Source organism: Staurois parvus, unplaced genomic scaffold, assembly GCF_062004578.1.
Source record: "Staurois parvus isolate SC_StPar_1 unplaced genomic scaffold, SC_StPar_1.0 ptg000137l, whole genome shotgun sequence".
In the NCBI taxonomy this organism is placed as follows: domain Eukaryota; kingdom Metazoa; phylum Chordata; class Amphibia; order Anura; family Ranidae; genus Staurois; species Staurois parvus.
In genome coordinates, this window is record NW_028317933.1 from 8,939,003 (window position 1) to 10,092,435 (window position 1,153,433).

Sequence of the window (1,153,433 nt, forward strand, 5' to 3'; positions counted from 1 at the left end):
CTTCTTCCATTTGAGAATTATGGAGGCCACTGTGCTCTTGGGAATCTTCAGTGCAGCAGACATTTTTGTAGTGTTCCCCAGATTTGTGCTTTGCAATAATCCTGTCTCTGAGCTCTGCAGGCAGTTCCTTTGACATCATGGGTTTTGCTCTGATTCAGTACGCATTGTCAGCTGTGAGGCCTTTTATAGAAAGGTGTATGCCTTTCCAAATCATGTCCAATCAATTTAATTTACCACAGGTGGACTCCAAAGTGTAGACACGTCTCAGCAATAATCAAGAGAAACTAGAGACACCTGAGCTAAATTTCAAGCGTTGCTGCAAAGGGTCTCAATACTTATGCCAATGTGATACTTCAGGTTTTTCTTTTTTTCATAAATTTGCAAACATTTCTAAATTCTGTTGTCATAATGTGTACTGAGTGTAGAATAATGAGAAAAAAAGAATTTAAACAACTGTAGTATCAGGCTGCAATGGAACAAAATTGAAAAACGTAAAGGGGTCTGAATACTTTATGAATGCACTATATATAGATCTATAGATAGATTGATAAATATAGATGGATATTATATATATCATTAAAAATTCATAATATTATCGAACACATGTCTATATACTGTATACACTTAAACAACTATTAGTAGTTACCACATCATAGAAATAAATAAAAGTACATGCGTTTTATTATGCACAAATATTAAAAAAAAAAATAATACAAGTCTATAGGAGCCCTGCCATATTCTATAATCTTACTCCCATGATCATGACAAATTGTCCAAATCAAACTCTGACAGTCCACCCACATGCAATATCATATATGAACACGCTATGAACAATAACATTTATACATTGCAACTACTGGATCTTAGTTCATAATATATATTCTACCACCATCTCAGTAGGAAGAATACCCTAAGGGGTTTCTATAATTACAGCTCACTGTATAAATTTCCTGAAAAACTTGATTCTTAACATTGTAGTAAACCTACACATGAACTACAGGCAGATGAAAGTATTTGCCATGAAGCCGCGCAAATAATGTGTAATTACCACCAGTGAGAGAATCCACAATCATATAGCGCAATCATGAGTAGGATGATCGTTGATATATCAATAAATATGGAAGTCTGTATCATAGCCTTTTTCAGATAATAAAAACATAGACCTTATTGCAGCTTTAGTGGAGTGTCTGTAATGGGCTTGAGCCTGTAATTTAGTTCAACTTGATTTAGCTGTGAAATTGCCAATTTCACGTTTACCGAAATTGCCCTTTAATTTTGCCTTTCGGCACTGGAAGGCAGATTTTAAAAAATGTGCGCAATTTAAAGCTACATGCAATAAGTGGGTAGCTTTAAAAAAATATGATTGCAACTCTGTTAGTCTGTAAAAAAAATCCTAAATGACAGCTTCCCACAAATAAAGAGAAATATATCCACTTCTCCGATGGCCCATGTTTTTTTTTTTTTACCTTCCAGTGCTGCAGCCCCATTCGGGTTGGTTAGCAACACTTCTGGGCATGTCAGATGCTTGTGTCCAATGTCACATGTTGTGGTTCCATCTTCTGATCCCTAAATCGCTACAGGACACAGTAATAATGTAGAAGTCAGAGGATGGGAACACAACATGGGGCATGGGAAATGGTCCCCACACTCTTGGAAGTGTTGAATGTTAAAGAGTCTGCAATGAACATAGAAGAGTAAGAAAATGTGGGCCACTGGAGAGGTAAGTATGATGTCTCTTCTATTGTAGACAATTGCCATTTACACCCCGGTTATATCAAGCCCAACTTTGAAATTGTGCGACTTACAGTGAAGTTGCACGATTTCAGGTGCAATTTGCAAGACATCTGACACAGATGTCTATGCAAATCGCACCAAAAGTAATGCATGTACTACTTTAGAAATCAGAGCGGTTCCGAACGCATCGATATGGCCGCTGTAATTGCGGACAATAGAATGCAACTTGGCATGCGATTTGCAAGTCACATGGCATGCAAATTGCATGCCAAGTCATCCCCCAGTGCAACCGGGGTCTTAGAGTTTATTTTATACATATTGACTTGGCCACTTTAAGACAACTGTGTTGTATACACAGAATCATTGTCTCTCATTGCTGTGTGTCCTGTAAGTCCCTGTTAATGTACTAGATTGGGTTTTCCTGACCAGAGTTCCTCCAGAGGTTGTTAGGGGAAAATACGTAAAATACTAAGGGGTATTCTAAAAGTAAATGTGACTTTCACTAAACATTCACTGGTGGTGAATTAATCACTTCCATTTAAAACAAATATGCCAACAAGATTCACCTGTAGTGAAGGTTTAGTGAATGTCAAATCCACTGCTTTATAAATTTACCCTTAAATTAAATGAATAAATTACCCTTTAATTACCCCCCCCCCCCAAAAAAAAAAGAAAACCCTATTATTAAAGGTAAAAAAAGAGATTTTTGTTTTATTTCAAGCACATTTTACTATAAGGGATACACTTTCTTCATTGGTCTTTTTCATACATTTTCCCCAGAATTATTTCAGTCACATTATATTCATAATGCTCGAAAAGCACATAGGGTCAGACTTGGGGGCACATAGTACAAGAAGCACATGTCTTCATAGCACTCTGATTGCAGCAACAAGATCCTGCATTCTGAGAGTGCTGGATGTATAGCTAAGGAATGATTGCTCTATTATTAAGCATGCCTGACTCCACTTGCACCTAATTAGATACATGATGAGCTGGGATGTCACCTTGCTCATTGACACTGAGCTTCTGTTGGTATGTATTTGGGGAGATAACAAACATAGCTTAAAACGTTGGAGCATGTCAACAGCTATCATTTCTCTCTATCCGATGACAGTAGCCAGTACAGGGCTTCCAGGTATGTAGAGAATTTTTGAATGCTTCTAGTACATCTGTAGTCTATAAATTTCACATTCTATTAGCAATATTAGACAGATAATTTTTCAGTGACTGCTGAATCTGTTTTTTTAAAACTAAGAAATAAAATTGTAAATTGTATGCATAATAATAAAAATGTGGTGGTCTTTTCTGGGTTGCCCAAGCAAGAGCATAAAATCAGAATGGTACTACCAGAAAGTTATCTTTTGTTACCATAATCATGCAATTTGTAGACCATTTCAATCACTGTCAGGAAACGTTTATTTGCAAAAACAGGCAAATAGGTCAATAAAACCCACCATAAACACTTTAGATTACCCTTTCTCAGCAAGGGTTCCTCCCAAGGTTCAAAAATCTGGAAACTCAAGGAATTTCCCATTGCAAAATCTTTATTGGCTACTGATCAACATGTACAGTATCTATAAATGCTAACACGTTTCAGCTCCTAGATTGTAAGCTTGAAAGAGCAGGGCCCTCGATCCCCTCATGTTTTGCATTGTATTGGTATTGTTCTGTCACATGTTCTGTCCCCCTTTGTAATGTACAGCGCTGAGCAAACTATTGGCGCTTTATAAATACTGTATAATAATAATAATAATAATAATACTAAACCCTTCCTAATTGTGGCTGAAATGTGTTAACATCTATAGACATCAGATTGGATGTCGCTCCACTTCCTTAAACTGAATCTCTCCAAAACCGAGCTCCTTGTCTTCCCCCCAGCCCGAACCCCACCCCCCATTGACTTCTACATCACATCCAACAACGCCAATATCAAACCCTGCAGGCCAGAGTACTTGGTGTCATTCTGGACTCCAACCTATCCTTCCAGCCCCAAGTCCAATCTTTAACAAACTCGTGCAGACTCCACCTCCGCAACATCGCCAAAATCCGCACGTTCCTAACCCCAGAAACCACTAAACAGCTCATCCACTCCCTCATCATATCACGACTCGACTACTGCAACTCCCTCCTCACTGGCCTGCCTCGCCGCTGGCTATCCCCGCTTCAGTCGATCCTGAATACGGCTGCCAGACTCATTCACCTTTCCAACCGCTCCATTTCCGCCACCCCCCTCTGCCAATCCCTCCACTGGCTTCCGATTGCGCAACGGATCAAATTTAAAATCCTAACACTGACGTACAAAGCTGTCCACCATACTGCCCCGAACTACATCACTGACCTAATATCCAAGTACCGCCCAACACGCACACTCCGCTCCTCACAAGACCTCCTTCTCTCTAGTTCCCTGGTCTCCTCCTCCCATGCCCGCCTCCAGGACTTCTCCAGGGTGTCACCCATCCTCTGGAACTCCCTTCCCCAACCCATCAGATTATCACCTACTCTCCTCTCCTTTAAGCGTACCCTGAAAACCCATCTCTTCAGGGAAGCCTACCTCACCCCCTGCTAACTTGCCGACCTCCTCCACTCTTCCTACCACTTCATCCCCCACAGCTATCTCCTCCTGTACCACTATCCCGTCCCTTCTAGATTGTAAGCTCGAAAGAGCAGGGCCCTCGATCCCCTCATGTTTTGCATTGTATTGGTATTGTTCTGTCACATGTTCTGTCCCCCTTTGTAATGTACAGCGCTGAGTGAACTATTGGCGCTTTATAAATACTGTATAATAATAATAATAATAATAATAGACACTGTACATGCTGATCCGTAGCCAATAAAGATTTTGCACCGAGAAGTCCACCGTCTTTTTGACTTTGAATCTGCTATGCTGTGGGATAGAACGTCCTGCCTGAGCACCGGTCTCCAGCCTTAGAAGCTTGATTAAGCATTTGAACTTGGATATGTCATTTTCTTTCCATTGTTCCTCCAGAAGTTGCCAGGGGTTCCTTGAGTTGGCACTAGTGCAGGCTGGCATTGCTACAATGACCACCAATGTTAGGGGACACCATCATTTTTATACCTCATACACACAGGCAGGGGCGGACTGACCACTTGGAAAATTAGGCACTGCCTGAGGGCCTGGGGTCAGTAGGGGGCCCCATGAGATGCCCCTGGTACCTTTTTCATAGGCTTTTTTGAGTTTGGGCAAGGTCACAGGGGCCCCATGATCCCCTATTGCCAGGGGGCCCCATGAGTTGTCAGTCCGCCCCTGCACACAGGGCATCTGTAAAATTTTATGAACACCTAAACTCCTGCCAGGAAAATGCTGCTTTAACAACTGCTGAAAACCATGCATTGCACGCTAGTTTAGGAGCATTTCTAGACACTGTACATGCTGATCCGTAGCCAATAAAGATTTTGCACCGAGAAGTCCACCGAATTGCCATCTTTTTGGCTGTGAATCTGCTATATGGGAGATAGAACTTAAGCACCGGTCTCCAGCCTTTGAAGCTTGATTAAGCATTAGAAATTGGGTATGTAATTTTCATTCCATTGGTCCTCCAGAGGTTGCCAGGGGTTCCTTGATTTGGCTGCACTCAAGAAGTGCAGGCTGGCATTTCTACAAAGACCACCAATGTTAGGGGACACCATCATTTTTATACCTCATACAAACGTGGCATCTGCAAAAACCTTCTGAACACCTAAAGTCCTGTCAGGAAACTTCTGCTTTAAAAATTGCTAAAAGCCACACATTGCACGCTAGTTTAGGAACACTTAGGCATGTGTAGCGTTTGAACGTTAACACATTCTATTGACCAGAATATTCTATATATATTCTTTTTATGCATTAATGCTCAAATGCTAGATGCGTCTCTATGAACTTTTAGACATAGTTAGGCACACTCTGCGTAGTTTCTGCTCTTCAGCTCCTCTCCTGAATGTGCCTTTTGAGGGTTTTTTTTTCAGCCTGCATGCACTCCTCTTCTAAAACACCTATGCAGCTCACTCCCTTACGAGCCACTAGTGAATTTGGTCTTATTCCTCCATTAGGGAACACACAGCCAGGCACACAGTATTTTCTTTACTCATTCACTGGCTCCAAAGAACAGTCTAGGAGTTTCTTTTTTGGGTTTTATTGGGAATGATGAACTTGGGTAGGGTGAGGGAGTACGGGATACCCAGATAAACTGTAAAACTAAATAACTTGAGGAGTTCTTCACTTTCTGTCTGCACCAGGGGCGGACTGACAACTCATGGGGCCCCCGGGCAATAGGGGATCATGGGGCCCCTGTGTCCTTGCCCAAACTCAAAAAAGCCTATGAAAAAGGTACCAGGGGCATCTCATGGGGCCCCCTACTGACCCCGGGCCCTCGGGCAGTGCTGACTTTCCAAATGGTCAGTCCGCCCCTGGTCTGCACTGTACAACAAGGAATGTCCCACAGGATCTCTGCTGACGGTGACCTGTACTCCTTCCAGAGATTAAAAGCTACACACAGTCATTTATTTGCATAGCCACAGGATCCTCACTCCAACAGATATCCACCAGACTCTTCCTAGTGAGCCTCTTGCTAGATACCTGGAAATCTACCACCTACATGTTCGATCAATAACCAGAATTCAGTCAAAACTAACCAATAAAGTATATCGAAAGAAGTTATTAAAAATTGAAAAAACCTTGGCATTTTTGTTGAAAGCTATGCAATTTTTGTGCTGATTTTGAACATGGCAATTTTGATTTCATCTCCTAGTGGTCAGTTGAAACCAAATTTTATGTTTTCGATTAATTTAGAATTTTAACTTTCAAAAAAGTTTTTAACTAGAAGTCTGATTGCTCTATCAAATCATCATGAGTGTGGCTAACTATAATAAGATTGTATGGTACAGGGGCGGACTGACCATTTGGAAACTCAGGCACTGCCTAAGGGCCCGGGGTCAGTAGGGGCAAGGACACAGGGGCCCCATGATCCCCTATTACCCGGGGGCCCCATGAGTTGTCAGTCCGCCCCTGGTATGGTATATGACCTTGATGGCCAGAATTTGAGTTCCAGAGCATCATATATTATCTGGTATGTTGACCTTCACAGCCAACTGGGTTATAGTTTTTTTTTCTTCATTTGATTTGTATAGTGAAGTAATGAAAGCTAATCTCTGATTGGCTGCTATGGCTAATGAAACCCATTTCCTTTTCAACAATTTTCATAACATTCACTTTCCATGTACTGTAGAATCGCTGACCTGCTGTCGCTAAATTCACTAATACGACTAAAATCTTCTTTAGAGAAAAACATAATTACAAGGTGAGCTGCTGGCAATTTAATGTGTGTTTTCCATAGAAAGGAAATCATATTAGCAGCCAGCATTAATTCTGACCTGTAATACACATAAAACTGCAATGTGGTCACTCTGGGTTTATGGGCACTTTGCTGTGCAGCAGAGATAAGCAAGGTATTGCTCTATCATAATGTGCAGGTAAGGCTCTGTGCAGTATACAGCCATACAGGAGTTGTGCTGGGTGCTGCTGATAAAGGATTTTATGCAGATTGTCTCGTATACAGTCAAACAGCATCTGTTGTAAAACAGAGAAACTTACAGTATGCCAGTGAATAGACACTACCTTTAAATTCTGATCATCCTAGTTTACATTTCTATACTTATTTAACCTAGTTCAGCAAAGCAGTGCTAAGTTTCCATAAACAATAAAGAATTCAATTTTGTACTGCTGAAGTAAGATTGTTAAAAAGACAAGTTTGCATTGGTAGCTATGTATATTTATTCAGAATCTTTCAAAATCTTTAAAGCTGAATTTCGAGTATTTACATTTTTACAAAGTTACATTAGTCCAGCTTGGACCAATGCAATTATGTGTGTGCCATACCTGTGGGAACCCCATGGAACATGAAAATCACTGTAGTAGGCACCACTGCTACAGTGATCTCTACTAGCTTGTGGGTCCAGTGCTAAGCAGCTACCCTGCTGCATAGCAAACACAGGAGGTCGACCTCCTAGCACAGGTGCCACAAGCGCCCCTGATGAAGCCACGTGACCCGGTGGCGCAATGCGTAGGGGAGGGGCTCTGACGTCATGAGTGAATGTCACATTTTTACATTTTTTAATTTCCCGCCGGTTCCGTCCCCTGTACGTCCCGTACGTCCCGACGCTTGCAGGGAATGGATCCCGGAAGACGGATGCTGACATCGGCAAGAGGAAATGTCCAGGGATGCTGCAGGGGGACATCACGGGAGCAAGGACAAGGTAAGTGCTGGAGGGATCCCAGAGCAATACTGCAGTGCATTCCCGAGTGTAGCTCAAGGTTACCGCTTCTGGTACCGCCAGGGGGGTTAAATAAATGTTTTAAAAGAAGATAAGGCACTATTTTTTTATTACTCTTTATGGCATATATACCTATGGAGGAAGAGGCTTAAGGAAGTAAGGGGAACCCCACCTTTAAAGAGTGACAATCCAAACCAGTCCTAAGTCCAATTTAAAGGGACAAAAGCCATATATGACCTCACTTAATGGTTTGGTCATATTTACCAGGTGAGAGCACAGCCAGTGAAGGTGCACATATGGTTGTTTCAACCACGTAATAGTGGTGAATTGAACACAAATAGTTTTGTCGGCATCACCAGAAAGAGTGTGAAGTCACAGATTGAATATGGACACTTAGGGGTTTATTTACAAAAGCTGGAGAGTCCAAAATCAGACTCACTTCTGCATAGGAACCAATCAGCTTCCAGGTTTCATTGCCAAAGCTTCATTGAACAAGCTGAGGTTAGAAGCTGATTGGTTTCTATGCAGAAGGGAGTCTGATTTTGGACTCTCCAGCTTTAGTAAATAAACCCCTTAGTCTTGGAAAAGTGATACTGTATTTGGATACAAAATAATTTTTTTGAATAATAATATTGTTTTTGGAGCTATTTATTCACTTGTCAGTGGAGCGCGACACTATCATTTTATTTCGAATTTAGGTTTTGTGCTACCCTAGGTAACACAAAAATTGGACGTCCCCTCTCCCCGGTGAAGAGAGCATGACACCGACCAACATCAGCCCCCCCACCCCTGCGGAGAGAGCCTGACAGTGACCAACAACACCCCTGCCCCATAGCCCCACTTGAGAGAGCCTTCCATTAACACACACCCCCCCCGACGAAAGACACCTTCACAGCTCTGGACATCCCCGCCAATCGGGGATGCATACATCAACAAGCAGCTCGTAGCCTCTCTCGGATCCCACCTAGTCCCCATGCTGCATATGTCCCTTCTTCCAGGGGGCAGTGCTGCCCCCCTAAAAAATGCCACCCTAGGCAAATGCCTTGTTTGCCCTGTGGTAGATACGCTCCTGGATAATAGTACACTATATCGATCCCCACTGATCGACAAGCCTTGCTTGAGGATCAGTGGGAGTAGCGCTACACCTTATCGGTACGACAGGCAACTTACCCAATCATGGGTCAGATGTGTATAAACACTTCCAAATATTGCTCTCAAACCTTTCCTCATATTAACAGTAATTAATGGTTAAATTCTGATAGCAAATAATGGATAACAGTACACTCTATTGATCCCCACTGATCGACAAACCTTGCTCAATATAGATGGAAATTTGCTAATACACCCCCTGAGGGTTAGGGACTGATGTGAATGTTCAATACATATGTAAAGCGTTGCGTAATTTGATGGCGCTATAAAAGTACCTGAAATAAATAAATAAATAATATGATAGATTCCACCTCTGCATCAATACTACCCTTGCAGCAAGTCTATAACATGCAAAATCTGTTTGAATCAAGTCAAAAGCAGCTCGGAAGGAAGTTAACTGCAAGTCAAATGTACTGTCAAGAAGGGAAGGGAAGGGAAGGGAAGGGAAGACAAGAGAAGAGAAGAGAAGAGAAGAGAAGAGAAGAGAAGAGAAGGGAAGGGAAAGGAAATCTCCCTGGTAGTATAAAGATGGCAAAAAACTAACAGGGGTTTTAACCAACCCTTACTCTCTCAAACAATTAAAAGCACTGGGGATGATTTACTAAATGCAAATAAACTGCAGTTGCTCCTAGCACTTAGCGCACTTTACAAGAGCTTAGCAAATGAGGCAAAGCTTCACTTTGCAAAGAATACTCAATCAAATGCAAGGAAAAAAACCCAGCATTTTTGCTTGCACATAATTCGATGATACAAGTCAACAGAGCTTCATCAACCCCAAAGTAATGATTTTTATATTCCTGAAAATTCTATTTTTTTTATAATTAAGTCAATGCAAAACACAAACCACAACCAAAGATCTCGTGATGATTTCTGATTGGTTGCTGTGTGCTGCACCTTGCAAATCATAAGAGCTCTTTTGCAGTGCTTTACTAGCCAAGCCAAATATATTTTATACTGACCTATATTTTAGCCAACCTAAAATACTTGTGAACCCCTTGCTAAAAGTTCCTTTTCAGTTATTCAGATATATCAGCAGGTTCTCAGTGGGTCATTGGGGTTGGCATCCTATGCAGCATTTCAATTTCAGACTTCATAGAAGTAGGTTGCATGGAGTCAGGAGGTCATGACATTGCTCTGTGCCTGCAGGCACTGAGGATTGTTGTTCAAATGGATATACACAGAGTTTAGTATTAAATTATCTATATGCTGAGGATCTTGACAATGGGATGGTTTTTTTGATGACTGATTTTCTTTAAGAAGACCTTACAGTATCAGTAACTCTACATGTCTGCATGAATAGATTCTTGACATGTCACAATATACAGCAACTATTTTTTTTAAAAAGTGCCTTTTATGTAAATAAACATCTAGTGAATGTGCTTGGAACAGTCATTCAGTGTCTGCCTGAGAAGATGAACACAGGAGAATGATAAGATTCTTCTGCTGCAGGCAATAGAAATATTTTCTCAGGATACCCTTCATTTTGAATAAACTGCTAGTGCACACCAATGCAGCAAACACTGGACCTGAAGCAAATATTTAATATGACGTATGGTACTGTATGTGTATTTTGGTGCTCTGCAACGCCTACTGGACTTGGGGTTCCATTTGGTGCCAGAGAGGAGTGTGTCACTATGCAGTACAATGTGAAATGTGTAGGTATGTAGCTGTCGCAGGAAAGTACATTGTAGGTTACAAGATGAAGCGCTAATCTATGTTTTGGCAAAGAATATGAAGCCTGCCGCAACGCACAGGAGAGCTTCTTAATCCAGGAAGTAGATACTGACCTTAGATGATGTCTGCACAAAGATGGCTCTGTACTTCTAGAGAGGAAAGCTGATAAATGCATTGTCATAGGGAGTACTGTGATTTTTAGGAATGCATACTAATAAATATTAAGCATAGATGAATCGAATCTCGACCGATTCAGCAGGGACCGGCCGAGATTCGATCCATCTATGGGCAGGTTGGTTATACCCAAGTCGATCCATCAATCAACTTGGGTACAACCAGCCTGTTCAGTTTTTTACATGCAATTACTGCCGGCGGCTATAGCCATTGTACAGGGAAGGTTTCTTGCAGAACACAATAGCTCTCTGTGAGAAATTCCCCCATCAATACTGACTGTGTTGATGGGGAAATCGAATCATCTATGGCAGTGGTTCTCAACCTTCCTAATGCCGCGACCCCTAATACAGTTCCTCATGTTGTGGTGACCCCCAACCATAAAATTATTTACCCAGTAATTATAATTCATGAAGTGTCGTTTGACCTCCAATACTGCTGCTTTCTACACAGTAGCTGATCTTTACACATTGGGAATGTGTTGTCCGATGGTCTTAGGTGACCCCTGTGAAAGGGTCGCTCGACCCCCAAAGGGGTCGCGATCCACAGGTTGAGAACCACTGATCTATGGGTTGCTTTTTATGCGCATTACTAAGCATGCATACTTTTAGCATGAAAAGTTATAACTTAGGATAGTTCCACGTTAGGATGTTCATCAGATATTTAAAGGGAATTTGCCATGAAATAAGTAAAGGGGCCATCATTACTAGTCTCCTTATGAAAGTGCTAGTTGCTTGACTATATCTGTGTCAATACTCTTTTAGGAATAATTCCTGGCATGGGTATTTTATACATAGTTACATTGGTCCAGCTTAGAACACTTGCTTCCAGGCCCCGTTCTTAGCTGCTGGTCTGCTGCCTTCTGAACATAGGGGGTCGGATACTTGGCATGGGCAACATTCAGAGAATGCTTTGCATTGCAGGTGGAAATTGTGATGTCACTTCCCCATCTCTCTATTTCATCCAATCAGAGAACATTTTGCATGGAGAAAATGACAGGTATTCCCTAAATGGCACCTTTGCTGGACCAGGAAGCCAGTGGAGGTCAATACGTGTATCTCATCAGCACTGGGTCTACCCAATATATTGCATCTTGAGAACTGCTTACTAGGTATATTTGGTGATATGCATTTTTTTAAATATGGTAAACATTTGTTGTGGATCCTTTATTTCTATGCAAAAAAAAAACATTCTATGTTGTACTAACATGGAAGGGTCCCCCCTCCTCTTCAATTAATACTTGGCTGCAAATAGCAATGCTAGACTATCACTTTTTAACCTCACGTTTGAACTCTGGAAAAGGAAATGATGTTTGACAAGGTAAGGATTGCTAGATCTCTAGCTCACTAAAGCTGGGTACACACTGGCTGAAAATATTCCGGTTCAGCAGGAACTGGACAACGTTTGGTCAACATGTACAGCTTTCTGTCCAATAGAAGCCATCAACAAGCACTGATCAGTTTATTCTGGGGTGAGGAAGCCCCCCTGTCAAAATGCAAAGACACAGCAGGGGTGATCACCGGGAGACCACCGTACCAACATTGCTTGTCGTGATCTGGCAAGTTTTGTCGTTCAGAACGTGTGTACTGGGATTGCAGAATGTACCTAGTATTACTCTATTTTCTCTAGATCTGGGATGTTAAGATTTCAATGCTGCTTGTCTATTTTGCTGACTTCTCACTTGATTTGGTTTATGGTACGCAATATAAGCTATGACTTTTTATTACTGTTATGTAATGATGAGACATGAGAGACCATTGTTAGTTTATGTGTTTTTTTCCTTTTATTTTACTGTTTTTATCTGAAAATCAATAAATATACGAATATCTTAAAAAAGAGGTTCTCTAAAACTCAATAAAGAATTTCTGTCATTTGCTCCCTTTTGTAAATATCTGTTTGACAAGTTAAAAAAAAAACCTGTTGATCCTGTCAGAAAGAGCTGGAAACTTCCTGTGTTCCCTGCCTCTGCTGACTGATATCATTTAGCATTGTTCCCAGCTATCTGTGGACTAAGGAACACTTGCCACCCATATAATGGAGATGAAGAAAGAGGGATAGTGATATTATGTAGTCCTAACACATTTGTGGTCCTAGGGTGTCAATATTCTTCAATAAATACAGTACGGTAAGTGACCGTGGCAGGGGCGGACTGACCATTTGGAAACTCGGGCACTGCCCGAGGGCCTGGGGTCAGTAGGGGGCCCCATGAGATGCCCCTGGTACCTTTTTCATAGGCTTTTTTGAGTTTGGGCAAGGACACAGGGACCCCATGATCCCCTATTGCCCGGGGGCCCCATGAGTTGTCAGTCCACCCCTGGACCATGGTCACCATGGGGAAGAAAGCGTGTTACTGGCAGAATCACCAAGTTTAAAAGTAGTAGTATAAAAGCCTAAAAACTTCAAAAGTTGGCTTGACATTGATGTTTCACTACCCAATGCTTGGCCACCCTTCCTGTAACATGTATGACTCATCTTGGGCATTTGTCATTGTCTATTGTATTATTATTATTATTATTATTATTATACAGTATTTATAAAGCGCCAATAGTTCGCTCAGCGCTGTACATTACAAAGGGGGACAGAACATGTGACAGAACAATACCAATACAATGCAAAACATGAGGGGATCGAGGGCCCTGCTCTTTCAAGCTTACAATCTAGGAGGGAGGGGATGGTGGCACAGGAGGAGATAGCTGTGGGGGATGGAGTGGTAGGAAGAGTGGAGGAGGTCGGCAAGTTAGCAGGGGGCGGGGTAAGCTTCCCTGAAGAGATGGGTTGTACTGGCACCTTTGTGAACATCAATAAAAGTCAGTTAAAAAAACAAGAAAACTAATGTTCTTCGGTCTAGAAATGCATTAATGTTCCAAATGCAAATAAATTTAATTGCCGTATCAACTGTGAAATCTAAAGGTCACTCAAGTCATCCCTAGCACAATGGGTATTTACTGCATCTTGCCAACAATGGGTTATCCCTTGTTTATAGCAGACCAAAATAAAATAACTGAAGCCATGGATTATATTAAAATGAGGAGCTTTCGGGTATCAGAAACAACAGAGCTGTCAGGAGCCTAGACATATGTCAACATTATATCTTCATTACAGTTTCTTGCAGGAGAGACCGAAGCGTCCTGAGACACAAAGAATAGTCCTTTATTCCTTCACTGCTTGGGTTTACTGCAAATGTAGGCCTTATATCATGACGCAAGCAAGTTGTATGATACACTAGGCCTTCTGAAGAGCATATCTATACACAGCAGGCTGGCAGATCTGTATATTGGCCCGCAGCACGCCTCCTGAAGAATGCATGCAGTTTTACTTCCATACAGTGTTCATATGTAAGAATGTTAAATCAGTAAATAACATAACAGCATAACAATGACAATATCCAGGCACCCTTTTTAATGGAAAGCCTTATTTTTAGTGGAGATTATCATGATCTTCCCGGGGATTCATTTACAGCTTTTGACGCCCGCAATATTCACGTAGTAAACTTTGTAATTGTGTGCAGTCCATCATCCCGCCTTTCAAGATAACCTCCTCTACTGCATAGTATTAATAGAATTATCGGGCGCTTAAAGGAAACCTGTCATAAGAAGAGCTTATGGGCTTCCAAAACTGAACTCCTGAATATGTTTGTTGCCAATGCTTGGTTGTCATACCAATCTTTTGGAGTCAATGCTTTTGTCTCCCAAAATAAATATTGCACTAGTGGAGTACAGTCACAACTTCTCAGGAAAGCATTGAAGCAAGAGGTTAAGCATGACAGCCAAGCAGCTAGTTTTTTCGTCCTTGCAGATTCCTTTTGGACATTTGCTGGGTGTCTAGACTGCCAAGGGTTTTGGCTCTGCTACTGGTATGATGATAGTAGTAGTGACAGCAACCAGGGTGGTAAGTTGACACTAGAGAAGAAAGAGCCAAAAAAAGTGCAAGGTGTGTTCTCCTCTATAATTATTCCCTCCTGTATGGAGCTGGACAAGTGGCTTGAGGTTAGTGCAAATGAAATGTGGAGGCTGACTTTTTCTTAATGTCACTACCATTGTAACTATTGTTATTAAGTGTATTGTCATGATAGCTTGTTTGTTGCCTGTGTATTGTCACTACTGCCCATTTTTTTACTGCGTATTTTTGCCTGTTTGTATTGTATTGTAATGAATGCCCATTTCTGGCCAATTATTGGGTAAAAGCATGGAGGGAGGCTGACTGAGCTCCAGTTATTGTTCCTAATGTTACTGGTATTGTAACCATTGTCATTGCCGTGTATTGGGACTGATTATCCATTTTGTTGTTGCTTGAAGAACTGTGATAGGGAATAGGGTGAGCCTTGGGATACTCCAAATCCAGTGAAAATTAATTTTGTAATAGAAGGTAGGGAACATTCAGCTTAGGGGACTATCTTTTAGGAAGCAGCCTCAAGTCAGCAACTCTGGAAAAGTCTCTCTAAAATTAGACAGCAGCAATCTCTCTAGGATGTATGTGGATGCCTCTTTCTAGTACCAGCCAATTTTCCTCAGCAGCTTTTGCAATAGGCCAACCCAGCTCTCCCTGAGGTGGAACCTTGATGAACCTACTGTAGTCTCCAGCTTAGTAGCCTAGGAGGGCAGACAGCCCCTCCAGGCTGGGACTCTCTTCACTGGGACAAGGACCCTGCTGTTCCAGGCCCCAGACTATTTATACACACCTCAGCCTCTTACTGGTCATCCCTTTGACCAGGGATTGGCTGAGGTTGTATAAATATTTTTCCCAGGGTCTCCTTCTTTCAACCCCCTATATTCTAGAATCTACTAGATACAAGACCAGTTGAGCCTCCAGCCAGCAGAACCCAGAACAGCCAAAAGCAATCAATTCCTGCTCCCCACAAAAACCCCCAAATTTACCTAATCCTATTGGCATCCCAACTAGTTGGGTGCAACAAAAGAAAAAATACTTTTAGGCAGACCATACAACTAGACTGTAACATGTATGGCCAGCTTCATGCATTCTTGAAGCTTAGAATGACCAAGTACCATCATGTTTAAAGGAATAAAACTGGTCGTACACACTTCAATACATTTGTACCATCTCTTTCTGATTTGCTATGTTTTTTATATTAATGAGCATGTGACATTATATACTGTAAACGGAAATACAATTCGGGTACAGAAATAAAAGTATATCTTCAGAAAATGCTTGTAAACATTATTATTATTATTATACAGTATTTATAAAGCGCCAATAGTTCGCTCAGCGCTGTACATTACAAAGGGGGCAGAACATGTGACAGAACAATACCAATACAATGCAAAACATGAGGGGATTGAAGGCCCTGCTCTTTCGAGCTTACAATCTAGGAGGGAGGGGATGGTGGTACAGGAGGAGATAGCTGTGGGGGATGGAGTGGTAGGAAGAGTGGAGGAGGTCGGCAAGTTAGCAGGGGGTGGGGTAGGCTTCCCTAAAGAGATGGGTTTTCAGGGTGCGCCTAAAGGAGAGGAGAGTAGGTGATAATCTGATGGGTTGGGGCAGGGAGTTCCAGAGGATGGGTGACACCCTGGAGAAGTCCTGGAGGCGGGCATGGGAGGAGGAGACCAGGGAACTAGAGAGAAGGAGGTCTCGTGAGGAGCGGAGTGTGCGTGCTGGGTGGTACTTGGATATTAGGTCAGTGATGTCGTTCGGGGCAGTATGGTGGACGGCTTTGTACGCCAGTGTTAGGATTTTGAATTTGATCCGTTGTGCAATCGGAAGCCAGTGGAGGGATTGGCAGAGGGGGGTGGCGGAGATGGAGCGGTTGGAAAGGTGAATGAGTCTGGCAGCTGTATTCAGGATCGACTGAAGCGGGGATAGCCAGCGGCGAGGCAGGCCAGTGAGGAGGGAGTTGCAGTAGTCGAGTTGTGATATGTAAACATGAAAAATTTGGTACTGACAATGAACCTATTTATATAACCTTTGTGGCTGGGTTCATGACATAAGATAATGGGTTGTCTGGGACCACAGAAGCAAAATAAAATCAGCTAATAGTAGTACCAGTTACAGGTCAGGGAAAACCAGGGACAAATGATTGCTGTGAATTTTTATGTTAACAATGGGCATTGGCATTGGGGAACACTTTAAGGGGGATTGGGGTAATGCTCCATGGGGAGAAGGGAGGGGTGGGTACTGGAGATGCAAGGGGGAAGAAGAACAAGAAATAGGGAAGAGTAGAGAGGGAAAAGAAGAAAAAAAAGAGGGGGGTTGGTAAAAATTTCTCAAGTTGGGTTTGTTCTGTTTCCATGCCTTTTTTATACCATGTTCCAGGGAACTGACTAAGGTGGAGAAGGTAGGCCTTAGAGACATCACCTAGGTTGATCCATGTAACTGTGGTGATTTGGTTCTGTATTTCTTTCCAGCAGTGTAGCTTCACTATATGTAATACATGGCAAAGGATTCCTAGAGCTCTATAGGTTAATGTAGGAGAAAGAGCACAGCACAACTGTTTCCCTTTCAGGCAGGCTGTCGTTAATGAAAACGACAATGTCTGATAAGTGATATCACTGATAAGTGAAAATTCACTCTATTTTCTGAATTGAAACTCAGTGCAGCACCCAAGGAATATTAAAAAAACAGGTTTAAGCTCTCCATCATCTACCAAGAACTGAAATATCAGTTTTAGTTGGACTTGTTCTTTAAGACTTTATGAAATTCTTATGGTTATCTCTGTGTATTTAATAGTAACAAATAGGCTTTTCTGGATGAGGAGAACTTTGCACAATGAGAGAAAAGATGACAATCCGTCTGAATTCGCATTTCCTTTTTAAACTATGTTAAAAATTAAATCCGATAATCCATCGGCAGGCCCCATAACAAAGAATGCAATTCATTTTTTTTCTTTAATGGTTGCCGTGCTTTTCTGCCCCTCTCAGTCTTCACACCAGAAATTCTTCTGTTTGCTAAACAGACAAAGAAATATTGGAAATCATTAAACTGATAGCAAAAGGCACAGATGACAATATTGCATTGCTCTAAACTGCTAACAGGGAAAAAACCTTCTATTGCTTTTAAGATGATGCTTGATGTTGTATGCCACCATTTAGATAAAAGTGGACCTGAGCAAAAAAATGAAAATATGCTATTTTATAGGAAACATCTAGAAATTAGTTTGCACCTTAGCAGTACCCTGAGAAATCTGCCTTTTGTCTGTAATTCTTCCTAAAAAAATGCAGTGCACTTCTTCATATGTGAACATGCCTAGGCACTCCTGTACCTATATCCTAATAGCTGTATATCTGCAGTGTGAAATCTCAGACACTGCTGCCTCTGACTGTTAGTCTCATGAGATGCGGAGTGCAATTTGTGCTGTAACTACAGTGCTATTCACTGTTCTTACTGGAGGCTCACACTTGAGGAAGCAAAGCCCTGCACTACCAAGATGGCCACTTTAACACAGAGACACTACGCAGAGCAAGGCATGGTAAATCAGTAATGGGGAAAGGTCAGTTGTAGGGGGAACAGAGGCAATGTCAGGAAAATCGAGCCAACCTGCATAGCTGGATTCCAATGTGTTCATGTACAGTCCTGCCGAAAACTCATGCTACTCTTTCACCCCTGCAACATTCTCCTTATCCTACCCAGGGGTGCTTGGACTGGAACAATAAGAAAGACTTCCTTCATCGTCTTAGGCTTCCCACCAAAGAAACAAGGCAAGCAGTACTGTTACAAGTTCTTTGCCCTCTGTCTGCCTTTTTTGGGGCCTGGCACAGGCTGGCTGGTAAGAGAGCTTTATTGTTTTTCAAAGGTGTTGCTTTTTTGTTTCTAGCTCTCCATCACTGCACAGTAAAAAGATTGCCCAGAGCAGGGTGGCTCCTGCATAGTTCTCAATTATCTCTCATTGAGTGGCAGAAGAGTGACCAAAGGGCCCCTGTTCAAGATCAACTACTGGCCAAGTAAAAACACTTTTTCCTGTGTATTGATTGAGAGCTAGATAGAAGACCTCCACTAGAGCTTTCAACACTTTTCTGCAATTTGAACTCATGGGGAAGTGATCGAGTTTTTTTTGAGGAGCGGAGCTGCAAGAAAGAATCTGTTTAAAAGTGGTTTTGCCAATCAGTAGAATGAGAGGAAATAGTTTCTGGTGAGTGTGGTGCGGTATGGGAGTGGTCTATCACTTTTATCACCAAGGTAGAGAATTGGACAAGTACACAAATATTGGATTAATCAAATTTATGAAGATATCATTGACTGTTTCTGCATGCATTGGATGGACTTCATCATTATAGACCTTTCTTTCTTGTTTCTTTTGCACGTTCACTAATTTTGGTTACGCTACCAGAGAGTATACCTATTGGTCAATTTCTCTCTTTATTGCGTTTGTTTGAACTGATGGTTAATTGGTGCGAGGACACACTGCATACCTTCTCTTCCATTGTGCTATTGCTGGGTGTCCAGTGCATCCCTATACCTTTAAGGAGGGGTGGGCTCCCTACAGACATAACTGCCCTTAATCTGTCTATTATTATATATGTGCTCCAACTTTCGAGACTCTCAAAATTTAGAGAGTTAGGACTGCAGCACACTAGGGTGCCGTTAAGTGGCCCCTCAGCTTATGCATGTAATTGCAAATTTTTTGCAAACTAAGGTGTCCGTTTATCAAGCAGCAGTAAATGACCACTGCTGAGCTCTCTGGGCTGGGAGAGCTCTCCTCTGAGTGCCTATTTTATGAGGGGTGTAGATCGCTTCTCCTAATGAGGAGAGATCTACAAATGCTTTGAACTCTGGAAAAAGGCTGCTATTGATGTAATCTCACGAGATATAGCGAGATTACAGTAACAAGCGATCAGTAAAACACACAGCCATCAGTTTATTAAGCAGCGGTGAATTGCCTCTGCTGAGTTGGCAGCTCTCCGCAGTACATACACAATAATAAATATATATACAGTGGGGAAAATAATTATTTGATCCCCTGCAGATTTTGTATTTTTGCCCACTTACAAAGAAATTAATGGTCTATAATTTTTATCATAGGTGTATTTTAAATGATAGAGAAAGAATATCAACCAAAAAACCAGAAAGAATACATGATACAAATGTTATAAATTAAGTTTCAGTTCAGTGAGTAAAATAAGTATTTGATCCCCTACGAACCAACAATAATTCTGGCTCCCACAGACTGGCTATGTGCTCATGTGGTGCACAGATTAGTCCTGGCAATTTAAGAAGGTGCTCCAAAGGACAACTCATTGGGGTTTATTTACTAAAGCTGGAGAGTTCAAAATCAGACTCCCTTCTGCATAGAAACCAATCAGCTTCCAGGTTTCATTGCCAAAGCTTCATTGAACAAGCTGAGGTTAGAAGTTGATTGGTTTCTATGCAGAAGGGAGTCTGATTCTGCACTCTCCAGCTTTAGTAAATAAACCCCATTGTGTCTATAAAAGACACTAGTCCACAGAATCTCTTTCTTCTATTCAAACCTCACCTTGCCATAGGCAAGACCAAAAAGCTGTCAAAGGATGTCAGGGACAAGATTGTAGACTTGCACAAGGAATGGGCTACAAGACCATCAGCAAAAGGCTTGGTGAGAAGGAGACAACTGTTGGATTGATTATTCACAAATGCAAGAAATACAAAATAGCCATCAATCGCCCTTGGTCTGGAGCTCCATGCAAGTTTTCACCTCATGGGGTAAGGATGATCATGAGAAAAGTGAGGGATTAGCCCAGAACTACATGGGAGGAGATTGTGAATGATCTCAAGGCAGTTTGAACCACAGTCACCAAACAAAACATTAGTAACACAATACGCCACTATGGACTCCTGCAGTGCCCGCAAGGTTCCCTCCTCAAGAAGGAACATGTACAGGCCCGTCTGAAGTTTTCCAATGAACATCTAAATGATTCAGAGCAGGATATGGAGAAAATGATGTGGTCAGATGAGACCAAAATTGAGCTCTTTGGCATTAACTTGACTTGCCGTGTTTGGAGGAAGGAAAATGCTGACTATGACCCTAAGAACACCATCCCTACAGTCACGCATGGAGGTGGAAACATTATGCTTTAGGGATGTTTATCTGATAACAGTACAGGCTGCTTTGCTACATTGAGGGGCCAATGGACGGGGCCTTGTATTTTTGTAAATCTTGGATGAGAAACTTCTTCCCCCAACCAGAACACTGAAGATGGATCATAGATGGGTCTTCCAGCATTACAATGACCAAAACATACCGGCAAGGAGTGGCTCAAAAAGAAGCACATTAAGGTCATGGAGTGATCTAGCCAGTCTCTAGACCTTAATCCTATAGAAAATGTATGAGGGAGCTGAAACCTCGAGTTGCCAAGCAACAGCCAAGAAACCTTAAGGATTTAGAGAAGATCTGTAAAGAAAAGTGAACCAAAATCCCTCCTGAGATGTGTGCAAACCTGGTAACCAACTACAAGAAACATCTTACCTCTGTGCTTGCCAACAGGGTTTTCCCTACCAAGTACTAAGTCATGTTTTGCTTGAGGATCAAATACTTATTTTACTCACTGAACTGCAACTCAATTTATAACATTTGTATCATGTGCTTTTTCTGGATTTTTGGTTGATATTCTGTCTCTATCATTTACAATACACCTATGAGAAAATTATAGACTCTTCATTTCTTTGTAAGCGGGCAAACTTATACAATCTGCAGGGGATCAAATAATTATATATATATTTATACAGTGCCTTGAAAAAGCATTCATATCCCTTGAAATTTTCCACATTTTGTTATGTTGCAACCAAAAACGTAAGTGTGAAAGGAAAATGGTAAATGGTTTTAAAATTGTTTACAAATAAATATCTTAAAAGTTGCATTTGTATTCAGCCCCCTTTACTCTGATACCCCTAACTAAAATCTAGGGGAACTACTTGCCTAATTTAATCTCATTATAAATACATCTGTTCTGTGAAGTCCTCCAAGGTTTGTTAGAGAACATTAGTGATCAAACAGCATTGTGAAGGTCATGGAACACACTAGACAGGTCAGGGATAAAGTTGTGGAGAAGTTTAAAGCAGGGTGAGGTTAAAAAAATATCCCAAGCTTTGAACATCTCACGGAGCACTGTTCAATCCATCATCTGAAAATGGAAAGAGTATGGCACAACTGCAAACCTACCAAGGCATGGCTGTCCACCTAAACTAAACTGACAGGACGGTCAAGGAGAGCATTAATCAGAGAAGCAGCCAAGAGGCCCATGGTAACTCTGGAGGAGCTGCAGAGATCCACAGCTCAGCTGGGAGAATCTGTCCACAGGACAACTATTAGTTGTGCACTCCACAAATCTGGCCTTTATTGGAGAGTCGCAAGAAGAAAGCCATTGCTGAAAGAAAGCCATAAGATGTCCTGTTTGCAGTTTGTGAGAAGCCATGTGGGGAACACAGCAAATGTGGAAGAAGGTGCTCTGATCAGGTGAGACCAAAATTGAACTTTTTGGCCTAGAAGCAAAATGTTATGTGTGGCAGAAAACTAACACTGCACATCACCCTGAACACACAATCCCCACTGTGAAACATGGTGGTGGCAGCATCATGTTGTAGGGATGCTTTTCTTCAGCAAGGACAGGGAAGCTGGTCAGAGTTGATGGGAAGATGGATGGAGCCAAATACAGGGCAATCTTAGAATAAAACCTGTTAGAGTCTGCAAAAGACTTGAGACTGGAGCAAAGGTTCACCTTGCAGCAGGACAACGACCCTAAACATACAGCCAGAGCTACAATGGAATAGTTTCGATAAAAGCATATTCATGTGTTAGAATGGCCCAGTCAAAGTCCAGACCTAAATCCAATTGAGAATCTGTGGCAAGACTTGAAAATTGCTGTTCACAGACGCTCCCCATACAATCTGACAGAGCTTGAGCTATTTTGCAAGAATGGGCAGAAATGTCCCTCTGTAGATGTGCAGAGCTGGTAGAGACATCCCCAAAAAGACTTGCAGCTGGAATTGCAGTGAAAGGTGGCTCTACAAAGAATTGACTCAGGGGGGGCTGAATACAAATACACACAACACTTTTCAGATATTTATTTGTAAAACCTTTTTTGAAAACCATTTATCATTTTCCTTCCACTTCACAATTATGTGCCACTCCATGTTCCCCATTTCATATCCTGATAGAACAGAGCCTCGGGGACAGTCCACATGCTCAGTTTGGTGTGTACTGATCAGCACTGGGCACAACAGCACTGTCCGGACAGAGGGTCAGGGATTATGCAATCTCATAGGGCAGTGAGAGGAGAATGAAAACTCCTCCTACAAGCTTTACCCAGTGCTCAGCTGGACACTGATAGAAGTCACAAGATTGCTCTAACTGCTGATGAGAAAAGGTATTTAGCAGTTTATATTTACTAAAATAATTGCATTTCCATGTTCTGAGTACTGTGGGAGACCAGATATAGTGGATACAGGGTCCTGGGTTTGGTAACACTTTAAGACTTCAGCACACTAGGGTGCTGTGAAGTGGCCCCACAGCCTACGCATATATTTGCAAATGTGTGCAAACTAAACCCTTGGTTTTAATGCGTGCTGTTAGATAGGACAATTTGGTTTGTTGCAGACTGGCTGGTAAGTGAGCTGAAAATTTTTCTTTGTTGTTTTTTGACACATGCATCGCCTTTCCATGTGCTACGTTGGGGTGGTTGCCATTTTTTTGTACTTTGACCTCTGTCTGCCTTTTTTGGGCACGGCTTCCAGAGTTTAGTTATTCTTTCATCACTAATATAATTGCTACATAAACTATTTTGTAATGTAATTTTTTTAGAAATGACTGTTCCATTTCATTCTGCAACAAAAGTAATTTTCTGAAACTGTTAAATGTCTCTTCCTTCTTATATGGCAACCTATTTGCTCCCAGAAATGTAATTTCCTCCATGATGGATAGGTGAATGTATGGATCTGACTGGTGAATAGGTATGTTATTTTTAATTTTGATTGTTTTTACTTTGGCACATTTGCACTCGTATGGAGTAACTTCTCTATATAAAGGTGTTTATACTTTTTGATATCATACTGTGGTGCAATTTTTTAACATAGACTACATAGTAGGGTATCTCTTGTTCTGGTTGTTTGCCTTGTGTGGCTTGCACACACAGTGGTGTGAATTTACTGTACAGAAATTATGAACATGCTGTTTTGTTAAGACCTAAGACCCAAATAGAAGACAGGCCATTTTGGAGAAACAGTATCCATGTGGTTGATTTGACAACACTTAATATAAAAATATACATATACAAATGTAAAAAAAATCCCAAAAAACAAAAACAGTAAAATAAAGGTGATCCAAAGCCAATATTATTTTAACCATAATACTATAAAAAAAATCGAAGGTCTGAAAGTAGAGGTAATGAAGAAAAATAATGGAGACTATATTTGAACTGTAATTGGTAAACCCCAAGCACTACACACCCATGCCCCATCCTCCATGAAGATTGAAGATGAATATAGACAGTAGATGGTGGTAAGAGGACTGGGCTCCAGCATACATCAACTGACGTAATGGAAAATGAAGATAAATAAGTCAACTTTGGACTGGAGAAGTATGGGAAATTGAAATGGGAAAACTACCAAGAGAGTGCATTTTACAGAAGATGAGGAAATAATGCTAACAAGATAATAAATGGGAGCAAAGGTCACGATATAAGAGAAATAGTTGATAGTAGCAACACACCGAACATGAGAGAACAGAATAATACAATCTCTGTGGAATTGTACATCGCAAGTGTTTACATCTGCCCTGACAGCACTGCTGTTTGCTCAAAGTTTCAGTAAATCCTGCATTGATTTTATTCCTCTTCATGAATTTCATTTCAGGGTTTTGCACATTGGCTATGGGGCTGTGTGGTCCCCTTCACCCAAATGCAGCTGTGTCAAAGATAACCTGTCATGATAGCCACTGACACAACAGTGGAAAGCCACTATTGGACAGCCAATGATGAATGCTAGTCACCTGACTGCCATGCTTCTATCCTCACTGATTTACTGAACCAAAGCCATTACGTAAATCAGTTTGCTCTGACGTTCCCGCTGTACATCCAGGTTATAGATTATTGACTTGGAAAGTTGGACTACAGAAGCCTCATTACATAAGGAAGGGGGGGGGGCTGTTCTATAGTCCAACGAGGTAGATCTGCCAGAACAGTGCAGCAGAGGCAGTGTTATCATAGGAATTTAGAAGCTAGTTGTTTTCTTTGTAAAATTTCTTCTTCATATCATCATACTTCTTAGTAGATACAATTGAACAAAAAAAAAAACCATCCAGGTCAGCTAATACTAAAAAAATATGATAAATAAATATTCTGACTACATAATAAACCTTCATACACAGAACCCTCAGTTGATCCAGAGGAAGGCATGGTCCCATTTGCTCCACCAGAGGAAAAAAAAATATTTCTTAATCCCCTAAAGCATATGTCCTTGATCAACAATCTTTGGTGTAATTACCTGTAATAGGTTAAGGCAGGGGCGGGCTGACCATTTGGAAACTCAGGCACTGCCCGAGGGCCCGGGTCAGTAGGGGGCCCCATGAGATGCCCCTGGTACCTTTTTCATAGGCTTTTTTGAGTTTGGGCAAGGACATAGGGGCCCCATGATCCCCTATTGCCCGGGGGCCCCATGAGTTGTCAGTCTGCCCCTGGGTTAAGGTTCATGTTCCACATATCTATTAAAATATGTACTTGTATAATGAAGACCATTGTTTACTGAGTACCTGGTACACAAGTTATTTCTAAACCCATCTGAAAGTTGGCTTCTTATTATGACTCCTTATTTTTCTGATATTCATGAAGTGTATGCACTTGATAACCGCTTCCTGACCGCCCTATAGCAGAAGTACTGCTACAGGGCGGCAGGGATGCGCAAAATCACGTATATTTACATGATTTTGTATCTCCGGGTAGGGGGCTCCCTACCCGTGCCACTATTGGCTCTTCGGCATGTCAATCACCGGGTCACAGCCATAGATTCTCAGCCAGAACTTGGTGATAGTCAGCGTAGCTGACAGGGGAGAGGTCTGTATGTAAACAATACAGATCTCTCCCCTGTCAGCATGAACATGCTGCTTTGTATTGTTCTGCACAGCACAGCAATACAAAGCAGCTTGTCTACACAGTAAAACACACACAGCACACTGTTAACCATTTGATCGCCCCAGATGTTAACCCCTTCCTGCCCATTAGTACAGTGTCAGTGTTTTTTTATTAGCAATGATGACCAGGGGCGTACTTACCACAAGGCCAACAAGGTATTTGTCTATGGAGGCATTTTTTAGGGGGCAGCACCGTCCCCCAGAAGAAGGGACACATGCGGCACAGAGCCCGACTCTTGTTCCCAGGGATGTCCAGAGCTGTGAAGGTGAATGCCTTTCTCTCTCTCTCTCCGGGAAGGGGGGGCTTGTATGTTAGTGGAATGCTCTCCAGGGTGTGGGGGGGCAGGGGTGTTGTTGGTCAATGTCAGGCTCTCTCCATGGGGGGAAGGGGGGTAGTGTTGGTCGATGTCAGGTTCTCTTGGGGTCCCTCCTGATTTTTTTTGTTGCCTAGGGCAGCACAAAACCAAAATACACCACTGCTGATGACTGTATTAGTGTCACTGGAGATGTCAGTGGCAGTTAGTCAGTTCTCCCCCAGTATCAGAATGCCTGCTGCAGTCCAATAAGTTGCTGATTGCTGCCATTACTAGTAAAAAAAAATAAAATCCAGTATACACACCGCCATTTGTAAATGCTATAACTGTCATGTAAACCAATTAATTTACACGTATTGTGATTTTTTTGTTTAGCAAAGACATGTCGCAGAATACATTTTCGCCTAATGATGAAATTTGATTTTTTTCGTTTTTTTTACTGGACATGTTTAACCACTTGCCTATTGGGCACTTATACCCCCTTTCTGCCCAGGCCAATTTTCATCTTTCTGCACTGTAGCACTTTGAATGACAATTACGCAGTCATGCAACACTGTACTCATATGGAATTTCTATCACTTTTTCACACAAATAGAGCTTTCTTTTGGTGGTATTTACTTGCCGCTGGGTGTTTTATTTTTGCGCTATAAACAAAAAAGAGCAAAAAAATTTGGAAAAAAAAAGTTTTTCATTGTTTCTATTATAAAATTTTGCAAACAGCAAATTTTTCTCCTTCACTGATGTGCGTTAATGAGGCAGCACTGATGGGCATTGATAGGCAGCACTGATAGGCGGCACTGATGAGGTGGCACTGATGGGCGGCACTGATAGGCGGCACTGATAGGCGGCACTGATGGGGTGCACTGCTGGGCACTGGTGAGTGGCGCTACAAGGCACTGCTGGGCACAGGTGGGTGGCACTGCTGGGCACTGGTGGGTGGCACTGCTGGGCACTTGTGGGTGGCACTGCTGGGCACTGGTGGGTGGTACTGCTGAGCACTGATCATTAGGGCACTGATCATCAGTACCCTGATGATCAGTGTCGATCCGTCTTCTGACAATTGCTGGTTATCGGTAGTACTTTCCTGACGCTGTGACAGTGTGAGGAATGTGCAGCCGATAACCTGCAGTTGCATTTACCCGATGATCTGATGTGTCATTGGACACAGCTGATCATGTGGTAATAGGCCGCTGTGATTGACCTTTTACCAAATCACGTGATCAGCTGTTTCTGTAGGACACAGCGATCACGGAGATTGCCAGATGCGTACCCAGAGCTGGACAGCCGCGCTCTAGCCGTCATTCGGCTATAGCGCGGTTGGCAAGTGGTTAATGGCAAAAAGTAAAAAACATTGTTTTTTTTAAAAAAAATTGATCTTTCTTTGTTTATAGCGCAGAAAATAGAAAACCGCAAAGGTGATCAAATTCCACCGAAAGAAAGCTCCATTTGTGGGGAAAAAAAAGGACGTAAATTTAAATTAGGTACTACGTTACATGACCGCACAATTTTCAGTTAAAGTAACGCAGCGTCGTATCGCAAAAAATGGCCCGGTCAGGAAAGTGGGTAAATCCTCTGGAGGGCAAGTGGTTAAGTAACGTGTATGTGTAACACATACAGGTATTTATAACCTCTCATAGAGTTCACAATACTCCCATGACAATGTCTTCATTTGCTTTCCTTATCCAAAGGACGATACCACCTTCGTTCAGATTTTGTCCAAAATCGAAATCTACTTCCTGGACTGGATTCTGGCTCAGTCATATGAATCCTGGTTCATGTATATTGTTGTCAGTTGCCCGCCTCCGTTGGTAGAGTTTGCACCACATGATATTCTCAGTGATTGCAAAGAAGATCATTACATTACTTCATTAAAAACACTCATGTTGCAATTCTATGCTGGCCATATTCCTGGCTGTTAGTCGATGTACACTGCCTCTGGCAGAGGGGAGCCATTAATTTTTCATAAAAGCAAGGACTCGCTGGAACTGCCTTTATCTCATGTTACAACATTAAGGTTAAATGTTTTATTACCCTAAATACTCTTACACTACAAGCTGTTATTGAAACTAAATAAGAGCTGGCTACTATCCCAAAGGCAATAGATGTTAGTAAATAGAAAATTGCTAGTCTCTTTGGTACAAGTAGAAAAAGTGTTGGTGGAGCACTGGATCCCAGTACAGATGACCCAGGACATTCTTTCCACCAAGACTATCCTTGATACTACTCAATCCCAATACTCTGTGCTTATCTCTGTACATATATTAAAGGGGGGACTCTGTTTAGAACTGTTCATAGTATAGTTCATGCATTCAATATACAGAGTGTGTTATTCCAGGACCTGTGGTATCAGGATTCTGAGGGAGCAGGCTGACACCATAAAGTCTTCCTTTTTTCAACCTAAAGTGAGAGGCTCCCTACTGAGCATATTTGAAATCCTCCTTGATTTATTGTATTAATCTCTGCCAAGTTCACCTGTGTTCAGAGTTTGATTTCCATAAAGTTGGCTATTACCAGAAGTATTCGCATAAACGTTACTTACTGTTTGCTGACTAGATATTTCTCAGTAAATACTCAATTGCATTGCTGCATTCAGGTGTCCATGCAATTGTTTCCTGTGGGCATTATGTCAGAATCAGAACCCAGGGTGTCAGAGGCGTCGGCCTCTGACACCCTGGAGGGTTCGACCAGAGGGTTCAATATCGACTTGGCCCCGCCCTTTGCAGCTATAACAGCTTCAACTCTTCTGGGAAGGCTGTCCACAAGGTTTAGGAGTGTGTCTATGGGAAGGTTTGACCATTCTTCCAGAAGCGCATTTGTGAGGTCAGGCACTGATGTCGGAAGAGAAGGCCTGGCTCACAGTCTCTGTTCTAATTCATCCCAAAGGTGTTCTATCAGGTGCAGACCAGTCAAGTTCCTCCACCCCAAACTCATCCATGACTTTATGGACCTTGCTGTGAGCACTGGTGTGCAGTCATGTTGGAACAGGAAGGGGCCATCTACAAACTGTTCCCACAAAGTTGGGAGCATGAAATTGTCCAAAATGTCTTGTTATTCTGATGCCTTAAGAGTTCCCTTCACTGAAACTAAGGGGCCAAGCCCCACCCCTGAAAAACGACCCCACACCATAGTCCCTCCTCCACTAAACTTTACACTTGGTACAATGCAGTAAGGCATTTACTAAGAACACTTGAGAGAACACATCTCCACTGCTGTCCAATGGCGGCATGCTTTACACCATTGCATCCAATGCTTTATATTGCACTTGGTGGTCTAAGGCTTGGATGCAGCTGCTTGGCCATGGAAACCCATTCCATGAAGCTCACTACACACTGTTGTTGTGCTAATCTGAAGGCCACGCAAAGTTTGGTGGTTTTTAGCTATTGACTCTGCAGACAGTTTGTGACTTCTGCGCTTCAGCATGCACTGACCCCACTCTGTCATTTTACGTGGCCTAACACTTTGTGGCCAAGTAGCTGTTGTTCCCAGCTACTTCCTCTTTCTTATAATTCCACTAACAGTTGACTGTGGAATATTTAGTAGCAAGGAAATGTCACGGATGGACTTATTACACAGCTGGAAACCTATCACAATACCATGCTTGAATTCACTGAGCTCCTGAGAGCGACCCATTCTTTCACAAATGTTTGTAGAAGCAGTCTGCATGCCTAGGTGCTTGATTTTATACAACTGTGGCCATGGAGGTGAATCTTGAATCCAATGATTTGAAGGGGTGTCCCAATACTTTTGGCAATATAGGATGTATATATATATATATATATATATATATATATATATATATATATAATTTTTTTTTTTTTACTTGTATATATAAAACAAGAAGGCACAGGTTTGCCTAACATTTCCTCCAGTGCTGTTCAGTATGTGTATCTATGCTTTTTATGTGACTAAGGTTATATTCACATTCACAGTCTCCATTTTGTGCATTTAAAAACTTTTTCTTTCTGCATCTGTAATGAATATTCCAGCAAAACACACTCATTCCATGGTTAGGAGTGGCAGCACATATATTGTATAGTACTTGTAAAGTGCACCTAAAACACACTACACTGAAACTACACCACATGCAATATAGAGTGCGAATGTACTCAAAATGTACAGTGGGACCCTGATATTTACTGTGCTCATTTTATAGTACAGTATTAGCACATGAATTACTGTGGATTAAGAACCCATGCTAGAATAGTCTCTGTACTGTATCTTAGTTGACATTATCCGATAGTGTGTTTGTTCTGCTGCAAAAGGTTAGCTACAAGATTTGTCTGATTTGTGTACTAGTCTATACTTCGCACACCAACCAACTACCGTATAAAAAGGAGTCATTTTTCATACACAGGCTGGTCAAGACGGCAGCAGATTTTATAATGAAGTTTTGTGGCAGGTTTATTTAATGGTCAATCAAAGACTGTGATTCCTCAGCAATGTATTGTCTGAATATGTACAGAATTTTTGCATCCTTCTGTTATTTTTCAGTATTTCAATTTAAAAACCTCACACCTTTTAGGCGAGCAATGCTTTCCAGTGTAAAAAATAATACGCGGCATTACAATCTTGTTTATTTCAAGGCACTGCACGATTTTCTAGAGGCCCGTCACTCTAATGAAAAAATAAATCAATAAAAATGTAACACTGTAAAGATCACCTGAGATAAACTGAATTCTTGTGTCCTATGTATATATATTTACAAAGCATGAAAGTAGGGGCTTACGAGAGAAATAAGGCTTACAGGAAAATTTCAAGGAAAAAAATGGAAATCCATTGCTTGATTGACAATCCCCAGTCTAGTAATGTGGAGTCCTAACATTGCAACCCCTTGTAAACAAAAAGTGAATTATGTCACGTTAGTCAGATTAATTAATGTTTGGTTCACATTAAATTTCTATTATAATACAAAAATATTTCAAGTTTATCCTCCCCGTGACACCCTTAAACTATAAACCCTAACTGTGCACCATGTGTCATAAACAACCACTTGGTTTTCTAATTCTTATAAAATACTGCTTTTTTCTTTTTGTCCTTTTATCATCTCCATGCTACATAGTTACATAGTTAGTCTGGCTGAAAAAAGGAGGAAGGCAAAAAAAACCCAGCAAAGCATGATTCAATTTGCTCCTGAAGGGAGGAAAACATTCCTTCCTGATCCCCCCGAGAGGCAATCAGATATTCTCTGGATCAACTTTACCTATAAATGTTAGCATCCAGTTATATTCTGTGTATCTAAGAAACAATCCAGCCCTTTTTTAAAGCAATCCACGGAGCTGGCCAACTCTTGAGGGAGTCTATTCCACATTTTCACAGCTCTCACTGTGAAGAAACCTTTCCGTGTTTGGATATTGAATTTATTTTCCTCCAGACCTAAAGAGTGCCCCCTTGTCCTCTGTGATGACCTTGGGGTGAATAGCTCTACACCGAGTTCACTATATGAACCACTGATGTATTTATACATGTTGATCATATCCCCCCTTATGTATTATACATGGAGATCATATCCCCCCTTATGTATTATACATGTTGATCATATCCCCCCTTATGTATTATACATGGAGATCATATCCCCCCTTATGTATTATACATGGAGATCATATCCCCCCTTATGTATTATACATGTTGATCATAGCCTCCCTTAATCTCCTCTTCTCAAGAGAGAATAGATTCAGTTCATCTAATCTTTCCTCATAGCTGATCTCTGTGCCTCATATCAGTTTGGTTGCCCTTCTCTGTACTTTCTCCAGTTCCCCAATGTTCTTTTTGTGAATTGGTGCCCAAAATTGAACTGCATATTCCAGATGAGGTCTTATTAATGATAATCTCTTTTAGCCTCCTTCAGCCACTTCCTGTCTGCATGCATTCTCTCCAGCCTAACCTGCAAATCATTCCTTTGGACTTGCTTCCTGACATTGGTGGCTTCTGAAGGAGTAAGGGTAAAGTGGCAACTGGCATGCAAGCAACTAGCACAGGTGGATGCTTGTTTCTGGTTTCCAAATTGTGAAATTTTAAGAATATTATTGGCTGGTGAACAACATCCAGCAACCTAGCAACCAACGGACCTTGCCTTGTACTGGAGACTGCAGGGACGGCAGAGGTGTACCTAGAACTTTCAGGACCCTGGTGCAAGAAACCATGAAGGGACCCCTGACCACTGATCCCAGGGCTCTTTACTCTTATCGCAGGACCCTATCAAATGTTCTGCAGTGGGCCCCCTTCCTGTCTTCTTAGCCCCCCACGGTGGTGTAACACCAGGACTGGATTGCTAGTGCGACCTTTGCAACCCTGGTAGTTCTGCCACTGGTGTCAGTAGTTTATTTTAGTTTTTTTAAAACCATTTTGTTTTATTTATTTTTTACTATTTTATTTTTTATTATTTTTTTTACATTTGTTTAGGACCCCCAGTTTTGAGATATTGGGAGTCTAAACTGACCTCTGATGTTCCACCTTTGAGACAGAGAAAGGAGATTGAGGATTCAATCCCCATGTCTGCAGCCTCAGCTGTACAGAATGAATGGACAGTAATAGCTCTGTACAGAGCTTCCTATTCATTCACAAACTAAAGCATAGTAAACACAGTTTACTATACTTCAGTTATGTATGAACAATGATCTGTACTGATCACTCATTGTGTCGATTCAGAAAAGGAAGGGGCCGGTAAATGGAATATTTACTGGCCCCTTACCCACTCTCCATCCTAAAAGGAGGAGGAGGGGGGCCAAGGGAGCACACAGGTTTCCGGGGGCATCAGGACCTGGATAGGAGGGGCTGCAGGGGAGACATGTAGAGGAACCAATCCCTTCCATTTCCTGCTGCCGTTGAAAGGCTGCAGGAGAAAAATAGAGGGCATTGTTTCCTCTGTATGTCAATCACACCGTCCCTCCTATTCAGATGCACGGGGGAGCCACATGGGTCTGGGTTGCAAATACGAACTCTGTAGGTATGCCCCTGAGGGGTGGGGAGATGCAGAGACTACAATCAGTCCCAAAACCCAAATCCAAAACCCCAATGTATAAATTAAAACTTTAATAAACCTCTGCACTGCTATATCCCAGGATCAACTATTATTAGTGAAAAGAACCCTCCCAATTCCAATAGCTGATGTGCACTAGATGCTATTCATGTATGCAAAATTCAGTTACAATACGATTAACTTAATGTTAGTGAGCAAATATCAACCAAATTAACCACACATCAAATCTATTATACATTGGACAAATAATAATTTCCTAACCTTCCCACAACCAGAATTTAATCTCTTTAGATTTCACATCTGGCTTATTGACTTCAGTTTATGCTTTGTGCATCCATCATCATAGTTGTGCCACATTCCACCTTCTTCTCTCTGCTCAACACCAGTTGTGCGCTCACCTTCTGTTTATGACCTATATATTGTATTAGGTTCTATATAGCATTTTTACCTTTGAATCGGGTCCCCAGGTCTTTTACTCTTGCTTGTATTTTTCCTCCACTTCCAATTCTCAGGGCCAACAGCAAAAACAAAAAAAAAGCTTCAATAGTGCTTTACCATTTAAAATCTGTATTGCAAACCAAGCCTAGTAAAAACACTTACATTATATAGTGCACTTCATATCCATGCAGTCAGATGACTAAGCACAGTATAAAATATATTGGGACATCAGCGGCTAGTGTACATGCATATGAGTCACATCCGGGTACGCGACATACGTGATGACGTCACCCAAAGCTACTTGATCTATGCATGTTAATACAGCTCAATGGACATGATGTGAATGAGCCCTAAATACTTCCAATTGTTTTTTTTTTACTTTATTTTTTTTTTATTTGCTCCTCATAGTTTGGCGTGGGCAGAACAAAACCAGTAAATCTTGTTAATGTGGATTGTAACTGCTTGAAATAAGCACAATACTGTATCATCCCTTTACTTTCTATAATCTACTCCATTGTATGGGGGATTATATGTACTGAGCTCACAGTCTGTGTTAGGGGATATCCAGTGTAAAGCTGTTTTCTCTTTAAAACCATAGAGGCAAGGAATGTATTGTAAAGTCAAACCATTTGAGATATACCATGTCCATTTTGGAAGCAGATCTTTTAAAAATGTTTTTGTATTTTATGAACATAAAACTAGAATATTTTTGAGTAAGTATTTATTTTAAGTGAGCCTAGCATGCCTTAAAGTGGCTCTAAAGGAAGAAGTTTTTTTATTTTCTTGCAATCTATGCATGAAGGTAAAAAACCTTTCAGTGTGTAGATCCCCTGCTATACTTACCTGAGCCCGATCTCAATCCAGCAAAGTGCATGAGAGCAGAAGCTCTCCAGGGGTTCTCCCTCCTCATTGGTCAAGACACATTAGTGTGGGAGCCATTGGCTCCTACTGCTGTCAATCATAGCCAGTGAAGAGGCAGTATGGGGTGGGGCTGAGCCGTGCTCTGTTTGTCTTATAGAGTTGGCTTGGGAGCAAGAACACATGAGTGCCCCCAGAGTAAGCTGCTTGCTCTGGGGGCACTCAGCAGGAGAGACGATCCAGTTGCGCCTGCGGGGGACATGAGAAGAGGAGGATTGGGGCTGCTTTGTGCACACAACAGGTAAAAATGACACGTTTGTAATTTTTTTTTATTCTAAACCTTTAGTATCACTTTAAAAACAATACTGCTAAAATGCACAGGTCAGTTTATGTTCCTTGCAAGGTGACTGTGTGCTTGGAAGAATGCACAGAAGTCATGTCTTCCTTCAAAATGGTCAAAGACCAACACCCAAAAGAAGCTGCAGAGAAGATGCCAGCATCAGTGTTGTACCTCATAGCCATGTAGCACCCTCCTGAATAGGTGCTGGGATTAGGTAAATGTAATTAATTAGCTGTCCTGTAATCCATGGAGCTGTTTGATTACTCTGTGAAACTCAGAGCAGATCAGTCTGTGGGTTTGGCTGCTTCCCCTTGCCTTTAGGATGGTTCTGTAGAGTAGTGGGCTGGGAGAGTCAGATTTACAGTCTGGATATTTATGTGGTGCCACACAATCCCTGGAGAAGGGTGCCCAGTTGGTGGCTGGGAGGGAGCATGAAGTTTGGGGTGTGGAACAGAGGGGTTACATCCATAGTTACATAGTTAGTCTGGCTGAAAAAAGACAAAAGTCCATCCAGTTCAACCATTAAAAAAAAAAAAAAAAAAAGTTATCCTATACCCACAGTTGATCCAGAGGAAGGCAAAAAAACCTAGCAAAGCACGACCCAATTTGCTCCTGAAGGGAAAAAAATTCCTTCCTGATCCCCCAAGAGGCAATCGGATATTCCCTGGATCCACTTTACCTATAAATGTTATATCCAGTTATATTCTGTGTATCTAGGAAAGAATCCAGGCGTTTTTTAAAACAATCCACGGAGCTGGCCAGAACCAACTCTTAAGGGAGTCTATTCCACATTTTCACAGCTCTCACTGTGAAGAAACCTTTCCATGTTTGGAGATTTCATTTCTTTTCCTCCAGATGTAAAGAGTGCCCCCTTGTCCTCTGTGATGACCTCAGGGTGAATAGCTCTACACCGAGTTCACTATATGAACCACTGATGTATTTATCTCTTTGAGGACCAAGGGACGTATTTGTCCCATGTTTTTAATTGCCTGTATAATCTGATTAAGAACTTAAAATACTTTTTTTTTTGGTTTGAGTCAAAATATTAGTTCTTATCAACAAATGGATCTAGCTTTTTGCCAATTATTTCATGAAATGGCTTAGTTACAGCAACTGAAGTGTACGAACTTTAAAAACAAAAAATTGATTCTTTTGGCGTTCCGTAATCTTATGGTCCTCAAAGGGTTATACATGTTGATCATATCTCCCCTTAATCTCCTCTTCTCAAGAGAGAATAAATTCAGTTCCTCCAATCTTTCCTCATAGCTGAGCTCCTCCATGCCTCTTATCCAGGAGACCATCCCAGCCTGCAGGCCTGCTGCCCTTTTGGGAAGTCCAGCTGTGCCTCCTCATTTGCTCACCGGGATCCCAGCTACCCTAGCTGGGAGGGGGAGCTATTTTACTGAACTTTGTTGGAGCTGACTGAGGGACTTCCTTTTGGGGATCTGGTCTGAAAAGTTCACAGACGAAATGTCTGGCTGATATTGGAAAGAGGCATTTGTGAGTACAGACCGGTGTGTGAGATCCCAGTGACTGTGTGCTGCTGCTACCCATTTTGCAGAGTCAGCTTGTACTAAAAGTGGACATTGCTCATGCTGTCCCTATGCAGCTCAGCCCATCATTTGCTGTTGCAGCAAGGATCGTGCTAGGAATCTTTCAACATTTCAACATTTGTTGCTAGGAAGAAATAGCTGTTTGTTTTACCAGACTGAACGCATGCTCCTTAGGAATGGGAGGGACAGGTTCATTATAATGACCTGGTGCACTTTCTATGTTCAAATGAGGTATGCTGTATTGTCTGCACCCCTTTAAAAGTAATTAACCATTAGCGAGTATCTCACCAAAATCTGACTTGTATCATAATGCATACTTCTAGGAAAATCAGGGAGCCGATCACACAAACAAGAAATGACATATTTGGAGCCGTTCTGTACACCTGGACGCCTCCAGGATGCCATATTGCATTGAATGTTACAGAAAATTGCAGTGCTGCAGGTAGCAATGGAATGGCGATAAAAAAAAACTATTAAATTAAAAATATGCATATTTAGCAATTGTGTAAGCTATATTGATTGTTTTTTATTTGCTATATTTTTTCCATAAAAGTGAAGTTACCCTTTTTGTTCCTGCAGAGTCTCTCCTGATATGTTTTATCCTTCAGATGTCTCACCATTTTTGTTGCCCACTTTGTGAGGTCTCCAGAACTGGACACACTGGACAATGAGGTCCAACTAAAGATAGGTTAATCAAGATCTACTTTTTCTGGTGACCCATCTAGTGTTTCACTCCAGAAATCTAATCATTTTTTCTGATTGCAAGGCCTCACTATTTGCTCATTTTACAATCATCTGACATAATACCTCCAAATCTTGACTAGGGTAATAAAGATGGCTTGTGTCCTATCTGCTTGACCATCACACCACCCTTTTTTCCTCCTCATTGACAACACATGACAACAACAGGGAGTTTAATGGCCACACAAGTCCTTTATTAACAAACCTGTATAAATAACGTAAAAACATGTCAACAATACCCCAGAATGAATGCAGCCCCCAAATTCCTAGTAGGTCCTAGTACCTGGGATACTTATTGGTAGACCTCCAGCTGCAAACCCACCAACTTTTAGACAATGACAAATCACAGGTACCATACCAAGTACTGGGAGACGTACCTCAGACAATTCCCACAACTGTACATATTTTCCACCCCATAATAACCTAAAAGCACCTTGTACCCCACCTGCTGCCATGACACAATCAGCCGCTCAAAAACAACAACAACCAAAACAAACCGTACAGAATAGCAAAGGGGAGGGAGGGCAGGAAGTTATCCCCAAATAGGCTCCCTTCCAACTAAAGGATCTCTTGAACCTTTCTGCCTACCAGTCCTTTGAGATTGCACCTGCTCCCAACTCAACAACCAATCTGCTAAGTCCCACGCCACTTATTATTCTTTAAAACTGCCAACCTTATTTCTGGACCTAAACCCCTTTAACCCCTCCGTCTATGTTTTTTCTTTTGTACTCTGGGACGATATTTTTGCTCAATTGCAAGTCAGAATCCTTCGGGAGCACTTGAAATCATACTTCTTTTAACCTGCTTCTGAATCTAATGGCAATGTACATGAGTTATAAGTCTACAGATCAATCGCTGTGCCCCCAGAGCCCCACATTTTCTCAAAATTGAGATTAACCCCTATCCTCTCTGTCAAATTCCAGAACCTCGTGAGCAGTAGAGAATTCAGCATTAGACAATTGAATGTCAAGGTTGGGGTTTAGTGAAAGAAAGAGTGCAATGATTGATCTCAACATGGAGAGACATTGAGGTTCTTTGTAAAACCTAGGTTGAGGATTCAAGGGACCAAGCTTGTTTAAACGGTTTATTATCTTTAGTGACTGACTAATTAGTGGTTACAGGTTGTAAACCTTGTTGGAGCTATTATTGCTCTTTGTCACTATCACTATTCATGTTGTTGGCCATCCGTTCAATATAATCCCATCCCTGACTTAATTATTTTCCTGAGTGCCACTGTGAATCTCTGCACAGCACTCCGTAGCCTTGCTTTTCTAAGGTATAGCTCTGAATGGGAGTATATATATATATATATATATATATATATATATATATATATATACACAGTTGTGCTCAAAAGTTTACATACCCTGGCAGAAATTGTGAAATTTTGGCATTGATATTGAAAATATGACTGATCATGCCAATAAATGCTCTTTTATTTGAGGATGATGATCATATGAAGCCATTTATTATCAAATAGTTGTTTGGCTCCTTTTTAAATCATAATGATAACAGAAATCACCCAAATGGCCATGATCAAATGTTTACATACCCTGGAATGTTTGGCCTTGGTACAGACACAGAAGGTGACACACACATGGGTTAAAATGCCAATTTGAGGGTAATGTCCCACATCTGTGGCTTTTTAAATTGCAATTAGTGTCAGTGTATAAATAGTCAATGAGTTTGTTAGCTCTTACGTGGATGCACTGACTAGGCTAGATACTGAGACTTGGGGATCAGAAAAGAACTGTCAAAACTCCTGCGTAACAAGGTAATGGAACTTTATAAAGATGGAAAATGACATAAAAAGATGTCCAAAGCCTTGAATATTCCAATCAGTACTGTTAAATCACCTATTAAGAAGTGGAAAGTTCGGGGATCTCTTGATACCAAGCCAAGGTCAGGTAGATGAAGAAAGATTGCAGCCATAACTGACAGAAGAATTGTCTGGGATTCAAAGAAAAACCCACAGGCAACCTCAAAAGATATACAGGCTGCTCTGGAAAAAGATGGTGTGGTTGTTTTTAAGGAGTACAATACGGTTACACTTGAACAAAAATTAGCTGTTTGGTCGAGGTGCCAGAAAGAAGCTTTTACTGCACCAATGCCACAAAAAAAGCCCAGTTACAATATGCTTGACAACACCTTGACATGCCTAACCAGGCCTTCTTGTGTCATTGATGCAGTGATGAAATGAATGGGGTATGCATGCAATACATGTGCATCCCCATGCCAGGAAAACACAGACCTGAACAGGGCCCATAGTACAGCTCCTTGTGTGAACAAGCCCTTAGGGTTTCCATGTGTTGTACCCACATGGAAGAAAAATATATTTGATATTCCCAAATATATTGACATATATATACTACAATTTGGCCATATTCAACTTATTTCAAAATATATTTCAAAATATATATATATATATATATATATATACTGTATATATATATATATATATATATATATATATATATATATATATATATATTGCACATTGAAATGCTTTTTTTATATATTACAAAATATATGACAAATATTTTTAAAAATACATTTTCAAATATACTGCATGTCTTTAAAAATACAAATCTACACTACATTTTTGGAATGCATTTACAAATATATGTTAAAATGTCTTTTTTGTATGTTGAAAACATCTGATGAATATATTTTAAAAAATATATTTTTAAATATATTTTTCATATATTTTGTAATATATAAAAAACACATTTCAACATGCAATATATATATATATATATATATATATATATATTTTGAACTATATTTTGAAATATGTTGAATATGGCCAAAATTGTAGTATTTGTCAATATATTTGGGAAGAATATTTTTAAAATATATTTCAAATATATTTTTCTTCCATATGAGTAGTCAAGCTGCAATACCAAGTTTCACCATTTTACCAAATGGAGGAGTTTCAACTAAGTGGGATTTTCAAGTCAATTACCAATGTTTACCATGATGTATTTCAGTGTAGAGAATGATTCACGTTAATACAAACAACTATCTAATGGTTGTTGCCATGCACCCTTTCCCCTTGTGTTGTGCAAGAATAAAAGACACAATCTTAATAAAGATAATGTAAAAAGAGCACAATGGGACTAATTGGAACTAATTTATGATAACTGAAAAGATGAAGATCTTGCCAATTAGATTTTATTGTTCAGTTGGAACAATGAATCTGAAAGGCGGCTTTAGTTATTAGCTTCCTTTTAACCTGAGGTTTCACAAATCAGTACCAGTGTATAAAATATAAGGGATAAAATCGTACCCCAGGCTATGCCAAGGTTCAATGCTGTGTGCTATCATTATAATTTAACTGATTTACAGCTTCACCCAATCTGATCACTCAGTGGCTTCTTCACTGCTGTATTGCCTGTCCTCCATGGTGTGGCTGCCAACACACAAGGCTGTGTAATTGCCATTTACTAACCTCTGTACTGGTAGTAAGTAGTGAATCATTCTTACTAGAAAAGAAAAGGTGCATGGCATGGGCTACTACTGGAAGTCAAATTATTCTGATAACTACAGTTTGGTTATGGCAAGGAAGCATAGTCAATCATAGTCACTACAGAGCTCAAAAAGACATGGAGCAGAAAAGAACTGTCAAAAGACTTGCATAACAAGGTAATGGAACTTTATAAAGATGGAAAAGGATATATAAAGCCTTGAATATGCCAGTCATTACTGTTCAATCACCTATTAAGAAGTGTAAGAAGTGGAAAATTCAGAGATCTCTTGATACCAAGTCAAGGTCAGGTAGACCAAGAAAGAATGCATCCACAACTGCCAGATGTTGTTTGGGATACAAAGAATAACCCACAGGTATACTCAGGAGAAATGCAGGCTGCTCTGGAAAAAGACAGTGTGAATGTTTCAAGAAGCACAATATGTTGATACTTGAACAAAAATGAACTGCATGGTCGAATTACCAGAAGGAAACCTTTACTGCGCCAATGCCATAAAAAGGCCCGGTTACAATATGCCCAAAAACACCTTGACTTGCCTCACAGCTTCTGGCACACTGTAATCTGGAGTGACAAGACCAAAATAGGGCTTTATGGTCACAACCATAAGCACTATATTTGGAAAAGGGTCAAAGATACCTATAGTGACAAGAATACCCCACTGTGAAGCATGGTGGTGGCTCACTGCTGTTTTGGGGGGTGTAAACTCTAAAGGCACAGGGATGGGGAGCAGATTAAAAAAAAAAAACAAAGTAGAGAGGTTTTAATTATTCCCTGCGCTATTAAAAATAAAAAAAATTTGGGCTTTATATTTACATAAAGGGCTAGTCCACACCATAGCATCCGTAATTAACATACCTTATACATAAAAAGCCATCATTGTAATTCATATTAGAGGTAATGAATGTTACAGTAAAAAACAGCAACTCACAGTATATGTATGCCTTGGTGTATTTTAATTTATTACTAATCGCACCACAACACACATAGACAGAGTAGGACAGTGCACCACAATTCACAGATGCAGTTGGTTTCGCATTGCACTGCAATGCATTTTGAAAGATAAATCAGGACCTCACTTCCTGCAACTTCCTATTGGACACTAAGGCTTCTCAAAATGAGCCCCCATTTAGAAGTTGACAGAGAAGGGCTGGTCTCCTGTATTAACACACACTTCTTTTACAGTTTAATCCAAGGATCCATTTTAGGTAGAAACATTTCTTTAAAACAGTGGTAGAGATTTCCAGCATTAAAGATCTCCACTTGCAATAATGAGCACTTTCATTGTTTGCCCATTATCGCCCACTTCTTAATCCCTACACGGTTCAATTATCCCTAACAATGCCCAGAACACATCATTTGTAAAAAATCAGGCCATTTATGGCCAGCCTTAGAGAGAATTAGAGAGAATTTCCAGCAATGATGTAATTGGTTATATATTCTACATGCTGCCTGACCCAATTGAGGCTTCACGGCTTTGTCTATCCATAGACATGCCAAATTAAAGTCATCTGGGCATTTGGAGGCTTTAATTTAAACCGTATGTCAAGGCAAAAAAAAACATGTTTACTACATTCCTGCAATACATGTACAGTTCCCATGTTTTATCCCTTTAAACACGCTGCAAGTACAGAAATATCTGCTGATATGCCAAAATATAGTAGGCTCCTACCTTCTTCTTTGACATGACAACACAGCTCAGAATTTCTTAGCATGTGTTGTCAGCCCTGCCTACTTCCTTTCTAAAAAATTGAGGAAGATGCCAGGCCTCTCCTCATCTCCTCATCTCTTCCCCATCTCCTCCTCATCTCCATAACTGGACAGCGTATGGCCACAATTAAAAGTGAACTTGAGGCAATAAGGTAAGTGCGTGTAAATGCAAACCGTTTCACATGCCAAAAGATATAATTGTAATTCTCTCCAGCCAGTAGCAAGTAAAAAGATTGTCAAACTTGACATTTGGCACTCAGAAATGGATACCATCACTCTAGGTGTGATCCCATGGACTTTTTACAACCAGGACTGGAAATAAATGGCACTGCAGCCCTTTTCAGACCGGGGAAATCCAACATTGCACAAAAACGTGAAAACAAAGATGGCGCAAACACCTAGCGCATTACCTTAAAACAATTTATTGAAAATAAAAGACAAAGGTTTTACTCACAAACCAAGTAGGTAATTGACATGTGGTTGCATAAACACACAATGTGGCCAACTCTTCACCTCCAACTGAAGACAAGATGGTGTGAGCTGCTGACGCATTTTGGGAACCCTGTCCCCTTCCTCAGAGCAAAGGCTTTCCATCCAGTCTCCTAATACAGGCACTCCTGCTTGACAGCACAACTAGACCCTTTACTGCAGGTAAGCAATAAAGCTAAAGACCAACCCATAGTCTGTAATACAATGAAAATGGCTACTCGGTAGCATCCATTGCAACAATTATTTATTGGCTACTTGGCAGGATACAGCAGTAATATCCTAACACGTTTTGAATATAGGCTTTACTAATAGCAATGCTATAAGGCCTCGGCCGAAATGCGTTAGCGTGTTACTGCTATATCCTGCCATACAACCAATAAAGAATTGTTGCAATGCATGTTACTGAGTAGGCGGCTTCATTGTATTAGAGGATTATTGCTACAATTTAAAGGCATCTTGGCCAGAGCACCACTTTCCAGTCTCCTAGGTAATTTGCGTAGAGCATGTTCTCTTTGTTCTAGGCCACCCACAGTCTGGCCATTGGATAATAAAAGAGCAACAGAACACTAATGAGGTCGCTCACCTTGTTAGATTGACACTGCTCTGAGCACTGATGCAGAGTGTGATTGGTTCCTGTTACTGGCACACCTTCCTAGAGTCTAAGACCGCTCATAGATGGGGTTTTTTTTCGTTCAACGAGCAGATTGAATGAAGAAAACTGACCTGATTCCCTCAACCATATTTGAGATGGATGGAGGATTCCTTCCTGCTCAGTCGTATTCTGATAGTGGGTAGACTTCCCAACCATTCACAATGAACTGATCAGGTTATAGCCTGCAGCACTGATCGAGCGGGGAAAATTCATCAGGAAGGTTGTACAGATGTCGATCGATCCCTGCTGAACCAGCCAAATTTCAATCCATGCATGGACAGTCTAAGTCCTGATGTGCAGGGTATTACAGGTGCTATACAGCCAAATCCATGTACTTGTATTGGCTGTATAGAAAATACATTCAATTTCTATTTTAAAGGAACTCTGGGGGGGGGGGGCAATGTGGCCCCTTGGAACCTGTGCAGTCCTTAGGACCAGTGCAGAAAATAGTCTGAATTTATCCTGACCCAGGGGCGAACTGACCATTTGGAAACTCTGGCACTGCCCGAGGGCTCAGGGTCAGTAGGGGGCCCCATGAGATGCCCCTGGTACCTTTTTCATAGGCTTTTTTGAGTTTGGGCAAGGACAGAGGGGCCCCATGATCCTCTATTGCCTGGGGGCCCCATGAGTTGTCCGTCCACCACTGTCCTGACCCATGTGCTTACTTAGGCCAGTGATAGTAGATATTCTTTCAACTGTTTTTTAACAGCAAAATTATTTGGTTTACTTCTTTCGCATCTTATGTTTTTCCCTTAATGTGTTCCTTTTCTCTTAATGTGTTTGTTCCTTCTGTTCTCTTATAATGGATCGTTCTGAAATATCAGATGTGACACAAGTAGTTATTAATGGAGAGCTATAGGGAGCACAGATGTTGGAGCATTGATTTGTAAAGGGGCTGTAATAGCCATGATCTCTAGCAGTCTCATGGGATGTGGCTCCAGTCTACTTGTCTCCTAAATTATTTCTCCAGTCTCCAAAAAATCCTATAGCATGCCTGAAGTCTCTGACCATCTCTTGTAGAATTCTGGCAGTCTCTTACCATCCCATTGCCTGTCTGCAATCTCTCATGGCAGAGGTATAACTAGAACTTCCAGGGGCCCGGTACAGGAAACCATGAAGGGCCCCCCGACAATGGCCAAGGCCCTTCCTTTTGAGCTTGGGGGCATCTCCCACTGATCCTGGGCCCCTTATTCCCATTGCAGGGCCCTTTTTACTGTCCAGCAGTGGATCCCTTTCACATGTTCTGCAGCGAATCTGGTAGATCTGCCACTAGTGTCAGTAAGACTGTGAATAGTGTCAATCAGTAGAGCAGTGGACGGTGTCAATATGGCAGTGGACTTTGTCAGTAATGCAGTGGACATGGTCAGTAGGGCAGTGGACGGGGTTAGTAGTTTTTAATTGTTGTTACTTTAATTTTGTAATATTTTTTACCATAGTAATTTATTATTATTTGTTTTTTACAATTTTATATTTTTATTATTTTTTTACAATTATTTAGGAGCCCTGTTGACGGGGCTTTGGTGAGATATCAGATGTCTGAACAGACCTCTGATGTTTCACCTTTAAGACAGAAAAACGAGATTGAGGACTCAGGCTTTAACCTCCTTTTCTGCAGCTTCAGCTGTCCAGAATGAATGGACAGGAACAGCTCTGTACAAAGCTTCCCACTCATTCACAAACTAAAGCATAGTAAACACAGTTTTATGAATGGACATAGTGAGTGATGAGTCCCGATCAGGGGCGGACTGACAACTCATGGGGCCCCCGGGCAATAGGGGATCATGGGGCCCCTGTGTCCTTGCTCAAACTCAAAAAAGCCTATGAAAAAGGTACCAGGGGCATCTCATTGGGCCCCCTACTGACCCCGGCCCTCGGGCAGCGCCCAAGTTTCCAAATGGTCAGTCCGCCCCTGGTCCCGGTCACTCACTGTGTCCATTTAGAAAAGGAACGGGCCAGTAAATTACATGTTTACAGGCCCTTCTACTACTCTCCATCCTAAAAGCATCCCCCACAGAAGCCAATGGGAGGGGAAAAGCTGGCAGCACTTCAGAGGGAAAGGGGGACCAGGGAGCACACAGGGGCCCAGGGACAGCAGGAAACAAGTAACCTGGATACAGTGCTGGTTCAAGGATTTTTGTGCACACAGGCAAAGGTGCATTTTGCTGCTCCCTCCCACCATCACCACCATCCTCCCGTCAACCCGCCACACAGAGTATACACCTCTTTTATTAGAGTGCCCTCACTCTGAATGAAGGAGCACAGGGGGCACCTTCAGTCTGGGGGTAGGGGAGTGTTAGATGTAGAAGCATATTTAAATACACTGACAAAATGAATCCAAACTCCATGTAACACTTTATAATCAGTTACAGAAAACAGAGTTCTTTATGTTTGGGATAAAGATTTTACATAAATAAATAATTAAAAGCTGATCATTTTTAGTATCCCTGTCAGTGGGAGATTTTTTGTCATATCCCTCTAACTTCTATATCTGCAGTATAGCTTGTTCTGTTGAAAAATAGCAGACTTACTGGCCAAATCACCAGATGTAAATAAAAGAAAGTCTAAAACACAAAACTAATGCAATCATACAATCTAAGAAAGATACCTGGGCAGTGTGACAGAAGAGGGGGGCATTGTGACAGGAGGGAGGCAGTGTGATGAGGAGGGGCAGTATGAAAGGAGGGGGACAATATGATAGGAAGGGGCATAGGAACAGGAGAGGATCAGTCTGACAGTTGAAGGGTACCTGGCCAGTATGACGGGAGGGGGGCAGTATGACATGAGGGGGGGAAGTGTGACAGGAGGAGGAGGGGGCAGTATGACAGGAGGGGGGCAGTATGACATGAGGGGGGCAGTGTGACATGGGGGGGGTGTGACAGGAGGAGGAGGAGGCAGTATGACAGGAGGGGTGCAGTATGACATGAGGGGGGCAGTGTGACAGGAGGGGGGAAGTGTGACAGGGGTGGAGCTGAGAGATGGACTGACAGAACATTTTGTAAAAAAAGAAACAATATTTTTTTACTTTCTGCTATAAAACATATCCAATAAAAAAAAGTAAAAAAAAAATGAAAAGCAAATTTCTTCATAATTGCTGGCCCACATGTATTCTGCTACACTTCTTTGGTACAAAAAAAAAATCCTCATAAGTGTATATTGAGTGGTTTGTGTGAAAGTTATAGCATCTACAAACAATGGTCTATATACTGGATTTTTTTTATACTACTAGTGGCGATGATTAGCGACTTATAGTGGGACTGTGATAGTGTGGCGGGCAATCTGACAGACACTTTGTGGTAACTGACTAACTGACACTGACATCTCCAGTGACCTTAATATAGTGATCAGTGATAATATTATACACTGTTACTGTGCTAATGACACTGGCTGGGAAGGGGTTAACATCTCGGGGCAATCAAAGGGTTAACAAGTGTTAAGTGAGTAATAGTGTGTTGCTTTTGCTAAGAGATGTGACTGTTTTACCTCTTGCTTTCTAGGGAGAAAAAAAAACAGCCACATCAATTTACTCTGTAGAGAGCCTCTGTTCTGTCATTCTCTCAACCAATCAGCGGGTTCCGCCCATAAATCATTGACTGGGATTGGCAAATGACAGCACAGCTAGGGTGGCGCATGTACGCATGCACCCCCTACCCAAAGATACTGGATCTTGTATTTATTATTATTATACAGTATTTATATAGCGCCAATAGTTCGCTCAGCGCTGTAATATTTATACATATATAAATATCATGTATTTATACATCATCCAGCGCAGTGAGGCTGCACTATAGCAGTAAAAGTGGTTAAATAAGAACTTTCTTGGTACTGATAGACACAACAATTTGTTCCAAAATCTAAATTTTATTACAAAAATTAAGTTAAAAAGTCACAAATCCGTTATTAACAGATCAGCCTCTACAATCATGGAGAGTGTTTGCATTGGCAACTATATACAGTTGCAAGAAAAAGTATGTGAACCCCTTGGGATTACGTGGAGTTTTGCATGAATTGGGCATAAAATGTGCTCTGAACGGCATCTAAGTCACAACAATAGAAGAACACAGTCTGCTGAACATAATACTACACAAACATTAGATGTTGCCATGGTTTAATTGCACATAACATGTAAACATTCATAGTGCAGGGAGGAAAAAGTATGTGAAGCCCTAGCTTAATGACTTCTCCCAGAGATAATTGGAGCCGGGAGTGAGCCAACTTTGACTCCAATCAGTGTGATGATATTGGATGTGTTGCTGACAGCTGTCCTCCCCTTAAAAAACACACACCTGTTTTGGGTTTACTGGTTTCAAGAAGCACTGTCTGATGTGAACCATGCCTCGCAGAAAAGAGCTATCAGAAGACCTACGATCAAGAATTGCTGACTTGCATGAAGCTGGAAAGGGTTACAAAAGTATCTCCAAAAGCCTTGATGTTCATGTGTCCACGGTAAGACAGACTGTCTACAAATGGAGAAAGTTTAGCACTGTTGCTACTCTCCCTAGGCGTGGTCGTCCTGTAAAAATGACTGCAAGAGCACAGCGCAGAATGCTGCATAAGGTAAAGAAGAATCCCAGAGTGTCAGCTAAAGACCTACAGAAATCTCTGGCACATGCAAACATTTTTGTTGACACATCTACAATAAGGAAAACATTAAACAAGAATGGAGTACATGGGAGGACACCACGGAGGAAGCCATTGCTGTCCAAAAAGAATATTGCAGTACGTTTGAAGTATGCAAAAGAGCACCTGGATGTTCCACAGCACTACTGGCAAAATATACTGTGGACAGATGAAACCAAGATTGAGTTGTTTGGGAAGAACACACAACACTATGTGTGGAGAAAAAAGGCACAGCACACCAACATCAAAACCTCATCCCCACTGTGAAACATGGCGGAGGGAGCATCATGGTTTGGGGCTGCTTTGCTGCCTCAGGGCCTGGATGGATTGTTGTCATTGATGGGAAAATGAATTCCAGAGTTTATCAAGACATTTTGCAGGAAAACGTACGACCATCTGTCCGCCAACTGAAGCTCCGCAGAGGATGGGTGATGCAACAGGACAATGACCCAAAGCATACAAGTCATTCAACAAAACAATGGCTGCAACAGCACAGAATACGCCTTCTGGAGTGGCCCAGTCAGAGTCCTGACCTCAACCCGATTGAAATGCTGTGGCATGACCTTAAGAGAGCGATTCACACCAGACATCCCAAGAATATTGCTACACTGAAACAGTTTTGTGAAGAGGAGTGGTCCAAAATTACTCCAGATCGTTGTGCAGGTCTGATCTGCAACTACAGGAAACGTTTGGTTGAGGTTATTGCTGCCAAAGGAGGGTCAACCAGTTATTAAGTCCAAAGGTTCACATACTTTTTCCTCCCTGCACTGTGAATGTTTACATGTTATGTGCAATTAAACCATGGCAACATCTAATGTTTGTGTAGTATTATGTTCAGCAGACTGTGTTCTTCTATTGTTGTGACTTAGATGACGTTCAGAGCACATTTTATGCCCAATTCATGCAAAACTCCACGTAATCCCAAGGGGTTCACATACTTTTTCTTGCAACTGTAGGTATAGATCTAACACCCCAATCCCGGTAGTGGGGTATTACATTGACACCTGTAGAGCTGCCAAGGGAAACGCTCTCCATGATTGTAGAGGCTGATCTTTTAATAATGTATTTATGATTTTTAGCTCCATTTGTGTAATAAAATGTATATTTTATAATAAATAATTGTATGTGTCTATGCAGTACCAAGAAAGTCCATGTCTGTTTTTTCTTCAATCAGATCTCTAGTGACAGGACATGGTATTCCCTATACCTTTGTTTTTTTGATTTGGCCCTAGCCCAAGGTCTGCATATATATTTAACTAAGAAATTGCATTAATATAATACAGAAATCGGCTTCCTGATATTAGCAGGGAAAAAAATCCAAAAGAAACTGATACAGAAGTCTTACAGGAAAATAGCAATCAGGAGGGAATACTTTGGGAAAAAAAGCCAAACAGCATGAAAAGAGATTAATGAAGAAAGGAGAATGTGACACGAGAGTAAGCCGGCAGAGGATATGTGTGATTATTCTGCATGGGTTAAATGCAAGACATTTGAGCATTAGGGCTTCTAAGGAAGGACGTGTCCCATGGCTCTAATTGCCTGCCTCTCCTCGCGTGGTCTGCAAGAGGTAATGAACTTGGGGCTGTAGAAATGAGCCAGGGCCCCTCGCTGTCTACTGTTTAGAGGGAATAAATGCTAATTAGACCAGGATTGAAGAGACTCAGGCGGGGGAGGGAGTTGAGAGATTTGTTTTCCTGCGTCTTTGGGAAATACCAGATCATTAATTTGCTTTATGATTAGTGTAAAGGGAATGACACACTAACCTCTTTTTATAGGATCCCAGAGGGATACGTGGGTGAGAGGCAGCATTCCATCCTCATTTGAACGGTGACAGTATCGTTTACCCCCTTTAACATAGCATTGCAGGTAATGTTGCATGTGTAATGGAACCTATAAATGCACAATGTACAGAAAGATTATTAAAGAGGACCTTTCACTAAAATGCAAATTCTGCTTAATATATATAGCCTCCCCTAACTCAATTTGCCACACGATACCTAAAAAAAGTTGGAAAACATTTTGAAAATATGTACGCAGCGCCTAGAAGGTGACGTTAGATTTCTTTCAAGAAGATTCTGAGTACACAGGATCCCAAATGTTATAAGAAGACCTTCCCGCCCTGTGCTGTAGATTTTCTTGCTAGTTTTAGGATCGTCGGCATTCCCAGGATCTTGACGGAAGAACTGCAAAAAAAAAATATTTTTAATCCCCCTTTTATTTTACAGAAAAATGGTTCAATTTAAGTTGGGAAGGAGGGGACCTAATATAATAAGCAGACAGCTGTCCACCAATATATGGATGCTTCAGGATGATTTATTAAATTTAGACTGCCACAGTGAACCTGCCTTTGGTTAAAACACTGAGGCATATTAACCTGGATGACCTGGGATGATGCCAGGACAAAGATTGGGCTGTCTTTATGAAGAGAAAAGCAGATGAAGGCATTGTCGGAGAGAGTGATACCTTTCTGAGAGGTAATAAATAAATGTACAAGTTACACATTATGTAGCATGCATGCATCTTAAAAAAAAAATAATGATATATATATATATCTCCTCCACCAGATCATCCCCCGCAGCTATAACCTTTTGTATCACCTTCCCCTTCCTTTAGATTGTAAGCTCCATGAACCGGGCCCTCATATTCCTTCTGTACTGAAATGTATTGTAATTATACTGTCTTCCTTATATTGTAAAGCGCTGCGCAAACTGTTGGCGCTATATAAATCCTGTATAATAATAATAATTATATATATATATATATACTGTGTATATATATATATATATATAGTTCTACTGTAAGATAAATTACTTTTCCCAACTATTTAGACTGACTATCCCTCTGAATATTATGCTCTGATCTGACCTTTGTGCTCATATGCCAATACAGGATCAGTCAAACATAATGGTCGAAATGTCCTGGAGCTAACAATGATTCATGCCCATGTATGCATTACAATACAGTGTATAGTGTGGTAGTGGTAGTTAATCTCATTTAACTGCACTTTTTCTATGATGTTGAAGATGTTTCATTGCTTATCCAAGAAGCTTCTTTAGTTCAATAAGTGTCCAATAACACACCCCAACATTTATAGGAGCTTGGGTTGATGTCTTTCTATGCCTTAAAGCAGAGTTCCACCTAAAAGGGGAAGCACCGCTTGTCTGCCTGCTCCCCACCTCCTTGCCATATTTGTCACCTTTTAGGGGTGAGCGGGTACCTGGCTTTGATAGGTACCTTCTCCCTCCTCCGGCTCAGTTCACTGCGGCAAACTGACATGGAAGTTCGCCCCTTCCCCTGCAGCTTTCAGGGTCACTTCACAGCAGGGGCAGACTGACAACTCATGGGGCCCCCCAGGCAATAGGGGATCATGGGGCCCCTGTGTCCTTGCCCAAACTCTAAAAAAGCCTATGAAAAAGGTACCAGGGGCATCTCATGGGGCCCCCTACTGACCCCGGGCCCTCGGGCAGTGCCCAAGTTTCCAAATGGTCAGTCCGCCCCTGCTTCACAGGTCACAGAAAGACTGCGGCCCATTCACAAAGCAAAGCGCTCTTCACGCACGTGCAGTTGTAAACCGGCTGTGAAACCGTAAGGGGGTCCAGAACTCCTCTTTAAAGAATAGGAAGAGTCTTTCAAGGGCAATTAGGTGCACATTTTGTTCAGAGGACAACTGATTTTCAAGAAGGATGAATCAGGCTCTCTATGTCAGACTGAAAGAACCAACCTTGAACATGGGGTTTATTTACTAAAGCTGGAGAGTCCAAAATCAGACTCCCTTCTGCATAGAAACCAATCAGCTTCCAGGTTTCATTGCCAAAGCTTCATTGAACAAGCTGAGGTTAGAAGCTGATTGGTTTCTATGCAGAAGGGAGTCTGATTTTGGACTCTCCAGCTTTAGTAAATAAACCCCCAGATGTCAACCCTATATAATGCTGTTTCAACATTTCTTCGTTTTTACAACAATTCACACCTTCAGCTGTGCAACATGAACTATTAAGACCTGTCCTAGACTTTCTGGTATCATAGGATGGTATGTATGTGTATGTAATTAGAACAAGGTGGATTCACAAACTTTCACATCTCCCATCATTTTTTGGACAATCAACATCTGCACTGACACATTCCATTGTGGTTGGATTGAGGTGACTGTATATACTGTAAATGATAGCAGACCAAAAACCAAATAATACTGATGCAGCTCAAATGCCCCAATCTGTTGTCCTAGCCAGAATGTTCTGCAGGTGCTGGTGGGGTTGAATACTGGCTTGTCACATCGAGGACTATGACACCCGTCTGCACACTGCTTTGGCAAAAGTGACCTTCTCTTGGACTCTATGATTAAGCCCCTATTGGACAAAACATGTTAGTGGGGATTCTCCCAAGGGTAAGAGACCAAGCTGAAGCCATTTTTTACTAAGAGGACTTCACAATATGTGAAGGTAGTTTTAAGGATGGGCACCATTTTGTTATAGCCTTATATAAATGATAGTGTATTTTCCCAAAACTCATTATAACTGAAAAAAATACTTAGATAAGAAGTAAAGCATGTTCAGAATTACAAAACAAGTCCAGTTGAATGTGTTTTACTACTACTAGCTATAAAGGTATGTAGGCTGAAAATGAAAAAAAAAAAATCAGGTTCAACCTCTCACAAACTCCAGAGGTTTTGATCAGAAGACAAAATGAACACAAAAAACCCCCAAAGAATTTTCTCTTGGTGCCATAAGACAGTCTGACCAGTTGCACAGATCAAAATTTTGGTTTGCTATCCTTAGTAATTATAAACACAGATTTCATTACATGTAGAAAAGCCATCCAATTAAGCGGTGGTGTTTAGCCTTATTTACAAAGGTCCTTTTGACATTTTAGAAGGCCAGTAAAATCCATATTACTAGATTGGAGACAAAATGATAATAATTGCTCACACGTAGCATGCAACAAAACAATTCCTTTATGAACAGATTGATTAGTGAAATTTGTATTCAGGGAGATAGAGACTGGGCCATGTACCAAAATGTTTATCAGGTCCTTCTTCTTTATCTTGTGACAAGTGAGATTTCAGTCACTCTACAACAGTATATAGATTAGATTTGAAAGACCTCTGCTGAGCCTTGTTTACACATAAACTGATCATATTACAGAAACCAAATGCAATTTTTAGAAAATAATTCTCTCAGAAAGAAAAAAGTAAATACTCATAGAGTCACCAAGTGACTGCAGCAGGGGCGGACTGACTATTTGGAAACTCTGGCACTACCCGAGGGCCCGGGGTCAGTAGGGAGCCCCATGAGATGCCCCTAGTACCTTTTTCATAGGCTTTTTTGAGTTTGGGCAAGGACACGGGGGCCCCATGATCCCCTATTGCCCGGGGGCCCCATGAGTTGTCAGTCCACCCCTGGACTACAGACATCGGAGTATATTCTCTCAAACCAACAAAGTGACCCTGCTACCACATAGTAATTTACAAAGAAAATGACCTTCTCAGCAGTCCATGTTCAAAACACCCCTTCTTCACTTCTCTTCAGCTGTTGCAGGTATTTGATTGGTTGGATGGGTCCAAGACTTGCTCTTTGCCACAAAAATGGCGTCTCCTGCTGGCTTGTATGCCCTGTAGTGACATAGGATGGTGGCAGAGTTACTTATGATGTGGCAGAGGAAACGACTGCATCTGGTGGTAGAAACAAATATTTATACACTCACAAGAGTGAAATGCCTGCAGTGGCCAGGTAGCACTGAAATGGCGGCCATTCTACACACCGGCTGCCTGAATAGGTACATCATTAGTGGCCATCCAGTGGCCAAAGAGGAGTGATGAGGGACCTGGAAAAAAAACAGGGAAAATTACAGAGGATGGGCTTGACCTGAGGGAGGACACCCTGTTGGAAAGTGTACCATACTGTTTGCATGCTTGAACATTATGGAAAAAGCCCACCCAGAAGACTTTATTTCTGATTTAATGGTAATCGCTGTTTATAGGACCAATTATGACACATCTGCTGGGGTGTAGGGGGGATGTAAGAGCCAATTATCTGACATCGGACTTTTCTGCTGCTTTTGTCTGTTATAATGGCAGTTATGTTTCTAGATGTTACATGATCCAACAGCCAAATTGTGCTGTGTAAATTGAAGTATAAATAAAGGCATTTTTTTTTTGTTTTAGATCAAGTGGGGATGGATTAGAACAACTGTCAGACCCTTATTGCTGTCTGTGCCCCTGTTAGAGAGATTCACCCTCTCTATTCATCCCATTATCACTGAGAGGGAAAGTAAAAGATAATCCACATTTTGGGTTGTCACAAGAACAGGAATAGAGGGGAAAATGATCTAATGGAGACACAAATTCTGATGATCCTGGTGACAACCAGGGATTCTCTTACCTTGGAGGAATTTCCTCTTATTTCCTGTTGTGGCTATGGGACAGGAAGTGAAGGGAAATCCCGCCAATGGGACACCAATGGCAAAAATTGACAGGAGTTATAACCATTCCTTATCCCATAAAAAATGTTTGCCTTTAGTTCTACTTGAAGGTGATATCAGAGGTTATTTTTTTAATAAAATTAAAAAAGAGGTTATAGTTACTTTTTCTGTGCAACAATATTTCACAAAGCAGTCCCTTACTTCCTCTTTGGCAGTTCCCCACTGGTGCTGTCCATTCTTATTTCCTACGGGTGTCTCCCTAGCAAGTCATGTGGCAAGGAGGCACCCACGCACGTGCTCCCAAACTGGGCTGTGTGCGTCTCTAGACACACACATCACCAGTAAGTCATGCTCCCGCTCCCTCCTCACAAGACATTGACAACAGCAGGAGCCTATTGTTCCTACTGCTCTCAGTGTCTCCTGGGAGACCAGGAAGTGAGAGGAGCGATGCTGCAACCTGGACAGGGCTTGAACGGTGAAAGGAGCCAGGTAAGTGTTTAGGGATGGGGAGGCTGGGGTTGTAAGAAGCATTTTATGGAGGTTTTTACATTAATGCAGAGAAAGTTAGACTTTAGAACCACTTTACAGCAAATTCATGCTTTGACCATTGAGTAGAACTACATCCAGATGTAAAAGAGTACCAATTTACCAGTTATGTATACACAACAAATGTATTTTACATAGTACTAGCTTAAGTTCTTAAACCTGTGCGAAGCAAGAGGTTCTGTAACCATTCTGTGCTGTGCAGAAAGGGTGCCATGGCCCTGAGACTGGCTGAACAGAATCTGAAATTCTTTGGCATATGAAATCGTTCACATGTATGTACGTAACAATTCTGAAAGGGCTTCAAGAATACAGGGCTGGCTAGACAGGGCTGCCTGGATAAAAAGACTGGCTGAGCTGAATATTGAATCTTATGGTAGATAAAACGGTTCTCATATATTTTTTGAACTGGACATACACTGAGTAGCAGTATCAGCACTCAGCACTCAAGCTAATGCTAATACCCTGGTGGCCACACAGAAGAGTTCATATCAACTATGATCAAGTAAGATATAGTAGGCACTTATAAGACTCCCATAGGAAAATAAGAATAGAGTGATGGTTATGGTATTTTCCTTTAGCACAACATACTGCCTTTCCACAGTATCCTGCCTTTAGATATCTTTATACTTTGCAGTTATTTTAATTCTGTCCTAATTATTTCATAACTGCTGTTGACATTCTGCAGTCCATTGACAGAAAACGGAGCAATGATTTCCCCATAGTAGTTATGATTGTTCAGACTATAATTATCCAGTGGTTAAACTGTGGCTGTGGGTAGGTCTATAATATTTTTACATGTAATGATTATATTAAGATAGTATGCTAGGTCTTATTAGGCTAATGTGAAGGATTTGTATCTGCCACTCTTCACTCCCACACAGGGAAAATGCAAGGTTTGCCATGGAACATTCATGGCAAGCTTCACTGCATACCGTGCCAGCCTCCCGAGGATGTTGGTATGCCAGCCTCTTTATTTGTACACACAGCAATGCACAGTGACAGCTGCCACACAACCGTGCCATGCCACCCATTCACACGGGCACAGCGTGTTTGCCACATTAAAATAAAAAAAGCATGCCATGCTACCTTGTTAAACTAGGAGTTAACACAAACACTAATAAATAAAATGGCCAGTCTCTCTTTTAAACTCGCATTTTTGTTATCCATTTATCGATGCAATGAGAAAAATGCTGTCAGAAATATTGATGTTGAAACGACAGTTATTGTGTCAGTGAAGAGAGCGAGAGGAAACTGATTAGCAGTAAATTAGTTTGCAGAGAGGCAAGGAGCACTGAAGGGAGAAGATAGGGAAAAAAAGCTTTTAGGAGCTAAAAATACATGCATGATTATCTGGTTTATTTATTAAGGCGGCACAAAGAACAACGAAGAGGCGCAATGTGCAATAACTAAGAACAGCCAATCAGGTTTCAGTTTACTGCTTGGCTCAGGGAAAGATTAACTCCGATGGTTTTTAATTTGCCCATTGTTCTTTAAATAAACCTTATTTATTGTTTAATTTATTTAGGGCTGATGTAGAGCATATTGGCTTTGTGTTCTTGATACAAGACTTCTCAGCGTAGGGATACCAGTGTCAAGGACGGATGATAACTCTGCATCTCTCCTAAAATGAAAAAGTATCATCTTTTTACTCTATACCTTTATTAAAGCACTCCTTAAAATGGACCTTTCACCGCAAATATAACATTTGTCTATAAACTTTAAACTTATGCACAAATTAAAACTATCTAGACTCAAACTAAACCTCTACATTTAGGTCTTTGAAGGTGCTCATAGTATCTTCCTGAGATTCATTAGAACTAAAGAAGTGGCTTGGCAAAGCTACTAAATGTCTTCAAGATTACAGAACAAGTCAAGTTGAATGCGACTAACTTTTAAAAGCTTTGCATTTTGGAGAAAAACATACTTGCCTTTCCTTAACTTCCACCCACCAACTTATCTGGATAGGCACAGGAGATGTAGCCAGTGCTTCCAAGTTGTCTTCTTGGAAGGCTGCGCCCGGAGACTTAAGACTTCTTTTGGACCATAATTGTAAAACCTCAGAAAATGGGGGAAATAACATGAGATTGATTTAGAAGAGGACTAAAAATGTCCGTTGATTATCTGCTCCTGTCCTAATTAATCTTTGCTAGGTAGCTTTGGAATGTGCGCACACTGGAAGAGACTCACGCTGACACACAAGTTCAGTCTATGAACACTTCTAGTTTATTATAATGAGAAAGTGAGCTTATATATGCAAAATGATGCAAGAGTCATGTGAGAACAGCATAAGCATTATATTAATCTTTGATTGGTCATTTCCACACGAAAACAATCTCCGTCATGGTATAGGTATGATCTTCTTCCAAGTCTTATCTATAGAAAGAAAAACATTCCTTTGCCTCAAGTTGGCACGATCGGAGGGGTCGGTGCGTGTGAGCAAACATTTCTTAAGCAAGGATTTCTTAAGTACTACAAAGCCCAGCAGGCAGAAAATATTCACACAACATATGTATTCATACTAAACATTTATAAATATGAAGAAAGAAATAGTATTAAAGTATAAAAGTAAATATGTAGAAAAATGTGTAGAAAAACGTATATATATATATTCAATAGGAAACCAAATAGGCATTTTACCATATCCATCACAAGATTATGGTAATTCTTTCTAAATTTGTTTTTGCCCCTTGCACATCATGCAAGATCATGCAAGATCTTGCACATGCATATTATTAAATCTGGCGTGGTATGCAAAACATTATCGGCGGGACAACACAGAAATCCAAGGATAAAATGTCACCCACTGATATTGTAAGACAGAAAGATTATTATTATTATTATTATACAGTATTTATATAGCACCAGAAAGGTTTGCTCAGCGCTGTACATTATAGTGGGGGACAGAACATGAGACAATACAGTAACAAAACAATACACAAGGGGTTCGAGGGCCCTGCTCTTTCGAGCTTACAATCTAGTGGTTCGGACTCCTGGGGCACTCTATGACCGAAGTTCCGGTCTAAAGAAGAAAGAACAAGGAAGGTTAGTGGGGTAGGGCCTCTTTAACACTAAACCCTCCCCTGCCTGGACAACCTAACAAGCTTGTCACACTAAACCATACCCCAACACTCAGAAGATCCAAACTCAATCACTAAAATTGCATCTAAGCTTTAGCATGTTGATATTAATTTGTGTTCAATATTTTTAAATATGTAGGTTTTATTAAAATAATATCTGGTGAACCTGCCATGAGGGTTTTTGTTATAGGGTGTTATAGGGTGATAACTGTTTCCCAATTGTGCTCTTGTATTGACACCCTATCACATTGGGAGGTTCTCCACAAAAAGAAAGTATGTGAGTGGCCCAAAGAATGAAAGTTGGGACTGGTGAGGTTAAAATACAGACAATTATCCCCATATCCAAACAAAGTAAGCCTGAGCTAAAGGCATTATTGGAGCACCCTGAATCCACATGCGCTCATGAACAATAGCCCCCACCTCTGTGTTACAGTGGTATTGCACTGACAATTTGATTCATTAGTCTCCATTTGGTTAAATATCAAAGTGTGTCCCTGACATAAGTTATATTACGTACAGACTATTTATTAATTTTTTCGTCTTTCTTAACACTTCCATGCATTCACATAACATAAATACATAAAATGTATTCTGTCTTCTAAATGCTTTTCCAGCAATTGTTGAGAGAACCAGCAGAAGATTACAAGTCAGCAGCACGACAATCAGAAAATTCACAGAAAACGTTTCTATGATTAAAACTTGTGCACCACTAACAGGTTAAAAGTGGAGCTGGCAGTGTGGGACGACCCATATATTGTGCCTGGCAGTGAAGGGCACAGGGATATAAATTAGCGTCTCGGCCAGGGGCAGAGGAACATTTTATGTGTGTGCACGTGTTCAATCAATAGGGCTGAAATGTGTCATAAATCACAACCTGCAACTATCCTCCAGTTCCTCCGCTTGTGGAGAAAACTGATGGGGTTTGGCAAGAGTTATAGGGAACAATTTTATGGGGTAATATGAGGACTGAGATGCACAATTATGCTTACGAAATGGGCACATATTAGGGACAATGTCTTTGAAGGCAAGTATTATAACTAAAATAAAAGTTACAAGCTTTGTATACATAATAATGGTAATATGTTCTTTCTAGATATATGTTATCATCCAATAGGATTACATGCTACAGGCAATATAGGAGAGAACCAAATGGTGGGTGCTTAGCTGTTGGCGTTGTAGTACATTCTATGACTCTCAGTTTTATAAGGAATGTGCTTAGTTCTACTCTGTGACACATCTCATGTAAGAGTTTCCCTCAGGCTCTTGGTAAATGTGCCATGAAGGGGCCAAAAGCTGAAGAAGTCAACATGTTGTCATTTGAAGTACGCCCTGGTCAGACAAAAACTTTGGCAATGGCTAGGATATAGAGGGCAAGGATGTTCTCTATGCCATAATTACATTGTAATTAAAAACTGTAAAGAATGGGTTTTACTATTAAATTACAGGTGCTCCTTTATCTGAATAGTAGGAATAGGGGTAGCAGAGGTTGCTTTGTACAGGTTACATAATTGTTACAGTGGACGTGATATAGTTTTTAATCTAACTTGCATCTAGTTCTCTGATCATATGAAGCAGTAGACAAGACTGGAGGATTTAACTAGTATTGTTGGTTAATATGAAATATATTTACAATGTTGAGGCGGGGTATGCCTTTAAAGTAAACCTGTTCTTTAAGCATGCCACACCTGCTCACCTTTCCCTCGATCTCCGGCCACTCCATTCACTGAAAGTGAAAAACTGAAGTCCTGTGCAAGTTTCAGTTCACGTCAGAGCTTATTTAGGGTCAAGGATTCTCTCCCAGCCCCCATGCAATCATCAGCCCCCTCATCAAACACCAGCTTTATAAAATGAGAGAAAAGTTAGTGGGTCATAAGCAGGGGCGGACTGACAACTCATGGGGCCCCCGGGCAATAGGGGATCATGGGGCCCCTGTGTCCTGAGCCTAGTTCCTTTACCCTAATCCTCACTTCCCTATATAAACTTTTATGCAGCTGCTAGGGGAGCAAAGGTGAATATTCTGGAGCAGCCTTTCGCAACCCTTTTAACATGGAAGAAACCTTATGTAATGTACCTGGTGGTGGAGCCCTGGTAAAGAGACAGGAGCGCCTGAGCACAGAGTGGGCACAAGTGCCTGACTAGTCTTCCATTGCAGGATGCTGAAAAGTAGGCTGTGCATTGCTGAAAGGCCGAAACAGGAGACAGGCACATGTCAGCAGGCTCAAATACAGGAAAGCAGGGTCAGGTAGTCCAGGACGGAAACTGACAGGCAGATCAAAGTACAAATGGCAGGCAGAAGAATAGTCAAAGTCAGGCCAGAGTCGGTAACATGGTAGAAAGAAAAAAGCAACTGAATGCCTGAGCTCCTGCGCTGGACAATGGACTCCACAATGTCAATATCCCCACATGTGTATGAAAGGAATGCAAGCCTTGCTGCCCTCAACGGAACAGGGAAATCCAAAGAGAACTGTATATGAAAAGACAAAAAGAGGGCACAGGGGCCTAGTGCATTACCTTTAAAGATTAGATTTATTGATAAAAAGTAAAATACTCACAAGAGAAATAAAATCAAATGGAAAGCATGTCACAAGAGATGCAGTGTGGTCCAAGACCCCTGAAGGTAGTCTGGTGGGGGACTGTAGACCTCTGGATAGCTGAATACTGACGCGTTTCGAGGTTGTACCTCTTCCTCAGAACCAATATCTACACAACCTGTGTCCCCTCTTAAATGGGCTGTCGAACATGTGGTGTGTGATGGTAGGTCCCGCTCGTTGGGTTGGTAACAGCAGGCAGATGGATGGATAGGCAGAAGGAGCAGGCAAAGACAAAATCCAAAGACAAACCAGGGGTCAGAAAAGGCAGCATTCAGGCAGAGTTTGGAGCAGACCAAGTCGGTAACAGGCAGTCAACACAGAAACAAGTAGCAGATACTCAGGAAATGTAACAGACGAAACGGCAAAGATCCAAGGCCCTAGTGCAGCCTAAATAGCTCGCCTGGTGTTTATGCGGGCTCGTGCACTCATTCTCTCCCAAGCACCCATTCATGTGCACGCTCCCACACATCTGTTTGTGCACGTGCATGAGCACTTGCAAACTGGCCACGATCCAATCTTCTGCGTACAAGAATGCGCTTTTCCTGACACCTTGACTCAGGGAAACCCTACGAAAGATTGCTATATCTACAGCTCACAGTACATTATCAGCGAGCTGTGTTATGATCGCTCGGAAGAATGTGTCTTACCTTTGTAATCATTAGCAAGAATCCCCCCAAGGTCATTGTTGTCAGAGGGTACTCATCTGCGAGGCAGAATTTGTTCATTACTCAAGGGACATTAAGAAACCTGTAGAGGAACCATGGTTGAGAAACGCTGCTCTAGAGCTACCTAACTCGCCTCAGTCCATGAAAATGAATTGCTATTGTATGGCCCTCTGGAAGTGTCAAGGGCTGCAATTGAGTTCCTCTATAATTTTCAAGTGGACCACCACTGCTGTGAAGTGTGGCTTGAGTGACAGCTCTGAGTGTGCTTGGACCGCTGACATCACATCCAAGATGGCAGTGCCCAGTAGAAGGCTCAGTGCTTTGGATGTACACACAAGGGAGGCTTTTACAACTAGACATTTGCAGTTCATTTTGTTCCAAATTGAAATTTGTTCGGAGAATTGGATGTATATGAATTCTGAATTACAATAGTAACACATTTAAACACATATGAAAACAAATTTGAAAAACAATTTGAATTTGAAAACAAGAATAGAATAAAATAGAACAGAAAATAAAGAAATAGAAAATAATAGAATATAAAACAATACGGGAAAAAAAGAACAGAATAAAGCAGAAAATAATAGAGTAAAACAGGACAAAATAGAATAGAAAGTAAAGGAATAGAAAAGAATAGAATCCATTGGAATAGAATAGAAAATATTAGAATAGAAAATAAAAGAATAGAACAGAAATTAATAGTGTAAAGCAGAGCAAAATAGAACAGAGAATAAAGGAATAGAATCAATTAGAATAGAATATATTAGAATGGAATATAAAAACAAAGAATAGAATAGAACAGATTAGAATAGAGAATCAATGAATAGAATATTATAGAAAAACAATAGAATAGAATAAAATAGAATATAACTGCCTTCCGAAATTTGAATTTTGAATTGAATGAATTTGAACAGAATACATTAGAATAGAATATAAAATAATAGAAAAAAATAGAATAGATTAGAAAAGACTAAAATTCCTTAAAAAAATTGTGAGCTGAGCTAAGGTGACGTGATTTGGGATTAAGAAAGGCACTATGAAAATTCAGATGAAATAGAAATTTCCAATATGGTCACGCAACTCTTCATATAGCCCATATGCCATCAAAAACACATATGGATTGTGGGTAGAGATGAGCGAAGAAATGAAAAATTTGATTCGACTAATTCGGCGAATTCGTGGACAATATTCGATTCGAGTCGAATAAATTCGCTGTGAATTTAACTTAAAAAAGGGTGTTTCTAGGCTTCAGAGAGACTTAATATTAGTGCAGAACACTGTACCTTTAATTTAAATGCCCTTGGAGTCTGCTGGGGAAGAGAAATAATACTGTCAGTCAGTATGACATGCAGATGAGTGCCGTCGATCTTAGAATCACCGCAAACTTCACTCATTTGGGCAGTCACGGGGCCAAAACCAGAGTGTGGAGCCACAGTGTGGCGGTGGAGGCAGCAGCAATGGGAGGCCATACAGCACCCTATGACAAAAATGGAAACCACCAGCAGTGTGAAGAGACCTGAAAGTGGCACATGGCAGAGTGTGGCGATAGAGACAGCAGCAATGGGAGGCCGTACAGGGACCCATGACACACTCTGGACCTGGCAGCAGCATGAGGAGGCGGTACAGGGGCCCATGACAGATTACGGGCCTGGCAGCAGCAATGGGAGGCCGTACAGGGACCCATGACACACTCTGGACCTGGCAGCAGCATGGGGAGGCGGTAAAGGGGCCCATGACAGATTACGGGCCTGGCAGCAGCATGAGGAGTCGGTACGGGGGCCCATGACACACTCTGGACCTGGCAGCAGCATGAGGAGGCGGTACAGGGGCGCATGACAGATTACGAGCCTGGCAGCAGCAACTTGGACAGGAGGACGTTCAGCTTCTGCACCGTCGGGTGCGTGCTCGCAAACTGTTGTCTCTTGGAAACGGATTCCAAGAAAGACTGCTGACGGAATCCGTGAAGAGGAGTAGCAGGAGAAGGAGCATCTGAACGAGCGGAATATGCCAACAAGCGACAACAGGGGCCCATGTCAGATTACGGGCCTGGCAGCAGCATGAGGAGTCGGTACGGGGGCCCATGGCAGATTAGGGGCCTGGCAGCAGCTATGGGAGGCCCGTAATCTGCCAGCACCCTATGACAAAAAATGGAACCCACCAGCAGTGTGAGGAGACCTGAAAGTGGCACATGGCAGAGTGTGGCGATGGAGACAGCAGCAATGGGAGGCCGTATAGGGACCCATGAGAGACTCTGGACTTGGCAGCAGCATGAGGAGGCGGTATATAGGGGCCCATGGCAGATTAGGGGCCTGGCAGCAGCTATGGGAGGCCCGTAATCTGCCAGCACCCTATGACAAAAAATGGAACACACCAGCAGTGTGAGGAGACCTGAAAGTGGCACATGTTTGGGGCATGATTCATGGCGGATTTAGTCAGTTGTGTCAGGAACTGGTGGTTTGAAATCCAGACTAATCCACGCCTGATTCATTTTCACAAACGTGAGTCTCTCCACACTTTGGGTGGACAGTCGTGTCCTCCGCAGAGTTGCAATACCTCCTGCCGCACTAAACACGCGCTCCGATGCCACGCTACTGGCCGGGCATGACAGCCTTTCAAGGGCAAATTCAGCTAGTTGGGGCAAAAGGTCAAGTTTCGTTGCCCAGTAGTCAAGGGGATTGTCTACCTCGGTTGGCAGGGTGCTGTCCAAGTAGGCCTAAGCCTGTTGTTTGAGGTCCTGCTCCAGGTCCACCTGATGCTGCTGCTGCTGCTGCTGCGGCTGGTTAGTAGTTTCCTCACTGCGCTGGTGAAGAAAGCTACTCATCATCGACTGCAGACTGAGGCAGCCGCTGCTGGTGGAGCTGCCACTGCTCCTACCACCCCACCCCTCCCCTGCTGCCATGGCAGCGGAACGCGAGCGCACAGGGCCCACAGTGTCTGAGGATGGACGTTGGCGCAGACAGGCAGAGACCAGCTGACTACATAGGTGGTTTTTATAGTACGTTATTTTGGCCTCCCTCTCAGCAGGTGTGAAAAAGGCCACCATTTTTGAACGGTAGCGAGGGTCCAACAAGGTGGACAGCCAAAAGTCATCCCTCTGTCTGATGGTTATTATTCGGCTGTCGCTACGCAAGCAAGCGAGCATGCTATGGGCCATTTGTGCCAAGGAATGCGAGGGACTCCCTGCCTCCATCTCCACAGCATACTGCCACGGTGCGTCTGGGTCCTCTGTCTCCTCCTCCTCCTCCTCTACCAGATGCTCCTGCTCCTCCACTCCTGTCCGCTGAGTGGAAAAACCACCCATTTCACTCAATAATTCCTGAGCACCAATGTCCTCCTCTACCTCCTCCTCTTCTTCCTGTCCTGCCCCCACAGGGGTCATGTGGCGTTGAGATCTGTGCGCCACGTCTACCGCACCCTGACCAGCCATTGTTAACAGCATTTGTTCCAGGACGTGCAACAGAGGAATGACGTCGTTCATCCCATAGTCCTGCCGACTCACGAATAGCGTGGCCTCCTCAAAGGGACTGAGCAAGCGCAGGTGTCACGCATGAGCTGCCAATGGCTGACATCTAAGTTACACAGGGAGTACCTTTATCCGCTTTTAACATCAGGAAATCTGTGATGGCCTTTTGCTGTTCGTAAAGGCGGTCTAACATATGTAGGGTTGAATTCCACCTTGTTGCAACGTCACAGCATGAGGAGTCGGTATAGGGGCCCATGGCAGATTAGGGGCCTGGCAGCAGCTATGGGAGGCCCGTAATCTGCCAGCACCCTATGTCAAAAAATTCAACACACCAGCAGTGTGAGGAGACCTGAAAGTGGCACATGGCATGAGAGACTGTGGACCTGGCAGCAGCATGAGGAGGCGGTATAGGGGCCCATGACAGACTCTGGACTTGGCAGCAGCATGAGGAGGCGGTATATAGAGGCCTATGGCAGATTAGGGGCCTGGCAGCAGCTATGGGAGGCCCGTAATCTGCCAGCACCCTATGTCAAAAAATTCAACACACCAGCAGTGTGTGAGGAGACCTGAAAGTGGCACATGGCAGAGTGTGGCGATGGAGACAGCAGCAATGGGAGGCCGTACAGGGACCCATGACAGACTCTGGACTTGGCAGCAGCATGAGGAGGCGGTATATAGGGGCCCATGGCAGATTAGGGGCCTGGCAGCAGCTATAGGAGGCCCGTAATCTGCCAGCACCCTATGTCAAAAAATTCAACACACCAGCAGTGTGAGGAGACCTGAAAGTGGCACATGGCAGAGTGTGGCGATGGAGACAGCAGCAATGGGAGGCCGTACAGGGACCCATGAGAGACTCTGGACCTGGCAGCAGCATGAGGAGGCGGTATATAGGGGCCCATGGCAGATTAGGGGCCTGGCAGCAGCTATAGGAGGCCCGTAATCTGCCAGCACCCTATGTCAAAAAATTCTACACACCAGCAGTGTGTGAGGAGACCTGAAAGTGGCACATGGCAGAGTGTGGCGATGGAGACAGCAGCAATGGGAGGCCGTATAGGGACCCATGAGAGACTCTGGACTTGGCAGCAGCATGAGGAGGCGGTATATAGGGGCCCATGGCAGATTAGGGGCCTGGCAGCAGCTATGGGAGGCCCGTAATCTGCCAGCACCCTATGTCAAAAAATTCTACACACCAGCAGTATGTGAGGAGACCTGAAAGTGGCACATGGCAGAGTGTGGCGATGGAGACAGCAGCAATGGGAGGCCGTATAGGGACCCATGAGAGACTCTGGACTTGGCAGCAGCATGAGGAGGCGGTATATAGGGGCCCATGGCAGATTAGGGGCCTGGCAGCAGCTATGGGAGGCCCGTAATCTGCCAGCACCCTATGTCAAAAAATTGAAAACACAAGCAGTGTGAAGAGACCTGAATGTGGCACATGGCAGAGTGTGGCGATGGAGACAGCAGCAATGGGAGGCCGTACAGGGACCCATGAGAGACTCTGGACCTGGCAGCAGCATGAGGAGGCGGTATATAGGGGCCCATGGCAGATTAGGGGCCTGGCAGCAGCTATAGGAGGCCCGTAATCTGCCAGCACCCTATGTCAAAAAATTCTACACACCAGCAGTGTGTGAGGAGACCTGAATGTGGCACATGGCAGAGTGTGGCGATGGAGACAGCAGCAATGGGAGGCCGTACAGGGACCCATGAGAGACTCTGGACCTGGCAGCAGCATGAGGAGGCGGTATATAGGGGCCCATGGCAGATTAGGGGCCTGGCAGCAGCTATAGGAGGCCCGTAATCTGCCAGCACCCTATGTCAAAAAATTCTACACACCAGCAGTGTGTGAGGAGACCTGAAAGTGGCACATGGCAGAGTGTGGCGATGGAGACAGCAGCAATGGGAGGCCGTACAGGGACCCATGAGAGACTCTGGACCTGGCAGCAGCATGAGGAGGCGGTATATAGGGGCCCATGGCAGATTAGGGGCCTGGCAGCAGCTATAGGAGGCCCGTAATCTGCCAGCACCCTATGTCAAAAAATTCTACACACCAGCAGTGTGTGAGGAGACCTGAAAGTGGCACATGGCAGAGTGTGGCGATGGAGACAGCAGCCATGGGAGGCCGTACAGGGACCCATGAGAGACTCTGGACCTGGCAGCAGCATGAGGAGGCGGTATATAGGGGCCCATGGCAGATTAGGGGCCTGGCAGCAGCTATAGGAGGCCCGTAATCTGCCAGCACCCTATGTCAAAAAATTCTACACACCAGCAGTGTGTGAGGAGACCTGAAAGTGGCACATGGCAGAGTGTGGCGATGGAGACAGCAGCAATGGGAGGCCGTATAGGGACCCATGAGAGACTCTGGACTTGGCAGCAGCATGAGGAGGCGGTATATAGGGGCCCATGGCAGATTAGGGGCCTGGCAGAAGCTATGGGAGGCCCGTAATCTGCCAGCACCCTATGTCAAAAAATTGAAAACACAAGCAGTGTGAAGAGACCTGAATGTGGCACATGGCAGAGTGTGGCGATGGAGACAGCAGCAATGGGAGGCCGTATAGGGACCCATGAGAGACTCTGGACTTGGCAGCAGCATGAGGAGGCAGTATATAGGGGCCTATGGCAGATTAGGGGCCTGGCAGCAGCTATAGGAGGCCCGTAATCTGCCAGCACCCTATGTCAAAAAATTTTACACACCAGCAGTGTGAGGAGACCTGAAAGTGGCACATGGCAGAGTGTGGCGATGGAGACAGCAGCAATGGGAGGCCGTACAGGGACCCATGAGAGACTCTGGACCTGGCAGCAGCATGAGGAGGCGGTATATAGGGGCCCATGGCAGATTAGGGGCCTGGCAGCAGCTATAGGAGGCCCGTAATCTGCCAGCACCCTATGTCAAAAAATTCTACACACAAGCAGTGTGTGAGAAGACCTGAAAGTGGCACATGGCAGAGTGTGGCGATGGAGACAGCAGCAATGGGAGGCCGTATAGGGACCCATGAGAGACTCTGGACTTGGCAGCAGCATGAGGAGGCGGTATATAGGGGCCCATGGCAGATTAGGGGCCTGGCAGCAGCTATGGGAGGCCCGTAATCTGCCAGCACCCTATGTCAAAAAATTGAAAACACAAGCAGTGTGAAGAGACCTGAATGTGGCACATGGCAGAGTGTGGCGATGGAGACAGCAGCAATGGGAGGCCGTATAGGGACCCATGAGAGACTCTGGACTTGGCAGCAGCATGAGGAGGCGGTATATAGGGGCCTATGGCAGATTAGGGGCCTGGCAGCAGCTATAGGAGGCCCGTAATCTGCCAGCACCCTATGTCAAAAAATTCTACACACCAGCAGTGTGTGAGGAGACCTGAAAGTGGCACATGGCAGAGTGTGGCGATGGAGACAGCAGCAATGGGAGGCCGTATAGGGACCCATGAGAGACTCTGGACTTGGCAGCAGCATGTGGAGGCGGTATATAGGGGCCCATGGCAGATTAGGGGCCTGGCAGCAGCTATGGGAGGCCCGTAATCTGCCAGCACCCTATGTCAAAAAATTGAAAACACAAGCAGTGTGAAGAGACCTGAATGTGGCACATGGCAGAGTGTGGCGATGGAGACAGCAGCAATGGGAGGCCGTATAGGGACCCATGAGAGACTCTGGACTTGGCAGCAGCATGAGGAGGCAGTATATAGGGGCCTATGGCAGATTAGGGGCCTGGCAGCAGCTATAGGAGGCCCGTAATCTGCCAGCACCCTATGTCAAAAAATTCTACACACCAGCAGTGTGTGAGGAGACCTGAAAGTGGCACATGGCAGAGTGTGGCGATGGAGACAGCAGCAATGGGAGGCCGTACAGGGACCCATGAGAGACTCTGGACCTGGCAGCAGCATGAGGAGGCGGTATATAGGGGCCCATGGCAGATTAGGGGCCTGGCAGCAGCTATAGGAGGCCCGTAATCTGCCAGCACCCTATGTCAAAAAATTCTACACACCAGCAGTGTGTGAGGAGACCTGAAAGTGGCACATGGCAGAGTGTGGCGATGGAGACAGCAGCAATGGGAGGCCGTATAGGGACCCATGAGAGACTCTGGACTTGGCAGCAGCATGAGGAGGCGGTATATAGGGGCCCATGGCAGATTAGGGGCCTGGCAGCAGCTATGGGAGGCCCGTAATCTGCCAGCACCCTATGTCAAAAAATTGAAAACACAAGCAGTGTGAAGAGACCTGAATGTGGCACATGGCAGAGTGTGGCGATGGAGACAGCAGCAATGGGAGGACGTACAGGGACCCATGAGAGACTCTGGACCTGGCAGCAGCATGAGGAGGCGGTATATAGGGGCCCATGGCAGATTAGGGGCCTGGCAGCAGCTATAGGAGGCCCGTAATCTGCCAGCACCCTATGTCAAAAAATTCTACACACCAGCAGTGTGTGAGGAGACCTGAAAGTGGCACATGGCAGAGTGTGGCGATGGAGACAGCAGCAATGGGAGGCCGTACAGGGACCCATGACAGACTCTGGACTTGGCAGCAGCATGAGGAGGCGGTATATAGGGGCCCATGGCAGATTAGGGGCCTGGCAGCAGCTATAGGAGGCCCGTAATCTGCCAGCACCCTATGTCAAAAAATTCAACACACCAGCAGTGTGAGGAGACCTGAAAGTGGCACATGGCAGAGTGTGGCGATGGAGACAGCAGCAATGGGAGGCCATACAGGGACCCATGAGAGACTCTGGACCTGGCAGCAGCATGAGGAGGCGGTATATAGGGGCCCATGGCAGATTAGGGGCCTGGCAGCAGCTATAGGAGGCCCGTAATCTGCCAGCACCCTATGTCAAAAAATTCTACACACCAGCAGTGTGTGAGGAGACCTGAAAGTGGCACATGGCAGAGTGTGGCGATGGAGACAGCAGCAATGGGAGGCCGTATAGGGACCCATGAGAGACTCTGGACTTGGCAGCAGCATGAGGAGGCGGTATATAGGGGCCCATGGCAGATTAGGGGCCTGGCAGCAGCTATGGGAGGCCCGTAATCTGCCAGCACCCTATGTCAAAAAATTCTACACACCAGCAGTGTGTGAGGAGACCTGAAAGTGGCACATGGCAGAGTGTGGCGATGGAGACAGCAGCAATGGGAGGCCGTACAGGGACCCATGAGAGACTCTGGACCTGGCAGCAGCATGAGGAGGCGGTATATAGGGGCCCATGGCAGATTAGGGGCCTGGCAGCAGCTATAGGAGGCCCGTAATCTGCCAGCACCCTATGTCAAAAAATTCTACACACCAGCAGTATGTGAGGAGACCTGAAAGTGGCACATGGCAGAGTGTGGCGATGGAGACAGCAGCAATGGGAGGCCGTATAGGGACCCATGAGAGACTCTGGACTTGGCCGCAGCATGAGGAGGCGGTATATAGGGGCCCATGGCAGATTAGGGGCCTGGCAGCAGCTATGGGAGGCCCGTAATCTGCCAGCACCCTATGTCAAAAAATTGAAAACACAAGCAGTGTGAAGAAACCTGAATGTGGCAAATGGCAGAGTGTTGCGATGGAGACAGCAGCAATGGGAGGCCGTACAGGGACCCATGAGAGACTCTGGACCTGGCAGCAGCATGAGGAGGCGGTATATTGGGGCCCATGGCAGATTAGGAGCCTGGCAGCAGCTATAGGAGGCCCGTAATCTGCCAGCACCCTATGTCAAAAAATTCTACACACCAGCAGTGTGTGAGGAGACCTGAAAGTGGCACATGGCAGAGTGTGGCGATGGAGACAGCAGCAATGGGAGGCCGTATAGGGACCCATGAGAGACTCTGGACTTGGCAGCAGCATGAGGAGGCGGTATATAGGGGCCCATGGCAGATTAGGGGCCTGGCAGCAGCTATGGGAGGCCCGTAATCTGCCAGCACCCTATGTCAAAAAATTGAAAACACAAGCAGTGTGAAGAGACCTGAATGTGGCACATGGCAGAGTGTGGCGATGGAGACAGCAGCAATGGGAGGCCGTACAGGGACCCATGAGAGACTCTGGACCTGGCAGCAGCATGAGGAGGCGGTATATAGGGACCCATGGCAGATTAGGGGCCTGGCAGCAGCTATAGGAGGCCCGTAATCTGCCAGCACCCTATGTCAAAAAATTCTACACACCAGCAGTGTGTGAGGAGACCTGAAAGTGGCACATGGCAGAGTGTGGCGATGGAGACAGCAGCAATGGGAGGCCGTACAGGGACCCATGAGAGACTCTGGACCTGGCAGCAGCATGAGGAGGCGGTATATAGGGGCCCATGGCAGATTAGGGGCCTGGCAGCAGCTATAGGAGGCCCGTAATCTGCCAGCACCCTATGTCAAAAAATTCTACACACCAGCAGTGTGTGAGGAGACCTGAATGTGGCACATGGCAGAGTGTGGCGATGGAGACAGCAGCAATGGGAGGCCGTACAGGGACCCATGAGAGACTCTGGACCTGGCAGCAGCATGAGGAGGCGGTATATAGGGGCCCATGGCAGATTAGGGGCCTGGCAGCAGCTATAGGAGGCCCGTAATCTGCCAGCACCCTATGTCAAAAAATTCTACACACCAGCAGTGTGTGAGGAGACCTGAAAGTGGCACATGGCAGAGTGTGGCGATGGAGACAGCAGCAATGGGAGGCCGTACAGGGACCCATGAGAGACTCTGGACCTGGCAGCAGCATGAGGAGGCGGTATATAGGGGCCCATGGCAGATTAGGGGCCTGGCAGCAGCTATAGGAGGCCCGTAATCTGCCAGCACCCTATGTCAAAAAATTCTACACACCAGCAGTGTGTGAGGAGACCTGAAAGTGGCACATGGCAGAGTGTGGCGATGGAGACAGCAGCAATGGGAGGCCGTACAGGGACCCATGAGAGACTCTGGACCTGGCAGCAGCATGAGGAGGCGGTATATAGGGGCCCATGGCAGATTAGGGGCCTGGCAGCAGCTATAGGAGGCCCGTAATCTGCCAGCACCCTATGTCAAAAAATTCTACACACCAGCAGTGTGTGAGGAGACCTGAAAGTGGCACATGGCAGAGTGTGGCGATGGAGACAGCAGCAATGGGAGGCCGTATAGGGACCCATGAGAGACTCTGGACTTGGCAGCAGCATGAGGAGGCGGTATATAGGGGCCCATGGCAGATTAGGGGCCTGGCAGAAGCTATGGGAGGCCCGTAATCTGCCAGCACCCTATGTCAAAAAATTGAAAACACAAGCAGTGTGAAGAGACCTGAATGTGGCACATGGCAGAGTGTGGCGATGGAGACAGCAGCAATGGGAGGCCATACAGGGACCCATGAGAGACTCTGGACCTGGCAGCAGCATGAGGAGGCGGTATATAGGGGCCTATGGCAGATTAGGGGCCTGGCAGCAGCTATAGGAGGCCCGTAATCTGCCAGCACCCTATGTCAAAAAATTTTACACACCAGCAGTGTGAGGAGACCTGAAAGTGGCACATGGCAGAGTGTGGCGATGGAGACAGCAGCAATGGGAGGCCGTACAGGGACCCATGAGAGACTCTGGACCTGGCAGCAGCATGAGGAGGCGGTATATAGGGGCCCATGGCAGATTAGGGGCCTGGCAGCAGCTATAGGAGGCCCGTAATCTGCCAGCACCCTATGTCAAAAAATTCTACACACCAGCAGTGTGTGAGGAGACCTGAAAGTGGCACATGGCAGAGTGTGGCGATGGAGACAGCAGCAATGGGAGGCCGTACAGGGACCCATGAGAGACTCTGGACCTGGCAGCAGCATGAGGAGGCGGTATATAGGGGCCCATGGCAGATTAGGGGCCTGGCAGCAGCTATAGGAGGCCCGTAATCTGCCAGCACCCTATGTCAAAAAATTCTACACACAAGCAGTGTGTGAGAAGACCTGAAAGTGGCACATGGCAGAGTGTGGCGATGGAGACAGCAGCAATGGGAGGCCGTATAGGGACCCATGAGAGACTCTGGACTTGGCAGCAGCATGAGGAGGCGGTATATAGGGGCCCATGGCAGATTAGGGGCCTGGCAGCAGCTATGGGAGGCCCGTAATCTGCCAGCACCCTATGTCAAAAAATTGAAAACACAAGCAGTGTGAAGAGACCTGAATGTGGCACATGGCAGAGTGTGGCGATGGAGACAGCAGCAATGGGAGGCCGTATAGGGACCCATGAGAGACTCTGGACTTGGCAGCAGCATGAGGAGGCGGTATATAGGGGCCTATGGCAGATTAGGGGCCTGGCAGCAGCTATAGGAGGCCCGTAATCTGCCAGCACCCTATGTCAAAAAATTCTACACACCAGCAGTGTGTGAGGAGACCTGAAAGTGGCACATGGCAGAGTGTGGCGATGGAGACAGCAGCAATGGGAGGCCGTATAGGGACCCATGAGAGACTCTGGACTTGGCAGCAGCATGTGGAGGCGGTATATAGGGGCCCATGGCAGATTAGGGGCCTGGCAGCAGCTATGGGAGGCCCGTAATCTGCCAGCACCCTATGTCAAAAAATTGAAAACACAAGCAGTGTGAAGAGACCTGAATGTGGCACATGGCAGAGTGTGGCGATGGAGACAGCAGCAATGGGAGGCCGTATAGGGACCCATGAGAGACTCTGGACTTGGCAGCAGCATGAGGAGGCGGTATATAGGGGCCTATGGCAGATTAGGGGCCTGGCAGCAGCTATAGGAGGCCCGTAATCTGCCAGCACCCTATGTCAAAAAATTCTACACACCAGCAGTGTGTGAGGAGACCTGAAAGTGGCACATGGCAGAGTGTGGCGATGGAGACAGCAGCAATGGGAGGCCGTACAGGGACCCATGAGAGACTCTGGACCTGGCAGCAGCATGAGGAGGCGGTATATAGGGGCCCATGGCAGATTAGGGGCCTGGCAGCAGCTATAGGAGGCCCGTAATCTGCCAGCACCCTATGTCAAAAAATTCTACACACCAGCAGTGTGTGAGGAGACCTGAAAGTGGCACATGGCAGAGTGTGGCGATGGAGACAGCAGCAATGGGAGGCCGTATAGGGACCCATGAGAGACTCTGGACTTGGCAGCAGCATGAGGAGGCGGTATATAGGGGCCCATGGCAGATTAGGGGCCTGGCAGCAGCTATGGGAGGCCCGTAATCTGCCAGCACCCTATGTCAAAAAATTGAAAACACAAGCAGTGTGAAGAGACCTGAATGTGGCACATGGCAGAGTGTGGCGATGGAGACAGCAGCAATGGGAGGACGTACAGGGACCCATGAGAGACTCTGGACCTGGCAGCAGCATGAGGAGGCGGTATATAGGGGCCCATGGCAGATTAGGGGCCTGGCAGCAGCTATAGGAGGCCCGTAATCTGCCAGCACCCTATGTCAAAAAATTCTACACACCAGCAGTGTGTGAGGAGACCTGAAAGTGGCACATGGCAGAGTGTGGCGATGGAGACAGCAGCAATGGGAGGCCGTACAGGGACCCATGACAGACTCTGGACTTGGCAGCAGCATGAGGAGGCGGTATATAGGGGCCCATGGCAGATTAGGGGCCTGGCAGCAGCTATAGGAGGCCCGTAATCTGCCAGCACCCTATGTCAAAAAATTCAACACACCAGCAGTGTGAGGAGACCTGAAAGTGGCACATGGCAGAGTGTGGCGATGGAGACAGCAGCAATGGGAGGCCATACAGGGACCCATGAGAGACTCTGGACCTGGCAGCAGCATGAGGAGGCGGTATATAGGGGCCCATGGCAGATTAGGGGCCTGGCAGCAGCTATAGGAGGCCCGTAATCTGCCAGCACCCTATGTCAAAAAATTCTACACACCAGCAGTGTGTGAGGAGACCTGAAAGTGGCACATGGCAGAGTGTGGCGATGGAGACAGCAGCAATGGGAGGCCGTATAGGGACCCATGAGAGACTCTGGACTTGGCAGCAGCATGAGGAGGCGGTATATAGGGGCCCATGGCAGATTAGGGGCCTGGCAGCAGCTATGGGAGGCCCGTAATCTGCCAGCACCCTATGTCAAAAAATTCTACACACCAGCAGTGTGTGAGGAGACCTGAAAGTGGCACATGGCAGAGTGTGGCGATGGAGACAGCAGCAATGGGAGGCCGTACAGGGACCCATGAGAGACTCTGGACCTGGCAGCAGCATGAGGAGGCGGTATATAGGGGCCCATGGCAGATTAGGGGCCTGGCAGCAGCTATAGGAGGCCCGTAATCTGCCAGCACCCTATGTCAAAAAATTCTACACACCAGCAGTATGTGAGGAGACCTGAAAGTGGCACATGGCAGAGTGTGGCGATGGAGACAGCAGCAATGGGAGGCCGTATAGGGACCCATGAGAGACTCTGGACTTGGCCGCAGCATGAGGAGGCGGTATATAGGGGCCCATGGCAGATTAGGGGCCTGGCAGCAGCTATGGGAGGCCCGTAATCTGCCAGCACCCTATGTCAAAAAATTGAAAACACAAGCAGTGTGAAGAAACCTGAATGTGGCAAATGGCAGAGTGTTGCGATGGAGACAGCAGCAATGGGAGGCCGTACAGGGACCCATGAGAGACTCTGGACCTGGCAGCAGCATGAGGAGGCGGTATATTGGGGCCCATGGCAGATTAGGAGCCTGGCAGCAGCTATAGGAGGCCCGTAATCTGCCAGCACCCTATGTCAAAAAATTCTACACACCAGCAGTGTGTGAGGAGACCTGAAAGTGGCACATGGCAGAGTGTGGCGATGGAGACAGCAGCAATGGGAGGCCGTATAGGGACCCATGAGAGACTCTGGACTTGGCAGCAGCATGAGGAGGCGGTATATAGGGGCCCATGGCAGATTAGGGGCCTGGCAGCAGCTATGGGAGGCCCGTAATCTGCCAGCACCCTATGTCAAAAAATTGAAAACACAAGCAGTGTGAAGAGACCTGAATGTGGCACATGGCAGAGTGTGGCGATGGAGACAGCAGCAATGGGAGGCCGTACAGGGACCCATGAGAGACTCTGGACCTGGCAGCAGCATGAGGAGGCGGTATATAGGGACCCATGGCAGATTAGGGGCCTGGCAGCAGCTATAGGAGGCCCGTAATCTGCCAGCACCCTATGTCAAAAAATTCTACACACCAGCAGTGTGTGAGGAGACCTGAAAGTGGCACATGGCAGAGTGTGGCGATGGAGACAGCAGCAATGGGAGGCCGTACAGGGACCCATGAGAGACTCTGGACCTGGCAGCAGCATGAGGAGGCGGTATATAGGGGCCCATGGCAGATTAGGGGCCTGGCAGCAGCTATAGGAGGCCCGTAATCTGCCAGCACCCTATGTCAAAAAATTCTACACACCAGCAGTGTGTGAGGAGACCTGAATGTGGCACATGGCAGAGTGTGGCGATGGAGACAGCAGCAATGGGAGGCCGTACAGGGACCCATGAGAGACTCTGGACCTGGCAGCAGCATGAGGAGGCGGTATATAGGGGCCCATGGCAGATTAGGGGCCTGGCAGCAGCTATAGGAGGCCCGTAATCTGCCAGCACCCTATGTCAAAAAATTCTACACACCAGCAGTGTGTGAGGAGACCTGAAAGTGGCACATGGCAGAGTGTGGCGATGGAGACAGCAGCAATGGGAGGCCGTACAGGGACCCATGAGAGACTCTGGACCTGGCAGCAGCATGAGGAGGCGGTATATAGGGGCCCATGGCAGATTAGGGGCCTGGCAGCAGCTATAGGAGGCCCGTAATCTGCCAGCACCCTATGTCAAAAAATTCTACACACCAGCAGTGTGTGAGGAGACCTGAAAGTGGCACATGGCAGAGTGTGGCGATGGAGACAGCAGCAATGGGAGGCCGTACAGGGACCCATGAGAGACTCTGGACCTGGCAGCAGCATGAGGAGGCGGTATATAGGGGCCCATGGCAGATTAGGGGCCTGGCAGCAGCTATAGGAGGCCCGTAATCTGCCAGCACCCTATGTCAAAAAATTCTACACACCAGCAGTGTGTGAGGAGACCTGAAAGTGGCACATGGCAGAGTGTGGCGATGGAGACAGCAGCAATGGGAGGCCGTATAGGGACCCATGAGAGACTCTGGACTTGGCAGCAGCATGAGGAGGCGGTATATAGGGGCCCATGGCAGATTAGGGGCCTGGCAGAAGCTATGGGAGGCCCGTAATCTGCCAGCACCCTATGTCAAAAAATTGAAAACACAAGCAGTGTGAAGAGACCTGAATGTGGCACATGGCAGAGTGTGGCGATGGAGACAGCAGCAATGGGAGGCCATACAGGGACCCATGAGAGACTCTGGACCTGGCAGCAGCATGAGGAGGCGGTATATAGGGGCCTATGGCAGATTAGGGGCCTGGCAGCAGCTATAGGAGGCCCGTAATCTGCCAGCACCCTATGTCAAAAAATTTTACACACCAGCAGTGTGAGGAGACCTGAAAGTGGCACATGGCAGAGTGTGGCGATGGAGACAGCAGCAATGGGAGGCCGTACAGGGACCCATGAGAGACTCTGGACCTGGCAGCAGCATGAGGAGGCGGTATATAGGGGCCCATGGCAGATTAGGGGCCTGGCAGCAGCTATAGGAGGCCCGTAATCTGCCAGCACCCTATGTCAAAAAATTCTACACACCAGCAGTGTGTGAGGAGACCTGAAAGTGGCACATGGCAGAGTGTGGCGATGGAGACAGCAGCAATGGGAGGCCGTACAGGGACCCATGAGAGACTCTGGACCTGGCAGCAGCATGAGGAGGCGGTATATAGGGGCCCATGGCAGATTAGGGGCCTGGCAGCAGCTATAGGAGGCCCGTAATCTGCCAGCACCCTATGTCAAAAAATTCTACACACAAGCAGTGTGTGAGAAGACCTGAAAGTGGCACATGGCAGAGTGTGGCGATGGAGACAGCAGCAATGGGAGGCCGTATAGGGACCCATGAGAGACTCTGGACTTGGCAGCAGCATGAGGAGGCGGTATATAGGGGCCCATGGCAGATTAGGGGCCTGGCAGCAGCTATGGGAGGCCCGTAATCTGCCAGCACCCTATGTCAAAAAATTGAAAACACAAGCAGTGTGAAGAGACCTGAATGTGGCACATGGCAGAGTGTGGCGATGGAGACAGCAGCAATGGGAGGCCGTATAGGGACCCATGAGAGACTCTGGACTTGGCAGCAGCATGAGGAGGCGGTATATAGGGGCCTATGGCAGATTAGGGGCCTGGCAGCAACTATAGGAGGCCCGTAATCTGCCAGCACCCTATGTCAAAAAATTCTACACACCAGCAGTGTGTGAGGAGACCTGAAAGTGGCACATGGCAGAGTGTGGCGATGGAGACAGCAGCAATGGGAGGCCGTATAGGGACCCATGAGAGACTCTGGACTTGGCAGCAGCATGTGGAGGCGGTATATAGGGGCCCATGGCAGATTAGGGGCCTGGCAGCAGCTATGGGAGGCCCGTAATCTGCCAGCACCCTATGTCAAAAAATTGAAAACACAAGCAGTGTGAAGAGACCTGAATGTGGCACATGGCAGAGTGTGGCGATGGAGACAGCAGCAATGGGAGGCCGTATAGGGACCCATGAGAGACTCTGGACTTGGCAGCAGCATGAGGAGGCGGTATATAGGGGCCTATGGCAGATTAGGGGCCTGGCAGCAGCTATAGGAGGCCCGTAATCTGCCAGCACCCTATGTCAAAAAATTCTACACACCAGCAGTGTGTGAGGAGACCTGAAAGTGGCACATGGCAGAGTGTGGCGATGGAGACAGCAGCAATGGGAGGCCGTACAGGGACCCATGAGAGACTCTGGACCTGGCAGCAGCATGAGGAGGCGGTATATAGGGGCCCATGGCAGATTAGGGGCCTGGCAGCAGCTATAGGAGGCCCGTAATCTGCCAGCACCCTATGTCAAAAAATTCTACACACCAGCAGCGTGTGAGGAGACCTGAAAGTGGCACATGGCAGAGTGTGGCGATGGAGACAGCAGCAATGGGAGGCCGTATAGGGACCCATGAGAGACTCTGGACTTGGCAGCAGCATGAGGAGGCGGTATATAGGGGCCCATGGCAGATTAGGGGCCTGGCAGCAGCTATGGGAGGCCCGTAATCTGCCAGCACCCTATGTCAAAAAATTGAAAACACAAGCAGTGTGAAGAGACCTGAATGTGGCACATGGCAGAGTGTGGCGATGGAGACAGCAGCAATGGGAGGCCGTATAGGGACCCATGAGAGACTCTGGACTTGGCAGCAGCATGAGGAGGCGGTATATAGGGGCCCATGGCAGATTAGGGGCCTAGCAGCAGCTATGGGAGGCCCGTAATCTGCCAGCACCCTATGTCAAAAAATTGAAAACACAAGCAGTGTGAAGAGACCTGAATGTGGCACATGGCAGAGTGTGGCGATGGAGACAGCAGCAATGGGAGGACGTACAGGGACCCATGAGAGACTCTGGACCTGGCAGCAGCATGAGGAGGCGGTATATAGGGGCCCATGGCAGATTAGGGGCCTGGCAGCAGCTATAGGAGGCCCGTAATCTGCCAGCACCCTATGTCAAAAAATTCTACACACCAGCAGTGTGTGAGGAGACCTGAAAGTGGCACATGGCAGAGTGTGGCGATGTTGACAGCAGCAATGGGAGGCCGTACAGGGACCCATGAGAGACTCTGGACCTGGCAGCAGCATGAGGAGGCGGTATATAGGGGCCCATGGCAGATTAGGGGCCTGGCAGCAGCTATAGGAGGCCCGAAATCTGCCAGCACCCTATGTCAAAAAATTCTACACACCAGCAGTGTGTGAGGAGACCTGAAAGTGGCACATGGCAGAGTGTGGCAATGGAGACAGCAGCAATGGGAGGCCGTACAGGGACCCATGAGAGACTCTGGACCTGGCAGCAGCATGAGGAGGCGGTATATAGGGGCCCATGGCAGATTAGGGGCCTGGCAGCAGCTATAGGAGGCCCGTAATCTGCCAGCACCCTTTGTCAAAAAATTCTACACACCAGCAGTGTGTGAGGAGACCTGAAAGTGGCACATGGCAGAGTGTGGCGATGGAGACAGCAGCAATGGGAGGCTGTACAGGGACCCATGAGAGACTCTGGACCTGGCAGCAGCATGAGGAGGCGGTATATAGGGGCCCATGGCAGATTAGGGGCCTGGCAGCAGCTATAGGAGGCCCGTAATCTGCCAGCACCCTATGTCAAAAAATTCTACACACCAGCAGTGTGTGAGGAGACCTGAAAGTGGCACATGGCAGAGTGTGGCGATGGAGACAGCAGCAATGGGAGGCCGTACAGGGACCCATGAGAGACTCTGGACCTGGCAGCAGCATGAGGAGGCGGTATATAGGGGCCCATGGCAGATTAGGGGCCTGGCAGCAGCTATAGGAGGCCCGTAATCTGCCAGCACCCTATGTCAAAAAATTCTACACACAAGCAGTGTGTGAGGAGACCTGAAAGTGGCACATGGCAGAGTGTGGCGATGGAGACAGCAGCAATGGGAGGCCGTATAGGGACCCATGAGAGACTCTGGACTTGGCAGCAGCATGAGGAGGCGGTATATAGGGGCCCATGGCAGATTAGGGGCCTGGCAGCAGCTATGGGAGGCCCGTAATCTGCCAGCACCCTATGTCAAAAAATTGAAAACACAAGCAGTGTGAAGAGACCTGAATGTGGCACATGGCAGAGTGTGGCGATGGAGACAGCAGCAATGGGAGGCCGTATAGGGACCCATGAGAGACTCTGGACTTGGCAGCAGCATGAGGAGGCGGTATATAGGGGCCTATGGCAGATTAGGGGCCTGGCAGCAGCTATAGGAGGCCCGTAATCTGCCAGCACCCTATGTCAAAAAATTCTACACACCAGCAGTGTGTGAGGAGACCTGAAAGTGGCACATGGCAGAGTGTGGCGATGGAGACAGCAGCAATGGGAGGCCGTATAGGGACCCATGAGAGACTCTGGACTTGGCAGCAGCATGAGGAGGCGGTATATAGGGGCCCATGGCAGATTAGGGGCCTGGCAGCAGCTATGGGAGGCCCGTAATCTGCCAGCACCCTATGTCAAAAAATTGAAAACACAAGCAGTGTGAAGAGACCTGAATGTGGCACATGGCAGAGTGTGGCGATGGAGACAGCAGCAATGGGAGGCCGTATAGGGACCCATGAGAGACTCTGGACTTGGCAGCAGCATGAGGAGGCGGTATATAGGGGCCTATGGCAGATTAGGGGCCTGGCAGCAGCTATAGGAGGCCCGTAATCTGCCAGCACCCTTTGTCAAAAAATTCTACACACCAGCAGTGTGTGAGGAGACCTGAAAGTGGCACATGGCAGAGTGTGGCGATGGAGACAGCAGCAATGGGAGGCCGTACAGGGACCCATGAGAGACTCTGGACCTGGCAGCAGCATGAGGAGGCGGTATATAGGGGCCCATGGCAGATTAGGGGCCTGGCAGCAGCTATGGGAGGCCCGTAATCTGCCAGCACCCTATGTCAAAAAATTGAAAACACAAGCAGTGTGAAGAGACCTGAATGTGGCACATGGCAGAGTGTGGCGATGGAGACAGCAGCAATGGGAGGCCGTATAGGGACCCATGACAGACTCTGGACTTGGCAGCAGCATGAGGAGGCGGTATATAGGGGCCTATGGCAGATTAGGGGCCTGGCAGCAGCTATAGGAGGCCCGTAATCTGCCAGCACCCTATGTCAAAAAATTCTACACACCAGCAGTGTGTGAGGAGACCTGAAAGTGGCACATGGCAGAGTGTGGCGATGGAGACAGCAGCACTGGGAGGCCGTACAGGGACCCATGAGAGACTCTGGACCTGGCAGCAGCATGAGGAGGCGGTATATAGGGGCCCATGGCAGATTAGGGGCCTGGCAGCAGCTATAGGAGGCCCGTAATCTGCCAGCACCCTATGTCAAAAAATTCTACACACCAGCAGTGTGTGAGGAGACCTGAAAGTGGCACATGGCAGAGTGTGGCGATGGAGACAGCAGCAATGGGAGGCCGTATAGGGACCCATGAGAGACTCTGGACTTGGCAGCAGCATGAGGAGGCGGTATATAGGGGCCCATGGCAGATTAGGGGCCTGGCAGCAGCTATGGGAGGCCCGTAATCTGCCAGCACCCTTTGTCAAAAAATTGAAAACACAAGCAGTGTGAAGAGACCTGAATGTGGCACATGGCAGAGTGTGGCGATGGAGACAGCAGCAATGGGAGGCCGTATAGGGACCCATGAGAGACTCTGGACTTGGCAGCAGCATGAGGAGGCGGTATATAGGGGCCCATGGCAGATTAGGGGCCTGGCAGCAGCTATGGGAGGCCCGTAATCTGCCAGCACCCTATGTCAAAAAATTGAAAACACAAGCAGTGTGAAGAGACCTGAATGTGGCACATGGCAGAGTGTGGCGATGGAGACAGCAGCAATGGGAGGCCGTACAGGGACCCATGAGAGACTCTGGACCTGGCAGCAGCATGAGGAGGCGGTATATAGGGGCCCATGGCAGATTAGGGGCCTGGCAGCAGCTATAGGAGGCCCGTAATCTGCCAGCACCCTATGTCAAAAAATTCTACACACCAGCAGTGTGTGAGGAGACCTGAAAGTGGCACATGGCAGAGTGTGGCGATGGAGACAGCAGCAATGGGAGGCCGTACAGGGACCCATGAGAGACTCTGGACCTGGCAGCAGCATGAGGAGGCGGTATATAGGGGCCCATGGCAGATTAGGGGCCTGGCAGCAGCTATAGGAGGCCCGTAATCTGCCAGCACCCTATGTCAAAAAATTCTACACACCAGCAGTGTGTGAGGAGACCTGAAAGTGGCACATGGCAGAGTGTGGCGATGGAGACAGCAGCAATGGGAGGCCGTACAGGGACCCATGAGAGACTCTGGACCTGGCAGCAGCATGAGGAGGCGGTATATAGGGGCCCATGGCAGATTAGGGGCCTGGCAGCAGCTATGGGAGGCCCGTTATCTGCCAGCACCCTATGTCAAAAAATTGAAAACACAAGCAGTGTGAAGAGACCTGAATGTGGCACATGGCAGAGTGTGGCGATGGAGACAGCAGCAATGGGAGGCCGTACAGGGACCCATGAGAGACTCTGGACCTGGCAGCAGCATGAGGAGGCGGTATATAGGGGCCCATGGCAGATTAGGGGCCTGGCAGCAGCTATAGGAGGCCCGTAATCTGCCAGCACCCTATGTCAAAAAATTTTACACACCAGCAGTGTGAGGAGACCTGAAAGTGGCACATGGCAGAGTGTGGCGATGGAGACAGCAGCAATGGGAGGCCGTACAGGGACCCATGAAAGACTCTGGACTTGGCAACAGCATGAGGAGGCGGTATATAGGGGCCCATGGCAGATTAGGGGCCTGGCAGCAGCTATGGGAGGCCCGTAATCTGCCAGCACCCTATGACAAAAAGTGGAACACACCAGCAGTGTGTGAGGAGACCTAAAAGTGGCACATGTTTGAGGCATGATTCATGGCAGATTTAGTCAGTTGTGTCAGGAACTGGTGGTTTGAAATCCAGACTAATCCACGCCTGATTCATTTTCACAAACGTGAGTCTCTCCACACTTTGGGTGGACAGTCGTGTCCTCCGCGGAGTTACAATACCTCCTGCCGCACTAAACACGCGCTCCGATGCCACGCTACTGGCCGGGCATGACAGCCTTTCAAGGGCAAATTCAGCTAGTTGGGGCCAAAGGTCAAGTTTCGTTGCCCAGTAGTCAAGGGGATTGTCTACCTCGGTTGGCAGGGTGCTGTCCAAGTAGGCCCAAGCCTGTTGTTTGAAGTCCTGCTCCAGGTCCACCTGATGCTGCTGCTGCTGCTGCTGCGGCTGGTTAGTAGTTTCCTCACTGCGCTGGTGAAGAAAGCTACTCATCATCGACTGCAGACTGAGGCAGCCGCTGCTGGTGGAGCTGCCACTGCTCCTACCACCCCACCCCTCCCCTGCTGCCATGGCAGCGGAACGCGAGCGCACAGGGCCCACAGTGTCTGAGGATGGACGTTGGCGCACAAAGGCAGAGACCAACTGACTACATAGGTCGTTTTTATAGTACGTTATTTTGGCCTCCCTCTCAGCAGGTGTGAAAAAGGCCAGCATTTTTGAACGGTAGCGAGGGTCCAACAAGGTGGACAGCCAAAAGTCATCCCTCTGTCTGATGGTTATTATTCGGTTGTCGCTACGCAAGCAACCGAGCATGCTATGGGCCATTTGTGCCAAGGAATGCGAGGGACTCCCTGCCTCCATCTCCACAGCATACTGCCACGGTGCGTCTGGGTCCTCTGTCTCCTCCTCCTCTATCAGATGCTCCTGCTCCTCCACTCCTGTCCGCTGAGTGGAAAAACCACCCATTTCACTCAATAATTCCTGAGCACAAATGTCCTCCTCTACCTCCTCCTCTTCTTCCTGTCCTGCCCCCACAGGGGTCATGTGGCGTTGAGATCTGTGCGCCACGTCTACCGCACCCTGACCAGCCATTGTTAACAGCATTTGTTCAAGGACGTGCAACAGAGGAATGACGTCGTTCATCCCATAGTCCTGCCGACTCACGAATAGCGTGGCCTCCTCAAAGAGCCTGAGCAAGCGGCAGGTGTCACGCATGAGCTGCCAATGGCTGACATCGAAGTTACACAGGGGAGTACCTTTATCCGCTTGTAACATCAGGAAATCGGTGATGGCCTTTCGCTGCTCGTAAAGGCGGTCTAACATGTGTAGGGTTGAATTCCACCTTGTTGCAACGTCGCAGATCAGGCGATGATGTGGAATTCCGTTCTGCCGCTGCAGCTCAAGGAGGGTGTGCTTTGCGGTGTAGGAATGGCTGAAATGCATGCAAAGTTTACATGACATTTTAAGGATGTCTTGCAGTGGGATGGTGGATTTTAGGAACCGCTTGACAACCAGATTGAACACGTGAGCCATGCATGGCGCATGGCACAACCTTCCTTGACGCAGAGCAGACACCATGTTCTTTCCGTTGTCGGTCAACATGGTTCCGATTTTCAGTTTGCGCGGAGACAGCCTTCTGTCGATTTCTCTGTTCATTACACTCAGAAGTTCCTCCCCTGTGTGACTACGTTCGCCAAGGCATACCAGGTGCAGAACAGCGTGACACCGTTGCGCCCTGCACATGTGATATGCCGGTCGGGTAATGGGACTTGGCACGGGGGTGGCGGCTGAGGACACGGCGGAAGAAGAGGTGGTAGAGGCGGACATCTTTGCCGGACCAAGGACGTGCAAACGTGGATGCAAAAGCGGCGTGACCTGTCCAAGTTGCTGGTGCGGCTGTGACGGCACCACGTTCACCCAGTGGGCCGTAAATGACATGTACTGTCCCTGACCGTAGTTACAGCTCCACACGTCGGCGCTGCCGTGCACTTTGGCAGAGACCGACATGCTCAAAGACTGGCCCACCATGTCTTCTACATGTGAATGCAGGGCTGGCACTGCCTTTTTGGCGAAGAAATGACGGCTTGGCACTCTCCACCGCGGCGCGGCACAAGCCATCATTTCTCTGAAAGGTGCTGAGTCCACCACTTGGAAAGGGAGGGACTGCAGCACCAGCAACTTGGACAGGAGGACGTTCAGCTTTTGCACCGTCGGGTGCGTGCTCGCAAACTGTTGTCTCTTGGAAACGGATTCCAAGAAAGACTGCTGACGGAATCCGTGAAGAGGAGTAGCAGGAGAAGGAGCATCTGAACGAGCGGAAGATGCCAACGAGCGACAACTCCCCTCAGCAGAGGTGTTGGAGCCTTGACTGGCTGATGGAGGGCGATTGACGTCGGGTGACGGAGCAAGTAACGGAGCGGGTGATGGAGCGGGGGCTGGGGCGGGCAGAACCGCCGTATCTTTATCACGGTTTTCCCAGGCCACCAAATGGCGACGCTGCATATGCTGCCGCAACGCTGTAGTCCCAACATGGGCCCCCTGGCCACGCTTGACTTTCTGGCCACATAGTCGACATACGGCTACGTTTACTTCCTCGGGCGGCTTGACGAAAAATTGCCACACCGCCGAGTAGGAAACTTTGCCCCCGATACTCCTCACTGGCTGACTGCTGCTTCCTCCGTGCACACCGGCACCACTACTGGCCGTGGTGGTAGGCTGCAGTGGAGCTGGTGCTCTACTCCGTGGCCGTTTGGCTCCACTGACACTACTTCCACTGACACTGCTGCGACCCTGCTGCTGTCTCCTGGGCAACCCACCAACTGTTTCGCTCACTGCCAAGCTGCCACCCTCTTCTCCTGATGATGCGGAAGAAATTGCCTGATGACGACGAGGCTGCCAAGTGCGATCAACCTCCTCATCATCAAGTAGGGTCTCCGCCTCACTACTAGCCCCCTCGGCTGCGTCTGGGTCAGGAGACAGACCTGTCTCTAGACCGGCTACCGGGCCACTCTCCTCGCCACTACTTCTTTGCCTGGCTGCTGAAAAGGCGGATGTCTCCCCCCGTTCCTGACCGCCCTCTGTTAGCTCTTCCTCACTGTACAGTGGGGCTGAGCCCACAGCATGCGATACTTCGCTTGGTGAGGGAACACCAAAGGACAGGGGCAGGTAGAGGACACGTGATTTCAGTGGGCTTGGTCCCGGGCCATGCCAACTAACGGTTGTGTCTGACGTACCCACCGACCGTTGGCTGTAGGTGTCAGAGGTGACCTGGGAAGAGGAAGACGACCGAGCCAACCAATCGATGACGGCAGGGTTGTCGGTGGAGACACGACCGCTGGATGACACCGGGAGCACTGGCCTCTGGCTGCGAATAGTGCTGCCTCGACCCCTTCCTCTGCTGCCACGTCTGCTCGCTCCTAAAACATTGCCTCCTCTGCCACTCCTCTGCATGTTGTCTGACATACTCTTTAATTCAACGATTCTGTGTCCCTGAGTAACAATTCTGTGTCCCTGAGTAACAATTCTGTGTCTGTCTCTGAGTAACAATTCTGTGACCCTAAGTAACGGTTCTGTGTCCCTCAGTAACAATTCTGTCTGTCCCTGAGTAACAATTATGTGGCCCTAAGTAACGTTTCTGTGGCCCTCAGTAACAATTCTGTGTCCCCCTGATTAACGTTTATGTGGCCCTAAGTAACGGTTCTGTGGCCCTCAGTAACGGTTCTGTGGCCCTCAGTAACGGGTCTGTGGCCCTCAGTAACAATTCTGTGTCCCTGATTAACGTTTCTGTGGCCCTAAGTAACGGTTCTGTGGCCCTCAGTAACAATTCTGTGTCCCTGATTAACGTTTATGTGGCCCTAAGTAACGGTTCTGTGGCCCTCAGTAACAATTCTGTGTCCCTCAGTAACAATTCTGTGTCGGTCCCTGATTAACGTTTACGTGGCCCTAAGTAACGGTTCTGTGGCCCTCAGTAACAATTCTGTGTCCCTGATTAACGTTTCTGTGGCCCTAAGTAACGGTTCTGTGGCCCTCAGTAAAAATTCTGTGTCCCTCAAGAAACAATTCTGTGTCTGTCCGTGAGTAACAATTCTGTGGCCCTAAGTAACGGTTCTGTGGCCCTAAGTAACAATTCTGTGTCCCTGATTAACGTTTATGTGGCCCTAAGTAACGGTTCTGTGGCCCTCAGTAACAATTCAGTGTCCCTCAGTAACAATTCTGTGTCTGTCCCTGAGTAACAATTATGTGGCCCTAAGTAACGTTTCTGTGGCCCTCAGTAACAATTCTGTGTCCCCCTGATTAACGTTTATGTGGCCCTAAGTAACGGTTCTGTGGCCCTCAGTAACGGTTCTGTGGCCCTCAGTAACGGTTCTGTGGCCCTCAGTAACAATTCTGTGTCCCTGATTAACGTTTCTGTGGCCCTAAGTAACGGTTCTGTGGCCCTCAGTAACAATTCTGTGTCCCTGATTAACGTTTATGTGGCCCTAAGTAACGGTTCTGTGGCCCTCAGTAACAATTCTGTGTCCCTCAGTAACAATTCTGTGTCTGTCCCTGATTAATGTTTACGTGGCCCTAAGTAACGGTTCTGTGGCCCTCAGTAACAATTCTGTGTCCCTGATTAACGTTTCTGTGGCCCTAAGTAACGGTTCTGTGGCCCTCAGTAAAAATTCTGTGTCCCTCAAGAAACAATTCTGTGTCTGTCCGTGAGTAACAATTCTGTGGCCCTAAGTAACGGTTCTGTGGCCCTAAGTAACAATTCTGTGTCCCTGATTAACGTTTATGTGGCCCTAAGTTACGGTTCTGTGGCCCTCAGTAAAAATTCTGTGTCCCTCAGTAACAATTCTGTGTCTGTCCCTGAGTAACAATTATGTGGCCCTAAGTAACGTTTCTGTGGCCCTCAGTAACAATTCTGTGTCCCCCTGATTAACGTTTATGTGGCCCTAAGTAACGGTTCTGTGGCCCTCAGTAACGGTTCTGTGGCCCTCAGTAACGGTTCTGTGGCCCTCAGTAACAATTCTGTGTCCCTGATTAACGTTTCTGTGGCCCTAAGTAACGGTTCTGTGGCCCTCAGTAACAATTCTGTGTCCCTGATTAACGTTTATGTGGCCCTAAGTAACGGTTCTGTGGCCCTCAGTAACAATTCTGTGTCCCTCAGTAACAAATCTGTGTCTGTCCCTGATTAACGTTTACGTGGCCCTAAGTAACGGTTCTGTGGCCCTCAGTAACAATTCTGTGTCCCTGATTAACGTTTCTGTGGCCCTAAGTAACGGTTCTGTGGCCCTCAGTAAAAATTCTGTGTCCCTCAAGAAACAATTCTGTGTCTGTCCGTGAGTAACAATTCTGTGGCCCTAAGTAACGGTTCTGTGGCCCTAAGTAACAATTCTGTGTCCCTGATTAACGTTTATGTGGCCCTAAGTTACGGTTCTGTGGCCCTCAGTAACAATTCTGTGTCCCTGATTAACGTTTATGTGGCCCTAAGTAACGGTTCTGTGGCCCTCAGTAACAATTCTGTGTACCTCAGTAACAATTCTGTGTCTGTCCCTGATTATCGTTTACGTGGCCCTAAGTAACGGTTCTGTGGCCCTCAGTAACAATTCTGTGTACCTCAGTAACAATTCTGTGTCTGTCCCTGATTAACGTTTACGTGGCCCTAAGTAACGGTTCTGTGGCCCTCAGTAACAATTCTGTGTCCCTGAGTAACAATTCTGTGGCCCTAAGTAACGGTTCTGTGGCCCTCAGTAACAATTCTGTGTCCCTGTGTAACAATTCTGTGTCTGTGCAAGTAACAATTCTGTGGCCCTAAGTAACAGTTCTGTGGCCCTCAGTAACAGTTCTGTGTCCCTGAGTAACAATTCTGTGTCTGTGCGAGTAACAATTCTGTGGCCCTAAGTAACAGTTCTGTGGCCCTCAGTAACAATTCTGTGTCCCTGAGTAACAATTCTGTGGCCCTAAGTAACGGTTCTGTGGCTCTCAGTAACAATTCTGTGTCCCTGTGTAACAATTCTGTGTCTGTGCGAGTAACAATTCTGTGGCCCTAAGTAACAGTTCTGTGGCCCTCAGTAACAGTTCTGTGTCCCTGAGTAACAATTCTGTGTCTGTGCGAGTAACAATTCTGTGGCCCTAAGTAACAGTTCTGTGGCCCTCTGTAACAATTCTGTGTTCCTGAGTAACAATTCTGTGGCCCTAAGTAATGGTTCTGTGGCCCTCAGTAACAATTCTGTGTCTGTGCGAGTAACAATTCTGTGGCCCTAAGTAACGGTTCTGTGGCCCTCAGTAACAATTCTGTGTCCCTGAGTAACAATTCTGTGTCTGTGCGAGTAACAATTCTGTGGCCCTAAGTAACAGTTCTGTGGCCCTCAGTAACAATTATGTGGCCCTAAGTAACGGTTCTGTGGCTCTCAGTAACAATTCTGTGTCCCTGTGTAACAATTCTGTGTCTGTGCGAGTAACAATTCTGTGGCCCTAAGTAACAGTTCTGTGGCCCTCAGTAACAGTTCTGTGTCCCTGAGTAACAATTCTGTGTCTGTGCGAGTAACAATTCTGTGGCCCTAAGTAACGGTTCTGTGGCCCTCAGTAACAGTTCTGTGTCCCTGTGTAACAATTCTGTGTCTGTGCGAGTAACAATTCTGTGGCCCTAAGTAACGGTTATGTGGCCCCCAGTAACAATTCTGTGTCCCTGAGTAACAATTCTGTGTCTGTGCGAGTAACAATTCTGTGGCCCTAAGTAACAGTTCTGTGGCCCTCAGTAACAATTCTGTGTCCCTGAGTAACAATTCTGTGGCCCTAAGTAACGGTTCTGTGGCTCTCAGTAACAATTCTGTGTCCCTGTGTAACAATTCTGTGTCTGTGCGAGTAACAATTCTGTGGCCCTAAGTAACAGTTCTGTGGCCCTCAGTAACAGTTCTGTGTCCCTGAGTAACAATTCTGTGTCTGTGCGAGTAACAATTCTGTGGCCCTAAGTAACAATTCTGTGGCCCTAAGTAATGGTTCTGTGGCCCTCAGTAACAATTCTGTGTCTGTGCGAGTAACAATTCTGTGGCCCTAAGTAACGGTTCTGTGGCCCTCAGTAACAATTCTGTGTCCCTGAGTAACAATTCTGTGTCTGTGCGAGTAACAATTCTGTGGCCCTAAGTAACAGTTCTGTGGCCCTCAGTAACAATTATGTGGCCCTAAGTAACGGTTCTGTGGCTCTCAGTAACAATTCTGTGTCCCTGTGTAACAATTCTGTGTCTGTGCGAGTAACAATTCTGTGGCCCTAAGTAACAGTTCTGTGGCCCTCAGTAACAGTTCTGTGTCCCTGAGTAACAATTCTGTGTCTGTGCGAGTAACAATTCTGTGGCCCTAAGTAACGGTTCTGTGGCCCTCAGTAACAGTTCTGTGTCCCTGTGTAACAATTCTGTGTCTGTGCGAGTAACAATTCTGTGGCCCTAAGTAACGGTTATGTGGCCCCCAGTAACAATTCTGTGTCCCTGAGTAACAATTCTGTGTCTGTGCGAGTAACAATTCTGTGGCCCTAAGTAACAGTTCTGTGGCCCTCAGTAACAATTCTGTGTCCCTGAGTAACAATTCTGTGGCCCTAAGTAACGGTTCTGTGGCTCTCAGTAACAATTCTGTGTCCCTGTGTAACAATTCTGTGTCTGTGCGAGTAACAATTCTGTGGCCCTAAGTAACAGTTCTGTGGCCCTCAGTAACAGTTCTGTGTCCCTGAGTAACAATTCTGTGTCTGTGCGAGTAACAATTCTGTGGCCCTAAGTAACAGTTCTGTGGCCCTCAGTAACAATTCTGTGTCCCTGAGTAACAATTTTGTGGCCCTAAGTAACGGTTCTGTGGCCCTCAGTAACAATTCTGTGTCCCTGTGTAACAATTCTGTGTCTGTGCGAGTAACAATTCTGTGGCCCTAAGTAACGGTTCTGTGGCCCTCAGTAACAATTATGTGTCCCTGAGTAACAATTCTGTGTCTGTGCGAGTAACAATTCTGTGGCCCTAAGTAACAGTTCTGTGGCCCTCAGTAACAATTCTGTGTCCCTGAGTAACAATTCTGTGGCCCTAAGTAACGATTCTGTGGCTCTCAGTAACAATTCTGTGTCCCTGTGTAACAATTCTGTGTCTGTGCGAGTAACAATTCTGTGGCCCTAAGTAACAGTTCTGTGGCCCTCAGTAACAGTTCTGTGTCCCTGAGTAACAATTCTGTGTCTGTGCGAGTAACAATTCTGTGGCCCTAAGTAACAGTTCTGTGGCCCTCAGTAACAATTCTGTGTCCCTGACTAACAATTCTGTGGCCCTAAGTAACGGTTCTGTGGCCCTCAGTAACAATTCTGTGTCCCTGTGTAACAATTCTGTGTCTGTGCGAGTAACAATTCTGTGGCCCTAAGTAACGGTTCTGTGGCCCTCAGTAACAATTCTGTGTCCCTGAGTAACAATTCTGTGTCTGTGCGAGTAACAATTCTGTGGCCCTAAGTAACAGTTCTGTGGCCCTCAGTAACAATTCTGTGTCTGTCCCTGAGTAACAATTCTGTGGCCCTAACTAAAGTTTCTGTGGCCCTAAGTAACAGTTCTGTGGCCCTCAGTAACAATTCTGTGTCTGTCCCTGAGTAACAATTCTGTGGCCCTAACTAAAGTTTCTGTGGCCCTAAGTAACAATTCTCTGGCACTCAGTAACAATTCTGTCTGTCCCTGAGTAACAATTCTGTGGCCCTAATAACGTTTCTGTGGCCCTAAGTAACAGTTCTGTGGCCCTCAGTAACAATTCTGTGTCTGTCCCTGAGTAACAATTCTGTGGCCCTAACTAAAGTTTCTGTGGCCCTAAGTAACAATTCTCTGGCACTCAGTAACAATTCTGTCTGTCACTGAGTAACAATTCTGTGGCCCTAATAACGTTTCTGTGGCCCTAAGTAACAGTTCTGTGGCCCTCAGTAACAATTCTGTGTCTGTCCCTGAGTAACAATTCTGTGGCCCTAATAACATTTCTGTGGCCCTAAGTAACAATTCTCTGGCACTCAGTAACAATTCTGTCTGTCCCTGAGTAAGAATTCTGTGGCCCTAACTAGCGTTTCTTTGTCCCTAAGTAACGATTCTGTGGCCCTCACTAACAATTCTGTGTCCCTGAGTAATGGTTCTCTGTCCCTAAGTAACGTTTCTCTGTCCCCAAGTATCGTTTCTGTGGCCCTAACTCTGTCCCTAATACAGAGCGGTCTGCCTCTGTTCAATGACTGCAGGCAAATGAAGAATTCCAAAATGGCCGCTATTTATAGCTCGACCATTACACAGTGCTGGCTGGCTGGCTGCTGATTGGCTGATGCGATCACATGTCATTGAGGAATGCATTATGGGTCAGCGCGCCTTGTCTGCGCGCCTTCCCAGACATCCCCGCTCCGTCGCCGCACATGTCCGCCGCCATTTTCGGAAAAATTTCGATTCGGAAATTTTTCCGATATTCGATTTGAATTCCACTTTGGCTACTTCGATTCGCTCATCTCTAATTGTGGGTTGTAACGTTAGAATTATCGAATCCATTAAAATTGTTTTTGAATCCATTAGAATTATTTTCCAATCAGATAGAATTGTTTTTGAATCCATTAGAATTATTTTCCTATCAGATAGAATTGTTTTTGAATCCATTAGAATTATTTTCCAATCCGTTAAAGTTATTTTCCAATCCGTTTGAAATTTTGAATTTGGTCGAATTCGAAAAAATAAAACGAATTCTGAAAAATAAATTAAACAAATTTAACTAATTGAACAAAATTAAATTAGTCAATTAATGAAAGGAAACAAAACTATTTTTTTTAATTTTGCAAATGTCTATTTACAACTAAATAATATCCATAAAATATGTTAAAGTGGTAGTAAACCGCAAAAAAAAAAAAATCCCCTACAAGGTAATGTCATACTAGCACATTATGAAGGACTTACCTTAAAAAACGAAGTCCTTCAGTGGCGCACTGTCACTGCTGTAGAGGCTTCCATCTTCACCTGGCCTTCCTTTCGGGTTCGCGAGCTCCAGCCGGCTGACTGGCTGAGCCAGGATGACATCACTCCTGTGCATGCGCGTGGGAGTTCGGGCCATGGCACAGTGCTCTGAAGGAACGGCACGGGTATGCACTTACTTCAGAGCGCATGTGCTGGCTGTTGAATAGAGTGAATATCTCCTAAACAGTTTAGGAGAAATTAATTTTAGCTACAGGTAATCTTTATTATCAGGCGGCACAGTGGCTTAGTGGTCTGCCGTGCAGTAAATGGGGCATGGAGTTTGCATGTTTTCCCTGTGCTTGCATGGGTTTCCTCTGGGTACTCCGGTTTCCTCCCACACTCCAAAGACATGCTGATAAGTTAATTGGCTCCTGTCTAAATTGTCCTAGTTTCATCCCTGGCCACGTGGGATCTCCTGCATGGTAGGGGTTAGGGAAAGACCTGGCAACCTACCCTGTAAAATAATTGTTAAGAGAATTCATGGAAAAAGTCACTTACAAGTCCATGCAATCACCAAGGGTCGGATACGACTGAATGCATAGAGAGAGAGAATCTTTATTATAAGCGTACCTGTAGGTAAAAGTATACAGAACGAGTTTACTACCACTTTAAATGCACATACATTCCTAAGGGAAGATAGTTGTTGAAATGAATAGTCTGGCGACATAGCCTATTTGAAGTGAACCTGTTGCTTTGCAACACACCTTTTATAGACTTTTAAAGAAACCGCATTATAGCCTACAGTTGCAAGAAAAAGTATGTGAACCCCTTGGGATTACGTGAAGTTTTGCATGAATTGGGCATAAAATGTGCTCTGAACGTCATCTAAGTCACAACAATAGAAGAACACAGTCTGCTGAACATAATACTACACAAACATTAGATGTTGCCATGGTTTAATTGCATATAACATGTAAACATTCACAGTGCAGGGAGGAAAAAGTATGTGAACCTTTGGACTTAATAACTGTTTGACCCTCCTTTGGCAGCAATAACCTCAACCAAACAATTCCTGTAGTTGCAGATCAGACCTGCACAACGATCTGGAGTAATTTTGGACCACTCCTCTTCACAAAACTGTTTCAGTGTAGCAATATTCTTGGGATGTCTGGTGTGAATCGCTCTCTTAAGGTCACGCCACAGCATTTCAATCGAGTTGAGGTCAGGACTCTGACTGGGCCACTCCAGAAGGCGTATTCTGTGCTGTTGCAGCCATTGTTTTGTTGAATTACTTGTATGCTTTGGGTCATTGTCCTGTTGCATCACCCATCCTCTGCGGAGCTTCAGTTGGCAGACAGATGGTCGTACGTTTTCCTGCAAAATGTCTTGATAAACTCTGGAATTCATTTTCCCATCAATGACAGCAATCCGCCCAGGCCCTGAGGCAGCAAAGCAGCCCCAAACTATAATGCATGATGCTCTTCTGAGAGCTCTTTTCTGCGAGGCATGGTTCACATCAGACAGTGCTTCTTGAAACCAGTAAACCCAAAACAGGTGTGTGTTTTTTAAGGGCAGGACAGCTGTCAGCAACACATCCAATATCATCACACTGATTGGAGTCAAGGTTGGCTCACTCCTGGCTCCAATTAGCTCTGGGAGAAGTCATTAAGCTAGGGCCTCACATACTTTTTCCTCCCTGCACTGTGAATGTTTACATGTTATGTGCAATTAAACCATGGCAACATCTAATGTTTGTGTAGTATTATGTTCAGCAGACTGTGTTCTTCTATTGTTGTGACTTCGATGACGTTCAGAGCACATTTTATGCCCAATTCATGCAAAACTCCACGTAATCCCAAGGGGTTCACATACTTTTTCTTGCAACTGTATATTTCATAAGCCAAGTGAAGAAATCCCTGAAAAAGTCATCGACCTTTGTAAATTCAGTTGCAGCAAAGAAAAAATGTATGTTGGATAAGAAATAGGACTCTCAGGTTGGCAGTGTAGTGTGCCAGGTTAATATCACTGTTGTCCGTAGCTGGCAGGCCGGGTTATCCTGCAGGCCGTGCTGTTGTGCAGCTGTTAGGAGGACGCGCGTGGAACTGTGTGTAAATTCTGCTGGCTCAGACACATTTTAGTGAGTCCCATAAGCTCAGACAGCCCCTTTATAGCCGTTCAATAGCTGGAATCAAGCAAGCACATTTTTCTCCCTTCACATTAAAGACACATCTGTATCTTTTGGCTGCCGTAGGAGAAGTGCCCAGGCTGCACGCTCTTACCACCCAGCTATAATTATAACTGCAGCTGACCATTTAATGTATTTTTCTGTGTCTTAGCTGTTAGCTTGCAGTTTAATCCCACGACGATGGCTGTATTTTCATTTCAGAATCTCCTCGCTAATCCTCTTATAAATAACCATATACAAAATATTTGGTCTAACTGGGTCCTGACTGAGTCCAATAACTTCCCAGTCCATTGCTTCTGAAGGCCTTGGGAACCCTTGAAATCCAGGGAGTCCAGCATCATGGTGCTTATTGATTTTAGAATTGGTGGAACTGAGAAGTACAAGACTTGAAAAGTAGTTGTTCTGAGTCTTCATGTTTATAGCGTAACTCTAATTTTGTGGAGAAAAGCACAATCCTCTTCAGGTAATCTACTGTATGTAGAGTGTAAGGGTTTTAGCAACAGTTTTGCAGATTCCAACCTTTTTCAGTACTGAAGAAATAACTGTTGGTTTTACCATGTCCTTAATGGAATAATCTGCCTTAATATAATCACCTGAGAAAAACTTGGTTTTCTAATGAGGAAAACTGAACTGTTTGCATGCTTTAAAGCCCAACTCCTTGAAAATGAAAAAAAAAGGTCAGGGCAGTGACGTTACAGGGATTCCACAGGTATGTCACAAATATACTGGTACATACTTGGACCAACATAACTGTAGAAATTGTCATATCTGAACTTCAGCTTTAAATGTGAGTGAAAGTATACTTTAAAACGTAGGTGTAGCACTACTCCTGTAGGAGCTGCTGGATAAGATGGGTCCTCAATTCTGCGCCTCAACCTTCCCAAGAACCTCAACCCCTCTGATAAAGCAAGTTGAGGGTACAAGCATACAATATCCCAGGAAGTCAATGAAAGTAATACTTACTACTCAATAGTAGTGCTATATCAAATAAAACAGACACCAAACCAGGCAGTAAAGGCAAACTTAATATATATTGTCACCCAATATGGTAGGTAAATAAGCAAGTATGAAATGGATTAACAATGGTAATAACACAATTTAGAATACAAAATGATTAATAGTAAGGACTAGGCAGAAGATGACATTTTATCAGCATAAACAGTAGCAAGGCCACCTCAAATGCAGCAAGGAGCAGTTTTAAAGTGTAATCTACAGAGTGCTAGAATGATACTGCCAGAGAGTATTTTTTTCGGTGATGCTAGTCCTAGACCAACTGGGCATGCACTGTCCAAAAGAAAAGGGGAATGGTAGCAGAGGGTGCAGGGGAACAAAGGAGGCTTGAAAAATAATTATTACAGGAGGTCCTTTAGGATGTTCTTCTGCCAGCTATCGTTGGGGCCCTTTAGGAGCATCAGTGCACTTAACAACAGTTAACCTTTATGCATTATAAGTACAGCATAGTCTTGGCACAGGTGCAAGGGTGGATGTTGTTCAGATGTAAAGGTTCGATATAATGTGGTATAGGGTTGATATAGCTGCAGTTTAGGTTTGAAAAAGGGTGGTATAGAGCTCAATATGGGGGCAATATGGATTTGGTACACTTGGTGTCCTGCTCTAAGTGGTTAAGTCCCTGCTAGCAGCATCAGTCATGGGTGGATAGTCCTCTCACCAGTCACCAGGATGCTGCAGTAACCTTTTGCTGTGGAAGAAGGCCCCTTGGTCTCTCACCAAAAGACTCTGGTGACCAGTAGTGGAAAGCAGAGGGGTGCTGTGATGTGGTCTGTGCTGCGCTGCCCCTGGGTGTCCTCACTCCCAGTCTTAGTCTTGGATCTCTGCTGGTCTCCAGCTGTCAAGCGATTGTTCAGACAGAAGTGATCTCTCTAACTTCCTAGGTGCCAAGTGGAAGAACTTTCCCAGGTAGTTTAATGAAAATCCTCTCTACACTCCTACTTCACAGTGCATATTGGGATTTGTAGTGTAACCATTATAGTGTAGTAATTACAAGCCTAATGTTATAAACCACAACTCCCAGGATTATCAGCACTCTACATAGATGTCTATGGGCTTGCTTGGCTTTAGCTCTCCCACTGCTGGCTGGAGGAGGATGGTGCAACATAACATCAGTAAAGGGAGAAATTAATAAAAGGCAATGTCTCCATCTCCATATTGCTGTAGCCCAGGACTTGGCTACATGGGCGAGCCTTAGGGAGTATCTCACCAAAAAATGAACTCCTAATAAAAAGGATGCCTAAAAGTCAGAGTGCAGATGTCTAGGAAAATCCAAGATCCAATCACACAGGCAGGGAAATGAATTTTGGGTGCATTCCAACCAACAGTGTAAGGAACACTTCCAGGTTGTGATATTGGTGTAGCACTACCCGCTTAGGAGTCGCTAGAGATTTGGGTCCAACTATAGTCCTGCACAGACAGGCAACATGCATTTCCTTCCAGAATTGCACTCCAGAGACAGTAAACAGTCCTTGAACTTGGATGGGGATAACGGGTACATGGGATGCCCAAGGAACTGTAAAACTGAGGACAACTTCCTGGAACTATGTACAAGTAGTCAGAAGGGGTTTTCTCTTCTCCTGGTGTAAGATCTCAGACCCCAGATGAAATCTCCTCTTAGATCAGCTACCTGAAGGAATCCCTGGCCAAGGGGTCGCAGATGCTGCCACCTTAAAGGAAAGCAGTCCCAGATGGGGGCTTGTCAGGTTACCCACCCAAATGCTCTTTCCCTTATCTGGCCCAGGAGGTGTGGGGTTGCTTACTCTGTCTTTCCTGCAAGTATGTGGGTTGGTGGCTTCCTTCAGGTCTTACACTGGGCTGGCTCCTTCCCTGCTTCCCAGGCTGTCCTCTATTAGGGGATGGTAAGGCTGAGAGATCCTCCCTTCCACCTCCTCTGCCTGTAGGTAGGTCCTTCTCCTGGACCCCCTCCCAGGCTCCACACTCCATCCTGTTCAGTCCATCTTCCACCCAAACTCTCCCTGCCTCTGCACAGGCTCAATCACTCTTAAGGGCTGTCCTGACCCCATACCAAGCCTCCCGGCTGGGGATTGGCCAGGATCCCTCAAGTGTGCAGACCAGCTCCTCCTCACCCCCACGCACTGAGTTCTAGAGACTTCTCCAAGTCTCTAAATCAGGGGGAGGTATCAGTAAGCTGACCTGCAGAGCCTCTCAGCCTTGATCCAAATTTGACCCTCTGACTATCACCCAGGCTGTTACTCAGCCTTCTAACTGAGAAAAAAAAATAATTAGCTAGCTCCCTCTAGCCAACTAGGAGTGTACTACAGTAGGATAATACATTTTTCAGTTGCAGATTAAAATGGAAAGGTAAATTTCAGAAGGCGTAAAAAACAAAACATCTTGTGTAGCTATTATATTTGTTATATTATTTTTGTTATGAAAATTGAGTTTTCCTTTAAGGTTAGCTATCAAGAGTTAGCCATTTGACTAGTACACATTAAATGGCAACTCATAACTGATATTTAAGTGTATGATATATGCTGAAGAGTTTTAGATCTATCTATCTATCTATCTATCTATCTATCTATCTATCTATCTATCTATCTATCTATCTATCTATCTGTATTTCAGGAACTCTATTGGTGATATGAATTACTAGGTCTGCACAACTATTGTGCCCATTGTCAGGATTCCTGCTCTCCCTGTTTGATTAGTTATTTATTTTATATGATGGAGAGAATACCAGGAGAAGCTGGAACACAAAAAAGGAGCAAGAACACTCAAAACTCCCAGGTGGATACGAACAGAGCTGGTGTATATGTGTAAAATCTTTTTTTAGCTTTCAAAGTGGATATTTCCTTTAAGGCTCCAAAAAGGTTCCTACATGAAGCCATCTTAGGGAATATTCCAACCTAAGCACGTCTTGTAATGCTTGATAGCGTATGTTGCAAACATACATTCTGCTAGCATTTTGAGGGTGCCTACATGAGTTTCAAATGGGCCCCTAATGTGAATATATGCATCTTTACTGTAACACATTCACCAGCAAACACCTGAACTGCGCTGAGACATGCATTTTTGTTGCACAGATGCACATTGGGGACCCATAGGAAATGAATGGACATATGCAGCAACACATTTGATATATCAAAGCATCACACTGTACAATACAATGCATGGCACAGCATGTGCATGGGCCTTTACCATATGAGCTGTCAAGGTCCATCATGTTTAGCACTTCCAGACAGTTGACATGCAGACAGTTGTTCTCTATAGTTGATGTGGGCCCATGGCTCGGAGACATGACTGTGCATAGATGAATATGGTCACACTTGGTGCACATAACCACTATTCCAAATCATTAACAAAATGCTGTTAATACCGCTGAGTCAGTAAAGAAGTGATCAGGATATAGATATTATAGCACAGACACATTTGTCCAGTCTAACTAGGGATTAGTGACAAATATACAGATGGATATGTCTATGGCTGGGTAGCAGATTTGCTGTTACTAAGACATGTGCAGCGTGTTAGAGGAAGATGTTATTACACCAAATAACAAGACCGTCTCATTGTGTTAATTATGTTAATCACCTGAGCTGAGACACATCAGATTAGGCCACTAGACAAGGAGGGAAGGGAAACGGAAGGGCAAACCGGCTGCAATGTGTCCAGCTCCTCTACAGCACAAGCAACTGGAGACCTCATTTCATGGTAATAGGAATACATAATCCACTATTGAGAAAGAAGCTTAAAGCCTCACTCCAGCCAATCTTTTTTTTTTTAGTCTTTCGATAGAATGGAGGAGGGCATGAATTTGTCTGTGATCCCTTTGGGTCTCCTATGAAGTATAAAATGTGATAAAATGGATAATATAAATCCCTGTTGTAAAGGGCTACGCAAACTGTTCTAAATCCTATATTATAAAAATAATAATAAATCAAAAATTACTTTTGTAATGATGTTAATATGTTAAACATTATGCAAGATTTTTAAGGTTTATATACCATATACTTTAGAGCCCAAGTAAATTTTCACTTTAACCTCCTCCCGCCTGCCATATAGGCAAATGAAGGACAGGCGGCAGTTCTCGTGTTCTGGGAGGACATCATATGACCTCCTCTTACTCTAGCCACGCATGCCCTTGGATACAGCCCATCATCGATCGAGGTAAAGAGTCATTGGCCATGGCTCTTTACCACGTCATCCGATGTGTTCAATCACAGCCGGTCACAAATGTAAACACAGAGAGGTAACTCACTGTTACTAGCTTCCTCTTCTCACACATAGATCTTGTGCACAAACACAGTCACAGTGCCCTGTCACAGTGTATCTGCCGCCCATCAGTGCCCATCAGCAGTGCACCTGCTGTCCATCAATGCTTTTCAGCAGTGCACCTGTCACCCATCAGTGCCCATCAGCAGTGCACTTGTCCCCCTCAGTGCTCATCAGCAGTGCACCTGTCGCCCATCGGTTCTCATCAGTAGTGCACCTGTCACCCATCGGTGCCCCTCAGAGTACTTGTTGCCCATCAGTTTACCTGTCACCCATCATTGCCCATCAGCAGTGCACCTGTCACCCATCAGTGCCCATCATCAGTGCACCTGTCATATATCATTCATCAGTGCCGGCATCAGCAGAGTACCCGTCACACAGCCACCATCAGCAGAGTACCGTCACACAGCCACTATCACCAGGATACCCATCCTACAGCCACCATTAGCAGTCTACCTGTCCTAGTGCCACCAGAGCCAGCCATGTAAAAAAAAATTTACACTAGTGAGGAGCAATTCAAATTCCTCAGTATGATGGATGAGAGCAGTGGGGAGCTCTCAATGTCCAATTATGATTAAGTGTATGAACCCATCGAAAGTAGTGGATGAGCAACTGAATCAGAGGAGGAAAGGATCCCTTCTAAAAGAAATCGTCATACCTCTTATATACCAGCAAGGATCCCCCCTGGCAGGCATCCGATTCTGTGAGCAAACTTCATGAGCGCCATATTCCTGAGAGTATTCCACCAGTAGAAGTAGGCTGAAGATGCCAAAAAAGATGTTGGTTATGCAGCAGAGAGGGAGTTAGAAAAGATACCAGTTTTCATTGTCCCCAGTGTCCCTCCCAACCATGCCTATACATCAGAGACTGCTTCCAACGTTTTCACATGTCACTAAAATATTAGCACATACAGTATTTCTAACAGTCTGCCATTTCTCCATTTTCAATATCTCTGCTGATCATTTGCCTACTGCCTCAACTAACCATGCCACTGCCTTCTACCTTAACTGACCCTGGCCTGTTTATCAACTATGCCTCTGCCTGCCGTCTGTATTGTTTACCACGTTTCTGCCTTCCACCTGAACTGACCTTGGCCTGTTTTTCGACTATGCTTCTGCCTGATGTCTGGTTTATCAACCACACTTATGCCTTCTTCCTGAACTGACCTCGACCTGTTAATCGACCATGTTTTTTGCCTGCTGCTTGGATTGATCTTTTGCCCTGCTATTGTAGTAGTGGGATTCAAGATAACACAGGGGCCTCACATATGTGAGGGGCTTCAGAGTAGAGTTCTGAGTAGAGAAAAACAGTTTTTGGTTTTCTCCTGGTTTTGTAATTCCACAGGGTCTGTTTGTCTGGAGGCTTTGAAGAGATTGGGTGCCCCATTCCTACCTGGCTGAGACCCTAAGGCTGATGTTCCTGCCTGCTGCCTGGACCAATACTTTGGCTGTGCTAACCATATCTCTGCCTGCTGCATGTAATGACCCAGGACATTTTATGGACCATGTTCCTGCCTGCTGCCTGGACAAGTACTTTGGCTGTGCTGACCATATCGCTGCTTGCTGCCTGTAGTGACCCAGGAAAGTTTATGGACCATATTCCTGCCTGCTGTCTTAACCAATACTTTGGCTGTGCTGACTATATCTCTGCCTGCTGCCTGTACTGACCCAGGACTTTTTATGGACCACATCTGGCTCTCTTCTGGTGTACACACATCCCCGGAGGTTCCCTCTGCCACTGGTGGGATTGCTCAGAGGTCGTGACCTGGTCCTGGTTCTGCTCCAAGTCCATCCCCACCATCAGGGGCCCTGGTGAAAACGCAGACCGGGACTTAGGCCTTTGTGTTAAAAAAAATACATTTTCCTTTTCTTTCTACACTTTACAAAAACTTTTGGAAAAAATGAAACCTTCAAAAGACTCATTATACCTCACAAAAAATATGTTAGAGTATTTGCTTTCCAAAATGGGGTAATTTTGTGGGTGTTTCCACTTTCCTGGTGCTCCAGAGCCTTCAAAAGCAAGGTTGTCAAAAAATTAGTTGTGTAATTTTTGCCCCTAGAAGGCCTAAAGGTGCTACTTGGATGTTGGGGCTCTTTATGTGGCCAAGCTGTGAAAAAATCTCACACATATGGTATGCCCATACTTAGGAGGAGAAGCAGAATGTATTTTGGGGTGTAATTTTTGGTATGTATGTGCTATGTGTTGGAAATAGCTTATAAATGGACAATGTGTAAAAAAAAAAAGTTTTCATTTTCTTTCCAAATTTTCCAAAAACGTGTGAAAACAAATGACATATTCAAAATACTCAATATCCTTCATAGAATATACGTTGGGGTGTTTGCTTCTCAAAATGGGGTCATTGTGTGAGTAATTCCATTGTCCTGGTGCTCCAGGGCCTTAAAAATTGTAATAGGTAGTCAGGAAATGAAATGTGTAATTTATACCCCTAGTACACCTGACAGTGCTCCTTGCATGTTGAGCTTCTCTATGTGGCTAGGCTGTGAAAGTGTCTCACACATGTGGTATCCTCATTCTCAGGAGGAGTAGCAAAATGTGTTTTTGGGGTGTAGTTGCAAGTATGCATATGCCTTGTGAGAGAAATAACCTGATACTATGACAGTTTTGAGGAACAACAACAATAAAAATCTTAATTTTCGATAGATTTGTGGGAAAACATTACAACTTAAAAAACTTACTAAATACCTTGGACTGTCTGCTTACCAAAAAGGGGTCATTTGGGGGGTATTTATACTGTCCTGTGACCCCTGGTTCACATATCCATGTTCCTTCGGGCCACATCTTGCGTGGGCATGAGAGCCCATTCATTTGAATGGACTCCTGTGCCCCGGGACACACAGGGAAGAAGTCCCTGCACTTCTTCTGAAAGCGCAGCCTACACGGGAACCTCAGTTTCCAGTACGGTTGCGATCTCCAGTGTGGGCGGTGTGCTATTAGAATTAATGGCACCCACCTGTGGGTCCGCATTCTTCTGTGTGGGTGGTGCGGCTGCACAGATTTTTGTGCAGATCCGCAGCGGCACCACCCACACAGTTGTGAACCTAGCCTTATGCAGCCCATAGATGGGTCGAAAATCGGCCGATTTTTCTTTAAAAAAACAAAAAATCGGTCGTTCAAGCGGCCGACGTTACCAGCAACGGTAAAAAAAATCGTCCGATTTTCATCCCGTCTACAGCCGGCAAAAAGTGTCCCTGCAGAGAGCTCCGCTATTTCTTTGACAGTTCCTTGACATTTATAGTGGTTGCAACAATGTATTTGTATAAATTTAGGATACAGATGTTTTTATTCGGAAACAAATAGATACATTGTTGCAACCGCTATAAATGTCAAGGAACTGTCAAAGAAATAGCGGAGCTCTCTGCAGGGACATTTTTTGCCGGACTGGAATTCCTCTTCTTCTTCATCCTCTTCTTCCTCTTCATCCTCTTTTACTTCCTCTTCTTCATCTTCTTCTTCTTCCTCTTCTTCATCCTCTTCTTCTTCTTCATCCTCTTCTTCCTCTTCTTCTTCCTCTTCTTCATCCTCTTCTTCTTCCTCTTCCTCTTCTTCTTGTTCTTCTTCATCATCTTCTTCTTTTTTCTTCTTCTTTTTGTCTTCCTCTTGCAGGTCACTGCTCATGCACAGATTTTTTTATCGGTAAAAAGATCGGCCGATTTGCCCATCATTGCCGCGAAAATCGGGCGATCGGCAAAATCTGCCGAATTGTTTCCAACTTTACCGATAAAAAAAATCTGCCAAAATACCAAAAAACGGCCGAACAATTAGCCCACTAACGATCCGAAAATCGTCCGATTTTATTTTCGGACGAAAAATCGGCCGATTTTCGACCCATCTATGGCCTGCATTAGTGTCTCAAGAAATGAGATAGGCCCTCAGTACATCAGGTGTGATCAATTTTAAATGATTGGTACCATAGCTTGTAGACTCTATAACTTTCACACAGACCAAATAATATAGACAGATTTGGGCTATGTTTACCAAAGAAATGTAGCAGTACAAATTTTGGCAAAATAAAAATGTATAAAGTAAAATTCCTTATTTGCAAAATTCTACAGCAGAAACGAAGAAAATTTAGATTTTTTTTTTCACATTTTTTGGTCTTTTTTCCATTTATAGTGCAAACAATAAAAAACCCAGTGCTGAAGAAATGCCACCAAAAGAAAGCTCTATTTGTGTGAAAAAAAGAACAACAATTACATATGGGTCCAGCGTTGCATGACTGAATAATTGTTAGTCAAAGTGCTGAAAGCTGAAAATCGGTCTGGTTAGGAAGGGGGTATACAGTAAGTGCCCAGTAGGCAAGTAGTTAACTAGCTAAATACCTCCCAGGTGCATCAAAACAAACTTCTTACTTTTTTTTTTAATTAAAGACAACAGTTGGTTGCCTGACATGTAAATTGGGGAGCACACAAGGTAAATTAACTAGAAACATCCCCTAAAAAACACCTATGCTGTGTGCTCCAACCCAAAAACAAACCAAGAACAAATGTCTGTTACATAAAAAAATGTATTATTATTGTAGCACCCTCATAGCCCAGTGCAGGTTGTTAGGTAAATTTAGTTGGCTTCTATGTAATCAGTGGAGCAGGGATTGATTGTTTAGGCCTTCTAAGTGTCTCAGAGGCTGCATCTCTAATTGCTTCCACCTATATTCTAAAGGATTCTAGAGTTTTAGTGGGAGAAAGAACAGAGTGAGCAATGTGAATATTTATAGGGAGTCTAGCCAATTCCTGGGTAGGTGTGCCCAGTAGGTGGCTGGAGAGCCCTTAAAGGCTTGAAACAAAGGGAAGAGAGTTCCTGGGTCCAATCTTACTGGAGGAGACTCTGGGGCAGGATTACTGGAGAACCAGAAGACATCAAGGTCCCAGTTGAAGCTTTAGCTGGGGGGGTCTTTTGGCAAAGCCTTGCCATAGAGTCTGTTTGGGTCTGAAAAAGCTCACTGGAGAGTGCCAGGAGGAAGTTGGGGAAAAGGTATCCAGCCGTCCTATGGTGGTGTGAGTCTGTACCTTCTTCACTGAAGTGACTGGTGGATATTGGAAGGAGGCAACCAATAATCCTGTGGTCATGTGAGTAGATGGCCCTGTGCTGTAAGTTAGTGTGCAGTTTTTTGGGAAAAGTCCCAGTTACCTGTCACCATTAGCAATTCTGTGGGACATTGTGTGCAGCTCAGCAGGATAGAGAAGTCCTCAAGGTGTTTGGTTTGAAATTTAAAAAGACACCCCTGGACTGTTCCATTTGACTGTTTGGAAGAGTGAAGAAGATGCTGTGTGCCTGGTTGTGTGTGCTCTAACTGGTGAAAAAGTTCACCAGTTCACCAGTTCACCTGCAGCTCCTTAGGGGGTGCACTTACAGATTTTTTTGCCATTGAAAAGCAGCCACAGCCTGAGTAGAAAGGCCTGTCCCCTACCAGAGAAGGACTTTTGCTGCCTGTGTGGAAGCAGTGGTCTCTGCAGATGTTAAAAATGCCTCCTGCTGGGCCAGACAAATCAGAAAAATGTATGCTCCCTGCTGATTGGTTAACTCTAGCTGTGATATAGCATGGAGTGTGTAGCACCTCTTCTGAGAGATCACTGCTCCCACACAATGAGCAAGGATCCTTCTCTGCAGCATGCTGGCAGGGAACAGACTTTTCTACTCTGTGACTGCTTTCTAAAGAAAAAAACTTCAAGAATTTGGACTTCTTTTGTTGTAATGCTCTAGGAATGTGAGCTTTAAAGTGTATCATAATTTATAAATGACAATTGGGAACTTTATATTATCATGCAATCCAATTTTTCAGTGTTCTATCACAAAACCTGAAATACAGAAGGGAGGGGCAGATAAGGCACTCTGGCTATTGTCCAAACAAACAATACTTAAAATAACAGTAAAAAAAATCACAGTCAATTTTGCAAGAAACAATGCACTTTTACTTGGCCTCAGCTTAAAAGCTTTTCATGTCAGATAGTGCCCTTTGAACTCTGCAAATTGATTTGTGCCTGAGTAATAGGAAAAATGTGAGGTTGTACCCTCTGTACAGCTTGCAGCTATCTGCTCACCTTGGTGTTGTGGGACTCAATTGGCAAAGTGTTTGACTTTCTTCCCGCATCCACCTCCCACCCCAGAGGCCAATGCCGCTACATGTTCTCAGGGAGGCTATTTCTGTCAAACAATATTCAGGAGAGAAATGCTGATTGTTGATATCTCTATGGAGACAGCAGAATAATACGTGACTGGCAGGACCTATGGCTACTGATTGGAAATAGCACCTTGTCTCAAAGATGTAAACATACTCTCAAACTGGGGTGGACTGACCATTTGGAAACTCGGGCACTGCCCGAGGGCCCGGGGTCATTAGTGGGCCCCATGAGATGCCCCTGGTACCTTTTTCATAGGCTTTTTTGAGTTTGGGCAAGGACACTGGGGCCCCATGATCCCCTATTGCCCAGGGGCCCCATGAGTTGTCAGTCTGCCCCTGGTTACCAGCATCTATCTTAACACGTCCTGGAATGTGGGAATTTTAAGCTAAAAAAACACGGGAAAAAACGCTGGGAAAAAAAACAGCTGGTAATAGCCTTTTTAATAGCTTTTAAGTAGTGTTTAGAAGCATTAGTGTTTTATTAGCGTTTTTACAGTACATGTAAGAATAAAAAAGCTGTTAGAAGCATTTTAGTTGCATTTAGGAGCGTTTAGCGTTTTTTCTGCTGGAAAAATGCTCCAAAAAACTCTATATAAACTATTTTTTTTTCTGCTCCTAGACGCTGAAGCACAAAAAATGCTAATAGCCTAAAGTCGTGTGCATGAACACATAGGATAACCCATTTTAGCGTTTAAAAAAAATGCTAATAACAGCTTCTAGGAGCTTAAAAAAACACTAGTGTGCATGGAGCCTACAACTATTAATGAGATCTGCATGCGCAGTACAGACAGGGTTGTTAAACCCAAAAGCAAACCTTTATTATATTGCAGCTTACCAATTCTTAGATGTAATGGCTGCAGTAGTTTTCTTTTTCTAGGCTTTCTTTTCTATATTTTCACCTGGTGATCTAGCCAGTAAATCTGTTGTTTTTTAACAGAACAAGCTCTACTGTATGTAGAAAGGTTCAGTCTGTTTTCTCCACCACAAGTGGCTCTTGAACTGAGTCGATTGGTACCACAGCCCTGAGAGGAAGTCCTAGGGAAACTTGGATTCTCTATGGTTTCCTGTGTCAATTGGAGCAGCATTCCAGTTGGCTAAGCGGCGGCCATGTGACCCTCAACATCCATCTTTGGTCAGTAGGATCTGTTTAAACCCGTCCCTGTGTTTTGGTGTGCATTTTGCAAGTGTAGGGAGAGAGACCCTACTTGTTAGGTAAAGTAACTAGCAGTAGGGAAAGGTTCCTGATGAGGAGGGACAGGCTAGGGACTCGCTATCCTGAGAAGAAGCCTCCCCTCTTGGGACCGGACTGGCCAGGCCACACATCACCCTTTGAAACAGACGTTGTCGGCACCTTTCCTCAGCCACATCTGACTGCATTGAACTACGAGCTATTTCCCTAGCAACACTCTCCCACTAAGGGTGTTTGTAACATTGACATTCTGTTCACTACAACTTCAAGTTTTACTGCAACTGGACTCTGTGTATTTACTAGCCACACCATGCTGCACCTCCCTACATGCAAATGTATCAGTTAGAGTGTTAAGACAAACAATTTACCACTGACAGAGGTGCTTACAATAATCAGCTTGTATCAGGGGAGGACTGACAACTCATGGGGCCCCCGGGCAATAGGGGATCATGGGACCCCTGTGTCCTTGCCCACATTCAAAGCACACCAAAAAAAGCCTGTAAAAGGTACCAGGGACATTTCATGGGGCCCCCTACTGACCCCGGGCCCTCGGGCAGTGCCCGAGTGCTCAAATAATCAGTCCGTCCATGGCTTGTATTTATTCATGTAAAACTTTTCTTCCAAAAGAAAAAAAACAGTTACTGTATAGTGTGAGCTGGAGTTTGGCTTCAGTTTGTTGGTGTATTTATATCTGCTAGTACATCAAACACTCCCCTCCCCAGACTGACAATGCTGCTGCCCAAATCTGCCCCCTGTGCTCCTTCATCCAGATTGGGGGCACTCTAATACATGAGATGTGTTGCTATGTGTTGCTGACCAGATCACCAGGGGAAAACACAGGGGAAAAAAGCCTAAAGAAAAGAAAACTAATGCAGCCACCACATTTAATAATGGTAACGTACAATATTTTACATTTATGGTTTTGTCTTTAATAATGCTTTAATTATGGCAAACATAGCTCCCTAGCCCCAAAATAGAACCAGTTGGATTTTTCAGTGCTGGGGTTGTCAGAAAAGAGCATATAAAAAAGGTATGTTCAATTATTAAAAATGTTTAAGTTATTATATGTGTATGGGAACATGTAACAAATATAAACTAAGTGTTAGTCAATTTGGCTGTAAGTGGAGACACACTTTAAGTCACTTTCAACATTTCCCCGTTGTCCCCACATAGTGTGTCTGTTGTTCTTTGCACTTCATCAACTCCGTCTTCTTCCTCAGCAATCTCCAGTCTCCAGCTTTATCAGTTCCAGCAGTCCTCTTTGGTTTTCCAGTCCACTTCATCCTCACCCCCTCTTGCCTGTTTGCACCCCTGCAGTGCACGGAAATTACACGGTTGCAGCCCAGCCGTCAAGCTGCAGTATACCTTCCTATATTGTGAGATGGGAGAGAGGGATATCTTTTACTGCAAAATGATTCTTGCCACACTTCCGATCATATGGGCAAGAACGAATGAAAGAACAAAAAATTATCAATTAAAGGTGTTTTATTTTACCACTACCATTCCTTTTTATTATTGTTGAAAATAACCAATGTAATAGCGGGAACATAGCATGAAAAGTTATTGCAATGTATGGCTAAGGTTAGATGTGCAGCAGACCATGTGTCCCCAATATGAGGCCATATGTCGCCTCCTCGCCACCTGTTTTAACCCTGTAAATGCAGCACCACCGTGCCACAACTGGGTGCTTTGATTGCTGTTTCTGGGCGGTTGTAGCACAGTCCAATTCACTTAAATGGACCGTATTTGGTGACAGTACTACATGCCAAATGTGACAAGGGGTATACAACCCCCTGTGCACAACCCTACCTGGCTGCCTTTACTGCTTAAGGGGGGTGAGCAAGGTGGTAAAATCTGGCTCAACCTCCTGTTTTTACCCCCCCCCCCCCCCATCCTCAAGATTGATAGCCTCAGCTTGATAGTCTCCCCTTTCCTCTGTGTTCCCTTTCATGTGTTGACACTTTTGCCTTTCATGACTGCTCTAATTCATTTTTATGTTTGTGCAAAATGGAACTTGAGCTATTGAGCTCTGTAAACAAGATTTTTTTTTTAGCAAAAAAATAAGGTTGATGTGGAATATGTGGGAAAAGGATTCTAGAATCTCATACATCCTGAAAATGAGAATACAGAATAATAATATACAGTGTTTCATTGTTTCAAATAAATACATATTCTAACAGGGGCGGACTGAAAACTCATGGGGCCCCTGGGCAATAGGGGATCATGGGGCCCCTGTGTCCTTGCCCAAACTCAAAAAAGCCTATGAAAAAGGTACCAGGGGCATCACATGGGGCCCCCTACTGACCCCGGGCCCTCGGGCAGTGCCCGAGTTTCCAAATGGTCAGTCCGCCCCTGTATTCTACACTTCTAAACATTAGGATATGTTTTAAAACCCCACCTTATTGCTTATTAGTTCTGTTTGGTTCAGGGGCGGACTGACAACTCATGGGGCCCCCGGGCAATAGGGGATCATGTGGCCCCTGTGTCCTTGCCCAAACTCAAAAAGCCTATGAAAAAGGTACCAGGGGCATCTCATGGGGCCCCCTACTGACCCTGGGCCCTCGGGCAGTGCCCTAGTGCCCAAATGGTCAGTCTGCCCCTGGTTCGGTTTGTGGTTGAACATTTGAACATAACGAAAGTTCGACTGCAAACTTTGAACAGAGGGGATAATTCACTAAGCGGTATCTTACCGCATCTGAATATGCGCTAAGATACCACACAGCTACTAAATACATTCTTTATTGTTTCAGCTGTCAGTGGAGTTGTAAAATGTAAAAAGAATTGCCAGCACTGTCCGGCAATTGAGAAAAAAAAAAAAAACGTGACTCCCTGCCCCATCCATACCAAGCCCTTATCCAAGATTTTGGTGTTCCCCCCCAAAACCCATACCAGACCCTTATCCGAGCATGCCCTCCCCCTCCTAAACCATACCAGGTCACATGCCCTAAACATGGAGGGGTGCTTTGGGGCAGGGGGGCTCCCCCACCAAAACATCTTGTCCCCATGTTGATGGGGACAAGGGCCTCTTTCCCACAACCGTGGCCAGTTAACAAGGGAGCCCCAGATCCTGCCCCTCCCTATGTGAATAAGTATGGGGTACATCTTATCGTTACCCATTCACAAAAAACAAGTGTAGGGCAAAAATGACCAGAGATAATCTTTGAGAAGTCCTTTATTACAAAATAAAAATTAAAAAAATGTCCCCCCGAAGTAGATCCAACGTCAATCACGATGCCCACCGCCACCACCTCTGACCTGCTCTTGAAGCTGGCTCCCGGTTGTCTACCCCGCAAACACAGTTCCTAAATAGTGTGAGGACATCACAAGGAGGCAGGATCCCCACCCCCTTGTTATGTCATCATGCACTGTGATTGGCCGAAACATTGCACCTGACCTGTGGTTTATTATTAATAAATAAACCATTTATTAATAATAAATCATTATCCCATACAGCGTATAGTGATGACCATTTGTTTTATGAGTCATCACCAGGGATGAGCTTAGGTTTGATCCTAGTCCAAACCCACTTTGGCGATCCTGGAAGCCTAAAGCTGTCACTATACTTGTCCAATCATAAGCGGCCATGGCATTCTCCACCCCACAGCTGCACCCCTTGTATACATGCAGATGAGTGGCAGGGAATGTCTCAGCTGCCTATGATTGGCACTGTACAGATGAAAGCTTCCTCAGTGGGGATCAAACTGGGATCCAAACACACCTGAGCTCATCCCTAATCATCAATGTACATTGTTTGGGATAATGATTTATATTTATTTATTATTTATTAATTGTATTCAGGTTAGTTATTTATTTACAACACCATATATTACTATTTCATATTTATTTTAAAAAATTAAAAATATTATTAGTACTGACTATTATAAATAAAAATAAAAAAACACAATACTTTCCCATCAAGGAGGATTTTTCTGGGTTACTCTTTAGGCTCCCTATACACAGACACTTCTGAACTGGAAACTGACTGCTGGAAAATGTAGGTTAAAAAACGTCTGTTTAGCCATGTTTGCATACCGCATTTATACGAGTGTTTGCGTTTAGAAGCGTTTTTTAAAGATAACCTCAGGAGACCTTCCAAAATGCCCAGAATGCACTGAAAAACAGTAACAAATTTACTATTTCAGACATTTTGAGAGAAATAGAGAGAGCAGAAGCAGAGAGATAGTATTTGTTGAGATTAGCTGTCTTATTTTTTTTTTTTTTATTGTGGTGTTTGAATGTGTTCCAGCTCATTTCTGTGCAGAAATTATTGCAGCAGTGTCTAACATATTTTCTTTCATGCGAAACCTCAAAGTATGGTGTACCAGGTCCAGGGGCGGACTGACCATTTGGAAACTCGGGCACTGCCCGAGGGCCCGGGGTCAGTAGGGGCCCCCATGAGATGCCCCTGGTACCTTTTTCATAGGCTTTTTTGAGTTTGGGCAAGGACACAGGTGCCCCATGATCCCCTATGACCCGGGGGCCCCATGAGTTGTCAGTCCGCCCCTGACCAGGTCCATATGAGTAATGGGAAAACGCTTTGCATGCATTTTTCATTATGAAAAAAGGCTCTGGACAGCATCTGGAAATGGAAGAGTTAAAAAAAAATTTGCAAACGCTTATAAACGCGGTTAGCCGCATTTACAAGCGTTTGACGTTTGAAACGCTGATAAAATCTACTACTGAACGCAAATTTACGACGTTAAAAAAAATGACTGTAAACTCAACTGCCTGTAAACGACTGTAAACGACGATGTATACATGAACACATAGGAAAACATTAGGGAGAGTTCAGGGGCTGCTGAAAAAAATGCTGAACAGCTTCTAAATGTGAGTTTATCAGCTGCAGTGTACATGAGCCCTAATACTAGCGGGCTCTTCTTGCTCACTACAGGGAATACCTATTATTGACTGTCTATGACAGGCTCTCTTTATGTCCGTGGTGACAGGGGTGGGCCCCAGAATAGCAGGTATTAGGGGGCTGTGAATTCTGTGCCTGTAAGGTGCCGCAATATATTTTGTCTGCGTTTGCCCTGCCAGGTCCAAGTGAATCTCAGCAGCGGTCTGGGAATTAGGACTAGATCTGCATTGGCAGCAGAATGAATACAATTAAAGCTTCAACCAAAACACAGAGCACGGAAAGGATTATGGGTTTGGCAGGTGTTCATATCCCAACCGCACACACAGTGTAAACTGTCTACTATCTGCTGTGCAGATCATACAATTCCTCCTGCTTCTATTTGCCAATGTTATCAAAACACGAAATGTAACAGTGCAGAAGTGATTTTACTTCCGTAGTGGGCAGTATGTCTTGTAATGAGCAATGTTACGCAGATTCGTTAATCATTTTTGTCTTTTCAATTTGTAGATGTTAACATGCAATGTTGCAAACACAGCCATAGCTGGTAAATGATGTTTGTGTATTACAAGCTGTGATAATCTTTGGAACACAAGCCTGCAATCCCTACAAAATATAAAAGAGGCGTAGTTAGAAAACTGCACATGCAATGGGTATCTATGGGGGTTATACAGTTATTTTTATCTTTACAAAAGTGAAGAAAAAAGGTAAAATGTCCCACCGTTTAAACTGTTTTTGCCAATATCCCAATATAAGAAGACCAAGAAAAAATTGTAATATTCCCCTGGGACTTTTTATGGCAAAAATCACAGTGAGTATATAAGAGTATAAAACAGTAATGTTTATTACAAAAAAATGATTGCAATAAAACGAACCAATGGATTTGATAAAGTGAATTACAATTCAATAGTTCATAGTTCACATACAAAACATACACAAAGTGCAAATGACCTGACGGTCTGTAATACATCAGCTGAAAATGGGCTAACAACTCAAATTGAAACATGTCACTTGGAGAGCATGACCAGGGGACTAAAGATGGCTTGATCTACACTGTGTTCCAAATTATTATGCAAATTCTATTTAAGTGTCACAAAGATTAAATATTTTGTTTTTCAGTTTAACTCATGGATGGCATTGTGTGTCAGGGCTCTTTTGATCACTGAAAACAATCTCGGACACCTGTGATAATTAGATTGGCCGGGGAGCCCAATTTAAGGAAAAACTACTAAAGGAGGGTGTTCCACATTATTAAGCAGAGCACCATTTTCAAGCAATATGGGGAAGAAAAAGGATCTCTCTGCTGCCGAAAAGAGTGAAATAGTTCGATGCCTTGGACGAGGTATGAAAACATTAGATATTTCACGAAAACTTAAGCATGATCATCGCGCTATTAAGAGATTTGTGGCTGATTCAGAGCACAGACGGGTTGGTGCAGATAAAGGCACATTGAGGAAGATTTCTGCCAGATCCATGCATCGGATCAAGAGAGCAGCAGCTAAAATACCATTACATAGCAGCAAACAGATATTTGAAGCTGCTGGTGCCTCTGGGGTCCCACGGACAACAAGGTGTAGAGTCCTCCAGAGTCTTGCAACTGTGCATAAACCTTCTATTCGGCCACCACTAACCAATGCTCGCAAGCAGAAACGGCTGCATTGGGCAGAAAAATACATGAAAAACTAATTTTCAAACAGTCCTAATCACTGATGAGTGCCGTGCAACCCTGGATGGTCCAGATGGATAGAGTAGTGGATGGTTGGTGGACGGCAACCCTGTTCCAACAAGGCTGCGACGTCAGCAAGGCGGTGGTGGAGTCATGTTTTGGGCCGGAATCATGGGAACAGAGCTGGTCAGCCCCTTTAGGGGCCCCAAAGGTGTAAAGATGACCTCTGCAAAGTATGTGGAGTTTATGACTGACCACTTTCTTCTGTGGTACAGAAGGAAGAACTATGCTTTCCATAATAAAATCATCTTCATGCATGATAATGCACCATCTCATGCTGCAAATAATACCTCTGCATCAATGGCTGTTATGGGGATAAAAGGAGAGAAAGCCATGGTGTGGCCTCCATCCTCCCCTTACCTCAATCCTATTGAGAACCTTTGGAGCATCCTCAAGCAAAAGATCTATGAGGGTGGGAGGCAGTTTACATCCAAACAGCAGCTCTGGGAGGCTATTCTGACATCTTGCAAACAAATTCAAGCAGAAACTGTCCAAAAACTCACATGTTCAATGGATGAAAGACTTGTGAAGCTGCTATCAAATAAGGGGTCCTATGTTACAATGTAACGTGACCTGTTAAAATGTTTAAAAAGTTAAAATGTTGTTAAAAGTTTGATTGAAATAGCTTTCGATTTCAGTAAATATGCTGCAAACACAACAAATGACAATTTTCAGTTCTTTACAACCTATAAAGTGTTTTGAAACTTACTGTGCGGAATAATTTGGAACAGTGCATTGGAAGTGTTTTATGTTTAAAAAAAATACTGTTATCATTAGGAGGTTTGTTCAATAAAATGTGAATTGTACTCTTAATAGTTGATAACATGAGAATTATGCTGATTGTTATTTACATCAATTATTTAGGTAAATGAGAAAAATATAATTTGCATAATAATTTGGAACACGGTGTAGTCCCCTTCTACCAATACCTACCCCCCTTTTAAATAAGTAACCACACAGACAACAAAAACTGGAGTTAATGGCCTAAAACGGCCTTTTATTACAACCATTAATAAATAACATTTAAATAACAAAAACACAGCATAACATACGTTTTCCAAGGTCTCAATAGGCATGAAGAAAACGAATATCTGCATCCTGCTTAACTAGGCCTCCAGCCGCAACACCACCGCAGATACCCCTACCAGAACAACTGGAAGCCGTATCTCAGACGGGTTCCTACAAAGTGCCTTTCTTGTGCCCACAGTAACCAACGAGGACCTTGCACCTCGCCGGTTGTCCCCCAGCACCAACTGGCACAACCACTACCAAAACAAACCATGAAACAAATGGGCGGGCAAAGTTTGCCTTGTGAAAACTCTCTTCTGACTGAAGATCCACCTGCCACACCCTGTCAGACCACCCCTTGTGGCTCCCTGCTCCCTCCTTAAAACCATTTAGACTCCCCCACTTAGCTAATGGGACTTTCCTCTTCCAACCCTGTCATGCCGGCCCTTCGTTCTGGTCTTCTTTCTTCTACTCCGGGCCTCCCTTTCCCATTCAATTTCTCATGAATACCTGTCATCCGTTATTTGATGTGGTGCGATTTGTAAGTGTTTGCGTAATCACCTTTCTTTCATATAGCTTAAAAGTGATATCATGTACTATGTTGTTCACATTTGTCTGATATGTTGTTATTTTTTAGACCTGACATATTTATTCCCTGGAGAAGGAAACATGAGTTCCGAAACTTGTTGAATTTGTCTGGACAACACCACTGTATAAGTCCTTTTGAGCTCTTAGCCTATTTGTTAGTTGATGTATTGCAGATTGTCAGGTCATTTGCACTTTGTGTATGTTTTGTATGTGAACTATGAACTATTGTATTGTAATTCACTTTATCGAATCTATTGGTTCGTTTTATTGCAATCATTTTTTGTAATAAACATTATTGTTTTATACTCTTTTATATTCACTGTGGTTTTTATATACATAAATAAATAGTGCTGTACTAAAAACTACTAACCCCTATTTAGCTGCACAAAAACACAAAATAAATAGTAACAGAAAATAAACTAAAAAAAAAAATTATAATATCTCCACCTCTGTCCGTAAGTAATAATAAATAAACCATCAATCAATATTGTCCTATTAAAGGAAAAAAATGTGTAGTGACACACATAGCATAAACCAAATAGTGTATAGAAGCCCAACTAGCCCCCTACCATGAGGCATAAAACACTAACACGTGATGAATAAGAATATTAAACATGTGATATAAACAATACATTAAAATAAGAAATAAATGGTCATATAAATACTGTGAAAATGACAGCAAAAAAAATTCATTTAAAGTGACAGTCCATACCAAAGTGAATTTAGAAGTGTAATTCCATGAATCTTCTCCTTTAATATATACTCGTGATATCCACCACCGCCAGGCATGCACGCTCACCTCCACCAATTGACCCACATCACATAGGTCAAATAAGGCAACAATCCTAATCCTCTTTCCTCTGTGTGTCCTGGGCACTGAGAGCTCCACATCACCAGAACCAACAGGATATCATGTATGTGTAAATAAGAGAAAGGGGCCCCTCATAGTGCAATAAAGCTAATTTATTAAAATTCTTATAATAAACAAAGGATGCACTCACAAGAGTATAGGGACTATTAACCCTCAAACATCATGAAGAACAATTATTTATTTGCAAAATTGCATGACAGAAATGAAGACAATTGTGGGGGTTTTTTCAAAATGTTTGCTCTTTTTTCATTAATTTAGCAAAACATAAGAACCTCAGGGATGAATAAATACCACCAAAAGAAAGCTCTAGTTGTGTGAACAAAATGATAAAAATTTAGTTTGGGTACAGTGTTGTATGCTCATGCAATTGTCATTCAAAGTGTGAGAGCGCTGAAAGTTGAAAATTGGCCTGGGCAGGAAGGGGGTAAAAGTGCTTGGTATTGAAGTGGTTAAAGGGCTGATTTATGATGGAGAGTGGATTTTTGTTGTCTGCTCTCCCTTAACCAGTTGCCGCCCGGCCTATAGCCAGATGGTGGCTAGGTGAACAGCTCGTCCCTCCGGGTGGACGCCATATAGCATCCTTTCAGGCATGCGCATTGCGCCTGCCCACGGGGCCGCACTGCGGCGCAATCTGTCACTGGCCGTGTACCTCGGACACGGCCGATGACAGATCTGTGTACCAGCCCATTGCCAGTACCATGTAACCTGCTGTGACCAATCACAGCAGGTCACATGACAGTTGTATACAATGGATGGCTTCCTTTCATGCCATCCATTGTATACAAGTGTGTCTAGCTGTGTATGGTCACAGCGATCACATGCACAAGCTGGGCCAATCACAGCTAAGCACAAAAAAAAAAACCTGATTGAATCGATTTCATTCAGGTAAATGCTTGCTTATAGCAAAGAAATTATTTGCTATAAGCAAATTGTGTAAAAAAATAAAAAAAAATACTGATCACTTCCCCAAAGTAGTACAACGTTACTATGGTAACATTATACTACTTTGGTCATAGTGAAATGTGAAAAAAAATCTTGAAAAAAAAAAAGAAAAAAAATTAATACAAATTTAAAAATAATAAAAAATAAAATAATAATAAAAACAATGATCAATTTTTTTTTCGTACTGTCCCCAGTCAGTTTCCCTGGTCACCGCCATGCCAGTTATATGATGACGCTGTACTGCACTGGTGACAGTATGTAAAAAAAATATAGTGAAAATAATTTTTTACATTTCTTCATTTCTGAAAATTTTTGACAAAAGATTACAACTTCGAAAAACTCGCCATGCCTGTTATGAAATACGTCGGACTGTCTACTTTGCAAAAAGGCGTCATTTGGGGTATATCTGTACTGTTCTGACATTTGGGGGATATCTGTACTGTTCTGACATTCTTGGACTTCAAGAAATTAGATTGTACTTCAGGATTGATCAATTTTCAGATATATACCATAGTTTGTGAACTCTATAACTTTCCTACAGACTAAATAATACATCCTAATTTGAGTTATTTTCACCAAAGAAATGTAGCAGAATACATTTTGGCCTAAATTTATGAAGAACAATTATTTATTTGAAAACTTTTATAACAGAAACAAAGAAAAACGTGTTTTTTTCCCAAATTTTCATTTTTGTTTGTTAATTTAGCAAAAAATAAAACCCCAGTGGTGATTGAATATTACCAAAAGAAAGCTCTAGCTGTGTGAAGAAAATGATAAAATTTTGGTTTAGGTACAATGTTGTATGACTGTGCAATTGTCATTCAAAGTGTGAGAGCTCTGAAACCTGAAAACTGGCCTGGGCAGGAAGGGGGTAAAAGTGCCTTGTATGGAAGCAGTTAAACTTTGCGGTATTGCTCAGTACTGCATCCTGCATTTTGTGGCTCATTCATAAAATACAGGCTGCATAATGAGCCTGCAGTAGTTCAAAAAGTTCTCTCTGCTTAATACAGAGAGAAGGCTGTAATTGGAGGAAAGTTCCAATGTGACTTTGACTTTTTGCTTTTTTTTTTGTTAACAATTCTATTCATCTCTTTGAAAATGTGCCCCTAAAGCTGTTCACAGACAGTCCGATACCTGCTGAATTGGCCAACATTTGAGCCGTGGGTGGCCCTGTCAGTACCATCTAACATGACAAAAGTCAATTTAAAAATCAACTGAGCTGGGTGGAAAATTATTGACCTAACAGTGTATCACTCTTACCCATAATGCAGATGGCCAGCCACTATTGCTAGCTTCTGTGTTTTTTACCTATAGCAGCCCCCATTTCCATAAAGCAAGCAGGCCTACCTCTACTCGGTTGCTCCCAGAACTTATGCACAATGAAAAAGTGCCTGGCCACCACGCTAAGGCAGGCATGACCTGAGCAAAGCAGACAGGTGAACTGGTTCAATGACAGTCCAGGTTCAGGACAGACAGAGTTCTGAGTGTAGTCAATATTTGATTTGAGGTTATACAAAGGGAAATCCAAACAGCAGATCAGGACAAACAGACAGGGAGCTTGAGCATGTATTACACACGCTATCACAAGCATGAGACTGCAGGCTTGGCTGGCTTAAATCAGGTTTGGGTTCCACCCAGAGACTGTCCACATCAATCACCTTGCAGGTGGACAGACAGACAGGGATGAATCATAGCTAAACCCAAGATGCTGGAATAGGGCCAGCTGCTGTCAAAGAACAGGAGTGTTTACACTCCCCTGACACAGTGACTGCATCCTATCAGATGAAGTCACTGTTTGAGTTTTCAGGCATCCACGTAAGTTGTAAAAAATCAATAATATTATTATTATTATACAGTATTTATATAGCGCCAACAGTTCGCTCAGCGCTGTACATTACAATGGAGGACAAAACATGATACAGTACAATAACAATACAGTGCGATACACGAGGGGTTCGAGGGCCATGGGTGCTGTGTTACTTGTGCATACAAATACACCTATACAAACAATAAAGAAACCTTACAGTTTCAGTACAATCAATAAATTGAGCAAATCAGTAAATCTGTGCAAACCAATACAAAGTGCTATGTGCCAGGAAAAGCTTGATTATGCATGACCATACAATTCAATAAAAAGCTCTATAGAAGTACTGTATCATAATGTGTAAGTGTATCATAATTCAAATTAATCTCTCGATGAAATAAGGTGCAATGGTATTTCACTTCAAGTGCCGATTCTCTGATCCTCTCTACACACTACACTCATTGGCCATCCATGCCCCATTAACCAGATAAGTGGGTCTTCGTGTGCCTGTTTTTATTCTCTCTCTCCCCTCTTTGACAGTATACAGGTAACAATCCTTCTCATCAGTAGTGTGCTTGACAAATTGCAACCTAAAAATCAAATAATAGTATGCCTGGGATGCTCCTGCATTCCACGGACCGAAAACAAGCAACCGAATGTGACATAGGTGATGTAAGGAAGCTCCGCCGAACGCGTTTCATTGTCTTGGCATCATCAGGAGAGGCCCAGGAAGTTGTGGTTGTCTGAATACTATAGCCAACAGGGGAATTCCTCAATACATGCTCGTTAGGGTGGATGGGGGAATTGATTGATTTGTTCAACCCATGGAAATCCAGCTATATATGGCTATAGTATTAGTGTAATTCATTTTATATGTACTGTAACCACTCCTGGCTGGTGTAACTTTTACTTCCATCCCTTACTACCACTCACACTACAAGACTATGTTGTGTGACCCCTTCTTCACTTACTGCTCCTTACCTGTGGAATAAACTCCCCATAATAACATCAATTTGAAAATTTCTGGGCAGCACAGTGGCTAAATGGTTAGCACTTCGGCCTGGCAGTACTAGGGTCGCTGGTTCGAATCCCAACCCCGGCACCACCTGCCTGGAGTTTGCATGTTCTCCCTGTGACTGTGGGTTTCCTACGGGTACTCCAGTTTCCTCCCACACTCCAAAGACATGCTGGTAGGTTAATTGGCTCCTGTCTAAATTGGCCCTAGTATGTGTATGTATGAATGTAAGTTAGGGACTTTAGATTGTACACCCCTTGAGGGTTAGGGACTGATGTGAATGTACAATATATATGAAAAGCACTTTAAATTGACGGCGCTATATAAGTACCTGAAATAAATAAAATAATAAATACAATTGTCTTACCAAAGGCAAATAGATGTTCATTTTGCAAGGGAGTCTTCCCCAGAACTTAGTGAATGTGGTGAAATTTCACTTTGCAAAAAATTTTCAATCACCTGCAAGTAAAAGAAAAAAGCATATTTTTTTTCTTGCACATGATAGAATGATGGAAGACAGCAGAGCTTCACCTCATTCAATAAGCTCTGGGGAAAATTGCCAGGCAAAGTGCAATTCCCCTTGCAAAGTGTAGTCTATTTGCCTTTAGCTAATCAACTCCTCTGTCTTCTAAGCCTGGCTGGAAGCTTGACTGGTGAGACAACAACTATCTCTCACACACAGACAGCTCAGCCAAGTGCACTGATTCCAACACCGCACATTAACCTTTATATGCATCTGTTTTCTACTATCCCATTTAGATTATTATTATAGCAGACACTCTTTTAACTGCCTATTAAAGTACAAAGATTCAATGTTTTTAAATTGGACATGACAATAGGAGTGACAGCCCTGCAATTTAACTTACAAGCTTACAATTTAGAGGACTGAGGCATGGAAATGAAAGGTAAAGGGGTGAGACAGTTAGATTTAAATACAAATAATAATGGCTATTGGGCAGTTTTTTGCATTAGAGGTTCATAAACTGTTTTTTTTAATCTTACATTATTTTTTTGCTAGTAGACAGTTAACCATATAAACTCCAGAGATGATTTTCCATTTTATTTGCTAAGTGAAACACATAGTGGTGAAAACATTTATCAATGTTTTCACCCAAGAGTAACACAACTATCACCCAAGATCCACACATTTTCACCTAAGATTTAAAAAAGATGTGAATCTAGAGTGAATGCATTAGAATCTGTATTGTTTTGGGGGGGCACAAATGCCTTTTTTGATAGTATCTCCCAAAAATAATTTTTATTTTAAAGCCCAACTCCAGAAATTAAACAAACTCTACCCTGTTTTTATCAAGAAAACAAGGCCTCCTCTGATTGGCCAAGGCAGATAGATGACATCTCAATTTACATTTAAGGCCAATAATAGGAAGTTTTGTTTTCATTGATAAAAATACAAGACTTCTCTTGAATGGCGGAGAAGCATTCAGGCCAATTCTTTGTAGTTCCATCAGCAGATGGGTAGTTATCTGTATTGCTGCCAGAATATAGAGCCACATACTGTATGTAGCTAACGCTACTAGAGTATATTACATCACACATGGCAAGCTTGACCTAAATGAACTATTTAAAGTCAAATTAAACCTGGATCTCTAAGGGCCAGTAGACCGACATGTCTTATTATTACATGCCCAAGAGAGAAATGCTCTATAGCCAAGTCTTCTCCTGCCAACTACAATGTCGTTTGAGGACCTGACCAAACAGTACAATATCAATCAGGTAGGATCCTCACATTAAAAAGTTAGCAATTCTAATGGAGACTGTGCAATTAAAATATAATGTTCAGTATGTGGCCAGCTTTACATGTATGAAAAGACTGCATTCCAAAAAACTAAGAACATTTTTACCAACTTTGAAGAGACATTTACATAAACATCTTGCCCAGCAACCAGAAGTACAGGAACTCTGAACTTTTTTGCTTAATAATTCAGAAAGTGAAATTAAATTTGTCTCTATAGAAATTCTTGGGAGGAAAAGATCTGAGAGTCTCCACTGGATGCAGTTCCTGAAATGCTTAAGATTCCTCCCACTCATATAGAAAGTAACATCAACCAAGCCCAGAGCTAAGAGGAAAATGTTCTATACTGGGTGCTGAAACTCTGAGCAGACTCAGTTCCCAGATCAGTAATATAGGAAGCAATGTTGTGTGACACCAATCAATAGTGAGTTCATTTTTGGTACTCCATGGGTTACTGTGCTGTGGTGTGTTGGCCCTTTTTGGGCAGTGATGCTTCCCATTGTGGGCATATATAGTGATAGGGAGTTGGGCCAGTAGTGGTTGTTGGTCATGGGAATTGGGAAGACCACACATAAGGATATGTAGGTTGTAAAAGTGAGGATACCTCTGAGTGGAATGCTAAAATGGGACTAAAGGTTGAAGCCATAATACTTATATTGTAAAGCACTGAGCAAACTGTTGGCGCTATATAAATCCTGTATAATAATAATAATAATACTACTGTTGTGAAATATCACAATCTAAAGGTACGAGCACCACAGCATAGCCCAATTCCAGCACAGTAACAGTATAATATGAAGGTTCTGTCAAAGGGGTAGACTGGTGGCTGTTTGGTTTGCCCTTCTAAGGGGCATGATCCCTATATTAGGGCCCATTGCCAAACGGAACCTTCATCAGTACTAGGCCTTACCCACCACTCTGCAATGGCTAGGCGTGAAGTGGCGAGCAGTTCTTTGGACAATTTTGACTCACTGAGTGACCTAGTCCATAAGAAGCCAGTTCACCCAATATGGTGCATACTCTGACTTGTGCTAACCAGTACATTCATCCCTGTCAAGGGGAACTGTTCAGTAATGTTATGAGTTTGTAAGAATAATTTACCAATATATACAACAACAAGATCATTTTTCAAAAAAGCTGAACCTTGTAGCCTCCCTGGCGGTATTCCCGAGTGTAGCTCGGGGTAAAGTTTCAGTACCACAAGCGGTAACCCCGAGCTACACTGCTCCGCAATCCCTCGGTCACTTACCTTGTCCTGCGCCCCGCTATGTCCCTCCTGCAGTGTCCCTGGCAATGTAATCTGGCGGATGCCGGCATCTGTCATCTCGGTTCCATCCTCTGTGACGTACGGGGGACAGAACGGCGGGAAATTTAAAAATGACAAAAAGTGACATTCACAAAAATCTCTAAAATCACATAGTAAAACATTACTGTATCAAACCATTTCACATACATTTTGTCCCGAGTGCTTTGTCCTGTGCCCTGCCTGCGTTTTTACTGTTCTTTCTGCCTGGAGACTGAGAAATGTCCATGGCGTCCAAAAAGCGTCCCTTTAGCTCCAAAGCGGTTTTAGACCAGCTAGAGAACAGCGATAGTAAATCAGAACCACTTGCAGAATTGAGTGATAATGATTCGTGGGGGAAATTCGTCATCAGACACTGAAAACAATTTTGTGACTTTGCTCAGCGATGTGCGAACTTGGCGCTCTATTTCATATTTCAGTGTTTTTGGTTTGATTATATTATTGAATTAAATGTATTATTATTATATTATTATTTTTTATGATTATTTATTAAATTATAATTTATGATTTTGTGTTTCAAGTTTTATCATACCCGGGATGTTTACTAGACTCTTGTTCGGACAGATTTCAGTGAGTTATTCCTAAGAATTACAGGCCTACAATATAAAATGCCAAATTTCCATGCAAAATAATGGTAACGCTTTCAACACCAAAAATCTGAAATAATCATACCGCTAGGGAGATTAACACTAAAAGAAACAGTCTGGAGTCTCCATTAAGTGACTTTGCCTGGTCTGAGACCATGATGGCTACAGGCAGAAGGAAGCATTTCCTCAGTCTCCTCTCCCGCAGTGATCAGACTACAAGCTTGCAACCTTGTATCAACTCACAAGGTGAGAGTCTACAGCAGGGGCAGATCTGTAATAGATATTTGTGAGCGTAGACAAGGACTGCACAGGCACCAGGATTCACATGACTATATTACCTCTGAGCCAGCATCTCATATCAGGAAGTAAATGCTCACCCTGATTAATGCCTGAACAAAGATGGCTTTGTCCTTCTGGAGAGAAAATCAGATAAAGGCATTTTCAGGGGGGAGTACTGTGAGTGGTAATAAATTACGTGGAAGTTTTACACTTAGGCTAGGTTCACACTAGCCCACGCTCTGAAACGTGGTGCATTGAATTTCAGAGTGTGGTTATCCTTTTGTTTATATTTCACCCACTTAAAAAATGCTGGTAAAAGCACATAAAAATCATATTTTAAATGCTTACTTGCAGCATTTTTCCTTTCCTTATATTATTTTTAATTCACTTGCAATGTGCTGTAGCCAGGTGCTGGGTAACAGTAATGTGAAGATGGAGACATTGCCTTTTATTCTTCTCTCCCTCTACTGAGACACTGATTTTATGCTGCAACATTCTCTTCCGATCAGCAGGGGGAGAGCTACAACCAAGGAAGCCCATAGACATCTATGCAGAGCACTGAGGAGGAAAGGGAGTGGTGAGATGGGTTTTATCAATCTGCCCAGGAAACCTTTTTCTCTTGGAGCTCTGGGGTCCAAGAAGAGCACATCTGCTGCACAGGGACCAGACTGCTGAGAGACCAGACCAGCAGAGAATGAGTGTGAGAGCTGGGAAGACAGATACCTGGGGCACAGACACACAGACTGCAGTGATTACATCACCCATGAGGCAGTAGCTTCAGGGAGATCCAGAGCTTCTTCTCACCCAGAGCTTCCCATCGCTGATCATCAGAGGCATCCTGTTGAGGGACTGGGTATTCGTTCATTACTGATACTGCTAGCAGAGTCAGAGTCACTGAGAGCAGCACACAAAGTGTACCCAATCCATACTGCACCCATATTGCACTCTATACCACAATTATTCTAGATCTAGACTGTACCAATGCCATCCCTATACCACATTATACCAAACCTTTACCAGATCTGAAACACAACTACTACCCTTGTACCTGTGTCGAGACTATACCATACCAATACTGTGTGTTTACTACAGGCAGGTTAAACAGGACTGTCATTAAGTGCACTGGCATTCTTAAAGGGCTCCAACGATAGTCGGCAGAAGAACATCTTAAAGGGCTGATCCTCCCATAATAATTATTCTGCAAGCCGTCTTTGTTCCCCTAACCCCTCTGCTACTGTCATCCCTTTCTTCTGGACAGTGCATACCCAGTCAGTCTAGGACTAGCATCGCATAAATGCGCTCTGACAGTATAGTTCCAGCACTCTGTACATTAAGTTTTAGTGCTGCATTTTAAGCGTCCTTGCTACTGTTTATGCTGATGGACACCAAATGTCATCGTATGCCTTATCTTTACTGTCAATCAGTTTGTATGCTAAATTGTGTTATTACCATGGTTAATCTGCTTTATGCTTGCCTATTTACCAACCATATTGGGTGACAGTATATTAAGTTTGTCTTTATTACCTGGTTTGGTGTCTGTTTTCTTTGATATAGCACTACTATTGGGTACTAAGTCTTACTTTCAGTGATTTCCTCTGGTATTGTATGCTTGTACACACAAGTCGGTGTGTTAGAGGGGCAGAGGCTCTTGAGAAGGTCAAGGCAAAAAAAAAGAGCCCATCCTATCCAGTGGTTCCTAGGGAGGTAGTGCTACGGTGTCCTTAAACTTGCTAGAAAATTTGACAACTCCAGAAAGAGTCTTTTCCCTAGCACAACCCCCTTTCTCCCCCACATCAAATCCTCTTCTCTTCTGGGATTGTTTTATTACTGCCTGTGCTGTCCAGCTCCTCTGCCCCTCCCCTCACCTCCATACATAACTCTTTATGTAGCTTCAGGAGGTTGGGGGGGGGGGGTGTTAGGGAGTTAAAGGGAATACTATAGAGTGAAAGCTGTAAGTTTGCTGGGGCTGCTGACATCATATCCAAGATGGCGACACTCAGAAGCAGTCTCAGGGCTTCTGGATATCTACACACGGAGGTTTTTACAGGTAAATAACATGCATAAAATACATGTAGCCCTCATGCACGTTTGACTTTTTGATGACACTGGTAACGTTAGCTGTGTAAACTCACGCTGAGTTTTTCAGCTTTTTTAGCATTTTTGCATCAGCGTTTTCCCACGTTTTTCCAGGTTTGCATTTTTAGCGGTTTTTTAAAAAAAAATTTTTTTTGTCAAAAAAAAATTCCAAAAATGCCAGTTTGCGGCCTTTTACCGCGTTTTTCAGCATTAGAGCATTTTTGCAGCTAAAAAACTCCTCTAGAAACCCTCTAGTCCTGGGTCTTTTTTTGCAGCCAAAAAACGTTGATTACAGTCTGTGTGTGCATGGACACATAGGATAACATGCTAGGGGGTTTACTAGCTGTAGAAGAAAACGTCAAAAGCCAAAAACAGCCACTGTAAAAACGTCCAGTGTGCATAAGGACTTAATGTTATAGGAACATCTTTGCTGAAATAAATGATCTGGGGTCAGGGTCTATTTAAGTCCCGCAATGATCAATTTTCCTGTACTGTACAGAAGCAACCACAGAATTACAAACACAGATTTTTTTTATACCATTACTCTCTGGATGTTAGGATAGACCGATAAAATGAAGGGCATACTCAGTATTAATATGCAGGGATAGTGTGATGACATCATGTGCAGAAAAGGGAAAGCATTTGGCATTTTGCCTTGTTGCTGAGGATCCTGTCCAATAATGGGTTTGAGGGGACCCAATTACAAGTTTTGCCCTTGGGTCCGCAATCTAGAGGTTTAGTGACACCGCTATTTAAATGCAACAAGCAAGGAGACAGATTTAATGCAGAAAGTTAACATCAAGCAGACACAGGACCAATCTAGTGACAACCGCAAGTATTTGTATCAGCGGGGACCCACAGAAACGCATTAAATATATCACTCTGCTCTCCAGCCACCGATCTCCTGATTAATAATTTACTGGGACAGACAACTGCGGAGGAGGGAAAAGAGAAGAACCCTTTAGTGGGAAATAATTTGTTTCAGCAGATAAAGGAAATAATTTTATTAGGAGATAAAGGTTTGAATTGTGTGTCTGTTGTGGGGTGATGGAAATCTCACTGTGAAATAGGCTGAACTGAGCGGCACGCTGAGATATTCTTATTAGGATCGCATCTTATAACCAGGGACCGCAAAGCGCTTAAAACCACCATTCAGGCTGTAAAACTGTCTTTGTAAAGCTTTTTTTTTCTTATAACAGTCTTGCAAATAACACGTTATTTTATAACAGGTGAGAGAGATGTTTCTAACAGTGGGAGCTGTGTTATAAAAGAATTCTTTAGTATGTATGTAGGGCACATGTAGACTGGGACTGTTGGGATTATTTGGTAAAGGGACACTATAGGCCCAGTTGGGGTTTTTTTCCAGCAGGAACGTGGGAAAACGCAGTTTCGTCACATCCAGCACTGAATGTATGTAATGGTGCTGGGTGCCGGGGTGTGCTGGGAGGTTTATTGATGCTGGCTGCTGGGGGATCTATTGTCCCCTGGAGGGGATCTATTTTTGTGTTGTGGTCTATTGTTGCTGGAAGGGATCTGCTGTTGAGGGAGGGGTCTTTTGTTGCTGGCTGCTGGAGAGTTAATTGATGCTGGCTGCTTAGAGTTCTGTGGTTGCTGGGGTGGCATTTAGTTACAAGAGTCCATTGTTGCTATAGGGCAGTGGTTCTCAACCTTCCTAATGCCGCGACCCTTTAATACAGTTCCTCATGTTATGATGACCCCCCAACCATAAAATTCTTTACCCAGTAATTATAATTCATGTGTCGTTTTACCTTCAATACGGCTCCTTTCAACACAGTAGCTGCTTTCAACACAGTAGCTGCTTTCTACACAGTAGCTGCTTTCTACACAGTAGCTGCTCTGTACACATCGGAAATATGTGTTTTCCAATGGTCTTAGGCGACCCCTGTGAAAGGGTTGTTTGACCCCCAAAGGGGTCGCGACCCACAGGTTGAGAACCACTGCTATAGGGGAACCTATTGTTCCTGGGGTGGTCTATTGCTGCTGGCTGCAGGGGATCTATTTTACTTCTTTTCTTGTTATCATTACCAATTCCATACAAAATGATACAGTACTTGGCTCTGTATTCTCTAAAATGAAAGGTACTGAGAGGTGAGTAGGGGGTAGAACCAAGGGTTTGTGCTTGGAGGTGCGTAGGGGGTGGAGACAAGAAGTGACTTCTTGCACCTATTTTCTGAGAAAAAAAGCCCTGGGCCCAGCCAATAGTAAACTAACTATACCGCCAGATGTCCATTCATTATGAAAACGATATAAGGCCAGAACCCATTATATGCCATTTGTACAGCCACAGCATTTTTTATTAAAGTCTAATTTTTTTAAATAAAAAAGTGGTCATGCTTGCCTGCTCTGTGTGATATTGCACAGAAAGCAACATTTTCTGCCCTGCTGGCAGTTACCTTTTCTTGCTCCAGGTGCCTTCTTAGCAAGCTGGGTGCTATGGAGTCACCCATGCATGCACACTTACAAGCCAGGCTGTGTGCGTCCATAGACACACACAACACTGGTAACCCAACCTGCTCCCCCTCACTGGAGTTTGACTTTGCTGTGGGGGAATCTGGAAGCATTTTCCAGTGAGTCCATGATAGTCAGAACTATGTTTCAGGGCTTGTGGGCCTACTTTTATTTTAAAAGAAAGTAAAGTTCCTTACATCAGGATTCCTACGCAGATGTTTCAGCTTCATGCAGCATTCAAAGCAAAAACAGGAAAAGGACAAAATAATACCAAGTCTCCTGGCTCCTTCTTTTCACAGCACAGCTGCGCAGGCCTTTTGCTGTGGTCCTTCAGACTGACTAACAGCACACCTGTCCTTACATACAACAGTTGTAGCTTTCTCAGCTCTTTTTAGTTGCAGATCCTTGCTGCATGGGCACATGCACTGGCCTCTTGGGGAATCCTAGGGGAATCTCCTGGCACCCATATGAAGCCCTCTTATCTCCTAGGCTAAGATGTTCTGTTTTTTGGGTCGAGCAAACCTGTCCCCTCAATACAGCATGCCTATTTCCTGTATGGAGCCCAAAGCTGTGGCCAAGCCTATTATTATATAGGCTCTGCACACCCTCCTGGTCTCCAAGCAAGATGTGGACACTGAGTTGGAGGCTTCCTCCTTCCAACAGCTCTTTGAAGCCTCTGAACTGTGGAACCCAATCCGGGAATACCAAAACCTGGAGAAAGCTTAGCATGAATATTCCACAGCCTCTCCGTCTGCATTTGCAAAGACCCTGTGTGCTTTTTACCTCCATTTACACAGTAACAAGGCCAAGTACTGTCACAACTGATAGTCACAGGAGCCCATGGCCCCTGCTGCCCTTGGTGTCTCCATTGAGACCATTTAGTAAGGGGAGCAGTGCTGCAGCCAAGATAGTGCTGGATTGGTGCAAGGCCAGGTAAGTATTTAGGGACGGGGGGACTTGGAAAGATAGTAGGGTGCAGCGGCGGACTGACCATTTGGAAACTAGGGCACAGCCCGAGGGCCCGGGGTCAGTAGGGGGCCCCATGAGATGCCCCTGGTACCTTTTTCATAGGCTTTTTTGAGTTTTGGCAAGGACACAGGGGCCCCATGATCCCCTATTGCCCGGGGGCCCCATGAGTTGTCAGTCCGCCCCTGATAGGGTGTTTTTTTTTTTTATCTCCATGCAGACAATGCATTATGGTAAAAAAAAACAACTTTTAGACTTTAGAACCACTTTAAGGATGAGTTGAATGTGAACCATAGATTTACTGCATAGTAAGGTGTGCCCAGGATGACCTGGGCTCAGAGAAAGGGGATTGAATGATGCTGAACATCAAACTGAGGACATCTAGTGGCAGAAAAAAATGTACTGCAGGAAAAGTGTTTAGGTTAAAGGTGAATATTACAACAAAAGCTGTTTTTTTCATCTTTTAATGGGATATTCATCTTTATGTTATTTTTGTTCTGCCTATAGTTATGCTTTAATCATATTTAAAAGCTTATGCTTCCTTATAATAGAAAATATTCATATACGCATATCCAGGAATGTCTCTTTTATAATTGTAAAAAAATTTTTGCAGTGGGGTAATAAATTAGGAGTGATTTATTTTAATATGTACTTTACCTTTTAACTTACACACTCTCTCCCAGGGAGAACACATGACTTCAACAAAGATGGGAGCACAAAGCTTTTTTCAGTCCCTTTTATGACAGCTCTACTCACTACATTCTCTGTGTCTCTTCAGTTCTTTGCACACTGCACATACAATGGCAGCTCTGTATGGGGAATTAATATGACTGCTAAGAAGCATAGGCAGGAAAAAAAGACATAACTGATCTATTCAATGAGGGCCTTGCCCAATAAATTTTCTGAAGCCAGTTATCTCGGAGTGGGCAAGGGTTTGGGTTAATAATCACATACTCCATCATAACATCAAACCAACAACACTGAGGACTTTAGTGAAAGGAAGAAAAGGCATATGTTATACAGACTGTCACTAGCATTAAAGCTGAAGTATGGCCATATACATTTGCACAGTAAAAATAGGTAAACTCTAAAGAAGTGTGCCCTATTTTTTAGCTGCTAGAGTGTCTATTCAATCTCTACTTTTATTCTGCCCCTGACAGTGCCAGACGTTCAGCACTGAGCCTTGTAGTTCTGGTTAAAGTACATTGATTACAGTGGGTCGCTCACTCGGAATCTCCTCTATTCAGAAAAAAACTTGTATTCTTTTCACAAAATCCAAAACGTCCAACCACCTTTAAACAGAAATGGCAAACAGCATCCTATGCATTATTGAGGTTAATAGGTCATCATATACCCATGCTATGGTTCTGTAAGCAGGTCCTTAATGAGATGCCTTTTATATCATATAAGTAATTCTCTATTTGGCTAGCCTTCTCTGTGATTGGTAGAGAGGGAGCACATAAACACGTGGAATGGTGTGGGGTAGTACCTTAGTGTTCTGGAGGGTTGAGGAAAGCAGTAGTCACCAGCCCACCAATTTATTACCAAGAACTTGTAATGTATCATGAGTTTGTTGCAATAAATGTCCATGTGTTAACTTTGATGCGCTGGTGACACTACTGCTTTATTCTGTTCAATTTGATGGAGGCAATCAATGTTTTTTTCTGAAGTTGATTAGCTGTAAGGAGAACGGTGGATCATATGGACTCATATTGGGCGGTCATGTTATTTTGTCTTTCCATAGTAACCTGTGGGTGAAATTGCTGCATGTCCACGTAGTTTTAATTACTGGGTAAAATTGTGAATAACCCTTTTCTATAACCTGCTTATAATAGATAGCTAAAATCCTTCCTGATTCTACAAAAGAAATATTGCATGCCAAACTCTGAAATCTTTTAGTATCTACCAGTCAAGCATTACCTTTTCTCCACCATTCATGGCCCAAGCAATGACCTGCCATTCACTCCATTTGAATTACAGTGTAAAAACAATCCACGTTCCTCATGCTTGATCTCCCTTCTTTAAAGTATGCTACTGTCAAAATGCACCCCTATGTCCCTCAATAACATATGAAAACAAGGGATGGGGAACTAAGGGCTGAGCTGGAGCATATTGAAAGGGTATAGATTTGGAGTATGACTAAGTCCTGCTCCAGAAAAGCATACATTGTAGAAACTAATTGTAAATTTCTAGTACCCAGTCACCTAGCCCAGGTGGTCCCTAACCTTTCCCTCCTGCTTTTGTGGTTGACCAGAACCAGGCGTATTTTAACATTTATGGTGAACTTGCCTTACAGCCCAAAAGCTGTGATCACAGGTATACAAACTTGGTCTATAAATTAAATATATGTGCCTCTACTATGGGGGCTCTTAAAATTGTAGAGTTTGGAACAACAGAATACTGGGGTGCCGTGATGAGGCTCTGTGGCTTACACATGTATTTGCAAATGTGTGCTAACTAAACCCCTGTTTTTAACGCATACTGTTAGACAGGTTAATTCGGTTTGTTTGCAGGCTGGCTGGCAAGTTAGAGCTGGAAATTTTTCTTTTTTGTTGTTTGACATGCTTCGCCCTTTCATGTGCTCCTTGCTGTGAAGGCCAGTTATAGACTGGGGCAATGGCCATTTCTTGTACTGTTGAATTGTTGGTCAAAGGGGCGCACTGGACACCCTAGCTACCATTGTGCTGCATGCTGGGCGGTCAGTGCATTTCTGTACCTTTAAGGAGGGGTGGGCTCCCTTAGGTCTAGGTATAGACTGGGGCAGTGGCCATTTCTTATACAAACTTTTATGCATCTCTCTCTCAAGGCCTCTTTCCATAAACCCTAGCGAGTCACTCTTGAACCTAAGCTACAGGGTATTTTGAAATAATAATTTGCATTTAAGACTTATTTCCCAACAGCCATAAAACAAACAATTGCTAAAGTGATGTTGTCCAACACTCTTTACGTAGCTGAGGTCAAAACCAGACTACACTGGATTCCACCTAATGAAAAGCTAATGGAAATATTCCAGGGCACCATGGCCAAAGTAAAAAAAATCTGGGAACCCTGGGTCTTATACTTTCTTACTTCTGACTTTGACCGACATCTTCTTGAACTAATCTACACCCCCAACCATTTCTTTCCCCCCTAGCTCCCTTTCCTTTCTCCACTCTTCCTCCCCCTCTCACTTTTCTATTCTCACTTTCTTCTCTGATATGATGTTGCGATAATACAATGCCTTTTTTCGATATGTGTTATATAATCTTTTGTGCTTTATTCATTGTACACTTGTACTACCAACTCAGCGTGACTCAAGCAGCTTCTGTAATTTTGGAAATTTTGTTTAGTAAAAAGCAATTGAACAGAAAATGCACTATGTAGTCAGTGTCCATGTCCCCCCAAAGGCACTATTGACTGTGCTCCTCCCAAGGGTCATCAAGCATGCCTCCTCTGTGAAGATGGGACAAGGAGGAAAACTTCCTCTGGAAACCTCGGTCATGATGTGAGCTTTTCATTTGAACTTTGAAATGGAGAAATGCTGCTGCTGTTCTGTGTAAAATAAAATTTAGTAAAAAAATTGAAATAAGACTACGGTTGTGAATACATCAACAAACATCTAATCTGATGGTAATCTCAATACTTCAGTAGGGGAAGGCTACAGAAAGGAAGGCACAGAGATAGTCAGTGTCATTGGAGAAGCATCAAAGGATAGACACCCTAGGTGTAATTGGCCAGATGCGGAGGCAATTGGAATTTCCCCCTAGGGTAGCTCAGACAAAGAAAGAGGGAGAGGGGTGGTGTATCATACTTCTAGATAGCTAGGGGGAGCTAGAATTAATTGTTAGCTAGAAGGGCTGAGTAGCTGCCTGGGTGTGAAAGCTAGTAGGGTCAAATTTGGGAGACTCTGCAGACCAGCTCTCTGAGACTTCCCCCTGCAGTAGAATTGTGGAGAAAGTTCTATAAGCAGAGGGAAGGGTGAGGAATGGATAGTCTGCACTCTCAAGGGACTGGCCAATTCCCAACAGGAGGCTTGGCATGGGGCAGAATAGCCCTGACCGAGCCTGCTCAGCAGCAGGAGTGTTCAGGTGGAAGATGGAGAGGAAGTGAGAGGCTGGAGAGCAGGAGCCTGGTAGGGGGCCCATATGGGAAGTGGCTCACCTACAGGCAGAGGAGCTGGAAAGAAGGAAAGTTCAGGACCTCATCAGCCCCCAGAGAGCGTACCATCTGTGCAGCAGGGAAGAAGCAGTCCAGCAGAAGGCCTGAGAACAGCCACCAACCCATCAGCTCACAGACAGAGGACTGAGTGAGTAAACCTAGCCCCCTGGGCCAGTAGGGGACAGGAGCACTCTAGTGGAAAACGGGATTAGCTTGCTACCTGGGACTGTCTTCTATTTAAAGTGACAGGCACTGGCTCCCCTGCCCAGGGATTCACCCAGAACAGCTGGATAAGGGAGTATCTGGGGTCTGGAGTGGTACATCAGGAGATGCTGGCAAGCTCTCCAGAAGATAACATTTGCTGTCTAAACAGACTTGTACATAGTTTCAGGGAGGTTGTCCTCCATTGCCAAAAAACAAGCTCAAGGACTGGTCACTGCCTTCTGGATGCAAGTCTGAATGGAAAATGCATGCTGCCTGGCTGTAGAGGACTATAGGGGAACCCAAATCCCTAGCGACTATTGGGGTAGTGCTACGTGTGGAGGGTCGTATTCAGGGATCTCCTGTAGTAACCTGCATGGCCATTGCCCCTAGCAAATAGCAACCAACGAGCCTGAGGAAAGTGTTTGCAGCAGTGGAAGTGTCAAGGAGCTGGTGGGAGAAGTGGAGTGTACTGTACTGCCGGGATTGTGATCGCTGCCGTGATTAAATGACTGTTGTTTATGTTGTTGCCCCTAGAAACCATGACAGGCTCATCTAAAAGTCTCTATGCTGCTCCACAGGTGGCCTCTACTAAAGATTATGCTCAGTATGTACCTGCTAAGGCCAGAAAATGGCAGCTATTGCTGTCCTGCTTGCCATCTTCTGGAACAACCGGAACGGCCCATCAGTCTACAACTGTCCCTTTGCTGCTCCACAGGTGGCTCCTACAAGAGACTATATATGCTCTATGTCTGCTCATGACAGTAAAATGTTTGCTGCCGTCCTTCCTGCCATTGCCCGGAGCAAGCGGAGCGGCTCATCAATGTCTCCAAGTCATTTTGCTGCTCTGCAGATGGCTACAACAAAAGTTTTTCAAATACCTGCTATTTATAGTAAAGCGTGTTTTGCTCCTACACGGCTCATCGTTGCCTGTAGCAACGAAGAAGAGTTGTGGCACCCGAATGAACTACAAACGCCTGGTCACACATCCGTAGCTGAGGCCTGTGCTCTATTAATAATTTTCACACCTGCTAAAGTCAGGGCCCTAACATGCTCATGCTTGTCATTGTATTGGGCAACCAGAACAACCTGAAACCCAGTGGATTACAAGCGCTCAGCTATTTTGCACCAGTTGGGCTCAATAACCTGCATTATTCAGAGGGGGGAGTGCCCCGTGCCTTGCTGTTACCCGTAGCAACCACTGTGGATCACCGTTACTATTGTTACTGCTGACACCCAGTCGTCCAACCATGGCTGGAGCTAAGTGTTCTGTCCTTGCCAACCAACTGCTTAAGTGTTCCTGCCTGCATTCAGCCATATCAACACCTGGATTTACAGTCAGTCTACTCCAGGCCTGAACAGCAGGGGTTAACACCAGCATGGGAAAGCTCCTGCACGGTAGTCTGGCTAGTACCAAAGTGTCACGAGGAGGGGTGTGTCCACGCCCTCAAGCCTACCCAGTACATACAGTATGCTGTGAGAGAGCACAAGAGGAGGAAGATGGCAGCTGGACTTCCCATTGGTCTGCTGAGTTTTGTGCCAGAATTCACCTTGGTGCACACCGGGGTATGCTTTTGCTCTAGGTTTCGTGGACGGAGTGGAGAGGTTGTGCCTGTTATGCCCTGACTGCAGGAAGCTGAACGTCCCGATCAGAGCATGGAACAGGTGCAGGCACTGCGAGGTGCCATTGACCAGGCTGCTGTCCAGCGATCTGGAGCTGTGCACATACTGTACATGGCAAACCTGCACACAGGACTGTGCACTGAAAATCTGCACGGATAGAAGGTCAGAGGATGTCTTACTTTGATGCTTCAGAGAGGGGCAGAGTCTCGGGACTGTGACTGCCCTGCACTCCCAACAGACCCCAGCACCAGAGGGTGGCCTGTTGTGACCTACCCATCACCCAGGGATGCCACTGATGGACCGGTGCCTACAAGCACAAGCCTGCTGATGTCCCAAAGATGCCAGCCTTGCCCTCCAGCCCTGCATGATCCATCCGGAAGGAGCCAGTCAGTGAGGATAGTCAGTCCTGACGTGACCCATCGGAGAGTGTTAGTGGTGGGGAGGTGGATTGGTGGTCCCCTAGAATTCTGGCAAATTTCAGGACCTTAGAGATGGAAGAGCAAGAGGACTGGTCCCCTGAGGATTCCAAGGAAGAGTGGGTCTGGGGGGATACCATGGAGGACTATGAGTCATTGACAGGACCATCAGAAATTCACAGGGCCCCAAACCCCTACATTTACCCAGGAATGAGGAGTAAGGACAAGTTGCCTAGGTTCTCCAGGTTCCAGAGGGCCATACAGAAGAGGGTGGCCCTGGAGTGAGGATGGGAGAACCCTTATAACCCCCAGGATTTAATGGACATAGTGGACAGTTCCAGATAACAGTGGGAAGATGACTTAGCCTGGGACTACATTCATGTTCCCAGGCCCTTGAGGGGTTCTTATCTTACTAAAGCTTGGGGTCGATTCCAGGACATAAAACAGAAGTGGAGAAGGAGCCATTTATCAGGACAAAGTGGTGGTCGTGAGGGCAGGGAGGCCCAAAGTATCCTACTCCATTATGGCCCAAATGACTGACTGCTCCACTGTAAAGTTGCCCAGCCCAAAGCAATACTACTGAGGATGGAAAAATTATATAGAAAACTCCTGCGCTTAGATGGATATAAGATATACAGTAAAAGCTGCTAACACCCTCTACTGTACCAAAGAAATTACATGAACAAATGAATATAAATCATGTAGCGCTAATACTTATAAAGCTAATAAGCTACAGCTAATAAAACAGAGACAAATGAATATTTATAAAAATATATCAAATGAAGTGCTCCTTATAACCATAGAAGATATGTCATAACCTTATAGGTGACACTTGAAATAAAATAAAAGGAGCAGGTGAATCACACAGTGCACATCAATCCACATCAATGAACAAAGTAGAGATGACAGTCATTAGTGCAAGTGTAGCACTCTCAGTATGTGATAAAATGTGATAAATCAGTCCACTTTGCACACAAGTGAAAAAAAGTCTTCATAGACGTGAAGGTGCCATAAGTGCCATGAATCCCAAAATGGTCTGAGTGCCCCCTCACCTCCTTGAAGTGACCACAAGGGCCAGCAAGCCTTGTAGTAACCACCAAACGATCTCCCAGGGACCACCTTCCTAGTTAAACCGTAATGGATGTTAAGCCAGGGCTACAACCAGACCTTCTCCTGCACTCCACCGTCCTGGCAATACCTCACGTCCCCTTAGGTTCCACTCAGAGACACAAATAGATACGCTCCATAGTGTATTATTGTCACTTTATTAATAATAATTAATAAAAAGTCCACTCACATGTTTGCAGGTATCAAAAGCACAAAAACGCTGGCTGTCTTCATAACATGTGGCTTCATGGAGTACCAATATGGCGCGTGCGCCGGAAATTTTATTAGCTGTAGCTTATTAGCTTTATGAGTATTAGCGCTACACCATTTATATTCATTTGTTCCCTACTGAGGATGGATTCCCAACCCAGTAGACCCTGCTATTTGTTTTATTATGGACTGGGCTGGACTTTGTCCCCAGATATGCTGGTTTGGGACATTTCTACAGGACTTCCTAATCTCCATTAATCATTTAGGTGGGGCTCCTCCCCAAAATGTATGCTGAAGTGCCTTATCAGCTAGTCAGCCAGTGTTGGGGCTACATATTTCTTTTTTTTTGTCCACTGTTCTGCAGGATTTCCAGATGGCTATCCCCCTGCTTCAAGGGCCAAGAAGAAGGTTTCTTCCCATCATTAAGGATTTCCCTCGAGGGGGAGGTACTTCATATCCTTTGTTCTTGATTTCATACATAAGACACTGTAAATGAATTTTTGTTGCCTACTGCTAGTGGTAGTTAGCTAGGGTCAGGTGGTGTAAATATGTCTGTACATATGTATATTCCCCTTCCCAGTTTTGTTCCCTCCCCCCCCCCTTATTATTTTTCTGTGTACGATGCAACTGCAATCTTTTGGTGCAGCAGTAGTTAGTACAGGAGCTGAAACTATGACAGACACTCATCAAGAGTGCCAATTACACCTGCCCTCTCCGCCCCCCCTCCTCCATGCATAGCAGCTGTACTATAGCTTCCATCAATAAAAATCACTCTATGCATGGAAGAGGTGGACTTTACATTGATCCACTCATCCAACCCATTCATAGGTCACTTTTCCTTGATGCAAGCCATAATAGAGCTTCTGTGAATGGAGGAGGGGGCAGAAAGGGCAGTTCTAGTTGGCAGTTTTGATGAGTGCCTGTCAAAGGTCCTGCACCGGAAGATTATGGCTGCAAGAGCATGCAGGGGAGGAGAGGCAGATAACTTTGGATTCCAACTAATAGGCCAGTAAACAGCACAAGGGACACATTGCATTGAATGTAAGCACTGTCCCTTGTGCTGATCTTTTTTTTTTTTTTGTTTTTGTTTTTTTTTTACTTTTGACTAAACTTAGCTTTAAAACTCTACAGAATAATAAAAAATCTGAATATGACTTTTGAAAATATAGTAACATGCTCAAGTATCAACATGTTTGTGATTAGATTTACACATGCCTTAAATCATTAACACAGAATCAGTCTGAAGATACTTTTCTTTGACCTGCATATTTGTTCCGTGTCATTGATTCAATGTAATTATATCCAAAGGGTCAGAAGGGGAGCAGGTCAGCTAGTATTTTTAGAAAGAGGTCAGACAAGGTCTTTTTTTCTTAATAGGATGATAGGTTATGACATAACAATGTACAGTATAAATGTATTTTACCTCCATGCTGTGGACATTAATGTTTGATGAAAAAACAGAGCTTTAGTGCGTTGTGGGAATGCTTCGGTTGGAGTATCAAGAGTACGTACGCACCAAGAAGACAGTTTTAACAGCACAGAAAATATCGCTAATAACGTGGCGAATTCATGAATATAGGGGGATAAGTAATGAAGTCAGCCACGTAAAAGAGCTGCCATAAACAGACTATAAAATGCTCCAAGGAGCTTTGTTGGCTTTGTTATTTAGCAAAGCCGAGAACATGGGTGAGCTTTCTCGTTAGGGGCCTCTGGGACATTTGATGTTTCAGGCATTGTTTTTATGATATGTGTCTGTAAGGAGGAGATTCTGATTCAACCATGCACGTATCTCACACTAAAGGAAAACCAAAAGTTTTTGAGTGCTCCTGGCATGAATTATTGATTTTGCAAAGAGTAGGGAATATTCTTCCATATATAAAAGATTTGCTAGTATGTTACTCATGTGGTGTAGCATATGTGGCTTCTGTCAAAGAATTTTAGATGTATCAATCAACGCAAATCAAATAAGAAAAGCTTGGCAGATAAAATTCCTTCTAGAGCAGTAAGGGTCAACCTGCTAGATTGTGGGGTCATTCCATGTGGCACATGACCACTCTGAAGAATTATAATCATGCATGGAATAGTCTCAGTGGTCCTACCTGGCCTTTCAGGCAATGAGAGCTGCCAAAGGGGCATTTACCCCTCAGGCAGTGGTATTTTGCTGAAGTTCTCTCCATTATTGCAGTAAGAGCTTAACACCGAAAAATATGATCATTACACATAGAAACTATGTAGCTCCAATACCACATTTAATTATAGCACAACCTTAGACAAGCCCCTTAACATATATTTGAAATACGTAAACTGGAAGTCTTATTTGCAGACAGATGTGATTGTGTTCGGCCAGTCTCAAGATCCAGATAATCCTGAAACACATCAGGATACCCTCAATAACTACTTTAAAGTGACATTAACTGCTTCAATACTGGGCACTTTCACCCCCTTCCTGCCCAGGCCATTTTCCAGCTTTCAGCGCTGTCAAACTTTGAATGACAATTGCGCTGTCATGCAACACTGTACCCAAATGGAATTTCTAGTGGTTTGTTCACACAAATAGAGCTTTCTTTTGTTGACATTGAATCACCAATGGGTTTTTATTTGTTGTTAAATAAATGAAAAAAGGCTGATACTATATGCTGCATAGAAAAGTGCCATGAAATGATCCATGTAACATAGCAGCCACAACGGGGTGAACCTGACCTAAAGAGCATTTCTCCTGGTAGAGGAGCAGGTGGTAACAAATAACACCGTATATGGTTTTTGCAGTTGACTGAAAGGGGGGAACAGGCAGTACCAGGTACGATATACCAAGTGTTGGGAGGGGCAAACTGACAGAAGTGGACCCATCAAAATATTTTTATGAAACCATCAAAATTTAATATGGAACCTTGTGATTTAAATGTACGCCTCTATAAACCTGAGTAATTTTCCTATGTAGGGATGTCCTTAAACATGTTCACCTGTAGGGAATAATATTTGAAAGTAAGGTTTTCCTAAAGGGGAATTACATTGTCTATAAAAAACAAATATAGCATATAAAATGGCCATTTTGTAATTTAATGTTCTTAAAAAATTGTCTTTTCATTGTGATCTGAAGCTACTGTAATTTTCTGAAATTTTCCGAAAGAAAAATTCAATGCAGTTTGGCTACCTGCAGGCATTTTTACCCAACTAACAGGGTCTAGATCTGAACCTGTGACCTCTGCAGTGTCTGCCTATATCTCTTCTCGTTGTCCCACCTGAGATGTTGGATGCCTCCCTGTCTGAATCTTTGGACAAGCTTTTCTTGTACCTTGTTTCTGATGAACCTTGAACTCTTTGCTCCTCCCATGAACTTCCTGATTTAAGCCATGTCGCTGCATTTTATGTTTGCCAGACTATTGTACTCTACTCCAGCCAATATCTTGCCCCTTTCACTTCTGCTTCGGTCCATGTCTTCTCTACCAGTTGACTTGTTCCTCAACTACGCTGCTGCTTGATCCCAACCTGCAACCACTGGTTACTGATGTTTGGCTTGCTATTTGACAACACTTCTGCTTGATCCCTACCTGCTACATCTGCTACCGGACCCCAAATTGCTCACCTGGTTAGTGCTCAGACCTCGGGTAAGCCCATGACATCTGCCAGGGTGGGCTGCTTCTGTACTTATCCTGCTGGTCGGTGGGAGCCTCTCTACTGCTATAGTTACTGGTCTCTGAGCCTGACCCCTGACTGACACCAACTGGTGTATAAAACACCCCCCGAAATGTAAGTGAGGTAAAATTTTAGGCATCCCTTGCAATATGGATTTAATTTTTGGTGAGATACTAAAGGGATGCTGACATTGCAGCTTTTCTTAGAACGTGCACCATGGGTATAATGAACCAGACCCTCTCATTCATAAATCAGTCTTGTAAGGACATAGTGGAACAAACAGAAAAGGATTAACATCCTTGCAATGTGCAGAGATCTCCCAGAGGGGATTGTTTTTTTCTCAACACAAGTTAAGATACACTTTAAGCAATATTTCTGAGTAATGATGTCCATTCCGGAATCATGTTTGTGAGTAGGGATGCATATAAGCAATGTTCCTGAGTAATGTTACAGATTGGGCTTGCTCGTGAATAACATTCCTGAGTACAGATACTTCTTAGTTATACTTCCTGAGTATGTTTCTTTTGTTGAGTAATAATCCTGATTGGGGATTTTCCTTAGTTATGCTGGAAAGAAGGGATGTTACTAAGTAATATGCCAGATGTTTTTGGATAAGAATTTCTAAGTACTGGTATTGCTGAATAACTTCAGCAGGGATGTAAACCTTTCTGAGCTGGGGTTTTCCTTAGTAATGTTCCCGGGTAGAAATGTTTATGAGCATTGTGAATGAGTAATATTCCTAAATAGGGTTGGGTCTCTGTAATATTACTTAGCAGAGATGTTATTAAGTAATCAACAACAAAGAAACATTTCCAGCTCACTTATCAGCCAGCCTGCAACAAACCAAATTGTCCTAACAGTTCATGTTAAAACAGGAATTTTTAATTTGTACACATTTGCAAATATATGCATAAGCTGCAGAGGCCACTTCATGGCACCCCAGTGTCCTGCAGTCCTAACTCTATTAATTTTGAGAGCCTCCATTTATAATAATGTATAGATTAAGAGCATGTATGCCTGGAGGGAGCCCACCCCTCTGTAAAGGTATAGGGGCGCATTGGATACCCATCAAGAGCACAGAGGCACTAAAGGTGTCCAATGCATCCCTTCACCAATTAACCAACAGTACAAACAAATGGCAACCTATACAAGGTACAGGGATGCACATTACGCGCAGCTATACCAAAATCACAAAAAAGGCATGCAGTACGTCCCTGCATCCAAATAGGCCCACTACACAAAAAAATGGCAACTGTCCCAACCTATAACCAACCTTAGCAGTAGGGTGCATATGGAGGGGCAATGCCCATCGCAAACAAGCAAAGGATGTCCCAGCAGCTTTTACCAGCCAGCCTGCAAAACAACCAATTTGGCCCTGTCTAACAGTTTGCATTAAAAACAAAGGGTTTTAAGGAGGGATAGGCTTATCCACCTTTAAGGAGGGTTGGGCTCCTCCAGGCACACCTTCCCTTAACGTATCCATTGATATATGTGCTCCTACTATGGAGGCTATGGAAATCTTAGAGTTAGGTTAACAGTATACAGAGGACCCTTGTCGTGGGACTGTGGCTTGTGCACATATTCATATGTGTGCAAACAAAACCCTCTGTTTTTAACGCAAATTGTTAGACAGAGCCAAATGGGTTGTTTTGCAGGCTGACTGGTAAGTGTTGCTGGGAAGTCCTTTGTTTGGTTTCAATGTTGCTGAGTATTATTCTTGAGTACTTCTGTCCCTGATTACTTTTTCTTAGTAAGGAGATTTCTGAGTAATATTCCTGAGTAGACACTGTTCCTAAATAATATCTACAAGTAGAGAAGTACTTGAGTAATATTCCTGAGAAGTGATATTTCTGACACATTCATTAGTAGGGATGTTTCTGAATAATATCATTGAGTAGGAATGTTACAGATAATTTTTCTTGAGTACTTATGTTCCTGAGAAATATTCCTCAAACAGGATGTTCCTGAATAATATTCTTGCATAGTTATAATCCTGAGTAATATTTCTGAGTAGGTATATTCCTTAGTTATATCCCTCATGAGAGGGTGTTTCTGAATAATATTCCTCAATTGGTATGTTCCTGAGTATTATTCCTGATTAGAAGGTGTTTCTGAATAATATTATTGAGTATGTATGTTCTTTAGTAATATCCCTGAGTAGAGGGTGTTATCTGAATATTAGTCTTGAGTAGGTATTCTTCTAAGTAATATTCTTGATAGGATGTTTCTGAATAATATTCTTAGACATGTATGTTCCAGAGTAATGTTCCTCATTAGAGGTAATTTTGGGTAAGATTCCTGAATAGATATGTTCCTGGGTATTATTCTTGATTCATCAATAATTTGCCTTAGTAGGTATATTGTATTCTTGAGCAATCTTCCTGATTAGAGGTATTCTGAGTAGGAATGTTCACAAATAATGTTTCCAAGTTGGTATGTTCTTAAACCGGAGCTCCACCCAAAAGGGGAAGTTCTGCTTTAAGCCTCTGTCCCCCGCTCCCCATTAAGGATTGGCACCTTTGGGGAGCGGGTACCCGAATTTGACAGGTACCCGCTCCCACTTCAGCTGCGATCTCCTAGGCGATCGGAAGCGGAAGTTGTCCTCCTACCTTCCCTTCCTGTACTCTTCTGGGACATGTGACAGGTCCCAGAAGACTACGAGGCCATCCACAAAGCAAAGCGCTTCTCACGCATGCGCAGTGGCCTCCCGGCTGTGAAACCACAAGCTGTCACAGCCGGATGCCTACACTGAAGATGCAGGCACCAGGGAGAGAAGACGGCTGGTGAAGACACCGCTGGACCGAGGGACGGGTAAGCAGCTGTATTTAAAAGTCAGCAGCTACAGTTTTTGTAGCTGCTGACTTTTACTTATTTTTTTAGGTGGAACTCAGCTTTAAGTAATATTCATAACTCATAATTATGGTATATTCCTGCATAATATTCCTAAGTAGGTACGTTCCTGAGTAATATTCCCAATTAAAGGTATTTTGAGTAACATTTGTGTAGGGATGTTCCTGAGTAATATTCCCAATAGAAGGTGTTTTTGAGTAACTTTTGTGTAGGGATGTCCCTGAGTAATATTCTCAATTAGAGCTGTTTTGAGTAACATTTGTGTGGGGATGTTCCTGAGTAATAATCCCAGTAGGAGGTGTTTTTGAGTAACTTTTGTGTAGGAATGTTCCTGAGTAATATTCCCAATAGAAGCTGTTTTTGAGTAACTTTTGTGTAGGGATGTTCCTGAGCAGGGGCGGACTGAAACTCATGGGGCCCCCAGGCAATAGGGGATCATGGGACCCCTGTGTCCTTGCCCAAACTCAAAAAAGCCTATGAAAAAGGTCTACTGACCCCGGGCCCTCGGGCAGTGCCTGAGTTTTCAAATGGTCAGTCCACCCTGTTCCTGAGTAATATTCCCACTTAGAGGTGTTTTGAGTAACATTTGTGTAGTGATGTTCCTGAGTAATATTCCCAATAGAAGGTGTTTTTGAGTAACTTTTGTGTATGGATGTTCCTGAGTAATATTCCTACTTAGAGATGTTTTGAGTAACATTCGTGTAGTGATGCTCCTGAGAAAGATTCTTGAGTAGGGATGTTCCTGATAATGGAGATATTGGTGGCATTATTCTGAGTGGCAATACTTTCCCTGAATTGTTTAAGAGTACTAACGCTGAGCAAGATATCCAAGAAGTAATAATGCTGAGAGACGCCTGTGAATGGGAAATTTGCTGTCACACGTCTTCCACCGGATATAACCGTGAGATATGCTCTGAGTGGCGACAGTCACGTTTCCCTTAGGAAACAGCTGCTTTATTACAGAATGTGTCACTACGTTCCTGATACCCGACAAGAGCCTTCCACCACTAAATAATTGATACAGTCTGTTTATTGTCTTGTTTTTGATTTTTAATCACCATATAAAAGGATATGCAGGGAAATGTCAAAAATCTGTCTTCATGTTCAGAAACCTGCAGTTGTATTAACCATCTCAGTGCTGGTGAGGATAGCGCCAGAGCAGCTCTCGGTGGCAGAGATCTGAGCAGTGTTCCCAGACTCGCTCAGCGTAACGGCTCTGTAAGACGTTCTTTGTAGCTGTATTGATCCCGGAGAGACTAATGTAGTTTTAGGCTCTAATACCATTTGATCTGCCAACATATCAGCCTAGTAAGGAATGCCTCCATAGTATTGGAGGCCTATGTAACATAATATCTCACTAGGTTGATATGCTGTTCCATTAAAAGAGCCTTCACTATATAAAGTACCATATTCTATCATGTAATCCCAGCCAATACCCCATCTGTTACTCCACATAATATAATTTTATTGCTTCGAATAATCATTCCTATAACTCACACCGTTAATACATTAAACTCTGCAATATCTCCTTATTTATATACAACTTATTCCTTACAGACCCACTTTAGTTTCCATTGTGCGACCAAGCCCTCCAATACAATCCATTTCCACAATTCATTTCATCTCTAATCTCAGCTGCCGCTTCACAAGAATGCGTCGTCTCTCGGCTACTTTTGTTGTTGCTGCATTTAATCCTTCTGCATAAAGCTTCTATTGTCCAGTAATCCCCAAGCTGTAAATAATCAGTGCCATGTATAGGTTGATTGACCGATTTATAGTAGGGTTTCAGCAAACCTGAAATTAAAAAATACCTTTGTGTAATGCTTGCATTTTATCTTTTCCTTACGTCAGCCTAAAACTGAATCCACAGTACGAATGTACAGCTTTGAGCAGAATCCATTTATTGTATTTATGTTGTGCATTTTCTGAAAATGCATCAAAGATCCAGCTTGTAGGATGTTGATGCACTTTCATGAAAATGCACAGGCTATTAGATGTCAATGGGAACACACCTATAACGGCACGTAAAATGCCGATAAAGCTCTTTGCATCGAAATTACCATTCATTGGTGTGAACCCACTCTAAGGCTTACCACGGTTATTTTTTGAGGCTGATCTGAGTTAAAGTGGTTGTAAACTCTTACATGTACCCAGTGAAGTGACTGGCCTTAGGTGATACACAGAGATGAAACAATTCCTCCATACATTCAAAGTGCTGAATTTATACAGCTTGTCAGAGAGTTCAGAAAAAGCGTCAGAGAGCTGAAATAACACACTGCAAAGGTCAGTGGTCAGTGGGGAGAGTTCTGAGGGATGATTGGAGGACAGGGACACACACACACACTCTCTCTCTCTCTCTCTCTCTCTCTCTCTCTCCTGGAGCTCCGTCCCCATCACCAGTTTTCTCTTGGTGTCAGGAAAACTTGTCAGAACTGACTCATGCTGATAGCAGAGGAATGAAGCAGCAGACAAAAATGACAAAGTACTATTAAATGAGACAAGTACACACTAAAGAGGGATATGCTTTGTTCATATTTCATGTCTTAGGTTTACAGCCACTTTAAAGTACACAGTGGCTAAATGGTTAGCACTTCCACCTGGCAGTACTGAGGTTGTTGGTTCGAATCCCAACCACGGCACCTCCTGCCTGGAATTTGCACGTTCTCCCTGTGCCTGCGTGGGTTTCCTCTGGGTGCTCTGGTTTCCTCCCACACTCCAAAGACATGCTGGTAGGTTAATTGGATCCTGTCTAAAATGGCTCTAGTACAGGGGTGGGCAAACTTTTTGACTTGAGGGCCGCAATGGGTTCATATATTGGACCCGAGGGCCGGACCAAGAGTAGATGAATGATGTGTATGTGTGAATTAATATAAATTAAATTAAAATTTGTAACATTAAATGTTTAGATTAATTTAAGGTAGAAAAGCATAAAAAGAGTTATTTTACAAAACTTTTATGCCCCCCACTAGCTGCTGGCCGGCCCAGCCACTACCATGCCATCCATAGTAAGTATAGTAATATTCCCCCATAGTAAGCATAGTAATTAATCCCCCATATAGTAATTCATCCCCCATAGTAATTCATCCCCCATAGTAATTCATCCCCCATATAGTAATTCATCCCCCATAGTAATTCATCCCCCATAGTAATTCATCCCCCCTATAGTAATTCATCCCCCATAGTAATTCATCCCCCATAGTAATTCATCCCCCATATAGTAATTCATCCCCCCTATAGTAATTCATCCCCCCTATAGTAATTCATTCCCCATATTATTTCATCCCCCATAGTACTATTCCCCCCCAAGTAGTAAGCCAAGTCCCCCCTGTGTCAATTCACTTACCTTTGCTCCGCGCGTTCCTCTCGCCGTGTTCCCGCGCCGTTCCGGTCTTCAGGGCGGACTGTGAGAGGAGCCTAGCTCCCCTCACGTTCGTCACGCTGCCCCGCCTACACACATCCTGACAGCCAATGTTTGCCTGCCCTGGCTGTTTTTTTTTTTTATCACGCTCCACGGGCCGGATTAAAAGGTCCGCCGGGCCGTAGTTTGCCCATTGCTGCTCTAGTATGTGTATGTATGAATGTGAGTTAGGGACCTTAGATTGTACACCCCTTGAGGGTTAGGGACTGATGTGAATGTACAATATATATATGTAAAGTGCTGTGTAAATTGACAGCGCTATATAAGTACCTGAAATAAATAATAAATATATAAAATTATTAGCTCAAATACAAAACCTGAGGAGCAGTTCTCAGGGTAAGGTTAGTCAATGAAGGATACCTAGTTCAAACTACCTGAAAATTTAACCTTTTTTTATGGACAGATTTGTTAAATGTAATCTCAGAGTGATTGTAAGCCATCACCTTGTAAAACAGCCTATTCAGTTAAGAAAGAACTTTTTTATAAGTGACCACATTCCCTCTGTTCTCAACTGCATAGGAGGTGGGGGATGAGAAACAGCAGCACACTAATCTTCCCAGTGAATAGCTGTATGGGGGGGGGGTGTTAGGACAACTTTCATCATTGGAGGAGAGTAGGCATAGCTAGAGAACTGATCATGCTGCGCTGTCATGCTCAGTGTGGTCAGTTTTAATAGGAAAGCATCGGGAACTTCAGGAATTTAAGAAGCAATACAAGGAGAACAGGATCGTTTTTAATACTAGTATATGGTACAGCAGGCACATATCAGGAACATGAAATGTTGGGTTTACATACCCTTTAACTGATAATTATATGATAATTATAGGATAATTTGATCTGGAGCTCTTCTATTTCAGTAGTTTATAATATGCAAACACATGATTTCATGTATGAAACCTAAAGCAGTTAAAGCGATTGTAAAAGCTCAAGGTTTTTTACCTTCATGCATTCTATGCATGAAGGTAAAAAACCTTCTGTGCGCATCAGTCCCCCCAGCCCCCTCAATACTTACCTGAGCCCCATCGAGATCCAGCGATGTGCATGACAGCCTCGGCTGTCCAGGGTCTCTGCCACCTCATTGGCTGAGACCAGGGGCGGACTGAGAACTCATGGGGCCCCCGGGCAATAGGGGATCATGGGCCCCCCGTGTCCTCGCCAACACTCAAACCACACGCAAAAAAGCCTATGAAAGGTACTAGGGGCATCTCATGGGGCTGCCTATTGACCCTGGACCCTCGAGCAGTGCCCAAGTGCCTGCATGGTCAGTCTGCCCCTGGCTGAGACAGCAAGCGGCAGCCATTGGCTCGTGCTGCTGTCAATCACAGCCAGTCAGCCAATGAGGAGAGAGAGGGGGCAGGGCCAAGTGTGCATGAATGTACACACGGAGAAGAGCGTGCCCCCATAGCAAGCTGCTTGCTATGGTGGCACCCAACAGAAAGGAGGAGCCAGGAGAGCCTGCAGAGGACCCAAGAAGAAGAGAATATAGGCTGCTCTGTGCAAAACCGCTACACAGAACAGGTAAGTATAGACATGTTTGTTACTTAACAAAAAAAAAATGAACCTTTAGTATCGCTTTAACAGACTTTCTGGAATTGATGAGTAATAGCGGACGTGAAATAGATACTTGCAGGCTCATTTCAGTGCTGCTGCCATAAGTATAAAAGCCTTGGCATTTGATCACAAGACCTCATGATCTCACATGATCAATGGGAAAACCAGAATTCTCTCCTGGAAAAGTAACTATTTTAGCCATTCTGTTATGTTTCCAGCCCAAAAGCTTGGCTATATTAACATTTCCTTTTAAGTCAAATTTAACTATATACAGCAGAGAACAAATCATTGGGTAATTTTGTTTTTTCATCTTAAGTGCACATTGAATTCCTTCTTTGCGTCATAGCGGTAAGCTCATGTGAATCTATGACTAATAAAAAAAGGAACATTAGCTTCCAGACAGCAATTCCTGCCCGAGAGCATACACTACAAAATACTATTATCTTTGTCACCCGGAAAACCTTCTTCTATGTGCCTCTGTGGGTCTAGGTGTGTCTGACATCCCTTAACTCCAAAGCGAAGTCCTAAAAACTGCCATGACTTGACTCAATAAGCATGGTCTTATTACCCACTAAGGCTTTCTTATAGGACTGAGGGCAGCACATGTTGGGGGCTTTGCACAGCATTCAGAAAAATAAAACCCCTAGCAACAAAGTGAAACTAGTTTCAGAGTAACTATACAATCACAATAAAAGGGGTTTCTGCCCAACAAAGGTTATAGCAGGCATCTTTTGGTGTATTATGTTGGCCATACCATGTTATTTGTATAATTTGAAAAATACAATTGTTTTGTATATTGCTGAAATATAGTAATTAATAATTGTTTTATTAATTGTTTTTCACTACCAGTTTGATTGAATAAAAGATGCAAGTAACAGGTGGGTTACAAAATTTCAAAATGATCACTTTCTATTTGATACTTACATAATTACTGCTTGTGATGCTGCAAATGATCCTTACCAGCAGACACTAGAACAACCAATACATTGAAACAATCATGTTACCCTTAAATCAATTTATCTGTGGCCAGTTAATGTAGGTTCACTCTTGAGCACTCCCCGTTCTGTGGGTAGGGCAGCCCATTCATTTCAATCTGCAGAAACACAGGTAAGAAAGACCTTTTTTCAAAATAGCGCCATGCAGTTCGCTCAAAAACGTGGGCATTGTGTCTGGTGTGGGGGGGTGCCACTAAGAATTAGTCCCCTAGACGTCACTATCAAACCATATTTATTATGCCTATATTTCACAGCCACACACTATGTGCACTGCTATGAAACTCTTTCATTCAATGTAGCTCACTAAGTGCATGACAGCCATCCTCAGTTTCGGTGGCGCTATCAGTCCTTCATATTTCACTGCCCATGTTTCACCCGCAATCACAGACTCACTGACTTAAAGTGTATGTTACCCCAAAACTGAAGATTTCTTAAAAAATATAACCTGTAACATTTTGTTGAATCTTTAATGTATATACCATGTGATCCTGTCAATATTCCTTGGTTTCTTCAGTCAACTGACCATACCAAGCATGCAAACAGATCAGTGCTGGTATGGTCAGTTTACGTCACTGGGATCCTTGCAAAGAGATACGGGAATGCTGTGCATCTCCTCTATCTCTCATAGTTGAGGAAAGTGAAACAAATAGTGCTGACGCATAGGGTTATCTCAATGTGTTTTGCTAGGTGTCTATTAAAGGTTCTTAACGGCATGGCACTCTCTAGCAATGTGTCCCAGTCTATGACAACAAAAGCACCTAATGTGACTGAATGTACTATTCCCAGTCACTTTTTTCTACCTCTTAAGCAATGCTGGTGTAGGGATCCCACCTATTTCTTCTCTAGGGACCCCAACCTAAAGTAAATCAGTCCAAATTTGTCTCCTGCAGATCAAAGGCCCTGCCTTCCTTTTATCTGACTCAACTTGGCCATCTCTATTTGAGTCGATCAGTGTTATGTCCCTGCCGGCGGTAGCCTCTAGCGTTCCACAGACCGAAATCCCCCAAGGCGTGGAATCTAAGTCCCTACCTGCTTGTTCACCAGGGCCCCTGATGGTGGGGATGGACTTGGAGCAGGCCGAGACCAGGTCGCGACCCCTGGGTTCACCCAGCTGTGGTAGAAGCACCACCGGAGGTGTATAGCAGGTGAGAGCCTGATGTGAGGAGGTAGCGAGAGCAGAGTCGGGCAGGCCGGGTCGGTAACGGTGGAGGCAGAACAGTACCAAAACAGTAGACAGAAGGATAAACAGGTTACAAGCCGGGTTCGGTAACAGGAGATCAGAACGTGCAGGATTAAACAGGAGAATGGTCAGACAGGCCAGGGATCAGAACAGGAGACAATCAGCAAATCAGGGTCAAGCAGGGTCGGCAACAAGGCAATCTCAATACAGGAAACACAGGATACAGGTAAGACCATACGGCAATTAGAACACAGACCTGTCCTGTTTTAAATAGGGCGCCCTGCGCCCTGATTGGTGCCAGGCACGCGTCCGCAAGTGCGCGTGCGCATGCGCGACCACCACTGCCGTCGTGGGTGCCCAGGTCCCAATGCTCGCACGCTAGTGCGGCCGGGCATACCGCACATGCGCAGACCCGTGCGCGATCGCGGCCAAATCTGAGGTCCCTGACAATCAGATTCCCAGCTTCCCGCCTATGGGAAGTAACAGTGGCACATGTCTTACTCCTGCTTACAGACTTTGGGCCTTTGTCCTTTGTAAGGGCTTCATTAGAATTGTTTATGAGGGCTGCAATCTGCTCATTCAAATCTTCTGCTCTGCCTCTGAACACACTTTGAAGCCACTGCAAGTTTAACTTTGAGTTACCTACCTTCTAAATCTCTTGCCTTGCTTGCAGTGTATTCCAAACACTTGGTTGCCACTGCAAGGTGCTCTTTCAACAAGTCTCCTTCTAACTCTGCCTTTTTCCTTTTTTCAGATTTAGTACGTAGCACATGCAGTAAGTGCAAACCAAACACAGCTACTGCCCGCATCTCTCCCTTTGTCTTGTACCTGATGGGAGACTGAAATGACGAGGTCGGCCTCACTTGTGTCACTAGCCCTGACCCCGCTGGAGTTGGGACAGAGGAAGTCTAGGGACCAGGGGGACAAGAGCGCCAGCAGTTGTTGTTTGCAGCTCTTGCAGATGATGACCTTGGAGGACTGATGATCTTCTGATTCAGGCACAGTAGTAACAAGCAGAGCAGGTCTTGTAGATTGGCAGAGCAAGGCAGGTAATGAGGGTAAGAGACAGGAGCAGTGTCATAGGAATAGCCAGGGTCATGAACAGGCGGACAGCACGGTACAAAATCAGAAGGAAAGCCAAGGTCAGGAGCAGAGCCGAAGTCAGGAACCAGTATCAATCAGGAGAGCAATCAGAGTCAGGTCAGGAACAAGCCGGGTCAGCAACAAAGGAATCACACGGGAACAAGCAGGACACGGGGGAGCTGAAGACCAGTCAGCACCTAAGATGGGCAGAGACACTCTTTCAATAGCCCGTCTGGCGCCAATCTTCACCGTGCGTGATCGCGCATTTCTGTGTTCATGCGCACAACCGACAACTCTTCTCCGGGAGTTCCTATGCGCATGCGCACTTCTAATCGCGATTCGTCTTGCCGGAAATCCCTTACACCCTTACTGAACCTGAAACTTCTAAGCCTAAAATCTGAAGAAAAATCAGAGACTCCATCACCCCAAGCTCTGTTCAAATGAGAAGCATACCAAGCAAGCTCCTTTGCAACAGACATCCACCCACTGTCTCTGGCCCAGGTAGGCAGGGTGCACAAGTCTCCCCCCCTCCCCCAATTGTTTTGCTTTGCATGTTTATTAGAAGTTCTTGCAGTAAACCCAAGGAAGCAATCAAAACTCAGCAGTGTATTATTATTTGCTTTTATTAAACAGAAAGGCTGCACATACAACTGCAAGATACACAAATCATAACAAAATACCACAGTGTAAATGAAGAATGGGACTTTAACCATGTCATTACACATATACTCAAAAGAACTTTTTTAAAACATATGCTTTTATTACATATACTTGTGAAAGATACATAATCTTTTAAAAAACATATTAGCTCTGATGGATATTGCGAAGATACTTCCTTTACAGAATAACACAATTCTCAACAAGTTACACTGACGCGTTTCGATCATTCCACTTTTTTGATCTTCTTTAACCACTTGCCCTCCAGAGGATTTACCCCCCTTAATGACCAGGTCTCTTTTTGCTACTCGGCGCTGCACTAATTCAACTGATAATTGCGCGGTCATGCAATGCTGCTTCCAAACAAAATTTACGTCCTTTTTTTTTACACAAATAGAGCTTTCTTTTGGTGGTATTTGATCACCTGTGCACTTTTTATTTTTCATGCTATAAACAAAAAAAGACCACAAATTTTTTTTGAAGAAAAACAATATTTTTTACTTTCAGCTATAAAAAATATATAGTAAACTCAAAGTTAGTTATAAATTTAGGCCAAAATGTATTCTGCTCCATGTTTTTGGTAAAAAAAATCCCAATAAGTGTATATTGAATGCTTTGTGTGAAAGTTACAGCGTCTACAAACTATGGTATAGAAAGTGCAATTTACGCCATTTTTTTTGCTATACAGCGCTGCACTAGTTTAACGGACAATTGCGCGGTCACGCAATACGGTACATAAATGAAATTTACATTCTTTTTTTCCCACAAATTGAGCTTTCTTTTAGTGGTATTTGATCGCCTGTGCGTTTTTTATTTTTTGCACTATAAAAAAAAAATAAGGCTGACAATTTTGAGGAAAAAAAAAAACAATATTTTGGACTTTTTGCTATAAAACATGTGCAGTAAAAAAAAAAAATTAAAAATCAAATTTAGTCATAAATTTCTGCCAAAATGTATTCTGCGACATGTCTTTGCTACAAAAAACCCAATACGTGTAAATTAATTGGTTTACGTGAAAGTTATTGCGTTTACAAATGGAGGGAAAGATACTGGGATTTTAAATTTTTTTTTTAATACTAATAATGGCGGCGATCAATGACTTTTGGCGGCGATCAGCGGCTTATGGCAGGACTGCGGCGGACATTCTGACACTGGGGGGGAACTGACTTGGGGTCACTGACATCCCCAGTGACACCAATACAGTGATTATTGCAAAAAAAAAAAAACACTGACACTGTACTAATGGCACTGGGGAGGAAGGGGTTAACTTTATTATGCAGTGAAAGGGTTAACTGTGTGAGGGGAGTGTTTTACTAGGGGGCGGGGGTGTGTACTGCAGGGAACACCGCTGATCAGGACAGATAAACTCTTCTGTCCCGATCAGCATGTCAGGTGCTGTCAGGGAACTGACAGAAAGCACAGCTACTACAGCCCTGCTCTCTGTCACTGATTGCCGCTAATCGCTGGGACATAGCCAGTAACAACCGGCTGTGACCCGGCGACTGACATCTGCGGCCGTGATCGGCGGAACAGGAAGGGCGGCGCCCCCTACCTGTTTTAAAAACACACGTTTTAAAACGTGGTTTTGCCCAGCCGTGCCGCCCTGCCACCGTATTTCTATAGTGGCTGGGTGGCATGTGGTTAAATACAAGAAAGATTTCTAGATAAACACATAGGAATCAGTGATAATTTATACACAGAAAGCTAGCCAATGACATTGATAATATTGCCATTATCGTCCTTACAAGGGAATTAAGCAGTCAATATTAATCAGAGCCATCATAAAATGATGATATCCAGGATTAGGCAGCATGGTCCAAAGTTTTAGTGGCGTGAACCATCGGAAGAACAAAGGTGAACAGATATCCATCTCATAATGCTGATGGCATCAAGAGAGCATCAAATGACCCTCTATATCCCTCTATATTTATCACAGAAAATATAATATAAATTAGGTACGAGGCTTATACAACAAACCATAGAATTAACCGCTTGCCGCCCTGCCACTGTGTATATACGTGTGCAGGGCGGCAGTGGAGCGCAAAACCACGTTTAAAAACGGGTTCCGCGCTCCCGACACTTTCGCCGGCAGGGGGCGCGCGCGCGCGCTCCCGCCAACCCGCGGGTGACACGATTTGATCCAGGAGGGATCAATCATTAGATTTCAGCCAGTGATTTCTGGCTGAAATCACATGATCGGTCCCTGTCCTATCCTGTCCTGTGTTGACATACACACAGGGCAGGATATGATGTCATTCTTCTCTGCCTGGACACATTCCGTTCCAGACAGAGAAGACATCCAAAAAGTGAGTACACAAGCACTACACTACAGTTAGAACACTCTAGGACACATTTAACCCTCTGATCGCCCCCCCCCCCCCAGTTAACCCTTCACTGCCCTGTCACCAGTGTCACTGATCAGTGAAGCAATTTTTACTGATCAGTGTCGCTGGCGACTTCCGATAGAGTTAGCGCCCCTCCCAGATAGCGCCAGATTGCCCGCCAGTACACCAGTAATCCCGTTTAACCCCTTGATCGCCCCCCCCCCAGTTAACCCCTGCACTGCCCTGTCACCAGTGTCACTGATCAGTGAACCAATTTTTACTGATCACTGTATCAGTGTCGCTGGCGACTTCCGATAGAGTTAGCGCCCCTCCCAGATAGCGCCAGATTGCCCGCCAGTACACCAGTAATCCCGTTTAACCACTTGATCGCCCCCCCCCTAGTTAACCCCTTCACTGCCCTGTCACCAGTGTCACTGATCAGTGAACCAATTTTTACTGATCACTGTATCAGTGTCGCTGGCGACTTCCGATAGTGTTAGCGCCCCTCCCAGATAGGGCCAGTTTGCCCGCCAGTACACCAGTAATCCCGTTTAACCACTTGATCGCCCCCCCCCCCAGTTAACCCCTTCACTGCCCTGTCACCAGTGTCACTGATCAGTGAACCAATTTTTACTGATCACTGTATCAGTGTCGCTGGCGACTTCCGATAGTGTTAGCGCCCCTCCCAGATAGCGCCAGATTGCCCGCCAGTACACCAGTAATCCTGTTTAACCCCTTGATGCCCCCCCCCAGTTAACCCCTTCACTGCCCTGTCACCAGTGTCACTGATCAGTGAACCAATTTTTATTGATCACTGTATCAGTGTCGCTGGCGACTTCCGATAGAGTTAGCGCCCCTCCCAGATAGCGCCAGTTTGCCCGCCAGTACACCAGTAATCCCATTTAACCCCTTGATCGCCCCCCCAGTTAACCCCTTCACTGCCCTGTCACCAGTGTCACTGATCAGTGAACCAATTTTTACTGATCACTGCATCAGTGTCGCTGGCGACTTCCGATAGTGTTAGCGCCCCTCCCAGATAGCGCCAGATTGCCCGCTAGTACACCAGTAATCCCATTTAACCCCTTAATCTCCCCCCCCCCAGTTAACCCATTCACTGCCCTGTCACCAGTGTCACTGATAAGTGAACCGATTTTTACTGATCACTGTATCAGTGTCGCTGGCGACTTCCGATAGTGTTAGCGCCCCTCCCAGATAGCGCCAGATTGCCCGCCAGTACACCAGTAATCCCGTTTAACCCCTTGATCGCCCCCCCCCCAGTTAACCCCTTCACTGCCCTGTCACCAGTGTCACTGATCAGTGAACCAATTTTTACTGATCACTGTATCAGTGTCGCTGGCGACTTCCGATAGTGTTAGCGCCCCTCCCAGATAGCGCCAGTTTGCCCGCTAGTGCACCAGAAATCCCATTTAACCCCTTGATCGCCCCCCTCCCCCCCCCAGTTAGCCCCTTCACTGCCCTGTCACCAGTGTCATTGATTACAGTGAACAGATTTTTACTGATCACTGTATTAGTGTCACTGGTGACTTCTGATAGTGTTAGCGCGCCTCCTAGATAGCGCCAGTTTGCCCGCTAATGCACGGGATTTTTTTTTACCAAAAACATGTAGCAGAATACATTTTGGCTTAAATTTATGACTAACTTTGAGTTTACGATATATTTTTTATAGCTGAAAGTAGAAATATTGTTTTTTTTCAAAATTTTTGTGGTTTTTTTGTTTATAGCGCAAAAAATAAAAAGCGCACAGGTGATCAAATACCACCAAAAGAAAGCTCTATTTGTGTGAAAAAAAGGACGTAATTTTCGTTTGGGTGCAGCATTGCATGACCGCGCAATTATCATTTGAGTTAGTGCAGCGCTGTATAGCAAAAAAAGGCATAAATTACAGTATCTATACCATAGTTTGTAGACGCTATAACTTTCACACAAAGCAATCAATATACACTTATTGGGATTTTTTTTACCAAAAACATGTAGCAGAATACATTTTGGCTTAAATTTATGACTAACTTTGAGTTTACGATATATTTTTTATAGCTGAAAGTAGAAAATATTGTTTTTTTTCAAAATTTTCGTGATTTTTTTGTTTATAGCGCAAAAAATAAAAAGCGCACAGGTGATCAAATACCACCAAAAGAAAGCTCTATTTGTGTGAAAAAAAGGACGTAAATTTCGTTTGGGTACAGCATTGCATGACCGCGCAATTATCATTTGAATTAGTGCAGCGCTGTATAGCAAAAAAAGGCATAAATTACAGTATCTATACGATAGTTTGTAGACGCTATAACTTTCACACAAAGCAATCAATATACACTTATTGGGATTTTTTTTACCAAAAACATGTAGCAGAATACATTTTGGCTTAAATTTATGACTAACTTTGAGTTTACGATATATTTTTTATAGCTGAAAGTAGAAAATATTGTTTTTTTTTCAAAATTTTTGTGGTTTTTTTGTTTATAGCGCAAAAAATAAAAAGCGCACAGGTGATCAAATACCACCAAAAGAAAGCTCTATTTGTGTGAAAAAAAGGACGTAAATTTTGTTTGGGTGCAGCATTGCATGACCGCGCAATTATCATTTGAATTAGTGCAGCACCAAACAGCAAAAAAAGGCCTGGTCATTAAGGGGGGTAAATCCTCTGGGGCTCAAGTGGTTAAACATGTCCAATATTTTGGTAAGTATAAAGAAAGACGCTAACCGTATTGGGGGCATGGCCAATAAGCAAGATGAACCAAAATACCACATAGATAGTCAGTTTGTGCATGTTATACGGTGACAGTCCAAAAAAGTAGAGAACATGTTTCAGGGGTCCAAGAGCTCCTCCTTCATCAGGGTTTGATTGACAACAAGATTGACAACAATAAGAATAGACTAGAAGTGAACTGGACCTATAATGTTATTTTTTCCAGTGTGATTGCAAGCATAAGCCCTGCCAGCAAGTGGCTTGGCAGCCAAACCCCGATGGCGGGGGCGCTGTATCTCCCATAGTTATTTTTTGGCCATGCCCTCTACCCAGTCCTGCTTTGTCGTGGCTGCAGTTGGTACAGTTATGGGATGCATGCACAAAGATGGGGAACATGCTTCCCAGTTGTTTGTGAAAAATTTGAAATTTGTAAAATAAGAACATATTTAAATTTTACAATCAATTTGTATCCAATGAAGCATGTCCTTACACTCCATAGCTGTTGGTAGATCTAAAAAAAAATGTACAGTAAGATTGTAATGTGTGTGGTTAGCCATACAGATATCACTGGTTATATTCGATTTCTAGGTAAAGGTCTATGGGCTAGGTTGGAGTCTTCAGTTGAAATGGAAACGACTAACTGATTCCTCTACCCACATAAACGAGGTGGATAGAGGAATCCCACTGTTAGGACTCGCCACTGTCAGAATACATTAATCGGCGGCTGCAGTCACTGATCAACAAAAGTTTTCCAGCATGTCCCTTTGACAGAAGTCGATCAACTGACTTCTTTCGAGCATGGATGGCCACATACTGATCAAAATTCAACTGGTACCTGCTGAACCGGCCAAATTTCCATCCATCTACTGCATGGCCAGCTTTAGCGTGGATGAATTAAGGAAAGATGATTATTCCTTGGATGTTACTGGCTACCATTAAAAAGTGACAGAATGTCATTTTGCCTGGAACATTTACTAGAAAACCTAAAAATACAGTGTCGTAGTCAGGGAAGAATATTAAGAAAGATGTAAGAGGCTCGGTGAAAATAATGAGCGAAGAACATCTGGCAAGTGTGTATGATAATCAAATTATGTGTTTATCTCAATATACAGCCAGAGAGGCTTAAAGTGGAACTGCTTTTAAAGATTTTTCTTTTAAGCAAAACCCAGTATGATCTGCTGCATACAGTATTCCTGGTCCTGCAGGCCCCACTGTCTGTACCCTGATCTTAGCCAGGTCACAATTTTGTGGTGACCCTTTTTTTATAGACCAGAATTTTAATGAATACCAGATGCAGAACAAATGCCAAGCAGAACATATTTTGCTGGCTTTCCTATAAAGCTGGAGATTTACCTACTTTGTTTATATTTGCCTAAACTAAAAATTTATGAAAATAAAAAATTTTGAGTTGTTATCAGAACAGGAATAGACAGTAAATCATTTAATGGAGGCAATTGTTCTGGTGACAACTGTCCAAGAGGGGATTGATTTACCTGAAATTTTTTGTAAACCCTTAGGAGATACACAGATTAAATAAATCCTCCTGCATAAGTTATATCTGACCTGCAGCAATTTCTCCTGTACAGCCCTCTAAAACACGCAGATCAAAGGATTTTTCTCAGCAGCAGAAAGCAGGGCGTGGGGATCTGACTTCACACACACTGCAGTGCTTGAGCACAGAGCTGACTGCAATCCGATAGCTGAGTGAAGAAAAGGGAAACGCTCCCTGTACACAGGCTCATACAGAGCTGTGGCTATGAGTCGCCTGCTGTATGCTGGGGATGGGGTGGGGGTATCATCACTGTGCTGTACATGGCTTGCCTGTGCAGAGAGCAGACCTGTGGGCATGACCAAGCAAGCCCTCTGAATACAGGCTGCCTGCATAAAACTATAGGAGGGGGCAGACACAAGACCAGTAACACTGCACAAAGAGAGAGAGCAGTAGTGAGCAGTCTTTATTACAGAAACCTCTACAAAGTCAGTTTCACATTGGATTACTGCACAAATATGGAAGAAATACACAAAGCACAACAATATCTGAGTAAGGATACACACACCTTTTGTATTTAGACAATACTTGCTTTTCCTGGAGCTCAGCTGTAGCTGGTTATACGGTTGTTGCGCTACAGGGGCAGCTTGATAATGTCTTCCCCCCAGTGGTTGCCCTGACCTTGAAAGCCTCCTGACACCTCTGACACTCTGGGTTCAGCCATATTTCAGCAGTATAGGACAATAATGCAACAGACACAATTCTTTAATAACACCTCTATATTAGACTTGTTCAAAAGAGTAGGCCAGAGGAATAACTCTTGAATATACAACAAAAAAAGCAGAAACACTGGTAAAATAGGAATAGTCCATTAGCAACATTTACCAGGTTATACAGTCATGAGTAATAAGTTTAAACTATTTCATTGCAACACCAGCAGCAAGAGGGGGAAGAAAAGCCTTGTTGAAAAGCCTCCGTGCCACGGATGCTGCAACAGGGCATGCAGAGAGTTATGTAAATGTATACTCCTGCATAAATAGATAAAAATAAATAATAAATTGAATAACAATGGCCTTAGAAGATAAAAGGTCCATTTAACTAGAGAATGCAACATGAGTTCTGCAATGTTTAAAGTTCCTGATATGGTGGCGTCCGCTGTCTTCTGCTAGCAATGGTGGGGTCCATAAGCAATAGTGAATACTGGTAATTCAATGAAGTTGAACAGATAAGCCATGGTACTGCTCAAAGCAAAGGTCTCCTGGTAACTGAGGTGTAAAGGTGTCTGCATGCAGTGTCTTTAGAGAGATGACAGAAAGAGGTTGGGCTCCAATCCTATGGATAGCTCTCAGGAACAAGAGTTCTTGCACAGGCTCTTGGCTGTTTGCAGAGGAGTGCTGAGTTACTGCCTGAAGGCCTGCAGAGAAGCTAATGTGGTCCTGGTGTGGCGATTGGCATCACCGCTGTGCTGAACTTATGTGCAGAGTCCAGCAGCAGTTGGCAAAAAATCTTCTCTGGAGGAAAACAGCAGTCCCCCTGTGTTCAGTTCTGAATCCTAAGCCAAGAGAAAGAGAGAGAGAGACAGTCCCTTGCTGTAGAATATATTTGCTTTTCCAGCATCCTTCTTGTTCCCCAGCTCTCTGGTATTTGTAGTTCAATCAGCACTCAGGGAATACAGGATGTATAGGACTATAGGTCCCAAGCTACTCTCAGAAAAACCGAATCCACTCTGCTAACAGAAAGTGATGTAGCAGTCCCTGTACTGGGACTAGGGGGAAATGGATTAATCATAGTCTCCTTTATAAATGTTTCTGAATGGCATAATAATATAGCCAGCACCTGGCTACACTTGCAACCTCATCACAAAGGCAGATCTTAAGTTCACAGGCAAAATGGACTAGGTGGACTGGAGTACGACTGCAATGGCTGGATAAAACACAAACAAGTAGGCTGTACCCATTGTATGCATTTAAAATTTAATTTTCAATTTTGGCTCATTAAAGCATCACTTTCAATGATTTCATATAGCTATGTACTCAAACCAATAGCACTTGAAGGGTTCTCTGCTTCTTCTTATACTAGTACTTTGCATGTATAATTCAAATTATGGACTTTGTATTACAATTGAGCTCATCAAAGACTATCTGGTTTGTATCGTTTAATTTAAACTGATGAACACTATTTTTAATAAGAGTTTTTCAAGTGTTATTATGCAAATTATTTAAAATGTATCTAAAGCCAAAACTTTTTTTGCTGATATGGAGTAGGGAGTCATTAAAAATCCTTTATTTTTTTTTTATTTTTTTTTGTGGTGTCTGGCTGTAGAGATTCACCTTCACATCTATAGGTTGAACAAGATGGACTTGTGGCTTTTTTAGCCTAAAATATGTAACATCCTGTCTCAGAAAACAGGACAACAGAAAGTGAGTGGAAGCCTCTCTAAAGTAAGGAAAAATTCCCCTCTAAATTCTTAATGGAACAGGTGACCCCATCGGAAGATGTCTCTACTGTCCTTCCTCAGCTATAATGTTTTGGATTTCTAATTACCATGGCTGTATTCAATATTTTTGCACTGTGTCATGCTAAGGCAAGTCTTTCATTTTGAATGCCAACAAAGGCAACGTACATGATCCACCTGAAGAGGAGGGAGGGGGAATTGTTGCATTATAACTAGTTCTTGCCAAATCATCCAGTACTCCCTCCCTCTTACACTGGGTACATATTATGAATGATACTATGAGATTGGAGGAACTACTGGATCAGAAAAATTAAACCTCAGACAAGATATTTGCTCTTTGAAAGGTTTGGATAGTATATTCATTTTCTGACTCGTTCAAGCAGCAAATACGCGATGCTTGAAACGGGCACTCATTTCCGGCTCTCTCTTCAACCACATCAGCCATGCCTACTGGCTCTACTCCCAAGGGCACTCCAGATTCTCCCAATTTTCCTTCTTACCTTTCTTCCCTATTCTTTCCTTGCCCTTTTTCTTATTCTCTCTTTCCTCCTATGTTTTTGGTGTAACGTACCAGGATGAGGTGTACAATAGTACGGCATATAGTTGTCCAATTTTCCATAAGTCCCCCCCCCCTTGGTGTAGGTAATCTGATTCTACCTGTCATTTCTTCATGTGTAGAACACCTCTGAGTGTATAGCTCAACTCGATTGTTGGGCTTCGATAGTGTTATGATATCCACATACTTTGGATTGCTCCCATTTTGTCATGTTTTGTAATATTTTCTCGTATGTACTACACTGACTTGATACGTATCCCCCCTTTTTTCTGTTTGTGGGGGTATACAGTTTATTGTTTGAACCTACACCTGTTGTGCCTACTGTTTTACTTTATGCAATATCTGAATAAAAATCATATTCAACCTTAATTAGTTCCTGCCTTTAAAGTGGTTGTAAATGCTTATATATACCCAGTGAGGTGACTGCCCTCTACTTTAGAACCTTCTACAACACACGGATCAAAGGATTTTTTTTTAGGGGATTCGGGGGATGGGAATCAGACATCAAACACACTGCAGAGCTAGAGCACTGAGCTCCCTGTAATCTGATAGTTGAGTGAAGGGAAGGGACATACCCACTATGCACAGGCTCATATAAAGCTGAGGCTATTTCAAAGTCCAAAATGTTTACACTGTGCATTATGCACTCCTGACCTCTACATGCTGTGGGTTACACACTTCAGACCCATGCACTCTTTGAAATATTTACACCTGACCTCTGCAGTCTGTGTTTTATTTACTCCTGACACCTGCACTTTGTGAGTTAGTTACTCTTGACCCCGGCACTCTGTACATTAAGCTCCTCTGATCCCAACATGCTATAAATCCTGCACTTCAGACCCCATGCACTCTTTACATTACTTACTCCTGACCTCTGCATTCTGTTCTTTATCTATTCCTGACACCTGCACTCTGTGAGTTACTTACTCTTGATACTTACTCTTGATAACTGCACTTTGTAAATTAAGCACACCAGATTCCAACATGTTGTGCATCACACACTTCAGATCCCATGCTCTGTTTGCAATACTTACACCTGACCTCTGCACTTTGTGCTTTATCTATTCCTGACACCAGCATTCTGTGCGTTACTTACTCCTGAACCCTACATTCTGTGTATAATGCACTTTACCCAGAGTATGCTCAGGTTTTATTGCACTATACCTTCTTTAGGCACCTCCAACTGAATGCAATTTTGTCACACTGCTCACTTCTTTCCTACCTCACCCTCTCTCCCACCCCTAATCTCAGGTCCACTGATTTTCAAAAGTTTCCAGGTATGATTGTGGGGAACTGGATTCAGGTGCATTGCCCACTATCGGGTAAATACACTGCTCGAAAAAATTAAAGGAACACTTTTTAAACAGAGTATAGCATCAAATCAATAAAATCCTGGGATATTGATCTGGTCAGTTAATCAGTTTCAGCTTCTTTGGTGTTAATGAAATTAACTACAGATGTGCTGGATAGGCAACAATGAGATGACCCCCAAAACAGGAATGGTTTTACAGGTGGAGGCCACTGACATTTTTTACCCCTACTACTGTGCTTTTCACAGATGAGAACATGTTCTCCCTGAGCATATGTGACAGACGTGAAAGGGTTTGGAGAAACCGCGGAGAACGTTATGCTGCCTGTAACATCGTTCAGCATGACTATTTTGGTGGTGGGTCAGTAATGGTCTGGGGAGGCATATCCATGGAGGGACGCACAGACCTCTACAGGCTAGACAATGGCACCCTGACTGACATTAGGTATCGGGATGAAATCTTGAACTACGCTGGTGCAGTGGGTCCTGGGTTTCTTCCGGTGCACAACAATGCCTGGCCTCATGTGGCGAGAGTATGCAGGCAGTTCCTCGAGGATGAAGCAATTGATATCACTGAATGGCCTCCATGCTCACTTGACCTAAATCCAAAAGAACACGTCTGTGATATCATGTTTCGGTCCATCCGACGCCACCAGGTTGCACCTCAGACTGTTCAGGAGCTCAGTGATGTCCTGGTCCAGATCTGGGAGGAAATACCTCAGGACACCATCTGTCGCCTAATTAGGAGCATGCCCTGACGTTGTCAGGCATGCATACAAGCATGTGGGGGCCATACAAACAACTGAGTACCATTTTGAGTTTCTGCAACGAAATTTCAGCAAAATGGTCTAGCCAGCTGCATAATTTTTTCGCTTTCAATTCAGTCCTCTGTAGGTTGATAATTTTCATTTCCATCAAATGATGGGGGATCCTTACGTTCCTAACACATTACCCAGTTCATATCAGTATAGATATCCAGCATGATATTTTTGATGTGTTTTCAAACTATTCCTTTAATTTTTTTGAGTAGTGTATGTTTGGGAGACATTAAAAATGAATAGCGCACAGTGATGCACACGTTACCATGCATTGCAGTAATGTGTGCTATACCAACCATTACCACAATGTATATGTTTAAATGGGAGCTTTTGTGCAGGTGACAATGATCACCAGGACAAATAGGGAGGAAAGATGTCTCTAGCTGGGGGGGAGAAAGCAAAAAAAAAAAAAAAAAACAACAATGGTTTTAACCCTTTCCTATTGTACCAAACCTAAAAATGTAAAAAAAAAGCAAAGTATATTATATATAAATTAATGCAAAATATATCATAGCATCAGTCCTAATTGACTCTTTTCTATTCTGTCCACAGCACCCTGGTTGCTATGGGTCACTGCTCTTTGCACATCCTCATTGTAACATGTCTTTGAAAAAAACTGCTAATTAACGTGGCTCACTACCACAGGTTCCATCACAATGGGGCTCATAAACTGCAGCAATCTGGAAAGCTGTGATGTATTGTTCCTAGAGAACCCACAGCACCTGAACTTCATCTAGAAATGTCTTTTGGTTTACCATGCTGAGCACTGCAATGTTAATGAAAGAAAACAGAAAAAAACCAGAAAAAAAAAAAAGAAATGTGTTTATACGACAGCAGGCATGCAGTAGCCCTTCGAATCAACCATATCAATAGCCCTGGTGTTTTAGCTGTTGTGCAATGTATTGATTGTCTCACAGTCCAGGATTGGAGTGTATCGGCAGCCAGGCAATGTGGATGCGTCAGCTAGGAAGTATACGTGAGTGCTGATATGTAAAATATAAGACAGCTGGTGCGCATATTTCCATGCTTGGCATCTGCAGAAAATGCTGTGCCGCCATGGGGGCGTCTGTCTTTAAATTAAAGGTACCTTTGACATGCAGTGTGGGGGCACATCTAGAGCATAAAATAATTTTCCCTTACTCTATAGACATGCTCTCTCATTTAATAAACAGCTCCGCTTTCCTGCTTTCCTGTAATAACAAATTCTTTATTATTTATGTGCTCCAACATACAGTCAGGTCTATAAATATTGGGACATCAACACAATTCTAAAATTTTTGGCTCTATACACCACCACAATGGATTTGAAATGAAACGAACAAGATGTGCTTTAACTGCAGACTGTCAGCTTTAATTTGAGGGTATTTACATCCAAATCAGGTGAACGGTGTAGGAATTACAACAGTTTGCATATGTGCCTCCCACTTGTTAAGGGACCAAAAGTAATGGGACAATTGGCTTCTCAGCTGTTCCATGGCCAGGTGTGTGTTATTCCCTCATTATCCCAATTACAATGAGCAGATAAAAGCTCCAGAGTTAATTTCAAGTGTGCTATTTGCATTTGGAATCTGTTGCTGTCAACTCTCAAGATGAGATCCAAAGAGCTGTCACTATCAGTGAAGCAAGCCATCATTAGGCTGAAAAAACAAAACAAACCCATTAGAGAGATAGCAAAAACATTAGGCGTGGCCAAAACAACATTCTTAAAAAGAAGGAACACACCAGTGAGCTCAGCAACACCAAAAGACCCGAAAGACCACGTAAAACAACTGTGGTGGATGACCGAAGAATTCTTTCCCTGGTGAAGAAAACACCCTTCACAACAGTTGGCCAGATCAAGAACACTCTCCAGGAGGTAGGTGTATGTGTGTCAAAGTCAACAATCAAGAGAAGACTTCACCAGAGTGAATACAGAGGGTTCACCACAAGATGTAAACCATTGGTGAGCCTCAAAAACAGGAAGGCCAGATTAGAGTTTGCCAAACGACATCTAAAAAAGCCTTCACAGTTCTGGAGCAACATCCTATGGACAGATGAGACCAAGATCAACTTGTACCAGAGTGATGGGAAGAGAATAGTATGGAGAAGGAAAGGAACTGCTCATGATCCTAAGCATACCACCTCATCAGTGAAGCATGGTGGAGGTAGTGTCATGGTGTGGGCATGTATGGCTGCCAATGGAACTGGTTCTCTTGTGTTTATTGATGATGTGACTGCTGACAAAAGCAGCAGGATGAATTCAAAAGTGTTTCGGGCAATATTATCTGCTCATATTCAGCCAAATGCTTCAGAACTCATTGGACGCCGCTTCACAGTGCAGATGGACAATGACCCAAAGCATACTGCAAAAGCAACCAAAGAGTGTAAGGGAAAGAAGTGGAATGTTATGCAATGGCCAAGTCAATCACCTGATCTGAATCCGATTGAGCATGGATTTCACTTGCTGAAGACAAAACTGAAGGAAAATGCCCCAAGAACAAGCAGGAACTGAAGACAGTTGCAGTAGGGGCCTGGCAGAGCATCACCAGGGATGAAACCCAGCGTCTGGTGATGTCTATGCATTCCAGACTTCAGGCTGTAATTGACTGCAAAGGATTTGCAAGCAAGTATTAAAAAGTGAAAGTTTGATTTATGATTATTATTCTGTCCCATTACTTTTGGTCCCTTAACAAGTGGGAGGCACATATGCAAACTGTTGTAATTACTACAGCGTTCACCTGATTTGGATGTAAATACCCTCAAATTAAAGCTGACAGTCTGCAGTTAAAGCACATCTTGTTCGTTTCATTTCAAATCCATTGTGGTGGTGTATAGAGCCAAAAATGTTAGAATTGTGTCGATGTCCCAATATTTATGGACCTAACTGTATGCTAAACTGAGGTGAACCTATTCATTCTGTTTACTATTGGGATCCCTGTAGCTCCTACCATTACTGCGGCATTGGCTTCTGTAAAGCAGACCTGTCATTAGAGCAACATGTGGTCTGCATGGCTGATTTCTCTATTTTTCTGGCTATCATGCTGACTCTCCGTCAAAAATAAAAAATAGAAGCTGCACTCCAAAGCTCAGCTCTTCTTTCTGTGTTTAATTGGTCAAAAAAACACAGCAGTGGTGAAATGCATCATTGAAGGTTGGTTTCGGGTAGAGACATCGATGTATGCAGTCTTTTTTTGCTAAATTAAACACAGAAAGAAGAGCTAACTAAAGCCTAGTACACACTATGAGAAAGTCAGAGCACTGATTGCCCGATTTTCCATGAAAGTGCATCTCCTGATGTAGCTGGAAAGAAATGCCCGTAGCGGAAAGGAAAAAAGAAAATTAGCGCAGGGCAGGCATGACTAGGCCTAGAGTGGGAAGGAGAATAGAAAGGGTTAATTATGTGCCAGGGGGTGTGGAAAAGTATAGCTGGGGGTGCTGGTTGGTAGAGGGAGAGCGTGGGTGGGCTCTGCCACACCTTAGGGTGGGGTGTCCCGGTGGGGGGGGCGTCAGTTGGAGCTGGACGTTGGTGAGTGAGCTTCCCTCCCGCCCTCCCTATTTTAGGGAGTATTGTGTTCCTCTCAGGGGGAAAGGGGGGTTATTTCGGTCTTGGGCGGTTGTTGGTCTTTGGAGGCGGTTCTTATCTTGGAGGTACAGATAATGGTGTGGGAACCATCGGTGGTATGGTGTGCCCGGGGACATTCCAGTTAACCAAGGTTTAACTGGAAGGTGGTGGTGCTGCACTGCGGACGGTATGGTTGTCCCGAGCTGGTTGGTTGTGGCTGGAGGCCTTGTGTAATATGGTTGTCCGCAGGTGCATTTCAGATCATTTTTCGGAAGACCAACAATAACAACTCTGTATGTTTCTGTTATAAGGAATGGTTGGTGTGTTAAAATCTTTGTTAATAAAAGGCCATGTTGGCCATTTACTCCAAAATTGGTGTCATGTTTTCCTTTAAGTATAGCCAAAGGGGGGGGGGGGGGATTTGGATGACCTATGTCTGGTGCTCTAGTCATGGTATTGATTTGCCAACAAAGGCAAATATAGGCAAACATAGCTGTGTTCTAGTGCAGTAGAAGAGGAAGTATAGGGTCCTTCTTTGCTTCTGATCATGCACATTTTTTTCTATTGGATTATTTCTGTACGATTACTCTAAGCATTCAAATTGGAAGTTGCGTTCTCGTGCGACTAAACTTTTCTAGCTTGAACCCTTTGGTTTTTGTCATCAGAACAGGCCGAATTGGCTATCAAAAGCACTATACTAACTAATCAGGTAATTGGGCAATCGTTTGTACGGAAATTTTCGGATGATGTTCTCATCGTGTCTGTTGGCCTTTAGCTTTGGAGTGCGACTTTTTTTTTTACTTTTGACTGAGAGTGTAGATGGGCTGTAGTAGCCAGCACCCTGCTTGTTTGTGTGGGATGAAAGGAGAAAGTCTGGATCGTCGCCATGGGTTTGGGTATGCTGATTCTTTGGTTTCAGTAGTTGCCAAATTAGGTTAGGCTGTAGCGCTACCCTCACAGGAGCCGCTGGTAATTTTAGGTCTACCACTCTCTTCTAACCTGTGTGAGGCCGGTATGGGCAGGTGCAGTCTACCTTGTATACTACAAGTGGAGCTCAACCACAGGGGCATTGCAGAGGGAGAGGAAGTCAAGAGGAACAATGCTCCTCTATGGTTTCCTGGGTCACAGGGGAAGCTATTCAGTTGGAGGCTTCCACCCCATGTGATTCTGGCAGCCATCTTGGGTCAGGCAGAGTCTTATTTAAGACCCTGGCTACTGGGTTTGCTAGTGGGTAGCATAGGGATAGGTCATTCGTTTGTCAGGGAAAGTGAATAGTGGTACTGAAAGGTTCCAGATGAGAAGGAACAGGATAGGGACATGCCATCCACTCCAGAAAACTCCCATTTGGGTGCAGACCAGTGATGGGGAAATGGCATATTACATATTTCATTATTAATGTTGGCCTCACAAATATTTAATAACCTTAACTTACTTCAGATCATATGAATTTCATTGTAAGCTGACCATATGGACAAGCTAGCCCACAAATCTTCTTTCAGGAATGTGTGATTACAAACTGACCAAGTCCTTAAAAGGCCGTATTGTTGCTTATGAGGGGAGTTGGCTGGGGGCTGTCCATAGTCTACATACTACAGTTGTAGCTGGAAATATTTAATCTCATCTTCACAGCTTGCAATTATGTATGCGTCTGTGGTCATCTGTGTGCCACGCTGTGTGAAAGTGGAGGGACTCTGTGGCGGAACAAGCATCTTTAGTTAAGTATTCTTGTTATATTTTCTAATATTTGTTATCTGTATCTGTCAATACTTTTAATAAATATTGTACTTATAAGTAATTGTGTGATCTGTCTGCACATATTGAAAACAACCCCAAAAATGTGACAAAGCAACCTGCCAGGCCTCCTTCTGCCCTCTGAGACAGACACTGTCAGTACGCTCAAGACCTGCTTTGTTCTACATTGCTGTTACAACCTGTGAACGTTCCCAAATGGATGCTCTTCCGCTGGGCTGTTTGTGAAGTTGGACTTTGACTTTAATACAAGTTCTGTTCCTGCAATTGGACTGGATTGGATTTACTGCCACCATGCAGCACATCCCAGTACTTGGCGTAGTCAGCACGATATGTCCTTTTGTGCAGCAGGCACGGAAGGAGGAGCAGGATCCATCATGGCATCGTTAGGATCAACCCTGGCTTTGCTGCCTAAATTTAATGGCTCCGACATTCTGGCTGAGTAGGAGGAGAGATCAGAAAGTGCTTTGTGCCTATATCAGGTTCCTGCTGTTCGCAGAGGTAGCTATTAAAGCCGTAATGGATGACACCCACCAGTGATGGAGCTGCCAGAAAAAGGAACAGGCCACCCTGGAACATATTGCATTGCACCTAGACGGCCTGTTTGGAGAGAATGCAACAGTCCCAGAGTTGAGGCGGAGATTCTTTGTCCAGAGGCAGGAAGTTGACAGCCTTACTCACTTTGAGGTAGCACTCCAGAATCTCAGTGAACACTGACACCTGATTCACCTTTGCTATTTTCCTGCACACAGTTGCGGACATTGTACATAATTATTAGACGTTGCGGCCTAGTTCCTTTAGCCACTACTGTCTGACTACATCCTTATCATCAGAACTGATAGCAGGACAGTCAGTCTACAGACCAAACCACCGCTTTGTCACCATCAACAATTCACTCTGCTAAGGAGACCTTCTCTCTATTGTGCCAAAAGTCTTTTAGCCCAAAGAAAAGTTGCCCTGCGCCAACAATCACTTTGGCCAATCAGTGATCCAATGAACAGTAGTGAACAAGATGTCACTTCCTGACATCATTGCTTACTACTTGTGAAATATGTGAATGATCACAGAGGTCACATGGTACAAAGCTATTCACAACAGTCTTGTACCATGTGACAAGCTGTGACCAATCACAGCTCGCACAGTGTTTCTCAATGGCTGCAGGAATGAAGCCAGAGAGAAGGAGAAATTATTTCATTTACAGCCTTTATGGGTGTAAAAGCAATCAGTGTAAAAAAAGAAAAAAAAATCTTCATCACCCCCCATAAGTAGTACAGTGTCACTATGGTGACACTGTACTGCTAGGGTGACAGTATGTTAAAAAAAAAAACATAAATAATAATATAAAAAAATTTAAATAAAATGTAAAACTTTTTTTTTAAAAATTATAATTTCTTTTTTTTTTTTTTTTTTTTTTTACGAAAAAGATAGATGAATATATTTTGGCCAAGATTTATGAAGAAAGATTATTTGCAAAATGTTATAAGAAAAACACTTGTTTTTCCAAATTTTTGGACTTTTTTATTTATATAGCAAAAAATAAAAGTGTTGCATGACCACGCAATTCTCATTCAAAGTGTGATAGCACTGAAAGCTGAAAATTGGCCTGGACTGGAAGGGGGTGAAATTGTCTGAACTTGAAGTGGTTAAAGAACATTGATTGCTTTAGGGTAAATAGCTTGTTTCCTTATTTATTTATCTCCTTGCCATCAGGCCTTGAGGGCCCGATGTGAGCTAGTCTACCTGTTTGATAGTTCTCACTGCTCAGTGGGGACAATAAGACCACCTCAGGTTGAAGGTATTGGGTTAGTTTCTGAAAAGCAGGCCTGCTAATACTAACTGAGACTCTGTGATAAGTGTTGCCTTTTCCTTAAGTTCAAATCGATGCAAGTAACAATTGATTTTATACATTCCAATTCTGTTTATGCTGTGTAACCAAGTCATAGTGAAGTCTGCTATAAACCTTTTATTAGTTTACTTCAGTCTGTGTGTGAATTCACTTTCTGGTGGTAAATTATTTCAGTTAGGGGTGTTTTGTGGTGTCAGCAGGGGTTGGACATTCAGAGAGGGGTCCAGATCCACAGGGAACCTGAAAGCAATTCAGCAACTCCTCAGGGGGTAGTGCTACATCAGGAGGGTTACTGACCAGGAAAAAGTATGCATCAAGTGAAGTCAGAGAAAGTCAGATCTCTGGAGGCACAGGGCCAGTGATTTATAAAGCTGAAGCCTTTCAGAAATCATGATAGCTAGGCAGCTAACATTTTTAAAGGAAAGAGTTTAGCAACAGTTGCTCACACAATTCCATATAGACAGGAGAGCGCCTTATGAATGGGCGTGTCCATTCTTTTCTAATTGCTTCACCCCTGGTACACATATCTGCGTTCCTGCAGTCCGCGTTTTGCGTGGACACGAGAGCACATTCATTTGAATGGACTCCCGTGCTCCGTGATATGCAGGGAAGAAGTCCCTGCACTTCCTCTGAAAACGCAGCCTGCACAGGAACCTCAGTTCCCAGTATGGTTGCGATTTCCAGTTGACCACACTGATAAATATCCTCATTATGTTGCTGTGCTGTGAAAAAAAAAAAAAAAGGTTTAGTATCTTGGTATTGTAGCACTGTGCCCATTTACTTTACCGTATTCAGATGCAGACACAGGCCCCTTTCACTCCTTTTCCCACAACTCCCTGTGTTCTTGGAAACACCAAGGGAAGCTAATTTTATCAGCTTCCCTCCTGCAGCAGCTCTTAACCCATATGGAACATAAATATATTTGAAATATATTTTAAAAATATTCTTCCCAAATATATTGCCGTTTATTTGAAATGCTACAATTTTGGCCATGTTCAATATATTTCAATATATATATATATATACACTGCTGCATGTTGAATGCATTTTTATTACAAAATATATGTAAAATATTTTTAAAAATACATTTCAAATATACTGTTTGTCTTTAAAAATACAAATCTACATTTTTGGAATGCATTTACAAATACATGTAAAAATATATGTTAAAATGAATTTTTTTATATGTTAAAAAAAATCTGAAGAATATATTTTAAATAAATATATTTAAAAAAAATATATATTTTTAAAGTATATTCTTCAGATTTATTTTAACATATAAAAAAGTAGTTTTAACATATATTTTACATATATTTGTAAATGCATTTCAAAAATGTAGATTTGTATTTTTAAAGACATACTGTATATTTGAAATGTATTTTTAAAAATATTTATCATATATTTTGTGATAAAAACGCATTTCAACATGCAGTGTATATATATATATTTATATATATATATATATATTTATTGAAATATATTGAATATGGGCACAATTGTAGCATTTCAAATACATGGCAATATATTTGGAAAAAATATTTTTTAAATATATTTCAAATATGGGAGAGGCCACACCTGCAACCAGGTGGGAGGACCTCCACTGTCAGAACCAATGTGTGAGCAGCTGGGCTAGAGCCTAAAAGCATGCAGCTTCTCCAGGACACCCTTACCCTCACAGGGTGAATAATGTGCATTTAGTCAGGATATCACTCTCCAGAAAACCCAGCTACTGGATTGCTACCAGAATACTGCAGTTCCAATTAGACATGTGCAGAAGGAAAAAAAATAGTTTTGTGTAGTTTCGGACTGTTTTGTTAAGTTACTAATTTAATTTTGTTGCTTTCGTAGTGAAATTTGTTTAGTTTAGTTTAATTTATTCCTTTTCGACGGGATTCAAATTTTTCCAGTGGTTTCAAAGTATTCAAATCAAATTTGAATAGAAAATATTGAATCGATGCAAATTCATTGAGAAAAATAGCTGGATTTATTATATTCCAAATTTGAATTTCAGAAGAAATTCTTTCTATTGTCATCTGTTCTATTCTTTGCTATTTTAATCTATTCTATTTTTTTCTAGTCTATCCTTTTCGATTCTTTTATTTTCTAATCGGTTTCTATACTAATATGGTATTCTTTTTTTATTCTATTCTTTTTTGTTTCATTCTATTCTATTATTTTCAAAATTAGAATTTTGGAAGATGGCTATATTCTTTTTATTTTATTCTGTTCTATTCTAGTCTTTTATTTTCTATTCTGTTCATTTATTTTCTATTCTGTTTTATTATAGTCTGTTCTGTTTTACTCTATTCTATTCCTTTACTTTCTATTTTATTCTATTATGTTCTGTTTTACTCTTATTCTTTTCCATTCTATTTCTGTTTTATTTTATTTTATTCTATTCCTTTCTAAATTTGAATTTCAGAAGATGGCTATATTCTAACACTAACACACATAGTCTTTGAAGTAAATCAGCAATAGTCAGCAATATGTTTATATTTCAAATTTGTTTTTGAATTCGATTTAGTTTTTGAATTCGATGAGAATTTCAAATTAAATTTTGTTTTGTTATTTTGGATTTGTTTAATTTCCTTACTGTTATTATACAGCGTTTATATAACGCCAACAGTTTGTTCAGTGTTTACAATATAAAGGGAGACAGTACAATTACAATACATTTCAGTACAGAAGGAATAGGAGGGCCCGGCTCGTGGAGCTTACAATCTAAAGGAAGAGGGAGGTGATACAAAAGGTGATGGCCGTAGGCGATGTTCTGATGGAGGTGACTCAAGTACAGTTCTTAGGTGGAGGTGGGGTAGGCTTCCCTAAATAAGTGAGTTGTCAGAGATCGCCTAGAGGCAGATAAGGAGGGGGCTGTCCGGACATACTGCGGTAGGGAGTTCCAGAGGATGGGAGAGGCTCTGGAGAAGTCCTGAAGGCAAGCATGGGGGGAGGTGACAAGGAAGCTAGAGAGCAAGATGTCTTGGGAGGAGCAGAGCGGGCAATTTGGTGATATCTGTGGATGAGGTTGGTGATGTAGCTAGGGGCAGTGTTGTGGATGGCTTTGTAAGCTGTGGTTAGTATTTTGAATTGTATACTTTGGGTTAGTGGAAGCCAATGAAGGAATTGACAGAGAGGGGCAGCAGTCGCTGATCGGTTGGATCCACCCCACTAGAACTACACTGGAACAATAGTTGTAATTTGGAAATTCGGATACACCTGAATATCTGAATACCGAAAATGTAGTCCGCATTTCGATTCGGAATGAAACAAACCTCACATGTCTAGTTCCAGTGGGGTGGATCACTGTGTCTTTGGGTCTTGGCTCCCTCCAGCTGTTCACCTGTGTTTCCAGAGCTACCCTGGACTTTACTAAGAGCTGTTTATAGGGATATGTGTCAGTAGTTTGTGTTCTGGACTGTTTTACTGAAGTGTTGATTCTACGTTATTATAGAGCCTTATAGAGTCTATGCTATGCAGTCACAATGTCATTGCTGTGAAGTCTACATGTTTGTGCAGCTTTTGTAAGCCATGTACCGGGGTGGGCTCCCCAGGATACAGTGAAGTCACGAACGAGGAAAGCAACCCCAACACCAACTTTTGCCACAAAAGAATTTTACTTAGATGTTGCAAATAAACCAACCACAACCACCACAACCAACAAATGCTGGAAACATACAATAAATTTACATACACCCAGCCCAAAGCCTGAGACCCTTGTGCTGTGCTGCACAGCACGGCGCCTTCTGATGGATGAAGGTAGAAAGTGAAGTAATTTACCTACTGGCGGGCACAAATAAGCTGCCACACCTTACCTGTTATTACCCTAAATGAGCAGGAATCAGTGTTTGGGTGTACGGTATGGGCTAGCCTGCGGTACAGCTTACAATCTTACACAAATCTACAGTATTCCCCCTCTCATAACTGGTCCTGTAGCACGTGCCTGAGTATTCCATCTGAGCAAAACGCCAGTCTGGCTTGAGTTTGTAGGATTGTATCAGCTCTCCAATGTGAAATGTCACTTTAAGTGGTGGAGTCCTTCCAATAATCAGTAACAACACTTGCGGCCTGACACAAACAGAGACCCTAACTAACTAACTATCGGCCTGGACTCAGTCTCTGGGCGCCAACACTGAAATGCATGCAGGATCTTACCGACCTGGGTCTGCTTTGCATCCGTTGGTGACTCTGAACAGAACAAATGTTGTTTAGTTCCTCTGCTCTCATCAGCCTTCCTGGCAGCAATCTCAGGTTAGTGAGGGACGCATTCACACCTGGATATCATCGGATTCTCAGCTCACACGGCCCCTGCATTCAGCATTGTCCAAAACATGGCTGCAGTCTCCTCTTCTTGTTCACTAAAACCACAACTCTGTGTGAAAACCCTACCTCTTCATGAATATACAAATATCTATGCAGTCTGAGCCTGTGTTAGAAAAACAGTGATATCTTGTGGCTAAACCTCAGTCAGTCAGTCAAAACATTAATTTACTCCACACAATAATTTACTGCACACAAACAGTGTTCAAACAATGAGAGCTGTTTCCCCATCTCACACTTTCATAATCTTTTTTTTATTATTCTGCAGTGTGTGCATGCTCTTTGCCTTTCTGTCCTTGTTTTGCATTAGTGATTCTAACTTTGTACCTGTTTAGTAAACTGAAAGTTACAGTTATGTCGGTCATACACTGAGCAAATTTTGTCCAATTCTTCTCTGTCTGCACCCTCCTGCCTGACATCTTTTGGCTGAAAAATCAAAGGAGTTAGGTGGAAAAATTGTGACAAATAGTTTGTTTTTTCTGACAGCTGCTGGCTATCAAAATAAAATAGCCCACATTGCAGATTCATCCACCCGCTCTGTATAGCATGGATAGAGGGATCTGTTAATTTTTTTTTCATTCAGCCTGCAGGATGACCAGTGGATGGCCAGCTTTCCTCCCTGTCTGGTCATTTGGCTCATTCCCCATCCTGTTACATTGTGTGAATGTATGTTGAGCAATAGGAGACATGCATAGGTGTGAAAGAGCCCTTAAAGCAGAACTAAAGTCTTACTGTGAAACATTGCAAGAAGCTGGATTTTCTTGGCAAAAGAGATATGCAAAGTTTCTTTGGCCAAAAAACCCTTGTACAATGCTCCTTGCAATTCCCTTTTGTGTATGTACACTGCACAGCTCATGCAGAGAACAAAGCCAGCTAGTGGGGACATTGTGATTCCTGTGCACAATGTCCAAAGAGGAACAATGTATAACCCGTAAAAGTCATGGGGGGAGATTGTAGGGGTGGATGGAGCAGCGACTACAGCCTGGAGCTGTCTTTGCTGCAGCAGGGCACATGGAGAATTATGCCGTGTATACTTGAACATTATGCTGAGAAACCCCTCACCCAGTGGAACTGCATTCCTCATCAAAAAGGCAGTGCAAGCAATAGTTTGCAAAGTGCAATAACTGACAGCAAGCAGATGCCGGTTGACTCATTTCAGGTGAAAGATAGATCCTGATTATTATTTTGCTTCATAGCACAATGGGGCCTATTTATAAAATTAGACTGATTATTCATCCTCATTCAGTGGCAGTTATATACAGGCAGCTGCACACAGTACATGCTGCCTTATTTGTGTGCAGCAAGGAATGAGCAAAACTGAGCAGAGAGATCTTCCGTAAGAACCAAAGTTAAGTAGTTAACAAAATCAAGAATTAGACATTATATTACCTTCGTATCGCGATCCTTTAATAGGGCTTTTATGCCCTGTGACACCTAATTGGCAGTTATAGTGGTTACATGATCAGGAGTCTGGTTCCCAATCAGTACTTGAGACTATGACAGCTTGGTCACTGTGTTGGGAGCACGCATTGAGCATGCTCTCAACACAGAAACCTGGGCTTCCCATAGGTGCATGTGTAGCGTGTGGTCCATAATACTCATCCTCTTTGCTGCCGCACATATGGGTGGCAAGTGGTTCAAGTGCATGCCTGTCAAAAAAAACATGCATAATAAAATGCAGTACATCTTGCCAATACATGCAAATGTCCTATATTTTGTCCTTTAAATTGCTACAGGTACAAAAAAAACCTACTGATCTGCCGGAAAGCCAATGTGTGACTAATTTCTTATATAAGCTGACAACATAGTGCTTCTGCTGCACTGAAGTCCCAAGAGAAGTTGTCAGCCCTGCCCTGCCTGAGTTCTTTTCATGCTATAAGTATCCCCCCCACCACTCTTATTGTATGGAGTACAGTCCAGAAGGGGATCACTGGGTAAGGGCCTAAAGGGTGCTGTATAGGAGGGACATCTGCAGCTCCACAGACTGGGTTGGACCCCTCATTCCCCTTTTATGTACGTATCTGCTCCCACTCCCACTTATAATATTGTAATCTATCGCACATTGCTAATATATGTGTTTTGTTTGTTTGATGTATATAGTGATACCCTCTCAGCTTATGGTACTGAAAAAGCTACAAAATATGTGAAGCGCATTGAGCTTTGGAATGGGACACATGTAGTACACTGTACATGTTGTATCACGTTTTACCTATATTAAGTTGATAGGTGCCTTGCTTCCAATTTCTACAGAGGGTGATTCTTCTAGGGGGATTCCCCATTTAGGGGTCTGTCCCCGATCCCTTCTTTTATTGTAGTGTTTTTGTATGATATTTATTTTTTGTAATAACGTACATATGATTTTACAATATATGTCATGTCTCGTGTTGTTCTAATAAAGTCTGTTTTATTACTGTACAAGACATTGTTCTCATCATTTTTTTGTAGTCTATGTTTGTTTTCGGATGTTGGCACTTTGAACGTCTCATTTGGACACTCATGTATTCTGCTGTTTTGTTTTGCCATAAGTATCCAGAGGTTGAAAGATTAGGGTAAAGGATGAGCAAAAAATAATTGTTATTGTAGTCCTCCATCAGTTGTCTTGCAGCCCTAGGCACCCCCATTGGTTTATAGTAAATATGGCCCACTTTTATATAACCTATTTATAACCTGCACAACCTTTACAATCCCTAATGGGGTTTCTTACTACTGCAGTCCATTGTTTTACTGTATTTATTGCTTGTTTGCAATATTGCCCTGGAGCCCAACATGCATGGTCCCCTATGGCACTCCCACTCCAGTAGTGGGAGTGGAAGAATTGAAAGGGTTACCTGGATCTGAAAGGTAGTGTCATGTACAATGTACTTTTTTTACTGCAGCATGTCTATGGTCTCTGAAATCTTCTGTATCATTACATATATGGAATGGAAGTGTCAGGGGCTGCAGCTGAGGTCCTCTATATCTAGTAAGCTGAGCACCACTTAAATGTTGGAAATGCATGGCAGTAAAAAGGTGACCCATGTTATTATACTTTTTATAACTTTCAGAATATTTTATACTGGTGGAAATTAGTACAATCTTTTACATTGTTAATCATTGTTTCAGCTGTGGCTTTGAAAGGGTTAACACCAAGCATTCCTGGCCGTTTTCCAGCTGCATTACAGAACATTATGTGAGGTGGGGGGGGGGGAGAATCTTTTTTTTAATTGGGGCAGATGAGCAGAGGCGAGAAACTTGGCCGAACGTTGGAATAATTAAGTATTTCGAGAGTATCTGGATGTGAAAAGCAGGAACGAAGCAAAGTCAGGATTACAGGATCCCAGGAGAAGACAAAACTACTTGAGTCAACTCAACAGTTGAAGCAAGTCTGCCTCTTGGTTTCAACCCCATGTAGCTTTCTGTTGTCAGCATCTGTGTCTCATCTGTCTGAGTTGCTGTATCTTTCCTAGTTTAATCAAGGAGGAGAAAGAGAAATCACTAACTTTATTTTTAGTTTGAAGCAATACTAAGCCACAGATCTGAAATTATGCTGCCCATAGACTACCAGATGTGTCCAGCTTTTTACAATTACCCTGCACTGGTACCTGCCACAGTGATCATTCCTGACTTACTATGATATTGTGTTTGGCAAAGTGAATGGCAATCATTTACCATGGCTAGCTGAAGATGGTTCCAAGATAATTTCAAGTTTACTTGATTATCCCTGCAACTGACTGACCACATGCATTCTAAATTCCATAAATATCTCAGCTATTGACTGGCATTGCTGTAGTTGGTTAGTAATAGAATCAGCTAGTCAGCATTACTAACATTTACATTGTGCCAAAAAAAGCAAGCAGAGAGCAAAAGGACTAGCCACCAGTATTGCCTATAAGCAGGTGATGTATTCCACATTACTGACCTACCATGTCTTGTCCTCCACTGTCTCTGTGTTGAGGTGGCCATCCTTGCAAAGCAGGGATTTGTCAGAGCCAGAATTGCCCCCCCAAAGACTGGTGATCTGGTGAATGGTGGGATAGTGATCAAGAAACAGCAGGAGAGGTGGAAGAAGCACAGATGCACAGAATGAATAGGGCAGAAGCAAGCAGATACTTGCACTGCAGGACCTCAGGTACAGCTTCCTCTCCAGGAGGGAGAACAGCGGGAAGCACAGTAGTGACATCAGCAAATCATATTCTAACTCACACAAACTAGCAGTTAGATCTTAGATGATATCACACTGCACATATATAGTTTTGAAACTGAGACCACAGGAGTGCCTAGACACAAGGAGAACACTTACATTTTTCAGGAGTAATTTCAGACAAGTTGTAAATTTTTCAGGACACTGCTTAGGTACAATTAACACTTGTCTTTGTTCCATAGAGTTTTTGCATCTGTAGCACTCTCCTAGATAGGCTGCTAGGTAGGCTAGGTAAAAAAAGTTTTTTTTAGCTCTACTGTAATCAGTGGAGCAGTTTGTGATTGCTTTGGTCTTTTCGAGGCTTCACTGGCTGCAGGTTCGCCTGCTTCCCCTGCCTTCTGGAAGATTCTACCTAGCCTCCATCTACCAGGGGGAGCTGACAAGTATAAGAAGCTCAAAAGACTTGATGGTTAGCAGAAGTGAATCATGGAGATGACGTTTGGGAAATAAACTTTACTATGGCACTCTATGGACCATCGGACTACAATTCCCAATGCAAGCCAGGTATGAGAAGATTTAAATATGTATTTCCACAGGCTGAATACCGAGGAACTTTCTGTTTGCTGCAAGGAGACCATGGTGGGCATGTTGCTGCTCCTGTGTGCACATCAACCTGCTACAAGCGTGTGGAGTGCTGTCAAACTGGGTGCCGAGCACTGGAGTCACTACAGACAGCTCCAGAAATGAGCTGACATCTGAACTCTGGGGCCCCAGTCACTTTCTCAGTGAGACTGGTGATAGGGCACTGCTGTCATTAATCTGTTTCTGCTAGCAGAAATTGAACACACAGGGACTGGCCATCTAACTAGCAGCATTATTTATTGCATGCAGACTTTACTTGGACTGTACTCAAGTGCACCAACATAAAGACTAGGCCCCATTGCTAGCCGGCTGAATGACTGTGGCTAAAGACTGCTCACTGAGATAGTTGCTTCACAAGAACTTTGCCTATTGTCCATAGTAAGAAGTACCTCTTCAAGGAGTCTTGCATTTTATTGCTGCCATTCATATAGAGTGCACAGTAAACTTTATATACTGTAGCCTACTGTTTGGTGTAGTGTTCAGAGCTGTATAAATCTCAGACCTAGATGAACAGAAATATAAATCCTTTGTCAGGTAAAATAGTTCCCATATACTAGTTTTATCTGTGTACTTAGCTGTTTGCCTGGAGTTTAGCTTTAAAATAGAACAAAACATACAGGTTCAGCCATGGTCTGGACTACAGCAGTGTGTGTTTAAGGAAGCATTGTTCTCTTTATTTGTTTCCTCCTTTCTTTGAAATATTGATGTTGTACTGTACTGTTATCCTCTAGCCATGAGAGGGAGATCTGGGGTTATGTGAGCCTACAGACTTTAATGCAAAACCTTGGGAATCTTGGAAGGTGTAGTCCATTCTCATAGTGATGTAAAGGAGTGGCTTGCTTTTGGGACCACATATGGATATGCCTTGGGGCACAGGAAGGACCGGGAGGGACATGAATAGAATCACACTGGGAAAGCTGCTCTCTTGGAGCCAGAAGAATCCAGGCAGACACATCTGCAGGTCCTTGTCTGCAAGGATACCGAGCCAGTTAGTTTCAGCACTTTTCTTCAGTGGGACTGTGAGACTTCCAGCTGGGCCCACATCACAGCCTCTTTACCAGGCTTATCGCTACAGACAGCTGGACTTCAGCTCCATCAGAGTAAAGTTGAGTAAAGTTGAGGGGGCCCCTTCCAGAGCAAGAGCCTACTGCTATGTCCCGGGACATAGTTAGAGGGCCACAGGCCCACATTCCTTTTGGGTAACGTACACAGAGCCACTGAAAGCAGGACATATATGCATTCAAATCACACTGTACCTGATATAAATCAGTACGTTATGTTATTAATACCATACTACATCATTATCAAAGAACCTGAGCTGTGAGAACATTGAACTGCCACCATAACTGACTGCAACCACTAGACACGATATGAAAACAAGCCAGCACTTGTCGATTCTTCACTGCATGTAGGGCAGGCTTTCATCAAGTGCACAAACTTTCTTAAAGGGCCCCAAGAATAGCCAGCAGAAGAGCCATATTAGAGACTGCCCCTCTCATTTATCATTTTCATCCCCATTAGTCCTCTTAGCCTATTCATTTCTAAATGGTCTGTACCCCTCCAATCAGTTTAGAATTAGTAGAGCACATTAGAAATATAACTTTTAGTCCCTTCATTGCTTACGGCTGTACTTCAGTTGGTGTTGTTACTGTTTGTGCTGATCTGGAGGTTTAATTCCAAACTTTTCCAAACATTTTGCCAGTGATTGCTTTGTATGTCAGTTAGTGTGAATACTATGTTTAAACCATTTTGTGTTTGCATGGTTACCAATTGAACTTATTTACAATATGTCAGGCTACTTTTACTATTTGAGTTGGTGCTTGTTTTTCTAGTATGCCACTATTACTGGATGATAGACATTTTTTTCAGTGAGTTTTGTGGTGCTTTGTGTGTCTGCATTCAACCACGTGAGTCAGAGTGGTTCTTAAGAAGGTCAAAGAAAAGAATGAGAGGAGCAATACTATCTAACGGCTCCTTCAGGGGTAGCACTGCACAGAGAAATCCAAAATGAAAAAAAAAACAGGTAGTTTTAAAGTGAGCTCTAAATACAATGGGCCTGTGTTATAAAGCAAAGAAACCAGAGCAAGTAATAATCACAAGCATTCTTGCATGGGGCTAAAATGCATCCAGCAAACTCAATCTCTGTATCTATCAAGTCATACATGGGTTTTTCATGCGTACAGTGTGGTCCTAGTTTTCTTTGTGCATCTATTTAATCCTTCTTTTGTATTTTCTTCTCTTCTAAAGGGCTCATATATCACACATAAGAAAGCATCATAAGCACCAGATAAAAAAAGGAAAAAAATGCAGTCAACACATCTGAGGACTGGTAAGCTGCAAAATAAATCATTTCTATTTTTGGGTTTCAAAATACTTTAATCACAGCCCAATACACATATGCAGTGCACTGCAGTACACTGCAGCGAGTCATCTGTACAATGCAGTGCACTGCATTTAAAAAAAAAAAAAAAAACAGAACCTAATGTTTCATGCCTTGATGTGTGTTCACAGTCAATTACCAATGCAAATGCATGTGTTAAGTGCATCATATTGTGATGGGCCCTGTAAAGACAGGCATGTGTCAAAATTGTGCCTGAAAACATAAGAAATGATTATTTTACTTTAATTTTCAGGAGTGGAAGTGAAGGAAATTCAGTCTAAACTGCCATAGGCTGCAAACGTCACTCCCGTCTATCTTCACACCAAAAAAAATAAAAAATCAGTCCTAAAATCAAAAAGAACAATTTCTTTCCATTTCTTCATAATACAATTAATTTATAATATGAACTTCCCTCCTTATAATTAATAAATTATTATTTCACTTAATAAGTGCCGAAAATATGTCAGCTCCTTCCACAGAAAGGGGTTAAGTTAGGTAATAAACCGCCCAGCTGATAACGCACATAAGGTGCATCCATTATTAATAAGATAATAAAATCGAATGCATTTATTATAAAGATAAGAATAATAGGGAATTAGTGAGAGGCTCATTAGAACTTGACAGCTCAGGAAAGAAAAACCCCACACGTGGTAAATTTCCAGCAATCAAGAGCAATTTAAAATGTATATAATTTCTATTTAAAAAAAACGTGAATTTAAAATATTTTAGCACTTGCCAACTTGACGCACGCTAGTCACTGGCAGGAATTTCCGTTCTTTGCTACAGAGTAAATTATATGTATTCATTTTTTGGCACCAACAGCCATCTGTAACCAGATCTTATTAAAATGCAAGCAGGCGATGATTACCCACTAAGAATCTGCTTTTCCGAATACTAACAAATGCAGTCATTTACCTGTCTAATCAGGCGAGTTTGGATTCAGAACTGATGTGTGACTGTGTCCAAAGAAACACAGCAATGAGGCACTGAATACAGTTTGAATCTAAAAATAAGGTCTATTGGAAGGAATTGATTATTTCTAATTAATGCCAAACAGCAGCCAAACTTTTTTTATTTTTAGATAGAATGAGGTTGAGTTGGAACTTAAGTCAATTTTTACTACTCTCTGTGTTCTGTTTGGAAGATTTCCCCTCATTTCCTGTCTATTCTACTGGTAGGGATATGTAAAGGTCTTTGGTGGCTTAGTATTCACCATTCAACTAATGGTGGATACTAAGCCACTGGTGGATGGTGGATAGACAGTTCTAGCCTTCTCCTGCTTCCACTGAAGCACTGTGAGACAGTGATTGGGTTGTTCTCAAGTCCTCTATCACTGCCCTAAGCAACTCCCACATCAATGCCACTTGGTTTCCCAACAATTTTTACCACTACTGTAAATCGCTATGAAGTAACATACTGTAGCTCTGACATATCCATCCTTACATCCTGAAGAATTATTTGAAAGATAGATCAGCACAGGAGGCCAAATTCAAGATTGATTAGGGGTATTGAGGAGCAGTCAGGTAACCTGAAGAATGGATCTTATTACTTAGGGTGCAATAAGGTGATAGATTTAGTGTGTGTGTGTAGGGTGAGATAGTGTAACTTTAAGGAGGGATTTTCAGAAGAATTCCAGGTATGGATATTTTATACATAGTTACATTGTTCCTGCTTGGACCAATTTCATTTTTCATAAACCATACCTAGCCAATATCCTTGGAAACTGGAAATCACTGAAGTAGACACTGCTACTCCATTGATTCCCACTTCCAGTTAACCTTCTGTGTTTCCAATATCCATACCTGTAAATCCTCTTTAGAGGCAATAGAGTAATTTTAAGGACGGATTTAGGGTATGTATTGGTAGTACAAGGAATAATGGTAATTTAATGATATATTTGGGTTATGTAGGATGCAGTAGAGTAAATGTAAGAAGGAATTTACAGTATGTAAGATGCAGTAAGGCAATTTTAGGGAGAGATTTGGGGTATGTAGGGTACAGTAGGCTAAATCTTGTGGGTGGTTGGGGAAAGGGTTACCACACCAGTTTCCTATGACTTGGTATTGCTAGTTCGAATTTTCATTTACAGAAGAGTTTAAACAGTGCCTTTTTGGGTTGCACCTCACTTGCTCCTGCCACACCACCTGTCATTAGATCCTCTTGCTCCCCACCAGCTTAATGACACGTTTGTCAGTCTAACCCTCCCCACCCCTAACCTCATTGCCCCTGACTTTCCTCTCCCCATACTTACCCTTGCCCTAACCCCTCCTCTACTTCTGATCCCTGCACTGGGGGTAACTGAGGGGGCACATCCCATCTGACATATTATCCTCCCTCCCTCCCTTGCTTGCCAAGCATCCTTTAAAGCTTAACTAGGTTCAAAGGACATTCTTACTATTCTGCCTTCCATCTATTTTCTAATTTTGCATACAATTGATTGAGGACCACGTTTTCATCAAGTGGATTTTGTACTACCTTTAGAATTGGTCACTGTACATGTAACAAAATGCACCATGTTGTTTTATTGTTTGTACGAGAAGAATTTTGTAAACGTTAATTTGAGACTGCATAAAAAAATTATATAAAATTAGGGGGACATGTGCCCAGTGGCATTAGTACAGTGTCAGTGCTTTTTATTAGCACTGATCACTTTATTAGTGTTACTGGGGATGTCAGTGGCAGTTCCTCCCCACTGCAGTCCCACTATATGTCGCTGATCGCCGCCATTACTAGTATAAAAAAAAAATTAAAATTCCAGTGTATATACCGCCATTTGTAGACACTATAACTTTCATATAAACCAATTAATTTACATGTATTGGGATTTTTTTTTCGAAAAGACATGTAGCAGAATACATTTTGGCCTAAATTTATCATGAAATTAAATTTTTTAAATTTTTTTACTGGATATGTTTTATAGCAAAAAGTCAAAAATATTGTGTTTTTTTTTCAAAATTGTCGGTCTCTTTTTGTTTAAAGTGCAAAAAAATTAAAACCGCAGAGGCAATCAAAGACCACCAAAAGAAAGCTACATTTGTGGGTGCAGCATTGCACTTTAAAATAATGCAGCGCCGTATCGCAAAAAATGGCCTGGTCAGGAAGGGGGGTAAATCATCTGGAGGGTAAGTAGTTAAAGTGGAATTCCACTCACGCTTTCAAAAAATAAAAGTCAGCAGATAAAAAAACTGTAACTTTTAAAAAACAGCCACTTACCTGTCACTCGGTCCCACGGTGTGTCACCCGCAGCCCGTTTCACCGGCCGTCCTGTATTCCAGGCATCGACATCTTCAGTGTGGGCACCCAGCTGTGATAGCTTGCGGCTTCACAGCCGGGTGCCCACTGTGCATGAGCGAATAGCACTGAGCTTCATGAATGGTCCTGTAGTCTTCTGGGACCTGTCATTTGTCCCAAAAGACTACAGAGAGGGAGGGAGGACACCTTCCGCTTCCGATTGCCTAGGTGATCGGACCGGAAGTGGGAGCGGGTACCTGTCAAATTCGGGTACCCACTCCCCCCCCGCCCCCCAAATCCTAATGGGGAGTGGGGGGAGCAGTCCTTAAAGCGGAGCTTCCCCTTTTGGGTGGAGTTCCGCTTTAAATGCATAATTTTTGTGGTTGTCATTTCTTCAACAGAGGTTGTAGTTTCTGAACGGTAAATTATGTATAACTGAATACTGTATACATTAATGGGCTTTTGGCCTTCTGAGATTCGGTGACCCTGAAATCAGTCGTACTAATGTTAAGAAATTCCATTTCCATGTGACACATTAGCACTCCACATCAGAGTCTCCTAAAGCTTGGGAAAGACTGTTCATAGTGTATAAATGTTCATCTCCTATCCCCACTGAACATATACCCAGAATGGAATACTAATATCTAATAATTCAAAAATGCAAATTTCCCATACTTAAAAAATATTTGTAATAGTATTTGTCCAAAACTGAAAAGATTGGTACAACGCCCAAAAAAAAATATTCTTTTAACACACAGTTCAAAAAATCACCATGATATGCCACCATGATATGCCAACGTAATGCAGGGGTATGACAGAGCGGATTGGAATTTTTCAGGAATGATCACAGCTCAGATTGGCGTTTCAGCCACTTCCAATTTTTACTGAAAGATAATGGCTCGCTATTTAAATTGCTTTGCTAAAATCAAAATAAATGGAGTCTTCTCAGATAGCATAAACATTTGGAACAGGAACAAAGCGAGTGTCCCTTGTCATTCTTAGTGCAATTTTTGACAATGAGACACTTAGAAGTAGCTAAAATATCAAATGGCTATATATACAGTATATCTGCTGCTCCATGACCAACAGTTTTGGAACATTAAAGTTGAACTCCAGACAGATAAAAAGACACATTAATGCAATTCTGTATTCATTAGCACATTATTATATGTATTTATTTAAATTCAAGCACCTGTTTTTTTTCCTGATATCAGCCTTTTTCAGTCCACTGTACAACAAAGCCCAAAGTTGGGGGTGGGTGGCTGTACAAGGAGTCAATCAGTTGTGCTGCAGTGCAAGCAGCATGCTGGTAGGAGAATAGAGCAGAGTGACGGAGAGTTAAGTTCATCAGTGTGCTGCTTCTCCTTTCACTATCCAGTCACGGGATGAGGTGGGTTCTTGCTTAGAATAAGTCAGTTGAATGATGCTGGACATCAAAGTGAGGACATCGAAAGGTATTGCCTGGTTACAGGGTGTTGGTAGGTAGGAGACATGTAAGTGCAAGTTGTGGGTTTATACAGGTACCTGAGACTCTGCTTGTGAGATTTCCCCTCATTAAGGGTTCGTTAACACCAGCTGCTGCATTAGAAAGCAGCGGCTAGTGTTTGCTGTGTCGGGAGTAGTGTCGATGAGTTGAAAAGAGTACATCACACTGTAAACTTTTTTTTTTTCAAACTTTATGAAATATCACAAAGTTCTAGCCCCGCATCAGTGTTGAGATACAGTAAACAGCATGCAATGCGCTACAGTTAAAAAAAAAAGGACTGCATCCTATACTTTTTGTCAGTACATGGTGGTGGGAACTGACCTACTTGTGAACAAGGCATATTGCCCAGGTTGCCCAGTGCATCCCAATGCCAATGGTGTAAACAGGCCCTTACAGTAAGGGTGTCAAAATCTCCAACAGCAATACAGATATTAAAATGCTTTTTCATCATTAATGTAGGAGAACATATAGGCAGAGAATTCTGATGTAACCCCTCCCTACACACACACATAGGATATTATATGTGTAAAGATGAATGCTGTAAATGACTTTGATGTAAAGGAGAACTCTGATGTAAGGGGGTCTCTGCTCACCAGAGCTCCCCCCCCCTTACCCCAGAGTTCCCCTTACATCAGAGTCCTCAGAGTTCTCCTTTATATCAGAATCTGCAGGGTTCCCACTTACAGTGCAAGGAATGGTAGCAGCTGGAATAGCAGCACAGCCTCTTAAAAAGTAGCCTAGTCTCTGGAAAAGTAGCACAGCCTCTATAATAGTAGCACAGCCTCTACTCACAGCTCCCATCAGCTTGTGGCTCTCTTCCCTCTGGTCACTGCAGGCAGCAGCTCTCAGCACAGCAGCGGGCAGCTCTCAGCACAGCATCGGGCAGCTCTCAGTACAGCAGTGGGCAGCTCTCAGCACAGCAGCGGGCAGCTCTCAGCACAGCAGCGGGCAGCTCTCAGCACAGCAGCGGGCAGCTCTCAGTACAGCAGCAGCAGCTCTCAGTACAGCAGCGGGCATCGTTCAGCACTGCAGCGGGCAGCTCTCAGCACAGCAGCGGGCAGCTCTCAGCACAACAGCGGGCAGCTCTCAGCACAACAGCGGGCAGCTCTCAGTACAGCAGCGGGCATCTTTCAGCACAGCAGCGGGCAGCTCTCAGTACAGCAGCGGGCATCTTTCAGCACAGCAGCGGGCAGCTTTCAGTACAGCAGCGGGCAGCTTTCAGCACAGCAGCGGGCAGCTCTCAGCACAGCAGCGGGCAGCTCTCAGCACAGCAGTGGGCAGCCCTCAGCACAGCAGCAAGCACACAACAGCTCAGCAGTCCCTTCTGTGCAAGTTCTACATGTCTATCAAGCATGGAGGAAGCATAATCCTGACAGCTAGGGGTCAATTTTCTACTGGTCAGTTTAAATGAGCCACCAGTGCTACACTTGCTTTGCCAATACTTCTTTGCCTCTGCTGCATCCATTGCCGCATCCATCCCAATACACTTTCAGGTATAGGGAAACATGTGAGCTCCTCCTCTTAGACAGCACTTGGGTCTTGCATCCAATCGCAAGGCCTGAATGCTGTCATATGAATGAGGGAGTGATGTCACCATCGTCTTATCCAAGCTGACACTAGAGATTTTAGTTCTGGCTGAGAAGGGGGCAGGGGAGCATGTAAGTATTAGGGGATTAGGGGTTTCCTTTTTCACATGCAACATCACTTTGCCATGTCCATAGGCAAGGTGACAATGTCTCGTTAACTGCCTCAGAAAATAAATCAGGTCTCTAGGCTAGCTGTGCTGTAAAACAGAGCTGTATAAATCTGAGGACTGGATGAATAGAAATACAAATACTTTGGCAGGCAAAACATCTCCTATATACGTGTTTCATCTGTGTATTTAGCTGTTAGCCTGGAGCTCAGCTTTAATGACAGGCCAACTTTAATCGCTGTGGCTACATACTGTGGAACAATGCCTGCTTTCCTTGCATATCTCATCTCTTCAAAATGTATTAAAAACTAAAATAATCACATCAATTCTTTTCTGTTTTTAAAACAACTAGCCATCCAAACAACTGTTATTTTTTTTTGCAGAATGATTAAGCAGTTTGCTGTAGTATAACACAGTTATTACAGTTCCATATTAACAGAGTTTCAGGCACTGTTCTCACCTAATTTTTCAATATACAATATTGCGCTCAAATGTAGGACACTTAGCCAAAAACAATAAGAACACATTGTTTTAGGAAATGTTCCAGTAAGGAAATATATTATTGATCCAAGGTGTCGGAGTAAACAGACTTCTAATTACATTAATAATTGGTTGACTTTTTTGTTTAACAGAAAACAAGAATGATTTGCATTTAATGATCAATTAATTGCATTCTTAATGAGAATTATGCTGTCAATATAAGAAGAATTACTAGTCTGGTAGGTGAAGGACTATTGTATAGGACAGGCATCCCCAAACTTTCTAAACAAAAGGCCAGCTTATTGTCCTGCAGACTTTAAGAAGGCAGACTATGGCCAGTGGGAGTAGAAAATGCCTCGGGCTTGGTGGTCAGTGAAAGTTAAAAAAATTACATAGTGCCTGTGGTCAGTAGCAGGAGGAATAGTGCCCCATCGTTGGTGTCAGTAGACGGAATAGTGCTACATTGTCAGTATCAGTGAGAGAGATAGTGCCACATTGTTGGTGTCCGTGAGAGGAATAGTGCTCCATCACTGGTGTCATTGGAAAGAATAGTGCCCCATTGTTGATGTTAATGGAGAATAGTGCCCTGTTGTTGGTGTCAGTGGAAGGAATAGTGACAAATCGTTGATGTACGTGGAAGGAATCGTGCTCCATTGTTGGTGTCAGTAGATGAAGGAGGAATAATGTCAGTAGGAGGACTAATGCCTTGTATCAATGAGAGGAATAGGGCCCCAAAGGCTGGAAAATGGCAAGCAGAGGGCGGCATCTGGCCCAGAGGCTGTAGTTTGGAGACCACTGGTATATCGGTGAATGTGAACCAACAGAAAAACACATTTAAGAAGTGTTGGAATTTCAATGCTAATCCCAGTAGTTCAAATGCAAGGAAATATTCTAACAATCTCACTGGCTCTGGTGAGGTACCTTTCAAACACATCAATGGGTACCCAGAGTCAACTTAAAGTATACAAATGAGCATCAAATCATATGGTGAAAGAGCTCAAAGTGCATTTAATTGTTGACAATGCCGTCACATAAAAACAGCCAACATGTTTGAGGGCAACAACAATCCCTCCTCTTCAGCGTTTAGAAGAATAGTATAATGCAGCCTTGCTCAACCAGGGGCTCTGTGGAACCCTGGGGCTCCTTCAGAGGTTGCTAGGGGTTCCGTAAGGAGAGACCATTGGCAGTTTGTTCTCTTTTCTACACTGACCATGAAAATTAGTGGTCACTACAATTTTCAATGCATTTTTTTGTTCAGATTATTACTGAAGATAATTTTGTAGTATACAGTGGGTGTGAGGATGTTAAGAACATCTTATTCTCTAGTTTTTTTTTTAAACGTGTTTTATTTAGGATCAAGGAGCAGTTTACCACAATGAACACAAAGCATAAACAATACAATAATTACAATGGAAGGTGTAAAGCGTTCAGTATCAATTACATTTGTGCTAAGACAACATACCACTGTATAAGTAGTTGTCATATCATTTATCGTACAGCATTCAACATTATAACAATCTCCTTTAGAGAACAGACCATTCCAATAGTAATTGTTCTGGAAACTTCCCCTAAATTTTCATTGAAAAAACAATGTGGAGAGTCGGTATGGGGTTGAGGTGGGGGTGGTAATAGGACTTGAAAGGGGATTAGGGTAGATGGTCAGGTAAGAGGGAGATCAAGGAATGGAAAGGATTGTCCTTTTAATAGAAGTAAATGGAGCAATGGGAGAATGACAAACAAACATTATATTTTTTATGCATGCATTATATTTTTTATACCTCATATGGGACATGGGAGGTGAAGGTGAGGCAAAACAGCTTCAGGTTTACCATGTAAGTCAAAGCCTGTCACCTGTTGAATAGTCTCTAGAACTAAGCACCAGAATGGGCATAGAACAGGAAAGTCTAGAACACATGTAGAAGTGCCCGGTTGAGCATGTCAGCAGAGTGAGTTGCTTTGCGGAAAACGTTTGGCTAGGACAACTGGAGTTCGATACCATCTGATCACTAGTTTGCAGGACATCTCCTTGTACTTGCAGCAAAAAGAGGCTTTCTGAGCAAAAATTAGGACCCTATTTCTTAGTTTGTCTGACAGTTTGAGTTGCAAGTCTTTTTCCATTCGTTGAGAAACTTAGGGTCCGCAGAAGAATAAGCAGTTGTTAAGAGTTGGTAGGAAAAAAGATACTAGCAGATTCGGCAGTGGCATCAGAAATTTCTTCAAAAGGTGCTAGTTTTCTAAGAAAGTGTTGGGGATTGGGTAATGTCTGGAGAAAGCGTGATAACTGCCGCTGATACCATGGATTTAATGCAGGGTCTGCATGCGTTACTGCCAGCACAGCAAGATTACTCCACACAGTTCCAGTCACAGACTGAGATGCCTTGGTGACGCAGTTCACCAACCATGTCTTAAAAATTGGGTCAGTTTGTTCTGGGAGACATGGGGGATGGGTAACTTTGGGCTCCCAAAAGTGTGAGGCCCCTATCCACCTCCCATAAGGTAGGGTGCCTGGATAAAAAGGCAGGGATTAGCTGGCCTGGGCCTGCCCAAGGCAAGCCTTCTATTATTAAGGGTGAGTGACTCTATTCCAGTAAGACCCACATTTTGGTGGAGCCGTGCCTACACCAATCAATAAGACGGGTCATGTGGACTGCCGTATATTAGAATGCTGGGTCGGGTAGACCTACACCTCCTCTTGAGTTTGGTCTTATCAACATATCAATACCAATATGAGGAGCTTTTCCAAGCCAGATGAAACGTATACATTCCCATCTGATAGAATGGATAAAGGATTGGGGAATATGAGCAGGCAGCATCTGGAGTAAATATAAAAGTCTGGACATCGCATTCAGTTACAGAGTGTTACATCTCCTGAACTGAGATAGGCCAAGTGCAGACCAGCCAGATCTTTAAGGAAGTATATCGTAAAGATCCGATTCAGGTCACCCAGGATGTTCGTGTCCAAGTACCAGATGGTTTGGGAGGTCCAGCAAAATAGGAAGTTGGAACAAAGGGCCTTAAGCACTTGAGAGCTCAACGCCACGTTTAGAGCTGCCAATTTCTGTAAATTCACTTTAAAGTTTGATAAAGAGCCAAAAGTCCAGAGTTCACTGAGAAGAGATGGCAAAGAAATTACAGGTGGGTTACATAAAAGAGTATGTCATCAGCATAGGCTGCAACCTTGTGGTGGTAACTACAGGTATAGACCCCTGAGATATCTGGGTTAGAACAGACGTATTGGAAGAAAGGTTCCAAGGTAAATACAAGTACCCAGGGGCGGACTGACCATTTGGAAACTCGGGCACTGCCCAAGGGCCCGGGGTCAGTAGGGGGCCCCATGAGATGCCCCTGGTACCTTTTTCATAGGCTTTTTTGAGTTTGGGCAAGGACACAGGGGCCCCATGATCTCCTATTGCCCGGGGGCCCCATGAGTTGTCAGTCCGCCCCTGCAAGTACCAATGCAGATAATGGGCAGCCCTGCCTAGTCCCGTTTCAAATGTCAAGAGGTTCTGATTCAAAGCCATTGAAGCAAGACATCATTTCTCTGTTCTTTTATTTAAAACTCTTTATAACCTACTGATCAAGTGTACATGAGCTTTAGGTATAATTTTTAGAGGGGGGATTCCCTGAGACCTGAATCCATTTTAAAGGGTCCCTTCATGGTAAGAGGGTTGAGAGAGGCCAGCCTAAGAACTTCATTGGACTGAAAGAAAATTATAGCCAACTATAACCAAATGGATCTATATTATAATAGTGTAATCAGCAGCTGCTGATTAAATTGTCATAATTTCCAAGTAAAGGAAGGTGTGCACCAAATCAAATAGAGATCCATTTGGTTCTAGTTTCCTTTGAGTCCATTCAAGTACTTATTCTATTCTTCTAAGCCAGGGTTTATCAACTAAGGTTTCTCTACATGTTGATATGGGATTCTTGAGCAAATTGATGCCATTGATATGTTTAGCTATAAGTAAGGGGGTGATTCTTAACAATGAACGCAAGTGTAAGGAGCATTCTTCCCACTGACTATCACACTAATGTATCATGAGTTGTAGCTATAGAAATTTTTAGCAGGGGTTCCCTGAGACCAGAAAGTTCCTCTGTGTTGAAAATGTTGAAAAAAAAAGACTTTTCTAAGCTCTGCTAAAGAGGGAACTTTGTTGTCCCTCAAATGTGTTGGCTATTTTTTTTATGTGATGGTATTATGAACAATTAAAAGCACTTTGGGCTATTTCACTTTCTGGTTTGGTGCCCATTTGTATACTTGAAGTTGCTTTTTATAGACCACCTCCCGTGCTACTATATGTAACTTCCCTACACTCCTCTGCCACCCCTGGAAAATACATTGGGGAACATGTGACCATTTTCCCTTTCCACCCATTAGGTAGTGCTTTGCATCTGAACAGTCAGGCCTGAACACTGGGGGCAGGGGAAAGGTCCATAGCCTGATATAACACTTAAACAGGACTTTCTGCTTGGGTCTGCAATTGCTGAACAGGGCAGCCAGGTATGCCAGGACAGTGAATATTAGTAGAAGAGGAGATTAGCTATAACAAGCACCTGTTATTGTTTCCTAAAAGGGTAAGGTGACAGGTCCACTTTACAATGGTGCAAATGTGGCATAACTAACTTTGATTGCTTTCACGTCAAATAAATGCACAAAAATGTAAAAAAAAAAATCTTCTGAGCTATGATTTAAATAAGCAATTTTATGCAAAGCTATTTTCTCATGTAACACCTGATTTAACAAATGTTAGTGCCTCAGGCTATTTGTCTCTTCTAATGTGGAAATTAGATGATCTCCTAAAGCAGACATCCAGAATTATTTGTTGTCATTGCCTATCCTCTAAAGTGTATATCTGGTTAAAAAAAAAAAAAAAAAAATCGTATTCAGTACATCTCTCCATTGCATGCACGTTTCCACAGGATTGGTCTCTTTAAAATGCTGAAAATATAGAAAATACCAATTGATCCTGTAAGAAATTTAGTAAGCTCCTAATTTCCTGTGTTGCATTAGAAACAATTGAGTACTGTCTGTGATACTTTTTTTATTTGCACTAACATACAATTTTGAGGACAAGCTTTCGGGGAGTGTCCCCTTCTTCAAAGTCCAAGCAGTTTTGCTTGGACCTTGAAGAAGGGGACACTCCCCGAAAGCTTGTCCTCAAAATTGTATGTTAGTGCAAATAAAAAAAGTATCATGAACAGTACTCAATTGTTTCTGTTGCAAATGCACTAATACGGCTACAATCACCTCAAGCAAATTGGAAGATACTGTGTTGCATTGAAATCCCAAGCAGGGGCGGACTGACAACTTATGGGGCCCCAGGGCAATAGGGGATCATGGGGCCCCTGTGTCCTTGCCCACACTCAAAGCACACCCAAAAAAGCCTATAAAAGGTACCAGGGGCATTTCACGGGGCCCCCTACTGACCCCAGGCCCTCGGGGACTGCCCGAGTGCTCGAATGGTCAGTCCGCCCCTGATCCCAAGTAGTGTTCTCAACCCTACCTTGTTCTCTTTTGTGGACTGCAGAATAAGTATGCCCTGTTACATGGCTGTGAAGAGGAGAAGTGTTCTGTAGTCCCGACACACTTTTTGTCCTGGGATGACAACGTTACTCCTCCATAGATATAGTACAATTTGTGGGTGTTGTCACCCTAGGACAGGAAGTGTGTTATAAAGCGAATGCAGTCACCACATCTAAAGACTGGTAAGCTGCAATATATAAATTTTTTTTTTGTAGGGATTTAGATACTCTAAAATGTATGTAGAGCCGCTGATTTGTAATGTAGTGTAGCACTATTGGAGCTAATTTTCAGTAATCCCTGATCTTCAGTTGACCAATAGCTACAATGCTAATGTCCTAGGCCAAGGATAAGCAACGTAAGACTTGTGGGCCCTGGCTGGCAAGTGAAGTCATTTTCAGTGGCACCCAGAAAATGGTCACATGGCAAGCAAGCAGGTTCCAGTGGGACCCTATTCCTTTTAAATACAGCACCACTGCCAATTAAATACAGCACCACTGCTACCCCTGTGGATCCTTCCACATGAGGTCCAATGAAAAAAAGCATCCAAGAGGCTCTGGGCATTTGATGCAAACTTATACAAAGTAGTGAGAGGGCAAAAACATTTCAAAGAGCTCACTGGCTCAGGTTAGGCTTCTCACAACAGACAATGCTACCCTCCAGTGGGTACCCCAGCCGGTTAGCAGAACAAAAACATGCATACCTGGAAGGAGCACCAGGTCAAAAGATCAAAGAGTACCACACTTAGGGGCTATATTCTTTCCCTCCATTATTCAGAAAATGTTCTCTGGTATGCCCCAACCTCTAGGTGCTACTGCTTGGAGGGTAGGGCAAGATGATTTTCTCCTTTTGAAATGTATATTTTATTCTCCACCTCCTAGCGGCCTTGTGCCGGCCTGTCTGTTCCACCTTTTTTGGTATGTACATATCGGCTATGTTTCCTAATATTTCTCCCACTACAATATGGGTTATGTTTGTCTTTAAAGCAAAGATCCTTAACCTATAACACCAATGACACTTCCCAATATTGTCCCGGAGCCTTGTCTACTTTGGATTAGACTTCCTGCACTGTTGTTTGGTTGGGATTCACACATTTATGTTATCAGATGTTGTTGAGCATGGTCTGTCAGGTCGTGCCCAATGAGGCCAGCAGGTGCAGAAATTGGGGCTGATCTGAAGCCAGCAGGTGTAGGAATTGGGGCTGATCTGAGGTCAACAGGTGCAGAAATTGGGGCTGATCTGATCCCAGCAGGTGCATGAAATGGGGGCTGATCTGACCTCAGCAGGTGCATGAATAGAGGCAGATCTGAGGTAAGCATGTGTATGAATTGGAGCTGATCTGACGTCAGCAGGTGCAGAAATTGGGGCTGATCTGAGGTCAGCATGTGTAGGAATTGGGGCTGATCTGACCTCAGCAGATGCATGAATTTGGGCTGATCTTACCTCAGCCGGTGCATGAACTGGGGCTGATCTGACGTCCGCAGGTGCATGAACTGGGGCTGATCTGAGGTCAGCAGGTGCAGGAATTGGGGCTGATCTGACGTCCGCAGGTGCAGGAATTGGGGCTGATCTGACGTCCGCAGGTGCATGAATTGGGGCTGATCTGACGTTAGCAGGTGCAGGAATTGGGGCTGATCTGACGTCCGCAGGTGCAGGAATTGGGGCTGATCTGACGTCCACAGGTGCATGAATTGGGGCTGATCTGACCTCAGCAGTAGCAGAAATTGAGGCTGATCTGAGGTCAGTATGTGCAGGAATTGGGGCTGATCTGACGTTAGCAGGTGCAGGAATTGGGGTTAATCTGAGGTCAGTATGTGCAGGAATTTGGGCTGATCTGACGTTAGCAGGTGCAGGAATTGGGGCTGATCTGAGGTCAGTATGTGCAGGAATTGGGGCTGATCTGAGGTCAGTATGTGCAGGAATTGGGGCTGATCTGACGTTAGCAGGTGCAGGAATTGCGGCTGATGTGACATCAGCAGGTGCGTGAATTGGGGCTGATCTGACGTCAGCAGGTGCATGAATTGGGGCTTATCTGACGTCAGCAGGTGCAGGAATTGGGGCTGATCTGAGGTCAGCAGGTGCAGGAATTGGGGCTGATCTGATGTCAGCAGGTGCAGGAATTGGGGCTGATCTGATGTCCGCAGGTGCAGGAACTGGGGCTGATCTGACGTCAGCAGGTGCAGGAATTGGGGCTGATCTTAGGTCAGCATATGTAGGAATTGGGGCTGATCTGACATCAGCAGGTGCAGAAATTGGGGCTGATCTGACGTCAGCAGGTGCAGAAATTGGGGCTGATCTGAGGTCAGCAGGTGCAGAAATAGGGGCTGATCTGAGGTCACCAGGTGCAGAAATTGGGGCTGATCTGAGGTCAGCAGGTGCAGGAATTGGGGCTGATCTGAGGTCAGCAGGTGCAGAAATTGGGGCTGATCTGAGGTCACCAGGTGCAGAAATTGGGGCTGATCTGAGGTCACCAGGTGCAGAAATTGGGGCTGATATTATGTCAGAAGGTGGAGAAATTGGGGCTGATCTGAGGTTTATGGTGCACTACTGTTTATTGGCACTCTGGCTTTCTAATGATTGTAAATCGACACTTGATGTGAAAGAGGTTACTGATCCACAGTATGTCCTAAGCTCACTTACTTGGCTATAAATTCCCAGGCACAGTCATTGCAGGGAGTGACTCTTATTTCAGATGTAAGAAAGATGGGCAACAGACAATATAAATTTAATCTTGAAAGGTTTATTATAATGCATGGAGTGTAGGAAGCAGAGTGGAGCACTGACTACCTGAAAGTTTTCTATACAGAACACAGCCTTTGGTCTGTACAAATTTTTAAACTCCCTGCATTCCTCTCTCATAGGGCTATTCTGGCTGAACACTTTTCCTTGGTACATGGCTCCTTGATATTGATCTTCAAGTAGATACTCGTCCAGGGGTGGACTGACAACTCATGGGGCCCCCGGGCAATAGGGGATCATGGGGCCCCTGTGTCCTCTGACCACACCCAAAAAAGCCTATGAAAAAGCCAATGATAGGTACTAGGGGCATCTCATGGGGCCCCCTACTGAGCCCGGGCCCTTGGGCAGAGCCCGAATGCTTGAATGGTCAGTCCGCCCCTGTACTCGTCTTTATGTTCCAAGGCAGGATAACACGGAATTGTTCCTAAGTGTGCTCGTCACTCAGCCAGTCACCCACCACCTCTCTTATGGGGGGAAATTGCAGAATGCCTCCTCTAGACCAGAACAAGACATTACTTGCAACCAGCATCTTCAGAGTTTTTTCTTTCAGGAATAGAAATTCCTGCAGTACTCCAATCCCAATATACGAATGCCTGGAAAAAAGACAGTTCTCAAAGTGGAATCCTCACCAGAAAACCATGTTCCAAGAAGGGTATTAAATATTTAATACCTTCCCAGTAAGTTCACAAAGTCCCCTAAGTCTGTTAACAAACTGAATCATCAAATATCCATAACACAGAATACCACTTCGATAGCACACCCTGCTGGAGCAAGCTGAAACAGCAAGTGACTGGGATAGTACACTCTATGCTTAATGAACACTAACAGGCAGGTTCACTGCAGCCCTCTGCTTCCTACAAAGTCACAAAAAGGTAAAAAATACAACATCCCAACATGAGTATAGAATGTTAACAACCCCTGTTTTTTTTTTCTTGTCTACCCATCCTAGAGGCACATTAGGAAGAAAGAGGAGAGCTGTTCAATGTACTTATCCGCTCTAGGATAGGTAAGGTAACACTATTTATAAGTGTTTTCATTATTTGCTCAGGTTTTTGACAGGTGGGCTTTAAATGACCAGAAAGCCTCAACATTTACTGTTTATAATAGATATAATGTCACACAAGACAGGATTGTCACCTTCTGGTAGGAATGTTGTAACAAATTGTGGTCTTCCAATACGGCATTTAATAAAAAAAAAATTGATGTTCACAAAATTAAATTTTTTTATTCTGTATTGCCTTCCAGAACTCTGCAGCAATGCAAAATTTCCACATTTTTAAACAGATCATCTTTAATTTAGCGTTATATTCATTTACATTTTGTTCTTTTTTTTCAGTCTCCAGCTGAAATATACTTGATTGCTATACACTGTGAACTTGTATCTTCAGTCCTTTCTCTCTCTGTAATAAGTAATTCTTGTGCCCCAGTTACCCAAATTCAGAGACACCAGGACAAGAGTACCAATTAGACCTGAAATCAGCAGTGCTGTAATGACACCAGTCTGCCACTTGGGGCATGATAGACCCAGCACTTGGCAGAAAGCAATGTGATTGTGTACAGAGAATGGCTGTAGAGTCTTCTATCGCTCACAGTATTGGACACAGTACATCATACATTGCCTATTAGGCATTGACAGGGTTAAAATAGATATAACCTAGAACTGGATGATATTTATTTTAATAAAGCACTGTGTATCCTAAACAATTGCTATTTTTCTTTTAATACAATTTTAAAAATAATCATCCTATTTTTGCATTGCAGTGCTGCCTTTCTCCTCTATCCTTTTTCAGTTATTTCCTCTCTACATACACTCACTCCACCTTTGGTCGGGGCTGAATCGCTCCAAACCGGCTTCCTGATAAAGACAAAAGTGGACTGTGCCTGGGTAATGTGTGTCATCACAGCCACCACTAGGGGCACAAGTGGGAGACAGTTGTCACCCCATGACAGGAAGTCCCTGAACAAGGACCTTTGATGGCAGGATCACCAGGTATTATTTTAAGGGGGGCTGTAGATTTTAACCACCTTCCGCCCGCCATATAGTACAATGGTGGTTCTCGAGTTCTGATAGGACGTCATATGACATCCTTCCATTCTCACCGCGCATGCGCGGCGATCGCCGGTGCGCTGTGTCCCTCGGACACAGCGGATCACGGAAAGAGCCAAAGATGTTGGCTCGGTCATGTGATCAGCTGTGTCCAATCACAGCTGATCACATGTAAACACGGAAATGCCGGTTATCAGCATTTCTCTCCTCTCGAGCTGTCACGCTGACAGCTCGAGAGGAGAGGAGAGCCGGTAATCGGCTTTCTGCGGAGGGGACATGTACACTGATCATCAGAGCACTGATGATCAGTGTGCCCTGATGATCAGTGTAGCCCCAGCAGTGCCACCTCTCAAAGTCCATCAGTGCCAGCAGTCAGTGCTCATCCATGCCACCTGCCAGTGCCCATCAGTGCCACATCAATGCCACATATAAGTGCATACCTGTGCACATCAATGCCACATATCAGTGCCCATCTGAGCTGCTTTTCAATGTCACCCATCAGTGCCAGTCAGTGCCACCTATCAATGCCAATCAGTGCCACCTATCAGTGCTGTCAATCAGTGCCAGTCAGTGCAGCCTATCAGTGCCAGTCAGTGCCACCTATCAGGTCCAGTCAGTGCCGCCTAACAGTGCCAGTCAGTGCTGCCTATCAGTGCCATATATCAGTGCCATATATCAGTGTCATGTATCAGTGCTGCCTTTCAGTGACCATCAGTGATGCCTGTCAATGCCCATCAGTGCCACCTATCAGTGTCCATCAGTGCAGCCTATCAGTGCCCATCACTGCAGCCTCATTAGCGCACATCAGTGAAGGAGAAAAATCACTTATTTACAAAATTGTATAACAAAAACTAAGAAAAAAACTTTTTTTTCAAAATTTTCAGTGGTTTTTGGTTTGTTTAAGAAAAAATAAAAATCCCAGAGGTGATTAAATACCACCAAAAGAAAGCTCTATCTGTCTCAAAAAAATGATAAAATTTCATATGGGTACAGTGTTGCATGACCGCGCAATTGTCATTCAAGATGTGACAGCGCTGAAAGCTGGAAATTGGCCTGGGCAGGAAGGGGGTATAAGTGCCCTGTAGGCTACTGGTTAAAAAAGATTGAAAACAACATAAGAAATGACATTAACGTGCTAAAGTGGTTGTAAATCCTTACATATACCTAATGAAGTGACTGTCCTCATGTGATATACATAAATGAAACACGGTTGTATCTTTCTATCTGCAGTCTTCTCTTCTCTACATCCATTCAAAGTGCAGAATTTATAAAGCGTGTCTGAGAGTTCAGAAGGCAGGGGGCAGAGAGCTGAAATTACACACTGAGAAGATCAGTGAGGAGAGTTCTGAGAGCTGATTGGAAGGAAGAGACACACCCCCCTCTACACAGCTCACAGGAACAGAGCTGAGGCTGTCAGTCTGCTGGAGGTCCCTCCCCTGTCACCATTGTTCTCTCGGTGTCAGGAAAACGTGTCAGAAGTGATTCATGTTGATAGCTGAGAAACGAGCAGCAGAGATATATGACAAGTAGTGCTCTTAAGTGAGACAAGTATACACTATAGAGAGATATGCTTTGTTCATAATTCATGTCCGAGGTTTACAACCACTTTAAAGCTTATCTGAGATAATATCAAATGGGTTTAGATCTGCTTTATTGCTATTATGAGGATTAATAAGGCTTCAGTAAGGCAGAAAACCTGAACATTTTACCACTCAATTCAAAGCCATCTTTCATTTCCCTGACTACTCCAACCTGAATCAATGTCAGTTCTGACTGGTTGCTATGAAGATCTAAGATTTCAGTTAGCCCAACCATTAAAACCTAATTGAGTTTTAGAATTTTAGCAGAGTTTCTAAAGTCTTTTTAAGTCTGCAGCAAGGATTTTCATGGTGATCCTGCCATGAAGGTCCTTGTTCGGGCACTACGTATTATACAGTGACAACTGCTTACCATTTGTGCTCCTGTGTTGTCACATCCATCCCTGGTGGAGACTACAAGCTGTGCTACTAACACACTTGCTGCAGATATTGTGCTGTGTTGTCACTATCAGGACAAACCAGTGCCTGTATGTGTTCACATGAAGTGGTTAAAATTGGCATTGGAGAAGATCAGCAGCACTGGAATGCAAACAGAAAAAACATTCAAAAGGGTAAAACATTATTTTGAACAAAAAAAAAATTGGTAGATTTGTTTAACTCCTTCCCATCCAACCCCGGCATCCCTTTAACCACTTCCAGTCTGGGTCAGTTCTGGCATTCTTCTCCTACATGTAAAGAACATACTTTTTTTTTGCTAGAAAACAACTTAGAACCCCCCAAACATATTTTATATATATATATATATATATATATATATATATGTATTTAGTAGTGACTCTAGAGAATTAAATGGAGAGCATTGCATATTATTATGTCACACAATGTTTGCACGGTGGTTTTTCAAATGCAAATTTTTTGGAAAAAATATGCTTTATTTCTAATGCACAAAAACAGAATATAATACCCAATTGTTTGGTAGAATATAAAATATGATGTTACTCTGATTAAATAGATACCAAACATGTCAAGCTTTAAAATTATTTAAGCCTGTGGAACAGAGCCAAATTACAGTACCTAAAAAAACTCCATAGGCGACGCTTTAAAAGCCTTTACAGGTTACCAATTTAGTGTTACACAGGAGGTCTGGCACTAAAATGATTACTCTTGCTCTGATGCTTGTGTCGATACCTCACATGTGTGGTGCGATCGCCATTTACAAATGCGTGCAGGCCCTACATATGTGTTTGCATTTAAGTGTGAGCACAGGGGTATTTATTTATTTATTTATTTAACCCCTTCCCACCGGCGCCTCCCGGCCCTTTAAGAGTTTCAAAAGCCGGGACGGGCGGGGTTTAGGGATAATGTGACTGTTGTCACGGCGGTCACATGATCGGGAAAGGTCCCGATCGAAAGAGCAGACCGGGACCTTTCCGTGAGTACCGGACATGTGTGCTGGGAGCACGCTCTCAGCACATATGTTTTTTCTTACCTGAATGCAAATGTGCGTCTAGGCCCAGACGCCGGGAGGCCGCACATTTGTGTGCGGCCAGCGTAAAGGGGTTAATTAAAAATTATAATTTTTTTCTGCACTGTAACTTCATTTTTTTTTAATTGCTATTACAAGAGATAAACAATATCCCTTGTAAAAGCATGGGTCGTGACAGGTCTTCTTTTTGCAGATATCTGGGGTCTATTAGACCCCCCATCTCTTCTTTAACCTCCAATGCAGCTTATCAGACACAGATCGATTTGATCAGCTGCTTCCCTGGTCGTTAGCCAAGGAAGTGACAAAATCCTGTTTCTGACATCACACAATGGGAGGAACGACATCCATTCCTCCCACTGTGTGCCTAGAACCAGATGCCGCTGGACATGTCCTTGCCTGGTTCCCCGATCGCATGGAAGAGCCTGGTAAAGGTGGCAGTGGCGGGAGGGGGGTGGGACCCCCTTCTGCCGCCTGTAAAAGTAATCCAGCGGCTAGTTATCTGCTTGGATTACTTTTACTTTGTAGGATATCGTCAGCTTATATAATGCTATTACCAGGGGCGGACTGACAACTCATGGGGCCCCCGGGCAATAGGGGATCATGGGGCCCCTGTGTCCTCTGACCACACCCAAAAAAGCCTATGAAAAAGCCAATGATAGGTACTAGGGGCATCTCATGGGGCCCCCTACTGAGCCCGGGCCCTTGGGCAGTGCCTGAGTGCTTGAATGGTCAGTCCGCCCCTGCACTCGTCTTTATGTTCCAAGGCAGGATAACACAGAAACGTTCCTAAGTGTGTCCTCACCCACACCCAAAAAAGCCTATGAAAAAAACAATGAAAGGTACCAGGGGCATCGAATGGTCAGTCCGCCCCTGATCGTCAGGGTTACAAGAGAATATCTTGATAATTGCTGCAGCTGCCCCAATGGCCGAGATATCACCCTTCCTGTCTGAGGACATTTATAAATGTACCTTGGAGGGGAAGTGGTTAAAGTGGAATTCCCAGGGGACAAAGGCTTAAAGCAGAACTTCCCCTTTTGGGTGGAGCTCCGCTTTAACTGGGCTATTACGCCTGCGAGGTGGGAAGGTCTGCCTGATCATGTAAGCGCTGTGATTGGTTGTCACCGTAGTCACATGATCCGGAGCAAGTCCTACCAGTTCCCAATCATGACTTTGACAGCTTGGTCGCTGTGCTGGGAGCGTGCGATGAGCGCACTGTTAGCACCGAAGCCTCTGCCTGCCATGGACGCACATCTGCAGTGTGTGGGTGGTAAAGCCAACCCTCCTTGCCGTTGCACATACTGTATGCGTTACATGGGCATAACGGAATGTTATCCAGTTAGGGTTTACATCCGTGTTCTCTATTCCTCATCTCGGTGCTTTAAAAATGCATTTTTGCGTTAGCCTAAATATTTAATAAACAGTAATGATGTGCAATGTAAAGGAACCCAGCAAATCAGTCAGATCCCCGCTGTCACATCCAGATGAATTGTAATTATTCGCTGAGTGATATAGCATTGGCATCATTGCTCCCTGCACCCAGCATCTTACTACAGTGTATGTAAATGCTAACAATTCATTTCTCTTGTTTGCTCCTTTTTGTTGCATTAACCCTTTCGCTGCCAGAGCCATTTTTGCTCATTCTATGCCTAAAACCCCATACAGACTATATTTTTCTGTAAGCAAACACCCTGGAGAATAAAATCCAGGTGGTTCCAATTTTTTCATGTCACATAATAAAACCGCAACAGCTTGTCATGTACAATGTTCTGTAAAAAAAATTACACTAAAGTTAAAGTGATTCTAACGGCTTACATATAGTATAGCATATATATATATTAATATAAATATATATATATATATACTGTATATAACAAACACGACCAGGGGCGGACTGACCATTTGGAAACTCGGGCACTGCCCAAGGGCCCAGGGTCAGTAGGGGGCCCCATGAGATGCCCCTGGTACCTTTTTCATAGGCTTTTTTGAGTTTGGGCAAGGACACAGGGGCCCCATGATCCCCTATAGCCTGGGGGCCCCATGAGTTGTCAGTCCGCCCCTGAACTTGACTATACTTACCTGCTGTGTGCAGTGGTTTTGCACAGAGTAGTCCAGGCCCTCCTCTACTCTAGTCCCCCCACGGTGCTCCTGGCCCCTCCCTCCTGTCGGGTGCCCCCGTAGCAAGCTGCTTGCTACGGGGGCACCTGCTGCTCTGTGTGTTCATTCGCATCTCGGCCCTGCCCCCTTACTCCTCTCATTGGCTCACTGGCTGTGATTGACAGCAGTGAGAGCCAATGGCTCCCGCTGCTTTCTCAGCCAATGAGGAGAGGGAGCCCCGGGATAGCCAAAACTCCAGTGCGCATTGCTTTATCAAGAAGGGGCTTAGGTGAGTATTAGGGGGGCCTGGGGCAGATACTGCACAGAGAAGGTTTTTTTAGAATGCATGAAGGTAAAAAAAAACCTTGAGTCTATAGAACCACTTTAACTTTAGGGCACACAAATACAATATATTACTTAACTTATTAGTGAAATATAAAATATGAGGCTGTGCTGAGTAAACAGATACCCAACATGTCAAATCTTAAAATTACCTGCACCCATGAATAGGCGACAAACTTCGTTACCCTCAATTTTCCATGGGTGATTCTTTGAAAGCCCTTACAGGTCATCAGTTTAGAGTTATCCATGAATAATGGCAGTAGATTTATTGCTCTCGCCCTGGCATGTGCAGTGATATATACATGTGTAGCATGATCAATGTTTTAGTGCATAAGCACCCTCAATGTGCATGTGCGTGCATGTGGAGGCAGGTATGTATGTGGGGACTTTAAGTGCTTGGGTGTAACTTTATATTTTTTTACACTTTTTTTGTGCTAAAACTTTGTGTCACATAGTCCCCTATGTGAAAGTTTTGTTGTGACAGGTTCTCTTTATTGAGACATCAGCCAGAAACCTTGTGAACTGAGAACTTTCTGCGCAGACCTCGACAGCGGACAGTTATCAGTTAGCATTGCTCCCAGCTATCTCTATTGACTACAAAATACCTCCACCTATGGTATGGAGAGGGGGGGGGGTTTATAGTCCTGACATGTTTCCATCCTAGAGTGACAACACTGCTCAGTAGTGTTGTCACACTAGGACAGGAAGTGTGTTTTTGGCAGGATCACTGGGTGAAGAGAAAAAAGAAAACTAATACTGCCACCACATCTAAAGCAAGGTAAGCTTCAATAAATTGGGTTTTAATACACTTTAGGGCCCATTCACATCTTTACATTGTAAAAAGCGATATGCGTTTTTTTTTAGACGTACATCACATTTTTTCTGTTTTTTTGAATGGATTGCGCTAAATTCACGCACGTTTTTGGCACGTTTTCTGAAAGCTCACCAAAGATGCAGCATGCAGGACTTTTAGTCCACTCGTAGAAAGTCTATGGGACTGCAGCACGGATAAACTGTGCGAACACCACGGATACACCAAACTGCAGCACAGCGATGTGAAATTGGCAGCAATCAAAACTTTTCAAAAGCATAACGCACTGCATAAAAACTCAATGCACAGATACGAAACGTTACATCGCATTTAAAGGGGGGCTATTTTACATGAGCTATTGATGCACTGCGCAGGTGCATTTTAGTCCCTATTCGCATCTCGTGTAGCGGGAGTGCGCGTTCCTGCTCATTATTTTTTTAGTGCAATTTACATGCGTTTCAGTGTTTTGCGCATAGAGAGGCCAGTTCACTTGAATGGGCTGCCCATTCGCATTTGTTGCAGCAAAAAAGCTCAACGACCAAATTTGCGCGTTTTGTTGTACGACAATTGCAGCAAAAGCTCACTTCATTTGGGGCAACCAAACGCCTTTTACCACAATGTTGAAATGTGCACCGATTCCGCTCGTAGATGTGAACGGGGCTTTAGCCTGGCGAAAGCGCAAAGACCTGAACAGGGGGCCCTTTACTTCCAAAGAGTTACAGTGACCAAAAAAAAACCCCAAATATTTGTTATAGGACTTTCCAGCCTCTGGTGCTATTTTCACTTGTTGCAGGGAGCAGACATCCCTAAATATCATTGCGTTGCAGTATAAAGGCTTCTAAAAAACAAGCCCTTCTTTTATCCAGCGCAACGCACCGATGTAACTTCTTCAATCACCCCCCCCCACCCTTGCAGGGAGCCTTCCTGGACGTCATGATTCCATAGCGCTGCTCCTGTTGCTGCATTTAACATCCTCCCTATATGACTGTAACATGCAATGTTGGAGATTTGGGCTGATTTAACCCTTGCAGGCTGCGTTGCAGTGCAGCTGGCGGCTGCTGGCAGGGAGGGGAGGGAGGAGAGGAAGGCAGGCATTAGGGCTCCGGGGAAATCTTTAAACTGTTCTCTCTCTCGTTCTCTCTCAATCCTTCCTCGATCAGTTAAAGCCACTTCAGTTGCAAGCACGGCATCTGAGCAACAGCGGCGGTGTAGCTAACAAGTAAACTGCAGCCTATGCCAGCTCTTCTCCCTTGCCTAGCTGCCGTTGCCCTCACCTTTGCAGGCATGTCTATAGGATGTTAACCCTCCTCGCTTTGGTGGATACTCTCCGCAGGTGACAATGCATGGGTCTCTCTTTCAGCTCATCCTGGTACTCCTCCAGCTCTTACGTACAGCAGGAGGAGAGGTATCTGCAGGTAATGTAAACTTTACTGTTCTTCTTTAAATTCCTTCTGAGTAGAACCTGTCTCTGCCCCAGCTTAGCAATGCCTGCATGCGTTAACTTACTAACTGCAGATATAGTCATTAATGTTTCAACTGTCACACTTTTTTTTTCCTACTGATGAGGATAGTAGAAGAAAGTGTTGGCTGGTGATGTCATGGCCTTTGATCTGACTTAACAGGACAGGTATGATGCTGGATGCACCAATGCACCTTGCCTGCTTGTTATCAAGGTGCAATCAGTTTTGGGTACTGTCAAAATGTCAAGAAGTGTCCTGATTGCAGATTGCCAGGATAGGACGGGCTCATTGATGGCTGTGATGTTCAAAGACAGTCCTGTCCTTCTGTTGTCCAGGTAGAATGAAAGTGTTGTAGGTTCGGGTTGTGGATCGACAGGACAGGACATGTACAATGTTGGGTTGAGATTGTATAAAGATTTACCTAGCTTTCTCTTTTCTCGGGAGAGTCAAACTGTTTTGGTTTTGAAATGCAGGATGCCAGGACAGGACAGGTATAGTGTTGGGTTGTGATGACTAAAACATACCTGTCTTTGTGTTATCAAGGTAGAATTAAACTATGTTTTGTTGTAAATGTAGACTGCAGAGGCAGGACAGGTACAATGTTGGGGTGTGATGTCCAAAAGCGTACCCATCTTTGTATTATTCAGGTAGAATTAAACTATTTTTGGTCCTAACAGTAGATTGCCAGGACAGGTATAATGTTAGGTTGTGATGTCCAGAGATATACCAGCCTTTGTATTATCAAGGTAGAAGTAAATTGTTTTGGGTTTGGATTGCAGACTGACAGGACAGGACAGGTGCACTATTGGGTTGTGATGTCCAAAGACCCACATGGCTTTCTCTTTTCAAGGTAGAATTAAACTGTTTGGGTTCTGGCAGGTTCTGACAGGTTCTTCCAGGGCAAGACTGGTCAATTGCTGAGTGCTATATCCAAAGGTGGACCTGTATTTCTGTAGGCAAGGTAGAATCAAACTGTTTTTGGGTCTGACAGCTGATTTCCAGAACAAGACTGATCAATTGCTAGGTGCTATATCCAAAGGTGGACCTCTGTCTGTAGTCAAGGTAGAATTAAACTGTTTTGGGATGTGGTTGTAGATTGCCAGGACTGGACAGGTACATTACTGGATGTGATGTCCAAAGATGCACCTGTCCTTCTGTTATCAAAATAGAATCAGCTTTGGGTTCCTTTGAATAAGAAGAAGTATTTAGATTGCAAATTGTCAGGACACAACAGGTACACTGCTGGGTCTTAGGTCCAAAGATGAACCCGTCTTTCTGATGTCAAGGTAGAATTGAACTGTTTTGGTTCTGGTTGCAGATTGCCAGGACAGGACAGTTACATTGCTGCATTTGGTTCCAGAGATGCCCCTTTTGTTACTGTTATCAGGGTAGAATCAGATTTGGGTTCCTTTAAATGTAATGAAGTATTTAGATTGCAGATTGCCAGGACAGGTACAATGATGGATGTAATGTCCAAAGCTGCCCTCTGTTTTCAAGGTAGAATCAAACTGTTTTGGGTTATGTGTATAAATGTAGAGTAGTATTGCAGATTACCAGGACTAAGCAGAGCTGGGTTTCTGTATAATGCCAAGTATATAAATAGTGGATCAGACACTGCTGAGTCTCTATGTAGTATGTAAAACCCTACCGATTACTAAGATAGCATTGGAAAGGACTATTTACTCTGTAATATCCATGGTGTACCATCTATACTGTAGAATAGCAGGAGAGAATCTGTGTAGATTAGCTGACTTCTATATACTGCCCAGCAAAGCCATGGCCGTGGACTGTCAGAACAGGATCAGAGCTGCTGAGTTTATATAAAATGTCCAGTAATCTACAAATTATATACTGTAGTAGTAGTGTGTAAAGTAGTTCTGGTCAACTAGGGTTTCTATATAATGCTCAATGATCGGGTCAGGCAATGATAGAGAATGAATATAGAATGTCCGGTGATATCGTTAGTCCTGTTGGGATCTTATGGAATGCCAAGCAGTCTTTTTAAATGTATAATGATAAGCATTGCTTGGGTTTACTACTACCTGACTTTGTGACTGTACATAAAAAAAAGGATACATGGCAAAAATACTTTCAACTCTATATGTAATAGAATGGTTTGTAGAGGATGTTGAATAATTTCATGATGTATGCTTGATATAAAATGTTTTCAGTGAATGTATCCTATCTATAGTCTGTATTTAAACTGTATCTACTGTATATTTGTCATTTTACCCTTATTGCTGTGGTGGATAGAAAAGATGTGCATATACCTTTATGCCTGCTGCTTTGTCTAAGAGCTTCTGCTGTAAGAGTTCCAGTCTTGGATTCCAGCAAGGTGTATAACTGTTGAGGAAGTTACAGTATATTCCAGACAGGAGATACCTTTGTGATCTTATGGTGTGGTGAGTCAGTAGAGTGTAGGCATGAATGACATGACAGACAGGACCAGATTGGCATAATGCCAGGGTCTAGGGGTACAAAAATGAATTCTTGTAGAAATCAAAGGGGGTGGTAGCTTGTTAGAAAATAATCAGACCCTTATAAGATCCCTCATTACTTGATCAACCTTCAAACACATTAGGTTATGCTCCCACATGCCTCAAATGCCGAAGAAACACTGCTTGTAGAATTTGTTGGACCCTATATAGAGAGCATCTAAGAAATATTTGGCATAATGCCAGGATTTAGGTGTACAAAATTAATTCTGGTAGAAATCAAAGGGATTGGTAGCTTGTTAGAAAATATTTACAGTAGACCCCTATAAGATCCCTCTTTACTTGATCAACCTTTAACCACATTAGGGTTTGCTCTCATGTAACTCAAATGCAGAAGAAATGTTGCTTATAGGCTTTGCTGAACCTCATGTAGATGGCAGCTAAGGAATATTTTGTATAATGCCAGGATTTAGGCGTACAAAATTATTTCTGGTAAAAATAAAATTCTAGTAGAAATCAAAAGGGGTGGAAACTTGTTAGAAAATAATCAGACCCTTATAAGAGCCTTTGTTACTTGATCAATCTTTAGCCACATTAGGTTATGCTCCCATATAACTAAAATGCAGAAGAAATATTGCTTGTAGGGTTTGTTGAACCCCATATAGAGGCCAGGGCAACTAAATAATATTTGGCATAATCCCAGGATTTAGGGGTACAACATTATTTCTGGTAGAAATCCAAGAGGTTGGTAGCTTGTTAGAGAATAATTCAACCCTGATAAGATCCCTCATTACTTGATCAACCTTCAACCACATCAAGTTAGGCTCCCATATAACTCAAATGGCGAAGAAACACTGCTTGTAGGGTTTGTTGGACCCCAGATAGAGAGCACCTAAGAAATATTTGGCATAATGCCAGGATTTAGGTGTAAAAAATAATTCTGGTAGAAATCAAAGGGATTGGTAGCTTGGTAGAAAATATTTACAGTAGACCCCTATAAGATCCCTCTTTAATGGATCAACCTTTAACCACAATAGGGTTTGCTCTCATTTAACTCAAATGCAGAAGAAATGTTGCTTATAGGCTTTGCTGAACCTCATATAGATGGCAGCTAAGGAATATTTGGTATAATGCCAGAATTTAGGTGTACGAAGTTATTTCTGGTAGAAATCAAATTCTAGTAGAAATCAAAAGGGGTGATAACTTGTTAGAAAATAATCAGACCCTTATAAGAGCCCTTGATACTTGACCAACCTTCAGCCAGATTAGGTTATGCTCCCATATAACTCAAATGCAGCAGAAATATTGCTTGTAGGGTTTGTTGAACCCCATGTAGAGGCCAGGGCAACTAAATAATATTTGACATAATGCCAGGATTTCTGGTAGAAATCCAAGAGGGTGGTAGCTTGTTCGAAAATAATCCAACCCTGATAAGATCCTTCATTACTTGATCAACCTTCAACCACATCAAGTTAGGCTCCCATATAACTCAAATGGAGAAGAAACACTGCTTGTAGAGTTTGTTGGACCTCATATAGAGGGCAGCTAAGGAGTATTTGGCTTTAAATCTAGATGCAAGTTAATGAAACCAACTTGTGCTGAGTAGTAGATCCTTCCTATACAAATACTGTCTTTAATGTATATACAGTAATGCCGAATGCTTTACTATTTTTCTCTAATATCAGCCAGATAATTTACCTAAGTGAGCTTCTACTACAACTTACGTAGAATTAAAACCCAGGATTAACCCTCCATCACACTATATAAAAGCCCTGGTGAAGGAGGATTTGTGGACATACCCTGAAACATGTTGGTTGCCAACTGTTAATAGACCATTTTATTTGGACAAATAAAGATTGAGCAGTTCACACTGGCTTGGTAACCTTTTACTCCATGTCAACAAGTAAGTTCAGCAATGGCAAATGTTTCAAATCAAAGAACTATCCAAAATGGAGAGTTGATTGACCGACATTTCTTCTATTCAGGGTGGCAGAATCTTCAGTTGGCCACTCACGCTACAATCTGATTGTACAATTTCCTTTACATTTCCCAATGCTTATGTAGTGAATAGGCCTTCGTGATGTGATGGAAATTGAATGGGTTATTCATGTAAGAATCTCAGAAATTTGAAACTAAAGAAATATCTCCAATGCCCAATGTCTTGGTTATTACTATGTATTTTGTTAAGAACATGTACCAAGCTTGTTTAAATGTGGCTGTCATTGATTTTTCTACTACATCTGAAGAGATTGTTCATGTTTCATACAATCACCACAGGAAGCCTGGATGACATACTATCTCCTTACATGGCCAGCTTAGAGGATATGGGAGTTAAAAAAATAATAAAAGGAAAGTGTTTCATATTAAAGAAAGTAAAGTAGAGACACAAGAGACATTGGTCACCCAAGGACTAGACAATAACCCCTAGTAGATTAACGCCGAGCTTTGAGGCTGACCCCCTCCGTGCCGGGGATTGCTGACCAATTTAGCTTCAAAGCTCGTTAACACTTAGCTGAGGCTCTGAGCTGTATTGTGATCACAGCTGGCTCTGTGTGTTTATATGCAAAGTGTGCTTGTGTGTCTCACACTGCTATTTTTGGGGCTGGGAGTGTGAGACACACTTGTGCTGGCTGCATACCCTGCAATCCAGAGGAGAGTGCCACGTGTGTGTGTACAGGGACACTAAGCTCCAAGAATCTCCAGAATCCCGAAAGAATGCACCTGCTGGGGATTCACTTCTCCCAGACATCCGCGGTCTGCGGATGGCTCTGCCTTTGGGGACCGAAATCCTCCTAACTGTCTTCAGAGAATACTACACTGAATGAGTGTGATAGCGAATGTTTATATGGCTGATGGGAAGGGAAAAATATCTATCCATCTATCTATCTATCTATCTATCTATCTATCTATCTATCTATTTCTTGCACTCTTTCTATTCTCTCATCTCACTCCCATCAATCTCATCCCATGCTACCTATTAATGTTACATCATTCTATCTATCTATCTATCTATCTATCTATCTATCTATCTATCTATCTATCTATCTGTCCATCCATCCAGTATCTATTATCCATTTATTCATATGGAATATGTCTATCTATCTATCTATCTATCTATCTATCTATCTATCTATCTATCTATCTATCTATCTATCTATCTCTGTCCATCCATCCAGTATCTATTATCCATTTATTCATATGGAATCTATTATCTATCTATCTATCTATCTATCTATCTATCTATCTATCTATCTATCTCTCCTGCACTCTATACTATCTCTCATTCCTATCAATCTTATTCAACACTCATTCTCATCCACATCTATACACATACACTATTACTATACACGTCTAGAAATCTATCTATCTATCTATCTATCTATCTATCTATCTATCTATCTATCTATTTCTTGCACTCTTTCTGTTCTCTCATCTCACTCCCATCAATCTCATCCCATGCTACCTATTAATGTTACATCATTCTATCTATCTATCTATCTATCTATCTATCTATCTATCTGTCCATCCATCCAGTATCTATTATCCATTTATTCATATGGAATCTATTATCTATCTATCTATCTCTCCTGCACTCTCTCTATACTATCTCTCGTTCCTATCAATCTTATTCAACACTCATTCTCATCCACATCTATACACATACACTATTACTATACACGTCTAGAAATCTATCTATCTATCTATCTATCTATCTATCTATCTATCTATCTATCTCTTTCTATTGGTCTATCTCTCTCCTGCACTCTCTCTATACTATCTCTCGTTCCTATCAATCTCATTCAACACTCATTCTCATTTACATCTATACGCATACACTATCACTATACAGAATACTATCTATACACATCTATCTATCTATCTATCTATCTATCTATCTATCTATCTATCTGTCTATTTCTTGCTCTCTCTCTCTCTATACTATCTCTCTTTTTGCCCCCATCAATCTCATTCTATGCTAACAATCTGACTCTATACAATCAAGCTTTCTCACTCTTTATCTTTCCTAGTAATGTCATGTTATTCTATCTATCTATCTATCTATCTATCTATCTATCTATCTATCTATCTATCTATGTCTTTCTGTTGGTCTATCTTTCTCTTGCACTCTATCTCATACTATCATTCCTATTAATCTCATTCTACACTATCTACTGTATATACATACACCATCACTATACACTATATTATCTATACACACATCTATAATACAGTATATCTATTTCTTGCACTCTCTCTCTATACTATCTCTTGTCTCACTCCCATCAATCTCATTCTATGCTATCAATCTAACTCTATACAATCAAGCTTTCTCGCTACCTTTCTCTTTCCTATTAATGTCATGTCTATCTATCTATCTATCTATCTATCTATCTATCTATCTATCTATCTATCTATCTGTCTGTCTATCTCTATAATATGTCTCGCTCCCATCAATCTCACTCTTAACTATCAATGTACAGTGACTCTACACTATCAAACTCTTTATCTAATGCTCTTTCTTTCTCTTTCTATAGAACTAGGTTATTCAGATCATAACTTCTGCAGTACATCAATGAATCTGTGTTGGCTTCAGTTGAATACCAAAGTATGTGTGTTGTTTTTTTTTTCTTTTCTATTTTATTATTTCTTCTTTAAAGGTATTGGATCTTTGAAGTCGGCAGAGATTGTTTGATCTTTTATACTTCAACCCCTTAGAAAATTACCCCCTTTTGTTTTAAAACTACTAAAATAGATTCATATTGACCTTCCAGTGGATCCCTGATGTTTGTGAATAGTTATAACTGAGAATTAATGATTCATACAGTATGGCGGCTACCAGACTCTCAGCGTATTTTAAGGTGTCAGTAAACAAAGTGGTTTTCCATCATTTTATTTTTCTTTGAGTAAAAATAATGCTTGTGAATAATTTTGTAGTCTGCGTAGAATAAAGATTAGTAGATGGTGCTGGTAAAAATATAGGACGTGTTTTACTAAAATACGTTTTTTTCCATAGCCCAGTGAATATTTATTCGAACCTTTCAATTATGTGCCATTCTTTTTCCATCTCCCTGCTTTTGATTGGGTGTTTGGAGTGAACGCAGGCTCTCTGAGTCAAGAATAAAATGACTTCAACCCTACAGAGCATTTTATGTGATTTTGCTAGGCTGAAACATTATCGTAAAGCTTTGCGTCCCATTTTGACAATTTTGGTACTATATTAAAACAGTTAGATGGGAAAATTCTTGCCAGTGACAGTAAATTTTGATTTTCATTATCACTAGACTTTTAAAAATGCTGCTGGAACCCAATACCAGCAATGAAACACAATGAGTGATATATTGCTTGTTTGGGCATTAAAGAATATGTCAACCCAACATTTCATATTCCTGATATGTTCCTGCTGTACCGTGTACTTGTATGAAAAAGTATCCTGTTCTGTTTGTATCGCTTCCTTTGTGTGAAATCCCTGGGGTTCTTGCCAGTCACCCTGATTTCCTATTAAAAACGGATCAAACTAGGCATGAGAACACAGTGTGGTCAGTTTTCTGGCTGTGCTGGGAACTCTTACTCTTACACACCCCCAATGTGCAGCCAATTACTTGGAAGGCCAGTATCCTGATGTTCCTCCTCCCCCAGCTCTGTGAGCTTTGTATGCAGCTGAGAACAGAGGGTATGTAATTACTTATAAAAAAAAGGAGAAAAAATATGTTTATAATTTTTTTTATATGTATACATAAATGTTTTGCCTTTCATTTCTATTTAAAACTGAATGGGTTGTTTTACAATTTGAGAGTTCGCATATACTTTAAGGGAGCATCCCTAAAAACCTAATGTATAGGCTTATTCACATGAGCGGCTGGGGGGTGGAAAAAGCAGGTGAATGAGCTATGGTTTTATCACCCTCTGACTGCCCACCTAAACACAGAAATGCAACCAATGAGGGTTGTACAAATGCTATGGCAGCAGCAAAAATGAAGTGTTGCATTCAACAGGTGGTACTGACATTAAACATGGCCCATTCAAATGAATTGCAACCACCGTGCAACTGTGCAGTGTGTCTGCATTTTCAGGGTTTAAACAGGTGGGGAGGAGGCAATATCTACCTCACTGCCTGTCAAATGCCAATAGCAATAATAGCCACACATGTGAATGGGCCTTAGAGACAATTTAGAGCAGTCATGCTCAACCATAGCTCCATGGAACCCTAGGGTTCCTCCTAAGGTTGCTAGGGGTTCATTGAGCAAAAAGCTATTTTTTGAGAGGTGGAGGAGATAGGGATGCCACACAAGGCTCCCAGCTATGGGCGCTAAATGTCATAAAAGTCGAAGAAAGTGGGTATCTAACCAGAAGAGAGCAATAGGGTTTGGCATTCTGCAGGTATCCAGGCAATGGGTACCAAATGTCATAAGAGTTGGTAGGAGTCGTTGTCTACCTAGAAGAAGACAGTAGGGACTGGTAATCTGCAAAGAAAGTGAACTTGGTCCAATAGAACCATTTCTTGTGAAGCTAGTCCTCTTTATTCTGGACCGTAGCCATCAGTTCCTCCACTAAATGTACTTCGTTATTCTTGGTGAACCACAGACTAATTGGTGGAAATGTAGTTTGCTACCAATAGACTGTATACATGCAATTCAAAATGTTATGTTTAGAAAGTTGAGAAAGTCTGATTTAAAAATGCTGTCCCTGGTGAAGTGTCAATAGGGGCATAATCTTCTGTCCAACATGAGCCACTAAACATGTTAATTTTGTAACAAATTGTCATTAACACTTCTTTTCCACAATGCCTGTTCAAGCTTTGGAGTGATACACTATACCCAATAGGTAAAACCATGTTATAAATGTTGTTCATAGCCGTGATGGCCTGTCTACAGTTCCCTATACCTATTTATGGAATGCTTTCATGGACACATCATTTGGCATTCCTACATTTCACTCATGGCAGCAATCAAAAAGTGGATACTTCAAGAGCTTGTAGATACAGGCATTAAAGATTCTCTATAGGAAAAACTTTTTTTAGTTTTGGATAGTGGAGGGTTTTGGGGTTTTTTTGCTGGTTGTGTCTGATTGGGGAGATATTCCTTGGCTGCCTGTCCCAGTGACACAACAGGAAGTGGAAGGAAATATCTTCAAAGCTGTCCCAACACCAGGTGTCCCCATTGGAGGGTTGTACAGCCCCTCCTGTTCCACTGACAACTATAAAATGTTCGATTCCCATCACTTGATGTCATCTAGACATACTGAGATGAATTTCCCCCACACAGACTTAGACCACCTTAACAACCCGACAGAGACCTAACCATGCCGAAATGAAAAAAAAAAGTGTTGACTATAAATACATTTTAAACTCCAGATAAAATAATTTGTGTTTTTATTCTGTCATATAATTTAATATGTCCAAGGAAATTATTATTAAAGTGATTTTAAACCACCAAAAGGACAAATGAACAAAGCATATCCTTCTATAGTGTGTACTTGCCTCAGTCCAAAGCACTTAGAGTGATTTCTGTCTCCTCTGAGTCACTTCTGACAGGTGATGCTGGGCTTGGTGGATGGGGGAGGGGAGCTCTAGCACACAGCCTGTGGTTGGCAGTCTTTGCTGTGCCTGGTTCCTTTTGATCTGTGTAGAAGGGGGTGTGTCCATTCCCTTCACACAGATCTCAAATTGCACTTCTCTCTATGCTGTTGGAGGCAGAGCAGTGACACAGAGTTAGCAGAATATCATGCTCAGAAGAGATTTGTGACCATATGAATCCTATACAGCCATATAAAGCACACTAGGGTGGACAGATGACAAGAGTGTTCAAAACATTCAAAATTTGTTGGCATTTATGAGATCTCACATCTATAATTGGCTGGAGATGCATTTTAAACCTGAACATCAGTCAGATGTAAACCTGAATCTGACTTAATTTCAGCTTCTTTTATAGCAGCATTCAGACTAAAAGAAGGAGGGAGAGCACTTGGGGCCAGTCAGGTGTCCTTTATTAACAAGGGCTGAGAAGAAACATGCTGATTGGAGGGCAGAGCAGATGGATGACCCTAGTATTTAGTTGCTGCTTCTTCACTGTCCAATCACAGCATGGGGGCAGGAAGGTGACCTATCTGTGTTGTTTAACAGCAGCACAGAAAAGTCAGGTCTCCAGCTTGGCTGTGCTGTGTAAATATCAGGACTGGATAGGCAAAAAAAATAAATCCTTTGGCAGGTTAAGAAGCTTGCTTATATGAATTTAATCTGTTTACTTACCCTTGCCTGGAGTTCAGCTTTAAATGGCATAGACACACTGGGCATCTTCACATTATGCAAGCTATCTGCTTGCTTTCAAGATACTACTTATCACAGAGCTAAGATTCCTTTTCCTTTACCCTCAATAGGCAGTTGGTGCTATTAAAATGTTGGAACGCGGCTTCTGTTTTGTTGTGTGTTTATAATACCATATGTGCAGCATTTAGTTTAGTTTTTTTTTCTGGTTCTTTTTGCTCAAACGTCTGAACTGTTGCTCGTTTATTAACAGAATAAAACCAGGTTTAGTATTGTCATTTGTTGCTACTGCGTCCTCCTTCATTCTCAGCGAATTGTCATTTTTCAGCAGGTTGCAGACAATATGTAACTGCATTATCACTAATTAGCAGGAAGTGTTGTATATAGGCCAGGCTAATTGTGTAAGAGATGGAGATGGCATAGAATAAAGTCTGCCTGCTGTGCATGGGCCTCAGAGATAGACAGTGGGGAATGCACACAGTCACGTCGTTCACAGATCGCTTAGCGACTTTAAAAGCATGATTCACACTCGCTTCCGCATGTTGCGCATAGGGCAACCCAGTCACATGAATGGGTTGGCCAATGTGCCAAAGAAGCTCAATGACCAAAAGTTGGCCCTGAGCCAGGCACGATTTTACATGGGCATTTTGCTGTGATTCTCACTTTTTCTGTTGCACAATAGTTGCCGCAAAATCGCACCACAATTGGAGTGCCATTCAGGATGAACGGCACCCAAAAGCGCATCATGTGTTTTGTAGCAATTTGGAATTGTGGGCAGAATCATGCTGAATGTGAATGAGGCCTGAAGGTGAATATCAGGAATGTTCACTAAATGTTGTTAATAATGTCCTTTTATAATGGTCTATACATCGCCAGTTTTGTTTTGTACATGAGCAATCCTCTACAAAATAACAGAATCATAAAAGTACACATAAAGTGACACTAAATTCTGGTTAAAAAAAAAAGAAAATTGAATTAAAGTATGTATTCTTAAAGTGACACTAAAGCTTGGTTTAAAAAACAAGAAACAAACATGTTATACTTGCATGCTCTGTGCATTGATTTTGCACAGAGCAGCCCTGATCCTCTTCTTTTAAGGTCCCCGTGGGTTCCCCTGGCTCCTCCCCCCTCAAGCAGTGCCCCCAGGGAAAGCAGCTCGCCCTGGGGGCACTGCAACATGCTTGTCCCTGAGCTGCTGCTCTATGCGTCCATAAGACACATAGAGCCGTGGCTCAGCCCCCCCCCCCCCCCCCCGCTCTCTCCTCATTAACCCACTGGCTGTGATTGACAGCTGCAGGAGCCAATGAGCTCCTGCTACTGTCTCAGCCAACAAGGAGGAAGAGTCCCCAGACAGCAGACAACAAAACATTACTGGATCGAAGGGGGATCAGGCAAGGATGGGGGGCTGCTGCACACAGAAGGTTTTTTACCTTTATGCATTCTAAAAAACCTTGAGCTTTTAGAACTACTTTAACTCAGAAAGGCCCTTCTATTGCTCTCAGCATCCTCCAAATCTCCAAATTCATTTGTTGTTACTGCTTAAAAAGTGTTATCTATAGTGTGGCTTTATTTTGTTAGTGTATTTAAATCTGCTAGCATATGTAACTAGTACACGTAACAGCAGTTTTTGCTGTGACCTGACTTTCTGCTATAGGGTGGCTACATTCCTTCTCCATGCTCCCATTGTATGTAGGAATTTAGCCACCCTCTCCAGCTTGCTCCTGAAATGGACAATAGACTTTTGGATTTGTGTTATATATAGAGCAGTGTGCATAACAGCAACTAACATGCACTGCTTATTCCAAAAAAAAAAGGGAAAAGGGAGCATGGATGAAAAATATAGCCAGCATAGCTAATATGAGTTCATCACACTCAAGTGGATTTGTTCTCTGAAGACGTTTCGTAGATTATATTATCCAAATAGAACAGGTTCTGGTTTCACAACTTTCACATCTTATTCTGTTACTGGACAATCAACATTTGCACTTTCCATGGTGATTAGATTAAGATGTCAGTGCTACCTGTGTGGATATAGATGTTGGAGTATCTTCCTTATGGGAACTAAAGACATGGCTTTGAGAAACTACAAAATGTTGTCAAGGTAATAGACCAAGTCCTGTTGAATGTGACCAACTACTACCAGATTTACTGTGACCTAGATAAATGAGAACCTTCATAGACATACAGGAGGTATAGCTAGTAGTAGTTGGTCACAGTGAATTGGACATGTTCTGTAATGTTGAGATGTTTCGTAGATTATATTATGTAACTAGAACTGGTTCTGGTTCCACAATTTTTTCATTTTTCATTCTGTTTATGGACAATCAACATCTACACTTCCTATGGTGAGTTGATTATGGTGTCAGTGCTACCTGTGTGGATATAGACATTGGGGTATCTTCTTTATTGGAATTGAAGAAGTGCTTTTAGAAGCTACAAAATGTAATTAACATTACAGAACAAGTCCAGGTGAATGTGACTACTACTACTAGACATACCATGACCTGGATAAATGAGAACCTTCATACACATATACAGGGGTGGACTGACAACTCATGGGGCCCCCGGGCAATAGGGGATCATGGGGCCCCTGTGTCCTTGCCCAAACTCAAAAAAGCATATGAAAAAGGTACCAGGGACATCTCATGGGGCCCCCTACTGACCCCGGGCCCTCGGGCAGTGCCCGAGTTTCCAAATGGTCAGTCCGCCCCTGCACATATAGGAGGTAGAGCTAGTAGTCACCATGAATTAGACACGTTGAATACGTTTTTTAGATTATATTATATAACTACAACCTGCTTTGAATCCACAACTTTCACATCTTTCATTCTGTTTTTGGACAATCAACATCTATATAATCTATAGTGACTGGATTAAGGGTCTGCTCTACCTGTGTGGATATAGATGCTGGGGTATCTTCTTTATTGGAACTGAAGAAGTGGCTTTTAAAAGCTACGAAATGTCTTTAACATTACAAAACAAGTCCAGTTGAATGTGACTACTACTACTAAATTTACCATGACCTGGATAAATGAGAACCTTCACAGACACATAGCCAGTATTAAAAAAGCCTTTATTAAAAAAAAACTTATTATAGGGTTAACCAAGCATATGAGAAAACCCGCTTCAAGCCCTCCTTACTGGTGTAATGTAAATATGCTCTGACAGACCCAGCAATATTTGATCAATTCCTACAAACACTTTGATATGGAGGAGAGCGGGAGAGCGGAGACAGAGATTGAAGGATGGGGAAGATCTAAACGCTGTGAATCACTGGGCTGGGATAGCTAAACACAACCCACAGGGTCCTTGTCTTTTGCAAACATCTTAACCATTGTGATGCCACCAACACCCTCAATTCAGAGCACAGCATACAAAGGGTTGATGTTGTCTATCCTTGCTGTGCCGGCCAGCTTGCATAGGGTTAAATCAAACAGAATGCTCGGCGCTTAGGCTGCTTCGTAGAGCGCGTAGAATAGCAAAGCTGTATTAAATATATATGTATTTGTTGTCTGCCGCCTGAAGACGCATGAAATGAAGGAATGTTATTAAATTCTGAGGGAAATAGAGTCGGAAGTAAAAAATGTAATGATAATATACTGAATGTATGCTCCATTTTACTTCATAAAAACCCCTTTATGAGCACACACTGTGCTATGGAAGTCCAATTCTTCCAATTTCTCTTGTGCCATATAACTTAGAAAAGTAGGCTGGTGACTGTTGTGGATAGGCTAGTCAAAGCTTACTCTACAAGGTGTGGCTGGTGGGTTGGGTAGGCTTTTTGTTCTACAGATCTTTGAGATGTAGGAGTGCTGAACCTTATGGAGATGCATTATAATGCAATAGATGGTTTGCAGTCCTAGAGGCTGCTTACCAGCAACAGTGGGGTCTTGCTGGACCCCCAGAGGAGTTTATTAAGTCTTTAAAAGATGGGCGCAAGACACTAGCTTGTATTTTGCAACACCCAACATGTTTTAGGGGCTCAGCACTCTCCCTTTAGCCCTGATGAAAGGGCGGGGGGTGCTGAGCCCCCAAAATGAGTTGACTGTTGCATAATAAAAATCTTTTAAAGGACGGTGTGGCGTTCCCATCTTTTCAAAACCTGTGTTCTTTAGAGACAGAGGATAGCTGGAGCTTTAGGTTAAGTAGACACACGGTAACTTGGTCTGTCCATAGTCCCATGGGCATTGAAAGGCATATTTATAGGATATATGAACCCAAACACTAACATTTCATATAAGCTTTAATATAGCCAGGCAATTTTGAAAGTCATTGACACTATCTATAGCTTCCATTAATATATTAACTGGTGATCCTGCCATGAAGGTTCTTGTTTAGGCCCTCCCTGGTAATTGTTATCAGGGAACCCACCCTGAGAAATGGCATGGAGAGGCCTAGGTAGTAAGAGGCTACAGGAGATCAGCAACTGAGTGTCACCTCTACCTCTAGTGTTGGTAGTCAGGCACTATAGATGGCTTCTGCGCTTTTTGCCTATAACAGCTCCCTTTCCCATAAGGCAAGCAGGCCTACTGATACTTAGTTGCCCCCAAGTCTTATACAAAATGCTATAATGCCTGGCAACCATGCTGCGGCAGGCATGAACCGAGCACAGCGAACGGGTACTTGAGGATGGCAGAAAGGCTGAGTGGTCAGTGGCAGTCCGGGTTCAGGGTAGGCAGTGTTCAGAGAGTAGTAAGGTAAAATCCATGGTCAAAGGTCCAAATTCAAGGTCAATAACAGGGAATCCGAACTAGATTGCAGGACACGGCTTGGGCAAAGATGACGGTCAAGGCACGGGAACAAGGCAGGGAAAGAGAGTTCTTGAAGCAAATGTTGCAAACACTATCACAAACATGACACTGGGGATATGGGAGGCTTAAAACAGGTTTGAAAATCACTCAGAGGCTGTTTACATCAATCACTCTGCAGGTAGATAGACAGGCAGGGAGAGTGCAGCTCAGCCAAAACCAGGATACTGGAATGAGACCAGCAGCTACCATGGGTCAGGACAGGGGCGGACTGACCATTTGGAAACTCGGGCACTGCCCGAGGGCCCGGGGTCAGTAGGGGGCCCCATTAGATGCCCCTTGTACCTTTTTCATAGGCTTTTTTGAGTTTGGGCAAGGACACAGGGGCCCCATGATTCCCTATTGCCCGGGGGCCCCATAAGTTGTCAGTCCGCCCCGGGGTCAGGAGCGTTACATGCTACTAACACTGAGATGCAAAAAAGGATGAAAAAATGTAAAACATATTTTATTAGCACACCATGGACATTATTTGATACATTGTGCTTCAATAAACATAAGCTGGCCATTAACTGAGGAACCGTCAGAAAACCGCGCAAAAAAGTAAATTGGTAAGTAAAGTAAATTGGCTGTTGTCAAAAGAACCTACTGGAAGATTTTCAGCCAATCACCAGCTGAATCCAGTCACATGCAGCTGCTGTTGGGGTATTCTAACTTAATTCACTGTAAATATACAATTCATACAAAGTTGGGTGAATCTTTGGTGAAAACATTGATAAAAAGACCCCTAAATGTCAATTTTTTTTGGTTTACATCCACCTTAATAATACAGCAACAGTTCCCATTTCCTAATCCCATTTTGATTTACTTTGATCAGCGAAGAATCATTCTGATTGCAATGAGTTCTTCGCAGTGAAGATTGTCATTACGTTTTGCACTACCTTAGCATCAGCGATGATCTGTGAAGTGAACGAAGTTGAGCTGGTGCTTCTTATATGGTACATTAGACCCTGCGAGGAATTGTCAGTGTACCCAAGCGTCAGCAAGTCAACGCCAAACTCAGGTCAATAGGACAATTGACTTGCGTTGTGTGCTGACTCCAAGCACTTGTGTACATTGACAGACGGACTCCCTGCAGAGTTCAGGGAACATTGTCGCTGCATTGGCTCTGTTCTGTTCGTAGGGAAGGGAACAATGCTGAGCGTGCCGCGTCTCAGACTGAGCAGTCGTAGACCTAAGCCCATAAAAATAACTCTCCTATCCAGTAAGGTCCATTCACACTTTTGTGTTTTGATGCAGGAATTTTACTGCATGAAAATGCATGTCAAGCAGAAATCCCATTCTTCCCTATGTAGCTGGTTCACATCTGTGGGTTGCAGCTTAGTGTGAAAGACAAGAAACTGTATGGGTCCATTCACATCTGCGCATGTGCATTACCATGCATGCTACATGAATACGGAACAGTATAAGTCTAGCCTTAAAGTGTTACTAAACCCACAACAGAAAAATCAGTCTGTATATGCAGTAAAGTATGCTTGTTATACTCACTGTGGAACCTAAGGGGTTAATCCTCTGCATTGTGTAAAAACACTGTTTGATCGTGACTTCTCTGATCCTCCCCTTCTTCCAGTGTCCCCCTCAAGTCCTGATATGACATATCATACGGAGTCACTCTGCACATGCTCAGTTTGGTGTGTATTGCTAGGTATTTTTTTATTTCTTGGTAGAGTGCATGTGATCAGCACAGGGCCAATCAGCACTGTCCAGTCAGAGGTCAGGGGTTCTGCATCCTCCTAGAGAAAAATAAAAACTCTTCCTACAAGATTTAACCAGTGCTCAGCTGGACACTGATAGAAGTCACAAGACTGCTCTAACTGCTGTTGAGAAAAGGTATTTAGCAGTTTATATTTACTAAAATGTGGGAGACCAGATATAGTGAATGCAGGGTCCTGGGTTTAATAACAGTTTAAAGAATTCCAGTCTAAACCTAACTAGTGTTAAAAATGTTCGCTCTCCCCTTCTATCACCCATGCTGACTAACCTGTGTAACGAAGATGTAGATCCTTACCTATTTTTAGCCTGGTGACATGACTCGGCTCCCTTATGTCAGTCAATGGTGGCTGTAGGGCAGAGGAGGGAACGCCGACAATGGCTGGGCCATAGGAGCCTATGGGTAATGTCATTGTGGAGCCCTCGCTCCTCTCCCCTGCAGTTGCCCGGCTGACACAGGGGATTATGTAACTAGACCACTGAAAATCTGTAAGTGTCTACATCTTTCTTACACAGGTTAATCAGTATAGGTATTAGGAGAGGGGACGAAGCATTTGTAACACTAGTTAGGTTTAGACCGGCATGCTACATAAGGAAACCAGGAGGCTACCATTGCTGCAAAGGCTGGTTGCCTGGCTGTTATGTTAATCTTCTGGCTATACCACTTTGGGTCACTAAAACAAGTATGGAGATAGAGATCTATTGCTCGGACTTTCCTTAAATATTTGCTTTACTTTAAAAAGTTGGCTGCCCTGCCATTGAAGATGAAAGATGACAGAATCTCATCATATAAATTAAAATGCCAACCAATGTGTTCACTGGTTCAAGCTCCTTATCTGTCCCATATCAGCCTCTCCTTCACACAGCGGCGCAGGAGCGAGAGAATGAGTATTATGGAGTCATGTGACAAGAGTCTGAAGTCCCAGATTGCTAAAAGATTAGAAGATTTTTAAAAGCCTCAGAACAATATGAACTTATTGAAAATTCACATGCTCATTAAAACAATATGATTCATCTTAAAAGTGTGCCTGTTCTATGCCTGTGAATGGAGAAGCAACAGGTTTGCCTGAATGCCTTCCCTTCCCAGCAGCACATACTCCCCTTTCCCTCACTCCCCTGCCACATATCAGCTGCTGGGATGGTTTGTATTTGAGAAATGTTCTTAAATAAGGTCTTAAATCAAATTATCCATTTTAGGTCCCACAAATGAAAATGGTACTGAGAGAAATTCAGAGGCTGCCAATGCTGATCTCCTTTAGAAAATGTAAGTTGTCAAGCTATCTCTGGCTTCCGGAGTCACTATCCTAAAACATTTACGCAGAGCAGAAATGTCAGAGTAAAGTCATAGCTCCAGATCTACATACTGGTTCCAAGTCAGTGTCTCAGAAAGTACTGAAGAATGATTTCAGTATAAGAGCCAGGCAATAGCATTTTCAGAAATATACACTACCAATGACAGTCTCCATGCTTAGATGTCCTAACAGAGGACTTCTCCTAACAGTATGCCCCTTTTATGGTGGTGGCTCCAGTGCCACCCTCTCAGACAGCTAAAATGTCATGCTGTTCACCAAGTGGCATTGGACCCGGAACTATGCAGGTAACATCAGATAGAAGGTCAATTAGCCACAGCTCAAGGAACCCATAGGAACCTCTGAAAGATCCCTAGGGTTCCATGAATCCCTGGTTAAGAATGGTTTTCTGGGGTGTTGGGTCCTAAACTACATCTTAGCCTCTGTCCTGCTGTCAGAAGACTCATATCAGGAATTCAATGGATGTAGATATACACTATATATCATTGGATTTAAGTGTTCCAATCACCTCCATGGCCACAGGTGTATAAAATCAAGCACCTAGGCATGCAGACTGCTTCTACAAACATTTGTGAAAGAATGGGTTGCTCTCAGGAGCTCAGTGAATTCAAGCGTGGCACTGTGATAGGCAGTCCATCTTTGAAATTTCCTTGCTACTAAATATTCCACGGTCAGCTGTTAGTGGTATTATTACAAAGTGGAAACAACTGGGAACACCAGCAACTCAGCCAATAAGTGGTAGGCTACGTAAAATGACAGAGCGGGGTCAGCACATGTTGAAGCGCACAGTGCGCAGAAGTTGCCAATTGCCTGCAGAGTCAATAGCTAAAGGCCTCCAAAGGTCATGTGGCTTTCAGATTAGCCCAACAACAGTGTGTAGAGAGCTTCATGGAATGGGTTTCCATGGCCAAGCAGCTAAATCCAAACCTTACATCACCAAGTGCAATGCAAAGCGCCAGATACAATGGTTTAAAGCATGCCGCCACTGGACTATAGAGCAGTGGAGTGTTCTCTGGAGTGACAAATCACGCTTCTGTGTCTGGCAATCCAATGGAGATGTTTGGGTTTGGCAGTTGTCAGGAGAATGGTACTTGCCTGACTGCATTGTGCCAATTGTAAAATTTGGTGGAGGGGGGATTATGGTGTGGGGTTGTTTTTCAGGGGTTGGGCTTGGCCCCTTAGTTCCAGTGAAGGGAAATCTTAAGGTGTCAGCATACCAAGACATTTTGGACAATTTTATGCTCCCAACTTTGTGGGAACAGTTTGGAGATGGCCCCTTCCTTTTCATGACTGCACACCAGTGCACAAAGCAAGGTCCATAAAGACATGGATGAGCGAGTTTAGGGGAAGGAACTTGACTGGCCTGCACAGAGTCCTGACCTCAATCCGATAGAACACCTTTGGGATGAATTAGAACAGAGACTGCGAGCCAGGCCTTCTCGTCCGACATCAGTGCCTGAGCTCACAAATGGGCTTCTGAAGAATGGTCAAACGTTCCCATAGACACACTCCTAAATCTTGTGGACAGCGTTCCCAGAAAAGCTGAAGCTGCAAAGGGTGGGTCAACTCAATATTGAACCCCATGGACTAAGACTGGGATTCCATTAAAGTTCATGTGCATGTAAAGGCAGGCTTGCCAAATGCTTTTGGCAATATAGTGTATAACAGCTCCTCTTCAAACAATACTCTGACTTTCCATTATACGGTTGTTTTCTTTAAATTTGATCATCCTCAAACTTGGGACTATTTAAAGCTCTCGGTTATACTTACTCAGACCTCTTATTCAGACCTATATAATAAAAGGAAATAGTCAAGAGGTTTTATTTCATATTCAGTCTATTTTCAACAAAGTCCTGACTAGAAGCAGGCAACACAAGGGACTTGCTGTTAACTTTATTAGCCAGAAAAGCACCTCTATGTGCCTCTCTGAAATCAGTTTTTCTCCATTGCTAAGGAGCTAAACTTATCTGGCTTCAGGGCTAAGACCTGCCAACTTCCATTCCCCTGTTCTGCAGAAGTACCTCAATGATGAGTTGGGGCAATGGAAATTGGTGTTGCTTAGCCCTAACAACTGGACCCTAGGAGGTCTAGTGAAACTAGCTGCAGAGTGGCACTTGGAGGATGGATTTATGTGTGATAGTAGGCATCTTGTGGTCTCCAATCTTTGGACAGACCTCCACTTTTAAAGGAAACCTGTACAGAGAGAATATAGAGGGGAACTTTTCCTTCTAAAAATGTTAGCTGTCTGGCTATTATGCTGATTCATTGACTTCTATAATTTTTGGAAGCATTGACCTAAAACACATATGCAGATAAAGATTTCTGACTCTGGCTTTGTATGCACATAAAAGTTCTGACTCTGACTTTGTAATTTGAATGCTTGTTTCAGGTCAGTAACCAGCCAGAGACAGCCAGGCAAATAGTAAATTGAGGAATCCAGCAATGGCAGCGCCTTTAAATTTTTTAAATGGTTTGCTGGTTCACTTTAAAGACTGTCATAATATAATAAAAAAAAAAATAAAAATAACCAGCATGTAAAAGAACAGAATATGTACCTATCTGGTAGGGTGTGAGCCCAATATTTACTTGCTGCTATTTAACATTTCCAGATGTGTTGGATACCTGGACCCCCAACCCCCCAGCACTGTGGTTCCTTCCACCAATGACTATATCACTGCAGGTCACAGTAGTGATGTAGCAGCCAACGGGAAGAACAACGGTGCCTGGGGGGGGGGGGGGGGTGTCCAGGTATATAACACACATTTAATAGCAGGTGCAGGTCCCACACACCCAAAAGTGTTGAATAGCAGCAATGCCTGTAGCTCTTCAATACAGCCAATACTGGATTCATCGCCTGCAAGACAGGTAAGTATTAAATCTCTTCTTTTTTCTTTTTTATTTGTACTGTAACAACAGGGTCACTCTAAGTATAATCCTGACAAGTACCAATCCTTACACAAGACATCCACAAGCACTGAAGAGCCAGACTTGTTTGCCTTTAGCTTTTAATAGGTCTATCAGTGCAGAGCTCAACATTGTAGTGCCAACATCTTAAAGCCTGTGCAATCCAAGAGCTCACCATTGGGGGGCACTGTCTGCACACAGCCTCTCTGAGATGTCTGCATTTCTCAGCCGGCTCCTTTTTAAGTTGATAAAATCTTTCAATTAAGGATCTTGTATAACGTGCCCCGCTCTCGCTTTGTAAATCTAACAAACGTTTAGAGCGTCACATGGGGGTGCAGCCTGTGACCGCTGTCTGCGGACGGAGAAGAAAATCTGTGTCTCCTAGCCAGCCGTTATGGGGCTTATTAATGGAAAACACGGAAAAGTCTGTTGGCTTAGCCAGCAATTAACATCTGCACATTGATAATGTAATAAACCGCTTTCCTGCAAAGTATCACTTCCGTTTCCCAACGTACTTAATTGCGATAGTTCTTGCGTCATGCAGAGCGAAATTATATTTTGATACAGCCAAAATTGTTTGGCATGTATGGCAATCTTTGGCTGCGTATAGACAGGCCAAACCACCCAACAGACAAGAGATGATTAGTCAGATTGGACAAAGCAGCTTCTGTGACCACATGATCAGCCGCCCTGGAACAATGGGATCCCTGACCATTGGTTTCTACAGGGATAATAAATATTTTTGGACTTCTGATTTTACACTTTAAAGTGGTGGTAAATTCTTACAAATACCCAGTGAGGTGACTGGCCTCAGGTGATACCTGAGAATTTGAAAACTTGTTTGAGAGTTCAGAAAAAAAGGGGCGGAGAGCTGAAGTTACCCACTGCAGAGCTCAGTGAGGAGAGTTCTGAGAGCTGATTGAAGGGAAGAGGCACAGCCCCCTCCACACAGCTCACAGGAACAGAGCTGAGGCTGTCAGTCTGGTGGAGGTCCCTACCCTGTCACTTTTTTTCTCTTGGTATCAGGAAAAATTGTCAGTAGTGATTCAGGTTGATATCAGAGGAACAAGGTAGCAGACAGAAATGACACTAGGTGCTCTGGACCAGGGGTGGACTGACAACTCATGGGGCCCCCGGGCAATAGGGGATCATGGGGCCCCTGTGTCTTTGCCCAAACTCAAAAAAGCCTATGAAAATGGTACCAGGGGCATCTCATAGGGCCCCCTGCTGACCCCGGGCCCTCGGGCACTGCCCGAGTTTCCAAATGGTCAGTCCGCCCCTGCTCTGGACTGACACAAGTACATATTATAGAGAGATATGCTTTGATCATATTTCATGTCTGAGGTTTACAACCCCTTTTAACAACGGTCAATGGGTAGTAGAGTGGGAAGGCATTGGACCTGATTAGGGATCTGGTTTGATTTACCCTATTCTGTCTGCTGACATATTGATCAATCTTGATCCTTACAACATTTAAGTCACTCATAAACAGCCCAGTTTTCAGAACGATCAGTTGTTACCCCATCCAGGCTAACAGGGTGGATGGAAGAACTGCATTGGGTTCACCCAACTACTTAAATTTTTAAATTGGCATTTGTTGAGCCTGGTGGTTGTTGCAGGGCCACACATGGCTTGAGCTGAATTCAGATGTAATTGAAGCCGTCTGTGGCCAGGACCAGCCTTAGAATATAAGGGTAATAGTGAGGTCTTTAATTCAATCCTTTACTGAAAATAAAGGAATCTTCCATTGGTTATCTTTTTCTGAAAATGCTGGACACCTGTCTCTAGCTGCAATACTTTTTGATACACTTACTGAGAAGAAGTATGCAAACTAGGAAAGTCAGGCTACTTAACCACTTCCCGGTAAACAGCATTTCTCAGGGGGACATCTACACTACTCATCAGGGCACTGATGATCAGTATAGCCCCATCAGTGCGGCCAATAGTGCCCATCTGTGCTGGCTTTCAATGCCCATCTGTGCTGGCTATCAGTGCCCATCTGTGCTGGATTTCTGTGCCCATCTGTGCGGGCTATCAATGCACATCTGTGCTGGCCATCAGTGCATATCTTTGCTGGCTTTCAGTGCCCATCTTGCTGGCCATTAGTGCTCATCTGTGCTGGCCATCAGTGCCCATCTGTGCTGGTCATCAGTGCCCAGCTGTGCTGGCTTTCAGTGTCCATCTGTGCTGGCTTTCTGTGCCCATCTGTGCTGGCTATCAGTGCACACCTGTGCTGGCCATCAGTGCATATCTGTGCTGGCTTTCAGTGCCCATCTTTGCTGGCCATCAGTGCCCATCTGTACTGGCTTTCAGTGCCCATCTGTGCTGGCCATCAGTGCCCATCTGTGCTGGCCATCAGTGCCCATCTGTGCTGGCCATCAGTGCCCATCTGTGCTGGCCATCAGTGCCCATCTGTGCTGGCTATCAGCTTCCATCTGTGCTGGCTATCAGTGCCCATCTGTGCTGGCTTTCAATGCCTATCTGTGCTGGCTATCAGTGCCAATCTGTGCTAGCTATTAAGGACTATCAGTGCTGGCTTTCAGTGCCTCCTCAGTGATGCCTGTCAGTGCCCATATCAGTGCAGCTTCATCAGTGCCCAACAGTGCAGCGGATCAGTGCCCAACAGTGCAGCCTCATCAGCACACATTAGTGAAGAGAAAAATCACTTACAAAACTTTATAACAGAAACTAAGAAAAACTTTATTTTTTTTTTTAAATGTTTGGTCTTTTTTTGTTTGTTTAGCAAAGAATAACAACCCCAGTGGTGATTAAATACTGCCAAAAGAAAGCACTATTTGTCTCAAAGAAATTACAAACATTTAGTTTGGGTACAGTGTTGCATGACCGCACAATTGTCATTCAAAGTGTGATAATGCTGAAAGCTGAAAATTGGCCTGAACAGGAAGGGGGTAAAAGTGCCCGGTAAGGAAGTGGTTAAAGAAATATGTTATGTGGTTGGACAGGATGCCCCCCCCCACCCTCCACGGGGGGAACCAACAACATAGCTAGCAAAGAGGAGCTGCAATAATTGCCGGTGAGACAAGCACCATTGAATGCAGGGGGGGGGGGACCGAATCAATGCAGTTGTCTCCTTGCTAGCTGCGTTGTCAGACAGCCATGGAGGAGGAGGGGCATCCTGTTGGATCATGTAGCTAGCCTTCCACAGCATATAGGAAGGTAGGACAAAGTACTACATGTACTCTGTCCCCTTGAGGACAGAACATTGTAAAGCTTGGAAGTACTGAAAGCTTGGATCAACTGAACAGCCAGTATTTTCAGACAGAGAGATCACCAATGGTAGTTTGCATACTTCATGAGCACAGGTTCTCTTTATTTGGTCATTTTTAGGTGTAGTAACTAACAGGCAACCAGAATCCATCTTCTGCCTGTCTGATATCAGTAAAGTAAATTCTGATTGGTTACTATAGGTTATTGCACTTGAAGTGAACTTGTGTTTTGCCTATGCAAGCCAAAGCGCCAGTTCACTTTAATTCCCCCCCCCTTCCCCCACTCTGCCTATCTTCCATTAGCTCCTCAGCTGCATCCATTTCAGTCAATAATGAAGATAAGCAGGGCTGCTGTTAGAAACCACGGTGCCCCATACAGCCAATCTGACAGCCCCCCCCCCCCAATAAAACACAGCATTCTATGATTGAGTTATGAATGAACACAGTGAGTGATAGTTTACGATCACTTATTGTGCTCATTCAGGAGAGGAAGGGGCTGGTAAATGTGACCGTCCCCCACTCTCCATCCTGAAGGATCCTGAAGCTGCCGGTGGAAAGGAAAGAGAGGAGGGAAGTCGGCAGCACTGTGGGGGTGGGGGCATGGAATGTAGGGATCAGTTCCAGTAACTGCCCTTCCCCCCTGCCATGCCAAGCACCCTCCCTGCTCACATCCGATTTACCCAGCTGCTGGGCCCCCTTGCTGGCTTGGGCCCTGTACAGGAGGACTGGTAGTACCCCCTTATCCACAGCCCTGAAGATAAGTACCTGATACTTCCAGATAATCCCCTTGTGGCCACACCGATACATGACAGAAGGGAAAGGGTTCTGTGTAAGCTCTGAGATTGACTTGAAGCTTACACAGGGCTTTTTCTTTTGCTGAATGAAGAGGTGGTGGGGGCGACGGTGGAGGGAGGGCAAAGGGAAGATGCATATAAGAATCTGTGGGGGCCAGCTTCAATGTAGACCATGCAGAGCAAAGCACAAATGTACTGCACTAATGAATCATTTCTTATTGGAATATTCTGTATATAACTTTCAGCCCCGGGCTCACATTATACGGTGCGGGACATAGGAATCGTACTGCATTCCTGTGCGGATTACAAGCAAATGTCTGTGCAGTGCGATTTGAACCATACATTTCGCCATCGCATCGCATCCACACCAAAAAGGTGCAGGACCCCATTTTTAAATCTGCACCTGAATCGCATCGCATGAGTGTTCTGGCGATTTCTGGCAATCGCATTGCGTTTTACGATCTGTTTTGGGGTGTCAATAATTTATCATTGACACCCGCACCAGATCTCATGAACACGATGCGATTTCAATACGGTGCGGGAAACTCACAGGATTTGCAGCATTTCCCGCAACACATTGGAGTGAACCCGGAGTAAATATATAAATCTAGTTAGGGAAGACCTGTCAGGGTGCTATGCATTAAATTGGACCCTTCAGTAACTTCGTAAGTCTGCATGAGTCTGACAGGTGACAACATACAGCAGAAGTCTAAAAAAGACTGGGCTTATAGCATTAAAACGCAGTCCTTGAAGTGCTATTAAACCAAAAACAAATGTAATATATTGCGGCTTACAAATCATTAGATGTGGTGGCTGCATTAGTGTTTTCACCTGCTATTCTGACCGGCAACACTTCTCCTGTATTAGAGTGCCCCTACTGTGGATGAAGGAGCACAGGGGGCACCTTTGGACAGCAGCATGGTCAGTCTTGGGGGGAGGGGAGTATAATATATACTAGCAGATTTAAATACACTAACAAATTGAAGACAATCTCCAGCTAACACATTATAAGCCTGGCCTGCCTCGCCGCTGGCTATCCCTGCTTCAGTCGATCCTGAATACGGCTGCCAGACTCATTCACCTTTCCAACAGCTCCGTCTCCACCACCCCCCTCTGCCAATCCCTCCACTGGCTTCCGATTGCACAACAGATCAAATTCAAAATCCTAACACTGACGTACAAAGCTGTCCACCATACTGCCCCGAACTACATCACTGACCTAATATCCAAGTACCGCCCAGCACGCACACTCCGCTCCTCACAACACCTCCTTCTCTCTAGTTCCCTGGTCTCCTCCTCCCATGCCCGCCTCCAGGACTTCTCCAGGGTGTCACCCATCCTCTGGAACTCCCTGCCCCAACCCATCAGATTATCACCTACTCTCCTCTCCTTTAGGCGCACCCTGAAAACCCATCTCTTCAGGGAAGCCTACCCCACCCCCTGCTAACCTGCCGACCTCCTCCACTCTTCCTACCACTCCATCCCCCACAGCTATCTCCTCCTGTGCCACCATCCCCTCCCTCCTAGATTGTAAGCTCCAAGGAGCAGGGCCTTCGATCCCCTCATGTTTTACATTGTATTGGTATTGTTCTGTCACATGTTCTGTCCCCCTTTCTAATGTACAGCGCTGAGCGAACTATTGGCGCTTTATAAATACTGTATAATAATAATAATAATAATAAATAATAAGCAACTACAGAAAACAGGGTTTTCCTTTTGGATCTAAGCAGTTAAAGCAAGAGATTTTTGGGATAAGGATTTTACATAAACAAATGAAAACTGACCATTGTAAACCCCCCCCATCAGTAGTAATTGGTTTGTTCCAACCCTCCAAGGCTTCATGTACACTAGCAGCTCCTAAACTCGAATTTGGGAGCTTTTGGCACTTTTTTGCCAAAGCTCCTAAACTCAACTCCATAAAAGCCTCCATGTCCATGTACACATAGACTTCTAGCAGAGGTTAGGAACTGCCGCGGTTAGGTGAGGATAAACTTCCCTCTCCTGAACACAGAAGAATCGCATTCAGGATAGGGATGTTTTGACCGCCAACCAAGGGAAAACGAAAAACCACCGCAAAATTGAGATACCGCGGTTGCCACATTTTCCCCCAGTTTTGCCGTGAGTTTGCATTTTCCCGCGGCCGGCGGTCAGGGTAGGCTCATGTACATGGAGCCTAATCGCTACATCTGTCAGAGAAATTGTTCTATTGAAAAACTTACTGAAAAACAAGACTTACTGGCAGGATCACTAGGTAGAAATAAACAAAAGAAAGTCTAAAAATACTAAAGCTAATGAAGCCATCACATCTAAGAATTGGTAAACAGCAATATAAGAAATGTTTGCTTTTTGCATTCATACTGATTTCATCTCCATTTTAGTAACTTTGCCAAGGTTGAGAAATTGTCATTCGTCTGCTGAAGGGAGGAGGAAGCATTTCCGACTCCCCTCCCCCCAGTGATCAGACTGGAATAATATAACTTTGTAGCCAAAAACAAGGTGGGAGGCTGCAGCAGGGGCTGATCTGTGTCAGACATTTGTGAAGAACTGCACAGGCACTAGGATGTAGACTAGGTTCACACCTTTTGTGTCTGCATTTTTTTGGGCAATTTTTATGTGTGATGAGTATTTTCATCTGTTCTGCGCTTTTTTGTATGGCCAGTGAAAGCCAATTCAGAAAAAATGGAAAGTTGAACCAACACCCTACACCCTCAAATTCCTTTGGACACAGCTCATCACAGATCGCTGTAAAGGACCAATTACAGCAGCCCTTTACCATGTGATCATCTGTGTCCAGTCACAGCTGGTCACATGTAAACAGACTTGCCGGTTATCTGTATTTCTTTGCTCACATGCTGTCTGTGTGTGAGGAATGGAGAGCCGATAACTGGCCCGTCTGACAGGGGACATTGTACCGAGTACATTGTTTAGACTGATAATCAGGGCACTTATCATCAGTGCCCTGATTATCAGTGCAGCCCCGTCAGTGCCAATCAATGCAGCTTATTAGTGCCGCCTATCAGTGCCCATCAGTGCAGCCTCATAAGTGCCCATCAGTGCAGTCTCATTAGTGCCCATCAGTGCAGTCTCATCAGTGCCTATCAGTGCAGCCTCATCAGAACCCATCAGTGCAGTCTCATCAGTGCCCTTCAATACAGTCTCATCAGTGTCCATCAGTGCAGCCTCATCAATGCCCATTAGTGCAGTCTCACCAGTGCCCATCAATACAGCCTTATCAGTGCCCATCAATGCAGCCTCATCAGAGCCCATCAGTGGAGCCTTGTCCATGCCCATTGGTTCAGCTTTATTAGTGCCCATCAGTGCAGTGTCATCAGTGCCCATCAGTTCAGTGCAGTCTCATCAGTGCCCAGCAGTGCAGCCTCATCAGTGCCCATCAGTGCAGCCTCATCAGTGCCCATCAGTGCAGCTTCATCAGGGCCCATCAATGCAGTCTCATCAGTGCCCATCAATACAGCCTCATCAGTGCCCATCAGTGCAGCCTGATTGTGTCCAGGAAGTAGATGCTGACCCTGGATGATGCCTGAATAAGGATGGCACTGTCCTTCTGGAAAGAAAAGCAGATTGTCAGAGAGAATGTTGCTCATTACTTAGCATACGTACACCTAACCTGTAAAAATATGACCGCTTTTAGTTGTTTTACATAAAAGCTGGCCTTTTTCCCTGCATGAAAATAAAGCAGCCTTTACCATCACAAGTAATCACCATGTCATAGACGTACATGGCAGCAGCGGCGGATGTTTTCATTTCGCATTGCAGCACCATTACTTTTACAAACAACACACTGTGTCCAGGCCGCTGTTTTTACACCATGCTGAAATACTATGAAATATACATGTATTGATTTATAATCGCAGGCCGGGCGATGACTACGCCAGCCTCTGCCTGCTATATTCTCACCCATACAACAAAGGTATAATCAGCCTCTCCACGCTGCCAATGCCCTGGGCAAGGTCTGTCTCCCGCTGTCTTCCCCAAACTCTCATGCAAGGTACCTGCCAGAGCGGAGAGCGGCGGAGCGGGCTGATATCCGGCTTCCTCAAGCTCATTATAGACCTCAAACTGGCGTTCAAAAGTGGGGCTGGAAATTTGTGTGACACCGCAGCTTAGAGGAGTCCGTGACTTTGGAGAAATCTCTCCAGTGTCCATGATTGACCCCTTCGTGACTCGGAGCCATACAGGTTTTGCAGAACAACAAAAATAATGAGAACGACGGGCTGATTTGTGAGTCTACAGCGTATCATAACTCAAGAACAAAAATGTTGTATATTGCAGGATAAAGTTCTTAAATGTGGCGCCTGCTTTCATTTTATTTCCCTTGATTTTACCTAATAGTAAGGTCCTGTCCTTGGGTGACAACACTCATTATTTGTATCTATAGAGGAACAGTGTTGTCACCTTAAAGTGGACCTTCACACTCATTTTGTCAAATATGCATTTTTTTATTAGTGGTGCTGCCTCCCACCTTGGTGGAGATCAGGTAGCCCCCCTGCCTGCAGCTTCCTGGGATACGTCACACATCCTAATAGGCTATAGGACCAGTCTCCTTGTTGTCCGCAGCCTCCCATGTGCAGCAGGCTGGCTAAGTGGGCAGCCAGCTCCCAAATGCAAGATGGTGGCACAGATGAACAGACCCCCTGAAGAGGATCAGGTGCAAGGAACACAGTGCTAGTCTACATGGGCTGGTAAATATGCATGTGTTCATTTTGCAAAGTTCCTCTTCAAGGCAGGACAACACAACATCTCCCTCTTCTCCCAGCTGCATAATATAGGGGAGGCAGGGGCGGACTGACAACTCATGGGGCCCCCGGGAAATAGGGGATCATGGGGCCCCTGTGTCCTTGCCCAAACTCAAAAAAGCCTATAAAAAAGGTACAAGGGGCATCTCATGGGGCCACCTACTGACCCCGGGCCCTCGGGCAGTGACCGAGTTTCCAAATGGTCAGTCTGCCCCTGAGGGGAGGTGTTCTGTAGTTCACAGTGGAGCCAAAATGTCTTCCCATGGTGTTGGCTTCCACCTAGGTGAAGATAATGTAGACCCCCCGTCTGCAGAATCTTGGGTAAAGCATCACACATCCCAGGTGGCTACAAGACTAGTCTCCTTGCAGTCCACTGTCTCCTATGTGCAGCGGGCTAGCTAAGTGTTCGGGAGGTGACAGCTGGCTCCTGTGTGGACAAACAAAAACTCTGCAGAGGATCAGGTGCAAGGAAGACAGCACTAGGCTACATGGGCTGGTATGTATTTGAATTTTAAAGTTCAGCAGCTACAGTATTTGTAGCTGTTAGTGCTTAATTTTGCAAAGTTCCTAAGACAGGGGCGACACAACACCTCCTTCTCCTTTACATAATATGGGGGAGGTGTTCTGTAGTCCACGGTGGAGCGAATACCTCTTTGCATGGTGTTGGCTCCCACTTAGGTGAGGATAATGTAGCCCCCCTGCCTGCAGAATCCTGGGATACACATCGCACATCCCAAGAAGCTACAGGACCAGTCTCCTTGCGGTCTGCTGTCTCACATGCACAGCTGGCTGGCTTACAAATTAGGAGGTAACGGGCGACTCCCGAATGCAAGATGGTGGTGTGCATGAACGAAAAACTGTCTGTGTATGCCCTGCTCAGGGGTGGACTGACCATTTGGAAACTCGGGCGCGGGGTCAGTAGGGGGCCCCATGAGATGCCCCTGGTACCTTTTTCATAGGCTTTTTTGAGTTTGGGCAAGGACACAGCGGCCCCATGATCCCCTATTGCCCAGGGGCCCCATGAGTTGTCAGTCTGCCCCTAGCCCTGCTTAAGTCACAACAACGTGCAAAAACACTTAGGTGTAAATGAGGGCTAGGGGTTTACTTAAACTGGCCATGTACTCCTTCTGGTGAATGTATATGGGGTGTCAGTGAGCGCTATGGGTGTGTAGAAAGGTATAAGCTGCTGGCACTAAAGGACCGCCCTTGGTATCCTCACTAGTGAATGAAATATAAAAAGTGCAGCGCTAACGTAATGAATAAATCAAATGAAATACTTCTAAAACATGTGCATATACATAAATAAATAATAAATGATGATAAAGTGAATAGAAGCAGCAATAGAACGAATAGCAGAAATATTAAAAAGCAGACAAAGGGAGGCGCTCTGATCAGCGCTACCAGTCTAAAATGTGAGAGTTCATCAATTATTAATATAGCAATAATTAATATACTGATAAGTGTGGTGATGGTATCCGTGACACCACATTGGGTGATATAAAATGAATAGTGACTGATAGTGAATAAATATCAAATGACACAATTGCGATAAATAATAGTTATATAAAAGTCCAGAAAAATAATTTGTGAACAGGTGACATCCAGTGCTGGTGAATCCGTGAAAAGCAGGGGCGGACTGACCATTTGGAGACTTGGGCACTGCCCGAGGGCCTGGGGTCAGTAGGGGGCCCCATGAGATGCCCCTGGTACCTTTTTCATAGGCTTTTTTGACAAGGACATAGGGGCTCCATGATCCCCTATTGTCTGGGGGCCCCTTAAGTTGTCAGTCCACCCCTGGTGAAAAGTACTCCTTTATATCCAGAAGCGCATGTAAAATGTGCATGAGCAGCTGGTTTCTTCCCCAGGTAAGTCAGGCAGCACACCTGTCAGCCATAGGACCACGAAGGCCAGGATAATCTCGGATACGGATGATGACACCAACCAGCATGCAAACCATGATGAGAGTTAGGTCAAAAAAAGAGCCAGAGAAAATCGGCTAATAGTGTAGTACTTTATTGAAGGTACAGAGTATCCATGTGGAGAGTACAAACAGTATAAAACAACTCACTAAGACGGCCGCCGGACCTTTGTGCGGCCACGGCGGCGCTTCTGGCGAGTGCATATAAAGGAACACTTTTCACGGATTCACCAGCACTGGATGATACCTGTTCACTGATTTTTTTTCTGGACTTTTTTATAACTATTGTATATCGCAATTGTGCCATTTGATATATGTTCACTAGTCACTATTCATTTTATATCACCCAATGCTGACCAATCAGTGTCATTGATACTATCACCACACTTATCAGTATATTAATTATTGCTACATTTCACACTTTAGACTGGTAGCGCTGATCAGAGTGCCTCACTGTGTCTGCTTTTTAACCTCCCTCGCGGTCTGATTATGTCAGTATTTCTGTGCTCAAAGCGGTACATTTTTTTGCATGGAAATATGTTGTTTTTTTATTGTAGGCCTGTAATTCTTAGGAATAACGCACTGAAATCTGTCCGAACAAGAGTCTAGTAAACATCCCAGGTATGATAAAATTTGAAACACGAAATCATAAATTATAATATAATAAATAATCATAAAAAATAATAATATAATAATAATAAATTTAATTCAATAATATAATCAAACCAAAAACACTGAAATTTGAAATAGAGCGCCAAGTTCGCACATCACTGAGCAAAGTCGCAGAATCGTTTTCAGTGTCTGATGGTGAATTTCCCCACGAATCATTATCACTCAATTCTGCAAGTGGTTCTGATTTACTATCGCTGTTCTCTAGCTGGTCTGAAACCACTTTTGACCTAAAGGGACACTTTTTGGATGTCATGGACTTTTCTAAGTTTCCAGGCAGAAAGAACAGTAAAATTGCAGGCAGGGCACAGGACAAAGCACTCGGGACAAAATGTATGTGAAATGGTTTGATACAGGAATGTTTTACTATGTGATTTTAGTTTATTAGAGAATGTCAGTTTTTAAAATTTTCAAATTTCCCGCCATTCCATCCCCCGTACGTCCCGACGCTCGCAGGGACCGATACACGAAAGACGGATGCCGACATCGGCCGGAGGAGATGGCTTGGGACACTGCAGGGGACACATCGCAGGAGCGCAGGACAAGGTAAGTGCTGCAGGGAATCCCGAGTGTAGCTCTGGGTTACCGTCTGTGGTACTGAAACTTTACCCCGAGCTACACTCGGGAATACCGCCAGGGAGGTTAACCACTCCCTGTCCGGACACTTTTACCCCCTTCCTGACCAGGGCAATTTTCAGCTTTCAGTGCTATCACACTTTGAATGACAATTGCGCGGTCATGGGACACTGTACCCAAATTAATTTTTTACCATTTTTTTGAGACAGATGAAGCTTTATTTTGGTGGTATTTATTCACCACTGGGATTTTTATTTTTTTTGCTATGTAAATGAAAACGTCCAAAAATTTTGAAAAAAAGTGTTTTTTTATAACATTTTGCAAATAAATAATATTTCATCATAAATATTGGCCAAAATTTATTCCATTATCTTTTTAGTAAAAAAAAAATCCAAATTAGTTTATAACCAAAAATTATAATTTTTAAACATTTTGTTTTACATTTTTATTTTATTTTTTTATATTATTATTTTTTTTTTATTTTTTTTTACATACTGTCACCCTAGCAGTACAGTGTCACCATGGTGACACTGTACTACTTGTGGGGGGTGATGAAGATTTTTATTTTTTTTTACACTGATTGCTTTTACACCCACATAGGATGTAAAAGCAATAATTTCTCCTTCTCTCTGTCTGCATTCTTGCACTCATTGAGAAGTACTGAGTGAGCTGTGATTGGTCACAGCTTGTCACATGGTACAAGGCTGTTGTGAATAGCCTTGTACCATGTGACCTCTGTGATCATTCACAGATTTCACACGTAGTAAGCAATGATGTCACAAGTGACATCTTGCTTACTGCTTTGCATGTGATCACTGATTGGCCAATCAGTGATCACATGATCGGGACCTCGTACAGAGGTCCCGTCCGACGATCGGTGTTTCACTGTGGGTGGCCATTTATATGCAATGGCCGGTCGGGAAGTGGTTAATATTGCTGCTATTCGTTCTATTGCTGCTTCTATTCACCTTATTATTTATTTATGTATCTGCACATGTTTTAGAAGTATTTCATTTGATTCATTCATTACGTTAGCTCTGCATCTTTTATATTTCACTCTTTCTGGTGAACTGACCAAAATTTGCCCTGCCAGCCCCCTGCGGCCCGACACCCTTCAAATGTTCAGGTATTCTGACAGCTGCGGGGGCCGGCTGTCAGAATACAATAGCCACAGTGGGAGATCCGTCTATCCACATTGAATTAGTGTAGATTGAGGTTTTTGGGAGATTTTTTTGTTCAGCCTGTCTAATATTGTACGGCCTGCTTCACCCAACTATTTCCTGCCTTCATTGCTGTGCCTTCAGTTTATTGCATTCTCCTATAATCAGACTGTAAATCCAGTGCATTGTTCTGACCATGGTGGCTATCAATGGCTGATAAGCTCTGCCTGGAGCACCTCTTGATCAACAAGTGATCAGATTCTCCCTTTAATCCTTCTATACTGCACTAGAAACACGAGTAATCTGAAGGATTATCGTGAACAAGAACCATTCTTTCCCCAAGATACTTGGTAAAGATAGGCCCACAGCGTGTTATTCTGGAGCTCATACAATATATTTTATACTGGAGTTTTTAATTTTAAATGTACAGTTCAGATGATACTAATAATTGAAGCTCTGAGCAAATATAAAACAACACTAATGAATGCAGTCGTGGATTTTTTTTTTCAAATGCATATTTAAAGACCCATTCCAGACTAAAACTATTTTTTTTAGCAACCCCTGAAACACCCCACCTTCCCCCAGGAATTTATCTTGATATGGAGCTTTAAATGCAACCAGTGCATATTCCCACATTTGACTTGATTTCAACTCCTAATCCACTGTATATCAGCACTGGGAGAGATTGGGGCAGTACTTGGGGGCAATTAGGTGTCCTGCATTCAAATGATCCGGGACGAAACATGCTAACTGGAGGAGAGAGCAGGGAGATGACCTCATCAGTCTGTTGCTGCTGCTTCAATGTCTAATCACAGGCTGGCGACGCTGTGTTGGTTAACTGTAGCAGAGAAATATTAGGAAATTAGGCTGGCTGTATTGTGTGGCAGTGCTGTGTAGATCTCATGATTGGATGGACAGAAATATAAATCTTTTGGCAGGTAATACAGTTCCCATATACATATTGCAATGGTGTGATGAGCTGTTTTCATACAATATAGCCTTAAACCTAATTTTTTAATGTGTTCCTGATTAAAAATAAAAAACTGATTTGTGCTAGCAGCACACTGTAGAGCTATCTAAGGGGTATTGTTGATTGGAGAACTGTGCTCAATGGAGAAAGGTGGACCCTGATGGCAGTGATGGGACAAGGTCATCTAACGCCCAGCTCAAAGATGCCAAATAGCCCCCCCATGTATGAGCATTGTGTGTCAGCAAAAAAAATCCACTCCCTCTCCACGCAGTGCCCCCCCCCCCCCCCCCCGCATGATACCACAGTGCCCAGGGCAGCCACCCCTCCTGCCCCCCCTTGTCTCAGTCTTGTCTGGTTGTCTGAGTCAGCTCTGACCTCTTATATGTCTTGAATATTTATACAGAGAGATCTTCCTGCCATGATTCCCAACTCCTTTCCCGTCTACTGAGGAGTATTGGTTGAACCTATCCACTGCTGTGAATTTTTGCTCTTCCTGTTACATTCAAGAGATGGTCAGAGACTGTGGTCATGTTACAGGAGATTGTCAGAGACTGAAGACATGATAAAAGTGATCGTCAGAGACCATGGTCATATTACAGGAGATGGTCAGAGACCATGGTCATATTACAGGACATGGTCAGAGACTGTAGATATGACAAAAACGATATTCAAATACTTTGGTAATATTACAGGAGATGGTCAGACTGCAGATATGATACAGGTAATGGTCAGAGACTACACACATGATACAGGAGATGGCCGGAGATTACAGACATGATACAAGAGATGGTTAGACTAGGGACTTGATTCAGGAGACAGTCATAGACTACAGACATGATACAGGAGATGGCCAGAGACTACAGACATGGTACAGGAGATGGCCAGAGACTACAGACATGATACAGGAGATGGCCAGAGACAACAGGCATGATACAGGAGATGGCCAGAGACTACAGACATGATACAGGGGATGGCCAGAGACTACCGACATGATACAGGAGATGGCCAGAGACTACAGACATGATACAGGAGATGGCCAGAGACTACAGACATGGTACAGGGGATGGTCAGAGACTACAGACATGATACAGGAGATGGCCAGAGACTACAGCCATGATACAGGAGATGGCCAGAGACTACAGACATGATACAGGGGATGGCCAGAGACTACAGACATGATACAGGAGATGGCCAGAGACTACAGACATGATACAGGAGATGGCCAGAGACTACAGACATGGTACAGGGGATGGTCAGAGACTACAGACATGATACAGGAGATGGCCAGAGACTACAGCCATGATACAGGAGATGGCCAGAGACTACAGACATGATACAGGAGACGGCCAGAGACTACAGACATGATACAGGGGATGGTCAGAGACTACAGACATGATACAGGAGATGGCCAGAGACTACAGACATGATACAAGAGATGGTCAGAGACCACAGACATGATACAAGAGATGGTCAGAGACTACAGACATGATACAAGAGATGGCCAGACTAGGGACATGATTCAGTAGACAGTCATAAACCTACAGTACCTACCCGATCTTTGGCTCCCCCAGATGGCGCATTCCCGTGGTCGACTGTCCCTCAACATCCTCACATCCAGTACAGGGCTTTGGATCCTGCATTGGTCTTGATGACATCATAACCTTAGACCACTGCAGCATGGGGGAGGTAACTAGTCTAGGACTGGGTAAGAAAATCTTTTTCTAAGCCCCCTAGACCTAAACAAGCAACTAACCCACTGCAAAGTAGAATTTTTTACTTACCCACAGTTGGACCTTCGCCTTCTCAGTATATACCAGAAAATGAAATGTCAGTTTTGGGTGGATTGCCGCTTTAATCAATGCACTGAAATGAGTTTCCATAAACATGTTACATTGAGAGTTGTAGTGCACCCACAGCCATCCAGGTTGATGGAGGTGCCACAATCCCTTATTCCTCTGCTTCTGGCAGCGCTCCTGGTAACTGTTTCAAGCTGTACAAGTAGACATTTACACACACAGAAAAATGACAGCACCAAGCAGGAAACCCGTGGCAGGTTGATCATGATAAACCGATCTCTTTACAACCTCAATAACTGTGTAACTACGTGTGTAACTCATTGACTGGGGAAGAAAAAACCATGAAAGTTGGTTTTCATCTGCAGACATGAAAAGATAAAAGAGATCACTTGAACAGCACAAAAAAAAAAGCTAACTTAGGGAAAGAGATACGAGCAGAATGAGAAAATGCAGCTTTCAGGGAACGTTACCCCAGACTGTCAATGGAAGATCAGAGGCGTCATTCCCAGCTGTGGTGATCCAAGGGCAGGTTCTGCCTAGATATACTGACAGAGTGAGAAGGAATAGATTCCAGGGTGTCTGGCCAACTTGTTCTCTGGGGATATCATTTATTTGACAGGTTAGAACCTTCATCAGCCATAATGTTCCTGATCAGCTAAGCCAGGACCTGGAGGAGTCATGCCACACCTTCCTCTTCCTCCCTCCTGTCCTCTACTTACAAGGTCAGCTAGACTAGTGTTTCTCAACCTTTTTTCACTCAAGGCACCCTTAAAAATTATGAACAGTCCAGAGGCACCCTTTAAAATTATGAACAGTCCCGAGGCACCCTTTAAAATTCTGAACAGTCCGGAGGCACCCTTTAAAATTATGAACAGTCCGGAGGCACCCTTTAAAATTATGAACAGTCCCGAGGCACCCTATAAAATTATGGACAGTCCTGAGGCACCCTTTAAAATTATGGACAGTCCCAAGGCTCCCTTTAAAATTATGGACAGGCTGGAGGCACCCTTTAAAATTATGGACAGTTTTGAGGCACCCCATTCTAAAATGGGGTGCCTCAAGACTGTCCATAATTTTAAAAGGGCACCCCATTCTAAAGGCAGCAACATCCATACATGTAGGACACCCAATATTAGAGGTGATTTATTCTTCCAGAGCCAACCTCTGAAGAAGAGGTTGTGTCCTCGAAACGTGTTAGCCAGTTTGTTATCCAGGGTTCCATCGTATGGACTCAGATGTTGTTTGGATCATACATCTTGTTCAGTTTGACATGCCTGTGTTATGTCCATTGTGAATATGATACCTATTTTGTTTCTTCAAAAAATTATTTTAAACGATAATGCACTAAGTCGGTGCGCCCTTTTTTGTTTCTCCATTTGTATCCAGTGTATTTGGACCACCCCGGTCTGTTGAGGGCAGCAAGCCCTCCAGAAAAGGGCTCCAGAAAATTCCAGAACATTCCTATTGGGTCTACTGAGTTCTTTCCTAGCGCAGGAGTAAAGTGTTTGTTGTGTTGGACTAGACCATGATTGCAAGTTTGTGCCCCATTGTGATCTTCCTTTTGTCTGAAGGAAGCCATGTCGTGCCTGGTGCCTAAAACTGTTCTCTGGACTCTTTTAGACTTCTGGTTTGGTGGTGAAAAAACATGCGGTTACATATCAAACCTTTGGATTTTACTTTTTCAGTCAGCATACAAATAAACCTATTACATTGTTGGTCAGTTTCCCCACAGAACATGGCATATGACGCAAAAGCAAACTCACTGATATTAATTTTCAACCATCACACTTATAGTAGGAATTGTAGGCGACCTTTTAGGTGATCAGAAAATGCCTTGCATTCAGTGAAAAAAAAAAATACAATATGTTCTCTGAATGGCGGCAAGGCTGAGTGAGCAGCCCCCTGTGTTTATTGTGCAGAGGAGAAGCCTCTTGAGTCGGATTACAGCTATCACTGTCAGTAGGTTAGACTACTACAGTCATTTTTGGAATCATCAGATATAAGATATGAATAATTACATCATGCCAAGCTGGACTGAAAGTTGTCAAAAAAGACAATTCCTAGAGTTTCAGTTTAATGCGATCCTGTGTTTTGCCCACACAGGCAAAATCAACAGCTTTACTTGGATGGCAGCCCCACCTATTTCACTCCTCTGATGCTCTGTTCAGCCATCAGGTGTGAAGAAAGGTACCCAGCATTCCCAAATATGGAGAGCATGTGACTTACACCTCTTCCTACCATAATGCTGATGTTTTGCTGTTGCCTACTCAGGCACCCTGTAATGTCACATGAGGGGGCAGAAGAAAGCCACTTCACTTGGATTGCGGCCCCACCCCACCTATTTCACTCCTCTGATGCTCTGTTCAGTCATCAGGTGCAAAGAAAGATACCCAACATTTCCAAATATGGAGACCATATGACTTACTCCTCTTCCTACCATGATGCTGATGTTTGGCTATTGCCTACTCAGGCACCCTGCAATGTCACATGAGGGGGCAGAAGAAAGCCACTTCACTTGGATCACGGCCCCACCCCACCTATTTCACTCCTCTGATGCTCTGTTCAGCCATCAGGTGCAAAGAAAGATACCCAACATGTCCAAATATGGAGACCATATAACTTACTCCTCTTCCTACCATGATGCTGATGTTTGGCTATTGCCTACTCAGGCACCCTACAATGTCACATGGGGGCAAGAAGAGAGCCACAACTTAGAATTTAGAGGGCTTCCTCTCTCTGCTTCTGTGAGTCAAGTAGAAAGCAAAAGGTAAGTATGAACAGCTGATGGGACAGTTATTAAAGTGAATCTGTTCGTTTCCTCCGTACGGGCAAAGCATAAGACCAATTTTAGCTGACCCTACAAGCAGCTGAAAAGATTATTGGTGACATGTTACTGACTCTGCCAAGTGGTGTTGGCCTGGAACCATACAGGCAACACCAGATGAGAGGTCAATCATCCACAGCTCAAGGAATCACTAGCAACCTTTGGAGAAACCATAGGGTTCCACAGAACCCTGGTTGAGAATGGCTTCTCTATACACTGTAGCCACATTAAATTATGTTGTTTATGACTAAACAAAACTTGAATTCATAAAGTAGAGAATTACAGCAAGTCCTCTACATACAAATGTTCAAGTTGCGAACTTTCAAAGATGTGAATATGTGCTCGCATATCCAATCATATAAAGCTGGGTACACACATTCAGCTTTATTTTGTTCAATCCAGTGGGCTGAACGATAAAAAAAACTGGCAGACTGCTGTACCAACACAAGCAATTTTGGTGCTCCCCCGCTGTGCCTTTGTGTTCTGACAGGGGGACTCCCCCCACCAGAACACACTGAACAGCGCTCGCAGCCATTGTCTGCAAGCACTGATCTTTGTTGGACTTACGAACAACCTGAACTTACGAATGCGCTCCCGCAATGGAACTTGTTTGTAAGTAGGGGACTTACTGTACTGAAAAAAAAATCAGGTAGTAGAGTTGCCTGAATTGAAGGAAAAGATCAATCCCAAGGTAACATCGACTTCATTAAAGGGTTGATTTTACTAAGCACTGTTTTGTGACTAATCCTCCTCAGAAGTAGGGTTTGACACAGATTCTACAGTAAAGAGGAAGGGTACAAAAGAAAAGAAAGAGACTGTGAGATCAATGCATCCAAATAATACATGTGTAAAACATAAAAATGGCAACATAATCCATTACAAAACACAGCCTAAAGGGGGTCACATCAAATTAACTATGGGTTAATCTTCATAAACAAAAAATATATATTTTTATCAAATCCATATTTGAAAAAGTCAACTATGGACAATCAAAGTTACAGTGTTTGGGGTTCTAGTTATGTGAGATATGATAGGACAAAATATCATAAATGTTATAAATATATACAGTATAGGACACAAGAAAGCACTTACAGTATATTGTCTCTTTGTATATTGTTGTCAGAAAAGAAAAAGGTGGGGGGCATGGGTAGAAAGCAGGCAAGAAGATGGTGTAATTACTGTAAATTAAATGAGGTAATCATAATCATTACTGTGGGAACAATGGTACGGAAAGCATATTAATAGCACAAGAATATGGAAAATTACAAAATACACAAAGGAAAAAAAAAACAAAAAAAAAACCAAATATATATATATATGTATATATTTATATATATATATATATATATATATATATATATAAAATCTTTATTGGTACAAAATGTTAAAATAAACGCAGCCGCACATGAAGCTAACTGGCAAGATAGGCTCTAAAAATGTAAAAATGTAGTGCTATGTGCCTGCTTATTTTTCTACATCTTCAGTTAAGTAAGGTCACCAACATCCATCAGAGGCACTGTCCCACCATGCAATGATCAATAATCCTTACGCATATGGGGAAAAAAAGATACATTCAATACAAAGAAGAATTATTTGTGGGAATCTCTGTAAACATGTATTGCATGCTAACCAAAATTCCCTTATAATAAATAGACAAGCATGCACTTTGCACTACATTTTTACTTTGTATGTACTTATAACATACAGTACAATGACAAGAAAACCGGAATAGAAAATGGGAATATGGATATTAACACAAAATTTGTGCCATTAGGCCTATTAAAATAAGAACCATTGCAAGCAGGGGTACTAGGAAAAGAATAAAAGCAAAAATCTTCTAAAATAAGGGGCAGGAGACATACATAGGATGAAAGTTAATAAGATCTAGGTCTCTAACCCTATGTAATAAAATAATAATTTCAATTATGTTGTAGAGGCAACCATGAGACTGCAAAGCCATATAGGATGCTACAGTATAAACGGTCAGTTAGAATAAATGGCTATTTATAAAGAACATGGTGATAGTAATAATAATGAATAAATCATGACAAGATACATTATGGATATATGAGTGATGTTTCAATTAGGTACAACAGTAACTGCTAGTGAACTGATTCTATGGTTTCATTAAGACAGTTCAGGTACAATGGTTTGAGAGTAAAAATCCAGTAGGACTCTGAGGCTTTTAATTTCATACATTTTTCAAAATTCTTGGAGTTTGGGATTTCCTCCACTTTTAAATGATCAGCTGATTTGTTATGTTAAAGTGTGAAATATTCAGATACATTATAATCTAAAAAGGGTTTTTTCGTATTTCTTCTATGCTGTCTAATTCAAGATTTCAATTTCTGAGTGATACCTCTCAGATAATGAAGCCAACAGGGGCATTCTAAAAGATACATTCTATAATTTGATTCCTGGGTTATGATCGTTTTTATGGGATATTGTTCCTTAGTACTTAGTAATGTGATTGTCTTTGTTCCGTTGCATATTAGGGAACATGCTAGACATCTAGAGTATTGACAGCTATAACTACCTGCTAAATGTTCCTTGTGTTGAGTTAACTTGGAAGTTTTTTCCATTATTATTTTAAGTCTAGTAGATGCAAAGTCGTTTGTGATTGCTTTAGCTCTTCTGAAAAATAAGCCCGAAGCAGAAAAAAAAAAAAGTCGAAGGGCTACATGACCAGGGGGACAGGGGATACAAGCAGGACAGGGTTAAAACATAGTTTTTTAGAATGGTGGCCACTTACCGTTATTTGCTAGTTCACAGAGAGTAAGTGGAGCTGCTGGGGGTATGTAGGGAGGAGATCCAAAGAGCGGCAAATCCCTCGGAGCAATGGATGTGAAGAAATCTTCCAGCTCTGCATTTGTTTAGTTTATTTGGCCTTAGGGCCTTTGGCTGTTGGGGTCTTTGGAGGTGTTAATATTTTTGGAACAGTTCATAGTAGTGACCCATCTAAGGTATGGCGTCCTCTGTTGGATCCCAGTTAATGGGGTATTATCTGGGAAGTGGTAACAAGTAGGTATCTGCAGAGAAGTGGGTTTGTTCCCAAGCCGGTGTTTTGCGGCTGGGGATTGTTAAGTAGTAAAGCAGATAAACAACCTGATGTTGGTTCTAAGGTGCCTCCCAAGACCAGCAACCTGTATGTTATGGTTACTGGATTATGAGTATGAGTATTATCTCTGGTTATTTGTTAATAAATGGCCAAGCTGGCCAAAAATGTTTCCAGATTGTGCCCTTAGTCATTTGTTCTTAGATTATGTTGGGGAGGGGTTATCTACAGTGACACGTTTAAATGACTGGAGACATATAGGGTACATATAGGGTATCCTAGTTAAGCACAGACTGCTTTATTTGGTAAGGTGTGTTTGAGATATGGATTGCTACACAGAAAATGTGCATAAATATTTTTCCACTGCTTTGTGTTTTGTTATATTTAGTGGTTTGGTTTGCCTTTTTTATGAGTTTTTGATCACAGTTTTGCAAAAGTGTTTTTCTTTGAATTTTTTCATTAGGTGCAGTTTCTTCTTGTTCTTTGAAATTAGCCATAAAGTATATTGGTTTTCCAATTCTTGAGTTTGAGGTGATTGCACCTAAAATCAACATAACTGTTCTCATCAACCTTTTTAAAAAAATGTTCTGAATGGTAAAGGATAGTTTTTGGTTATGTAAATAAGGGAAATCAATGTGGATCTTTGGGGCTTGTAACAGTAAAGGGTCCTTCCTTGTTTTTGAGCTCACTGAATTTTGGATTAATGTCAGGGTTTCTCAAATTATGAGCAGATTTTCTATGAATTTTGATACAACACGATTTATCCCAGTATTCAGTGTTGGGGCCTAGTAATGTATAAACTCGTAGTAATAATAATATTCTAAGAATCCCATTATTAAGTTGGTATAATTGGGTGCAAATTTTGTCCCCATTGCAGTTCCTTTTTGTTGCATATAGTACTGTGGCTGTAGTAGGAATGAGTGGTAAGTTATTAAGAATTTGATGCCTTCTAACATTAATTATTGTTGTTTGTGTGGCATGAGTTGGTCTGAAGAAAGGTAGGTTGAGATTGCTTTGAGACTGAAGTCATGGTCTATATTAGTATATAATGAAGTAATGTCTTACTTTAGTAAGTGGTAATTGCTTTTCCATTGTACCTCAGTACCTCGAAAGATGGGGAGAGTCACATAGGTAGAACGGCAAGTTAACCACATATCATTGTAAATGAAATTGTATGTGAGAAAATCTATTTCTGAGATGACTTGGTGTTGGGGAAGGTCTTTGAGAGTTTTGAGGAGGTATGTAATTCTTGAGATGACTGGATGTTGAGGCAGGTCTTTGAGAGTTTTGAGGGGGTGTGTAATTCCTGAGATGACTGGGCGCTGGAGGAGGTCTTTGAGAGTTTTTTGAGGTGGTGTGTAATGCTCACTCCTGTATGACTTGTGAGGGAAATAACGCTAGCTAGTGTAGCTTCAGCTATAGCAGACCCCATTCCCTTATGTCAAGCAAACCTACTGGAATATTGGTTGCCCCAGAACTTATTACAGAATGCTATGTTCACTGGCCAGGAAGCAGAGAAGGCTGAGTAAAGATAGAACAAGGAGTACCTATGGTACAGGGAGATACACATTTCTGCCCAGGATGGCTGGGACTGGTGCCTTGGCAGGAACTGTAATTAGGTAACCCCTAAGCATTGAGTGCGACCTACCCCAAGAGATCAGATGTATTCTCCACGAGTGAAAGTGTTTGTAAAAGCTACTGAAGTGACTGGCCTCAGGTGATAACACAGATATGAAACAAATCCTCTTTCATAAGTTGAACCTGTTTATCTATAGCCATCTATCCCCCACAGTCATTCAAAGTGCAGAATTTCCACTCTCAGCTCTGAAAACCAGGGACGGACAGCTGAAGTTACACTCAGTGAGGAGAGCTCTGGTAGCTGATTGGAGGGAAGAGACACACCCACCTTCACATACCACACAGGAACAAAGCTGAGGCTGTCAATCACAGGCTGTGCCCTCCCCTGTCACTTTTGTCTCTTGATGTCAGGAAAACCCATCAGACGTGACTCATGCTGATATCATAGGAATGAGGTAGCAGCCAGAAATGACACTTAGTTCTCTGGACTGAGATAAGTGCACACTATAGAGGGATATGCTTTGCTCATATTTCATGTCCAAGGTGTACAACCACTTTAAGGTTGCTTACACCACCCAAGTGGTCCCCCGCAGCCTAAGTAGATGTGATTTATTTTACTATCGTTCTTCTCATAACTTCATACACCTTTCGTATAACTTAAGCTACACTAGAACAGCTGTCCTGCCTTTCTTTCTCATTTTTTTTGCAAGCCTCTCACTTATCTGTATTTTGAGAGATAGACAGATCCAAGAAAAACCTGAATTTAACTCATAAATAGTGATGAGCAAGTCGGTTTAAAAACCTGGCAAATTGGAAAAGTCTGCAAATTTGTAGGTTTTTTAATCCTCCTGAATATATACATAGAGATTGCAGAGGATCACACCATTTATAATTCACGATTGCCTGCATTACTATAATGCCCCACTCTCTGCAGGTCAGACACTGTACATATATATATGGAAATATTTAAGCAAATCAGAAATCATTGAATTGGTGATTCTCCTGATTCAGTCATAACTACAGTGAAATAATTTATCACGGTAACATCTGAGGAGACATTTACTTCCTAAGCCTTAAAGTAGGACTCTAGTCAAAAATAAAAAAAAGTAGTGCGTTAAGATAAAGTTAAGACAGTAAAGGACAAGCAGCACAATCATGGGCTCTCCTCTCTATCGTTCTGATTTCATCTGTAGACATGTTCCTTTAAGGCACATGAACTGATTGGTTCCTTGTTCTGCTTCTTCCTCTTCCACTTTGAGTTCTGCTGTAAAAGGACTGCAAGAGACTAATACCAGGTCAAATACAAGTACTTACACTTCTTGCTTTAAAAAATCTTTTTATATCTGCCTAAAGTTCAGTTTTAAATTATTCTGAGTCCTCTTTATTACTTCAGGAAATGAGAGCAGAAGAACAGGAGAGCCAGTGTTTGCAGCTACAGTGAGTTCCCCATGGCCTTCACTTCTCCTTAGTTACAGGAACTATAAAGAAGAGCATACTGGGCCATATTTACTGTAACAGGTAGATCTTCCATTGTTGGACTGCAGATAACACAAAGCACAGGGTTGATTCCCCAAAAATCTGGTCATTTGATCTGATCAGTTACATAAGGAGACACAGTCCACTGGACCCATAGGGAATTGTGTCTGCTTAATTCACCTTCCTTCCCTGCAGTGGGGGACCTTCTTGTTATAGCACCTCGCTGACACTGTTTTTAGTATTAAGGGTCAGTAAAAGGGGTTTTGGTAACAAGGAAAGATGTTCTATTAATGGGGATCAGTCCAAAATTTGCATCCTTCAAACAAAGCTATGTCACAATACATAGAGTGTTTTCTTTTCAATGTTTTTGGTGCTACAATTGGTTCCAATGTTTGTACCTTGGACTTCAAAGCCCATTTCAGGACTACTAATCATTTTTACCTAATCTACTATGCCCTATAGTTTTAGTCTGAAAAGGATTTTAGGCCTGTTCACACTTGTGCACTTTAGATGTGCTTTAGGTGTGGTGCGTTAAAAAAAGTTCTGCATTCTGCATCTTTAATGCACTTTCCTCAAAATGTGCATTATATAAAACTCAGTGGTAACGCACCGAAAACACAAGGTAAAATGCACCTTAAACATAAGCTCACAGATATAAACCCTTAGGAATGGGGCAAAAGGTGCAGTCACAAACTAAGATAACAATATAAAAAGTAGTCTGCATTAATTAATTCTTGACGTCATAATATACTGCAAATATATACTTTTTGAAAAAAGATTTCTTTATTATCAAGAAAAAGCAGTCACTGAGTTCCAATCTAGTGACTTTGCCTAGGCTGAGATGCTGTCCTCAGACTGCTGAAGCAAAGCCCAACTCCGGGCAAATGTTCCCCTGTAGTGGGGCAGGAGAAAGGATAAAAACGTACCTGATCCTCCAATCCTTTCTGCACAAGTCCAGTGCCTGTGGCTCCTGCCCCTCAGCAGTCTAGTGGTCTTGAGCAGTGGACTGTTCCTGATGTTATCAAGCCACAGACCTGCTCTGGATGTGAGGATTAGAGATGAGCGAATCGAACTTGGCGAAGTGGAATTCGTTTCGAATATTAGGAAAAATTCGATTCGCACCGAATCCGAAAATTAGCAAACTTCGGATGCACGAATCGAATTTTTCCCGATCGGCCGATTTTCATCCCTTCTACAGCCGGCAAAAAGTGTCCCTGCAGAGAGCTCCGCTATTTCTGACAGTTCTCTGACAGTTCCTTCACATTTACAGCGGTTGAAACATTGTATCTATTTGTTTCCATTTAGGATACAGATGTTTTTATTCGGAAACAAATAGATACAATGTTTCAACCGCTGTAAATGTGAAGGAACTGTCAGAGAACTGTCAGAAATAGCGGAGCTCTCTGCAGATACACTTTTTGCTGTACTGGAATTCTTCTTCTTTTCATTCTTCTTCTTCTTTTCATTCTTCTTCTTCTTCTTCTTTTCATTCTGCTTCTTCTTCTTTTCATTCTTCTTCTTTTCATTCTTCTTCTTCTTCTTCTTTTCATTCTTCTTCTTCTTCTTTTCATTCTTCTTTTCATTCTTCTTCTTCTTCTTTTCATTCTTCTTCTTCTTCTTTTCATTCTTCTTTTCATTCTTCTTCTTTTCATTCTTCTTCTTCTTCTTTTCATTCTTCTTTTCATTCTTCTTCTTCTTCTTTTCCTTCTTCTTCTTCTTCTTTTCATTCTTCTTTTCATTCTTCTTTTCATTCTTCTTCATTCTTCTTTTCATTCTTCTTCTTCTTCGTGCCCCGTGACTGCCCAAATGAGTGAAGTGTGCGGTGATTCTAAGATCGACGGCACTCATCTGCATGTCATACTGACTGACAGTATTATTTCTCTTCCCCAGCAGACTCCAAGGGCATTTAAATTAAAGGTACAGTGTTCTGCACTAATATAAAGGCTCTCTGAAGCCTAGAAACCCTTTTAATAAGTTAAATTCGCAGCGAATCGAATTTATTCCGCAAATTCGGCGAATCAGCCGAATCGAATTTTTGAATAATTCGCTCATCTCTAGTGAGGATGTCAGGAACAGTCCACCGCTGTATCAAGGGGGAGCGCAGTTTTCCGGTGGAGTGGAAGCTGAGTATATCTCCTCTCCCCTGGACAAAACAAGCAGTTGACCTTCAGAGTGCTTTTTTTGCCTGGAGTTGGATTTTAGGAGGAAGCATTTCTTCAGCCTCCCAAGATCTGCAAATGTGCCAGGATTTATGACTGTGTCCTCTCTGGGCCAAAGTGCAGGAATTAGATGAAGACCCTGCAAACGCCTGATCAAAGATGGTACCTTCTTTCCAGAGAGAACAGCAAAAGAAAGCATTGTCTGGGGTAGCACTAAAATCTCCGTAAGAGGTAATAAATACCTAGAAGAGTTACACTTACACATTACTTGACATGCATGCAGTCAAACTGAAAAAATAAATCTGAAGCTAAGTCTACCTTAACACCGATGGTGCAGCTTAAATAAAAGTGTGTTTCTACGTGTTATAAAAAACAGCCACTGTGTTTGGTATAGAGCAGGAAAAGCATTAGAGCTACACTTAGAAATGCTGTAGCGTGAAGCATCTCAAATGTAAATCAGGCACACATCTTAGACACTGCAAGTAGAATAAGATAATCTTATTACAGTTGGATGAGTGCAAGCGTGAGTCACCTGCAACTGTGATTAGGCAAATTGCCCAAACAGAGCATGAAATACAGTATTACAGTATAACTTTAAAGTAAACCATCACAAGAATCACCTAACATAAGCCATACAGTAAAACTAGGGCTCAACACAGCAAAGGCATAACTGAGTTTGTGGAGAGGTGCAGTTCGGTGTGGCATGGCAGCAGTAAACACTCAAGAGTGCAGATGCAGGAAACAGAACTTGTATTAAGTTTAACCACTTGACCTCCAGAGGATTTACCCCCTTTAATGACCAGGCCTCTTTTTGCTACTCGGCGCTGCACTAATTCAACTGATAATTGCGCGGTCATGCAATGCTGCACCCAAACGAAATTTACGTCCTTTTTTTCACACAAATAGAGCTTTCTTTTGGTGTAATTTGATCACCTGTGCGCTTTTTATTTTTCACGCTATAAACAAAAAAAAGCCAAAAATTTTGAAGAAAAACAATATTTTTTACTTTCAGCTATAAAAAATATATAGTAAACTCAAAGTTGGTTATAAATTTAGGCCAAAATGTATTCTGCTCCATGTTTTTGGTAAAAAAAATCCCAATGAGTGTATATTGATTGCTTTGTGTGGAAGTTATAGCGTCTACAAACTATGGTATAAATACTGCAATTGGCGCCATTTTTCTGCTATACAGCGCTGCGCTAGTTTAACAGACAATTGCGCGGTCATGCAATACGGTACATAAATGAAATTTACATCCTTTTTTTCCCCACAAATTGAGCTTTGTTTTGGTGGTATTTGATTGCCTGTGCGGTTTTTATTTTTTGTGCTATAAAAAAAAGGCTGACAATTTTGAGGAAAAAAAAAACAATATTTTGGACTTTTTGCTATAAAACATGTCCAGTAAAAAAAAAATGCAAATTTAGTCATAAATTTCTGCCAAAATGCATTCTGCGACATGTCTTTGCTAAAAAAAAAACCCAATACGTGTAAATTAATTGGTTTACGTGAAAGTTATAGCGTTTACAAATTGCGGGAAAGATACTGGGATTTTTAGTTTTTTTTTTATACTAATAATGGCGGCGATCAGCGAATTATGGCGGCGATCAGTGACTTATGGCAGCGACTTATGGCGGGACTGCGGGACTGCGGCGGACATTCTGACATTGGGGGGTACTGACTTGGGGTCACTGACATCCCCAAAAACACTAATACAGTGATCAGTGCAAAAAAAAAAACACTGACACTGTACTAATGGCACTGGGGAGGAAGGGGTTAACTTTATTTTGCAGGGAAGGGTTATCTGAGTGAGGGGAGTGTTTTACTAGGGGGCGGGGGTGTGTGCTGGACGGGACAAGGCTGATCGAGAGAGAGAAACTCTTCTTTCTCGATCAGCTCGTCCTCGAGCTGTCAGGGAAGTGACAGACAGCACAGCTACTGCAGCTGTGCTGTGCTGTCTGTCACTGTTTGCCGCCGATCGCCGGGAAACAGCCGGTAAAGACCGGCTGTGACCCGGCAACTGACATCTGCGGCGGTGATCGGCGGGACAGATAGGGCTGCGGCGCACCTCGCGCGCGCCCCCTGTTTACAAAACACGCGTTTTAAAACGTGGTTTTGCCTGCCAGTGCCGCCCTGCCGCCGTATTTCTACAGTGGCAGGGCGGCAAGTGGTTAAAGTTCGCAATTTACAACAGGTCCAGCGGGAAGGCACAAGACCGGGAACACTCACAGGATATAGCAGCGATATGTAGCAGAGCAGGTCTTGGATATGCCCATAGCATCTGTCTTACCACAGCCTGACCACACCCAATTGGGGAGGCTTTCAAGGAGGATGGCATGTTCCTGTCATTTCCCTACTCATCTGGAACCTCTCTCTCTATTCACTGTCCCTGACAGATGGGTGATCTGTCTCTCTACTACCCATACACAGAATGTGCACCAAGCCCAGGAGCCAGGGTCTTAATTAGACTCTGCCTGACCCAAGATGTCCACCAAAGTCACATGGGGCGGCAGCATCCAACCGCATAGCTTCCCCAGTGACCCAGGAAACCATAGGGGAATCATGCTTAACTTCTTGATTTCCTCTCCCTATGCAATGCTGCTAATTTGAGCACTACCTGCAGTGGAGAAAGTAGACTACACCTGCCTACAAGTTTGCTACATAATAAGATTTTCTAAAGTGCCACAATGACTTAAAGACTAATGTAGAAGAGGATTCCTCAAATTGCTCCTTTACATAAAGAGTATTTGGAAAACCCTGATCAAAGCAAGGATCACCTGTATTAAAGAATTGCTAAATTTTTAACAAAGATATAATTGAGCCCCACTTTCACTCCACCCCCAGCAAGCCCCACAAGTCTTAAACCTACCAGTCCAGCCGAAAGACTTCTGAAGGAGTCAGAAATGGACCTCACTCTGAAGATCTTTGAGGAGAATGGACAGGTAAATGAAAAGCTGGCCATACATGTTCCAATCTGATTGCTATAAGACATTGGTTGGGAGGGGCAAGTTTGCAGCAGGTGCAAGAAGAAGGTTACATACAATATAAAGGATAACTGTACTGGAAGTACTTGGAACTGTCATTGTTGCCTTATCATTTTAGAACCTGAGACAAACATATGAGACTACTTAATAGTATTATGTGAACTTTGTAATCCCAGCATAATTTTATTTATGACAAGCAAAATGTACTTTCTTGTCCATATTAATGAAATTTGAACATACTTACATGCATCAGTCTACTCATATGAAGTGTTAACAAGCTGGACCCATGGATAAGTGATCCAATGATATTCTGACAACATGAGCATGAGACCCATAGACTTGAAGCTGGGGCCATGGACATGAGACTCAGGGGCACACTGGACCCATAGATATGGGAACAATGAATGTGTCAGACCCATAGATAGTCTGAAGTATCACCAGTACACCAGAATATATTGCAGAAAGAAATGTATAAAGATGCTGCCTTGATAAGGAGTCATCATCCTGCACTGAGGGAACACATTTTTCACTGTGTCAGAGCATATGTTCCTTTTTTCAGTATACTATGATGTGCTGTTGATATACTTTAGAATCTGTGATTAATGGCACCATCCGTTTATCTGTCTCCCTCATATTTGTGTCTGCACACAGTATGAAGTGAGCTGAATATCTCTACATTGCCATGGACAATGTGGACATTTGTACTTAAGACCATTGATATGCTGGACCTATGGGCATTAGATCCATGGATATGCTGAGCCAAGTGACATTAGACCCATGAACAATCTATGGACATGCTGGGCCCATGAACATGAGATCCATTTACATGCTGGACTTGAATATTAGATCCATGAGCATGCAAGAACAATGGACATTCTGGATCCATGGATATAGGACTGTGATCCACTTGGGTCATACTGTCCTCTCAAGTCTGTAGGCACACTAATTCCACATGAAACCATCATTGGGGCTTCATTTAGTTAAAAATGTGAGACGCTTATAAACAAAGGTTCATCTGCCAATCTCTGAAATTTCCCCTCTTGGACTTAGCCTTTTTCAAATAAACATTTCCTTTGTTAGTACAAAGGTAGACAGGGTAACTTGAGACCTGCTCCTTTCTAAATCCTTCTGTAGCCATGGTGTACTGCTTTGCTTCCACATTATCTCAGGTTTTTCAAGGCGTAGGAGGACTGGTGGGAACAGGTCGTAGAGATAATTGTCAAGCTTTTAGCAGCATGTCCAAATCGAGCAGAGATTACTCTAGCAGGGTCAATGTACAAATGAGTCATGGAATTCATGCTTCAATGCAACCTTATTCTGATTCCTATTTTAGATTAATTTACCTAATTTATAAATTGCTCCTATAAAAAAACAGTACCTAGTAAAATGTTTCTAATTATTATTAATAAGCAAACCTGGCAAAGTATGGTATGCAGTAGGTTCAGCGAACCCATGAAAAATCCAGCTAAACCTGAACATAGCGTAAAACCCCGTTGAAGTCTATGTGAGTTATTTTTATGGCCTTTTTCCAAGGCCAATTTGTAAGATTTTAGTTAAAAAAAACATTGTTCAGCAAGCAGAGTGTCTTTTAATGCAGCTTAACCATTTGACCTCCTGAAGGTTTTATGCCGTTCATGACCAGGGCATATCTTGCTATTCAGCATTGTTGTACTTTAACTGGCAATTGCTCAGTCATGTAACATTGTACCCAAATGAAATTTATATAATTGTTTCACACAAATAGAGTTTTCTTTTGGTGGTATTTGATCACCACTGTGTTTTTATTTTCCAATATATAAACGAAAGTCAAAAAATGTAGAAAAAGAATATTACCTGCTTCTTTTCTAAAACATATCCAATAAAAAAATTAATAAATCAAATTTCTTCATACATTTGGGCAAAATGTTTTCTGCTACATGTCTTTGGTAAAGGAAAAATCCAAATAAGTGTATAATAATTGGTTTATGTGAAAGGTATAGTGCCTACAAACGGTGATATACTGGAATTTTTGCAGCTATAGATGCAATGCTGGTAATGGAGGTGATCAGAAACATGTGGCGGCCAATTTAGTGCTAGCAACCACTGGCTTAGGAGGGACACTAACTGACACCGACATCACTAGTGACATTAATACAGTGATCAGATATAATACTGTACACCAGTGGTATCCTGAGGCAGGTGCGGGGGTGCGGTCCGCACCAGGTGACACCGACCTCACAGGGTGACACCGGACCCACTCCACAAAAAGGAAAGTTGTAAAGCAAGCTGACGATCCTGTGGGGATCGTCGACATGCAACCTAAACGGGGTGACACTGGACCCACTCCAAGAAAAGGTAAGTTGTAAAGAAAGCCGACGATCCCTGCAGGATGGATCGGATCTGCAGATTGCGCATAATGGATCGGAAACACTGAAATTCTTTAATTATTTTAGTGAAATAGATCTTTTGATTGATGGTATTTTTTTGCTAAACAAATTAAAAAAGACCGCAAATGTTGGTATAAACTCTTGAAAATAAATAATTTTTCTCCTCACTGATGTGTGCTGATTGGCTGCACTAATGGGCACTGATATGCTGCATTAATGGGCACTGATGAGGCTGCACTGAAAGGTGGCACTGAGAGACGGCACTGGTGGGCACTGAAAGGTGGCACTGATGGGCACTGATAGGCGGCACTGATAGGTAGCACTGATGGAGCTGCACTGATAATCAGGGCACTAATAATCAGTGCCCTGATTACCTGTGCACATGCTCCTGTCACACTGTCACACTTGACAGCGCATTAGGAAAGTACTGCCAATAACCGGCAAGTGTGTTTATTTGTGATCAGCTGTGGTTGGACACAGCTGATCACACAGTAAAGGGCTGCTGTGATTGGCCCTTTACCACGATATATGATCAGCTGTGTCTACAGGACACAGCAATCACAGAGCACCCAAGGAGCATGCCACTGAGGGCGCCGGGGGGGTTCCAGAAGGACATCCATGGAAGTTCTTCCCTCCCAGAGCCACAACAGAGCCACGCTGTAGCCATCTTTCAGCTATAGCACGGTATTAAACTCAAGAGCAAACATTTATTATACTACAGCTGGTCAATTCTTAGATGTGGTGGTTGCATTAGTTTTATTTTGTAGGTTTTCTTTCTTCTATTTTCATCTGTTGATCCAGTCAACAAGCCTGTTGTTTTTTTTAAAGAAAAGGTTTTCCTGCAGATGTATCAGTTACAGGGTTGAGACAAACCATTTACCATTGGCAGGGGTGCTTACAATCGACAGCTTTTATGTATTTATTTAAAACCTTTAACCCAAAAGAAAAAATTTCTTGCTGCAACTGCCTATAAAGTGTTAACTGGAGTTCATCTTCAATTTGTTAGTGCATCAAAATCTGCTAGTGCATCTAACACTCCCCTCCTCCCTGACTGATAGTGCTGCTATCCAAATGTGCCCCCTGTGCTCCATCACCCAGAATATAGGCACTCTAATACAGGAGGTATGGTATGGGCCAGATCACCAGGTGAAAATAGAGGGAAAAATGACGTAAAAGAGAGATAATGCAGCCACCTCAACTAAAGACGGGTAAGCTGTATTATATTACATTTTTGGTTTGGGGTTTAATACTGCTTTAAGGTAACAGGCTACTGATGAAGATTGTTAAAGATGGTTGACATCTAAAGGCAGCATAATGAACATATTTCCTTACTTTATTTTATTCAGTACTTGAATACAAAATTAGAAAGATATAGAATTAGAAAGCCTACCAGTCCTTTGATGTGGTGGTTGCATTAGTTTTCTTTTTTCCATATTAAGTACATGATCTGCCAGAAATGCAATGTCCTTGTCATTCCTCTGCTGAAATCATAGGCTTACCTTCCTTCCAAGCCATCTGCTGTAACTACAATCCCCCATGTAATTGAGATGAAGATAAGAGGATGCATTTGTAGTCCAAATCGGGTGAGTGACAGGTGCTGCTCCTCCATTGATACAGTGGGGGGAGTGAACGCAGTCACCCTAGTGTAGGAAGTGTGTTATTCACAGATTACCAGAAGAAAATAAAGTGGAGAAAAAGGGAAGAAAAAAAGAATATAGCCACCACGTCTAAGGACTAGAAAGCTACAATATATTACATTTTGTTTTTGGGTTTACAGTAGATGCACTGTGGGGGAGATTTAATTAAACTGAAGCATGTAAAATCTGGTGCAGCTCTGCATAAAAACCAATCATTTTCCTAGTTTTATTGTCAAAGCTTCATTGAACAAGATGAAGTTAGAAGCTGATTGGCTGCCATGCACAGCTGCAACAGATTCTGAGTGTTCCCGCTTTAGTAAATCTCCCCCTTTATGCGATACGCAGTACAAAGCCTGTTGACAACCCAACAAGCCTTGTGTCCTTGTGGATGTCAGTCCTGCCCATCATTTCTCCCTGAATCCCCATTACATAGTTTCTTAATCATCTTGTCTGCATGTAACTTTCCTTCAGATGTCATTTTCCAACAGCTGGAGAAGCAAGAATCGGGATCGGTCAATGGAATCTCCAACTGACATTTCCGCTATGAAAAGTGAATAATGCCTCTTTACAAAAGTTACAAAGGCCCAACTGTTTTTTTTTTTATTTTGTGAAATACATGTGCTGCTGGTTTTGTAATCTGGAGCTGTTTTTCCATTCTTCTTTCATGCCACTTTCTGCTGCATAATTTAAGCACACTTGTAGCCACCGCAGCCCTACTGACAAGCTCAGTTTAGCCTTTTGGAATAATCCGAAGAAGCTTAACTTAGTGTGATCTGCTTATCGCACTTCAGCTCAGCTAATCATCGGAAACAGCACCCTTTAAGGTGTAATAAAGGTTAGCTTCACCAGGAGTCTTATAGAGAAATGTAGTCTGCTTATAACAAGCAATCAGGCTAGCTTTTTTCTATTTGTAAAATGACAGACTGAATCTGATTTGTTGCTATGGTTAAATGACATTTAGCCTTCGTCAGTTCCATCATTTGTAAAAAAAAATGTAAGAATTCCTTGCGAATTATAGGCTGTATTTCCACAACTGTTCCAGACAATAAAATATATAAACGACAAAGAAAGAGTTCTTTGATGATCAAGGCTGTAACTTTGTGGGTTCTGTAACAAAACTATTAAAGAGATACTTTCACTTTGCTAATTTTTTAATGTTTTTTTGTTTTTGAACAAACATCTAATAGATAACAAAGGATTCTCAGAGCACTACGGGTTAGCGAAGGCACAGCGCAATGCCTGCCAGGCAGACTGTCTCTTATTGAAACCTCGGACCAGGGGCGGACTGACCATTTGGAAATTGGGCACTGCCCGAGGGCCCAGGGTCAGTAGGGGGCCCCTGGTACCTTTTTCATAGGCCTTTTTGAAAGTGGGCAAGGACACAGGGGCCCCATGATCCCCTATTGCCTGGGGGCCCCATGAGTTGTCAGTCCGCCCCTGCCTCGGACTGAGCTATCTGTTGGCTGGGGTCACTGTAATGAGTGCTGTGTTACATTATAACTTAAATTACTGATCTCTGTAAATGACAGACTTTTTTTAAAGCAATGTTCACCTCCTGCCTCACAAATGTACTTATATAGCAATAAAACTATGCAATATTTCCCCCTATTTGATTAAGAAAAATTAAAACATGTTTGATTGTTAATTGTTTAGCCCTGACCATAATAATTATAACATAATAATAATAAGTACAAAAAAGCTATACATTTTTTACCCCCTCCCCTTCTCCCAATACTTACCTGAGCCCGACCTTGATCCAGTGCTGTGCCCGAGAGCAAAGGCTCTCTCCTCTCTCTTCCTCCTCACTGGATATGGAGGCAGCAGCAGGAGCCATTGGTTCTTGCTGCTGTAAATCACAGCATGTAAGAAGGGAGCAGAGGGAGGGCTGAGCTGTGCTGTGTGTGTCAGTGGACACACAGAGCCTGGCTCGGGATCGAGCCCACATGAGTGCCCCCCTGGTAAACAGCTTGCTATGGGAACACTCAGGAGGGGGGAAGGTACAAGGTGCACCAGCTTTTTCAAACATTTGATCGATAAGAGCATCAAATACAGCCAAAGTGTTGTGGGGACAAAGCCCACCCCTTTCTTCAGGGTTTCAGCAGTCGATGTTAATAGAATCCCAACAGAAGATTCTAAATCAGCCAGCCAGCTGCCTTTAGTGCCATTATGAGACTCTAGTTTTCATCACACAAATGCCTTAGTGCATTCTATTGCGATTCTATTAACATTGATTACTCAAGCACTTAAGAGGAGGCATGTTTCCCCTGAAACGCGTTGGCCGTATTTGATGCTCTTAACCATTACTGTCTGGTGAGCACTCCTTTTGTTGCTATCAGAGAGGTAACCTAGGACCAGAACAAGTTCTACCCACACTATATTTTCATCACCGGTTTGCTTTTTTGAAGAAAAACGCACCTTATGGCATATCCACCAATTTCCACTTCTATGGGTCCAGCGCTATCATACACACATCAGGTTTATTTAGTAGACAGATCTCTGGTGCATTAAAACAGATCTTCCAACAAATACACTGATGTGTTTTATTACTTACAAATGAGACGTACCTTCTCTCTAGTGTTGCTTCTTTCCCACTACCTTATTTTTCACCTAAATGTGACTTGAACGTTGTCCTCCTGCAGCCTCCTAGAGTACCTACCTCATATATCTCCCAAAATCCCACAATATCTTGCTGCTGCACCCATGAACAATAACACTGTGCCAGATGTCTCTCTGCACTTGTGCGCGATCGGTTCCGCAATAACAGGGGGCCAGTTGAGGGGTCTAGAAGAGAAAGTAAGCTATAAAATAAAAAGAGATGGCCTTGGTCAGGCAGCAGGTGAGAGGAGGACAATGTTGGATTCTTTGGGCTGGTAAGTGGGTTTATTCAGAAAAAAATAACAACAACATAGATAACATCTATGTTTTTTTTTTGATTAGGAGATACAAGTTCCGCTTTGAGATTACATTGCTAGCTGGATGTAAAAATGCTGATTTGTCATTCAAAGCAAATTTATTGCTCGGATAACTTGATGTCCAGACTCAACAGATATATGATGTGCTTCAGCGCTTTCTTCTCTGAACATTAGTAGCACATGCTTCCAAGGGAGACAAGAATACCTAGAGAGAGATTCCAGTTATAAAACACAGAGCTCCATTCTTCCTGCACAGTAACTGCAGTTTACACAACTGGCTTTATTGGAACCATGGATGGCTTTTGACATCCTCTAAGGTTGGTGTCACACTGGCAACCAAAGTCAAAATGACCATAGCACCACTCTGCTTTACTTAGAAGATGTCACTCTGTCGTTGGCTATAACATGCGAAAATCTGGATTGCTAGTGAGACACCTCCTCCTACACACTGAGGTGAAGTATCTCACGTGCAAGAGAATGGTGAAGCCCAACGTTGACCAAAACTACTTTTTTTAGCTTTGATTCAAGTGAAATGGGTTACAATTTGTATTAGGGATATTTTTCTGTTGGTGACCCCATCTGAAAATATTTGTTGTTCTCTCCTTTTCCTTTGGATAGATTTCCAGACAAACACGTTGACATGATATATGGACCCTACTCAGGGCCATGGATAAGGGGGTATCACCAGTCCTCTTGTACGGGCCCAGGCCAGCAGGGGGGCCCAGGTAGCTGGGTGATTCGATTGTGGGCAGGGAGGGTTATGTGCACGGCACCAATCCCCTGTATAGCTCTTTCTGCAGCAGTTGAAAGCTGACTTCTTCTCTTCTCCCTTCCGTGGGCATTCAGCTGCTGCAGAGAGAGCCATACAGGGGATCGGTTCCAGTAATTGCCCTCCCCCGCCACACCCATCACCTTCTCTGTGCACCATATGTTCCCCACCCCCGCAGTGCTACCGGCTTCATTTCTCTCCTTTCCACTGGCAGCTGCAAGCACACAATAGGATCCTTCAGGATAAAGAGCAGGGGAAGGGTCCAGGAAATATGTCACATTTACCAACTCCTTCCCTTCCTGAATGAACACAATTAGTGATTGATACCAATCACTCACTGTGTTCATTTATAACTGAAGCATAGTAAAATGGAGGGCTGTCAGGTTGGCTGTATGGGGCCCAGTGATTTCTAAAAGCACCTTTGACCCCACTTGCTCACTGATCACGTCCCTTTCCAAAACTGTGGATATAAGTGACAGTCCGAATGTATCAAATGCTGCTACACATTCAGGGTCCAGATCCTTCAAAGCCCATTCACACTTCTTTGGTCCTGCACATTCTGTCACAGGTTAATGTGTATTTTATTAAGACAGCCTTTTGACTTTGAATGGACTCCCAATGAACAGCATTGAAGCAAAAAATGGAAATGCTAAATTTTTTCTGATGCACGACACCACAACGCATGGTAGTGTGTTACCATGCAGTGCAGTGCGCTACAGTGCATGAATGTTAAAGGTACATTGGGTACAGCGCCATTCAAAATCAATGGTGCTGTAACACGTTATGAATGTAACATTCATTATTGTGACTTGCATTGACACAACCCATCCAAACATGTGTTTCAACCCTAAAGGATAAGGGCACTTTGAGGAAAAAAGAAAACGGTATGTATACAAACATATTATTTTAATTCTCTTGGCGACACCTCCTGTGGATCTCAAAGTATAACTCCACTTTAGTTGAAAAAAAAAAACATTCCCCTCTGGATGATCTATGTACATTGCACGGATTTTAACACACTTTGTTGCATATTCCTATCTTTTGCTATTCTGAAGAAATAGATGTTTGTTTCTCTGTGTCCATGTACAGAATGAATGTGAACGGGGGTGACTATATAATTATCAATCAGCGGCTGCACTTGCAGGGGTCTAATGAGAAAAGTGGCTGGGTCTGTATTCCTTTAGATATTTTTCCCTTTGGGAGTATCTCACCAAAAATATTTGTTGCAGGGGATACCTAATCTAATTTGTATCTTACTGCAGGCTTCTGAGAAAATCAGGGAGGCAACCACACAAGCAGGAAATTTTATTTCTGGGGGACATTTCATAGAACGCCTCCAGGTTGCCATATTGCATTGCATTTTACATAAAAATCTCAGCAGCTGTAGATTGAAAAAGAAAGATAATTTTTAATTCAATTACAATATGACTTGTGTAACAATTGTGCAACAAATATATATATTGTGGCTCTAGTATGTGTATGTATGAATATGAGTTAGGGACCTTAGATGGTTAGGGATTGAATGTACAATTTTCATTGTACAATTTACATTTACGCGCTGCGTAAAACTGATGGTGCTATATAAGTACTTGTAATAAATAATTCAATAAATAAACAAACAAAAAATAAATAAATACATAAATAATTATATATATATTCTTTTTTTAAGTCTTTTTCCACGAGGGTGAAGTTACCCTTTAATGGCAGGAAGCAGAGTTCCTAACCAAGGGGCCACTGTGATTGGCGATCACATGATAGCTAACCCATCCCACTGGCTCCTGATCCTAAACAGTGACTTGGAGCTTCAACAAAATGGCGGTTGTCTGTACACAGACTGGCCTGAAAAGGGCGAAACGCATATGAAGCGTTCTCTACAGGTAGAGAACAGGGGCTGAAGACATCCTTTACCCATTTCTTTATCATTTATGCAACAGGGAGTCAGTGTCTATGTGCAGATGGCCGCCATTTTGTTGAAGTCTACTAGAGCCTGATATGCCGATCCTTTCTGTCTTGCACCAGTCTATCGACATGCTGACCTGACTGATTTGAAGTGGTATTATTTTCAATGTTTTAAGTGACCTGGAGCTGTCAGTGACAGTGTGCTGGGAGCGCACTCTCTGAACACAACAGCCAAGCTTCATGGACACACATACAGTTGCAAGAAAAAGTATGTGAACCCCTTGGGATTACGTGGAGTTTTGCATGAATTGGGCATAAAATGTGCTCTGAACGTCATCTAAGTCACAACAATAGAAGAACACAGTCTGCTGAACATAATACTACACAAACATTAGATGTTGCCATGGTTTAATTGCACATAACATGTAAACATTCACAGTGCAGGGAGGAAAAAGTTTGTGAACCATTGGACTTAATAACTGGTTGACCCTCCTTTTGGCAGCAATACCCTCAACCAAATGTTTCATGTAGTTGCAGATCAGACCTACACAACGATCTGGAGTAATTTTGGACCACTCCTCTTCACAAAACTGTTTCAGTGTAGCAATATTCTTGGGATGTCTGGTGTGAAGCGCTCTCTTAAGGTCATGCCACAGCATTACAATCGGGTTGAGGTCAGGACTCTGACTGGGCCACTCCAGAAGGCGTATTCTGTGCTGTTGCAGCCATTGTTTTGTTGATTTACTTGTATGCTTTGGGTCATTGTCCTGTTGCATCACCCATCCCAATAGAAGAACACAGTCTGTTCACCAGACTGTGTTCTTCTATTGTTGTGACTTAGATGACGCTCAGAGCACATTTTATGCCCAATTCATGCAAAACTCCACGTAATCCCAAGGGGTTCACATACTTTTTCTTGCAACTGTATGTGGCAGCTTGGCTTTAAAGCCCACCCACCATGCTGTTGGCGCTATGCCTTTGGGAATGGGTTAAAAAGGCGGGAGGGGGTGGGAGGAAATGTGGCGGGGGCTAACTTGAAATTGCAGGTTAATACAAACATAGAGCGTGAGCAAAAGTTTGCCTGTTTTCTTTTTTTATTGCCCAAAGTAAAACAAGGACAGCGCCTAGCACTTTTCTATAGAAATATAAATCATAACACTTTTTAGTTTATTTTGAAAATTGCCTTGCTTTAGGAAAAGAAAATACATTGTATGTTTTTGAATGCTCCTTGATTACGCTCCACTGGCGCAATCAGAACAACATCTTTTATGGCTGAGGAGCTGGCGCCTCATCAAGCGCACCTATTAGCGGTGATGATTCTGCACCGATTTCCCACCTTGCTCTGTTCACAAGCGATGGCCGGGTTCCAAATGATTGCTTTCTGCTTGCAAAAAAAAAAAAAAACCCTAATCTGTTTTCTACAATGCATGCATTGTGCTTGCCCTTTCTTTTTTTTGCTCTAAGACTGTATAACATTGAATTATTTCTTGGCTGTATCGGTTCAATAAAATTCATTCCCTCACCCAAGAACCCAAAATGAGCCGAGGTGCCCCACCTCCCACCCACAGCGCTCCACCGCCCGGGAATGAAACAGTTACATTCTGCTTAACGGTGGCATTTAACTGGCTTCTGATCCCGGGAGGAGAATAAAGACTCAGATAAATCGGCCATGTCAGAACCTCACTGGAGACTGTAAATTATATGAGGCAAAGTAGAAATTGTAGCACTGAATGAGAGGAAGTTAATTTAAAAAGACCCAGGGGGAGAATTTAAAGGGATGGGGTGCACACATGATTGAGCCACTCTCTCCTTATCAATATCCAACATTAATCCCCTTCCCAGGCATCGCACCTTTCATTTATTGCGCTGGGCTTTGTGGCTTTACGGGTTCTGTCATGTATGTCAGTTACGCTAAGTCTGAAGCAAGACCTTAATTTATTGTACGGTGTTCATCCTCCACTAATCAAGGTGGACAACAAGCTTTGGCGGTCAGCATTCTCTTGTTTAGCTCAGTGATGTGTTAATATGTGAGCTGGAGGTGAAAAAAGAAGAGAAAAAAAATTCCTTTTTTGTTGAGTTGGAATAAAGGGATGGGCGGGATGGATTTGGGTAGGAGCACACGACTATCTTTAATTCATTGTGAAATAACATTACAAAAACCTGAAATGTAGGTTATTTTAAGATGTTTTTAGCTATATAGTTACATTTAATTTGTTTGAAATATAACTCTGTATTGAAATATTTATTAAAGGAGACACAGCTTTAGAAGGATATATTAGCTTCCATTGCTGGTTGTCTAGCCAGCATGCTGATCCTGGGCCATTTAGGCTTGGTTCACATCTGTGTAAGTGGTGCTGCTGCGGATCCGCACAAAAATCCATGCAGCCGCACCACCCGCACAGAAGAATGCGGACCCGCGGGCGGGTGCCATTAATTCTAATGGCATGCCGCCCGCACTGGAAATCTCCACCACACTGGGGCGGTGGTTTCCAAAGAAGTGCAGAGACTTCCCTGCGTGTCACGGGGCACGGGAGTCCATTCAAATGAATGGGCTCTCATGCCTGCGCAAAACGCAGCCCACATGGCCACATATATGTTAACCAGGGTTAAAGCTGAAAGTGATTCTAAAGGCAATTTTTTACACACACACACACAGTTGCAAGAAAAAGTATGTGAACCCCTTGGGATTACGTGGAGTTTTGCATAAATTGGGCATAAAATGTGCTCTGAACGTCATCTAAGTCACAACAATAGAAGAACACAGTCTGCTGAATATAATACTACACAAACATTAGATGTTGCCATGGTTTAATTGCACATAACATGTAAACATTCACAGTGTTATATGTGTGTGTGTACCTGCTCTGTGCAATAGTTTTGCACAGATCAGCCCTGATCCTCCTCTTCTGGGGTCTCCTGCCAGCGCTCCTGGCTCCTCCCCCCACCAAGTGCCCCCATAGCAAGCTGCTTGCTATGGGGGCACATGTGTGTGCTCGCTCCCGAACCAGATCTGTGTGTCCATTGCATTGACAAAGGGAGCACAACTTGACCCCTCCCTTCTGCATGCAACCCCCCCCCCCCCTTATACTTCCCAGAGTCTGATCTCGATCCAGCAGCATACTCGTCTCTCTCTCTCTCTCTCTTCTCACTGGCTGCAATTCACAGCAGCAGGAGCCCATGGCTCCTCTTTGTCCAATGAGAAGATAGTGTTGCCAAGAGAGCTGCTCGATCGAGATCAGGCTCAGGTAAGTATTTGGGTGGGGGCTGGGGTAGCTGGGCTTCTGCATGCTTAAGGTTTTTTACTTTAATGTATAGAATTGCACTTATAGAACCACTTGAAGGCTAATCAGCTTAAATTTTCCCTCCCTGGTTCCTTCCCTCCCTGCTCATCAGACTAATGAGATTATTGAATAAAGCCTTTCTGTTTTTTATACACACCTTTTTTCTCTGAGTTCATTGTCTTGCTCATGACTGTTGCACCAGAGATAGGCTCGTCCACTTCCCCATTACCACCATTACCATTCCGCACCAACCCCCTTCCCCTTAACCAATTATACTAACAAAAGACATAACACCAATTTTGGAGTAAATGGCCAACATGGCCTTTTATTAACAACTCAAGTTACAATACACCAACCATTCCTTATAACAGAAACCCACAGAATTGTTGTTGGTCTTCGAAGGCACCCCAAAATGATCCGAAATGCACCTGCGGACAACCATATACACTAGGCCTCCAGCCGCAACCAACCAGCTCGGAGACAACCATCCCGTCCGCAGTGCAGCACCACCACCTTCCAGTTAAACCTTGGTTAACTGGGAATGTCCCCGGGCATCCCATACCACGGATGGGTCCCACACCATTGTTGTTTACCTTCCAAATAAGAACCGCCTCCAAAGACCAACAACCGCCACCAACCATTCCTCATAACAGAAACCCACAGAATAGTTGTTGGTCTTCAAAGGCACCCCAAAACGATCCAAAATGCACCTGCGGACAACCATATACACTAGGCCTCCAGCCGCAACCAACCAGCTCGGAGACAACCATCCCGTCCGCAGTGCAGCACCACCACCTTCCAGTTAAACCTCAGTTAACTGGGAATGTCCCCGGGCATCCCATACCACGGATGGTCCCACACCATTGTTGTTTACCTTCCAAATAAGAACCGCCTCCAAAGACCAACAACCGCCCATGAACCAACATAATCCCCCCCTCTACCTGGAGGGACCCAAAACTCACCCAAACAGGGCGGGCGGGAGGGAAGCTCACACTCTTGCCGTCCAGCTAACTGATGCCCCCTCACAGAACCTCCCACCCTAAGGTGCAGCAAAACCCCACCTACACTAACCTCTACCAATCAGCTACCCCCCACTAACAATAGCAAATCCCCCTGGAGCTACCTTAACCCTTTCTGCTCCTCCTTCCCCCACTCTGGGCCTAGTCATGTATGCCCTGCGCTATTTCTTCTTTATGTCGCTACGGGCATTTCTTGACTATTGCACCAGAGATAGGCTCGTCCACTTCCCCATTACCACCATTACTGTTCCGCACCAACCCCCTTCCCCTTAACCAATTATACTAACAAAAGACATAACACCAATTTTGGAGTAAATGGCCAACATGGCCTTTTATTAACAACTCAAGTTACAATACACCAACCATTCCTTATAACAAAAACCCACAGAATTGTTGTTGGTCTTCGAAGGCACCCCAAAACGATCCGAAATGCACCTGCAGACAACCATATACACTAGGCCTCCAGCCGCAACCAACCAGCTCGGAGACAACCATCCCGTCCGCAGTGCAGCACCACCACCTTCCAGTTAAACCTTGGTTAACTGGGAATGTCCCCGGGCATCCCATACCACGGATGGGTCCCACACCATTGTTGTTTACCTTCCAAATAAGAACCGCCTCCAAAGACCAACAACCGCCACAGCACACTGGGTAAGCCCTTACCCATGCGTGCCACACCACAAACGAACAGCCCGCTGTATGCCATCCTGCAGATCCAGGGACCATAAATCCGTCTCAACCGCATTCAAATGCACCCCATCGCACCTGAGATACCGCCAAGTATCCACCTCCAACTCCAAGTGCCGGACCACCAACCCCCCATGGTGACCAAAGAAACGCCCCACCTCTCTGTTAACCTTGATCAGAGCCTTGTTGACCCTCTCCACCGACCGCGCCCAACGCCAAGAGGTACGGGCGACAATGTCGGACCACACCACCACCATCCCCGGATAAGCCCGCCGCAACTGAAGAAAGTCCAGCTTGACATCTCGCACCAGCTCCCGCTCAGCGTGCCTGAAAAAAAAACACCCCTGCCCCACTGGACGACGGGACAAAAATTCCTGAACCGCACGCACTGGGCACACCAGCGAAGCCGGAAGAACGAAAACGCACCCGACCACCACGTCCCAATTGGTCCGTCTTAGACCGACATACCAGCACCTCCACCCATTCACCGGAGCACCTGACCTCATCCACCAATAACCCCCCAAGAACCGATTTGGACGGACTAATGAGCTCCCCAATACGCAACGCCCCAAAAAAGGCCACCGCAAAAGCTGCCCGAAATAAGCACACCTCAAAGTCCGAAGAACACACAGACCACAAATGCACAAACAAAGACCCCAACAACTCAAAAGACCCCGGACGACGAGAATCCTTACAGCGATGAGCGCACCGGTAACCCCGGAGAGCCTGCCGAACCCAAAAATCGTCAGTGAAATCCCGACACCCTTGCAACTTAAAGAAGAATGCCAAACCCGCCAATCGGCGATCCACCGCAGCAGCCGACACCCCTGCTCAAAATTCCGCGCCACGAAGTACAATACCGCCAAAACCCACCTCCGGCCCCCAGGGATCAATCTCAACCCACTGTAGCAGATCCAGCCACTCCCACCAGACCCTAGAGTATGCAGACCAAGTCGCCTCACTCACCGAATGCCGGATCCAGCCCGCAAGGACTCCAAGGCAATCTCCCACAGCCCGTCGGGACAAGGAACACCGTGTTGCTCCGCCGCCGGCGCCACCTCTCGGAATTTGTCCCACTGAAAGCGAGACAAAGCGTCAGCCACGGTGTTATCAACCCCAGGGAGACGCACCGCATGGAGAAAAACATTCAGACGCAAACAACGCAACACTAAATGGCGAAGCAAGGCCACCACCGGTCGTGAAGAAGCTGAGACCCGATTGATGACCTGAACCACCCCCAAATTGTCACAGTGACAACGCACGTTTAGATTTCGAAAATTCTCTCCCCAAACCTCAACCGCCAACACCACCGGAAAAAGTTCCAACAACACCAAGTTGCGAAGAAAACCCGCCTCCCACCAGGAAGCAGGCCACGAGGCCGCACTCCATCGACCCTGGAAAAAGCCCCATAGCCCGCCGCCGCGTCTGTGAACCAGTCCAAGTCAAAATTGCTAACAGGGCCAGACATCTAGAGAGCCCGTCCATTAAACGAATCCAAAAAGGTGTGCCACAAATGCAAGTCCTCCCGATGATCCCGAGTCAACCGAATAAAATGTAAAGGGGAGGTAATCCCTGCCGTCGCTGCCGCCAACCGGTGGCAGAACACCCGACCCATGGGCAGAATCCGACAAGCGAAGTTAAGTTTTGCCCAACAACGACTGTAAGGCCCGCAGCTGAAATTTTTGCTTGCCCCAGCACCCCACGTAGTTCCCCTTGTAGAGCCACCAGCTTAACCTCAGGCAAGCGGCACTCCACCGTGCCGGAATCCAAAACAATGCCCAAGAAAGTCATCACCGTAGCCGGGCCCACAGTCTTATCCACCGCCAGAGGAATCCCGAAACGTTCCGCAACGTGTTGCAAAGGGGCCAGCAAAACTGCACATACTCCGGAATCTGGCGGACCCACGCAAAGAAAATCATCCAAATATTGGATGACCGAATTCACCCCTGAGACATCCTGCACCACCCACTCCACGAATGAACTGAACTTCTCGAACAAAGCGCAAGATATAGAACACCCCATAGGAAGGCACTTATCAACGTAAAAATAGCCCTGCCAATGACAACCCAAAAAAACTAAAACTGTCCGGATGGACTGGCAACAGCCGAAACACCGACTCAACGTCCGATTTCGCCATGAGCGCACCGCTCCCATACCGACGGACCCAGAAAACTGCCGCATCAAAAAACGTGTAAGACACCGAACACGAATCCGAATCAATAGCATCATTCACCGACCCCCCGTAGGGAAGGACAGGTGGCGAATTAACCTAAACGTTTTCGGCTCCTTCTTGGGCACAACCCCCAAGGGAGAAACAACCAAATCTGAAAACGGAGCACAAGCCAACGGACCCCCCATGCGTCCCAACCCCACTTCCTTACGCAACTTAGCCGAAACCACCTCCTCATGCCGCAAGGCCGACCGCAAATTCCGAGCTAAGGGAGGAATCAAAGTCAAAGTACACGGGATGCGAAAATCCTCCGAAAAACCCGCCGTCAGCAGCACTGCAGCTGCCCGATCAGGATACCTCTTTAAGAAAGGCCCCATCCTTTCCACTCGCACCGGAGTCGTCCCTCTTACCAGCATGCTCTCCGGGAAGGCCTCGACCTCGCCGGAAACAGCGCAACAAGGGATGGGAGCCCCCGCACCCGGAACATTCGTGCCTAAAACGGCAAGTCCCACCAAATCGACACGTCCCCTCTTGGAACTGCCAGCAGAAACCCTGACACCTGGAGGCCGATTGTCCCGGGGAGAACGAACCGCCGGCCCCGCTCTGAAAAAACGAACCAGGGGCCCTCGCCGGTGTCATGAGTAGCATCCAGAGGCCAATGTCCTTATGATCCCAACGCAACGACTGGCGAACCGCCCTCCGCTGCCTAAACTGCTCATCGTACCGAAGCCACGCAGTACCCCCATAAACCCTGTGAGCCTCACCAATGGCATCAAGGCAACAGAACAGTGCCGAGCAATGTTCAGGAGCCTTCTCCCCAATCACACTAGCCATGATCGCGAACGCCTGTAACTAATTTGCAAAGGTACGCGGGATAAAACAAAAACGCCGCTGCTCCGCTTCCACCTGCCTACTCTCGTCAACCCGGGACCCTTCAAAAGGAAAACGCTCCAAAGGCAAGAGTGAGAATATATCAACGTACTCCCCACTCCAAATCTTCTCCCGTACCTCCGACTGTAAGTGCGCACCCAAAGGGCCCTCAAAACACACGTACACTTCGCCCCTGGCCGAGTCCGCCAAGCCGACAGGCCCGGACACCCTCGAATCCACACCCAACACCGCGGAGGGGGCCGCAGAACCCCGATCACCTGTCGTGGCTGGAACAACCCCTAGCCCAGACCCCGGAGGAGAAGAGACCCCCGAACGCCGCACGTCCCCGCTGTCCTGTACAAGAACCCCGAAACCTTCCCCACCATCTGGCGGGAGCCACGCAGAAGCAGGCCCAGGCGCCCCACCACCGCCCCACTCAATACGCCGCAACAGGTCCCGGAAATCACATCACCGAGACCCCCACTGTCAGGGATCCCGGCGCCTCGGCGGTGCGCGCATGTGCAGAGCGCCGATTCGTCCGATCCAGCGAGCGCTGAATCCTAGGCGATCGCGGCGGTGGCCGCGCATGCGCACTAGCGATCGCGGCCGCACCAATGAGAGCACAGGGCGGCCTATTTAAACCTGCCCTGTGCATCTCCAAATCGCCTTCTGGCCTTGTCCTGTTCCTGTGTTCCTGGTTAAATCCTGTGTTCCTGATACCTTGTTGCCGACCCAAGCCTGTCCTGATCCTGCTGCCTTCTCCTGCTCTGACCCCTGGCTACATCCTGACTATTCTTTGCCTGTTCCTGATTGCCTGATCTCCCATTACTGAACCCGGTTTGTGACCCGTTATTCTTCTGCCTGCTGCTCTGCACTGTCTGCTCCGCTGTACTGACCCGGCCCGTCTGACCACGCATACCTCTTCACATCTGGCTCTCACCTGCTCTACGCCATTGGCGTCCGCCTCTACCACAGCTGGTGTTCCTCAGGGGTCGCGACCTGGTCTCGGGCTGCTTCAAATCCATCCCCACCATCAGGGGCTCTGGTGAACCAGCAGACCGAGGCTTAGACTCCGCGCCCTGGGGAATTCCGGTCAGTGGGCTGCTAGAGGTTACCGCCAGGCGGTTGCTGACAGAACCAGAAGGCCACTACTGAGCCAGGAAGAGGTCCCGCACCATGGACGAGATCTGCCAGCACCTGGCGGCACTTACTGAGATGGTGAAAACACTGCAAGAGGGGTACACGCATCTGGAGGGCCGAATACAGACTCTGACCGTTCCTGCAGCCACGGCGAGCGCATCTCTGGCCCAGGATTCCACGGAATCAACCGCCAGAGGGGTCATCACCATCCCTCCACCAGAACCTAGAGTACCTACACCTGAGCGTTTTAGTGGGGATCGGAAACGGTTCAGGGCCTTCCGAAACTCCTGTCTGCTTTACTTTAAACTGCAACCCCGAACCTTTGCATCAGAATCAGTACAAGTGGGATTCATTATTTCCCTTTTGCAGGGGGAACCTCAAGGCTGGGCCCATTGCTTGATGGAGGATCATCATTCACATTTAGACTCGGTGTCCTCATTTTTCCAGGCAATGTCCCAACTGTACGATGATCCACAACGATCCGCCTCGGCCGAGGCGACTTTACATACCCTGCAACAAGGTCGCCGGGCAGCGGAGGATTATGCGGCAGAATTCACGCGCTGGAGCAGGGATACACAATGGAACAACGCAGCTCTACGTCACCAGTTTCGGCTGGGCCTGTCCGAACCTCTCAAGGACGAGCTGGCCAGAGTTGATGTACCCAACACACTGGAAGAGTTGATCCAGGTGGCCATCCAAATCGACCGCAGGCTGCGGGAACGCCAGCAAGAACGGGCCAACTCAAATTTCAGACCAACATGGACGCTACCCCGGGTTCCGTTTCAACCTACTCCCCCAAGTGGAAATCGAGTGGAAATGGCGGATGGGCCCGAACCGATGCAGATCGGAGTAATGCGGCCCTCTCTGACATTTGAAGAGCGCCAGAGGCGCCGACTGAACAACTTATATTTATACTGCGGGGCAGCCGGCCATATCGTCCGTTCGTGTCCAAAGAAGATACGGAAATTTGCTTCCGTGGCCTCAGCCATGTCTTCTTCATGCCTAAGCAATGCGACTCCCGTTTCTGTGCCTGTCTCGTTCCAGCTCCCTGGGAGAATCGTACCAGCGATGGCTATTATCGACTCAGGAGCATGTAGCTGCTTCATTGACCTGGGCTTCGCAGCTCACCAGCAAATCCCGTTACAGACCAAGGAGCAGGGTCTGAATATATTTCTGGCAGATGGGTCCCGGATAAAATCCGGACTAGTAGATCGAGTAACCCCACCAATCCACACTACAATAGCCGGACACCACCAGGAGTACCTCAGTTTGGACGCTATCGCATCCCCCCTGTCTCCAGTGATCCTGGGACTTCCGTGGCTACGCGCTCACGACCCTCACATCGACTGGAGATCAGGGGCAATTCAGTTCACGTCCTCGTATTGTCAGGAACACTGTGGCCTCAAGACCCCCGGAGTCACCCGGTCTCTGTGCTGTGTAACCATGGAGGAAGAATTAGCCCAAACTATTCCTGTGGCCTATCACGCCTACCTAGATGTTTTCAGCCCGCGGGGAGCGGACATCCTTCCCCCGCACCGGGCATATGATTGCCCAATCGACCTCTTGCCAGGTTCTGAGATCCCGTTTGGCCGAATCTTCCCTCTATCAGAACGGTAGTTGGGGGCCTTGAAAGAGTACATCGAGTAGAACCTCAGAAAAGGATTTATCCAGCCGTCCACATCTCCCGCGGGTGCCGGAATTTTCTTTGTCGAAATAAAAGATCAGTCGCTGAGACCCTGTGTGGACTACCGGGAACTAAACAAAATCACAGTTAAGAACCGCTATCCTCTTCCCTTAGTCCCCGAATTATTCCAGAGGCTAAAGGCGGCCTCCATCTTCACAAAATTGGATCTCAGGGGAGCCTACAACTTGGTCTGTATCCGGGAAGGAGATGAGTGGAAGACGGCGTTCCGCACCCGATTCGGGCACTTTGAGTACCTGGTTATGCCATTCGGGTTGTGCAATGCCCCAGACACATTCCAACACTTTGTCAACGATATCTTCAAGGATTATCTGGATATCTTCATGATCGTTTACCTGGATGATATCCTAATCTTCTCACCATCCCTGGAAACACACCGAAGCCACGTTCAAAACGTATTGGAGCGACTTCGCCAGCACGGACTTTTTGCTAAAGCAGAAAAATGCAGCTTCGAGCAAGACAGCATCCAGTTCCTGGGGTTGGTCATCTCCACCTCAGGAATTGCAATGGACCCTCAGAAAATTTCTGCAGTTCTGGAATGGCCGGTCCCAACAGATAAGAAAGGGGTGCAACGCTTTATCGGTTTCTCAAACTTCTATAGAAAATTCATTAAAAATTTCTCAGGATTGGTGTCACCTATCACCCAACTTACCAAAACAGGTATACGATTCCACTGGACGCCGGAAGTGCAGGCGGCCTTCGAGACCTTGAAAAAACTATTCACGGCTGCTCCCATCTTAAGCCATCCAGATGCCTCCCGGCCATACATTCTGGAGGTTGACGCATCCAAAAGTGCAGTTGGTGCTATTCTATCCCAAAGAGGAGGCGTAAAAGATCTCATGCACCCAGTCGCTTTTTTCTCCAGGAAACTCACGCCCGCAGAGAAAAATTATGACATCGGGGATCGGGAACTCCTGGCAATTAAAGCCGCGCTGGAGGAGTGGAGATACCTCCTGGAAGGGGCCCTGCATCCAGTTCTGGTCTATACCGACCACAAAAATTTAGAGTAGCTTAGAACAGCTAAGCGCCTTAGACCTTGGCAAGCCAGATGGGCGCTGTTCTTCTCTAGGTTCTCCTTTCACATAACGTACCGGTCTGGCACCAAAAACACAAAGCCCGACGCCCTGTCAAGAATGTTCGAAGACTCCAAGGAAGTTCCTAAACCCGATACCATCTTGCAAGCCGGTAACTTTCTGCTTTTGCAATCGGAGCTCTTGTCCAAGTTACAGGCCGCATCCGTGGGAGCCCCTTACCCACCTGGGGTCTCGGTCCAAAACAAGGAAGGGTTGCTATGGAAGGAGGAACAGATCGTGGTTCCCGAAGAGGCTCGAACTCTGGTCCTGGGATACTGTCACGATCACCCGCTAGCAGGACACTTCGGGATAAGCAAGACATTAGAGCTGACCCAGCGCATGTTTTGGTGGCCCAATATGGCCAAGGACTGTGAAGTATACGTCAAAACCTGCACCATATGCAACCGGAGTAAGCCAACACGGAGTAAAGTTTGGGGCCTACTACGACCCTTACCAGTGCCCGACAGACCTTGGAGTATGGTGTCGATGGATTTTATCGTAGATTTGCCACCCTCTCAAGACCACACTGCCATATTCGTGGTGGTTGACCGCCTATCTAAGATGGCGCATTTTCTACCGCTCAAGAACACACCCTCTGCTCCCGAGACCGCCCAGCTTTTCATCAAAGAAGTGGTAAGACTCCATGGAGTCCCTAGAAACATAGTATCAGACCGGGGGGTCCAATTCACATCAAGATTTTGGAGAGCCCTATGCAATATACTAGAGATTAAATTGTCATTTTCCTCAGCATACACCCGCAGACAAATGGGCAGATGGAGCGAACCAACCAGACGCTAGAACAATACCTCAGGTGCTATACCTCTTTCCTACAGGACGACTGGTTGGCACTCCTACCTTTAGCAGAGTTTGCATACAACAACGCAAATTACTCCGCCACCCAACAATCTCCATTCTACGCCAACTATGGGTTCCACCCCACCTTCCTTCCGGAATTGATCCCAGAAAGCCCAGTGCCAGCGGCACGGGACACCGTGAATTTCTTTACGACTAACAACAAATTATTACAAGAAGCCGTAACAAAGGCTCAGGAGGATAATAAAAAGGCATTCGATAAAAGAAGAAGGGGGGAATTGGCCATACAACCAGGAGATCAGGTATGGTTAGCAACCACCAACCTGAGAATGGCCTGTCCATCCAAAAAGTTGGCACCCAAGTTCATAGGCCCATTTTCGGTGAAAAAAAAGATCAACGAGGTAGCCTTCGAATTGGCACTCCCCGAATCCTTTCGTATACACCCGGTATTCCATGTGTCTCTATTGAAACCTGCAACTCTTGATCCGTTCCTGGATCGCAGATCAAGCCCTCCAGTAGCCTTAGACATTGACGGAGAGGAAGAGTTTGAGGTAGAGGTGATCTTGGATTGTAGAAAGAGAGGAGGTCAAGTTCAGTACCTGATTAAATGGAAAGGCTACGGCCCGGAGGAAATTCATGGGAACCAGCCCAGAATGTTCACGCCCCCAGATTAATCCGTGAGTTTCAGCGCAACCATCAACAAAGGAGATGTCGTGTTGGCATCTGGAGGCTGCCCGTAAGGGGGGGGCAATGTCAGGGATCCCGGCGCCTCGGCGGTGCGCGCATGCGCAGAGCGCCGATTCGTCCAATCCAGCGAGCGCTGAATCCTAGGCGATCGCGGCGGCGGCCGCGCATGCGCACTAGCGATCGCAGCCGCACCAATGAGAGCACAGGGCGGCCTATTTAAACCTGCCCTGTGCATCTCCAAATCGCCTTCTGGTCTTGTCCTGTTCCTGTGTTCCTGGTTAAATCCTGTGTTTCTGATACCTTGTTGCCGACCCAAGCCTGTCCTGATCCTGCTGCCTTCTCCTGCTCTGACCCCTGGCTACGTCCTGACTATTCCTTGCCTGTTCCTGATTGCCTGATCTCCCATTACTGAACCCGGCTTGTGACCCGTTATTCTTCTGCCTGCTGCTCTGCACTGTCTGCTCCGCTGTACTGACCCGGCCCGTCTGACCACGCATACCTCTTCACGTCTGGCTCTCACCTGCTCTACGCCATTGGCGTCCGCCTCTACCACAGCTGGTGTTCCTCAGGGGTCGCGACCTGGTCTCGGGCTGCTTCAAGTCCATCCCCACCATCAGGGGCTCTGGTGAACCAGCAGACCGAGGCTTAGACTCCGCGCCCTGGGGAATTCCGGTCAGTGGGCTGCTAGAGGCTACCGCCAGGCGGTTGCTGACACCCACCCATACCCAACGGGGGAACGCCGACAATGCACGCCGCAGAGGCCGCGCCCACCATAGCGGCCCTACCACCCCCCAGCAGGTCCCGTAACGCAGAAGAAAAAGAGATAGACCCCAGAACAGGTAACTCACCAGGCTGCCCAGGAGATGCCCCTTCAGCCGCGCGCTCACGATCCACCGTTGTAGAGCGGCCAGCCGTCGCCCCCGCATCGGGTTCCGACAGCTTGCCCTCCGACCTCTCGTCCTCCGCACGCTGTTCAGATGGCCTCCCGGTCCCAGGAGCCACGGGTCCTGCTGGTCTGTGCCGCTCACGACTCCGCCTCCCGGCACCAGACACGCTCACCGCCGTCCCTGGGCTCCGACCTGCAGCACTTCCAGCTGCCCTCCGCCCAGCTCCAGTCTTCCGCTGATGCTGCTGTGGAGCCAGAGCACCAGACCGTCCAAGGGGCCCGCCGGCCACAGCAGTAGACAGCCCAGCAGCCGCAGAACTCCCTGCTGCACTCCGTCCAGTGCCAATCCCACGCTGCTGCCTCACTGGAACCGGAGCCCTAGACTTCTCAGGAGGCCCGCCGGCCGCAGCAGGAGACAGCCCGGCAGCCGCAGCTGTGCGCCGCCCACGCAGGGCTCCCTCCCTGACCGGCACCTTGTCAGTGGAGGAGCCGCAGATTCTTCTTCTGCCTCCATGCGGGCGGGGGGGAGGGGCTTCCCCCGTGCGAGGCCCCGCCCACTGAGCTCCACCAATGGCGGGGATTCCTCCCGGCTTCCCCGCTAGCAGAGGCAAGGGAGCGCCCTGCAAGCGGAGCCGGAGGGGCCCGAGCGGGGCTCCCATGGTGGCGCTGAGCTCTGGGAGGGGGGGAGCCCGGGCTAAAGCGCTCCGGAGGCCTAGACCTCCGAGCACGTGGGCGCTCCCGCCCCCCTGCTGCAGGTGATGAGCCCGGATCCTGCAAGAGATCCGAGACACGGCTCTGTAGCCAGTCCATCCCCCTGTCCTCAGCTGCCTCCCGCAGCTGACCCAAAAGGCCGTCCATGGCAGGGCTAAAGGTGGCCTGAAGCAAGGTGTGCTAAACGGACACCAAGCTCACACTCTTGCCGTCCAGCTAACTGACGCCCCCTCACAGAACCTCCCACCCTAAGGTGCAGCAAAACCCCACCTACACCAACCTCTACCAATCAGCTACCCCCCACTAACAATAACAAATCCCCCTGGAGCTACCTTAACCCTTTCTGCTCCTCCTTCCCCCACTCTGGGCCTAGTCATGTATGCCCTGCGCTATTTCTTCTTTATGTCGCTACGGGCATTTCTTTCTTGACCATAGGGTTATATTGTCACCTATAGGTGTAGGACGCTAGGAAGAAAAAAAAGAGCACAGCATCGCCTATAGGCAGTTCTGACCGGTAGACAAGGGAAAATGTCACCAGCACACCGAGGATCACCAATATGGGTCCAAAAGTTTTAATGAACAATCACATAGTTACAGCAAGACAACGTTTCAGAGTCTCGCAGAACCCCTTCATCAGGCATGTGACACATGCCTGATGAAGGGGTCCTGCAAGAATCCAAAATGCTTCATTGCTGTAACTATTTATTTATTTCAGGTACTTATATAGCGCCGTCAATTTACACAGCGCTTTACATATATATTGTACATTCACATCGGTCCCTCACCCTCAAGGGGCATACATTCATACATACACATACTAGGGACAATTTAGACAGGATCCAATTCACCTACCATTTGAACCAATGATCCTAGTACTTGGATTTGAACCAATGATCCTAGTACTGCCAGGCAGAAGTGCTAACCTTTTTAGCCACTGTGCTATGTGATTGTTCATTAAAACTTTTGGACCCACATTGGTGATCCTCGGTGTGCTGGTGACATTTTCCTTTGCTGATTTTGGTTGGTTCCAGCCTACAGTCGCTACAGCACCCACTTATACACACAGCCATTTTTAAAGCAGGAAGGTGTGCGTTTGGATTGTACACTTGCATTCTGACCGGAAGACAATCCCCTCTATGCCGCAGGCAGATCAGTTTTTTTTTTTTAGTGCAGTGACAACCTCCTGGTAGGATAGTTTACATGGGTTTGGTCTAGTATCTGAGCATACATAGTTAACTGGCTGAAAAAAAGACAAAAGTCCATCCAGTTCAACACATAATGGTGCCTGCACCACTTTGGTGCAATTTTGATGTTATTTGAGTGCCACAGAGTGTATAGTCGCATCAAAGTCACACTATTTAACAGAACTGTCAAACTTTATTATTAGCCAAAACCCACAAAGCGCATAAAAAATGCAACACTTCCATTTTTGGTGTGGTTCCATTGAAGTCTATTACAAGAAAAATGCAATCTACTGTGAGAAAAAGTCCCTGACCCTTTAACAAAAATACACCAGCTCAAAATACACAGATGTGAACTAGATCCATAGGAAATTATGTTAAATGGACTGTAGTGCATTTCTGCAAACTGGAAAACGCACTGAAATCCGCATAAGTGTGAACCTAGGGTCAAACGGTATGTTTATGGTTCAATAGACTTCAATGGAGACTCTGCAGAAATGCATGTAGTACATTTTTGCTGCATTTTGTGTTTTTAATTTGCCTAGTAACAAGTTGGCCAAAAAAACATAAAACAATGCAAAATGCATAAAAAAGTGTGAAAAAAGCGTCAAAAACACGTGTGCAAAAATGCACCACAAAAAGCACTGCAGAAACATAAAAAAAACTGCATAGGTGTGAGCAAGTAGAGAAGAGAGACAGCAGCGCCCCTGTAAGTGTAGACGGTTAAAATCAGGCAGATTTAATGGTAAAATTGCAATCACATAGATAGGTAACAGGTAGGCATGTCAAGTGATAGAGTTCCAGTGGGAGCATCAGGTCCTTTGGCTGCACTCTGGGTGTTTTCCTGCTGCTCTGGTGGTGTCCAGGGCTCGGGCAGTAGCAGAGGGGCACAGGGAGGCTCACAGGGATGATGTCGGCCTGACGAAGGAGTGAGCATGCTCTGAACGCGCGCCATCTTGGAAACCCAGTCCATGTGGTGACATCATCACTGCGAGCCTCCCTGTGCCCCTTTGCTAGGTGTGAGCAAGTAAAGAAGAGAGACAGCAGCGCCACTCTAAGTGTAGACGGTTAAAATCAGGCAGATTTAATGGTAAAAGTGCACTCACATAGATAGGTAACAGGTAGGCATGTCAAGTAATGGAGGTCCAGTGGGAGTATCAGGTCCTTTGGCTGCGCTCTGGATGTTTTCCCGCCGCTCCGCTGGTGTCCAGGGCTCGGGGAGTAGCAAAGGGGCACAGGGAGGCTCGCAGGGATGATGTCACCACATGGACTGGGTTTCCAAGTTGGCGCGCGTTCATAGCATGCTCACTCCTTCGTCAGGCCGACATCATCCCTGCGAGCCTCCCTGTGCTCCTTTGCTACTCCCCGAGCCCTGGACACCAGCAGAGCGGCGGGAAAACACCCAGAGCGCAGCCAAAGGACCTGATACTCCCACTGGACCTCCATCACTTGACATGCCTACCTGTTACCTATCTATGTGAGTGCAATTTTACCATTAAATCTGCCTGATTTTAACCATCTACACTTAGAGTGGCGCTGCTGTCCCTCTTCTCTACCTGCGTTAGGAGTATCTACAAGCTCTTACAGCCAGCTACCTTCTCGGACATGTCCATACTACTAAAAGCCTTTCACAACCGATGGACTTGGACACCACCTCCAGATGGACCTTCTACTAACCCCCATTGCTGATGGTCCATCCCCAAATGCACGCAGGTTAGATGCGTCTTAGCGCTCCCTCCCCCCACTCACCTCTATAGGTGTGAGCAAGGCCTAAGATGGGAATTCTTCTCACTTTGGAGTGGTTTCTTCTCACTTTCTTTTGCTTCTACAAGACAGGAAGTGAAGGGAAGTCTCCCCAGCAGGACACAGACAGCAAAAATAACCTGATTTGGGCTTTAACCCTTCCTTACTCTGTCCAAAACATACCTACATCACAACAGTGACATCGCACAGATTTCTTTCAGTAACAAATTGGACCAGATCTCTTTCAGATCGCATATATTTTTCATGTTTCACGTTCGGCCTTATGACACACTACAAGATTACAATGTTGCAGTCTGATCCCTGAGGGAGAGGAAACTGGGAAAATGCTTCCTCCTGCCCGCAGTGGACTGATATTGTGTCAGGATTTTCTTCCTACTGACTTGTAAAATCATGAATTATCCACATTAAATTCTACCTCTTACAAGCCCCTGCAACTTTTGTTCAGAGAAAAGCAAAACAGCTCTCCTCCCTTGGCAACTATTACAATATTTCCATATTATGAAGTAGGACTTATAGGCACAGATATTATTGTAAAAAGAAAAAATGTATCCAATACTCTTTCGAATGCCATTATTGATTTTACATTTACCACCCCATGAAGTGAGGCGTTCCACGGCTTAACCACTTTTGCTGCAAATTTTTCTTATTTCCATGCAAATCTGATGTTCCAAAAACCGATTTCCTTTTTACAATTCATGGAACAAAAGAAGTTAGCTTGCCAAGTCATTAAAATGATTAGATACATTTAGGCTAGGTTTGCATTCATGGTGCGGTACATCGCATGTGATTCACACAGGAACCGCACCGCATTCCTGTGCAAATAAAATGCGATTTGTGTGCGGTGCGATTTGAGCCATACATTATGTATGGCTCAAATCGCACCGCATCTGCACCAAAAAGGTGCAGGACCAGGGGCGGACTGACCATTTGGAAACTCGGGCACTGCCTGAGGGCCCGGGGTCAGTAGGGGGCCCCATGAGATGTCCCTGGTACCTTTTTCATAGGCTTTTTTGAGTTTGGGCAAGGACACAGGGGCCCCATGATCCTCTATTGCCCGGGGGCCCCATGAGTTGTCAGTCCTTCCCTGTGCAGGACCCTTTTTTGGGTCTGCACTAGAATCGAATCACATGGGTATTCACACCTATGTGATTAGATTCTGTACATCACATCACGTTTTGCAGACCGATGTCGGGGTGTTGATAACATACATATCCGCAGCGGTTCGCATGAATGGGGTGCAATTCTGATGTGGTACAGATTTCACACAGAAAACGCTGTGAATTCCGGACTGCATCAGCGTGAACCCAGGCTTAAATGTAATGTGGTCTTGTTTATAAAAGAAAGCATCTCTATTCACTCTCTGGTATACGCTGCAGTTTATTCTACACTTACAGCTCATTCATAAAATGTAGACCAAAGGGTGGAGCCTGAGATGGAACCAACTGGTAAAAATAGGGAACTTTGTGTTATGCGTAAGACGGGGTCAAAACATTTCCCCCGAAAAAACAAATAGTTCAGCAAGCCAAGTATTCTGGTCACTGACTCACCCTTAAATGAAAAAAACGGGAGTGGGCCTTTTGCACAAAACTATGAAACAGCACCAACCTTAAGGGTTAGGGCATAGCCATCCTTTCCCTCTTAGGATTTACAGAGAACCAAGCAGTGTATTTAAAATAACCAGTTTATTGAAAGTTTAAGCAAAAGTACCAAAATGTAAAAAATATACATCCTCCACTTTCCAAAATGTTAAAAAAATGACAATGTTGTAACATATAATCCGCACACAAGGGTAGATATGATGGTAGTTCGATAATTAAGCAGTCTACAGTTGCAAGAAAAAGTATGTGAACCCCTTGGAGTTTTGCATGAATTGGGCATAAAATGTGCTCTGAACGTCATCTAAGTCACAACAATAGAAGAACACAGTCTGCTGAACATAATACTACACAAACATTAGATGTTGCCATAGTTTAATTGCACATAACATGTAAACATTCACAGTGCAGGGAGGAAAAAGTATGTGAGGCCCTAGCTTAATGACTTCTCCCAGAGCTAATTGGAGCCAGGAGTGAGCCAACCTTGACTCCAATCAGTGTGAAGATATTGGATGTGTTGCTGACAGCTGTCCTGCCCTTAAAAAACACACACCTGTTTTGGGTTTACTGGTTTCAAGAAGCACTGTCTGATGTGAACCATGCCTCGCAGAAAAGAGCTCTCAGAAGACCTATGATCAAGAATTGTTGACTTGCATGAAGCTGGAAAGGGTTACAAAAGTATCTCCAAAAGCCTTGATGTTCATGTGTCCATGATAAGACAGACTGTCTACAAATGGAGAAAGTTTAGCCCTGTTGCTACTCTCCCTAGGCGTGGTTGTCCTGCTGTGTCAGCTAAAGACCTACAGAAATCTCTGGCACATGCTAACATTTTTGTTGACACATCTACAATAAGGAAAACATTAAACAAGAATGGAGTACATGGGAGGACACCACGGAGGAAGCCATTGCTGTCCAAAAAGAATATTGCAGCACGTTTGAAGTTTGCAAAAGAGCACCTGGATGTTCCACAGCACTACTGGCAAAATATACTGTGGACAGATGAAACCAAGATTGAGTTGTTTGGGAAGAACACACAACACTATGTAAGGAGAAAAAAAAGGCACAGCACACCAACATCAAAACCTCATCCCCACTGTAAAACATGGCGGAGGGAGCATCATGGTTTGGGGCTGCTCTGCTGCCTCAGGGCCTGGACGGATTGTTGTCATTGATGGGAAAATGAATTCCAGAGTTTATCAAGACATTTTGCAGGAAAATGTACGACCATCTGTCCGTCAACTGAAGCTCCGCAGAGGATGGGTGATGCAACAGGACAATGACCCAAAGCATACAAGTAATTCAACAAAACAATGGCTGCAACAGCACAGAATATGCCTTCTGGAATGGCCCAGTCAGAGTCTTGACCTCAACCCGATTGAAATGCTGTGGCATGACCTTATGAGAGCGCTTCACACCAGACATCCCAAGAATATTGCTACACTGAAACAGTTTTGTGAAGAGGAGTGGTCCAAAATTACTCCAGATCGTTGTGCAGGTCTGATCTGCAACTACAGGAAACGTTTGGTTAAGGTTATTGCTGCCAAAGGAGGGTCAACCAGTTATTAAATCCAAAGGTTCACATACTTTTTCCTCCCTGCACTGTGAATGTTTACATGTTATGTGCAATTAAACCATGGCAACATCTAATGTTTGTGTAGTATTATGTTCAGCATACTGTGTTCTTCTATTGTTGTGACTTAGATGACGATCAGAGCACATTTTATGCCCAATTCATGCAAAACTCCACGTAATCCCAAGGGGTTCACATACTTTTTCTTGCAACTGTACCATGTCCCTTAGATTATGTAATTATTTTACCAAAATCTACAGCTTCTGCTCACTTTTAGCATCAGAATGAGATCTATTTTACATGTTTCCTGAACTATAAGGAGTCTAGGAGGCCCTAGTAACTGGCTCACGTGTGCCTTACAGCTCTTGCACTCCGCTAAATGTGGGAATATAGCGTATATTCCTGCATATTTCATTGCAAAGGATCTATAGGTGCTGTCTATACAAGTCCCAGGGCTGTACTTACTATACAGTCCCTATACAGCTGCCTATAGAAACCAAGAGCTGTGCCATTGTAAACACATGTATTCTGGGAAGGCTGTCCTCAAGGTTTAGGAGTGTGTCTATAGGAATGTTTGACCATTCTTCTAGAAGCACATTTGTGAGGTCAGGCACTGATGTTGAATGACAAGGCCTGGCTTGCATTCTACTAAAGGAGTTCTATCGGGTTGAAGTCAGGACTCTGTGCAGGGCAGTCAAGTTCCTCCACCCCAGACTCACTCATCCATGTCTTTATGGACCTTGCTTTGTGCACTGGTGCGCAGTCATGTTGGAACAGGAAGGGGCCATCCCCAAACTGTTCCCACAAAGTTGGGAGCATAAAATTGTACAAAATGTCTTGGTATGCTGACGCCTTAAGAGTTCCCTTCACTGGAACTAAGTCGTCAAGCCCAACCCTTCAAGAACAACCCCACACCATAATCCCCCCTCCACCGAACTTTACACTTGGCACAATGCAGTCAAGCAAATACCGTTCTCCTGGCAACCACCAAACCCAGACACGTCCATCGGATTGCCAACAGAGAAGCGTGATTGGTCACTCCAGAGAACACGTCTTCACTGCTCTAGAGTCCAGTGGCGGTGTGCTTTACACCACTGCACCCGACGCTTTGCATTGGACTTGGTGATGTAAGGCTTGGATGCAGCTGCTCGGCCATGCAAACTGATTCAATGAAGCTCTCTATGCACTGTTGTTATGCTAATCTGAAGGCCACATGAAGTTTAGAGGTCTTTAACTATTGACTCTGCAGACAGTTGGCGACTTCTGCGCACTGTGCGCTCCAGCATGCGCTGACCCCGCTCTGTTATTTTATGTGACCTACTTCGTGGCTGAGTTGATGTTGTTCTCAGTTGCTTCCACTTTGTTATAATACCACTAACAGTTGACCGTGGAATATTTAGTAGCAAGGAAATTTCACAGATGGACTTATTGCACAGGTGACAACCTATCACGGTACTACACTGGAATTCACTGAGCTCCTGAGAGTGCCCCATTCTTTCACAAATGTTTGTAGAAGCAGTCTGCATGCCTAGGTGCTTGATTTTATACACCTGTGGCCATGGAAGTGATTAGAACCCCTGAATCCAATGATTTGGAGGGGTGTCCCAATACTTTTGGTAATATAGTGTATATAGCTGTGTACAGCCTTTGACTTCTATAGGCAGCTGTATGCAGCATCTGTGGACTACCTGGTAGGGTAATATGCAAGAATTTACACTATATGGCTGCTTGCAAGAGCCTGTATAGTAAAGATAGCCCTGAAACTTCTATAGGCATCCGTATGCAGCACCTGTGGGCTACCTGGCAGGGTTAATGCCAGAATTTACCCTATAATGGCTGTATGCAAGTGCCTACAGGACAAGGGGGGGGCAGGAAAGGTGGCTACCCATGGTGCTGTGGTATCATGTGAGGTGGGGGGCGCCACGAGGAGAGTTCCTGCCACTGAAAACTGACAGGAGTAATGACCGTGGCATTACTGCTTCTGTCATCTTAGCGATGGAGGAGACATGCTAAGTCTGGAGCGAGGAGAGAGCTAGAAACAGTAAAAGGCTATGCTCTCTCTTCCTCTTCTTGCTACTGCAGCGCTTCTGGATTTGGACTTTGCAAGGCTTGCTTACCTGCCCCATCTCCTCTCAGGAGCCCCATGGATACTTGGGGATTTGTACTGGGAGGAGGGGAAATCTAGGCTTAGGGGGTAAGCAGGGGCGGACTGACCATTTGGAAACTCGGGCTCATAGGCTTTTTTGAGTTTGGGCAAGGACACAGGGGCCCCATGATCCCCTATTGCACGGGGGCCCCATGAGTTGTCAGTCCACCCCTGGGGGTAAGCATGCAGATTAGTGCTTGCTTATTTTTTGGGGGAGGGGGGTATTTTTGTTGACACATAATGCCTATACATCAAGGGAAGGGGCGCAGTTTGGTATGTTCACCATGGGTGCTAGTTGATCATGTTCCAGCACTGAGTGCCTGTATAGTAAGTCCTACCCTGGGACTTTTATAGGTGGCTGTATGCAGCAAGCACCTTTTGGATCCCTTGCAATGAAGTTTATGCTACAGTATATAGCCAGATACAGCCTTGTATCTTACAGTGTATAGCCAGTAAGTACAATCCTGGGCACCACAAGTATAATGCACACCTTGAGTGACCATGCTGATGTGCACATAGCCTTTACATTTTAGGTTCTAAGCTCTGAAATTTTATAGTTAGCAAGTGCATAAATCATCAGTACACTGCGTTCCCGGGCTTTCTCAGAACCAAACGTTCCAGGCACAGCATTATATTTTGACTATTTTCTTTTGCCTCCACCACGGTCATATATACGAAAGCATCTTGAGAGCTTTAAAATGGACCATAAATAACGGCACTGTTAGCACACTGTTTCAGTACATGACACCCATTCAGTTAGAATTATATGGCAGAATGGGAGGAGTTCTAAGCAGGGAACATTAGGATAAGTTATGGCGCAGGGTTATATGAAGTACAGTAGTAGCAGCCATTACCAAGACAAGTTATAGAGCACAATAGGAAGAGTTATAGTGAGAGGTTATATGTAGCAGTAGGCAAAGTTATAGACACAAGTTTAATGGAGCAATAGTGGGAGTTCAGGGAGCAGTTACGTGGGACACTATAGGAATTCCAGTGACAGTAATGAATTGAAAATCAATATCAGTGAAATTGGATTTGAGAGGATTGTTTTATGATTACAATAAATAATGGCAGCCGAAGATGATTTTAATCAGAGATAAAATATGTATTTTTAGCTGCTGAGCGCTTCAGGCCACTGTTAACCCGTGCGAAGGGAGGAAAGGCGCCAACAGCTATTGTCTTGCCAGTCGGGGCGGTAGAAACAGTCATTTCCCCTGCGACATGTGCGAACATACATGTTATCTGTGTCAGCTCGCTATCTCTGGATACAGGGGAGATAAGCAGTAAATGTTTAGTAGGTTTTATTTCCGATCGGGATATAAATTATCCACAAACAGCGGCGAGGAGCAAAGAGGGAAGGAGGGGGGCCAACTCCCAGGGACGCAGAGCAAGCATCAAAATTAACGATGCAAAAATCTTATCTGCTAACTGGAAATGTAATAACCCTTAAAGCAATGTATTGTCTGCTAATGTAATGGGAGGGTTAACCCTGTCGCTGCAGAGCGGTTCCAAGGCGCGCAAATGTGAGAATTTTTACAGCAGTAAATGTTTTAATGGAAGAGAAATCTTGTACGTGCATAGCTGTACTTTTTTACATGTTCTACCCATGATCTTTTGCTATGTGTTATTTTCTTGTTGGTGTTTACTGACCTTTCCTTCCTCCTTCCCACGCTTCTTCAATCTACCGCGTCCTTCTGGTCCCACCTACCTTTTCAAATGTTGCTTGTTGCTATTGTTGATCTTTATGTAATGACCTGTTCAGTTCTGCAATAAGACACAGGGGACACTCTGTAATTAAATAAAAAATACACTTTATGACTCTTGCGGTTTACCAAAGTTCATGTACAAAAGCAAGACTGTTACAGTAAATTATGGTAATTAAAGCCGAACAACTTGTAAAAAATTGGTAGCCCCCTTCTCCATTAAAGTACAGCTAAATGACAGTGTAAACAAGTACCAGATCCAATTACTATGTGATGCACAAGTTTCATTAGGTAATCAAAAATTACCTTCCCAAACTGAGCCAATTCCGCTTTTATTTGTGTCTCATGTGTTTCCCCTCCCAGGCACTGCAGCTCACAGTGGGAGGGTTTCAGCAACGAGTCAATGCTGCCAATCCGGAAAGCAGTGGGCAGGACTAGGTGTGGCCTGGTGCCCACTGGCAAGCTACAAGCTTGTGAATCAGCAGTGATAATGCTAACAGCCACACCCCCTGCAACAGTTTATCCTCCCATTGTAGTGCAAACAGGCACAGCATGCCAATGCCAACTCCTTGAATTCAGGAGCAGTGCAGCATTGTTACCACACCATCACAGGAAGCTGCATTAGCTGGACTTCACTTGCTGGATCTACAGGTTTTTATTGGACTTTTCAGGGGGACTAAGAGAAAACAGTAGGTAGAGATTAACTCATAATTCAGTGCTGTAGCACATTTTGAAATGAATTGAAACAACAAGGGGATATACATTTTACACTTTCTCACTCCCAAGTGCTTAGAGAGCTCGCAGATAAAGGTGGTTGGGCGTTTGATCTGCCATTGGATCTTTGTTTCTCCACCATCAGTCCTGAAGTTTGGGTAGCTGGGTTGGAGACCAATTTCAGGCAGCTACCACAGAAGACCCACCAAATGCAGACAGCACTGTGACAATTGCTACCAGAGTTTTGCTCTTCAAGTGGGTTGGCCCTGTGTCTCCAGTTGCCTGCCGTTGTTATCACCCCTGAGACTCCTCCAGCTGCTCACCTGTGGTGCCAACTCCAGCTGTGTACCCAGTCCTACCCTGGACATTACTGTGAGAGAATCTGTCACAGACAATAAGTGCAAGCATCTGTTTACTGATATAGTGGTCGTTCTCTAGTATTTGTAGCTCCCCGTGGTGTCCTTTTTGAGTCACAGAAACATTGCTCTTTCAAGATTCTGTCTGTACAGCTTCATAATTGGTTTAACACTCTTCTATACTGCGTGCACACCATGTTGTCACCAGGGGAGGACTGACAACTCATGGGGCTCCCGGGCAATAGGGGATCATGGGGCCCCTGTGTCCCAAACTCAAAAAAGCCTATGAAAAAGGTACCAGGGGCATCTCATGGGGCCCCCTTCTGACCCAATGCCGGAGTTTCCAAATGGTCAGTCCGCCCCTGGTTGTCACTGTTTACATTGTCAATTCTAATATGCCCCTGTTTAGTAAAATTAGAAGAGAAGAACAGCAAAAGCTTTTTTTGGACATACTTCTCCTCCAGGTCACAATAGTGCACTTATTAGTGCTCACCTGCAACTCCGAGTCAGCTGACAGCAGGCTAAAGTCACAGAGACTCCCCAGGCTCTGGAAGGATCCCAACAAAAATTATTATTTATTATTTATTATTATTATACAGTATTTATAAAGCGCCAATAGTTCGCTCAGCGCTGAACATTACAAAGGGGGACAGAACATGGGACAGAACAATACCAATACAATGCAAAACATGAGGGGATCGAGGGCCCTGCTCTTTCGAGCTTACAATCTAGAAGGGAGGGGATAGTGGTACAGGAGGAGATAGCTGTGGGGGATGGGGTGGTAGGAAGAGTGGAGGAGGTCGGCAAGTTAGCAGGGGGTGGGGTAGGCTTCCCTGAAGAGGTGGGTTTTCAGGGTGCGCCTAAAGGAGAGGAGAGTAGGTGATAATCTGATGGGTTGGGGCAGGGAGTTCCAGAGGATGGATGACACCATGGAGAAGTCCTGGAGGCGGGCATGGGAGGAAGAGACCAGGGAACTAGAGAGAAGGAGGTCTTGTGAGGAGCGGAGTGTGCGTGCTGGGCGGTACTTGAATATTAGGTCGGTGATGTAGTTCGGGGCAATATGGTGGACAGCTTTGTATGTCAGTGTTAGGATTTTGAATTTGATCCATTGCGCAATCGGAAGCCAGTGGAGGGATTGGCAGAGGGGGGTGGCGGAAACGGAGCGGTTGGAAAGGTGAATGAGTCTGGCAGCCGTATTCAGGATTGACTGAAGCGGGGATAGCCAGCGTCAAGATCCACCCAGATGGCTACCCAGCAACTGGCTCAGCCTCTCAACACACTACTGAGAACCTGAGCCAGCTGCTCCCATCCCCTTCCCAACTTGGCGCTCCAGTGAGCACTGGGGAGATGGAGCTGAGAGCCAGTGACTGACAGTCATTGCTCTCTGCTCACTGAAAACCAAGAACTGGGCTATCACTGGTCACTTGGTCATTCATTTCTTAGGCTGGGAGACAGTGGAGGAGAGCAGCAGCATCACACTGATGCTACAGCATGGAAGTATGTACTGTATGTTTGTTTTTTTTTTATTCCCAAACTACTCTTTTAACATTAAAGCTATCCCCTGATTATTTGGCCAATTCTTCTTATCTATTAGAGATCAACTTTAAGGTTCTTATAAGCTTGTTAAGTCTAGGGGTCTATAGCACGGAAAAGTGCTTACTTATTTTCCATTCTCACAGGCCTCCTCCTTACCGTAGTACTGGTCTCATCGAGCTGCTACTCTTCATTGTGTGGTCACCCTCTTTTTTTTTAAGTCATCACATACAATGCAAAGCCAATGCTGCCAACATTCAGGGAGGTAAGGGCAGTGGCCCAGGAAGCAAGCAAGAAGGTGAGTATTTTTCTCTGTTGTAACCCCCTTGTCTTAACTAGCATTAGAATCTTAATAGAGAAGGGGTGCTCCCAAAGGCCATTTTTTTATACACTGACCATAGTTCATCTACATGCTAATGAATACCAGTTTGTTACATTACCCATTGACTTTGGCAAAGCTGCAAGCCCTTTAAGCAGTATTAATTCTCCAGTAAATAAACACCCTTATAGTCTGTCATATAGACACTGCTAGGACTGCTCTTTCATCAATGTGGGCCTAACCCTTCTCTGGTTTACCCAAAACAGAACAAAAATTTGTGTCTAGAGTCAGGCTTTATCTTCTACCTGTAGTAAGTTCCTTTAAAGTGTATCTGCTTTAAGTTCCCTGATAAAAAGTGGCAGTTGGACTCTTCTAGGTAAATAGTGACCTCCATTAGAAGTCAGGCCTTTATTAGTGTCCTCCCTCCTTCTGCTTCTCGCTTCCAGCAGCTAAATGTCATAAGCTGTATCACTAATTATCAGTGAGGCACGGCATGTGCAAAAACGAAGAGCCAACTTCTTCGCTGAAGTTGTTTCCATAATACAGCACCTTCATGACTCTGAAATAAAATTGTCATAAACTGCATATGTGTGCAACCAGCTAAAGGTGCCTCTTATAAAATCCAGCTGCTATTTTATTGGATCGGATTTATCGGATGCCTCACTACAGCCTAACTGAATGGCATTTAGCTTGTTAAAGCACTCGGTATCATAAACGATTGCCATTTTTTAAGAAAACAAAATCCTTAAGTGCTGTTGATTTGTTACAACCTATTTGCTGCCACTACCTGTCAACATGCACTGCAGCAATGGAAACATGGCATCTCCCAGGGTGGTTGTCTTGATGGTGATAACAGTGGACCGCACTGTGTAATGTATGTTACTATTGACACTTGTAGTCTTTATTGGAAGCCTATGTGACAGGGTGACAACGTATGAGCAGAACTGCAAGAGAGGGACAGAGCATTGTCTACCCATAATAGAAAGAGCCTGAACATGGCATGACATTTCTTAGGGTGGGTTTCTTAATGGTGACAACAGTGAACCACATCCATGTAACATATAGTGCAATGGCCACTTGTAGTCTCTTTCAGGAGTCCATGTGACAGGGTGACTATGTAGGAGTACAATTGAAAGAGAGGGATAGAGCATTATCTCCCTATAACAGAAAGTGTCTGAACTTGGCTAGTTATTTCCCAGTATCTTGATGATGACAATAGTGGGCTATGCCTGTGTAACGAATAGTACAATGGCCACTTGTAGTCTCCCTCGAAAGCAACTAAAAAAAAAATAAAAAATAAAGAACCACAAAAATAGACGTATATTCACATTGTACCTCAAACTTCCTTTTGGGTCACGACTCACCACAAAATTACTAATAGTGTCGTCCTTAAAACTAAATTGATACTGTTCAAAAAGAAAGTTAGGAGCCCACCCAGTAAGTAGTTCAAGAAGAGGACAATGCAGTATATCCCAATAGCAAAGTATATTGGATATCTAATAATAATACAAAAATTACTAGAAAAAAATATTCCTCCACTGTTCACCAATTAAAATATGACAATGTTGTCATAAAAATCAAAATGTCCCAGCCACACGTGCGGACAGTTGACACTCATCATATGGCAATATTCATAGAGAGATAATGGGCCATTTCAACCAGTGGTAGAACATCTCAGTGTGCTCCAAGCGGAGCTTACTTTCTAAGGAGTAATAAATTACCCCTAGAATGGGGTTAACAAAAACAATTCTTAGGGGATTCCCTTCTGATGAAGCACGCAATACAGGGTGGGTGAAACAAGTTGACGTGTGACATCTGTGACGGCTGTCTGTGTGTTAGACTTGGGGTCAGGATATTTAGATTTTTATGACAATGTTGTTTTAATTTAATTGGTGAAAAGTGGAGATATGTAGCTCCCTCTAGTACAGTTAGTTTTTTTTGTATAGTTAGAGGCTTGCTAGAAGCTTGGGTGTGAGTCAGAAAGGTTACTTCAGGTTTGGGCTGGAGGGCTGTACAGGTCAGTCTTCTGGTACCTCCTAGAGACTTGGAGAAGTTTCTAGAAGCCTGTGGGCGGCTGTGAGGATGGGCTGATCTGCATATTTATGGAATCTGACCAATCCCAGGCAGGAGGCCTGGCAGTGTGGGAGATCCACCCATATATATGAGAGAGCCTGGCTGCAGGGGAGTCAGGTGGAAGATGGAGTGAGGAAGTGCTGCTGGTGTGGAGCTTGAGGGAGCCCCAGAGAAGGGGAGTCTACCTACAGGCTGGGAGCTTGAAAGGGGGATCTCAACTGTTCCACAGTCTACAGAAAAGGAGAGGCTGTCAGCAGGGGAAGAAGCCAGCCTAGTGTAAGGACTGAAAGCAGCTTCACCCTTTAAAGCTACAGGAACGGGACAGTGTGAGTACCTCTACTCCCCCTGGGCCTACAAGGGAGAGGGTAGTAAGGTGCCATACCCAACTAGTTCTCCCTGGGACAGCATTCTTATGTGTCTCGGAATCCCTTGCCCTGGGATACTCTTCATGACAGCCAGGTGGATGAGGAGATTTTCATCTGGGGTCTGAAGAAGGTTCATTTAAGGGGAGTGCTCTTAGTAAGGACTGTGTGCTGATCCAATAAGAGACAAGAGCCGTTCTACACGGAGTAGAAAGTCAAGGATCAATTTTTTTGCTTTTTGTACATAGGAAGTGTACCCTCCAAAGTGTTTCAGTTCGACTGGGGATTCCATATACCCCTAGATCCCTAAGAAAACAACAAAACCAAGCTCATGGACTGTTTACTGACTTTGGATGTGAGAGTGAAAAATGCTTGTTGCTTGGCTGTGCAGGAAAATAGTGGGACCCAAAACCATCAGCTTTTAAGAGGGTAGCGCTACAGGTATTTTTTTCTAGTCATTTTTGTATTAATTAAATTAGATATGAAATAAACTTTGCTTTTTATATACTGCATTGTCGTCTCCTTGATCTACCTACCTGGTGGGTTCCTTAAGCCCTAACCCACTTTTTGCACAGTCAAAGCCCATGTGACAGGGTGACTACAACAGAATACAATTGGAAGAGAGGGACAGAACATTGTCTCCCTATAACAGAAAGTGCCCATGACATTTCTTAGGGTGGGTTTCTTGATGGTGACAACAATGGATCACACCTGTATAATGTATGTTGTAAGTTGCTTTGGCCACTTGTAGTCTCCTATGGAAGCCTGTGTGACAAGATGACTATGCAAGAGCACAAATGGAAGAGAGGGACAAATCAGAATTAAAATGAAACTGCATTAGCATGTTAACCATTATATGAGATTTTGGTGATTGGATTTACATATACTACAATAAACTTAATACAATAAATTCACAGCATGTAGAACCCGTCACATCCTGTCGACTAGCTAATCTCTGTAGCTTGCGTAGAGCCTCACCACGGGCTTAATCCATCCTTCAGGGTTCGCTGAGAAAATTCCAGCTGTTCCCAGGTCCATCTTCCAGTAGATACCCCAAACCAATTCTTAGACATGGTAGCACCTAGAATCTGATCCCCACATGCTGCATACTGCCCACCTAATCTTTATGTACTTGCCTCCTGAGGAGATGGGAGCTGCTGGATATGTAAGAGTACGATCTGTTAGGACTCATTCAAGTGGAGATTTTCGCTCAGCTGAACAAATCTTCCTATCGGTTAATTCTCATGTCAGACAACTGCGGGAACCATTGAAAAAGGCTTAAGTTAATTCAATTTGAGATTCCAAATTTGTTTTTTTGATGCAGAGGCCGAAGTGTGATCCAGCTTAGCAACATGTCTTGATACATACAAAATGGTTGCTAAAGCCTGCAATATGTTTCATAATACGGAAGCCTGGGGCCGCATGCTACATCCCATAGCCATCTGTGTTGCTTAGTGCATTTGTAATAAATATTGATAGAAGCCATAGTGCTTCACTTGTGGCTGTAAAATGTAACCAGTGACAGGAAAAAGATAGGGAACTTTGAGAGGAACACTGGTAAAGCTGCCACGGCTACGAGGTGGTACTGTGAGCTATTGAAAAGTTGGCCTGCTGGTACTGCTGTTGGCAATCCTTTATATAGAAAACATCTGCCTACATAGGAAGAACTTGGTGCTTGCGAAGGAACCCTGCAGAGTGAGAGTAACCAAATAAAGGGAGAGACTGTGTGCTGGCAGCATTGAAAGTGAAAATGCTGGAGCCGTGTTCTGGAGCTGGACTCAAGCTTCTGACACTTGACAGAAATTTATTTAAAGGTGTAACTTGTGCTGGACAGGCTCAGAGTTGTGTTTTATGGGAGGAAGATAAGTAAGGACTGACATACACATCTCGACTTTCTAGCTTTTGGTCACTCATTTTGGTCATTAGCCAGCTCAACAAGTGTAAATTGTTTATTTGACTTTTTTCAAAGGAGCCGGTTGAAAAATTGTTGGTGGAACAGTGCCAGTTAGATGGCTCAGCCCTGCCCCCCACTCACATTTGCTCCTGTGTTAGTCAATGAGGAGTGAGAGACCATAAATTTTATAGCTAGGCCCTCTTGTCATCCACTGGGCCTTAGGCTCCAGCTTGAGCTGCTTTGTGGATGATCTAGCTCTTCCTGGATATGTCACTTTGCTTCCCCTGGTGTGTGTCTGAGTGTGTGTAGGTGTAAATATTAGGAGAAAATGATATTTTTTGCGGAGTTACTAGTTTCAAAGCAAAATCAACCCCATAAGACTACATAAAAGCCTTGCAAATTTTTATTACATCCGAGGGTTGGTGTTCAAAACCAAATGACCCAATATGAGATCCTGCTGAAATGTCACACAGGGCCGAAAATTCCAATTTTGTGTTTTGAATCTATGCCCCTGCACGACATTGTGTCGTTTTATATGCCAACTAAAGGCATGGTGCCACAGAGTGGTCATGAGCGTCCTACCAGGAAATAAGGATCAAAGTAAAGCTTCAGTTGCTTGAATAAACTATTTTTTAATTCTTCTTCAGTCTGTAGCCCTGAATGTATTTATTAAAATATTAATATTCTATAATGTTTTTAAGCTTTTTTCAATTAGGCTGAAACGTACCCAATTTATTAGCAAGCCCTGTGCAGCAGCCACTGAATTGGTAATGCGATGCGACTCTGCAAACGTCCTCGTTCAGCCAGGGCAGGATGATCTCTCCTTCATAATCACTGCGCTTAATTGATTGCAAGCTCTTAAGTTAATTTGGAATGGCCATTTACGGGCCTCGTTAACAGAGGTTAATGAGTGATGTGATAATGAAACTTTAATGAACAACCCTATGGGGGATGTAACATTGCAGGGGGAAGGCGTAAGTCCTTTATAGCTGCAAATATAGCTTTGGCAGGATGGAGAAAGTAGTCATTCACTCAACGCTTGTGCATTAACCCATTACTTGCTTTGAGTTTCCCATTAGCCGCAAAGGCTTAAATGAAACCCAAGGCACACGGTGGGTTAATCTTGTCTGTGAATGAGGCTGATTGCCTTTTGTGTGATGCCCGCTCTGGGGGTGAGCTGGCAGGGAAGGGGGCAGAGTAATTGCCACAGATGTCAGTAATGCCTCGATGTAGAGATAATCTCCAGCCAGCCTGAGAATAAGATACAAGAGAGGACGTAACCTCTCGAGTGCTGGGGACTGGCGCTCTGCACTCACACAACAGATGAACATGCTTCTAATTCAATTCCTGTAGCATGTAATCATAGAGTGCAAGGTGTATAGATGAAATTAAAGATATAAGAGGAATAAAGAAAAGCGAGAGGGAGGGGGCAGGGGAGTAGAAACCGTTGCTGCAGTGATAGAAGAATACAGGGACAAAAATTACAACAGAGGTCTAAGAAAAAATATCAAGAAAATTGGGTTGAAAAACCCTTGACAAATGAAAAATCTGAAGTATTATGTAAATTCATTCATTTTTTTTTTTTTTTGACTGTTTATGAGAGATGACCTGACCAACAATTTGCCAGCACTCATGGTCTCTGGAGTCTCACATTTCCCAACTTCACTATGCCTTCAACTCCTTACACTTTAAATTCGATAGCAGGAACTCAGACTAATATTCAGCAGTGTAGGAACTGGTCACCTAGGCACAATATTGCTGATATCATTGCACTGCACAAGTTAATGACCTTATTTCAGCATTCTTAATGATATTGTCACGTTTTCTGGAATGACATCAGTGTGCTTGCTGGGTTTGGTGTCATTGCCATTGTCCCTATTGTATTTTTGATTGGGATTCCCAAATCATTTTTTTATATGGCAAAGTTAGTTTATGAGTGATGACTTGACCAACAATTTGCCAGCTACGGTACTCATGGCCCTTGGATTTACCCCTTCCCAAAACTCTGCTATACCTCCAACTTCTAAAACTTTAAATCTGATTTCAGGAACTCAGCCTAATATTCAGCAGTTTAGGAATTGGTTACCAAGGCACAATATCTCTCATGTCATAGCTTTGCACAAGCTAATGACCTAATGTCACCATTAATGATGATATCATCACATCTTCTGGAATGACATCAGTGTGCTTACTGGGTTTTACTGTCATTCATCATCATCATAGCAGAAACATGCCATTGTCCCTATAGGATTTTCGATCTGGATTCCCAAACTATTTTTTTTTGTATGACTAAGTTAATTTATGAGTGATGACCTCACCAACAATCTGCCAGTTATGGTAGTCAGGGTCCTTGGAGTCAACTTTTCCCCAACCCCACTACACCCTCAACTCCCAAAACTATAAAATCCGATAGCAGGAACTCAGTCTAATATTCAGTGACTTAGGAACTGATCACCAAGGCACAATATCATTGACATCATTGCACTGCACAAGCTAATGACCTTATGGTACAATTCATGATGATATCATCACATTTTCTGAAATGACATCAGTGCGCTTGCTGAGTTTGGTGTCATTCATCATGATATCTAGCAAAATAATGCCATTGTCCTTATTCTGTTTTTTCATTTGGGAACACCGAAGGAAATTATTATTGTGACTTATTTAGGTTATGGGTGATGATCTGACCAGCAATCTGCCACTTATGATAGTCATAGTCCTTTCAGTCTCCCCTTTCTCAACCCCACTACACCCCCAACTCCTAAAACTTTGAATCCGCTTTTCTCCATATCTTCTCTCTACCTTCTCCTCTTATCTTTCCCTCTTTTCTCTCCATTCCCCTTTTTTCCCCTCTCTAGCCTCATGAGGATAGGTACAAAACTTGAAATTTGTTCACCCCCCACCTTTTTTGGCTGTATCAGTTACCTCTGGACCCTTCACCCCAAAGCTTATGACATCTTTCTGAGAGACGACTACTCTGCTTACACATGTAAGTCACTGATACCATCCAGGACCTTCAGAGAGACCTCTGCAAAACACCTGCTGAATGAATCTCCAATTTTTCAACGTATGTTCCCTGTGTTGGGGCTTTTATTAATGGATGTGTTTTATTTCCTTTTGATTTATTTTATTTTTCAGTGTACTCATAATTTCAACTTCTTTCTCTATGTATATTTCTCTTTTCTAATAGCATCAGGCTATTATAGAATTGCATTTAACATTTGATCTTGGTATTCATATTTCTACTGGTAAAGCCTTGATGAGGTCTCTTTTCCTGTAAGATTTCTACCTATATATTTAAAATTCAATAAAGCTTTTTTCCTTAAAACTCTGAAAACTACAGCAGGAATTTAAACCTAACATTATGTGGTTTAAGAACAGGTAACCAAGGTATGATCATCTTGAATTCATTGGACCGCACAAGCTACTGACCTTACGGCACACTACAAAAACAATGGAAGAAAGGGCGCACAGTCTAGATTTACAGATATTAAAGTTTTATACTCAGGTAATGCCCTAGGCTGGTGCGCCCTTTCTTCCATTGTTTTTGCAGTTTACATTTGGGTTCCCCCCTGACCCTTAGTGGGCATCAAGGCCTGTGCGGGAGATGGATGCCTGAAGACCTGTACTGTTTACATCATACCACAACTCTTGAGTGCACACGATTCTTGATGATGTCATCACACTTTCTGGAATGACATCACTGCTGTTAATGGGTTGGGCATCATTCAATGTCACATGTAGCACAATACTGTCATATTCTATTTTTAATGGGATTCCCAAAAAGATTTTGGGGTCTATTTTATTATAATGTTTGTCTGTAAGCTATTTTAACTGATGTTTATTTCTAATTTGCAATTATTAATTTATATATATATGATAGATAGATAGATAGATAGATAGATAGATAGATAGATAGATAGATAGATAGAAAGATAGATAGACATATCTATCCAGTCATTTGCAAATTAAATAAATACACCAGATAATTGAAGTCAATCTCCACAAAAATTTTTTGATGGAAGATTTTTCTCAATTCCTTTAGTACATCAGCCCATCTCTCTGAATCACAGACTTCTGATGGGACAAGTCACTGTTCTAATTAATTTGTGTGAATTTCACACAACTTGAGCTATTGAGTTCTGTAAACTGTTTTTATTTTTTTTTTTTAATTCAATAGGAGCTATGCAGAAATAGGCCAGCCACATAATGAATATGTCTTTTTTTATATCTACCTATCTTCAAGTATATCTAAAGTATCTAAAGGAAAAACTTGTTCTGAATATAGTAGGAAAGTGTTAAAAGACTTACTAGGTTGTTTTTGTTTTTTTTATGCTATTGAGGCAACTTCCCTTTACTTCCTGCCTCAGAAACACTACAGGAAGTGAGAAGAAATCCCCCCAAAGTGAGGAGAAATTCCCACATAGACAGTTGTCATCAGCACAAATGTCCCCTTCCTGCCTGTTCCTGTAAAATATTTGAGTTCCTTGATGGTGACAGTGGTCAGCAGGAGAAATAGAGAAGGTGAAACTCTCCAGCATGAATTCAACCAACAATAAAAACCTGGAAAAGCCTTCTAATATTCCCTGCTTTATCCAAAACTAAAAAAAGCAAAGTTTTGGCTTTAGATACACATGAAAAAAAGAAAAATATTTTCTTTGATTATATTTGTTAATCCCGACTGTAATAAATTATTATTATTATACAGTATTTATAAAGCGCCAATAGTTCGCTCAGCGCTGTACATTACAAAATCAAGAAAATATATGCAAAACCACTGTAAATTCTCTTTAGGCTTTTAAAGCAGGGTATACAGATATTTTAGTATTGCTGCTTGCCTAGAATCATACATTTCCATTTGTTTTAATGCTTTCAATACTGTGAAAATTATTATCCATAATTAGAGATCTAAGAAAAAATTATGCTTTTCCATGTAACTAATTAGGTACCTGCTTAAGGGCTCATTTACACTTCTGCATTGCGGTAACACATGTAACCTGTGTTGCGGCACCTTTCATTTCGAATGGCACCCCAACATAACTTTGTTGCAGCACACCACAACGCATGATAGTGTCGTGTGTTGCTTTAGGAAAAAAGGGCTGTGTGGTTTTTAAAGTATGTTAGGATGCGTTGGCAACTCATTCTATTTGAATGGATTGCCATAATGCACATTGGCACACGTCCATTAATTCATGGCAAAGAGGTAAATGGACCCTTACTTTCTAACCTGTGCTCAAAAATAACAGTAGCATTGTCTGTGGGCACCTCCATTTGGCTATGCTGCAATTTTTATGGTAGCTCATTGTTAGATACTATTTCAGGCTTCCTGTTCTGCTTTGTTGTAAAGCAAGACAAGATTAAATAAAGTGGCAGAGTGCAAAGAGAGACAGGTGTATAAGATGTGCTCCTATAGCCCTTCTGTTGATTTTGTATCTACTACGAATATGAAGCCGTCTTTGTTCCCCAAGATTGGCACCAATTAAACCCCTCAGGCAGAGAAGTTGCTGGAACAGAACTAGACCTAGGGCCCTGCATTTACATTTGTGTTTTATGTTTGTGTGCATATCTAATTTGCGATCTATATAAAGCTCTGCGCACATAATATGTACTTCTTCCACTGAGTGTGTAATCTGCGCATATTATGCGGGGAGGAATTGCAAATTCAGACTCCGAAATTTTTCCTCCCTCCCTTCAAAACAGATGACTCTGCCACAGAAAAATGGTAACAAGCTCTTAATTAACTCTGCGGAGCACAAAGCCCCTTCTAATTCGCAATCCAATTAAGACTAATCTGCTGACGAGTATAATGAGGATTCTTTGTACAGACTCCAGAAAGGTGGAAACTGTGTATTAGGAGGGAGTGAGAGGTACATGGCATTATGGACTGTATGCTAGAGGAAGTATGTCAGGATGGACCATGTATAGGGTAGGTAATCGGGTTATGGACTACGTATTAGGGGGTGGTAAGTGAATGGCATAATAGACTGCATTAAGAGAAGAGTGCAAGTATATATCATAACGGACTGTGTATGAATAGAGATAGGTGAATGTGCATTAGGAGAACCTAGAAAGTACATCACATAATAGACTTAGTATTAGGAAGAGATTAAAAGCATGTGTATTAATGAACTGTGCATAAGTAGAGGTAGGTGTTTGTCATAGTGGATTTCATATAAGGAGAAGCTAGAGAGTGCATCTTATAGGGGCTGAAAGAATGTCATAATGGATTGTGTATTAAAAGGAAATTAAAAGCATACACTTTGTTAGATTAGGTTGTCTATGGGTAGAGATAGGTAAATGTAAGCTGTGGGGGTAGTTGGGTGGTACTTCCTCTATGTTACCTCTCCTCTTGGGTGCCAAGTGTGGGTCACATAGGAGGCCTACCCAAAGGATGGGTTTTTCTTGGCTATACTAGACACCTTGTACAGGGTCACTCTCCTTACACATGGGGTACCTTTACTTTGTGTTGTGTTCACCAATGCCCTAGGACAATTCAGGGCGACTCTTTCAGGGATAGCTCAACCTTAACCTGCACTTGCACAACTGTCTTCAAGTTAACTCTCTTGTCCCCGTGTCAATGAACACCTTCACTTGTTGCTTTTAAGAGGGACATTCTGAGCCGATGCTCACTCCACCTGTCCAGCGTATCTCCACTACCTCACAGCCAGTAATGGAATGGGGTCCCAATGAGCACCTAGAATGAACTCTATACATGCTCTATTAACTCTTTTTCTTTTGTACCTGTGCACAGGCAGAAAACCTCTGTGGTGCTGTTTTGCTCCCATCGCTATGGGGGACGGACCGCTCACAGAGAAAGCGCTGACAAAAACTCCCTGATCGCTGCTAGAGGACATCCCACCTGTCACAAGCACACATTTCACAAAGGAAAACTTGTGAAACCCTTGTTACTTTTCATAGCCTCTGGTTTTAATCAACACTGTGTCAAGTCTTACAGAGCTGTCATCATACCCCAGTCTGCTTTACTGACCTGGGCTGTAGACTATGTGTATGGCATTACACTTTAGTAACTTCAGCACAGGCAATGACAACATTTCAGAAGCTTTACTGAAAAACTTGGTCATTTCAAATAACACCAGTAACAGTCTTTCCCCTATTTTCCTTAATACCTAACTAGGCTTGTGGCTGCCCCAGCGTACCTGCAAAGGAAAGGGTCCATCTTGGCAGTGTCCAGCAACTGGTGTTCTTCAGGGCAGACTGCAGGTCTCAGCAGTCCCCCTACATAGTGGTAGGCTTCCAACACCAGGTGATCTTTTTCAGGAATTCCAGACTCGGTATGTCACAATAGACTGGCAGGACGGACTCCAGCAGCGATGACAAAAGCAAATCCAGACCCCTGTCCCTTTTATAATGTTACAGGACTAGTGGGTCGGACCTAAGAAGCCCGCCAAGAAAAATCCTTGAATCATAATTAACCCTCCCTGGGGCAGCACTGATCTAAACTACAATACCCACCCTGCCTACATGTATGTCATGATGGATGGTGTATTAGGAGAAGCTAAACAGTGTATCTCATAATAAATAGAGTATTAGGAAGAGATTGGAAGCATGCACAATGAACTTTGTATGAGTAGAGATGGGTGTATGTCATGATGAACTGCATATTAGGAAAAGTTAAATAGTATATCTCATAATGGACCTAGTATAAGAAAGACATTAGAAGCATGATTATTAATCAGATATGTATGAGTAGAGATAGGTAAGTCATGATGGTCTAGGTATCTGGAGAAGTTAGATAGTAAATATCATAATGGACTGCATATTAGGAGGCTTTGGGAGGATGTCATTATGGTTCCTGCATTTGGAGAAATGAAATGGTGTCATAAAAGACTGTGTATTAGGAGGAGCTTAAAAGTAGCTTTTGTTTAATAATTTAGTAGAAATATGTGAAGGAATATCATTATGGATTATATATTGGGAAGGGATTATAAGCATACAGTCAGGTCCATAAATATTGGGACATCGCACAATTCTAACATTTTTGGCTCTATACACCACCACAATGGATTTGAAATGAAACAAACAAGATGTGCTTTAACTGCAGACTGTCAGCTTTAATTTGAGGGTATTTACATCCAAATCAGGTGAACGGTGTAGGAATTACAACAGTTTGCATATGTGCCTCCCACTTGTTAAGGGACAAATGGCTTCTCAGCTGTTCCATGGCCAGGTGTGTTTTATTCCCTCATTATCCCAATTACAATGAGCAGATAAAAGGTCCAGAGTTCATTTCAAGTGTGCTATTTGCATTTGGAATCTGTTGCTGTCAACTCTCAAGATGAGATCCAAAGAGCTGTCACTATCAGTGAAGCAAGCCATCATTAGGCTGAAAAAACAAAACAAACCCATCAGAGAGATAGCAAAAACATTAGGCGTGGCCAAAACAACTGTTTGGAACATTCTTAAAAAGAAGGAACACACCGGTGAGCTCAGCAACACCAAAAGACCTGGAAGACCACGCAAAACAACTGTGGTGGATGACCGAAGAATTCTTTCCCTGGTGAAGAAAACACCCTTCACAACAGTTGGCCAGATCAAGAACACTCTCCAGGAGGTAGGTGTATGTGTGTCAAAGTCAACAATCAAGAGAAGACTTCACCAGAGTGAATACAGAGGGTTCACCACAAGATGTAAACTATTGGTGAGCCTCAAAAACAGGAAGGCCAGATTAGAGTTTGCCAAACGACATCTAAAAAAGACTTCACTGGAACAACATCCTATGGACAGATGAGATCAAGATCAACTTGTACCAGAGTGATGGGAAGAGAAGAGTATGGAGAAGGAAAGGAACTGCTCATGATCCTAAGCATACCACCTCATCAGTGAAGCATGGTGGTGGTAGTGTCATGGCGTGGGCATGTATGGCTGCCAATGGAACTGCTTCTCTTGTATTTATTGATGATGTGACTGCTGAAAAAAGCAGCAGGATGAATTCTGAAGTGTTTTGGGCAATATTATTTGCTCATATTCAGCCAAATGCTTCAGAACTCATTGGACGCCGCTTCACAGTGCAGATGGACAATCACCCAAAGCATACTGCAAAAGCAACCAAAGAGTTTTTTAAGGGAAAGAAGTGGAATGTTATGCAATGGCCAAGACAAGGCGTCAGCATACCAAGACATTTTGGAAAATTTCATGCTCCCAACTTTGTGGGAACAGTTTAGGGAGGGCCCCTTCCTGCCTCAACATGACCAGTGCATAAAGCAAGGTCCATAAAGACATTGATGAGCGAGTTTTGGGTGGAGGACCTTGATTAGCCTGCACAGAGTCCTGACCTCTACCCAATAGAACACCTTTGGGATGAATTAGAGTGGAGACTGTGAGCCAGGCCTTCTGGTCCGACATCAGTGCATGACCTCACAAATGCGCTTCTGGAAGAATGGTCAAACATTCCCATAGACACACTCCTAAACTTTGTGGACTGCCTTCCCAGAAGAGTTGAAGCTGTTATAGCTGCAAAGGGCAGGCCAACTCAATATTGAACCCTACGGACTAAGACTGGGATGCCATTAAAGTTCATGTGTGTGTAAAGGCAGGCCAACCAATACTTTTGGCTATATAGTGTATGTTATTTTGGACTACACAGTATTAGGAGACGCTAGACTGTACATTTGGTAATGGTATAAAGAAGACATTAGAAGGATGCATAATAATAGACTGTGTATGAGTAGAGATACTGTAGGTATGTGTCATGATTGTCTATATATCAGGAGAAATACATATCACCATGGAAGGAGCATTCTGAGGCTTTGAGAGGATGTCATTATGGTTCCTGCATTAGGAGAAGCGAAAGTATGTCATGATGTGCTGTGTATTAGGGGGAGCTGTAAAGTATGAGTATTAGGATGGAACTCGATAGTACGTTTCATTTCAAAATGTATTAGGAAGATCTTGGAGGTAGTCATTCTGGGTGGAGTTTTGGATCTGTATTATCATAGAATTACACCAAAGGAGGCCTCATCTCTATATCAGAACAACAAATAATCTAAGAGTCCATGGGACTTTAAATATAACTCCAATAGTGACACATAGGTCAAAACACAATTAATAAAATTTGTCACAATTTTTTTATAATCAATAGCATAAACGTCTGCCCAGTGATTTATAAAAATACACAACAGTATAAACAAAAGTACATAAATCTTCGCGCTGTGGTCCGTAGTGGAGTCAACCACTTCTCTTATATAAATTCATCTCATCTAATTCATAGATTATCATTACATTGTATATTTCATCTATACAATATATCACATAACACCATTTATTAACTACATTGCTACCCCTTGCAGTATACATGGGGGAAAAAAATAAATTCCCTTTTTGCTTGCCAATTCCCCAATGCATACATGTAATGGGCTCTGTGTATTAGAAAGAACAGGTCACGCTAACTCAGCATTAGGAGACATTAGGAGACAGTGTGGGGTATATGCCATAATGGGAAAAATGTTCACACCATAGAGGTGGATGATGGGCTGTATATTAAGAAGTAATGAGAGGTATCTGTGATAATGGAATACGCATATTAGAAGGGTGTGAATACTAATGGCCTGTGTATCTGCAAGAAATGAGAAACTTGACTATATCATAAAGGTCCATGTCACAACAGACTGTATATTAGGAGAAAAGTGAAAGGTAAATGCTTTTTCGTATATTAAGCAGGAGTAAGAGGTACAGGTTGGAGAAGGACTGTAGAGGCAGGGAAACTGGAAAAGACTTAACAGCTTCTTAATAGAGTAATGACACCGGCAATCTCTAATGAGGATAAAACCCTACAAATGCCCTAGTAGACTGCGGCCATGCCATGTTAAGCTGTAAATGACATGATGGAGATCTAAACAGCATTTATATTCAGGCAAGAAGGACGTACTAAAAACATGTAACGTTAATGCTAAAGTGCCCTGTTGATTTGCGTGAAGTGTGAAACTCTGATGGCCGGTCTACTTTTTTTTACGATGCCACCATGCATACATTTCTTCTATATACACCATATAGGTATTTTGCAGCTCTCAAGATCAGTAGCGCCATAAGCGTATTAGTTGGCCTCATGGACCTCTTGTTGACAGAAGGTGCCAGGCTTTCAGCCGAGTGGGAGTCTAATATGAATTCTTCTTGTGTATTCTACCTATCAAAAAAATGTATTCCGGTGGATTGCCAGCAACGGATCTTCTTGACATCTCTAGTTAGTGATAATTCGGTGATAACACTTTGACATTTGGAGCGGCAATTACATTATCAAATAATAACTTAATGTTTTGCTTGTGGCGTTATGCTTATTAAGATTAACCCCTTCAAGGCGGGCACACTTAGAAACGTTGCAGCAGGAATGACATTTCGGGGTGGGCTGGGGAGTGGTACAGTTCAGTGGATAAAAGCCTATTGCAGAGTAGGCTGGGCCCTCAGATCTGTCTTGAACGTCAGGGTGACCTCGCAGTGGAATAAATTGCCGGGGGCTGACGGCTGCTGGTTTAGCTGTCAGGACAAGCTTTTTCTGAGAAGCCCTCGCAGGCAGATGAAGAACAGAGGCTGCGAACTCCATTAGCCAGCAAATTGCTGGTGTCTGTCATTTCCTGAGGGCATTAAATGGTAATTTTGTTCTGCCTGGCCTGCAGAGCTTACAGTCTAATTCTCACCAATTTAGAGGCTGGATTGGCCGGCCTGTGAAATTTAAAGAAACATAATATTTTTACATGTAATTGTTTTTTGCATGATTTTTATGATACTTTTAGTTTTATTTTTTACATGTGACATGTTTCAGTTATATTTTTTAAATTGTTCATCAATGTCATCTTGAGTGAAGTCCATGCTAAGCTGCCCTGACCGCCTGTAGCTGCAAAATTAGAGGCTTTGTTTTAAGGTGGACCTGACATTAGAATTCCCACTTGTCAGGAATCAATAGGGCACTATTGCCAAGATACAGTACATACTTCTCTGAGTACAACAAAAATAGAACCCTTTTCTTACAATTAGAATAAAAATAAATGGCTCTCCTGATCTTCTTCATGTGACCTAAAGCTAAGGAAAAGTTCATATGATATCTGTCTGCCACCAGCACTGTGGGCGGTGATGCCAGTACAAAGATGGTGCTGTCCATTGTCAGAGAGAGTACTGTGATCTGTGAGAGTACTGTGATCTCTGTGAGATGTAATAAACACCAGGTATTTATTACATCTCATAGAGATAACAGTACTCTCTCTGACAATGGACAGCACTGCTATGACACCTGCATATTGCTGAGCCCACATGCACTGAGCATGAAACAGTATAAGTGAAGCTAGGTCCCAATCTGACACTTCCCCCTCAGCTCTCACTGGTTCCTTCTGCTGACCTCCATTTCATTAAAACTGACACTTCCCGGAGTGTCGATCTCCTGGGTCCCCCTCAGCTCTCACTGGTTCCTTCTGCTGACCTCCATTTCATTAAAACTGACACTTCCCGGAATGTCGATCGCCTGGGTCCCCCTCAGCTCTCACTGGTTCCTCTTGCTGACCTCCATGTCAATAAAACCGAAACTTCTCAGAGTGTTGATCTCCTGGTTCCCACTCAGCCTTTACTGGTTCCTCCTACAGATCTCCATGTCATTAAAACTGACACTTCCCAGAGTGTCGATATCCCCGGTCCCCCTCAGCTTTTACTGGTTCCTTCTACTGATCTCCATGTCAATAAAACTGACACTTGCTGGAGTGTCAATATCCTGGGTCCCCCTTGGCTCTCACTGGTTCCTCCTGCTGACCTCCATGTCAATAAAACTGACACTTGCCGGAGTGTCAATATCCTGGGTCCCCCTCGGCTCTCACTGGTTCCTCCTGCTGACCTCCATGTCATTAAAACTGACACTTCCTGGAGTGTCAATATCCTGGGTCCCCCTCAGCTCTCATTGGTTCCTCCTGCTGACTTCCATGTCATTAAAACTGACTCTTCCCGGAGTGTCGATATCCTGGGTCCCCCTCAGCTCTTACAGGTTTCTCCTGCTGACCTCCATGTCATTAAAACTGACTCTTCCCGGAGTGTCGATATCCTGGGTCCCCCTCAGCTCTCATTGGTTCCTCCTGCTGACCTCCATGTCATTAAAACTGACACTTCTCAGAGTGTTGATCTCCTGGGTCCCCCTCAGCTTTTTACTGGTTCCTCCTACTGATCTCCTTGCCACTGCTATACCCTGTATTGATGTGGAAGTCAGCAGGGGGAATCAGTGAGATCTGATGGAAACCCCACGCTCTTCAATGGCCCACTTTATCAGTGTTTGGCATCTCAGGCAACATTAGAGGAAAGTATTAGACTTTTCTTTTGCAGGGATATCTTTCCTGTATAGAACCAGGGTTGTCATACACTAAAACTATGGCCTTCCATTGAAAAAAATATGTGATGTAACAATTATAAGATCAGCTGCAATAACAGTTTTCTCCTAGTCCCTCTTCAAAGTCCCAGAAATACCCATTGATGCTTCCAGTGAAGTCCATGTAATGCAGCTTTTTGTGATGGTGTGGCAACAATGCTGCACCGCTCCTGAAGTCAGAGCAGAGTTGCCTCTCTAAGGTAATATATACCTGTGTGCACTACAGTGGGATGAGAAAAGGTTGCAGGGGGGTTGTTAATACATGTGGTTGAGGGGCACCAAAAACAGGTGGTTGAGACCATGTGTAAGATTGGAGGTTGTGGTTTTACTGCCCCCCGAGCAACCCCCTTAAGCTGCAAATTCATCTCTGTGGCCACTTCAGAAATTATCTCCACGTATAGCTTTCCACAGCAATACTTTAAGTGAAAAGGGCTAGATCACAACTAAATGCAATCCATGCGGGTATGCTGTGGTAGTATGACATTTATAGGATAGTTATATCGCCCCCCACACTCACACACACACTGCCTGTCAAATGCATTTGAAAAGCAATTCATCATGCTTTTCAGAGGGGCGGCAAAGTCTGCTGCATGAGTAAATTAATGCTATGAGAATAGTCACTGCTTATTCACAAGCCTAGTATCTTGCCAGTCAGCACCTGGTCACACTTACTCCTGCCCATTGCTTTCTGCATTTCCTCTGCAGCTGAAACCCTCCCACCCTGAGCTGCAGTGTCTGGATAACGGAGCGTGTGAGACAAAAATGAAGGATTTGGTTCAGTCACATTATTGAATGTGTATTGAGGAGCACCTGGTACACAAGTTCTTCTATCTCTCCATGTCAATGCAAACAATGGTCGCCAGTATCACTCCTCAAGTGTATGGTAAAATTCACAGTAGATAGTATATCCATGCAAGATAAGCAGATAAAGCACTCCTCGGAGTGTAAAACCACTTAAACACCTTTGATAGGACATAAAAATGCACTTACAGACATAAGACATGTATATGCAAATCAATAATCGCCAAGTTTCTGTGCGCAATGACATCACAGGGTGAGGCTCCGCCCGATGCGTTTCATCATAATAAAACGTTATCCCAGGCTGGAAAATGAACATCCAGGTGGAGCATATAGAGCGTTTATGACCACTCTGAATAAGGGGGCATTTTAATCTGGTAAGCCTGCGTCTTATTCGCACTGCAGTGCCGGGATGGAGAGAAGAACATTGAATGCTGATGTATTTCAATTCACCCACTGTGGACTTTGAGTTTTTATTTTTTCACTATTCATTTATGTTGACATATTTCAATGCTGACATACAGGCGTACCTCGGTTTACAAATTTAATTCATTCTGCGGGTCTTTTCGTATTGTGAAAAATTTGTAAACTGAAACGCGGTTTCCCACAGGAATGAATTGAAAACCAATAATCGGTTCCGGAGGTCAGAAAAAAAGTCAAAAAAAGTTTTATCTGTTCAAAACTCTTTATAAAGTGCACTTTAAAGGCATAAATACTGTACAGGGACATAATTAAAAATTAATTTGTAAATGCATTGAAAACCAATTAATCCATTCTGGAGGTCAGGAAAAAAGCACTTTAAAGGCATTAAGGGACATGATTAAAAAAAAAATCATAAATACATTGAAAACCAATTAATCTGTTCCAGAGGTCAGGAAAAAGTCCAAAAAGTTTTATCTGTTCAAAACTCTTTATAATGTGCACTTTAAAGGCATAAAGGGATTAAAAAAAAATTTGTAAATGAATTGAAAACTAATCAATCCGTTCGTATTGCAAAAAACAATTGTAAACCGAGCCATTATTTTCAATGGATTTTCATTCGTAAACAAAAAATTACATTAATTGAGGCGTTTCTAAACCGAGGTACACCTGTATTTCAAATTATTCACTGTGGACTTTGAGTTTTTAATTTTTATTATCTATATGGTGGTTGCTTTGAGACATGTAGTTAGTTCATTTTTGTTTTTTTCATATATTATAATATCACTATATAGCGCAACACTTTGTATTACACAATTTGGTATTAACCACTAGCCTACAGGACACTTATACCCCTTTCCTGTCCAGGCCAATTTCCAGCTTTCAGCGCTGCTGCACTTTGAATGACAATTGTGCGGTCATGCAACACTGTACCCATATGAAATTTTTATCATTGTTTTGTGACAAATAGAGCTTTTTTGCTGGTATTTAATCACCTCTGGGTTTTTTTTTTCTTAAACAAACCAAAAACCACTGAAAATTTTGAAAAAAAAATGTTTTTTCTTAGTTTTTGGTATAAAATTTTGTAAATAAGTGATTTTTCTCCTTTACTGATGTGCGCTAATGAGGCTGCACTTATGGGCACTGATAGGCTGCACTGATGGACACTGATAGGTGGCACTGATGGGCACTGATGAGGAGGCACTGGTAGGTGGCACTGATGGGCATTGACAGGCATCACTGATGGGCACTGAAAGGCAGCACTCATATATGGCACTGCTAGCTGGCACTGATAGGCAGCACTGACTGGCACTGATAGGTGACACTGACTGGCACTGTTAGGCGGCACTGATATGCAGCACTGACAGGCACTGATAGACGCCACTGATGCACACTGATAGGCGGCACTCACTGGCACTGATAGGCGGCACTGACTGGCACTGATAGGTGGCACTGATTGGCAGCACTGAGAGGTGGCACTGACTGGCATTGATAGGTGTCACTGACTGGCACTGATGGGTGACACTGAAAGGCAGCTCAGATGGGCACTGATATGTGCCATTGATGTGGCACTGATGAGCACTGAAATGTGGAACTGATGGGCACTGGCAGGTGGCATGGATGAGCACTGAGAGCTGGCACTGATGGACACTGACAGGTGGCGCTGCTGGGGCTACACAGATCATCAGGGCACACTGATCATCAGTGCTCTGATGATCTGTGTACGTGTCCCCTCCAAGGAATGCCGATTCAGCGTGACAGCTCGTGGGGAGAGAAATGCCCATAACTGGCATTTCCCTGTTTACATGTGATCAGCTGTGATTGGACACAGCTGATCACATGACCGAGCCGACATCTTTGGCTCTTTCCGTTGATCGGTGATCCGCTGTGTCCGAGGGACACAGCACACCGCCGATCGCTGCGCTGCATGCGCGGTTAGAATGGGAGGACGTCATATGACGTCCTCCCAGAATGAGAGAAACGCCTTGCGTCCGTCATATTACTATATGGCGGGCGGAAGGCAGTTAAAGAGGATATCTTAAATGTTGTTTTGTACACAGTTTTTACGGTTTCCAAAATCTTCTACAGTTGCATATTCACCTGGATCCCATGGCTGTGGCCTGTGGTGTTTTTTTACATCCAGCGGTGCAAGTCTCACTTTCCTAGCAACACCTGAAAACTACAATCCCATAGACATTCTAAGGGGCCATCTCTCTTCCTCTCTGGCCTCAGGACACAGCCCCATACAAGTCTATGGGGAACTAATGCATAGGCAAGACTTGCACTGCTGGAAGTAAGCAAACACCGGGGGCTATGGCTGTTGGATCTTTGGATGGGAAGGATGGGTTAGATTAGGGTAGTGGGGCACACAGGATTGTCTAAAATGCACTTTTCCTTTAAGTACCCCCATAGAATCTCTGAACTTTATCATTCTGTATAACACTTCCACTTCCATTTGTGTGTTGCTGTTATTCTCCTTAAGAGCTGCCACAGCTGCGGCAGCAGTAAACACGCTGTCACAGCTTCTATATCTTAGTCATTCTGTCATATATCTGTCACAATCCTGGGCAATTCTAACTTGTATGATGACAAAAATGCTCAGGCTGAGGTTATCATCAGTTGAAACCTTATGTCAACATCATCATAACATCCTGAAGATGGATGCAGCTGAAGTTTCTTATACCATTTAAAGTTGACCCAATTTTTGCATAATTACATTGGTCTAATTTGGACCAATCAAAATATGTATGCACCATAGCTGTGGGATCCCATGCTGAGCATCTGTACTGCTGCATTGTGAACACGGGAGGTCACACACTCATACAACAATGATCAAACCAAAAACGGGAACCATGCTAAAGTATACTATGAATGAATAGACTGATTGCCTCTCGGGAGATCAGGAGGGAATTTTTTTCCCAGCAGGAGCAAATTGGATCATGCATTGCTGGGGTTTTTTTTGCCTTCCTCTGGATCAACTGTGGGCAGGGGCGGACTGACCATTTGGAAACTCGGGCACTGCCCGAGGGCCCGAGGTCAGTAGGGGGCCCCATGAGATGTCCCTGGTACCTTTTTCATAGGCTTTTTTGAGTTTGGGCAAGGACACAGGGGCCCCATGATCCCCTTTTGCCCGGGGGCCCCATGAGTTGTCAGTCCGCCCCTGACTGTGGGTATAGGATTATAACTTTTTTTTTCTATGGTTGAACTGGATGGACTTTTGTATTTTTTTTTTGTATTTTTTTAGCCAGACTAACTACCGGTATGTAACTATGTGACTCACCAAAATTAAGGTGGAGTCCTCAGGACCAATAGGATTTGCAACACAAACACCTTTTTGTGGGTAAAGAACCCATGAGAAAAGAAGTCCAAAAGAGAACAATCTGAAAAATATTTATTGAACACTGTTAGATATCATTATGGCAAAAATAGTCCCTCCACCCTACACAAGAGAAAAACACAATGGCAACGTTGTCAGGTCATAACAACACCCGCCCTGGGCAGTCAGACATACCAACCATACCACACTGGATTATGCATAACATGAGAATGGGGCTATGTAGGCTGCAAGCTTCATGGATTAGACTGAATATAATATCATATGCAATATCACTGCAATTTGATGATGGTATGGCGTTGCAAACTCACAGGGGCAGTACTGCCTGAACACTGAAGAAGGGGACATACCCCGAAAGCTCGTCCTCAAAATTGTATGTTAGTGCAAATAAAAAAATGATCACGGACAGTACTCAATTGTTCTGTCGCAAGTGCACTAATACGGCTACAATTACCTCAATCCAATGAATAAATTCCAATGTGGACACAACCCAGGCCAATGATGTAAGCTCACCTCTCCAGATATGGTCACAGATGCCGATGGATCCCCAATGGCTGTATAGTGCTGCTGGTCACGCTCTCCGTGCGGAGTGTAAATACGACTGCAGTGGCAGATCCAGTGTGGCGTGGCTCATTGGAAAAACCGCATGGGGATGTCTGAATGTCCGGGACGCTGGTGTCACGATGCTGTGCATCAACGCGTTTCGCCCACCGACTCACATGAGCTTTTTCAGGATGCTGCGGTCCACACATCAAGGGCTTATATGGAGACCAATACGTCATTTCCTGATTAACCCACAGGGGGCCGCAGCCTTAAATTGTCACTTAAACATCATGTAATGTTACTATGTCAAATGCATAAAATAGAAAATGAATCAGAGTTAATATGTATACAGTCATACAGCACACTTACTCTGCTACATTCAGTAATATGCCAGTGGACCATAGTACCGTGTGAAGTAACCAACAAAACTATAAAGAAAATGTTGATCTGTGAATCAAAAAATAATAATAATCCATGGATATGGCCATCCTCCTTACTAATGAAGAGGATATAAAGTTAGGATTCTAAGAAAACCTGTAAACTCAATTCCGTATTCAGTCCCTTGGGCACCAAAGGACCCCAGTTTAAACATCCACTCCTTCTCCTGCCGCAGTAGGATTGTATCAAAATCCCCCCTGCGGTTGGAGAGGTTAAGGGCATAAATTGCCTTAACCCTGAGTCCAATAGAAGATGAATGATGAAATCTGGCAAAATGTTCAGCAACTGGAGTCTTGTGCTACCTATGTTCACCTATGAGCACTTGTAACTGACGCTTAGTCTTACCAATATATATTTTATTACAGGGGCATTCGAACATTTGCAACACACGTGTTGTCGCACAATTCATGAATTGCTGAATATAATAAACCTTTTGTCCATCTGCATCTGTAAATCTGTCTGTACGGTCAACGAAACTACAAATATGACACGTCCACATGGGTACATACCCCTGAGGGGGGGTAGGTCCGTTAACCAATTTTTAACAGGTGTTCGTCGGTATTCTGACTGCACTAGATTATCCCTTAAGTTCCTAGCTCTTTTAGCAACCATTAGGGGTCTATGGCCAACTCCGGGGACTGTGTCAATATATGCCAGTGCTTGGAAAAAACAGTCCGTGCGTCTTCCCACTGGGTGTCATACTAATTAATGATACATACGAGTGGGTTATCCTGAGGGGGCTTGTCCTCAATATTTGTATTTAAAAGTGACTCTCCTTATGATTTGACTGCCAGTGAAGATCATTACACAAGATTATGTGTGTCAGCATTGAGTAACAACCAGGGGCGGACTGACAACCCATGGGGCCCCCGGGCTATAGTGGATCATGGGGCCCCTGTGTCCTTGCCCAAACTCAAAAAAGCCTATGAAAAAGGTACCAGGGGCATCTCATGGGGCCCCCTACTGACCCCGGGCCCTCGGGCACTGACCGAGTTTCCAAATGGTCAGTCCGCCCCTGATGACAACCACAAAACAACCACACTGTCTTTTTCCAGATCAGCCTGTTTGTTTCTTGTGGTTACCTATGGGTTTCTCTTTGTATCCCCAACAATTCTTCTGCCAGTTGTGGCTGCAATATTTCTTGGTCTTCCTGTACTTGGCTTGGTATCAAGAGGTCCCTGAATTTTCTACTTCTTAGTGGAAGTGATGACTGGTATATTCAAGGCTTTGGACATCTTTTTATGTCCTTTTCCATCTTTATAAGGTTACATTACCTTGTTACGCAGGACTTTTGACATTTCTTTTCTGATCCCCATGGCTCAGTATCTAGCCTAGTCAGTGCATCCACGTAAGAGCTAACAAACTCATTGACTATTTATACACAGACACTAATTGCAATTTAAAAAGCCACAGATGTGGAACATTAACCTCTAATAGGCATGTTAACCCGTGTGTGTCACCTTGTGTGTCTGTACCAAGGCCAAACATTCCAGGGTATGTAAACGTTTGATCATGGCCATTTGGGTGATTTCTGTTATCATTATGATTTAAAAAGGAGCCAAAGAACTATTTGGTAATAAATGGCTTCATATGATCATAAAAGAGCATGTTTTGGCATGATGAGTCATATTTTCAATATCAATGCCAAAATTTCACAATTTCTGCCAAGGGATTCAAACTTTTGATCACAACTGTACACCTTCAGACTGGTGGACTGCCATAACCATGATTATTTAGATCTTTTATGCTGATATACAATTTATCTGTGGTTACCTAGGGGCCCCTGCGAGTTTGCAACTCCATACTATCATCAAATTACAGTGATATTGCATATTATATTATATTCAGTCTAATCCATGAGGCTTGCAGTATACATAGCCCCATTCTCATGTTATGCATAATCCAGTGTGTATGGTTGGTATGTCTGACTGCCCAGGGCGGGTGTTTATATCACATGACAATCTTGCCATTGTGTTTTACTCTTTTGTAGGATGGAGGGACTATTTTTGCCATAATGATATCTAACAGTGTTCAATAAATATTTTTCTAAGCCGCAAATTGTTCTCTTTGGGACTTCTTTTCTTGTGGGTTCTTTGCCTGCAAGCGGGTGTTTGTTACAGGTCACACACTCAGAATGGGTGCCATTACGGGAACTCTTTGAACTTTCTGTATGGTGTTCTCTAAGTGGAGAATTTGTGATGTCATGATCTACACATTCCATTGAGAAAATGCAATGTGTTCTCTAAATGGCGCCCATGCTGAGCGGGTGACCCCCTGTGTTGACTAAACAGAAGGGCAGCTGCACCACCCACAAGCTAGCAGCGATCACTGTAGCAGCCAAGACTACTACAATGATTTCCAACTTCCACGGGGATCCCACAGGTATGGCACATACATATTTACATTGGTCCATACTGCAACAATGTGACTATGTAAAAAAATTGCTATACTTAACCCCTTGTCCTCCTGAGGATTTACCCCCCTTCCTGACCAGGCCATTTTTTGCATTACGGTGTTGCGTTACTTTAACTGACAATTGTGCGGTCATGCAACGCTGCACCCAAATAAAATTTACATCCTTTTTTCCAACAAATTGAACTTTTTTTCCGTGGTATTTGATCGCCTGTGCAGTTTTTTTTTTTGCATTAAAAAAAAAAAAGACTGACAATTTTGAGAAAAAAACAATATTTCTCACTTTTTGCTATTAAACATGTCAAGTAAAAACAAAAAATAATAAAATGTCGGCATACATTTAGGCCAAAATGTATTCTGCTACGTCTTTGCTAAAAAAAAACCTCCCAATATGTGTAATTGGTTTACATGAAAGTTATAGTGTTTACAAATGGCAGAATATATACTGGGATTTTTTTTTTTCATTTTTACTAGAAATGGTGGCGAGCAGCAAATTATAGCGGGACGGGACGGGCATTCTGACACTGGGGGGAACTGACTTGGTGTCACTGATATCCCTAATGACACCAACACAGTGATCAGTGCTAAAAAAAGCACTGACACTGTAGTAATGGCACTGGACAGGAAGGTGTTAACATGTGGGACGATCAAAGGGTTAACCGTGTGCTGTTTTATTCTGTGTGCTGTGTCTGTGTGCTTCACTGTAAGCACACTGATTTGGATGGCTGTGCTGTGCACAGCCACCCAAAGCAGTGTGAACAAGCTGACAAGGAGGAGAACTGTCGGAGATGCTCGTGAATCGCCAGCCGGGACCCGGTGATTGACAGCCGCAGCCACGAATGGTGGCACGGTTAGGGCGTGCACGTGCCTCATGTGCGCCTCCTACCCGGAAATGCAAAATCATACATACGTGTATATATACGTGATGTTGTGCACCCGTGCCACCCTGTAGCAGTATATCTGTTACAGGGCGGTCGAGAAGCAGTTAAACTTCAGCCTTAAAGTGGTTGTAAGCCTCAGGTATGAAATGTGAACAGAGCATATCCCTCTATAGTGTGTACTTGTCTCAATCCAGGGCACTAATTATCATTTCTGTCTGCATCTTTGCTCCTCTGCTATCTGTATGAGTCTCTTCTGACAAGTTTTCCTGACACCAAGAGAAAAATGATTGGCAGCCTCAGCTCTGTTCCTGTGAGCTGTGTGGAGGCGGGGGGGGGGTGTCTCTTCCCTCCAATCAGCTCTCAGAGCTCTCTGCACTGAGCTCTGCAGAGTGTATCTTCAGCTCTCCACCCCCTGTTTTCTTAACTCTCAAACAAGCTTTATTATTTCAGCACTTTGAACTGATGTAGAAAATAGAAGACTGCAGATAAACAGGTACAACTTATGTAGGAGGATTTGTTTCATCTCTGGGTATCACCTGAAGCCAGTCACCTCACTGGGTATATGTAAAGGGTTTACAACCACTTTAAGCTTAGTGCCGCTGCTCCTATCTCCTGATAATAAGGGCTGTTCATACCAGCAAGACTCACTGAACGCCTTTGATGTGTGCTGTGAGACATAGTACCTATGCACCAGTGCATCACATTGTTAACTTTTTTTTCACAGAGCTTTATTGAAATTTAAAGTGTTGATATTAAAATGTCATGAATGGTATATCAATTCAGTTCTATGCTCTGCAACCGTGTTGCGCTGTGGTGGTTCATGCCGCAATCCACTGCGCTGAAAAAAGTACTGCAAAAAGTGCTGCTCCATCCAAAACTAAATTGAAATGGTTTGGGCTATGGATACACTTTACCCTGAGCTGCTGATTCTATTATACGAGGATACCATCCCAGGACTTGATAGACAGAAATACAAATTCTTTGCAAGATAGAATAACTCCCACACAGTATATGTATTAAATCTGTGTATTGAGCTTATTCGCCTTATTGGCCAGTTCACACCAGAATGCACATTTCATGCATGGTTCCCGCACCATGTTCAGAATGCACTGCAGTTGCAACCTGCAGTGGGAGTCAGTGTTAAAGTGTTACTAAACCCACAACAGTAAAACCAGTCTGTATATGCAGTAAAGCATGCTTGTTATACTCACTGTGGAAACTAAGGGGTTAATCCTCTGCATTGTGTAAAAAGTATATTTGATCCTATATTCTCTGATCCTCCCCTTCTTCTACTGTCCTCAATTTATGTCAGGGCTCCCGGTAAGACCAGAGATGCGTGAACTGACACAGGGAAACGCAGGCTCAAGTATGGTGTAACAATATAATTTATTAAAGGTTATACACAAATATCAACGTACAATATAACAAACCAAACCTCCAACTGATAACGGAATGTACACAGACGAGAGCAGTCAGGGCTGGTGAGGTGGAGTGGTCAGGTGGGCCGGGTCAGGAATCATCGGGCAGACAAGACAGAAAGGAGTAGGCAGAGCGTAGTCAGACAGGCCGGGTCAGGAACAATCAGGCAGACAAGGTACCAAAGGAGCAGGCTGGAGAGTGGTCAGGAATAGCTGAGGTCAGGACAGGTGGAGTTCATACAGAGTCAGGATCAAAGCAGAATCAGGCAGGAAGCAGACAGGATGCAGGTACAGGGGCTCATGGGAAACATACACCAAGGCACTGACTGCAGGTCTGGCCAGTCCTTAAATACACCTCCTGCAATCAGCCTCAGGTGATGGCTGATTGCAGGAGTGAGCTTCTGGTTGCTGAGAGCACCCGCTGGCCAGCCCTGGTACTGCAGCCCACAAGGCAGGTGAGTCCCACCACCACTGGCGAGTCTATTCCTGACAATTTATCTCCTGATAGAACAGAGCCTTGAGGGCAAACTGCACATGCTCAGTTTGTTCTGTATGGCTAGAGAGTTTTTTTTTTCTTGGGACAGTGATCGTGATCAGCACAGGGCCAATCAGCTCTGTCCAGACAAAGGGTCAGGGGTCCTGCGGCCTCATAGGACAATCATGGGAGAATGAAAACTCCTCCTACAAGCTTTAACCAGTGCTCTGCTGGACACTGATAGAAGTCACTAATGATCTACCTGCTGATGAGAAAAGGTATTTAGCAGTTTATATTTACTAAAATAATTGCATTTCCATGCAGTCCAGAACAATTTTAGCCCATTCAAATGAATGGGCTAAAATTGCAAAGCACTTTGATTGCATGTGAATGGCACAGGAATGCACAGCTCATTCCTGTGCGATTCATGATGTGAACCAGTCCTTAGTCCAGCTGTAATGTTCATACCTCTCTTCGAACTCAAAAGTGTAATTTTTCGGACAATCACTTGCCTTTTCTTTGGATAAAAAAACGCCAAAGGAACACCGTAATCAACCGAAGACCGGAATATAGATGCCCCATTTTATGATATTTTTTTTGCAGCAAAGAGGTTAAATCATTGTTGACTTGTATTAACACAAATTACCTCTTCTAATCTCTTTTTGGTAAATATCCGCTTCTCCACTGCCCTCCCTCCTCAGGTAGTTAAATATTCCACTTCATTATTATGGTAATTGCTTCCAATTTCATGCTAATTAATTCAGCAGCACAATTCGCCAAGTTCCTGTGTTAGCCAAGGCTTCTGGGAATCTGCGCCCTTTCCAAAGGGTGTCACGCAGTGTGACTTGTCAGGACAACAGTGTGCGCCTGCTTTCTACACACAGCGGGGTCTATTGGCACTATATGTAGAGCAGCGTGTCTATAGATCACTATTATATGCAGAGTGGTGTGTATCCGTATTATACACAGAGCGGTGTGTGTCTGTATTATACACAGAGCGGTGTGTGTCTGTATTATACACAGAGCGGTGTGTGTGTCTGTATTATACACAGAGCGGTGTGTGTCTGTATTATACACAGAGCGGTGTGTATCTGTATTATACACAGAGCGGTGTGTGTCTGTATTATACACAGAGCGGTGTGTATCCGTATTATACACAGAGCGGTGTGTGTCTGTATTATACACAGAGCGGTGTGTGTCTGTATTATACACAGAGTGGTGTGTGTCTGTATTATACACAGAGAGGTGTGTGTCTGTATTATACACAGAGCGGTGTGTGTCTGTATTATACACAGAGCGGTCTGTGTGTCTGTATTATACACAGAGCGGTGTGTGTCTGTATTATACACAGAGTGGTGTGTGTCTGTATTATACACAGAGCGGTGTGTGTCTGTATTATACACAGAGTGGTCAGTGTCTGTATTATACACAGAGCGGTCAGTGTCTGTATTATACACAGAGCGGTCAGTGTCTGTATTATACACAGAGGGGTGTGTGTCTGTATTATACACAGAGCGGTGTGTGTCTGTATTATACACAGAGCGGTCAGTGTCTGTATTATACACAGAGCGGTCAGTGTCTGTATTATACACAGAGGGGTGTGTGTCTGTATTATACACAGAGCGGTGTGTGTCTGTATTATACACAGAGCGGTGTGTGTCTGTATTATACACAGAGCGGTGTGTGTCTGTATTATACACAGAGCGGTGTGTGTCTGTATTATACGCAGAGCGGTGTGTGTCTGTATTATACACAGAGCGGTGTGTGTCTGTATTATACACAGAGTGGTGTGTGTCTGTATTATACACAGAGCGGTGTGTGTGTCTGTATTATACACAGAGCGGTGTGTGTCTGTATTATACACAGAGAGGTGTGTGTCTGTATTATACACAGAGCGGTGTGTGTCTGTATTATACACAGAGCGGTGTGTGTCTGTATTATACACAGAGAGGTGTGTGTCTGTATTATACACAGAGCGGTGTGTGTCTGTATTATACACAGAGCGGTGTGTGTCTGTATTATACACAGAGCGGTGTGTGTGTCTGTATTATACACAGAGCGGTGTGTGTGTCTGTATTATACACAGAGCGGTGTGTGTCTGTATTATACACAGAGCGGTGTGTGTGTCTGTATTATACACAGAGCGGTGTGTGTCTGTATTATACGCAGAGCGGTGTGTATCTGTATTATACACAGAGCGGTGTGTGTCTGTATTATACACAGAGCGGTGTGTGTCTGTATTATACACAGAGCGGTGTGTGTGTCTGTATTATACACAGAGCGGTGTGTGTGTCTGTATTATACACAGAGAGGTGTGTGTCTGTATTATACACAGAGCGGTGTGTGTCTGTATTATACACAGAGCGGTGTGTGTGTCTGTATTATACACAGAGCGGTGTGTGTGTCTGTATTATACACAGAGAGGTGTGTGTCTGTATTATACACAGAGCGGTGTGTGTATCTGTATTATACACAGAGCGGTGTGTGTCTGTATTATACACAGAGCGGTGTGTGTCTGTATTGTACAGAGTTGTGTCTCTTTTAGAAACAGTCTTTGTAGGTTTGGGAATAAAAGTCCTGTTGGCGGTGATACATCAGCCTGATTGGAGCCATAAAGCTGGAATAGTGTCTTTCTGAAAGCGTTTAATAGAAATGTATAGCTGCAAGAGACAGGCGCTGAGTGCGGTTCTACCTGGCTGTGTGTTATGGCCGAGAAGAGGACTCTGGCACTGGGTCAAGTTCTTGGATGTCCTCCAGATGCTAGCTGAGTCACAGCACAGCCACACTGTCCCCTGCTAAGATCTCTGGCTGGGATCCAATGGAAGACTTAATCCAGCTGAGTTTGGCTTGCATCTGATGTATGCAGTGGCAGACAGGAATAATGTGTTCTCTATAGCAGATAAAACATGAATGAAAGTCGTATCCTCATCTAATATGGATTTAGTAAAGTCGGTTCCTTCCCCACGTTTACACTGCGTTGTGATCTGCTGACCTTTTTTTTGTCTAGAGCTGTGCTATGCTGGTCCCCTGGGATCTCGGACTCCTACAAAGAATAAAAAAACTAATTTGATCCTGTTATGTTTCTATTTAGTAATCATTAAAGATAAACTCTAGGTAGCTCTAAGATACACAAGAATGCATATCTGTAATCGTTATTACAAAATATTAAATAAATAAAAAATATATATTTATTTTTATATATAAATATATAATAATAAATATAATTTTTATTTTACGCAAGCAGTATAAGTACCTAAATTTTGCCAAACATTAGCCTATTGAATTATCTGTACAGTAGGGCTGATGTTCAGTTCATGTGCATATGAAACATGCCGATAGAGGGAAAAGCAGAGTGAAAGATGAGCTCATCACTGTGCTGCTTCTCCATTCACTGTGCAGAAATAGGCTGGGCTCGGAGGAGGTGGGTTTAATGATGCTGGCCATCAAAGTGAGGACATCTAGCAGCAGAAAAAAGAACTGCAGGGGAAATTTCTGCAATAAAGGTGAGTATTGCAGCAAAAGCTTTTTTTTGTTTATGATTATTATTTTGTTATTTTTGGATGGAGTTCTAATCTAAATTTTTTTCTATAACCAGCTAATGTAAGTACCTTACTTGTTCTTTATATTGGCTTCCTGTAATCCCTGTACAGCAGCAATTAGCCTTCAAGGGGGAGGGGTCAAACCAGCAGCTAGTCGGGCTCTTGGGAGATATTAGCAAGGCAGTATTCTTTCTCTGTCTTGCAGGAACATGACTAGTTGTCAAGTTTCCTGTGCCTTCAGTCCTGGCATTTTAGCAAACCCAAGGAGACAGAGGATGAGTGCCCAACTTTGCAGATATTCTGCATTCTGGGCATTAAAGGATGGCTAACTGTGAGGGATAGATGAAAAAGGCATGCACTGCCCAGTCCAGAATAAACAGCAACAGTGCCATCTAAAATGCGACAGTGAGCAGCAGTGAGGCTTGACCTACCAATACAGGAGCTATACTCACAGTGTGCATTAATGATGGCTGTGCTAGGCCTAGACTGGGTAAGTACAGTTACGTTTGAATACTATAACCAGAATAGAGAAATATAAGGGAATCCTGCAAGTTGAGTAATAGGGACAGTCCTTAAAGTTAGCCTTCTGCCAGCTACAGTTGGGGCCTTTTAAATCAGCGTTGGTGCACTTATGATAGTCCTTCAACCCTGCAAGCAGTAAAATGACAACAGGTGCAGCTCAGTTTAGTGCAAAGTAGAATAAAACTTGGCAGGGAGGAGAATAATGATGCAGTACGACCGCAAATCTGAATTGGTTGTGGTGCAGTATGAGCTTGAGTACCAGATTGCTATGGATAGACGAGGTTTGGGTGCTTTGATTGTTCTTCGCTCAGTGGCTTGCCTACTGCTATCAGCACTAGGTGGGCCAGCAGCCCTCTCAACAACTCTGCGATGAGAAGGGAGGTTCTTGCGTTTGAAGGGACACCTTTGTCCTGGTTCCAGTATGGCTGTAACCTGAGCAGCAGGAACAAAGGATCTGCTGAATGCTCTGGTCTGTCAGCGGCAACCCTGCAAAGTGGACTGGACTGCCAGAGTTTCTGAACCCCAGCAATCTCCTCTCCACCACAGGCTTCCTTAAGCTGTCTCATTTCCCTGCTTATGCTGACAGATCTGGTTGCTTGCAATTCTTCAGAGCCAAGAGAGCAGGCTTTCCCATGCGATTCAGAAAAAACTCCTTCTTCTCACACAGGGTCTTGTGGGCAGGCGCATATTTACCACAAGGCAAACAAGGCACTTGCCTAGGGCAGTATTTTTCAGGGGAGCAGCACTTCCCCATAAAAGTAAGGATGAAAGAAGGGATATGTACTCCATGAGAACCAGGTGGGATCCGAGCGAGGCTACGGGCTGCTTGATGGTGTATGAAGAGCCTGAATCTCATTCCCAGGGATGTACGGAGATGAAGATGAGTATGAGTATCTTTCTCTCTATCGCTGGGGGTGAGAGGGGTAGTGGAAGGTTTTCCCAGGTGGGGGCCAGGGGTGTTGTTGGTGAATGTCATTCTCTCTCCACAGGAGGGGGAAAGGGGGGGGGGTTGGTGTTGGTCGGTGTCCATGGGGGCAGATGATTTTTGTGTTGCCTAGGGCAGCACAAAACCTAAATACATCAATGCTTGTGGGTTCTGTAGTTCAGAAACTGTTCATGTCAATGCACAGTTGTGGTCTATGAGCTCAATGGACTTAGATTTCCCCCTATTGGCTGGAGGAGTGTTATATATTTCAACACTAATGACACAAAAGGGGAAAGTAAATAGAGTTTCCTTCTCCATATTGTCATAGTCCAATGTCTGGCTTCACAGATTAGTCTAGGTTTGTCAAGTCATGCTATAGGTTAGTCAGTAAAACAATAATAAAATCCAATCTAAAAGGAGCTCTGTTGTAACATTAGAAAATATCAGTGTTGTGGTTAATAATGTATATGGATTAGATGTTTAAAGAGCTTTAAGCTCAGTACCAGCATCCCAATTATACATCTGTAGAAAAATAATCAAAAGGATTTTTTTTTGTAATAAATGGAACAAAGTTTTATGTACTTTTTGTCTGTGTCTAAATCACGACCATAGAAATGGTGGAACATTAGTACTTTTAAACTCCCATTTTCTCTTTGATTATTTTTTTATTATGTGGTTTAAGACATCTTCTACCTTTGTGGCCGCCATCTGTCTTTCTGTCTAATCATCTGAGGACATCACCTGTTGCCACCTCTCTTGTGCTAACAGGCATCATTCTTCATCTACACACAGGAAAGACTTGTAGTGAATAAAGCGCTGAGTCTCCAGGATATCGAACTCTGTGATCTTGTTACTGTGTGTTCCTCCTTTGTTTTCAGAAACGCTATGATTCTGGTTTATTAATATTCCTGCAGTCTGCTTGTAAAAACTTCCCCTCAATTTTTTCTACATGGTAAATATTCCAACATGAACTAAGTAATTCTTTCGAAAAGCAAATTGCTTTCAACTTTTTTTTTTAATGCATGAAGTGAACCCATGCTTTGCTCATGCTGAGTAAAGCAATAGGTTCACTTAATTTGCCACCACCCATTGCTTAGACTCACCTTTTCTTTGCTTCCCTGTAGCTCTGTTTGTCTATTTTTTTGTGCCGGAACTCTCTCCTCTACCTTAATTGCTAGGTCTTGGTGATGTCATTAGGGAGCCAGGTGGGGACCCTTTGCAGTAGGGATATGGCTTGGCACTATATGGAGGGCTGTCATTGCATGGTTGGCTTTTTTAATGACACAAATTGAGAGGACTACTCCTAGTCTGTATGTTGTCTACAGCTAAAGACTTACTACCTTCAGGCTTAGTGGCTTGAGAAAGGGTCGGTATTTGGCCCTGAAATGCGTAGCCATGCCCCCAATGTCTGACATCATTCTCTTCCCAGAACTGTCTCGCTGTGTGCTCCATGCTGGTTTGCTGGATTTTACACATCCACAGCCGCTTCCTGGCACTACTGTGCTTCATCCTGGCCCCTTCGCTAGCATACTCTGCTAATGCTTCAAAATCTATCCAGTTGGAATACACTAATGCTTAGCCAACTTCTGACATCATTGGCTTCACCGAACTGCCTCGCTGTGTGCTCCACACTGTTTTTTTGACCTTTAAACATCTACAGCTTCTTCCTGGCACTGATCTGCTTCATCCTGACCACTTCGCTAACATACTCTGCTAATGCTTCAGAATCTATCCAGTTGGAATACACTAATGCTTACCCAACTTCTGACATCATTGACTTCACCAAACTTCCTCGCTGTGTTCTCCACACTGGTTTATTGACCTTTAAAAATCTACAGCTTCTTCCTGGCACTGATCTGCTTCATCCTGACCACTTCGCTAACATACTCTGCTAATGCTTCAGAGTCTATCCAGTTGGAATACACTAATGCTTACCTAACTTCTGACTTCGCTGGCTTCACCGAACCGCCTCACTGTGTGCTCCACACTGGTTTTTTGACCTTTAAACATCTACAGCTGCTTCCTGACACTGCTCTGCTTCATCCTAACCACTTTGCTAGCATACTCTGCTAATGCTTCAGAGTCTATCCAGTTGGAATACACTAATGCTTAGCCAACTTCTGACATCATTGGCTTCACCGAATTGCCTCGCTGTGTGCTCCACACTGGTTTATTGACCTTCACACATCTACAGCTGCTTCCTGGCACTGCTCTGCTTCATCCTGGCCCCTTCGCTAGCATACTCTGCTAATGCTTCAGAGTCTATCCAGTTGGAATACACTAATGCTTAGCCAACTTCTGACATCGCTGGCTTCACCGAACTGCCTTGCTGTGTGCTCCACACTGGTTTATTGACCTTCACACATCTACAGCTTCTTCCTGGCACTGCTCTGCTTCATCCTGGCCCCTTCGCTAGCATACTATGCTAATGCTTCAGAGTCTATCCAGTTGGAATACACAAATGCTTACCCAAATTCTGACATCATTGGCTTCACTGAACTGTCTCGCTGTGTGCTCCACACTGGCTTATTGACCTTTAAACATCTAAATGCTTCTGAGTCCATCCAGTAGGGATACACTAATGCTTACCCAACGTCTTTGCTCTGATGAAGAGAATTCCTCCCTGGAAACACATTAGCTGGCGAGTCTCGGTGATACCAGGGTGCATTGACAAATTCCTCTCTGAGGGTCACCCTGGCACCTGGGTTTGGTTTGAATGCCTGTGGCCTTGTACTTTTATGATTATGCTTTTTTTTTTGCTTTTTCCAATAAAAGTTTCATCTGGTAATGCGCTAGGCTTTTTTTTATCTTTGTAGGGGTCACTAAACCTAGCAATGCTAAGAAATGATACAAGTTAACTCCTCATTCATTGCTGTATAGTGACTCTTTTAAGAACCTTCGATGAAGTTATCAGTAGCGAAAAATTAAATTGAGAAGTTTTTATTGTCTTAAATGTCAGTGAATATCAGGAAATTTTGGCAAAATTTTACCGTTTCTGCAAATGCATTGGAATCAATGGGGAAGGTGAAACAAGATGCTTTTGTTGAATTTTAAAGGTGCAAAGTGCTTTAAATGGCTGAACAGAGGGTTAGGAAAAGACCTTTTAACTATTCTGGACCTGTTCTTGTTCCAACCCACAACCAACTTACTAGCCTTGTTGTTCTGTGTTTTTCACAGAAAAAAAAGTAAAATAAACAATTTAAAGGGACTGAACAGAAACTACAATCAAATACACATAAAAGAACTAAAAAGCACAAATTAAAATAAATAATTAAATAAACAAAACTACTCCTAAAGTGGAACTACGCGATTTGCCTCTATTATCCCCTCTTCCACTCACATCTCCCCACCCTAACACCCCCATCCCCCTCCCCCAATGGTAATGTTTGCTTAAACAAAAAATTGGCCCACTGAGTTGGATCAGGATGGATGTCAGAAGGTTGTCATGAAGGAAAAAAAAAACTCATGCAATCCCTCTTGTGGATGTCAGCTGTGGGTGGATGTTCATCCATTTGTATCAGTGTTTATTGGTCTCATTCTGGTCTGTAAAACACAGAAAAGGACACAACATAATTTGTTTGTATTTGTGTATCTAAACTCGAGTCGAATGTGGCCGGATGTGAATGGACACACTTCCATTTACATATGCTTGCACATAGAGATACATTAAGTTCCATCCAGATCCATATAAAAAAAACAGGCTAGAGGGATACTTGTGTTAAAGGGGTCGTATACAATACTGTTTGTTCTGCAGTCTTCTAGCCTGTCTAGTGATGTCATGGCAGCTTCCTCTTCTTCCTCTGACAGTGGCGGGCAGACGCCCATTCTTCCAGGACTGGGCAGAGCACATCTAATGATATGTGAACACCGGTCAGTCCTGGAGTACTGTAAGCCCAGCTGATGTGATAACATTCTACAAGGGGAGCATGTAATCAATAGGCTGGGCTTATAGGAAAGGACAGAATTATATGACAGTTGGTCTGCCCAAAGAGGACTGCCAATGCTGGACTCAAGAAGAAGCCAGGGACAGCTCTGGAGCATGAATAGAGTAAGTAGAAAATGGGATTTTTTTTTTATACAGTGGAAAGATCCGAAAGGAAAACATTTTGTTGGAGTTCTACTTTAAGACAAAACCATGCCTCCTAAGTAAGAAGCTCAGAGAGTGACATTTTTCCAATAGCAAAATCAGTCATTTTCCACTGAAATCACATCCAAAAAAGAAAAATTCCAACATCTAATGTCTTTCTTAAAATATATCACCAAATTTCTTCCTTTCCTTTTAAATCATCATCTCAGCCGTGTATCTATGTAACCATTTAACCAAATAGATGTACAGTAAATAGTTTGATTTTTCTCCTTTTTTAAATATTGTATTTAAAGTTAAAATTGTATCCTGTGCCTGCTGTAGCTGTGACAGGAGGATCCTCACGCACACTGTAATTACTGATGTGCTCTTTCATTTTGTTCTCTGTACAGAACCAGTATTGAGGCGGTGGGAGGAGAACGCGATAACAAACACGAGCTCCTGCTTCATGCTCGATGCGTAAAAACTTGTGAACAATTACAAATTTTAAAGCCCAGTTCCAGCTAAAACTTCTTTTTTTACTTTGAATTGAATGTAGAATGTCAAGCACTTCTGTCAGGTTTTAAATGTTCAAACAAACGGGGCGCTGGAATCAGATTTTCTAAGGGTCACCGAAATCATTACTGGGCACACTGCCACTGGTTCGTCAGCAAAGAAAGAACCAAGAGTTAAGAATCCACATACATACAGTTAAATAAGCGCTCCAAACAAACATCTAAGAATCCAAGGTTTTTTAATGATAAAATTGATTAATAAAATTAATTAAAATCATGTATATTAATGTAAATTTGTTGCCCCCCCATTCCCCCATTGGCTGCCTTTGCTCTTCTGGGAATACTTTCCACAATATTTTGATGTGTGTGGGAATCTGTGCCCATTCAGCCAATAGAACATTTGTCAGATTAGATACTAATGTTGGGTGAGAAAACCTGATATCGTAGGGTTGAGGCCAGGGCTCTGTGCAATCTTTTTAAGTTCCCACACACCAAACGTGGAACCGTATCTTTATGGAACATAAAACTGTCTTCTAAACTTTTGCCACAAGGATGCAGGGTCAACAATGTCTAAAATGTCTTTGTATGCTGTAGCAATATACCCTTCAATGGCAACACATCAAGTTAATAATTTGGAGAAGGGTTATTCACAACAGCCTTGTACCATGTGACAAGCTGTGACCAGTCACAGCTCACTCAGTAGTTCTCAATGGCTGCAAGAATGCAGACAGAGAGAAAGAGAAATGATTGCTTTTACATCCTATATGGGTGTAAAAGCAATCAGTGTAAAAAAAAAAAAAATCTTCATCACCTCCCAAAAGTAGTACAGTGTCATCATGGTGACACTGTACTGCTAGGGTGACAGTATGTAAAAAAATAAAAAATAAAATAAATAATAATATAAAAAAAATAAAAATGTAAAAACAAAATGTTTAAAAATGTATCATTTTTGGTTATAAACTAAATTGGCTTATTTTTTTTTTTACTAAAAAGATAACGGAATAAACATTGGCCAAGATTTATGATGAAATATTATTTATTTGCAAAATTGTATAAGAAAAACACTTTTTAAAAAAATTTGTGGACATTTTCATTTACATAGCAAAAAAAATAAAAATCCCAGCGATGAATAAATACCACCAAAATAAAGCTTTATCGGTCTCAAAAAAATGGTAAAAAATTCATATGGGTACAGTGTTGCATGACTGCGCAATTGTCATTCAAAGTGTGATAGTGCTGAAAGCTGAAAATTGCCCTGGTCAGGAAGGGGGTAAAAGTGTCTGGACTGGAAGTGGTTAAATACAGTATTTTTATTCTCATAATGTAAGAAAGGAGAAAAATAAGCTGTAGGTCTTGATCAGAGTTCAGGTTTTTCTGGTGGTTTTGGAGTACTTGGCAGAAAATGTGACACCAGGAAATTCCAGGTCTAAATCTGTGTACCGAGTTGGGTAGTTCACTTGTCACTGTCCGTTGCCTGTTGTCTTTTATGGCTTCTCATATAACAGTGCAGCTTTTGGCAAAATGCAAACTGTAAAAAAACATTGCATTGCATGCTCCTCAGCACAGTGTGAGGGAGGCTTAAAGGTTGATTTTAATCACATACAGAGCATCCAGAAAAACAATTTCACACAGTCTATAGTCCACGCTTTTCACATTATTTATTACAAAGTCTAATTTTTTATTTAAAATGGTGTGGGCAGAAACCTCTTGGAAGAAAGCAATGCATACATACAGAAGTTAGGAAGAGAAATATCAAGAAAAAAAGTCATAATCTCAATAAAGTTAGGCATGCTCTATGTGCACAGCTGAACAACCTCCTTCCCTTGTCAAAATCGTAGTCATGGTAATCACCAATCTGGTGGTAAAATCGAATGACTTTGGGAAAAAATGTCTACTGAATTTCAGTTTATTCAGTCACCTCTCCTCCCATGGCCTGGTGATTGGCCATTGAAAGAGTACCTTAATAAGGTCATAACCAGGGGTGGACTGACCATTTGGAAACTCGAGCACTGCCTGAGGGCCCAGGGGCAGTAGGGGGCCCCATGAGATGCCACTGGTACCTTTTTCATAGGCTTTTTTGAGTTTGGGCAAGGGCAAAGGGGCCCCATGATCCCCTATTGCCCGGGGGCCCCATGAGTTGTCAGTCCGCCCCTGGTCATAACTGAGCTATCCCCTTCCATCAGGATGACTGTTAGGCTCACAGCACAGTGCAACACAGTAGAGCTCAGATTAGCTGAGTGTGCAATACTTCTTTCTCTTAATATGAGTACTTTTGTGCAGTGGTCTTTTATGTTCAGTGAAGGTGAACATTCGTAAACCGGATTGTAAAACCACTTTAGGGCATCAAGGCTCACGCTAATGAAAAGATGACAATGCAAATCCCCCTGTAGGCTCAAGGTGGCCTGCATTGATCTGCTGGTGTATTTTGTCAATGAAGCCCACAACCTGCATGTGAACATTATCCATCCAGGGGCGGACTGACCATTCAGGAATTCGGACACTGCCCGAGGGCCCAGGGTCAGTAGGGGGCCCCATGAGATGCCCCTGGTACCTTTCATAGGCTTTTTTGGATGTGATTTGAGTGTGGGCGAGGACACAGGGGCCCCATGATCCCCTATTGCCCGGGGGCCTCATGAGTTGTCAGTCCACCCCTGTATCCATCACATGATTGGGAGGCACTCTGATTGGTTTCTGGTAATTAATGGGGTCACCAGCAGTCAGTGACACCCATGCAAAGTGTCAGCTAGTTCTTAAAAGAGGATAACATGTATTAATGCAACTAAAAGTGAAACCGTTTTGAAGGTGTTCACTTTAATACCTTCAATACAGTTCACTTTAATATTCTAACATAAAATGCACATTTATTCAAGAACTATTCAGAGTTGATGTCTCATGCAACCTGTTTTTGCTAATCAGTTTATTTCAATTTGCATACGTATATTCAACCCATTGTTTCTGTAAGCAATCTAGTTACATCCTTTTACATCCAATGAATTTTGGTTTGTGCCGAATTATGTTTTCCTCTCTTCCAGCAATAAAATCTGACAGGTTTTAACCCCTCCCTCTAAAAGTAACCAAATCAAGCTGAAAGTTGGACTTTCAACACTGGTGCTCCTCATAGGACTGAAAAGGCTATGCGCTAGGCCAGCTTAGTTCCATTGACTGTGTAGGTGGATCATAGCACCAGTGTACTTTTATCCTCCAACATATTTCTCATTGAAACCCCTGTCAGTTATTTTTTGTCATCTCTCACATTAGGTACATTTTCCTTTACTTCCTGTCCTGTACACTCAACAGGAAGTGAGAGGATATCTTTCCAAAGTGAGGGAATTTCCCTCTTAGGTAGTTGTCATAAGAACAAGTGTCCCTATTGAAAGATTTCCCCTCTATTTCTGTTCTGTTAGCAACTTCAGTTTTTGGTTTATCCTCTCTTTTTATTCCCAATGACAACGGTGAGCAGGACAATTAGAGAGAGTGAATCACAGACAAAAACCTGATAGAGGTTCTAACCCAGGGTTTCTGAACCAGGATTCCATTGAATCCTAGAGTTCCTCCAGAGGTTGCAGGGGTTCCTTGAGCAATTTCTTCCTCTCAGATAAGTTCCCACCAGGGGCGGACTGACAACTCATGGGGCCCCTGGGCAATAGGGGATCATGGGGCCCCTGTGTCCTTGCCCAAACTCAAAAAAGCCTATGAAAAAGGTACCAGGGGCATCTCATGGGGCCCCCTACTGACCCCGGGCCCTCGGGCAGTGCCCGAGTTTCCAAATGGTCAGTCCGCCCCTGGTTTCCACTTATACAATTGATATTTTTAGCTATCTATAAGTGGGTAATTCTTTCTAATGTCCACAAGTGTAAAGAGCATTCTTCCCATTGTCATTTTTATAAGGGTTCCCTGAGATCAGAAAGTTATGTCAAGGGTTCCTATGTGTTGAAAAGATTGAGAAAGGGTGTTCTAACCGCTCACAAATCTATCAAAAATCTAAACAGAAAAGTTTTGCCTTTTAATTCTACATTAAATTAGCAAAACTGACCATGGGATTTTTTTTTTCAAATCTTGCTTGTCGGCTTCCTCTTTTTATCCTCCCGAATGGGAGGGTCTTCTCTGTGGAGCCACTGAGCTGAAAGACCAGATCCCGTACATTCCTTTAATCTCAGCAGGGTAGAGTGCATAGCTAAGCAAACAGCTCAATATGCACTAACATTACAAAGAGGAACTATATTCTTTTTAATGTTTTTTTTTTCTATATTTGTGTGAGAGAAATCAGCTTACCATAAATAATCTTATCAATATGTGCTAATGTTCTGAAAACGTTGTTTTTTTAAAGGTATAAATCAGAGGCAAAATGTTTCTTTTAGTTTTGGACAGAGTGTATTGGGAGAGTCAGGCTTGCTCATCAAAAACTCCAATAAATCTTAACTAAGTCTGGTAATGACTGGTTCTCTTTAAAAGTTTTCATAAATTATTCCCTATTGCGCACTTCCAACCATGTTGCAGGTGTTTGGAAAAGGCCCTTTTCAGTTCCAGCATGGCTGTGCCCCAGTGTACAAACCAGCTCCATAAAGACATGGTTTGATGAGTTTGGTGTAGAGAAACTGGAGTGGCCTGACAATAAAACACAACACTTCGGAACAGAGTTACATGATTGAACTGGATGAATGTGTCTTTTTTCAACCAGATAAACTAACAGAGAAAACAAAAAGACAAACACACAAATAGAAAACTTCCATATACACAATCCTATACCCACAGTTGATCCAGTGGTAGGTAAAAAACCCAATAAAGCATGATCCAACTTGCTCCAGTAGAGGAAATAAAATTCCTTCCTGATCCCACAAGAGCCAGTTGGATATTCCTTGGATCAACTATACCTAAAATATTAGTATCCAGTTATATTATGTGCATTCAGGAAAAAATCCTTTCTTAAAACAATCTACAGAACGACCTCTTGAGGAAGTCTATTCCACATTTTTCCATCTCTTACTGTGAAGAAGCCTTTCCATATTTGGAGGTTAAATCTCTTTCCCTGTAGATGTAAAGAGTGCCACCTTGTCCTCTGTGTTGACCTTAAAGTGAATAACTTTACACCAGGTTTACTATATGGGCCACCTATATATTCATATCCCCCCTTAATCTCCTCCTCTCAAGAGAGAATACATTCAGTTCCTCTAATCTTTCCTCATAGCTGAGCTCTCCATGCCTCTTATCAGTTTGGTTGCCCTTCTCTGTACTTTCTTCAGTTCCCCTATATGCTTTTTGTGAATTGGTGCCCAAAACTGAACTGCATATTCCAGATGAGGTCTTACTAATGATTTGTCCCGTCGGAAATGATATCTCTCTATGGAGTCTATACCTCTTTAATACAAGAGAGGATTTTGCTCGCTTTGGAAACCGCAGCTTGGCATTGCATGCCATTATTAAGCTTGTGATCTACCAGAACTCCCAGATCCGTCTCCACCATTAACTCCCCCAGCTGTACTCCCCCTAGTATGTATGACGCTTGCATGTTTTTAGCCCCCAAGTGCATAACTTTACATTTATTAACATTAAATCTCATTTGCCACACGGTTGCCAAATTAAACAGTGCATTGAGGTCGGCTTGTGAATTGGAGATATCCTGTAAGGACGTCATTTCACTGCACAGCTTGGTGTCATCTGCAAAGGCTGAAATAGTACTTTTAATCCCAGACCCTATATCATTTATAAAAATATTAAAAGTAAGGGTCCCAACACTGAACCTTGGGGTACACCACTAACAACCTTAGACCATTCACAGTATGAATCATTAACCACTACTCTCTGAATACGATCTTTTAGCCAGTTTTCTATCCATTTTCAAACTGATTTCCCAAGCCTGTAGACTTTACCTTACATATTAGCCGTTTGTGGGGAACTGGTTCAAATGCTTTTGCAAAATCCAAGTATATTATATCCACAGCCACAACTTTGTCTGAGTTTTTTCTCACATTCTCATAAAAAGAAATCAGATTTGTTTGACAACTTTTACCTTTCATGAATCCATGCTATTTGTTGCCTAAAATATTATTTTCTAGCATAAACGCATCTATGTGGTCTTTGATTAAACTCTCCAGTATCTTCTCAACTATATAAGTTAAACTAACAAATCTATAGGTACTTGGAAAAGACCTTGATCCCTTTTAATCAGTCCAATGGACACAGCCAGTGACAGATCGTGCCGCAGGGCGGCCCCATGGGCACGCGTGGAGCGCGATCCAGGAGGACGTTATATGATGTCCACCTATATCGCACCTCAAGTGCCTGCGGGGCCATGCTGCGGCATGATCTGTCACCTGCTTTGTCCATCGGGCACAGCCGATGACTGGTCAGTGTATGATCTGTTGCCAGTATAATGTGACTTTAACCAATCACAGCAGGTCACATGACAATTGTAAACAATGGATGGCTTTATTTCATGCCATCCATTGTGTACAATTGTGTTGCTAGCTATGATTGGTCACAATGATCACATGGTACAGACTGGGCCAATCACAGCCCATCTGTGCCACGTGATTAGCTGTGGGCAAAAAAAAAAACCTGAAATAATAAATTTAATTCAGTAAAATGCTTGCTTATAGCAAAGAAATTCCATATCATAATGTGAAAAAAAAAATACTGATCACTTCCCCAGAGTAGTACATTGTTACTTTAGAAGTGGAAAATCCAGATACTCCTGTGCTTAGGGATGGACTCAATGTCATTAGGACCACATAACGCAATTCTTGGAATATGCACGCCTTGCTGCCCTCAAAGGACAGGGGGGAGTCCAAATATACTGAATAGAGAGAAACAAACAGAGGCTGCACCAGCCTAGTGCATTACCTTAAAAGTATGTTTATTGAATGTTAAAAATATGTATTGTACTCACAAATAGTCGATAAATAAAAGGCACATCATGAAGGAACAGCTCTGTCCAATTCTCACTGCGTGTCTGCCTGTAATGAAAACTCTGGACATCCAAAAGGCTGAGGACTAGCCTCTTCCTCAGAGCCACAAGTCAGCCTTTTGGATTCATCCCAAATATGTTCTGTCGGGTTGAGGTCAGGACTCTGCACAGGCCAGCCAAGTTCCTCCACTACAAACTCTCTCATCCATGTCTTTATGGAGCTTGCTTTGTGCACTGGTGTGCAGTCATGTTGGAACAGGAAGGGGCCATCCCCAAACTGTTCCCACAAAGTTGGGAGAATGAAATTGTCCAAAATGTGTTGGTATGCTGACGCCTTAAGAGTTTCCTTCCCTGGAACTAAGGGGCCATCGGATTGCCAGACAGAGAAGCGTGATTTGTCATTCCAGAGAACATGTCTCCACTGCTCTAGAGTCCAGTGGCGGCGTGCTTTACACCACTGCATCCGACGCTTTGCATTGCACTTGGTGATGTAAGGCTTGGATGCAGCTGCTCGTCCCTAGAAGCCCATTCCATGAAGCTCTCTACGCACTGTTGTTGTGCTAATCTGAAGGCCACATGAAGTTTGGAGGTCTTTAGCTATTGACTGTGCAGACAGTTGGCGACTTCTGCGCACTGTGCGCTTCAACATGCGCTGACCCCGCTCTGTCATTTTATGTGGCCTACCACTTGGTGGCTGAGTGGCTGAGTGGCTGTTGTTCCCAGTTGCTTCCACTTTGTTATAATACCACTAACAGTTGACCGTGGAATATTTAGTAGCAAGGAAATGTCACAGATGGACTTATTGCACAGGTGGCAACCTATCACGGTACCACACTTGAATTCACTGAGCTCCTGAGAGCGACCCATTCTTTCACAAATGTTTGTAGAAGCAGTCTGCATGCCTAGGTGCTTGATGTTATACACCTGTGGCTAGGGAGGTGATTGGAACACCTGAATCCAATGATTTGGAGGGGGGTCCCAATACTTTTGGCAATATAGTATATATATATATATATATATATATATATATATATATATAAACAAAATGAGCACCAATTCTTTAGATATTACAAATATAAAAATGCCAATTCAGGGAAAACAGTTGTGCTGTGACATATCTGTCGTTAACAGAGATAAACACATACTGCAGCCTTCCATCACCAGTACTTGTCAGCGCCATGATACAGTATGTTTCATATAATTACTGAAGGAGATAATTTTCTGTTCAGAACAGTGAATAAAGCATTAAAACTAAACCCCTGTGCAATATGTATCACTGAGGTTTTATAAAAGGCTTAGTATTTCAAAGAGAGAAAATGCATGCATTAACACATTTTCAAATAAAGGCTTCAAAACAGAAACACAATGCAGTCACTTGTTTTAGCGATTTTTAACAAGTGCTTGGACAATACAGCCTGGTTGGTGACCTCAGTTTTCCCCAAGCAGTACAACATGTTCCCTGACAGAGGTTGTCATTTTACTCTGTCCTTCTTTCAGGCTGGGTTCACACTGATGCCGTGCAGAATTTGTAGCTGTTTCTGTGCTAATTCCGCACCGCATCAGAATCGCACCCCGTTCATGCAAACCGATGCAGGTGTGTATGTTAAGTTAACAACACCCTGAAATCAGCCTGCAAAATGCGGTGCGATGTGCAGAATCAGATCGCATAGGTGTGAATACCCTTGCGATCTGATTCTAGTGTGGACCCAAAAAAGGGTCCTGCACATTTTAGGTGCAGGTGTGGTGCAATTGGAGCCATACATAATGTATGGCTCCAATTGCACCGCACAAAAATCGCATTTGATTTGCACAGGAATGCTGTGTTCGTTTCCTGTGTGAATCACATGCGATGTACCGCACCGCACTAGTGTGAATCTAGCCTAAGTGTGACTAACAGCACTGCGCAAAATTAACATGTCAGTTTAAAGAAGTTAAAGTAGAGGTAACCCCTAAATTGATGACATTGTGTTTACTAAAGCACTGAGCATAAACACCTGCATTTCTTTCTCTGATACAAAACACTTGTTTTCACCTTTTTCATCCTTTGTTGCATCTGAGTGCTACTGATTTCCTCCAGCCTCTTTACAGACACTTCCTGTCTACATGCAATTATTCCAGCATTGGTTACATGTCAATGCTCTTGGTAGGCTTCCTGATGGTGACAACGATGGGACATGCTTCCCTAACGCGTGCTGAAATGGCCACTTGTAGTATTCATCGGAAGCATTGTCACTCTATAACAGTAAACGCCTGAACAGGGACCTTTGTTGTGTTTCAAATGCCCCTTAATGCATTGACATACCCCCTTAGACCTAGTTGGTCCAGACAGTATTGTCACCTGCTGACTTGGCACCATCCACAGGCAGCTTAACTCTTCAATAAGATACAAATGTTGAATTTGGCGTCATTTTACTTCAGCTAATTGCAGTATGAAGGATGTTTTTCCAGTCATTTGAAATGTAAGAAGATAAGACTTTCCTGATTTAAGCCTTTGCAAACTACTAACACTGACTAAGAGAACATGGAAAAAACAGGGCAGGTCTAGCTAGGACTGAATCAACTAGCACTAAACAGGAGAGGACAGAAGAAGTGCCAAATCACATAGGTAAACAAGTTGTAGTGCCTCAAAGTCACCACTAGATTTCAGCATACCAACAAACAATAACAACCCAGTTCAATGCAACACAGAAAAAATACATACAGTATAAGTGGGACAAAATTACCTCCATGGTAGGATCACCAGGTATTATTTTTGTGAAATCTGCAGTTTAAAAATGATGAAAAACTTTTTGAGTGATATTAACAAAGTTAACAATTATATGTGATTTAATGATATATATATACACACACACACACACACACACACAACTGGCCTTAGGTGATACACGGATATTAAACAAATTCTCCTACACAAGTTGTACCTGTTTATCTAAAATCTTCTCTTCAGTCTTCCAAAATCCAGAATTATAAAGCTTGTCTGAGCTTTAAGAAAGCAGGGGTGCAGGGAGCTGAAGTTCCATTCTGCAGAGCTCACTGAGAGGAGCTCTGAGAGCAGAGACACACCCCTTTCACACAGCATACAGGAACAGAGCTGAGGTTTTCAATCACTGTCTGTGTGCTGGAGCTCCCTCTTGCCAGAGGTGACTCATGCAGATAGCATAGGAACAAGGCAGCAGACACAAATTACACTTAGTTCTCTGGATTGAGACAAGTACACACTATATAGGAATGTGCTTTGTTTTTTTTTCATCTCAAGAGTTTTTATCTCCGAGACGACCTATTATATCTACCTGGACTTTTCACCAACAATGGCTGTTTGATCAGAGCTACTGAATAGGCAGTCTAATGCTGTTAAACTTTCAGGAAACATATGATGGTTGTCTGGAACTTATACTTCATATTAGCTAGGGTGCCTTAGTTTTACTGTGTCTACACGGACCCTTTTAGGTGACTTGTTTTTGAAGGTCCGTTCTCCATGGTTCATCCAAACTCATCCTCCCCTTTCCCCCTGATAACAATAAGCAGTCACTGTCTACGAGTTTAGACAGTTTGGTGAGTACCAAATGTTCAAAAGCCCAAATGTTTCATGATCAAATTGATTCATAGCAGAAAAAAAAATCCAACACGTTTCTGGGACCAAACAGACTCCTCTTTCATCAGGGCTCTGGAATTTTACGTAAATTGACTCTGAAACCCATCATTTTCTTTTCTGCAATGAACCAATTTTATTGTAAAAAAAGAAACCCTTTGGACCCTTGGGTATTTGTTGGCACTCTCATTGGACTGTATAGACATGGATTCTCAACTCTTTGCCCTTTTCAAGTGGTGACCCAATTTTGTGGAGTACTACCAAACCAGAGCTAGTGTGCAGAGTGATAATTTGATTGACCCGTAGATAACCTGTATCCAACGTTCCGTTTTTACGTATGTTTGGACTACAAGTTGTCCTCCATATTGGTATGGTGCCACCGCACCGTCTATGGGCTTTTAGACGCTTGTGCCTTTACTTGGATGAAATAGCTTTATAGGAAACCATAGGAGTGCTGTGGGATTTGGGGAAGATTAGAACACTCAATATCTGTTGCTTGAAGGCTTCAGAACCTTCTCTTCAAAAGAATAGATTTTCTCAATCACAAACAGACTGCAGAAAGGCAATGAACAGAAAATTGCCTCATTTTCAGCTTTAAGGTAAATAGGATTGTGTTGTTTGATGACTATTTATGCTGCGTGTTTTTGTGTACATCCAAGGAAGAGATGTGATGGGCATAGCAGATAACATTACATTTCCCCATGTAGTTATAATCCATTTATATGTACAGTATTTTCCTTATGGCCAGCAATCTTTAAATAGTGGACTTCCTAATTTATGTGAAATGTTAAAGCTGAACTCCAGGGAAGCAGCTAAATACACAGATGAAATATGCTTTTTACCTGTCAACAGCTTTGTATTTTTGTCCACTCAACCTTGAGATTTGCACAGCTCTGCCACACAGCACAGTCCAACCTGGCAGGGCATGAGACCTAATTTTCCTGTGCCACCATTAACTGCCTCCCGCCCGCCATATAAGGTAATGACAGGCACAAGGCGGTTCTCTCGTTCTGGGAGGACATCATATGACGTCCTCCCACTATAACTGCGCATGCGTGGCTCCAAGAGCGCGCAGTGCGGTGATCGGCGGTGCGCTGTGTCCCTTGGACACAGCGGATCACAAATCAACAGAAAGAGCCGCAGATGTCGGCTCAGTCATGTGACCAGCTGTGTCCAATCACATGTAAATAGGGAAATGCCGGTTATCAGCATTTCTTTCCTCACGAATTGTCACGCTGACAGCTCGAGAGGAGAAGAGAGTCGGTAACCAGCATTCCTCGGAGGGCACATGGGCACTGATGATCAGTGTGCCCTGATGATCAGTGTGGCCCCAGAAGTGCCAACTGTCAGTGTCCATCAGTGCAGCTGTCAGTGTTCATCAATGCCACCTGCCAGTGCCCATCAGTGCCTCATCAATGCCACATATCAGTGCCTACCAGTGCACATCAATGCCACATATCAGTGCCCATCTGAGCTTCCTTTCAGTGTCACCTATCAATGCCAGTCAGTGCCGCCTATCAGTGGTGCCAATCAGTGCCATATATGAGTGCTGCCTTTCAGTGCCCATCAGTGATGTCGCTCAATGACCATCAGTGCCACCTACTAGTGCCTCCTCATCAGTGCAGCCTATCAGTGCCCATCACTGCAGCCTCATTAGCGCACATCAGTGAAGGAGAAAAATCACTTATTTACAAAATTTTATAAAAAAGTTTTTTACAAAAACTAAGAAAAAGCATGTTTTTTTCAAAATTTTCAGTTATTTTTGGTTTGTTTAGCAAAAAATAAAAAACCCAGAGGTGATTAAATACCACCAAAAGAAAGCTCTGTCTCAAAAAAATGATACAAATTCATATGGGTAAGTGTTGCATGACCGCGCAATTGTCATTCAAAGTGTGACAGTGCTGAGTGGAACTCCACTTTAAGAGCACTAACTGACACTTCTGAAAGGTTTTCCTAACACCAAGAGAAAAATTGTAATGGGGAGGGACCTACAGCAAATCGACAACCTCAGCTCTGTTCAGCTGTGCTGTGTGAATGGGGGGGGGGGGGGTGCGCCTGTGTAAATTCTGCACTTTGAATGGATGTAGAGGAGAGATGGCTGCAGATAAACAGGTATAACCTATGTAGTAGGATTTGTTTACTCTCTGTATCACCTGACCTTCACTGGGTTTATTTAAGGATTTATAAGCACTTTAGTTTTGGATAGAGTGGTGAAATATTAAAAACAGAAGGACACCTTCAACATGAAATACACAGTCAATAGCCACCAATTCCTCCCCAAAAAAGTCCAGATGGTAAAACACAATATTTAGGCCCCATTCACATCTCCACGTTTCTGATCATGTACAGAAATTGCACGTTTTGCCATACGTTTCAGAAATGCACTGCAAACGTGCATCACGTTTGCTTTGCCATGAAAATGTTCATGGCACCCCAAGCGCTGGTAGTGTGCTCATGTTTGACGCACAAAAAACGTGCTGCAAATACACCAAAGGGTGTGGTAAGAAAACACCATGCTCCGCTCCAAAAAACAAAGGGGCATCTTTGGGGCATTTATCATGCGTAGGTCCTATGCGCGGCACCTATGTGCGGCGCTCGTTAACGTGTGAAAACTGCATAAAAGAAGCAAATAGGAATGTGAGTTTCTGTTACACACAGATGTGAATGCGGCCTAAGTATAAAGAACAAGTGGACTGCCATGGACCTAACCCAGCTCTATAAAATATATGCCAAAGGAAAAAAATATCTAAAATGTATCCAAAATATGTATAAAAAAAAAAACATACACAATCGATGTCCTTATCCCAAATTTTTTATTATCCATGATCATGATATACAAACAACCCAATAAAAACATATTTTATATGTTAGGTTTTTTTTTTTTATATTGAGTTGGGTTTGTAGCAACCTACAGGCAGGTCACTTGATCTTTATTCTAAACATCTACAACAGCAAAACAGAAATAAAAATATAAAAAAAACAATTTCGCTATAGTAGGAGAAGGCAAAAACCCCTTTTAGCATCTTTTTGGGAACCACATACATAAGAGCTTCAGGTGCTTCTCTATTATAAATATATTATCAAGCCTAAAGCATTATTAGAGAAATGTATTTATTTATTTTGTTAATCCAATTAACCCCTTGAGGCTTGCTCTGGGGGTACTTGGAAGGGGGGAGTAGACAGCAGAGATGGCAGGACACTCGGGAAGAGGAAGTTCAGGGCTGCTGTGTGCAAAACCATTTCACAGAATAGGTAAGTATAACATGTTTGTTATTTTAATTGAAAAAAGGGTTACAATCACTTTAAGATTTGTCTTAAAAAAGGGTTACAATCACTTTAGGATTTTTTGACTGAAGCAACATGGAAGAAGCAGGTAGGGTCTAGCTAGGACCAGGGGTGGACGGACAACTCATGGGGCCCCCGGGCAACAGGGGTTCATGGGGCCCCTGTATCCTCGCTCACACTCAAACCACACCCAAAAAAGCCTATGAAAAAAAGGTACCAGGGGCATCTCATGGGGCCCCCTACTGATCCCGGGCCCTCGGGCAGTGCCCGAGTTTCCAAATGGTCAGTCCACCCCTGGCTAGGATTGAACTAACTAGCACTAAAATGGGTGGAGAGAACAGAGGGAAACACCAAGTACAAAATAAACAAGTTGTAGTAATGCTGAACTACCACTACATGTCAGCATCCAGTGTAACATCAATAACATAATGCAGTTCAGAAAAGTACATCACAGGTGAGACAACAGAAAGGCTGAGTGGTCCTTTGGGTGGAGTTCAATTTTCACAGCCTGGTGTTCTCAAATGTTCTCCTGGCAGAAAAAAAACTGCTTTATTTGCTCATCTTGGGATCCATTGCAGAATTCAAACATTGCTTACTTAAAACCAAACTCCAGTTTGGAAGCATTAAGAAAATAAAAAGCCGTGTACATTTGCTATACACAGCTGATATATGGGCTTCTGTACTGGTAACACTGATACACTACAACAACTTCAACCCTGATCATTTTCTCCTTTGTATTACAATAATGGGATATTTGTGTTTATCTTGCTACCCATGAAATGCCTGACTGCTGAAAAGGTGGAATAAATTTAATATAATTTTTAATTATACCTGATATTATTTCAAACTAGCACCTAATATACTCGGAGTCTGCTTAATATAAAAGTAATTTAAGACACCAGTACCTACACAAAATGATTAGATCCTATTTTTTCAGAAGCACCATCTTAAAAGGTCATTCATCTACTTTGTAATTAAATTTCTTGCAAGAAAAATTGGTTGGTAGATGGGAAAAAAGAGAAGAACCCTGCATAGGTTATAACAGTGGTCTCCAAACTGCGGCCCTTTGCTAGCCTTTATCTGGTTCTTGGGGCACTATTCCTAACACTGACACCAAAAGTGGGGCATAATTCCCCCAACTGACACCAGGAATGGGACACTTCTTCCCACTAATATCAATGATGGGGCCCTATTCCATCCACTAACATCAATGATGGGGCCCTATTCCATCCACTAACATCAATGATGGGGCCCTATTCCATCCACTAACATCGATGATGAGGCCCTATTCCATCCACTAACATCAAGCATGGGGCCCTATTCCATCCACTAACATCGATGATGAGGCCCTATTCCATCCACTAACATCAATGATGGGCCAATATTCCTTACACTAACATCAATGATGGGGCCCTATTCCTTCCACTAACATCAATGATTGGCCAATATTCCTTCCACTAATATCAATGATGGGGCCCTATTCCATCCACTAACATCAATGATGGGGCCCTATTCTTTCCACTAACATCAATGATGGGGCCCTATTCCTTCCATTAACATCAATGATGGGGCCCTATTCCATCCACTAACATCAAGCATGGGGCCCTATTCCATCCACTAACATTAATGATGGGCCAATATTCCTTCCACTAACATCAATGATGGGCCCCTATTCCATCCACTAACATCAATGATTGGCCAATATTTCTTCCACTAATATCAATGATGGGCCCCTATTCCATCCACTAACATCAATGATTGGCCAATATTCCTTCCAATAATATCAATGATGGGGCCCTATTCCATCCACTAACATCAATGATGGGGCCCTATTCCATCCACTAACATCAATGATGGGGCCCTATTCCATCCACTAACATCAATGATGGGGCCCTATTCCATCCACTAACATCAATGATGGGGCCCTATTCCATCCACTAACATCAATGATGGGGCCCTATTCCATCCACTAACATCAATGATGGGGCCCTATTCCATCCACTAATATCAATTATGGGGCCCTATTCCATCCACTAATATCAATTATGGGGCCCTATTCCATCCACTAATATCAATGATGGGGCCCTATTCCATCCACTAACATCAATGATGGGCCAATATTCCTTCCAGTAATAGCAATGATGGAGTACTACTCCTCCTACTGACCACAGGCACCATGCAACTGAACGCCACACCTGAGACCTTGTTTAGGCTGGTCATACACTATACAATTTTCTGTCAAATTTCCTTTAGATTTACCTTCAACTATGTAGTGCAAGAGCCTGCCTAATTGGATACAATTGAAAGTGTTGTTAGGTTTAACCTCCTATTATATGGTTTTTGGTAAATCTAAACCAAAAATCTCCAGAAAATTGTATAATGTATGGCCAGCCTTAGACTGCACTAGGAAGCTAACAGGTAGTACTTTGTCACCTGGAGAAACAGAACATAGTTTATTATTTATTTATTAGAGGTACTTATATAGCACCGTCAATTTATGCAGCGCTTTACATATATATTGTACCCATATAAAGTATCTTACTAGAAATGAAGCTCCTATTTGAGGGGGTACTTGCAATGTCACTCCTATCTCCACGCAGGACTTTTGACTGTTCTTTTCTGATCCCCATGGCTCAGTATCTAGCCTAGTCAGTGCTTCCACGTAAGAGCTAACAAACTCATTGACTATTTATACACAGACACTAATTGCAATTTAAAAAGCCACAGATGTGGGACATTAACCTCTAATTGGCATTTTAACCCATGAGTGTCACCTTGTGTGTCTGTACCAAGGCCAAACATTCCAGGGTATGTAAACTTTTGATCATGGCCATTTGGGTGATTTCTGTTATCATTATGATTTAAAAAGGAGCCAAACAACTATTTGATAAGAAATGGCTTCATATGATCATCATCCTTCAATAAAAGAACATTTTTTGGCATGATCAGTCATATTTTCAATATCAATGCCAAAATTTCACAATTTCTGCCAGGGTATGTAAACTTTTGAGCACAACCGTATATTGCACATTCACATCAATCCCTAACCAGGGGTGGACTGACAACTCATGGGTCCCCCAGGCAATAGGGGATCATGGGGCGCTTGTGTCCTTGCCAACACCCAAACAAGCCTATGAAAAAGCCAATGAAAGGTACCAGGGGCATCTCATGGGGCCCCCTACTGACCCCGGGCCCTCAGACAATGCCCAAGTGCTCGAATGGTCAGTCCACCCCTGTCCCTAACCCTCAAGGGGTGTACAATCTAAGGTTCCTAACTTACATTCATACATACACATACTAGGGACAATTTAGACAGGAGCCAATTTACCTACCTACATGACTTTGGAGTGTGGGAGGAAACTGGACTACATGGAGGTAACCCGCATTGGCACAGGGAGAACATGCAAACTCCAGGCAGGTGGTGCCATGGTTGGAATTTGAACCAACAACTGCCAGGTGGATGTGCTAACCATTTAGCCACTGCGCTGCCTGTGTTGTTAAAGAATAATCAAAGCGTGACTTTATTTTATCTTTTTTAAATCTCCAGCTTTCTTTACAATAATATCTGGTGATCAGCAGCACAGAGATGTAACAAAGGGTGAAAAAAAAGTGAAAGCAAGTATTTTATTAAAACACAGTATTGCACTTGTACACGGTATGAGTTACAGACCATTCATAAAAATGCATTCTGTGGTGTGGAGACTGAGTTTTTCATGTTCAGTGTACATCAGCTCTATAATGCAGCTTGCATTTCATGAATGGTTCCTAACATGCAGGTCACAACTAATAATCAGGTCCTAACAGATATCTACCCTCCATTTAAAATCTGCTCCTTTTACTTCTCCTAAAATGGCCCTGTAAATGGAGGGGGGGGGGGGGGGTCAGGCTTCGTTCACACTGATGCGGCCCCAAAGTTATCTGACTTTCTGTGCGACTTTGTAAGTGATTTGCTTGCGACTTGATGCAACTTTAAAGCGACTTCAATGCAACTTTCAAGTGACTCTGATGTTTTGTAACTTTGGTCAATCCTAACAATACAGCACATATGACTGAACTTACAAAACCCTCTGAATTTGCAGCCAATAGGACGAAAAAAAAACTTCCTTGTGACTTTTGTGATTTTAACATTGCAATCTATGGTACTCATGATGCAAGGAAGATGGAGAAAAGTAGTGCAAAAACTATTTTTTTTTGTTTGTAAAATCAAACCGCGCAAATCCCCAATCAACTGAAGTCACAAAGCTGGTGCGCTAGGTGAACCCTTAAAGAAAATTTTTTAAATAAAACACTGTAATAGTTAAACTAAATAAGTGCATACATATGCCCTATGAAGACCCTCATCCCTCTGAAGGAAAAAAAAATGACCATATATCATGGTTTCTTACGTATTTATGATCACTGTACTCACTCAGTTTATTCAATCAAATTAACCTAAACTATCTATGAGCCCTATGAAGACCGTCAAACCTCTGAAGAGTGATTGAGGTTGAGGATAGGTCAAATCTAAATATGCAAAAAATTCACCTCAAATATACATAAAGGTTAGTAGAAAAATTTCAAAAACAAAAAAACAATAACAAAAAGTCCGTATAGACATAAATCATAGTCCATAAGTATGAGAAAATTCCACAATCGATGGTATTATTGTAGACAATGCTATAAGTGCAAATGTAAATAAACTTGCTTCTACTGGTCACCAGAGTGCACACCACCACCAAAGTAACGAATGGAGGCTTACTAGGGGGTCCCAACTGGAATGAAAACTCAAAGTGTAGTGCCAGACAAGGTCATGAAAGAAAAAACATGCCTCTCATAGTGCAATACGTATCAAAAAATTCTTTGTTTGCGCAAATAGGATCCTACTTACAAACTGTAGAACAATTAAAAGCATTCACATGAACCGTATCCAAGATGGCTGACGATAATGTCAGAGGGAGGCTCCTCCCGACATGTTTCGTCATCAAAAGATGTCCTCTAGGGGCTACCTGTAGACCCGCTGATCAGCTTGTGTGCCCCCTACCCGGAAGAGCTGGATCATGTATCAGATTTGTGATCCAATGCAGATGGGTCGCTTTGCCAAAGTACTTCTAAGTGAGGCGGTTGTCAAGCGGTTAAGAATGCTCACTGCTGATCTCTCTCCTGCAGGGTGACTGGTCTTGTCTCCGCCCCCTCCTGTACTTTTCAGCAGGGAGCCAGTAGTGGGTGGGGCATGTGGGGTCCCCCCCACAGCCTTGCTTTGACACAGTGAATTTATCAGTGCAACTTGTGCAAGGTAATATCTGGGTTTACAAAGGCATTTGATGCACACAAAGCGGATTCATATACTTTGTGACTACTGAGGAATATATGCATAATAAATACCTTTTGCGCCCAGAGTTTAGCTTCATTTTCTAGCAAAGACCACTTGTAACATTGAAGTCTGATTGTGCATTTATCATTGCATCTGAGGCCAGCATATCTAATCAGGTGCTATTATTAAGATTAACCATCCATCTGTAGCATGCCTCACAATGTATAAACATGTCAGCTTGGCGGAAAGTCTTCTACACTCATTTGCTCTCAGGAATCCAGTATAAAATGTTTCACGCTGGCAAATTTTCATGTGTGTGCACCAAAGTATCATAGTTGCAGATCCCAAATTAAATCAACATGCCGTCATAGTCCCACAGACTATGAGAGAGATATCATATTACCCCGGTACAAATCATTAGTAAAACCTCATCTGGAATATGCAGTTCAGTTTTGGGCACCAATTCACAAAAAGATCATTGGGGAACTGGAGAAAGTGCAGAGAAGGGCAACCAAACTGATAAGAGGCAGTGGTGTATTTAGGTTTTGTGCTTCCACTATCCCCCCCCCCCCCCGGCGATATAGAGAAAGACGCTTATCTTCAAAGCTCTGGACATCCCTGGAGTCAGCCTCCAAATACACCATAAAGCAGCCCGCAGTCTCTCTGGGATCCCACCTTGTTCCCATGGTGCACGTGTCCCTTCTTTCATCCCTTCTTCTGACGGGATGTGCTGCCCCCCCTGAAAAATGCCGCCCTAGGCAAGTGCCTTGTTTGCCTTGTGTTAAATACGCCCCTGATAAGAGGCATGGAGGAGATCAGCTATGAGGAAAGATTAGAGGAACTGAATTTATTTTCTCTTGAGAAGAGGAGATTAAGGGGTGGACATGATCTCCATGTATAATACATAAGGGGGATATGATCTCCATGTATAATACATAAGGGGGGATATGATCTCCATGTATAATACATAAGGGGGGATATGATCTCCATGTATAATACATAAGGGGGGATATGATCTCCATGTATAATACATAAGGGGGGATATGATCTCCATGTATAATACATAAGGGGGGTATGATCTCCATGTATAATACATAAGGGGGGATATGATCTCCATGTATAATACATAAGGGGGGATATGATCTCCATGTATAATACATAAGGGAGGATATGATCTCCATGTATAATACATAAGGGGGGATATGATCACCATGTATAATACATAAGGGGGGATATGATCAACATATATAATACATAAGGGGGGATATGATCTCCATGTATAAATACATCAGTGGTTCATATAGTGAACTCGGTGTAGAGCTATTCACCCTGAGGTCATCACACAGGACAAAGGGGCAATCTTTACATCTGGAGGAAAAGAAATGTAATCTCCAAATACAGAAAGGTTTCTTCACAGTAAAAGCTGTGAAAATGTGGAATAGACTCCCTCAAGAGTTGGTTCTGGCCAGCTCAGTGGATTGCTTTAAAAAAGGCCTGGATTCTTTCTTAGATACACAGAATATAACTGGATACTAACATGTATAGGGAAAGTTGATCCAGGGAATATGCGATTGCCTCAGGAAGGATCAAGAAGGAATTTTTTCCCCTGCAGGAGCAAATTGGATCATGCTTTGCTGATTTTTGCCTTCCTCTGGATCAAGTGTGGGTATAGGATTATAACTTTTTTTTATGGTTGAACTGGATGGACTTTTGTCTTTCTTCAGCCAGACTAATTATGTAACTATGGAGGCTTTAGAGATGCTTTGAAGCACCAAGTAAGTAACACGGGGTATCATTTTTGAAGTGAAGGAAAGAAAAGCAAAGCAACATTATGAACAAGACTGTAAGGTAGTCATTTTATTTAGTGAGAGGTGCTTTGACTGGCATTCAGGGTGCTTTAAAGAAAGCATGTCATATGGAAGTGTAAACAAAGCCTAAGTGAAGCAGGGAACCAAGAATCCGACACTCCCAACAGTGTCAGACTTTGCAGGATATCTTGCAGGATATTTTCATTTTTTTTTGTGGTTGAACAGGATGGACTTTTGTCTTTTTTCAGCCAGACTAACTATGTAACGTTTCCTCTGGATTTTGGCTCCTCTGGGCAGAGCAGTACACCTGTTCTCGTCTTTACTATGGAACAACCGTAACAAGCGAGCCTTGCTGGAGTCTTCACGTGACGGGCTCCATATATTGCAGTACATAGACGCTGTTTTAGGATTCTGTCTCAGTACTCGTCTTCCATCCTTGCGTCTGAATAATGTCCCTCTCCCTCCCTCTCAGACTTGTTGCTTCTTATCTTCCCCTCTGATTCCTGGGGAGGAGAAGCCGCATACTCCTCTGTAATGAGGTACCAGAGCTGCCTCACTCACATCTAAAGCCTTTCTGATCCCAGATGAGAGAGGTGGGAAGAACAGGAGATAGATGACATAACGGAACAGTGTGTCACACAGCCCTGGAACAGACTGCTCAACTGAGCTACCATTACCTGCTCCAGACTCTTCCTTCATGGCTGTCAGGGACACAGAACGCGCGTCTTCCTTTTCTCTATTCCACACTTTCAGCTCATTATGAGGTATTGCTATGCTTGCCGGCTGCTTTAGCATTCCCTCATACGCCTACTTCTCCATACACCTAAGTTGCTTTTCAGCTCTGGAACAGTACAGTTAGGAGACATATGTATTAGTATGTAAATGGAGGCAACAAAATAGCGCCAAATCATACATTTTTATTCAGAGAAAACTCATTTTTAAACGATGTTTAACCTTCTCGGCGGTCTGATTCTTTCCGATTTTTTGTGCTGAAAGCGGTACCATTTTTTTGCATGGAAATATGTAGTTTTTTATTGTAGGCTGTAATTTTTAGGAATAACTCACTGAAATCTGTCCAAGCAAGAGTCTAGTAAATATTCCGGATATGATAAAACTTGAAACACGAAATCATAAAGTATAATTTAATAAATAATCATAAAAAATAATAATATAATAATAATAAATTTAATTCAATAATATATTCAAACCAAAAACACTGAAATTTGAAATACAGAGGCAAATTCGCACATCGCTGAGCAAAGTCGCAAAATCGTTTTCAGTGTCTGATGATGAATTTCCCCACAAATCATTATCACTCAATTCTGCAAGTGGTTCTGATTTACTATCGCTGTTCTAAAACCGCTTTTGACGTAAAGGAACGCTTTTTGGACGCCATAGACTTTTCTATGTTTCCAGGCAGAAAGAACAGTCAAAATGCAGGCAGGGCACAGGACAAAGCACTCGGGACAAAATGTAAGTGAAATGCATTGAAACAGCAATGACAGCAAAAATGACATTTTTTAAAAATTTCAAATTTCCCGCCGGTTTCGGCTCCCGTACGTCCCGACGTCACAGGGACCGGAACACGGAAGTCGGATGCCGGCATCGGCCGGAGGAGATGGCCGGGGACGCTGCAGGGGACACATCGCGGGAGCGAAGGACAAGGTAAGTGCTGCAGGGACCCCCTGAGCAACGCCGCATGGTAAGCCCGAGTGTAGCTCGGGGTTACAGCTCTTGGTATTAAAATTTTACCCCGAGCTGCACTCGGGAAAACCGCTAAGGAGGTTAAAGCAACTAAAATCAGATTTTTACAATCATTTCTGCCCTGCAAAGAAGGCAGCGACTGACCGCTCACCTCTACAGCTACTAATGTCTGTAGTATTGAAGATATCCTGCAAAGTCAGACACTTTTGGGAGTGTCAGATTCTTGGTCCTCTGCTTCACTTAGGCTTTGTTTACACTTCCATATGACATGCTTTCTTTAAAGCACTCTGAATGCCAGTCAAAGCACCTCTCACTAAATAAAATGACTACCTTACAGTCTTGTTCATAATGTTGCTTTGCTTTTCTTTCCTTCACTTCAAAAATGATACCCCGTGTTACTTACTTGGTGCTTCTCTAAAGCCTCCATAGTTCCATAATTAGTCTGGCTGAAAAAAGACAAAAGTCCATCCAGTTCAACCATAAAAAAAAGTTATAATCCTATACCCACAGGAAGGCAATAAACCCAGCAAAGCATGATTTAATGTGCTCCTGTAGGGGAAAAAAATCCTTCCTGATCCCCCAAGAGGCAATCGGATATTCCCTGGATCAACTTTACCTATAAATATTAGTATCCAGTTACATTCTAGCCAAGAAAGAATCCAGGCCTTTTTTAAAGCAATCCACTGAGCTGGCCAGAACGAACTCTTGAGGGAGTCTATTCCACATTTTGCTTTTATTCAGAGTTAGCTTTGCTCTGTGTTGGAGGTATTGCAGATATGATATATCCCAGGATGCACTGGGAAACCAACAAGTGAACCAAAAAGGCATCATCAGCAGTAATTTCTGGTTCATGTGTATATATTCTGTAAATCTCTGGTGCAGACGTCACACCTGGTGTGCAGCATAACGCAACAGGATGGTGAACGGGGGGGGGGGGGGGGGGGCTTGAAAAAAAGGACTTGAGCGGCAGAAGTTCAGTAGAGCCAAGGGACCGGAACAGGGTAATTAGAAGATGTCACACGTAGTGCACAGCATGGGAGCAATATAGCTGGAGATGAGTGGGGACTGAAGAGTGAGGAGGATCAGAAAACCAGAGGATCAGCAGAGCTGGGGGTTACTACTGAGTGGGGCATCAGCAGAGCTGGAGGTTACTACTGAGTGGGGGGTCAGAACAGCTGGAGGTTACTACTGAGTGGTGCATTTACAGAGCTAGAGGTTACTAGTGAGTAGGGGATCAGCAGAGCTGGGGGTAACTACCGAGTGGGGGATCAGCAGAGCTGGGGGTTATTACTGAGTGGGGGATCAGCAGAGCTGGGGGTTATTACTGAGTGGGGGATCAGCAGAGCTGGGGGTTATTACTGAGTGGGGGATCAGCAGAGCTGGGGCTTACTATTGAGTGAGGGATCAGCAGAGCTGGAGGTTACTAATGAGCAGGGGATCAGCAGAGCTAGGGGTTACTACTGAACAGGGGATCTGCAGAGCTAGGGGTTACTACTGAACAGGGGATCAGCAGAGCTAGGGGTTACTACTGAGCAGGGGATCAGCAAAGCTAGGGGTTACTACTGAACAGGGGATCAGCAAAGCTAGGGGTTACTACTGAGCAGGGGATCAGCAAAGTTGGGAATTACTAATGAGCAGGGGATCAGCAAAGTTGGGGGTACTCTGAGTGGGGCATTAGCAGAGCTGGGGGTACTATTGAGCAGGGGATTTGCTGGATGATGGTACTAATAAACTGGGGATCTGCTGAACGAGAGTACTAATAAGCTGGGGATCTGCTGAATGGGGATACTAATTATCTGGGGATCTGCTGAGTGGGGGTACTACTGAGCTGGGGTTCTAATGGGACCCTTCAAAACACATAGAGAATCAACACATACAGCGCATTTGCCAAGCTTCATTAAAGCTTCAAAAACACATTAAAAAAATGTTAAAGCGGTAGGCGCTTCAAATGTGTGTTAAAGTCGAAACAAGTGTAAATAAATCCTTAGTGATTCTGTCCCCGGATCACTAATGTGTCCTGTATTGCTTTAGGAACCAGCAAAGGGATCAGGAATTTGACCCCCTAAGGCCCCTTTTACACGAAGGATTTGATCAGGTCCACCTGTCACCCGTTCAGACAGTCCGTTTACTCCTATGGATCAGCAAGTGTAAACTGACTCTTGTTCAAGTCAATCCAATCTGGTCCAGACCGCTAAAGAGAAACAGAAGGGGGACTGTCCTCCCCCATCTAAGTGGATCAGAATGGAGGGCAGTTGGATGTAATTGGACAGCACAGTCTATTTACTCCTGGGCACCCGCAGAGCGGGCTCTGTCCATGTCCATTCTGCATAAACTGAGTGGACAGGGACCTGTCATCTGCCTGCTCTGCACTGATCACCAGGGGATCAGCGGACAGATCCCCTGCTGATTAAAATGGTGTCTGCTCCATGTGAAAGGGGCCTTTGCACCTTTAGTTAATTAACTCCAATGTCTTCTTTGCAGGGAGTAAATAGTTGTTAAAGCCCAATTCCGATAAAGCTAAAAGTGTTGCAATGGGGCTGCACCCGTTCTGCAATGGATTAACTGCTCATTTCTGTTCAGGGAATAGTAACAGCACTTTTACTTACACAATCCTCCGCTGCACCAGCAGACAGTGCCCCCCCCCCCACTCTGGCAGTGGACTGCTCCTTCCCACATCCAGTGCACGGCTATGGGCCCTTCATCAGTCTTGATGGAATCAGAGGACCATAGGCCACAAGATCATAGGGAAGAAAAGGCTGCATGGGCCAGTCTTGCAGCATGGAGGAGCCTGTGTGAGCAGAGGATCAGGTAAGTAAAACTGCTCTACTCGGTGCCCTTTGACATAAATGATCATTTAACCCTTGCAGTTTGGGTGAAGCCCCAACTGCAAGTTTTCAGGGAATTCAACTTTAAGTTTGATTTTAGCTACAAAGTTGCTTTAAAGCTATAACATGACTGTATGCTTCAGAAGTGTAATCTGAATATATTAATAAAAGGGCCAGTCCTTCCACAAATGGAATTTTCTTATAAGTGGAGTCTAGTGACCTGAATCTTTTTTTGTGTCTTGAATATGCAAATCTTGAGATCTTCTTACCTCAGATTTCTAGGTCTGTCTCTTTTGTGGCTTTGGGTGTCTTCACCTACCTTTGCATGTTCCAGGGAGAGAACAGGAAGAGCTGGACCCCTCATATTGACTGTAGCAGTTTTACAGGTCTGCAAAGTGTGCATATGTGGTGACGGGACCCCAAGAGACCTGCTGCACTCCCTGTTATCACCTAATCACGTGGAAGCTCCAAGTATTGGATGATGAACATAAAGTCTTCCAAGGCACAAAGAGGAGATTTAGGCTCTGTATTGGTTATACCGGAATACACCTGTGGTAGGGTTATTTATTACAGGGAATCTGTGAGTTATTTATGAACAGATGAGCATCATTTTTCCTCTAGTTGCCTTTTCCATGTAAAAATGTCCCCAATATGTAGAAGTTAATTTGTAGCTATCATTATACAGTATCTGCAACCCTTCTTCAAGCAAATACACGACTTTGCCAGATATGTGCACAAACTAGCCGCAGATGTGAGAATAGGGTGACCTGATGGTAATTTCTACATTTATCTCTGCTGTGGTGATTGCTAGATAAGTAAGCCAGCAGGCTTCATTCACACCTGAGCAAAGTGAATTCCAGGCATTTTCAGGTGTGTTTATCTCAGCATTTTTGCATGAATATATACATGTTTTAGAAGCATATTTCAAGCATTTTACATGTGTATTTGAGTTTCACACATTTTTGTTTTAGTCAATGGAAAGCACTAGGGGGAGGAAACCAGTTCTTACAGTCTCAAAATCACCCGAAATACACCTAAAATAAGCTACACAATTTGGGATTTGAGCATTTCAGCTATTCCCATTGAAGTCTGTAGGGCTAAAAATTTGCCTCAAAAGTAGCTCACATAGCTTTTGGAGTTTCAGGCTTCAGGCTACAGGATGTGGACAATCATCATTGTAATATATGGGATTTTGGATGTGGAGCATTTTGGAGCTTCAAACTTATAAAGTGTTCAGATTTGAATGGGACCTCTCTCTTTGTTTTAGCACCCGGACACGCACTCATCTAGAAACTTGGTCAATGTGGGAGGCAGCTACTGCTCCTTTTCAGCACAGTACAATTCCTGACATGCTACCACACTGGCTGTCCAATATCTTGGTGTGGAACTCACTGGCAACACTCATCCACTGCAAGCATGGCCATACATTTAGAGATTCCTCAGTTTTTCTTCCTCTCTCCCACCACAGGTTTCTATGGCACAATGACCTTTCACTATTGCCACCTGCTCTAGGTGTCAGGCCCAGGTCCATAAGTGGTTTGATTGGTAAAAGTCAACTTTCAGGCTACTTCTGACTATTCTTTACTATACTTGCTTCAAACATTCCCTTTTGTGTTGGTACATAAGTGGACCTTGGACCATAGTGGTCACTGAAGGGAGGTGTACTTTCTTAGTGTAACTTGGCATTACTAGGTAGCTGGATGAACAATTTCTTGCTTTTCTTCAGTCAGGAGTATATCAGTTGCATTCTACGTGAGCAAAAAAGTGTTACCATACTGCCCAGGATGGGAAAACTGTCCTGCTGTCATGGTTTCATGACCCAACCACTATACCCACGAGAGAATTCTGCTCTTACTTCAGCAACTGTTCTCATCTCCAGCCTCTGAACACACACCCTTTCTGCTGATTGGAGGATAACTTAACCAGGGGCGGACTGACCATTTGGAAACTCGGGCACTGGGTCAGTAGGGGGCCCCATGAGATGCCCCTGTTACCTTTTTCATAGGCTTTTTTGAGTTTGGGCAAGGACACAGGGGCACCATGATCCCCTATTGCCCGGGGGCCCCATGAGTTGTCAGTCCACCCCTGAACTTAACCAATCACCAAGGTGATAGGCTTTTGCCACAGGCAAAGAGATACTCTTCTAAAGTCTCCTTACACGTAGCACTTATATTTAATTGTTTGGGTTGCCTTGTTCTGTAGCATTGCTCTTCATACACAGAATGGGCAATTTAGTCTTGTCAAGACTGCATCTGTTTGGCCAGATTTATGCAAAGTAAAGTCCTGAAGAACTTTTTGTTTATGGCAATACTAGTATAAATACCTCTCCGCATCCAAGACAGGAGCACATGGTTGCATGGCAGCAAAAAATTAATGGTGTTAGCAGAGTACACTTGTACATAGTCAAGGGATGAATATGATCATAGGCAACCACCATAGGCATCAACTCCCTGTTAGTGGGGTTTATGGGTAATCTCCATATAATCAGTACTGTATGTGAAGATCTCAGTGCCTGCTAGAATCTTAACTTGTTCTTAATGATGATCCACGATAAATGCTTCATGCCCCCCCCACCTTCCCAGGCTAAAAAGGTCCAATGAATTGGATGCTGCAGACTAGTGAAGGTGCAGGCTAGGAAAAGGTTTGTCCAGACCCATATCACACTGCAGAAATAGGAAGAGATAGCTTGACTGCCATGCACCTCGCTGGGCCCTAGTGGTTAGCAGGAAAAAGTAGCCTCAGTTCAATTTATCCAAGACATGCCTCGAATGTGTTTCTCCCCATCCCTGGCAGAACCCCGACTCCATGATTAGGCCCCGGGGATGGGGTGAACCACATTGGGGGCCATGCTTGGATGAATCAAGCTGAGGCTGCACTTACCTGCTAACCACTCCAACCGCGCGAGGTGAACGACAGCTGGGCTACCTCCTCCTTACTTTTAATAATGTCATCACAGCTTCTAGAACTTGGTGCCAAATAGTGAAGGCCAATGGCAGAGAATATTTAGCATGAGGAACTGTATCAGCCCTAGGTGGACTCATAAGCTTGTTATGCTATATATCAAATTGGCAGGCATTCTAATTTTGTTTGCTTGCCCGTTCCTCTGTTTGTAATTTCAACAATACTGAACTGTTTTTGATGATCATCAGCATCTGTAACTATATGTGTCATCATGCGCGGAATCATTTAGTAGCTCTATCCCATCCCCGCCCTGCCGGCTGTGCTCCCCTCCCTCGATACAGGCCACAGGTGCAGCTTGGCATGGTCTGACACAAACTGATGTCTGGAGCTAGAATGGGTCCCCGTAGGTTCCTAGGATCCCTGAGGGAAAGCATGGGGGCTCGGCGAAGGGGACAGGACTTTGCAGATGCTGCCACTTTTCATTCTAATCAGAGGCTCAGTAATTAGAGCTTAAGGATGGTGAGCCACAGAGATCCTGTAAAACCATTGTAACAGATGTTCAGTGAGAGGAGGGAACGAGACTGGGACACATGGGTGCTAACCTCCATTATGAGAGAAGGTAGGAGCAGAACGACACGCACAGGCCAGGTTTTGTCAGTATGCTGAATTAACCCCTAAAAGACAGTTCACCTGGATCATATTTTTTACCTGACGAATATTTTTTTCTCTTCTCCTGCTATCTACTATTACCTTTTTTTTTTGTCTATGCTTCTTTTTTATGCCCTTCATATTTTATATAATTGATTATTGCTCTGAGGGATCTCTTTGCACAGTAAAGTTCTTTGTGTATATCAGTGGATGCAAGCTAGGACGCTAAGGTAATAGCCAAGAGCTGGTGTTTATGAAAGCATCTCTGGACCTTTGCGATCATCTACCAGCTGATTCCCATTAAACAGCTTTCATTTAAAAAGCAGGGATATGGCTGCATAGCTAACCAATCATGGAGCTCTCTGTGCTCCACTGAGCAGAGAGAACTTCATGTGGCTTCACCAGCTACACACTGCAATCTGATATTTATGAATGAGATAGACTGTGGCAGGGGCGTACTGACAACTCATGGGGCCCCCGGGCAATAGGGGATCATGGGGTCCCTGTGTCCTTGCCCACACTCAAAAAAGCATATAAAAAAGGTACCAGGGGAAGTTCATGGGGCCCCCTACTGACCCCAGGCCCTTGGGCAGTGCCGAGTGCTCGAATGGTCAGTCCGCCCCTGGACTGTGGTGTGCATGGCACAGTGGTGCACAACAGAGAGTGGATAGGGGGCATCTGCTTTCTGTTATGAGTAAGCCCCTTGGTGTCTATGACTTAAAGTGAACTTGCAGACAGACTCTGGACAGTCATGTCATTTCATATTCTTAACAAGCGTTAAGTATGTTTTAAAACAAGCCCTCATGGACAACTGTTGCTGGAGACACTATGGAGCAATTAATCCTCAAAGCTCACAGCAAAATCACTGAGGTCATTACATTCATTCTCTCAGCAGCTGAGTACTCAGCCTGATCACCCCTCCCAGCAGTGACTTTGCCCAGCTCTCTATGCTTCCCCAGCCCACAGCACATGCATTCCAATTATATTAGAGATTAGAAAATGGTAAGACTTCTGAGTCACTACTGGGGGTGGGAGCTGAACTGCTGGGTCACTGCTACGTTGGGTAGCAGAGCTGCTGAGTCACTGCTGGGAGGGGAAGTTGAGCTTCTGAACTATTATTATTATACAGTGTTTATATAGTGCCAAAAGGTTTGCTCAGTGCTGTACATTAAAGTGGGGGGACATAACATGAGACAATACAGTAACAATACAATACACGAGGGGTTCGAGGGCCCTGCTCTTTCAAGCTTACAATCTAGGAACTACTGCGGGGAAAGAAGGTGAGCTAGACTGCTGGAAGGACAACTTGATTTAGTCCTTGACAAGGGTTCTATTACAGCAGTAGCTATCGCCTTACAAACACGCTGTCTCTAATAGAAACTCCAGGTTGCCCTTTAACCACTTGTTGCCCAGGGCAGTTTTAAAATGTAAGATTGTTCACATGAATGCTAAAATGTACATTTTTTTGTTAGAAAGTTACTTTCTCAAATGCAAATTTTCAGGAAAACAAGTACATGTGCATATAATAGCTAATTTTTTGGTAAAATTTAATGATGATTTGTGTCAAGTAAATTGATACCAAACATGTCAAGATATAAAATTGTGTACGCCTGTGAAATGGTGACAAACTACAGTACCTATAACTGTCCATAGGCAACACTTTAAAAGCCTTTACAGGTTACCAGTTTAGGTACAATCATTGTTTACATATGTGCTCAGAACCTACATGTGTTTTTGCATTTGCATGTGAGAACAGGGGGATAAGGTGCTTTAAATTTTTGTTTTATTTATTTTATTTACATTTATTTATTAACACTTTTTATTTATTTATTTTTCATTCAACTTTATTGTTATCACAAGGGGTGAACACCACTCACTGTGATAGTTTGGGCAGCGACAAGTATTCTTTATTGTGAGATCAGGGATCTATAAGACCCATGATCCCTCCTCTGTCCTCCCAAGCAGCCTATTAAATGCAAATCGGTTTTTTCCCTCACTGTACCGGCCAGGTGAATACAAAATTGACACTGGAAATGATGAAATCCTAGTTGCTTCCGGCTTAATTTGTCACAGAGGAGAGGGAGGAGGAACAAGGACACAAGTGGTGGGGTGGAAAGGGACTCTTTGGAGTGCTGTTTAAGTGATCAGGCTGTATAGCCACTCGATCACTTTTATTAAAAAGCAGGTCTCTGGCTCTAAACAATGAGCTGGTAGCTGCACAAATGAGCCTAGTATAAGGGCAAGAGTCACTCTTCTGATTCTCTTGTATAAATGTGCGTGAATAAATTTTAGCTGAAGCTGCTGGGCTTTGTAAACAACATACTTTTTACATCAAGGATTTTAATAGAAACTGGAAAACGTGAACAAAAAAAAATGTTTATTTCTGAGAATATTAAAAAAAGAAAGCTTATATAATGCTATTAGTTACATATTCTCTAAATAAAATATAAGAGTTCAGGGAAAATCCAGGATTATACAGTATATAAATGGGTAGAGCTTTATTTACACTGTTATCTGGGTTTACTGTGTTGCTATATGGAAGATTTTTTTGCAAAAGATCGCTAACACAGATTTCAAAAATCAAAAGTATATAAATTTTACTTTTAGACACATTCGGATATAGAACATTTGATAATTCTGAGCATGTACCATCCAGCCACCCAGGAATTTAGTCCAGAGTGAGGGCCACACAAACTGCATCTGGCCAGATATAAAAAAAAGGCCCCTTAATGCTGCTAAGAGCTGTCTGTGAACGCCAGAAGTGCATTTTCTCCCTCCCCACCTGCCTCTCGGATGAGGCTTTGAAAGGCTTATCTCTAGTGAGCTTAAAAAGCTGCATACATTAGCTATAAAAGCATTTTCTAGGTAGGAAGAGTGGAGTAAACCGGGCAATAGCACCTTGCCTGCTAGTCTTGGGTGGATAAAAGAAACTAAAAGGGCACTTATGGTAAGAGGTTAAAGTGGAGCAAGAAAGTATAGGTAACTTAAGGTGGGTGTCTGGATAGGCACTGAAAAGCACTAACTTCCTTGGTATCTGAACATACCTGAAGAACAAAAACAACATTCCATAGAAAAATCAATATTTCACACAGCACCAAGAAGAGCATTTATAAAGTGGCAAAATATTGATTTGTAGTTTCTTCACTGCCGGACATCAGTCCAGAGATTTTCCATGCATGCTGCTGGATTCACTTGTACTTGCTGGATCCACTTCCTTTCAATATCGTTGAGCAAATATCTGGATTTTCTTGGTTCATCAAATGATGTGTTTGCTTTAAACACTCAACCATGACTAGTTTTCTTTAAAGTCTTTGTTTCACTCCTAGGCACTCTTGTGAAGCCTGGAGAAAAAGAGAATGTCAGATGAGAAAGAAGTCAGAGAAAGGAAACACAGAAGTAGAGTAAAGAAAGGGGGAAGGTCTGGAAGGGAGGGAAAGAACAGGGATGAGAAAGGGAAACCCAAGAGCAATTCAGGTACCTACATGGTTCATGAGCTTAAAGCTCTATGATTTGATCAGGAATAGGATAATCATGGAGACCAAATTTTAAGAAATTTCTACTGGGTGCCTGAGAAAGGGGACAACAGATTTTCATTTATCATGGTCCCTTTCAGGCGACAAATAACGTCATAAAAAAATTCAGCATTGGGAACTTCCAAGAATGGGCTATGATGTTCTTGGTGGCACTAAGGATAAAGGTAATCAGTTTTACTGTAGATCGTAGGAGGTTTATTCACTAAGGCTTTTAAACTGGATCCTTAAAGAAGTCTTTAGTCTTCAGTCTCTACACAAAAAATGTAAAGTAGCCTAGGTGATTCCAGCAGAAGATGGAGCAAGAACCTGCCAAAGCTAGGTACTCAATCCCCCTCCAAACCTCCAATAATGTTAGAGGAGGGAGGATTCCTAAAAACAGAACTTCCTATTTAGGGAGAAGTTCCACTTGAAGTAAGTTAAAGTCCAGAACAGTGTGTATCAATGTATAAATTCATATCTGACTAAGACATTTTTCAGGGGATAAAGGTGAAAACTGAGCACACTGTAAGGTTTGTGCCCCATTGCACAAAGATTTTACCTACTTCTAATGACTTGAAGGATTCATTATCTATGACAATGAGCTTCTTTCCTCTATGTTAACCCCTTAACGTCGGTGCATCCCAGCCCTTTAAGGGGTTTCTGATGCCGGGAGGTGGAGCTTATGATCATGCAGCCACCATGATTGGCTGTCACAGCGGTCACATGATCTGAAAGCTCCCAATCGCAAGAAGCGATCGGGTAGTTTCTGTAATGCGCCAGTAACTGTGCTGGGAGCAGCCAGGGCGCTATCTCTTTCGGCACAGGTTTGTTTACATTTTGGTACACATATATGTGGCCTCTCGGTGTCAAGCCCCACCCACCGAGAGGCCGCATATATGCATACTCTCAGCACGAAGAGGTTAAACCAGCTCATAAAAAAAAAAAATCCAGGTAGTAAGCAGCCTAACCTAATCCACAGTGACAGTTTAGGACAGGATAAGGGAGACTGTCCAGATTGTGAACTAATGTTGTTTGGAAAGTAACATAAAAATTGAAAGCCTTGATTTCTACTTTAACTGGCCAAATATGAATTTATTAGACATGTGTGTAGCAATTGTACGTACAGAGATGGACGCAGTCATCCATCATGCTAAAGATTCCCCATCTTGTATCATTCTCTCTCTCCCTCCAATCCCCCTCCCTTAGGAATGTGGTCTGTATGTATGCGGAGATCTCAGGCATCAGGCACAGTGGGATAGCTTCATGGTTATAAACCCCAATTAGCCTGGGCCCGGTATGTCTGTGAGACTCTTGCTTGGAGAGAATCGTAAAGCCATAAACCAGTCCTTCACTGGACCTCAAACGCATTTCGTAAAACAGACATCACATTTAAAACCCACTTTTCCATATAATTTCATATCTTAAGATAGGAAATAATTACAATGAAGCAAAGCATATATTCGGATAGCTTAGTTTAATGCGAGTCGCCTGATATCTTACACTCCTAGTTGAAGTCTACAGGAGAGCAGAGAGCCATATAGTTCTAGCTGAAATAGTGAGATATGGCATATTTGATGTCGGAACGTTCAGGATATCATTCTGCATATTAATCTACTAGTGGCTAGGCTGCTACATGTCGCTATGGAAGGTTATTGACCATGATATAAACTGCGAGGGATTTGGTCATAGCATGAGTTCCCCCACCTAAACACCCCTCCTCAAATGAGGCGATTGGTTCTCTGCTGTAAGGAGACACCCTGCTGGGTTCCTAGAAAAAGTTTGTTATGCTTGGAGCAGTGAGTTGAAGAATTCTCCCGTTTTAACATCAGGAACCAACTTTGGGAGAAAAGGCACCCTTTTGCTCTGACACTTGAACACTGCTTAAACCAAGGCTGATGTCAAGTATTCTACCTCTCTATATTTCTTTCTACTATTTCTCTGTTGTGGTATTGCTCTCTGTATTTATATATATATATATATATATATATATATAGGCTACATCTTTTTCTGTAAATATTTTTATTGCACCATTTTGACCTTTTTAGTAATAAATCTTATTTTCTGAAAAGTGTTGAACTGTTTCTAAAGCTCTTTAACCTCCCTGGCGGTATGATTATTTCAGATTTTTGGTGCTCAAAGCGGTACCATTTTTTTGCATGGAAATATGTATTTTTTTTATTGTAGGCTGTAATTTTTAGGAAAAACTCACTGAAATCTGTCCGAAAAAGAGTCTAGTAAACATCCCGGGTATGATAAAATTTGAAACACAAAATCATAAATTATAATTTAATAAATAATCATAAAAATAATATAAAAATAATAAAATATTTAATTCAATAATATAATCAAACCAAAAACACTGAAATGTGAAATAGAGCGCCAAGTTCGCACATTGCTGAGCTCAGTCGCAAAATCGTTTTCAGTTTCTGATGACGAATTTCCCCCACGAATCATTATCACTCAATTCTGTAAGTGGTTCTGATTTACTATCGCTGTTCTCTAGCTGGTCTAAACCGCTTTTGACCTAAAGGGACACTTTTTGGACGCCATGGACATTTCTCAGTTTCCAGGCAGAAAGAACAGACAAAATGCAGGCAGGGCACAGGACAAAGCACTAGGGACAATATGTATGTGAAATAGGTTGAAACAGCAATGTTTTACTGTGTAAAATGAAAAAAAAAAAAATGACATTTTTTAAAATTTTTAAATTTCCCGCCGCCGGCGGCGGCGGCGCCCGTACGTCCCGACGTCACAGGGACAGGACACAGAAGCCGGATGCCGGCATCGGCCGGAGGAGATGGCCGGGGACGCTGCAGGGGACACATCGTGGGAGCGCAGGGTAAGGTAAGTGAAGAACACATGCCGGAGCAGCGCCGCATGGTATTCCCGAGTGTAGCTCGGGGTTACCGCTTTTGGTACTGAAATGTTACCCCGAGCTACACTCGGGAATACCGCCAGGGAGGTTAATGCAAACTAAGAATCCCTGTCTCTGAAGAGCACTACTGTGTGTTTTTAAAACCTCTATATACATCTGCCTGCAGTGACAGTGTGTATACAGACAATTATTCAAACATCATAGTGTTATTGCTAATATTGGTCAGTTTCCTCCTTCTCTGTACAAAAAAGGCGGTGGTGGCAGTGTGAAGGGTTAATTGCGTAATTAACCTGACCCAGTAACAATTGCTCTCAGGCAGCAGGTACATAGATTGTGGTCCATTAGCTGGAAAATCTTTGTGCAGGGTGCAGCTGAGCGTGGCATTGTTATGCACGTGACAGCGCGGTTTTAGATTGGCTAGTCCTTCGGTCATAAGTTGGTGAGAAGGGCTGGGGGTCTGACGCCGCGACCGCCACAATGTGCATTCCGGAAATTTTTGTTTTCTTTAGTTTTGGATGCATTCATTCATAGAAGAATTTTGTTTCATCATATTCATTATGTTAACCTGATTTTTTTTAAAGATTTGTTGCATATCTTCAGAATTCATTTCGTATTTGCATTGGTCCGGGTGGATCAGAAAAATGTTGCAGTTTTTCTGGAAGATTGTTATATATTCAATATATTATCTAACTGGATGGATTTGAATCAGATGGATTTGATATTTTCGGATGCTAGTCCAACCCACCAAGAGAAATGGCATGAGCTGATTGGACAATATCAGGTGGCGTCACATGCATTGAATTAACGAATATAACAACATTCGGATCCATTTATTATCCAAATCCGAATTAACAAACAAAATCAAAAATGTTATTGTTGGGTCCAAACTACTATCGCATTATGTGACGTAACCTGGATGGAATTAATGTATTTGTTAATTTCGTTATAACTATTTTCGGATTCATTGACATTCGTTACTATGTTCATTTGGAGATTTGTATACATTTCTTCCAAAAAACTAAATGCACATGTCTAAAATGTATCAGTTTCTGTAATTTATGAGTTATTATAACTTTTAAGAAAAAGCAACTGTAAGAAGGCATCCAGTTTTAGCCCACCAGCATGAAGCAACTATATGACCAATTTAAAATCTAAGATGAAGACCCACTTTTTTTAAAAACAGTTGTCAACACAGTAAGGCTTTCATACTTTATGGATTTCAAAGTGCACATTATAACAAAACAAGTTCATCTAATGCATGCAAAGATCAGCTCTGAAAGTGGTAAGGCCATGGCAAATTATTACATTATGACCCATTGATAGGCCAACATGCACTAAAGTGAACATTATTTTAAGTCCCTGTGCTATTAAACTAAAATACCACTGTGCATTTTCCCCAGGAGTCCCTGTGAGTGCCTGCACTAATGGAAAGAAACTACCCTATGCATAATCAAGTTATAGTTTTGCTTAAAGGCAAATTATAGGACAAAAACATCAAAGTTTCTTCTATATCACAAAAAAATCTAAAATAAATGTAGATATATGTACGGGTAGTATTGGACTAAACTCGGAGATCAGCCATTTATATTAGATGCTGCTTAGAGAGTTTCTGGAGGTAAAGCTGAGGATGTAATATCTATGGGCCCAAGTATGAGTCACTGAGGATTCAACCCAAGAACTCAGCTTGGCAATTTACTATAGTAGAACATCCAACATAGGGTAACACAACATCCATTGAACATAAATACATAGAACAAAATACTGTATTCCCAGTAAGCTGGCTCATTCACTTGCAGTTGCAAACAGCCTTACTGCCAACACGATCAACCATCAGAGAACCTGCGCAGTCCACCCTGTTTTTGAAGTTTTGGCAATGTGTGATTTGCACCACCTGAATTAGCAGTTGGAGTCTCTATGCCTGGCCATACAATAACATTTTTTTCCATTCAGCCTGTAGGCTGAACATAAAAGTCTAAAGCAGACCATAGATTATGCAGTTTTCTTTCCATCTTCCACAGGTGGAAGAAAATAAAATAGTTTGATTCCCCCATCAACACAGTGAGTGTGTCAAGGTCCTACCTTTTCCCTGAGGTTATGTTACTCCATGTGCTGGCGTCCATCTTGGATTCTGCTGTGCATGATGGGAATCCTTTTTATGCCTTCAGGTCTCTGAGGTCCACCCCCCAGAGGGGCGTGGCTGATGACATATAAGCCTGTGGCCCGCACATGCTCTTTGCACTTGTGTCTTGGTGTTACTATTACTCTGTTCTGACTCTCGTGACGCTCCTGGTATTCTGATTTGGCTTGTGACTTGACTATTCTTTGTATTCTCCTTTGATCTGACCCTCTGTTGCTGAACCCGGCTTGTGACCTGTGATTCTCGTCTCCTGTCCTGTACTGTTTACTCCTGTTGTTGTTGACCCCGGCTTGTCTGACTACTCTTTTGTTTCTTCCACCAGCTACACGCCATTGGCGGTGGCCATTACCGCAGCTGAGGTGTCTCGGGGGCCGCGACCTGGTTCCTGGCTGCGTCAAGTCCATCCCCACCATCAGGGGCCCTGGTGAAGGGCAGCCTGGGACTTAGACTCCGCGCCCTGAGGGACTTCGGTCTGTGGGTGGTGGTTGTCGTCAGCCAGTGTGTTACATTGTTAGGCCTGCCTGTCCGTTCCTCGGCTCCTGCCCTGACAGAGTGTTGATGGCAGAATCCCTCCCTGCAAATCACAAGGATCACTGATGGTGGCTATAGCCGCCGGTAGTGATGACATGAAAAAAATCCAACCGGCTAATTGTACTGAAGTCAATTGATGGATTGTCTTCAGTACAACCAGCCTGCCCATAATCAAATCTCAGACGGTCACTGCTGAACTGGCCAAGATTCGATCCATCTATGGCCAGGGTAACATATTCCTCCATCTATGCTACAGAGCATGAAAAGATGAATCTCCTGCTGTGGCTATTGTATTTTGCCAGCCATGACAGCTGTAAAAATACTTGAACAATGTTTGTACTGGCTTCCTTTAAATCACTTTGGAAGGTTTTAAAATGTTCTGAAAGCACTGGAAGTAAAAGCTTATTCATGGCCTGTGTGTTTTCAGGCTTCATTTTATATGACCAGAGAAAGCTTTGATAAGGAATAGGCCTGCAATGTTAATGATGGCTTAGATGTTGTGGACAATGTTTCTTGGAACACAACATTGTTAAATGAAAACTTTGATAAAGAGACCTTGTCAGGTCTCTAAATAAAAGAAAACATTAGCTCCCTGCAGTACGGGAGGAATTATATTCATTTCTTTGACAGCCCATGTCTCCTACTTTCCATCTGTTCCAGCACTGCAGCCCCTATCAATCTCTTTGACATACAACACTGCCAGTAGTGTCAGATTATGTCTCCCCCTGTTTGCTGGTACCTTCCTCTGACCCCCATTTCACCATTGAGTCCCATAGTGATGACAAGGGTGGAGAAAGGAACCATGGTGCATGGCAAGGGGCATCCAACATTCTTTGAAGTGTGGTATGCCAGGGAGGCTGATGCAGCTCCATCAGTGTGTGAGCGGGGCCGACACGCCAGGTGAACATGGGGCCTTTCATGCTCTCTGTTGTGTACAGGTGCCTCCTGAACCCACAATACAGGCAATGCTATGTACCAGGGGCGGACTGACAACTCATGGGGCCCCTGGGCAATAGGGGATCATGGAGCCCCTGTGTCCTTGCCCAAACTCAAAAAACCCTATGAAAAAGGTACCAGGGGCATCTCATGGGGCCCCCTAATGACCCAAGGCCCTCGGGCAGTGCCCGAGTTTCCAAATGGTCAGTCCGCCCCTGCTATGTACTACACCGTGTACACATTGTTGCATGTACCGTGTTACTGCAATGCCACAGGATGATTGGAGCCTACTTTAAAGTGGATATAAATCATAATTTACAATGATGAACTTCTCTCATTTGCTCCCTTTTGGTCTGGTAAATATACCATTGAAGCATTTTGTTATATCTGTTCAAGTGCAAAAGAATATCTGTTGACCCAACAATTGAAGTGGATATCTTCCTGCAGTCTTTGCCTTTGTTGATTGTAACCATTTACATTTGTAGAACCCTCCTAGTCAGCTAGGGGGAGCTAGACTCCAATTGTTAGTTAGTAGCAACCTGGGTGTGATAGCTAAGCAGGTCAACTTTAGGTCAGAGATGAGAGACTCTGCAGAATAGCTCTCTGGAATTTCTCCCTGCTCTAGAACTTTGGAGAAAGATCTAGAAGTAGTGGGTGGAGGTGAGGAGTGGCTGGTCTGTACTCTTAGAGGATCATAGCCAATCCCCAACAGGAGGCTTGGAAAGTGGCAGGACAGCCTTTAAGAATAACTGAGCCTGCTCAGCAGGAAGAGAATTGGAGAGGTCAGATGGAAGATGAAGACATGAGGCTGGAGAGCAAGAGCCTAGGAGGAGGCTCAAATTGAAAAGGGCTCACCTCCAGGCAGGAAACTTGGAAGGAGGAAAGCTTGGGACTTCACCATCCTCTTGAGAAAGGACCACCTGCGTAGCACGGAAGGAGCCTAGCTAGAAGGCCTGGTAGCAGCTACCGACCCACCAGCAACACAGGAGAAAGACTAAGTGAGTAAACCTGCACCCCCTGGGCCAATTAGGGGAAGGAGCACTCTGGTGGGAAATCAGATTAACAACTACCCGGGACTGTTGTACTTTAATATGGCAGGCATTGGATCACATGCTCAGGGATTTCCCTCAGATAGCTGGATGAGAACAGGATTAATCGAGGGTCTGGGGTGGTGCAACCGGAGATGTTGGCTAGCTCTCCAAGAAGAGGATTTTGCTGTAAAAACTTGCATATAGTTCCAGGAAGTTGTCCTTGGTTTCACAATTCCATTAAGCATCCTGTATACCCCCTAACCCTATCTCAGTTCAAATCCCCTAATAAAACTTCAGGACTGGTTACTGTCTCCTGGATGCAAGTCGATGTGGAAATGCGCATTGCCTGACTATTCAGGACTATAGGAGGACCCAAAACTTCAGCGACTCTTAAGGGGGTAGTGCTACACATTGTTCTCTGGTCTCTATGTGGACTACAGAACAAACACTTCCCCTTATATTATGGAGAACATTATATGGGGAGGTGTTCTGTAGTTTGAACATGATTCATATCCTAACATTGCTCCTCTATAACCAGTGCGAATCGCCGCTCAAAGTGCTAAAACTACAGCTCCTGTGGTGCACTACTAGGTGAGTGCTGGCAACCAAATGCTAATCCCAAGAACGTTCTAACTATGTGCTGGTGAAGGCACCACACATCTGACAGCCCGCTGTGTGATAATGATGGAAAGTGGTCTTCTGAGCCATTTCTGATGTAGTTTGCCCCATCCCCCAGGGTGAAACGCATCAAAGAACGTGGCTCAGGAGGAGCCGAGGCTGAGGCCGCTTTCCTTCATTATCACACACTGGGCTGTTAGATGTGCGGCTCCTTCACTAGAGGACTGCTCCTCTATAGATACAGTACAGCGTGGTCACTCTAGGACAGGAAGCGTGTGTTAGGCAGGATCACCAGGAGAAAATATAGAAAAAGTAAACAAATGAAACTGCCACACCTAAGGACTGGTAAACTAGAATATATGAAATTTTCATTCTTGGGCTTAGATCCACCTCTATGTGAAAATTGGGGTCTCACATTGCGTGTTTGAAATCCAAAGAAAAGTATGTTTATATTGTCCTTATATAATCTGTTCTGAAGTGTTCGCTGCCCAAATCAGCGCAATTGCCTGAACGCATTAGCAGGCTGCACCATCAAAATGAAGGTCTACGTTACGGTGCCTGTAAGATCAGACTGTGAACAAATTAAGAGGAAATCTGACCGTTTCCGCTCTGTTGCATATCATGTCTACGCACGGAGACACGGCGGTGCACCAAAGCGCTCAGCGGGAAAAATAGCATTTGCGCGCACACAGTTCACTTGCAGCAAAATGTCAGGCCTCATTCAGCGCCGCCGCATTGTTTATGCATATTTATACCACGGAAGGAGTTAAGCTGTGCCGAGCTTCTGTTTCAGCACACTTGCTGCCAGAGGCATTATTATTAGGAGGCACAGAAAGGGGCTATTTAGTTCCTGAGCTATAAGGACAGTGAAAGTCAGTAAGTAGAGAATTGTCTGCTTTATCAGACACCTTGCCGAGTAAATGAGTATTCAAATAAACCAGAAGGGAATTCATGCCAAGAGACGAACAAAACTGAACAAAGCTATTTACTTGTAGCTGTAATTTGAATGTCTTTTTTTTCTTTTTACATTAACCGTCTTGAAAAATAGCACAAAAAGGTGCTAACCCAAAAACAAAAAAGTAATACAGGTGAAACTCAAAAAAGTTAATTTATTTCAGTAATACAACTTAAAAGGTGAAACTAATATATGAGATAGACTCGTTACATGCAAAGCAAGATAGTTCAAGCCATGATTTGTCATAATTGTGATGATTATGGCTTACAGCTCATGAAAACCCCAAATCCACAATCTCAGAAAATTTGAATATTGTGAAAAGGTGCAATATTCTCGGCTCAAAGTGTCCCACTCTAATCAGCTAATTAAGCCATAACACCTGCAAAGGGTTCCTGAGCCTTTAAATGGTCTCTCAGTCTGGTTCAGTAGGTACCACAATCATGGGAAAGACTGCTGACCTGACAGTTGTTCAGAAAACCATCATTGACACCCTCCATAAGGAGGGAAAGCCTCAAAAGGCAATTGCAAAAGAAGTTGGATGTTCCCAAAGTGCTGTATCAAAGCACATTAATAGAACGTTATGTGGAAGGGAAAAGTGTGGAAGAAAAAGGTGCACAAGCAGCAGGGATGACCGCAGCCTAGAGAGGATTGTCAGGAAAAGGCCATTCAAAAGTGTTGGGGACTTTCACAAGGAGTGGACTGAGGCTGGAGTCAGTGCATCAAGAGCCACTACACACAGACGGATCCTGGACATGTGCTTCAAATGTCGTATTCCTCTAGTCAAGCCGCTCCTGAACAACAATGTCAGAAGCGTCTTACCTGGCCTAAAGAAAAACAGACCTGGTCTGTTGCTCAGTGGTCCAAAGTCCTCTTTTCTGATGAGAGCAACTTTTGCATCTCATTTGGAAACCAAGGACCCAGAGTATGGAGGAAGAGTGGAGAGGCACACACTGTAAGATGCTTGAAGTCCAGTGTGACGTTTCCACAGTCTGTGTTGATTTGGGGAGCCATGTCATCTGCTGGTGTTGGCCCACTGTGCTTCATTAAGTCCAGGGTCAATGCAGCCGTCTACCAGGAGATTTTGGAGCACTTCATGCTTCCTTCCGCAGATGAGCTTTATGGGGATGCTGACTTCATTTTCCAGCAGGACTTGGCACCTGCCCACACTGCCAAAAGCACCAAAACCTGGTTCAATGACCGAGGGATTACTGTGCTTGATTGGCCAGCAAACTCACCTGACCTGAACCCCATAGAGAATCTATCGGGCATTGCCAAGGGAAAGATGAGAGACATGAGGCTGAACAATGCAGAAGAGCTGAAGGCCGCTATTGAAGCATCCTGGTCTTCCATAACACCTCAGCAGTGCTACAGGCTGATAGCTTCCATGCCACACCGCATTGAGGCAGTAATTACTGCAAAAGGGGCCCAAACCAAGTACTGAGTACATATGCATGGTTATACTTTTCAGAGGTCCGATATTGTTCTATGTACAATCCTTGTTTTATTGATTGCATGTAATATTCTCATTTTCTGAGATTGTGGATTTGGGGTTTTCATGAGCTGTAAGCCATAATCATCACAATTATGACAAATCACGGCTTGAACTATCTTGCTTTGCATGTAATGAGTCTATCTCATATATTAGTTTCACCTTTTAAGTTGCATTACTGAAATAAATTAACTTTTGCACGATATTCTAATTTTTCGAGTTTCACCTGTATATGCCAGCTTTTTTCCTTGCTGATCATGACAGTTACACACTTCCTTTCCTATGGTGACAACGCTCTACCTAGGAGCAGCAGCGTTGTCACTCCAAACTAATCCCAGGATTTTGACGATAGCTATATAGTCGCACTTGGTAGCAATTGGTGGATTTGGAGCATTGTGTGATCATAAACATATAAATTGCTAGGACATGAGACATTCCATTGTACCCTATGTGTAGCAATTGACTGCTAAATGCCTACCTGTCCCTCTCCTCTTCTCCATAATGGGGGGGGGGGGGTATTAGTCTTCAAAGAGAGCTAGAAACAATGCAGCAAGTGCAATGGAGGCAAATAACACAGGTATTCATCAGCTCACAAGATATCTGGCAGGAGCAACAGTTTTTTTTTTTGCTTTTGTTCAACAGATATAACAAAATGCTTTCAATGGCCTATGTAGTGGACCACAAGGGTGTGAATAAGAGAAGTTAATTGTTAGAATTCACATTTTTTTTTCACTATTATTGTAGGTCACTCAGGCCTATTCATATACTGTATAGCAGAATATCTCATTTATAGAACATCTTTATATGCATGTTTTTTTGTTGTGTTTTTGGAGCAGCACCAGTCATTTGAATGGGCTATTTTCTGTTCCAAAAATGTGCCAATGTAGCCCCTGTACCTTTTTTTTGGAGGTGATTTTGGCAATTTTTGGAAACCACAGTTTTGAGTGTTTTGTCGAGCGACAAAGCACCTCCTTGTTTTGTGCACTTGGGGTGCCATTAATAATAATGGCACCCAAATTTTACCATGTTCTGGAATCAGATTCTGATGGCGATTCCAGACCTCTCAGATGTGAACAGGACCTCAGATTGCATACTATCATAAATCAGGACAAGGACTGACTAGCAATAAGCTCACCTCCTGTTACTGAACAATTGGTCACCCAGCAAGTCCCAGGAGACAGTAGTGTGCTTGTGATTGCCTGTGCTAATAAAGTTATACATTTTGTAGCGATCGCTAGTCATATAGTTGCACATGATAGCAGTTGATTGCACAAAATTTGAGCATATAAATTGCTACCACTTGACACGTTGTATTGTACCCTATGGGGTTGATTTACTAAAGGTAAATATTATGTGCGCTGCAAGTGCAGTTGCTTTATATCTGAGAGGATTCTCTGAAATGAGGGGAAGCTCTGCTGATTTCTTTCATCCAATCATGTGCAAGCAAAAATGCTGTTTTTTTTTTTTTCCTTGCATGTTCCCCTCAGATCTAGAGCAACTTCACTGAAAGTGCACTTCCAAGAGCACTTGGATTACACTTGCAATGCACAGTCTACTTGCCTTTAGTAAATCACCCCCCATGTGTAGCAATTGATTGTTGATCATAGGAAATTTTAGAAGCATATTGTGAATCGGCCAGCCTTACCCCCCCACACAAGGTAAAAGTTGAAATTCTCCTATGAGCCCGGGGAAGCTTGATGTTGGGGTGTCTATGATGTCCTGGAAACACATGAAATAAGTTGAACAATGCTGGTCACCATCCAGGAAGAGGACCAGCGCTCTGTTGCAAATCGGTAAGTCTGCAGTGGAGAGTGCCATAGTTTAGCATCAAGAGCTGATGCCAAAGGATATGTACATTAATTCTGTTTTTCTGGTTTTGTAATCCGGTAGAGCAAGGTCATTGACATTTACTTTAGCAGCAGCGCTGCTTAGTTCAAACGACTCCAGCCTGCTGAATGGACAATGGAGGAACAGCACCACACCTCATAAGTCACCCCTCTGCTCACACTACTTCCTCTCCTGTCAAGGACTCCCAGCTTGCTGATTGGATAATGTAGGAACAAAACCACACCATAAGTCATCTCTCTGCCCATACTGCTTCTTCTCCTGTCAAGAAGGACTCTCGACCTGCTGATTGGACAATGAAGGATCAGCATTTTGCACCATAAGTCATCCCTTTGCTCATACTGCTTCTTCTCTTGTCAGGAAAGACTTCCAGCCTGCTCATTGGATAATGAAGGAACAAAACCACACCATAAGTCATCTCTCTGCCCATACTGCTTCTTCTCCTGTCAAGAAGGACTCCCGACCTGCTGATTGGACAATAAAGGATCAGCATTTCACACCATAAGTCATCCCTCTGCCCATACTGCTTGTTCTCCTGTCAAGAAGGACTCCCGACCTGCTGATTGGACAATGAAGGATCAGCATTTCACACCATAAGTCATCCCTCTGCCCATACTGCTTCTTCTCCTGTCAAGAAGGACTCCCGACCTGCTGATTGGACAATGAAGGATCAGCATTTCACACCATAAGTCATCCCTCTGCTCATACTGCTTCTTCTCCCATCAGGAAAGACTTCCAGCCTGCTCATTGGATAATGAAGGATCAGCACCACACACCATAAATCATCCCTCTGCTCACATCGTTTCTTCTCCTGTCAAGAAGGACTCCCAACTTGCTGAATGGATAATGAAGGAACAAAACCACACCATAAATCATCCCTCTGCCCATAGTGCTTCTTCTCCTGTCCAAGAAGGACTCCCAACCTGCTGATTGGACAATGAAAGAACAGCACCACACCCCATAAGTCATCCCTCTGCTCACACTACTTCCTCTCCTGTCAAGATGGACTCCCAGCTTTGCTGAATGGATAATGAAGGAACAAAACCACACCATAAGTCTTCCCTCTGCCCATACTGCTTCTTCTCCTGCCAAGAAGGACTCCTGACCTGCTAATTGGACAATGAAGGATCATCATCACACACCATAAGTCAAGAAGGACTCCCAGCTTGCTGATTGGATAATGAAGGAACACAACGGCAACATACGCAATCCCTCTGACCATACTGCTTCTTTTGTCAAGAAGGACTCCTGACCTGCTGATTGGACAATGAAGCATCAGCACCACACACCATAAGTCATCCTTCTGTTCACACCGCTCCTTCTTTGTGCCAGCATACTCAATGCCAGCAGATTGGCACTGCACACTGCTGTGCAGAAGGCTGTGGGAAGCTGATATAAATACAGATTCTGGTACTAGCACTAGCTGCACTTAAAATGTGAAAATATCTAAAATAATTCTGAATGAATTCATACCTCACTTTAAGCCTTAACTGAAAATACAAAGTAATAATGAATTAGAGTCTACCTCTCTGCCAGCTTTAAATTTAATTGGTTCTCAACCCTATCCTCAGGTCTCAGCAGTTCTGATGGAATAATTTCTAACTGAACCAAGTGATTTGAGTCCCACATCCTGTTTGTCCACGGACTGCCCAGCGGTAACGCAGTGGCACTAAAATCCTTCATTTCATCCATGGATATAGCTCGATATAGGGCTAGCCTAAGTTATGCTTCGAGGGTTAATATCTTTAGTCTCTTTTATTAGCGGCATCCCACGTGCCCGCACATCTGCTAAATTAAATTAGACAATTAGAGAGAGCTTTTAATTTATGCCAGTCTGGCTGCTACCACATCCGCTGGGCAACATCAGAAGCAGTTTATCGAGTTTATAATTTACTCTGCCACTGAAAGAGAGCGGGGAGGATGGTGGAGGGGGGGGGGGGGGCACTGCTTCTGTCTGAGCTGTATGCACATATACTATTTTAGCGGCGTGTGTTTGAGAGCGAAGGCCTGGAATGAGCGCAGTGTGGTTTTTGCATACTTTCCGTATAATAGAAAAGTGTATGTGTGCGCGATGCAAGTACTGGGATAAACACTGCCTCTGCTGCGTCTACATATAATATTATACCAGTGAGTGTATCTACCGGCACAATTGAAGGGACTGAGATAATCAATACCTCCATTGTTTACCGGTACCGCTAGAGCCGTACATGCATGTGTGTGAAAATGAAGCCTGCAAAGGATGGGAGGATATGAAGCAGTAGGGGAGAATGTACTATTTGTTCTATTAGAATGTTATTTAAAAAAGTCATAAAAGGTTTCTGCCATGAGCAGATTGATAGAATTCTAAAGCGATGCAGAATATAGTCGTGACCAGAATTGACTATCGTGCTTGTAAAGTTAGTAATAAAAAAATTATTTGTTAGCAGGTGAGATTTTTTTTTCTTTTTCAGAAGGAGACTTTTAAAAGCAGAACTCCAGCTAAATATAGCAAAAGAAATATTAATAATTCATTCAAAGATAAAATAAAACCAGCGTTGGCTGCAATACTCACCTCTAATTGAGAGATGTTCTCTGCAGCACTTTTTTCCACCACTAGATGGCCATTACCATTCAACTCACTTCTTATGAACACAGGTCGTCCTGGGCTAGCCCCAGCTTGTGACTGGACAGTGAAAGGAGAAGCAGCACAGCGATGAACTCACTCTATGTCACTCTGCTTTCTCCTTCTTTCAGCATACACATGAGTTGATTGGCATTGTGCTGCTTCTCCCTCTCAGCTCTGTTGTACAGGGACTTTAAGAAGCTGAAACAGGTCACATTGAAGTATAATAAAAAGAGTGTGCAAAATCTCTAACCATAAAACTCACAATGAAATCAAACTATAACATGATATAAATAATATCAAAATCACCTATAAAGTGAAAATAAGAAACCATGTACAAAATACATCAAACAATACTGTACTAGACATGAAAGTCCACTCCCAAAGGTTTGTTCAGATCTCCACTGGTGGCCAATATAAATAATCGTGTAAAAATAAAAGTCCACTTCCAAAGGAATACTTCAGGGCTTTACTAGGGGGCCACTGTAGGATCTTGTAAAAATAAAACGCAACAGTTCTATGTGTCTAAGTCCTAAACCACCTTGAACATAGGTATGCGGATTCCCTTATCAGATAACCTTGATCTCCAGTTTAATATTGCAATAATGATCAATAGCGCAGAACACGCCGAATGTGAATCACACCAGGGTATGCTAATAACCTTCAAGTGCAATTCTCTAAAGCATCTCAAATTATTAAAAGCTCAAAAACACCACAATGCTGTAGACCAGCAGGTGTGATGGCATCATAGGCCTACCCTACATGTTTTGTCTATGCAAGGGACATCCTCAGGGGACATTGTGTTACATTTAAGTACTTACATGGCTTGCATTTAAAAAATACATTAGTGATGTATTAATGATTTACAGAGCTGTGTTAATTTGTGTCTTTAATATTTGCTTAGTGTTCAATCTTAAAATCTCTTTGTTCCATTAAACTGCTTTATCATCTCATCCCTACATGTCTACAATTTGTTTGTGTTTGGAAATTATCTAGGGGGAGCCCAGCGTAGGGCTAGCATCTGAGTGATGTTCAAGAGAGGCCTTGGTTATATGTGGATACCAAACTCTTGAAAATTTTGTCATGGACATGGTATAAAAACAATGTACTGTATCACAGCAGTGAAGTCCTTCATGGGAATACATAAAAGACAGCCAACATCATGTAAAGCTTTGGTCGTGTAGCCACCCCTTCCAGTTAGTGGGTCTGCTTTCCAATGACTGGTGTGAAGGGAGAAGAGAGGCCTCTCAAAATAAATGTTTCCCTGATAGCAGTGAAGCTCTGTAGAAGTGAACCCTGTTTTAAATTACTTGGTTTCTGACTTCCCTTAACTGCCTGATAAGGAAGATAGTCGTCTAGTAGGAAATTGCTTACCAACTGCAAGGGGTGGTCACTTGTTGACGTAGTCATATCCCACCCACCAGGGGAAGCTGTCTTAACTGCTCACCCCACACGTTGGCATCTGAGAGCCTTTGGGGTTACTGCTCTTAGAGATTCCCCCACCTCTCAGTCTGGAGTCCTAGGCGTACTACTAGTCCTTGCCCACCGACCAGACAGGATAATGGAAGACTAGATACATCCCTGCATTGTAAATGCAATAAATAATTGTATTATTTAAAAAAAAAAACATGGGTGGCCAATTATTGCTATCAATGCAAGAATAGTTGGAGTGTATTTCACTTATTTTATAAAAATATTCCAATTACTTATTTGGCTTACCAACTGGAAGGGATGGTTAAATGTCGGCATAGTCATATCCCAACCACTAGAGGAAGCTATCTTAACCACTCACTCTACTCATTGGCATCTGAGAGCTGTTGGGATTCCTGCTTTTACAGATTCTCACTACTTCTCAGTCTGGTGACCTAGGAGTGCTACTAGTCCTTGCCCACCCACCAGACAGGATGATGGATGACTACCTAGTTCTCTGCAATGTGATTGCATTATAAAAAGTAAAAAAAAAATAAAAAATAAACCATGGGTGGCAAATTACTGCTACCTATGCAGGTAGACTTGGAATGTATTGCAGATATTTTATGAATATGCTCCAATTACTTACTTGGCTTACCAACTGGAAGGAGTGATTACTTGTAGTCCAAGCACTAGATGAAGCTATCCTATGCTCAATTACTGGCTTGGCTTACCAACTGGAAGGGGTGGTCACATGTTGTTGTAGTCGTATCCCAAACACTAGAGTCTTAACCGCTCACTCTACACGTTGGCTCTCAGTCTGGAGACCTAAGAGTGCTTCTAGTCCTTGCCCACCGACCAGACAGGATGATGGAAGACTAGCTATTTCTCTGCAATGTGATTGAAATAAAAAATTGTATTATTAAAAAATAATAATAAACCATGGGTGACCAATTACTGCTTCCAATGCAAGAATAGTTGGAGTGTATTTCACTGATTATATGAAAATACTCCAATTACTTACTTGGCTTACCAACTGGAAGGGATGGTCACACGGTGGCATAGTCATATCCCAACCACTAGAGGAAGCTGTCTTAACCTCTCACTCTACACGTTGGCATCTGAGAGCTTTTGGAGTTATTGCTCTTACAGATTGCCCTTACCTCTCAGTCTGGTGACCTAGGAATGCTACTAGTCCTTTCCCAATGACTAGACAGGATGATGGAAGATTAGCTACTTCTCTGCAATGTGACTGCAATAAAAAAAATGGTATTATTGAAAAAAATAATAAACCATGGGTGGCAAATTACTGCTACCCATGCAGGAAGAGATGATGTTTATTTCACATACTTTATGAATACTCTCCAGTTACAAGAATGTATTAGTTTGTGGTGTCTGCCTATAACTAAAACAGATACTAAATGGGTAAGCTTGAAGGTGATGGAGTCTTTACTAAACCCAATGACTCTTATTGTATACATTTATTAAAATAAAATGTAAGTGCCCTGAAAAGAAGTCCTACAAATCTTTTCATAATTCATTGCATCCACTCCATGAACCTGTGGATTAAGTATCGCAATACAATATGTATTAATATTATTATTATTTGAACCTGTGTGCTGCTTATCAAACCACCCACATGCACCAAGCTACAGAGTGTCTCTATAATCATGTCACATATATATTATCATATAGCAGCCACCCCCACTAATCCTGCAACCTGCAAAGTGCAGATCTAGTTACTTCGGAGCCCAGGGTTATTTAACGAGAATTAATAATACTAATCTATACAACCTACTTTACTAGTTCACAGAGGAAAATAATTAGTTGAGTACATCATTAATGATCAACACCTAAGCCTCTTAATTGAACAACTGTTCTAGACCTTTGCTCCTGTAAAACCTAAATGAGTTCAGGTGCGCAGAATTGTCTCAACAAGTCAAACAATTAACTGAACGTCTTCAATGCTTTCAACAAAAACAGTCACTACTTGGTTCTGTATAAATGCTTTTTTTCTCGGTAAGGTTCTATAATGTCATATATTTTAAGGGTCAATAACATTACCTAGTTTGTTTAGTGTCTAAAAAGCCGTTAGCTAATTTAATGGTCTAGAGATTTATGTTGTTCTCCTTAGTTTTGGACTAGGTGCTTTATTTACAGATTTCTGTTGCCCCCCCGCTGGTGATATCTGGTATGACAACGTGTTCATTCAATCATAATAGTGCTCAAAAATGATAATTTTTCAAATTATCATCCAAACCTAGAAATGACCAGTATTAAACTTTGATACCAACAGTTGAACTGAGCATTGGGGGGTAGGAAAGCAAGTGCAGAAAATAATTGATCCTTCCAGAAATGCAGTGTCCTTGTCACTTTCTGAGAGAATAAATGGACACAAAGCAATGTTATCTTCCTTCTTTAAACTACTAACCTCAACAATCCATCATAGAAAATGAGCAAAGGCCAGCCTGTTTTAACCACTTGCCATCTGTAGGTTATATGACGTCCTAGAGTTTCAGTGGTTATACTAAGATAATGCCAGTAGTTGAAGGCATTGTCCTGGTGTAAAAAAGTGTGATATGTTTGTTACCTATTTACTTGATTAAACATCATCTTTATATTTTACCAAAAATGTAGTATTATATTGTGTTTGTGCATCTGCAGGCATCATCCAGGCATCAAAATTTCAGCCAGTGATTCCCTTTACAGTAGAAGTGATTTGAGTGGCTATAGAGCCACTCAATCACTTCTGCAGGCACTGAACAGAAAGAGAGGAACTGATGTTGTTTCTTTCCTCCCTGGGAGATCAGAAACCAGAAGTGATGAGGATTTAATCATTTGTGATTTTGGTGTACTGTTTACAGACTTTTACCAGCTTGAACAAGCATCTGATCAAACCGATCTCTCCATAAAGAGGACCTATCATGGCCTATTCTATTACAAGGGATGTTGTTCATCCCTTGTTATAGCAATAATGTTGATTAAAAAAATTAAAGGGACAATGTGAAAAAAGCTTTAAATAAAAAAAATAATAAAATTTTAAAAAAAATTAAAGAGCCCCTGTCCCACCTTGCTCATGTGCAAATGTGAATGCACATAAGTCCTGCACGCATATGAAAACCGTGATCGCACCACATATGTGAGGTTTAACTATAAACGTCAGAGCAAGATCAATAATTTTAACTCAGACCTCCTGTGTATCTCTGAACTACTAACCTGTAAAGGCATTTTAGGTATCATAGTTTTGTGCTGCAATTTTAAAGCATGACATGTTGGATATCTATTTAGTAGACGTAACATTTTCTGTTATATTTTACAAAAAAATTGGGTATAATATTGTATTTGTGTTCACTAAAATTCATTAAATTGTATTTTTTCACCAAAAATTGGGTTTGAAAAACAGCTGCTGAAATACTGCGTGACATCAAAAATTGCAAAACCCACCATTTTATTCTTCTGCTTAAAAAATATATATAATGCTTGGGGGTTCTAAGTAATTTTCTAGCAAACAAATTATGATTTTTACATGTGTTGTACATGTATGACAGAAATGTAAGAATTGGCCTGGGTTGCAAGTGGTTAAATCCAGCCTGGGAAGCAACCATGGCTCCCTCCATAGATACAGTAGAGGAAGTTTGTTATTTGCAGGATTATTCGCGTGATTACAAGAAACATATTGGAGTTAATTTACTAAAGGTGAGGAGGTGAACTATAAAATAAATTATTTGAAACAATCTTTACATTGTTAATTGGTATGTTCTCATAAAAATCACAATCTCGGTGTGTATTTCCCATATTCCATCCAGTCTCAGTATTATGTACTGTACCTATTTTAAAGCCGAACTCTAGGAAGAAACAAATTAATAAAGCTCTTTAACATATGATACAACATTAAATGTATTTTTTAAATGCAAGCAATGTGCGTACCTCAATCTAATCAGGTTTTTAGACCCTTACAGACCTTCTACAGCAGGGCTGGGGGTTGAGAGAAAAAAGCAGCACAAGGAATCAATCAGTTCATTTGTTGATAAGAAGCATGCTGATAGGAGAAGACAGCAGAGTGACAAAGCCTCATCACTGTGCTGCTTCTCCTTTCACTGTCAAGGCACAGGCAGGGGCAGGTCCAGGATGACCTGGGCTCAGAGGAAGTGGGTTGACTGATGTTGGCCATCAAGCTTAAAACATCTAGTAGTTAAAAAAAATACTGCGGGGGGAATTCTCCAGATTGAAGGTCAATATTGCAACACAACATGCTTTTGCTATTTTATTTTTTTAATAGGATTAGTATTTTACTCTTGTTGTTAGCCAGAGTTCTGCTTTAATACAAAAGAAATATAATAAGAAAGCTGGAAAGAAAAAAAGAAAGGTAGAGCACCATAGAAACATTGAACTAATATGCGGAAATAGAGTCTTGTCTGAATTATAAAGAAGGAAGGGTACACAGTAAGGTTGAACAAAGAGGTCATCAAGTTAACCTGTTCAGCATAATTTTGTAAAGCGCTGCGCAAACTGTTGGCGCTATACAAATCCTGTATAATAATAATGAGACAAGTTCTTTAAAATGTATATTATGGCAAAAAAAACAGCACATACAGGTAAGACTCAAAAAATTAGAACATTGTGCAAAAGTTCATTTATTTCAGTAATACAAATTAAAAGGTGAAACTAATATATGAGACTCATTACATGCAAAGCAAGATAGTTCAAGCCGTGATTTGTCATAATTGTGATGATTATGGCTTACAGCTCATGAAAACCCCAAATCCACAATCTCAGAAAATTAGAATATTACATGCAATCAATAAAACAAGGATTGTACATAGAACAATATCGGACCTCTGAAAAGTATAAGCATGCATATGTACTCAGTACTTGGTTTGGGCCCCTTTTGCAGAAATTACTGTATGTAAAGCCCTACATAAATTGTCAGTGATGTATAAATACTATTACTACTACTACTGATAATAAAAAAAAATATTAATTATAATAAAAAAAAAGGAAAATAGAATAATAATAATATCAATTTCTGTACATAACCATATTTTACAAATGAAAAGACTCTCCTAGTGCAGAAGAATACCTGTAGAGCTGTCAAAAATGCATTCAGTTCCTAATATCCTGCTGTGGGCTGACAAAACACAGCATTTTGTGAGCGTTGTCACCCCTTACCATCTATTCTCGCAACTCCACAACATAAAGGCAGTAATGCATTTAGCTCTTGTGCTGCCTTAGGCAACATTAAAATTGGACTCCCCCTGCGCCGCTGCTCCCACTAAAATTGGGGGCCTTCTCCACCAGCACCTCCCCAACCCCCACCACTAAAATTGGGCTCGCCACAAGCACAACCCCCCACCCCCTTCACCCCCTACTGCCGGCACTAAAATTGCGCGCCCACCACCAGCACCCCCAAAATTTGCTGTCACGCTACCTCTGTGAACAAGCCCCTGTGGGCAGGGTGAAACGCAACAGAGGGCGTGGCCAGAAAGGCGGCTGAGGCCATTCCTCACAATTGGACTTCTGGGGTCGGTTGAGCAGTGTTCATCCCTTCACGTGTATTGGCAAGCTCACACCTTCTAATAAGTTACAGAAACAGTTTTAATTTTGGGATAAAGGTTTTAAATAAATAAATAACAAATGGCCATTGTAACCAACCCTGTCAGTGGTTAATGGTTTGTCTCAACCGTCTAACTGTTACATCTGCAGCACAGCTTGTTCTGTTGAAAAATAGACTTACTGGACGGATCACCTGGTAAAAACACAGAGGGGGGAATGCCTAAAAAAAGAAAAATCTAATGCAGCCATCACATCACATCATTGGTAAGCTGAAATATAATAAATGTTTGCTTTTGGGTTTAACACTGCTTGGAAAAGGCATATTGCCATCACAAAAGAAACTCAGTGAGCACTATGTATACCAGTAATTGGGATGTTCCCTCATAAAAGTTTCAAACCTGCAGGAACAGTTTTATTTTTTTCTAATTGTAAGTATAAAAAGTAAAAAGCAGTGTTTTTCTTAATACTGTTCATTGATTGACAAGGAATGTCCTCATTATTTGCTGTCATATATTATTGATATTGCTATGTTAATGTTGATCAATAAAATATATTTAAAATAAAGAAAAGGTAAAAATACTCTACAGCAGTAACATATTTTAGTTTTGCTCCGTATTTGTTCAAATAAAAGTTTAACGTGTTGTGAGTTCAGGTGATAGATCTGCTTTAAACATCCTTGTGCTGCAAGCAAACATATAAACTCTAATCAAGTAGATTTGTGTTTGGGCGAGACTTCAGGTTGATGCAGCTATAATTTCTGTGTCTGGCTAACCTTAGGAACTAAATCCCACAGTAAAATCAAATCACAGCTTGGACACACACTATAGGCTGATGAGGAAAGTTGCAGCTTTCATAAATATTTTAACCAAAAATGCTCTCTGTAGCTGCAGTCATTTTGGAGCAATTCATCCTCAACATTGTATGAGGCTTATGAGTAAGTGTTTTAGCACTAAAAGTGTCAAGACATTCTAACTGATTTTATGTGTCTTTCTAAACAAACCCCTTGGTCTGTTTATTGCACTTGTGGACACTGTTTGTTTGTACAATTCATTTTCAAAGTAAACAGCAAGAACGTTTTTTTTATAAACCAGTTCAGCTGCCCCTGCCCCCCCTCCCCCAGCAAAGACTCAGCAACCTTCCAGCTTTAACCTGTTTGTAAATGTTGGGAATACAACAGCATGTACTATATAGTATTGTGTGTAATATCACTTGACCAGTAGATGGCACTGTACACTAAGGTTACTAGTTGTGCATATGTGTAAAACTTGTTGGTTCTCTCTCTTCCTTTTCTTTCTCTCTTCTCTCTCTTCAAAAACCAGGTTGTCTGCTGAAAATGTGTTCTGTATGTTTGCAACTTAAGCCACACAAGTAAAACAGTGTTCTGCCTCATCACAAACTACCAGTGTCTTCTCTAACACATAACCAACAGTAAACCCTTACATATACCCAATGAAGTGACCGGCCTCAGATGATACAAAGTGATGAAACAAATCATTTTACATAAGTTGTACCTGTTTATCTGAGTATTCTCTTTTGTACAACCGTTCAGAATCTAGATTTTATAAAGTTTGTCTGAGAGTTCAGAAGAAAGAGAGCGGAGAGCTGAATTTGCACTCTACAGGGCTCAGTGAGCTCTGAGAGCTGATTGGAGGGAAGAGACACTCACCCCTGCACACAGCTCAAAGGTACAGAACTGAGGCTATCAGTCTGCTGGTGGTCCCTCCTCTGTCACCATGTTTCTTTTAGTGTCAGGAAAACTTGTCAGAAGTGACACATGCTGATAACAGAGGAACGAAGCAGCAGAGACAAATGACAATTAGTGCTCTTAATTCAGACAAGTACACACTATAGAGGAATATGTTGTGTTCATCATGCTTGAGGTTTACAACAACTTTAATCAAAGGCAAGTAATTTGGCTGATAAGAAAAACTTGAAGAACTTCAGTACTTTAGCTCTTACCTTTGAGAATGAATTGCTCTACCACAGCTTACAGCTACAGATCTCAGGGAAAGATTTTTTTCTAAATTTCAGTGTTAAGAAGTGTAGCATCTACCCCCAAAGAAAGTGACTGATGTGTCGGGTCCTCTGTTCTTATGCTCACGACTGTATGAACAGCTCTGTGCTCTCTGACACACCTGGCTGGGGTGATGAGGTGTTTGCAGATACCTGTTGTATATATATATGTATCTCCATGACACAGTAATACAAATGCACCAGAGAAATGACACCAAACTGTTTAAATAGTAGTAAAGTGTATTGCCACAGAGAAAACTGTACAATGGTAAATCAATCAGAAAAAATATTATGCTATATATGTCAAACAGCATCAAATACTATAAATGCAATCACTAAAGGGTTTATTAAACAGGCGACAAACAGTAAATATTCAAGGGTTTCACCTACTATAGTTAACCCTAACTAGTGAAAGGCCCTATAGGGGATCTTCACAGTAATGGTCAGTAGAGAAAACACTTGTTTTAAACCTTCTGCTGGCCATCTAAATGGGGCCCAGAACCTTGCAATGGCAAGCTTGAGGTACTGTCCCTTTATGAGTTGCAATGGGAAAGCGTACCTAACTGGCAATCTGTCTTTCTGCTAGCATTTGAAGTGTATAGTTGGCCAGTGGTCACTCAATGATTCTGTGCACACAGAAGCTTTCAGTCCATGTACTTGGCAGCAAGGGGCCTCCCCTGCTGGTATTCTCTGCATGTGCAGCTGGCTTCACGTAGTCCTGGTCACCGTCCAAGGCTACAGGATAGCATCCCTATGCTTCCAGGTAAAGTCATCCTGTTCTCTCTGCTTGCACTGCACACAGGTAGGTCATCGTGCACCATCCTCGTCTCCCTGCAGAATGAATTCTTCCTATCTCAAACTGGGAAAACTATATCTGCTCCTCCCCTTTTATGTCACTCTGTTGGGATTTGTAGTTTTGCAGCCCATCTGCAGTAATAAATAAGTCCTAACAGTGAACTAAACTTCCTACAGTCCATCACGATCTTGCATACGTTTCTCTGGTAGAACATGTCCCACAGGCGCTGGATGGAAGCGGAACTAGACTGGCTGTATCAGTATAGACGTCTTGTGTGGACACAGAGCAGCAACAGTACAGTGTTTCTGCATCTGCTCCTTTTTTTTGACAGCTAACCACCGGGCTGAAGAAGTAATTATAAACAAATGTTAAAATGAATGATAAAACCAGCTTCCAAATTATATCAATTTAAATCCCCCTCCCCTTCTATGTTGTAAGGCTCTTACTGAATTTCAAACAGCCAGAAAGAAAACAACTTCTGCTGTACTTTCTCTTTAAAGACAAATCCTTTATCAAACATCATAAACAAATTCTCTAAATATCCCAAAGAAAAGTAAACCTTTCACCCTTGAAAGTATAAGTATATAGCAAACCTTTTCTTCAAACTACTAAATGCAAAACCCTAAATCAATTCACAATAGTCCACCATAAGTCCACACTATTATTGAGTCTTCAAACCTTGAAAATTGTCCCATTCATCACTTCAAATCCAAGAAACCTCCAAAAAAGTAAACTAAATACAGTGCATTAACTTTTAACAACAATACACTTTGTGATACCATGCAAGTAAACACTCGTGAGAAAAATTTTTTTTATATATATATATATATGTATATATATAAATAAATCACTACTTCCAGTGAATCTCACGTGTAAAAAACTAAAATAAATAAATAACTATGGTGAATGCATATGCACAACCCACTCGTGGGGTGAAATCCACAGCAAATAACTAAGCTTGTGAAATATATGCAAAAAGTGCCAACACTCTAGAAAATAGATGTACAGCAAGTGTTTAACTTGTGAATTTAAACTAGTTCACTATCCACCTCAGTGCCACCACTCTGGTAGGGTTAAATGCTATTACCCTCTTTCAGCTCAGATAGGCTTTACACATACTCCGGGGTACTACAGCTTTCCACATGCGGATAACTCAATCCATTGTTCCCCGATCCTCATAGGGCAAAGAAGAGCCAGATCAGTGGAGTGTGCAAGTATTAAAAACAAATTTGTTACTGCTTACATACATTCAAAGTTGCGAACGTCCATCCTGTTCCAGCACAGCTCAAACAACAACAAAGATGGCCACACTGCTCCTTCCGGTTTTGCGTCTGACGTCACGACCTTGACGCGTTTCGTCACTTCCGACTTCGTCTCGAGATCCCTTGCTGTACATTTATTTTCTAGAGTGTTGGCACTTTTTGCATATATTTCACAAGCTTAGTTATTTGCTGTGGATTTCACCCCACAAGTGGGTTGTGCATATGCATTCACCATATTTATTTATTTTAGTTTTTTACATGTGAGATTCACTGGAAGTAGTGATTTATTTTTATATACAGTCATGGCCGAAATTGTTGGCACCCTTGATATTTCTCCAGGAAATCATGTATTTCTCACGAAACGTATTGCATTAACACATGTTTTGCTATACACATGTTTATTCCCTTTGTGTGTATTGGGACAAAACAAAAAAAGGGAGGAAAGAAAGCAAATTCGACATAATGTCACACAAACCTCCAAAAATGGGCTGGACAAAAGTATTGGCACCCTTTCACAACTGCGGATAAATAAGAATGTTACAAGCATGTGATGCTCCTGTAAACTCACCTGGGGCAAGTAACAGGTGTGGGCAATATAGAAATCACACCTGAAAGCAGATAAAAAGGAGAGACGTTCACTTAACCTTTGCATTGTGTGTCTGTCTGTGCCACACTAAGCATGGACAACAGAAAGAGGAGACGAGAACTGTCTGAGGACCTGAGAACCAAAATTGTGGCAAAATATCAACAATCTCAAGGTTACAAGTCCATCTCCAGAGAACTAGATTTGCCTTTGTCCACAGTGCGCAACATTATCAAGAAGTTTGCAACCCATGGCACTGTAGCTAATCTCCCTGGTCGTGGACGGATGAGGAAAATTGATGAAAGATTGCAACGCAGAATAGTCCGGATGGTGGATAAGCAGCCCCAAACATGTTCCAAAGACATTCAAGCTGTCCTGCAGGCTCAGGGAGCATCAGTGTCAGCGCGAACTATCCGTCGACATTTAAATGAAATGAAACGCTATGGCAGGAGACCCAGGAGGACCCCACTGCTGACACAGAGACATAAAAAAGCAAGACTACAGTTTGCCAAAATGTACTTGAGTAAGCCAAAAGCCTTCTGGGAAAACGTCTTGTGGACAGATGAGACCAAGATAGAGCTTTTCGGTAAAGCACATCATTCTACTGTTTACCGAAAACGGAATGAGGCCTACAAAGAACAAAACACAGTACCTACGGTAAAATATGGTGGAGGTTCAATGATGTTTTGGGGTTGTTTTGCTGCCTCTGGCACTGGGTGCCTTGACTGTGTGCAAGGCATCATGAAATCTGAGGATTACCAAAGGATTTTGGGTCGCACTGTAGGGCCCAGTGTCAGAAAGCTGGGTTTGCGTCCAAGATCCTGGGTCTTCCAGCAGGACAATGACCCCAAACATACGTCAAAAAGCACTCAGAAATGGATGGCAAAGAAGCGCTGGAGAGTTCTGAAGTGGCCAGCAATGAGCCCAGATCTAAATCCCATTGAACACCTGTGGAGAGATCTTAAAATTGCTGTTGGGAAAAGGTGTCCTTCCAATAAGAGAGACCTGGAGCTGTTTGCAAAGGAAGAGTGGTCCAAAATTCCGGGTGAGAGGTGTCAGAAGCTTATTGATGGTTATAGGAAGCGACTGATTTCAGTTATGTTTTCCAAAGGGTGTGCAACCAAATATTAAGTTAAGGGTGCCAATACTTTTGTCCAGCCCATTTTTGGGGTTTTGTGTGACATTATGTCATATTTGCTTTTCTGCCTCTGTTTTATATTTGTTCCAATACATACAAAGGGAATAAACATGTGTATAGCAAAACATGTGTTAATGCAATACCTTTTTTGTGTGAAATACTTGATTTTCAGGAAAAATATCAAGGGTGCCAACAATTTCGGCCATGACTGTATATATATATATATATATATATATATATATATATAAATTTTTTATTTCTCTCACGAGTGTTTACTTGCATGGTATCACAAAATTTATTGTTGTTAAAAGTTAATGCACTATATTTAGTTTACTTTTTTGGAGGTTTCTTGGATTTGAAGTGATGAATGGGACAATTTTCAACGTTTGAAGACTCAATAATAGTGTGGACTTATGGTGGACTATTGTGAATTGATTTAGGGTTTTGCATTTAGTAGTTTGAAGAAAAGGTTTGCTTTATCAAACATGCACCCTTTTTAAAAATATTTAATTCTAAAAAAAATTATATATAAATAAGAAAAATATCAGTAAAATCAGTTTAAAAATGTATCAACTTAAAAAATAAAAACTGAATCAAAACTAGTATTGTTTTTTTTAAATGACTGTAATTTAACAGATTTCAACAGAGCTTTGGATCTTCCATAGCGATGACATATTGTTCTATTTATACGATAATATTTCCAGCTCATTGGTAAATGTCCTAACACACAGCCTTATTCAAATACATAGTCACTGTTTTGAACAAACAGTACTGAAACTTGGCTCTCTAATTATTGCAGCAATGACATAACATTTCTGTGCTGGCATTAATTAAAACTCCCATATGCTTGAGGATTTCGCATACTTATAATAAGACTGGCACATTGGAGTTGAAATCCTAAAGTGGTGGAGAATGTTCACCTAGGTTTAAACTTACCAACAGGTAGAGATGAAAAAATACCAATTAATGCTGCTATTTATTCATTAGAAACGCCAATCAGGTGTCCTACACATATACTTGGAAAAAAAAAAACCTGGAGGCTAGAGATAAGTGATGAGGATTTTCATTTCCCTGAAACTTCAGCACAGATTGGGAGATATCAGTGAAATATTGCGATTTTTTGAAAATGCATTAAAATAAATAGGTAATGTGAAATTAATGGTGGTTTCTGGGTTTTTTTTAAAGTGCAGTGGCCTTTAAATGGTTCCAGAGGTTTATTGAAGCTCCTTTCAGCTATCCAGGACCTTTTCTTTCCTTCTATCTAGAAAAAATGCCTGTTCCTGAGCCTAATAATTTCACTTTGTTTTCACAGAAAGGAAAGACGTAGGAAAAAAGTATAAGAATTTTTTTAAAGACAGTGCACAAATAATGACTGAAGGAGAAAAAAAACATAAATACAAAAACCAAACTGAACTACGAAGGTACTCAAAATGTACCTTCACAATGGGATATAGAAACTTTACAAGAAGGCCTAGTTAAAATAGAGGTATATGGCAGATTAGGTCCAATGTAGGAGCTTAAAAATATGCATGCAAGTTACACACTAGGGGTAGAACCTCTGGGGAATCAAGGGTGGGAAAGGATCTTGCGGTCCCAGTAGATTACTGACTGAGCAATAGCAGTTAATGTCAAGCTGCAGCAAGCAAGACCAGCTGACTATTAGCATGCATTAAAAAGGGTATTTACTGAAGAGATAAGACTAGAATTCTACCACCGAAAAACCTCTGGCTTGGCCACATCTTGATTTTGCTCTCCAGTTCTGATCACCAGTCCTCGTGAAGGATGTTCTTGAACTGGAGACCAGAGAAGGGGAATAGTTATGAATAATGACTACAAACATTGAACATATTCTTCCTGGAGAAGAGACGCTTAAGAGGGGATATGATAGTGCCATGAATATCCTTGAATAGTGACTCTAGCACTTGGAGGAATATTGTTTTAATTTTAGGTCTCTAAAGAAAACACATGGCCACATAATGAAGTTGGAAGAGGAATAGTTCCATCCTAAACTGTATAGAGAGTTCTGTACTGTAAGTGAGGCAAGGATGTGGAACTACCTTCCACAGTTGGTGGTGTCAGTTGAGAGTCTAGATACAACGTAGGTTAAAAAATCTTTTAGATGTGTTCCTTAGTGAACACAATGTACAGGGATATGGAAAACAGCAGTCATACACACATTCTCAGGTTGAACTGGATGGACTATTGTCTTTATTGAACCTTACCAAATACGTAACTATGTAAGAGATAGGGAAAAAAATCCCTTTTCAAGCAAATTGTAGCTGAGCAAGTTCAAAATTTAGAGCTCCAAATTTGGCTAGACCAAAATCTCCAAAATTACTTCCTTCATCCCTAATTGTAAAATGAGGGAGCAGAAAGTTGGCTTCATATGATGCTGCTCCTTCAGTGTCCAATAACAGGCTGGCAGCGGGAAAGTGAATTAGCAGCATTGTCTAACTACTATAGAGAAAAGTAAGATCTTCAGGCTATCTGTGTGGTCTGGTAGAGCTGGATAAATCTATGGAATACATATTCAGTGGTACAACTCCCGTGTTTGCATTTCAACTGTGTATTTAGCTGTTTGCCTGGAGTTCAACTTTTGGGCTCTTTCACATGGGCAGCAGTTTTACCACCCTCTGACCACTCCTACCTGAATTCTAGTATTGTAGTTGTTCAGGCCTGTATACATGCCATGGCCACAGGCAATTTTAAGTTGGATGCATTCCCCCTCAAACTCAGCCACTGAGGTCAATGGGAGCTTTCCGAATCTGCAAACCAACAATTTTAAAATTCCCCTTGAGATAAAAAAAACCCCACTGTCTGCCAAAGAGCCCTTTATTAATAAAAAGTAAAGTGAAGCTACCTTCACTTTGAATACTCAACCATGTGTAGGAGATGAAAGAAATGAAAAATTTACCCTGCCCATGATTGGTTGATTGCATTGAACATATCTTCACTTTGTTCTGAGGTAAGGGAACATTTAGTTGCCAAGTGAACATTCTCTTCCCTTTTAGTAAATCAACCCTATTCTCCCCGACAGGCTTTTCATTTATTGTACGTTTCCTAGGAAATCATTTATGGCCAAACTCTTCTATAGATGACAATGCTTTCACCTACTAAGTGGTCTTGTAATCTGATGCACTTGGGTCAACTGCCTCCATTACCTTCCCAAACACTCTCTACAGCCGGTGTGTCATTTATTGTACAGGTCCGTCCTTGATTAAATACCTCCAGTTCTGGAGTTTTCCTTTTGTGTGTGAAGTGATTTGGTCTAATTTTTCCATTATGTAACTCGTCATCCATGACCTTCATTGATCTCTCAGCAATGTCCTTCCGATTCTCATCTTCCACGCTGTCTTCAGCTCTTAATGTGACACTTGGACCATTATGTCGCTGCTTGTGCAGATTGCATACCTGTGTTCTCCCGGTATCTCTTCTATATCGTTCATTCAAGCCTTGTTCGGCTCATTTCACTCCCCTATGATTGAGCTCTGCCTTTGGGCAATCATTATAAGTGTGTCCAGCTCTGCAGTGCTAGCTGTCAGTGTCCTTAGCGGACCCAGCACTGTCGTGTCCTCCACACTCAAAGTCTTGGAATTGTTTTTTCTTAAAGTTCATGGAAAACAAAAGTATTGGTGGTGGGCATGTAAGGATGACTACACACTGCTTAGTTGCCGGGAAATAATTCAAATATTCCAGCAACACTTGAGCGCAGACAAGTTTATAATGGGGAAGAAAATGCATATTGTTTGAAAGAAAATCCCTCATTTACAGATGAATCCTACAGTGAACATTTTTTATTTGCTTCCTTTTGTTCTGGTAAATATACAATTTAAAGCATTTTTTTATGTCTGTCTGATAAGTGCGAAAAAATACCTATTAAGTAGTGATGGGCTTGATGTTCAAGCCGAACAAAAGTTCAACTCGAACATTGGCTATTCATGTGTTCACTGAACACACGAGCAGTAAGGGTTCATGTACACGGGACATTTGGAAAACTCTTTTGAATGATGGAAACTGACTGCTGGAAAATGTAGGTTAAAAAACACCTGTTTAGCCACGTTTGTATACCGTGTTTATGAGTGTTTGCGCTTAAAAGCGTCTTTTTTAAGATAACCTTAGCAGACCTTCCAAAATGCCCAGAATGCACTGAATAATAGTAAAAATGAACTATTTCAGACATTTTGAAAGAAATAGAGAGAGCAGAAGCAGAGAGAGCAGTAAGTGTTGAGATGAACTGTCTTTTCTGGTTGTATTCACTATGGATCCCAAAATAATGCAGCACATTCTACCATTTTTCCTTCATGCAAAACCTGGAACCAGGGGCGGACTGACAACTCATGGGGCCCCGGGCAATAGGGGATCATGGGGCCCCAGTGTCCCTGCCCAAACTCAAAAAAGCCTATGAAAAAGGTACCAGGGGCATCTCATGGGGCCCCCTACTAACCCCAGGCCGTCGGGCAATGCCCGAGTTTCCAAATGGTCAGTCCGCCCCGCCTGGCACTGACTGCGCTGGTGTACCGGGTCCATTTCAAAACACGGAAAACGCTTTGCATGCATTTCTGATAATGAAAAAAGGCTCTGGACAGCATCTGGATATGGAACAGTTAAAAAATGCGGTTAGCCGCATTTACAAGTGTTTGGCATTTGAAATGCTAATAAACTCTACTCCTGAACACAAGTTTGGTGCGTTCAAAAAAACGACTGTTAACTCAACTGCCTGTAAACAACTGTAAATGATATAGTATACATGGGCACTTAGGGAAACATTAGGGAGAGTTCAGGGGCTGCTAAGAAAAGTTTATCAGCTGCAGTTTACATGAGCCCTAAGGGTGTTCGGGCGGGCTGTTCATCCTCTGCGCCCCACAATGCACTTAGTTTTCACAGTGCATTGTGATTGACCAAAGCAATGCACCTACATCTGACCAGCAAATGTCAGATTGCGGCGAGTGCTCGACAGGTGCGGACAGTTGGGGTTTTTTTTGGCATCATTGTGACAATGCTGGACGCCATGATTGATGATGGATTGCAACGATGGAACCATTTTTTTTAACTTTCTTTTTTTAATAAAGGACTTGTCAAAAATTGTTGTTTTGTTTTTGCTGCTTTTTCAAAAGTCTGGCATCTTTATTTTTTGAAAATGTAACCCTTTAGTGAATGGGTAGGGGTATAAGTACCCCCTATTCATTCACAAGGGGGGGCGGCATGAGGGTGTCCCCTTATTTAAAGGGATACCCTGATGCTAATGAGCTCCCCTGCCAAGCCTGTGCTCAGATCAAGGGTCTGGTAGGAATTTAGGGAGATATCATCCTTTTTTCCCCCATGTTTGGGGGTGAGGTTCCCCTTAAAAGTCCTACCAGGCCTAAAGGGTCTGGTATGGCTTTTAGGGGCAACCCCACACACTCCCCCCGCCCATTTTTGGGAGGAGGGGTTCCCCTTAAAAGTCCTAATATGGCTTTTAGGGAGGACCCCACGCACTTAAAAAAAAAACTGTGGGGTCCCTCCTAACCTTCCTGCCAGACCTAAAGGGTCTGGTAAGGATTGGGAGGGGGGCCCCAAGCTTTTTTTTATACATTTAAAATGTCAGTCCTACTGCAGCATGTTCTATACATTGTGCAGATGTGCAACTATGCAGGTAGTTTAAGAGGACCCCTTAAACATGATATTTAAAGGAATTTTTATTTTAATTTTTTTTTTACTTTAAGCAATGAAAAATGACTTTCCCTTTAAAAAGTGTACTTTTTGAAATTTTTTTTCACTGATTCATGTCCCTCCGAATTTACAGGTTTGAGTCCCATAAACTCGCATTGAGTTCGACGTTCACGTTCGAACATAAATTAGGTTCAACTGTGAGCAGAACCTGTGGGTGTTCGGCTCATCACTACTATTAATCCTGCCTGATACCTTGGGAGCTTATACATTCTTGTGCTCTTTGCCTGTGGTGTATGCTTATCAGTTACATTCTTCCCAGCAAATTCCATTGATTACAGAAAATCTTCCTCTATGTTTTTGAGAAGAGAAGAAGGAGAGGCATTCTGTAGTTCTAACACAATTCCTTTCCTAGGGTGACCCTAAAACAGGAGTTTCCAAACAACAGCTCATGGTCCACATCCAGCCAATTATAAGATTTTATGTGGCCCACAGCTAGCGTCAATGGCGTATCCTTAATGTGCACAGATTGAGGATTCAGGTCAGCAGAGGCTACCTACGGTCTCCGCTTCAACACCTCCAACCCCCTCCCTTTGTCCCTAGTGCTGGTCTACCTTCTCCCCCTTCCCCACTGTGCTGTCATCATCCCCATCCTTGGTTGCTAGGCACACTGGCATCTTAGCAACCAATGATGTGCTTGCCCCAGCATTCACAGACAGAACTATCTCTGTCCATACCTGCTCTTGCTACTGTACGCCTTACAGTGAGGACTCTTACCTTGATGTAAGGGGAAATCTGACATGAGGGACACCGAGGTAAGGGGGGACTCTGATGGGGAGCCTGATGTAAGGGGAGACTCTGATGAGGACCCTGATGTAAGCGGTTCTCTGATGGGGACCTCGAAGTAAGGACACTGATGGGCACCCTGATGCATGAATTAAATCTGATAGAGACCCTGATGTCAGAGGGGGCACTGATGGGGACCCTGATGTAAGGGGGGACACTGATGGGGACCACAATGTAGGGGAGACTCTGATGGGGACCCTGATGTTTTACAGAAGGTACAGATCTGCATTATTTTTTATATTTTTTAATATAAATACTCCCCTAGATGTTTACTGATTGGTGTCACTTGTTGCCTGCAATTGCTTTTTAATGAAAACAAATTCATCATTGTCTTGTCATGCTGCTTTTTCATTGTTTTAGAGACAGGCAAGCAGTAGATCATTTTGGAAGTTATTTTACGCACTGGCTTACTACATAATCTGGTATGAGAGCATTCTGTTTTTTATAGGAAATAGCTGAATGATCCCACAGATTGGGTGCAATAAAGAGCACCTGTGATGTCTTGTTATTGTAGGAATAATCTTATATATGGCCTTACTGTCAGAAGCAAATATCAGGATATCATGTATGACCCAGAAAATGAGTGTACTGAACATTTCTGAACTATAAAAATTGCTCAGAATACACATGCACTAAATCTATCTTTATGAAATAGTAAATGCATCTGAACAGTAAATTCTGTCACTGAGTAGTAAACAGTTATTGAATTTGTAGATTTGCCTTCCAGGAACAGTACAGTCTTATACAGAAGGTATTCACGTGTCTCACTTCCGGCGCAAATCCTAAAAGAGTTTTATTTCTCATGTTATTATAATGGGGGAACCATGCAAATGGATCCTTTATGTCCCCGGGCTATACAGAACTGTTGGCTTTCTAACACAGATAATGCCTAATATTGTACAGCCATTTATTCCAAACTGGTAGTCTACAAAACATGCATTGTTCATCAGCTGTGAAATGTAGAACACAACAAATATAATTCTGTGTTCACTTTGGGGTGATTTTCTTTCACTTGCTGCCACTTTACCTGGACATGAAATGGAAAGACATCTCTATAACAGGGACACATACAGTAATTAAAACCAAAGAGTTTAGGGGAAGAGTGCCACAATGGATGGTGCAGAATGTGTTTAATAAAGTAAAACCAAACTCAAAAGGTGAAGAGAACATTTAGAAATGGTGGTAACTGTGCCTAAACAGTGCTGTAAAAAATCTTGCTTGAAAAATAGCAGTACATGTCTTGGTATGGAAATGTGCCTAGGCACTCCTGGGTTTACAGCTTTATTTATTTATTAAATGCATGTACTTATTAATGCCACCAATTTACGCAACGCTTTACACACACACACACACACACACACACACACACACACACAAATATATATGTGTGTGTGTGTGTGTATATATATATATATATATATATATATATATATACTGGTGAAACTCACCTGTATGTAAAGCCCTACATAAACATCACTGACAATTTATGTAGGGCTTTACATACAGGTGAAACCCGAAAAATTAGAATATCGTGCAAAAGTTCATTTATTTCAGTAATGCAACTTAAAAGGTGAAACTAATATATGAGATAGACTCATTACATGCAAAGCAAGATAGTTCAAGCCATGATTTGTCATAATTGTGATGATTATGGCTTACAGCTCATGAAAACCTCAAAGACGCAATCTCAGAAAATTAGAATATTGTGAAAAAGGTGCAATATTCTCGGCTCAAAGTGTCCCACTCTAATCAGCTAATTAAGCCATAACACCTGCAAAGGGTTCCTGAGCCTTTAAATGGTCTCTCAGTCTGGTTCAGTAGGAATCACAATCATGGGAAAGACTGCTGACCTGACAGTTGTGCAGAAAACCATCATTGACACCCTCCATAAGGAGGGAAAGCCTCAATAGGTAATTGCAATAGAAGTTGGATGTTCCCAAAGTGCTGTATCAAAGCACATTAATAGAAAGTTATGTAGAGGGGAAAAGTGTGGAAGAAAAAGGTGCATAAGCAGCAGGGATGACTGCAGCCTGGAGAGGATTGTCAGGAAATCTTCATTCAAAAGTGTTGGGGACTTTCACAAGGAGTGGACTGAGGCTGGAGTCAGTGCATCAAGAGCCACCACACACTTGTCAAGCTACTCCTGAACAACAAACAATGTCAGAAGCGTCTTACCTGGGCTAAAGAAAAACAGACCTGGTCTGTTGCTCATTGGTCCAAAGTCCTCTTTTCTGATGAGAGCAACTTTTGCATCTCATTTGGAAACCAAGGACCCATGTCATCTGCTGGTGTTGGTCCACTGTGCTTCATTAAGTCCAGGGTCAATGCAGTGTCTACCAGGAGATTTTGGAGCACTTCATGCTTCCTTCCACAGACGAGCTTTATGTGGATGCCGGCTTCATTTTCCAGCAGGACTTGGCACCTGCCCACACTGCTAAAAGCACCAAAATCTGGTTCAATGACCGTGAGATTACTGTGCTTGATTGGCCAGCAAACTCGCCTGACCTGAACCCCATAGAGAATCTATGGGGCATCGCCAAGAGAAAGATGAGAGACATGAGACTGAACAATGCAGAAGAGCTGAAGGTCGCTATTGAAGCATCCTGGTCTTCCATAACACCTCAACAGTGCCACAGGCTGATAGCTTCCATGCCACGCCGCATTAAGGCAGTAATTGCTGCAAAAGTACTGAGTACATATGCATGCTTATACTTTTCAGAGGTCCGATATTGTTCTATGTACAATCCTTGTTTTATTGATTGCATGTAATATTCTAATTTTCTGAGATTGTGGATTTGGGGTTTTCATGAGCAGTAAGCCATAATCATCACAGTTATGACAAATCACGGCTTGAACTATCTTGCTTTGCATGTAATGAGTCTATCTCATATATTAGTTTTACCTTTTAAGTTGCATTACTGAAATAAATGAACTTTTGCACAATATTCTAATTTTTTTACTGTATATATATATATATATATATATTGTACATTCACATCAGTCTTATAGCAGTATATCTGCAGTGTGAGGTCTAAAGTCAGCCAAAAATGGATCGATATTTGGCCATCCATCTATGTGCAAGTAGTGATCATTGTATTCTGCTGGTGGGGATGTCTCCCTGCTGACAGAACACAATAGCGCTGTAGGAGGCATTCCCCCATCGACACTGATTGTGTTGATGGGGGAATCGAGTAATTTTCTTTCCTTTAACCACTGGATGAAGAAAAAGAAAACTGCCTAATGTTAGGCCTGCCTAAGACACTGCTGCCATTGGGCTGATTTAGCGTGAGAGCTGATGATTTCCTTCTTGCTTTTGCCCCTACCAGGATGGTTCAGACACCGTGCAGAACCAGTAAACGTGAAATATCAGCTTCTGGGAGACCACAGATAACTGGCCCTTAACCAACTGCTTACCTTTGGGCACAGGTTATAAAATTAAATTCCTCTTCAAAACCATACAAATCCAACAATGTTTTCCAAAGTGTTTTGAGGGGCTGTTCCATCCTAAAACCTCACTATTGTATCAAGTCCACTACCCTTCATCTACACTGTCACTTGTGAATACTGATGAGGGAGGATCTACCAAAACCTCAAAATGGGTTGGAGTACTCTGTTGGAATTTTGTTTCAGTAAACACACTAAGACTCTTCAAACATCCTTTCTGATACTCCTCTTCTCCAGTATGCTTTGAATTTAGCCCACATCACATGCCTGACGAAGGGGTCCTGATGGGCCCCAAAATATTGCACCTTATGTAATGTGATCATCTAAATAAACATTTGGACAATTTCTCAAAGAATGGTTGTGTGCTAGTGATATATATGTAGTGCTACCCCTGGAGGAGCCGCTTATATTTTTGCCCTGCTCTCCCTTTACTTTGCCTCGCATCCAGGCACCATGTATTCCTAGCCAGTGTTGTCCTTCCTTCTCAGACCCACACTGACTATCAAGTACCAGGGGTGTAGCAAGCATACAGAATCCCCAAGATCTCTCAGTGTCTGTACTCACAAGTTCAAGGACAGAATGGCAGCCTCCTTCCAATCTTCCAAGCGACTCTCTCTTTAGTCATACCAGACAGATCTTTGGCAGATGGCTCCCCTCAGTCATCTTACTGTAGAATCACAGTCACTCTTTCTAACTTCAGGCTTTTAGGTCACCCACCTGAGGCCCACATGGCAGCAAGTGCCAGGCGAGGCAAGCCTGCCTCCAGCCTGGTTTGGTTCGAACCTCTCCCGGGAAATGCACTGGACCCATGTGCTCACAGAACATCAATACCACTCCCAGCATGCAATGGGACTGCCCTCTCTTGCAACTGGCCAGGTCTGTAACCATATTCATGCTGTTCTTTTGCCAAACCCCTACCCATGTTCTGAAAGGCTCTCATAGCTTCCCAAAGGCAGGCAGACTTCAGACAAACTAAAACAGCACCACAGCATCATGAGCAGACCTAACCAATCCATCACAGCAGAGAGCCCACCTAGATTTTCCTAACAGCCTCTCTGTTAAGCAGAGAAACACAGCTATGCGTATCCTAACTGTACAAATCCTAGCACCAAACTAGGAAGGTGCTACAAATACTTTGGATTTTTCCTAGGATACTTCCTGGAGGCTGTTTTCATGTATTCACAACTCTGCCCTAAGCAACATCACCAATCTTGTCTCCAAATATCACCAAAACCTTCCTCTCCCCTCCTCCAAGACCTCCTGCTCTGTAGCAATCTTGTCTCATCCACCCATGCTCTTCTCCAGGACTTCTCCAAAGCCTCTCCCATCTTCTGAAATCTCTAACCTAATGTGTCCAGCTATCTTACCACCTACGTAGAAGCCTATCACGCCGTCAACTAACAACTGTGTATTTGTTTTATTGTATTGTAACTGTACTGTCTCCCTTTAGGTTGGAAAGTGCTGTGCATAATAATAATAATAATAATAATATAATAATAATAACAAGGGCTTTCTATCTGGCCTTTTATTTCAGAGTAAACTTTACACTAACAACTTCATATCAAACTATAAAATTTAATTAATGGATCTATCTCTCCCACCTACTACCCTTCAGTAAAAAAAAATGGCATAAATTCTATGGATTCCTTATTTGTAATCCAAAACTAATTTCACCTTAACAAGTTACCTGGGTGGAGTAATACTTTACATTTTATTTAGAAAAATATCTAAAATAAAAACTGCTGTTGGTGCACCATAGAAAGCAATGAGATTCAAATCTTCACTAGAAATTTTCAGTTGAAAAATCAGTGTATGCATCTGGTTTATATGAGGTGACACATATATATTTTTCGAGAGGGGTCTATCATACACAGACAAAAAAGACCACCCTAGCCTCATGTGTTCTTGCTGCAGCCAAAAAGAAAAAAATAATTGCCATTTCCCTATTGTAGTTTAAAATTTCAAAGGGAGCAAATTGTGCGGAAAATTAAAAAAAGACAACTTTATTTCAAAGGATAGCTCCAGCCAATAACTATATGTAAATATATAGTCAGGGGCGGACTGACCATTTGGAAACCCGGGCAGTGCCTGAGGGCCCGGGGTCAGTAGGGGGCCCCATGAGATGCCCCTGGTACCTTTTTCTTAGGCTTTTTTGAGTTTGGGCGAGGACACAGGGGCCTCATGATCCCCTATTGCCCAGGAGCCCCATGAGTTGTCAGTCTGCCCCTGTATATAGTTAAACACATAGGCACAATGTTTAGCACAATGATAAACAAAAGTGAAAGGTAATTTTCATCTCAGTCCAATGAGCTTTATCAGTTACAGTCACCTTTACAATCCGTATTTTTATTAATAGACATATGACTGTATTTATTAAATCTCATTGGATGGAGATTAAATTTACCTCTCACTTTTTTGAACACAAGGATCCTTGTCCTGGTGTGCCCTTTTTGAATGAATTCTATAATCATCTGATTACTCTCTACAATGCTATACGGCATCATACCATTAGAAGAATTTTGCAGACTCTACCACTGTGCTGTGCTGTGCTACATACTCTTTGGTATATTGGAGAATATCACTACATTGGTGAACCCAACCTGTGCCTCCTCTTCCCTGTAAGCCTTCTAAGTACCTCTTCCTCCTCCTTAATTTTTACAGAACAGGCACACCCACTGTGAGCATAGTTTTAACTTTCAACTGGTATGTAAGTACCAGGGGCGGACTGACAACTCATGGGGCCCCCGGGCAATAGGGGATCATGGGGCCCCTGTGTCCTTGCCCAAACTCAAAAAAGCCTATGAAAAAGGTACCAAGAGCATCTCATGGGGCCCCCTACTGACCCCGGGCCCTCGGGCAGTGCCCGAATTTCCAAATGGTCAGTCCACCCCTGGTAAGTACTAGAAACACATATCTCAGACAATTACAGTAGCTGAATTGCAAAAAAAAATTCAATATGTTTGGCAGTGATCAGTTTTTACTTAACTGCGTAGAGTAATTTTTTTTTTAATAGTAAGACACAATTTCTTTTCTAGGAGGGACTGGGCCGTTACATTTGACATTCCACCACGGAAAACTTCTAGTTGAAGTCGTATATTTCACATTTACATTATTATATTGTTAGAGATGCATCGGAGGAGGAACACTTTAGTGCCTTTTCTTTGAGCATTAAATTATTTCATCATGGGGAGAAGAGTCAGCACAACAGTTCAGCAGAATGTTAATAAAGATTAATAACGGAAGAAGGATGTCATTTAACACACATAGCAGCACATTAAGTAAGATTAGCTTTATCTTACCTTTGCTAGACTTTCTTTGATGCTCAGAGAACTGTAAATAAGAAGACCTACTCACTCTGTCAGGAAAGCTTTGGAGGGCTATAATGTACTATGATCCTAATGGCCCATTGGAAAATGCTAGATCATTAACAGTCCTTTCTTCCTCTCTTTATCCTTCTTTCCCCCCCTCCATTCCTTAATTCATTTCTTCCTTCCGTCTTCCATTTGTTCTCCCTGATTCCTCCCTTTCTCCCCTTTCCCTTCACTTTCTTTATCCATTCCATCATCCAGGTGAACATTTCACAAGCCAGATCTTCTTCCCTTTTCTTCATTCATTACTTTGATTGCTTCCCTCCTTCCTTCCCCCTTTCCTCCCTCACTCCCTTCATCCCATTCCTTCACCAAAGTGAAAATCAGAAAATATGTATGTCTTCCACCCCTCTTTCCTTTTTCCTTTCTCTTGCCTTCCTTTCTCCTTTCATCCTTCCTCTCTAAATCTTCCCCTTCTACTCTCCTCTTTCATTCCCTTTATCAATTCCTTCATCCAGGTGAACATTGTAGAAACCAGATAATTTGTGTCTTGCGATTTTTTCATTCATTCCTTCCTTGATTCCTTCCTTCTTTCCTATTTCCTCCCTCCCTCACTTCCTTCATCGATTTCTTCACCAAGGTGAAAACAGAATTTCTTTTTTTTTTCCTTCTTTCTTCCCTCCATATCTTCTTTTCTTCTACCCTTTCCTTTTCATCCATCTCTCCCTTCAGTTTGTCCTTACGTGTTCTTTCCTTCATTCCTTTCATCCTCATACTCATCCCTTATTCTATCTTTCCACCTTTTCACCCAGGGGAACATTTGAAAATCAAATAATTTCCTTATCACTTTCCCCCTTCCTTCTTTCCTCTCTTCTTCCTATCTTCATTCCTTCCTTGATTCTTTACTCCATCACACACTTCTTCAATCCCTTCATCCAGGTAAGATTGAAAATAGCCAGATCATTTTCTATTTCCCTTTTATCTTCCCTCCAACACGCTTCCTTTTTTCTTCCCTCATCCTTTTATTCTTCTCTTCTCTTTTCCTCCTTCTTATCTTATTTCCTTCTTCTGTTTCCTTTTCCTGTCCTCCTTCTGTTTTTCCTCTAACACAGTTGTGAAATTCTTCCATCTGTTGCTCTAATAGCGGTAGCTTTAGCTACCGGTTTGCAAGAGAACACAATCCAACCCAATCAGTTGTAAGGTTAAGCTGGCCATACACTAGTAGACTTTCAAAAGAACTTTCACACAAAAAATTCTCAGTACATTTGATGACTAGATGAACTTCAAATTAAATTGGCTTTTGACATTCAATTATGGAATAAATGGACTTTCACGAAGGAAAAGTCACATACACTGGTAGAAAAATTTTCCTTCCCATTTCTTCAAATTTTTTCTTCATTTTCATTCTCATTTTTGAATGAAATTCTACAGGTGTAAGACTCTAAACTCGGGAGTGATGCTAGCTAAAGGTATTCACCTTGAATTCACCTTGACACCTGGTCAGTACCTAACCAGAATATAAGTTTGCCATCTAAGAGAGAACCAAAGACCTGGTTAACGGGCTAATCAACACTTGAATGAGAAGGAAGGAGTGACCAGTGTTCAATGCAACTCCTGGTGGAAGATTACAATTGTTTATTGAAAGTGTGAGAATGAACAGATTGAACCAATGTATTTTGGAAACTGTCTCCCCCTTTTTCTGGGCAGTTGGAACGCACTAATGGAGATGGTTGGACTCCACATTAGTACCAGAAATCTTTGTGATGCTCATTTTACATCTACATTTTACAAACTGGCATTTGCCATCACAAAGATTTCTGGTACTAACCCAGAGCCCATTCATCCCCATTAGTGTGTACCAACAGCCATGAAGAAGGGGGCGGCAATTCCCCCTCAAACGTGTTGGCCCAATCTGTTCGTTCTCACACATTCAATAAACGATTGTAATCTCCCACCAAGACTTGCATTATTTTGGACACTGGTCAATCCTTCCTTCTCATTCAAGCATTTGTTCTACTGAAGTAATAGCTTTGTCGTATCAGCCCAATCCTGCTAAGGGAGATCAGCACCACCACTTACCTTCAGAATTACTTAACAACTATCAATGACCATTTGAACCAGTCCAGCACGATCTCTAGCTCTAATTGGGCTAACCAAGGCATTTTTGAGTCCTTATGATTACACATTTATGTTTAAGCCCTCCTCAAAAAGGGAGAGGTGTTTGAGCCCCTGAAACAAGTTGGCCATTCTGTGTTGTCACTTGTGAACCAATACCAGGGGCGGACTGACAACTCATGGGACCCCCGGGCAATAGGGGATCATGGGGCCCCTGTGTCCTTGCCCAAACTCAAAAAAGCCTATGAAAAAGGTACCAGGGGCATCTCATGGGGCCCCTTACTGACCCTGGGCCCTCGGGCAGTGCCCAAGTTTCCAAATGGTCAGTCCGCCCCTGACCAATACTATTATTGAAGGCTTTTGGACTCTCGGAAAGCTTGTTTGGTGCTCTCAGTGGACTTTGTACCTTGAACCAACTAATGCACCTCAGTAGCTTTTGTACACTACAGCACACAAGATCATCCTACCGTAGAAAGTGTAGAGAGGAAACAAGACTAGAAAAAATAAATACAGGATTACTTGTGTGTGCAGGCAAATATGAAATATAAGAAGATTGTTACAGTTACCCACCAAACCATTTGTTTGTAGAAAACGGATTTTTGGTTTTCTTTTCCTATGAATTTATAAAGTCTCAGAATAAATTTTGGAGCGTACATTTAGGGTAAATTTAATTAAAATTAAAATGATCCGTATGCAGCCAGGAACAGGATTATGTTCCGTTATTATTTCCTATTTTATTTTCATTGCCTCTAGCTTTTTTTGGGGTTATAAGAATGTACATAGCTGCATTATTTTCTTTTACGTGTCATATTTGTTTTGTTCATTATGGTGTTTACTCATGTTCTTAGATGTAAACAATTCAATATACTAGATTTTTTAAATCTAAATTTGATCAATGTCTGTTAGGTTTTCCCGTAATTACCTATAATTGTAAACAATGCCTCTGTTCTCATAAACCATGCGTGACTTAAAGCTGAACTCCAAGCAGACAGCTACGTATAGAGAAATACCTACAGTATACTGAATGAGAGCTGTTTCATCTGCCAAATGATTTCTATTCCTGTCCATCCAGTCCTTAGTTTTACACAGCTCTGATACATAGCACAACCTGTCTGGCAGGACAGAAGACCAGATTTTAACTACACTCGGTAAAACGTACAGATCTTGTCCCTCCCCTTGGCTGTCATTTATTAGTATATAGAGAATCAGCAAAATGGGCTTATCTCTCTGGCACTCTACTCTCTCCTCCTCACAGCATGTTGCTAGTTAGAGTTAGCAGGGTAGAGAGAAAACAGGTGTCGCACACACCTAGTGCATTATCCAAGGTTTATTGTAGGAATGAAATAATAAAAACATACTCACAGACGAAGCATGTATCTAAAAAGCATAGAAAAATGACAATGGCCACAACGGCAGGCAAGGTGTTCTCACTGTCAGTGCGGTCAAATGGTTGACGCGTTTCGAGGACGAATCCCTTTCCTCAGAGCTGATGACCAACCTCTGATGCTGATGTATGATGAATGGAAAGAAAGAGCCTCACTCGCCGAGGCATCAACAGCGAGGCTCTTTCTTTCCATTCATCATACATCAGCATCAGAGGTTGGTCATCAGCTCTGAGGAAAGGGATTCGCCCCCGAAAAGCTTCAGCCATTTGACCGCACTGACAGTGAGAACACCTTGCCTGCCGTTGTGGCAATTGGCCATTTTTCTATGCTTTTTAGATACATGCTTCGTCTGTGAGTATGTTTTTATTATTTCTCTCCTTACAATAAACCTTGGATAATGCACTAGGTGTGTGCGCCACCTGTTTTCTCTCTATCCAGTGGCTGATTTCCCCGTCTGAGGAGGGCTGCACCCCTGAAGTATTTCCTTTGGTTGTCGCTGTCCTGGTACCCTTGGCTTCCCTTTTGGCTGTGCATATCCTGAGGCGCTGGAGAGTACATATGATATCCGGTTTAGTTAGAGTTAGCAGACTGGGCTTATCTCTCTGGCACTCTGCTCTCTCCTCCTCACAGCATGTTGTTTGTTAGAATCAGCAGAATGGGCTTATCTCTCTGGCACTCCACTCTCTCCTCTTCATAGCATGTTGCTAGTTAGAATCAGCAAACTGGACTTATCTCTCTGGCACTCTGCTGTCTCCTCCTCACAGCATGTTGCTTGTTAGAACATAAGCATAGCAGTACAAATGATTAACTCCTTGTGCTTTCCTTACCTCTCCCAGTCTGAGCTCGGCTGTACATTGTATTGCAAGAGGCTGGTACTAGGTCAAATTCAGGTACTTACTCTGCGTGCATTTAAACAAAACTAAATTAAATTATGTATTTTTGAATACACAACTGCATTGATCTGTTCCCTTTTACCTGCCTGAATTAATCTTTATGGGTCCTACAGGTCCTATGGTGACCACACACTTTTCAACTTTTTTATTTAATCGATATGCGATTTAATTAGAGCAATGAAATTCGCAAGCTATCAAATAGCCATAACTCCCCTTCTGAGTCAATTGGCCAGGATGGAAATGGAGCAATCATTTTTAATTGATCGACACTACTGAGATACTTTGTTCATTAATATAATTGTATTTTGATCAATCAGATTATGGGATTACATGGCGGAGACAGAGATGTGATCAATAACTTACAAATGTTAGTTACAACTGAGTAGTGCCCTCTTGTGTACATAGTTTGTGAGTGTAGTTAGAGGCTTGTTAGAAGCCTGGGTGTGAGTCAAAAGGTTTACTTCATGGCAGGCTGGAAGGCTCTACAAGTCAGTCCTCTGGTACCTCCACATGGTTTCACAAATTCGGAGAAGATTCTAGAAGCCAGTAGGCAGAAGCCATGAGAAGCTGATCTGCATATTCATGGGAGTCTGACCAATCCCAGGCAGGAGACCTGGCAGTGTGGCAGAATGGACCATAAATATGAGAGTACCTGGCCAGCAGGGGAGTTAGGTGCTGAGGTGTGTTGCTGTGTAGCCTGGGAGGGGACCCTGGAGGAGGGGGGCTCTGCCTCCAGGTTGGAGGTAGGAAGGAAGCTAACAGAGGGAGCTCCACTGTCTTACAGTCCACCATGAAAGGATAGCCTGTTAGCCTGGAAGGAAACCAGATCAGCAAAAAGCCTGAAAGTAGTTCATCCAAAGCTACATAAGACAAGGACAGTGTAAGTACCTCAGGGCCTACAGGAGAGAGTGCTGCTAGATGTTATACCCAAACAGTTCTCCCTGGGACAGTTCTGCAAGTCTGTTTCAGAAACTCTTGCTCCGGAATACTCTTCAAAAGACAGGCAGGTGGATGGGTAGTTTCTAGTTGGGGTCTAAAGAGGTTCACTTAGAGGGGACCAAGAGCTCCTCGCAGAGGCTGTGTTACTGGTCCATGATGAGGCTAATGCCACTATGGGAGTAGAAAGTCCAGGATCCTACATTTTGTAAAGTTTGTCTTCAGAGTTGTTCTAGTCAAGTTGGGCATCCCATATACCCCTAGACCCTATCCAAGTTGTTTATCCCCAAATAAAACAACAAAAAAAGGACTGGTTACTGACTCTGAGTGAAAGTTGGAAAATGCATGTTGCCTGGCTATGCAGATAAATAGGGGGACCCAAAACCAGCGGCTCTCAAGGGGATAGCGCTACAGTTGTATACAAACTATTGTTTAAAATCCATTTATCCGTGTGTGGCATATCAATCGAATGGGTTGTTGACAATAGATCAATTGTTCCTATTGGAAGATCGGAAAATAAATCGATCATTTATTGAAGTGTGTGTGTGACCACTTATAAAATCATTTGCCCAGCCTCCATTCTTTAATTTGTTACCCTAGCATTTCCATTTGCAACCACCGTGAGTAAGAGCAGATGATTCATGTTGCATTCACATCCTGGAATCCATCTGCCCTTAGCTCATGCATGCAGGCAGGAGGGAGTGCTTAGCTGAGAAAGCCCCTCCTCCCCTCCTGAAGATGTATGGCATCATTTTAGCCTAGGCCAGAAACCAGGAAGTAACTGCCAAAATGTAAAAAAAAGTAAATAGGATATAATTTTCTAGCTATTTGCTAACGCTAGCAGCGTAAGGCAGCGTTTTTCAACCACTGTGCCGCGGCACACTAGTGTGCCGTGAGATATTGTCTGGTGTGCCGTGGGAAAAATTGCAATTTCATCCGTAACATGTGGCCTCGGCTCACAAATAGACCAATCATTAGAACAGCAATGGGCAAACTACGGCCCGCGGACCGTATACGGCCCGGCGGACCTTTTAATCCGGCCCGCGGAGCATGATACTGTCAGGATGATCTGTCCCCCTCGACGTATCTGCGCATGTGCCGGAGATCGCCGATCGGCTGCTAATGCCTGAAAGTGGCACATGCGCAGATACGTCGAGGGGGACAGATCCTCATAGGAGACAGATTTTCATGCTACACCGGAACGGCGAGAGGAACACGCGGAGCAAAGGTAAGTGAATTGACACAGGGGGGGGCTTGGGGACTTAATATGGGGGATGAATTAATATGGGGGATGAATTACTATGGGGGATGAATTACTATATGGGGGATGAATTACTATGGGGGATGAATTACTATAGGGGGGATGAATTACTATGGGGGATGAATTACTATATGGGGGATGAATTACTATGGGGGATGAATTACTATAGGGGGGATTAATTACTATAGGGGGGATGAATTACTATGGGGGATGAATTACTATATGGGGGGTGAATTACTATGGGGGATGAATTACTATGGGGGATGAATTACTATATGGGGGATGAATTACTATGGGGGATTAATTACTATATGGGGGATGAATTACTATGGGGGGTGAATTACTATGGGGGATGAATTACTATATGGGGGATTAATTACTATGGGGGATGAATTACTATATGGGGGATTAATTACTATGGGGGATGAATTACTATGGGGGATGAATTACTATATGGGGAATTAATTACTATGGGGGATGAATTACTATGGGGGATGAATTACTATATGGGGGATGAATTACTATGGGGGATGAATTACTATATGGGGGATTAATTACTATGCTTACTATGGGGGAATATTACTATGGATGACACATACACATCATTCATCTACTCTTGGTCCGGCCCCCGGGTCCAATATATGAACCCATTGCGGCCCTCAAGTCAAAAAGTTTTTCAATAAATGTTTTTAACATTTTCTAATGGTGGTGTGCCTCGTGATTTTTTTCATGAAAAAAGTGTGCCTTTGCACAAAAAAGGTTGAAAAACACTGGCGTAAGGATGAAAAATAATGTGGATTGAGAGAGCAAAGTTCTATTTTAAGTTTGAAAGTTTGTGGGAAGATCTTTAGGCAAATATTGTCTGATGACTTTATTTTTTTCCGTGGGCAGAAGTAATCTGAGATCTGTAAGTCTATGCAAAAAAGAAACGTATTTCGGGAAAACAAAAGACTTGTTCCTGCCTATGAATGAGCAGAGCTCTACCTGCCGCATGGTGGAAGGAAATATGATTTGCTGACAATTCTTCTTTAATTACATGACTGTTTACTAACTATCCTCATTCTTCACTGTCAGGAGCAGATGATGCACAATTAACTTCAGCTGTACAAGTGAACAGACGCCCATAGCATTGTAATCTTCAGATTTGTACCGTCTCGCTGTCTGTTCACTATTTATTTCTTTGTTCATAATCCTTTGTTTACTATTCTCATCTTGTTCTCATTAGCATTTTACTTTAATATTTACTAATTATCCAATTGCTGAGCTCGCCCACGTCACCAATCTGTCCTCCTCAATCACGGCTACATTCTGTGGAAGGGTTTGTAGATTTCATTATGACGAAATCCTCTTTTAGCTGGTTGAGTCAATTACAATTAGTCGCTGATATAATGCTAGCCCTTAAAGTGACAACTAAACAATGTCCTTATTCTCTAAAAATAATTCATACACATCCACTACGTAGCCTCCCTGGCGGTATTCCCGAGTGTAGCTCGGGGTAAAGTTTCAGTACCAGGGGGTGGACTGACCATTTGGAAACTCGGGCAGTGCCCGAGGGCCCGGGGTCAGTAGGGGGCCCCATGAGTTGCCCCTGGTACCTTTTTCATAGGCTTTTTTGAGTTTGGGCAAGGACACGGGTCCCATGATCCCCTATTGCCCAGGGGCCCCATGAGTTGTCAGTCTGCCCCTGTTCAGCACCACAAGCAGTAACCCAGAGCTACACTCAGGCTTACCATACGGTCCTGCTCCGGGATCCCTCGATCACTTACCTTGTCCTGCGCTCCCGCGATGTCCCTCCTGCAGTGTCCCCGACAATGTAATCCGGCGGATGCCGGCATCTGTCATCTGGGTTCTGTCGCCTGCGAGCGTCGGGCTGTACGGGGGATGGAATGGCGGGAAATTTGAAAATGACAAAAAGTGACATTCACTAAAATCACATAGTATAACATTACTGTATCAAACCATTTCACATACATTTTGTCCCGAGTGCTTTGTCCGGCGCCCTGCCTGCATTTTTACTGTTCTTTCTGCCTGGAAACTGAGAAATGTCCATGGCGTCCAAAAAGCGTCCCTTTAGGTCAAAAGCGGTTTTAGACCGGCTAGAGAACAGCGATAGTAAATCAGGACCACTTGCAGAATTGAGTGATAATGATTCGGGGGGAAATTCGTCATCAGACACTGAAAACAATTTTGCGACTTTGCTCAGTGATGTGCGAACTTGGCGTTATATTTCAAACTTCAGTGTTTTTGGTTTGATTATATTATTGAATTAAATTTATTATTATTATATTATTATTTTTTATGATTATTTATTAAATTATAATTTATGATTTCGTGTTTCAAGTTTTATCATACCCGGGATGTTTACTAGACTCTTGTTTGGTCAGATTTCAGTGAGTTATTCCTAAAAATTACAGGCCTACAATATAAAACGCCAAATTTCCATGAAAAATAATGGTACTGCTTTCAGCACCAAAAATCTGAAATAATCATACTGCTAGGGAGGTTAAAGTGTTACTAAACCCAGGTCAGTAAAATCGGTCTGTATATCCAGGACTTCTCCCGAGCTTCTCCCATCCTATGAAACTCCCTACCCCAATCTGTCCGGCTGTCTCCTAATCTACCTTTAGATGATCCCTGAAAACCTTTCTCTCTGTTTCCTTTATATTGTAATTGTAATGTCCACCTTCATTTTGTAAAGCGCTGTGCAAACTGTTGGCGCTATATAAATCCTTTATAATAATAATAATTTAAAGTAAAGCATGCTTGTTATACTCACTGTGGAACCTAAGGGGTTAATACTTTGCATTGTGGAAAAAAAGGTTGTTTAATCCTGAGTTCTCTGATCCTCCCCTTCTTCCAGTGCCCTCCTGTTATCTCATGATAAGACTATAGTGTGGAGATACTGTGCACATGCTCAGGAAAGGAAAAATCCTGCTTAGTTCTACGTGTTTATGGGGGACTGGGATGTTCTGTTTGCCATCATTAAAGTGGTACTAAACCCAAAGCCAAAAATCCTATATAATTCAGCTTACCAATCATTAGATGTGGTGGCTGCATTAGTTTTCTTTTTTAGTCTTTTTTCCTCTCTGTTTTTAGCTAGTGATCTGGCCAGTAACACACCTCTTGTATTAGAGTGTCATTACTCTGAATGAAGGAGCATAGGGGGCACCTTTGGACAGCAGCATTGTCAGTCTTTGGGGGAGGGGAGTGCTAGATGTACTAGCAGATTTAATCGCACTAACAAACTGAAGCTGAGCTCCAGTTAACACTTTATAAGTTACAGCAAACAGTTTTTTTTCCTTTTGGGATAAAGATTTTCCATAAATAAATAAAAGCCGATCATTGCCAGCACCCCATCAGTGGTAAAAAAAGTTTTCTCCTCCCTGTAAACTGATACATCTGTAAAAGAGCTTGTTCGTTTGAAAAACAACAGACTTACTGGCTGGCTCACCCTGAAAATAAAGGAAAAACCCTGAAAGCCTAACAAAGAAAAGGAATGCAGCTGTCACAACATTTACCGTAATGTAACATTTTAATCTTTACCTTTCATTTGATTAAGTAGGGATCATATGGATGTGTTGCCAAATATTAAAGCCTATCTCCAGGCAGCTAATAGATGATTCCTTACAGTTGGGCGGCTCCTGAAGTGCAAGGGTTAATTGCTTGTTCAGGTCTAGGGGAATAATAAAGGGGGCTTCCAGATTCCAATAAGCCCCCCGCCCACAGACCCCCACAACCACAGCCCAGGGTTGAGGGGAAGAAGCCCTTGTCCCCATCAACATGGGGACAAGGTGATTTGCACCCCAAAGCACCCCCCTATGCTGAGGGCATGTGTCCTGGTATGGTTTGGGGGGGGCACTCGTGTTCGCTCGCCCCCTTTTCTGACCTGCCGGGCTGCATGCTCAGATAAGGGTCTGGTATGGATTTTGGGAGGGATTCACGCCGTTTGTTTTAACATTTTGGCGGGTGGCTTCCCCTCAAAATCCATACCAGATCCAAAGGGCTTGTTATGGATGGGAGGGGGGGGGGGGATCCCACACTGTTTTTTCATTATTTTTTAATTGCCAGCAATTCTGTTTTTTATATTCAGCTGTCAGTGGGGAATCCCGCTGACAGCTGAAACATTACCGCATGATTTTCACTACTAAAATACCGCATGTCTTGATAAAATAACTCATGCTGTATTTTAGTAGACTTTTTCAGTGGATTCAAATGAGGTTTTTTTTAAATGCTATGCGGTATCCTACCTCATACTCGGATGCGGTAAGATACCGCTTAGTGAATTGTGCCCTGATATGGACCAGCCAAAAAAAGCATCTAAATGCAAACGCTTGTAAACGCGGTTAACTATGTTTACAAGCGTTTGAAATGCCGGTAAAATCTACTGCTGAACGCAATTTTGTTGTGTTCAAGAAAATGACTATAAACTCAACTGCTTGTAAACTACTGTAAACTACGATGTGTAAATGGACACATAAGAAAACATTAGGGAGAGTTCAGGGGCTGCTGGAAAAAACGCTCAACAGCTCCTGAACGTCAGTTTAGGAGCTGCAGTGTACATGAGCCCTAACAAAAGGATTTTTGGCTGCACATAATTGGGTAATGGAAGACAGCAAAACTTCTCCTCGTTTGCCAACCTAAAAAACGTCTTTGGAAAGTGAAAATTCACTTGCAAAGTGAACAGCCCATTTGTGTTTAGTAAACCATAACGATGGGTTTACTAAAGGCAAATAGGCTGTTCGCTTTCCAATGGAATTTTCACCTACCTTAGTAAACATGGTAAAAATTCGCTTTGCAAAGAATACCCAATCAGCTAGTGATTTACTAACCAATCAGTTAGTAAATCAACCCCAGTGAGGTAACCCCTTCACGCTGACATAACACAAATATGCGGCCTCACAGAACTGGGCTTTTTTCTGTGGGGCGCTGAGAGCCCCAGGTCCTGTTCTAACGATTGGGTCACATGATTGCTGTGATAGCCTCTGATTGGCTATCACAGTGATCAGTCACTGTACAGCCCGCCCCCTTGTTTTGTTTTTCTCTATGAATGGAGGAGAGCGATACGTTCTCTCTCTCTCTCTCTCTCTCTCTCTCTCTCTCTCTCTCTCTCTCTCTCTCTCTCTCTCTCTCTCCTTGCATAGAGGAAAAACAAAACAAAACTGTTTGTTAAAAAAAAAAAGAAAAGAAAAACAAATAAATAAATAAAAAATAAAATAAAAAATAAAGAAAAAATACCTAGATCAAGGTTTGATCTAGTTCAGTGCCAGGGTTAGTGTTTGGGTCAAGGTCAGGGTCAAAAGTCGGGATTTTTTTTTTTTTACATTGGTATCAGTGTCCGTTTGTGCTTGTGTCAGTGTGTTTTAGGTAAAAAAAAAACAACAACAAAATGCGCACTATTGTTTATGGGCTGTACTACAAATACAAACAACAAATAACATACAAAAATATGGTATCGCTGCGATCGTCAAGAGCTGGAAAATTTATTTTGGGTAGTTCTTTGGTGGTAGGTTATGGTAGTAACAAGAAAAACACAGCTAAATTAAAAAAATATTTGTTTTTTACTATTTTGGGCCAGTTTTCCTTTGATAATAAAAAAAAATCAGGAGATGTCTATTACCATTTACCACCAAATGAAAGCCCTGAAAAAAGAAGGTATAATTCAGCTGGATGTACAAAGTAGTTGTGATATGTACGGGTTTACTAACACATGTCAAGGTTGCAAGATTGTGCTTAGGCGTTAAGATTTGTTTTACCCTCAGGCGTGGCGGGGTTAAAGTAGCTGATATCTCTACCAAGAACATTTGCAGCAGAGGCATAATTGCTCTTGATTTCTCCAGCACTTTAGGATCACACAGCGCTCTTTTCCAGTTCTCCATTCGCAGTGCATTCTACAAGAATTTGACACTGCAGCTATTCATTGCTAAAGCAGATGTCTGATGCTGGAAACTGCACCAGAAGACGCAGCACAAACTTTTTTTTTTGTAATATATCCCACTAAAGATGTTACAAACTAATAGACCAATCTCTATACAATATCTTTTAGATCTTGTTCACACTTGGGCATAGCGGAAACACAGGCAGAAATGCACGTTTCTGCCCGCATTTCTGCAAAAGTGTCAATAACACGCTAAAATTCGCTAAAACGCACTTGCCTTGTCATTATTTCTTGATAGCACCCCAAATGAGGGTAACAGTTGTGCAATTTGCCATGTATATTCTGTGCGACAAAATGTGCGAAAAACGCCTAAAAATGAGCAACGCAAAATAGGTTTGCACTTTTTATATTGTGTGCAGTGGATTTATTAATTGATTTGTTGGAGTCCTGACATTTCACGATTGCTGTGGCACTTTAATTTGTCTGCATGTGACACATGTGGCACTTTATTATAATACCTGGCATAATACACTATGTTTAGAATCTTTTTCTTTGAGGTATATGAAAATCTTCTGGAGTATACCATCAATCTTATTCAGGGATGCAAATTATTGTGAAATCACCTGCAAGAATTTTTGGACTTTAATTTGGACTTTACTTGGACTTTAGGTGTAGTGACACTTTATATGTGTTTATTTAATCAAGTCTGCTTATTATTATTTTTATTTATTTATGTACTTCAGGGGAAGGACTGTTAAGTGACTTGTTTGGGTTTTTGGGATAGTTGTTGGGTGCTGTTTTTGTTAATCTGCAAAATAGGTTTGGCTGATGTCTAATATTTGGTACATGAGCTTGTTTAGCGTGTTTTTGGAGTAGAGGGAGGACCGTTCAAATGAAGAGCACAACTCCAAAAATGTACTAAAAAAAAGCACTAGAACCCTCCAAAAACTCACAAAAAAAAGCATAAGAAACCTTCCAAAAACTCAACATGGTAGCATCACTCAAGAGTGAATGGGGCATGAGGCCTCATGCACATGGGCATTTGAATAAATGCTCCAAATATGCTGCCAGAAGTTGGCAGGAAATAAGGCCTCTAATGTTGTGTTTTTACATGTGGTTACAGGCATATATTTGTAGTACATTTACAAGTGTATTGTCTTTAGATGCGTATTCATGTAAACTCATTCTACTGGCCAGAATATTAATTTATGTGCATATGCATGTGTCTGGATGCATTTAGGCAGGTACAGGCCTAAATTTCACTGAAAAAACTTTCAGTGTTTGAGCACAGGTTTGGGGCATTTTTATTTTATACCCCTGAACGCTGCTCTAAAATGCTTCTATAAACAACACACTGTCCATATGCATATTAGGTAACCCAGAGGTGTAATAAAAAAAATGCCAGATGCCTGTAACAGCAGCATTTTTTCTGCTCATGTACACGAGGCCTTAGATTTACCAGGAGACATATATTTAATTATGATCTAATCACCCTGCTCCTGGTACTTGCACTACAGGTCTTGTTAGATCTAAAGCTAGGTTCTCACCTGTGCATCTGCTTCTTCATGAAGTTTTTCTTGTGTTTTTGCTGTGCATTTGTGATGCCTTGCAATACATTTTTAATGCATCATGCCTTTTTTTTTTTAGTTTTAGCCAATAGCAAGCTTTCAAAGTTTTTTTGCATAGTGACAATGGAGCAAGAATTTTTGTGTGATGCCCTCCAGGTTAGCTAAATAGATTTTCTTGTTTTTTGTTTTTTTTTAGATAGAGGGTTCCCTGTGCCTAATGGGGTATGAATGTCACATATCCATGGAGGCTGTGGGGGGCACTAACGTCATTTGTCTAGATGAATGACGGAGGATGGGGGGCTGGCCGAAACAAAATGGAAAAAAAAATTATGTATAGCAGAGGGTGAAAGGGTGGGTGGGTTGCAGAAGAACTAAGTCACACTAATGGGTGAAAGATTAGTTTTAAAGTGTTACTAAACCCAGGACCCTGCATTCACAATATCTGGTCTCCCAAAAAACAGCCATTCACCTATCCCATGATCCAGCGGTGCCCCCGCCGCAGCCCGTTTCTCCGGCCGTCCTGTATTCTGGGCACTAACATCTTTGGTGTGGGCACCCGGCTGTGACAGCTTGCAGCTTCACAGCCGGGTGCCCACTGCGCATGCGCAAGTAGAGCTGCGCTTCCTAAATGGCCATGTCGTCTTCTGGAACCTGTCACGTGCCCCACAAGACTTCGGAGAGGGAGGGTAGGAGGACAACTTCTGCTTCCGATCGCCTAGGCGGGTACCTGTCAAATTCGGGTACCCGCCCCCCCCCCACTCCCCAAAGGTACCAATACTTAATTGGGAGCGGGGGACCAATCTTTAAAGCGGAACCTCCTGTTTTGGGTGGAACTCCGCTTTAAAGTTTGTAGGAGGCGTTTTCTTTCTGTTCTAGGAGGATGCATAACCCCTGACCTCTGTCTGGACAGTGCTGATTGGCCCTGTGCCGATCACATGCACACTCCCTAGAAAAAATAAACACCTCTCTAGCAATACACACTAAACTGAGCATGTGCAGAATTGCTACAGGTTCAGTCTGTCTTATCAGGTGGACATATGAACAAGAGGAGAGGCAGAGATGACATGATCAAACAGTCTTTTTACACAATGCAGAGGATTAACTCCTTAAGTTCCACAGTGAGTACAACAAGCATACTTTACTGCATATACAGACTGATTTTACTGTTGTGGGTTTAGTGACACTTTACTATTAGGTTGATGTTCAAAATCCTGTGGCTGATTGATATACATGCTTTTTGGACACACCCACATTAAAGTCTATGGACCCAAAATTGCACCAACCTGCACCATAAATAGTGCCTGCAGAACTTCCAAAATCACACTGCAGAAAAGCACGTAAGTGTGAACAGGCCCCATAGAACAAAATGAGAAATGGCTTGTTTTGCAGGGTTGCTCTTCAGCAAGCATGCAACAACAGCACAGGTGTGAACAGAGCCTAAAGGACAATGTACAATCATATTGTAGAAAGTACAGTCAGTCTTAAAGCGGTAGTAAACTGCATTAAAAAAAGCACCACCTGCAAGGTAAAGGCATAATGTGCTAGCATGCATTGCATACTAACACATTATGAAGGACCAGGGCGGACTGACAACTCATGGGGCCCCCGGGCACTAGGGGATCATTGGGCCCCTGTGGTGTCCTTGCCCAAACTCAAAAAAGCCTATGAAAAAGATACCAGGGGCATCTCATGGGGCCCCCTACTGACCCCGGGCCCTCGGGCAGTGCCTGAGTTTCCAAATGGTCAGTCCGCCCCTGTGAAGGGCTTACCTTGAAACAAAGCCCTCCAGCAGAGCACTGTCACCGCTCCCTGGGGATTCCATCTTCACCTGGTCTTCCTTCTGGGTTCACAAGCTCTGGTCGGCTGACCGGCTGAGCCGCGATGATGTCACGTGCGGGAGTCCCGAGCCACGACACAATGCTGTGAAGAAAAGGCACAGGTATGTTGTTGTTCCTGGCTATCAGAAAGAGTTAATATCTACTAAACGGTTCACATATAGGAGATATTAAAAGAAAGAGTTTACTACCACTTTAAATACATACCTGTGAATGGATACGTGCCTGTGAATGGATACGTGCTTGTGAATGGGTACATGCCTGTGAATGGATACGTGCCTGTGAATGGATAGGTGCCTGTGAATGGGTACATGTTTGGTAAACTGAGTACGCTGCACACACTGCGGAACCAACAACAACAATAAAAACTAATGAAAAAAATGTGATCAGTACATTTTTTTATTGTGCAGAAAACTACTTTTAATAACTTTTTAAAACACTTTAGGGAATTAAAATAGTGTGAACTCGATGCCCTTGTCTTTAAATCTTTTCTTTAATCCACCAGTCAATTTAATCCATTGTTCTGGATTGCTGCTATTCATCATACTGTCTTCATACAACCCAATATACTCATCTCGCAGTGACAGGTTCAGTGTCAAATAACATGTTAACACCCATTGTTCTTTCAGCGCTCCCCACTCAAGAGTTCCTCTAATTCTAGCGTCTACAGATCAACCGCTTCTTAAATGTTGAGAGACAGATGAGTTTGTCTTCATACTCTCCTTAAGTTACCTCGGTGAATCTTGTTTTCAGTGCTTCCCTGAGTGGTAATTGGTGTCTCGGCCAATTAAACTTGTGCAGACTAATGGCACATCAGTGATAAATGCCCACAATAAGATATGTCTCTGTACTGTCTAATAATCCAAAGATAACAGGCACAAAAAAGGGGACATTTTGAGCATTCGACCGACTTGCCATTATAGAGTTGCGGTGAAAATCATGCCGCTTCCAGTGACAGGTTGACTTAAGAGTGTTCCTTCTGTCTTTTGTAAAGACTAACTTGATTTTAAAAAAAAGAAAGTGGATATAATGCATATCATCGACAACTTTTTTTTATTACCTGGGGCAAATTTTAAAATAAGAACTTCCTCCAAAAAAAAAAAGTTAAGGCTTCTTTACATCATCACTTTTTATAGGTATATTCTACGTTTCTAAATGTGCATAACCTGAGAATTTAGTGGAACTAAAGGCAAAACTTTTTTTCTATTATGGATAGCGTATAGAAGGGGTCTCCAAACTTTCTTAACAAAGGGCCAATTTACTGCCACTCAGATTTTAGGGGGGCGGACTGTTCCCAGTGGGAGTAAACAATGCCCCATCTTTGGTGTTAGTGGGAGGAATGATTTCCCATTGTTGGTGTCAGTATAAGGAATTATGTCCCACTGTTAGTGTCAGTGAGAGAAATAGTGCCCTGTTGTTGGTGTCATTGGCAGGAATTATGCCCCATTGTTAGTGTCAGTGGCAGGAATAATGTCTCAAGGGCCAGATAAAGGCAAGCAAAGGGCCACATCTGGCCCCCAGGCTGCAGTTTGGAAACCATTGGAGAAAAGCCTAGTACACAAGATCAGCAAATCGTATGAAAAATACCACTTTCAAAGTGATCATATGACAATCTGATTATTAGTACACAGCTTTCGTTTGAAATCATATGAAGGGACAATCATGAAAACCTTTCTCATACGATACCAGATTGTATAATATTTTCTTTTGATCGGTACAGTTTCCATTAGAAAATACAATACAATACATTACACCACTTCCGAATTTTTATTCTGTCATACAAGAATTTTCGTAACTTTAGTAACCTCTTCTTTTTCAATATGAGACTAGCATGCCCAAAAATAAAGGGGCGATCATTAGTCTGATATTCTCATCATGTGTACAGGACTTAAGAGATGGTTTTTGTTTTTTTTTTGTAAACTGTGTCCCATTGAGGAGATTTCCCTTCACTGCCGATTCCATTGTCAAAACAGGAAGTGAAGGAATCCCACGGTGTCACCAGAACTAGTATCCCCATTGGAAGATTTCCCCTCCATTTTCGTTCTGGGGTCATCCCAAAATTTGTGATTTTCTTTTACTTTCAATGATAATGGTAGATAGGGCAAATAAGGTGGATATTCCGAATGGGGGGCACAGACAGCAATAAAAATCTAGCAGGTGTTCTAATCCATTTCCATTTTATCCAAAACTTAAAAAAAATTGCCTTTAGTTATACTTTAAAGGAAAAGAAGGGAAGGACTGTAGGGCTGTATTAAAGTGATGCATATGGGGGTACATATGATGCTCCAAATTGGGGGTCATGGTCAAATTATTGGTATCTTGACGTGAAACTTTGCTTTTCTATCCTTTGTTGAAATATTTGCTTTGAAGAAGAACAAAGGGTTTGAAGTGAATTTGGGTACTTTACACATTATCACATATTTACCTTTTTTCAAATTCTTTATTTTTGGTAAAGTGTTGGGGATAATGGAGAGGTCCTGACTAATCTTGCATGTTAAAAGTATATCATTAATAGAAGTATCCCCAAATTTAGAAAGGATCTCTTTTTGCTCCTGAAGCCAATAGGTCTTGTTAATTACTCAAAAAAGCTCAGTAGGCTGAACTAAATGTGAAATCATTCCAGTAAAACCAGATTTTACGGAATTGTTCCCCTATGTCACTCAGTGAAGCATGTGTCATCTTTCACTGTTTTTATTTCATCTTTTTTACTCATCCATACACTAATTAAAGCAGAACTCCATCTAGAAACAGCAAGATAAAAAGGAATAGCCTTCTAAATGAAAAAATAACAAAACCAGCATTTGCTACAATATTTGGGAGTGATGTCATCACGGCTCGGCCATTCATATCGCCAAAGCCCACGAACCCAGAAGGAAGACCGGTCAAAGTGGCTAAGGCGGTGACAGCACTGCTGGAGGGCTTATTTTTCAGGCAAGTCTGTCACAATGTGCTAGCATGCAGTGCACATTATGACTTAAACTGACTGGGGCCCAGTTTTTTTTTCTTTTGTGGCTGTGGTTTACTACTACTTTAAAAAAAAATGTTATGCTCTATCAATGATTACAGAAGCATATTAATTTTTCATATTTGACTATATATCTGCTTAGACCTAAAGCCATACTAAAGGCTTAACTTTTTTTTTTCTAAAAATAACAAACATGTTATACTTACCTGCTGTGTGCAGTGGTTTTGCATAGAGCAGCCTGGATCCTCCTCTTCTCGGGTCCCCCACAGGCTCTCCTGGTCCCTCCCTCCTGTCGGGTGCCCCCACAGCAAGCGGCCTGTTATGGTGGCACCCACTGCTCCGTGTATCCATTCACACACGGAGCCTCAGCTCAGCCACGCATCCTCTCTCTTCTCATTGGCTCACTGGCTGTGATTGACAGCAATGGCTCGCGCTGCTTTCTCTGCCAATGAGGAGAGGGAGTCCCGGGATGGCCGAGACTCTAGTGCACATCGCTGGGTTGAGAGGGGGCTTAGGTGAGAGGGGGCTTAGATGGGTTTTCCACCATCTGTTTTGTTGAGGAACCCCCCCCCCATAATTTATGTTTAATTTCTAAAAAGGCATTCGGTTGGATATACTGTAGGTATAACACAACCAGGGGCAGACTGACCATTTGGAAACTCACTTGACCACCAATTATTTGGTTTCTAGCAAGGGTTCCCCAAGACATGAAAGCTATTTCAAGGGTTCCTTAGGGTAAAAACAAGATTGAAATTGGCTGGACTAAACTATACCATTCAGTTTTTGGATGAGCACATTATTTGTTAGAATCAGGGGCGGACTGACCATTTGGAAACTCGGGCACTGCCCGAGCGCCCGGGGTCAGTAGGGGGCCCCATGAGATGCCCCTGGTACCTTTTTTATAGGCTTTTTTGTGTTTGGGCAAGGACACAGGGGCCCCATGATCCCCTATTGCCCGGGGGCCCCATGAGTTGTCAGTCCACCCCTGAACACAACATTCATAGACCTTTTGCCAGGAGCATACTAGTCTTCCTATTAGCCATTGAGGCCACTTGTCACAGTGGTGGCTCAATAGGTTGGTGCCGAAAGCAGTAAGATCTAGGCACATTCTTGAACCCTCCTGGAATAGTTAAAATTTGCAAATTTGGGTATCCCAAGTTTTTAAATTTCCTTGTGTGCCCATAAAACTGCAAACATCAGGGTTGACTTACCAAAGCGAAAATGAATGTTCACTTTGCAATGGAAATTGTCCCAGGGCTTAGTGAATGAAGGGCAACTCTGATGACTTTTCCTTGATTTGGTATTTTTTTTAAAGTGAAACTTCACCACATTTACTAAGATCTTAGGAAATCACCTTGCAAAGTACCACTTCCCTTGCAAAGTAACAGCCTTTTTGCCTTTAGTGAACCAACCCAAATGTTACCAGACACTTTTCATTCAAAATCATAGAAGACACATAAATACATTATTTAGTAGTGTTTTCGATCCACTCCTTCTGCTACCTTTCGTTAGGGTTTGGTACCAAATTTGTAACTGATATTGTCAGTGTAATTCTATTTCTATTGTTTGTTATATTCTTATAAATCTGCAACTTCAATGAAAACACCAGATAATTCTCCCATGAAAGTCCTTGTTCAGGAACGTCTTCCTATTATGGGGTGACAACGGTTTTCCAGCTGTTGTTGTGTTGTCAGCCTTTCACACACACTCCAAATAAATACTATAAGTATGTGAACCAACAAACATGCAGGGATGCCCACTAGAGCAATGACGTGCAGCCGATGCTGACATAAATACATGGAACCGGAGGAGATCAGCAACACTGAAATTAAAAATGATTAAAAAAATCAAAGACAGTATTTTATTGAAGAAAAAAACAAAATATGATTGTTTATGATTTACAATGCTTTCACAAACTAAATTTCATGCAGTTAGCATTTGGATCTGCTTTTATTGGGCTGAGAGAAAAATATATTTTTTTGCAAAGGAGGGGAGTATGAAATTATGCGGTGTTATAGATAAGAGAAGAGTATATTACTTATCGACTTCAGGAGCGCCGTGTTACACCTCCTTCCTGGACAGTCCATTTTTCAGGTTACGGGTCTGTGATAGTTTGACTGACAATTATTTGGTCATGCAACACTAGACCCCAATTAGTTTTGTATCATTTTTTGGGACAGAGCTTTCTTCCAGTGGTGTTTAATAACTACTGGGCTTTTTATTTTTTATAATTAAAAAAAAATAAAAAAACACATGAAATTAAAACAAAAAAAATCTGAATACCTTACTTTCTAGTACATAGCATATAAAATACAAATGTCAGGACAGTATGAACACTTCGAAAATAACCCCCTTTTGAAAAGTATCCCAAGGTGATCCCATTTATGCTACATTTTTTGTAAATGAAGAAACATGCTGGGATTAAGGTTGCTACAAAAATAAATCAAAGGTGCACTTAGCCTTTAAAAGTTTCCCACTGAAGGCAAGGGCAAGTCTATTATTATTAAAAAATAAAGTGTCCTGGAGGATGAAATTGAATTGCATTGTGTGCAAGTGCTAGATGTCATATATAAACCCAAAACACTTTAACCCCCCCCCCCAAAAAAAAAAACTGTCCCAAAATCATTGGTGGTCAGTGGCATTTCCATGGCCCCTACAGCCCATCATTCGCACTGTTAACCCCCCCCCCAGCCACTACCATTTTGAGACGAAGGGGAAGGCTGACCACTGTTATGAGTGGTACACTGTTTACACTGGTAAGTACTCTTATTGGCCATTACGGTGGTCACATGGTACTGAGTTGCTCCAGTCAGCTCTATGTCTTTAGCAGATGACCTCTGCTGTCTAGTAAACATATGGATGTACACGGGGCGGACTGACAACTCATGGCCCCGAGCAATAGGGGATCATGGGGCCCCTGTGTCCTTGCCCAAACTCAAAAAAGCCTATGAAAAAGGTACCAAGGGCATCTCATGGGGCCCCCTACTGACCCCGGCCCTCGGGCAGTGCCCGAGTTTCCAAATGGTCAGTCCGCCCCTGGATGTACAGGTATGTCCACCCTCCCTAACAAATGCACTGACTGGTAGTTGCATTACAATGCTTGGTTCTGAAGTGGTTAAAGTCTCTATCCAGCCCATATTTTTTCTTAGTTTTGGATAAAGTTTTTACTGCTATCTGGGGCTCTATTGGAGAAATGTATCCTCACTTCCATTCCGGCTTAAAAAGTTCTACCAGATAGAAAGTTATGGGAGCTCTAGGGCACATAGCAATAAAAATAGTTTTCCTTAGTGGAGTAGGGGAAGGCTAGACACCCTGTGAGATTTTTATTTCTGTCTGCCTCTGTCACTTCCCATCTGGTGAAACTGTTGTTGGCAGGACAAGAAGTGAAAGTAAATTTCACTGATGTAGCCGTGGATAGCAGACAGGGGTTTTAATCTTTCCCAACTCTATCCAGAACTAGAAAAAAATGGGTGGGATTGAAGGGAATCTAGGAGACATAGGAGGATGGGGATCCAACAGGGTTGTCTTCTGAGATAGAGTTTAGCCAACGATTTTCCAAAACTTTTCTTTCTCTTTGAGAAAAAACTAACAATTCTCTGTTGATCTTGATTTGTGGCAACTTCATTCTTGCCAGCACAAAACTGAGGGTGGAAAATTTCCATAATTTTGTTATCACCTTCCTACATTTCGAAGGACTAAGCCAGCCATTCTTAACCAAGGTTTCATGGAAGCAGTTCCTCCAGAGATTGCTAAGGGTTTCTTGAGCTGTAGCTGATTGACTTTCCATTTGATGGATCATTGTATTGTTTCTGGGTCAACGCCACTTGGCAAACTCAATGGTATGACATCAAAGATCCTAACTGTAAGGGGTCATTCTTCCCACTACCAACCAATGTAGGAGACATTTGATCCACCAAATAATTGGTTTTAGCAAGGGTTCCCCAAGACCTGAAAGCTATTTCAAGGGTTGTTCAAGGTAAAAAAGGTAGAGATTCGCTGGTCTAAGCTATATCCTTCAGTTTTTGGATATGCACATTATTTGTCAGAATAAACATTACTTGGCAAAGTCAGCGGCATGATATCAAAGATCCTTTTAGCTACCTGTAAGGCTGGCATTCCAACCAATACTGTAAGGGAGCATTTTTCGCACTGCCAACCATTGCAGTAGACATTTTTCTCACTGACCACCAATTATTTGGTTTCTAGCAAGGGTTCCCCGAGACATGAAAGCTATTTCAAGGGTTTCTTAGGGTAAAAACAAGATTAAGATTGGCTGGACTAAACTATACCGTTCAATTTTTGGATGAGCACATTATTTGTTAGAATCAGGGGCGGACTGACCATTTGGAAACTCAGGCACTGCCCGAGGGCCAGGGGTCATAGGCTTTTTCATAGGCTTTTTTGAGTTTGGGCAAGGACACAGGGGCCCCATGATCCCCTATTGCCCGGGGGCCCCATGAGTTGTCAGTCCGCCCCTGGTTAGAATGAACCTCATGTTTTATCTTTACCATTATGTAATTGTGTTCTTTTGCTAACATAACACAAGCTGTTATGCTGCCAACACACACTGCGGTTCACCTCCACACAGAGTGTTAACACTTGAGAAAATCAACTTTATTTTAGCAAAAGGGAAATTGTTGCCGCTATAGACTAGAATTGGAACATATGTTGTAGCAGGTCTGTATTATAAACATACAATCGCAATACATTTCAGAATTGTTTTTGCTCTTAAAGGAGAGGAAAATTGAAATGACATTGCACGTACTCATTAGAATCAAGTACATTTGAGATGGAGTTCTGATCTCCATGGAATATTTTGCTAAGGTACAAGGGGCTACTTGTTAGTAATGTCAGCCAAAAAAATTGCAGTCAGCCTTTTTCTTGCTCTTAAATTACAGAGAGCAAAAGGTTGCTTTCATTCACAAAGCAAATACATCAATAATTTAAAATTGCTCAAATCGTGTACATGTGTAGGGATACTTAAATATACATTCCTGTCAAAATTTAAAAATAAGCCTTGAAATGCACAGAGGGAATGTAGTCAAGCTGGGTTTTACACCCCAGTACACTTTATTTCCTTTTTAAAATTCCATCAACTTCAGTGGGAGTTCTGGTTTTGAAGATCTGAATTTCAGACGTTTGTTAATTTATAAAAAGTTTGGCTGGACCACAACTAATCCAACTTTTGAGGAGTTTGCACGTCTGTAATCATCAATCATATTTCAGATTTGTCTGCCGAGGAGGAGAAAACAGTGCAGGATTCAGAAAACAGATCCACCCACCACACATGTAAAATCTTGCTGCAGTGACTTTTTAGAACTCAATTTAGGGTACATTAGGTAAGTTGGCTAACTTTACCATGGCAGCTTCGTTTACCATATAACATTAGAAGCTCCCTGGTTAATTTCACTTGTTGCCTGGCATTCATTTTTAAAGGGTTAGTATTGTAGTGTTGTACATATTTGCTTCTTTTTTTTTACTATGTGTTTACTATGTTTAGGACAAGAGAATAATGTGCATAAAAGATAACATTTATATATTTTCAGAAAAATAGGAATTATTATTTATGAGTAAACAATATTCACCAGTAAGCAAACAGAGCTCTAGCCTGCTTTATAAGGCTATTCGTAACTGCTCTGTTATAAAAACTGCTGTTATAGGAGAATGATTTATTTAGTTTTTTCCTTTCATTTCTATTTCTTTCTTTGTTTTTTCTTTCCTACAAATAGAATGTAAAAAACATTTTTTTGATAGGTAAAATGCATTTAGACATTCAGATTCTCTAATGCAGTCAGTAGGTGGGGCTTTAGACTACTTTCCTGCATCTCCACGCTTCCTGTACTGTCTGATTAAAAGGCTTCATGGCTCAGTATGAAATTTAAACAGTGCTTCATCTGAAAAAAAAATCTACTGCTGCCCATCTCTTTAGCTAACTCATAGTACTTTGGGAATACTTTGTCATGAGTTATTTATTTGAAAAACAAGGTTTTATATATACAGTATATATATATATATATATATATATATATATATATATATATATCAGGGGAGGACTGACAACTCATGGGGCCCCTGGGCAATAGGGGATCATGGGGCCCCTGTGTCCTTGCCCAAACTCAAAAAAGCCTATGAAAAAGGTACCAGGGGCATCTCATGGGGCCCCCTACTGACCCTGGGCCCTTGGGCAGTGCCCGAGTTTCCAAATGGTCAGTCCGCCCCTGATATATATATATACTGTATATAAACTGACTGTGGTCTGCATTGGCATGAGGCGTCAGCTTTCTAAAGCCCAGAGAAGCTGTGCTGGAACATGTGGTTTCTGTGCAGTACTGATCTATCTGACAAACTCAAGCTCTTGGGTCACAGGATACCTCAAATCCGTTAACCACAGAATAGCTTTCCTTAACTACATATGCTACTGGAGAAATCACCATATACTAGGCCTTATTTATTAAAACAGAGTCAACATAGTGAAAGCCTGCTAGGAACAACAGTGAGCTGCAGAGACTGGGAGAGTAGAACTACTTCAGCCAATAAACTCCATAGAGAAAGCACAGAACACATGACCTGAACTGAATAGCAGAGTCCTATGTAAACTGGAGAAGAGATGGGTAGATGGGTAGTTGTTGCCAACTTCAGGACTATTGCAGGGAGAACACCAGCATAGATGGTGAACTGGGAATCTGGGCTGTTTGACCAACTGGAGAACCTTCCAAGATTTCCATATCCAGCCTAAATCTGAGTAGCTGAAGATTGAGAAAATTATAGAAGTTCGGGACTGTCACAGAGAGAACTACAGGATGAACTGGAAGAACCTGTGCTTTGTGGCCTAGTGGAGACACTATGTAAACTGGAGAAGAGATGGGTAGATGGGTAGCTGTTGCCAACTTCAGGACTATTGCAGGGAGAACACCAGCATAGAAGGTGAACTGGGAATCTGGGCTGTTTGACCAACTGGAGAACCTTCCAAGATTTCTATATCCAGCCAAAATCTGAGTAGCTGTAGATTGAGAAAATTATAGAAATTCGGGACTGTCACAGAGAGAATTACAGGATGAACTGGAAGAACCTGTGCTCTGTGGCCTAGTGGAGACACTTGTAGTGTTTAACATACCTGGCATGTGTCTACCAGTGCTCGTTGGCTGGTATATTCCCATATAAGATGTGAATCTGCTAGCAGCTATTGATAGTAGTAAAATCTTCCAAAGGAAGAGGGAACAGCAGAGCAGAAGAAGGCATAACCTCTCTCCTGAGCAAACCAGAAAAAAAGCAGAGGCACGATAGTTGTGGGTGGCATTACCCTGTGCTGAACAGATGTTTTTTGTTCTTAGTGTCCATTTCTTTGGTGGGCGGCAGTATAACCTGTGTCTCTGAATGAATGAGAAAAAAATGGGCAGCACAGTGGCTAAATGGTTAGCACTTCTGCCAGGCAGTACTAGGGTCGTTGGTTCGAATCCCAGCCACAGCACCACCTGCCTGGAGTTTGCATGTTCTCCCTGTGACCCCTGTGGAGGGGTTTCCTCCAGGTACTCCGGTTTCCTCCCACACTCCATAGACAAGCTGGTAGGTTAATTGGATCCTGTCTAAATTGTCCATAGTATGTGTATGTATGAATGTGAGTTAGGGACTTTAAATTATACGCCCCTTGAGGGATAGGGACTGATGTGAATGTACAATATATGTATGTAAAGTGCTGCGTAAATTGACGGCGCTATATAAGTATCTGAAATAAATAAATTTTATATATATATATATATACTGTATGTATATATAAAACACATGTTTAAACATCAGTACAAAAAAACTGTTTCACTTTAACTGTATATTTGGCAATGTTTTTAGCATCTCATTGAACTTTTTGCTCACCTTTTGAAGCAGACATCCCACTCAGAAACAAACAGTATTACATCACAATCAATTTTAAAATATGACAAATCGGTATTGTCGACCTTCTTAGCTGCAAACAATTGCAAAAGCCAGTAGCTCAGATTGAGCCTTTTTTATTCTACCATTGTGTCCTTGCAATTAGGACATATTTGTACCCAACAATAAAATTAATACAGTTTGCTTGCGTATATAAAGTCAAGACCGTACTTGGAACATTTGCTTATTCCTACAGTGAACATATTTCCATTCATTAATAATTCTATTGTTGTCTATAATTATAGACTAAATTGCATATTGCATATAATTGATTAAATTGCATATTTCTCAAAATAGCAAGTAGTCATTTGGGATTGAGGGCACATTTATGATTCCAAGGCATGTCTGGATAGCCATAGCACAGTTGTTACCTTTGTACAATGTGTTTCCTGCACATTGATTCAGTTATGTAGGTAGGTATAAATATTTATGAGTATTAACGTAAACAGGAACATCCAATTTACTGACACTGTGCATCTTTTTTAGAGGATGTTGCTGACAGGAATGTCCCAACATGCAACACAAACCTCTGCCGAGTCTTGATTGCCCTCACCATGGTCGTTACAGTAAAGGAGCATTATAAATTTATAGATTATTGCATATAAATATGTAGAATCAATGTGAAAGGAATGTTCAGCTCATTAGTACAGAAATCTGGTGCACCTTCCGTGAAGAAAAACTAATGGTATTTGATCAATTTCATTTTAGATCTTTTTTCTTTTTTTAAAGCTAATCTCAGGGCATTCCCAAAAAAGCAATAGCTGTCTGTCCGGTCCTCTTCTCTCCAGGACTGGTATGTGTGGGTATCCTACATCATCCAAAAGTTACTGTTTGCTTTCAGGCTCTCTGAAACATACTATGAAGATGTCTTAAACAGCAGCTGGGGAGGAGTGGAAAGGGGATTAATTACTGTGCTAAATTTTAACTTGAGCTATTAGACTCTGTTAATAAGCAGACCTTTTTCAGCAAAGCAGATATAGCTAGCTTGGAAAACACATGGAAAGGAGCATAAAGCTCCACCTGCTGGAGATACTGAAAAAACAAACAAAATATTTATTTGAAGTGTTTTAGTTACCTGACTAATAAAAAACATATTTTTAACATTTTTTTTTAGCCTTGAGCATGATACAAAAAAAGTAAAAAACTATATACAGAAACAATATGCATTCCTTCTCAAAAACCACACCGTTAGTGGTAATTTCAGCAATAATCCATCCCACCCTGGCACTCTGCTTACAGAATCACTAAAACAGAGATGTGTGTCTGCTCTCAGCATATTGAGCAGATCGATGGACCTTGGATACATATATCTGGAGTCTACCCACTAGTGATATAAAGGAGAAAGGAAAATATTTTCTTAAATATGTTTCCAAGAAAGAAAAGTATAAAATAGAGCAGGGGTATTGAATTAAAATTCACCGAGGTCCAGGCAGTAACATTTTCATGCATCAGAGGTCAGAATCTCATATAGGCATTACTGTCCTCTGCCCCCCTCCATGTTACTGTCCTCAACCAATCCACATTACAGTTCTCACCCTCCACTTTAATGTCCTCCGCCTCCACATACCACAGTCCTTAGCCCCTACATCACTGTGCTCAGTGTCCCCCCATTTTAATGCTGTCAGCTCCCCCATATCACAGCCTCTAGCCCCTCACATTTCAGGCCTCAGCTCCTCCACTTTAACTTTAATGTCTTCAACCCTCCCACACTACTGTCCTCAGTCCCCTCAGCCTCCACATACCACAGTCCTTAGCCCCTACATCACTGTCCTCAGTATCCCCCCCCCATTTTAATGCTGTCAGCTCCCCCATATCACAGCCTCTAGCCCCTCACATTTCAGGCCTCAGCTCCTCCACTTTAACTTTAATGTCTTCAACCCTCCCACACTACTGTCCTCAGTCCCCTCAGCCTCCACATACCACAGTCCTTAGCCCCTACATCACTGTCCTCAGTATCCCCCCCCATTTTAATGCTGTCAGCTCCCCCATATCACAGCCTCTAGCCCCTCACATTTCAGGCCTCAGCTCCTCCACTTTAACTTTAATGTCTTCAACCCTACAGGGAGACTGACAGAGAGTCAAAGGTAGAGGAAAGTGGGAAATTCTAGGGCCATACTTGGCATTGTTATAAGCAATACAAAGGGGTCTGTTAAAAAAATGTTTTGGATTAACATCAGACACATTCATACAAGCTGATCAGATTTTACCTGTATATTCCGTAATAGATTATTTCCCATGATCATCAGCTCTATCTAGTGGCTAAAATGTTGTATATTTTCTCATTGAGGAATTTCAGAAATCTATATTACATTTTGGCCATTAGATGAAGCTGACAATCATAAAAACTGACTTATTACAGAAAAATATGTGGAGAATTCAACCACCCTGGATGAATGTGTGTTACATTTGAACATTACTGTTCTCAGCCCCCCCCCCAACATTACTGTTCTAAGTCCCCCCACATTCAGTCCTCAGACCCCCCCACATTCAGTCCTCGGCCCCTTTTCACACCAGCCCCCCTTCACATGAATGCCCTTAGTCCCTTTAACTTCACCCCCCCCCACTGTCCTACCTTACACAGCCAGTGATTGACAGGCAGTGATTGATTCCTAGGACTGCTCTTCATCCTACCAATCAATCACCTGCTTGTTTACCTCGGGCAGCTCCTGACCTCCATCTAGAACTTTCCTGCCTCCCTCTGTCATCTCTGTGAGGATGACCGCGAGACGGCTAGGGGAAGAAAAGGCTCCTAAATGGCGGGACCAGATGGGACAGTGACTCGGTCCGCATCCGGACCCCGATCCGCCATTTAGTGATGCCTGATATAGAGACTAGCAAACTTACACAACCCTAAAAACAACCTGAAGATATGACTATGTGGGTTTTTGCTTGGGGTTTTGCAACATTTTGACTGCTGACTTCCTAAAGGCTCAGCCGTTGCTGACTTTCAATAACCAGTTTCTTCAGTGCCAGGTCATCCCTTTCTTGCATCCAATCATTCAGTGTTATTTCATCAGACACTTCCCCTATAGGGAGACTGACAGAGAGTCAAAGGTAGAGGAAAGTGGGAAATTCTAGGGCCATACTTGGCATTGGTATAAGCAATACAAAGGGGTCTGTTAAAAAAATGTTTTGGATTAACATCAGACACATTCATACAAGCTGAACAGATTTTACCTGTATATTCCATAATAGATTATTTCCCATGATCATCAGCTCTATCTAGTGGCTAAAATGTTGTATATTTTCTCATTGAGGAATTTCAGAAAACTATATCACATTTTGGCCATTAGATGAAGCTGACAATCATAAAAACTGACTTATTACAGAAAAATATGTGGCGAATTCAACCACCCTGGATGAATGTGTGTTACATTTGTCCAACAAATGTCTCATAAATAGACCCCAAAGGGTTAATATAATTTTATGCACAAGAACTTGCTTACGTGCCAATCTACTGAAATATGTTATGGATTAGAAATATAATCACAGCAGAATCAATGCATATTTCCTGTCCTAGCTGATGTAAAAGTCTCTATATAGGTTTGCCTAATTAGAATGTGTGGAGCAAGCAGGAAACCATAAGCACATAAAGACTGGATTTAGCCTCCTCATTGTAAGCCTGCTGTAGGGGCAGCCGAGTGTGAATAATGCCAAAGTCACAGTATCAACACAAGGATTGCAGGCTGTCAAAAATATATTTTACTCCTCTGTCACATAAAATAAATAATATCCAGAGGACAATGGTGCTCGGAGTCTGGAAAATATATTTTAGCAATATGTAAGGAAAGTATTGTTGATAATAGGCACACCAAGGCTGTATGGATAGTAATCAATAATCAAATGGTCTGTTTATAAGGTTCTTTAGAACTTCCAACATTACATTTGGAAATATTAAAGTAGAATTATATGCAAAACTTTTTTTTTTTCAATTTGAACAGAGTAATGGAAGGTTATAACCACTGTAACACCCTCCAAGTTAGTTAGATAGGGTTTTTTTTTAGACAGAGGCTGAGTAGCAGCAGGGAAGGAGCCAGCCCAGCATAAGGCCTGAAGGCAGCCACCAACCCACTAAGTGAACAGGAGAGGACAGTGTTACTACTCCTACACCCTCTGGGCCAGTTAAGAAGTGGGCAGTCAGGTGTAATACCCAACTGGTTCTCATCTGGGGCTGCTCAGTTGGCAGCTCTTGTGCCCCCTTGTTCAGGAATACCCCCAGGCAGCTCGGTGAAGAGGAGGAATTATTCGGGGTCTGAGGAGGTACACCTAGGAGCCTTTAGTGCTCTCAAAGAAGAGACTGCTGCTGTCTGCATATTTGTACATTGTTGCTAAGGAGTTTTCCTCAAGTTAAGCAGTTACTCAGGCATCCCATATACCCCTAGACCCCATCCAAGTTTTTAGCCCCTTAATAAAATCACAAAACCAAGCTCAAGGACTGTTCTTTGACTCCAGTGTGCAAAGTGTGGGGAATGAGTGTTGCCTGGCTGTACAGACCATAGGGTGACCTAGTTCAAAATCCAGCAACCCCTGAGGGGTAGTATTGCACCCCTATCAGGTTTATTTCCCATATGTGTCCCATTGAAGAGATTTACCTTCACTTTCTGTCCCATAGCCAAAACAGGGAATCTCTGTAAGTTAAGGGAATCCACTGGGGCTCTCTAGGCCACCAGATGCAGTGTCCCCATTGGCAGATTTCCCATCCTTTCCTTTTCTGGGAACAGCCCAAAATGTGGGACTATATTTTACTTTTACATTCAATTATAATGGTAAACAGAACATAGAAAGTACATTTCCCTAACAGACAGCAATGAAGACCTAACAGGTGTTCTAATCCCTCTCTACCAGGGGCAGACTGACAACTCATGGGGACCCCGGGCAATAGGGGATCATGGGGCCCCTGTGTCCTTGTCCATGCTCAAAAAAGCATATAAAAAAGGTACCAGGGGCATTTCATGGGGCCCCCTACTGACCCCTGGCCCTCGGACAGTGCTCGAGTGCTCAAATGGTCAGTCCGCATTGCTCTCTACTCTGTCCCAAACTTACACTTTAAAGCTGATAATTTCACATCAAGATTGAGTTACCAAAGGCAAGTGGGCAATTTACTTTGCAAGGGAAGCTGTACAGTGCAAGGAATTTTACCCCAGAGCTTAATAAATGTAATGGAATTTCACTTTACAAAAAACACCAAATCAAGGAAAAAAAACAGTATTTTTGCTTGCGCATGACTGGATTATGTAAGTCAACAGAGCTTCATCTCATTCACTAAACCCTGAGGAAAATTCCCTTATACAGAGCAATTTCACTTGTAAAGTGAACAGTCTATTTGCCTTTAGTAAATCAACCCCATAGGCTCCATGAAATGGCTACTTGCTCAAAGAAACAAAGAGAGGAGGGGTATTAATTACAAGTTACACATTCCAGAACTCTTTGAATAACGTTTAAATTTGCATTAGCAACCATGTTGTATAGCCCTAAAAAGAACTAAGCCCAAAACTATACAAAGATCATCAAAAATTTACACTGCAAGTTTAATCCAGTGCAACCCTTTGTTTGCCTTTATTTGGCCCGTGGTGCACTATTCCTCAGACTGATATGAAGCACTATTCCCATCACTGACACCAATGATGAGGCACTATTGCTTCCACTGATACTAACAGTGGGGCATAATTCCTCCCATTAGCAACAAAGGCACTGTTCATACCAATGACACCAATGGCAGGTCACTATTCTTCCCAATGACGCCAACAACTAGGCACTATTCCTCCCACTGACACCAATGATGGGGCAGTATTCCTTCCAATAAAACCAACGATGGTACATTAAGCCTTTCACTATTACAAATGATGGGCACTGATCCTCCTCCTAGTGACCACAGGTACTATGTATTTTTTTTACTCCCACTGACCACCAAAGCTGAGGCATTGCTTACTTCCATTGATGCTGGGGCATTTTCTACTTCCACTGGATACAGTCCAGTCCTCCTAAATTCTGAAGGGCAGTAAAATGACTTATTGTTTAGAAAGCTTGGAGATCCCTGGTTTAATAAAACTCTTTGACCTCCCATCCAATCTAAGCCAGAGCAAATGTATCGTTTAGGTATGAGCCTGTGGGTTCTGTCAACATACCTAGGCCTAAAAGAAAACAATCTCCTGCGCTCAAGAAAAGTTTGTTGGCACATGTGTAACCAGATGATTGATTTGGTGACTTCAGATGTTCCAATTGTGACATCGGCTTTGCTTCCCTCCAGCGGGTCTGGGGAACCCAGAGAGATAGCTGCAAAACACAAGGAACAGAGGGCGCACCAGCCTAACGCATTACCTCAACTTTATTATTGTAAAAGAAACATATGTATACTCACAAGTACCATCAGAATAATTGCACATCAATCCACAGTATACTTGGAGCAGCCTCGTCTCCTGAACAAGTTCCAAGCGTAAATAGGAGATCCAAAAGGCTGACGCATTTCGAGAGGATATCCCCTCTACCTCTGAGCCTTAGAGCCAGTGGCTCTGAGGCAGAGGGGATTTCCCTTCAAAACGTGTCAGCCTTTTGGATTGCATATCCGCACTTGGGACTTGTATGTATTCATCTGTTTCTTTTACAATAATAAAGTTATCATTGAGGTAATGCAATTGGCTGGTGCACCCTCTGTTCTTTGTTTATTGCAAACTACCTAGGCCTATTTGATCTTTCATATACAGTTGTGACCAAAATTATTCAACCCCCACTGAAATTGAGTGTTTTGGCCAGTTTGACATTGCTTTTGATCATTCAGTCATCTTGCTTACATTTACATTAAAGAGGCACTTGTAGGTCAGACAAATATAACATAACAGTTATAATGAAATAACCACAAATGTCTTTTCTGTGCTCACAGCATTATCAGTTTTATTCAACCCCCAAGTGACATTCAATCTTAGTACTTAGTACAGCATCCTTTTACAGTTATAACAGCTTTTAAACGTGAAGCATAGCTTGACACAAGTGTCTTGCAGCGATCTACGGGTATCTTCGCCCATTCTTCATGGGCAAAGGCCTCCAGTTCAGTCACATTCTTAGGCTTGCGCACTGCAACTGCTTTCTTTAAGTCCCACCAGAGGTTCTCAATCGGATTTAAGTCTGGTGACTGCGATGGCCACTCCAAAATGTTCCAGCCTTTCCTCTGCAACCATGCTCTAGTGGACTTGGAGGTATGCTTGGGATCATTGTCCTGTTGAAAGGTCCAACGTCTCCCAAGCCTCAGGTGTGTGACGGACTGCATCACGTTTCCATCCAATATCTCCTGGTACTGAAGAGAATTCATGGTACCTTGCACACGCTGAAGCTTCCCTGTACCTGCAGAAGCAAAACAGCCCCAAAGCATGATTGACCCTCCACCATGCTTCACAGTAGGCAAGGTGTTCTTTTCATCATAGGCCTTGTTCTTCCTCCTCCAAACATAGCGTTGATCCATGGGCCCAAACAGTTCTAATTTTGTTTCATCAGTCCACAGAACACTATCCCACAACTTTTGTGGTTTGTCCACATGGCTTTTGGCATACTGCAGTCGACTCTTCTTATTCTTTGGAGACAGCAAGGGGGTACGCCTGGGAGTTCTGGCACGGAGGCCTTCATTACGCAGTGTGCGTCTTATTGTCTGGGCTGAAACTTCTGTACCCACATCTGACAAATCTTTTCTCAGTTCCTCAGCAGTCACACGGGGACTTCTCTCCACTCTACGCTTCAGGTAGCGCACAGCAGTCGAAGTCAGCATCTTCTTTCTGCCACGACCAGGTAGCGTTTCAACAGTGCCCTTTGCCTTGAATTTGCGAATGATGCTTCCTAAGGTGTCTCTTGGTATGTTTAACATCTTTGCAATCTTCTTATAGCCATTGCCCTTCCTGTGAAGAGAAATCACCTCTTCTCTTGTCTTCCTGGACCATTCTCTTGCCTTCACCATGTTTGTAACCACACCAGTAAATGTCTAGAAGGAGCTGAGTATCACAGTCATTTTAAAGCTGCCTAATTGGTGCTTATTATGCTTGATTGCTGCTCGGTGACATCCACAGGTGTTTTCAATACCTGATGGAAAGCACCTGTATGAACCTCTGTTCTTCAGAGTGGTAGTCTTTAAGGGGTTGAATAATTGTGGCAATGAAGAAACCACATAAGAACCATTTACTACTGTATTACATAAACAATTGATGTCATTTTAGTTGCATTTGGGTAGTTACAACGTCCTTGTAGGATTTGATTCTGAATACAATTCCAAATGTACACTATAGTCCCTAAACCCCTTTACAGCATTGGGGGTTGAATAATTTTGGTCACAACTGTAGATATCTGTCCTGTTGCAGAACCCCCTGAGAGTTTAGGAATACTTGGGTTTAGTTGGATATTAATTCCCACACTAGAGAAATAAATATTCTATATTATAGCAACACATGGTAATTAAAATAAAAAATGCACCATAGTTATAGAAGCTTTAATCACATATTCCCTCTGTCTTTGTGGTTTAAAAAGCCATTTTTGGAAATCCGTAATAGGCTTGGATAGGAATTAGCTATTTACATAAATGAGCTCACATGATTAAAGCCATCCCAGGAGGTTGGGCAGCTGGAGCGATAGATCTACCGTCAAAACTTGCTGTACATCATGATTTTGCAAATATTTTATATTACATGACTGCCTGTTGAGACCTTGTCTTCCTTTTGAAGTTCTTCTTCCATATAATTGAACTAACAAATAGTGCGCGTATTAAGTGTTTATATGTCACTGTGTTGACTACAGTTTAAAAAAAAAAATATATAAATATATATTGTTTGATCATGATCGGAAAATTTAAATTGTGCCCGTAAATGTAAAAAAAAACCCCCATATTTAAATCATCAAGCTAAAAACACATGAACGATAGTAAAACTAAACATGATACATCACGTTTGAATATGGCACTTTTCCATGTTACAGCTTACCACCTGGCACTACGTCACAACACATTAAGGTGACATTAGTTGGAAAATACTGGGGCTTCTTAGTTATAAGATGGGGATGCTCGAAAGTCTAAGAGTGGCAATTGGTGGAAGCTCATGAACTGGTAAGAAACCATGTTGGGTTCAGATATACTCATCACTATAAAGAACAGCAGGATGGCCAAGGTGATCAGTCTGCAGGTGGAGAATTTGGGTGGTTATGAATGGGGTATTGAGGGTACTAATGATTCTGGAGGAATTTCAAAAGAGATTATTACAGAGTCTGCCCTATTGGAGACCATTCGATCATACAACCTTGGTATGTTAAAAAGACGTATGTTACTACAGATGGTAGTAAGAGTCTGTTAGAAGAGATTTCTGTTAGAATGCTGTAGTAGGATAGGTTACCATTGCTGCAATCTGATTATGTAGTGCAACTTAAATGCAACTTAGATACTACTTTGAAGTGGTTTGCATACTCTATGGGGCCAAAATCGTGATGGAATTGCATCAAAGTAGCACCGCAACCTTTTCCAAAATCGTGCTGTGCTGAGTTGCATTGATATGAATGGTCACCATTTAAACAATGTGATTTCCATTGTCATGTGATTCTGTGCATCGCATCTGAACTGCACTGTACTGCACACTAGCGTGAACAAAGCCATAGGGAGTCTGCTCTGGGCAACTGCCATGGTCTACAAGCACTAATGTAAGTGGCACAGGAATGGGCACACGGATATGAAAACTGGTGCCATATTAGATGGTGCTTTTAGAATTTATTCATTGCATATAATACAAATAATTGTGTTTTGTATATTTATGGGATAGTCTCAAAGAATGCAGTATGTAACCAAATCTAGTAAGTGGTGCCATGTTACAATGTCAAACTCATGACCATATTTATAGGAACTGAAAGAAAGATCAGCAACCACTCAATACTCATTTTCATTTTTTAACACCCACCATATATATGGCATCCTAAGTCTTGTGGAAAGGTGCAGGGACGGACTGACCATTTGGAAACTCAGGCACTGCCCGAGGGCCCGGGGTCAGTAGGGGTCCCCATGAGATGCTCCTGGTACCTTTTTCATAGGCTTTTTTGAGTTTGGGCAAGGACACAGGGGCCCCATGATCCCCTATTGCCCGGGGGCCCCATGAGTTGTCAGTCCGCCCCTGGAATGGTGTGGAAACTCTAACATGTATCAGTCATTCCTAAACACATATATAGGTGACATAGGTGATAACCTTTGTCTGAATATCCCTGATTACTACATTGTTATTGCCTGTTTGGAATATCTAGCTTATAGACAGTGATTTAAAAATAAAAACTTACAGCTTTAAAAAAATGAAAGGGTATGTAAATCCTAACAGTGAAGGTTTCTTAATTACTCCCTTGTGGTCTGTTTAGTATACCGTTAAATGCAATTTGTTACGATAAGTACAAGAATAGTATCAAGTAATGCCATGGGTCCGATGAGGGACTACCCAGCACCCAAAATTCACAAACAGATAATGGGGTTGATTTACTAAAGGCAAATAGACTGTGCACTTCGCAAGTGCAGGTGCTTAGTAAATGAAATGAAGTTTGCTTTGCAGTGAATGTCCAGTTACATGCAAGGAAAATTTTAAAAAATCATTTTTGTTTGCACGCGATTGGATGATGAAATTCAATAAAGCTTCCCCTTATTTACTAAGCTCTGGAGCAACTGCACTTGCAGAGTTCAATCATGCTTGCAAAGGTGCACAGTCTATTTGCCTTTAGTAAATCGACCCCAATGAATGTCTGCCCAAGCAGATGAAAAATACTAAAGGGACTTTATAGATGCATAATTATTCAAAGACAAAACAAACATACATCGATTAAAAAAATAAAAATTTTATTAACCAATTCAATACCGGGCAATTTTGCACCTTCCTGCCCAGGCCAGTTTTCAGGTTTCAGCGCTCTCACACTTTGAATGACAATTGCGCGGTCATACAACATTGTACCCAAACTAAAATGTTATCATTTTCTTCACACAACTAGAGCTTTCTTTTGGTGGTATTTAATCACCACTGGGGTTTTTATTTTTTGCTAAATTAACAAAAAAAGACCAAAAATTAAAAAAAAAAAAGTTTTTCTTTGTTTCTGTTATAAAAGTTTTCAAATAAATATTTGTTCTTCATAAATTTAGGCCGAGATGTATTCTGCTACATGTCTTTGGTGAAAATAACCCAAATTAGGATGTATTATTTAGTTTGTAGGAAAGTTATAGAGTTCACAAACTATGGTATAGATCTGAAAATTGATCAATCCTGAAGTACTGACGGCCAATCTAATTTCTTGAGGTCCAAGAATGTCAGAACAGTACAGATATCCCCCAAATGACCCCTTTTTGCAAAGTAGACAGTCCGACATACTTCATAAGAGGCATGGCGAGTTTTTTTAAGTCGTATTTTTTTTGTCATAATTTTTCGGAAAATGAAAAAACGAAAAAAAGTTGTTTCACTATTTTTTTTTTACATATTGTCACCAGTGCAGTACAGCGTCATCATATAACTGGCATGGCGGCGATCAGGGACACTGACTGGTGACAGTATGAAAAAAATATATACATATATATATATATATTTTATTTTTTTATTATTTTTTTTTATTACATTTTTTTTCTTTTTTTTAAGATTTTTTTTTCATATTTCACTAATTTCACTATGACCAAAGTAGTACAATGTTACCATAGTAACATTGTACTACTTTGGGGAAGTGATCAATATTTTTTTTTTTTTACACAATTTGCTTATAGCAAAGAATTACTTTGCTATAAGCAAGCATTTACCTGAATGACATCGATTCATTCAGGGTTTTTTTTTTCTTTTTCTTTTTTTTTGTGCTTAGCTGTGATTTGGCCACAGCTAATCATATGACATGTGTATGTGATTAGCTGTGACCATTCACAGCTAGACACTAGTATACAATGGATGGCATGAATGAAGCCACCCATTGTATACAACTGTCACGTGACCTGCTGTGATTGGTCACAGCAGGTCACATGGTACCGGCAACGGGGCCGATACTCAGATCTGTCATCGGCCGTGTCCGAGGTACACGGCCGGTGAGAGGTCGCGCCGCTCTGCAGGAGCGCAATCTGCGCATGTGCGGGAGGACGCCATATGGCGTCCACCCAGAACGCTGATGACATTTGCCGCCCACCATTCGGCCATAGGGCGGGCGGCAAATGGTTAATGTCTATTCAATCTAGCATTCCAGGCTGATTTATACTAAAAGCCAAAAACAAACAGAGTTTAAAACCATTTGCCTATTGTTAGAATGAATAAGACCCCCTATATTAATGGCCCCATCCACAGCATATACATACACATTACTCATGTAGCACCCTCCTTAGGTAGGCGCTAGGGTGTGTTTAGTTAGGTTAGGCATAGCTGTGTTTCTCTGCTTACCAGAGAGGTTGTCAGGTAAATTCAGTGTGGTATTCTGCTTAACAGAGTACTCATGCTGCTGTGGTGTTGTATGAGTTTGTCTGAGTTCTGCCCGCCTTCAGTAAGCCTTCCAGTACATGAGTAGGGACTAGACAAATGAACAGCATGAATATGGATGCAGCCCTGGCCAACTGCAGAAGAAGGCAATCCCATTGCATGCTGGGAGTGATATTTATATTCTGAGAGCACATGGGTTAATTTCTTTCCTGGGAGGGGATTGCACCAGCCAGGCTGGAGGCAGACTGCCTCACCTGGCACTTGCTGCTATGTGGCCTCAGGTGGGTCGACCTGAGGGCCTAAACTTAGAGAGAGTGGCCCTAGTTCTACAGTAAGCAAAAAATAAAAAAAACAGTGGCAATTAAATACCACCAAAAGAAAGCTCTATTTCAGTGAAAAAAATGATAAAAATGGCTACAATGTTGTATGACCGCACAATTGTCATTCAAAGTGCAACAGCACTGATAGCTGAAAATTGGCCTGGGCAGGAAGGGGATAAAAGTGCCCGTTAGGCATATGTGTGCAAAAACAGCAAAAATGGCTCTGGCAGCAAAAGGGTTAAATGTCCCAAAGATTTATTTTGGTTTGTCTATACATCTTTTTGGGGATGTGGTGCCTAGTTATATACCTCTCAGCCTTTCTTTTTGTACTGCAAAATTTCGCATCAAAATTCTTTTTTGCCCAAATGACTCCGCTCATCCTTTCTCTATAACAGAAATAGAAGACATGGAATTTGTTTGGTTGTTTTGAGTAAGGTTCCCATTTTTATTGACAACACCCCTTCTAAAGAAACCACGCTATTGAAATTGTGTGTTTGACAATGGCTGTAATATTTTTTTTTAAAGGCCCTGCCTGGCCTGGAGCAGACGAGGTATGGGGTATTCAGGGCAGTCACTAATTTGTACATCTTGTGCTGTACCTAGTCTCAGATGGCAGCAACTCATATTGTGTTCGTGAAACTCCAGTTTAAACCCCGAGGTAAATTGTCTGACAAACCTCTGGGGAGGCTGCAAAACACAGGAATTCGATGAGGCTGCATTTCATTTGGATGAAAGACGATGTAGCAGACAGAACTTCTATGAAGAAAGACGTGCTTAAAGTCTCCCATAACATATCTTCTTGTGAGGTGAATGATTTTTCTACATGGCCCAGAACTATGATAAATGGCGTGCAGTCCCTGAATTACTGGACACATTTTGGCTATCTTCTAAGAATGTGAGTCACTATAGATTCTACTGCAATAGATTGATTTTTCAAATATTTATAGGGCAGCCTAATACTGCGAGTAAATATATACGAGGGGCGTTCAAACTGGGATTTTTGAGTTTATATAATAAAAAAACTAATTTTAAAGAGTGGAAACTACATTTATTTTTCGACATACTCCCCTGCTACATTTATACACTTATACCAGTATTTAACTAATGCCTGGAAAGCTTTGGCATAGAAAGATTTGTCAGTACGCCTGAAATATCCTAGGACAGCCTGCTTCACTTTGTCATCAATGTGTTCACCTTTCCCACAGAAAGATTCGTCTCTTGTACAATTTCACGATAGGTTATATGTTGATTATCCAGGGTCAGGCGCAGGGGCGGACTGACAACTCATGGGGCCCCCGGGCAATAGGGGATCATGGGGCCCCTGTGTCTTTGCCCAAACTCAAAAAGGCCTATGAAAAAGGTACCAGAGGCATCTCCTGGGGCCCCCTACTGACCCCGGGCCTTCAGGCAGTGCCCAAGTTTCCAAATGGTCAATCCCCCCTGTGTGGAGCAATACAAAGCAGCCTGTTCGTGCTGATAGGGGAGAGATCTGTATTGTTTACCTACAGACCTCTCCCGTCAGCTCCACCGACAGTCACTGAGTCTCGGCTGAAAATGTATTTTGGGTTGTTCTTTGGTGGTAGGTTATGGTAGGAACCAGGGGTGGACTGACAACTCATGGGGCCCCCGGGCAATAGGGGATCATGGGGCCCCTGTGTCCTTGCCCAAACTCAAAAAAGCCTATGAAAAAGGTACCAAGGGCATCTCATGGGGCCCCCTACTGACCCCGGGCCCTCGGACAGTGCCCGATTTTCCAAATGGTCAGTCCGCCCCTGGTCAGGCGTTCCATGTGCTGAATGTTCAAAGGAATGACTGCTGTGGGCTGGGAACCACCTCATCTGGGATTGTCACTGACGGACATATGGCCATCTTTGAAATGTTTACACAATTCAAATATCTAACTGCGGCTGAGCATCTCATCACCGTACTGTGCTGGAAGTCTTTAGATATCTGCAGATTTTTCTCCTTCATTCACAAGAAACTTCATCATCAAACTCTGTTCCATGCACACAATAACACTGTTGTCTGCCATCTTGATTAACGGTCTCTAGACTGGCCCATGACATGTGTGCCGCCTATCAGTAATAGGACACACTTGCCACTTACTACTGCGTGTAGTACCGCCACCCCAGCATTCCTTTTTATACCTGGAAAATGAAAAGTACCAGTTTGAACGCCCCTCATATATATAATTTTATGAATATGATTACTAATATTGCTATTATAAAAGATTTATTTAGCCCTAACAGTTTGCGCAGCACTTTACAAGCTTAGGACAGACAGTACAGTTACAATACAATTGAATACAAGAGGAATCAGAGGTCCCTGCTCATTACAGCTTACAATCTAGAAGGAAAGGTCAAGTGATACAAAAGGTAATAACTGTGGGGGATGAGCTGATGGAGAAAGTAAAAGTTCAATAGTTAGGTAGTTAGTTCTAGTTAGAACTAAAGACAAGAGCTTTCAGGGATTGCCTAAACGTGGATAGAAAAGGAGATAATTGGAGAGACTGGAGTAAGGAATTTGAGAGGATGAGAGAGGCTCTGGAGAAGTCCTGGAGGCAAGCATGGGGAGGAGGTGATTGGGGAGCTAGAGAGCAGGAGGTCTTGGGAGGACCAAAGAGAACAGTTTGGTTGGTATTTTTAGACAGGATTAAAGATGTAGCTGGAGGCAGAGTTGTGGATGGCTTTGCAGGTGGTGTTAGTTTTTTCAAATTTAATTGTTGGGTGAGCAAAAGCCAATGAAGGATTTGGCAGAGAGGGGTAGCAGGCAATGAGCAGTTAGTAGGGTGAATAAGCCTGGCAGCAGCGTTTATGAAAATGTCAAGGTAAGCCGATGAGGAGGGATCTGCAATATTATATATAATTTTACAATATATATATATATACGGTATATTATAATATAAATTAATGTATATGTACATTATATCACCTATACCCATAGTTTACAAATATGTAACAATCTGTCAATGGGGATGAATAGTCTAGTTTCAATAAGTACATACTGTATGTTGAGTTATTATTGCAGAATAATAACTTGCATAACAGCAAATAGAGATTTGTATATAAGCCACAATGGCTCAATGCTATTACACTTCAAGAGCAAAAAAAAATTGAGGTACTGGACTCAGATTTACTCATCAAATATGTATTTATGTATTATATTTATTCATTTATCATAAGTAATGCAATTCGGACATCAAATAGATGATAATAGCAGCTTTAGTTTTTTGGGGTTTTTGTTATATACTGTAATATTTATTTTCTTATAAATAATACACAAAACAAACATATACAATACATTAATAAAGAATTCAAAAAGTACATAAAGAACAAAGACAACACTCATATTCTAACACAGACTATAATATGTTAACCCAGGGGTGGACTGACAACTCATGGGGCCCCCGGGCAATAGGGGATCATGGGGCCCCTGTGTCCTTGCCCAAACTCAAAAAAACCCATGAAAAAGGTACCAGGGGCATCTCATGGGGCCCCCTACTGACTCCGGGCCCTCGGGCAGTGCACGAATTTCCAAATGGTCAGTCCGCCCCTGTGTTAGCCCATATATCATTGTAAAAATCATCCAAAAAAAACAAGCAATAAAGCAGGGCTTTATGATCTATCCTTCACAGAATATACAAGGGGGCTAACATGGTCTCTATGATAACAACACTGTGAAGCTAAGCTTCAGCTCCACAACTTTTGTTAGCTTGACTTTGACCACTAAAAAAACTGAAAGCAGGGGGGTCAATTCCACCAGGTGGGTGCCACCTGACTTTAGAAGCCCAATGGAGATAAGAATCAAGGTCCAGGTGATCATATCCAATGTCCATATAGCTATATTCTTGACTATGAAGTGACAATAGATAAACAAGCAGGAGCCAAAGCATTTAGGGGGTCAAAGAATCCCCCTTCATCAGAGCTATAACAAAAATCTAGGTTTGCACTGCTACCATTTTTTATTGACAAGTACAAGTACTGATACTTGTGCTCAAGTACTCACCGATACCGGCTTACCCATACCCCTTATGGTGCGATTTGAGCCCATACAAAATGAATGGGCTTGAATTCCGATTACCGATACCTTTGCGGTGCAATTTTAGCCCATACAAAATGAATGGGCTCAAACCCCACTGCAAAGAATCGCATGTGATTTGAACAAGAATGTGGTGCGATTCCTGTCCGAATCACATGTGGTTTCCCTGCGGGTGCAGTGCATTTGGAAGTGCGATTTAATCCATACAAGTTTAATGACGCAAATCACGCTGCAAATTGTACCACACCCGCAGGGAAACCACATATGATTCAGACATGAATCGCACTGGATTCCTGTTCAAATCACATGCAATTCTTTGCAGTGTGCTTTGAGCCCATTGATTTTGTATGGGCTCAAATTGCATCGCAAAGGTTTAGTGTCGGCACTGATATCGATATCGGTTTTGATGCAACCCTACAAAAATTCAGAAATGGATATACAATGGATATTTTTTAATAGAGTTGAGAATACACAAAATAAACACAAAAAATATATTCAACCTTCTGATTGCACTGAGAACCTTCCAGATTCAACCTTAGGTGAGACTGGGTTCATTCCCAAGATTCTACTCAGATAGTAGGTAGCCACATTCTAAAAACATTGCAGAACAGAACTCACCTTTACCACATTCTGTGAACTGTTGAAGGTTCCTCATAATTTAGTAGGTTTTAAACTTTTCAAAAATTTGTTCGGAGTTGATAAACACCACTTGGGTGAAGGTTCACCTACTGAAGATAGACTTGCAAGTCGGAGGGTCGGTTGACTTATACAGTTTTAATGTTCTGCCTTACAAAATCATTTTTTTTAGACTTGTGGAATTTAAATACAGAGTGTCTTTGTCCCAAGGTATGTCATCCCAGCCTGGCCAATCAAGATGGCCCCAAATCTGGAAGCTGGGGACAAGATGTAGGAGCTTGTGATCATTGTATTGCTGTAGAGGAGGGGTGTGTTGGAGAGGTTTAGCTCTGCTTTAACATGTATTCATGAGCTGATCTTTCTTACATTTTTATCTTAAAAAAAATGAAGAGACCATACATTCCTTTTAAGGATGTGCAATATATACTGCCATGGCAAAGTATAGTACAGATAGCAACGCTTCACTCATACTTGGCATTAATTTCCTGCACCATATTGAAGCAGTCTGGAGATGTGCTTTCTGCTTATTTCCCTGTATGTGGATTATGCGATTTCTCCTTCCTCCATTTAACATAAGACTCTCAGCCTCCTCTTCCCAGCGCTGTGTGCCTTCACTTTATTGCCTCTGTCTGTTTATCACATTTATTTTGCTCATAATTCTTAGCAGTTTGTGAGCTCTGTGGCTTTTTCGTCAGGTCACTTTCTTTCTCTGCTGAATGTGCAGAAATTTCTCCATGGCCTAATTTCTCTACTTTATCTCAATTTAAGTGGTACTTTTTTAGCAGTAATCTTTCACTCCAAATGTTTTTTTTTCCTGTCAGCCTCATTACATGGCTCTGAGCATTTGTTCCAGTGTTGATCTTCTGCATCCTCAGCATCCTCTCACCTAGATCTGGCCATACATGCAGTGGGGGGCTTATAAATGTCATACAATAGAAAGAGGGACATGTCATAAAAAATGGAGGAAGGTTAGACATTGAAAACTGTAGTTTTATTTTCTAACTCACACTAATAAAAATGTCAGTTGCAGTCTCCATATTTCAGGAAATACTTCACATTTTCCACCACGGGGGCTGCACTTTTTTTTAAAAAGAACCTGCAATAATATTAATATGGGAATTGCCATCAGCGACTTCTTTTAAAGATGACAGCCAAGCAAACAGCTAAATAAACATGTGAAATGCATACATGGAAACTGTTTTAGTACAGTTTCAGATGGGTGGCCAGGGGGTGAAAATAATGGGCAAGTGAGCCAAGCATTTATGTCCTCCTGGCTACCCACCTTAACTGTCCCAATACCAGAAGTGGATGAGGCTATACAGATATGGTGGCCTGGATGCTTTGCTTTGAGGCCGTGGCATTTGCAATTAGAGGTGCAAAGTTTGACAGGCTGTATCGCCTGTCAGACTTACCCTCTAAGTTTAATGGGGCTGCGCCACAACTGGGTGCAGTGCTGTGGTACTGCAGCATTATAGAGTTAAATTTTAGGCATTATAACGACTCCTTACCACCTGTTCAAACCTGAACGTGGATTATTCTTCAGAGGGCACTCCACTTTATTGCAAATATTTTTTTATTTACGTCTATCCAATTCTGAGTTTTACACAGCTCTTCCCCACAGCATAGCCCTGTCTATGACTGGACAGTGAAAGGAGAAGCAGCAGACCGATGAATACAGGAAGTGAAATGAGGATAGGTAATGAAGTGAAATCTCCCCCACTAGACATAGACAACAAAAAAATGACTGTCTGGAGTTTTCAACCCTTTCCTGATGTATCCAACTCTTGGTCAGAAACACTCTCTTTCATTCTCTGCAAAAAAGTCTGTATAAGGACACATGTGATGAGGGGTGTGGCTGTTACTGTTATGTTTTCTCTAAAAAGGTATTTAAAGGCATTTCAAGCCTTGGACAAGTATAAATTGGTCACAGATTATAACATCCAGGGTTAAAGGACTAGAAAGAAAGAAAGAAAGACTGAATTTGGTTTAAGCTTAAAGAATAACTCGTGTTGCAATTATATTTTTTTCAAAGTGTCCCAACTTTGGTATTTGGGTTGGCTTGGAGATCTTTAATGAGGAATATCATTTTCTTTCACAGGTGGCTGCACCTTTGAAGAACATTACAACAGCTGTGGGTACAGTGTGGCTCTGGGTACCAATGGATTTACCTGGGAGCAAGTGAACACATGGGAAAAACCTCCACTCGACTCCACTGTGCCTACAGGTAACTTGTGCTTATCAAAGCTCAACATGCCACTTATTTGAAGTGTAACTAAAATGTATTTATTTTAAGCTTTGGGTAGAGTTTGGAAGGAATGGAGCCTCTGTCAGGATTTTGTTTCTGTCTATGACCCCAATGTAGAGATTTGCTCCCTGTATATGTTCTGGACACTGCTGTCTTTGGAACAGAAAGTGAGCAAATATTCTTCATTAAATACATCTGAGAGGGATTTAACTACTCCCTGTTTTTTTCTACACCTAAAACAGGTTTGGCCTTAAAAAATTGTTTATCATGAGTAGCAATTGTAGATATCATAATTTATTGGTGATAGCCATGCATCTTGGAAGATCATTAAAAGTTCACATGAATGTTATAATTGCTAAATTACATTAATACATAAGATGTTAGCAAGTAATTATAGTGGAAGGCAAGTCAACCCCTAACTATGCTTAAATCTACTCCCACCCCCATTCTAAGCCTATTCTATTTACCCTGTAAATGGAAAGATGCCTAAACTTGCCTCTTCTAAAGTTGCTCTGGCCCAGCACCATTTTCAGTGTAGAGGAGAGAACGCCAACAAGGGCTCCAGAGCCTGGGCGATGACATCACCCATAGGCTTAATACGGGGCATCCCATTTCAGCTGTCCCTGCTCTACACCAAAGCTGATGCTGGGACCTGATCATATGACCGGACCGGAGTGACTTCATAATAGATAAATTTAGGCATCTTTCCTTTTACAGGGTGGACAGAATAGGCTTAGAATGGGGGTGGGAGTAGATTTACGTATTAAGCTTCGTAGGGTTTGACTTGCCTTCCACTTTAATGACATTTAATCAGATCTGATTACGTCTTTCCAATATTTCAAAATAATAAAAATTTGCTATGACCCATGCATTAGTTTGGAGAGATTCATAACTTTAATAACTATACAATTCCTTCTCACTTTCACCACATCAAATGCAACCCATAAGCAACTAGTTGCCTTAGAAATGTCACTGTTGTACCCAGCCTTTATCTCTGAATATCCAATGTGCTTATGATAGTCTTTGTGCTTACATTCTCTACTTTTACAACTACTCTAAATACTATTTGTTTATCAGAACCCTGGTTCACATGTATTGCTACACAATTTACCATGGGATTTTGTGCCCAACTGGTCCCATGCTTCCCCATCCTAGGTTTTGGTAAAGGCCATGTTGGCCGATGATGTTTGCCAGGTTGCAGAATAGCTATCAATCCCCCTTCCCTCTACCACTCTTTTCCTTTCTTTTTGTCTTTTATCCTCTTCCTACTGTCCCTCACCCCCCATTCTAGGCCAGACACACTTAACTGGTTAATATATAACAAAACCCATTCCCACTGACTTACTAACTTGTTTTTATTTTCACATTTATTACATTAAAAAAAAGTTATCCCTGAAATCTATTTGGCCTTACTGTAATATTCCTAAAATGCTTACCTAAAGGCATTAATTCAAATAGATGATGGCCAGGATCAGAAGAATCATTCACTATTCTCTCTGCTCTGCAGAGGCAACAAGACTGATACATTTCAGTTAAAGATTTAAGTTCACAGCCCACAATCTTCTGTGCAGTACGGACAACCCTCTGAAGAGCACCCTTATCAGCCATTGAGCAGCTTGAGCACCACACTGAAATACAGTACCCCAGTACATTCTCGATGGTTAGCCGATAGAAGAACTCTAGTAATTTCTTCTCTGGGCCACTTTTCCAGAGTAATCTCAGAAAATATAGGCATTGCCGAGATTTTTTAATAACTGCCTTCATGTTTGTTGACCATGAGAGATTTTCAGAAATATAAATGCCAAGGAACTTAAAAGCAAAAACCCTCTCTGCACATTCATCGTTTAAAACAAGTGGAGCTAAGGCAGCCTTATTTTTCCTAAAATCTATAATAGGGTCTTTCATCTTCCTAGTATTCAGGATCAAATTGTTTTCTGCACACCACAAGACTATCATATTAACCTCTTCTCTGTAAGACTCTATATACATATAAAAGAATGAACTCACCTGAAAAAAGGGTCAAACTATTTTGCTACCTATGATCTTTACATATTGATCTTGCTTGCCTCAAAGAAATACACTTAGCATTATCCTTTTCCCACAAGTCTTCCAATTGAACACTAGCATACTATCACAAAACATAGAGGGGTTATTACAGCTTTGACTAAAAAATATTCCATGCATGTGCCATAAACAAAGTAGTAAGGATTTATTTAGATGATATTTATACACAGTAAGGGGCCAGTAAGTGATTCCCCATCCACGCATTCAAGGTGGATGGGGGAATCAGCACTTTTTTTTCTTTCAACCTGCTGTTTGAACACAAACATTTATAATATATGGCCTGCCTGAGAACTTGAAACCTGGGGACTAGCAACATGGAAAATACATCATCAGTAGCATCCCATATAATTCTGTCTTGATAGGTCTTGATTTATTGGTAGGTCTAGATAGGTCTTGATTTAAAGCTGAATTTCAGGCAATCGGGTAAATACTCATAATGAGATTTTTATTTCTGTTCATCCATACCTGAGATTTACACAATCTTGCCAGACAGCACAGCCAGTAACTTGACTGTCTTTTATTACTGCCTCTACCTCTCCCATTTGGACTACTGCTGTATAAGGCTTTTACTAGGCTAATCCCAATCAGATTCAGGTTCTTAAACTACTTGCTTTGCTAGTTTAAAAACATTACTTGTAATCAAACAAATTTATTAATTTTGTAATTATTAATTAATTAATTTTACACCTGCCTGAAGATTAGCTTTAAAGAGGTACATCAGGTAAGCTAGAAAATACAAAAGGGTACTTGGTAACATTAGCATTTACAATAGAGTAAAACGTTTAATTAAATCTTAAGTTAAGTTTTAAGTTTTAAAACCTTAAAGTATAACTAAATCCAGGAACAAATGTAATGTGTTTCAGCTTACCAGTCCTTAGATATAGATGGCCGCGTTCATTTTCTTTTTTCCAAGCTAAAAACTATTTCTGTAAGTACAGAAAATATTTCTTGATCTTGCCAGAAAAAAAGTCCAAGAGCTGCAACAAAGACAACAAAATCGTATCTGCCCTATGTACTGTAAACAACTAATGTAATCAACCACAATGTAATGGAGAAACGCTATTGCCAAAAGTATTGGGACGCCTACCTTTACACGCACATGAACTTTAATGGCATCTCGGTCTTAGTCCGTAGGGTTCAATACTGAGTTGGCCCACCCTTTGCAGCTATAACAGCTTCAGCTCTACTGGGAAGGCTGTCCACAATACTTAGGAGTGTGTCTAAGGTAATGTTTGACCAGTGGCGACTTCTGTGCATGGTGCGTTTAATCATGCGCTGACCCTGCTCTGTCATTTTACGTGTCCTACCAGTTCTTGGTAGTTGCTGTTGTTCCCAGTTGCTTTCACTTTGTTAAAATACCACTAACAGTTGACCATGGATAATTTAGTAGAAAGGAAATTTCACGGATGGACTTATTGCACAGGTGGCAACCTACCATGGTGCCACGCTTGAATTTATTGAGCTCCTGAGAGCAACCCATTCTTTCACAAATGTTTGTATAAGCAGTCTGCATGCCTAGGGGCTTGATTTTATACACCTGTGGCCATGGAGGTGATTGGAACACCTGAATTCAAAGATTTGGAGGGCTGGCCCAATACGTTTGGCAATAGAGTGTAGTCCAGCCTGGGTGACAGCAACCATAGCTCCCTCCATAGATAACGTGGAGTGAGTAAGCATAGCCAAACAGAGACAGGAGGTATGTTGTTTGCAGGATCACTAGGTGACAACAAAGAGAAAAAAAACCCAAAAAACTACTGCATCCATTACATCTAAGGACTGGTAAGCTGCGATATATTACATCTTTGTTTTGGGTTAAGACATGTTTTAAAGAAAGCCAGCTTTATTAGAAAAAGAGGTCAGCAAGGATAGCTTGTGTATTTCCCTCAGTACAGGCCTCCGTAGAAAACTGCAAGCTGTCTACATCATCATTTTCTTTTTTGTGTTCTCTACTGTTTGCTTTAAATTTACACCAAATTTCTTATATTCCATCCAGGATCGTTCATGCTGGTCAACAGCTCAGGGTTTGCCACCGGGCAGAAGGCGCACCTTCTCCTCCCTGTACTTAAAGAGAATGACACTCACTGTATCGACTTCCATTACCACATGTCTGGCCGGAGCAGCCCTGGGACTCTGAATGTCTATGTGAAAGTGAATGGTGGACCCCAAGGGAACCCAGTGTGGAATGTATCAGGGGTGGTAACAGAAGGCTGGGTGAAAGCAGAACTGGCAATCAGCACCTTTTGGCCAAACTCTTACCAGGTAAGAGACACAGCAGGCACCACACTTGGAACTGTAGGAAAGGGGGAGTTCCAAGCTGTATCTCCATTGTGCCAAAGGGGCAGGGGGACATGGAGGCCTTGACCATTGTAAAAATACTCATAGTGTACCTGTAGTGATGTAGGAGTGGGCAGTGGAACCAGAGTGTGCAAACATTTAGTGCTCCTGGAAGTATTGGATGCAGAAGATCCTTCAGCAAGCTTTTAGGGGGAGTTCCAAGCTATTTTCTCTATTGTGCCAAAGGGGCAGGAGACCTTGAGGTCATGACCATTGTAACTATACTCTTAGTTTACCTGTAGTGATGTAGGGGCAGCCAGTGGAATAACACTCTGCAGGCATCTGGTGCTCTTGAAAGTTTTAATGCAGAAGATCCTTCAACATGCTTTTAGAGCATGTAATTCTTTTTTCCTACAGGCTTTTTTTGTTTTTAAAATAGTCAATTTAAAGACTCCTAGTTATGGAGGGGTTAATAGGGTTCACCTGATACGAAGATAGCTTGATAAAAAAAAAATCAAAAAATTGATTGAATGAAGAGTCTTGTTTCATCAGGGAGATATAATGTCTCTCATAGCCCTGGAAGATATAAGCAGATACCATGGTGACATTTTCTGATGGGTTGTGCAATTTGCTCTTTTACACATATGCTCGGCTCTGGCATTTGCACAGCAGTACATCACATGGGCTCTGCTCCTGACAAGAACACCAACGTAATTACTGTTGCACATGAAGTGATCTACCTATTTCCTATTGACTTTTAGCAAATGGGGATGTTCTTTTCTATTATACATTTCATGACACACAAACTAATGAACCTGCTGCATTAAAGAGCAACTCTTCTTTCAAGGAAATAAAAAAAAAAAAAACAACCCTCTCAATATAAAATGTATACAAGATTCTAGCAAACATCATTTCAAATTATTACCTACTTCTATTATATTTAAAGTGTTGCTAAACCCACACCAGTAAAATTAGCATGCTTGTTATACTCACTGAGCAACCTAAGAGGTTAATCCTCTGTATTGTGTAAAAAGGCTGTTTGATCCTTTCTTCTCTGCTCTTCCTCTTGTTGAAATTACCACCTGATACAGACTGAATCCGTAGTCACAAACACATGCTCAGTTTGGTGTGTATTGCTGGAGAGGGTTTTTTTTTCTTTGGAGAGTGCATGTGATCAGCACAAGACCAATTAGTGCTGTCCAGCAGAAGTCAGGGGTTTCACAACCTCCTAAAGCAGAAAGAAAACTCCTTCTACAAGCTTTAGCCAGTGCTCGGTTGAAGTCACAAGACTGCTCTAACTGCTGATGAAAAAAGGTATTTAGCAGTTTATATTTACTAAAATAATTGCATTTCCATGTCCTGTGTACTGTAGGAGACCAGATATAGTGAATGCAGGGTCTTGGGTTAAGTAACACTTTAAAGGGGTTAAGTGAAAGGGGCTGTCTGCTATAAACACATGACTGGTTGGTCTGAGCATTGTAATAAGAAAAACTGCAAAACTGCATCCTTGGCATTCCTGTAGCTACCTTGGTTCATGGCATAAAACCTAAAGATAGCGCTCAGGATGCCTAAAATTTGACATCTTGCAATATGCAGACTTTGGGAAATGTAAGCCAGCTGCACTAAATTGCGCTTTGTCCCAATTTCCTGAAAAGCTTTAGTTGCCCATTCAGTGCTCTTGATGTTCAACTAGAAAGAAATCAAGAAAAAAAAGGAAAATAAAGGAAAAAAATATTTTTAAGTTTAAAAAAATTGAGAAGCCTCTGTAGCCCTTAGGAGACAGCCAATTACACCCTTCCAAGCCATAAAAAAATTGACTTTTCATTGACTTCAATGCATTTCATGAAAATATAGATTTTTTTTTGCAATATCCCAATTTTCTCCAAAATATTGGTATAACAAGAGCTCTTAATTTTGCTGATCCCTACTCAAGACAGGTTATCTTTAAAGGCAAAGACAACCATGCAGTTAAATGCACAGTTAAAGGTGAACTCCAGGTATGGTCTGTATTGCATGCTTACATTGTTCCAACTTGGCACAATGTAAGATTGCATATCTCATACTTTGTGGACCACTGTGGAGGCTGACCATTACCATAGTAGTTGAAGCACTGCTACCTTGATAACTGGGATCTTCTGGGCCTTGTGCCAAGCATCTACCTCTCTGTACACTGACCACAGGGGGTCAACCGTTCAGCATTGCTGCTGTTTATAGATTGCCTTGTATTTTTTTCAAAGAATACAAGAAGTTCTCTAACTGAACTAGGTGGCGATCTTGATGTTACCACCCCTTGTCTCCACCTCATTCAGTCAGAGAATGCATTGTATTCATTCATCTTTACTGTTACCTGCCAAATGATTTGTAATCCTGTCCAGCCATCTTGTGGTTTAGATATATTTGTCACATTGAACTGCCAGACAGCTGACATGGGTAGTTTCTAATGAAGCAATTGATCTTCCTGAATAAACAATTGATCTTCACTTACTCATTAGGTATTGAATTAGCACCTCTGTCCAGTGAGCAAGGAGGTACCAGAGAAAGTACCAATGCCAATCCAAGAGTAGCAGAGAGATCTTACTGGCAACCAGATGTGTGTGTATTACAAGAATGACTGGACAAAATCCTAATGACAAATCCTTTGGCAAGTGAAATTAAAAGCATACATATAGCTTACCTGCTATTTAGCTGTTTACTTAAAGTTCTTCTGTAATTCTAATTGTATCATTTTGATAGAATTTTCCAATGATATTGTCCCATTTTGCAGATTATATTTGAAGCTGTATCCCTCAAGGATCACCCAGGATACATTGCTGTGGATGAAGTACGTGTTCTGGCTCACCCATGTCGTAAGTACAGATTTTCTAGTGATACCTAGTATTTTTTTAATTTACTTTTTTTTTTAAATTTAACATTATTTTCTTTCTTTCTTTCTTTTTTTAAATGTATTTAATACCTAATGATTTTTAATGTATTTTAATTTATTTTATTTAAGATTATTGTATTTTTTTCATCAATTAGTCACTTTAATGTGTTTATTTTATTTAATTAGTAGGCCTTGCATTATTAAATTCCTTTTCTTGATATTATTCTGTTGCTTGGTGACAAAGTATATCCATCAAACCTTAAAATTTTAATTGTGGATAGAGTTCAGAAGGGTTAGAACTTTTGTGACTATTTGTTTTTTTTGTCTTTGTCTGTGCTGGGAAAGTTCTCTCCCTGTTTGCCCTAGTGTCCATTGTCACCAGGAAAAAAACTGATGGGAAGCCCAAAATGTTGCAGGTTTTTCTTGTAGTGGGGACATTTTCCAATTGATACACTTGTTTTGGTAACAGCTCTCTATGCCTAAATTCACACTTATCATCAGCATAGCCAGGTTATTTAGAGTGTGCAATTGATAACAGTAGTTGCTCACCAAAATCTGTGTCTGTTTTTTGCCTGTGTCTGTGCTGGGAAAGTTCTCTCCCTGTTTGCCCTTGTGGCCATTGTCCCCAGAAATAAAACTGATGGGAAGCCCAAAATTTTGCAGGTTTTTCTTGTAGTATTGACATTTTCCAATGGACACACCTGTTTTGGTGACAGCTCTCTATGCCTAAATTCACACTTATCATCAGCATAGCCAGGTTATTTAGAGTGTACACTTAATAAAAGTAGGTGGTCACCAAAATTGTGCAATCGTGATAATCATACACAATAATTATGAATCAACATAACATATATAATACTGTGTCACAAAAAACATAAACTCCAAAAATCCCAAAAACACATTCAAATGTGACAGTCCAACTGGTGACCAATTCTTTCACCTCCAAATTGTGTTCCACCATCGTGTATGGCTGAAATTGGAAATCACCCAATCAACTCGGCTAAAAAAACATCCAGCAAGTTTGTAAACAGATCCTGAATGCCGTAAATGTGATCCACAATCCTGCAGAATACTTCAACCTCCTCCAATCAAATGATATTAAATCACCTTCTCCATACTCAGTATCTCAGAAAAAGGCCAAGAATATAATCATAGTGCAGAATATTTTTTAAAAAAAATATGTAGATAAAATATAATCCACTTACATATTGTATGTGCCACAGGGAGCGCCAATCAAAATAGCTCACTAGGGGGATCTCTCCCTCCACACCGCCACTCGTCCAGCAGTCAGCGTGCATTCTAATGCCCGGAAGTGACATCAAAGGAACCGGAAGTGATGTGTGCGACTCGAGCCTCAATGCATTTCACGCATAGCACATCTTCAGGAAACTTGTTCTTGACCACTTTTAACTACATAAAGTAAATCTTGTTGAAATATTTGAGGCTGGTGATATATCCTACTTTGGATACTTGGATCCTCCTTGAGTGCACAATCATTTTTGAGATCAGAGATACCTGGAGCACTGCCTATATCTATATTCCAGCAAACCATAGTAAAAATTCTGTGGTTTTATGATATCAGGTTCTTTTATATGAATACTGTCCACAGGTGCTCGTGATGAAGATGTTAAAGCATTCTAAACCAATTGAGATGACATATGCACACAAGGATTTAAAAAAAAAAATCTATGAACTTCATTTTGAAAACATTGGATGTGGTGCTATATATGGTTTTAATATTATGTACAATAAACTTTATTAATTTATGGAATTACTTTGTTGTGCCTCTTATTATAGGCCCGAAAAAGTCCTTTGCTAGAAAAAATGTCTTTGTTCTATATGTAATATTTTAGATGTGGGCATATAGAACAGAGTACCTCTATCTTATGTGTATGTAACTGCATAAGAACGCAGCCACAGTTTTGCTGTGTGATAACAGCGGTGCTGATGTGCTGTAAATAGCAGATCATACTGTTTACCTTTTATTTTTGTGCAAACTTTATTGAGAAGTGTGGTGTGATGCAAAAGCATGCATCACACCACACCCTGCTGGTAAAAGCACAGGGATTTTTGACTTGTCTTGCATTGGTGTACAGAACACCTTCAGAACTGTAATTTCTTGCTTGTGTGATTAGCTCAATGATTTTCCCAGACAACTGCACGATACAAGTCAAATTTTTGGCATCCCCGCAATAGGAATTTGTATTTTGGGTTATAGGCAGGGCTGGGACAAAGGGTGGACAGGAGGGGCAGGTGCCCTGGGAACTGTAGTATTATGTAAGGTGGGGGGGGAGGTGCCACAAGGAGATTGAAGTGGAAGGGATTTGTGTTGGAAGGGGGAATTTGGGGGGCGGCAAGGGAGCGAGTATTGTTCTAGGAGGGGGAATTTGGAAGGGGGGGATGTGCTAAGAGTGGTGATTAAGGGGTATTTGTGTTAAGAGGATGGATGTGGGGAAGATTTGTGCTAAGAGGGGGAATGGGGGGGGGGTTTGCTGGGAGGGGGATTTAGAATAGTAGGGAGAAGATGTATATTCAGATAGCAAATTTTAGGGATAGATAATTTGTTCTAGAAGAGCTAGTTTTGAGGGGTGGGGCATTTGTCCTAGGGGGATAGGGGGGCTCAAAGATTTGTGCTGGGGGGGATTTATGCTAGGGGAGTAAGCATGCAGATTAGTTCTCAGTTTTTTGGGGGGATTTCTGCTTACACATGCTTTTTTTTGTGGGGGGGAGGGAGGCGCAGTTTGGTATATTCGCCCTGGGCTCCAGGTGACCTTGCCCTGGCACTGGATTTAGGCATTGTAACATTGCACTCCCATTCAGAAGTCTGTAAAGGACAGAAAATAGTTAAAATCCCTGCAATCATGTACTTTGATGTCCCAGAAAGGACTCTTTTTTTTCTCAACAAAAGTGTGGTTACACTTTAAAGGCTCAACACAGAGGTTATCATCATTTGCTCCCTGATTTGGATTTACCAATCAATCAGGTTCTAGCTGCTATATTTTATGTGTGGATTAGAAACTGAGAGCTGATATATCATTGCAAGCAACACCTCCGGTTTTGGTGTCTTCCAGTTTCTACAAATAAGCTCTATATATTTTACAATTTGAATCTATTTCAGTGTCCGGATTTTCCATTTCCTCAAAGCATCCAGCTCAAATATATTTTATATAATCTTTTCTATTTATCCCCATTTCAGTGATACCAGTCAGCTGCTTTACAGTACAAATTTTATTAAATGGGCATTTCTGCACAAAGCAGCATTCTGCATAGTGAAATGGAACATGTGACCCTACCAACTAGTCTTTTAGGGTCTGGAAAAGACAACTTTAAGTGAATTTATCCTTTAAATATACATCAACTTACCTTCATCCCTGCTTCCAGGTTCTTTACTGTGAAGCCCAACCAGGTGCTGTACAGCCTTTGCCGGAAAAACACTTGGTGCCTTGAGCAGACATATATCATGACCCTATTCTTTCCCAGGGATTTTTTTTATCAGAGAATAGGTGCAGTTACTCCCCTCTTCTAAGTCACCCCTTGTCTCCACCCCCTACCCACCTCTGAGTACCGTTCCTGGGTTTTATCCCTTACCCACCTCCAACTACATCTCCTTTTAGAGAATACAGAGACAAGTATCATTTTGTGGTGTTAAGTAATTTGTATAGAATTTGTTAATGATAACAAGAAAAGCAGTAAAATAAATCTGAAGCCAGCAGCAATAGACCCCCCCCTACAACAATAGACTCCCCTAGCAACAATAGACCCCCCCCCAGCAACAATGGATCCTGGCAACAAAATACTACCACCCAGCAGCAATAGACCCCAAGCAGCAACAGTGGATTTCTCAGCAGTCAGCATTAATATACTCTCCAACAGCCAGCAGCAATAGACCCTTCCTTCAACAGTAGATCCATTCCAGCAACAATTATCACCCCAGTAACAATAGACTTCTCCAACAACAATGGATCACCATGCAAAAATAGATTCCTTTCAGTGACAATAGATCCCCCAGCATACAGCATCAATAAACCTTTAAAGCGGAGCTCCACCCAAAAGGGGAAGTTCCGCTTTAAGGACTGCTCCCCCACTCCCCATTAAGGATTGGCACCTTTGGGGAGCGGGTACCCGAATTTGACAGGTACCTGCTCCCACTTCTGGTCGATAGGAAACGGAAGGTGTCCTCCCTCCCTCCCTGTAGTCTTTTGGGACACGTGACAGGTCCCAGAAGACTACAGGACCATTCACCAAGCGCAGCGCTACTTGCGCATGCTCAGTGGGTATCTGGCTGTGAAGCCACAAGCTATCACAGCCGGGTACCCACACTGAAGATGCCGGCCTCCTGGAATACAGGACAGCTGCGGGGGACACACCACAGGACCGAGGAACAGGTAAGTGGCTGTTTTTTAAAAGTCAGCAGCTACAGTTTTTGTAGCTGCTGACTTTTATTTTTTGATAGGTCGAGTGGAACTCCGCTTTAAGTGCAACCCAGCACCCCTTGCCATTACATACATACAGTGCTTAGGTTTATGTACTAAGTATGCAATGTTAGTACAGCAACCTCCCCGCTGTGCTATTGTGTTCTGATAGGGGGACCACCCCTTGCAGCCATTGGCATATTGGATGCCGATCGGCTGCTGGTTTTCCAGCATGCTCGTTCAACAGAAGCCGTTCATGAGATTGGCTTCAGTTGGACACAGACCTGTATACATGGGCCTAATGTCGGTTGGTTTCTACTGGACCAACTGATTTTGCACAACATTCAGCCCATGTGTACTAGGCTTTAGCAAAGGGTAGCATAGGAGGCCAAACACAAATAATGAGCTTGAATCTTGCTGAAAGAGTTAACCTTAAAAGAAGAAATACCTTAGGAAATCCTCTCTAAAACCGGAGCTCTCATTATTTCCATGTTTCAGGCTCGTAGCACAAGATTCAGTGTCTTAATAAGACTGCAGTGATGCAGCTGCCTCTATTAGGGCCTTGGGAGAGGGGATTTCTCAGCATTTAGAAACCCCTTCACTCTAAAGGATCTGTGTGATGCATGAGCTTATCGCTGCTGTTGTTGGGACTGAGAGACTTATAATAATTGTTTTCTCTAGCAGCGGAGACAGATTTACAGACCTAATCTAGAGCACATTGGAGCGTTCTTCGTTGTGAAAATGGAGGTCTCCCTTGTGTAGCTCTGGTGTCTGTTTATTACAAAAAGTTGAAAACTACAAATCTTGTTGTTGGTGTTCTAGAATGCATTAGGGTCATGAAATCATTTCCACTGGGTTAGAGAAAGTCATCGTAAAATTTTCTGTATATAAAGGTGTGTGTGGGGTATAGGATGAGTCTAGGAATGTGTAGCTTTAATATACAACATTTAAATGCTGAGTGTCGGGAGAAAGCAGGGAGAAGGAACAAAAAAGATTTTTTGTAAAAAGCAGCACATAACATACACATTAACACTTGTTAGGCACACACTGAACCAGGGGCGGACTGACAACTCATGAGGCCCCCTGGGCAATAGGGGCTCATGGGGCCCCTGTGTCCTCGCCCAAACTCAAAAAAGCCTATGAAAAAGGTACCAGGGGCATCTCATGGGGCCCCCTACTGACCCCGGGCCCTCGGGCAGTGCCCGAGTTTCCAAATGGTCAGTCCGCCCCTGCACTGAACACCTTGATTACCTTGAGCTGTTAACCCTTTGCCAGTCAGTGTCATTAGTACAGTGACAATGTATAGTATTATCACTGGTCACTCTATTAGTGTCACTGGTGATGTCAGTGTCAGTTAGTCAGTTCCCACCCATTGTCAGTTAGTGTCAGATTGCCCACCACAGTCCCACTATCAGGGCCGTGGATAAGGGGGTACTACCAGTCCTCCTGTACGGGGCCCAGGTCAGCAGGGGGGCCCAGGCAGCTAGGTGAATCAGATTTGTGGGCAGGGAGGGTGATTGGCACGGCAGGGGGGGGTAATTACTGGAACTGATCCTCTGTATGGCTATCTGCAGCAGCTGAAAGCTGGCTTCTCCTCCTTTCCCTCCTGCTGGCTTTCATCTGTTGCAGAGAGAGCCATACATGGGATTGTTTTCAGTAATTTACCCCCCCCCCTCGCCGCACCCATCACCCTCCATGTGCACCATATGTTTCCCTTTGTTGCCCAGGGCCACAGTCCCACTATCAGGGCCATGGATAAGGGGGTACTACCAGTCTTCCTGTACAAGGCCCAGGTCAGCAGTGGGGCCCAGGCAGCTGGGTGAATCAGATTTGTGGGCAGGGAGGGTGACTGGCACGGCAGGGGGGGGGGGCAATTACTGGAACTGATCCCCTGTATGGCTATCTGCAGCAGCTGAAAGCTGGCTTCTCCTCCTCTCCCTCCTGCTGGCTTTCATCTGTTGCAGAGAGAGCCATACATGGGATTGATTCCAATAATTTACCCCCCCTCGCTGCACCCATCACCCGCCATGTGTACCATACGTTTCCCTTTGTTGCCCAGGGCCTCCTCTCCTTTTCACCGGCAAGTCATACAAAAGGTTCCTTCAAGATGGAGACTGAGGGAAGGGTCTGGAAAATATGTCACATTTACCAGCCCCTTACTTTCTTTTTTTAAGGGGGTCCTGTCAGGTTGGCTGTATGGGGCCCTGTGGTTTCTATCAGCCCTGCCCACTATAAGTCCCACGGTCCCACTATAAGTCACTGATCACCGCCATTAGAAGTACAAAAAAAATTCCATTATTTTTATCATAATTTTTAAACGCTATAAATTTTGCGCAAACCAATCAACATACACTTATTGGGAATTTTTTTTACCAAAAATATGCAGCAGATAACATTTTGGCCTACATTTTTGAAGAAATTAGATTTTTTTAATTTTTTTTATCAGATATGTATTTTAGCAGAAAGTAAAAAAAATATATATTTAAAAAAATTTATAGTTATTTTTCGTTTGTATAATAAGAGATATAAAAAACAGTATCACCCAAAAAATTGCTATTTGTGTGAAAAAAATTATATAAATTTCATGTTCATGAAGGGGATAAAACCTTCTGGAGCTGACAATGAATTGTGTACTCAAAAAACTGATAATAAATAAATAAAAATATTCCTAGTAGCTTCACACAATAATACTATGATCACGTGCAAACCAATATATCTTATGTAGTCATCACAACCAAATAGCAAAAATAATTTGTGCAAAGCAACAAAACAATTGTGCAGAAACTTTTGTGTAATCAGAGATAGTATTAGAACAGCTGGTGATCAAGTCCCATATCAGAAATAAGTATCATGTAAAAAAAACAAACAAATCAGACAAATATCCACACAAAAAATGTAGCCTGAGTTCTAGTGTTTTTTAAAGTGCTGATTTCACAAAAAATAAGCTGTGGAACTACAGAACACCTCCACTGATTCCCACTGTGCCCCCCCCCCCACCAGGTGACGCACTCACCAGATCTCTGTGATGCCTTAAGTCAATAAGTGGGTCCAACGCAACCTTTTCCAGCATTATACAGGCTTCCAGTTCACTCCTTTAGCTTCAACCCAGTTGCGCCATTTAAAAGCCACTTTTTCCTCCAGCTTCAAAACCACCATCACAAAAAAACCAACAAGAGATTTGCCATTGTGCAGTCAGTCTGCTAACTCAATCCACAAGTGCGCACTTACATATAAAATAAACTCATACCAGATTCAAATGCGAAAAATATAATTGCTGGTATAATGGGAAGGCGTTTCTCACTTCATGTATCCTCCAGCATGCGCTCCACATACCGGAAGTGGCATAGGTGTTGATTAATATACCTATAAATGTAGCGCTCCTTAATACCACAATAATAAATTTATGTATATATAATCTTTCCGTGATATCACACACCATATATTTACACTAAAAAAATCTATTATAAAAAGCGACAGTGTTATATAATCAAAATTATTAATGTGACACAAAACAATTTTGAATTTTAAATAATAGTCCCATCAATCAATAAATAGTCCAATATTAGTGATAAGGTGATCATTAATCATCAATTTGTGACTTTCCGTGAATCCTCCAACTGATAAAGATGTATGCTCACCTCCTTAATGCCTAAAATTAGGCTATACACACTTGTGGTTCACCAACCTTGGAACCTGCCAGAATTATTTCTATATGAGATAGATGTAAGGTCCTTCCTTATGGATTAATGCAGTTATCCTTTATGAGCTGCTTATCCCTGCAGGGATTGATCCCTCCTTCAGCTGTTATAAATCACCTGCTACTCCTCTTTATTCGTTCCTCAGCATACAAAGAGAAAGTGGAGACATAGTGCTTTATCCTTAAAACATATATTTTATTCCCACAATTTAAGTATATCACACTCACATTTAAAATGTATAAAAAACGCTCAGTGCCATGAAAGCCTGTGCCAGCCGCCGAGGCATGTACTTGCCGTCTGCCGTTTTGCTCTCTCTCCTTCCGAGTGATGTCGTAGCCCCACCCCTACGCGTTACACCATAAGTAACGTGGCTTCATCAGGGGGTTGTGATAGGCTGTAAATGATGTCACAGACCTGTAGCCCCATCCAACACATTTTGTTTTTACTTGACGTCATCAGGGACCAGGGATTATACTGTCACTTATCTTTAATATACATCTTCTCTGTACAAAGCATTTGGCTGTTCCTGTAAATTAGAAATGCCCAAAAGTGGTCACCATCTTGGTCAAAATGGCTGGATTTTGTCCATTCATTGACACTATTGGAGTGTATTCATAAAAAATGATTCATTCATCTCTTAGATTGTAAACTCCAAGGAGCATGGCCCTCCTAACCCTCTTGTATTGAACTGTATTGTTGCTGTATTGTCTCTCTTTACATTGCAAAGCGCTGAGCAAACTGTTGGCGCTATATAAATCCTGTATAATAATAATTAATCAAAACTATGAGTAAGTTTGTTCTGTCCAGATGGGCCAAAATCAAATGTCTGCAGGGTGCATTATCTGCACATCTAATGTTATTCATCAGAAAAAAAAGTGGTAGGGTACAAATACACCATTAGGGCCACTGGATGGCACTGAGTCTCACAGGAAATAAATATGCTCATCAGCTCCAACTAGTGGTCAAAATGCAGTATATTTCCCATTCACTACTCTTTTCTGTCATTGAATAACATTTGATCTGCAGAGAATATAAAACAAACACACCACTCAAGTTCTAAAGAATTTGATTAGGCACAGAATTTATATATTTTTCTCATTCACTAGACCAATATGCATGATATCATGTATTTGTTCTTGGCCTTGCAGCTCACTTCAGATTCAGGAAATCTTGAAATAGTGCTAAAGTAAAAAAAGAGAGAACACACTGGCCTTCTTCTATACCTCAGACAACACTTTTTAAAAAAAAAATAAAAATCCATCAAAGGCTTGTCCCTCAAAATGCACCAGTTCGCTATGGTTTACCAACTGCTGCAAAACTGCTTGAAGTCGCTCAGGGTAAACTCCCATCGATCTATATGTAGACAGAAATGTGAGGAGGTCCCATCTGTAAGATGTGATAGATAATTACATGGCTGGAATTTCGACTTGCTTTTGAGCATTGTACTGGATTTTATAAATAAAGTGTTTTTTGAGGCTGGTGCACCCATTGTTGACTTCTAATACGCTGATGATGTACTGTAAAATGAATTTTCTCTTCTATATTATAGGCACAGAAGAGATACTAGTCTTAATGAATTTTTAATGGGGGAAGATTAGCTCTAATATTAGCTTTTCTCCAATATGCGAAAAACATGATTCTCTTTACTTGTAATCTAGCCCTGACCATGGTTCTGGTAACTTCTTTCTGACCATGGCTCTATGAAATTGTACATAATAACTGAACATGTTTAGGGCTTGTGCTGATGGGTTTTTGTTCACGGCAGAACGGCTTCGCTCCCAATACAAGCTAAAAAGACATCAAAAGCAGCTTGCGTAAGTTGATGCAGCTTAGAAGGAGGTTGAATGCATCTGTCAATAAAGTCTGAATGATCTCAAAGGTATCTCAAACCGATATCAAACGTAAGCAGAATGCACTTGATGGCTAGCTGCTTTTGCCAATGAGCACAAATTCAAAGTCTTTCAACGCAGATTTTAATGTATTTGGTTGTTAATAATATTAATTATTTTCTTACCTGGCCCTGGTAACCTGCCTTTGGTAACCATTAGGGATGAGTGAAGCTACCTGGGTTTGGTTTGCAGGAGGTTCAGGGAAACCAATAGGAAGCTCGTAAATCCTGAACTTAGCACCAAACCCACTTGATGTCTATAGAAAGGTGAATCTTGTATTTTTTTTGTGCCCATTTTCAAGGTTAATAAGCAAATTGTTATTAATAAAAGGTTATGGGAAGTGGCTACCAATGGCAAAAAAAAAAGATTTCAAAAATTATAAATACTTTTTAACTACAAGGTTTTTTTTTTTGTGGCGGTGCCTTCATGGAATAATACAATGTAGTCCTGAAAAAAATGTTGTGGGTTTCCCCATAATGTTCCACCTAGCCACTTATCCAAGCCTGGATGAGCAGCAAACATGCTGCCTGCCCTTTCTGTACTAGATCAGTTGTTTTTCAATGTTAAGGGGGTACCTTACACAAGAAAAGAGTGAGAAAGCCTCTTCCTACTTGCAAAGCACCCGTGTCCCAATGTGGAGGGACAAGGGCCGCTTCCACTCCTAATATGAAGGAGGTGGGGTAATATGCGGTGGGACTTATAGTGAAGTTTTGAAGCCCCCTTTATGATAAGGGGCCATTCAGATATCTGTCCACTCTTTTTTCCCCTTTTTTAATGTGTACGTTTATAATAATAGGCCACCCAGATGTCTGCCTCATCCCAGGGGAATAAGTACATTAGTATCTCTTACCCCGTACCCATTCCCAGAAAGAATTACATGTAAATAAACACCTTGAAAAAAAATCTTTTAATTTCAATACAATTAAAAGACAATTTAATTTTTTTTTTAATAATGTCCCCAATGTAAACCAGCATTCATCACAACTGCATCTGTCCGCCACCAGTTATAAGACAAAGGCTGGTTCTGGCCAGCTCCGTAGATTGTTTTAAAAAAGGCCTGTATTCTTTCTTAAATGTACATAATATAGCTGGATACTAATATTTATAGGTAAAGTATATCCAGTCGGCTCTTTGGGGGATCAGGAAGTAATTTTTTCCTCAGCTGGAGCAGATTGGATCATGCTTTGCTGTTTTTTATGCCTTTTTCTGGGTCAACTGTGGGTATAGGATATATGTATGTATGTATATGGAGGTTTTTTATGTGTTTGTGTGTTGTGTGTTTTGTTTTCTGTTGGTTGAACTGGATGGACTTGTGTATTTTTTCAACCAGATTAACTATGAAACTGTAACAATGTAACAATGACCCGATGCCAATTGAAGTGTACACTTCACACTCCCAAAGCTAAATGACAGGCTCCCAGCACTGTGGAAATAAAAACACAGAATTGGGAATCCCAGGTGACTTCATTGACCATATATACTCAATGCTCAAATGCATCACCCTGGATCCCCTCCTGCCTGTTTTAAATTACAGCATGTGAGAATTTGAGTGGGAAATGGCCACATTAGAAGCATTGTAGAACAGTATCGAAAGTAGGATTTACTACAGCCTAAAAAAATACGTAAAACTTCGCTCTCCTAAGTGTCAGACGACTTGATCTATTCAACACTGAATTCAAACTTATGGTCCATGTGCTTACTGCCACTAAACAGACATTTGGAAAAGCCTGGAAAGCTCCTACTTTTTCAGTAGCTGAAAGTAAGTTGAGAATCACAGAGATTATGCTACAAGAAAAAGCAGAGGCTAGGATATCAGACACAATGGAGAAGTAAACTCCAAAAGAAAAATAAATGTGATAATGTGATCGTGACAATTATCAACACCTATTGCAATCTACAGTATATGTAAAAAAAGCTGCCACTATATATAGACCATAATAAATGAAATAATAAAACACCCAAATCATATAGTATTGTAATAGCGCTAAACAAATAATAAAATGTGAAGTGAATACCAAAAAATAGTTGTGATAAAAAAACTAATAAACTGTCTGTGATTAATGTGATAAGAAATCAATTCAAATGAAAAGTGATCCAAAGTCCATGAAATAAATTCTTCTCCTTCACCGTGTGTTATAGACTGACAACCAAGTGCTTCACAGGAATCCCCCACATGGATGTAAACTCACCACACATATTTGCCTTCCACTGTCGTGGTTGGCAAAAAAGCTTCCTGGGATAATGTTAGGGATCCGGGTACGACCAGAAATGTGTGGACTGACACAGAGAAACACAGGCTCCAGGTATAGTATAAACAATACAATTTATTAAAGACTAAACAATACATAAACGCAGTGCAAGACTAAACATAAACACAGTGCAACCAAACCTCCAACAGATAACAATAAGAACAATACTAAACGTAGTCGGGCAGGCCGGGTCGGTAGCAAACGGGCAGGCAAGGTACAAGGAGCAGGTGGAAGCGTAGTCAGGAATAGCCGAGGTCAGGACAGGCAGAGTTCATGCAGAGTCAGGATTAAAGCAGGATCAGGCAGGAAGCAGACAGGATGCAGGTACAGGGGCTCATGGGAAACATACACCAAGGCCTTGATCACAGGCCTGGCCATTCCTTAAATACACCTGCTGTAATCAGCCTCAGGTGATGACTCATTGCAAGAGTGAGCCTCTGGTTGCTGAGAGCACCCGCTGACCAGCCCTGGTACTGCAGCCCACAAGGCAGGTGAGTCCCACCACTACTGGCAAGTCCATTCCTGACAGATAATCTTCCCAATTAAAGATGACTTATGAATTGTGTGAGACAAAGATTCCACTGCCTCGAGATAGACCATGTAAAACATACAAAAAACGCTCCAATGGTGTAGTATGAACAACCAGATTCTTTAATTAAATGAATGGATCTTACTCACAAGCAAACTGATAAAACAAGCCCAAATGATGTAACCATTGATAAGCCTGAAGTGATCATAGACCAGGTGCTCTCACCACCTCCGGTGTGTCTGACACCATCGAGTCACTTCTGGTCATGGTCCACATCACATCCGGTCGCCGCACCATCACGCCCTGATGCAGTTTGTCACTTCCAACTTATTCATAGGGGTCTCCGGAAGTGACGTGGACCATGACCGGAAGTGACTCGACGGCTTCAGATACCAACAAACCGGAGGTGGTGAGAGCACCTGGTCTATGATCACTTCAGGCTTATCAATGGTCACATAATTTGGGCTTGTTTTATCAGTTTGCTTGTGAGTAAGGTCCATTCATTTAATTAAAGAATCTGGTTGTTCATACTACACCATTGGAGCATTTTTGTTTGTTTTACATGGTCTATCTCGAGGCAGTAGAATTTTTGTCTCACGCAATTCATAAGTCATCTTTAATTGGGAAGATTATCCCAGGAAGCGTTTTTGCCAACCATGAGAGTGGAAGGCAAATATTTGTGGTGAGTTTACGTCCACGTGGGGGATTCCTGTGAATCACTTGGCTGTCAGTCTATAACACACGGTGAAGGAGAAGAATTGATTTCATGGAGTTTGGATCACTTAATTATGTGTTTTCATGGACTTTGAATCATTTTTAATTTGAATTGATTTCTTATCACATTAATCACGGTTTATTCGTTTTTTTGTCACAATTATTTTTTGGTGTTCACTTCACATTTTATTATTTATTTAGCGCTACTACAACACTATTTGATTTGGGTGCTTTATTATTTCATTTACAATGGAGAAGTACTTGGTTATCTTGTGGCCTTCCGTTTAGACATTTCCTTCTCCTTGAAACAGATAATGGTCTCCTATACCTTTGTAAAGGGTCTGACCAGAACCTACTCACCAATTCCCTTCGCTATACTTTCCGTTTCATGAATCCCCCCTTCTTCCCCACCCATCCTTTCCTCTGTTTTTCTCCAAGAGTACAAAATCTGATCAACCATCAATATTTGTTTTTGTTATGTCTAGTCTCATTCAATTAGACATTGTATTTCTGTTGATCCTCAACCAACCAATTGCTAGGTCAATTTATTTTACCTTAATAAAATGGGATATGTTTCCATTACTATTATCCATCTGTATAATATGTTATTTGTAACAAAATGTAAAAAAAAAAACAAATCCAATAAAAACAATTAAACCATAAAAATGTTATTTGATTTCCTGGGTTTTTGCTTCTTGGGTCTTAACCCTTGACAAGTTAGCTCTGAACACTTAGCTGTTGTAGGAACACTGTGGGATAATGGGTTATGCGTCTACTTGATCTTAACATAGACAAAATAACTGATACATGTGGTTTCCTATGAATCTTTGTACAAAATTGATGGGTATTTGATTTGGGTGCTTTATTATTTCATTTACAATGGATGAGTGCTTGGTTACATGTGGTTTCCTATGAATCTTTGTACAGAATTGATGGGTAGGTATTAGAAAAAAAAAGAGAGAACTGTCATAGCAATACATCAGAAGGATGTGTAGTGGTATCTGTATATTAGTTTAAAAAAAAACCCTGAAGTCTTTGTATTAGAAGTGGGCGATAAGAGGGTAGCAATAGAATGAAGTGAGATGTATGTGTAATTGTATGGTATTATGAGTGATGGAGTGGTACGTGGATTCTTATACATATGAGGAGTGGGTGGTGAAGTGGCTTATGCCTGTCTATTATTATTAGGAAAGATGAATGTGCAACAATGCCTTTGTTAGTGTTAGCTGAGTGGCTTGCTTATCGTCACATGTTCTATGTCAGAAGTGAGGACAATATATAGCATTCTATACACAGTCATACTTGACAGCGTATAAAAGATATTTTATAACAGTTTTTTTTTAAGTATCTGTATCTAAGTACATTATGTACTATACTGGCTTGGTGGGCCAGTAAACACTATACTATACTGTATTTGTAACTGAACTATATCTTCAAGTTTTGGATAGAGTGGTAGGGGGTTAGGACCCCTATCAAGGTTGTATCACTGTCTGTGTCATTACTGGGGAGATTCCCAGTTCTTGCTACCATTGTCACCAGGACTGAAGGTGAAATTTTGAATTGTCACAAGAAAAGGAACAAAGGGAAACTATTTTCGTGGGTATATTTATTCTAGCCACAACTGTCTAAAAGGGGATCTACTTCACTCTGAAAAGATTTCTTCTCACTTCCTGTTGTTTCTACAGGACAGGAAAAAAATGGTATTCTCTTGAATGGGGCATGGATAGAAAAAAGGGATTTTAAAGAAAAAGTAGGGCCATTTCTCATTTGGCCTACTTTTCCTGTTGGTCCCAGAAGTGAAATTAGTTCTGCACTCCTGTGACTCGTATTTGGCTAACAGCAGACTAAAGTCCGCTGTTGGCTGACATTACTCCAGGCTCTGGAAGGAACCCTACTTTATAGTTGGGATCCACCCACATTCCTGACCAGCAGCTCATCAGCTGCTGAGAGCCTGAGCCAGTTGGTCCCACCCACTGCACAGTCCGGCACTCCAGTGAGCGTTGGGGGGGGCAGAGCAGAGACCTGGTGACTATCAGTCGCCAGCTCTCTGCTCACTGAAGACCAAGAACTAATCAATCAGCGGTCTTTTATCTCTCAGTTCATGGGTTTAAAGCCTGGAGGGACAGATGCAGCATTGAAGCAATGCTGCATCCACCTAGGTGAGTATGTATGGTTTTTATTTCTTGCATTCTCCTTTAACCATTCTCTACACTATCCAAAATGAATAAATACTGTCTTTAAATAAACTTTGAGGTAATCAATGTAAACATCTGTATAGTTTTGTATTTAAACTTTTCCTCCTCAATTCTTTCTTAGATATCTTAGAAAACACTTGTAGATGATAAATATGAGTTTTGTATTAGCAAAAGAGGATTTATGGTGTGCTTGGTCAAGAAAATCAGTTATCTTCCCACGGGTACAAATTTCTAAGAACATATATTCAGGACCTGTCATTGTACCTGAAAGTTAGTTAGAAAAATATATGTGTATTAGAAAGAACTCCACAAAGTAGAGGGAAAAGAGAGCCAAGCTAAAGGACATGAATTGCAATGGATTTTCTAAGTCTCTTAGGATCCATGTTGGTGGTAAGATGAAGGGTCCTACTGAAAATTCTTGTGGACGTCTTGTTGGATGTTTTGCTCTAAGCATACCCCAGAAGATTAGCAGAGGCTGCTATAAGGCTTATAGGATGAAGAAAAAAGTATAAACCCTGCAGTGACGTGATCCTGTGTCCAGTCCTTGAAAGTGCCAGTTCTTTATTAAATTATACTTTGGGGAATTCAGAGGGTCATCCAGTGTTTCTTTATCACCAGATTGTATATCATACCTTCCTGAAGGGTACCTAAGCTAATATTTTTGGGTATGGGAAATTTACAGTATCTCACAGAAGTGAATACACCCCTCACATTTTTGTAAATATTTTATTATATCTTTTCATGTGACAACACTGAAGAAATGACACTTTGCTACAATGTAAAGTAGTGAGTGTACAGCTTGTATAACAGTGTAAATTTGCTGTCCCCTCAAAATAACTCAACACAGCCATTAATGTCTAAACCGCTGACAACAAAAGTGAGTACACCCCTAAGTGAAAACGTCCAAATTGGGCCCAAAGTGTCCATATTTTGTATGGCCACCATTATTTTCCAGCACTGCCTTAACCCTCTTGGGCATGGAGTTCACCAGAGCTTCACAGGTTGCCAGTGGAGTCTTCTTCCACTCCTCCATGATGACATCACGGAGTTGGTGGATGTTAGAGACCTTGCGCTCTTCCACCTTCCATTTGAGGAAGCCCCACAGATGATCAATAGGATTTAGAGACATGCTTGGCCAGTCCATCATCTTTACCCTCAGCTTCTTTAGTAAGGCAGTGGTCGTCTTGGAGGTGTGTTTGGGGTTGTTATCATGTTGGAATACTGCACTGCGGCCCAGTCTCCGAAGGGAGGAGATCATGCTCTCCTTCAGTATGTCACAGTACATGTTGGCATTCATGGTTCCCTCAATGAACTGTAGCTCCACAGTGCTGGCAGCACTCACGCAGCCCCAAACCATGACACTTTCACCACCATGCTGGACTGTAGGCAAGACACACTTGTCTTTGTACTCCTCACCAGGTTGCCGCCCACACGCTTGACACCATCTGAACCAAATACATTTATCTTGGTCTCATCAGACCACAGGACATGGTTCCAGTAATTCATGTCCTTAGTCTGCTTGTCTTCAGCAAACTGTTTGCAGGCTTTCTTGTGCATCATCTTTAGAAGAGGCTTCCTTCTGGGATGACAGCCATGCAGACCAATTTGATGCAGTGTGCAGCGTTTGGTCTGAGCACTGACAGGCTGACCCTCCACCCCTTCAACTTCTGCAGCAAAGCTGCCAGCACTCATACGTCTATTTCCCAAAGACAACCTCTGGATATGATGCTGAGCACATGCACTCAATTTCTTTGGTCGACCATGGCGAGGCCTGTTCTGAGTGGAACCTGTCCTGTTAAACCTCTGTATGGTCTTGACCACCAAGCTGCAGCTCTGTTTCAGGGTCTTGACAATCTTCTTATAGCCTAGGCCATCTTTATGTAGAGCAACAATTCTTTTTTTCAGATCCTCAGAGAGTTCTTTGCCATGAGGTGCTATGTTGAACTTTCAGTGACCAGTATGAGAGAGTGAGTGCGATAACACCAAATTTAACACACCCATTCACACCTGAGACCTTGTAACACTAATGAGTCATATGACACCAGGGAGGGAAAATGGCTAATTGGGCCCAATTTGGACATTTTTACTTAAGGGTGTACTCACTTTTGTTGCCAGCGGTTTAGACATTAATGGCTGTGTTGAGTTATTTTGAGGGGACACCAAATTGACACTGTTATACAAGCTGTACACTCACTACTTTACATTGTAGCAAAGTGTCATTTCTTCAGTGTTGTCAGATGAAAAGATATAATAAAATATTTACAAAAATGTGAGCGATGTTCTCACTTCTGTGAAATACTGTATATATGGCATTTGGTGGTAGGTTAACTGAAATTACTAAAGCTGGCCATAGACTAGTAAAATTGTGTTTAACATTGTTTAGTTTTAAGAACATTTATCTGATTTTTCTAATTGTTAGTGGGGACAATTTAACATTCATTTCTGACCGCGGGACAGAAAGTAGGACAGAGTAGGACAGAAATGTTTTTTAGAACAAAAGACTTTCTAGCAGTGTATGTGGTTTTCATTTGGGAAAATCTATTTATTCCAAAATCAAATGTTAACAGCAAATTAATTTTTAAAGTACTTTCAATCAACATTCGTCAAGTCACAGAAAGTGCTGAGAATTTTCATATACATTTTCATACTAATGCTTGTATGAAAGTTTATTCAAAAATCTACTATGTATAGCCAGCTTAGGAAAGAGATAATGCAAGAATTGTTGGTGGAAGGGACTGGAGTGGTAATATTGTAAGAGTTTGTGTGGGGAAAAAACATAAAAATAACAGAAAACAAGCACATTAAATAAACCAAAAAGTAAAGTTCAATGTTTCCTATATGAGTGACTCCTACTACATGAATGAAGTATGGTGCCAAAGATGAGGAGGATCCTCTTCTTAAATACAGTGTTATGTGTATCCAAAACACCCCATGTGCTCCACCAACTACTCTGAGGCTTACTAGAGAGACTGTGACCCTCACATGAGAAGCCAGACAATGCTTGTGTATTATTCAAAAGACTGGTCACCACCAGGCTTGACGCCTTCCAAGGAGCTCATCTCTTATTTGTATAAACCGGACTGATGCATTATGTATAAAAAAGGCAAAAAGACCACTCCAATAGAGTAAATCTGTCATATGTTCAGCTTAAAACCAGTTAGAGACACTTACATAGACGTTGGGCAAAAAAGTATATAAGAAACTACACATCCCAGCAAGGCCGTGGATAAGGGTATACCACCAGTCCTCCTGTACAGGGCCCAGGCCAGCAGGGGGAACCAGGCAGATGAATCAGATGTGGGCAGGGAGGGTTAATGACATGGTATGGGGCAATTACTGGAACTGATCCCCTTTCCCCTTATGTCTTTATGGATCCATCTGCAGCAGCTTAAAGCTGGCTTCTGCTCCTCTCCCTCCCATTGGTTTTCAGTTGCTACAGAGAGAGACATACAGGGGATTGGTCCCAGTAATTGCCCCCCCCCCTCTGGTGCACCCATTACTCTCCCTGTATACCAGTCTTTTTCCCCTGCTGCCCAGGCCCCCCTTTGTGCTCCCACCCCCGCAGTGCTGCCGACTTCCCTTCTCCGCTATCCACAGGCAACTGCAAGCACACAATAGGATACTTCAGGATTGAGAGTGGGGGAAGGGTCTGGTAAATATGTCACATTTACCAGCCCCTTCCTTTCTTGAATGAACACAATAAGTGATTGGCGCTGATCATTCATGTTCATGCATAACTGAAGCATAGTAAACTGGGTTTTTTTTGTTAGGGGGATGAGGGCTGTCAGGTTGGCTGTATGGGGTCCAGTGGTTTCTAACAGCAGCCCTGCATTCCAGAATTCTTTGAGATACGCACACGTGCGCAATGATATCACTGCTGCCAGCACCGCCCATGCATTTTGTCATAAATTACATAATCAGGGACAATAATACATTACTAGGACTATGGGGGTTGATTTACTAAAACTGAAGAGCACAACATCTGGTGCAGTTCTGCATAAAAAAATCAGCTTCCAGTTGTTTTTGTCAAAGTTTAATTGAACAAGCTGACGTTAGAAGCCAATTGGCCACCATGCACAGCTGCACCAGATTTTGCACTCTCCAGTTTTAGTAAATCAATGTAGCTAATGTCTTATCCCAACAATTGTTAAAGAGAACGGATCAATTCCCCAAGCATCTAATATGGGGGTACTTTCATAATCTGCGTTATCAGCTTTCCAATGTACCCCGTGAAATAAGCAGCCTAAAAAGATTGTATAGTACAGATATTGGTATGCAAATTTTGACTTTTTACCAAAAGTCAACAGTTAAGCCCTCAGCTACATCTGAAACCACTCCACAGGTCCGATGACCTATGCAGAGAGCATTGACATGTGTATTTCACAAGATGAGCAGAGGTGTTTGTGATTCACTGCCTGGTTTCACCTTCTCTAAGCTGTGTGAGAGGTTGCAAACAGTGGTCAAATTTTGTTCAGTGCTGACATTTTGTTCAGTGGTTTTATATCAGATAGTTATTGGTAGTGGTTTGTAAATATTGACAAGGAAAAGGATTACTGAGAGCTCCCTCTATTGGCTAATCTCTATTGGTATTATATTAAGAAAAATATCGAAAGCAAACATGAAAATGTGACATTTATTTAAACAAATGGCATTAAGGTAAAAAGTACAATAATGAAAAAAACTATGAAATCACTGGTTATACAATATACTTTCACTTTAAAGTGAACCCGTGAACAGGTTATAGGCATTCAAGTATTTACATATTGTTAGCTGGTAGTAATTTACCTTTTAAACAATTAAAACTCACTGACCTCTGTAGCTGCAGGCACTATGGAACAATTCACCATCAATGTCAATAAACTCTATAGTAAAGTTGTTCTCTCTGACAGCTGAACTCCCTATTTTTAGCAGCAACTCAATAGCTTTCCAGCCTTCAAATCTCTCAGGAGAAGGAGTTCTGGAACTGATGAAGCTGAGCTGCTGATAGACTTTTAGAGCTTCTGTTGTGTATGCTGACAATTAATTGCTCTGCAGTGCCTGCAGCTACAGGGAACAGTAAGTGTTTGTTGTAAAACTCATCTGCTTTTTCTTATGAATATTTAAATATTTTATTGCCCATAGCCTGGCCATAGGTTCACTTGAAATGTTATGCATAGTGATGTATTTGTGTTTGTTAGATGTTAATGGTTGCAAGATTCCAGTCATCAAACTTTAATACCAGTAGTCACACCTGATGCAACAGAACCAGGACACTCATATAGCATAGTGCCCTCATGGCAACCATACGAAGACAGACAATCTGCTTAGATTGAATTGATTTACTAGAAGAATTATTCGCTCAGAGCCTGGGCGTAATTGGAATGCAGTATGTGTCCAGTATTTGGAAGCAAAGATAAAATGAGCAATATATGACCAAGGGACTGTGCATTAAGGTGTGAGCCCTTGTGTGTGTATGAGAACAAGATAAGAGGTATGTCCCTGACATTTCAGTAAATGCCTCTCTGTTCTCTGATCTTTTTATAGTTGCCTTGAAATTGTGCCAGGCGCTCACGGAATGAGCAGTAATTCTCAGCCAGTGGCTCATTTAAGAGGCTGTGCAGACGGCACCTATACATTTATCTGCTAATAAGTATATCAGGCTTGAAATCGTATTTGTTCCTCTAGAGGTGGCTGAACTAATATCCAGATTTTTTTTCTTTTCTGTTTAGGAAATGCACCCCATTTCCTGCGTTTGCAGAATGTGGAGGTAAATGTCGGGCAGAATGCAACTTTCCAGTGTATCGCGGGAGGAAAATGGTCTCAGCATGACAAACTCTGGCTGCAGGTAGGCAAGGCTAATGGGCCAAAAACTCATCAATGTAACCATTATACATATTTTATATAACTGTGTCTGGATATCCATTGAAATAGGTCATTTTCTGATAATAGCGAAACAAAAAGCTGAATACACAGTTAGCATACTAAGCTGTTTATCTGCCATAGGATTTGTAATTTTGTTTTGGCATTCATGTGATCCAGACACCACTGCCAGATAATGTAGCCAAGTCCTGAACCCCCTGTATCCATTCTGTAGACTGTCCAGCAGTTGCATTATACCTATGTCCGTCCCCTTCCTGTGACTGGAGGATTAAGTAACTGCATTAATTCTGTGCAGCCAGTCTTGTTATTTAGGCACTTCTTCCAGACAGCACAACCACAACCTGGGCTACTATGCGGATGGCACTGCAGTTAAAGTATATCTAAAGCCACAGGTTAGTTCTGAATAACTCTTCAACACTAAGGCTGGGTTCACATTGTTGCTCTGCAGTAACATGCCCATTACCACATGCGGTCAAGCATGCAACGAGGCAATAAGGTGCCATTCATTTAAATGTAATGTACTATAGTAATGGACTGCATGTTTGAGTCGAACTTAAGTTTGTAAGCCCAGCACCCTATGATGATGTGCATTGCACGAAACGCGTCGGGGGGGCTACAGTTCTTGGACGTCTGACCACCGCTGGTGGCCATCCTGAATTACACATGGTCAGTGCCTTTTATCTTCACCACTTTCCTATGTATTGATCTGTTACTCCTTAAAGCAATAAACTCAGTGTATACGGTATTACGCTATGTGGTGTCCCTTATTGGGCTCTCTTCACCGACAGTCCCCACTTGCAGAACCTGTTTAAAGGGACCCCTGACGGGGACATGCAATAAGGCTTTTGGAGTACTTAACCTAGAGGAGATTGGATTGTATGACCCTGACCCTGTTTTGGCAGTAGATGACCAATACCTGATGAGACAGGATAATCTCATATGCGCATGTTTGACGCACTTCTGGTGAGTGCGCATTCTTTATACATTATATCCACTGGGTGGCACACCAGACCCTCGCCCCCACGCACTCTTATCAGGATCTATTGGATCCCCACGTGGGCAATTTTCAGCTATTTGGGACATTTATTCACTAAAGGTCACCACAGTGTGATTGATTTTTTTGCCCTATTTTGCACTTGATTATATTGCTACTATATATTCTATGTTTTATTTTAATTTGTTTAACCTTTATACATATCTAGCGCTGTACCTTTTATATATTTATATTTATTGATTGGAAGGTTTGTTCTTGGTTGCCTTTTTGGTGTTCTAGCAGCTTATTACTTGAGACTTGGATAGCGCTCGCTTACTATTTCTTTACAGAACTTAAGTTTGACTCGAACATGGGCCGTTCATGTGTTTGTTGAACACACGAACGGTATGGGCATTTGGCGGGCTGTTCGCCCACTTTGCCCCACAATTAACTGTCATACGCCAAAGCATTGCAACTGCCCACAGGTCAGGTGCAATGCTTTGGCCAATCATAAGGCATGATGATGTCACAAGGGGGTGATCCCGCCCCCATCTGACATCATCACCCTATTTAAGAACTGTTATCGTGGTGCAGCTGTCAGACGACGGGAGCCAGCATCGATGGTGAAGTGTTTTTTTTCTATTTCTTTTTTTCCGGTTGGCGGGCATCGTGATTGATGTTGGATTTACTTCGGGGGACATTTTTTTATTTTTATTTTTAATAAAAGACTTGTCAAAGACTGTCTCCTGACTTTTTTTACACTACACTTTTATTTTTGTGAATGAGTAGCGGTACCATGTACCCCATTCATTCAGTTTGCAATAAGCCCCCCGCCCGCAGACCCCCACAACCTCCAACCAGGGTTGTGGAGAAGAGGCCCTTGTTCCCATCAACATGGGGAAATGGTGCTTTGGGGGGCCCCTGCCCCCACGAAAAAAAATTTTAATTGTTGGGCAATGCCAACAATTCTTTTAACATTCAGCTTTCAGAAAGGAACCCCACTGATAACTGGAACATGAATGAATGTTTCACTACTAAAATGACTTAATAATATAACTCATCCGGTATTTTAGTAGCTGGATGGTATCTTACCACATACTCAGATGCGGTAAGATAAAGCTCAGTAAATTGGCTCTGTTCGAAGTGCGCGGTTGAACTTTTGGTAGGTTCGAATGTTTGACCGCAAACCAAACTGGAGGGTGTTCAGCTCACCACTAATGTACTACACTAGGACTTCAGCATATCACAAAGCAAAGTACAGCAAGTACTGTCATGCGTTGCGTTCCCCAAAAAGTGTAAGGTGCAAAACTAATGGGCTGCCTTAACCTCCCTGGCGGTATTCCCGAGTGTAGCTCGGGGTAAAGTTTCAGTACCAAAAGCGGAAACCCCGAGCTACACTCGGGATTACCCTGCAGCGTTGCTCAGGGATTCCCTGCAGCACTTACCTTGTCCTGCGCTCCCGCGATGTCCCCCCTGCAGTGTCCCCGGCCATCTCCTCTGGCCGATGCCGGCATCCGTCTTCTGGGTTCCGGTCCCTGCGAGCGTCGGGACGTACGGGGGCCAGAACCGGTGGGAAATTTGAAAATTTTAAAAACTAACATTCACTAATACACTAAAATCACATAGTAAAACATTACTGTATCAAACCATTTCACATACATTTTGTCCCGAGTGCTTTGTCATGTGCCCTGCCTGCATTTTTACTGTTCTTTCTACCTGGAACTGAGAAACGTCCATGGCGTCCAAAAAGCGTCCCTTTAAGTCAAAAGCGGTTTTAGATCAGCTAGAGAACAGCGATAGTAAATCAGAACCACTTGCAGAATTGAGTGATAATGATTTGTGGGGAAATTCGTCATCAGCACTGAAAACGATTCTGTGACTGTGCGAACTTGGCGCTCTATTTCAAATTTCAGTGTTTTTGGTTTGATTATATTATTGAATTAAATGTATTATTATATTATTATTTTTTATGATTATTTATTATAATTTATGATTTTGTGTTTCAAGTTTTATTCTACCCGGGATGTTTACTAGACTCTTGTTTAGACAGAGCTCAGTGAGTTATTCCTCAAAATTACAGGCCTACAATAAAAAAACAACATATTTCCATGCAAAAAAATGTACCGCTTTGAGCACAGAACTATGGTCATAATCAGACTGCTAGAGAGGTTAATGGAATGAACATTAATGTCTTAAACCAGCCCTAAAGATCAATTAGGAACCCCTTTAATGGAAACCTTTAGTAGCCAGTGGGCAGTGTCCATGTCACATGAAAGGAATGTAGGCACTGCAATAGGACCCTCCAACACTGCAGAATAAAAGAAGAAATGGACCCAGCCTGTCACATGACCACCATTTCAGGTAAGTACTTTGAGATTTCAGTTTAGCTTTTTCTTAATTATTGAATACCTAAAAAGCGGTACAGTGGGAGGGAAAAAATGTTTTTCTTAACTTAGCAGAGTTAAAGGCGGTATTAATCCCAACATCAAAAATATAATATATTGCAGTTTACCAGTCATTAGATGTGGTGGCTGCATTAGTTTTCTTTTTTTAGGCTTTTCCCCTCAGTTTTCACCTTGTAATCTGACCAGTAACACACCTCCTGTATAGTATATGTATCTGGAAAGTTGAGCACAGGGGACACCTTTAGATAGCAGCATTATCATTCTGGAGGGAGGGGGTGTTCGATGTACTAGCAGATTTATATACACTAACAAATAGCAACCAATAGGAAAACAAGTCTAAAAAAGAAAACCAATGTAGCCACCACATTCAAGGATCGGAAAGCTGCAATATATTAAATGTTTGCTTTTGAGTTCAATAATGCTTTAAGCTTTAACTTTTACCAGTTCTTCCTTACCCTAAGCATTTTCTGCAGCATTTTGCTTTTTGCAGAAACACAGTACAGTCCATTTAACATGATTTCCTATGGGACAAGTTCACACCTGTGCATTTTCACCTAGTGCATTTTTTGGAAAGGGTCGGGGACTTTTTTGAATGCAAAACGTTGCATTTTTGGTTCTATAGACTTCAATGGGAATGCTGCAGAAAAGCATTTATTGCGTTTTTGCTGCATTTATTATGCATTTTGCGTTTAAAATCTGCCTAGCAACAAGAAAAAAAATGAAAAAAAAGCACAAAATGCATCAAAAACGCCAATGCAAAAACGCAATGCAGAAACGCCTCAAACGCAACCTTCATAGGTGTGAACCTAGACTTATATGGGGGTTGAATTAGTTTTCCTTCTTTCAGTACTCTTTCAGCAAGTATAGAAAATATCTGTTAATCTTGCTAGAAATGCAGTGTACTTGTCAGTGCTCCTGAGCTTAAAAAACAGGCAAAACAATGTTATCTTTCTTGCTTAAACCCCTAACTCCATCAATCCACCATGTAATGGAGATGAACAAAGGCAGATACAGTAGGGGTTATTTACTAAAACTGGAGAGTGCAAAATCTGGCTCAGCTCTGCGTAGAAACCAATCAGCTTCCAGATTTTTTTTGTCAAAGCTTAATTGAACAAACTGAAGTTAGAAGCTGATTAGCTACTGTGCACAGCTGCACCAGATTCTGAGTGCTCTAGTTTTGTTTGACCTCTTGGGGCTGGCCGAATGCAAATGTGCGGCCTCCCGGCGTCTGGGCCTGGACGCCGAGCGGCTGCACAGTTGCGTGCAATTAAGAAAAACATATGTGCTGAGAGCGCACGCCCTGCACGCTCCCATCACACATGGCTTCTGAAACCCTTAAAGTGCCGGGAGGCGCCTGTGCCAAGGGGTTAAAGTCCAGCCTGTATGACAACCATGTGACGCCCTGCACGCTCCCAGCACACATGTCCGGTACTCATGGAAAAGTCCCGATCTCCTCTTGCGATCGGGACCTTTCCTGATCATGTGATCGCCGTGACAGCGAATCACGGCGGTCACATGACCCTAAAACCCCGCCTGCCTCCTGGCTTCTGAAACCCTTAAAGTGCCGGGAGACGCCGGTGCCAAGGGGTTAAAGTCCAGCCTGTGTGACAACCATGGCTCCCTCCATAGATACATTGGAGAAGTGAGTGTAGCCAAGAAGAGACAGAAAGTTTATTGTTTGCATCATTACCAGGTGAAAATAAAAGTAAATGAGCCTGAAAAGCAAGACTAATGCAGCCAACACATCTAAGGACTGGAAAATTGTAACTCTCTTTACTCTCTTCTTCTGTAAGAATGGCAGTGTTAGGGCTCACGTCGATGGATGTTCTTTTCAAATGCTGCATTTTCTATTCAAAAGCAGCGTTTGAAAAGAATAGACAGCGTTTGAGTTTGAATTAAATCCCATTAGGTTCAGCAGGCAGTACCACCAGCCGATTGCAATCCATTCAAGTGAATGGGGTCGTGCCACAGCCGCCCTGCAACTGCCTGAGCTGCCCAGGAGACTAATATCAGGACCGATTTGGCTACGTTATGTCACAATACATTTTTAGGAAATACATAAAAGGATTAAATCATCTAGGTTTATTATCTTCCTGTGGTTCGGATTTACCAAGCAAAATTGTCAAATAGCACAGAATTCAGCCAGGATTTGTTTAGCAGCGTTGTTCTTGGGACTGGTAATATATTTCTATAAGAATTAATAATGACTTTCTGGATCATTATTCAATAATGGCTCTGCAAAATTATCCCAAATGTGCCCAGTAGGAGGTGGTGTGTTTGCTGCAAAATAAGTGACAGATTTGTCAATACTCATTAGTCGTATTTGAAACGCTCGAATGTCTTCCTTTAGCGGATTGAAATACGTCAACTTCAGTAAAAAACAAAAGGCAGGAAAATTCACTTCGCGCCATGATACGCCTAATAGCAAAACATTGGGCGATGGTTAAAGATGTTCACATTCTTGTTTAGATTGTCACAGATGACACGTCCAACCATTTTGCATACCTGATGGAGAAATCTGAGAGAGTTCCGCTGTTACATATTTATAAAGTCTATGTAAAGCCATGGGCCTCGTTGGAATTAACCCCCTACCAGGGGCGGACTGACAACTCATGGGGCCCCCGGGCAATAGCGGATTATGGGGCCCCTGTGTCCTTGCCCAAACTCAAAAAACCTATGAAAAAGGTACCAGGGGCATCTTATGGGGCTCCCTACTGACCCCGGGCCCTCGGGCAATGCCCGAGTTTCCAAATGGTCAGTCCGCCCCTGCCCCCTACTAATCCATCAAATTTTATAAAGTGGTTGAGTTCAGCTGTAAATGCTCTCCAGGTATTGTTGATTTCCCAGTTATAAAGGGACCCTGTCACTAGGTCAAATTTTTTTTAACAATATTCTTCTAATATGATTTAATGTATTCTATGAATGGTATGTACCTATAAAAGCCTCTTTCGTGTTGACATCCGAAAGCCCAGAAACCACTTCTTGGATGTGATGTCAGCAGCCACAGCAGACTCAGAGCTGTCATCTAAGTGACACTCTATAGCAGGGGCGGACTGACCATTTGGAAACTCGGGCACTGCCCGAGGGCCCGGGGTCAGTAGGGGGCCCCATGAGATGCCCCTGGTACCTTTTTCATAGGCTTTTTTGAGTTTGGGCAAGGACACAGGGGCCCCATGATCCCCTATTGCTTGGGGGCCCCATGAGTTGTCAGTCCGCCCCTGCTCTATAATATTCTCTTTTGCTCCTCCCCCCATAAAAGACTATGAAGGAAAGTGAGGGGAGGGGCAGAGGAGCTGGGTCAGCACCAAAAGGAATTAGATGCTCCCAAAATAGGAGAAGGGTATGACATGCATGGATAGAAGGGATCCTACTAGCGAATTGACCTCTTTGGAGTAGTTAAATATTTTAATGAGTTCAGAGGCACATTGCAAGTCAATTAAATAAAACATTGCAAATAAAATTAAAGTACTTCAATTTTTCACACTTTCACCTGCAAGATAAAGACTCTGGGGGAGATTTACTAAAACATGAGCTCTCAGAATCTAGTGCAGCTGCACATGGCAGCCAATCAGCTCCTAACATCAGCTTGTTCAATTAAGCTTTGACAATAATTGGGGCTCATGTACACTGCAGCTGATAAACTGACGTTCAGGAGCTGTTCAGCGTTTTTTTTCAGCAGCCCCTGAACTCTCCATAATGTTTTCTTATGTGTCCATGTACATATAGTCATTTACAGGCAGTTGAGTTTACAGTCTTTTTTTAACGCACCAAACTTGCATTCAGAAGTAGATTTTACCAGCGTTTGAAACGCCAAATGCTTGTAAATGCATGTAGACACTTGTAAACCTGGTTAACTGCATTTATAAGCGTTTGCGTTTAGAAGCGTTTTTTAACTGTTCCATGTCCAGATCCTTTTTTCATCATCAGAAAATGCATACAAAGCATTTTCCATGTATTCAAATAGACGTAGTACACTAGCGCAGGCAGTTCCAGGTTTCGCGTGAAGGAAAAAATGGTAGAAAATGCTGCAGTCTGCTTATGATGGGATCCATAGTGAATACAACCAGAAAAGACGGGTCATCTCAACACATACTGCTCTCTCTGCTTCTGCGTTTTCCAGCAGTCAGTTTCCATCGTTCAGAGGAGTTTCACAAACGCCCCGTGTACACGAGCTCTAAAACCTGGAAGCTGATTGGTTTCTATGCAGAGCTGCACCAGATTTAGCACACTCCAGTTTTAGTAAATCTCCCTCATAGTAATTGTAGGCAAGTGAGAGCTCCCTACTCTCTGAATTTAATATATTAACAAAAACATATAGAAATAAGCATGTAAAAATGTGAAAAAAAAGTGTTGTTTTACCTATTATTATTATTACATCGAGTTTATATAGCGCCAAAGGGTTCACTCAGCGCTGTACAATAGGGGGGGGGGACAATACTTGGCACACTACAACAATAACAAACAACGTACAAGGGGTAAGAGGGCCCTACGCTTTCGAGCTTACAATCTAGGAGGGAGGGGGTAGTGGTACAGTAGGAAGTGGCTGAGGGGAATGAGGGGTGGGAGGAAAGAGGGAGAATGGCCGTTAGGTGAGGGTGGGGTAGGCTTCCCTGAAGAGATGGGTTTTGAGGGAGCGCCTGAATGTGAGGAGGGAAGGTGACAGTCTGATGGATTGGGGCAGTGAGTTCCAGAGAATGGGGGAGGACCTGGAGAAGTCCTGCAGTCATGCATGGGAGGAGGAGACCAGGGAGCAGGATAGAAGGAGGTCCAGTGAGGAGCGAAGGGTACGGGTAGGGCGGTACTTGGGGATCAGGTTGGTGAGGTAGTCAGGGGCAGTGTTGTGAACGGCTTTGTAGGTCAGGGTTAGAAGTTTAAATTTGATGCGTTGGGCAATCGGGAGCCAGTGGAGGGAGAGGCAGAGGGGGGTGGCAGAGGTGGAGCGGGTGTTGAGGTGGATGAGTCTAGCCGCTGAGTTCAGGATGGTCTGGAGTGGGGAGAGCCTGCACTTGGGTAGGCCGGTGAGAAGAGAATTGCAGTAGTCAAGGCGTGAGATGATGAGGGAGTGTACTAGAAGTTTGGTGGTGTCAAGGGTGAGGAAGGTACGTATCTTGGCAATGTTGCGGAGGTGGAGCCTGCATGTGTTTGTAAGTGATTTGACATGCGGTTGGAAGGAGAGGTTCGAGTCAAGAATGACGCCAAGGACTTTGGCTTGCGGGGCGGGAATGATAGTGGAGTTGTTGGTGATGATGGATAGGATGGGGGGGGGGGGTGGGCAGGGAGAAAGACGAGGAGCTCGGTTTTGGAGAGGTTGAGCTTGAGGAAATGTAGCGACATCCAGTCTGAGATGTCGTTTAGGAGGTGAGTGATGCGGGCGGAGATAGTGGGGGTGAGGAGAGGGGTGGAGAGATATATTTGGGTGTCGTCAGCGTAGAGGTGATAGTTGAAGCCGTGGGAGTGTATGAGTTTTCCCAGGGAAGAGGTGTACTGACCTATACCCTCCCTTTGCTCCTAAACCAACAGTGCAGAGTGCAAAAAGCAGGGGCAGCTCTGCATAGAAACCAATCGGCATCCAGGTTTTATTTTCAAAGCTTAAATGAACAAGCTGAAGTTAGAAGCTGATTGGATTGGAATGGTACCATGCACAGCTGCATCTGATTCTGAGTGTTCTAGTTTAAGTAAATCTCCACCACTGACTATAACAGAGCTGTATTGAGATCTAATGCTAACATACAGTACCTTAGTAGTAAAGCTCTAATCCCTTTCTCCATTAGCTGTGCTTCTGCAGTGAGTCCTCAATGTTCTTGATGCTCAAGAGATGACTTTATAGACCTCTAGGAGGGCTCACTGCACAGACATAGACAGTACTTATGTGGACTTTGGCTTGAGAGACTGTAAACTGTGGAGTAGTCCATGGCTGTGCTACTGAGGTATGTTAACAGCTGGCATTAAATGGGATTAGGAAGATGTATTTTTATTAAGGTACTGTTATCCTGAAAAACACAGGCACTCAGTAAAAATTAAAAACATCTTAACCAAAGTGACTTGACATTGTAACAAGATCATAAAAGTATTCCAGTCGGAGCATAATAAACAAACAGACAGCTCCACCATCTAAGTGTATCAATTTAATTCAAACAAGTAAAGGAAAGGATAAATACACTCACAAGGATGAGAGTAAATGGGCATATCATCAGTCCTTATTCACTGGCAAGCCTCAGGCGACAGTGGGTGGAAGGATGGATGGGATGTATCCTTAAAACAGCTCTGCAGGATAGGTGGAATAAAGTTGGACAAGCAAACGCTAGGACCAGAATCAGACGTGATGTCAGGATGTATTGACGTCAAAACGTGATGGGTGGTAACATGTTTCAGAGCCCACAATCACTCCTTTGTCAAACCATGAGAGGGAAAGGGAGGAAAGGATAGCTATTTTCTGTTTGTTTATTGTTTTAGTGCACAGAGATATCCAATACCCTACTGGAAGAGCTGTAGCCATTATGGAAGTGGATTAATACACCTGGATCCACCATATAGAGACTACGGCTTCATGCTTGGGACCTAATCACTCTTTCTCCATTTGCGCTATAGAGTTTTTTATGTTTTTTTTTTATTCCAGTAAGAGAACCTGCCCTTTTACATTTTTAAAGGCCAATTCCACACAACATTTTCTACTGTAAATCTACAGGGGCTTCAGTGGTGTCCCTCTAAAGAAGCCTTTCTCAACCTTTTTATTACATAAAGGAACCCTTGAATTAACTTTCTGGTCCCAGGGAACCCCTGATAATAATCTACAGCTCACAGTACAATAGTGTGATGGTTGCTGTGAAGAATACTTCTTACAAATGTGGTCTTTGGTAAGAAATCCCTCTTACATATACCAAAAAATATCATTGTTGTCAGTAGTTACTCATTTAAAAGACATAAGTTGTTCTTTGCTCAAGGAGGCCATAACAGCCACTGGAGGAACCCAGGGTTCTACTGAACCCTGATTAAGAAAGATTACTCTAAAGGGAAGAGATGGCAACTCTGAGAAAAAGGTCTTCCAGCATTGTGATGCCCACACAACACTGAGAACTTGGGTGGCATTTAACGGGGTCCTCTATAAAAGTTTGCTCTCTAGGGGGAAGTTCAGCTTTTCATCTTCCAAGGAAGGGCAGCAAGCTGAATAGAGTCTGAAACCTTAGTTCAAACTGGCAATGTTGGGGAAGCGTTGGTTGTTGGGGTGAATGCTACCAACTTTAGAGACTGAACTGAGACTCACTTAAAAAAAAATATTGATAAGATAGAATTAGTCCAGAGATGGACAAAAAAAATGGTGAAAGGTCTGGAGAATAAAATATATCATGAGAGACTTCAAGAACTTTATATGTATGGTCTTGAGGAAAGAAGGCAAAGGAGAGACATGACTGATACCTTTAAATACATTAATGGTGTGAATAAGGTTCAGGAGGACAGTATTTGCAATATGAAGCCAAGATCAAGACCACGGGGCATGACCTGAAACTAGCTGGAGGAATATTCTAATCTTAGAAAAAATAATTTTATCCAATGAGCACTTGATGTTTAGAATAGACTTCCAGCAGAGGTAGTGAGTCAGTCAACACTAAGTGGATTCAAACATGCTTGGGACTTAGATCTATATTCGTGGAAAAAAAAGTAAAAAAAAAGGATATAAAAACATATATACAAGGAAATGGGGCAGCCTTGATGGACCACTTTGTCTTTTTTCTGCTGTTACTCTTCTATGTTTTATACCTCTTTATGGGTATCAACTGGATGGTAGAAGCATCTCTAACAATCAATGGGTCTCATTTCAGAACAGAATAAACGGTATGCTCACTCCAATTACTAGAATTTCACTTTTTCCTGGAGGAACAAAATGTACTGAGTATCTTTTAGCCCTAATAACTATGCGTCTGCCATGTAGAGCCGCCATTTCCATGTTCATAAGTGGCTTATAACCAGCATATTTAAATAACCAGAGGAAAGACCAATAAATCTGCACTTTAGAATTCCCGTGCAATATGCAAATACCATCTTTATGTCTAAACCTGACAGTTTTTTATTGCCTACTTTATGCGAAAGCATGTTCATACTTACAGATTGCTGAGAGATGAAAGGATTTATACTTCTGTGATGTGGGACTGGGGTAGGAACCCCCTGAACACCACTAGATAGATGAACCGGCCTGTTTAACCATTCCATATTTAATGTCTAGTCATTTTGACATGAAATTTATATAAAGCAGACATGATTAGCCCAGCAGTCCTTCCTGTCCCTCATACAGCTGCGTGACTGATTATTTTCCTTTATCTCTGTTCGGCAGCAGTGGAATGGCCGTGACACTGGTCTCATGGTAACGCGCGTGGTAAATCACAGAAGGTTCTCCGCTACCGTCAGTGTTGGGGATACGTCTCAGCGTAGCACTAGCAAGTATCGTTGTGTCCTGAGATCAGCTGGCGGATCTGGAGTGTCCAACTATGCAGAACTCAGCGTAAAAGGTAAGAGCACCCATGAGTGACTCTCAGGTGTCCTGCATTACTAAACTGGACATTATTATTTTCAATTTTGGTAAAATTAATAAGACAACTTCAAAGCTGAACTCCAACTAAAAAAGTAGCTAAAACACAGATGAGTACATATGTGAGTGCTGTTTTTTCTGCCAATAGTTTTGTTGTATTTGTGTACATCCAGTACCAAGATTTACCCAGCTCTACCACACAGCGCAGCCCAAGGGACCTCTGTTCAAGACCAGTTTTTGCCACCCCCTTCCCCCATGCAGCTTGTCACCAAATAGATAGCCTTATTCGCTAGATAAAAGAATCATGTCCAGGCCTACATGGCAGTAGGGGTGGACTCAAGGCTTTGTATTCTATATCTAACATACCTCACGGTGCCCCTGAGTTTAAGTAGGTTCTTGCATAGTCTTCAGAAATGGTACATTTGCCCCTGCATCTGAATAATTACACCCCTGCCATGGAGTCCACCCATCAATGATAAGATTTAAGTCTTACAACAGCCCAAATAATTTTCTTTTCTTTATCACTTCAGTAGGGAAGGGTTATAACCCTTGTCAGTTTCTTTTACTGTTGTCTGCCCGCCATTATCCTCACTTTCTTATAAATGTCAGATAAAAAGTGAGGGAAAATCTACCAACTTCCTGTCTAGTTAAAGGCCGCCAGTAAGAACATGTGAGGGCAAAGCCCCCCAAAGGGGACATGGACTGCACATTTTTCGAGAGGGAGGGTTTTTAGTGATGTGCACAATGAAAAAAATAATTTCATTTTGAATTAATTTCTTACGTAAATTGGCTATATTCATTTTAATGTGTTAATTTGTTATTTCTGGAGATCACTTATGCATCCTGAGTCATCCCTGCTAGTCCAATCCACAAAGAAAAATATAATGAGCTAATAGGACGATATTAACTGGAGTAACGAAAGTAACAAATTGAACCACATTATTTTCAGATTCACCTGCTATGCTATGATTAAGATATTCTGATGGCTCCACCTCCATCCAACCTAAATACAATACATAGGAATGATCTTATTTGGTTTTTACCGTACTGTATTTATTTCAATATGATTCCATTTCATATGTAGTGAATTTTTCATAAAAATGAAAACTGTCAATGCAAAATAATAAAAAATGGATGCTAATCAATTTGGATCATTTGTTATGTTTTTGCGTTATTTCGGATGCCTCAAACATTAACAAAAGGTCCAAACTATCACATCATGTCATCCGAATGAAACAAATGGATAAAACTAGATTTGTAGTTTCATTATAAATTTATTTTGGATTCACTGAAATTTGTTACTGTTGTGATTTGCAGATTCGGATACATCTGAATCTCCGAATAACGAACATTTTGTAAGATCATAAAATAATGAATCGCACATGTCTAAGTCTTCTAACATCTGGCAGGATTGTATTGGTATTGGTATTTCCCCTACTTTCTGTCTAGGTAAAGAGTTTTCACCTCTGTTGACCACCAGGACAATGGAGGAACAGTACTGCTTTGTAGGTGGAGACACATATTCTGGTGTCACTTCATGAAGGCCCTTCCTCTTCCCTGTGTAGGAATACCAACTGACATCATTTCCAATGCCATACTGTATACATGAAGTAGTAGAGTATTGTACTGTATTATCCATTGATTAATGCAGGAAGCCTGAAGTTTAAGTAATATCCCTTATTGAATAATGTAAATATGCAAACTTTCATGGCAATGTACAGTAGAACACTTCTTCAGGCTTTGTTATATGTTCTATTTTGGGTTTTGTCCTGTAATGACTAATATCATTTTAATAGTAACACCCTGTTTATCTGGAATATGGAGTCACAGAGAGAAATGTTAACCATTAGTGGATGATCTTACAAAGCGGTTTACTGTGAATCCTCACTGCTGCTGCTGTGTGATATCTAAGGAAAAACATTTCTTCATATTGGACATTTTTAGACTTTTTGGGTTTTGCCTGCAATTCTCATTTAATGTGTATTTAACCCCAACAATGATCATCTCTTCTTTGCTCCAATTTCGTCTGCTGAATATGTTGTACCATCCTCTAGTGTGCATAGTTAGGTAAATTAAGTTTGGCTCACAAAGTAGCTGAAGTGAGCATGTCTGTGGGGTTTCAGCTCAGTTCAGGCTGGAGGGTTCTGCAGGTCAGACCTCTGTCACCTCCTCCTGGTTCTGGAAGTCTTCAGAAACTTCTAGAAGCTATTGAACGGGGGCACAGAGGTAGGGATCTGAATATTCACGGGAGTTTGTCCAATCCCCAAGCAGGAGGCTTGGCATGGTGGTAAGACCTGCCCATAAATATTGAAGAGGCTGGCCAGCAGGGAGGGGATCCCCGGGGCGGGGAGCTCTGCCTCCAGGCAGGAGCTGAGGAAGGAAGGAAAGGAGCAGTTAGGGATCTTCACCACCTTCAGTCTAATCCAGGAAACACCCTGTATTGCAAGGGAAGGACTTGTACTGCAGGAAGCCTGAACAGCAGTCTGTACCGAGCAGCAGGATTTCAAGGGACAGTGTGAGTACCTCTACTTCCACCACCCAAAGCATATAGGGGAGAGGCAGCCAGGTGCAATACCCAGCTAGTCATCTGGGAGGGACAGCTCCTGCCAACCTTCAACCCCTGCTTGGGATAATTTTGTGCTAATGTGCCAGTGCTGGGATCAGTATTGGAAGTGCTTTGCCAGTCTGTTGAAAGTCATTTCCCCTGGAAACACAGTCTGGAGTTTGTGCTAAGAAGACAGTGTAGCCACAGTGGTCCTAAATGTTTTCTGCACTTTTCACCCCCAAAGCCTACAAGGGAGATTTCAGCAATATTCAACTAGCTTTCAGCCACCCTTGCTTGGGGGATTGTCAGTTAAAGCCAGATTCTCTGAAATTTTCAACTAAGAGGACATAGAGCTCATGCATACAGTTGTGAATTTTTCTATTTTCTGCTAAGGGGACATACAGCTCCTAAAAGCTGAAATGATGTTCGCTACTGATCCATCAAGGGCTGCCATTATTCCAGAGGGAATACAGTCTAGGATCCATTTTGCTGCAAGCTGTCCATAGAGAAATTGTCTTTGAAGTTATTGTTAAATTAACTTTGGGCATAACCATACCCCCTCATCCCTATCCAAGTTACATTCCCCCAATGAAACATAAAAACAAGCCCTAGGACTGTTTTCTATGTGTGCCTGCTGAATACGTGTATTGAAACAAACAAGGGCGCACTCTCATCGTGCATTACCGTGGTATAACACGTAATTTATTAAATAAAAAGAGCTAACTCTGAGGAAGGGGGTTCAGCTCCTGAAACGCGTCAGATTATCCGCATCATTAGACACAGTTGTGTTGTGACTGTTTTTGTGGATCACCCATACTGCCCATTATCACGTTGGTTTGTGAGTATACATCCTTTTTATTTAATAAATTATGTGTTATACCATGGTAATGCACGATGAGAGTGCGCCCTTGTTTGTTTTTATTCACCAGTGGTCAGATTTCCCGATCTCAGAAGGGCAGCACCTCTTCAGTTGGCATTTGACAAATCCCTTGGTTTGCATGAAGATTGGAGCGCTGGTTTCGTTTGTTTTTCTTTTGAATACGTGTATTGCCTGGCTGTGCAGACAAAGGGGGACCCAAAATCTAGCTTTTTTTTAGGGTAGCGCTACAATGTAATTGGAAGCATTTTGTTATATGTGCTTGATAAGTGCAAAAACAAAAGCTGATCATGTCAGACATTCATCCTGCATCCTTTGCACACTTCCTGTGGCACCTCAAAGGGCCCTCCTAGTACCTATCTTGGAATTACCGAATGATTAGCTTTTATGTTGTAGAAATCTAAGAGTGGGAGTGGTTTAGCAGAAGCAGGGCTTTTTTTCAGTGCAACATGGGGGAATGCAGTTCTGGCACCTGCAGGACTGACTGTATGTAATGGCAAAAGGTGCTGGGGTGTACTGCAGGGCATATTGATGCTGGCTGCTGGGGATCTATTGTCACTGGAGGATATCTATTTTTACAGAGGGAATCTGTTGCTGCTGGGTGGTCTGTTGTTGGTGGGTGATCTGTTGTTGCTGGGGGTGGGTGTTATGTTGATGGGAGGGATCTACTGTTGAGGGAGGGGTCTATTGTTGCTGGCTGACCTTTACCCCCATTAGGGATATTCACCCTCTCTATTTCGCCTGTTTACCATTATCATTGAAAGTAAAAGTAAAAAAAAATCCCAAATTTTGGTTGTCCCTAGAAAAGTAATAGAGGCAAAATCTTCCAATGGGGACATTAGTTCTGGTGACCTGGGGGTCCCCAAGGGATTCCCTTAATTTAAAGAGATGTCTTCATTAGCTAAGGGACAGGAAGTGAAGGTAAGTCCCCCTAATGGGACAGAGGTGGCAAAAGAATTTACAGGAGTTATAATCCACCCTTACTCTATAAAAAAAAAAAAGTTTTGCCTATAGTTCTACTTTTAAGCCTAAGTCCACCTTTAAGACCACTTTACATGCTGCACCCATATGCAGGGTATAACATGTAACATGGTGCCAAGTGCCCCACCCCAATAGGCACCTTCTATGGCAGCATGCAGGGCTCTGGGATCTGCAGGAGTATGAACTACAAGTACCATCTGCCACTGTGGCACATGGACATGTAGTTATCAATAGAATACAAGTGCGGTGATCACCACACTTATAGTCCATTGACACTTCCTCCTGCGCTAATGAAAGCCTATACCTCGGTACGGACAGGGAGCTGGAGGAAGAGTCTGCAGGAGCCGGATATTGCACCTGTGATTTACTGACCATGGTTGCAAAGCTTTGCAGGTTCATTTGAAAAAAGAAAATGATAAATTCACCTTTTTTTCCCTGCAAAAATATGTGAATGTATAATTTTTTTGGACTTAGCCTTTTTAGGCAGGGTATAGGCAGGGGCTATTCTGTCAAATGGCCTCCATTCAAAGGCAGAGATAGAAAGGCACTGATGTCAATGGAGGGTTTTGTCATTTAGCGCACACTCTGCCATATTGCTGCCATTTTATTGTGGTGGTACCCACTTCTACAGCATAGAGGAACTGTTACACAGATTGGGACTGGGACTTAGAGCTTGATATATCAAGAATGCAGGTTGCAGATTTATAAAACTGATGGTAAAGTTCACTGTTTAGAGGTCAGGATTGCTGAAGGTGAAAAGAAAACCTGCCTTCATTTCCACTTTAAGTTTTTCACAGTGACATCTTACGTGAATTAGAGCCAGGAAAACTTTAAGTGTACTTGAGCCTTTGAAACATTGTCAGCAAAACTGATCGGTCACCTGCTGTGGCTTGTCCAATCATGTTTGATGACAGTCTTTAAAATGCAAAGCATGCTTTTTGCTCTTTCTTGACTGTCAACCTTGGTGAAATGTTTATTACATGTGCAAATTATGAGTATCTACTGAACTGTCGGGGTCCTTTGCATTGAACAGCCACAGTTCTGACGTTGGTTGGAAGGGGGTTTGTTGGGAATGTTGTTTTTCTGGACATCCCCTCTAATTAAATATGTCTGTTCTGACAAGCAACATGTAAAGAATTTTATTATGCACAGTACTGTGATGTACAAACCATAAATTGTGTGACTGCTTCTCTCTTTAATATTCTGTTTTTCAATTAGGTTGTTGGGATGTTTGGCAAAAAAAAAAATATATTTTTAACATATCCATTACCTCCTAGTGCTTACAGCTGGCTTACATTTGAAGCAGGATTAAGCCAGAGAGTGAGTTGGGGGAGGGAGAGCTAAGACGCATCTATCCTGTGTGCGTTTGGGGATGGACCATCAGCAATGGGGGTTAGTAGAAGGTCCATGTGGAGGTGGTGTCTAAGTCCATCTGTAGTGGGGGGCTTATAGTAGTATGGACTTTGTTCATGGAGGCAGCCGGCTGTAAGAGCTTGTAGATACTCCTAATGCAGGTAGAGAAGAGAGACAGCAGCGCCACGCTAAGTGTGGACGGTTAAAATCAGGTAGATTTAATAGTAATATTGCACTCACATAGATAGGTAACAGGTAGGCATGTCAAGTAATGGAGGTCCAGTGGGAGCATCAGGTCGTTTGGCCATACTCTGGGTGTTTTCCCGCTGCTCCAGTGGTGTCCAGGGCTCGGGAGTAGCAGAGGGACACAGAGAGGCTCACAGGGATGATGTCACCGCATGGACTGGGTTTCCAAGATGGCATGCGTTCGGAGCATGCTCACTCCTTCCTCAGGCAGATCGCACGCATGGAAAAACACCCAGAGAATGGCCAAAGGACCTGATGCTCCCACTGGACCTCCATTACTTGACATGCCTACCTATTACCTACCTATGTGAGTGCAATTTTACCATTACATCTGCCTTATTTTAACAGTGTACACTTGTGGCGCTGCTGTCTCTCTTCTCTATCTTTAAGCCAGAGAGTGGTGTTCAAAGAACAGATAATCAGAATTCAGTTTTAATGTATCTGTCTTTGTGAAGTTGAAATGAGTGGTTGCTGTGGGACACTGACCATCATACATACACTATTTCACTGGACAAGGTCATAATAAGCATTAAGTTTTGGGGTTACAGAAATCACAGTTCAATAGTAAATGGAGGGGGAACATTCACTGTAACAACTAAGCAAGTTGGAAAGATTACAAACACTACAAATGCCAATTAAAGGAAATCCGTACTTTACAAAAATGTAGGCTACCACTATCAACTTTAAAAAATGATACTTTCCCAGATGTCATGCTGATCCAGTGGCTAACAAGATATCATAATTAAAGGATAACTTTAGAGGTAACATTCCACTTCCATGGCTTACAAAAGGATTCCATGGAGACGGGACAGAAAACATATGCTCCTTACCAGAAATCAATGGCACTCTATTTATGGAGTAAGCATAAGCTGTTGTGGGATCAAATCCTCATACACCAAAAGGCAGAAAAACTCCAAACTGCAACCAGATTTCAGTCACAGAACAGGGAGACAGAGAAGAAAGCCAATCCTCGTTTTGTAGTACAGGGGTCTCCAAACTTTCTAAACAAAGGGCCAGTTTATCATCCTTCAGACTTTAGGGGGCCAGACTGTGGCCTTTGGGAGTGGAAATTGTCCTGATATCAGTGGGAGTAAATAATGCAAACAATTCCTCCCCCTAGTGCCCCATCATTGGTCTCATTGGGAGGAGTAGTTTCCCCTTATTGGTATCAATTTGAGGAATAGTGCCCCATCATTGGCATCAATGAGAGAAAAAGTGCCCCATAGTGGATGTCAGTAGCAGGAATTATACGCCATTGTTGGTGTCAGTGGGTGGAATAGTCTCTTTTAGCAGTGGCAAGAAATGTGCCCTAAAGGCCGGATAAAAGCAAGCAAAGGGCCTCATCCGATCCCAGGCTGCAGTTTGGAGACCAATGCTGTAGTAGATTAAACATAAGCATTGCACTTACAATTAACATCCTTGGCATCATCCATTAAAATAAAGCTGCAACATAAATCAATTCTGATTGTCTGGTCGGTATCTACCATGCGCAAAGATGTCACATCAGGCGTCTTCACATGGTGACATCATCAGGGGTATGGCCACGGCCCTGACAACATCGTTGTGTGGCAAAACACTTGGGAGGCACCTGATGTGATGTCAGAATGCATAGTGGCCGCTGGCCGGACAATCAAGATTGATTCATGCCGCACCCTTGTACTATATAGTATGTGTATCGTGAGACAAGTTTTATTGTACACAGTATATGGTTCACTTTTATTTAGCACTGCGCTTTTGGAATTTATTTTTGGTTTGAAATTTATATCAAAATTTAAGTGCTAGCTGCTTGTTTACTGCACATGATTAATTAATCCAAGCACAGATTTTTTTATTTTAATCCATCAAAACTGCAAGTGTATCTTTTAAAAAATCAAGCAGGGCTAGCGTAGACAGACAAAAAAATTCCATTGTTATTTCTGTGATACATTTTAGTTTAGTCATGTATAACACATGGCGTTTATATAGAAAGAAATGGGAACACTTTACTATGCTGCTGCCATGATGTAAGTATTAACAGAGGCTGAGTATCCACATTTTGAGTCCCAGGTTAACCATGCAAACAGTTATTGTATGTACAGCTCAGGATGCATTGACATGGATAGTAAGTTGAGCTATACAACAGCTAAAAGAACCAGGGCTGCTTTATATTTAAAATATTTTAGTACTAGCAAAGAAATGCTTATAATAACCAGAAAAAAGGTATAGTGTTTCCTTTTACACTGATGACTATTTTTCACCAACTGTTAAAATCAATTCATTTATCCAGTTTTAGTCTGGCAGTCCTTCCTCCTTTGCCCTGCTATGGTTTAAGCTACCATGGGGAGCCAATTGAAGGAACACTTTCTGTATGCAACCTGCTGCGCCAGAGCTGTTGATTTTGTTTGAATTGTTCCTTCATACATAAATTAGTGGTCAATGGAAGAAGGACCACCTTACTTTGGTGGCCATGGAGAAGAATGCTCCTCACTTTGGCAGTCAGTGGCAAGAATGCCCATTATATTGGTGGCCAGCAGGAATATTGTCTCAAACTTTGGTGGTAAAGAGAGTAAGTTCTGCTGAGACTGGTGGCCAGTGGGAAGATTGCCTCTTACTTAGGTGGTCAGTGGAGCAGTTTCTGCTGAGATTGGTGGCCAGTGGGAGAAGAACCACATTAAACTGGTGGTCAGTGAAGTGTTCCCTTACAGTTATGGCTATTGCTTTTTTACATTATTGGTCAGTAAAGAAGGCTCCCTTCAGGTTGATGATCAGTGGCAGAAGGACCAGCTTACATTGGTGGTCAGGGAGAAGGAATGCTTCTTACTTTGGCAGTCAGTGGCAAGAATGCTCATTACAGTGGTGGTCAGTAGAGAGATTGCCTCTCACTTTGGTCATCAGTGGAGCAGGTGCTCCTGATATTGGTAGCCAGTGGGAGAAGAAACACATTACACTGGTAGTCAGTGGAAAAAATTCTCCTTACATTTTTGATCTGTGAAAAGAGTGGCTCTTACAAAGACATAAAAGGACATTGGTGTCAGTTGTTAGGTATCTGAGATTCAGAAAAAGTCCATTGCTCAAGGACACTCTAACAACCGCAGGGGTAACCCTATGGTTCCACAGAACCTTTGTTGCAAAAGAATAAGTTAAAGTGCATCTATATCAAATCTTTTTTTTTTTCTTTCATTTTGGATTGCACTGGGAAGGATTGTGGAAGGTCCTTCTGTCTAGCTTCAGCCTCTAGGCAGACCCTTCTTTTCTGGGGCCCCCTCCAAGGCTCCACACCAGCAGCACCTCCGGACTCCATCTTCCATCTGACTCCCCTTCTGACCAGGCCCTCTCATATTTAAAGGCTGACCTAGCCACCATGTCAGGCCTCCTGCCTGGGGATTGGCCAGATTCTGCTAAGTATGCGATCAGCCCCTGCTCACTACTGCCCACTGCTTCTAGAAACTTCTCTGAGTTTCTAGAGCAGGGGGAGGTATCACTGAACTGACCTGCAGAGCCCTTCAGACTTAACCTGAAGGAACTCGCTGACTCACTCCCAGGCTGACTCATCTTACACTAGAGGGAATTAAATGTAGATCATACATTTGGTATCTGGGTCAGATCCCTGGAGTCTGCACCTTTAAAGACAAGTCAGCAATGACTTCCATATTAGGTTCAAGCAGACATCCAAGCAGATATTACAATTCATATGTTAATTTAGTAATGTACTCAATAGCAGCATGTTACATTTTTTTTTTAATGCGGCAAGTAAAAATACATGAATTTGACATGGTATCAACCTCTTGCAATGTCCTATACAGCAGCTCTGGACAAGCGAGGGGCAGCACTACAGGGAACATTTATGTATGTTACAATTGCATGCATTGACAAGCAACATACTGAAAGGAGGAAGAAGCAGCGTGAGCAGAATGATGAGTTTATCAGTTTGCTGCTTCTCCTTCATTGTTCACTCAAAGGCTTGTATAACTGTTGTGACCAAGCTGCATTGGTTAAAGCTGAATTTTTTTGCCTGGTTGATGGACACTTGCCATCCATACGTTAGGTTTTCATTAATCGTCTTCCCTTGTTAATCTGCTTTTGTGTTGATGTGTTTGTATGACTGTAGTATGACACTTGCTTGTAACTCCTTTGGGAGGAAAAAGGATTATGAACAGTTACATGATCTCTGTAAGCTTCAGTAGAATATTTTGCATATCTTCACCTGTCTATAGTAGTCTGTATCTGTGTACATTTGTGGTACACAGAAGAAGTATCCTCAATCCTCTCCTTATAAAGTATATGTCATTCCTGTTTCTTCTATCTTTAGAGTCCCCTTTCTGACACCTGCCTTCTAAGCATCACACAGCTCTCTGTTCCTCCCAACCCTTCCCCTCCGCTCTCTTTGGGGCCCTCTTGTCTTTATTTTAGACAGTATGTTAGTCCCAGCATGTATCCTAATTCTTCCATCCCTCCTGCTGTCTTCTCACTGCCATCTTTATCTCCGGCAGCGTATTACCGCATTATTATTATTGTCTTCGTTTCTTCAAGCCCCCCGCTGTATTTTTAGATTTAATCTAACACCTCATTACCGGAGATGTCAGAAACATAAAGTAGGGAGTAAGAACTGGTGAAAAAAATTATTGGGGCTAATGATAAAACGTATGATGTTTTGATGTAGATTTAAGGCAGGAAAGAGTTAAAGGGACATTAACATTGTATAAATAATTTTTAAAAATGCTAAATGAAAAAGAGGTCTTTAATATTTGCACTATACTGCCAAAAGTATTGGGATGCCTGCCTTTACACATACATGAACTTTAATGGCAGTCCAGTCTTAGTCCATAGAGTTGAACATTGAATTGGCCCATCCTTTGCAGCTATAACAGCTCAACTCTTTTGGTAAGGCTGTCCACAAGGTTTGTGTCTACGGGAATGTTTGACCATTCTTCCAGAAGTGGCTTTGTGAGGTCAGGCACTGATGTCAGATGAGAAGGCCTGGCTAGCAGTCTCCACTCTTAATTCATCCCAAAGGTGTTCTATCGGATTAAGGTCAGGACTCTATGCAGGCCAGTCAAGTTCCACCACCCCAAACTCGTTTATCCATGTCTTTTGTGCACTGGTGCGCAGTAATGTTGGAACAACACTTTGTCCTGACCTCAAACCGATAGAACACCTTTGGGTTGAATTAGAGCAGAGACTGCAAACCAGGCCTTCTCGTCCGACATCAGTGCCTGACCTCACAAATGCGCTTCTGGAAGAATGGTCAAACATTCCCATAGACACACTCCTAAACCTTGTGGACAGCCTTCCCAGAAGAGTTGAAGCTGTTATAGCTGCAAAGGGAGGGCCAACTCAATATTGAACCTTACGGACTAAGACTTGGATGCTAATAAAGTTTATGTGCATGTAAAGGCAGGAGTCCCAATACTTTTGCCAATATAGTGTATTTATATTTATTAATATACTGTATATGTACACTATATATGCTGTATATATACAGTATCTCACAGAAATGAGTACACCCCTCGCATTTTTGTAAATATTTTATTATATATTTTCTTGTGACAACACTGAAGAAATTACACTTTGCTACAATGTAAAGTAATGAGTGTACAGCTTGTATAACTGTAAATTTGCTGTCCCCTCAAAATAACTCAACACACAGCCATTAATGTCTAAACCGCTGGCAACAAAAGTAAGTACACCCCTAAGTGAAAATGTCCAAATTGCGCCCAAAGTGTCCATATTTTGTGTGGCCACCATTACTTTCCAGCACTGCCTTAACCTTCTTGGGCATGGAGTTCACCAGAGCTTCACAGGTTGTCACTGGAGTCCTCTTCCACTCCTCCATGGCAACATCACGGAGCTGGTGAATGTTAGAGATCTTGTGCTCCTCCACCTTCCGTTTGAAGATGCCCCACAGATGCTCAATAGGGTTTAGGTCTGGAGACATGCTTGGCCAGTCTCAGCTTCCTTAGCAAGGCAGTGGTCATTTTGGAGGTGTGTTTGGAGTTGTAATCATGTTAGAATACTGCCCTGCGACCCAGTCTCCGAAGGGAGAGGATCATGCTCTGTTTCAGTATGTCACAGTAGATGTTGGCTTTCATGATTCCCTCAATGAACTGTAGCTCTCCAGTGCCGGCAGCACTCATGCAGCCCCAGACCATGATACTCCCACTACCATGGTTGACTGTAGGCAAGACACACTTGTCTTTGTACTCCTCACCTGGTTTCTGCCACACATGCTTGACACCATCTGAATGATGGTTCCAGAAATCCATGTCCTTAGTCTGTGTCAGGAATGGACTCAGCACTGGTGGTGGGACTCACCTGCCGTGTGGGCTGCAGTACCAGAGCTGACCAGCGGGTGCTCTCAGCAGCCAGAAGCTCACTCCTGCAATCAGCCAAACCTGGGACTGATTGCAGAAGGTGTATTTAAGGCATGACCAGGCCTGTGATCTGGGCCTTGGTGTATGTTTTCCCATGAGCCCCTGTACCTGGTATCTTGTGTTCCTGCTTCGTTGCTGACCCTGCTTGATCCTGACCTCTGCTGATCGTCTCCTGTTGAACCCGGCCTGTGACCCTGACCATTCTCTGCCTGATCCTTTGTACCGTGCTGACCGTGAGTTACTGAATCCAGCTTGTGACCCTGACCATTCTCTGCCTGCTCCTTTGGTACCTTGCTGCCCGCACGTTGCTGACCTGGCCCGTCTGACCATGCTACTACTCCGCCATCCATCCATCCTGCATGGATCCAGCCGTCCCTACTCACACCTTCTGCCTCTTCACATCAGGCTTTCTACCTGCACATACCTCTGGTGGATCCCTCTACCACGAGCAGGTGTACTCAGGGGCCGCGACCTGGTTCCTGTCTGCTCCAAGTCCATCCCCACCATCAGGGGCCCTGGTGAATAAGCAGACTGGGACTTAGACTCCGCGCCCTGGGGAATCCTGTCCTGAGGACCGCTAGAGGTACCACCAAACGGTCATTACAGAACCCTACGGCCGGCCTGACCATTCAACCTCCCAGCCCTGACTACGCCTGTGTTCCTGCATGTACTAAGATTAGTGGAAGGTTGGTTTGTTCACTGTGCGTTTATATATATATATATATATATATATATATATATGTGTGGCTAATAATAAACTGTATTATTATACTATACCTGAAACCTGCGTTTCCCTGTGTCAGTCCACACCTTTCTCGTCACTCCTAGATTCCTGACATCACACCAAGGCCTTTCCTGACCAGAAGTGGCTGCACAGGGAAGCCATCTTGACTCCTCAAGGAACATCCTGAGGAGGTTGTGTATTTGTCTATGCTAGTCTTTGATGACACAGAATATGCCTATCAGAATCTGCGGGAGTATACCAGGGATCAGCTGCTAGAGTGCATACGGGTTGCTCATTCCCTAGTAGGTCAGGACCTAGAGCTCTCTGAGGTGCAACCATTGATTCAGGCTTGTGTTGAGTTGGCTTCATCTAGTACCCCTGAAAGCAGGGATGAATTCCTTCCTCCATTCAGGGTGAGTCAAATAATATCACTGGTATGGTTGTTGGAGGATGATCCGGATTGCTTCTTGGAGCATTATTCAGCATGTTCACCACATGTGCTAAGGAAGTGTATAAACGCAGTGCAATCTTTGACCAGACAGGCCTTGTGTAAGCTGAGCGTTGTCCAACCCTTACTGCAGACATGGTCAGACTTGTTACACCCAGCCTCAATCAGCTTGCAACAAACCAGTCCTGTTTCTCATCATTCCTCTGCTCAAAGCTCTTTTCCTGCATTCCCGACAGCACCCCCAGTGACAGCCCAGTATACCCTGCTATCTACCACATGTCAGTACCCTGCTCCCACTCGCTGTACCATCGTGCCAGTCGACTCGGTGCCAGTTGACTTGGTGCCCGCTGTCGTGCCAGTCGACTCGGTGCCAGTTGACTCGGTGCCCGCTGTTGAGCCAGATGACTTGATGCCTGATGATTCGGTACCCGCTGTCGTGCCTGTTGACTTGGTGCCCGCTGTTGTACCAGTTGACTCGGTGCCAGTTGACTCGGTGCCCACTGCCGTGCCAGTTGACTCGGTGCCCGCTGTTGAGCCGGATGACTTGATGCCCGGTGACTCGGTGCCCGCTGTCGTGCCAGTTGACTCGGTGCCCGCTGTCGAGCCAGATGACTTGATGCCTGCTGATTCGGTGCCCGCTGTCGTGCCAGTTGACTTGGTGCCCGCTGTCGTACCAGTTGACTTGGTGCCAGTTGACTCGGTGCCCGCTGTCGTACCAGTTGACTCGGTGCCAGTTGACTCAGTGCCCACTGTCGTGCCAGTTGACTCGGTGCCCGCTGTTGAGCCGGATGACTTGATGCCTGATGACTCGGTGCCCGCTGTCGTGCCAGTTGACTCGGTGCCCGCTGTCGAGCCAGATGACCTGATGCCTGAGGACCCAGTGCCCGCTGTTGAGCCACACAACCTGATGCCTGATGACTTGGTGCCCGCTGTTGTGCCAGTTGATTCAGTGCCCACTGTTGTGCCAGTTAATTTGGTGCCTGCTGTCGAGCTTGGTGACCCGGTACCCGCGGTTCTGCTAGATGGCTCGGTGCCCGCTGTCGTGCCCGGTGACTCGGTGCCCGCTGTCGTGCCAGATGACTCGGTGCCTGCTGACGTGCCTCTGCCCGCTGCACAGCCCGACATGCCAGCCCCTGATGTCCAGCTAAATTGGCCAATAACTGATTCCCAGCCTGCTCCTGGAAATCCTGTGCCCAGTGACCTGCCTTCCTGGGTTCTCCTACACAAAGAGAAGTCTACCAGCAGGAAACCCAGCCAGCTGGTTTACTCCGGCAGTAGGATATTCAGCCAGTTACCTGACCTGGGCGGTGGAACATTTTGCCCACTAAGGACTGTTTGGAGCGTCCTGAGGCCGCTCCTTGAGGGGGGGGTACTGTCAGGAATGGACTCAGCACTGGTGGTGGGACTCACCTGCCGTGTGGGCTGCAGTACCAGAGCTGACCAGCGGGTGCTCTCAGCAGCCAGAAGCTCACTCCTGCAATCAGCCAAACCTGGGGCTGATTGCAGAAGGTGTATTTAAGGCATGACTAGGCCTGTGATCTGGGCCTTGGTGTATGTTTTCCCATGAGCCCCTGTACCTGGTATCTTGTGTTCCTGCTTCGACCTCTGCTGATCGTCTCCTGTTGAACCCGGCCTGTGACCCTGACCATTCTCTGCCTGATCCTTTGTACCGTGCTGCCCGTGAGTTACTGAACCCAGCTTGTGACCCTGACCATTCTCTGCCTGCTCCTTTGGTACCTTGCTGCCCACACGTTGCTGACCTGGCCCGCCTGACCACGCTACTACTCCGCCATCCATCCATCCTGCACGGATCCAGCCGTCCCTACTCACACCTTCTGCCTCTTCACATCAGGCTTTCTAGCTGCACATACTTCTGGTGGATCCCTCTACCACGAGCAGGTTTACTCAGGGGCCGCGACCTGGTTCCTGTCTGCTCCAAGTCCATCCCCACCATCAGAGGCCCTGGTGAATAAGCAGACTGGGACTTAGACTCCGCGCCCAAGGGAATCCTGTCCTGAGGACCGCTAGAGGTACCACCAAACGGTCATTACAGAACCCTACGGCCGGCCTGACCATTCCACCTCTCCAGCCCTGACTACGCCTGTGTTCCTGCATGTACTAAGATTAGTGGAAGGATGGTTTGTTCACTGTGCGTTTATATATATATATATATATATATATGTGTGGCTAATAATAAACTGTATTATTATACTATACCTGAAACCTGCATTTCCCTGTGTCAGTCCACACCTTTCTGGTCACTCCTAGATTCCTGACATCCTACTTGTCTTCAGCAAACTGTTTGTGCGCTTTATTGTGCATCATCTTTAGAAGAGGCTTCTTTCTGGGATGACACCTATGCAGACCAATTTGATGAAGTGGGCGACATATGATCTGAGCACTGATATCCCCTACCCCTTCAACCTCTGCAGCAATGCTGGCAGCACTCATACGTCTATTTCCCAAAGACAACCTCTGGATATGAAGCTGAGCACGTGCACTCAACTCCTTTGGTTGACCATGGCAATACCTGTTCTGAGTGGAACCTGTCCTGTTAAACCAGTGTATTGTCTTGGCCACCATGCTGCTGCTCAGTTTCAGGGTCTTGGCAATCTTCTTATAGACTAGGCCATCTTTATGTAGAGCAACAGTTCTTTTTTTCAAAGAGTTCTTTGTCATGAGGTGCCATGTTGAACTTCCAGTGACCAGTATGAGGGAGTGAGAGCGATAACACCAAATTTAACACACCTGCTCCCCATTTACACCTGAGACCTTGTAACACTAACGAGTCACATGACACTGGGGAGAGAAAATGGCTAACTGGGCCCAATTTGGACATTTTCACTTAGGGGTGTACTCACTTTTGTTGCCAGCTGTATAGACGTTAATTTCTGTGTGTTGAGTTATTTTAAAGGGACAGTAAATTTACACTGTTATACAAGCTGTACACTCACTACTTTACATTGTAGCAAATTGTCATTTCTTCAGTGTTGTCACATGAAAAGATATAATAAAATATTTACAAAAATGTGAGGGGTGGACTCACTTCTGTGAGATACTGTATGTGTATATATATATATATATATATATATATAATAAATGTAGGGTGTTCTGAACATCTATCATTCTAATCATGCTGCAGCAGTCAGCTGGAACCCGTCCACAGTTCCAATAGACAAAACGATACAAAGTAGTTGCAGCACTCTTCTTCTTTATTAATCCATCAATAGTAGCAATGTTACATCTTCAACATAGACAACATAGGTGGCAACAGTTTTGATTCTATTAGCTTAACCCTTCCTCAAGTTTGTTGTTGAACCTGAATCACTTTACAATTATTTTAAATATACCCTAACCAAAACTGACATCTATACCTCAAGTTTACCCTTACTTTCACATTGACTATGTATCATGGAGTGGACCTAGGAAATATACTGTATCTCATCATTAAACCCCTAAGCAGACTCATGTCATATTATAAATACTATCACAAAGTAAATCAGACACTAAAAATGACAGAAAATATATAAAAAGAAATATGCAAATGCGCTTTTAGATGGAGATCAGTTTTGGTTAGCTTATATTTAAGGTAGTTGTAAAGTGATTCAGGCTGGACAACAAGCTTGAAGAAGGCACTAAAAAGAAAATGTTCCACTCAAGGCTATAATCCCCACCATCTAACCCAGATAAGGAGTAGGTTCCTTGTAGTCAATGGCCACTGAAAAAGACTCTGCAGCAATTCCAGAAAAAAGGGAACCACTCACTTTATTAAATGCTTTAAGTCCATTTATTCAATAATCCAACAGTACAGACTAGTACATCAAAGATATGAACACCCCAACATGTTCCCTGTGACAAGGAGCTTAAACATTTGATTAAGTTCTTTGTCAAGTGAAACATGTTGGGGTTTTCATATCCTGGATGGAATGGTCTGTACTGTTGGACTATTGAATAAATGGACTTGAAGCATTTAACACAGTGAGCAGTTCCCTCTCTTTTTCTGAAGCTTGAGAAATGGTTAAACTAATAGACCCAAATCGGTTGTTGCTTTCCTTGTGTATTTTGAAAATGTTGTGACACTGCTACTAATGATGGATTGATAAAGAAGAGTGCTACTATAATTACATGTACAGTATAATATATATATATATATATATATATATATATATATATATATATATATATATGTAGAATATACAGTAAACTATCAAGCACAGCATTCTTCAGAAGCATTGGGGCATTTGAGAGTGTTTGGGCAGGTTTGGTGTATTTGCGTTTTAAATCAGTATGGTTGATTATGAACTATTCCCATTCTTTGCCTGTCTTCCTAGATTGTTATAAACTGATAGAAATACCAATTATTTTACAGATCAAAGTATATGACACAAACCTGGGTAATTCATACTGATTATATGATTTAAGAAAATGAAAACTGCATGTAAAAACCATTAGTAGATCTTTTGATATAGGCAGCTGAAGTTATATACACTTAAAGATGGAAGCCAGCAAACCAAGATGAATTGAAGAGGGTTGTCTTCAGCTGCACAACAAGTCACAATGAACATCTTCACTGCATTTTGGTGTGCTGGCATCTATCTTTATTTGTTGTATGTGATGTTTCCATTTCCGTGTACCCAAGTTACCACTCAAGACCTTAGATGTACACTATATAGCCAAAAGTATTGGGACGCCTGCCTTTACATGCATTTGAATATAATGGCATCCCAGTCTTAGTGCGTAGGGCTCAATATTGAATTGGCCTACCCTTTGCAGCTATAGAAGCTTCAACTCTTCTAGGAAGGCTGTCCACAAGGTTTAGGAGTGTGTCTATGGGAAGGTTTGACCATTCTTCCAGAAGCGCATTTGTGAGGTCAGGCACAGATATCGAATGAAAAGGCCTGGCTCGCAGTCTCCACTCTAATTCATCCCAAAGGTGTTCTATCGGGTTGAGGTCAGGACTCTGTGCAGGCCAGTCAAGTTCCTCCACCCCAAACTCGCTCATCTATGTCTTTATAGACCTTGCTTTGTGCACTGGTGTGCAGTCATGTTGGAACAGGAAGGGGCCATCCCCAACCTGTTCCCACAAAGATGGAAGCATGAAATTGTCCAAAACATCTTTGTATGCTGATGCCTTAAGAGTTCTCTTCACTGGAACTAAGGGCCAAGCCCAACCCCTGAAAAACTACACCACACCATAATCCCCCCTCCACTAAACTTTACACTTGGCATAGTGCAGTCAGGCAAGTACTGTTCTCTTGGCAACTGCCAAACGCAGACACATCTATCTGATTGCCAGACAAAGAAGCATGATTCATCACTCCAGAGAACATGTCTTCACTGCTCTAGAGTCCAGTGGTGGCATGCTTTACACCACTGCATCCGACGCTTTGCATTGCACTTGGTGCAGTAAGGCTTAGATGCAGCTGCTCGGCCATGGAAACACATTGCCAGTTTAAAGATAAATTTCCTTACAGCTCATCCCTTTTGTCACAATGTGATAATACACCAAATTTCTCAGTTGTTTAATTTTATTTACTAGGACTTTAATTGTATTCATATGTTTTGTTTCATTGGTTGTAGAGGAATATCTCTGACACTCATTCTGCTCATCTATTTGCTTTATTTTTATGCACTGCACTACTGTGTGTTTTATTTGAGTTGTTTCCAATATGTATCCAGATTCTTTAAAAGCTTGTTAAAAACGCACATGCAAAGTTTAGCAAGAGCATAGAACAAAAATATTAGCAATAGTTAAAGCATCCAAAAAAATCTCCAAAATTTCCCAACCCTTTAAAAAGGTTCCAGCCATCCTCAGCTATGGATCGAGCTTGAGCTTGTAGAGCATTCACCTGGGCTGTATGATTCTTAATGACTTCATAATAGCCTGGGATCTCACCAGATGTGTTATGTATCAATGTACAACACTCATAGTCAATAGTAGACTCACACAGCCTGGTCAATGCTGCACCCATTTGTTCTATCTTCATCTCATTTTTGAGCACTTGTTTCCTCAATTCCCATAGTTCAGAATTTTTTCCATCTATTCTTAGTGGTATTTACTTGTACAAAGTTATCATCCTCAGGTACCTTCCCATTGACATTAAGTTTAGACTTGCAACAGCATTATTTCCCTTCATTTGATTTGTTACCTAAATGGAAACACCACTCAGGTGCCATCATAACTCCCAACACTTCAAATTTAGACCTTGTAGTAACAGTTGTAAGGATAATACTCAGATTACCAATAAACAATGATGTCACATTTTTAGGAGCAGAATACAAAGGAATGTTCATGGTTTCAAGGTGGAACATGCTGCAAACCCAACAGCTCTCGAATCCTGAGAGTTTGGCATACCTGTACTTAAATTTCAACAGTGAAATTTCCTCTTCGCACTGATGATCCGTCAATGATCTTTTCTGCTCTTTTTTATTAGTTCAATGCAATTCACAATCTCACCATTGTGGCCACAAATTGGCGGCCATTCCTCTTTGTGATAGTAGCAGTGGCTAGCCTATTAAATCACTGAAAAAGTTATCACTGAGAGACAACCAATCAAAAGAAACTTCTTCCAAGTCATCTCTGGATGAAGCAGCATCCTGAAGGTTAGAGGGCATTGATAAATCTGTCTCCTTTTCTTGTTCCACCTGTTGCTCGTGGTTCTTTTATGGTTCCCTTTTTACTCTAGAAGCATATATCCAGACGCTGGAATCGGCAGTCAGAACAGCAGCTCTCGTCACAGCCGTCACTGTGGTGGGTTCCACATATGGTGGATCTATGCTCTTATGTCTGTGAAGTTCCTTAACCACCACTCAATCTCCTGGCTTGTACGGGTGGGTTGGATCATCTGTGGGAAGAGGAAATGAGAGAGAGATATCACCGTATACACCTGTAAGGGACCGCCTGGCGGTACCACTAGCACTCCACTGAATAGGCGTCCCCAGCGCACGAAATCTAAGTCCCAGGGTGCTTGTTCACCAGGGCCCCTGATGGTGGGGATGGACTTGGAGCCCCCCGAGACCAGGTCGTGGCTACTGGGTGCGTCCGTCAGTGGTAGTGGTATGCGCCAAAGGCTCCCACGGGGAAGAGTCTGATGTGAGGAGGTCAGAAGACCCCACTGCAAGGGATGGATGGATGAGCAAGGTCAGACGGGCCGGGTCGGTAACAGAGAGGACGGCAAGGTACAAGGCAGCGGGCATAGAATGGTCGGGTCACACGCCAGGTCAGCAACAGCAGGTCAAATCCAATCAGGGGCATTCAGGAGAGAGGTCAGGCAAAGCAAGGGTCAGAATAGGAGAAAGCAGCAAGGTCAGGTACAATCCGGGTCAAAACTTACAAGGTACAGGTTCACAGGTTCACAGGATGCAGGGAAGACCAGAAGGCACTGAATGACAGCTCAGGGCCATTTAAATATCCCGCCCTGCGCTGCCATTGGTGCCCAGCGGGCGGCCGCGGCTTCTACTGCGCATGCACGAACTCGAACGCCGCGGCCGGCCCGGACCTAGTGCCCATGTCCCTGCACAGGGCGGTGCACTGCGCCTGCGCCGGGACCATCGCGGCGGGGATCAAGGAGATCCCTGACAACACCATTCAACACCCTAATCACTTCCTGGACATATCTCTCCTTAATTCTAGGTTACCTGGCATAACTACCAAAGGGCCTCTAGTCCAGGGGGTGGGGAAGGGTCTGTCTATAACAATTTCAAAAGGGAAAGTTTAGTGACTTTATTAGGTGTCATCCTCATCTCAGCCAGAACAGCTGGCAGGTACACCTTCCATCTTTTAAATGTCCAACCTGTTGCCTTCCTTAACTTTTTCTTCTGGGTTTCCTGCTTGTTCTACCTGAGCAGGACTCTGTGGGTGGTAGGGTATGTGAAACTTCCAAGCAATGCTCAACAGTTTGGCTACCTGTTGTGTAACCTTTGAGGTAAATGCTGGTCCTTTGTCCGAGTCTATACTCACCGGACATTCCCAACAAGGGGATGACTTCCTTTGCAAAGAATCTTTTCTTTATTTCATCTCTCACTATCTGCCAACCCCGATGTCCTATGCCATGGAACTGTACTATGATAAGAGAAGCACTGTGACATCGGAGTCCTATTATATCTCCCTTTGACATTAGACCATTTGCATCTAATGTCAACCCTTTTTGTTGCCAGTATTTTACATCATCCTCAGTTGCTGTATTTGCAGTTCTTTAAGGAGAGAGTGTTCCAGTAGCATGGCCATAGACATTTGTGAGTTTTGTAAGAGTTGTTGCTGTAAGGTGGCATTCTTAGCAATGCAGTCAGCAAGTGCATTGCCTTTGGCTGCAAAATCAGAGGAAGTTGTGTGTGCCCTGCATTTGATTACCGTTATGGACCTAGGTTTATGAATGGCATCTAAAAAATTATTTTTCCATCTGCAGTAGTGAATCCTCGTCTCGTTTTTTTCCAAAGTCATTAACACCCCCAAAAGCATATGCACAATCTGTGTAAACATTTATATCCTGATTCTCAAAAAGTTCACAAGCTCTGACTAGTGAGGACGTCAAGGTTTGATAGGCATTGGTTCCACTTAATGAGGTCTGGAGCCTCAGTTTTAGTGTGCTGCCTGAGTATATTGTCATAATGGGAGCAATCAGGTATCCATTGGCGACAATAATTAACCATACCAAGGAAGGAAAGCATTTCCATTTTAGTTTTTGGCCAGGGGAAGACCCGTAATGGCTTGGATCCTGGACTGGCTCACCATTCTGGTGCCTTGTTACAGAGTGAAACCCAAGTAATCCACTGTAGATTGACAATATTGCACCTTGTGCCTTCCCCCTTGTGTCTCTCTGTACCCAGAAAATCTAACAGAGATATACTGTTCTGCCTACAAGCTTCCCTGTCGGCTGAACAAAGTAAGAAGTCATCCACGTACTGGAGCAATGTGGAACCATAGCGGGGTGCCCACCCCTTTAAGGATTCTCAGAGGGCCATGGAAAATACAGCCGGAGAATCCACATAGCCTTGGGGCAATCTGGCCCAGATTAATTGTTTGCCTGCCAGAGTGAAACTCAGCAGTAGTTGTGTCTCTTCGTCAACTAGGCTGGAAAAAAAGCATTGCTTAAATCGATCACAGTATAACATTGTGTATCGAAGGGATGGAGGAAATCAATGAGGGCACATCTGGGACAATGGGTTCTATCCTCCTCTTCCCCTATTTCTGTTGTAATCTCTTTCTCTAGGATTGTTACTATGTTGTAACTCCTGAAAATTTACTTTGTTCAAAGACTTCGGGACCTCAAAACATCCAGTGGCGTCCTTCTCCATCACTCATTTTTCAAATGTACCTGCTTCCATCTCTGTCCAGTTTGAAATAAGCTGTCTTATTAACAGCGAGATTTCAGGTCTGAATCCTGCCATCAAAGTTTGAATATATATAGTGCCCATTTCTGCACTATTCATATCCATTCCAGCCTCTTCCTTCCAGACTTTTCTAAATCTTTTTATATACTCTGTCACTGTATCCTTTGGTCCTTGTTTACCAGATACAACAGTTGCTAAAGTTTTTCTACCCTTCCATATTTGCTTCATCTCTGTTGTCACCTCCTTCCACACCTTTGTCTGAGTGTCTTCCTTCAGCCATGCATGAATGGATGCCATGGTTCCAGGATCAACTAGAGCTTTTATGGTAGGCACCTTTGTCCAGTCAAACCCTGAGTCCATGTCATATCCCAAAACTCTGTTAATTATTAATTTAATGTCCCGTTGTGAGCACTGTCTGTCTCGTGTGGCTCTCGTTAAATATTTTATGCAGGCAGTTGGATTCTTTCTGGGATCTGGACTTTGTTATCTCCCAAACACAGTCCCCTTATCATATATATATGAAACTTATCATTAGACCCATCTCTGGGAAAAGGACTTCTGCTTTTCATGCCCAGGGACCACTTGGCAATATTATCTATGAAAGGGACCACATAATAATCATCCCATGGTGATACCCTTATCTCATATGCCTTACAAGTTAATCTGGACAATTCAGGAGTTTCTTTTCTTTCTTTTTCCTTTTAGCAATATCACTTAATACTTTACGCAGAGGCTTAGGAATGTTGGGCAGAGGTCCCTTACCATGGACTATAGCCATCTTAAAGTTATCTGTTAGGCAAAGCACTAAATATTACAGTGTTAGTGTTTATTCTCTTCAGTGAAGAGGCTGTATTGTACCCACATAAAGCTCCGACAAATCCTTTCAACAGTTCAGGAGTTTAACACTTAAAAGCACAGACACTGCAATAACCCGATTCTGTTACTTTCAAACACCCCTTGCAGCTGGTACTTTACGGCAACACAAATATTCTATTTAACAGTTTCTTAACAAGCAGCAATTAAGCACTTATACTTCTAAAATGGCAAAGAAAAACCAGGGCTCCTGTGAATTCACAATATTATTATTCCTGACTAGGCAATTTTTCCCCAGAGGTTCCAAACCTCCAACAATCCCTGTGAGACCTAGCAGTCTCAAACGGTTAATTTGGCAACTATATACCTGGGTTTCAAAGGAGGACAATCAGGGTAAAATCTAAGGCTTATTGCTCAGCTTACCTGATCAGCTGTGCCTTTATCCCACTTCTGACACCAAATTGAAGGGATCAATGTCTGTTCGTCTGTAGCCCGACCTGTCCTCATTTCTCTCACCACCAGATCCGGGGAAATAAAGCTATTAACAAAGAAGTGTAAAAGCAGTATTTCTGAAGTTTAATACACTGAACAATGGGTGATATACAGTACTCAACAGGCATAGCTTAATCAGGATAACCAATGAAACATTACACTCTTATCAGTATAGTTACGTGAGAAGCAGAAATTGCAATAGCAAAGGGGCACCATATAAGGTGAATCAGTTCCCAGAAAAATGAAGAAAGTCCTGAGAAATGAAACTAAAGCTGTTACATATTCAAGATAGAGGCATTATATAAAATGAATGCCAGTTTAAAGATATATTTTTTCTTACAATCACTGTGGAGTTTTGTAACTCTGTCTCTCTTTTTTTTTTGTTTCTCTGTCTGAGTGGTTAATACAGTTAAATTATGTTTGGTTGATATATATTTGTTTTTAATATTGGTGCTGGTGGCATCTTATGGCAAATTAAAGGAAATTTAACAGTTTCATGTTCTGTTGAATTAATATTTTCTACTTTTTTAAAAAATATTATTATTATTATTTTGAGGGGGGGGCACGTCTAGCTGGTCTTGCCTAGGGCGCAAAATAGCTTAGCACTGGTCCTGCACTCAGGGACCATGGGAGCACACACAGGAGGTACAGAAGACACTCCATAATGTGAACTCTTCTGATGAGAGTAACTACCAGTGGTGAGTCAAACTGGAGGATACTTCCATGTTGTGGACGCTGCCCAAATGGAAACTGTTAAACATGTTTTTAACTACAAGATTTCTCTATTGATTTTGCAATAAAATACAAGTTTTATATATATAGACTAGAGTTTGTGCCTTATAAGTCTCAATCTCAATTGTTTTTGGATTTCTGTTTTGTATTACTCTAGAGTGCATGTTCTTTACTATTCTGACCCTATTTGGCATTATGGATTCTAACTTTGCACCTGTTTGGTAAACTACACATTATAGTTATCATCTGCCTGATCATTTGACCAATTATCCATTCTGTTGCACTGATAACCTGAAGTAAATTACATTTTTATTTTGAGTTTTCTTTTCAACAATCCCTGTTATTTAAAGAGAAGCATAGAGCAATAAGTCAATTTACAAGGTTTTTGGTCTCATCTGGGCTCCAGTGACAGCCTCTGTAGTATTGTCAACCTCCGGGAAGGTTCTCCCATGTTCAGAGCTTTGCCCTGCAGACTTTCCCTAGTACAGAGTCGGAATCTGTATTCTTCTTAGTTCTGAGACCCTGAGGTGGAGACACTGCTGGAGAAGAGATAGATGCATCACTCTTAAATGACAAGACAGTTAGCACGTCAGAGAAACTTTCATCCTTTCAGATGCATTGAAGCAACAATAACAGTGTAATTATACAAGTGTCAGTACACTGACCCCTCTTCATTTTTATCTCACTTTATACCTACAGCGGACATTATTTATTTATTTTGATCATGACTGTGTTGTTTTAAAAATAAATCAGCAGCGATGGTTTCTTTATTTTTATCTTCACAGATGTAAAAGCATGATTAAGACGGCTGAGGACGGTTGGGCCATTACTTTTGGTGTTGCAGAGACACTTTCCAAGTAGCCAGGATTGTGTGGGTCTGTTGAAACATGGCAGCCTGGAAGGAATGCCAGTCCAACAGACAGTAGAGTCCAAATTCATTTATTGACTTACACTAAAAACAGCCAACAAGTTTCAGAGGTCAGAAAAAACTTCCCTTCATCAGGGCTTCAGTTAAAATTGGACCTAAAATAGGGATTTCCTGTGTCAATATATGTAGGGAAAGTAATTGCTGGATTAGGAGAGTAAGACAAGCCACAGATGATGCAATTTTCTTTCCTACATCAACGGATTGCAGGAAAGAAAATCTCTTGATTCCCCCATCAACATAGCTAGTTTTGAAGAGTGAATCCCTCTTGGGGTGCTTTTGTGTTCTGCTGGAGGGGACCCTTTCCTGCCAGCAGAATACAATGATTACTTCTGGCAGCCAAAGCTGCTGGTAGTAATGATGTGACAGTTAGTTGTATTGAAGTTGATCGACGAATCAGCTTCAGTACAACCAGCCTGCTTATAGATGGATTGAGCAGTCCCTGCTGAAACAGACAAGACTCGATCCATCTAAGGCTGGCATTACTGGCCAGCAGTATCTAAGTGCACAATCAAGATAAGCCTGCTCTGTTATGGAAGCCTGTATTTTAATTATGTAAAGAGGTAGTAGGCAACATGACTACAGCCTTAAAGCCTAAATGATCCTTCAGTTTTTATCAGCTAAATACATTCCAGGAGCAATAAAGCAAAAAGTATTCATCATCTTACACTTAGTTTTTTTTCTAAAGCAGCCATAACATGAGTGGAAAAGCTACAGAGTGGGGTGCTTGCTGTCTGTGCAGAAGCAGTGATCATAATGCAGCGGGGAAACTCATCACTACTGAGTCAGACCTACAGCTGTACAATGAGCAAAGCTTTTGAATGGAGAGCTCTGATTCTGACTCGTCAGGTGGTGTGTCGGATCTTCGCAAAAAAATTACTGCTTTCACATAGAGCAGCCGTAATCAACCAGGGTGCCCAGGCACCCTGGGGTGCCTAGAGGTTTCTTCAGGAGCGCCTTGAAAAAATGGCAAAAAATTGCCCAAATGTTGTATTGCCTGCAGGTGGAACAAGCCTGCCTTTTAGTTACACAAAGCCACAGGTTTTCACTGTGCACCATTATGACAACCAATGACATCAACAGATAAGGAGAAGGTCAGCTGCCTGCACAACATCCTAGTTTGACCCTCCCTTGCCCCTCTCCCTCAGTGCTGGGGTCACATTAGCTCAGTGAAGGAGAAGGGAGAAGAAAAACATTGGAATACTACTCAGTGCCAGTGTGCAAAATTTTATTTATTTGCTTAGGAAGAATAAATCACCTCTAATATTGGGTGTCCTACATGTGTGGATATTGCTGTGTTATATAAAACTGTTAGAATAATTTTTAGCATTTTAGAATGGGGTGCCTCAAGACTGTCCATAATTTTAAAGGGTGCTTCGGGACTGTCCACAATTTTAAAAGGTGCCTTGACTGAAAAAAGGTTAAGAAACACTGACATAGAGAGCAAGGGTTCCACTCTGCAGCATGCTGGCATGGCCTTTTCTACTCAAGCTATGGCTGACATTTAAAGCAAACAAACTAAGATTTTGCAAAAATCTTTTGTTGTATGCATCTGTGATGTGTTTAGCTTATTTAAACTAAACATTCAATTTGGCTTTACAGGAAAACTGTAATAATGTTGTATTGGTTTACTTTTTATTTTTTAGCCATTTGTTTTTGAAAAAAATGACCTTTTTTTTGCTTTTTATATAAAATGTTTATTATATAAATAAACATTTTAGTACATGTTACACTCATGACACTGGTGTCACAGAGCATAATGATTTGTCTAGAGCAGAGAGTACAGCAGGAACTGTTTGCTGTTAGGCTCTCTCTCTGTAAATGAATCTCCATAAGGTCCTGTTTGAACAAATTAAGCAGGATGGTCATTCTTCTGTCTGTCCTGTGCAGTCTGAGTTATTGAGAATTAGGAGACGAAGACTTTTTCAGCAAAGAAGTTTAGATTAGCCTGATAAACATGATAAATGTAGCCTGGAACTTCCCCTGCTGCTTGAAAGTGTAAATATGAATACCCCTACATAATATTTGATGGTAATCCCACTATGTTTTTATGTTTATCCTTAACTCCTGAACATAATAGCAAAACAAAATATATACAAAAAACACCTGTTTAGTGCTTTTGCTTATGATCTTGAAAAAACCTAAGCCACTCTAGCCAGCTACTCTAAGCCACTCATGTGTGTATATTTAATTGGTTGCCAATAACCTAGCTATCTGGCAACACTTAATATAGATACCTTCTAAGCCAGATCCATTCTGTTAGTCAAGGATTCCAAATTCCTGCCCTCAAGGTCTATATTCTAATTAGGGACAACTGGGACCACTGCAACATTCATTAATCATATCCTGCTACCCAATCGTCTCCTAGATGCATTGCTCAGAATGGAGGCAGCACAGTAAAAGAAATGCTAGCAGGATGCTTGGTACAGAACAAACATAGATCTATAATTTCAAAAAACAGAAAAGGAAAAATGGATTTAGCTCAATACCTCTACCGAAATCAGTTTTTCAACCATTGTATAAAAATAGGAACAAGATCGACAGATATCATTAACGTACGAAAAACTTAATTTATTAATTAAAATTACAAAGAAACACACCCAGAATCTTTTCTATCTATCACTGTCCCTGTTTTCCTCAGAGTTCTAAGTAGGAAGTTATGAAAAACATTTTTTGAATTTAAAATATGATATATGAATCCTATAGGTCCCCGAACATGATTGTTGAATAGGTTTTAGTGGGTTTTTTTTTGTTCTGGGTGTGTTTCTTTGAAATTTTAATAATAAATGAAGTATTTTTTATCTTAATGATATCTGTCGATCTTTTTCTTACTTTTATACAATGGTTGAAAAAGTTTTTTTGAATTATTGTGGTATGCTCCCTCCTCTATTTTACCTCTTGGCGCCAGCGCCTCCCGGTCCTTTAAGAGTTTTAGAAGCCGGGAGGCGGGGCGGGGTTTTTGGGTCATGTGACCACCATGATTCGCCGTCACAGTGGTCACATGATCGAAAAAGGTCCCGATTGAAAGGGGAGATCGGGCCTTTCCGGGAGTCGTGGACATATGCGCTGGGAGTGCGCAGGGCGCGCGCTCTCAGCACATATGTAATTTCTAATTGCAAGCAAATATGCGGCCGCTCGGCATCAAGGCCCAGACGCCGAGAGGCCGCATATTTGCATGCAGTCAGCATCAAGGGGTTAATGAGATCTATAACAAATAAAGTTGTGACCCAGAAGGATCAAGTATTTTTTAAGTTTCTGTGAAACATAGATTTATACTTTGACAAAAAAAGTTAAAGTGGAGCTCCACCCAAAAGGGGAAGTTCCGCTTTAATTACTGGTCCCCACTCCCTGTGAGGAATTGGCACCTTTGGGGAGTGGGTACCCGATTTTGACAAGTACCCGCTCCCACTTCCACTGCGTTCACCTAGGCTATTGGAAGTTGTCCCTTCCCCTCCCTCCCTGACATGCGAAATGTGACAGGTCCCAGAAGGCTATGGGACCATTCACAAGGCGCAGTGCTACTCGCGCATGCGCAGTGGGCACCTAGCTCTGAGGCCACAAGCTGTCACACTTAAGACGGGTGCCCACACTTAAGATGTCTGCGCAGGGGAATGAGGATGGCTGTGGTGGCTTTTTTTTAAAGTCTGAAACTAGTGTTTGTAGCTGCTTTTTTTTTTTTTAGCTTTAAATGGAGCTCTGCTTTAACAAACAAAAAAAAATACAAAGACACTTATAAAAAAAACAAACAAAAGCAAAACAAAAAAAATGGCAGATTCAATGGACCACTTGGACTTTTTCTGCCATCACTTTTCTATGTTTCTATTTTATGCTCACTTCTGCTGCATTCACCTAGGCTATTGGAAGTTGCCCCCCCCTCCCTCCCTGTAGTCTTCTGGGACATGTGAGAGGACCCAGAAGACTATGGGACCATTCACAAGGCAGTGCTACTTGTGCATGTGCAGTGGGCACCCGGCTGTGAGGCCACAGGCTGTCACAGACGGGTGCCCACACTTAAGATGTCGGCACAGGGGAGTGAGGATGGCTGTGGTGAGTTTTTTAAAAGTCTGCAGCTACAGTGTTTGTAGCTGCTTTTTTTTTTTTTTTTTTGTGACTTTGACTGGAGCAATGCTTTAATAAACAAAAAAATACAAAGACATTTTTTAAAAAACAAACAAAAACAAAGCAAAAAAAAATGGCAGACTCAATAGACCACTTAGATTTATTATGCCGTCACTTTTTTATGTTTCTATTTTTTTTATGTTTCTTTGTTCTGTTAAGAAGCTTCCTGAATGCCCTGCCCAAACTAAACCAGAAAAAATATAAATAGACTATTTCTTAATTTGATAAAGGCAGACATATAAAAAAATCAAACCAAGTGGGCTAATGAGCAGTGCTGTTGTTACCTGGATAGAATTATATTGATATGACAAAACTCTAAGTACACAGGAAAGCTTCAATCTATTATTATTGACCAAAAGAAAACCTTGTTCATGTCTTGTTTCTGTGTAAACTGGGCTTCCTTTCCTGCCTTAAGCTACCTCTGCTCATTTCCAGGCCATTCCTTCTTCCCTATGCCTTTCAGTAGTCAGCCTGCCTGCTCACCGACATCCCTCCCCTGTGCGATGAGTCCATGCGCCTAAATATTCACATAACTAATTGCAGTTCCGCTGGCTTCACATCAGTATCAGCTCAGGTGCAGTTCGGTACAATCAATTATTGATCGTTTTATTTCTCGGTGGAGATAATTATCCAGGTATTATTCTGGAGATGCTCAACGTGGACCTGGGAGACAATCATCCGGAACACTCATAAAAATCGCATATTTTATTTATTAGGGGCACGAGGAGCATTATACAGAGCACTGTGTTCATTATCAGTGTATAGACACTTGGCATCATTAGAACGCATGTTGCTTCCATCACTAATGTAATAGACTTGTCTCCATAACAGTGTGATATGTTTAATGCATACATATTCACAATCAGTATACATTTTATAGAGTATAAATAGATTCAAACATCCTTTTTTCGGTGCAGGTTGCCTGTAAATATATACTTGCGAGTATTTACCTTGCACTGTGTACGCAGTCCTTCAATTACCCCCATGCAGTGCTGCGAATCTACTATCAGTATGTAAATGTTAGTGATCATTATACAACAGTGTTTTCATGATCAGTTATTAGATAATCTCATTCATTATCTGCCGCAGTACAGTATGTTCATTATTGTGCTTAGCTATCAATTATCATTAAACTGCATATTTTTGTCACTGCCAATACATGAATGCTAATTACAGTTGTATGCTAAAGGTTGTTGTTGGTTTGTAGATGCACGGCACTTTATTATATGCTGCGGTGTGTTTATTTTCAGTTTTATTTATTCATCCTGTGTCGGTGTTGTACTGCTTTTAAGGCAGGGTGGCTTCTAATAGTAATAAGACTGTCAAAGGTTGATTTACTAAAGGCAAATAGACTTTGCAAAGGAATTTACCCAGAGCTTGGTAAATGGGGTGAAGCTCTGCTAACTTCCATAATCCAATCATGTGCAAGCAAAAATGCTGGAGTTTTTTAAGTTCCTTGCATGTGATTGGGTATTCTTTGCAAAGTGAATGTTTACCACGTTTGTTGAGCTCTGGGGCAATAGTTCCCTTGCAAATTGCAACTTGTCTTGCAAAGCAAATCAACCACTTTAGTAAATCAACAACTCGGTGTCTTCAAATATGTGAGCTTCATAGCAAAATTGTTATAGAGTTCATGGGCATGATCAACTATTCTATTGATTCTAAGTATTCTATTCTTAAGAGCACCTATCACTTACTGGAAGGGATGCTGTCAGGATGGAGGATATAAATAAGCGTGTTGCTCCCTTTGGTTTTTCCATTGTTGAATGTTTTATTGTATCTTTGAATAGTATAAACTTTAAATGCAAAGGTCCAGGGTGTGGTGGTAGATCCTGGACTGAAGCAATGTTTCTCAATCTTTTTTCAGTCAAGACACCCTTTAACATTATGGATAATCTCAAGGCACCCTTTAAAATTATGGATAATCTCAAGGCAACCCAGTCTAAAATGTAAAAAACTATTCTACACACCTCCAGTACACCCAATGTTAGAGATGCTTTATTCTAACAAAGCAAATACACCTTTGCACACTGGTGCCGATTAGTATTCCAGTGTGCCTCTCTCATTTTCTCTCCCTCACTTTGCTAATGTGACCCCAGTGCTTATGGAGAGGGGCAGGGGAGGGCCAAACAAGGATGATGTGCATGCACCCAACATCCTTCTTAGCAACTGAAGATGTCATTGGTTGTTAGAAACCTGGCAGCTAGAAGGTAACAATAAAAACATGTGCCTTTGTGTACTAAAAGGCAGGATTGATCCACCTGCTGGCTTGTATACAATTTTTGGACATTTTGCCAAGGCACCCCTGAAGAAAACTGAAGACGCCTCAGGGTGCTTGGGCACCCTGGTTGAGAAAGGCTGGACTGAAGGATTCTGAAGAGCTGGCCAGGGGTTTCTGGTAAAGCTCAGAGTTTCCACTGAAGACATAAAGAGAGGGAGGCGAGAGAGCTCTTATAGTGTAATAGATTACTTCAGAGACAAGGATACACAGCTTCAACAATAAGAGAAAGAAAGGTCAAAATGGACTTACAACTGTTGAGGCTGCCGTCAGCCATCTAGGAGGGAACACACAACCTTCCTGGTATGTGAGTGGAAAAATTCTATCTCCACGCAGGGTCTGTGTGGTTGCTCTCTATGTCTCGGGCATTCCCATCCTTGGTGCTCTGTGGGGGTTCTCAGGTGGGTGAACGAAGTGGTAGAAAGAATCAATGCAAAAAGGAACCTTGCATAGTTTGATTGGCAGAGGCACCCGATGTGGATGTTCAAAGGATAGGCACGAGTTGTCTGCATTGCTAAAACATCCAACTACTTTATTTCAATGAATAAAACATGTTTTGTGGCTTAAAATTGCCACTTCCTCAGTTCAAGGTGATAAAATTGGTGTTTAATATCAGCTGGTATTGAGCTCCACTTGGGAAATATTCATTATTGGCCACTTGGTATAATATAGAGTTTGTGGCAGTAATTAAATCTAGGTGGAACACATGTAGTTGTGTTTAAAGGCAATTACAGCCTCTATGGCCCCCCAGAGTATTTTTTTTTTAATTATGCTTACCATTTCGGATGTATTCTGGCCATCATTTAGGGTTCTCTTCTTCTCTGCCTTATCGTTGGTGTTGAGTGGGCCTCAAAGATGTAGGGAGCATTTATGAAATTATAATGGGATTTTAGATGCATCACAGCATGGAGGTGGTGCCCTTTCCCATCCCAGGGGTGGTCCAATAACACCCATGGTGGACCCATGATGTCCTGTACACACAGAGAGTGGGTTGACTGCTGCTTCAATGCAAAGAAAGTCATGCTTTGCATATCAGAGCATCTTGGATTTGTAGGCACCTGTAATATTAATGAAAGGTGATGTAGGCATGTGAAGGTTCTATACTTTATTCACAACACAATTTAGTTGTTCTCTATGAATAGAAAGTGTTACTATAAAGCAAAATATGAGCTATTACCTTATTAACAATGCACAGTACATATTCTGTGAACAAAAACCCTAATGTGTCACTGGACAGTACCAAACCCACATTTTAGGCAGGTCAAGTGAGGACATGCTGAACTGGGGCTCAGGTTGATAGGATGGCACACCAGAAAAAAACAAGACACCCTCCTTCCTCAAGGCGTAGACATGTGATACAGAGAAGAAACACAGATTAGGGCACATTAAACAAAGCAATTCCTGAGAGTGGAGTAACACACTAGTATGGTCTTAAATTGTGAAACTCTTAGAGGAGTACTAGTACAGGTCACTACAAAAGGAGGGACTGGACTAAATGTTCATTCTACTCTTTGTCTCTTCCTTTAGAGGATCCCATTGATAACACTCTTTCACCAATTGATTCCTGGAGCCCAGAAACTACTTACAGACTGTGGTTGGTGCCTCTTCCACTTGCCCAATCTACATTACACCTTGATGGTCTAAAGACACGTTAAACATTGTTTTGTAAACCTGTGTAACAAACCCCCTCTAGCTTACTGATCCATAGCCATCCACTGGGGTGAAATTCTACGGAGACTATAGTGACAGCTGCAGATGCACTCCCGGCAATGCCAGGTTTGACATCTCATCCTAAAATGCTAAAGGAATACTTCAACTTCCCTATCACAGAAGCAAACTTTGAAAAGTACTTTTAGTTCAGCATCTCTCTACAAAGTAATATAATTCATGGCACACCTCGTCTGAACAGTATTACAGTAAATTCTGTTAACAGCTATGCTTATCTCCCCATCATATATCACCAGAACATACATTCATTAACTTTGTCCTTTCCTCCTTTGTAAAGACAACTTGGCTGTATCTGTACTCAGTGCCAGAGTCCCACATTTTGTGTTGTAATGTGGAGAGGCAGCTTTACTTTTCCAACAGTGCAACCTAAGGGAAAGTTCTCACCTTGGAATAACAGATGAGCAAATTAATCCAGAAGTAACAAAGCTAAATGTTTTAAATCCTGATAGTGAGAAACCTAGAAAGATTTATAGTTTTGTGACTAACACTTTAAACTGGAAAGAGCAAAAAAAGGTAACACCATCCAAGTAACACTTAAATATCAAATGTTTTAATATCATCATTCCAGCAGTCACAAACAATATTTGTCTGGTATTAACAGTGCAATTATAGTGAATACTATGGATATTTGAGCCGCTATTACAGCAAGCATTGGCATCCAGCCTTGAGCGATAATTATATATCTTGCTATTATTCTTGCATTCATCACTCTATTAGATATATCCTATGGGATAAGAAAGTGCATTATATTTAATTTAATAAGGTCTCACACATCAAAAGTAATATATTATTATTCATATACAGATACTTTATATAATTACAGGATTTATGTATAAAAACATAAAAAATGATACAAGTAGAATTGAAGAAAGCATGTATATTTAATGTGGCAGTAAATTGCACTATATGTTATTAGTACTTAACTAATGTAGAAGTGTTAGAACTGCAAAAGGTTACAATTAAACTTTTACATTATGTTCCCAGGCTTTGTGTCTGTAATTCTGTTTTCCCTAATTATTTATTTTCTGTGTCCCTACAGAGCCACCAAAACCTATTGCTCCTCCCGAGCTCCTGGCAGTGGGAGCCACATATTTATGGATTAAACCAAATGCTAACTCAATCATTGGAGATGGACCAATTGTCTTGAAGGAAGTAGAGTACCGGACCACGTCAGGAAGTTGGGCTGAGACTCATGTCATGGATGGACCCACATATAAGTTATGGCACTTAGATCCAGATGTGGAATATGAAATACGCGTCCTTTTGACCCGTCCGGGGGAAGGTGGCACAGGACCGCCAGGACCACCACTCACAACCAGGACAAAATGTGCAGGTAAGTTGATTTAGAACTATGAAAAGGGGAGATCTAAATTCTTTAAAAAAACAAGCAATCCAGGCTGTTTTTTATAGAGTGCTGTATATAGGGTAATTTCATGACAAACAGTAAAATTGACAGGAAAAATGCCAACTATTTCTGTTTATATGTCATAGAGGTTACATAGTTACTATTATTAGAAGGAATTAACATATGTGTCTGGATTCAGTTTGCATGGCATTCATCGAACCCATCATATAGGCTGAAAATTCCAAACCTAAATCTGAACCCCACTGAAGTCTACAGTATAGGTGGCAAATCATGAAAATCACTTTTGGACATTTTCCAGGCTCACAGGCAAGAGACTGTGAAAACAGGACAGGGAGAGTTGGGCACTGCTGTGAGGAACATGTACCAATGGAAAATGAAAATGTAGAAATACCGTACAGCAAAGAGTTGGCCCTTCTTTATGTGACTTTGACGGCGATATGGGTGTTTTGGAACAATTTGATTCTCATGGACAAAGTCATTGACACCATATGCTAGCATCACATATTTTGCATGTGTAATAGATTGTTTTACTTTATTGCTTGTCTTAACCACTTCATGTCTGGACACTTTCACCCCCTTCCTGTCCAGGCCAATTTTCACCTTTCAGCGCTATCACACTTTGAATGACAATTGCGTGGTCATGCAACACAGTACCTATATGAATTTTTTAGTACTTTTTTGAGACAGATACAATTTTATTTTGGTGGTATTTATTCACCGCTGGGATTTAAATTTTTTTTTTGCTATATAAATGAAAAAGTCCCAAAATTTTGAAAAGTGTTTTTCTTATAAAATTTAGCAAATAAATAATCTTTCTTCATAAATCTTGGCCACCATTTATTTAGTTATCATATTAGTAAAATAAAATAACCCAAATTAGTTCATAACCAAAATTTTTTAAAAATTTTTTTACATTTATATATTTTTTTTATATTATTATGGGTTTTTTTTTTTTTTTTTTTTACATATTGTCACTCTAGCAGTACAGTGTCACCATAATGACACTGTACTACTTGTGGGGGGTGATGAAGATTTTTTTTTTCTTTTTTACACCCATAAAGGCTGTAAAAGCAATCATTTCTCCTTCTCTCTAGCTGCATTCCTGTAGCTATTGAGAAATACTGTGTGAGCTGCGATTAGTCACAGCTTTTCACATGATACATGGATGTTGTGAATAGCCCTGTACCATGTGATCTCTGTGATCATTCACTGATTTCACACATAGTAAGCAATGATGTCAGAAGTGACATCTTGCTTACTACTCTTCATGTAATCACTGCTTGGCCAATCAGTGATCACATGATCGCGGCCTCACACAGAGGTCCTGTACAGCGATCAGTGTTCCACTGTGTCCGGAGGACACAGCGGGCACCAAATCGTGGTGCTGCGCACTCCCAGGGAGCGTGCACAAGCAGGGAGAGGGGAGGACGTTTAGAAACGGCCACCCGCTCCTGCAATGCTCCCATCCGGCCATTTATATACATGGGCCGGACAGGAAGTGGTTAAGTAAGGCAGTAGCATTCTTATCTGATTCATTACAATGTTTTAAAAAGTTGCTTTTTTAGGTAGTTAGGGCTGCAACAGTTGATTTTTTATCCAGCTGTAAATGCCCTGATGTGGACAGAGGAAGTAGCAGCCACAACAGATCTAAAAGCTGTAGTAAAGCAGTAAATCGTACTCTTAAACAAATAAAGCTGAAGCTGTCAATTTCATACCTACTGAACAGTGGCAAAACAGTTTCCCAGTATAGTTTATGAACTTTTTATTTTGTAGTACCACACTGCATTGTATCAAAAGTTTAATATAAAGTCACAGCACTTCAAAACTACAACCCCACATTCAAGAGATGAGGCAGGTTTTATACTGAAATAAAAATTAGAGTGTATCATTTCTGAGACAATAGCTATATATATTGTATAGTCGCTGCACAGTATGTAAGCAGCTTGATGAGGCCACAGTGTAAGAGGAGGAAATGAGGCAGGTTTTATCATGAAATCAAAATTAGAGTATTAATTTTAATTGGTTGTAAAGGCAGGTTTTTTACATCCATGCATTCTATGCATGAAGTAAAAAAAATGTATGTGTGCTGCTCCCCCCCCCCCCCAGTGCTTACCTGAGCTCCCTCTTGATCCAGCGATGTGCACAAGAGCCTTAGCTGTCCTGGGACTCTCTCTCCTCATTGGCTGAGACAGCAGTGGGAGCCAATGAGGATAGAGTGGGGGAACGGGCCAAGCCACTGCTCTATCTATGTGTCTTATGGAAGCATAGAGACAGGCTCAAGAGCAAGCATGCACCAGTGCTCCCATAGCAAGTGGTTTGCTATTAGGGGCACTGGTCAAGGGGTAGGAGCTAGGAGCACCAGCAGGTGACCTGAGAACAGGAGGATTGGGGCTGCTCTGTGCAAAACCACTGCAAAAAGCAGGTAAGTACAACATGTTTGTTATTTAGGGAAAAAAATATGAACCTTTAGTGCCACTTGAATAGTCAGAAGTATTGTAGTCACTGAATAATATGTAAGCAGATTTGTTAGGCTGCAATGTAAAAAGGAGACATGGCAAAGATGTATCATTAAATAAAAACTAGCATATATATTATACAATCACTGCACGTTATGTAAGCAGTTTTATTGGGCCGCAACGTAAGAGAGAAAAAAGGCAGTTTTTATCATGAAATGAAAATTGGACTGTATTATTTTGGAGAGAATAGCGAGGTAAAATTGTACATGCTCTAAGGATTATGTAAGCAGCTTTAGTAGGCCATTTTTATTATTAACTAAAAATTAAAGCATATTGTTTCAGAAACTTTATCCACAAATATTGTACATTTGTGAGTATATAAACAGCTTTATTAGGTGGCAATGTTAAATGGAGAGACAAGGCATTTTTTCATCATTGAATAAAAACAAATATTGTATATTTGCAGGAGAACATGCAAGCAGTTTGATTAGGCTGCAGTGTAAAAGGGAGAGAGGAGGTAGTTTTTATCATGAAATAAAAATTAGAGTGTATTGTATCAGAGACAATAGCCACAAATATTGTACCATCACAGGAGAGAATGTAAGCAGTTTGATTAGGCCCCAATGTAAGAGGAAGATTTGAGAAATAAACATTAACCTCTACTATTTCTGGGAGACAATAGCCACAGTCCTGGAGCACTGGAATGGGCCTCAAACTAGGAGACAGAGAGCATGATTAACCCAACAGCTATCAACTCAACAGCTGGGCCTCAGCAAAAACATTATGTGTTGCACCTTTAAAAAATAGATAACATAAATGTAAATTGGCCTCATTATTATATCTCAGACTAAATGGTGATATTATCTTATTTAAACCTAATCCAAAAAGGGAAAAAGATCAAAATATTGTTGTTCTGGGAATGGGAGTAATACTAATGATTTAATAGCACTTATGCATGTGACAACTTGAACACATTGGAGAAAATTGGATGAATTTATAATATGAAACTAATTTTATAAAATCAACATTGGAGAAGGATGGTTGAATTTATAATATGAAACTAATTTTATAAGATTCAATTTACACAATTTCTGCAAAATATTGAAATCATAAATCAACTGTGGCTCAAATAGTCACTGAGAGATAGGAAACAGGAAAGATGGAACCATCTGGACTTCTTTACACTGAGATAACTTTCTATAAGTTTTTATCTATGGCACAACAAAATGTCTAGGGGTTGAGAAGTGGTTTGGAGATGGCAGGATATACGTTCTAACTCCTAGGTGGTGCCTACATGGACAAAATGCAATTAATGATCTCTTATGTGAATTTATGTTAATTTCAACTAAAGCATATGCATGATGGAGCACAAGTGTCAAAAGAAGCACATGTTTTAGATTCTTTAACACTGGCTGATCTTGAACACTTTAGACAGAATGTACACATTTTCTTTTACTTTGGATTATGTATGCTTTTGATGATAAAAAAAAAGAAATAATCAGAAAAAAAGCATCCTGAATGGAAGGACACAGACATGACCTAAAACAAGTTGGAGGAAAGTTTAAACCTAACCTTAGAAAGTACCACTTTACCAAAACAGTAGTTGATGCTTGAAACAGATTTAGAGCAGTAGTGAATCAGGCAACAGTAAGTGAATTTAAACATTTCTGAGACAAATACACAGTATATCTATACTCAAACCGAGAAGTAAAAAAAAAAAAAAGGTAGAAATTAAAACAGGGTAGACTTTATGGAGCACCTGGTCTTTCTCTGCCGTCAGTCTTCTATTGCTAACAGGAGGTAAAACTCTTGTCACTAGGCAGCTGAGAAGTAAATTGTTCTTTTTCTACTTCCCCTACAGCAATGCCTATCTGTTGTTTTACAAAAGTAGCAGCTGGTGAAAAGCTGCTTTACTGTAAAACAGGGGCTTCAAGAGAAAGAAAATTAGCTGGATTAAGTTAATGCATCCCCCAATACTCCAGAGCTAAGTCCCACAACAGGGTTTGTGGAAAACACATCCTGCAAAACTTAATGACATGCTATATCTCAGCAATGCCTATCTGCTCTCATCTTCCAGTATTGGTAATAAAAGCTTTTCTGGAGATTATTTTATCTTCTTAAATCTATTACCAAGACTCCACCTTGAGTATGTTGTTCTAAGTTTAGCACTGATGTACCAAAATAATATCCACAAAGTGAAATAAGTACAACTATTTGAAACTATATTAAAACATAACTAAAGTCAAAACATGTTTTTTATTTTGTATTGTGTAGGATATGGTTCAAACCTTTGTTAGTTTTTATTCCAATATGTGGTCCAGTGGAGAGATTTCCTTTCTTAAAGCAGAACTCTGGTCAAAACGTTTATTTCCCCTTGCAATGGGGCTGTGCCCACACTGCTTGGTTTAAGTACTCATTTTGTCCAGGGGCTCAGGAAAAAGTTGTATTTACTCATTCCTCCGATCCTCCAGAAAACCATGCTTCTCCACGTCCAGTGGTGGACTGTTCCTGCCGTCCTCTCGTTGGGAGATTGTCTATGGGCGTGATGACATCAGGAACAGCCCATTCACAAGACTGGTAGCGTGCAGGGGGGCAGGAGCAGCAGGGATCAGTCTTGCTCTCGGACGATCGGCAGATTAGTTACGTATATTTTTGCTTTACAAGCCCCTAGACTAAAACGAGCATTTAACCCATGCAGTGTGGGCAGAGCCCAGTTTTTTGGACACAATGAGGTTGATTTACTAAAGGCTAATTGGCTGTTTACTTTGCAAGTGAAGTTGCACTTTACATGGAATTGTTTCACCGAGCTTAGTGAATGTGATGAAGTATTATATGCAAGAGAAAAAACAGTATTTTTACTTGAATATGTTTGGATGATGGAGGGCAGCAGAGCTTCACCTCATTTACAAAGCTCTGGGGAAAATTCCCTTGAAAAGTGAACAGTCTATTTGTCTTTAGTAAATCAACCCCTATGTAAAGTAAGAGGTAATCTCTCCAAAATGACAAAAATCTCCTCTTATGGCCTAATGTTGATCTCACCCATTTGATATCAGTATGCAACATTTCTGAGATCATTCAGAACTCATTGACAGGTGCATTTTTTGACCTGCATTTGACCTGCTTCAACCAGATTTTGCATTTCCATAGACTAGGGAAAGCAGAACCAAACTGAAGTAAACAAAAGCACATCAACATGTTATTAGAAATTGTTATCACCCAGAACAATGTTACTATTCCCTTCTATTCCTATTCCATTGTCTACTAAAATTTGGAATTTCCCATCACCTTTAATACCATGATAATGGTCTCTAGAACAAATAAAGAAGGTGAAACTCCCAATGGGGGCACAGACTATTATAAAAGTCTGACAGAGGTTCAAACACCTCACTAAAAAAAATGGCTTTAGATATACTTTATTAAAACTATACAAGTCTACCCAACTCAAGTAAGAAGTAGGGAAGAGTTAGGACCTTTGTCAGGTTTTCTGTCTGTGATTTAAATTTTAACATACAGGTGGCACTAGTAAATAGGTCTGAAACTGAAGGTCAATATCCAAAGAAGAAAGATAAAGATAAAAACAGCAATAAAAACATGTTTAAACCTTCATTACTGCATCTAGAAATTAAAAGTTAATATGTAAATAATGACTTTTCAATAGTTGCTATTTGCATATTCATAATGTTTTATCAAAGTACAAAAAGTGTAGGCGACTCCAGCGGCAATAGCAGTACTTTACCATAAGAACTGTAAAGCTGTGGTTTAGCAGACAATATTAACAAATGGTAGATATAGACATAGACATAGACAACAAAGCACCTAAAGGGCTTTTCAGGTGAATGACAACAATGCTGTTTTATTCAAACCACCAAATAAAAAAGCTTTAGTTTTGTTCACCTGAACATTCCAGCAAGTGCCTTATTCTCAATGTATATTGGCTTCTCCCTGAGTTGCACCCACAGTATATTGCTTGCTTCAACTCTGTGTCAATATCTTCCCAAATGTAGAGAGAGAGCAAGAGAGGGAGGAATAGGGAAAGAATAGAGAGAGGAAGAGGGGAGAGAAAAGATAGGAAAAGAGAGGATAGAGAAAGAGACAGGGAGGGGGAAGAAGGGAGAGAAGAGAAGAAGATGAGGAGAGAAGAGGGAAAGAAGGGAGAAAAGAAAGGAAATGGGGAGAAAAAAATAGGGAAAGAGAGGATAGAGAAAAAGACAGAGAGGGGGAAGAGGGAAGAGAAGAGAGAAAGGGAGAAGAGAAAAAGAAGAGATAAAGAAATTCACAGTGGGGGAAGAGGGGAGATAAGAGAGAGATAAAGAGGGGAGAGAATAAATAGAGAATGGGAGGAGGGAGAGGGAGGAAGAGTGGAAAGTGAGAAAGAGGGGAGAGAAAAGATAGAGAAAGGACAGGGAGGGAGAGAAGAGACAGGGAAAGCAATGAGAGAGAAAGAGAAAGAGGGGGGAAGAGGAGAGTGAAGAGTGAAATTGGAGAAATTGTCAGGGCCTGGATCATCTGGTGGTGGCACTGTGCTTCCCAGGGCAGAAGATTGTAATTCCTGTGTACACCAGCGGGTGTCCCCCAGAACCCAACAGATCCCAGTAATCAGTTTCCACCTGATGCTGGCTGCTGGGAGGATATTTAAGTCCTCCCCTGCTAGTGCTCCTTGCTCCAGTGTTTTGCTGCTGCCAGATTCTGTTTGCCATTAATCCTCATCTTGCTCCTGCCCTGTACCCTGCTGCCTTGTACCTTGCCCTCCCTTGTTCCTGATCCCATTTTTCGTTTCCTCCTTCCATTTGTTCTCTGTACCTCCAGTTTTCCCCTGCTGTTCTGTGTTACCCATTTTGTATTTATTGTATATTGTTAGTTGTTAGTGTCATGAGCACCTTAAGGTTTTTCATCGTAATGCATTCTATGCATTAAGGTGAAAACCTTCTGTGCTGCAGCCCCCCCCCCACTTTTCTTACCTGAGCCCAATCTGATCCAGCAATGTACACGAGAGAAGCTGCTCTAGCTGCTGTCTCCCTCTTCATTGGGCAGATTGATTGCCAATGGCTCCTGCTGCTGTCAATCAAATGCTGTGACATGGGAGCAAGGGACAGAGCCATTGTGTCATTGGGTGCAGACAGGGTGGCTCAGGAGTGAGCCCGCATGGGTTCCCTCATGGAAAATGGGGGCACCCGCCGAAGAAGAGGGGCCAGGAGAGCGCGGGGGACCCCAGAAGATGAGAATTGGGGCTGCTCTGTGCAAAAGAATTGCACAGAGCAGGTAAGTATAGATATGGTTGTTATTTTAATTTAAAAAGAAAAAACACAAAGGTTTAATATCACTTTAAGCTCTCTGTTAGGTTGAATAGTTAGGTATTCTGTCACTGGGTTTTTGGTTTACTTTTCTATGTTTGCTGTTTGCTGGTGGATGGATCTTGTTTCACTGTAAATAAATTTACAGTGAAACTTAAAGCATACATAGACTGGTCCTAGTTTCCTGAGTGTAGCAACGCAGATCTGGCCATCCCTGTTGCTGATTCCTGACAGAGAAGAGGGGGGAGAAGAGACAGGTAACAAAAGGAAAGAGACAGAGAGGGAGAGAAGAGAGGATGATGGGAGAGAAGAGACAGAGAAAGACAGGAGAGAGAGAGAGAGGAAGAGGGGAGAGAAAAAATAGAGAAAAAGAGGAGAGAGAGACAGAGAGGGGGAAGAGGAGAGAAAGTGGGGAGAGAGAAGAGAAAGAGGAGAGAAGAGGAGGGGAGAGAGGAGACAGGAAAGGGTGATAGAAAGGAGATAGATTATTATATATGCAGTTAGTGGTTTACCTTATTTGCCCAGTTGGCATAATTTTGTTCCCATTTGGTGGAAACTGTCACATGAGCTTTTTGCTTTCCTCTTTATGAGGCAGACTTTTAGTTGAACAGTTGCCTGTCTAGTACCGCCTTGTGCACCCCAAAAATTAGTATGCAATAACCAAATATTCTGATGATAGCTGTTCACATCATCGCATGGCATCATTTATGGATGTATTTAAAGAGGTTTAGCAGCAATAAAGGATCTTTGCCTTTAGAGCTGCGAAAGTCAGTTAGTTTTGGCCGAAAATACTGACAAATGTTAAATGTGTGTGTAAGGCACTAGCTTGCAGGATTGTGGACGGTGAAAACGTATCAGCTAGGTTTCTCACCTAGGTTTCTAGAGTTTCTTTCTGTTATTGGAGGAAAAACTTTTGTCCTAGATCCTCATAAATTCTGTTTGGGTCCTGGAGCCCAGAGGCTTTGTAGAACTTTGTGCAGGATAAGGCCTCCATTCCTCGGTCCACGTTTTACCTGGCAGCCAGACCTCACTAATTAGTCTCAGCTGTCCACAGACCTTTTTTTGTTAGCTGACTGGTGCTAGAGGCTCTCTGTGCTGTGAGAGCCTGCTGCTGGGTAGATGGCTGGCTGCTGACAGAACACTAAAATGTTCAAGTGCTGCCCATTAGTTTTGGGGAACCCTTTAGGGGGCACTCCATTAATTAGGAAGGAACTTGAGTTTAGTTAGTGGCTCTAGCGAGTAGATGTTTTGTTTTATGCTGTAGACTTTCTGTACAAGGTCCTGCTGCATTGAATTGTGTTTGTTTATTGCCTTGATGCAACAAAAGTGCAGGACAAACTTGGTTGGAGTGCTCCTAGGTTTTCGTGTACTGGGGTGGGCTCCCCAGGATACAGTGAAGTCACGAACGAGGAAAACAACCCCAACACCAGCTTTTGCCACAACAGAATTTTACTTAGATGTGGCGAATAAGCACAACCACAAATGCTGGAAACATACAATAAATTTACATACACCCAGCCCAAAGGCTGAGACCCTTGTGCTGCACAGCACGGCGCCTTCTGATGGATGAAGGTAGAAAGTGAAGTAATTTACCTACTGGCGGGTACAAATAAGCTGCCACACCTTACCTGTTATTACCCTAAAAGAGCAGGAATCAGTGTATGGGTGTATGGTATGGGCTAGCCTGCGGTGCAGAACAACAGCTTACAATCTTACACAACTCTACAGTATTCCTCCTCCCATAACTGGTCCTGTAGCACGTGCCTGAGTATTCCTTCTGAGCAAAACGCCAGTCTGGCTTGAGTTTGTAGGATTTTATCAGCTCTCCAATGTGAAATGTCACTTTAAGTTGTGGAGTCCTTCCAATAATCAGTAACAACACTTGTGTCCTGACACAAACAGAGACCCTAACTAACTATAGGCCTGGCCTCAGTCACAAGGCGCCAACACTGAAATGAGGTGCGTGCACGATCTTACTGACCCGGGTCTGCTTTCATCCGCTGGTGACTCTGAACAGAACAAATGTCTCTCCAACAAGTATGCGGTCTTGCCGTATATGTTGCTTAGTTCCTCTGCTCTCATCAGCATTCCTGGCAGCAATCTCATCAGCTTCCTGGCAGCAATCTCATCAGCATTCCTGGCAGCAATCTCTGGTTACTGAGGGACGCTTTCACACCTGGATGTAATCAGATTCTCAGCTCACACGGCCCCTTATTCACCATGCTCCAAAACATGGCTTCTCAGTCTCCTTCCTGTTCTCTCCAACTCTGTGTGCAAAACCCCACCTCTTCATGAATATACAAATATCTATGCAGTCTGAGGCTGTGTTAGAAAAACAGTAACATCTTGTGGCTAAACCGCAGAAAGTCAGTCAAAACATTAATTTACTTCCACACAAACAGTGTTCAAACAATGAGAGCTGTTTTCCCATCTCACACATGGTTGACCATTGCCAATATCAGTTGAGGCTGCCCCCTATATACATACTCACTGGCCACTTTATTAGGTACACCTGATCAATTGCTTGGTAACACACATTGCTAATCAGCCAATCACATGGCAGCAACTCAATGCATTTAGGCATGTAGACGTGGTGAAGATGACTTGCTAAAGTTCAAACCAAGAATCAGAATGGGGAAGAAAGGGGATTTAAGTGACTTTGTATGTGGCATGGTTGTTGGTACCAGATGGGCTGTTCTGAGCATTTCAAAAATTGCTTATCTACTGGGATTTTTACGCACAATCATCTCTAGGGTATACAGAGAATGGTCCGAAAAAGATAAAATATCCAGTGAGTGGCAGTTGTGTGAACAAGAATGCCTTGTTGATGTCACAGGTCAGAGGAGAATGGACAGTCTCGATTTCAGCTGCGACATTCAGATGTTAGGGTCAGAATTTGGCATAAACAACATGAAAGCATGGATCCAACCTGCCTTGTATCAACAGTGCAGGCTGGTGGTGTAATGGTGTGGAGGATGTTTTCTTGGCACTAGCAAGGTGTACCTAATAAAGTGGCTGATGAGTGTATCTGCAGTTCTTTGCATAGTCTTTTCTGGTGGTTGGTGGGTTTTAATATTAACCCCCCTAGCGGTATTCCCGAGTGTAGCTCGGGGTTAACTTTCAGTACCAAAAGCGGTAAACCCTAGCTACACTCAGGATTACACTGCAGCGTTGCTCAGGGATTCCCTCTTGCACTTACCTTGTCCTTTGCGATGTCCCCCCTGCAGTGTCCCCGGCCATCTCCTCCGGCCGATGCCAGCAACTGTCTTCCGGGTTCCAGTCCCTGCAAGCGTCCGGACGTACGGGGGATGGAATGGCGGGACATTCAAAAATTTTAAAAGTGACATTCACTCAATACACTAAAATCACATAGTAAAACATTACTGTATCAAACCATTTCACATACATTTTGTCCCGAGTGCTTTGTCCTGTGCCCTGCCTGCATGTTTACTTTTCTTTCTGCCTGGAAACTGAGAAACGTCCATGGCATCCAAAAAGCGTCCCTTTAGGTCAAAAGCGGTTTTAGACCAGCTAGAGAACAGCGATAGCAAATTAGAACCACTTGCAGAATTGAGTGATAATGATTTGTGCGGAAATTCGTCATCAGTCACTGAAAACGATTTTGCGACTAATCTCAGTGATGTGCGAACTTGGCGCTATATTTCAAATTTCAGTGTTTTTGGTTTGATTATATTATTGAATTAAGTGTATTATTAATATATTATTATTTTTTATGATTATTTATTATATTAGAATTTATGATTTCGTGTTTCAAATTTTATCATACCCGGGATGTTTAATAGACTCTTGTTCGGAAAGATTTCAGTGAGTTATTCCTAAGAATTACAGGCCTACAATAAAAAAAGAACATATTTCCATGCAAAAAAATATACCGCTTTGAGCACAGAAATACTGACATAATCAGATCGCTAGGGATGTTAAGGAACGACCTATATGCAGGCCATAGATGGTTCATTTATTGGCCGAATTTTTGGCTGAAAAATGAAAAATCGGTCATTCTGTTGCCACCAATGATTACGAAAATCGGGCGTTTTTCGTAAATTTTCCAGCATGACCGATAAAAGAAATGAGGAGGAACCGCGAAAATCGGCCGATGACATTGTCCCACTAACGGTGCAAATATCGGCCGATTATTCTTTCAGACGAAAATTCGTTCAATAAAGGAACCATCTATGGCCTGCATTAGTCTAAACTGAATTCATACAGCCACCTTCTGATGGGATAAGCTTTCCCCCACCTTGAAGCACTCTAAAAGGAAAGGAAAGGCTGGAGAGTAACAAGCTAGAGCTATAGGGAGCCTTGCTGCTGGGTAAACCCACTCTGGAGCATGAATAGTACCCTTCTTCAGGTGCAGTGTTTAGAGAGTGGCCGTGTGGATGGGAATCTATCTTCTGTATAACCACCAAAGTAGCTGTAACAGAATGGGTAATGGGCCAAATGGTCAGACAGGGAGTAAATTTAACTTGCAGTTTACTAAACAGTTAGAAGCAATAATGCAAAACAGGGTCAAGATGGCAAAGAGCATGCAAACCCTGCAGAATTATGAAAACCGGGTAATGAAAGCTGTACAAGCATGGTGTATTCACAGCAATGTCTGTGTGATTTAATCTGGGTAATATATGGCTGCAGGTGTTCCCCATAGTAGCTGAGTCTTTGGAGAAGATGCATACTGTTAGGCTTCTACCTGACTGCTCCTGTTCTCAAAGTGGAGGGTCTCTCACCTGGCTGCAGATCTTTTGCCCAACTACCTCTGCCTCATCAGGTGTGGCCTCTCTGAGCTAGAGGGAAGGAAGCTGAGGAAATCCATGTCCAGGAATCCAGGGAGTTGTGAGAAAAGGAGTTAAAGAGGCCTGCAACTGCAACTGAGCTGCCCAGATCACTTTTATCTGAAGGCCCTTTTTCTGGCTATTAGAGTCCACAGCAAGCTAAATGCTGCAGCAGTAGCTGTGAGCTTGCTTTAACCACTTGTCTACCATGCTATTGATAGACATACCTTGGTATACAAGTAGTTATTGAAAACTAAAAAAACTTTTTTTGTCAGAGTTTGGCTTTGCTGCCAGTTCTAAGCCTCTGCATAAACTCTGTTACGGTGTGTAGGAACATTTGTTAGCCCCTGTGTGTGTCGTCCTTCCCTCTGGGGTGCCTACCACCTGACCTCCCTCCCGCCTACAGACACCTTCAAAATGCTGAATTCCCCATCACTTTTTGTACCAGGGACCAATAGAGAGGGTATGTCACCCCAACAAAGACTTAGCAATGAAAAGTTTGTAACCATTGCACGTTTTATCAAAAACAATTTAAAAAATGTACTATTAAGGATACATAATGTATATTTTTCTGCCTAACCAACTATGTAACTATTGCTGGTCTTGGTTCCTATATGTGAATGTATTTGCCTTGATAAGTAAGAACCAGATAAATGTGTATATATACCAGTGATCAAACAGCTAAGATCTTTCAGGATTTTTGAAATTGCAGCAAATGTCTCATTCATGTAAAGTCTCTGTGATGATACTTATCACCCTAGTATTTTATCATATGGAGAACTGTGTTCATTATCAGACTGCATGGTAAATCTTTCCACGCTGTGCCACTATACATGTTAGGATTGCATGTATAGATTATTTTCTGCTCTTAGCACAAAATGGCCATGTGATTATAAATAGATGGTCTTCATTATTAACTGTGCTGCCATTACCATTGATATAATGATTATGCTATAATGATTACTGGACTAATTCCCATCACTACTCTAAGAGGCTTTCCATTGAGTAGTACCTGCAAGGTTTCTCCGCTGAGAGCTAATGTACATTAAAAGCCACCAATTGCTTATAAAGACATTAAAAGCAAACCTCAAGTAGTCTCTTTGGGATTTTAAGGATTCAAGGGGGCAGGCAGAACCAATATTTGGGGGTTGGAGGAACGCAACGGCTTTAATCGGTACTTATACGTAGGCTGCCACTTGTCGCTAAGTGCTGAGTATTGAACATTATTTGATGTCTCCATCTCATATTAGGTATCAAGTAGTATGAAATATACATTTCTGTCTTGAATTTTGCATAGTTATAGCAAAGGGCATGCAGTGGTCATATTCCATCTCCAGGAACAGGAACTCTACAACTAAGTTGTATTTAGTGAAGTTACAAGATGTTCTAAATTCTTTTGCAGGGCATGATATAGTGATAGAACTAAGCTGTAATTCAATGAGATCAAAGGAAATTGTTTCTTCAAATGTAAAATGTATTGGGCTTTAGTCAATTATATTTTTTTTACTCCAGGCAGACATATATTAAACATATATTTAGTTTTAAATAATTACATTTATTTTATAAATTCAGCCAATGCAAGTACCTAAGTTTACCTTGGTACCAGTCACTTGAATCCCCTCTACAGCAGTAGACTGGGAGAAGGAGGGGCCTTTACCAAGAGCCAATCAGGTGTCCCGCATACAAATGCATTGGCAAAGAATGCAAGGCAAGGAAGAGAGTGGTGTTTGTAGAGAATTGACCTCATTAGCCTTCTGCTACTCATTGACTGTTTAATCAGACGGCTGGGGGTGTTGAGAGGACACCACTGCATTCCTTAAAGCGGAGCTCCACCCAAAAAGGGAAGTTCCGCTTTAAACCTTTGTCCCCTGCTCCCCATTACAGATTAGCACCTTTGGGGAGTGGTCGGGAGCGGGTACGCAAATTTGACAGGTACCCGCTCTCACTTCCACTGCAATCGCCTAGGCGATCAGAAGCGGAAGTTGTCATCCCCCCTTTCTCCCAGTAATCTTCTGGGATACGTGACAGGTCCCAGAAGACTATGGGGCCATTCACAAAGCGCAGCGCTTCTTGTGCATGCGCAGTGGGCACCTGGCTGTGAAGCCACAAGCTGTCACAGCCGGGTGCCCACACTGTAGATGCTGGCGCTGGGGAGAGAAGATGGCCAGTGAAACCATCCGTGGTGAGGACACCACTGGACCAAGGGACAGGTAAGTGGCTGTATTTTAAAAATCAACAGCTACAGTTTTTGTTGCTGCTGAATTTTTTTTTTTTCAGCTAGAACTCCGCTTTATCTGTAAGTGGTGTCATCCACCTGGCTGTGCTATGTTATAGGGCTGTGTAAATCTCAGGAATGGATGGACAGAAGCACAAATCTTTCTGGCAGATAAAATGCACTGATACCTGCTCTGAGATATTTATCACATCTGTATTTTGCTTTTGGCTTAAAGTTAAGTTTTAAGTTTACAATTTGATAAGATGAGCTTTAGGTCTCTTTATTTATGTAAATACATTTAGTTTTCAAAAAATGTAATAAAAAATGCCTCCATGGCACCTAACAGCTCCAAAATGGAAGCTAGGTGACACAGTTTATTTAGCCTCTGTATCCAATAGCAAAGCTTGGTTCGCGGTATTGAAATTCAAAGTCAATATTTTTCATGCAGAACCCCAGTTTGGTACCTCTAAAGGGGGATGTGGAAGGATATGCAGGCATTTCTTGTGTAGCACTTTCCTATTGTAGGTAGGCAAATTTAGTCTGTGGAGCCTTCTGTAGTCAAGGAAGCAGTAATTGTTTGCTCTGGTCTGTTCAGGATTTCACAGGCTGAGAGATTCTTCCTGCCTCTGGAAGAAATTGGGGCTGGGAGAAGCAAATGACTGGCCTGAATTTTTATCATGCCCTGGCCAATCCCTGGAGGGGTATGTCTAGAGGGTGGCTGGGGAGGTGATAAATAGTCTGGGGCCCTGGAGATATTGTTCTTTCCTCGGCAGGAAAGATTTCAAAGCCTCTGGCGCTGCTGCCCCCTGAGTCTTGGCTGTGAAGTCCTGGAGGGATCTTCTGAGCAACTGGCTTTAGGACTTCACCAAAAGGGACCAGGTCTCGATAAGTATTGTCTGTCTCAATGGACAATATCCACCTGGAACCTGGATGGTGACAGCTGTCCTGGGCACTTGTGAGTACTGATCCTGAACTGATTCCTGGTGACAGTGTGCTTTTGGGATGTAAGTGCCAGAGGTAGCTGTGGACTGAACCACTCTCATAGGGGCTCAGAATACTTGCCATTCCCTTGTCCTCAACAGAATTCTGCAGTGTGAGCCTAGAGAAGAGTGTCCTCTTGTTACTGTGCAGCTTTTTGAAGTATCCCATGCCCTAACCCCTCTCCTGTTTATAGTTCTTCAAGTCCCATCATGTCTCTGCCTTTGGGAGTCATGCTTGTAGCTGTGAGCCTTGCAATGCCTCATGGGATTTGTAGTTCTGCAACACCTGGAGGGCCACAGGGCACCCATTGACTAGATTGAGCTATTGGAGCCAGAGTGTGTGGACTGTTGCTTGTGGTGGTGGACAGCTACTGTGCTATTAGGGAAGAACCAGCTATTACCAATGGCCCTTACAGGGGTAGCGCTTCAATTGGTACCAACTTTTCACTCGTCATATTATGTTATTCCCATGACAGGTTCACTTTAACTTTTCTGCACAGGTAGACGATACTTTATTGTTAGAGAAGGAAGTACAGCTTAAATATAAATCACATGCCTTATAAGCATTTAGCCATTTTTAATGATAGTTTGGCTACTGGATAACATTCTTTAAAGCTCTCAGTGGATGTCTCATTTTATTTTAGCAGACCAAGCAATATAGAATCCCTCATTTATTATACATAAATAATGAATACAGATATACAGAGCAAATGCCGAAAGATATTAATCCAAAAGAATATAAAAGAATAATGTACAACCAGTAAGCGACTATTGTGCACTAGTATATTTTGAATGTTTTCAATCATTACTTAAAATTATAGTATAAATAAAGCCAGATATTTCATTTTATTATTTTAGACAAAGTAAAGGACGGTTTAAAGCACTGTCAAGTTTTTTGCCACCTGTGCCCCATCAGGGAGACTTCTCTTTGCTTCCTGTCTTGTAGCCTCAACAGGAACCGAAACCTTGGGGTACACCACTGACAAGTACTGTCCACCATTTTCTTTCAATCAGCCCATTGGCTGAGCAACAAAAATACATTCAATTCTTCCACCCACATTAAACAGCATGGATGGAGGAATCAGCTCTGCTGGGTACTGTAGTCAAGCAGCCACAAAACCTATGGCTACTTGAATATCTGAACAGTAACTGCATGTGATTGGATGCTGTCAATGTTCAGATGACAATTCTCCACCAGGCTCCATCAGTTTTTCAATCAAATTAAAAGATATCCCTTATTTTCCTTTGCTTAAATTTTTTGTGATTATCAGTTTTGCCAGTCAGAAAGAGAAGGAAAATCTTCAACAGGAACACAAACAGCAATACCAGATTACAGTTTTCACTAAAGCTGGCTGTGACCCAGCAGAATTTCATTTGAACATCTGTATGGAAAAATCGTTCGATAGAGCATTCAATAGTAACATTATGGGCTAGTCAAATTTCATATGGAACCTTGAAAATGTTTTGTTCTATTGCTGTGCCAGTGTTTTGAATTCTAAGTTTGATTTCAGAATGCATATACACATTATGAGAAGTATGAATTTTCCTGAAAAAAATCGACAGTTACAATTTAGTTTGCTCACAAAAAGTTTCACATCCCTGTCTTTTGATGGTCATTAATTTGACTCCATTAACTATTAGAAAAATGTACGAATGTTCCAAAAATACATTTTTCAAACAAAATTTTACTGGTGTATGGCCAGATGGTGTATTGCTGTACTCTACTAAAAATATATATATATATATATTGCCCTCCATTACCCTGATTTCTTCTTACTTCTGGTCTGCTAAAACCATTATCAATGGGACAAATGTGGGGGGAAATCTCTTTAACACCACCAGTCTTTACAAAGTAACAACAGACCTGTTAGTTTAACTTCTATATTCAAGAAGACACTGGAGAGTTTAATAAAAGACAACATAGATGAGTTTTTTGTAGAAAAAAATATTTTAAGCAATAGGCTGCATGGATTCATAAAAGACAGAAGTTGTCAAACAAATCTGATTTCTTTTTATGAGGAGGTGAGCAAAACCTTGGACAGAGGGATGGCGGTGGACGTGGTATACTTGGATTTTGCGAAAGTGTTTGACACAGTTCCCCACACACAGCTAATGTGTAAGGTAAAGTCTACAGGCTTGGAAAAATCCATATGTAAATGCATAGAAAACTGGCTAAAAGATCGTAATCAGAGAGTAGTGGTTAATGATTCATACTCTGAATGGTCTAGGGTTGTCAGTGGTGTACCCCAAGGTTCAGTGTTGGGACCCTTACTTTTTAATATATTTATAAACAATATAGGGTCTGAGATTAAAAATACCATTTCAGTCTTTGCAGATGACACTAAACTTTCAAGTGGAATAAGGTCCTTACAGGATGTCTTCAACTTACAAGCCGACCTCAATGCACTGTTTAATTGGGCAACTATGTGTCAAATGAGGTTCAACTTCTTCGTGCCAAGAGTATGCATATATGCCTACCAAAATGTAAATAAGCCTGTGCCCGAGAGCGCATGCTCTGCACACTCCTGACACAGTTACTGGTGCCTAATGGAAAACTCCCAATTGCTACATACGATCGGGAGCTTTCCGATCATATGACCGCTGTAACTGCCAATCACGGCATGTGATCATAAACCATGCCCCGCCTCCCAGCATCAGAAACCCCGTAAAGGCCTGGTAGGCACCAGCCTTAAGGGTATAATGTTGATAAATGTAAGGTTATGCACTTGGGGGCTAAGAATATGCATGCATCATAGATACTAGGGGGGGATACAACTGGGGGAATCAATGGTGGAGAAGGATCTGGGGGTTCTGGTAGATCACAAGCTTAATAATGGCATGCAATGCCAAGCTGCGGGTTCTAAAGTGAGCAAAATCCTCTCTTGTATTAAAAGAGGTAAAGATTCCAGAGAGAGAGATATAATTTTACCCCAGTACAAATCATTAGTAATACCTCATCTGGAATATGCAGTTCAATTTTGGGCACCAATTCACAAAAAGAACATTGGGGAACTGGAGAACGTACAGAGAAGGGCAACCAAACTGATAAGAGGTATGGAGGAGCTCAGCTATGAGGAAAGATTAGAGGAACTGAATGTATTCTCTCTTGAGAAGAGGAGATTAAGGGGGGATATGATCTCCATGTATAATACATAAGGGGGGATATGATCAACATGTATAAATACATCAGTGGTTCATATAGTGAACTCAGTGTAGAGTTATTCCCTTTAGGGTCATCACACCTGTAATAGGACAAGGCTGTACTCATTACGTCTGAAGGAAAAGAGATTTAATCTCCAAATATGGAAAGGTTTCTTCCCAGTGAGAGCTGTGAAAATGTGGTATAGACTCCTTCAAGAGTTGGTTCTGCTCAGCTAAGTAGATTGTTTTAAAATAGTCCTGGATTCTTTTGTAGATACTCAGAATATAACTGGATACTAATATTGTTAGGTAAAGTTGCTCCGATTGCCTCTCGGGGGATCAGGAAGCATTTTTTTTCCCTGCTGGATTAAATTGGTTCATGCTTTATTGTTTTGTTTTTTTTGCCTTCCTCTGGATCAGCTGTGGGTATAGGATTATGTATATGGAGGTTTTCTATTTGTGTGTTTTTTTTCACTAGATGGACATGTGTATTTTTTTCAACCAGACTAACTACTGTATGTAACTATGTAAAATCCTGACAGGAATTATAATGAAATGATCCTTTAAAAATACACTTTTCCCCTTGAGGTCTGAGTTTTTCAAACCTGTAGTCTAGCCCTGACCTATTTTCTATTTTATCATGCTTTCTTTATTCTTTTCCTTAAGTCGTGTACACTTCACCCCCTGTCGCTAGGCTTTATCCATTTATTTTCATCTATGTGTTGCTGCGTACTGTGATCCCTTTTGCTGTCTTCTATCCCACCTCTTGATGCACTGACCCTCTCTCTGCATCTCTAGGAGCTCCATGTATCAAGATGTGGTAACACATAGCACTTGTGAAAATTGGACTTTTTATGATCACCTGTTGGACCACTTGAATCATTGAAGAGGGTGTTAATGTTTCTCTCTGTGATAATACCAGCTGATTCACAATTTCTTTCACCCATAAAACACAGATTTGGATTCTAAAGTGGAAATAATACCATTAATTTAACTGTTCCCTAAAAAGTTACATTCAAGACATGCTGTGAATGATAACTGTCACAGTTGCTTGTGCTGTCATTTGAACTGCCAGGCCATCAAATGGCTGGTGTAATGACTGATTACATGTGTAGTTCCATAGCAACTGCAAATCAAACAGAGGCTAAGATGGCAGCTTCCTTGGTTGTAAAAGATAGGATGGCTTAGTTCTGCTTTAAGATTGCTTTATCATTTTGCCTATTACAAACAAGGAAAAAGTTATTTTTAAAGGGGTCCTGTCATTACTGCAGGCATACTCTGGAACTTAAAGGACCCTTTTGCATTATGTGGTGCATTGAGGCATGCTCTGTTAAAGCAGTTTTAAGCCCAAAAGTAAATATTTAATATATTGCAGCTTACCAAGTCTTAGTTGTGGTGGCTGCATTAGTTTTATTTTTAGGCTGTCTTTCCTTTATTTTTACCTTGTGATTTTGCCAGTAAATCAGGTAGCAAAAAAAAAAAAAATTAAGCACAGGTACGACATGACTGGGGGGAATAGAGGGACAACATATAGGGTTAAAAGAAGGATAGGAAGTTTTGGAAGTATGGCTTACCTGATTGGATGGGGATGTTGGGGAGGGTTCACAGGGAGGAAAAGGAGTGTTCAATCTCAGGAAGTCCAGTGGGGAAGTTAGAAGAAGAAGCTTCCCACCCTCCCTCCCCTTTGTGCTTTGGTTTGGATTGTCAAGGCCTTGGCGGTGGTTGGTCTTTGGAGGAGGAAAGAATTCTGTATGGAGACAGATTCGGGATCCATCAGTGGTATGGAGACCTCGGTACATTCCGGTTAACAAGGGGTTCACTCTTTATAGGTAAAATGGTGGTCACTGCGGATAAGTAGGGTTATCTCCAAGCCGGTGGGTTGTGGCTGAGGGCCTAAGTTGAAGAAAAGTTTTCCACAAAAGTTAAGTTGGGTTTATGGTCCTCAAATGACCACCATGTTTTTCCTCTGTTTCTAATTTTTGGAATGTTATGTTATTTATGTTGAAATAATTTAATGGTTAATTAAAGTCTGCTATGGTCATTTTGACTCCAAAAACTTGGTTTATGTATTTTGTATAGCTGGAACGGTGGAGGGTATGGCCTAGCAGGCTTGGTTAGGTTGGATGGCAATCTACTGGTAGATCGCAGCCAGGTGACTGGTAGATCGCAGTCTGGGCTTGCTAACCCACCATCCCAGAGCATGAAACAGAGTGCAATGTAGAGGGACTACTTGTAAAGTTGTAGCTGTAGTAGGGAGCAAGAGCCATATAAGCCAATGCCTCCTCTGCAGTGCCGTCTCCTGTCCTATGTGGAGTGATGCCAACTGCACCCCACCTCTTATCCTGGCTAGAGGTCTCCAGAGTGGTGCCAGCAGCAGGAAAGAAGAGATCTTCAGGTCAGTGTGAATCAATACACAGGGCATAATAGTATAGGGCTGCTTTCACACTGGTGTGCTGCGGTTTACCCACACTGCGGGTGTAGATTTGCTGAGCTTAGCCATAAACTTCTTTCTAAAGACAGGCGTTTTGATGCGTTTTCAGAGAGTGCACCACACCTGCAGGATATAATAGAAGTCTATGGCAAAGTGCAGATACACTGTGCCTTGGTGCAGGTAAACCACAGTACATCAGTGTGAAAGCTATACAGCCCCATACACAACAAACTGCAATACCCATTTTTATCTGCTTTCAACACATCAACTTCAGGGACAACATGTTTACTTGCTGCCTAATATATCCCACTGACTTTCAGATGTCATTGTACCGAAATTATTGATGTTATTCACTTAACCTGTCAGTGATCCTACAGTTATAGCTGATTGGTGTATTTTCTATTAGTATTTGTAGTTTGTATTTTTCTCTCTCTATCTTTGGCTCCTCCAGTCTACTGCAAAGTCCTACCATATGTTGAAGTTTATTTGCTCTTTTTTTCACCCTCCTATTGCTGTCCCTTTCTGTACGCCTCATTCCCTCCCTGGATATATATAATGTTCTTGCTGTGCTCTATCTCAGTTTGTTATGTTCTATGCTGCTCACTCACTGCATCATCCATCTCATGTTATGTCTTGTCCCTATGTTGCTTACTGTTTTCATGTATTATTCCTTCTCATGCTGTGTTGTATCGTCTCTCTCTCTATCTGTCCTTTTGCTTTTCACGCTATATATAATTTTTTTGCTGCGTTTCCTATGTTATGTGCCTTTATACCTTTGTTATGTACAATCTCATGCTGTGCTCTTCCTATGCTATGCTATGTTCTCTTTTGCTGTTTTGCTATCCCTCCTGTTGCTGTACAATATATTGCTGACTCTTCCTGTGTCCCCTTAACTCCTTTAGGCTGTTCAGTAAGCATTATGCTTTTACTGATGTTCCCTGTCCCCTCCTGTCTTGTGTTGCTCAATTTTATATTCACCCATTCAAACTTTTTCCATGTGTTATACCCTTTTTGCTACTCTTCTGTCTTTATTTTATGTCCTCTTAAGGCCTTTACATGGGTGTAAAGAATAGGCGTTTGCATCATGTTATTGAAGCTTTCCTAATGCTTTGCAAAGCCATTGGCTGTTCTGAAACATACACACAATTCATAATGCTGTGCTCTGTGCTTTTTTTCTCACCACTAAGGTTTGGCAGGTGTTGGCAACTTGCAAAGGTTGTCAAATGCCTCAATTCAAGTCAGTGACAGCGCATCCCAAACATACCTCAGATGCCCAGAAGGTGTTTCATAGGCTATTGCTTTTATTGCATTTCCTTCATCAAAAAAAAAAAGATTTATTTATCCCGCTCCTACGTTTAGGGAAAGTTACTAGGTAAATTTAGTTGGGTCCCTGCAGGGACGAACTGACAACTCATGGGGCCCCCAGGCAATAGGGGATCATGGGGCTCCTGTGTCCTTGCCCACACTCAAAGCACACCCATAAAAGCCTACAAAAGGTACCAGGGGCATTTCATGGGGTCCCCTACTGACCCCGGGCCCTCTGGCAGTGCCCGAATGCTTGAATGGTCAGTCCGCCCCTGGCTCCCTGTAATCAGTGGAGCAGGGGTTGATTGGCTAGGGCTGCTCAGGTTTTCACAGGCTGCTGTTCTGCTACTGAGGCAGCAATGGCAGAGTTCCCCTTTAATATGGACCAATCTGGTAGTACCCAGCTAGTGCAGAGTTCCTCTTAAATATGTAAGGTTTTAGCTTGCAGAGTTGAGCTAAGCTCTGACTCCTACCCCCACATTTCCTGGTTGTTCTAATTTAGCAGGTGAGAGCAGAAACCGCAGATATCCTGTATGTTGCTTTTCACGGTTACAAGAACAGTCAAGAGGAAAATATATGCTTTGTGACAAAATCGCTAGTATATACGCTTGTAAGAAGGGTATATAATTCACTTAGCAGATGAGAGCAGCATGGACCGTCTGCTGGGTCAAAACAGCGCTGTTTTCAATAAACTTGTTTTCCTCAAGAAGTCCGCGTCCAGAATTTTACCTGAATTTCCAAAAATTGCTACAACACTACTACCCCATGTATTCTAGATATTTCTAGAACATAGTGGGAGGGAGAGTGGAAACTGCAGTCTGAGTATTTATGGCTATCCCTAAGGAGGTGTGCCCAGAAGGTGGGAGAAGAGTTCAAAAATAGTCTGAAGCGCGAGTGGGAGAATCTGCAGTATGGTGGTGTAAGGCAGCATCACAGGGTCCAGCCGGCCAGAGGTAACCCCTGTTGAAGGGTCTTGCCCTTCTGGGCAGTAGCCAGGGGAGAGAGTCAGTTGAAGACATCGAGGTCCCAGCTAGGCTTAGCTGGGGGGGCTAAATGAAGAGCATCCCAGGAATCCTATGGATCAGGATAAGAGCTCACAGGAGGAAAGCCAAAATGGAAGCTGTGTGAGAGAGCACAAGTTGTCCAGAAGCTAATTGAGTCTTCATCTTCCTCATGAAAAAAAACCTGGTGGATATTGGCAGAAGGCAATCGATTATCCTGTTGCTGAGTACGACACCAGTCCTGCAAGAGTGACAGTGTGGTGCTTTAGTCTCTGGGAAAAGGACAGGTCATAAAGAGATTCTGTGGGACTTTTGCTAGGAGAGTATGCCAGAAGTGGTGCAAGTACAGCCAAGCAGTCAGAAATTTAGCAGTTCTGCTCAAGTTTAAGTTATACAGTTCCGGGTATCCCATGCTCCCTATCCCCATCCAAGTTCATCATTCACCAATAAAACCCACAAAAAGAAACCCCTACACTGATTCTTGAGTCAATGAAAGACTGATGAAAATTCTGTGTGCCTGGTTGCCTGTGCACTAAAGGGGAGGAAATAGGTCCAAACTAACAGCGGATCTTTAAGGGGTGCACTACATTTACAAGGGCAACCAGAGCTGGATCATTCACAAGGCAACCAAGGCATGAAAGGATGGCATTTCTCAAAACTAATAAGCTTTTCCTTCAAAACTTATGTAAGAGTGGGTGCTGAATAGGTTTTTGATATGTTTTTAGTTACCCTCAGGGGCGGACTGACCATTTGGAAACCCGGCACTGCCCGAGGGCCTGGGGTCAGTAGGGGGCCCCATGAGATGCCCCTGGTACCTTTTTCATAGGCTTTTTTGAGTTTGGGCAAGGACACAGGGGCCCCATGATCCCCTATTGCCCGGGGGCCCCATGAGTTGTCAGTTCGCCCCTGGTTACCCTTGAAATGTTTTAACCCACCCATTGGCGTGTAGCTAAAGCAGATATATGGTGTGGGAGTAGCAGGAGAGGGGGAATTGTTCTGTTGTTTGGGAAGGGACCTTTAAAGGGTCCCATGTGGCAATATCTACTGACTGAAAAGCCCACTTCTTTGGACTGATACTACCAGACATTTGGTAGTAGCTTAATGAACTGGCTTAACAAGCTAGATACTAAGGGGCTTCCAATACCTGTATGAACTTTTGTATAGTAATCTTTTACTTCACCCCCTCTTCCCCTTAACCCCTCACATGTCTATGCCTACATGTCCATCTTCCTGCAAGATCCACATCATGTAGCCCATGGAAAGCAGTACAGCTACCGTCACAGACCTTAGAAAGGTTCTTCAGTCCCCCCTACAAAAAAAATTAAAACTCAAAAGCTACAAATACTAACTTTTAATAAAAGGACACCTACATGTACAGGGATCCAGTGCTGTTCTCACCCCGGCTTGTTCTTTTGCTGGTCTTCGGGTCCCTAGCCCCAACATGCTGTGGGAAGTCAGCTGTAACTCATTGAGACTTCACAGTCACTTCCCCACTGTGCATACGAGAACCATACTGTGCCTTGCAGGGGCGGACTGACCATTCGGGCACTTGGGCACTGCCCGAGGGCCCAGGGTCACTAGAGGGCCCCATGAGAGGCTCAGTCTGTCCTCTGGATATGCCACTGCTGAAAGGAGGAAAAAAGGAAGTGTTGCAACGGGGCAGCACCGCGGCAGGCACTTCGGACACCTTTCCTCGGAATTTCCTCAGAGGGTCAGGTCCCACATCCCTGCCACAGGATAGGTGGCCAGAGAAGAGAGCGGTGTCATCTTTGTGCTGACCTGTCCTGTATCCTGCAGCAGGTCAGTGTGTAATCCCCCGACCCCCCGGTGACACTGACAGTACTGCAGCTTAACCGCCTCCCGCCCACCATATAAGGAAATGACAGGTGGGCGGCGGTTCTCTTGTTCTGGAAGGACATCATATGACGTCCTCCCACTCCAATGATCGGTGGTACACTGTGTCCCTGGGACACAGGGGATCACTGATCAGCGGAAAGAGACGAAGACGTCGGCTTGGTCATGTGATCAGATGTGTCCAATCACAGCTGATCGCATGTAAATAAGGAAATGCCGGTTATCGGCATTCCTCTCCACACCAGCTGTCATGCTGACAGCTCGTGAGGAGAGGAGAGCCGGTAATCAGCATTTCTCAGAGGGGACATGTACATTGATCATCAGGGCACTGATCAGTGCCCAGATGATCAGTGTAACCCAATCAGTGCCTCCTGTCAGTGTCCATTAATGTCACCTGTCAGTGTCCGTCAATGCCACCTGTCAGTGCCAATCAATGCTCATCAATGCCACATATCAGTGCTAATCAATGCCACATATCAGTGCCAATCAATGCCACATATCAGTGCCTACCAGTGCACATAAATGCCACATATCAGTGCCCATCTGAGCTGCCTATCAGTGCTAGTCAGTGTCGCCTATGAGTGCTGTCAATCAGTGCCCGTCAGTGCCACCTAACAGTGCCAGTCAGTGCTGCCTATCAGTGTCTCCTATCAGTGCATCCTCATCAGTGCCCATCAATGCTGCCTATCAATGCCCATCAGTGCCAACTTATCAGTGCTCATCATTGCAGCCTCATTAGCGCGCATCAGTGAAGGAGAAAAATTACTCATTTACAAATTTTATAACAGAAACTAAGAACAAAACTTTTTTTTTCAAAATTTTCAGTTGTTTTTTGGTTAGTTTAGCAAAATATAAAAACCCAGAGGTGATTAAATACCACCAAAAAAAGCTCTATCTGTCTCCAAAAATGATAAAAATTTCATACGGGGACAGTGTTGCATGACCGCGCAATTGTCATTCAAAGTGTGACAGGACTGAAAGCTGAAAATTGGCCTGGGCAGGAAGGGGGTATAAGTGCCCTGTAGGCAAGGGGTTCATAGTAGTCTTCTATTCTATATTCCCTATATAAAACAGTGATCTCTGTACACTGAGTGGCACCCAGTGTACAGATATCAGTGTTATATATAAGGAATAGCACTCAGTGTACAGATATCAGTGATATATACAGTGGCTTAAAAAAGTCTTCCTCACGACTGAAATGTCCCCCATGTTGTCATGTTACAATGTATTCCACCCCCCTCTCAAATGTCCCCCATGTTGTCATGTGACAATGTATTTATTGGGATTGGATGTGATAGACCAACACAAAGTGGCATATAATTGTGAAATGGAAGGAAAAAGAGAAATGGTTCCAAACATCTGTAACCAATAAATCTGTGAAAAGTGTGACAGCATTTGTATTCGACCCCCTGGAGTCAGTATTTTGTAGGACCCCCTTTGGCTGCAATTCCATCTGCAAGTCTTTTTGGGGATGTCTCTCCCAACTTTGCACATCTAGAGAGGGGACATTTGTGCCCATTCTTCTTTGCAGAATCACTCAAGCTCTGTTATTGGATGGAGAGTGTCTGGAAAAAGCAATTTTCAGGTCTGTCCACAGATTCTCCATTGGATTTCGGTCTGGACTGTGACTCGGCCATTCTAACACATGAATATGCTTTGTTTAGAAAGTTTGGAGACCCCAAATTTAGATCAAAGGGCCAGTTTTTTGTCCTTCAGGTTTTTGGGGGCCAGACTGTGATCTTTGGGATCAGAAATTGTCCTAGCATCAGTGGGAATAAACCATGCATCTTTAGTATTAGGGGGAGGAATAGCATCCCACCTTTGGTGTCAATGGGAGGAATAGCGCCCCATCGTTGGTATCAGTGGGAGGAATAATGCCTTATCATTCATGTCAGTGAAAGGAATAATGTCCTACCATTGGTGTGAGTGGGAAGAATAGTGCCACATTATTGGTGTCAGTGGGAGGAATAGTGCCCTATCATTGGTGTCAGTGGGAGGAATAGTGCCCTATCATTGGTGTCAGTGGGAGGAATAGTGCCCTATCATTGGTGTGAGTGGGAAGAATAGTGACACATCATTGGTGTCAGTGGGAGGAATAGGAAAAATTCATTAAAACCTTCATTTTAAAATATACCATTGTTGCTCTCTCTTTAACCTCCCTGGCGGTATGATTATTTCAGATTTTTGGTGCTGAAAGCGGTACCATTTTTTTGCATGGAAATATGTATTTTTTTAATTGTAGGCCTGTAATATTTAGGAATAACTCACTGAAATCTGTCCGAACAAGAGTCTAGTAAACATCCCGGGTATGATAAAATTTGAAACACAAAATCATAAATTATAATTTAATAAATAATCATAAAAATAATATAAAAATAATAAAAAATTTAATTCAATAATATAATCAAACCAAAAACACTGAAATTTGAAATATAGCACCAAGTTCGCACATCGCTGAGCAAAGTCGCAAAATCGTTTTCAGTGTCTGATGACGAATTTCCCCACGAATCATTATCACTCAATTCTGCAAGTGGTTCTGATTTACTATCGCTGTTCTCTAGCTGATCTAAACCGCTTTTGACCTAAAGGGACACTTTTTGGATGCCATGGACGTTTCTCAGTTTCCAGGCAGCAAGAACAGACAAAATGCAGGCAGGGCGCCGGACAAAGCACTCGGGACAAAATGTATGTGAAATTGGTTGAGACAGCAATGTTTTACTATGTAAAATGTAAAAAAAAAAAAATGACATTTTTTAAAATTTTTAAATTTCCCGCCGCCGGCGGGACAGGGACAGGACACAGAAGCCGGATGCCGGCATCGGCCGGAGGAGATGGCCGGGGACGCTGCAGGGGACACATCGCGGGAGTGCAGGGTAAGGTAAGTGAAGAACACATGCCGGAGCAGTGCCGCATGGTAAGCCCGAGTGTAGCTCGGGGTTACCGCTTTTGGTACTGAAATGTTACCCCGAGCTACACTCGGGAATACCGCTAAGGAGGTTAATGTAAGTTTTTTTTCTTTATTTTGTGTAATAAACATTTATTTTGAATATACTGTAGAGAAATTCTGTGACAAATGCATGTAATATGTAGGTGGGGCTTTGTGTGGGTGCGGCTTGAGTGGGCAGGGACACAGGGGGCCCCATGATCTCCTACTGAGTTGTCAGTCCGCCCCTGATGCCTTGTGAATGTCCCCGCAGCCTCCTGGGACTTGTGACGCGTCCCAAACGTCCATTCAAATTGCCTTGGAGATCTGGGCAGAAGTGGGAGCAGGTACCTGTCAAAACCAGGTACCCACTCCCCCCAAAAAAAAATTTCCAAAAGTTGAAGAAGGAGGCAGAAAAGCAGGGGTGAAGTTCCGCCTTAAGCTTCCTATGTGCAGAACAAGCGAGGGATAGCAGAGAGAGGTGCAGCTGTGCATAGTAACCAATCAGCTTAAAGATTTTATTGTCAAAGCTTAATTGAACAAACTGTAGTTAGAAGCTGATTGGTTACTATGCACACCTGCACCAGATACTGCATGTCCCAGTTTTAGTAAATCTCCCCCAGAGTTTTGGGTGTTAACCATGTGGCTGCCCATGGGCTGCATAGTGTGGATCCTCCAGGAGCTTAGGTTAGATCTAGTTAGGTTTAGCCTGGAATTCTACTTTTAAGTTTAAATTTACACAGTCATTAAAATATTCTTTTTTAAATTTTGTGAAACACCTAAAGCAACTACCCTCGTTGCAAACTAACAGATAAATCAGTATAGTAAAGTTTCATTTAAGCTGTATTAGAACGTGTTGAGTAGATTCCCTAAAGAAATAATTCTGGCCAGCTCAGTAGATTGTTTTAAAAAAGAGCTGGATGCATTCCTAAACACGTAAAGTATAACTGGATATTAACATTTATAGGTAATAACACCGGAGATTGTTGATTCAGGGAATATGTGATTGCCTTCAGGGGATCAGGAAAGATTGTTTTCTCTTCTGCAGCATATAATACGTTTTTGTGCCTTCCTCTGGATTAACCATGGCTATAGAGTTCTATATGGAGGTTTTCTATTTTTTTAAATGTATATTTCTTATTGGTCAAACTAAATGGACTTGTGTCTTTTTCAGCCTGACTAAAGCTGGCCATAGATAATTTGGCTGATCAAACAAAAAAAAAATGAACTGGTTCTTCTATCTACACATTCAAGGTGGATGGAGGAAAACTTCCTGCTGTGTCATTGTTTTTTGACATCAGACTCCTCTGCTTCCACAATACTCTGATCATTGCTGCAGATGATTGGTTGCATATACTGCCTGAAGAGAAAATTTCCAAAGGTCCCTTTTGAGAGCAGTTGATCACTAGGTTAACTCCTCTCGAACGGGAATGGCCATAGGTGGATTGAAATTTGTATGCAAAGAAAACAGAGGGCTCACCGGCCTAGTGATCCCCACAGGAAAACTGGACCTCCAATACACTAACGCATTTCGGGACTTGCTCCTTCCTCAGAGCCTGCATGCACATTTCCTAAGCCTGAGGCCACTTTGAGGTCCAGTTTTCCTGTGGGGAGCAGCGTAACAGGTGGACTGGACATTGCTGTGTTTCATGATGAGCTTTTTTTTACCATTGTCATTTGTGAGTATATCACCATTCATTACTTTTATCAATAAATTTATTTAGGTAATGCACTAGGCCGGTGCGCCCTCTGTTTGTTTTCTTTGCATACAGTTTTCTGTACTTCCCCATTTTTTGAGAGCAGCAAGGCATGCAACATCCAGGATTTTCCACACGGATCTGTAATTCCTCCAAGTCCACCCCCAAGCACAGGAGTATTTGTGTTCAGTATATGGATTGAAGTTCAGCAAAGAATTTTTATCCATCTATGGCCAACTTTATTATGTAACTATGCATTGAATTTGTGTCCTATTCACTTGAGTCAATTCACGATGTGATTTGTCACAGATGTTGGCATGCTGCACATGAAATTGCACTGACCGGCGGCTTTCAAATCGCTCTAGTTCAGCTGAAGTAGCGCAATTTCAACTATGCATTCAATGGGCAGCACAGTGGCTAAATGGTTAGCATTTCCACCTGGCAGTATCAGGGTCGCTGGTTTGAATCCCAACCATGACAACACCTGGAGGTTGCATGTTCTCCCTGTGCATTGTGTGGGTTTCCTCCAGGTACTCTGGTTTCCTCCCGCTCTCCAAAGACATGCTGATAGGTTAATTGGACCTAGTATGTGTATGTATGAATGTAAGTTAGGGACCCTAGATTGTACGCCCCTTGAGGGTTAGGGACTGATGTGAATGTACAATATATATGTAAAGCACTGCATAAGTTGACGGCGCTATATAAGTACCTGAAATAAATGTGAATCAGGGCTTATAGTTTAATGTGCTTTCTTACTATTCTCTGTCTGTTGCATTCCGCACTTCTCTCTCTCTTTTATTTTGCTGCATTCAGTCTCTATCCTGTTGCTTACCAGCGTTCTCTGTTTTGCTGCGTACCAGCGCTCCTCTTGCTGCACCATCTGTCTTTTGGGTCTCAAAAGACACCTGCTTATTCATTTATTGGCCCAAAAACATGAAATAAAGAAGTCTATTGGCTTCTATAGGTAACCCTGACTGTCCTGTAACAGTCTCTTTCACCGGGCTCACTGTATATTCTATTCTTTCTCTCTGTATACCAGTTTATCTGCATCCTACCCCTTTTGTTGTGCTCTTTGCCTCTCTTCTTCTTTACCTCTGTCTATTTCATTGTTCTTTTTTAGAGCTTTGAATATTTAAAGATGCGTCTTGCAATCTCCGCATATATTTATACTCCTTGTCAATATATGCAAACCCAGCGTACCAATTTACACTTCACGCTTATTGAAAAAGGAGCCTGCTACATTATAGAGCTCCGCTCCATCTCTATGCAATGCAGAGCACCTAGCACTTGCAGTTGTTATCCATATAGGATGGAAAAACCGAAGAGGGAAGACAGCTTAATATTTTATATGAAGCTGTCAGTGTGCATTTATGGATAGGTGTACGTATTTATATGTAGGCATGTATTAATATGTATGTGAACGTATTGGTATGTACATATTTTAGGCGTGCATCTGCTTACGTGTTTATTACACAGCCTTGTATGCATATGATGTGCACTTTGTCAAAGGAGCCTGAATAGTTAAAGGCCTGTAGCTGGTTTTCTGCTCTCCCCCACACCTCCTGGATGTGTGCTGCAGGAGAGGGAGGTGCTGGGCCTGGATTCCCGCAGGTAAAATGAGGTGTATTTATTGTAATGAAGAGAGTGCAGGGCTGTCTTTCTGCAGAGAGCCGATGCACCATGCCGCGTCCAACACAATGACTGCTCCCCAGGAATCCACTCTCTCACAAGGCTCCCCCATCCCGCTCTGTGATTGGGAATAAGATTTCCTCCTAATTACATAGTAGGTTTAGAAAAAAAAAAAAAAGCTATGCTACATTAACCCATTCAAAATAAAGGAAAACAGGCATGCATTGAAAAGGTATGCATGACTGCTGTGTTACTTATCTATTACATAGGTCTGCCTGCACAAAAAATGTTGATGTTTACACTACAGTTACTCCATTGTGTGTCTTTCTATAAGGTTCAGTTTAATAAACCCTTTAAAAAGAGCAGGTCAAAAAAGATTGTTGGCTTTTAAAGTGCAGTTTTTAATGGGTGAAAAAAGGGGTTCTTGAAGGATGTCTTGCGTTGTGGCCTATGCAAAGCATACCCATGCTACTGCAAGCAGGAGATTTGGGTCACATTGCAAAATACATTGCTCAAAAAAATTAAAGGAACACTCTGAAAACACATCAGATCTCAACGGGGAACAATATCATTGTGGATATCTATACTGATAAGGACTGGGTAATGTGTTAGGAATGTAAGGATGCCCCATCGTTTGATGAAAATGAAAATGACTAACCTACAGAGGACTGAATTCAAAGACACCCCAAAAATCAAAGTGAAAAAATGATGCAGTAGGCTAGTCCATTTTGCTGAAATTTTATTGCAGCAACTCAAAATGGTACTCAGTAGTTTGTATGGCCCCCACATGCTTGTATACATGCCTGACAACATTGGGGCATGCTCTTAATGAGACAACGGATGGTGTCCTGGAGTATTTCCTCCCAGATCTGGACCAGGGCATCACTGAGCTCCTGGACAGTCTGAGGTGACTTGGCGGCATCGGATGAATTGAAACATGCTATCCCAGAGGTGTTCTATTGGATTTAGGTCAGGCGAGTGTGGGGGCCATTCAATGGGATCAATTCCTTCATCCTCCAGGAACTGCCTGCATACTCTGCCACATGAGGTCAGGCATTGTCATGTACCAGGAAGAACCCAGGACCCACTGCACCAGCGTAGAGTCTGACAATGGGTCCAAAGATTTCATCTCGATACCTAATGGCAGTCAGGGTGCTGTTGTCTAGCCTGTAGAGGTCTGTGCGTCCATGGACATGCCATGGTATGCCTCCCAAGACCATCACTGATCCACCACCAAAACAGTCATGCTGAACGATGTTACAGGCAGCATAACATTCTCCATGGCTTCTCCTGATCCTTTCACATCTGTCACATGTGCTCAGAGTGAACCTGCTCTCATCTGTGAAAAACACAGGGCGCCAGTAGTGGACCTGCCAATTCTGGTGTTCAATGGCAAATGCCAATCGAGCTCTGTGGTGCTGGGAAGTGAGCACAGGGCCCACTAGAGGACGTTGGGCCCTCAGGCCACTCTCATGAAATCTGTTTCTGATTGTTTGGTCTGAGACATTCACACCAGTGGCCTGCTGGAGGTCATTTTGTAGGGCTCTGGCGGTGCTCATCCTGTTCCTCCTTGCACAAAGGAGCAGATACCAGTCCTGTGGATGGGTTAAGGACCTTCTACAGCCCTGTCCAGCTCTCTTTGAGTATCAGTCTGTCTCCTGGAATCTCCTCCATGCTCTTGAGACTGTGCTGGGAATCACAGCAAACTTTCTGGCAATGGCACGTATTGATGAGTTGGATTGCCTGTGCAAACTCTGCAGTGTCCAGGTATCACCTAATGCTACCAGTAGTGACACTGACCCTAGCCAAATACAAAACTAGTGAAAAAAGTCAGAAAACATGAGTAGGGAGAAAAATATCAGTGTTCTCCACATGTAAAACCATTCCTGTTTTGGGGATCATCTCATTGTTGCCCATCTAGTGCACCTGTTGTTAATTTCATTAACACCAAAGCAGCTGAAGCTGATTAACAACCCCCGCTGCTACATAACTGACCAGATCAATATCCAAGTATTTTAATTTACTTGATGCTATACTCTGATTGAAATATGTTACTTTAATTCTTTTGAGCAATGTACATGAGAGCATTTTTTAGTCCTGGAGGAAAAGAGGTTTAACCCCTGCTTGTTGAAAGTGTTATTAAGGCCCCTTTTATATTAGGTGTGTCAAGTCCAATCAGCAGGAGATCCGGAACTCCTCAGAAAATTGGAGAAAAATGGAATGGATGTCACTTTTGTGACATCTGTGTCTGTTCAAGTTTGCTGCATTTGAAAAACAAGAGCTTTCCAGACTTTAAAGGATCTATGGTCTGAAAAAAACAGAAAAGGACACATATTTTCCTTCTTTTTTTTTGGATCTGTACAGATTTCGAGGTATTTGGATGTAAGTCTGCTTTCTCCACTGTACGTGGCACTCAACTGGAGCGGGATCACAGAAGAAGTCAGGAAAAAAACTGATTTCTCTATTGTTTCCTGGAAGAAACGTTCAGATTGGCTACACTCCGTCCAGGTGACCTCTGCTGGCCATCTTGGGGGCCATAAGTCCCTGCTCCCAGGGACTTATGGCAAGCATTTGTGAAGTGGCTAGTATAGGGAAAGAGCACCTGTCTGTCAGGGAAAGTGATAGCAACAGATAAAGGTTCTAGACAAGTAGAGACAGGCTAGGGACTTGCAATCCTATGCAGAAGCCTCCCCTTTGGGACCAGACCGGCCACGCCATACTCTACCCACTGAGGACATAAGCTGTCGGTGCACATTTACCCACTGCCTCTCTGCCTTGAACTGAACTGTGAGTGTTACCCTGAACAGTGCTGTCCTACTATAGTTGTTTGTAATTTGCATACCCTGCAGTAAAGGTTTTGAGTTTAACTGCAACAGGACTGCTACCACACCAAGCTAGACCTACTCACTTGTTTGTCCATTTACATCTGACCGCCTAGAGACTAACAAGGAGCTTCTTATCGGGTCTGCCTGAAAAACTGACAGGACGGCCTGTTTGCCCACTGTCTGCATACATGGTGTGCCATGGCATAGGGCCAAACTGCAAAGCCCACTCACCATGCCCCTGGTCTCTCTTGACAACCGCATGTCTCTGTGCCGGAGATACTAGATGCTTCAGGCCTGAAGACTTCTTGTGGTTCCAGAATAGTTCTGTTCTCTTTCTGCCTATCAACCACTAGCCCCTAGCTAGACCAGGTTTGCATTACTGTTGGTTACACTGGGATCCTTCTTCACCAAGTGGGAGTTCCTAAGGGATACTCTGTCTAGCTCAGCCTAGCGGGGGGCTTTCTCCACACTCAACAGAAAGGTTACTGGAATCCGCTTCAGACATAGGGAGCAGCCAGAGGCTCGGTCCAACGCAATTTTATGGTATCAGTTACAGTTCCAATAAGGTGTCAAACATTATTTCAATGCTATATGCATAGCATCCTTTATTCTGATAGATAGCAAGACTTTGTGAGAATGATGGTGAACTTTTGTGCCCAGCTCTAATGGAACCCCTCCAAAGGGACCCTGAGCTAAGTTCCACCCAACCTTTTTAATGGATCCTGCCAGGAAGGAAATTAAATCATCCTCCTATCTGGAAGGATTTTTAAAGAGAAATTTACCTGGGTGGGCCATCAAGTGGACCCTGCTTACTCCCTTGTACCAACATAATTTCCAGCTTGTGAAAGCTACACCTGTGCAACTGATACTAAATTGGATAGGTTTTGTTACCCCTACTAGTATGTGCCCCAGGCTATCCGTAGATTTTTGCTATAATGAACAACCTCATCCGTATATATATAAACTGCAGTGACCCATGGGTTTAGTGCTCATCAGAAAATATAAGATACAGTCTGTCACTTGTTATCAACCCAACTCTCTTAGTCTGCCAAATCAGCTGAAAGACTTTTTTTCAGCTCGTGTCTCTCAAGATCCTTTGACATGGTCACCAGGCAGCTCAGTTGTTGTCCAACTCTACCTAATTTACAGGTAAAAAAAAAGATATCTTATGTTCTATAGACAGCCTAAGAGTATGCGGTTTGATTTCAGCTTTTTTTTGGAAAGTGCTCTCGCTGTAAAAGAAATACATAAAAAAGGCACTATTCCAGAATGTAGTTTAGCATATTGTGAATTGTTTCTCATCTTCTTTCTTTCTTTTTTTTTTCCCCCCTCTCGCATTCAAGGATAAATATGTATGCAAATCATGAAAGCTAAAAGCTGAATTTAGCTTGTGCTTTTTCGGGTATGCTACAGTACTCTAAAACTGCAGTTTGCTAGGCTTAATTACCTTATCATTTAATTAGATGATGTGTAGTGTCTCCTGCACGGCTGTTATGTAATGATGTTTATTAAAAAGTCCCGAGCATAACACTACAAGGTGCAACCATTTCTCTTCAGCGACTACAAATGTGTAGCTCATTAGTTGCAAGCTACATAAAATGTTACCTTTATTGACGTAAGAGGTATGCATGCAAAAGTAGACTAAATAAAAATACTTGGTTAAAGGAGCACTTAATTTTTATCTAGAAAATGAGCATTTTAGGGGCATATGTTGATTAGGGGGGGGCATTCTTCTAAAAAAAATCACTAATTTGGTGTTTTGAGTTTCCTTTAAAGCAGTTCTAAATAGTATGTTAGCTTTGCGAACTAATGACTGAAAGTTCTAATGTTCCCCTAAGTATACAAAACATTTTCAGAGTTAACACTAAACAGTACTCCAACATCTTAACTTCCCCTACTTGAACCCTTAAAGAGTTCCAAAATGAGTTCTAATAATCATGTTATACTCACCAGCTCTGTGCAATGGTATGCACAGAACGGCCCGGATCCTCCTCTTCTGGGGTCCCTCACCGGCAATCTTGCAAGCTCCGTGCGAGCTCCTGAGTTGTGTGTGTCTATGGAGCCACGCTCCATATATATATATATATATATATATATATATACAGGGGCGGACTGACCATTTCTAAACTCGGGCACTAGGGCACTGCCCGAGGGCCCGGGGTCAGTAGGGGGCCCCATGAGATGCCCCTGGTACCTTTTTCATAGGCTTTTTTGAGTTTGGACAAGGACACAGGGGCCCCATAATCCCCTATTGCCCGGGGGCCCCATGAGTTGTCAGTCCGCCCCTGTATATATATATATATATATATATATATATATATATATATATATATATACACAGTATCTCACAGAAGTGAGTACACCCCTTACTTTTGGCAATATAGTGTATAAGTGTGTGTGTTTATATATATATATATATATATATATAAACATATATATATATATATATATATACACACACACAGTGAATCCCTGTGAATAAACCATTACACGATCTATGCAAATCTATTTCTGTGATTAAAATACAATCTACAATAGTTATGCAGTGTTATGATAATTGCTTCAATATCAAGTCCATATGCAAACAGTCCCCGTGCATAAAGTGCAGAAAATTTGTTCCACCAAAAAATTCACATTGCTTTGGTGCTGACCCCAGTGCCTCCACCCAAATGAATTGAATCACGCACCAGAACAACATGCCTTCTGCAACTGCTGAAAGCCAGCTTTTCCTCTTCTCCCTCCTGATGGCATTCAGCAGCCTCAGGAGGAAAATGTTCATAATGCTATTCAAAATAAAAGATTCAAAATTCTGAATCATTTCATTTCATTGTGGCCTATGACCAGTTACCAGATAACTTAAGTGCCCTACGCTCTTCAAAAGGTTGTGTACCCCTGTCTTAAACACAGGGGTACAAAGTAGTTGTCACATCGCTGTTTGCTGTGGCCCCCAACTACATTCTTGAGACATAGCTGCATCAGTGTTTGGAACATACTGTACATAGGCAAGTCTCTGACCAAAAACAAGGGGCAGCCAGAAATCCTAAAATCCTACTCTCATAAAAATTGCCATGACACCAGTAGCTTGGCTGAGGTCAAAGTATAGTACATGCACAATGAACACATCATTATTTTTTTCCCTATGCATGAAAACTAATGATTGCTGAAGGAACACAGATTTTCAACCAAATAAAAAATGTATTGTTTGCGATAATGAGCACTTGCCATTTCTGATGCTCAGAATTGCCCATTTCCACTTAGGAGTAAACCCACACATTGCTTAGTTATTGTCACAAGCAATACTTCAACATTGGACAGCTTTTAGGAGCAATTATGTTGCATGGGGCAAATTTTATACATTTTTTTATTGATGTACATGACAATTACAGTTTATACATTAAAATAAAGTATTTATTATATAGAGGAGGCGAACTACGAAAATGTCATATAAGCTTTAACATGTTAATGTCACATTGAAACTAATGTTTATTAATTTTAGGGCTAAAGCTTTCATTAAAAATAATACCTAGTGATCCTACCATGACGGTCATTGTGACACTTTCAATTATAAGGTTACAATGCTCTGTCCATGTCTCTCAATTGTACTCCAATATTGTCACCTTGTCACACAGGCTTCCAATGGAGACTACAATTGGCAGTTTTAACACACATTATGAAGGCAGGGTCACCATCGGAAAACCTATTTTTGCTATTTAGCGCTTTGCTATTTCAACTAATAATTGCACATTCATGCAATGCTGTACTCAAACAAAATTTATGTCCTTTTGTTTCCCATAAATAGAGCTTTCTTTTGGTGGTATTTTATCACCTCTGGGTTTGTTATTTTTTGTGCTATAAACCAAAAAAGACAGAACATTTTGAAAAAAAACTAAATTTTCTCATTTTATAATAACAAATTGCAATAAACTCAAAGTTTGTCATAAATTTAGGCCAAAATGTATTTTGCTACATGTCTTTGGTAAACAAAATCCCAATAGCTGCATATTAATTGGTTTGTGTGAAAGTTATAGCATCTACAAACTAAGGTATAGATGTTGGAATTTACACAGCTTTTACTTTCTAACTGCCCATCACATTTCTTGAGGTGCTAAAATGCCAGGGCAGTACAAACACCCCCAAATGACCCCTTTTCAGAAATTAGACACCCTAAGATATTTGCTAAGAGGCATATTGAGTCAATGGAAGACTTATTCTCTTTCCAAAAGTTTTTGGAAAATGGCAATTTTTTACACAAAGTTGTCAATTAAATGATATATTGCTCACACATGCCATAGGTATATGTGAAATTACACCCCAAAATACATTCTGCTACTTCTACTAAGTATGGGGATACCACATGTGTGAGACTTTTTGGGAGCCAAGCCCAAAGGAGCCTGAAATCCAATGACCACTTTGAAAGCCTGAAGGTGCATAACTTCCTCATTTCACTTCCTCACTATCAGAGTTTCGGAGGCCCTGAAATGCCAAGATAGCACCAACCCCCCCCCCCAAAAAGACCCCTTTTTGTAAAGTAGACACCCCAAGGAATTTAATAGGAGGTGAGATGAGCATTTTGCAGATCTCTTTTTTTCTCTCAAGGTTTTGAAATGAAATAAAGCATATAAAAAATTTTTCGTATTCTTTCTTCATTTTCCAAAAATTTGTGGCAACAAACAAGATCTACAACATACTCACCATACCTCTTTTCAAATTACTTGGGGTATCTACTTTCCGAAGAGGATTAATTTTGGGGGGGGGGGGTGTACTATTCTGGCATTTAGGGCCTCCAAAACTGTGATAGGTAGTCAGGAAGTGTAATGAGGAAATAAAGCCCTTTAAAAGTCTGAAGGTGCTTAATGGATTATGGGGTCCTGTACATAGCTAGACTGCCAAAAAGTCTCTTACATGTGGTACCCTCATACTCGAGAGAAGTAGCAGAATGTATTTTGGGGTGTAATTCCATATATATCCTTGGCATGTGTGAGCAATATATTATTTAAGTGACAACTTTGTGTAAAAAAAAAATAAAATTCCAAAAACGTGTGGTAAAAAATACATTCTTCTATTGACTCAACATGCCTCTCAGTATATAGTTTGGGGTGCCTACTTTCCAAAAAGGGGTCATTTGGGGGCAGGGTTGTAATCCTGGCATTTTATGCTTAGAAGCTTATGCCACACATCGCTCACTCTTCTAACCACTTGAAGACCAGGCCTTTTCTGACACTTTTTGTTCACATGAAAAAAATCTGTATTTTTTTGCTAGAAAATTACTTTGAACCCCCAAACATTATATATTTTTTTTAAAGCAGGCACCCTAGAGAATAAAATGGTGGGTGTTGCAATTTTTTATGTCATATAGTACCTTGTGCGATTTTTCAGTTTTTTTTTTGTTTTAAAATGCACTTTTTTTAATTTTAATGCACAAAAACACAATACATTGGCCAATTGTTTGGTAAAATATAAAAAATGGTAGTATGCTGTATCTGCGTGTATGGAAGACAGGACGAAAACACCCCAGTTATCCTTCCACTTCATGGCGAGCAATTCATTGTTTTTCAATCAGGCTTTCTCCCCTTTTCTAAGACCGTATTTACAAGCCGTTGGGAAAAGCTCCGGCGATTAGGTCGCACGGTGCCACATGTGCTGATTACAAGATTGTACAAATGTTTAAATAGTGGCACGCTTGAGTAAAAATTGTCCACGTATAAGTGGTACCCCATATGGAAAAAGGGTGACACCAAGTCCCAAACTATCTTGCTACTGCTCCCCATGTAGTCTGGGCATCCTGGGGGGCCTCACGTGACTATCTTTTCCCTCGAAATCCAAAACATTGCACAGCCTGTTGCCCCCTCACAGGTATTATACATTTTGACCCCATATCTGGCACGCTTGCTGGGGAGAAACTGTTTGAATGCAAGGTGGCAGAAAAATTAATGAGGGACTCATCAACGCAGATGTTTTGCTGTGGAGTATACACATCTGCAAATTTCTGATTAAGGTTAAGGTGATTTACTAGGGGAGCTGGTCAAATTCAGGGTCACCCTGAGTGTATTGTCATTGAAATGCATAAATCACATTATATTCTCATATCTATGCCTGGCCATAGCAGCAGAGAACATGGGCATATGATTAATTGGGTCTGTGGACCAATACAACCGCAATTCATTTTTTTTAGCAATTCCCATGTTGAGGGTTAGGCCCGAAAAACTTTCAAAATGGAAACCTTAAGTTTCAATTTGGGTTGGCGGCAATAAATTGTCGTGCTTATAAATTGCTTTGATCCTCAATCAATCCATACAGGTCTTCCATGAAAAACAGCTCAAAAAAATCAAGGGAAGCAGTTAAATTTGCTGTTTCCACCTGAATTCTGGGTTGGGCAGTGAATGGGTGAAGTACAGGTGGTGCAGAATGTGTGGGCTGCCAATCAGGATTTGCAAGCACATCTGGAAGGACACTATGGGCTCTATTGGCCTGTGTGCGAATTCTTGGTGGCTGCGGGACACTACTTGTGCTAGCCACTGCACCAGTTTGTACTGCACTTAAGGGGATTTGCCCTATCACAAAGTGATACTGCAGTGGTTGTATAAAAAGACAGGATGTACTAGGCGGCTGGTGCTCCCAGTTCACCAAAAGGTAGAGCAGCACTAGTACTGGCACTCTGCTGCATATAAGAATCATCATGCAATTGCAACACCTCAGCAACCTGGGAACGGGGTCGAGTACGCATGACCTTAGCAGGGACCTCTACTCCATTGTCTGAGCGATCTGTCAGGGTGCCGCTGCTCTCTACAGGTTCATATTCTGAGCCTGATTCTGTCAGTGAGGCTTCCCCTTCGCTTTCATCTGACATACTCAGAATCCTGTAGGTCTCTTCACTAGAGTACCTTTCGTTGGACATTTTGGCCACCAAATTTATAGGTACCTAGTGCTACTCATGGTAAGTCAGGGATTGCTTGAACCACTTAAAAAAAAAATTACCTGATAGTGCTAGCAGAGATCAGGCCTGATCTTGCTAACCTTGCAGTTTTGTGTGCAATGTATCAAGTGACAGTGATTTACTGACACTGCACTTGCTGGGGGAGAAGTTAAGCGTAGGGACTAAATGCAGGTGCTGGCAGGTGTCGAGGCTGATCCTGTTAAGGCAGCATTTTTGGGGACACTATACTAATGTGAATGCTGGTATAGTGCTTATCTGATCAAAAATATTGATCTTTTTAGATACTATGCTAGCAATGGAGGTTTATTGTGTATCTCAGCGTGTTCCTGGCAATCAAAGGGTTAAATGTGATGACTGATGTACTGGCAGGCAATCTGACGCTATCTTGGAGAGACGCTAACTGACATTAACCGATGCTAACGCTATCTGAAGTCACCTGTGACACTAATACAGTTATCAGTAAAAAAATCTGTAGACTGTACTAATGACATTAGTGACAGGGCAGTGAAGGGGTTAACTGGGGCTGATCAGGAGGTTAAATGTGACCTATCAGTGCTTTTACTGTAAAAGTGTAGTGCTTTGACTCACAGGAATCTGCTTTCTTCTCTCTCTGGAATGGAATGTGCTCCAGCGAGAGAAGATTGCATCATTTCCGGTGCCTGTGTAATGTAAACACAGGCACAGGAATATCTGTGATTGAGCAGTGATCGCTCAGTAGATCCAGGTCGAACATCACTGGCCTGCTCACTGATTGGTGCTACACTGAATCACAGCACTGCTGGGTCGGCAGGCACGCGTGTCCCCTACCCACGAACATGGCGGGAGCGTGGATCGCATTTATATACGTCATTTTGCACAGGGAGTCCACCCAGTAGCGGTAAACCTGCTATAGAGAGGAGCTTAACTGGTTAAAAAACAAACACTTGTTTACAATATACAGTAATTTAGGAAATGTAATGTCATTCAGTAAGGGTTTACATTTACAGTAAAGCTCAGTGATAGTATTATGTACAAAATGGGGAAAGAACAAAAAGAGGGCGCACAGGCCTAGTGCATTACCATAAAAAATGTTTAATAAAAAATAAAGTAGGTGTTGTACTCACAAACGACAATATAGTCAAGGCACATCATAGAAGAACAGCTGGATCAACACCGCGCTGAGTAACAGTCCACAATAGGGAGTTTAGACATCCAAAAGGCTGACGCGTTTCGAGGACTTGCCTCTTCCTCAGAGCCAACTGACCAAATGTCTGCTCCCTCTTAAACCTGCTATAGGGAGGAGCTTAACTGGTTAAAAAACAAACACTTGTTTACAATATACAGTAATTTAGGAAATGTAATGTCATTCAGTAAGGGTTTACATTTACAGTAAAGCTCAGTGATAGTATTATGTACATTGTACTGATTATATTTTCTTTTAAAGGACCCCAAAAGAGAGCTGTGCTATTTGTAAAGTTAGACTGTGTATATCAAGTCCTGGTCCATGGAGACCCTTATTATGAGATGCGTATGAATGGTTTTTCTCAAATTATGTTCTATGTTAGAGGTAAAGAAAATTTTTTTGTGGTGTAGGAGTGCTGAACCGTATTGTCATGGTTAGGGGTCAGACTTGGAAGCCAGTAGTTATAGCAGTAGAGTGGATCCCATTGACCAGCTGAATAAATGCAGCAGCAGGTCACCCAGGCATATGACATGGGCTCACTTGAGGTGTGGGGTCTAAGCCAGGGGCGGAATGACCATTTGGAAACTCTGGCACTGCCCGAGGGCCCGGGGTCAGTAGGGGGCCCCATGAGATGCCCTTGGTACCTTTTTCAAAGGCTTTTTTGAGTTTGGGCAAGGACACAGGGGCCCATGATCCCCTATTGCCCGGAGGCCCCATGAGTTGTCAGTCCGCCCCTGGTCTAAGCACTACCCTGTGTTCACCAGACCTCCTGATGGTGAATGATGGTGTTGCTGTTTGTTAGTACCAGGTCTTGGTCCTCAGGATTACCCCACCAGGAGATGAGCAAACCAGGGTCCAGTAGAAGATATAGCAGGTAGAGATCAAGCAGAAGCGTAGTCGAGGAACAAGCCAGAGGTTGGTAACTTGTGATCCCAGGATGGGATCAAGCAGAAGCCTAATCAAGAAAAAAACCAATAAGTAGAGACGTGGACAGCTCTAGGAGTGAGGAGTGACAAGAGCGCAATGTTGACTGGATAGAGCACAATAATCTGACAAACAGGAAGTGCAAAGGCATGGCTAAAATAGGAAGTTCATGGGAGAAGCAATGGGTTCATGGTTCAAGAGAAACAAGGTTCAAACCAAGATTGTTCAAGGAATTGTCCAGCATCCCAGGTGGATCAGCAAGAAGAGAAATTGCCAGGTACAGCAGAGGTTGCAGGTTCAGGCCTGGTTTCTGACACTTATGGTGGTATAACATGATGCTATCTTAAAGGCTGCTCAGCAGGAAACGTGGTGTCCAGCTGGACCCTGGGAAAAGTTTAATAAAGTGTTGAAAGGACGGTAAGACCATACTAGCTTGTACAGTTCTTTGAAAGATGTTATTTTGTAACACTTTAGAGTTAAGGAAAAGGAAGTATAAGTATGTGATCGGGTCTTGTTGATCTATGCCCTGTAAGCCTAACAGGTACCTCAAGAAGCTGTGCACACAAAAATGGACAGATAACGCATATTACTGATAAGCTTTTTTTAAATGTAACTACCCAGCCAAACAATATTTATCATAATGTATACATAAATCAATCACAAAGTTGAGGTTTGAAAGGTCCATTCCAGAGAAATATGAACATTTTGCATTTAAACGGACCAACATGACTTAAACTAAACAGTGATACTTTTCATCATGGTTTGAAGCTACTACAGTAAAGCTGTGTAGTCGCCCTCATCAACAGAATATAGCAAGCAGTTCATTAATTTATGACTAGCAAAGAAGGGGCTATTGACTGCATAAGACAGATACCCCAACCACTCAGCCCTGTTTGCCAACAAATGGGACCTAACCAAAACACTATAATAACACAGAGATTTTAGTTATGTACATTTTCATTTTTTGCACATGAATATTGCAGATCATTAATGAGGTGCCCCAGGAAGTAGTTAGTATCATCACTGTGGCATATGTAACAATTACTAAATTGATATCAAATGTAGCTAGGGGTTAACCTCCTAGACCTTCATCACTGACATTTTAGAGACCTACTTATCAGGAGCATCTGAAGACCTCTTCGATGAATATACAAAACACACCAAAGAGAGACAATAAATAAACAGCTCATTAATTTATAACTAGCAATGGAGGTCTACCTGATTTGCCTCATCTTCCCTAAATGTAACCTTACATTCATACATACAGTTCCGTGCCAATTCCATCGTCCTGTGCCCACTGTATCCTCATTCATACACATCGAAGAATGAAAGGAAGGATACATAAAACAGAACTGTGTGCCAAAAGGCTGAACTCCCATTAGAAGCCCTGTGACAGCACACACAGATAAATTGCGTAGGCATTACACTTGACTGGTGTAGGATTGTATTAGCAGTTTGCTTTAGTTTGCAATGCAGAAGTCCATTTTCACTTTTTGAAGCCAAATTAGGATAACACCTTCTTTATACAGAATTTGCTACTTGTCCCATTAACATAGCATTGGTAAAAAAAACAAAATCAAATATCGCAGCTTAAATTTTTAGATGATTTATTCTGGGTCCTCCAGCAAGGAAAAACCCTACTTAGTTCTCTTTATGAGAAGCTTGGCAGTTGTGTTTGACATAATTAAAGTGGTATTAAACCATATTGCAGCTTACCAATTCTTAGATGTGGTGGCTGCATTAGTTTTCTTTTTTTTTAGGTGTTTTCACCTGGTTATCTGGCGAGTAGCACACCTCCTGTATTAAAGTGCCCACACCCTGGATGAAAGAGCACATCAGCACAGTAGACAGCAACATTATTAATCTGGGGGGAGTTGAATATTAGATGTACTAGCAGATTTGGATACACTAACAAATTGGAGCTAATCTCCAGCTGACACAACAGTTACACAAGCTGTTACATCAACAGTTCTTTTCCTCTGTTGGAAAAAGATGTTATATGAATAAATAAAAGCTGATCATTGTAAGCACCCATCAGTGTTGCAACACTTAAACATCTACATTTGCAAGAGAGTTTGTTCTGTTGAAAAACAAGAGACTTACTGGCAGGATCACTAGGTGAAATTAAAGGAAAGAAAGTGTAAAAAAATGAATTGGAATGCTTTAATATAATGTTTTCTTTTGGACTTAACACTGCTTTAGCCCCGTCTGTACAGTGCAGGCCGATCCACATTATCATTTGCAACTAGATTTGAACACTGTCTGTCCTAGCAAAGGGTTAAAGGCATAGAGGCTGGGCTTCTGAAATTGTATGTTAATAAGAACAGACTTGGGACAGACTCACTCTAGCATGCAACGTAAAGGCTCAATGTTTTTTTACCTTCATGCATTCTGTGCAAGCTGCTTGTTCTGGGAGCACTTGGCAGGTGGGAGGGTCCAGGAGCACCGGCGGGGAACCCGAGAAGGGGAGGATCAGAGCCGCTCTGTGCAAAACCACTGCACAGGGCAGGCAAGTATGATGTTTGTAAAAAAAATTTTAATTGCCTTTAATATCACTTTAACTGAGAAAGTGGACACATGCTTGAGCATGAGTGTAGCCAGGTGATTTAGAGGTCTTTATTTATACATTTAGACATACAATAGTGGAATTGTGAGTTTTTGGTCTCATAGACTTTTAACCACTTCCAGAGCGGACACTTTTACCCCCTTCCTGACCAGGGCAATTTTCAGCTTTCAACGCTATCACACTTTGAATGACAATTGCGCGGTCATGCAACACTGTACCCAAATAAATTTTTTACCATTTTTTTGACACAGATAAAGCTTTGTTTTGGTGGTATTTATTCACCGCTGGGATTTTTATTTTTTTTGCTATGTAAATGAAAATGTCCAAAAATTTTGAAAAAAAAGTGTTTTTTTAATAAAATTTTGCAAATAAATAATATTTCATCATAAATCTTTGCCAAAATTTATTCCGTTATCTTTTTAGTAAAAAAAAAAATCCAAATTAGTTTATAACCAAAAAACTAAACATTTTTTTTTTACATTTTTATATTATTTTTTATTTTTATTTATTTTTTTACATACTGTCACCGTAGCAGTACAGTGTCACCATGGTGACACTGTACTACTTGTGGGGGGTGATGAAGATTTTTTTTTTTTTCACACTGATTTCTTTTACACCCATATAGGATGTAAAAGCAATCATTTCTCTTTCTCTCTGTCTGCATTCTTGCACTCATTGAGAAGTACTGAGTGAGCTGTGATTGGTCACAGCTTGTCACGTGGTACAAGGCTGTTGTGAATAGCCTTGTACCACGTTACCTCTGTGATCATTCACAGATTTCACATGTAGTAAGCAATGATGTCACAAGTGACATCTTGCTTACTACTTTGCATATGATCACTGATTGGCCAATCAGTGATCACATGATCGGGACCTTGTACAGAGGTCCCGTCCGACGATCGGTTTTACTGTGTCCAGAGGACACAGCAGGCACCAGATCGCGGTGCTGCGCGCTCCGAGGGAGCGCGCACAAGCAGGGTGCGGGGAGGCCGTTTATAAACGGCCACCCGACCCTGCACTGCCACCATCTGGCCGTTTATATGCAACGGCCAGTCGGGAAGTGGTTACATGGGAGTACCTAAAAAAAATGTGTGCAAGCACACATTTTAAGTACTCTCAATAAAGTCTGTGAGGCCTAAAAAGCATGCTTGACTCTTCTCCAAGGATGTTCATGTACTTTTTGGAGCTTCACGCAACAGTTGAGTTTGAACAGACCCATTGAGAATAATGGAATTCTTCATCTTGAGGATTGTTGTGCTCCAGAAATCACGCATCAAAATGCTCAGATTGGAATGGGATCTAAAATACATTTCTAATGAAAGCAAAAACTTGGTAAAAGTAAGTAAGCAACAGTCAGGTCACTGAAGCTCCATCATCCTTGTATATTCTGGCTTTGCTCTTCATCCATCTAACTGCTGTAAAGAAGGCAAACAGACCTATTTTCATAGCTTGGTCTTGTGCAACCTTTATAGATTAACCTCCCTCCATCCCTTACTGTGATAGAAATGGGAGCTGAGAAGAGATAAGTCTTGCATTAAGTGTCAGTCTCTGGGGCTTTCTGCTTCGGCCAGTGAAGGGACACCTGCCATGGTTTGATTTCAGTCTGCGCTCCGATGCTTGTAGAGTCGAAGCTGCTCTGTGAAGATAAAGGATCCCAGAGACAGGTAGCACACAGCTTGTGAATAAACACACAGCAAGGGCAGTGCCAGGCTGCCCGCTGTATTAATGCATGGGGTGGCCAGTTATTGAAATGTGGGCAGACACGGCTCCAATTTCACCAATCTGCACAGGCACAATGGCCTCGCAGGTGAATTACTTTCCCTCAGCCCTTTCTTCCCTAATCTTTTATTCCTTTTTGCACTTTTTGTTTCCTTCGCTCATCTGTCATGCTGCTCCTTTTACATCCAGCAAGTTCCCAGAAGCATCCATCTTTCCTATTATGGCTTGTATTGTTCAGGGCTGTTCTCTCTTTGGCCCTGTTTTTTCGTTCCTTCTGCTCAGTCTCATATGTTTTATCTTTCTCTCTTCTCATTCATGAGCTCCTCTAAGCCAAATCATAACCAGCTTTCATTTCTGCATTGTGCCTTGCTTTTTTTCTGTATCTGCTTCTGCATTTACTCATTTTTCTTTTTAATCTATCCCTTCCCTTGCTCCCTATCATTGTGGAAAATATGACTACCTACTTGATCATTCATGGGATGGTGGCCTTTCCTGGGATACATGCAGCAATGTGCAAAGAGCAAGAACTTTCTAGAACCAATTAGCAATCATCTGTCATTGTCCAGACTAGACATGTGCATGCAGGACATTTTCGTTTCGCATGCATTCGTTCATTGAAAAATTTCTTTTTTGTCATATTCGTTATGTTTAATTGTTTTTTTTCGGCATTTGTTTTGTATATTCATTGGTCCAGGTGGCTTTGAAAAATTTAGTTTTTCAGGAAGATTGCTATATATTCTACAGTGGGGATCGAAAGTTTGGGCACCCCAGCTAAAAATTTTTATTAATGTGCATAAAGAAGCCAAGGAAAGATGGAAAAATCTCCAAAAGGCATCCAATTACAGATTAGACATTCTTATAAAATGTCAACAAAAGTTAGATTTTATTTCCATCATTTACACTTTCAAAATAACAGAAAACAAACAAATGACATCTGCAAACGTTTGGGCACCCTGCAGAATTTATAGTATGCACTGCCCCCTTTGCAAAGCTGAGACCTGCCAGTGTCATGGATTGTTCTCAATCATCATCTGGGAAGACCAGGTGATGTCAAGCTCAAAGGTTTTAAATGCCCAGACTCATCTGACCTTGCCCCAACAATCAGCACCATGGGTTCTTCTAAGCAGTTGTCTAGAAAACTAAAACTGAAAATAGTTGACGCTCACAAAGCTGGAGAAGGCTATAAGAAGATAGCAAAGCGTTTTCAGATGTCAATATCCTCTGTTCAGAATGTAATTAAGAAATGGCAGTCATCAGGAACACTGGAAGTTAAAGCAAGATCTGGAAGATCAAGAAAAATATCAGACAGAACAGCTCACAGGATTGTGAGAAAAACAATTCAAAACCCACATTTGACTGCACGATCCCTCCAGAAAGATCTGGCAGACACTGGAGTTGTGGTACACTATTCCACTATAAAGATACTTGTACAAATATGGTCTTCATGGAAGAGTCATCAGAAGAAAACCTCTTCTACGTCCTCACCACAAAAATCATCGTTTGAACTTTGCAAATGAACATATAGACAAGCCTGATGCATTTTGGAAACAAGTTCTGTGGACCGATGAGGTTAAAATTGAACTTTTTGGCCGGAATGAGCAAAGGTACGTTTGGAGAAGAAGGGGCACAGAATTTAAATGAAAAGAACCTCTGTCCAACTGTTAAGCATGGGGTTGGATCAATCATGCTTTGGGGTTGTGTTGCAGCCAGTGGCACAGGGAACATCTCACGAGTAGAAGGAAAAATGGATTCAATAAAATTTCAGCAAATTTTGGATGGTAACTTGATGCCATCTGTGAAAAAGCTGAAGTTAAAGAGAGGATGGCTTCTACAAATGGATAATGATCCTAAACACACCTCGAAATCCACGGGGGATTACATCAAGAGGCGTAAACTTTGCCATGGCCTTCACAATCTCCTGACCTCAACATAATTGAAAATCTATGGATAGACCTGAAAAGAGCAGTGCGTGACAGACAGCCCAGAAATCTCAAAGAACTGGAAGACTTTTGTAAGGAAGAATGGGCAAAGATACCTCAAACAAGAATTGAAAGACTCTTGGCTGGCTACAAAAAGCGTTTACAAGCTGTGATACTTGCCAAAGGGGGGCAGTACAAGATATTAACTCTGCAGGGTGCCCAAACCTTTGCAGACGCCATTTTTAGTTTTCTGTTATTTTGAAAGTGTAAACGATGGAAATAAAATCTAACTTTTGTTGACATATTATAAGAATGTCTAATCTGTAATTTGATGCCTTTTGGAGATTTTTCCATCTTTCCTTGGCTTCTTTATGCACATTAATACAAATTTTTAGCTGGGGTGCCCAAACTTTCGATCCCACTGTATATATTATTGAATAGGATGCATTCAAATCGGATGGATTCTATATTTATGGAAGTTAGTCCAACCCACTAAGAGAGATGACATGAGCTGACTGGACAATATCTTTTGACATCATTCGAATTAACAGATGGAACAAAATTTGAATCCCTTCATTATTCAAATCTGAATTATCAAATGAGTTTGAAGATTTAATTGATTTCCCCATGGGCCCAAACTACTATTGCATCATAAGACGTTATCTGAATGAAATTAATGCATTTGTTAATTTCGTTATAATTTTTTGGGGGGGGTTCGTTGCAATTTGTTTCTGTGTCCATTTGGAGATTTGGATACATCCAAATCTCTGAAAATTAAATTTGAAAAACACATCAAAATGAAATGAATCGCATGAGTCTAGTCTAGACTGATGGAAGAAAAAATTTGATCTGGCTCTCCTAGAACCCATCATTTTCACATTCTTTTTCCATTGCTGAAATTATATTACAGTATATTCACTATATGAAAATGTCATGTGCTGAAAACAATATACCGTATGTTACACCAAATACAAATATTTAGTTGCTGACAGTGGACCAAATCATGCCTATGCCAAATTCATGTGATCCGTGCCCATAATCCATCTGCATCTGGAATGGATGCAGTTTTGTGCTGTCTGAATTCTTGGCCACTTGAATGCATACTGGGCATGCAGTCTTCATGGAAAGCTAATTAATTGCCTTTCGAAAATTAAATAGACTGAATTCCGTATAAAAGTAACACATTAGTAACTGCGTTGTCACACAACGTTTTCTAAGGTTGTTCATACACAGGCAGATCAGTTATCAGTTGTCACAAAACACTACAACTGTGCATCTGAACACACCAAAACATCTGAGCATCTGAGTACATACTCAGAACCCTCCCACTCCGGGGGAACACAGTGATTACTGCTAGCGGCTATAATAGAGGCTAGCAATAATCGCATGTAAAATCTAGCAGGCTGGTTGTACTCAAGCTGCTCGATCTTCCCATACATGGTGCAAATCTCGGCCGGTCCCTGCTGAACCGGCCAATATCTGAACCGTCTATGGCCAGCTTTAATTTCAGCTTGAGCTACTGAGCTCTGTAAATAATTCTTTTACATGAAAAATGAAATGGAAGAGCCTAGATTAGAAACAGTAAACAGTAATTATAGTTTTGGGTCACATTTTAGTTGTTTTAAAATGTACAATTTGTGTTGAAAATAAAACAACATTGACAAAGAATGACACTGAATTCCCAGAGCACGATAGATTAGCTAAAGCAGTGTTTCTCAACTTTTTTTCAGTCAAGGCACCCTTTAACCATTTGCCGCCCGCCCTATGGCTGAATGGCAGGCGGCAAATGCCATCAGCGTTCCGGGTGGACGCCATATGGCGTGCTCCCGCACATGCGCAGATTGCGCTCCTGCAGAGCGGCGCAGCGGCGGGATCTGTCACCGGCTGTGTACCTCGGACACGGCCGATGACAGATCTGAGTATCGGCCCCGTTGCCGGTACCATGTGACCTGCTGTGACCAATCACAGCAGGTCACATGACAGTTGTATACAATGGATGGCTTCATTCATGCCATCCATTGTATACTAGTGTCTAGCTGTGAATGGTCACAGCTAATCACATGCACATGTCATGTGAATAGCTGTGGCCAAATCACAGCTAAGCACAAAAAAAAAAAAACCCTGAATGAATCGATGTCATTCAGGTAAATGCTTGCTTATAGCAAAGTAATTCTTTGCTATAAGCAAATTGTGTAAGAAAAAAAAAAATATTGATCACTTCCCCAAAGTAGTACCATAGTAACATTGTACTACTTTGGTCATAGTGAAATATGAAAAAAATCTTAAAAAAAGAAAAAGAATTTAATAAAAATAATAAAAAAAATATATATTTTTTTTTTTTTCGTACTGTCACCAGTCAGAGTCCCTGATCCCTGCCATGCCAGTTATATGATGACGCTGTACTGCACTGGTGACAATATGTAAAAAAAAAATAGTGAAACAAATTTTTTAAATTTTTTCATTTTCCGAAAAATTATGACAAAAAAAATACAACTTCAAAAAACTCGCCATGCCTCTTATGAAGTACGTCGGACTGTCTACTCTGCAAAAAGGGGTCATTTGGGGGATATCTGTACTGTTCTGACATTCTTGGACCTCAAGAAATTAGATTGGCTGTCAGTACTTCAGGACTGATCAATATTCAGATCTATACCATAGTTTGTGAACTCTATAACTTTCCTACAAACTAAAAAATACATCCTAATTTGTGTTTTTTTCACCAAAGACATGTAGCAGAATACATCTCGGCCTAAGTTTATGAAGAACAATTATTTATTTGTAAACTTTTATAACAGAAACAAAGAAAAACTTTTTTTTTTTCCAAATTTTTGGTCTTTTTTTGTTAATTTAGCAAAAAATAAAAACCCCAGCGGTGATTAAATACCACCAAAAGAAAGCTCTAGTTGTGTGAAGAAAATGATAAAATTTTAGTTTGGGTACAATGTTGTATGACCGCGCAATTGTCATTCAAAGTGTGAGAGCTCTGAAACGGGAAAAATGGCCTGGGCAGGAAGGGGGTAAAATTGCACGGTATTGAAACGGTTAAAATTATGGACAGTCTTGAGGCACCCCATTCTAAAATGTGAAAAACTATTCTAATAGCTTTATATAAGGCAGAAACATCCACACACATAGGACACCCAACATTAGAGGTGATTTATTCTTCCAAAGCAAATACACTTTTGCACACTGGTACTGACTAGTATTCCAGTGTTTCTCTTCTCCCTCAGTTTTTCTCCATCACTGAGCTAATGTGACCCCAGCACTGATGGAGAGGGGCAAGGGAGGGTCAAACTAGGATGCTCTGCAGGCAGCCGACATCCTCCTCATCAACTGATGATGTCATTGGTTGTCAGGATGCCAGAAGCTAGAAGGTCGTAATGGTGCACAATGAAAATCTGTGACTTTGTATAACTAAAAGGCAGGCTTGTTCCACCTGCTGGCTTGTATACAAGGTTTGGGCAACTTTTAGACATTTTGCCAAGGCACACCTGAGGAAACCTCAAGGCACCCCAGGGTGCCTGGGCACCCTGGTTGAGAAAAGCTGAGCTATAGAGCAGGGGCGGACTGACAACTCATGGGGCCCCCAGGCAATAGGGGATCATGGGGCCCCTGTGTCCTTGCCCAAACTCAAAAAAGTCTATGAAAAAGGTACCAGGGGCATCTCATGGGGCCCCCTACTGACCCCAGGCCCTCGGGCAGTGCCCAAGTTTCCAAATGGTCAGTCCGCCCCTGCTATAGAGATATCAAAAGCAGATAAAGCTTGTTTTGAGGCTTTTTTTGTCTGAATCTTCAGCCATAACCATCTGATAAAATATAGGTCATCGTGAGTCATTCAGATTTGTGTGTAAATTTCAGCTTGAGCTATTAAGCTCTGTAAACAGTTCTTTTAAATGAAAGAAAGAAGTGAGATTAGAAACAATAAATGGAACCCAGAGCTTCACCTGCTGGCTGAAAAGGAGAAAGCAAAATGGCATGCTATATTTTATATTTTCCTGCCTGAAAACAGAAAACATATTTTTATTTTTTAAGTGCCATCTTTAATGAATAAGGATGTGATGTCCAATGCCACATTCTCTTTAAATGACTTATTTTCCCTTTCTGTCTTTTTATCAATTACATTTATTTCCTTTTCCCATTTTACACCCTCCATTTACTCTTGTTACATCTTCTTCCTTTCTCCTATTCTTCCTGCTTCTGCCCTCTCTGCCTCTCTTCTTCTTCTTTTGTCTCATACAAGTTTAGGATTCATTGCACGCACCAAGCTGGACAGATTTTTTTTTCTCTTTACGTACTCGATAGCTCCCACTTCCATGAGTCAGCTCCGAGAGCCGCGGCCCCATTGTCTGAGGCTGCGAATATGTCATGATGAAAATGTAATCACACTGAAAATAAGACACACAATTTTTCCAGGGACAGAGCAAAATAAATGAAGCAAAAAGTGTATGATAATGTGCGGAAATGACTTGGATCCGAATGCGTTCGGCGTAGATTTAAATAGGCCTAGGGAAGGATTTAGCTGTTAACTCTTTTTGCTCACAGGGAGGCATTTGCTGTTTGCTCAGCTGTGTCCCACTAGAGGCAATGTGACAGAGCTTTGTTTTTTCTTTTAAAAATGGGAAGTACATTTCTATTGTGGTGAACAGATGCAATGTAATTATCTTTAAAATAAAATCTTTCTATGACAATCTCAGGCTAAAACAACAGGTACTCTTTATAGCCACCATGTCTTCTTCTGATGCCTATCTTAGCCATACTCCACCCCAACCAGAGGTCTTGTAAATTCTCCGTACTCCCGGGTAAGGTGAACCATGTGACCTTCTCCCCTTCCTCCCTCTATACATTGCATGGTACTGGAATGGCCAATTGCCAGCTCCATAGATGGAGGCATACGCAGGAATTATTACATCATTGTAAGTCTGACTTAAAATGGTTCTAAAGATACTAGGTTTTTCTTTTCCTTAATGCATTCTATACGTTAAGGTAAAAAAAGCTCCTCCCTATAAATGCGAACCTGAGCCTGATCTTGATCCAGATCTGTGCCCAACAACAGAAGCTCTCTCAGCTCTCCCTCTCCTCAATGTACAGAGAGGCAGCAGCGGGAGCCATTGCTTCCTACTGCTGTCAATTACTGCCAGTGGGGAGAAAGTGGGGGGCGGGACTGAGCAGCGCTCTGTGTGTCAATGGACACACAGAACAGGCTCAGTAGCGAGCACACAGGAGTGCCCCAGAGCAAGCAGCTTGCTATGGGGCACTCGACAGGAGGGAGGAGTCCAGAGCGTCGGTGGGGGAACCCAGAAGAAGAGGATCAGGGCTGCTCTGTGCAAAACCATTGCACAGAGAAGGTAAGTATGACATATTTGGTATTTTAAAAAAAATACATTTAGAATCACTTCGAACTGGTGAAAAGTTTACAAAGGGTTTTCTATTCTGAGAAGGCACACAGTGCAATGGATGAGTGCAATGAAGTTGTTAGTAACCAGTGGAGGGGGTGTCTCTGAATCAGGAAAGTGACAGGTTCACTTGTAAGATCAACTCCGTGTAAGACTAGTTTTTTTGGTTTGCGAGATTTGTGGTTTGCTGAATTGTAATGCCACTGACCCACCTTGTCCAATCAGAGAACACCGTTTGTTCATTGAGAAAAATGCAAGGCATTCTGTTCATGGTGCATGTGCCATGCAGATAACCCCTGTGTTCACTTGACACAGGACCCGGAAGATAGCAGCCACCACTGTACTAGCACAGAGACTACTACAGTATAGTGATCTGCAGCTTCCACAGGGATTCCACAGGTATGAAATATGCATCATACATTGGCCCAAGTTGAACCAATATACCTGTGCTATTAGGTCCATACTGACCGCAGAGGGCCAATAACTTGGCACAGCCACCATTCACAGAAGGTCGTACCTTTTTTTTTTCAATAAATACAAGCCATTTTCTGACTGAATGAAGTGGAGACCGTGACGTTCCTGCTCATCCTCTCCCCCTTGTTCAATCAGAGAATATCTTGTATGCATTGGGAAAAAAATACAAGGCCTTCTTTGAATGGTGTCAGTGCTTAGCTAGTGTGCAGAGGGGGAGCACAGAACCCCAGCCGAACCCAGATGATCATGGCTAGCACTGACTACTACAGTTATTTCTAGCTTCCCCAGCGGCCTATCAGGTATGGGATATGTATACTTGTACTGTGCCAATACAGTATACAAAACAGATCATTCCTGGAGTTTGGCTTGAAAGGTAAGGAAAACCATAGTGTCACTTCTCCACTCCCAGCCTTCCGAATGGACAATGAAGAAGCAGAAACATATCGACACGTCATCAACTTATTTCACTCTGTTTTCTCCTCTTGTCAGCACATGTCAGAGGAGGACTGGGCTGGGAGGGCAGGAGTGCAATTCCCCCTGGGCAATGGCGGACTGACCATTTGGAAACTTGGGCACTGCCCGAAAGCCCGGGGTCAGTAGGGGGCCCCATGAGATGCCCCTGGTACCTTTTTCATAGGCTTTTTTGAGTTTGGGCAAGGACACAAGGGCCCCATGATCCCCTATTGCCCGGGGCCCCATGAGTTGTCAGTCCGCCCCTGCCCCTGGGCCTCTACTTATGTTGGACTGGTGGCTCTGAGTGGAGTTACTTCACCATTCAGACATTGATCAAAGCAAGGTCTGCAGTCCGAGACACATGCTGGGCTTTATACAGCCACCTGCTCCCTATGTATACATACATTGTGGCAAGTTGGACCAATGCACATATTCATTCCTGGAGCTCAGCTTTAAAATGGTACTAAACCCCGGACCCTGCATTCACTATAACTGGTCTTTCACAGTACACAGAAAATAGAAATCCAATTACTCTAGAAAATATAAACTGCTATATACCTTTTCTCATCAGCAGTTAGAGCAGTCATGTGACTTTTATCAGTATCCAGCTGAACACTGGTTAAAGCTTGTAGGAGGAGTTTTCTTACTGCTCTAGGAGGATGCAAAACCCCTGACCTCTGTCCGGACATGCTGATTGGCCCTGTGTTGATCACATGCACTCTCTCAAGAAAAAAAAAACCTCTCTAGCAATACACACCAAACTGAGCATGTGCATGTGGCTACGGGTTCAGTCTGTCTTATCAGGAGATAAGACATGGACATTTGAACAAGAGGAGGGCCATAGAAAACAGGATCAAACGGCCTATTTACAGAATGCAGAAGATTAACCCCTTAGGTTCCGCAATGAGTATAACAAGCATATATAGAGACTGATTTTACTGTTGTAGGTTTAGTGACACTTTAAAGTGTTACTAAACCCCTGACCCTGAATTTCCTATATCCGGTCTTCCACAGTACACAGAACATAGAAATGCAATGATTCTAGAAAATATAAACTGCTATATACCTTTTCTCATCAGCAGTTAGAGCAGTCTTGTGACTTCTATCAGTGTCCGGCTAAACACTGGTTAATATTGTGGGAGGAGTTTTCATTCTCCTTTGACTGTCCTATGAGGCTGCATGACCCCTAACCTTCTGTCTGAACAGCGCCGATTGGCCCTGTGTTGATCACATGCAAGCTCCCAACAAAAATATTAAAAAACTCTCTAGCAATACACACAAAACAGAGCATGTGCAGACTTTTCATTGCTGCTCTGTACTATGGCAGATGAATTGGGGACAGTAAAAGAAGGGGAGGATCAGAGAAGACAGGATCAAAAAGCCTTTTCACACAATGCAGAGAATTAACCTCGTAGGTTCTACGGTGAGTATAACCAGCATGCTTTACTGCATATACAAACTGATTTTACTGTTGTGGGTTTAGTAACACTTTAACAAAGATTGCGGTGTTACCCTCCTGCATGGGCTGTCTGACAGAGGCCTATAAAACACAAACGTGGCCGGACACAATTACAAATGGTATAGTAGATCATTCAGTTCACATATTTCAACTGTGTATTCAGGTGCTTGCCTGGAGTTCAGCTTTAATTACAGAAAGGAGATTATTAAATCACCTCCAGCACTAGCTGCATCAAATATCTAACAAAATCAAGGCATTTTTTTTTTTGCCAGTGTATAAGGTAATTGATTCTTTATTTGATCATTCTTCAAGCACACATCAATCAAAAATACAATTCTGATTGTTACGGAATAATGATTTTAATGTGACTGATCCTTTTTTTTTATTTTCTTGCCTGAACAATTAGAGCCTGATTGATGACTGTGAACATCATAGAAAGTTTCCTCTCCTTCGGCTCCTCTACGTGATGTAATAATATTCCAAAGTCAGACGAGGGAGGGAGGAGCCAGATTTGGGTTTCACCTGGATATATGAATATGTGAACAGAAACCAATAGCATACTAAGTAGATATTTTCCAGATCCGTTCTGACTGCGCAAAGCAGTAGGTGACTTCCATCACAGAGAATTAATTGTAGATAATTAATGTATAATAAACTCTGTGTGACCTCTCAGATTGCATTTGCGTTACATTATGTTCAACACTGAATTACTGTGTGTAATTAGGGGCTAAGCACATTTGCTAACCAGCCCCTGGGATAAGTACATAGTGAAGGTCTGAGAATGGCTACACTATCACTTGAAACCGCCTATGGCTTGCTACGTGCAAGCATTCACTGTACGTAGTGATTGGCCTAATCGCTCTGCAACCGGAGGGGATACATAAGTGCTGTTATTCTTTGGCCTTTCGGAAGCTGGCAACAGCCCTGTCCTAATGAAAGGTAAAGCTACGAGTCTCCCTCTGCAACTGTGTTCATTGTAAAACTCCCATCAGATATTAGCCTGGCAGAGCATTGATACATTTTGTGTTAGCTCTTAAAGTGTTACTAAACCCACAACAATAAAATCAGTCTGTATATGCAGTAAAGCATACTTGTTACACTTACTGTGGAACCTAAGGGGTTAATCCTCTGCGTTGTTTAAAAAAGGCTGTTAGATCCTGTCATCTCTGATCCTCCCCTTCTTCTACTATCCCTAATCAATTTGTTGATAGAATAGAGCCTTGGGGGCAAGCTGCACATGCTCAGTTTGATGTGTATTGCTAGAGAGTTTTTTTTTCAGGAGAGTACATGTGACCCGCACAGGGCCAATCAGCGCTGTCCAGACAGAGGGTCAGGGGTTATGCAGCCTCATAGGACAATCAGGGGAGAATGAAAACTCCTCCTACAAGTGTAACCAGTGCTCTGCTGGGCACTGATAAAAGTCACAAGACTGCTCTACCTGCTGATGAGAAAAGACATTTTGCAGTTTATATTTACTAAAATAATTGTATCTCCATGTTCTGTGTACTGTGGGAGACCAGATATAGTGAATGAAGGGTCCTGGGTTTAGTGACAGTTTAAAGTGTATGTAGTGCCCTCCTCCTTAGGCCTGTTCAGGATTTCACAGGCTAAGAGTTTGCTTCCCCTTGCCTCTAGCAGAAGCTTCTAGAGACTAGGGAGAGAGAATTAAATTACCAGCCTGAATATCAGGGCCTAGCCAATCCTTGGGGAGGTGTGCCCAGATGGTGGTTGGTCAGTTGATAAATAGTTCAGGATTTCACATGCTGAGAGTTTGCTTCCCCCTGCCTCTAGCAGAAGCTTCTAGAGACTAGGGAGAGATAATTCAAACTACCAGCCTGAATATCAGGACCTAGCCAATCCTTGGGGAGGTGTTCCCAGATGGTGGTTGGTCAGTTGATAAATAGTTCAGGATTTCACAGGCTGAAAGTTTGATTGCTTCCCCCTGCCTCTAGCAGAAGCTTCTAGAGACTAGGGAGAGAGAATTCAAATTACCAGCCTGAATATCAGTTCCTAGCCAATCCTTGGGGAGGTGTGCCCAGATGGTGGTTGGTCAGTTGATAAATAGACTGGAGCCCTGAAAAGATTGCCTGTCCCCAGTAAGGAGTTTTCCCAGCTTCAGGGGGGCTGTTGCCCCTGAGGCAGCTTATGGACTGGGTTGCAATTCTGTGAGGTCCCAGTAGGTGCTGGGCTGGGACCTGGAAGTGACCTGGAACTGACTGCAGGATTTCTCCAAGGGGATGTGAGAAAGACTGTCTCACTCACTGGATTGTGTCTGAAGCTGGAAGTTGCACAACTGTTCTGGGGACTTGTGAGTAAAAACCCTAAACTGATTCCTGTGACTGTACAGTGTTCTGGAGATTGCACTGGGTACTAGCAGTTGTGCAGACCAAAAGCAGACACCATTCCAGGTTGGTCTCCTGTTCCACCTCAACTATCACACTACCAAGTGCTGGCCATGTCTACCAGACTCAATGGTCTAGGAAAGATTCTGTTTGGCCACACATCCAATAAAATCACATTTATTGTAGCAATCTTTATAAAAACAACGATGGGGGAACATCATAACCAGCTAGCACGTTTCACGCAAAATCAGAGCTTAATCAAAACTCACAGCTATAATTAAGCACTGATTTAGCGTGAAACACATTAGCTGGTTATGCTGTTCCCCCATCTTTGTATTGTGGGTTTGTTTTTATGAAGATTGCCGCAATAATGGTGATTTTATTGAATGTGTGGCCAACCAGAAGCTTTCTTACTACTAGCAGTTGTGCATTGGCGCAAGGTAACCAGATGCCAAAGATACAGCTGAGAGGGAATAGACTGTTCTTTATTAACGTTTACTTAAGAAGAAGATTGTCCTCTATCTGGTGTTTGCTAATTGTTTTGAAGTATCTCATGCCACAAACCCTCTCTACTTCCAAGTTCTACAAGCAATAAACTACAAAAAGACAACCCCTAGACTGTTTTTTGGAGCCAAAGTGCATAGACTGTTGCTTGGGTGACTGGTGGTCTCTGTACTGAAAGAAGCAGTTGATAACTGTGACCCTTGCAGGGGTACCACTACATGTATGTAAACCCTAACAATTAACTTCTGTGATCTGGCTCCTTAAGGTCATTTAAATATACCATTGGCAGCATTTTGTTATATCTGTTGAAAAAGTGCAAAACAATACCTGCTGACCTTGTTAGAAATTCAGAGCTGTACTGTGTCCTGTGCTCTTTTGCTTGGGTTGTCCCAAAGAAGCAATTTAGCCCTCCTTACCCTCATCTTGGACTTCAAGTCAATGAATTGCTATGCTATGGATCTGAAGACAGTGGGCGTGCTTGAGAAGTTTGGCAAAAGACATTGGACAGGGATGACACCACTCAAAAACAAGTCCACAAAAAAGCTGGAATAAGTCAGTCCACAATAGGAAATTAAAGTGGTTCTAAAGTCTAAACACTTTTTACTATAACACATTAATTTCCTTCTTTCACAGGAGAAACTGAGGGCAGTGGAGTCATAGGCTCTTGCTGCTGTCAGTTAAACTCCTATGAGGAAGCATCATAGGATAGGGCAGTGCTTCTCAAATAGTGGGGCGCGCCCGAGGTTCCGTCAAGGGGGGCGCGGCGCGGTGCCGCCGCCGTCCCCCCCCTTCCGACAGAAGGGACACTAAGTACAGGGGTGGGCAGAGGGCTGCTGTCTCTTACCTGGCTCCCACGATGATCCATCCAGGAAGCGCTGCTCCTTCCGTCACTCCGGCCACTCCCTCACTCCTGCCGCTCGGCTCCGCCTCCTCACCGGTGATTGGCCGCCAGAACTGTAGCTCAGGAAAGGTACACAGGCGGCCAATCACGGGCGAGGAGGCGGAGCCGAGCGGACCCGCGAAAATCGAGTGAGGGAAAAGCCGGTAAGTGTGCAGTGCAGAGGTGCTGCTGCAAAAATACTATTTACATTTGCGCGGGGGGGCGCGAAATGTTTTCTTCTTCCTAGGGGGGGTAGACAGAAAATAATTGAGAAGCACTGGGATAGGGCAACATACTGGTGCTGTGTGGGTCTATAGACACATACATTCTGACTCCTGATCGCACGTAGCCCTGGCTTGCTACATGGAGGAAGGAGAAGCTGAAGTGCCAGCGAGGGACTTCCAGAACAAGTAGAAATATTGTTGCACAGAGCAGGTAAATATTACTTCTTTAAAAAAAAAAAAAATAAAAAAAAAAAAAATATATATATATATATATATATATATATATATATATATATATATATGGTGACAATTTAAATCCTGGAATGCCAGCAGCATAGCACTATGATGGTGAGTCACAATCATTTGCACTGAGTGTGTTCTGACATGTTATAACTTCACAGACCAGTTGACGCAGTATTTACGGAGTAGTAGAAGAAATAACATGTTTGCGAGTGTGTGTGTTTTGCTGTTGGCAGAAAACTAATGACTGGAATCTGGAGCAGCGGATATACATCAAACTTTGAGTGAAAATTGGCAAAAGTGCGAGTGAAACTTTGGCTCTGTTACATCTGGCTTACGGTGAACATTTCATACAGAAATCAAGTGTTTTTGAATAGAATAGGTGGTTTAAGGAGGGGTGGGAAGATGTCCAAGATGAAAGAAGTGGGCAGCCAAACACACAAAAAACAGACACAATAGTGGATAGAGCTCTCATATACTGAGATTGAAGACTGAGTATGCAAAAGATGCCAGGATAAACAGGGAACCAGTGTGGATGATTCTAACAAAGGATTTGAGATTTCTGCAAAGATTGTGCCTCGAATCTTGACAAGAGATCAGAAAGAAAGTCGTCTTCATATTTCATCTGAAGAATGCAGAGGTGTTTGATAGAGTTATTACCAGTTCATTCCAGAAATTAAATTGTCACACCTTGGATATAGATCATGATGGGGATACTTGATGTAAGGGGGCATTGTGATAGGAACCCCTGATGTAAGGTGGCACTCTGATGGGGACAACAGGTGTAAGGGGGAACTATGAAAATTGACGGCACATATTATTGAAATGCTATGTAAATTTCACAATGCTTACTGATTGATACACATAAAATGATTACGTATATAATCGGATCTGAGTCATAGCACAAACATGGGATTCTGACTTCCTCTGCTGGAAGAAAATTTTCCTAACCTGGCCTGGTTTTATTTTAAAACCCCTGGTCTACAGAATGTACACAGTGCAGGGAGAGAACCTGTGTCCTACAAACCCCTGAAAAAGAGTGAGTTCAGTTCTACCCTAAATAATGCAATAGTCATTGCCAATGTCATAATGGTCAATGCACACATTCTCGGTGACAAACTGCAAAACGGAGAATGGAAAGACCTGATTTACAGGCAAGGAAAAAATTAATCATCCGGTGGGAAAGCATGTCTGCCGTCATTTAAAAAGAAGACAAACTCCCAACTGTCAATGAAAACCTTTATCAAGCAGAAGAGGGATCCTGTCAGAGATACAATAAAAAGACAAATGATCAAATAAACTCTACTGTGTCAGCACCATATTTATAACCAGAATTTACCTAGAAGTGGAGGCACACATGTACTTTTAGATTTCTTTCTTGGATGTTGATGACTTCTCACCATGTTATCAGCTAATGATGAGTTAATTATTCATTATAATGTTACACCCACTGTTCAATCAGCAGCTAATCATTGAGAGCAGTACCTGTGCATACCAGAACTGTCTAATCATACTTTTCTATACCCATTTTTTTTTTTTACTAAGCACTGGCTAAGGTCTAAAAATGATTATCAAACACTCAAATGCTTTGTTTACTAAAATCCTGCATAATGTCATTAGATATAGAACATTTTTAATGTCTATAAATGGTACTAGTTACCTCCTGTGTGTGCATATTTACTAGTTTCAATCTTACTTGTATATATATAGCAACTGATTCAAATTGATTTTGTCAAAAACAGCTTAATTATTAATATTAGAAGTGTTTATGTAGCACTGGCAATTTATACAGTGCTTTACATATTGTATATTGATTTCACCCCTGCCCTCAAGGAACTTACAATCTAAATGTCTCTGAACAATACATGGGGAGCCATCTGCCCATCATCTGTAGTACCTTGACCCACTGCTGCTTCTCATGTGACTAAGCCCACTATTATGCCAATCCTGTCCTACCCTCTGCCCTTGGTATATTATTATTACTCGTGCAATAGTACGAGTTGATTTTTTCATCCAGGAAGCCAATCAGGAAGTATGAGATGGGGAACGTTAAAAGAGGTCCGATGCCGCATCTGTCCCCTGCCGGCTCTAACATGACCGCTGATCCCTGAGCTCCCATTGCTGCTCTGAGCAGAGAGTAATGAGTGTCGGTCACTGCTCTCTGCTGTACCCCCCCCCCAACTCTGGAGCGCTGGGCTGGGGGGCTCTTTGCGGCTTATAGAGAGGCTGAGCCAGGTGCCACCCCAGACTCTAGGGTGAATCCCAACTTTGTAGTCGGGGTCTTTCCCTAGCCTGGACTGGCTGAGTGACATCAGCCGATAGCGATCTTCAGCCTGTTGGCTGAAAATGGGTCACAGGAGTGCAGAACAAACTTCACTCCTGTGATCCACAGGAGAAGGACAGCCAAAAGAGCTTTGACTGTACTTTTCCTTTAAGACTTTGGTCACACTGAATATGACTTCACTTGAATTCGCATAATTTCAAAGTTGGATGTCAGTCCAACTTCAGGTGCGACTTGGAAGACATTTGAGCGACTTCATACATAGATGTCTATGCAAGTCGCACCTGAACTTACAAAAAGTAGTGCATGAAGTACTTTCAAAATTAAGTCAGAATCGCACCAATATGACCGATTCCATTGCGGACAATAGGGTGTGACTTGTCATGCGATTTGAAACTATCAAATCGCATGACAAGTCACATCAGTGTGACCGAGGACTCAGAGTACAACAGTAGTATGAACATCATAAATACATTATATTTAAGACATGAAGACCTACAATTGTGGCAAATTTGTGGTTGACACACTGGCAATCTGTGCTTATGCTTAGGCAGCTGTGGCAATATGTGTGCATCAAACATGGGCAACACACTGGTAATTTTGACAATGCATTGGCAACACATAGACGGTCTGGACAATACTTTCAAAACAATGATAGCACACTGGCAGTCTGGGCAGTACATGGCTTACACTCAAGCAGTTGTAGAAATATGTGTGTAAACCATCATGGGCAATACAATTGCCAGTCTTGACAATACATGGACATTCTGGGCAATACTTTAAAAACAAACAAGGAATCATGTCAATACATGGGCAACCTTTGGGCATTAATGAAAAAATGTGGGCATCAAGCAGGAAGTTGTGGTAATAAATGGGCAAACATTAAGAGATTATGTGGACAAGAAATGGCCATGGATAGTAATACAGGGGCAACAAATGGGTAGTTGTGTCAATGTTGGACCAACAAATGGGAGTTTGTAACAACCTGTGAGAAACAAATGGACAAGGGTGGAAATACAGATAAAAAATTGAAATCCAGGGTTATCAGGTGGAACCCAGTGTATCTCTTGCCTTTCTTATCTATACTAGGAACCTCAGTAGCAGGCCTTCCCTCTCTTGTCTTCTCCTCTACAGGCTTGCTTCTTCCCTCTGGCCACTATGTGACATGGGTAGTCACGCGGACCTACACAAGGAACTTTAGAAACCATACTTAACTTGTGTTTTCGGCAATGAAGAAGCATTCCAATAAATTTACATGGACATATTTTGGATTTGTAACATTTCTATATCAAGCCACATGGATCTTGCTAGAGAAGGTTGTGCTATTGGCTTTAGATTTGTATTTATTTTTTAATAAGTGCAGCATAAACTTTACTTTTATGGACAGATTTCTAGTTTAGGATTACTGTTAAGATTACTGTTCCTTTAACCCTTTGAGGACCGTAAGATTTTGGAACGCCAAAAGAATCAATTTTTTTGTTTTTAAAGTTCGTACACTTCAGTTGCTGTAACTAAGCCATTTCATGAAATAATTGGCAAAAAGCTAGATCCATTTGTTGTTTGTTGATAAGAACTAATATTTTGACTCAAACCAAAAAAAAAAAAAGAGTTTCAAGAGTCTTAATCAGATGATACACGCAATTAAAAACATGGGACAAATACGTCCCTTGGTCTTCAAAGGGTTAACAGACAAACCATAGCAAGGTGAAGCTACAGCTTTGAAGACGTTAAGGGAAGAGTTACAGGGTCTCCAATGGGTTGAATGATCTGCAACCGATCGCTCAATGATAAGGACAAGCAAAGTGTCCTGGAGTGTTAAGTGACAGCACGAGTGGCAGGTCCTGTCAGAGATGCAAGGCACCAGGCTGTGTGAGTGACACGGGCTGTCTGACACCTCTCATGAAGCAGGAGCTGGTACCAGCCATTGACCCCCCCGCTGTATGATAACATCCACGAGGCCTGTCATTCAGCTTTAACATGAGCACAGGGGAGGGTGACATAGAATCAGGGGAATAGAGATGATGGAGTTTTAAGTAACAAAGCTGGAGAAGAAAGGAATAACAAGATGACAGAGAAGATGGGAGTCTACATGGAAGAAATAAAAGGACAATGATAAGAACAGCGAGCAGACCTTGGCTGAATAAAAAAAGTGATATTAGGTTAGAATGGAAGATTAGGCTATAAAATGAAAAGGGAGGGAAGCAAGGATGAATTGTACAAAAAAAGAACCATAAAGAAGGTAACGGCAAAAAAGAAAAAAAAGCCATAAAGGAAAAAGTGAATATTTGCCAAAGTTAAAGCTTTGTCTATGTTCACCTTATTATATTTTTACTGACCTGTGCACACACTTCAATAAAACTACCAAAATAAATTGCTTTATTATGTTGGCTTCCCCGTGTGATTTTCTATTGAAGAATCTTACAGAAATAGAGGGCTGCAGCCCTGTGGAATAAAACAGCCATTCCAGAGCTGCTTTGTGAATGGGCAAAAGGGCATTTACCCCCGTACTACTGAAAAAGTGATCTGTTAATGGACTTATTAAAGATAAAACACAGGCGAACAGCTACATACACAAGTAAAATACATACATGAGAGCTGTTTTTACCTGTCAATTTTTGTCTAGTTTTGTCTAACCATATAATAATTTCACAGTTCTACCACACAACATAGCTTTGTCTGGCAGGGCATGAGACCTGCTTTTGCTTTACTGCAGTTAAATAACACTTAAAGGTCTAGTCCCTCCCCCAACCTGTAAGTGAGCAATGAAAGGAGAAACATCACACTGATGAGCTCATAGCTCATAGAGAGTCTGTCCTCTCCTTCATTTACCATGCTTTTTGTACTGTACCATAACTGATTGTTTTTTTGCGCTGCTTCTCCTTCTCCAGGTGTGAGCTTTGCTGTACAACTACTGCAAAAGCTGATTGAAGGTTCAATTCAAGTACTTCATTTGCATTTAAAAAATACATGTAATGATGTATTAATAAATACAGAGATGTATTAATTTGCCTTTTATAATTGCCTGGAGTTAAGACTAAAACTGAACCTGAAGTGTAAATAAAAGGTACTGCCAATGTAAAAGTTAAACTGCACAATGGAAGATTCCATGTCAGAGAAATTCATTTAGCCGAAGGTCTTGATTTTTGGACAAGTACTTAGAAGGACTTTGTGCAGTCATCAAAGGTGCATTGTTATGTTATATGCATGTAGCAAGTAAATTAATAAACCCCCCAGCAATGCTATTACTAGGCTGCATCTAGAGGGAGCTCTAGTGATTTGTAGAGTGACTTCCGGAGACTAACAACCAACAAGCTCACAATAAACTCAGAATGAGCAAGTGAGCAACATGTGTTTTCTGTTCTCCTCTTGATACAGGCTAGTAACACTTGGTTTATACTACCTTTGTTCAGTTTTGTGTTTGTTCTGACATTCACTTTCTCTGGTTAGTATCCTATATGTTAGTAATGGTAACTCTAACTCAAATCGATGGTCTTTTCCATGTGACCTGCGCTACCACTATAAGGAAAGTAATTAACTGTATAATGTAATCCGTTTCTGTTTGACACATGAACCCCTTGACACCAACGCCACACAAATATGTGACATCATAGCACTGGGCTTTTTTCTGTGGGGCCGCATATTTGCATATCTGTCTTTATGCTGGGAGCATGCCGCATGGCCCACTTCCAGCACAAAGACTGGGGTCATACAAAGAGCCCAGGGTCCCATACTTACGATCCAAAATTCATAATTCCTGGTCACCTGATCACTGTGATAACCTCTGATTGGCTTTCACAGTGATCAGTCATTGTGAAGCCTGTGCTCATGTTTTATTTCTCTTTGAATGGAGGAGAGTGATACATTGTAACTCTCGCTCTCCTTGCCGAGAGAATAAAAAAAACAAATGTGTAAAAAAAAAGACAAATATATAAATATTACAAAAAATATTAAAAGAAAAAATATCTAGATCAAGGTTTGATCTAGGTCAGTGCCAAGGTTAGTGTTTGGGTCAAGGTAAGGGTCAAATGTCAGAATTCTTAGTATCAGTGTCAGTTAAAGTGTCAGTGTTAGTGTGTTAGGTACGGCAAAATGTGCATAATTGTTTCTGAGCTGTACTATGGGTACAAACATCAAATACCATACACATATGTGGTATTGCTGTGATCGTCAGGAGATGAAGAATTTATTGTGGGTTGCTCTTTAGTGGTAGTTTGTTTTTACTATTTTGGGCCAGTTTTCCTTTGCTAATAAAAAAACAGGAGCTATCCATTACCATTTACCACCAAATGAAAGCCCAATTTGTCCTAAAAAAAAACAAGGTATAATTCACCTGGATGTACAAAGTAGTTGTGATGATATGTACAGTTTTACTAACACATGTCAAAGTTGCAAAATTTAACTTTTAGGCATTAAGATTTGTTTTACCCAGGGGTGGACTGACAACTCATGGGGCCCCCGGGCAATAGGGGATCACGGGCCCCTGTGTCCTTGCCCAAACTCAAAAAAGCCTATGAAAAAGGTACAGGGGCATCTCATGGGGCCCCTTACTGACCCCGGGCCCTCGGGCAGTGCCCGAGTTTCCAAATGATCAGTCCGCCCCTGGTTTTACCCTTAGGCATGAAGGGGTTAAACTTGGAATGAGCAAGTGAGCAACAAGTGTTTTCTGTTCTCATTTTGATATAGATACTACAGGCTGCTTCTTTGCAATACCTCGCACTCAGATCACCGATAATCCTGTAACATGCACATTTTGGGTGTCCAAACAGAGCAAAGTCAGCTAAGAAATGTTATGTGTGTTTTGGTATTACCTGCATCATAAATTGACCTTACTCCTTGACGTAAGCTGGTTTGACTTGACCTTCAGTTTTCTTTTCTCCTGGCTCTTGGTCAGCTTATTACTTGAGTTATTACCTGACCTTTAATCATTTTCCATGGCTCCCCTCTGTTTCCACACCAGTTCTTGGCTTTAGCTATGCTCCTAGGTGCTGTCTTTGGCCTGCACTTGACCATGCAAGTTAAAGCACCGGGTATACTTTAATGCTTGTTACAACATTTACCCCCACCACTCCGTTTGCTACCAGCAGTGAGGAAGACTTATCCCTGTATAAGCCGAACGTCACAATTTGAAGCTTACAGATCTCCCTGGACCAGTGTGATCAAGATAGCTAAGTACCAGAGCTACCATGATTGTGATGAATGAGTCACAAAATAGTCTCCCTATATATGAAAGCAATTAGCCTCTACTAATGGCTAAGTGGATCTGCAGAAGGGACTGAAGAAAACTTAGGTATGTGCTGCTGGTGGGACCACCATTAAAGTTGACCTATTCCTTTGCCCTGCATGGACAAAGCATAGTTTTTCTTTAATGTATATATCTATAAATGTTGCGCTCCTATTATCCAACTATATAAAGTGTGTGAAATATACTATTATATCTACAAACTGACAAAAAATTTTCAATATATCAATAAAGTGATCATAATAAAAAACAAAAATAAATCCGTTTATCCAAAAAAAAAAAATCCAAATTTGTGATAAAGTGATTAAAACATAATACAGTGACTTTCTATGAAACCTTCAGTGAAATGAAATGTGCGTTCACCTCCTTCTAAGCCTATTATACAGGCTTAATAAACTTTTGGTTCACATATCCTGGAACCTACTAGAATTGCTGCAGTATATGATGGATGTTGGGAACTTCTTGCAAACACCTTTCCCCTTTAAACTCTGTATATCTCTGCAGGGATTTCTCCCTCCTTCAGCAAGTTGGTGAGTTTGGGAGCAATTACAAAATACAGGTGTGTGTAACTTGCAAGCCAAACAAAAAAAAACCTTAGGGATCACTGACAATTAACACATACTCCAACTGTGCAATTTAAACCATATATCTATAAATGTTGCGCTCCTATTATCCAACTATATAAAGTGTGTGAAATATACTATTATATATACACAAACTGACAAAAATTTTTCAATATATCAATAAAGTGATCAAAATAAAAAACAAAAAATAAATCCATTATCCAAAAAAAAGTCCAAATTTGTGATAAAGTGATTAAAACATAACAGAGTGACTTTCCGTGAATCCTTCAGTGAAAATAGATGTGCGCTCACCTCCTTCTAAGCCTATTATACAGGCTTAATAAGCTTTTGGTTCACATATCCTGGAACCTACTAGGATTGCTGCAGTATATGATGGATGTTGGGTACTTCTTGCAAACACCCTTCCCCTTTAAACGCTGTATATCTCTGCAAGGATTTCTCCCTCATTCAGCTGCTTTGAATCACTAGCACAATCCTCATTGTTAAAATCAAAAAACCGCTTTCAGTGATAAATGCCTGTATCAGCCGTTGGCATATGTACATGCCGCTTGTTCTCTCTGAAACCGAGTGACTTTGTAGCCCCACCCCTACGCGTTACGCCATAGGACACATGGCTTCACCAGGGGGTTATGATTGGGGTTATGATTTTCTTTAATGTAAACCTGTCAAACCTGAAAAACTAAAAAATGAGCATATGATAAACAAATGCTGTGCATGTAAAATTGATCTGTAGTTCTGGAGATGTAAGCAACTAGATTTATGGGGAAATCTCAAATGTGTTTGTAAATATCAAGCTTCCTCCAGGCCGGTGAGGCCACCCATCACATGTATGCTGGTATATACTGTATATCATTATCTCATAAACATATGTATTATATAAAAATGTGGAAGAGTACAATGTATTGAAAGAACTGCAATTTAAGTGCTGTCACTCACACATACTTAAGTAAACATGCCTGAAGAATACACGAGCTGCATAAATGCAAGCCACAATGTACAGCAATGGTATACAAATAAGGACATTTTATAATTAAAATTCAATCATTGAGCTCCAGTCTTAGGACATTTCCTAGGTTTAGATAATATCAAGCAGGAAACATTTCCCCAGTCTCCTCTATACCAGTGATTCAACTGCGACATTGTAACTTTGTAGCAGGTCACAAGGTGAGAGGTTGCAGTAGAGATGATCTGTGGCACACATTTGTAATGCAACCATGTATTGCACAGGTACCAGGATTTAGAGAACTGTGTCATCTATAATATGGCAGTTCAGTCTAGGAAGTCCAGGGTGATGTCTAAGCAATGATGACTCCATCCTCCTGGAAGGAAAAGTAGATGGAGGCATTATTAGAGAGAGTACTGTAATACCAGTGAGAGGTAATAAATACCTGTAAGTGTTACCCTTACCCACTGCTTTGCATGCATGCACTTGCCATGAAAAATATATTTAATACTAGGTACTCCTTAAGTATTTAAAATATACTATTTATTTACTTTTTGCAGATCCAGTGCATGGGCCTCAGAATGTGGAACTGGTGGATATCCGTGCTCGACAGCTCACACTGCAGTGGGAACCATTTGGCTATACAGTCACTCGGTGTCACAGCTATAACCTAACACTACACTACAGTTACCAGCTAGGAGAAGAGCGAGTGGAAGCTGAAGAGCTGATTCTGACTTCTAGCCACTACACCTTGCGTGGCCTAAGACCGCACACCGCAGTATACCTCAGACTGGCTCTCTGCAATCCCGAAGGGAGGAAAGAGAGTGGAGAGATAGTGGTGCACACAGAGGAAGACGGTATGGCCTTCAGATCCTATATTACAGTCATTTATGAGGATAAATTGGGATGGGGCTGTCATCTGTGGTGAAGAATTTCAATGTGTAACTCCTGTTAAAAAATTTTCAAGTTTTAATAGAGAGGGTCATGGGACAAAAATATTGTCATCACTGATGTAAAATATTAATAAAAATCGGAATTAAACCTTCAAGCAAGTTCCAGGCAACGTCAATATTTTTCCAACAAGTGTAGAAGACAGAAGACAAATCCAACATAGTATATACAAAATGATACAATGATCAGAAGCCCTATGAGTCCCTTCAGAATGCCATGTTCTCCCTTTCATGATTTTAGTTGGTTCAAACTCCAGTGATGTACACAACCTACTCATCTACTAAAATGTAGAGGAAGCTGACAGGTTGATCAGACAAATACTTTTGTACTTACTGTTCACAAGCAATATTCCTTGACCTATGACAGCTGTCATTTCTGTACCTATTTCCCATCTTATTTATGGAAATTGCACTTTTTTACCACCCTTGTTCTTGTATAAAAAAGTTTCCTTTTGAAATACCAAAGGCCATTCCTGCACCTATTTGCCTTATTATTTAAGGCTTTTGTATGAGTCTGATAGTTTTATTTTATGAATCCTGAGGAATATCCTTTTAATTTGTAAATGTGGACAAATTGCTGAGGAACCCATGTGCGCATATATAGCATATTTTTACAAATACACGTAATACATCTTCCAGTGGGGACACATAACGCATTTAAAACATAGTTCCAACCCTTCCCAATTCTGTTTAAAAAATATGAAAAAGTTTTCAGGTTGGGTTTCAATGTAATGGTGTTGATTTATGAATATCAAAACAAAAAAACTGTAACAGAGGTGCAGCTGTTGCCACTGGCCACCAGTTTTTCGGATAAACACAGAATCTGGTTGGTAAGGGTAACTGCTCATCATTTGCTCCATCTCCATAAACCTACTTTAAAGCATCTGCACACATGAAATGCAGCCTTATTCAATGAGGCAGTGTAAAGAGCAGTAACCCGTAGCATTTGGTGAAATCTTATCCTTTTATGTCATCCAAAAATTAGAATCCATCAATTGGAAATGTTAGTGGTTGCTCTGGGTTTCTTCACATTGCACATGATCACCGCATTTGCACTGCCTTATTGAATAAGCCTTATAGACTTCTACCATGTTGATGGATATTAACTCAAACTCTCTGCCCCTCAGTGCCTGGCCCTATCCCTCTGGAGTCCATACAGGGAGGACCTTTTGAGGAGAAGATTTATCTTCAGTGGAAAGCTCCAAATGAAACAAATGGAGTTATCTCGATGTACGAGGTATCAGGCGACAACAATCCAGCACATACCACATCAACCATCTCCAACTTCCCTATAAATATATACATTTATTTATTTTAATAATCAGTATTCCAACAAGACTCAGCTTGGTCCATAGTTGCCAATATTCCTACAAAAGTTGAGAGGGCACTTTACTGTAATTGGAAGAAATGCCAGTGGGCTTCATATGTGCATGCTGTGGCAACTTGTGTGCTCCCCATTCTGTAGGACGTGGGAGATGCAGGATAATTTGCCAAACTGGGGATTGCCCTGTAGTAAGGGGGACTCTTGGCAACTGTGGCTGGGTCACACACATTACGTTACCAATCAACCTCTGTGTCTCTTCCTCAGATCTCTTACAAGGCAGTAGGCTCTCTAGACCCCAGTGCAGATCTATCAAATCAGAAGGGCCGGATCTTCAAACTGCGCAATGAAACCCACCATCTGTTTGTAGGCCTATATCCTGGATCTACCTACTCTTTCACTATCAGAGCTAGCACCAGCAAAGGATTTGGACCACCTGTCACCACTCGCATTGCCACAAAAATAGCAGGTGACTATTGATTTAGTAACTACTAGTTGAAATGAAAAGCTGCTGAAGGGTTTATCTCATCTTGTTCTCAGGGATCACTAACAATGTATTTTTCTTGTTCAGAAACAAAGCAGTGCAGAGTGAAGTGATGATGTGCAAAGTGCAATGCCCAACAGCAACTGGATTTCACTTGTCTAAAGTGAAGGATAAATTGCTTTGTGTTACAGTACATTAAGTTGCTCTTTGCCTTTTTTAATAAGCCTGGAAGTGTTCTACATCTCAAGTGTTCTACAAGCTCAATGAAGGTGTACTTCCTGAAGCCTGTGTAGTTTTCTCTCTTCATATATCTTTAGTTGCTTTTAAATTTCCAAAGTGGTTTAATTGGACTGGTTACCGAGAAACATCTCAGGACTTTTCTTACACCAGGCTTTCTGTATGAGGCAAAGAAGCAAAATCCAGTGTGTATTGGCATTCTCCTGGTTTTCAAGCTAGAGTTCATAGATGACTAAATTACTAACAAAAGAAATTGAGATGGATTGGTGTCCTACAGCAACACCTGGACAAAATATCCTGAGCAAATAGGATGTGCTTGTATGTGTCACAAGGATTATTTTTCAATATTGACTGAACTGTATCTCAGTAATATTTTAATAAGTCTATATACCTGTCTTAACTATGTGCATGTTAAATGAACTATAGTCATTGTTAGTGGTCCCAGTCATTGTCTAGGAGAACCTGTTTTATGGAACATCACTCTACCTTTATGTCATTTATATTTTGAACTGTTTGTGTACTTGTTGAGACTTTTCTCATTTTCCAAGCCTACCGTTATTTTCTATAATAAAAAACTACATTTTCTCTTATTTCACAGCGCCTTCCTTGACTGACTCGGAAGCTGAGCTTCCTTTGAATGAAACTGAAACTACAATAACTGTTTGGTTGAAACCGGCACAGTCTCGGGGGGCTCCTGTAAGGTAAAGATTCAAACTCTCTGACACTATCTTTCCATTGAGTGGCCCAAGGGAAGACTAGGAAATAAACCTTATAGAAGTTTAGAGTGGAGCCTCTAAAAAAATCTAGTGCTTAATTCTTCACCTTTTCCTTGAAGCTGATTTTCCATTTCTTGAAGCAAAGGCACATAGTCTTTGGTGCCCAGTTAGGGTCACCTCCTTTGCACACACCACTTTTTTGTTTTATTGGTCTTAACCTAAAGTTGCCACATTTTGGGGACAAATTCAAGTTTTGTGGTTGTTTTTTTTTGTGCTGAGTCTACCTTAACCTGTCTTAGCATATTTAACAATTTGTACTGATATTAATGATAAGGCAGGCATCTTCAAACTTACTATACAAAGGGCCAGTTTATTGTCCTTCAAACTTCAGGGCTGGACTATACCCAGTGCGAGTAGAAAATGCCCTGGCATCAATGGGAATAAATAGTGTCCCATTGTTGGCGTCAATGGGAGGAATAGTGCCCCATTGTTGTTATCAGTGGGAGCAATAATGTCCCATAATTGGCGTCAGTGGAAGGAATAGTGCCTCAAGGGCCAAATAAAGGCAAGCAAAGGACCACATCTGGCCCCCAGGCCTCAGTTTGGAGACCATTGATATAAGGGATTGATTTCTGAGTTCTAGGGCATTTACATATATCAGTAGTCCATGTGTACCAGGCTCTTTGCAGTCTGGAAAGGGACCTTGCAGCAGCGCAGATTATGTCAGTCATCATGTGAAGGTACTGCATAAGACTGGTTGTAGAGAGGATATTTACTGGCAGAAGACATTTATGCTGGTCAGACACGGATTGAATATGAGCCATGCAAGGCCCTGTTGGTATCACCCAGCTCAATAAACTTCAAATTGGAAATCGAATGAGCAGGGCAGAAAGTTCTCAAAGAAAAAAGCAGTGACTACAGCCAATCAGATGCAGTAACTGTTCCTATGGCACAAACGGGGAAGGGGAGATACCTCCATCCATGGTGTTTATCCTAGATGCCAAAATCTATTGATTTCTTTTGTTTTGCCTGTGGAGCTGAGCAAGAGTAATTTTATTGTGTAAGTCTTCCTTTTCAGTTCACCATTCTGCAAAGCAGTGGTGCCAACCAGCAGTAAAGGCCACAACAGGAGAACGCAGCACACAGATGCTTTGCCAACATACTATATACGTAACACAGCCATTTAGGAACAATAGAGAAAGGACTTAGTTTCAGATACAGGAATTGTGTGATAAAGATATTCAGATTCTCACTTAAATGTTCTGTGAATATATGAAGAACACTATTTTTGGCTCCAGAAACACAATTCTCAAAATCACATTATGACTAAAGGCTGAGTGCTCCAGAGGTTACTATGGTTCTCTTATGCATATTTGTCTGGATTTAATAAACCACTGAAGAGCAGTAATTAGACTTGCAGTGTCCTTCCTTCCATTGTTACTGTATGAGTCAGGCTGGAAACGGGCTGGACCAGCACTCAGTTGGCTCTTTTATGCGCGTGGAACTTAGGAGGCTGTTATTGATATTGCTACAAAAAGCTATTAGGAGCTGACAAGCTGTGAATGTACCCAAATAGTATAGGCTGTCACTTTGCAGTCATTGCCATGTGTTTTAAAGAGGATCTGTCAGTTTTAGAACACCTTATTAATCACTTACATAAAGGTTTTTGTACATTTTCTAAGATTTTTGTACATTTTATAATATACTTTAGTTGCAAAATATATTATTTTCAAAGTTACTTATTTCCTATTATTTTCTCCTCTCTTACCAAATCCACTTCCTCTATTCCTACTTTGCCTAACAACACTTAATTTAGGAAGTATGGAAAAGTATGAGCAATAATTGAAAGAGAACCTGCCAGCCCAATTGTTTTACAGAAGCCATAAAAGCCATGTTCTTGAACCCCTGTGCTCTTGTCTTCACTTTCTTCCCAAATATGTAATTTCCTATACTTTTTGGCGGAGCCAAAGCCTTTAGAGCCCCACTCTGCCCACACATATGCACATTGAATGTGTTTTGAATCACATCCACTTCACATGACATGTGAAAGAACATTGATTTCTAATGTGCCTGTTCATATATGTCTGGTGCAGCTGTAGTGCGGATTCTTGCAAATTGAAAAAGTGTTCTGTCAGTTTTTTGAGCAGTGCGATCCGGCTCAGGTGCAAATTCAGGCCCATTAACTTCTATGGGAATACTTCTGCATCGCTCATGTCATTCAGTTGTGAATAGGATAAAATCCTGACCTGATCCTGGTGTAAACCTGACCTGAAACGCTGAACATCTACTTTGTCAATTAGCTGTGAAAAAAGAGCTTCAATTTGCACAGCACATATGTGAATCCACACTAACCAACACTCTATTCAATCAAAGTGCCCTTGTTGTCCACAGAAGTCTTCTCAATGAGCTAGGGATGGTGGGCAACAAAGCTTAGATCTAAGTGTGGACCTTAACCCATAAGTTAAGGAGGTTCAGCCCTTAGCAGCACATTGATACCATTGTTAAAGCTGACGTTCAGCTAAAAAACTTTTTTTTCTCTACATCTTTAGTTACAAAACTTACCTGTAATGAAGTATGTCCTGCAATGTTTGCAATGTTCAGGTTGCTGGATTCTGTAGAAATCTTCACGGCAGGACTTCCCTGTTTTCTTCCTGCTGCTGAAGTTCCAGCGTTGTGGAGGTCCACAGCTTTTGGTTTCTGGACACTGAAGAAAATCCCCTCCTGCCCTTTTGTCCATTAAGACAATCTGTGAATAATGGAAGAGCCTGATCAGTTACAGTACATGATTCTCTCCCCCATTGACAGATCGTGTTATAGGCAGTGTAATCAGTGAAATAACTTCTCTCAGTAGAGGAGAGGGCAGGAGGGGGCGTGTCCCCATTGGATTATTTTTGGTACAGCTGAGCCTGGGAAAACTGAAGCTTTTAACCAATAGAGTGCCAGACGTTCAGCAGCAGGAAGAGGACAGGGCAGCCCTGTTGTGAAGATTTCTACAGAATCCAGCAGCCTGCCCATACTCCATTACAGGTAAGTTATGTAACTAACGCTAAAGAGAAAAAAATGTTTTTTAGCTAAACTTCAGCTTCACAGAGATGCACAGTCAACAAAAGCAAAAGGAGACACTTCAATATAACTGCTTTGGGTTAAAAAATGTCTTGCAGGTATGTTTTAAAGTTTCTAGCAGGCTGGAGGCAGCTAGTATGAAAGAGTGTTGAATACTTTAGGTATTTTCACATTCTGTATTCTTTCAATAAAATCTTTACACAACTCACCGTTCATGCTACTAGACGGCTACCACCAAATGTAGATATATAATTTTCAGCGGGGGTACCCTGAGACATGATAATAATTTCAGAGGTTACCATTCCCATATTGTAATTCCTAAATCTATGAAGTTCAGACTAGAAAAATAAACAAGCAGAGGTTACCTTCAGTGAGAACCACATGTCAAAAACATCAGTGTATCCAGATACATTAGTAGCTGAAGTTTTATGCAAAGCTCAACATTTTCTGTGACATTGCCCTATCCTGATTCCAAAACCCCTTATTGGTCATCAAGGTTGTCCATGACTTTTGAGGACAAACAGGAAAGGCCTTGTTTTTATTTTCTTTAAAGTTCTGCCAAATAAATATGTATTGTATATTGTATTGTACTGCCTATTCTTCTCGTACTTCCCATTAACTTTATTGTTCTTTTCTCTTTTTGGTCCGGTAGTGTCTACCAACTGGTAGTAAAGGAGGAACGGTCACAAAGATCTGGACGGGCAGCCGATGCCAGTGGTTGTTTTCCTGTGCCCGTGAGTTATCGAAATGCTTCAGTCATGGAATCCCCCCATTATTTTGCCGCAGAACTGAAACCTACACAGCTAGCAGCCACTCAGCCCTTTACTGTAGGAGACAACAGGACCTACAATGGCTACTGGAACCCACCTCTATCACCTGTGAAAAGCTACAGTATATACTTCCAGGCCCTGAGCTCTGCCAATGGGGTATGTGCATGATGAACAATTCAAATTATGTTCTATAAGGCCTTCCAAGGTGCAGTATTGAAGCCAGTGCATTATCCCATAGAAACCAGGACCAGAGGGGGCAATCTATAGGTGGAGGTGGCTATTGTGGCCATCTGTACATTAAACTTAGATTGCGGTGACATCATCTGCCTATCTTTCTCTTCATAGTTCTGTTTGATAAAATTCAAGCAGTGAAATATGAAGTCTGACCTGGCTGCTATGGGAAACTGCACTTTCACATGGCGTTCTTCTAATGATATGAGGTTAACTACCTTTAATTTAAGTGGAAATCCAGGCAAACACCTAAGTACCCAGTTTAAAGCCTTACTACAGATTTTGTTTGTACAAGAATCATAGACAGAAGCTCTACTTATTTCTTGTCCTGATAGGAAATGAGGGAAAATATCCCAAATAAAGACACAGACAGCAATAAAAACCTGAGGGAGGCTCTTCCCGACTCTATTGAGAACAGCAAGATGCCCTGGAGCAGCACAAGTGGCTAGCACTCCTGCCTTGTAGCTCTACGGTTGTTAGTTCAAGTCCTGTGCACCACAATGACTGCATTGAGTTTGTATGTTCTTGTGTTGGTTCTCTCCAAAGACATGCCGGTAGGTTAACTGGCCCTAGCATGTGAGGTATGGACCTAAAGATGCAAGCTCTTGTGGGCAGGGACTGATGTGAATGTACAACGTACAACGTGCCTAAATTGTGGGTGCTACATAAAGACATATACAAATAATATGCTTGGAGTTGTGGTCTAAATTCATATGTTTACTCTTCTCTAGACAAGGGGTTTGTCATTTGGTTTAGTCACTCTTCTGCTTTACACAACTCTGCCATACTCCCTGGCCAAGAAGATCATTCTGCTACTTCCTCTCCCGGCTTCACTACTTCCTGTTTCAGGGTCACTACTTTCTGGTTCAACCTTAGGGCCCCGTTCTCCTGTCATGCTGTAATGCACAAATCGAAATTATATTGTTCTCCTATGGTACCCATTCACATCAGTACAGCATGGTGCAGTGCCATTTTTTAAAAGGTGAAGGTATTTCTTTTGTTGCATTTGTGCCTCCATAGACTGCAATGGGAGGATGCATTTTTGCCGCAATTTTTATGTGTTTTTGAAAGGGTCATGCCTTGCCCTCCAGAGGATTTACCCCCCCCCCCCTGAAGAGGACACTTTTTGCGTTACAGTGCTGCGTTACTTTAACTGACAATTGCGCGGTCATGCAACACTGCACCCAAAATAAATGTACGTCCTTTTCTTCCCACAAATAGAGCTTTATTTTGGTGGTATTTGATCCCCTGTGCAGTTTTTATTTTTTTGCGCTATAAAAAAAAAGATTGACACGCATGAGAAAAAAACTATATTTTTAACTTTTTGCTATTAAACATGTCCAGCAAAAAAATTTAAAAAAATCAAATTTCGTCATAAATTTAGGCCAAAATGTATTCTGCTACATGTCTTTGCTAAAAAACTTTTTACTTTTTACTAGTAATGGCGGTGATCAACGACTTATAGCGGGACTGCAGAGGGCATTCTGACACGGGGGGGAACTGACTTGGTGTCACTGACATCCCCAGTGACACCAATACAGTGATCAGTGCTAATAAAAAGCACTGATCCTGTACTAATGGCACTGGGCAAGAAGGTTTTAACTTGTGGGGCGATCAAAGGGTTAACTGTGTGCTGTGTGCCATTCTACATAGTGTGCTGTGTTAGTGCTTCACTGTATGCACACTGCTTTGTATGGCTGTGCTATGCGGTGCCATGCAAAGCAGTGTGCTGGAGCTGACAGGGGAGAGAAGGAGAGAACTGTATTGTTTACAAACAGTTCTCCCCCCCCCATCGGAGATGCTCGGCAATCACCAGACGCCGGCAAGTAATCATCGGCTAGGACCCAGTGATTGACAGCCGAGGCTGCAAATGGCCTGCGCGGGTAGGGCCGCCATTCCCTACCCAGAACTGCAAAATCACATATATATATACGTGATTTTGCGAACCCATGGCGCCCTGTAGCAGTACTTCTGCTATAGGGTGGACCAGGGGCAGACTGACCCTTTGGAAACTCGGGCACTGCCCGAGGGCCCGGGGTCAGTAGGGGGCCACATGAGATGCCCCTGGTACCTTTTTCATAGGCTTTTTTGAGTTTGGGCAAGGACACAGGGGCCCCATAAGTTGTCAGTCCGCCCCTGGGGTGGACTGCAAGCGGTTAACAACCAGTCTCCTCTTCCTACAAACATAAAAACGCTCAAAGCACGAAAATGCTTTGAAAACATTAAAAAAGCCACATGATTATACAGCAGCACTAGTGTGAACCAAAACTTACAGCCTCCTGACTCACTTTCCTGCTCATTGAACAGAGAGGCTGATGATGCTGATTCTGTGTCCACCGAGCAGCCAGGAGGCGGGGAGGTGACACAGAAAGCCGCTTTGCTGAACCAGGAAATAAGTGTGTCACCCGCCTGAGTAAACATTACGGCAAGAGTGGCTGTACGAACATTAAAAGTGATTTAGATGGTAAAACGGTTTTTAAACTGTGTATTTAGTACCTTGCCTGGAGTTCTGCTTTAATGCGCAGGTCGTACCTAAGCAATCAATAGAAAAGAAAAAAAACAAATAATGATCCGATTATAGCTGTCATTTTAGATGCTGTGTGGAAATAAAATACAAACATCTCATTAGCTGTTGTGCATTGAAACACATTTTTGCACATTGTATGTTATTATTCTGCGTGCAGACAGTTTTCATTAGTATTGTGGAGCTGACATGTCACTCTTTGTTAAAGAGTAGCCAAAGCATAGTAGATATTATCAATGCACCCAGAATTTCTTTGTACATGTTACCCATATCTATCAGGTGGAGGGCATGGTGTCTCCTAGTATGTGTTATTCTGTCAGTGCATCATACGGGAAGTGCGATGTTACACTTATCAAAGACATGACAGCAGCCTACACCAACATAAGTCTTTGTAGTACCACTAATTGACGTAGATGTTGTTGCTGAATACAAGCTAATGAGGGACTGAAGCAAAATAACATAAGCTGTCTATGTGTCTGTACTTAGACTCATTAATGCTTCTATCAAAGATACACTCTGATAAAATTCCAACATTTATAAAAGACGCAAGGGACACAGCGAAAATCCTGTTTTGTTTTTTTTTTGTTTTTTTTTGTAACCTCCTGACAGCTCTGTGCTTGGTATAAACCTTGTAATTTCAGGACACTTAAGCCGGCCATACATGGGTCGAATTCTGAAAGAAGTTTCTTTCAAATATCATTTCTAAGAATTTTCATTCAAATTTCACACCATTAGTGGGCCACAGCTTAGGCTGATTTACGAGCGACCATCAAATTTGAGTGAAAAGCACGGTGGAAATTTTTAAAAAAAACTACCAAATTTCTAATCAATGATGGGAGAATAATAAATTATTATATGGTATTTATATAGCGCCAACAGTTCGCTCAGAACTTTACATTACAATGGGAGACAATACATGAGACAGTTCAATAACAATACAATGCAATACACAAGGGGTTCGAGGGCCCTGCTCCTTGGAGCTTACAATCTAGGAGAAATGAGTTTGAGCTGTGACCTGGAAAGAAAAGAAAATTCTTGGCCACGAAAATTCTTTTCAGTAACAACAAGGTAAAATTGAAGGCTTGGTTGGTCGAATTTTGAAATCAATGGTGGCATCATTGGATTACAAAATGCACAAAATTTATGATTTTCTAAAGAAAATTTGTTCGGAATTTGACCCATGTATGGCCTGCATAAGGTTGGCCATACATTATACAGTTGTCTTTAAAAAATGCTTTAGATTTACCAAAAACCATATAATATGAGGTCAAATCTAAACAACACTTCAATTGTATCCAAATAGGCAGACCCTTGCACTACATAGTTGAAGGTAAGTCTAAAGGAAATTGGGCAGAAATTAAACAGAAAATTGTATAGTGTATGTCCAGCCTAAGGCTAAAACTGGCCATACATGGGTCGAATTTTGAAATAATTTTCTTTCGAAAATCTTTTCTAAGAATTTTCATTGGAATTTCGCACCATTAGTGGGTTACAGAAATGGCCGATTTTCGTGTGACCATAGAATTTGAGTGGTTGGGCATGTTGGAAATTTTTTGAAAAATGAATTAATTTTGAATCAATGATGGGAGAATCGTGTGGGAAACATAAACAAAAAATAAATGAGCATGAGCTGTGACCTGGAAAGAAAAGAAAATTCTGTAGCAACGAGGTGAAATTGAAGGCTTGGTTGGTCGAATTTTGAAATCAGTGGTGGCACCATTGGATTACAAAACGCTCACAATTTCCAATTTTCTAAAGAAAATTAGTTCAGAATTTGTCCCATGTATGGCCTGCATAAGGCTAAAGCCGGCCATACATGGGTCAAATTCTGAAAGAATTTTCTTTAGAAAATATTTTCTAAGAATTTTCCTTTGAATTTCGCACCATTAGTGGGTCACAGAAATGGCCGATTTTCGTGTGACCATAGAATTTGAGCGATCGGGCATGTTGGAAATTTTTTGAAAAACAAATTAATTTTGAATAAATGATGGGAGAATCGTGTGGGAAACATAAACAAAAAATAAATGAGCATGAGCTGTGACCTGGAAAGAAAAGAAAATTCTTGGCCATTGGCAGCATAGCAGGTGACATCAGTGTTGGTGATATCAAATCCCCAACTTGAGTGGTCACTGTCACTTTTGTGGAATGAAAACAGTGAATAGTAGTATATTGGGAGCTCCAGACAGAGGTATCATCTTAAAGAAGAACTATCAGTAGAATTTGTATTTTACAGTTTTGCTCCCAGTGGGTTTATGTACATATAATACTTTGTCCCATGGTTTTAAGTGCTTTCTTACCCTAGTTATGGTACTGACCTACCCTCTCCCCACCTGCTGTGACCAATCCTACAACATCTTTAATGGAGACGGTTAATTCATAGATGCAGCTTGTTTCATCTGTGAGCAATTTTCAGAGACAAGCAATAGCAAGAGGAATGTAGAACCTGACACCCCAACTCCTGCATTCCTCTTGCTAGTGCTTGTCTTGGGAAAGTTTTCACAGCTGAGACAAGCTGCAGCTATGAATCAACCGTCTCCATTAAAGATGTTGTCAGATCAGCGTCAGGAGAAGAGGGGGCAGGTGGGTGCTCATAGCTAGGGTTAAAAAGCATTTAGAAACATGGGAAAAGGTTTTAACCACATGCCCTCCTGAGGATTTACCCCCTTCCTGACCAGGCCATTTTTTGCATTACGGCGCTGCGTTACTTTAACTGACAATTGCAATGCTGCACCCAAATGAAATGTATGTCCATTTTATTCCCAAAAATTGAGCTTTCTTTCAGTGGTATTTGATCGCTTATGCTTTTTTCATTTTTTTGCACTATAAAAAAAAAAACGACAATTTTCAGAAAAAAAACAATATTTTTTTACTTCTTGCTATTAAACATGTCCAGTAAAAATTTTTTTTAGAAATCTGATTTCCTTATAAATTTAGGCCAAAATGTATTCTGCTACAATGTATTCTGCTACATGTCTTTGCTAAAAAAAAAAAATCCCAATACGTGTAAATTAATTGGCTTACGTGAAAGTTATAGCGTCTACAAATGGTGGTATAGTTACTGGAATTTTTAAAAAATTTTTACTAGTAATAGCGGTGATCAACGACTTATAGCGGGACTGCAGCGGGCATTCTGACACTGGGGGGGGAATGACTTGTTGCCACCGACATCCCCAGTGACACCAATACAGTGCACAGCCATCCAAAGCAGTGTGCATGAGCTGACAAGGAGGAGAACTGTATTGTTTACATACAGTTCTCCTCCCCATTGGAAATGCTCGGCAATCACCAGGTGCCGGCGAGTAATCATCGGCCAGGACCCAGTGATTGAGAGCCGCGGCTGCCCCCTGCCCGCAGATGCAAAATCATATATATATATATATATGTGATTTTGCGCAACCATGCCGCACTGTAGCAGTATATCTGCTATAGGGCGGTTGGGAAGCAGTTAGGCATACTTTATCCCATAGTGGACAGAACTGTAAAATAAAGATTGTTATGGTAGATCTTCTTTAAGAAAAGAAGATGACAAATACATCCGGCCCTTGGGGGTGGCTAAATCATTTACTTGCACCCTTTGCAGCCTATGTCTACTGCTGACAGGTAATGTATAAGATAGTACAGTTCCTCCTCTATTACTGTCTTGTGGTTTTTCATACACAAGAAAGCCTTGTATGATAATATATGGAAAGGCCGGAAGCTGCTTGTAAGCAGAAGCAGCAGGCCCCATGCCCTTCTGTTGTCTACTTTTCTCAACAACTGTCTATCCTGCTCACCTTTACTTTTCTGCTTCTGTGAATGAGAAATTGGGAAGTGAAAATTGTCATGTTGTGGTGTGAAATTACAAGCACCAGGTAATTACTTGAAATGTAAGATCAAGTGAACAGTTCTTCCTTTTCCAAGAACATTTCTGTGTACTCAAAACATAATCCAGGCGCTCCATGATGCAGGGGCCGCCCGTTGCAAGAATAGCTTTTTCCAACACCGATAAAGCCAGCTAATGAGTTTGCGCTGATTGCCTTGTTTTCTTTGGTTTTACAGGAAACTAAAATCAGCTGCGTCCGTCTGGCCTCCAAAGGTGAGACTTTTTTTTTTATATATATAAGTAGAGGGATTGTGAAATGATGGCGTTCTAATAAATTATATACAGTACGTCTTGTGTGGGTTTGGGCGGAGACAAACTTAAAGGGGGTGTATAGTCCTTTAGATATGCATGTAAAAGAGAACAAATTTGTTGTAAACAAGGTAATCAATTAGCATAAATGTTTTAAAAAATCTTGTTTTTTTTAACTAGTTTGTAATTGTATATGTACATAGAACAGCCATATTTGCTCATTTTATACTCAGGCTCTACTCCCCCCTTTGCAGTTTTACACAACAGTTTTTTGTTCTTTTTCACAAGTCTTTGGGCCTGCTAACTTAACTAAGCGTATGCTAGCATATCAATGCCTTGAGGATGAGTAAAGCCTCTGACATAGAGTATGTCAGCTAAGTTGTGCCATGCCTAAAATAAATATGTAATTTTCTTTATGGTTTTTTAGGTCTATGTAAGAGTCCTTAGCATTTTTTAATGCACATATCATATACACTGACAGGCCAGTTTTATTGGGTACACCTTGCTAGTGCCAATAGAATATACCCCACATCATTACACCACCACCACCAGCCTGAACCTTTGATACATGGCAGGATGGATCCATGCTTTCATGTTGTTTACACCAAATTCTGACTCTACCATTTGAATGTCGCAGCAACCAGTCTACCCATTCTCCTCTAATCTCTGATATCAACAAGGCACTTTCGTCCACACAACTGCTGCTCACTAGATATTTTCTCTTTTTCAGACCATTTTCTGTATACCCTAGAGATGGTTGTGTAGCAGTTTTTTTACAAAACTCAGACCAGCTTATCTGACACCAACAACCATACCCCTTCTTCCCCATTCTGATGCTCGGTTTGAACTTCAGAAAGTTGTCTTCACCACATCTACATGCCTAAATGCATTGAGTTGCTGCCGTGATTGGCTGACTAGCAGTTTGTGTTACCAAGCAATTGAAAAGGTGACCTAATAAAGAGGCCGGGGAGTGTACTGTAGGTTTACAACATCATTATGTGTATAGGGCTATAGTTAAAAACGAATTCCAAGTATGGCATTTTTTACATAGTTACATTGGTCCAGCTTGGACCAATGTAACTATGCATATACTATAGCTGTGGGATCACTCTAGAAGCTGAAAATCACTGTAGTAGAAACTGTTCCTACAGTGATCTCCACTAGCTGATGCCCTGCAATATTGTGAACACAGGAGATCAGCATCTCAGCACAGGTGCCAATCAGAAATCACTTTGCATTTCCTCAATGAACGCAAAGTGTTTTTTGATTGAATGAGGTGGAGAGACCGGTGGTGATGTCACATCAACCTTGTCCAATCAGTGAATGCTTTGCATTTATGGAGAAATGCAAGGTATTCTATGAACGGCGCCTGTGCCAGGTAGGCAACCTTCTATGTTTAAAATGCAGCAGGGTAGCTGCACAGCACGAGACCCAGAAGCTGGTGGAGATCACCTTGAACATCAGGGTATGGTCAGCTAGAGAGGTTTTTAGATTGTGATCATGCAAAGTGAGTTTAACCTATAGCTCTACAATAGACAACGCCTATGCTCCTGAGTCCCTACTGAATTGTGGAGCTCTGGCTCTGGTAGTGCAGGCAGCATGTCAGACCTCTGCACGATTTCCACATAAAGAACAAGGGTCTTTTTCAACAGCATTCTCACAGCAAACCTGGAATGCACCTGGAATATATTTAACTGATTTAAACTGAAATTTTTGTTGGGCTTTAAATAAATAAATCCCAACTGACCTCCCTTCCCGCACTCACTAAATCCCCTTTTACTTAGATCAATGGTCACCCAGTAAAGGAACTGTGACCTATGTTGGGCTACACTCAAGTTCTGTTATTAGCTGATGGCACTGGATAGCAGCATACGCATGGGTTATTCTCTAATGACCCTAACAGAGAAGCTATTGCCCCTTCGAAAGGAAGCCTGTTGCACAGAATATGACACTGCTACTTTCATCTTTGGTGCAAAATTTCTAATGAGTGCTTCACGTCTGAAGGGATGCTGAGGATACAGTTAAGGGAATTTTTCAGAACTGGAGAAGCCAAAATTTGAAGGATCTGTGCATGGCAACCAATCTGATTTAATTTTTACAGCCTGAAGATACAATTGGTAGAGATTACTGCAGTACCAGGGCTTATCATGTGATTATAATAAAAACAAAACCTTCCACAGACCTCAAATTTTGTAAGATTTTTGCAAATGCATAGCCTGCCTTGTCTCAATTTCTACCAAAATGAACCACTTACAAATCTGAAATAACAAGCCTTGCTAAAAAAGTCTTTGTAATTTAAATAGTTGACCTGGAAAGATCTTTTTTCCTCAACAAAGCTGAAGCTGCACTTTGAAAATTGATGTTGAAGATCGTATATGTGATATATGCCTTATAGAAGCTTCTTAACAATAAACAAACCAAACGTGTTGGATGACAGTAGTGACCTTTAACAGCCTATAAAGAGCTTAATGTCAGTTTTTTAAATCATCTCAAGATTGTGATTTATTCCATATAGGCCAGGCAGTTTAAACCGTATAAAGTTGTTCTTTTCTGACAAAGAATTTTTTTTTTTTAGATGTGAGTCCAAGGAAATTTTGCAACCAAAGCTGAACTTTGTTTAAGACACTCACAGGGGTGGACTGACAACTCATGGGGCCCCCAGGCAATAGGGGATCATGGGGCCTATGAAAAAGCCTATGAAAAATGTACCAGGGGCATCTCATGGGGCCCCCTGGCAGTGCCCGACTTTCCAAATGGTCAGTCCGCCCCTGGACACTTATGGATCAGCACCTAGGTTGGGTGCTGCTGTAATGCAAGAGAACAGTAGGGGGGTTGTTGGGAGGTGTCAGAAGACTCCTGTTAACCCAAGTGAGACCAGGGCTCATTAAATTTTTCTAAAACCTTCTATGGCCCAACAGTAAAAAAAAATTGTGATGTTTGTTAGTGAGTAGGGGATAGAAAACTATGGATATATATATATATATATAAAGGGCTTTGAAATGTGCTAGGGGCTTTTGATGAAGATGAAGCTGGGGGTTGGAAGGCCCTGGATGGGGCTGTTTCTCACTGTAGGGAGATGGGGGTTCTAGAGGGGGTTGGGGAACTCTGCAGCAGACTTGGTGGCCATGTGAGGGATGAGTGTTCTGGAGAGGGAGTAACTGTGCTGGGCAGGATCTCTGAAGGGGGCTGGAGGTCTCTCCAGGAGGCTGGGAACTTTGTGAGAGCACTGTGGGAAACTGGTGACCACTTTGGGGGATAAGGGCACTCTCAAAAACTGTAGGGGGGGGCTGGAGGCTCTGCAGCAGGATGGGGTAAAATGGGAGTCTGGGCAGCACTGTGGGAGGTTGTGAGGGACTGTGAGGACTCTCATGGAGCCTGGGGGTACTGTGGGTTGTTGAGGGGCACTGCTTGCCACTATGGGATATTAGAGGTCACTATGGGATGTTGTGGGGCACTATGGGAGTTGGGGGGCACTCTCGGAGGTTAGGAGATCTGCAGCTGGCTTGATACTCTCAGGAGGCTGGGGCACAGTAGGTGCTGAATGCAGAAGATACTGTATTCCACTCCCTCCCCCCCTACCCACTTCAGATCTGCTATCAGTACGTGCACCCATTGAAGTGTAAAATGCCTTCCTCTCCCTGGTCATGGCAGGTCTGATGTTATTCTGCATCAATAGAAACATTGGTACACAATGCATCCTCATATTTTCTAATGAAACTGTGCCAGATGTTGAAATGCTCAGCTTTTTGGCACAGTGTGACCACTGTCACTTTACAGCCCTGGCAACAGGGAGGGAACCCTGCAGCTATCCTTGTGTGGTGCAGAAGAGTTTGCAACCCAACAGTGGGCCAGGGCCCAGTGCTTAAGAACCACAGGTCTGCACTGTTGAAAAGTAGTTCCACAAATAAAAATGTGCCCGTGCTGCCTCCAATTGCACATTCTAGCATTACATTTTTTTTAAAATAATGACAAAATGAGCAGAGTTTTTATTCAAGTGGACTAGGACATAATGTTGTCGAAAAGTAGCCCAGAAACCAGCAGGTGGTTCTGCTCCTAATGAATGAGCAGCAGCTTTCAGATTGTGGGGTATACTTTTAGGTATTTCAGGAATGCCTTTAGCCCTGGCCCTTTCTAAATGTATCCATCACACTGTGAGGGATTCTGTTAAATGCCCATCAACAGGTCACTGTTTCCCTCTTCAATTCTTACTATGTTTTCCTCTCCCGCATGCTTGCCAATGGGATCATTCCCTTTTGCTTCTTAGCGGTTACCACCGATTATCTTCCCATCACCCGAAATCCCCCAAGCCAGCTATTCACAGGTGACTATGCGTCCTTCTGTGACAACTATTACTCTTCCTAATTGGCCCACATGGACCATGCAGCCATTTGTTATTCCCAATTGTATTTTCAGATGAAACACTTTAACCTCTTCACTGCCAGAGACAGTTTTGTATGCCTACAAGAGCATTTAAGGCCTTTTTTGTAAAGTAAACTAAGGCATGACCTCCCCTTTCTTTCTCTTAAAGGGGCCTCCACACAGAATACCAACACGGTGGAGCCGGAGAAGCCAGCTGACAGTACGGTGCAGACTGCCGGGGTGATTGCAGGGATGCTGATGTTCATAATTATACTGCTTGGAGCCATGATGACCATCAAAAGAAGGTTAGCATGTGATTGATAGGTTAAAATTTTATTCAGATTGTGGTATATCTCTGGCAGAGAAGAGGTTACAACTCATTTACAGGGGAAGTCAAAAAGTTCATAGAGTGACATGGAAGCAATGAAGCAAAACAAATTATATGAGCCTGTTTTTTTCATCATGGTCTCCTTGGACTTGATTGCATTTGTCACAGATGGCACCAAGGCTCAAGGTACAGGTTCCATTTGTAAAGAATTGTTCCTCTCTGTTCTCAAAATATGTGTTGACAGAAAAAAAAATCACTTCATTGTCAACAAAAAATTTATTTTTCTCAAAGCTTCTGTCAGATGTTTCTGCTATATTGGCCCAAGGGTTTGGTCTAAGGGTTCAGTCTAATTTACTTACATTTATACAGTATACTGAGTACTCATTGTACCTATAATGAATTCATTCTATCAGAAGCCTATAACCTAAACACTGTCCATTAGCCATGACATTTGGAAACAACCTGACAAATGTCGACCCATAAAATATGAGGCAAAGGTCACAAGTTGCTACAAATGATTCTATGAACTTAATGATCACTCCTCATCATTCAATCAAGTTCTCTAAAATCCAACTCCCCTTTCTGATATATTTGACATTAATATCTATGACAGACATTTAATGAACTTTGTAAAGTAAAAGTCAAAACTTTTTTTTTAGTTTTGGATAGAGTGGTAAAGTGTTTGATCCTGTCTTAGGTTACTTACTTCCCATTTGTGGGATTCCACTCACTTTCACCCTAGTGACACCCAAGTCCAATGAAAGTTCCAAACAAAAGGTCCAAGAATCCAAATTCTTTTAATGTTGGTAGCAACTCACAATAATATAAAACAGCCATCCTGTTTCGGGGGGCACAAAAATCTCCTGCTGTATTACTGTTTTGCTGATACAGTGATTCCTTGTAACTTCTGTACAACTAAGAAATAGTTCAGGTGATTATGCAATTTCTTAGTCCTACCACTTATGGCTGCCATAGACGGGTCAAAATTTGACCGGTTCAGCAGGAACTGGATGAATTTTGATCAATCTATGGGCAAGCTGGTTGTACGGAAGTCGATCTATCCCACTTTCAGATTACAATAGCGCAACAGGCGGATTCCCCCATCAACACTGTTGTGAACTAATACCAGCCCCTTACTGCCCAGCGCTGGTGTCCCTTTAATTGGGTCTGTACACTTAAGGGGTGGGAAGCATCAGCAATCATGTGACCACTGTGATTGGCTGTCACTGTAGTCACACATTTGGAAGCTGGTGCCACTGGCTACCAATTAATAAAGGGTAACAAGTGCTGTCTTTGACAGCTTGGTCTCTATGCTGGGAGTGTGAATTGAGCAGCTGCGAATTGAGTAGCCTATATAGCTCACCTTTTTGCCACTGCACATATGTGTTACATGGGCAGCAGCCAAGCAAAAATCTGGAATCTTGGACACTTTCTTTGGCACTTTCATTAGGCATTGTACATATGGATCTTCAACTTTGGCTTCCCTTTTTAATGGGTGTTCCATTGTGTGGAGAGCTCATGAGCTCATGAGAGTCACTGTGCCCTGATATAATCTGAGTTACTGAAAATTCAAATCCAGCACCTTTTACTCACTTGTTTGGGACCCAGGGTATGGTTTTTAGCTGAACTTCCTCTTTCCCTTCTCTGGGATACATTTTTTTCTTATACTTTTGTGGACAATTCACTGTCACAGGCTGCACATTGGTTTTCCATTGGAATATGAAAGATGTAGCCCAGAGAGAGGACACAGAAGGATCACAGCAATGCGTTGGACAGTGAGGAAAAATCTTGATACAAAATCGTAAGTTTCTCTATTCTATCCAAAATAAAAACTAGGCAGATTCCTTTCTATAGTATATATTACCAAGAGAGCTGTTTGGAAAACATTCTATAAAGACAGTTGTGTCTACATCTCTTGTAACAAACAAATGTTAAGAGTTAATTACTAGATACTTTAAAGTGGTTGTAAACCTCAGACATGAAATATGAACAAAGCATATCGCTCTAGAGTGTGTATTTGTCTCAATCCAGAGCACAAAGTGTAATTTCTGTCTGCTGCTTCATTCCTCTGCTATCAGCATGAATCACTTCTGATAAGTTTTCCTAACACCTAAAGAAAAATGGTGACAGGGGAGGGACCTCCAGCTGATTGACAGCATCAGCTCTGTTCCTGTGTGCTGTGTGGAGGGGGGTGTCTTTTCCCTCCAATCAGAATTCTCCTCACTGATGTAACTTCAGCTTTCTGCCCCCTGCTTTTCAGAGCACAGAATCCTACGTAAATATTGCACATTAACCACCAGTGACGTTCCAATGCATTACTAGAATTCAAGTCATTATACCGGGATGTTGCTTGCAGTAGCAGGCATCATCCTGTATTGTATATTTCAGCCGGTGGTTGACGTTCTTGTAAAAGCAAATCAAGCGGCTAATTAGCTACTGGATTGCTTTTACAAGCAATGAGAGGGGAGTACTCCCCCCCCCCTCCTGCCGCCTTCCGTGCCTCTCTCTTGGGCTCTCCCATTACACCAGGAGAATCCAGTGTTCAGCCGGCTGACCAAAGTGCTAATCGGAGACTGGAATGCCTCTGATCATCCCTATGGTCTCAGAAACTGGAAGCGATGAACAATTCATATCTTCCAGTTTCACCAGCTGTAAACAGCGCCATTCTTAAATTGGGAAAGCATCTGATCACACTGTGGGATCAAATGCTGTTGAGGGCAAAGGAGAGATCTTAAATCTGTCACTGCCTATTGCTATCACAGGGGATATTTATATTCCCTGTGATAACAGTAACAGGGATAAAAAAATAATAATAATTTATTAAAAAAAAAAAAATTAAAACACCCCCATCCCACCATGCTCATGCGCAAAGCCATGTTTGCAAACAGTGATCATCCCACATGTATAAGGGATCACCGTGAACATTAGATCAAGGGCAGTAGTTCTAGTGCCAGACCTCCTCTGTAAATCTAAAGTGGAAACCTGTAAAGGCTTTTAAAATGTTGCCTATGGATAATAAAATATACGTTGTTTGTTGCCGTTGCACAGGTGTGCACAGTTTTAAAGTGTGACATGTTTGGTATCTATTTACTCAGCGAAACATAACCTTTTAACAGTTTGGTATTTATTTAATTGAATTATATAATATAATGTTTGGGGGTTCTAAATAATTTTCTAGCAAGACATACTGATTTTGTACATGTAAAGGAAAAGGTGTCCAAAAAGGCTTGGTCTTCAAATGGTTAAATTGATGTAGAGGACAGATAACTATAGATCAGTGATGGCGAACCTTTTAGAGACTGAGTGCCCAAACTGCAACCCAAAACCCGCTTATTTATCGCAAAGTGCCAACACTGCAATTAAACCTGAATACTGAGGTTTTAGTTTAGAAAAAACAACCCATACATTAACATCTTTTGTCTTCATAGAAAAACACAATAACAGAGCTTCCACTGACCACCAGCACAAGAGGGAAAAGTTCCCCTGACCACCAGCATAAGGGGGCAAAGTTCCACTGACCACCAGGACAAGGGGGCAAAGTTCCACTGACCACCAGCTTAGAGGGGGCAAAGTTCCACTGACCACCAGCACAAGGGGGCAAAGTTCCACTGACCACCAGCACAAGGGGGCAAAGTTCCACTGACCACCAGCACAAGGGGGCAAAGTTCCACTGACCACCAGGACAAGGGGGCAAAGTTCCACTGTCCACCGGCACAAGGGGGCAAAGTTCCACTGACCACCAGCACAGAGGGGGCAAAGTTCCACTGACCACCAGCACAGAGGGGGCAAAGTTCCACTGACCACCAGCACAAGGGGGGCAAAGTTCCACTGACCACCAGCACAGAGGGGGCAAAGTTCCACTGACCACCAGCACAAGGGTGGCAAAGTTCCACTGACCACCAGCACAGAGGGGGTAAAGTTCCACTGACCACCAGCACAAGGGGGCAAAGTTCCACTGACCACCGGCACAAGGGGGCAAAGTTCCACTGACCACCGGCACAGAGGGGGCAAAGTTCCACTGACCACCAGCACAGAGGGGGCAAAGTTCCACTGACCACCAGCACAGAGGGGGCAAAGTTCCACTGACCACCAGCACAGAGGGGGCAAAGTTCCACTGACCACCAGCACAAGGGGGGCAAAGTTCCACTGACCACCAGCACAGAGGGGGCAAAGTTCCACTGACCACCAGCACAAGGGTGGCAAAGTTCCACTGACCACCAGCACAGAGGGGGCAAAGTTCCACTGACCACCAGCATAAGGGGGCAAAGTTCCACTGACCACCAGGACAAGGGGGCAAAGTTCCACTGACCACCAGCTTAGAGGGGGCAAAGTTCCACTGACCACCAGCACAAGGGGGCAAAGTTCCACTGACCACCAGGACAAGGGGGCAAAGTTCCACTGACCACCAGGACAAGGGGGCAAAGTTCCACTGACCACCAGCACAAGGGGGCAAAGTTCCACTGACCACCAGCACAAGGGGGCAAAGTTCCACTGACCACCAGGACAAGGGGGCAAAGTTCCACTGTCCACCGGCACAAGGGGGCAAAGTTCCACTGACCACCAGCACAGAGGGGGCAAAGTTCCACTGACCACCAGCACAGAGGGGGCAAAGTTCCACTGACCACCAGCACAAGGGGGGCAAAGTTCCACTGACCACCAGCACAGAGGGGGCAAAGTTCCACTGACCACCAGCACAAGGGTGGCAAAGTTCCACTGACCACCAGCACCGAGGGGGTAAAGTTCCACTGACCACCAGCACAAGGGGGCAAAGTTCCACTGACCACCGGCACAAGGGGGCAAAGTTCCACTGACCACCAGCACAGAGGGGGCAAAGTTCCACTGACCACCAGCACAGAGGGGGCAAAGTTCCACTGACCACCAGCACAGAGGGGGCAAAGTTCACTGACCACCAGCACAAGGGGGGCAAAGTTCCACTGACCACCAGCACAGAGGGGGCAAAGTTCCACTGACCACCAGCACAAGGGTGGCAAAGTTCCACTGACCACCAGCACAGAGGGGGCAAAGTTCCACTGACCACCAGCACAAGGGGGCAAAGTTCCACTGACCACCAGTACAAGCTAAAATCTTGTGTTAATAAAAATCAATGTATTAAAACTCACAGCCAGTCCAATATATATATTTATATATCATTGGCAATGCACTGACCAGCCATGTGAAAGCTTGGACGCATCGAGGCTAATAAGTCACGGCTTCTGACATCATCTCCTGATGCTGCTACTCCTTTCCGAGCATTCGTATGTGCATTGTTATGCGATGCTCAGCTTCTGGGACGATGCTGGGATGACTTGGCTCACGTGCCAACAGAGAGGGCTCCGCGTGTCGGCTGCGGCACGCGTGCCATAGGTTTGCTACCATGTCTATAGATAAACAGGTACAACTTCTGCAGGAGGATTTTATTTTCATCTCTGTGTATCACCTGAGGCCAGTCACTTCACTGGGTATACAGTCAGGTCCATAAATATTGGGACATCGACACAATTCTAACATTTTTGGCTCTAAATACCACCACAATGGATTTGAAATGAAACGAACAAGATGTGCTTTAACTGCAGACTGTCAGCTTTAATTTGAGGGTATTTACATCCAAATCAGGTGAACGGTGTAGGAATTACAACAGTTTGCATATGTGCCTCCCACTTGTTAAGGGACCAAAAGTAATGGGACAGAATAATAATCATAAATCAAACTTTCACTTTTTAATACTTGGTTGCAAATCCTTTGCAGTCAATTACAGCCTGAAGTCTGGAACGCATAGACATCACCAGACGCTGGGTTTCATACCTGGTGATGCTCTGCCAGGCCTCTACTGCAACTGTCTTCAGTTCCTGCTTGTTCTTGGGGCATTTTCCCTTCAGTTTTGTCTTCAGCAAGTGAAATGCTTGCTCAATCAGGTCAGGTGATTGACTTGGCCATTGCATAACATTCCACTTCTTTCCCTTAAAAAACTCTTTGGTTGCTTTTGCAGTCTGCTTTGGGTCATTGTCCATCTGCACTGTGAAGCGTCCAATGAGTTCTGAAGCATTTGGCTGAATATGAGCAGATAATATTGCCCGAAACACTTCAGAATTCATCCTGCTGCTTTTGTCAGCAGTCACATCATCAATAAATACAAGAGAACCAGTTCCATTGGCAGCCATACATGCCCACGCCATGACACTACCACCACCATGCTTCACTGATGAGGTGGTATGCTTAGGATCATGAGCAGTTCCTTTCCTTCTCCATACTCTTCTCATCCCATCACTCTGGTACAAGTTGATCTCGGTCTCATCTGTCCATAGGATGTTGTTCCAGAACTGTGAAGGCTTTTTTAGATGTCGTTTGGCAAACTCTAATCTGGCCTTCCTGTTTTTGAGGCTCACCAATGGTTTACATCTTGTGGTGAACCCTCTGTATTCACTCTGGTGAAGTCTTCTCTTGATTGGTGACTTTGACACACATACACCTACCTCCTGGAGAGTGTTCTTGATCTGGTCAACTGTTGTGAAGGGTGTTTTCTTCACCAGGGAAAGAATTCTTCGGTCATCCACCACAGTTGTTTTCCGTGGTCTTTCGGGTCTTTTGGTGTTGCTGAGCTCACCGGTGCGTTCCTTCTTTTTAAGAATATTCCAAACAGTTGTTTTGGCCACGCCTAATGTTTTTGCTATCTCTCTGATGGGTTTGTTTTGTTTTTTCAGCCTAATGATGGCTTTCTTCACTGATAGTGACAGCTCTTTGGATCTCATCTTGAGAGTTGACAGCAACAGATTCCAAATTCAAATAGCACACTTGAAATGAACTCTGGACCTTTTATCTGCTCATTGTAATTGGGATAATGAGGGAATAACACACCTGGCCATGGAACAGCTGAGAAGCCAATTGTCCCATTACTTTTGGTCCCTTAACAAGTGGGAGGCACATATGCAAACTGTTGTAATTCCTACACCGTTCACCTGATTTGGATGTAAATACCCTCAAATTAAAGCTGACAGTCAGCAGTTAAAGCACATCTTGTTCGTTTCATTTTAAATCCATTGTGGTGGTGTATAGAGCCAAAAATGTTAGAATTGTGTCGATGTCCCAATATTTATGGACCTGACTGTATGTAAGGCTTTACAGCCACTTTAAAGTAAACCCGACGTGAGAAAAATATGGAGGCCGACCTCTATCTGAGAATGCAAGCTGCCGAGTGGACGCACCAGTCCCATTAATTTCTAAATGCATTTGTGGTGCATTTATGTGAGCAAAAAGGGGCAGTGTACTATACTTTTTTAAACCCATATGAAAGCACCGCAGTGATGTAAACTAAGCTAGTTTAACTACATTCATTTTTTTTTTGCATATGCACTCGCACCACACTTAAAAACACACTCAGCCGCAAAGCTGATTTCACTGCCAGACCTTACAATGTCATATTTATCAGAAAGGTGGAATAATGCTTTAGAGGATCCATAAACCTGAAACCAAAATATGATTAAAATAGTATTAATATCTGCAGAAATGTATAAGATTTGATAGCTTACCAGAACATGTGGTATTTATTCAAACTGATATAGGGAGGGATTGTATTTTGTAACTCACAGCGGGCTTCCCATTAAAATGCACTTCAGAGGCATTTCACCTGCCCAGGCTTTAATGGCTAGAGAGAAAAAAAAACATTAATAGCATGTTAAATATGTCAAGTTCTGTTCAGCTATAGAGATGTATACAATCCTGAATGTTTTGTTTAACCTGTTTTGTTTCTTGCACTTGAATTTGAAGTTTTCAGAGATTGCATTCACACAAGCACTGAGGCCCGTAGACAATGAATGGGCCATGTGTTTAGTAGGCTTGACCCCCCAGGTGCCGTGTTCAGGCATGAGAGCATAAGATGAAGAGCTGGCAACTCGTTCTCCCAATTAAAGTACTTGATTGATAAAGGGTACAGTGTGCATGTTAGGGAGGTGCCCTACCCTGTGACGTCACTCCGCACGGCCCACGTGAACGGCCGGCGGCCATTTTGGTTACTGTCTTTTACCATTCAAGAAAAGTGAGTGTTTTTCCCTGTTATCACCCTTATAATTCAATAAAGTACTACACTATTTGAGATATTTTCCTTTTTGGCTTGTCCACCACGAGCCCCCCCCTCCAAGGTGAATCCTGGTGACCCGGCATTACCTGCATATCTGGTTCCCTCTGCTGTTTGGAGAGTGTATCCCTGGAGCCTGGATATCCCTATGGTGTGCTACATGCAGGGGCGGACTGACAACTCATGGGGCCCCCGGGCAATAGGGGATCATGGGGCCCCTGTGTCCTTGCCCAAACTCGAAAAAGCCTATGAAAAAGGTACCAAGGGCATCTCATGGGGCCCCCTACTGACCCCGGGCCCTAGTTTCTAAATGGTCAGTCCGCTCCTGGCTACATGCCTAGCTGATGCTTGCCAGATGACCCCCATTGTTCCAGTTTCCAGATGCAGATGACCAGGAGATGGTCTTGATTTATTCAAATGCACATTAGTTTGCGCTTTCTGGTTAGTGCAATCTACACTCATCCTTTTAGACACAACGGTCACGGATTTTCACCATTTTGCTGCTGTTGGAATTTGGGAATTTTTATACACCACTATATGCACCTTATGACGTCGAATCTGGACGTTCTCACATGTGATTGCTTTTAGCGCCATAGAGCGCAATTTGATATGATTGATTATTATATCCTTTATATCTGTATACCATTATTCATTTCAGCGCCACAGTGCGCAAATTTGTATGATATGATATTGACATAATTTTTTATGTAATATTTTTATTACATAATATCCATCTATTATCTATCTATTATCAGCGCTGCATACACACATTTTATGCATGTTACAGCAGCTTACGCGTTTCGGTAAAAAAAAAACTTATTCATAGCCTATACCTATCGCCTATTTATATATGGGTTTTTTTTTACCGAAACGCGTAAGTGCTGTAACTTGCACACTGTACCCTTTTATTGGGAGAACAAGTTGCTGGCTCTTCCCCCTATACTCTCATGCTGTTTAAAGTGCCAGGAAGACACTGTGAGCTTTGGAGCACCATTGGTCTACCTCCAGGGGGAATTAACCGAGGTTTACATTTTTGTTTGTGCATTGGCTACATGGACACAGCCACACATCACAAAACCTGGTTCACACCTATGCATTTTTTAGTACATTTTGCAGAAATGCACTACGGTCTATTTAACATGGTTTCCGATGGGACACGTCCACATCTATGTGTTTTTCAGCCACTGCACTTTTGGAAAGGGTCAGGGACTTTTTTTTAAACGCAACAAAGTTCGTTTTTAGTTCAGTAAATTTCAATGGACACGCGGCAGAAATGTATGCAGTGTGTTTTTGATGTGTTTCATGGGGGTTTTTTGTCAACAGGAAAGTACTGACTTTGATGTGACTTTGGATGGGTGCGACTTGGATGCAACTTTGATGTGACTTGGATGCGACTTCAGAAGTTGTGACTTGGATGCGACTTAGAAACTTAGAAAGACTATGCAATAAATAGGGATATTTAGTTCACACATATTGCAATACATGCTTAAGCTGGCCAACTGCGTCAAAGTAATCCCTCTATGGCCAGTCCTACTCTGCCCTGCCTACGCAAGTGCTACTGTGGACACAATGCTAGCATAGGGGAAAAGACACAATGGGGAGAGCTTGGATGCGACTTACACACCAAATGTGACATTGAAATTGCGCTACTTCACTTGAAGTAGCGCAATTTCAAAACCGTGGACCTGGTGTGATTTCATATGCGGCTTGCCTTGCATCTGTGCGATTTCATGCAAGACTCATCTGAAATCACAAAAAATAATGTGGCAACTATTTTCAAAATTGGTGCGACTCTGACAAAGTCACACCAGTTTGAATGGTTCCATTGCAGACAGGGTGTCACTTGTCATGAGATTTGGAACTGTCAAATTACATGAGCAGTCACATCGGTGTGAACCGGGGCATGTGACTTTACACTCTCTGGCACTCAAGTAGCATCAAAGTTGCATCCAAAGTCGCACCCACCCAAAGTCGCATCAAAGTTGCATCCATCCAAAGTCCCAACCAAGCAGGGGCGGACTGACCATATAAATACTCGGGCAGTGCCCGAGGGCCCGGGGTCAGTAGGGGGCCCCATGAGATGCCCCTGGTACCTTTTTCATAGGCTTTTTTGAGTTTGGGCAAGTACACAGGGGCCCCATGATCCCCTATTGCCCAGGGGCCCCATGAGTTGTCAGTCCGCCCCTGCAACCAAGTCACATCAAAGTAACACCCATCCAAAGTTGCATTAAAGCCGCATCCATACAAAGTCCCATCCAAGTCTCATCCAAGTTGCACCCATCCAAAGTGGCATCAAGGCTGCACCCACCCGAAGTCACATCAAAGTGGCATCAAAGTCAATACTTTCTTATTGGCAAAAAAATCCCCATAAAAACGTATGTTCAAAATGAAAAACGCACTGTAAAATGAGCCAGAAAAATGCATCAATGCAGAGGTGTGAACCTAAATGCACACTGCCTGTGTTCAGGGCCGCTCACCCGTACCTACACACCTATCAGATTGGAAAGTACGGCTGTGTCCTTAGCTACTGCATCCCCATACACTTACATGGACTGCCAGCAAACGGCATCTGGCACCTCAAGCTACACAAAGCTAAGCCTCATTTATAGTCTACGGTTCTCAGCCATGTGAATGAGGCCTAAAGTTTGGCATGGTTTTTCTCAGCTGTCTCTGAACCATTTTATTGTTTTTTTGCACCCCCCCCCTTGGTTGTGTTATTTTTACTGTTGTTGTTGTAAGGTGTACCTCTTGTCTTCTCACTTTATGTGAATTCCTTCCCACCTTGTCTTCCTTCAAGCAGTGATGTAATAACAGTTGTATGTTCATGTTACCAATATGAACACATGAGCCACCCAAGTTAAACATCTGTAGTGTTTGTGTGTAATCTATATGTAGAGCATCACCCTACATGGAGTACTTGCCTCCCTACATTTCTATAGAAATACTGCAAAAAGGTTTTGTAGATCTTGTGCTATAGAAATCAAGGGAATATAGGAATATTTTTGTGTTATTAGACTGGGAGACATGCTACATATGCAATCTGCCTACATTTTACACAGGACACACGTGTTTACATCAGTCATGTAGTTTAAGGTCTTACCAAAACCCATTTAAAGCAACACTAAACTCTGCTTGAAAAAAAATTAATTTCAAGCATGTATTCATAACTCAGAAAACAGTCCCTTCTATTGCTCTCAGCCTCCTCCAAATCTCCAATTTTTTTTTTTCTTTGTTTTTTGCTGATGTGATCCAACTTCCTGTTAGAGGGTGGCTTTGTTCATTCTCTATAGTCCTGTTGTATGTAGGAACATAGCTGCCCACTCTTGCCCCTGAGATAGACTATGAAATATGGATTATGGAGTTTGTATAGAGTATTGCACATGACTGCAACTAACGTGCACTGCTCATTCCAATCAAACAGAAGTGTAAGGAAAAAAGTAGAAGTTTGAGATGTAGCTAGGTTTATTGTTTTGTTAGTAGGCACTAAGGGCAAGCTGTTTAGGAGCGAAGCATAACTCTGCAGAAGGGAAACAAAAAAACACAGCGCCTCTAAGTGTGTACTGTGAAGGTATTTAATAGAAAGATAAGTAGTAACTCACATCTTGGAATTTAAAAACAGGCTCATGGGTAAGAGGGTGAGATGTCTGTAGCCATATGTTGTTGTGTGACTGGTCCAGAGAGGAGATTGATTGAGTCCGCCAGCAGGTGGTGCTGTGCATGTGCAACATGGATGGCAAGCCTGGTGGAATCTCCAAGGTGTCTGCTAGCAGATGGTGCTGTGCATATGCAGCATAGATGGTGAAGTCTGGCAGAGTCTCCAAGATGTCCGGGATCAGCACATTTGGCGTTGCTGAGCATGTGCAGGACGAGATGAGTCCAGGCGCGCTCTTTCATCAGGCAGGGAGGAGCTGGGGGTGAGAGAGCCTTATGTAGAGCAAGGGGCGGATGATGGGCAGGGCCAGGGGCGGGGAAAGAAGGAGGATATTGTCACAGCTCCTCCCTGCCTAATGAAAGAGCGCGCCTGGACTCATCTTGTCCTGCACATGCTCAGAAACGCGTCGCATTTTGATGACGTCAGACGCCACATGTGCTGATCCCGGACATCTTGGAGACTCTGCCAGGCTTCACCATATATGCTGCATATGCACAGCACCATCTGCTGGCAGACACCTTGGAGATTCCACCAGGTTTACCATCCATGTTGCACATGTACAGCACCACCTGCTGGCGGACTCAATCGATCTCCTCTCTGGATCAGTCACACAACAACATCTGGCTACAGACGTCTCACCCTCTTACCCATGAGCCTGTTTTTAAATTCTAAGATGTGAGTTACTATTAAATACCTTCACAGTACACACTTAGAGGCTCTGTGTGTTTTTTTTCCCTTAAATGTGGAAGAGCCTGAGCAGCAGGGTGTTGGGTGGAATATGGACTGAAGGAAGGTGCTGGAGTGTGGAGCCTGGGAGGGGGCTCCAAGGAGGGGATACTACCTACAGGCTTGTTGCTGGATAGGAGGATCTTCACTGTTCCACCGTCTCTTAGGGAGGACATCCTGAGCAACAGGGAAGGAGACAGCCCAGCAAAAGGCCTGAAAGCAGCTACCAATCCACTACGCTGACAGTACAGGACAGTGTGAGTTCTCCTACACCCCTTGGGCCAGATAAAGGGAGAGGGTAGTCAGTTGCAAGACCCAACTAGTTCTCATCCGGGACTGCTTAGCTGCTAGATCTTGATAGTAGATGTAGTAGTAGATGTAGAATGGCCATGAAGACTCCTGAATATGTACGTATGACATCAAGTTGGCCTAGGCAATTGAATAAATATGTATTTACTAATGCTAGCAGCATAAGGATTGAAAATAGTTCATTGGGAGAGTTTAGTTCTGTTTTACGTTATCAGGAAAGCCTGCATGCTTTAGAGGTTGACAAATATAATAATGATGGTACAACCTGCAATCTTTTGATTTAGTACATCAGCCTTATTGCGCTCACATTTTCCTTAATCTGGAACTATACTGCATCTGAGCACCACAAACCGAAACTGCAATTTAATTCATTTTTAATATTTTCCTTTGCTTTGCGCTCTACCCCGTGGCATAACAATAACCATAGCATGGCTGCTATGAAGCCTGGAGTTGGAAAGGGGGCTATCTTAAATGCATTATAAATCTTCTTATCAGCAACTTGTGATTTTAGCCTGTTTAAGATGTGCATTGATCATGCAGTTTCATGGTGTCATTGTACACATAGCTTAGAGTAGAGTAAATCTTTACATTCCTGTGCCAAAAATGTCTGTTTGTGTGCAAACACGAGACATGTGGCATGGTACTACACAGGTTAATGCATAACCTCTGTCTGTAGTCTATGAACTGACACTTTCTGTGAAGAAACGACATATTCCACAATCCTTGGGTCCCTCAGTCTAGTGCTCTGCAGGTGAGAGCTGCACAGTAATTACATCTAACACAGACACAAACAGGCACAGCAATGAAGGGAAAAGATGTGTTCCATCACATTAGTACTCCCACATTTGTGATGTAACAGAGAGGAAATGGCAAACGCAATGCAGAGAGATAAAAAGTTGCCAGTTCCTAAGGACAAGCTAGGATCATGAATTCACAGGCATAGGGGAATTGATCAGCCACCTTCTACAAAATGCAGCCACTACATGTGCGCACATCATTTCAAAGTATGGCAGAAATAAAAAAAATATGATAAGGGGAATATAATAACATGAATACTTACGTAAAACAATAAAAGCATGTGTAAGTGTACAATGCCTTTAAAGCAGGGGCGGACTGACCATTTGGAAACTTGGGGACTGCCCGAGGGCCCGGGGTCAGTAGGGGGCCCCATGAGATGCCCTTGGTACCATTTTCATAGGCTTTTTTGAGTGTGGGCAAGGACACAGGGGCCCCATGATCCCCTATTGCCCAGGGGCCCCATGAGTTGTCAATCCGCCCCTGCTTTAAAGCAAACTAAACTGTGAAGTTTCCAGTATAGAAGGTCTGAAGTCAACAGAACCTGCTAGTTACTGATCCCTGTTTAAGCATTTGCTTGGTTGGCAGTGTAGATTTTTTGCCCTCTGAATGTCCATTGCAGACTGAAGTAAACCCTGTATGTCTAATGCAGTAAAAAAAATCCAGATTTTGTCGTCTGCTAAAGTTTGCAGCTCTGAAAAAAGTTTAAAGAAGATAGAATGTAAAGACATTTGTATGAGGCTCCATTTACATTCGAGCATCTCAAATCGCTGGCATAATCGAGCTGTGACAATGTGGAAATGCGCAATCGCATGTCCAGGTGTCATTCATTTCAATGGCGCCTAAAAACGCGGGGCTATTTTTCCACAATCATAGCACAGTTTTCCATGTGACAAATGTGCCGAGTTTGTGAACACAAAATTGTGCAACACCCAAAAACATTTTGGTAAAAAAACGCTTGACACATGTAAAGCAAGGAGCATTTAGCGCTTGAGCATTAATTCATTTTGATGGCCAGAATAAGTTATTATAGAAGCATTAGGCACTTTGACAAGCGTCAAGCATTTTTTCTGCCAAAATGCTGCGGCCAAGGGGAAGAGCGTTTTTAAAACTTCCTATGTGCATAAGAGCCGAATAGTATACTGACTATGCTGACAGTTCCCCTGCTACCAGGTCTTGATTTAGGCATTCTTTTTCTTAATGTATAAAGTGAAATCTAATGGGGCGCCACACCAAACCTATATATGAAAAGAAAGAAAAGGGAAGCAGCTCTTTACTGTGTGAACTACTCTGTGTCAAAAGTTTCCATGTAAAAAAAAAGGCACTCACCCCACTTCAAATAAATTCAATCCTACTCAGTGAAAACTGTAACACATAAACCAAGTGCTAATGTTATTAAACAATGGTCGACATAAACTGAATGTTATCCATTAAAAATATCAACATACATCATAAACTAAAAAGCATCCATAAATAAATCACAGTCCATGACTGAGTTCTCATCCGCTTGTGTTCCCAACACCTGTGTGAATTTCACTTGCTGCTGATTCGCCACCACATGCATTAAAATTGAATGCTTAGCAGATCCATAAGAATTTGTGCACATCCCAAAGTCAAAGAAGAAGCAGACGCCACCAGGATCTTCTTTTCAAGTGAACCAGTATGACAATACACTCAAGAAACAAAAATGCTCCCCATAGTGTGTCAAATGTTTTTAAATATGCAGAAGTCAAAAAATAAAAATACACTCACATTCAAAAGTGCCTCTACCGGTTGAGCGGGTGTGTGTTCCATAGGCTGAAACCAAGTGAGCTTCCTGATGATGCGATTCTGCAAAATGCCACACTATGGGAAGCATTTATGTTTCTTGAGTGTGTGCATTGTCATACTGGTTCACTTGAAAATTAAGATGGCGGTGGCGTCTGCTTCCTCCTTGACTTTGGGATATGCATGAATTATTATGGATCTGGTAAGCATTCAATTTTAATGCACGTGTTGGCGAATCAGCAGCAAGTGGAATTCACACAGGTGTTGGGCACACAAGCGGGTGAGAAATCAGTTAAGGGGAAAAGAGCGCAGCCAAAAATATGAGTGACGTGAAAATAATATATAACAATAAAAAAGTGACTTGCGTGAGCAAATGATCAGTGCACAATTATCAATGCAATATTAACAATCAATGTATTCTATATAGTGTCCAGAAATTGTAATTAAACGTGACATCAAGTGGTGGGTGAATCTGTGACAATTCTTCCCCCTAATGCACTCACCAGAAACCTAGAAAGAATGCGCTTTTATAAATAGAAACTCCTTCAGCAGGTAAGCCTTATCTACCGCTAAGCAAAGGTGTATGGTATGTACCACTTAAATTCAGTAGAAACAGTTGGTTCCCCCGGAAGGTGGCTCAATCTTCAAACGCAAAATAGCCCAACCTTGAAGGGAAAAGCTCACAAAAGGAGCCCAAAGAGAACCGCTTATGGTGCAATAAATGTTATTAAAGTCTAAAAAAGCATCCATGTGGAGCACAAAAACAGAGCAAATCCACTTACAAAGATTGCTGCTGGACCATTGTATGGACATGGTGGCGTGACGTAGGCTCCCCACTGACGCGTTTCGTGCACACGCATGTTTTCAAAGGGATCCGCCTCCTACACGATGATAAATCAGTGGATGGACTATGATTTACTTTATGGACACTTTTTAGTTTATGATTTATGTTGATTTATTTAATGGATAACATTCAGTTTATGTTGATCATTATTTAATAACATTAGCACTTGGTGTATGTGTTTTACAGTTTTCACTGAATGGGGCTGAATTTATTTGAAGCGGGGTGAGCGCCTTTTTTACATAGATGAGTTTTCTTAAGATTAATGACAAGTGACATATGATACTACAGAGAGATAGCTAGGCGGCCTGTATAGAGTCAGTTCACACCGTATGATTCTGTGCAAGTTTCCTGACAGCATGGGAATGCGCTACCCTTGTTAGATGCGTGGCTGCCATTAATTGGTAATGCCAACTCAAGCTCATCTAACTAACATACGCATCTGCAGCCACCAAAATGCGTGGTACTGCAGTAGCATGCGGTTTGGTGCAGTCATGATTTTAAAAGTTGCACCTGTCATACTTTTTGCACATCCCTGCACATTTGGCAACCCACTGAAATGAATGGGCTGTCAAAAATGGAGCTCGCGGAGTGCACACGTTCCAGTGTGAACCAGCCATAAACTTTTGCCCTGAGGCCCCATGTAGCTACACTCTTGTCTCTGTCCTTTTTCTATCAGTATGCCTTCTTCTCTACTAGTACCTTAAGTATTTTCTACCCTTTGGTATGGGGACAATCTGTGTTCTTGTTGTTTGGCCTGTAGGGCAGTGCTGGGACAAGGTCATCCAGTGCCCAGGCCAAAGATGCCAAATTGCCCAGCCAAGTAGCAGAAGGAAAGCACCTCCATCCCTACTGTAAACCACTGCCTCCAGGGCAGCTACCCGTCCCGCCCAACTCTTGTCCCGGCCCTGCTGAAGGGTTTATGGACATGGGCGCTTTTTGACATACGTTAAATGCAGGTGTTTTTCCATGTCCATAATACATAGTTGCCATGGATAGCCAAACATAATAATCAATGGCTGTACATGGATTTATTCCACTACCTGTGTGAACCTACCCATGCGCACAGGCATGTAACCCTGTACACCCTGGTTATTCCTTATCTGCAGTTTGTACCAGCTCTGCCATTTTTTTATCATTGCTTTAGTAAGTAAAAAAATGCATATTTCCCTTTAAAAGAAAACTTTTTATAAGGAAAAGAGTCTTAATTGCACATAAAAGGTGATAAAATGATAATCTGCTGCTGTACATAGTTTATACTGCCTCTGTGTTCTCACTGTGTTTGCATATTCATCATATTATCTATGCATTGGCCATCCATTCATGGGTTTCAGCTAGAAGGATTTCCACACTGTTTATTGGGACACATTATTAGCATACATATCTGTGATTGTCAGCAGATCTGTATAAAGAGGATATCGTGTGTCCTGTATCTCTGTCACTTTATATTGTGAGTATTAAAATGAGTATATAGGATCCAGGGAGGAGCAGAGCAGAAGTGGAATGAGAACTATATACATTGCACAGCATGTAGAGAGGCAAAGATGACTGCTGGGCCTACAGCAAACATGGGAAGATTGCACCAAATAAAAAAATACATCCCATTTCCGAAACCTGCATTATGCGTACATTGCGGAAGTGCAAAGTTACACAGTGCCTGAATAAACAGATACTTTAAAAGGCTGCATCAATACATTTTTGACACATTACACTATGCAGCATAAGCAGGGCTTTTTTTCTGCTAGAACTCAACCATGACCCCCCCAAAAACCCTTCCCCCGCAAATTTCACTAACAGAGGGAGGGTTTTAAAGGGGTATCAAATACCAGGAGTGCACTGCATACAGAGTGCAGAGTTTGGAGGGGGGGATGCGCTATGTTCAGAGTTTAGTGGTGCACTGCCTACAAAGTTCATACACACAGAATGCATCTTCTACGTGTCTTACTTTTGTTGCTGTATTAAACTGAAGCACCCAGCTGGCTCTAGTACCTCCCTGTACCCTATAGATGGCTACGCCTCTCTCACTTGTAGAGAGATGATCCAGTGGGGGTATCGGCATCCGCACTGCCTCCCTAGGCACCAGCAAATCTCTCTTGTACCCATCCTGCACTTAGTGGGAGATGCTCAGGATATCAGATCTGTGGGAGCCATTGGGAGACAAGCCATCACTTGTAAACACAAAAGCCTGACTTGGATTTTACACAGGGTTGAGACTGGGATTGACTCAGACTTTACACAGGGTTGAGACTGGGATTGACTCAGACCCTACAAGGGCTGAGACTGAGATTGGCTCAGATTTTTCACATAGCTGAGACTGGAATTGACTCAGACTTTACACAGGGCTGAGACTGAGATTGACTCAGACCCTACAAGGGCTGAGACTAAGATTGGCTCAGACTTTACACGGAGCTGAGACTGGGATTGAATCAGATCCTACAAGGGCTGAGACTGAGATTGGCTAAGACTTTACACAGAGCTGAGACTGGGGTTGACTCAGACTTTTCACGGGGTTTAGACTGGGATTGACTCAGACCCTACAAGGGCTGAGACTAAGATTGGCTCAGACTTTACACAGGGTTTAGACTGGGATTTAATCAGACCCTACAAGGGCTGAGACTGAGATTGGCTCATACTTTACACAGAGCTGAGACTGGGAATGACTTGGACTGTACACAGGGTTGAGACTGGGACTGGCCTACCTCTTACGCAAGGCTGAGAATGGAATTAGTGTGGAATTTACACAGAGATGAGAATCAAATTATTTTGAAGCCTACACAGAACTAAGACTGGGATTGTCTTAAAGTTTGCATAGGGCTGAGATTGGGAGTGTCTCATAGTATACTGTAGGCAGCTCTGAGACTGGGAGAGAGCTTACATATGGCTAAGCCTGGGATTGGGTTGGAGTTTACACAGGGCTAAGGCTGGGATTGTCTTAGGGCTTACACAGGCGTAAAAGCACTGGTGCCTGAGCTGTTGATTTTCAATTACTAGTGTTGCTATGTGAGAGGAAGGGAAGTGAGTCACATGCAGGGGCGGACTGACCATTTGGAAACTCAGGCACTGCCCGAGGGCCCGGGGTCAGCAGGGGGCCCTATGAGATGCCCCTGGTACCTTTTTCATAGTCTTTTTTGAGTTTGGGCAAGGACACAGGGGCCCTATGATCCCCTATTGCCTGTGGGCCCCGTGAGTTGTCAGTCCGCCCCTGGTCACATGATCCACTATACCTGGAAGTACCTGGTTTTCTCAGAGCTGCATGTGGGGGAGTGAATGGAAGTTAACTGCACAGAAGTGAGTTGCTGGGCATTAAAGTGAACATGTTGCTTTGTCCTTCATTGACAAATGATAGGTTCACTTTAAAAATCAATCACTGAGATTCAGTCAAGTGACTTTGCCAAAGCAGGAGAGCAGCACTTTTGGATAATGATGTCATCAGTCTTCTGAAGACTGTAAGAAAGCATTTCCTGACTTGTACCTCCCTCAGTTATCACTAGGATTGTTATAACATTAGAGCTTTGTGCCCACTTAAAAGCTAAAACGCTTCAGCTGCATTAGGGGTTCTACAGTATGTGTTACACAATATGTACATACAGCAAAAAATATAAAGCACCAAATCAGCATGCATGCACTTAATGTAAAACAACACACATAATGGCAGGTCCACTTCATGCTCTATTGATGACACTGATGCTCCACATATGAGCTGTCATATCTCTCTGAGTATGTCTCCCTGCTACTTCAGATGCATTTCAAATAATGACTCATTGAGCAGAAGTATAAGTTATCAATCAGATAGTTGCGGACGGTTCTGGCAGAGCCCCTATCCTTACCAATGTCCCTACTTGTGTAACGCTCGGTTTCAAGTAAACAGGATAGAACTCTCTGAAGCTGTCTCTAAGATTCTTTGAACATCATTAACAGAGATCCTGCTGTGTACTGGGGCCATGATGAATGGAGATAGATGTAAGCATATAGGACACATTTCAAATATCAATGCCCAATCAACTGAAAGCTCAGTTGGTATACTGTACTTGATTCTATAGATACTATCCAGATGGGACTCAGTAGAGTGGACAGGTAAGGTAGAGAAGTAGGGCCCCTATGGGGAATCTACACTACATATTTTACCAACAGGTGATTTTATTATTTCTTCTAAAAAAAAAGTGCTGTATATATTGTTTGAGATGTACAGTATAGTATACTATAGCTACTGAGGATGTAAGTATATACAGTGGGCAGGATATTACAGGGACTTCTCACCCTTGAACCATCATAAAGGAAAGCTGCCATGAGGAAACCATGGAGGCATTTGTTGCTATCCCCTTCTTAAAATACTAGTTGCCTGGCTTTCATCCTAATCCACTGCTTAAATGATTCAGTAACTGACCCAAACAAGCATGGTGTGGGCTGCTTCTTTATTTTCTCCAATTGATTTGATCGGCATACTTGTTCAAGGTCAGGGATGCAGTGAGTGCCAAAGTCAACTGGTCAGGATACAGAGTTTTCAAAAGTAAGTCAACCGATATACAGTGTCATTTTAATAGCATCATGGGCCCCTGAGCAAAGTAATGCACTGGGGCCCCTTCCAGCCTGCATCAGGTGTTCTCATCACAATGTCCCCATACAGTATATCAGGTGTCCCCATCACAGTGTCCCCATACATCAGGTGTCCACATCACAGTATCCCCATCCATCAGGTGTCCCCTTGCATCAGGTGCCCACATCACAGTTTGCCCATACATCAGATGCCCACATCAGTGTCCCTATCCATCAGGTATCCCCTTACATCATGTGTCCCCATCACAATGTCCTCATACACCATGTTTCCATATCACAGTTTCCCCGTCCACCAGATGTCCATATTACAGTGTCCCCATCCATCAGGTGTCCCTTTGCATCAGATGTCTTCATCACAGTTTCCCCCATCCATCAGGTGAGCCCATCAGTGTCTTCATCCAGCAGGTTTCCCCGTCACAGTGTCCACTTACATCAGGTGTCCCCATCACAGTTTCCCCATACATTAAGTGTGCCCATTAGTGTCTTCATCCATCAGGTGTCCCAATTCATCAGGTATCCCCATCACAGTGTCCCCATATATCAGGTGTCCCCATTTATCAAGTATCCCCATCACAGTGTCCCCATCACAATGTCCCCATCCATCAAGTGTCCCCTTGAATCAGGTGTCCTCATCACAGTTTCCCTATCCATCTGGTGTCCCCTTACATCAGGTGTTTCCATCCATCAGGTGTCCCCATCACAGTGTCCCCATACATCAAGTGTCCCCATCACAGTGTCCCTATACACTAGGTATCCACATCACAGTATCCTCATCCATCAGGTGTCCCCTTACATCAGCTGTCCCCATCACAGTGCCCCCATACATCTGGTTCCCCCATCACAGTGTCCCCATCCATCACAGACAACACAACACCTGGGTCCCCTTGTTCTGGCCCTCCATGCACCTGGGGCCCCTGGGCAGTGTACAGGTGTTCCCATGCATTAAGATGGCCCTGCTGATATATTCCTCTCATAATAGGTCTCCTTTAAAGACAATGCAACTACTGAGATCTGTCCCAGCATACCTACATCTTCCAGGTCTGTGTTCCCCCTCGTCACTCCATCATTAGCACTGCCATCTTTTTCAGGTCTACTTATTGGTCTATAGTCTTCAGTCTTTAGACATTAGGAATGTTCGCCTATCATTGTACAATTAGAAAAACAAATAATAGCAGGAAACAGAGATTTTATGGCAGGAGAGACATAAAGGGTCTTTTCTGCCACAAAACTCTATCTGCAAACATTTTTTCTCAAACTCCACTTTAACAATCTAAATCATGTGCATAAACTACATGAATGTTATAATTTATGATAAATGCCATCACTGCCTGGATAAGTCACTTATTACACAGCTAGACAGTCCTGTGGCCCCCTGTGCTGCTGGGACCCATAGCTATTACCTGGTCTGCTATAACTATAGTTACACTTTTGATTACTATGTTTATTAGTATGAAAAGAGGGGGAAGGTGGGGTGGTGGGGTGCTGAACATTATCAAAAGTGAACTATATAGCAGCATGCAGCTAAAATAATTGACAGCAGGAAAAATGAAGTCTTTATGTATTAAAAAAGCAAGAAACTGACTGTGTAAATTGTTAGAAGGAAAGAAAATAATAGGTGATTGTACTGAAAAAAATATCGCTGACAGAAGTAATTTGAGTGCTAGCTGTGTATTATAGCTAGGAGTAATTAGTTTTACTATATTATTACTGTATAATGAGTAATGCGAAGGAGTAAAATGAGAGTGAACCATAGTTGTATGCTTGTCATTGGAGCAGAACAAAAGTATAAGATAGCAGAAAAAAATAAAAATATACTATTAAAAATTTATATATATAAATATATTTAACACGTAAAAAAAATCAGATTTCAGTTTACCATTTTTTAGTAAGGCCACATGTTGTCAACAATGAAACCTATATGTCGTCCAGTGGATCAAATTCAGTAAATTTAAATATTAGCAAGATGCCTCCTGTACTAATCGAAAATAAACAATGAAACTTTATTGAGACCCATTACAAATAAATGCAGGACAGGTAATAGTAGTGGGTGTCCTGGCCACTTTGATTATAAGCAAAAGCATTCTCATTTAATTCTTTATTTGAGTGCAGAATTACTGTACGAAATATAGAAAAGAACTCTCAGGCCCAATACAATGTGTAGGAGTAAGCATCACTGCAGTTGTAGCTACAACCAGCTCTCATGGAATTATTATTTTATTATTATTATACAGTATTTATAAAGCGCCAATAGTTCACTCAGCGCTGTACATTACAATGGGGGACAGAACAATAACAGTACAACACAATGCAAAATATGAGGGGATCGAGGGCCCTGCTCTTTCGAGCTTACAATCTAGGAGGGGATGGTGGCACAGGAGGAGAAAGCTGTGGGGGATGGAGTGGTAGGAAGAGTGGAGGAGGTCGGCAAGTTAGCAGGGGGTGGGGTAGGCTTCCCTGAAGAGGTGGGTTTTCAGGGTGCGCCTAAAGGAGAGGAGAGTAGGTGGTAATCTGATGGGTTGGGGCAGGGAGTTCCAGCGGATGGGTGACACCCTGGAGAAGTCCTGGAGGCGGGCATGGGAGGAGGAGACCAGGGAACTAGAGAGAAGGAGGTCTTGTGAGGAGCGGAGTGTGCGTGTTGGGTGGTACTTGGATATTAGGTCGGTGATGTAGTTCGAGGCAGTATGGTGGACAGCTTTGTATGTCAGTGTTAGGATTTTGAATTTGATCCATTGCGCAATCGGAAGCCAGTGGAGGGATTGGCAGAGGGGGGTGGCGGAGATGGAGCGGTTGGAAAGGTGAATGAGTCTGGCAGCCGTATTCAGGATCGACTGAAGCGGGGATAGCCAGCGGCGAGGCAGGCTAGTGAGGAGGGAGTGGCAGTAGTCGAGTCGTGATATGATGAGGGAGTGGATGAGCTGTTTAGTGGTTTCTGGGGTTAGGAACGTGCATATTTTGGCGATGTTGCGGAGGTGGAGTCTGCACGAGTTTGTTAAAGATTGGACTTGGGGCCGGAAGGATAGGTTCGAGTCCAGAATGACACCAAGTACTCTGGCCTGCGGGGCAGGTTTGATGGTGGCGTTGTTGGATGTGACGGAGAAGTCAATGGGGGGTGGTGTCCGGGCTGTGGGGAAGACAAGAAACTCGGTTTTGGAGAGGTTCAGTTTAAGGAAGTGGAGCGACATCCAGTCTGATATGTCGCTCAGTAGGTGTGTGATTTGGGCGGAGACTGAGGGGGTGAGGTGGGGGGTTGAGAGATAGATTTGTGTGTCGTCAGCATATAGGTGGTAGTTGAAGCGGTGAGAGTGCATGAGTTGGCCAAGGGAGGAGGTGTAGATGGAGAAGAGAAGGGGCCCGAGGACGGAGCCTTGAGGGACCCCAACAGAGAGGGGGAGTGAGGGGGAGGTGGTAGCATTATAGGTAACGCTGAAAGAGCATTGTGACAGGTAGGATGAGAGCCAGGAGAGAGCAGAATCTCTGAGGCCGAGGGAGTGTAGTTTTTAGAGGAGGAGGGGGTGGTCGCTTGTGTCGAAGGCCGCAGAGAGGTCAAAGAGTAGGAGCACTGAATAGTGGCCATTAGCTTTGGCGGTTAGCAGGTCGTTGGAGAGTTTGAGTAAGGCAGTTTTGGTGGAGTGTAGGGGATGGAAGCCGGACAGTAGGGGATCGAGAAGGTTTTTGTCGTTGAGGTGAGAGCTTAGGCGGGTGTAGACTAGGCGCTCGAGGAGTTTGGATGTGAATGGGAGCAGGGAGATGGGTCTGTGGTTGTTCGGGTCATTGGGGTCCAGGGAGGGCTTTTTAAGTATGGGGGGTGATGTGTGCATGCTTCAGAGGGGAGGGGAAAGTGCCAGAGGAGAGGGAGAGATTAAAGATGTGGGTGAGGGAGCATAGGATGGAGGGGGAAGGAGGTTGTAGGAGTTGTGAAGGGATAGGGTCGAGGGGGCAGGTGGTGAGGCGGGCATCAGAGAGGACCTTGGAGACTTCCTCGATGGTAGTAAGGTCAAAGGTGCAGAGTGTTGAGGGGTCTTCAGTATGAGGAATGTGGGGTGGGGTGGAAGTGGAACAAAGGGCCTTTGATATAGTAACTCCAATTTACTAAATAAATGTTGTTTTAGATTTTTTTTACGTTTTTCTAACCAAAGAGGTACCCAGAGAATAAATATTTTGTAAATGAGTCTACCATAACACAACATGGCCTAGCAACTGTAGAGCACTCATAGCTAGGCTGTTGGCTAAATCTAGCGTTAGCTTCTGTTGTAGGCACAAAAGCAGTAATTGTTTAGTACAGTCTGTTTAGGGTTTCATAGGCTGGGAGTTTGATTACCTCCTCCTTCCTCTGGAAGAGCTTAGGGCGGGAGGATTCAAATTCCTCGCCTGACTATTTAGTAGGGCCTAGCCAATCCCTGCGGAGGTGTGCCCAGATGGTGGCTGGGTTACTGTTAAATAGGCTGGGACCCTGGAGAGTCTATTCTCCTCTCCCCCAGAGGGGATGGATCAAGTAGTTCAAGGGAAGGGGTACTGCTTGCCTTTCGACACTTGTCCTATGAGATATCAGTAATTGGTTAAGTAACAACATAAAACAATTAGACACTGATTATAAAACTTACTATTTATCTTTATTCAGACGTAAACATTGGCTCATATGACAAATCTAGAAACTGCCTAAGAACACCAAAGTTCTAGACTGGGGAGACCATAACATTTGTGTTGGTACGATGATCAGAGTATTGGTAGAAGTTGTGGGCAGCTATACTTTCCTATTGACATATCATCCACTTATAAATCCCATGTAGCCATTGTCAAAACACAAACCTTAATATTTTCAGGCATTCATATTTAATCCAATTAGTTTAGAACTACTCGATACTACTAATACCAAGACAGCCTTTGGCAGTACAAGGCAGAATATCCTGATTCAAAAAGATAACATTACAGACTTGAACAATTCATATAACCATTCTGAAAAAGAACCAAACTTCTCCACCACAGGGAGTAGGCATTGTTGTTTTTCACCCTTGGATAATGGAATTGTGGAGTTATGTTTTGTTCTTGAGTGAGAATGCCCATACGCGCAGTGCTGAAGATTTTCTTTGTAGTTAGGAGTTATATTAATACATCAAATATATCAAACTAATTAGCTGCATGTAATTGCTCTGAAAAACTAAACTTTGTGTTTTGACATTGGTATTATATGTGATTAGATGATACAGGAAAGTTCCCCTTGATTTAAAAGTACGACCATTAATGACTAGTATTATTACTCAGAATGCTCTCTACAGTATTTTTCCATATGTGCTTCCATTTAATTTCTAGTCTTAACACCTTCTTTTACCTTGAACCTGCATGATCCCCTGAAAGTTTGTGTTTGTCATCTGCACCAGTCTATGTCTGATTAAATATAAGTATTCATTTTAATCCCCTGCATGTCATGTGGTTCTTGATTCTCACATCTCAAATGACACATTTCCTTTGCGATGCAGTGGTATGATGGCAGGGTCCAATATTTCTTAGTTGCCAAACTTTGTGTTCTGCAAAAACTCAGGAAACAATAAAGAGTGGAGGATCTGAGGGGTTTGGCCTATCCCTCAGACAGAGGTTTGTTCCTGCAGTGGTGACTTGGGCAAGGCAGTGAGAAGGAGGAACATGTTACAAGTGTCATGCTAGAATTTAACATCTGGCTCTATAAGATATTATTTGTTATAAACAAGCCTCTAGCAAGAGAATTAAAGAGGTTGCCATTGCTGACTTCTTTCTGAACATGCTAGCTGCCTAGCTGTGTTGGTGTTTCAATGGTTTCTATGACCTGGAACAACCATGCAGATCTGGAAGTTCAGAGTAAAGCCTTGTTCACACAGGCCGAATATTGGCCAAAATCAGCCGGTACAGAAGATACAGGCTCACATTCGACCCAGGTGTACAGGTCCTTGTTTGGCAGATCACGGCTGGCTTCTGTCATGAGAAAACCAGCAGCCGATTGGCATTTAATCAGTGCTCTCAGCCAATGGCTGCAAGTGCTGACCAGTAGGTTCTGGCAGGGGTGGAAGTAGGTTGGCTAAAGGGAGATTCCCCTGTCAGAACACAATAGCTCAGCAAGGAGATTGCTGTACTAAAATTGTATTGTTAGTATAGAGACCTCTTCCAGAGCTCCCCAGTACACACGAAAAAAAAAAAAGTACCATGTGTACCAGGCTGTAGTCTGAGGCACAGACCTATTAAATATCTGTGGCTCAGTGAAAAGTATGGTACACACAGTAATTTTAATTTTGTTTAAAAAAAACTGAGGAACTCTAGAAGAGTTTGCTATACTAACAATGCGATTTTAGTACAGCGATCTCCCTGCTTAGCTATTGTGTTCTGACCTGGGGACTGACACCCCCCTCCCCACGCCAGAACACACCAGTCAGCCCTTGCAGCCATTGGCTGCTTGTTTTCCAGCAAGTTTGATAGAATCCGGCCGTGAGGTCGGCTTCTATCTAACAAGAACCTGTACACACAGACCGAATGTCGGCCGGTATCTACTGTGCCAGTTGATTTTGCCTGATGTTCAGCCCATGTGTATGGGGATTTACTCTGAACATCTGAGTTCTGAAACCTCTGACTCAGTATAATAGTCAAGAAACTAGCATTTTTGTAACTTCAATGGCAGCCTCCATGCTTTCTCAGTACAAGTTTCCTTAAAAAATTTATTTTTTTAACGTCAGATATTGATTTGATAATAATGGATGTAGGTGTGGTCTATAGCTCTTTTGACATGTACAGAAATAAAAGGACGGTTAGGTACAGCCATGATCTGGCACCCTTTAGGCATCAGTGTCTTCAGACTGCTCCATAAACATGTATGCTTGACCAGACCATATATACAAGTTATTATCTATGGACAGGGAAGGAGGAAGGTGGCACTTATAGACAGCTTTGGTTTGTTTCTAGGGAACAATACCAAAATTTACTCCTATTCCCTGCATCATGTCAGTTGGGAATCTTTGAAGTGCCATTGTCAAGATAGTCCGCCACTCTGGCTGTATTGGGGGGTGCTTATCATGTGCCAGGTTATATGCTGATATGAGAGGGATCTGTATGTACTTTTTATTGTGAGATGTACCTTCTCCTGACTGAACAATGGATATACAAAAAGCCATTTACTATACTGGTGTGTTAAGATTTTCCATGTATGGGTAGCTTGTATTCAACAGGCTCCATAGTGACTTATACTAGAATTTAGATAATACATTCTGCACTTCAATCATTTATTTAGATACTGTGTTGGTAAGCTTTTTCATATCCATACACCTGTCTGATGTCACTCTGTCACCCAGGTGAGGTCATGCTGTCACATCTAATTATTCCTCTTTTCTTTTTATTTCTCGTTTTTCGGCCCCCCCATGTGACCGCTCTCCATCCTCTAGAAGAAATGTGTACTCCTATTCATACTATCTGTAAGTACCTGCAGAAACCACCCCATTCATTATCCAGATTTCCCAGGCTCTTCTCCCTGCACATCCACATTTCTGTATCTCATATCATGTCATGTGCTGTACAACACTACATGGAAGTGTTGTTTATTAGGAAAAGGTAGTGTAAAGGAGCAGACTGCTAGTTTTTGTATTATTATTATCTAGGTTAAAATTAGACTTATTTCCAGTGCAAAAGTTAGTGGGGAAGGGTTAGATCCCCTAACAAGTTTTTATTGCTGTCTGTGTCCTCATTGGGAAGATTAACCTCTGTAATCGTACTGGTGACTATTGTCATCGAGAAGGAGAGCGAGGGCAAATCCCATATTTTAGAACTGTCCCCAGAAGTCTTCCAATGAGGACAACTGTTTCGAGACCACTGTCTAAGAGGGAAATTCCTCTAATTTTGGGAGATTTCCTTGCCACTTCCTCCAGCAAGTCTGGGATAGAAAGTAATAAAAATGTCTCCAATGGTACACAAACAACAAATATATAACCTGGCAGGGGTTTAGCCCTTCCCTACTCTGTCCAAAAAAAAAAGTGGTAGCAATATGCACACTTTAAAGAGGTATTAAACCCAAATGCAAACGTCTATTATATTGCATTTTAAAAAATTGAAAGTGGAGTGTGAAACTCTAACTTTGCTATATCAGCTCAGGAATAAACATGCATAAATCACTATTAAAAAAGTTTACATTTTATTGCGTACAAAACATTTCAATATACAGTGTACATTTTAAAAAATAATACACCAGACACTCCCAGCTATTTGTCTATTATGATTCAGCATACCATTTCTTAGATGTGATGGCTGCATTATTTTTTTTTAGGCTAACTTTCTTTCATTTTCATCTGATGATCCAGCCAGTAAGTCTGTTGTTTTTCAACAGAACTAGCTCTCCTGAAAATGTAGCAGTTAAAGTGTTGAGACAAACCATTTACCACTGTTGGGGGGCGCTTTCAATGATCAGCTTTTATTTATTGAGGTAAAATGTTTACCCCAAAAGTTAATAAAACCTGTTGCTGTAACTGCAGTGTGAGATGGAGTTTGTCTTCAATCTGTTAGTACATCGAACACTCCCCAGAACTGACATTGCTGATATCCAAATATGCCCCTGTGCTCTTTCATTCAGAGTGGGGGCACTTTAATACAGAAGGTCTATTACTGGCCAGATTACCAGGTGAAGACAGAGGGCAAACGGACATAAAAAAGAAAACTAATGCAGCGACCACATCTAAGGTTTAGTAAGCTGCAATATATGACATTTTTGATTTTGAGTTTACTACCACTTTATGTTTAATAAACTGGAGTCAGAATGGACCCACTGCCTGGAAAAACCAGTCAGCAGCCCCAAATTCTTGCTCCTCCAACACACTGCTCTTATATACTGAATAGACTCAGTGCTCGTTGTACACTGTCCATTGTGTAAAATACATGAAAAACAACATGGCTTGGAATTTTCCCTTTGAATGGTTCTAGTAAATTTTTGGACCTTATATATTGTAAGTCCCACCACAAAGTGCCTGTTCTTAGCTTTGTTAGACCTTTTCTTTACTTCCCTTTCATTCTGGCATACTTTGTTACTAAGTCAACATTCCCAACTTCACAACGAAGTCCTGCCATTGAAGCTAAACACCCACTTGACGAGCTTTAGTAGGCACTGCCATTGAAGGTGGTGATCAGGAAGGCTTGGTTCCAAAGTTAGGTATGTTGAGCCCTTTTGTAATGAAGTAAACCAGAATCAGAGTAACGCAGAAAGGGTGTTTCTAGTTATAAAAGAAAAATAAACATTTTATGGCGTCTTCAACTTTTACTTTTAAAAGAATAAAATGGGTAAAGAGTTGTTTTAGGATATTGTTTTATTGTTCCCATGTTCCTTCTTCTCCTTTCCATTTTGAATAAATGTGGTCTTGTTTACACTTCATTCATTGCTCTGTTTGACCCAAATCACCTGCTTTCATTGCACACTGTCTACATCTGTCTTGTTCAGATATCAGGGTCAGAGTATCAAGCCTATGCTATTACATTGCATAGTGTTACAGGACTTGATGAAAATCAACTCATTTGCTTTTGCAAGATTGTGCTTGATAGCACACGCTTGTAATAGTGTGCAAAGTAAAATAGAAATTCCATCTGCCTGTCACACAAATGAACCCACCATTCAGACTTCATAGCAGCTTTTTTAAATGGTTAAATGCTTTCAGGGCTTTGGGCAACGTGTCCCATAGTTCAGGGCTGTACCATTACAGCTAGGTATTTTAGAAGCTAAATTGCAAGTCTTACGATTTATGGTCACAACATCATTATGGTAAAATATGCTCACTCCTGTGTTAGCTATCAGTTGTAGACACTGGAGGCAGTAGCTTGTTCATAATTCCAGCATATATGTATTTATTTTTGTAAGTTCCAAGACCATTTCCAAGAGATTATTGTATTGTATTGGGTAGTTCATTTGAATATTGGGCAGGTAATGCAAAGAATGTGGCAGTGCAAAAAGAATGTTAATGAGCAAGAGCTCAAAACTACCTATGGACATAAGGCGGCCATTTGTAGCCAGACTGTGCAAGGGTCTCATGTTTATGAACCCCATCGATGACTCCTTTCACTGACAGCAATTAAATAGGTAGATCAGAACATTTGAATATTACTGGTGTTCTCCAGGCCTGGCAGAATGTGAAGCAAGTGAAAGAAATTAAATAGGTAGATCAGAAAGCTTAATCTGATCACTATTCCCAGAGCCTGGACAAGGAATGGGCAGAAGGGGCGGCTGCCCTGGGCGCAGTGGTTTCATGTTAGGTGGGGTGAGCGTAGTAAGCTGGCAGGAGTAGTGATAGCAGTTTGGGAGTAACCAACATTTGGAGAAGTAGATTCGTGCTAGCAAGGAGGTTTGGGGTTATATGTGCTAGAAGGGGGATTGGGTGGAGGATTTGTATTGAGAGGAGAAAATTCAGGGGCGGCAGCGGTGTAGGATTTATTTTAGGAGGCAAAATCTGAGGGGGGGAGGGATTTGTGCTGGGGGTGATTAGGGGCGGGGAAATGTGCAAGAAGGGGTGATTTGTGCTGGGAGGGGGGATGGGGGGGGGAGTATTTGTTCTAGGATGAGAGATTTGGGATGGAGGATTTGTAATAGAAGGGGAGATTTGTGTTAGGAAGTGGGATTTGGGGAGGGAGGATTTAAAGAAAGAAAGGATTTGAGCTGGGAGGGGATATGGTAGAGGAAAAAAATTGTACTGGGCTGGCAGAGGCGGGGGGATTTTTACTGGAAGGGGGGGGATCTTTGGGGAGAATTTTGGCTTGCAAAGGGAGTTTATGCTTAGGACTCAGTGTGCAGATTAGTGCTGAATATTTTGGGGAGCAGAGGGATAGGATTTTTGCTGACACATAATGCACATACTTTTTGGGGAGGGGCGTAAATGACATTGTCCGGACACTGACTATCCCCTCTTACAGCATCTGTCAGTATCTGTTTCCTACTCCTATTCCCTCTTAATTTGTATGAACACAAAAGTTCATGTTCGTGACAGCGCCACTCTGTCTGGTTCCATTGGGGGTCTGGGGGTAGTTTATGCTGCTACAGCTTCAAGTAGCATTTATTACTGCTTAAAGGGGGGATTATAGTCATGTTGACTTACATTGCATATGGTTGTAAAGATCAGCTCTACACAGCAGGGGAATGAAAGAAAACTACCACACTGCAGCATTGTCCCATTCCACCTAGGGTGGGATAAATATCAACCAACACTAATGGGACACAGGCATATGCTTAGCTGTTGTCACAAAGATCTCTGATTTTCATTAAGAATCAGCTAAAATCTTGTCTTTAGAGTGGAACTGCACTGCATCTGAGCACCATAAACCAATAATTCAAAGCAAACTCCCCAATCCATTTACGTCTCCATGCTTTATTTTGCTGAGAAATCATAAAAAAAACACCCCCTGGCATTTCTGGCAGTGACCATCTTGAGTAGGGCAGATGGTTCAAATAGCATTTACTTCCAGGAATCCATCTGCCTTTAGCTTAGGCATTTGCTGAGCTAAGAATCCTCCCTCCCCTCCTGAAGACTCCTGGGATGTGTGACATCATTTGGCTAGGTATGGAAACCAGAAAATAACTGAAGAAATGTAAAAAAAACATGTAAATATGATATACTTTCCTATACATTTACTAATGCTAGCAGTATAAGGATAACAAATAGTCCATGCTGATTGAGAGAGTGAAATTCCACTTTAAGTAGAACGGTTTTCTGGGGAGAATAGATGGGCAGGATTTGATGCTTTTAGTGGTAGCAAGAATGGCAGTGGCCCATCGCTGGCTCTGAACTAGCCATCTGCCTTGTATGAGAATCATAAAACATATGTATATATTAGAATCCTAGCTACTCTTAGGTTATACCGCTGCTTTTTCCTTTGAGTATGTTTATTCTGTAACCAGCCTGAATATTTAGCAGTCTCTCTCTCTCTACCCATCCCCTTCTGCATAAAAATATCATCACAGCAATCCACTGCCCATTATTAATGGTTGGCTCAAACTCATTAGTGATCTGTGGATTAATCTTTCCTTGTGGAAGATGTGTAAGGTGTTAATTACTAAAGCCTACAAGGGAGCGATGCCCAAGTGTCACAACATTACGAACGCGGGTAACCTAATGTCTGCCAAGCATCCCTGAGCTCCCAATTACAACATGAAAAGCAGTAATATTCCTTGGCTTACTCCATATACAGCCATGTGCAAAGCCTGTCTTTGTGCTCGCCAGTTGAATCACATTTATATCTGATTATCCAATATCTGATTATCCAATGATTTGCCAATTATGATCTCCTTAGTTTAAACAAGAGAAGCAATGCTGCATAGCCCTACATTTGACATTCAGTCAGTTGATGAACAATAGTCACAATAAATGGCTCCCTCTGTGTCTGTCTGTGCTAACGGGAAACACAGTGTGCTGCAAATCTTTCTCTTCTGTGTCACTGACATTTCCAGTCTTGAGTTTGTCAGACGCTGTTCTCTCTGCCTCTAGGAAATTGGCCAAGAAACAGAAAGAGACCCAAAGTGGCTCCCAGAGGGAAATGGGTCTGGTGGCTTCAGATAAAAGTTCCGGCAAACTCAGTTCCACCCGAAATGAAGATACGTTTTCCAGCTGCCAGGACGTCAATGGATTCAGTAAGAACATCACAGTGGTTGGGGATGGAGATATCATTGGTACAATTATTGTGAATGAATTATAAGAGCAGTTCTACAGTATAAAGCTATAGTACAGTTGGAATGATGAGAATAATTTCCCAAGCCTGTCACGTTGGCCTTTATTAGCACAATAGAAAAGGATCTAGTTCTAATTATTTTTATACTCTGATTGCCTAATTGGTGAGTGAATTCCTCGTAAACTAGACCAGATACTGACCTTTGCATGTTGCAACTCACTGGATGGAATAACTGGAAAAAAACGTATTGCCCATAGCAAACAACCAGGTTACATGTAGGAAAATCAAACAGGCAATTGGATTGGGTACTATGTTTAAAGGTCAATTCAAGCCAAGCCTTTTTATTTTGTAAATAGGAGTTAAGGCTTAGAGCATCTGTTTTTTTAGCCATTGGTGTCCCTAATGTGGATATTTCCACTTACTACATGTTAGTATAGAAGGTAATAGTGGATTCATCACCAAAGTAGACACAGGAAATAACTAATTTTAGAATAGTAAGGAAATATTGAAACTGCTGAGTTTTTATAATCATGGATGCATGTAGTTTTTTGTGGGGCCACAACTTCTAGCTTGCCCATGTTGCCATTGATTTGGATTAATCTCTGTTATTTGGCAAGGCAGGAACTTGCTCTCCTAATCCTGATACATAGTGGCTTGTCTGGGCATTGATGGGATAATGAGGGGTTTGCATCAGCGTACTCTTTTCCCAGGGACTACATGGGCAAATCTTGATGATAAAGAGGGTTGGGCTTTTTTCCATAGGCAGGACTAGCACAAGTGCTCACAGAGGCAAAAAAAACAAAGAGGCTACATTAGAACCCAAACTCAAGACTTGAATCACAAAACAGATTCCCTATGTGTGTGTGTATGTATGATTTACTCATTTCAGTTATTTTGGTTAAAGAAACACTTTGGCAACATCTTCTGAAACAAAAAAATAGATGAAAGTTTTGTGAGTCACACTAAATCTGGTCATGCTTGGAAATACTGGCTGTTAATTAGTAAATATCAGCCAAAATATCCTACTAATGCTGTTCTAGCAAAAGAGCCAATCTGTAGTTCCTTCTTAAAATAAAGTTGAAGTTTTGTTAAGTAAAATTAAAGCTGGACATGCCGGGAAATGTTGTCTGTTCATTAGCAAACGGTAAGCAAGATATCATTTTCTATTTCTGACATAAACAAAGATTAGGACACAATGTAAGAAACAAAAACCATGCTGTTAACATAATTTCATATCTTATTTCATATCTCTTATGTAATATGTTAGTTTAATATTTAAAGCCAAAACTTTAGATTTTTGGGTGAAGTAGGAAATACTTGGATTTTTGTTGTTGCACCATCCATGAGTTCACCTTAGTACACACTGACGATATTGCCTATTGCTGTATGGAGTTCAGTGAATTTTGTTTTATATTTGTGGACTTATAGGGAGATTTTGCTTATCTTACTTTCTACTAGACACTTTGTAAAGTAAGAAGAAATCATCTTTTAGACAGTTGTCACAAGAAAAGTTGTCCACATGGGAAGATTTCTCCCCAGTGCCTGGTCTGATGTCAACAGTAACATTTTATATTTCTCATCACTTCTTGTCCCTATGGCAGTGGTCACTAGAACAGGGATAGAAGGGGAATCTCGCATGGTAGGGGCAAAGACAGCAATAAACAGCTGACAGACTCTCTAACTCTTCCCCAATCTATTCAAAAGCTCAGAAAAATTGGATGGAGGTATACGTTCAAAAAGTCCTAAAGCAGTGATTCTTTCCTGATATATACTCTATAAAATAAAAGGTGAATCCCCAAATGTAAAATAATAGATAATACAAATATTGTGATATAAAGCAATATATTGCTTCATTTATATGTGCACAATCCCAAAAACAGTCCAAAGAAAAGTCCATAAAACCTGAAAATACAGTGCCACGTGTAAAGAAGATCTTTGAAGAACTCAAAAATGTGATAAGTGCCACCACTTCCTCAATTGTGAACCACTTTGACCATAAGATAGAGCACTTACCAGATATCCATATCCCCCTATTACAGAGTGGTCATGGTAAGCATTATTATGAAGCCCATCTGGAATCAGATCTCCACCAATATCTTCAACTTGTATTGCTACACTCACGGTAGTGCCCACACACACAAAGAAATTGGCTATAGTGTAATACCACAATGAATATTTATTGAATAAAAAAGATGAAAATCACTCACATGTGAACTATAAAACAGCACTTTGTATTAGAGCAATACTGGCAAAGACATCTCCTGTATTGGCCACGTCGGGCCATAGTGTGTGAAGACATCATCCAACACCCAACCCCCCTCGATATTTGTAGTAGCCATAGCATGTTGAACCCTTTGGTAACTACGCATTACTGTTACGGTGCCTTCCAGTGACCTCCACTGTTTACGTTTATCTAAAGTGAAAACTGTTTCTTTCTTGCATATAGTTAGAACCCTTGCCATTTTTACAACTGTCTGTGTCCCACCTTAGGAGATCCATTCTTTCTATTTGTTCTGGTAACCATTGTCTCTGGGACTGTAAGAGAGGAAACATCCAACATTTTACAGTCATTAGGGGAAATTTCCCAATAGCAGCTCTTCATCCAGCAACAACTAAACGATTCCCCTCACTTTGGAGAGATATCTTCTCACTTTTTGTTGTGTCTACAGCATTTGAAGTTAAGGGAAATCTCCTCAAAGGGATGGCAAAACAGTTTGCCAGTATTTTATTCATATTCTACTTTGTACAAAAAAAAGTTTAAAAATGCAATTCAAGGATGTCTACTAACAAACATGGTCATGTGACAAAGTTTCAGATTCCAGAGAGTAGATAGAGTAGCAGAGAGTAGCATGATGATATAATCAATATTGCAATGGCTTACAATTGTGTTACTTTCCACCAGGCCAAAATTTTGATAGGTAGCCTCCTGAAATGTAAGCTCTTGCAGTATAATATATCAAAAATATTTACTTTGGTCCAATCATCTATAGGTTTTAGATAAGGTGACATTATTTGTAGGCATGTCTGGGTCTTCCTTATGTAGGCTGACCTCTAACCTGTTTTCCTGCAGGCACTTCCTCACCCTGCTCCTTCTCTGTACAAAGCAAAAACCTGCAGGGCAAATCCTTGCTCAATTCCTGCTACTCAGGTAGGGCTTCTGCTCAAACAAAACCTAGATGTCATTGCAAGTCAGCAAGGTTGTCATCAGGAATTTGTCTCTCAATTGGTGAAATTGTATGCTGTATATTAATGAGAGAATGGAATTTACAATGAGTAGTTTTAGATTCTAGCAATAATTCGCTGTATCTGTCAGTGAACTGTGAGATGAGAGCATCCTTCTTGAGTAGAATGTGTCTAGACAACCAGGGCCTAATTTTGTTTTCTTTTTTATTCCTTCTTCTACTTCTACATCCATCTGTGTTCCTTGGGATTCATCTGCTCCTCAGTTTCATCTGACACCGTCCCTTCTTCAACCCTTCTAGGTAAATTAAAGAAAAACAAATGCTTAAATAGCAAGTCATTGTATTGAGTACTGTGTATTGAGTATCAAACTGCTTTTTGGATACCCTCAGTACAGTGGCTGATGAATAATGGAAATGCACTATATGGCTAAAAGTTTGTGGGAACCTGTCTATCATACCTACTATAACCAATAACATTTTATGGACAGCACTTCAAATTATTAAAGGGTAGTGTTAATGCTACAGTCTGCAAATACATTTTAGAAAACTGAACCTTAATGTTTGCAGAAGCCACCTTTTTTTTTATCAACAATTAAAATTATCTTGAACTATTTTATCCAATTTTGGCCTAGTGCTCCTTACTGTATTTTTGTGGCTTGAGTTCCTGTTGGGTGTCCATCGAGGGAAGCCTTGCTGTGTGGGACTTGCCTTGCCAGAACTATTGAGCTTGTTTGAAGTTTTCCTTCATCTCACTGCACATGCAAGTCTAAAGGTTCCCAGTGCCTCTTTAGCACTTTAGGACTGCCCCATAGCAGATATTGAGCAGGAGGGTGTCCCTCCTGCGCAATATCACATATATAAATGTAATTCTGCACTTCCACCTAGGGGACGCACATGCACACCGCTGGTGGGCCACTTTGGCAGTGCCAGGCAGTGTCCGCTGGCACCTGCTGATCATCAGGGAGAGACACTGAACTGAGCTCTGCCTATAAAAACAAGGCGGAGCTCTGTTCTGACAGGGGAGAAGTGATGGATCTTGTGTCCCTGCAAAGCAGGGAATACAATCCATCACTTTCCTTAGTACAAGCAGCACATAGTTTACACAAAATCACTAGCTAGGCACACAGTTAATTCTTTGATCGCCCTAGATGTTTAAACCCTTCCTAACGAGTATCATTAGTACAATGTCAGTGCATTTTTTTAGCACTGATCACTGTATTAGTGTTACTAGTTCCCATAAAGTGTTAGTGTCAATTAGTGTCTGATTGTCTGCCACAGTCCCGCAGTCCTGCTATAAGCCGCTGATCACTGCCATTAGTAGTATAAAAAATAAATAAATAAATAAAAATCCTAGTATATATGCCGCCATTTGTAGTCATATAACTTTTACACAAACCAGTAAATACACGCTGATTGGGATTTTTTTTTACCAAAAATTTGTAGTAGAATACATATTGGCCTAAATTTATGAAGAAAATTTTTTTATTGGATATGTTTCACAGCAGAAATAAAAAAATTGTTTCTTTTAATTGTCTATATTTTTTTTGTTTACAGCGGAAAAAAAAACTGCAGTGGTAATCAAATACCATCAAAAGAAAGCTCAGTTTGTTGGAAAAATTGCATACATTTTTTTTAGGTACAGCATTGCATGACCGCGCAATTGTCAGTTAAAGTAATGCAGCGCTGTATCGCAAAAAATGGCCTCATCAGGAAGGGGGGTAAATCTTCTGGAGGGCAAGTGGTTAAGTATCTTCTTAGGGGAATCAAGTAGCTCATGTCTAGTATCTCTACTGGACCCCAGGAGATAGTGGTCAAGCCATCACTGCTGGCATTTTGAGAGCGCACTGGACACTGGACGTTACAAAAATGCCAGTAGCATTGCCATGTTAAAAACACAAGTTTTGAAGTGTTTTGACGATTTTTTTTATTAGTATTGTGCTGCGCAAGTGTTTTTTTAGCACTCTCTTTGCTCTAGTAATCTCTCTGCTCTGAAAATGGTGACTAAACAACTACACATTGGCTATTCAGATATTCATTGTGAGAGGTCTCTGCTATTTTGTAACTTCCACTTTCCACAAAGAATCTCTGAATAGTCATTGAGTAGTTGTTTAGTCACCATTTTCAGAGCAGAGAGATTACTAGAGCAAAGAGAGTACTGTGTTGTTCAGGAGCTATCTTTCTTTATCTTGCTGTGTCTATTATGAATCCTGTAATGCAGAAATTGATGAGGCTATGCTACTGATTCTGTTTGGGATGGTGATGAGACAGAGACAGCTAGAGGAGAGAATCAGACATTGACGCCAATTCTGGCCCCATCCTTTTAATAACCTGCTGTGTATCCTCCATATGTCCATAAAAGGAATTTCCTCTTTGCACACAGCTCAGTCATCTGAGACAATGAGGCAGCAAAGGACATTGGGAACTGATTCTGTTTGCACACAGCACAGGTCAGACAAAGCAAGAAATCAAGAGCAGCAAAACACACTGGGATGCAAAGGATATTGAAGGAACAGTTCTCAAAAATGCTCATAAATGCTGGATTAGAGCGTTTTGCTGCGTTTTTCAGTATTGGAGTGTTTTTACAGCTGAAAAACTCCTCTTCAAACGCAGTAGTTCTGTTTTTTTTTTCAGCCTGAACATGCCTCTGCCAAAAAACGTAGGATAATATGTTGGGGAGTTTACTGGCTGCAGAATAAAAATGCCTGATGCCAAAAACAGCAGCTGGAAAAATGTCCATTGTGCACAAGGCCTTAGTTTTAATAGACATCTTAGTTTAGGTTGTATCTGAGGGGTGTTGAGAGTAGGAACCAGATTAGAGAGAATCTCAGTCAGCTTTACATCCTAGACAGTGGCTATGAAGATTGGAGTGATCTTGAGATTTTTTTTTTTTAAAGTGAGTTATAGCGATTGTGCATATTTTTTATTTTTTCAGCATGTTCAGGATTAATACATATAAAATATTGCATATAAATAATTTCATTTTTACCAAGTCAGCTGGTGGTATACGTGAGGTTTAAGGCTGAGTCATTTAGATGTTATGTTGTGAATAGCCTACTTTACATCTCAACTCCTCTTACTCAAAATCATTGTATACGGGTTGATTTTACTAACACCCCGGTCACATCGGGTGTGACTTGACATGCAATTTGCATGTCATGCGACTTTCAAATCATATGCCAAGTAGCACCCTATTAGAGCGGTCAAATCGGTGCGGTTCAGACTTGGTTGGAGCCGCACCAATTTCTAAAGTAGTACATGTGTCAGATGTCTTGGAAATTGCACCTGAAATCAGCATCTCACCCAACTTCACTGTACGTCGCACAATTTCAAAGTCGGGCTTGATGTGATCGGGGGGGTTAAACAGGAGAGTGCAAAATCTGTTGCAGCTCTGCATAGAAACCAATCAGCTTCCATTTTTTTTTTTAGCCAAAGCTTAATTGAACAAGCTGAATGTAGAAGCTGATTGGCTACCATGCACAGCTCCACCAGATTTTGCACTCTCCAGTTTTAGTAAACCAACCCCATACTTTGACCCAGAATCTAACAAATAGCTGAGCCGCCAAAAACTATTTCCTATTTAAATTAATTTATAATTTTTGTACTTTTTTAAAAAATCACATCGTGCATAAACACTGAGCATGATTATATAGATGTGATAATAAAAAAATGTATTTTTGTGTATTTGTTTTGCTATATTTTGAGATTTATTTGAGATTTTTAGACAATAGGGAAAAAAATTTACACAAAATGCGGCTTCAAAAATTTTGAAGAAACAGTACACACAAGCGTGTATCCAGTCTTAAAAATGTTTTAGGTTGCTATGAAATCTTGCAATATTGCAAATATTGGATATTTTGCACATCCCTAAACTTTGTTTCTTTCACAGACAACAGTCATGTAGAGCTGAATCAGCCCACGCTGACGATACAGACTCACCCCTATCGGACATGTGAGCCACTGGAGATGGCGTATCCTCGTGGGCAGCTCCAGCCAGCCATCCGTGTAGCAGACCTTCTACAACACATAACTCAGATGAAGAGGGGACAAGGATATGGATTTAAGGAGGAGTATGAGGTGAGATGCACTTTGGTAATTTTTTTTTATTTGTTGGTTCATTCAACAACAGGATGCCTAAGATATGAGCACCTTTGTGCAGACAGATAACAATGTTCAAAAATAGAATATTGACAAGGCATTTACCAAAGGATGAATAGACCTGAAGTGGTGCACTCTGTATGGTTTATTGAACCCTGTAGGGAATATTCCAGTCCTAATGTACGGGCTTATAGACTCAGCACTGAAAAAAATACATTATAACATGCCGTGTTGCAATCTGATTTGAACTGATACAGAATGGCCATCTATACTAACTGATGTACTTCCCACAGGGTCAAGGAATCATACAAGCTGCTCCAGCTGCTGCTCCTTTTACCAGTCATTTTAGTTCCACATGAATGATATGTATGTTCTTTATAATAGGTAAACTGTTGTGTATGTAATATATCAATGCTCTATAATGCGGGAATTAAAAAAACAATATAAATGGGTCTGTTTTTACTTTCACTCTCAACTATTTAAATGATCTTCCTTTCTTTGTTCCAGTTGGCTTTCATACTGCATCTTCTCTTTCACTCTTAATGAGGATTGGGGGATGGCATGTGCGTTGGATTTCTATCTGATCCCTATTACAGATTACTATGGAGACAGCATTGGGGCTGAAGGGATTTGGGGGATAGAGTAGCAGGACACTGAGTGGGTGGGAAAAAGGGTGAAAACCAATTTGGTAGAATTTGTATGATTATAAAATTCTGTATATTAATTTGCGATAAAGCAGTCCTGGTACCCTGAATCCTGGGGTGCTCCACTAAACAATTATCGAGAGCCTGCCTCTGACCCCTCCTGCCTTCAGCACCTGACTCCTGGTTCAGAAGATTGTCTGGTATAGCAATAGGTCAGTAGTGATGGTGGGACTAAACTCTTGAGCAGGGAAGCAGATGGGTATTTGCATATCAGTTCCCCCCAGAATTTAGAGGACCTTAAATGCTCTGTAGTAATGAGTAGGCAGTCCATTAACCTACAGGTGGATTCTCTACTAAGTGTTAAAGTGTTCTTTAAATATGATAATGGTTTGCTTTAAAGTTAAACTGTTTTGACCAGGGGGGGACTGACAACTCATGGGGCCCCCGGGCATTAGGGGATCATGGGGCCCCTGTGTCCTCACATACACTCAAACCACACCCAAACAAAACCTATGAAAGGTACCAGGGGCATCTCATGGGGCCCCCTACTGACCCCGGGCCCTCGGGCAGTGCCCGAGTTCTCAAATGGTCAGTCCGCCCCTGGTTTTGACTACTTCAGCCAGTCAGCTTCTTCATCAAAACAAGAAAGGCTAATTGGTAGCTATCAGAAGCTTAGACAGTTCTTTTACTGATACCTTCAGGCTCCACCCATCTGCACTATATACATGTCTTCTACCTGCATTGCACTACAGGAACCTCTACAATAACGAGTTCCATTATCTTACTTCACACATTTTCCTATTTCCATGATTTCTGTATTTAACCCGCTACACATACTTCATTCACCAACTCTGTACTTGTACTCTGTCTTTAATAATACAATATAACACACAATTCTAAGCACCTACTTCATATAATTGGTTTGCTTTGTTCCACAATAATAAACCTAAAACAATAACTCTTTAACTCCTTCGGCTGCTTTATAGGAGACAAATCAAAATTATTTTTCCACTTCCATTACCTACCTATAGTTCATTTTTAACAACTCAAAAACTGTGTCCACCTTTTATAGCTTATAAAAGCTCATACTTAATACAGAAAATGCTAAAGCTGGCCTTATACTAGTAGAATTTTGTTAAAAATGTTTTACTTTAAGAAGGTTTGTTTGAGTTTCTAAGCATTGGTGAGGTCAAATCAACATTCGCTTTCAACTACAGCGATAGGAAAATTCGAAGACACAGAATGGAATTGTTTTTCTCAAACAAATGAATTTCTAACAGTGTATGTGGTTTTCGCTCAGGAAAGTCCAATCAGTCCAAATACTTAAAACAAATAAAATTTTTAAATACTTTCAAATGACCTTCATTGAATGTAAAGAGAATTTTCACATGAATGTTTGTACAAATTTTTAGGGTGGAACATGTAACATGTTCCTGATCCTGAAGCTGCCGCCTGCTGTTCCCCTCTCCCTATGACAGAAGTAGGAGAAGTTCTCCATACTTACTGTAGCTGTCACTTTTCAAAAACAGCATGCCCGTGCGGGGCTCCTGGGGCACATGGCCACGTCATTCATTCACAGTCCTCTGTGAATGAATGGACTGCAGGTCCCGACAGCCTTAGTGGCTGTTGGTTTGTAGTCCTCAACAGGGGTGGACTAACAACTCATGGGGCCCCCGGGCAATAGGGGATCATGGGGCCCCCTGTGTCCTTGCCCAAACTCAAAAAAGCCTATGAAAAAGGTACCAGGGGCATCTCATGGGACCCCCTACTGACCCCGGGCCTCTCGGGCAGTGCCCGAGTTTCCAAATGGTCAGTCCGCCCCTGGTCCTCAATGAACTACCATGGCGCTGTGGAAAGCTGTATTAGTTAATTGATTCTTCATGTCAGAAGTATCAGCTTACTCGTGCGGGTGGGTTGTTCGAGTACATAGATACGTTGACAGTTTGCAGGAAACCTACGATCTGCTGATCGCTGGTGCAATGCTTTATAGCCTCCTAACACCAAAAATAATGAATGAACATTTTATTACCTGCAAAAAAATATGCATTTTTTATTCTTTGTGTAAAGGTGAACTTATCCTTATAGGGCTGAAAAAGATTAGTCTACCAAGTTGAACCAGTCCACTAAGTTGAACCTATTTCCATTGCATGTGTATTCACTTATACTAAATCTTTTATTATGTGTTAATGTGTATATACCCAAATACACCTACTGAATCTAATATTTGCACAATACCAATGCTCCCCATTTTCAGGAAAAAGACAAATAATGTTAAACTTTTTAGGTGGAAGATCTCTTACAGAAATGTCACAACACAAACAAGTACTATTTATTTGCAGTTAACCCTCAACCAAACAATGGCTATTATTAAAAGAGGGGGGGATTCATTTCTTCATCATTAAAATCAAAGCCAATGCACGTCATGCATGACATTAAATTCCACTGAACACACCCATTCAATATTCCCTCCACAGCATCATACTCTGTCAAGTTATGTCAAAAACACCACCCTGGGGACCAACAATAATTCAAATGTCTCCCGTAACAGAACTATAATGATCACAGTGGTGTGCTGTGGATGGATTCTTAGTCTCAACATGTTTCACTTAAATGCTTCTTCAGGAGAAGTGGGTTCTAAAATAAAGGGCAAAAGAAAAGTAAGACACGTCATCAAGTCACTTAGACCAATCTTGGACAGCAAGCGTGTTATGTACTAGTGATACTGGACTTGCAAAAATCAAAGGCAACAGAAAGTCTGAAATACATTATATGGCCATAAGTTTGTGAACAGCTGTCCCTCACACATATGTGAGCTTGTTGGACATCCAATCCAAAACCATGGGCATTCATTTAGAGTTAGTCCCCCCCTTTGTGGCTGTAACACCTTCACTCTTCTGGAAAGGCTTTTCACAATGTTTTGGAGTATCTCTGTGGGAAAATGTGCCCATTCAGCCAAAAGAGCATTAGTGAGTTTAGGCATTGACATAACAATAGCCATAACATGTGAAGATAACACAAAGCCATCATTTTATTGTTAAGGATTGCAGAGATTGCTGTTTGACGCTGACCCTGCACTCCCTGTGACATTTCCAATCAAAAATAGCTATTGTCAGATGTACAGGTGACTGAATGGAAAATAAATCTAACAGATTCCTCCATCCACGCTACACAGCATGGATGGTTGCGTTTTTTGCTGCAGGTAGTGTATTCTAAAAGCTGGCAAGGAAAATTGGATGAGAGACGGCCAACAGGACCACTCACTGGGTGTATTTCAGCTGGTTCTTCAGCAATGGCCATCTGTGTATGGCCATACACTGTTAGATTTTTTTTTTCATTTAGCCTGTTATACTGAACAGATGGACGAAGCTCCCACTGTGCCTATGTGCCTATTTTATTGTAACATCTGCCACAGGCAGCAATCAAAATACCTGAACAGCAGCTACATCTAAACTTGATTTTTCAATCAAAGCTTGTTGGGTGTGGGGACCAGCAGGGCCACCACTAAGCTTTTAGCCAGCTTTAGTAGTGTAGATGTATTGCCCTCATAGCTTCTGGTCACCCAGGCCAGCAATTAAATTAGCCTGGTATGCCTGATGAAATCTTTCTAAGGTTGTAAAAATCCCAGGGTATCACCTCATCTAAAATTGACAGCTGTTTGTAGTTCTGCACATACAATCCCACAATTTAAAGACGTTTGTATTAATGTTAAGTATTACATCTGTATACAGGAATATGAATACTATACAACAGTACATACAATAACAAATATGTGATGGGCATTAATATTGATACTACAAATGTAGCACTACCTCCTTGGGAGTCGCAGAAGTTTCGGTCCCCCTTAAGTCCTGTACAGCCAGGCAAAATGCCATTTCTTATTCCACACTTGCACACTGAGACAGTAACCAGTCCTTAGGCTTGTTTTGAAGTTTTATTAGGCAAATTAGAACTTGGATGGGGTGAGAGGGTGTATGGGATGCCTTGGGCTTTTTTCTGCAATAGATGCAGCAACTCAACCACAAACCCCCAAAGCCCCCTCCCTGCATACATACCTTCCAAACTGCATAAAACAGTGGGTTTGGTCAAATTTCCCTAACAGAGGGAGGGTCTTAAAGGGGTATTACATACATAGTGCAGACTTCAGGGGTGTGCTGCATACAGAATGCATCTTCCAGATGTATTACTTTTGTTGCTGCATTTAGCTGAAGCACCCAGCTGGCTCTAGTATCTCCTCATACACTGTAGGTAGCTCCAAATCTCTCACTTGCAGGGAGATCATACAGTGGGGGTGTAGGCAACTGCACTGCACCCCCAGGCACCTGCATCTCTCTTGTCGCCATCTTGCACACTCAGTGGGAGCCGCTCAGGAGATCAGATATCAGATGTGGGAGCCAGAGGGAAACAAGCTGTCACTTGTAAACACAGAAGCCAGACTTCTGTGTTTACAAGTGATATTGGTGAGCAGTGAGCAGAGGGCCTGAGCAAGAGGTGGTGGAACTGAATTCCACCAAGTTCCAGTGGAAGAAAAGCTTGGGGATGCCCAAGGACAATATTAGCAGAGGACAATCTCCTTAGCAACTATGTACAAGCCTTTACAGCAAAAATTCATCTGGAGAGCTAGCCAGCATCTCCCACAGTAGCTCCCCAGACCCCCAGATGAATCCTCTCCTCATCCAGATGTACTGGGTGAATCCCTGAGCAGGGGAACCTGTGCCTGCCACTGCAGTGGCAGGGTAAAAAGCTAATCCAGTTTCCCACCAGAGTGCCTCTTTCCCCTTGCCGGCCCAGGTGGTGCAGGTCTACTCACTTGGCCCTGCTCCTGTGCTGCCAGTGAGTCGGTGGCTGCTACCAGGCCTTCTAGATGGGCTGCTCCTTCCATACCACACAGGTGGTCCTCTCTCAGGGGGCCGGTAAAATGCCAAGCTTTCTGCCTTCCAATGTCCCTCTGCTGGGAGGTGAGCCCCTTTCCCATCTGGGCCCCCTTCACAGGCTCCTGCATCTCTTCCTCTCCCACATCTTCCACCCGACTCTCTCCTCTCTGCTGAGCAGGCTCAGTTACTGTTAAAGGTTGTCCTGGCCCCTTGCCAAGCCTCCTGTTGGGGATTGGCCTGGATTCGTAAAGAGTACAGACAAACCACTGCTCCGATCCACCCACTGCTTCTAGACCTTTCTCCAAAACTTTAGAGCAGGGGGAAATTCCAGAGGGCTGGTCTGCCGAGCCTGTCAGCTCTGAGCAGAATTTTACCCCTGCTAGCTATCACACCCAGGCTGCTACTTGGCCCTGACTAACAATTGCAGTCTAGTTCCCCCTAGCTAACTAGAAGGGTGCTACACAAATTTTCTTTTTTACTTACTACTAAACTTTCAGCACTTGCTTGCTGTGATAGAGGAAGGTGTGGGAGGACTTGAAATATACACTCAGGCCTTGAGATCTATAATTCTGAAATAAACTGATGGTCTACTGAGGACAAAGTGGTTGACTGGAAAATCAATTTTAAACATTAATTCCATGAGCTGGTGCCCTCCACTTCCTGGAAAACCTCTGTCCACAGCCCTAGCTCCTAGTAAGGAACTGAATAAAGTGTCTGCTCTCCTGCTTCCTGTTACCTTGAGTCAGACATACTTTATGCTACAAAATAATGACAGTAGGGTGGTGATAGGGGTGTGCCATCAAAATGTTGCTATGGAGCCCCATAATATGTCAAGGTGCTGATACTGGATGAGAAGATGTGGCTTATGACCAGTTTCCAATTCATCCCTAAAATATTCAGTAGGGTTGAGGCAGGTCCATTACATTTTTCTACACCAAACCCATCAAACCATCCCTGGAATTCATCGAGTGTTAAAGACGCTAATTAGAAGTCTGTCCACAACAAATGGTGCAACTTGATGGTCCACAACAAATGGTGCAACAGATTCAGGTAACTCTCTGTAAGGTGTATGTGAATCTGTTGTAGAATTGCCTCAGACTGAATTTTACTTACGGCACAATACTTACACATGTAACACAATTTATTTCAACATGGAAGATATCTTATTTACCTTAATTTTTCTTATGACCAATATTTCAGGATTTCTCAATCAATGCGTCACAGCCATGGTGCCAGAATGTAAAAGTGTCCCGCATGGGAACTACCTGAATTTGTTGCACACGATAACAAGGAAACTGTTGCACAACTTTCATGAATTTTAATTTTCTAATACTGTCATTGCTCCAGATAAATTGAATTGCCCTTCATATCTTTATGAATTTGGTTTTGTATACAGTAACCCAGGAAAAGATAGGGATTTTCCCAAACTGGTGCTGCAAGGTTGGGAGTGCACATATGTCTAAAATGTCTGCATGCTGTAGCATTAATAGTTCCCTTCAATGGAAATACCTAAACTCAATAGCTTGAAGGGGTGTCCACAAACTTTTTGACATATAGTATAAAGAAAATATGAGCTTATCATTACTCAGACGTTTCTCAGTGCTCCCACTCACATTCAAAGCTTGCTTTACAGGAAGCATAGCAATACAGTGAAAGGTAGTTACCACATCTCCAGGAAGTATACCTCCAGGGAGCGCTTGTGATTCAGGGTGCAAAGTCTTACACAAATTCAAATTAAGCCATATTGAGTGAACTTCCTGACTTTAGCAGTGTTGCAGTGTGTGCTGGACGGCATTAGTGGCTCACTGATTGGTTTCAGTTAATGCCTGGAATTGCTCTTTTTAATCCCTAGATCAATCATTCCTCTCATGAGCAGAAGATGCTGTTATTAGTAGGAAAGGCATCCAATTAACATTTAAATTCACTTATACTGCTGACTACAGAAAGAGAATTCCCACTTCTGACCGCCCTAGCAGAGAAGAACCCTTTGTATGCTGGTGACCGGCTTCTCTATAAGCTGAGAACTGCTCAAATATATTACAATCAGATATTGCAGCCTACAAAATTTGTGTTGTATAGAAATCTCTGTATGTCTGGTTTCAAGCAGTGTCCAGTGTGGCAGCCATGAGTTCATGTATGTAGGGTTATTATTCCATTTGTTTAAACACACTATATGGTCAAAGGTTTTGTAGACACCGACCGTCACACCCAGTATATGGTCAAAGGTGCGTGGACCCAACTTCAAATTACTGAGCTCAGGTGTTTCAAGTAAAGGGTACTGTTAATGCTACACTTTAGAAAACTGTGATTCCAACCTTGTGGCGGACTATGTGCAAAGTCAGTTCCATAAAGACATAATTCAATGAGTTTGGCATAAAGGAACTCAAGTGACCCACATGTACCCCTGACCATAACATCTTTGGGATGAATTGGAATGCCAGCTAAGAACCAGGTCTTTTCAGCCAACATTTGTGCTTAATCCCACAAATGCTCTATTTGTTGACTGAGCACAGACACGCTCCAATTTTTTGTAGAAAGCCTAATCAGAAGAACAGAGGTTGGAGGCACAAGTGGGGCCAACTCCATATTAATGTCCATGGGTTTGGAATGGGATGTCCATACTGGCTCATATAGGTACGGTTGCCATCAGGGGCGGACTGACCATTTGGAAACTCGGGCACTGCCCAAGGGCCCGGGGTCAGTAGGGGGCCCCATGAGATGCCCCTGGTACCTTTTTCATAGGCTTTTTTTAGTTTGGGCAAGGACACAGGGGCCCCATGATCCCCTATTGCCTGGGGGCCCCATGAGTTGTCAGTCCGCCCCTGGTTGCCACCTCATCGCTTTAAAACCGAACACATATTAACCACTGCCCATCTGGCCCATGCAGATAAACGACCAGATGGGAGCAATGCCGATGTGGGTGGACATTTCTAAATGTTCCCCCGCATTCATTGCCTGTGCGCACTCCCTGGGAGCACGAGGCACCGCGATCGGTGCACTCTGTGTCCTCCGGACACAGCAGAACACAGATCGCTGTACAGGACCTCTGTGCGAGACCCTGATTCATGTCATCCCTGATTGGTCAATTAGTGATCACTTCCTGACAGCATTGCTTACTACTAATGAAATCTGTGAATGATCACAGAGGTCACATGGTACAAGGTTATTCACAACAGCCTTGTACCATGTGCCAAGCTGTGACCAATCACAGCTTCCACAGTATTTTTCAATGGCTGCAGGAGTGCAGCCAGAGAGATGGAGAAATGATTACTTTTACATCCTTTATGGGTGTAATAGCAATCAGTGTAAAAAAAAGAATAAAACATCTTCATCACCTCCCACAAGTAGTACAGTATCACTATGGTAACACTGTACTGACAGGATGACAGGATGTTAAAAAAAACATAAATAATAATATAAAAAAAAAATGAAAAATGCAACAAAATACATTTTGAAAAATTTAAATTTTTGGTTATAAACTAATTTGGGGTTTTTTTTACTAAAAAGATAGATGAATACATTTTGGCCAAGGTTTATGAAGAAAGATGATTTATTTGCAAAATTTTATAAGAAAAACACTTTTTTTTCAAAATTTTTGGACTTTTTCATTTATATAGCAAAAAAATAAAAATCCCAGTGGTGAATAAATACCACCAAAATAAAGTTTTATCTGTCTTAAAAAAAATGCTAAAAAATTCATATAGGTACAATGTTGCATGACAGCACAATTGCCATTCAAAGTGTGATAGCGCTGAAAGCTGAAAATTGGCCTGGACTGGAAGGGGGTGAAAGTGTCTGGACATGAATTGGTTAATTACACAGGTTCTGTGGCTGATTAAGGTGGACATTACATGTACTTATGCAGGCCATAGACGGTTCGTTTATCGGCTGATTTTTATTCTGAAAAACGAAACAACGTTCGTTCTGTAAACCGATATTGCCACCAATGATTTCAAAAATCGGTCATTTTTCATGAAGTTTCCAGCATAACAGATAAACAAAATGAGGAGGAACCACGCAAATTGGCCGATGCCATTGCCCCACTAGCAGTGCGAAAATCGGCCAATTATTCTTTTCGGACGAAAATTGGCCAATAAACGAACTGTCTATGGCCTGCATTAGTGCCTTAGCTGCATTAAATTAGCTTCAAAACCTGTGTAATTAATGTGTTCCATTTTAAAGGGATGAGGTGGCAACCCTCCACATAAAGGTCTGATATTCAGGTGTTCCCAAACTCCTAGCCAAGTGTGACTTTATAGTTAATGGAAACAGCAATTACAATGTAGTCTACAATCCTCATAGTGACAGAATGCAGTTTACTATAGTTTGAAGTGAAAAATTAATTCTGATTGGCTGGTATGGATTACAGTGTGTTGCAAATTGCTTTTTTGCCCAGTCAGATCAAACTAAAAGCCTTTTCCTTTTCTGCCCTGAAGACTGCCTATACAAGTGCTAATTCCTAAGCACCTCTATCTATTCCTTCTCTGTGTTCAGAGGTTGTTCTCTGTTAACCGTGAGTATTTCACTGGTAGCTGTGAGCAATTATTAACCTAGTAACACAGCTGAGAGCAGTGACTGTCCCCAATCAGTTCAATAAGAGTCCATCTCCTCTCCATTTGGGCTATTGAGGGCAATTAGAACATGCCCTAGGGAAAGAACTTGCATACATAGGCTTAGAGCAAAGATTAACCTACGCATGGCTGTGCTATACAGAATGGTGTTGGCCACTCATCTCTGGTTTGGATACATTTCAGCTCTTTTTACCCTGGTAACCCCCTTTCATCCAGCATCATAAATGCTTTAATTACACAGATGACTTATCATTATCAATGTTGGCTTTACCAAACCATATTATTTTGAGTAGATAAGCAAAACTGAGTTTTTTTAGCCTGAAATTTCAGCAAAAATCAGGAAATTTTGCAAAATGTTGCCATTATAAAAAAAATGCATTGGGTTCATTGGGAAAGGTAAAATTAAAGTGTTTTTTGGTGGTTTTAAAGCAGCATTCAACCGAAAACCAAAAATGTATTACTGTATATTGCTGCTTATCAATCCATGTGTGTGGTGGCTGCATTAGTTTCTTTTCTTCTTTCTGTTTTCACCTGGTGATCTTGCCAGTAACACACCTCCTGTATTAGAATGCCCCACTCTGGATGAAGGAGCACAGGGGGCATCTTTGGACAGCAGTATTATCAGTCTGGGGGGGGGGCAGGGAGTGTTAGATGTAAGTGAACTAACAAATAAAGCCCAGCTCAGGGGTGGACTGACAACTCATGGGGCCCCCGGGCAATAAGGGATCATGGGGCCCCTGTGTCCTCACCCACACTCAAACCACACCCAAAAAAGCCTATGAAAGGTACCAGGGGCATCTCATGGGGCCCCCTACTGACCCCGGATCCTCGGGCGGTGCCCGAGTGCTCAAATGGTCAGTCCGCCCCTGGTCCAGCTACTACTTTATAGGCAGTTGCATTCCTTTTGGAATAAAGGTTTTACATAAATAAATAAAAGATGATCATTGTAAGCACCCCTCCTAGTGTTAAATGGCTTGTCTCATCTCTGTAATTGATACATTTATTCTGCTAGATAGCTTGTTCTTTTGAAAACACAACAGACTTACAGGCTGGATCACAAGGTGAAAAGCTTGAAACAGAAAGTGCAGCCATCACATCTAAGAAATAGTAAGCTGCAATATACTGTAAAAAATGTTTGTTTTGGGTTTAATATGGCTTTAAGGGTGTAATGGCTTTAAATGGCTCCATACAAAAGTTCTTTTCACCTGCCATGGATTTTTTCTTCTGCAAAATAAAAACCTTATTTGCCTTGTTATTTTTATGTATTTATTTTTTAACAGAAAAAAAAAACTATAAAAAAGTAAAATAAAAATTATAAAGCGAGAGTATTTAAAAAGCCCGTTAACCACTTGCCTACTGGGTGCATTTACCCCCTTCCTGCCCAGGCCTATTTTCAGCTTTCAGCTCTATGAACGACAACTGTGTGGTCATGCAACACTATATCCAAACTAAATTTTTATTATTTTTTTTAGACAAATAGAGCTTTCTTTGGGTGGTATTTGTTCACTACTGGGTATCTTCTAAACAAATTAAAAAAGTCCAAAAACTTTGGGGAAAATTGTTTTTTTTCTTAGTTTCTGTTATAAAGTTTTGTAAATAAGTGATTTTTCTCCTTCACTGATGTGCGCTGATGAGCCTGCACTGATGGGCACTGATAAAGAGGCACTGATTAGGCTGCACTGATATGTGTCTCTGATGGGCACTGATAGGCGGCACTGATGGGCATTGATAGGCTGCACTGATGGGCACTGATAGGCAGTGCTGATGGATACTGATAGGCAGCACTGATGGGCACTGATCAGCGGCGGACTGACCATTTGGAAACTCGGGCACTGCCTGAGGGCCCGGGGTCAGTAGGGGGCCCCATGAGATGCCCCTGGTACCTTTTTCATAGGCTTTTTGGGGTTTGGGCAAGGACACAGGGGCCCCATGATCCCCTATTGCCAGGGGCCCCATGAGTTGTCAGTCTGCCCCTGATAGCCAGCACTTATAGGCACTGATAGCCAGAACTGATGGACACTGATAGCCAGCACTTATAGGCACTGATAGCCAGCACTGATGGGCACTATTAGCTGCACTGATGGGGCTACACTGATCATCAGGGCACTGGTGATCAATACCCTGATGATCAGTGTAGATGTCCCCTCTGAGAAATGCCGTTTACTGGCTCTTCTCCCGCACTGTCAGGATGAGAAGGGTGAGGAGAGGACTTTGGTGGCTTTGATTGGTCTTTTACCTGGACACGTGATCAGCCATGTCCAAAGGACACAGCGATCACAGCTCAAACACTGCGTGTGCCCCAGGGGGCGCGCAGGGGATGTGGCTCTGGCAGGACATCCATGGACTTCCTCCCAGAACAAGCCAACAACTCTGTAGCCGTCTTTTGGCTATAGCGTGGTCAGGAACTGGTTAAATTCAGATCTGGGGAAAAAAGAACACAATAGGTAAAAAAAGCACAAATACAGATAAAACTAAATGAAATTAATCTCACTACCCTAAATATACTTTCCCCAAAAAGCACACCCTTCAAATAAACTGAAAAGTAGACTTTTTTTCCATGGAAATTTCACCTAAGCAACTCAATGAGCTAAACTGAAAGTTTCCACTTCGAAAAAATTTGTAATTTCACAGCTAAATCAATTTCTCTGAAATCACTTCATTCATCCCTACCCTAGGGAACAACGGTGATCCCTTTCCGGCAATCAATGCTTTCCCCAAGATTGATTGGCACAGAGGTTTCTGTAGAGGTCATAAACACGTACACTTGGCTGATGCAATTATGCATGTTCTTACCGTAGATATGCAGTTGTTTCAGGATCTGCGTTCAGTCATATTATCTAAGTTGATAAATGCCTATCTAGCTAGAGTAAATCAGTAGGTCAGCAGTATGAGCCATATTCCGCCTTCGCTGAATAATCTGCTTCCTTTCTAATTACTTCAGCGACATGTACAAATGAAAAATATCATTGTTCTTATCAAAATATAATTATGAAATCAGGTACTTGTACTGATTAACATTCAAAAACATTAGTAATTAGTTTTGCTCCCCATACGCCATTGAGGTTTCTCAGTGCAGGAATATGTGAAGAAAAGCATATTTATCACCAAGACTCCTTCCTAGGTGTACAGGACAGAAAAGAAAAGAGGAGCTGTTGCTTATAACAACAAATGACCAGCACTATTACTATGATTGGAGTTGGTAGTTAGTAGTGAAATCCTATAACTGGATGCCCATAGAGCACAAACTGGCAGGATCAACTGAGGCAATTAGTCCAGATTTATTATGAGCACAGAACCAAAGCTCCCACTATACCACTGCTCATGCAGTTAAAAAAGGAGTGAAAAATGTATTTTTTGGTTTACATATCATTTAATAACTGTTGAAAAACTTATGAAGTTATAGTAATTTTTACATATTTATGCTGGTCCAACTTGGACCAATTTAACTATACATATACCGTACTTGTAGACAGGGGTGTATTTACAGTGAGGCAAACAAGGCGTTTGCCTAGGGCAGCATTTTTTTAGGGGAGCAGCGCCGCCCCCCTGCAGAAGTGACAGACGTGGTAGCCAGTGACTGAGGATGAGGAGCAGGTGAGGCACAGGTACAGCAGTGCGGGCTGCGAGCTGCTGAAGGGTGTCCGACTCTCGTTCCCGGATCATTATCAGAGATCAGTGCAGAAGGAAGACGTTGAGCTTTCCTGATCATGGCTCCAGGGGTGGCCGGCGGGTGAGTGCTGGAATCTCTCTTTCTCCCCACCCCCCTTCCCCCACAGGGGGCACGATTTTAGTCTTGCCTAGGGCGACAGACAACCAGGATCCCTGTGGAAGCTGGAAATTACTGTAGTAGGCACCTTGATCTCCACCAATGATTTCCACCAGCTTCCAGGTCCCATGCTAGCGGCTGTACTGCTGCATTTTAACCCCTTGGCGCCGGCGCCTCCCAGCCCTTTTAAGGGTTTCAGAAGCCAGGAGGCGGGCCAGGTTTTAGGGTCATGTGACCGCTGTGATTCCTTGTCACGGCGGTCACATGATCGGGAAAGGTCCCGATCAAAAGAGGTGATTGGGACCTTTTCGTGAGTACCGGACATGTGTGCTCAGCACATACGTTTTTTTAAATTGCAAGTGAATATGCGGCCACTCGGCATCAAGGCCCAGACGCCAAGAGGCCGCACATTTGCATGCGCTCGGCGTGAAGAGGTTAAACAAGGGTGCCATTCAGGGAACACTGAATTTTTTCACTACCATACAAATTATTCTCTAAATGGATGAGGCAGAGAAATGAGGTGGTGGCATCACAATTTCCACCTTGTCCAATCAAAGAACACTTTGCATTTATTGAGAAAAGGCGTTCTCTGAATGGCATCCATGCCAAGCTAGGGACCACCTGTGTTCAGTTAGCAGCAAGGCAGCTGCTTGGGACAGGACCTGGAAGCTAGCATTGCCTACTACAGTGAATCTCATGGGTATGATATATACATACTTGCATTGGTCAAAGCTGGACCAGTGTGACTATATAAGTTTCCTTTGTCCAAACCAAACCCAGTTATTCCATCATTTCATTAGAGGAAGTTCCCTCACATTTATTATTTTTTCTCATTTCCCTCTTACCTTTGATGGGTTGTATGTAATAAACCTACCTACATGCCCAGCAAATCCAGTGTCGATCTATTGTGATCCCACCCCACTCTATGCTCCTGCACGCCAAGTCCTGCCCTCTTCATTGTTTTTTATATCATGTCATGGTCAGGGGTCAGGCTTGGAGACCTATAACTAACTATAGCATTAGAGAGGCCAACAGGAATAGTACACAGGCAGGTCTCCCTTGTGGAAAGACACGGGCCTACCTGAGGCACGGGGTCAGGGCCTAAGCACTAACCGGTATTCACCAAAGCTCCTGGAAATGGGTTTTGCTTTGCGATAGTACCAGGTCATGGCCCTCAGTATTGCCCCACCAGGAGGTGAGTAAGCTGGGGTCCAGTAGCAGATATAGCAGGTAGGGATCACACAGAAGCATAATCAGTAAACATGCCAGAAGTCAGTAACGAGTGGTAGCAGTTTGGGATCAAACAGAAGTGTAGTTGAGGAACAAGCCAAAGTTCGGTCAGTTGGTAACAAATGATATGGACAGCAGTAGGAGAGACAATAGTAAGACATTAGCTAGAGAGAGCACACAAATCTGGCAAACAGAAAGTGCAAAGGCATGGCCTTAATAGGAAGTTCATTCAAGGAGCAACGGGTTTAAGGTTTAAGACCAACAAGAAACAATGCACATTTGTCTTAAAAGATCAGATAGAGAACTGTCTAGCCTCCCAGATGGCTCAGTAAGAATAGAAATTACCAAACACATCAGAGGTCAAAGGATCCAGATTGTTTGTTCCAGATTATTGCTCCGATTATGGGCTCTTTACTCTTCCAGCAATGCGATGCCTCAGTCAATGCCCCATGTGAGGTATCCCAGGAGGCTGCAGAGTGACCCCTCCCAGAAGCCTTATAACTGGGTCCTTACAATGGGGATGGACTACCCAATCACAAAATTAATGTGATTGGATGTCACAGTGGTCACATGATTGGGAAACTGACCCACCAGCTCCCATTCAAACCAGAGACCAGAATGTGTTAATGACAGCTCAGTCATTGTGCTGGGAGAAACCCCAACTGACATGGGCATATACTGTATATGTGTCATGTGGGCACTAAAGCCCCCTCTCCCTACCACTGCACATATGTGTCACATGGTTGTTAAATGGTTCAAAAGAAATTAAAAAAGAAAAAGTGTCCCTTTTGTAGATTAACAAAGGTTGAGGAATACAATGGGTCAAAGAGATATTTTGGAGTTTAGTAATAAAATGAAGCTTTATACCATTAAAACAAACATCCTATATTTCCTAGATTGAATAAAGTATTTTGAAGAAAAAAGTATCTCCGATGGGTAATGGATTGATATAATCTCTTTGATATATTGTGCCACTTAGACTGCGTACTTTGATATTCAAGTTACACCATCTGAGTACAACGAACGGTCCTCTTTTTACTGTTTGGCCCTGGCTGGGAATTGAAATCTTGGTGATACATAACACATTTGGGCGGTATTGTGGAGATGATGGCCTGTATTCACTTTAATGGTTGATCCATGTCGTAAATTTTGTTCATATGTGCTCCAGAAGAAAATAATGGATATTCAAAATGCGTTAAGCCTTTATGTGGACTGTATCATGTAACGATAACAACTTTATATATGAAACATGTGAACCCTCTTTTTGTAGAATACATGTATATGCTCACATACAGTTGTGTTCAAAATAATAGCAGTCAGACATCACTAACCTGATCAATCACTGTTTTTGGTAGAAATGCTATTTCTACACGGCAAATAATTTACTAGCAGGTGTAGTAGAGTAATTAAAATCCAACAGACCCAACAGTTATGACATGCATGCTGCTGATTCTGTGTAATTGAATCACTAATTGAAAGGGGCATGTTCAAAATAATAGCAGTGTGGAGTTCTATTAGTGAGGTCATTCATTCTTTGAAAAACAGGTGGCAATGATTGCCCTTATTTAAGGAAGGAAGGCAGCAAATGTTGTACATGCTGGTTACAGTGCATTTCTCTCTGAAATTCTGAAGAAAATGGGTTGTTCCAGACATTGTTCAGAAGAACAGCGTACTTTGATTAAAAAGTTGATTGGAGAGGGGAAAACATATAAAGAAGTGCAGAAAATGATAGGCTGCTCAGCAAAAATTATCGCAAATGCATTAAAATGGCAACCAAAACCTGAAAGACGTAGAAGAAAGCAAAAAACTACCATTCGAATGGATAGAAGAATAGCCAAAATGGCAAGGACTCAGCCAACAATCAGCTCCAGGAAGATGAAAGAAGGTGTAAAGTTCCCTGTGAGGACTGTTACAATTAGAAGACTCCTATGTGAAGCCAAGCTATCTGCAAGAAGCCCCCGCAAAGTCCCACTGTTGAAAAAAAGATGTGCTGAAGAGGTTACAATTTGCCAAAGTTCATTGACTGGCCTAAAGAGAAATGGCGCAACATTTTGTGGACTGATGAAAGTAAGATTGTTCTTTTTGGGTCTAGTGGTCTAGACAGTTTGTCGGACGACCCCCAAACACTGAATTCAAGCCACAGTACACTGTGAAGACAGTGAAGCATGGTTGTGCAAGCATCATGATATGGGGATGTTTCTCATACTACGGTGTTGGGCCTATTTATCGTATACCAGGGATCATGCATCAGTTTGAATACATCAGAATACTTGAAGAGGTCATGCTGCCTTATGCTGAAGAGGAAATGCCCTTGAAATGGGTGTTCCAACAAGACAACGACCCCAAACACACCAGTAAACGTGCAACATCTTGGTTCCAGACCAACAAGATTGATGTTATGGAGTGGCCAGCCCAATCCCCGGATCTTAATCCAATAGAAAACTTGTGGGGTGACATCAAAAATGCAGTTTATGAGGCAAAACCAAGAAATAGAGAAGAACTGTGGAATGTAGTCCAATCATCCTAAGCTGGAATACCTGTTCACAGGTGCAAGAAGTTGGTTGACTCCATGCAACACAGATGTACAGCAGTTCTCAGAAACAGTGCTTATACAACCAAATATTCATTAAGTGTTTCAAAGGAAAGCAAAATCTTCAAACATTTTTCAGTTTATATAGTGAATGTTTGAGTTTGTAAAGAAGATTACAAACACTGCTATTTTTTTTGAACAGTCTGATATTCACTTTTCTTCAATTTATTTGGAGGAACAACACAAATTTGATATATTTTTCTTCATGTTTTGATTTGGAATAGAATGTGTAGTGTTCCCAATGCATTTGTGTGTATGGAAATAAAAGCTATTAGAAGGATTTTGAGCTTTATTCACTTTTTTCAACACACTGCTATTATTTTGAACACAACTGTATGTGTCTTCTTAGCTTTTGAATAATAAAATCAGAATTTTTAACTATATGTGCCTTTGTTCACTACCAATCCTTTGAGATATACTCTTAAAAGGTATTTTTTGAAACAAAAAACATATTCAATATTTTGGAGTTTATTAATCTTTTTGCCACAGTTTTCAGTGGTAGAAACTACAAAAAGGACAGCCTTGGGGATTATTGGTTACCACAGTAAACAGTGCCAGTTTAATTTGTTTCCAAATTTTCTAAATCAACTGCACAGTGCTGTGTTTGGCAGGGTCAGGACCTGTTCTTCTATATACCGCCTGGTGGTGTGGACACATACAGGGAGGTGCCAACCCTTTCACATTTCTGCGCGGCTCCTTCTCGCATCTGTATCCTATCCACATAATAGCAGCCGATGAGCAAAATAGCCTATTGTGCTTAACAGAGAGAATCTTTGAAAATCTTGGCGGTGGCTCAGTCTGTTTCTCTCCTCTTTGTCTATTGTTTGTGATTTTTTTTCCCTCTTCATTACATCTCTATTTCTGCATTCAGTACTATGTCTCTAATTTCAATTCCCCATGCCACTTGCGTTGTGTTGCCTCTCACTCCCGTTCCTCACTCGAGTCGAGTTATATCAAAGGGAAAGAGTTCTACTTGTGCCGTATTTTTTGTGCTTGTTTGCATTAACGCTATTTCTCAAAGGACGAGACGTAGTAAGCACACAAGAAATAATGCCAGGGAAAAGACGGGGGCCTTGGGAAACCACACCAGGCGACGATTGCTCATTGTATGACATGAAATGCCTGACTGAGCAATGTTTCTTTAAGAAGAGGGGAAAAAATTCTGTAGCGCTGAAAGAAATGTAAAAATATGAAAATGAACTCCTTAGCCATATTAAAATAGTGTGCATTTGTTCTATGAACTCCATGAGGTGACAAGTAGGGGAAGGAGGCACATTCACCTTAAGTTTGGTTGTGCCATCTTGTAAACTAAACAATACGCATCAGTTTCCTTAATTATTTTCTGTCTGAAGTTCTCCTCGAAAGCCGTCATGTTCCTCGTTTTGTCTCTTTGTTCTATTTCTTCATTGTAATTTGGCTTTGTGTATTTTTTACCGCCTGTAATACCTGTGATGTCTTTAGAAATATTCTATTGCCTTTCTTCCTCTGCTGGCAGCGTGTCTGTAAATCTCAAATACTTGTTTTTCTGCAATTACAATTCTTGAGCATCGCTTTTTTGTGCACACTTTTATTGTCTGAGTCTTCTGACTTATCGGTGTGTTCTGACTTCCCTCCTCACCATCCAGTATCCTCTTAAAGGACTCATTAGCCAAAAATAAAAAGAGACTTTGTGAAGAGCTGCTGATTAACATTTAGTCTAGGTTCACACTTGTGTGTCTGCATTCTCCTGCAATTTTTATGTGCTGCCATCAAGTCTTAAGGGCCACAAAAAGAAGTGCTTTCAAGTAGCAAGATAGTGCAATGCATTGGAGTGAATGAACCCCCAAAGAAAATAATGGGATTCCACTTGTGCATTTTTGCGTGACAGCTGAACGATGACAAATCGCACAGATTTGAGCAGGAACTAAAAGGGGAAATAAACTCTGGAGACCATGCCTAAAAAAGGCAAGCAAAGGAAAAAAAGAACACCAGTCATCATTATTGCCTGTGGGCTCCCTGAAACTGATCTTTCTCCATTACTGACTTACCATGTTCTGCTCTGCGTCCCTATGTGCCGGTAGACATCTTGGTAGGGGCATGGTTTTCCTTTCTCATGTCAGAGCCTCCAGCAAAGAAATCAGTGACACTACAGCACAGTAGTGACATCACCTGAAACTAGCAATCAGAAGCAGCAGTACCTCAGATCTCACACTGCAAATGTACAGCTATGAGGTTGTAGGCACCCTCACATACCAGAAATTCCCCTCTATTATTTTTAAGTGTGGTCTCGTGTGGTCACAGGTGTGCACTTAGTTCTACATTCTTGTGACCAAGATTCAGCCGACAGCAGGCTAAAGTCCACTGTTGGGTGACGTCACCCTGTCCAGGGTCTGGAGGGATCCCAACAAAAGTATTGGGACACCCCTCCAAATCATTGGATTCAGGTGTTCCAATCACCTCCATGGCCACAGGTATATAAAATCCAGCACCTAGGCATGCAGACTGCTTCTATAAACATTTGTGAAAGAATGGGTCGCTCTCAGTGAATTCAAGCATGGTACAGTGATAGGTTGCCACCTATGCAATAAGTTCATCTGTGAAATTTCCTTGCTTCTAAATATTCCACGGTCAACTGCTAGTGGTATTATAACAAAGTGGAAGCAACTGGGAACAACAGCAACTCAGCCACCAAGTGGTAGGCCACGTAAAATAACAGAGTGGGGTCAGCGCATGCTGAAGCGCACAGTGCGCAGAAGTCACCAACTGTTTGCAAAGTCAATAGTTAAAGACCTCCAAACTTCATGTGGCCTTCAGATTAGCACAACAACAGTGCGTAGAGAGCTTCATGGAATGAGTTTCCATGGCCGAGCAGCTGCATCCAAGCCTTACATCACCAAGTGCAATGCAAAACGTTGGCTGCAGTGGTGTAAAGCATGCCGCCACTGGACTCTAGAGCAGTGGAGACGTGTTCTCTGGAGTGACGAATCACGCTTCTCTGTCTGGCAATCTGATGAACATGTCTGGGTTTGGCGGTTGCCAGGAGACTGGTACTTGCCTGACTTCATTGTGCCATGAGTAAAGTTTGGTGGAGGGGGGATTATGGTTTGGGGTTGTTTTTCAGGGGTTGGGCTTGGATCCTTAGTTTCAGGGAAGGGAACTCTTAAGGCATCAGCATACCAAGACATTGTGGACAATTTCATGCTCTCAACTTTGTGGGAACAAATTGGGGATGGCCCCTTCCTGTTCCAACATGACTGCACACCAGTGCACAAAGCAAGGTCCATAAATACATGGATGAGCAAATTTGGGGTTGAGGAACTTGACTGGCCTGCACAGAATCCTGACCTCAACCCAATAGAACACCTTTGGGATGAATTAGAATGGAGACTGCGAGCCAGGCCTTCTCATCCGACATCAGTGCCTGACCTCACAAATGCACTTCTGGAAGAATGATCAAACATTCCCATAGACACCCTCCTAAACCTTGTGGACAGCCTTCCCAGAAGAATTGAAGCTGTTGTAGCTGCAAAGGGCGGGGTCAACTCAATAGTGAACCCTACGGACTAAGACTGGGATACCATTAAAGTTCATGCGCGTGTAAAGGCAGGCGTCCCGATACTTTTGGTTTTATAGTGTATACGCGTTACACCAGTGGGATTTGGTTGGGTTGTGTTTACATAAAAACCATTGGGGTTGATTAGCTAAAAGAGTGGAGTCTGCTCTCTTAGCAAAGTGAATATTCATTTAGGTTAGTAAGGTCAATGGTGTGAAATCTGCTGTGCTAAAAGTAAGCAATTGGCAAACTAACTTATTAACAAGGTACACTTAAGCCAGCCATAGATGGAGTAAGGGGTTGCAGGGAAGGGATTGATGGGGGAATCCCTCCTGTGGAGCCATTGTGCTCTCCTATCAGGGGGGCTGGGGGAGCCGTCCCTGCCGGGTGAACACAGCAATTACTGTTAGCAGCTCTAATAGCCGCTACCAATAATTGCATGTAAAATCCAACAGGCTGGTTGTACCCAAGTTGATCAATTGATCAACTTAAGTACAGTCAGCTTGCCCAGAGATGGTTTGATTCTTGGCTGGTCCCTGTTGAACTGGCTGAGACTTGAACCTCATCTATGGATGATTTTAAAGATATTATACTGTATTGGACAACACATATAGCCTAGCCTGCTCTTCAGCACTTGCAGCCTTTTTAGGCTATAGGAGGCTCACCAAATGTATTTGGCAGTAGTCTTGCATAGGTTTATTATACAGTCAGTAAGCACAGAAGGTAGGAAATCACAGTTCTCCTCAAGGTTGCATTTTTCATATTTTTCACAAGTCTCATAATCTCCTGAATCATTTACATATCTGTCAGTGAATAATAATAAAGCTCTTTCACACTGGCCAACACACAGCAGAATCCTACTTTTTACTAATTCTGGTAAAACTGCATCTGTTAGACCTTAATCATCTCACCTATCAGATATCACAGATATCTACAAATCATGCCTAAACACAGCAACCAGTCACTCTGTTTCTCTGAAGGGATAAAAGGTTGATCCTGACCAGGGGCGGACTGACAACTCATGGGGCCCCCAGGCAATTGGGGATCATGGGGCCCCTGTGTCCTTGCCCAAACTCAAAAAAGCCTATGAAAAAGGTACTAGGGGCATCTCATGGTGCCCCCTACTGACCCCGGGAAGGTTCCAAATGGTCAGTCCGCCCCTGGTCCTGACTGGCTTTGAACCTTTTGTCACCAATAGCACCGCAGTTTTACGTTCCTCCTCCCTATCCACTATGCCGTCTCTAGGGTAAAGTGCAGTATCCTATAATAACCACGATTATCTTTCAAGTGGATCTAATCCAAGTTTTTAATGCCCCACCAACCACAAGTGTAAACAAAACCTTACTGCATTAGCTATACCAATCCGACGATAGGAGGGAAATGATTGGTTGCTATTGGTTACAACATCTCATCACCAGTCTTTACCTACAGACCTGTGGTACCTGTTTCTCCAGCATCTCTCTACACCTCTCACCGCTGCTCTCCATTTCTTATTTCCCCTTCCCGTCTTTCCTTCATCCTAGTCCCCCCACCCCACCTTCCTCATCTTCTTTCCTTGGCTTTCTTCCCCCAGTAACTCAGCATTACAGAATAACTTTATAAATATGCATCAGTTGGTCCTCTCACCAGAGCTTCTATTTGGAGATATTGAGGGAATTAATGGGGGGGAATTTCAGCACAAACCGCGCGTTTCTTTGCTTACATTCAGAGACGATTCAGAGGCTTCAGCTGCATTTATTCGCTACCCGAATTCTATTTGTTGTCAAGGAAACCGGGCTTAGAAAACCGTGATTGCTTATGCTGTGTTTGTGGCGTTCACACAGCGTGCAGACATCTTTATTACTGGGCCTTAAATATATGTCATGAATTCTGGGCGGCCAAGGCTACAAGGAGATCACTGACATTCTGTTTCTGTGTCAAAAATCAGGAACAGAATAAAGGGCGATGAGGGCCCGTCTCGGGTGTTTGCGGTTCCTATCATCCTGAACATTGTATGACGGAAAAACTGTTCTAGTTATATTGCTGGGGGCTGCTGACAGCTACAGTTCATCCAGCTACAGTACATATGCATTTAAAAAAAACAGGTGTATTTTTACATAGAACTAGCATAAGTACCCAAATTTGTCTTCAGATTAGCATCCTTCGCAGCAGCACTCAGACTGGGAGAGTGAGGGCCAGTACAATGAGCCGGTCAGGCTCTATTACAGGGGTAGGCAACCTCAGCACTCAAAACTACAAATCCCATCATGCCTCTGCCTCAGGTGGTCATGTCTGTGGCTGTCAGTCATAGAATTTCTAGGAAGCCGGAACCAGAGGCATCCCTAGGGTTGGTGTCACCCGTGTGGTGTCACCCCTCCAGAGGTGGGCGGTCCCTGTCATGCACGCACAGCCTGGCTGAGCACTTCCCCTCCCTGTGTCCCCGTTGCACCTCCCGGAGTCCTGGAACGGTAGTTTATTTCTATTACAAGGGATGAGCAACATCCCTTGTGATAGTTTGGGCCATGACAGTTCCTGTTTATGGAGAGATCTGGGGTCTATTAGACCCCAAATCTCTCCTCTGGCCCCGCAATGCATGCAATTAGACACAGATCATTCTGATCACTTGCATTGGGACTGCATGGTAGAGTCTGGTAAAGGCGTCGGTGGCAGGATGGGGAGTGACGGCTGTCCGCTGCTTGTAAAAGTAACTCAGCGGTTTGTTAGTCCCAGGTTACTTTTATCTTGTGCAAAATCAGAGAGAGAGGAAGAGAGAGAGAGAGGAGAGAGGAGGGGAGAGAGAGGGAGAACAGATAGAGGGGGTGAGAAGAGAGAGCGGGAGGGGGGGAGAAGAGAGAGAGAGCGAGGGAGAAGAGAGAGGGGGGAGAGAGAGGAGGGGGAGAGAGAGGGGGGAGAAGAGAGAGAGAGGGGGGGGAAATAGAGAGAGAGGGGAGAAGAGAGAGAGAAGGGAGGAGAAGAGAGGGGGGGGAAGAGAGAGAGGGGGGGGAGAGAGAGGGGAGGAGAAGAGAGAGGAGGGAAGAAGAGAGGGGAAGGAAGAAGAGAGAGAGGGGGAGAGAGAAGGGGGAGGGGAGAAGAAGAGAGAGAGAGGAGGGAAGAAGAGAGGGGAGGGAAGAAGAGAGAGAGGGGGGAAGAAGATAGGGGGGAAGAGAGAGAGAGGGGGGAAGAAGAAAGATAGGGGGGAAGAAGAGAGAGATGGGGGGAAGAGAGAGGGGGGAAGAAGATGGGGGGGAAGAAGAGAGAGAGGGGAGGGAAGAAGAGAGAGAGAGAGGAGGGAAGAAGAGAGAAAGGGGAGGGAAAAAGAGAGAGGGGGGAAGAAGAGAGAGAGAGAGGAGGGAAGAAGAGAGAGAGGGGAGGGAAAAAGAGAGAGGGGGAAGAAGAGAGAGGGGGGAAGAAGAGAGAGAGGGGGGCAAAGAGAGAGAGAGGGGGGAGGAGAGAGAGGGGGGAAGAGAGAGAGAGAGAGGGGAGGGAAGAAGAGAGAGAGAATGGGGAGAAGAAGAGAGAGGGGGAGAGATAGAGAGATGGAGACTCCATTTGACAAGTAATGGAGCACTTATCTGGGGTCCGTGGTGTCTGTGGCTGCACTGATACCTGACATGCAACGATGCTCTCCTCTCCTGCACCCCCTCTTCATGGCCAGCTGACCTCTAGGCTCTGCCCTCTGGCCCTATGCAGTAAATGGAATAGAGGCTGGGTGGGCGGAGCATATTTGTGCTGGTCAGTCCGGGTCTGGGCTTCCTGCCAGATCCTAACAATGTCAGTGGGTGCAGCAGGGAATCAGCACTCCGGGAAGGCACAGAGAGGGTAAGACAGCCGGCTTGCCATTAATTCAGGATGGCATAAGCCGAGTCCACCTTCCCTGCTCAAGACTTGCTGAGCCTGCCCCCCTGCCTAAACCCTGTCTTCCGCCTGAGCCTGCCTCCCGCCCGAGCCATGCCAAGTTCTCCCGAGCTGCCAAGCCCTGGTCCCTTGTCCCTTCTGCCTGGGGGCAGATACGACCCTGGGTGTCACCCCGTGCGATTGGTGTCACCCAGTGCGGCTTGCACCCACCTAGGGATGCCACTGGCCAGAACATTGATAAACATCAGCAAACAAATGTCTTTTATTATCCGCTTGCCTACTGGGCACTTTTACCCCTTTCCTGCCCAGGCCTATTTTCATCTTTCAGTTCTGCCGCACTTTGAATGACAATTGCACAGTCATGCAACACTGTACCCATATAAAATTTTTATAATTTTTTTTACACAAATAGAGATTTCTTTTGGTGGTATTTAATCCCCACTGGGTGTTTTATTTTTTGATAAACAAATGAAAAAAGACTGAAAATTTGGGAAAAATAAAAAAAGTTTTTTTTTTTCGTTTCTCTAATATAAATCTTTGCAAACAGGTAGATTTTCTCCTTTACTGATGTGTGTTGATGAGGCAGCACTGATGGGTACTGATAGGCAGCACTAATGAGGGGCACTGACAGGCAGTACTGATGGGCACTGATGGGCTGCAGTAATTTGGCACTGTTGGGCATTGATGAGGAGGCACTGATGAGGCTGCACTGAAATGCGGCACTGATAGGCAGCACTGAAAGTCAGCGCTGAAGGGCACTGATAGGCTGCACTGATGGGCACTGATGAGGCGTCACTGATAGGCAGCACTGATGGGCACTGATAGGTTGCTCTAATGCGGCACTGTTGGGCATTGATGAGGAGGCACTGATGAGGCTGCACTGAAATGAGGCACTGATAGTCGGCAATGATGGGCACTGATAGGCAGCACTTACTGGTGGCACTGACTGGTGACACTGATGGGCACAGATTGACATCACTGCTGGGCTCAGATTGGCATTTATAGGCAGCACTAATGGGCACTTTTGGGGCACTGATTATCAGTGTAGCTGCCTCCTTTCACACTTGATGGTTATCGGCAGTACATTCCTCACAATGTGACAGCGTCTATTTATATGGTGATCAGCTGTGATTGGACATAGCTGATCATGTGGTAAAAAGCTGCTTTGATTGACCCATTCCCATGTCATGTGATCAGCTGTGTCCAAAGAACACAGTGATCACAGAGAGCACCAGGTGTGCGCCATGGGGGGCGTGCGGGGGGCACGGTTCGAGGAGGACGTCATATGATGCCCTCCCGGAACTGGACGATTGTATCGTCATTTGGCAATAGCACGGTCAATAAGTTGTTAAACAAAGTAGAATACACTATATGTGTCCCTGCTGTGGGAATTCCTCCCTATATACAGGGTGACCATTGTCATCAAGACAGAAGATGATGGAAAATCCTAACGTTCACAGCTGCCACCAGCAAGGATGAGCTAAAGCAAGTTCGGACACAAGTCTGAACCTGCCTGAGCTATCCCACTAGGAAGCTGTCAAAGCAGACAGCCAATCATAGGCAGCGTAAGCATTCTCTGCCCCCCAGCCACACATATACAGGCCTCTAGTATACGAGCAGCTGCTGGGCATGACTCTACTGCCTATGAGTAACTGTCCACTTTGACAGCTTCTTGGCGGGATAACTCAGGCAGATTTGTCCACACTTGCCTGAGTTCATTCCTAGTTAACAGAACAAGTGGTTAGGCTAAATTCTCTCATTTATAAACCCACTTTGGTGACAGCTCTCTGCAAGGGGAAGTTCCGTCACTTTGGAGAGATTTCTTTGCACTTCTTATTGCATCTTTAGGACAGAACATGAAAAGAAATCACCCAAAAAAACACACAGCAAAAAAAAAACAATTGACAAAAGTTTTATCCCTTGCTTTCTCTATCCAGAAGTTAAAAAAATGGTAATAAATATACTCTTATTCCAGCCTTTCTCAAACTTTTCAACACAGAGGAACCCTTGAAATAACTTTCTGGTCTCGGAACCCTTGCTAAAAATGACTATATCTACAACTCATGATACATTAGTGTGATGGCCAGTGGGAAGAATGTTTCTTACATTTGTGGTCATTGGGATGAATTACCCCCTTACAGATAGCTAAAAAGATCAATGGTATTAGTGGGAACTTATCTAAGAGGCAGAATTTGCCTGTCGTTCAAGAAACCCCTAGTAACTTCTTGTAGAACCCTGAGTGTCCCACTGAACCCTGGTTGAGGAGTAACCCTTCCTTAAACAATATATATATATATATATATATATATATATATATATATATAAACCTATTGTGTCTAAGAGTGCATTCACACTATTGCATTAATTATAAATGGCACACCAACATACCTTCCCAGCCCACCTCGCATGCCAGATCTATGGCATGCAAGCTTTTTGGTCCATTGTGGTGTGTTGGGTGCCCAATGAATAGACTGTCGTAATGCAATGCATGTTACCTAGAAACACACTGCACATTAAAACTTGTGCATTTAATACACCATAGCAGATCCTGTCCAGGAAACACCAAAGGATGTGCAGCTCTAGTCTAAAGTCTAAATTGTCTAAAGGTGTCTTTAGGTCCAAATTCATGAATAACCAAAAACACTTAGCATTCTCCCTAGCATTTATTCTAATGTCAATGAAGATGGTAGGAGTCTGCAGATACCAACATCATCTCAGAAAGACAGTAGTAATAATTGGACAAGGCTCTTAAACCCGTCTTTCGTCTTTTCCTCCAAGAGCTGTGAGCTGACAGTTCTACAGGTGCCCAGAGATTGACTGGATCAGGCAATAATCATCTTAGGTCTGTGACCACCCTAATTCATAATATCATTTCATGCTCATATCTTGTATGTTTGTACTTCAGTTAATGCTCGGCTTGTCCACTTACACATTTTCGCTGCACCCAGTCAGACTGGGCTTTGATTGCTCCAGAATTATTTGTCAATTTGACCCTGCGTATGGATGTCTTCAGTGTGGCTGCCTGCAGATAATAAGACCAGATGGATGAGTGGATCCCATTTCATTGTGAAGATGGAGAAAAGGAAATATCCTTATAATTCTTCCAATGTAACTCCAGAAAAACAATCTTCTCTAGGTAAACTATATACATTGCAAGGATTTTAGCATTTTTTTGTAGATTTATACATTCCACTGTTCTGAAGAAACTGCTGTTTGTTTAACAAGTTGCTCAAGAAAATGGTGCAAGTAACCATTGTTTCACCATACTCACTAGAAAAATAAGGGATGCAAGTTCTGCTTCTCTTTAATATGGAAGGACTATTCTAAAAGAAATTTACCTAACAAAATTCTGACTTTTAATGTCAAAATTATGTGATTAAATGTCAGAATTCTGAATTCCAAAGTCAGAATTCTGATATTAAAAGTCAGAATTATTCTGAAATTAAAAGTCAGAATTCTAAGATTAAAAATCAGAATTCTGAGTTTCAAAGTCAGCATTCCTATACCCATATAAAGTATTTTACCAGAAAGCAAGCTCCTATTTGAGGGGGTACTTGCAATGTCACTCCTATCACCATGCAGACTTCTAGGAAAACAGTGAGCCAATTAAGGTATAGACTGTGTAGCAATTACTGCATATACGTTAAATCATTTTAGCAAATCTTCCTGCAGGCTGCTTTCACACTGAGCCTTTTTTATTCCGCTTTGAGTTTACAAATGCAGAAGAAAAATATGTGACCATGTATTCTGGTGGAGCTCTTCACACTGGTCCATTGAAGGACAGGTATTTTTTTTTCTGTAATTCCTGCTTGCTGCATTTTTGGTGGCGATTTGGTGCGGTAAAAAGAACCACACCAAAAATGCACCTCTCCATTGAAATCAATGGAAAACACAGCAAAAACGCATTTTGGTGCATTTTTTAGTCACATGTACTGTAAAAAACACAGTAAAAATGCAGGGAAAAAAGAGCTACAAACGCATATGCATTTTTGTTGCAATTTTGCTAGGATCAGTGTGAAAGTCGCCTAAGCATTTCTATTGATTAAAGTCCAGGTCAACACCCCAATCATTGGAGGTGCCCTGAACTGAGGGAGGTCATAACCATCTGTATGTACCTGGCATTATAGTAGCTCTCCTCTAAATAATTAAAAATGTAAAAAAAGGTTTGGTTTATTATTTTAATAAAGAATGTTAGTGCGCTTTAAGTAGCGAATAAAAAAGGTTTTGGTTTTCTTGTATTAAGGGGAATACAAAGACATGGTGGATCATCTGTTTGCAATGTTCATTGCTTGGCTGTTTCTGGCTTAAATTATTATTATTATTTCAGGTGCTTATATATCGCTGTCAATTTACGCAGTGCTTAACATATATATTGTACATTCACATCAGTCCCTAACCCTCAAGGGGTGTACAATCTAAGGTCCCTAACTCACATTCATACATACACATACTAGGGCCAATTTAGACAGGGTCCAATTAACCTACCACCATGTCTTTGGAGTGTGGGAGGAGACCGGAGTACCCAGAGGAAACCCACAGAGGCAGAGGGAGAACATGCAAACTCCAGGCAGGAGGTGCCTACAAAAAGTCTGCACAACAGTCAGAACTCCATCATTGCTCTAAAAAGCATTAAAGTCATTGAATCAACATAGCAACCAGCGATCTACCATTTGTAGGTTTCCTTTAAAGTAACTCCATTGCTAGATCAAAGCTGAACTCCAAGGTAGTTACATAGTTAGTCTGGCTGAAAAAAGACAAAAGTCCATCCAGTTCAACCACAAAAAAAAAGTTATAATCCTACACCCACAGTTGATCCAGAGGAAGGCAAAAAACCTAGCAAAGCATGATCCAATTTGCTCCTGCTGGGGAAAGGATTCCTTCCTGATCCCCGGAGAGACAATCGGATATTCCCTGGATCAACTTTACCTATAAATGTTAGTAACCAGTTATATTCTGTGTGTCCAACAAAGAATCCAGGCCTTTTTTAAAGGAGGAAATAACTGTCTAACTACAAGAGGCATGTGTATTCTTACTAAAATCTTGGTGTGCTTTGTGTAATTTATACAGAATTTGCAGATCTGTGCAATAATCCTTTGTCAAACTTTGCAGGAAGTTTCTGTAATAAAGACCAGTCACTGCTGCTCTCTCTCCTTGTTCAGGGTGACTGGTCTTGTCTCCGCCCCCTCCTGTAGCCTCTGCAGGCAGCCTGTAGTGGGTGGGGCCTGCAGGTTCCCTTTTTGGGATAAAGGTCTTGCATAAATAAATACAATCTGATCATTCAAGCACCTCTGCCAGTATTAAATGGTTTGCCTCATCCCTGTAAACTGATACATCTGCAAGAGAGTTTGTTATTTTGAAAAACATCAGACTTACTGGCCAGATCACCAGATGAAAATAAAGGAAAGAAAGCCTAAAAAAGAAAAGTAATGCAGCCATCACATCGAAGAAATGGTAAACTGCAATATGATGAATTTTTTCTTTGAGTGAAATGGCACTTTAAATAGGCAATCTGTGCAAAGAAAACAGTTCATACAATTGCAATGCCATTCTTTACATTTTTAAAAAGATAGGCTTGGTGAAAAATCATCAGCATCAAGAACACTTCACGTTGTATTGCATTCTTGGTCCCCCTCTGCACTCTGTGGTTCCATCTGCCAGCCCTACATTGCTAATGTGACAAAGGGGCCAGCAGAAGGAACAAGGACATGTTGCGGAATTCTGTTGGATGCTGAAGATTCTTCAACCTCTGTATCTTTGCAATGGAGCCTAGACTGGCAGCATAAGTGTTGGGACATGTAATAATTAACAATTTCATGAAGTACTTATTTAAAGAAAATGTTCACCCGGCTATAGAGTCACTTTAATAAGTAGTATAAATGGCAGTGGTGAAAGGTCATGTGACCTCAGTCCAGGGGCGGACTGACAACTCATGGGGCCCCCGGGCAATAGGGGATCTTGGGGCCCCTATGTCCTTGACCAAACTCAAAAAAGCCTATGAAAAAAGGTACCAGGGGCATCTCATGGGGCTCCCTACTGACCCCGGGCCCTCGGGCAGTGCCCGAGTTTCCAAATGGTCAGTCCGCCCCTGCCTCAGTCTAGGTGGCAGTTGATGAAATCCATTGGCCATCTTCTCTGTCTGACGTATTAGGTAACTCCTCAACTGCAATTTGGCTACAAAAAGATATCAGAGAATTGCAACTTGTTGGCAGTGGCATGTGTTTATGGCTTTCTGTGAAACAGACTAGAAAAGCCAAACGTGTGTTGTAAGAGAAAGAACCTGATAAGAGCTCATTCCATTAACGTAGCTTAAATTAATGCGATTTTCAATAAAACAAGTGCAGATTAGTTCAAGTGTCAACAAAGCAGGACTAAACACAATGTTTACTCTAATAAAAAGAAGCAGATAAGTAAAAATCAATAATGTAAATAAATTTGAATTTCTAGGATAGCAAAGGCTAATTTCAATAGAACAGTGTAGATAAAAAAAAAAAGACGGCGGGAAAATAAATGAGAATAGACATGAAGGCCATATGGAGAATGTTCAAAGAAGGCTATACAGTAAGTATGGTAACGTGATATATCCAACGCATTGTATTGTTGTGCTATCAGCTGACACAGTGTTCACTGAACATATAAACTGCAGAGATTCTTAATAAAACTGATAAGGCATCAGAACTGCGACACTTAAGAACCTTATAAAGTAAGAACAGCCGAATGGAAATGTCAAAGCAAATATGTAGCTTGAGAAAATGCTAAGCTGGTGGCCATAAGAAGGCACATTCTTATTTAAAGGGGAATAATGCTGTAGTCTCGCCAAGAGCACATTTTGATTCAGTATTGTAATATTTACTATATGTTTTAAATTTTTGCTGTTTCATATTTTGATTTTTACATCTTATATATATATATTCATAAATGCTCCCTCTAGTGATCATCTGTAAACCAGGAAAAATGATGAATACTGCCTAAAAGGAACCTGACACTTTATTTATTTGGGACAGAGTGACAGGTTCTTTTAACATTCCCAACCCTTTCCACCCCATTATACTCTACCGCTACCTTCTTCTGTTGAAGTCCTTGAAAATACCCAGTGCTATGGTGGAGCATGTAACCTTGGTTTCAGGATTCTGTGTTTGGACCTAAGTGGCCAGCCGCCAGGATCGTTTAACCGCTTAGTGACTGCAAAACGATTTAATAAGTCCTAATGTAAAATGCCCCTTGCCATGAGATCCTTCATTAAGTTTGCAGAAGAGAACTAGAAATGTGCAACTGTGTGTGCTCCTAGTTCTCAGGCCAGCTGTCAATCAGAAAAATTAGTTTTTTGCAAAGTTAATTGACACATATGGCTGCTAAATGTGATCCTTCCTGTTCCAACATGACTGCGCACCAGTGTACAAAGCAAGGTCATAAAGACATGGATGAGTGAGTTTGGGGTCGAGGAACTTGACTGGCCTGCACAGAGTCCTGAACTAAATCCGATAGAACACCTTTGGGATGAATTAGAGCGGATACTGTGAGCCAGGCCTTCTCATCCGACATCAGTGCCTGACCTCACAAATTGGCTTCTGAAAAATGGTCAAACATTCCCATAGACACACTCCTAAACCTTGTGGACAGCCTTCCCAGAAGAGCTGAAGCTGTTATAGTTGCAAAGGGTGGGCCAATTCAATGTTGAACCCTACGGACTAAGACTGGGAAGCCATTAAAGTTCATGTGCATGTAAATGCAGGCATCCCAATACTTTTGGCAATGTAGTGTATCTTTACAGGTAACAATAGCATTTGGGAAATACATTGAATATATTGAAGCTATGTACTGTATGTAGTAAAAAACAACTATAAAACAGGTATGAAACCAAATATGACTCTCTGCCACTAGAGGGATTGCCTTTGAGATACAGGGTAAAGAAGCAAGGACCCCCTTTAAGCCCAGCTCCAGTTTAGAATAAAAATTAAAAAAATCAATTGCCCATCACTTCTTTAAAAATAAAAAGTAGTTCTTTCTTCAATAGCCATTCTCCTTGGTGTTGTCCTTTGCAGACTCACCACTGTGCTATCCAGTGCTGTTCCTCATCCTCCAGGTTAAATGGCACTCAACATCATCCAACCTACTTCCTGTGAGCCCAGAACATCATAGACCTGCCTCCTAGGGATATATCATTAAGTTTCCCTGGGCTTACAAGAGTATTCTCTAATAAACGGTGCCAGATTATTACATTGCACCATTCTCTGCAGGAGGAAAAAGAGAAGGAATAGGACCCATGAAGTCATGTGACTGGGTTGGAGACTCAGTGAGACTCCAGGCTCAAAAATTTTAATTTCACGAGGAAACCCTAAATGAGCTACAAAATAAATTTCTGTGTGGTCCTCCAAAAAGTTATAGCCCCATGAAAAGTCTCATTTTCCAGATGCCTCTGAACCCTGTTTGCACTGCCAACACTTCACAGTAAGGCCCCCTATGAGGAGGAGAATAGTCTTTTTGAATGCCAGGTAATACATCCATCCCCCTGCCAGGTAGTCAAGCTTAGATTGTTCAAGATTCTAAAGAACGGTGCAATACAGTAGTTTCATCTTTTTACAAACATAGTATAAAAATCTTTAATAACAGGCTCCATGACATCCCCTACCCTTACTAAAGAAGTGACCCTCATGGGTTGTTTTCCTGGTTCATTTCTAAAAAAATATAGGATCCTGGAAGCAGGAAACAATGAAGGGGGACCAACGAGAAAAGGATTTCACAATTGGAATTAATTGTGGATTTTGTTTGTGCTCATTGTAAACATTGTAGAGCACCCCTAGCTACCAGTGATGTGTATCTCTTTGATTCAAAGATATCACAGCCAAGGCATGCTCATAGGTTAGAAAGGTCAATGCATTTGTGACAATACTGAGATACTTTTAGCAAGCGTATTCCCAACTACGCTGTCTTTGGCTACCTTTAGAAAACAGCTTAAACTCGATGGATTTTTTTTTACATTTAAGTAACTATCCAAAAATATATTCTCTTAGCAAGTAGTCTAAAGCCTTTGGTATAAAAAGACCCTTCCGAGATCAAAGAAAACTGAGCATCCAGCTAGTCTATGAAACAAGTGTAACAACTCTACAGCATTGGCCATCATGCCAGGTCAAGTTCAGCTGCTTGAGTTTCACATCCATCACATTTTTTTTATGGTCTCCCTAAGATTAAGACGCCATTTTATTGTTGACATCTTCTTTGGCAGCTCAGTTGCTGGATGTATTCCTCTGAGGATTTATGCGATCACAAGTCTTTGAAATAGCTGCAGCCTCCAGCTAATCGCAGATAAAGTGATTTGCATAATTTTAGAACTATTTGAAGCCATCGTACATGCTAAATAACTGAGAATATCCCCTCTTATCTGATTGGACACACTTTCGGTATTAGATATACAACCACAGCCTTCTTACATTTTTTATAGTCTGGAAGGGGGAAGAGTTCAGGGCTATGATGCTTAACATATCTTCCACTTTAAGTACAGGGACTTATAAGGGCTGAGAGAAGGAGGGCAACATCAGAAAGGGAATAGTGACATGTGTGCAGAAAGAAGCCAGTATATAGAGAACCTTTAAAACAACTCTGTCACTTACCAAGAGAAAATTCAAAGAATGGTCCTTGGTATAGGAGACTGTGAACACTTATCTCTCCCGCTTGAAGTACGAGTACAAACTCTACTGTGTTTATGAGATATAGCCTCCGGCAAAGTCTTCACATCTGAAACACTTATGGGAGAGTCAGATGCCTGGTCCACCACTATACTCAATGGTTCCTCTTTCTGGGCCCTATGCCACTGCTATCTCGTGCAGTGACATAAGGGTCAGCAGGAGGAAACAAAACACGTGGAAGTACATACTGTAGGTGTTTTTCACTCCTGAAAGTGTTGGATGCTGAAGACCTTGCTGTAGGCTGTTTTGCTTAAACACTGCATAATTTGGACTCTGCGCCTGCCGGAGAGGTAAGTATTCATAGTCCTTTACTACAGGGACCATTTCTTTTATTGGGGGAAGGGAAAAGGAAAACTCTAATGTTAAAGCAAACCTGTCAAAGAGCTACCAGTATTGACCTCCTTCTGAGAATGCTAGTAACCTGACTGTTATCTGACCCATTGACTTTAGTACTTTTTAAATCCCTGACCTAGAACAAGAATGCAGATTGGAAAAGTCAGTTGAGAGTTTGCAGGTTTGTTCTCAGAGGCTGTCGAATCAAGGGGATCAGCATGGCAGCCTTATTATAGCTAGCATTTTCAGAAGCAGAACTCAACAATGGCATCCTCCATGATTTTAACTCTTCCTCTCCATTCTTTCATTTTACATTTAAAGAGATTGGGGAAGGGTTAGAACATCCTTTCAATTTGTTATTGCCTTTATATGACTCTGTTGGGTTAGGTTTCCCATCACTGAGATTAGAATCACCAGTCAGACTGTAGGTCTCCATGGGGGCTGTCCTATCTTCTGCTTGTGCTCAGGGAAGCTGAAGTAAAGTAAAATTATCACTTAAAGCATTTCATATTATTTCATGTAATACCCAAGGCACATTTGTGATATGGTAGATTTTGAGTGCAATTTATTAGCACAGATCGGATGGACTTACTACCTGACATTACTGCTCTAACAGAATCCAAGAAGAGAATCCAATGCAATAATTATGAATCATTAAATTCCTGACAGGTAAGGTTTAACTATTGTAACAATTCAAGAGTGGAGATTCATATTATTACTGATACCCATTGGTGATTGGTTCTTTTTAAAGTAGACCTATCAAAAACACTCACACTTCACATTAATCACTAGAACACATCAGCATAACCACATTAAATTATTACTTTGAGTGTAAAAATATCTCTTTCTCCCAATGAATTAAAAAAAATAATGTCTAGGCTAAGATCACATGGTTTCTGGCTATCTGGAAGAATATGGGTGTTTCATATTATTAAAAACTGAACATAGTGGGGTTGATTTACTAAAACTGACAGTGCAAAATCTGGTGCAGCTCTGCATAGAAACCAATCAACTTCCAGGTTTTATTGTCAAAACTAAATTGAACAAGCTGAAGTTAGAAACCGATTGGCTACCATGTATAGCTGTACTAGATTCAGAGTGCTCAAGTTTTACTAAATCTTCCCCGGTATATTGTTTTTGGACAAAAAAATCATCTACACCCGCATAAATATATAATCACAAACCATAAGTAAAAAACAACATTATATTTTAACACATTACACACATTGATAAAAAAAATTAAAATCACAACTTGAGCCTAAGCATTCCCTCCACTGTTTACCCTTCCCACCCACTGGAGCATCCCTGCACCCCAAAATCAATATACCTACCTTTTTATACTTACTTAAGAGTCTCAGTCTGGAATCAACTTTAGCTTTTTTATTCAAGTAATTATCTAACAGTATATTTTCTTTAGTAGTCTAAAGTCTTTAGTATAAAAGGCCCTTCTGAGTTCAAAGAAAACTGAGTATCCAGATAATCTTTGAAACAAGTGTAACAAGAGTCTACAGCATTGGCCATCATACCAGGTCAAGTTGGGTTGCCTGAGTCTTACATCAATCACATTTGTATGGTCTGCAGAAGTCCTCTTCACCCTCATCTTTCTCAGATTCCAAATGCTGCAGAGAGTGGCATCATTCAATGGTGTCAAGTCACTCTTTGCAGCATTCTTCTGTAAATCCAGGGAGCCATGATGCCCTAGGCAGACAGGAAAACAGTTTTAGCTTGATGGATGTTTTTTTTCATTCATGTAATTATTCAACAGTATATTCTCTTTAGTAATCTAAAGTCTTTGGTATAAAAGACCCTTATGAAATCAAAGAAAACTGAGTATCCAGGTAGTCTTTGAAACAAGTGTAATGAGAGTCTACAGCAGTGGCTATCATACTCAGGTCAAGTTCAGTTGCTTGAGTTTCACATCCATTACATTTTTTTGGTCTCCCTAAGATTAAGATGCTCTTTTTTTGGCTTCTTTGGCAGCTCAGCTTGTTGCTTTCAAATTGCCACAAGTCTTTGAATTAGCTGCTAATTGCAGATAAAGTGTTTTTTTTCATCCATTACACTTTGATATGATTATGCAAAGCCCAGCTCCAGCGTTGGGTGCCTCCCTCCACTTTGTGCTTCATACCCATTTAAAACCCCAAATCCAATCACTGTCCAATTCTTGTAGACTTCACCTCCACAACATCTGCAAGATACGCCCTTTCTTAACCTCTGAAACTACTAAGCAACTTATTCACTCCCTGGTTATCTCTCGCCTTGACTGTTGTAAGTCCTTCCTCATTGGCCTACCTTATCACAGGCTATCCCCTCTTCCGTCTATCATGAATGCTGCTGCCCGACTCATCCACCTTACTAACCGTTCCATATCTGCCATCCCTCTCTGCCAATCCCTCCACTGGCTTCCCATTCCCCAACTAATAAAATGCAAAACATTACCAATTACATATAAAACAATGTATAACTCTACCCCAAATTACATCACCAATCTTGTCTCCAAATATCCCTCAAACTGTCCTCTCCGCTCCTCCCATGTCCTCCTGCTCTCTAGCTCCCTTGTCTCCTCCTCCCATGCTCATCTCCAGGACTTCTCCAGAGCCTCCCCCATCCTCTGGAACTCTCTACCCCAATTTATCAGACTATCGTCTACTCTGCCCACTTTTAGGCGATCTCTGAAAACCTATCTCTTCAGGGAAGCCTGTCCTGTCTTCAGCTAATAATGGAATCTTCTATTCCTTCTACCAGTCCAACCCCCCACATTGTTACCTTTTGTACCACCAGTGCCTTCCTCTTAGATTGTAAGCTCCAAGGAGCAGGGCCCTCCTAACGCTCTTGGATTGAACTGTATTGTTGCTGTATTGTCTCCCTTTATTTTGTAAAGCACTGAGCAAACTGTTGGCTCTATATAAATGTATAATAATAATGACCATAATAATAATAACACCCCTGCACCCAAAAAACATAATATGGTTACCTTTTTTTGTAGTCCTCATGTCAATTTACTGTCCTTCAGACTTTAGCAGGGCCAAATTGTGGCCAGTGGGGGTAGACAAATGTCCTGGAAAACAGCTTCTAAGGTTCAGTGGTCAGTGGGAGTAAAAAATACATAGCACCTCTTGCCAGTATCAAGAGGAATAGTGCCCTGTTATTGGCTTCAATGGGAGGAAATGTAACCCATTGTTGGTGCCGGTGACAGAATTATGCCCTACTGTTGGTGTCATTGGAAGGAAAAGAGCCCCAAGGGTCAGATAAAGATTAGCAAAGGACTGCATCCAGCCCATGGGCCACAGTTTGGAGGCCAGTACTCTACAGCATTCTCCTATAACATTAGAGTGGCGCCATGATGCCCTGGGCTTTTAAGAGGTGGAATGATGCTTGGTGTCATGCAACCCAGATTAGGCTCGGTGCTGCATTGCTGGACTGATGGCCTGGTAATTCTGTGGGGGACAGTGGCAGAGATAGGGTGAGTACATTAGCCATAACTTTTTTTTTTTATTTTTAAGAGCTGCTGAGGGATTCATGTTTATTGCTCAAGCAGAAATTTGGCTTTAAGCTGCTTTAGCATGCATATCTAAAACATATTAAAATGACTGTAGTTCTTCTTTAAGATTGGAAATTGCATTTATTCAAATTATGGCTGTAACTACATTACATTCTGACTTTAGGTGGGTCCAGAGTTAATGGAAACAAATACAATGGGTGCAGATACAACACTAACATAGTGATAACAAGAGGAAGAATTCTCAGCTTTGAAAATTCTGATGACATATTTATAAAGTAGGAGCCGACAAAAGCCCCCCTCCAAGACCCCGCTGTTTGATAATACTGTCTGTTTTCCCCTCGGCTGCTTTGAAGTGGGATGGAAATGAGCTGTTACTGCTCACGGCGCCTCTGCTTGGAGATTAACTGCTATTAGGATGCTGGATCCTTTAAAGGCAAATAGACCTCTGATCAAAGCGGTGTTCCCAATTAACCGCTCATTACCTGTCTATCCTGATATAAAAGATCCTCAGCAATAAACACAGAGCGTGCTCAGCAGGGCCTTGTCGTCTTTGCTAGTCAAAGGCACCTGTTAGCTACTTAGCAGCAATGTAGACCGATGGCTCGTGGAGTATTTAAAAGAAACTGGCAAAAAGGAAGATTGGAGATGTTCTTCTGAAGATGCTGATTCCCTGGCTGCCATGCCAATTCAGTGGCTTCATCACTTTTGAAGTCATTGACCTGGAAAAAACATGCAGATCAGGCTTTTCCGATTTACTTTGACATTCCTGATCTTCATGCTGATCCTGAACCAGTGAGTCAGGAGAGTTTAAAGCCACAGAGAGCCAGGGATGTAGCTTTTTTAATTTTTTTTTATTAAAAACGAGGTTGTCAATGCTGACTTCCTTCTAAAAAGGCTAGATTGCTGTCTGTCTTTGGTTTCAGTGCTTTGAGGCAATGACCCAGAACAAGTACACAGTGAAGACAGAACACATTGCCTATTTGTTATTAATATTATAATACAGGATTTATATCGCACCAACAGTATGTACAGCATTTACAATATAAAGAGAGACAGTACGATTATAATACAATTCAATACAGAAGGAATAGGAGGGCCTTGCTCATGCTGCTTACAATCTAAAGAGAGGGGAAGGTGGTACAAAAGGTAATAGCTGCAGTGGATGATGATCTGATGGAAGTGACTCAAGTACAGTTTTTAGGTGGAGGTGTGTAGGCAGGTGCAGTCTACATTCTCCACTACAGGTGTCGCTTGTATGGAACAACAATGCAGTTGAGGGAGGCAGTCTATATTTCTCTGGGTTTCTCTATGGGTCACACGGTCCCCTGGTGCAGTGTCCTGGTTGGCTACATTGCATCCAGGTGACCCTGGCAGCCATATTGGGTCACACATAGTCTTTTTAAGTTCCTGCCTCCAGGATTTGGTGCGGAGTTGCGAGTTGGTTAGGGTAGGGACAGCATACCCGTCTGTCAAGGACAGCACTAGCGACAGGGAGATGTTGCAGATGAGGAGGGAAAGCTTAGGGCCTTCATCTGCAACCTTTTGGGTTGAATCGACCAGGCCGCACTGAGCTATCCTTTACACACGTTGACTCCAGTTTGGGCCTAATCACCGCTGACTTTCCACTCTCGCTTTTGTGAGTTCCCTGGTGGTCGGGTGTGCTCCCTGCCTGGTTATTGTACTGTTTTTCAAGTTCTACAATACATTGTTTGCTGCAATCTGGGACTCTGTGCGTTCTCTTCCACCACACCACGCCACACCCACCTAACAGTATATCAAATATCTATATCCCTTTTGAAGCAAAACAAAAAGTTTGCAAAGTCTTTGACTAGATCCCTGCTTAATCAGAGTAGAATGGAATGGCTGTCACTTTTTTTGTCCATTCAGGTTTTTCATACAACCTGAAACCGGACCCATGTTAAGTCTATGGCTAGGCAGATGTAAACTTTTACCTCCAATCTATCGCATTTAAATCCAGAAAAATGGAAGAGGACACAAACCTTTTTTTTTTTGGACCTAGACGCATGTCCATTAACATCCACTTGTCTATGGAGTAAATCTGATCTTCCTTTCAGATCTGACTAGAGGTGATCGTAGCCGTATTAGTGCATTTGCGACAGAAACAATTGAGTACTGTCCGTGATACTTTTTTTATTTGCACTAACTTTGTGATTTGTAATAGTACTGTTTGGACTTTGAAGAAGGGGACATACCCCGAAAGCTTGTCCTCAAAATTGTATGTTAGTGCAAATAAAATAAGTATCACGGACAGTACTCAATTAGATCTGACTAGAAAACTGACAGATGGATCTGATTGGACTGCATGTGTAAAAGAACTCTTAGAGCATGAGTGCCCAACCTGTGGCCCTCCAGCTGTTGCAGAACTACAAGTCCCATGAGGTATTGCAAGCTGCTGACAGTTACAAGCATGACTCCCAAAGGCGGAGGCATTATGGGACTTGTAGTTTGGCAACAGCTGGAGGACCGGCTCCTAGTCCAGGTTGAGCACATATGCCTTAGAGTTTGTTCTCTTTAGAAATCAGCCACAGCTGTTGACTAGAAAAGCCTATCCCCTGCCAGCATGCTGTAGAGGAAGAGCCTTGCCCACTACTTATGACCACTACGTACACACAGCAAATAAAAGTTTTTCTATATAGCATGTTTCCGGGGTGTATGCCTAGACTCAGGCAAAACATTAAAAACTTTTTGTTATGCACCTGGAATGCAATTAGCTTCTTTGAATGTAAATTTCAGTTAGGCATTAAATTACTGAAGACAGTGGATCAGCATGTCAGCCAAGGAACAAGTATTTTCAGAAAGGAAAGTTTGCAATGGCAGCCTGTATACTGGTCAGTGTAGGTTTCCTTTAGCAGGCAGTGCACCTGCTAGCTACGTCTGCTAACAGAACACGGATCGGCTCACCAGGCATCTGTTTCAGAAGTACAAAGAAGAACAGTGCCTGAAGCATGTGGTGACCCTGGACCCACTACAGGTAGCATACACAAGAGGCTTCATTGTAAGACAAAAAGTCTGAAGGCCAATACTTGAGGTATAGAATAAGACAATGGTACGTAGTGCCAGTTCTAGTCTAGTACTACGAATGCTACCCGTCTAAGAATGCCAAGAAGGACTATGGCAGGAGATGTCATAAACCATGGTTGCCAATTTTTCATGCATCAACTCAACTGCATCCTCCAGCAGACCAGAAAAAGAAGCAGGAGAATAAATCTTGCAATGGTGTCCACAGAAGAAAATCACATAGCTACATAGTTACCACCAACCACAATGATTTTGGGACCATGCACATTTGGGTGTTGTGGCACGCTGCCGCAATGAATGGTAATGCACCTGGCTCTGTGTGTGATGAGTTTCAGTGGCATTCATTGTTTATACTAGAGTACAATGTTGTGGTGCATTGCATTTTGGAAAAAGGGTCATGCACTTTTTTTTTACACTGTGGTACATTGGCAGCCCATTCATAATAAATAGGCTGCCTTAAAGCCTACATTTAGGTACATTTCTTTTTAAATCAGTACAAGGGACAATACTTACATTTTATGAGAAATGTCCCTTGTGCTGATGTCAGCTGTCCCAGTTGAAATTCCGAAGTCATCTGCCCCCTTTCCCTCCATATCCTGGCAGCTGTAATCTTCTGGTGCTGTAGTTGTTAATACAAATGGCTGGACCTGTCACAGGCTCTCAGTAAGAGTGACGACTATGTCCACCCTTTCTTCTCCCCTTCTCCTTTCACAGAATCTGTACTATCACTTCCCACAATGAAACACGCTGCATGAATGGAGTACAGGCGGAAGAATGACAGGTCTACCTCCTCCATTTATAGATTGCTTTTCATTCATGGAAACTATAGTACAGCTTCTATGAATGGAGGAGTTGGGCAGAAAGGGCAAGAATGATTGGAACTCTTGATAAGTGCTTGAGACTATTAACCCCACAGCACTGAAAAAATATGGTTGCAAGGGTATGGGGGGGAAGCAGAGGACTTCAGGTTTTCAAGTAGGATAGCCAGCACCAGCACAAGGGACACTTGTTATTAAATGTAAATATTGTCCCTTTTGCTGATTTTGATCTATGGGGTACAGTGGCGAGATGGAAGCCCTTTCTTACGAAGAAAAACATCCAAGCCCGGCTAAATTTTGCAAAAACAAATTTGAAGTCTCTCAAAAGCATGTGGGAAAATGTGTTATTGTCTGATGAAACCAAGGTTGAACTTTTTGACCATAATTCCAAAAGATATCTTTGGTGCAAAAACAACACTGCACATCACCAAAAAAACACCATACCCACAGTGAAGCATGGTGGTGGCAGCATCATGCTTTGGGGCTGTTTTCTTCAGCTGGAACTGGGGCCTTAGTCAAGGTAGAGGGAATTATGAACAGTTCCAAATACCAACCAATATTGGCACAAAACCTTAAGGCTTCTGCTAGAAAGCTGAACATGAAGAAGAACTTCAACTTTCAGCATGACAACAACCCAAAGCATACATTATTATTATATTATACAGGATTTATATTGCGCCAACAGTTTGCTCAGTGCTTTACAATATAACGGGAGACAACACAGCTCAATACAAGAGGGATAGGAGGGCCCTGCTTCTCGGAGCATACATCCAAATAAACAAAGGAATGGCTTCACCAGATGAAGATTAAAGTTTTGGAATGGCCCAGCCAGAGCCCAGACCTGAATCCAATTGAAAATCTGTGGGATGATATGAAGAGGACTGTGCACAGGAGATGCCCTTGCAAACTGATAGATTAGGAGTGTTTTTGTAAAGAAGGGTGGGCAATAATTGCTAAGTCAAGATGTGCCATACTGATAGACTCATACCCAAAAAGACTGAGTGCTGGAATAAAATCAAAAGGTGCTTCAACAAAATATTAGTTTAAGGGTGTGCACACTTATGCAACCATATTATTTTAGTTTTTTTTTACTTCCCTCCACCTAAAAGATTTCAGTTTGTTGTTTAACTGAGTTGTACAGTTTATAGGTTACTTTAAAGGTGGAAAAAGTTCGGAAATGATTTATCTTTGTCTCATTTTTTTACATCACAGAAACCTGACATTTTAACAGGGGTGTGTAGACTTTTTATATCCACTGTACATGCTATAACATACAATAATGCATGAGCATTAATGCATTGCAACAAAACGCTTCAATATGAATGAGCATTTGCTTTAAATTGTAAAGTATTGTACAGTATGCTTCTAATAAAAGTTAGAAATTCAAAATCCCCAAACATTTGTCTATTGTGTTTTTGTTTTGAATTGGCCCTCCCATGTGTACTTACTATTCCTAGAGATGGGCTGATTAAACGATTGTAATTTCTCTTTTTTTCACAGACTGATCTTAAAAATATGGTACCACTAAACATGTAGAACATGTTCACTATGCAAAGGGAATTTTCACTTAGCTTAGTAAATGGGATGAAGCTAATTGAACATTCACTTTGCAAAGAATACCCAATCAAGTGCAAGGTAATTAAAAAAATATAGTTTTTAAAGTCACAGCTCATTCCCTAAGCTAAATGGAAATTCATTCTGAACAGCCTTTTGTAAATCAACCCCAATATATCTTTGTACCTGTGCTGAAAATCCAAGGATTAGAGTGTGCCCAAATATTTTGTTATAAGGGATTTTTATCTTCTAAGAACCAAAACATGACATTTTAAGGAATGCTACTACATTAAAATGTATGTCTAGCCAAAACTATTTGATGATGATGTGATTTCCCTCACTTCCTGTCCCAGAGACACAACCGGATGTTAGAGGAAACCTCTACAGAATTCCTCTCCTCTAGAAACAAGTGTCCTCAAAGGGAGGTTTCCCTTCTACCTCCTGTTCTGAGGACAACTCTAAAATGATGGATTTCCCCTTACTTTCTATCTTAGTAACAATGGTCACAGGACATAGAGAGGATGAATCTTCCAAGTGGGAACACAGACAGCAATAAACACTTCACAGGAGTTCTAACTCTTCCCTACTCTACTCTATCAAAATGTTTGGTGTAGATACAATAAACAAAATATTTTTTTTTTTGTAGGCGCTGCCTGAAGGCCAGACCGCATCATGGGATACAGCAAAGGAGGACGAGAACCGCAACAAGAACAGATATGGGAACATTATCTCCTGTGAGTGTGACGCTAGCAGACAGGATGGTGATTGTCTTTAACTTATCAGACCTTTTCATTATCAACATCCCAGCTCACCTGTGCATGCATTAAGTTGAAAAATCTACGACGTGTGTCAACTTTCATGGCAAAATGTAACAAAGTCTAACTGAACTTCCATTTTAAAGCTAAATTTCATGAGTTCAGCAACTTTTTAAAACGTGTTGGCACACCATGAGTTAAGTCCTAATAGCTGCCTGTCACATGTGGGCTTATCTCTATTATTTATATCGGACAGGTTTATGGCTCTGCCAGAGGATGCACTCCACACTCAAGTTTGTAAGAGAGGAGAGAACAGAGAGCAGTTATGCCCTATGCCCAGCCCTTCCCTCTGCTGTCTATTCACAGAAGCCTTTATATTGTGTGAGCGAGGCTTCTGTGATTGGACAGGAGGAGGGGAGGCACAGGAGCAGTAGCTGCACCAACTCTAGACTTGGGACCAGCTGATTCCAATGTAGTAGTTCCAGACGTTATGCTGCTGGAGCACAACAAACCTGTCAGAAATCAATAATAGAGATAAGCCCAAGAGGTGGCAGGAGCCTTGTTGGACTTAACTCAGAGTGCCTTCACTTTTTACAAACTTGCTGAATTCCTAGAATTTTGCTTTAAATCGGTAGGCTATATTTTTGGTGCATCAAATCAAGAGGCACTCAAAGTCTGACAGTTTTATTTCCTTAGAAAGCAGCCACAACGTGAGAAGAACAGCCCATCCCCTGCCAGCATATTGCAGAGAGGACCCTTGCTCTCTTTGTGGTATATGATCTCTATGCAAAGGTCTGAAACACCAAGCCAAGTCAGACCTATAGATCTGCAATTAGCAAAGCTTCTGCCCCTTGCTGATTAGAGAGTTCTAGCTCTAACTCAGCATAGATCACGGATCCTTCTCTACAACATGCTGGCAGAGAACAGGCTTTTCTACAGAGGCTGTGGCTGCTTTCTAAAAAAAAAAAGCTTTGCACACCATTTGTTTTAATGCACCTGATGCAAATTTAGCTTATTAAACCTGAATGTTCAGTTGGGCTTTAATATGTGGGTTACCCACCTTATTGAAAAATCTGATGTCTGGAAGGCAAAGCTGTGAGTTTGAAATGTTTGTGAATAATATTTCTCACTTGTTTTCCTGTTACGCTTGTTTAGGCTTAGGAGTTATCCACTGTACCCAAGAGGAAACACACAATCTACACTTGTCTGTGGTTGACAGTAGCATCACTTAGCTATGTGATATCTATACATATGTTCCACTGACAAATGCCAGTAAATGTAGGACTCTGTAGTACAATGCAACTGCCGGAAAATTTTAAATATTTCATTTTCAACTTTTTGGATACTTCAAAAGCCTTTACAAACAAAAGGGGACAGGGTGGAAGCACATACATCCATTTACAAAGTTAATTGTCCCACTGTTGTGCCTTACAATGTCAAATTTCTAAAATAGCGAACCTGTGCTTAGCCAATACATGGGCAAAGCAACAGATTCACTTTAATGGTGACCCCTCTGACTGTACACTTACCTCCCTTTCACTCCCATACTACTCCAGAAGCAAGGAGATTTACCCTTTTTCTAAATTTTAAGTCATAGCGTGGAACTAACACAGGCTGAGAGCTCCCACCCATCTAAATGTGACAGCCTAAGCAGCCAATACTCAATAGCGTGGTCTTATGGAGTGAGTCTTATGATTCTCTGTACTCTGTACTTTTCCTTTTCTGGATACTGAACAAAAGGGAAGTAATGAGAAGCAAAGGGAATATGAGTTTGTAAAGCTGCTGGGGCTGCAGCTAAAGTAGAACTGTGTCCAGGCTATGAGCATTCAAATAATTACATATTCACAAAAAGCAGTAAATACGATTTAAAATATTTCCTTGCTGACCTGTGTAGCTAAAAGCACTAAGGAGTAATTCATCCTTAAATCCACACTAGAAAACAAATCTTTCATGTCTGGTCTCACTATTCTGCTCCCCACTTCATTTTTTATCTGATCTAGGCTTGATTTAGAGATCAGGAGCCTGGAAGGCTATACTCTTTTCCTGTGTCACTGGTGGGCAGGTCCTCTATGATGCAGAGAATGTCTGCAGAAAACTGTTTTCTGCATGAGTCTCCTGTGTGCCCATGGCGGTTTGATCCTTGACCCCCTTGGCTCACAGAAAAAGGGTTAATCAAGAGGCAGCCCACAAATGGATGTGGAGTTCAGCACTATAGAACAGGCCCAGATCTAGGGAGGTGCCCCCCCCCCCCACAAACAGGTTTTAGTTGTGCCCCCCCCCAGGTCTCTGAGAATGCATTCACTGATCCATGAGAGGCAATTGATGTAAGGGGATAATCTGATAGGGACAACTGATGTAAGAGGACACTCTGATGGGGACATGAACAACTTAAGACCCATCTCCCTGCTCCTGTTTACCTCAAAACTCTTAGAACGCTTAGTCTACAATCATCTGAGCTCCTACCTCACTGACAACAACCTTCTTGACCCCTAACAGTCTGGCTTTCGCTCACTCCACTCCACTCCACTCCACTCCACTCCACTGAAACTGCCCTACTAAAACTCACTAATAATTTACTAACTGCTAAAACCAATGAACTCTACTCTATACTATTACTACTTGACCTCTCTGCGGCTTTTGATACTGTTGACCATCCCCTCCTCATCAAAAAACTCCACTCTCTTGGCCTCCAAGACTCTGTTCTCTCCTGGTTCTCCTCCTACCTATCACAGCGCTCCTTCAGCATTACCTATAACTCTGTCTCCTCCTCTCCACTTCCTCTTTCTGTAGGGGTCCCTCAAGGTTCTGTCCTTGGACCCCTACTCTTCTCCATCTACACCTCCTCCCTTGGTCACTTCATAAACTCCCATGGCTTTAAGTTCCATCTCTATGCTGATGACACACAAATCTATCTTTCTACCCCTCACCTCACTCCTTCAGTCACCTCTCGCATTACTAACCCACTAAGTGACATATCGGCATGGATGTCACTCCACTTCTTTAAACTCAATCTTTAGAAAACTGAGCTTTTAGTATTCCCCCCAGCCCGTGCCCCCTCCCCTGACTTCTCCATTAAGATCAATAATACAACCATCAGTCCCTCCCCACATGCCAGGGTACTAGGTGTAATCCTAGATTCCCATCTGTGCTTTCAGCCCCAAATCCAATCACTGTCCAAATCTTGTAGACTTCACCTCCGCAACATCTCCAAGATACACCCGTTCTTAACCTTGGAAACTTCTAAGCAACTTATTCACTCCCTGGTTATCTCTCGCCTTGACTATTGTAACTCCTTCCTCATTTGCCTACCTCATCACAGGCTATCCCCTCTTCAGTCTATCATGAAAGCTGCTGCCAGACTCATCCACTTTACTAACCGTTCCATATCTGCCACCCCTCTCTGCCAATCCCTCCTCTGGCTTCCCATTGCCCAAATAATAAAATTCAAAACATCTTGTCTCCAAATATCACCCAAACCGTCCTCTCTGCTCCTCGCATGACCTCCTGCTCTCTAGCTCCCTTGTCTCCTCCTCCCATGCTCATCTCCAGGACTTCTCCAGAGCCTCCCCCATCCTCTGGAACACTCTACCCCAATCTATCAGACTATCACCTACTCTGCCCACTTTTAGGCGATCTCTGAAAACCTATCTCTTCAGGGAATCCTGTCCTTCAGCTAATACCGGAATCTTCTATTCCTCCTACCAGTCCATCCCCCACAGTTATTACATTTTGTACCAACAGCCCCTCCCTCTTAGATTGTAAGCTCCAATGAGCAGGGCCCTCCTAACCCTCTTGTATTGAACTGTATTGTTGCTGTATTGTCTCCCTTATATATTGTAAAGTGCTGAGCAAACTGTTGGCGCTATATAAATCCTGTATAATAATAATGTGATGTAAGCGGAAACTCTGATGGGGACATTTGATAGAAAAGGGTACTCTGATTGGGACATTTTTTGTAAGGTGGAACTTTGATGGGGATATATGATGAAAGCGGTACTCTAAAGGGGACACTGATGTAAAGGGGGACTCTATTGTGAACTCTGATGTAAAGGGGGATTATATTGACTCTAGATGTAAGAGGGGACCCTGATGGGGACACGTTATATAAGGGGTCACAATTCTGTTTAATCATTATAATCAAATTACAGTATAATGCATACTGGCGTTACCTGTTTACTCCTGCGCCATCTCTGCACTACCCGTCAGATTTTACTTCCAGGTCATGAATTGTGGTACAGAAGCATGCTCAGTGAACTGGGAATACTGGTTCCCAGCATCTCTGTCACATTGTGTGGTAAATGGTCTGTGGCTCACACACAGTTTTGGAATTGTACCCCCTGACATTTTTACTGCACCCCCAGATTAGATAGGTTAGATCTGGCCCCGCTATAGCATGAACAGGGTAGGTACTGCCATGAGACTATTATTATAGCAAGAAAGTGATGTTAAAAAATCCTTGAAGTTGGGCTTTAAACCTTTTTTACTGCTTGCTAACAATATGTAAATGTTTAAATATGCATAGGCTGGTCATAGTTCCACTTTAACAGTAAACCTGTTTTTTTTGCCTGCATGGACAAAACAAAGTTTTGCTTTAAAAAATAATCAATGCCATTATAATATTTTAAAACCCTCTTCTTCTCTGTCACAATACTTTTTCATCCTTGTATACACAATATATCCTATTACTTTATAAAGCCACTACTGTATTTGTCTCCCTGTGTGTTGGCTTTACACGGTTATAATGGGCACAATTCACAAAATCTTATCGCATGAGCAGGGGCGGACTGACAACTCATGGGGCCCCAGGGCAATAGGGGATCATGGGGCCCCTGTGTTTTCGCCCACACCCAAAAAAGCCTATGAAAAAGCCAGTGAAAGGTACCAGGGGCATCTCATGGGGCCCCCAACTGACCCAGGGCCCTTGGGCAGTGCCCGAGTGCACGAATGGTCAGTCCGCCCCTGCGCATGAGTTAAGTCAGTCACATGACCACATATCGCATGCGATACTGAAAATGTCAATTCATTATTGCTAGTATGCGGTATTTACCAAAAATAGCAAAAACACTCGGTAAATACCGCATAAAAAGACCTTAAAGTCAATTCACAAAAGTAAATAGGCCCCCATATGTGAATGAGAATGCTGTACATGGTACCCCTACCCATTCACAAAAAAAAATAGTTTTAAAAAAGACAGGAGACAGTCTTTGACAAGTCCTTTATTAAAAGAAGGAAAATAAAAGTGTCCCCTGAAATAGATCTAACAGCAATCACGGTGCCCGCCGGTGCTGCTACCCGAAAAAAGAAATTAAAAAAGGCTCCGCTCACGATGCTGGCTCCAAGTAGATCCAACGTCAATCAAGCTACCGGTCGCTGCCGCTATCTGAAAAAAAAAGGCTCCACTCACGATGTTGGCTCCCACCGTCTGACTGCTCTGCTGGCTTGACAGTTCTTAACTATGTAAGTGGTGGGGCCACCCAGCGACATCACGTGTGTGACCTCATCAATGCTGGGTCAATTATGTCACAAGGGCGGGGTCACGTGTGTGATGTCACAGGGTGGCCCCACCCCTTACATATTTAAGAACTGTCAAGCCTCCGGAGCAGTCAGACGGTGGGAGCCAGCGTTGTGAGTGGAGCCTTTTTTTTGCCAGATAGCGGCAGTGATCGGTAGCGTGATTGACGTTGGATCTACTTCAGGGGACATTTTTTTATTTTCCTTCTTTTAATAAAAAACCTTTCAAAGACTGCCGGCAATTCTTTCTTTAACATCCAGCTGTCAGTGGGGAATCCTGCTGACAGCTAAAACATTAACACATGGTTTTCACTACTAAAATACCGCATGACTTGATAAAATAACTTTTTTTAGTAACTATTTTTAGTGCATTCAAACATTTTTTTTTAAAATGCTGTGCGGTATACATACTCGGATGTGGTAAGAAACTGCTTAGTGAATTGTGCCCATTGTCTTTTATAACTATACTTTTAGTGTTCCACATAGTTCCATATCAACCATCTACACTCTGACATCTATTACATTTCCCTCTCCATTTGTTTTCCACCTAAGTATCTGGAATTTGAAAAGTTTATTTCATTTGTAATGTCTGTGACTTTATTTCTGACTTTGTTAGTAACTTTGCCAATGGTGACATGTGTCATTGTCAGTGAACCGCAAATGACAGCGAGAGTCGCTGATTCCTGGCTGTCAATTTGCAGTTGACCTTATTGTGACATCTCTGTGTCTTTTTCCCTCAGATGACCATTCCCGGGTGCGGCTACAACTGATAGATGGAGATCCACATTCTGATTATATAAATGCCAACTACGTGGATGTAAGTTGCACGCTCCCATATTTCCCAGAAGCTTGGGGGATTTCACTGTTCTTTGTCCTAAATATTGCTGATCTTTTTTATGCAGGGCTACCATCGTCCTCGACACTACATTGCCACGCAAGGTAAAGATCATTTTTAGTTATGAAATTAAAATGTATATATCAGCTCCTGTTCATTTGTAGCCTGTCAGTCATTAAGCAATGTCCAGGCAAAGAAATTTTTAAAAAACGATAACATTGTAATTGCAAAATAGGCTTTCACTTAATCAAGGAAGGAAAAGATCCAATCGCTGCATTCCAGCAAGGCCCTATAGTTCCTTGGATAAAAGCAGCTTCAGCCAGGCTTTGTCCAGGCTACACACCCGATGCATTTTGCCCTGGGGTGGGGTGAAATGCATCAGTGGCGTAGCCTGGACAGAGTCGGGCTGAAGCAACTTTCATCCAAGTGACTACCGGGCCTTGCAGGAGTGCGGAACTTGAATCTTTTCCTTCGTTGATTAAATGTATTGAGCCAGGGAAAAGTTTATACAAATGTTTTTTGAGTCCATACCAGCGGACATTGTACATTTTAAGCCTTGATGAAGTGGACAATAAGTGGTCTCTGAGTGCGTTGGCTGCAACACTAACTATACGTTTTGAATAAAATCTTTTTCTTAGACTGGGACACCAGCAGAATGGTTTTACCAAATATATCAAAAGCATATATCTAAGTATAGCATATAGCAATAGCATACTATCTGAAGCAGGGGCGGACTGACCATTTGGAAACTCGGGCACTGCCGAGGGCCCGGGGTCAGTAGGGGGCCCCATGAGATGCCCCTGGTACCTTTTTCATAGGCTTTTTTGAGTTTGGGCAAGGACACAGGGGCCCCATGATCCCCTATTGCCCGGGGGCCCCATGAGTTGTCAGTCTGCCCCTGATCTGAAGTATATCTATCCAAGGCTCCAGCACCAGCCATTTACAGCTTTAAGAATACAATAGACTGGCAGAGGGGATTCTACCTTCCTTTCTTTGGATATTAGAATCTGTTCAATTTCTCTCATTCAGCCCACAGGCTGAATGAATTAAAGAAATCTATTACTTTATGGCCAGATTTAGCTGGCTGCTTGTATAAAAAATCACAGGGGTAGATGAATTAAAGCAGGCCATACATTATACAACTTTCTTTTTTGCAACCATGAGTTGCAAGAAAGAAAGTTGTTCGATTCCCCCATCAACACTGACTGATGAATCCCTCCCGCAGTGCTTTTGTGTTCTGCCAGAAGGGACCCTACTCTGCCTGCAGAACACAATGATCACTGCTGGCAGTGGTGGTCGCCCACAGTGATAGAAGGAAAAAAGGACTGACTGGCTGGTTGTACTAAAGCCGATCAATGGATCGACTTCAGTAGAACCAGCCTGCCCATAGATAGATCGAGTCTTGGCCGGTCCCTGCTGAACTGGCCAAGATTCTATCCAGCTATCCATCTATGGCCAGCTTCAGAATTAGTCCTGCAGCTGAAACACACAAGTGCTGGGGGATGTTCAGGCACTGGCTTCCAGTAAGCATTTACCTCAGCCAAAACAGACAGGCTTGGCTCCTTTTTAACGACACAGTAGAAGCAGTTGGGGACAACCATCCACTCCCTACATCCTCATGCACCGACCATGCACGACTACTGCAAGAGCACTAGGGGACAATGCTGCAGTGCAAAGAAACTGAGGATTCAACAATCAATGGACATGATTATCATGTATTGTTTTTGGATCTTGTCTACAATATATAGCTCTGGGGGTAGCACAGTAGTTTAGAAGATACCACTTCTCCCTGTGCTTGCATGGGTTTCCTCCCACACTTCTTGGTTCCTGTCTAAATTGGACCTAGTGCATGAATGCAAGATAGCGACAATAGAGTGTAGGCTTCTTGAGGGCTGATGTTAATGTAAAAATATATATATTCTTTTCTATGGGGTTCATTTATTAAAGGCAAATAGACTGTGCACATTGCAAGTGCAGTTGCTCCGGAGCTTAGTAAATGTAGTTAAGCTTTGCTAAATTCCATCATTCATGTGCAAGCAAAAATGCTGTTTTTTTTATTTTCCATGCATGCGATTGGGTCTTCTTTGCAAAGTGAAGTTTCACCACATTTACTAAGCTCTGGAGCAACTGTACTTGCAAAGTGCACAGTCTAGTTGCCTTTAGTAAATCAACCCCTATGTTGAATTAATAGGTAAACTGATCATCTAAAGTTACTGACATTTTGAAATATCCAGATATGCCTTCATAGACATCAGACTGCTCTTGTCTAAGGGCTTGCAGTTCTGAGAGGTACAGATAACAAAAATCTCAGTCAGGCGAAAACCATAAGCTGGATGAATACAAGCAACTGATACTTATTGCCAGAGACGTGAGCGGTGCCAAGGTTTTTTTGGCTACCGTTTGAAAAAAGTATAATAAATAAAAAAGATTGATGGTCATAATAACCATTCAAATTTAGCTATCACTCTATAATATGCAAAGGGTAAAACCTATTATTATTATTAGATTATAGTGCTATCATTTTCCACAGTGCTGCAAGGAAGTGTTAGAAAAAGGTTGAGTAATACATCAACATCTTTGTACCAAGGACTGTACATTTTACAAAGCACAACAGATGACGTGAAGACACTTCTACAAGCCAAAGCAATGAGATTTAGAAACAAATTATAAGGTAAAAACAGAAAGGGTTACAGTGTTTGCCTCGTCAGATAGTGGAAGAGCAAGCAATGTTAGGTCAATGGCTGAAAAGATCAATTCCAAATGCCATGCTTGTCTGAACGGGTGAGTTTTTAAGGGTACCTGTGACCAGGCTTTAGGCCTTCTTGTATTACTACATTCTTAACAAGCAGTAATTAAGCTATAAAACTAAATTTCACTGACCTCTGTAGCTACAGGCACTCTGGAGCAATGAATTCTCAAAATAATTTTCAGCTTACTCTACTTGCTGCCCTCAGAGCTCCTTTTCTGTGTTTACATTAGAAATTAGATGATTCCCAAGTCACAGCTGAGAGGGGGAGCAGAAAAAGGCTAAGTTTAAACTTTGTCTAAACTGCTGCTCCTCTGAAAAGTGATACACATTCAGAATGCTTTTTTAAAGCTGTTTGACAGGCTGTGAAGAGGCGATGTGACACCTTCTCACCACCAGTTTTAACCACTTGACCTCAGGAAGATTTTACCCCCTTCATGTCCAAAGAATTTTTGCTGTTCAGCACTGTGCTACTTTAACTGGCAATTGCTCTTTCTGTACCCAAAATGAAATTGATATCACAAATAGAGCTGTCTTTTGGTGGTATTTGATCACCACTGTGCTTCTATTTTTTATTATATAAACTAAAAGGCTGATATATTCTACTTTCTGTTATAAAACATATCCAAACAAAAATCAAATATCTTCATACATTTAAGCCAAAATGTATTCTGCTACAAAAAAAAATCCCTTTAGGTGTATATTAATTGGTTTGTGTGAAAGTGATAGTGCCTACAAACTATGGTATATATATTGGAATTGATGCAGCTATGACGGTATACTGGTAATGGCAGTGATCAGTGACTTAGTCCTCATGCACGCGGGACGTTTTGACAACGCTGGTAATGTTAGCTATGTAAAGTCACATTAGAAACGTGAGTTTTTCAGCTTTTTTTAGCATTTTTGCATTGGTGTTTAGCTGCGTTTTACTGCATTTAGTGGTGTTTTTCCGCATTAGAGCGTTTTTACAGCTAAAAAACTCCTCTAGAAACCCTCTAGTCCTGGATTTCTTTTCCAGCCAAAAAATGTCCCAGCCAAAAAAAACGTTGATTACAGTCAATGTGTGCATGGACACATAGGATAACATGCTGGGGGGGGGGGGTACTAGATAGTTTTTGCATTGGCGTTTAGCTGTGTTTTGCCACATTTAGTGGTGTTTTTCCACGTTAGAGCATTTTTACAGCTAAGAAACTCCTCTAGAAACCCTCTAGTCCTGGGTTTCTTTTCCAGCCAAAAAATGTTGATTACAGTCTATGTGTACATGGACACATAGGATAACATGCTTGGGGGGGTGTACTAGATCTAGAAAAAACCGTGAAAAGCCAAAAACAACAGCTTTAAAAACATCAAGTGTGCATGAGGACTTATAGTGGGACTGTGGTAATGTGGCGGGCAATGTGGTGCTAACAGACACTGGCTGAGAGGTAAACTAACTGACTAACTGACACTGACAGCAATAGTGACACTAATACAGGGATCAGATATAATACTGTACCAGGGGCGGACTGACCATTTGAGCACTCGGGCACTGCCCGTTGGCCCAGGGTCAGTAGGGGGTCCCATGAGATGCCCCTGGTACCAGGGGCGGACTGACAACTCATGAGGCCCCCGGGCAATAAGGGATCATGGGGCCCCTGTGTCCTTGCTCACACCCAAAAAAACCTATGAAAAAGACAATGAAAGGTACTAGGGGCATCTCATGGGGCCCCCTATTGACCCCGGGCCCTCGGCAGTGCCGGGGTGCTCAAATGGTCAGTCCGCCCCTGCCTGGTACCTTTTTATAGGCTTTTTTGGGTGTGGGCGAGGACATGGGGGCCCCATGATCCCCTATTGCCCAGGGGCCCCATGAGTTGTCAGTCCACCCCTGTACTGTACACTGTACTAATGGCATTGGCTGGGAAGGGGTTAACATTCTATGTCTACAGAGTTAAAGGGTTAAAGGGAGAATTCACCTTTTCACAAAAAAAGGGTAAATTATCTCCAAAAACTTGGCCACCCCTCCAGAATCCGCTGCACATAACGTCTGTGAAGCCCAGATATGCCGATATAGCAATCCATATCCATCATATTGCTTACAATGATAAGCACTCATTGGTTAGCAAAGCCACATGACTGTGTTGACCAATAAGAAGTGCATCTGAGACTTCTCCTTCAGGTAAGGTGTCCTGAAAAACCACTTCTCATTGGTCAGCACGGTTATGTGGTCATGCTGATCAATGAGCACTTGCCATTGGAGCATTATGATGGATACTCACTCCAGGATCCTGTATGGTGATGTATGGTGTATGGACCACTGCACTGGAAGCATGGGGCATCATGGTCTGGATGGGTGGCCAGGGTATTTAAAATTAGTTCATCTTTTGTTTTTTTTCGCAAAAAAAGAGAACCTACCCTTAAAGGCATTGAATACAACGTGTGCAGTGTGGACTTTTGCATTACAAATGATTGTAAGGTCCTTTTGTATTGATAAGATTGGCTGCCTATTTTTTGTGCACTGCTTTATTTGGTCTTCCTTGGGTTTTCCCTGTTTAGGGCCTATGCAGGAAACTGTGAAGGATTTTTGGAGGATGATATGGCAGGAGAACTCGGCCAGTGTGGTCATGGTGACAAATCTGGTGGAGGTCGGAAGGGTAAGAAATACAAGTCTAATAAAAACAAATACAGAAAAACGGCCATAGTTTAAAGCAGTGGTTCTCAACCTGTGGGTCGCGACCCCTTTGGGGGTCGAACGGCCCTTTCACAGGGGTCGCCTAAGACCATCGGAAAAAACATATTTCTAATGTGTAAAGAGCAGCTACTGTGTAGAAAGCAGCTACTCTGTTAAAAGCAGCTACTGTGTTGAAAGCAGCAGTATTGGAGGTAAAACGACACTCATGAATTATAATTACTGGGTAAATAATGTTATGGTTGGGGGTCACCACAACATGAGGAACTGTATTAAAGGGTCACGGCATTAGGAAGCTTGAGAACCACTGGTTTAAAGTGTTACTAAACCCACAACAGTAAAATTAGTCCGTATATGCAGTAAAGCATGCTTGTTATACTCACTGTGGAACCTCAAGGGTTAATCCTCTGCATTGTGTAAAAATGCTGTTTGATCCTGACTTCTCTGATCCTCCCCTTCTTCCAGTGTCCCCCTCTTATCTCCTGTTAAGACATATCGTGTGGAGTCACTCTGCACATGCTGTTTAGTGTGTATTGCTAGAGAGGTTTTTTTTTTTTTGAGAGAGTGCATGTGATCAGCATAGGGTCAGTCAGCACTGTCCAGATAGAGGCAGGGGTTCTGCATCCTCCTAGAGCAAAAGAGAAAACTCTTCCTACAAGCTTTAACACGTGCTTGGCTGGACACTGATAGAAGTTACATGACTACTCTAAATTATGATGAGAAAAGGTATTTAGCAGTTTATATTAACTAAAATAATTGCACTTCCATGTTCTGTGTACTGTGGGAGACCAGATATAGTGGATGCAGGGTCCTGGGTTTAGTAACACTTTAAGATTGACAAGGGGAACACTTAGGTTATGGGACAGTATTTGGTAAAACTAGGCAATAATACCTCAAAAGAGGACATTCCCAAATGAGGTACAAATGTAGACACTTTGGGGTTGATTTACCAAAGGCAAATAGACTGTGCATTTTGCAAGTGCAGTTGCTCCAGAGATTAGTAAATGAGGTAAAGCTTCACTTTGCAAAGTATGCCCAATCACATGCAAGGAGAATAAAAAAGACATCATTTTTGCTTGCACATGATTGGATGATGGACGTCAGCAGAGCTTCTGCTCACTTACTAAGCACTGGAGCAGGGGCGGACTGACAACTCATGGGGTCCCCGGGCAATAGGGGACCATGGGGCCCGTGTCCTCGCCCACACTCAAACCACATCCAAAAAAGCCTATGAAAGGTACCAGGGGCATCTCATGGGGCCCCCTATTGGCCCCGGGCCCTCGGGCAGTGCTCGAGTTCCCAAATGGTCAGTCCACCCCTGCACTGGAGAAACTGCTCTTGCAGAGGGCAAGCAGTCTGTTTGCCTTTAGTAAATTAACCAACCCCTTTGGGTCATAGTTCTAAAACTAGAGAAGAAAAACGCATTGCCTGTAGCAACCAATCAGTTTCAAGCTATCATTTTGTCAGTGTAAGATAGAACATGAATGCTCACGACTGATTGGCTGCTCCACTATATTTATTTACTATTGGCTTTATGGCTGGATGTTGTGAGTAACGCAGGTGTACGTTTGCAGGAATAATACCAGCATTTTAGGGGTTATTTTGTGACATTTAATTCTTCTTAGGTGAAATGTGTCAGATACTGGCCGGATGACACCGAAGTGTATGGTGACATCAAGGTGACCCTTATAGAAACAGAGCCATTAGCAGAATACATCATTCGGACATTCTCTGTGCAGAAGGTAGGTGTCTTTTTTGCCATGATGAGTTATGTTTGAAATATTTGGGTCTCATTTATCATAGTATCCTGAAACAATCAGCATTGCCCTAAAGCAACCTATCAGAGTCCCCCATTTACTCCCATATTACAAAATGTTTTTCTTACTACATGTAATTACAAAAACAAATGTATCTCCTTATTTTAATCCTTAAAGTGTAACTAAAGGCAAACCTTTTCTAGTTTTAGATAGAGTGGAGAGGGAATGGAATACCTATTAGGTTTTTATTGCTGTCTGTGCCCCCATTAGGGAGATTTACCTACATTTTCCCCACACTTATCCCACATTTTGAGTTGCCCCTAGACCAATAATAGAGGGGTAATCGTCCAATGAGGATAATAGTTCTGGTGAGCTGGAGGGCACCAAGGAATTCCCTTAAAGTGGTTCTAAAACCTCAAGGTTTTTTCCCTAATGCATTCTATGCATTAAGGTAAATAATCTTCTGTGTCACAAACTCCCCCCCTCACCCCCTTACCTAAGCCCGATCTTGATCCAGCGCTGTGCATGAGAGCAGTGACTCTCCCAACTCTGTCCCTCCTCACTGGGCAGATTGATAGCAATCCAGTGACGATAGAGCAGGAAGCCTGAACGTGTGCCCCCATGGAAAGCGGCTTTCTATGGAGGCACTGGGCAGAGCGGGGGAGTCAGGAGCGTTGGCAGGAGGGGCAAAGAGGAGGATCGGGGCTGCTCTGTGCAAAACTATTGCACAGAGCAAGTAACTATAACATGTTCATTATTTTAAGGAAAAAACCCAAAAAACAGAAGATTTAACCACTTACCGACCACCCTATAGCATTTTTACTGCTCTGTGCAGAATCACATATGTATGGGGCACGCATGCCACCAGAACGCTGCTCCTACTGTCATTTGTCACAGTAGAAGCTGATCAACGGGTGCCAGCCAATGGATGACCACTAGCACCTGCTGATCGGCGAGGAGACAAAAAAACAGGATGGAGCTCTGCATATGTAAACAAGGCAGAGCTGCGTCCTGTCAATAGGGATGTGCTGGATTTTGTTTCCCTGCAAAGTAGGGAATAAAATCCAGCACATCCCTTAGTAAAAACACCTAAATGTAAACACAAACACACTGATTAGGCAAACAGTTAATCCTTTTCTCGCCCTAGATGTTTAACCCCTTCCTAGCCAGTGTCATTAGTACAGTGTCAGTGTATGTTATTAGCACTGATCACTATATTATTGTCACTGGTTCCCACGAAGTGTCAGCTAGTGTCAGATTGTCTGCCACAATATCGCAGTTCCACCATAAGTCGCTGATCACCGCCATTACTAGTAGAAAAAAATAAATAGATACAAATTCCAGCATATATCCCATAGTTTGTAGACGCTATAACTTTGCGCAAACCAATCAGTACACGCTTATTGGGATTTGTTTTACCAAAAATGTGTAGCAGAACACATATTGGCCTACATTAATGAAGAAATTTGATTTTTTTATTGGATATGTTTTATAGCAGAAAGTAAAAAATATTGTGGGGTTTTTTTTGTTTAAATTGTCGATCTTTTTTTGTTTATAGTGCAAAAAATAAAAAAAACCCAGTGGTGATTAAATGCCACAAAAAGAAATCTCAATTTGTGGGGAAAAAATGACATAGATTGCATTTATGTATAGCGTTGCATGACCGCTCAAGTGTCAGTTAAAGCAACGTAGTGCCGTATTACAAAAAATGGCCTGGTCAGGAAGCGGCATAAATCTTCCAGAGGTCAAGTGGTTAACACTTTAATTTGCAGGGATTTCATCTCACTTCCTGTTTTGTCTATGGACAGGAAGTGAATATAAATCTCCCCAATGGAATACAGATAGCAAAAAAACTGGCAGGGGTTATAACCAGGGGCGGACTGACCATTTGGAAACTCTGGCACTGCCCGAGAGCCTGGGGTCAGTAGGGGGCATCATGAGATGCCCCTGGTACCTTTTTCATTGGCTTTTTTGGAGTTTGGGCAAGGCCACAGGGGCCCCATGATCCCCTATTGCCCGGGGGCCCCATGAGTTGTCAGTCCACCCCTGGCTATAACCCTATCCAAAATTTAAAAAAAAAGTTTTGCCTATAGTTCTAATTTAATATAATCTCTATACTATACTCACAGACATGAAACATAAGAGAAAACAGACATACAGGCACATTTCCATACGGCCTTATGCTTCCAACAGTCCATACTATAGATGTCCTATTCTCCAATTCTTCTTAATTATCTTACCCTTCTATTCCCCTATCCCTTTCTCTATTCCACTTTCCCCTTGTCCTGTCATGCCACAGATTCAGTAGAGTTTCTGGTTGGCATGCACGTGTGAAATATGGACATGTGACTCAAAAAATGATCCAAAAACACAAGCATGCTGCCAGGGGCGAACTGACAACTGATGGGGCCTCGGGCAATAGGGGATCATGGGGCCCCTGTGTCCTTGCCCACACTCAAAACACACCCAAAAAAGCCTATAAAAGGTACCAGGGGCATTTTACGGGGCCCCCTACTGACCCCCAGCCCTCGGGCACTGCCCGAGTGCTCAAATGATCAGTCCGCCCCTGCATGCTGCATTTTTTACACCTTTTTAGCATGTTTTCTATTCATTCATTTCCTAAGATGCAGCATGCAGGACTTTTCAAAACACACCACATCTGCAGCTCAGTGATGTGGAATCCCATAGGATTAAGAGCCAGTTTGCACCAGAACGCCATGCGGGAAACTTTCGTTCTGTGCACCTCTCCCGTATCACATTCAAATTGCACTGCAGTTGTGACCCACAGCAGGTGTCAATGGTAACTTAACGACACCCCAAATGTAGGTCGTAAATGCAGTGTGTTTTCCTGCACCGAATTGCATGGTACAGTAGTAGTACCATGCAATCTAGTTGCTGTGTATGCACTACTTTTTTTTGCAGTCCAGTGCGATTTTAGCCCATTTAATTGAATGGGCTGAAATTGCACTGCACTCACATTGCATGTGAATTACACAAGGATGCACACTTTTCTGTGCGATTCATAGCGTAAAGTAGTCCTTAAAGGGAAATATTTTCATTGTATTTTTAGCAAGGTAAAAATGCATCAGTATGAAAGGCCTAATCTTTTGTCAGTCACTGAATCCGCACTCCCGTTGCACTGCATTTATGTGAACAGACGCAATAGAAACTAATGTTATTTCACATGTCATGCGAATTGGATGCGGTTCAAAACGCATCTAATTCGCATATATATGTACCGGCTCTTAAGGTACCAAACCATTAAGTGTATTAATGCGTCTTCACATCCTTTTTCCCCCATCCCGTATTTCCCCCTCCTCTCCCCACCCCAAAAAAAGAAAAAAATCAGCCTGCCTTTGTGTAGGCCCTATACATAGCCACCCAGGTGTTTAATAATTTCAATACAGTGGTCAAATCTAGTAAATACTAATTATTTTTACATATATGTTGCCCCATTAAAAGGAATGTGACAGTATCAAATCAAAGATGAAAACAATTAGGTAGGTTAGAAAATGTTGACTGTTGCTGCAAACAATTGGTTAAAGGATCATTAGTCCCGACATCATTTTGATCAATCGGTGTTATGTGTGTCCATTGAAGCACAAAATGATCCCTTTCCCAGTGACAGCTGACAGATTGTATTCAACTTTTGTCATTAAAAGTGATTGGGTCGCTGCAGCAAAATTCGCCATTTGGTTTTGTATCGAATAATTTTTTTGACTTTCAGTCTATTAAGTCCACTCAGACCGAACAGCAAGTTGGAGGAAACACTAATATGTGTGTGCAGACCGCAATAGACAGTTCTTCCATTGGACACTTTGATAAATGTGCTTCATCTGAAAGGATGTCTACACAATTGATATATATATACTGTATTTTTTTTATGCTTAGTGGTTAGTTTGATAAATGAGGTCAATTACATTCAGGAAACCACCTACTCTTTTTTTTTTTCCAGAAAGGGTCACATGACATACGGGAGATTCGCCAGTTCCATTTTACCAGTTGGCCGGACCATGGTGTTCCATGCTATGCCACAGGCCTGTTGGGCTTTGTCAGGCAGGTGAAATTTCTCAACCCACCAGATGCTGGACCCATCACTGTGCATTGCAGGTATCAGCTTTTCTGGTTTTGTCATTAGCCTCACTGTCCTATCACTTATCACTTAGGGGAACCTGTCGCCAGACCCTTCATTTCAACAGAAATCTTCTTATAAAATTATACAGGCACATCTGAATAAATTAGAATATCATCAAAAAGTTAATTTATTTCAGTAATTCAATTCAAAAACTGAAACTCATATAGATTCATTACACACAGAGTGATACATTTTAGACATTTATTTCTTTTATTTTTGATGATTATGGCTTACAGCTAATGAAAACCCAAAATTCAGTATCTCAGAAAATTAGAAAATTGTGAAAAAGTTCAATATTGTAGACGCATGGTGTCACACTCTAATCAGCTAATTAACTCAAAACACCTATAAAGGTTTCTTGAGTCTTTACATGGTCTCTGGTTCAGTAGGTTACACAATCATGGAGAAGACTGCTGGCTTCTCAGTTGTCCAGAAGACAGACATTGACACCCTCCACAAGGAGGGTAAGTCACAAAAGGTCATTGCTAGAGAAGCTGGGTATTCACAAAGTGCTGTATCCAAGCATATTAATGGAAAGTTGAGTGGAAGGAAAAAGTGTGGTAGAAAAAGGTGCACAAGCAACAGGGATAACCACAGCTATGAGAGGACCGTGATGCAGAGGCCTTTCAGGAATTTCGGGGAGATTCACAAGGAGTGAACTATGGCTGGTGTCAATGCTTCAAGGGCCACCACACACAGACATATCCAGGACATTGGCTACAACTGTCGCATTCCTTGTGTCAAGCCACTCCTGAACCAGAGACAATGTCAAAAGTGTCTTACCTGGGTTGAGGAGAAAAAGGACTGGACTGTTGCTCAGTGGTCCAAAGTCCTCTTTTCGGATGAAAGTAAATTTTGAATTTCATTTGGAAATCAAGGTCCCAGAGTCTGGAGGAAAAGTGGAGAGGCACAGAATCAAGTTGCATAAGGTCCAGTGTGAAGTTTCCATGGTCAGTGATGATTTGGGGAGCCATGTCATCTGCTGCTGTTGGTCCACTGTGTTTTATCAAGTCCAAAGTCAGCGCAGCTCTCTACCAAGTAATTCTAGAGCACTTCATACTTACCTCTGCTGACCAGCTTTATGGAGTTGCTGATTTCATTTTCCAGAAGGACTTGGCACCTGCCCATGCTGTAAAAAGTACCAATACCTGTTTGATCATGGTATCACTGTGCTTGATTCTCGCCTGACCTAAACCCCATAGAGAATTTGTGGGGTATTGTCAGGATGAAGATGAGAGACACCAGACCCAACAATGCAGACAAGCTGAAGACCACTATGAAAGTAACGTAGGCTTCTATAACATCTTAGCAGTGCCACAGGCTGATCGCCTCCATGCCATGCCGCACTGATGCAGTAATTCATGCAAAGGTGCCTGACCAAGTATTGAATGCATACTATACTGTGCATTGACATACTTTTCAGTAAGCCAACATTTCTGTATTAAAAATCCTTTTTTTATTGGTCTTATGTAATATTCTAATTTTCTGAGATACTGAATTTTTGGTTTTCACTAGCTGTAAGCCATAATCATCAAAATTAAAAGAAAGAAATACTTGAAATATATTGCTCTGTGAGTAATTAATCTATATAATATATGAGTTTCACTTTTTTGAATTGAATTACTGAAATAAATTAACTTTTTGATGATATTCTAATTTATTGAGCTTTATAGGTTATTTACCTATAAAGCCTCCCTTGTTAAGATAAACGAACAAACAAAGGGCTCAAACACCTAATGCATTATCCATTGCACTTTATTTACAAAACATTTTTTAAAATATACTAGGTCATCCTTTTGATGGAACTCCTCTTGGTTCAAATGGATGTCCTGAAACCAGCTCTCAGATTCCCCAATTTTAAAAGGGCAGCATTGTTTACATTATCAAGTTTGGATGGCCAAGTGACAAATTTTCAGCTTTTGTGGGAGTTTTTAGTGCTATGGTGTCAAGTTTAACATAAAAGAGAGGATAAGTCTCTGCTCAAATGCCCCGGTGCTTAGGTTGTGTAAATGTATGTGGCCTTACTCAATGCCACTCCAGCCATACCTGCTTATGCATTTCCCCCTATCCACCAGGGCATGGTCACAGAGACCTCTGTGACCAAGCACCGATGAGTGGTGAAAAATGCATCAGAGGCATTGCTGGAGTGGCATTGGCGGGGCCACATACACTTATACTACCTAGGCACCAGGTCGGTTGAACAGTGACTTATCCCCTCTTTCATGTTGGACCCATTCTTCTTAATGGTACACAGCCACTCACTCCCTCAACTACATGACCAGCAGGGAAATCCTTTATCTTACAGGTTGAAGTGGCACTACAAGTCTTGTGCATATCACTATAATGTTACGTTGTTTGCCTTTTACAATCTCTTGTAAAGATCTCCAAAAGCCCCAAGACTGTTGCTGGTTACCAACATCTTAGATATGGTGTCAGCAGCCCCAGCAGACTCAGAGCTGTCATTAAAGTAAGTGTTCCCCTCTGCTTCTCCCATGGTAGCCACATAAAAACTTGTGAAGGTGAAGAGAGGGGAGGAGTTGCTGGTTCATCAGAGACAGCAATTAGATACTCCTACGAGGACTATCTGATCTGCAAGGAAGGAGGGGGCTGTGAGTCGTCAAATTTGCTAGAAAATTCAAAGGCACATTGCAAGTAAATAAAAATAAGTGGTGAAAAAGAAAACACTGCAAGTAAGCCTTTAAATACTTGATTTTTCTATATGTTTACCTGCAATTTGTAAAAGACAATCTTTAACGTGTTGCTTTGCTTGCATATAACTCTTTCTTATGCTATCACACATTCACTAAGTCAATACATGCACACAATGAACCCATTTTGTAAAAAAGTGCATTCACACCTGGGAATGCACCTGACATGGATTACATGCAAGAACCCCAGCGGGGGTTCCCATCGATTAGCTGTGAGAGGCAGCCCCACTGAAAGTAATGGGAAGCTGACGACTCCCACAGCTAATTGCGGCCGCTCACATGCAATTGCTCATGTAGTCATCACACGCGAGTGGCCACGATTAGCTGTGGGAGCTAGCAACCTCCCATTGCTTTCTATGGGGCTGCCTCCCATGGCTAATAGTGGGAACCCCCGCTGGGGTTCTTCAATGTAATTATGTTCAGAAACATTCACAGGTGTGAATACACCCCAAGGCAGCTGCTGTTGACAAATGTTACTCACCCCAGTCTCTTGTCCTCACAGGTTGTAAAAGTTTTGTGGAAGGTTTGTTATTCCTTTGCTAATCCTTAGCATTTCTCTAATATGATTGCTATAGTACAAACTCCTACTTGTTCCCATCTCTGAAAACACTGCAGGATAAATAACTCAGGGAGTCTGTCATTACCCCAAATGGGGGTATATTTAGTAAAGGAAGAAACCACTAATAACTTCTTGACAGAATTCCAAACCTTAAACAGCAGTATGCAGGTGGGCATGTTGGAAAAAACAGAACACCTTGACATCCCCTCCAAGGCATGCAATGTTGAGCGTCCCTTAACCTCCCTGGTGGTATTCCCGAGTGTAGCTCGGGGTAAAGTTTCAGTACCACAAGCGGTAACCCCGAGCTACACTTAGGTTTACCCTGTGGCGCTGCTCTGCGATCCCTCGATCACTTACCTTGCCCTGAGCTCCCGCAATGTCCCTCCTGCAGTGTCCCCGGCAATGTAATCCGGCGGATGCCGACATCTGTCATCTGGGTTCCGTCCCCTGCGAGCGTCGGGACGTACGGGGGACGGAACGGTGGGAGATTTGAAAATGACAAAAAGTGACATTCACTAAAATCACTAAAATCACATAGTAAAACATTACTGTATCAAAGCATTTCACATACATATTGTCCCGAGTGCTTTGTCCGGCGCCCTGCCTGCATTTTTACTGTTCTTTCTGCCTGGAAACTGAGAAATGTCCATGGCGTTCAAAAAGCGTTCCTTTAGGTCAAAAGCGGTTTTAGACTAGCTAGAGAACAGCGATAGTAAATCAGAACTACTTGCAGAATTGAATGATAATGATTCGTGGGGAAATTCGTCATCAGACACTGAAAACGATTTTGCGACTTTGCTCAGTGATGTGCGAACTTGGCGCTATATTTCAAATTTCAGTGTTTTTGGTTTGATTATATTATTGAATTAAATTTATTATTATTATATTATTATTTTTTATGATTATTTATTAAATTATAATTTATGATTTCGTGTTTCAAGTTTTATCCTTCCTGGGATGTTTACTAGACTCTTGTTCGGACAGATTTCAGTGAGTTATTCCTAAAAATTACAGGCCTACAATAAAAAAAATACATATTTCCGTGCAAAAAAATGTACCGCTTTGAGCACAGAAATATGGACATAATCAGACCGCTAGGGAGGTTAAGCACAAAGAAAAATAAATGATATAAGGCACACACTGGAGCAGGTTCACTTAAATCTTTTGAGCAGCTTATAAGTTAATTCCCTTTGAACCCTAGATGGTGTTATCAATTTTTGCAGCTGCATTATGCTTTGCATGCCCAATTTTCTTTTTCTGCCATTTGTTTCTTTTCTTGTACCATTGTTGGATAGAGTAGTTCAAGCAACCTCTACTAAAGGCCTTATTTCTGCCACCTATTTAGCTCTCTTAGAGAGCTCTTTTTATAAATTTAATCTCCCCTCTAGAGAAAAATGGAAACAGGATATAGGGCATATCCCTAATGATATCTGGGCAGAGATCCTTTGGACAACTCCTCTCATTTCAACTTTCTCTACACATAGGTTAACTCAGGTTTTTATTCTCCATAGGGTATATAGGACCCCAGAATTCCTGTGCGTTATTGGCCTTAGTCCTAGGTGTGGCAATTCAGGGTCCTTGATACATCTACTGTGGCATTGCCCAAAATGCCAGAGGTAATCGGCGTAGTTTGTGGTCACACTTAACGGGCTATTAGATTTGGATCTCTCAGTAGATCCTCTTATATGTTTACTGGGTTATGTTGATTTTTCACTGCTCAAGCCACCAAAGCAGATTACTGTGCTATGTGCGCTGTTTGTGGCTCAAAGGCAAATTGTCCTTAAGTGGTCTTCTCCGCACCCTACGACCCTATCTGAATGGATATTCGATCTTAATAATTGCATTGCATATGAGAGACACACTTTCCTTATTAGAAATTCATATGAGTCCGGTTTTGAGCTCTCCACTCATTTATTATTTTGAGCAGATTTGGGCATGCTCCGGCTTGGGTTCTGTGTGTTTTTTCTCTTCTCTTTTTTTTCTTTGTCTATGGGTTGTATATTGTTTGTATTTTTGCTTTGTGTAGTACTTTTGAGATATTCTTACTTTGTGTATATGTTTATGTGTTAAAAAAAAACAAATTCAAAATAAAATCTGAACAAATAGAATTGCTATAACCCCACATGTTCCCCCCTTTTGGCAGTGCTAGGGAAGATTTCTATATAAATCAATACTAATAATAAAAATCATGCCACTAATACAACCAATAATAAGTCACAGCCAGAACCAGAGCTCCTCAAACCTGTTTCAGCTTGTGGGCAACAATCATCTATCCTCAGCAGTGGGGAGCCGCATACAGGGGTCGATTTAATAAAAGTAACTCCGTCTTATCAAAAGCCAACTGATTTGATATTTCTTAACAGATGCTATCATCACTTATGGCGGGATGCGCATTAGAATGCAAGGCAAATTTATTTGCTAAGTGCCATTTCTATGAAAAATTGCCATTGCATCAGGCTGCATTAACAGTCAGTGATGTACGTTGCCTATCAAGCATATTTTTTGTCTTACGCATATTCTGCAGAACATTTGGAGCTGTGATTGTAGTTTGCATTGAAAAGAACACATTTTTCTTAAATATGATGTGTTAGCAGATGTAAAAATCAAGCCCACGCTTTTTGATAATATTTCTGCATGTATTCGGCTGATGCATAAAAAAAATTAAAGTGTATTAAAAGCCAAGAAAAAAAAACATTTAAAGTATTGCAATCCTTAGATTTAGTGGTAACATTAGTTTTTCTTCTTCGGGATCTGTCTGTTCATTTTCACCTGGTGATTCTTCCAATAACACATTTCCTGTACTAAAACAAAGAATACTCACTGTACTGTATCTATAGAGAAGTGTTGCTACCTGAAAACATTAAGTGTGGTAGAACAACAGACCCCCCCAGCTCTACAGTATAACAAAGATAGACAATACATAGTCTACAGGGATCTACGAGCTCACTGGATTTCTGGGAGGGCCAACAAGCATTTTTTTCACACATTGAAAAAACTTTGTTATATTTGACAGACCAAAGGAAGCAAATAAGAGAATTTCATCATTATGATTTACATATAGTACACTTAAAGCAGTATTAAACCAAAAAGCAAACATTTATTAGATGTGATGGCTGCATTAGTTTTCTTTTGTAGGATTTCTTTCTGCTATTTTCATCTGGTAATCTGGCCACTGACCAGTAAGTCAGGTTTTTTTTTCGAAAGAACAAACTCTCTTTCATATGTATCATTTTACAGGGATCAAACAAACCATTTATTACTGACAGGGATGCTTACAGTGACTGGCTTTTATTTAACCATGTAAAACCTTTATCACAAAAGGAAAAATAAACTGTTTGCTTTAACTGGTTAAATTAAGTGTCAGCTGGAGTTTGGCTGCAATTTGTTACTGTATTTAAATCTGCTAGTCAGGGGCGGACTGACAACTCATGGGGCCCCAGGCAATAGGGGATCATGGGCCCCTGTGTTCTTGCCCAAACTCAAAAAAGCCTACGAAAAAGGTACCAGGGGCATCTCAATCCGACTATCATTTGTGATGCATGCGATCCAGCAAACTGAGGAAACCAGTGCCTCATCAGAACTTTCCCATTGTTTTCTGGGATTTATCAGAACAAGCTTTATTGTAAATCAAACAAGCTTTATTTGTGATCTTCTCTGCACTAACTAGCTGGTTGTTAAGGTGTTGGCACCCGCCACCGTCCTTAACAACCAGTGACTCATCTCTACTGTCAGCCAGGAATCCCTGGTTGTTAAGGACACTGGCAGGTGCCAGCTTCTTAACAACCAGCTACTCAGCTGTCACAAGTTAGCCTGCAGTTGCTTATTTGTGTATTCTTACCTCCTTGCTGCAATGCTGTTCCTGATCCCTTTCACATGTGTGTTGTCTGTGCTCAACTATGTGTGTCATCTGCTGTTCTCTGGGTTTTATTTCCTTCCCTTCCATCACTTCCTGGCCCGCCTCCTTGTTTGCCTGCCTATATATAAGACATGCTCAGTCTAGGCCACTTTGCCTGAGCAACTTCCTAGTTGTCTGAGCTCCTGTGTGTTGCTATTGCCTATATCCTGCATTGACTACTTGTGTACCGACCCCGGCTTTGTTCTCTGACTGTGCTTGTTTTCCGCTTGTCCTGACCTCGGCTAGTCTATCGGATTTCCGTTTGCCTCCTCCCATTGTACTCTGCTCCCGCGAGTGGTCTCCTCATCCTCAGCTGGGCATACCTGGGGGCCGTGACCTGGTCCCAGCTTGCTGCAAGTCCATCCCCACCATCATGGGCTCTGGTGAAGAAGCAGGCTGGGGCTTAGACTTCGCGCTCTGAGGAACCCCAAGTTGAGTATCTACAAAGGCTCACCACCACAGGTGCTGACATCAGCTAGTTTATACTAGACCCTTCAGGTACTTTGCCAGGAGGACCCCCCTTCTCCTGGTGAAGCACTTTATCCCCATGTTGATGAGGACAAGAGCCTCTTCCCCACAGTCCTAACTCGATGTGGAATTATCAGAATCTGGAAACCTCCTTTACCAAAAAGGGGACCCCCAGGAACCCCCCACCCACCCCAAATTGTGAATGATTAACAGGTACATGATAGACTACAACTTATTTAATTAATCTATTGGGTTTTTTTCACGAAACGTCTTTTAGATCAGCTTATTCTGTATTTACCGCACATTTCTTACTTTTTCAGTAAATACCGAATAAACTGATTGCATGTGATATTTGGATCAAATGAGTCACATGCTCCAAATATCCCAGGTGATTTTTAGTGAATTAAGCCCACTATGGTTTTGTATTTGATTGCAAACCAAGGCAAGCATGATTTTTTTTTTTAATAAAAGTAAACTAGTGAATAACTTTTACCAAAAATAATGTTACGTTGTTTGAGGAATTGATATAACTTTAATAGCCTTGGCTTGATTTTCTGTATAGGGAAGAACATGCCTAAAATTCAGTAGGCATTCTGATATTACAAGTACTTCAAAGCAGAACACTGCTGAGAGGATGACACAAGTAGCATTAGGTGGAACGGAGAGCTACATATAATTCACGAGCCACAGACTGCGAAATTGTTGCATTGTATGATTAAAAAAAAACAAGCATCACACTGATCAGTTGGTTTATAACTAGCAAAAGATCTTTGTTAGGAAGGTGATTCACTGCAAGGGCACAAAGCAAACCATTGCCCTTGAACTCAGCCCTGCCGTCCAACAAATCTAATTGAAAGAGGCCTTTGGTATATAGAGGAAACACGGCTGTCGTATCTTTACAAATCCTGATATACCTGTAGGTTTACCGGCAACGAAATGACACATATCCATCATGTTCAACATAAGAAAAAATATATACCTACGTCCTCAGGCAGTTAATTCAGAAGAAGGCAAAAAATCTTAAAAAAGAAAGGGGGAAAGAATTCCTTCTCAATCCCCAAAGGCAATCAGGTAGTCCCTGGATCAATAGTCTATGATGGTATTTCTTATAAATATTATTAGCTAGTTATATTTTGTCTTTTTAAAAGTACACTACTAAACTGGTTAGAATACCGGCAGAAGACTATTCAGCATTGTGGAAGCTCTTACTGCAAAGAAGCCTTTCTGTGTGCAGAGGTCAGACCTCTTTTCATCCAGGCACAAAAGAGCACTTGTGGACCAACACCAGCAGATGACATGGCTCCCCAAATCAACACAGACTGTGGAAAGTTCACACTGAACTTCAAGCATCTTGCAGTGTGTGCCTCTCCATTCTTCCTCCATACTCTGGGTCCTTAGTTTCCAAATGAGATGCAAACGTTGCTCTCATCAGAAAAGAGGACTTTGGACCACTGAGCAACAGACCAGGTCTGTTTTTCTTTAGCCCAGGTAAGACGGTTCCGACGTTGTTTGTTGTTCAGGAGCGGCTTGACAAGAGGAATACGACATTTGAAGCACATGTCCAGGATCCGTCTGTGTGTGGTGGCTCTTGATGCACTGACTCCAGCCTCAGTCCACTCCTTGTGAAAGTCCCCAACACTTTTAAATGGTCTTTTCCTGACAATCCTCTCCAGGCTGTGGTCATCCCTGCTGCTTGTGCACCTTTTTCTTCTACATTTTTCCCTTCCACATAACTTTCTATTAATGTGCTTTGATACAGCACTTTGGGAACATCCAACTTCTTTTGCAATTACCTTTTGAGGCTTTCCCTCCTTATGGAGGGTGTCAATGATGGTTTTCTGCACAACCGTCAGGTCAGCAGTCTTTCCCATGATTGTGATTCCTACTGAACCAGACTGAGAGACCATTTAAAGGCTCAGGAACCCTTTGCAGGTGTTATGGCTTAATTAGCTGATTAGAGTGGGACACTTTGAGCCGAGAATATTGCACCTTTTCACAATATTCTAATTTGGTGAGATTGTGGATTTGGGGTTTTCATGAGCTGTAAGCCAAAATCATCACAATTATGATAAATCACGGCTTGAACTATCTTGCTTTGCATGTAATGAGTCTATCTCATATATTAGTTTCACCTTTTAAGTTGCATTACTGAAATAAATGAACTTTTGCACAATATTCTATTTTTTTGAGTTTCACCTGTATATATATATATATATATATATATATATATATACAGTATGTGAAAGGTAATGATATCCCCTCTGTATTTCTGCTTCTTCCAGTGTAATAACTTGATTGCTGTTCTTCTTTCCTTTTAGCTGAGGTCATCCATGATCACTATTACTTTAATTGCTCTTCTTTGTACCCTTTCCAGTTCTGTAACATTGTTTTTGAACTGATGCCTGAACTACATCTTCAATATGAGGCCTTGCTAATGTAGCATCCTCCTAGATAGGTGCTAGGTTAAATACATTTAGCTATTTGTGGAGCTGCTTGTGATTGCTCTGGTCTACCCTGAGTTTCACAGGCTGTGGGTTTGACTGCTTCCCCCTGCCTTCTGGATAGTTCTGGAAGGTGAAGGGCTGGGAAAGTCAAACTTACAGTGTCAATATTTATGTGGTCCCAGCCAGTCCCTGGGGGAGGGTCCCCAGAAGGTGACTGGGAATGAGCATAAATAGTGCCCTTCTGGGCAGTCCAGCTGTGCTTCTTCACTTGCTCATCGAGGTCCCAGCTATGCTATCTGAGGGGAGGGGGCTTTTCTATTGAACTTTGCTGGAGCTGATTGAAAGATTTGTTTTTGGGGATCTGTTCTGAAGAGTTTATGGGCAGTGCTGGGGCAAGGTCAACTGGTGCCAAGGGCTAAGATCGGCAATTGCACCACCCCCCCAAACACGCACACACATGGGGCCTGTCATATCATTTTACACCGCCCCCTCCAAAAACTACCAGAATCAATGCCAGTTTTTGCAATAATAATCTCAGCAATAATCCCCAGCATTGTTGTCAGTATCAGAAATACTAACCCCCAGCGTGTCAGTGGTGCTATTTAACTCTTTCCCGCCTGGCCTATTGTACAGCCGAGCAGGATCCCTATTATCCTGGGAGGTCATCATATGACATCCTTCCAGGATCGTGCCTCACATGCCCCATGGGCCGCTCTCCGGCACAATCTGCCACCGACTGTGTTTACTGGACACGGCCGATGACAGATCACTAGACCGACCCGCTGCCAGTATCATGTAATTGCTGTGACCAATCACAGCAGATGACATGACAGTTGTAAGCAATGACTGGCTTCCTTTCATGCCATTCATTGCTTACAACTGTGCTGCAAGCTGTGATTGGTCACAGTGGTCACATGTACAGACTGGGCCAATCACAGCCCATCTGTAGCATGTGACCAGCTGTGGCCAGTCACAGTTGATCACATAAAAAAACTACTGAATGAATCAGTTTCATTCAGTAAAATTCCTGATCACGTGCTCAGAGTAGTACAATGTTATTATGGTAAAACTGTATTGCTCTGGTCACAGAAGTAGAAAAAAAACATTAAAAAAAGTAATACAAAAATGTTAATAATGAAAAACATTTTTTTTAATTTTAAAAAAAAAAATATATTTTTTTTTTTTTACATACTTTCGCTAGTCAGTGTCCATGATCACTGCCACACCAGTTATATGATGATACTGTACAGCATTGGTAACAGTATGTAAAAAACACTATTGTGAAAATGTTTTTTTCATTTCTTCGTTTCCCACCAAATTATGACAAAAATTACAATTTCAAAAAACTCACAAATCCTCTTACTAAATACCTTAGACTGTCTATTTTCTGAAAAGCAGCCATTTGGGGGGTATTTGTACTGTACTGGCATTTTTGGGCCTCAAGAAATGAGGCCATCAGAACATCAGGGTTTATCGATTTTTAGATATATATCATAGTTTGTGGACTCTCTAACTTTCCTACCAACTAAATAATAAACACTGATTTGGATAATTTTTACCAAACAAATGTAGCATAATACATTTTGGCCTAAATTTGTGTACAAAGATTATTTATTTGCAAAATTTTATAACAGAAACGAATAAAAACAAATTATTTAAAAAAAATATTGGGTCTTTTTTTATTTATAGCGCAAAAATTAAAAAACTCTGTGGTGATTAAATACCACCGAAATAAATCTCTATTTGTGTAAAAAAAATTATAAAAATGTCATTGCGCAATTGACATTCAAAGTGTGACAGTGCTGAAAGGTGAAAATTGGACTGGCCTGGGCCCCCAATCCCACCAGCTATTATTATTATTATTTTACAGGATTTATATAGTGCCCACAGTTTGCACAGCACTTTACAAAATGAAGGCAGACAGTACAGTTGCAATACAATTTGGTACAGGAGGAATCAGAGGACCTTGCTCGTTAGAATCTATGCCAATTAACCTGTGTAAAAAAAAGAAGTGTATACGTACCTATTTTCAGAACAGCATAAATATTTGCCAGCATACTTTTTTATGGATCCTCACATGCCTGATGAAGAGGTCCTGTGCAGCTCTGAAATGTTGCACTTCTTTGCTGTGATGTCATCTTTCTTCAATGACAAACTGTTTGGATTTTGTCGGAAGATCTATGGTTTGCTGACAAATATTTACGCTGTTCTTTGCATGTTCCAGTTTCCAGGTGGTGGTTGTTGCTGCAACACCCAATACTTTAAATGCCTATTCCAGGAATGGGAACGTGTGTGATGGGAATATTGAAAATTACCTATTTTCAGATCGCTCTGGTCTGGTCACATGATCTTCTGTGTTGGCCCTCAATAGGGGATCATGGGGCCCCTGTGTCCTTGCCCAAACTCAAAAAAGCCTATGAAAAAGGTAGCAGGGGCATCTCATAGGGCCCCCTACTGACCCCGGCCCTCCGGCAGTGCCCGAGTTTCCAAATGGCCAGTCCGCCCCTGGTCTTAGGTGACATTCTAAAACAACGCTGGAATAGCTGTTATTCATCCCACCCTTGTTTGAAAATGGCATCCAGTAGAAGGAACTTCTGCATTGGAACCACTGGTTGTTGTAATACAGTAGGATATAAAGTATATAAGTATATGTATATCCTAACAAAAATAAATAAATTGTTTTCCAGATTAATCCCTAGGTTGCAATAATGACATTGGAAGACCTAGATGACTTTTGTGCTTGCCTTTAGGGACTGCAAACGACTTAAAAAAAGTTACTGTCTTGCTAATTTGTGCCCTTCTTAACTCAACATAATCTTATCTTAATGTAACCTAATTAACCAACGCAAACTCCTGCATACATGCGCAGTTTAGCATCAAAACGGGAATAAAGCTCTCCTAAAGTAAAACACATACATTCATTTTGAGCTTTACCATTGTGCGATGATACGCAACAGACATGCTAATGTATAAAATTGTCAATGTAGCGCTTAATTGATGATACATATAACTATTGTTTGTAACCTGCCACCTACCAAAATTGAGTAAGATGTAGATAACACAAATTAAAATATGAATAAAATCCACATAATCTGGAAGTGCTGGTGCTTTAAATGAAGCCGGAGACCAAAAGGATAGAGAAAGTCCTTTACCTTCCACCCAATCGCACAGCCTCTTACCAGAAAATTGGACCATCTAAGGACTGGTCAAACAGCACAGTTATCAGACTTAGCTGAGGTACCAAGAACTGGCAGATGGGTTCCCCAGAATATCCAGACAATACACACAATATTTTCCGAATCATAGAATCATATAGCTCTTAGATGGCAGATGAATCTCCACACAGTGAATGCCCAGGAGGGAAAAATTAACCACTCATAGTTTAATATGTAATAGCTGTAATAATTTATGTAAAGTATTACACTTACAATTAGCAGGATGAACATCGGCATGTCAATACAAAAGTTTCCTTCCATCAAAATGACCGCGGTCCGTAGCAGTGCATAGTGACGTCACCCGTCGAGGCTCTCCTACGCATTTCGTCACTCCTAAGACGTAGTCAGGGGCATGCTAATGTGATATCAACTTTTTATTCAGCAGACTTTCTTCATTATATTCTCGGGTAAAAATATGGGGGTGTGAAAATCAAGCAGAAATTGCACTGGGAAATATTACAGAAAAATGCATTTTATTTCAAATTTTATATTGTTTATGCTCGTTAAAGACATAGGAATTAAAAATGTATTTATCCAAACTAGCTATCAAATTAAAGTCTTATCTGTCCCCTACAAAAAAATATGTATATTAGGGTAAGCTACAACACCTAAAAGATATCATGTGCAGAACTCAAACTTAACGGAAAAAAAAAAGAAAAACGAATGTGCTGCAACTCAAGGGGATTTAGGGAAAAAAGCCCTGGGGCTCAGGTAGTTAAAACTCAGCCATCTGTAATCCAAAAAAAAAAAATTGCTCACAGTTCACCCATCATACAATACACCTATAATGTATATGGTTTATTGTCCTGGATTGGTGTCACCCAGGACTCTATTTAAGTTCCCTGATAGATGAAAAAATTTATAGCAACTGGTGTACTGACTTTTTTTTTAGGGGGGGGTTGTTTTTTTAAATGTTTTTCACCTGACCTGTGGGTTATATTTATTTGTTGTGTGTTGTACAATTGTATAGTGTCATCAAATTTATATTAAAATCAGTCTTCACATTCTTTTTTTGTGGCGCTGACATGTGTTTTCATTGGCTACTTTTTCTGGTGGGTTTTGTATTTTGTTTTGGTTCCCCTCAACTGCACACTTGGTGGTGCTGGTTTATATTTTTGAATTGTACACCCATTTTAGTTTTTTAATTTTAGCTGGAATACTGTGACAGTAAACTGATTATGGTTATTTTTAATGAGCAGCATAAGTGCATAAAAGAATAGGATCTTCCCACATTTTTAGAGATTGCTGTAACAAACTGCTAACATGAAAACCACAAAATGGGTGTATGGGGAAATCTACCATACACCAGTTTATGTTCAATGTGTAATATACACATCACCATTAGAATGCAATTTCCATTCTCAGTCGTAATCAACATGGTTTTTGTTGATAGAGATGATCCTGGGTAAACATGCATCTTTCTATATCAGTGAACTAAACCCAATCAGTAAAATCTCATATACTCTTTAGCATGTTAATATAATGTCAGAAATTATTTTCGATATTTTAAAATCTTTGGCTTTGATTAAAGTGGACCTTTACCTCTAATAACTTGATAAAAAAATTATGCTCTTTAGCAAGGAACAAACCTGCCACATTAATAACTATGCAACTAAAATTAGTGCGTGCTGTAAAATGCCTCCAGCATTGATCCTGTTTCTTCTTGCCGGAGGCTGCCATTTTGCTGAAGCCCAGAACCCCTGAGCAGCATAAATCTTAAGGCTGTCAGCAGATCGGCTCTAATGACTCTGATTTTAGGGACAATGTTGAAAAATAGAGAGCAACTCAGCAAGTGAAAAATGATAAAAAGTGGTGTAGCGCTGAAACTAAATGTGCAAATACATGATAAATAATATGAAAAAATACATAAATGAATAAATGAGTTATAGATCCTTCAAGATCTAAAAAAAAGTGTCTAAAACCGTGATAATACCAATAACACAAAGTGCATATGATGAAGCTGGTCCGGTACAGGGACCCTCATAAAGTGACAACAACCAATCCCAATAGGACCAAACCCCCAAACTGTAGGTGATATATAAGGTGAATCCCAAAAGTGGGATATATATCAAATATAGTGACTGGTGTAAAATACCCAAATACAATACACTATAATAAATATTCATAAATACACATAAAACAATTGCAAAAGTGTCCAAAACGAATGCACAAAAATGCAAAATTTGCAATAAATGCAAAGAAGTGCCTTTATCTTCACAAAAAGTGCTTCAGTGCTAGTGCAGATGGTGAGAATATATCCTTAGATGGCAGGCATGCCCCCTTACCTCCTTGATGCGACCCAAATGGGTCAACACACCTTTTGGATCACTCTGGATCCTACAGGTAACAACTCTCCAGGCCACTCTGGTTCCACTGACCCTCACTGGTACCTTCCTTCCAGTGTTGATCAATCTTCCATACACGGGTAAATGCAGTGCAGGCCAATAAATGAGTATCACATTAAAACCATGAAAGGACAAAAAAACAGGTCTTCCATAGTGTAACACTGTTTATTGTATTGAAAACATGAAAAATCGCCAAGTTATGCACTCACATTTAGGTAGATCAAAGCAGGCTGTCACACCACTCAGTATGGGTGTACTGTGTATAACCTGGTGTATCAAGATGGCGCTCCGCCGGAAGTGCGTCACCACGCCGCATCTACGCGTTGCGTCATGTACACATGACTTCCTCAGGATCTCAGCAAGTGCAGTGCAGGGTGAGACAGTGTATTACTGGATTTTAAACTGCATAGACACTTATTTTTAATGTTTTACATAGCTATACCCACAAAAGAGAAGTGCCTGAAGTGATCTAGCGGGATTTTATTTTATGACAAAAGTTCCACTTTAAAAGCATACCTGTGATCAACTTCTTGTTATGGGGCGATAACTGTCTTCCAGTTGTGCTCTTGCATTTTCACTTTGTCACATGCATTAAGAATGGAGTCACTATCAGGGGCAGACTGACAACTCATGGGGCCCCCAGGCAATAGGGGATCATGGGGCCCCCGTGTCCTTGCCCAAACTCAAAAAAGCCTAGGAAAAAGGTACCAGGGGCATCTCTAGGGACCACCTACTGACCTTGGGCCCCTAGGGCAGTGCCCGAGTTTCCAAATGGTCAGTCCGCCCCTGGTCACTATCAATAAGGGGATCCAGATAATGATGTGCAAATGACTCTAAAAGTAATAGCAGAATAGTATATTACAACTTACATCTTTTTCCAGCCTGCTTCCTCTGTGCCTCTTTTCTGAACTTCTGATTGGGGAGAAAATCTTTACCAGTCATTTCTTGTTACTACATGGGACTACACATGCCATCATCTGTTGTGCCAGCATGCCACTTCATGCAAACATATGCACAGGCAGCCTGACAGTACTACACACACAAGACACGCCTTTGCTCTTCCTCCAATGGAAGTGATTGAAAGCAGTTGCCATGGAAGTGCTGTTGATCACTTCTCTTGGTGGAACAGCAGGAGAATGTCTGCCATGTGCTGTCTTCCCATGCTACCTGTGTGTATTGGCACAGGCAATGTTCTTGCACCTGCAATCCTCTCTTGGGAATGTGCATGAATGGGTGGCTCCAAATGAACATGCAAGGCAAAGGAGCCACCTGCAAATAGGAAGGTGAGGGCAGATATGAAGGTAGAGGGTTAACCGTCAGGAAAACAGAACATTGTATCAAATACTTACTGCAATTTTCCTTTCTTGGTACCAACCCATGGCAGCATACCATATGTATGCTACCATGTCGGCACCAGGAAAATGGAAAATTGTATCAAAAACTTACTGTAATTTTTTTTTCCTGGCACCAATTCATGGCAGCATGCATGTGGTATGCTGCCATGTTGGCGCCAGGAAAGGAGAGCTTTAGGATAAGATCTGGACATGCAACATAAGTAGTGACATCCAAAGCAAAAGGGATTAAAAATGAGGTGAAGTGAGGATGCGAAAAGACACAAAAAGAATTAAAACAATTTAAAAGTAGCAATTTAAGTAAATAAAAACCTGGCAGTTGTTTTGGGTGTTTGATCTACTTTAAGTGTTGTCTTATTTCACAGCGCTGGAGCTGGAAGAACTGGCTGCTTCATTGCTATCGACATCATGCTGGACATGGCAGAAAATGAGGGAGTGGTGGATATATTTAACTGTGTGCGGGAACTGAGGGCTCAGAGGGTCAACATGGTACAGACCGAGGTAAGAGAGTGACTCTCAATCACTGAGTACTAAGTCCTAACTGCGGTAACACATTGGACCCAATCAGAATCCATATTGTACTGCTCTGACTTCAGTAAATTGACTTTCAATTGGTTACTTTAGGATGGTGCACTTAAAGTGTAGCCAACATTGTTTTTAGGCTTTGGATAGAGTGATGAGGGGTTAGAACCCCTCTCAGGTATTTTGCTGGTGGCTGTATCCCTGTTTGAGACCTTTGCCCATCTATTTGTCAAAAAAGTGGGAGAGAATGCAACATTTTTAATCATGTTTAGTTGGCGACATGGCTTGGATGAATCAAGGTGAGGTTCCTTTTGCCTGCTTACCACTTGGGCAGTGGTCAGGGTATCTCTTCCTATTTCCACAGCATTTTTAATTATCAGCTTTAAAGTTTAGCTTTACAAATCAAGAATTGTTAATAAAATAAGACATGCACATTAGGTAAACAAATAGCGATGGAAACAAAATGAAAAATTTTAAAATATGATAAAAGCAGTGGTTGACAGTATGCATACCATGCGTCAACTCACAAAATCATACATCAGACTGTATTAGTTTGATGGGCAAATGAATCTTCAAAATGCAATAGATTTCACTCAGTAAAAGGTTTGCATTAATATTCTTTTATCTGAACACAGATTTTTAAATGACATTCCAATTTTTACATGCTTGTTCTCCCATATATCTCTTTATTTGTATTGCTTATTCAAATTTGAAGATTCTCTCTCTAGTGGAACAGTAAAGTACAATTACCATGTAGCACTTCTTAGCAGAAGCAGAAGCAGAGCCTCCTTACACAATTGGCAAATATAAATATACATTATTATTAAGGCTTTTGTTGATGGGATGCAAAGGAGATTGAAGGAGGTCAAATGCACCTGTCAACGGATTTCGAATTATCATAGAACACTGGCTATAGGACTAATGATTTACTGAATTGTAAAATCCTATAATTTGCAGTGGTCAACGTCACTTCATAACTCTTTAAAAACTGGAGGAAAGAATACAGCAACAAAAGTGATTTTGTTGTTTCCTGATAGGGATGAGCTTAAGGTTAAGTCCAAATCCTGGCTGTTGATGAATACCCAAACATTTTCCCACTTTACATGACGTTCAGTGGGAGTGGAATGCCATGTATAAGAGAGGTATTCCTTCCCCTGTTAAATATGGTGGGTTCCCACTGTCAGTAGTTGTTTTTTTTATGGCATTCTTTATTCCCACTGTCAATTGTTGTTTTTATGGGGGGGGGTTGTATTTTTTAATTTATGAAATCTTTTAAATTTTTTTGATATCCAACAAGAGTTACAATCCAAGAAACAAACCTTGGCTGTTGATGAGCACCCAAACATTTTCCCATTATACATGATGTCGGTGGAAGCGGAACATCATGTATAATAGAGGTTTTCCTTCCCCTGTTAAATATGGTGGGTTCCCACTGTCAGTAGTTGTTTTTTTTATGGCATTCTTTATTTACGAAACCCTTTTTAATTTTTTGACATCCAACAAGGGTTACGATCCAAGAAACAAACAAAAAGATATAATACAAACCACCACAACTTGGGTGTCAGATAAATGCAAAAGAAACTTGTGCATAAATGTGGACCATATGACCCATTAGTAATAGTATCAGCAGGTAGAAAACATGTATATTATCCATCTAGCAATAACAATGATAAAGCAGATCACTCACAACAGCAACAGGCAGTGCAGGTGACCTCATTGTCAATGATTGGTAAGGATGCTGTCAAATGCAGGCTCTGCCAAATCCTCAACAACCAGACATCTACTGACTCCATTTACTTACATGGCCATGAATCTCCAGCCATGCAAGTAAAGGATTTGGGAATAGTTTCAAATAAATGTGTAGGAATTCCTCAAAAATTCATTCTATCTCCTTCAGATCCAGTATGTATTTAGATAGAGAACCCCAAAACCAAATGTAAAAAAAGCATGTTTTTTCCCCTTATCTGAGCATACAGTCTGACTGGCCAGAAAAGGAAGGGAGGAGCATGTGTCCACCCCATCCTGAACCATACCAGGCCTGGTTGTGGGGTTTAATTGCCAAGGGGTTTATCAGAATCTGGAGACCTTTAACAATAAGGGGGCCCCAAGAAACCCTCCCCACATGTGAATGAGTAACGGCTCATGAACAAGGGCTTCTTCTCCACAACCTTGACTTGATTGACCTTGTGGTTGTGGGTCCATTCACTGAACCTGCAATAGTAATGTAGCACAACACACAGGAATACATTTCACTTGCGATGGTGTACCATAGTGCCAATCATTTTGAACGGTACCCCAATGTAACTCTGCGATGCAGAGGTTGCAGCCTGTTTTTTAATGGACTGCCTAATGCAGTGCACTGCAGTGTGTCTCTACACAAGAAAAAGTGTGCACAGTGCTGTATGGAGTGAATGGGCCTTAAATGAATTGCAATTTTTCTGGAGTAGTTTAGAAGATTAAAGAAAACATCGTACTGATTGCTCTGGGCATCGTCACAGTTCTCCCTTAGTCAGTGCTCATTACTAGGTCTTAGTTGTCTCTTCTACTTAATCACCGTAGTTCATTTTGCTAGGAGCAGTATGTATTTGTCCATGATGCCATTCTGGAGGCCTGCCTGTGTGGCAACACTGCCATCCCCGTGTGTGAATTCCGCTCCGTCTACTACAATATCAGTCGTCTGGACCCGCAGACCAACTGCAGTCAAATCAAAGATGAATTCCAGGTATGTCCTACATCTTTGAAAATATATGTTTAGGAAGACAAATCTTGTGAATGTTTTCATAAAAATTATGTGTGTGTTTTGAAGGGGGGGTTAACCACAGAATGTCCACTTCTAGGGCAACTATAAACTGACAACTCTTGCATTTGACACAAATGGTTGGTGTTTATAACTTGCTTGGAACCTGTTCAACCTATTTTATATTTTAAAGCATAACTTGGCTTGAATATGTATTTAAATATATTCTTCGGTCGCCAAGGATATAAATCCATTTTGTGTACCAAATGCCTTTACAAACCCAGATATGATATTGTAAAAGTAGCAGGGACAACCCCACTGTGCTGTACATAGCCTGAGATGAAAACAGAGCTGTGGGAGGGGCTCAGCAGGCTCCACCCACTACAGGCTGTTCGCAGGAAACTACAGGAGGGGACATAGACAAGACCAGTCACCCTGCACCAGGAGAGAAAGCAGAAGTGACTGGTCTTAAATACAGAGAAAAAGTTTCACACTGCATTACTGCACAGATCTGGAAGAAAACACAAAACACATCAAGATTCATGTAAGAATACATGTGACTCTTTTATTTAGACAGTATTTAATTATAGAGGAATTCATATATATATAGAAATTCCTGAAGTCTGAAGGAAAACCAACATTTCCAGGAGTGTTCATCTCCTGAGTCCCCCACAGTTAACACTTGGGGGGGGGGGAGAAGATACTCGGAAATTGGGCCCCTGATGGAAGCCATTAATTATGTATTTTTGCTTTATGAAGATTAATATAAAGTTACAGCATTGTCATTATACCATCATCATGTAGATAGTTTTTCAGGATCTGATTTGCCTACTAGTTCTGTGTGTTTATTTGTATATATAGAATGCTGAAATGAGAGAAGAGCCAGAGCAGGCACTCAATTCCAACAGCAGCCAAAACAGTTTGAAATTCAAAAAGGGGTGAAGGGCAGCCACAGAGTTCAGGCACAGGTCAGGTATGCAAATTAGTGCCTTACCTAGACCTTAATAAATAAATGCGTCATAGGAAAAATTAACCCCACATTCCAAGGTAAAGTGAGAATAAGCAAGGACACTGCCAAACCAGATAGTGACAACACAGAAAAAAAACAATGTACAGTCAAGTGGTAGTAATTTGCAAATGTAGCTTTGTTTTGTTTTGTTTTTTTTAAGTAAAGTTCTACTTTAATTTCTCAGACCTTGAACATTGTGACTCCACGAGCAAGGCCGGAAGATTGCAGTATAGGGCTTCTACCCCGGAACCATGACAAGAATCGGGCTCTAGATGTCCTACCTCTGGATCGGTGCCTTCCCTTCCTCATTTCACTAGATGGAGAGACAAGCAACTACATCAACGCTACACTCATGGATGTATGTACAAAAAAAAAATATATATATATATATATATATATATATATATATATAATTTTTTTTTTTTTTAAATAAATAAAATTATATATACATTATATTGCCAAAAGTATTGGGACATCCCTCCAAATCATTGGATACAGGTGTTCCAATCACCTCCATGGCCGCAGATGTATAAAATCAAGCACCTAGGCATGCAGACTGCTTCTACAAACATTTGTTAAAGAATGGGTCGCTCTCAGGAGCTCAGTGAATTCAAGTGTGGTACTGTGATAGGTTGCCACCTGTGCAATAAGTCCATCCGTGAAATTTCCTTGCTACTAAATATTCCATGGTCTCCAACTGTCTGCAGAGTTATTAGCCAAAGACCTTCGAACTTCATGTGACCTTCAGATTAGCACAACAACAGTGAGTAGAGAGCTTCATGGAATGGGTTTCCATGGCCGAAAAGCTGCATCCAAGCCTTACATTGCCAACCGCAATGCAATGCATTGCAGTGGTGTAAATCATGCTGCCACTGGACTCTAGAGCAGTGAAGATGTGTTCTCTGGAGTGATTAATCATGCTTCTCTGTCTAACAAACTGATGGACGTGTCAGGGTTTGACGGTTGCCAGGAGAATGATACTTGGCCTGACTGCATTGTACCAAGAGTAGTTTGGTGGAGGGAGGAATATGGTGTGGGGTTGTTTTTCAGGGGTTGGGCTTGGCCCCTTAGTTCCAGTGAAGGGAACTCTTAAGGCGTCAGCATACCAAGACATTTGGACAATTTCATGCTCCCAATTTTGTGGGAAGAGTTTCGGGGATGGTCCCCTCCTGTTCCAACATGACTGCGCACCAGTGCACAAAGCAAGGTCCATAAAGACATGGATGAGGGAGTTAGGTTTGGGGTGGAGGAACTTGACTGGCCTGCACACAGTCCTGATTTCAACCTGATAGAACACCTTTGGGATTATTATTATTATTATTATACAGTATTTATAAAGCGCCAATAGTTCACTCAGTGCTGTACATTACAGAGGGGAACAGAACATGTGACAGAACAATACCAATACAATGCAAAACATGAGGGGATTGAGGGCCCTGCTCTTTCGAGCTTACAATCTAGGAGGGAGGGGATGGTGGCACAGAAGGAGATAGCTGTGGGGGATGGAGTGGTAGGAAGAGTGGAGGAGGTCGGCAAGTTAGCAGGGGGCGGGGTAGGCTTCCCTGAAGAGATGGGTTTTCAGGGTGCGCCTAAAGGAGAGGAGAGTAGGTGATAATCTGATGGGTTGGGGTAGGGAGTTCCAGAGGATGGGTGACACCCTGGAAAAGTCCTGGAGGCGGGCATGGGAGGAGGAGACCAGGGAACTAGAGAGAAGGAGGTCTTGTGAGGAGCGGAGTGTGCGTGCTGGGCGGTACTTGGATATTAGGTCAGTGATGTAGTTCGGGGCAATATGGTGGACAGCTTTGTACGGCAGCGTTAGGATTTTGAATTTGATCCGTTGCGCAATCGGAAGCCAGTGGAGGGATTGGCAGAGGGGGGTGGCGGAAACGGAGCGGTTGGAAAGGTGAATGAGTCTGGCAGCCGTATTCAGGATGGACTGAAGCGGGGATAGCCAGCGGCGAGGCAGGCCAGTGAGGAGGGAGTTGCAGTAGTCGAGTTGTGATATGATGAGGGAGTGGATGAGCTGTTTGGTGGTTTCTGGAGTTAGGAACATGCGGATTTTGGCGATGTTGCGGAGGTGGAGTCTGCACGAGTTTGTTAAAGAGTGGACTTGGGGCTGGAAGGATAGGTTGGAGTCCAAAATGACACCAAGTACTCTGGCCTGCGGGGCGGGTTTGATGGTGGTGTTGTTGGACATGATGGAGATGTCAATGGGGGGTGGTGTCCGGGCTGGAGGGAAGACAAGAAACTCGGTTTTGGAGAGGTTCAGTTTAAGGAAGTGGAGCGACATCCAGTCTGATATGTTGCTCAACAGTTGTGTGATTCGGGCGGAGACCGAGGGGGTGAGGTGGGGGGTTGAGAGATAGATTTGTGTGTCGTCGGCATAGAGGTGGTAGTTGAAGCAGTGAGAGTGTATGAGTTGGCCAAGGGAGGAGGTGTAGATGGAGAAGAGAAGGGGCCCGAGGACAGAGCCTTGAGGGACCCCAACAGAGAGGGGGAGTGAGAGGGAGGTGGTGGCATTATAGGTAACGCTGAAAGAGCGTTGTGACAGGTAGGATGAGAGCCAGGAGAGAGCAGAATCTCTGAGGCCGAGGGAGTGTAGTTTTTTGAGGAGGAGGGGGTGGTCGACTGTGTCAAAGGCCGCAGAGAGGTCAAGGAGTAGGAGCACTGAATAGTGGCCATTAGCTTTGGCAGTTAGCAGGTCGTTGGAGAGTTTGAGTAAGGCAGTTTCGGTGGAGTGTAGGGGACGGAAGCCGGACTGTAGGGGATCGAGGAGGTTGTTGTCGTTGAGGTGAATGCATAGGCGGGCGTAGACTAGGCGCTTGAGGAGTTTAGATGTAAATGGGAGCAGGGAGATGGGTCTGAGGTTGTTCGGGTCATTGGGGTCCAGGGAGGGCTTTTTAAGTATGGGGGTGATGTGTGCATGTTTCAGAGGGGAAGGGAAAGTGCCGGAGGAGAGGGAGAGATTGAAGATGTGGGTGAGGGAGCGTAGGATGGAGGGGGAGGGAGGTTGTAGGAGTTGTGAGGGGATAGGTTCGAGGGGGCAGGTGGTGAGGCGGGCATCAGAGAGGATCTTGGAGACTTCTTCGATGGTAGTAAGGTCAAAGGTGCGGAGTGTTGGGGGAGCTTCAGTATGAGGAATGTAGGGTGGGGTGGGAGAGGAGGTCAGAGCAGTGGTGGGGCCGTGGGAGAGGGGTGAATTATAACAGAGACTGCGAGCCAGGACTTCTCATCTGACATCAGTGCCTGACCTCACAAATGCGCTTCTGGAAGAATGGTCAAACATTCCCATAGACACATTCCTAAAGTTTGTGGACATCCTTTCCAGGAGAGTTGAAGATGCTTTAGCTACAAAGGGTGGGCCAACTCAGAAGGATCTCATTAAAGTTCATGTGCGTGTAAAGGCAGGCGTCCCAATACTTTTGGCAATATATATATATACAGTCATGGCCGAAATTGTTGGCACCCTTGATATTTCTCCAGGAAATCATGTATTTCTCACGAAACGTATTGCATTAACACATGTTTTGCTATACACATGTTTATTCCCTTTGTGTGTATTGGGACAAAACAAAAAAAGGGAGGAAAGAAAGCAAATTCGACATAATGTCACACAAACCTCCAAAAATGGGCTGGACAAAAGTATTGGCACCCTTTCACAACTGCGGATAAATAAGAATGTTACAAGCATGTGATGCTCCTGTAAACTCACCTGGGGCAAGTAACAGGTGTGGGCAATATAGAAATCACACCTGAAAGCAGATAAAAAGGAGAGACGTTCACTTAACCTTTGCATTGTGTGTCTGTCTGTGCCACACTAAGCATGGACAACAGAAAGAGGAGACGAGAACTGTCTGAGGACCTGAGAACCAAAATTGTGGCAAAATATCAACAATCTCAAGGTTACAAGTCCATCTCCAGAGAACTAGATTTGCCTTTGTCCACAGTGCGCAACATTATCAAGAAGTTTGCAACCCATGGCACTGTAGCTAATCTCCCTGGTCGTGGACGGATGAGGAAAATTGATGAAAGATTGCAACGCAGAATAGTCCGGATGGTGGATAAGCAGCCCCAAACATGTTCCAAAGACATTCAAGCTGTCCTGCAGGCTCAGGGAGCATCAGTGTCAGCGCGAACTATCCGTCGACATTTAAATGAAATGAAACGCTATGGCAGGAGACCCAGGAGGACCCCACTGCTGACACAGAGACATAAAAAAGCAAGACTACAGTTTGCCAAAATGTACTTGAGTAAGCCAAAAGCCTTCTGGGAAAACGTCTTGTGGACAGATGAGACCAAGATAGAGCTTTTCGGTAAAGCACATCATTCTACTGTTTACCGAAAACGGAATGAGGCCTACAAAGAACAAAACACAGTACCTACGGTAAAATATGGTGGAGGTTCAATGATGTTTTGGGGTTGTTTTGCTGCCTCTGGCACTGGGTGCCTTGACTGTGTGCAAGGCATCATGAAATCTGAGGATTACCAAAGGATTTTGGGTCGCACTGTAGGGCCCAGTGTCAGAAAGCTGGGTTTGCGTCCAAGATCCTGGGTCTTCCAGCAGGACAATGACCCCAAACATACGTCAAAAAGCACTCAGAAATGGATGGCAAAGAAGCGCTGGAGAGTTCTGAAGTGGCCAGCAATGAGCCCAGATCTAAATCCCATTGAACACCTGTGGAGAGATCTTAAAATTGCTGTTGGGAAAAGGTGTCCTTCCAATAAGAGAGACCTGGAGCTGTTTGCAAAGGAAGAGTGGTCCAAAATTCCGGGTGAGAGGTGTCAGAAGCTTATTGATGGTTATAGGAAGCGACTGATTTCAGTTATGTTTTCCAAAGGGTGTGCAACCAAATATTAAGTTAAGGGTGCCAATACTTTTGTCCAGCCCATTTTTGGGGTTTTGTGTGACATTATGTCATATTTGCTTTTCTGCCTCTGTTTTATATTTGTTCCAATACATACAAAGGGAATAAACATGTGTATAGCAAAACATGTGTTAATGCAATACCTTTTTTGTGTGAAATACTTGATTTTCAGGAAAAATATCAAGGGTGCCAACAATTTCGGCCATGACTGTATATATATATAATATTTGCCAGCAGTTACTGTTTGCTTACTCCTGGTTCAAAATCAGTGTAGGTGTATATCAGGAATTGTGCATTACTGTCACTTGACGCAGTCTGATCCGTCACAGGAATCGTCCTGATTGTCACACTCCGGGGGTTGGCCCTGATCTCTCAGCTTGTGTCAGAGATCTGACAGTTCCGCGCTGCAAAGGGAATATTTTCCAGATAATCCTGTCTCACATGCAAGACTGACAGATTATGTGATCTGATGCAGCAGAATAAACTGTGCATTAGCCACTCTGCAGTATAAACTCTCTAATGTTGTCGGCTGTCAGCAGCTCTGTAATGATACCGTGACACATACAAAGTCGTCTCTTTTTCCATACTGCAGACAGTCATAGAAAATGGTATATGTAACACATTTCCTCTATGAAATGCTGCATGCTGGGGAAACTTTTCTTGTTTTCACATTTCTTGAAGATATTAGGATCAGTCTACTGACAGTTTGTTTGGTTTATCTAGAGCCATAAAAAGCCGGCAGCATTCTTGGTAACACAACACCCATTACCCAACACTGTGCCAGATTTCTGGAGGATGGTCTTCGACTATAACTGCACCTCAATCGTTATGCTGAATGAAATGGATGCTGCTCAGGTACAGTCTGCAGCTAATCAATCTTTTCTAACATGAAAGACTATTTGAGGTTGATTTAGTAAAACTGGAGAGTGCCAAATCTGGTGTAGCCGTGCATGGTAACCAATCATTTGGAAGCTGATTGGTTTCTTTGCAAAGTAAATCAACCCTATGGGTCTTTTAACTGAAAATGAAAGCATTTTTGTGTGTCGTTAATAAAAAGAAATTACCTATTGCATTTATCAGAAATCCAGCGCACCTGGCTCTTCCCCCTTGACCAGTGCACCCAATAGCAATAGCAGATTACTATGGGGGAACTGGTACATGCTTGCTCCCAAGCACCACTCTATGAGTCCATAAGACACATATAGCTGTGACTTGGCCCCGCCTCCTGCTCTCTCCTCACTGGTTGTAATTGACAGCAGTGGGTGCCAACGACTCCAGCTGCTGTGTCTCAGCCAATGAGGAAAGGAGGACCTGGGAGACCCAAGACTCCTGTGTACATCGCTGGATCGGGAGGAGGTACTAGAATGCATGACGGTAAAAACCTTTAGCCTTTAGAACCACTTTAATAACTATCCTGAATTAAAATAAAGACATGACATATAAAGCTTATCCCAACTCCACCTATAACCGCATACCATATATTAAATCAGATCCAAAGGTTAACTGTAACATAATCTATTTTTACAACTCCCTTCCCACCACTGCTATTTTTTAACCTGTTAAAGCTGAACTAAACCCATCAATCTCCTAGATTGCAAGCTACGAGGATCAGGCCCTCCTATCCCTCTTGTATTGAACTGTATTGTTGCTGTATTGTCTCCCGTTATATTGTAAAGCGCTGAGCAAACTGTTGGCACTATATAAATCCTGTATAATAATAATATAATAATAACGGTTAAAAAAGAACAAAAAAAAACAAACAGTTAAATTCCTGGCACGCCAAGAATTCTGTCACATTTGCTTGTGCTTTCAACTGAACTGTCAAGCCATCTAATGGATTAATCCTAACTGATCACATGTGCAGCACCATGGCAGTTGCAGATCAAACAGAGATGGCAACCTCCTTGGCTGAAACGGATAGGGGGGTTTAGTCCTGCTTTAACAGCTCTGGGATCTCACCATCTTCTGGTCTTGGAACAGAGCATCAGTGGAAAAAGTGGGGGGTACATATAAAATATTGAAGGGTATGCATTAAGCAAACCTAAACAATTAGTGAATCAATTTAAACATAGCTGATATTTAAAGACCATCCCTACATTTCTAATAAGTATGCTGTAAGATGAAAAAGTTAAAACATAAAGGTAATCAAGAGTATTATAAGAGAATTAGACCAGACTGTCTTTTATAGGTTGGGTAAGGACTGTCTGCCTATAATTTACTCATGGCAATAATGGTCAAATCGGATAAGCTAGTAATAGCACCCCAAACTCTCTCCAACAGCGACCAGTGAGATAATTTTATTTAACATTATAAAAGTATCTGTTACTTCAGACAATATTACTATGGGTGCAAGGAATTTTTCATGGGTTTCACTGCACCCTATAGCAATTGTCAGAAATGGTCTGGCATTATTTGTAGTACATGAGAATTTTGCATTGGCTTAATGTTCTGTTTTACAAATGTGCAGAAAAAATGGGGGTGGACTTCAAAGTATAACACATTAGCAAGCAGTAAAAGAGCTTAAAAACAGGTCCTCAATGACCTCTGTAGCTACAGGCACTGTGAAGGCATACATCCTCAAAGTTGATAGCAGAAGCACTTTCACTTTCATTTCAGTAGGGCATCTCTCCCCTTCCCAGGAGTTTCCAGCCTTCTAATCTGTAATGGAGCAGGTTCACAGGAAAGAGGAGAAATGCATGCAGGGTTTGCTAAACCACTGAAATTAAAGTAAAAGTATTTCTGCTGTGAACTTTAAAATTGGACTGTACATACACTGAGCACCTAAAAGTCAATTAATATTCTCAGCTCATGCTGCTAACCCTTCCCCCTTCTGAGCAAAAGGCAAAAAGACAATACGCATATTTGGCCGCAAGCGCTTGCCAATTTCTCCAATATGAAATTCCCTTGATACTACATTGACAGGTCCTCTTCATCAAAGACAATGGACAAGGCTAGAACTGCCATTTTAAAGACAATCAAGTGATTCAGGTTTGACAGGTTTTCTTTAAGAAGTCCTCTGGTTAATATTTCCATTCTTCTGCAGGTTTTTAAGTAGTGCGGCTATTCTTCCTGTGTGCTGGTGGGGGACTTATTTCCCTCTTGCTGAACAGCTGCCCGTCCCACATCTTTGCATTCATTTCATCAAACTGTTATTTCTCTCTCCATGTGATTATAGCACTCGGCATGTTGGTCTGTTTCTATGATTGCTGATTATATCCCCTGCATCTTATTATTATTCCTTTTCCTTTGTTATTCCATCAGTGTTTTTGTTTCACCCAGCGTGTCGTTATATTGCACTGCATGATCTTGCTCAGCTATGCATGTATATTGATATTACTGAAGAGTCATGTTCCTTTTCTAGCTGTGTCTCCAGTACTGGCCGGAGAAGACATCCTGTTGTTATGGGCCAGTCCAGGTGGAGTTTGTATCAGCTGATATTGATGAGGACACCATTAGCCGAATATTCCGTATCTGTAACATGGCACGGGTAAGAAAGCTATAAGTCACAGAAATGGTGGTGGGTAACTGCAAAGGCCAGTTTTCTGAATGTTTCTATGTTTCAGCCTCAAGACGGGTATCGTATAGTACAGCACCTCCAGTACATTGGTTGGCCAGCCTACAGGGAAACCCCTCCATCGAAACGCTCTATATTGAAGGTTGTGCAGAGGCTGGAGAAGTGGCAAGAGCAGTATGATGGTAGAGAAGGCAGGACCGTTGTCCACTGCTTGTAAGTTTAAAAGAGATCAAGCTTAGAGCTATGAGAAAAATTTAAACTTTTGGCTTGGAAAAAAGACACACCCAAGTAGCCATTGTATGATAGGGATGGTTTTATGGAGAAGTGACTAGAGCAGTATGATGTTAGAGAAGGCAGGACCATTGTCCACTGCTTGTAAATATAATAGAGATCAGGCCCAGAGCAATGGGAGAACATGAAACTTGTGGCCTGGGAAGCAGACACAACCAGGTGGCCATTCTCTTTTCTGTGAGATAAAGAAAAGGACATGAAGTGCCATGCTCCCACAGTGATTGGTGGGCATGGTGAAAGGTGGCTGATCCTAAAGGACTTGGTTTATTGTGACAAAACGTTTCACGTCATCCAGCATCAGCTTCCTTTTTGGCTCTTGGTCTTTGGTCACAGGACACATAACACAACACATTAAACCACACGGATTAGGTAGCAGATACCTATATAATGACCAGCTTGTGTCACTGTTTTTATCATAATGGTGAAGTATCCTCACTATAAGCCATCAACCCAAAATATCCTATATCCTGTTGGTAATGTCCTAGGAAGCAACTGGCTCTTAGTTCAACTCTCTCTACCTTAGAGTGGAAGTCTAGCAATTCTATCCCATGCCAGAACAGAAGTTTACTTCTACGTGGGTGTCCATGTGGAACCTTGTAATGGTTGGCTTGTGACTTTGGCTTTTATGTACCTGTACATTGGGGGATCACAATGACATTCACTGAGGCTTCATGGCTTAAATTACCAGTTGGAATCCCTGTAGTTTTTTTTTTCAACAATCAGATTCAAATCTGTCCTGGAAAGTGACTCCAGGAGCCTGAATTTGATTAAACATGAGGTGAGAGTCCAAAATCTTTTAGTATTAGGATGAAACAAAGGATATGACTAGAAACACCTGGACATTTTTTCTATTTCATCTTCCAAATAATTAATTGTGATGAGTGTACGATTTCAAGTCCTCCTGATAATTTGTAAGATCTTTAGCCCTGAATGAGGGGGAGTTTTGTATAACCCCAAAACACGTTTGTTACTTTATATTGTCTGGTTGGGAAGCTACACATTTATTAAAATACTTTACACTCTCACCAATATGTGTTGGTGTTCTCTATGGGCTTTTTACATGTAGATTTCAAACTTTAGGTTTCTCAGTAAGGGTACCCTGTCTGTGCAGAGAGCAGTCTCATTGGATCCATTGCGCTCTTTGTGAATTTGATTCACCTCCATCAACCATAACCCTTTAATGAGTCAACTCTTGCACAGACATTCCTGAATTGTTCCTGCACCACTTTGTATGTTCCAGATCCTTCAGTTATATTGTCTAAAAAATAAATAGACATTCAACATAGAGAGCGGGAGCCCCTCGTAATATCCACAGCAGGTGTATAGACCCAGGGACTACAGTGGATATCTGTTCAGTACAGCCTGAAAGATATAAGAAAATGTCATCTGGCTTAACTTTCTAGAAACTAACTATAATTTGAATACAGAGTATCTACCACAAGAAAAAATACCGGTTTAACAAGAGCTATAACAAAAAACAAATCCGAATGTGCCATTAAGTTATTTAAAGGATAATCTTCCTCATTTTGCCAGCTGACACACTTGTGCTATCAGCTCGTTACTCAGCGGGTAGCTCTTAGTCTCAGAACTACCATACACTTGTATGAGGCTGACAATTAATTCTGTTGCCCACAGAGTAATGTGCTGAGAACAGAAGCATGCCAAACTTTGTGTGAGAATTTCTGATTAGGGTAATGGAGGTAAGTGTAATGCACATAATTACACTTACCACCCTCTCATCTTTCAATCTGGTGTGGTTTGTTAACAGATAAATGCACTTTCAAAGTGCACCTATCATTTTTATACCCTCCTTCCCTCCTGCTGAGCTACCCTAGGCCACCTATCCCCTCCATAAAAGCATACTCACTCCACAATCATGTCTACAGCTTTTGCTGTTCATTTGCATCTGAGCCAGTTTATTTTCAGTGCATTGGTTGTATCTGTGTAGTACTTACCCATACGCTTCAATGGGGCCCTGTCCCAAGCATCTCCTGAACCATAAAACACTATAGAATACTGAGCAGATGAAGCCAGGGCAATTAAATTCAGCAGGGTAAAAGTGAATTTAAGTGTCTGCTCCCTCCTCACTGGCTGTGATTGACAGCAGCAGGAACCAATGACACCCACTGCTGTGTCTTTGCTAGTTTGGAGAGAGAGACCCAGGAGGGCTGAGGCTCTCATACACAATGCTGGATCCCTACGAGGCTCAGGTAAGTATTGGGGGGCTGAGCGGGGGGATCCTGAAGGTTTTTTTTACCTTCATGCATAAAATGAAGGTCAAAAACCATCAGCGTTTAGAGCCACTTTAAGTGTAAATTAATCCAAAGTAATATAGTAGATACTGGATAGATGTCAGCAAGTTAAATCAATGGTTATATAGATCTTTCATGGACCAAGTAATTAAGATTTACCATAGCTATTATAATGATGTGCTTGTGTTTTAATTTTTGTTTGAGACCCTGGAGAATAAATTGGTGGTAGTTGCAATTTTTTATGTTGCACAATATTTGCACAGATGTTTATCAAATGCATAATTTCAAGAAAAAATACACTAATATGAATTGTAGCACAAACAAACACATTATTATCCAGAAGTTTTTGATAAAATGTAAAGATGAAGTTGCGTTGAGTAAATAGATACCAAACATGCCAAGCCTTAAAATTGCAAACACTTAATTAGGGTTAACCATGACTTATGGCATCTGTTAGACCCACAATGCCTTCCCTGCCCTCCACTGCAGCTAATCAAGCGCAGATTAGGCTTGATTAGCTACATCTTCAGCTACAGTATCCAGGGAATGACAGCTGTGAAACCAGAAGAGATGTAATACACATTGCCTCAATAGTCGCAGGGGGAATGGAGGAATAGATGTTCCCAATCACCTCCTGCTCTCACTGTGGGAACCATTTACTGTGGTCCCCAGAAGAACAGGAGAGCCAAGGAACCATTATGGGAGAGTAGGGTATACCTTCAGAATTTCATAAAAGTGAGCAGCAGCCATGAACTTGCTTTATATCACACTGTTTATAAATGTAAGTTGGTAGACAAGGGGTTGATATGGAATTATAGATTTGTTTTTATATATGTGGAGTTCCCTTCAAATATTATTTTGCCACTTTCTTGGTATGTTCATGTTGTCTTGAAATTTCCTCCAGGGTGTTTTCTCAACATTCTGTCAATCTTCTCACTCTAAAGTTCAGTAGGTGAAAGATCAGGACGGAGTAAATCTTGCCATGATCTTGCCTTTACTCACCCTGCCTTTCTTCTCCAGATACATCTAACACATTCTGTTCTATTCTATGTCCTACTGGCATATAATCTGAGCCTGCGGGAAGTGTGCAGTGTAGAAGATCATGTTTTCTTCAGTAACAAATCTATCAGGCATAACCAGTGTGTTCCCAGGCTTTGTACACACATCACACATTTCTTTATCTCTTTGTTTCTAACATATAGTATTGTGATTTTCTATAAGTATATGCTACTTCTTTCTTTTGCTTTAGTAAATGCATTCCCTTTATTATCCTTTTTTTTTTTTCAAATTTTCTGGGAAAAAAACTGTTATTTGGCTCTAACATGTATAGTGAATGCATAATTTCGTGGCCAATGATATGCAGCACAAAACATGAGTTTAGCAACAATAAATCATTTCAGGCCATACACCAGTAAAATTTGGTTTGAAAATTTGACTTTCTAATGGTTAGAGGGGTCAAAATGAGGTCTGTTTTCCACTGCAGTGGTGAGAAGATTCAAAGAAACAGGAAGAGAAATTTTCTAAAGCGAACGCACTTCTACCAGTGAATGTGGTTTTTGTTGGAAAAATTACATTAATTCCAAATCAAATGCTAACAGCAAACAACATGTTGAAGTATTTTCAACAACATTCGTGAAGTCATTATATGTAATCTACCACTGTATGGCCAGCTGTAGTGATGAACATTGAGGTGCAATAAAGAAGTCTGATTCCAATGAATTCCCAACAATGGGCATCCATCTTCCCTAGACTTAAACTCTGCCCCTTTTTCTATGCATCACACCATTTGAAGGTTGAGTTATCTGATACATATTTGCTAGTGCTAACCAAACAGTAAATATAGCATTGTAGTGCTAAGTAGAGATAAGCAACATTGTAAGTTTTTAATTAGATTTTTGTGTTCCATTTTTCAAAATGCATTGAAGTCCAAGGGAAAGGTAAATTTAACGTGTTTTTTATAGCTTTTAAGGGTTCCCGGAAAGCTTGTTTCAAGTATACTGGCCTGTTCCTGTACCTGTACCAAACACGGCCCCTTGTTAGCTGAAAGCATGACATTAGATATTGAGGAACAGAGGAGCACTAACAATAGCATTTTAGATGCCCCTTTTACAGTGGAGGAAATTGAGAAAACCATGGGATCCTTCATTAAACATAAGACTCCTGGCTTAGATGGAATACCAGTTGAATGGTATATTGCCCATAAGGAATATGTGCCTAGTGTCACTGTATAATGCTATCTTTAAAGCACAAACTCTCCCCTCTTCAATGAGAGAGGCCCTCATTGTATTGATCCCTAAACCCAATAAGGATTTTACCCATTGTGAGCTCTTCAGACCGATATCCTTAATCAACACAGATCTTAAAATTCTTTCTAAACTACTTGCCTGAGGGTTGAACTCATTTCTTTGCTAGTGAAATCAGACCAAACAGGATTTATTCCTGGCAGATCTACTCATATCAACCTCTGTAGGTTGTTTACAATTTTACAAAACTTCATCTGTGCCTAGAGCGCTGGTATCCCTGGATACGCATAAGGCCTTCGACTCCATTGAATGGTCTTATTTATTTCATGTTCTGCAGTTCGGTGAGGACTTTATCACTTAGATTCGGATTTTATGTACACAACCCCAGGCTTGATTGTGGATCAATGCTTAGATCTCTTCCCTATTTAATATACACAGGGGCACTAGACAGGGGTGCCCATGGCCATTGAACTATTGGCTGAGATCCTTTAGGGATCAGTCAGATCCCTAAAGGGATCTTTAGGGGCATCCAGATTGGTCAGATAGGGGCATCCAGATTGGTCAGTTGGAGGAACGAGTTTCGCTATATGCGGATGACATGTTAATATACCTCTTGGACCCACCTCACTCTGTACCTGCAGTACTGCGACTCATTCAAGACTTTGGCTGTTATTCGGGCTTTAAAGTTAGTTGGACCAAATCGTGTGTTCCCGATGGACATTGATTTCCCTTTTTCTCTCCCGATGGATTGCCCACTGCAGACCACACATACAGATATTTGGGATTTGAGGTCCAACTGCCAGTGTCTAAATTTTATGGGCAATTTATTGCATATTATTTCCTCCTTTCATGCCAAAGTGGCTCATTGGGTTAAACTCCCCCTTACACTGCTGGGATGTATCAATCTTTTCAAGAAGATTTTCCTTACAAAATTTTTATATATCCTGTCCATCTCCCCAGTCTATGTTCCCAAAAAGATATTCAGAGATATTAATTCAATTCAATTTTATCCACCTTCCTATGGTCCCTCAAGACAGCTAGACTTTCTTTAGAGGCATTACAGCTTCCTTTTTTACAGGGGAGGCATAGTACTACTGAACCTTAGAATGTACTATTATGCTGCCCAGTTGGTATATAGTCACTGGTGACTATTCCCACAACTTAATAATGCTGCCACAGCAACAGAGGCTTCTGTGGTTTCCTCTTATGAGACCCTTTCTAATCTTATATTTAGACGTGTTCTTCCTACTACTGAAGGCATCACCACATTAAAAATGTTTCTGTGGATATATAATCAGTGTCTCTTTTTGCTCTCCTAACCAGCCCCTTTGGTACAACCCCAGATTACTCCATTTTTACACATTACAAGATGGTCTGTTGTGGGCAAAGTGTGGCCTTACATACTGTATCTACATCAATTATATCACCAGGGAATGTTTAAAACCTTTGTGACTGGGGATCCCCGCTCACTGGCACTTTAGATATTTACCATTGAGACATGCTGCAGAGGCACAGTTTTGGGCTCCAAGAGGTGCGACTTTCAAATTCTAAACTTGAAAAGACTCTACTCCGCTCAACTCATACACATCTTATCTCTACATATTATCTTCTAACGAGTAAACCTTCCCCTCATTTATCTAAACTTCAAACACGCTGGCTAGTAGATATTCCTGACATGCAGGGCCGGTGCTATACAATTTTGCACCTTAGGCAAGACTACTTAGACAAGCTACTTGTGCACCCCCCCCAAAAAAAAAAACCCTTAAAATATAAAACAGTAAAAAATATTAAATCAACAAACCATGAGACTGCTAAATGTCTTTTAATTTTCAAAAATAAGTCCCATAAGATGCCCCCCTGCTCCAATATTAAAGACAAAATCAATGTCACGGATGGACTGTATCTGTGGCTGGCCATGGCAGGGTGACAGTTGCAAGGAGTGGAGGATGATGGATCCACACTCTGACTGATCCCAGGCTGGAATTCCCCAGGCAATGGGGGGGGGGGGATAAAACGCTGTGACATCAGGAAGCTGAACTAAGTGGTCCTACAAAGTGACAGATCCGAAACAACACACCACCAACAACACTGACACAGATCAGCAGGCACAACAGGCATTAGAAGAGCAGGATATGGGATCGTGATGATGTCATCACTCACTGACACATTGCAAATGTGATGAATGTCCTGCCTGCCGAGGAAAACTCAAACAGACACGAGACATCAGTGTCAGACATTACCTTCATCCACAGACACAACCCCGCCTCTGCTGATGAATGGGAAGAGAAGGGCTGGAACTCCACAGTGATCAGCAGGTGCCAGCCGGCTTTCAGTCAGTAACTGAGACTGAGAGGAACACTGGAAGGAGCAGTAGCTCAGCTGCTACCCTGGCCCCAGACACCCGGCATCTTTCTCTATATTTTCTTCCTCCCCTCTGCCACCCCTCCTCTCAGCTGAAGGACCATGTATGACGTGGCAGCAGCCTCCTAGTTTGCCTAATGGAAGCATCAGCCCTGCTGACATGTCTGATGAAAACTAGCAGGAACTGTTTATTTCATACCCTTCCACAGTGATCTCTGCCTTGTTCAATTCCACTATTTACATGGGCTATATTATACCCCACAGCGTTTCTTTTATATGCGTAATAGGGACTCACTTCTTTGTCATAAATGTGCTAAAAAAATGGTGACCTTCTGCATATGGTGTGGTATTGTGATAGAGTTAGACCTTCTTGATCGAGTGTTACATCCTTTATAGCTGATACAGAATTTTCTTCGTGAAAACGAGTTAAAAAAAAACAATAGCATTTCATACATATGAACCAAAAAAATTTATTTTTATTTTTAACAAAATTACTTTTTAATATATATTTATCTAAAAGGAACCTTGTACTTAAAAGTCAAGGTCCACTTATTTGTACAGGACTCTTCCTCTATGCCCAAACACTATACTAAAATAATAAAAAGTAAACTACCTAGGTGAGGTCACTGTCCTTTTAGAAAGATCCCAGGGAATACTAAGTCAAAGCTCAAAAGAAGATGCTCCTGCACTGTGTTGGAACATCATCTTGTGAAAATTGAGCATTCCAGGGTTATCACCATAACTTATTTTCTTTGAAAACTAACCAGATACTGCAATTTTAGTGCAAATTCTGCTTTAAATGAGTGCTGTCTTTTTTTCACATCAGGTGCACCTGGTAAGAAATACACTGGCAGATGGCATTGTTAAACAACAAAACCTTGTGGGTTTTTTTATCGAACAACTCAAACAGTCCACAGGCAAAATGTGAGGCTAATTATGACTAAATCAGTAAGGAACATAAGTTCTTGGTAAAGCATATTGATAGAAAAGATCCATAAGCACCATTTTTCAGAGTCTTGGCCAGGTGTGGACTGACAACTCATGGGGCCCCCGGGCAATAGGGGATCATGGGGCCCCTGTGTCCTTGCCCAAACTCAAAAAAGCCTATGAAAATGGTATCAGGGGCATCTCACAGGGCCCCCTACTGACCCCGGGCCCTCGGGCAGTGCCCGAGTTTCCAAATGGTCAGTCCACCCCTGGTCTTGGCACACCCCTTAACCCAGTTCACAACTTGAGACAGCCTGGGCTTCTCTCTGCTGGGTGGTAAGGATGAGCAAATCTGCCTGAATTTAGTTTGTGAACATTTTTGTGAAACGTGCTCAAAGTTCAAAAAGTTTGGAGTGAACCTGAAGGAAAGCTATAGGCAGCCAGTCTTGTTATTCAATTCTGTCAAATAGTAGGGCTAATAAGCAAGCTATTGTCAAACAAAAGGCATGGCAAACTGGGCACTGCCATGAGGGACATGTACCAATGCCAACAGAAAAATTATTTTAAAAAACAGTATCTCTTTCTACATGGAATTGTCAGTCCTCTCTAACAAATCCAACACACACTGAGCCTTATAGATATGAGGCTGGATTTTCATTCTGTCAAATATTTGGCTCTTGTGTCACAACTGACCAGCCACCAAGGCAAAGCATTGTAGGTTGCTACCTATTTCTGGGTGTATACCCGTGAATGTTTACTTATGTCATCATATTTACTTACCTAGGGCTGTATAGTGAGGCAAGTCATTAGATCATGGTTATAGCAAAGGCTTTGATGTAGGAGCTGTAATGGACTTTCCTGGCTCTCACATAGTGTCCCCCCCCCACCATGGTGCCATTTCCAGACATAGATTTCAAGTGCAATTCCAGCCATGACTTTTGTTTATTTCTGGATTGATTAGATAACAGTTGGAACCTCTGTCAGACTTTATTACTGCCTGTGGGGTTGATTTACTAAAGGCAAATAGGCTATTCACTTTGCAAGGGATTTTCCCCTTAACTTAGTGAAGCTCTGTTGCCGTAAGTCATCCAATCCTGTGTAAGCAAAATACTTCTTTTCTTTTTTTATATTTCAAGGATTTTATTCAGTAAAACAAGCCAAGAATACAGACATGTATAATGAGATCGCAAATGAACTCTTAAAAGATATAAAAAAGGTAATATAAAAGTAAACACACAAGGAAGCATTGTGGTCTCTCACAGTAACAATGAGAAAAAAACAGAAAGGGGGGGGGGGAATCACTTAAGACCCATGTTCATTGGAACAATCAAAATGCATTATAGAACACTCAATGGAGGATAAATAACAGATCCTGCAACAGGTAATGACAAAGCATGCATGAATAAACCAGTAATTGCATGAGTGGGCCCCAAATAGGGGAACTGTAGAGGTGAGGGGGAAAAAAAAGAGGGAGGGAGATTTTTGGAAGATGGGATGGGAATAGGCCAGGAAGCATCTCTGCTTTCCCTCAGGAAAGAAAGAGGTATATGATCTGGGGTCCAGAGACACTAAGTGGACTAGGTGCGTGTAGACTTGTCGTTCAGATAATCGAACCAACAGGCCCATGTATGGGTGAATGTAGTCGGGGTATCATGTGCTATGTGTATACGTTCCTCCATTTCGGCTGTATGACTGATACGTTGGAACCATTCCGCTATAGTCGGGGGATGTGTGGAGTTCCATTACAATGGAATGCACCAGCTGGCAGCATTCACAAGATGCATAGCTAAAGATCTATAGTATACAGAGCAGGGCAGGCAAAATACTTTTTTATTTTCCTTGCACACAAGTGAGTATTCTTTCCCCCACATTTCCCCCACATTCCCTAAGCTAAGGGAAAATTCCTTTGAAAAGTGAACAGCCTTTTTGCCTTTTCGTAAAGCAACCTTTATGTGTCTGTTGGATTAAAATCCCCTTACATTTTGCCACTGGGACCAAAAGCAAGGGGAGATCTCCCCCACAGGAACACTGTAAAAAATAATCTGACAAATGATTTTGCCCGTCCACATTCTCTCCAAACTGAAAAAAAAAGTTTTGCTTTGTAACCATTCCCTTGGCCACAACTCTGATATCCCAGTGTCCCCATTTATATAACTGTAATTCGGTGGCTCCTCCTCTACTCTTCAAGCAGCTGTCAATCATTAAATGTATTTGGGTGGGATTGGAGGTTATCTGCAGAATCAGATTGTCATAGTGCACCTCTGCTGTCTATGTGCTTGATGGCGACTGTAACAACTGCAAGCCCTGTTTCTACATCACTGACATAGACAAAAGGTTTCACACATCTAATTTTCTTTTACAGTTTATTTTTCACACTTTATTTCGTGAAAGACAAAAATTCTGTAATTGGTACATGACGTATATGAGAATGCATTAAATAAATTGTATCCTTTTTTTAGTATTCTTCCCCCACAACTATATTTTTATAACCTATTGTCTGCAAGGCTGAACGTGGCAAGGTCTGATTTTTGATGAAAGTCTGTATTGTTTCGTGAGTATGTGTATGACACGGATTCCGTTTTCCCCCAGGAATGGAGGAGGTCGCAGTGGAACGTTTTGTGCTATCTGCAGCGTGTGCGAGATGATCCAACAACAGAACATCATCGATGTGTTCCACACCGTGAAAACCCTGCGGAATAACAAGGCCAATATGGTGGAGGCGCTGGTGAGTGACGGGCCCCCCACTGCCTCCTTGTCTCAACAGGGCAACAAATAAGGAATCCTCTAAATCATTTCTGGCAGGAAGAAATAAATCTGTCACAAGCAATGTCCATCTGAAATCATAATCCTTTCTATAGTGCTGTTTAATATGTACCCTGCTTTATCCAAAAGCAGCGATCATAGGTAGGATGCTGAAAACAGGCATACCGAGAGTGACAAGGTGCTGGATGGGGGCTATTCACCATCACTATAACTACCCTATAGCTTATAAACCCCATGGCTTTTTAGGACTAGTTAAAAATGAACTCCAAGCTGATATTAAAAATCATAAGTGAATGCTGTTTAGTTTTACTTAAAAAAATAACTTATTTTTAAACACCAACTAACCAAATCTCACAGCATCTAAGCAGCCTCCTTGTTCCTGTGCTGGCTGGGTGCCAAGCTCAGGTATACTCAACTTCAAACAATGGGCTAAACACAGGGGTGGACTGGCAACTCATGGGGCCCCCGGGCAATAGGGGATCATGGGGCCCTGTGTCCTCGCCCACACCCAAAAAAGCCTATGCAAAAGCCAATGAAAGGCACTAGGCAGGGGTGGACTGACAACTCATGGGGCCCCCGGGCAATAGGGGATCATGGGGTCCCTGTGTCCTCGCCCCCACACCCAAAAAAGCCTATGCAAAAGCCAATGAAAGGCACCAGGCAGGGGCAGACTGACAACTCATGGGGAGCCCAGGCAATAGGGGATCATGGGGCCCCTGTGTCCTTGCCCAAACTCAAAAAAGCCTATGAAAAAGGTACCAGGGGCATCTCATTGGGCCCCCTACTGACCCCAGGCCCTCGGGCAGTGCCCGAGTTTCCAAATGGTCAGTCCGCCCCTGGCTGCACACCAATGATGTCACAGGAATCTGACAAATTTCAGGATGGACAGTACACCTCATATCTCTCCGCCTTAGGTCCTCCCCGCTAACGCATTTCACCCAACCACGGCTTACTGGTATATTAAGTACTGGCCATCATTAAACTTGTCAGCTTCCTGTGACATCAATGGTGTGCAGCCCAATGTTTTGAAGTTGACACCCAGCAATGACAATTTTAATTTTAACCTCTTGTAATTTGTATAGCAGTGATCAGACTAGGAGAGGGTGGGACAGCACTAGGAGCCTGGTAGGTGTGCTACATACATATGTACTGACAAGAACCATACTGACAGGAGCAAGGAGCAGAGGGGTGAGAGTTTCCCCTTCACTGTCCAATCACAGTCTAAGGGTGAGGAGGTGACCTATATCCTTTAACTGCAACAGACAAATGTCAGGTCAACAACCTGGCTATGCTGTGTGGCAGGGTGGTGTACATCTTAGGTCTGGATAACCAGAACTACAAAGTCTATGGTAGATAAAACAGCTTCCTTGTATGTATCCCATTTGCTTGGAGTCCAGCTTTGACCTCAAAGTATGAAAACATCTATATTACATATGACAACACTAAATGAGGTTCTCATGCTGGATGATTAGTTTCTAGTGCCAGTTTCCAGTGTTGAGCCTTATCATCAGGGCCGCTGATACGGCGGTAATACCGGTCCTCCTGTAGAGGGCCCGGGCCTGTGTGTCTCTCCCTGAAACAGTTGAAAGATGGCTTCTCCTTCTCTCCCGCTGGCTTTCAGCTGCTGCAAGGAGAGACACATAGGCGATTAGTACCTGTAATCGGTACCGATTACTCACTGTGTTCATAATTGAAATGTAGTAAACTTTGTTTAAAATGCTTCAGTTTGTGAAAGAACAGGAGCCTCTGTACAGAGCGCTTTCTGTTCATTCATTTCCAGAGAAGCTGAGGATACAGATAAAGGGATGGAGAAATATATGTCTTTGGTCCCTTTCTCTGTCTCAACAAGTGAGATATCAGGGGCCCTTTAGACCCCTGATATTCACCAAAGCTCCCCCCCAACCAACAGCATTGTGAAAAAATAAATTATAAGCAATGTAAAAAAAAAACTTAAGGTTCATTTACATGGGTTCTCTGGCTCATACAGTGTGAATGAGTGGTTTGTTTATGCAGCTGGACCTGTTATTCGATGAGGATGCAAGTCTCTTCAGTTTTATCCTTTTAGGGTTTAGAAGTTAATTTGTAGTTGTGTCCACTAATATTGATTTTAGTGTGTGTTTAGCAAAAATATTGTTTTAATACCTGCAGAGGGGCAGCTGGACGGGACCATGATTTCTAATAGCAGCCTTGCTTATCATAGAATGGAAAGATTGAGGACTTCTGCTAGGTTTTTATTGCTGTCTGTATTTGCATTGTAGTGATTCCCTTTAGATCCTCTCCAGAGGCAATGGTAATCAGGAACCCAAAAGGGGATAAAAACCTAGACCAGTGACCTGGGTAGGTTTTAAAACCCTGATATAATCTCATTGACACAATATTATTGTCTGTCCAAACATCAAATATTTTCAAAAGTCGCTAAGCCCTGATGTAAGGGGACTTCTAAAGCCCCTGGAGCACATTTACTTTTTGGAATGAAGACTGTGATCAATGAACCATTTCTGGGCTAGAATAATGTGGTGCTCCTCTTCCAACTATTCCTTAACATAGTGTTTCAAGGGCCTAACCACAGCCCCTGCACTAGAGATCGCTGCCTACCAGAAAACATCCCACACCCAAATGGCAGGTCCAACCTGAACCAAGGTTTCCGCACGCCATTATACTATCTAACAAGGATAAGAACCTGGCAGAGGTTGTAACCCTTTCACACTCTTTTGAAGAAAAAAAAAAGGTTGTAGTAGCAGTTCTTTATTTTTCTTTTATATCTATACCATGCTCTTCCTTACATGTCCTTTTCTTCCTCCTCAGGAGCAATATAAATATGTATATGAAGTTGCCTTGGAATACCTGAGTTCCTTCTGATCCTGTTTGGCCTGGGGGACGGGGTGGTGTGTGAAGATGCTCTGGTCATGTGCAGCCCCTGTGTGACCTGGAAACTCTGAACTTGCTAAAGGCCAAGCAGAGGTTGCTGTTGATCTAGATGAAAAACCTTCCACCGATTGGGCTTCAATGTTGCTGATCTGAAGAGCACATTCTGCTGGTGAGAGAGTGAGCAGCCAACGACTCTAAGAGCACATCAAAGAACAATGCCTTTATTTGACTGTACATGCCTCTAATCCCGCTCGTTACTCTTTTGCTGGAGTCTCCTTTCATCCCTTCTCCGCTACCCTGTTCCACCTACACACTATATGCATCAAACAGTGCTCTAACAAACTTCGACAAACAGTATCAGAGTGAAGTGTTTTGGGTTCCTTACACATAGCTAGAAGAACACCATCCGCACAGATGCAGAACTCCAGCCATTTTCTAAGGACATTTGTGTTTTCTCATAAACGTAACCTCATTAACCGTCTAACTGCGGAGATACTGGCATGGATTACAGATCTCTGAATTCACTTATTCCTATGCGAATACACTCCCTTCTCCAAGCAGTGTTGTGCCCTGCCTCCTACGGCAGGCCCCACGGTACAGATGATGTAGTCTCGTTCTCTTTATAATGACCCTGTCTTTATTTATTGCTGTAAATGTTCCTGGGGAGGGGGTCAAAGAAGTTTGTATTCTTTGGAAATGTCTTGCAATGGAGCGTCCAATAAAATTGTGATGTCTTTTTTTTCTTACTGATGGCTGTGTTGTCTTGGTGTATTTCTGTAAAGAAAAGGGTAAAAGTACACCTTTGCTCTGGACATTAACTACTTAAGGACCAAATATTTTCTGGCACTTTTTGTAAAAAATCTGCATTTTTTGCTAGAAAATGACTTTAAAAGAAACCCTAGAGAATAAAATGGCGATCGTTGCAATTTTTTATGTCATTTGTTATTTGCGCAGCAGTTTTTCAAATGCAGCTTTTTCACAAAAATATATTTTAAACACTGCTCCCGTCTGGCCGTTTATGTACATGGGCTGGACAGGAGCAGTGCAGGAGGGGGTTGCCGTTCATAAACGGCTCCGCATTTTCAAGCTGTGCGCGCTCCCTGGGAGTGTTGAAACCACGATCCAGTGCCTTCTGTGTCCGGAGGACATCCAAACGCTGTATGGGACCTCTGTGTGAGGTCCCAATCATGTGATCTCTGATTGGCCAATCAATGATCACATGAATAGTAGTAAGCAAGATCTCACTTCCTGAGATTGCTTACTACTAGTGAAATCTGTGAATGATCACAGAGGTTACATGGTACAAGGCTATTCACAACCGCCTTGTACCATGTGACAAGATGTGACCAATCACAGCTTTCACAGTATTTCTCAATGGCTGCAAGAATGCAGCCAGAGAGAAGGAGAAATGATTGCTTTTACAGCCTTTATGGGTGCAAAAGCAATCAGTGTAGAAAAAAAAAAAATCTTCATCAACCCCCACAAGTAGTACAGTGTCACTATAGTGACACTGTACTGCTAGGATGACAGTATGTAAAAAAAAAATGATAATAATAATATTAAAAAATATATATATCATTTTTGGTTATAAACTAATTTGGGTTATTTTTTTTTTACTAAAAAGATAACCGAATAAATTTTGGCCAAGATTTATGAAGAAAGATTATTTATTTGCAAAATGTTATAAGAAAAACAATTTTTTTCCCAATTTTTGGACATTTTCATTCATATAGCAAAAAAAAAAAAAAAAAAAATCCCAGTGGTGAATAAATACCACCAAAATAAAGTTTTATCTGTCTCCAAAAAAAATACATATGGGTACAGTGTTGCATGACTACGCAATTGTCATTCAAAATGTGATAGCACTGCGCTGAGCAAACCTCTTGGTGCTATATAAATACTGTATAATAATAATAATAATAATAGCACTGAAAGCTGAAAATTGGCCTGGACAGGAAGGGGGTAAAAGTGTCTGGACTTGAAGTGGTTAATGAATTAAAAAAAACACAATATACAATCCAATTTTTTGTACAATTTTAAAGATGATGTTATACCGAGTAAACAGATACCAAACATGTCATGCTTTAAATTTGCGCACACTGGTGGAAAGGTGCCAAATTACGGTACTTAAACATCTCCATAGGCGACACACAAAAAGCCTTTACAGGTTGCCAGTCAGTTTAGAGTTATAGAGGAGGCCTAGCGCTAGAATTATTGCTCTCGTTATAACGTTTGCGGCGATACCTCAGATGTGTGGTGCAAACATCGTTTACATATGTGGGCTTGACCTACGTATGTGCTTACCACTGCACACGAATATGTCAATATTCTCATCGCACACATTTCTGGGTCAGGAACCTCTGCGTACAAACACGGTGGCTGCCTTCAGGCATTATGCTGGGCTGGTTCCTTCCCTGCTTCCCAGGCTGTCCTCTGTCAGGGGACAGTTAAGGCTGAGAGATCCTCCCTTCCAGCTCCTGCCTGCAGGTAGGCCCCTCTCCTGGGCCCCCTCCCAAGCTCCACACTCCAGCCTTCTCACTGCATCATCCACCTGACACTGACCACGTCATTGTCAGGCTCTTTCATACTTAACCACTTCAAGTCCGGACACTTTCACCCCCTTCATGTCCAGGCCAATTTTCACCTTTCAGCACTATCACACTTTGAATGACAATTGCGCGGTCATGCAACACTGTACCCATATGAATCTTTTGAATTTTTTTGAGACAGATAAAGCTTTATTTTGGTGGTATTTATTCACCAGTGGGATTTTTATTTTTTTCCTATGTAAAAGAAAAAGTCCAAAAATGTTGAAAAAAAGTGTTTTTCTTATAAAATTTTGCAAATAAATAGTATTTCATCATAAATCTTGGCCAAAATGTATTCCGTTATCTTTTTAGTAAAAATAAATAAATAACCCAAATTAGCTTATAAACAAAAATTATAATTTTTAAACATTTCTTTTTTTATTTTTTCATATTATTAATTTATTTTTTTATTTTTAACTTACTGTCACCCTAGCAGTACAGTGTCACCATGGTGACACTGTACTACTTGTGGGGGGTGATGAAGATTTTTTTTATTTTTTTTTACACTGATTGCTTTTACACCCATAAAGGCTGTAAAAGCAATCATTTCTCCTTCTCTCTAGCTGCATTCTTGCAGTCATTGAGAACTACTGTGTGAGCTGTGATTGGTCACAGCTTGTCACATGGTACAAGGCTGTTGTGAATAACCTTATACCATGTGACCTCTGTGATCATTCACAGATTTCCCACGTAGTAAGCAATGATGTCACAAGTGACATCTTGCTTACTATGTCACAAGTGACATCTTGCTTACTACTCTGCATGTGATCACTGATTGGCCAACGAGTGATCACATGATCGGGATCTCGCACAGAGGTCCCGTCCGCCGACTGGTGTTCCACTGTGTCCGGAGGACACAGCGGGCACCGAATCACAGTGCTGCATGTTCCCAGGGAGCGCGCACAGCTAGAAAATGCGGGTTCCATTTATGCACGGCAACCCGCCCCTGGAGTGCCACCGTCCTGCCGTTTATAAACAGCAGGTGGACGGCAAGTGGTTAAAGGCTGTTCTGACCACATACCAAGCCTCCTACTTGGGGATTAGTCAGAATCCCTTGTATGCAGATCAGCCCCTCCTCACCTCCACCCACTGCCTTCTAGAAACGTCTCAAGCTTCTAGAGCAGGGGAGGTATTACGTAACTGACCTGTAGACCCCTCAGCCCTGACCACCAGGATAATCAAAGAAACTGAATCTCCTCAGCAAGGGGCAAAGACAGCAAGAAAAACCTGACAGGGGTTCTGACCTGTAACTGCTCTATCCAAGACTTTAAAAAAAAGTACAGGTTTACACTTTAAGGCCTTTTAATCTCAGTTTTGAGATGCGGCAAAATAATGAACGCAGGTTAACTCGGCAATAGTGTTAACTCACATTTTATGCGCATTATGGTACATTCATAAATGCTCCCTAGATGCCAACTTTGGTTTTCGGGGGGGGGGGGGGGGTTTCACAAAGGGAAGTGACTGTACCTACACACTGTGAAAACTTTAAAAACATGCTGAACATGTCAAAAACACTATAGGCTTATTTTTGGTGCACAGCAATTGAATTTAATTGAGAATGTGGAAAGACCTCGAGAACACAGCATGCCCTAAAATTATGGAAGTGGCTCAAAGCAAAGTGATGCTAATGTACTAGTGCACAAGTGCCAAACTGGCGGCCCTCCAGCAGTTGCCAAACTACAAGTCCCATGAGGCATTGCAAGATTGACAGTTACAAGCATGCCACTGTTTTCATTACCTAGCGCTCTGGTAGGCGGTAAAGGAGCATTAAAAACGCGCCTAAAACATTTGTTTTTGCCACATCTCTATGGCTATGTGAAAGATACCTCAAAGGTGGAGGCTGAAATTCCAAACCAGCCCCTGGCTTCTTATTAGGGCTGAGCTCAGGCATATAAGCTCCAAGGAGCAGGGCCCTCCTATCCCTCTTGTATTGAACTGTATTGTTGCTGTATTGCCTCCCGTTATATTGTAAAGCGCTGAGCAAACTGTTGGCGCTATATAAATCCTGTATAATAATAATAATAATATTCTGATCTTAGTCCAGACCCTCCAGAGCAATCCCACCAAAAAGCTGTCACTGTCCTTGGCCAATCATAAGCAGCAAAAGCATTCCCTGTCCCACAGCTGCGCGTATATATATTCCTTGTATATGTGAGATTGCAGGGTGGGTAATTCCTCGGCCGCTTATGATTGTTCAGACTAGGATCAAACATGCCTCATCTCATCCCTACATCTTTTATGTCTTGGGTACTCCAGTAGCAAGAGCTCCTTGCCCTAATTCCCATTTCTGTCCACCTGGGAGTTCTGGGTGTTCCTGGTAAACATTGTGAGTTCCAGCCAGGGGCGGACTAACAACTCATGGGGCCCCCGAGCAATAGGGGATCATGGGGCCTCTGTGTCCTTGCCCAAACTCAAAAAAGCCTATGAAAAAGGTACCAGGGGCATCTCATGGGGACCCCTACTGACCTCTGGCCCTCGAGCAGTGCTCAAGTTTCCAAATGGTCAGTCCGCCCCTGGTTCCAGCTCTTTTTTCATTTGTCATACTAATATGTTTTTAAAAATCCAGCTGAGGGGGGCGCATGCGCGGCCAGGGACGATGGCGGCTGCATTCTAGCTGAACTCCGCTCATCCCCGGCCAGCGCGGACTCACCTGCTACACGCCACTGCTTCCCTGCTAATAAGGGTGAGTCCCACCCACTTGGCACCCTGCCCGGCTCCAGGGAGAAACCTGTATGGGGAAGATAGGGCGCTGGAAGCCCCCCTCCCCGCAGCCACCGGATTCGCGGCCCTCGCCGCTCCGGCGGTTCCTGTCCAGGCCGCAATCCCCGGCCTCCAGTATGCCCAGGAACCCAGGGAGAGATCCCGGCCCCCCGGTGGTCCCGGAGGGTACTGCATCTTCATGTATGTCAACTTCCATGCCTGCCTCTGCCCTGACTCAGCCCCAGATGGAGGACTCTGATCCCCATAATATAACTGGGGATTCCCAGCATATAACTGGGGGGGCAGCAGAATACTCTGCATCGGGAAATCATCCTCCCTCCACCCAGATATCTCAGCAAACCATACCGTCTCCTTCCCTCACACTTTCAGCGCTAGATGACAAGTTGCAAATTTTTCTGCGCAATATTACCGCATCCATATCCGCTGAAATTGGAAAGCTGGCATTAGATCTCAGAGGGGAAATAACTCAGATTGGAGACCGCACGGATAAATTGGAGACTGAGTTTGATGATTTGGTGCAATACGTTCATGTTTTGGAAGAGGATAACGCATATTTGAAGCATTCCATGTCCCAAATGCAACTCCAGCAAGAGGATTTAGAAAACCGGGAATGGCGCCAAAATATCCGTATACGCGGTATGTCCGAATCTATCGCTGATGCGCAATTGCACCGTCACCTTCTGTCCCTCTTTAGCGCAACTGCTCCATTGGTTCCGGAAACGGATTGGCGAATGGATAGGGCTCATCGCTCACTGGGCCCAAAACCTGTCGAAGGCACCAGACCACGCGACGTCATAGTTCGCTTCCACTTTTTTCAGAGCAAAGAAGCCTTATTATCAGCTGCTCGCCACAAATCATCTCTGGAATTTAAAGGTGACAGACTCCAACTCTTCTGCGATTTGTCTCCGACTACCTTGGCCAAGAGACGAGCCCTGAAGCCGCTCACCACACACCTCCAACAACATCATGTCCTTTACCGATGGGGGTTTCCTTTCCGGTTGGTCGTGACTAGGGATAATTCCCAAGTCGTGCTTCGTGATCTTCAAGAGGTGGATTCCTTCTTAAAGCGCCTGGGACTTCCACCTTTGCCTGAAGATGTGTCCCCTCTGCCACCAACTCCGTCTCGTCCATCCGCCACCCCCAACAAGATCTGGACTCCAGTCCGCGGAGGTCGGAAGAGACTCACACGTACCCCACAGCGTCCACGTCACCCTCAGTAGATCAATCCATCTGTATGATGATTCTCTGGGGTGCCCTTCCGATGTGTTTCCGGTGATGATCCTTCCTTCCTGGGTTTTTTTTACATAATATTTTTTTTCTTTTTGGGTTTCTCTTTTCTGTCCGGCCGAACCATTGTTGGGTGCATTTTCTCACTTCTGTTTTATCTGGCCGGGCATGACGATTTTTCTGATGTCTTGGTTGTCGTGCTGCTCCCGAATTTGTCTAGCCATAGGCCTAGACGACTTGGGCCAATTGGTTGTTCCCGAGTTTATATCCTCATGGATACTTATGTCAATTTCTATGTTTACACTTTTCTGTGTTACTTTATTGTTTTTTGTTTTTTTTTCTATTGCATCGATGGTATTTCATTTCTTTTTTAGGCTAACACATTTGCTTCAATTTTTGTTATTTTATAATGGCTTTGCGGTTTATGTCGTATAATGTCAAGGGCCTCAACTCCATTCAAAAAAGGTGGATGGCTTTGAGGGAATTTCGATCCTCAGGAGCAGACATTATTTTTGTTCAAGAGACCCATTTCAAATCAGCTGGCTCCTTTCGTTTTGCCTCAAGATTTTTTCCCCAAGCCTATTCGGCCTTTGATCCCTCCGGGAAGGCTGGGGTGGCAGTTTTGATTGGGTCGCACTGCTCCCTTCGGATTGTTTCCTCCAGAGTTGACCAAAAAGGTCGTTTCATTATTCTGGAATGTATGCTGGGTAACACTCCCCTTGTTCTGCTGAATTTATACGCCCCCAATACGGGTCAATTGCAATTTCTTTCCCAAACACTCGCCGCTTTAGACTCTTTTTCCACTTCACATGTGATTGTTGGGGGTGATTTTAATTTGATTTTATCCCCCCATAAGGACAGGAAAGTTCTTTTTGAGTCCACACCCTCAAAGCGGCAATGCTCCGCTTCAAAATCCTTTCGTAGACAGATAAGGGAGCATCGTCTCTTCGATGCTTGGCGGATTAAACACCCCACCCATAAACAATTTACTTTCTACTCCACCCCCCACCGTACCTTCTCCCGCTTAGATCATTTTTTCATCTCTGCCCCATTGCTTTCACTCTTGGTCTCTTCTGAAATTAACCCCATTACCTGGTCTGACCACGCCTCTCTGACTTTAAACCTTTTCTTTCCTCCCGCTCTACCCAAACCATGTCATTGGCGCCTTAATGAGACCTTCCTCTCCACAGATCATCTTAGGGATGAATTGTCTCGGGACTTGATACCTATTTTACCCTCAATGTTGGCTCCGTAGCCTCTTCCTCTATTTTATGGGAGGCCCATAAGGCGGTATTTCGGGGACTCTGTATTTCTATGGGTTCTTGTTTAAAGAAATCTGCGGCACGTGCTAAGGCCTCTCTTGTACATCAACTATTTTCGGCGGAACGACGGTTGATGGCCAAGCCTCCATTTCTGGGCTCCGGAAGGTAACATTTTTACGTGACCGAATTAAAGCCCTCGACTCCAGTAAGGCTGCACAATCCCTGCTGTGGGTTAAACAGAAATTTTATGAATTTTCCAACAAACCCCATCGTATGTTAGTCAATCGACTTAAAGCTCAGTCTCCTTCCACGATGCCTGATCTTTTAATCCAACCAAACGGCAGTCCTACCTATGATCCTCAGGTCATGGCAACCCTTTTTGGCTCCTACTATGAGAAACTGTATAACTGTTTGATCCCAGACCTCCACCCGCCTCTCACACAGTTATCCTTTGACAATTTTTTTGATTCCTTGTCATTTCCGAGACTATCTCCCTCAGACATTGCCATTCTTAATGCTGACATTACGATAGAGGAATTACTTGATACAATTAAACATCTCCCTTCTCGTAAGGCCCCGGGTCCGGATGGTTTACCCTACACCTATTATAAATCCTTTATTGGTATCCTGGCTCCCCATCTCCTTTCTCTTTACAGAGATCTTTTTAAGGGGGTCACACCCCAGACTGAATTTTCACGAGCCTATATCTCGGTTATCCCTAAACCCGATAAGGATCCCTCTATTGTAGACAACTACCGTCCGATTGCCCTACTTAATTCCGATTACAAGATTTTCACAAAAATTTTAGCCAACCGACTGTCCGGAATTATTTCCAAACTCATACATAGGGACCAAGTGGGCTTTGTGCCTTCCAGACATGCTGCGGATAACACCAGGAGAACTATTGATCTGGTTGATCTGGTTAATCGATCCTCCACCCCTGCTGTGTTGCTGAGCTTGGACGCTCAAAAAGCTTTCGACCGGTTAAGTTGGCCCTACATGTTTCTGGTTTTGGAGAAGTTTGGTTTCCGGGGTTCATTTGTAGCAGCCTTGAAGGCCCTTTATTCTTCCCCATTTTCGCAGGTCAGATTAGCATCTTTTCTTTCACTCCCTTTTCAGATGTCAAATGGCACACGTCAGGGTTGTCCACTCTCCCCTCTGCTGTTTATTCTTTGCCTGGAGCCACTGGCCACAGCCATTAGGTCGAATCCGGATATTCGCGGGATACATTCCCATACCCATGAGTACAAATTATCGCTGTTTGCAGACGACATCCTCCTCACACTCACGAGTCCCTATACTTCTTTACCGATTTTGCATCAGATCTTGAAACGATTTGGGGCTATTTCAGGTTACAAAGTTAATACGTCTAAAACTGAGGCACTCCCAATTCACGTCCCACCTGTCACATTATCCTCGCTTCAGGAAGCCTTTCCCTATCGGTGGTGTACCCATTCTTTAAAATATTTAGGTACTAATCTTACTTCCTCTTACCAATCCATATACGAGGCCAATTTCCCTCCACTATTCATAGCAATTTCTCGCTCTCTGAAACGATGGGATGCCTTGCCCATTTCTTTCCTAGGACGCATTAACGTATTAAAAATGACAGTGTTGCCTAAACTTTTGTACCTGTTTGCGACCCTCCCCGTTCCCATTCCTATGTCCAAACTTCACTCTCTTCAGAAATCTTTCCTGCATTTTATTTGGCACAATAGGCGGCACAGGATTGCACGTTCCGTTTTGCTTTCCCCAAGATCTAGGGGGGGCTTGGGGGCCCCGGATATTATAACATATTACTACGCAACTCATCTTCGTTTTCTCATGTCATGGTCTTCCCATCATCCTCCCAACACATGGACTGAGATCGAATCTTTGCAATTGTCCCCAGCTCATCCATGCTCTCTCCTTTGGTCGACCTCAGCAGTGGATGTCTCCTCCTTTCGCCATTTATTTCTGGGACCTATGTACTTTTCTCTGACTGTTTGGCGGAAATGTAGGGCTAAATTTACATTGGCCTCTGATTGCTCCCCACTGACAAATGTCCTCTATAACCCTAATCTCCCAGACAATATGGCCATGTCCCGGATGTCGCATTGGGTTGTAGCTAACCTTTTTCAACTGCGTCACTTGGTACATCCGGTGACTCGTAAGTTACACTCATTCCCAGTCCTCCAGAAAAAAGCCCTTTTTCCTCCTCAACACCTATATATTTATCTTCAAATACGCCACTTTTTTTCCACTTTATCTCCCTCATTGACTCTGAGGAAACCTACTCCCTTTGAAAGTTTATGTATGCAGGGTCCCCACCATAGGGGTATAATCTCTAATACTTATAAACTTCTTATGGAAGCCCCCTCCTTATCCAATGATACACACCTTTACATGCGTAGGTGGTCTCAATTCATACAACGTGACATTGATTTATTAACATGGAAGAAAATTTGGGAAAATGCATCTAGATCTTCTGTCTGTGTGGCTTTTAAGGAAAATATTTACAAGATTATGATGTTATGGTATAAAACACCTGAGGTTCTGCATGCTTATAATCCGAGTGCTTCTCCTGATTGCTGGCGCTGTAGTAGAGACCCTGGTTCTCTCTATCATATTTTTTGGACATGCAGCTCCATTACCCCTTTCTGGCAGGATGTTCTTTCCTTGTTGAATTCATTGCTGCATGTCTCTCTCCCATTTGATCCCTTACATTTTTTACTGGGTCTACCATTCCCAGGATTACCTAAATTATCCAGGAAACTCGCTGTCCATGTGCTGACCGCGGCCAGGAGAAGCATTCCTATGTGTTGGTTATCCTCTACTCCTCCTTCAATGTCAATTTTGTACAAACTCATTGCTGATGTGAGACAGATGGAATATTTGACTGCACTACATAGTTGTTCGTTTGCTGTATTTGAGATGATTTGGCTCCCATGGGATACTTTCACCTCTTCTATGCCGGTCCACGTTGCAAGGCCCTGATATCCTTTACATTGATATTTATGACTCCGCTGGTCCTGACACTATTTAATTTTGCCATCGATGTATCTTTCTGTTATGTTTATTTTCTCTTCTTAACCTTTTGCAATATACTGTTTTTGTATTTCATGAAAACCAATAAAAATTGTTAATACAAAAAAAAAAAAAAATCCAGCTGAGTGTGGGAACCCACACATTGGCTACAGAAGATGTTCAAACCCAGAAACGTAAGAGGAAAGGCTCGCTCACAGGGTAGGGTTGCCCAACAGATTCCCAATGCAAGAACAAGGCGATTGGCCTTATGTCCTATCACATAGTTACAGCAAGGCAACGTTTCGGAGTCTCGCAGGACCCCTTCATCAGGCATGTGACATGTCTGATGAAGGGGTCCGGCGAGACTCCAAAACGTTGCCTTGCTGTAACTATGTGATTGTTCATTAAAACTTTTGGACCCACATTGGTGATCCTCCGTGTGCTGGTGATAATTTCCCTTGCTGATTCCGTTCGGTTCCAGCCGACGGTCGCTGCAGCACCCACTTATACGCACAGCCAGTTTTAACACAGGAACATGCACGGTTGGATTGTACACTTGCATTCGGGCCTTATGTCCTGTGGCATCAGTTCACAACAATGTGCTGTGTTGGTGTGCACTGAAAAAAAGTAGCACATGCTGAATTTTTTGGGAAAAAAAGGAAAAACCGCAAGCACTGCAATGCATTTTAACAACACATCGCAGTGTCTGTTGACAACACACACTGGAGCATGCGCATTATCTCACCAATAGAGCGGCTAAGAGATAAGAAACTGTCAGGTGGTTAATCTCTCATCATCTATCAAAAACTGAATTTCTCGTTTTCTGTAAAATATTACTGAACAGAAAATAAAGGAGTCATTACTTTGAATATTCTGTTGATTTTCTCTTCTGATAAGTGTTCAGAGTTGAAGAAATGATGGGATCATGAATGTGTTTATTTTGGTGTAATAATGTTTCTTTTCATTCTCTTCTATCTTCATAAGCCATCAATAAAATGCATCTCAAGAAATGTTTACTTTGAACTGTTTGCACATGCAAATATTGTGTAAACAGTGTTCAACTATACATTGTATTAGCCACATAATCTCCATGTATGGATTAACAGCAGCAGATGATATTAAAGGCAGCAGATGCTCTAAATATATTTAAAGGGAATTTGCATTACAGGAAATGTGTTAGGTTCCACTGTTGAATTCTGTTTCTGAAAATCTGAAAATGACTATTTCCTGGTTGTGAAGCCATTTCTGATCACATTAAGGCCTCATTCACATGGCCGTCTGGGGAGGGGGGGGGGGGTGTTAGTAAAAAGGTTTTACTACCCACCAGCCACTCACCTAAGGTCTAAAACACAGCTGAAGGACACTATTGACATGCGGTGGCCATGATTCTTTCTGTCAATGGCAATTTACCATGTTGAGTTGAGGCAACATTGCCTGTCAAGCTTTGCCATTCAAATCAATAGAGCAACTCAGGAACCCCAAAAGCTTGGCTCGTGGTTGCTGGTCATTACTGCTGTTCAGAAAATAAAAAAAAAAGGCATTCAGTAGGCAGCAGGATTGTTTATTGAATGCCTGGCAGTGGCTGCTTAGCCATCGTGGATTGCTTTTCAAAGCATGGGCAAGTGTAAACCTAGCCTAACACGTCCTGAGCTATAATACCTACTCAGAGCATGTTTGGCTAGGTTTACACTAGCCTACTGTATGCTCTGAAAAGCAATGAATTGTGTATGCAGATTAGATGCTGTGACTTCACTGTGCTTTCCCTGTCTGCATGGTTATTTAGGATCATTGGCTCTAAAAGTTTGAAAGCTGAAGAGAGGAGGCAGCAACGATGGCATGCTATGACAGGGTGCTGAAAAGTTCCAAGCCAGACCAAAATGGGAATGACTTAGATTCCGGAAACTTAAAGGCTATGCCATATATTCACCGTGAAGTTCAACACATTTGGTGTGTTGCTTCTCAAGTCTATTTAACCCTTCCAGAAAATTCTGAAGTTTGGTGACTGAAAAACTGCCCCACTGTTGCTATGCCCTGTGAATAATTTCAAATTTTCCTCCCTTTCAAATTTTTTTTAAGATTTGAAACAGGAAATAGTCAGGGTGCTCTATGCACTGAAACCCCAAATTCTTGAAAACATCCATCATCCTGCCAGCCTTCACGAGTAAGTGCATTGTCCTGTAAAATAGAATACCTTTCCGAAGCTCATCCTTCTCCTTTCAACATCTTCTTTAATTGGCACAGAAGTCAGAAAAGTATTCTCCATTAACTCTACTTGGTCATGAAAATACCTGACTTTTTCTGCTTACTTTGGGATCTTAAACTTCAGTGGGTGTGGAGAACCAAGTGCAGCCACTCCAATGTCTGTTGTTGCTCTGAATGATAGTGGTGTCACTATGGGGTGTAACTTAGAGGTGTTTCTCACATTCCAAAAATGTCAGCACCCACTTGGCTGACAACATCTGCATACCCAACTGCTCATGAACTATAAACCCAACACATTTTCAAGATATTTGTAATGTCTCAACAGTTGTTTTAGCTGAGGTCTGCTGATCTGACAAAATCAAATCATAAATACAACCAGCAATTTCGGGAGTAGACTTTTTTGAAGGTCTCTCCCTGATCTTGCTACTTCTTCAATCTAAAAATCTTCATACTGAAAGTAGTTACACCACTTCTTCACAGTTGTGCATGTAAGGTACACTATATTGCCAAAAGTATTGGGACACCCCTCTAAATCATTGGATTCAGGTGTTCCAATCACCTCCATGGCCACAGGTGTATAAAATCAAGCACCTAGGCATGCAGACTGCATCTACAAACATTTGTGAAGGAATGGATCGCTCCCAGGAGCTCAATGAATTCAAGCATGGTACCATGATAGGTTGCCACCTGTGCAGAGTCAATAGCTAAAGACCTCCAAACTTTGTGTGGCCTTCAGATTAGCACAACAACAGTGCATAGAGAGCTTCATGGAATGGGTTTCCATGGCTGAGCAACTGCATCCAAGTTTTAAATCACCAAGTGCAATGCAAAAGCTTCAGATGCAGTGGTGTAAGGCATGCCGCCACTGGACTCTAGAGCAGTGGAGATGTGTTCTCTGGAGTAACAAATCATGCTTCTCTGTCTAGCAATCCCATGGAGGTGTCTGAGTTTGGTGGTTGGCAGGAGAATGGTACTTGCTGACTGCATTGTGCTAAGTGTAAAGTTTGTTGGGGGGAGGATTATGGTGTGGGGTTGTTTTACAGGGGTTGGGCTTGGCCAGTGAAGGGAACTCTTAAGGCATCAGCATACCAAGACATTTGGGGCAATTTCATGCTCCCGACTTTGTGGGAACAGTTTGGGGATGGCCCCTTCCTGTACCAACATGACTGCACACCAGTGCACAAAGCAAGTGCACCAGTGCATAAAGACATGGATGAGCAGGTTTAGAGTGGAGGAACATGACTGGCCTGACCTCAACCTGATAGAACACCTTTGGGATGAATTAGAGCGGAGAGTGCGAGCCAGGCCTTCTCGTCCAATATCAATGTCTGACCTCACAAATGTGCTTCTGGAAGAATTTTCAAACATTCCCATAGACACACTCCTAAACCTTGTGGACAGAATTCACAGAAAAGTTGAAGCTGCAAAGGGCAGGCCAAATCAATATTGAACCCTACGGTCTAAGACTGGAATGCCATTAAAGTTCATGTGCGTGTACAGGCAGGTGGCACAATACTTTTGGCAGTATAGTGTATATGTCACTTAATGTTTGCATCAAATACTCATGGATTTTCTTTGGAAATTTCTTCTGAAGAAACAAAAACTTCAGGAGGTCAACACTTGAAAAACCCTTACTATTTATTGACATGGCTTTATCTTTGATCAGCATGGAAACAGGGGCAGACTGACCATTCAAGCACTCGGGCACTGCCCGAGGGCCCGGGATCAGTAGGGGGCCCCATGTGATGCCCCTGATACCTTTCATTGGCTTTTTCATAGGCTTTTGTGGGTGTGGTTGAGGACACAGGGGCCCCATGATCCCCTATTGCCCGGGGGCCCCATGAGTTGTCAGTCCAACCCTGCATGGAAAGTTAGAATAGTACTTGGTCCTTCTACAGATAGTCAGTCATCAAAATACTTCCTTATCCCCCCCCCCCCCCCCAAAAAAATGGCCATGACTTTTCCTGCTGACTTTTGAGTCTCAAGTTTCTGTTGTTTGTGATGTAACCATGTTTCATCAGCAGTGACAAGTTTTTCCAAGAAATGATCACTAGGTCTTTCAGAATGCTGCAAAATCAACTTAGAGGTGTCCACTCGGTTTTGTTTCTCGCATTCACATATTTCAGCACCCACTTGGCTGACAGCTTCAGCATACTCAACTGCTCATTAATTATTAACCCAGTGCATTCTTGGGACATCTCTAGTGCCTCAGCAATTATTTTAGCTGACAATCTGCCAAAATCAGGTCATAAACATGATCGTCAGTTTCAGGAGCTGACACTATTGAAGGCCTCCCAGATCTTGCTGCATCTTCAATCTCAGAATCCACATGCTGAAAGTTGGTACACTGCCTCTTCATAGTTGAGTATGATGGACAATAGTCACCTAATGTTTGCATTATACACTCATGGATTCCCTTCAGAGTTTTCTTCTGCAGAAACAAAAATGTAATGATGGTCCAGAGTTCAACACTTGAAAAATCCACACTTTTTGGTGACATGGTTTTGTAAATGATCTGAAAACTGCTGAAATCTAGAGCTACAATTCTCTAAATTTTCATTTTACACTTTTTCCAGTTATAAGAACAGAATTATGCTCATATTTTACGAAGTAAGTTAAACCAAAAACTTTTAAATACTTTTCAACACAGAAAGGTTTCTTCACAGTGAGAGCTCTGAATATGTGGAATAGACTCCCTCAAGAGTTGGTTCTGGCCAGCTCAGTGGATTGCCTTAAAAAAGTCCTGGATTCTTTCTTAGATACACAGAATATAACTGGATACTAACATTTATAGGTAAAGTTGATCCAGGGCATATCTGATTGACTCTCAGAGGATCAGGAAGGAATTTTTCTCCCCTGCAGGAGCAAATTGCATCATACTTTGCTTGTTTTTTTTTTCCTCTGGATCAACTGTGGGTATAGGATTATAACTTTTTTTTCTTAATGGTTGAACTGGATGGTCTTTTGTCTTTTTTCAGCCAGACTAACTATGTAACTATGTAACTTCTCATAATTGTTCAATTCCATTTTTATAAACAAAATCTTTATTTTTGCCCTTTTTTCATCCTTTGTTCCATCTCTGTTTCTGATCTCCAGCAGTCACTTTGGGGTTTATTTACTTAAGCTGGAGAGTCCAAAATCAGACTCCCTTCTGCATAGAAACCAATCAGCTTCTAACCTCAGCTTGTTCAATGAACCTTTGGCAATGAAACCTGGAAGCTGATTGGTTTCTATGCAGAAGGGAGTCTGATTTTGGACTCTCCAGCTTTAGTAAATAAACCCCTTTCTGTCTATGGGTGATGGCTACATGTCATTTCTTAGGGTTGGTCTCTTTATTGTGACAACAGTGGACTACTATGTAATGCATAATGAAACTACCATGTGCGGTCTTCCATTGGAGACTGTGTGACTGAGTGTCAACACAGCAGCACAATTGGAAGACAATGACAGTGTTGTCACCCTAACAGGAAGTGACTGAACATGGACCCTCAAGTCAGAATCACAGGTATTATTTTTTTTAATTTTAATAAAAGTTGCAGATTTAATAGCTACAACTAGATTTTAGTGAATGGTTTAACATGTACTTAATAAAAACTGTTAAAGTTTAAAAGGTATGTTAAATCATGTGCATAATTTCCTGTGCTGCTGTCTACAGAGCATAAAGAATTTGACTGTTACTTTGTACAAATCATTTCATTGCGGTGTTTGAATCCTAGCACTGTTAGACAATAATTCCCAACTGTAAGGACTTGATGGAAGGCATTATTAGGAAGGGTTTTGCTAAGAATTAAAGTCATAGGACTTAGGACTTAACTATTAGGAAGGGTTAAGAGTTAAAGTGTTTGTAAACATTGAATATTAAAAATGAACAAAGCAAAGCAAATGAACACACTATAGTGTGTACTAACCTGAATCCAAAGGACTGAGTGTGGTTCCTCTCTGTTCTCACCTCTCTCTGCTATCTGAATGACTTACTCCTAATAGATTAAAAAGCTGACAACACAGCCTCCTGGGAGGCACCCTCCTCCAGAACACAGCCAATGACTCATACCCTCAGCTCTATATTTGTCTAAGCCTGTGTAGAGGAATGTGTGTCACAATCGTTCAATCAGCTCTCAGATTACACTCAGCTCTGTGCTCTAGCTCTGCAGTGTAGATGACATCAGATCCCTGTCCCCTGCTTTCTGCTGCTGAGAAAAATTATTTCATCTATGCAATGCAGAAGGCTGTAGAAAAGAGAGGGCAGCATATAAACAGGTACAGCTTATGTAGGAGGATTTGTTTCTTCTTTGTGTATCATTTGAGGCCAGTCACTGCACTGGCTATATGTAAGGGTTTACAACCAATTTAAGCAGATCTAAACCCTAAATGAATGGCATTTAGTTTGCTAAAGCAAACTGTGTATCATAAAGCATTCTTTTTTTAACCACTTGGCCACTGGAAGGTTTTATCCCCTTCATGACTAGGTAATTTTTTTGCTATTTAGCACTGAACTACTTTAACTGGTAATTGTGCGGACATGCAACGCTGTAGCCAAGTGAAATTTATATACTTTTTTCACACAAATACAGCTTTCTTTTGGTGGTATTTGATCACCACCTAGCTTTTTGTTATTATATAAATGAAAAAAAGGCCAAACATTTTGAAAAAAAAACCCAATATTTCTACTTTCTGCCATAAAACATATCCAATTACAACTAAAAAAAAAATATCATGTCTTCATACATTTAGGCCAAAATGTATTCTGCTATATATCTTTGGTAAGAATAAATCCCATTAAGTGTATATTAATTGGCTTGTATGAAAGTTATAGCATCTACAAACTATGGTATATATGCTGGAATTTGTATTTTTTTTTTGTATACTAGTAATGGCAGTGATCAGCGACTTATAGTGGGTCTGTGATAGTGTGGCAGTCAATCTGACACTAACTGATGCTGGCTGGGAGATATACTGACTAACTGACACCGACATCACCAGTGACATTAATAAAGTAATCAGTAATAATACTATACACTGTCACTGTACTAATGAGACTGGCTGGGAAGGGGTTAACATCTCGGGATAATCAATCATTAAGCGTGTGCCTGACAAGTGTTGATGTGTAATATGTGCTGCTTTTTACTAAATATATGTTTGTTTCTTCTCCCTCTGTTCCCTCTGTACAGAGCCCTGTGTGTTTTGTCAGTGCAGGACTCTGGGCTATGATTGGACACTGTTGATCAACAGGTCTCAGCCATGAATCAATGGCTGAAACCTGTTGACAAAATCCCCCTGTGTCCAATCAAAGCAGGAATTCCCCAGAACCTGGAAGACACTGATGTACAGGTACGTGATTGTGCCTGCACAAGCTGCCAGCAGGCAGTAAAACATGGGCGATCAATTGGCAAGTTGTTCATAAAATATAATTTTAACCTTTTTTTCAACCTGATCTTCTTTAAAGCCATTTCCTGTCTACATGCAGTCTAGCAAAGTCTGTGTAACAATTCTCTGGGTAGGTTTCATGATTGTGACAACGGCGGACTATGCCTAGTTATCTTTATTGAAATGGCCAATTGTAGTCTGCATCAGAAGCCCATGTGACAGGGAGGAAATGCAGGAGAACAATTGAGAGATAAGGACAGGGCATTGTCACCCTATTACAGGAAGTACCAGAAAAATGTCTTAATGCAGGATTTGGAGTGGGTTTATCCCCAGAAAAGTAGGGGGTAGAGGGGAAATCTTCCAATGGGGACACTAGTTTTGGTGACCTAGGGAGTCCTCAAGAAATTCCCTTAATTTGCAGGGATTTTCTCTCACTTCCTGTTTGGCTATGGGACAGGAAGTGAAGGGAAATCTCCACAATGGGACACAGATGGCAAAAAAAACTGACAGGGGTTATAACCCTCCCTTCATCTATCCAAAAAAAAAGTTGCCTATAGTTCTACCTTAAAGAGGAACTTCACCCTGCTTAGTCAAAATAAAAGTTTTAATTCTTAATAATTGTCTCTAAATAAATATAGGGTGGGAGATGGAGACAAAAATTCTCTCCATGTCCTTGTGGACAAGGTTTTACTGGCACCACACCCCTAATTGAAAATGTAACAAGTAAGACCCTAACCAAAAAAGATAATGGGGCTTTAAAGGTACAAAACCATATCAATCAATATCAAATGTGAACAAAATATAAACAAATAGTGAAAAAGAATTGAACACCTTGCATTAGGTTAAAAAACCACCATCATGGTGGAACATGACAATCAAACACATAAACAGAGAATCATAAAATTCAAATATTGAACTACAATTAATAGCCTAGCCAAAATGATTGTTGCTGATGCCCAAAACATAGGAAAAACGTCATGGGCATCAATTCACAAATCACCAATAGCTACAGCCTAGAAACATGGTGTCTTGATCAATGTAATCCTGAATAGTTGCTGACACCTAGGACAATAATGTAGCATTCTAGGTATCAGTTTACTTTTGTTGGTGGATAACTTCAGCCTTGAGCCATAATTTGGTACTTTGTTAATGATTTCCAATGCGTTTTATGGGACAGTGCTCGCTTCTTCAGGGAAAACAAAATACAGGTTCCTACAATGAAGCAATAATAGAACCAAGAACATATAATCAATGTATAGTCATAAGAAAAGAAAATAAGAAAGGACAATGAAAACAAAGAATAGAAGGCTTAACAGCAATTACCAGTTGACGATACAGATGACTTCACGAATGGTCTGTGCAAGGTAAATGGGATATATCAATCGCACCTTGATGGACAGAGGGCCTCCAATAAGTAATGAGGAATTACCATCAGTCAAGAGGAGATGTAAATCCCCTTATAGAAAGCAGAAAGGTCATTCTAGAGAATTACAGAATACAGTGGTCAATGATGACCTTCAATGGTCCCAACTACACCCTTTCTCACCATATTGGTCATTAATCAAAACCCTTAAAAAAGGGAAGGGGGGATTTTTCTTTTTACCAACAGTGCATGTTCTCGAAATCTCCATATCAAAATCAGCTTAAGTAGGAAAAGCATAGTTCAACATAGTTCAAAAGTATCTATAAGTATACATGCCCAAGATCCATCCAGGTACATACCACAGTTGGTGTTGATAACTGGCCAATATGTACTCCAAGGTAAGAGTACAATAAGCTGAAGTCATTTCCCAGATATGGGGAGGGGTTATGTCTCACCCTGATTCCCCCTGTATAGTCCTGATATGAATTAAGCCTGCTGTGCTTAAATACCGATAAATTGGCACCAAAATGGCCAGAGCAAGCAGTTTGCCTGCAAACACAAATGCTCCTGCGCTTGGGGATGGACTCGATGCAGGCTACAACCACATTAAGAATGTCCTGGAACATGCACACCTTGCTGCCCTCAAATAGACCGGAGGGATCCAAATATACTGAATGAGGAAAGAAAAAACAGAGGGCGCACAGGCCTAGTGCATTACCATAAAAAATGTTTAATAACAAATAAAGTGGGTGTTGTACTCACAAACGACAATATAGTCAAAACACATCATAAAGAACAGCTGGGTCAACACCGCGCTGAGTAACAGTCTGCAATAGGGAATGTAGACATCCAATAGGCTGAAGCATTTCGAGGACTTGCCTCTTCCTCAGAGCCACGCAGTTTGCCTCTCTGTCTCTAATTGAAACTACCGATGAAGTCAACTGAAAAAAATCAAGCAGGGAAGAGTCACTGTTTTGACTCATTTCCATGTGTGTCTATGTACTTTAAGCTTGAGCTACTGAATTCTGTAAACCAGAGGATATTTTCAGCAAGCCATCTAAGGACAGCCTTACAAACATGTGAAAAGAAGCTCCACCTGAAGATAAAAAAACAGAATATTCATGTAAAATATTTACAGTAAAACTGTAATATTTGTCTGACCCTAATAAGTCAATAAATAAAATGTAAAATTGTCATTCCCTTTCAGGGAGCATTTGATTCTAGCCAAAATACGGTGTCATGACAAATATTGAGTGACATTCAGAATACTGTAGCCTCTTTTAATATGTGTTCTCTCATAAAAATAATGCATAGGGACTGTCTATCATATCTTCCAAAGACCCGTCTGTCATCCATAACCGGTTGAAGTAATAAAGTCTGTCCGTAAATAACGGCTCATCTCATCACTCTATTCCTATTCATACGTTAGCCAAAGTGTATTAATCGGAGTGACTATCCCATTGATTTCTTCATCTCTATGTACACAAGGATACCCCAAACCCTGGCTTCTCATATCCAGCAGGGAATGAATTCCCAGCCTTATTTAGAAATGTGAGCGGATTGGCTCATTGATCAATAGAGGGATTATCCTTCATCCCATTAAGAGTCTAAAATAATAGCTCATTTATGAGGTCTCTGTTGGTGAGCATGATGTGAATTGGAAATCAAAAAAGATTAAAAAAGTATTTAAGTGTTGATTTTATGTACTGGGCAACATATAGGTATTGCATGGCTTTGCAGCTTGGAGGAGCTGAGATATGTAGTTCAATACACACTAGACAGCCTTAGGTTGCCTTAATGTATATCTAAGGCTAAGAAAGAAAATGTAATATATGGCAGTTTACCAATCCTTGGATGTGGTGGCTGCAGTACCTTTGTTTTCTAGGCTTTTTTCCTCTTTAATATTCATGAACTAGGTGAGATATGGAAACACAATGAATTATTGTAAAATTTCACTTTTACTGAAAAATCCTGTAGCAAAAAAAAATCAACACGGGTTGTATGCAATATCCCTTTAAATATTTCAGCATTTACTTTACTGGTTGATTCTGCTCAACATTCCTGTATTTTTTTATGTGTTATATTGTATTGCATCAGGCTATTATTTTTTTAGTATGCTGGCACCTAGTGGTGGTATAAAGCCACTACAGCTTGTTTACTTATGTGGTTTTGTGTATCCCTGTGTCCTCCCTCCTGTTTACTTCTAGTTAGTTCAGTCCTAGCTAGAATCTTTTCCTTTGTTTCATTTCCCCTTCTTCAGCGTTAGTACTACACAGAGACAAGACTTAAGAAAGTGATTGCCTTTTTATACTTCAAAAGACTGGGAAGGCATCCTCTGTAGTATAATTAGCTGAAGTAAAATTGCATTGGATTCAACTTCTGTGTCTTATTAAAGAGTTAAAGTGTTACTAAACCCAGGATCCTGCATTCACTATATCTGGTCTCCCACAATACACAGAAAATATAACCACAATCATTTTAGTGAATATAAACTACTCAATACCTTTTCTCATCAGCAGTTAGAGCAGTCTTGTGACTTCTATCAGTCTTCAGCAGAGTACTGGTTACAGCTTGTAGGAGGAGTGTTCTTTCTGCTCTAAGAGGATGAAGAACCCCTGACCTCTGTCTGGACAGTGATGATTGAGTGATGATATCTGGTCTCTCACAATACACAATACATGGAAATGCAATTATTTTAGTAAATACAAAATACTAAATACCTTTTCTCATCAGCAGTTAGAGAAATCTTGCGACTTAAATCAGTGTTCAACAGAGCACATTAAAGCTTGAAGGAGGAGTTTTCTTTCTGCTCTAAGAGGATGAAGAACCCCTGACTTCTGTCTGGACAGTGATGATTGGCCCTGTGCTGATCACATGCACTCTCCCAAGAACACAAAAAACCTCTCTGGCAATACACACCAAACTGAGCATGTACAGAGTGTCTTCACACGCATGTCTTATCAGGAGATAAGAGTGGGACACTGGAAGAAGGGGAGGATCAGAGAAGTCAAACAACCTCTTTACACAATGCAGAGGATTAATCCCTTAGGTTTCACAATAAGTAAAACAAGCATGCTTTACTACATGTACAGACTGATTTTACTGTCAAGGGTTTAGTAACGCTTTAAAGTGATAAAGTAAATAACAAACATGTCATACTTACCTGCTCTGTGTAATGGTTCTGCAAAGTGCAGCCCTGATCCTCTTGTTCTTAGGTCCCCCGCTGGCACTCCTGGTCCCTCCCCCCTACTGCTAGGTCTGGTGGCACTTGTGTGTGCTGGATCCCAAGCCGCCTCTGTGTGTCTATGAGACACAGAGAGTACTGCTCGGCCGTGCCCCCCACTCCCTCCTAAATGGCTGTGATTGAAAGCAGTGGGAGCCAATGGCTGCTGTGTCTCAGCCAATGAGGAAGCAGAGACCCAGGAGAGCTACTGCTCTCATACACATTGCAGAATCGCGGCAGGTGAGTTTGAGGAGGAGGCTGAGGGGGGCAGCTGAGCACTGAAGGTTTTTTACCTGAATGCATGAAGGTAAAAAAAACCTTCGGCCTTCACAACCACTTTAAGCTTCCTGTGGATGGTGCCAAGTCAGCACATGACCATAATGTCCAGAAAGACGGGTCCAAGGAGGTATGTCAATGCATAAAGTGGCAATTGGGACAGCACAAACATTACCTGGATATATGAGCTTTGATATAGTCTGCTTGGCTCATTGAGATATAATGGAATACACACAAATTGTATGTGTCCTTTCTGGCTGTGTGGAAGATCTCCACTTGGCATTACCTGTATAATTATTTGGATGTACAAATACTGTACAGTTGAGTCTGTCTGCCAAAAATCAATATTACCATTTGGCATGCAAAATGGCGGCCATAGAACTGGATCATCTCTGATAGATTCTTAGCTTTTTGCAGATTAATGGCAGTCTTTGACATTTCAGATTTAATGAGATAGCCTACTTCAACCTTTTTCTACCAGGGTATCCAGGCACCCTGGGGTACCTTCAGGTTTCTCCAGGGGTGCTTTGGCAAAATGTCTAAAAATTGGCCAAAAATTGTATACAAGCCTTTATACAAGCCTTTGGGTGGATAAAGTGTGCCTTTTAGTTGCACAAAGCCATGGGTTTTCATTGTGCACCATTTTAACCTTCTAAGTACTGGCATCTTAACAACCAAATACCTCATCGTTTGATAAGGAGGTCATCGGGGGCCTGCACAGCATCCTAGTTTGTCTCTCTCCTGCCCCTCTCCATTTCAGAATGGGGTGCCTTGAGATCGTCCATTTTTAAAGGGTGCCTTGACTGAAAGGAGGTTGAGAAACACTGCTCTAGTTATACATCTATTGTTGCATAAGCTGCTTTGGATGTACAGCTATTTCAGTTTTTGACAGCAACTATTATAATCAATGAATGTTTTCATTGTAAAAAGGTTACTTTTACAGAGGCCAGACATTAGCAATGAGGTGTGGATATCAAAAACTATTATGTTCACTGTGTCAATTACTTTTATCACCTTTACATATATCATTGGGGACTCAAAATACCCCTTTGCTTGGCATTAAAGGATTTTAAAGGTATTCATTAAAAATTATTTTTAAAGATAATTAATTGTATTCCCTGATCTCCCCTTCTCTAGTACCTGAATATTATATATTTGAATGGGTTACACTGTGTCTTTCCATTTTAGAGGTGTTTTTTGGCACAGTAATATAACTATTTTGAATATTAGTTTTCCTCTGATGATACTTCCAATAGAACACTTTCCATCCTACAGTTTCAACATTCATTCACTGTATCTAAAGCCGCCCATAGACGGTGACAATTTTGATGGGGGAAACCCTCCCGCCATTGTGTTCTCCCGGCAGGAGGGCAGAGGGAGCCATCCCTGCCAGGAGTTATAGTAGCTGCTAGCAATAATTGGATGTAAAATCCGACAGGCTGGTTGTACCCAAGTTGATCAACTTGGGTATGCTCAGCCTGCCCATACATGGTTTGAATCTGGGCCAGTCCCTGCTGAACCAGCCAAGATCTGAACCGTCTATGGCTGAGTTTATGCATGGCTAGCATTGTAACCCTAGGCTGTTGATTTGAGCAACCTCTACTCATCTCCAAAACAGGGAGGTGTTCACAGAAGTAAGTTGGCCAGGACCAGGGGCGGACTGACCATTTGGAAACTCGGGCACTGCCCGAGGTCATTAGGGGGCCCCATGAGATGCCCCTGGTACCTTTTTCATAGGCTTTTTTTTAGTTTGGGCAAGGACACAGGGGCCCCATGATCCCCTATTACCCGGGAGCCCCATGAGTTGTCAGTCCGCCTCTGGCCAGGACTGATAAAATTGCTTGATACTTCAGGGCTGCACAGGCAAAATGCAAAGGATCATATACCAGGGCTGGAATGCAAACAATGCTGGGTAATTCATAGTCATAACAATAAATCAGAGCCCAAAGCTGATGCTAGGCAAATGAATTATCACTACAAACTACCCAGCACTGTATGTGCTCCAGCCCTGTTATACAGTATGTAGTATTTTCTCATGTTCTTCAAATGAGTTTTGAGAGCAGCCTCTGCTGGGGTGATATTCAACTGTGCCTTTCACCTGGATGCCTGGTGTAATCTGTGTGTTTCCTTAGAACTATTATTATTATACAGGATTTATATAGCGCCAACAGTTTGCGCTTTACAAAATGAAGGCAGACATTACAGTTACAATGCAATTTGGTACAAGAGGAAACAGTGGGCCCTGCTCGCTAGAATTTACAATCTAGGAGGAATGCAAATGAAGTTAAAAGCTTGCTGAATTTCTAGCAAAATCAATATTTTTTTTTATAACAGTTGTAACAAAATGTTTTCAACTGTAGGTTTAATAGACCAAAAGGAAACAAATATGAGATGTTCATTGTAAGGGTTTTCAAAGTGACATAGAGACATAGACACAGGTCCATCCAGTTCAATCAACAGAAGGAAAAAAATATATATAAATATAAATATATATATATATATATATATATATATACACACACAGTATCTCACAGAAGTGAGTACACCCTTCACGTTTTTGTAAATATTTTATTATATCTTTTCGTGTGACAACACTGAAGAAATGACACTTTGCTCCAATGTAAAGTAGTGAGTGTACAGCTTTTATAATCTGGACATTTTCACTTAGGGGTGTATTCACTTTTGTTGCCAGCGGTTTAGTCATTAATGGCTGTGTTGAGTTATTTTGAAGTGACAGCAAATTTACACTGTTATAAAAGCTGTACACTCACTACTTTACATTCAAGCAAAGTGTAATTTCTTCAGTGTTGTCACATGAAAAGATATAATAAAATATTTAAAAAATGTGAGGGGTGTACTCACTGCTGTGAGATACTGTATATCCTATATGCACAATCCTGTACCCACAGTTGGTACAGAGGAAGGCAAAAAAACCCCAGTAAAGTATGACTAAATTTGCTCCAGCAAGGAAACAAAAAATTCCTTCCTGATCCCCCAACAGGCAGTCAGATATTCCCTGGATCAACTTTACCTATAAATATTAGTATCCAGTTATATTTTGTATATCTATGAAGAAACCTTTCCATATTTGGAGGTTACATTTCTTTTCCTCCAGACATAAAGAGTGCCCCCTTGTCCTCTGTGATTACCTTAAAATGAATAACTCTACACCGAGTTCACTATATGGACCACTTATGTATTTATATATGTTTACCATATCCCCCTTAATCTCCTTTTCTCAAGAGAGAAAAAATTCAGTGTAGCTAATCTATCCTCATAGCTATCTATCCTCATTCTCTATATTTCTTATCAGTTTGCTTGCCCTTCTCTGGATTTTCTCCAGTTCCCCAATATCCTATTTGTGAACTATGCCCAAAACTGAATTGCATATTCCAAATGATGTCATATTAATGATTTCAACAAGGACAAACTGATATATCTTTCTCTGCAGTCCACACCTCTTTTAATACAAGAAAGGATTTTGCTCTCTTTGGAAATTGCAGCTTGGCATTGCATACTAATATTAGGCTTATGATCTACTAGAACACCCAGATCTTTCTCCACCATTGATTCCTCCAATTGTACTCCCCCTAATATGTATGATGCATGCGTGTTTTAGACCCCAATTACTGTATATAACTTTACATTTATCAACATTAAACCTTATTTTCCACATAGTTGTCCAATTAAACAGTGTATGGAGGTCGGCTTGTATGTTGGAGACATCCTGTAATGTTATTATTCCACTGCATAGCTTGGTGTCATCTGCAAAGACTGAAATACACTTTAAATATTAATTTGCCATTAAAAATTAATGTATAGTGCAGACCTAAAATGGTTTGCCCAATTTGTCCCCATACTGCCTTCAACTAAATGTCAGTATCATCATCATCAATATCATCATCATCAATATTATCAATATGATGGACCGCCTGTCTCCTGCCTAGGTGCCTCTGCCAGAGAGCAGTTCCTCACTGCTGGAACACAGTAACAAGGTACTATAGCTGGGAATTACACCCAATAATTAGATGACACTAGCTTAGGTGCAAACAGGAACTGACCCTTATTGAAAATTCACACTGATTTTATGCCATGCAAAATCAGATAAGAGCTTGATCACATTATCCTAACCAATGCAAACGTTAAACAGTAATATCATCAGTACATCTAATGGTACATCTAATAAACGGCTAGCAGCTAACAGTAACCTAATTAAACAGTGATCTAACTAACAATAAGCTACTCAACAGCCAGGCACCCAGACCAGTCAGGAAGCCTACCCCAAACAGACTGGCAGCCACAACCCTGAATACACAAAGTACATTACATATGCTGTCTTTCAGGTGTTTGGCTTTCAATTGTGTAATCTGTTCACTAGAAAAGTCATAAGACAAAACTCATACAATGTTCCTATAGTCTAAAAAAGTGGAATTAATTTACCTTCATCGACTTCTTGAGGAAGACTGTTGATACATTTTTCTGTCCCAAGTGGAGGAGCTTCAGTAATCCAGTCTGCAGGAGGGCCACCATATTTCCTCTGACCAATAACTTGTAAAATATCAATATTACAGCTTTCCATCCACTCCAAAAGGGGAGCTTTATTGTCTTTATTCAGGGAATTAATCTAAGCCTCGCTCTCAGCACTCATCACGTTGTTGTCCATCATTAGAGAATGATCTGCTCTCTCCATAGGATCAGAGGCTGAACTGAGCTCTTTTCCATACTCTGAGTGGGAGAAGCAGACAAAACCCCAGTCTCCTCCATTGGCCATAATCAGTTGGTAGAAGGCTAGCCCCTAGCCCCCTCCAAAAGCCCCTGTCCTGGTTGGGTCTGTCACAATCCATATCATCATTACCGTCATCATCCTCATCATCATCAACATAATCATCAATCATCACCACCAGTCCTATTAGATACTAGCATAACTTTCAAAGATGACAATAGATAGATTTTACTCTTTATATGAATATCTAGAAGCAGAGCACTTAAGAGATATAAATTATCAGGATTTTATCATATTTACTTTTATAAAACATTTAAACCACAAATAAACAAAGTACCCACAACCAATAAGATTTTTGCTCTTGTTTGTGTGCAATGAAGCATGTTACTGTCTGTCATTTAACACATCATGCCAACTTCTTTGTTCTGCTTTGATTCCATAACCCTGTCATTTGGCTACTATTACCCCAAGGGGTGTGGGTGCTTCTTATTATGAACATCAGCTATAATCCAGTTTTTAATATATTTTCTGCACATATTATAGTCAGGGGAAAAAAGTGACTCCTCCCCCTCCTGCTTGCTATGTTCAGACAACTCAGTCAGTTTCAGTTAGACAGAGGAAGCCTGAAAGTAGACAGCTTTTGTTCTGTTTTTTAATTATGAAATATATAATGTTCTTGTGTCACTGGTCCTGGGTCATTCAATAAAGGCATCCTTGGTTAAATGTTTATTTGTAATACAAATCTTTTATAGAAAGATATACGGTATATGTTTTTTATTTTTAAAAAAGAAGAGAAAGAAAAACTAACCTAAAACCATTAAACTTTTTATGTTAAAATTATAACAAGAAACAGCATTGCTGTCTATAGCCACATCACCCTGAATATGCCTGACCTTTGAAGCTAAGCAGGTTTGGGCCTGGTAACTACTTGGATGTGAGGCTGCCTGGGAATACCAAGTGGTGTAGGCTTAAAAAAAAACATATTACAAATATATTTAGGCTTTATTGCTGTGTGGCATAAAAAACATGGCTCCATTCCACCTATACCCCATCAACCAACAACCTGTGGAAACTGATTGATACACAGAAGCAAGGAATAGAGTGTATAGTAATTCAGAATAGGGCTAGTAATACCTTAGCACCTGTTTGTCTTTTCTTTTACAGAAATCAAGAGATGCAGTATGAAAGACTTAAACACTAGTAAAAGTCTTATACTTCTTTATCTCTTTATTACTCTAATCCTATATCCATGCATGCTATGATTTGTTGTTGCTTTTTGCTTGGAAAAACTTTTCAATAGAATTGAAGGCAAAACTTTTTTTTTTAATGTTGGATACAGTAAGGATGAGTTAAAACCCTTGTCAGGTTTAAAAGGAAAAAAACAGTGAGCGCTGGTCCTAAACAGCAGCTGAGCACTCTAAGCAACCGATAAGTACTTATACAGAATAACATAAAAAACAGTGCAGCGCTGAAGTAATTAATAAAAAATCAGAAATAAGTCCATTGCAAGTCCAGTTCATAGAAACATGTCAGGTGACAAGTGGAAATTCAATGCTGGTGATCCGTGAGGAAGTAGCAGAAATACGCACTCACCAGAAAGAAGATATATATAAGCAGTATATATCAAAAGCCCATGGATCCTCAATCTAGAAGGAACAAAGCTGGTCTGGTCACAGTAGGTGGGTCCCTCCTTTAAGGATGCAGCAAAAGGTCTTCCTCCTCCCAGTTGGGTATTTGGATTCCAAAGTCAGGATTCTGCAAACAAAGTGCTCCAATATTTCCTTGTTGCCATTCTCAATTGCAGCTTTGTAATCAACAACCTTCTGGCCAGACACGTTATTGACAGAACAGACAACCCAGATGATGGTGTTTAAAAGCAGCACTGCCTCCCACCAGGTTTGCTTGCCATCCTTAACCCATCGGGGGATATTTTTCTTCACTTCCTGCCTAACAGCCATCACAGAAAATTAGAAAAAAATCTCTCCAAAGTGAGGAAAATCCCTGGTTGTCACCAAGGTCACCAGAACAAGTGCCCCATTGGAAGATTTCCTCTGTTCTGGTGACCACTCAAAATATGGGAATTTGATTTCACTTACAGTGATAACGGTCATCGGGACAAGTAGAGAGGGTGAATCTCCCTAACGGGAACACAGACAGCAATAGCAACCTGCAAATACAAATGCTCCTGCGCTTGGGGATGGACTCGATGCAGGCTACAACCACATTAAGAATGTCCTGGAACATGCACACCTTGCTGCCCTCAAATGGACCGGGGAAATCCAAATATACTGAATGAGGAAAGAAAAAACAGAGGGCGCACAGGCCTAGTGCATTACCATAAAAAATGTTTAATAAAAAATAAAGTAGGTGTTGTACTCACAAACGACAATATAGTCAAGGCACATCATAAAGAACAGCTGGGTCAACACCGCGCTGAGTAACAGTCCGTAATAGGGAGTGTAGACATCCAAAAGGCTGCCGCGTTTCGAGGACTTGCCTCTTCCTCAGAGCCACTCTGAGGAATATATTGTGCATATCATGGCATGCAAGTGAACATACTGTATAGGCATGTCCACCACAGTTTCTGGCCCCTAGCGGGGCTATTTAAACATGACTTCTGCATAGGATCATTGCTGAATGGTCTTTCAGTCTGTATTCCTGCAATTTCTGATCCTGAAACTTGTGCTTGATCCTGTTATTGACCCCGCTTTCATTAGACCTGCTTTTGGATTATCCTTGTCTCCTTTTGATTGCTGCCCATCTCTGTTACCAAGCTCCATCTGGAATTATGACCAAGATTTTGCGTATTGACTTAGTACCTTGTAACCTGTATGTTGCCAATCTAGGTTTGGTCCTGACCTTGACTCTGCCTATTACTTGGTGTCTTCCTGCTCAGGTGTCAATGACCTTGGCGTGACCTGACTTATCCTAGATGACCTACCAGCTGTACTTCTGCTTATCTAAAACCAGCCCTCCTAAGTACCCTAACACTTGTGCCCTTCCATAGCTCTTGCAGACATGTCTAAACTGTTAGGGGTGCTCGGATAGGAATTGTGCAGGAGGCTACCTCTCATGGTATGCATACATAGCTGCAAATTTTATTTTAAAAACCCATCATTTTGTGGAAACCTCTTGTACTAGTCCTCCTATGAGCTGATAAGGAAGGTGCCGATGTCAGAGGAAATTAAATAATTTAACCCTTACAGAAATTAATTTGCAGCAAATAGTTTCATTTTTTGCCTGCATTGGGTGGTTCTATAAGCACACTATTATTGTTTCTTTCTATACAGCCTCATCTAAAAGCCATCAAGCTTCAGGTATGCCACTATTTTTTTGCACTGCTACGTCACAAAGATACTACAAGAATTGCTCAGAGACTGCATTCCCAATATAGGGCATGGTCAGAGTGCAGAAACAGGGAGAATCCATAAATGGACTGCAAAGTCCACTTCCCCTTTTTAAAGCGGAATATAGGCAGGTGTAACGGAACCAACCCAGATTGTGCTTGAGTACTTCCGTTAGAATACCGCTTCCCTGTCCGAACACTGACAACAGACACCACAGCCGACCATACAAGACTAGACAATACCAATCTGTCTGAACACGGAACTCTTTATTTTAACTCAAACGGGCTTTTTATACAATACACACTGATACTGATTACATGATCATATGCAAACGCAGCTATATACAGAAATAGACTTAACACTCTAAACAGTAAGTTAATTAGGTTAGCTAGCTGGGTGATCGAAACAAAAGGTGAATGGGAATTCACACCGATACAATGGTTTGATGAATTAGGATCTCACTACAGAGCAGACGGCCCGGGTCCTACATTGGTGTAGAGGAGAGGCCAGCGTGATCAGCTCTTTCAATTAACATGTCTAGTTCAGATTCAACCAGGGGCGGACTGACACCTCATGGGGCCCCAAGACAATAGGGGATCATGGGGCCCCTGTGTCCTTGCCCACACTCAAAGCACACCCAAAAAAGCCTATAGAAAGGTAACAGGGGCATTTCATGGGGCCCCCTACTGACCCCGGGCCCTTGGGCAAATATTACTGTCCCATCTGAAGTAATTCCAACCACATTCTCAGCATCCATTAGTTACCTTGTGCCCCTAAGAGACACAGGGTGACTTGCACATAAGAGGGATATGGGGAGCTGAGACAAGGGTCTCCCAACATCTGCAAAGTAAGCTAGGTTCCATGAGCCCCCCACCCAAAGTGACTCCCGTCACAGCAGGTGCATTCTATTTTCTCCACTGCAGGTGGCTCTGGACCATAGCGGCAAGACAGTGGGGAGAAGAAGTGGAGGGAAATTGTTTTTTTTTTATTACTACTTTGCTCACATAGGGCAATGATGTGGTTGGATGCTCTTGTCCCATATGACCCTGGCAGCCATCTTGGGTCATAAAAAAAATGGTGCTATTTCCCACAGAAGCAGACTGTTAGTGCTCGAGTAAAGTGTACAGATAAAAATGGCTTACACATTTGAGCAAAAAGCCTTAGTCAAAGCCATCTTGGATCAGACAGAGTCTATTTTAGATTCTTTATGCAAATGGCTCACTTTATGCTAGTGGCAAGTGTAGGGACAGGTCACCTGTCTGGCAGGGACAGCATTAGCAGCAGGGAGAGGTTCCGGTGGAGTAGGGACTAGATCTACCTTCTCAGAAAGCTCCCCATGGAGTTCGACAGGCCAAGCCGCACTCCGCTTCTTGTGACAGATGCTGCAACTTGGAATCTGCATTCCCCTATCTCATTGAACTGCTGTAAGGGCCCTGGTAGATGAGCCTCCCCACCAGGCCTGGTTGCATTGTTTTTACTAGTTCTGCAATACATTGTTTTTGGAAAATCTGGACTCTCTGTGGTCTCTGCCCGCTGCACCACACTGCATCTACCCAACAGGACCTTCATCCAAAAATAACATTTTGCATCATTCTCATCCTCCCTTTAGCCAGTTACACCTAGGCACAGGTAAACAGGTTGGACATGGCTTAGTAAGTTAACAGCTTGCCCAGGCTGGTGGAGGAAGAGATTAAGCTATCCATTCTTGGTTCTTGGGCTTTTGGGTCTCAGCCGTCCCACCTGTGATATAAAAAGGGGGAATGCCGAGTTCTGAGGAGCTCTTTCCAACCTAGACTCGAGTTGGAGGAGGGACTGCTGCGTTTTGCAGTCTGCTGCAGATACCAAGAGTTCCAGAGGATCACCAGAAATGGACTTTACCTTTATGGACTATCACCTTATAGAGGTATGCCTGGGCTGCCACTCACTGTAGTTCGGATTAGGAATGGACTTGCTCACTTTGAACTGTAATGTTGAAGTTCTTCAGTAAAGTTACATTAACTTAAATTGATCCTGGACTTTAGTGACTGCATGATGGTTCTGGCATATCCAAAAGAACCAAGGTCTGTAAAGCACATATGGGGTATGAAGTCACTCTACATGAGGTTATACTACAGCGAGAAGGGGTATGTCAACAAGTCAAGGAAGGGTAATGTCATTGCTAAGGGTAACCAAGTACAATTTCAAGATGCAGATCAACCAGTCATTAGGAAAGGTGGTAATGTCCTCCGATAGCGAGCGGCTTGTCTCCCATATCAACCAAGAGCAGGCCAGCATTAAGGTGGTCCATGACCTGGTCTCAAGGAAAAGTGAAGGGTTAATATGGAGCACACATGAGGTCCGTGCTATGTTCTCAGCAGGACCCCATTTTGTTACTGGGAGTTAGGTAACAGAGGTACACTGGACCAGGTACAGGCTCAGCACATCCCTCTGAATGTAACATCAGTGTGTAGTAACTTGGGACACAACATCTCAGAGGAATTCTGCATTTTTGCTATACACGGTGAAGGCTCATCTCTGAGCTGGGGAACTACCTTAATGTTAGACTTTTCACATGATTGCAGTCTCTGCCTGGTCCCGGGCATTGACAGGCATGCTGAGTGCAGACACCACTAAAGACACCCCATGTGAACAGGCACAGGGGGGCCCTGCCCACACACAGATGACATAGTCCTCAGCCTGCCATATCCCAGTAGGCTTCTGAACAGTCTTCCTACAGTCCTAATGCACATCAGCAGCCAGCTAAGTGGTCAGGAAATGACAGTTTATTTATTACAGATATTTATATAGCACCAGCAATTCACACAGCACTTTACATATTGTACATTCACAAGAAGCTTACAATCTAAGGTCCCTAACTTACAATCGTACAGACATATACTAGAGAACAGGAGCCAATTAACCTACCAGAAGGTGATTGGAGTGTGGAAGGAGACTGGAATATCCAGAGGAAACCCACACAGGGAGAACAGGAAAACTCCAGGCAGGTAGTTCCATGGTTGGGATTTGAACCAACAATAGTAGTGCTACCAGGCAGAAGTGCTAACCACTTAGCTGACTGAACTGTGTTAAAAAGATGATAGGTGGCTCCAGAATCCAAGATGGTGGTGCAGGGAAAAAAAGTTGAGAAGACTTTGGATATTAGTAAGACAACACTGGACTTCATAGGCTGGCAGACATGTGCTTTATAAAAGACAGCAGCTACAGTACTTGTTTTTTAGTGCCAGGTGAAATTACCCTTTAGACCTCATAACAACTGGGAGTTTACCACAGCATAAAGCTCTGGCATTTAGGTACGGGTGATAGGTACATGTATACCCTGTATGCAGGTGCAATTTGTTTTCCACCACAGGTTTGATTCTCCACTTCAGGTTTTGCTCTTACCGAGTGGCACCTCAGCCTGGAGAGGAAGTTCAAGAGAAACAATGTTTCTCTATGGTTTCCTGATTCAATGGAGCAGCGTTTTGGTAGGCTACACTGCACCCATGTGAATCTATATTGCCATCTTGCGGCAGCAGGGTCTATTTAAGTCCCTGCCCTTGGGTTTTGGCATGCTTCTGGCTCGTGGTTAATGTAGGGAGAAAGACCCCACTTGTTAGGGAAAGTAACTAGCAGTAGGGAAAGGTGAGGAGGGAAAGATTAGGGACTCATTATCCTGCAAAGGAGCTTCCCCCTTGGGACCGGACCAGTCAGGCTGCTCTTTACCGTCTGAAGCAGATGCTGTTGGCACCTCTCCGCCTACAATTCTGACTACATTGAACTGTTAGTTCCCTAGCAGTGTTCTCCCCAGGGGCGGACTGACCATTTGGAAACTCGGGCACTGCCCGAGGGCCCGGGGTCAGTAGGGGGCCCCATGAGATGCCCCTGGTACCTTTTTCATATGCTTTTTTGAGTTTGGGCAAGGACAAAGGGGCCCCATGATCCCCTATTGCCCGGGGGCCCCATGAGTTGTCAGTCCGCCCCTGGTTCTCCCGCTAGAGTTTCCATAATGTTGGCATTCTGTTCAATACAAGTTTCAAGTTTTGCTGCAACCAGACTCTGTGTGTTTACTACCTGCTGTCAGGGCAGGGGCCAAGGAACGGACAGGCAGGCCTAACAATGTAACACACTGGCTGACGACAACCACTACCCACAGACCGAAGTCCCTCAGGGCGCGGAGTCTAAGTCCCAGGCTGCCCTTCACCAGGGCCCCTGATGGTGGGGATGGACTTGACGCAGCCAGGAACCAGGTCGCGGCCCCCGAGACACCTCAGCTGCGGTAATGGCCGCCGCCAATGGCGTGTAGCTGGTGGAAGAGACAAAAGAGTAGTCAGACAAGCCGGGTCAACAACAACAGGACAAAACAGTACAGGACAGCAAACGAGAATCACAGGTCACGAGCCGGGTTCAGCAACAGAGGGTCAGATCAAGGGAGAATACAAAGAATAGTCAAGTCACAAGCCGAATCAGATACCAGGAGAGTCACGAGAGTCAGAACAGAGTAATAGCAACACAAAGACACAAGACACAAGTGCAAAGAGCATGTGCGGGCCACAGGCTTATATGTCATCAGCCACACCCCTCTGGGGGATGGACCACAGAGACCTGAAGGCATAAAAGGATGCCCATCATGCACAGCAGAATCCAAGATGGACACCAGCACATGGAGTAACCTAACCTCAGAGAAAAGGTAGGACCTTGACACCTGCACTACGCTGTACCTCCCCACAACCCACTACCATCAGCCTGACAAACTTAAGCAGTCTGAGTTCTGGGCATTTATCCATGAGTGCATTCTGTACTAAATGTAAGTACTATTTAGTGCACCATCCAGCCCTGTCCGGTTGCAGCAGCCTCTCATAGAATTTTACATAGCTTTTGACTTCACAGCTGTATTTAGAAACCCAGTACAACTGTGATAATAGAAACATAGAGGCATGAACATGAAGGTTGTTAGTATATCTATCAGATAGCATTTATTTTTCTGTGAATGCAATTGGGCTTTAACCCATGCAATCTGAAAGTTTAAAATAAAAAAACATGAAACATTTTTTTTAATTGAATTAGGTTCATTTAACCAACTTTATCCAGCTTGTTCTGCTACTTCTCTTGAAGGCAATAGAAGGTCTTCGGATACCAACGTATTGCATGCCAAGCATGTCTATTTTTCACTTTTTTTCCAGTTATTCTTACATTCTGATGTAATATATTTTTCTGACACCATGTCCACCCCTTTGCCCATAAGTTCCCTTTTGTCAAGGTGATTTATTAAATCTGGAGCAAAATAAACCAAATGGGGCTTTTGCCTACAGCATTCAGTCATATTCCATGATGACATAATTTAAAATATGTTGTTCAAGAGAGTCAGGGTCCTCAGGAGAAAGCCTGGTACAGCAAAGAAGTCATCAGAGGGTCACTGCACATTGTGCTCTGCACATTTCAAGAATTTAAAGGGAGTGTTTAATGGTTTTATGGATCTTGAATTTGGTATTGTGGTCAGGACTAAACAAAAAAAAAAAATATATATTATTTCTTATTTTAAGTCAGATAAATATTAAAATATTGCATATTAAAAATATGCAGTTCTCTGTTCAGCCAACAGATGGAGCCCTAGTCTTCTTTTTACATAGCTAGCCCTTTCACATTTCAGCTGTGCTAAAAAAAAGCTGATTGTTTACTAAACTGTAATAAGTCATCAGAGCAGTGTGATCCCTTATTAGCTGTAGAAGGTTTCTATTAGGCAAAGGGAGCTGTAAGCTGCAAATTTGCTATGCTGCTTTTTTAATAATTTATAGTGTTTTGGGAACACCTTGCCATTTAGTAAAAAGTTTTGTGCATAAAGCAACAGTTTAAAGACATAAGAACATGTAAGGCTACAATAAATAATTATAAAAATTGACCTAAAGCGTATCTAAACAAAAGAACAAAAGTTGATAACATTGCAGCTAATTTGGTAGTTTTCTTTTTTCCGACTTTTATTTTAACCTGATAATTCTGCCATTAATACACTTTTAGGATGACAATGGTACTGAGCAGCGTTGTCACCCTATGACGGGGAGTGTGTTGGGATTACATATAACTGTGTTGAGGACTACATAGCACTTCTCTCTCTTCTCCGTAACAAGGCTTTAGGCTTGGTTCACACTGGCGATTTAAAATCACGTTTTGTTTGCAGTGCTTTCTGAAGATTTCCCAATGATTTCTTGCATTTTCCATTGTGTTTTGAAGTGCAATTTCTATTGTAGTCTATGTGAAATTGCAACAAACTTCAGAAAAAGTAATACAAGAACTACTTTTGAAATCGCACTGCAGCAAATCGCGTATGTTAAGACACTCACATTCACATTCATTAGATTTGATTTCAGGTGCGATTTCAATTCCCAAATTGCACCTGAAATCGTGGCAGTGTGAATTAGCCCTTAATGTTTTGTAGTGCACGGAGCTAGCAGGGAACAATGCTGACTGATAACTATCCAAATGCAGAGGGCACAGGAAGAAATCAGCTCACAAGGTTTCTGTCTGGAAAAACTTTTGTTACACTTGTCTAACCAATATAAAAAATACTTTTAATTGTGTATTTAACATACCAAATGGAAAAAAGAGATATTAGAAACACAATTTACAACCATAAGATTTCACACCCATGTATTGCGGTAACTCACGATAAAACTCGTATTTTATAGCATGTTACTACAACAATCAACAGTGCATTGTGTTAGGATGCCATTCATTTTGAATAGTGTACCTTTAAATAAGTAACATGTTACTAGCACCGTATAATTATCCCACATGTAATTATGTGAAGTGAATTGGAAAATAGACACTTATAGCAATCCCACTCATTATACATGAGGGCGTGTATAAAGTATATCTGAAGTACAAACAATTTGGGGGGGGGGGGGTTAAGCAGGGAAGGATTAAAATCCATGTCAGGTCTTTTAATACTTTTTTTTAGAGTTTTTTTTAGAGACATTATAACAAGGGAGAAAGTACAGCTTTGTTCTTATACCACCCCGGTTCTTATACCAGTCTATCTCCCTTTACTCTAACATATTCCCCCCATCAGTCTGTAAGTCTCTCCAACATCAGTCTTCCTCTGTGTATTGCCAGGTGTAGCTCATCCTCTACGTATACACGGATCTTCGACCGACTTCCAAAGTTTTAAGTTAAAAACTTTCCCTAAACTCTGTACACTCCCCAATAACTGCCCCCCACCCCTCCCCCTGTTCAAATGGAACCCCCATCCCTGGGTACCTTCAGGCTGATAGCAGGAAGTTCCTTCTCCCAAGTCCAGCTATCAGTGGATGGGGCTAGCCATCATGTGACCTGATTCTCGGACCAGGAGGTGAAAGGGAAGACAGTGAGGGATCTGGCTGGTCACGGGAGCCTGATGGGTTACTAGGAGATGGCGTCCTGTGCAGCTACTGCAGAACCTTATTGCCTTCTGCCACTCAGCTCACTTCACCCCTGCTCAAGACGCCTGGGCCCCCCTACATATGTATGGACTGCCCCCCTCCCCTGATGGCGGTCCTAATTCCACATACACATTATGGGTGATATTTACTAAAATTGGTGCACTAAGAATCAGGTGCAGCTGTGCATAATATCCAATCAGCTTCTAACTTCATTGGCTCCTGCTGCTGTCAATCACAGCCAGTGAGGAAGGAGCGGGAGGCAGGGCCGAGCATGCTCAAGTGCCTCCAGAGCAAGCTGCACTCAGCAGGGGGGAGGGGCCTGGGTTTCGGCAGGGGAACCCAAGAAGAGGAGGATTGGGGTTTCTCTGTGCAAGATCATTACACAGAACAGGTAAGTATGACATGTTTATTATTAAAAAAAAAAAAAGAACTCTTTTACAATCACTTTACGCTTTGACAATAAAACTTGGGAGCTGATTGGTTTCTATGCAGAATTAAACTAGATTTTTTACTCGCCAGTTTTAGTGAATAACCCCAACATCTTGTTACAAATGTTTAATTTATTACAATATCTATTTTATATATGGAAAACAACATTCGTAAAACCTAAATCCAGTATTTGCAGCTGCTGACTTTTACATTTTTGAGGGGGAAACTGGAGCTCCTCTTTAACCTCCCTGGCTGTATGATTATTTCAGATTTTTGGTGCTAAAAGCGGTACCATTTTTTTGCATGGAAATATGTTTTTTTTTTATTGTAGGCTGTAATATTTAGGAATAACTCACTGAAATCTGTACGAACAAGAGTCTAGTAAACATCCCGGGTAGGATAAAACTTGAAACGCAAAATCATAAATTATAATTTAATAAATACTCATAAAAAATAATAATATAATAATAATAAATTTAATTCAATAATATAATCAAACCAAAAACACTGAAATTTGAAATATAGTGCCAAGTTCGCACATCACTGAGCAAAATCGCAAAATCGTTTTCAGTGTCTGATGACGAATTTCCCCCATGAATCATTATCACTCAATTCTGCAAGTAGTTCTGATTTACTATCGCTGTTCTCTAGCTGGTCTAAAACCGATTTTGACCTAAAGGGACGCTTTTTGGACGCCATGGACTTTTCTAAGTTTCCAGGCAGAAAGAACAGTCAAAATGCAGGCAGGGCACAGGACAAAGCAGTAGGGACAAAATGTATGTGAAATGCTTTGATACAGGAATGTTTTGGTATGAAATAATCATTTTAAAAAAAATGTCTTTGTTTTAAATTTTCAAATTTGCTGCCAGTTCCGGCGCCCGTACGTCCCGACGTCACAGGGACCAGAACACGGAAGCCAGATGCCGGCATCGGCTGGAGGAGATGGCCGGGGATGCTGCAGGGGACACATCGCGGGAGCGAAGAACAAGGTAAGCGCTGTAGGGAATCCCTGTGCAACGCCGCATGGTAAGCTCGAGTGTAGCTCGGGGTTACCGCTTTTGGTACTGAAACTTTACCTTGAGCTACACTCAGGAATACCGCCAGGGAGGTTAAAAAGGAATTCGAGGCTACCACCTATTTAACTAACCTCCCCTGTCTTAACACCTATGCTAACTAACCTGTGCAAGAAAGATGTTTATTTTTACCTATTTTCAGCCTGCCCTGGTCCCGTCACATAATTCCCTGTATCAACCAGCAGCAGCTGGAAGGGAAAAGAGTGCTCTGACAACGGCAAGTAAAGCCTGGAGTGGTGATGTCACCCATAGGACCCCATGGGTCCAGCAGTTGTTGATACTCCCTCCTCGCCCCTGCAGCCACACTGGCTGACACAGGGGAGCCAAATCATGCGACCGAACTGGTGCAATCTGAAAATAGGAAAGTATATACAGTACATATATATATATATACTATATATATATATATATATATATATATATATCAGGGGCGGACTGACCATTTGGAAACTCGGGCTCTGCCAGAGGGCCCAGGGTCAGTAGGGGCCCCATGAGATGCCCCTGGTACCTTTTTCATAGGCTTTTTTGAGTTTGGGCAAGGACACAGGGGCCCCATGATCCCCTATTGCCCGGGGGCCCCATGAGTTGTCAGTCTGCCCCTGATATATATATATATATATATATATATATATACGTATTGCAAGTCATGTCTGAGGTTCAAAGCAAATATAGTGTATATCGTTGGACATTATATTTTTTCCATTTACCTATTGTAATTACTAAAATCTGTAATAAAAAATTGCTTCATACCAGCTGAAAGTTAAAATCAGGGATATAATGAGAAGGCTAGCATGGTAGGCTGGTTTTGTTGTTGTGAACTTTACAGTAATTAACATAGGTGTTAGGAGGGAGAGAGGAAAGTCTTGTGGCTAGTTAGGTGGTAGCCTGGAATTCCACTTTAAGAGGGGAGCTGTTCCAACTTTGAAGAGATTTACTCTCACTCCCTGTTGTGTCCCTGGGACAGGAATTGTAGGAAAATCTCTCCACTATTGCCAATCATTCCTACTCTTTTCTTTAAAAAAGAAAGCATTGGACTAGTTATTCTTTATGAAACATTTCTATACTGTATGTACCGGCTCCCAAATACAGGTTAAGAAATGGATGGTTTCTTGAAGGTGACTTCCCTATTGTCTGCTCTTCAGTTTTCACAATAGACTCCGATTTCTCCTTTGTCTCCTCCATACAGCCTGGCACTTCTCTCCACATCATCAGTATGTCCCCTCTCCCTACCGTCTAGTCTCTCCTTGCCTTGAATTCCCTTCACTGCACTCACATTTGGTCCAATTTTGTGATTAGTAATTTCCAGTTGCCCTGAAGTAATGTGCAGGGTAGAGTGTCTGAGCCATCCCTTCCCTCCCAAATCCTCCTATTCCCCTGGATGCCCCCACCTTCTACTATCATCTCATTAACTCTGATAAATCAAACTATGAGCAAAGGGGACAGGAGCCTGCACAGGCTACAAAGTACGCAAAATGGAAAGAAATGCAAAGCTTGTTAACCATTATTCACTCCGGGAAGCAACAAGGCTCATTTATGAAATGGCTCAAATGTGTCCCCATTTCATAAATGTGTTTTTTTGTGTGAAATAATGAGCCTTTTTTGTTCTAATTTTAACAGGACGCAGATACATTAGTTGGTAAAGATAACATCTTCAAAGGCTTGAGTTTGTGCTAAATCTGTGCCCAAACACAAAAAAAAATTGTGGGCAAAATACCTAAAGGATAGGTTCATCTTTGTTGAAAAAAAATAATAAATGCACATCTTTTTTGCACGTAAAAAAAAAGTGCATTTATTATTTTTTTTACTAGGAGCCTGTAAAGCATTGCACCAGTGCTCAGAAAATAATGGGTGCAATATCAGGCTCCTGCAGACTATCAGTGTAAGCTGTCTGCTCATACCTCATATCATATGGGCAGGTAGTTACACAATGACAGGAACCATCAATGAACTACCTTGAGCACTCAACACCCTGGTAGTTTAATGAGAACTGCAAGCCGTCAGCCACAAAGGCTGTCGGTACTTGTAGTTCGTTCATTTACAGAAGAATGATGCAGCTGGGTGTCCAGAGCCCCACACGGCCCCTTTTTTAAAAAATGTGACAGCAGGTACAGGGAGAGGATTTCTGGATGGCTGTCACAGCTAGGAGTTGGGGGGGGGGGGGGTGCAGTGGGCTACTGCAATGCGTTAAACCTGAAATATGGGTGTAACATGTTACAAATGGTGAGCTTATCCCTTAAAGAGGATGTATAGCCTTTTCAAATTTTTTTATTATTATAGGTATTTATATATTATTACAGGTACTTATATAGTGCCATCAATTTATGCAGTGCTTTACATGTATATTCACATCAGTCCATAACCCTCAAGTATACACATACTAGGGCCAATTTAGACGGGGTCCAATTATGTCTTTGGAGTGTGGGAGGAAGCCAGAATACCTAGAGGAAACTCATGCAGGCATAGGGAGAACATGCAAGCTCCAGGCAGGTGGTGCTGTGGTTGGGATTTGAACCAATGACCCCTGGTGGTCTGTTTACATCCAACCTACCATGGAGAAGGATGTGCTGTGTCTGCTCTGCTTAAGCGGAGCAGACATGGACCAGCCATTTGCTTGTTTAGTGGGAATAAGCGTACAGATACACCGCTGTGCAAGTGGACTCCAACAGAGAATGCCCCGTGTGGAAGGGCCTTACTGAGGGCCTCCTTCATGTGTCTTCAGTTCAATTTACATCAGTTTATATCAGTACAGTTCAGTTTACATCAGTTTATATCAGTACAGTTCAGTTTACATCGGTCTACAACTGTTTTTGCATCTCATCTTTTAGTTGTTGCAGAAACCAATCAGAGGTGACAATTGTATAAACAAATTTTGTTTATTGCCTAAAAACAGACATAAATGGAATAAATGCGAATGGACAGCATCTGTTTACATCTGTTCCATTTCGTGTCCTTAGATCTAAATTGTGCCTTGGCCTTTTTTAAAAAAATTTACCTAAATGGACCTGGATGTAAGTAGATGATCATCCATTCATATCCGTTGTTCCATAGAAATATATTGTTGTTAATTTTTCATCCGTCAATGGCTGGATGAAAAATGGACAGGCAGCACGGCCATGTGAAATGGGCCTAACACTACTGTGTCCTTTACTGATGTGGAGGAACCATTGAGCACATGTGTATTTTGTGTGCCTATAGCTATTTGCCTCTTTCCCTGTCCCATTCTTGCTGTCTGGCACACCGTGACATGCTCAGCAGCTTCGACTTTCTCTCTCCAGCCCTGCTTTTGCTTGACAACCACAGAGCTCATCTGGGATTGCTGCTTTTGATGGTGATAATTTGTTTTAATAATTCGCACCAAAGCCTCTGCCCAAGGGGTTACAAAGCATAGGGAGATGAAGAAAGCTGGATGCATTTATCTGATGTTATTTGGGAGCTGGCAGGGGGTCCTAGAACTGACAGATCTAAGGGGAGACTTACAGCCGCTTAGAAAAAAAAATATTTCTATTGAAAAGCTCCGTTCCATTCTGTGTTTTATTGGAACCTGAAAAATGATTTTCTCTATGATGAAAAGTATATACTTTAGGGGGTGATCTCCATTGCCTTGCAGTCAAATATGATATAAAGCACACAGGAATTATAGGTTAAAATTTGATCAACCTTTTTTTTACATACTTCCATAAAAGTACCAAAAACCTCAGGGGTGCAATTGCAAAAGTGCATGCAATGCCTCTGAAGGGCATGCATTTGGGTTGATTGAAAGTTTGAGGTGCAACCACTAAAGGAAGCCCTTGGGCAGCACAGTGGCTAAGTGGTTAGTGCTTCTCCCTTGGGTTGTTGATTCAAATCCCAACCAGTGGTCTACCCATACAGAGGTTGCATCTTCTCCCTGTGCTTGTGTGGGTTTCCTCCAAAAACAAGCTGGCTTGTTTCTAAGCTGGCCCTAGTACATATACACCTGTGAGGTTTGGAAGTTAGATTGTAAGCTCTGTAGAATTGGTTAAAAAAAACATGTTCAGTCCTAATGCCTGCACTTTAAATCTCCATTCAGTTGAACTTCAATAGGCCAGATGCATGCCTTCCAGAAGCAATGTGTGCACTTTAATCCCCCAAACGGCTCATATGCATGTCATTCAACAGCAAGGTGTGCAATTCTGACCAAGCACTTCAATCCTTGGTGGTGGTGGTGGAGGAGGAGGAGGAGGAGGAGAAGGAACAGTGACTTAGTGTTTAGCACTGCTGCCTTACAGCACTTAGGTCAAGGGTTCAAATCCCAACCATAACACTACCTACAAGGAGCTTGCATGTTCTCCCTGTGCTTATGTGGGTTTCCTCCCACACTGCAAAGACATGCTGGTAGGTTAATTGGCATATGTCTAAATTGGCCCTAGTTCATATACAGTATGCATGTGAGGTAGGGACCTTAGATTAACTTGGTCAAAAGCTGTCCTTGCAAAAGAGTGAATACTGGCCTGTACCGTTAGTTGCTGCTCTGTTGAAAAGAAATCTTCCTCTGGAGTCTGCTCTAAAACTGGCACTTGCAGGAGTGTTGTGCTTCTCTCAGTGGTCCCCTCTGCTGACCTCCATAACACCACTGTGTCCTTTACTGACATGGAGGACACTGGGAAGAACCATTGAGCACAGCAGGGGATGTGGAGATTGATATTCCCAGAAGCAGGGGCGGACTGACCGTTTGAAAACTCGGGCACTGCCCGAGGACCCGGGGTCAGTAGGGGGCCCCATGAGATGCCCCTGGTACCTTTTTCATAGGCTTTTTTGAGTTTGGGCAAGGACACAGGGGCCCCATGATCCCCTATTGCCCGGGGGCCCCATGAGTTGTCAGTCCGCCCCTGCCCAGAAGTTTTGGCTTTTAAGCGGACTTTATAGATGTATATATTTTTAGGGCCGGTTCACACCATAGAAATGCATTCCGGATGAGTTTCTGTATACACATTTTTGACGCGTACCGGTGCGTTTTTAATGCGTTCTGGTTCATTTTTCCCCTCCCTTTTTCTTAAACTTAAGGGCTGGTTCACACCATAGAATTGCAGTCCGTATGCGTTTCTGTTGGCACATTTTTGATGCGTGTCGGTTCATTTTTTCCCCCTCTCTTTTTCTTCAATGTAAATAAGGACAAATGCATTCTGGTGCATTTTTGGTGCGTTTTACTGCGTCCTAGTACATTTAGTGCAGACAACATGCAGCATGTTCTACTTTTTTTTCTGGAACTGGGATGCATTGGAACTGACCGCACTGGGGTGAACTATGCCATTGAAAACCATGTAATCTACTATTATTATTTATTTCAGGTACTTATATAGCACCGTCAATTTACTCAGCACTTTACATATATATCAGGCATTCACATCAGTCCCTAACCCTCAAGGGACGTACAATCTAAGGTACTATCAATGCGTTTTTGATGCAGAAAAAAGCGCAGTGGACTGCATGTGATGTTAACTGACCCTTAATGTTGTGGCTATCTTACCTATGGCCCAAGTCTGCTTTTATCCATTTCTGATGGCAGCATATTCTACTTTTTTTTCTGGAACTGGAATGCATTGGAACTGACCACACTGGGGTGAACTATGCCATTGAAAACCATGTAATCTACTATTATTATTTATTTCAGGTACTCATACAGCACCGTCAATTTACTCAGCACTTTACATATATATTGTACATTCACATCAGTCCCTAACCCTCAAGGGGCGTACAATCTAAGGTACTATCAATGCATTTTTGATGCAGAAAAAAGCGCACTGGACTGCATGTGATGTTAACTGACCCTTAATGTAGTGGCTATCTTACCTATGACCCAAGTCTGCTTTTATCCATTTCTGATGGTAACAATAGAGAAAACACTCCTTAATCCCTTACATGCTATATAAAATATTTGAGCTTCACCACATTACCAGCAGCCACCTGTTCTATGTTATGGATTTATCTGCAATGACTATCATTATAAAAATTATTGATTTCTTCAATACATTCTTCTAAACATGGAATACATGGAGCATCTTGAAAGCATCATAAAATATAATGGGTGCATTCAGCATATAATTTAGAAGAGGTGACTTTCCGTGAGATCGATAACTGCTTTTGTAATGGTGATAGCAATACAAACAACTGAAGTCACCATGTGCAACATTAATTTTTTTGTAGCCTAGTGTGTTTCTCCTAATTGTATGCTAGAAGATAAGCTGTGCTGCTGAAGTTCATATTTGTTTTCCTAGCACTGAATAGGCTCCAAACATCCACAAATAAAAAGTGGTTAGGGCTTATGATGTTCTTGTGATAGCTAGACCAGAAGGGTGCTTCGTGGTGGAATTGAATTCAAAAAGTAAAAAGTTGCTATTTTATAGGGAACACCCAGAAATGATAATTTTACCTAATCTGCACCCTGGAAAAATGTACCTTTTGTCTAGAATTCCTCCTAAAAGATAGCAGTGGACTCCCTGTGCCTAGGCACTCTGGTGCTTTGATGAAGATCTATCATTAGACTTAATTTTACAGTTTTGTTACCTATAATATAAAATACATGTAATACTGTGCCCTATATTTCTAAGTGATTTATAACCATAGTAGGAGTTCCGACCAGGGGCGGACTGACAACTCACGGGGCCCCTGGACAATAGGGGATCATGAGGCCCCTGTGTCCTTGCCCAAACTCAAAAAAGCCTATGAAAAAGATACCAGGGGCATCCCATGGGGCCCTCTACTGACCCCGGGCCCTCGGGCAGTGCCCAAGTTTCCAAATGGTCAGTCCGCCCCTGGTTCTGACCTGCCCCCAACCCTTCTGCCAGTGGAAACAGAAACAACACCTCCTGCGCTCAGGGACCCAGATCAAGGGTGTGTGGGTGGATAGACCACTTATGGAAGTTTGTCCACCAATGGATCAATGGTTGTGCAGCTCTTAACAAGGCTGGGGAAGCCCGACCAATACTGCAAAGTGAAACAAAAAGAAAACGCACCAACCTTGCGCATTACCACAAAGTGAAACAAAAAGAAATGAAAAACAAAAACACAGTTTTGTATTAAGGTAATGCGCAAGGTTGGTGCGCTTTCTTTTTGTTTCACTTCCAAACCCTTCTGCTACAGCCTACCCAACAACAGCTTTGAAGGAGATGGCTGATTCATAGCTGTAGCCTGTCTCAGCTGAGAACACTTTCCTGAGCCAAGTGACAGCAAAAGGAATGCAGAGGGAGGGTGGAATGTGTCAGCCTCTGTATTCCTCTTCCCATTACTTGTCTCAGGAAAGTGTTCTCAGCTGAGACAAGCTACAGCTATGAATCAGCCGTCTCCTTCAAAGCTGTTGTAAGATTGGATCAGCAGGGGGTGGGGTTCAGAACTCATGACTAGGGTTAGAAAGCACTTGGAAATATCGGACAAAGTATTACATTCCCATAGGAGGCAGAACTTTAAAATAAACATTCATGATTTATGATAGATCTTCTTTAAGCCTGCAGTGTGATTTCATCTAGTGATGTCAGTACTGTGTTGCTTGATGGAGGGGAAGTTGTATTTGGGGATGTGCAGTGAAAGGAAATATCTGATTAATCCATTCTGTGGGTCTGTACTTACACCAGCTCTTCTGCTGCTTCTTGAATATTCTTCCATCAGTCATTAGGAGGGCAGCAATTACATGAGAAAGCAATGCCCTACTTCTATCAAGACACAGTGCAGTACAAGTCATATTAAATCAGTAAAGGGGAAAAGATCAGTTGCAGTGAACCTTTAGTCAATATTTGTTACTAGTCCTTTGAGCTCTGCTCACCACATATGGGCACAGCTTCTGCAGTCCAGGGCCTCTTTAAAGCAACCTGCAGAATCCTCCAAAAATGATATGACACCTTTTTTATACATTGATGCTTACAAGAACCACATACTTACCAGAGTGAGTGAAAAAAACTCACCACTGCAGTTTTTTCAGTTCCAATGTCTTATTAAACTTTGTCAACACAGTACAGGAAGACAGGACACAGGACAGAATGAGTCAAAAATGTCTGGCTTGTCAAGCATCTCTCCTCTTAGCTGTAACTTATGAAAATTACAGCAATGTCCTTTGAAGACCAGGAACAAGCTCCTGGAATTACCCAGCTTAACCCAAGACCAGGCATACAGCCAAGCTGCCAAGTACTTTAACCCATGCTTTGATATGTCCAGAGCAGCAAAAACAAATATAAAAAGGTAAACATTTGGAACCTTAAACAATATCGCCTATAAAACAGCTATGTATTAGTTTAATAGATGTTGGCTGTAGTGCCCCAAGCTGGGATTGGTTGGTTAGGTAATTAAATGTAACAATTTACCCTCAAGATACCAATTGGAGAAACATCAAAAGTTTCCTGGACGATACTGGTTCTGCAACTAAAACTTACTGTATCAGGGATTTTTAAGTACGTGAAAAACTCCAACCTCGTGCACAATTAAAATAATGACATGGAAGCACAATAAAGTTTACATTTTGCCCTAAGTGCTTCCTGAATAGTTCTCCAAAGTAGGTGATAGCATCTCTAGCTTGTAGATGTCACAAAACCTGGTGATCACAGATATCAGAAAGCATAGCATCAACTGCCATAATAAGGCAACTGGAATTTCTGCAATCAGCAATTAAACATTATGATCCAGGCAGGCAGTAGACAGCAGAAACTTCAAGAAAAGCCAAAGGCAGGGCAAGCAACAAATAGCAAGGGTTAGGAAACAAGTCAAGATCAGTGCAGTAAGCAAACAGCAGGGAGCAGGAAACAAATGCAGGTCAGTACAGAAAGCAAACAGGATAAATCAGGACACAAGCCACATTCAGTTCAGGCAGCAAAGAGTGGAAACCAGGAGACAAGGGAAGGCAGCAATCGTCGGGAACATAAATCATACCAAGGTCAGGACAGGCAGCATACTGAAATGGATAGAAGACAAGCCAAGGTTGGTACAGGTAGCAAGCAGCAAGAACCAGGAGACAAGGCAAGATGGAGAAAGCAACCAAGAGACAAGACAAGGGCAGGCAGCAATCGTTGGGAACCTAAAGCATACCAAGGTCAGGACATGCAGCAAACTGGAATTTCTGCAATCAGCAATTAAACACTATGATCCAGGCAGACAGTTGACAGTAAGAAAAGCCAAAGGCAGGGCAAGCAACAAATAGCAAGGGTTAGGAAACAAGTCAAGATCAGTGCAGTAAGCAAACAGCAGGGAGCAGGAAACAAATACAGGTCAGTACAGAAAGCAAACAGGATAAATCAGGACACAAGCCACATTCAGTTCAGGCAGCAAAGAGTGGAAACTAGGAGACAAGGGAAGGCAAGGGAAGGCAGCAATCGTCGGGAACATAAATCATACCAAGGTCAGGACAGGCAGCATACTGAAATGGATAGAAGACAAGCCAAGGTTGGTACAGGTAGCAAACAGCAAGAACCAGGAGACAAGGCAAGATGGAGAAAGCAACCAAGAGACAAGACAAGGGCAGGCAGCAATCGTTGGGAACCTAAAGCATACCAAGGTCAGGACGTGCAGCAAACCACGGTGGCTAGAAGACAAGCCACGGTTGATAAAGGCAGCAAACAGCAAGAGCCAGGAGACAAGGCAAGCTGGGGCAAGCAACAAAAAGAAAGAACCAAGTGACAAGACAAGGGTAGGCAACAAACTGCAGAAGCTAGAAGACAAGCCAAGGTCAGGACAGGCCGCAAAGAGCAGTAACCAGGAGACAAGTGCAACCAAAAATCAACAGGAACTAAGAAAGATGTCAATGCAGGGCAGGCAGCAAACAGCAAGGAGGATGCAGGCAACACCAATGAAAAGCATGTCCAATGATCAGGAAAATGTAGATCAGGATGTAGCTTTACTGAAACAGGAAGATGACCATACTGACCAGGTCCAAGTTTTTTGATACAGAAGATGTTAACCTGGCCACTTTGTCCAGATGATGTCTAATGCATGTGAAGTTCATACAAGTGTGAGTACTGCACATACCGCTAAACACACATGCACTTGGTCAGGGGACAAAGCTTGGGTCTTAGGGAGGCCATAGATGATGCAATTTTCTTTCTTGGTCATGCACACAAGCTGTTCTTCCTCCATGACCAGGTCGGTATAGCTTGAATTTTGCTGTTTGCCTATTGTTCTCCCGAAGTGGTGGCAATTGTCTTAAAAAAAGAAAAATCATTGTTTAGAGAATGTGGTACTTCTTATTAGATCTCAGTTTACTGACATCAGCTCAGAGAAAGGTGAAATATGATTGCTTCCTAGGATTGGCACATCATCAAAGTGTTTTGCACCATCTTAATAAATAACTCTGTGTGCATCTACATAGCTACAACCATATACACCAGGGCTGAATCTAGGGAGGGGGTAATGGGGAGGGCTGTGCCCCCCCCCCAATTTTAGTCATGCCCCCCAGGTCTCTGAGAGTGCATTCTCTGATCCATGAGTCAGTCTGATGCAGACAGTTGATGTAAGGAGGCACACTGATGGGGACAATCCAAGTAAGGGGGCACTGTGATGGGGACACCTGATGTAAGGGGGCACTCTGATAGGGATAACTAATCAAATGTAAGGGAGCATTCTGATGGAGACACTGATGTAAGGGGTGTTCTGATGGAGACACCGATATAAGGGGGCACTTTGATTGGGAGAGATAATGTAAGGGGATACTCTAATGGGGGCCTTAATGTATGAGAGAACACTGATGGGGACCCTGATATAAGGGGGTATTCTGAATGGGAATCTGAAATAAAGAGGTACTCTGATGAGGACTCCTGATATAAATGGGAACCCTGATAGGTACATTTGATATAAGGGGACACACTCTGTTTAATCACCCTAATCCAATGACAGCCTTATACATATTAGTGTTTCGCAGGTTGTGACACTGTATCTATCAGTGACTCGCACAGTGTTTTCATTATGCCCCCTGACCTTTTTTTTTTTACTGCACTCTTCGTTCAGAGAGGCTAGATCCGGCCCTGCTAAACACTGTTAAAGAGGGCACATGAGATTGACCTTCTAAATGTCCCTTATGTATAACAAATCTGAAAGACTTTCTTGATGCGGCATAAGTTATAAAAAAAAAACAGTTTGCTTTAGTGTGTAGTCAGGTCAATCCTAAGTACAATTCTATAGAGTATGATTTATACCAAATGGAGATGGCATATAGGACCAGTTACCTAGAAACATAATTCTGTTCTAGGAATCAATTAGAGAAAGTAATATCGGTGAGACCTCACACAGATAAGTAGTAAGTTGAGTTATGAGAAATATTTATAAAGGGTAATCTAATGTTAGAGGAACAGTACATCTTCATAATTAAATATTAGCATTCTTGTTTATTTTGCCTTATACTTGAAGTCCTACATTGGTTCAGCATACTAATGGCCATGACATCTCTATTTAACCATCAAGAATCAAGATGAGATCTGTGCGTAAACTAGCTAATTTTAAATAATGGAATTAGCTAATTGTAGATGTGATGGTGAAAAGTAATGGTGAACAGCAGCAGCTGAGCTTGGGTTTCCATTCTGGATAATCGTTCCAATCATATTGTAGGCGATGTAGGAACCTGACCTAAGTGGAGAGGCGAAAGCTGTCAAATTTTCTGATTGCCTGACTGGCAGTCTGGCAACTCTTGCATGTGTCACAGATGATATGTATGAGAATATGTACAATCCGATGTTCTTAAGGTTGGTCAAACTTAAGAAGCTTTCATTTTAATGGCATATCATTCACTGCTTCCTGCGCAATTATTGCACTTGACCTGGAAGCTGGCATTGGCACCAATTACAGTGGAAAAAGGCTATAATCTCAGATTTGTATTGATGTTTGTGACTCCATGGAGGAGATTTGCTCTCGCTTTCCATCCTAGTGAATGCTGTCCCAAAAAGTAGAGTAGAGAGTAGGTCTTCCAATGGGGCCATTCTAGTGACACCTGTCATACATTGGATGTTCCCTCACTATGAAGAGATTTCTTCTCACTTTCTTTTATGTCATCAGGATAGGAAGTAAGAGAAATCTCCTCAACATGGACACAGACAGCAGTGACCAGTATTTCTAACTCTTCTTCTAGGGCCCATTCACATATAGTCCATTGTGGTTTGTTAAAGGCACAAATGTTTTCTCATACATTAAGATATATTAATTTGAGTAGACTGCCAATGTGTCTCAATGGGCCAAAAAATAGGATGTGCACTGTTTTGCGACAATATGCGGTGCATGGGCGGTGTGTTGCTGTAGTACATTGGAGTACCATTTAAAATTCATTAACAAAAATTCATGTGGTGTGCGCTGCTGTACATTGTGGTTATATGTACATTACTGTAACACACCACAATGCATAGGTCTGCTTTGGCCATACATGTCAAGATTTATCTTATTCAGCCCCACAGGTTGAACAAGAGAAGTCACTTAATTTTATCATTCCCACTAAACAGTGTGGATGGATGAATCTGCAGTATTTTGATAGCCGGCACTCGTGACTGTTAGAATACCCAAGCAGTGATGGTATCTGATTCAATGCAGAAATTGCTTGGCTGAGAAATTTTAGCTTGGCTCCTTCAACAAATGTTTACTACAAAATTGACTTTTGGACGCCACCCATGGAACAAATTTCATCTAATACAGCAAGAGTCACCCGATATTTGATCTGTACATCACCATCATAAAGATGAATCTATTTCAGGTACTTTAAAGAGGAACAACACCGTATCTAAGCACCACAAAGCAAAAATGTTATTTAATTAATTTTTAATATTCAAAGTCACCCATCCATCCATGTCTTCATGCTTTATTTTGCTGAGAAATCACTTTGAAACACACCTCCTAGCATTTCTGGCCATGGCTATCTGCGGTAAGGACAGATGATTCATCAAGCATTTACTTCCTGGAATCCATCTGCCCTTAGTTCAGGCATAGAAGCAGGAGGGCATGCTTAGCTGAGAACACCCCTCCTTCCCTCCAGAAGACTCCTGGGATGCATGCAATAATTTGCCTAGACAAGAAACTAGGAAGTAACTAAAGAACAAAAAAGTCCCCAAAAAATTTTAAAAGAAGTAAATATGATATACAGTACTTTCATGATGTTCTACTTTAACTGTCCTTGAACTAGTGTAGCACTACCCTCTTGAGGGCCACTGGATTTGTTTGGGTCCCCCTATGCTGTGCATGGCCATGGCAGCACAGATTTTTCCACACTTGCACATTCAGAGTCAGTAAAGAGTACTTGAGCTGTTTTTTTGGTTGTTTTTATTAAGGGGTTAACAACTTGGATGGGGTCTAGGGGTATATGGGATGCCCATGGAACTGTAAACTCAAGGACAAACTTCTTAGCAACAATACCGTACAAGAGAAAGTGTCTCTGTTAAAGAGCATTTGGTGTACTTCCTCAGACCCCGATGAATCCTCCACTTCACCCAGGTGCACTAAGGGTATCCCTAGGCAAGGGATTCTGAGATCTAACAATAAAGTAGTTCAAGATGAGAACTAGTTGGGTATTGCACCTGACCACCCTCTCCCTTTATCTGGCCCAGGGGGTGTAGAAGTACTCCCACTGTCCTGTCCTGTTAGATTGGGGGGTTGAAGCTGCTTCCAGGCCTTTTGCTGGGCTGGCACCTTCCCAGCTGACAGGTTGTGATCCCTAGGAGATGGTGGGACAGTGGAGATCCTTCTGCCCAGTAACCAGTCTGTACCAGGCTCCCCTCCCTGGGGCCCCCTCCAAGGCTCCACACTCTAACCTTCCTCTCAGCTTATCTTCCACCTGACTCCCCTGCTGCTCAGCTCTGCTACATTTAAGGGTTGTCCTTGCTCACCAAGCCCAGCCTCCTGCCTGGGGATTGGCCAAGGTCCCTCAAACATGCACATTTGGGCCTCCTCCCCTCTTCCAGAAAGTTTTCTGGAAGGGCTCCAGAAGCTCTGACCTGTAGAGCCTCTCAGCCTCTCCTGAGGTTGAACTCCTGCCTCACTCCCAGGCTGACTTATCCCAGGCTGCTACCCAGCCTCTGTCTAATAAAAAACCAAAAAACACCTAGCTACCTAGAGGGAGCTACACTAGTATATGTTTTATAAATGAGGTAATGTCAACTAGAGCCTTCTAACACTGGTATTTTTCTTTATTGCAATCATCCTTCCTGCAAGATATGGTCATTATCAGTTGAATTGGCCTCTTTTGTCCAGTGGTGGTCTTATCCAGAGTCACAAGCTGTAGTATGTCCACCCCGTGTCAGGTTCAGTAAAGGAATTAGTATTCCATGGAGCATGTCAAATCCTTCTAACTGCAGAGAAATTCAGTTTGTAAGAGGTTAATGAATCCCTGTACTCCTTTGTTGTGAGCGAAGGTATCACCTGGGGAGTTGGGAGCAGATGTGCCGCTCAGTAATTAATTACTTCTGCCTAAAGAGCTCAGAAAATTATCATCTTCAGGATAATGATCTCAATATTTGTGGGGCGACTGCCAGGCATTTAAAGAAGCCAGGGAATGGCAGAGAGAGGAATCACTAGACGACATACAGATAACACGGTGGACACCAGTGCACTTAACTGTGTTCTAAGACACAATGGGAGTCTTCTGTTATCTACATAGCAATGTTCAGATGATTAGTCTATATTTATCATTTTTGTGTGAAGACACATAGGTGCTTCGTGCTCAGATTAGCTACATTACTGTGAAATTTCTTAAAGGGTGCTGACTATAGTCTGTTTAACACTTTTTAGATAAATGTCTAATAGAGATAAGTTTAAGGGCCATTTCACATGGGTGGCAAAACAGCAGTACAAACAGGTGGCTGCTCCACATTTTTACCACCCTGACCACCCACCTGAATCCTAACTTTGCAGCGGAACACTGTAGTACTCAAGCTATGGACAAGATGCCTTGCTTGGTGGCTGCAGTGAATTTAAATCGGCTTGCATAGTCACACTCGCACTCTGAGGTTAATCAGGCTGAGCCGAACCCGTGAGACAGCCAATGGACTTTTGGTTGTGATACAGCATTTCAATACATAATTTCCTTTGGGGTTAAATTTTTTTTAAAAGCTAAGAAAAATAAAACAGGCATTCAGGAGGAAGCAGGATTACCATCTGAATAACTGGATGCCTGGCATATACTGCTGTATCACCCTCTGAAAAGCCATCTACCGAGGATGGTGTGACGGGAGTGACTTTGGGTGGGGGGCCCATGGAACACCGCCCCCTTTGGAGAGGTGGGGAGACCTCTGTCTCAGCTCCCCATATTTCTATTATGTGTAAGTCACCCTGTGCCTGTTAAGGGTACAAGGTGATCTGTCCTGAGATTGTGTAGACATGTATAGGTGGGGTGTGGGGGTTGTTCATTGTTTACTGCCATGTGGTCCCATTGTTCTATTGTGTGTCCTGCTTGGGAACAAACTATTATGGGAATTATGAGTTTGTGTGTTGTCTACTGCCAGGTGGTGTATCCCATTGTTCTATTGTGTGTCTTGCTTGGGAGCAAAGGATTATGAGATATATGTGTTTGTACTGGCTTGGTGGGGGGGGTTTCCGGCAGCCCTTCCCCCTGATGGGACGGCCTGCTGATGTGTTTCCAGTTACTAGTTGTATTTCCCCGCCCTGTGTATATATATTGTATCTGTGTTAAAATAAAGCAGTCCATTAACTGTTTTAATACAAGTCTGGTGTCGTCTAGTTTTGTATGGTCAGCGGTGGTGTCCGTGGATCTGTGTTCAGACAGGGAAGCGGGAGTCTAACGGAAATACCCTAGTGCAGTTGGGGTCCGGTTCCATTACAGATGGCTTTTCAGAGGGTAGTAGAGACTGTGTGAAAGAGCCCTAAAGCAGCACTCAGGGCCGGTTCACACCATATGCAGTCCAGTGTGTTTTTTTTCTACAGAAAAAATGTATGGCTAGTAGGTCACATGGTTTCCAATAGCATAGTTCACAGCAGTGCGGTCAGTTCTAGTGCGATCCAGAATTAAAAGCAGATATGATGCATTTTTTCTGCACTGAACTGTTTTTTAATGTGGTAAAATGCACCAAAAATACACAGAAACATACCTAAACTCACCAAAAATGCACTGGAATGCACTGGAATGCACATGTCCTTATTTAAGGTAAAGAAAAAAGAGGCAAAAAAATGCGCCAGAACACAAAAAAAAACGCACATGCAGAAACACATTTGGAACGCATTCAAAATATGTTTCTGTGGTGTGAACTGGCCCCCAAGGCAGATATAAAAGAAGCTCTACATTCAATAAAGTGGAGTTTCGGCCGTTTAATTATTTTTTTTTCTAAAGGTACCCATGTGAGAGTGGCAACTTATGCAATGCAAGTTGAGACCACTTGTACTTGTAATTCTTTGCTTTCCTTATAAAAAAAAAAAAATACTTACTGCACCCACATATTATAAACACTGTCATCTTAAGTGTGGGCACCTGAAGCCCGCTCAGACATGTGACATATGAAGAATCCGATTGCATCACTTCCGGTCTCATAAAAACGCAAGATTTCAGTATTAGGCATTCCCTAGGACTGCTGGGATAGATGACGCCAATATCCCAGAATCCCTAGGGAATGCCTGATGATGAAATCGCCTAGGAGGCCAGGACCGAAAGTGGAGACAAAAGTTATCAATAAAAGGTATTTAGGAAAAAAAAAATAACAATAAATCTGCTTTAACAGATCAAATTTTGTATGCAAATAGTGTCGGCATTTAAGTTTGATCAGGTATCAACCTCTCGGAAGCCCTGCACAGCAGAGCTTAGGCTGGGAGTGGGAGAAACAGTACAAGAAGCCAATCAGTTGTGCTGTAGTACCCATGTGCTAACAAAGCACGTGCTGATAGGAGGAGAGCAGAGTGACAGAGAGCTGAGCTCATCAGTGTGCAGCTTCTCTGTTCACTGTCCATTCACAGGCCAAAGAGGGGGAAGACCTCTAAGTGTAACTTAAAGCGGAGTTGCAGCTGAAAAAAATAAAATAAAAGTCAGCAGCTACAAAAACTGTAGCTGCTGACTTTTAAAATACAGCCACTTACCTGTCCCTCGGTCCAGCGGTGACCTCACCACGGCTGGTTTCACCGGCCGTCTTCTCTCCCTGGCACCGGCATTTTCAGTGTGGGCACCTGGCTGTGACAACTTGCGGCTTCACAGCCAGATGCCCACTGCGCATGCACGAGAAGTGCTGCGCTTTGTGAATGGCCCCATAGTCTTCTGGGACCTGTCACGTGTCCCAGAAGACTACAGGGAGGGAGGGAGTTCAACTTCCACTTCCGATCGCCTAGGCAATCGAAGCGGAAGTGGGAGCGGGTACCTGTCAAATTACCCGCTTCTCAAAAATGCCAGGGGAGCGGGGGACTAAGCATTAAAGCGGAACTTCCCCTTTTGGGTGGAGCTTCACTTTAACAGCAGCCAAGAAAAATCAGGCCTTCTGCCCTTCCAGATAGGATCTATATGTATGCATTGGGACAAGCATTTTCACCCTGTTAATTTACCAGAGTACTGAAAGTGCAGGGGTCTTCCTGTTCCTATTTTATTAATTCTGTTGATCTGTGCTTTCTATTCCACTCCTGCTCCAGTTAAATTATTCCCCCATCAGTCATTAGATCACCAGGCATCGTGGTGGGAGGGGGGGAGTTGTCAGCTTTGACATAAAAAAGGCAAAGCCTTACCTCTACCAACATAGACTTTTTTATTTGATCACAACCCTATGAACACTTTTTTTTTTTTAAATTGATCTAGAACTCATAAAAACTTAATATGAAAGCAAGTGGCATCACTTACACATCAATGACTGATACTGACAGTATTGAACTGTTCAAAGTACAATAGTAGACAATTTTCTCTTGTGTACTGGTTGACCGTTCTCTGTGTGGAGGTGATAAGTGCAAACTCCCAGTGTACATACTGATTATTTAGCACATGAAACAGACCATAATTATGCATCTAGTTATCCATCACTCTGCGGAGAGTACAACATGACCATTCCACAGTCATCTAAAATTTACTATGCCCAGGGGAATAATATCATTATACAGAACACACACATGCACAATGACTATGAGCTGCAGTAAAGTTTGAGATAGATATATATATATATATATATATATATATATATATATATATATATACAGTGCTCAGCATAAATGAGCACACCCCTTTTGAAAAGTAAGATTTTAATCAATATCTCAATGAACAAAGGAACAATTTCCAAAATTTTGACAAAACTGAGTTTTATAGAACATTTGTTTAGCTCATGACATGAAAGTAAGGTTAAAGTGTTACTAAACCCACAACAGTAAAATCAGTCTGTATATGCAGTAAAGCATGCTTGTTATACTCACTGTGGAACCTAAGGGGTTAATCTCCACATTGTGTCAAAATGCTGTTTGATCCTGACTTCTCCGGTCCTCCCCTTCTTCCATTGTCTCCCTCTTATGTCCTGAGAGGACATATCGTGTGGAGTCACTCTGCACATGCTCAGTTTAGTGTGTATCGCTAAAGAGAGTGCATGTGATCAGCACATGGCCAATCAGCACTGTCCAGACAGAGGTCAGGGGTTCTGCATCCTTCTAGAGCAGAAAGAAAACTCCTCCTTCAAGCTTTAATGTGCTCTGTTGAACACTGATATAAGTCGCAAGATTTCTCTAACTGCTGATGAGAAAAGGTATTTAGTAGTTTGTATTTACTAAAATAATTGCATTTCCATGTATTGTGTATTGTGAGAGACCAGATATAGTGAATGCAGGGTCCTGGGTTTAGTAACACTTTAATAATATAACCTAGATTACAAAATCTTCAGTTTTACTCAAATTGATGCAAACATGAATACACACCACAACAAAAACTACTACATCTTGTATTTTGTAAGACCTCCATGATTTGTAAGGACAGCACCAAGTCTTCTAGGCATAGATTGAACAAGTTGGTGACATATTGTAACATGGAGAGTGGATGCTCAACTTGTCCCTTCAGAATTCCCCATAGGTGTTCGATTGGGTTCAGATCAGGAGATATACTTGGCCACTGAATCACTTTCACCCTGTTCTTCTTCAGAAATGTAACAGTAGCCCTAGATGTGTGTTTTTAATTGTCATGTTGGAAAAGTGCATGACGACCAAGGGCACGGATTGATGGTAGCATCTTCTCTTTCAATATAGAGCAATACATCTGTGAATTCATGTTACCATCAATGAAATGCAGCTCCCTGACACCAGAAGCACTCATGCAGCCCCACAGAAGGATACTGCCACCACCATGTTTCACTGTAGGCACCGTGCATTTTTCTTTGTACTCCTCACCTTTGTGACACGATACAATTTTCAACCCATCAATTCCAAAAATATTTATCTTGGTCTCATCACTCCAGAGTACAAAGTCGCAGTAGTTTTTTTCAGCATGGGCCCTGGAAAATTCTAGGAGGGCATTTTTCTGCATGTGCTTTAGGAGACGCTTCATTTATGGTGACACACCTGCTTGCCATTTCTCTGCAGTGCACACCGTATTGTGTCACAGTAAACAATCACCCCAGTTTGGATTTTTACTTCTTTAGCTAACTGCGGTGAACTTACATGTCGATTTTCTTCAACCCTTCTCATCAGAAGACGCTCCTGTCGAGGTGTTAACTGCTGTGGATGGCCTGGACGTCTCTGTGAGATGGTTGCAGTTCCAGCTGTGTTAAATTTTTGCATCGCTTTTGTTACAGTATTCTGACTGATAAGTAAAGCTTTGCTGATCTTCTTGTAGCCTGCACCTTTCTTGTGTAAATAAATTATTTTCATACTCAGGGCTTGTGACATTTCTCTTCCATGTGATGCCATTGCTGACAGCATGAAATAGGAAAGGGTTTTATTTGTTAATTACCACCCTTTTACAATCAACTGTCTGCTGACACCAGCTTAAATAGCAATTGTCTAAATCCTTTTCTTCTTCAGTACAGATAGTCATCATCCTCAGGAAATATTGTCCTGCTCTAAATAGACCAGTGGTGTTGAATTAAAATTCACAGGTCCAGTCAGCAAAACTTTCTTCCAGCTGTGGTCCAAATCTTATGTTAGTGCCATGACTCCTTCACATCACAGCACCCCAATTTATATCACAGTCCCCCCCTTTACATCAGTGTTCTCAGTTCCCCCTCACATCACAGTCCCCCACTTTACAACAGTATCCTCAGTACCCCCTCACATCACAGTTTCTCCCTTTTACATCAGTGTCCTCAGTCTCCACTCACATCATGGTCCCTCCCTTTACTTCAGTGTGCTCAGTCCCTCCTCACATCACAGTCCCTCCCTTTACTTCAGTGTCCTCAGTCCCTCCTCACATCACAGTCCCTCCCTTTATATCAGTGTCCTCAACCCCCCTCACATCAAAGCCCCCCCTATTTACAGCAGTATCCTCATTCCTCCCTTACATCAGAGTCCCTCCCTTTACTTCAGTGTCCACAGCCCCCCCTCACATCACAGTTCCCCCCTTTTACAACCGTGCCCTCATTTCCCCCTCACATCACAGTTCCCCCTTTTACATCCGTGTTCTCAGTCCCCCCTTGCATCACAGTCCCCCCTTTACATCACAGCCCTCCTTTACATCAGTGTCATCAGTCCCCCCCTCACATCACACTCCCCCCTTTTACATCAGTATCTTCAGTCCCCCCTCACATCACAGTTTCCCTCCTTGACATCGGTGTCCTTAGTCCCCCCTCACATCACAGTCTCTCCCTTTACTTCAGTATCTTCAGTCCCCCCACACACACACATCACAGTCCCCCCCTTTACATCAGTGTCCTCAGTCCCACCTACACATCAGAGGCCCCCCTTTTACAACAGTATCCTCAGTTCCCCCTCACATCAGTTTCCCCCCTTTTACATCATGTCCTCAGTCCCCCCTCACATAGCAGTCCCGCCCTTTACTTCAGTGTCCTCAGTCCCCCCTCACATCACAGTCCCTCCCTTTACTTCAGTGTCCTCAGCCCCCCTTCACATCAAAGCCCCCCCCTTTACAACATTATCCTCAGTCCCACCTCACATCACAGTCCCTCCCTTTACTTCAGTGTCCTCATTCCTCCCTCACATCATAGTCCATCTCTTTACTTCAGTGTCCTCAGTCCCCCCTCACATCACAGTCCTTCATTTTACATCAGTGTCCTCAACCCCCCCTCACATCACAGTCCCCCCCTTTACAACAGTATCCTCAGTCCCCCCTCACATCACAGTCCCTCCCTTTCCTTCAGTGTCCGCAGCCCGCCCTCTCATCACAGTCCCCCTATTTACAACAGTATCCTCATTTCCCCCGCACATCACAGTTTTCCCATTTACATCTGTGTCCTCAGTCCCCCCCTCACATCACAGTCCCCCCTTTTACATCAGTATCCTCAGTCCCTGCATCACATCACAGTCCCCCCTTTTACATCAGTATCCTCAGTCCCTGCATCACATCACAGTCTCCTCTTTACATCAGTATCCTCAGTTGTCCCTTCACATCACAGCCCCTTCTTTACATAACAGTTCTCCTTCACATCACAGCCCCCTTTCCGCCTTACATCACAGTCCTCTTTTTATATCAAAGACCCCCCCAATCACATCAGTGTCTTTAGCCCCCCTTCACATCACAGCTCCCTCTTTACATAACAGTCCTCCTTTACATCACAGCCCCCTTCCCCCTTTACATCACAGACCTCCATTTACATCACAGACCCCCCATTCACATCCGTGTCCCCCTTCACATTACAGCTCCCTTTACATCATAGTCTATGCTTTATATCAGTGCTTCAGACCCCCCACCCCTTACCTCACAGTCCCCTCTTTACATTACAGTTTTCCCACCATTTGCATTAGTGTCCTTAGCCCCACTTCACATCACAGCCCCTCTTTAGATAATAGACCTCCTTCACATCACAGCCCCCCTTTAGATAACAGACCTCCTTCACATCACAGCCCCTCTTTAGATAACAGACTTCCTTCACATCACAGCCCCTCTTTAGATAACAGACCTCCTTCACATCACAGCCCCCCTTTAGATAACAGACCTCCTTCACATCACAGCCCCTCTTTAGATAACAGACTTCCTTCACATCACAGCCCCCCTTTAGATAACAGACCTCCTTCACATCACAGCCCCCCTTTAGATAACAGACCTCCTTCACATCACAGCCCCTCTTTAGATAACAGACTTCCTTCACATCACAGCCCCCCTTTAGATAACAGACCTCCTTCACATCACAGCCCCTCTTTAGATAACAGACTTCCTTCACATCACAGCCCCCCTTTAGATAACAGACCTCCTTCCCATCACAGCCCCCCTTTAGATAACAGACTTCCTTCACATCACAGCCCCCCTTTAGATAACAGACCTCCTTCACATCACAGCCCCCCTTTAGATAACAGACCTTCACATCACAGCCCCCCTTTAGATAACAGACCTCCTTCACATCACAGCCCCCCTTTAGATAACAGACTTCCTTCACATCACAGCCCCCCTTTATACCACAGTCCCTTCTTTACATCATAGAACCCCTTCACATTACATCTCCCTATCCAAATTTATCACAGCCCTCCTTCCCATGATGTCATATTAACCAATCTCCTACTTGTTAAAGGATACGTTCACTTTGGAACATGTTCCATTTTCCACCCATTTTTAGGGTGGAACATGTAACATGTTCCCATAGCTACAGTCGCCGCTGGCCGCCCCCCTCCCTCTGACAAATAGTACGGGGAGAAGTTTCCCCGTACTATCTGTCAGAAACAAAAACAGCGGGACATGCAGGGCTCCGCCCACACGGACGCGTCACTCATTCACAGAGTTCTGCAAATGAGTGCCTACAAGTCCTATCAGCCTTAGCGGCTGTGGGTTTGTAGTTTTCAATGAACTACCATGGCGCTGTGGAGCTCTGTGGCATTTCATTGAAGCTGTCAGAATATCTGCTTGCTCATACATCCCGTACGGCAAGCAGATGTTCTGACAGATCTGTGGGAGACCTGCATGGCATCACTGATCTACTGATCGCTGGTGCAATGCTTTCCAAGCTCCTGTAGACAAAAATAATAAATGCACATTTTTTTTACCTGCAAAAAAATGTGCATTTATTGTTTTTGTCAAAAAAATGAACTTATCTTTTAACTTGAACAGATGGGCAGCTGCCACTTGCCCTCCAACCTGACCTACCATGCTTTCCACCCTCTTCTGTACTGTGAGGATGATGGCGGCGGCAGTTGCTTGTAACCACCCATGAGAGGACACCCAGGCTGCTAAGTGGTATGGCTGCCATCCAAATAGTTCTGTCACGTGGTCCAAATGCAGATTTCTGTCCACCATTTAGTGACACCTGGTCTAAATTCAGAAACTACCTTTCTTTAAGACTACAATACATTTTAAAAAGGGGGCTCAATTCCACCTTTTAAGACCTGATGGAGTTCTGCCTGACTTTAATGTGCAATCTAAAAACTTTAAAAACAGTTTTTTCAATAAGTCTCTACCAGAGCTGCAGATCATGTACACTGCAGATGTAATTCCGTGTTTATTACCATGATCAGCTTTTTATTTTAAAATGTAAGTGTATGCATATGTTTTTCTTTTTTTATAGTTTTGGGTAGAGCAAAGAATGGCCAAAACCCCTGTCAGTTTTTTATTTTTGTCTGTGTCCCGTTGGGAGATTTTCTTCCAATTTCTGTCCTAAAGACACAGCAGGGATTTAAAAATCTCTCCAAAGGAAAGGGCTATCCCCTTACTAGACAGCTGTCACCAAAACAGGTTACCCCATTGGCAGATTTCCACTCACCTCCTGTTTCTTTGGCAACTTGGAAATGTTGGATTTCTCATCACTTTCTGTACCAGAGATAACGTTCACCAGGATCAATAGGTAATGTTAATCTCCCCAGCAGGGACACAAACAGCAATAACAGCATGATAGGGGTTCTAACTCTTGGCTACTCTATCCAAAACTAAAAAAGAGTTTTGCCTTTACATACACTGTAAGTGCCCAGTGCATGAGTAGTTAATATAAGATGACCCTTTGACCAGCAAATGGAAGTAAGAAAGCATTACTGAACAACCAAGGCTTTTAACTTGAAACTTGAACAACTTCCAGACATCAATTAAACAGAGAATTGACACTGGAAATGGGCACTGTAAAGCTTATAAGTGCACGGTACAACTGTCTTATGTCCTTTCTCTTGGTTTTCTTGGGCTGCTTTGATAACACAGAGTGGAAAAAAATATGTCTGCAACCCTCTGTTCCTCTTATACTGGCCAAGGGAGGACTCTCACAATGGACTTAAAAGAGAAGAATGGAAAATAACAAACAATCATACTCACCTAGAGGGCTGCAGTATTGATCTTAGCTGCAGCTGTCCTCTGCCTGTAGTCAGGTGCGGTCTACAGTCTCCACTGCAGGTGGTGCTCATCCACAAGCAGCAATGCAACTGGAGGAGGGATGCAGGAGAAACTGGATTTATCATTGGTTTCCTCGGCCCCCTGGAGCAATTGGATGCTCTGGGTCCAGGTGACCCTGGCGTCCATCTTGGGTCATGCAAAGTCTTTTTAAGTCCCTGCATCGGGATTTTGGTGCGCTTTATGTGAGTGGCTAGTGTAGGGACAGGATTCCTTTTTGTCAGGAAGAACACTAGTGGTAGGGAAAGATTCCAGTGGAGTACGGAGTAGGGGACTAAACCTGCCTCATCAGGAAGCTCCACCGTTGGGTTGGACCGACCAAGCCGAACTTTGCTCCCCTTGGCAAACGCTGTCGGCAGCTTGGACCCTCATACCGCTGACTCTGAACTGCTCCCCGGCTGCGTAAACTTTCCTGCTTCTTTGTAGTGTTTTGCAAGTTCTGCAATACATAGTTTTTGTAAATTTGGAACTCTGTGTGCTCTCTGCCAATGCACCTATCCAGCATACTGGCTCTACACCAAGAACTGAGCGATGAAAGACTGCTGATCACTTAATTCTCGGTCTTCAGTGAGTGGAGAGCCGGTGATTGTCAGTCACCGGCTCTCTGCTCTAACCCTTTCAGCACTCACTGGAGATCTGGGCTGTGGAGAAACCAACAGCAGCTGGATCAGGTTCTGAGCTGCTCTCTGAGATGCTGAGTCAGTTGCCAGTCCAGGCATCTGAGTGGATCCCAACTTTAATGTTGGGATGTTTCCAAAGCCTGGACTGGCTGAGTGACATCAGCCGACAGCAGACCTTAGTCCACTGTCAGCTGAAAATGGGCCACAGGAGTGCAGAACTAAGTACACTCCTGTGATCCACAGGAGAAGTATAGCCAAAAGAGCTTTGGCCCTACTTCTCCTTTAATCTCTAGGAAACTTACCTGGGAGGATCTCAGGTAATTGTAAGTTTGCTGCATCCTGTTATACACCAATGTACAAGCCAGGGTTCCTGCAGCCTAGTCTGTGACTGAGATCCCTATTTCTTGTATCTACCACAAAATCTTCCTGACAGGAGCAGTGCTGCCGTGGTACCTTGTTAACCACCACTGTCTTAAATTGCTTCCTCATGCTTGCCAAAAGGGATTATCTTCAACCACTCTAGATTAACTAAGGCTACTGACTGCTTCTTCCTCAGATACTACTTACACAATTACTTTCAATGTAATCCTCATTTAGGAGAGGGCTGGACTGAGGAAAGTGGGCATTTGCCCTCTGGCCCAATACTAATATGGTATGTTGGGCATAGATACTCAAAACATTGATCAGAACATCAACTGTATATTTGTGAGAATGGATGAATGGCGGTATGGTCAACTAAAATAGTTTGTAGGTAGTCTCCCAGTGCCATTAAGAAAAAGTGAAGATTGGAACCCCTTTGTGCACTTATTAGATATACTGTAAGAGGAGATGGGAAGCAAGGGATCACTAAAATATATAAAATTCTCATAGGTTTAATCACGGCTACAAAGCCACTATTTATAGAGAAGTGGCAAAGGGATTTAGAAGTAATAATTGATGAGGGAAAACAAAAGAAAATATATAGTTTAATTCATGGGAATGTAAATATGAAGGAAATGGAAATGAATTATAAGTGTTTAGTAAGATGGTATATTACACCGAATGTAGCGCATAGAATAAGTGGAGACAACTCACCTTTATGTTGGCGGGGATGTGGAGAGAGAGGTACAATGATACACTTATGGTGGGAGTGTCACAAAATTCAAGAATACTGGGAGGGCATAGTGAATATAATTCAGGAAATAACAGAGGTAAATATTCCTAAGGACCCTGAGACTTGCCTTCTTTTTGGAGTTTTCGGTTAAAAAATATAAAAAAAATGGATTATTGTATTATTTAAATGCAGTTTTGGAAGAAACAACAGGCACCAAAATAATGGATTGGGTAGAAAGAGTGGAGAAGATATATAGAATGGAGGAACTTTACCATATGGAGGAAGATAAAATGGAGGTATTTCGTACAAGTTGGGAAAAGTGGGTACAGTTTACAAATTCAGAGGTATAGCTAGAATATGTGAAATAAGGAAAAGAAGGGAAAGGGGATAAATATAGTACAGTATAATACCAGTAATAGCTAAGGTTCAGGATTTCTAGAATGAAGTTAAAAATGCATAATCAAAGAGTGGGGTGGGAATAGGTAAGGGGAGGGGTAAAAGGTCACCGAGATTAAGTTTTTTTCTGGGGAGTGTTATGACAGAAATGTGTAATGTATACTGTCTGTTTTATTAGCTTTTGTACATTTAATATGGTGATTTGAAAACAATGAAATATTTAAATTAAAAGAACAGCCCCTCCAATACCTACCTGAGCTCCCTGTAATCTAGCGATGTTTACAACAGCCTCTGCTTAACGGAATCTTTCCCTCCTCATTGGCTGAGACAGCAGCGGGGGGCCATTGGCTGCCACTGCTGTCAATCACAGTCATTGAGCCAATGAGGAGAGAGCAGGGTGCGGGGCTGAGCCACAGCTCTATTTGTCTTATGGGCGTATAGAGCAGCGGCATCAGGAGCGAGCACTCATCAGTGCCCCCAGTGCAAGCTGGTTGCTCTGGGGGCACTGCTCTAGCAGGAGGAGTCAGGAGCAGGGGACCCAAGAAGAGGAGGACCAGGGCTGCTCTGTGGAAAACCACTGCACAGAGTAGGTAAGTATGTTTATTATTTGAAATAAAAAAAAAACAACAACTAGGCTTTAATACCACTTTAAACCCCTTACAAAGTTACTTTAAATGTCACCTTGATGTAAAAGGACTGGGCTGAGGAAAAGGAAGCATTTTGAGCAGAGATACTCCGCCATTTAGACATCAATCAGAGTGGGACCTGTAGTCAATGATGTGTTCCAGTACCAACATCCTTTACGGCTCCAAGATATCAGGTGACCAAATTCTGAAAGTCACGAAGTAAGCTGATGTTACAAGACGTGAAGCTCACAATAAACCATGTCCTTTAGGAACACCCACCTCTCACCATGCAACCAATAGCTGAACACTTTGCAGGGTACACTTTCTTTAGTCCACCGCAAAATGTTCCCACCATGAAAAGGCCATTTGCTTCATATCTCTGTGCTTGATTCAACATCTTCAGTGCCAGGAGAGCGAAACTACTGCACTCAGGAAACGCATGTAATCACTGGACAAACAAGTCAGAAGCTGCTGAATGAGTGAACCCTGAGCACAGATCAGGGGCGGACTGAAAACTCATGGGGCCCCCGAGTAATAGGGGATCATGGGGCCCCTGTGTCCTTGCCCAAACTCAAAAAAGCCTATGAAAAAGGTACCAAGGGGATCTCATGGGGCCCCCTACTGACCCTGGGCCCTGGGGCACTGCCCGAGTTTCCAAATGGTCAGTCCGCCCCTGGCACAGATTTATCTAAGCTTGTCCATCACCCCCCCCCCCCCCATCCCATATGATCTAAGCCAGCCAGTTGTGAAAAGCACAGTCCACATCTATAGGATACTTCATGCCTTCCTTGTTCTCATTGCTGCTATGCAGACTTCCTGCTGTGTAGACTTCAAAGGCACTGCAGACAGATCAATGTAAACAACGCAATATTCATAACTCTGGGCCCGTGACAACAGCCTGCAGCCAGGGACAGAAAAGATATCAAGGGCTCATATGTAAACAGTTGTTTGGTGTCTATGGATGTATTAAAAGTTATGTTTCAGAAATTACCTTAGCTTTTCAGTACTCATTCACATTGATGCTTTGTGGTAAGGGGCAGTAATACTCAACGCACAAAACCATGTGCATTGCAGTGCCATATTTTTGGACTGGCATCCCAAACGCACTTGTACAGCAGCTGTCAGCAGGGGCGGACTGACCATTTGGAAACTCGGGCACTGCCCGAGGGCCCGGGGTCAGCAGGGGTCCCCATGAGATGCCCCTGGTACCTTTTTCATAGGCTTTTTTGAGTTTTGGCAAGGACACAGGGGCCCCATGATCCCCTATTGCCCGGGGGCCCCATGAGTTGTCAGTCCGCCCCTGGCTGTTTGCACACCTGCAGTACAGCACATCACAGCGTACATAGGGGTGTAATATAAAATGAGCATAGCATTTCATTTATCAAAACTGCATGTAAATTCATTCTGGGTGAATGGGGCAAAATCGAATGGTTATATTCTGTGCAATTTTTTATTATGGGAAAATACCACAACATGGCTACTGGATGGCGCTGACAGTCACAGGAAAGAAGTAGGAAAAAAGTATTCTCCTCATCGCCATCTAGTTACCATAATGCAATATTTTACACACTCACACATTCGAACTGCAAAGAATATAACCGGAGAACATTTGATGGATGAACAGTTGTGTGAATATTTGAATAAATACCCTCCATAGTGTTGCTGAACATGCTAGTAGTACATTTTCTTATACATTAAGGTGCGCTGCTAGCCCACCCCCCGGAAAAATAGAAAAATAGAAAATCAGCTGGCTGAATGCAGCACACTTACATAAGTAGATGTTGCAATAAATCAGGACTAAAGTCAGTGATACTCACCTCTGCTTCTGTAGCACTACCACCTGAAGCTTGGGTCCCCTTATAGTCCTGCACAGCCAGGCAACATGCATTTTTCACACAGACTTGCATTCAGGAGACAGTAACCAGTCCTTGAGCTTTTTCTTTTCCTTCTTTTTAATTTTATTAGGGGAATATGAACTTGGGTGGGGTAAGGGGTTTATGGAATGCCCAAGGATAGTGGCAACTGAGGACAAACTTTTCTGAAACTATGTACAAGTTTTTACAACAAAAAGTTATCTTCGGGAATGCTAGCCAGCATCTCCTGATGTACCACCCCAGACCCCAGATTTGCCTAATCCAGCTGTTCTGGGTAAATCCCTGGGCAGGGGATCCATTGTCTGTCACTTTAAGAGAAGACAGTGCCAGGTAGTAGCTAATCTACTTTCCCACCAGAGTGCTCCTTTTCCTTGCTGGCCCAGGGGGTGCAGGTCTACTCAGTCCTTCTCCAATGCTGCTGATGGGTCTGTGGCTGCTACCAGGCCTTCTAGCAGGGCAGTCCTTCCCTACTGCATGGGTGGTCCTCCCTCTGTGGGCCGGTGAAGTCCTGAGCTTTCCTCCTTCCAAGCTTCCCTGCCTGTAGGTGAGCCACTTCCCATCTGGACTCCCTTCCTGGTTCCTGCTCTCCAGCCTCACTTCTCCGTCTTCCACCCAAACTCTCCTGCTGCTGAGCAGGTTCTGTCACTTTTAAGGGCTGACCCCATGCCAAGCTTCCTGTTGAGGATTGGCTAGGATCCCTCAAAAGTGCAGATCAGCCACTCCTTACCTCTGCCCACTGCTTCTAGAACTTTCTCCAAGTGTCTAGTGCAGGGGGAAGTCTCAGAGAGCTGATCTGCAGAGCCTCTCAGCTCTGACCACAGTTTGACCCCGCTGACTGTTGCAGCTGGGCTGCTACTCAGCCTTTCTCTAACAATTTTCAATCTAGCTCCCCCTAGCTATCTAGGAGGGTGCTACACTTCAGTGGTGCGATGGCCACAAGGTCCCTCAAACTTGTTCCCTCTGCTTCTTCCACATGCCAGTATTCAGCCATCTTGACTTGCCAGCGTGGGCTAACGTCACTCTAGTGCATGCACAGGAGTGCAGTCATCCCGGCACACAGGCACTGTGCCAGAATGTAAATTGAGCTGCGCATGCACAGCTCAGTGTATATTCTACAGAAGACTGTGAACAGGCAAGTAGGCCTATTTTTATGCATAAGAGACATTGTATATCTATTCTAGAATTTAACTCACATGCACAAATGGGCCATAAAGCAAATATAAACTGGCCAAATCTCTGGTCTCAGCATTTTGTAATCATAATACTCTTGCAAACAGGTTGCCTAAAAAGTTACCTTGGTTAACCACATAGTGTAACTTTGAAGATTCATTATCTTGGTCTTCCTGGACTGCATTTCTTTTCCTAGGACAGACTGTATGGCAGCGGACCCGATTATATTGTAGTTCTGTTTCCAGTATTGACTGTGCATGTAGTTGGAAAGTACACGTGAATGCCTGTACAGAAAGAACAGATAAGACTCATGTCTGTCACATGCCAAGGGATTAGACAGCACTCCCTGAGCGCCTCTTATCTCAGGTGCAGAATAGGGTCTTGCCCTTGGATAAGCTGTACCTTCCTGATAACAAATCCAATTCCCCTCTAAGCAAAATGTGAGGGCTCGGAATTAACCCTGTGCATCCCGCGTACTGGGAGAAAAGGACAGTACATAATGGTGCTGGGAGCTGATGTCCATTAAGACCATTATGTAGCTCTTAAAATCTCTCTTAAATATAAGGCATTGCTACATGCAGACTCTGTATTGTACCTGGCTTGTTTGTATGCAGACTGAGGGCATTAGAAACGACACAGGTAAAGATTGAAGAGAAGGATTGCAACGTCCCATAGAAACAAATCTGAAAACAAAGGTGGTGATTTAGGCTTGGCTAAGGAAGGTGGCCAATGACACTGCTGGAGAAAGAATTGACACAGACAGAAACACAAACATGCTCTCAGTACTAAAAGTGCAAATATTGCTATTTTTTTCTATTTAAAAAAAAAAAAGTTCAAATATGAAAAAAAATACACCAAAACATGCAAATACGATAAAGGACAAAATGTTAAAGTGAGTGAGTGATTATAAACCCTCACCTTGTAAAACAAGCCATTTAGTTTAACTTCGTGACCTCAGGAAGCTTTTATCCACTTCATGACCAGGACATTTTTTGCTATTCAACACTGTGCTACTTTGACTGACAATTGTTCAGTCATGCAACACTGTACCCAAATAAAGTTTTTATCATTTTTTTCACACAAATAGAGCTTTCTTTGGGTGGTATTTAATCAGCATTGGGTGTTTTTTTTTATTTTTTGCTATATAAATGAAAAAATATTATTATTATGATTATTATAAGATAGAATTGATATAGCACTACCAGTTTGTGCAAAATACCAAGAGACAGTACAGTTGCAATCAGGGGCGGACTGACAACTCATGGGGCCCCGGGCAATAGGGGATCATGGGGCCCCTGTGTCCTTGCCCAAACTCAAAAAAAGCCTATGAAAAAGGTACCAGGGGCATCTCATGGGGCCCCCTACTGACCCCGGGCCCTTGGGCAGTGCCCGAGTTTCTAAATAGTCAGTCCGCCCCTGGTTGCAACACATTTTAAGACAAGATGTAAGGAGAACCCTGCTTATGAAAATGTATTAGTTATAACAATAAAATATGAATAATAATACAATTATAATAATAAAATAACAAAATATAATTATTTTCAAATCAGTACTATAATGTAATATTAATGAAAAAATGTTTTGTGATATTATTGCATTGCTAATAGCAATTTTACAACCTTTACCTTAATGTTTTTTGCTACTGTATTTATTACAGACGTTTGTACATGAATTACTAGAGGGAGCTCTTAGTGGGTCAATGCATTTATTCTGTCTCTTGTCCACAACTAATTAAATAAAATATCAGCCGCACAGGGAGTGCATTAATTTTAACCTGGGTATACACTAGTATTATTATTATTATTATACAGAATTTATATAGCGCCAACATTTTGCTCAGCACTTAATACTAGAATTTCATCCAACATTTTTGTTGTAAGAAAGTTAATTTGTATTTCTAATTATTAGGCCTCTTTCACGCGGGTGTTCTGTTTTTTTCATCAGTTCAGTCACGTTTTTTTCAAGCAACAACGGATCTGTTTTTCATCAGTTTTCATCTGTTTACATCAGTTTTTTCATCCGTTTTTCATCCATTTTCCTCCATTTTTATCTGTTTACACCTGTTTTTAATCCGTTTACATCCTTTTTTGTCCATTCCTTTTTTATGAAAGAAAAATAGGCCTCTTTCACACAGATGTTCCGTACATCCTTTTTACATTTTTCCATTTACGGATGAAAAACTGACACCCATGTATTTCTATGGACTAGCGGATCATCTGTTTACATTCGTTAATGTCCATATCCCTTAAGATACATTATTTTGAACGGAAGAAACCCCTATTTTTCTTCCATTAAAAAAAAGCAGAAGGGACACAAATCGTATGTAAACGGATGTAAACAGATGTAAATGGATGAAAAATGGATGTAAACGAATGAAACCGGATGAAAACTGATTTAAACAAATGAACAACTGGTGTAAACCAATGTAAAATGGATGTAAACGGATGAAAAACGGATGAAAAAACTGATGTAAACTGTTGAAAAAACGGATGTAACCTGAAAAAAACTGATGTAAACTGATCTGTTTTTGCTTGGAAAAAACGTGACTGAACTGGTGAAAAAAACGGAACGCCAGTGAGAAAGGAGTTATAGGGTTTTCTTCCGTTCAAAAAAACAGATGTTAACGGATACGAACATTAACGCATGTAAACAGAAAAAAGAAACAAAGTATCCTTTAGCTCTGGGAAAGTGACAGCTACTGTAATTCTGTGAGCTATAGTGAAGAAAAAAAAAAGCCGGCACCGACATACACTTCATATTGCAAACAAAATTTGTAAAAAATGTGTAAGCAGAGACATTATTTCCAATGGATTTTCATTCATAAACCGAAAATTATGTTAATCGAGGTTACATAGTTACATAGGTAGTCTGATTGAAAAAAAACAAAAGTCCATCCAGTTCAACCATAGAAAAAAAAAAGTAAAGCTTTGTAAACCAAGGTACACCTGTGCATCCGTTTTTCAAAAAAGCAGATGTTAACGGATGCGGACATTAATGGATGTAAACAGATGATCATCCGTTTACATCCGCTAGTCCATAGAAAAGCATGGGTGTCCGTTTTTCATCCGTAAATGGACAGATGAAAAGCAGACTTATGGAACGCTCGTGTGAAAGAGGCCTTAGTGGGGTAAAGTTGATGTTTGTTTTCCTTGTTCAAATTCATTATTGAAGGATAACAAATACAAAGGTTACTGGCAGGCAAACATAACAATAAGTAACAGTAGCAACGATTTAATGGGTGCCTGGAAGAGATTCACATGTAGTGGGGATGCAGCCCCTGTTGATGTTTGTTTTCAACCGCAGTTTTGAGAAAATTTGAAGGAGCGAGATGTAAAATTATTCTTGAATGTATGAATTTATTACAGTGTATGTGGTTTTCATTCAATAAAGTCCACTCAATCCAAAGTCAAATGTTAAACCCAAATGAAATCTTGAACTACTTTCGAAGAACATTCTAATGTCCTGAGAATGTTTGTACGAATTTTTCGAAGTTCTATTATTATTATTATTATACAGGATTTATATAGCGCCAACAGTTTGCTCAGCACTTTACAATATACCGGGAGACAATACAAGAGGGATAGGAGGGCCCTGATCCTTGGAGCTTACAATCTAGGAGATATGTATATGTGTGTATATGTATACAGTGAGGAACAGAAGCACAAGAACACCCCGCGACTCCGCAAGCTCTCCCGCTCAGAAACCATGGAGGGGTCCGAAATTCACACTGCAGTTCTACTAGTGCAGGGGTAGGCAACCTGAGAGCCGCAGGACTACAAGTTCCATCATGCCTCAGCAAGTCATAGTTGTAACTGTCAGTTTTGTAATCTTTGCAATGCCTCATGGGAAATGTAGTTCCACAACAGCTAGAGAGCCACAGGTTGCCTACCCCTGTACTAGTGTATACCTAATGTTAGACTGCATATATAATTAGGGAATATGTCCGCTCCAATATACATACAGTAAAAATTAAAAACAATATGTGCAAACAAGATACATCATGAATACATTTATTTTTCTATTACATTTTACATTAATATGTTTACTTTTACATATTCATTTAAAAACACTAAATCATCTATACATTCTACTGAAGAAACACAGAATGTAGTGTACAGGGAACCCCATCCAGCCCCCGAAAATTATGGTAATGAACGCATCAAGATAATTGTCCTCGGGGGGAAGGAGATGGAACAGGGTTGATGGAGGAGGGGTTAACAGGTGCGATATTTGGATGCATTAAATATGGCACATATCATTCAGGTAATTACTTGAGATGCATTAGCGTGTCTGTTCCATCTCGCTCCCATCATTTACTAGTAATTAGCCTGCAAAAAGGGAAAGAGGTAAAGGGAAAGTCATTTCCTAGTGATTCTATATTGTTTGCTCCAGCATTGTACATTCAAAGTCTTACTGCTAAGACTTCAGTTCCAATCCTAAAGATAATATCTATATTTTATGGTATTTTATGATGTTATGTGTATATGTTAGGCAACATGTATAAATATACAGGATATGTAGTACTTACATTTAGAAAATAATGGATCCATCAAATATCTGTCTGCCTGCTGTACATTAGCCAGCATCGGCAAAGAGGTTAACAGATCTTTATTCACCACTTGCCCACCGGGCACTTATACCCCCTTCCTGCCCAGGCCAAATTTCAGCTTTCAGCGATGTCGCACTTTGAATGACAATTGAGCGGTCATTGTATTGGAGATGCCAATACAGATAACATGTAGACTCAACACGTTTTGGGAATCCTTCTTCGGAAGCACATGTGAAATAATCTATAGCATGTAAACATATCTGTTATAGACATGCATTCCTATTGCATTGTTGGGCTATCATATGGGGAATATGAATACAATACAGATGACACATACCAGTACATTAGACTTTTACAATACTTTGACTTTTGCAAATCAGGACTCTGTGTGCTTATTGCCCGTTGCACCAAACTACACCTACCCAACACATTATTATTATTATTATTATAATACAGTATTTATATAGCGCTAAAAGGTTTGCTCAGCGCTGTACATTATAGTGGGGGACAGTACATGAGACAATACAGTAACAATACAATACACGAGGGGGTCAAGGGCCCTGGTCCTTGGAGCTTACAATCTAGGAGGGAGGGGATAGTGGTACAGGAGTAAGTGGCTGTGGGGGATGGAGTGGTAGGAGGAGATCGGCTGTTAGGTGAGGGTGGGGTAGGCTTCCCTGAAGCAGGGGCGGACTGACAACTCATGGGGCCCCCGGGCAATAGGAGATCATGGGGCCCCTGTGTCCTTGCCCAAACTCAAAAAAGCCTATGAAAAAGGTACCAGGGGCATCTCATGGGGCCCCCAACTGACCCCGGGCCCTCGGGCAGTGCCCAAGTTTCCAAATGGTCAGTCCGCCCCTGCCCTGAAGAGATGGGTTTTCAGGGTGCGCCTAAAGGTGAGGAGGGTAGGTGACAGTCTGATGGATTGGGGTAGTGAGTTCCAGAGGATGGGGGAGAATATGCTACAGGGACCAGTCTAGCAGCATGAGGAACAGTGGATTTGATATTTCAGCCTTCGTTCACACTGATTCGCAGCGCTTTCAGTGCAAATTCCGCACCCCATCACAATCGCACCTAGTTCACACGGACCGATGCGGGTGTGTAACAACACCCCTACATAAGTCCACAAAACGTGGTGCGATGTGCAGAATCAGATCGCATAGGTTTGAATAGCTATGCAATCCGATTCTAGTGCGGACCAAAAAAGGGTCCTGCACCTTTTTGGTGTGGGTGCAGTGCGAATAGAGCCATATGGCTCTAATTGTACCGCATACAAATCACATGTGATTTGTACTGGAATGCGGTGCGGTTCCTGTGCGAATCACATGGGATTTCCGCAACCACTGTAGTGTGAACCTAGGCTCAATCTACTAAATCTGAGTCCCTTAGACCTAAGCAAGCAATTAACTCTTGCAGTGCAGGCACAGCCCCATGGGAGAGTTTGCCACCTGTCAAACATTAAAATTGCCCCAGTGATGTAAAGTACAGCAATGTGTGCTCCTCTGAGTGGCTCCATGTCTGCTTGTAGGTGGGTGTTTGGGGGGGTGGTAAAAATGCAGATCAACCCCCTGTTTTTATTGTCCCATAACCACCCATGGGGAAGGAGCCTAAGTAAGCTTTGTCACCCTAGGGCAGGAAGTGTGTTACTGGCAGAATCACTGGGTTAAAATAAAGGAAAAAACTGAAAAATGGAAGCTGGACTAATAATCTGCCATATATTACATTTTTGGGTTTAGATTTAAATATAGAGTGGCCGCTTTGCCCTGAATGGATACAATGGCAGAATATAAAAAAAAACGTAAAGTTATAATTATGACTTTACATGTTATGTCTAACTCAGAAAATATTAGGCGTGAAAGCGGAGTTCCAGTCCCCCTAAAAAATGTTTGTTAAAAGCAGATCCATGATGACATTAAATATAGCATTAACAATTGGAATAATTCAATATTAACCACTTCCTGTCTGGACACTTTACCCCCTACCTGTCCAGGGCAATTTTCAGCTTTCAGCGCTATGACACTTTGAATGACAACTGCGCGGTCATGCAACTCTGTACCCATATGAATTTTTTACCATTTTTTGAGACAGATAAAGCTTTATTTTGGTGATATTTATTCACCACTGGGATTTTTATTTTTTTTGCTATGTAAATGAAAAAGTCCAAAAATTTTGAAAAAGTGATTTTCTTATAAAATTTTGCAAATAAATAATATTTCATCATAAATCTTGGCCAAAATGTATTCCGTTATCTTTTTAGTAAAAAAAAAATAAGCCAAATTAGTTTATAACCAAAACCATTTTTTTTTTTTACATTTTTTTTTATATCATTATTTATGTTTTTTTTTTTTTTACATACTGTCACCCTAGCAGTACAGTGACACTGTACTACTTGTGAGGGGTGATGAAGATTTTTTTTTTTTTTACACTGATTGCTTTTACACCCATATAGGATGTAAAAGCAATCATTTCTCTTTCTCTCTGTCGGCATTCTTGCAGCCATTGAGAACTACTGAGTGAGCTGTGATTGGACACAGCTTGTCACATGGTACAAGTCTGTAGCCTTGTACCAAGTGACCTCTGTGATCATTCACAGATTTCACACGCAGTAAGCAATGATGTCACAAGTGACATCTTGCTTACTACTTTGCATGTGATCACTGATTGGCCAATCAGTGGTCACATGATCGGAACCTCGTACAGAGGTCCCGTCCGACGATCGGTCTTTCACTGTGTCTGGAGGACACAGCGGGCACCGGATCGCAGTGCTGCGTGCTCCCAGGGAGCGCGCACAAGCAGGGTGCGGGGAGGCCGTTTATAAACGGCCACCCGACCCTGCAGTGCCACCGTCCAGCTGTTTATTTACAACGGCCAGACGGAAGGTGGTTAAAAGCATTGTAATTACTTAGAAAATCGTAAACATTTACCAGCATCCCGGAAGCAGGCAGTCGCCATGATGGCTGTGGGCATCTGAAGCCCGCAGGTATTTATTTCCTGGAATTGTGCTGCTGGCTATCCCAGCATGCAGCACTCGTTCTCACACATGCGCAGTACAGACACTGCTCGGCGCGACCTGTGCAGTACAGGTTGCCATAACAATGGTGGGGACAGATGAAGTTCCCACCCCCCGCCCCCGTCAAGCAACCTGTACAGCACTGTACTGCAAGGAAGGGAATATATCATGGACTCACTGGCACAAAACGCCTCCCATTCGCATCATTTCCGGTTTCCAAGTCCCGCGATTACAGGAAACCAAAGGACTCCTGGGATACAGTAAACAACATCCCAGGAGATCTTGGAAATCACCTTACGACGTCATCGCCTAGGTGGTCAGGACCAGGACTGCAGGCTTGCAGTGGATTAAAAGGTATGTATAATAAAAAAAAAAATATCCAGCTTGTGCTTTATTTCACAGGGACTACATAACAAGGTAAAGTATTAAAAATGGGTGGAACTCCACTTTAAAGGGGTTGATTTACTAAAGGCAAATAGGCTGTGCACTCTGCAAGTTCAGTTGCTCCAGAGCTTAGTAAATGAGGTAAAGCTTCACTTTGCAAAAAATACCCAATCACATGCAAGGAAAATAAAAAAAGCATTTTTGCTTGCGCATGATTGGATAATGGAAGTCAGCAGAACGTCCCCTCATTTACTAAGCTCTGGAGCAACTGCCTTTGCAAATGCACTATTTGCCTTTAGTAAAATAACCTCTTCATGTCATTATTCTAGCAATGTGAAGTAGAGGAAGGTAGAAATCCATTTTCAGAGATACACTGGAGTCGCGCCTCCTTGCTGGGATTTAACAGTTTAGTAAGCTGCCAAGCCAATAACTGCAGAATTTTGGTGATTCCATCATCCAATAAATACGGTAATTATTACACGTTCAGCAACAAACACACACCTGAGCCAAAACAGGCAGATGATAATTATCTCAGGCACAGGAACACCCATACCATGTCCAGTCTGCATACATACTAAGGAGGCTGTGAGGTTAGTACCTCTGCCAAACGCATTCAACTTCAGTAAGCCAAGCTAGACAAAGTCTGGAGCCAGGAGCTCAATGTGCATGGAATATTACTGCTGCCAGGTAAATTCTCAAAGACCCTTCCATGAATGCTAAATGAGGTACATCTTCCCTGTACACTAAAATATCCTTTGTATAGTTTTATTGCCTGCTTCCTGGATTTGGCATTATTTTGCTTATTCCCGCACATCACATTCTCAGCTCACATTAAGCTTCACACGTATGCAAAATATCCCGAATGATGTAAATATCAGCACTTCAACATCACCATCAATACATAGTTACTTAGTTAGTTAGTTAATTTGGCTGAAAAAAGACAAAAGTCCATCAAGTTCAACCATAGAAAAAAAAAAAGTTATAATCCTATACCTACAGTTGATCCAGAGGAAGGCAAAAAAAAACCCAGTAAACATGATTCAATTTGCTCCTGCAGGGAAAAAAATTCCTTCCTGATCCCTGAGAGGCAATCGGATATTCCCTGGATCAACATTACCTATAAATGTTAGTATCCAGCTATATTCTGTGTATCCAAGAAAGAATCCAGGACTTTTTTGAAGCAATCCACTGAGCTGGCCAGAACCAACTCTTGAGGGAGTCTATTCCACATTTTCCCAGCTCTCACTGTGAAGAAACCTTTCCGTGTTTGGAGATTACATTTCTTTTCCTCCAGATGTAAAGAGTGCCCCCTTGTCCTCTGTGATGAGCTCAGGGTGAATAGCTCTACATCGAGCTCACTATGAACCACTGATGTATTTATACATGGTGATCATATCACCCCCTTATGTATTGTACATGGTGATCATATCCCCCCTTATGTATTGTACATGGTGATCATATCCCCCCTTATGTATTATACATGGTGATCATATCTCCCCTTATGTATTATACATGGTGATCATATCCCCCTTATGTATTATACATGGAGATCATATCCCCCCTTATGTATTATACAAGGAGATCATATCCCCCCTTATGTAATATACATGGAGATCATATCCCCCTTATGTATTATACATGGAGATCATATCCCCCCTTATGTATTATACATGGTGATCATATCCCCCCTTATGTATTATACATGGTGATCATATCCCCCCTTATGTATTATACATGGAGATCATATCCCCCCTTATGTAATATACATGGTGATCATATCCCCCCTTATGTATTATACATGGAGATCATATACCCCTTATGTATTATACATGGAGATCATATCCCCCTTATGTATTATACACGGTGATCATATCCCCCCTTATGTATTATACATGGTGATCATATCCCCCCTTATGTATTATACATGGAGATCATATCCCCCTTATGTATTATACATGGAGATCATATCCCCCTTATGTATTATACATGGAGATCATATCCCCCCTTATGTATTATACATGGTGATCATATCCCCCTTATGTATTATACACGGAGATCATATCACCCCCTTATGTATTGTACATGGTGATCATATCCCCCCTGATGTATTATACATGGAGATCATATCCCCCCTTATGTATTATACATGGTGATCATATCCCCCCTTATGTATTATACATGGAGATCATATCCCCCCTTACGTATTATACATGGAGATCATATACCCCTTATGTAATATACATGGAGATCATACCCCCCTTATGTATTATACATGGAGATCATATCCCCCCTTATGTATTATACACGGAGATCATATCCCCCCTTATGTATTATACATGGTGATCATATCCCCCCTTATGTATTATACATGGTGATCATATCCCCCCTTATGTATTATACATGGAGATCATATCCCCCCTTATGTATTATACACGGTGATCATATCCCCCCTTATGTATTATACATGGAGATCATATCCCCCCTTATGTATTATACATGGTGATCATATCCCCCCTTATGCATTATACACGGAGATCATATCCCCCTTATGTATTATACATGGTGATCATATCCCCCCTTATGTATTATACACGGAGATCATATCCCCCTTATGTATTATACACGGTGATCATATCCCCCCTTATGTATTATACACGGAGATCATATCCCCCTTATGTATTATACATGGAGATCATATCCCCCCTTATGTATTATACATGGTGATCATATCCCCCCTTATGTATTATACACGGAGATCATATCCCCCCTTATGTATTATACATGTTGATCATATCCCCCCTTATGTATTATACATGGAGATCATATCCCCCCTTATGTATTATACATGGAGATCATATCCCCCTTATGTATTATACATGGTGATCATATCCCCCCTTATGTATTATACATGGTGATCATATCCCCCTTTATGTATTATACATGTTGATCATATTCCCCCTTAATCTCCTCTTCTCAAGAGAGAATACATTCAGTTCCTCTAATCTTTCCTCATAGCTGATCTCCTCCATGCCTCTTATCAGTTTGGTTGCCCTTCTCTGTACTTTCTCCAGTTCCCCAATGTTCTTTTTGTGAATTGGTGCCCAAAACTGAACTGCATATTCCAGATGAGGTTTACTGGATTTGTACCGGGGGGAAATGATATCTCTCTCTCTGGAGTCTATACCTTTTTTATTGCAAGAGAGGATTTTGCTCGCTTTGCTGTGGGCATTATAATAATATTTTAATAAAAATTGTATATATTGACGAGCAGTTCTAAACATTAAATTAAACCACTTATTCTGTTTCAAATTATGCATTTTATGCATTGATATAGCTCCATAGACCCAGTATGTCCAGACAATATGGTCACTTGCTGACTTGGCACCATCCACAAGCAGCTTAACTATTGGACGCAAGAATAAGAATAAGACACGGAAATTGAATCCAAAGAAATTTTATCTTACATGAGTGCAGTACAAAGGATGTTTTTTCCAGTATCTTGAAGTGTACAATGACTCTGGGGGGGGAGATTACAAAACAGTGGAGCAAGCATAAAGCATGTACCGCTCTTCTAAACCTAGAAAACACAGCAGATTCTGCTCCTAATTACCTAGAGAGGCACAAGTGTTATTAGGATTATTTGTGCCCTGTTCGGCTGGCCATACATTATACAATTTTCTTGAGATTCTTGGTTTAGATTTACCAAAAACCATATAATAGAAGATCAAACCTAACAACACTTTCAATTGTATCCAATTAGGCAGGCTTGTGCCCTACATAGTTGAAGGTAAATCTAAAGGAAATTGGCCAGAAATTGGACAGAAAATTGTATAGTGTATGACCAGCCTTCTATGCTGTGTCTATGACAGATTTGGCAAAAGATAAGTTCAACTAAAGCTAAATGCTCCGAGCCCTCTGCCATCCTCATCCAACCCTGCTCACATCCCGTACACAAGGTCCAACCTGGCTGAGATCTGCAGCAGTTTTCTATACTGAAAACTGCTTCATTCCCTTTTTTAATTAGAAGCAGACCCTGTGCCAATTTCTATTTTCTTTCTGAAATAGAAACTGGCACAGGTGTCTTATTGATTGTATAAGTACAGTTGCTAAACCTCTCTTCTTAGGGCTAGGTTCACACTAATACGGTGCAGTACATCGCACGTGATTCGCACAGGAACTGCATCGCATTCCTGTACAAATCACATGCGACGTGTGTGCGGTGCGATCGGAGCATACATTTTGTATGGCTCAAATCGCACCGCACCAGCACCAAAAAGGTGCAGGACCCTTTTTTGTGTCCGCACTAGAATCCGCACTAGAATCTGCACATCACACTGCGTTTTGCGGACCGATTTCAGGGTGTTGTTAACTTAACATACACACCCGCATTGGTTCGCATGAGCGGGGTGTGATTCTGATGCGAATTCCGCACCGCATCAGTGTGACCTAAGGCTTAAGGTTATGCTTGGCCTAATACATTTTTTGAAATACCACAAGGTCTGTTATAAGTGCTGGGTGAGCAAGGTGTGCCATCTTCAGGTGTGCAGAGAAATCTCAAGGCAATTCAACGGCTCCTATGTTGTAGCTCTACAATGTTAATTAGCATCAACAGGATGACTCGAGATTTTGCATACTGTCCAAGTGCCATTAATGAAATGAGGTTGAGAAATGCTGCTATATAAGGTTTCTTCAAACAGCAGAAAATGTAAATGGTAAGACCCTTGATGACAGCACTTTAAGTACAGAGAAATGAAAGGGAAGGTAAAAATATTATACTGGCAGACTGGCTTGTGTACGGTTATGACTGCGGTTATATACTGGCAGATCCTTTAAGTCCTGTAGGTTGTTAAGTGAAGCCTCCATGGATTTGACTTCCTACCTGGATCCTGGAGATATCTCTTCTCCAGTTAAATTACGCACACGCACCCCACCATCCACAAGATGTAAAAGACAACATGACTCATCATACCAGGACATCTTCTTGATCCATGGTCCAGTTCTGATGTTCGCATGTCCACTGTAGGTGCTTTTGACTGTGGACACTGGTGAACATGGATGCCTTGACTGGTCTGTTGCTAGGCAGCCCCAAACACAACAAACTGTGATGCACTGTGTGTTCTGACACCTTTATATTGGAACCAGCATTGACTTTTTCAGAAATTTGAGCTACAGTAGTTTTTCTATTGGATCGGACCACATGAGCCAGCCTTCACTCCCCACGTGCATCAATATGTCCATCAATGAGGCTGACCATGACCCAGTCACTGATTTGCTGATTTTTCTTTCTTGGACTACTTTTAGTAGACCATGACCACTGCAGAACAGGAACATCACACAAGAGCTGCAGATTTGGAGATGCTCTGACCCAGTCGTCTAATCATTACAATTTGTCCCTTGTCAAAGTTGCTCAAATCCTTATGCTTGCCTATTTTTCTCATTTCAGCTCATCAACTTAAGGGACAAATGCCCGCTTTCATCGTTTTCCAGCTGCGGAATACATTTTGGACCAATCGCATGCATCCCTGATGGTATAGCGCGATGGATAAGTATCTACCTGCAATTCTCCACATTGAGGACACCATTGATCAGGAATTGTTCAGGACTGCAGACGGAGTGGTCAGCCAAGGAAACTCAATGCAGCAAATGAAAGAAACGTCATGCTTACAACATGCTCTTCGAGAGGTCTGGCCAGAAGTGGTTTTCTTTGATGAATTGTGGCCTGAAAGTCATACCTCTGACGTGGAAACATGGCTAAATTACTCAACTATGCAGGAAAACATAGGGGTGCAGAAACTGGGGTGCAGAAAAATAGCAGCAGGTGCTCTGGACTGATGAGTCAAAATTTTAAATATCTGGCTGTAGCAGAAAGCAGTTTGTTTGCCAAAGTGCTATAGAACGGTATAATAATGAATGCCTATGGCATCAGTGAAGTATGGTGGAGTTTCCTTGCAAGTTTGGGGCTGCATTTCTGCAAATGGAGATGGAGATTTAGTCAGTATCAATGGTGTCCTCAATGATGAGAAACACAGGCAAATCCTTATTCATCATGTCATACCATCAGGGAGGCATGTGATTGGGCCCAAATTTATTCTGCAGCAGGACAACGACCCCAAACATACAGCCAATGTCATTAAAAACTATCTTCAGTGTAAAGAAGAACAAGGAGTCCTGGAAGTGATGGTTTGGCCCCCACAGAGTCCTGATCTCAACATCATCGAGTCTGTCTGGGATTATGTGAAGAGACAGAGGGATTTGAGGCAGCTACATCCACAGAAGATCTGTGGATAGTTCTCCAAGATGTTTGGAACAACCTACCTGTCGAGTTCCTTCAAAAACTGTGTGCAAGCGTACCTAGACGAATTGATGCTGTTTTGAAGGGCAAAGGGTGGTCACACCAAATTTTTTATATGATTTGGAGTTCTCTTCTGTTCATTTACTTTCCATTTTGTTATTTGATTGACACTTCTATTTCTTTCTATTTGGAGAAACTGTGCAAGGTACATATAAACTACTGTATCATAACTGTTTTACATCTGTAATACCAAAAGGTTTATGAAATATTTTTTGCCAGCACTGCTATTGAATGTTCCTTAGCATAAAGTAGAATATATGGATAGAAGCCAAAAATAATTACAAAGTAATTTGTCAATAATTGTCAAAAACTGTGCCTCTATTCAACGGGTTTGAATGGGAAGAGTATAGGGGTGCTGCTGGGAGAATGTTGTAAATATCAAGTACTTTTCAAGTATTTTTGTTCCTGAGCGTAATCCATTGTTGACTTCTTACCATAAGCAGGAGCAATGTCAACAGTCAAGGTTCTAACTTAACTCTTCGAAACCATCGACAGATAATATGAGTCAGTGCCAACAACATTTTTGTTATTACAGGGGGCCTGTGAACTTCTACAGTGTGTTTAAATGCACACATAAAAGAGATTCTCTTAGTGCATATTATTTTATCGGTATGCATAAATGTATTAAAAGATGCGTTTGTGTGTTTCTAATGAAATAAGCATATGGGGCAGCCATATTTGCCCATTATATATTCAGGCCACTACAAATGCAGGTTCTGCTTCGTTTTTAGGCGTACACTCATATCACCACATGGCTACTAAAATAGGTCTCATCTGATTGAAAATCTCAGACTACTTGCAGTCTCTAATGATATGAAATGCCAACAATGCTCCAGGTAGCAAGAGGTCATAAGATCTTCACATAGCTCACAAACGGCTGTTTTTATACCCCTAGTTCTGGGTTCTGTTTGCTTGCCTTGTGTTCTCATCCTGTCACATGAGCCCCAATGGAGACTATTAGCGGCTGTGCCCAAACACATTGCCTGGGCATGGTCCACCATTGTCACTATCAGTAAGACATTCCAGAGCAATATGCATTTGGCAATGGAGTGAGTGTAAGTAGAAAGTGTAGGCTGGAAGAGATCAGCAGCACTGAGATGCAAAAACAAGTATTTAATGTACAAACCCCTGGCAGTTGTCTATAACACATAGTGATTTAGCAAACTAATACTCTTTCTTTGTCATCAGTCTGGGAGACCTTCTCTATTCCAGTGGCAAATCTCTCAGAGCCAAACCATTACCATAACCACTCCAAACATGCTCTTTAGTGAACTTCAGACCTGGAAAGTTGCTTCCACCATCACTTTCCATTTAGTCTTGTCTTTTCCCAAATTGTGCCTTACATAATTTCTTGGATGTCATCCATCTACCATGTTCTTCTCCCTTTCCCTTCATTTATCTTGCTTTCCTCCACAGTCTTGCATATCTCCTCTCCACTCAAGTTTCTTGAGATATAGCCAAAAAGTGTGTCATTTTCTCTTCAATATATGTCTTTGACTTTGCAGTACCTCTTCATTCTTGACTATCTCCGTACAGAAGAGAACGGACCAAACTTGGATTTGTAGAAGTCTTGTCTTTGTGCTTAGAGGGAGATTGTTCCTCATCATCTATTTGCATCTCCAAAAACTTTGACCTTAGTAATTCCCAGAAGAATTCCCAGAAGAACACACTGTAAAATGTTCATGTTTCCTGCCCTCTATTGAGTTCATTACTGAAAAACCATAGATTTCACTTCACAAAGACAGCTTGTGGAAAAGGGAAAAGTTCTGGAAGCCACACATCTCTGTGTATGACAGCCACATCCCAGATTCCAACTAGGCCACAGAACAAAATAGTCACATGAGTGGGTATAGCCCACCTTATGAGACAAGTGGTTAATTGGACAGCGAACAAGGCTTGTATCAGTCTTCACGATTCTAAAATACATTTTATTAATTATTTGCACAACATTCATGTAGACATACAAACCAAAATTAAAAACAATGTCATAATGCAGACGGGTTTTTTGGCAATGTGCTGTTCTAATGCACTTTGAACTACCTAATTACCATCAGCCGATACCAATTGTGCAAACATATTGTCCAAGTCATTGTGTCACCATATCTAACTGAATTACACAGATTTTGGACCATATATCCTGTTGTGTGTTCCACCTAATCACAGATGATATTTATGACTACTTTGACTCTCACCTATGGGATAACTAATGGCAACCTGTGGAATTGTAACTTAGCTTGATTGCTACATCCATCCACAGGGATAGAGAAATTATTCACCAACATTCAATTCACGAGTACGAGCCCAGGGGCTTATATAGATGTAGACCTTGTGGTGCTGTAGCTTTATAATTGATAGTCAGTATACCCCAACATATGGGACAGCATTCAACAGGGAATACATGCATATGGGATAATTGACATCTGGACGTGTGTGTTATGACATTGTTTTTAATTGTGTTTGTATGTCTACATATGTGTTGTGGTCACTGAGCACAGTGTGTTACTTCTACTTTGTTGCATTGCAAGATGGTTTTTGCAAAGAATTAATAAAATGTCTTTTATAATCGTAAAGACTGATACAAGCCTTGTTTGCTGTCCAATTAACCACTTGTCTCATAGGGTGGGCTATACCCACTCATGAGACTATTTGGTTTTTTGGCTATTTTTTGGTTTAGACAGCAACACTTATCAAGTAACTAGGCAATCAGTGTTTTCTATATTTCCCTCCTATTTTTCAGTTTTTCCAACTAGACCACACCTTCAATGTGTTTTACTTCACCCACCGAACTTAATCATGGGGACTCATGGCTAAGGGTGAGTGAAATGAGTTGGGGATGTGCCCTGGTTGGAGTCCAGGCTGAGGCTGTCATACATCTTCTTATGGGATTTTGCAGAGATGTGTGACTTCCAGAACATTTACCTTTCTCATTGGATGTCTAGAGCTGGGGTGAGCTCTATCCCTGTCTGCACTCCAAGCTGTTGCTACATAAAATAACCCGCTGGAGCCTTGAGCAACATCTGTCAATTTAGTTTGGGTGACAAAGAAAGCTTGGTTGAAAAGGTGAAGAGCAGTTGCCACACCTTTCTCAACTGTTAGGGAGATCTCCTTCCTGGAGAAGACCCATCAAGAAGACAAACCCTGCCACCATTTTGATTTTAGCTTGAGGTCTTCTTTATTTTAAAGAAGAAAATGGGAACAATCCTGCTCGCAAGGAGTTTGTATTTCAGATGATATGTTATCGCAAACAAATATTCACTGTAAATTGAGTATTTAAAGCATCAATCATGGTGCATGAAGGCAAAAGCCACAGGGTGACAAGAAGATAAATGAAACACACATCTAAACTAGAGACCAGAAGATCGTATCACAACGTTTGATGTACAAAATTCAATACAATATCCTTGGCCTCATCTGCTGTGCTGCATAGTTCAGATGTGAACATCTGCATAAGGGGGCTGAGCACACTCCGCTTAACATACTTAATTTATCATGCTGTCTCCTTAGTGAGCATTCAGCTAAATCTATAATTCCACAAAGGGAAATATAAAAATGAAGCTTTGTGCACTGCACATGCAAAAGGAATCACAAGCCAATTAGGCTGCGTGGACATGACTGGACTGCCCCGATTTATCTCTTAAGGGGAAGCTTTGCTGATGACTGTATAGCCAGGGCTGCATTTCAGTTATGTGCCCTGTTATATTAGATAGTGAGTTACACAGCAGGGGTCCATGTATTAATGTTTTATGCAGTGCTTAGCCCATCCTCCTCCATTCCTACCATTCTCTCACCATAAAAATGTTTGTATTTATTAAAAGTCACTTAAATACTGATATATTGGTGTTGTGTGTAAATGAACATCATGCTCAGTTAGATATTTCTACTGCTAATGAAAAAATGAAGAAGTAGCTCAACCTTGCCCACTTATCCACATGCTAAAGAGAGCAAGATACTGTAACCTCATATAGGAAAAGTTTTGTAGGGATCTGCTGCCCTCTACTGTCAGCTGCTAGTATCACACTGTAATGTATAATTATGTATGTCACTTCCTGACACTGTGGTTGTTGGGAAAAGATCCTGGAAGGAGGAAATGGAGAGAGAAAGAGATGGTCTCAGCCTCATGACCTGTCCATGCTACTAATACGAGATTGGATGAGATGATTATTGCCAAATAACTAGGACTGTATTCCAAGCTGGTAGGGTAACGGCTGAGGAGTCTTCTCATCACTGCAGTTCTTGTCTTCAGGTCTCCAACACAAAGACAGATGCCACATCATCCTCACGGGCTCCTGCAATGGGAGTTTGCTGCAACATTCATCTGGTGGTATCTCTGGGTTTATGCGCACAATTCCACCAGGACGCCTATTCGGTCCTTTGCTCGTAATACCTTTTTGTACATTAGATGTATATACTGTTGTTAATCTCTTTTTTATATAATACTTGTATTATTTATGTGCTGGTGTGCAGCCATATACTTATGGTTAATGTTATATGCTGGTTGCAGTAGTTTATTTGCTTCCAATAACTTTGTTTAGTTTACTGGTTAATTTTCCAGGAAGGGAATCCTCTCGGTTGACAGAGGCTCTGTCTTAGGAGGAGGCACTGCCACTCATGACAGGGACTTTGTGAACAGAGGTCATGTTCACTTTATTATCAACTTTTTTATCAATCCCATTCTTCCTCCCCATACGGAAGAAAAATATATTTGAAATATTTTTAAAGATACATTTCAATTATACCGTATGTCTTTAAACATACAAATCTACATCTTTGGAATGCATTTACACATATATGTAAAAATATATGTTAAATAACCTTTTAATATGTTAAACAAAATCTGAAGAATATATTTAAAAAATATATATTTTTAAAAATATATTTTTTGAAAATATATTCTTCAGATTTTATTTGCAAATGCATTCCAAAAATGTATGTTTAAAAATATTTTTCATACATTTTGTAATAAACACGCCTTTCAACATGTAGTGTGTATATATATATATATATATATATTGAAATGTATTTTGAAATAATTGAATAAGGCCAAAATTGTAGCATTTCAAATATATTTTTCTTCCATGTGGGTCTTAGCAAAGGTTCTGGTTCTCTTATTTACCTACAAGTTTAGCGCAATATCCTGTGTCAGGAGGGCCATGTCTCCTAAGCTCCCTCAAAAGAGGGCTACAATTACATATATCCTACTTCTATATTTAATGTCCCGGTTGTATTGCTCAGCAGCAGCTATATTCACTAATAAATCATTACAACACAGGTAGTGTAATCATCTTAATATTACTTGGTAACAGGCTCTTGAAATAGCATGTAGAGCTCAACTTAAGCTGGCCATAGATGGGTCAATTTTTTTAGTTCAGCCAGCGGGTCAAACAACAAAACTGACCCAATTCCCCAATCCATACATTTGAGGTGGATTGGGGAATCACTCCCACTGAATTATTCTGTTCTGAGGGAGGGGAGTCTTCCCTGCCATCAGAACATGCTGATTGGCGCCGCCAGCCATGGCCGATGGGGCTGCTTGAATGGCATCTTACAGGGTGGTTGTACAGATGTTTATCACTAGGTCAACTTCTGTACAACCAGGGTGCACATACATGGATCAAAATTTGGCCAGTCCTTGGTGAACCGACAGAATTTTGATCCATGCATTGCCAACTTTAGACTTGGAAAGGGAAGGGCATCACTGGCAGCCAATCAACTGTGCTACATGCAAATGTGCTGACAAGGAACCTGCTCATAGAAGATGAAATAGCAGAGAGATGACTCTTCCACTGTTAATGGCTAGGGACAGGCTAGGGAGAGGACACTACTGAATCCTTTAAGGTGGAATTCCAGGTTTGGGGATTTAGCTTTTCTGGGCTATCACAACACGAAGGAGGTCCTACTGTTGATCTCCTTTACACCTTTACTTTATATAGCCCATGCACTGGCTGTGTGACAGAAAGCATTGCACAACCTTTTCCAGTTCCTTTAGTTTACATGCCCCCTGTAGTTCTTTAATTTGACATTATTAAGATCCAGGTACAACTAGTGGATGTTACCATTGAAGCCATTATGTGCATGCTATATGAGGTAAAAGAATGTCAAGGTTGTTAACCATTTCAATACCGGGCAATTTTACACCTTCCTGCCCAGGCCAGTTTTCACGTTTCAGCGCTCTCACACTTTGAATGACAATTGTGCGGTCATACAACATTGTACCCAAACTAAAATTTTATCATTTTCTTCACACAACTAGAGCTTTCTTTTGGTGGTATTTAATCACTGCTGGGGTTTTTATTTTTTGCTAAATTAACAAAAAAAGACCAAAAATTTGGAAAAAAAACTCGTTTTTCTTTGTTTCTGTTATAAGAGTTTACAAATAAATAATTGTTCTTCATAAATTTAGGCCGAGATGTATTCTGCTACATGTCTTTGGTGAAAATAACCCAAATTAGGATGTATTATTTAGTTTGTAGGAAAGTTATAGAGTTCACAAACTATGGTATAGATCTGAAAATTGATCAATCCTGAAGTACTGACAGCCAATCTAATTTCTTGAGGTCCAAGAATGTCAGAACAGTACAGATATCCCCAAATGACCCCTTTTTGCAGAGTAGACAGTCCGACGTACTTTATAAGAGGAATGGCGAGTTTTTTGAAGTTGTATTTTTTTTGTCATAATTTTTCGGAAAATTAAAAAATTAAAAAAATTATTTTCACTATTTTATTTTTACATACTGTCACCAGTGCAGTACAGTGTCATCATATAACTGGCATAGCAGTGAACAGGGACACTGACTGGTGACAGTATGAAAAAAAAACTATATATATATTTTTTTTTATTATTTTTAATTTTTTATTACAATTTTTTATTTTTTTTAAGATTTTTTTTTTTCCATATTTTACTATGACCAAAGTAGTACAATGTTACCATAGTAACATTGTACTACTTTGGGGAAGTGATCAGTATTTTTTTTTTTACACAATTTGCTTATAGCAAAGAATTACTTTGCTATAAGCAAGCATTTACCTGAATGACATCGATTCATTCAGGTTTTTTTTTTTTTTTTGTGCTTAGCTGTGATTTGGCCACAGCTAATCACATGACATGTGCATGTGACCTGCTGTGACCATTCACAGCTAGGCACTAGTATACAATGGATGGCATGAATGAAGCCATCCATTGTATACAACTGTCATGTGACCTGCTGTCATTGGTCACAGCAGGTCACAAGGTACCGGCAACGGGGGCCGGTACTCAGATCTGTCATCGGCCATGTCCGAGGTACACGGCCGGTGACAGATCGCGCCGCTGCGCGGCTCTGCAACCTCGCGAACTGCGCATGTGCGGGAGGACGCCAAATGGTGTATACCCCGGAAATCTGCAGCACTTTTGCGGCCGCCAAACGGCTATAGGCCGGGCAGCTAATGGTTAATTATTAAAATTTAGCCGAAATTGTTACACTCAAACAAGTGATAGATTAATGCCCCTTGCAGCTATAGGCACTGTGGGAGAGATTAACTAAAACTGGTGCACTCAGAATCTGGTGCAGCTATGCATGATAGCCAGTGTCTAACTTCAGTGTGTTCAATTAAGCTTTGAAAGTAAAATCCGGAAGCTGATTGGTTTCTTTGCAGAGCGGCCCCAGATTTAGCACCCTGCAGTTTTATAAATAACCCCCAAAGTGTTCTAGAACCTGTGGTCTCATCGCAGGTGCTCATCTCTATTACATAAAGTCAGTTCAGCTAAGCCACTCCCTGCAGATTAAAGGGAAGAAGATGCTAAAAGTGGTCACTTGACCTTAATTATAAAAGCTTTAAAAATGTAATAAATAAAATGAATGGCTGTGTCCCAAGGCAGGTGGAAGTGAGGGAGATTATTTAAATTCGTATTTGGTCTCTGGAGATGTGCTTCAACAGTAATAGAGAAAGTTGTGTCCTCCTCTTGGCAGTGTTGTGTGATGTGAGAAAATCCCAGGACTTAGGAAACAAGAAAAGGGAGTAAATCTCGTCAAAGGTATAGAATTTCCCCTTGTAGACAGTTATCACCACAATATTTGTCTGCATTGGATAATTTACTATCATCGCTTGGGTGACTATGCTAAAATTTTGGATTCCCCCTCTCTTTCTGTCGTGGCAATGGTCTGCAAGACAAATAGAGGTTGACTCTCCCCATAGAGAACACATAAAACAAAAACAACTCCAACACTTCCCCACTCTATAATATAACATAATATATAATATTTCATATATATACTGTATATAAGCCTTGTCTTTACATACATTTTAAGTATTGTGGCACAATAATGCGGTGGCGCATATTAGTTCACAAGAGATTATATTGGTGCAGCTGGCCATGCTGCTTCGGAGAACAGCTGTAGAAAATAGGTTAGTGGATAGTGAGAAGTGCTAGGCAGGGAGCAGAATTAAGCAAGTAGATGTGTATGTATGCATGTTTTTTGTATGACTGTGTGAATCTATGACACGGCTGCATGGCAAAATAACAAGATATGAGGCCAAGAATAAAGTTTATCAAAGGTGACTTAAAGGAGGTCTGAATACTAAACTTTCATATTACTTTAAACACATTAATGTTAATTCTAAAGTTGTTTTCAAAATAAAAACTACTACTCCTGTCACTATGGATACAGAGTCAGAAGGAGATAAATAAATGAATAACCCAACTTAGGAATTCCTCCTTATTAGAACTAGACATGTGCACACCAGAAATCTCTTTTCATTTCAGATACATTCGTTCATTGAAGAATTTAATTTCGTCACATTCGTTATGTTGAATTGACTCATTTTCAGGATTCATGTTGTTATATTCAACATCGTATATTTGTTAGTCCAGGTGGATTCAAAAAATGTTGCAGTTTATTCGGAAGATTGCTATGTATTAGTTTTTTAATTCAGTTTTTTTGTGTGGATTCATTGTTTATATATTGAAACTATTCGTAAGGAATCATTTTTTTTGGACACAACAGAATAAATAATGCAAAATTCAGCAGCTGAAAATTTTTAAAATTAGACTGTGGAACAAGGGGTGGACTGACCATTTGGAAACTCGGGCACTGCCCGAGGGCCCGGGGTCAGCAGGGGGCCCCATGAGATGCCCCTGGTACCTTTTTCATAGGCTTTTTTGAGTTTGGGCAAGGACACAGGGGCCCCATGATCCCCTATTGCCCGGGGGCCCCATGAGTTGTCAGTCCGCCCTTGTGTGGAACTGAACTGACTGTGACAACTACAAGTTCAATTTGAATTTAACAAATGCATCTGTTAATTTTGCTTCAACTTTTTTCAGATTCATTTACATGTGTTACTATGTCCATTTGGAGATACATCTGAATTTCTGAAAATCAAATTTTCATATGAAAGTCAATCTGCTGTGGAATGAAACGCACATATCTAATTAGAACCTTCAGCTCTAATCTTAGAGAAGGGGATGGTGGCAGGAAGAATGTGGACTGTGAGCTCGTCTGTGGAGAGCATTCTCTGTTGAAACGATTTTGATAATGTCGACCACTAGACTTGTCACTCTCTTTTAAAGTTATTTTGGGAGCTTTGGATTCATTATCCTTCTCAAACTGAAGTAAAGTTTATTTTGGTAATTAAAATCCCAACACAACTGGACATAATGTTAGTAAAGTACCAAGCTATCTATGGTGAAATATTTTGTATTCTGGAGGCATGTAAACAGCGATTACTCGAGATGGCTTACTAATTGTCTCACTGTGTCCACAATGGTGAATGGAAGAGGGGGTGATGGTTTGCACTTCCACTGCTTTTACCACAGGTGACAAGGGACTTTGGATCTGATGACTTGGGGTCATCGGTAGGGGCTATGCAATAGCTGAAGTAGCTTGACGTGGGGCCATAGCAGTGACAGTGGCACCCTGAGGCTCACCCTGCACAGAGATTTCCCTGTGCAAGGATAACAGTCTAACTTTGAGCAGACTGAGAATGATTAAGCTGGGGTCAGTTAAAGCCACAAAACACATAGCAGCAATTGTCTGCTTGTAAAATGGAAACACATATGGTTCACAGCATCTTTTAAGAAATGTCTATAATACAAACTGTCACACCAGACAGGAATATGACAGAGGTTAACAAGAGGACAACATTTTTTACATTCTGGTTTAGTGCACTACAGATAAAGCTTAGCGATTTTAAAATGTCAGTTAATGAAAGAAAAGGGAGAAATAAAACAAGCAAAATATTTACGGAAAATAATAATACACAAAATGGACAATGGTAGCAACAGCAAAATAAAATGTAATAAAACAGAAAAGTACTTAAGGTGTTGCCTGGTTTGTAATTTTAGAGTCCAATTATTGTAGGCTAATCTGTTCTAGTGTATCAAAATCATTGGCCCACAAAATGACTCTTGGCATATGTGCATCATTCTGATGAAAAAATGAAAAATGGAGAGCTGATAAGCTGCTATATGTGTCCTGAGGAGCGTGGGTGCAGAAATCGTGTAAACAATCAAAGGCTCTGAGGAGAGGCCAAGGTTGTGTCAAAACATTTATGATCATTCAGCAACTGATGCTTCAGACGTAGGTTTCTAAATGCTTCCATATTTTCATATACCCACAGAATGGTTACAATCTGGTAGCCAATATTTTATTGTGTAGAATAGAAATACCTTTTGAAAGGATCTAAGTATTTATGGCATGCCAGAAAGCCTTGGCTAATGGGCTGTTGGCTTGTGAGATGTTGGACTAATTAATGTAATAACTTAGGCCTGGAAACACTGAAAACTGGAATGCTATTTAAACATTTTTTATGATAACCTACTTAACAGGTAAGAGGTTTTGCAGACCGCCATGGCTTATTACTGACCCCTTGCTCTGGCTTGAGATGTGTTGGCCTGCTCTGTATCTCTAAGCTGACTGTTCTATCTGAGAATTTGATGAATAAGACATTGATTATGACACCTATTACCATCACAGTAACCCCTTTATCTGTGCCTGATCCAGAAGTAGCCTTGGTTAGTCTAGGGATTGGATTTTCTTTGCATCATTCAAGAGGAGAGTCCTGTGTACTAAACTCAGTTTACAAACTCTCATTTTTGAAACTAACAAGTGTTGCCTCGCTTTAGTGAATAATGCACTATAGAAGTTCTGCTATACCGTTAGTGGCTCTGAGATGTTAAGTGTTGGAAAGCCAAGAGCTGCAAAGTAAATCAATATTGGAAGACTCTAATCAATGTTTGAATTGTGTTGCATTCTACACAGGGCCACCAGACCAATAGATTCTTTTTTGTACTGCCTTGGGGTGGTAGATGAGCCCCAGCCCTCACCTGACCAGCACTGGGAATTCTACTTTTTCTTTAGTGCTTTAAAATCTACAGTGCAGCCTAGATGGAGGATACTCTTCAGTTTTTGGTTAACTAATATTTTGCTTGAGGTCCTCAAAATTGTATGTTAGTGCAAAAAAAAAAGTATCACGGACAGTACTCAATTCTTTCTTGGTTAACTAATGAAAGATAATAAAGTGTGCATTTGGTCTTAAATGTCTATGCACTCTGCTGCAAAACAGCACTTTATTTCTTCATTCCTTTATGGGAAGTCTTTGTTATTCGGTTTTGCAATGATAGCACTTAACTGGAGCAAAATGTACACAATTAAAGACATTTTTACTGTACAGTACGGAAACGCTACGGATATACTAATTGTTGTTGAGAAAATGCAGCCACAGCTACATTTGGGGATAAGCTGTAATTTGCTGTATGCAGCAGGTTCACTATACACCCATTTTCCAAGTACTTTGTTCAGAAAGCTCAATAGCTTTAAAGGCAGACCACAAATAAGGCTAAATTTCCTGTTATAGAAATATTTTTCAAACACATAAGATGCTTTCAAGTGCGATAATATTAGTGTTTAAAGTGGAACTTCAATCAAAAAAAAAGAAAAAAGCTACTTTCAAGCAGCTATAATGGCTGATGCCTACAGTAAAATCTTTTTCTAAACAGCCAGACCAAAGTCCTACAGGGGTTCTGTGTGCTAGGAGGCTGCTGCCACATTGCTTTAGTCTGCAATTGTTTCTTTTTGAGTTTCAACCCATCTGCCTGACATATGGCTAATTTTGTGCATCTGGTGAACATGGGATAATGGAACTTTAATATAAAGGTATGAGCAATTACACATAGCATGGTTTTAAGCAGATCTAAACTCTGACTGTTTTATTAACAAAATACTGTTTTAACACTTTTTTTTATCTCAGTGCTGCTGATCCCCTTCAGCCCTTTTTAGCCACTTTTTGTCTGCATGCACTTGTCCAATGGTCAGCTGCACTTGCACATCATTGCGATGATCCCACTTTTTGATAGTGACAATGGTGAACCTTGCCCGCACAATAGGTGTCCACTTGTAGTCTTCACTGGGGCACATGTGACTGTGCAGGAGCATAGCTGGGAGACAGTTGTCAATAACCTCTAATAGTTGAACAATAACCTCCAATAGGTATTGTTGTAAAGCTGAACACAAACTTTTATCTCAATATATAATCCTCGATAGTCTTAAAAGATAAAAACCCACTTTTTTGTGCATCAATTGCTTTTATAAACTCAGATATTGCCTTGTAAAAGTAGAACTGTGGGAGGGACCCTGCAGGTCCTCCCACTACAAGCTGTGGGAGGGACCGCGCAGGTTCTCCCCACTTCAGGCCGCCTGCAAAAAAAACTACAGGAGGAGGTGGAAACTAGACTAAGCAAAAAAAGAGAAAGAGCAGCACTGAGATTAGATCTACCTTAAAATATATTACATCTGTTGTTTTTTTCATGGCCTATGTTAAGGATTTTATTGTGGCAATTTATTTAAACTTTGCAGACTTTTGCTCTGCTTTTCAGCATCCACCTGGTAATACATGATCAGAATGAACAATGAGGGCATACCTTATTTATGTAATGATCAAGTGTAGGGTAAGGCTCAGCTGTGCGATATGGCAGCTTCAACTAATGGGAAAATCTCCCTTTCCTCTCTACATGATGTCCTAGCATATCTTTTCCCTTCCTGTAGTGAAAAACAACTTTTACTACTCCCCGTAAAGACTTCAACAGGCTTCTAAAAGTCTTGCCTAATGATATAGGCACATCCTCCAGCACTACATCTCCCAAGAGGCCTTCCTCTACACAGTAGATGGGCAGACTCTTGGGATTCATTTTATGTGGGCAGACTCTTGGGAATCATTGGTTGTGGGCAGAATTCTGGGTTTCATTGTGTGTGGGCAGACTCTTTTGAATCATTGTATGTCGGCAGACTCTTGGGAATTGTTTTGTGTGGACAGGCTCCTGGGGTTCATTGTGTGGGGAGGCTCTTGGGAGTCATTGTGTGTGGGCAGGCTTTTGAGAGTCATTGTGTGTGGGCAGACTCCTGAAAGTCATTGTGTGTGGACAGACTCCTGAAAGTCATTGTGTGTGGACAGACTCCTGAAAGTCATTGTGTGTGGGCAGACTCCTGGGAGTCACTGTGTGTGGGATTACTCTTGGGATTCATTGTGTGTGGGCAGGCTTTTGGGAGCCATTGTGCATGGGAAGGCTCTTGGAAGTTACATAGTTAGTCTGGCTGAAAAAAAACAAAAGTCCATTCAGTTAAACCATAGGAAAAAAAAGTTATAATCCTACACCCACAGTTGATCCAGAGGAAGGCAAAAAAAACCAGCAAAGTATGATCCAATTTGCTCCTGCAGGGGAAAAAAATCCTTCCTGATCCCTGAGAGGCAATTGGATATTTCCTGGATCAACTTTACCTATATATGTTAGTATCCAGTTATATTCTGTGTATCCAAGAAAGAATCCAGGCCTTTTTTAAAGCAATCCACTAACCTGGCCAGAACCAACTCTTGAGGGAGTCTATTCCACATTTTCACAGCTCTTACTGTAAAGAAACCTTTCCATATTTGAAGATTACATTTTTTTTCCTCCAGACGTAAGGAGTGCCCCCTTTTCCTCTGTGATGACCTCAGAGTGAATAACTCTACACCGAGTTCACTATATGAACCACTGATGTATTTATACATGGAGATCATATCCCCCCTTATGTATTATACATGGAGATCATATCCCCCCTTATGTATTATACATGTTGATCATATCCCCCCTTAATCTCCTCTTCTCAAGAGAGAATAAATTCAGTTTCTCTAATCTTTCCTCATAGCTGAGCTCCTCCATTCCTCTTATCAGTTTAGTTGCCCTTCTCTGCATTTTCTCCAGTTCCCAAATGTTCTTTTTGTGAATTGGTGCCCAAAATTGAACTGCATATTCCGGATGAGGTCTTACTAATGATTTGTACCGGGGAAAAATGATGTCGCTCTCTCTTGAGATTCATTTTGTGTGGACAGGCTCTTGGAAGTCATTATGGGGTTTATTTACTAAAGCTGGTTCCCTCAGAATCTTGTGCAGCTGTGTATGGCAGCCAGTCAGTTTCTAAGTTCTGCTTGTGTAGTTAAACTTTAGCAATAAAACCTGTAAGCTGATTGGTATCTATGCAGATGTGCACCAGATTCGGAGTGAACCAGCTTTAGTAAATAAACCCCTGTGTGTGGGCAGACTCTTGGGCATCGTTACGTGTGGGAAGACTCTTGGAATTAATTGTGTGTGGGCAGGCTCTCAGGAGTCATGACTCTGTGCTGACATCACCCATGCCTTTTGGAGCCGGCAACAGCGGCGTTTGATACTACATGCGATTTTAACATTGGAACTTTGTAAGTCAGTGGTTCTTAACCTTTTTGGAGGTACTGAACCCCACCAGTTTCATATGCGCATTCACCGAACCCTTCTTAATTGGAAAAATAAAATATGATTTTTAAAATTCAAAACATAGGTATATATTTATACATAGGTGCACAAAATGAACAAAACCATTAAGAACAAAGAACAAAACCATTAAAACATGATTTTCACACAAAAACAAAATAATGAATATTTACCGCAAATCAGTGTGACTTCTGCTGTTGTCTTTCAGAGGCCAGTTCAGAAATGCGCGGCATTACCTTGGCAAGTGCCACTCTCATGTCATTTTCGCAACAAAGTCTGTTCCTTTTCTTCGTCTTTATGTCCAGCATCCTCGAAAAGGATTGCTCGCAAAGATATGTTGTAACAAACGGTATGAAAATTCATCCCCCATAGTAATTCATCCCCCATATAGTAATTCATCCCCCATATAGTAATTCATCCCCCATATAGTAATTCATCCCTCATAGTAATTCATCCCCCATATAGTAATTCATCCCCCATATAGTAATTCATCCCCCATAGTAATTCATCCCCCCATATAGTAATTCATCCCCCATATAGTAATTCATCCCCCCTATAGTAATTCCTTCCCCATATAGTAATTCATCCCCCATATAGTAATTCATCCCCCATAGTAATTCATCCCCCATATAGTAATACATCCCCCATATAGTAATACATCCCCCATATAGTAATTCATCCCCCATATAGTAATTCATCCCCCATATAGTAATACATCCCCCATATAGTAATACATCCCCCATATAGTAATTCATCCCCCATATAATAATTCATCCCCCATATAGTAATTCATCCCCCATATAGTAATTCATCCCCCCTATAGTAATTCATTCCCCATATTAATTCATCCCCCATATTAAGTCCCCAAGTCCCCCCTGTGTCAATTCACTTACCTTTGCTCCGCGCGTTCCTCTCGCTGTATTCCCGCGCCGTTCCGGTCTTCAGGGCGGACTGTGAGAGCAGCCTAGCTCCTCTCACGTTCGTCACGCTGCCCCGCCTACACACATCCTGACAGCCAATCACTGGCTATCAGGATGTGAGTGGCAGTGAGACTGGCCAATCATTGCATTTGAGTCCCTGCCGCCCGAGAGGAGGGAGGGGAGCGGGCGCCCGGCACACAAGAGCCGCGGCTTGCCGACCACTGGGCTAAGCGATGTTGCGTGACCACCTGCAGCCAATGATGGACAAGCGGGGCATGTCATCACAAATCATATGAGTCGGGTGTGGGTCACCTCCGCTGAACCCCCGAGACTGACTCACCGAACCCCTGGGGTTCGATCGAACCCAGGTTAAGAACCACTGTTGTAAGTAGAATTTTGACTTTTAATAAATTTCATCTGCAGTACTTTACTATTGGTATCCGCTTTTTCTCCACACCTAAGCCCTTGAAAAGGGTAAGAGAAGGAGGAAAAGATCATGACACCGGGTATTCCATGGTGGATGATACCGATCGTTAAATACACAGCTTTGTGCCTTATTACACCTCCTATAACTTAGGATCTCTTTATCTGGTAAGAGACTGTTTTTCTGTGGTTGTGGATTTCACAAATTCACTGGCTGATTTATTGATGAACACTTTATTTCATGGAGAAAAGTTTACGTGAATTCATGGACTTATATTTTGTTAAAAATAATTCACAATTATTGTTTGAAGGGTAATTGTTATATTTATGTACCCAACGAACCCCCAGCGGGACTTTAATGCAGCAATAGGATCATACATATATTGAAAAAGACATTTGGTTAAAAAAGATTTCTATCAACTTTATTACATACACATTTCCATTGTAATGTTAAATACACAATTTCTAAAACTTTAGAAATAATGTACTTAACATTACAATTGAAATGTGTATGTAATAAAGTTGATAAGAATCTTTTTTAACCAGATGTCTTTTTCAATGTATGTATGATCCTATTGCTGCATTAAAGTCCTACTGGGGGTTCGTTGGGTGCATGCATGCATATAGGGATGAGCAGCCAGATACTCGACCCTTTTGGTTATGAATTGTTATATTTATAGACACATTTATTGAGTTTATGGTTTTTGGAATGTCATATTTATTTATTTATAAATGTTGGTTATATAGGTGATTGGATACACAGTGCAACATATTTATTAATTAGGTATAGTATACAATTGATATTTTGAGTGCAGCTGTGAATTACTTGTTAATCAACACTAAGTGCACTGAATAGGGATTTTTTATTTGTATGTGCTTGCAGCATTATTAGATGGATAAAACACTGGGAAATGTAAGGTACTTATATAGCACCATCAATTTACGCAGCGCTTCACATGTGTGTATATATACATCTACACTATATTGCCAAGAGTATTAGGACACCCCTCCAAATCACTGGATTCATGCGTTTCAATCACTTTCATGGCCACAGGTGTATGAAATTAAGCACCTAGGCATGCAGACTGCTTCTACAAACATATGTGAAAGAATGGGTCGCTCTCATGAGCTCAGGGAATTTAAGCGTGGTACCGTGATAGGTTGCCACCTGTGCAATAAGTCCATCCGTGACATTTCCTTGCTACTAAATATTCCACGGTCAACTGTTAGTGGTATTATAACAAAGTGGAAGCAACTGGGAACAACAGCAGCTTAGCTACAAAGTGGTAGGCCACGTAAAATGAAAGAGTGGGGTCAGCGCATGCTGGAGCGCACAGTGCACAGAATTCATCAACTGTCTGCAGAGTCAATAGCTAAAGTGTACTTCATGTAACTTTCAGATTAGCACAACAACAGTGCATAGAGAGTTTCATGGAATGGGTTTCCATGGCCGAGCAGCTGCATCCAAGCCTTACATCACCAAGAGCAGTGCAAAGTGTAAGATGCATCGGTGTAAAGCATGCCGCCACTGGACTCTAGAGCAGTGGAGACGTGTTCTCTGGAGTGACTAATCATGCTTCCCTGTCTAACAATCTGATAAATGTGTCTCGGTTTGGCGGTTGCCAGGAGAACGGTACTTACCTGACTGCATTGTGCCAAGTGTAAAGTTTGGTGGAGGGGGGGTTATGGTGTGGGGGTGTTTTTCAGGGGTTGGGCTTGTCCCCTTAGTTCCAGTGAAGGGAATTCTTAAGGCGTCAGCGTACCAAGACATTGTGTACAATTTCATGCTCCCAACTTTGTGGGAACAGTTTGGAGATGGCCCCTTCCTGTTCCAACATGACTGCGCACCAGTGCACAAAGCAAGGTCCATAAAGTCATGCATGAGCGAGTTTGGGGTGGAGGAACTTGACTGATCTGCACAGAGTCCTGACCTCAACCTGATGGAACACTTGTGGGATGAATTAGAATGGAGACTGGGAGCCAGGCCTTCTCATCCGACATCAGTGCCTGACCTCACAAATGCGTTTCTGGAAGAATGGTCAAACATTCCCATAGACACACTCCTAAACCTTGTGGACAGCCTTCCCAGAAGAGTTGAAGCTGTTATAGCTGCAAAGGGCGGGCCAACTCAATATTGATTCCTACGGAGTAAAACTGGGATGCCATTAGAGTTCATGTGCATGTAAAGGCAGACGCCTCAATACTTTTTACAATATAGTGCATATGGTACATTCACATCAGTCTCTAACCCTCAAGGGGTATACAATCTAAGGTCCCCAACTCACATTCATACATACACATACTAGGGCCAATTTAAACAGGAACCAATTAACCTACCAGCATGTCTTTGGAGTGTGAGAGGAAACCCACACAGGCACAGGAAGAACATGCAAACTTCAGGCAGGAGGTGCCGTTTTTGGGATTCAAATCAACAACCCTAGTACTACAAAGCAGAAGTGCTAACCATTTAACCAAATAGTAAATAGGAATTTGTCTTTTACATGATTGAATGAACTAAATATTACGCTTATTTAGCAAATGTGCCCGTATGTATCAGTCTTGCTATTTTATAATAGTTAACGTTTAACTTAATTTTTGCTAAAAAAAAACAGGTCCAGGATAGTTGAAAGAAGCTTCTGAAACCTTCAGGAGCAATTTTAGACCCATTGCACTTTTACAAAACTCCCAAAAAACAGCTTTTACCTTCCTTACTGACCCCAATGCATTTTACCAAAATGACAAACTTTCTAGAAAGACAGATTTTTGCAGAAAATTTTGGGAATTACAACTCTCAATTTCACTTATCCTTAGTGGTCTTAGGCACAGGAATCTCAATGGTGACACAAGAAGAAAAATAAAAGGAGAGGATCTAACCCTTCACCACCAATAAAAAAAGGTTTAGCTGGAGTTCCACCAAAATGGGAATTTTTCATGTTTGAGTGGAGTGTTTCTTCACCAAACTCTAACAAACAATGATCTATTCTGTATTCTTATACTGAATCCAGGCTCATTGCTCACTGCTCATTTTTAGATACTGAACGTACTTTTAATGACTTTAGTGCCTGCAAATTAAGCTTACATTTATTGCTAAAATTATAATTAATAGGATTTTGATGACTCCAACAAAATAATAATTATAGTATATGATTAATACTTCATTTATTCGTTGGCTTCACATAAAAAGCTTTGCAAGTGGAAGATTGTAAAGCCCACAATTATAGCTGGTGATTAATATTGTAGGCCTTAACAAATATTAAGCCTTAATTGGTTAAAGGGGGCTTCTTACCTTAAAATAGAACTTCAAACAAAACATAGAATTAAATAGTAACTATGTAAAGGGAAATTACTGGATCACCAGTTATTATAATATACAGTATGGGGTTGATTTACTAAAACTGGAGAGTGCAAAATCTGGTGCAGCTGTGCATGGAAACCAATCAGCTTCTAACTTCAGGTTGTTCAATTAAGCTTTGACGAAAAAAAAACCTGAAAGCTGGTTTCTGTTCAGAGCTACACCAGATTTTGCACTCTTCAGTTTTATTAAATCAACCCCTATGCATCTACTATGTTTGATAAATTCATGTTCAAAGCTGAACATAACATTTGCATTCACATGCAGTTGTGTATTTCTTTAAAGGTAATTAAATGTAACTTTACATACAGCTATCATAGATATTTCAAACTGGCTTCATACTGTCCTGTGTCAACCCCTGCACAGCAGCACTAGAGGCCAATTAGTTTCTGCTGTACACACTTTTGCTGGCAAGGAACAAACTGACTGGAGGAGAGGAAAGAATGGGCATAGCCAATGGCTTATCAGATTTTTTTTTACATCCACCATTGACCGGAAGTGACGTCATGAAGTAGCTGCGGTCCTCCAAGGCCATAGAGCCTATCAGAGACATTCCCTCCCACCACTTCTGAAAGCGATTCAGTGGTAATGAGCCACTCGGACTGCTTTCATTAACCACTTCAATACCAGGCACTTGTACCCCCTTCCTGCCCAGGCCAATTTTCAGCTTTCAGCTGTTGCACACAAATAGAGCTTTCTTTTGGTAGTATTAAATCACCACTGATTTTTTTATTTTTTGCTAAGGTGACAGTATGTACAAAAAAAAAGCATAAATAATAAAATAAAAATGGAAAAAAAAGTTTAAAAATTATAATTTTTAATTATATACTAATTTGGGTTATTTTTTTTTTTTTTACTAAAAAGATAATTTTGGCCAAGATTTATGATGAAATATTATTTATTTGCAAAATTTTATAAGAAAAACACTTTTTTTCAAAATTTGTGGACATTTTCATTTACATAGCAAAAAAAATAAAAATCCCAGTAGTGAGTAAATACCATCAAAATAAAGCTTTATCTGTCTCAAAAAAATGCTAAAAAATTAATATGGGTACAGTGTTGCATGACCACGCAATTGTCATTCAAAGGTCCCGTACAACAATCGGTGTTCCACTGTGTCTAGAGGAAACAGCAGGTGCAGGATCGGGGTGATGCGCGCTCCCAGGGAGCGCTCACAAGTAGGGAGCGGGGAAGCCGTTTATAAATGGCCACCCACCCCCGCACTGCTCCCGTCTGGCCGTTTATACACATGGGCCGGACAAGAAGTGGTTAAATGTGTATTTTGGCTCCTTTTTATTGCGCATTTTAGCATTACTTACGTTCATTTTGACGCTTTTTGACATGCTGTATTTTTTTAACACGCAATTTGATGTGGGTTTTTTTAATGTGCATTTTGGCGCTTTTCTAAACACACATTTATGCGCTTTAACACACATTTTGGCACAGGTTATTTAAACATACATTTTGGTGTGGTTTGGCACACACATTTTGGCACTTTTTTTAGCACGTATTTTGGCGCTTATTTAAAGTGCATTTTGATTTGGTTTTTATGCATATTTTGGCAAACTGCACATCTGCTAGCCACTTTTGGGTGCCATTAACAAATAAGGCACAGCAAACATGACATGCATTTTGTATGCGTTTCCAGAACACACACAAAAACAGAGGTAAAAAGTGAGCCAAAATACATGTTAAAAAACCAAAATGCACAAAAAAATTTCAACTCAACTCAATAAAAAAACGACAATACACTATATCTATACTGTATGTATAATCAAACACAACAAACACTTTACTCCTGCGCTAGGAAAGGACTCAGTAGACCCAATAGGAATTTTCTGGAATATGCACTGCTTGCTGCACTCAACAGACCGGGGTGGTCCAAATACACTGGATACAAATGGAGAAACAGAAAAAGGGCGCACCGACCTAGTGCATTATCGTTTAAAATAATTTATTGAAGAAACAAAATAGGTATCATACTCACAATGGACATAATAACACAGGCATGTCAAACTGAACAAGATGTATGATCCAAACAACATCTGAGTCCATACGATGGAACCCTGGATGACCAACTGGCTAACGCGTTTCGAGGACACAACCTCTTCCTCAGAGCAATACTGTACACTATATATAAAACACAAATATACATATATACATACATAAACATACAGTATATAGTTATAATTTATATCAATGTTTAACCCCGCTGGTGCTGATATTAGGAAGAAAGAATCCTTCTTCCTCCTATCACAGCAGCTTCTCACCAAGATTCTCCAGCTCTGGACTGGAGAAACTGTGATGGAGATATTTTTAAGAGATGGCCAGTGAGATCTTCAGATCTCACCTTTATAAACCAGCCACCTCTGTAAAGTGAATGACAGAAGGGTTTGCCCTGTGATGAGAAGTGAAGAAAATGATCTCTGCTCCTCACCTCAACTTCATAAACTGGCACACCTGAGAGATCAGATGTGATCTTCAGGATCTTGGCTTTTTTCTCTTTCTTAAATGGACACCTCAGTGAGAAGATGCGAGGGCTGGGGAGGGTCCCCTTGAGAACTTTGGCCATTAGAGAGGAGGTAAATACCGTATAGTGCCTTTAGTTCTTTGACCCTTATGTGCCCTATAAATAGATGAAAACTTATAGAAACACACATTGAATAAAAAGAATCTCCACTTACTTATTGCTTTGTCACTAGTTAAGTGATGGGAAATCTCCCCAATGGGACACAAACAAAAAATGGAAAAAGAATAAATGTGACAGGGGCTCTAAACATAAAGTTTTTGCCTTTAACATAGTTTAAAATATGTATTTAACAATGTATTTAACCAATAAAGAAGATTTAAACTCAACCCCAGTGATTTATTTTTAAAGCATCTCATCAGATGACAATCTGGGCAAATGGCACCCATAAAATATGAATTTTATCCTTCATACCTGAGGATGACACAGGCAGAAATAATACATGCTATGGTCGGTGTATCTGAAAAATAGAACACCAGGTTAGATCAACGGTTTATAATCATTATTTATGACCTGTCTGCTACAAAGTGGTTAGTCTGCCTCAGTCCCACAAATCCTCTGTCCGCTGGGGGATAAAGTGGTATAAGATTAACGAGCTTCACAAAGGGCATTGTGTGTTACATCCTTCCAGAGACACATATCTCCCGGCAGAAAAACACTAAACTATATTTATGGCAAATATCCCTGTCTGCTCAGTGCATGTCTGTAAAAATATAGGAACACCACAGGACCAACAAAGTGACAACACAGAGAAAGAACTCAAGCTGAGCAAATAAAACCTTAATATATGCTTATCGAACATCAAATTTATAAAATGTAGCACTTTTTTGAAATTGTGCTGTGGTTAATTACTGCCAGTCCGTACTTCAAGGCCCATTCCATCGGCAATATGCCAAATCTGCACCCATGATGCATTTCGAATGGCAAATTATTCATCAGTTTACCAGTTGGACATGAAATGGTGTGCCCTCCCCTAAATGGCCTGGGTGGACCAGTAGAATTCTCTGTAATAATGCCAGGAGCTGCAACAGTTGTCTTTAAAGCAGGGACGGACTGACAACTCATGGGGCCCCCGGGCAATAGGGGATCATGTTGCCCCTGTATCCTTGCCCAAACTCAAAAAAGCCTTTGAAAAAGGTACCAGGGGCATCTCACGGGGCCCCCTACTGACCCCAGGCCCTCGGGCAGTGCCCGAGTTTCCAATGGTCACCCCTGCTTTAAAGTAAATTTAAACTCAACCATAAAATCTCACATAAGCTTAACATGTTAATGTCATTTTTCAATATGCAACTTTCAATAAAATAATTCCAGGTGATCCTGCAATCAGGACATCGTTCAGGCACTTTCCATTACGGTGACATTGCTCTTTCCCTCAAAAGATAACAATGTAGAAAATGGGACTTTAAATATTGCACTCACATGCATCTTGGAGATGAAAATATATATAAAAATTAAAAAACATATTTAAATATGTCCAAATATATATATATATATATATATATATACATACAGTCAGGTCCATAAATATTGGGACATCGACACAATTCTAACATTTTTGGCTCTATACACCACCACAATGGATTTGAAATGAAATGAACAGGATGTGCTTTAACTGCAGACTGTCAGCTTTAATTTGAGGGCAATTACATCCAAATCAGGTGAACGGTGTAGGAATTACAACAGTTTGCATATGTACCTCCCACTTGTTAAGGGACCAAAAGTAATGGGACACAATAATAATCATAAATCAAACTTTCACTTTTTAATACTTGGTTGCAAATCCTTTGCAGTCAATTACAGCCTGAAGTCTGGAAGGCATAGACATCACCAGATGCTGGGTTTCATCCCTGGTGATGCTCTGCCAGGCCTCTACTTCCACCTCTTTCCCTTAAAAAACTCTTTGGTTGCTTTTGCAGTATGCTTTGGGTCATTGTCCATCTGCACTGTGAAGCGGCATCCAATGAGTTCTGAAGCATTTGGCTGAATATGAGTGGTGTTAGAATTATGTCGATGTCCCAATATTTATGGACCTGACTGTATATAATTATTATACAGGATTTATATAGTGCCAACAGTTTGCGCAGCGCTTTACAAAATGAAGGCAGACATAACAGTTACAATACAATTTGGTACAAGAGGAAACAGAGGGCCCTGCTCATTAGAGCTTACAATCTAGGATATATATATATCTTTTTTTTATATATATACATATATATTTGGACATATTTAAATACATCAGAATTATTTAATTGGTTAAATGTTAAAAGGTCAAATAATCACAAGTCAACACATGTCTTGTATTTCCTCTGCTTCTTCAGTTTCTTTGTGACAGATAATCATAGTTATACAATATATTGTGATCTTCACACTCATCTGAAACAAATAATAAGAGTAAGCAAAAGGAAAAAAAAACAGCAGCTAAAATTTTAAGCTACTACTGCCATATATCAAACAGGTTGGTCTCCCCTCTGATGATGTGCATTGCACAAAAGGCCTTAGGAGGAGCCAACAGAGAGTGACATCACTGCTGCCTGGAGCCACGAGGAGGCCTGGCGGCCATCTTTAATAAGGGAGGGAGGGAGCCCTGTATCCAGTCTGTGCACCCATCCAACCTTAAGGGGACCTCTGGACCTGGCAGTTTTAATTACCACCAAGACAAGATGTCCTTCCTTTAGATGGATGCTCACCTATTCCGTCTTCCTAAGTGACCTGGTTGGATATTGATTACATGCGCAATATCTATGCGTGTCCGGTGAGTGCGCATTTCTACCATTTGCTCCTATTATCACTTGGCTTGGTTTACTGTGACATCAAGTAAATTACCTTTATATTTACCTATTTTATGAACTATTTATTTATGCATTTATAACAAACTATTTATTCATGCGTTTACAATAATTCTTTTTTTGGAACATTTTATTATATATCTGTTCACTCACATATAGCGCTGCACTTTTATTTATTCATATATCAAACACCCAGGTGTGAAGCCGCAAGCTGTCACAGTCGGGTGCCCACACTGAAGATTCCTGCGGTATGAAGAGAAGACGGCTGGTGAAACCAGCTGTGGTGAGGACATTGCTGGAACGAGGGACAGGTAAGTGGTTGTATTTTAAAAGTCAGCAGCTACAGTTTTTGTAGCTGATGACTTTTATTTTTTTTTTTAAATCAACTGGAACTTTGCATTACATATAGCACTCACAGGCATTAGGAGATGAATATACACTATATTGCCAAAAGTATTGGGACATTGCCTTTACACGCACATGAACTTTATTGGTAGCCCAGTCTAAGTCCGTAGAGTTCAATATTGAGTTGCAGATGAATAGGCTCAGGGTGATTGTTGTCAGTAACAGCAATAGCAGTGAAGTTTACTGGTGTATCCAATAGATAGTGTGCTGAAGCACCTCACAGTTTCCACTAAAGGCAGACCTTCTACTGATGGAGAAGAAACAGTCTCCAAGGAACAAGCAGAAAGGATGAAAAGAGGTGCCACTAAATGCAGACTGTTAAAAATCAATTATAAAACCGATTAAAATGCACTCACATGCAAATGGGAAAGGTAAGGCACATATATGATCATATAGTGTCAGGAACCAACAGTTGTCTCTACTGCAGATGGAAACCTTTCTCATTTGCATGTGAGTGCATTTTAATCAGTTTTATAATACATTTTTAACAGTCTGCACTTAGTGGCACCTCTTTTCATCCTTTCAATATTGAGTTGGCCCACCCTTTGCTGCTATAACAGCTTCAACTCTTCTGGGAAGGCCGTCCACAAGGTTTAGGAGTGTGTCTATGGGAAGGTTTGACCATTCTTCCAGAAGCTCATTTGTGAGGTCAGGCACTGATGTCGGATGAGAAGGCCTGGCTCACAGTCTCCGCTCTAATTCATCCCTAAGCTGTTCTATCGTGTTGAGGTCAGGACTCTGCAGGACAGTCAAGTTCCTCCACCCCAAACACGTTCATCCATGTCTTTATGGACCTTGCTTTGTGCACTGCTGTGCAGACATGTTAGGGGCCATCCCCAAACTGTTCCCACAAAGCTGGGAGCATGAAATTGTCCAAAATGTCTTGGTATGCTGATGTCTTAAGAGATTACTTCACTGGAACTAAGGGGCCAAGCCCAACCCCTGAAAAACAACTCCACACCATAATCCCCCCTCCACCAAACTTTACACTTGGCACAATGCAGTCAAACACTGCCAAACCCAGGCTTGCCCATCAGATTGCCAGACAGAGAAGCGTGATTAATCACTCCAGAGAACATGTCCCCACTGCTCTAGAGTCCAGTGGCGGCGTGCTTTACACCACTGCATCTGCCGCTTTGCATTGCACTTGGTGATGTAAGACTTGGATGCAGCTGCTCGGCCATGGAAACCCATTCCATGAAGCTCTCTACACACTGTTGTTGTGCTAATCTGAAGGCCACATGAAGTTTGGAGGTCTTTAGCTATTGACTCTGCAGACAGTTCTCTACTTCTGCGCACTGTGCGCTTCAGCATGCACTGACCCTGCTCTGTCATTTTACGTGGACTACCACTTCGTGGCTGAGTTGCTGTTGTTGCCAGTTGTTTCTGCTAACAGTTGACCGTGGAATATTTAGTAGCAAGCAAATGTCACAGATGGACTTATTGCACAGGTGACAACCTATCACGGTACCACACTTGAATTCACTGAGCTCCTGAGAGCGACCCATTCTTTCACAAATGTTTGTAGATGCAGTCTGCATGCCTAGGTGCTTGATTTTATATGGCTGTGGCCAGGGGCGAACTGACAATTCATGAGGCCCCTGGGCAATAGGGGATCATGGGGCCCCTGTGTCCTTGCCCAAACTCAAAAAAGCCTATGAAAAAGGTTCCAGGGACATCTCATGGGGCCCCCTACTGACCCCGGGCCCTCGGGCAATGCCAAATGGTCAGTCTGCCCCTGTCTGTGGCCATACAGGTGATTGGAACACCTGAATCCAATGATTTGGAGGGGGGCAATACTTTTGACAATATAGTATATATAAAAATAAAAAAATATATATTTGGACATTTTTAACCACTTTCCCTCCAGAGGATTTACCCTCCTTCCTGACCAGGCTATTTTTTGTGTTACTTTGCTGCTTTAATTTAACTGACAATTGTGCGGTCATGCAAAGCTGCACCCAAATGAAATTTACGTCCTTTTTTTCCCATAAATAGAGCTTTCTCTTGGTGGTATTTGATTGCCTGTATGTTTTTTACTTCTTGCGCTATAAAAAAAAAAGGCCAACAATTTTGAGAAAAAAACTATATATATTTTTTTTTGCTATTAAGCATGTCCAGTAAAAAAAAAAAATAAAAAAAAAAATGTTATGATAAATTTAGGCCAAAATGTATTCTGCTACATGTCTTTGCTAAAAAAAGATCCCAATATGTGTAAATTAATTGGTTTACATGAAAGTTATAGCATTTACAAATGGTGGTATATATACTGGGATTTTTTTTTCTTACTAGTAACGGCGGCGATCAATGACTTATAGCGGGACTGTGGCGGGCATTCTGACACTGGGGAGAACTGACTTGGTGTCACTGACATCCCCAGTGACACCAATACAGTGATCAGTGCTAATAAAAATCACTGACACTGTACTAATGGCACTGGTGATGAAGGGGTTAACATTTTGGGCGATCAAAGGGTTAACTGTGTGCTGTGTGTCATTTTACATTATGTTCTGTGTGTGTGCTTCACTGTAAGCACACTGCTTTGCACGGCTGTGTTGTATACAGCCATGCAAAGCAGCATGCATGAGCTGACAGGGAGGAGAACTGTTTTGTTTACTAACAGTTCTCCCCTCCGTCGGTAATCCTTGGCAATCACTGGGCGCCGGAGAGTAATCACCTGCCGGGACCCGGTGATTGACAGCCGTGACAGCACGCCCTACTTGGAAATGCAAAATCATGTATATATATATATGTGATTTTGCACACAACTGCTGCCCTGTAGCAGTATTTCTGCTATGGGGCAGAGCTAAAGTGGTTAAACCTCATTTACCATGTATTTTCCCACCCCTGTATTTTATTGAGGTCTTCCTTATGGTTTCTATATCCTGTTGTGTAGTTATTGCCCTACTTAGCTTTGTATCATCAGCAAACACGGAGATTGAGCTATTTATGCCAATCTCTATATCATTTATGAACAACTTAAACAGAATTGGTCCCAAGACAGAGCCTTGGGGACCCCACTTACCACTCCAGACCAGTCTTACCACCGTTTGGACGTGCCCCTGTAAGCAGTTTTCTATCCACGTACAAACCCTGTGGTCCATGCCTACAGACCTCAATTTGAGAATTAAGCATTTATGGGGGACTGCAAGTACTTGAGAGGCTCTAAAAATATAATTTGACAGCTAAAACAATTTTCACATATGTCTTTCATCATTCCATAGTATATTTAGCTGATTAAACCGATCATATTATGCAGGGATCTCCAATATTTTTAGTATCTGGGTCATATTGTATATTGTACAAACATTCATGAGCCAAAAAATCTGTTTTATTAATTGAAGTTTAAATTAATGAAGAAACATCCTCCAAAAAATAACTTTACATCAGAAGTCCCCCTTTTCACACCAGAAGCCCCCCATTACATCAAAGTCCTCTTTTCATTAGAGTCCCTTCTTCACATCAGTATCCCCCCATTCGCATCAGATATCTCCCCCTTTCATCAATAGTCTTCCCATTCATATCAGACGCCCCCAATAACATTAAAGTCCCTTCTCCTCACATCAGAAGCCCCCCATAACATTAAAGTCCTCCTTTTACATCACAAGCCCCCCCTACCCATCACATCAGAGCCCCCCAACCTTTTTCCATCAGAGTAACCCTTTCATATCAGAAGAACCCCTCCACATCAGAGTTGCTGAGTGCCTGATAAAACTTTGTACTAGGCCAGATAAGACCCATGAGCCATAGTTTGGAGACCCCTGATATAATGCAACACACCTATCCAAAATGGCTTGAAAGCTCCAGGCAGATTTTGGTGACTTGTGATGTATAAAAATAAGTTACCTCTAATGAGGTTCATCCCCTGCCCTGATCACTGCTTCAGAAGTGTAAAAAATCGTACTTTCATTAATGCCAGAAGGCACAGCTAGTACTGTACTTTCAGTCAACTGCAGCTATGAGAATTGCAGCTTTAGTACAAGGAAGTGAATGTGCTTTATCTGCTCCACTCTCCCTTTATCCATTCACAGAAGGCCTTGTACAGATAAAGCTGAAATCTGATTGGTAGTTAGGGGTTGCTGCATTTTGCATGTAGCTCTCACCTCTGGCAAGGCCACTGGAAAGAATCCAGGTCTCCTTTTCCTGTTCAGAGGCTGCCAGGCCCAAGTACGGGTTAAACATGAATGAGCCCCAGAAGTGACACAGAAAAGTGAACTTATCTGACACCAGCAAAATTTTAATTTCAAATCCCTGTAAAGCCTCTATTTGGCAATTTGAAACAGATACAAATTTAGGATTAAATTGCAGGGCGTATGTTCAGTGCCTTTTTTACAGCACTGTGACCTTTCCGAGACAAATGTCAGGTACAAATAAATTGTTGGTATGTGTGAGAGTACTGCACTTAGTCCACCAGATATGCTGGAGAGGAAGAGGAAATTGTAGACAGCTCTTTACATCATACATACTGAAAAATTACTATTGTAAAATGTAACTGCCATCCAATAACAAGGTGGATAACAGGCTTTAGGGAGAAGAAAACATTTTGCCTTCATTCATTTAACAAGTACAGTATAACCACAGTTGTTATGCAGGTTAGCAAGTATGCAGAATACGATAATTGGAGTGCCCTTTTACACTGAATGGGACTAACGGGAGAACCTTGAATATATAAAGAGCCAACCCAAGTTCTTTTTAAACCTTCCACTGAAAAGCTGTTTTTGTGGGTTTTTTGCACACGTTTAAGGGTCCATGCACACTTAGCTTAAAAAAATACCAATTAAGATCTTTGATAGGAAGAAAAGACAACTCAGCGAACGCTCAATATAAATAAGCGGCTATGCACAGTAAAGAGGAAACCATAAACCTTCCAAATGACACATAAAAGTAAAATAAGTGCAGCGCTAAACGTATGAATAGTCCTCAATAAATAATGCAGAACATATGTATATGATATAAGTTCGTAAATAGTATAAAGAGCTCTGTGTGACTTCAAATATCTCAGTACATCACTCCTTTAAAGGATAGGTGAGGGGCAAGGTAATAAGTAAAATGCGCACTCACCAGACGCGCAATGGTTATGCGTAATCTATAGTATAATGGAGGTCTGCCAGTGGGTCCCTCTCAGGATAGGAATGGAATCGACCCGGGATTGGTGGATGCCATCAAGAATATTCAACCGGAGGGTGCAGCCTCTTCAGTATGGTTAGGTGGTCACCAGAGGGAGCTCTGGGGGATTAGGTGCTCAGTAAAGAGCAAAAGATGGAGATGCCCATAGTGTAGTAAACCTAAAAATGAGTTTAATAAATGGTATGAACAGTAGCATAAAAAGTATTCCCATACATGTAGATGTTTAATCATAAACCAAATGCCATGAGGTAAATAGCAGCAGTAAATAATGACAGCTATACAGCTGCTATGAGCACTAACCAGCTGGTTGGTAATAGGGGCTGCCGGACCTCCTTGATTCGGCGGCCTGACGTCAAGGCTCGCAGGCTCCTCCAAAACGCGTTGTTGCAATTTTAAGGGATGTGGTGCAATAATCATATCTAGTCGCTTGCTCGCCACTTTACTGTTACCACATGTTTAAGGGTCCATGCACACTTAGCTTAAAAATATGCCCAGTTCCCTTTGCAGCAAAAATTATCATATGGACTATTTTTGTACATGTGTTTAGGTGTGTTTAGCATTTTTTTTTCTGCCAGAAAAATCTTCCCAAAAACTCAAACCACACAGCTTTTTTTTCTGCCTCTAAACGCTGAGGTTAAAATATGCCTCTAAACGTCCTAATGGGCAAAGGCACATAAGAGATCATCGAGCAGCTTCTACTGGCAGAAAACAAAAGACCACAAAACTCCTGGAGAAGCAGCATTTTTTAAGCTCAGTGTGCATGGACCCTAAAAATCTTTTTAGGCCTGAAGATTAGTCAAAACCCCCAACTATATACAGTATTTTCTGAAAGCAGAAAGAATAAAAAATAGTGGTAGTTCCAATTTTTTATGTCACACGATATTTGTTCATTTTAAGGCACACAAACACTATACTGTATATTACCCAATTATTTGGTACAATATGTTGCATTACCCCCTTAGGAGTCGCTAGAAGATTTGGGTCCCCCTATAGTCCTGCACAACCAGGCATCACACATCTTCACCCAGACTTGCATCCAGAGTCAGAGATCAGTCTTTGAGCTTTGGTTTTTTTGTTTTATTTAGGGGATTTGAACTGGGATAGGGTTAGGGGTGTACAGAATGCCCAAGGAAACCAAACTGAGGACAACTTCCTGGGACTATTTACAAGCCTTCTCTAAAGCACAGTCTCTGATGGAGAGCTAGACAGCCTCTCCCAATGTACCACCCTAGTCCCTAGATGAAATTCTCCTCTTCACTCAGCAATCTGGAGGTATCCCTGAATAGGGGGTCTAGTTCCTGTCAGTCTAAGAGAAGAATAGTCACTGGTAGGTGGAAAATCTGGTCACCAATCAGAGTGATTCTTCCCCTATCCACCTAGGGGGTGCAGGGGTACTCTTTCAGATTCTCTCCTGTACCACTGGTGGGTTGGTGCCTTCCAGGCCTTTCCAGCTGAGCCGCTCCTTCCCTGCCATAAAGGTGGTCCTTGCTCTGGGGGCCATCAGTGAGCATCTGAGCTTCTCCCTTTCCAGGGAGCTGTTGTGAGTCAGAGATTCAGATACATCCAATCTCCAAATAAGGAAAATTTGTCCAAATTTTGATTGGTAATGAAATGAATCATACATGTCTATCACGAGGGTACAGAAGGAGGGAGAGCCACACACATGCTGGATGTTTACATTTTTAAGCATCTCAATGACTGGTAATGCCACATAAGCTCCAAAACCTCTAATTTTTATTTTAACTGTTCACAAAAAACTGCCGTGGGATGTAGTTTAAGCCTAAAACAAGCCTGGTAGAAAGAGAACGTTGCGTCTAGCTAACTGTAATGCATTGTCTGAAGTGAACTGGTGGACATCAAAGCCAAATTAGACACTTCATGTTATCTGACCTTAGACCAGCTCACTGTTCCCCTATGTTACTTGCTCTTTCCATAGACGGCAATGTCTTTCTGCAATCTCTGTGAATATCTTAACATTTATCATTGCCAACAGCAAGAATAACAGGTTCTGAGCCATGTGATTGGCAGGTGCGAAGAGCTGCGTAAACAGTGTCAATACATCACTACTGAACGAAAAAAACGAGCATCTCTTAACTCCCTTAGATGTCTTTTGAGAGCATTTTGTATTTTGGCTTCACAACCATTTTAATGTCAGATTTGAATTGGTCTCTTTGACTTAGAAGCCTGATGTGTATATGACAGCGCAAAATGCATTTTTCTTCAGAGGAGCAGGTACATGATTAAAATATAATGTGGGTGGACCCTGTTCTGGTCCTAGGCTGCTACCCCTCTGACGGTGACAAAGTGAGCGCCTGACAGTAAATTCTTAGATGAGTATGGAGCAGATCCTGGTTCAAATTTTCCCCACTCTTCAGGACTAGAGCAGTCAATGTTAATAAAATCATGCAGAATGCACAAGGGGACCTGTATTAGGTGTCTCCTGGTGGCACTAAAGGCAGCTGAAAAATGCATTAAAGGTATCTGAGCCTCTTAACCATTAAATGTTTCGAAAAGTCCTTTATGTGAGATTTCAGAGAGGTAGCAGCCTAGGACCAGACCAGGGTTCACTCACACTGTCAAAAGTGTTAAACAACGGGAGCTATGTGTAGAGTGGGTCGTATACAAAAAAACGTTTTGCGCTGTCTCTTTAAATACACAATTTATTGTGAACACAGATATACATAGTGTGGAAACAGACTCCAATGTGACACAAATCACTTCTGTGCCACCATGAACTACAGTGCTCCAACCAGGGGTGGACTGACAACTCATGGGGCACCTGGACAATAGGGGATCATGGGGCCCCTGCATCCTTGCCCAAACTCAAAAAAGCCTATGAAAAAAGTACCAGGGGCAACTCGTGGGGCCCCCTACTGACCCCGGGCCCTCGGGCAGTGCCTGAGTTTCCAAATGGTCAGTCCGCCCCTGGCTCAAACCACTAACACACCAGGCTGCTTACCAGATGCTTAGACCTCATTAAATAGGAGGTCCCATAGCGCTCTATAAGAAATGCTCAAATCCCAGATGGTTGGATGGCTTTTTCCCTCATTCAAAACAGCAGTGATAGCATGCAGCACAATTCAACTGAATGTCACATTTAGAGAAAGAGCAGAAGGAACTCCATAGTGTAGTAGTTCCAAAATGTTTTATGAAAATCAAGGGTACCTACAAGCAGAACAAAGTACAAGCCGATCACAAACAGCTGCCGCATGTGTGATGATGTCACTGCAATACGCCTACCTACACGTTTCGTCCTATGGGACTTTTTCCAAGGGGTGTTGGAGTCCTGACAAAGAAATATAAAAAGAGAGGAAGCATAAAGGAAAATAATGTGAAATAGAAGTATATTAAGAGCATTGTCGGTCAGATCACTATACATCATCAGGATCAAGTGTTCATCCACAAAGATGTGTTTTGTCCCCTAGAGTGTACGGTATTTGGGTATTTATCCAAAATGCCTCACAGCATAGGAGGAAGATGTAATAATCAGCTTTATTTAATAACTGACAAGGTATGCAAACATCTTTTGATCTAAGGTCACCCTACACTAACCAATTGCATAATGAGCTGCCGTATCTGTAGACCTGTAGGGGTGGCACTTCGAGATTTGCGACAGTGTCTAATCTGCTTTCAGGAAGTCCCGTTCCAGGAATTCATTGTACACTCAGGTCATTTGTTCCCATTCAACGTTTTAATCTGAAGAGATTCGTAACAACAAGATAAAGCAAATGCCAAGTGAGTTTTTGCTTGCAGATTTGTTTCTTGGATTTAATAACAATTATTTTGCCTTTGAAGGTGCACTGTATACAAAAATTTGGGTACGTGCCATGGGGAAGTGCTGCTCCCTCTTTCTGTAACTTGCTTGTTGGCTACCCAGATATAGTTCTAATGGGTGCATGCACCTGGCAGCCTGGGCCCTCATGTCTTACGGGTCTTGGATGCTTGACAGGAGACCATGAGGACTGGGGATGGAGGGGCCTCTCATAAATGTGTAAACAATGATTCCCAACATGCCCCTAGAGACAATATGAGTAAGAAACCTAAAAAAGTGGTGAAGTGGAGGTATGGTTGCTGGTGTCTCAAACCCAACATCAATGAAAATTATATTGTAGGCCTCATCATGGGAACAGCCCACCATAAAGGGGGAGCTGCATGCAGACTTGTCAAGATGCTAAAAGGTCCACTATAAAAAAAACTCATAGAATATGAAAAAGACCCTGTCACCAACTTAAAGGATAAGTTCACCTTTGGAACATGTTACATGTTCCACCCGTTTTTAGGGTGGAACATGTAACATGTTCCCATAGCTGCAGCCAGTCCCCCCCCCCGACAGATAATACGGGGAGAGGTTTCCCCGTACTATCTGTCAAATTTTAAAACAGCGTGGCCATGCAGGGCTTTGACCACACAGCCGCATCACTCATTCACAGAGTTCTGTGTATGAGTGTCTACAAATCCCAGCAGCCTTAGCGGCTGTTGGCTTGTAGTTTTCAATGAACTGCCACGGCGCTGTGGTAGTTCATTGAAGTTTCCTTTCAGTATATCTGCTTGACTGTACATCCCGTACCTGCAAGTAGATATTCTGACAGGTCTGCAGGAGACCTGCATGGCATCAGTGATCTAATGATCGTTGGTGCAATGGTTTACAGACTCCGTTGGACAACAATAATAAATGTAAATTTTTTTACCTGCAAAGAAATGTGCATTTATTATTTTTGTCCAAAAGGTGAACTTATCCTTTAAAATATTTGAGGTAACACACAAACAATGAAGTATTTAAAAGCTTACAGCATGTTTTTATTTAAATAAACTTTTTTAATTAACTTGCAATGTGCCTCTGAAATTGTTAGAGAATTTGACCACTCCAGAAACAATCAATTCCCTTGCATGCTCCCCTCCCTCCTTTCTCATCATAGCACCCTCCTTTTCTTGAAGTGTCTAATTACTGTTCGTGTTGGCCCAGCTCCTGTGCCCCTCCCCTTACCTGCCTACATAACCTTTTCTTTAGCAGCTTTGGGGAGAAGCAAAGAGGAATAATATAGAGGGTTTCTTGAGCTTGACAGAGCTGTCAAAATCACATTCAATATGGTGGCACGAGGGGCGGACTGATTATTTGGAAACTCGGGCACTGCCCGAGGGCCCGGGGTCAGTAGGGGGCTCCATGAGATGTCCCTGGTACCTTTTTCATAGGCTTTTTTGAGTTTGGGCAAGGACACAGGGGCCCCAAGATCCCCTATTGCCCGGGGGCCCCATGAGTTGTCAGTCCGCCCCTGGGTGGCACCCAGCAGCAGTCTAAGACCATTTGGATGTCTACACAAGATAAGCTTTACGGGTAAATAACATTCATCTTATGGGAAGATTATTGTTGAAATGAATGACCAGTTGAAAGGGTCACTTTAATATATAGCAGGAAATGGTTCTGAAAACACAGTGGGCAATTTAGCAACATACAATTCAAAGATAAAACCTCTGGTATACTTGCAACACACAACTACTCTGTATTGTTCTGAAATAAGAGACCTAATATGCATATACAAATCCATACATGAAAAAAAAAAACATATAGCAGCTGAATGAAACAGGCCATCAGCTGCTATTAAATCACATTTGAAAATAAAAGCTGACATTTGGAGGCCTGCTGGCAGTAAATGCTTAGAAAGTCAACATCATATATACGCACAGAATGACACAAAGTTCATTAAGTAAAACCCATAGGAGAGCACAGAACAGCAATCAGCGGTATAAGTGGAAATGGCAATCGGCAGCAGAATTTAAGTAAGTACATCAATACATTGCAGGACAACAACCTGGGATAACAAGGCAATTCAAACACAGCTGTAAATCACTGGGGGACGTTCATGGGAACTAGAGAAAAGAAAGAATTGTGGCATTGCCATAGCAACCAATCAGAATTTAGCACTTCAAGTGTACATTTATTTAGAAGAAATTTAAAACACCTGATTGGCTGCTGCAGGCAATAAAAGAAGGAAGATAGTATCTATGTTAGGAAAAAAAGAAAATTGTATTACAGTTTATGTATATATAAAACCGATCATTAACAAATTAAATCTGAAGTTCAGGGAGACAGCTCCAAATGAATGCAGTTCTGTAATTATTAACATGGTTCAAAAGTCTAATTTTTTTTACCTTAATGCATTCTCTACAGTGTCTTTCTTACCCACCACCTTCCCAAATACTTAACCGGGATCCTATCACCAATCCAGCACTATTAAACTCTTATGAAGAGGGAGAAAGGACAATACCTACTGGTACTGTGTGTGTCTATAGATGCACACAGCCTGGCTCATGAGCGTGTACTCGTGGGTGGTCCCATAGCACCTGGCTTGCTGAGGAGGTAGCTGGAGAAAGAATGGGACAGGTAAGGAACCGCTTTGTGCAATATGCCCGCCCAAGGGGACTACCCACGTTGTGGATACATGCTGTAATTCCATATATGTTGATATATTATCATTCAATTTGAGTGCTATATGTATGTATATTTGCTTTGTATATATATGATATTTGTTCTTTATATCAAACAGGCTCAATAGGCTGCAGAAGAATGAAGAGGCTAGGTGTCAGAGAAGAAAGGGGCAGGTGTTTACAATAGTGTTCACTGTAATTGGCGATCACAAGGCACAGAGCCACTCAGATCAGTTCTGTGCAATTTGTCTGTGATGCGAGCTGCCAGAAATAGATGCCCACCTCCCTGTTCCCTACAGCAGTAGTGAAAAATTGTTGGATTCTCCTACCTCGCACCCTGAAATGACCCCACACACACACCCACACACACTTACTGAATTCACAATTTCCTCTCCCTGGAGCATCCTGTAAATTTTTTTAATAAAGTGCAAATGTGAATGGAAAGACTACAAGTCCCCCCTACCACTGTGGAAAAGGAACTCTAAGATCTCCATGGAATACCAAGCGCATTGACATCATCCAGCCCTATAACAGTAGGTATATACCTCTGTACAAACCTAGATCTTGGATGTAAACAATGCAGAAGCATTTGCATTGACCTGGGACATACTGATCTCAGATGCAATGCTCTGCAGGCTTTCATGCAAAATTTTAATAATGTGGTGCATTTATTACCTTTTGAAGAAGGTGGACTATTCCTTTAAAAACCTAATCATACCCAATACAATTTGATTGCACTATTGGATTGATTCACTACTCTAAATAACACTCTCCAAACCATTGGTGAAACCACCCAGTGCCTTCTCCCTGCAGCACCCTTCAGTTCCATCCTTTTCTTTGCTTTAAGGCTACAGTAAAGAAAGACCACCTTTGCGGTTTGCCCAATTAAACTCTTGCACATTTTTTCCTCTCCATGCCTATGTAGAACTGTATGATTTGCAACAAATTTTCACTTGGAAATGCCTAAAAATATGCATTCCTTCACTCCAGTGCTTTATGCCAGCATAGCTGAGTACCAGCATCAAGCTCTCATCGCAAGTGCCCTCTAACAGATTGTAGTGCCTAGGAAAAGAGGGGGGTGCCTAACCAGGTCTGAATCTAGCTCACCAGGCCATTTCATGTAGCTCTTGCACCTCCCCTGCAGCTGAGGCACCCCCCTCATCTCCACTCCCACCTTGCCTCAGCAGTCAGCAGCAGAAAGGAGGACAGAACTCCCCTGCAAGATCCTGCGTTTCTTTGTGCAGCCACAGAGAGGCTCATCTATGCACCCCCCCCCCATCTCAATCTTTCAAAAACTGAGCTTGTAATATTTCCTCCACTGCAATCCCCCATTCACGACTTTACCATTAAGATCAAAAGCACAACCATTGGTCCTTCCCCTCATGCCAGGGTGCTAGGTGTAATCCTAGACTCTGATCTCTCCTTCAGGCCCCACATCCACTCACTGGCTAAATCCTGCCGCCTCAACCTCCGGAACATTTTCAAAATCCGCCCCTTCCTGACCAATGACACCACAAAACAACTTATCCACGCCTTGGTTATATCCCGCCTCGATTACTGCAACTCCCTCCTCACTGGTCTACCGTTACACAGGCTTCCCCCCTTCAGTCTATTATGAATGCTGCTGCTAGACTCATACACCTTACCAACAGATCAGCGACTGCTGCCCCTCTCTGCCAATCCCTCCACTGGCTTCCACTAACCCAACGTAAAAAATTCAAAACACTAACCACAGCTTACAAAGCCATCCACAACACTGCCCCTTGCTACATCACCAACCTCATCCACAGATACCGCCCAAATCGCCCACTCTGCTCCTCCCATGATATCCTCCTCTCTAGCTCCTGCATCACCTCCTCCCACGCTCACCTCCAGGACTTCTCCAGAGCCTCTCCCATCCTCTGGAACTCCCTACCACAGCATGTCCGGTCACTCCCCACCCTTTCTGCCTTTAGGCGATCTTTGAAAACTCACTTCTTCAGAGAAAGCTACCCCACCTCCACCTAAGAATTGTACTTGAATCACCTCCGCCCAGGGGCGGACTGACCATTTGGAAACTCGGGCACTGCCCGAGGGCCTGGGGTCAGTAGGGGGCCCCATGAGATGCCCCTGGTACCTTTTTCATAGGCTTTTTTGAGTTTGGGCAAGGACACAGGGGCCCCATGATCCCCTATTGCCCGGGGGCCCCATGAGTTGTCAGTCCGCCCCTGCCTCCGCCAGATCATCCCCCACAGCTATCACCTTTTGTATCACCTCCCCCTTCCTTTAGATTGTAAGCTCTGCGAGCAGGGCCCTCCTATTCCTTCTGTACTGAAATGTATTGTAATTGTACTGTCTCCCTTATATTGTAAAGCGCTGCACAAACTGTTGGCGCTATATAAATCCTGTATAATAATAATAGTAATCTCAGCAGTCATCAACAGAGAGGAGGGGAGAACTCCTCCCTCAGATCCTGCACCTTTCTGTGCAGCCCCTTGTCTACACCTCCCCTAGTCTCAGCATTCAGCAGATTCCAGCACTTGACTCCAGACCTCCTCTGGTCCATCTCCAAATCCTGCACATTCAGCTTCCCAGCTCCACCCCCAGCTTCTTCCTGGCAGCATCACAAGGTAAGGGGGTGCACTGTGATGTAAGGGAGGGAGGGTTGATTTCTGATGGTGCAGGAGCTCTTGACAGCTGATGTAACATCAGTAGGGTGCTCTGGTCGTGAAGTCTTACACATACAACTAGCCCTTTGAGGGCAACCATAATGCTGATGTGACCCACGATGAAACTGAATCTGACACTCCTGGACTGCACAGTGATATTCTGACATGAAGCATAATTGCAATCACAGGAAAGCAGAGGTAAGAGTTTAAAAATAGAGGTTGTTATTACAATATCTACCTGACTGAAAATCTATCTCTGTAATTTAAATTAGGTTTTAATTAGGCTAGATGTGTTGCTCAGATACAAAGGCAAATGAAGCACAAAGTAAATTAAATTAAGTATATTTTGTCCTCTCTACCCTTACTGCAGTAAATTGTAATAGAATACTGGTAATACAGTACTTTGAAGGACAAAAAATGATGGCCAAAAATATTTTAAAAAATCTATCATGTGTTCTTTTTTTTTTTAAATTTTCCTATTAACAACTGTTCAACATAAGCGTACTATATAATTAGGCCAGTGATGGTGCAGAGTGTGCAGAATATGACAATGGATGGTCTGGATCCGTATAGTTGGCCATAGAACAGATTCCACCATCCACACAAGCAAAGTGGATGGGACATTTTATGCTGAAAGTAGATCTCTCTGCTGTCAGGAAATACTAATTAGCTGCTGCAGCCTCTGATTGACAAGTTTTCCAGCATGTCAGTTCAAAAGAAGTTGATCTAACGATAAACTTTTGTTGAATGGGGATGGCCACACAACGATTGAAATTCGGCCAGCCCCTGTTGAACAGGCCAAATATCGATACATTCATGGTCAGCTTTACTGCAGAGGGCAGTGGTCAGGGCAGTGGTCCTTCCCATGGCATCCTGTGCTTAGAGACATCAGATTACATGACTAGGCACTGAAGATATATGGAGAAGCATGACTGTGACCTATGTCAGTCCTGTACAACCATGTATCACTGGGTCTAGCTCATCTACATGCTGAACTTTGCATTAAAGTACCAAATTTTTTGCTCGATAAGATGCACCTGACCATAAGACGTACCTAGATTTTACAGGAGGAAAACAAGGAAAAAAATATTCTGAACCAATGGACTGCAGACATAGTACAGGAAATGACCAGAGACTGCAGACATACTACAGGAGATGACCAGAGACTGCGGACATAGTACAGGAGATGACCAGAGACTGCAGACATAGTACAGGAGATGACCAGAGACTGCAGACATAGTACAGGAGATGACCAGAGACTGTAGACATAGTACAGGAGATGACCAGAGACCGGACATACTACAGGGGATGACCAGAGACTGTGGACATAGTACAGGAGCTGACCAGAGACTGCAGACATACTACAGGAGATGACCAGAGACTGCGGACATAGTACAGGAGATGACCAGAGACTGCAGACATAGTACAGGAGATGACCAGAGACTGCAGACATAGTACAGGAGATGACCAGAGACTGTAGACATAGTACAGGAGATGACCAGAGACCGGACATACTACAGGGGATGACCAGAGACTGTGGACTGTGTACCGATACTTAACAGGTACCTGCTCCCACTTCCATGGTGTTGTCCTCACCGTAGTCTTGTGGGACACGTGACAGGTCCCAGAAGACTATAGGTGACCATTCACAAAGTGCAGCGCTCCTCGCACATGCGCAGTGCGCACCCGGCTGTGAAGCCACAAGCTGGGTGCCCATAATGAAGATGCCAGCGCTGGGGAGAGAAGACGGCCGGTGAAAGCAGGAAACCGCTGGACCGAGGAACAGGTATGACCAAAGGGCAGGTTCTTCTGCACAGTAGAGCCGACCAGTCAGCCTGGTATTCTAACATGGCGGCAGCGGGAATACTATTCTGACCACTCCATATTCTCTCCATAGGACACACAGACATTTTCCCTCATTTTTGGGGGGGAAAAAGTGTGTCTTATGGAGCAAAAATACGGTATATACAGTATGTGACAGGTATCCACAGCAGGGGAAAAAGCAACCTAAAATGTGTCCTGGGGTCCTAACATTTTTAGTTACACCACTTATGTGCAAAAAGTTTGCATAAAAGATAATTGCGTTATAAATTAAACTTAAAAAAACATCCATTTTGTCTTAAAATGAAATTTTAGTCAGAAAATTACGTCCTGCTAGATCAATTCAGGCTGACCTTTTTTGCAGGTATAGCTATGTAAAACATTAAAAATAAAAGCATATATTGTTTAAAATCCAGTAATACACTGCCTCATCCTGCTCTGCACTTGCTCAGTTGCCTTCTATTTTTGGCACTGTGCTGAATTCGTAGAAGCCGATCTGCTGAGAGCCTAAAGATTTACTGCTGCTCAGGGCCTCTTGACTTCAGCAAATGTCAGCTTTCAACAAGAAGAAACAAGAATGATGCTGGAGGCAATTTACAGCACACATTATTTTTCGTAGAATAATTATTGATGTGGAATGTACAGTATATTCCTTGCTAAAGACCATTACTTTTTAAGTTGTTTTAAGTAAAGTTCTGCTTTAAAAACACCTTAAAGTGAATGCTTGGCCAGGCTATAGACCTTGGCATATTCCTAAAGCTGAACTGCTTGAATTAGACAAAATCTACTCTTCCAGTGTTCCCCCCACCCCTTGCAGTGGTGAATATTACACTTTATCATTGCACCCATAGACTAAAGGAGCATATAATCCTTGCATTACAGTTGCAAGGGGCGCTGTAAGGGTATATTTTGTCTAATTCTTGGAGTCTGGCTTTAACAAGTAGTAAATGAGCATTACAACAAGCCCTCACTGACCTCTGTAGCTGCAGGTGCTTTGAAGCAATTCATCCCCAATTTTACAGCAGAAGCACTCAGGAAAGGTTCACTTTCAGGCCAAAGCATGGGAGGCATGTACTCCCTATGTGATTTAGTAGTTTCATGCTTGTTTGTTCCTTTTTTCCAGTTGTAGCAACACCTATAATGAATAATAAAGTTGGAGCTCCAACAACTGAGATTTATATTCTTAGTAAGGCATGCAGATTCAGGGGAAGTTGATCAACAGATGAAATTGCATTGTCTGTATTAGCTGGAATGTTGTCTGGAACCTACAGAGGCAAGAGAAGGTCAAGCCCAGTCTTGAGTTCCTGGTGACTTTATGAAGCTCAATTTTATGTTCCAAATAGCCCATCCGAGTCACATAGATTTCAGTTCTACTTTAAAAATGAACTCCAGGCACACAAAAAAACAATCAATGTGGTTACATGTTCATTAGAATGATTCTATTTATTGTCCAATTCACATATAGTAATATAGGTACCTGAACCTGAAAGTGGAATTCCAGCCTAACAATAGCTAATCTTAAAAATGTCCCCTCCCTCCTCCTGCTATATATACTGCATACTTTGTGTATAAAAAGAAAGGTACACTCACCTATTTTTAGTCCAGTCCAGTCATGTGATCCCTCATGTTACTGAATGGCAGCTGCAGGAGAAAAGAGGGAGTGCTCAACAACAGCTAAATTCCAGGAGCCTTGACACCATTCATAGTCTGCACAGCCCAACCATTGTCAATTCTCCCTTCTCTCCCATGCAGCTGCTCCTGGCTGACAAAGGGGAGCTAGAGTTGCAGATGACGTGACTGGGCTGAAAAAAAATAAATCTGTGTTTTTACACAGGTTAGATAGCATGGATGTTGTGGGGGTGGGGAACTTTAAGACTAGTTAGTATTAGTATGGATTGTAAAATCTCAAAAGCAGCAGCACTCAGACTGGGGAAGGGAGAAACAGCACTAGGAGCCAATAAGTGCACATGAGCTTAACTGGGGGAGAAAGCTGAGTGAGTAGAGGACTGTCTTATTACTTTCCTGCTGCTCTTTCACTCTCCAATCACAAGCTTAGGAATAGGAATGTGACCTAACTGCATTGTGATCTGCAATAGAAAAAACGTCAGGTCACCAATATGGTTTTGTTATGGCACAGGAATGATTGGGCAGAATTAAAAAAAAAACTATGGGCACGCAAAATAGCTTCTCCATATGTATTTTAACAATGTATTTAGCTGTATGACATGAGTTTGCTTTGCAGATGTGATTCCCTTGCATCATTTATGTATCATAACCCTACTTTAATATCAACAGTTTTGGTTTCCCGTAATGAATCACATTTATTCTGCCCATACTCAGGAAAACAAACACTGTGTTATATGCGTTTGTAGGTGTAATCCAGTAAAAAGAAGAAAATGCTTGTTTTATCCAGTTTGAGTGGCTAACCTTATTGTTGCACAATGAGAAATGTTTCAATAATAATATAATGACAGATGTAGGAAATGCATTGCCGCTATCTGTAAATTGGCATTGATCGCCACGTAATTTAGCTCTGGTGTAATCTTGCCTATAATTCATATTGACTTCAGCCGTGTGGAAGCCTGACTTGTCTGCTTACAAGGACGACAGCAAATAGTTAATTTTATTACATACTGCAATGTGTCAAGAACATTTTCTTGTTCTTATCTATTAAATCACGAAGAAACAGATATGTATGGTTTAGTACACAATGACTTGGTCGCAGGCAATGCAGGAAAAAAAGCTGTTTCTGTATGTAGCCAGGTGCCTGGGTAAGAATGAGAGTGAAAGAAACACTGGCTGCAGCTGCTTTCTGTAGCTGTTGCCCTGCGGTACTGAACTGGCTAACAGCTATATCAGCAAAAGGAGGAACCTTCTGAGCAGAACCAGTTCAATACACTGAGTCAGGCAGCAATGCACTGTGGGAATGTAGGCCTGAGGAGAAACTCTACTGTATAATCAAGAAGTTTTGAACTACATTTTACCAGACTGTACAGGACACAGCTTTTTCTTGATGTGAGGGAGACCAGAGGGTGCACATCGCTGTTCAGTGTGCACCATCACTGCTGTATATTGGCGGCCTGAGTCTAATCTCTGTGTATTACCAGATAATGAGCTGCAGTATAGCTGGGACTGGTGAATTGCTGCTGTGGGGGTTTACTATCTGCTGCTAGAGAGGCTGAGTCCTTTAGGAACTGATCATACAGCCATCTAGCAGCCTTTTTGCTGCTTGCAAGGTTGACTGGGACTATTTTCATGTGCACCAACTGTACAACTGGGCCCCACCACTAGCCAGCTAAAGAGTTAAGACTAATCTAAAATGCAACAATGGAAACCCCCTTGGACTTTGAAGACAGAACCACACATAGAATTAATCTAAAAGACAAAGTGCCAAGTTTTATTATGGAAATAAGACATAAAAAATGAAGGACCTCATTGTCCTCTAAGTAAAATAGCATTGTTGTTTTTCCAGATGGTAACATACATATATAGCACAGTCAGGGGCGGACTGACAACTCATGGGGCCTCCGGGCAAAAGGGTATCATGGGGCCCCTGTGCCCTTCCCCAAACTCAAAAAAGCCTATGAAAAAGGTACCAGGGTCATCTCATGGGGCCCCCTTTTGACCCCGGGCCCTCGGGCAGTGCCCGAGTTTCCAAATGGTCAGTCTGCCCCTGAACACAGTGTCATACAATGATATACTATCATACAACACTATAATACAGAACTACATCTAAACACTGCCTGTAATAAATGCTGAGGTCAGCTTGGGTAGAAACCTCCAATAGATCCCAACATAATTCGGAAAATATTTTCCTTCTTCAGGGGTGAAAGCATGGGTATAGGTATCTCTACAATATAATGTATCACAATTAGTAACAATTCAAAAAAAGAAAAACATTGATAGAACAAATATAGATGTGCATGTGGAAAGGCAAATTAGGTTGTTATATAATATGTTAGACTTACATTTAAATATGTATACAAAGTGTTGCGATAAAAGCATCAATAAATCAGATGGGGCTGATGTTCACCACCATACACCAAGGTCAACTGGGTAGTAACCACAGATCCAGCAAGCAACCACAGGGACCTCTCATAGTGGCACTGAAGGGACAGGTGCAGAATCTAAGAGTGCAAAAAGTAATACATGTATATAAAACTACACTTCCAATCGACTCTGGGTAAAAACCAAACAGAGCAAACAAATCTCACCAGTCACATGGATGTAGGCAAAGCCTCACAGTCAGATACGTTGGGTCCCGTGCAAAAAATAGGCTGATGTGATGGACAAAGTACAGAAAGTGTCCTCAGGAAAGGCATCCCCCCCTAAAAAACCGTGACCAAGCAGCTCAAAGAGCTGGGTGATGGCACCGATCAGCCCGGCAGAAACCTCATGCTGGCCAGTGCTTTCAGTAACTTTCCTTTAACCAGGTGTGAGATGGGCTGAGGGTGTTCTTGGTCTTGTCTTTTTCTGGTTTGTATGGGTTGTAGACAATGCCACCAGTAATGTATGTCTGTTTTTAACCCAGTGAGTAGAAAGACCATTTTGCAAAATTTGTTTTTTGGGGAAAAAAAGAATAACACATATTTTTTATACACAAAGTCCGCTCCATAAAAACATGGCTTGATGAGGCTGAGAACTCTTGTAGCCTGATCAGAGCCCTGACCCTTACCCTACTGAACACTTTCCAAATGCACTTATGGGCACAAATTCCCACAGACACACTCCAAAATGTTTTGCAAAATCTCCCCAGAAGAGTGGAGCCACAAAGGGAAAGAAGGATCAACTCCATATTAATACTTGTGGTTTCGAAGAGAGGGGACAAGTCCATATAAATACTCATGGTTTTGGAAAGAGGGGACAACGCCACATTAAGGTTCATAGTTTTGGAGAGAGGGGACAACTCCACAATAATCTTCATGGTTTGGAGAGAGGGGACAACTCCACAATAATCTTCATGGTTTGGAGAGAGGGGACAACTTCACAATAATCTTCATGGTTTTGGTGAGGGGGGACAGCTCCACATTCAATTTCATGGTTTTCGAGAAAAGTGACAACTCCACATTAATGCTCAGGGTTTTGGAGAAAGAGGACAACCATGTTAATGTTCATAGTTTTTGAAAAAAGGGACAACTCCATACAAATGCTCATGATTTTGGAGAAATGTGATTTGTCACACAGACTCGTATAGATGTGATGGCTAGGTGCCCACAAAGGTGTGGCCATATACTATTTGTATGTTGTAACAAGAAACCTCAGCAAGCATACAGGATCATCACGGGCTAGATGTATGTGACACTCCAAATCTTTTTAAGGAAAGGCTGTCCTTCAGTCATAGTACCTGCCTAACAAGTGGAGTTTGGGCTCTCGGGTTTTGCTATAGAAAGGCAGAGTGGAAGTGTGGGCATTCTGGAGTAAGAGGAACATAACCTAAGTTAAGGGCAATTTGAAAGTACTCTGGTAGACTGAAACGTTATATTACATATATAGGTAAACCCATGGGCGGACTGACAACTCATGGGGCCCCCAGGCAATAGGGGATCATGGGGCCCCTGTGTCCTCGCCCACACTCAAACCACACCCAAAAAAGCCTATGAAAGGTACCAGGGGCATCTCATGGGGCCCCTACTGACCCCGGGCCCTCGGGCAGTGCCTGAGTTCCCCAATGGTCAGTGCACCCCTGGGTAAACCCCAGGTCAGATATTAAAAATGCAATGGAATGCAATTATACATCTATAAAAAATATGTCATGTATTTTTAATTGCAACTCTTATAACTACCTGAGTTTCATTTGATTTCATCCTCTTCTAATCCCCTGTACAGCAGCACTTGGACTGGGAAAGGGAGGGACAGTGTTTGCGCCATTCTAGTGTCCTGGATGCACATTTTGCTGACAAGGAACAGGTCCCTCCCTATACATGAGGTGGAGCCTCAGCCAATTTCAGGTATTTTCACTGGCTGCTCTTAAGAAGAAGATCTGATTACTTACTTTTATCAATATGTAAATGCATTCATTTTTTTTTTCATATCTGCTTGGAGTTTGTTTTTAAGACTGAGTATGCCAGACTGTAACTGTTTCTGAGATCTGTGTTTATCTAAATACATATAGAGCTTTTAAGTATTATTATAGCTTATGTGTAATAGCATCCTGCCAGCACAGATATTTAATTTTCTGGCCTCTCTGGCAGTGCAGGCAATGTGCTGGCCTCTTTGGCAGAGTGTGTATTGGTATCAGGCAGTGTAAGAGCTCGGTAGTGCACTGGATTAGCTATTGATTCTGCTGCTCCCCACAGAGCCTGTAAAACTGCTGGCCATTAAGCTTCTAATCCCTGTGTAATAGTGAACACAGCTCGGAGTCACCTCTCCTGCCCTGCGCACACACTGCTGAAAGTGAAGGGGGGGCTCAATGAACCAGACATAATTCTCCTTTCTCTGACATCCTCACTGTCCTTCCTCTGTGCTTTTACCTTAATTTAATATTCTTTACCTCTCGCCCCACATTCTCCTTTTTTGTCTCTCTTTTCTCTTGCTCTTTTATGTGCTATAATTCTCTCTTTCCCATGTCTACATTTTCTATTATTCTTCTGTTTTGTCTCTGCCCCCCTTCCTTTCTCTTAGTCTTTCTTTTTTCTCTCTCTCTCTCTTATTCTCCCTCTTTCTTTCCCCTTTCTCTTGCCTACTCCTTCCTCTATGTCTTTATCTTTCTCTGTATTCTTCATCACTTGCTCTTTCCTTCTTCTTTCTCCCCTTTCTCCCCTTTCTCTTGCTCGCCTTTCTTTCTTTCTTTCTTCTCTTTCTTTCTGTCCTCACCTTCTCTATCTGTCTTGGGATTTTATCTCGCTCTCTCCCTCTTCTCTGTCTCTCTCTTTCTCTTTCTCATTTCTCTTGCTGTCTTCTCCTTTGCTTTCTATCCATTGTTTTCTTCTTTCTCTTGCTCTCTTCTTCATCTCTGTTGCTCTCTCTCTCTCTCTCTCTCTCTCTCTCTTCCTCTTGCTGTCTTCTCCTTCTCTGTCTATCTTTCTTTCTTCTTTCTCATGATCTCCCCTTCCTCTCTGTCTCTCCCTATCTTTTTTCTTTCTCTATTTCTTTTCCCTGTCTGTCTCTCATTCTTCTTTCTCTTCCTTTCCCCTTCTTCTCTGACTCTCTCTTTTCTTTCTCATATTGTCTTCTCCCTTGCTGTCCCTCTCTTTCTTCTTTGTCTTACTCACCCCTTTATCCCTTTTATTCCTGTGTAGCACTCTCTAGTGTGCTACTAGAATAGTGCAGTGTATCGTAGGACAAATCATTGTGTATGACTCATGGTAATTGTGTGAGTCTGTGATTTAGGTTGGGTTATTGCAGGTCAGTTGGATGGCTCAACAGGACCATGGAATCTTCCAGAAGTCAGTAAGCAGAAAGAGGTGGAGATCTAATCTGCATGTTCATGGGAGTCTGTCCAGTCCCAGGTTTGGAGGCCCTGGTAGAGTGGTGGACTGACCCATACAAGGGGAAAGACTGCCACACATAGCAAAATTTCTAAGGACAGTGCTGGGCTCAATCCTTTATCCTTGTCCTGGGAGATCTTCCCAGAAGCCAGGAGGGTTGGTAGTGCTTACAGGCTGTGAAGCTCGGAGTATCTCTACAGGGGGAGAAAATATATTTTTGCATGTAGTTACGAGAAGCTAAGCTGATTTTTGAGGGGCTGCTAATTCCTCGTCTGTCAGCTTTCAAGAAAAGAGCAGTCCAGGTGTAGTGGTACTCATGCTGTCCTTGGTATGGATAGCTCAGTCCAAGAAGGGACATCCCCATCCAGCAAAGAGACATCCCTGTCCAGCAAAAAGACATCCCATCTCTTTGTGGATTGGGGTATCTCTTTGTGGATTGGGATGTCTCTTTGATGGATGGGGATGTCTCTTTGCTATATGGAGATGTATCTTTGCTATATGGGGATATCTCTTTGGTGGATGGGGATGTTTCTTTGCTAAACTGGGATGTCTCATTGCTGGATTGGGCCAGCTCTTTGAATATATAGGGGGCACTGTGGTTAGATCTCTAGGGGCACTGTAATGTAAAGGGGCACTGTGCAGTCCCATTTATATCACAGTGCCCCTTTACATTACAGTGCGTCAACAACTGCACCAAGAATGCCCTTGAACCCCCCCCCAGAAGTTGGTTGCTTGGTCTAAAATGCCTGGGCCTAAATTTGTCTCTCTTTCACCTTTATCTCTGTCTCATCTTTTTCTCTCCCCTTACCTTTCTCTCTCTGTATCCCTCTTTCTCCTCCTTTCTATCTCCATCTTCCCCTCTTTACTTGTTTCAGTATTTCTCTCTTTCCCCTGTAGGGATACATCTTTGAGAGCCGCTGGTTTTGGGTCTCCCTTACTTCCTGAACAGCCAACACAGATAGGCAACATGTATTTTTCAATAGTCCATGGGTTTGGGGTTTTTTTTAGTTTTATTAGGGAATTCAGTTTGGAAAGGGTAAAGAGGTTATGGGATGCCCAACTTGATTTGATGAACAACAAGAATTTGGACAGTCTCCTTCACTAGCAAAATGACAAATATTTTACTGCGTTCCAGCCAAAACCATACCAGTCTTTAGCAAAGTAATCCACTCCTAGGAATTTGGTGTCTCCTGAGTGGATTTTCAACAAAGTGACAACTTGTAAAAGCTCTTGGTCCCCTTAGTGAGCAAAATACCAGCCCACCTGGCTACAAAATCTGATCCCAGGACAAGGGACTGGGTAAGCTATAAACTTTCCCCTGAAGACTTGCCAAGAACTTGCATCTAGTACACTCATCCCTTATAGGCCCTGGGGGTGTAGTGGTACTCATGCTGTCCTTGTCCTGCAGCTTTGGATAGAACTGCTTTCAGGCCTTCCGTTGGGCTGGTTACTTTCCAGGCTATGCAGGCTGTCCTTCTTTGGTGGACTGCATGGCAGTGGAGCTCCCTCCTTCAGCTTTCTTTCTCCCTCCAACCTCCAGCCTGGAGGCAGAACCTCCCCTTCTCCGGGGCCCCTTTCCAGTACATGGCAGCACTTCAATCCTCCATCCGCTGTTGGCCTAACTCCGCTGCCACACTGCCAGGCCTCCTCTCTGGAATTGGTCAGACTCTTATAAATATGCAGATCAGTCCCCCCTCACCTCCGCCTACTGTCTTCTGGAAGCCTCTCCAAGCTTCTAGAGCAGGGAGATGTACCAGAGGACTGACCTATAGAGCCCTCCAGCCTGGCCTGAAGTAAACTCTCTGTCTAAACCCAGGCTTTTAGCAAGCCCCTAACTACAGTAAATACAGATAAACATCACATCAGCACTGAAATCAGGATGCTCCTTGTGTTTCATGGTATATGCCACTCACTCAGGTGCAGCCCTCCACAGATCGGGGAATCTTCAAACCGCTACAAAGAACACACAAAAGGGCACACATTCCTTGTGCATTACCATGATAAAAATGTATTTATGAATAATGATAACAAATGGATACTCCCAAACTAAACTAAAAGGTAGGCATGTAACAAGATGAATCAGTGTGGGCTATCAAAGCCCCTTCCTATACCCATCTGGTGCAAAAAGCTGACACGTTTCGGGAGCTGCACTCCCTTTTTCAGAGCTCTGAAGAAGGGAGTGCAGCTCCAGAAACCCGTCAGCTTTGATATCCCACACTGATATCCCACACTGATGCATCTTGTTACACGCCTACCGTTTAGTTCGGTTTGTGAGTATCCATTTGTTATCATTCATTATTCATAAGTACATTTTTTTTCATGGTAATGTACGAGGAGTTTGCACTCTCTTGTGTGTTCTTTAAAGCCCCTAACTACACTAAACAAACTATGCAGACTAGAGGGCACTACACCCCCTTTGATTTATTAGGAGATTACAGAAGCCAAAGGCTAGAATATTAGAATAAAGAGGGTTGTCTCCTTTAAAGGAGCGCTACTATGTAGACCACCATGTTACTAAAGTCTAATCAGAAACCATCATGTTGTCCATTAGGGGAGTTCCATGTTAGAGAATGTCTTACTATTGATTGTTTAAATCTATCTCAAGCCATTTTTTGTTTTGTTTTTCAAAGAGCGCTGAAAGGTTAGAGCCGATGTTGGGCCTTTACTGTTGCTTGTGTCTCTGACGGGACTATTCACTCTATTTACCAACTGTCACCAGGACTGAATAGAGGAGAAATCTTTCAATGGGGACACTGGTAGGTCAGTTGGCTTCTGTCTAAATTATTAATATGCATGTGAGACAAGGTTTAGCTTGTAAGCTCCTTGAGGGCAATGGCTGTGTATTAACAATAAAATTCCTCCTGCGCTCAATGGAATCCCTAAAAGGTTAGAAAGCCGCTAACACTCAACCTGATACCCAACAGTAGATAATCAATAATAAAAATAGTGCAGCGCTAACTATATAACATCATGATGAGAAGAAATATAAAAATCTGATTATTGATAATAATCTCAATAATTACAATATAAAAATCACACATCCAATGGTGCAATAGGGTGACCCAATCATGAGATCATGAGATGGAATAAATCACAATAGACTAGACGTGACCCCAATCCCACTCACTAATGTGAATAGTGTGCATTAAATCAGTATCACAAGTGAAAAAGGTCCATACATAAGATAATGGTGCTCCACTCCATGCGATAAAAATAATGCAAGTGATCACACAATACGCTTCAAGTGATGGTGAGTGATAATCCCCCTGTGGCTAAATTGCCCCCTCACCTCCACTCTGCGGCCCAAAAGGATCTACACGCCTTTAAGATCACTCAGGATCTTGATCCACACAATGACAGATATCACCAGCTGCTTTCCTATGGACCTCTCATCCGGTAAGGTAGATTCAGGATGGACTGGCTCTTGGTCTCAGCAGGATATACCTTAAAACAAAGCCCTCCAGCAGTGCGCTGCAGAGGCATCCATTTTCACCCGGCCTTCCTTTTGGGTTCACAAGCTCCGGTCATCTGACTGGCCGAGCCGCGATGACATCAGTCTTGGTCATGCATGCGGGAGTCTTGGGCCACGCTATGCACCAGCTGCTCTGTGAAATGGTTTCATACAGAGCAGCCCCGATCCTCCTCTTCTCTGGTCCTCCGTTGGAAGCAGTTTGGTGGAAAACTGGATTAGCTGCTACCCTGGACTGTCTTACCCTTAAAGTGACAGGCACTGGATCCCCTACCCAGGGATTCCCAGAACAGCTGGATAGAGGAGTATCTAGGGTTTGGGTTGATACAACAGGAGATGCTGGCTAGCTCTCCAGAAGAGGATTTTTGCTACTAAAGAGACTTGTACACAGTTTCAGGAAGTTTGTCCTTGGTTGCCATTCCTTTGGGCATCCTGTACACCCCTTACCCTATCCAAGTTTCAGTTTCCCACTAATAAAATGCAAAAAACAAGCTCAAGGACCGGTTACTGTCTCCTGGATGCAAGTCTGTGTGGAAAAATGCATGTTGCCTGGCTTTGCAGGACTATAGAGGGACCCAAAACTCGTCAACCTCTAAGGCGGCAGTGCTACATTTGGTTCTAGATTCTCTAAAAAGGCAGTGCTGGGAGGCAAATAGGGGGCAGAGACAAGGGGTAACTCACAAGGGGGGAGTACCTGCACATGTTCTTTGAGAAAAAAAAAACCTCTGTAAATACCTGTAATAAAAAGCATGCAAACCACATTCTTTAATTGGGCCCATGGTTCATACCCCTGTGTATTACCCAGTTGATGGTCTAGTATTTTTTTTTTCTTTACCAGCATAGCAGGTAGAACTATAAAAGGAGGATGATGGTAGAACTGGGATACAAAAATGCTCCCATGTTTTGCTTGTTGACAAAGTGCCAAGAGCAGCGCAAAATGCGTAAGACTTGTATTCATGTTTTGTATTTAGTAAAGAGCATTCCCGTATCCTGTATGGTGTTATAGTTATCCTCCTTTTGCAAACTTTTTTTTCTTTTTGCCTATTTTTTACTGCTGCTTTCTTTCTGTCCTAGTCCTTTCCCTTTTGCTATCTCTCTCACTTCTTTGCTCCCCAAGATTATCCGCTCTCAGCACATTTCCTTCTCCTGTCCTTCAGGGATCCTTTCCCGACATCCCGAAGAGTTTCTCATACTTGGGGCAGGCAAATGACACCATACCTCATTTGTTAAATTAAAATACTCATTAAGAGTGAAAAATAAGGTCAGCCTTCAGACCCACCACTTACTAATTGCAGATGTTTCACTAACGAGCCAGATAAAAGCCTAACACATTTACTCTAACTAATTATGCAGACACTGATGGGGAAACAAATGCATGTTTAAGCACCTGTAAGGACACACACACAGAAATACAAGTATGGACTTGTTTCTTATTATGAAGAGCCAAATGTTTTGGAGATATGAGCTCCAAAAACAATGTCTAAAATTTCAGCACCATCAAATGCTGAGCTGGAATACAAATGCTTAACTGCCACATTCAGCCACATGGACTCACAGCCACACTAAACTTGTTCCTAAAGCGGAGGTCCAGTTGAATAAAAAAAAATAAAGTCAGCAGCTACAAAAACTGTAACTGCTAACTTTTAAAATATAGACACTTACCTGTCCCTCAGTCCAGCAGTGCCCTTACCATGGCTGGTTTCACCGGCCGTCTTCTCCCTGGTGCCGGAATCCTCAGAGTGTGGGCACCCGGCTGTGACAGCTTGCTGCTTTGTGAATGGTCCCGTAGTCTTCTGGGACCTGTCACGTATCCCAGAAGACTACGGGGAAGGAGGGGGAAGAGAACTTCCACTTCCGATCACTTTAGGCTATCGTACCAGAAGTTACCTCCTCCCCAAAGGAACCAATCCTTAACAAGGAGCGGGGGACAAAGCCTTAAAGTGGAACTTCCCCTTTTGGGTGGAGCTCCACTTTAAGAGTTTTCTAGTATTCCAGATTTCCAAATTCCAGATAAGAAGGTAAAGATACTATTAAATATGTTTATTTAATTGCATCCTGATGGTCTCATTATTATTAATACTAGAAAAGCTACAATTTCTGGGGAAAATGTGTGAAGTGTTCTTGCCTCCACCAGTAGTCTACAACTGGAGTGGTCGCAGTTTAGAAATTGCCCTTCAAATTTGAGGTGGCTAGAGTGGAGTTTCAATGAATGTCAATGGGCGGCGTGAGTTGCAAACAAATGGTCATATTGTGAAAACTATCAGAACTATGTCCTGATTTTTCAGCTCACACTCTAGCTTTTGTCAGCTCCCACTCTAGTTTTGAACATTCCGCCATTCATTCCTATGGGATCAATTTCACCACAAAAACGCCGATATTTCGTGAACCATTCGGCGAAACGTTCCACAAAGTAATAGCACACCAATCGGGAACAATCCACACGTTTCGGTATATTACTGTCTATGTAGTGTAAAAACTGTGGGAGGAGTTAGGGTGGTAAATTTGGTTATAATAATAAGAATATATATGTGAGATAACAGTAAGTGGTCTTGCCATGCAAGAACACTTAAATATCGACAACATATTCAATTTTTACAGACAAGGCCTGTAAAATTCCGGCCAGGAAACCCTAGCTAAATGTAAAGGCCTTATTACCTATAGTAACCAGTCAGCTTCTTTACTTGTTTTTCAACCCAGGCTGTAAAACTGACTGCTGGAAGCCTGGTGGTTGCCCAGGACACCGTCTCCAGACTGATGGATGTCCATTCAGAAAGATCAGAATGTCAGAGTCCCTGCTAGGTCTACCTCTCTTACGATTCAGGAGGTGTGGTTTAAATGCTCCAGTGCCCCTGTGGCTTCCAATATATAGGGAGGACCACCAGAAAACTGGTTACAGGATTAAAAGAGCATGTGCATAACCATGAGACAACCCTAATTCTACAACATATATCCTGGGGGTTGTCATGCTAATCCCAGTGACTTCAGCACCCAGTGACTTATGAAACATGTTGGATTGGAGAGTTCCAAATTTACAGGTTTCAGTAGCTGAAAGCTTGTGACTCTTGAGGGAAGCAAGTATTGATCAGCTTGACAGCCCTGGAGCTTATAGTATATGCCCCATTGTTATAAATTGCCCTGACTTCTTGAACAGAAAGTGAGAGGAAATCTCATAGCTGGGGACACAGACAGCAATTAAAATCTAACAGAATCCTAACCCATCTCCTAACCCAAAACCGCAGTATGTATATTATGATACTTAGACCCATGTGTATGCTTCATAAGGCTTTTTTTTTTTTATTTCAGTAACGTAAGATCCCTTACCTTGCGATTAAGGTTTTGGTCTTCCAAAGGCTCATTATATAATATCCAATATTCAAGAGAAAATCATGTGTCTGAACTATGCCTTTATGGTGACTTCTGACAATTCAAGGTCCCAGATATCAGGTAGAACTCCTGGGCACAGGTTACAGTAAGTTCCAGCCATTGCTATATAGCAAATGGCTTAGACTAGTGGAAAACAGGCACATAGGATGCTGGCACAATACAGCCAATGGGATTAAACAGGGACTGTTATAGCAAGTTAGGACTGTCTTTTTATACTGTTGCTAGGAAGATGTAGTTCAGTTCTGTTAATTACTGCTAGAATACTATGGGTGTTTAACCATATCTCTCAGTAATGTTACTGTCTTATTGATTGTTTGTATAAGTACACTTAATCCACTCTTCTTTTGGGCTATGCTTGGTCTAATAAATCTTTTGAAATACCTCAAGGTGTGTTGGTAAGTGCTGTGTGAGCGAGGTGTGTCAGAAGGTAGCACTGTATATACAATATATTGCCAAAAGTATTGGGACGCCCCTCCAAATCATTGTATTCAGTTGTTCCAATCACCTCCATGGCCACAGGTGTATAAAAGTAGGCATGCAGACTGCTTCTACAAACAATTGTGAAAGAATGTGTCGCTCTCAAGAGCTCAGTAAATTCAAGCAACTCATCCACGAAGTGGTAGGCCACGTAAAATGACAGAGCGGGGTCAGTGCATGCTGAAGCAAACAGTGTGCAGAAGTCGCCAACTGTAGGCAGAGTCAATAGCTAAAGACCTCCAAACTTCATGTGGCCTTCAGATTAGCACAATAAGAGTGCATAGAGAGCTTCATGGAATGGGTTTCCATGGTCGAGCAGCTGCATCCAAGCCCTACATCACCAAGTGCAATGCAGAGTCGGATGCAGTGGTGTAAAGCAAGCCACCACTGGACTCTAGAGCAGAGGTTATGCATTCTCTGGAGTGACAAATCACACTTCTCTGTGTGGCAATCCGATGGATGTGTCTGGGTTTGGCTGTTGCCAGAAGAATGGTACTTGCCTGACTGCAATGTGCCAAGTGTAAAGTTTGGTGGAGGGGGGATTATAGTGTGCGGTTGTCTTCAGGGGTTGGGCTTGGCCCCTTAGTTCCAGTGAAGGGAACTCTTAACTCTTAAGGCGTAAATACTTTTGCCAATATAGTGTATATGCGCATATACTGCATATATACTGTGTGTATATATATATATATATATATATATATATATATATATATATATAGTGGGAACTCGCTTCAAGTGGTAGAGCTTCTTCAAAGCACACGGCAACTCGCTTATTTTTTAAGGGCCTGTTTGCCCACTTTTATTTAAATGACAGTTCAATAACATAAAGGTTTCCCACGCAGGGGTATCCACCATCACACGAATTCAAATGAACAGTATTCAGCCTCCTGGCTTGTACGCAGTTTTAAGTCTGCCTCCTGCAGACTCTTCCCAAAGTATGGCACTAGCCCACAGCTAGTCTGGCTTCCACCTCTCCTAGGTGTAGCCCACCTGACTCCACGGCAGAGACCTCCTGCCTGCCGGGGTAGAATCCTCCTGACTCCTATCTGCCGGGGTGGAGCCCTCCTGACTCCGTTTGCCGGGGTGGAGCCCAGAATCATGGCCTGGCTTTCCCCTACAAGGCCTGCACACACCTGTGCAATCAGCACGCTGGCTGCTCCCAAAATATGGGCCCAGGATTGGAGATTTCATCCCTCCCAAATCTCTAAGAAATCTCCAGGCTACAGGTCCCAAAACAGGCTTTACCAACCAAAGAGGAAACTGATAAACCAGTTTCCTCTGCATTAGGAGATCTGCCTGGAGCCCCTCAACCTCTATGGTTGAGAATCCTGGGTCTCCATCGTGCTTTCCACCGTGGCAGGATACCGCACTGCCACAATATATATATACTAAATTGCCAAAAGTATTGGGACGCCTGCCTTTACACGCACATGAACTTTAATGGCATCCCAGTCTTGGTCCGTAGGGTTCAATATTGAGTTGGCCTACCCTTTGCAGCTATAACAGCTTCAACTTCTCTGAGAAGGCTATCCACAAGGTTTAGGAGGGTGTCTATGGGAATGTTTGACCATTCTTCCAGAAGCACATTTGTAAGGTCAGAACCCATACATGTCCATTGGATTGCCAAACAGAGAAGCATGATTTGTCACTCCAGAGAACATGTCTCCACTGCTCTAGAGTCCAGTGGTGGCATGCTTTACACCTCTACATCCAACACTTTGCATTGCACTTGGTGATATAAGACTTGGATGCAGCTGCTCGGCCATGGAAACCCATTCCATGAAGGTTTCCGTCAGTTCTGTGCTTCCGATGTTGAAGGGAAGTGAGCATAATGTTTCTTTTATCTGCTGCAATACGTTTTCTTGGTCAATCACTGCATCTATTGTCTCCAGCACATCTTGAAGCTCCAGTCTGCTTTGAAATCTTTGCTTGGGGGAGACCTTACTGATGTAGTATAACTAACTTGTGTCTTGTTGCTGGCCATGGTGTATGAGCTGTAACATGAAACTGTCTTCCATAACCTCACCTTAGTAGCAGAGTTTGGCTTTTGCTTGCCCAGTTTTAAGCCTCCTACATAGCTGTTTCTTGGTATAATTGGTTATTCATATACCTTACTCTAATTCTACTTTTTGCAAGTTTACAAAATGTGCAAGTGAAACAATAACACTGGTTTGAAGCCCAAGGGTGGTCACACCAAATATTGATTTGATTTTGATTTTGTCAATTGATAAAAATAAACAATTAAAAATATGTTTTTTAAAGCATTCTTACTTTACAACATTTCTTCACACCTTCTAATACCTTTTGCACAGCACTAATATATATGTTACCAGTCAAAAGCTTTAGAACACCTTTATTTACAGCTGTTATTGCAATATTAATCTCTCCACGTGGTCTGAAATTAAAGCATAGAGCAAATAATCAATTCAAAATAAAAAAAATCATTTGTTTTTTAAATTGTAATCTTCATTTTTGCCTCATCAAAGGTGCCACATTTTGCAGATATACCAGCCAGCCCATTCATGTTTCAAAAACTTGTTTGTAATTCTGACTACGAATCTTTGGGTCTGCCAGACCTCCTCCTGTCAGAGTTTCCTTCAGATTCCAAGTGCATTGTTTTGTTTCTGAAATTTCTTAAAGCATTTTTTAAACATCCATCATGCAGAGTTTACATTCAATATTGAAAAGAATACGGCAGTGCACGCTTAAATATATTGTTGATTTTTTTTCCCCTAGTATTAGTCATTGTGAACATACTGTATCCCAAACATGTCATAAATCATCTTAAATACAAACAGTTTTTTGCCAAAAGCACCTAAAAACTTTTTTGTTGCTTTTAAAGCTGTACTCTGAAATAAAAAAAATGTCTAAATCCAAGAGATGTGTATTCTTAATTGAATCCTTGTGTATTTCTTCCAGATCAGTAAAATGTAATAACTGGGTTTGTAAAGGTGTGTGTTGCATACAAAGTGGAATTAAATCATATTTGGCTGTTGAGGAAAATATTTAAATAAAAGTTTCTGTGCTAGAGTTCAGTTAGGTATGACATCATGTACATTAGCCTTTCATATTGAGATATGACATTTGCCTCTTAAAAGACAACTGTAGCTTTGGTACAGTCGGCATATAACAGGGGTAGGGAAGTAGGGTATTGAACAGGGGCATTCAAATTCAAGTAGGTCCGGTCACTAAAATTTTCTTCTGGCTGAGGTCCGAATACAGTGTGCCCATCAGTGTGTTCCCTTACATTAGGTGTGCCCATCAGAGTGCTCCTTTACATCTGTTGTCCCCATCAGAGTGCCCCTTTACAGCAGGTATCCCCCTCACATTGCCACCTTACATCAGGTATTCCCATCAGAGTACCCTCTTACACTCAAATTACCCCTTTCTATCATATTTCCTCATCAGAGTGCCCCTTTACATCATATTCCCCATCAGAGTGCCCCTTTCCATCACATGTGCCTATCAGAGTGCCCCTTTCCACAGTATATGTCCCTTTGTGCCCCCTTAACATAAAATGTGCTCATCAGAGTGCCCCTTAACATAAAATGTGCCAGTCAGAGTGCCCCTTAAGATAAAATGTGCCAGTCAGAGTGCCCCTTAACATAAAATAAGGGGCATGCTGATGGGTACATTTTATGTTAGGGGCACTCTGATGGGCATATTTATATTAAGTGGCACTCTGATGGGCACATGTTATGTTAAGGGGCACTCTGATGGGCACATTCTATGTTGTGCCCCTCAGAGTGTCCCTTAACATTCAATGTGCCCATCAGAATGCCCCTGTAAGACTACACCCAACCTTGAGGGCAGACAGGAGCTGTGCCGGGATCCTTGCTGGACACTTGTCTACAGGCAGGGAGTGGAAGCTGGAGAGACAGAAAGGAGCGGGCTGCACGTGTGATGTCATGTTGCCGTGATGACCGCCCTGCTTAGCAGTGGATCTGTCATTATGGGCTGGCAGTCCGGGCAGCAACACTGCGGTCTGCCATTTAGTGACCGCTGGCACATAACAACTCCGCCCCCTGAGCGATAAAATACGTACTTTCCTCCCCGTCCATGCAATCCTCACTGTGCAACACAGCATTTGCAATGAAAACATTACTTTCTTACTGTGAATGAGGCCATAATTCTATTCTTTCCTATGGGAGTCATACTCTAATAGACGGCTAGAGGCTACGATTAAAACTCACCCATAGGAATGAATAGGGCCATTGTATGCATGCACATTAGGAACCTGAGCCACTTTTCATTGCAAAGTCTGTGTAGTGCCAGGCAGGGCCACACAGTGAAGGTCGCTGGAACAGGGAAGAAGATGAGGATTTTATGAGGTAGGGGGATTCATTATAAGACAACTACTGTATATTAAATATACAGTTGTTTGGTATAGTTTATATCCACCCAAAATTTTTTTTGGCTTTGGATAAAGTAGGTATGGTTAAATCCCCTACTCAGGGGCGGACTGACCATTTGGAAACTCGGGCATTGTCCGAGGGCCCAGGGTCAGTAGGGGGCCCCATGAGATGCCCCTGGTACCTTTTTCATAGGCTTTTTTGAGTTTGGGCAAGGACAGAGGGGCCCCATGATCCCCTATTGCCCGGGGGCCCCATGAGTTGTCAGTCCGCCCCTGCCCCTACTGGGTTGTTTTACTTATCTATCTATGTCACATTGGTAAGATTTCATAAATGGAAACCCCTCTTAGATAACTGTTACCGAAACAGGTGTCTACATTGTAAGCTCTCCCTTCTATTCCTGTTCTGGCACCAACTTGTAAAATTGGATTTCCCATCACTTTCAGTTCCAGTTATAATGGTCATCAGGACAAATAGAGAGGGTGAATCTCCCAAACAGGGGGCACATAGAGCAGTAAAACTTGAAGTCACATGAAGGCATAGTAAAAGTACATATTAATACAAAATACTATTTAGGTATTTCGCGGTGTCTTGAAAAATGTATGTGGGGTGATGGGAAGCAATACAGAGGCAACATTTAGAAGTTGGTTTATAGTTTAGCCTTTGACTCTACTTTAAAAATTTGTTGTTACCTTTGTATGGGGGAACATGTAACCTCCTCAATTGATGCAGAAAAAAACAGTACAGAGAAGGATTTTTGTAATAAAAGCAATGAAATGTATTACATAAAAACACTCAAAGCTAGTGAACTCACAATTGTGGTTGTGTACTGTAGCATGTAGTAGTGGATTCAGCATTCGCAATCCTGAGCAGCCTTGGCTGGGGGAAGCAGGGGAGTCCTCCATAAAGGAGAAAGACTGGGAAGTCTTCTCGAGAACCAACACGACTACAGTTAAAAGGAGCCATGCCCACCATGATGACGTAACTCCTGAGTCTAGATGCTGTGCAGGGATACATTTCTGGGTAAGGCTGATAATAGGGGGGTTTCCAAAGAAACATGTTCCTGCATGACATCGAGATTCAGACAGCGGTTTCCCAAGCGGTTCACCATGAGGTTTCCCCCCCAGCCTTTCTCCAATACAGAGGGCTTCCCTGTGTAACACTGCATTGTTACTTAGGATGCAAAACTTTATTTGCCTACAAGATGGCAGCATTCAGCACATTGCCTCACCACAGTCTTAATACAAGTACTCAGAGCATTCTGGGAGATGTAGTCACAACTACAAAGACCACAAGCACCAGCCAAACGGAGAGCCATTATAAAAGGAAAAGTTTCCAAAGGAGCCAGGGCAGTTAGGGAGAGACGTGCCAACTGGAAGGAGTGTGTGAGTGACTGTTCTGAGCTGTGCTGCGTGGACCAGGCCAGGTCAGAGCTTCTAGTGAGCCAAGGAGCAGATTGTTGTGCCGAGGGCTTAGTTGAGAAGTTCTGGGGCAATCCTTCAGCATCTGGAGCCGCTGTGAGGAATGCATGTATCCAGACCGTCACAAACGCATTGCCATTTAAGGCAGCCCCCCACCGCAGAACAACTTGCATTCTGCCACAGAAGAACTGGGTGAAAGTGTCACCGATCCACACGTCACTGCTACCCATTACAATTTGTTCTTGATGCCATGGAGGCCTACTTGGGTCATAGTCACTCCCTGACACTGTCTTTGATCAGAGCTAAATATATTGCTGCCATCTATTGCTATAACATGACACTCTTTACACTAAAGCTGCCATTGAACCAAGACTGCTAAAGTGGATTAACACTCCTCTTCATGCTTAATTGACCCCTTGCTCCCACAACATTTACCTTTGCTTAGCCAACATAAACGGGCACTCCTACTGACTAAGCCTTCTTTATGGAACTTCCCTATTACCGCCACTTCTTAAAGTGAACTTTCCTACTGACTTCCCATCTTAAAGTGAACTTCCCCGTTGACTCCATACCTTAAAGCAACATCACCCTGTTTTGCGCACCAGTGTAAAGGGCCCCAACTAAGCCAGCAGATGCTGTATCCAAAGACTATCCAGACCGAAGGTTCTGTCTGGTAGCAGCACTGATGTGCAGGAGATCTGATAATCTTTCAGGCCTAAGCCTCTCCGACTGAGAGCTCTTAAGTGAACTAGCCTGTCACCCTATTGGTAGCAACCTGAAGTCACTTGGAGTGTGATCTCTCAGTCAGGAGCAATTGCATATGCTCTTGATACTGCAGTACATATTTAGCCTCACTTTAAAGGTACTGGTGTTAACTGCACTGTGTTGTTATTGTCTTCTCCTTGTGTGTTAATTTTGAATCTTTGAACTGTTGTATTACCGTATCACTCTAGTCTTGCCAATACAACCTGTTTACTTTGCCACAGTCAGTGTGTGTAACTGCCGAGAGGCCCTAGCAAGGATATTGTGGTGGTGTCAGAAGGAGTGAGGTTCCACCTAGGGCCAAGGGAAAGAGTAGGAGACCCAATACTACTGCGTGGGTAGCACTAAACCTGCTTCACCTGGCCAAGGCTGCTCGGGATCGTAAGGGCTGACTCCACAACTTCATTAGTCTTCACCATTACATGCCACAGTACAAGACCACAATTGTGAGTGCACAAGCTTTGAGTGTTTTTATGTAATAAATTCCACTGCTTTTATTACTACACTTAGAATCCATTTCTGCGCAGTTTTTTTCTGGTTTATTTTTACATGTACCCGGAGAGTTCCCTACTCCATGGTGCAAAGGACTTAGTAGTCATGTGTCTAGTAACATTTATTGACATCTACTTGTAACTGTCAGTATTATTCTCATTTTAGTACTTTACATTTATTCACTGCTGAGTGAATACCAACATATTTTTAGAAATTTAGATGGTAATTTATTTACATAATTGACTTGCCTGTGTTTAGAGATGAGCATTTTTTGGGGGGTAATTTGTATTGTATTAACCTCCCCCCATGATGCAGTGCTTGGGCCTAGCAGCCAATGGCTCAAGAACTAACTCATGACACGGGGTGATGTCACCAGTCCAACACCAGCCAACATCAGGTATTTTAGTGAAGGCACTAGAGAGGTAAGCATAAAGTGGTTGGAGGAGGATTTACACAGCCACTGTCATTGTGCCCTGAATGAGCAACGTAACAGACTCTCTTTATCTTACTAAACCCACTACAAGACTCCTGACAGCTTAAACTCCATCAGAAGGTAGCAGATGTTTTATGTGTAATGAGGATTCCAAAGAAACAGAGATGCCAAAGAACAATTCCAGAAAACATGTGAAACAAACCAATCAGTGAGCAAACATTGCAACTGTGCCAGCTCGGGGAAACTCTAGTAAACAGAGCCGGAGCACTGTGGGTCTAACGGCTGCCAAAATACAAGCTTCTTATCTGAGGCCTGCATTTCTAATTATGGTAAGGGCCGGGAAGGGTGGGGGGTTGTTTTCCCAAATTGTATAAGTCCAGTCCCATTTTATGATATTCTTCAACATTCATCTTATGAATGCACCATGAACAGGGCAAATGGACAGGATGCAGAATGTGCCTGTAGATCTGGTTAGCTTACAACTACTTCCTTCCTCCCTCAGAGATTCGAGAGCCAGAGAAGAGAAGGAAAATCTGGCAAGTTAAAATTGCTACAATCAAGGCAATTTGTAAGCACCAAGATACCTACAAATCTCTTCCCATATGTCATCAATCATCCATCTAGTCTTTTTTTCTTCTTGAATCTGAACTCTGGCCAGACAGTTAAAATACACCTATGGCTTACCTACTAAAATATTTGTAATTCTTATTTAGAGACTCCTGCCAGACAGCATAATCAGGGTAGTGACCTCACTTTTCCCCACCAGGAGTAAAACACTTCAACTTGGTCACAGTATTCCCCAGCTGCAGTACACTGATGAGGTCATCCCTCTGCTCTCTCTTCCTTCAGGTTTGTACAGGATCATAAACTGAGAGCACTATGGAATGCTGTAGAGCAGGCGTCTCCAAACTTTCTAAGCAAAGAGTCAATTCACTGACCTTCAGACTTTAAGGGCTGTGGCCAGTGGAGTTAGAAAATGCCCCTGCAGCAATGGGAGCAAACAATGCTTCAGGCTTGGTGATCAGTGGGAGTCAAAGAATGACATACCACCTGTAGTTAGTAGGAGGAGGAATAGAGCCCCATCATTGGTATTTGTGGGGGGAAAAGTAGCCGATTATTTGTGTCACTGAAAGGAATAATTCCGACTGTTGTTGTCAGTGGGAGCAGCAGTAACCCATAATTGGTGTCAGTGGGAAGAATAGCTCTGCATCTTTTGTATTCGTGGTAGGAACAATGCCCCATCATTGATGTCAGAGTGATAAATAGTGCCCCATCATTGAGATCAGTGGGAGGAAAAGTGGCCGATCATTCGTGTCACTGAAAGGAATAATGCCTACTCATTAGGCGTAGCTAGGATATTTTGCGCCCGGGGACGAACGGCCACCTCATGACACCCCCCCGCTTCATATGGTCCCTGTAGACACCCCCCCGTCCCGATCACTTTGTCCCCCCCCTTCATCTATGGCACTACTCACCCGACTCGGCTCACTGCCCTCCTCTCCGCTCCTCTCCCAGCCAGCTCCTCTCTCCTCTCATAACTCACTGTGGATGGTAGACATATCAGATGACACGTCTGCTGCAGCTGCTGCAGTAATGTTTTGACCTCATTTTGGCGCCCCTGTACCTTGGCGCCTGGGTACATATGTACCCCCCTGCCCCCCCAGCTACGCCTCTGTGCCTACTCTTGGTGTCAGTGGGAGCAGCAGTAACCCATAATTGGTGTCAGTGGGAGGAATAGCTCTGCATCTTTGGTATTAGTGGTAGGAACAATGCCCCATCATTGATGTCAGTGTGAGAAATAGTGCCCCATCATTAGGATTAGTGGGAGGAATAGTGCCCCTTCATTGATGTCAGTGTGAGAAATAGTGCCCCATCATTGGGATTAGTGGAAAGAATAGTGCAGTATAATTGGTGTCAGTGGGAGGAAAAGTGGCCCATTTTGGATGTCAATGGAAGGAATAGTGCCCCATCATTAATATCAGTGGAAAGAATAGCGCCCTATCATTGGTATCTGTGGGGGAAATAGTGCCCCATCATTGGTGTCAATGGGAGAAACAGTGCCCCATCAGCGGGAAGAATAGTGCTGTACAATTGGTGTCAGTGGGAGGAAAAGTGCCACATCGTTGATGTCAGTGGGAAGAAAAGTGCCCCGTTGTTGGTATCAGTGAGAGGAATAGTGCCCCATCACTTGTATCAATGGGAGGAATACTGCCCCACACTTTTTATCAATGGGAGGAACTACGCCCCATTGTTGGTGGCAGGGAAAGGAATAGTACCCCAAAGGCTGGACAAAGGTGAGCAAAGAGTTGCATCTGTTCCACGGGCCAGTTTGGAGACCACTACTGTAGAGCCTGGTTGGCTCAGACTATTGCACTTCAATCTCCTAGTTCTGCTGTGCAGGGGGTCACAGGAAGATCAAATCAAGACAGATTCAGGCTTCATTCACATCAGTGTGCAGAGACGTCAGTTTTCTGCATGTGTTCTGCAAGGGCACAACGAAATAAATTGTTCTCTATGTGCCCTGTTGACACCTGCAGATTTCTTTTGCGCAGGAATCTGCAACATGTGTAAAACTAATTGAAACACGCATGAACAATGATGACAACTGGGCCCTCTGCAAATGAAATTTGAGCATCAGTTTCTATATTTAAAGCCAGAACCCTTTAATTTTGGATAGGGTAGGCAGGGGCAGACTGACAACTCATGGGGCCCCCAGGCAATAGGGGATCATGGGGCCCCTGTGTCCTCACCAACACCCAAAAAAGCCTATGAAAAAGCCAATGAAAGGTACCAGGGGCATCTCATGGGGCCTACAAAAAAAGGGGGGGTTTGTGAAAAGAGATTCACAGAAAAGCGGCTACATAGTGAACAGAACGTGACACACAGGAAGAAATTTCCAAAAATTATGCTTTATTACACATATAAAAATATGACATATGGGCTTTCGCCCTGGTTTACCATCACCTCAGTTGAGACAATACACACAGACCTAAAACCATTTAAAATGACACCAGAACCGGTCTACATGTATGTGCAGCAGGGAAAATGGCTACAAGAGTCTAGTGTCCCTGTAGCACAAACACACAAGTGAACACTTCCCTAGGGAGGTGTGTCCAAAAATTATGCCATGGGCATACCATAATGAAGGATATAAGGGATTTAAGCAGTGACCATATAGGCAAATCCCAATCAAGAAATCCAAAAATTATACTAGATATATGTATGTCACATGTATACAATAAAGCAAGCACAATATGCGTCAAAAAGGAGAATAGCAGGCCTCAGGCCTGTATGAAGGAAGACATAAATGTCAAATATATTATACAATACATTCCTGTGCCAGCACAAGTGGTTGGGGCCCATTCATCTGTAATATAGATAGCTGTTTCCTAGAGCTCTTAGATGGGAATATGCCCCATTTATTTCCAGGATGGAGGAAAAGATGCACAAAGCAGCACTCTGCTTGAAGTGGTTTCTTCACCACTATATGTGGACTATACACCACATTTGTAGGAAAAAACAAGACACATCCCAAAGACTCTTCTGCCTGTAGAAATATATATGATGGTATATCTTGTATCCTATACAGCGCACCATGATGTCCCCATCCTGTAGTGAAACAAACAATGTGTGGGAAGTCACTGACAGAGCTAACACTCTATAGAAGATATATAGGTCATGTAGATGACAGAGGACCATATATCTAATGTCCTGTAACAATCCACTCACCACCTGTGCTATGGATAACAGGAATGAAAGAGAAGTCCTTCATAGGTATTGCCATACAGGGCCAAGGCGGCCAAGGAACCACCGCTGACATCCGCCGATATACCACGGGTTCCAGCCCCTTCTCGGCGCTTGTGCTGCTTAAGCTTGCCTCATGGCATGTGAAGATGGCTTCCTCCTTATGGGTCAGCGTGCGTTCCACCTAGTGCGCATGACTGGAAGTGACGTATCTGACGTATGACGTCAACGCGTTTCGCCGATGGGCGTATCTCACTCAGCTTCGTCAGGACCAACATTGGAACGCACGCTGACCCATAAGGAGGAAGCCATCTTCACATGCCATGAGGCAAGCTTAAGCAGCACAAGCGCCGAGAAGGGGCTGGAACCCGCGGTATATCGGCGGATGTCAGCGGTGGTTCCTTGGCCGCCTTGGCCCTGTATGGCAATACCTATGAAGGACTTCTCTTTCATTCCTGTTATCCATAGCACAGGTGGTGAGTGGATTGTTACAGGACATTAGATATATGGTCCTCTGTCATCTACATGACCTATATATCTTCTATAGAGTGTTAGCTCTGTCAGTGACTTCCCACACATTGTTTGTTTCACTACAGGATGGGGACATCATGGTGCGCTGTATAGGATACAAGATATACCATCATATATATTTCTACAGGCAGAAGAGTCTTTGGGATGTGTCTTGTTTTTTCCTACAAAAGTGGTGTATAGTCCACATATAGTGGTGAAGAAACCACTTCAAGCAGAGTGCTGCTTTGTGCATCTTTTCCTCCATCCTGGAAATAAATGGGGCATATTCCCATCTAAGAGCTCTAGGAAACAGCTATCTATATTACAGATGAATGGGCCCCAACCACTTGTGCCGGCACAGGAATGTATTGTATAATATATTTGACATTTATGTCTTCCTTCATACAGGCCTGAGGCCTGCTATTCTCCTTTTTGACGCATATTGTGCTTGCTTTATTGTATACATGTGACATACATATATCTAGTATAATTTTTGGATTTCTTGATTGGGATTTGCCTATATGGTCACTGCTTAAATCCCTTATACAGTTGCAAGAAAAAGTATGTGAACCCCTTGGGATTACATGGAGTTTTGCATGAATTGGGCATAAAATGTGCTCTGAACGTCATCTAAGTCACAACAATAGAAGAACACAGTCTGTTGAACATAATACTACACAAACATTAGATGTTGCCATGGTTTAATTGCACGTAACATGTAAACATTCACAGTGCAGGGAGGAAAAAGTATGTGAACCTTTGGACTTAATAACTGGTTGACCTTCCTTTGGCAGCAATAACCTCAACCAAATGTTTCCTGTAGTTGCAGATCAGACCTGCACAACAATCTGGAGTAATTTTGGACCACTCCTCTTCACAAAACTGTTTCAGTGTAGCAATATTCTTGGGATGTCTGGTGTGAATCGCTCTCTTAAGGTCATGCCACAGCATTTCAATGGGGTTGAGGTCAGGACTCTGACTGGGCCACTCCAGAAGGCGTATTCTGTGCTGTTGCAGCCATTGTTTTGTTGAATTACTTGTATGCTTTGGGTCATTGTCCTGTTGCATCACCCATCTTCTGCGGAGCTTCAGTTGGCGGACAGATGGTCGTACGTTTTCCTGCAAAATGTCTTGATAAACTCTGGATTTCATTTTCCCATCAATGACAACAATCCGTCCAGGCCCTGAGGCAGCAAAGCAGCCCCAAACCATGATGCTCCCTCCGCCATGTTTTACAGTGGGGATGAGGTTTTGATGTTGGTGTGCTGTGCCTTTTTTTCTCCACACATAGTGTTGTGTGTTCTTCCCAAACAACTCAATCTTGGTTTCATCTGTCCACAGTATATTTTGCCAGTAGTGCTGTGGAACATCCAGGTGCTCTTTTGCAAACTTCAAACTTGCTGCAATCTTCTTTTTGGACAGCAATGGCTTCCTCCGTGGTGTCCTCCCATGTACTCCATTCTTGTTTAATGTTTTCCTTATTGTAGATGTGTCAACAAAAATGTTAGCATGTGCCAGAGATTTCTGTAGGTCTTTAGCTGACACTCTGGGATTCTTCTTTACCTCATGCAGCATTCTGCGCTGTGCTCTTGCAGTCATTTTTACAGGACGACCACGCCTAGGGAGAGTAGCAACAGTGCTAAACTTTCTCCATTTATAGAAAGTCTGTCTTACCGTGGACACATGAACATCAAGGCTTTTGGAGATACTTTTGTAACCCTTTCCAGCTTCATGCAAGTCAACAATTCTTGATTGTAGGTCTTCTGAGAGCTCTTTTCTGCGAGGCATGGTTCACATCAGACAGTGCTTCTTGAAACCAGTAAACCTAAAACAGGTGTGTGTTTTTTAAGGGCAGGACAGCTGTCAGCAACACATCCAATATCATCACATTGATTGGAGTCAAGGTTGGCTCACTCCTGGCTCCAATTAGCTCTGGGAGAAGTCATTAAGCTAGGGCCTCACATACTTTTTCCTCCCTGCACTGTGAATGTTTACATGTTATGTGCAATTAAACCATGGCAACATGTAACGTTTGTGTAGTATTATGTTCAGCAGACTGTGTTCTTCTATTGTTGTGACTTAGATGACGTTCAGAGCACATTTTATGCCCAATTCATGCAAAACCCCACGTAATCCCAAGGGGTTCACATACTTTTTCTTGCAACTGTATCCTTCATTATGGTATGCCCATGGCATAATTTTTGGACACACCTCCCTAGGGAAGTGTTCACTTGTGTGTTTGTGCTACAGGGACACTAGACTCTTGTAGCCATTTTCCCTGCTGCACATACATGTAGACCGGTTCTGGTGTCATTTTAAATGGTTTTAGGTCTGTGTGTATTGTCTCAACTGAGGTGATGGTAAACCAGGGCGAAAGCCCATATGTCATATTTTTATATGTGTAATAAAGCATAATTTTTGGAAATTTCTTCCTGTGTGTCACGTTCTGTTCACTATGTAGCCGCTTTTCTGTGAATCTCTTTTCACAAACCCCCCCTTTTTTTGTATGCCTCTTTTGGCTACTGAATGGAGACCATACATTGGGTGACAAGCTAATTTATTCAATAACCTCTTAAATAACTATCTTAATATATGCATCTCATGGGGCCCCCTACTGACCCCGGGCCCTTGGGCAGTGCCCGAGTGTTCGAATGATCAGTCCGCCCCTGAGGGTAGGGAATTGCTAGCAACCCTGACAGGTTTTTCTTTTTCATTGTGTCCCTGCTGGGGAGATTCCTTCTATTTATCTAGCATGGTGACCATTATCACTTGAAATGAAAGTGAAGAAAATCCAAAATTTTGTTTTGCCACTAGAACAGGCACAAATGGAAATATTCCAACTGGGACAATTATTTAATGGGACTCAAGAAGAGGATTTCTCTCACTTTGGAGAGATTTCCCCTCCATTCCTGTTGTATCTACAGGACTGGAAGTAAAGCTAAATCTACCCAAAGTGGTGCTGATGGCATACAAAGTCATGGGGTTTTTAATCCTTCAATTATCTATTAAAAAATGTTTTGATTTTAAATTTGTGTTAAAAAAATGTGTACTATTTGAAGAATTTTAAATAATAAAACACTAGCTTTTCAATGCCTCCATTCAATGTATGGGCCAGTTCTCCAGAGTAAGGAACGATTTGCTGTAACAAAAGAAGTGAGACTCCATGGTAATGGCTGATAAGCAAGAAAACCCAAGAAAAGATTTTACCAGAGGAGTCTTTAAAAAATACGAGAAACCACATGGTAACTTTGGCATCTCTGTGCCATATAAATCTCTTGCACTAAAACATATTTTTAGCAATGCATCGTACAAGATTTATATTTTCATTCGAGCCAGCCTAGTGCAATTTTACTTTAAGACTAGACTGGCTATGGCTGTTCAGTATTCACAGCAGGGAGAATTTTATGAGAAAAGTGTCTTTGGAGGGACAAACAGTTTGATCATATGGAAATGGCTGATGAAATAATTAAAAATGAGCCTGTAAAGGACATTTCTGGATGTTCAGTAGAGGAGCAAGGTGACCTCATGAGAAAGCCACAAACTTAACGAGATACAGTAAAATGTACAGAGTATGAGGCTAATCAGAATCTGGCAAGAGACAAGAGAAATACAACTGCAGGGCGACATTGGTAATCATATGTACTGGAGAAGAGAACAGCTAGGAAATTACTTAGATGTATAGATACGGCTACAGGGTTGCCACGGTCCACAATTGAAGTCTTAGAGGGCAGAGCAAAGGCCTTCACTGAAAGGCTGCAAACCACCGAAACTGCCATTTCAGTTATGGATCAATGATATGATCTGAATTGCCCTATGACTTCTTATACCTTTTCAGGACTCGAACAAGGATCTCCAGCTGTAGCTCCCAGTTATTAACCAGCCTGGCCAGGGAAGATCTGTCTTCTGTTAAATTATCTGTAATGTACAGTGATACACCTTTGACCATGGCTTTACAGCATCCATGTACAGCATAAGTAAAATCTGGGGGCCTCTCTGCCGTTCTCAGCTCTTAACCATCCTGTCTGGGAAGTCTCTGGGAAGACACTGGCACAAAATGCAGTTTTCCAACTTCCTAATTTCTACTTTATTGAGGAAATAACAGTAACATTTATAAGTCTCATGACGCAGGCGAAGCATATACGATGATTGGGTGAAAAGTCCCCTAGATTTCCTGCGTGTTCTTCCATCCGTGTTGATATCTTCCAATCATTGTCACCAAAACGACTCATTCCCTTTTATGGGGGTTGTTTACATTAAAAGATACTTTTCTTCTGATGAGTCACCTAGGGTGAGACTCCGGATGAAGGCGCCATCTTTGATTATCATTGTTCCATTGCCCTATATCTGATTGTTTTCTTAAGAGAGTAAGGAATTTAGAGAGAGAGAGAAGCAGAGAGTAGCAAGACTATAAAATTGTCATTTTACTGATCATCTAATACAGTGGTTCTCAACCTTCCTAATGCCGTGACCCTTTAATACAGTTCCTCATGTTGTGGTGACCCCCAGCCATAAAATTATTTACCCAGTAATTATAATTCATGAGTGTCGTTTTACCTCCAATACTGCTGCTTTCAACACAGTAGCTGCTTTTAACAGAGTAGCTGCTTTCAACACAGCAGCTGCTTTCTACACAGTAGCTGCTCTTTACACATCGAAAATATGTGTTTTCTGACGGTCTTAGGGGACCCCTGTGAAAGGGTCGTTTGACCCCCAAAGGGGTCGCGACCCACAGGTTGGGAACCACTGATCTAATAGAACGTGGACTGTCTATCACAATCCACTACACTTCTACTGCATTATCTGTAGTGTACAGTGATGGACTCTTCACCATGGCTATACAGCATCCATGTTAACTCAACCTAAAATTTAGGGAGTCACCCTGTCATTCTTGACCTTCCTGTCCACAAAGTCTGGCCATAGATGATCCATTTATTCATTCAGTCAGCAGATTAAACTAAAAAAAAATTGAAGACGGATAAAGGAATCCCCATAACTCCCCCCAGGACATTGTATTCTGATAGTGGTATCTCTGCTGTGAGAACACACTAATCAGAAGCTGCAATCGGCTGCAGACGCTAATCAACAAAAGTTTTCCAACATGACCATTTGAAAGAAGTCAATCTACAGTAGCAATCAAGTTATGTCAAATAGGAATGGCTATACTGTACATGAATGAAAAATTGGCAGGTTGGTGCTGAACTGATGAATTTCAGGCTATCTGTGGCCAGCTTTACTTTTTTGCTACATTATCTGTAATGTACAGTGATAAATTCATCACCGTGGCTGTACACCATTCTTGTCAACTTACCCTAAAATCCAAATCCCAGTTTTTACCCTTCTCACCCAGTCATCATTGTGTAGCACTGACTCCCTAAGGAGCTGCTGGAACTTTTGGGTTCCCCTGTTCTTCCCACTGGTGGCAGCCCTTTAACTGAACTTAACCACTTGCCTACCGAGCACTTTTACCCCCTTCCTGTCCAGGCCAATGTTTAGCTTTCAGTGCTTTCGCATTTTGAATGACAATTGTGCGGTCATGCAACACTGTACCCATATGAAATTTTTATCATTTTATTCACACAAATACAGTTTTTTTTTGTGCCATTTAATTGCTACTGGGTGTTTAATTTTTTGCTAAACAAGTGAAAAAACACAGAAAATTTTGAAAAAAAAAGTTTTTCTTAGTTTCTACTATAAAATTTTGCAAACAGGTAATTTTCTCCTTCACTGATGTGTGGTGATGAGGCTGCATTGATGGGCACTTATAGGCAGCACACTGATGATGCGGCACTGATAGGCAGCACTGATGCTCACTGATAGGCTGCACTGACAAAGCGGCACTGATGAGGCAGCACTGGTGGGCATTGATGAGGAGGCACTGATGAGGCTGCACTGATATGCGGCACTGATAGGCAGCAGAGATGGTCACTGATGGGCATTAACAGGCAGCACTGAAGGGTGCTGATAGGCAGCACTGACTGGTGGTACTGATAGACAGCACTGACTGGTGGCATGAGAGGCGGCACTATCTGGTGGCACTGGTGGGCACAGATTGGCAGCACTGACAGGCACTCATGTTTAGGAGCTGTTCGGTGTTTTTTTCAGCAGCCCCTGAACTCACCCTAATGTTTTCCTATGTGTCCATGTGCACATCTTCGTTTACAGTAGTTTACAGGCATTTGAGTTTACAGTCGTTTTTTTTAACGCAGAAAACTTACATTCAGCAGTCAATTTTATCAGCATCTCAAATGCAAAATGCTTGTAAACTCTGCTATACACAGCAAATGGCTTTTATAAGCGTTTGCGTTTGAAATTTTTCTTTAACTCCAGTTCACGATGCTGTCCAGAGACTTTTTTCATCATGAAAAATGCATGCAAAGCATTTTCAAGGTGCTCAGATGGACAAAACACTGAACACAGGATGTTCCTACCAAGCTTGTCACACATTGTAATGACCATTTCACACCTCAGACCTCTCCCACCCTTGGAAACAAAAGATATGTTAACGACCATTCACACCTCAAATTCCTCATGAAGACCCCCTGCCAGGTGACCTTAATGACTCCCTCTACCAGGCACCTTTCCCACCCTTGGAAATAAAAGAAATGTTAATGAGCAACTTACACCTAAGCTAATCTCAACTCATACTGCTATCTCTGCTTCTGCTCTCTATATTTCTCTGAAACAGTCTGAAATAGTTAATAATTTACCACTTTTCAGTGCATTCTGGGCATTTGGGAGGTTCTCCTGTGATTATCTTTAAAAAATGCTTTTAAACGCAAACGCACATAAAGCGCATAAACACGTTATGCAAACGCAGTTAAACAGATGTTTTTTAACTTACGTTTTCCAGCAGTCAGTTTCCATCGTTCAGATGTGTCCCGTGTACATGGGGTCTTAGGTATTCTTCAAGATAAGCTTTGACAAAGTCTGTGCTTGAAACAAACAATAGTAGTAGTAAACTAGGATAGAGTCACTTGAAGTAGGAAATTAGGTTGACAAAGCTCTTCAGAACACAAGCCAGTGTCTCCATTAAATAGACCCGCAGCTGACTCTCTAGCACCAGAGGGGTTTTTGAAACACAAAGTCTCTAAGATCCTTTCATAGGTGTCTGTACTCACAAGGCCCAAGGACAGCTGGTTGCCTTCATCCATGATATCAGACCAGATCTTCAGTAGAAAGACCCTCAGCAAGCTCTTAGCAGAACCCGGGTCTCAGTATTCAGGCCCTCAGGTTCCCAATCTGAGGCCTACGACAGCAGATACAGCAGCACTGCCTGGGAGGGCAGCATGCCCCCTCCAGGCTGGACCAGACCTACCCAAGAAAAGACCCAGAGCTCAGTGTGCTCACTGAATACAGTGTCCCAGCATGCCATCTGAGCTGTGATCTGCATACCTCCACACCTATCATCCAGAAACTTCTCAAGCTCTGTGGATGCAGAAGGAGCTATCAGGCTGGCATCAGCTGAACACACCGAGCAGACCTAACTAGCAGAACACAGCAACACTGTACAGTGTGCAACTATGATTTTACCTAACAATAATCACAATCATACTGAATATAGTGTGACAACTTAAAGTGGACTTTCACCCTCCCATGCCACTTTTCTCCTCTCCATCTGCCTTCCGCAGAGCTGATATCGGGTTCTTTTTTGTGGTAACTTACTGTTTTTTTTCCTTGCTCCCCAACTTCCAGCATTCACCTGGGCGAATGTTACGGTGCCCCCGGTGCCTTCTGGGATGTATGACATGCAGTCCCATTCATTGTAGAGGAAGAGGCAGGCCTAGGGGTGCCTGCACCCAGAAGAGCCAACAGCTGTGACAGAAAACATGGCGGGGCTGGACCTATGCATTGGCTTCAGAGAGGAGGATCCCAGCAGGTCAACGCTGAATCTGCTGGCTAGGTGAGTATCCTAACTCTGCAGAGCAGTGAAAGGTAAGCAGGAGTGTGGAAAAGTAGGGGGGTCGGAAAGACTGAAGTTCATCTTTAATGTTACATGTACATTCAAGAAGAGGTTTTTGCTAATGGTTTTGTGTGTGGACAGTATTACATCTCTCTCTCTCTCTTGAACCCATGCTTCTTTAATATGAGAATGTAATGTACTCCATTTATAAGCTGCAGATTGGCATTCTGCCATCCATTTGTAAAATGTATGGCCAACCTCAGACTACATAGCAATTAAAAAAAGTTTGCACCACTTACATGCTGGTATTTATTTATGTTGTCTGGCCAGGCCTGCAGATCCATAGATATCAGACACACTATATTGCCAAAAGTATTGAGACTCCCCTTCAAATCATTGGATTCAGGTGTTCCAATAACCTCCATGGCCACAGGTGTATAAAATCAAGCACCTAGGCATGCAGACTGCTTGTACAAACATTTGTGAAAGAATGGGTCGCTCTCAGGAGCTCAGTGAATTCAAGTGTGGTACCGTGATAAGTTGCTACCTGTGCAATAAATCCATCCTTGACATTTCCTTGCTACTAAATATTCAACAGTCAACTGTTAGTGGTATTGCAACAAAGTGGAAGCAACTGGGAACAACAGCAACTCAGACATGAAGTGGTAGGCTGCATAAAATGACAGAGCGGGGTCAGTGCATGTTGAAGCGCACAGTGTGCAGAAGTCACCAACTGTCTGCAGAGTCAGTAGTTCAAGACCTCCAAACTTCATGTGACCTTCGGATTAGCATAACAACAGTGCATAGAGAGCTTTGTGGAATGGGTTTCCATGGCTGAGCAGCTGCATCCAAGCCTTACATCACCAAGTGCAATGCAAAGTGTCAGATGCAGTGGTGTATGCCTGACTGCATTGTGCCAAGTGTAAAGTTTGTGGAGGGGGGATTATGGTGTGGGGTTGTTTTTTAGGAGTTGGGCTTTACCTCTTAGTTCCAGTGAAGGGAACTCTTAAGGCATCAGCATGGCAAGACATTTTGGACAATTTCATGCTCCCAACAGTTTAGGGATGGTCCCTTCTTGTTCCAACATGACTGCGCACCAGTGCAGAAAGCAAGGTCTATAAAGACATGGATGAGCGAGTTTGGGGTGGAGGAACTTGACTGGCCTGCACAGAGTCCTGACCTCAACCTGATAGAACACCTTTGGGATGAATTACTGCGGAGGCCTTCTCGTCTGACATCAGTGCCTGAACTCACAAATGGACTTCTAGAAGAATGGTCAAACATTCCCATAGACACACTCCTAAACCTTGTGGACAGCCTTCGCAGAAGAGTTGAAGCTGTTATAACTGCAAAGGGTGGGACAACTCAATATTGAACCCTAAGGACTAAGACTGGGATGCCATTAAAGTTCATGTGCGTATAAAGGCAGGCGTCCCAATACTTTTGGCAATATAGTGTATTATTGATAGCACTGTTACATTTAGGCCCCATGCATACTAGGCACTGAGCCCCTCCTGCATGAGGCTGCGGCGTTAAGGTGCAGGGGGAAAGTACAGGTGTATCAACTATCCCCACTGCCGGCAGTCTGTCAAACGTTATTAGAGGCTGACAACTTCTGGGGCTGGACAGGTTTGGCCAGTGCACCTAGAAGTATGTACAGGGACTAATGCCCTTAAGCTGTATCAGGAAATTGTCTTTGGGTGCACACTGCACTAAATGTTTGTGTCACCCGGAGTACTGTCCAACCCCATCCAGCCCCAGCAACTGTCAGCCTCTCATAGAGTCTGATAGGCTGTTGGCAGAGGGACTGCACCTGTACCTTCCACCTGCACCTAAATTCTGGAGCATCATGCATGGGGCTAAAAGCCGAGTGTGAATGAGGTCTTAAAGCATATATGCACAGTAAAACTTTAGGTATTTTTAAAAGATAATTACAGATTCAGATCAGGTTTCAGTTTTATAGTCATCAATTTTGTCGTTTTTCATGTCTATTAGAATCATATCTGCATGAATAATACAGCATATATTTGTCAAGGACTGGTTTCATACATTAATTAGGTTTTAGAGGAATTGCAGTAAACATTTGATTTATTTTTTTAAGCTAACATGGTTATTCACTGTGAAAGAGAAATCCTTTCCTTTCATGAGCTTTGCCTTTTGCTTTACCCATGTTGGTGTAGTTTGCCCCAGCTTAAAGTGGTACAACAAACCTACCCCCTAAACCCATCTCTCCCCTGTACAGCTAGGGCCTCCTAGGGTGCAGTGGCGGTCTGGTGGAGGACAGCACAAAATCCAGGCAGTAAATCTCAGAAGCACACTTTCTTCAAAAGTATTTAAATAATTGTATTACTCTGGTATAAAAGCTTTCAAAAATATCACAAGGTCCCTTTGTCAAGGAAGACAACAACCAGCATGTCTTGATAACAGAACGTAAACATTTCTGAAATGCTGATATTTTGGAAAGCCATTAATACCTTCCAGTCCGGACCAATTCTGACATTCTTCTCCTGCTTAAAATGGTAGATAATAAAATGGTGAGTGTTGCATATTTTTATGTCACACAATATTTGGGCAGCAGTTTTTCAAGTGCCACATTTTTGGAAAAAATACACTATAATGACTTTTATTGCTGAAAAATACAATACCCATTTCTTTGGTCAAATACAAAAGATGATGTTATGCCAAGTAAATAGATACCAAACATGTCATGCTTTAATATCATGCACATACATGGAACGACGCCAAACTACAGTACCTAGAAATCTACATAGGCGACGTTTTAAAAACCTTTACAGGTTACCAGTTTAGAGTTACACAGAGCTAGAATGATTGTTCACACTCTGACGTTCGCAGTGATACCTCACATGTGTGGTGTGAACATTGTTTACATACAGGATGCGTGTGAGACCAACACGCTCGTTCGCATTTGTGCGTGAGCATGGAGGAACGGGGGCCCTTTAAAAGGTTTTTTTTACATTTTACATTTTTACATTTTATTATTTCATTAAAAAAAATGTCACTGTTTATTTATTTTTTTAATGACTTTTTTGCTATCACAAAGGATGAACAACATCCCTTGTGATAGCATGAGCCTGTAACAGGCAGTCTTAATTTAGTCAATTCATCATTTTCTTCATAGTTTTAGCCAATAACACTTTTTTCAGTAACTAAAACTAGACAAAAACTAAATAAAAAGTTATGGTGACTAAAGCTATAACAAAAGTCAACATTTTCATCAACTGACTAAAACACGACTAAAATGTTAGGGAGGAGATTCAATCAGAACTAATCTCTTTGGACTTAAATCTGTGTCTTTATTGCTTGTTCAAACTTTAATAACATCGGAAATAACAGGTTAATAGATATTTACTCCAGGAACAGGGGCGGACTGACAACTCATGGGGCCCCGGGCAATAGGGGATCATGGGGCCCCTGTGTCCTTGCCCAAACTCAAAAAAGCCTATGAAAAAGGTACCAGGGGCATCCCATGGGGCCCCCTACTGACCCCGGGCTCTCGGGCAGTGCCCGAGTTCCCAAATGGTCAGTCCGCCCCTGTCCAGGAATATATATTAGGATTGGAAATGCTTAAATAATGCATGACACTTTAACTAAACTTATTCAACTTTACTTGACTAAATCTACTGTAGATTTAGTCGACTAAAATCATATTATATTTGGGGGGCGTAGCTAGCATCGCATGCAGTAGGACATGTGCCTAGTTAGCTCCGCTGGTGATCCTGACTTTCCTCCTGATAGGCACCGCTTCCTCCACTTGGATTCGCTTTTTTGGTCCCCGGGGTGAGCCCCTGACTTTACCACTCTCTTTTGATCCCTTTCTCCCTCTGATCTATGATGGCAATGCACAGAAAAGAGGCCCGGACATTAACTGAGTCGACTGTGCAAGATGGCGGTACCCCGCTCCGTACAGCAAAGGAGAAGGCAAAAACCTTCCAGTAGCTTTCATTGAAGCCTGGCTAACCTCCACCTTTGGGAGTGACTCTTTTTCCCCCATGTTTCGTGTGGAGCACACCCATAGGGTCCCGGTACATCCAACACCAGCTGGCGCTCCTCCTAGTCCCTTCCTATTTCGCCTACTTAACTACAGGGACAAGAACACCATTCTTTCCAAAGCCAGAAGCAAGGTCAACATGATGGTTGACAATGTACAAATATCCCTATTCCCAAATTTCTCAGCAGAAGTTCAAAAGCAGCGAGTAAAATTCCTGGATATTAAGAAACGGCTCCACGCACTGGGCCTCCAATATGCCATGCTGTATCCGGCTAAACTCAAGGGGATTGCTGAGGATACATCTCACTTTTTTGACAGTCCTAATGCAGCCAAGAACTGGTTGGGCAGAGCGAAACATCGCCTTGCGAATCCTTTAGGGACTTGATCTAGGGGACCCTGATGATCCCTGGTGCCTTGAACTCAGCTTTGCAGTAAGGCAGGGTATTTTTGCTATTACCTTTTCTTATACCTGTGGCTTTCTCCCCATTTTTTACCCTCACACTTAACTACTGTCTGCATGTCCACAGGGCATTGTGTCTACCCCATCATGTTTTTGGTCCTGCGTGGACCTTTAGGCCACCTGCCTAAGCCCCAAGAATCCATGATGGTGGCCCTGTTGGCCTATCTGCTTGAGGCATTGCTATTCTTTTACTTCAGCTTGTCATTGGGTCACCTGTGTCACCTGTATGTTGTATGGAGCCTGATACTCTGTCTGCAACAAGTGATTTTCTCAGAAAGAAAACCCAATCGTTTTAGATCTCATGGTCCTGGATATCACTTGTATTTTTCTCCGCTCCAATTACCCCCTAGAGTCACCATGGTTTCTGCTATTCTTGTGTGGCTGTATATATGTACCCGGCCAGGTTATCCCTCATGCCGCTTCAAAAACAATTATGACTTTGTCATCTAAGGAACTGTTACTGCTCTCTTGGAATGTTAGTGGACTGGTGGATAAATCCAAATGTGGGGCTGTTTTCTATCTGCTCAAAAGCTTGAAACCGTCTGTAGTCTTCCAGAAACCCATTTGAAAGATGACACTATGCTCACTCGACTCCCGCTTATTTCCAATACAATATCATTCTACCTACTCTACATTCTCTAACCATGCAATTCAAATATATACAGGAGCAGATAGACAAGGAGGGCAGATATGTCTTCTTACTTTGTATTTTGAATGAGTTTTGTTGTATTGTGGTCGTGATATACATCCCTCCACCCTTCTGCATGGAGGTCCTTAAACCCTTAGCACAATTTATGGCATTATTCCTCGACACTCCCCTTCTGGTGCTGGGGGACTATAATAATTGTTTACTCCCTTCTCTGGATAAATTTAGACTCCTGTCCTTTGCCTACTCTCTCTGAGGTCGACCAGAGGGAGCTGGAATCCTCCATTACCATAGAGGAAATCTCAGAATCTTTGAAGGTCGCCCCTACTAATAAATCCCCAGGATCTGATGGCCTGCCTTTTGAAATATATAATAGGTATGGAAAAACACTCTTCCCTGCCTTGTTTAAAACATTACATGCCACAGCAGAAGTGGGTAGATTATCTCCCTTAATGAACGAAGCCATTATCATAGTGTTATTGAAACCAGGAAAGGATAAGTTACACCCAGACTCCTACTGCCCCATTTCCCTCCTGAATATGGATGCTAAGTTGCTGGCCCATGTTCTGGCCTCCAGACTGGCAAAGGTTATTGGTAAAATTATACATAAAGATCAATCTGGGGTTATTCCTTCAAGAGCGACGGCCAATATTATTTGCAGACTCTTTTTAAACCTACAAATTCTAGTGGATAACCTTGGAGGCAGGGCCATCTTATCATTAGACGCTGCCAAAGGTTTTGACAGTGTGGAATGGACATATCTCTGGGAGGTGCTGTCCAGATTTGGACCTCAATTTATCAAATGGGTATGCATTCTCTATGCTGCCCCTAGTTCCCATCTGTGCATTAATGGGCATCTTTCAAACTCTTCCTGGCTCCAGAGGGGGATAAGGCAGGAGTGTCCTCTTTCACCCCTGCTGTTCACCTTGGCAGTGGAACCTTTGACAATACTGGTACGGAAATCCCCAGACATTGTGGGATTCAATAGAGGAACTCTTACTGAAAAAATATCCCTTTATGCAGATGACACCCTTCTGTATTTGGGTGACACCTCCAAATCTTTAGATACTGTTATGTATCTAATAGATCATTTTAGCATTTTCTCAGGATTTAAAATCAACTGGCATGAATCGGTCCTAATGCCCTTAGACACTATAGATCCCCATTCTAGTTTGCGTGCCACAGATACAAATAGTTACTTTATTTAAGTACCTGGGGTGGTGGCCACACCTGATCCGAGACAATACTTAAACCTCAATCTTTTACCCCTGCTCCAAAAAAATAAATCGAAGTGTAACAGCTGGTGTAAGCTTACTCTCTCAGTTGTGGGGAGGGTAAATTTAATTAAAATAGTATGGCTCCTACAACTCCTCTACGTATTTCAAAATTCTCTTCTATGGATTCCTAAGGAATGGTTTTACTGCAAAGAAATTCCATTCAGAACCCTCATCTGGAAAAAACAGATGGTTAGGATTAAGCTATTCACTTTACAGTATGGCAAGGATTCAGGGGGCTTAGCAGTTCCTGACCCCAGGATATATTTCCTGGCGGCTCAACTTCAGCACCTAGTAGGGTGGGATTTACTCAATACAGGGGATCCTATCATGGGCCTAATCTTCCTTCCATATCTCACTCTCTCTGCTCTCTCCCACCTTGAAATGGCTCTACCAGTCCTTCCTCCTAAAGCCCCCACCGCGAATCTCCTAAAGAGACTGTGGCGAACTGTGAAAACGCCTTTTCATGTAACCGGGTGTCTCCCCAGTACTCCGCTATGGTGCAACACTAATTATGCAGAATTAGCTAAACTAGAGGTTTTCCAAAATTTGAGGGAGAAGGGATTGATATTCGTGGCTCAGTTGTATTCTGGGGGAACATTAAAGTCCTTTGCACAACTGCCAACTGAATTTGCACTTGCCCACAAACAATTTTACCAGTATTCAAATACGTCATACTTTGCAAGCCCAATCTCTCCTCTCTAACCTCACACTGATAGAATCCATTCTGCTTAAAAACATTACTCAGGTGACACACAAACAGAGTATGATTTCTTGTATTTATTCACAATTATTGGCTACTGTACAAGATCCTAACAATTTGCATAGTAGAACACAATGGGCCCAAGATATTGGGGAGATTGCTGGTGACATCTGGGATGCTGCCCTGGAGTCTGTACCAGTGATCTCTCTCTCTGCCTTCCACAAATTATCACAATTATTTATTCCCCACCGTGCTTATAGGACTCCTGTGAAACTGCACCAGTGGGGCAGGAGAGACCCTCCTAATTGCCCAAGGTACGCTGAGGTGACTTTATCCATATGAGCTGGCGTTGTGCAAAATTGAACAGGTACTGGAAAGAGTTCTTACAGACCATTTCCCTAGGATCGCAATACACTATTCCTCAGGACCCTCTATCTTGCCTACTGGGCGCTTTAGATCAGGAAGCACTACAACCCGGAGAGTATACCATGGTTTCTAGACTACTATATCAGGCCAGGAAACTAATTGCTAGAAAATGACTGTCTTCTATCCCACCAACCAGAAAGCAATGGACAGACTATGTTAATTCAATACTCCTTGGAGAAAAACTCACATACCAACATCGTAATGCCCATCAAAAATTTCAGACTGTCTGCCAAGGCTGGTTAAATATACCTGAGCTTGCCCCATGATAATGGCTGGCTTCTACAAGTGTGATACCTTACCTCTATGTATACACTGTTACATATCCATTTGTTAGTGATTGTATAGACACACTGATCCTTACCATTGTGCACCAGGTGACCTGTTTATGGTTTTTAACGTTATGTTTTCTTACTGTTGTTATGGCTCCCTATATTCCAATGCTATATATGTTTATTGACTGTTGTTTTCAAATGTCGTTGGATCTACGCATCCATGGGTTAGCACTGTATAATATGGTGATTGTATTTTTTTTTTTTTCTAATATCCTGTATGCATTGATCCCATTTTTCTTTTTTGACAATAAAAGCTGTTTGGATTTAAAAACAAAATCATGTTATATTTAGTTGGCTAAAACTAGAGTAAAACAATTCAGACTAAAATGTGACTGAAACTAAATGGGAAAGAAAAAAGCCTATAGAAGGCATCTCTGATTTTCTTTTTTTATTAATGTAATGGATAATAAGGTGGATAGTGATAAAGAATCACTGTACATAACAAAGCCATTTCCCCTCCTTCATGTCTCTTCCTTTAAAATGAGAACCTGCTTAAGCCTGCAAGAAATCCAGATGGTTTTTCACAGTCATATAACCTGCTAAATACCTAAATGCCACTTTCGTTAAACCACTCAATACTTCTTCAGCAGACTAACACTGTAGTCATCAAACTGCACTCAGTGTTATGATCCAGCAATCCAGGAACATCTAAAAGTAATTTCTTGTGGCACGGTTTCTGCAGAGACTGCTGAACTGAAACTGTCATTGTAGTATGGGAAATCTAAGTTTATCAGCAGTAACTCAAAACTAACTTTGCCTTTATGAGATATACAATATGAGATTACTAAAGAGCTGGACGCTCTAAAGGGAACCTGGGAGGAAAGAAAGGTGGAGAGCCTCAATCACTGACTTGTTTATAAAGAGCTCAAGCTACCTGAACAAAGTGTTGTGTTGCACTTGAAACAACTGTTGGGTAGTGGTGAGTTGAACTGCCCTTGATTCAATAAAAGCAAAGTTCTTAGAACTTCAAAGACGTTTGGATGTCAAACACCATTGAAATCAATGGGAGCTGAGCCTGGCAAACTAAAAATGCTTATTTTCTTGGTTAATAGGCATGGGAATGTAAAGAAAATTGTGAGATCAGCTTAAAAATCCATACCAGACCATTAATCTGTCCACACAGCCTTACTGGCCAGGTAAGGGGGAGGAAGAGCATACACCCACCCTTCTGAACTATACCAGGCTTCATGCCCTCAACAAAGGGGGTACCTTGCCATGTTGATGAGGACAAGGGCCTCACCCCGCCATATGAATGAGTATGGGGTTCATAGGACCTCTACTCATTCACTAAAAAAGCACCAAAATGTCAAAAAAATAGAAATCCCCCCCAAAAGTCCCTCAATGTAAATCTACCAATCACAATGCCCACCACCATAGACTCAGCAAAAAGTTAACCCAACAACCCTCCGCACCTAAAGTCAAAAGACAACTCCTCCAAGCTGTCATAAGCTTTATAAAAAAAGGGGCAAGTTAGTGTTGACACCATTGCCCAAATATGACCATGTAACCATATAGGCAATGATGTGGTGCTACATGTTGCCTGGAACTCCCAGCTATGTAAGTGAATGCGCTAAGTGCTGACCCAAGCTGTCATCAGCTATATACAGCCCTGGTCAGAAGTTTTCAGAATGACAGAGATTTTAATTTTTTAGAAAGTCTGCTGCTTCGGTGTTTCTAGATCTTTTTGTTAGATGTAACTATGGTATACTGAAGTATAATTACAAGCATTTCATAAGTGTCAAAAGATTGTATTGACAAATACATTAAGTTTATGCAAAGAGTTAATATTTGCAGTGTGGACCCTACTTTTTCAAGACCTCTGCAATTCACCCTGGCATGCTCTCAATCAACTTCTCGGCCACATCCTCACAGATGGCAGCCCATTCTTGCATAATCAATGCTTGGAGTTTGTCAGAATTTGTGGGGGGTTTTTTGTTCACCTGCCTCTTGAGGATTGACCACAAGTTCTCAATGGCATTAAGGTTTGGAGAGTTTCCTGGCCATTGACTCAAAATTTCAATGTTATGTTCCCCAAGACACTTATAGTTATCACTTTTGCCATATGGCAAGATGCTTCATCATGCTGGAGAAAGCATTGTTTGTCACCAAACTGTTCTTGGATGGTTGGGAGAAGTTGCTCTCAGAGGATGTTTTTGTACCATTCTTTATTCATGGCTATGTTCTAAGGCAAAATTATGAGTGAGCCCACTCCCTTGGCTGAGAAGCAACCCGTGCAACAAACAAAAAACCACCAAAAGGATATTGCACCTCATAGGCTACAAACAGCAGTATTTATTATGGCCATACAAATAGTACTACAAACATATCAATGCATGTCCCCAACCCCATCCACCTCTCCACCTTTCCCCTTCCACTCCAAGCCCGCCCCCCCCAACTCCCACCTGTGACCCGTACCCCCCAAGTCAGTTACCCCCCGGACAGACCCCCAAACCCACTCCGGGGCACCCGAGGCTACAACCCACCCACACCTCCCTAAATCCCCCTATCCTAAGGAAGTAGGACAAGATTCCCCTATAAGGAGTCTTCCGGAGAAGTGCCGACACTAATGAATCTGAGAGAAGTCTAGAGATAATTATGATGCCCAGCTGTCATACACAATCTGGATAGAGAGTTCCAATGCTGGATGCAGTCTGATATCACTTCACTTGGGGAAATATGAGAGCGGAGGTACAGCGGCAGGACCCCACATAAATTCAGCTAGTTATAGGGGTATGTGCTATGCTGCTCCAGTCCTAGTATATATAGCTGCTCTCTCCGGATAAAAGACAGAGACCCATAGTCCATCCAGGCTGACCACCTGACAGGCTCCTAGGAGTCCAGCCTACCATATACACTATAATGCCTAAAGTATTGGGACACCCCTCCAAATCATTGGATTCAGGTGTTTCAATCACCTCAATAGCCACAGGTGTATAAAATCAAGCACCTAGGCATGAAGACTGCTTCTACAAATATTTGTGAAAGAATGGGTTTCTTTCTGGAGCTCGTACCATAGTATCACACCCTGATGAAGTAACGTGGTTAGCATGACGTAACGTGTTGGTACGCGGTGACGGACTTCTGGTGCGCATTGACGTCATTTCCAGCGTGGGCGCCATCTTATTACACCATAATACCCATGCAGTACACCCATAGCATGAGGTGAAAGGCTGTTTGTTCTAAGGATAACATGTGAGTGGGCATTTTGGCGTTTTTTATTGTTTAGTATAATAAAACTGAATTACACTATGGAGGATCTTTTTGTTTCATTGATATGATCCTTAATGGAAGAGTGAATGGTATTGCAGTTATCTGTACCTGGAGGGAACCCTGGAGGAGTAAGTGCCACCATTGATGAGATCCAGTGCGGTTATTTCCCTGAAACGCATTAGTTCCTGTAAGGATCGTAGTGTGATCCAAAAAGCAAGCTGGCCCTTGTGGTCACCGTGAGGAGGTGAGGGGGCATTTTGGCCATTTGAGGATATTACACCATTGCTGTGATCACGTTTTTCACTTCATCACCTGCATGATCTTTGTTTGTGGATCACGTGTATAAGTTCATATGTGATTTTTTTTAATTGGACATTTATATGTGGACTGTAGCTCTTTATGTATATATGACTTTTCACTATATATTTTTTCATTATATTTTGATGATCATATGTGGTTAAGTGTGTTTGTTTATGGCACTTATCACTTCGTGTTAAGGAATTATCCCCCTGTTAGGGGATTCACTTCAAAATCCACTTCAGTATTTTGATTTTGATCCCTCAGTTGGGGATAGGGGGTTTTGTGCATTTGTGTCTTCACTTTACAGGATTTTTTCCTGTTTTACATGTTTCACTTTAATATTTTATTTTTCACCAATGCATCCGGGGAGGATCATATCACTATATTTTGTGTTATGCACATGTATATATATTTATAATTTATGTATTCAAACATTATTATATGCTAGTGCTACACCATTTTATGGTATTTTGTATTTGCACCTATTGGGTTTAGCATTGGGTGTAAGCAGCTTAGGTTTAGGGATCATCCATTGAAGCGCAGGAGGATTCATCATTTCTCTGGAGTGATGAATCACGCTTCTCTGTCTGGCAATTCAATGGATGTGTCTGGATTTGGAAGTTGCCAGGAGAATGATACTTGCCTGATTGCACTGTGCCAAGTGTAAAGTTTGGTGGAGGGGAGATTATGGTGTGGGGTTGTTTTTCAAGGGTTGGGCTTGGCCCCTTACTTCCAGTGAAGGGAACTCTTAAGGCGTCAGCATACGAAAACATTTTCATGCTCCCACCTTTGTGGGAACAGTCTAGTGATGACCCCTTCCTGTTCCAAAATGACTGCGCACCAGTGCACAAAGCCAGGTCCATAAAGACATGAATAAGCGAGTTTGGGGTGGAGGAACTTGACTGGCCTGACCTCAACCTGATAGAATACCTTGGGGATGAATTAGAGCGGAGACTGCAAGCCAGGTCTTTTCATCCAACATCAGTGCCTGACCTCACAAATGCACTTCTGGAAGAATGGTCAAACATTCCCATAGACACACTCCTAAACCTTGTGGACAGCCCTCCCAGAAGAGTTAAAGCTGTTATAGCTGCAAAGGGTGGGCCAGCTCAATATTGAACCCTACGGACTAAGACTGGGATTGTTCTGGCACTTGCTGGACATTCTTGGGCACCCTGAAGCCTTCTTTGCAACAATTGAACCTCTCTCCTTGAAGTTCTTGGTATTGCCTGTGAATTCCTTTTTATTCCTTTTATGCAAAGCAACAATGACTGCATGTGTTTCCTTGTAGTTAAATTCATATTTGTGTCACTCTCAAAACTTTTGGCCAGGGCTGTGGAGAAAGGGGTGGAGATAATGGTGGTCATGCTCCATGCCCCACCCATTTGCTTATGTTACCAGGGATTCCTGGCCATGTAAGTGAATGTACTGAGTGCCCTCAGTGGTTGGTAAATACACAGCATGTGCAAGCAGACACTGCTTCCTTAGAAACCAATGGCAGTCAGGATAGTGGTGACATCATTACCCAAATATGGCTATGTGGCAATATTTAGACAATGATATAGCCCACTTCATTCCTTGCCCATTTGCTTACATGGCCAGGGATTCCTGGCCCTATAAGTGAATGGGCCGGGTCAGTGGTTAGTGGGAACACAGAAGGTGCAAGCAGCAGGGCTAATTTAGCAACCAATGACAGCTGGACGCTGTCAAGTTTGTGCATGCCATGTTGGAAGGGTCTGTTTTTTTAGCTAAGATTTAACAACAGCAGCAAAAGTCAACTAGAGTTGATGGGCTTGATCACTGTCAGTATTTGTTCTCAACTTAGAGGAAGCCAGTATGTGTATTGAGTGCTATCACTTTTTGACCTGAAGACTTATTTTTGAAGTTGCAGGCTGAAGTCTGTCATACTGATTCTGGTTTCACTACCAAGTAAATCATTAATCCACATGCAAGATGGGAGTTAAAGTTGACCTTTCTACAACATTATAAAGAAATGTCACGATATGCAGAAACAATATAATCTTTTCATCTTTCAACTTGTAACTTTATATCATTAAAAAAACAGGCCTGCAGTCCAGTGACTGCTTATTCTGAGATGAGGTTAGTCTGCTAGATATAGGAGGAAAAATGTCCTATGCCTTTTGAGGCTTTGGAAGAAAGGGAAAAGAGTCGCTTTCTCTGTAATTCAATTTTGAGCTATTGAGGTTCATAAAACAGGGGGTAAAGAGAAACAGGATAATGCGTTCAAACTTTTTAAAGCTCCAATTGATCATTTCCTGGGAAATGTTCAACATTTCATATGCAATATTTATTTTTTACCTGGCTAAAATAAAATAAAATATTTTTTTTTAAAATGTAAGTCTTAAAACATTACAAAAATCCATTTCTCTAGTCCTAACTATATAACAAGAAAATGTGTAGTAAGCCACTATGCATTTTTTTTTAAACAAATGGCATCTCCCGTGTTCCTGTCTTCACAGGATCACTTTAATTTCTTTGCAGTGTTAGGCTAATGCTTGCAGATTTCTGACCTTATGCTGGTCAATTTGGATAGCTGCATGCCAAGGTGATTGCTTTCATTTCACACATGCTCTCTTTAATTCAGACAGACACATTTTCACTCCCGGTCAATCAAATCCAATAAGAATTCCATTTACAGGTTTAGTAGTTCACTCCACATGTATGATGACAAGTCTAGTTATGAAAAACCAACTTGGTTAACCCTGTACAGATAATTCTGAATGCTGAAGAGATCATGTACATTGTACAAAGTGCAGTAACCCATAAAAAAAAATCAAAATTCATCTTTCAGTGGTCTGAATTAACTAAGACTGGCTTCACACCTTTGAATTACCATGCCATGCATGCATTAGTGTGTTGTGGTGCTGTTACATCTGAATTCCATGTACATTTTCCAATGTTTAATCATTTTAAATATAGAAAAATAACTGTTGATCTGCCAGAAAATAATTCAGTTCATAACTTCCTGTAGTGGGTTGACAACAGCATTTGTGTGAACTGCATGGTGTCAGCCCTGCCCGGTTTTCTTTTGCTAAGCTTCCTAACCACTCCCAATGTCTTCATCTCCAAAATGGATAACATGGCACAGATCACAGGACAGCTCTGAATGTATGACAAGATCAACAGATTTTTTTCGTATACCTTACTGGAAACAAGAGATGTTCATTGTTAGTTTTACATACATTGACAAATGATGATTTTAACCTCAATCATTTGATTTCATTGGCTACACCAATCGTCTAGTATACTAGTAATGACATCATTTTTAGCAAATAATGCATCTGTACACTATTGTTTTTCAATGTACAGAAGTAGTATTTTGCATGATAATTGTGTCTATATATTTTGTATACATCTGATTTGTTAAAAAAAAATAATATTTTATATTTTTTATTGTATATTATTTTTACCAAGAAGGCAAAATCTTTTATTGAATGAAACATAAAGCATAAGTTTACAGTACAAAGAATTGGTTTGTATAAAGGTTAGGCGGCAATGATAAAAAAGAACCAAACAAACCAAGAAAGATCAACATGGTGACAACATAAATAGAATACCGATCACGACATAGAAACCTGTACAGAGTATATATCTGCCTGCTGCAGGGGGGCCAGTCAGCATTTCCCTTTATGGAGAGAGCAAGTCTACCACAGAAAAGGTAATATATGTGAGTAATGCATGTATCTAGACAAGAAATAGAGAAAAAGAAAACAAATGTACAGTCTAAATATGGGGCCATGCCGAACCCATTCCATCTAGATGCAGGTATCCGCAGATTTCAACCAACGATCCCATATTTTATTATATTTTCTGGGATAGCCTCTATTAACATATATAATTTTCTTCAAAGGTAGAATGTTATTAATGTTGCCTGCATCCAATGGCGGGCTACCAATTTCCTGGCACTAAACAATGTTTCATGTAAAAAAGTAGTCAAATGCCTATCAGCTTCTGAATCAGGAATTATTCCCAATAAACATGGTTTTGGATCCAAGGGTAAAGGGGAACCCATGCGGTCATGTAAAAATTGGATTACCTGAGCCCAAAATCCATTTATCTGTGGACATAGCCAGATCAAATGAGCAAACATGGCCAGGGACACATGGCATTTAGGACAATAAGAATCCCTGACAGTTCTAAATCGTGCAAGTCAAGTTGTAGTGAGATATGCCCTATGCACAATGTAGAGTTGGGTAAGACAGTCAAGCATCTTAGGTGAAACCTTTTTGCAGTTGTCTAGGACTTCCTCCCATTCCTCATCATCGAGAGTAGGCCAGATCATCTGGGGTGAGGAGAAGGTCATACAGAGAAGAATTCAATTTGCAGAGTTCTTCCCCATATACCACATCCAGTAAAGATAGTGATGTGAGGGCTGGGAATTGACACATTAGAGAGAGAGAAAACTCCTTCTTCAGGACCTCAAATGTCTTTAACGCCCCATTGGATATTGCATGGGAGAGGAGGTATATGCCTCTAGAGGTCCACAACTTGTGGTTGGGAACAGTTCAGAGTTCGGGCAACAATCAATTGGATCAAAGTGGGGTATCCATATGAAACTGCGGGGCTTTGATATAGGAGGTGGAGAGATCCCAAATTCTTTTATAATAGAAGGCCATTCCTTTAGTGGATGATTGTGCAATAGATCCTAATAAACACCTCTAGTAATATCACAGAATGGGTGTAAACTGGGCGGAATTTCCAGGTCGGATACCAAGGCACAGAAATTTTCCCTGTCGGTTTTATCAATATGGTAAAGATGGGAGAATTGGGCAGCCAAATAATAGAGGCCAAGATCTGGGAAGGCCGTGCCCTCCCTCCAAAAGTGATGGGATTTCTAAGTACACACCATGCCAGTTTATGTCTACTGCTGCCCCAAACAAAATATTTCAGCATCCTTTCCTTAAAGTGCTTTAATGGGATATAGACTGGGGAGTGCCAAAGTATATAAAGGATTTTGAGCAATAGGACCATTTTTATCAACCCAATTCTACTCATCACTCCCAATGGCAGTTTGGCCCAGGTTTGACATTTGGCTATGATAACGGAGAAAAGGGGTTCTACATTTAGGGTAATATAGTAAGTGGGTGATCTAGATACTTGATAGTGTTAACACGTTCTAGTGGCAAGGAGGCATGGACAGCAGAAGGGGGAAAGGAGTCAATAGGAAGAATTTGAGATTTATCCCAATTAATTTTGAGGCCAGAAAAATTTCCAAATTGTTTTATAAGATCTAAAGTCTGTGACAAAGATGGTCCAGAGTCAGCTAAGCAAAGTATCATATCATCAGCATATAGTCCGATCTTTTCAAGTAATTCTCTTTGCAGTCCACACACCCCAAGGGATGAATGGATTTTTATAGCTAAAGTTTCAGCATATAATAAGGGCGAGAGCGGACATCCTTGACGGGTGCCTCTAGAGAGAGAAAGTATATCAGATGTCCATCCATTAGCCAATACTCCAGCCTGTGGATTTAAATACAAGATAGAGATCCATTTCATAAATTTAAGGCCAAAACCAAAGCTTTGGAGACAGTGCCATAGATGTATCCATTCAACTGAATCAAAAGTCTTGGCGGCATCTAAAGGGACCACAACTCTTGTGCCAACACAGTAGCCTGCAGATTCATGAATAGCATCCTAGTATTAAATGCGGTGCTTTTTAGGGGCATAAAGCCCGTTTGATCTGGATGCACTAAGGAGGCAAGAACAGTATTGAGGCGAATCGCCAAAACCTTGGCAAGGATTTTAATATCAGTTTGTAGCAATGAGATAGGACAATCTGAGTCCGGCATTCACAGATCCTTGCCAGGTTTTTGGATTAGGACTGTAAGCGCCTCATTGCATATTATTTTTACAAATGTTTCTATTTTATGCCTATCAGCTCTTCTTTCCATATAATATGTGTTTTTTTTATTGTAGAATTTGTGTCATACCGATATAATTATTGAACAATATATTTAAATGAGGAGTTTCGAGACAATACATTACTTCCTCAGATTATAATCTGAGGAAGTAATGTATTGTCTCGAAACTCCTCATTTAAATATATTGTACAATTCATCTTACCCATACCCAGAACTGGCACCAGCAGAAAGCTGCTTAGGGCACCAGGATGAATCAGAATCCACAGCCACTTCCCACCGCCTCTAAACATATATGCAGCCTCCCTGAAGGCAGTCTTCTTCCGTGAGGCTGTATATATGCGGACCAGTGTTTGTGGTTGGATGCACAGTCCGCTTCCAGCACAGAGACCAGGATCTTGCCGAGAGACATGGGTCTCCTTCTAAAAACTGGGAACTAGGACTTCTGGTTCCCGATCACCTGATCGCTCTGACAGCCTCTGATTGGCTATCACAGTGAACTTCCACTGTGCAGCGTGCTCATGTGTTTTTTCTCCTCTGAATGGAGAGAAGGATAAATCATATCTTTTTCTCCTTGTCAGTGGAGAAAGATGTAAATAAACAAAAGTGTGTAAAAGAAAAAATAATATTAGTGAAAAAATTTAAAAAAGAAGAAAAAAAATAACTAGATCAAGATTTAATATAGGTCAGTGTCAGGATAAGTGTTATGGTCCAGGTAAGGGTCAAAGGTCAGGGTCAGTATATTTCGGGTAGTTTTGGGGGGGGGGTTTAAAGCTTTTTTTAAATAGGTTTTAGGTAGGATAAACAAAGCAAAATACGAACTGTTTCTGGGCCCTACTACGGGTACAAACAACACGTAACATACACATATGTAGTATCGCTGCGATCATCAGGAGCAGGAGAAATTATTTTGGGTTGTTCTTTGGTGGTAAGTTATGGTAATAGCAAAGTGCACCTTCACCTGTGTAGACAAAAATCCTTTCACTTGTCCTGACCATACCTCATTTGGACCTTCCTTATCCCAGGCCTTGCGGTGAACATAACCCTCATTTATTTATCCTTAAACCTGATCTCCATGTTTCATTTACCTTTAAATAGTTTATTTAGACCTAGCTGACATTATGGGAACATGAAAATTAGTAATATGAATATAGATGCAGCCAGGGGCGGACTGACAACTCATGGGGCCCCCGGGCAATAGGGGATCATGGGGCCCCTGTGTCCTTCGCCAAACTCAAAAAAGCCTATGAAAAAGGTACCAGGGGCATCTCATGGGGCCCCCTACTGACCCCGGGCCCGAGTTTCCAAATAGTCAGTCCGCCCCTGGATGCAGCTTCAGCCAATCATAGGGAGTGGTACCCATTAGCATGCTGGGTGCTGGTATTTATATTCACTGAGCACATGGGATCTGGGTTCTTCTTCCTAGCTGGTCCAAATGAACAATTTACTTCACTAACAATTGAGGAGACTGTGTGCCCTGTATATAGCCTCAGCTACATACATACAGCATACAATTATTATTATACAGGATTTATATAGCGCCAACAGTTTGCTCAGCGCTTTACAATATAAAGGGAGACATTACAGCAACAATACAGTTCAATACAAGAGGGTTAGAAGGGCCTGATCCTGGGAGCTTACAATCTAAAAGTATACAACACTGTGTTTCATGACAAGAACTTCCCGTCCCACTCAGGGGAACAAAATCAACTTGGGTTGAGTGCTGCTCAGCCATTTAGAGGACACTTTGTCTTGTAGTCATGATTACAAAGCTTTCTATGATTGGCTAAGGCAGAGCTTGTGACATCATCAGCCTTCCTCTACACCAAAGCCAACTATAGAAAGTGCTGTATTCATTAATGGAAGACAAAGTTTCCTTTGAATGACTGAGCAGCGTTCAGGTTTGTTTGAGGATGGGAAGTTCTCATCCCACTGCCAGAACACAACATTGTATACTGTATATAGTTGTTACCACATACAGTTTAAGGGCTTGTTCACACCATGGTGCAGAGATGTCAGTTTTTCTACACACGTTGTGCAAGGGCACAACAAGATCAATTGTTCTCTATGTGCCCTGTTCACACCACAACACTGGTATCACATGCAGATTTCTTCTGAATCTGCAAGGTACAGTTGCAAGAAAAAGTATGTGAACCCCTTGGGATTACGTGGAGTTTTGCATGAATTGGTCATAAAATGTGCTCTGAACGTCATCTAAGTCACAACAATAGAAGAACACAGTCTGCTGAACATAATATTACACAAACATTAGATGTTGACATGGTTTAATTGCACATAACATGTAAACATTCACAGGCAGGGAGGAAAAAGTATGTGAGGCCCTAGCTTAATGACTTCTCCCAGAGCTAATTGGAGCCAGGAGTGAGCCAACCTTGACTCCAATCAGTGTGATGATATTGGATGTGTTGCTGACAGCTGTCCTGCCCTTAAAAAACACACACCTGTTTTGGGTTTACTGGTTTCAAGAAGCACTGCCTGATGGGAACCATGCCTCGCAGAAAAGAGCTCTCAGAAGACCTACGATCAAGAATTGTTGACTTGCATGAAGCTGGAAAGGGTTACAAAAGTATCTCCAAAAGCCTTGATATTCATGTGTCCACGGTAAGACAGACTGTCTACAAATGGAGAAAGTTTAGCACTGTTGCTACTCTCCCTAGGCGTGGTCGTCCTGTAAAAATGACTGCAAGAGCACAGCGCAGAATGCTGCATGAGGTAAAGAAGAATCCCAGAGTGTCAGCTAAAGACCTACAGAAATCTCTGGCACATGCTAACATTTTTGTTGACACATCTACAATAAGGAAAACATTAAACAAGAATGGAGTACATGGGAGGACACCACGGAGGAAGCCATTGCTGTCCAAAAAGAATATTGCAGTACGTTTGAAGTTTGCAAAAGAGCACCTGGATGTTTCTCAGCACTACTGGCAAAATATACTTTGGACAGATGAAACCAAGATTGAGTTGTTTGTGAAGAACACACAACACTATGTGTGGAGAAAAAAGGCACAGCACACCAACATCAAAACCTCATCCACACTGTAAAACATGGCGGAGGGAGCATCATGGTTTGGGGCTGCTTTGCTGCCTCAGGGCCTGGACGGATTGTTGTCATTGATGGGAAAATGAATTCCAGAGTTTGTGCAATTAAACCATGGCAACATCTAATGTTTGTGTAGTATTATGTTCAGCAGACTGTGTTCTTCTATTGTTGTGACTTAGATGACGTTCAGAGCACATTTTATGCCAAATTCATGCAAAACTCCACGTAATCCCAAGGGGTTCACATACTTTTTCTTGCAACTGTATATAAAACTAATTGAAGCATGAAAACTGATGTCTCTGCAAGTGAAATCTGCACATCAGTTTCCATCAGTTTTTCTGCACATGTGGTGTGAACAAGGCCTAAACAGTGTACACTGCAAGGTAAATAGTTTCTGTGGAACAGCTTGGTCCACACAAAATATAATAATTTAAATAAAATATGGAGATCATCGTTTAACTTAATGGAATACTTCAAGCTACTACACTGATGTCCTCCAGGTATGGGTCCCCGGAGCATCAGGAGCAACCTAGATCAGCACTGCGTGCAGACAGCTTAATTCACCCAGGATTCCATGTCAAGGTTGCACTTGCCATAACTTTACTGGTTAGTTGCAGCCTTGCAAATATGAGTAACAATAAATTAATTAGAACTTTATTTGTAAAACATTTTCATTAGAATCTTACACTTTTTTAAAATGTACAATACATTATTTACTACACCATAAGGCTCTCCCGCTTCTTTTCTTCTTTATCTTTTTTTGTGGAGTGATTTACCCCAGATATCACATTATAGGACACAGAACAGTTTAAATAATTAGTGAAGATGAACCAATGTCTCAAAACCTCCTATGACTATAATTCAACTGATCTATGACCTTAAGTGTTTTGCATTCGATTTTCATGTACTTTCAAACCATGAGCTTTAACCACTTGGCTACCGCTCACTTCTACCCCCTTCCTGCCCAGGACAATTTTCAGATTTCAGCGCTGTCGCACTTTGAATGACAATTGCGCGGTCATGTGACACTATACCCGAACCAAATGTTTATAATTTTTTCTCACAAATAGAGCTTTCTTTTGGTGGTATTTAATCACCACTGGGTGTTCTATTTTTGTGCTATAAACAGAAAAAGAGTAAAATAATTTGAAAAAAAAAGTTTTTCTTTGTTTCTATTATAACATTTTGCAAACTGGAAATGTTTTTCCTTCACTGATGTGCATTGATGAGGCTGCACTGATAGGCAGTACTGATGGACACTGATAGGTAGCACTTATGTGCACTGATGAGGTGGCACAGATAGGAAGCACTGATGGGCACTGATAGGCTGCACTGATGAGGTGGCACTGATGAGGCGGCACTGATGGGCATTGATGAGGAGGAACTGATGCTGCTGCACTGATATGCAGCAATGATGGTCACTGATAGGCAGCACTGATGGGCACTGCTGGATGACACTGACAAGTAGCGCTGACTGGCGGCACTGCTGGGCACTGACTGGCGGCATTACTGGGCACTGATGGGTGGCACTGCTGGGGGCACTGGTGGGAGGCACTGCTGGGCACTGGTGGATGCCACTGCTGGGAGGCACTGCAAGTCACTGATCATCAATGCCCTGATGATCAGTGCCGATCTTCTCTGTAACAGTTGCCGGTTATCAGCAGTACTTTCCTCACGCTGTGTCCATGTGAGGAAAGTGCTGCTGATAACCGGAAATGGTATTTACTCCATGACAGGGGTAGACTGACCATTTGGGAACTTGGGTACTGCCCGAGGGCCCTGGCTCAGTAGGGGGCCCCATGAGATGCCCCTGGTACCTTTTCATAGGCTTTTTTGGGTGTGGTTTGATTGTGGGCGAGGACACAGGGGCCCCATGATCCCCTATTGCCCGGGGGCCCCATGAGTTGTCAGTCCGCCCCTGCTCCGTGATCTGCTGTGTCAGTGGACACAGCTGATCATGTGGTAGATGGTCGCTGTGATTGGCCTTTTACCTCATCATGTGATCAGCTGTGTCCATAGGACACAGTGATCACGGAGATCGCCCAGTGCGCGTCGCTGCGGGGCGCACGGGAGGGCGCATTCTGGGAGGACATCATATGACGCCCTTCTGGAACTGGGTAACCGTGCTGTAGCTGCCATTCGGCAATAGTGCAGTTAGCAATTGTTTAATAAGATTAAAGTGCTATTAAACCCAAAACCAAAAATGTAATATATTGCAGCTTACCAATCATTAAATGTGGTGACTGCATTTGTTTTTTTTGTTTAGGTTAATTCCTCCTGTTTTCACCTGGCGATCTGGCCATTAACACATCTCCTGTATTAGAGTGCCCCCACTCTGTATGAAGGAGCACAGGAGGCCCCTTTGGACAGCAGCATTGTCAGTCTGGGGGGAAGGGAGTGTTAGATGTCTTAGCAGATTTAGATACACTAACAAAGTGAAGTCAAAATCCAGCTAACACTTTATAACACTTTATAGTGTTACAGCAGCAATTTTTTTTTTACATAAATAAATAATAAGAAATAAATAAATATTAACGTCGATCATTGCAGGCACCCCTGTCAGTGTTAAATGTTTTTTCTCCTGCCTGTAACTAGATGCATCTGCAGGACAACTTGTTCTTTTGAAAAACAACAGATTTACTGGCAAGATCACCAGATGAAAAAAGAAGAAAAAAGCCTAAAAAAGATAACTAATGCAGCCATCACATCTATGAATTGATAAGCTGCAATATAAATAAGGTTTAATACTGCTTTAATTAATTTTTAAATCTGAACTCCAGAAATTATCTTTCTTTTAAATTATATTGGACAAGCTTGTTGAGACCCAGTTCTTTAAAGCGGAACTTCACCCCCCCACCACCACCACCAAGTTTGGCGTATCTTTTTTTTTTGGGGGGGGGGGGTACCTGGTTTTGAGAGTCTTCTCTCCTCCTCCCTTCCTGCAGTCTTCTGGAACACATCACAGGTCCGAAAAAGACTGAGGGGCCATTCACAAACTGCAGCACAGCTCATGCATGCAAAGTGAAGCTGAAGCAGCACAACCGGCTGCCAACAGTTAGGATGCCAGTGAAGAACTAGCCCGGGTGAGGATGGCACTGGATTCCTGGACAGGTAAGTGTCCTTTAATTAAAAGTCAGCAGCTACAGGAGTTGTTCTGGTGGCCATCAGTGAATGTCTCCCAGCAACCAGCTTATTTTAGTAATTAGGCTGCACCTGATTCTGGCCGTTGGGAAGGTATTTAATCCCTCCCTTGATGAAGACTGGTGTTTCAGTGTTTTACCTGTGAGTCATGTTATCGTATCTTGTACCCTGCACCCAGTATCCTGTTCCTTGCATCCAGTATCCTGCATCCTGCTCCTCTTCCCTTGTTTCCTATCGCACTCCTGACCCTGCCCTGTTCATGTGAGCTCCCTCCATCATGTATATAGTGTTTGTTTGTTAGTTAAGTTGTTGTTCTAGGTTTGCTGTACGTTTATTTTTTACTTTTACATTGTTTATGTTTGTTGGTGTTGGAAGGGTGCTATTTATGTTAGAAATTTTATTCGATCATACTTGGACTGGTTCCTGATTCCTTGAGGTGTAGCCCACTGATCTGGTCATCCCTGCTGGATACCTACATTTGGTATTCCTTACAAGTTCTTATCAGACTAATTATAGATTTATATAGCCCTATGAATGGCCTCATGAATAAAGAGCGATGTTGCCTCCAAAATGTGTTGGCTGTTTTCCTGTGATCAAATTTGAAGCACCTTCTTAGATAGGTGCTAGGATGTAGATAGTTGAGAATAGCATAATATGGTCTTCTGCTTATCAGGAGATTGTTATGGGGAGAGTGGTGCCCCTAAGCATGCTGGGTGCTGGTATTTATATTCAGTGAGCTTCTGAGAAGGGAGTTCCAGCCAGGGTTGAGGCAGCTGCTTCCTCGGCACATGCTGCTAAGAGGTCTTGGGTCAGCAACCTGAGGGCCAGGACACTGAAACCCAGGGTGCTTCTGAGAGCTGACTGAGGGGGATGTCTACAGATCCTGTCTGGTATCACGGAGGAAGATGACCTGCAGCAAGGGCCTTGGGCATACAGACCATCCAATTAGGGATCCTGGGACTTGAGCTGTTTAACCCCCTCAGGATCTACAGTACATAGTCAGCTGCTGGGTGTAAGCTGAAGTGTCAGCTGGTGTCCCGAAGAGCAGTCGTCCATTTAGTTTCTACATTTCTACAAAAGGACTTTGCTCCATTCTTTGTACAGTCTGCTACACAGTTCTACTAAGAAAATGCACAGATACACTTAGAGAAAGCTGTCCTTTTGTGTGAATAGTTCAGTTCAGAGTATCCCACTCAGGGGCGGACTGACCATTCGAACACTCAGGCTCTGCCCGAGGGCCCGGGGTTAGTAGGGGGCCCCATGAGATGCCCCTGGTACCTTTAATTAGCTTTTTCATAGGCTTTTTTGGGTGTTGGTGAGGACACAGGGGCCCCAAGATCCCCTATCGTCCGGGGGCCCCATGAGTTGTCAGTCTGCCCCTGATCCCACTATAGCCCTTCCCCATCCCAGTTCTACAACAAAAACAGCAACAAAAACTACAACCCCTATGCTGATCATTGGAGTAACGAGCGGAAGTTATGTGTTATTGGTGAGGACACAGGGGCCCATGATCCCCTATTGCCCGGGGGCCCCATGAGTTGTCAGTCTGCCCCTGATCCCACTACAGCCCTTCCCCATCTCAGTTCTACAACAAAAACAGCAACAAAAACTACAACCCCTACGCTGATCATTGGAGTAACGAGTGGAAGTTATGTACATCTGGCTATAGGAAATACTGTGTGCTTGACTGAGGTTGAAGATTTGGGGGAAGGCTTGGGAAAAATACCAACGGCTCCTATGGAGGTAGTGCTACAAAATTATAAACAATAAAGGAATCTCGGACTCTTTTTACATTCTGCTTCAGTGATCGTTTCTGTATGCCTATATTTTAATGGGGTTTGATTGAGAGCTGCCTTACTAGAGCCAGTCACCGTATTTAAAATCTTTCTTGCACCTGATCATTTACATACGCTTTGAAATGCCACCACCTCTCAATTATGTCTTCCAGGAACTGCAGGGTGACTACCTAGATTTTAGAGTGAGTTGACATGGTTTCAGTACTATTTAAATTGCTATTTGCTATAATGCTATTTAAAATGCTATAGTTAACCAGCAGACTAAATAGCAAAGTCTTTCTTTACTGTATCTCCACAGTTTCCAAGTATGCCCGCAAGGTATTGATGTAAAATCACAATAGCTAATAAACGTATAAAAAGGATGCTTGAGTAAATGCAGAGATCCAGTGAAATGTTATAAAAAGAACATGTGGAGACAGGACAATACCAAACTAGCTGGTGAATGGCCCTTCTGTGGTTTTCAAAGACTCTTTTGTGCACTGGTTAACCATAGCATTTTTAGGTTCAATTTGAATATTTATGAAAATACTGAAGGGAACTTGGAAACAATTCGATTTTAATGAGACAGATTAAAAATGATGTTTTAAGGAGTGCCGTGTGTTCTCTGGGTAATGAAGAAAGATGAGGGGGATAACATGATCCATGCCCCAGCTCTTCCAATTGATGAATCCGGTGTCAGGGAAATAGACACGTTTATTTTTATGTCAAAGAAATAAAGTAAATCATATTTTTACAAAAGAAATGTCTTTAGTAGTAAAAAAAAAATGATCTGCACTCCAAGTGAGAAACAGAGAACATTTGCCGCGGTTGCTCTTTCATTCTTGCCTTTCCGCTTTAATGTCATCAATTTCTTTAATATCAAGATGAGGAGGGTGAAACTGCTACTGCTGCAGATTTGATAACTAACGGAGCTGGCCACCATGTCAGAGACATTCCTTTTTTAAAATTTTGAAAAATTAGATTTTTTTTTTTTAGAGAGTAGAAGCCATTTGGAGAAAGATTTTACATTTTTTAACCACTTGAGCTGTGGAAAGTTTTACCCGCTTCATGACCAGGCTTTTTTTTTGCTATTCGACACTGCTCTATTTTAACTGGCAATTGCGCAGTCATGCAGCACTGTGCTCAAATGACATTTATATCATTTATTCACACAATAGAACTTTCTTCTGGTGGTATTTGATTGCCAGTGGGTTTTTTATTTTTCATTATATAAGTGAAAAAAGATGAAAATATGGAAAAAAACACAATATTTTGTGTTCTAAAACCTGCAGTAAATAAACAATCACATTTCTTCATAAATGTCAGCCAAAATGTATTCTGCTACATGAGATGAACACAAAAATAAAAAATCCCAATAAGTGTATATTAATTGGTTTGTGTGAAGGTTATAGGGGGAAATTTACTAAAACTGGTGCACACAGAATCCGGTGCAGCAGTGCATAGCAACCAATCAGCTTCCAGGTTTTATTGTCAAAGCCTAATTGAACAAGCTGAAGTTAGAAGCTGATTGGTTACTATGCACAGCTGCACCAGATTCTGTGCGCACTAATTTTAGTAAATCTCTCCCATAGTGTCTACAAACTATGATATATATATATATATATATATATATATATAATATAATGAAAATTGATCAGTTCTGATATACTAATGGCCTGTCTCCTTTCTTGAGGCCCTAAAATGCCAGGACAGTACAATTACCACCCAAATTACCCATTTTTGGAAAGTAGACAGTCCAAGATATTTAGTAAGAATTTTTTGAAGTTGTAGTTTTGTGTCACAATTTTTTGGAAGATGAAGATCTTGAATCAAATTTTAGGTTTTTTTTCACATGTTTTTTCGCTGTCACCATCATATGACTGGTGTGCTGGTGATCAGGTATACTGACTGATGACAATATGTTAAAAAAATAATAATATTTTTTCATTTAATTAAAAAAAAATTTTTCAATGGTTTTAACATTTTCTTTTCTTTCTTTTTTTTAACATCCTGTCATCAGAGTAGCTCAGTGTCACTGTAGTAACACTGTACCACTCTGGAGGGGGGAATCAGGGATTTTTTTTTTACAGTGAAGATCACTGTATAAACAATAGCTTTAGCTGTCATTAATGGGTTTCCCATTCATGAATAGCTTGCTTTTGATTATGATCTGTGATTGGCTAAGATAATCACATGGTACAGGTAGCCATGGTACCATGTGATTGCTGTGGGCCATTTACAGATCATAACAGTAAGCAAGCTGTTCATAAATAGAGTACTATTCATGACAAGTTTTTTTATATTGCTATCATGTGATCCATATGACTAATTATAGTGTTTCCATGATACCCGGTTACTGGATGCTGATAACAATGATTCACTGTGTCCGGTGGATGCAACAGTCACAAGAGGGGCGCACTAGCTGTTCTCAGTCTTTCAAGTTAAATGAAACCCAGCATCAGTTAACTTAGAAGAATAGTTTCTTGCTTTATGTGAGTGCAAGAAATGATGGAACCACCCCCAGTGGAGCATCACTAAGGCACACTGCATGCACATCATGTAATCATACAGACGGTGATTCTGATGTCATCACATCAGCACCACTTTGTGCATCATTGAAGATTGCCCATGGATGGAGAGCGTTCAAAGAGGACCCATGGGGGTTTATTTACTAAAGCTGGAGAGTCCAAAATCAGACTCCCTTCTGCATAGAAACCAATCAGCTTCCAGGTTTCATTGCCAAAGCTTCATTGAACAAGCTGAGGTTAGAAGCTGATTGGTTTCTATGCAGAAGGGAGTCTGATTTTGGACTCTCCAGCTTTAGTAAATAAACCCCATGATGTCTGTGTGCATGTGTGTGTGTATACATGTGTCTTTATGTGTGTATATGCATATGTGTTTGTGTGTATGTACCCGCATCTGTGTGTGTATATGTACATGTGTTTGTGTGTATGTACGTGTGTGTGTGTGTGTGTGTGTGTGTGTACATATGTGTGTGTGTGTGTGTGTATACATGTGTTTGTATGTGTGTGTGTGTGTACATATGTCTGTATGTATGTGTATGTACATGTTTCTGTGTGTGTGTGTGTGTGTGTGTGTGTAAATGTATCTGTATGTGTGTGTATGTACATGTGTCTGTGTGTGTGCACTTGTGTGTATGTACATGTGTATGTATGTGTACATGTGTCTTTGTGTATAAATGTGTCTGTATGTGTTGGTGTGTGCCAGGGGCGGACTGACAACTCATGAGGCCCCCGGGCAATAGGGGATCATGGGGCCCCTATGTCCTCACCCACACTCAAACCACACCCAAAAAAGCATATGAAATGTACCAGGGACATCTCATGGGGCCCCCTACTGACCCTGGGCCCTCGGGCACCGCCCGAGTTCCCCAATGGTTAGTCCGTCCCTGGTGTGTACACTATGTGTATGTACATGTGTCTGTGTGTGTACATGTGTCTGTATGTGTGTTTATGTACATGTGTCTGTGTGTACATGTGTCTGTGTGTGCATGTGTGTACATGTGTCTGTGTGTACGTGTCTGTATATGTGTGTGTGTACATGGGTCTGTGTGTGTGTACATGTGCCTGTATGCATGTGTATGTATGTGTGTGTGTGTGTACATGTGTCTGTAAGTGTGTGTGTATGTACATGTGTCTTTGTGTATGTACAAGCGTCTGTATGTGTGTGTGTGTATGTGTCTGTATGTGTGTGTGTAAACATACATGTATGGGTGGTTTGGACAGGTCCAGGATGATGTGGATATTATGGGTGGTAGAGTATGGGGCATTTGAGGTACTGCTGGGTTGGATAATAGGTAGGATATGCTTGGTAGAGTTATGGTTTGGTGAGTGAGAGATTATGGGGGGTTATGGTTGTATGCAGTGCATGGTCTAAGTATGATGGAGTGTTTAGGGGGACATTGGAGGCCCTGATGTAATGTCGGGGGACTCTGGGGACTCTGATGTAATGTGGGGAACATTTAATAGTGTCATTTTATGAGATAATTTATAAGAGCGTGTTTAGGAAGGAATTAGGGGCGGGGCAGGATAGGGTTTGGGTGGGGCAACTGGTGGTGAGTAACTCTTTAAGGCCTGGCTAGTAGCTCAGGACTTGAAATATATATATATATATATACAGTATATTTACAATGCCCTTATACATACAGACTACAATATAGTGCTAATTCGTAAGTGCAGTGCTCCACAGCATCCAATCATGCATCCTGCTGGATTAATTTCACTACAAAGTGGTTCTGATGGGTTGCTATGGGTTCTTACACTTACAGATGCAATCTCCTAAATTTAATTTATATCAGAATACCTTTGAGAGAAAAAAAAAAAGAAAGAGGTGACCTTTTTTGTCTAATATCAATATTTTTAAATTTTTGTAGAATAATTTTTGCTGAAAACTGTGTATCAGATACTGAAAATAGTATTTTCTTTACTGCAGCCTCATGGCTGCGGGAATAGAAAACTTTTCTTTATATATCTGGAATAACTATTGGAGATAATAACACACACTGCATGGACGGTATTTCTTGCTCACCAGTAAATCAACTGTTCTTTAGTGATCCGTAGTACAATAAATATTCGGATTGTCTGTAGGAATTTAAGTGACATTCTCTGGAATAGAACATTTTTTTGTAATGAAAGAATTAAAAAAATAGAGAGATTCATAAATATGTTGTTCCTAACACCAACCTATGTTCTATTTTTCTTTGCTAGTACTCAGGTTATTGTGTTGACTGAGGTGAAACTTCCAGAATTCTATTTTTCGTCTCTGTGCCTTAAAACAGTATTGACTGAGAACACCACTCTAGGAATGCTATTGTGCCACGCCAATAAAGGTAGAATTGAACTGTTTTGGTTTGTGTTAGACGAATCTTGGGATAGAAATCAACAGTACAAATGTACAAAACATAGATTTTTTACTTCCCCATTGGTATTAATTATTCTTTATTTTTATTTTTTTCTAGTACAAGTAGTAGTAGCAAAGTATGCGTTAGAGATTGCATGTGCAAATTGCACTACAAGAACAATATTTTTTCATTGTGGCTCAATACATGTGTGTTTTATTTAGATAGAACAAGGCTAAAGTTTGAAGTGAGACCATTCATTTTTCTAGAAAAATTATACTGATTTTAAATTTTTAACAGCTACAGAGATTCAGAATACTTTGTGAGTAACATTTGACATCATAGAAGTATGGTTTTTGGGTTTTTAAAAAAACATACTTACCTAGGTGGATGCTGCATTTGTCCCCCACCGGCTCAAAGGATGAGAATTGAGCAATCAAACACCATTGATCGTATAGCTCTCACAGCCACTCTGAGCAGAGAGCATTGACTGTCAGTCACCGCTCTCTGATCTGCCCCCCCCCCACCACCTTCCCCAGCAAAACGCCGGGCTGTGGTGGGGGCGGGAGTGGCTGGCTCAGGCTCTCAGCAGCTTGCTGAGAGGCTGAGCCAAGTGACGGTCCAGGCTCCTGGGTGGATCCCGACCATATGGTCAAGATCTTTCCCCAGCCTGGACCGGCTCTGTGACATCAACCAATAGCAGGCTTTAACCCACTGTCAGCTGAAAATGGGTCACAGGAGTAGTAGTAGTAGTAGTAGCAAAGTATGCGTTAGAGATTGCATGTGTGAATTGCACTACAAGAATATATAGTATAAAGAGTATAGCTACATGCATAGCACTTTAACTGGCAATTGCTCAGTCATGCAGCACTGTACCCAAGTGAAATGTATATATTTATTCCACACAACCATATGACCAGTGTTTCGGGATACTGACTGGTGACAGTATGCCAGTATGTAAAAAAAAATATTAACTTATTATTAAATTTTTTAAAAATTGTTTTTAATTTTTTACAATTTTTTTATATACTGTCATCAGAGTAGTTCAATGTCACTATACTGACACTGTACTAATCTGGGGGGCTGATCAGGGATTTTTTTTTACACTGTGATTGCTTATGATCATTGTTAGAAGCAATCATTTTAACTGTCATGAATGGCTTTCATTCATAACAGCTTGCTTACTATTGTGATGCTGTGATTGGCTACAACTATCACATTGTACAAGGCTGCTGTGAATGGCTAGTAATAGTAAGCAAGCTTACTACAGTTTTGTTTACATGTTGTTATGTGATATCTATGATTGGTCATAGTGCACACATGATACCCCAGCCGCTCACAGCAACGTTGTACATGAATGTGTATGATTTCAATATTGGTGGGCATGGAAACCCTCCAAATTTCAGATAATATTCCAGGTTATAAAACATCCTATAAGAAAAATAAATTAATGAGAGTACCACAGTCCATAATAGAAGCTCTTTACAAAGGAAAAGAGAAGAAAATCTAATACTGATTTTTACAGCCTAGTATTTTTGGGTTACATACAATGCAAGGATAAATCAATACCTAAATCACCTAACATTCCTAACTGGACAGTGAGGGATGAGCTTTCCTGCCCCCCTCCCTAAGTTTATGTGTAGGTTGGCCCATTTCTTTGTTGGTTTCTTCTTTTGACATTTTTCTCTTTGTTTCCTTAGGTATCATGCTTACTGTGGTTCTGTGTTGTCCATGGTGCTCTTTGGAATTGGTTATGAGTGCTTGCCATAGCAGCTGGCTGGGGTCGCAGGGTCTTCAAAGGCGGTAGAGGTTTGGTAAATTTGGAAAATAGTTTGGTTGGGCCCATCACTGGTATGGGTGTACCTTCCCTATTTAAGCTAAGGCATTAACGTACTAATGGTTGTGGGGCTGTAGTGAGGATGGATTGATAATTTAATTTTCCTTGAGCAGGTGTAGTTGCGGCTGAGGGCCTTTAGGTAGAATTGTAGGAGCTACAGCCGGTTGGTATAAATAAAGGTGCCTTCCAAGACCATAGACCTAAAAGAGGTCAGTCTTTGTTAGGATGGTTGTAATAATTTCTATAATGAAAAATGTTTGAAAAAAGGTTGTATTTTGTAAGTTTGTATGTTGTTATTTAATAAATGGCGGGTATGGCCTTTTCAACCCCAAAAACCAATGTTTCTAGTGGTTTGCTTTAGGAAAAAGGGGAATTTGGTTGGGAGGGGGAAGGACTTAGTAAAGTCCACACAGCCGCAATACATAGCAATACCTTGGTCATGAATGTGAATCATGGACAGGACAGGAAGGCAAAGAATGTGCTACTGTAAGAAAAATGTAATAAACAGCTGACAGTGTGGGAAAATAATGTAAAAAAAAAATTAAAAAAGCAATACAGTAAAGTAATCTTTAATTGTACAGTCTAGGCTTGCCAGCTACCATTTTCTGTTCAGTGACACCACCTTATTGGTCAACATGGCATTGCCATTAGTCTGTGGAATGGCATTTAGTTGAGCTTATCCATGAAATAAGGAAATGTCTTATCCCAGTAACAATGTAAATCCAAATCAGAAAAGGGCACAGAAAGGACTTTTGTGGCTAATAAGGTCTCATGCCCACATACTGTATGGTTTGAGACCTAAAATATCTTCTAATATAAAATCCAGGCATATTTTCTGACCCAGAGAACCGCAGGTGGTGCATATAGCCAACCATATAAGTGGATGGCTGCATGTGGCTGCATTCTGGTGTATGTTGTTGCTTTCTTGCTTAAGCGTAAATATGTGCATGCACTTATGACATATTCACTGAATGCAGAAATTTTGATTATGGAGACTACACACACATGCACGTGTTTATGATGATGCAGAAAAGCATCAGGACCTGACAAAGCTGAGTGAGATACGCACATCGGCGAAACGCGTTGACGTCATATGTCAGATACGTCACTTCCGGTCATGCGCATTGGCGTTATACACGCTGACCTACAAGGAGGCGGCCATTTTCACATGCCATGAGCCATGCAAAGCTGTACAGGCGCCATGGAGAGAATGGAACCCGCGAGATGTCGGCTGATGTAAGCGGTTGTTCCCTGGATCAACACGGCAGTACATGTGAAGGACATTTCCATTATTTACTACCCATGGCACAGGTGGTGAGTGGACTGTTACAAGAATAACAAAGAAGGCTTCTTGTTACTTATTAAATTACATCAGAGTGGGAGTACCCAGATTGACTGTCCTTATATTATTTGTCTTATTTCAGGATGGGGACATTATGATGCATTACCTAGATGCAAGGCATACAGCATATATTGGAACAAACGGAAGACCCATTGGGCCTCATTCTATCACGTATATTAAAGTGGTATATAGTCCACACGTTGTGGTGAAGAAACCATATAAAGCAGGGCTCTGCTATCTATATTTATTATTCCATCAAGACATCAACAGGGACTTTTTCATCTATAAGAATTTTTGCAACTATTTGCATCTACCAAGGGTAGATGGGCCCCAACCACATGTGCCTCTATTAGGTTGTTCTGCATGAATCTATATTCATATTATTGGAGTATATGAATAGGCTAAGGGTTATGTTTCTCTCTACATGGTAACTGTATTAGCTATTATGCATAGCATGTGATAATTACATTATATATACCTATGGTACAATTTTTTTAAAAACCTCCTACAGGGAGTGTAACCAATGTGCGGTGCTGCAAATGCTCTAGACAAAGTTTGTCACTGCCTCTGCAGCACATATATATCCAGACCGGTCTTGGTGTGATTTGAAATGGTTTTAGGTCTGTGTGTATTGTTTCATACTGAGATGATGGTAAACCAGGGTGATTGCCCTATAGACAATCATTAATCTTTAATAAAGCATAATTTTTTGGAATTTTTTCCGAGCATCGCACTCTGTCCATAATGTAGCCGCTTTCTTGTGAATCTCTTTTCACAAATTTCTTTGTTGGTCTGCATATTTTTTGGCTACTGGATGGAAGCCATATATTGGGTAATACAGTAATATATATTTGAACCTCTAAACTTTATTCTTTATTATTTGTGTACATTTCATTTTAAGCCTTTTTACAGTCTTAACCAATGTTATGAAACAACTAAACTGGCATGTTGTAAGGGATTTCCGGCAAGAAGAATCGCGATCGGAAATGCGCATGCGCATAGGAATTCCTGCAGAAGAATTGCCGGTTTTGCGCATGTGCGCAGGAATGCGCGATCATGCACGTGCACACACACGGCAAAGATTGGCGCCAGACGGCCTATTTAAGGAGTGCCTCTGCTCATGTTCAGTGCTGACTGGTCTTCAGCTCCCCCCGTGTCCTGCTTGTTCCTGTACGATTCCTCCATTACCGACTCGGCTTGTTCCTGACCCGACTTCAATTACTCTCCTGATACTGGTTCCTGACTTCGGCTCTGCTTCTGACCTTGGCTTTTCCTTCTGATTCTGTACCATGCTGCCCAACTGTTGATGACCCTGGCTATTCCATGACTCTGCCCCTGTCTCTTGTCCTCACTACCTGCCTTGCTCTGCTGCACGCCTGGCAATCTACAAAACCTGCTCTGCCTATTACTACGGTGCCCAAATCAGAGGATCATCAGCCTTCCAAGGTCATCATCTGCAAGAGCTGCAAACAACAACCACTGGCGCTCTTGTCCCCCTGGTCCCTAGACTCCCTCTGTATCAACTTCGGTGGGGTCAGGGCTAGTGACACAAGTAAGGCCGACCTCGTCAATTCAGTCTCCCATCAGGTACGTAACACATGTGTGATATTCCTTCAATAAATATAGAGAAGTCTCCTTTCTCCGTTCTCCCTTCCTCCCATACCTCCTGGATAAGACACCCTAAAACTAGAAGCAATTTACTGCTATCAGAAAATTCATCCATAAAATATTATCCTCTCTTAATTAAAATACACCATCCTAAATGCAAATGTGAGAATAATTTACCAGCAGGCCAATGCAAATACATGATTGACAGTGATCTTCATGAATTTATTTGTACTTTGGGAGCCACAGGTGACCTTCACAAATATGAAGCCCTCCAGCTATTGTATAACAATGCATCTCCATGGGATCAATCCACCCAGTGTTTAGCGTTTCCACCTCCAGGTGATGGGAGTCCGCTACACTAAAAACAAGTGCTCTATCTTGTTCATATATTCGCACAACTGAGTAAATGTTTAAAGTTCTACTGAACAAGCATATGATATGTGATTGGTAATACCTGGCCATATTTTTACTGCAAAATTTATTTATTAATTATTGTACTCACTACTAAATGTATTAAATTCTTGTTTCAATTAATGTTTTGTTATAAGTCCAACCAAAACTTTTATTTTTTTATTATTTTGTTTTGAATAGAATTGATTTTTACTGCTATCTGAAACTCTATTAAATATATTTCCCCTCACCGCCTGTTCTGCTGACAAAAGTCACCAGACAGGAAGTAAGGGTAAATCTCCAATGACAACCCAGAGAGAAATAAAATAGCTTAGTTTTGTAGATTAGAGAAAGGCCAGAACCCCTGAACGGAAAGTAAGAGGGAAATCTCTATAATTGGGACCTAGATAGCAGTAAATCCCAATGAAGGTTATAATCCTTGCCTGCTCCTATCCAGAACTAAAAAAGGTTTGGCTAGACTTACATTTTGATGAACTTACATCAGTCATTCGTAATAAAGAAGTCACTACACTGAGACTAAAGAATATGACTACTTAAAGTATGTGTATGTATAATCCTAGTGCACTCTTTATGAAATGAATTTTTAGTACACCATAAGGCTCCATTAGGCTGAAAGGAAACATCATACTTGTAATTTATTGCAAAGAAACGTGTGTAATTTTCTAAGATATATACTTAATTTACTGTTAGAAATGTACATATATACAATGAAGTGATCTGTCACTACTACGACATTCCCCCATCCGCTAGAATCTGGTTGTAGGCACAAGAAATTGATACACACCAACTCCGCTGGTCCTTGGCGTTGAAGGTGCCCAAGGACCTTTAGCTTCTTTAGGTAGGGTCTTTTTTTTGTGTATAATTCAGGCAGGTGCAACACTACTCCTTTAAAGCACTAGTCACTAGTGAATCTAAAGCAAACTACTCTTTGGACTGCAAAACTATTGGCACAATAGGAAAAGGCCCCCTTAATAAAGTGAATTGATGATGGTGGTGACACAGCAGTGTTTCAGCTTGTGGACTGACTGTCCTGCTATCAGTTCTGATGATGAAGCTGTATTAAGTGTGGTCAAACGCTAACGGCTGAAGAACTATGCCATAACTTCTAATAACTATGTGCAATGTCTGCGACTGTGTGCAGGAGAATAGTAGAGGTTGAGCAGATGTGTGTTTTGCTGTCCTTGGTAATGCTTGGGACTCTCTCACCAGAGGAATGACTTCTGGCAAATCCTAGTGGTCTTTCTTTTTCCTTCAATAAGTCCTCCACACACTCTCCAGTCCCACCTGCAGTGTTCCATCCAGTCACCTGCTAGCAGATTAGCTTCCTTCACGATGGTCAGTGATCAGCTGGCTCTTCTTGTTTCCTTTATCTCTTTCCTTCCACGGCCTAGCTCGGTCCTCCTGCAGTCAGCGCACTCCTCTCTCCAGATCTCTCCCCTCTCATTTCCTGTCTCATCTCCCGGGCTTTCACATATATATGCATCTGCAAACACGCCGGCTCTTCTGGAAAATGTAGTTCTTTACTACACTGCTCCTTAGTAAAGTCCTGTGGTTCAGCATACAAGTTCCTTGGAGTTTCCCCATAGAGTGTGAATGCCACTGTTCTGCAGGTCAATGCCATCTTGTGTTTGTTTTACAGAAAGAAAAGTCTAAATTAAATCAATATTTGGTGTGACTACCCTTTGGCTTCAAACCAGCACCAATTCTTTTCAGTACACATAGTGCTTGTGCACAGTTTTTGAAGGCAATCGGCAGGTAGGTTGTTCCAAACATCTTGGAGAACTAACCACAGACTTTCTGTGGTTATAGGCTGCTTCGAATCCTTCTGTCTCTTCATTTAACCCCAGACTGGCTTGATAATGTTGAGATCAGGGCTCTGTGGGGGCCAGATCATCACTTCAAGCACTCCTTGTTCTTCATTACTCTGAATATAGTTCTTAATGACATTGGCTGTATGTTTGGGGTTGTTGTTCCGCTGCAGAATAAATTTGGGACCAAGGCTCTTCCGTGATGGTATGGCATGATGGATAAGTATCTGCCTGTATTTCTCAGTATTGAGAACATCGATCAGGCAACATTGAGGACTGTAGACAAAGTTATCAGCTAAAGAAACCTAATGGAGCAGATGAAAGACTCATCATGCTTACTTCTCTTCAACATCTGAATATGTCCATCTGTGCCATCAGCACAGAATTGGCAGGAACCAGAGAGGTACTGTATACCCATCTACTGTCCATAGAGGTTTGGCCAGAAGTGGTCTTCATGGAAGAATTGCACCAAAAAGCTATACCTCCAACGTGAAAACAAGGCTAAGTGACCCAACTATGCAGGAAAACATAGCAACTGGTTTGCAGAAAAATGACAGCAGGTGCTCTGGACTGATAAGTCAAAATCTGATATATTTACCTGTAGCAGGAAGTAGTTTGTTTGCCAAAGGGCTGGAGAGCAGTACAATAATGAGTGTCTGCAAGCAACAGTGAAGCATGGTGGAGGTTTCTTGCAAGTTTAGGGCTGCATTTCTGCAAATGGAGTTGGAGATTTGGTCAGGATCAATTGTGTCCTCAATGCTGAGAAATACAGGCAGATACCTATCCATCATGCCATATCATCAGAAGGACAACAACCTGAACATACAGCCAATGCCATTAAGAACATAAAGAAGAACAAGGAGTCCTGGAAGTGACGGTTTGGCCCTCACAGAGACCCAGATCTCAACATCATCGAGTCTGTCTGGGATTACATGAAGAGACAGAAGGATTTGAGGCAGCCTACATCCACAGAAGATCTGTGGTTAGTTCTCCAAGATGTTTGACTGGAAAGTTATTTTAAGGGTTCCTTTGTGTTAAGACAATTGACAAAGGCTACAGTAGACCACTGAGTGCAGATCCCAGCTCTCAATAGACTCATGTGAGGATGGGACACAGTATATCTCCCCACTAGGTCTATCTATCTTTTGTTTATTGGCTAAACAAAGGGTACATTCATACCTGTGCGTTTTTAGGAGCCTTAAAGTGTTTACAGCCCCTTTTTTTTTTATTTTTAGTTTACAATAGATTAGAGGAGGCTTAAATCTCCCATTCCTTTATTTTTTTTGCTGTCCTATTAGGTAGTTGGGTGTTATGGGTCATATAATATGGGAGCTTCTTCTATGCCGCTGCCTGGAACGTAGGAAAGCATTCATTCTGAGTGGTTCTTCTGGACTAAAGTTGGACAACCATGGCTTAGTGCTTCTGGTAAAATGATATTTGGGTGGTTGATATACAATTGTGTAGTTCTTTGTTCTTGGTACAATGATGACACGGAAAGCTTTGAATTCTGGAAATCCTGTGTGAAAGCATCATTATTCACCACTACCCTGCAATGCTCTCCTTCACCCCTATAAAAGTCATGTCCAAAATGTATTTTTTTTCTCATTATATTCCAAATTGAATGAAATATGAAAACAGTGCTAGCACCAGATCAGCAGGACATCAAAGTTAAACATATCTTAGAGGTCATTGCAAGAAAAAGGTATGTTATCACTTGAACTCTGCCTTTTGTATTTCTCCAGAGGTTGTTTCTACATCACATTTAACTGTGTCACACCTTATAAACTGTTTCTTGTTGCTATGACCTTCCATAATACATTTACAGCAGGCACTGTAAGATACATGCTGCATGCAGACTACTAACTTCTGGTGGTGTCATGCAGAGCCTGCCAGCTGAATTAAAAGTGACCACAAAGGTCAAGGGTTTTATCCCATTGGTTATCAGACCCAGACCGCTTGCACTGACAGACTAATACAAATGTATAAATGTGGGAAGTCATGACAGCAAGGAACTTATAGCTGAATTCCATGAAAACATCTAAATACACAGATGAAATTCATGTATAAGGAATGTTTAACTGCTTGCCGACTCGCCACAGTATATATACCGTACCTGTACGTTGTGGCTATCTTCCAGGTTCAGGGAGCACACACGTCTCTGCCTGCCAGATCTGCTGTGATTTAACAAAATGGGACTTAGCAGGGGCGGACTGACAATTCATGGGGCCCCCGGGCAATAGGGGATCATGGGGCCCCTGTGTCCTCGCCCACACTCAAACCACACCCAAAAAAGCCTATGAAAGGTACCAGGGGCATCTCATGGGGCCTCCTACTGACCCTGGGCCCTCGGGCAGTGCCCGAGTTCCCAAATGGTCAGTCCGCACCTGGGACTTAGCAGTTCCCAACCAATGATTCATGCCCGGGACCTGCTGATTGGCTGTGATCATTTATCAATCAACACAGGGCTCTGTACAGAGGGAACAATCTCTGTGAAACAAAGTGTTCTTTAGGAAAAAGGAGCAAACATTACACACATTACATATTGTTAGGCACACACGTAACCCCTTGAATACCCTGGGATGTTAACCCCATGCCAGCCGGTGTCATTATTACAGTGTTAGCACTGATCACTGTATTAGTGTCACTGGTGATGTCAGTGTCAGTTAGCCAGTTCCCAAAAAGTGTCAGTTAGTGTTAGATTGCCTGTTGCACTATCATGGTCCCAGTATATGTCGCTGATCACCGCAATTACTAGTATAAAAAAATGTTTAATTCAACCATCTCCCGTCTAGCCGTTGTATATAAACAGCCAGACGGTGGCAGTGCAGAGTCGGGTGTCCGTTTATAAATGGCCTCCCCGCACCCTGCTTGTGCGCGCTCCATGGGAGCACGCAGCACCACGATCCTCCGGACACAATGGAACACCGATCGTCGGATGGGACCTCTGTATGAGGTCCCGATCATGTGATCACTGATTGGCCAATCAGTGATCACATGCAGAGTAGTAAGCAAGACCTCACTTGTGACATCATTGCTTACTATGCGCAAAATCTGTGAATGATCACAGAGGTCACATGGTACAAGGCTATTCACGACAGCCTTGTACCATGTGACAAGCTGTGACCAATCACAGCTCACTCAGTAGTTCTCAATGGCTGCAAGAATGCAGCTGGAGAGAAGGAGAAATGATTGCTTTTATAGCCTTTATGGGTGTAAAAGCAATCAGTGTAAAAAAAAAAAAAAAAAATCTTCATCACCCCCCACAAGTAGTACAGTGTCACCATGGTGATACTGTACTGCTAGGGTGACAGTATGTATAAAAAATAAATAAATAAATAATAATATAAAAAAAAATGTAAAAAAAAAGTTTAGAAATTATAATTTTGGTTATAAACTAATTTGGGTTATTTGTTTTTACTAAAAATATAACGGAATACATTTTGGCCAAGATTTATGATGAAATACTATTTATTTGCAAACTTTTTTAAGAAAAACACTTTTTTTCAAAATTTTTCGACATTTTAATTTACATAGCAAAAAAAATAAAAATCCCAGTGGTGAATAAATACCACCAAAATAAATCTTTATCTGTCTCAAAAAAAATGATAAAAAATTCATATGGGTACAGTGTTGCATGACCACCCAATTGTCATTCAAAGTGTGATAGCGCTGAAAGCTGAAAATTGGTCCGGACAGGAAGGGGGTAAAAGTGTCTGGACTGGAAGTGGTTAAGTATATATACCATCATTTGTAGACGGTATAACTTTCATGCAAACCAATCAATATACGCATATTGGGATTTTTTACCAAAGACAGAATACATTTTGGCCTAAATTTCTGAAGTGTAGTGCTATTTCTGTAGGAGCCTCAGGAATACTGTCCAGTTCTTCCCCACAAGCTCTGCCCCGCAGCCAGACACACAGGCTCATTTACATATTTTGGTAGGGGTGTTGTTTTTTTGTTTTTATTTTTGGAGAACTTGGATAGGGTTGAGGGAAATAGGTGGTATACTCCAAAAACAAGAACTATGTATAACTTAGATATTCTTCAGAACAAGCTATATTAAAGTGTGTGCTTGTAACAAACGGTAGACTTCAGCTTTAAGGTAGTAGCAGTAGTAGTAGTCGTCATAGTAGTGGTAGTTAACTGTAAATCTCTTTCTTAGAGCCACTAGAGAAGAGTCCTTTTAAGTAGAACATTAGCTATACAAAGCTCTTCAGGACACCAGATGGTGTCCCCTTTAACTTGACCTACAACTGACTCTCTAGCACCAGACGGGTGGCAAAAACACAACGGTCCCTGAGATCTCTTGGAAGCACAAGAAGTACTTGCACAAGGCCCAAGGACAGCTGTTTGCCTCCTTCCAACTTCCAATTGACACCTTAGACCCCTTTTCAGATGAGGTGAATTCGTCAGCATGATCCACTGGCTCAGCAGGGAATCTCTCTACTGATCCCAGCTGAGCAGGTGGATGACAGGTCTCTGTCTGGTCTGCTGCTGCAGAGTGGGCATAGACACTGCCCACTGATTTCAATGGGACGGTCAGATGGAAACGGACCGCCTGTCATCCGATTCGATCCGCTGGACTGATGAGGAACGGATCCTAATTCATCTGTTTTTGGCGCACAGGATCAGATTGGATGCCGTCGGGTGTCAGCGGACTATTGTCACACCTGCCGGTCCATAGAAGACTATGGATGGACCAATCAGGTCTGCCTGAAAAACGGACAGATGGACCCCATCAGTCCACTCGTGTGACTCTGGTGATACCAGACCAGACCAGATCTTCAGCAGACACCCCCCTCAGTCAGCTCTCTTTAGTTCCAGGACCTCAGCATCCAGGCCCTCAGGTCACCAACCTGAGGACTCATGACAGCAGACATAGCAGGCCTTTGAGAAAGTCTACTGGGGTGCAACGCATCAGGCGGGCAGCTGGGCAAAGCTTAGATGTAATTTTGGAAAGTCGAGTATGCTAATAGCCTGTTACATGTCTCTATGAACTTTTTATTATGTGAGTAGAATTTTAACTTTCTTATGGAAATAAACTAGCAGTCTGCACTATTGGATATTTCCTTGCATTCCTGGGAGAATGGTAATGACCAGGTGAATGCTGAAGAAGATCATGGTCTCTAGAATAAAAGCGAAATTGACCCTCCTTATGAAGGAGGAGATACCCATGAGGTGTGGTGAAGGGCACAATGGTGTTTGTTCCTGCTGAAGAAAGTCATATTGCTGTTCTGACAAGAGTTAATATATCGATTGGAGATTGCACAAAGATACTTTTTTTATGCTTCAGGTCAGTGGTTCTCAACCTGTGGGTCATGACCCCTTTGGGGGTCGAACAACCCTTTCACAGGGGTCACCTAAGACCATCGGAAAACACATATTTCCAGTGTGTAAGAGCAGCTACTGTGTAGAAAGCAGCTGCTGTGTTGAAAGCAGCTACTCTGTTAAAAGCAGCAGTATTGGAGGTAAAACGACACTTCATGAATTATAATTACTGGGTAAATAATTTTATGGTTGGAGGCAAGGGCGGACTGACCATTTGGAAACTCGGGCACTGCCCGAGGGCTTGGGGTCAGTTGGGGGCCCCATGAGATGCTCCTGGTACCTTTTTCATAGGCTTTTTTGAGTTTGGGCAAGGACACAGGGGCCCCATGATCCCCTTTTGCCCCCTGGTTGGGGGTCACCACAACATGAGGAACTGTATTAAAGGGTCGCGGCATTAGGAAGGTTGAGAACCACTGCTTTAGGTCCTCATGCACACTGGACGTTTTTATAGCGGCTGTTTTTAGCTTTTGGAGTTTTTTTCTACAACCAGTAAACTCCCCAGCATGTATGTGTCCATGCACACATAGGCTTTAATCATCATTTTTTGGCAGGGGCGTTTTTTTGCTGGAAAAAAAACAGAACTAGTGGGTTTCTAGTGGAGTTTATTAGATGTAAAAACACTCTAACACTGGTAAACGTGGAAAAATGTGGTAAAACTCTACAAACTGCCGCAAACTGGCATTTTTGGGCGTTTTTTTTCTTAGTAAAAGGCAAGCTTTTTGTGTAAAAGATGTTAAAGGCACAAGCACGTAAAAACGCTGCTAAACACTCATGCTAAAAAAACTTGTGTTTTTAATGCAACTTTACACAGCTAACACTACCAGCATTATTAAAATGCCGATTGTGCATGGAGCCCAAAAGCGATATATATAAAAAAAATACAGGTTTTTTTCCAAATTTTCGGTCTTTTTTCATTCATATAATAAAAATAAAAAACCCAGTGGTGATCAAATACCATCAAAGGATAGCTCTATTTGCGTGAAAAAAAATGTTTTAAATTTAATTTGGGTGCAGCGTTGCATGACCGCGCAATTGTCAGTTACAGTAGAGAAGGATTATATAGCAAAAAATGGCCTGGTCATGAAGAGGGTAAAGTCTTCCAGAGTGTAAGTGGTTAAGCTGCCAAAGGATTGGTATTTCTGCCCATCCAGTATGACCCTGTGTCGCAGGGCCCCAGACCTCATTTTACTTTACTGCAGTTAAGTTACAATCACAGGTCTTGTCGCTCTTTCACCCCGTGACTGGAGAGTGAGAGCAGAAGCAGTAGACCAATGAGCTCATCTCTTTGCTATCTCCTATTATCAGCATGTTGCTTGTTAGCACACATAGTATGCACTGCAGCATAACTGATAGGCTCCTTGTGTTGTCCTCCCCTCTTCCAGTCTGAGCTCTGCTATGCAAGCGATTGCAAGACAATGGGTCAATATCTGGTAACTAACCTGTTGCTACTGCGCTACATACTATTTACTGTATATGTATATATATCTGCATACCACTGGCTCTGCTGTTCTGTGCTAGGAACGCACTCACTCAGTACCCCCAGCTTTGCAATGGAGCTGTCACTGACAACTCTCAGCCACTATTTACCATTGGAAGCCAGTAGGACAGCCAAATACAGTGATCACTTGATGAGCAGCCCCTAAAAGCCATAGGTGAGGGGGTTCATCTGCCTGCATTTAAAAAAATAAATACTGAGCTGTAGTACTTTGTATCTTTTCTATCTGTCTGTACCCAACTGCTGAGAGTTAAACCTATAAACCAGGCAGGTGTATTAAAGAATGCAAAAATTTCCCATAGCAGAATTAATTTTGCATGTAATAGAGTTCAAATGGATCTGCACCAAAAAGGTAAGTGTTGCGTTTTTGTTGCATTTTGCTTTTTTTTTTTTTTTAGCTAATAGGAAAGTATGACAGTCCTGTTCATGTAGTGTAGCTTTGATGTAACTTTACACTCTCTTGTACTCAAGTAGCATCAAAGTCACATCAAAGTAGTGCAGGAACTTTTATATGTCCAGAGCTGCATTTTTGGGGGAGGGCTAATAGGACAGTAAGACAGTTTTGTTCATGTAGTGTGACGTTGATGCGACTCTATACTCTCTGGCACTCAAGTAGTATTAAAGTTCCATCAAAATAGTGCAGGAACCTTTATGTGTCCAAAGTTGCAAGTTAGGGTTAAAAGAGAAGTATGGCATTTCTGTTTTTTTTTTTTTAAATCATACTTGCCTAGATGGATCCAGACCAGGAGCGGACTGACCATTTGGAAACTAGGGCACTGCCCGAGGGCCTGGGGTCAGTAGGGGGTCCCATGAGATGCCCCTGGTACCTTTTTCATAGGCTTTTTTGAGTTTGGGCAAGGACACAGGGGCCCCATGATCCCCTATTGCCCGGGGGTCCCATGAGTTGTCAGTCCGCCCCTGGTGATATGTTACCGTAAGTTGCAGTGTGTTGAAATGCAGGTGCACTGGGGTGCCATTCATAGCAATTGACACTGCAGCTCACCAATGCACCTAACGTGCGTTCTCACATATTCCGGTAATGGGTGTGTTACTGAAAAGGCTGGTGTGAATGGGCCCTAAACAGTCATGAGGACCCACAGTACACGTGCATGTTCTGCTTTAGCCTCAAGTAAGAAAGATAACACAAATAGGTTTTAAAATGTAGGGTAGTCTTTTAACACAGGTGAACAGCTTCATGGAATCCAAGGACAAAGCGCTTCCACATTGGAACAGCAGTACTCCAGTAGCACCTGGAGATGGGCTCCCCAAAGCAGCTGGGTCTCCTGGAGAAGCTGCATACTATTAGGCTCCTGTCCTGGGGCCACATTCCAGTTCTGACAGTGGAGAGCCACTCACCTGGCCAAAGATCATTGCCCAGCTACCTCTTGCTCATCAGGTGTGGCCTCTGTAATATGTTGAGGAGCTTCTATTCTCTGGGCATGTTCAAGTATCCAGGACGTTGGGGAAAATGGAGTTAAAAGAGCCTGCTCATACATCTTACCAAGGTGAGTAAGTGGGCATTGGTCTACAGTACAAGAGCATGTTGAGCAAAGAATCTGCCCAAGTCACAGGAAAGGAACATGCACCTGGGGCTATGGCATGTGCCCATGCACAAAAAGTTGCCTAGAAGAGCCACGAAAATGTGCACAGAGCTGGGAGAAAAGTTCAGCAATAAGAATGGGATAAATTGCACAAAACACTCATTCATCTTACTCACTGCTTACAATATCACATACTACTAATGTGTTGCTGAGAGTTTATTTCTACTTTAATTGGCAAAAATATCCATCAGCACAAGTTCATTATAGGGCTGCAGAGGTCACAACTTTCAAGGCTTTCTGAGACTCACACTTTCGCAACAGTCAGCTCAACTAAAAGGGGTCCAGATTTGTGGTTTTGTTAAGGATTCAGAGACTTTACTGTACATGACCTCAATATTTCTTGGAAGAGCAGGAATCATAGGAAAGTTGCAATAATTAATGGTTCTCAGCATAGTACCAAACACTGTGACACAGTCATTAGTGTACTGGGACAAAAAGGGAAGGTACATATCTGTTTTCTAACAAAGGCTCATACTTATGTTTTTTTGTGAAGGTCTTATTTTTTTTTTTCAAGCAAGTATCCATTATTTAACCAGTTAAATTCTGCCCTATAGCAGTTTTACTGCTACAGTGCGGACTCACTGCACAAAATCTCGTGTATATACATACATGATCCGCGCTCCCGCTGTGTTCACAGGCGGAGGGCGCACGCGCATCTGCCAGCGCAGCGGAGTTGTGATTCGGTACAGCACCGATCACTCACCAGTTTCAAGGCAATGATGTTTGGCCTGGGCCTGCTGATCAGCTGTACCGAATCAGAGGTCTTCCTGTGCCTGTGTTTACATTACACAGGCACAGGAAATTATGCAATCTTCTCTCTCTGGAACACATTCCGTTCCAGAGAGAGAAGAAAGCAGATCCAAGTGAGTCAAAGCACTGCAATGAGACAGTAAAAGCACAGCTAGGTCACATTTAACCACCTGATCGCCCCCCCCAGTTAACCCTTTCACTGCCCTGTGACCAGTGTCATTATTACAATGTACAATTTTTTTTAACTGGAAACACAACTCAGGAAAGACAGGGGGAGATTAGAGAACTCAATACATAGCTAAAGACCTGGTGTAAGTGGGAAGGATTTGGATTTCTAGAGCACTGGGCTGACTTTCCATTGGGGTGCAACCTATATGCTAGAGATGGTTTGCATCTAAATGGAAGGGGGTCTGCTGTGCTGGGGGAGAGGTTTATGGGATGGCTGGAGGAGTATTTAAACTAGGATCGAGGGGGGGGGGAATAAAATTATAGTGGGGCACACAGATCAGATAGGGGTCAGTCCTTATTGGTGGCTAGAATGGGGAAAGATGGGGGGAGGGCTATGGCAGGTGATAAGAAGGTTCCAATGTTACAAACAACCATTACAATTGGTACCATTTGTACAAAAATAAAAACATGCAACATACGTGTGCAAAAGTGTCAATGAATTAAGGTGTTTTTTCACCAGTGCCAGAAGTCTGCCAAGCAAAACAGGTGTGTTGGAAACTTTGGTGCATGAAGAGAACTATGATTTAATTGATATTGCTTAATCTTGGCTTCATTCTTCACATGACTGGGCCACTAATATTCCTGGCTATGTTCTCTTTCAGAGAGACAGGGTAAAAAGGAAAGGTGGTGGTGTCTGTCTCTATGTGAGAAGTGATTGAGAAGAGAGCGAGTGTGAAAGAGGACCTTGTTGATCGAAAGGCTGAAGCATTATGGGTGGAACTGCACATGGGGGACCATACTACATACAGTCATGGCCGAAATTGTTGGCACCCTTGATATTTTTCCTGAAAATCAAGTATTTCACACAAAAAAGGTATTGCATTAACACATGTTTTGCTATACACATGTTTATTCCCTTTGTATGTATTGGAACAAATATAAAACAGAGGCAGAAAAGCAAATATGACATAATGTCACACAAAACCCCAAAAATGGGCTGGACAAAAGTATTGGCACCCTTAACTTAATATTTGGTTGCACACCCTTTGGAAAACATAACTGAAATCAGTCGCTTCCTATAACCATCAATAAGCTTCTGACACCTCTCACCCGGAATTTTGGACCACTCTTCCTTTGCAAACAGCTCCAGGTCTCTCTTATTGGAAGGACACCTTTTCCCAACAGCAATTTTAAGATCTCTCCACAGGTGTTCAATGGGATTTAGATCTGGGCTCATTGCTGGCCACTTCAGAACTCTCCAGCGCTTCTTTGCCATCCATTTCTGAGTGCTTTTTGACGTATGTTTGGGGTCATTGTCCTGCTGGAAGACCCAGGATCTTGGACGCAAACCCAGCTTTCTGACACTGGGCCCTACAGTGCGACCCAAAATCCTTTGGTAATCCTCAGATTTCATGATGCCTTGCACACAGTCAAGGCACCCAGTGCCAGAGGCAGCAAAACAACCCCAAAACATCATTGAACCTCCACCATATTTTACCGTAGGTACTGTGTTTTGTTCTTTGTAGGCCTCATTCCGTTTTCGGTAAACAGTAGAATGATGTGCTTTACCGAAAAGCTCTATCTTGGTCTCATCTGTCCACAAGACGTTTTCCCAGAAGGCTTTTGGCTTACTCAAGTACATTTTGGCAAACTGTAGTCTTGCTTTTTTATGTCTCTGTGTCAGCAGTGGGGTCCTCCTGGGTCTCCTGCCATAGCGTTTCATTTCATTTAAATGTCGACGGATAGTTCGCGCTGACACTGATGCTCCCTGAGCCTGCAGGACAGCTTGAATGTCTTTGGAACATGTTTGGGGCTGCTTATCCACCATCCGGACTATTCTGCGTTGCAATCTTTCATCAATTTTCCTCATCCGTCCACGACCAGGGAGATTAGCTACAGTGCCATGGGTTGCAAACTTCTTGATAATGTTGCGCACTGTGGACAAAGGCAAATCTAGTTCTCTGGAGATGGACTTGTAACCTTGAGATTGTTGATATTTTGCCACAATTTTGGTTCTCAGGTCCTCAGACAGTTCTCGTCTCCTCTTTCTGTTGTCCATGCTTAGTGTGGCACAGACAGACACACAATGCAAAGGTTAAGTGAACGTCTCTCCTTTTTATCTGCTTTCAGGTGTGATTTCTATATTGCCCACACCTGTTACTTGCCCCAGGTGAGTTTACAGGAGCATCACATGCTTGTAACATTCTTATTTATCCGCAGTTGTGAAAGGGTGCCAATACTTTTGTCCAGCCCATTTTTGGAGGTTTGTGTGACATTATGTCGAATTTGCTTTCTTTCCTCCCTTTTTTTGTTTTGTCCCAATACACACAAAGGGAATAAACATGTGTATAGCAAAACATGTGTTAATGCAATACGTTTCGTGAGAAATACATGATTTCCTGGAGAAATATCAAGGGTGCCAACAATTTCGGCCATGACTGTAGGTAATTATTGGAGTTTGTTATAGGCCACCTAGTGTTAATGAGGAGGTGAAGACTCAGCTACTTCCACAGACTGGAAGGGCTGCACGGGCTGGGACAGTGATAATAATGGGGGATTTTAACTACCCAAAAATTGACTGTATTAATGGCACTTCAGGAACACTTAAAGGGCAAAATGTATACTACTACTACAGGACAAGTTTATGGCACAGTTCATAGAGACCCCAACTAGGAATGATGCTCTGCTGGATTTAGTAATCTCAAACCATGCAGAGCTTATTACGAATGTCCATATAAAAGAACATCTGGGTAGCAGTGACCATAACATGATTTCATTTATTGTTAGCTGTAAACAACAAGCACATACGGGAAAAATAAAAACTTTAAGGGAGCTAATTTTCCAAGGCTGAGAGCTGCTCTCCAAGACTTAGACTGGGAGGGAATATTGGAATATTGCACTGTTCAACTGGGCAACTATGTGGCAAATGAGGTTTAATGCTGATAAATGTAAAGTTATGCACTTGGGGGCTAAGAATATGCATGCATCATACATACTAGGAGGAGTACAACTGGGGGAATCAATTGTGGAGAGGGATCTGGGTGTTCTGGTAGATCATAAGCCAGACTTATGTCTTTTTTTTAGCCAGACTAACTGCTGTATGTAACTATGTGCTGATCACTGTATTAGTGTCACGGGCAACTTCAAATAGCATTTGCGTCAGTTAGCATCTTGCCCAGATAGCCTCAGATCTACATCATTCATTACATTTAACTCTTTGATTGGCAAGAACACGCTCGTATACACAATAAACCTCCATTGCTAATATAGTATCTGAACGGATCAATATCTTTGATCAGATCAGAACTATAAAAGCATTCACAATAGTATAGGGTACCCAAAAAGGCTGTGTTAGAAGGATCAGCCCCGTCACCTGCCAGCACCTGCGTTTAGCCCCTACGCTCTTTTTCCCGTGAGTCGCACTAGTTACCTATACATTTAGTGACCAAAATATCGAAAGGTACTCTAGTGAAGAAGCTATACAGGATTCTGAGTATGTCAGATAAGAACAAAAGGGAAGCCTCACCAACAAAATTAGGCTCAGAATACAAATCTATAGTGAGCAACGGCACCCTGACAGATAGCTTAGAAAATGGCGTAGAGGTCCCTGCTAAGGTCAGGCGTACCCAACCCCGTTCCCAGGTTGCTGAGATGTTAAATTGCATGATGATTCTCATATGCAGCAGAGTGCCTGTACTAGTGCTGCTCTACATATTGGTTCTATTGTTCTATTGTTACTGTTAGCCATTGCTGTTTTCTTTGCTGGAATGCCATTCAGCTGCAGCACCAATCTGTTAACTCTGACAGCAACAGGGTGTGCTCTCAGAATATACGTCAGTGTGTGCAGCACTGCTGGATAAGATTTTTCATCCACAAGTTAAAAAAAGAAGATATATGCCCAAGCATGGGGCCTGGGGTAGCCAGTGGGTGGATCGCTTCTGTGCTTCGGCATATATATTTTATAATATTTTTTGGCCAATGATAAAAAAAGGGCCCCAACATAGCCGGCAGAAGCTCACCATAAAGACGTATTTGTTTGAGATCACTCAAGTGACTTAATCTTGTGACTTGTATATACTCCTTATCAAGAAAAGCAGAGGACCAAAGATTACCAGTGGCTCCTCCAGGGTAGTGCTATATCAGTTTAGAAGAGTTGCACAGGCTTTATGCCTGTGCCACTCTTTGCTAATTCCCCCAGTCATGTTTATTTCACAATACAAAGAAACATATGCAGATCATAACAACAATGCCCTTTGCTGCACCTTATTTAAAAATCACACATATCTACCTGTTTCTGAAAAAAGCCCTTGGTTTCTTTTGAAGAATTTAAAGACAGTATGAACCTAATGTTAGTTAATGAGAATTTGTCAAGCACCCTCACAATCTAAATTTCCCAAGACATAAGAATTGTGGCTCACCTATGCTCTACCATCCCTGCATCCCGCTAGCCCAAGCGTTTTACAAATTTCCTTTTTTCGACCTTTGGACGCGAGTATGTAGGGCTAAACCTTAATATTTCCCTTTTTCTCTGTCCCTCCCACTCCATCCCCCTTTTTCCCTCCATTTCTGTCTTCAGTTTGTTTCTTTTAGACTTGCAGGCCTCTAGAGCGACTCATCCTGGTCTCAGGTTAGGTTTTAGTCTAAAGGCAATCATTCTGGGAAGCTGACTTTTGATTGTTTTATATGTCTACATCTGTTTTAATGAATGTATAAACCTGGTCCATTTGCCTTAACGCCTGCATGGGCAATTAGTTTAAATTTAATTTGAACAGAAAAAAAACACATATCTTGCAGTTATGCTTTGTTTGATATAGCTGTGGAGATTTCATGTTTTCATTATTCTATATAGGATGGGAGTAGACCTATCAGCATGGCCACCCATGTAAGGAAAGAGAATGAAATTGGCCTAAGAACTCCATTCTGTAAAGAAAAAACGTATTCTGAAACCTAATGGGCTGTAGCACTATGCAATAAGGAAATACATATCTTGCATTGATGGATGGATAAATTAATGAATACACAAAGCAAGAATTGTATGGCTTTTGACAACGCGTAGAGCATCCTATGAATGGGGGTAGTGAGATTATAAATGAATGGAGCCTGTTGTAAATCATTATGCCATTATGCCTTTCCAAGCTCTATTTAGTCTTACTACCAAATCTTACTACTAAGACATTTATTATCATTATATGGTGAAATGGATTCAGGAAATTAATAGAAAATCCCAGTTGCAAGATTTAAATTTCAGAATGTTCAGAAATCAATGATGTTTTGCAAATGCCCACAGAATCATTGAATTATAAATCCTTTAATGAAGGAATCCCTGAATACTCTAAGTATGACTAAATATATTCAGTTCCAGATAACTAACTAAAAACCTTTATTCTTATATGGGCTGTATATGTATAATAATATTGGATGGAAATAGCTGGGAAGCCCATTGCAGTTTATTACTGGGACTTTTTCGATTCGGTGAGTGTTTTGCCTATAAACCTCCTTCCAGAATACAGTCCACAGATCTACCAGCCAAACACCAGCCCGTGGCAGTGAGTTACTAGGAGGTTTTTATAGAATTAATGAGTGCTTTGCCCATACTAGGTGTAGCTCAGTACTGTTCAACTTCTCTGTGCCACCGCCAGATATTTATAATTAGAGATGAGCGAAGAAATGAAAAATTCGATTCGACTGATTCGGCGAATTCGTGGACAATATTCGATTCGAGTCGAATAAATTCGCTGTGAATTTAACTTAAAAAAGGGTGTTTCTAGGCTTCAGAGAGACTTAATATTAGTGCAGAACACTGTACCTTTAATTTAAATGCCCTTGGAGTCTGCTGGGGAAGAGAAATAATACTGTCTGTCAGTATGACATGCAGATGAGTGCCGTCGATCTTAGAATCACTGCACACTTCACTCCTTTGGCCAGTCACGGGGCCAAAACCAGCGTTTGGAGCCACAGTGTGGCGGTGGAGGCAGCAGCAATGGGAGGCCATACAGCAACCTATGACAAAATGGAAACCAGCAGGAGCGTGAGGAGACCTGAAAGTGGCACATGGCAGAGTGGGAGCAATGGGAGGCGGTACAGGGACCCAGGTCACACTATGGGCCCAGCAGCAGCGTGACCAGGCGGTACGGGGGCCCATGGCCGATATGGGGCTTGGTGGCACCTATGGAAGGCCTGTAATCTGCCAGCAACCTATGACAAAATGGACAACCGCAGGAGTGTGAGGAGATTTCAAAGTGGCACATGGCAGAGTGGAAGCAATGGGAGGCCGTACAGGGACCCAGGTCACACTGTGGGACCAGCATCAGCGTGAACAGGCGGTACGGGGGCCCATGGCCGATTTGACCTCATTCATCCCATAGTCCTGCCGACTCACGAATAGCGTGGCCTCCTCAAAGGGCCTGAGCAAGCGCAGGTGTCACACATGAGCTGCCAATGGCTGACATCTAAGTTACACAGGGAGTACCTTTATCCGCTTTTAACATCAGGAAATCTGTGATGGCCTTTAGCTGTTCGTAAAGGCGGTCTAACATATGTAGGGTTGAATTCCACCTTGTTGCAACGTCACAGCATGAGGAGTCGGTACGGGGGCCCATGGCAGATTACATGTCTGGCAGCAGCTATGTGAGGCCCGTAATCTGCCTGCACCCTATGTCAAAAAATTTAACACACCAGCAGTGTGAAGAGACCTGAAAGTGGCACATGGCAGCAGAGTGTGGCGATGGAGACAGCAGCAATGGGAGGCCGTACAGGGACCCATGAGAGACTCTAGACTTGGCAGCAGCATGAGGAGGCGGTATATAGGGGCCCATGGCAGATTAGGGGCCTGGCAGCAGCTATGTGAGGCCCGTAATCTGCCTGCACCCTATGTCAAAAAATTTAACACACCAGCAGTGTGAAGAGACCTGAAAGTGGCACATGGCAGCAGAGTGTGGCGATGGAGACAGCAGCAATGGGAGGCCGTACAGGGACCCATGAGAGACTCTGGACTTGGCAGCAGCATGAGGAGGCGGTATATAGGGGCCCATGGCAGATTAGGGGCCTGGCAGCAGCTATGTGAGGCCCGTAATCTGCCTGCACCCTATGTCAAAAAATTTAACACACCAGCAGTGTGAAGAGACCTGAAAGTGGCACATGGCAGCAGAGTGTGGCGATGGAGACAGCAGCAATGGGAGGCCGTACAGGGACCCATGAGAGACTCTAGACTTGGCAGCAGCATGAGGAGGCGGTATATAGGGGCCCATGGCAGATTAGGGGCCTGGCAGCAGCTATGTGAGGCCCGTAATCTGCCTGCACCCTATGTCAAAAAATTAAACACACCAGCAGTGTGAAGAGACCTGAAAGTGGCACATGGCAGCAGAGTGTGGCGATGGAGACAGCAGCAATGGGAGGCCGTACAGGGACCCATGACAGACTCTAGACTTGGCAGCAGCATGAGGAGGCGGTATATAGGGGCCCATGGCAGATTAGGGGCCTGGCAGCAGCTATGTGAGGCCCGTAATCTGCCTGCACCCTATGTCAAAAAATTTAACACACCAGCAGTGTGAAGAGACCTGAAAGTGGCACATGGCAGCAGAGTGTGGCGATGGAGACAGCAGCAATGGGAGGCCGTACAGGGACCCATGAGAGACTCTAGACTTGGCAGCAGCATGAGGAGGCGGTATATAGGGGCCCATGGCAGATTAGAGGCCTGGCAGCAGCTATGTGAGGCCCGTAATCTGCCTGCACCCTATGTCAAAAAATTAAACACACCAGCAGTGTGAAGAGACCTGAAAGTGGCACATGGCAGCAGAGTGTGGCGATGGAGACAGCAGCAATGGGAGGCCGTACAGGGACCCATGACAGACTCTGGACTTGGCAGCAGCATGAGGAGGCGGTATATAGGGGCCCATGGCAGATTAGGGGCCTGGCAGCAGCTATGTGAGGCCCGTAATCTGCCTGCACCCTATGTCAAAAAATTTAACACACCAGCAGTGTGAAGAGACCTGAAAGTGGCACATGGCAGCAGAGTGTGGCGATGGAGACAGCAGCAATGGGAGGCCGTACAGGGACCCATGAGAGACTCTGGACTTGGCAGCAGCATGAGGAGGCGGTATATAGGGGCCCATGGCAGATTAGGGGCCTGGCAGCAGCTATGTGAGGCCCGTAATCTGCCTGCACCCTATGTCAAAAAATTTAACACACCAGCAGTGTGAAGAGACCTGAAAGTGGCACATGGCAGCAGAGTGTGGCGATGGAGACAGCAGCAATGGGAGGCCGTACAGGGACCCATGAGAGACTCTAGACTTGGCAGCAGCATGAGGAGGCGGTATATAGGGGCCCATGGCAGATTAGGGGCCTGGCAGCAGCTATGTGAGGCCCGTAATCTGCCTGCACCCTATGTCAAAAAATTAAACACACCAGCAGTGTGAAGAGACCTGAAAGTGGCACATGGCAGCAGAGTGTGGCGATGGAGACAGCAGCAATGGGAGGCCGTACAGGGACCCATGAGAGACTCTAGACTTGGCAGCAGCATGAGGAGGCGGTATATAGGGGCCCATGGCAGATTAGGGGCCTGGCAGCAGCTATGTGAGGCCCGTAATCTGCCTGCACCCTATGTCAAAAAATTAAACACACCAGCAGTGTGAAGAGACCTGAAAGTGGCACATGGCAGCAGAGTGTGGCGATGGAGACAGCAGCAATGGGAGGCCGTACAGGGACCCATGACAGACTCTGGACTTGGCAGCAGCATGAGGAGGCGGTATATAGGGGCCCATGGCAGATTAGGGGCCTGGCAGCAGCTATGTGAGGCCCGTAATCTGCCTGCACCCTATGTCAAAAAATTTAACACACCAGCAGTGTGAAGAGACCTGAAAGTGGCACATGGCAGCAGAGTGTGGCGATGGAGACAGCAGCAATGGGAGGCCGTACAGGGACCCATGAGAGACTCTGGACTTGGCAGCAGCATGAGGAGGCGGTATATAGGGGCCCATGGCAGATTAGGGGCCTGGCAGCAGCTATGTGAGGCCCGTAATCTGCCTGCACCCTATGTCAAAAAATTTAACACACCAGCAGTGTGAAGAGACCTGAAAGTGGCACATGGCAGCAGAGTGTGGCGATGGAGACAGCAGCAATGGGAGGCCGTACAGGGACCCATGAGAGACTCTAGACTTGGCAGCAGCATGAGGAGGCGGTATATAGGGGCCCATGGCAGATTAGGGGCCTGGCAGCAGCTATGTGAGGCCCGTAATCTGCCTGCACCCTATGTCAAAAAATTTAACACACCAGCAGTGTGAAGAGACCTGAAAGTGGCACATGGCAGCAGAGTGTGGCGATGGAGACAGCAGCAATGGGAGGCCGTACAGGGACCCATGAGAGACTCTGGACTTGGCAGCAGCATGAGGAGGCGGTATATAGGGGCCCATGGCAGATTAGGGGCCTGGCAGCAGCTATGTGAGGCCCGTAATCTGCCTGCACCCTATGTCAAAAAATTTAACACACCAGCAGTGTGAAGAGACCTGAAAGTGGCACATGGCAGCAGAGTGTGGCGATGGAGACAGCAGCAATGGGAGGCCGTACAGGGACCCATGAGAGACTCTAGACTTGGCAGCAGCATGAGGAGGCGGTATATAGGGGCCCATGGCAGATTAGGGGCCTGGCAGCAGCTATGTGAGGCCCGTAATCTGCCTGCACCCTATGTCAAAAAATTAAACACACCAGCAGTGTGAAGAGACCTGAAAGTGGCACATGGCAGCAGAGTGTGGCGATGGAGACAGCAGCAATGGGAGGCCGTACAGGGACCCATGACAGACTCTGGACTTGGCAGCAGCATGAGGAGGCGGTATATAGGGGCCCATGGCAGATTAGGGGCCTGGCAGCAGCTATGTGAGGCCCGTAATCTGCCTGCACCCTATGTCAAAAAATTTAACACACCAGCAGTGTGAAGAGACCTGAAAGTGGCACATGGCAGCAGAGTGTGGCGATGGAGACAGCAGCAATGGGAGGCCGTACAGGGACCCATGAGAGACTCTGGACTTGGCAGCAGCATGAGGAGGCGGTATATAGGGGCCCATGGCAGATTAGGGGCCTGGCAGCAGCTATGTGAGGCCCGTAATCTGCCTGCACCCTATGTCAAAAAATTTAACACACCAGCAGTGTGAAGAGACCTGAAAGTGGCACATGGCAGCAGAGTGTGGCGATGGAGACAGCAGCAATGGGAGGCCGTACAGGGACCCATGAGAGACTCTAGACTTGGCAGCAGCATGAGGAGGCGGTATATAGGGGCCCATGGCAGATTAGGGGCCTGGCAGCAGCTATGTGAGGCCCGTAATCTGCCTGCACCCTATGTCAAAAAATTAAACACACCAGCAGTGTGAAGAGACCTGAAAGTGGCACATGGCAGCAGAGTGTGGCGATGGAGACAGCAGCAATGGGAGGCCGTACAGGGACCCATGACAGACTCTAGACTTGGCAGCAGCATGAGGAGGCGGTATATAGGGGCCCATGGCAGATTAGGGGCCTGGCAGCAGCTATGTGAGGCCCGTAATCTGCCTGCACCCTATGTCAAAAAATTTAACACACCAGCAGTGTGAAGAGACCTGAAAGTGGCACATGGCAGCAGAGTGTGGCGATGGAGACAGCAGCAATGGGAGGCCGTACAGGGACCCATGAGAGACTCTAGACTTGGCAGCAGCATGAGGAGGCGGTATATAGGGGCCCATGGCAGATTAGGGGCCTGGCAGCAGCTATGTGAGGCCCGTAATCTGCCTGCACCCTATGTCAAAAAATTAAACACACCAGCAGTGTGAAGAGACCTGAAAGTGGCACATGGCAGCAGAGTGTGGCGATGGAGACAGCAGCAATGGGAGGCCGTACAGGGACCCATGACAGACTCTGGACTTGGCAGCAGCATGAGGAGGCGGTATATAGGGGCCCATGGCAGATTAGGGGCCTGGCAGCAGCTATGTGAGGCCCGTAATCTGCCTGCACCCTATGTCAAAAAATTTAACACACCAGCAGTGTGAAGAGACCTGAAAGTGGCACATGGCAGCAGAGTGTGGCGATGGAGACAGCAGCAATGGGAGGCCGTACAGGGACCCATGAGAGACTCTAGACTTGGCAGCAGCATGAGGAGGCGGTATATAGGGGCCCATGGCAGATTAGGGGCCTGGCAGCAGCTATGTGAGGCCCGTAATCTGCCTGCACCCTATGTCAAAAAATTAAACACACCAGCAGTGTGAAGAGACCTGAAAGTGGCACATGGCAGCAGAGTGTGGCGATGGAGACAGCAGCAATGGGAGGCCGTACAGGGACCCATGACAGACTCTGGACTTGGCAGCAGCATGAGGAGGCGGTATATAGGGGCCCATGGCAGATTAGGGGCCTGGCAGCAGCTATGTGAGGCCCGTAATCTGCCTGCACCCTATGTCAAAAAATTTAACACACCAGCAGTGTGAAGAGACCTGAAAGTGGCACATGGCAGCAGAGTGTGGCGATGGAGACAGCAGCAATGGGAGGCCGTACAGGGACCCATGAGAGACTCTGGACTTGGCAGCAGCATGAGGAGGCGGTATATAGGGGCCCATGGCAGATTAGGGGCCTGGCAGCAGCTATGTGAGGCCCGTAATCTGCCTGCACCCTATGTCAAAAAATTTAACACACCAGCAGTGTGAAGAGACCTGAAAGTGGCACATGGCAGCAGAGTGTGGCGATGGAGACAGCAGCAATGGGAGGCCGTACAGGGACCCATGAGAGACTCTAGACTTGGCAGCAGCATGAGGAGGCGGTATATAGGGGCCCATGGCAGATTAGGGGCCTGGCAGCAGCTATGTGAGGCCCGTAATCTGCCTGCACCCTATGTCAAAAAATTTAACACACCAGCAGTGTGAAGAGACCTGAAAGTGGCACATGGCAGCAGAGTGTGGCGATGGAGACAGCAGCAATGGGAGGCCGTACAGGGACCCATGAGAGACTCTGGACTTGGCAGCAGCATGAGGAGGCGGTATATAGGGGCCCATGGCAGATTAGGGGCCTGGCAGCAGCTATGTGAGGCCCGTAATCTGCCTGCACCCTATGTCAAAAAATTTAACACACCAGCAGTGTGAAGAGACCTGAAAGTGGCACATGGCAGCAGAGTGTGGCGATGGAGACAGCAGCAATGGGAGGCCGTACAGGGACCCATGAGAGACTCTAGACTTGGCAGCAGCATGAGGAGGCGGTATATAGGGGCCCATGGCAGATTAGGGGCCTGGCAGCAGCTATGTGAGGCCCGTAATCTGCCTGCACCCTATGTCAAAAAATTAAACACACCAGCAGTGTGAAGAGACCTGAAAGTGGCACATGGCAGCAGAGTGTGGCGATGGAGACAGCAGCAATGGGAGGCCGTACAGGGACCCATGACAGACTCTGGACTTGGCAGCAGCATGAGGAGGCGGTATATAGGGGCCCATGGCAGATTAGGGGCCTGGCAGCAGCTATGTGAGGCCCGTAATCTGCCTGCACCCTATGTCAAAAAATTTAACACACCAGCAGTGTGAAGAGACCTGAAAGTGGCACATGGCAGCAGAGTGTGGCGATGGAGACAGCAGCAATGGGAGGCCGTACAGGGACCCATGAGAGACTCTGGACTTGGCAGCAGCATGAGGAGGCGGTATATAGGGGCCCATGGCAGATTAGGGGCCTGGCAGCAGCTATGTGAGGCCCGTAATCTGCCTGCACCCTATGTCAAAAAATTTAACACACCAGCAGTGTGAAGAGACCTGAAAGTGGCACATGGCAGCAGAGTGTGGCGATGGAGACAGCAGCAATGGGAGGCCGTACAGGGACCCATGAGAGACTCTAGACTTGGCAGCAGCATGAGGAGGCGGTATATAGGGGCCCATGGCAGATTAGGGGCCTGGCAGCAGCTATGTGAGGCCCGTAATCTGCCTGCACCCTATGTCAAAAAATTTAACACACCAGCAGTGTGAAGAGACCTGAAAGTGGCACATGGCAGCAGAGTGTGGCGATGGAGACAGCAGCAATGGGAGGCCGTACAGGGACCCATGAGAGACTCTGGACTTGGCAGCAGCATGAGGAGGCGGTATATAGGGGCCCATGGCAGATTAGGGGCCTGGCAGCAGCTATGTGAGGCCCGTAATCTGCCTGCACCCTATGTCAAAAAATTTAACACACCAGCAGTGTGAAGAGACCTGAAAGTGGCACATGGCAGCAGAGTGTGGCGATGGAGACAGCAGCAATGGGAGGCCGTACAGGGACCCATGAGAGACTCTAGACTTGGCAGCAGCATGAGGAGGCGGTATATAGGGGCCCATGGCAGATTAGGGGCCTGGCAGCAGCTATGTGAGGCCCGTAATCTGCCTGCACCCTATGTCAAAAAATTAAACACACCAGCAGTGTGAAGAGACCTGAAAGTGGCACATGGCAGCAGAGTGTGGCGATGGAGACAGCAGCAATGGGAGGCCGTACAGGGACCCATGACAGACTCTGGACTTGGCAGCAGCATGAGGAGGCGGTATATAGGGGCCCATGGCAGATTAGGGGCCTGGCAGCAGCTATGTGAGGCCCGTAATCTGCCTGCACCCTATGTCAAAAAATTTAACACACCAGCAGTGTGAAGAGACCTGAAAGTGGCACATGGCAGCAGAGTGTGGCGATGGAGACAGCAGCAATGGGAGGCCGTACAGGGACCCATGAGAGACTCTGGACTTGGCAGCAGCATGAGGAGGCGGTATATAGGGGCCCATGGCAGATTAGGGGCCTGGCAGCAGCTATGTGAGGCCCGTAATCTGCCTGCACCCTATGTCAAAAAATTAAACACACCAGCAGTGTGAAGAGACCTGAAAGTGGCACATGGCAGCAGAGTGTGGCGATGGAGACAGCAGCAATGGGAGGCCGTACAGGGACCCATGAGAGACTCTAGACTTGGCAGCAGCATGAGGAGGCGGTATATAGGGGCCCATGGCAGATTAGGGGCCTGGCAGCAGCTATGTGAGGCCCGTAATCTGCCTGCACCCTATGTCAAAAAATTAAACACACCAGCAGTGTGAAGAGACCTGAAAGTGGCACATGGCAGCAGAGTGTGGCGATGGAGACAGCAGCAATGGGAGGCCGTACAGGGACCCATGACAGACTCTAGACTTGGCAGCAGCATGAGGAGGCGGTATATAGGGGCCCATGGCAGATTAGGGGCCTGGCAGCAGCTATGTGAGGCCCGTAATCTGCCTGCACCCTATGTCAAAAAATTAAACACACCAGCAGTGTGAAGAGACCTGAAAGTGGCACATGGCAGCAGAGTGTGGCGATGGAGACAGCAGCAATGGGAGGCCGTACAGGGACCCATGAGAGACTCTGGACCTAGCAGCAGCATGAGGAGGCGGTATATAGGGGCCTATGGCAGATTAGGGGCCTGGCAGCAGCTATAGGAGGCCCGTAATCTGCCAGCACCCTATGTCAAAAAATTAAACACACCAGCAGTGTGAGGAGACCTGAAAGTGGCACATGTTTGAGGCATGATTCATGGCGGATTTAGTCAGTTGTGTCAGGAACTGGTGGTTTGAAATCCAGACTAATCCACGCCTGATTCATTTTCACAAACGTGAGTCTCTCCACACTTTGGGTGGACAGTCGTGTCCTCCGCGGAGTTACAATACCTCCTGCCGCACTAAACACGCGCTCCGATGCCACGCTACTGGCCGGGCATGACAGCCTTTCAAGGGCAAATTCAGCTAGTTGGGGCCAAAGGTCAAGTTTCGTTGCCCAGTAGTCAAGGGGATTGTCTACCTCGGTTGGCAGGGTGCTGTCCAAGTAGGCCCAAGCCTGTTGTTTGAGCTCCTGCTCCAGGTCCACCTGATGCTGCTGCTGCTGCTGCGGCTGGTTAGTAGTTTCCTCACTGCGCTGGTGAAGAAAGCTACTCATCATCGACTGCAGACTGAGGCAGCCGCTGCTGGTGGAGCTGCCACTGCTCCTACCACCCCACCCCTCCCCTGCTGCCATGCCAGCGGAACGCGAGCGCACAGGGCCCACAGTGTCTGAGGATGGACGTTGGCGCACAAAGGCAGAGACCAACTGACTACATAGGTGGTTTTTATAGTACGTAATTTTGGCCTCCCTCTCAGCAGGTGTGAAAAAGGCCACCATTTTGGACCGGTAGCGAGGGTCCAACAAGGTGGACAGCCAAAAGTCATCCCTCTGTCTGATGGTTATTATTCGGCTGTCGCTACGCAAGCAACCGAGCATGCTATGGGCCATTTGTGCCAAGGAATGCGAGGGACTCCCTGCCTCCATCTCCACAGCATACTGCCACGGTGCGTCTGGGTCCTCTGTCTCCTCCTCCTCCTCCTCTACCAGATGCTCCTGCTCCTCCACTCCTGTCCGCTGAGTGGAAAAACCACCCATTTCACTCAATAATTCCTGAGCACAAATGTCCTCCTCTACCTCCTCCTCTTCTTCCTGTCCTGCCCCCACAGGGGTCATGTGGCGTTGAGATCTGTGCGCCACGTCTACCGCACCCTGACCAGCCATTGTTAACAGCATTTGTTCCAGGACGTGCAACAGAGGAATGACGTCGTTCATCCCATAGTCCTGCCGACTCACGAATAGCGTGGCCTCCTCAAAGGGCCTGAGCAAGCGGCAGGTGTCACGCATGAGCTGCCAATGGCTGACATCTAAGTTACACAGGGGAGTACCTTTATCCGCTTGTAACATCAGGAAATTGGTGATGGCCTTTCGCTGCTCGTAAAGGCGGTCTAACATGTGTAGGGTTGAATTCCACCTTGTTGCAACGTCGCAGATCAGGCGATGCTGTGGAATTCCGTTCTGCCGCTGCAGCTCAATGAGGGTGTTCTTTGCGGTGTAGGAATGGCTGAAATGCATGCACAGTTTACGTGACATTTTAAGGATGTCTTGCAGTGGGATGGTGGATTTTAGGAACCGCTTGACAACCAGATTGAACACGTGAGCCATGCATGGCGCATGGCACAACCTTCCTTGACGCAGAGCAGACACCATGTTCTTTCCGTTGTCAGTCAACATGGTTCCGATTTTTAGTTTGCGCGGAGACAGCCATCTGTCGATTTCTCTGTTCATTACACTCAGCAGTTCCTCCCCTGTGTGACTACGTTCGCCAAGGCATACCAGGTGCAGCACAGCGTGACACCGTTGCGCCCTGCACATGTGATATGCCGGTCGGGTAATGGGACTTGGCACGGGGGTGGCGGCTGAGGACACGGCGGAAAAAGAGGTGGTAGAGGCGGACATGCTTGCTGGACCAAGGACGTGCAAACGTGGAGGCAAAAGCGTCGTGACCTGTCCAAGTTGCTGGTGCGGCTGTGCCGGCACCACGTTCACCCAGTGGGCCGTAAATGACATGTACTGTCCCTGACCGTAGTTACAGCTCCACACGTCGGCGCTGCCGTGCACTTTGGCAGAGACCGACATGCTCAAAGACTGGCCCACCATCTCTTCTACATGTGAATGCAGGGCTGGCACTGCCTTTTGGGCAAAGAAATGACGGCTTGGCACTCTCCACCGCGGCGCGGCACAAGCCATCATTTCTCGGAAAGGTGCTGAGTCCACCAGTTGGAAAGGGAGGGACTGCAGCACCAGCAACTTGGACAGGAGGACGTTCAGCTTTTGCACCGTCGGGTGCGTGCTCGCAAACTGTTGTCTCTTGGATACGGATTCCAAGAAAGACTGTTGACGGAATCCGAGAAGAGGAGTAGCAGGAGAAGGAGCATCTGAACGAGCGGAAGATGCCAATGAGCGACAACTCCCCTCAGCAGAGGTGTTGGAGCCTTGACTGGCTGATAGAGGGCGATTGACGACGTCGGGTGACGGAGCAAGTAACGGAGCGGGTGATGGAGCGGGGGCTGGGGCAGGCAGAACCGCCGTATGTTTATCACGGTTTTCCCAGGCCACCGAATGGTGACGCTGCATATGCTGACGCAACGCTGTAGTCCCAACATGGGCCCCCTGGCCACGCTTGCATTTCTGGCCACATAGTCGACATACGGCTACGTTTACTTCCTCGGGCGGCTTGAGGAAAAATTGCCACACCACCGAGTAGGAAACTTTGCCCCCGCTACTCTTCACTGGCTGACTGCTACTTCCTCCGTGCGCAACGGCACCACTACTGGCCGTGGTGGTAGGCTGCAGTGGAGCTGGTGCTCTACTCCGTGGACGTTTGGCTCCACTGACACTGATGCGACCCTGCTGCTGTCTCCTGGGCAACCCACCGACTGTTTTGCTCGCTGCCAAGCTGCCACCCTCTTCTCCTGATGATGCGGAAGAAATTGCCTGATGACGACGAGGCTGCCAAGTGCGATCAACCTCCTCATCATCAAGTAGGGTCTCCGCCTCACTACTAGCCCCCTCGGCTGCGTCTGGGTCAGGAGACAGACCTGTCTCTAGACCGGCTACCGAGCCACTCTCCTCGCCAGTACTTGTTCGCTTGGCTGCTGAAAAGGCCGATGTCTCCCCCCGTTCCTGACCGCCCTCTGTTAGCTCTTCCTCACTGTACAGTGGGGCTGAGCCCACAGCATGCGATACTTCGCTTGGTGAGGGAACAGCAAAGGACAGGGGCAGGTAGAGGACACGTGATTTCAGTGGGCTTGGTCCCGGGCCATGCCAACTAACGGTTGTGTCTGACGTACCCACCGACCGTTGGCTGTAGGTGTCAGAGGTGACCTGGGAAGAGGAAGACGACCGAGCCAACCAATCAATGACGGCAGGGTTGTCGGTGGAGACACGACCGCTGGATGACACCGGGAGCACTGGCCTCTGGCTGCGAATACTGCTGCCTCGACCCCTTCCTCTGCTGCCACGTCTGCTCGCTCCTAAAACATTGCCTCCTCTGCCACTCCTCTGCATGTTGTCTGACATACTATTTAATTCAACGATTAGGTGTCCCTGAGTAACAATTCTCTGGCACTCAGTAACAATTCTGTCTGTCCCTGAGTATGAATTCTGTGGCCCTGAGTAACAATTATGTGTCTGTGCGAGTAACAATTCTGTGTCTGTGCGAGTAACAATTCTGTGTCTGTGCAAGTAACAATTTTGTGTCTGTGCGAGTAACAATTCTCTGGCACTCAGTAACAATTCTGTCTGTCCCTGAGTAACAATTCTCTGGCACTCAGTAACAATTCTGTCTGTCCCTGAGTATGAATTCTGTGGCCCTGAGTAACAATTCTGTGTCTGTGCGAGTAACAATTCTGTGTCTGTGCAAGTAACAATTTTGTGTCTGTGCGAGTAACAATTCTCTGGCACTCAGTAACAATTCTGTCTGTCCCTGAGTAACAATTCTCTGGCACTCAGTAACAATTCTGTCTGTCCCTGAGTATGAATTCTGTGGCCCTGAGTAACAATTCTGTGTCTGTGCGAGTAACAATTCTGTGTCTGTGCAAGTAACAATTTTGTGTCTGTGCGAGTAACAATTCTCTGGCACTCAGTAACAATTCTGTCTGTCCCTGAGTAACAATTCTCTGGCACTCAGTAACAATTCTGTCTGTCCCTGAGTAACAATTCTCTGGCACTCAGTAACAATTCTGTCTATCCCTGAGTATGAATTCTGTGGCCCTGAGTAACAATTCTGTGTCTGTGCGAGTAACAATTCTGTGTCTGTGCAAGTAACAATTTTGTGTCTGTGCGAGTAACAATTCTCTGGCACTCAGTAACAATTCTGTCTGTCCCTGAGTAACAATTCTCTGGCACTCAGTAACAATTCTGTCTGTCCCTGAGTATGAATTCTGTGGCCCTGAGTAACAATTCTGTGTCTGTGCGAGTAACAATTCTGTGTCTGTGCAAGTAACAATTTTGTGTCTGTGCGAGTAACAATTCTCTGGCACTCAGTAACAATTCTGTCTGTCCCTGAGTAACAATTCTCTGGCACTCAGTAACAATTCTGTCTGTCCCTGAGTATGAATTCTGTGGCCCTGAGTAACAATTCTGTGTCTGTGCGAGTAACAATTCTGTGTCTGTGCAAGTAACAATTTTGTGTCTGTGCGAGTAACAATTCTCTGGCACTCAGTAACAATTCTGTCTGTCCCTGAGTAACAATTCTCTGGCACTCAGTAACAATTCTGTCTGTCCCTGAGTATGAATTCTGTGGCCCTGAGTAACAATTCTGTGTCTGTGCGAGTAACAATTCTGTGTCTGTGCAAGTAACAATTTTGTGTCTGTGCGAGTAACAATTCTCTGGCACTCAGTAACAATTCTGTCTGTCCCTGAGTAACAATTCTCTGGCACTCAGTAACAATTCTGTCTGTCCCTGAGTAACAATTCTCTGGCACTCAGTAACAATTCTGTCTATCCCTGAGTATGAATTCTGTGGCCCTGAGTAACAATTCTGTGTCTGTGCGAGTAACAATTCTGTGTCTGTGCAAGTAACAATTTTGTGTCTGTGCGAGTAACAATTCTCTGGCACTCAGTAACAATTCTGTCTGTCCCTGAGTAACAATTCTCTGGCACTCAGTAACAATTCTGTCTGTCCCTGAGTAACAATTCTCTGGCACTCAGTAACAATTCTGTCTGTCCCTGAGTATGAATTCTGTGGCCCTGAGTAACAATTCTGTGTCTGTGCGAGTAACAATTCTGTGTCTGTGCAAGTAACAATTTTGTGTCTGTGCGAGTAACAATTCTCTGGCACTCAGTAACAATTCTGTCTGTCCCTGAGTAACAATTCTCTGGCACTCAGTAACAATTCTGTCTGTCCCTGAGTAACAATTCTCTGGCACTCAGTAACAATTCTGTCTATCCCTGAGTATGAATTCTGTGGCCCTGAGTAACAATTCTGTGTCTGTGCGAGTAACAATTCTGTGTCTGTGCAAGTAACAATTTTGTGTCTGTGCGAGTAACAATTCTCTGGCACTCAGTAACAATTCTGTCTGTCCCTGAGTAACAATTCTCTGGCACTCAGTAACAATTCTGTCTGTCCCTGAGTAACAATTCTCTGGCACTCAGTAACAATTCTGTCTATCCTGAGTATGAATTCTGTGGCCCTGAGTAACAATTCTGTGTCTGTGCGAGTAACAATTCTGTGTCTGTGCAAGTAACAATTTTGTGTCTGTGCGAGTAACAATTCTCTGGCACTCAGTAACAATTCTGTCTGTCCCTGAGTAACAATTCTCTGGCACTCAGTAACAATTCTGTCTGTCCCTGAGTAACAATTCTCTGGCACTCAGTAACAATTCTGTCTGTCCCTGAGTATGAATTCTGTGGCCCTGAGTAACAATTCTGTGTCTGTGCGAGTAACAATTCTGTGTCTGTGCAAGTAACAATTTTGTGTCTGTGCGAGTAACAATTCTCTGGCACTCAGTAACAATTCTGTCTGTCCCTGAGTAACAATTCTCTGGCACTCAGTAACAATTCTGTCTGTCCCTGAGTAACAATTCTCTGGCACTCAGTAACAATTCTGTCTATCCCTGAGTATGAATTCTGTGGCCCTGAGTAACAATTCTGTGTCTGTGCGAGTAACAATTCTGTGTCTGTGCAAGTAACAATTTTGTGTCTGTGCGAGTAACAATTCTCTGGCACTCAGTAACAATTCTGTCTGTCCCTGAGTAACAATTCTCTGGCACTCAGTAACAATTCTGTCTGTCCCTGAGTAACAATTCTCTGGCACTCAGTAACAATTCTGTCTGTCCCTGAGTAACAATTCTCTGGCACTCAGTAACAATTCTGTCTGTCCCTGAGTAACAATTCTCTGGCACTCAGTAACAATTCTGTCTATCCCTGAGTATGAATTCTGTGGCCCTGAGTAACAATTCTGTGTCTGTGCGAGTAACAATTCTGTGTCTGTGCAAGTAACAATTTTGTGTCTGTGCGAGTAACAATTCTCTGGCACTCAGTAACAATTCTGTCTGTCCCTGAGTAACAATTCTCTGGCACTCAGTAACAATTCTGTCTGTCCCTGAGTAACAATTCTCTGGCACTCAGTAACAATTCTGTCTGTCCCTGAGTATGAATTCTGTGGCCCTGAGTAACAATTCTGTGTCTGTGCGAGTAACAATTCTGTGTCTGTGCAAGTAACAATTTTGTGTCTGTGCGAGTAACAATTCTCTGGCACTCAGTAACAATTCTGTCTGTCCCTGAGTAACAATTCTCTGGCACTCAGTAACAATTCTGTCTGTCCCTGAGTAACAATTCTCTGGCACTCAGTAACAATTCTGTCTGTCCCTGAGTATGAATTCTGTGGCCCTGAGTAACAATTCTGTGTCTGTGCGAGTAACAATTCTGTGTCTGTGCAAGTAACAATTTTGTGTCTGTGCGAGTAACAATTCTCTGGCACTCAGTAACAATTCTGTCTGTCCCTGAGTAACAATTCTCTGGCACTCAGTAACAATTCTGTCTGTCCCTGAGTAACAATTCTCTGGCACTCAGTAACAATTCTGTCTGTCCCTGAGTATGAATTCTGTGGCCCTGAGTAACAATTCTGTGTCTGTGCGAGTAACAATTCTGTGTCTGTGCAAGTAACAATTTTGTGTCTGTGCGAGTAACAATTCTCTGGCACTCAGTAACAATTCTGTCTGTCCCTGAGTAACAATTCTCTGGCACTCAGTAACAATTCTGTCTGTCCCTGAGTAACAATTCTCTGGCACTCAGTAACAATTCTGTCTGTCCCTGAGTAACAATTCTCTGGCACTCAGTAACAATTCTGTCTGTCCCTGAGTAACAATTCTCTGGCACTCAGTAACAATTCTGTCTGTCCCTGAGTAACAATTCTCTGGCACTCAGTAACAATTCTGTCTGTCCCTGAGTAACAATTCTCTGGCACTCAGTAACAATTCTGTCTGTCCCTGAGTAACAATTCTGTCTGTCCCTGAGAATGAATTCTGTGGCCCTGAGTAAGAATTCTCTGGCACTCAGTAACAATTCTGTCTGTCCCTGAGTAACAATTCTCTGGCACTCAGTAACAATTCTGTCTGTCCCTGAGTAAAAATTCTGTGGCCCTAATAACGTTTCTGTGGCCCTAAGTAACAATTCTCTGGCACTGAGTAACAATTCTGTCTGTCCCTGAGTATGAATTCTGTGGCCCTAACTAGCGTTTCTTTGTCCCTAAATAACGATTCTGTGGCCCTCATTAACAAGTCTGTGTCCCTGAGTAATGGTTCTCTGTCCCTAAGTAACTTCTCTCTGTCCCCAATTCTCGTTTCTGTGGCCCTAACTCTGTCCCTGTCCCTAGTACAGAGCGGTCTGCCTCTGTTCAATGACTGCAGGCAAATGAAGATTTCCAAAATGGCCGCTATATATACCTCGACCATTACACAGTGCTGGCTGGCTGGCTGCTGATTGGCTGATGCGATCACATGTCGTTGAGGAATGCATTATGGGGCAGCGCGCCTTGTCTGCGCGCCTTCCCCGACATCCCCGCTCCGTCGCCGCACATGTCAGCCGCCATTTTCGGAAAAATTTCGATTCGCGCGTCCGAATTAGGCTGTTTTTCGGATTCGGCACGAATCGAAATTTTTCCGATATTCGACTCGAATTCCACTTCGGATGCTTCGATTCGCTCATCTCTATTTATAATAATAGCTTTGTTGAATTAATGCCCCCCCTCTGGTGTCCAGCTGTAATAGTGACATTGTGTTCAGTGGCACCAAGAGAGAGGAGGATCCCACCGAGAGCCGGGGACTGTGGCACATGTAGCCAGATGTGAAAGATTTGCAAGGAATCAATGCTGCTGGGAAGTACAGGTTCCAACTGCCTGGAGGAGGAGAGGTGAATGTTGGGAGAGGATATATAAGTCGTACTCCGGAGAATGCTCCTCTTCTTGGGAATATAGGCTGAAGCTGCAAGCATGGACCCAGCTGCTGTGAAGAGCTGAGCAGGCTGTGTGGCCAGGATGGGAATCTTTGGCATGTGACCTATAGACTGTCCACCAGAGCACCTGTCTGCAGTTTCCCGTCAGCAGACGTGACTGAGCTGAGACGTGAGCATCATCACCATCTCATCCACAGCAGGATCTCAGTGTTACAGGGTGCTAGGCCAAGCGTCCCACTCTGGGTGTAGGGTCTGGGGGAGCTTTCCAGGATACCCCAGGTCCATTGAGCCACAGTATCATCAGGATTGGTGAGTGGGCAGAAGCCCACACTGTGTACACTCTTCACTAAGGGACACTGCATGCAGACACCTTTTATATCTCATACATGATTACAAGCTTGAGACCTTTACCTGGTATTATCTACATAAAATATATGTTAATGCTAGTCGCTTTTGCACAGCAAACCCAATTGAGCTAGCTGAAGACCCAGGACACCCCTTCCACCAGGACTCTCTCTGATTTTCCTTAATCCCAGGATTCTGCACTTATCCTATATATATGTTAAAGGGGGACTCTGTTCAAAACTGTTTATAGCATAGCTCATACATTTAATATATGGAGTGTGTTTTTTTTAGGACCTGTGGCATCAGGATTCTGAGAGATCAGGCTGGCACCATAAAGTCTTCCTCTTCCCTTTTCCTACCTGAAGTCAGAGGCCCCTTATTGACCATCTTTGAAACCCTGTTTGATTTATAATGCATGTATCCCTGCCAAGTTCACCTGCGTTCATAATTCAAGAAGTTGTTTACTGCCTAAAGAGGTATTCTCGTAAATGTTATTTAATGTTTACTGCCTGAATAATTCTTAGTAGAGAAGTTGCATTACTGCATTTAAGTGTCTGTGCAACCAATTCCTGTGTGCATTATGTCTGAACCCAGGGTATCAGAGGTGTTGGGTGGCTTGCAAGGTCATGGCAACCTTTTGGGGCCCATGTCTTACAGCAGCCTTCACAAGGGTAGCACTACATTGGCAAATTATGCAGTGCTCGATTGCCCAATTCACCGCCTAGTCCCCATGCTGAAGATTTCCAGCTCTGACCTCTGTCACATGGGGATGGGAGGGTTGTAACTGATAATCTGTATATAAGTCACATTTCAGAAAGTCAAATCTTGCACTGGAATTTAAGTAGGCAAACCTACTTAGTATGGACAAGATACAAGCTCACTTTTTGGAAACCTATGGTGTGAGAGTAATGAAGGCATAGCTTATCACATTCTAAAAATGCAGTTTAGCTTTCTTTCTAAACATCTGCCTTCAATAACCCAGTCTCTGATTTGGAGCAAGCACACAGCAGCTGAAATCAGAGTGAAGTCAGAACTCCTGATCTGCATAGGTATTCCATTATGGTGAATCAGAGCCAGGGGTGGACTGACCATTCGAGCACTAGGGCACTGCCCGAGGGCCCGGGGTCAGTAGGGGGCCCCATGAGATGCCCCTGATACCTTTCATTGGCTTTTTCATAGGCTTTTTTGGGTATGGGCAAGGACACAGGGGCCCCATGATCCCATATTGCCCGGGGGCCCCATGAGTTGTCAGTCCGCCCCTGATCAGAGCATTAGGCTGCATTAACACTTGAGCGTTTTGTAGCTTGAAGCTTGATGCTCCGAAAAAGCTCAAACTTAAAAAAATCAATTGTTCTCTGTGGTGCCTGTACACACCTGATCAAGCGAACAGGCACCATAAAGGACAATTGACTTTTTAAGTTTGAGCTTTTTTTGAGCTTCGAGCTTCAAGCTACAAAAGGTGAATGGAGCCTCAAAGCTAGTGGATCATCATGGCATCCAGGCAACCAGCATATTTATGTTGCACTATCCCAAAGGTAGTACAGGTTTGCTTTAAAAAGGCTGATAATGAATCCCGGATAGTTTTACCAACTGTCTTTATAACAGACTGACACAACTGTCTAAAATATATAAACAATATACCTTTGATGGTAAGCTCCTTGAGGACAGGGACTGACGCAAATGTACAATATATATGTAAAGTGCTGCATAAATTGATGGTGTTATATAAGTACCTGTAATAAATAAATAAACATTGTCTTATATTATCAGAGGTAAATGTGAATGCATAAATACATCCATGGACATAGATTGCTGCCTCCAAAAAAAAACATTTTTTTATTAATGTACTTGAAATAATAAGCTTACAGTCTGTTTGTTGTTCGGAGAATGACTCTCATTCATCATAGCTTTCTTCTATATACATACACTTATGTATCTCCTATCAGCTGCCAGCAACACTCTTCCGGCACAGGCACAAATGTGATTATATATAAACCTGTCATTTGCATGTATAAATATAATTAATCTTTTGCTCTGATGTACAGATTGACTTGAGTGCTAGAGAAAAAGGACTGACAACCATTTGTATTACTTCTGTTCACATCAGAATGAAAGATTCCTAATAAAGAGTACATCTCTGCTTCCATTGCCCTTGTCACAGCTGTGACATCATGGGTACATTGGGATGGCTTCATCATACTGGCTGCAATTGAAGTTTTGTAGATTAAGATCAGCAGCCTACCAATGTAATTTTATTGGTATGTAGGGGCCAGGGGCGGACTGACAACTCATGGGGCCCCCGGGCAATAGGGGATCATGGGGCCCCTGTGTCCTTGCCCAAACTCAAAAAAGCCTATGAAAAAGGTACCAGGGGCATCTCATAGGGTCCCCTACTGACCCCGGGCCCTCGGGCAGTGCCCGAGTTTTCAAATGGTCAGTCCTCCCCTGGTAGGGGCCATTGCAATATTTCCAATGGCCCCTACTTACTATATGCTGCATAATAGTATGCAAAGGCACCAGGAGAATTTGCAGCATGGGACCCATTAAGCCTTAGAACTCAACAGCGTTGCAACTTTCATCGCCTACAGCTATTGTAGCTCTGCCAGTTTGGATTTAAAGGACAACTATACTATGTCCCGGCAATTGTCTTTTTAATGTAGACCAAGCTGTCCAATTACAATGACAATTAAATGGCTGGGAGAAATGCATGTCTTTACTTTGCTGCATCTCAGTGCTGCTGCCCTGCAACGAAGACTGTATATCATCTTTCAGGGTGGGCCTCCTGATGGTGATAACAGTAGACCACGGCTGTGCAATGTGCCTCAGTATGACCACTTGTAGTCTCCATCAAAAGCCCATGTGATGGAATGACAGCACAGCAACACACTTAGTAGACTGGGATAAAGGGCTGCAGCAAACACTAAACATTTTCACACTAAATAAATAGCCAAAATTAAAAGAAAGTGTTGTGCTACTAATCACACAAACCCAATAATTGAAATAAATAGATCTGCGCACCCCAAGGAACAGCTATCATTCAACCATCATCAATAAAAGCAATAAACTTACAGTGAGAACATATAAATCCGCCACCCAAATGAGAAAAATAAATATGTAAATTCAATATGAGTGAATCAAAGAAGTGCAATCAATATTACAAATCCCCCCACAAATGTAAACAGAAATAAAGAAGCAAATATAAATTAGATATGGGGCAGCACAGTGGCTAAATGGTTAGCACTTCCGCCTGGCAGTACTAGGGTCATTGGTTCGAATCCCAGCCACGGCACCTCCTGCCTGGAGTTTGCATGTTCTTCCTGTGCCTGCGTGGGTTTCATCCGGGTACTCCGGTTTCCTCCCACACAAAGACATGCTGGTAGGTTAATTGGATCCTGTCTAAATTGTCCCTAGTATGTGTATGAATGTGAGTTAGGAACCTTAGATTGTACGCCCCTTGAGGGTTAAGGACTGATATGAACGTACAATATATATGTAAAGCACTGCATAAATTGACAGCGCTATATAAGTACCTGAAATAAATAAATACATATGTGTTAATTAAAATCAAGGTACTAAATATAACCACAATACATAAGCCATAATAATAATAAATACCTGGCAGCCCCACTAACTCCCAAAAAATGCTAGTGCATTAATAGCCAATATATAAAAAAATAAATATATATAAGATAAATTAGATGAAGTGAATAAAATTGATAGCAATGAAAACTGATCAGTGTATATAAGTCAAATAATTGTCCAATCATGGAGAAACACCTGTGTTCCACACTTTCCCAAAGCACAGTGAGCACCAGTGGATCCAATACACCTTGTGCACCTCCACCATATGAGTTGTGCCCTCACCTTGGCCATTAACCAATAAATATAGGTCAAAATGCTCTCCCAACTCAAATGGCCTCCTTGCCATGGTTGCTCGCCAGATGAATTGATCCACCATGCACTCTGAGTGATTAGGATATGGAGCAGTATCTGTCCCCTTTAATGACTTCTGCGATCCAGGATGAGGTGTACACTTAAGAAAGGAGAGAAACGCCTCTCATAGTGCAATAATTTATTGCATAAAAACTTCACATATGCAAATGCACTTACAATAGCAAGCGAGTGTACAGACTCTAAAAAACCATATCAGTATTGCAGAGAAGCACACATACCGTGCTTCGGTCCAGACCAGAAATGATGCCTCCGGACTCTGTTCCACCACGTTGCGTCACCACCAGGTGACTTCCTCAGGAAAAAAGGAAGTCATGTGGGTATGATGCAAATATTTATTTGCATCACAGCCTAATAAATTTGGGTGGGGTATTTATATGTTGTCACTGTAAGTTTACTGCTGTTGATGATGATTGAATGATAGCTGTTCTTTGGGGTGTGTAGATCTGTTGTTCATTTATTTCAGTTAATTGGGTTTGTGCAATTAGTAGGGTAGTGCAACACTTTCGTTTTAATTTAGTGATAACGTGTTGTCACACTGCAATGTAAAGTGTCCGCACAAGAACCTTCATTGCCAGTGTCAAGGTCCTACCTTTTCCCAGAGGTTATGTTACTCCATGTGCTGGCATCCATCTTGGATTTCTGCTGAGCATGGTGGGAAGCTTTTATGCCTTCAGGTCTCTGAGGTCCATCCCCCAGAGGGGTGTGGCTGAGTACATATAAGCCTGGGATCTGCACATGCTCTTTGCACTTGTGTCTTGTGTCTTGGTCTTGCTACAGCTCTGTGTATATGCTCGTGACTCTTCTGGTATTCTGACTCGGCTTGTGACTAAGACCATTCTCTGTGTTTTCCTTCGATCTGACCTTCCGTTGCTGAACCCGGTCCGTGACCTGTGATTCTCTGTCTACTGTTCTGTACTGTTTTGTCCTGTTGTTGTCGACTCGGCTTGCCTGACTACGCTATTGTCATTCTCACCAGCTACACGCCATTGGCGGCGGCCATTACCGCAGCCGGGGTGTCTCGGGGGCCGCGACCTGGTTCCTGGCTGCGTCAAGTGCATCCCCACCATCAGGGGCCCTGGTGAAGGGCAGCCTGGGACTTAGACTCCGCGCCCTGAGGGACTTCGGTCTGTTGGTGGTGGTTGTCGTCAGCCAGTGCCTTACCCTGCCACTAGGCCTACCTGTCCGTTCCACAGCCCTGCCCTGACAGCCAGATCGCCAGGTAATATTTTATTGTAGACTACAGGAATATGTTCAAGAGTATATAAATTGTTAAATTTAGTTTACATCTATTTAATAACACTCTAGATCTTACATTTTCTATGACTCTCGGTATCGCTAACCCTTTGTATTAATTATGTGGACAGTATACTGCAAGTCATGGAAGTTATTAAACTTCCTAAAAGTGTAATCTATGATTGTGAGAAATAAAGGCGTATCAATGGACAGGATGAAAGCAACAACTGTGTCTATTAAGTTGTTATGTATGTTGAAACTTTTATCAAGGCAGCTTTTGGCTAATGATCCCCTGCTGTGCATACATCCTAATTAAGCACAGATAATTGTAGATAGTGGTGGTAAACAACCTATTTTCATGATTTATTTATTTTTTAACTCTTGGAATGCTAAGAAGTATGGCACCTTGTATGCAATTGCAAAAATTAGCTATTGAGGTCAAGCTCTGGCATACTTCCTCCTGCCTCTTACACCCTTCATTTACTCACGGAGGACTCCCATCGTGGCTGTGGACCAATAGTAAACTCAGAAGGATGGAGGACACAGTCACGACTTGAGAATTGAGGTAGTAATGTGCATTTTTTGTTGGGCTCTTGAGTTATTCATGTAAACTCAGCACTTCTAGGTTCCCTCATTGCATTCACACTGCCAGTTTCACAGATTGGGGACAGACGTACTTTAAAGGGAAGCTTTATAAAAAAAAAATTAGTAAAGCAGAAATAGTGTTAGTCTTTTGGATCGGGGCCATCCTCTTGGTAAAGGAATGGTAATATTTGTATATCAGAACTTGGGTTTAAAAGAGAAGTATGTTTTTTTTTTTTTTAAAAAAGCATTATAGTCACCTAGGTCGGATTGATGCTGCATCTGTTCCCAGAGAAAGAATTATCAGTCTCTGACTCTCTGCTCTGCCCTTCCAGCGTTCACTGGAGCACTGGGCTCTGCGGGGGAGGGGAGGGGGTGTTAGGGGCAGGCTCAGACTCTCAGCAGATCACTGAGCCAGGTACCAGTCCAGGCTTGTGGGTGGATCCCGACCATATGTTCAGGATCGTTTCAGAGCCTGGACTGGCTCTGTAACGTCACAGGAGTGTAAAATAATGCAATAAACTGCACTCCTGTGATCCATAGAAGTATAGCCAAAAATACCTTGACTATACTTTTCCCTAAGGGATCCCAGGGCACATGGAAATATATTAAGAGCTACAAGCAGACACCCATGTCTTTCAAAGCATCACCATGGGTGTTTTGGGGCTCTCGGATTATTCATTAACCACTTCATGTCCGGACACTTTTACCCCCTTCCTGTCCAGGACAATTTTCAGCTTTCAGCGCTGTCACATTTTGAATGACAATTGCGCAGTCATGCAACACTGTACCTATAATAATTGTTTAGCATTTTTTGAGACAGTTAAAACTTTATTTTGGTGGTATTTATTCACCACTGGGATTTTTATTTTTTTTGCTATGTAAATGAAAAAGTCCAAAAATTTTGAAAAAAAGTGTTTTTCTTATAAACTTTTGAAAATAAATAATCTTTCTTCATAAATCTTGGCCAAAATTTATTCAGTTATCTTTTTAGTAAAAACAAATAACCCAAATTATTTTATAACCAAAAAATTAGAAATACTGTGAGAGCTGTGATTGGTCACAGCTTGTCACATGGTACAAGGCTGTTCTGAATAGCCTTGTACCATGTGACCTCTGTGATCATTCACAGATTTCACACGTAGTAAGCAATGATGTCAGAAGTGACATCTTGCTTACTGCTATTCATGTGATCACTGATTGGCCAATCAGTGATCACATGATCGGGACCTCACACAGAGGTCCCGTATAGTGATTGGTGTGCGCTCCCTGGGAACGCGCACACACTACAGTATATTTGAAATGTATTCTTAAAAATATTTTTCATATATTTTGTAATAAATATGCATTTTAGCATGCAGTATATATATATATTGAAATATATATAATATGGCCAAAATTGTAGCATTTCAAATATATGGCAATATATTTGGGAAGAATATTTAAAAAATATATTTCAAATTTATTTTTCTCCCATATGGGTAATTACACTATTGGAAGTCTATTTGCTCCTGGCGAGCTCTATTTTACTACAGCTCGGTTAGACAGAATGACACCCACCAACAGAGTCTCATGTCAAGATACATGTGCCTTTAGAATCTTTGTTTAAACACATGGGTGTTTATGCTGTTGTAGTGGAAGCCATAATTTCTGGTGAGTCTGCAATTCACTGGCAGACAGTGACAGCAATTTTGAATTGAATTGTTTTACTGCAAGCAAGAGCACTTTATGGTGGTGAATGTACATTATTTAATAAAAATTATTTTTTTTTTTGCTCCATTATTTTTTTATATCATGGACATATTTGTTTTGACACATTTCAGTTTCACTATCTTATGTTTGGCTCTACACTTTATGTTTTAGTTATCATTTTTTATTGTTTTACTCTTTACAGTTTGCAGAGCAGTCTGGCTTTGAAATAGGAAAGCCCAGCACTACCTCTGCACGTCTTCACTGGCCCTGCAGAGGCAATGATGGGCTTTCTTATTAGGACTGGTATCTGTAGGAGCGGTAAAGTTTACTGAATGTATTGATAGTATACTTGACTAAGTACAGTATTCATAGGCAATGTAGAAGTGGTATAAGCTGAGCTTTATATAAAATAATATTGTATTAAGGTTGAGTTGATTATGGCTGAGCAGTTCTAGGGCAGCACAGTGGCTAAATGGTTAGCACTTCCACCAGTAGTAATAGGGTCGTTGGTTCAAATCTCAACCATGGCACCACCTGCCTGGAGTTTGCAAGCTCTCCCTGTGTCTGCGTGGGTTTCCTCCGGGTACTCCGGTTTTCTCCCACACTCCAAAGACATGCTGGTAGGTTAATTGGCTCCTGTCTAAATTGTCCCTGGTATGTGTATGTATGAATGTAGGTTAGGGACCTTAGATTGTACACCCCCTGAGAGTTAGGGACTGATGTGAATGTACAATATATATGTAAAGTGCTGCGTAAATAAACGGCGCTATATAAGTACCTGAAAAAAGTAAATAACAATAATAAGGAGCCAATACCAGTCCTAAATTTTACATCAACAATTTCAGCTGATGCAATAGATGTCACATATACATCAATAGATGTCCATTATCATATAAAGGTTTATGTCTGCCATTCCCCTATGCCAAGCTAAAGAATTGGATATAAATGACAAATCCCAGCGTATCATCATCAGTGTGGCAGAAAAATTTGCAACAGTCCATTATCATAAGAGTTTCTCTAATGCTACAAAATGAGTTAACCTTCATAAAACAACGTTATATAAACTGTGGCAGAAAATTGGCAGTTAAATAAATCATGCACAGTGCTATATTGAGCATAGAAAGTGTAAAATGTTTATAAAAGAATCATCCGAAAAAGGAAATGTAGGTAATCATAGCGTTATCAGGTAAAATTTTACAAGTAAGTAGAACCCATAAAAGACAATCATGTTAATTTGCTATTTGTATAGTACTTTTATGAGTGGCATACCAGTAAAAATACAAAATTATACATACAAATTATAGATCCTCCAAGGAAATATAATGTTCCAAGTGAAGGTGTTTCTAATATACAGTGGGTAAAATAAGTATTGAACATGTCACCATTTTTCTTGGTAAATATATTGACATTACATTTTCACCACATGTCGGTAACAACCCAGGCAATCCATACATACAAAAAAAAACCAAAACAAATAAGTTCAGAAATTAAGTTATGTGTAATAAAATTGAATGACACAGGGAAAAAGTATTGAACACGCTAAGTGAAATACCGCTACAGGGCAGCAGGGATGGGCAAAATAGCATATATATGCGTGATTTGCATTTCCGGGTAGGGGGCCCTACCTGCACCGCTATTGGCTGCTGAACATGTCAGTCACCGAGTCCCGGCAGGTGATCATTGGCAGAGCTGAGAGGGGAGAGACCTGTGTAAACAGGTCTCTCTCCTGTCAGCAGAGACATGCTGCTTTGTATTTCTCTGCACAGCACGTCTCGGTCTCCCTAGTATAACACAACACAGCACACAGTTAACCCTTTGATCACCCCAGATGTTAACCCCTTCCTGCCCAGTGTCATCAGTACAGTGTCAGTGCTTTTTATTACCACTGATCACTGTATTAGTGTCACTGGAGATGTCAGTTCCCACCCAGTGTCAAAATGCCTGCCGTAGTCTTGCAATCCCACTTAAGTCGCTGATCGACGCTATTACTAGTATAAAAAAAAATAAAAATAAAAATACCAGTAGATACAGTCATGGCCGAAATTGTTGGCACCCTTGATATTTCTCCAGGAAATCATGTATTTCTCACGAAACGTATTGCATTAACACATGTTTTGCTATACACATGTTTATTCCCTTTGTGTGTATTGGGACAAAACAAAAAAAGGGAGGAAAGAAAGCAAATTCGACATAATGTCACACAAACCTCCAAAAATGGGCTGGACAAAAGTATTGGCACCCTTTCACAACTGCGGATAAATAAGAATGTTACAAGCATGTGATGCTCCTGTAAACTCACCTGGGGCAAGTAACAGGTGTGGGCAATATAGAAATCACACCTGAAAGCAGATAAAAAGGAGAGACGTTCACTTAACCTTTGCATTGTGTGTCTGTCTGTGCCACACTAAGCATGGACAACAGAAAGAGGAGACGAGAACTGTCTGAGGACCTGAGAACCAAAATTGTGGCAAAATATCAACAATCTCAAGGTTACAAGTCCATCTCCAGAGAACTAGATTTGCCTTTGTCCACAGTGCGCAACATTATCAAGAAGTTTGCAACCCATGGCACTGTAGCTAATCTCCCTGGTCGTGGACGGATGAGGAAAATTGATGAAAGATTGCAACGCAGAATAGTCCGGATGGTGGATAAGCAGCCCCAAACATGTTCCAAAGACATTCAAGCTGTCCTGCAGGCTCAGGGAGCATCAGTGTCAGCGCGAACTATCCGTCGACATTTAAATGAAATGAAACGCTATGGCAGGAGACCCAGGAGGACCCCACTGCTGACACAGAGACATAAAAAAGCAAGACTACAGTTTGCCAAAATGTACTTGAGTAAGCCAAAAGCCTTCTGGGAAAACGTCTTGTGGACAGATGAGACCAAGATAGAGCTTTTCGGTAAAGCACATCATTCTACTGTTTACCGAAAACGGAATGAGGCCTACAAAGAACAAAACACAGTACCTACGGTAAAATATGGTGGAGGTTCAATGATGTTTTGGGGTTGTTTTGCTGCCTCTGGCACTGGGTGCCTTGACTGTGTGCAAGGCATCATGAAATCTGAGGATTACCAAAGGATTTTGGGTCGCACTGTAGGGCCCAGTGTCAGAAAGCTGGGTTTGCGTCCAAGATCCTGGGTCTTCCAGCAGGACAATGACCCCAAACATACGTCAAAAAGCACTCAGAAATGGATGGCAAAGAAGCGCTGGAGAGTTCTGAAGTGGCCAGCAATGAGCCCAGATCTAAATCCCATTGAACACCTGTGGAGAGATCTTAAAATTGCTGTTGGGAAAAGGTGTCCTTCCAATAAGAGAGACCTGGAGCTGTTTGCAAAGGAAGAGTGGTCCAAAATTCCGGGTGAGAGGTGTCAGAAGCTTATTGATGGTTATAGGAAGCGACTGATTTCAGTTATGTTTTCCAAAGGGTGTGCAACCAAATATTAAGTTAAGGGTGCCAATACTTTTGTCCAGCCCATTTTTGGGGTTTTGTGTGACATTATGTCATATTTGCTTTTCTGCCTCTGTTTTATATTTGTTCCAATACATACAAAGGGAATAAACATGTGTATAGCAAAACATGTGTTAATGCAATACCTTTTTTGTGTGAAATACTTGATTTTCAGGAAAAATATCAAGGGTGCCAACAATTTCGGCCATGACTGTATACCTCCTTTTGTAGATGCTATAACTTTCACATAAACCAATTAATATACACTTATTGTGATTTTTTTTTTAAGCACATATATGTAGCAGAATACATTTTGGCTTAAAGTTATAAAAAATTAGATTTTTTAATTTTTACTGGATATATTTTATAGCAAAAATCCAAAAATATTGGGTTTTTGTTTTTTCAAAATTGTCAGTCTTTTTTTGTTTATAGCGCAAAAAATAAAAACCTGCAGAGGTGATTAAATACCACCAAAACACAGTTGTATTCGTGGGAAAAAAATAACATAAAGTTAATTTATGTACAGGGTTGCATGACCTTGCAATTGTCAGTTAAATTAATGCAGCACCGTCTTGCAAAAAATAGCCTGGTCAGGAGGGGGGGGGGGGGGGGTAAATTCTCTGGAGGGCAAGTGGTTAATACGTCATACAAAATCCTTTGTTGGTAACGACAGCATGTATGGAGAAACTAGTCACATGCATTGCCCACTCTTCCAATACCTAATTCAATACATAATTTAATTGGTGTTTACTGTTTCTAATATACATTGTATATATATATATATATATATATATATATATTATTATTATTATTATTATTATTATACAGTATTTATAAAGCGCCAATAGTTCGCTCAGCGCTGTACATTACAAAGGGGGACAGAACATGTGACAGAACAATACCAATACAATGCAAAACATGAGGGGATCGAGGGCCCTGCTCTTTCAAGCTTACAATCTAGGAATATATACATAATTAATTACTAACAATCTTTATATCAGGAGACCTAGTTTTTTCTGTTGTAATTTAGTTATACTTACAGGTCTCCTCCCCATCTTCAGCCTGTAACTGAACAGTGAAAGGAGAAGCAGCAGACTAATGAGATCATCTGCTGCTCTGATATCGCATCTTGATACCAAGTCAAATCCATGCATGCATTAAGAAATACATTTAAAGTGCCTATCAAGGCAAAAAAATACATATATATATATATACAGTATATATATATATATATATATGCAGTACTTCTGAGAAATACATGCATGTTTTCCTGTGCCCTTGCTCTTTAACCATCTCCGTTTTCATTCATTTATACCCATTGTGGATTGGAGTAATTTCCACTATGATCTGTTTATTCGGCAATAATTTTGTCTTGAAAATAATCCATACTTTGTTTCTTTGGGATAAACTAGGCTTTTTTATTTTGTATGTATTCTATAGACAAAAGATATGTTAATATAAAGAAATTTTGACTAACGTTAGTTTTAAAAAACAGTTTTCTGGTAAATAAAACATGCATTTTTTTATAATCTGTCCTATTTAAAATGACACTAAAATTATGTTTCATGTACAAATCATGGCAAAGGTATTTGAAAATAAAACGAAGGCATAAAACTGAAAAAATATTTTAAAAAAATAAAATTGAAAAAAAAATTGAATATTGACTACTTCCATACAGGGCACTTTTACCCCCTTCCTGCCCAGGCCATTGTTCAGGTCTCAGCGCTCTCACACTTTGAATGACAATTGTGTGATCATGCAACACTGTACCCAAACTAAAATTTTATCATTTTCTTCACACAGCTAGAGCTTTCTTTTGGTTGGTATTTAATCACCACTGGGGTTTTTATTTTTTGCTAAATTAACAAAAAAAGACAGAAAAGTTTTGTTTTTAAAACAAACACGTTTTTCTTTGTTTCTGTTATAAAAGTTTGCAAATAAATAATTGTTCTTCATAAATTTAGGCCAAGATGTATTCTGCTACATGTCTTTGGTGAAAATAACCCAAATTAGGATGTATTATTTAGTCTATAGGAAAGTTATAGAGTTCACAAACTATGGGATATATCTGAAAATTGATCAATCCTAATGTACTAACAGTCAATCTAATTTCTTGAGGTCCAAGAATGTCAGAACAGTACAGATACCCCCTTTTTGCAAAGTAGACAGTCTGACATATTTCATAACAGGCATGGCGAGTTTTTTGAAGTTATAATTTTTTTGTCATAATTTTTCGGAAAATGAAGAAATTAAAAAAATGATTCTCACTTTTTTATTTTTTTACATACTGTCAGCAGTGCAGTACAGCATCATCATATAACTGGCATGGCGGTGATCAGGGACACTGACTGGTGACAGTACGAAAAAAAACAAATTTTGATAATTTTTTTATTATTTTTAATTTTTTATTAAATTGTTTTCTCTTTTTTTAAGATTTATTTTTCATATTGCACTATGACCAAAGTAGTATAATGTTACCATAGTAACATTGTACTACTTTGGGGAAGTGATCAGTATTTTTTTTTTTTTTTCTACACAATTTTCTTATAGCACAGAATTTCTTTGCTATAAGCAAGCATTTATCTGAATGAAATTGATTCATTCAGGGGTTTTTTTTGTGATTAGCTGTGATTTGGCCACGGCTAATCACATGACACAGCTAGGCTGTGATTGGCCCAGCTTTTGCATGTGATCGCTGTGACCATTCACAGCTAGACACACTTGTATACAATGGATGGCATGAAAGGAAGCCATCCATTGTATACAACTGTCATGTGACCAGCTGTAATTGGTCACAGCAGGTCACATGGCACTGGCAACGGGGCTGGTACACAGATCTGTCATCGGCCGTGTCCGAGGTACATGGCCGGTGACAGCTCTTACCACAGTGCGGCCCTGTGGGCATGCGCAATGCGCATTCCGGAAAGGACACCATATGGCGTCCACCCGGAGGGACGAGCTGTTCGCCCGACCGCCATCTGGCTATAGGCCGGGCGGCAACTGGTATTTTTTTTTTTTTAAATGAACAGAAAAATAATAGCTAAAAGGAGAATAGGAGGAAGGAGGTAAACAGGGCAGAATATGGTGAGCTAAGGGCTAACAAGGGGTTAAATAGGAATCTATTTTATTTAAAATTTACTTTTACTTGTAAGGTTTCTTTAATTGATGACATTTGCAGATCAAAAGTCACACCTTTGATCAGGGGCGGACTGACAACTCATGGGGCCCCCGGGCAATAAGGGATCATGGGGCCCCTGTGTCCTTGCCCAAACTCAAAAAGGCCTATGAAAAAGGTACCAGGGGCATCTCATGGGGCCCCCTACTGACCCCGGGCCCTCAGGCAGTGCCCGAGTTTCCAAATGGTCAGTCCGCCCCTGCCTTTGATCTATTTACTCTATGAATTAAATAGTAACTACAGTGCAACAATACATACATACATTGTATTATTCAATGACACTGGCAGACTATCTGCAAGTGTCAATTTACATAGGAGTGGCTTCTGATTGACATAGCACACAGCAAATCAAAATGATGTTACTGGCAATAATGGAGGAGGGGTAGTGGCAGGGAGAGAAGCAGGATACAGATGAACCTGCAAGTACAGAAAAACACCTATTTTGGGCTTCTTGTTTTTATGGACATGATTATCTGTTTTATCACACTGGAGACCCACCTAAAGAAGGGGAAAGGAGTCTCTCCTGGCGGACCTCCCAATTCCTCATAATTTCTAACCCCTCCTCTTTTTCCTGTATGGGGTTTATTCTCACCCTGAACAATTCATGTTCAATTTTGATTTGACACTGCTGTGGTTGGGATTACCTTCTCTCTTATTCCTGTTATATAAATTAAAAATGTATCGGTTATTCTGTTAACATAAACTAACATTGCTTACGTGATTAGTATTAATATCGATATAAGCAAACTGTTGTATCCTACAATGTACAGTACCTGCTTATCTTTTTCATGTCATCAACTTCAAAAGTATGTACCCTGTATTTACTTCTATGTTATCAAACGTGATAAAGTGATGTTTTTCTTTATTGTAAATTGTAATTTATTTTGACTGACACCATTCTTGTTGTATACCACCAGATTTTTGGAAAAATAAAGAATGCATAAAGAAAAACACCCGTTAATGTGCTAAAAAAAAATAAAGTGTAGTGCTAATCAGATATGCAGAAGCGATTCCTTAAAAAATATGATCATTTAGTAATGTGAAACGCACAAACATAAAAGTAAAGTGAAAACAAATAGGTTCACACTATTGTGGCTTTGTGCCGCATTTGTATGAACATGGAAGCCCATTCATTTGTGCCTGCAGTTCTTGCAGGAATAAGGTTCCTGCAGCATTTTGAAAATACAGCAGCTGGGAAATTGCATGGTCTTTTTTCACCATGTGATTTCCCCGCTGTTCACGCACCTGCAAACATGCTGGGTTTTTAGATGCATGGGGGAGCTTTGACTTGCATGGACAAGTTTGTTGTAATTGAGCCCCTAATCCTACTTGAAGCAAGGCTCTTCAGAATAAAATCTCCATAAACACTAATGGAAGAAAGCACCGGCTGCGTTGAAATAGATAATACGGGTAGTCAGGCTGACCAATATAACAATTTGAAAACATTGTTTATTTTTTTGCTTGCTTGGAGAGTCTCTTTAAATGTACATCAAAGTCATAGTCATCCCTGTATTGCTTCCCATATTGATTTGCAGAATAGGAGACAGTACCTGCCAAATCTAATTCACACTTTTCTGCAATAGAGATGTGTACAAAAGGCACAGATGTGCTTTCCCTGCTAGTGTATAATTTCTTTTCAATAGACAGTGTTTATGTTGATAGAGATGTTTCATGCCAACAAACCATTTTTTGGCTAGAAATGCAATATTACACATTTATCAGTCAAATACCTGAGAGGCAGAGAGGCTCCAGAATGATCAAGAGATGTGCAGGCGAAATAGAAAATCAGTCTGAGGGCTAAAATGCAGGAAGATGTTTTTTTAATTGTACCTTTTTGGTGACCAAAAACCACCTTTATCTGACCACAAAATCTAATATTCAAATGTTGAGACACTGTAGTGCAAGTTGTACAGGTGCACAAAGATGAGCTACCTCTTCCCTTGCCAATATTTACAGAGGTGGCTGCCAACTATTCAGCTAGTAAACAAATTGCCGCTGTATAATCAAAGAAAAACTCTGCTCCAGTCTGTCCCCCGAGATCCAGCTACCCCCCAGTTGGGTATAGACATCTATCCTCTAACACAGTATAAGTAAGAAAAAGGCCAGGTTGTCACTCATAACCCGTTCCTTACTATGATGGTCAAGTTTCTTCTCTAGGTTTTGGGTTCCCTGTTTTTCTTGACCCCACTCTGGAAGCCGAATCCTGGCTGACACCACCTTAAACCTCTGGCCAGCAGAACTCTCTGACTGCAACCATAAAAAGAGACTCACACACAGTTTAGAGTGAACTAATATTTTGGGTGAATTGGGATCAAATGCAGGCACAGTAAAGCAACAGGAAAATATGTGCATAACAACTGTCACTCTAGTAGCTTCAAGTAAAGGTCACAACATAGTATAATCTCTATCAGTTCTAGAGGTTGTGCAATTCAGAATTTAACCAGTAGCCTCAGTCCTGAGATGTTTCTTCCCTCAGTGAGCAAAGAAACTAACACACAGTGCAGCTAACTCACTTTGGGCTCTCAGAGGCTGATGTCAGGGTTTAATTCTGAGGCAAAGAAAGATCTCTTAAATTGAATAGATTAATGTCCCTTTAAACAGCAGTATAAGGTCTTCTGTGCGCTTGATGGGGCCCAAGTTGTTGCACTTTAAGGAGCAAAGGTGGAAGTTCCTTAATAAAGGGTGGATACAGAGGAAAAGCTGCCCCTTTCAGTGATATTCAGCTTGAGCAGCACACCTTTAAATGATGTTGAATTTGAATGGTGTCTCCTTTAACACACATAGGATACAAATTTGTCAGTAAGTAGAAATGAGAAAAACACACTTCTGTGGAGTTGGGTTCTTCCTTAGGTCACAGTGGCAGATTGCAAGCAATGCAGGAGCTCCTTGACAAATGGGCAAACTGTAATGGGAGCAATAATACAGCTGGGCCTGCAGATGGCAAGTAGTGAAGTAGGCCTTTGTGATTGGATATGCTGGAACTGTAATAACTAGTAGGCTGAACAACATAGGCCTAAACACATGTAACATGGGGAACCATAGTAATCAAGCTTAGTAGAGAAGGACTGAAATCTTAGATGGCTTGAATATGGAATTCTCTCAGCCAGTCTGTAGTCTCAGTCAGGTGGTGGAAAGTTGACTGGGGCCCCTGTTTCCTCATGGTTCCTCCTTCAGAGATCACTCAGGATAGTGGCACTGAAGCTCGCCTGCTCTCAGGGCTGTCCGCCCAACTTGTCGGCAATGTCAGCGGTCAGCAACTCTCCCTCTCTCCTCCATTCTCCGCACTCTGGCCCAGCTGAGACCGCTGGTGTCCCAAACAACCTCTCCTCACTCCTTCCCTCCAGCTCTCTCTCCATCCATTTCCTGTCCTTTCATTCCCAGGCTCTTGTATTTATCTGCCCCTGTCCATTAGCTAGCTCTTCTGGGAAATGTAGTTTGTTAGCCCACTGTCAAAAAGCAAAGCCCTGCTGTCAGCCTACGAATCACATAAAGCTTTGCACCACGTTCTGCACAATTGTGCTGCAGGACACGGTCATCTTGTGTCCATTTAGCATCCTGCAAGCAGTATCAAGCGTTGGGAAATAGGGCCCTGGAAGTCATAGAACCAGTCTGAAGATATCTTTAAAAAAAGTAAGTATAAAGAAAGCAAAAATGACACGCTGGGGGGTATCTGCAGGGAAGAGAGTTTATTGTGCCCTCATTTGGATGAACTGTGAGTATATGATTTTGTATATGATTTTTTTTTCTTTTTTCTTCGGCGTAAATAACTAGTGTGTACAACTAAATATCAATAGATCAAGTTGCCTTACTCAGCCCCTGATCCCAAAGATGCATAAAGTATAAACACAAAGAAAAATAGTGGGATTTTTATGGTGCCGAAAACCTCCCTTCAGAAATACAGCTCACAAATTTTTTTTTATATAAAACAAAAATTTTTATTACAACATTTTTAAAATATCTTGGGGTAGAAACCCCTAAAATACATCAATTAGTTAGCAAGATAAGCAGCTCAGCCACCTCTGTCAACATATTTCCCCCACATATACTAGATCATATAATGAAAGACTAATCACAGCATGACATGTAGATGGCAGGGGGAAGAACCACAACTAAGGTAAAAGATGTTGTTCCAACACGTTTCAATTATTCTTCAGGGGTTCAGGGGGTACAAGTAGCTGTAGCTGAAAATAAAGAAACAATAAAATAATATACAGATCATATCACTACAAAAAACACAATAAAAAAATAAACATAATTCATATATGAACTAACTAGTGTATACAAAACCAAAATCTATTTTTTAGTATGTTTGGCATTATGCCTCATTGTATAACAATTTCTTAAGCAAATTATTCTTTTGTGAATCTGTTTGCATAGTTTGCTAACTGGAGATTCAACATTGTCAGCATGCACTTCTTTAGTTGGCTGTTGGGCTGCCTATTAAGTCTGGCAGATAGGCTGCCGGACAGTCAAATGAAGGGCCAAAACAATATAAAATAGTACCGCTCGAATACCCCCCAAACCTGTACCAGTCAGATCAGCATGTGGATCGGCTGGTGCAAGACAGATAGGATTGGCCTGTCAGGCTCTAGTAGACTTCAAGAAAATGGCAACTGTTTGCACAGACAAGACTCCCTGTTGCATGAATGTGAATAAAATGAGTAAAAGATGGCTTCATCTTCCTGTACAGAACTCTTTAGACATGTTTTGTCCTTTTTGGGGCTCAATCATAGAGGCGAAATGCATCTGAGGGGTTCTCTACAGTTGGAGAACAGGAGCTGAAGCCATCTTTTACTCATTTATTCACATTCATGCAACAGGGGGTCGGTGTCTGTGTGCAGATTTCTGCCATTTTGTTGAGGTCAATTGAAGGGGCTTGCATTGCTATTTGCTATTGCAAAGCAGTGGTTTAGTGTTGTCAGCCTGCAAGAGGAAGTTCTGATAATGGCAGGATATCCAGGAATGAAGCTTTACAACTGATTCACATTCATGATGCCAAACATACTGAAATGTAGATTCAGAGTTTACACGTACTTTCATGTATTAAACATAGAGATTTTTAGATTAGCCACTATTTTGCAATCCTTTTTCACATTGATTAGGTCATTTACACCAAGTTGCTCTGTTTTACATGTACTGTATACCTAAAAAAATCTAAGAAAAGAGAGGATTAAAAATTCATTTTAAAATCCAACTCCAATGAAAATGTTTATGGAAATGGCTAGAACATGTGTCATGTCTGATTACCACGACGCATTTCTCCCCACCCACAGGGTGAAACGCGTCGATGGACTTCCAGTCTGCCGTCCTGATGTCCCGCGTCACTTCCGGTGAGTGGAACGGTGCATTCCAAGTGGCCATTTTTGGAGCTGTATCCTGTCATTCCTTGCTAAAACCAGGCTGTGAGGCCTCTGGTATGAGATGTGGAATCAGTGGAACTCATTTAAGCCTGTTTATTAGCTTTATTATTTACTGTTTATTAGCAGTATTACACTATTATATACTTCTTTCCCTTGCACTGCTGTGGAGTTTGGTGAGAGGAGAAGGCAGGAGCGAGTGGAAGAAAATACCCTATATCATATATGGTGGGAAGGAGCCCTGAAAGCTTATAAAGGGGGTCTAGGAGCCCATAACATCCTAAAAGGCGCATTACTCACCAACATCTTGTGAGTGCGGTTGTGGTTGTTTTTTCACTGGTGATTGGTGGAAGCATTATTTCATTTGGATATTTGTTTTTCACAACCTAATGGGGAAAAAGGACTTTTCTTCTATTTTAATTTGTACACTATAATATGAATGATATATTTATTTTAATATTTTTTTTGAAAGGTCACTTTAATGAATTAATTTGAATAGCTCATATTTTTATTGATTTTCACACTATATTTAAGGCATTGTTTGAATCAGGGTGTTGCTTTGCGCTGTTTTTTTTTGTTTTTCAGTGTAGGGAGAGAGAATAGCAGTAGGGAAAGATTACTGATAAAGTCTGCTAACCTGGAAGAAATCTCCCCTCTTGGGACCAGACTGGCCAGGCCTCACTTCTCCCTCTGAAACAGACGCTGTCAGCACCTCTCCTCAGCCTAACACCTGACTGCATTAAACTGTGAGTTATTTCCATAGCGCCACTTTCCAGCCAGGGTGTTTGTAACGTTGGCATTCTATTAAATACAAATTTCAAGTTTTATTGCACCCAGACTGTGTATTTACTGCCCAAACCATACTGCACTCCCCCACACATTACATATTTAAAGTGGAATTCTAGCCTTAATCTGACTAGTCTTAAAAATGTCCCCTCCCCTTCCTAACACCTATGATAATTAACCTGTGTAAAAGTATGTATGTACAGTACTTACGTATTTTCAGCCCACCCCAGTCCAGTCACATGATCCCTTGTGTCAGTCAGCGGCAGCTGCAGGGGAGAGGAGACAGCACTAGACAATGGCTGGGAATGCATGGAGGCAGTGATGACACCCATAGGTTCCCATGACCTAGCTGTTGTCAGCGCTCCCTCTTCCCCTCTGCAGCGACCACTGGCTGACACAGGGGAGATGGATCACATGACCAGACCAGAATGGACTGAAAATAAGTAATTATAAGCATCTCTCTTACACAGGTTAGTCAGCATAGGTGTTAGGAGGGTGGAGGGAATATTTTTAGGTTAGATATGTTTAGACTGGAATTCTACATTAATAAGCAACCTAAACAACTTAAGGCCCAACTCTGGGTTCCTTTTTTTAAATGTCCTAAAGGAAATGTTAAAAAAAGTGTGGCCATAACACTTCAGTTTGGAGCTGTCTCCTGGTACCTGTTCTCTGTGAGATGTCCTCAGTCCTTATGGTTGGATGATGACCTGCACCACTCAACACAATAGACTGAGGGCAGAGTGAGGGTGCAGGTTGTCATAGCCCCACCCTTAAGTTGGCCACAGCACCCTATACTGTCAATGTATTGATGCAGAGACTGGTGCTGATGTGATGATCTGCATCATCCTGGACCAACCAACACTGGGAGAAGACCAAAAAGGAAGAGGACCCAACCTGACTGACCTGAAGACATCAGTAAAATAAAAAAAGCATGACATACTGCTAAGGTGAAGGGGATGTTCAAGGAGTGGAGGGGATTCTCTGAGGGAATGGCCCAGAGTTGGCCTTCAACCGAAGCAACAGTAGCCATAAACCTGCTAAGCAAAGGAAGTAAAACTCCATACAGTAGGATTGGAGTGTGCTGTTAAACAAATAAAATAAACATATCTATGATTTCAGTGTGTTCAGCTACACAGATTAAGTCCAGAGAGAACACAAGGGTTAATGACAAAAATGTTGCTCCTTTCCTGTTCTGTTCTGTTGAAATTAGCACAAATAACCACAGCAAATGTGCAGTAATTAAAGTCAAAATGATCTGTTACCATAACAACAGAGGCTTTAAGATACAGGTGGAGAGAGGATTATTTATATTTTAGGAGGATGACGAGAGTCCCTATTTTGAATAGCCTGATAGAAATATGCATTAGCAGCTAAGAACTGTCTGACCCATCTTAACATTCTGAAAGCGAGTGGCCACAAGACCAACTGCCATGGCTACAGCCTTAAAATCTGCATGTGGAGGTTGAATGATGGGCATTACATGGAGACTAAGCACTGTATGATGCTCTTTAGATAATTTAGTACATTTAGAAGATTGGCGAATAATTGCTGGCGTAGATATTATCACTGTTTGATCCTATTCTATTCTGGTAGAGCAATAATGTTTATATATGGACACCACTTTCAAGTTAACATCACTGTAACATCTAAGTGAAGATTTTGTATCAGTTCAATTAAAGAGCAATTCAAGCTAATAGAAGTATCTTAGATATAAGTGGAATATGATGGTCAGGGCCGGGACGAGGGGTGGACAGAAGGGGCAGCTGCCCTGAGGTAGGGGGCACCATGAGGAGATTGGGGCAGGGGAATTGTATTGGAAAGGGCAATTTGGGGGGTGGCAGGGGGTAAGAATTGTTCTAGAAGGGGAAATGTGGGGAGTAGTGATTTGGCAGGATTTGTGCTGGGGAGGTATGGAGGAAGAAGACTTGTGGTAAGAGGGGGAACTTTAAGGTTTGTGCTAGAAAGGTAATATGGTAGGGTGGGTCGAAGAGGATTTGTGCTAGGAGGAAGAAATTTTTTTGGGGGGGGCAGGAGGGGGTGATAGATGGGGGCATATGGGGAGAGAGTGGATTTGAGTTGTGGGGATGGGGAGGCAAAGATTTGTGCTGGGAGGGGGGATTTCAGCAGAGGGGTGGATTTGTACTGGGAGGAAGGGGAATTTATGCTTAGGGGTAAGCATGCAGATCAGTGCTCAATTTCTTTTTTTTGGGGTTTGGGGGGGGGTGCAATTGGCATGTTCGGTTCTAGATGACCTTGTCCCGACACTGGTCTGAGTGAGCCCCTGGCTTCTTATATAACTTGGATATTCCTACAAAACTAGCTCGCTGGCAAAATTCCTGACTCTGTTCCAGGAGTTTTGGATAATTCCACCATCTTTGTGTGGTCCAGCTCCCCCTGTTACATTCAACATGACATAGGCATTGTAGAGAAATCAGCATGCAGTAGGACCCCTTACAAGTACTGTCTGACCCTGCTCTGATGCCTAGAGAGTCAGAACCAGGCTGAAAGTGTACTCAGGTTTGACATATGAAGTACCAAATGCAAAAATGAAAAGATGTATTTCTAAGGTGGCAGAACGCAGAACCAACTATTTACAATGTTCCATTTTATTATAAAAATGCCAGAAGTTAAAAACATGGCAAAACTGTACACAGAAATAGTGTTTCGCAAAGTCTCCCTTCACATAGTACCCATGGTTCAGAGCACCCGGTGCTAGAAATATCATTCAAAGTTGAGTCAATTTGCTTCCTCTTGGGGTGTCTTCAAAATGGGTCTGATGCCTCTATACGTTTCGCGGGAGGTGTACGGGAGTACTGAGCAAACTGGAATTTACAAGGAACCCTAATTAAGCAAATATTTCTGCAAACCAATCATGGTCAGAAAACAATAACAATTACCAAGGCTCACTAAAAAATCTGGAGCTCCATACACATCCAAAGGGCATGTTGTAGCGAGACTAAGCACTGTCTTCCCCTGGAGCAGGTGTGGGAGCGAGCTAAGCTGCTGAAATTGAAATAATAGCATCTGCATAAACATACTAAAGTAACCCAAACCAAGGGCCAACCCAGGTATCATATGCATAAGTTCACTTACAACCTATTTAAAAAGCAGGTTTCCAGAATGTCTATTTCAATAACGCACATCCATAGGGGAGGAAGGTGTAGGGGGCAGAATAGGTCTTAGTGTTTTCCAGAACCTCAGTAACCAAGCAGTGACATATGTCAATATGGCTTAGGCATTGTAGAGAAATCAGCATGGAGTAGGACCCCTTACAAGCACTGTCTGGAGGAAGGTGTAAGGGGCAGAATAGGTCTTAGTGTTTTCCAGAACCTCAGTAACCAAGCAATGACATATGTCAATATGGCATAGGCATTGTAGAGAAATCAGCATGAAGTAGGACCCCTTACAAGCACTGTCTGGAGGAAGGTGTAGGGGGCAGAATAGGTCCTAGTGTTTCCCGGAATCTCAGTAACCAAGCAGCTCACATTGAGTAGATCCTGTGGAAATTGAAAGTAAATAATATGGTGGCTGCAATGCCCCTTACGAAGGTGTATCCCTAAAACTTTATAAGGCACACTCACCAAATAAGCCTGCCCTGTGCCACAAGGGTTGCAAGAGTCACCAGAGACGTCACACATGGACCATACTATAATGTAGTTGAAAGAAACCCCCAAAACCACATACAGGGGCCCATAAACTTCCCACCATCTCCACCCTGGGACAAGCAGTAATCCACACAGTATGAACATAATGTGAGTGCCTCCACCCATATGAGAATTGCACCGTCGCCACTAATTATTGCTAAATATAATATTATAAATACCAGAACTGACTTGATTTCATCCCAATGTAATCACATTGTAATCAAGCAATAAGTGAGAGAGGGACAGTACACATGACCCGCATACATATTTGCTAACATGCTGATAGCAGGAAAGAGCAGAGAGATGATCACATCAGTCTATTGCTGCTCTTTAACTGTCCAATCACAAGCTGGGGTTGGGAAAGTGACAAAGCTGTGTTGCTTAACTACAGCAGAGAAAAAACAGGTCACCTGCCTGGATGTGCTGTGCGGTTAGCATGTGTAAATCTCAGGACTGGATGGAGAGAAAAACAACTCTCTTTACAGATAACATACAGTATGTATTACAACATATTAACTGTTTGCTTGGAGTTCAGCTTTAGGTGCCATTTATATTGAGATTAGCCTGCCTATGTAGCTGTGGAAAATTATGTGCTACAAGGATTAGGCAGAATATATTACTCAATTTATGATATTTTGATATAGCAATTTATATCTACAGGTGTTCCTTTAGATAATGTAGATATGTCAATCAACATCTGATGTGATCGCCACATATGGCAAACAATGCGTTAATCAATGATTGTCAATGCTAAGTGCCTCCTGACCTAGTGAAAGGGATCTTGGGAAAACTAATTTGCGTTTTGAAGACCTCTCAGGGATCCTTGTTAATGATTATGCTAATTAACGCGGGATCGAGGATGACGGTTATATGAAGGGATGATTTGCAAAAATCATATTTTTCCGGCGAGGTTATTATGAGACTCATTAAGCAGAGAACAGAACATTAGACAGAGCAACTCTGTCCCGAGCACAGGCTCTCTAATTATTTGCTAAACGGACTAATGAAATTGTGAAGAAATTAAAGCAAGTCGGGTGCAGAGTGGGTGGGAGGGGGAAAGAAGGTGGGGGAGCATGCCAAGCATGATACCTCCTTGACATCACACTTTAATTTGATTCCAAACAAATATCTTTCTAAAATCCAGTTTGTCTATTGTATCGTGTGCGTCTGTGGTAGCTCAGGGGTTGAGATGCATTTCAAACAGCATGGATTACCAGAAGAGCTTTATTTTCTTTGGCAAAACACATCTAATATTGCAGCTACATAATACCTACACCATAAATCTTGTTGTGGGAGGTGGGCAGAGAGCTCTTGATGTTGGTAATGAAGGACTGGTCCCACTTAAAGGATCCTTTGATTTAAACCTCTACCCTCCTCCAGCACATCCTAAAGGTCTTATACCCACCTCTCTACACTATGTGGCCCATAGGGAGCAGCAGAGATGCCACTGAAAACTCTCCAGCAAGTCTCTTGCTATTGAATGTAGCACTACCCTATTTGGGGTCGCTGAGTTTTTGGTCCCCTTACAGCTCTACACAGCCAGGCAACACGCATTTTCTTCCACAGTGAAGACAGTAAACAGTCCTTGAGCTTGGTTTTGTAATTTTACTAAGGGGTTTTGAACTGGGATGGGGTTAAGGGGTGTATGGGATGCCCAAGGAAACTGGAAACTGTGAGGACAAACTCCTTAGCAACTATGTACAAGTCCATGGACAAAAAGTCTCTCCTTTAAAGAGCTCTCCAGCTCTCTGGTGTACCTCCTCCAACCCCAGATGAATTCTTCTCTTCACCTAGTTGCCTGAGGGTATCCCTGGGCAAGGGGACACATAAACTGCCAACTAAAGAAACAGTCCCAGATTAAGAACTAGCTGGGTTCTCCACCTGACTATCCTCTCCCCTTATCTGGCCCAGGGTGTGTAAGGTTACTCACACTGCCCTTCCTCATAGATCAATGGGTAGGTGGCTGCCTTCAGGCCTTTTGCCTGGGATGGCTCCTTCCCTGCTGTTCAGGTTGTCCTTCCTGGATGGTGGTACAGTGGAGACTCCCTTGTCCAGCAACAGCCTGTAGGTAGACCCTATCCCTTGGCCCCCTCCCAGGCTCCACACTCCAGTCTTTACTCCATTTTCCACCTGACACTACTCCGCCTGCTGATCAAGCTCTCTCATACTTAAGAGCTGTCCTGGCCCCATGCCAAGCCTCCTGCTTTGGAATTGGCCAAGATCTCTTAAGTATGCAGATCAGCCCCTCTTCATCCCACCCACTGCCTTCTAGAAACTTCTCCAGCTTCTAGAGCAGGGGGAGGTATCAAGGAACTGACCTTCAGAGCCCTAAGCCCTGACCTAAAATAATCTAGCTGATTCACACCCAGGCTAACCAATCCCAGGCTGCTACTCAGCCACTAGCTTCTTCTAGCTAAACTTGAGGGGTTATATGGATATTCATGTAAAAAATCCCCTGCACTCCAATGGAGAGATCATCTACTATGTGTCCCAGCAGTATGTAGGATTATGTTACAGCCCGTTCTGAGAATACGGTTGGTTTCTGCACAAGGGGTGCTCACTTCCTTTGTGGCTGGAAGTAAAAATAGCTAAGATGGAGTTGAGAGGAAGAAGAGTAGAGAGTAGTCAATAAAAGAAGAGAGTGTACCACAGCTCTTGTGGGATCATTTGCGCCTACTGTTTTGCAACCATGTGAATTACTAGAGTCATTCTTCCTCTCCAGGTAAATGCCACCTAGGTTACTCATAGTGGGTAGCAAACTGGAGAACTTTAAAAGTACCCTACAGTGGGCATACCTTTGTGCAGTACCAGTAATGGTTGATGGAGCCATGAAGAATGGACTGTTGCATGTTATGTTGACTATTTAGGATGTAATGGATTGTTTTGCTGCTGGCTGCACAAGTAAAATAGATGTTTCAAGAAGAAGTGACTGAGACTCTTAATTTCCATAATGCATCATGGTCTATATCAGGGGAACAAGAAGTAAGTGTACAGAATTGATCCAAACAAGCTAATTAAAGGGACGTTAAACATGGAGTTAGACTTTAAGTAAAAGTAAAATAAAAAAATATTTTTAGTTATTTATTCGTACAGCATTGTAGCATGTAAAATATTGGGTACACACATATTATAATGTATTGAAATTTGGGAATGCAGAGACTGTCCTGCCCTGGCATAAAACTCATTCACCGTTATTTATAAGTACTTCAGCGCTTCTCACCCTCCCTCTTCCTCCCCTCTTCTTTCTGCATATACAGTAATTTCCATCAACATTGCCTATAGCTTTAATAAGGCATTCTGTGACTTGAATGGTTAGGTAGCATTTTCCTTACAACCCACAAGAACCTCTGCCACCATTTTCTTTAGGCAAAACATGCTCTTTACATCATGTTATGAAATTAGCCTCAATGGATTTAGCTGACAGCAATCAGGGCTCCTTAAAGTTTTAATTTGATATGATGGAATTGGAATTTCTTGATTTGGAATGCTAATTTTTACAGAATTCAGAATAGATAGATGTAATTAAGTAGAATTAAGAAAAAGAGGTAATTTAATGTGTTACACAGTGTGGCATGCAAAATGAGGCTTACTTTCAGGGAGTAAACAAACTTAAAGCAGAGCCTGCAGTAAAATGCAAGATCTACTTATGCTATTAGGAATCCCTTTAAAAATCACATAATGTTAGTAGTTCCAAAATGTACCTTTAGCGCTACCCCCGAAGAACCGCTTGGTAATTCGGGTTCTCTGTTCTGCTCCTCGACTCCAAGAGCAACCTCAGACCCTCTGACACACTACGTTAAATAAACACAGCTTGCAATATCACAGAAATCACTGAAGGCGATACCATATACACAATAACAATACTGTGTTAGGAAACAGACACTAAACAAATCAGTAAAGGCAAGTCTAAATATATTGTCACACAAGTTGATTGGTAGAGGCATAAAAATGAATTAGCAATGGTAGTAGTATAACTCAACATAAAGTATGATCAATAGTCAGCAGTAGGAATAGGAGAACACTATGCACCAGGATCAGCATAAACTATAGCAAGATCACCATGAGTGCAGCAATGGACAGTAATATGTTTGGATTAGCTGCGTTCAGGAGACTATAATGCCAAAGTGAATAAAGAGCGACTATGCTAGACGTAGGCTAACTGAACAAAGGTAACCTCTAAATAAATAATACATAAGGGCTAGCAGAATGGCATTATAAGGGGCAGTCCTTTACTGTATTCATCTGCCGGCTATAGTTGGGGCCTTTTAAGAAGCTTTGATGCACTTATCAACAGGATAATGGGTAGTGATCCCTCACACCAGTCCCCTTAGTACATCTGTAAAAAGGTGCCCCTTTGTCTCCGCTCAGATGACACGGAAGAGAGGAGAGTGACAGGACACTCTATTTTCCCTGTACATCAGTGGTATTGAGGAGGCCATTGATGCTGCCCCTGGTGTCACCACTCTCAGGCTCTCAGGCCTCAAGCTCAGGTTCCCATCAATATGGTTTCCTACAGAGATGCGGGCACACAGGCTTATGTGCTCATATGAACAACCGCATTGCCAAGAGGAAGAAGTTCTTGCTCTGGGAACTGTAGTGTAAAGGGTCTGTGAGTCACATTCTACGGTTGATGTCCTGGACTTCAGTTCCCAAGATCCTCAGTGTTATGCAAAAAAGTCCATAGGCTTTCCTGGCTATAGCTCTCCCCTTGCTGACTGAAGGGGATAATGCAACACAACATCCATCACAGCAGTAGAAAGTGAAAGCAAAATTGACTGTAAAGAGGACAATGTCTCCTCCATGTTTATGTAGTTAAGCACCTGGTAAATTACCTGTAAATAAAAAAGCTAGATTTTTTTTTCTTACCTTACTTCTGTCTTCTGCATGCACAGCTAGGCAAGGATGACATCAGATTCCTCCTGGTTAGATCCTGTGGAATACAAACAGATGGTGCTCTTGCAATAGTCTAGAGCAGAGGCCTACAAACCTTTTCAGTACAAGACCCAAATCATGTATTTTATAAATATTTGTGGGCTAAAAAAATCAGTTATATAAACAGTTCCCCTTAAATCCAAGAATTCCCATAAGAGTCCTGCTTACATCCATGAGTTCCCATCCATGAGTTCCCATCAGGGAAAACCCTTGCATCCATGTGCGCCCAAAAGAGTGTCCCTTTACATTCATGTTTTCTCAGCAGACTCCCACCTCACATTCATGTATGCCCAACAGAGCCCCCTTACTTTTTAGTTGACAGAGCAGCAAGGTGGAAGCCAGGAGGCGGAACAGCTCAGGAAGGAGAAGTCTGGTCCTCCTGTGAATGCTGGGGAGTTAAACATGTCATTGGTTGCTAGGATGTCAACTGTCCTAGCCAAACAACCTCAGCAAAGCCTTGGTGAATCTGCACTGGGGACCGGGAGAAGGTCACAGTTGTTTGCCTGGCAGTGGATGCCTTGGCTCCATATTACAACACACAGAATGGTGCATCCACTGCCACTGCCAGCCAGGACAGTTTCATGGGTAGTTGCTGTTGCTGCATAAAATCTTGAAGCGGGCCAGAAGTGGACCTCAGGCCATAGTTTGGAGACCTCTGAACTAGAGTGTCTTCACGCAAGATTTTGCCAGATGAATAAGCATGATATACAGTATTTCTAAAGTTTGGACCTTTAAAATGTCTTGTTAGCCAGTAAAAGGTTATTGCATAAAGCCTAAATCCAGCCAAAACATTTTATTTTGTTTTGAATGGTTTGGGGAAAGGTTAAAGCCCCTGTATGATTTGTATCATTCTTCAAGGAGAAATCTGGGTTTCCATAACCCTAGCCATATTCCAATATCTGCCAATGTTACTTTTCCCAGTTCTGCTTTCTTTTCTATTCACCATTAAATGTATGCTTGCAAATATGATCAAATCCAGGCAACGGAATGTTCCTGGATTCAATCTCATTTTTATATCTACAGTATGCTCCATTGTGTGTTATCACCATGAGGTCAGCAGTTGAAGCAGTAGCAAATGTCAAATCTCAGGGGACCTATGACTCTCGGCTCCAGAGTCATCCTTAAAGTAATTAAAGTGAAATAATCGTGGTGAATACAAACTTGTCATAAGTCAGACTGCAGTGTTAATGATTTAGGATTGAACACTCAGATTTCTGAATAAGCCTAGTTGAGACAGGTTCTCTTTAGATAAAGCTGACTGTCAAACGTAGGAAATATACTCAGGTTTTTATCAGAAGCATGCGATAAAGAATTATGGGCCACATTCTGCAGGCCTGCGTGACATTACTTTTACCAATCTCATATTGTTAATTTCTTCATGTCACCTTGTCTGTGATTCTTATCCCACGGTAGTGGAGCGAAGACCGGGCAAGAGAGAAGGCTCATTTGTACCTCATTTTAATCCCTGTCATTCTGTCACCTTGCAGAACTAGAGTCAGTTTTACCAGTGACTGCTCTCCGACACTGATGTGGTCACAAATTAGCGGCATTTGTAGTTAGGGTAATGGAAATTGAGCGTTGTTCCCCCTCTGCTCCCCTCTGGGTTTTTCCCTTGTCTTACTTCTCTGCTCTACACGTTTGATGGTGCTGCAGGAAAGGTTAGGCAGAGCTATGGGGGGTAGGCAGCTCTGCAGAACAAACGTGACATACACAGGGTGCCAAAGGCATATGAACTGTGCAAGGTAGAGGTGAAAGAGCTGTGTATTTTATGGAGATCAGAGTATACTGTATATATATATAGATCTGCTGTGTCTGTTATATTACAAGCTGTTATTTGTACAAATTAGTTCCCTGGTTTATCTTTTGCACCCAATCCTTCTGTTACTTTTTCCTCCACAACTGTTCATTGTTTAGATACAAATAGCAAACGTGTGTCCATTCTGAGCTCCTCACATGTTCACTGGGAGAGGGCTTCCTGAAGTCTTGTTGATTTACTTCCTCACCAATCAGTGCCTAACTTTTAAGGCAAGTTTAAGTCGGACTGGTGAACATGAGACACTTCTTAGTCCTGACTCGTTACTACTTTAGTTTTTCTGTATGAGAGACACCAAGGAACACTACAGTTGGTGTATTTGGGGCAGTAGTGGGATAGGTTCATCAAGCACCCAGGGCAAGGATGTGGAACTGCACCCCCCCCTCCTCTGCTGCTAATGCATGCTGTAGAATGGGTGTACCGCCCTGCACACATTCTCTGCCCCCTTGCTGTGGCTGTCCATGGATGTCATGGAGTGTGCATTGCATTGCACATCATTGGCCTACAGCTTGTTTTCCAACAACTAGAAGGTAGCTGCATATGCACAGCATGTTTTTCTTGTCAGCTGTGGGTGGATGAGGTTGGACCACAGTGAGAGTAGTGGCTGTCAGAGCACATATAAAGTTCAGCACATTGGTTGGCAGCTACTGATCTGAAGCATGCATGCAGTGAGTGGGAGCCTCCCCTACTGCTGTGCCCGGGGCAGCTGTCCCTCATGCCCACCCCCAGGGGCGGACTGACCATTTGGAAACTCGGGCACTGCCCAAGGGCCCGGGGGTCAGTAGGGGGCCCCATGAGATGCCCCTGGTACCTTTTTCATAGGCTTTTTTGAGTTTGGGCAAGGACACAGGGGCCCCAAGATCCCCTATTGCCCGGGGGCCCCATGAGTTGTCAGTCCGCCCCTGCCCACCCCTTTTCCTGGCCCTGACTTAGGGACACCTTTCCCGCATTACAACAAGTTAAGCAAAAGGTATTTCTAGGGGGTCAGGTTACGCTACAATAATGTCTGGATGATAAGCTGGAAAAGATATCTGTGACTCCCATATGCATCTAATCACCCACAGTAAAGTGGATCTTTCACTAACTTTACAAGTATCTATGGATACATTCCTGATATGTTACAACATACAGCAACATAATTATTTTTCAAAAAATCTTTTACCATCAAAAGGCAGTTTCAGAGTTCTCCTTCAGTGACTTTGTCTAGGTTGACATGATGCAGTGAGCCTGCTGCAGGCAGGAGGGATTATTTCCTCAGTCTCCTCTCCTCCAGTGATTAGGTTGTAATGTCGTAATTTTGCAGGAAAAAGGTGAGAAGATGCAACAGAGGCTGATCTGTGTCAGACATTTGTGAGCAGAGCCAAGAACTACACAGGCACCAGGATTTATACAATTGTGTAATTGCTAGCTACCCTCTTGAGGGCTGCTGGACTTTGCTGGGTCCCCCTAAGCCAGGGGTGTCCAAACTTTTTTCAAAGAGGGCCAGATTGGATGAAGTGAACATAGTGGAGGGCCGAACATTTTTCCAAACATTCTTTGAACCATTACAATTAAATGTAAATAAATTATTTTATGCCAAGTTACCGTATTTTTCGCCGTATAAGACGCACCTGACCATAAGACGCACCTAGGTTTTAGAGGCAGAAAACAGGAAAAAAAAAATTCTGAACTAATGGACTGCAGACACAGTACAGGAGATGACCAGAGACTGCGGACAGCACAGGGATGACCAGAGACTGCGGACAGCACAGGGATGACCAGAGACTGCGGACAGCACAGGGATGACCAGAGACTGCGGACAGCACAGGGATGACCAGAGACTGCGGACAGCACAGGGATGACCAGAGACTGCGGACAGCACAGAGATGACCAGAGACTGCGGACAGTACAGATGACTGCTGACCTTTGGGGAGGTGGGGAGCGGGTACCTGAATTTGACAGGTACCCGCTCTTACTTCCGCAGTTGTTCTTTGATCTTACCTGTTCCTTGATCCAGCCGCGCGCTGTCTTCCCGGCTTCTGTAATGGCACTCGGCATGACAGCCGGGTGCCCAGTGCTCATGAGCGAGAAGCACTTGCGCTTTGTGATTGGTCCGGCGGCTTCTGGGATCTGTCATGTGTCCCAGGTACCGCCTTACCATTCACAAAAAGCACCGCTTCTTGCGCATGCGCACTTGGCACCCGGCTGTCATGCCCAGCGCCCACACTACAGAAGCCGGGAAGACAGCGCGCCGCTGGATAGAGGAACAGGTAAGGTCCCGCTGCAGAGCTGAGCGACCGGCACGGTATTCTGACACGGCCGCGGTGGAAATACCGGACCGGCCGCTCCATATTCGCTCCATAAGACACACTGACACACTGACATGGAGGGCCGTATTAAACCGACCCTCGGGCCGTAAATGGCCCGCGGGCCGGACTTTGGACATGCCTGCCCTAAGCTCTGCACAGCCAATCAATATGCAGTTTCCACACTTTTTGCCAGAGTCATTAAATAGTCTTTGAGCTTGTTTTTGTTATTTAATTAAGGGTTAACAACTTGAATGGTGTCTAGGGGTATATGGGATGCCCAAGAAACTGTATAACTTTGAGGACAACTTGAGTTACACTCATCCCAAAATCTAATGTTAAAAGCAAACAAAAATTTGAAGTGGTTTTGAACAACTTTCGTCAAGTCAGCGAATGTACTGCGGATTATCATGGGAATGTTTGTTTGTAAATTTACTATTGTATAGCCAGCTACACTCTCAGCTATTGGTGGTGGTGGTGGTGATGACATTGGACATGAATGAAGGTTGCAAAGTGACACTGCATTGGAAGATTACTTGTTATTGTTTTATAGAACTTTATTTACTTTAAATGTTTTACATTTCACATAACATAGTACCCTTCAAAAACCTGAACTCAATCATTCTGAGGGGTGCATACATACGTTTGGATACATGGTGTATTTGGATGCACTTGCTAGACTTACAATTACCGTACCTCTCTTCTGCTATACCAAGCTATCTGCCACTGAAATAAATCCCATCTATCATTCTTTCATTAATTCTCTAATATGTATTGTTATCTTACTCATTAGACTCTTTTCTGTACACACATCTATCTCTGGCAACTTTCTCTGTATTACATACTTACTTATCTGTGCAATTCTGAGCTATCTTCCTGACTGTCATCTATGTAATATATACAGTTATCTCCTACAGAGCTCCTGTGCCTGCAATATAAACAGATATTTTTCTCTCTCACATATATAGTAATCTCCGACTCTGCTTGTCTGCCTGTAATATGGCATTATCTTCCAGTCTGCTTCGCTTGGTATAATACATAGCCCTGCAATTTTCCATAAGTTAGGTTTGTAGCATACGTGAATGTTTCCACCTTTGCTACTATCACTGCGGCAGGACCAACAAATTATTTGTACATCGGGGCTGTTTGTCTGCTGTATATGCTTGTGGTTTGTTACAGTAATATTAAAGTGGGCTGATGTAAAACTGTTAGAATAAAGCTAACTTGTTTAGAAAGATGAATAAAGAGGGATAGAAGAGATTATGTTATTACCCTTTCTGGAGAAAATGATGCACCAGACTTCCTTCAGTGCTGTCTGAAGGCCTAGGCGCTCTGCTGAAAGAGATCAGAGTTTACACCGCCTTATGCTCATATGACCAAAGTACTAGGGCAACCTTTTTACCTCAGATGAACCCTTGAAATTATTTTCAGGTCTTGGTGACCCCCTACTAAAACCAATATAAAGGTAGGTCAGTGGCAAGAATGCCCCTTACATTGGTGGCCGAAAGCAAAAATGCCCCTTAAATCAGTGGCAAAAATGCCCCTTACATTGGTGGCCAGTGGGAAGAATGCCTTTACATTGGTGTCCAGTGGGAAGAATGCCCCTTACATTGGTGACTGGAAGCAAAAATGCCCCTTCCATCAGTGGCCAGTGGCAAAAATGTCCCTTATATTGGTGGCTGGAAGCAAAAATACCCCTTACATCAGTGACCAGTGGCAAACATGTCCCTTGCATTGGTGGCCAGTGGGTAGAATGCCCCTTACATTGGTGGCCAGTGGGAAGAATGCCGCTTACATTGGTGGCCAGTGGGAAGAATGCCCCTTACATTGGTGGCCAGTGGGAAGAATGCCCCTTACATTGGTGGCCAGTGGGAAGGATACCCTTTACATTGGTGGTCAGTGGGAAGAATGTCCCTTACATTGGTGGCCAGTGGGAAGAATGTCCCTTACATTGGTAGCCAGTGGGTAGAATGTCCCTTATATTGGTGGCCAGTGAGAAGAATGTCCCTTGCATTGGTGTCCAGTGGGAATAATACCCTTTACATTGGTGTCCAGTGGGAAGAATGCCCCTTACATTGGTGACTGGAAGCAAAAATGCCCCTTCCATCAGTGGCCAGTGGCAAAAATGTCCCTTATATTGGTGGCTGGAAGTAAAAATACCCCTTACATCAGTGACCAGTGGCAAACATGTCCCTTGCATTGGTGGCCAGTGGGTAGAATGCCCCTTACATTGGTGACCAGTGGGAAGAATGCCCCTTACATTGGTGGCCAGTGGGAAGAATGCCCCTTACATTGGTGGCCAGTGGGAAGAATGCCCCTTACATTGGTGGCCAGTGGGAAGGATACCCTTTACATTGGTGGTCAGTGGGAAGAATGTCCCTTACATTGGTAGCCAGTGGGTAGAATGTCCCTTATATTGGTGGCCAGTGAGAAGAATGTCCCTTGCATTGGTGGCCAGTGGGAATAATATCCTTTACATTGGTGGTCAGTGGGAAGAATGCACCCCTTACAGACCGGTGAAAAGATGATTGGTGCTATGCAACTAGCTCTGCCTAGTGATTTTGGTCCTGGAACTATGCAGGCACCGTCAAATGGAAGGTAAATCAGCCACGGCTCAAGGAAAATTTAGCAAACACCTGAAGAACCCTACATTTCCATGAAATCCTGGTTGAGAATGGCTATCTCAGGGCATCGGGCACATAGCCAATACTGTGGGAAGGTTGTAGCAGCACTTAGTGGAGGAATGGTTAGTATTAAAGACCTTCTATCACTCTTCATTTATATATTCACACTTCAATTGCTTGAGGCAGCAGCATTTTGACTTTATATAGCCTACTCTATCTCAGCTTTGCTGGATCCTTCACTCAGCTCTCCTCTGAAGAGCTCCTCGCACTGCTCAACACCCCTACTCCACCATGGATCAGGTCATCTAGGGAATGAAAGGCAAGCACAATATCTGGCACTGCAAAGGCTCTTCTAGCCTCCTCTGTGTACAATGCCATTTCTGCTCAGCACAGCCAATTCTAGGCCTAGGCCTAATCTTAGCCACATTCTCCACCCACCAAACTTCCAACTGCCAGTCACTGCTTGCAATGTAATCCATATAGGGAAGCCCTTCTAAAAATACCAATCGCATAACATGCTAAGTTTTTTGATATCCTCCTAAATGATCACTTGAGTGTCAATGGTATGTAGCACTACCCCTTAGTAGTCACTGAGTTTTTTTCCCCCCTAATGCAGTAGTCCAGTGCAGGGGCAGACTGACAACTCATGGGGCCCTCGGGCAATAGGGGATCATGGGGCCCCTGTCTCCTTGCCCAAACTCAAAAAAGCCTATGAAAAAGGTACCAGTGGCATCTCATGGGGCCCCTACTGACCCCGGGCCCTCGGGCAGTGCCCGGGTTTCCAAATAGTCAGTCCGCCCCTGGTCCAGTGTGAAACTTTGCCTCTGTGCGGGTGTGTCCTGTAATAAAGACCGATCACTGCTGCTCTCTCTACTTGTGCAGGGTGACTGGTCTTGTCCCCGCCCCTCCTGTAGTTTTCTGCAGGCAGCCTGTAGTGAGTGGACTCCACAGCTCTGCTCTCTGTATGAGGTATCTACAACACAGTGATGATATAAATGAAAATGGTGTAGCGCTAGATGAAGTCATGTGTTATCCGTGATGCAACGCGTTGGTACGCCCTGACAACATTTCCGGTACGCGATGACGTCACTTCCGACATACGCGCCATATTGGGACTCCAGATACACCCACAACACAAGGATACCATGAGGATTTATATCATGCGATAAATAGACTGTGGATATGTGAGTGGGCATTTTTATACTATTCTTTTCAATAAACATTACTGTATTACGCTATGGGAGATCTCTGTTTGTGTCTCTGAGCATCATCTGGTGGTAAGGAACCACCACTATACAGCAGCTGGAGGTGTTCTTTTGGATGACAGCGTTTGATGTGGGATCAAATGTGGACCTGTAGACCGGTTGGCTCCTGAGGGATACATCCTATATAAAACAAGGCATATTGGCCCTTGTGGTCAGTGCGGGGAGGTGAGGAGGCACTCAGACCATTATAGGATTGTGGCACCAGTGGCACTCTCACGGTTTTCAAAGGCTCACAGTTTTTTTGCTTGAAGTGGACTGCTTATTATTCACTATTATCACTTATTGTAGTGTGTTATTTTTGCATGACCTTGTGTGTAACCACTATATCAGTATCTAGTCACGTGTTGTCTTCCCCATAGGGGGATGCACAAGGGGGTTATTATCATTTTTATGCATGTGTATCTGTGTGATATCTGAGAACATATATATATATATATATATATATATATATATATACATCTCTATTTATGAATTTAGGTTCCATATATGCACATTTATTTATACATAGTGGGATTTTTCTAGCGCTACACCATTTTCATTTATATTTTTATTTATGCACTTTTTGGTAAAAAGGAGGGTGTTGGCAGCTTAATTTTTTTCATTCATCTGAAGCGCAGGAGGTTTTAATATTTTTAACACAGTGATGATGCCACCATCACTTTTACAAGGCAATATTTGGGTTTATAAAGGCATTTGGTACACACAGCGTGGATTTCTATCCTTTGTGCCCAAGGAGTAAAAGATATCAATAAACGTTTTTGTGCCCAGAGGTTGAAAAATTCTATGGATGTCCTGGAAAGGGTGACGAACGTTCGTCATTCAGCTTTAAAAAATATGAAAAGTTGAGAAATAAACAATTCACCGGGGAAAAACTTGTTTCCTGGTTTATACATCTGCTTTTTAATATCTTTCATGCTCTACAGCTAATTTCTGTTTTTCTTTCTCTGTACTGTATTAAGAGTATCCTCAGATATCCTCTCTGTAAAGCTTGCATTTCTCTTGTTTTTCCTTTTTATTTCTTTTAATCATTTTCAAAGTAATCTCTCATTGTGCCAGTGCTTTGTATCGCACACACACAGCTATCGCAGGCTTGGCTCTGTTCTGTTTATCCTCTCCGGTCCGTTATCACGTTGTTATTTCCCAGTCTACATATACTCATTTCCTTATTGTTTTCTTTCTTCCTCGCCCTTCTATTCATAAATATGTCTCATCCTGCAGATATTGATATTTTATTTGGTTACATTGTATTATTGCTCTGGCTCTCTGGCCTGTCTGTGTCTCTGAACCACTATACCTGCTGTACCAGATTGTAAGAGGATATTTGTAGCCGTTCGTCTGAAGCTGTTACCTCTCACTGCGCACTTAGAGGGTTTTATCGACTCTTATCGACACAGCCATAAATAAAACAAAATAAGGGAGGACTTCTTTCGCACAGACACATCTCCCTCTGCTGGACACAGGGAAAATTGTTGCCTGCTTTTCATCGACTTTTATTCATTTGCTTTGCGTTAGCGGGCTGATGCTGGAGTCGTAGACCCTGTAGGACTGTATTAAAAAAGCACAAATGCCACATGTTTGCAATGAATTCACTCAAAATTAATCAGAATTTTTAAGTTTTCGAAAAAGAAAGAAAACTGAAAAATTGTATTATTGTTAAAGTGTTACTAAACCCAGGACCCTGCATTCACAGGGTATATCCAAACTCCCACAGTACACAGAACATGGAAATGCAATTATTTTAGTAAACATAAACTGCTAAATACCTTTTATCATTAGCAGTTAGAGCAGTTTTGTGACTTCTATCAGTGTCCAGGAGAATACTGGTTAAAGCTTGTAGGAGCAGTTTTCATTCTTCCATGATTGTCCTATGAGACTGTAGGACCCCTGACCCTCTGTCTGGTCAGTGCGGATTGGCCCTGTGCTGATCAAATGCAGTCTCCCAAAAGCGGAAAAAAAAAACCTATCTAGCAATACACACCAAACTGAGCATGTGCAGCTTGCCACCAAGGCTCTGTACTATCAGCAGGGGCATATTTACTACAAGGCACTTGCCTAAGGCGGCAGTTTTCAGGGGGGCAGCACCTCCCCCTAGAAGAAGAAATGAAATGCAATTATTTTAGTAAATGTAAACTGCTAAATACCTTTTCTCATCAGCAGTTAGAGCAGTCTTGTGACTTCTATCAGTGTCCAGGAGAATACTGGTTAAAGCTTGTAGGAGGGGTTTTCATTCTTCCATGATTGTCCTATGAGGCTGCAGGACCCCTAACCCTCTGTCTGGTCAGTGCGGATTGGCCCTGTTCTGATCAAATGCACTCTCCCAAAAGCGGAAAAAAAAACTATCTAGCAATACACACCAAACTGAGCATGTGCAGCTTGCCCCCAAGGCTCTGTACTATCAGCAGGGGCGTATTTAACACAAGGCAAACAAGGCACTTGGGCGGCAGTTTTCAGGGTGGCAGCACCTCCCCCTAGAAGAAGGAATGAAAGTAGGGACATGTGCACCATGGGGACCAGGTGGGATCTGAGAGAGGCTGCGGGCTGCTTGATGGTGTATGTAGATCCTGACTTTCGTTCCCGGGGATGTCCGGAGCTGTGAAGACGAGTGTCTTTTTCTCTATCACCGGGGGGGTAGTGGAAGGCTGTCCTGGGTGGGGGGCAAGGGTGTTGTTGGTCAATGGCAGCAATGTCAGGCTCTCTCCATGGGAGGGGTAAGGGGGGAGGTGTTGGTCGATATCCGTGGGGGCAGACGATTTTTGTGTTGCCTAGGGCAGTACAAAACCTAAATACACTACTGACTATCAGCAGATGGATTGGGGACAGTAGAAGAAGGGGAGGATCAGAGAAGACAGGAATAAACAACCTTTTTACACAATGCGGAGGATTAACCCCTTAGGTTCCACAGTGAGTACAACAAGCATGCTTTACTGCATATACAGACTGATTGTACTGTTGTGGGTTTAGTAACACTTTAACTGTTATTTTCCTTTATTAGTGTTTATAAGGGCAACAAACATAAGGTACATTGGTCCACCTGAACTCCTAGAATTTCACAAAAAACAGCTTTCCGCTGGGGCCCTTCTGCAGTGCATGGGTTAAATACACATTACATCTAAGGGCAGAGGCTTTGAACACTTACCTCCTCTCCCCAATGCCAGGTAGTTGGTGGGTCCTGCATTGCACTTCATGATGTCACCATTTGTAGAACTGCCAGCCAAAATGCCTTCACAGGACTGGTAGCACAGTGTGAAGGAAGACTGACAGAAGGTGGGATAAGGTAAGTGTTAGGGCTTGTTCACGCTACACGTGCTCTCTGAAGAGTGATCCAAATACAGATTGCTCTTCAGCAATCAATTCATTGCAAGCATTGCATTTGTAGAACTCCCATCCAGAATGCCTTCACAGGACCGGTCACACAGCATGCAGGAAGCCTGTCAGAAGGTGGAATAAGGTAAGTGTCAGGGCTTGTTCACAGTAGCAGTGCTCTCTGAAAAGCAATCTTCATTCAGATCGCTCTTCAGAAAGCATTTGAAAGGCAGTGAGGAAGCATTGTATCCCACTAACTGTTTTAACCCCTTGATCCCTGCACTAGCACATCGCATCCACATGCATTGCATGCAGTTGCAGGGCACTTGCAGAGCAACCCCATTCACTTGCATGGGTTACACGCGGTGTGCAAAAGTGAGAAGGGGTCAGCGGTGGACTGACCATTTGGAAACTAGGGCACTGTCCGAGGGCCCGGCATCAGTAGGGGGCCCCATGAGATGCCCCTGGTACCTTTTTCATAGGTTTTTTTGAGTTTGAGCAAGCACACAGGGGCCCCATGATCCCCTATTGCCCGGGGGCCCCATGAGTTGTCAGTCCGTCCCTGGAAGGGGTCTAATCCTTGCAGCAGCCGCGATGCTTAGCATGTGTACACCCCTAGCCGCTGCCTCTGCAGGTAAAGGGGTAGTAGTTGGAGGACGATAAAAACACGGCTAAACTTCAGGGTTCCACAGCCCCCCAATCTCTTGTGTGAACAAACCCAAACAGTTTTTTCCTGTACTCCTAAACTTTATGTGAAATTAAACAATATCTTTATTCTCCAAAAATAATCCATACAATTCCAATACTTAATAGCCCTGTAATCTTCTTTCACATTAAATTATTTCTCATCTTTCTTTCTCTCTGCTTTCTCCTCCTATCAGCATGCTCATTGCACTGCAGTACAATTGTCTCCTTGGGCTGCCTCTCCCTCCCATGGTGTGAGCTCTGCTTTAAAGAAATTTCAAGAGACTGATACAAGTTAAATTCAGATACTTACGTCTGCATTAAAAATGGCATTTAATGATGTATTAATGAATAGAGAGCTGCTTATACCTGCCTAGAGTTTTAACTAATATTTGATGAAAGTTCTAGTGTATATAATCTTGTATGTTAGCTTACAATTCTTCCTTCACTGTATCTCTCCATTAATGAAGGGCGAGACGTAACATATTGTTAGCCTTGATAAAGTGACATTTTTAGTGCTTCCAACTCCTGCCATCTAGACAGGTACATGTCCTTATCCCAGAAGTGATTTGCATAATGATCCATTGAGGTCCTGGCACCGATAAAATTTTATATACCTAACAAAACTATCGCTTGATATTTCTCTTTTTTTTTTTTTACACTTTTTTTCTTTCCATCTATGAAAAAAAACACCTTTTTTCCTGATATTTTTATTTTGTGTTATGCCATGGTTTACATTATATTATGTGTTCTACCAGAATACATAAACCATCAAACTGTCAGAATCAAATGGGACGGACAGCTCATGTGTTCAATATTCAGGATGAACTTGAACTAATTGGAGTACAAAGGCCATCTTTCCACATGGGATTATAAGAAAAGGTTTGGCTCGTCTCTCTTAGAAATCAGGATTGGTGTATTCCAATGCAGCAGATAACGGGTTAGTTCATAGTTGCTGTATACTGAATATAAGATGTGATTAGCAAAAATCTTCTTATGTCAGCAAATGATGATGAAGCAGAAAGGGCTAATTTCCACTTATCCTCTAAACAGCTGTCCATAAACACGCTTATCCCTCACAGGGGCTCTAGACAGACCACACTGTGCCCCATATTTCATATATAAGATTTAGACAGCTATTAATACTACCAGCCAAGTATTAAAAGGAGCGATGGGTCATTGCAGACATAAGCTTTCTCTTAGTGGGGTATCTGTCTGTTTGCTATCTTAGTTTTCAGTTATAGTTTGGTTTTAGGCTTATGGGACAAGGGCTACAGATGTCACAGTTGCAGAACTCTTGAGGGACCCTTTAAGCAAACCTAGAGTTTGCCTATTTAGGGAAAAGCAAAGAGTTTTATTCAATCACCACTCTTCCTAGCATATACTTACTTTTCCTTTGTTCCCCTGCTACTCTATTCATAGTTACATAGTTAGTCTGGCTGAAAAAGGACAAAAGTCCATCCAGTTCAACCATAAAAAAAAAAAAGTTACGATCCTATACCCACAGTTGATCCAGAGGAAGGCAAAATAAAACCCAGCAAAGCATGATCCAATTTGCTCCTGCAGGAGAAAAAATTCCTTCCTGATCCCCCAAGAGGCAATCAGATATTCCCTGGATCAACTTTACCTATAAATGTTAGTATCCAGTTATATTCTGTGTATCTAAGAAAGAATCCACGACTTTTTAAATCCACTGAGCTGGCCAGAACCAACTCTTGAGGGAGTCTATTCCACATTTCCACAGCTCTTGCTGTGAAGAAACCTTTCCATATTTGAAGATTAAATCTCTTTTCCTCCACATGTAAAGAGTGTCCCCTTGTCCTCTGTGATGACCTCAGGGTGAATAACTCCACACTGAGTTCACTATATGAACCACTGATGTATTTATACATGGAGATCATATCCCCCCTTATGTATTATACATGGAGATCATATCCCCCTTAATCTCCTCTTCTCAAGAGAGACTAACTTCAGTTCCTCTAATCTTTCCTCATAGCTGATCTCCTCCATGCCTCTTATCAGTTTGTTTACCCTTCTCTGTACTTTCTCCAGTTCCCCAATGTTCTTTTTGTAAATCGGTGCCCAAAACTGAACTGCATATTCCAGATGAGGTGTTACTAATGATTGGTACCACGGTAATATAATCTCTCTCTCTGGAGTCTATACCTTTTTTAATACAAGAGAGGATTTTGCTCGCTTTAGAAACTGCAGCTTGGCATTGCATGCCATATTCAACATTGGAAACTGAAGGAAATACCATGTACTTCCAGTATAAAGGAACAAGCTTGTGGTACTGGTCGAAGTCCATAGCCCTTTGTGAGCTAAAAATCTAGCATTTTATAGCTTTCATAGAACTTTCCTTAGCTCCCAGAAGCTGGCCAGAGCTGAGGAGGAGCAAAAGGAAGGTGTGTAAATTAGCAGGTTTAATAAATCATCTCCTAGGGGTCCCTGGGGAAACTACAAATAATAATGTCTTCATAGTTTACACCAGGGGTCTCCACACTTTCTAAAAAAAGGGTCAGTTGACTGTCCTCCAGACTTTTGGGGGACCAGTGGGATTAGAAAATGTCCTGGTATCAGTCGGAGAAATAGTGTCCCATCTTTGGTACTAGGGGAAAGAATAGTGCCCCATTGTTTGCTTCATTGGAAGGAATAGTGCCCCATCATCGGTATCATTGGTAGGAATAGTACCCCATCATTGGTGTCAGTGGGAGAAATAGTGGCTCATCATTAGTATCAGTGGGATGAATAGTGCCCCATTATTGTTGTCAGCGGAAGAAACAGTGGGAATGGGAGGAATAATACCCCATTGTTGGTATCAGTGGGAGGAATAATGCTCCATCATTAATGGCAGGAATTATTGGTGTCAGTGGAGGAAATAGTGGGAATGGGAGGAATAGTGTTCCACTGTGGGCGTCAGTGGAAATAATAGTGGCCCACTGTTGGTGTCAGTGGGATGAATAGTGCCCCAAGGGCTAGATAAAGGCAAGCAAGGGGCTGCATCCGGCCCCTGAGCCACAAATTGGAGACCACTGGTTTACACTTATAGCACTTAATTTGAGGGTTGCAACACTTGCAGGCCAAAAGCCATGTTACACTTCAGAGCCCCACACACTGTACACACAGAATGTCAGTGTCTTCTTCTTCAGCTGGCAATATGGTCTGTTCCTACTTGTTGCAGCAATAGACCATGAAGTCTTTTTAAACAAGTAACACAGAACACTAACTTGACTCTACCAGCTTTTCATAATACAGCACACTGTACCATTATTCTTGTCCATTCTGGGGGGCACAGAGGAAAGACACCGTACTTCATCTAACAAGGCCTTGCACGCTGTAGCCACAGGCTCAGTCCCTAGGAGAGTTCGGTTCCACAGCGGGCTCCAAGATAGAGACCCTGCCGCTTAGTGAGGTGCATGAAATACCAAGCTACCCCTCAATGACAGAACCTCCATCACCAGCTTCCACTACTGCCTCCTCTCCCCAGCTGGCTGCTTCTCCTTCTGTTCTCTGTTCTCTTCTCCATAACCTTAAGGGTTAACTAGGACATACACTTGAAATCCATAATCGCAAAGGTTAACTTCTAAGATTGTATAGCCCAGAGGGCTAAGCGTGGTTGGTACTCTACACTCCCCCTTCTCAGGATACGCCATGAATACACTTACATATTGGATACTTTCTTCCCCTTCCCCAAATAATCAAGATCAAGCAGCTTCTTTAGTATCAAGAACTGTGTTTACTTGTTGAAATTATAATTACATTCTGAGGTCGTACATATAGCATTCTGGAACTGTCCTTAAAGTGCTCTACTGTACATTTGGCTGCGCATTTTGATTGGTTGTGCTATTTTCCCTAGTGGTGCTGCCCATACCTTAGACATCTCCATCAACAATAATTAAAAAGCATCTTTGTGGGCACTCGTGATCGGGTCCCATTGAAAGGTTACACTGCCACCAAAACTGGATTGCATTGTCACACTGGTTCTCACAACACCGTTCCCATGCCGAACTGCACCATAAGGCTGGTCTTCCCCTGTGTATATTACCTCCAAAATGGAAATGACACACACACACACAGGGGAAGGAATGTCACAGAAGAAAATGGTTAACCCCTGCATCACCAGCCAAGTCTTAACATAACAGCATAGCTAATAACTTTACATAGGCACCTGCCTACACATATATTGTATGCTGCTGGAAGTAATAAAAAAAAAACTGTGGCCTTTTTATGGATTGCCAAAGCACAGGCTCACTTGAGGGTGCATTCACACCTCTGAACGCACCCTGCCTGCAATTAGATACAAGAACTCCTGCGTGGGTTCCCGTAATTAGCTGCAGGAGGCAGCCCCATTGAAAGCAATGGAGGCTGCCGGCTCCCTCTGCTAATTACAACCACTCACATATGAGTTGCTGCATGAGAAATTACATGCAAAGAGCCATTATTAGCAATTAGCTTTGGGAGCCAACAACTTCCCATTGCTTTCGATGGGGTTGCCTCCCAAAGCTAATTGGGGGAACACCCGCTGGGGTTCTTGGATCTAATCACAGGTAGTGTGCATTTGCAGGTGTGAAAGCACCCTAAGACCTCCCTGACCAGTATCTCTAATAGGGTCCCATAAGAGGTGCTGGCTATGACCTGACAACATAGTCAAAGACACAGTTGCTGTTCTTGTGCTGGCACCAAAGCAACCAGTCAGACTTCACTTGTCTTGTAATCAGTTAGAGATCATTTTTGATAGGATTTTACATGTTAGTGTATTAATGATCATTGCATTCAAGGGTCTCTCAACTGCTAGCTACCGGCTGGTATTGGTAATTTGAAAATGGCACATAATCTATGTTGATTGCCATATATCCATATAGTCACCATAGGCCCTTGGTGAAGGTGACCCGATTTCAAGGCAACCCAGACATTTTGCTTACTGGGGCAGTACACCTTCAGAAAACTTTGCCTATTCTTTGAGTTGTTGGCTCTAGGTGTATGGAAGCAGAGATGGAACACTGTCGCTCTCTGATTCTTTGCCTGCAGCCTCAGTGTACCATTTGCCATGATAATTAAATAATATGCAACAAATAAATAAGTTGTGATCTGGTGCTGAAATGCTATGCCTCCATCTCTTATGCGTACATACATAAACTAAATCAAATGCCCATGAGACTTTAAATGAGGCATAACATTGAGCAGATTATATATAAAAAAATCAATTTATTGTGCAGTACATGAAGATCTCACAGATTAAAACAACAAGCTGGTTAGTTATATCCGACATATAGCAGCCTAGGGTACAAATTACATTGATAGAATTAATGAATAAATATATTGCAACATAGTCAAATTACTAAAAAAAAAAGGAAGTCATCATAAAAATTTGATGCGTTTCATAAATTTTTTACTTCTTCTGGAGTGAATGATACCCATCTAAAATCTGTAAGGAACCAGCTTGATAGCATTATCATTGTTGTGGCACCTGCAAATGGTCACCACCACATAATGTCGAGAGTTGTGGAAGGGGTATGGTACACCCCACCAGGGTAACCAAAGAGCAGCACAGGAAAGTATAAAGATGGAATATAAAGGTCCCACCTGTTGCCAATCATATGGGAGATTCATAAAGCCACATGGCCACACAAGCATCCAAGATTGAGTGAGCAGTGTATTTAATGAAATGATAAGGTAAGGCAGTCAAATGGGGTAAAAGGGAAGAAGGTTGGCATAAGACAGTTGGCCTAGGGAGGCCAGAAGAAATTTAAATTCAGCTCGCTCTACATTTAAATTGTCAAAACAGCCATAGCAGCCATGATTGGAAGGGGAAGTGACTTATCACTAAAGATGACTGTATTTCAAATGCTGTCTTTGGTGGCACTGAGAAAAGGAATTCTCCTTTGTATAAGTGAAATTTAATCTTGCTCTAATGACTGTATAATTGGAGGCTGTTATTTGATTTGTATTCTCCTCTGCTTACATGTGTCAGAAGGACACGATCAAAGCACATGTGGCATGCAGACAAGGGCAGTGCCAACATCAATTTATGTGTACCTTGATGACAAGTGCAATCCCAGCCTTGCTTTACCAAAATCAAGCTAAACATAATATTAGCCATATACAGTACAAGTAAGGACACCTGCTTATACCTGGCCAGAATTATGCTGCAATTCCAGTTTAACTGTGGACATGGACACAACTGCATGTGTGTAAGTCATTACTGTTGCTCAATGGTCCTCAAATACTAAAACTGTTTGAAAGTATCGGAATTGCTCCTAACAGCCAATCAGATCCAAGTTGCCATGTCCATAGTGTGTGTAAGAAAATAAACCAAGAGTGTGATTGGATATTCTCAGCAACATCTCCATTATTCATGTAAAAAAAAAAAAAAAATAGAGCACCTGTCTCATACACCCCTAGTTTCCTGAAGACCAGATTTAACTTGAGAACCATTTTAAGTTTTAAATAAGACACATGGGTCTGTGACCCTTTTGCACAATCATTGCATGTTAAAGTTTGACACAGCAGCATCTTTTCTAGCCCTTCAAATCTGGAATTTACACCTGACTAATATACTATACCTTTGTCTTCCATCTTCTGAGGAAGGCTTTGGTCTGTTGCCTTCACATAGTAACTGTGAACAGTGCCAAGAGTGCAAATCTTGCTTCTCACCAAGTAGCGGAGAAGGGGTTACAGAGAAGAGCAGATGTGCAGCATTTGTAAACTATCTGGTTTCGTGCCAGGGAGGCACCGGAGGGGCCAAGAGATCGAAAATTACCACCTGCCGCTGGAACCTCAGCTTATATATTAGAAGATAATAAACAGAGCATCCCTCTTGGAGAATACAGAGCCAGCTGCACAGGAATCAGATATATGGAGTGAGAATACAGCATATGAGAGAGAAATGGGGGTATAAATATGATTGGAGAAGAGAGGAAGGATGTCTAAAGCCAGGATGAGTCAGAAAAGATCCTTGGTTACACTCATTATGGTTCTTGTGAAAGAATAAAAACAGAAACGGTACTCTCCAAATCCATCCAAAACTTTTTATTTTAGGCTTTGATAGAGCTGGGGTGGGTTGATCGTCTGTTTGGGTTTTTACTGCTGTCTGTGTCCATGTTGGGTGACAATTAAGCCATAACTGTGAGCTGAATTTCCTTTTTCCCACCTCTTGAGTGTTAATATCTTTTGCAGAATCCACAAGGAAACCAGTGACACCAACACCAGGCCATAGTGGATTCTGCAAATGAGTTTACATGTATTGCTTTCCAGAGAAGGGAAATAGGATGTCCAGTTCACATCAACAGCCTAAAAATGATAAGGACAGGAAGTTAGGGTTATACACCCCAACAAATGTGTCTGCCTGCCCTATATTAACACTATGGGGTTGATTTACTAACTGCATTAAAGTGATCTTTCTCTGGCCAGTCCCTACTCTACTGTGCAAAATGCCCAAAAAAACTTACTTGATTATTACTTTAATGAAGATATAGGGGTGAATTTACTAAAGGCAAATAGACTGTGCACTTTGCAAGTGCAGTTGCACTAATATTCCCCAAAACTTAGTGAATGTGGTAAAGCTTCACTTTGCAAAGAATACCCAATCAGGTGCAAAGAAAATTTTAAAAAAACAGCATTTTAGTTTGCACATAATTGGATGATGGAAATCAGCAGAGCTTTACCACATTTACTAAGCTCTAGGGAAAATTAGTGCAACTGCAGTTGTAAAGTGCAGTTATTTGCCTTTAGTAATTTCACCCGCATATATTTATTAAAGTATTCTATAATAAAGTAGAGCCATTTTGCACAGTAGAGTAGGGACTGGCCAGAGAGGGATCACTTTACAGCAGTTAGCCAGCTTGAACATGTATTGCAATATACTGTATGTAAGCCAAGGGTTGATTTACTAAACCTGTTAGACAGGACAATTTGGTTGGTGGCAGGCTGGTTGGTAGGTTGAGCTGGGAATTTATCTTTGTTGTTGTTTGACATGCAATGCCCTTTCATGTGCTCCTTGCTGCAAAGGCCAGTTATAGATTGGAGCAGTTGCCATTTGTCTTTACTGTTGGTATAATGGTGAGGGGTGCACTGGACACCTTAACTGTCATTGTGCTATATGCTGGGTGTCCAGTGCACCCCTGTGCCTTTAAGAAAGGATGGGCTCCCTCCAGCTTTACCTGCCCTCAATCTATCCATTATTATGCATGTGCTTCTACTATGGTAGCTCTCAAAATTAGGACATCAGAAAATACTGGGGTGCTGTGAAGAGGCTTTGCTGCTTATGCATATATTTGCAAATTAATGCAAACTAAACCCCCTGTTTTTAACATGAACTGTTAGATAGGACAATATAGTTGGTTGGAGGCTGGTTGGTAAGTTGAGCTGAGAATTTTTCTTTGTTGTTGTTTGACATGCGTGGCCCTTCCATGTACTCCATGCTGCAAAGGCCAGTTATAGATTGGGGCAATTGCCATTTGTTTGTAGAGTGCAAAATCTGGTACAGCTATGCATCGTAGCCAATTAGCTTGTACATTCAGCTTGTTCAAGTAAGCCTTGACAAGAAAAAAAAAAGGAAGCTATCTGGATTCTATGCACAGCTTCACCAGATTATGCACTCTACAGTTTTAGTAAATCAACCCCCAAGCATCCATGTTTTTATGCAACATTATACTAGAAGTATGTAAGGTTGTATAGTAGTGTGCAGAGGGTCAACAAGGCCACAAACTGGACCTGACAGGTAAAAACCTTAAAGCAGGGTTTCACCCAAAAGAGGAAGCTCCGCTTAGCTGCCTCCTGCCCCCCTCTGCTGCCACATTTGGCACCCTTTGGGGGGGAGCAGGTACCTGTTTTGACAGCAAACTGATCCAGAAGTTTGGCAACCCTCCTTCCCCCGCAGCCTTCTGGGACACTTCACAGGTCCCAGAAGATTGTGGCCCATGCAGTGCGTATGTTCAGTAGCAGGCCGGCTGCGAAGCACAATAAAAAGATGGTTGTTAACTTTGGGTACTCACTACAATTTGCATTCTTTATAAACCTGTAATTGTAAAAAAAAAGTGATTTTTTTTTAATTGGATGGATGGCTATTCCAAAATCTGCAGAAGCACTCCAGAATATAGAAAAATCAACCATGGTGTTGTTCCACTTTAAGCGTTTCATAATTTCGCTGCCGCTGATAGGAGAGTTAAATTGATTTGAAGTCTATCTTTAAACTACAACTCATCTCTTTAATGGCCGTATTTCATTACTGAACTAAGTTCTCTTAATGTACAGCCACACAGCTCTGATACTGATTCATGTAATCCCGGACGGTGTCTAAGTAAAGTGGTGCCTTTTAAGTCAGCGGTGTCCTAATCATATCATCTTTGTGGTCTTGTTTACAAGGTGTATTCACTGTGAGCACAGATTTTAGCGGCACAGCTGCCAGATGTCGTAAATAATTCACAGACCCGGCCACAGACTCCCAAGATGGAACATTACCCACTGAGCACATTAGACCTTGCCTGTATCTGGCTGTATCAGTGCACATATTGAACACGCTGTACTGACAACGTTCTGTGTTTTACAGTTACTGGCTAGGAGAGTCAACCCAGGGAACTAGACACAACATCCAGTGATATCAGCGTCATAAAACACGATACATTAGACTTACAAGACTGGGAGAGACTTGATAGAATCCCACTTTATATGTAACATTTATGAAACAGCAAATGTGGTTCAACTTATGCCAGAGGTGAATATTCTTTTATTAGAAGGCTTACATTTCTGTGGAAACAGGCTGAACATAAGAAATTCTATCCATTCTTTTCATTAGTTTCCTGCATATGTTTAAAAATGTAAGTTGTCAAGACTCCTTAAAGCTCAACTCCATCTAAACATTTCCTGGTATTGTCAATGGCTGACCCAACCGCTCCATCATGTTTCTATTGCCCTATCACTGTGATGGATCACGTGAGGCTGGATTCAAACCTATGCATTTTTCTTTGATGGTTTTTCATTGAAGTCAATAGAAACATATCTCAAAGCATGCATTAGGATACTCATCAATTTACATTGTGAAGCACCATGCATCATGGCAGATATCAACACAAACGCCTGATGGCATTCACCAACAGAAATGCATGTTGGCGAACATCAACACAAACATGTGATGGTACTCCTCAATGCAAATTCATCACATGGCACTCATCAGCACAAACCCACCATGGCATTCAACAAAACATCATGGCACTCATCAACACAAACCCATCATAGTTACATAGTTAGTCTGGCTGAAAAAAGACTAAAGTCAATCCACTTCAACCATTAAAAAAAAAAAAGTATAATCCTACACCCACAGTTGATCCAGAGGAAGGCAAACAACCCAGCAAAGCATGATCCAATTTGCTCCTCCAGGGTAAACAAATTCTTTCCTGATCCCCCGAGAGGTAATCGGATATTCCCTGGATCAACTTTACCTATAAATAGTAACCAGTTATATTCTGTGTATCCAAGAAACAATCCAGGCCTTTTTTAAAGCAATCCACTGAGCTGGCCAGAACCAACACTTTAGGGAGTCTATTCCACATTTTCACAGCTCTTACTGTGCCTTACCGTGTTTGGAGAATAAATTTATTTTCCTCCAGTCGTAAAAAGTGCCCCCTTGTCCTCTGTGATGACCTCAGGGTGAATAACTCTACACTGAGTTTACTATATAAATCACTGATGTATTATACATGGTGATCATATCCCCCCTTATGTATTATACATGGTGATCATTTCCCCCTTATGTATTATACATGGAGATCATATCCCCCCTTATGTATTATACATGGTGATCATATCCCCCCTTATGTATTATACATGGTGATCATATCCCCCTTATGTATTATACATGGAGATCATATCCCCCCTTATGTATTATACATGGAGATCATATCCCCCTTATGTATTATACATGGAGATCATATCCCCCCTTATGTATTATACATGGTGATCATATCCCCCCTTATGTATTATACATGGTGATCATATCCCCCCTTATGTATTATACATGGAGATCATATCCCCCCTTATGTATTATAAATGGGGATCATATCCCCCCTTATGTATTATACATGGAGATCATATCCCCCCTTATGTATTATACATGGTGATCATATCCCCCCTTATGTATTATACATGGTGATCATATCCCCCCTTATGTATTATAGATGGTGATCATATCCCCCCTTATGTATTATACAGTACATGGTGATCATATCCCCCTTATGTATTATACATGGAGATCATATCCCCCCTTAATCTTCTCAAGAGAGAATAAATTCAGTTCCTCTAATCTTTCCTCATAGCTGATCTCCTCCATGCCTCTTATCAGTTTGATTGCCCTTCTCTGTACTTTCTCCAGTTCCCCAATGTTCTTTTTGTGAATTTGTGCCCAAAACTGAACTGCATATTCTAGATGTGGTATTACTAATGATTTGTACAGGGGGGAAATGATATCTCTCTCTGAAATCTATACCTCTTTTAATACAAGGGAGGATTTCGCTCATTTTAGAAAACGCAGCTTGGCATTGCATGCCATTATTAAGCTTGTGATCATATATCATTTCAAATAAATAGGGGTGGTCCTAGCATGGGTAATACTAATCTACTCATCAACACAAATCCATCATGGCACTAATCAACACACATTCATCATGGCACTCATCAACACAAATCCATCATGGCACTCATCAATACAAATCCATCATGGCACTTATCAACACAAATCCATAATGGCACTAATCAACACAAACCCATCATGGCACTCATCAACACAAATCCATCATGGCACTAATCAACACAAACATATCATGGCACTCAAGAATAGAGATGAGCGAAGTATTCAAAAATTCGATTCGGCTGATTCGGCGAATTCGAGGAATAAATTCGATTCGATGCGAATATATTCGCTGCGATTTTAACTTATAAAAGGGTGTTTCTAGGCTTCAGAGAGCCTTTATATTAGTGCAGAACACTGTACCTTTAATTTAAATGCCCTTGGAGTCTGCTGGGGAAGAGAAATAATACTGTCAGTCAGTATGACATGCAGATGAGTGCCGTCGATCTTAGAATCACCGCACACTTCACTCATTTGGGCAGTCACGGGGCCAAAACCAGAGTGTGGAGCCACAGTGCGGCGGTGGAGGCAGCAGCAATGGGAGGCCATACAGCACCCTATGACAAAAATGGAACCCACCAGCAGTGTGAGGAGACCTGAAAGTGGCACATGGCAGAGTGTGGCGATGGAGACAGCAGCAATGGGAGGCCGTACAGGGACCCATGACACACTCTGGACCTGGCAGCAGCATTAGGAGGCGGTACAGGGGCCCATGGCAGATTACGGGCCTGGCAGCAGCAATGGGAGGCCCGTAATCTGCCAGCAGCACCCTATGACAAAAAATGGAACACACCAGCAGTGTGAGGAGACCTGAAAGTGGCACATGGCAGAGTGTGGCGATGGAGACAGCAGCAATGGGAGGCCGTACAGGGACCCATGAGAGACTCTGGACCTGGCAGCAGCATGAGGAGGCGGTACAGGGGCCCATGGCAGATTACAGGCCTGGCAGCAGCAATGGGAGGCCCGTAATCTGCCAGCACCCTATGACAAAAAATGGAACACACCAGCAGTGTGAGGAGACCTGAAAGTGGCACATGGCAGAGTGTGGCGATGGAGACAGCAGCAATGGGAGGCCGTACAGGGACCCATGAGAGACTCTGGACCTGGCAGCAGCATGAGGAGGCGGTACGGGGGCCCATGGCAGATTACGGGCCTGGCAGCAGCAATGGGAGGCCCGTAATCTGCCAGCACCCTATGACAAAAAATGGAACACACCAGCAGTGTGAGGAGACCTGAAAGTGGCACATGGCAGAGTGTGGCGATGGAGACAGCAGCAATGGGAGGCCGTACAGTGACCCATGAGAGACTCTGGACCTCGCAGCAGCATGAGGAGGCGGTACGGGGGCCCATGGCAGATTACGGGCCTGGCAGCAGCAATGGGAGGCCCGTAATCTGCCAGCACCCTATGACAAAAAATGGAACACACCAGCAGTGTGAGGAGACCTGAAAGTGGCACATGGCAGAGTGTGGCGATGGAGACAGCAGCAATGGGAGGCCGTACAGGGACCCATGAGAGACTCTGGACCTGGCAGCAGCATGAGGAGGCGGTACGGGGGCCCATGGCAGATTACGGGCCTGGCAGCAGCAATGGGAGGCCCGTAATCTGCCAGCACCCTATGACAAAAAATGGAACACACCAGCAGTGTGAAGAGACCTGAAAGTGGCACATGGCAGAGTGTGGCGATGGAGACAGCAGCAATGGGAGGCCGTACAGGGACCCATGAGAGACTCTGGACCTGGCAGCAGCATGAGGAGGCGGTACGGGGGCCCATGGCAGATTATGGGCCTGGCAGCAGCAATGGGAGGCCCGTAATCTGCCAGCACCCTATGACAAAAAATGGAACACACAAGCAGTGTGAGGAGACCTGAAAGTGGCACATGTTTGGGGCATGATTCATGGCGGATTTAGTCAGTTGTGTCAGGAACTGGTGGTTTGAAATCCAGACTAATCCACGCCTGATTCATTTTCACAAACGTGAGTCTCTCCACACTTTGGGTGGACAGTCGTGTCCTCCGCGGAGTTACAATACCTCCTGCCGCACTAAACACGCGCTCCGATGCCACGCTACTGGCCGGGCATGACAGCCTTTCAAGGGCAAATTCAGCTAGTTGGGGCCAAAGGTCAAGTTTCGTTGCCCAGTAGTCAAGGGGATTGTCTACCTCGGTTGGCAGGGTGCTGTCCAAGTAGGCCCAAGCCTGTTGTTTGAGGTCCTGTTCCAGGTCCACCTGATGCTGCTGCTGCTGCTGCTGCGGCTGGTTAGTAGTTTCCTCACTGCGCTGGTGAAGAAAGCTACTCATCATCGACTGCAGACTGAGGCAGCCGCTGCTGGTGGAGCTGCCACTGCTCCTACCACCCCACCCCTCCCCTGCTGCCATGGTAGCGGAACGCGAGCGCACAGGGCCCACAGTGTCTGAGGATGGACGTTGGCGCAGAAAGGCAGAGACCAACTGACTACATAGGTGGTTTTTATAGTACGTTATTTTGGCCTCCCTCTCAGCAGGTGTGAAAAAGGCCACCATTTTTGAACGGTAGCGAGGGTCCAACAAGGTGGACAGCCAAAAGTCATCCCTCTGTCTGATGGTTATTATTCGGCTGTCGCTACGCAAGCAACCGAGCATGCTATGGGCCATTTGTGCCAAGGAATGCGAGGGACTCCCTGCCTCCATCTCCACAGCATACTGCCACGGTGCATCTGGGTCCTCTGTCTCCTCCTCCTCTACCAGATGCTCCTGCTCCTCCACTCCTGTCCGCTGAGTGGAAAAACCACCCATTTCACTCAATAATTCCTGAGCACAAATGTCCTCCTCTACCTCCTCCTCTTCTTCCTGTCCTGCCCCCACAGGGGTCATGTGGCGTTGAGATCTGTGCGCCACGTCTACCGCACCCTGACCAGCCATTGTTAACAGCATTTGTTCCAGGACGTGCAACAGAGGAATGACGTCGTTCATCCCATAGTCCTGCCGACTCACGAATAGCGTGGCCTCCTCAAAGGGCCTGAGCAAGCGGCAGGTGTCACGCATGAGCTGCCAATGGCTGACATCGAAGTTACACAGGGGAGTACCTTTATCCGCTTGTAACATCAGGAAATCGGTGATGGCCTTTCGCTGTTCGTAAAGGCGGTCTGACATATGTAGGGTTGAATTCCACCTTGTTGCAACGTCGCAGATCAGGCGATGCTGTGGAATTCCGTTCTGCCGCTGCAGCTCAAGGAGGGTGTGCTTTGCGGTGTAGGAATGGCTGAAATGCATGCAAAGTTTACGTGACATTTTAAGGATGTCTTGCAGTGGGATGGTGGATTTTAGGAACCGCTTGACAACCAGATTGAACACGTGAGCCATGCATGGCGCATGGCACAACCTTCCTTGACGCAGAGCAGACACCATGTTCTTTCCGTTGTCGGTCAACATGGTTCCGATTTTCAGTTTGCGCGGAGACAGCCATCTGTCGATTTCTCTGTTCATTACACTCAGAAGTTCCTCCCCTGTGTGACTACGTTCGCCAAGGCATACCAGGTGCAGCACAGCGTGACACCGTTGCGCCCTGCACATGTGATATGCCGGTCGGGTAATGGGACTTGGCACGGGGGTGGCGGCTGAGGACATGGCGGAAGAAGAGGTGGTAGAGGCGGACATCTTTTGTGGACCAAGGACGTGCAAACGTGGAGGCAAAAGCGGCGTGACCTGTCCAAGTTGCTGGTGCGGCTGTGCCAGCACCACGTTCACCCAGTGGGCCGTAAATGACATATACTGTCCCTGACCGTAGTTACAGCTCCACACGTCGGCGCTGCCGTGCACTTTGGCAGAGACCGACATGCTCAAAGACTGGCCCACCATCTCTTCTACATGTGAATGCAGGGCTGGCACTGCCTTTTTGGCAAAGAAATGATGGCTTGGCACTCTCCACCGCGGCGCGGCACAAGCCATCATTTCTCGGAAAGGTGCTGAGTCCACCACTTGGAAAGGGAGGGACTGCAGCACCAGCAACTTGGACAGGAGGACGTTCAGCTTTTGCACCGTCGGGTGCGTGCTCGCAAACTGTTGTCTCTTGGAAACGGATTCCAAGAAAAACTGCTGACGGAATCCGTGAAGAGGAGTAGCAGGAGAAGGAGCATCTGAACGAGCGGAAGATGCCAACGAGCGACAACTCCCCTCAGCAGAGGTGTTGGAGCCTTGACTGGCTGATAGAGGGCGATTGACGTCGGGTGACGGAGCAAGTAACGGAGCGGGTGATGGAGCGGGGGCTGGGGCAGGCAGAACCGCCGTATCTTTATCACGGTTTTCCCAGGCCACCAAATGGCGACGCTGCATATGCTGCCGCAACGCTGTAGTCCCAACATGGGCCCCCTGGCCACGCTTGACTTTCTGGCCACATAGTCGACATACGGCTACGTTTACTTCCTCGGGCGGCTTGACGAAAAATTGCCACACCGCCAAGTAGGAAACTTTGCCCCCGATACTCCTCACTGGCTGACTGCTACTTCCTCCGTGCACACCGGCACCACTACTGGCCGTGGTGGTAGGCTGCAGTGGAGCTGGTGCTCTACTCCGTGGCCGTTTGCCTCCACTGACACTGCTGCGACCCTGCTGCCTCCTGGGCAACCCACCGACTGTTTTGCTCGCTGCCAAGCTGCCACCCTCCTCTCCTGATGATGCGGAAGCAATAGCCTGATGACGACGAGGCTGCCAAGTGCGATCAGCCTCATCATCATCAATTAGGGTCTCCGCCTCACTACTAGCCCCCTTGGCTGCGTGTGGGTCAGGAGACAGACCTGTCTCTAGACCGGCTACCGAGCCACTCTCCTCGCCACTACTTCTTCGCCTGGCTGCTGAAGAGGCGGATGTCTCCCCCCGTTCCTGACCGCCCTCTGTTAGCTCTTCCTCACTGTACAGTGGGGCTGAGCCCACAGCATGCGATACTTTGCTTGGTGAGGGAACACCAAAGGACAGGAGCAGGTCGAGGACACGTGATTTCAGTGGGCTTGCTCCCGGGCCATGCCAACTAACGGTTGTGTCTGACGTACCCACCGACCGTTGGCTGTAGGTGTCAGAGGTGACCTGGGAAGAGGAAGACGACCGAGCCAACCAATCGATGATGGCAGGGTTGTCGGTGGAGACACGACCGCTGGATGACACCGGGAGCAATGGCCTCTGGCTGCGACTAGTGCTGCCTCGACCCCTTCCTCTGCTGCCACGTCTGCTCGCTCCTAAAACATTGCCTCCTCTGCCACTCCTCTGCATGTTGTCTGACATACTCTTTAATTCAACGATTATGTGTCCCTGAGTAACAATTCTGTGTCCCTGAGTAACAATTCTGTGTCTGTCCCTGAGTAACAATTCTGTGTCCCTGAATAACAATTCTGTGTCCCTCAGTAACACTTCTGTGTCCCTCAGTAACAATTCTGTGTCCCTCAGTAACAATTCTGTGTCTGTCCCTGAGTAACAATTCTGTGTCTGTCCCTCAGTAACAATTCTGTGTCCCTCAGTAACAATTCTGTGTCCCTCAGTAACAATTCTGTGTCTGTCCCTGAGTAACAATTCTGTGTCTGTCCCTGAGTAACAATTCTGTGTCCCTCAGTAACAATTCTGTGTCCCTCAGTAACAATTCTGTGTCCCTCAGTAACAATTCTGTGTCTGTCCCTGAGTAAAAATTCTGTGTCTGTCCCTGAGTAACAATTCTGTGTCCCTCAGTAACAATTCTGTGTCCCTTAGTAACAATTCTGTGTCTGTCCCTGAGTAACAATTCTGTGTCTGTCCCTGAGTAACAATTCTGTGTCTGTCCCTGAGTAACAATTCTGTGTCCCTCAGTAACAATTCTGTGTCCCTCAGTAACAATTCTGTGTCTGTCCCTGAGTAACAATTCTGTGTCCCTCAGTAACAATTCTGTGTCCCTCAGTAACAATTCTGTGTCTGTCCCTGAGTAACAATTCTGTGTCCCTCAGTAACAATTCTGTGTCCCTCAGTAACAATTCTGTGTCTGTCCCTAAGTAACAATTCTGTGTCTGTCCCTGAGTAACAATTCTGTGTCTGTCCCTGAGTAACAATTCTGTGTCCCTCAGTAACAATTCTGTGTCCCTCAGTAACAATTCTGTGTCCCTCAGTAACAATTCTGTGTCTGTCCCTGAGTAACAATTCTGTGTCTGTCCCTGAGTAACAATTCTGTGTCCCTAAGTAACGTTTCTGTGGCCCTAAGTAACGGTTCTGTGTCCCTAAGTAACGATTCTGTGGCCCTAAGTAACGTTTCTGTGGCCCTAAGTAACGTTTCTGTGGCCCTAAGTAACGATTCTGTGGCCCTAAGTAACGTTTCTGTGGCCCTAAGTAACGTTTCTGTGGCCCTAAGTAACGATTCTGTGGCCCTAAGTAACGTTTCTGTGGGCCTAAGTAACGTTTCTGTGGCCCTAAGTAACGATTCTGTGGCCCTAAGTAACGTTTCTGTGGCCCTAAGTAACGTTTCTGTGGCCCTAATTAACGTTTCTGTGTCCCTAAGTAACGATTCTGTGGCCCTAAGTAACGTTTCTGTGGCCCTAAGTAACGTTTCTCTGGCCCTAAGTAACGTTTCTGTGTCCCTAAGTAACGTTTCTCTGGCCCTAAGTAACGTTTCTGTGTCCCTAACTCTCTCCCTCAATACAGACAGGTCTGCCTCTGTTGAATGACTGGAGGCAAATGAAGAATTCTAAAATGGCCGCCATTTATAGCTCGACCATTACACAGTGCTGGCTGGCTGCTGATTGGCTAATGCGATCACATGTCATGAATGAATGCATTATGGGTCAGCGCGCCTTGTCTGCGCGCCTTCCCAGACATCCCCGCTCCGTCGCCGCACATGTCGCCGCCATTTTAGGAAAAATTTCGATTCGCGCATCTGAAGTCTGCTAATTTTCGGATTCGTTGCGAATCAAAATTTTCCTAATATTCGAAACGAATTCCACTTCGCCGAGTTCGATTCGCTCATCTCTACTCAAGAACATAAATCCATTATAGCACTCATCAACACAAATCCATCATGGCACTAATCAACACAAACCCATCATGGCACTAATCAACACAAATCCATCATGGCACAAATCCATCATGGCACTAATCAACACAAATCCATCATGGCACTCAACAACACAAATCCATCATTCACTCATCAACACAAATCCATCATGGCACTCATCAACACAAATCCATCATGGCACTCAACAACACAAATCCATCATAGTACTCAACAACACAAACCTGCCATGGCACTCAACAACACATACCCATAATGGCACTCATCAACACAATCCCATGATGGCACTCATCAACACAAACCCATCATGGTACTCATCAACACAAACCCATCATGGCACTTATCAACACAAAACCATCATGGCACTCATCAACACAAAACCATCATGGCACTCATCAACACAAACCCATCATGGCACTTATCAACACAAAACCATTATGGCACTCATCAACACAAATCCATCATGGCACTCATCAACACAAACCCATCATGGCACTCATCAACACAAATCCAGAATGGCACTCATCAACACAAACATATCATGGCACTCATCAACACAAGCACATTATGGCACTCATCAAAACAAGCACATTATGGCACTCGTCAACACAAGCACATTATGGCACTCGTCAACACCAACCCATCATGACACTCATCAACAGAAACCCATCATGGAAGTCATCAACAAAAATCTATCATGGCACTCATCAACACAAATCCATCATGACACTCATCAACAGAAACCCATCATGGAGGTCATCAACAAAAATCTATCATGGCACTCATCAACACAAATCCATCATGGCACTTATCAACAGAAATCAATCATGGCACTCATCAACATAAACATTGTGACTGGAGCAGCACACTAAGAAACCAATTTCTCTGTCACTCTGTTCTTTCTCTCTATCAGCATGCTTCTTGAACTGTGGCACACCTGACAACTTGTGCTGCTTCACTCACTCCATCTCTGAGCTCTGCTGTACAGGTACTGCAAGAGGCTAATGCCAAGTCAAATTCAGGTAATTACACTGCTTACATTGAAATTAATGCATTTAATGATGCACTTATAATTACAGAGTTTCAATAATTGTGTCTGCCTAGAGCTCAGTTAATTTATGTCTCTGGCTTAGAGATTACATAACTGAAGAAAATATGGAAAACATGACCTGTTGAGAAGCTTGAGGATTGAGAAGCACTGGTTTATGTTTCTTAGCCTATGACCTTTGCAATTAAACAACTTTTAGTTATTAGTAGACTAGAAGGAGATGGGGGCTTTGCGTATCTTGATTTTTGTGTCATTAATAAATTCTCCAAATGAATCTATATATCTGTACGTATTCTAAACAAAAAAAAAAGCCCTGCATGGCATCTACTATACATAGCCTTGAATCCCGGCAGTTATGTTTCTTTTTTTATTCTCGTCCTACAAAAATAATCCCCCGAAGAAGAGCAAAAAAAAAAAATCTTTATGAGGACAAATTAAATGTTAGCATTAAAATGCCCCGTTGTATTCATCTCACCTCCTGCAGACCTGTCACCTCACTGGGGACAGCTATCATTAAACAGCCTTCCTACTCTCCGACAGCTTCTAATGTCAGCAAAAAATACCCCGAGAACTTCATTAAACCTTCTGACCTGCCTCCTGCTTTGAATGTGCATGTGTAACGAAGCAGCCATATTTAATGATCGGTGACCGCTAAGGGTATACAGAAGGCTTTAACTCCATTGTTGCCTGAGGATCAAGAATGTCTGATATGGCTATGGTTAAAAGGATACTAACTGGGTCATTAACATCCTTTCCTCACTGTGATGGAGAGACATAACAAGTCATACTGATCCTAGATGACAAGCAGCAAAGTCAGTGACAAATGTACTAGCGGACGTGGATTTGCAGACTTTGGAAGCTTTGTCTGCGGCTTGAATATTAGTTGACAACTGAAAGATCAAAAAAAATGTTGACGCATGTAAAATGTACCTAAACTGGATGGCGTTTAGTTTGCTAAAGTCTAATAACATATAGATTTTTTAAACATTTTCCGTAATAAAATGTTTCAACTTTGTTTTTATTTTTTTTAAACTGATGACATTAGATGCCATTCTCAGAGGCCTTTAGGCCCATTTCACATGGGTAGCAAAGGGACAGTAAATACGGGCAGTTGGTCGGCTTTTTATTTTTATTTTTTTACTGCCCGTCTGCCCAACTACATCTTAACATTGCAGCTGGATAGCGTAGTACACATGCCGCAGTCTACTACTGCAACTATAACTCGTCTTGCTGAGTTTGACAAGTGGCAACATGCCCTATGAGGTTCCAACACAGTATTGCAAAACAAAATCCACCCTGGGGTTAAACAAAAAAAGTACAAGAATTTACTGTTTGGCAAATGCTTTTTTTGTCACGATCAGACTGTTAACAGCTGGGGCCCAGAACAGGGTCCACCTATACCATATTTCAACCACAGATCTGCTTCTTTGAAGGAATAATCACTTTGTGGTAGAACCATAAGAGCCAACTTTCTCTTCCATCAGTCCAGCACTATCACATACACACCAGGCTTTGTTTTTTACTGCTCTAAGATGCCTACTAACTTATGTCTGTATAGACTTTAAAGTATCTATGTAGCACTATCCCAGCAAGAGATGTTGGTTAGGATGGGTCCTCTGTTCTTTGCCTCAACTTTTTTAAGAGCAGCCCCCCCCCCCCCCCTTGACACACTAGGTTGAATGTACAAAGCATGCAATATCACAGAAAATCACTGAAAGTAATACTTAGTACCTAGTAATAGTACTATATGAAAGAAAACAGGCACTGAAATATTTAGTAAAAGCAAAGTGCATTAATGGTGACTATGCCTAGGCTAACTAGATGTGTACTGTCTATAGAAATGAAGGAAAGAGAATGGAACAAAGAGAACTTAAAGGATAGCTTTACAGTCCTTTATGCTGTTCTTCTGCCGGCTACCATTGGGGCCCTTTAAGAAGCGTTGGTGCACTTAACAACAGCTTATATAACCAGTACGCAGTAAATATGCAGTAAAAATGCAGCAAAGATGCAGTATAGGTGCAGTACACTTAACGTCTTGCCTCCAATAACTCAATCCCTGCTCCCTGCAGTGCAGCTGTGAACTCTCGCTGTAAGAAAGGGGGGCCCCCTCAGTCTCTCTGCAAAATGCCTCCAGAGATTCAATGGTAGGAAGCAGAGAGTGAAAGAATGCTCTAGTTTCCCTGCGCAATGGTGCAGCTGCAATCCCTGCAGTTTGTGTTGCACTGCCTTGGGTCTTTCCGCTGGTCAGGCCTCTCACCAGTCTGGTCACTATACAGCAGATGTGTTTACATTGGTTCCTTCTGCACCAGGAGAGAAAGTGTAACTGAACAGTCTCAGAAAGGCAGCTACACTCCTCCCCCGTGTCCATATGTCTCTTGGGAATTATAGTGCAAAGGGTACATAAGCTCCACAATATGACTTACTTGCTGGACTTCATATCCCATAGGCTTTTCCGGCTATAGTTCTCCCTCTGCTAACTAGAGGGGATTGTTCAATATGGCGTTCAGCATAACAGCAGAAAGTGAAAGTAAACTGTTTGTACAGAGGAAAATGTCTCCTTCTCCATGTTTCTGTTGTCAAGCACCTCTGCTTAGCTCAGCAGACAATATTCCAATTTAATTTCTGAATGATGCCAACATTCAACATGCAGACCTAAAGCAGACCTCTACCAAAAAAGGTTTTCTTCAGGTCTTTCAGATCTTTATTTTTGTCTTTGTCCTGCTGGTGAGTTCTCTGCCTACGTCTGATCCTGACGTTATAGCTAAGCCTTGATATAATCTGAGGTTCCAGAGTGCTCTTTCTTAGCATGCATTCTCTATACATTCCTATGAAAAATCCATAAACCTAGTAATGAGACCATAAAACTGGTGTCACCCGCCCCCTAGTGGATACTCCATAGGAATATATTAAAAATACACACAAATGGGAGAAACTAAGAAGTGTCAATATTTTATGTGTCAAATATGTAATAATTTTAAGTTCAATATACTGTGCTAGAAGAAAATGAGGAATTTTGATGATGGAGTCTGTAGGAGCCTGAGAGATGTGTGGAAATTTTAATTCACGAGTCATAATTTTTAGTGCAGTGCCATATTTTAAAGGTGAACATTTGAAGCTCAAATCCAGGCTGGAAGAAATAAAAAACCCTGGCATTTCCCCCCCCCCCCCCACACACACACACACAAGGGTGAAATGCTTGATACATCCAAGGGAACTTAAAAAAAAGTGGCATTTATTACCTCACCTTGGCTCCAAATATATCATTTTCTCCTCCAGCAGTCTGGTGTGTGGATGGTCCCTCTATGTTATCGTGTACAATGCAAGGCTATTATTCCTATATTGTATGTAGAGGATACAGGAGTGTAACCACGGCTGGAGCACCCTAGACAAGAAGTTCCTGGGAACTGCCACACTGGAGAGACCCTTCTAGATCAAGGAATAAGGTAAGTATTAGACATGCAGTTCATTTCGTTCCGAATTGAAATTTTGATGAAATTTTGGTTATTTGGAAATTCAGATGTATCCGAATTTCTGAATACAACAGTTACAAATTTCAACTAATCCAAATTAAACATTAACAAAATTAATTCATTTCATTTGGATGTTAGAAGCATTGGAGTGAAATGAATTATTCAAATGAATTCAATAATAGCTGGTTGTTATGGAGTGGGGCAGTCTGACAGCCACGGCGTCCTTAACAAACATGACTCATGAATGTAAAAAAACAATAAAAATTATTTTTAAAAAGTGTAGGGGTTCCTTCCCCCCCCCCAATCCATTCCAGACCTGAAGGGTGTGTACCATGCCAAATTAAAAAAAAATAAGTGTTCAACCCCCCCGAACCATAACAGGCAACATGCCCTCAACTTGGAGGTGCTTTGGGACAGGGTCTCATCCCAAAAGCTTATGTGGTGGTTGTGGCAGTCTGCACGCTGGGGGCTTTTCAGGATCTGGAAGACCCTTTAAGAAGGGGGCCCACAGACCCCGGCCCCTCCCTGTGTGAATGAATGTACCCCTGTGCACTGTACCTCTACTCATTCACCAAAAAAGTGTCAACCCCCCACTGTTCCTTTTTTTTTTTTAGTTTTGTTAACAGTATGCTGACAATCGGTTGTTAAAGATACAGCGGCCAGTTTGCCGGCCCACTCCTTAACTACTTCCTGTCCGGCAACCTTACCCCCACTCCTGTCCAGGGCAATTTTCAGCTTTCAGCGCTCTCACACTTTGAATGACAATTGCGCGGTCATGCAACACTGTACCCATATGTATTTTTTACCATTTTATTGAGACAGATATAGCTTTATTTTGGTGGTATTTATTCACCGCTGGGATTTTTATTTTTTTTGCTATGTAAATGAAAAAGTCTAAACATTTTGAAAAATGTTTTTCTTATAAAATTTTGCAAATAAATAATATTTCATCATAAATCTTGGCCAAAATTAATTTTGTTATCTTTTTAATAAAAATAAATAAATAAGCCAAATTAGTTTATAACCAAAAATTATAATTTTTAAACATTTTTTTTACATTTTTATTTTATTTTTTTATATTATTATTTATGTTTTTGGTTTTTTTTTTTACATACTGTGACCCTAGCAGTACAGAGTCACCATGGTGACACTGTACTACTTGTGGGGGGTGATGAAGATTTTTTTTTACACTGATTGCTTTTACACCCATATAGGATGTAAAAGCAATAATTTCTCGTTCTCTCTGTCTGCATTCTTGCAGCCATTGAGAACTACTGAGTGAGCTGTGATTGGTCACAGCTTGTCATGTGGTACAAGGCTGTTGTGAATAGCCTTGTACCATGTGACCTCTGTGATCATTCACAGATTTCACACGTAGTAAGCAATGATGTCACAAGTGACATCTTGCTTACTACTTTGCATGTGATCACTGTTTGGCTAATCAGTGATCACATGATCGGGACCTCGTACAGAGGTCCCGTCCGATGATCAGTGTTTCACTGTATACGGAGGACACAGCGAGCACCTGATCGCGGTGCTGCGCGCTCCCAGGGAGCGTGCACAAGCAGGGTGCGGGGAGGCCGTTTATACACATATATATACCTGACCCTGCAGTGCCACCGTTCGGCCGTTTATATACAATGGCCGGACGGGAGGTGGTTAACAACCAACTATTGTTCCCAAAGAATTTGGATCTGTCGATCAATTTTCAATCAATATGTTTTCCAGTCGCCTTGAAAATTTAGAATTGGTTCAAAAATGAATAAACAAAACTAAACTAAACAAATTCCAAAAACAAGTAAGGAAACTAAATTAGTAACATAACGAATCCACCTGAAAGGAAACAAAACAAATGTTTTCATTCTGCACATCTCTAGTAAGTGAAAGGAATGATTTTCTTTTCTCCTCAGAGACCCCCGGTCTGTGGAGAGATTCCTGGTTTATCAGCAGAATTCTGGGAACACCCCTTGAACACGGGAATAACGGCAGTTTATGTTCAGAGATGTTCAAAGTTTATTAGACATTAATAAGATTATATAGACTACAGATAAAATAAAGGAGGGGGGAGCGAGTTTCAAAACTGTAACTTGTAACTTTCCATCATGAGCTAACTACATAAAACATAACATATACATTTCTTGGTACAAATTGTTTTGGCTAACTTTCTGGAAAACAGCCAGACAAAGACATTGTCAGGGTCATGTTAGCTTCTGTTGATACATCCTTGAACAACCAAAAACAGTTTCATTAAACTTCTAATATATCTGCAAAAAGCTAACTTAATACTTAAAATGGCGTACATAATACAAAATGGAAGTTATCTAGATCCTTTCATTCCCCTCTGAGATCATGAACATGATCTCAATTCTTTACTTCATTCATCTTTTTGTACATAGCCAGATAACCTTCATTTGTATTTTGCGGCTTTGTAGCTCTAGCAATGCAATATAATGAGCATTTAAAACATAGATATAAAGATAAAACAAAAAACAATATCATGACTATTCTTACAGCGATACCTTTCATCCATGAAAAGATGGAACCAAATCCTGATCCTAACCAATCAAAAGGAGTCCATCCATCTTTTCCTATAGCTCTAGCTTCTTCCATTAAACCATCTACCTGTTCCCTGTGTTGCTTTATTATTTCATAATAATCTGGAACAGTCATTGTGGTATTATATATCCAAGTACAACATTCATAATCCTATATCATCTCACACAAACCTGTCAGAGCAGCACTCATACTTTCAATAGCTAATTCTTGCATCTCCAGCTGTTTTCTAATAGCTCTGGTCTCAGTATTTAGCAACCCTATGTCCTTAGAGTTCCTCTCCAGTATATCATCAATAATGTTTGTGTAATTATTTATTTTGTTCATGAGTGTTATTCCCCATCCCGTGTAAGTAGGAAACCATGACCAAACCTTATCCCCTGTAGAGAATAGATCTACCTTTTCTTGTTTGGTTTCCCTTCTCTGTCTCAGAGTTAGTTGGTGTTTTGGGTATGTACTGGCTTTTACCTGGTGTTCCTTCTGGTCTATAGCTGCCATGATTGGCACTAATTGGGCTACATAGCACCAGCCCTGGACATTACTCGGTATCTAAGGGTAACAGATCTTACCACAACAGATATAGGTATTGTTTCCCAAGGAGATCGGCAATTTTTGTATTGCAGAGCGAAATTCAGGGGTGACAACAAGTGTAAAATAAAAAAGTTTTCCAAACATAGTTTTCCCCACATTATCTTGTATCCCTTCTAAACTTTCATTCAGGGTTTTACCATTTACTTGCCAGAGTTTCACAGAAGAAGTTCCATCCCTCCTTCCAGGATCAGATATATTTAATATGGACTGAGAGCACATTCCCCTTCCCTTGTGGGAAGTATTCCCCAGTCTAAAACACCAATCGGGGAGTTGAGTGACTCCCAGAGTTGGAAAAGATATGATGGCATTAAAAGTAATATTGGTCAAACCAATACTTACATTCCCTTTTATTAACAAAAATATTTTGACTGGAGCGGCCAGAAGAGGAATTTCATATGTGCTAGGATGTAACTTACTACATATCCAACATTTATCATAACCTGACTTTTGAGCATAAGCATATTTAAACTGCATCATCAACATTTTTCCTGAAAAAGGATTGTTGTCTTCAAAACTTTCTTTTTGACTTTCTTTCACTTTTGGTTATCTGGGTCTCATTTAAAACTAGTCCTTGACCACAGATACCTTTTATTAGACCCAAGTCCTCAGGGTGATAAATACAGTTAGTTAGGATCCATACTGGCAGGAAAAAGAGCACAGTCAGTGTGCCCAATAGGACCCAGAGTTTCAAAGCACCATGAGGGGCAGTAAGGAATGTCATCTTCAGGGTCTTTCTCACCGACTTCACCCGCTCTTCGAGGATTTTCTACTTGTCCTTCACCTCCTTTTTCCGTTTCGTATTTCTCAGGTGTTTGGTTCACCTTCTTCACTCGACTAGCATGGATCCAGGACTGGGAATTCTCCACCAGAACAGCCGTTCTGGTAACCGCTATCACCGTAGTAGGTGGTCCAAAGGGGTAGCCTTGCTTCTTGTCTTTAGCGAGTTGGTGGACCACTACGACATCTCCCACTTGGAAAAGGTGTGTTGGTTCCTGAAAAGATAAAGGAGAGGTGCGAGCAACATTTCTTTCAACCTTATCTAAAATTTGAATCAATTTTCTCACATATTCTTGTTGTACCAGGTCAAGGTCCCCTCTTTCTAACATAAGTGGCTGTCTAGCCCAAGGAGTGGGGAACGGTCTTCCCATTAATATTTCAAAAGGAGATAACCCTGTAGTCTTATTAGGTGTCATTCTTACCTCTGCTAGAATTGCAGGTAACATCTTTTTCCAGTGGGTATAGGTTCCTCCAGTGGCCTTCCGCAACTTATCCTTAATTGTCCTGTTCATCCTTTCTACTATACCCGAACTTTGAGGATGATAGGGAATATGAAACTTCCAATCTATCTTAAGTACTTTTACCAAATCTTGACATGCCTTGGCCACAAAAGCTGGTCCGTTATCAGAATTTATCTGCAGCGGACATCCCCATCTGGGTATTATCTCCTGTGTAAGAATTCTGACTACAGTTTGTGCATCTTCTTTATTAGTGACAAATGCTTCCACCCATCTGCTGAACATATCCACCATTACCAACAAAAACTCTTGCCTCTGTCCTGTTTTTGGCATGGCGGGGTTAGAGGGGAAACCATGCATTCCCATGTCAAGTGCCCCATTGTTCATTGCACAGTACCACGGTCTAGGACATAGAGGACATCCCACAAGCAGGGCTGCTGTTAGAAACCATGGGGCCCCTTACAGCCAACCTGACAGGGCCCCCCAAACCACAGGGCCCCATACAACCAACCTACCAGGGCCCCCCATGCCCACAAAAAAAAACAGTTGACTATGCTTCAGTTATGAATTCACACAGTGAGTGAGCGGTACCGATCACTCATTGTGTTCATTTAGGAATGGAAGAGGCTGGTAAATTACTGGAACTGATCTCCTGTATGTTTCTCTCTGCAGCAGCTGAAAGCCAGCCGGGTGGCGGGAAGAGGAGAAGAACCCAACTTTCAGCTGCTGCAGAGAGAGCTATACATGGGATTGGTTCCAGTAATTGTCCCGTCCGATTCATCCAGCTGCCTGGGCCCCCCTGCAGGCCTGGGCCCTGTACAGGAGGACTGGTTTTACCCCCTTATCCACAGCCCTGCCCACAAGCACCTGCTTACAGGCGTATCAGATTAGGTCTGCTACTGAGTGCTGATTGCTGAGAGCTAATTCTGATGCCTATTGAAATGCACAGCCATATTTAGTCACCATGCACAACTATTATAACAGGAAAGTGGAGGATGTTAGGATCATAACTATCTGACTGCATATCTATTTCTGTGATTTTATTTGAGCTTTAAAATGGAAAGCTTCGCTACTGTTACTTTGCTGGAACAAGTATAAAAATCTGGTGACCTGGCATATCACTGTCTTCATACTTGTCCAATGTCAGTGACTCACTAAGAACTGATGAACGTGACAGCTGCACAGCTCGTACCTTCGAAGACATGTCAGTAATGGCAGCTCCTTGCCCTAACAGGTTACGGAAAGCCCTTATCTTGCCTACTTTATGAATTACCATATTCTTTAAAGCCCAACTCCAGGCACAAGAAAAAAACTACTCAGTGCTCCCCCTCTGCAAGGTTTAAATGCTACTTTTTGCCTAGGGGTGGAGAAATACAATGTGGTAACTCTTTGGTAGAGTTACAAAATAGTGCACTATAAAAAAAAGGTGTTTTTGGTAAACACAGATTGTTTTGGTAAAACAGTGAAGAGATAACTTTTGGGAAGTTATGAAGAGGTTAATAAGTCTGTGGAGCAGATTCTGGTTTATCTGTCTTTTGCTTTTTCTTTCTGTTGCATAGAAGTATAAGATAATTTGTTGTGTGGAACAAAATAAGAATTTGAAGGTAAAATTGTCTTATCCACTGTCTAAATATGGGTCAAGGAGGTAGTTACCCACCAGGTCCCCCAGAAAAGGGAGAAAATTGTAAGGATTATGTTGCTAGAGTTTGTGGAACGGACTATTATTTAATAAATCCCTGGGTGGATTGTATGGCAGGCTGGACAGAAGCTATGGGGAGTACAGACCCATTCCCAAGAAAGGGGGCAAATGATCCTTTTCATACAGACAGGGTTAAGGGATTATGTTTGGGGGACAAACAAGCCTTTCCTTGGTATGAGGGGGACCCACAATGGGACCAAGTTTATATGAAGAAAGGGGGAGAAAACTGGTTAAAATGGTCACCGTATTGGGTTGATAATAGCAAGGGAAAGTTCAATTTGATTTTCTCTTTAAAACAAAAGAGGAAGTTGAAATTGGATACATTAAAAATATGCCAGGAAAAGCATCAATCTGAAAAGACATGCAGACCCAAGATTGGACTGAAAACAGTTCAGACACCAATCCCACCCCCTCCGTATAATATATATCCTTCATTAAGTTGTTTTAAAAATGCTGCTGATGATGATTTTTTGATCAGTTTTGGGATGACTACTCCCCAGCCTAATGCCCCTCCAGCCCCTGCCCCTGTCCCTGCGCCACTTCCCGTCCCGGATCTACAACCAATACAGCCAGGCCCCTCCACTAGACCCAAACAGATTATTAGTATAAAATCACCAGACAAAGAGGGTAGCCAAGTTCAAGGCATCCTTACGGAGAATAATGACAACGAAAGAGAGTTGGAATACGAAGAACAGGGACAGGTAAATATAATAAAATTACAGAAAAGGATGGTCAATGGAGAAGAAGTGACACCAGTCATAGAAAGGGCAGAGATGTGGAGGAATTTAGAATGCAGCTTAGATCCATGGATAAGAAACTAGAGGGAAAAAGAGAAGATGAGGGGGCCGTAGGAGGAAAGGAGTTGGCTATATTGACACTACCTTTTCTCACAGCAGGAGAACTAATTCTAAAAAAACCCATAGAATTAGAAGATATTAATAAGATTGTTAAACATTGTCCCAAGCCTACAGTATCTCCTGGAGGTACTCTTGCTTATTTAAAAAAGGCATGTTTAGGAAGAAATTACACACAGGAAGATATGAGATTGATCATTGATGGTATTCTGGGAAATAATCCAGCTTGGGATTGGATAAATGTAAAAAGCATTAGTCACATAGAACCAAGTAATACACAGGCTACTGCCTATAAACTAAATACCACAGAAGGGAGAGAAACTATGTGGGAGGAGCTTGACACAGAATTAAAAAGGGTTTTCAAGAATAAGGCTTCCCTCCCTATTGCTACAGCATGTAAACAGAAGGTAGAAGAAACTGTTTCTCCTTACAACACACCTATCAATTCTGTTAAGAAGCCGGATGGCTCTTACAGGTTTGTACAAGATTTGAGGGCCATAAATAATTTGGTGGTTCCATTAGCCCCAATAGTGCCTGATGTGCCATCACTCCTCACCTCCATTCCGTCTGATGCAGAATATTTTACAGTGATTGATTTAACAAATGCATTTTTTTCGGTTCCTGTGGACCACCAGACAAGGGCGCTATTTGTATTTATATTCTGAAAATTGCCAGATGAGCTGGTGTAGAATGTCCTAGGGCTATGTAGATTCGCCTGCAGTCTACTCACTTGTCCTCCAGACCACACTGAGGTCCTGGACCCCTCCCAATGGTTCGGTCCTCATTATATATGTGGATGACCTATTGATTTGTAGTTCAAGTCAGGAGGCCAGTCAGGAGGATAGTTGGTCTCTGTTAGAATGGTTGTCAGGGAATGGTCACAAAGCATCTAAAAAGAAATCGCAATGGTGCCAAAAACAGGTTGAGTACCTTGGTTTTATTCTAAGTCATGGTGAGAGGAATGTCAGTCACAAAAGAGCTGCGGCTCTCGTGGGTCTGCCCCGCCCACAAACAAAAAAGGACATGCTAACTTTTCTTGGTATGATTGGTTACTGCCGCCAATGGATACCTGATTGTTCATTCTATGATCACACTCTAAGGTCTGCCACACTTTCAGAATCACCTGACATTCTCACATGGTCAAATGAAACAGTTGATGCCTTTGTGTACCTGAAGAATGCTATGGTAACAGCCCCTGGTCTTGGACTACCTGACTATAAGAAAATGTTTCATCTGTATGCTAGGGAAAATTGTGCAACCATGGCGGGGGTCCTGGCTCAGGAACATGGAGGCAAGCTCCGCCCTGTAGCTTTTTTTTCCAAAGTAGTGCCAACTCAGGTTCAGGGCATGCCTGCTTGTCTGAGAGCTGTTGCATCGTGCGCAATTCTGGTGGAGATGGCTATTTCTTTCACATTGGGACATGAAACTACCCTACACACCACACACCAAGTGTCCTTACTACTGAAAAACATACACACTCAACACATGTCAGCACAAAGGTTGAGCGGATATGAAGTGATTCTTCTATCTGATCCCAACTTGATTATTAAATATTCTTCAGCAAATTCAGGTCCTACTCCAATTTTGAATGCCCTATTGGGGCTAAAGGGGGAACAGGATGAAGTGGCACCAGAACACAATTGTATAACCCACATACAGCAAGACACTTCCCCTAGGTCCGACATGTCAGCTGTGGCTCTTGATGGGGCCCAAGATGTGTTTGTAGATGGCTCATGCTCTAGGCCAAATGATAATACTTACCATGCAGGATATAGCATTGTGCAACTTCCTGACAAAATACTTGAGGCAAAGCCAATCCCATATCAGTCAGCCCAAGCAGCTGAACTGATTGCCCTTACAAGAGCATGTCAATTATTTGCAGGATAGGATGTCAACATTTACACAGACTCCAAGTACGCCCATGGTGCTGTACATGATTTTGGGGTCATTTGGGAGAGAAGAGGATTCATTGCTGCTGATGGCAAAACCAAATCTCACTCTTCTTTGATATCTGATCTACTCAAAGCCATACAGTTACCAAAAACATTAGCCATTCTTCATTGCAGGGCACATACAAATCGCAGAGATCATATTGCCAAAGGAAATGCATTAGCAGATAAGGTAGCAAAGGAAGCCGCATTACAACAGGTGGCCAGTGAGCAGATGCCTTTGCTCACTTCGGGCGTCACAACTACCCCACATGACCAGATGTATGCAGATTTACAAAAATTTGCTACAAAAGTCGATCTAGCAGACTGGGATGGTTCTGGAGCACAACTAGATCCAGCTTCTGGTCTAGTGCGCTTAGAGGGGAAACCATGCATTCCCATGTCAAGTGCCCCATTGTTCATTGCCCAGTACCACGGTCTAGGACATAGAGGATGGAAAATGACATGTGAAACATTATTGCAGGATTTTTACATTACAGGCTTATCTAGGTTGGTGAAAGAATATGTTTCTAGGTGCATTACATGTATAAGGAACAATCCACAGAACCCAAAGAAATCACAACACCAGCATCTAGTGTACCCAACTACACCTTTCACCCATTTACAAATAGATTTTACCCACATGCCAAAACAGGACAGAGGCAAGAGTTTTTGGGATGTCATTGTATGTATTTTTGCTGTTGTATTTATTGCACTGTGTAGTTAGACAGTTACAGCCTGCCTGAGATGGGAAGGGGTTAACCACGTCTAGACTCTTTTCCCGGGCTTTCTGAGTCCTGCTCCCTGCTGTAAGACATATAAATACAAGGGAAGGGCTCAGAGCTCTATCCTCTCTTCCACATGGGATTTCAGAGGAAGCACCACTGCAACATGTAAGCCTTTCTCAAGCACATGGCCCCCTTCTGGGTCACCCTGCTGGGATTCTCCCTGGACTAGGATCCTACTATCACTGGATCTTTTGCTGAATGGATTTTGCTTTCCTGGAAGGTATGAACCTGGGAGCCTGCATTAGTTAGTTAGGGATGGACTCTGTCATATGTACTGTGCTGTTGAACCCTGTTGCTGAATCTTCAGTAAAGCTGTTAACTGTTTAAAGCCTAGTCTGAAGTTTTTCTAAAGGGTGCATGATGGTTTCTGGGCCAGTAATGCACATATGGGGTACGAAGCAAGTCAGTTATAAAGGGTTAACTTGGCAGGAGGAGTGGAAGAGTAGTTGCCATGGGTATCCAAGGATTGGTGGAAGATGTCTAGCAGCCTGTCATGAAGTGTGGTACCTGGCATGACAATGGGTTCTCCGGTAGGGATCGGTGCTCTGACTTCCTCCCCTGTTGTTGGATTCCCAAAAGTACTGGGACTGAACCACGTTGCAGCGATCCACGGCCTAGTGGCATGATACGAGAGAGAAGAGGAAGTTACTGACTGCACACATGAGGCCCACATTAGTGCATGGCAAGACCCCATTCTGTCACTTGGAGCGAGTTGACAGAGGTACACCGGACAGGTGGAGAGGACCTAGGCTCAGAGTTGTCCTTCCTAAATGCAACATTCTATGAGGAAGGTGTGTAGTGACATGGGACAGAATGCTTCTCAGAGGAACTCAGTATATCATACAGCTCATCTCTAACCCCGGGTACCACCATAATGTTGATTTCACATAAATGCGGCTCCATCGGTGGTCCTGTCCACAAACCCCCTTTCTTCCTCTGCAAGTCTATGTAAGAAAGGATTGATGGGAGTTGTGCACTGAGTGCACAGAGCAATGGAGTGTAGTAGGAAATATTTTACATTGTAAAAAAGGCCATTTTAGGCATTTCCAAGAAAAAATCAATCACAAGCCATACCATGGGGGAGGGGGGGAGTTGGAAGCCTATAAAAGGATAACAAAATTAGGAGGCTTCAACAGCAATGGCGACTTCTATATTTCTGCTTTGATGGGTCCCTTTTAAATATTTCATTGTTTTACTGTATTATAATGGTAATAAAGATGGAGTTACATTTTTTTTTAAAACACGCAACTTAGTAATTACAGTCTTTCTGTTGCAGGGTCTGGAAATTGTTCCACCCATTGTGAGAAAGACGCAAGCTGTGCAGAATTTTGAAGAGCAGATAAAGCGAGATACTCTGCAGATCAAGGTGTCTGGAAATAACATTAGCGCTGTAGGTGTTATAAAGCTCTTTATTATCTGCATGTCTGCATATACACACTGATCAACTGCGGTAATCCGAGGATTTACTGTAATCCCAAAAAAGGGGGAGGTAGCCGCTGCTGTCTGTACCTGTGTGGTGTCTTCATATGAAGGAGAAGCATTATGTGTATGTGGGGGAGGGAGGGCGGAACTGCTGCTCAATGCTGTCCAATGGTGCTGTGGATGAATATCATAGCTTAGTCTATGGGGGGCATTCAGTTGTTGCTGTATTAACATTATAATTACTTACAGTATAGGTGATATGTTTATGAAGCTTACTAGGTTAAAAACCTGTTTAAGGGCTGTGTGTTTATTATGAAGTACAAAGCAACGTTCATTAATGTGTGACTTGTTTTTTTTTACACATTTTTGTTGTATTTTTGAAGCGTTGAAACAGTATCAAGCATCCTAGTTAAATGCCCATGAAAATGCTGTTTTTCTAGTGGGAAGCGCTTAAAGTGGTTGCAGACCTCAGACATGAAATATGGATAAAGCATATCCCTCTATAGTGTGTACTTGTCTCAATTCAGAGCAATAAGTGTAATTTCTATCTGCTGCTTTGTTCCTCTGCTATCAGCATGATTCCCATTTTCCTGACACCCAGGGATAAATGGTGACATCGGAGAGCACAGCTTGTGATTGTGATTGTGATTGTGAAGAGGAGACAGCACCAGACTTGGAAGGAAACCAGGAGATAGACTGCTTTATTTTAACATAGATACAAGATATATACACAGGGAGGGGAAATACACACTCAGTAACAGGAAACACATCAGCAGGCAGTCCCATCAGGGGGAAGGGCTGCTGGAAACACCCCCACCAGCCAATACACAAACACATCCCATAATAGTTTGCTCCAAAGCAAGACACACAATAGAACAATGGGATGCAGCCACATGGCAGTGAACAATGAACAACCCCCACCTATACATGTCTACACAATAGCAGGACATTCCACCCTGTACCCCTAACAGGCACAGAGTGACTGAAACATAAGAGGGATATGGGGAGCTGAGACAAGGGTCTCCCCACCTCTCTAAAGGGGGCTGTGTTCCATGGGCCCCAACCCAAAGTGACTCCCGTCACATATCTCCCCTTTCGGCAGGAGACTAACACAGGAGTAAACCCCTGACGGGTGGACTCAGAAGTTAGTCTGTACTTCCAGTCCCCCAATGCCAACACCCACACAGTACCCCAAGCATATTGTCCCAAACATAGCATTACTCACCCAGCCAACCTCTGCCTCTTTCGTAGAACATACCCGCCGCTGGGGAGAAGTATGGACTGGTCCTTCTCCCTGAAGTCCTCTCAGCCGCTGGAGAGAAGACAGGGTGGCTGGGCTGACTCCATCATGCTGTTGGGGATCTGGGCCGACTGCCCAGCATCCCTGGGGTATCCAGGTGGTGACTGTAGTCTCATCCACTTTTACTTGATGGACATCTCCCAGTGTTTGCAAAGTAAGGCTGACATCCTCTTGTCCCAGTGCCAGACCCTTTTCTGGGGTTGTGTCAGTGGAGACCGAAGTTCCATCCATGGACATCAGCTCAAGCTGCCTTTGTGAGGTGCCAATTGCATCCTCTTCCTGTAGCTCCTGTGGTGCTGATTGTTGTGGGCAGAGGTCAAAAACGCCATGCCCTGGTGCCAGCTCTTCTGCTGGAGGCTCGCCAGCTGGTTTCTCCTCAGCAGAAAAGTCAATCAAATCCCCAGTCTCTGGAACTGGTGTCTGGGGATAGGGGTTCACCATCTCCTGTCCGTGGAGCCCAGAAGATGTTACCAGTGCTGGGCAGAGTTCAGTAATCTTTGTCCCTGTTGCCAGCTCTTCTGCTGGAGGCTCACCAGGTTGTTTTTCCTCAGCAGAGAAGTCTATCAAATCCCCAGTCTCTTAAGTTTCAACTGCCGATTCTTGGGCATGCTGCTGAACATGTTTTAGCAGTTGCCTGTATACCCTTTCCAGATCCTGTTCTTTCATCAGCAGGTATTCCAGATCTGGTTCAAGCTCTGAGACCCTTGTGAGACTGAACATAGCCTCTCTGTCTTTTCGCAGGTCCTCAAAGGTAGGTTCTCCTTTATCGCCAAACACAAAAAGATCTGTAAGGCTCTCCCACAGCAATCCAGGGCCACCAAAATCATATCCCTCCGGAGAGCACTCTGTTGACACCCCTAAATACTCCTGCTCTGCGTACCATTGCAGAGCCCGATATCGGTTGTCCAGCTCTATCTCCTGCTGGACCAGCCTGTCCAACTCAGTCACCCATTGCTCCTGGGGTCGCTCTCCCAGGAATGGCATCCGTAACTTCCGATGGTCCCTGGCCCATTCCCCTGGGGTTGGATAGCACTTACCCTTGTCCATACCAGCAACCTGGAGGGCTCCTCTGCAAAGCACCTCCCAAATCCGCTGTCTGAGCTCCAGGTACTGATCCGCAGACACAGTCCTGGGGTATGTTGCAAGAACGGTCCGCAGCAGCCCTGGGAACTCTGATGCCAGGTCCATATCTCCATTGGGGTGCCCGACATCTCCTTTCCTCATCTTGAATCCTGGTGGTGGTTTGGACGTGTTCACAGCTTGGAAGCACAATCCCACCGCTTGCCACCAATGTAACGGAACCCGACTGCACTAGGGTATTTCCGTTAGACTATCGCTTCCCTGTCCGAACACAGATCCATGGACCCCACCGCTGACCATACAAGAGGAGACAGCACCAGACTTGGAAGGAAACCAGGAGATAGACTGCTTTATTTTAACATAGATACAAGATATATACACAGGGCAGGGAAATATACACTCAGTAACAGGAAACACATCAGCAGGCAGTCCCATCAGGGGGAAGGGCTGCCAGAAACACCCCCCACCAAGCCAATACACAAACACATCCCATAATAGTTTGCTCCAAAGTAAGACACACAACAGAACAATGGGGTGCAGCCAGGTGGCAGTGAACAAGGAACAACCCCCACCTATACATGTCTACATAATAGCAGGACATTCCACCCTGTACCCCTAACAGGCACAGGGTGAATGACACATAAGAGGGATATGGGGAGCTGAGACAGGGGTCTCCCCACCTCTCTAAAGTGGGCTGTGTTCCATGGGTCCCCCACCCAAAGTGACTCCCGTCACACATACTTCCCAACTTTTTGAGATGGGAACAAGGGACACCTATTAGCAAATATATGTAGGCATAGGACACACCCCCTGCCACTCCCCCTTAACAGATAATTATTTTTAAAAAAAGATTAGATAAATCCACAAGTGCTTTTTTTCACCACTACTATTCTTTTATACTGGCTTTTGAAATTCATAAATGCAACAATTTAGAAATTGGATGAAAGGTTTAGCATTGTGAAACACTTTTTGATAGATAAATAGTGCATTGTATATACAACTATATAGATCAGACCAAAATGAGGGACAAATGAGGAGAAAAGAGGGACAAAGGGACTTTGTTCCAAATCAGGGACAGTCCCTCGAAATCAAGGACAGTTGGGAAGAATGCAGTTTTAGTAAATCAACCCCATGGTGTCTGTTTCTGATTTGATACCCTGTTAATAATATCATGTATCTGATGTACAGTTATGAAGACAGTTTTTTACACTTCCAGTTTTTTTTTTTTATATATGATCAATAAATGTGATTTATTTTTGAGTTATTTGTCATTTCTTTGTTCGCGTTGATACGGTTGACAGCCTATTTTTTGGGGATAAAAAACTGTTGTATATTTTGTTTTTAATAAATTCTATTTATTAAGTTTCAAGAAATTTGAGTACAAAAAACATGCACCTTAGAGCACCTTAGAGCAGAATCGCAATAGAGAATATATCATTTCTAACACAAAGAAAAGAAACAAAACCCCTCCCCTCTCTTCCAACTCCACAACCCCCTCAGAACCACAAGCTACACCCAGCTCCTGATGAGAAGTGAATCGGCTAGCCAAACAATTCAAAAGAAAAACTCCTTAGTATCCTACTATACACTCACCGGCCACTTAATTAGGTACATCTGCTCAATTGCTTGGTAACACAAATTAAAAGTAAAAAAAGGACAACTTGCTGAAGTTCAAACCGAGCATTAGAATGGGGAAGAAAGGGGATTTATGTGACTTTGAATGTGGCATGGTTGTTGGTGCCAGATGGGCTGGTCTGAGTATTTCAAAAACTGCTGATCTACTGGGATTTTCACGCACAACCATCTCTAGGGATTACAGAGAATGGTCTGATAAAGAGAAAATATCCAGTGAGCCGCATTTGTGTGGATGACAATGGTATATTTAAGCTTTTCCATATATATTCTTTTACCGTTTACACTTTTGTATTTGTGATGTTTACTCATTTTATATATATTCGTATCATGTGAGATTGTTTTTTAGTACATTCATCTCACATTTGTTAATTTGTGAAACTTGGCTATTTATTGCCATCTATTTTGACATATATATAACTTTTACCTTATAATATATATTATTTTTATTGTGCACATTCTGTTTACCATTTACAATTTTATAATTTTGATGTCTATTCACATCAGATATATTCGTATTATTTAAGATTGTTTTTTAGTACATTGTTTTATGTTTGTCCACCTTTAAACTTTACCATTTTTTTGCCATGGTTTTTGATATTTTTTAATTTCTATGTAACTTTTTTTAGTTTTTTACTTATATATTGAACCTTGGTCCTTACACATCCCCGTTTTTATTAATGGTGGATCTAATCTGTTATTTTTATCTACCTTGAATTTGGCGGTTCATTTTTCTGCCAATATCTTTCTCATTATAGGTGCTTTAATACCTTATTTTAAATTATTTTAAGGCATTGTCCATATTTCTATATATTTTTGATTAATACTTACCTTTATATGTGTGACTGTTTTATTTAATGTTATAATGTCATTTACAGTTGAGTTACACTTATTTATATCATTATACCCATTAGCGGTCGACAGTATTTGTTCCCCTTCTCTAACCATGATACCTGGAACCTGCCTTTAGTGAATCCTTATGAGTAATTTAATCAGTTTTTTAATCCCATTAATGCACCTATGTAGTCATTGTTTACCCACATTGTTTATGTAATTTCTGTCTCTCAAAATCCATGGCAAAATGGCACCGTGCATGCGAGCTGGCCCTGTTCCATTGTGGTCTTCGACAAAATGGCTCCGACGTAATACGCATGCGCCATTTTGCCTATAGATTGACTGTAGTGATTACATGGCATCATTGGCATCCAACCTCTAAAGAAGTGCGCGTGCACGAAACGTGTCAGAGGGAGCCAAGATGCCATGACATCACACCGCCGGCGCCACGTGGAGGCCCCGTGGCCATCTTGCTTGCTGGACGGTTAGTCCATATTACCCTGATGTCATTTGTTTATACTGCTTTTATTCTCATTGGATTTGCAAGTCCGTTTTTAAACAATAAATAATTACCTTTACATACTACACTATGGGCATTTTTCTCTGGTCTCCTGCAGGAAGCAATTTATTCATAGAGCCCATCTGATTCAGCCATCCGCTTAAGTATCCAGAGAAGGGAGTCCCTTAAAGCAGGCACCTACACCCTCCCATCCCTTAAAGGGATCTCTGGCCAGCTGGATCCTGTACCTATCCGTGAGTTCCTGACAGCACCACCATACCTAGAGGGAGGATTATCCTGGATAAGGATCTTATCCAACTTCTAAAGGGGACCTCTACAGAGTTATTCAATGCGTATATACATTACGCATCTGGTGAGTGCGTAATTTTACCACACTATTTGGAACACCATCACTGGATTCTACTGCTAATGTACACAGTCTATCATTTTTTTATCCATTTATTTAATTGGTTCACAGACATTATTTATGTTTTACAGCGCTGCACTTACAGTATTTACTTGCTATGATTTTCTGAAGGTTTTATATTGGTTACCTTTGGTACTCTAGCTGCTTTTCTTGAGAGCGCTCACTTGTTTATCTTATTTATTGATGACAATGACTTGTTGATGCCAGAGGTCAAAGGAGAATGGGTAGACTGGTTGCTGTGACATTCAGATGGTAGGGTCAGAATTTGGCATAAACAACATGAAAGCATGGATCCATTCTGCCTCGTATCAATGGTTTAGGCTGGTGATGTAATGGTGTAGGGGATGTTCTCTTGGCACTAGCAAGGTTTACCTATTAAAGTGGCCGATGAGCGCACATTCCTTATTATCCTACTATTGGCCTGTAAAGCCATTGTGTTGCACTGGAAGACCTCTGGTGCCCTTTCCGTTACATTTTGGAAGTAATTAGTCAATAAAATGGTGCCTTTCTACCAGGCCACTTATCTAAGTAGAGGATGTCCCAAATTTTTTGATAAAAGTTTGGAAGCCTTGGTTGTCCTCTCCCTCATCCAATGCCTAGGGTGCAGTACATCTTGGGACACTTACACCATTCTTCAATGTACCAGGTGGCTGTGAGATATCCCATGACTTCAGGCACTAATGCTTAGTCTTGTTTATCATGCCTGACTCTACATTGGGTTAACTTGTCCTTTTAAATTGTAACTCAATGACACCTGCTATGCCCCTGAGAATTTTCTTTCGTTCTTGTGGACTTGTTTTCTTTGTTTATTTTGGAAGTGATCAACACAACAACTCCTGGAGCCTCTTACCAAATGTCGGGCACAGTCTGATCAGACAAAACTTCTGAGCTTCCTGGTAATAGTTTCAATAGTTTGCAGACCTATTTCTGACTCCATTCCTATTGGCCATAGAGTCAACCCATCATAATGATGAGCCAATAGAAATGTTAGGGTATATGGTTGGGGATTATTTGTATTTTAATTTCAAGCCAGCAGGTGGATCTCTAGTCTCCTTTTTGCATGTTTTCCAGAGGATTCCTAAAGTTATTTTCCTTGTAATATCACCAGCACATCATGAGTCTTCTTTTGGCAACAGTGGCTTCTTCAGGCGATTGACACTGTTTCCCGAGGAAATCACTGTAGCTTAAAAGAAGGACTGCTTTTTGACCTGAAATGTCACTATTGTCATATGTAATTGACTAAATTGTCCAAAGACTTTTGATGTGCTTGTGCTATCATAAGAAATTATTGTTACAGAACCAAGACACCAACTTTTTTTGGCCTTAAAACTGTGTGGCCTGCCCTTCATGCTTCAATTGTTAATATATTGTGGAAAGCTGAACTCTGAGCACAATAATGTCATTGAAATATAATCCTCAATAACCACAAAGGATACAAATCCACTTTGTGTGCACCTAATCCCTTTACAAATCTATGTATTACTATGTAGAAATAGCAGTGACATCATCATCATCGTGCTCTACATAGCCTGTGCAGAGAGCAGAGCTGTGGGGAGGACCAAGCAGACCCAAATACTACAGGCTGCCTGCTGAAAACTACAGGAGGCCAAAAAAAGACCCGTCATCCTGCACAAGGTGAGAGAACAGAAGTGTCCGGTCTTTGTTATATGAGTTCCTGCACAATGGCAAAGATTCACATTGGATTACTGCACAGATCTGGAAGAAATACGCAAAGCACACCAAGACTCAAAGTATGATGCTTACCTGACTCAAGCTCAAGCTCCAATTTACACATAAGTCAATGAGTCAGAGTAGTAGTTCCTTGCCTGTTGGGATGTATATAAAGCTTAACCTCCTTAGCAGTATTCCCGAGTGTAGCTCGGGGTAAAATTTCAATACCAAGAGCAGTGACCCCGAGCTACACTTGGGCTTACCATGCGGCGTTGCTCTGGGGGCCCCTGCAGCACTTACCTTGTCCTTCGCTCCCGCGATGTGTCCCCTGCAGCGTCCCCGGCCATCTCCTCCGGCCGATGCCGGCATCCGGCTTCTGTGTTCCGGTCCCTGTGACGCCGGGACGTACGGCGGGAAATTTGAAATTTTTAAAAAATGTCATTTTTGCTGTCATTGCTGTTTCAATGCATTTCACATATATTTTGTCCCGAGTGCTTTGTCCTGTGCCCTGCCTGCATTTTGAATGTTCTTTCTGCCTGGAAACTTAGAAAAGTCCATGGTGTCCAAAAAGCGTCCCTTTACGTCAAAAGTGGTTTTAGAACAGCGATAATAAATCAGAACCACTTGCAGAATTGAGTGATAATGATTCGTGGGGAAATCGTCATCAGACACTGAAAACGATTTTACGACTTTGCTCAGCGATGTGCGAATTTGCCTCTGTATTTCAAATTTCAGTGTTTTTGGTTTGATTATATTATTGAATTAAATTTATTATTATTATATTATTATTTTTTATGATTATTTATTAAATTATAATTTATGATTTCGTGTTTCAAATTTTATCATATCCGGAATGTTTAATAGACTCTTGTTTGTACAGATTTCAGTGAGTTATTCCTAAAAATTACAGCCTACAATAAAAAACTACATATTTTCATGCACAAAAATGGTACCGCTTTCAGCACAAAAAATCGGAAAGAATCATACCGCCGAGGAGGCTAAATTACATTTTTGATCATTATTTACATAGATAGTAAAAAAAAATCCATCAATGTAAAGCCCAGCTCCAAACTATTGTGTTTCTTAACCTCCCTGGCGATATTCCCGAGTGTAGCTCGGGGTAAAGTTTCAGTACCAAAAGCGGTAACCCCGAGCTACACTCGGGCTTACCATGTAGTGTTGCACATGGATTCCCTACAGCGCTTACCTTGTCCTTTGCTCCCGCGATGCGTCCCCTGCAGCGTCCCCAGCCATCTCCTCCGGCCGATGCCGGCATCTGGCTTCCGTGTTCCGGTCTCTGTGACATTGGGACGTACAGGCGCCGGAACCGGCGGCAAATTTGAAAATTTAAAAAAAATGAAATTTTTTTAAAACGATTATTTCATAGCAAAACATTCCTGTATCAAAGCATTTCACATACATTTTGTCCCTACTGCTTTGTCCTGTGCCCTGCCTGCATTTTGACTGTTCTTTCTGCCTGGAAACTTAGAAAAGTCCACGGCGTCCAAAAAGCGTCCCTTTAGGTCAAAATCGGTTTTAGACCAGCTAGAGAACAGCGATAGTAAATCAGAACTACTTGCAGAATTGAGTGATAATGATTCGTGGGGAAATTTGTCATCAGACACTGAAAATGATTTTGCGACTTTGCTCAGTGAAGTGCGAACTTGGCGCTATATTTCAAATTTCAGTGTTTTTGTTTTGATTATATTATTGAATTAAATTTATTATTATTATATTATTATTTTTTATGAGTATTTATTAAGTAGGTAATTACTAAGAATTGCAGGCCTACAATACATAACACCAAATTTCCATGCAAAAAAATGGTACCGCTTTTGGTACAAAATTCCTGACATAATTCCTGACATAATCATAATCATAATATGGTCCTCCAGCCATTCAAAAAAAAAACAAAACAGCACTGACTTCAACTGGCTCCAGTACTCATCTTCAATCCACAGCTGATGTACCCACAAAGATGTCCTCAGTCTTCTGGGATGAATGACAACCTTCATCACTCAAGCCAGAATCAGGGGCATCACCATGGTGCCTTTCATTCACTGTATAAGTAGCACTGGAGTTACCACATTCACACAACTCTCTACATCTAAAGAACTTCCCATTGCTGGAAGAAGACTGAAGAGGAACCAGCGTCTTACATGACCAGCACTAAAACGTTAGACAATGATAAGTATATACAGTCAAAGAACATCATAAGATACAATGAGGACTCCAGGGAGGCGGTGGGTGATCAGTTGATGTTGGGACTTTGCTTTGACTTGGGTTTTGAAAAATGTGTAAACTTAAAGCTGTTGTAAAGGCAGGAGTTTTTTTTACCTTTAGAATCACATTAGACCTCAGTTGTGCCCAAACGTTTGCATCCCCTGGCAGAAATCGTGACATTTTGGCATTGATATTGAACATATGACTGATCGTGCCAAAAACTTTCATTTATGTAAGGATGATGATCATATGAAGCCATTTATTATCACATAGTCGTTTGACTCCTTTTTAAATCATAATAACAGAAATCACCCAAATATCCCTGATCAAAAGTTTACATACCCTGCAATGTTTGGCCTTGGTACAAAAAACACAAGGTGACACACACAAGTTAAAATGGCAATTAAAAGGTTAATTTCCACATCTGTGGCTTTTTAAGTAGCAATTAGTGTCTATGTATAAATAGTCAATGTGTTTGTCAGCTCTCACGTGGATGCACTAAGCAGGCTAGATACTGAGCCATAGGGAGCAGAAAAGAACTGTCAAAAGACCTGCATAACAAGATAATGGATCTTTATTAAGATGGAAAAGGATATAAAAAGATATCCAAAGTCTTGAATATGCCAGTCAGTACTGTTAAATCATTTATTAAGAAGTGTAAAATTTAGGGATCTCTTGATACCAATCCAAGGTCAGGTAGATGAAGAAAGATTGCAGCCACAAGTGCCAGGAGAATTGTTTGGGTTACAAAGAAAAACCCATAGGTAACCTCAGCTGAAATTCAGGCTGCTCTGAAAAAAGATGGTAGGGTTGTTTCAAGGAGCACAATACAGTGATACTTGAACAAAAATGGGCTGCATGGTCGAGTTGCCAGAAAGAAACCTTTAATGCGCCAAACTGCACAAAAAAACCCGGTTACAATATGCTTGACAATACCTTGACATGCCTTACAGCTTCTGGCACACTGTAATCTGAATTGACAAGACCAAAATAAAGCTTTATTGTCACATCCATCCATGTTTGGAGAGGGATCAACAGCTACAAGAACATAATACCCACTGTGAAGCATGGTGGTGACTGACTCACTGATGTTTTGGAGTGTGTGAGCTCTAGAGGCATAGGGAATTTTGAAAATTGATGGCAAGACGAATGCAAAATGTTATCAGAAAATACTGGCAGATAATTTTCATTCTTCTGCACGAAAGCTGCGCACGGGACATGCTTGAACTTTCCAGCAAGACAATTAGGCACAAGGCCAATTTGACCCTCCAGTGGTTACAGCAGAAAAAGGTGAACGTTCTGTAGTGGCCATCATAGTCTCCTGATCTGAACGTCTTGACACCGGTCGTACGCATATACAGTATGTGGCCCTGTTAAAACAACTTGCTGTGCTGCTGCACGCTCCCAGCGCAGTAGCCGGCGAGGATCGGTAAGTTCACGATGCATACTTGAGATCGGGAGCTTTCCAATTATGTGACCACTGTGACAGCCAATCACAGCGGTCACATGATCTGAATGCCCACCTTTTAGAACTCTAAAGGGTCAGGAGGCGGTCAGCATGAAGGGATTGATATCATCAAGTCACTCTGGGGAGATCTCAAACATGCGGTTCGTGCAAGACCACCATAGACCTTGCATGATCTGGAGGCATTTTGCCAAGATGAATGGGCAGCTTTTCCACCTGCAAGAATTCAGGGCCACATAGACAACTATTACAAAAGATTGCGTGATGTCATTGATGCTAAAGGGGCAATACACAATATTAAGAACGAAGGGGGCATTTCATTTGCTTACTTGTTGCCATGTTTTTTTTTATGATTTTGAGATTCTGTTATGACCCACAGTGGGAATCCCATAAGAAATAAAAGAAATGTGTTTTTCCTGCTAATTCATGTTTTCTTTAACCACCTCCCATCTGGCCATTGTATATAAACGGCCGGACGGTGGCAGTGCAGGGTCGGGTGGCTGTTTATAAAAGGGCTCCCCGCACCCTGCTTGTGCGTGCTCCCTGGGAGCGCGCAGCACCGTGATCCGGTGCCCGCTGTGTCCTCCGGACACAGTGGAACACCGATCATCAGACGGGACCTCTGTATGAGGTCCCAATCATGTGGTCACTGATTGGCCAATCAGTGATCACATGCAGAGTAGTAAGCAAGATGTCACTTGTGACATCATTGCTTACTACGTGTGAAATCTGTGAATGATCACAGAGGTCACATGGTACAAGGCTATTCACAACAGCCTTGTACCATGTGACAAGCTGTGACCAATCGCAGCTCACTCAGTAGTTGTCAATGGCTGCAAGAATGCAGCTAGAGAGAAGGAGAAATGAAAAAAAAAATCTTCATCACCTCCCACAAGTAATACAGTGTCCCCATGGTGACATTGTACTGCTAGGGTGACAGTATGTAAAAATAAATAAATAATAATATAAAAAAAGTTTTAAAAATTTTTTAAAATTATAATTTTTGGTTATAAACTAATTTGGGTTATTTTGGTTTTTACTAAAAATATAACGGAATAAATTTTGGCCAAGATTTATGATTAAATACTATTTATTTACAAAATCTTATAAGAAAAACACATTTTTCAAAATTTGTGGACATTTTAATTTACATAGCAAAAAAAATTAAAATCCCAGTGGTGAATAAATACCATCAAAATAAAGCTTTATCTGTCTCAAAAAAATGTTAAAAAATTCATAAGGGTACAGTGTTGCATGACCGCGCAATTGTCATTCAAAGTGTGATAGCACTGAAAGCTGAAAATTGGCCTGGACAGGAAGGGGGTGAAAGTGTCCGGACTGGAAGTGGTTAAAACTAGTACATACTATTACCAATACTCCAAGGGTATGCAAACGTTTGAGCACAACTGTATAAACAAAAACTTTTAAAGTTTCCCTTTGAAATGAATCATGTGTTGCTTTCATTAACACCCTTAACATTACGGCAAGTAGTGTAAAAATGAAATGTTTTTTTTAGACCTTCCTTGCTGCACTGCTGTTTCCAATGCACATCAGCTGTGTACACGTTACGGTGTGTTAGTGTACGGTATGGAAGAATGAAGTGTGTAAGATAGGAGTGAGACAACTGCCATATGAAATCTGCCGGTATTGTGTGTATATGTCAGTCTATATTTCTGTGTGAGATTGTTGGGTACGTTGGCTGACCTGTGCTTTGTACACACCGCATGATCCAACTGCATACACATTATGTAATGTTACTAACTGCCATTGCTAGACTGCTGCTGCCTGAGCTTCAGTATGCAAACTCTATAGGTACATATATGCATGCAAACATACAATCTGGAGGAGCAAATGGGGTTTATCACTGATCTACAAGGATCTGAGTATCCATGTAGATTGTAAGCGGAATACAAATGTGCAAAGCCAGAAATGTTCTCATGTGTCAAAGGGAATATATGGCTCTAGATCAGGGTCTTCAAACCACTACAGCCCATTACGAGATTTTATCTGGCTTGCAGCTAGGGTCAGTTTCTTATCCTAAGTCTCAGTGTGCAGACTGAGGATTCAGGTCAGTTGGTCTCATCTTCTGATGGGGACCCTGATGTAAGGGGGGGGGCTGTAATAGGGACCCTAATGTGTGGGGAACTCTGATATGTAAGGGATGCTCTGATGTGAAGTGGGGCTCTGATGTGGAGGAGGGACTTCTTTTGTAAAACTGGACTCTGATGTGAAGGGGGGGTCTGGTTTGAAGTTGGGACATCGGATGTTATGGGGGGACTCCAGATGTGATGGGGGACTTCTGATGTAAAAAGAGGTCTCTGATGTGAAGGGGGGGGTGTCTGGTGTGAAGGTGGGACATTGGATGTGATGGAGGGACTTCAGAAGTGATTGGGGGCTTGTGATGTGAAAAGGAGGCTCTGATTTGAAGGGGAGCTCTGATGAGAAGGGAAGACTTCTGTTGTAAAAGAGTGACTCTGATGTGAAGGGGGGCTCTGCTATGAAGCGGGATGTCACATGTGATGGGGAATGTTGGAAGTGATGGGGGGGAGCCTCTAGTGTGAAAGAGGGACTTCAGATGTGATGGGGGGGGGCTTCTGATGTGAAAAGGTGACTCTGATGTGACGGAAGGACTTCTGATTTGATGATGTGGAAGGGGGTCTCTGATGTGATGGGGAGGCTTCTGATGTCAAGGGACTTCTGATGTGAAGTTAAATTTTGGAACATGTTTATTCATTCATTCAAATTTTTTTCATTCATTTAACTGAGTTTTCTTCAGCCAGTGAATATTTTTAAAACATACAAAGTGACCCTGATACTGAAAAGTTTGGAAGCCCCAGATCTAGAGCCAAGATTAGATGGGCTATTTGCCCACCATTAAATAATAGTGGAAACTCACCTGGTGAAAATGACATTCCCTGGAATCCAGCAACGTCTGTTCTCAGTATTCAAATGAAGTTTCCGAAGTAAGGAAGGGGAACCTGTGCTCCTCTCTCTGAGCCCCTGCATTGGATGTGATCAGCTGCAGGACACTGCAGGAACATGGAAGGTAAATACCAGGTATATTAAATAAACGTTTTCAAAACTTGGGGTGTTTTTATTCACTTTTGTCTTCTTACTAGCAAGCACAATCCTCTGGAAAGGAGGCAACCACCTTCTTCCCTTTGGGTGCAGGTAGGGGGTAGCTAATCCCTATCTCCACCCCCACCTTGCAGGCAACCCCTCCTGGGCATCTGCGTGGCTGTAGAGCCAGATGTATGATGCTAACCCACTCTCTTGGGAAACCACTCTGAAAACACTCCACCACAATGCTAAAGGATATACCTGATGTGTCGGGCTAGTTAGTTCTCAAGTAAAAGGGGAGGAGGGGGTATTTGTTTTATGCATTTTTTTTAATCATTCCATTTAAAATTATTGTAAACCCTCACCTTGTAAAACAGCCCATTCAGTTTAAAATAGAAATGAAAGGTAAAACATTTGTGTATGGATATAAAAAAAATATTATAAATACCTTCTATTTCTTTTTTATACGTGATCACACACTGCATAAAAGGTGGGGGAGGAGAAACAGCAGAATACTAACCTTCAAAGTGAATGGCTGTGCATGGGGAGGGGTGTTAGCAAAAGTCTCGCCATTGGAGGAAAGCAGAATAAGTTCCCGGCAGAGCTAAAGAACTGACCACAGTGTGCTCTCATGCCTAGTGTGGTCAGTTTTTAATAGGAAGGCAGAGGGACAGGAACAGGAACACCGGTAGGAACACCGGGTATGTCACACAAAGGAAGCAATACAAAGATAAGATAACAGGGTATTTTTGTTTCTTACAAGTACATGGTACAGCAGACACATATCAGGAATATGGAATGTTGGATTGACATATTCTTTAACCTTCCTAGCTCTGAGTATGTGTATAAGCAAGGCTTCAGCACCATGGAGAGCACCTGTAGCTTCACCTGCGGATATGCTTTTGTGAATCATAATTAGCGGTTGTAAAGAGTAAAGGTTTAGTTTTACCTTAATATGATCTCTGCATTAAAGAAGAACTCCGGGATAGGCAAAAAATCACCCATTAGTACACCCCCTACACTAAACACTAAACAGGTAATACAATTTTGAAACTCCTTACCATTTAGGAGAAAATGAATTTTCATGACCTCATCTTTGTATTTAGCCACTTCAAGTCCGGACACTTTTTACTTCCTTCCTTCCTGTCCAGACCAATATTCAGCTTTCGGTGTTATCACACTTTGAATGACAATTGTACAGTCATGCAACACTGTATCTATATGAATTTTTTAGCATTTTTTGAGACAGATTTTGATAGTATTTATTTTCGTGGTATTTATTCACCACTGGGATTTTGTTTTTCCTATATAAATGAAAAAGTCCAAATATTTTGAAAAAAACTTCTTATAATATTTTGCAAATAAATAATCTTTCTTCATAAATCTTGGCCAAAATGTATTTGGTTATCTTATTAGTAAAAAAAAAAATAACCCAAATTAGTTTATAACCAAAAATTATAATTTTTTTAAAAAAAACTTTTACATTTTTATTTAATTTTATTATTTATGTTTTTTTAACATATTTTCACCCTAGCTTTTTTAACAAACTGTCACTACTTGTGGGGGGTGATGAAGATTTGTTTTTTTTTTACACTGATTGCTTTTACACCCATAAAAAAGCAATAATTGTAAAAAGCAATCATTTCTCCTTCTCTCTGGCTGCATTCTTGCAGCCATTGAGAAATACTGTGTGAGCTGTGATTGGTCACAGCTTGTCACATGGTACAAGGCTGTTGTGAATAGCCTTGTACCATGTGACCTTTGTGATCGTTCACAGATTTCACAGGTAGTAAGCAATGATGTCAGATGTCCGGGGAACACAGCAGGCACTGGATCGTGGTGCTACGTGCTCCCAGGAAGTGCGCAAAGCATGAAAATGCAGGCGCCGTTTATGAACGGCAACCCGCTCCTGCATTGCTCGTTTATGTACATGGGCCGGATGGGAAGTGGTTAATAAAAAATAACAGTAACAGGAGGTGTAACAGCGGAGATTACATCATATCCTCTCCTCTCAGGAAACTACACTTCCCATCAACCTTTGGATGTGAATGTGGGTGGGTACACTAGGCCTATACATGTTGAATGTGTTTGATAGTCTCAGTCTGCCCGCCACTGCAAGTGGGCTGAATTACATCACTGCTTCCTGGAAAAAGAACTACAGAGGGGTGGTGCCAAGACCAGTGACTGGGCGAATAGGAGGCATAGCAGGCACTGGTCTTACAAACAGGAAACCAAAGAGAATTAACTGTTTGATTTGAAAATGAATAGCCTATTTCAGAGCAACTACTGATGTAAAAACCTTTTAGGTGCAGCTTTATGAAAAACCATTGCACAGAGCAGGTAAATATGACATGTTTGTTATTTTCAAAATTGACTATAATATCACTTTAGATCCAAAAACAAAAATGTAATACTGTATATTGCAGGTTGCCCATGTTTAGATGGAGTGGCTGTATTTGTTTTCTTGTTTACGTCTAAGAACATTTTAATCAAGTACAGAAAATGTATATATTCTCAGAAATACCATTCATTGTCACAGTAGGGACCAAGTAAATCCCTAAATAGAGAAGATAGGACCAGTTGGCCTATGCAGGGGGTAACTGTGGTAGGTATGAAGGGAGGACACATTTTTTTCTTTGCCCAGTAGTTATCTGCCGTTCCTGCAACTTATTACACACCCTTCCTTTATTTAGAGGGTCAGTCCACCCAAAAGTGAAACTTGGTTGTAGCCCCCCTGCCTTAAATTTAGTACGCTGGGTGATAAACATCCCAAGCTGGTTTTGTAGTCTGTACTAGACATGCATAGAACGAAAAAAAAAATCATTTTGTTTCATATCGATTTGTTAAGTTACTAATTTTGTTTTGTTGCATTCGTAACTAAATTAATTTAATTTAGTTTCATTTTGCTTTGTTTATTCATTTTCGACTGGATTCAAATTTTTCCAATGGATTTGAAGTATTCAGACTGAATTCAAATCAAAAATATCGAATCAATCCAAATCATTGTAAAGAATAGCTGGTTCTATTGTATTTGAAGCTTGAATTTCAGAAGACAGTTATATTCTTTCTATTTTATTCTAATCTGTTCTGTTTTATTCTATTCTTTTCTATTCTATTCCTTTATTTTCTGTACTATTTTATTATATTCTGTAATTTTCTGTTGTGTTTTATGCTATTCTTTTCTATTCTATTCTGTTTTATTCTTTTCAAAATGTGAAAATTCATAAGACGGTTATATTCTTTTTATTTTAATTTATGATATTTTAAATTATTCTATTCTACTCAGTTCTATTTTATTCTTTTTTATTCTAGTCTATTCTATTATTTTCTGTTATAATATTTGGGCAGCACAGTGGCTAAATGGTTAGCACTTCTGCCTGGGGGTCACTGGTTCAAATCCCAACCACAGCACCACCTGCCTGGAGTTTGCATCTTCTCTCTGTGCCTGCGTGGGTTTCCTCTGGGTACTCTGGTTTCCTCCAACACTCCAAAGACATGCTGGTAGGTGAATTGGCTCTTGTCTAAATTGTCCCTAGTATGTGTATGAATGTGAGTTAGGGTCCTTAGATTGTACACCCCTTGAGGGTTAGGGACTGATGTGAATATACAATATATATATGTAAAGCGCTGCGTAAATTGATGCCGCTATATAAGTACCTGAAATAAATAAATTTCCAGAGATGCATGCTGGGGGAGACCATAAATGCTTGAGGCTACCCTTGTGAGTCTCTTCCCCCTGTGCTTTGGCATGGGTAGGTGTGTTGTCAAGTTGTCTAACCTGTTAGGTCTGCAGAATGTATGGAGCCTAACATGCTTGCTAATGAAGGCATGGAGTTGGGCCACAAGCTGTCCCACCTGGAAGAAAAGGGAAAGCTACCCAGGATTTAATTCCAGGAATGGACACTGTACTGGAGACAGGAGCTGGATGGAGCAGGATTCCCGCAGAGGCCTGTTGACTTTCCTGGAAGAAACCATGATAAAGTCTGTTATCCAGGTGGATTGTGCTAATCTACAGTGTTGCTGTTGTTGGCTTGAAGGTCCTTTACACTGTACAAGCTGGATGCAGATTTGGAGTTTTTGTAAGGGGTGAGTTGTCAACGGAATAAAAACTTTAAAAATCATAAACTGAATGTTTCTCAATAGCCCATTACTTGCCATGGACTCAGCCCTGGGGTAAAGGTCAGTCCATCCCTCCATTGGCAGTCCTTCACATGCCTGTGGAGATGAGGGGGTGCTACATATTTATAGGTAAAGTCTGGTGGTCTGAGTAAGCCTCTTGCTTCTTTTATGTCTTGGACTCTCCAACAGCAAACAGCCATAATTACTGACCATTCCTGTTAGTATAGGAGTTTGGGGTTCTCCCCCTACCCTTGCATGTTCAGGTTGCTCCTGTCACAATTTCTATAGCATAAAATAGCAAGAAGAGTGGGCTTCCCCTATAATGGTGATGGCAGCTTTGCAGCTCCTACTAATAAAATCTCCAAAAGATGCAGGAAGAAACTTACTTATCTCTCTGACATCTACCTGAACTAATATATCCATTTTGGGTGGACTGTCCCTTTAATTTAATACTACCACCATGCATTCTCCTATTATATGTTCCCTAGAACCTCACTACTGATCTACTGGGGGCTATTTGTTGGTTTGTTCTCCACAAAGCCAACAGGCAAGCCATATACGAGCTGTCTCTGTGTTTATGCCAGTGAAATTCACAGTAATCCCAATGGAATGTCTAATCATTATAAGTTTAAGATGATATAAAATTAAACGGCATTCTTTTGCTTTATATTATTACAGGCAGTAAAGTGAGTACCTACAGGCCATTGTTAGATATTGCTTCTTAATGACTTTAGTAGGAAATATGAAAAGTGTTTTGTGGTTTTAACGGCATAGTGTTTTGTAATAAACATTTAAAATGTGAAATTATTTTTTTCCCGTCTTTTTAATGTTTTTGATTCCTGTGTTACACTTTACCTTGTTTTATAGGCGTTTTAGATGATAGCAAATAGCTAGCCCCTTACTGCAGTGGTGGGCAACCTGAAAGATTTTGGAACCCCTCAAAAGCAGTCTTCTATTTTCCATTAGGGCTGTACATTTGATACATTATGCATTTGCTAATCAGCAAAAGAAATAGGGGAAGATAATTGTTTAGATTTTATTACTAATTAACCTGCATTTGAGCATGAACTGCTTTAGAGTGTACATATTACTTAAATTCACACTTCATATGAACTAACAGCAGAACGAAAAATATTATTGGCAAAACAAATTTAGTTCTGAATAAGAAATTGAAAATCAATCGCATGATCTAAAGTCTTGGAAGCATTAAACCTCACAATCTATGACTACACAGACCCTTGTCGAATCTATTGTGATCCAGCAAAATGGCTGGGTCATGGGGTGTCGAACATGAGAATCCCCATTCTGTACCCAAAAGATAATACCTAATGTTGGTGGTGGTGCTCAGGATCAAACTGTATGTAAGACCAGGGATATCCTGGGAACCTTCTGTAATGACAGCAGACCAGAGTCGAGACAAGAGGTGGGCAGGAAGGGCGGCTGCCCTGGGCAAGGTGGGAATCTGGGGGGATTGTGCTAGAAGGGGTGATTTGGAGAGTGGAATTTGAACTAAGAGGATGGAATTGTGTTGGGAAGAAGGATTTGGGAGGTGTTTGTACTAGTAGGGTTGACTGGAGGATTTGTGCAAGGAGGGGAAATTCGAGGGAAGGATTAGTGCTAGGCAGGGGTGGACTGACAACTCATGGGGCCCCCGGGCAATAGGGGATCATGGGGCCCCTGTGTCCTTGCCCAAACTCATAAAAGCCTATGAAAAAGGTACCAGGGTCATCTCATGGGGCCCCACTACTGACCCCGGGCCCTCGGGCAGCGCCCGAGTTTTCAAATGGTCAGTCCGCCCCTGGTGCTAGGAGAGGGGATTTGGGGGGGATTTGTGCTGGGGGAGGGGGATTTGAAGGGGGGAGAGGATTTATGTTCAGAGGGGAAGTTTGAGGTGTAGAGGATTTGTGTTAGGAGGGGGAATTTGGGCAGGGAGAGGATTTGAGCTGGAAGGGGGGATTTGTACTGCAAGAGGGAGGATTTTTGTTTGGAGAGAATTTTGGCCTAGGGGGTAAGTGTGAAGATTAGTGCTCAATTTTTTTTTTTGCAGACACATAATGCTCATACATTTTTTGGGCAGGGGGCGCAGTTTGGCATCTTCGCCCTGGGCTCTAGATGACCTTGTTGCGGCACTGCACCAAACTATCCATTTCATGGTAAGGATAGATTTCTGTTGGATGAGAAAAGGGTGCCATGGTGCTGTATTGATTGGTGGGCCATACGAAAGGTGGGTGGCCCTTTTCTGCGACAAACGTTTATATTTTGCAACATTAGCTTCCTTTGCAGCTCTCGGCTTCCATTCACATGACATTCCAGAGCTGCAAAGGAGGCTGGTGGCAGAAGTTTTATAGTTGTCACTGACTGTAAGTCTGCTCTGATTGATGTTTGAATGGTGAAGCATCTTCACCCAGACATATCTTTTGTAGTTCTAGCCAGGAGGCAAATATCCTCTGCCCCCCAGGCCAGTGAACGTATGTGAAGGTTCTAAGTCTATCCAAATCTATATGAAAAATGCTGTAGGGAAATTGTAAACAGACATCTCTTTGCCCCCACCCACATGCTTTCAGGCCCTATAGCAGTTGCATGACCTATTGTGGCTATATGAATATAAAAATTCATGAATAAACTGAGCCTAAACCGGTTCTCTTTAAGTGGCTAGCTATTGTTTAGTGGGCTCCTCACCTCACAGAAAGTATGTTAACCACTTGCTCTCCAGAAGATTTACCCCCCTTCCTGACCAGGCCATTTTTTGCGATACTGCGCTGCGTTATTTTAACTGACAATTGCACGGTCATGCAACGCTGTACATAAATGAAATGTATGTCCTTTATTAGAGATGAGCGAAGAAATGAAAAATTCGATTCGACTGATTCGGCGAATTCGTGGACAATATTCGATTCGAGTCGAATAAATTCGCTGTGAATTTAACTTAAAAAAGGGTGTTTCTAGGCTTCAGAGAGACTTAATATTAGTGCAGAACACTGTACCTTTAATTTAAATGCCCTTGGAGTCTGCTGGGGAAGAGAAATAATACTGTCACTCAGTATGACATGCAGATGAGTGCCGTCGATCTTAGAATCACCGCACACTTCACTCATTTGGCCAGTCACGGGGCCAAAACCAGTGTTTGGAGCCACAGTGTGGCGGTGGAGGCAGCAGCAATGGGAGGCCATACAGCAACCTATGACAAAATGGAAACCAGCAGGAGTGTGAGGAGACCTCAAAGTGGCACATGGCAGAGTGGGAGCAATGGGAGGCGGTACAAGGACCCATGTCACACTGTGGACCCAGCAGCAGCGTGACGAGGCGGTACGGGGGCCCATGGCAGATTTGGGGCCTGGCAGCACCTATGGGAGGCCTGTAATCTGCCAGCAACCTATGACAAAATGGAAACCAGCAGGAGTGTGAGGAGACCTGAAAGTGGCACATGGCAGAGTGGGAGCAATGGGAGGCGGTACAGGGACCCATGTCACACTGTGGACCCAGCAGCAGCGTGACCAGGCGGTACGGGGGCCCATGGCAGATTACAGGCCTGGCAGCAGCAATGGGAGGCCCGTAATCTGCCAGCACCCTATGACAAAAAATGGAACACACCAGCAGTGTGTGAGGAGACCTGAAAGTGGCACATGGCAGAGTGTGGCGATGGAGACAGCAGCAATGGGAGGCCGTACAGGGACCCATGAGAGACTCTGGACCTGGCAGCAGCATGAGGAGGCGGTATAGGGGCCCATGGCAGATTAGGGGCCTGGCAGCAGCTATGGGAGGCCCGTAATCTGCCAGCACCCTATGTCAAAAAATTGAACACACCAGCAGTGTGAGGAGACCTGAAAGTGGCACATGGCATGAGAGACTCTGGACCTGGCAGCAGCATGAGGAGGCGGTATAGGGGCCCATGGCAGATTAGGGGCCTGGCAGCAGCTATGTGAGGCCCGTAATCTGCCAGCACCCTATGACAAAAAATGTAACACACCAGCAGTGTGAGGAGACCTGAAAGTGGCACATGGCAGAGTGTGGCGATGGAGACAGCAGCAATGGGAGGCCGTACAGGGACCCATGAGAGACTGTGGACCTGGCAGCAGCATGAGGAGGCGGTATAGGGGCCCATGGCAGATTAGGGGCCTGGCAGCAGCTATGGGAGGCCCGTAATCTGCCAGCACCCTATGACAAAAAATTGAACACACCAGCAGTGTGAGGAGACCTGAAAGTGGCAGATGGCATGAGAGACTGTGGACCTGGCAGCAGCATGAGGAGGCGGTATAGGGGCCCATGGCAGATTAGGGGCCTGGCAGCAGCTATGGGAGGCCCGTAATCTGCCAGCACCCTATGTCAAAAAATTGAACACACCAGCAGTGTGAGGAGACCTGAAAGTGGCACATGGCATGAGAGACTCTGGACCTGGCAGCAGCATGAGGAGGCGGTACAGGGGCCCATGGCAGATTAGGGGCCTGGCAGCAGCTATGGGAGGCCCGTAATCTGCCAGCACCCTATGTCAAAAAATTGAACACACCAGCAGTGTGTGAGGAGACCTGAAAGTGGCACATGGCAGAATGTGGCGATGGAGACAGCAGCAATGGGAGGCCGTACAGGGACCCATGAGAGACTGTGGACCTGGCAGCAGCATGAGGAGGCGGTATAGGGGCCCATGGAAGATTAGGGGCCTGGCAGCAGCTATGGGAGGCCCGTAATCTGCCAGCACCCTATGACAAAAAATTGAACACACCAGCAGTGTGAGGAGACCTGAAAGTGGCACATGGCATGAGAGACTCTGGACCTGGCAGCAGCATGAGGAGGCGGTATAGGGGCCCATGGCAGATTAGGGGCCTGGCAGCAGCTATGGGAGGCCCGTAATCTGCCAGCACCCTATGTCAAAAAATTGAACACACCAGCAGTGTGAGGAGACCTGAAAGTGGCACATGGCATGAGAGACTCTGGACCTGGCAGCAGCATGAGGAGGCGGTACAGGGGCCCATGGCAGATTAGGGGCCTGGCAGCAGCTATGGGAGGCCCGTAATCTGCCAGCACCCTATGTCAAAAAATTGAACACACCAGCAGTGTGAGGAGACCTGAAAGTGGCACATGGCATGAGAGACTCTGGACCTGGCAGCAGCATGAGGAGGCGGTATAGGGGCCCATGGCAGATTAGGGGCCTGGCAGCAGCTATGTGAGGCCCGTAATCTGCCAGCACCCTATGACAAAAAATGTAACACACCAGCAGTGTGAGGAGACCTGAAAGTGGCACATGGCAGAGTGTGGCGATGGAGACAGCAGCAATGGGAGGCCGTACAGGGACCCATGAGAGACTGTGGACCTGGCAGCAGCATGAGGAGGCGGTATAGGGGCCCATGGCAGATTAGGGGCCTGGCAGCAGCTATGGGAGGCCCGTAATCTGCCAGCACCCTATGACAAAAAATTGAACACACCAGCAGTGTGAGGAGACCTGAAAGTGGCACATGGCAAAGTGTGGCGATGGAGACAGCAGAAATGGGAGGCCGTACAGGGACCCATGAGAGACTCTGGACCTGGCAGCAGCTTGAGGAGGCGGTACAGGGGCCCATGGCAGATTAGGGGCCTGGCAGAAGCTATGGGAGGCCCGTAATCTGCCAGCACCCTATGTCAAAAAATTGAACACACCAGCAGTGTGAGGAGACCTGAAAGTGGCACATGGCAGAGTGTGGCGATGGAGACAGCAGCAATGGGAGGCCGTACAGGGACCCATGAGAGACTCTGGACTTGGCAGCAGCATGAGGAGGCGGTATATAGGGGCCCATGGCAGATTAGGGGCCTGGCAGCAGCTATGGGAGGCCCGTAATCTGCCAGCACCCTATGTCAAAAAATTCAACACACCAGCAGTGTGTGAGGAGACCTGAAAGTGGCACATGGCAGAGTGTGGCGATGGAGACAGCAGCAATGGGAGGCCGTACAGGGACCCATGATAGACTCTGGACTTGGCAGCAGCATGAGGAGGCGGTATATAGGGGCCCATGGCAGATTAGGGGCCTGGCAGCAGCTATAGGAGGCCCGTAATCTGCCAGCACCCTATGTCAAAAAATTCAACACACCAGCAGTGTGTGAGGAGACGTGAAAGTGGCACATGGCAGAGTGTGGCGATGGAGACAGCAGCAATGGGAGGCCGTACAGGGACCCATGAGAGACTCTGGACTTGGCAGCAGCATGAGGAGGCGGTATATAGGGGCCCATGGCAGATTAGGGGCCTGGCAGCAGCTATAGGAGGCCCATAATCTGCCAGCACCCTATGTCAAAAAATTCAACACACCAGCAGTGTGTGAGGAGACCTCAAAGTGGCACATGTTTGAGGCATGATTCATGGCGGATTTAGTCAGTTGTGTCAGGAACTGGTGCTTTGAAATCCAGACTAATCCACGCCTGATTCATTTTCACAAACGTGAGTCTCTCCACACTTTGGGTGGACAGTCGTGTCCTCCGCGGAGTTACAATACCTCCTGCCGCACTAAACACGCGCTCCGATGCCACGCTACTGGCCGGGCATGACAGCCTTTCAAGGGCAAATTCAGCTAGTTGGGGCCAAAGGTCAAGTTTCGTTGCCCAGTAGTCAAGGGGATTGTCTACCTCGGTTGGCAGGGTGCTGTCCAAGTAGGCCCAAGCCTGTTGTTTGAGGTCCTGCTCCAGGTCCACCTGATGCTGCTGCTGCTGCGGCTGGTTAGTAGTTTCCTCACTGCGCTGGTGAAGAAAGCTACTCATCATCGACTGCAGACTGAGGCAGCCGCTGCTGGTGGAGCTGCCACTGCTCCTACCACCCCACCCCTCCTTTGCTGCCATGGCAGCGGAACGCGAGCGCACAGGGCCCACAGTGTCTGAGGATGGACGTTGGCGCACAAAGGCAGAGACCAACTGACTACATAGGTGGTTTTTATAGTACGTTATTTTGGCCTCCCTCTCAGCAGGTGTGAAAAAGGCCACCATTTTTGAACGGTAGCGAGGGTCCAACAAGGTGGACAGCCAAAAGTCATCCCTCTGTCTGATGGTTCTTATTCGGCTGTCGCTACGCAAGCAACCGAGCATGCTATGGGCCATTTGTGCCAAGGAATGCGAGGGACTCCCTGACTCCATCTCCACAGCATACTGCCACGGTGCGTCTGGGTCCTCTGTCTCCTCCTCCTCTACCAGATGCTCCTGCTCCTCCACTCCTGTCTGCTGAGTGGAAAAACCACCCATTTCACTCAATAATTCCTGAGCACCAATGTCCTTCTCTACCTCCTCCTCTTCTTCCTGTCCTGCCCCCACAGGGTTCATGTGGCGTTGAGATCTGTGCGCCACGTCTACCGCACCCTGACCAGCCATTGTTAACAGCATTTGTTCCAGGACGTGCAACAGAGGAATGACGTCGTTCATCCCATAGTCCTGCCGACTCACGAATAGCGTGGCCTCCTCAAAGGGCCTGAGCAAGCGGCAGGTGTCACGCATGAGCTGCCAATGGCTGACATCGAAGTTACACAGGGGAGTACCTTTATCCGCTTGTAACATCAGGAAATCGGTGATGGCCTTTCGCTGTTCGTAAAGGCGGTCTACCATGTGTAGGGTTGAATTCCACCTTGTTGCAACGTCGCAGATCAGGCGATGCTGTGGAATTCCGTTCTGCCGCTGCAGCTCAAGGAGGGTGTGCTTTGCGGTGTAGGAATGGCTGAAATGCATGCAAGGTTTACGTGACATTTTAAGGATGTCTTGCAGTGGGATGGTGGATTTTAGGAACCGCTTGACAACCAGATTGAACACGTGAGCCATGCATGGCGCATGGCACAACCTTCCTTGACGCAGAGCAGACACCATGTTCTTTCCGTTGTCGGTCAACATGGTTCCGATTTTCAGTTTGCGCGGAGACAGCCATCTGTCGATTTCTCTGTTCATTACACTGAGAAGTTCCTCCCCTGTGTGACTACGTTCGCCTGGACCTGGCAGCAGCATGAGGAGGCGCTATAGAGGCCCATGGCAGATTAGGGGCCTGGCAGCAGCTATGGGAGGCCCGTAATCTGCCAGCACCCTATGTCAAAAAAATTGAACACACCAGCAGTGTGTGAGGAGACCTGAAAGTGGCACATGGCAGAGTGTGGCGATGGAGACAACACCAATGGGAGGCCGTACAGGGACCCATGAGAGACTCTGGACTTTGCAGCAGCATGAGGAGGCATTATAGGGGCCCATGGCAGATTAGGGGCCTGGCAGCAGCTATGGGAGGCCCGTAATCTGCCAGCACCCTATGTCAAAAAAATTGAACACACCAGCAGTGTGAGGAGACCTGAAAGTGGCAGATGGCATGAGAGACTGTGGACCTGGCAGCAGCATGAGGAGGCGGTATAGGGGCCCATGGCAGATTAGGGGCCTGGCAGCAGCTATGGGAGGCCCGTAATCTGCCAGCACCCTATGTCAAAAAATTGAACACACCAGCAGTGTGAGGAGACCTGAAAGTGGCACATGGCATGAGAGACTCTGGACCTGGCAGCAGCATGAGGAGGCGGTACAGGGGCCCATGGCAGATTAGGGGCCTGGCAGCAGCTATGGGAGGCCCGTAATCTGCCAGCACCCTATGTCAAAAAATTGAACACACCAGCAGTGTGTGAGGAGACCTGAAAGTGGCACATGGCAGAATGTGGCGATGGAGACAGCAGCAATGGGAGGCCGTACAGGGACCCATGAGAGACTGTGGACCTGGCAGCAGCATGAGGAGGCGGTATAGGGGCCCATGGAAGATTAGGGGCCTGGCAGCAGCTATGGGAGGCCCGTAATCTGCCAGCACCCTATGACAAAAAATTGAACACACCAGCAGTGTGAGGAGACCTGAAAGTGGCACATGGCATGAGAGACTCTGGACCTGGCAGCAGCATGAGGAGGCGGTATAGGGGCCCATGGCAGATTAGGGGCCTGGCAGCAGCTATGGGAGGCCCGTAATCTGCCAGCACCCTATGTCAAAAAATTGAACACACCAGCAGTGTGAGGAGACCTGAAAGTGGCACATGGCATGAGAGACTCTGGACCTGGCAGCAGCATGAGGAGGCGGTACAGGGGCCCATGGCAGATTAGGGGCCTGGCAGCAGCTATGGGAGGCCCGTAATCTGCCAGCACCCTATGTCAAAAAATTGAACACACCAGCAGTGTGAGGAGACCTGAAAGTGGCACATGGCATGAGAGACTCTGGACCTGGCAGCAGCATGAGGAGGCGGTATAGGGGCCCATGGCAGATTAGGGGCCTGGCAGCAGCTATGTGAGGCCCGTAATCTGCCAGCACCCTATGACAAAAAATGTAACACACCAGCAGTGTGAGGAGACCTGAAAGTGGCACATGGCAGAGTGTGGCGATGGAGACAGCAGCAATGGGAGGCCGTACAGGGACCCATGAGAGACTGTGGACCTGGCAGCAGCATGAGGAGGCGGTATAGGGGCCCATGGCAGATTAGGGGCCTGGCAGCAGCTATGGGAGGCCCGTAATCTGCCAGCACCCTATGACAAAAAATTGAACACACCAGCAGTGTGAGGAGACCTGAAAGTGGCACATGGCAAAGTGTGGCGATGGAGACAGCAGAAATGGGAGGCCGTACAGGGACCCATGAGAGACTCTGGACCTGGCAGCAGCTTGAGGAGGCGGTACAGGGGCCCATGGCAGATTAGGGGCCTGGCAGAAGCTATGGGAGGCCCGTAATCTGCCAGCACCCTATGTCAAAAAATTTAACACACCAGCAGTGTGAGGAGACCTGAAAGTGGCACATGGCAGAGTGTGGCGATGGAGACAGCAGCAATGGGAGGCCGTACAGGGACCCATGAGAGACTCTGGACTTGGCAGCAGCATGAGGAGGCGGTATATAGGGGCCCATGGCAGATTAGGGGCCTGGCAGCAGCTATGGGAGGCCCGTAATCTGCCAGCACCCTATGTCAAAAAATTCAACACACCAGCAGTGTGTGAGGAGACCTGAAAGTGGCACATGGCAGAGTGTGGCGATGGAGACAGCAGCAATGGGAGGCCGTACAGGGACCCATGATAGACTCTGGACTTGGCAGCAGCATGAGGAGGCGGTATATAGGGGCCCATGGCAGATTAGGGGCCTGGCAGCAGCTATAGGAGGCCCGTAATCTGCCAGCACCCTATGTCAAAAAATTCAACACACCAGCAGTGTGTGAGGAGACGTGAAAGTGGCACATGGCAGAGTGTGGCGATGGAGACAGCAGCAATGGGAGGCCGTACAGGGACCCATGAGAGACTCTGGACTTGGCAGCAGCATGAGGAGGCGGTATATAGGGGCCCATGGCAGATTAGGGGCCTGGCAGCAGCTATAGGAGGCCCATAATCTGCCAGCACCCTATGTCAAAAAATTCAACACACCAGCAGTGTGTGAGGAGACCTCAAAGTGGCACATGTTTGAGGCATGATTCATGGCGGATTTAGTCAGTTGTGTCAGGAACTGGTGCTTTGAAATCCAGACTAATCCACGCCTGATTCATTTTCACAAACGTGAGTCTCTCCACACTTTGGGTGGACAGTCGTGTCCTCCGCGGAGTTACAATACCTCCTGCCGCACTAAACACGCGCTCCGATGCCACGCTACTGGCCGGGCATGACAGCCTTTCAAGGGCAAATTCAGCTAGTTGGGGCCAAAGGTCAAGTTTCGTTGCCCAGTAGTCAAGGGGATTGTCTACCTCGGTTGGCAGGGTGCTGTCCAAGTAGGCCCAAGCCTGTTGTTTGAGGTCCTGCTCCAGGTCCACCTGATGCTGCTGCTGCTGCGGCTGGTTAGTAGTTTCCTCACTGCGCTGGTGAAGAAAGCTACTCATCATCGACTGCAGACTGAGGCAGCCGCTGCTGGTGGAGCTGCCACTGCTCCTACCACCCCACCCCTCCTTTGCTGCCATGGCAGCGGAACGCGAGCGCACAGGGCCCACAGTGTCTGAGGATGGACGTTGGCGCACAAAGGCAGAGACCAACTGACTACATAGGTGGTTTTTATAGTACGTTATTTTGGCCTCCCTCTCAGCAGGTGTGAAAAAGGCCACCATTTTTGAACGGTAGCGAGGGTCCAACAAGGTGGACAGCCAAAAGTCATCCCTCTGTCTGATGGTTCTTATTCGGCTGTCGCTACGCAAGCAACCGAGCATGCTATGGGCCATTTGTGCCAAGGAATGCGAGGGACTCCCTGACTCCATCTCCACAGCATACTGCCACGGTGCGTCTGGGTCCTCTGTCTCCTCCTCCTCTACCAGATGCTCCTGCTCCTCCACTCCTGTCTGCTGAGTGGAAAAACCACCCATTTCACTCAATAATTCCTGAGCACCAATGTCCTCCTCTACCTCCTCCTCTTCTTCCTGTCCTGCCCCCACAGGGTTCATGTGGCGTTGAGATCTGTGCGCCACGTCTACCGCACCCTGACCAGCCATTGTTAACAGCATTTGTTCCAGGACGTGCAACAGAGGAATGACGTCGTTCATCCCATAGTCCTGCCGACTCACGAATAGCGTGGCCTCCTCAAAGGGCCTGAGCAAGCGGCAGGTGTCACGCATGAGCTGCCAATGGCTGACATCGAAGTTACACAGGGGAGTACCTTTATCCGCTTGTAACATCAGGAAATCGGTGATGGCCTTTCGCTGTTCGTAAAGGCGGTCTACCATGTGTAGGGTTGAATTCCACCTTGTTGCAACGTCGCAGATCAGGCGATGCTGTGGAATTCCGTTCTGCCGCTGCAGCTCAAGGAGGGTGTGCTTTGCGGTGTAGGAATGGCTGAAATGCATGCAAGGTTTACGTGACATTTTAAGGATGTCTTGCAGTGGGATGGTGGATTTTAGGAACCGCTTGACAACCAGATTGAACACGTGAGCCATGCATGGCGCATGGCACAACCTTCCTTGACGCAGAGCAGACACCATGTTCTTTCCGTTGTCGGTCAACATGGTTCCGATTTTCAGTTTGCGCGGAGACAGCCATCTGTTGATTTCTCTGTTCATTACACTGAGAAGTTCCTCCCCTGTGTGACTACGTTCGCCTGGACCTGGCAGCAGCATGAGGAGGCGCTATAGAGGCCCATGGCAGATTAGGGGCCTGGCAGCAGCTATGGGAGGCCCGTAATCTGCCAGCACCCTATGTCAAAAAAATTGAACACACCAGCAGTGTGTGAGGAGACCTGAAAGTGGCACATGGCAGAGTGTGGCGATGGAGACAGCACCAATGGGAGGCCGTACAGGGACCCATGAGAGACTCTGGACTTTGCAGCAGCATGAGGAGGCATTATAGGGGCCCATGGCAGATTAGGGGCCTGGCAGCAGCTATGGGAGGCCCGTAGTCTGCCAGCACCCTATGTCAAAAAAATTGAACACACCAGCAGTGTGTGAGACCTGAAAGTGGCACATGGCAGAGTGTGGCGATGGAGACAGCAGCAATGGGAGGCCATACAGGGACCCATGAGAGACTCTGGACTTCGCAGCAGCATGAGGAGGCGGTATAGGGGCCCATGGCAGATTAGGGGCCTGGCAGCAGCTATAGGAGGCCCGTAATCTGCCAGCACCCTATGTCAAAAAAATTGAACACACCAGCAGTGTGTGAGGAGACCTGAAAGTGGCACATGGCATGAGACACTGTGGAACTGGCAGCAGCATGAGGAGGCGGTACAGGGGCCCATGGCAGATTAGGGGCCTGGCAGCAGCTATGGGAGGCCCGTAATCTGCCAGCACCCTATGACAAAAAATTGAACACACCAGCAGTGTGTGAGGAGACCTGAAAGTGGCACATGGCAGAGTGTGGCGATGGAGACAACCCACCGACTGTTTTGCTCGCTGCCAAGCTGCCACCCTCTTCTCCTGATGATGCGGAAGCAATAGCCTGATGACGACAAGGCTGCCAAGTGCGATCAGCCTCATCATCATCAATTAGGGTCTCCGCCTCACTACTAGCCCCCTCGGCTGCGTGTGGGTCAGGAGACAGACCTGTCTCTAGACCGGCTACCGAGCCACTCTCCTCGCCACTACTTCTTCGCCTGGCTGCTGAAGAGGCGGATGTCTCCCCCCATTCCTGACCGCCCTCTGTTAGCTCTTCCTCACTGTACTGGATGACACCGGGAGCACTGGCCTCTGGCTGCGAATAGTGCTGCCTCGACCCCTTCCTCTGCTGCCACGTCTGCTCGCTCCTAAAACATTGCCTCCTCTGCCACTCCTCTGCATGTTGTCTGACATACTCTTTAATTCAACGATTCTGTGTCCCTGAGTAACAATTCTGTGTCTGTCCCTGAGTAACAATTCTGTGTCCCTGAGTAACGTTTCTGTGGCCCTAAGTAACAGTTCTGTGTCCCTCAGTAACAATTCTGTGTCCCTCAGTAACAATTCTGTGTCCCTCAGTAACAATTCTGTGTCTGTCCCTGAGTAACAATTCTGTGTCCCTGAGTAACAATTCTGTGTCCCTCAGTAACAATTCTGTGTCCCTCAGTAACAATTTTGTGTCCCTCAGTAACAATTTTGTGTCCCTGAGTAACAATTCTGTGTCCCTCAGTAACAATTCTGTGTCCCTCAGTAACAATTCTGTGTCCCTGAGTAACAATTCTGTGTCTGTCCCTGAGTAAGAATTCTGTGTCTGTCCCTGATTAACAATTCTGTGTCCCTGAGTAACGTTTCTGTGGCCCTAAGTAACAATTCTGTGTCCCTCAGTAACAATTCTGTGTCCCTCAGTAACAATTCTGTGTCTGTCCCTGAGTAACAATTCTGTGTCTGTCCCTGAGTAACAATTCTGTGTCCCTGAGTAACGTTTCTGTGGCCCTAAGTAACAGTTCTGTGGCCCTCAGTAACAATTCTGTGGCCCTCAGTAACAATTCTGTGTCTGTCCCTGAGTAACAATTCTGTGGCCCTAAGTAACGGTTCTGTGGCCCTCAGTAACAATTCTGTGTCCCTGAGTAACAATTCTGTGGCCCTAAGTAACGGTTCTGTGGCCCTCAGTAACAATTCTGTGTCCCTCAGTAACAATTCTGTGGCCCTAAGTAACAGTTCTGTGGCCCTCAGTAACAATTCTGTGTCCCTGAGTAACGTTTCTGTGGCCCTAAGTAACGGTTCTGTGGCCCTCAGTAACAATTCTGTGGCCCTCAGTAACAATTCTGTGTCTGTCCCTGAGTAACAATTCTGTGGCCCTAAGTAACGGTTCTGTGGCCCTCAGTAACAATTCTGTGTCCCTGAGTAACAATTCTGTGGCCCTAAGTAACAGTTCTGTGGCCCTCAGTAACAATTCTGTGTCCCTCAGTAACAATTCTGTGGCCCTAAGTAACAGTTCTGTGGCCCTCAGTAACAATTCTGTGTCCCTGAGTAACGTTTCTGTGGCCCTAAGTAACGGTTCTGTGGCCCTCAGTAACAATTCTGTGGCCCTCAGTAACAATTCTGTGTCTGTCCCTGAGTAACAATTCTGTGGCCCTAAGTAACGGTTCTGTGGCCCTCAGTAACAATTCTGTGTCTCTCCCTGAGTAACAATTCTGTGGCCCTAAGTATCGGTTCTGTGGCCCTAAGTAACGGTTCTGTTGCCCTCAGTAACAATTCTGTGGCCCTCAGTAACAATTCTGTGTCTGTCCCTGAGTAACAATTCTGTGGCCCTAACTAACGTTTCTGTGTCCCTAAGTAACGGTTCTGTGGCCCTCAGTAACAATTCTGTGTCCCTGAGTAACGTTTCTGTGGCCCTTAGTAACGGTTCTGTGGCCCTCAGTAACAATTCTGTGGCCCTCAGTAACAATTCTGTGTCTGTCCCTGAGTAACAATTCTGTGGCCCTAAGTAACGGTTCTGTGGCCTTCAGTAACAATTCTGTGTCCCTGAGTAACAATTCTGTGGCCCTAAGTAACGGTTCTGTGGCCCTCAGTAACAATTCTGTGTCCCTGTGTAACAATTCTGTGTCTGTGCAAGTAACAATTCTGTGGCCCTAAGTAACAGTTCTGTGGCCCTCAGTAACAATTCTGTGTCCCTGAGTAACAATTCTGTTTCTGTGCGAGTAACAATTCTGTGGCCCTGAGTAACAATTCTGTGGCCCTAAGTAACAGTTCTGTGGCCCTCAGTAACAATTCTGTGTCCCTCAGTAACAATTCTGTGGCCCTAAGTAACAGTTCTGTGGCCCTCAGTAACAATTCTGTGTCCCTGAGTAACGTTTCTGTGGCCCTAAGTAACGGTTCTGTGGCCCTCAGTAACAATTCTGTGGCCCTCAGTAACAATTCTGTGTCTGTCCCTGAGTAACAATTCTGTGGCCCTAAGTAACGGTTCTGTGGCCCTCAGTAACAATTCTGTGTCCCTGAGTAACAATTCTGTGGCCCTAAGTAACGGTTCTGTGGCCCTCAGTAACAATTCTGTGTCCCTCAGTAACAATTCTGTGTCTCTCCCTGAGTAACAATTCTGTGGCCCTAAGTATCGGTTCTGTGGCCCTAAGTAACGGTTCTGTTGCCCTCAGTAACAATTCTGTGGCCCTCAGTAACAATTCTGTGTCTGTCCCTGAGTAACAATTCTGTGGCCCTAACTAACGTTTCTGTGTCCCTAAGTAACGGTTCTGTGGCCCTCAGTAACAATTCTGTGTCCCTGAGTAACGTTTCTGTGGCCCTTAGTAACGGTTCTGTGGCCCTCAGTTACAATTCTGTGGCCCTCAGTAACAATTCTGTGTCTGTCCCTGAGTAACAATTCTGTGGCCCTAAGTAACGGTTCTGTGGCCCTCAGTAACAATTCTGTGTCCCTGAGTAACAATTCTGTGGCCCTAAGTAACGGTTCTGTGGCCCTCAGTAACAATTCTGTGTCCCTGTGTAACAATTCTGTGTCTGTGCAAGTAACAATTCTGTGGCCCTAAGTAACAGTTCTGTGGCCCTCAGTAACAATTCTGTGTCCCTGAGTAACAATTCTGTTTCTGTGCGAGTAACAATTCTGTGGCCCTAAGTAACAGTTCTGTGGCCCTCAGTAACAATTCTGTGTCTGTCCCTGAGTAACAATTCTGTGGCCCTAACTAAAGTTTCTGTGGCCCTAAGTAACAATTCTCTGGCACTCAGTAACAATTCTGTCTGTCCCTGAGTAACAATTCTGTGGCCCTAATAACGTTTCTGTGGCCCTAAGTAACAGTTCTGTGGCCCTCAGTAACAATTCTGTGTCTGTCCCTGAGTAACAATTCTGTGGCCCTAACTAAAGTTTCTGTGGCCCTAAGTAACAATTCTCTGGCACTCAGTAACAATTCTGTCTGTCCCTGAGTAACAATTCTGTGGCCCTAATAACGTTTCTGTGGCCCTAAGTAACAGTTCTGTGGCCCTCAGTAACAATTCTGTGTCTGTCCCTGAGTAACAATTCTGTGGCCCTAACTAAAGTTTCTGTGGCCCTAAGTAACAATTCTCTGGCACTCAGTAACAATTCTGTCTGTCCCTGAGTAACAATTCTGTGGCCCTAATAACGTTTCTGTGGCCCTAAGTAACAATTCTCTGGCACTCAGTAACAATTCTGTCTGTCTCTGAGTAAGAATTCTGTGGCCCTAACTAGCGTTTCTTTGTCCCTAAGTAACGATTCTGTGGCCCTCATTAACAATTCTGTGTCCCTGAGTAATGGTTCTCTGTCCCTAAGTAACGTTTCTCTGTCCCCAAGTATCGTTTCAGTGGCCCTAACTCTGTCCCTAATACAGAGCGGTCTGCCTCTGTTCAATGACTGCAGGCAAATGAAGAATTCCAAAATGGCCGCTATTTATAGCTCGACCATTACACAGTGCTGGCTGGCTGCTGATTGGCTGATGCGATCACATTTTTCCGATATTCGACTCGAATTCCACTTCGGCTACTTCGATTCGCTCATCTCTATCCTTTATTTCCCAAAAATAGAGCTTTCTTTCAGTGGTATTTGATCACCTGTGCGTTTTTTATTTTTTGCGCTATAAATAAAAAAAACAACAATTTTGAAAAAAAAAACACAATATTTTTACTATTTGCTATAACACATATCCAGTAAGAAAAATTAAAAAATCTAATTTCTTCATAAATTTGGGCCAAAATGTATTCTGTTATGTCTTTGCTAAAAAAAAATCCCAATCGTGTAAATTAATTGGTTTATGTAAAAGTTATAGCATCTACAAATGGCAGTATACACTGTTTATATATATTTTTTTATAATAGTAATGGTGGTGATCAGCGACTTATAGCAGGACTGCGGGACTGCGGCGGGCATTCTGACACTGGGGAGGAACTGACTAACCGCCACTGACATCCAAATGATGACACTAATACAGTGATCAGTGACAATAATACAGTAAAAAGCATTGAGACTGTACTAATGACACTGGGCAGGAAGGGGTAAACATCTGGGGCGATCAAAGGGTTAACTGTGTGCTGTTTTACTGTGTGCTGTGTGTGTTTTACTAGGGAAACATACTGTTGTGTATTTGCTGTGCAGAGAAATACACAGCAGCATGTTACTGCTGGCAGGAGAGAGACCTGTGTTGTTTAAGCACCTGTCAGTGATACCGGGCAATCTCCGGGTGCCGGCGGAGCATCTCCAGCCGGGACCCGGCGATCGACATCTGTAGCCTCCAATGGTGGCACGCAAGTGCCCCCTATATATATATGATTTTGCGCAGCCCTGCTGCTCTGTATCAGTTCTGCTGTAAGGCGGTCGGGAAACAGTTAACAAAATTAGCTCAGAATTTAGTCTCAAATTCCAAAGTCACTGTCATCATCAAGAGTACAAGAAAAACGGAATGTCTGGAATCCACTGCACTCCTCAATCTGTATTGCATATAGGTAAAATCCGTATCACAAACAGTGTCAGGAATAGTAAAGGTAACAGTAAAGGTTCTTGGAGTCCTACAGACAAGCTGTGCAAGCACCTTCATCGAACTGGTGAGTGGATGACTCACAATACTCACCTGGAGCAGCTTTGCTTGTGTTTGTCATCAACAAAAGGGTAATTGAACAGAACAGAACATAGTTACATAGTTAGTCTGGCTGAAAAAATACAAAAGTCCATCCAGTTCAACCATTAAAAAAAAAAAGTTATAATCCTACAGTTGATCCAGAGGAAGGCATAAAAAAACCAGCAAAGCATGATCCAATTTGCTCCTGCAAGGAAAAAAATTCCTTCCTCATCCCCCAAGAGGCAATCGGATATTCCCTGGATCAACTTTACCTATAAATGTTAGTATCCAGTTCTATTCTGTGTATCTAAGAAAGAATCCAGGACTTTTTTGAAGGAATCCACTGAGGTGGCCACAACCAACTCTTGAGGGAGTCTATTCCACATTTTCACAGCTCTTAATGTGAAGAAACCTTTCCGTGTTTGGAGATTTCTTTTCCTCCAGACGTAAAGCGTGCCCCCTTGTCTTCTGGGATGACCTCAGGGTGAATAACTCTACACCGAGTTCACTATATGAACCACTGATGTATTATACACGGAGATCATATCCCCCCTTATGTATTATACATGGAGATCATATCCCCCCTTATGTATTATACATGGTGATCATATCCCCCCTTATGTATTATACATGGTGATCATATCCCCCTTATGTATTATACATGGAGATCATATCCCCCCTTATGTATTATACACGGAGATCATATCCCCCCTTATGTATTATACATGGAGATCATATCCCCCCTTATGTATTATACATGGAGATCATATCCCCCCTTATGTATTATACATGGTGATCATATCCTCCCTTATGTATTATACATGGAGATCATATCCCCCCTTATGTATTATACATGGTGATCATATCCCCCCTTATGTATTATACATGGTGATCATATCCCCCCTTATGTATTATACATGGTGATCATATCCCCCTTATGTATTATACATGGTGATCATATCCCCCCTTATGTATTATACATGGAGATCATATCCCCCTTATGTATTATACATGGAGATCATATCCCCCTTATGTATTATACATGGAGATCATATCCCCCCTTATGTATTATACATATTGATCATATCCCCCCTTATGTATTATACATGTTGATCATATCCCCCGTTAATCTCCTCTTCTCAAGAGAGAATAAATTCAGTTCCTCTAATCTTTCCTCATAGCTGATCTCCTCCATGCCTCTTATCAGTTTGGTTGCCCTTCTCTGTACTTTCTCCAGTTCCCCAATGTTCTTTTTGTGAATCGGTGCCCAAAACTGAACTGCATATTCCAGATGAGGTCTTACTAATGATTTGTAGCGGGGTAATATGATATCTCTCTTTCTGGAGTCTATACCTCTTTTAATACAAGAGAGGATTTTGCTCGCTTAACATGTTATTGCTGCAAGACTCAGACGCAGATGGGGCCCAATACTGTTACATAGTGATTTATGCAGGTAGCAAAAGATTTAGCAAATGGAGTTAGATACATTAAATTTGTGTACAGCTAGAAACCTTGCAATTGCTATGAAAGCAAACAAAATTCAAATCCGAGAGGTACCGGACCCTTCAACAACTTTGCAAGGGGGTCCATGGTGCATAGTTAAGCCCCTGTGATCAGCGCCAAGTGCAGGCACGGCTAAGCAGATATTCCACTGATTCTGAAAATCCATTGCAACTGGTCTCCGACTGTTCACTTTTCAGTAGAAAAAGAATTAATCCTTTCACTGTGCTCATGCCACGCATGGCATTGCAACAGATTTGGAGCCTGGCGATCACTTCTCCATCATTTACATGCCTGCCATAATTTCCTTTATCTTCACACTGGTGTGCCCGTCTTAGAAATATTATACTGCTTTCAAGCTTGAGGAATAAAGAAAAGTACTTGACTTGAAGAGTTTCCAGTGGTGAAGTATTTATTATGTATTTAGATTGCATCAAAATAGAATTACCTCTCAAAATTATCTCAAGTCACTGAGATGGTACTTCTCCTGTGCGAAATCCCAACTTGATCTTGAAGGTTTATTTGTTAGTATGGCTTGTAATATAGAGGACATGCTTTTACCCCATGGAGGAAAATGTTTTTTTGATCTAAATCTAAGCACCAGGTTTAAACATAGTTTGATAGCAGATTATTAGCAGAATATTGTTAAAATTATTTTCTATTTCATCTATTCCTCTTAAGTGGTGATGATCTTGATTGCCAGGCAATTGCTTGGCGCATTGGAACAAGACTACATGGCAGCAGGGGCGTATTTACCACAAGGCAAACAAGGCATGTGCCTAGGGCTGCATTTTTCAGGGGGGCAGCACCCCCTCCAGGAAAAAGGGACATATGCGGCATGGGGACCAGGTGGGATCCGAAAGAGGCTGCGGCTGCTTGATGGTGTATGCAGAGCCTGACTTTCGTTCCCGGAGATGTCTGGAGCTGTGAAGGTGAGTGTCTTTCTCTCTGTTGCGGGGGGGGGGGTTAGTGGAAGGCTCTCTTGGGTGGGGGGGGGCAGGGGTTTTGTTGCATGGCAGCAGGGACATATTTACCACAAGGCAAACAAGGCATGTGCCTAGGGTGGCATTTTTCAGGGGGGCAGCACCCCCTCCAGGAAAAAGGGACATATGCGGCATGGGGACCAGGTGGGATCCGAAAGAGGCTGCGGCTGCTTGATGGTGTATGCAGAGCCCGACTTTCGTTCCCGGAGATGTCTGGAGCTGTGAAGGTGAGTGTCTTTCTCTCTGTTGCCGGGGGGTATGTTAGTGGAAGGCTCTCTTGGGTGGGGGGGGGCAGGTTGTTGTTGGTCACTGTCAGGCTCAAAGCCATGCATAGCAGTGTGCAGGAGCTGAAGGGAGAGAACCAGGGGCGGACTGACAACTCTTGGGGCCCCCGGGCAATAGGAGATCATGGGGCCCCTGTGTCCTTGCCCACACTCAAAGCACACCCAAAAAAAGCCTATAAAAGGTACCAGGGGCATATCATGGGGCCCCCTACTGGCCCCGGGCCCTCGGGCAGTGCCCGAGTGCTCGAATGGTCAGTCCGCCCCTGGAGAGAACTGTATTGTTTACTTACAGTTCTCTCCCTCCATTGGTAATGCTCCTCGATCACCGGGTGTTGGCGTGTAATCACTGTCCAGGATCAGGTGATTGACAGCTGAGGCAGCAAACAGCAAAATATATGTGATTTTGCGCACCCCTTCCGCCCTGTAGCAGTATATCTGCTAAAGGGAGGTGGGAAAGCAGATAAAGTTCAATTAAACCTTCATTTCAAATCAGATAATTATATTCCAGGAGCATCAAAACAGAGTTGGTCTTTGTTTAGCAGTCACAACCTGTCTCCTGCCATTATACTGTAAACAAAGTCCCCTAATCTCCATGGGAAAGCAGTGGTCTCTCTGCATAGATCTGACACACCCCCCTACTAAATCAGAGCTAGAGCTCTCCAATCACTAGGGGACATGAATTTGCTGATTAGAGAGCTCTAGCTCTGACCCAGTAGGGGGTGTTGGAGCTCTACAGAAAGACCAGATCTGTCTCTGCAGCATGCTGGCAAGGGACAGGCTTTTCTTCTGAGGTTGTGGCTGCTTTTTAGAGAAAACAAACTGCAAGGAGTTGCACACCTTTTGTTTTCATCCACCAGAGATGTATTTAGATGATTTTAACTTTAAGATCACTCCTCTGAAATGCACTACATAGTGGATGGTAGGGAGAGAACAATCAGAATGTATAATGTATGACGAGCCTCAGGTCTTGTTTACACTGAGACAATGGATCTAAATGCTTGCACGGAGCTAAAGAGCTCAGTGTACACATCGTTGAAGGGATGGGGTGTCTTTATTGCTACTTTCAGAGGTTAGGCCTTGACTCATTCTCTATTGATTCTCGGAGAGCGTTTTATTCATGCGAGGAACACGCATCCAAAAAAAACCGCAATGCACTGGATGCTTTTCTACATCAAAACAGAGTGAACAAAAGCAGTAAAGCACGATTGTAAGGAGATATAAAAAGCTATCACTTCATTCAGCTATGTTATCATAAAAATCTTTGAATGTTTTTTCAATGGTAACAATAATTTCAATATTCATTTTTGACGTTCTTTTCTCTCTTGGGACTCAAAGCACTTTACAAAACATGGTAAATATATTACAAAATATTCGTTAACTGTAAACGTTTTGAATAAATGAATGCATCTTTAAAGTGGTACTAAACCCAAAATAAAAAATAGGTCATATAGTGCAGCTTACCAATTATTAGATGTGGTGGCTGCATTTGTTTTCTTTTTTTTTTTATTTTTTCCCCTCTGTTTATATCTGGTTATCTGGCCAGTAACACACCTCCTGTATTATACAGACCAGTGGTGTATTTAGGTTTTGTGTTGCCCTAGGCCAGGGCTTGAAATTTCCACTCGCCTGCTCGCCAATGATTAGCCATATTTTAAAATTCTTTACACTTTTAAAAGAAAATTCCACTTTTGGTAAAAAAAATTAATATAGAATAAAAATTGCTACACAAGCCATTTTGTATTTTTAAGTGGTTATAAAGCCTAAACATTTTTTATCGTAATACATTCCTTGCATTCGGGTAAAAAATGTTTAGGCTTCGCCATCACTCCCTCACCCCCCCCTTCCCCCATGAGCCCTCATTCGATCCAGTGCTGTGCCCATCTGTAGCCCTTCTTTCCCTTCATGTCCTGGCCTCACAGGCTTTGCTGAGGCAGCAGGACCAATTGGCTCCCACTGTGACAACAAGGGAGCAGGAGCTGGGGCTAGGTATTGGTGCTATTATGCCAACGTTTTTCAAGTTGTACCGTAGGTCCACAAGTTGTCTTAACATTGATGGTTACACTGATTTTGATAGTTGGGTCTCCTGAAAGGTAGATTCAGCTAAACAATATACAACTACAGGATTGTTGCCTCCAGGTTCACTGCTGGATCATTCACAGTTAGCATGTAGGCAGATCGCCTACTACTAGTTAGTTTAGATGCTGCCCCAGCAGTTAGCACTGTGTTGCCATTTCCCAGATCTTTGCTTTGGCAGGCTTTTTGGGCTTGACCCACTAATCCTGTAAAATATAAAAGGGGAGAGGGGTCCGGGTCTGAGAACCTTGAGACTCTAGTCTTGAGTCTAGTCCTGCTTTCAAGTTTGTTCATGCCCAGTCTGGAGTTCCTGCTGATGATTGTCTGGCTTCTCCAATGGACTCAACCAAGCATGGACTCTTGCCTCTGAAGGTATGCTGGGGCAGTCACTGTAGTTAGGGACTAGATTAGGGAAAGACTGTTGCCTTGTTGACCGTAATGCCTAAGTTATTTGAGTAAAGCGTTTGAAACTTTGTCTGGTCTGAAGTTGTTCCAAAGAGGTGTTATGCAAGTTAACAGCACACATGTGGTTTCCAGTTTGGGTCAGTTAAGCACATTGGGGTATGAAGACAGCTCTGTACGAGTTACCACAGTGTGGAGTATAAGTCGTTACCAAGGATTTAACAAGACCCTGTTGGGAAGCCTGTACCTGTGGTAGGTGGGCCATCCTCTTGCAGCAAGGGAGTTATTGTCATTATCTCTCCCAAAGCAATGGGAGCAGATCAGTGCTCAAAGGTCCCCGGCTTGTGTACTAGCTATGGAAAAGAAGGTGTTAACAGAGCATGTATGGAGTCTATGCTAGGTGCTTGGCAGAACTCCATTCCGTTGCTGGGTGTGAGGCAACGGATATACATCGGACAGGTGGAGTAGACATCAGCTCAGCTTGTCCTTCCTAAATGCAACAACTGACAGTGAAGGTTTACATTTACAAGGGACAAGAGAGCTAACTGGAGGACAGTTTATTTTTTAAGTGTACGTTGTGTACGGCCATCTCTACAGTTGGGGGTCCACCTTACGGTTGGGTTTTCTCTGAAAGTGGCCACCGCCTTGTCCCAGAGCATTAATGAGCATTGTACAAGTAAAGGTACCCAAGCCAGGCTAGTGACCCTGTAAAAGGTGCCTAGCGTAGTCCAGAAGAACCCACCCCAAGGTAGGCCTCCCATGTGACCCACACTTGGCATCCAACAAGGAGGGAAATGTAGAGGAAGTAGCACCCACCTACTACCCTTACAAGCATGCCATTACCAGCACAGATGCCCCATAAAGTAGGTTGCTCATCCAAAGACCCCCTTCTGTCAATAGCATTTTCTGCAGCAATCTGAGGGAGGGGATTCTGCGCACAAAAAATTTAAATTGTAGCAGCTTGAAATCTATGAAGAATTTGCTGGGAATCAAAATGAGTAGTTGTTCTAATACATAAAGAAACTTAGGAAAATAAATGATCTTGAATAGATTTATTTTGCTCAGACAGAGAGAGAGAAAGCGACACAATTTTTTTGTTTGAATTGGTTAACCACCGGTGCTATATTTACTTGGGAGAACAGTAATTGGTTGGATCTTCTTGGACCACGACACTGAAGTATTTGAAGTGTGAGACCTAGCCCTTTTCAACACTTTTCAATCATAAATGATCTGGGAGAGACAGGGTTAAAACCGGGCAAAGTGAGGTTTCCCAGAGCGGAGGCAAGATGGGCCTGTGGAGCAAGGAGGGGGCAATGAGAGCCCTCCACTGGCTATACAAATGATCCGTGTCTGGTACTCTGCTGACAGTGTGAATATTGTGAGGGGAAAGCGAGGAGGTGTATAAATAAATACAATATACAGCTGTCACACTGTAGGAGAAGGGACCATGTCATCAGAGATGAAGCGGGAGGAGGGAGAGGAGAGGGAAGGTTAAAGGGCAAAAGAATGAGATGAGAGAGAATAGCATAGACTGAGGTGTGATGCAAGTTGTCAGGCAATACAGTGGAACATGTGAGAGAACCCGAGAGGAAAGAGAAGAATGAGATTTCCATGAGAGACCATGAGTGGAAGATGGAGTGAATTACATGTCGGAGGAAGATGGAAGAGGGGAAATGTGTTACTCAATGTTTATTGCCTCTAACACTGTTACTTACAGTATCTTTGTGTTCATCACACCTGAATGAATTTACAATGAAATCATTATTCAAGGCAGCAGCAAAACTAAAATACTAGTTTTGCCTATTGCAGGTGTTAATGAGCAATCCCAGCAATAAATGAAAATAGATAGCCAGTTTTTGGATAGAACGGAGAAGGTTTAGAACTTCTTTTAGGTTTTCACAGTGGTCTGCGCCCCAATGGAAGAGATTTAAACTCTCTCCCTGTCTTGGTGACGAATCAAGAAACAAGAGCAAATATCTCTCATTCCAACGGGAAAAAGAGTACCCTACGGATGGTGAGCAGGTTCCAGTGCTGCAGTGCAGTCACCAGCACACACATTTTTAACTGCTGCTTCCTGAACCCCAAGTTATTATGTTCTTCATCGTTATTCAATTCCCAGTTGGGTTGTCTCCCATACAATCCTGCTAGCCAGTAAGGCCAACCATCATGAACACCATCAAAAAACTTGTGTGAGGAAACAAGAGCAACTTAACCACTTCAAGTCTGGACACTTTTACCCCCTTCCTGTCCAGGCCAATTTTCAGCTTTCAGCGCTGTCATTCTTTGAATGACAATTGCGTGGTCATGCAAGACTGTACCCATATGAATTTTTTAGGATTTTTTTGAAACAGATAAAACTTTATTTTGTTGGTATTTATTCACCACTTGGATTTTAATTTTTTTTGCTTTATAAATGAAAAAGTCCAAAAATTTTGAAAAAAAGTGTTTTTCTTATAAAATTTTGCAAATAAGTAATCTTTCTTCATAAATCTTGGCCACAATGTATTCAGTTATCTTTTTAGTAAAAAACAAAAAAACAAAATTAGTTTATAACCCAAAATTATAATTTTCAAAAAATGTTTTTACATTTTTATTTTATTTTTTTATATTATTATTTATGTGTTTGTTTGTTTGTTTGGTTGGTTGGTTGTTTGTTTGTTTTTAACATACCATAGTGACACTGTACCACTTGTGGGGGGTGATGGAGATTTACTTTTTTTTTTTTTACACTGATTGCTTTTATACCCATAAAGGCTGTAAAAGCAACCATTTCTCTTTCTCTCTGGCTGCATTCTTGCAGCAATTAAGAAATACTGTGAGAGATGTGATTGGTCACAGCTTGTCACATGGTACAAGGCTGTTGTGAATAGCCTTGTACCATGTGACCTCTGTAATCATTCACATATTTCACACGTAGTAAGCAATGATGTCAGAAGTAACATCTTGCCTACTACTATTCATGTGATCACTAATTGGCCAATCAGTGATCACACAGAGGTCCAGTACAGCGACCGATGTTTCACAGCAGGCACCGGATGGCTGTGCCGCACGCTCACAGGGAGCGCAAAGGCTAAAATGGCGGGTGCCGTTTATGAACGGCAACCCGCCCCTGCACTGCTCCCGTCCGGCTGTTTATATACATGGGCCAGATGAGAAGTGGTTAAGATATATCTAGGCACTTTCTGGTGCACTGCAGGTTGGAGCTGCTTTACAGCCCTTAAAGTCTGACAGGGGTACTTTAACCATTAGCCGCCCGGCCAATGGCCGTTTGGCGGCTTGAAAAGCGCTGCAGCTTTCCGGGTGCACGCCATTTGGCGTGCTCCCGCACATGCGCGGTTTACGCGGTTGCAGAGCGACGCAGCAGTGCGATCTGTCACCGCCCGTGCACCTCGGACACGGCCGATGACAGATCCGAGTACCGGCTCCCGTTGCCGGTACCATGTGACCTGCTGTGACCAATCACAGCAGGTCACATGACAGTTGTATACAATGGATGGCTTCATTCATGATGCCATCCATTGTATACTAGTGCCTAGCTGTGAATGGTCACAGCTAATCACATGCACATGTCATGTGATTAGCTGGGACCAAATCACAGCTAAGCACAAAAAAAAAAAAAAAAAAAAAAAGCTGAATGAATCGATTTCATTCAGGTAAATGCTTGCTTATAGCAAAGTAATTCTTTGCTATAAGCAAATTGTGTAAAAAAAAAAAAAAAAAAATACTGATCACTTCCCCAAAGTAGTACAGTGTTACTATGGTAACATTGTACTATTTTGGTCATAGTAAAATATGAAAAACAAATCTTAAAAAAAATAATAAAAAATGTAATAAAAAATTAAATAATAAAAAAATAAAAAAAATAAAAAAAATATATATATATTTTTTTTTTCATACTGTCACCAGTCAGTGTCGCTGTTCACCGCCATGCCAGTTATATGATGACGCTGTACTGCACTGGTGACAGTATGTAAAAAAAAAATAGTGAAAATAATTTTTTTAATTTTTTCATTTTCCGAAAAATTATGACAAAAAAATACAACTTCAAAAAACTCGCCATGCCTCTTATGAAGTACGTCGGACTGTCTACCCTGCAAAAAGGGGTCATTTGGGGGATATCTGTACTGTTCTGACATTCTTGGACCTCAAGATATTAGATTGGCTGTCAGTACTTCAGGATTGATCAATATTCAGATCTATACCATAGTTTGTGAACTCTATAACTTTCCTACAAACTAAAAAATACATCCTAATTTGGGTTATTTTCACCAAAGACATGTAGCAGAATACATCTCGGCCTAAATTTATGAAGAACAATTATTTATTTGTAAACTTTTATAACAGAAACAAAGAAAAATGTGTTTTTTTTTCAAAATTTTTGGTCTTTTTTTGTTAATTTAGCAAAAAATAAAAACCCCAGCGGTGATTAAATACCACCAAAAGAAAGCTCTAGTTGTGTGAAGAAAATGATAAAATTTTAGTTTGGGTACAATGTTGTATGACCGCGCAATTGTCATTCAAAGTGTGAGAGCGCTGAAACCTGAAAAATGGCCTGGGCAGGAAGGTGTAAAATTGCACGGTATTGAAACGGTTAAATTGTTCATAACCCATGAATGCCTTTCTGCTTTGTGAGACGGTGGAAGGCTTTCAGTTCACAGGCATTAAAAATCTGGTGTCTGCCAGTGCAGCCACAGCTAAGTTTTGGTGGCCACCAAAAATTTTGAACTACACTATCCATTTCATATACATTATCTATTTCTAAAAATGCAGGAAACATGTAGTAGTCACTTAATGACGTCAGTACTGGGCACTTTTACCCCCTTCCTGCCCAGGCCAATTTTCAGCTTTCAGCGCTGTCTCACTTTGAATGACAATTGCACGATCAAGCAACACTGCACCCAAACCAAATTTTTATAATTGTGTTCACACAGCTAGAGATTTCTTTTGGTGGTATTTAATCACCACTGGGGGTTTTATTTTTCACTAAATAAATGAAAAAACACCAAAAATGTTCAAAAAAAGAAACAAGTTTTTCTTTGTTTCTGTTATAAAATTTTGCAAATAAATAATTGTTCTTCATAAATTTAGGCCAAAATGTATTCTTCTATATTTTTTTGGTGAAAATAACCCAAATCACTGTATATTATTTAGAGCAGCGGTTCTCAACCTGGGGGTCGAACGACCATTTCCCAGGGGTCGCCTAAGACCATCGGAAAACACATATTTCCGATGGTCTTAGGAACCGAGACACCGCTCCTCTCTCCGGCGATGTGTGGGCGGGATGATACGCTGCTCCTGTCACCTGGCCACACCTCCGGGATCGCTCAGCAGCTCCGCCTCCTCGCCGCTGATTGGCCACCGGAACTGTAGCTCAGGAGAGGCACACAGGCGGCCAATCACCGGCGAGGAGGTGGAGCTTGGAGAGGAGGAGCCGAGCGGCAGCGCGCGTACATCAAAGAAGACCGAGGGAGCTGCCGGAGCGAGTGAAGAGGAGAGCGGCCAGAGAAGGAAGACAGCTGACAGGTAAGTGAGAGAGCGAGCCCAGGCTGGAGCAGGGGTCAGCAAGGTAAGTATCATTGGTGTCAGTGGGAGGAATAGTGCCCCATCATTTGTGTCACTAATACCAACGATGGGGCACTATTCCTCCCCCCACTGCCACCAACGATGGGGCACTATTCCTCCCCCCACTGACACCAACGATGGGGCACTATTCCTCCCCCCACTGACACCAACGATGGGGCACTATTCCTCCCCCAACTGACACCAACGATGGGGCACTATTCCTCCCCCCACTGACACCAACGGTGTGGCACTATTCCTCCCCCCACTGACACCAACGATGTGGCACTATTCCTCCCCCCACTGACACCAACGATGTGGCAGTATTCCTCCCCCCACTGACACCAACGATGGGGCAGTATTCCTCCCCCCACTGACACCAACGATGGGGCACTATTCCTCCCCCCACTGACACCAACGATGGGGCACTATTCCTCCCCCCACTGACACCAACGATGGGGAACTATTCCTCCCCCCACTGACACCAACGATGGGGCACTATTTCCCCCCCCCCCTGACCCCAATGATGGGGCACTATTCTCCCCTCCACCACACTGACATCAATGATGGGGCACTATTCCTCCCACTGACACCAATGATGGGGCACTATTCCTCCCACTGACACCAATGATGTGGCACTATTCCTCCCACTGACACCAGTGATGGGGCACTACTCCCACTGACACCAGTGATGGGGCACTACTCCCCCCACTGACACCAGTGATGGGGCACTATTCCTCCCACTGACACCAATGATGGGGCACTACTCCCCCCACTGACACCAATGATGGGGCACTACTCCCCCCACTGACACCAATGATGGGGCACTATTCCTCCCACTGACACCAATGATGTGGCACTATTCCTCCCACTGACACCAGTGATGGAGCACTACTCCTCCCACTGACACCAGTGATGGGGCACTACTCCCCCCACTGACACCAGTGATGGAGCACTACTCCCCCCACTGACACCAATGATGGGGCACTACTCCCCCCACTGACACCAATGATGGGGCACTATTCCTCCCACTGACACCAATGATGGGGCACTATTCCTCCCACTGACACCAATGATGGGGCACTACTCCTCCCACTGACACCAACGATGGGGCACTATTCCTCCCACTGACACCAACGATGGGGCACTATTCCTCCCACTGACACCAACGATGGGGCACTATTCCTCCCACTGACACCAACGATGGGGCACTATTCCTCCCACTGACACCAACGATGGGGCACTATTCCTCCCACTGACACCAACGATGGGGCACTATTCCTCCCACTGACACCAGTGATGGGGCACTATTCCTCCCACTGACACCAGTGATGGGGCACTATTCCTCCCACTGACACCAGTGATGGGGCACTATTCATCCCACTGACATCAGTGATGGGGCACTATTCCTCCCACTGATACCAACGATGGGGCACTATGCATCCCACTGACATCAGTGATGGGGCACTATTCCTCCCACTGACACCAGTGATGGGGCACTATTCATCCCACTGACATCAGTGATGGGGCACTATTCCTCCCACTGATACCAACGATGGGGCACTATTCCTCCCACTGATACCAACAATGGGGCACTATTCATCCCACTGACATCAGTGATGGGGCACTACTCCTTCCACTGACACCAATGACATGGCACTACTCCTCCCACTGCAAAATTACAGTTATGAAGTAGCAATGAAAATAATTTTATGGTTGGGGGTCACCACAACATGAGGAACTGTATTAAGGGGTCGCGGCATTAGAAAGGTTGAGAACCACTGATTTAGAGTGTTATAGAGCCCACAAACTATGGTATATACACTATACTGCCAAAAGTATTGGGCCAGCCCTCCAAATCATTGTATTCAGGTGTTCCAATCACCTCCATGGCCACAGGTGTATAAAATCAAGCATCTAGGCATGCAGGCTGCTTCTACAAACATTTGTGAAAGAATGGGTTGCTCTCAAGAGCTCAGTGAATTCAAGCGTGGTACATCAAAATGCCAGGAGAGTACAGATATCCAGCAAATTACCCCTTTTTGGAAAGTAGACAGTCCAGGGTATTTGGTAAGAGGCATGGCGAGTTTTTTGAAGTTTTAATTTTTTGTCATACATTTTTGGAAAATGAAGAAGTGAGAAAAAAAAAAATCTCACAATTTATTCTTAATATACTGCTACCAGTGCAGTACAGAATCATTATATAAATGGTGTGGCGGTGATCAGGGACACTGACTGGTGACATTAAAAAAAAAACTTGTTTTTCAATTTTTTTAAATGTTTTTATTACATATTTTTCCTTTTTTATGATCTTCTTTTGCACACTGTGACCAGAGCAATATAATGTTACCATAGTGACATTATACTACTCTGGGGTAATGATCAGTATTTATTTTTTCTTCTTTACACATTATGATTGCTTATAGCAAAGAATTTCCTTGCTATGCTCATTTACGTAACATATGATGTCATCAAAGCATATTCATAAGTCTCTAGCAGGTGGCAGTCTTCCAGGTGGTTGATGGTGAGACAGCAAGCCCCTCTGGGTGGATGCGATGTAAGGTACTTGGAGCCAGTAAGTCAGCCAAACCTTGAGAAAGGCTTGAAACGCGTAGCCACACCCATTTATGTCATCACAGCCACCTGGTCAGCTTGTTACACTTCCTTGCTGTCCACTGTGGTTATCGTCTACAGTATGTGGTATACAGTCACAGCTTGCTGCTCCTGCTGGTTCTTTTGGTGTTCCCTTGGCCAGGGGCGGACTGACCATTTGGAAACTCGGGCACTGCCCGAGGGCCTGGGGTCAGTAGGGGGCCCCATGAGATGCCCCTAGTACCTTTTTCATAGGCTTTTTTGAGTTTGGGCAAGAACACAGGAGCCCCATGATCCCCTATTGCCCAGGGGCCCCATGAGTTGTCAGTCCACCCCTGCCCTTGGCTGACTTCCTGGCTCAAAGTACTTCACATCACGTCCACCCAGAGGGGCTTGTTGTCTCACCATAGACTACCTGGAAGGCTGATACCTGCTAAAGATTTTTGAATATGCTTTTTAATACATTTTACATGTGAATAAAATATAAATTGTTTCTTCATTGAATTTTTAATAAGTTCTACACTTTTGCTATTACACATTTAGTTGTGCTGCAGTGCATGGAGTTTGCTGATAAGAGGAGAGGACAGAGTGACACAGAGCGGAGCTCATGGTTTGGCTGTTTTCCTTACACTCTCCAGTCACATAGAAAAAAAGAACGTCTTCTGACCTACCAAACAAAGATGTTTTTAAATCTCAGAACTGGATAGATAAAAATTCATCTCTTTGGAATGTAAAATTGCACCCAGATATGTATTTCCTCTGTGCATTTAGCTATTTGCTGGAGTTCACCTTTACAACAGTTGCTACATTTCCATTCACTACAGTAGCTATTGCTCACCCAATCGTCGCCCCCGAACAGTATCTCTCTTCATCTTATCTCTCTGCATACATACTCCAGGTATAAGGCTGCTTTATAGAAACATAGATTTTATGTTATGTAATAATTGGCCGTGTCAGATTAAAAAATAGGGAGATTGCTTTGATGGAAACAGGAAAAAATTGATTTCTGCAGACTTCCAAATGTGGGCAGAAGTATGTGAATTGAAAATTGAAAAATGGAGTATAAAATGGAAGACGCTGATCATTTCTGCAATAAATAAACATTTGCTTTATTTCAAAGTTGTTAAGGGAGAAAAATGCTGTCATATAACAAATTTCCCAAAAGCCTGTTTCAGTCCCTGGCCCTGCTCACAACTCTGTTGTCAAGTGGTGGTTGTGACTACAACATTCTCCTGCTGGTGGTTCCTTGAATCAGGTGCAGCCTCATGACAATATGGTAACCACACTGAATCTTTCGGATGCCAGGCCCTATGTTTTATCCCCTCAATTCCACAATTTATTTTCATGTCTACTTTCCATAAAAAAAAGTTATTTTGAGTGTGTTCGTGCTGTTCTGGCATTTTTATTGGATATGTTTAAAGTTGAACTCTGAGATTTAACAGAAAGTAAGAGTTTTTTTTTAAATGTTTAGTTTTTTTTTCCTTTTACAGTAAAAAAAAAACCTGTGGTTATTAACCGTTTCAATACCGTGCAATTTTACACCTTCCTGCCCAGGCCATTTTTCAGGTTTCAGCGCTCTCACAGAGGCATGGCGAGTTTTTTGAAGTTGTATTTTTTTGTCATAATTTTTCGAAAAATGAAAAAATTAAAAAAATTATTTTCACTATTTTTTGGCGGTGAACAGGGACACTGACTGGTGACAGTATGAAAAAATATATATATATATATATTTTTTTTATTATATTTAATTTTTTATTACATTTTTTTTAATTTTTTTTTAAGATTTTTTTTCATATTTTACTTTGACCAAAGTAGTGCAATGTTACCATAGCAACATTGTACTACTTTGGGGAAGTGATCAGTATTTTCTTTTTTTTTTTTTTTTTTTACACAATTTGCTTATAGCAAAGAATTACTTTGCTATAAGCAAGCATTTACCTGAATGAAATCGATTCATTCAGCTTTTTTTTTTTTTTTTTTTTTTGTGCTTAGCTGTGATTTGGTCACAGCTAATCACATGACATGTGCATGTGATTAGCTGTGACCATTCACAGCTAGGCACTAGTATACAATGGATGGTATCATAAATGAAGCCATCCATTGTATACAACTGTCATGTGACCTGCTGTGATTGGTCACAGCAGGTCACATGGTACCAGCAACGGGAGCCGGTACTCGGATCTGTCATCGGCCGTGTCCGAGGTGCACGGCCGGTGACAGATCGCACTGCTGCGCCGCTCTGCATTAGCGCAAACGGCGCATGTGCGGGAGCACGCCAAATGGCGTGCACCCGGAATGCAGGGACACAATTGAAGCCGCCAAACGGCCATTGGCCGGGCGGCTAATGGTTAAATACCAATAGAAGTAAGCGCTATCTGTCTCAAGAAAATAAAAACCATTTGGGCACAGTGTTGCATGACGGAGTTATTGTCAGTCAGATTGTCACAGCACTAAAAACTGAAAAATGACCGGTCATGAATATACACTATATTTCCAAAAGAATTGGGACACCCCCTGAATCCACCTGGATTCAGGTGTTTCAATCACCTCCATGGCCACTGGTGTATAAAATCGAACACCTAGGCATGCAGACTGCTTCTACAAACATTTGTGAAAGAATGGGTCGCTCTCAGGAGCTCAGTGAATTCAAGCGTGGTACCGTGATAGGTTGCCACCTGTGCAATAAGTCCATTCGTGACATTTCCTTGCTACTAAATATTCCACAGTCAACTGTTAGTGGTATTATAACAAAGTGGAAGCAACTGGGAACAACAGCAACTCAGCCACCAAGTGGTAGGCCATGTAAAATGACAGAGCGGGGTCAGCGCATGCTGAAGCACACAGTACTTAGAAGTCACCAACTGTCTGCAGAGTCAATAGCTAAAGACCTCCAAACTTCCTGTGGCCTTCAGATTAGCACAACAACAGTGCATAGAGAGCTTCATGGAATGGGTTTCCATGGCCGAGCAGCTGCATCCAAGCCTTACATCACCAAGTGCAATGCAAAGCATCGGATGCTGTGGTGTAAACTAGTGGACTCTAGAGCAGTGGAGACGTGTTCTCTGGAGTAAAGAATCACGCTTCTCTGTCTGGCAATGCAATGGACATGTCTGAGTTTGGCAGCTGCCAGTAGAAAAGTACTTGTTTGACTGCATTGTGCCAAGTGTAAAGTTTTGGTGGAGGGGGGATTATGGTGTGGGGTTGTTTTTCAGGAATTGGACCTGGTCCCTTAGTTCCAGTGAAGGGAACTCTTTAGGCGTCAGCATACCAAGACATTTTGGACAATTTGGGGATGGCCCCTTCCTGTTCCAACATGACTGCGCACCAGTGCACAAAGCAAGGTCTATAAAGACATGGATTAGCAAGTTTGGGGTGGAGGAACCTGACTGGCCTGCACAGAGTCCTGACCTCAACCTGATAGAACACCTTTGGGGTGAATTAGAGTGAAGACTGCCAGGCCTTCTGGTCTGACATCAGTGCCTGACCTCACAAATGCGCTTCTGGAAGAATGGTCAAACATTTTCATAGGCACACTCCTAAACCTTGTGGACAGCCTTCCCAGGAGAATTGAAGCTGTTATAGCTGCAAAGGGCGGGGCCAACTCAATATTGAACCCTATGGACTAAGACTGGGATGCCATTAAAGTTCATGTGCATGTAAAGGCAGGCGTCCCAATACTTTTGGCAAAATAGCATATTGGCCATGGAACATCTGAGAAGCCAATTGTCCCATTACTTTTGGTTCCTTAACAAGTGGGAGGCACATATGCAAACTGTTGTAATTCCTACACCGTTCACCTGATTTGGATGTAGATACCCTCAAATTAAAGCTGACAGTCTGCAGTTAAAGCACATCTTGTTTGTTTCATTTCAAATCCATTGTGGTGGTGTATGGAGCCACAAATGTTAGAATTGTGTCGATGTCCCAATATTTATGGACCTGACTGTATATATATATATATATATATATATATATATATATATATATATATGTACAGTATATATAGCATCACAACACGATTATATTCACATTTTACTGTGACACTTAAAGATAACCTTATTCTCCATAAATCATCCATACACAACCACTACTTAATAGCCTTGTAATCTATTTTTCATTAAATTAATTCTTACTGTGTTTTTCTGCCTCCTTGCAATGTCCCGAACCTCTCCTTTTCCCTCTCACTTCTCTTTTTTTGGAATGAATGGTGTAAATTAGTTGCATTCATGTGCACTGCTCTATGCACTGCACAAATTCTATAGTCCATAGTCCTCAGTCTACCTTGGGCATGAACAAGAGAGGGTGGCTATGTTCCTACATACAGTGGGACCAAGGAGAACGAATGAAGCCACCCAAGGAAGTCAGATTGCTGCAGCAAAAACAAGGAATTTGCAGGAGGCTTAAAGCAATAGTAGGTATGTTTTTGAGTTAAGGATAAATACTTGAATAGTCTTTTTTTAAACCAGAGTTTAGTGTCACTTTAAGACAACGGGATAACAAAAGGTAATAAAACAACAAAAAACATATTTGCTTTAAACACTCAATTTCCAAATATATAGAAATTCAAAGTTGGTTCTGTGTTTATTAGTAGCACTCCAAGCTCTGATGGAAAACAGCTTTTTTTTGTCATCACACATCCTGTCCATAAGAGGGACTGACAGGCGTAGATTACTGAAGCTGTATGCATTCTAAACACATGTCAAAACAATGACACATTTGTCACAGAGCCACAGTTGGAGTAAATTTCCAGGTAAATAGCTAAATCTAAACTTGAACAAAAATCTATGAAAACTGCAAATCCTTTGGAAGTAACACCACCAACATATGTCTAACACTGTAACAGCCTATGTGGTGCTACAGGACCTAAGGAGGGAGAACAATGGGGAACCGAAGCAAGGCCGAGTCAGACCACCAAGCCTGCAGATTGACAGCCTAGCTTGGATTGATTTCAGAAATACAGAACAGGACCCAGCTGTCGAATTTACAGCCACGTCCCAACGGTTACCTTGAAACAGGAAAACCACAGAAATAGAAATAAACGTGTGCAATGTAGACCACCAGCTCTGTTGATAAAGAAGGTTGGTATTAGCGGTGGGATGTCAGATGCTGCAGAGATCTACTGGAAATGATGGGGGGTGGGAGGGTGGGGGGCTAGGGTGTGACCAAGTGGTGGGTGGGCCCATTTCCACTTTTGCTATGGGACCCCATCATTTTAGTTTAACTATTTTTACTGGTGTAGTTGAGAATTTTTATATCCCACGTTCTTTACTTAATTATTTTCCACGTTATTTTTTCTAGGAGCCCCATAGCTCAACAAATGATCATTAAAAAGCTGTGATAAGCACTGTTTGTGTCTAAAGTGTGCCACATAACCCCATTATGTCCTCATACAGCCCACTACTTGTTCCATACAAAATGCTACTCACTGTCTCTTCATTCCCCACTACTCTGTCCAAGGGCAAACCACTGGTTGATTTTAACTGAATATACAGTATGCACTGGTTTCACGCTAGTATAAAATGCTTACTCCTGAGTCCAAAGCTCTTCTAAAAGGCCAACTTCAACCAAATTGGACTTTGGACACTTGACTCAGAACTCTGGACAAAGGACTCTGGGCTCAAGATACTATAATGAACTCAGGAACTGGACAATGAACTGTGGACACAGGATTTTAGACTCTGGACACTGGGCCTAGGACTCTGAACACAGTACTCTGGACTCAGAACACTGGACACAGTACACTGGACTCAGGACACAGGACTCTGAACACAGGACGCAGTACTCTGAACATTGGGATCAGAACATTGGACTTAGGACAATGGACTCAGGACACTGGATTGAGGACTGTGGACACGATACTCTGGATGTAGGACACTGGACTGAGGACTGTGGACAGAATACCCTGGACTCAGGAGACTGGACTCTGGATGCAGGACACTGGACTATGGATGCAAGACACTGGACTTAGGACTCTGTACACAGTACTCTGGACTCAGGACCTTAGACATTAGACTCAGGATGCAGGACACTTGACTAAGGACATTGGACACAGGACTCTGGACACTGGACAAAATACACTGGACTCAGGACTCTGAACATAGTACACTGGACTCTGAACACTGAACACAGGACTCAACTCTGGACTTAGGACACTGGACTCAGAACATTGGATACAGTTTACTTGACTGTAGACACAGGATTGTAGACACTGGAGACTGTACACTTGACAGTCTGTAGACACTTGACTAAGAACATTGGACACAGGACTCTGGACAAAATACACTGGACTCAGGACTCTGGACACAGTACTCTGGACTCTGAACACTGAACACAGGACTCAACTCTGGACTTAGGACACTGGACTCAGAACATTGGACACAGTTTACTTGACTCTAGACACAGGACTGTAGACACAGGAGACTGTACACTGGATGCCCAATCTGGCTTCAAGACTCTGGACACAGGACTGTGGGAACTGTACACAGGGCACTGAACTCTGGATACAGTACACTGGACTCAGGACTTTGGACACAGTACACTGTACACTGAACATAGAACTTTGGACACAGGACTCAACATTGGACACAGGGCACTGCACTCTGGACACGAGTGTGGACACTGGACACCGGACACCATACACTGGATGCCCAATCCGGCTTCAAGAGTCTGGACACAGGATACTGGACCCTGGACTCAGAACACTGGACACAGGACACTGTACTCTGGACACATGACTCTGGAAATTGGACACCATACACTGGACGCCCAATCAGGCTTCAAGAGTCTGGACACAGGACTCTTGGAACTGGACACAGGACACTGGACTCTGGACACTGGACAAAATACACTGGACTCAGGACTCTGGACACAGTACATTGTACCTGAACATAGAACTTTGGACACAGGACTCAACACTGGACACAGGACCCTGCACTCTGGACACACGACTGTGGACACTGGACACCGGACACCGGACACCATACACTGGATGCCCAATCCAGCTTCAAGAGTCTGGACACAGGACACTGGACCCTGGATACAGTTCACTGGACTCAGGACACTGAACAATAGACTCAGGACTCTGGTCTAAAGACTCTGGACACTGTTTCCAACTACAAGAAAAATGAAATAACATAGTCAGTCGGGCCAGCCAGCCAACCTGCCAGTGCAGAGTACAGACCTAAGGAGCACATTACGGAAGGCAGCCTCTGCTCAGAGCGGTGGAGGGAGTGACTGAGTTGCAGGCCAGAACTATAGATGGAGCATAATCACTGTCTGCCCAATTACTTTGCGTGATAAACTCTCACAATGAAGTCCTTGCAGTGCCTACCATTTTTTCTGCCAATAGAAAACAATGTTCAAATGCCAAACATGATAATGTCCCTTACTCCATGCTGCCCCATGGCCTATTTCCACCTTTAACAAAAATGTTTCATGTACCCTCAAACATACTGCCATGCACACCCTGTTGGGAACTGCTGCCTTAAAGGAATATGTAGGCTACCATTGCTGGACTGGCTCATGCTTCCATAGTTTCTGAGTAAGTGACTCACCATAAGTATGTAGCTCAGGAGCTCTTATTTCACTTACAACATACTTATCCAGGTCAGTGACTCAGCAAGTGCTGAAAACAGAGAAAGTCAGATAAGAAACATTTTCAGAAGGAGGTCAGCAGTGGCAGCCTTGATATTATCACAGTACAGGTTTCCTTTAAATAGAAGGTAAAGAAAACATCCTCTTTCTCAAGTCTCATCACTGTATTGATAACAGTGGAGACTGCAATAAAAATGATTCCACGTCATGGTATTAATACAGGGTGAAGCCAAGCAGAGCGAGTTTCTGGATTTTTTTCCATTTGTCACAGAAATAGTAATAAAATGCCAGAGGAATATCTCTTCACTCTCCATGGACCAGGCAATATTTCTGCCCAAGGTTTTGATGAAAAAGCAATCACCATGCTGGCTTTTTTGGACTTTTTAATAACAGAACGGAAGAAGCAATGAATTGTAGTAACCCCTGACAACCAATCTGCTTTCTGCAGATAAGAATGGGCAAACTAATAGGAAATGATTTCTGATTGGTTGCCATGGGGTGCTGCGCTTCACTGCTCCCTATGTTGTTAGAATGTAAGCTCATAAGTGACTTTATGAAAGAGCCTTAATATGAGTCACATCTTGAAAGTATACAATGTTTACATACCTCCCAACTTTCAAAGATGTCAAACTGTGACACCTTTTAGCACAAAGTATGTAGGCAAATGACATCACTAGATATTGAAGAATTAGGCCCTATGGCACACTCGTGATCAAGTAACTGGGGAACGATCATCAGCCACAGGACCACTGGCCAGGGCAGAGAAATCCTCATTCTTGGCATAGGTTGCTCCCTTGCTGGCTGGGTAAGCTTCTTGCTAGTGAGTAAAATTCTACAACATTTCCGTCAACGAGGGAGAGACACCTTGCTGATGTGGCCAGTGGTTGGGCAACCTGCAAGAAACTGGTGAGTATTTTCACTGCACCTCCTAGTGATCCTGTCACACTGTAGCTGTAAGGACCTATTATCAGCCCATTACAGCTGAAGTTTTTTTTTTTTTCTACAGCTACAGTCATATAACATACCTGTAATGAAGAATGTCCCAAATCCTGCAGGCTCATGGTTCCTGTAGAAATCTTCTCTTTAGTGACATCTGGTCCTCTTCACAGTGCTGAGCTTCCAGCACTGCTGGGGTTAATAGCCTTGGGTCTAAAAATCTTGGCCACCGTGATGCAGCTCAGTTTCAGGGTCTTGGCAGTTTTCTAACCTAGGCCATCTTTATGTAGTGCAACAATTTTTTTTTTCAGATCCTCAGAGAGTTATTTGCCATGAGGTGCCATGTTGAACTTCCAGTGACCAGTATGAGAGTGTGAGAGCGATAACACCAAATTTAACACACCTGCTCCCCATTCACACCTGATACCTTTTAACACTAACGAGTCACATGATACCGGGGAGGGAAAATGGCTAATTGGGCCCAATTTGGACATTTTCACTTAGGGGTGTACTCACTTTTGTTGCCAGCGGTTTAGACATTAATGGCTGTATGTGGAGTTATTTTGAGGGGACAGCAAATTTACACTGTTATACAGGCTGTACACTCACTACTTTACATTGTAGCATTGTGTCATTTCCTCAGTGTTGTCACATGAAAAGATAAAGTAAAACATTTACAAAAATGTGAGGGGTGTACTCACTTCTGTGAGATACTGTATATATTGGAATTTACGTAATTTTTACTTTCTGACTGCCTATCACAATTCTTGTGCTAAAATACCAGGGCAGTACAACCCCCCCCCCCCCCAATGATCCCTTTTTGGAAAGTAGACACCCCAAGTATTTTGCAGAGAGTCATATTGAGTCCATGGAACATTTTATTTTTTGCCACAAATGTTTAGAAAATGACAATTGTTTATTTTTTTATACAAAGTTGCCACTTTAATGACATATTGCTCATATACAGTTGCAAGAAAAAGTATGTGAACCCCTTGGGATTATGTGGAGTTTTGCATGAATTGGGCATAAAATGTGCTCTGAACGTCATCTAAGTCACAACAATAGAAGAACACAGTCTGCTGAACATAATACTACACAAACATTAGATGTTGCCATGGTTTAATTGCACATAACATGTAAACATTCACAGTGCAGGGAGGAAAAAGTATGTGAACCTTTGGACTTAATAACTGGTTGACCCTCCTTTGGCAGCAATAACCTCAACCAAACGTTTCCTGTAGTTGCAGATCAGACCTGCACAACGATCTGGAGTAATTTTGGACCACTCCTCTTCACAAAACTGTTTCAGTGTAGCAATATTCTTGGGATGTCTGGTGTGAATCGCTCTCTTAAGGTCATGCCACAGCATTTCAATCGGGTTGAGGTCAGGACTCTGACTGGGCCACTCCAGAAGGCGTATTCTGTGCTGTTGCAGTCATTGTTTTGTTGAATTACTTGTATGCTTTGGGTCATTGTCCTGTTGCATCACCCATCCTCTGCGGAGCTTCAGTTGGTGGACAGATGGTCGTACGTTTTCCTGAAAAATGTCTTGATAAACTCTGGAATTCATTTTCCCATCAATGACAACAATCTGTCCAGGCCCTGAGGCAGCAAAGCAGCCCCAAACCATGATGCTCCCTCCGCCATGTTTTACAGTGGGGATGAGGTTTTGATGTTGGTGTGCTGTGCCTTTTTTTCTCCACACATAGTGTTGTGTGTTCTTCCCAAACAACTCAATCTTGGTTTCATCTGTCCACAGTATATTTTGCCAGTAGTGCTGTGGAACATTCAGGTGCTCTTTTGCAAACTTCAAACGTGCTGCAATATTCTTTTTGGACAGCAATGGCTTCCTCCGTGGTGTCCTCCCATGTACTCCATTCTTGTTTAATGTTTTCTTTATTGTAGATGTGTTAACAAAAATGTTAGCATGTGCCAGAGATTTCTGTAGGTCTTTAGCTGACACTCTGGGATTCTTCTTTACCTCATGCAGCATTCTGCGCTGTGCTCTTGCAGTCATTTTTACAGGACGACTACACCTAGGGAGAGTAGCAACAGTGCTAAACTTTCTCCATTTGTAGACAGTCTGTCTTACTGTGGAAACATGAATATCAAGGCTTTTGGAGATACTTTTGTAACCCTTTCCAGCTTCATGCAAGTCAACAATTCTTTTTCGTAGGTCTTCTGAGAGCTCTTTCTGCGAGGCATGGTTCACATCAGACAGTGCTTCTTGAAACCAGTAAACCCAAAACAGGTGTGTGTTTTTTAAGGGCAGGACAGCTGTCAGCAACACATCCAATATCACCACACTGATTGGAGTCAAGGTTGGCTCACTCCTGGCTCCAATTAGCTCTGGGGGAAGTCATTAAGCTAGGGACTCACATACTTTTTCCTCCCTGCACTGTGAATGTTTACATGTTATGTGCAATTAAACCATGGCAACATCTAATGTTTGTGTAGTGTTATGTTCAGCAGACTGTGTTCTTCTAATGTTGTGACTTAGATGACGTTCAGAGCACATTTTATGCCCAATTCATGCAAAACTCCACGTAATCCCAAGGGGTTCACATACTTTTTCTTGCAACTGTATGCCATAGGTAGGTGTGGAATAACACCCCAAAACACATTCTTTTACTTCTCCTGAGTATGGGGATACCAGATGTGAGAGACTTTTTGGCAGCCTAGCTACAGGCCCCCAAAATCCAAAGACCACCTCCAGGCTTTCAAAGGGCATATTTCCTCATATCACTTCCCCACTACCTATCACAGGTTTGGAGGCCCTAAAATGCTACGATAGTAAAAACACCCCCTTCCCCCCCCCCAAATGACCCTTTTTGGAAAGTAGACACCCCAAGGAATTTGATAAGAGGCATGATGAGTATTTTATAGATATCATTTTTGTCACAGGGTTTTGAAAAAGAAAAGAAAAAATACATTTTTGTTTTCATTCTTCGTTTTCCAAAACCATGTGGCAACACATGAGATCTGCAAAATACTCACCATGCCTCTTAGCAAATACCTTGGAGCAGGGGCGGACTGACCATTTGGAAACTCGGGTACTGCCCGAGGGCCCGGGGTCAGTAGGGGCCCCATGACATGCCCCTGGTACTTTTTTCATAGGCTTTTTTGAGTTTGGACAAGGACACAGGGACCCCATGATCCCCTATTGCCCGGGGGCCCCATGAGTTGTCAGTCTGCCCCTGCCTTGGAGTGTCTACTTTCCAAAAAGGGGTCATTTGGAGGGGTTGCTGACTTCCAATGAACTCTTTTAGGGGTCCAAACAGGTGGAAATCACTCGGAGCGAGGTCCGGGCTGTAAGGGAGATGTGGCAATGCCTCCCAGCTGAGTTGCTGTAGTGCGCACTGAGTGCTGTGAGCAGTATGAGCTTGTGTGTTGTCCTGGAGAAACAGGCCGTTGTTAGAGATCAAACCAACTTGTCAAAACGCTCCTTCAACGCAGTGCAGACTTCAACTCTTCTGTACCGGTCAAAAGCAGAAAGCAGTCTTGATACCTAGCATGCGCAAACTTTTTGAAAATGCAAATGTTTGTGAATGATTGTGTTCACTGTTCCCACAGAAAGATTTGTCTCTTGTGCAAGGTTTTATGCATTGATTATCCCGGATCCAGCATTCCACCTGCTGAATGTTCACTAGAATGACTGCTGTGGGCTGAGAACCACATTGGCCGGAATTGTCACTGACAGATGTACAGCCACCTTTGAAATGTTTACACCATTCAAATGTCTTACTGTGTCTGAGCATCTCATCACCATACTGTGCTTGAAGTCTTCTGTAGATATCCACAGGTATTAAGCCTTCATTACCACATGCTGTTCCATGCACACACTAACACTGTTGTCTGCCATTTTAATTAATGGTCTCTGGACTGGCATGCGACATCTGCACCACCTATTAATACTAGGAGATGTGTGCCACTTACTACTGTGTGTAGTACCACCATGCTAGCATCCCTTTTTATACCTGTAAAATTAAAAGTCCCGGTTTGACTTGAACGCCCCTTGTATTAGAATTTTTGTTTTGTTTTAAGCTAGGCTTAAATAGGACTGGATTGGTCACTGGTCCTTGGTGGGTATTTGTGTGGTCAAAAAGGAAGTGCCCAGTGACAGATGGTGGTGATGGGCCCTCTTGGAGATTGGGCTGCTGCCTTTTCTGTGCGACCCAATGGTCGTTTCAGAATTGAAACTTGGATAAAAAGAAAGATGTACCCAGTGTCCAGTGAAATGCAAGTTTTAAAGTAGACATTTATTAACAAACAACAACACGTACATCAAGCCAACGCATTTTGGGGGAATAGACTCTCTCTTCTTTAGAGCTGGTACTGCATACTATTTAATGGGAACAATTCCCATGAATGGTTATGTTGAATCAAGGTTTCAGAAATCAGAATGGCAGGATGCCAGCTTTAGTTCCATGTGCAGCCCATGTTTAATAAACGTCTATGAACCATACTTCAGAAGTTGTATTTCTCTGATCACTGAGAACTCCTTTTTATCCATTTCAAAATAAATGGCACTACAACACGCTAACGCACCACAAAGGTGTGAATGTGCCTAATGGTTTCCTAGTACTCTCGAAGACTCCTGTGGTAAGATCTCTGTGCTTGATTTTTCCGTTCTGAGCACCTTCCACTCTCCCTGCAAGATATTTATTTTGATTTATACTATGAGCATAAAACAAGAGGAATGGGAACACCCAAAGCTGGGTGTGAGAACCTAAAGCCTTGAGATAAGCAAGAACAGATGGAACTAATGGGGTATATTTCTATACTGGAGTTCCCAAGAGATATAAGAAACCATAAGACGAATATCACTTTTAGGCAGACTCACCCTTAAATCTAAGTATTTTTAGACAGTATAGGATCTCCTGTAACTATGGAATGTCCTGTAACATTGTTTTCTTTTCTTGTCTAAAGGATTGTTTCAGTAATAATACAAAGTCAATCCATGAAACAGAAGGCAACCTCAGTCTTACAAAGGATAGTATCTTGACTCTCTATCCATGAGATAATATTCAATCGATATTTAGTAACACTTGATCACAACATGTAACAGAACTGACAGTCAAGCCTTGGTAAAAGATGGAGTAACTGTTGAGGATCCAGTAAGGATCGCTTTGAAATGTAACTTCATAGAAATATTGATTCCCAGACGGGGGTCGAAACCTTATTTCACGCATCATACAGCACACTATGTGAATTTAATATGGATGTTCAATATACAAGGGTTGACTCTTTACAGCTGACCTGTGCTTATAACCCAGGGGATTGAACACAGAAACATTCAATTAAACCACCGAAAAAAAATGCTTACAGGTCTCTTTGGTCAGGGTGATTTAAGGGCAATCCAAACAATATGTCTTTTATACAACAAAATTAGGTTGTCATCCTTTATTTTTGACAATGTTGCTACCGTCCCTCCCCTTCACTTCTTTTCAGCATGTTAGTGTTTGTACATTATCTTCACTTCACTGCAGATTCACAAGGCTTACAAGGTGTGACTAACCTCCACAGAATTCATAATGTATCCCTGTTGATAGGATGCCAAGTTGCCCAAACAGGTGCCAAGAGAAAAATGCTTAAGCTTACTCAACTTGCTCATCTAGTAATCATTTAGGTGTGTTTATTCAGATATATAGTGTCATGATGTATAAAATGCAGCAACCCACAGCAAGAAATTCTGGGTTTGTTCACACCAGCAGCCACGTTATACCACAGCCACTGGGAAGAGGTGCAGATGTGTCATAAATGATGCATCACACTGTTTACTTTTTTCTTTTTTTTTTCAACTTTATTAAAATATCACAAAGCAGTGGGCTACGATGCGTTGTACTGCATCATAATATGCTGCACTGGAAAAAGTACTGCATGTGTTGTGTTTTTTCATTGGTTTGAATTAAACTCCTAGGACAAAAGGCAAATTGCTTTGTTTATCCATTGTGACTACATTGGGCAAGGCTGCCCAGTGCAGCCAAAGCATATGGTGTTAATGGGCACTTAATTTTATGTTACTGTAGCCAGGTCAGTTTCTAATCAGGTACTATGGCTTTCTACATTATGCATTTTAAAACTAGAGTTTCAGCTGCCTTAGCAAATTGGCCAAAACTATAGAAAATCTTGACTTCCAATACATGATAAAATAAAAGAATGTAATGTGTTTATATTCTAAACTTTGGTATGGTACAATGGAGAATATTTTCTTCCAATGCATAATAAAATAAAGGAACATAACCTGTTGATATTCTTGTAGGCTCTAAACTTTCTAAGTTGCAATAATATGCAGGCAGCTAGAGGTGCATATCTACATGTATTTCACATACCTAGCAGAGCATCATCAGGGCCACCAGTCCCAAGACACCCTCTTAATCATATATTGACTTCAGTTCTCAAAGACTTAGATGCATTTTCCAAATGCAGCACCCTCTTACCCTTGGGCAGTAGTAGGTGACCCCCAGGTCGCATAGAGGGATAACATTTTGGTGGTAGAGGTCTGGTCCTTGGTGGTTAGTGGGGCAAAAAATAAGTTGTGCACCAGTCACTTTACCTTTTTACCTTCTGTTGCCCATCTCTACAATAGGGGAGAGCATTTAGGGTTGCAGAATACCAGAAAGTAGAACCAAAATGGAGGGCAGATATTAAGAAATAGTAGTAGACCCTTTATAAGCAGCCTCTTTCTAAATGCTGGAAGTACAGGAACAAACAGATCTACGACCTTATAGGAGGAGTCACAGTATTTTGTTAATTGCAGTGAATAAGTTAGGTTTTTTTCCCTTTTGAAGCAGTCAAAACTACATAGTTTCGGAATCAGTTGCTATATACACCCCTCATCCACGTCTCTGCCAACCTTGTGGGAGTACCTCATGCAGGAGCCAATAAGGAACTAGAAATGCTTTGTGTGGACTATTGCTGGGCAAGCATGGACATGTCCTAACTAGGTAACTACTGCCATGGTCTCTCCTCAGGTGTATGAACTTGACATAGCCCCATGTTGGGCACCAAATTGTAGGTGGGAGGGATGGTTTATTGGGCTCCTGCTGGCTACACTAGGCACTCTGTGCAGGGTCACTTGCTCTGTCCATGAAGCCATGAGGCCAGACTCAAAAAAGCCCATGAACATGCCCAGAGAAGGCGGCAAAACATTAACCCCTTCTCCCTGCTAGGGCAGCCGAGCTGCTAACTAAATACAATAGGCAACCTGCCTACAGGTTCTTCTGATTCTTCTCATTTCCCCCCAATATCCAGTAAGATATTGGTAGGATACATGGCAATGACCCATTCTGGCCCTGGTATGTGTGTGTCTCTAGGACTATGGTAGGGGAAGAAGATTGTAGTAAAGACAGGGATGGATGACAATAGTTTATTGTTCGCTGCTAAGCACATAGAAATATCCTGATACTATAGAAATTAACACAAAATTAATGTATTCAAAGATAATGGTGATATATTTTTATTATTATACAGAGTTTATATAGCACCAACATATATCTATATATCTTATATCTATACTACGATGCTGGTACACCTCTCCCTAAGGCATAGTTGATCACTCCACACCTCAGACATCAGCTAGGTGCAAATGCAAAGGGGCAAATAACCTGTTCCTTCCTTCCTGAAATCTACAATGCCATTGTTTCTTGCTACAGTCCAAAGGCCTGCCTAGCTCATATGTATTCCAGGCAGCTGTTTGCCCATTTTAATCCCTGGAACATCCTTTCATATGCTAAAGATGCCATTCGTATGCTAATATCCAATTTATGTGAGGTAATTGTTTGAGTCTTATTGATTAGACATGTTTTGCTGGCTTCAGAGAAGGTTAATTTATGCATCCCTCAACACGAATGAAGGAGGAGGAGGTCTTCTATGAAGCATCAAGGACTGGTGCGTGTCTCTGCATTGAATTGTGTGCTTGACACTGGTGGCTGTGGGCAATGCCTGAGCTGCAGGAAGGCAGTTAACAGGTGGCACTGGAAGCTGAACAAGGGAGAGAGATGCCAATCACCAAAGTCACTCTCAACTGTATTAAATAGGTAATGTCCTGCCAGTTTGGTCTCTTGTGTGTGTCACTTTCAGGACACAGCCTGAATGAATGGGTGTTCTAGGTATCTTATTCATTTGTACAGATAGCTGCAATATCATCACTAAACTGCATGAGAGTATGAGTTGAGCTAAAGGTGAGTTATTGTCAGATCCATGACTAGTGCACCAGAGATAGGCTAATCAAAACCCACTACCACCATTTCACTTCTTCCATACCAACCCCTTTATGAATTACCGTAAATAAAAACACATGTGTCAAATTGGAGTAAAATTGGAGTAAAATGGCCAACACGGCCTTTTATTAATACTTCAAGTTCAAATACACAAAACATTCCTTAGAACAGAAACACCTAGTCAGAGTTGTTGGTCTTCGAAGGCACCAAAGCCGAACCAAAATCCACCTGCGGAAACCATGAAGCCATGTTACACTAGGCCTCCAGCCACAACACACTGGCTCAGAGACAACCATACCATCCGCAGTGCAGAACCACCACCTTCCAGTTAAACCTCAGTTAACTGGAATGCCCCCGGGCACACCATACCACCGATGGGTCCCACACCATTATTTCTTAAAATAAACTTATATATAAAAATATATATATAAAATCGAGCGCAATGTATGGATGTAGGTAGGGTAGCTGCTGGCACAAAAAGGCACCTCGTGAACCTCCAGAGTAAATGATAAAGCATGAAAGTGCAGCGCTAACTCAAACAATGATTACACATATGGTAGATCACATATGATTGTGGATCAGTAAAATGACAGCGTAAGTTCATCAGATGTGCTAAATACGCATACAGTCTCTAACGTGTGAGGAGCCAGAAATAGTGAATTTCAGAAATGATAAAAAAATAGCCAAGTAATGCACTAACCACTATGAAACATAGAATAAAGTGCAGCGCTAAACATGTGTAGGTACTGACATATATACAATCAGTTCGATCCAAATACAAAAGTCCTCCTTAATTAGATGACAAAAAGTGGGTACTCAGGTATTCAAGTGACTTGGTTCTGGTATCCGTGCACGTAAGTGATAAACAATGCGCACTCACCAGACCCGCATCAAATATGCGCCTTTGTGTATAAGTGATCCAGATGTCATCCGATACTGGGTGGTCCTTCCTCAGCTGTGTATGAGGCTGATGATCCTCTCCACTTAGGGGTCCCCCTGATATTGGACGTATAGAGATCTGGTCTGGGTCCCTCCGGTGTGTCCAGGAGTGGGTCTGCAAATTAGAATGCTCCCCCAGGGGGTAACAAAGATACTCCCATAGTGTAGTATTTTGTAATAAGATATGGTTTTATTGAGCTTAGGTATACAGCGTTGCAGACAGTCAATAGTGCACAACTAACCGTCTGGGATGATAAAATGGCCGCCAGAGCTCCGCGTTGCTCTGACGGCGTGACTTTACGGCGTGTTATGGCGTCCTCCTTACGCGTGTCGTGCTCCAGCACGTCTTCAGAGGGGGGTTGTTTTGGCAACCCCCCTCTGAAGACGTGCTGGAGCACGACACGCGTAAGGAGGACGCCATAACACGCCGTAAAGTCACGCCGTCAGAGCAACGCGGAGCTCTGGCGGCCATTTTATCATCCCAGACGGTTAGTTGTGCACTATTGACTGTCTGCAACGCTGTATACCTAAGCTCAATAAAACCATATCTTATTACAAAATACTACACTATGGGAGTATCTTTGTTACCCCCTGGGGGAGCATTCTAATTTGCAGACCCACTCCTGGACACACCGGAGGGACCCAGACCAGATCTCTATACGTCCAATATCAGGGGGACCCCTAAGTGGAGAGGATCATCAGCCTCATACACAGCTGAGGAAGGACCACCCAGTATCGGATGACATCTGGATCACTTATACACAAAGGCGCATATTTGATGCGGGTCTGGTGAGTGCGCATTGTTTATCACTTACGTGCACGGATACCAGAACCAAGTCACTTGAATACCTGAGTACCCACTTTTTGTCATCTAATTAAGGAGGACTTTTGTATTTGGATCGAACTGATTGTATATATGTCAGTACCTACACATGTTTAGCGCTGCACTTTATTCTATGTTTCATATTGTCTTTTAGGGGTTATTGGTACCTCATTTGTGCATAGCAGCTTTACTATTTTCACTACTAAGGCGCTTCTTCCCAGTCACTAATGCACTAACCAGATAGCGCATGTTAAAGCGCATGGGACATTTAAGACCTGTCCCTAGTACTCAGCCACTGTATCACTGGAACAAGGAGGTGTCATCTATAGGGTGACCACTAGATGTCATCTGTCCGGATGGAAGCTGTATCCAGCCACTGTATTAATGGATCAGGCGGGTGTCATCTATAGGGTGACCACTAGATGTCATCGGTTCCAGGAGGAGCTGTATCATGGATCCAGGGATGTCACTTGCAGATGTGTCCTTGCTAGGCACAGCCCCAGGACCTTTAACAAAGGTTCAGCTGCTCATAAACGGCCAGACCGGAGGTACATGTACAAAGGATAAACATAGCTTGGCACTTCCCTAACGCGTATCGTGTAAGTACACATCATCAGAGGGGTCCCTGGGGCTGTGCCTAGCAAGAACACATCTGCAAGTGACATCCCTGGATCCATGATACAGCTCCTCCTGGAACCGATGACTTCTAGTAGTCACCCTATAGACGACACCCGCCTGAGCCATTAATACAGTGGCTGGATACAGCTTCCATCCGGACAGATGACATCTAGTGGTCACCCTATAGATGACACCCCCTTGTTCCAGTGATACAGTGGCTGAGTACCAGGGTCTTAAATGTCCCATTCGCTTTAACATGCGCTATCTGGTTAGTGCATTACTTGGCTATTTTTTATCATTTCTGAAATTCACCATTATTTCTTACCTTCCAAAATAAGTACCGCCTCCAAAGACCAACAACAGCACCCGCACCGGAATAACACCCCCTGGGAGTGACAGAATCCAAAACAGGGAGGGCAGGAGGAAAGCTCTCTCCTCTCACGTCCCAACCTCCAGACTGAGGACCCTCCCCAAACCCCCCTCCCCAAGGTGTAGCAGACCCCACCAACACCCCCAGCTACCAATCAGGTCCATACAACCCTTACAACCCCGCCTGTTGCTAACTTATCCTGTCTATCTTTCACCACTCTAGGCCTAGTCATGTCTGCCCTGCGCTATTTCTTTTCCTTTTCTTTTTTTCGCTACGGCATTTCTGATTATCCACAATGCAACCTAGGCCTAAGGCCCTAGTGCGGGGTCAGCAACCCATAGATCGCGGCCTGGGCTTGCAGACCTGCCATCCCAGAGCACCAAACAGTGCAATGCAGAGCAAGAGCCACATACGTTGATGCCTCCTCTGTAGTCCTGGTTTCTGTCCTATGTGGAGTGATACCAACTGCATTCCACCTCTTATCCCAGCTAGCAGTCTCAAGAGTGGTGTCAGCAGGAAAGAAGAGATCTTCGGATTAGTGTGAAGCAATACACTGGGCATAATAGTATAGGGCTATTTTCATACTGTTTACCAACACCACGGGTACAATGCAGTGTTTGCTGTGCCAAAGGTGTACACATGGAAAGTTGAACAAACCAGAGACTATGAATTGGTATTAGCTGATTACAGCCATGCAGAACTCAATTGAAAGACACTCCTGCCTAAGGCATGTTAGAAAAGAATAGCTGACAAGTGATTCATACAAGTGAGTGTTAGGAGCAACAAACATAAATCTTGATTTCTAATAGTGGCCCTGCCAGTGGACACCCTGGATCCTGACACCATAACCACCCACATTTTTTTTCTTCTATTTGTGAAATATGCAGCTACCAGCTTCTGTACCTGTCTGCCGCCTGTCACACCTGTGGCACAGATCCAGGAAAAGGGCTGTGAAACTTCCCCTTAGCTCTCTGGTATACTTCTGACAGGTGCCAGGCAGAGAGAGAAACCGACAGCTGCATAATTCACATAATGAAAGAAAAAATGTGGGTTGTCAAGGCAGGCCATGAGTACCATTTAAGGAAGGAAGAGGGTAATTTGTACTAGAGGTGTTTTTTTTCATGGGGGGTGGGGGGAATATTAATGTATTGGGAGGATATGGTAATTATTTCCTGGGAGGCACTTTTGCGTTACCTATTCATGACCTCTGCACTCTGTGAGTTACCTACTCATCATCCTCCATTCTGTGCATTATTTACTCCTGACCCCGTCACTCTATGCATTATGCACTAATGACCCAGAGCAGAAAAGGCTCAGGTAGGGGCGGACTGACCATTTGGAAACCCGGGCACTGCCCGAGGGCCCGGGGTCAGTAGGGGGCCCCCTGAGATGCCCCTGGTACCTTTTTCATAGGTTTTTTGAGTTTGGGCAAGGACACAGGGGCCCCATGATCCCCTATTGCCCGGGGGCCCCATGAGTTGTCAGTCCACCCCTGGGCTCAGGTTTTATTTAACAATTTCCCCTTAAGCTCCCCCTACCTCTATGATTGCAGCATCAAGGGTGTCCCCAGGTTTTTTTACAATTTTATCAAAGCCCATGAGTCTTCCCCTATCTTGTGCTGTGGGGTAATCATGTTAGGGTTGTTTCCAGACCCCACCACAATATGGCACTTGCACATGTTCAGCAAATGTCTCACGGCCTGGAATTTGAACAAACTGCAGCAGCCATATTGATTTTTTGGGGTTTTTCGGTGTGGCTACTAATGGGGTATGATTTTGTGGATGTGGTCAAATCAATCAGTTGAGGTCTCTGTATTTCATTTTGAGAATCTGGTAACCTTACCTTGGTGAGATATCTGCCTGTGTTCCTATTGCTGGGGCAATAGAAGGGATCTCTACTCTCCCTGATTACTGCTGTATTTATTTTATATTATGAGGAATGGAACGCGCATACGGAGAGGAGGGTAAAAACATTGAAATTTCTGATAGAGGTGTTAGAATCATTAGACAAATGAGGCAGAATTGCAAATCCTCTGGCAGATAAAGCACTTCACATAGACAGTATATTTTGTCTTTCTTTTTCTAACCAGCCCAGTATGGCCACCATCAAGACAGGATTCATTATACCGTGGGCCCAGGGCTATTTTCAGTTCATTTGCCTCCCACCAGCTTAAATACTATCTAAACTCAAAAACAAAAATGTTCTACAACACAACTTACCTGTTCTTAGATTTGGTGGCTTTTTCTGTTTTCTTTTTTAATTTTCTTTCTCTTTCATGCAAGTAACACTTCCTAGCCTGGGGTGACAACACTTACTCACTGTACTATGGTATCTATGGAGAAGCAGCATTGCAACCCTAAGACTGACTTGAGCTACAAAACATCTCCGCCTCTTCTCCATTACTTTAGGAGGAGGGGTTGTATAAATTCACAGATGATAGTTTGGGAAGCTAATAACCATGTTGGAGTTCATTGCACAGGAAGCTACGGTGATAATGGATTTCTAGTAGGATCAACAGGTATTTTTCTATACTTGCTGAAAATGCATTTAGTATGAAAATAAGAAAACTTATACAGCCAGCACATCTAAGGACTGATAAGCTGAAATATATTAAATTTTTCTTCTCGGATTTAGATATAAACTACACAAGACAAGTCCCAACCCTGCCATTCAACAGTTTATGGCCTAATGCATACTGGGCTTAAAAAAATGTCACCCTAACTGGTGTTTAGCATTTTTTCCAGCTTGTAAAACCACCTCCTTGTAAGCCTATGGGGGTTGATTTACTAGAGGCAAAAACACTGTGCACTCTGAAAGTGCATTTGCTCCAGATTTTAGTAAACATCTCCAAGATACGCACATTCCTCACCCCAGACACCACCAAACAACTCGTACACTCCCTCATTATCTCACGCCTGGACTATTGCAACTCCCTTCTCACCGGCCTACCCAAACAAACGCTATCCCCACTCCAGTCGATCCTAAACTCAGCGGCCAGACTCATCCACCTCACCAAGCGCTCCACATCTGCCTCCCCCCTCTGCCAATCCCTTCATTGGCTCCCGATTGCCCAACGCATCAAGTTCAAGCTGCTAGCCCTGACCTACAAGGCCATTCACAATGCCGCCCCGAACTACATAACTGACCTGATACCCAGATACTACCCTACCCGTGCCCTCCGCTCCTCACAGGACCTCCTGCTCTCTAGCTCCCTGGTCTCCTCCTCCCACGCCCGATTGCAGGACTTCTCTAGGACTTCCCCCATCCTCTGGAACTCCCTACCCCAGTCCATCAGACTGTCACCTACCCTCCTCACCTTCAGGCGCACCCTGAAAACCCTCCTCTTCAGGGAAGCCTACCCCAACCTCCCCTAACACCCGACCTCACCTAACAACTAACCTCCTCCACTCCACCCACCACTCCATCCCCCACAGCCATCTCCTCCTGTGCCACCTTCCCCTCCCTCCTAGATTGTAAGCTCGAATGAGCAGGGCCCTTGAACCCCTCGTGTATTGTATTGTTACTGTCTTGTCTCATGTTCTGTCCCCCTTGCTACTGTACAGTGCTGAGCATACCCTTTGGCGCTATATAAATACTGTATAATAATAATAATAATAATAATAATGTGGCAAAGCTTCGCTATATAATGAATACCCAATCACAAGCAAGGTAAGTTTTAAAAAAAACAGCATTTTGTCTTGCACATGATTGGATGATGGAAGTCAGTAGAGCTTTTCCAAATTTTCTAAGCTCTGGAGCAACTGCACTTGCAAAGTTCACAGTCTGCTCTTCTTTCTAGGGTGTTTGTTTAAGATTTTGCATTAAACTTACAAAACAGTTGCCATCTAAAACAAGAATGAAGGCAATAAAGGTGGCTACGCAGAACCCAAGTAGCAATAAGAGGGTAGACTATGTCACAAGATAGATAACGTACATTTCCTGAGTGATCAGGATCAGTGGCAGATTAGAGGTGGGCAAGCCGGCCAAAAAAAAAAAAAAAATAGTACACTAAACCAACCAACCGCAATTGCACAATCACACACCACACTCACACACACTGTGCTCTCTCCAGGCCAGGATGAACACATAATATCTGACCCATTTCGGGGGATGATTGCAAAGAGGCCAGATCTGCCATTTGAGAGGCTGATATATCCAGCCAAGGCTGCCATAATTTTCGTAAATTTCTTGGGGCAGGCAAAACCCTTGTAAATAAGAGGTAGTGCCTGATTTATCAAATGGCAGACGTATTGCAATATGGGCGGAGTTGGGTTCTTCCAATGCAGCAAAAGCACTTTCTTAGCATTAAAAAATATCAGACAAACTATAATAGGACTACAGGTATGTGCTGATTCACACATGTATGGTCGGTGTGGATTGACGCTCAGGTTTCACAGCTAATTGATACAGTAGTTGTTCAGTAGTAGACTTGGACAAAAGTCAAGGCTGTGGCCTCTTCCCTTGGGATTTTTGAGACGCGGGTGTGAGTGAGCTGCCCAGAAGGCAGGCAGCGTATATTCAGAGTCACTCACCCACACCTGCACACTTGTCAGATTGAGACAAATGGAAAATAAATGAGTGCGCTGTACACTAAATCAATCTGACATATTAACTAAACACAATATTATTATTATTTTATGTACTTATATAGTGCCGTCAATTTATGCAGCGCTTTACACATATATATTGTACATTCACATCATTCCCTAACCCTCAAGGGTCGTAGAATCTAAAGTCCCTAACTTACATTCATACATACACATACTAGGGCCAATTTAGACAGGAGCAAATTAACTTACCAGCATGTCTTTGGAATGTGGGAGGAAACCAGAGTACCCGGAGGAAACCCACGCAGGCACAGGGAGAACATGCAAACTCCAGGCAGGTGGTGCTGTGGCTGGGATTCGAACCAACGACTCTAGTACTGCCAGGCAGAAGTGCTAACCATTTAGCCACTATACCAAAAAAATAGACCATAAATATGTGCATATACAAATTGTGCAAAAATGCATCTAATGCATCTGATTTCTTTAATTTCTAGTTCCTCCATGTGCAATTGATAGCCCATGCGTGGGCGTGATTTGTTGCTCCTGTGTTAATTGTTATAAATTAATAAAACCCATCGAAATACAAAATGCATCTAAAGTGCTAAAAGTCCATGTACATAATATAAATTAGCAAAAAGTCCCAAATCCAATGTGAAAGTGCTGTGTGCTGAAAAAATCCTCCAACAAAGTGCTATGGTGCCCACAAGTGCTCGCCATAACAGACAGGTCAGCCTCTTACCAGACACATTGGTCTCCAATCAAGAGATCACAGACAGTGTTCAGATTCCACACTGACACCCATGCTAGCAATATCAAGGGAGATGAATGGACGGCCGAGGGCTCACCTAAATGAATTCCTCACGTCGAACCCCTCTCCATACAATGTAGAGAAGGATTAAAACAGAAGAGACCTCATAGTGCAACAAGATAAGAACTCAAAAATGTATTCAGTAAAATATTGCACTTATAAGGTGCATAAAGGCAGTATACAAATTCAAAATTCCCACGGTGTCATACCTCTGGCCAGAACGTGGTGACGTCACAGAAGACTCCGCCCAACATGTTTCTACACAACTGGCGTCCTCTGGGATGGAGATCATCAAATTGAGACCAATGTCTGCCAGCGCACAGCACCTACCAGCTCAAGCCTCATAAGCCTAAGTCCACGGACTATGGGCCACAGCGCCAACGTGAATGAGGCCTTTATGTGAAACCTTGACCTAGGATCCAAGGGGCTCAACCAAGGGCAGACTGACATCTCATGGGCCCCCCGGGCAATAGGGGATCATGGGGCCCCTGTGTCCTTGCCCAAACTAAAAAAAAAACTATGAAAAAGGTATGAGGGGTATCTCATGGGGCCCCCTACTGACCCCGGGCCCTCGGGCAGTGCCTGAGTTTCTAAATGGTCAGTCCGCCCCTGGGCTCAACAAGATCATAGGGATCAAATGGGAGACCTACAGGCACCAGAAAAAGAAGAAGCCTTCACTTCTTCACTATTGACAACTTAGAAAAGTTTTAGAACCAGGTTGGGTTCCTTTCAAAGTCATTTTAGTGACTGGTGGATAGGAATGATAGGAAATGAGGGGAAATGTGAACATCTAATTTAGCTGGAGCTGCTGGATGAATGGCATTGTAAATTGGCAGATGTGAGTTTTTCAGAAAGTCAGGAAAACGAGGCAGTCAACCAAAGCTATTTTCACCGTTTTAAATATAGCCCATAAAAATTATAGCGGTCATTAACCCAAAAATATTGCTGTTATTAACCATTTGGGAGAGAAGCGTTCCAGGAGCCCAGCTGTGCGGGCCACAGGTGTGACAGGAGGGGACACGGTGGGGAGCAGAGATAAGTGACAGCTCATGTTAAACACAGGAAGACGCCAGCACTTCATTTTGTACCAGCTCGCTGCTAACAGTCTATTTTCCGAATGGTTGAACAGAGGCCCTTCTCCCAGCCCCCTCCTTGTATTGATAGAGAGGGGTGAGTGATAGATAGAGGACAAAGAAGAGAGATGGAGACAGACTCAGAGTGACAGCGGAACAGATTGAGAAGGACAGAAAGCAATACAGACAGACACCTAGAAAGAAAGGTGACAATACTAAGACAAAGATTTGATAACAGATGTAAAAATAGATATGTTAGATGGGCAGACAGGTAGCTAGCGGAATCTAGCTAGACAGGTAGAGAGGCAGAAAGATGGATGGATCGATGGATGGATGAATGGATAGACAGATGGGAGGGAAGATGGGCAGATAGATAGAGATAACTAAACAGCAGAGGTCATTTCAAACATTAACAGATAAAACAGAGCTATAGGTTGGGATTGTCAAGATGCTGGAAGTCCTATAAACAGGACTACATTTACCATAACAGCACTAGAGGACCCATGTCTAACCTAGATCGAAGCTCAAGAACTAAAATATCACACAAGGTGTAACGAGGTTATAATTAGAGATGAGCGAATCGAACTTGGCGAAGTGGAATTCGTTTCGAATATTAGGAAAAATTCGATTCGCTTCGAATCCGAAAATTAGCAAACTTCGGATGCACGAATCGAATTTTTCCCGATCGGCCGATTTTCATCCCTTCTACAGCTGGCAAAAAGTGTCCCTGCAGAGAGCTCCGCTATTTCTGACAGTTCTCTGACAGTTCCTTCACATTTACAGCGGTTGAAACATTGTATCTATTTGTTTCCATTTAGGATACAGATGTTTTTATTCGGAAACAAATAGATACAATGTTTCAACCGCTGTAAATGTGAAGGAACTGTCAGAGAACTGTCAGAAATAGCGGAGCTCTCTGCAGATACACTTTTTGCTGTACTGGAATTCTTCTTATTTTCATCCTACTTCTTCTTCTTCTTCATCCTCATCCTCATCCTCTTCTTCTTCTTCTTCTTCATCCTCATCCTCTTCTTCTTCTTCTTCTTCTTCTTCTTCTTCATCCTCATCCTCTTCCTCTTCTTCTTCATCCTCATCCTCTTCTTCTTCATCCTCATCCTCTTCTTCTTCTTCTTCATCCTCATCCTCCTCTTCTTCTTCTTCTTCTTCTTCTTCTTCCTCACCATCATCCTCTTCTTCATCCTCATCCTCTTCTTCTTCTTCTTCTTCTTCTTCTTCTTCTTCTTCATCCTCATCCTCATCCTCTTCTTCTTCTTCTTCTTCTTCTTCTTCTTCATCCTCATCTTCTTCTTCTTCATCCTCATCCTCTTCTTCTTCTTCTTCTTCTTCTTCATCCTCATCTTCTTCTTCTTCTTCCTCACCATCATCCTCTTCTTCATCCTCATCCTCCTCTTCTTCTTCTTCTTCTTCTTCTTCATCCTCATCCTCTTCTTCATCCTCATCTTCTTCTTCTTCATCCTCATCTTCTTCTTCTTCTTCATCTTCTTCTTCTTCATCTTCTTCTTCTTCATCTTCTTCTTCTTCTTCTTCTTCTTCTTCATCATCTTCTTCTTCATCATCTTCTTCATCATCATCTTCTTCATCATCTTCTTCTTCATCATCTTCTTCTTCATCATCTTCTTCATCATCATCTTCTTCATCATCTTCTTCTTCATCTTCTTCTTCTTCATCTTCTTCTTCATCTTCTTCATCTTCTTCATCTTCTTCTTCTTCTTCTTCTTCATCTTCTTCTTCTTCTTCATCTTCTTCTTCATCTTCTTCGTCATGCCCCGTGACTGCCCAAATGAGTGAAGTGTGCGGTGATTCTAAGATCGACGGCACTCATCTGCATGTCATACTGACTGACAGTATTATTTCTCTTCCCCAGCAGACTCCAAGGGCATTTAAATTAAAGGTACAGTGTTCTGCACTAATATAAAGGCTCTCTGAAGCCTAGAAACACCCTTTTAATAAGTTAAATTCGCAGCGAATAAATTCGCATCGAATCGAATTTATTCCGCAAATTCGGCGAATCAGCCGAATCGAATTTTTGAATAATTCGCTCATCTCTAGTTATAATCCCTTCCATATACCAAGTGAAATGACTATCCTCAGCTGATACACAGAGATGAAACAAATCTTCCTATGTAAGTTGTACCTGTTTATCTGCAGCTTTTCAAAATCCAGAATTTATTCAGCTTGTCTGAGCTTCCAGAAAACATGGGTCGGGGAGCAGAAGGTACACTCTGCAAAGCTCAGTGAGAGCTGATTAAAGGGAAGGGACAACCCCTCCCTTCACGCAGCACACAGGAACAGAGCTGAGGCTGTCAATCACAGCCTGTGTGCTGGAGCTCCGTCCCATGTCACCTTTTTTCTCCCTGGGTGTCAGGAAAATTTGTCAGAAGTGACTCATACAGATAGCAAAGAAAGGAGGCAGCAGAGAGAAATTACACTTTGTGCTTTGGACTGAGACAAGTATACACTATAGAGGAATATGCTTTGTTCATATTTCATTTCAGAGATTTAAAACCACTTAATAGCCAAATTGAACCCTCAGGATTAAATCAGCTAAATACATTTTAGATGCATCAAAACAAAAGGTTTACAAACTCCTACATTTAAAAAAAGCAGCCACAGCCTGAGAAGCAAAGCCTGTGTCCTGCCAGCATATTGAGAACTTTGCTGTCTGTTTGGAAGCAGTGGTATCTTTTGCAGAGGTCCCCCAGAGCCAGAGCTCACCAATCAGCAGGGAGCATGAGCTTTGAGGATTGCAGAGCTATAGGTCTGAATTAGCAGAGGACATTCCGCAATGAGATCACTGCTTCCACAGGGAGAGCACCGGTCCCACTCTGCAACTTCTGGCAGCGGTCAGGCTTTTCTGCAGGTAGGTAGGTGGTCTCTTTCCTGTTCCTTGGGGGCCCCTTCAGGTACCAACCTGGACACAGCTACGAGATCTCGGAAAGTGAGTGCACCTCAGTTGCGACTGCAAACACTTCAGCTTTATTGGCATAACATCAGGGTTTTTATACTGTAGCCTTTGGGCAGACTCCAGATAACACACTTTCAGACCATCCAATCAAATACATGTGCATTATCTTTGCCTTAACTCAACAATTATTTGTATGATGTCTGCATTACACCTGAGTTTCTGCCTTATCTTTCACACCATATCTGGCCCAACGCCCAGACCATGACTATAATCTGGCCCAATGCCCAAATTGTGGTTACAACTTTTCAGAAATGAGAGTAAAGGTTATCTCCTTTCTTGTAAAGTTTGCAAAAACACTTATTTCTACATAGAGCTGGCATAGACAGTTTTGTTAGTGTGTACAAAGTTCATATAAATATGTATGTTCAACAAGCATCCTGTACAAAATGGATTCGGTTATATTCCATTAATCCTTTCATTTTCCACCTAGGAAGTGGCTGCTTTCGAAAAAAACAATCTGCAAGACATTGACAACCAGGGGCGGACAGACAATTCATGGGGCCCCCGGGCAATAGGAGATCATGGGGCCCCTGTGTCCTTGCCCAAACTCAAAAAAGCCTATGAAAAAGATAACAGGGGGAATCTCATGGGGCCCCCTACTGACCCCGGGCCCTCGGGCAGTGCCCAAGTTTCCAAATGGTCAGTCCGCCCCTGTTGACAACTTATGTTTTTATGCACCTGCAATCTATTTAGCTGATTGAAACCGAGCGTTCAATTTAATATTTTTAAATCTGCAGCTTTTATTAAAAGAATACTTGGTGATGTTGCCATGAAGGTCCTTGTTCAGGCTGTTCCTGTTAAGGAATGACAACTCTCTCCCAGTTGTGCTCCTCCACGCACTCCCCTGATGTAGACTACAAGCAGTTGAGCCAACACACAGTGTACAGTTATGCACCACTGTTAGTTATGGTAGTTAGTTTGATTAACATTGATTGGCAAAAGCTCATCACATGGTACAGATGGGCTGTGATTGGCTCTTTCTGTACCATGTGACCACTGTCATTGATCACAGCGTTCACATGACACTGGCAGTGAGACGGTGTAGTGATCAATCAACACAGCCAGTGACAGATCGCGCTGCTGCACGGCCCAGCAGTCGCATGAGTGGCGTCTTCTGAGTGGACGTCATATGACGTCCACTCAGAAAGAGGAGTGTCCTGCATGGCTACCAATCTGGCAGGAAGGTGTTAAAAAGTAAAAACAGTATTTTATGAAAAAAACTTTAGCAAAAGGGTTTAGATTTCCTTAAACTGGTTAAGAATGTGGCAAGTTGACAGACCAATTGAAATTTGGATTCCATTTTTTGTCAAAAACACAACATAATTGAAGATAAACTGGTGGTTTCAATTGAGCACATGGAGATTGGATGGAAATTTCCCCATTCAACCCCAGTTGAGAAACCTGACTACATTCAGACATAAGTTTTTTTTTTTTTATCTTTCAATGCATTGAAATAAATCTGTCAATTGATTGCCCAGTTTAGACTTCACAAATAAACACACTGACACTAATACCAATTAAAAAAAAACCTGACCTTTGCCCTGACCTTTTGACATTGACTTTTGACCCTGACCTTGACCCAAACACTTACCCTGGCACTGAATTAGATCAAACCTTGACCTAGGTATTTTTCTTTATTGTTTCTTGTATTTTTTAACATTTATTTATTTGTTTATTTATTTTTTTAAACAAACTTTTTTTCCCTCTATGCCAGGAGTTAGAGAGATACAATGTATCTCTCTCCTTCATTCATAGAGAGAAAAAAAAACAAGGGGACCGGGCTGTACGGTGACTGATCACTGTGATCACAGTGATTATGAGAGCCTGGGTCCCGATCATTAGAACGGGACCTGGGGCTCTCATTGACACCCCAGTCTCAGCACAAAGACAGGTACTTAAGTATGCGGCCCCACAAAAAAAAGCCCATTTCTGTGTGACGTTGATCCATTCTGTGTGACCCATATTTGTGTGACGTTGGCGACAGAAGGAGGTGGGAGTGATGTCCCCTCCCGCTGCTTGTAATAGCGATTGAGCGGCTAGTTGGCCGACCATCAGTTGTAAATAACAGTATCAGGATAACGCCTGCAGCTGCAGGCATCATCATAGTACAACCACTTGAAGACCGGTGATGTACCAGGTAAGTGATTGGTCAGCAAGTGGACAAACTATCACTGAGTCCCAGTCCTGATGAAGAGGAGTATCCGTGAAACACGTTGACCCTTTGTGGACACGTACACATTGGATTAAGATATCTTGGTTGTATCAGGGTTGTTTTTATGTCTATATATTCCTGCCATGCAGGAATAATATTTTACCTTTTTGTATAATAATAAATACTGTGGATGTTAACTGTTTTGGATTGTATGATCTTTTTGGATCATCTTGGAGCACTCATAAAGTCCTTTTTTCTATAGTATGTTGGGTATGTATTCTTTCTGGATGGCGCTCCCAGGGAACTGATAATATCACTACAGGGATTCCCACCACTAATATACAGTCAAAAGTATTGGCACCCCTGTAATTCTGTCAGAAAATAAACAATTCTTGTTTATATTGGTATGACACAAAAAAGTGGAGAAACAGAAAGCCAAATGTGGCACATTCCACGCAAATCTCCAAACAAGGACTGGACAAAATTATTGGCACTTCCTCAAATTTGTAAGAAATAATTGCATTCCAAGTTTGTGATGCTCCTGTAGTTTGTAATTAAACTCCCCTGTATCAATTAACAGATCTTAATGTTCCTGTGTCTATTGTGTGCTACATTTTGAAGAAGTTTGCAGCCCATGGTGCTGTAGCTAATCTGCCTGGATGTGGGCGAAAGAGAAAAATTGATCAAAGATTGCAACAAAAGATTGTTCAAATGGTGGCTAAAGAACCTTGATGAACTTCTGGACAAATTTAAGCTGACCTTCAGCACAGGGTACAGCTCACACTATACATTGCCATCTGAATGAAGAGGAATGCTATGGTAGGAGACCCACTGCTGACAAAGAAACATAAAAAAGCCAGATTGGAGTTTGCAAAAATGTACCTGAGGAAGCCAAAATCCTTTTGAGAGAATG

General features: G+C 42.7%; 1 protein-coding gene across 11 annotated transcripts; it reads left to right on the top strand.

Moving 5' to 3' along the window:
* The first annotated feature begins 207,911 nt into the window (after positions 1-207,911).
* On the top strand, positions 207,912-768,024 carry PTPRT (protein tyrosine phosphatase receptor type T). Of its 11 annotated transcripts, none has more exons than XM_089673313.1 (34): positions 207,912-208,347; positions 454,974-455,099; positions 459,178-459,443; positions 462,223-462,304; positions 483,716-483,831; positions 495,571-495,745; positions 530,746-531,039; positions 602,408-602,704; positions 603,925-604,034; positions 604,386-604,587; positions 605,438-605,540; positions 609,271-609,544; positions 616,182-616,218; positions 620,519-620,575; positions 620,783-620,918; positions 649,051-649,080; positions 654,115-654,257; positions 657,366-657,443; positions 657,742-657,777; positions 661,364-661,551; positions 706,183-706,297; positions 712,543-712,619; positions 712,705-712,741; positions 717,916-718,013; positions 719,674-719,790; positions 723,761-723,915; positions 741,292-741,427; positions 744,027-744,170; positions 745,379-745,552; positions 750,783-750,914; positions 753,421-753,546; positions 753,623-753,786; positions 764,237-764,372; positions 767,216-768,024. In XM_089673313.1, the coding sequence occupies exons 1-34, from the start codon at positions 208,272-208,274 to the stop codon at positions 767,267-767,269; spliced, it is 4,491 nt and encodes a 1,496-aa protein (XP_089529439.1). In that variant the 5' UTR covers positions 207,912-208,271; the 3' UTR covers positions 767,270-768,024. The 11 variants fall into 11 exon arrangements, with proteins under 11 accessions (XP_089529439.1, XP_089529443.1, XP_089529437.1 ...); XM_089673311.1 differs by having other exon boundaries at positions 207,915-208,347; positions 744,021-744,170; XM_089673312.1 differs by having other exon boundaries at positions 207,915-208,347; positions 649,054-649,080; positions 744,021-744,170.
* Positions 768,025-1,153,433: the final 385,409 nt, after the last annotated feature.

Excerpts from the sequence above, each read along its gene's own strand:
- PTPRT (XM_089673311.1), top strand. The coding sequence starts at position 208,272 with ATGCATGGGTCTCTCTTTCAGCTCATCCTGGTACTCCTCCAGCTCTTA. Across the intron at positions 712,620-712,704 it reads TAAATGCCAACTACGTGGAT|GGCTACCATCGTCCTCGACA; the intron begins GTAAGTTGCACG and ends TTTTTTATGCAG. Across the intron at positions 741,428-744,020 it reads TCAACATGGTACAGACCGAG|GAGCAGTATGTATTTGTCCA; the intron begins GTAAGAGAGTGA and ends TCATTTTGCTAG.